The 930,000-nt window shown below is 52.5% G+C and overlaps 19 protein-coding genes, 11 long non-coding RNA genes, 8 other non-coding genes and 2 pseudogenes across 178 annotated transcripts; 18 read left to right on the plus strand and 22 right to left on the minus strand.

Annotated features, from left to right (window-relative positions):
- Positions 1-30,877: 30,877 nt before the first annotated feature.
- PFAS (phosphoribosylformylglycinamidine synthase) lies at positions 30,878-79,422 on the minus strand. Of its 6 annotated transcripts, none has more exons than XM_050932724.1 (30): positions 79,352-79,422; positions 68,238-68,379; positions 65,316-65,451; positions 63,223-63,328; positions 62,711-62,897; positions 60,692-60,797; positions 60,040-60,180; positions 58,639-58,763; positions 58,209-58,337; positions 57,701-57,832; positions 55,522-55,650; positions 55,199-55,272; positions 54,402-54,558; positions 54,256-54,317; positions 52,953-53,114; positions 46,123-46,242; positions 45,821-45,952; positions 44,104-44,334; positions 43,386-43,566; positions 42,773-42,856; positions 41,788-41,943; positions 40,561-40,680; positions 38,170-38,315; positions 36,620-36,830; positions 35,986-36,077; positions 35,790-35,904; positions 34,861-35,019; positions 34,613-34,765; positions 33,062-33,423; positions 30,878-30,955 (listed from the first exon to the last, which is right to left on the minus strand). In XM_050932724.1, exons 2-29 carry the CDS (start codon positions 68,368-68,370, stop codon positions 33,101-33,103), a joined length of 4,002 nt encoding a protein of 1,333 aa, XP_050788681.1. In that variant the 5' UTR covers positions 68,371-68,379; positions 79,352-79,422; the 3' UTR covers positions 30,878-30,955; positions 33,062-33,100. The 6 variants fall into 6 exon arrangements, with proteins under 6 accessions (XP_050788681.1, XP_050788680.1, XP_050788677.1 ...); XM_050932723.1 differs by lacking the exon at positions 79,352-79,422 and adding an exon at positions 71,912-72,018; XM_050932720.1 differs by lacking the exon at positions 79,352-79,422 and adding an exon at positions 71,218-71,294.
- On the plus strand, positions 38,839-40,369 carry LOC127039501 (uncharacterized). The gene is made up of 3 exons (XR_007771067.1): positions 38,839-39,128; positions 40,028-40,092; positions 40,287-40,369. It is a non-coding gene; the product is annotated as an uncharacterized LOC127039501 (long non-coding RNA).
- A 382-nt stretch (positions 79,423-79,804) lies between the features above and the next one.
- Positions 79,805-101,293, minus strand: LOC127039374 (zinc finger protein OZF-like). 11 transcript variants are annotated; one of them, XM_050932971.1, is made up of 4 exons: positions 101,238-101,293; positions 91,357-91,482; positions 84,098-84,214; positions 79,805-83,772 (listed from the first exon to the last, which is right to left on the minus strand). In XM_050932971.1, the coding sequence occupies exons 2-4, from the start codon at positions 91,388-91,390 to the stop codon at positions 82,229-82,231; spliced, it is 1,695 nt and encodes a 564-aa protein (XP_050788928.1). In that variant the 5' UTR covers positions 91,391-91,482; positions 101,238-101,293; the 3' UTR covers positions 79,805-82,228. The 11 variants fall into 11 exon arrangements, with proteins under 11 accessions (XP_050788928.1, XP_050788934.1, XP_050788933.1 ...); XM_050932977.1 differs by lacking the exon at positions 101,238-101,293 and adding an exon at positions 100,302-100,357; XM_050932976.1 differs by lacking the exon at positions 101,238-101,293 and adding an exon at positions 100,146-100,201.
- On the plus strand, positions 100,498-101,990 carry LOC127039514 (uncharacterized). 3 transcript variants are annotated; one of them, XR_007771091.1, is made up of 5 exons: positions 100,498-100,554; positions 100,711-100,788; positions 101,179-101,334; positions 101,569-101,646; positions 101,881-101,990. It is a non-coding gene; the product is annotated as an uncharacterized LOC127039514 (long non-coding RNA). The 3 variants fall into 3 exon arrangements; XR_007771090.1 differs by lacking the exon at positions 100,498-100,554 and having other exon boundaries at positions 100,780-100,866; XR_007771089.1 differs by lacking the exons at positions 100,498-100,554; positions 101,569-101,646 and having other exon boundaries at positions 100,780-100,866.
- Positions 101,991-103,139: 1,149 nt separating this feature from the next.
- Positions 103,140-124,891, plus strand: LOC127039366 (zinc finger protein 436-like). Its single transcript, XM_050932946.1, is given in 6 exon segments — positions 103,140-103,162; positions 107,437-107,525; positions 117,671-117,797; positions 122,403-122,516; positions 122,854-124,289; positions 124,291-124,891. Coding segments are annotated over 5 exon segments (1,785 nt in total). The 5' UTR covers positions 103,140-103,162; positions 107,437-107,501; the 3' UTR covers positions 124,375-124,891.
- Positions 124,892-134,088: 9,197 nt separating this feature from the next.
- Positions 134,089-334,579, minus strand: LOC127039357 (zinc finger protein 345-like). The gene is made up of 6 exons (XM_050932925.1): positions 334,534-334,579; positions 302,621-302,701; positions 298,569-298,678; positions 228,999-229,125; positions 136,531-136,644; positions 134,089-136,209 (listed from the first exon to the last, which is right to left on the minus strand). Exons 1-6 carry the CDS (start codon positions 334,559-334,561, stop codon positions 134,663-134,665), a joined length of 2,007 nt encoding a protein of 668 aa, XP_050788882.1. The 5' UTR covers positions 334,562-334,579; the 3' UTR covers positions 134,089-134,662.
- Positions 144,314-156,566, plus strand: LOC127039487 (uncharacterized). 5 transcript variants are annotated; one of them, XR_007771045.1, is made up of 6 exons: positions 144,314-144,450; positions 145,022-145,072; positions 148,221-148,455; positions 152,589-152,730; positions 155,866-156,093; positions 156,523-156,566. It is a non-coding gene; the product is annotated as an uncharacterized LOC127039487 (long non-coding RNA). The 5 variants fall into 5 exon arrangements; XR_007771044.1 differs by lacking the exons at positions 144,314-144,450; positions 145,022-145,072 and adding an exon at positions 144,623-144,736 and having other exon boundaries at positions 148,170-148,455; XR_007771047.1 differs by lacking the exons at positions 144,314-144,450; positions 145,022-145,072 and adding an exon at positions 145,244-145,307 and having other exon boundaries at positions 148,170-148,455.
- On the plus strand, positions 157,623-171,571 carry LOC127039484 (uncharacterized). Of its 25 annotated transcripts, XR_007771031.1 has the most exons (5): positions 158,275-158,296; positions 163,577-163,719; positions 166,294-166,436; positions 167,436-167,519; positions 171,377-171,561. It is a non-coding gene; the product is annotated as an uncharacterized LOC127039484 (long non-coding RNA). The 25 variants fall into 25 exon arrangements; XR_007771032.1 differs by lacking the exons at positions 158,275-158,296; positions 163,577-163,719; positions 166,294-166,436 and adding exons at positions 157,623-157,723; positions 164,291-164,433; XR_007771024.1 differs by lacking the exons at positions 158,275-158,296; positions 163,577-163,719 and adding an exon at positions 158,876-159,010.
- LOC127039490 (uncharacterized) lies at positions 174,749-176,558 on the plus strand. The gene is made up of 3 exons (XR_007771050.1): positions 174,749-174,866; positions 175,582-176,010; positions 176,154-176,558. It is a non-coding gene; the product is annotated as an uncharacterized LOC127039490 (long non-coding RNA).
- LOC127039350 (zinc finger protein 883-like) lies at positions 194,231-209,633 on the plus strand (annotated as a pseudogene).
- Positions 206,068-208,060, minus strand: LOC127039506 (uncharacterized). The gene is made up of 3 exons (XR_007771075.1): positions 208,009-208,060; positions 207,308-207,445; positions 206,068-206,947 (listed from the first exon to the last, which is right to left on the minus strand). It is a non-coding gene; the product is annotated as an uncharacterized LOC127039506 (long non-coding RNA).
- Positions 215,613-271,876, minus strand: LOC127039394 (zinc finger protein 501-like). Its single transcript, XM_050933095.1, has 6 exons — positions 271,801-271,876; positions 266,252-266,423; positions 265,474-265,600; positions 220,422-220,535; positions 215,832-220,070; positions 215,613-215,768 (listed from the first exon to the last, which is right to left on the minus strand). Exons 2-5 carry the CDS (start codon positions 266,330-266,332, stop codon positions 218,938-218,940), a joined length of 1,455 nt encoding a protein of 484 aa, XP_050789052.1. The 5' UTR covers positions 266,333-266,423; positions 271,801-271,876; the 3' UTR covers positions 215,613-215,768; positions 215,832-218,937.
- LOC127039524 (uncharacterized) lies at positions 220,044-221,117 on the plus strand. The gene is made up of 2 exons (XR_007771103.1): positions 220,044-220,567; positions 220,898-221,117. It is a non-coding gene; the product is annotated as an uncharacterized LOC127039524 (long non-coding RNA).
- On the plus strand, positions 250,753-251,334 carry LOC127039526 (uncharacterized). Its single transcript, XR_007771105.1, has 3 exons — positions 250,753-250,770; positions 251,214-251,257; positions 251,321-251,334. It is a non-coding gene; the product is annotated as an uncharacterized LOC127039526 (long non-coding RNA).
- TRNAG-UCC (transfer RNA glycine (anticodon UCC)) lies at positions 279,779-279,850 on the minus strand. Its single transcript has one exon. It is a non-coding gene; the product is annotated as a tRNA-Gly (tRNA).
- Positions 288,575-288,646, minus strand: TRNAG-UCC (transfer RNA glycine (anticodon UCC)). Its single transcript has one exon. It is a non-coding gene; the product is annotated as a tRNA-Gly (tRNA).
- LOC127039416 (zinc finger protein 239-like) lies at positions 293,092-294,510 on the minus strand. Its single transcript, XM_050933156.1, has one exon. It carries the CDS (start codon positions 294,505-294,507, stop codon positions 293,386-293,388), a length of 1,122 nt encoding a protein of 373 aa, XP_050789113.1. The 5' UTR covers positions 294,508-294,510; the 3' UTR covers positions 293,092-293,385.
- On the plus strand, positions 308,803-568,222 carry LOC127039342 (zinc finger protein 501-like). 50 transcript variants are annotated; one of them, XM_050932826.1, is made up of 8 exons: positions 308,805-309,338; positions 314,362-314,450; positions 315,121-315,141; positions 340,888-340,993; positions 374,215-374,297; positions 421,706-421,832; positions 448,117-448,230; positions 565,026-568,222. In XM_050932826.1, the coding sequence occupies exons 2-8, from the start codon at positions 314,370-314,372 to the stop codon at positions 566,546-566,548; spliced, it is 2,055 nt and encodes a 684-aa protein (XP_050788783.1). In that variant the 5' UTR covers positions 308,805-309,338; positions 314,362-314,369; the 3' UTR covers positions 566,549-568,222. The 50 variants fall into 50 exon arrangements, with proteins under 50 accessions (XP_050788780.1, XP_050788778.1, XP_050788783.1 ...); XM_050932825.1 differs by lacking the exon at positions 315,121-315,141 and having other exon boundaries at positions 308,807-309,338; positions 340,867-340,993; XM_050932827.1 differs by lacking the exons at positions 308,805-309,338; positions 314,362-314,450; positions 315,121-315,141 and adding exons at positions 334,739-334,816; positions 337,529-337,611 and having other exon boundaries at positions 340,867-340,993.
- LOC127039489 (uncharacterized) lies at positions 349,815-384,464 on the minus strand. The gene is made up of 5 exons (XR_007771049.1): positions 384,318-384,464; positions 384,103-384,233; positions 350,330-350,413; positions 350,162-350,245; positions 349,815-349,909 (listed from the first exon to the last, which is right to left on the minus strand). It is a non-coding gene; the product is annotated as an uncharacterized LOC127039489 (long non-coding RNA).
- Positions 359,040-364,402, minus strand: LOC127039502 (uncharacterized). The gene is made up of 2 exons (XR_007771068.1): positions 361,438-364,402; positions 359,040-361,016 (listed from the first exon to the last, which is right to left on the minus strand). It is a non-coding gene; the product is annotated as an uncharacterized LOC127039502 (long non-coding RNA).
- LOC127039475 (uncharacterized) lies at positions 428,600-450,022 on the minus strand. Its single transcript, XR_007771000.1, has 3 exons — positions 449,924-450,022; positions 428,783-428,934; positions 428,600-428,698 (listed from the first exon to the last, which is right to left on the minus strand). It is a non-coding gene; the product is annotated as an uncharacterized LOC127039475 (long non-coding RNA).
- On the minus strand, positions 504,706-658,793 carry LOC127039340 (zinc finger protein 135-like). Of its 11 annotated transcripts, none has more exons than XM_050932808.1 (12): positions 658,718-658,793; positions 657,701-657,787; positions 656,375-656,596; positions 655,720-655,742; positions 654,638-654,753; positions 654,360-654,392; positions 649,241-649,329; positions 590,545-590,671; positions 514,550-514,632; positions 512,320-512,446; positions 506,693-506,806; positions 504,706-506,303 (listed from the first exon to the last, which is right to left on the minus strand). In XM_050932808.1, exons 1-12 carry the CDS (start codon positions 658,778-658,780, stop codon positions 504,949-504,951), a joined length of 2,439 nt encoding a protein of 812 aa, XP_050788765.1. In that variant the 5' UTR covers positions 658,781-658,793; the 3' UTR covers positions 504,706-504,948. The 11 variants fall into 11 exon arrangements, with proteins under 11 accessions (XP_050788765.1, XP_050788764.1, XP_050788768.1 ...); XM_050932807.1 differs by having other exon boundaries at positions 506,693-506,809; XM_050932811.1 differs by lacking the exons at positions 512,320-512,446; positions 514,550-514,632.
- TRNAC-GCA (transfer RNA cysteine (anticodon GCA)) lies at positions 541,744-541,815 on the plus strand. Its single transcript has one exon. It is a non-coding gene; the product is annotated as a tRNA-Cys (tRNA).
- On the minus strand, positions 580,397-649,308 carry LOC127039369 (zinc finger protein 883-like; annotated as a pseudogene).
- Positions 607,094-607,165, minus strand: TRNAG-UCC (transfer RNA glycine (anticodon UCC)). The gene has a single exon. It is a non-coding gene; the product is annotated as a tRNA-Gly (tRNA).
- On the plus strand, positions 625,022-671,498 carry LOC127039438 (uncharacterized). Of its 6 annotated transcripts, none has more exons than XR_007770962.1 (9): positions 625,022-625,351; positions 654,148-654,416; positions 662,267-662,366; positions 662,944-663,012; positions 665,704-665,816; positions 666,062-666,094; positions 667,680-667,768; positions 670,684-670,942; positions 671,240-671,498. XR_007770962.1 is itself a non-coding variant. In XM_050933187.1 (8 exons), the coding sequence occupies exons 1-8, from the start codon at positions 625,338-625,340 to the stop codon at positions 670,822-670,824; spliced, it is 828 nt and encodes a 275-aa protein (XP_050789144.1). In that variant the 5' UTR covers positions 625,022-625,337; the 3' UTR covers positions 670,825-671,233. The 6 variants fall into 6 exon arrangements, 1 of the variants encoding a protein (XP_050789144.1); XR_007770963.1 differs by having other exon boundaries at positions 662,947-663,012; XR_007770964.1 differs by lacking the exon at positions 662,944-663,012 and having other exon boundaries at positions 665,701-665,816.
- On the minus strand, positions 631,982-648,614 carry LOC127039400 (zinc finger protein 391-like). Its single transcript, XM_050933115.1, has 4 exons — positions 648,505-648,614; positions 646,631-648,409; positions 637,846-637,959; positions 631,982-637,524 (listed from the first exon to the last, which is right to left on the minus strand). Exons 3-4 carry the CDS (start codon positions 637,934-637,936, stop codon positions 636,236-636,238), a joined length of 1,380 nt encoding a protein of 459 aa, XP_050789072.1. The 5' UTR covers positions 637,937-637,959; positions 646,631-648,409; positions 648,505-648,614; the 3' UTR covers positions 631,982-636,235.
- Positions 671,499-673,838: 2,340 nt separating the features above from the next.
- On the minus strand, positions 673,839-678,418 carry LOC127039412 (zinc finger protein 436-like). Its single transcript, XM_050933153.1, has 2 exons — positions 678,278-678,418; positions 673,839-675,628 (listed from the first exon to the last, which is right to left on the minus strand). The coding sequence occupies exon 2, from the start codon at positions 675,618-675,620 to the stop codon at positions 674,415-674,417; it is 1,206 nt and encodes a 401-aa protein (XP_050789110.1). The 5' UTR covers positions 675,621-675,628; positions 678,278-678,418; the 3' UTR covers positions 673,839-674,414.
- A 3,995-nt stretch (positions 678,419-682,413) lies between these two features.
- LOC127039447 (thaicobrin-like) lies at positions 682,414-701,534 on the minus strand. Of its 9 annotated transcripts, XM_050933207.1 has the most exons (7): positions 701,415-701,534; positions 697,453-697,645; positions 697,138-697,320; positions 696,842-696,968; positions 688,400-688,618; positions 684,735-684,794; positions 682,414-684,102 (listed from the first exon to the last, which is right to left on the minus strand). In XM_050933207.1, the coding sequence occupies exons 5-7, from the start codon at positions 688,407-688,409 to the stop codon at positions 683,576-683,578; spliced, it is 597 nt and encodes a 198-aa protein (XP_050789164.1). In that variant the 5' UTR covers positions 688,410-688,618; positions 696,842-696,968; positions 697,138-697,320; positions 697,453-697,645; positions 701,415-701,534; the 3' UTR covers positions 682,414-683,575. The 9 variants fall into 9 exon arrangements, with proteins under 9 accessions (XP_050789164.1, XP_050789157.1, XP_050789160.1 ...); XM_050933200.1 differs by lacking the exon at positions 697,138-697,320; XM_050933203.1 differs by lacking the exons at positions 697,138-697,320; positions 701,415-701,534 and adding an exon at positions 701,319-701,342.
- LOC127039723 (zinc finger protein 665-like) lies at positions 692,121-693,896 on the minus strand. Its single transcript, XM_050933580.1, is given in 1 exon segment — positions 692,121-693,896. A coding segment is annotated over 1 exon segment (1,131 nt). The 3' UTR covers positions 692,121-692,765.
- Positions 701,535-707,223: 5,689 nt separating the features above from the next.
- LOC127039419 (tripartite motif-containing protein 15-like) lies at positions 707,224-730,713 on the plus strand. Of its 2 annotated transcripts, none has more exons than XM_050933161.1 (4): positions 707,224-707,350; positions 724,293-724,408; positions 727,523-727,582; positions 728,845-730,713. In XM_050933161.1, the coding sequence occupies exons 1-4, from the start codon at positions 707,238-707,240 to the stop codon at positions 729,519-729,521; spliced, it is 966 nt and encodes a 321-aa protein (XP_050789118.1). In that variant the 5' UTR covers positions 707,224-707,237; the 3' UTR covers positions 729,522-730,713. The 2 variants fall into 2 exon arrangements, with proteins under 2 accessions (XP_050789118.1, XP_050789117.1); XM_050933160.1 differs by lacking the exon at positions 707,224-707,350 and adding an exon at positions 718,482-718,892.
- Positions 730,714-735,143: 4,430 nt separating this feature from the next.
- LOC127039381 (zinc finger protein 660-like) lies at positions 735,144-787,865 on the minus strand. 3 transcript variants are annotated; one of them, XM_050933025.1, is made up of 7 exons: positions 763,671-763,701; positions 747,776-747,833; positions 745,257-745,383; positions 741,765-741,818; positions 741,202-741,306; positions 739,669-740,856; positions 735,144-737,569 (listed from the first exon to the last, which is right to left on the minus strand). In XM_050933025.1, the coding sequence occupies exons 2-7, from the start codon at positions 747,797-747,799 to the stop codon at positions 737,394-737,396; spliced, it is 1,674 nt and encodes a 557-aa protein (XP_050788982.1). In that variant the 5' UTR covers positions 747,800-747,833; positions 763,671-763,701; the 3' UTR covers positions 735,144-737,393. The 3 variants fall into 3 exon arrangements, with proteins under 3 accessions (XP_050788982.1, XP_050788983.1, XP_050788984.1); XM_050933026.1 differs by lacking the exons at positions 741,765-741,818; positions 745,257-745,383; positions 747,776-747,833; positions 763,671-763,701 and adding exons at positions 784,555-784,681; positions 785,406-785,488; positions 787,785-787,865; XM_050933027.1 differs by lacking the exons at positions 741,765-741,818; positions 763,671-763,701 and adding an exon at positions 751,122-751,222.
- Positions 753,152-753,223, plus strand: TRNAG-UCC (transfer RNA glycine (anticodon UCC)). The gene has a single exon. It is a non-coding gene; the product is annotated as a tRNA-Gly (tRNA).
- Positions 755,952-756,023, plus strand: TRNAG-UCC (transfer RNA glycine (anticodon UCC)). The gene has a single exon. It is a non-coding gene; the product is annotated as a tRNA-Gly (tRNA).
- On the minus strand, positions 771,361-902,576 carry LOC127039354 (zinc finger protein 436-like). Its single transcript, XM_050932922.1, is given in 4 exon segments — positions 771,361-776,646; positions 777,053-777,166; positions 899,999-900,125; positions 902,298-902,576. Coding segments are annotated over 4 exon segments (2,049 nt in total). The 5' UTR covers positions 902,373-902,576; the 3' UTR covers positions 771,361-774,913.
- On the minus strand, positions 796,525-796,596 carry TRNAC-GCA (transfer RNA cysteine (anticodon GCA)). Its single transcript has one exon. It is a non-coding gene; the product is annotated as a tRNA-Cys (tRNA).
- Positions 799,730-815,741, plus strand: LOC127039358 (zinc finger protein 420-like). Its single transcript, XM_050932926.1, has 5 exons — positions 799,730-799,791; positions 802,348-802,430; positions 803,667-803,793; positions 813,404-813,517; positions 813,923-815,741. The coding sequence occupies exons 2-5, from the start codon at positions 802,407-802,409 to the stop codon at positions 815,650-815,652; spliced, it is 1,995 nt and encodes a 664-aa protein (XP_050788883.1). The 5' UTR covers positions 799,730-799,791; positions 802,348-802,406; the 3' UTR covers positions 815,653-815,741.
- On the minus strand, positions 837,144-837,215 carry TRNAG-UCC (transfer RNA glycine (anticodon UCC)). Its single transcript has one exon. It is a non-coding gene; the product is annotated as a tRNA-Gly (tRNA).
- Positions 854,308-859,169, plus strand: LOC127039396 (zinc finger protein 135-like). The gene is made up of 3 exons (XM_050933096.1): positions 854,308-854,430; positions 856,599-856,700; positions 857,091-859,169. The coding sequence occupies exons 1-3, from the start codon at positions 854,397-854,399 to the stop codon at positions 858,362-858,364; spliced, it is 1,410 nt and encodes a 469-aa protein (XP_050789053.1). The 5' UTR covers positions 854,308-854,396; the 3' UTR covers positions 858,365-859,169.
- On the plus strand, positions 874,341-924,332 carry LOC127039378 (zinc finger protein 135-like). 21 transcript variants are annotated; one of them, XM_050933004.1, is made up of 7 exons: positions 874,341-874,407; positions 882,464-882,618; positions 883,297-883,423; positions 900,836-900,947; positions 905,418-905,499; positions 906,379-906,505; positions 922,302-924,332. In XM_050933004.1, the coding sequence occupies exons 2-7, from the start codon at positions 882,595-882,597 to the stop codon at positions 923,510-923,512; spliced, it is 1,683 nt and encodes a 560-aa protein (XP_050788961.1). In that variant the 5' UTR covers positions 874,341-874,407; positions 882,464-882,594; the 3' UTR covers positions 923,513-924,332. The 21 variants fall into 21 exon arrangements, with proteins under 21 accessions (XP_050788961.1, XP_050788963.1, XP_050788960.1 ...); XM_050933006.1 differs by lacking the exon at positions 874,341-874,407 and having other exon boundaries at positions 881,996-882,618; positions 922,302-923,241; positions 923,326-924,332; XM_050933018.1 differs by lacking the exons at positions 874,341-874,407; positions 882,464-882,618; positions 883,297-883,423 and adding exons at positions 900,124-900,278; positions 903,223-903,371; positions 904,339-904,531 and having other exon boundaries at positions 900,780-900,947.
- Positions 924,333-930,000: the final 5,668 nt, after the last annotated feature.

The following is a 930,000-nucleotide window of genomic DNA, read 5'->3' on the forward strand; positions in this document are numbered from 1 at the left end:
CCTGGCGCTGATCTCCTTGACCCGCAGGATGCTGGAGAACAGGGCCTGCTGCTCGCAGGGGCACACCGGGGGCACATGCCGGGGGGCACAGGGGGGCACAGGGGTGCACAGGGGGGTATGGGGGTGCACAGGGGGCACAGGGGGGTATGGGGGGCACAGGGGGGCACAGGGGGGCAGGCTGACCTGGCGCTGATCTCCTTGACCCGCAGGATGCTGGAGAACAGGGCCTGGCGCTCGCGGGGGGCACACCGGGGGCACATGCCGGGGGGCACAGGGGGCACAGGGGGGTATGGGGTGCACAGGGGGCACAGGGGGGAAGGCTGACCTGGCGCTGATCTCCTTGACCCGCAGGATGCTGGAGAACAGGGCCTGGCGCTCGCGGGGGGCACACCGGGGGCACATGCCAGGGGGCACAGGGGGGTATGGGGTGCACAGGGGGCACAGGGGGGCACAGGGGGGCAGGCTGACCTGGCGCTGATCTCCTTGACCCGCAGGATGCTGGAGAACAGGGCCTGGCGCTCGCGGGGGGCACACCGGGGATATGCCAGGGGGCACAGGGGGGTACGAGGGGCACAGGGGTGCACAGGGGGGCACAGGGGGGCAGGCTGACCTGGCGCTGATCTCCTTGACCCGCAGGATGCTGGAGAACAGGGCCTGGCTCTCATGGGGGGCACATCGGGGGATATGCCAGGGGGCACAGGGGGGCACATGGGGCACAGGGGTGCACAGGGGGCACACGGGGGCACAGGGGGGCACAGGGGGGAGGCTGACCTGGCGCTGATCTCCTTGACCCGCAGGATGCTGGAGAACAGGGCCTGGTGCTCGCGGGGGGCACACCGCGGGCACATGCCGGGGGGCACAGGGGGCACAGGGGGGTATGGGGGGCACAGGGGGGCACAGGGGGGCAGGCTGACCTGGCGCTGATCGCCTTGACCCGCAGGATGCTGGAGAACAGGGCCTGGCGCTCGCGGGGGGCACACCGGGGGCACATGCCAGGGGGCACAGGGGGCACAGGGGGCACAGGGGGGTACAGGTGCACAGGGGGGCACAGGGGGGCTCGCCGGGGCAGGCTGACCTGGCGCTGATCTCCTTGACCCGCAGGATGCTGGAGAACAGGGCCTGGTGCTCGCGGGGGTACATGCCAGGGGGCACAGGGGGGCACAGGGGGCACAGGGGGGTATGGGGGGCACAGGGGGGCACAGGGGGGCAGGCTGACCTGGCGCTGATCTCCTTGACCCGCAGGATGCTGGAGAACAGGGCCTGGCGCTCGTGGGGGGCACACCGGGGGCACATGCCGGGGGGCACAGGGGGCACAGGGGGGTATGGGGTGCACAGGGGGCACAGGGGGGAAGGCTGACCTGGCGCTGATCTCCTTGACCCGCAGGATGCTGGAGAACAGGGCCTGGCGCTCGCGGGGCACCAGCGTCTCGCCCAGCTCCCGCGACTCCACGAAGTGCTCGGCCAGCAGGCGCAGCGAGCGCTGGTACGACGCCTCCGACGTCACCACCTCGAACAGGCTCTGCCGGGACACGGGGGTCAGGCCGGGACACGGGGGTCAGGCCGGGACACGGGCCCAGCCCCGGCCCCGCTGGCACCTCGCCTCCCGCCCGCAGCCCGGGGCCAGGGCAGGGGGACCGGGCGTCAGGGAGAAGCAGGGGGTAGAGCCCTGGGGGGCCGGGGAACCAGGGGGCAGGAGGAATCGGGGGGCAGGGAAACCGGGGGGCCCAGCCCTGGGGAGCAGGGGAACCGGGGGGCAGGAGGAATCGGAGGGCAGGGGAACCGGGGGGCCCAGCCCTGGGGAGCAGGGGAACCGGGGGGCAGGAGGAGTCGGGGGGCAGGGGAACAGGGGGGCCCAGCCCTGGGGAGCAGCGGAACCGGGGGGCAGGAGGAGTCGGGGGGCAGGGGCACAGGGGGGCCCAGCCCTGGGGAGCAGGGGAACCGGGGGTCAGGAGGAGTTGGGGGGCAGGGGAACAGGGGGGCCCAGCCCTGGGGAGCAGGGGAACCAGGGGGCAGGAGGAACTGGGGGGCAGGGGAACTGGGGGGCAGGGGAAGGGGGGGCAGGAGGAATCAGGGGGCAGGAGGAATCGGGGGGAGGGGAACCGGGGGGCCCAGCCCTGGGGGGCAGGGGACCGGGAGCTCGCCAGGGGCCCACCCACCTCCTGCATCTTGCGCTCCTGGGGGCTGACGGCCCGGAGCAGCCCGCTCCCCTGCACGGCCGGCAGGTCCTGCCAGAGGGTGCTGTGGGGGGTCGGGGGGCACAGCCCTGGGGGGCAGGGGAGCCGGAGGACAGGGGAACAGGGGGGCAGGAGGAATCAGGGGGCAGGGGAACCGGGGGGCCCAGCCCTGAGGAGCAGGGGAACCGGGGGGGCCGGAGGAATCGGGGGGCAGGGGAACCGGGGGGCCCAGCCTCGGGGGGCAGGGGAACCGGGGGGCCCAGCCCTGGAGAGCAGGGGAACCGGGGGGCAGAAGGAATCGGGGGGCAGGGGAACCAGGGGCTCGCCGGGGGCCCACCCACCTCCTGCATCTTGCGCTCCTGGGGGCTGACGGCCCGGAGCAGCCCGCTCCCCCGCATGGCCGGCAGGTCCTGCCAGAGGGTGCTGTGGGGGGCCGGGGGGCCGGGGGGCCCAGCCCTGGGGGGCAAGGGAACCGGGGGGCAGGAGGAGTCGGGGGGCAGGGGAACAGGGGGGCCCAGCCCTGGGGAGCAGGGGAATCGGGGGGCAGAAGGAATCAGGGGGCAGGGGAACCGGGGGGCAGGAGGAATCGGGGGGCAGGGGAACCGGGGGGCACAGCCCTGGGGAGCAGGGGAACAGGGGGGCAGGAGGAATCGGGGGGCAGGGGAACCGGGGGGCAGGAGGTATCGGGGGGCAGGGGAACCGGGGGTCCCAGCCTCGGGGGGCAGGGGAACCGGGGGGCAGGAGGAATCGGGGGGCAGGGGAACCGGGGGGGCACAGCCCTGGGGAGCAGGGGAACAGGGGGGCAGGAGGAATCGGGGGGCAGGAGGAATAGGGGGGCGGGGGAACCGGGGGGCCCAGCCCTGGGGGGCAGGAGGAATCGGGGGGCAGGAGGAGTTGGGAGGCAGGGGAACAGGGGGGCCCAGCCCTGGGGAGCAGGGGAACCGGGGGGCAGGAGGAATCAGGGGGCAGGAGGAATCGGGGGGCAGGGGAACCGGGGGGCCCAGCCCTGGGGGGCAGGGGACCGGGAGCTCGCCGGGGGCCCACCCACCTCCTGCATCTTGCGCTCCTGGGGGCTGACGGCCCGGAGCAGCCCGCTCCCCCGCACGGCCGGCAGGTCCTGCCAGAGGGTGCTGTGGGGGGCCGGGGGACACAGCCCTGGGGGGCAGGGGAACCGGGGAGCAGGAGGAATCTGGGGGCAGGAGGAATCTGGGGGCAGGGGAACCGGGGGTCAGGAGGAGTCGGGGGGCAGGGGAACAGGGGGCCCAGCCCTGGGGGGCAGGGGAACCGGGGGGCAGGAGGAGTCGGGAGGCAGGGGAACCGGGGGTCAGGAGGAATCGGGGGGCAGGGGAACCGGGGGGCAGGAGGAACCGGGGTTCAGGAGGAACCGGGGGGCCCAGCCCTGGGGGGCAGGGGAACCGGGGGGCAGGAGGAATCAGGGGGCAGGAGGAATCGGGGGGCAGGGGAACAGGGGGGCCCAGCCCTGGGGAGCAGGGGAACCGGGGGGCAGGAGGAATCAGGGGGCAGGAGGAATCGGGGGGCAGGGGAACCGGGGGGCCCAGCCCTGGGGGGCAGGGGAACCGGGGGCTCGCCGGGGGCCCACCCACCTCCTGCATCTTGCGCTCCTGGGGGCTGACGGCCCGGAGCAGCCCGCTCCCCCGCACGGCCGGCAGGTCCTGCCAGAGGGTGCTGTGGGGGGCGGGGGGCACAGCCCTGGGGGGCAGGGGAACCGGGGGGCAGGAGGAATCAGGGGGCAGGAGGAATCGGGGGGCAGGGGAACCGGGGGGCCCAGCCCTGGGGGGCAGGGGAACCGGGGGCTCGCCGGGGGCCCACCCACCTCCTGCATCTTGCGCTCCTGGGGGCTGACGGCCCGGAGCAGCCCGCTCCCCCGCACGGCCGGCAGGTCCTGCCAGAGGGTGCTGTGGGGGGCCGGGGGGCCGGGGGGCGCGGGGGCCCCATCCCAGCTGCTGCGGCTGGCCCTGCGGGGCCGCGTCTGCCGGTGCAGCTCCTCCCGGATCACGGCTTGGCGGTACGTCTGGTACAGGGGCTCTGGGGGGAGACGGGGTCAGGGGGAGACGGGGGGCTGCCCCCCACCTCCCCCACCCTGGGGCCCCAATCCCCTCCCCCGGCCCCAGGGCCCTTCCTGCCCCGACCCCCCCCCGCAGGGCCTCTCCATCCCCCTCACCCCACAGCCCCTCCTTCCCCCCTCCCCCGGCGCCCCCCCGGCACGGCCCCCCCCCTACCGTCCTGCAGTGTCAGCCCCCAGCCGGGGCCCTTCGGGGACGGGCAGCACCTGTGGGGGGAGGGGGAGCGAGATCAGAGCGGCCGGACAGACGGGGGGGCTGCGGGGGGGCAGGCAGACAAACAGGGGGGCTGGGGGCAGACAAACGGGGGGCTGGGGGGACAGACGGGCAGACAGATGGGGGGCTGGGGGACAGACGGAGAAAAGGGGGTTGGGGCAGACGGATGGAGAGGTGGGGGTGCAGACAGACAGAGGGGATGTGGGGGAGGCAGGCAAATGGGGGACGGGGCAGATGGGGGGCTGGGAGGGACAGATGGGGGCTGGGGGGAAGACAGAGAGATGGGGGAAGGGGGCAGACAGGGGGGCTGGGAAGACAGAAGGACAGACAGACGGGGGGCTGGGGGGACAGACGGGCAGACGGGGGGCTGGGGGGAAAGAGAGGGGGCCTGGAGGGACAGTCAGACAGACGAGGGGCTGGGGGGACAGACGGGGGGGTGGGGGGATGGACAGAAGGGCTGGGGGGCAGACAGGGAGCCTGGCGGGATTGGGAGGGGACAGACGGACAGACGGGGGGCTGGGGGGATGGACGGAAGGGCAGACGGGGGGCTGGGGGGACAGATGGACAGACAGATGGGGTGCTGGGGGGCAGACAGGGGGGATGGGGGGACAGACGGGCAGATGGGGGCTGGGGGGATGGACAGAGGGGCTGCGGGGCAGACAGGGGGCCGGGGGGGACAGTCAGACAGACAGGGGACTGGTGGGGACAGATGGGGGGCTGGGGGGGACAGACGGACAGACGAGGAGCTGGGGGGACAGACGGGGAGGTGGGGGGATGGACAGAAGGGCTGGGGGGCAGACAGGGAGCCTGGCGGGATTGGGAGAGGACAGACGGGCAGACGGGGGGCTGGGGGGACGGACGGAGGGGCAGACAGGGGGCTGGGGGGACAGATGGACAGACAGATGGGGTGCTGGGGGGCAGACAGGGGGGCTGGGGGGACAGACGGGCAGATGGGGGCTGGGGGGACGGACAGAGGGGCTGGGGGGACAGACGGAGGGGCAGACGGGGCTGGGGGGACAGATGGACAGACAGATGGGGGGCTGGGGGACAGATGGGCAGATGGGGGCTGGGGGGACGGACAGAGGGGCTGGGGGGACAGACGGAGGGGCAGACGGGGCTGGGGGGACAGATGGACAGACAGATGGGGGGCTGGGGGACAGACGGGCAGACGGGGGCTGGGGGGACGGACAGAGGGGCTGGGGGGACAGACGGGCAGACGGGGGCTGGGGGGGACAGATGGACAGACAGATGGGGGGCTGGGGGGCCGGACAGAGGGGCTGCGGGGCAGACAGGGGGCCGGGGGGGACAGTCAGACAGACAGGGGACTGGTGGGGACAGATGGGGGGCTGGGGGGGACAGACGGACAGACGAGGAGCTGGGGGGACAGATGGGGGGCTGGGAGGACAGACAGATGGGCAGATGGGGGGCGGGGGGGAGAGACAGGCAGACAGATGGGGGGCTAGGGGACAGACAGAGAAATGAGGGACTGGGGGCAGACGGATGGAGAGGTGGGGTGCAGACAGACAGAGGGGATGTGGGGGAGGCAGACAAACAGGGGCCGTGGAGCAGATGGGGGGCTGGGAGGGACAGATGGGGGCTGGGGGCAGACAGAGAGATGGGGGAAGGGGGCAGACGGGGGGCTGAGGGGACAGATGGACAGATGGGGGCTGGGGGGGCAGACAGGGGCGCTGGGGGGACAGACAGGCAGATGGGGACTGGTGGGATGGACAGAGGGGCCGGGGGGACAGACAGGGGGCCAGGGGTGACAGTCAAACAGATGGGGGGCTGGGGGGACATTCGGACAAAAGGGAGGGCTGGGGGGACAGATGGGAGGGCTGAGGGGACAGTCAGACAGACGGAGCTGGGGGGACAGACGGGGGCCTGGGGGGACAGTCAGACAGACGGGGGGCTGGGGGGACAGACGCGGGGCTGGGGGGACAGATGGGGGGCTGGGAGGACAGTCAGACAGACGGAGCTGGGGGGACAGACGCAGGGCTAAGGGGACAGACGGGGGGCTGGGGGCTGGGGGGACAGTCAGACAGACGGAGCTGGGGGGACAGACTGGGGGCTGAGGGGACAGACGCGGGGCTGGGGGGACAGACGGGTGGCTGGGGGGACAGTCAGACAGATGGGGGGCAGGGGGGGACAGACGCGGGGCTGGGGGGACAGATGGGGGGCTGGGAGGACAGTCAGACAGACGGGGGGCAGGGGGGACAGACGGAGGGCTGGGGGCTGGGGGTCAGTCAGACAGACGGAGCTGGGGGGACAGACGGAGCTGGGGGAACAGACGGGGGGCTGGGGGGACAGTCAGACAGACGGAGCTGGGGGACAGACGGGGGGCTGGGGGGACAGTCAGACAGACGGGGCAGGGGGGACAGACGGGGGGCAGGGGGGACAGATGGAGGGCTGGGGGCTGGGGGTCAGTCAGACAGACGGAGCTGGGGGACAGACGGGGGGCTGGGGGGACAGTCAGACAAACGGAGGGCAGTGGGGACAGACGGGGGGCTGAGGGGACAGACGCGGAGCTGGGGGGACAGATGGGGGCTGGGGGGACAGTCAGACAGACGGGGGGCAGGGGGGACAGACGGGGGGCTGGGGGGACACACCTGTCCCTCGGCGGCTCTGGCTCCGGACTGTGGCCATCAGATTCTCCTGGGGATACAGAACGTGGTGTTGGGGGGGCTTGACCCCCCCCAGCCTGCCCCCCTCCCAATTCCCAACCCACCCCCCACTGGGGAACCCTGACCCCTCTCAGCCTGCCCCCTCCCGATTCCCAACCCACCCACCCCTAGGGAACCCTGAACCCCCCCAGCCGGCCCCCCCCGACACCCAAGCCCCCATCCTGGGGAACCCTGATCACCCCCAGCTGCCCCATCCCGATTCCCAGCCCCCACCCAGGGAACCCTGCCCCTCCCCAGCCAGCCCCCCCGATTCCCATCCCACACCCCCCTGGGGAACCCTAATCCCCCCCAGCTGGCCCCCCCGACTCCCATCCCGCACCCCCCTGGGGAACCCTGATCCCCTCCCCCCAGCCCGCCCCACCTGGGGAACCCCCCTCTCCAGTCTGCACCCCCCTCCCATAGGGCGCCCGCGACCCACCTGGGGGCGGGGAGGGTCCCAGGGCCCCGGCCGTACCTTGGCAGAGTCCGTCCCCCCTCACGGGGGCGCTCTCCTTCTGCGGGGGAGGGGGAGGCTGGGACGAGGGGGGCGGGGGCGGGAGGGGGGGACAGAGCTTGGCAGGGGGCAGGGGATCCTGGGTGGGGGGGCAGGGAGGGGGCTGGGCGGGGGGCGGCGGTAAGGGGCATGTCTTGGCAGGGACTGGGGGGGTATGGGGGGGCTGGGCAGGTGGGGGTGGGGCGCATGGTTTGGCCGAGACTGGAGGGGCTGGGGGGTCCTGGGAGGGGGCAGAGGACAGGGGGCAGCTGTCCCCCCCCTCTGGCTGCAGCGAGCCGCGCCGGGGCTTCCCGGGCGCCTTGGGGGGCACGGCCGGGGGGGGCCGGTCCCCCTTGGCCCGGCGGGGGGGCTTGGCCAGCGCCGGGGCCCCGTTGAGGTGGGTGGTGGAGCGGTACCCGGTCAGGACCACGCTGCCGTCCTCGGGGGGCTGGCGGGGGGACCAGCGGGACGGGGGGGCGGGGGTGACCTCCAGCAGGCGCCGGAAAAGGGGCCCCTCCTCGTCGGTGGAGGCGGAGCTGTCCGAGCCCGGCTCTGCCCCCCGGGGCACCGGCACCCACAGCAGCACCATGCCGGGCCGGGGCTGGTGGCAGGCACAGGGGCAGCGCGGGGGGCAGGCGCCCAGGGGCTCCGGGCTGGGGGGCTGCCCCCCGGCGTCCTGCCCCAGACCTGCAGGGAGAGAGAGAGAGACGGGGTGAGGGGGGGCTGGCACACGACGCCCCAGGGCCACCCACCCCCCCACATCAGACTCACCGAGCTCCGTCCCCAAGGGCACCTGCGGGGGGCGCTGGGCCCCGTTCTCCAGGGGGGGGCTGGGCGCGGGGCCCCCACCCGCCCGGGGTTCAAAGCGATCCACCATCTTGCGGACGTTGCCTGGGGGCTGCTCCCTGCTGGGGGGCGGGTCCAGCTGGGGGGCCGGGACCAGGCTTGGCAGCCCTGGGTCCAGCTGGGGGGCCGGGCCGGGCCGTGACCGGGAGGGGGGCCGTGGCTTCGTGATCCGGGTGGGCTTCTGGGCAGGGGGCAGGGCAGGGGGCAGGGGGTCCATGGACGACATGGTCACCTGCAGGGGAGGGAGAGACATGGTCAGGAGGTGAGACAGCCACCTCTGGGGCAAGGTGTGGGGGTCGGTTACCCAGGGACCCCTCACCCGGTGCTCAGATGCGGCCACCTCTGGGGCGGAGCAGCTGGTTACCCAGGGACCCCTCGCCTGGCACTGAGATGCGGCCACCTCTGGGGAAGGGCGGCTGGTTACCCAGGGACTCCTCGTCTGGTGCTGAGATGCGCCCCCCTCTGGGGCGAGGTGTGGGGGCCGGTTACTCAGGGACCCCTCACCCGGCGCTGAGATGCGGCCACCTCTGGGGCAGGGCGGCTGGTTACCCAGGGACTCCTCGTCTGGTGCTGAGATGCGGCCACCTCTGGGACGAGATGTGGGGGCCGGTTACTCAGGGACCCCTCACCCGGCGCTGAGATGCGGCCAGCTCTGGGGCGGAGCAGCTGGTTACCCAGGGACCCCTAGCCTGGCACTGAGATGCGCCCACCTCTGGGGCGAGGTGTGGGGGCCGGTTACCCAGGGACCCCTCACCTGGCGCTGAGATGCGGCCACCTCTGGGGCGGGGCGCACAAGTTGGCAAACGAATTTGGAAGAGGAAACGCAGGGAAAGCACCGAGGCAGCTGCAGGGGGCGGAGAGAAGCCCGGGGTAGGATGCCAGGGGTCACACCCAGATAATTCCAGAAAAAGCCGGAGTCCTGGCACCCAGGAGAGCCCCAGCCCCAATCTACCCCCCACCCCCACTCCCCTCCGAGCACCAGGGAGAGAACCCAGGAGTCCTGGCTCCCAGCCCCCCCCTGCTCTAACCACCAGCCCCCACTCCCCTCCCAGAGCCGGGGAGAGAACCCAGGAGTCCTGGCTCCCAGCCCCCCCTGCTCTAACCACCAGCCCCCACTCCCCTCCCAGAGCCGGGGAGAGAACCCAGGAGTCCTGGCTCCCAGCCCCCACTGCTCTAACCACCAGCCCCCACTCTCCTCCCAGAGCCGAGGGGAGAACCCAGGAGTCCTGGCTCCCAGCCCCCCTGCTCTAACCACTAGCCCCCACTCCCCTCCCAGAGCCGGGGAGAGGACCCAGGAGTCCTGGCTCCCCGCCCAGCCTGCCCCCATGTTTCCATCTGGTTTAGGGGGCACATGGGGCCGGGCTGTTGGCACAGGATGGTGCCAAGGGAGAAGCAGGCACCCGGCACCCCCCGGACATCAAGAAAAGGGCTCCAGGGGGCACCCTGCTGCCAGGAGAGGGGGGGGGGCTCAGCAGGGAGTTTTTCTCCCCCCCTTCTCGATTCCTCCCCAGACCTGCCCCGGCCCCGGCTAATCCCGGCCCAGCTGCCAGGGTTACAATTGGCCTGGGTTCCCCAGCTGCTGCCCAAACCAGGAGCCCTCCCCACTCCCACCCGCTATTTCCCCCCCACACACACACACCTGCATGGCAACTGACCAAAGGAGCCAGCAGCACTGCTGCCTAGGGGAAACTGAGGCACCAGCCAGTGCCAGACACATCACGGAACCAGGGAGAGAACCCAGGAGTCCTGGCTCCCAGCCCCCCCTGCTCTGACCCACCAGCCCCCACTCGCCTCCCAGAGCTGGGGAGAGAACCCAGGAGTCCTGGCTCCCAGTCCCCCCTGCTCTAATCCACCAGCCCCCACTCCCCTCCCAGAGCCGGGGAGAGAACCCAGGAGTCCTGGCTCCCAGCCCCCACTGCTCTAATCCACCAGCCCCCACTCCCCTCCCAGAGCCGGGGAGAGAACCCAGGAGTCCTGGCTCCCAGCCCCCCCTGCTCTGACCCATCAGCCCCCACTGCCCTCCCAGAGCCGGGGAGAACCCAGGAGTCCTGGCTCCCAGCCCCCCCTGCTCTGACCCACCAGCCCCCACGCCCCTCCCAGAGCCGGGGAGAGAACCCAGGAGTCCTGGCTCCCAGCCCCCCCTGCTCTGACCCATCAGCCCCCACTGCCCTCCCAGAGCCGGGGAGAACCCAGGAGTCCTGGCTCCCACACACACCTGGGAGAGGTGCGGTGGGGGGGGAATCCCAGGGCGGTTGCAGCTGTTGGGATATTTCTGGCTGACCAGGTGAGAGGGGGATTGTGGGGCTGAGCTGGATAATATAGGTGGGGAGGGGCAGTGGGGTCTTGTGGCTGGAATGGGGGAGGGCTGGAAGCCAGGACTCCTGGGTTCTCTCCCTGTTCCATTACCTGGGAACGTCTGTCGATCTGTCAGTGCCTCAGTTTCCCAGATATCAGTCCCCAACCTGGGGAGACTCACCCCTGGGGACTCACAGCGCGGGGCCCATGACACACAGCAGGGCACGCGACTCTGTGGGAAGTAGGGGGTTAGGAATGGCTAGTCTGCCACACTGAGGGGGCTTGCCCCCCCGGCTACACATAGAGGGGGCAGTGAACCGGGCTAATGGTCGGAAAAGGCTGGTGCCCCCCCCAGTTCCCCACAGCACAGAGCCAGGCCCCCCAAGGCCCCCAACCTGCTCCCGGCCCCTCACTCAAAGGCCCTTTGTATGGGTGGGCGGACGGGAGCTCCAGCCAAGCCACCGGCTCCCCCCCAGCCCTGGTGACTCACGGCCGCGCTCACACAGGGCCCCTTTGTACCAGCAGAGCCGCCCCCAGCAGCCGAGCGGGCGGGGAATCACCCTGACCCTGGGGCAGTACGGTGCCAAGGTCCCACACACCGCAGAGCCACGCCGGCGGGACAGAGGGTAGCCAGGACTCCTGGGTTCTCCCCGCTGAAGCCTGCCAAAGCAAAGCCCCGCCCAGGAGGGGGGCGGTGAGCCCCCATGCCAGGAGGAGAGGGAGCCCCGGGGGGGTGTGCAGGGACACCCCCCCACGCCCCGGCCCAGCAGGGAGGGGAAGTGCGTCTTTCCCATGGCAGGAAATGGAAAATCCAGAGGAAGGGCAGGAATTTCCGAGGGGGGTGGGGGGAAGAGTTTCCCTGGCCTCTCCCGGCTCCATATTATACCAGCACTAAGGAAGCCAGACAGGGAAACTGAGGCAAGGGGGAGGGGATGGGATGGAACTACATACACAGAGGATAGAACCCAGGAGTCCGAGCTCCCAGCTGTCTCCCCCCCCAACTCTAACCACTAGACCCCACTCTCCTCCCAGAGCCCGAGAGAGAACCCAGGAGTCCTGGCTCCCAGCCCCCCTGCTCTAACCCACCAGCCCCCACTCCCCTCCCAGAGCAGGAGAGAGAACCCAGGAGTCCTGGCTCCCTGCCCCCCTTGCTCTGACCCACCAGCCCCCACTCCCCTCCCAGAGCCGGAGAGAGAACCCAGGAGTCCTGGCTCCCAGCCCCCCCTGCTCTAACCACCAGCCCCCACTCCCCTCCCAGAGCCAGGGAGAGAACCCAGGAGTCCTGGCTCTCCCCTCCCTCCGCTCTAACCACCAGCCCCTACTCCCCTCCCAGAGCGGGGGAGAGAACCCAGGAGTCCTGGCTCTCCCCTCCCCCCGCTCTAACCATTGGCCCTCGCTGGTTCTCCGGCCACAGGGGGCTGCGGTATCTGCCTGAAGTATCCTGGTGGGACAGATTTAGCTCCCCGGCCGGCTCGGTCTCTGCAGAGCACCCCACCCCCCCAGCCACATCCTCTCTCACCCCCCCACACACAACATACACGCAGCTTTGGGGCCTCGGCTCCTACAGAGACCCTCTGCGCTCGGGGCTGCACGGTGTGTATCTTAGACCCCGTAATGCCTGAGGGGGATTCCAAGCCAGCTCTCTGGGGGCTGCGATGGGGCTCTCAGGGCCCTGCTATCTCCAGAGCGGTGGTGGGGCACCCCAAGGCTGGGGCACTGTACCCACACCGGGCTGGAGGGGGGAACATCACCCTGTCCCCAAGCACAGACCTGCTCTGAGTGTCTGGAGAGCTGGGGGGAGGTGGTGCCTAGAAGCCCGGATGCCTGGGTTCCATCCCTTGGCCTGGGAGGGGAGTGGGGTCTAGTGGTTACAGTGGGGGGGGGCTGGGAGCCAGGACGCCTGAGTGCCCCACACATTCCCCTTCCAGCCATTGTATCCTAGTCAGTTCCTGGGTCTCTGACCCCAAGGGCCAGGCCTCCCCCCTTCTCCTGCTAGTGCCCCCCAGCCCCCAAGCATGGCTCCCCGCAGGCAGTAAGTGAAACCGCCCCCTGGGGCCTTGCCCTATAGGAGAGGTGGGGGGCCAGACTGGCAGCCCCGATTGGTAGGGGGGAATCTTACGCCAGCCCCCTCCCCACGCTCTAATCACTAGACCCCACTCCCCTCCCAGAGCCAGGGAGAGAACCCAGGAGTCCTGGCTCCCAGCCCCCCTGCTCTAACCCACCAGCACCCACTCCCCTCCCAGAGCCGGGGAGAGAACCCAGGAGTCCTGGCTCCCAGCCCCCCCTGCTCTAACCACCAGCCCCCACTCCCCTCCCAGAGCCAGGGACAGAACCCAGGAGTCCTGGCTCCCACCCCCCTGGTCTGACCCACCAGCCCCCACTCCCCTCTCAGAGCCGGGGGGAGAACCCAGGAGTCCTGGCTCCCAGCCCCCCTTGCTCTTACCCACCAGCCCCCACTCCCCTCCCAGAGCCGGGGGGAGAACCCAGGAGTCCTGGCTCCCAGGCCCCCCTGCTCTGACCCACCAGCCCCCACCCCCCTCCCAGAGCCGGGGAGAGAACCCAGGAGTTCTGGCTCCCAGCCCCCCTGCTCTGACCCACCAGCCCCCACTCCCCTCTCAGAGCTGGGGAGAGAACCCAGGAGTCCTGGCTCCCAGCCCCCCCGCTCTAACCCACCAGCCCCACTCCCCTCACAGAGCCGGGGAGAGAACCCAGGAGTCCTGGCTCCCAGCCCCCCTTGCTCTTACCCACCAGCCCCACTCCCCTCCCAGAGCTGGGGAGAGAACCCAGGAGTCCTGGCTCCCAGCCCCCCCTGCTCCGACCCACCAGCCCCCATTCCCCTCCCAGAGCCGGGGAAAGAACCCAGGAGTCCTGGCTCCCAGCTCGTCTAATCCACAACACAACTGGAGCCCCTGCCGACCCCCTAAAACGTTCCCCTGTCAGATGCCCCCCAGGACCAGAATTCCCCCTGCTCCCCCGCATGACCCCCCCAACCGCCTGCCTCCTCCTGCCCCATGTCCCCTCCCCTGCCCCTGTGTGCATCCCTCGCAGGGCCCTGGCAGGAGGGTGTGGGGCAGGCGAGGGGCCAGCTCCCACCTTTACTGCCCCCCATCTCCAACACCCCCCCCCCACAGCTCACCCCAAGCCAGCGGCTCCTACAGTCCTTCCCCGACTGATGCTGCAGCTCCAGCTCTGCCCCCCCCAGCCCTGCATACTCTGTTTCCTCCACCCCTATTTCCTGCCCCTGCCCCTCACGGGTTCTCTCCCCAGCTCTGGGAGGGGAGTGGGGGCTGGAGGGTTAGAGCAGGGGGGGGCCGGGAGCCAGGACTCCTGGGTTCTCTCCCCAGCTCTGGGAGGGGAGTGGGGGCTGGTGGTTAGAGCAGGGGGGCGCTGGGAGCCAGGACTCCTGGGTTCTCTCCCCAGCTCTGGGAGGGGAGTGGGGGCTGGTGGGTTAGAGTAGGGGGGCTGGGAGCCAGGACTCCTGGGTTCTCTCCCCAGCTCTGGGAAAGGAGTGGGGGCTGGTGGGTTAGAGCAGGGGGGCTGGGAGCCAGGACTCCTGGGCTCTCTCCCCGGTTCTGGGAAGGGAGAGGGGGCTGGAGGGTTAGAGCAGGGGGGGCCGGGAGCCAGGACTCCTGGGTTCTCTCCCTGGCTCTGGGAGGGGAGTGGGGGCTGCTGGGTTGGAGCAGGGGAGGCTTGGAGCCAGGACTCCTGGGTTCTCTCCCTGGCTCTGAGAGGGGAGTGGGGGCTGGTGGGTCAGAGCAGGGAGGGCTGGGAGCCAGGACTCCTGGGTTCTCTCCCTGGCTCTGAGAGGGGAGTGGGGGCTGGTGGGTCAGAGCAGGGAGGGCTGGGAGCCAGGACTCCTGGGTTCTCTCCCCGGCTCTCAGAGGGGAGTGGGGGTTGGTGGTTAGGGCAGGGTGTAATGAGGGGGGCTGCATGGGATGGGGGGGCAGGAATACACCCCTCCAGCTCTCCCACTCACAGTGGGCAGAGCCTGTCTGCTCCAGCTGGGCAGACCCGCTCCTGAAATGCAGCCACCTCTGGGGTGGAGCAGAGCTCAGCTGGGACAGCTGCCAGCAATGCTGGGGGCGGAGTCAGCAACCCCCCACCCCTGCCAGCCCAGAGCCCCCCACCAGCCCTGGCACGCAGGAAGAAACTTTCCTGCCTGTGTCGACACCCGCGGTCTTGAGACTCCTTCTGTTCCCGGAAATCACCAGCATCAGCGCCAGGTGTGCCGGCCCTAGAGCCCCCCCACCTTGTCCCCGCCCCCCTGCTTGGCACAGGCCTCCCTTCCCCTACTGCCAGGGAGGTGGTGTGCGGTTTGCCTCCCTGGGTTGAGTGGGAGAGGAGAGAACCCAGGAGTCCTGGCACCCAGCCCCCACTCCCCTCCCAGAGCCCGGGAGAGAACCCAGGAGTCCTGGCTCCCAGCCCCCCCTTCTCTAACCCACCAGCCCCCACTCCCCTCCCAGAGCCGGGGAGAGAACCCAGGAGTCCTGGCTCTCAGCCCCCCTGCTCTGACCACCAGCCCCCACTCCCCTCCCAGAGCTGGGAAGAGAACCCAGGAGTCCGGGCTCCCAGCCCCCCCTGCTCTACCCCACCAGCCCCCACTCCCCTCCCAGAGCCGGGGAGAGAACCCAGGAGTCCTGGCTCTCAGCCCCCCTGCTCTAACCACCAGCCCCCACTCCCCTCCCAGAGCTGGGAAGAGAACCCAGGAGTCCGGGCGCCCAGCCCCGCTTCGTGCAGAGGTACATGCCCGCAGACAAGGCTCCTTCCCCATTCCCTGAAAACCGAGGCCCTGACTCATTTCCTGCCTCCCACTTCCTCCTTCACCTGCTCTGGTGACCCCAGTTGCTCCCCTCCCCCCCACTGATGCTGTGGGGCTCCTCGGATGAGCCCCATCCCATTAGGATCCCGCAGGCCTGGGTGCTGCCCCAGGGGGCGCACAGAGACAGCCCAGGGACCCCTAATGACGGCAGCCCAGCGCCCCCTAGTGCCGGGGTATAGGGGCCAGCACGGACAGCCAGAGAGCACCCCCTGCCGCCCCCCGACCCCCACGGCCCAGCGTCCCCTGCTGCCCCGCACCCTGCTCCTCACAGCCCAGCGCCCCCTAGTGCCGGGGTATTGGGGCCAGCACGGACAGCCAGAGAGCGCCCCCTGCTGAGTGCCCCACAGCACAGCGCCCCCTGCTGTCTTCACCCTGCTCCCCACAGCCCAGCACCCCCTAGTACCGGGGTATTGGGGCCAGCACGGACAGCCAGAGAGCACCCCCTGCCGCCCCCCGACCCCCACGGCCCAGCGTCCCCTGCTGCCCCGCACCCCGCTCCCCACAGCCCAGCGCCCCCTAGTGCCGGGGTATTGGGGCCAGCACGGACAGCCAGAGAGCGCCCCCTGCTGAGTGCCCCACAGCACAGCGCCCCCTGCTGTCCTCACCCTGCTCCCCACAGCCCAGCGCCCCCTAGAGCCGGGGTATTGGGGCCAGCACGGACAGCCAGAGAGCGCCCCCTGCTGAGCACCCCACAGCACAGCGCCCCCTGCTGCCCCCCACCCCGCTCCCCACAGCCCAGCGGCCCCTAGTGCCGGGGTATTGGGGCCAGCACGGACAGCCAGAGAGCGCCCCCTGCTGAGCGCCCCACAGCACAGCGCCCCCTGCTGTCCTCACCCTGCTCCCCACAGCCCAGCGCCCCCTAGTGCCGGGGTATTGGGGCCAGCACGGACAGCCAGAGAGCGCCCCCTGCTGAGCGCCCCATAGCACAGCACCCCCTGCTGTCCTCACCCTGCTCCCCACAGCCCAGCGCCCCCTAGTGCCGGGGTATTGGGGCCAGCACGGACAGCCAGAGAGCGCCCCCTGCTGAGCGCCCCACAGCACAGCGCCCCCTGCTGTCTTCACCCTGCTCCCCACAGCCCAGCGCCCCCTAGAGCCGGGGTATTGGGGCCAGCACGGACAGCCAGAGAGCGCCCCCTGCTGAGCGCCCCACAGCACAGCGCCCCCTGCTGTCCTCACCCTGCTCCCCACAGCCCAGCGCCCCCTAGTACCGGGGTATTGGGGCAGCACGGACAGCCAGAGAGCGCCCCCTGCCGCCCCCCGACCCCCACGGCCCAGCATCCCCTGCTGCCCCCCACCCCACTCCCCACGGCCCAGCGCCCCCTAGTACCGGGGTATTGGGGCCAGCACGGACAGCCAGAGAGCGCCCCCTGCTGAGCGCCCCACAGCACAGCACCTCCTGCTGTCTTCACCCTGCTCCCCACAGCCCAGCGCCCCCTAGTACCGGGGTATTGGGGCCAGCACAGACGGCCAGAGAGCGCCCCCTGCTGAGCGCCCCACAGCACAGCGCCCCCTGCTGCCCCCCACCCCGCTCCCCACAGCCCAGCGCCCCCTAGTACCGGGGTATTGGGGCAGCACGGACAGCCAGAGAGCGCCCCCTGCTGAGCGCCCCACAGCACAGCGCCCCCTGCTGCCCCCCACCCTGCTCCCCACAGCCCAGCGCCCTCTGCCACCCCCCACAGCCCAGTGCAGCGCCCCCTCCTGCCCCACTGGCCCCCTGCAGCCCAGCGCCCCCTCCTGCCCCCCTGCCCCCTGCAGCCCAGAGCCCCCTCCTGCCCCCCTGCCTCCTGCAGCTCAGCGCCCCCTCCTGCCCCCCATCCTGCCCCCTGCTGAGCCCCCCCCACCCCATATACCACAGCGCCCCTGCTGCCTCCCACCCCAGTGCCTGCAGCCCAGCGCCCCCTCCTGCCCCCCGGCTGCCCGGGACAGCCCAGCTCTGGAGGGGAGCCGCACGACCCCTCAGCCCGCAGGGCCCCACGGGAAGGGATCAGTGGGGCAGCGCGGGGCGGGGGCAGCCGGGGGGCAGTGTTGGGGGCTCTGGTTGGATGCCAGGGCCGGGGGGCTGGGCTGGAAACAGCCCCCACCCAGCAGCGCACTGCGGAAGCCCCCCCCCCCGCTCCCCCTATGTCCCCCGGGGCGCGGGCTGCGGCTGCGGACGGCGGGACCCACCTGCGGCCGCCTTCCGGCGCCGGGACCCCCGGGGGGCCCGATCCGGGGCGCAGGTTCTCCCTCGGGGCGCAGGATCCGGGGCGCAGGTACCTCCTGGGCGCACAAGATCTGGGGCGCAGGATCTGGGACGCAGGTTCCCCTCAGGGGCGCACAGGATCCGGGGCGCACGGACCCCCCCCCCGGGGCGCAGGATCTGGGATGCAGGTTCCCCTCAGGGGCGCACAGGATCCGGGATGCACGGACCCCCCCCCCCCCGGGGCGCAGGTCCTTCCTGGGGCGCAGGATCCGGGGCGCAGGTTCCCCCCCGAGGCGCAGGATCCGGGGCGCAGGTCCCTCCTGGGGCGCAGGATCCGGGGCGCACGGAGCCCAGGACGCGGGTGTCTCCCCCGGGGCGCAGGGTCCCGCCCGCCGATCCGGGCTCCGCTGCCCTTTGTCCCGCACACGCCGGGCTGCTCCGGGCGCCGCCGCCTCCATGTGACCGGCCCAGGACGGGGGGCGGAGCCGGGATGGGGCGAGGGGGTGGGGGCGGGACTGGAGCCCTGGCACCGCTCCCCCTGCCTGGCACCGCCCCCCAGTGCCCCCCAGCCTGGCACCGCCCCCCCGCCTGGCACTGCTCCCCAGTGCCCCCCCAGCCTGGCACCGCTCCCCCCGGCCTGGCACCACACCCCCCTACCTGCCACCACGCCTCCCCGCCTCCCAGCCTAGCACCGCACCCCGTGCCTGGCAGCACACCCCCAGCCTGGCACTGCACCCCCCCAACCGCCTCCCAGCCTGGCACCGTGCCCCCCACCTGGCACTGCACCCCGTGCCTGGCAGCACACCCCCAGCCTGGCACTGCACCCCCAACCGCCTCCCAGCCTGGCACCGTGCCCCCCCTCACCTGGCACCCCAACCCTCCACCTGGCACCGCACTCCTGACCTAGCACTGTGCCCCTGTCCCCCAGCTGGCACTGCCCCCTGCCTGGCACCACCCCCTACCTGGCACTGCCCCCCCACCTGGCACCGTGCCCCCAGCCTGGCACTTCACCCCACCAACAGGCACCTGGCCCCCCCCACCTGGCACTGCACCCTCACCTGGCACCGTGCCCCCAGCCTAGTACTGCATCCACTATCCCAGCCTGGCACCGCACCCCCACCAACAGGCACCTGGCCCCCCCATCTGGCACCACACCCCTGACCTAGCACTGTGCCCCTGTCCCCCAGCTGGCACTGCCCCCTGCCTGGCACCACCCCCTACCTGGCACTGCTCCCCCACCTGGCACAGTGCCCCCAGCCTGGCACTGCACCCTCACCCTGGCACCGCACCCCCTGGTCTGGCACTGAACCCCCATCCTGGCACTATGCCCCCCACCTGGCACCCCAACCCTCTACCTGGTACTGTGCCCCCTTGTTGCCCCCTGCAGCTCCTCCACCTGGCACCACACCCCACCACCTGGCGCTCTGCCCCCAGCCTGTCATTTCCGGTGAGCCGCCAAAGACACCCGGGCCCTGTGCCCCAGGCCGGCCTTTGCCCCCTTTATCTCCAGGTGCAGCTGGCAGGGAACGCGGCCTGGGGACGGGGTGTGGCTGCGGGTCTCACTGCCGCTGAGCCGCTCACCCATGTGTCCTGGCCCCACACTGCACCAGAACAGCGATTCCCCTCCGTCTCAAGGGCCGCCCAGCTCCTTTCCCTGCCTGATGGGGGGCAGCAGGGGGCGCTGTGGTACGAGTTGGGGGGGCAGTAGGGGGCTCTGTGGTACAAAGTGGTTAGAGCAGGGGGAGCACTAGGAGCCAGGACTCCTGGGTTCTCTCCTGGCTCTGGGAGGGGAGTGGGGGCTGGTGGGTCAGAGCAGGGGGGCTGGGAGCCAGGACTCCTGGGTTCTCTCCTGGCTCTGGGAGGGGAGTGGGGGCTGGTGGGTTAGAGCAGGGGAGGTGGGAGCCAGGACTCCTGGGTTCTCTCCCCGGCTCTGGGAGGGGAGTGGGGGCTGGTGGGTTAGAGCAGGGGGGGTGGGAGCCAGGACTCCTGGGTTCTCTCCCCGGCTCTGGGAGTGGAGTGGGGGCTGGTGGTTAGAGCAGGGGAGGTGGGAGCCAGGACTCCTGGGTTCTCTCCTGGCTCTGGGAGGGGGAGGCCAAGCGATGCCCATGGCCCCCATAGTGAAGCCTCGCTGGGTGGCAGAGCCAGACGGAGCCACGGGAAATGCCCCTCACCCCTGCCCGGGGTCACCCCCACGTGACTCCGATGCCCAACACACCCCACAGAGAAAGAGCCTTGGGGTTACACCCCCAGGTGCAGGGGTGCCCCAGGGAGAAAAGGCTGCTGGGAAACCTCCCAGTGCATTGTGGGGCCCGGTGCACGATGGGACAGGCCAGGGGAATCGAGCGGGTTCCTGTGCACACCAGGACGGTGGCTGGGCCATTCCGGCACCGCGGCACCAGGCTGAAAGCCCAGGGGGTCCCGGGCATGGGCACCCCGCTGGCAGGGGCACAGGGGATGCGGTGCTCAGCCTGAGCAGCCCCTGAGCTGCACCCCCTGCCCTGGGAGCGGGGCAGGCAGCCTTCCTCCCTTCTACCTGGGGGAAACTGAGGCACAGCACATAGCCATGGGCCCACACTGAGTGACAGAGCCAAGGGTAGAACCCAGGCGTCCTGGCACAAGAGGAGTGCTGGCAGGAGCCCCCCCCCCGCCAGAATAACCTGGACCCCCACGGCGGCACCGCTTACCTAGGAAGGGTCAGACCCGGGTCTGCCCCGGGGGGGGGGGGATTCTGCTGCCCAAGCTGGGCGTCCCACCCAGGTGGCTACAAGCTGGACACTTGCCCTGGCCCTGATGGGTGTGTGACGTGAGCCCTTCCCTGCCCTTCACCCCACTGCACCGGATCCGAACCTTCCCCGGCCATTTCGAGGCCCCCAAAATTGGTTCCACCCCGAGCACTTTTGATTCAGCGTCTTCGCCAGGCAGCGGGTGATCAGACCCCCGCCGAGCACCGCACAGCTCGGCTCCACTCTCATGCTTCAGGGCCGCCCGCTGCAGGGGTCAGGAAGGGTTTACTCCCCCTGGTGCAGACTAAATGGTGTGACGATCGCCCTGTCCTCTCCTTTGCCTACAGGCCGGGGGAGCCGCCCCCCAACCCTCCTGAGAGTGGAGGGGTCAGGCACAGCAGCTCCTGGGGGGCTTGTGCCAGGGACGAGCTCGACACCACCTGGCTAGTGGGGCAGGGTGGGGGGCCAGGGGTGGGCCCAGACGACAAGCCCAGCGGCTACCCAGGGTCTCAGCGCTGGCCGATTCCCTCTGCCTCACCCCCCGTGTTCTCTGGCCCCCCGCTCTCCCTTCCTTCCCCACAGCTCCACCCCCTTCCTCCTCCCCCCTGCTCCGGGACAGGTACTCAAGGGTGCCCCTGCCCCAGCCGGGGTGGTTCTCCCAGGTGCACCCGGCTGGCACCCGGCGTGGGAATTGCCCGGGCAGCAGCACACGGGGCTGTCACCGCCAACGGGCACGGCCCAGGCCCCCTGCCCACCCCAGGCCTGCCCCAGTCACCCATTCCCCTCTAGCCCAGCCCTGTCTGGGGTGTGCAATGCTCCTCCCCAAAGGGACCTGCACCCTGACCCCGCAGCCAGCGTGGCAGGATCCTGAGGCATTGGGGACGCAGCCTGGATCAGAGCCCATGCAGCCAGACGGGCCCAAACCCTTATCTCACTGCTAGACGCTTGAGGAACACAGAGGGGAAACTGAGGCACCCACCCGGTGTTCAGACACACCAAGAAGGACGTTCCCACCTCGCCCCTCTCTGGGCAGCAGGGTCTGTACAAGCCCCACTCAGTGGCTTCCTGGCACCCACCACAGCGAGGGCATCGTGGGCCCCTGCAAGGGGCTGGGGGAGTCACGCCCCAGGGAGCAACGGGCTCAGGCTCTCTGCAGACTCAGGCAGCCAGCTCCACTTCGCCCCATTTCCTTCCTTGTCCGCCTAACGCCACAGGCCAGATGCACCACCCAGGCTCAGCTCCTCCAAAGGGCCTGGCCCATCACCCCACGTTCTCCATGGGGCGGCCCCGGCTCCCAGACCCAAGACACAGCTGCCTCGGGGGTGGGGCCTGCACTGATCCCTCACCCGGTGCTGAGATGCAGCTGCCTCTGGGGTGGGACCAGTATGTCTGCCAGGGCGTTACGTGACCGTGCTGCCCACCCCCTCTGCCCCCTCCTCCTCCCCCTGGGGCACAGCGCCCTCTTTAGACCCCCTGCAGCCCCCCCAACCCACCCCCCCGGGGCACAGTGCCCCCTACAGCCCCCTATCCCGCCCCCCAACCCGCTCTCTGGGACACAGCGACCCCTGCTGCCCGCCTGCTCCCTCATGGAGCTGAAGGGCCCCAGGCAGGTCCAGCCGAAGAGGGGGGATCACAGGGGTGGAGGAACCCAGGGGCTTGGTCAGAGGTGACTCCGTGAGGGTCACTCTGGGGGTCACCAGGCCCCTGGCTGGGTCCCCTCACTCCTGACCCGCAGCCCCTGCCAGCCCGGCCCTGCCCCCCCCGTACCCCTGCCGGTGCCCCTCACTCCTGACCTGCAGCCCCTGCCAGCCCCACCCTGCCCCCCCTCGGCCTTTTGGTGCCCCTCACTCCCTACCCACAGCCCCTGCCAGCCCCACCCTGCCCCCCCTCGGCCTTTTGGTGCCCCTCACTCCCTACCCACAGCCCCTGCCAGCCCAGTCCTGCCCCCACCCCCACACCTGCCGGTGACCCTCACTCCTGACCCGCAGCCCCTGCCAGTCCCGCCCTGCCCCCCCTCAGCCTTTTGGTGCCCCTCACTCCTGATCCACAGCCCCCTGGCTTCCCCCAGCTCTGTCGGTGCCCCTCACTCCTGACCCACAGCCCCTGCCAGCCCAGCCCTGCTGCTCTCCCCAGCCTTTTGGTGCCCCTCACTCCCGACCTGCAGCCCCTGTCCCCTCCAGCCCTGCCCCCCCCGTGCTCTGCCAGTGCCCCTCACTCCCAACCTGCAGCCCCTCCTGACCCAGCCCTGCCCCCCCAGCTCTACTAGTGCCCCTCACTCCCGACCTGCAGCCCCTGTCCCCCCGCTCTGCCAGTGCCCCTCACTCCCGACTCGCAGCCCCTCCTGACCCAGCCCTGCCCCCCCAGCTCTACTAGTGCCCCTCACTCCCGACCTGCTGCCCCTGTCCCCTCCAGCCCTGCCCCCCGTGCTCTGCCAGTGCCCCTCACTCCCAACCTGCAGCCCCTGTCCCCCCAGCCCTGCCCCCCCGCTCTGCCAGTGCCCCTCACTCCCGACTCGCAGCCCCTCCTGACCCAGCCCTGCCCCCCCCACTCTACCAGTGCCCCTCACTCCCGACCCACAGCCCCTGCCAGCCCAGCCCTGCTGCTCTCCCCAGCCTTTTGGTGCCCCTCACTCCCAACCTGCAGCCCCTGTCCCCCCAGCCCTGCCCCCCCCACTCTACCAGTGCCCCTCACTCCCGACTCGTAGCCCCTCCTGACCCAGCCCCGCCCCCCAGCGCTGCCGGTGCCCCTCACTCCCAACCCGCAGCCCCTCCCCGCTCTGCCAGTGCCCCTCACTCCTGACCCGCAGACCCTGCCCCCCCAGCACTGCCCCCCCACCAGTGCCCCTCACTCCCGACCCGCAGCCCCTCCTGACCCAGCCCTGCCCCCCAGCTCTGCCGGTGCCCCTTGCCCGCTGGGGGTCTGACCCTTTGAAGGGCCGTTGTCTGGGAGCTGCTGGGGTCACCCCTGGGGCCGGGCATTAGGGAGCTAGGAGGGAAGCTGCAGCGAGGGGACCATGCAGAGAGCTGCCTGCAGGGGGCGCTGCTGGGGAGGTCACTGTCAGGGCAAAGGTCACAGCGCTCGGGTCACCGATGGGCGCCCCCTGCTGGTCGGATGCTGTAAAAACCCCGTGTCCCCCCCACCGTAAAACCAGGCGTCGGAGCGACCCGGAATGGAGCTGACTAGCCCGCCCATGTTTTCAGGGGGGGGCTGGCTCCCCCATCCAGGCCCCGATTCCCTAACCTGGGAGGGGTGAGGATAGCGGGAACCAGCCCCTGGATGGCTCGCCTTGGGGCTGCCCACCCGACCCTGCGCGACGGGTGGGGCAGATTTCGGTTACCAATCTGCCCGAGGCGTCAGGCGACCGGGCTGAAGCCGCAGGATTGTTTGGGGAGGAGATGACCAAGGGCCTTAGTTTAAAGCTTTGTTAATAAAGTAACAGCGGAGAGTGACGGGGGCGTCCCAGGTCATGCAGAGGAAGGAAGAGCTAGTCCCCCAAGCCCTAACGCACTTTCATACTCACACTCGCACCACCCGAGGCTGGCCAGGCCTGGGGGTAACGTGAGAGGAGGGACAGGAGTTCGGTCCTGGGCAGGTCGTCCGGGGTCTGCCGCGATCTCCGAATTGCTCCAGCTCTCAGGAGGGGTTTTAAGTCCAGGGTTTCTTTGGGGGTGTTTTGTCCCACTCCAAACCGCCTCGCTGTGGCCTCCTCGGCTTTCCCAAAACACAGCGGCTAGACTTCATCGTCCTCGTTGTTCTCCTCCGGGCTGGCCTTCGCTGCTCTCCCGCGTTATCGGCTGCCTCTGCAGGGCTGCTCAGCCGCATCTTCCTTTCTCCCGGCCGGTCCGGTCGGTGATTTCCGGGGCCCCCTCTTTCTCGGCAGGCAGCTGAGAGCCAGGTGTGTGTCGTGGCCTTGAGCGGGCTGGGGTCAGCGACTTATCTTTGGGCCTAGCAGGAGCGTGGAGTTAACCCGTCCTCTGGCCTCTCGCGACCTGCGAAGGAATCTTCCATTCCACACTCACACCTTTGACCCTTCCCAAAATGCCCCGCGATGCTGGCACCAGCGTTAGCCGTACACAATGCTGGTCTGCCTTCCCCACGGGGACCCCTTGGGCCATTGGGGTGTGACACTGGTTCACCAGAGCTCCTGGTTCCTTGCACGTCACGGGGGTGATTCCCCTGCAGCGCTCCAAGACCCCCCCTCTGGGGCTCTGGCTCCAGCCCAGCCCTGCCCCAGAGCTACCCTGCAACTGCCCGGCCCGCCTGCTTTTAAACCCTCCTGACATGACCGACAGGCCAGCTGCACCCCACACTGCAGAAGGGGAACCCCCCAAGTTCTGCCAATCTAACCTGGGGGAAAATTGCTTCCCCACCCCACGGATGGTGATCAGTTAGACCCTGAGCATGTGAGCAGGGAGCAGTCAGGAGATACGGTGAATAAATTGTACAGCCAATACCATCGCTTGGCTGAGCAGTGCGATACAGTTCAGCGTTCCAGGATTTCCAGCCATAACTAATTATGTCCCGGGCAGTACCGTGCCTAACGCTTCCCTGAAGCCCCAGTATATTAGCTCTGCTGCACGCCCCAGGGCTGAAAACCCAGTTTTTTCCTCAAAGAAGGAAAGCAATTTAGTCTGGGACGATAATCTGCCAGCACACTAAAGTCCAGACCAGCAATAATATCTACTGGGTGTTTTAACTGGGCCAATTCCACAGAGCTGAAAACAATTATGAGCCAAATCAGCTGGAAGGAAGAATTTAATCAGAGAAATGTGAGTGGTAATTGGGACTCATTTAAGAACAGCTTCCCGGATGCCCCACAAACCACAATCCTACAATTGAGGAAGAAGGCTGTGCTGGTAAACAAAACAGACTCAACACCACTCTGGTTTAGAAAAGTGAAGGCAGAGGTAAAAAATATATAAAAAAGAGGAAGTTGATAGCAATGAATATCAATCAGAAGTTAGGAATTGTAGAAAACTGATAAGGGAAGGTAAGGGACGCAAGGTGCAATCTGTGGCTAGCAGAGTTAAGGACAGTAAGGACAAAACATATGGGGGGGGGGGGGAAATCCTGACCATGGTATTGGTCCATTACTAGATGGGACTGGTAGATTTGTCAATAATGCAGAAACGTTCAATAAATATTCCTGTTCCATACCGTGGGCGGGGGGCGGGGAGATGAGCCAGTTTCATCATACGGTGATAACACCGTTTCCCTTCTAATAGCATCTCTGGAGGACTTTAAAAAGAATTTACTGAATTTAGACATTTTAAAATCAGCAGGTCCAGCTAACTTGCCTCCAAGAGTTTTAGAAGAGCTGGCTGAGGGGCTCGCTGGATCGTCCATGTTGATTTTCAATACGTCGTGTTGCACCGGGAAAGTTCCTGAAGTCTGGAAGAAATTTACAGAACGGATCAAGGGGCTGACTTGGGTAATTATAGGCCTCTCCGCCTGACATCGATCGATCCGGGGCAGGATAATGGAGCGGCTGACAGAGAACGAAAGGTCAATGTAATTAATGCCGATCAACGTGGGTTTCTGGCAAGTAGCTCCCTCCATCGAACTCGGTATCTTTCTGAGATGACAAACGCAGGCTGCAGCAGCCCTCGCTCCTGCCCGAAGGGCTTGCAGCAGCCTGGGGGAAGGCTGTGGCTGGGCGCTGCGAAGCTGGGCTGATTGGGACGTGGCTGCAGCTGGGACACACCCGACCAGGCCACATCTGGCCTGTCTAAGAGGCTGGGAGCCAGGAGCTCGGCTGGCTCCGGCTGTGGAGGGAGAAGGGCCTGGCTGCAGGGAGCTGGACACGGTACCTGGGTGGAGCAGGGCTGGGGAAAGGCAGAGGAGCTGGGGGGCTCCACCTGGAAAGCCCCAGGCTGTGGCCTAGCATTGGGCTGACAGATACTGGGGGTTGCTGAGGGCAGCCCAGGGGCAGGCCAAGGCAGCAGGTCCAAACCCTCCTTGCCGGTGCCAAGGGGCTGGTACTGCAGCCTGCCCCATGGCGCGGGGCTAGACAATGACTGGCAGTAGCCCCATACTGAGGCAAGGTGGGGAGTGGGTGGGGGAGGCAGGAGGGGGCACTCACTGTACAGGGTGGGCTGCACCCCCTGCCCTGCCCACAGCCAGCTCATCTCCAGCCAGCCCCACAGCCCCTGCCCTGCCTCCAGCCCCGCACCCCCTGCCCTGCCTCCAGCCCCGCACCCCCTGCCCTGCCCACAGCCCTGCATCACTCAGCCCTGCACCCCCTGCCCTGCCTGCAGCCCCGCATCACCCAACCCTGCACCCTCTGCCCTGCCCACAGCCAGCTTGTCTCCAGCCCCACACCCCCTGCCCTGCCTCCAGCCCCGCACCCCCTGCCCTGCTTCCAGCCCTGCATCAGCCCGTCTCCAGCCAGCCCCACACCCCCTGCCCTGCCCACAGCCCTGCATCACCCAGCCCTGCACCCTCTGCCCTGCCTGCAGCCAGCTCGTCTCCAGACAGCCCCACAGCCCCTGCCCTGCCTCCAGCCCCGCATTACCCAGCCCTGCCCACAGCCAGCCTGTCTCCAGCCCCACATCACCCAGCCCTGCACCCTCTGCCCTGCCTGCAGCCAGCTCGTCTCCAGCCAGCCCCACAGCCCCTGCCCTGCCTCCAGCCCTGCATCAGCCCTTCTCCAGCCAGCCCCGCACCCCCTGCCCTGCCTCCAGCCCCGCATCAGCCCGTCTCCAGCCAGCCCCACACCCCCTGCCCTGCCTCCAGCCCTGCATCACCCAGCCCCACACCCCCTGCCCTGCCTCCAGCCAGCCCCGCACCCCCTGCCCTGCCTCCAGCCCTGCACCCTCTGCCCTGCCTCCAGCCAGCTCATCTCCAGCCAGCCCCACAGCCCCTGCCCTGCCTCCGGCCCCACATCACCCAGCCCCGCATCCCCTGCCCTGCCTCCAGCCCCGCACCCCCTGCCCTGCCCACAGCCAGCCTGTCTCCAGCCCCACACCCCCTGCCCTGCATCAGCCCGTCTCCAGCCAGCCCCACACCCCCTGCCCTGCCTCCAGCCAGCCCCATGTCCACTGCTGCCCTGCAGTTCCCAGGGCAATAACCCTGCACATCTGCTGCAATGAGGGGGGCAGGGAGCAGCTGGGACCCACACATGTGCACACCCCCAGGGATGGTGGGGACCCACACTTGTGTAACGGAGCTCCTTTCTAGGTCAGGCCCCTCATTTCAAAAAGCACTTTCGGTCAGGTTAACATAGATCTGTATTTTCCCAGACAGGGGTCTTACATCGCCATGGGGGAGGAAAACACGGCCGCACAGTAACCCTATTGGTACAAACATCCATCCTGCGGCACACCCCTTAATTCAGAACTTTTTATAGGGAACCGGCTGCGAAGAAACAAAAGGCTTTTTTAAAGGGTTTTTTTAAGTCATCCCTGCCGGGGCCCCCCACTTCCTAAAGCCGGCTGACCGGCAGTAGCCATATACTGAGGTGAGGTGGGGATAGTGGGTGGGGGTCCCCAGGAAGGGGAGACCCTAAGGCTGAGGGGCTCCTGCCAAGGGGCAGCCCCCAGCTAACAGGGCAGTGGGTCCCAGGAGGGACACGGGGGCCAGAGGACAGGCAGATCCCTGCCCCACAGAGGTTGCCCCATAGCCGGACCGCGCTAATCCCCAGGAGGCACCGCAGGGGTGAGTCTGCATCTCTCCAGCGCTGCTAAAGGTAATAGCATGAGGTCTCCGTAAGGCGCGCGAGGGGTGATTGTACCTCGGCTGCTGGGATCCCATGGGCCGCTCTGGGGCCACCACACACGGGCGTTGGCAAGTGGCAGAGGGGTCAGAGAAGAGCCATGGGAACGGTGAAAGGATCCGAAACCCTGCCCGAGACTGCGACTGTGTCCCAAGCAGTGAGCCGATCACCGTCCCTAAGTACCTACATGGGTGCAGGGGGCTGGGGCTCTGGGCCAGACCCGGGGGGACCCTTTCCGGGTGCCAACCTGCCCCCGGAGGGTCGCTCACTGGCACTAGGGGAAGCCCCTTGGCTTCACCACCTCCTGAGACCAAACCCCGCTGCTCAAATCTGGCCGGCGACTGGCGCAGGGGTGGGCCAGCCCTGGCTGCTGGGAGTTAGGGATCAGGCATCCAGGCAGTGACCATGGTCTTCTGACTCCCGCGGCCACGGGGCCGATCCCACAGAGCCAGACGCCTGTTACCCCCATCTCTCCACAGAGAGTAAACCACCTTTCCCCACCCCCTTGCTAGCCATGCACCACAGGGGAAACTGAGGCACACATGCTCTTCATACAAACTATTTTGGAAAATCCCCACTCCGGCACAACGGGGAAGAGATTTAATAACGGGCTTGTCCATCTCGCAGGGACTGGTCTGGCACCACCCAGCAGCTGGCAGCTGAGGCTGGACAAATTCAGATAGGAAAGAACAGTGGGAGTAATTTAACCAGGGGAACAATTTCCCGGCCGTCCGGGTGAGTTCTCCATCGCTGGCCCTTTTCCAAGCGAGATCGGATGCGGTTCTGACAGCTTTGCTCTGGGAAGGGGTTGGGGCCGACGGGCCGTTCTCCACCCTGTGACACAGGGGGTCAGGCCAGACGTGGACAGTGGCCCCCTCCGGCCTTTGAAACGCTGAATTTTAACCGCTGTTGAACACAGGAAGGACGTTCGCTCTTCTCCGGTCACATGGCACAACCCCTGACAGAGTAAAACTCCTAGAGCTTGGAGCAGCAACCCCCCGTACCAATTCTTCGGCTATTCTGGGATAGAAACGACACTCCAAGCTCAGAGATCGGGCCATGGTGTGTCATGCGGATCAGCGGGAGAGGACGGGGCCTATCCTGCAGGCAGCAGTGGGTGCTCTCCCTTGGCAGGCTACGCTCCTCCCCAGAATCAGCAGCATTTCAGGGCCAAGGAGTTACAAAGAGACGATGGTGTCTCATCACACTGTCCATTCCACCGCTCTCTCTGCAGGCTGTTACCACTTTAACCCAGCAGCCCCCCAAAACTTGCAGCCAAGCGTTTCAAAGAGCTGGCCGAGGCGCTCGCGGGGGGTCACCGGCACGGGGGAAGTCCCGGGACAACGCTGGTGTTGGGCCAGTTTTTACAAAGGAGAAACAGGAGGTAGTTAGAGGCCTGTCAGTCCGACATCAATTCCAGACACGATAACGGAGGGACTGATTTAAAAACGTCCATCTCCGGCAGTGTGGCTCCCCCCCCCATCCCACCCACCTCATCTTCTGCCTTCATTCAGAGCCTGCCAGGCTGGGAGCTGCACCCAGCTCTGGGGTGGGGTCAGCGTCTGAGCACCCTGACTCGTGAGCCCCACCCAGGGGCAGGAAAGCGCAAGAATCTCACAGAACTGATGACGAACGGCCACTGAGTCAAGTCCTCACGGGGCTAAATGCCTGTTGCACGCGGCGTGTTTCCCACCCGCTTGGAAATACTCTGGCCAGGGGAGCAGCGTTCCAAGGGGATCCCCCCCCAGGGACGGCGCCACCCTGGGCCAGGGCAGTAACCTGGGTTGGTGCCTGTGAGGGGCCTGGGGCCCAGCCCTCCCCCTGCCCTGGCTGCGCGTACTCCGGCCCATGGCACCAGGGGCCAGGGATACGTCCCAGGGCCCCCATTGCTCTGAGCACTGGGAATTTCCCGGCCCAATGCACCACGGAGGAGCCCCAGACCCCGCTCCCCCTCCAAGGACAGCCCCCCAGTGCACCACGGGCAGCGGGTCCAGCCTCCTCCCAGGACCGCGGGCTGCAGCTCCCCGCCCCGTGGGAGGGATGCCCAGCCAGCCCCGTGCCTGGAACCAATGGGACATTTCCCAGCGGTCCCCATGCGGCAGGTTGCCAGCCACGACTTTCTGGAGCCGTTCTCCCCCGGGCTGGGGAGGGGGCCCAGGATACGTACGCAGGGAGGGGGATTCTGACAGGTACCAGGGCGGTGGCCACCGCCTCCGGGATCCACCCCAGCCAGGGAGCGGGGCCGGCTGGTTATTACCAAGCAGATCAGAACGTCTCCCCTCGGGGCAGCTGTCTCCTCCCCGCCCACGGGAGCCAGATTTTCACCCCCTCCCCGGCCCCAAGGAACCAGAGCTGAGCCCCACTTGCCGGGAAGCATTTACACAGGTCACTCGGACACATTTCTTTGCTAGGGAAACCAAAACGGCTCGAAATCTAGTGACAGAATCGCTAAGCTGGCACCACCGCGAGCGGTTAGCAAACCCTGCTTCCTCCTGGCTGGTTTCCTTTTCATTGCTACGGCAGCAGAACCTTTCCCCGGGGCTGAATTTCCTTTGCGAGCTCGGCTCGGGGCCGTTCCCAGTGCCCCAGCTGTCGCGGACAGAGGATGCCTGCGATCCCAGCCCAGGGCCGGCTCCAGCTGGCCAGTCCCACCACCTCGGAGACCAAGGGCCACTTGCACAAACGGACGAGCAGCAGCCTGTGTGTGTCTCCGGTCCCAGCCGGGTATTAAATCCCGTGGCGACTTCCGGCCCTGCGAGGGAACGAATGACGTGAGAGGGGACAGGGCCACCTTTCGCTGGGACGAGCAGCCATTTCCTCCCCCCGGCACGCGGCTGCCAGCCCATGGGAGGCCGAGCTCATCCAGGGAAAGGAGGAGCTGCCAGCCGTGTAAATACCCCGCTGCCCCAGGGAAGAGCCGACCCCCCCACACTATCACATCACCGATGTGCTGGTGACAGCAAAAGGGACGGTGTGACTTGTCACGGTGGGGAATGACCCATCATCTCCTGCAGCCTCGGAGTGCGACCCCCCCCAATAAACGACATGTAACACCAACACACACGCTGGAGGAAGGTGGGGTTTGGGGGGAGCTTGACATCTCACGACCCCCCATGTAATGACTTTGCGACCCCCCGTTTGAGAACCCCTCATCTACAGCAATGGCATTAGCTGTCCTCCAAGGGCCCCGCCCAACTCTGCCCCTCAGCCGTCCCCTCTGATTCACTCTTCCTCACCTCCCAGTCTCCCCCAGGGCTTTCAGACATCCTTGGCCTCTGCATGGGGGCTTCCCGGGTGTGGTGGGGGGCGCAGGCCCACCCTCTCCTCTGGGCTCCAGCCCCCCAGACCCACTAACCAGCAAGCAGGGGCTGCTTAGACAGTCACTCCCCGTCACCACTCTCAGGGGTCCCCACTAAACCCCCCCATCCTCCTCCTGAACCATCCTCACCCCCAGTCCAATTCCCCCACTGACCCCCTCCCCAGGCGCTCTCCAGACCTGCCTCCTGGCCAACACCCCCCAACTATTCCCCCACTAAGCCCCTCCCACCCCTGCTTTTCTTCCTCCTCCAGTCTGTCCCCAGTGGCCAGTAGGGGGCGGCGGGAGGGCTGGTCCTGTAGGGGTCAGAGCTAAGGACATTCTGGGAACAGCGTGGACCCGCCTCATGTGACCCCGCCCCCTCCAGCATGACCTCACCCCACACTGCGACCTCGCATGCCCAGTGCATACAAGGTCACACTGCGGGGTGGGGCAGGGAGGGTGTTTTTATGAGCGCAGCACCCAGCCCCACTAGCATGACCTCACATGCACGGTGCACACGAGGTCACGCTGCAGGGGGGGGGTGTTTTCACGAGCGCACCGCCCAGCCCCACTAGCATGACCTCATACACACGGTGCACACGAGGTCACGCTGCGGGGGGGGGGGGTTCACGAGCGCAGCACCCAGCCCCACTAGCATGACCTCACATACACGGTGCACACGAGGTCACGCTGCGGGGAGGGGTGTTTTCACGAGCGCACCACCCAGCCCCACCAGCATGACCTCATACACACAGTGCACACGAGGTCACGCTGTGGGGGGGGTGTTTTCACGAGCGCACTGCCCAGCCCCACTAGCATGACCTCACATGCATGGTGCACACGAGGTCACACTGCAGGAGGGGTGTTTTCACGAGCGCACCACCCAGCCCCACTAGCATGACCTCACATGTACAGTGCACACAAGGTCACGCTGCAGGAGGGGCGTTTTCACGAGTGCACCGCCCAGCCCCACTAGCATGACCTTACATGCACGGTGCACACGAGGTCACGCTGCGGGGGGGGGGTTCACGAGCGCAAAGCCCAGGCCCACCGGCATGACCTCACATGCACGGGGCACACGAGGTCACGCTGCAGGGGGGACATTTTTCACAAGTGCACCGCCCAGACCCACTAGCATAACCTCACATGCCCGGTGCACTCGAGCTCACGCTGCGGGGGGCGGGGTTCACGAGCACACCGCCCAGCCCCACCGGCATGACCTCACATGCCCGGTGCACACAAGGTCACACTGCGGGGGGGGGCGTTTTCACGAGCGCAGCGCCCAGCCCCACCAGCATGACCTCATACACACGGTGCACACGAGGTCACACTGCGGGGGGGGGGGGGGGCGTTTTCACGAGTGCACCGCCCAGCCCCACTAGCATGACCTCACATGCACGGAGCACACGAGGTCACGCTGCGGGGGGGGGTGTTTTCACGAGCGCAGCGCCCAGCCCCACCAGCATGACCTCATACACACGGTGCACGCCATGTGCTCCCCGCTGCGACCCGGGATAAAAGCAGGGCGGGTTTGGTGCCGGTCCTGGCCCGGGGACAAACCTTTGGCTCTGAGCCCCGGCTGGCGCCCGGGCTCCGCAGTCAGGACTCCCCCTCGGGGTGGCGCAGGCACCACTCGCAGGCGTTCTGGAACATACGCAGCCAGGGCGAGACCTCCATGGTGCGGCGCCAGGCGGGCGGCATCCAGGCCCACTGCCAGGGCAGGACGCAGCGCTCGGGGTGGGGCATCATGGCCAAGTGGCGCCCGTCGGGCGAGCAGAGCCCGGCGATGCCCAGCGGGGAGCCGTTGGGGTTCAGGGGATACTCCTGGGTGGGCTGGCCCTGGTCATCCACGTAGCGCAGCGGGGCCAGGCCCCCCGACGTCACTGCAGCCAGCACCTCGGGCGAGCGGAAACGCATGCGACCTGGGGCAGGGGAAAAGAGGGGCTGAGACGGGCAGAACCCCCCTCCCCCCGTGGGACATGCCCCAGAACAGGCCATCATATTTGTGAAACAGGGTGGGGAACAGAGGCTAGTTATACAGGGACTCCTCACCCAGCGCTGAGATGTGGCCACCTTTGCGGTGGGGCTGTGTATGTGGGACCCCTCGTCCAGTGCTGAGATGCAGCCAGCTCGGGGTGGGGCTCAGGGGCTGTGTATACGGGGACCCCTCGCCCGGCGCTGAGATGCGGCCAGCTCGGGGTGGGGCTCAGGGGCTGTGTATATGGGGACCCCTCGCCCAGTGCTGAGATGTGGCCAGCTCTGAGGTAGGGTGCGGGGGCTGTGTATATGGGACCCCTCGCCCAGCACTGAGATGCGGCCAGCTTGGGGGTGGAGCGCGGGGGCTGTGTATACGGGGACCCCTCGCCCAGCACTGAGATGCGGCCAGCTCGGGGGTGGAGTGCGGGGGCTGTGTATACGGGGACCCCTCGCCCAGCGCTGATATGTGGCCAGCTCTGGGGTGGAGCGCGGGGGCTGTGTATATAGGGACCCCTTGCCCGGCGCTGAGATGGAGCCACCTCTGGGGTGCAGAGCGGGGGCTGTGTATACGGGGACCCCTCGCCCGGTGCTGCGATGCGGCCAGCTCTGAGGTGGAGCGCGGGGGCTGTGTATACGGGGACCCCTCGCCCAGTGCTGAGATGCAGCCAGCTCTGAAGTGGGGCACAGGGGCTGTGTATATAGGGGACCCCTCGCCCGGCGCTGAGATGCAGCCAGCTCTGAGGTGGAGCGCGGGGGCTGTGTATATGGGGACCCCTCGCCCGGCGCTGAGATGCAGCCAGCTCTGAGGTGGAGCGCGGGGGCTGTGTATACGGGGACCCCTCGCCCAGCGCTGATATGTGGCCAGCTCTGGGGTGGAGCGCGGGGGCTGTGTATATAGGGACCCCTTGCCCAGCGCTGAGATGCAGCCAGCTCTGAGGTGGAGCGCAGGGGCTGTGTATATGGGGACCCCTCGCCCGGTGCTGAGATGCAGCCAGCTCTGAAATGGGGCACAGGGGCTGTGTATATAGGGACCCCTCGCCTGGTGCTGAGATGCGGCCAGCTCTGAGGTGGAGCGCGGGGGCTGTGTATCCAGGGGTGGAGCGAACCGCCCCCCAGCCCTGGCAGAGCTGTTACCTTCTCCATGTGCCACCCAGATTCCCAGGGTGGAGCCAGCCATGCCCTGCAGCATCACCGCCGGGCTCTCCTCGATGGCCAGCGCCACGAAACGCGACTCGAACCGGCCCGAATCGTTGGGGGCCAGCAGCACCCCGGGACGGACGGTCTCATCTGCGGACAGACAGACTAAGAGTGAGCCCTGCCCTAGAAACAGCCCCCCATCCGAAACCCCCAGACACCTCCCCAAGCCCCCCAGCCCCACTCACCCGTGGGGTCGCTCTGGGGGCTCTCGCCCCCCACCCAGCCCAGCAGCGCCATCAGCTGGCAGCCGTTGCAGACGCCCAGGCTGAACGTGTTCCTGCGCCGGCGAAACGCCTCAAACTGGGCCCGCGCCCGGGGGTTGAAGGTCACCGAAGCTGCCCAGCCTGGAGCCAGAGGGGGACACGGGGGGTCAGTCACTGGGGGGGCGGATGGGCCCGGGGCCTTTCCCTTCTAGGGGCCACTGGCTCCCATCTGGCCCCGAGGGCAGGGACTGGCTGGCTCAGAGCTCGAGGGGGGAATACTGGCTCTGGGGGCGAGGGGTGGGGACGCTGGGGACGAGGGGGGGGGACACACTGGTTCGCGGGGACAAGCTGGCTCGGGGGGGTGGGCAACACACTGGTTCAGGGGAGACAAGGGGAGACAAACTGGCTTGGGGGGGACGGGGGACACTGGTACGGGGGGGACAAGGGGGGAAAAGCTGGCTCGGGGGGGCAGGCAACACATTGGTTCAGGGTGGACGGGGAACACACTGGTTCAGGGGGGACGAGGGGAGACAAACTGGTTTGGGGGGGGTGGGAGACAAGCTGGCTCGGGGGGGACGGGGAACACTGGTTCGGGGGGACAAAGTGGCTCGGGGGGACGAGGGGAAACAAAGTGGCTCGGGCGGGACGGGGGACACACTGGTTATGGGGCGTGAGGGGGGGACAAACTGGCTCGGGGGGGACAGGGAACACACTGGTTCGGGGGGAAAAGCTGGCTCAGGGGGCACGGGGAACACACTGGTTTAAGGGGGACACTGGCTCAGGGGGGTGATGGGCAACACTGGTTCGGGGGGAAAAGCTGGCTCGGGGGGGACAGGGAACACACTGGTTCGGGGGGAAAAGCTGGCTCGGGGGGGACGGGGGACACACTGGTTCAGGTGCAGGGGTCTCACCTTTGGCAGACCCCAGGACATCCGCGTAGCTGAAGCCCCCCACAAAAACCAGGCCCCGGAACGACTCCAGGGTCAGCTCCCCTGTGCACAGGTCCTGCATGGTCACGTCCCAGGCCTGGGGAAGAGGGGAGTGCGGGCTAGTGGTTAGAGCAGAGTGGGGGGGGGCAGGACTCCAGGGTTCGGGGGGGGGTCTCACCTGGAACCCCGCCATGACGAAAGCTGCCACCATCTCGCGGTCCCCGTTGCTGCCCTCCTCGCGCAGGATGGCCACGCGCGGGCCTGGCCGGGCTGGGGACAACGGTGGGGTTAGTGACCGGGGCCGGCTGGGCTTGGTGCACCCCCACTGGGGGAGAGGCCCCCCCACCCCCACTGAGACCTGGGGCTGCCCCCTCCCATCCAGGACCCCTCCCTCCACCGGGACCTGGGGACGCCCCCTCCCCCCCAGAGCCTCTCCCCCCGCTGGGTCACGGGGACGCCCCCTTCCACCCCCCCGGACCCTCTCCTTCTGCTGGATCACGGGGACGCCCCCTCCCCCCCCAAACCCCCTCCCCCCGCTGGGTCACGGGGACGTCCCCTCCCCCCCAGAGCCTCTCCCCCCCCGGGTCACGGGGAAGCCCCCTCCCCCTCAGAGCCTCTCCCCCCCGCTGGGTCACGGGGACACCCCCTCCCCCCCAGAGCCTCTCCCCCCGCTGGATCACGGGGACGCCCCCTCTCCCCCAAATCCCCTTCCCCCGCTGGGTCACTGGGACGCCCCCTCCACCTCAGAGCCTCTCCCCCCGCTGGGTCACGGGGACGCCCCCTCCCTCCCCCCCCAGCGCCCCGGCCCTCACCCATCTGGCACAGCAGCGGGGGCTTGGCCGCGGGGTCGAAGGTCAGCGTGAAGGTGGGGCCCTGGCGCCGCGTCAGCCCCCTCTCCTCCTGCTCCACGCAGTGGGGTGACGCTTGCAGCCGCTCCAGCTGGAAACTCGTGGCCTCCCAGAGGGCCCGGAGCTCCCCCACGGGGCGCGCCAGCTCTTCCTGCCCGTTCACACGCAGCTGCACCTGGGGGGCACGTAGGGGCGTCGGCAGGGGCCCCTCACTCCTGACCTGCAGCCCCCTGGACACCCCCAGCTTTGGGGTACCCCTCACTCCCGCCCCGCAGCCCCTGGGCTCCCCCCAGCTCCACCGGTGCCCCTCACTCCCGACTCGCAGCCCCTGGGCTCCCCCAGCTCTGCCGGAGCCCCTCACTCCCGACTCGCAGCCCCTGGGCTCCCCCAGCTCCACCGGTGCCCCTCACTCCCGACCCGCAGCCCCTGGGCTCCCCCCAGCTCCACCGGTGCCCCTCACTCCCGACTCGCAGCCCCCTGGGCTCCCCCCAGCTCTGCCGGAGCCCCTCACTCCTGACCCGCAGCCCCTGCTACCCCAGCTCTGCCGGAGCCCCTCACTCCTGACCCGCAGCCCCCTGGACTCCCCCAGCTCTGGAGTACCCCTCACTCCCGACCCGCAGCCCCTGGGCTCCCCCAGCTCTGGGGTACCCCTCACTCCCGACCCGCAGCCCCTGGACTCCCCCCAGCTCTGGGGTACCCCTCACTCCCAACCTGCAGCCCCTGGGCTCCTCCAGCTCCACCGGTGCCCCTCACTCCCGACCCGCAGCCCCTGGGCTCCCCCCAGCTCCGCCGGTGCCCCTCACTCCCAACTCACAGCCCCCTGGACTCCCCCAGCTCTGGGGTGCCCCTCACTCCCAACTCACAGCCCCCTGGGCTCCCCCAGCTCTGGGGTACCCCTCACTCCCGACCCGCAGCCCCCTGGGCTCCTCATAGCTCTGGGGTGCCCCTCACTCCCGACCCGCAGCCCCCTGGGCTCCCCCCAGCTCTGGGGTACCCCTCACTCCTGACCCGCAGCCCCCTGGGCTCCCCCCAGCTCTGGGGTACCCCTCACTCCCGACCCGCAGCCCCCTGGGCTCCCCCCAGCTCTGGGGTACCCCTCACTCCCGACCCGCAGCCCCTGGGCTCCCCCAGCTCTGGGGTACCCCTCACTCCTGACCCGCAGCCCCCTGGGCTCCCCCAGCTCTGGGGTACCCCTCACTCCTGACCCGCAGCCCCCTGGGCTCCCCCAGCTCTGGGGTACCCCTCACTCCTGACCCGCAGCCCCCTGGACTCCCCCAGCTCTGGGGTGCCCCTCACTCCCGACCCGCAGCCCCTGGGCTCCCCCAGCTCTGGGGTGCCCCTCACTCCCGACCCGCAGCCCCTGGGCTCCCCCCAGCTCTGGGGTGCCCCTCACTCCCGACCCGCAGCCCCCTGGGCTCCCCCAGCTCTGCCGGTGCCCCTCACTCCCGACCCGCAGCCCCTGGGCTCCCCCAGCTCTGGGGTGCCCCTCACTCCCGCCCCGCAGCCCCGCTCACCATGGACTGGGGGCCCGGGGGACCCGTGTGCCCGATGGGCAGGCACCGCACTCCAGCCTCCTCGTACCGTCTGCAGACGTCTCCTGCCGCCGCGCTGGGCACCTCCAGCACCAGGCCCAGCTCCTCGGCGAACAGCACCTCCAGGGCTGGGGGGCGGGGGGGAGTCAGCGGGGGGATCTGGGGGGGCTCGTGTGAGGTGCTCAGTGAGGTGGGCCATGTGGGAGAGGGGTCCAGGCTCTCGCCTCTGGGCGGGCTCAGGACAGGGTCCCCCGTTCCCCGCCAGGCTGGGGGGGTTCAGGGTGGGGATTTGGGGAGGGGGTTGCAGTGGGGTTTTCCATTCCCCGCCGGGCTGGGGGGTTCAGGGAGGGGATTTGGGGAGGGGGGTTGCAGTGGGGTTCAGGGTGGGGATTTGGGGAGGGGGACTGCAGTGGGGTTTTCCATTCCCCGCTGGGCTGGGGGGTTCAGGGAGGGGATTTGGGGAGGGGGTTACAGTGGGGTTTTCCAATCCCCGCCGGGCTGGGGGGGTTCAGGGTGGGGATTTGGGGAGGGGGACTGCAGTGGGGTTTTCCATTCCCCGCTGGGCTGTGGGGTTCAGGGAGGGGATTTGGGGAGGGGGGTTGCAGTGGGGTTCAGGGTGGGGATTTGGGGAGGGGGACTGCAGTGGGGTTTTCCATTCCCCGCCGGGCTGGGGGGGTTCAGGGAGGGGATTTGGGGAGGGGGTTGCAGTGGGGTTTTCCAATCCCCGCCGGGCTGGGGGGGTTCAGGGTGGGGATTTGGGGAGGGGGACTGCAGTGGGGTTTTCCATTCCCCGCTGGGCTGTGGGGTTCAGGGAGGGGATTTGGGGAGGGGGGTTGCAGTGGGGTTTTCCATTCCCCGCCGGGCTGTGGGGTTCAGGGTGGGGATTTGGGGAGGGGGTTGCAGTGGGGTTTTCCATTCCCCGCCGGGCTGTGGGGTTCAGGGTGGGGATTTGGGGAGGGGGTTGCAGTGGGGTTTTCCATTCCCCGCCAGGCTGGGGGGTTCAGGGTGGGGATTTGGGGAAGGGGGTTGCAGTGGGGTTTTCCATTCCCCGCCGGGCTGGGGGGTTCAGGGTGGGGATTTGGGGAGGGGGTTGCAGTGGGGTTTTCCATTCCCCGCCAGGCTGGGGGGTTCAGGGTGGGGATTTGGGGAGGGGGGTTGCAGTGGGGTTTTCCATTCCCTGCCGGGCTGAGGGGTTCAGGGTGGGGATTTGGGGAGGGGGTTGCAGTGGGGTTTTCCATTCCCCGCCGGGCTGGGGGGTTCAGGGCGGGGATTTGGGGAGGGGGGTTGCAGTGGGGTTCAAGGTGGGGATTTGGGGAGGGGGGTTGCAGTGGGGTTTTCCATTCTCCACTGGGCTGTGGGGTTCAGGGAGGGGATTTGGGGAGGAGGGTTGCAGTGGGGTTCAGGGAGGGGATTTGGGGAGGGGGGTTGCAGTGGGGTTCAGGGAGGGGATTTGGGGAGGGGGTTGCAGTGGGGTTTTCCATTCCCCGCCGGGCTGGGGGGTTCAGGGTGGGGATTTGGGGAGGGGGTTTCCGATTGGGGTTTTCCATTCCCCGCCGGGCTGGGGGGTTCAGGGCGGGGATTTGGGGAGGGGGGTTGCAGTGGGGTTCAGGGCGGGGATTTGGGGAGGGGGGTTGCAGTGGGGTTTTCCATTCCCCACTGGGCTGTGGGGTTCAGGGAGGGGATTTGGGGAGGGGGGTTGCAGTGGGGTTCAGGGAGGGGATTTGGGGAGGGGGTTGCAGTGGGGTTTTCTATTCCCCGCCAGGCTGGGGGGTTCAGGGTGGGGATTTGGGGAGGGGGTTGCAGTGGGGTTTTCCATTCCCCGCCAGGCTGGGGGGTTCAGGGGGGGATTTGGGGAGGGGGGTTGCAGTGGGGTTTTCCATTCCCCGCCGGGCTGGGGGGTTCAGGGTGGGGATTTGGGGAGGGGGTTTCCGATTGGGGTTTTCCATTCCCCGCCAGGCTGGGGGGTTCAGGGAGGGGATTTGGGGAGGGGGGTTGCAGTGGGGTTTTCCATTCCCCGCCGGGCTGTGGGGTTCAGGGTGGGGATTTGGGGAGGGGGTTGCAGTGGGGTTTTCCATTCCCCGCCAGGCTGGGGGGTTCAGGGGGGGATTTGGGGAGGGGGGTTGCAGTGGGGTTTTCCATTCCCCGCCGGGCTGGGGGGTTCAGGGTGGGGATTTGGGGAGGGGGTTGCAGTGGGGTTCAGGGTGGGGATTTGGGGAGCGGGTTGCAGTGGGGTTCAGGGTGGGGATTTGGGGAGGGGGGTTGCGATCGGGGTTTCCATTCCCCGCTGTGCTGTGGGGCTCAGGACAGGGGTTCAGGATTAGGTCCCCCAGTTACCACCAGGTTGTGGGGTTCGGGGCAGGGCCCCCAACTCACCGCTGGCGCCGGGTGCCACCATCTCCACCTGCAGCCCACAGTTCCCGGCAAAGGCCATTTCCAGCAGGCAGGTCACCAGCCCCCCGTCGCTCACGTCGTGCCCCGCACTCAGCACCGACTCTGGGGGGACAGCAGCGGGTGGGACCGGCCCCCCCAGCCCCCAGATCCCTCCAGCCCCCAATGGCACCCACGCCAGCTTCACTGCACCCCCAGCCCCTCCCCTCAGATCCTGGGGACGTCCACACCCATCTCCCCCCAGGCCCCACGGGCACCCACGCCAGCTTCACTGCACCCCCCAGCCCCTGGGGACACCCATCCCCAACTCCCCCCCAGCCACCATGGGCTCTCACGCCAGCTTCACTGCACCCCCAGCCCCTGGGGACGCCCACACCCATCTCCCCCCAGCCCCCAGGGGCACCCCCCCAACACACACAGCCCCAGGAGGCAGAGGGGGACACACAACCAGAGCAGGGCTAACACCCCCTGGAGGGGCCCATCCCCTCCAGCAGGGACACCCACATACACACCCCACCCAGCAGGGATGGACACACACACACACACACACACACCTTGCAGCAGCTGCTGGGTGAGGCGGAAGCAGGCTGCCAGGGCTCTCCAGGTCGGGGCAACGATCCCCCAGCTGGGTGTAGCACTGCGCCAGGGCACTGCCCCCCAGCAGGGATGGACACACACACACACACCCCAGAGCAGGGCACTGCCCCGCAGCAGGGATGGACACACACCCCAGAGCAGGGCACTGCCCCGCAGCAGGGATGGACACACACACACACACACTCCCCAGAGCAGGGCAGTGCCCCCCAGCAGGGATGGACACACGCACACCCCATTGCAGGGCAGTGCCCCCCAGCAGGGATGGACACACACACACACACACACACCTTGCAGCAGCTGCTGGGTGAGGCGGAAGCAGGCTGCCAGGGTGCCCGGGCTCTCCAGGTCGGGGCAGCGATCCCCCAGCTGGGCGTAGCACTGCGCCAGGGCACTGCCCCCCAGCAGGGATGGACACACACCCCAGAGCAGGGCACTGCCCCCCAGCAGGGATGGACACACACACACACACACACACACACACACACACACCCCAGAGCAGGGCACTGCCCCCCAGCAGGGATGGACACACACACACACACACCCCCACCCCCGAGCAGGGCACTGCCCCCCAGCAGGGATGGACACACACACACACACACACACACACACACACACCTTGCAGCAGCTGCTGGGTGAGGCAGAAGCAGGCTGCCAGGGTGCCCGGGCTCTCCAGGTCGGGGCAGCGATCCCCCAGCTGGGCGTAGCACTGCGCCAGGGCACTGCCCCCCAGCCGGTGCTGCTCCGGGCACAGCCCCACGTACAGCAGGGCCCCTGCAGGGTGAGAGAGAGGGGGGGGGGGCAGAGCCGGACACCGGGGTCCCCGAGCCAGTCAGTCCCTGGGCTGCGGCACATAGAGCCAGCGCCCCGACAGGGGACAGGCCCCATTTCCCGCCCCCCCACCCCGAGCCAGCCAGTCCCTGGCCTGGGACACATAGAACCAGCGCCCCGACAGGGGACAGGCCCCATTTCCCGCCCCCCCACCGCGAGCCAGCCAGTCCCTGGCCTGGGACACAGAGCCAGCGCCCCGACAGGGGACAGGCCCCATTTCCCGCCCCCCCCCCCCCATCCCAAGCCAGCCAGTCCCTGGCCTGGGACACATAGAGCCAGCGCCCCGACAGGGGACAGGCCCCATTTCCCGCCCCCCCCCCCATCCCGAGCCAGCCAGTCCCTGGCCTGGGGCACATAGAGCCAGCACCCCGACAGGGGACAGGCCCCATTTCCCACCCCCCCACCCCAAGCCAGCCAGTCCCTGGCCTGGGGCACATAGAGCCAGCGCCCCGACAGGGGACAGGCCCCATTTCCCGCCCCCCCCCCCATCCCGAGCCAGCCAGTCCCTGCCCTGGGACACATAGAGCCAGCGCCCCGACAGGGGACAGGCCCCATGTCCCATCCCCAGCCCCCCATAGCCAGCCAGTCCCTGCCCTGGGGCCCGATGGGAGCCGGGGCCCCCTAGACAGGAAAGACCCCATGTCCCATCCCCAGCCCCCCATAGCCAGCCAGTCCCTGCCCTGGGGCCAGAGGAGAGCTGGAACCCCCCAGAGGGGAAAGGCCCCGTGTCCCATTCCCTGCCCCCCTGAGCCAACCGGCCCCCGCCCCTCACCTTTGCCATCAGGGCACTTGAGGTCGGGTGTGACGGTGGCCGTGATGTCCGGACACACGGCGTAGGCTGAGACGACCAATGTCCCTGTGGGGAGAAGGGATGGGGTCAGTGGGGACGGCAAGGAGGCAGTCTGGGGGGCCAGGATGGCTTGGAAGAGCAGGATTGGGGGCTCCGGGGGCAAGAGAGCCAGGACACCTGCAGGGGATGAATCGGGGGCCCTTCGGGGGGGTGGATGGGGGAGTGAGGACTGGCTGCAATGGGGGCAGCAGCTCTGGGGATGGACATGGGGCGGCCCTGGTGCGCACACCCCTCTAACAGGTGGTTTGTGGGAGACGAGGCGGCCTGTGGTGCCTCAGTTTCCCCAGGGGGACACCTGGTGAGCCTGGAGACATTACGTGGCTGCCATGGGATGGGGGAGGGCGGCCCTGGTGCGCACACCCCTCTAACAGAGGTGGTTTGTGGGAGACGAGGCGGCCTGTGGTGCCTCAGTTTCCCCAGGGGGACACCTGCTGAGCCTGGAGACGTTACGTGGCTGCCATGGGACGGGGGAGGGCGGCCCGGGGACACAGGGGGGCTGGAGACAGAGGGGTGAGGGGGCCACCCCCACACTCACCGGGCGCCACGACGATGTCCGTGCCCACGCGGGCCGCCATGCTGAGCGAGTCCTTGCCCCCGTCCACGGCCACCCCCAGCTGGGCCATGACTTCGCACATGGCCCCACACGCGTCCACCAGCGCCGCGCCCTCGCCCGCCTGCTTCGCCGCCCACATCCAGTTCCCGCTGCACTTCACGTCCTGGGGGCAGGGGGGTGAGCCATGGGGCCCGTACAGCCCCTTCCCCCCTGCCTCCTGCACTGCCCCATAGCCCCCCCGCACTGCCCCACAGCCCCAGCTCTATGGCCCTCACATCCAGTTCCCGCTGCACTTCACGTCCTGGGGGGCAGGGGGGTCAGCCACGGGGCCCGTACAGCCCCTTCCCCCGCCTCCTGCACTGCCCCATAGCCCCCCCGCACTGCCCCACAGCCCCAGCTCTATGGCCCCCCTGCACTTCACGTCCTGGGGGGGGTCAGGGGGGTCAGTTACGGGGTCCGTACAGACCCATGCCCCCACTTCCTGCACTGCCCCACAGCCCCAGCTCTATGGCCCCCACTGCACTTCATGTCCTGGGGGGGCACAGGAGGATTAGTCATGGGGGGAAATGTCAGACACAGACCAGCCCCCACCCAGCTCTCAGCCCCCTCAGCATCCCAACCTCCCCCCCCAGCAGACCCCCTCCAGCACCCCAGCCTGCCCCCCAAGCAGACCCCCCGCATGGCCCACAGGGCGACTCACTCGCAGGTCGGTGACGCGGGCGAAGACCAGGTTGGTGAGCGCCTCGCCCACGGCCAGCCGGGCCCCCGCGCCCGGGTCGATCAGTCCCTTGAGGGGCTGCTCCCCGAGGGCCGTGGCCGCCCCCACCGTCTCGAAGGGGGACAGAGCCACCACGGCCACGTCGGCCAGGGGGGTGTGCAGGGGCCCCACGCACTGCTGCTGGGCCACCAGCCCCGTCACCGACCGGTCCACCTGCCACGGGGGACACGGCTCAGGGCGGCAGGAACCCTCCAGGCTGGGGCGTGGGGGGACAGAGAGCTGGGCCCGAGGGGCATTCCCCCCCACGGGACGACGGCAGAGACATGGGCTCGGGGAGGGGCAGGATGAGAGGTAGTGGGGATTTTCCCTTGTTATGCCGTATATTCTGCATGAACGCTGTGTGTGCCTCAGTTTCCCCGTGTGCTGCACCGGTGGCTAGGTGGGGGGAAAACGCGTGTGTGACTTTTCAGGGACGCTGTGGCCGCCCCTTCGAAACCGGAGACCCCGGAGGGGGGTGCCACCAGGTGACTCTTCCCGGAGGAGGAGCAATGGGCCGGGCAGGGGCCAGGCAGCTGGAAGGAATCTGGCTGGCTGGCTTGGGGTGCGGGTGGGGGGGACCAGCCCTGGCCCTGGGCTCCCCTCCCGCAAGGACTTGGCTGAAAGTCCCTGATTTCGGTGCTAACGAGCTCTGCCCTATGCTGGGATCCTGTCGACTGATAAACCTGCTGTGTCCCCAGCTGCCCGCGGAGTTGGGGGGCAGGGCCCTCTGGCTGCCCCAGGACCCCGCTGGGGAAGCGCACGGAGGGGCAGAGGACGCTGGATGCTCCGAGGTCAGGCCCAGGACAGGCTGCGCCGAGGGGGGGCGCCCCAGAGTCCTGCCGGGCTCCGTGGGGAGCAGGGTCAGAGCATCACCCGGGGACTCTGGCATGGGGCACTTCCCCCCAGCAGGGCAGAGACATAGGGTCAGGGGGTGTGGGGAGGCTGCCACCCAGGGGCACGAGGCACGACCCCTCTGGTGGGGTGGGCAGGGGCACAGGGGCAGGGGGTGTGGGGTGCTGCCACCCAGGGGGCACGAGGCACGACCCCTCTGGTGGGGGTGGGCAGGGGCACAGGGGCAGGGGGTGTGGGGATGCTGCCAGCCAGGGGGCACAGGGCACGACCCCTCTGGTGGGGTGGGCAGGGGCACAGGGTCAGGGGGTGTGGGGTGCTCCCACCCAGGGGGCACGAGGCACGACCCCTCTGGTGGGGTGGGCAGGGGCACAGGGGCAGGGGGTGTGGGGATGCTGCCAGCCAGGGGGCACGGGGCACGACCCCTCTGGTGGGGGTGGGCAGGGGCACAGGGTCAGGGGGTGTGGGGTGCTCCCACCCAGGGGGCACAGGGCACGACCCCTCTGGTGGGGTGGGCAGGGGCACAGGGGCAGGGGGTGTGGGGATGCTGCCAGCCAGGGGGCACGGGGCACGACCCCTCTGGTGGGGGTGGGCAGGGGCACAGGGTCAGGGGGTGTGGGGATGCTGCCAGCCAGGGGGCACGGGGCACGACCCCTCTGGCGGGGGTGGGCAGGGGCACAGGGGCAGGGGGTGTGGGGATGCTGCCAGCCAGGGGGCACGGGGCACGACCCCTCTGGCGGGGTGGGCAGGGGCACGACCCCTCTGGTGGGGTGGGCAGGGGCACAGGGTCAGCCCCTCGGGAGGCAGGTACCTTATTGGTCAGGTAGCGTTTGCTGGCCACGGCCGGCAGCCGCAGGACCCGCTCCAGGGCGCCCCCCACACTCAGCCCAGGGGGCAGGCTCAGGGGGCGGAGGGCTGGGCTGTGGCGGGACAAGACAAATTCCTGGAAAAAAGACGGGACATTCATGAGTTCAACCAGCAGGGGGTGCTGTGGGGGGCGGGGGGGCACTGTCTGTGGGGGGAGCTCCCAGCTCCTCCAGCCCCTCCCAGCAGGGGGTGCTGTGGGGGGCAGTGTGGGGGGATCTGTGGGGCCGACCCCAGGCCCCCCCGTACCTTTCGGGGCATGTTGCCCAGCACCCTCTCCAGCTGCAGGTCGACCGACGTCGTCTTCCCACCGGGTTTCACCGGCGCCACGTCCGTCACCGGGGCCTCCAGGTCGTCCACCAGCACAATCTGAGGGGGGAGGCCGGGGGGGGTGTGGGTCAGTGACCAGTCCTAGCCCCCCAGCCCATGCCCCAGGGTGCTGGGGGGCCGGGGGGCCTGGAGGTTAGCGCCCCAGCTCCAGCCCCAGAGAGATGCTGCTTCTGCTCCCGGGCTGGGAGTCTGGGCTTCGCCCAAGGGGCTGGAGTGTGGGGCTGGGGCAGGGCCTGGCCTCGGGCTACTAGCCGGGTAGTCGCAGGGCTCGGGCTGGAGCCCCACGGCTGCGCTGCAATCCCGGGGCCCACACCAGAGCCAGCTGCCCTGGCCTCGGGCTACTAGCCGGGTAGTCACAGGGCTCGGGCTGGAGCCCCACGGCTGCGCTGCAATCCCGGGGCCCACACCAGAGCCAGCTGCCCTGGCCTCGGGCTACTAGCCGGGTAGTCGCAGGGCTCAGGCTGGAGCCCCACGGCTGCGCTGCAATCCCGGGGCCCACACCAGAGCCAGCTGCCCTGGCCTCGGGCTACTAGCCGGGTAGTCGCAGGGCTCGGGCTGGAGCCCCACGGCTGCGCTGCAATCCTGGGGCCCACACCAGAGCCAGCTGCCCTGGCCTCGGGCTACTAGCCGGGTAGTCGCAGGGCTCGGGCTGGAGCCCCACGGCTGCGCTGCCGACAGGGCCCACACCAGAGCCAGCTGCCCTGGCCTCGGGCTACTAGCCGGGTAGTCACAGGGCTCGGGCTGGAGCCCCACGGCTGCGCTGCAATCCCGGGGCCCACACCAGAGCCAGCTGCCCTGGCCTCGGGCTACTAGCCGGGTAGTCACAGGGCTCAGGCTGGAGCCCCATGGCTGTGCTGCCGGCAGGGCCCACACCAGAGCCAGCTGCCCTGGCCTCGGGCTACTAGCCAGGTAGTCGCAGGGCTCGGGCTGGAGCCCCACGACTGCGCTGCAATCCCGGGGCCCACACCAGAGCCAGCTGCCCTGGCCTCGGGCTACTAGCCGGGTAGTCGCAGGGCTCGGGCTGGAGCCCCATGGCTGTGCTGCCGGCAGGGCCCACACCAGAGCCAGCTGCCCTGGCCTCGGGCTACTAGCCGGGTAGTCGCAGGGCTCGGGCTGGAGCCCCACGGCTGCGCTGCCGGCAGGGCCCACACCAGAGCCAGCTGCCCTGGCCTCGGGCTACTAGCCGGGTAGTCGCAGGGCTTGGGCTGGAGCCCCACGGCTGCGCTGCCGGCAGGGCCCACACCAGAGCCAGCTGCCCTGGCCTCGGGCTACTAGCCCGGGAGTCGCAGGGCTCGGGCTGGAGCCCCACGGCTGCGCTGCAATCCCGGGGCCCACACCAGAGCCAGCTGCCCTGGCCTCGGGCTACTAGCCCGGTAGTCGCAGGGCTCGGGCTGGAGCCCCACGGCTGTGCTGCCGGCAGGGCCCACACCAGAGCCAGCTGCCCTGTCCGGCAGCGCCGTGGGGCCTCCCTTGCAGGGGGGCTGCCCCCCAAGTCTCCTGCCGGAGCCACGGCTTCTCCAACAGGGAGCCTGGGGAAGGCACAGCCTGGGGGCCATCCCTGCCCCACTGCCAGCCTGTGCCCACCCCCTCCTCTGCCCCACTGAGATCCCGTCCTATGGCACCCCCTTCCCCCCACCTCCCGGCCCCATCTCTGCTACCATCCTTTGTGCTACGCCCCCCCACTCCTCTCCACAGAGCTCGCCAGCGCCCCACCCCGGCACGGCTCCAGACCCACCCCCACCCCAAACCCCACATGCACGAACTCCCCAGTGACCCAGGGCCCCCCATGAGCCCTGAGGCCCTGTCCCCCCATGTGAGCCCCCCCGAACCCCATCAGGCCCAGCCAGAACCGACACCCTCCAGTAGCCCACGTGCCCTGTGTGCCCATGCGAGCCCTGCCCCCCCCCGGGGACCAGCCTCCCCTTCCTCACAAGTCCTGGCCCCACCTCCTGCAGGGCCCCAACCCCTCCCTCCAGTGCCAGGCCAGGCCCCCCTTCCCCCAAGCCTGCCCCCTCTCCCCACACAAGTCCTGGCCCCGTGGCCTGGCTCCGTTTCCCGGGGGGGCTGCACGGGTCCTGGAGGGGGGACGCGATTTGACGGCCAGGCTGGGTGAAGGGGCCGGGGGGTGTGAGTTGGGAGCTGGCTGGGGAGACGGGGGGAGTCCCAGAACCGGGGTCTGGGCTCCCCACCCCCCGAGAGGGACCTGCCGGGGGTCCTGCGTCGGCACCCACAAGCCCTGCTTGGGACGGGGCCCCCGGCGGCTAATAAACCTTCTGTCTCACTGGCTGCTGAGAGGCCCGGGGAATCGCAGGGCCCCGGCTGCCCCACATTCCAGGACACCCCACACACCAGCCCCCCATCGCTGCACACAGCTCCCGGCTGCCCCACACTCCGTGACACCCCACACACCAGCCCCCAGTCGCTGCGTACAGCTCCCGGCTGCCCCACACTCCAGGACACCCCACACACCAGCCCCCCGTCGCTGGGCTCAACCCATCGCTGCACACAGCTCCCGGCTGCCCCACACTCCAGGACACCCCACACACCAGCCCCCCGTCGCTGCGTACAGCTCCCGACTGCCCCACACTCCAGGACACCCCACACACCAGCCCCCCGTCGCCGCGTACAGCTCCCGACTCCCCCACACTCCGTGACACCCCCCACACCAGCCCCCCGTCGCTGGGCTCAACCCATCACTGCACACAGCTCCCGGCTGCCCCACACTCCGTGACACCCCACACACCAGCCCCCCGCAGCTCCCCGTCGCTGCATACAGCTCCCGGCTGCCCCAGACTCCGTGACACCCCACACACCAGCCCCTCGTCACGGGGCTCAACCCATCGCTGCATACAGCTCCCGGCTGCCCCACACTCCGTGACACCCCACACACCAGCCCCCCGTCGCTGCACACAGCTCCCGGCTGCCCCACACTCCGTGACACCCCACACACCAGCCCCCCGTCACTGCGTACAGCTCCCGGCTGCCCCACACTCCGTGACACCCCACACACCAGCCCCCAGTCGCTGCGTACAGCTCCCGGCTGCCCCACACTCCAGGACACCCCACACACCAGCCCCCCGTCGCTGGGCTCAACCCATCGCTGCACACAGCTCCCGACTGCCCCACACTCCGTGACACCCTCACACCAGCCCCCCGTCGCCGCGTACAGCTCCCGACTCCCCCACACTCCGTGACACCCCACACACCAGCCCCCCGTCGCTGGGCTCAACACATCGCTGCACACAGCTCCTGACTCCCCCACACTCCGTGACACCCCACACACCAGCCCCCCGTCGCTGCACACAGCTCCCAACTGCCCCACACTCTGTGACACCCCACACACCAGCCCCCCGTCGCTGGGCTCAACCCATCGCTGCATACAGCTCCCGACTGCCCCACACTCCAGGACACCCCGCACACCAGCCCCCCGTCGCCGCGTACAGCTCCCGACTCCCCCACACTCCGTGACACCCCACACACCAGCCCCCCGTCGCTGGGCTCAACCCGTCGCTGCATACAGCTCCCGACTCCCCCACACTCCGTGACACCCCACACACCAGCCCTCCGTCGCTGCGTACAGCTCCCGGCTGCCCCACACTCCGTGACACCCCACACACCAGCCCCCCGTCGCCGCGTACAGCTCCCGACTGCCCCACACTCCGTGACACCCCACACACCAGCCCCTCGTCGCTGCGTACGGCTCCCGACTGCCCCACACTCCGTGACACCCCACACACCAGCCCCCCGTCGCTGCGTACAGCTCCCGACTCCCCCACACTCCGTGACACCCCACACACCAGCCCCCCGTCGCTGCACACAGCTCCCAGCTGCCCCACACTCCGTGACACCCCACACACCAGCCCCCCGTCGCTGCGTACAGCTCCCGACTGCCCCACACTCTGTGACACCCCGCACAGCAGCCCCCCGTCGCTGCACACAGCTCCCGACTGCCCCACACTCCGTGACACCCCGCACAGCAGCCCCCCGTCGCTGCACACAGCTCCCGACTGCCCCACACTCCGTGACACCCCGCACAGCAGCCCCCCGTCGCTGCACACAGCTCCCGACTGCCCCACACTCCGTGACACCCCACACACCAGCCCCCCGTCGCTGCGTACAGCTCCCGACTGCCCCACACTCTGTGACACCCCGCACAGCAGCCCCCCGTCGCTGCACACAGCTCCCGACTGCCCCACACTCCGTGACACCCCAAACACCAGCCCCCCGTCGCTGCGTACAGCTCCCAACTGCCCCACACTCTGTGACACCCCGCACAGCAGCCCCCCGTCGCTGCGTACAGCTCCCGACTGCCCCACACTCCGTGACACCCCACACACCAGTCCCCCGTCGCTGGGCTCAACCCGTCGCTGCACACAGCTCCCGGCTGCCCCACACTCCGTGACACCCCACACACCAGCCCCCCGTCGCTGCGTACAGCTCCCGACTGCCCCACACTCCAGGACACCCCACACACCAGCCCCCCTTCGCTGCGTACAGCTCCCGACTGCCCCACACTCCAGGACACCCCACACACCAGCCCCCCGTCGCTGCGTACAGCTCCCGACTGCCCCACACTCCAGGACACCCCACACAGCAGCCCCCCGTCGCTGCGTACAGCTCCCGACTGCCCCACACTCCGTGACACCCCACACACCAGTCCCCCGTCGCTGCGTACAGCTCCCGACTGCCCCACACTCCAGGACACCCCACACACCAGCCCCCCTTCGCTGCGTACAGCTCCCGACTGCCCCACACTCCAGGACACCCCACACACCAGCCCCCCGTCGCTGCGTACAGCTCCCGACTGCCCCACACTCCAGGACACCCCACACAGCAGCCCCCCGTCGCTGCGTACAGCTCCCGACTGCCCCACACTCCGTGACACCCCACACACCAGCCCCCCGTCGCTGGGCTCAACCCGTCGCTGCACACAGCTCCCGGCTGCCCCACACTCCGTGACACCCCACACACCAGCCCCCCGTCGCTGCGTACAGCTCCCAACTGCCCCACACTCCGTGACACCCTACACACCAGCCCCCCGTCGCTGCGTACAGCTCCCGACTGCCCCACACTCCGTGACACCCCACACACCAGCCCCCCGTCGCTGCGTACAGCTCCCGGCTGCCCCACACTCCGTGACACCCCACACACCAGCCTCCCGTCGCTGCGTACAGCTCCCGACTGCCCCACACTCCGTGACACCCCACACACCAGCCCCCCGTCGCTGCGTACAGCTCCCGGCTGCCCCACACTCCGTGACACCCCGCACACCAGCCCCCCGTCGCTGCGTACAGCTCCCGACTGCCCCACACTCCGTGACACCCCACACACCAGCCCCCCGTAGCTGCACACAGCTCCCGGCTGCCCCACACTCCAGGACACCCCGCACACCAGCCCCCCGTCGCTGCGTACAGCTCCCGGCTGCCCCACACTCCAGGACACCCCACACACCAGCCCCCCATCGCTGCGTACAGCTCCCGACTGCCCCACACTCCGTGACACCCCACACACCAGCCCCCCGTCGCTGCGTACAGCTCCCGACTGCCCCACACTCCGTGACACCCCGCACACCAGCCCCCCGTCGCTGCGTACAGCTCCCGGCTGCCCCACACACCAGCCCCCGTCGCTGCGTACAGCTCCCGACTGCCCCACACTCCGTGACACCCCGCACAGCAGCCCCCCGTCGCTGCGTACAGCTCCCGACTGCCCCACACTCCGTGACACCCTCACACCAGCCCCCCGTCGCTGCGTACAGCTCCCGGCTGCCCCACACTCCAGGACACCCCACACACCAGCCCCCCGTCGCTGCACACAGCTCCCGGCTGCCCCACACTCCGTGACACCCTCACACCAGCCCCCCGTCGCTGCGTACAGCTCCCGACTCCCCCACACTCCGTGACACCCCACACACCAGCCCCCCGTCGCTGCGTACAGCTCCCAACTGCCCCACACTTCGTGACACCCCACACACCAGCCCCCCATCGCTGCACACAGCTCCCGACTCCCCACACTCCAGGACACCCCGCACACCAGCCCCCCGTCGCTGCGTACAGCTCCCAGCTGCCCCACACTCCAGGACACCCCACATACCAGCCCCCCATCGCCGCGTACAGCTCCCGACTGCCCCACACTCCGTGACACCCCACACACCAGCCCCCCGTCGCTGCGTACAGCTCCCGGCTGCCCCACACTCCAGGACACCCCCCACACCAGCCCCCCGTCGCTGGGCTCAACCCGTCGCTGCACACAGCTCCCGACTGCCCCACACTCCGTGACACCCCACACACCAGCCCCCCGTCGCTGCGTACAGCTCCCGGCTGCCCCACACTCCGTGACACCCCACACACCAGCCCTCCGTCGCTGCGTACAGCTCCCGACTGCCCCACACTCCGTGACACCCCGCACACCAGCCCCTCGTCGCTGCGTACAGCTCCCGACTGCCCCACACTCCGTGACACCCCACACACCAGCCCCTCGTCGCGGGGCTCAACTCATCGCTGCATACAGCTCCCGGCTGCCCCACACTTCGTGACACCCCACACACCAGCCCCCCGTCGCTGCACACAGCTCCCGGCTGCCCCACACTCCGTGACACCCCACACACCAGCCCCCCATCGCTGCGTACAGCTCCCGGCTGCCCCACACTCCGTGACACCCCCCACACCAGCCCCCCGTCGCTGGGCTCAACCCGTCGCTGTGTACAGCTCCCGGCTCCCCGCCCCGGCCGTGCCCCAGCCCGGCTCCCGTACCCGGCCGTCCCCGGTGATGGTGCCCACGACGTCCACGGGGCAGCGTTCCCGCTGGCCCAGGCGCTGCAGCAGCTCAGCATCAGTGGGGCGCAGCAGGAGGGCGTTGGACTCCTGGTACTCAGCCCCCCAGATCTCCAGCACGCTCAGCGTGGGGTCCCCCAGCTGTGGGGTACAAGGGTGTCAGGGAGGGGAGAAGGCTGGGGTTCTGGATCGGGGTCCCACACCCCCAGAAGGGGCCGGAGGGGGAGGGATGTGGGGGTCCCACATACTCAGGAGCGATGGACAGGGTGGGGCCAGGGGCTGTGGGGAAACCCAGGGTCCCACACACCCTGGAGCCGCCAGCTGGGGGCAGGGAGCAGCCCCACACCGGAGCCAGCCCCATGGGGTGAGTCCCCACAGCTCCCCAGAACCGAACACTGGGGATGGGGGGCTACAACTGGGCCCAACCTCTGAGAGGGGAGAGTCCTGGTAGATTGCAGGGGGTTGCAGCCCCACCCCTAGTATGGAGTGGGGGAGCCATGGGGTCACGCCCAGCTACCCTGAAACAGGGACAGACCCACACCCCTGGGAGAAGCTGGCGTGGGGGGGGGCAGAGGGGCAGGGGGTCCCCACCCCTGGGAGCAGCTGGCGTGGGGGGGGAAGAGGGGCAGAGGGTCCCCACCCCTGGGAGCAGCTGGCGTGGGGGGGGGCAGAGGGTCCCCACCCCTGGGAGCAGCTGGCGTGGGGGGGGGGCAGAGGGGCAGGGGGTCCCCACCCCTGGGAGCAGCTGGCGTGGGGGGGCAGAGGGGCAGGGTGTCCCCACCCCTGGGAGCAGCTGGCGTGGGGGGGGGGCAGAGGGGCAGGGGGTCCGCACATCTGGGAGCAGCTGGCGTGGGGGGGGCAGAGGGGCAGCGGGTCCCCACCCCTGGGAGCAGCTGGCGTGGGGGTGGGGGCACAGGGGCAGGGGGTCCCTACCCCTGGGAGCAGCTGGCGTGGGGGGGGCAGAGGGGCAGGGGGTCCCTACCCCTGGGAGCAGCTGGCGTGGGGGTGGGGGCACAGGGGCAGGGGGTCCCCACCCCTGGGAGCAGCTGGCGTGGGGGGGGGCAGAGGGGCAGGGGGTCCCCACATCTGGGAGCAGCTGGCGTGGGGGGGGCACAGGGGCAGGGGGTCCCCACATCTGGGAGCAGCTGGCGTGGGGGGGAGGCAGAGGGACAGGGGGTCCCTACCCCTGGGAGCAGCTGGCGTGGGGGGGGGGCAGAGGGGCAGGGGGTCCCCACCCCTGGGAGCAGCTGGCGTGGGGGGGGGGCAGAGGGTCCCCACAAACCTGGAAGCGGCTGGCGTAGATCACGGCCCCGGCTGGGTCACTCAGCTCCTTCAGCACGTTTCCTGGAGGGCAGGGCAGGAAGAGTCACCCACTGCGGGGGCACGGGCCCCCCCACTACACCCCACCCCGGCCCTGCCCCCCCTCACCGTTGCCCCCAGCCCCCTGGTCGTGCAGGCTGCAGATGGGGTTGGCCTTCCCTCTCTCCACGCAGCCCCGCAGCACCCGGTTCATCTTCTGCTCCATCTCGGGGTCCCCCCGCTGCACCGCCCCGAAATCCAGCTCGCTGGTGTTGTCCCCCTGCACCTGGAGGGAGACGGGGGGCGGGGGGGGTCACCCGACAAACCTTCTGACCCCACAACCCCGACCCCACAACCAGTCCTCCCAGCAGCACCCCCAAATCCAGCTCGCTGGTGCTGTCCCCCTGCTTCTGGGGGGGACAGGGGTCACCCTAACACAGCCCCAATGCCCCCCGCTGCCCCCTGCTCTCAGGCCGGGGGGAGCATGTGGGGGCACTGCCCAGGCAGCGCTGGGCAGAGTTGGGGGCATCCTGGGGGTCACATAGGGATGAGGCCGGGCAGGCCCCACTACAAACATGGGGGGCGAGGGCTGCGTGGGCCCCACTGTTGCGGGGGGGTATGCAGCAGGGTGGGGATAACACAGGGCAGGGCTATGGGGGGCAGGCCCCACTGGGGGAGGGGGCCAAGTGGCCTGCACCATGGCTGGGGGGGAGGGAAGGGGAGGTGGGTGACTTGGGGGCAGGGCTGTATGGGAGCAGTGAGGGGGGGGTCCCCGTGGGGCACAAGGTGGGGGAGACACATTAGGGATGTAGGGGGAGCAGTACAGGCAGTGGGTGGGGGCTGGGCCCAGGGCTCTGCTGACCCCTCCCCCCCAGCGCCCACAGCAAACCCCCCATCCCTGCCCCCCAGGTCCCCTCCTCACTCACCTGGATGGAGGAGGCTGAGCTCCCCCCGACTCCGATCCGGTACACGGGGCCCCCCACTTTCACCACCTGCATCCCTGGAGGGAGAGCGAACAGTAAGAGCCCCCCCAACCCCTCCAGCCCCATGGCGGGCGCTGCCTCTCCCTCGCCCCCCTCCCCCTTGCAAAGGGGGGCAGACTTGGGGCCAGGCGGCTGCTCCCACTCAACATGGGGCCGGGGCGTGGGGGAGGCAGGGCAGGGCGGTTCTTAGGCTGGGGGGGAGGGAAAAGGCAGAGGGGGGTTCTGGGGAGTGGCCTGGGGTGGGGGAGGGTTTGGGGGGTACTCACCGGGCTCGGGGGGCTCCTTGCGCACGTGAATGTCCTCCATGGCGCCGATCCCCCCGCTGAACATGATGGGTTTGATCCATTCGCGGCGCTGCCCGTCGGGGAGCCGCTGGCCGAAGGAACGGGCGAACCCTGCCCGACAGGGGGGGTTAGAGCAGAGACACCCCCACAGCCCCACTGGGCACCATGGCCCTTGAGTGCTTGGCATGTCCCCCCCCGGCTGTTATATACCGCCCCCCGCTCCACCCCAGAGCTAGGCGCATCCCCTTCCTATGCTCCCCAACCCCCGCTCCACCCCAGAGCTAGGCGCATCCCCTTCCTGTGCTCCCCAATCCCCGCTCCACCCCAGAGCTAGGTGCATCCCCTTCCTGTGCTCCCCAACCCCCGCTCCACCCCAGAGCTAGGCGCATCCCCTTCCTGTGCTCCCCAACCCCCGTCCCCGCTCCACCCCAGAGCTAGGCGCATCCCCTTCCTGTGCTCCCCAACCCCCGTCCCCGCTCCACCCCAGAGCTAGGCGCATCCCCTTCCTGTGCTCCCCACCCCCCGCTCCACCCCAGAGCTAGGTGCATCCCCTTCCTGTGCTCCCCAACCCCCGTCCCACCCCAGAGCTAGGCGCATCCCCTTCCTATGCTCCCCAATCCCCGCTCCACCCCAGAGCTAGGCGCATCCCCTTCCTGTGCTCCCCAACCCCCGCCCCCGCTCCACCCCAGAGCTAGGCGCATCCCCTTCCTGTGCTCCCCACCCCCCGCTCCACCCCAGAGCTAGGCGCATCCCCTTCCTGTGCTCCCCAATCCCCGCTCCACCCCAGAGCTAGGCGCATCCCCTTCCTGTGCTCCTCAACCCCCGCCCCCCGCTCCACCCCAGAGCTAGGCGCATCCCCTTCCTGTGCTCCCCAACCCCCGCTCCACCCCAGAGCTAGGCGCATCCCCTTCCTGTGCTCCCCAACCCCCGCTCCACCCCAGAGCTAGGCGCATCCCCTTCATGTGATCCCCAAACCCAACCCCCGCTCCACCCCAGAGCTAGGCGCATCCCCTTCCTGTGCTCCCCAACCCCCGCTCCACCCCAGAGCTAGGCGCATCCCCTTCCTGTGCTCCCCAACCCCCGCTCCACCCCAGAGCTAGGCACATCCCCTTCCTGTGCTCCCCAACCCCCGCTCCACCCCAGAGCTAGGTGCATCCCCTTCCTGTGCTCCCCAACTCCCGCTCCACCCCAGAGCTAGGCGCATCCCCTTCCTGTGCTCCCCAACCCCCACCCCCCGCTCCACCCCAGAGCTAGGCGCATCCCCTTCCTGTGCTCCCCACCCCCCGCTCCCGCTCCACCCCAGAGCTAGGCGCATCCCCTTCCTGTGCTCCCCACCCCCCGCTCCACCCCAGAGCTAGGTGCATCCCTTCCTGTACTCCCCAACCCCCGTCCCACCCCAGAGCTAGGCGCATCCCCTTCCTATGCTCCCCAATCCCCGCTCCACCCCAGAGCTAGGCGCATCCCCTTCCTGTGCTCCCCAACCCCCGCTCCGCCCCAGAGCTAGGCGCATCCCCTTCCTGTACTCCCCAACCCCCGCCCCCCGCTCCACCCCAGAGCTAGGCGCATCCCCTTCCTGTGCTCCCCAACCCCCGCTCCACCCCAGAGCTAGGCGCAACCCCTTCCTGTGCTCCCCAACCCCCGCTCCACCCCAGAGCTAGGCGCATCCCCTTCCTGTGCTCCCCAACCCCTGCTTCACCCCAGAGCTAGGCGCATCCCCTTCCTGTGCTCCCCACCCCCCGCCCCCCGCTCCACCTCAGAGCTAGGCGCATCCCCTTCCTGTGCTCCCCAACCCCCGCCCCAGCTCCACCCCAGAGCTAGGCGCATCCCCTTCCTGTGCTCCCCAACCCCCGCCCCCCGCTCCACCTCAGAGCTAGGCGCATCCCCTTCCTGTGCTCCCCAACCCCCGCCCCAGCTCCACCCCAGAGCTAGGCGCATCCCCTTCCTGTGCCCCCCAACCCCCGCCCCAGAGGACAGACCAGACCCCGCAGCCCCTGGCTGCCCCAGAAGGGCAGGGGAGGGCCAGGCAGGTTCCCTTCTGAGGGGGCAGCAGGAGGGCAGCTGATGGAGCGACTCGGGAGCACCCCCCGTGAAGATACGGCTCAGCCCCCACCCGCCGGGATGGGTCCCCCCAAGCCCCCGGAACGGCCCCTCCAGCACTCACCGGCCAGGACAGGTTCCCCGAATTTATTGCCGTAGTCCGAGGCGCCATCGCTGGCCCTGAGGGCCACCTGCAGGGGGTGGGCGTACTTCTGGGGGTAGGGCAACGCCGGGTCCTCCCAGGGCAGAGCGTAGCCTGGGGGCAGGGAGAGACAGTCGGGGGGGCCAGCCTGGATGCCGGGGGCACCACCCCAAGGGCCGGCCGGCCGGGATCTGAACCCGCAGCGCCCCGGGACCAGGACCAGAGCAGGCGCCCAGCAGGCAGCCCCCCACGGGGACGGCTGGTGGGGAGGTGGGGGGGGGAGACCCTGTCCCCCAACCAGAGGAGACTGATCGGGGGTCTCCGCAGACAGATCCCCCCGCAGCCAGGGGACCCCGGGGCGGGGCGCCAGGGAGCGTGGCAAGCCAGGCACTGGCTGGCCCCTTTGCGGGGGCGTCCCGGGCACGCTCCGGTGGCAGCCCTTGGGGGGCAGGCCTGGCACAGGGGGGGCAGGCAGGGGACGAGCTCTCACCAGGGATGTGCAGGTTCCCGAAGCTGTACCCGGCCGTGCCGGCGACGACGTGGGCCCCGCGCCCCGTGCACTGTACGTCCCGGATCCGCCCGCCCGCCCCCGTGGCGGCACCGCTGAACGGGGCCACCCCTGGGGAGGAGACGGGGGTGAGAGCGAGTGGACACCCCTCCTGGGTACCCCCAAACCCCCCCCCAGTGCCATGCGCATGGGGGAGCAGGAAAAGCGTGTGGCATCCACCCCTCCACAGCCCACAACTGCACACACTGCCACCGCCCCAGAGCCCTGCCCCACGGACATCCCCTCCCCTCCCTTCACTCCCCCCCGCCCGGATTTCCCCCAGGGTCCCCCCTGCAGACTGCCCCACAACCCCCTGGCCACACCCCCATCCCACCCCACAGACAGCACCCATTCCCCTGCCCCCCGCACGGACCCGTGGGGAAGTTGTGGGTCTCTGCAGTGAAGATGACGTGCCGGGTCGACGTTCTCTTCTCGAAGCAGCTGGGGCGGGACGGGTCGCGGGGACACAGGGAGCACACGGCCCGGCCTTGGATTGCGCTGGGGGGAGAGAACCGGCCACGGCCATCAGCCACCGAGCCCCACAGCCACCCCCTGCCCCATGGGGGCGGGGGGACAGCATCCCAGCCACGGCCCCCAAACACAGAGCCCCACCCCATCCCTGCCCCATGGGGGTGGGGGGAGAGTATCCCAGCCACAGCACCCAGCCAGAGAGCCCCACAGCCATCCCTGCCCCATGAGGGTGGGGGGACAGCATCCCAGCCACGGCCCCCAGACACAGAGCCCCACCTCATCCCTGCCCCATGGGGGTGGGGGGAGAGCATCCCAGCCACAGAGGCCCCCAGCCATTCCTGCTCCATGGGGGCGGGGGGACAGCGTCCCAGCCACGGCCCCCAGACACAGAGCCCCACCCCATCCCTGCCCCATGGGGGTGGGGGGACAGCATCCCAGCCACGGTACCCAGCCACAGAGCCCCACCCCATCCCTGCCCCATGGGGGTGGGGGGACAGCATCCCAGCCACGGCCCCCAGACACAGAGCCCCACAGCCATCCCTGCCCCATGGGGGTGGGGGGACAGCATCCCAGCCACGGCCCCCAGCCACAGAGCCCCACAGCCATCCCTGCCCCATGGGGGTGGGGGGACAGCATCCCAGCCACGGCCCCCAGCCACAGCGCCCCACCTCATCCCTGCCCCATGGGGGTGGGGGGACAGCATCCCAGCCACGGCCCCCAGCCACAGAGCCCCACCCCATCCCTGCCCCATGGGGGTGGGGGGACAGCGTCCCAGCCACGGCCCCCAGACACAGAGCCCCACCCCATCCCTGCCCCATGGGGGTGGGGGGAGAGCATCCCAGCCACGGCCCCCAGCCACAGAGCCCCACCCCATCCCTGCCCCATGGGGGTGGGGGGACAGCATCCCAGCCACGGGCCCCAGCCACAGAGCCCCACCCCATCCCTGCCCCATGGGGGTGGGGGGACAGCATCCCAGCCACGGCCCCCAGACACAGAGCTCCACCCCATCCCTGCCCCGTGGGGGTGGGGGGACAGCATCCCAGCCACGGCCCCCAGACACAGAGCTCCACCCCATCCCTGCCCCGTGGGGGTGGGGGGACAGCATCCCAGCCACGGCCCCCAGACACAGAGCCCCACCCCATCCCTGCCCCATGGGGGTGGGGGGACAGCATCCCAGCCACGGCCCCCAGCCACAGAGCCCCACCCCATCCCTAGCCCAGAGCAAGTAAGAGTTTGAATGCAAGCCCAGCCGTCAGCCCCAGCCCCATCCCCAGCCCCACGGATGGGGGTCCCAGGCAGGCACCTGCTGTTGTCGGAGAATTTGATGACGTTGTTTGGGTTGCTGCTCTCCTGGGTGCGCATGATGGACCCGAACAGCGACTCTGCAACCTCCTTCCCGTCCACCAGGAGGCGCCCTTTGAAGAACCAGTGTCGGCTGTGCTCGCTGGGGGGCAGGGATGGGGGGTGAGACATGCACACGGGGGGCCTTGCCCTCTAGATGGGTGCAGCTCCCTCCTGGCCCCAGGGCAGGGACTGGCTGGCTCAGGGGGGCAGGGAATGGGGCAGGGGTCTGTCCCCTCTGGGGGGCACCGGCTGCCCCCAGCCCCAGGGCAGGGACAGGGACTGGCTGGCTCAGGGGGGCAGGGAATGGGGCAGGGGCCTGTCCCCTCTGGGGGGCGCTGGCTCCCCCCGGCCCCAGGGCAGGGACTGGCTGGCTCAGGGGGGTGGGAATGGGGCAGGGCCCTGTCCCCTCTAGGGGGCGCCGGCTCCCCCCAGCCCCAGGGCAGGGACTGGCTGGCTCAGGGGGGTGGGAACGGGGCAGGGCCCTGCCCCCCCCCATGGGCGCTGGCTCCCCACAGCCCCGGGGCAGGGACTGGCCGGCTCAGGGGGGTGGGAACGGGGCAGGGCCCTGCCCCCCCCGTGGCGCTGGCTCCCCCCGGCCCCGGGGCCGGTACCTGTTGGACTGGGCCAGGTCGAAGCACTCCACGCTGGTGGGGTTGCGCCCCAATCTCGTGAAGAGCTCGGTGTAGAAATCCAGGTCCCAGGAGTCGAAGGCCAGGCCTGCGGGGAAGGGGGGGCACAGACCTCTGACCCCCAGCACTGCAGGACATCGGGGGGCCGAACCCAGGCTGCCTGGGACGTTGGGGAGCCGCAGCTCTCACCCCACGCGTCGTACCACTCGCAGAGCCCCCGCGTCAACCCTGGGGTGCCCATCTCCCCCCCCACACCCCCAACCCTGGGGTGCCCATCTCCCCCCCAAACCCCGAACCCCTGCAGTGCTCAGCCGCTCCACCCCCACCATACCCAGCCCCCCCAACCCTGGGGTGCCCATCTCCCCCCCACACCCCCAACCCTGGGGTGCCCATCTCCCCCCCAAACCCCGAACCCCTGCAGTGCTCAGCCGCTCCCCCACCCCCACCATATCCAGCCCCCCCAACCCCGGGGTGCCCATCTCCCCCCCACGCCCCTAACCCCTGCAGTGTTCAGCCGCTCCCCCACCCCCCCACCATATGCAGCCCCCCCGAATCCCAGGGTGCCCATCTCCCCCACACACATGCCCCCAACCCCTGCAGTGCTCAGCCGCTCCCCCAAACCCCACCATAACCAGCCCCCACCAACCCTGGGGTGCCCATCTCCCCCCCACACCCCCAACCCCGGGGTGCCCATCTCCCCCCCACATCCCCAACCCCTGCAGTGCTCAGCCGCTCCCCCACCCCCACCATAACCAGCCCCCCCCAACCCCAGGGTGCCCATCTCCCTCCCACACCCCAAACCCCTGCAGTGCTCAGCCGCTCCCCCACCCCCACCATACCCAGCCCCCACCAACCCTGGGGTGCCCATCTCCCCCCCACACCCTCAACCCCTGCAGTGCTCAGCCGCTCCACCCCCCCACCATACCCAGCCCCCCCCAACCCCGGGGTGCCCATCTCCCCCCCACACCCCCCAACCCCTGCAGTGCTCAGCCGCTCCCCCACCCCCACCATATGCAGCCCCCCCGAACCCCAGGGTGCCCATCTCCCCCACACACATGCCCCCAACCCCTGCAGTGCTCAGCCGCTCCCCCTCCCCCGCCATACCCAGCCCCCCTCACCCTGGGGTGCCCATCTCCCCCCCACACACCCCCAACTCCTGCAGTGCTCAGCCGCTCCCCCAACCCCACCATACCCAGCCCCCCCAACCCCAGGGTATCCATCTCCTCCCCATACACGCCCCCAACCCCTGCAGTGCTCAGCCGCCCCCCCATACCCAGCCCCCCCAACCCCAGGGTATCCATCTCCCCCCCACACACGCCCCCAACCCCTGCAGTGCTCATCGGCTCCCCCAGCTGCCCCCCCCCCAAACCCCAGGACTCAGACCCCAGTCTGACTCCCATGATATCCACCCCCCCGATTAGTCCTGGTGCTCAGCGCCCAGACCCTTCCCACGTCCGCAGGTTCTTCCCCCCCATACCCAGCCCCCCCCAACTCCAGGGTATCCATCTCCCCCCCACACACGCCCCCAACCCCTGCAGTGCTCAGCCGCCCCCCCATACCCAGCCCCCCCAACCCCAGGGTATCCATCTCCCCCCCACACACGCCCCCAATCCCTGCAGTGCTCAGCCGCTCCCCCTCCCCCGCCATACCCAGCCCCCCTCACCCTGGGGTGCCCATCTCCCCCCCACACCCCCAACCCCTGCAGTGCTCAGCCGCTCCCCCAACCCCACCATACCCAGCCCCCCCAACCCCGGGGTGCCCATCTCCCCCCCACACCCCCAACCCCTGCAGTGCTCAGCCGCTCCCCCACCCCCCACCATACCCAGACCCCCCCAACCCCGGGGTGCCCATCTCCCCCCCACACACGCCCCCAACCCCTGCAGTGCGCTCAGCCGCCCCCCCATACCCAGCCCCCCCAACCCCAGGGTATCCATCTCCCCCCCACACACGCCCCCAACCCCTGCAGTGCGCTCAGCCGCTCCCCCAGCTGCCCCCCCATACCCAGCTCCTGGCTGGCTCTCTCCAGCGCGGTGCGGCCCCCCCCCAGCACATCCACATGCCAGGTGGGGGCCGGGCGGGCGGCCACGGCGAAGCTGCAGATTGGCTCCTCGTAGCGCTGCTCCGTCATCCGGTCACTGAGCACCCCCTCCAGGGCAGCCTCCTCGGCGGGCGTGGGGCACCGGGCGCACTGCCGGGGGGGGCGGTGTGAGAACGGGGGACTGTCTCCCCTCCCCCGGGGGAGCAAGGGAACCCACCCCTCCACATTGTGTAGGGGAAGCTACCACCCACCCCTCCCCGCTGGGGACAGGCAGAGGGGGCGCAGGGGGGCTGAGAACACGGACCCCCCACCCCGGGAGCAGGAAGAGGAGACAGACAGACCAAGCCCCCCCGCTCCCCGAGCTGGAGATCTGGGCATTGGGGAGGGGGGCAGCCAGCAGCCCAGGAACTCCTCCCACCCCACACCCCGTTAACCCCACACTGCTGGAAGCCCCCCCCAGGGGCCCCCCCCTCACCTGCAGCAGGTAGCGGTGGGAGAGCTCGACACGGTCCACGCAGCCCAGCCCCACGGCCCGGCACACGGACGCCACGTTGGTGGAGAACGCCGTGGAGAAGTTCAGCCTGCGCCAGGAAAGGGGTCTCAGCCCCGGAGACACGGCCCCAGCCCCACAGCTGCCCCTCCGCTCCACAGCGCCCTCGCCTATGCCTCTTACCCTGCCCCCTAGCACCGCCCTGGGGCCAGCCCTGTCTGCTGGGGGGGGAGTGCCCCTATGAGCCCTCTGCCCGCTCCCTGCCCCACAGCGCCTCACTGGGGCCAGCCCTGTCTGCCGGGGGGGGAGTGCCCCCTACTGAGCCCTCTGCCCGCTCCCTGCCCCACAGCCACCCCCCAGCGCCTCACTGGGGCCAGCCCTGTCTGCTGGGGGAGAGTGCCCCCTACTGAGCCCTCTGCCCGCTCCCTGCCCCACAGCCACCCCCCAGCGCCTCACTGGGGCCAGCCCTGTCTGCCGGGGGGGGAGCGCCCCCTATGAGCCCTCTACCCACTCCCTGCCCCACAGCCACCCCCCAGCACCTCACTGGGGCCAGCCCTGTCTGCCGGGGGGGGAGCGCCCCCTACTGAGCCCTATGCCCGCTCCCTGCCCCACAGCCACCCCCCAGCACCTCACTGGGGCCAGCCCTGTCTGCCGGGGGGGGAACGCCCCCTATGAGCCCCTGGCCCGCTCCCTGCCCCACAGCCACCCCCCAGCGGCTCACTGGGGCCAGCCCTGTCTGCTGGGGGGGAGTGCCCCCTACTGAGCCCTCTGCCTGCTCCCTGCCCCACAGCCACCCCCCAGCACCTCACTGGGGCCAGCCCTGTCTGCCGGGGGGGGAACGCCCCCTATGAGCCCTCTGCCCGCTCCCTGCCCCACAGCCACCCCCCAGCGCCTCACTGGGGCCAGCCCTGTCTGCTGGGGGGGAGTGCCCCCTACTGAGCCCTCTGCCCGCTCCCTGCCCCACAGCCACCCCCCAGCACCTCACTGGGGCCAGCCCTGTCTGCTGGGGGGGAGTGCCCCCTACTGAGCCCTCTGCCCGCTCCCTGCCCCACAGCCACCCTCCAGCACCTCACTGGGGCCAGCCCTGTCTGCCGGGGGAGAGTGCCCCCTGCTGAGCCCTCTGCCCGCTCCCTGCCCCACAGCCACCCCCCAGCACCTCACTGGGGCCAGCCCTGTCTGCCGGGGGGGGAACGCCCCCTATGAGCCCTCTGCCTCCTCCCTGCCCCACAGCCACCCCCCAGCGCCTCACTGGGGCCAGCCCTGTCTGCTGGGGGGGAGTGCCCCCTACTGAGCCCCTGGCCCGCTCCCTGCCCCACAGCCACCCCCCAGCGCCTCACTGGGGCCAGCCCTGTCTGCCGGGGGGGGAACGCCCCCTATGAGCCCTCTGCCTCCTCCCTGCCCCACAGCCACCCCCCAGCGCCTCACTGGGGCCAGCCCTGTCTGCTGGGGGGGAGTGCCCCCTACTGAGCCCCTGGCCCGCTCCCTGCCCCACAGCCACCCCCCAGCGCCTCACTGGGGCCAGCCCTGTCTGCTGGGGGGGAGTGCCCCCTACTGAGCCCTCTGCCCGCTCCCTGCCCCACAGCCACCCCCCAGCGCCTCACTGGGGCCAGCCCTGTCTGCCGGGGGAGAGCGCCCCCTGCTGAGCCCTCTGCCCGCTCCCTGCCCCACAGCCACCCCCCAGCGCCTCACTGGGGCCAGCCCTGTCTGCCGGGGGAGAGCGCCCCCTACTGAGCCCTCTGCCCGCTCCCTGCCCCATAGCCACCCCACAGCACCTCACTGGGGCCAGTCCTGTCTGCTGGGGGGGAGTGCCCCCTATGAGCCCCTGGCCCGCTCCCTGCCCCACAGCCACCCCCCAGCACCTCACTGGGGCCAGTCCTGTCTGCTGGGGGGGAGTGCCCCCTACTGAGCCCTCTGCCTGCTCCCTGCCCCACAGCCACCCCCCAGCGCCTCACTGGGGCCAGCCCTGTCTGCTGGGGGGGAGTGCCCCCTACTGAGCCCTCTGCCCGCTCCCTGCCCCACAGTGCCCCCTATTCACCTCCCCCCCCGGCACCGAGCCCCCGCTGAGCCCTGGGACGCACCGCGGCCCGATCTCCATCAGCAGGTCGGTGGGCGCTGGGCGCAGGAAGGACTCGGCAGCAACGTCTCCCGATTCCAAGGGGCAGCCGAAGAGCCAGTGCAGCAGCTGGGTCTCCTGGGGGCTGGGGGGCGACGCGCCTGCAGGGGAGGAATGGGGCTGTGTTACCCAGCAGGCAATGGGGCTGAGGGGCACCCCGATGGGATCTGACGCCCACTCCCAGCCTCACGACGGGGTCAGCCCACCGGAGCTTCCAGCCCAGTGCCCGGTCGCTGGCAGTGGCCGGAGCCAGCGGCTTCAGAGGGGATGAACATACGGGGCGATCGGCGAGCGACCCAGCCTGTGTCCACTCCTGGCGTCCGGCAGTCACAGGCTAGGGGGCTTGTGACCCGACCACCGTGGCTAACAGCCACGGATGGGCCAATTCCTTGCTGAGCCCAGCTACACCCCCGGCAGAGGTCCCCAGGCTGACTGGGTGCTGGGGGGAGAAACACTCCCTGTGGCTGTCTCACAAACAGATAGTTAGGGGTTAACGTCTCTCTTACCTGTAACGGGTTAAGAAGCTCAGTAAACCTGGCTGACACCTGACCAGAGGACCAATAAGGGAACAAGATACTTTCAAATCTTGGTGGGGGGAAGTCGTTTGTTTGTGCTCTTTGTTTTGGGGGTTGTTCGCTCTTGGGACAAAGAGGGACCAGACGTCCATCCAGGCTCTCCAAATCTTTCTGAATCAGTCTCTCATGTTTCAAACTTGTAAGTAACAGCCAGGCAAGGCGGGTTAGTCTTATGTTTGTTTCCTCAATTCGTAAATGTTCCTTTTTGCTGGAAGGATTTTACCTCTGTTTGCTGTAACTTTGAACCTGAGGCTGGGGGGCCCCTCTGGTCTATAGGAATCTGATGACCCTGTAAAGCATTTTCCATCCTGATTTTACAGAGATAATTTTTACCTTTTCTTTCTTTAATTAAAAGCTTTCTTTTTAAGAACCTGATTGATTTTTCCTTGTTTTTAGATCCAAGGGGATTGGATCTGGACTCACCAGGGATTGGTGGGGGGAAAGGAGGGGGATGTTAAATTTCTCCTTGTTTTAAGATCCAGGAGGTTTGGATCTGCTTTCACCAGGGATTGGTGGGGGGAAAGGAGGGGAATGTTAAATTTCTCCTTGTTTTAAGATCCAGGAGGTTTGGATCTGCTTTCACCAGGGAATTGGTGAAGTCCCTCAAGGCAACCCAGGGAGGGGAAAATTTTTGGGGAACAGAGAGTGCCCCAGACATGAGTTCTGGGTGGTGGCAGGGTTACCAGATCTAAGCTAGTAATTAGGCTTAGAAGTGTCCATGCAGGTCCCCACATCTGTACCCTAAAGTTCAGAGTGGGGAAGGAACCTTAACAGGCTGGTTTTAAACCTGCTGCCTGTTCATTTCAGTGGGTGACCCCCGGTTCCTGGGTTCTGTGAGCGGGTAAATAACACTTCTCTAGGCGCTTTCTCCACCCCACTCATGGGTTCACAACCCTCTGGCATATCCCTCCTTAGCCGGCTCTTTTCCAAGCTGAACAGTCCCGGGCTTTTCAATCCCTCCTCTCACGGATGCTGTTCTGTAGCCTTCATCATTGGTGCTGCCCGTCTCCGGACCTTTTCCAAGTCTAATTTTTGTGTTTTTTTTTTTTAAGACGGGGCAACCAGAACTGCACGTGGTATTCAGGGCGTGGCCGGACCATGGATTTCTAGGGGCAATATGATATTTTCTGTCCTATTATCTATCCTTTTCCTAGCGGTTCCTAACATTCTGCTCGCTGTGTGACGGCCACTGCACGTCGGGTGGAAGTTTGCGGAAAACTAGCCACATTGACTCCAAGATCTCTGTCTTGAGTGGCAACAGCTAACTTACTTTGTGTGCATAGCTGGGATTGGCTTTTCCAGCGTGCGTTACTTTGCGTTTATCAACGCTGAAATTCCCCTGCCAGTCTGATTCTCAGTCACCCAGCTTGGGCCTCACTGGAGCCCTGGGGTTGACTATTCTGAATAATTTCGTACCATCTGCACATCTTGCCCCCTCCTGGATTAGCCCTTTGTCCAGATCCATTACAAAGACGCTGAACAGAACTGGGCCCAACATCACGATTTACCCCTCCCCAAGCTGAAAACCAACCGTTTGTTCCTACTCTGTCTCCTCTCTCCGGTTATCGAGCCACGAGAGGACTTACCCCGTGACCGCCGGCTTTGCTTAAGAGCCTTGGGTGAGGGACGCTGCAAAAAGCTTTTGGAAAGTCCAAACGCTGGATCCCTCCAGCCCTCTGGCTTGTGCCTTTTGCTCCTTTCTCTTCACACTTTTTTAGCCTCCCGGATTACGCCTGTCCACGTGACATGCCAGAGTTTATTCCCCGTTCGATTTCCCCGTGCAGGATCGATTTCCCCGTGCAGGATCTGACTTTCACTTTCCGAAGGATGCCTTTTCGCCTCTAACCAATTCTTTTACCTTGTGGTTTAGCCACGGTGGCACTTTTTTGATTCTCTATGATTTTTAATTTGGGGCCAGACATTTAATTTGAGCCTCTGTTATGGTGGCTTTAAAATTGCCACGCAGCTTTGTGGGCATTTCACGGCTGGGACGCCACCTTCCCATTTCCTTGTCGCTAGTGGCCAGGCTGGGCAGGGAGGCAGCCCCAGGCTCTGGGTGTCCCTACACCCGAGTGCCAGAGGCTGGGAATGGGTGACAGGGGATGGGTCACCTGGTGATCCCCTGCTCTGTTCATTCCCTCGGGGGCACCGGGCACTGGCGGCTGCCAGCAGACAGGACGCTGGGCTGGATGGACCTTTGCAGTGACCCACTCTGGCCGCTTGTCAGACTTGCCCCACCTTTGGGGGGTGCCAGGACTAGCTGCTCCAGAAAGCTTCGTTGTTCGCCCCCCCGGCCATGTGCCCCCCCGTACCTGTCCAGCTGACGTTGTAGCACAGCTCCCGGTGCAGGGCGCGGACGCCCCCCAGCACGGCCTGGGCCGAGCGCAGCAGGGAGACAGGGACGCCCTCCGCCCCGGGGCGCTGGTAGTAGTGCAGCACCGCCATGGCTGGGTCCTGGGGGGGCGGGGTGGAGAACAGGGTCAGCACAGAGCCACAGTGCCCCCCAGCACCTCCCACAGCCGCACAGCCCCCCCAGTGCCCCCCAGCACCTCCATACATCACCCCCAGTGCCCCCCAGCACCTCCCACAGCCGCACAGCCCCCCCAGTGCCCCCCACTACACCCCCCACAGCCACACAGTGCCCCCACAGCACCCCTCCCCAGCTACATACTGCCCCCAGTGTACCCCCACAGCACCCCCCATACACCACCCACAGCGCCCTACATAGCCACAGTGCCCCGCCAGTGCCCCCCAGCACCCCCATGCATCACCCACAACACCGCTACACAGCCAGTGCCCCCACTACGCCTCCCACAGCCACACAGCGCCCCCACAGCACCCCTCCCCAGCTACATAGTGCCCCCCAGTGTACCCCCACAGCACCCCCCATACACCACCCACAGCGTCCCTACACAGCCAGTGCCCCCCACAGCACCTCCCCAGCTACACAGTGCCCCCCAGCACCCCCATACATCACCCACATCACCGCTACACAGCCACAGTGCCCCTCACTGCACCCCCCACAGCCACACAGCGCCCCTCCCCAGCTACACAGTGCCCCCCCACACACCACCCACAGCGCCCCTACACAGCCACAGTACCCCCCACTATGCCCCCCACAGCCAAGCAGCGCCCCCCAGCACCCCCATACATCACCCACAGCACCCTACATAGCCAGTGCCCCCCACTGCGCCCCCACAGCATCCCTATGGAGCCACACAGCATGCCCCATACATCACCCACAGAGCCCCCCCACTGCACCCCTATGCAGTCACGCAGCACTCCCATACATCCCCCATGCACTCCCCCAGCCACACAGCACCCCCATAACACCTCCCCAGCCACACAGCACCCTCGGATCCAACAGCATCCCCCATACCACCCACCATACCTCCATGCAACCCCCCACGTGCCCCCCATACATCACCACAGCGGCCCCCCACTGCACCCGTCTGCAGCCACACAGCACTCCCCACAGTAGCCGCATAGCACCCCCCACAGCCACAGCACCCCACATACACCACCCAGTGCCCCCCATGCAACCACCCACAGCCACACAGCACTCCCGTACACCACACACGTGCCCCCATGCACCCCCCAGACACACAGCGCCCCATAGCACCCCCCACAACAGCCCCATAGCACCCCCCATACACCACCCACGTGCCCCCATACACCCTCCACAGCCACACAGAGCCCCATGCAACCCCCACAGCCACACAGCGCCCCCATACACCCCCACAGCAGCCCCATAGCACCTCCCCAGCCACACAGCACCCCCAGATCCATCAGTATCCCCCATACCACCCACCATACCTCCATGCAACCCCCCACGTGTCCCCCATACATCATCACAGCAGCCCCCCACTGCACCCGTCTGCAGCCACACAGCATCCCCCACAGCCACAGCACCCCACATACACCACCCAGTGTCCCCCATGCAACCACCCACAGCCACACAGCGCGCCCATACACCCACGTGCCCTCATGCACCCCCCGCACCCGCACAGCACCCTCCACGTGCCCCATGCACCCCCCAGACACACAGCGCCCCATAGCACCCCCCAATAGCCCCATAGCACCCCCCCAATAGCCCCATAGCACCCCCCACAGCCACAGAGCCCCCCATGCAACCACCCACGTGCCCCCCATGAAACCCCCACAGCCACAGTGCCCCCATACACCCCCACAGCAGCCCCATAGCACCTCCCCAGCCACACAGCACCCCCAGATCCAACAGTATCCCCCATACCACCCGCCATACCTCCATGCAACCCCTCACATGCCCCCCATACATCACCACAGCAGCCCCCCACTGCATCCCTCTGCAGCCACACAGCATCCCCCACAGCCACAGCACCCCACATACACCACCCACAGCACCCCCATGCACCCTCCACAGCCACACAGCGCCCCCGTACACTACACACGTGCCCCCATGCACCCCCCAGACACACAGTGCCCCATTGCACCCCCCAATAGCCCCATAGCTCCCCCCATACACTACCCACGTGCCCCTATGCACCCCCCACAGCCACACAGAGCCCCCCATGCAACCACCCACGTGCCCCCCATGCATCACCACAGCGCCCCCCCCACTGCACCCGTCTGCAGCCACACAGCATCCCCCACAGCCACAGCACCTAACATATACCACCCACAGTGCCCCCCATGCAACCACCCACAGCCACACAGCACCCCCGTACACCACACACGTGCCCCCATGCACCCCCCAGACACACAGTGCCCCATTGCACCCCCCAATAGCCCCATAGCACCCCCCACAGCCACAGCACCCCCCATACACCACCCACAGCGCCTCCCATGCAACCCCCACGTACCCCCATGCAGCCACCCACAGCCACACAGCACCCCCATACATCACCCATGTGCCCCCATGCACCCCCCACAGCCACACAGAGCCCCCCATAGCACCTCTACAGCCACAGCCTCACCCATAGCACCCCCCACAGCCAGAGCACCACCCATAGCATCCCCCATGCACCCTCCACGTGCCCCCATGCACCACCCAGACACACAGCGCCCCCATAGCACCCTGCCACAGCAGCCCCACAGCACCCCCCACAGCCACAGCACCCCCCAAACACCACCCACAGCGCCTCCCATGCAACCCCCACGTACCCCCATGCAACCACCCACAGCCACAGAGCCCCCCATGCACCCACCCATGTGCCCCCCATGCACCCCCACGTGCCCCCATGCAACCACCCACGTGCCCCCCCATGCACCCCTCCCCCCGCCGCACGCTCCCAGCCCCGCCACGCGCCCCACCGGCCCGGGACGAGTTTGCCGCGCGCGGGCCGGTCACCAGGGCGAAGGTCACGCGCAGGCCTGCCGGGCGGGGGGGGGGGGGGGGGACGCCAAGGGCCGGGTTCCCCGGAGCATGCGCAGTCCCCGCGGCTGAAGCCACTTCCGGGCTCCCTGCCCTTTCCCTGCCCTCAGAGCCTGGGGCTGCTGTGACGGGGGGGCAGGGTCTGAGCGGGGGGCAGGGCTGCCCAGGGGATTCAGGGGGCCTGGGGCAAAGCAATTCCAGGGGCTGCTGCCTCGAAAAAAAAGTTGCAAAACTTTGGAATAGTCCACTCCCGTGGGGGGGGGCCCTGTGGGGCCGGGGCAAATTGCCCCCCCAGGCAGCCCTGGGGGGGGGGGTAATAGGAGCCTGTATAAGAAAATAACCCAAAATTGGGACTGTCCCTATAAAATGGGGAGCGCTGGTCTCCCCAGCTGCCCTGTGGTTCCCGCCAGCGCTGGGTCAGGCAGGGCACGAGAACCGGAACCGGAGAAGGGAAATGTTTGTGTGGTGCTGGCACTGAACGCGCTACTGTCCCTAAAAGCCACAACATTTCACCCTCCGGCACCATTGCGGACTGCGTAACGGGCCCGAGCAAACAACTGCAACAGTCAGCAGCGACCCCCTAACAGCTAGTAACCTTACAATAGCTGGCAACCATTCGGAGAAATTGGACACCTCACGGACACAGCCTGAACTTTTAAACTGTCTCCCCTTATCGGACTGAAGGCAGTTAAAGCTGGTCCTAAGCCAGTTTTTGCTGAGCAGATTGCAGAAGTGCAGGGTTTGCTAACCACCAATCAAATGCTAACACGACCGAAGCCTGTGTGAGCGTGTATAAAAAATTCTTGGTTTTTGTATAAAGTAGAGTTTTTTTGTACCAAGGTACAAAACTCTCTTCTGCAAAATAAAGCAACCTTTCCTTATCCTTGTCTGGCTGTTATCGGCTCTCAGCTGGGTGGACCCAACATTTTAATAACACTAAGAACCAGCGACGCTGGGGAAGGTAACAGAACTGAACTTGGGAAATTTGGTAGAAAGTAGATTGCACGGCTTGCATCGTTGGCAAGCAGAGCTGCATTTGTAATCCTTTTTTTTTTTTTTTTCAATGAACTCCGAATGGAATTGTGCAAAGTGATACCGGATTGCTTCCTTTCAATACACCAAAGAATTGGGATGTTGTGGCACAGTATCAGAGGGGTAGCCGTGTTAGTCTGGATCTGTAAAAGCAGCAAAGAATCCTGTGGCACCTTATAGACTAACAGACGTTTTGGAGCATGAGCTTTCGTGGGTGAATACCCACTTCCTCAGATGCATGTAATGGAAATATCCAGGGGCAGGTATATATATGCTAGCAAGCAAGCTAAGAGATAACGAGGTCAGTTCAATCAGGGAGGATGAGGCCCTGTTCTAGCAGTTGAGGTGTGAAAACCAAGAGAGGAGAAACTGGTTCTGTAGTTGGCAAGCCATTCACAGTCTTTGTTCAATCCTGAGCTGATGGTGTCAAATTTGGCACAGTGTTTTCCATTGTTATACTTTGGGATTGTCTCCAAGTGCTACACAACAGGTGTCAAAGACAGCTGCGTAGCAGGGATACAATTTCCTGTGTTGTGGCTTTTCAATCCATTTAATGCACACACCGGAAAATGGAACTCCAGTGCGAGTCTTGAAATTCTGAGGACTGCAGTTTAAAAAGAAAATGCCAGTCTGAAACATGTGTTATGTTGGTGATGTAAATTTAAAGAATATAATCTGTAGTGTTTTAATCAAGGAATTCACAATATGATTTTTTCTTGTGCATTAGTGAGACATTTATCTGCATGCAATGTTTTGAACAATCAGTATAAAAGTGTTTAAATTACGGTATTGACAATAACCTATGTGTATGTATTTACACTTACAGATCACAGTAATGGAAACAAAAGGATTTTAAGAATTGACCCCTTGTGTGATGAGGGGAGATATGAAAGAACCTTCCTGAGGAATTAACATAAGAACGGCCAGACTGGGTCAGACCAAAGGTCCATCTAGCCCAGGATCCTGTCTGCCGACAGTAGCCAAGGCCAGGTGCTTCAGAGGGAATGAGCAGAACAGGGAATCATCAAATGACCCATCCCCTGTCACCCATTCCCAGCTTCTGGCAAACAGAGGCTAGGGACACTAATTGGAGGTGAATTTTTTTTTCAGAAATTTATTTTCATAGTTTACATGTAGGGTTAGCATGAGACTGTTTTCAATCAATATAACCACTAGCTTTTAGAGTGAGTGAGAAGGTGTCATTAGCAACATCGGTCAGAGCAGATGAGGTATCAAATAATATGAAACCAAGGCTGTAAATATGAGCATTGTCGCGGCAACTATTCATTAAACAGAAAACGTGTCGACTGCGACACTCCCTGCACATTTCAGACCCTTCGTCTACCAAGACACTGGAAAATTCCCAGTGGGACTTTGGGAAACAAACATTGTGGAACGGAAGATGGGCAGAACTGTGGGCCACTCATCCCAAAGGGATTCCATGCCACATGCCAATGCCATGTCATTACGATATGTTTTCTAATTAGAAGTGTTCATTTGCAGAAACGTATTTACAGCATAAAGACATCAGTTCTGTAGAAACCACACAAGAGGCTCTAACTACATTTAGAAGAAAAATAACAATTCTTTTGATACAAGAGTTAGATCATAACTTTGTTACGTAAACCTGGTGAACCCATCGGATATGGGAAGAAGAGTGGAAGAACGTCATATCACAGTTCTCTGAATACACCTACAGCGGGATAAGTCAGGTTTGGTTCTGTAATGGTGACTCTGTATGAATAACGGCTCTCAGTAGTGGAGGGGGTGAATGGTTGATATTGACAGAGCAGTGAAATCTAATTATAATTATATCTATAATTATATTGTATTCATTATAAATATATTAAATCATTATATCCACCAGCAGTAAACTACAAGTTTGAGAAACAGACTGGGGTACCAAATATGATTTAAAATATGACCCCCACACAAGAAAAAAAACATATTTGCAAACCAGGCACTTAATTGAAATAATTGACATTATTCTATTTAGAGTGTTGGTCACCATGTAGTCATCAGTTGAGTACGTTATCCTGATTTTTTCTGAGCTCATGGAGTACTGCATGCATTGCAACCTTCTTACTTGTGAAACAGAAAATGAAGATTGCATGATGGTAAGAAACACAACATTGTGTCCAAAACACACCCCATACATTGGAGCAGATAAGTGAGGAGAATAGGATTGTAGTATCCTACAGGCCAAAAGTCACGGCCCAAGATTTAGCCAGTTGCACGCTGACCAAATGGAATAACTCACCTAATTTCATATTAGTAAATATTCCCACTGCTGCGGCTAGTCCTATCCTGACTAATGACGATATGTTCAAGGAATACGATTTTATCCATTTGATGAAGGAATTGAAAATATATTTCACACGATTAGTTCTGTGATTTCGTTTGCCGCTCTAGTACGTCTTAAAGGTCCAGGGTGACTCCAGTAAGACGTGGGCGTGGGTGCCCTGCCTTCCAGGAGGAACTAATGAAGAAAACCTAGCAGAGAAGAAGGAAGCGTATAGCTGCACGAAGTGCGCATAGTTCGGCTGTTTACCAAACATGTAAATTGTACATTGTTTTGCTAAGAGACCTATTGTGGTTTTCTGGGAATAACGGAGTTAGCATGTAAATGTGTAATAGAGACGTTACATTTGAACGTCCACTTCAGGAAAGAAAAAAGTGTGTCAGTTACTCCGTATCAATACATACGTTTAGACAGGGGTAGGCAACCTACGGCACACGTGCCGAAGGCAGCACACGAGCTGATTTTCAGTGGCACTCACACTGCCCAGGTCCTGGCCACTGGCCGGGGGAGCTCTGCATTTTAATTTAATTTTAAATGAAGCTTCTTAAACATTTTAAAAAACCTTATTTACTTTCCATACAACAATAGTTTAGTTCTGTGTTATAGACTTATAGAAAGAGACCTTCTAAAAACATTAAAATGTATAACTGGCACACGAAACCTTAAATCAGAGTGAATAAATGAAGCCTCGGCCCAGCACTTCTGAAAGGTTGCCGACCCCTCATTTAGATGCTTCTTTCTGAAAAAATAGGGACCCAGAAAGCTAGCTAGTCTTGTTTCTATACCTTGTTACCATAATAAAGTTTTAAAACTTTGAAAAATACCTCCCTTTACTTGTGTCACATTGCAAGGGAGATTTCCGAATTATAGCAAATGAACCGTGCATCACGGTTTCCTACCGCTCACCTCTGCCATCCCGTGGTCTAGGAAAAGCTGAGTGTGACCCAATGAGAAAGGGGAGAGGCAGCTAATTGTGACGAGGCAGCGAAAAGTACAGGGGTACTTGTCAGCACAAAATCGGTCACCAGTGGGCTTTGACACTACACGCCCCCGGCTGGTGGGAAGGGCAGACGGCGGCTGCTGCGGCCATGCAGCCATGTGCTGGAGGAAGGTCAGCTGGACCACGCGCCAGGGGGGCACCCTGGAGGGAGAGGGAGCAGGGGGCTAGGGCCGCGAGGGAGTGCAGGGGTATCACCGAGTGCGGGGGAGTCAGGGCCCTGCACCCCCCACTTCCTGCTATTCACCGGGACTCTCAGCCAGCCGGGAAAACAGAAGGTTTCTTAGCCGACGGGAACATGGTTTAAAACAGAGCTTGTAGGTACAGAGACCAGGACCACTCAGTCAGGAACATCTTGGGGCCAGGGAGGCCAGACCCCAGGTCTGGGCCCCCTCCGCACCATTTCCCCAGCCAGCGCCAAAGTGGAACTCGCCAGCCCCTCCTCTGGCCTTCGTCCCTTTCCCGGGCCAGGAGGCCCCTGATCTCTTTGTTCTCCAACCCCTTCAGTTGGCACCTTGCAGGGGATGGGCTCAGGCCATCGGCTGCCAGCAGACAGGGTGTCGGCCATTCTCTTTGCAGACGGCATCACACTGGCCCTCCCGGCCTCTGCAACAATCACACCCCTCATCCCACCATCTAGATACTTAAGAACTGCACTGGGGAAACTGAGGCACCCACACCCTATTCAGAGAGAAAACATTAAGAACATTCCCACCTGGTCACATCAGGGGTTAGGGAAGCGCAGGGTTAACGGGGAAGCGGGCGCAGGCGAGGAGTGGATTTATACCTGCATGTCCTCAAGGGAGGTTTAAAACAGATTGGTGACCCAGCGTCTGCAGATTTTGAGGTAAAATCTTGATCAGCGCAGGGCTGTGTGTCTCAGCCATCAGGGAAAATGCTGCCCAGGGACACCCAAGGGAAGAGGCTCCTTCTTCGGCCAGGTGCTGGGTGGCTGTGAATGAGCCTGCAAAGCACCCCCTGATCTCTGACTTGCGGGGGAACCTTCCCTTCATTCCACATACACATTCTGGCAAGATGAACTGCTCTAGCTTACACTCTTATAATACCTTTCACTTCCTCTGTGAATTACATCTCCCACCGTCCCTCGCAAGGCATCATCATCCCCCTTTTCTATCCGGGGAAACTGAGGCACCAACACGTAGGAACTGCCCAAGAGCACAAAGGACGCAAGTGGCAAACCTGCAGGGCCACAGCCAGGGTGGGGTCGAGATGCCACAAAGCCGCAGGGGTGGAAAAATGGGGCAGAAAATGACCCCCCAGAAATGGTAGCGGGCACATATATGCTTTTTCTGCCCGGGTGCTAAATGCCTAGTTACGGCTCTGACTCGTCCCCGGGGCCCTGGCCAGGCGGGAAGCCAGGACACCAGCCCTGCTCCCCACTCGCTCAGACGGGCGCGCAACCCTTTGCCAGGTGGCTGCAGGCCAGTTCGAGCAGGGATGGGGCTCGTCTCTCAGGCAAGGGGGGGACTGGCGGGCTGGGGCTCCCCCGTGATCCCGGCCCATCCTCCCCCCAGCACTGGCAGCCCAGGTACCGCTCCAGGCCAGGCGAGAGAGGGAGTGAGAACACACCTCTGGGTGTGTGAATGCATGCCCCCTCCCGCGCCCCCCACAGTGAAATGATGCCTATAGGTCCAGGGCTCCCCACAGCAGCCCCGACTCCCAGGCATCTCTTACCACGGCCTGGGAGGAGCAGGTGGCAGGTCTCCCTGGTGTGCCCAGAGCCCCAGTAAATCTTAATCTGCCTCCGTGGACACAGGAGGAGCCTGACTGGATCTAAGTGGAAAGGTTTCCTGGCCACGCCTGGCCAGTTGACAATCCCACCTGTCTCCTTGGGTGGGGATTGGGCAGGGTCCCCCGTAGGGTGCAGTTTCTGCCACCCCGGCTGTAAGGAGCAGGGGATTCCAAGCAAAAATAACCAGCCCCCCCATACACATGGGGTGGGACAACTGGGACCACCTGCGGTCACGAAAGAGGCTTTGCTGGATCACCCTGGTTGACCAGAAGCCAAACACAGCCCCGTTCAGGCACGCCAGCCCTTAGCTCCCATCCACACGAGCAGCTGTCACATAGCGAGAGGTTACTGAAAACCCACACGTGAGGGGCTTACTAAGCCCTACGGATGAGACACTGCCCCCCAGACTGTACCGGTGCGTGACGCGGATGTGGACTTTCCGTCAGTAGCCCGTGGCAGGAGCAAAGTTCCCTCTCATTCGTTACTCAGGGTGCGGGACGCGGGCTCGGGGTGGGGGTGAGAGGGAGGGTGCGGGCTCTGGGGTGGGGCAGGAGATGAGGGGTTTGGGGTGTGGGGGGCTGAGGGCCCCGGCTGGGGGTGCAGGCTCTGGGGTGGGGCTAGGGATGAGGAATTTGGGGTGCAGGAGGGGCTCAGGGCTGGGGCAGAGGGTTGGGGTATGGGGGGCTGAGGGCTCACGCTGGGGGTGCAGGCTCTGGGGTGGGCCCAGGGATGAGGGATTTGGGGTGCAGGAGGGGCTCAGGGCTGGGGCAGAGGGTTGGGGTATGGGGGGCTGAGGGCTCACGCTGGGGGTGCGGGCTCTGGGGTGGGGCAGGAGATGAGGGATTTGGGGTGCAGGAGGGGCTCAGGGCTGGGGCAGAGGGTTGGGGTGTGGGGGGCTGAGGGCTCCGGCTGGGGGTGCAGGCTCTGGGGTGGGAATGGGGATGAGGAATTTGGGGTGGAGGAGGGGCTCAGGGCTAGGGCAGAGGGTTGGGGTGTGGGGGGCTGAGGGCTCCGGCTGGGGGTACAGGCTCTGGGGTGGGGCTAGGGATGAGGGGTTTGGGGTGCAGGAGGGGCTCAGGGCTGGGGCAGAGGGTTGGGGTGTGGGGGGCTGAGGGATCACGCTGGGGGTGCAGGCTCTGGGGTGGGCCCAGGGATGAGGGGTTTGGGGTGCAGGAGGGGCTCAGGGCTGGGGCAGAGGGTTGGAGTGTGGGGGGGCTGAGGCCTCACGCTGGGGGTGCAGGCTCTGGGGTGGGCCCAGGGATGAGGGGTTTGGGTGTGGGAGGGGGCTCAGGGCTGGGGGAAGAGGGTTGGGGTGTGTGGGGCTGAGGGCTCCGGCTGGGGGTGCAGGCTCTGGGGTGGGGCTAGGGATGAGGGGTTTGGGGTGCAGGAGGGGCTCAGGGCTGGGGCAGAGGGTTGGGGTGTGGGGGGCTGAGGGATCACGCTGGGGGTGCAGGCTCTGGGGTGGGGCTAGGGATGAGGGGTTTGGGTGTGGGAGGGGGCTCAGGGCTGGGGCAGAGGGTTGGGGTGTGGGGAGTTGAGGGATCCATCTGGGGGTGCAGGCTCTGGTGTGGGCCCAGGGACGAGGGGTTTGGGTGTGGGAGGGGGCTCAGGGCTGGGGCAGAGGGTTGGGGTGTGGGGGGCTGAGGGCCCCATCTGTGGGTGCAGGCTCTGGGGTGGGCCCAGGGATGAGGGGTTTGGGTGTGGGAGGGGGCTCAGGGCTGGGGCAGAGGGTTGGGGTGTGGGGGGCTGAGGGCCCCATCTGGGGGTGCAGGCTCTGGGGTGGGCCCAGGGACGAGGGGTTTGGGGTGCAGTCTGCCCCATGGCTGCAGTGGGGAGAAAGGACTCCCCTCATCTCTCTCCTGCTGCAGCAGTCCCGGGGCTGGGGCAGGGGCACCTCTCCCCACTGCCAGCAGCTCTGGGGAGGAGGCGCCTCTCCCTGCGGCAGCCCCACACTTCCCAACTGGCTCCCCTCCCCGCTCACCCCCTCACCTCTCTCCTCTCCAGGCCGCTGTGGCTGCCTGCGAGGCCCTTTGTAGCCGGCTGGCGGCCACGCAGCTTCGAGGGAATTTAGGCCAGGAGCTGAATACCGGGGAGGAACGATTCAAAGCTTCTCGGAGGCTGGCGGTGCAGCTACTGTGAACTTGCTGGGCAAAGTTCGGGGGGCGTAGCCCATAGGCGAGTGCCTGAGTGGCCCACAGGCTGCTGGAGACCTGCCACGAGAGAGACTCCCTCTCAGGTCCAAGTCCCCCCAGAACCACCACAACACAAAACAACTTTCAGTTTTCCAATATAATTAAGGTGATCGCACCTGGTTAACACAGGGAGCCTGATTCTGGGACAAGAAACTTCTCTTCTGCTCAGATCAATTGGTGATCCCCTATAACAATAATAGACAACTCTCTAAAACCAGGTCACGTATCCAAAGATCACAAACGCTTGTCATACGTGTTTGTTTTCTTTTAATCATCGCTGGCACTAAGTGAACCTTTGAGTCAAGTTGTGGTCTGTCAAAACACAGGTGCCTCCCACTTACGTGAGTTCACATATCTCCTGCCACAGGTATTGGTGGAAGAGGTCTCCTCTCTGGGAACGTTTGCACCATGAGAAAAAACCCCTTTGCTGTATTTTCACACTTTTTAATCTTTCAAAGTAGGAGGACGTAGCGGAGAAGGGATGCGAATGCACAAAACACAGGAACCAAACCAAAATCTGCTCTACTCTACAGCCCCATATCGGTATAACTGCATTGCTTAGGTGTGTGAAAAATCCACGCCCCGAGCCACTGGGGTTATACTGACCTAATGCCCCACACAGGCAGCACCGTGTGGGCAGGAAAGCGTCTCTTGCTGACATAGCTACCACTGCTTGGGGGGTGGAGTCACTGAGCAGACGGCAGCGCCACCATTTTAGAGTTTCTTCCTTACAGATGCAGCATTTTAAGTGCAGTAGACAAGCCCTAAGGAAGAAAACCAGAGAATCGGGACTCAACGTGCGTGTAGCCTGCCCTCTGACGTTGGAACACGACACATTCATACCCTCGCTGGTTACTGTTATTTCCACTGCATGAAAGTCCTTGTCACCCGCTCAGGCAGCCAGTCTGGGCTCCACGGGGAAGGAATGTCCTCTGAAGAACTCTCTTTCTCTCTCTGCCTTAGGAAACTTTGGAGCCAAAGAGCGAAGGATGATTGTGCTCAATCTAACCGTGGGATCCTTTGGGGCCGTAACCAGTGACACTGAACTAGGGTGCGGTGTTCTACGAACAATTTTCCTTGGGCCGTTGGTCACCACAGCTTCCCTTACTGGGTGAAAGCCAAGAACTGGGTATGTTCTATTTCCACCCTCCTTTCAAAATCATTGGCCTCGGTCATGGTCAATGTACATGTCTCTGAAGCAGAACCCTTTACCAAACCACTCAAAAATCTCAGCCGTGCTAGTGCGGAACGGCTTCCCCAAACATACCCAGCGTTTCTTTAATTCGGTGGCACGGGTCTAGGCTAGGAACTAGATACAGGCCTGGATCAGAATCTCTGTAAATTACCAGAAGTGACATTTCTATTAAAAAATGGCTATTTTTCTGCAGCTATTACATTTTTATCACTGGTTTCATTTTACACACATTTGTGGCTCCTACAAAGGATAAATTCAACAAAAAAACCCACTTCTATTCCTTCTACACACTGCGTCGTGAAGGGCAGCATTTCCCATAACATAGAATTAGCTAGGAGAGACCTTCTGTAGAGCCTGATTTCTGAGTGGAGATTTGAAATCAGCAGTGTTTCTTTGTTAGCATGGCCAGTAAATTGGAGACTTCTCTCCTGTTGAGTGAACTGCACTTGAAATTTCTCCACGTCATCATGGAGGGATGGGGGAAAAGCAGCACTAGAGTGAGAAGTAATGACTTTAGCAAATGGCCATGTGTCTCGAAGTCTCCGATAAATCTGAGCTCCAGCCTGTCCAACTAAACTAATATCCACTTGGGTGACCAACATTCTTCAGGAGAGCTAGAAACCCACATCACAGAGGGAGAGAATACATGAGAATAAAAGTGTCAAGGGAAAATCCAGAGCAGGTTACATCTGATCACTCAGACTCAAGACAAGATTCTCCCATGACATTCTCCTCTGATCCATTCCAACCTGCTTCACTAACTACGGTCTCATTTTTTGAGTTACATTATATACAAAAGTTTTAGCATCCTCACAGTGGGGGGTGGGGGGAACAGCCCCCTTGCCAGCAGTGGCTTTACTGATAGATGGAACCTGGGATTTAAACTGCAAATTATTTTGGGATCCATCTGAATTCCCCTTCCAGGTCTTTGACACCTTCATCTCCAGTCACAGCGACTCTGACGTAGGATTAAACAAGTCAAAGCATCATTTCCAAGCACAGACAGCTGAGAACACTGCACCACACGACACTCTGAGAGGTGCAGGGACGGAACGTGAGGATAAACTCTGCATGGCTCAGAGAGGAGGTAACAGTTCTGCAGTGATGGGGAAGGAGGGAATCTCTGAGTCACCCCATCTCCTTCCAGTGTCGCTGAGGATGAAATGACACTTTCCCCCCTGCACCGCCTGCTTTTCACTATATTTCACAGCACAACCCAGAGCAACCTGTCTCATTGGTGACTAACAGGACCTTTGCAATAGGAGGAACGGTATAAATGCGACGCTCTCTGGTTCCTGGAAGGAGGGACGCACTCCCATTACTCATGGGACAATGGAGTTGATAGAAAGGACAATTGGGACCACCTCAAAACAGGGTAAATGGCAAAAATGGACAACTCATCTGGACAAGCTGAGGGATAACAGCCTTAAAGGTTGCTGCCTGGGAATCAGCACAAGAAAAAAAAATGTTTCGGTAGCCCTAACGGTTTTTCTGGCATTTCTCTCTCTTGCAGATTCTCTGATGAGAGATAAAGACGGCGCTCCGCGTGAAGGTTTTCCCGCACTCGCAGCATTCGTAGGGTTTGTCTCCTGCATGGATTCGCCGATGTTTAAGAAGGGCCGAGCTCTCCGGGAAGCTTTTCCCACACTCACATTGATAGAGCCTTTCTGCCGTGTGGATTCTCTGGTGCGTTATAAGGTTTGAGCTGTGTGTGAATCTTTTCCCGCACTCGCCGCATTCGTAGGGTTTCTCCCCCGTGTGAATTCTCTGATGGGTAATGAGGTTTGAGCTGCGCGTGAAGGTTTTCCCGCACTCAAAGCAGACGTAGGGTCTCTCTCCGGTGTGGATTCGCTGATGATTGAGGAAGGCAGAGCGATCAGTGAAATTTGTCCCACACTCACTGCATTCATATGGTCTCTCGCCCTTGTGCATTCTCTGATGCGTAGCAAGTTCTGAGCTCTGAGCGAAGCTTTTCCCGCACTCGCAACATTGGTAGGGCCTCTCCCCGGTGTGGATTCTCTGATGCTGAATGAGGTTTGAGCTGGCAGTGAAGGTTTTCCCACACTCGCAGCATTCATACGGTTTCTCCCCCGTGTGGATTCTCTGATGCGTAATCAGATGTGACCGTCGAATGAAGCTTTTCCCGCACTCACAGCATACATAGGGTCTCTCCCCTGTATGGATTCTCTGATGCGTAGTAAGATCTGAGCTCTGAGTGAAGCTTTTCCCGCACTCAGAGCATTCATAGGGCCTCTCCCCGGTGTGGATTCTCTGATGCTGAATGAGGTTTGAGCTGGCCGTGAAGCTTTTCCCGCACTCGCAGCATTCGTAGGGCCTCTCCCCTGTGTGGATTCTCTTATGCGTAATCAGGTGTGACCGTCGAATGAAGCTTTTCTTACACTCCCGGCATTCATAGGGTCTCTCCCCCGTGTGGATTCTCTGGTGCGTAGTGAGGTCTGAGCTCTGAGTGAAGGTTTTCCCACACTCGCCACACTCATAAGCTTTCTCACCCGTGTGGGTTCTGTGATGGGCAGTCAGGTTTGAGTTTGGAGTGCAGGTCTTCCCGCCCTTGCGATACTCATAGCGTTTCACACCCGTGTGGACTCTCTGATGCGAAATGAGGTGTGAGTGCCAAATGAAGGTTTTCCCGCACTCGCAGCATTCAAAGGGTCTCTCTGCTCTGTGTGTTCTCTGGTGTTTAGTAAAGGTTGAGCAGCGACTAAAGGTTTTCCCACACTCAGCGCATGTATTTTTTTTCGTTCTCCCGAGGATGTTTTGCTGAGCTGTGGTTTCCTTGAGGTCCTGGTGTGTTCCCTGACAGTAAATCAATGTAGCCGATTTCTCCCCTGGCTGGTTCCCCTCCTCTCTCTCTGCTCTGTGCTGAATCTCGCAGGATTGTCCCTGCTCGTGACTCCTGGATACATCCCCTGTCGACCTTTGCGATAACGCTCCATCTGATTCCACTTGCTCAGCGTCTTCCTGCCGAGACTTCTGCTCCTCGTTCTCACTCACCATCGCACCTGCTGGGACAGAGAGAGAAACCTCAGACAGGGCTGGACAAAGGAAGAGCAAACCAAACTAAGTGCTGGAGAGATGTCAAAGAAAAACCGGGAACTGAAACCCTCCAAAGGGAATCAATTCAGCTTCACATCCCGTCTAAATACTCAGTGGGAAGGGAAGAATCTACTGCCAGGTGTCTGTCAGGATCTGTAGGACACCATGAGCTATCTCTTCCCTGGGGATGCGACACCAGCTGGGAACTCAGAGAGCTCCCAAGGTCTTTGTAGAGGATCCCAGATGTTTCCTTCAGTCACTTTCAGACTCCGAGCAGGTTTCATGTTTCCTCACCTGTGCAGGGACGTCTCAGCATCTCTCTTTCCTCTGAACCCTGCAGGTCTGGGACCCACGGCTCTGCCCCTTGTTCCAGCTGGGAGATCACATCAGGTCTGGAAACAGGAAACCCTGCTCAGAGGAAAGAAAACAAATGAGATCAGGGGAATTCCTAAGACACTGTCATTCATTTTTTTTTATTAATTAAGCCCCAGTCCTTAGTAACCAGTAAAGTCCAGCTCCAGCTCCCCAGGTCCTCAAAGGTGCAGATCACTTTGCTTGTGAGGGACATATCTGCTGGGAACACGCACAGACTAAAGGTCTAGAAAACATGACCTGTGAGGGAAGGTTGAAAAAAGTGGGTTTGTTTAGTCTGGAGAAGAGAAGACTGAGTGGGGACATGATCACAGTTTTCAAGTACATAAAAGGTTGTTAGATAATAAGCCAGAAAATATCGTGTTGCCTCTATATAAATCCATGGTACGCCCATGTCTTGAATATTGCGCGCAGTTCTGGTTGCCCCATCTCAAAAAAGAATTGAAATTGGAAAAGGTTATGATAGAGGTCTATAAAATCATGTCTGGTGTGGAGAAAGTAAAGAAGGAAATGTTATTTATTCCTTCTCATAACCCAAGAACTAGGAGTTACCAAATGAAATGAATAGGCAGCAGGTTTAAAACAAACAAAAGGAAGTATTTTTTCCACACAATACATAGTCAACCTGTGGAACTCCTTGCCGGGGGATGTTGTGAAGGCTGAGAATATAACAGGGATCAAAAAAGAACGAGATAAATTCATGGAGGACGGGTCCCTCAATGGCTATTAGCCGGGCTGGGCAGGGATGGTGTCCATAGCCTCTGTTTGCCAGAAGCTGGGAATGGGCGACAGGATGGATCACTAGATGATTCCCTGTTCTGTTCATTCCCTCTGGGGAACCTGGCACTGGCCATTGTTGGCAGACAGGATTCTGGGCTACATGGACCTTTGGTCTGACCTAGTATGGCCGTTCTTACGTTACAAAGAGATGGGAGAAAACTTGTTCTCCTGCTAAACCCAGGGTTGTGAGTTCAATCCTTGAGGGGGCCACTTAGGGATCTGGGGAAAACTCTGTACTTGGTCCTGCTAGTGAAGGCAGGGGGCTGGACTCAATGACCCTTCGCGGTCCCTTTCAGTTCTAGGAGATAGGTACAGCAAGGGCGGTTTAGGTTGGACATTAGGAAAAATTTCCTACCTGTCAGGGTGGTTAAGCACTGGAATAAATTACCCAGGGAGGTCGTGGAATCTCCAAAACTGGAGATTTTTAAGAGCAGGTTGGACAAACTCCTCTCAGGGATGGTCTAGGTAATACTTTGTCCTGCCATGAGTGCAGGAGACTGGACTGGATGACCTCTCGAGGTCCCTTCCAGTCATATGGTTCTGCAATTAGCCTCCAAGTGACCAATGGTTTGCCCCTGTCAGTTAGCGAGTATTGTAAGTGTAAGTTACTTGCTTAGACGAACCCTGCACTCCATCTTGTGCCTGTAATTTTCTCCATACTTGGGCTGAGGGACAATAGAACTCCATCCGCACGAGAGAGGGGATAAAAGACGGTGGAAACATCTCCATTTTGTCTTCTTTTCCTGTTTCATTTCTTGGGACTGGATTTCTAACAAGGAAGCTTTAAACAAGGCCCGATGTGGCTGATCCTTTGTGATCAGAAGAACCCTTTGTCTGACGACTGTGGTTTTCAGTATCCACTAAACATAACGTCTAGGGTCTGGGGGGTGAAATAAATGCTGAAATGCTTAAGGAGATTGCATTTCTGATGACTGTGCGGGGAGACAGACATTCACTTTTCTTACTGCCTTGGTACATCTAATGGTGGAATAACCACCTGCTTGGTGAGGAGTCAGCCTCAGTTCTCAGCAGTTTGTCCTGAATCTGGTATTCTCAGCTGGAACCCACTGAGTCATGGTGACAACAGGATCTCAGCGGTATTAGATGTCAGGATAGCACCTATTGCAGCATTAGGGAATCTAGTGAGGCAGGTGTAACGGGAGGGAGTATGAAAATCCCTGGGTGTGGAGAATACTGGGAAATTAGCCGCTAGAATTCAGGAGTATCATATTCTAACTCCTCTGGCCAAGCAGAACGTGAAAAATAAGCATCAGGCCAGGTGACTTCAGGAATGATGGACCCCAAGATCCAAGGAGCCTGCAGGGAAGAGAGATGGTGGCTATTGGAGCTGCTGCTGGGGAGCAAGACTCTCAAGGTGTTTCACTACCAACCTAGGCCATTTTCACGTCCTAGGGGGCACTCCAAACCCATGAGGAGTTGTGTCATCTGCAATCCTGGGTGACTTTCAATGTTCTGCTGCTGGAGCTCCCTTGCCTGGATGCTCCCAGCCAGCATTCAAGGACGCGCTGAGTGTCTGTGAGATAAATAACCCTGGCCCAGCAGCTCTGACTGCAGCAGGCTGCTTCTCACACCCTAGGCACATTCTGGATTCTACCAGCTTTGAATGAACCTGGCAAGAGTCAGCAACAGCTGAATTTTCCCAAAACCACATGCTCTGCAATGGCGACTTTTTCCTGGACTGTTAGAGAAATAACAAGAATTCTTTGCTGATCAAGCAAGACAAATGACACAACTTATTACTTTAACTAGAGTTAACTATCAACATGAGAACGGCCCTACTGGGTCAGACCAAAGGTCCATCCAGCCCAGTGTCCTGTCTACCGACAGTGGCCAATGCCAAGTGCCCCAAAGGGAATGAACAGCCCAGGGAATCAGCAAGTGACCCATCCCCTGTCACCCATTCCAGTTTCTGGCTAACAATCAAAAATAAATATTTCTTCACACAACGCACAGTAACCTGTGGAACTCCTCGCCAGAGAATGTTGTGAAGGCCAAGACTATAACAGGGTACAAAGAAGAACTAGATAAGTTCATAGAGGCCAGGTCCATCAGTGTCTATTAGTCAGGCTGGGCAGGGATGGTGTCCCTAACCTCTGTTTGCCAGAAGCTGGGAATGGGCGACAGGGGATGGATCACTTGATGATTCCCTGTTCTGTTCATTCCCTCTGGGGCACCTGGCATTGGAAGACAGGACACTGGGCTAGATGGACCTTTGGTCTGACCCAATCTGGCCACTCTTATGAGACACACCAGGAAGGGAACAGGGTCCACCTAGCTCGCTCCCTGATTTTGACATCTTTGCTTCAAAGTCCCAAGAGCTCCTGTTCCCTCCCATTGCTAGTTCCCCCCGTTTCCTGCAGCAAATGTTACCCAGCCCCCACCTCCTCTTTACTCCCCTCCTAAAACTCCTCAGCATCCCAACTCCTTCCCACATCTTCCAGCTCCCCACTTCCCCTAGACGTCCCAGCTCACGGGAACTCTTTACCCCAAACCTACCCCCCGACCAGCCTACCACTGCCTGGACACGCGCCTGCTCTCTCTCCCACTGCTTGGGCCTGCCAATGATTGTTACCTGTATTACTGTAATGCTCATATTATCAGTCGTTATTAGTTAGTAGCAGTTATTAAATACTCATACTTTTAGTTCAACAAAGAGTGTCTCTGAATTCTAAGACGCCTGGCCGATAAGTGACCTGATTCAGGAATGTTCTCTATGATGCTGTATTTTAACCATCCTGAACACCTTCCATGTCTACACAACTGCAGATATGCTTGGAAACCCTCTCCTTAACATAGATCTATAATGCTGGCTTAGGCACTATGGACTTGGAAACTACTAAGGGACGTGTGACGTCGCAGTCTGTATGATTTTATAAAAATCTGGTAATGAGTGAATATAATGTAACTGGACTATGCTTCATGCAAAAGGTCTCTTGTAAGGTATCATTACAAAGCTTATAATCTACCGAGTGTCGTCATCCTATTTGTAGGAATGTATCACTCTTGTAGCTGAAACTAGAAATATGAAATATAACGCTGGGGGCCTATTGTAATTATGCAAAATGTGGGTCATTACTGGTGGTTTGGAATCTTGATCGCTCCCATTAACCAGGGCGATTGACTGGATGGCTCTGTTTGTGGGCAGGCCTCCCTGTGAGTCTGTATTTAATAAAATCACTTTTTACTTATTAATTAACCCAGAGTACGTCTGAGTACCTGGAGGAGCAAACAGCCGTGCGTCTCTCTATCAGTGTTATAGGGGCGGACAATTGATGAGTTTACCCTGCATAAGCCTTACACAGGGTACAATGGATTTATCTGGGTTTAGACCCCATTGGGAGTTGGGCATCTGGGCGCTAAAGATAAACACACTTCTGTGAGCTGCTTTCAGGTAAACCTGCAGCTTTGGGGCAAGTAATTCAGACCCTGGGTCTGTGCTGGAGCAGACGGGAGTGTCTGGCTCAGCAGGACAGGGTGCTGGCGTCCCGAGCTGGCAGGGAAAGCAGGGGGCAGAGGTAGTCTTGGCACATTGGGTGGCAGCCCCCAGGGGGTTTCTGTGATCCAACCCGTCAGAGGACGAATGTTACAGCAGATGTTTCCTGTTGGGAAATCAACAGGGAAGAATGACTGTGGGGTAAGAAGGACCCACAGAGAGATTATCTTGAAGAATTGTTAGTTTTCCCAGCCGTAAATAATCATGCCAACACATAAATCAGGTAAGCTGAGAATGTACAGAAATGACACCAGAACATATGTTTCTGGGAGAATATTCTTGGCAATGAGGTTTCCTTTGTCTGAAACCCTATGTCATAATATTGATACGGGAACTTAGTTGTGGGCACGAGAACTGCGCGTCTCCTTCAGATACAGGAGAGACACAGATCCAGCTCTTAGTCTGACACCAAAGGGTGGTAATGTCCCTATTTCGGTCTGTGCTCTGTATGGTGTTGTGCTAATCTCTGACTGATGATCTTAGATTAAATAATTCCAGGTGAGCTGGTTATTTTGACAACCTCGAGTCGTTAGCTCGGACACGCACCAATCCCCTGGGGCTGGAAAGTCTACAGATGCAGACCAAAAAGACGTCCCTCCAGAGCTGGCAAGCTAAGGCTAAGACAAGAGACAGATGGGATCAGACAGATGGGGGACGTGTCCCAATTTGTACACTGGGCCAAATGCTAATGAAGAGATTGTGAAATCTGCAAGAGAGAAAATTTACACACACACACACAAAGCAGCAGGATCCTATTTATGAGTGAGGATAATGGGACGTGGGGGTACATTTCAGAGTACAGAGGAACACCCTGCACCTTCCAGCATGGAGGCAAGCTGGCAGCGGGATTTGTCTCCCAAACAGACAATCACAGCCAACGATCACAGCACACAAAAGAATCTAGTTCTGTGCTGATTGTACCTGAGGTGTAGTTTTCCCCAATACTTCTCCTTGCTATCACTTCAAATTCTAGACTTCATTAAATAAACACTTCCTTGTTTTCACTCTAAACATATCTAAGTGCTGCGTTAGGCGGAGCGGTGATGGGAGGTGTAACAGGTAAACTGGAATATCTGTGAACTGAGAGTGTCCAAAGGAACAGGGGCTGGATTCTCTCAGAGGGCCCAGCGGTCTGAAAGTGTCTATCGCTTCCCTCTTGAGAATATTTTGAAGTGCTGTAAAATCCGCATGCAGACTCAGACGTGGTCTGCTCTTGAAGGTTTTGCCAGGACAGCTGGATTGTTTAGGGCAGTGAAAAATCACTTTCCCTCCTGCTCCCTTCCCCTACAAATCCAGCACAGCTTTGCTAGCAAAAGTTCAAGTGTGGACACAGTTATAGTAGCAAAACGTCCACGACAAAAAAATGAAGCAAACAAAATGCCCAGAAACGACTTTACTGCAGAGCTCAGGGTGCCCAGGGCTGTCTCCTGCCTTTCGGCAGCTAAACGTAAACCTCTGCAAACCAGGAAACAAAGTCCATGTCCACGCCGCCCCTACAATGCAACCTTTACTGTGCTCAAACCTCCAGCCCTGCAGCTGGCAAGAGGCGCTGGGAATGCAACGGTGCAAAGGTGACAAATTACCACAGGAACCAGAGAATTCTCCAGCTGCTGAAGTCTTCATGTCGAGACCGGATGCCTTTCTGAATGGGATTTAGTCAAACACAAGGTGTTCAGCTCAGGACAGCAGTAACTGGATGAAATTCTGTTGCCGGTGTTACTGTGACATTCCATACCTCGGGGGAGGGCCCTGTACCCCCCATATTCCTCACTGATATGTAACTCTGATCTTGCAGAGAAAGCAGGCCTTGTAAGGTATCCGGGGAAAGGTTATGATCTGCTGAAAGCCATTGTTATATCTAAATATGTATGTCATCAGTGCCTATGAAGTTCTGAGAATTGTGTTGTATGGTTGTCACTCAAGCATGCTGTACATCGGGGAATCAGGCAGATATTAGCTCTCCAGAGACAACAGCAAGGACAGTAACCAAAGCTGGGGCCAGTGTCAAACAACCCATCACCAGCCATTGTCCCGCAAGGGAGCTGCAATGCGATGACTCACCTGCATTAGGACACACCAGGGGAATTGCTCAACCTTGCCTGGGGACTCAGCAATGCCGCCCAGACATGCCTGGACTTGAGAGTTTAGACTGCATGCAAGTTGGGAAGGAGGTGGGGTCCGGGGGGTAGTTAGGGTGGGGGGTCTTGGGAGGGGGTGGTCAGGGGACAAGGAGCAGGGGGCGGGTTGATGGGTTGTGGGTTCTTAGGGGGGCATTCAGGGGCAGGATGGGGGGGACAGGCTGTGTTGGGAGGTACAGCCTCCCCTACCCGGCCCCGATACAGTTTTGCAACCCCGATGTGCAGGGCCGGCTTTAAGAAGTGCGGGGCCCGATGCGAACCGTTTTGACAGGGCCCCGGCAGGGATGACTAAAAAAATAACACGTAAAAAAACACGTGGGGCTTGTACTCACCGGGCGGTGCTCCGAGTCTTCGGCGGCGGGTCCATCACTCGCGGGTCTTGAGCGGCACTGAAGGACTTGCCACCATAGCGCTGCTGAAGCCATGGAGCGAATAAAGGACCTGCCGCCGAAGTGCCACCGAAGACCCGGTAGGGAAATGGTTGTTAAGATTTTGGCAGCTCACCACTGTCCTGGACCAACCCCCAGGTTTACCTTAGCAAACAGGAGAGATTGGACATTGTGCTGTGCTGCTCCTGTGCTCTGTTCCCGCAGTGTTGTGTAGCAGGGGAGGGCAGAGGGCTGGTGTGTGTGTCACTGGCATGTGGGGTGATGCTGCATCAGGGCAGTGTAATGGTTACACTGTAGGGGTGACATGAACCTTAACTAGTCACTTCCCCTTCTAAGAACCGAGGGGACGGGAATCCTTACCCAGCGAGGTCACCGTCTCGTAGTTCTCCTGCATGACGGCTCTGCAGAGGGCTCTCTGAGTGGGGTCCAGCAGAGCCCCTCTTCCCTGGTGAAATACACAGCCACCTCCTCGAAGGTCACCGGCCCCTGAAAGAGCAAGAGTCCAACACTCAGGACCTGCTGCCCCACACTCATGGGGGAGAGGAGCCAACCAAATGGAAGCTCTGGGTGGCTCACAGTCAGAGTCCCACCCCACCCCGCTCAGAGCATCCAGGAAATGCCAGGGTGAGGGGACGAAGTGAGAGCCCCTTGTCTCTCCCAGCAGATCCATCACCCCCCTACTAGCCACCGACGGATACAGGAGATGGAGCCCCTAGCAGGGTGCAGGGAGAGCTCCCTGGTAGGAAGCCCAACACTCTCCTTGTGAGGAGCTGGATATTGGGGGAGAGGCCTGTCCCCTACGCCTCACATGTGGGTGCCCCCTTCATATCTCACAGCAGCTGCTGGTTAGTGGGGTCAGGCTCCAGCCCTGGGAGTCTGGAGAGTTTTCCACGCCTGCGATGAGATCTACCTACTCCACACTGGCCATGCTGGGGTTAGCTGTGCATCGCAGGCTGAGGAAACCACGCCCAAGCTCAGCCTGGAGACAGGATACAAAGAAAAGCAGATGAGCTTTGTCAGGCTGGACTGCCCAGGAGGGAAGATGCACATTGCGAGATTCGCGCCCGGGGTCAGTGAGAGCCCCTGTGCACAGAGGGCAGGCACACCAAACCCCAGGCGGACACGGGACAATTTGCAGTGACCCCGGCAGGGACTGAGACGTCACAGCCGACGACCCGAGAGACCCAGAGGACCCATGGACACTGATGACCCAGTAGGAAGTGGCCCAGGGGAAATAGACCCTAAAGTCCAAGTCACAGGACCAAGAAATCGGTCAGCGTGTTGCAGTTGAATCCCCTGACACACACCACTGTTCAGTCCCTGGGCTGGGACCTGGAGGATCAGGGTGGGCCCGGGTCTCCTGTTCTCCTGTGGCTAATCCCACTCAGGTCACGCTAACCCCAACCGCTAGGTCACGCTCTCCTGTTTTCTGGGTTAGGCCATCAGGGAGACTCTGGCATCTGAGGCGCGAGCTGCCCGCTGACCCTACATGACCAGACACCCCTTCACCGGGTGTCTCTATCCCATTACACAGCCCCTTCTAGGTGGGTTGTTTCCCCTTCCATAGATTAGGGGATTTCTACTCCTGAACCCGCATGGGTCCGTTCCTAGAATCTAATTCACGTATTAAATGAGTTTGCCACATGGTGTCCTCCTCCCTTTCTCCGCCCATGTATTCCCACGGGAGGCCGGGAAAAGGGCACGCAGGGTCCATGAAAACAGAAGGAATCTTCGGGGTTCGGTGTCTCGGCCGCGTACGTTTTATTCTCGTTATCAGCCAAGCATTTCTAGTCATAAGAACGGTGGCTGGCGGTGGCTAGGGAACTGGTTGGCCTCGCAGTTGTGGTTCTGAGTGACGGGACTTGTACGGAGAACATTTATAAAAAGGTCAGCTGGAAAGCGTGCAGTCCGAGGAAGCTTTCTTTGGGAAGGATCTGCCACCTCAGCTCTCCAGCAGCTAGACGGAAGGAGGCTTTACTTCTTCACATCCCGATTCCCCCAGCCCCTTTCCCTGCAGACAGCCAGCCCAGATTCTGCCGTGCTGGAAACATGCTCCATCGCTTTATTGTGGTGCAGACCTGGCCCCTCCTGCCAGGCTAAGCCCCCACCGTTTTAAACCCCCCAGAAAAGAGCAGAACCAGAGGAGTCACTTTGGGGGATTACCCCTGACACTGGCCCCCGAGCAGTGCACACCCCAGCTCGGGGGATATGGAGTCAGGAACTGGCTTTTCTTCTCCCAGATCACAATGGAGGCTGCAGCCTCTGACCCAGGAAGCTGAATCCTAATAACCAGGACAGAGAGTTGGAGTTGCCTTTCCTCCTTTAGCAACAACCAGAACCTGTGGGGAGAGCAGCTAATGAAACCCCCTCCCCAGAGGGACAGTTGTCAAGGTCACTCCCTGTCTTTCCTTGCAGTGACTCTGGATTAACACTGGTCTCAATGACACCAGAAGCACCGTTCAGAAAGGAGGAGGCCAGAATCCTCTTCAGCAGATCACTGGGTGGGGCTCCTAACCCCCTTCCCACCTCCCTCAGCCCCAGATCTAGGACACGGACTTAGGGCAAGAATTTTCCCTAGAGAACCAGAAGTCCCTGCAGTTTTCCAGAGGGGAGAGAAGCAAAAATCTGCTGGTGGTTTCACCTCTCTGTGTTTGGTAAGTGGATAGAAAGTTACCACCCACCTCTGCTGGCCACTCACACCGGCAGAGAGAGCCCTGGGGGTGCTTCTTCAACAGGGGAATGAAAGGCCAACATAGTGAACACATTTCCATGGCCTGTCACTAGCAAATAATGGCCACCATGGATCCAGCCCAGAGGTGGCTGCATCTTAGCACGGTGGGAAGCAGCCCCTCAGGGTGACCCTTTGTCATGGGGTTTGGGAAACTTCTGGACTCGCGCTGCACTCAGAGTGACCTCCTCATCCCGTGCCAGCTGGAGAAAAGAAAAGGGTCCAGCCAAACGAAGGAGGGATAGTTCAGGGGTTTGAGTATTGGCCTGTTAAACCCATGGTTGTGAGTTCAATCCTTGAGGGTGCCATTTAGAGACCTGAGGTAAAAATCTGTCTGGGGATTGGACTAGATACCTCTTGAGGTCCCTTCTAACTCTCCTACTACCAGCTGGGACCCACTGATCCCCAAAACAGGGGGTGGCCTCTGGCTTTGACATGGATTAAATGTTTCAGATCTCTTTCATGGGCAAACATTTTAACAGAGATAAAGGGGGGAAGAAACAATTCTCAAAGGAGAGGAGGAAAGATGATCATTGGGCAATTTAACCCCCTGCAACCTCCAGGACGGAGAACGACTCAGGGGAACAGGTTCCCTCCAAGAAAGGAGAAGTTGCTGGGATTTAGGAACCTGGAGAACAGCCCCAAACCCGAGAGGATTTTTAACTGACATTTGATGATGACATAAAAAGAGGCAGAACCTGAGATTTGAGACCAATGTTCAGAAATGAAAGACAAAGGGTGGAAATCTGAGGGATTTTGGATCCAGTTTTGCAAATTATAGAGAGGAAAGTGGAAAATCAGAGGGATTTCATAGCAGTTGTTGACAAGAGGTAAAATCTGAGTGTATTTCCCATCAATATTTGATAAACGAATTGAGTGGAAATGGACATTTGCAAAGATTTTACAGCCACATTCAAGAATTCGAGAGAAGGGGTAAATCAGAGATTGTTCGTATTTTATAATTAAAGAGACACGGGCGGGGGGAGAATCTCAGGGCACATTCAATTAGTAATTGACAACTAGAGAGAAAAGGGGTCACATCTTGGAGTATTTTATATCAATCTTTGAGATTTGCAGAAAAAAAGCAGGTCCCAACGTATGTATTCGATCACATGAGAGGAAAAACACCAGTGTCTGAGAGGATTTTATGTTGCTATTAAATAAGGAAAGTGAAAAGGGGGACAGTTTGCCTGGATTTTGTGTGTCTGTCCAACACATAAACAGAAAGTGACGGTTCCCCTCACCGCCACCATTCACATGGGCCGCAGGGAGCCCTTGGGGGGGACCAGTTTTAAGGGGGCCGGGGAGGGGGAGCTGGAAGGTCCCTGGATGAGAGAAGGGGCAGCGGGGGGGATGGGCAGAGGCTGGGGGTGACTGTGTTGGCAGTTCAGGGGATTGAGTAACGGGGTCTGGGCCGTCCCCATGGGGGACACGTGCTCCCCCCTTCCCCGCTCTGGCAGAGACCGGTGCCCCCATCCCCACTCCAGAGGCAGCCAGATCTCAGGGCTCCCCCAAACAGCCCTACTGACCCCGACCCCCTTGGGGGAACAACTCAAGGCGACAATTTCCCCCTGGGCCCAGGGCAAATCGCAGCTGATACAATGGGTGGGAGTTTGGAGGAGATTTTAAATGGGCATTTGAGGATTATGAAGAGCGCAGTGGAAAATGAGGACAGACGAGAGAGCAGCTCATTGGAGGGGAAAGCGGGGGAATCTCCCCGGATTTTAGAGCCACGTGTGAGATAAAGAGAGAAAGAAGAGAGCAGAACTAGAGAGAATTTGTATCGGGGCAAGTGTCACAAACAGGGGCCGAATCCAATTACCCCCCCGCGTTACCCCCATTCCACTGACCTTCCCTCACTGCAACTCCAGCTTTCCCTCCCACCCCCGACACCTTCCCCCACACCACAGGGGACCCCGACCAGGCCCCCAGTCTCTGCCCTCCCCCAGAGTGACCAGACAGCAAGTGTGAAAAATCGGTGCAGGAGGGGCGGTAATAGGAGCCTATATTAGAAAAAGACACAAAAATCAGGACTGTCCCTATACAATTGGGACATCTGGTCACCCGAGCACCTCCCCCCCAATTCCAGCTGTGCCAGGGGCAGCTCCGAGGCTTCTCCCAGGTTCCCGGTGGCAGAGAGTCACTTTTCTGCCTGGCCCCAGTGCCCCCCCCCGGGGCTCTCACTCACCAAGGGGGGGCTCCAGCCCGGAGGCTGGTCCCAGCTGGAGAAAGTCCCCACCCAGGCCGGGCACAGAGGGGTTAATGCCAGGCTCCCCCCCAGCGGCAGCTGCCCCGGAGCACCAGTCTGCTCTGTGTGCCCAGGAATTGGGGGCAGGGGGCAGCTGCACCCCCCTGGCTGGGAGCGGTTTCCGTGATCCCCAGGGGTTACAGTTCGGTTCAGTGGCTCTCAGCCCCCCACCCCTCCCCGCCATTGCACACATCGCTCCAGCCCCCCCCCCCGTCTCTGGGCTTTGTTCTCCTTCCTCCCGGCACCCCCAGCTGCTCCAGCCCCTTCCTGTGCCTGCAGCCCCCCCCCCGCCCCCAGCTTACCGGCGGCCCCTGCCAGCAGTCAAGGGCGATGGGGTGAGAGAGGGGAGCCCCGCCCAGGGCTGGCTGGGGGCAAGAACCCAGGAGTCCCCCCCAACACACCTTAAGTTGCAGGAGAGAGAGAGAGACAGGGCTGGAGGTGTGGCCAGATGCCCTCTCTGGAGCCGCAGCTGATTGGTTCATTCCCCTGCAAGCTGACAGCTCCCCTGTGTGTGTGTGTGTGTGTCTGTGTGTCTGTGTGTGTGTGTTGGGGGGGTCAGCACTGGCCTGCTAAACCCGGGTTGTGAGTTCAATCCTCGAGGGGGCCAGTTCAGGATCTGGGGGGTTCTTTGAGGGGGGAGGGATAGCTCAGTGGTTTGAGCATTGGCCTGCTAAACCCGGTGTTGTGAGTTCAATCCTTGAGGGGGCAATCGGGGGGTCCATGCCAGAAACTGCTCCCGGTGGACTGTGCCACCTGGGGCAGGGTTCAGAGCAGCAGCCGTGTTAGTCTGTAGCCGCAAACAGAACGGGGAGGCCTTGTGGCACCGTGGAGACTGACATTTATCTGAGCAGAAGAATACGTAGCCCACGAAAGCTTCTGCTCAAAACCATTTGTTAGTCTCTGAGGTGCCACAAGGCCTCCTGTTCTTCCTATGCACTTACTCATAGGTAAGGGATTGTGAAAACCCAGCGACTGTAAAATCCGGCTCACTCAGCTCAATTCCTACCCGTAGCAGTTACTCGTAGGTAAGGGATTGTGAAAACCCAGCGACTGTAAAATCCGGCTCACTGAGCTCAATTCCTACCCGTAGCAGATACTCGTAGGTAAGGGATTGTGAAAACCCAGCGACTGTAAAATCCGGCTCGCTGAGCTCAATTCCTACCCGTAGCACTTACTCGTAGGTAAGGGATTTTGAAAACCCAGCGACTGTAAAATCCGGCTCGCTGAGCTCAATTCTTACCCGTAGCACTTACTCGTAGGTAAGGGATTTTGAAAACCCAGCGATTGTAAAATCCGGCTCACTCAGCTCAATTCCTACCAGTAGCAGTTACTCGTAGGTAAGGGATTGTGAAAAACCAGCGACTGTAAAATCCGGCTCGCTGAGCTCAATTCCTACCTGTAGCACTTACTCGTAGGTAAGGGATTGTGAAAACCCAGCGACTGTAAAATCCGGCTCGCTGAGCTCAATTCCTACCTGTAGCACTTACTCGTAGGTAAGGGAGTGTGAAAACCCAGCGACTGTAAAATCCAGCTCGCTGAGCTCAATTCCTACCGCCAGCAGTTACTGGTAGGTAAGGGATTGAGGATATGGAGGTGGATATTACCACATCTGAGGTAGAAGCCAAACTTGAACAGCTTAATGGGAGAAAATCGGAGGCCCAGACAATCTTCATCCGAGAATATTAAAGGAACTGGCACATGAAATTGCAAGCCCGTTAGCGAGAATTTTTAATGAATTGGTAAACTCAGGGGTTGTACCGTACGACTGGAGAATTGCTAACGTAGTTCCTAACTTTAAGAAAGGGAGAAAGAATGATCCGAGTAACTATAGGCCTGTTAGTTCTACATCTGTAGTATGTAAGGTCTTGGAAAAAATTTTGAAGAAGAAAGTAGTTAAGGACATTGAGGTCAATGGTAATTGGGACAAAGTACAACATGGTTTTACTAAAGGTAGATCGTGCCAAACCAGCCTGATCTCCTTCTTTGAGAAGGTGACAGACTATTTAGACAAAGGAAATGCAGTAGATCTAATTTACCTCGATCTCAGTAAGGCATTTGACACAGTTCCACATGGGGAATTATTAGTCAAATTGGAAAAGATGGGGATCAATATGAAAATTGAAAGGTGGATAAGGAACTGGTTGAAGGGAAGACTCCAACAGGTCATACTGAAGGGTGAACTGTCAGGCTGGAAGGAGGTTACTAGTGGAGTACCTCAAGGATCAGTTTTGGGACCAATCTTATTTAACCTTTTTATTACTGACCTTGGCACAAAAAGCGGGAATGTGCTAATAAAGTTTGCGGATGACACGAAGCTGGGGGGTATTGCTAACACGGAGAAGGACCGGGATATCATACAGGAAGATCTGGATGACCTTGTAAACTGGAGTAATAGTAATAGGATGAAATTTAATAGTGAAAAGTGCAAGGTCATGCACTTAGGGATTAATAATAAGAATTTTAGATATACATTGGGGACGCATCAGCTGGAAGCAACAGAGGAGAAGGACCTTGGGGTATTGGTAGATCACAGGATGACTATGAGCCGCCAATGTGATATGGCCGTTAAAAAAGCTAATGTGGTTTTAGGATGCATCAGGCGAGGTATTTCCAGCAAAGATAAGGAGGTGTTAGTACCGTTATATAAGGGACTGGTGAGACCCCACCTGGAATACTGTGTGCAGTTCTGGTCTCCCACATTTAAGAAGGATGAATTCAAACTGGAACAGGTTCAGAGACGGGCTACTAGGATGATCCGAGGAATGGAAAACCTGTCTTATGAAAGAAGACTCAAAGAGCTTGGCTTGTTTAGCCTAAGCAAATGAAGGTTATGTGGGGATAGACTTGAAATTAGATGAAGGTTTCTAACCATTAGAGGAGTGAAGTTCTGGAACAGCCTTCCAAGGGGAGTAGTGGGGACAAAAGACATATCTGGCTTCAAGGCTGAGCTTGATAAGTTTATGGAGGGGATGGTATGATGGGATAGCCCAATTTTGGTAATTGATCTTTGATTAGCAGCAGGTAAGTATGCCCAGTGGTTGGTGATGGGATGTTAGATGGGATGGGATCTGAGTTACTGCAGAGAATTCTTTCCTGAGTGCTGGCTGGTGAGTCTTGCCCACATGCTCAGGGTTTAGCTGATCACCATATTTGGGGACGGGAAGGAATTTTCCTCCAGGGCAGATTGGCAGAAGCCCTGAAGGTTTTTCACCTTCCTCTGCAGCGTGGGGCACAGGTCACTTGCTGGAGGATTCTCTGCACCTAGAGGTCTTCAAACCACAATTTGAAGACTTCAGTAACTCAGGCATAGGTTAGGGGTTTGTTATAGAAGTGGATGGATAGGGTTCTGTGGCCTGCTTTGTGCAGGAGGTCGGACTAGATGATCACATTGGTCTCTTCTGACCCTAGAATCTATGAGTCTATGAAAGACCCAGCGATTGTAAAATCCGGCTCACTCAGCTCAATTCCTACCCGTAGCAGTTACTCGTAGGTAAGGGATTGTGAAAACCCAGCGACTGTAAAATCCGGCTCGCTGAGCTCAATTCCTACCCGTAGCAGTTACTCGTAGGTAAGGGATTGTGAAAACCCAGCGACTGCAAAATCCGGCTCGCTGAACTCAATTCCTACCTGTAGCAGTTACTCATAGGTAAGGGAGTGTGAAAACCCAGCGACTGTAAAATCTGGCTCGCTGAGCTCAATTCCTACCCGTAGCAGTTACTCGTAGGTAAGGGATTGTGAAAACCCAGCGACTGTAAAATCCGGCTCGCTGAGCTCAGTTCCTACCCGTAGCAGTTACTGGTAGGTAAGGGATTGTGAAAACCCAGGGACTGTAAAATCCGGCTCGCTCAGCTCAATTCCTACCTGTAGCAGTTACTCGTAGATAAGGGATTGTGAAAACCCAGCGACTGTAAAATCCGGCTCGCTGAGCTCAATTCCTACCCGTAGCAGTTACTCGTAGGTAAGGGATTGTGAAAACCCAGCGACTGTAAAATCCGGCTCACTCAGCTCAATTCCTACCTGTAGCTGTTACTCGTAGGTAAGGGATTGTGAAAACCCAGCGATTGTAAAATCCGGCTCGCTGAACTCAATTCCTACCTGTAGCAGTTACTCATAGGTAAGGGAGTGTGAAAACCCAGCGACTGTAAAATCTGGCTCGCTGAGCTCAATTCCTACCCGTAGCAGTTACTCGTAGGTAAGGGATTGTGAAAACCCAGCGACTGTAAAATCCGGCTCGCTGAGCTCAGTTCCTACCCGTAGCAGTTACTGGTAGGTAAGGGATTGTGAAAACCCAGGGACTGTAAAATCCGGCTCGCTCAGCTCAATTCCTACCTGTAGCAGTTACTCGTAGATAAGGGATTGTGAAAACCCAGCGACTGTAAAATCCGGCTCGCTGAGCTCAATTCCTACCCGTAGCAGTTACTCGTAGGTAAGGGATTGTGAAAACCCAGCGACTGTAAAATCCGGCTCACTCAGCTCAATTCCTACCTGTAGCTGTTACTCGTAGGTAAGGGATTGTGAAAACCCAGCGATTGTAAAATCCGGCTCGCTGAGCTCAATTCCTACCGGTAGCAGTTACTGGTAGGTAAGGGATTGTGAAAACCCAGCGACTGTAAAATCCAGCTCGCTGAGCTCAATTCCTACCCATAGCAGTTACTCGTAGGTAAGGGATTGTGAAAACCCAGCGACTGTAAAATCCCGCTCGCTGAGCTCAATTCCTACCCGTAGCACTTACTCGTAGGTAAGGGATTGTGAAAACCCAGCGACTGTAAAATCCGGCTCGCTGAGCTCAATTCCTACCCGTAGCAGTTACTGGTAGGTAAGGGATTGTGAAAACCCAGCGACTGTAAAATCCAGCTCGCTGAGCTCAATTCCTACCTGTAGCAGTTACTCGTAGGTAAGGGATTGTGAAAACCCACCGATTGTAAAATCCGGCTCGCTGAGCTCAATTCCTACCCGTAGCAGTTACTCGTAGGTAAGGGATTGTGAAAACCCACCGATTGTAAAATCCGGCTCGCTGAGCTCAATTCCTACCCGTAGCAGTTACTCGTAGATAAGGGAGTGTGAAAACCCAGCAACTGTAAAATCCGGCTTGCTGAGCTCAATTCCTACCTGTAGCAGTTACTCGTAGGTAAGGGATTGTGAAAACCCAGCGATTGTAAAATCCGGCTCGCTGAGCTCAATTCCTACCCGTAGCAGTTACTCGTAGGTAAGGGATTGTGAAAACCCAGCGACTGTAAAATCCGGCTCGCTGAGCTCAATTCCCACCTGTAGCAGTTACTCGTAGGTAAGGGATTGTGAAAACCCAGCGACTGTAAAATCCGGCTCGCTGAGCTCAATTCCCACCTGTAGCAGTTACTGGTAGGTAAGGGATTGTGAAAACCCAGCGATTGTAAAATCCGGCTCGCTGAGCTCAATTCCTACCCATAGCAGTTACTCGTAGGTAAGGGATTGTGAAAACCCAGCGACTGTAAAATCCAGCTCGCTGAACTCAATTCCTACCTGTAGCAGTTACTCGTAGGTAAGGGATTGTGAAAACTCAGTGACTGTAAAATCCGGCTCGCTGAGCTCAATTCATACCCGTAGCAGTTACTCATAGGTAAGGGATTGTGAAAACCCAGCGACTGTAAAATCCGGCTCGCTGAGCTCAATTCCTACCCGTAGCAGTTACTCGTAGGTAAGGGAGTGTGAAAACCCAGCGACTGTAAAATCCGGCTCGCTGAGCTCAATTCCTACCCGTAGCAGTTACTCGTAGGTAAGGGATTGTGAAAACCCAGCAACTGTAAAATCCGGCTCGCTGAGCTCAATTCCTACCCGTAGCAGTTACTCGTAGGTAAGGGATTGTGAAAACCCAGCGACTGTAAAATCCAGCTCGCTGAGCTCAATTCCTACCCGTAGCAGTTACTCGTAGGTAAGGGATTGTGAAAACCCAGCGACTGTAAAATCCGGCTCGCTGAGCTCAATTCCTACCCGTAGCAGTTACTCGTAGGTAAGGGATTGTGAAAACCCAGCGACTGTAAAATCCGGCTTGCTGAGCTCACCAGCAGTTTCCTCGCATTCTTGTAAACAAAACAACCCAAACCTGCTCTCGGGGGCAATTTGCTGCCAGTAGCAGAGATCGAGAGCAAAGCCGGTTCTCATGTGCTGTCTTCCTCTTGTGCCAAAACTCGACAGTGGGGGGTGAGTGTGTGTTTGTGTTTGTGTGTGTGTGTGTGGGGGGGCGTGGCAGCATTAAGTCTCTGGCTTCCAAACGACCAGCCGGCTGCACAATCGCCTCTGAATAGGGGATTGTAAAAAACCAGGGGTGAGGCACTGAAATACAATCTGGGGGTCTGAGTGGTCTAAGGTGCCAGACAGAGAACTTGGATTTCTTCTCAATCGGGGGTTCTGCTCTCTGGATGGAGCTTGGATACAAATCCAGCCCCCTAACCCGTGGTGCGGCCCTGCCCCATGGCACCCAGCCCCATTCTCCATGGCACCCAGACCCTGCCCCCTTCCCCGTGGTGCGGCCCTGCCCCATGGCACCCAGCCCCATTCTCCATGGCATCCAGCCCCCTTCCCCGTGGTGCGGCCCTGCCCCATGGCACCCAGCCCCATTCTCCATGGCACCCAGACCCCTTCCCCGTGGCACGGCCCTGCCCCCTGCACCCAGCCCCATTCTCCATGGCACCCAGCCCCACGGCACCCACGCCCCTTCTCCGTACACGGCCCTGCCCCCTGGCACCCAGCCCCATTCTCCATGGCACCCAGCCCCACGGCACCCACGCCCCTTCTCCGTACACGGCCCTGCCCCCTGGCACCCAGCCCCATTCTCCATGGCACCCAGCCCCACGGCACCCACGCCCCTTCTCCGTACACGGCCCTGCCCCCTGGCACCCAGCCCCATTCTCCATGGCACCCGACCCCCTGCCCCAATCCCCATGGCACGGCCCTGCCCCCCGGCCCCCAGCCCCGTTCCCCGTGGTACGGCCCTGCCCCCGGCCCCGCCCCTCTTTGGGGCGGGGCATCACCAGTGCACAGGCCCCGCCCCCTTACCCGGAAGCAGTTCCCGGCTCCGCCCCCCGCGCGCGGCCCGCTCTCTACAACCGTCCCAACGGAACGGCCTCGTGCCCGGCCGTAGACGCGTCATTTCCGGGCTCTGCTTCCCGCCCCGCCCCCTTTCTGCCGGGATCGCCGGGAGCTCGCGCAGGCCGGTAAGAGCCGGAGCCGGAGCCGGGTCACGGGGGGGCGAGGCCGGAGTTGCCGGGGGGGTCAGTGGGGGAGGGGCGAGGCCGGAGTTGCCAGAGGGGGGGTGAGTGGGGGGAGGGGCGAGGCCGGCGTTGCCGGGGGGGGTCAGTGGGGGGAGGGGCGAGGCCGGCGTTGCCGGGGGGGGTCAGTGGGGGGAGGGGCGAGGCCGGAGTTGCCGGGGGGGGTCAGTGGGGGGAGGGGGGAGGTCGGAGTTGCCGGGGGGGGTCAGTGGGGGGAGGGGCGAGGTCGGAGTTGCCGGGGGGGGTCAGTGGGGGGAGGGGCGAGGCCGGAGATGCCGGGGGGGGTCAGTGGGGGGAGGGGCGAGGCCGGAGTGGCCGGGGGGGGGTCAGTGGGGGGAGGGGCGAGGCCGGAGTGGCCGGGGGGGGTCAGTGGGGGGAGGGGCGAGGCCGGAGTGGCCGGGGGGGTCAGTGAGGGGAGGGGCGAGGCCGGAGTGGCCGGGGGGGTCAGTGGGGGGAGGGGCGAGGCTGGAGTTGCGGGGGGGTCAGTGGGGGGAGGGGCGAGGCCGGAGTTGCCAGAGGGGGGGTCAGTGGGGGGAGGGGCGAGGCCGGAGTTGCGGCGTGGGGAGGGTTGAGCTGTCTCTTGGCAACTGGAAACCCCCGGGGGGCGAAGGGGGGATAATTGGGTCCTGTCCCTGTTTGTGCCACTCCCCCCACCATCCATCTCCACCCTCTGACAAACAGAGGCTAGGGACACCATCCTTACCCAGCCTGGCTAAGAGCCATTAATGGACTTAACCTCCATGAATTTATCCAGTTCTCTTTTAAACCCTGTTATAGTCCAGCCTTCACAACCTCCTCCGGCAAGGAGTTCCACAAGTTGACTGTGCGCTGTGTGAAGAAGAACTTCCTTTTATTTGTTTTAAACCTGCTGCCCATTCATTTCATTTGGTGACCCCTAGTTCTTGTATTATGGGAATAAGTAAATAACTTTTCCTTATCCACTTTCTCCACATCACTCATGATTTTATACACCTCTATCATATCCCCCCTTAGTCTTCTCTTTTCCAAGCTGAAGAGTCCTAGCGTCTTTAATCTTTCCTCATATGGGACCCTCTCCAAACCCCTAATCATTTTAGTTGCCCTTTTCTGAACCTTTTCTAGTGCTAGAATATCTTTTTTGAGGTGAGGAGACCACATCTGTACAGTATTCGAGATGTGGGCGTACCATGGATTTATATAAGGGCAATAAGATATTCTCACTCTTATTCTCTATCCTCTTTTTAATGATTCCTAACATCCTGTTTGCTTTTTTGACCACCTCTGCACACTGCGTGGACATCTTCAGAGAACTATCCACGATGATGCGCAGATCTTTTTTCTGACTCGTTGTAGCTTAATTAGCCCCCATCATATTGTATGTATAGTTGGGGTTATTTTTCCCAGTGTGCATTACCTTGTATTTATCCACATTAAATTTCATTTCCCATTTTGTTGCCTAATCACTTAGTTTTGTGAGATCTTTTTGAAGTTCTTCACAATCTGCTTTGGTCTTAACTATCTTGAGTAGTTTAGTATCATCTGTAAACTTGGCCACCTCACTCTTTACCCCTTTCTCCAGATCATTTATGAAGAAGTTGAATAGAATTGGTCGAAGGACTGACCCTTGGGGAACACCACTAGTTACCCCTCTCCATTCTGAGAATTTACCATTAATTCCTACCCTTTGTTCCCTGTCTTTTAACCAGTTCTCAGTCCATGAAAGGACCTTCCTTTTATCCCGAGTCTGGGACCCGCTTTTCTCTGCCAGCATCACAGGTTGGATCCAATACTTGAATATCCCCCCTTGTCTCTGCTGGCGTCTGTCACTGACTGAACCTGCCCCGAGATCCCCCCGTCGCTCTGACTATCAAATACCAACAATCCCACATTGACCCCTTCCCCCCGATTCTCCAACGCGGGTCTCAGATCTGTGCCCCTGGCGCCCCCTTGTCTCTGCTGGCGTCTGTCACTGACTGATCCTGCCCCATGATCCCCCCGTCGCTCTTACTATCAAATACCAACAATCCCAGATTGACCCCTTCCCCCCGATTCTCCAATGCGGGTCTCAGATCTGTGCCCCTGGCGCCCCCTTGTCTCTGCTGGCGTCTGTCACTGACTGATCCTGCCCCATGATCCCCCCGTCGCTCTTACTATCAAATACCAACAATCCCAGATTGACCCCTTGCCCCTGATTTTCCAACACGGGTCTCAGATCTGTGCCCCTGGTGCCCCCTTGTCTCTGCTGGCGTGTGTCACTGACTGAACCTGCCCCGAGATTCCCCTGTCGCTCTGACTATCAAATACCAACAATCCCACATTGACCCCTTCCCCCCGATTCTCCAACGCGGGTCTCAGATCTGTGCCCCTGGCACCCCCTTGTCTCTGCTGGCGTGTGTCACTGACTGAACCTGCCCCGAGATCCCCCCGTCGCTCTGACTATCAAATACCAACAATCCCACATTGACCCCTTCCCCCCGATTCTCCAACGCGGGTCTCAGATCTGTGCCCGTGGCACCCCCTTGTCTCTGCTGGCGTGTGTCACTGACTGAACCTGCCCCGAGATCCCCCCGTCGCTCTGACTATCAAATACCAACAATCCCACATTGACTCCTTCCCCCCGATTCTCCAACGCGGGTCTCAGATCTGTGCCCGTGGCGCCCCCTTGTATCTGCTGTCGTCTGTCACTGACTGAGCCTGCCCTGCGATCCCCCTGTCGCTCTGACTATCAAATACCAACAATCCCACATTGACCCCTTCCCCCCGATTCTCCAACGCGGGTCTCAGATCTGTGCCCCTGGTGCCCCCTTTTCTCTCTTCACTCATCAGATACTGATGGGAAACACACTCAGCTTTCGCCTCATCTCCACCACTGACATCACCCCCCCACCTTTTGTCACGTCTCAAATTTACAGAACTAGATCCACATTCCTCACATTGCTGCTCTTTTCTCTTCCTTTTCTGAACATGGACTCGGAGCTCAGGTTTGCCTCTTTCTATGTCATCATCAAATGGCAATTAAAAATCCTGCACTTTAAGAGGGTTAAATTGCACCAGGATTATCTTTCCTCCTCTCCTTTGAATGTCATTTCATCCCCCCTTTAGCTCTGTTAAAAGGTTTGCCCATGAAAGAGACCAGCCATATCTTTAATACATGTCAAAGCCAGAGGCCTCCCCCTGTTTGGGGATCAGTGGGTCCTGGCGGGTAACAGGAGAGTTGGCTGGACCCTTTTCTTTTCTCCAGATGTCACAGGGTGAGGAGGTCTCTCTGAGTGCAGCGTGGGCCCAGAAGTTTCCCAAACCCCATGGCAAAGGGTCTCCCTGAAGGGTTGCTTCCCCCTACACTAAGATGCAACCACCTCTGGGATGGATCCTTGGTGGCCATTATTTGCTAGTGACAGGCCATGGAAATGTCTTCACTATTTTGGCCTTTCATTCCCCTGTTAAAGAAGCACCCCCAGGGCTCCCGCTGCCGGTGTGAGTGGCCAGCAGAGACGGATGGTAACTTTCTATCCACTATCAAACACCGAGAGGTGAAACCACCAGCAGGTTTTTGCTTCTCTCCCCTCTGGAAAACTGCAGGGACTTCTGGTTTTCTATGGAAAATTCTTGCCCTAAGTCTTTGTCCTAGATCTGGGGCTGAGGGAGGTGGGAAGGGGGTTAGGAGCCCCACCCAGTGATCTGCTGAAGAGGATTCTGGCCTTCTCCTTTCTGAACTGTGCTTCTGGTGTCATTGACACCAGTGTTAATCCAGAGTCACTGCAAGGAAAGACAGGGAGTGACCTGGACAACTGTCCCTCTGGGGAGGGGGTTTCATTAGCTGCTCTCCCCACAGGTTCTGGTTGTTGCTAAAGGAGGGAAGGCGGCTCCAACTCTCTGTCCTGGTTATTAGGATTCAGCTTCCTGGGTCAGAGGCTGCAGCCTCCATTGTGATCTGGGAGAAGAAAAGCCAGTTCCTGACTCCATATCCCCCGAGCTGGGGTGTGCACTGCTCGGGGGTCAGTGTCAGGGGTAACCCCCAAAATGACTCCTCTGGTTCTGCTCTTTTCTGGGGGTTTAAAACGGTGGGGGCTTAGCCTGGCAGGAGGGGCCAGGTCTGCACCACAATAAAACGATGGAGCATGTTCCCAGCATGGCAGAATCTGGGGTGTCTGTCTGCAGGGAAAGGGGCTGGGGGAATCGGGACGTGAAATGAACTGACGCCTGTTCTGAAACTTCTACAACTGCCCTTCTCACCCTGCCAGGCTGCAGAGTGTCGCCCACGTCTCACTCCCACTGGTCCCACCTTCCCTTGGGACAGGAAAGAGAAATGGCTGCAGAAGAGCCAGTTCAGGTAGGGATCATTGGGGGGTGGCTGGTGGGTTCCTGCAGGAGGGAGGGGGCAGCAAATACACCGGAGGTGGGAAGATTTGCACAGCCGGTTTGGAGGTTGGAGCAGGGCAGGAAATGCACAGGGTGGAGAAGGGGAGGAGGCCAGGGGGTGGCAAACCTGCTGGGATCTATTGAACGAGTCGCTTAGATTCTAGGAACAGACTGTAGTGGTGGCAAGGCCAGCTTTAGGCCGATTCCCCTGACTCCCCCCGTGCCCAAGCCCCAGTATGGCGTACTGGCAAGAGCCGGTGCGCCGCACCGGGGTGGCCCAGCTTCCCCAGGGGGCAATTTACAGGGCCTGGGGCTCCAGCAGTAGCCCCCAGAGCCCTGGGGTAGGGCTGCGGGGCTCTGGGGGCTATTTAAAAAGTCCAGGGCTCCAGCTGCCTCTGCGCCCCTGCCCTTTAAATAGCCCCTGAGCCCTGGGCTGCTGCAGCTACCCTGGTGGGGGAGGGGACACTTACAGTACAGGGTGGGCTGTACCCGCACCCCCTGCCCTGCCAGACCAGCCCCGGTCTGCAGCGAGCTCGGAAGCCCCTGCCCTGCCCACAGCCAGCCCCTGCTGCACCCCCTGCCCTGTCTCCAGCCAGTCCCTGCTGCACCCCCCTGCGGCCCAGCCTGAAGCCAGCTAGCCCCACACATACCCCTGCCGACACCAGCCCCACACCCCCTGCCCTGTCTCCAGCGAACCCCTGCTGCACCCCCCTGCCTGAAGCCAGCCACTCCCGCACTCCTCTGTCTCCAGCCCTGCCAAACACTGCGGCACCCCCCTGCGGCCCTGCCTGAAGCCAGCCAGCCTACCCCACACACTCCGTCTCCAGTCAGCCCCGCACCCCTTGCCCTGCCTGCAGCCAGACCCTACCTCCAGCCAGCCCCATGTCCACTGGTGCCTGCAGTTCCCAGGGCAGTAACCCTGCACACCTGCTTCAATGAGGGGGGCAGGGACCAGCTGGGACCCACACGTGCACACCCTAGGGTGACCAGACAGCAAGTGTGGAAAATCGGGACAGGGTGTGGGGAGTAATAGGAGCCTATGTAAGAAAAAGACCCAAAAATTGGGACTGTCCCTATAAAATTGGGACATCTGGTCACCCTAGCATACCCCCAGGGAGTTGCGGGGACCCACATATGTGAAACGGAGCTCATTTCTAGTTCAGGCCTATCTGTTAAAAAAAGAACTTTAGGTGGAGTTAATATAAATCTGTATTTTCCCAGACATGTCAGGCTTTTTGGGTCTTAAATCGCCATCTGGAAGGAATTTTTAAATTTTAAATTTTAAAAATTCCTCCTGGGAAAATAGGGACGTATGGTAGTGCTATTGGTACAAAAAAATACTTACTGTGGCACATCCCTTAAATCAGAACTTTTTATAGGGAACCAGTTGCTAAGATTTTAGCAGCTCCTCACTGCCCTCAGCCCCAGCCCTTCCGCCCTGGCCACAGCGTACAGCCCGTGTTTGGATCACACCCTGACGTCACAGCTGCATTCGGAATGAGGCAACCCAGAGCTGCTGGGCAACCTGTCACATAGCTCCTCTTGCTGTATTGCAAGGATTAGCTGCATTTTTACTGGTAAGTTGAACTTAACCATGGTTATAAATTGTCTCTGTAATAATAATTGTGTACTACACGTTAGCTAGCCCCAGCTGATTCCGCAGTGCGAAAACACTTAACACTTATAACGACGCGTTGTTTTGGTATTCCATATACTTAAAATATCATCAATGAACTGTGTTATTCGCTTGCTGCTTTAAGACTTAAGTTCATTACTGTTCATTACTGTTGCAAATACATATTTTAAAACTGATTAGGCTCATTGTCTTAATTTCATCTAATATAAAAAACCAGAAATATTTTATAAATTTTTATAAAATAAACATTATTGAAGAAACTCAGTTGTACAACTATCAAAACATACATTGTTTTCCTAACATGAAAGTGAAAATCTATAATTAATATTCCTTTAGAATGTGGTGACGTCTATCAATATGGGTAAGAGATCAAGAGACCTTGGTAGAAAATACCCAAGTGGGAGTAAGAAAGAGCCATCTACAAGGCAAAGGCAGTTGAAAGACAGAAGCAAAAGGGTGCGTTAAGCAAGTATTTTAGCAGACCTGATTCTGCTGTTGAGCCAGAAGAGCTCAGTGAAGACGCAGATATGGCTGAAAATCCTCCAGTAGAACATACAACGCAGACAGAGAATGACAGCAGCGGCGAAGAATTTGAAGAGCCAAATCAGTCTGAAGAAGACACTCAGGACAGTCACGGTGAAAAGACTACAAAAAGGGCTGTAACTGATGCTGAAGGTGCTGAGGGTCAAGAGTGCTGTTCTGATAATCAAGATGCAGATGGTTTATATCCAGAGCAGAAAGGCAACTTCAACTCTGCTGACCAGAAAGAAATATCTGATGATCCCGCAACTTGGCCAGAGTACATTAGCCAGCGTCTCGGAGAGTATTTAGTCAAACAAGGGCCGCCTAAAATTATTGTAGATTTCCCTAAAAATAAGATTGGGAAACACTTTTCAAAGTTTCACTGCAAAAGGAAACTTTCAAATGGTGAAATTGTACCTCGACCTTGGGTGATCTACTCAGTGTCAGCCGACAAGATCTTTTGTTATTACTGTAAGATTTTGTGCAATAATGTGACAAGTTCATTAGCATCTGATGGTTTTAATGACTGGTCTAGTATTCATACGAGATTGGCTGAGCACAAAAACTCAAAAGGACATTTACACGCTGTGCTTAGTTGCTGCGACCTTCAGCAAAGGTTATCTGCTGAAAAAGCCACTGACGCAATACAACCGAAACTTACTGACCATGAAGCAAAACGCTGGCATCAAGTTTTTGAGAGACTAGTCGCTGTCGTTCAGTTGCTAGCAGAACAAAACTTACCATTTCGTGGATCTGATGAACAGCTGGGAACATCATACAATGGAAATTTTCTTGGAGTGATTGAATTACTGGGAAAGTTTGACCCAGTGATGCAGGAACATTTACAAAGAATCATTAACAAAGAAATAATGACCATTATTTAGGAAACAACATTCAAAATGAACTTATTAGTATTGTAGGGAATGCTGTTAAGCATGAAATAATAGCTCGAGTTAAGGCTGCTAAGTATTTTGCTATTATACTCGACTGCACTTCTGACATTAGTCACCAAGAACAAATGTCATTGACAATTAGATATGTGGCTGATGGTGTATCACCAAATATTCCAGCAGGAGTATATGAACATTTCATTAAGTTCATAGCAGTAGAAAGCAGCACAAGTGAATATTTGTACAATGTCCTTCTAAGTGAACTCGAAGACCTGGCATTGGACGTTGTAAATATCCGTGGGCAGGGCTATGACAACGGCGCGAATATGAAGGGAAATATATCAGGTGTACAAGCACGACTTCTGAAAACAAACCCAAGAGCTTTTTTTACACCATGTGCATGTCACAACTATCATCTCATTGTGGGAGACGTGGCCAAAAAATGTCCTGATGTGATGATTTTCTTTGGAGCCCTGCAGCGTATTTATGTTCTTTTCTCTGCATCTGCTAAAAGATGGACTGTTTTTAGAAAACATGTTACTGGCCTTTCTGTAAAGCCTCTTTGCGAAACACGATGGGAATGTAGAATGCAGAGCGTCTAAGCTCTGCGGTACCAAGCAGGGGAGTTTTATGATGCACTCGTAGAGGTAGCAGAAACAATGGATGATGCTCACGCAAAAAATGAAGCTGAATCACTGGCTATTCAAATGAAGGATTCTAATTTTTTGGTTTCGCTAGTTTTCCGGCATGATTTACTGTCTCAAGTGAATTTTGTGAGCAAAGAGCTACAGCGTGATACAATGGATATTTCTGCAGGAATTTCTTCATTCGAAAAGCTTTGTAACTGGTTAAAAACGTACAGAGAGAAGGGTTTTCAAGAAGTGTTAATTGGTGCCAATGAGCTTGCCGAAGATCTAGATGTGACTCCAGTATTCCAGACTAAACGTTTGCGCAAACGAAAAAACAATTTGAGTACGAGTCTGCAGACGAGGCCTTTTCTGATCCAGAAGAAGCTTACAGAGTGCAATGCTTCAATCACGTCTTAGACAAAGCTTTACAGTCACTTGGACCAAGGTTTGAACAGTTACAAAAGCATGTGAGTTTATTTGGATTTTTATGCGAATTCAAAAATCTTCCCAAGGACACCATACGAAAATCTGCTGCCGATCTGGAACTCGCATTGACAGATGTGAAACTAGTGCAGGAAAACGAACAAGTCTCAACTGTAAAATCACTTGACATAAATGGCTACATGCTTTGTGAAGAACTGGAAGCATTAAAGCCAATTCTTCTGTCTGATTGTAGAAACCCCTTACAAATGCTTCAATTTCTTGCATGTAATAACCGATCAACAGCATTCCCAAATTTATTTATAGCCGTTCAAATCTTCCTGACTATTCCGGAAACTGTAGCCTCAGGAGAGAGGATCTTCTCGAAGTTAAATCTAATTAAAACACATCTGCGATCAACAATGCAGGAAGACCGATTAAGGAGTCTGGCAATCATGTCGATTGAATGCGAAGTGATGAAGAGCTTACCGTTAGGCAACATACTGAAAGATTTTGCTGAACAAATGGCAAGGAAGATAAAGTTTTAGAAACGTATAGGTGAGGTGTACAAGGAAGTTCCTCTTCACCAACTTGATATTTATAATCTGTGATGCAATGTACATAATATACCATTTTGTTGTTGTTTATATAGTTATGGAAAGTAAATAATACATGGAAGAAATGAAAGGCTTTTTTTTTTAAAGTTTTTTTTTTTTTTTTAGTCATCCCTGCCGGGGCTCCGTGAAAAATGTTCGAATTGGGCCTCGCACTTCCTAAAGCCGGCCCTGAGTGGTGGTGTAATCATCCCTCCCCATCTGAGTCAGAGGGAGGCTGCAGCACCTGCCTTGTTTCAGGGGAATTAGCTGCCCAGGTGTCAGTGTCCCGACCCCAGTCAATATCTGGGTTGTGATCCTCAGGCAGGAGCAGGGCCCCCCAGGAGTCTGTCAGCTCTGGGCCCTTAGGCGGGGAAGAGCGGGGAACAGTCTAGCACCCTGGCTTTGGCAGGTGGTAGGGGAACCCTGGCCTACGGTGCTACCTCAGTGGTGGGGGGCCTGCGGCCTACCCGACTCCACCAGGGCCCAGCCCGAGGCCTAACCGTGGTGGAGTGATCCGCCGCTGGGTCAGCAGGGAGGCCAGCCACAGTGCGCTGACTGCGCTCCAGGCTGCCTCCCCTCGGGGTGGTCCGGTCTGCCCAGGGCTGGTAGCCAGCGGCAGTCACGGCAGCTCCCTGGGTTCCTCCGGCAGCAGGGTGTCTCTTGGCTCTGCAGCCTGGAGCTACCAGGATGTATCTGTCTCCGCTCCAGCCGAGCTCGGGGCTCTGCCTTCTCTACTTCCAGTTACACCATCCACTGCTGGGTCCGAGGGAGCCCCTCCGCCCCCGTACAGGGGCTGGAGCTCTCCCTGGCTGCCCTGCCCTGCCCTCCGGAGGGACGCGGACCCCACCGCCATCTCTGGGGTCTCCTGGCTGCTGCTTCGGAACTGCCTGCCGGGGCGCAGGAGGAGGAAAAGGAGTCGTCACAGGATGGCTGCAGGACACGGGGACTCTTCCAGCTCTGCTCCTGTGCTGGTGGTAGCTACTGCTGTTGTGGGGAGGGGGCATGGAGCCCTCCCCCAGCCCATCTGCCACCTCCCCCACCTACCCTCTGGGCCGGGTCTTGGCCCCTCGACACAGCTGCTTCCTTCACCCATGGCAGCAGCTGGCCGCACTGCAGCAGTGAGCACAGACAGTTCTGCAGGCGCACGGCCTTCCTCACCCCCCTCGGACTGGCCTACCCTTCCCCAGCTCCGCTTGGCCAGTGGGCTCCCACCAGCCTCCCTGCAGCAGTTTGCCCCCTTCCCCTCCACTGCTCTGCTCTCGCTCAGCCCCCTGGCTGCGTGCGCCATGTTCCCTCCCTAAGCACTTGTGCCCCTCTCCCTCTTTTACATGCCCCCCCATTCACTGCCCCCCCCCATTGATAATCCCTCCCCTTCCTGGAGCTGGAGGAGCAGTGCCCACACCTTGCCCTGCCTTGAGCGGCCTCCCTGAGCGCCCCCTCCATGGGCACTTTCCTGCCATGCCTGCAGCCCAGTGGGGAGGAGTGGTTGGCCTTTCCCCTTCCCCCTCACCCTCCATCTCCCCTCCAACACCACCAATGCTCCCTTCTGCCCCTTCCCACAACGAGGGGGGAGACTGTGGGTGGGTCCCCTCATGCTGAGCCTGTGGCACCCTCCTGCCAGCTCCCCCATCTCTCCCTGCTGCTAACCTCTCGACCCCCACCGCCGGCCCCTCTGCCATTGCCCCACTAGTGGGTGCCAGCGGCAGACACGAGAACGGACTCTGCTGCTGTCATGGCCCCTGCCCCCTCCAGTGTCGGGGGAGCCCCCTCGGCCAGTGAAAGGGGCAAGAGCCCCACTAGGAAGGTGAAACCCCTCTGTGGTCAGGGCTGTCCCCCCCCATCATCCGCCACATGCTCCCCTTCTCCTGCTATTCACCAGCTCTGGGGGTGTCCCTCCCTTGACCCCAGAGCGTACGCCAGGTGGCTGCAGCCCCTCCACACACCACGACTTCATCTGCCGTATCCAGTCCCATCCCTGGCGGCCAGGGCCCCTTTCCCACCTTAACCAGGGAGCCTGGTGTCCGTTGCTTCCTGGTGCCGGCCTCTCCCCATGTGCAGACCTACGTGCGGGCGTTGGCGCAGGTGGTGGGATCCACGGCCGCGGTGCCGGCCTCCAGGATGTACAGGAAGGTCGTCGTCTTCCTGGCATCGGAGGCCACGGCCTAGCAGGCGATGGGTAGGGGCCTGGCAGTGGGGGGCGTATATGTTCCCATTGAGGCCCTGGAAGACCTGGGTGTACGGGTGGATTTGACCTCCGTCCCGCCCTTCCTGCCCCATGCCCCCCTGCTCCCCTTCCTCCCCACCCTGGGGAAACTCCCTTCTGTCATCAGTCCTTTCCTCTGGGGCTGGAAGGACCCTGCCCCCGTCACCTCCTGTCCTCCTGCTGGCAGCTCCAGATCCAGCTGCTGGAGCGCCAGAGGGGTCCTTTCTGGTGTCCCACCATGGGGCCCATTCCCGGGGGCTCTGCTCTTCGGTGGAGGCCCGGTGCTACCTGTGCCATGGCCGGAGGGATGGCCCCCTGGCCCGGCACGGAGGGATGCCTGGGACCGCCGGGTGCTGGGAGCTCGGACAGGGGAATGCGTTAAATGGGAGGCCCAGGCTCACGGAGGGGGAGGGGACCCCCGCAGACTGAAGGGGGGCCGCTACTGCCGAGCTGTCCATGCTACCCCCTCATAGGGCCCAGCTGAGGATGCCGTGGGGAACGGCACCACCCTCCTCCTGGAGTCCCTCCGTGAGGGGGCCTCGGATGGAGCCCCTCCTGCCACCAGTCATCTGTGCCCCCCTCGGCGCCGAGGCAATTGTTGCTTGCAGGGAGGCGTCTGGGGCGGTGGGGGGAGATTTTCACTCCAGTTTTCAGGAGATGGAGGCCCTGGGTCTGACCCAGGGCACCCAGCGGGAGGACGCCCCGTTGCCAGAGGGCCTCGATGTGGGGGGAGGATTAGTCACGCTGCCTCCTCCTCTCCCGCCCCTACCCCAGGCTGCTGCCTCCACTCTGGACCCTGGGGTGTTCCTGGGCTTGTCCATCTGCCCAGCCACAGATGGCACCGAGCCACGCCCCTTGGGTGACACACAGTGCCGAGGGAGCGGGCCCCAAGCCCTTGGGTGCACCCCACCCCGAGGCGAAGTGCTGCCTTTCCTCCCAGCTGGGGCCCAGTTGCCATCCTGCCCGACACCGTGGTTACAGGTGCTGAGCTTGTGGTGCCCAGGCCAGGCGTCACTGAGGGACCCCTTCCTCTCCCTGTACCCTCAGGCCCTGAACCCTGTCGAGAGGAGCTGTCTGCTGAGGACACTGACCCCACCTCTGCCTCTGCTCCTGATCCCGTTCCCGGCTCCAGTCCTGCCCCGTCGCATTCTCCATCTCTCCCCTCTCCACCTCCCATACTGCTGCCGCCCCTGGGGTCGTCTCGTTTCCCCCTCCCTTGGACGACCCTCGGGGCAGTTTTCGTGTCTCCTCTTCTCTGAGCGGCTGCAGAGGTGGGCATGACTGCGCCGGTGCCTTTCCCTACGGGGGAGGACACTGATCCTCATCCCACTGGTCCTGTCCATGCTCTGAGCCCAGTCCCATGTATCCTGGCCCGGCTCCCGAGGTGAGCTGTGGAGTTCATCTGGCCAGGATAGCACTGGGTCTCACTGCACAGAGGCGTGCGGTTCAGAGGTGGAAACACCCTAATTTGTGGAACAGGAAACAACCCACCTAGCTGGGGTTAGGAAAAAGCACCAGACTCCCAGTGCTGGAGCCTGATCTAACTTACCACTGGCTACTATGAGAGATAGGATAACAAGCCTTGTGGATAAGGGAGAAGCGGTGGATGTGATATACCTAGACTTTAGTAAGGCATTTGATACGGTCTCGCATGATATTCTTATAGATAAACTAGAAAAGTACAATTTAGATGGGGCTACTATAAGGTGGGTGCATAACTGGCTGGATAACCGTACTCAGAGAGTAGTTATTAATGGCTCCCAATCCTGCTGGAAAGGTATAACAAGTGGGGTTCCGCAGGGGTCTGTTTTGGGACCGGTTCTGTTCAATATCTTCATCAACGACTTAGATGTTGGCATAGAAAGTACGCTTATTGAGTTTGCAGATGATACCAAACTGGGAGGGATTGCAACTGCTTTGGAGGACAGGGTCAAAATTCAAAACGATCTGGACAAATTGGACAAATGGTCTGAGGTAAACAGGATGAAGTTCAATAAACACAAATGCAAAGTGCTCCACCTAGGAAGGAACAATCAGTTTCACACATACAGAATGGGAAGAGACTGTCTAGGAAGGAGTACGGCAGAAAGAGATCTAGGGGTCATAGTGGACCACAAGCTAAGTATGAGTCAACAGTGTGATACTGTTGCAAAAAAAGTAAACGTGATTCTGGGATGCATTAACAGGTGTGTTGTAAACAAGACACGAGAAGTCATTCTTCCGCTCTACTCTGCGCTGGTTAGGCCTCAACTGGAGTATTGTGTCCAGTTCTGGGCATCGCATTTCAAGAAAGATGTGGAGAAATTGGAGAGGGTCCAGAGAAGAGCAGCAAGAATGATTAAAGGTCTTGAGAACATGACCTATGAAGGAAGGCTGAAGGAATTGGGTTTGTTTAGTTTGGAAAAGAGAAGACTGAGAGGGGACATGATAGCAGTTTTCAGGTATCTAAAAGGGTGTCATCAGGAGGAGGGAGAAAACTTGTTCACCTTAGCCTCCAATGATAGAACAAGAAGCAATGGGCTTAAACTGCAGCAAGGGAGATTTAGGTTGGACATTAGGAAAAAGTTCCTAGTCAGGGTAGTTAAACACTGGAATAAATTGCCTAGGGAGGTTGTGGAATCTCCATCTCTGGAGATATTTAAGAGTAGGTTAGATAAATGTCTCTCTGGGATGGTCTAGACAGTATTTGGTCCTGCCATGAGGACAGGGGACTGGACTCTATGACCTCTCGAGGTCCCTTCCAGTCCTAGAGTCTATGAATCTATGAATCTATGAAGGGGGCACCCACATGTGAGGCGTAGGGGACTCGCCAGACTCCCAGGGCTGGAGCCTGACCCCACTAACCAGCAGCTGCTGTGAGATATGAAGGGGGCACCCACATGTGAGGCGTAGGGGACAGGCCTCTCCCCCCATATCCAGCTCCTCACAAGGAGAGTGTTAGGCTTCCTACCAGGGAGCTCTCCCTGCACCCTTCTAGGGGCTCCATCTCCTGTATCCGTCGGTGGCTAGTAGGGGGGTGATGGATCTGCTGGGAGAGACAAGGGGCTCTCGCTTCATCCCCTCACCCTGCTGTTTCCTGGATGCTCTGAGCGGGGTGGGGGTGGGACTCTGCTGACTGTGAGGCACCCAAAGCTTCCATGTGATTGGCTCCTCTCCCCCATGAATAGTGGGGCTGTGAGTGGGGCAGCCGGTACTGAGTGTTGGACTCTTGCTCTTTCAGGGGCCGGTGACCTTCGAGGAGGTGGCTGTGTATTTCACCAGGGAAGAGGGGGCTCTGCTGGACCCCACTCAGAGAGCCCTCTGCAGAGCCGTCATGCAGGCGAACTACGAGAATGTGACCTTGCCGGGTAAGGATTCCCGTCCCCTCGGTTCTTAGAAGGAGAAGTGACTAGTTAATGTTCATGTCACCCCTACAGCGTAACCATTACGCTGCCCTGATGCAGCATCACCCCACATGCCAGTGACACACACACTAGCCCTCTGCCCTCCCCTGCTACACAACACTGTGGGAACACAGCCCAGGAGCAGTTTGCCACACGGTCAAATACCTTCTGGTTTTAAGGTGAAACTGGGGTTTGGGTCCCGCATAATGGACAGAAGCGTCCAACCTCGGCCTTCACTCACACCCTGATCCTGCTCCACGCAAACCAGCTCCAACTTGCAAACTGATCCCACTCCCCTGCCCTCACTGTGAGGATTCCTTCGGAGTCACTGCCTTCACTTGCCCCTCACTACACCCCACAGATCACTAGCGTGTATCGCACCAGAGTGCTGACAGCCTCCGAGCAAGAACTCCTCCTTGTGCACCTTTAGAGACACAACCCACAACACTGAGCACTGAAATGGGGCAGACTCGGTCCCTCAGGGGTCACCTGCACCTCTCTGCAGACCACAGTCACAGCTCCGCCAAACTGCTTCAACTGCTCCCTCCACCATCCGGTTACAGCTACAGCTGACCCAGGGCACACAGCTGGGGGGCATGCGGATAAATGCTGGGATTCCCGTCTGTGAACACAACAGAAACGATGGTGCATTCGTTGTCCTTCCTCGTATCTGTTATAGATTCTTAGAATTTTAAGGCCAGAAGGGATGATTTGGTTGTCTAGCTGATCTCCTGTATCACCCAGATTGTAGAATTTCTGCCAGTTACAGCTGTACTGAGCTGGACACCTTGTGTTTGACTAAATCATTTTCAGAAAGGCCTCCAGCCTTGATGTGCAGCCCTGAACACATGGGGAATACCCCAGGATCTGGGGCAGTTTGTTAATGTTTGTACCAGCCTCCCAGTGGCTCTTACCAGCTGCAGGGATGGGAGCAGAGTTAAGGTGGCAATGCAGGCAAATTGCGTAAGAGGGGACTGTAACAGTCAGCAACGACCCCTAACAGCTAGTAGCCTTATAATAGCTGGCAACCATTAGGAGAAATTGGACACCTCACGGACACAGCCTGAACTTTTAAACTGTCTTCCCTTATCGGTCTTAAGGCAGTAAAAGCTGGTCCTAAGCTGGTTTTTGCTGAGCAGAAGTGCAGGGTTTGCTAACCACCAATCGAATGCTAACACGACCGAAGCCTGTGTGTGAATGTGTATAAAAAATTCTTGTTTTTTGTATAAAGTAAATTGTTTTTGTACCAAGGTACAGAACTCTCCTTTCTTCTGCAAAATAAAGCAACCTTTCCTTATCCGTCTGGCGGTCATTGGCTCTCAGCTGGGCGGACCCAACATTTCGGTAACACTTCCTTCAGTGCTAGACTCCAGGCCTCCTTCCTCACAGCTTGAATGAACGTTACTTTGGAGGGGAACCGCCAGAAAACTCCCTTTCAAAGGTTCACTGAACTATACAAAAGAGAGGCAGAGAACCCCAAGTTATCTTCCACTAAAGATGACAACAGACCCAAGCCCTTTGGACTTTGGGGGCGATGTTGAGGAAGGGGGTGGTCTGCCCACTTGCTGGAAAGTCGTGTGGTAAAAATCTTACCTTGAGCCAAGATTGTCGTTTTGTTAGCTCGTAATCTCCAGAAATTTTTCACTTTCACTTGCTTGTAACCATTTCTGACTTTCTCCTTTAGACCTTAATGCTTTTGTTACTAAACCTGTTTTACTCTTAATCTAAACGAATGCGGTGCTGTCTTTGAATTCAAGTGATAGCCAACTCCAGCTGAAGTGATAAGCTGGGCCATTTTGTCTCTTCTGAGGAGCAAACAATCATTATTCCTCTGAACAATCCAGGAAAAAGTCGCCATTGCAGAGCATGTGGTTTTGGGAAAATTCAGCTGTTGCTGACTCTTGCCAGGTTTATTCAAAGCTGGTAGAATCCACAATGTGCCTAGGGTGTAAGAAGCAGCCTGCTGCAGTCAGAGCTGCTGGGCCAGAGTTATTTATCTCACAGACACTCAGCGCATCCTTGAATGCTGGCTGGGAGCATCCAGACAAGGGAGCTCCAGCAGCAGAACATTGAAAGTCACCCAGGATTGCAGATGACACAACTCCTCATGGGTCTGGAGTGCCGCCCAGGACGTGAAAATGGCCTAGGTTGGTAGTGAAACATCTTGAGAGTCTTGCTCCCCATCAGCAGCTACAATAGCCATCATCTCTCTTCCCTGCAGGCTCCTTGGATCTTGGAGTCCATCATTCTTGATGTCACCTGGCCTGATGCTTATTTTTCACGTTCTGCTTGGCCAGAGGAGTTAGAATATGTTGCTCCTGAATTCTAGCAGTATTCTAATTTCCCGGTATTCTCCACACCCAGGGATTTTCATACTCCCTCCCATTACACCTGCCTCACTAGATTCCCTAATGCTGCAGTATGCGCTTTCCTGACATCTACCAGTGTGAGATCCTGCATTCAGTGATATCCCTGCCCGTCCTGTTCCTTTTCTCCACTGAACCCCACCAGCCCATGCTGACTATTCCCAGATTCCCAGGACTCTCCCATTGTCTCTGGACCTCTCTGTCAGCAAGAAGCAGAGCCAGGGAGACTTGCCCTCTGTGTGGCGTCCTCGCTTTCTGAGACATTCATTTACCTTCTGTGTGTTTTAGGAGCCTCTTTGCTAATGCGAGTCTGTGACGTTACCCAGGGTACACTCTGGACTGTTGAACAGCTGTCCCCCATCACTTCTCCATCCTGGGGTGCCTTTCCACACTGCTTTGCTGTGAGAGCAGCCACTCCTGGGCAGCTAACACACATTCTCCAGTGTATATCTCGCTCCCAGCAACACATTATAGAGTGCTGCTGCTCACCCACTCGTGAATTACACCCCAGGGGAATCCCAGCCCATTCTCCAGTCCCAGATTGCCCCCCAGAAATGTGTGTCTTGCAGTCTCCAGCACATTACTGAACAATACAAGGTCCTACAAAGTCTGTCACTTCATCCATGGACAATGACATGCACCAGGCTTGTTATCCCAACTGGAATTTCTCACACACTGTAATCCAACAATAAAGTTGTTTTATTCTTGTATCTATTAACTACAGAAAGAAAAGATTTTAAGTGACTACAAGGAACGAGGCATAAAGGTCAGAAACGCTCACAAAAGAAATAAAAGCTGAAATGCAAACAATCGTCTAACTTCACAAGCTAAAGCAGATTCACAGGAAATGGCTTTCTCTCCATATGCAGTGACAGGCTGGGTTTCCTTTCAGCCAGAGGCCCTGCCTCCCAAAGTTCAGTTCTTCAGGAGTTGTTCAGAGAGAAAAGGGGCAGGAGAGAGAGAGTATCAAGTGTTTTCCACCCCTCTTTTTATAATTCAAGCCTTGGTGCTAGAAACATCTGCAGTGTTCAGCTGAGTCGTGGTGACAGGCTCTCTGTCGTGGATGTGAGGTTCAAGTCCTCCCTGTGATAAAATGTAAACTTCTCGCTCACGCCGCCTCCAGCTCACTACTGGAGAATGGCCATTTAACCAGCTGTTGGCCTTGCTGGCTCTGAGGAACTGGGCTGTGGCTGTTCCCCAGAACTGTAACATTTTTTCCAGTAACATCATGCAGTAAAATCTTCTCTCTTTTGTGATGGGGTCAAGTCAGCCGGCTACAGGAGAGTTGTGGAAGGCAAGTATATTAGCCCCAGGATAAGCAGGTTCCTTTTCCCCTGGTAACTGAACAGGGGTTACTCCAGGTTAATTAAGACACCTGGGGCCAATCAAGGGGCCTGCCAGAACCTGTTAAGAGCCTCCCCGCCAGCCAGCCAGATAGGAGCACGTGATAGGTGCTGTGGGAGGCAGGCAGGTGTACTACTGGAGAGCTGGGCAGTGCAGACGCTGATGAGCACCAGGAGGGAAACCCCACAGGTACAGAGGCGAAGGGCTGGGGAAATCCTACCCAACACGGCAAACAGCCCTTTGGGGAAGAGAACCCACCAGAGGGGAGAGACTGAACTGGGTATCTGGCCTGTCACCACCGTGCCCAGAGGGGCTACCAGAGATTAAGAGGCTGCCCTCCCCCTTCCCCTGTCACAAAGGCCGTGAGGAACCCTGCTTAGGCAAGGTGTGAACAGTAAACCCAGGGGTGTGGGGAAATCCTGAGGGGGAGAGGAATACTCCAGCCCGCCACTAAGAGGAAGTACACAACCCACCGAGCTGGATAAGGAGCTCTGTCACACTTTGTATACGCAGTGTTTCTATTTTAACACACAGTTTAACAAGACAATAATGTTCAGCGTATTATGAGTTTCTAGATGATGCCTGACGAGGCATACTTTGTACAAAATATATCATAATTTTGCAAAACAGTGAATACAGGGTTACAGACTGTCACAGTGTCTGTCTGTGTGTGTTCCTAGCAGATATGTGTGTATTTCAATCTCTCTTGAGCAGAGCGTTTTGCACCTTTGAGGACCTGGGGAGCTGGCCCTAGGATTTCACTGGTTTACGAAGGACTGGGTTTTAAATCAATAATTACTTTTCATGACAAAGTCTTATGAATTCACCTGATCTCCTTTGTTTTCTTTCATCTGAGCAGGGTTTCCAGTTTCCAAACTTAATGTGATCTCCAAGGTGGAAGAAGGGCAAGAACTGTGGGTCCTAGACCTCCAGGATTCAGAGGAAAGAGAGATCCTCAGAGGTCCCTGCACGGGTGAGGAACATTTAGGCACTTACAGATTCTGAGTTGGTTGAGCGAAAAATCTGGGGATACCCTACAAAGAGCTTGGGAGGTCTCAGTTCAGGATTGTCCCCAGCAGGTGTCGTATCGTCTCTGCAGATACAGCTCATGGCTTCCTACAGATCCTAACAGACACCTGGCAGTAGCTTCCTCCCTTCCATCTGAGCATTTGGATGGGATGTGAAGGCAGAATTTGGGGGAAGAGTTTGGGGGAATTCAGTGCCTGTTTTTTGACATCTCTCCAGCACTTATTTTGGTTTGGTGTTCCCTTGTCCAGCCCAGTTTGAGGTTTTTCTCTCTGTCCCAGCAGGTGACGCGATGGTGAGTGAGAATGAGGAGCAGAATTCTCGGCAGGAAGATCCTGAGCAAGTGGAATCACACGGTGCATTATCGCAAAGCTCCAAAGGAGATGTGTCCAGGAGTCATGAGCAGGGAACAGCCTGTGAGGTTCAGCGCAGAGCAGAGAGGGAGCAGGGAAACCAGCCCGGGGAGAAAATGGGAAAAATAATTTATCCTTGGGAAACTCACAGAGACCTGGAAGAAATCACAGTCCAGCAGAAAATCCTCAGAGGAAAGAGAAAATACACATGCCCTGAGTGTGGGGACAACTTCAGTGACTGCTCTGCCCTTATTAAACATCAGAGACTCCACACGGGAGAGAAACTCTACGAATGCTGCAAGTGCGGGAAAACCTTCAATCGCATCTCACACCTCACTCGACATGAGATAATCCACACGGCAGAGAGACCCTATGAATGTAGAGAGTGTGGGAAAACCTTCACTCTCAGCTCGTATCTCACTACCCATGAGCGAATGCACAGGGGGGAGAGGCCCTTTCAGTGCTCTCAGTGTGCGCAAAGCTTTACCAGGAGCTCATCCCTCATTAGACATGAGAGAACGCACACGGGAGAGAGACCCTATAAATGCTGTGAGTGCGGGAAAAGCTTCACTTCCAGCTCAAATCTTATTCAGCATCAGAGAATCCACACCGGGGAGAGGCCCTATGAATGTGGCGAGTGCGGGAAAGCTTTCAATTGCAGCTCAGAGCTCACTAGACATGAGAGAATCCACACGGGAGAGAGACCCCATGTGTGCAGCCAGTGTGGGAAAACCTTCGCTCTCAGGTCAGATCTTACTACCCATGAGAGAATCCACACAGGGGAGAGGCCCTTTCAGTGCTCTCAGTGTGGGAAAACCTTCACTAGGAGCTCAGACCTTACTAGACATGTGAGAATCCATACGGGAGAGAGACCCTATGAATGCTGTGAATGCGGGAAAAGCTTCATTGCCAGCTCAAAACTTATTCAGCATCAGAGAAGCCACACCAGGGAAAGTCCCTATAAATGCGGTGAGTGCGGGAAAACCTTCAGTTGCAGTTCAAAGCTCACTAGACATGAGAGAATGCACAGGGGGGAGAGACCTTATGAATGCCATGAGTGCGGGAAAACCTTCACTTACAGCTCCGATCTTACTACCCATGAGAGAATCCACACGGGGGAGAGGCCCTTTCAGTGCTCTCAGTGCGGGAAAAGCTTCGCTAGGAGCTCAGACGTCACTAGACATGAGAGAATCCATACGGGAGAGAGACCCTATGAATGCTGTGAGTGCGGGAAAAGCTTCATTTCCACCTCAAACCTCATTAAACATCAGCGAATCCACACTGGGGAGAGGCCCTATAAATGTGGGGAGTGCGGGAAAGCCTTCAATTGCGGCTCACAGCTCACTAGACATGAGAGAATCCACATGGGAGAGAGACCCCATGAATGCTGAGAGTGTGGGAAAACCTTCACTCTCAGCTCGCACCTTATTAGATACTGGAAAATCCCCATGAGAGAGAGAGAGAGAGATCCTATGAATGTTGTGAGTGCGGGAAAACCTTCATTCAAAACTCACACCTCAGTACTAGAGCTGTCCGTTAATCACACTTAACTCATGCAATTTGCTCAAAAAGTTAATCACGATTACAAAAATTAATCATGATTATTCACAGCTTTAATCGCACTTAAACAATAGGCTACCAGTTGACCTTCATTAAATATTTGTGGATATCTTTCTGTGTTTTCAAATATATTGATTTCACCTGCAACACAGAATACAGAGTGTACAGGGCTGAGTTTATATTATTTTTCTTACAGCTATCTGTACTATAAAAATGATAAAGAAAACATAGTATTTTTCAGTTCATCTAATACAAGTAATGTAGTGCAATCTCTATCTTGAAAGTGCAACTTACAGATGTAGATTTTTTTTGTTACAGATCTGCACTCAAAAACAAAACAATGTAAAACTTTACAGTCAAAAAGTCCACTCAGTCCTACTGCTTGTTCAGCCCCTTAAGAATCTCTGCAACCAGCTTAAATCATCATCTAGGGTGAGAACTTGCTACTCATATCCAATCTCTTTCGTATATTATGTTTAAATTGTGGTTTTATTTGCTAGGTAATCTGCTTTGATCTATTTGCTATCTCTTATAACTACTTTTCTTCCACACTACTTAAAATCTATCTTCTGTCGTTAATAAACTTGTTTTTGTTTGTCTAAAACCAGTGCGTGGAAGTCATAACTTGGGGCAGAAAGCTGTTGTATATTGCTCTCCTCATTGAGGGAGGAGGTGAATTCCCTGAGCTTATACTGTACCGTTCTCTGTGCAGTGCAAGGCGGTATAATTTTGGGTTTGCCCTCTGGGGGGGAGGGTTGTGGTGCCTTAGCTGTACCTTCCTAGGCAGGGACCGGTTAAAGAACCCGTGTGTATGTAGCTGCAGCTGGGTGTGTATAGTGAGGCAGCCTGGCTCCCAGCCGCCCCAGAGAGGGACAAGTCCCTACGAACGCCAAAGTGGGTGGAGTCGCTGGAGCCCGTGCCCACCCGCCAGAGGTCAAGGCGCAGGGCAGGAAGTATAAAAGCCCAGCTCCAGGGCTCAGAGGCTGCCTGGCCGCCAGAGAGGCCAGACGCTGGTGCCCTAGCTCCCGCTGGGGAGAATCCTGCCGCCTGTGACTGACCCGAGGACTGGCTGGATCTGCGGAGACTGGACGCCGACCAGACGCTGGAAGAGCCCCTAAGCTGACCAGTGCAAAGGGACCCAGAGGAGCTGCCCAGTTTACCCCGGCTCCGTATCCTGAGGAGCCCATGGGATGGGACGCTGGGGAAGACGCCGCTGAGACACAGGTACCGGTAGAGGGGGAGGTTGGAAGTAGCCAGGGGGCAGCCGACCCTAGTCTGGCTGCAGCACACCCAGAGCCAATGTCAGTGTGTTGCGGCCAGGATCCCCACTGACACAGCAGCAGGCTGCCTGCCGCTGTTAGGGCCCCGGGCTGGGACACAGAGGAGTGGGCGGGGCTGCGTCCCCCCTGCCACCCCACTCACGGGTGGCAGTCTTCCCCTCACCTCGACGCTCAGGCCTAGGAGCCTGGGCTTAAACTACTGAACTGTTTGCTCAGCCCCTGCCTGAGGGTCTGAGCCCTGAACTATTGTTTGTTGCCCTGCCCCAACGTAGGGCCTGGGCTTCCAGTACGAGACTATTGGCTCAGCGCCTGCCTGAGGGCTTGAGCTCCTGGCCGTTTCCTGACCCACCAGGCTAATTCCCCAACGCACGGGACTCGTGTAGTGGGCGGCCTGGCTCCCAGCCACCCCAGGGAGGGGTGAACCCCCAACAGCAGACACTGACAGTGTGTCACTACCTGTGTGTGCGCTGGTGGACGTGCATTGTGAAGCCTAGAGGGGTTGGCAGCTTATCACAGCAGTACAGTGTGAGTGGAAACCCAGGCTGGTGGGTCAGGGGGTCTCAGTGGTATCCCAGTTCCAAGTGGCACCCCAGGGGGGGACCCATCACAGTGGTGCAGCTGAGCAGGATCATATGCACAGCCTGTTGCTCTGAGACACTGGTGGTGATTTTATGTGAGTTTTAAATGTAGTGGCTGAAGATCAGTCAAAGAAGTTACCGGTTATTTTCTGTTTGCTTATTTCAGGCAAGGGAAGTAGGGAGAGAAAAACAGGAAACTGCATGAAAGTGAAACTAGCAAGAAGCTGGATCTGTGCCGATTGCAGGCAGAAGAGAAGGGGAGAGAACACAGGAGACACATGGCATTACAGCGACTGCAGATTGAAGCCGAGAATGCCAGACAAGAAGCTGCACACCAAAGGGTCCCGGAACTGCAAGGTAAAGCAATGGAGGGGAAGGAAGGAGAAGGGAAACATGAACTGGACCTGATATAGAGATGGAACCAGAACCCCCTCTCCTGCCTCCTGCTCCAGGGAGTCCCCTCTGCAAAAATCAGTGCTGAGTGGAGCAGGTTTGAAAGGATCAGAGGAGAATGTGGTGGGAGAATCTCTTCTCCTAATTCTGAGTCATCAGATGTAACCTGCTCTGAAATGTCACTTGACTCTTTCATTTTCATGTAGTCTACCTCTCTGTGATGTGGGTTTCTATCTTTCCCGAAGGCTGTCTGGTCACCCAACTGGAGATTTGTTCAGTTGGACAGGCTGGAGCTCAGATTTATTGGAGACTTCGAGACACATGACCAGTTGCTAAAGTCATTACTTCTCACTCTAGTGCTGCTTTTTCCCCCATCCCTCCATGATGACGTGGAGAAAGTTCAAGTGCAGTTCACCCAACAGGAGCGAACTCTCCAATTTACTGGCCATGCTAACAAAGCAGCAGCCGTGATTTAAAATCTCCACTGGGAAATGGTGAAGCAAGTGCAGCCGATCACAGTGGAGTTCAGTTGTTTTGAGCCAGCGGTTCTCAAACTTCATTGCGCCGTGACCCCCGTCTGACAACCCCTGCCCCCATCCAGGGAAGCCGAAGTCAGAGGGTGTCAGCCTCAGTAGCCTGAGCTCCGCCTTGCAGGGGAGATGAAGCTGAAACCTGAATCTTTACGGACTGTGGATTAACACTGGTGTCAGTGACACCAGAAGCACAGTTCAGAAAGAATGGGGCCAGAATCCTCTTCAGCAGATCACTGGGTGGGGCTCCTAACCCCCTTCCCACCTCCCTCAGCCCCAGATCTAGGACAAGGACTCATGGCGAGAATTTTCCCCACAGAACCGGAAGTCCCTGCAGTTTTCCAGAGTGGAGAGAAGCAGAAATCGGTGGTGGTTTCACCTCATGGTGTTTGATAGTGGACAGAAAGTTATCACCACCCCCTGCCGGCCAGTCACAGAGGCAGCGGGAGCCCTGGGGGGTGCTTCTTTAACAGGAGAAGGAACGACCTGGAGAGCCAAAATAATTTAAAAGTTCACATTTCTTGTCACTAGGAAATAATGGCCACCATGGATCCACCCCAGGGGTGGCTGCATCTTAGCGCAGAGGGAAGCCACCTCTCATGGTGACCCTTTGTCATGGGGTTTGGGAAACTTCTGGACCCACGCTGCACTCAGAGTGATCTCCTCATCCCGTGTCGGCTGGAGCAGAGAAAAGGGTCCAGCCAACTCTCCTGCTACCAGCTGGGACCCATTGATTCCCCCAAACAGAGGGAGGCCTCGGGGGCTGGTCTCTTTCATGGGCAAACCTTTTAAGGAAGATAAAAGGGGGAAGAAATGATTCTCAAAGGAGAGGAGGAAAGATGATCAGTGGGCAATTTAACCCCCTGCAACCTCCAGGACGGAGAACGACTCAGGGGAACAGGTTCCCTCCAAGGAAGGGGAAGTTGCTGGGATTTAGGAACCTGGGGAACAGCCCCAAACCTGAGAGGATTTTTAACTGACGTTTGATGATGACATAGAAAGAGGCAAAACCTGAGATTGGAGACCGATGTTCAGAAATGAAAGAGAACAGGGCCGAAATGTGAGGGATTTTTGGATCCAGATTTGACTATTGGAGAGGCCAGTGGAAAATCAGAGGGGCTTTACGTCAGGGGTGGAGAGGAGGTAAAATCGGGGTGTGTTTCACTGCAATATCTGATGAATGACTAGAGAAAAGGGGGCGACATTTGCACAGATGGGACATCCATGCTGGAAGAGCTGAGAAAAGGGGTACATTGGAGATGCTGTGGGTATTTTAGCATTAGAGAGGGCGGGGAATCGCTGGGCACATTCGATTACTAACAGACACCGAGAGAGAAAAGGGGGCACAGTGTTTAGGGTGTTTTCTTCCCATCTTTGAGATCTGCAGAGAAAATGGGCCAGGAACATCTTTCGGGGGGCCAGAGATGGGGGACTGGCAGGTCGCTGGTGGGAAAGGGGAGGGAATGGGCGAGCCCCCCGCCCAGCCCCGCTCTCTCTCCTCAGCGACCCCCCCACCCAGCCCCGCTCTCTGCCCCCCGGCCCTGCCTCCAGCGACCCCCCCCATCCGGTCCTGTTCTCCACCCCTCCTCCCAGTGACCCCCCTACCCAGCCTCGCTCTCCTCCCCCATCGTGCCCCCCTGCCCTTCCCCGCCTCAGCGCACCGGGAAGGGGGGGAACGTCAGGCAGGGAACAGCAGAGGCCGGAAGTGACGCACCACATTAGGGTGGGAGGGGCCGCCGCGAGACATGGTCGTTGGGGTGGTCGCCGCAGCACACGGGACGTTCCAATGGCCCTGCCCTCGTCCCGGCAGCCCCACGTGCGCTGCTCTGGCCCCACCCTCCCCCTGGCAGCCCCCACTCACTGCTCCGGACCCGGCCTGTGTCCTGTGGATACTGACCCATGCTCGTCTCACCCCTTCCCCAGCTCCACCCCCATCCTCCTCCAGCTCCACCCTCTGCACCCCCATCCTCCCCATCCCCCCAACTCCCCCACCTAGCATAAGTTTGGCTTGTGACCTCTGGCATAGATAAATGGCCTAATAGTTACCCTTTTGGATTTTGGGGAACTGAACATGTCTACCTAAAACATTTGGGACTTAGCGGTAACCACAAGAACATGGACGTAATGACCAGAAACTGGTTTGAGCAGCAGGTTTCCAGAATGATCTCGTTGGCATTAACAGGTATGACTGTGCTAGCCTACAGGATAAGTGCTCCCCGATATTATGGGGGTGAGGACGTTAGATTTTGGCACAGGTTGGGCACTGGCATGACTACTGAGGAGAGTGCTGAGACCCAAACCACTATGCAGAAGCAGCTCTCGCTGGCTTTTTCCAGCTCTTGGCTTCTTCATCATCTTTATTTTTCAAGGGCTTGTCTCTACTTACCGGTGAATCGACGCTGTGGCGACTGAGCCACCGGGGGTTGATTAGTGGGTCTAGTGAACACCGGCTAAAAACAACCGCCAGTCGCTTTCCCGTCGACTCTGGTACTGCACCGGAACGAGAAGCATAAGATAAGTCGGCAGGAGAGTTTCTCCCGTCAAACCAGCATGGTGTAGACACCGCAATAGGTCGACCTAAGGTACATCGACTCCAGTTACATTATTCACATAGCTGGAGTCACGTAACTTAGATTGACTTAATCCTGTATTGAGGACCTGCTGTTAGTCTCTTAGCTGGGAACTCAGCATTTCACCCTTCAGCTCCATTATTCACCATCACTGTTGAGCGTTGAGGAACCTGGACCATCAGATCATTTGGCATTGCCAGAGACAAGGCTGGGCCTGTCTCTTACCACTGGGTCCCCAAGGAGGGTGTGAGGATGCTAATTTAGGAAACTTTTAAACAATGGTACCACATGTACCCTCAGAATTGAATTATTTTGGGATCTTCTGCCATGTTTTGTCGGTGGAAGGGGTCTCGCATGTGAGAATATTTGCATCATGAGAAAAAACACCTCTTGTCTTTTCACACTTCTTAATCTTTCACAAGAGGAGAAGTGATGCAAATGCGTAAAACACAACAGAAAATCTAAGGCCTGGTCTACACTACAGTCCTATATCAGTATAACGACATTGCTCAGGGTTTGAAATATCCACACCCCTGAGCAGCATAGTTATACCGACCCTAACCGCCTGCAATGGGATCCCCGGGGTAAAACCTGGCACTGTGGGACCGCTGTGCCTCCTTAACTCTCCTGCCTGGATTGTCTCTCACAATGCTATGCCAGTGACAAGCAGCGAATCTCAACCAGTCCTGTGATCACTCAGCCATTGGCACATGGAGCCCCGCACCCAGCTAAATTGCGTGAATGCTCCCTGGGTCACTCATGGAAAATACAGAGAGGCACCAGCCAATCACCCCAGCCCCCAGTCTTACACCCCAGAAACATACCGTCTTACACTGCTCAAGCCTCCCTTGGACAGTGCACGCTCATTAATTTGCCACTTCTTCCAAGGACCGTTGTAGGGATATTTAAAGGTTTATATTAAACATGGTTTATGTGAGAAATGATTTATTGATTTATTGTTAATTAATACTTTAGAACTTAAGGTTTATGTTAGAAGTAAAATTGGAATGTTTTATTGATTTATTGTTAAGTGATACTTTATAACTTAAGGTTTATGTTAGAAGTAAATTTGTAATGATTTATTGTTAGAAATAGCTGTGTCTGTGTGAAGCCAAAGAGATACTTTGTATAAAACTTGTTAAATGTCAATAGACTCTAAGTGCCTGCTCCCTAAGTGAAACTTTATAGCTAAATTGGTCAATTGACTCAGCGCGCAAGCCGTCAATTGACTCTGTAAGCTGCTAAATTGGTCAATTGACTCAGCGCGCAAGCCGTCAATTGACTCTGTAAGCTGCTAAAATTGGGTAATTGACTCAGCGCGCAAGCCATCAATTGACCCTATGCCTCAGGCAAAACTGTATAATTACTACAAATAGAGACCCCTACCTCTGTAAATTCATTTTTATCTAAAGATAAAAAGTGTATGTGAATGAGTGCCTAGTTTAAATGATGAATGAATGGATAGGGAGTTACCAGCCTGAAAAATTCAGTGCCGGCCGAAAAAGGTGTCAAGTGGAATCAACCAGATGACCCCCGGAGGGCGAACTGGAATCCACCCCAAGCACCTACAGAATGGAGCCAGCCACCTACTGATTGATCAAGCAACAGCAGAATGAAACAACTCCCACAAACTAACATAGGGAAAAATCCCTATAAAACTGGACTCTAAAGACTGAGGACTTTGAGTCTGTGGTTCTGCTGCCAGCCTCCAGGAGCATCAGGTGCACCTGACCCGGACTCGGCTCCACTCTTGTGTACAGGGTACCTGGCCAGTATTCTGTCACAAGCAACTTTAGGCTGGTAACTATAATATCTATATAGAACCTGTATGAATAATTGTGTGAATAGAGATATATATATATATATATAAGTAATCCTAGGAATAAGTAGCCAAACAACATTGTTTGCTGTTATCTTTTATTTTATTATGGTATTGACAATAAATGTGGCATCTTTGCCTTGTCCCCTTTAATAAGATCCTGCTCGTTTTTACTAGTCTAATATAATTGGTACAACACCGTGGCCCTGCACCAGCCTTTGTAACCTGCACAGACGCTTCCCAAGCACTTCAACCAAAACCACGCTGGTTCAGATAAAACATAGAACAGATTTATGAACTACAGCCAGATTTTAAGTGATTATAAGTAACAGGCATAGAGACCAAAATTAGTTACCTAAGAAACAGAAATAGAAACACCGTTTAAATTCAAACGTTAACAGACTAAGCAAGATTTGACTCAAACAGTCTCTCACCCTAAGAGACGTCACAGTTCTCGGTACTCGGACTGAACTCCCTTCCAGCCTGGGACCAAGCTCCCTAGTTCAAAGTCTTTGTCCTCCAGACAATCTTCCAGCTGTTGATACGAGGTGGGGAGAGGCCAAGTGATGATGTCGTTCTCCCTCTTTTATACTTCCAGCTGCTAGAAAGATCCTTGCTGTGACACTGGTTAGGGTAAATTCAACAAAAACAAACCAACCCCCCCACTTCTGTTTCCTCCACATCTGCATCGTGAAGGGCAGCGTTTCCCGTAACACAGGATTAGCTAGGAGACACCTTCGTAGGGCCTGGGTTACGTGTGCTCTGGGAACCAAAACGGCACACGAGCATTTTGTCTAGTTCCAAGTCAGACTGTGGAATTCTCTTCCCCGGATCATCTGAGACAATACTGACTAAACCAGCAGTTCCCAAACCATTTTAAGGGGATCGCCAGGGCTGGCGTTAGACCCTGGACCGAAGCCCAAGCCCTGCTGCCTGGGGTTGAAGCCAAAGCTTGAGGGCTTCGGCGCCCACACATGGCAGGACTCGGGCTGTGGCTTCATCCCCCCTGCAGGATGGGGCTCAGGCTACTGCCCTGCTGCTTGGGCCTGAAGCCCTCTGACTTCAGCTTCTGCTGGGGGCCGGGGGGGAATCCTGTAGTAATTTTTGTTGTCAGACGGGGATCACGGTGCAATGAAGTTTGAGAACCACTGGCTTAAACAATTGAACTCCACTGTGATCGGCTGCACTTGCTTCAGTTAGTTGCACAGTTTAGGTCTGGTGGTGTTCACCATTTCCCAGTGGAGATTTTAAATCACGGCTGCTGCTTTGTTAGCATGGCCAGTAAATTGGAGAGTTCTCTCCTGTTGACAGAAAGGCACTTGAACTTTCTCCATGTCATCATGGAGGGATGGGGGAAAAGCAAAGCTAAGTGAGAAGTAATGACTTTAGCAAATGGTCATTTGTCTCGAAGTCTCCAATAAATCTGAGCTCCAGCCTGTCCAACTAAACAAATCTCCAGTTGTGTGACCAAACAGCCTTCGGGAAAGATAGAAACCCACATCACTGATAGACTAAATGAAAATCAAAATACCAAGTGAAATTTCAGAGCAGGTTACATCTGATGACTCAGAATTAAGACAAGAGATTCTCCCATCAGATTCTCCTCTGATCCATTCAAACCTGCTTCACTCAGCAGTGTCTCATTATTGAGTTGTTATATACAAAAGTTTTAGCATCCTCATAATGAGGGTAAAAAACATCTAACCTTCCCCAAAGTGGCTTTGCCAATAAACAGAAACTGGGATTTAAAATCCAAATGATCACTCTGTGTTTGGGATCCATTTGAATTCCCCTTCCAGGAACTGACACTATCATCTCCCCATGACTGACAAAACAAGTCAAAGCATCTTCTCCAAGCACAGACAGCTGAGAACACTGCACCACACAACACTTTGAGAGGTGCAGGACAGAATGTGAAGAAGATAAACTCTGCATGGCTCAGAGAGGCGGTAACCGTTCTGGAACGATGAGAAAGGAGGGAATCTTTCTGAATCACCTCATCTCCTTCCAGTGTCACAGAGGCTGAAATGATATTGTTTTTCCTGCCCCTGCTTCTCTTAATTATATTTAAATATATCATAAATGGAAAAAAAGGGTCCAAAAATGCCATTGAGCACACTCCACTGCAATGTGAGAACAATTGAGAATGATACAATCAGTATCACTGGTGACTATAAAAAATAACTGTACAATAAGAGGAATGTTATAAATGTGATGCTCCTTGTTTCATGGAAGGAGAGACAAACTCCCATTACTCAGGGGACAATGGAGTGGCTAGAAAGGACAATCGAGTCCACCCCAGAAAAGGGTGAGCTGCCCAAGGGAAAAATGAGCAAATCACCTGGACAAACTGAGGGATAAATGGCTCAAACAGCTTTAAAGGTTACTACATGGGAACAGTGAAAGTGTTAAAGAAAAAAATGTCTTGATAGCTCTAGATAAGGGCTGAGCTCTGAGTGAAGTTTTTCTCACACTCACAGCATTCAAGGGGTCTCTTTCCCGTGTCGATTCTCTGCTGTCAAGTGAGCTGGAGGCTGCAACTGAAGGTTTCCCCACACTCGCAGCATTTATAGGAGCCTTCTCCTGTGTGGATTCTCTGATGTGCAGTGAGTAGTGATTACAAAAATTAATCATGATTAATTGCACAGTTAAACAATCATAGAATACGACGTATTTAAATATTTCTGGATAGCAATTGGTATTCTATTGTTTAACAGCGTGATCAAAACTGAGAATAATCACGATTAATTTCTATAATGGCAATCCATTTTCTGAGTTAATGATAGCTCACTCACGTGATTAACAGACAGCCCTAGTACTGAGGTGTGAAGTTTTCCCGAATTCACATTAACAGGATCTCTCTCCCGTGGGGATTCTCCAATATCTAGTAAGGGTGTGAGCTGAGAGTGAAGGTTCTCCCGTACTCAGAGCATTCACAGGATTTCTCGCCTGTGAGGATTCTCTGATGTTGAGCAACATTTGAACTGTCAGTGAAGGTTTTCCCACACTCTCAGCATTCATGGGGTCTCTCTCCCATGTGGATTTTCTCATGTCTAGTGAGCTGTGAGCCGCAATTGAAGGCTTTCCCGCACTCCCCACATTTATAGGGCCTCTCCCCAGTGTGGATTCGCTGATGTTTAATGAGGTTTGAGGTGGAAATGAAGCTTTTCCCGCACTCACAGCATTCATAGGGTCTCTCTCCCGTATGGATTCTCTCATGTCTAGTGATGTCTGAGCTCCTAGTGAAGCTTTTCCTGCACTGAGAGCACTGAAAGGGCCTCTCCCCCGTGTGGATTCTCTCATGGGTAGTAAGATCGGAGCTGTAAGTGAAGGTTTTCCCGCACTCACGGCATTCATAAGGTCTCTCCCCCCTGTGCATTCTCTCATGTCTAGTGAGCTTTGAACTGCAACTGAAGGTTTTCCCGCACTCACCGCATTTATAGGGCCTCTCCCCTGTGTGGATTCTTTGATGCTGAATAAGTTTTGAGCTGCAAATGAAGCTTTTCCCGCACTCACAGCATTCATAGGGTCTCTCTCCCGTATGGATTCTCACATGTCTAGTAAGGTCTGAGCTCCTAGCGAAGGATTTCCCGCACTGAGAGCACTGAAAGGGCCTCTCCCCTGTGTGGATTCTCTCATGGGTAGTAAGATCTGACCTGAGAGCGAAGGTTTTCCCACACTGGCTGCACACATGGGGTCTCTCTCCCGTGTGGATTCTCTCATGTCTAGTGAGCTCTGAGCTGCAATTGAAGGCTTTCCCGCACTCGCCACATTCATAGGGCCTCTCCCCGGTGTGGATTCTCTGATGCTGAATAAGATTTGAGCTGGAAGTGAAGCTTTTCCCGCACTCACAGCATTTATAGGGTCTCTCTCCCGTGTGCGTTCTCTCATGTCTAATGAGGGATGAGCTCCTCGTAAAGCTTTGCGCACACTGAGAGCACTGAAAGGGCCTCTCCCCCCTGTGCATTCGCTCATGTGTAGTGAGATACGAGCTGAGAGTGAAGGTTTTCCCACACTCTCTACATTCATAGGGTCTCTCTGCCGTGTGGATTATCTCATGTCTAGTGAGCTGTGAGCTGCAAGTGAAGGCTTTCCCGCACTCACAGCATTCATAGGGTCGCTCTCCCGTATGGATTCTCCGATGTCGAGTGAGGTGTGAGATGCGATTGAAGGTTTTCCCGCACTTGCAGCATTCGTAGAGTTTCTCTCCCATGTGGAGTCTCTGATGTTTAATAAGGGCAGAGCAGTCACTGAAGTTGTCCCCACACTCAGTGCATGTGTATTTTCTCTTTCCTCTGAGGATTTTCTGCTGGACTGTGGTTTCTTTGTGGTCCTTGTGAGTTCCCCAATAGTAAATAAATGTACTCAATTTCTCCCCTGGCTGGTTTCCCTGCTCTGTCTCTGTCCTGCGCTGAATCTCACAGTTTTTTCTCTCCTCATGACTTCTGCACATGTTCCTTTTGGATATTTTTGAGAAAGCTCCGTGTGGTTCCGCTTGCTCAGTATCTTTCTTATGAGAATTCTGCTCCTCATTCTCACTCAGCGACACATCACCTGCTGCAATAGAAAGAGAAACCTCAAACTGGGCTGGAGAAGGGAACACCAAACCAAAATAAGTGCTGGAGAGATGTCAAAGAACAGGCACTGAATTCCCCCAAATTCTGCTTTCACATCCCATCCAAATGCTCAGATGGAAGGGAGGAAGCTACTGCCGAGTGTCCGTTAGGATCCATAGGAAGCCATGAGCTGTATCTGCCCTCACGATATGACACCTGCTGGGGACAAGCCTGAACTGAGAGCTCCCAAGCTCTTTGCAGGGTATCCCCAGATTTTTCGCTCAGACACTTACAGGTTCTGAGTTGGTTAAATGTTTCTCACCTGTGCAGGGACCTCTGAGAATCTCTCTTTCCTCTGAACCCTGGAGGTCTGGGACCCACAGCTCTGCCCCTTGTTCCAGCTGGGAGACGACATCAGGTTTGGAAACTGGAAACCCTACTCAGATGAAAGAAAACAAAGAAGATCAAGTGAATTCATAAGACTTTGTCATGAAAAGTAATTACTGATTTAAAACCCAGCCCTTAGTAAACCAGTGAAATCCCAGGGCCAGCTCCCCAGTTCCTCAAAGGTGCAAAACACTCTGCTCAAGAGAGATTGAAATACACACATATCTGCTAGGAACACACACAGACAGACACTGCGACAGTCTGTAACCCTGTATTCACTGTTTTGCAAAATTATGATATATTTTGTACAAAGTATGCCTCGTCAGGCATCATTTGGAAACTCATAATACGCTGAACATTATTGTCTTGTTAAACTGTGTGTTAAAATAGAAACACTGCGTATACAAAGTGTGACAGAGCTCCTTATCCAGCTCGGTGGGTTGTGTACTTCCTCTTAGTGGCGGGCTGGAGTATTCCTCTCCCCCTCAGGATTTCCCCACGCCCCTGGGTTTACTGTTCACACCTTGCCTGAGCAGGGTTCCTCACAGCCTTTGTGACAGGGGAAGGGGGAGGGCAGCCTCTTAATCTCTGGTAGCCCCTCTGGGCACGGTGGTGACAGGCCAGATACCCAGTTCAGTCTCTCCCCTCTGGTGGGTTCTCTTCCCCAAAGGGCTGTTTGCCGTGTTGGGTAGGGTTTCCCCAGCCCTTCGCCTCTGTACCTGTGGGGTTTCCCTCCTGGTGCTCATCAGCGTCTGCACCGCCCAGCTCTCCAGTAGTACACCTGCCTGCCTCCCACAGCACCTATCATGTGCTCCTATCTGGCTGGCTGGCGGGGAGGCTCTTAACAGGTTCTGGCAGGCCCCTTGATTGGCCCCAGGTGTCTTAATTAACCTGGAGTAACCCCTGTTCAGTTACCAGGGGAAAAGGAACCTGCTTATCCTGGGGCTAATATACTTGCCTTCCACAACTCTCCTGTAGCCGGCTGGCTTGACCCCATCACAAAAGAGAGAAGATTTTACTGCATGATGTTACTGAAAAAAATGTTACAGTTCTGGGGAACAGCCACAGCCCAGTTCCTCAGAGCCAGCAAGGCCAACAGCTGGTTAAATGGCCATTCTCCAGTAGTGAGCTGGAGGCGGCGTGAGCGAGAAGTTTACATTTTATCACAGGGAGGACTTGAACCTCACATCCACGACAGAGAGCCTGTCACCACGACTCAGCTGAACACTGCAGATGTTTCTAGCACCAAGGCCTGAGTTATAAAAAGAGGGATGGAAAACACTTGATACTCTCTCTCTCCTGCCCCTTTTCTCTCTGAACAACTCCTGAAGAAATGAACTTTGGGAGGCAGGGCCTCTGGCTGAAAGGAAATCCAGCCTGTCACTGCATATGGAGAGAAAGAGCCATTTCCTGTGAATCTGCTTTAGCTTGTGAAGTTAGACGATTGTTTGCATTCAGCTTTTATTTCTTTTGTGAGCAATTCTGACTTTTATGCCTCGTTCCTTGTAGTCACTTAAAATCTTTTCTTTCTGTAGTTAAGAGATACAACAATAAAACAACTTTATTGTTGGATTACAGTGTGTGAGAAATTCCAGTTGGGATAACAAGCCTGGTGCATGTCATTGTCCATGGATGAAGTGACAGACTTTGTAGGACCTTGTATTGTTCAGTAATGTGCTGGAGACTGCAAGACACACATTTCTGGGGGGCAATCTGGGACTGGAGAATGGGCCGGGATTCCCCTGAGGTGTAATTCACGAGTGGGTGAGCAGCAGCACTCTATAATGTGTTGCTGGGAGCGAGATACACGCTGGAGAATGTGTGTTAGCTGCCCAGGAGTGGCTGCTCTCACAGCAAAGCAGTGGGGAAAGGCACCCCAGGATGGAGAAGTGATGGGGGACAGCTGTTCAACAGTCCAGAGTGTACCCTGGGTAACGTCACAGACTCGCATTAGCAAAGAGGCTCCTAAAACACACAGAAGGTAAATGAATGTCTCAGAAAGCGAGGACGCCACACAGAGGGCAAGTCTCCCTGGCTCTGCTTCTTGCTGACAGAGAGGTCCAGAGACAATGGGAGAGTCCTGGGAATCTGGGAACAGTCAGCATGGGCTGGTGGGGTTCAGTGGAGAAAACGAACAGGACGGGCAGGGATATCACTGAATGCAGGATCTCACACTGGTAGATGTCAGGAAAGCGCATACTGCAGCATTAAGGGAATGTAGTGAGGCAGGTGTAATGGGAGGGAGTATGAAAATCCCTGGGTGTGGAGAATACTTGGAAATTAGCCGCTAGAATTCAGGAGCAACATATTCTAACTCCTCTGGCCAAGCGGAACATGAAAAATAAGCATCAGGCCAGGTGACATCAAGGATGATGGACCCCAAGATCCAAGGAGCCTGCAGGGAAGAGAGATGGTGGCTATTGCAGCTGCTGCTAGGGAGCAAGACTCTCAAGGGGTTTCACTACCAACCTAGGCCATTTTCACATCGTGGGGGGCACTCCAGACCTGTGAGGAGTTGTGTCATCTGCAATCCTGGGTGACTTTCAATGTTCTGCTCCTGGAGCTCCCTTGTCTGGATGCTCCCAGCCAGCATTCAAGGACGCGCTGAGTGTCTGTGAGATAAATAACCCTGGCCCAGCAGCTCTGACTCCAGCAGGCTGCTTCTTACACCCTAGGCACATTGTGGATTCTACCAGCTTTGAATGAACCTGGCAAGAGTCAGCAACAGCTGAATTTTCCCAAAACCACATGCTCTGCAATGGCGACTTTTTCCTGGATCGTTCAGAGGAATAATGATTTTTTGCTCCTCAGAAGAGACAAAATGGCCCAGCTTATCACTTCAGCTGGAGTTGGCTATCACTTGAATTCAAAGACAGCACCGCATTCGTTTAGATTAAGGGTAAAACACGTTTAGTAACAAAAGCATTAAGGTCTAAAGGAGAAAGTCAGAAATGGTTACAAGGAAGTGAAAGTGAAAAATTTCTGGAGACTACGAGCTAACAAAACTACAATCTTGGCTCAAGGTAAGATTTTTACCACACGACTTTCCAGCAAGAGGGCCGACCACCCCCTTACTCAACATCTCCCCCAAAGTCCAAAGGGCTCAGGTCTGTTATCATCTTTAGTGGAAGATAACTTGGGGTTCTCTGCCTCTCTTTTGTATAGTTCAGTGAACCTTTGAAAGGCAGTTTTCTGGCTGTTCCCCTCCAAAGTAACGTTCATTCAAGCTGTGAGGAAGGAGGCCTGGAGTCTAGCACTGAAGGAAGTGTTACCGAAATGTTGGGTCCGCCTAGCTGAGAGCCAATGACCGCCAGACGGATAAGGAAAGGTTGCTTTATTTTGCAGAAGAAAGGAGAGTTCTGTACCTTGGTACAAAAACACTTTACTTTATACAAAAACCAAGAATTTTTTATACATATTCACACACAGGCTTTGGTCGTGTTAGCATTTGATTGGTGGTTAGCAAACCCTGCACTTCTGCTCAGCAAAAACCAGCTTAGGACCAGCTTTAACTGCCTTAAGACCGATAAGGGAAGACAGTTTAAAAGTTCAGGCTGTGTCCGTGAGGTGTCCAATTTCTCCTAATGGTTGCCAGTTATTATAAGGCTACTAGCTGTTAGGGGGTCGCTGCTGACTGTTACAGTCCCCTCTTACGCAATTTGCCTGCATTGCCACCTTAACTCTGCTCCCATCCCTGCAGCTGGTAAGAGCCACTGGGAGGCTGGTACAAAGATTAACTAACTACCCCGGATCCTGGGGTATTCCCCATGTGTTCAGGGCTGCACATCAAGGCTGGAGGTCTTTCTGAAAATGATTTAGTCAAACACAAGGTGTCCAGCTCAGTACAGCTGTAACTGGCAGAAATTCTACAATCTGGGTGATACAGGAGATCAGCTAGACAACCAAATCATCCCTTCTGGCCTTAAAATTCTAAGAATCTCTAACAGATACGAGGAAGGACAACGAATGCGCCATCGTTTCTGTTGTGTTCACAGACAGGAATCCCAGCATTTATCCACATGCCCCCCAGCTGTGTGCCCTGGGTCAGCTGTAGCTGTAACCGGACGGTGGAGGAAGCAGTTGGAGCAGCTTGGCAGAGCTGTGACTGTGGTCTGCAGAGAGGTGCAGGTGACCCCTGAGGGACTGAGTCTGCCCCATTTCAGTGCTGAGTGTTGTGGGTTGTGTCTCTAAAGGTGCACAAGGGGGGGCTCTTGCCCCGAGGCTGTCAGCGCTCTGGTGCGAAACACGCTAGTGATCTGTGGGGTGTTGTGAGGGCAAGTGAAGGCAGTGACTCCGAAGGAATCCTCACAGTGAGGGCAGGGGAGTGGGATCAGTTTGTAAGTCGGAGCTGGTTTACGTGGAGCAGGATCAGGGTGTGAGTGAAGGCCGAGGTTGGACGCTTCTGTCCATTATGTGGGACCCAAACCCCAGTTTCACCTTAAAACCAGAAAGTATTTGACCGTGTGACAAACTGCTCCTGGGCTCTGTTCCCACAGTGTTGTGTAGCAGGGGAGGGCAGAGGGCTAGTGTGTGTGTCACTGGCATGTGGGGTGATGCTGCATCAGGGCAGCGTAATGGTTACATTGTAGGGGTGACATGAACCTTAACTAGTCATTTCCCCTTTTAAGAACCGAGGGGACGGGAATCCTTACCCAGCGAGGTCACCGTCTCGTAGTTCTCCTGCATGACGGCTCTGCAGAGGGCTCTCTGAGCAGGGTCCAGCAGAGCCCCCTCTTCCCTGGTGAAATACACAGCCACCTCCTCGAAGGTCACCAGCCCCTGAAAGAGCGAGAGTCCAACACTCAATACCGGCTGCCCCACTGACAGCCCCACTATTCATGGGGGAGAGGAGCCCATCAAATGGAAGCCCTGGGTGGCTCACAGTCAGCAGAGTCCCACCTCCATCCCGCTCAGAGCATCCAGGAAACAGCAGGGTGAGGGGATGAAGCGAGAGCCCCTTGTCTCTCCCAGCAGATCCATCACCCCCCTACTAGCCACCGACTGATACAGGAGATGGAGCCACCAGCAGGGTTCAGAGCATGGACAGGACCAGTGGGATGAGGATCAGTGTCCTCCCTCATAGGGAAAGGCACCGGCGCAGTCACGCCCACCTCTGAAGCTGCTCAGAGAAGGGGAGACACGAAAACTGCCCCGAAGGTCGTCCAAGGGAGGGGGAAAAGAGATGACCCCGGGGGCGGCAGCAGTATGGGAGGTGGAGAGGGGAGAGACGGAGAATGTGACGGGGCAGGACTGGAGCCGGGAACGGGATCAGGGGCACAGGCAGAGGTGGGGTCAGTGTCCCCAGAAGACAGCACCTCTCGACAGGGTTCAGGGCCTGAGGATACAGGGAGAGGAAGGGGTCCCTCAGTGACGCCTGGCCTGGGCACCACAAGCTCAGCACCTGTATCGACGGTGTCGGGCAGGATGGCAACTGGGCCCCAGCTGGGAGGAAAGGCAGCACTTCACCTCGGGGTGGGGTGCACCCAAGGGCTTGGGGCCCGCTCCCTCGGCACTGTGTGTCACCCAAGGGGCGTGGCTCGGTGCCGTCTGTGGCTGGGCAGATGGACAAGCCCAGGAACACCCCAGGGTCCAGAGTGGAGGCAGCAGCCTGGGGTAGGGGCGGGAGAGGAGGAGGCAGCGTGACTAATCCTCTCCCCACATTGAGGCCCTCTGGCAAGGGGGCGTCCTCGCGCTGGGTGCCCTGGGTCAGACCCGGGGCCTCCATCTCCTGAAAACTGGAGCGAAAATCTCCTCCCACCGCCCCAGACGCCACCCTGCCAGCAACAATTGCCTCGGCGCGGGGCGGGGCACAGATGACGGGAGGGGCTCCATCCGAGGCCCCCCCAGGGAGGGACTCCAGGAGGAGGGTGGTGCCGTTCCCCATGGCCTCCTCAGCTGGGCTCTATGAGGAGGTGGGATGGACGGCTCAGCAGTAGCGGCCCCCCCTCAGTCTGTGGGGGTCCCCTCCCCCTCCGTGAGCCTGGGCCTCCCGTTTGACGCATTCCCCTGTCCGAGCTCCCAGCACCTGGCGGTCCCAGGCATCCCTCCGTGCCGGGCCAGGGGGCCGTCCCTCCGGCCATGGCACAGGTAGCACCGGGCCTCCACCGAAGAGCAGAGCCCCCGGGAATGGGCCCCATGGTGGGACACCAGAAAGGACCCCTCTGGCGCTCCAGCAGCTGGATCTGGAGCTGCCAGCAGGAGGACAGGAGGTGACGGGGCGGGGTCCTTCCAGCCCCGGAGGAAAGGGCTGATGACAGAAGGGAGTTTCCCCAGGGTGGAGAAGAAGGGGAGCAGGGGGGCATGGGGCAGGAAGGGCGGGACGGAGGTCAAATCCACCCGTACGCCCAGGTCTTCCAGGGACTCAATGGGAACATTTACGCTCCCCACTGCCAGGCCCCTCCCCATCGCCTGCTAGGCTGTGGCCTCCGATGCCAGGAAGACAACGACCTTCCTGTACATCTTGGAGGCCGGCACCGCGGCCGTGGATCCCACCACCTGCGCCAACGGCCGCACGTAGGTTTGCACATGGGGAGAGGCCGGCACCAGGAGGCAACGGACACCAGGTTCCCTGGATAAGTTGGGAAACGGGCCTCGGCCGCCAGGGATCGGACTGGATACTGCAAATGAAGTAGTGATGTGTGGAGGGGTTGCAGCCTCCTGGCGTACGCTCTGGGGTCAAGGGAGGGACACCCCCAGAGCTGGTGAATAGCAGGAGAAGGGGGGCCTGTGGCAGATGATGGGGGGGACGGCCCTGACCACAGAGGGGTTTCACCTTCCTAGTGGGGCTCTTGCCCCTTTCACTGGACGAGGGGGCTCCCCCGATACTGGAGGGGGCAGCGGCCATGAGAGCACCAGAGTCCGTTCTCGTATCTGCCGGTGGCGCCCCCTAGCAGAGCAACGGCAGAGGGGCCAGCGGTGGGGGTCGAGAGGTTTAGAAGCAGGGAGAGATGGGGGAGCTGATATTTGATAGTAAGAGCGACGGGGGGATCGCGGGGCAGGCTCAGTCAGTGACAGATGCCTGCAGAGACAAGGGGGCGCCAGGGGCACAGATCTGAGACCCGCGTTGGAGAATCGGGGGGAAGGGGTAAATCTAGAATTGTTGGTAGTTGATAGTCAGAGCGACGGGGGGATCTCGGGGCAGGTTCAGTCAGTGACATACGCCAGCAGAGACAAGGGGGCGCCAGGGGCACAGATCTGAGACCCGCGTAGGAGAATCGGGGGGAAAGGGTCAATCTGGGATTGTTGGTATTTGATGGTCAGAGCGACGGGGGGATCGCGGGGCAGGTTCAGTCAGTGACAGACGCCAGCAGAGACAAGGGGGCGCCAGGGGCACAGATCTGAGACGCGCGTTAGAGAATTGGGCGGAAGGGGTCAATGTGGGATTGTTGGTATTTGATAGTGAGAGCGACGGGGGGATCGCGGGGCAGACTCAGTCAGTGACGGACGCCAGCAGAGACAAGGGGGCGCCAGGGGCACAGATCTGAGACCCGCGTTGGAGAATCGGAGGGAAGGGGTCAATGTGGGATTGTTGGTAATTGATAGTCAGAGCGACGGGGGGATCTCGGGGCAGGTTCAGTCAGTGACATACGCCAGCAGAGACAAGGGGGCGCCAGGGGCACAGATCTGAGACCCGCGTAGGAGAATCGGGGGGAAGGGGTCAATCTGGGATTGTTGGAATTTGATGGTCAGAGCGACGGGTGATCGCGGGGCAGGTTCAGTCAGTGACAGACGCCAGCAGAGACAAGGGGGCGCCAGGGACAAAGATCTGAGACCCGCGTTGGAGAATCGGGGGGAAGGGGTCAATGTGGGATTGTTGGTATTTGATAGTCAGAGCGACGGGGGGATCTCAGGGCAGGTTCAGTCAGTGACAGAAGCCAGCAGAGAGAAGGGGGCGCCAGGGGCACAGATCTGAGACCCGCGTTGGAGAATCGGGGGGAAGGGGTCAATCTGGGATTGTTGGTATTTGATAGTCAGAGCGACGGGGGGATCTCAGGGCAGGTTCAGTCAGTGACAGACGCCAGCAGAGACAAGGCGGCGCCAGGGGCAAAGATCTGAGACCCGCGTTGGAGAATCGGGGGGAAGGGGTCAATGTGGGATTGTTGGTATTTGATAATCAGAGCGACGGGGGGATCTCGGGGCAGGTTCAGTCAGTGACAGACGCCAGCAGAGAGAAGGGGGCGCCAGGGGCAGAGATCTGAGACCCGCGTTGGAGAATCGGGGGGAAGGGGTCAATGTGGGATTGTTGGTATTTGATAGTCAGAGCGACGGGGGGATCTCGGGGCACGTTCAGTCAGTGACAGACGGCAGCAGAGACAAGGGGGCGCCAGGGGCACAGATCTGAGACCCGCGTTGGAGAATCAGGGGAAGGAGTCAATGTGGGATTGTTGGTATTTGATAGTCAGAGCGACGGGGGGATAGCGGGGCAGGTTCAGTCAGTGACAGATGCCAGCAGAGACAAGGGGGCGCCAGGGGAACAGGTCTGAGACCCGCGCTGGAGAATCAGGGGGAAGGGGTCAATGTGGGATTGTTGGTATTTGATAGTCAGAGCGACAGGGGGATCGCGGGGCAGGTTCAGTCAGTGACAGACGCCAGCAGAGACAAGGGGGCGCCACGGGCACAGATCTGAGACCCGCGTTGGAGAATCAGGGGGAAGGGGTCAATGTGGGATTGTTGGTATTTGATAGTCAGAGCGACGGGGGGATCGCGGGGCAGGTTCAGTCAGTGACAGACGCCAGCAGAGACAAGGGGGCACCAGGGGCACAGATCTGAGACCGGCGTTGGAGAATCGGGGGGAAGGGGTCCATGTGGGATTGTTGGTATTTGATAGTCAGAGCGACGGAGGGATCGCGGGGCAGGTTCAGTCAGTGACAGACGCCAGCAGAGACAAGGGGGCACTACGGGCACAGATCTGAGTCCCGCGTTGGAGAATCGGGGGGAAGGGGTCAATGTGGGATTGTTGGTATTTGATAGTCAGAGCGACGGGGGCGATCGCGGGGCAGGTTCAGTCAGCGACAGACGCCAGCAGAGACAAGGGGGCGCCAGGGGCACAGATCTGAGACCCGCGTTGGAGAATCGGGGGAAAGGGGTAAATGTGGGATTGGTGGTATTTGATAGTCAGAGCGACGGGGGGATCGCGGGGCAGGTTCAGTCAGTGACAGACGCCAGCAGAGACAAGGGGGCGCCAGGGGCACAGATCTGAGACCCGCGTTTGAGAATCGGGAGGAAGGGGTCAATGTGGGATTGTTGGTATTTGATAGTCAGAGCGACGGGGAGATCGCAGGGCAGGTTCAGTCAGTGACACACGCCAGCAGAGACAAGGGGGTGCCAGGGGCACAGATCTCAGACCCGCGTTGGAGAATCGGGGGGAAGAGGTCAATCTGGGATTGTTGGTATTTGATAGTTAGAGCGACTGGGGGATCGCGGGGCAGGTACAGTCAGTGACAGACGCCAGCAGAGACAAGGGGGCGCCAGGGGCACAGATCTGAGACCCGCGTTGGAGAATCGAGGGGAAGGGGTCAATCTAGGATTGTTGGTAGTTGATAGTCAGAGCGACGGGGGGATCTCGGGGCAGGTTCAGTCAGTGACATACGCCAGCAGAGACAAGGGGGCGCCAGGGGCACAGATCTGAGACCCGCGTAGGAGAATCGGGGGGAAGGGGTCAATCTGGGATTGTTGGAATTTGATGGTCAGAGCGACGGGTGATCGCGGGGCAGGTTCAGTCAGTGACAGACGCCAGCAGAGACAAGGGGGCGCCAGGGACAAAGATCTGAGACCCGCGTTGGAGAATCGGGGGGAAGGGGTCAATGTGGGATTGTTGGTATTTGATAGTCAGAGCGACGGGCGGATCTCGGGGCAGGTTCAGTCAGTGACAGACGCCAGCAGAGACAAGGAGGCGCTACGGGCACAGATCTGAGACCCGCGTTGGAGAATCAGGGGGAAGGGGTCAATGTGGGATTGTTGGTATTTGATAGTCAGAGCGACAGGGGGATCGCGGGGCAGGTTCAGTCAGTGACAGACGCCAGCAGAGACAAGGGGGCGCTACGGGCACAGATCTGAGACCCGCGTTGGAGAATCAGGGGGAAGGGGTCAATGTGGGATTGTTGGTATTTGATAGTCAGAGCGACGGGGGGATCGCGGGGCAGGTTCAGTCAGTGACAGACGCCAGCAGAGACAAGGGGGCACCAGGGGCACAGATCTGAGACCCGCGTTGGAGAATCGGGGGGAAGGGGTCCATGTGGGATTGTTGGTATTTGATAGTCAGAGCGACGGAGGGATCGCGGGGCAGGTTCAGTCAGTGACAGACGCCAGCAGAGACAAGGGGGCACTACGGGCACAGATCTGAGACCCGCGTTGGAGAATCGGGGGGAAGGGGTCAATGTGGGATTGTTGGTATTTGATAGTCAGAGCGACGGGAGCGATCGCGGGGCAGGTTCAGTCAGTCACAGACGCCAGCAGAGACAAGGGGGCGCCAGGGGCACAGATCTGAGACCCGCGTTGGAGAATCGGGGGGAAGAGGTCAATGTGGGATTGCTGGTATTTGATAGTCAGAGCGACGGGGGGATTGCGGGGCAGGTTCAGTCAGTGACAGACGCCAGCAGAGACAAGGGGGCGCCAGGGGCACAGATCTGAGACCCGCGTTGGAGAATCGGGGGGAAGGGGTCAATGTGGGATTGTTGGTAGTTGATAGTCAGAGTGACGGGGGGATCGCGGGGCAGGTTCAGTCAGTGACAGACGCCAGCAGAGACAAGTGGGCGCCAGGGGCACAGATCTGAGACCCGCGTTGGAGAATCGGGGGGCAGGGGTCAATGTGGGATTGCTGGTATTTGATAGTCAGAGCGACGGGGGGATCGCGGGGCAGGTTCAGTCAGTGACAGACGTCAGCAGAGACAAGGGGGCGCCAGGGGCACAGATCTGAGACCCGCGTTGGAGAATCGGGGGGGAAGGGGTCAATGTGGGATTGTTGGTATTTGATAGTCAGAGCGACGGGGGGATCGCGGGGCAGGTTCAGTCAGTGACAGACGCCAGCAGAGACAAGGGGGCGCCAGGGGCACAGATCTGAGACCCGCGTTGGAGAATCGGGGGGAAGGGGTCAATGTGGGATTGTTGGTATTTGATAGTCAGAGCGACGGGGGGATCGCGGGGCAGGTTCAGTCAGTGACAGACGCCAGCAGAGACAAGGGGGCGCCAGGGGCACAGATCTGAGACCCGCGTTGGAGAATCGGGAGGAAGGGGTCAATGTGGGATTGTTGGTATTTGATAGTCAGAGCGACGGGGGGATCGCAGGGCAGGTTCAGTCAGTGACACACGTCTGCAGAGACAAGGGGGTGCCAGGGGCACAGATCTCAGACCCGCGTTGGAGAATCGGGGGGAAGAGGTCAATGTGGGATTGTTGGTATTTGATAGTTAGAGCGACGGGGGGATCGCGGGGCAGGTTCAGTCAGTGACAGACGGCAGAAGAGACAAGGGGGCGCCAGGAGCACAGATCTGAGAACCACGTTGGAGAATCGGGGGGAAGGGGTCAATGTGGGATTGCTGGTATTTGATAGTCAGAGCAACGGGGGGATCGCGGGGCAGGTTCAGTCAGTGACAGACGCCAGCAGAGACAAGGGGGCGCCAGGGGCACAGATCTGAGACCCGCGTTGGAGAATCGGGGGGAAGGGGTCAATGTGGGATTGTTGGTATTTGATAGTCAGAGCGACGGGGGGATAGCGGGGCAGGTTCAGTCAGTGACAGACGCCAGCAGAGACAAGGGGGCACCAGGGGCACAGATCAGAGACCCGCGTTGGAGAATCGGGGGGAAGGGGTCAATGTGGGATTGTTGGTATTTGATAGTCAGAGCGACGGGGGGATCTCGGGGCAGGTTCAGTCAGTGACAGACGCCAGCAGAGACAAGGGGGCGCCAGAGGCACAGATCTGAGACCCGCGTAGGAGAATCGGGGGGAAGGGGTCAATCTGCGATTGTTGCTATTTGATACTCAGAGCGACGGGGGATCTCGGGGCAGGTTCAGTCAGTGACAGACGCGAGCAGAGACAAGGGGGCGCCAGGGGCACAGATCTGAGACACGCGTTGGAGAATCGGGGGGAAGGGGTCAATGTGGGATTGTTGGTAGTTGATAGTCAGAGTGACGGGGGTATCGCGGGGCAGGTTCAGTCAGTGACAGACGCCAGCAGAGACAAGGGGGCGCCAGGAGGACAGATCTGAGACCCGCGTTGGAGAATCGGGGGGAAGGGGTCAATGTGGGATTCCTGGTATTTGATAGTCATAGTGACGGGGGGATCGCGGGACAGGTTCAGTCAGTGACAGACACCAGCAGAGACAAGGGGGTGCCAGGGGCACAGATCTGAGACCCGCGTTGGAGAATCGGGGAGGAGGGGTCAATCTGCGATTGTTGGTATTTGATAGTCAGAGTGACGGGGGGATCGCGGGGCAGGTTCAGTCAGTGACAGAAGCCAGCAGAGACAAAGGGGCGCCAGGGGCACAGATCTGAGACCCGCGTTAGAGAATCGGGGGGAAGGGGTCAATGTGGGATTGTTGGTATTTGATAGTCACAGCGACGGGGGGATCGCGGGGCAGGTTCAGTCAGTGACAGACACCAGCAGAGACAAGGGTGCGCCAGGGGCACAGATCTGAGATCCGCGTTGGAGAATCGGGGGGAAGGGGTCAATGTGGGATTGTTGGTATTTGATAGTCAGAGCGACGGGGGGATCTCGGGGCATGTTCAGTCAGTGACAGACGCCAGCAGAGACAAGGGGGCGCCAGGGGCACAGATCTGAGACCCGCGTTGGAGAATCGGGGGGAAGGGGTCAATGTGGGATTGTTGGTATTTGATAATCAGAGCGACGGGGGGATCGCGGGGCAGGTTCAGTCAGTGCCAGACGCCAGCAGAGACAAGGGGGCGCCAGGGTCACAGATCTGAGACCCGCGTTGGAGAATCGGGGGGAAGGGGTCAATGTGGGATTGTTGGTATTTGATAGTCAGAGCGACGGGGGGATCGCGGGGCAGGTTCAGTCAGTGCCAGACGCAAGGAGAGACAAGGGGGCGCCAGGGGCACAGATCTGAGACCCGCGTTGGAGAATCGGGGGTAAGGAGTCAATGTGGGATTGTTGGTATTTGATAGTCAGAGCGACGGGGGGATCTCGGGGCAGGTTCAGTCAGTGACAGATGCCAGCAGAGAGAAGGAGGCGCCAGGGGTACAGATCTGAGACCCGCGTTGGAGAATCGGGGGGAAGGGGTCAATGTGGGATTGTTGGTATTTGATAGTCAGAGCGACGGGGGGATCGCGGGGCAGGTTCAGTCAGTGCCAGACGCAAGGAGAGACAAGGGGGCGCCAGGGGCACAGATCTGAAACCCGCGTTGGAGAATCGGGGGTAAGGAGTCAATGTGGGATTGTTGGTATTTGATAGTCAGAGCGACGGGGGGATCTCGGGGCAGGTTCAGTCAGTGACAGATGCCAGCAGAGAGAAGGAGGCGCCAGGGGTACAGATCTGAGACCCGCGTTGGAGAATCGGGGGGAAGGGGTCATTGTGGGATTGCTGGTATTTGATACTCAGAGCGACGGGGGGATCGCGGGGCAGGTTCAGTCAGTGACAGACGCCAGCAGAGACAAGGGGGCGCCAGGGGCACAGATCTGAGACCCGCGATGGAGAATCGGGGGGAAGGGTTCAATGTGGGATTGTTGGTATTTGATAGTCTAAGCGACGGGGGGATCTCGGGGCAGGTTCAGTCAGTGACAGACGCCAGCAGAGACAAGGGGGCGCCAGAGGCACAGATCTGAGACCAGCGTAGGAGAATCGGGGGGAAGGGGTCAATCTGCGATAGTTGGTATTTGATAGTCAGAGCGACGGGGAGATCTTGGGGCATTTTCAGTCAGTGACAGACGACAGCAGAGACAAGGGGGCGCCAGAGGCACAGATCTGAGACCCGCGTAGGAGAATCGGGGGGAAGGGGTCAATCTGCGATTGTTGGTATTTGATAGTCAGAGCGACGGGGGATCTCGGGGCAGGTTCAGTCAGTGACAGACGCCAGCAGAGACAAGGGGGCGCCAGGGGCACAGATCTGAGACCCGCGTTGGAGAATCGGGGGGAAGGGGTCAATGTGGGATTGTTGGTAGTTGATAGTCAGAGTGACGGGGGTATCGCGGGGCAGGTTCAGTCAGTGACAGACGCCAGCAGAGACAAGGGGGCGCCAGGAGCACAGATCTGAGATCCGCGTTCGAGAATCGGGGGGAAAGGGTCAATGTAGGATTGCTGGTATTTGATAGTCAGAGTGACGCGGGGATCGCGGGACAGGTTCAGTCAGTGACAGACACCAGGAGAGAAGGGGGCGCAAGGGGCAGAGATCTGAGACCCGCGTTGGAAAATCGGGGAGGAGGGGTCAATCTGCGATTGTTGGTATTTGATAGAGTGACGGGGGGATCGCGGGGCAGGTTCAGTCAGTGACAGAAGCCAGCAGAGACAAGGGGGCACCAGGGGCACAGATCTGAGACCCGCGTTGGAGAATCGGGGGGAAGGGGTCAATGTGGGATTGTTGGTATTTGATAGTCAGAGCGACGGGGGGATAGCGGGGCAGGTTCAGTCAGTGACAGACGCCAGCAGAGAAAAGGGGGCGCCGGAGCACAGATCTGAGACCCGCGTTGGAGAATCGGGGGGAAGGGGTCAATGTGGGATTGTTGGTATTTGACAGTCAGAGCGACGGGGGGATCGCGGGGCAGGTTCAGTCAGTGACAGACGCCACCAGAGACAAGGGGGCGCCAGGGGCACAGATCTCAGACCCGCGTTGGAGAATCGGGGGAAGGGGTCAATCTGGGATTGTTGGTATTTGATAGTCAGAGCGACGGGGGGATCGCGGGGCAGGTTCAGTCAGTGACAGACGCCAGCAGAGACAAGGAGGTGCAAGGGGCACAGATCTGAGACCCGCGTTGGAGAATCGGGGGGAAGGGGTCAATGTGGGATTGTTGGTATTTGATTGTCAGAGCGACGGGGGGATCTCGGGGCAGGTTCAGTCAGTGACAGACGCCAGCAGAGACAAGGGGGCGCCAGGGGCAGAGATCTGAGACCCGCGTTGGAGAATCGGGGGGAAGGGGTCAATCTGGGATTGTTGGTATTTCATAGTCAGACTGACAGGGCGATCGCGGGGCAGGTTCAGTCAGTGACAGACGCCAGCACAGACAAGGGGGCGCCAGGGGCACAGATCTGAGACCCGCGTTGGAGAATCGGGGGGAAGGGGTCAATGTGGGGTTGTTGGTAGTTGATAGCCAGAGCGACGGGGGGATCGCGGGGCAGGTTCAGTCAGTGACAAACGCCAGCAGAGACAAGGGGCGCCAGGGGCACAGATCTCAGACCCGCGTTGGAGAATCGGGGGGAAGGGGTCAATATGGAATTGTTGGTATTTGATAGTCAGAGCGACGGGGGGATAGCGGGGCAGGTTCAGTCAGTGACAGACGCCACCAGAGACAAGGGGGCGCCAGGGGCACAGATCTCAGACCCGCGTTGCAGAATCGGGGGAAGGGGTCAATGTGGGATTGTTGGTATTTGAAAGTCAGAGCGACGGGGGGATCGCGGGGCAGGTTCAGTCAGTGACAGACGCCAGTAGAGACAAGGGGGCGCCGGGGCACAGATCTGAGACCCGCGTTGGAGAATCGGGGGGAAGGGGTCAATGTGGGATTCTTGGTATTTGATAGTCAGACTGACAGGGGGATCGCGGGGCAGGTTCAGTCAGTGACAGACGCCAGCAGAGACAAGGGGGCGCCAGGGGCACAGATCTGAGACCCGCGTTGGAGAATCGGGGGGAAGGGGTCAATGTGGGATTGTTGGTAGTTGATAGTCAGAGCGACGGGGGGATCGCGGGGCAGGTTCAATCAGTGACAGACGCCAGCAGAGAGAAGGGGCGCCAGGGGCACAGATCTGAGACCCGCGCTGGAGAATCAAGGGGAAAGGGTCAATGTGGGATTGTTGGTATTTGATAGTCAGAGCGACGGGGGGATAGCGGGGCAGGTTCAGTCAGTGACAGACGCCAGCAGAGACAAGGGGGCGCCAGGGGCACAGATCTCAGACCCGCGTTGGAGAATCGGGGGAAGGGGTCAATGTGGGATTGTTGGTATTTGATAGTCAGAGCGACGGGGGGATCGCGGGGCAGGTTCAGTCAGTGACAGACGCCAGCAGAGACAAGGAGGTGCAAGGGGCACAGATCTCAGACCCGCGTTGGAGAATCGGGGGGAAGGTGCCAATGTGGGATTGTTGGTATTTGATAGTCAGAGCGACGGGGGGATCTCGGGGCAGGTTCAGTCAGTGACAGACGCCAGCAGAGACAAGGGGGCGCCAGGGGCAGAGATCTGAGACCCGCGTTGGAGAATCGGGGGGAAGGAGTCAATCTGGGATTGTTGGTATTTGATAGTCAGACTGACAGGGGGATCGCGGGGCAGGTTCAGTCAGTGACAGACGACAGCAGAGACAAGGGGGCGCCAGGGGCACAGATCTGAGACCCGCGTTGGAGAATCGGGGGGAAGGGGTCAATGTGGGATTGTTGGTATTTGATAATCAGAGCGACGGGGGGATCGCGGGGCAGGTTCAGTCAGTGACAGACGCCAGCAGAGACAAGGGGGCGCCAGGGTCACAGATCTGAGACCCGCGTTGGAGAATCGGGGGGAAGGGGTCAATGTGGGATTGTTGGTATTTGATAGTCAGAGCGACGGGGGGATCGCGGGGCAGGTTCAGTCAGTGCCAGACGCCAGGAGAGACAAGGGGGCGCCAGGGGCACAGATCTGAAACCCGCGTTGGAGAATCGGGGGTAAGGAGTCAATGTGGGATTGTTGGTATTTGATAGTCAGAGCGACGGGGGGATCTCGGGGCAGGTTCAGTCAGTGACAGATGCCAGCAGAGAGAAGGAGGCGCCAGGGGTACAGATCTGAGACCCGCGTTGGAGAATCGGGGGGAAGGGGTCATTGTGGGATTGTTGGTATTTGATACTCAGAGCGACGGGGGGATCGCGGGGCAGGTTCAGTCAGTGACAGACGCCAGCAGAGACAAGGGGGCGCCAGGGGCACAGATCTGAGACCCGCGTAGGAGAATCGGGGGGAAGGGGTCAATCTGCGATAGTTGGTATTTGATAATCAGAGCGACGGGGAGATCTTGGGGCATTTTCTGTCAGTGACAGACGACAGCAGAGACAAGGGGGCGCCAGAGGCACAGATCTGAGACCCGCGTAGGAGAATCGGGGGGAAGGGGTCAATCTGCGATTGTTGGTATTTGATAGTCAGAGCGACGGGGGATCTCGGGGCAGGTTCAGTCAGTGACAGACGCCAGCAGAGACAAGGGGGCGCCAGGGGCACAGATCTGAGACCCGCGTTGGAGAATCGGGGGGAAGGGGTCAATGTGGGATTGTTGGTAGTTGATAGTCAGAGTGACGGGGGTATCGCGGGGCAGGTTCAGTCAGTGACAGACGCCAGCAGAGACAAGGGGGCGCCAGGAGCACAGATCTGAGACCCGCGTTCGAGAATCGGGGGGAAAGGGTCAATGTAGGATTGCTGGTATTTGATAGTCAGAGTGACGCGGGCATCGCGGGACAGGTTCAGTCAGTGACAGACACCAGGAGAGACAAGGGGGCGCAAGGGGCAGAGATCTGAGACCCGCGTTGGAAAATCGGGGAGGAGGGGTCAATCTGCGATTGTTGGTATTTGATAGAGTGACGGGGGGATCGCGGGGCAGGTTCAGTCAGTGACAGAAGCCAGCAGAGACAAGGGGGCACCAGGGGCACAGATCTGAGACCCGCGTTGGAGAATCGGGGGGAAGGGGTCAATGTGGGATTGTTGGTATTTGATAGTCAGAGCGACGGAGGGATAGCGGGGCAGGTTCAGTCAGTGACAGACGCCAGCAGAGAAAAGGGGGCGCCGGAGCACAGATCTGAGACCCGCGTTGGAGAATCGGGGGGAAGGGGTCAATGTGGGATTGTTGGTATTTGACAGTCAGAGCGACGGGGGGATCGCGGGGCAGGTTCAGTCAGTGACAGACGCCACCAGAGACAAGGGGGCGCCAGGGGCACAGATCTCAGACCCGCGTTGGAGAATCGGGGGAAGGGGTCAATCTGGGATTGTTGGTATTTGATAGTCAGAGCGACGGGGGGATCGCGGGGCAGGTTCAGTCAGTGACAGACGCCAGCAGAGACAAGGAGGTGCAAGGGGCACAGATCTGAGACCCGCGTTGGAGAATCGGGGGGAAGGGGTCAATGTGGGATTGTTGGTATTTGATTGTCAGAGCGACGGGGGGATCTCGGGGCAGGTTCAGTCAGTGACAGACGCCAGCAGAGACAAGGGGGCGCCAGGGGCAGAGATCTGAGACCCGCGTTGGAGAATCGGGGGGAAGGGGTCAATCTGGGATTGTTGGTATTTCATAGTCAGACTGACAGGGCGATCGCGGGGCAGGTTCAGTCAGTGACAGACGCCAGCACAGACAAGGGGGCGCCAGGGGCACAGATCTGAGACCCGCGTTGGAGAATCGGGGGGAAGGGGTCAATGTGGGGTTGTTGGTAGTTGATAGTCAGAGCGACGGGGGGATCGCGGGGCAGGTTCAGTCAGTGACAAACGCCAGCAGAGACAAGGGGCGCCAGGGGCACAGATCTCAGACCCGCGTTGGAGAATCGGGGGGAAGGGGTCAATATGGAATTGTTGGTATTTGATAGTCAGAGCGACGGGGGGATAGCGGGGCAGGTTCAGTCAGTGACAGACGCCACCAGAGACAAGGGGGCGCCAGGGGCACAGATCTCAGACCCGCGTTGCAGAATCGGGGGAAGGGGTCAATGTGGGATTGTTGGTATTTGAAAGTCAGAGCGACGGGGGGATCGCGGGGCAGGTTCAGTCAGTGACAGACGCCAGTAGAGACAAGGGGGCGCCGGGGCACAGATCTGAGACCCGCGTTGGAGAATCGGGGGGAAGGGGTCAATGTGGGATTCTTGGTATTTGATAGTCAGACTGACAGGGGGATCGCGGGGCAGGTTCAGTCAGTGACAGACGCCAGCAGAGACAAGGGGGCGCCAGGGGCACAGATCTGAGACCCGCGTTGGAGAATCGGGGGGAAGGGGTCAATGTGGGATTGTTGGTAGTTGATAGTCAGAGCGACGGGGGGATCGCGGGGCAGGTTCAATCAGTGACAGACGCCAGCAGAGAGAAGGGGCGCCAGGGGCACAGATCTGAGACCCGCGCTGGAGAATCAAGGGGAAAGGGTCAATGTGGGATTGTTGGTATTTGATAGTCAGAGCGACGGGGGGATAGCGGGGCAGGTTCAGTCAGTGACAGACGCCAGCAGAGACAAGGGGGCGCCAGGGGCACAGATCTCAGACCCGCGTTGGAGAATCGGGGGAAGGGGTCAATGTGGGATTGTTGGTATTTGATAGTCAGAGCGACGGGGGGATCGCGGGGCAGGTTCAGTCAGTGACAGACGCCAGCAGAGACAAGGGGGCGCCAGGGGCACAGATCTCAGACCCGCGTTGGAGAATCGGGGGGAAGGGGTCACTTTGGGATTGTTGGTATTTGATAGTCAGAGCGACAGGGGGATCGCGGGGCAGGTTCAGTCAGTGACAGACGCCAGCAGACACAAGGGGGCGCCAGGAGCACAGATCTGAGACCCGCGCTGGAGAATCGGGGGGAAGAGGTCAATGTGGGATTGTTGGTATTTGATAGTCAGAGCGACGGGGGGATCGCGGGGCAGGTTCAGTCAGTTAGAGACGCAAGCAGAGACAAGAGGGCACCAGGGGCAGAGATCTGAGACCCGCGTTGGAGAATCGGGGGGAAGGGGTCAATGTGGGATTGTTGGTATTTGATAGTCAGAGCGACGGGGGGATCGCAGGGCAGGTTCAGTAAGTGACACACGCCAGCAGAGACAAGGGGGTGCCAGGGGCACAGATCTCAGACCCGCGTTGGAGAATCGGGGGGAAGAGGTCAATGTGGGATTGTTGGTATTTGATAGTTAGAGCGACGGGGGGATCGCGGGGCAGGTTCAGTCAGTGACAGACGCCACCAGAGACAAGGGGGCGCCAGGAGCACAGATCTGAGACCCGCGTTGGAGAATCGGGGGGAAGGGGTCAATGTGGGATTGCTGGTATTTGATAGTCAGAGCGACGGGGGGATCGCGGGGCAGGTTCAGTCAGTGACAGACGCCAGCAGAGACAAGGGGGCGCCAGGGGCACAGATCTGAGACCCGCGTTGGAGAATCGGGGGGAAGGGGTCAATCTGCGATTGTTGGTATTTAATATTCAGAGCGACGGGGGGATCTCGGGGCAGGTTCAGTCAGTGAAAGACGCCAGCAGAGACAAGGGGGCGCCAGGGGCACAGATCTGAGACCTGCGTTGGAGAATCGGTGGGAAGGGGTCAATGTGGGATTGTTGGTAGTTGATAGACAGAGTGACGGGGCGATCGCGGGGCAGGTTCAGTCAGTGACAGACGCCAGCAGAGACAAGGGGGCGCCAGGAGCACAGATCTGAGACCCGCGTTGGAGAATCGGGGGGAAGGGGTCAATGTGGGATTGTTGGTATTTGATAATCAGAGCGACGGGGGGATCGCGGGGCAGGTTCAGTCAGTGACAGACGCCAGCAGAGACAAGGGGGCGCCAGGGGCACAGATCTGAGACCCGCGTTGGAGAATCGGGGGGAAGGGGTCAATGTGGGATTGTTGGTATTTGATAATCAGAGCCACGGGGGGATCGCGGGGCAGGTTCAGTCAGTGACAGACGCCAGCAGAGACAAGGGGGCGCCAGGGGCACAGATCTGAGACCCACGTTGGAGAATCGGGGGGAAGGGGTCAATGTGGGATTCTTGGTATTTGATAGTCTGAGCGACGGGGGGATCGCGGGGCAGGTTCAGTCAGTGACAGAAGCCAGCAGAGACAAGGGGGCGCCAGGGGCACAGATCTGAGACGCGCGTTGGAGAATCGGGGGGAAGGGGTCAATGTGGGATTGTTGCTATTTGATAGTCAGAGCGACGGGGGGATCGCGGGGCAGGTTCAGTCAGTGACAGACACCAGCAGAGACAAGGGCGCGCCAGGGGCACAGATCTGAGACCCGCGTTGGAGAATCGGGGGGAAGGGGTCAATCTGGGATTGTTGGTATTTGATAGTCAGAGCGACGGGGGGATCTCGGGGCAGGTTCAGTCAGGGACAGACGCCAGCAGAGACAAGGGGGCACCACGGGCACAGATCTGAGACCCGCGTTGGAGAATCAGGGGGAAGGGGTCAATGTGGGATTGTTGGTATTTGATAGTCAGAGCGACGGGGGGATCGCGGGCCAGGTTCAGTCAGTGACAGACGCCAGCAGAGACAAGGGGGCGCCAGGGGCACAGATCTGAGACCCGCGTTGGAGAATCGGGGGGGAAGGGGTCAATGTGGGATTGTTGGTATTTGATAGTCAGAGCGACGGGGGGATCGCGGGGTAGGTTCAGTCAGTGACAGACGCCAGCAGAGACAAGGGGGCGCCAGGGGCAGAGATCTGAGACCCGCGTTGGAGAATCGGGGGGAAGGGGTCAATCTGGGATTGTTGGTATTTGATAGTCAGACTGACAGGGGGATCGCGGGGCAGGTTCAGTCAGTGACAGACGCCAGCAGAGACAAGGGGGCGCCAGGGGCTCAGATCTGAGACCCGCGTTGGAGAATCGGGGGGAAGGGGTCAATGTGAGATTGTTGGTATTTGATAGTCAGAGCGACAGGGGGATCTCGGGGCAGGTTCAGTCAGTGACAGACGCCAGCAGAGACAAGGGGGTGCCAGGGGCACAGATCTCAGACCCGCGTTGGAGAATCGGGGGGAAGGGGTCAATGTGGGATTGTTGGTATTTGATAGTCAGAGCGACGGGGGGATCGCGGGGCAGGTTCAGTCAGTGACAGACGCCAGCAGAGACAAGGGGGCGCCAGGGGCACAGATTTGAGAACCGCGTAGGAGAATCGGGGGGAAGGGGTCAATCTGGGATTGTTGGTATTTCATAGTCAGACTGACAGGGGGATCGCGGGGCAGGTTTAGTCAGTGACAGACGCCAGCAGAGACAAGGGGGCGCCAGGGGCACAGATCTGAGACCCGCGTTGGAGAATCGGGGGGAAGGGGTCAATGTGGGGTTGTTGGTAGTTGATAGTCAGAGCGACGGGGGGATCGCGGGGCAGGTTCAGTCAGTGACAAACGCCAGCAGAGGCAAGGGGCGCCAGGGGCACAGATCTGAGACCCGCGTTGGAGAATCGGGGGGAAGGGGTCAATATGGGATTGTTGGTATTTGATAGTCAGAGCGACGGGGGGATAGCGGGGCAGGTTCAGTCAGTGACAGACGCCACCAGAGACAAGGGGGCGCCAGGGGCACAGATCTGAAACCCGCGTTGGAGAATCGGGGGTAAGGAGTCAATGTGGGATTGTTGGTATTTGATAGTCAGAGCGACGGGGGGATCTCGGGGCAGGTTCAGTCAGTGACAGATGCCAGCAGAGAGAAGGAGGCGCCAGGGGTACAGATCTGAGACCCGCGTTGGAGAATCGGGGGGAAGGGGTCATTGTGGGATTGTTGGTATTTGATACTCAGAGCGACGGGGGGATCGCGGGGCAGGTTCAGTCAGTGACAGACGCCAGCAGAGACAAGGGGGCGCCAGGGGCACAGATCTGAGACCCGCGTAGGAGAATCGGGGGGAAGGGGTCAATCTGCGATAGTTGGTATTTGATAATCAGAGCGACGGGGAGATCTTGGGGCATTTTCTGTCAGTGACAGACGACAGCAGAGACAAGGGGGCGCCAGAGGCACAGATCTGAGACCCGCGTAGGAGAATCGGGGGGAAGGGGTCAATCTGCGATTGTTGGTATTTGATAGTCAGAGCGACGGGGGATCTCGGGGCAGGTTCAGTCAGTGACAGACGCCAGCAGAGACAAGGGGGCGCCAGGGGCACAGATCTGAGACCCGCGTTGGAGAATCGGGGGGAAGGGGTCAATGTGGGATTGTTGGTAGTTGATAGTCAGAGTGACGGGGGTATCGCGGGGCAGGTTCAGTCAGTGACAGACGCCAGCAGAGACAAGGGGGCGCCAGGAGCACAGATCTGAGACCCGCGTTCGAGAATCGGGGGGAAAGGGTCAATGTAGGATTGCTGGTATTTGATAGTCAGAGTGACGCGGGCATCGCGGGACAGGTTCAGTCAGTGACAGACACCAGGAGAGACAAGGGGGCGCAAGGGGCAGAGATCTGAGACCCGCGTTGGAAAATCGGGGAGGAGGGGTCAATCTGCGATTGTTGGTATTTGATAGAGTGACGGGGGGATCGCGGGGCAGGTTCAGTCAGTGACAGAAGCCAGCAGAGACAAGGGGGCACCAGGGGCACAGATCTGAGACCCGCGTTGGAGAATCGGGGGGAAGGGGTCAATGTGGGATTGTTGGTATTTGATAGTCAGAGCGACGGAGGGATAGCGGGGCAGGTTCAGTCAGTGACAGACGCCAGCAGAGAAAAGGGGGCGCCGGAGCACAGATCTGAGACCCGCGTTGGAGAATCGGGGGGAAGGGGTCAATGTGGGATTGTTGGTATTGACAGTCAGAGCGACGGGGGGATCGCGGGGCAGGTTCAGTCAGTGACAGACGCCACCAGAGACAAGGGGGCGCCAGGGGCACAGATCTCAGACCCGCGTTGGAGAATCGGGGGAAGGGGTCAATCTGGGATTGTTGGTATTTGATAGTCAGAGCGACGGGGGGATCGCGGGGCAGGTTCAGTCAGTGACAGACGCCAGCAGAGACAAGGAGGTGCAAGGGGCACAGATCTGAGACCCGCGTTGGAGAATCGGGGGGAAGGGGTCAATGTGGGATTGTTGGTATTTGATTGTCAGAGCGACGGGGGGATCTCGGGGCAGGTTCAGTCAGTGACAGACGCCAGCAGAGACAAGGGGGCGCCAGGGGCAGAGATCTGAGACCCGCGTTGGAGAATCGGGGGGAAGGGGTCAATCTGGGATTGTTGGTATTTCATAGTCAGACTGACAGGGCGATCGCGGGGCAGGTTCAGTCAGTGACAGACGCCAGCACAGACAAGGGGGCGCCAGGGGCACAGATCTGAGACCCGCGTTGGAGAATCGGGGGGAAGGGGTCAATGTGGGGTTGTTGGTAGTTGATAGTCAGAGCGACGGGGGGATCGCGGGGCAGGTTCAGTCAGTGACAAACGCCAGCAGAGACAAGGGGCGCCAGGGGCACAGATCTCAGACCCGCGTTGGAGAATCGGGGGGGAAGGGGTCAATATGGAATTGTTGGTATTTGATAGTCAGAGCGACGGGGGGATAGCGGGGCAGGTTCAGTCAGTGACAGACGCCACCAGAGACAAGGGGGCGCCAGGGGCACAGATCTCAGACCCGCGTTGCAGAATCGGGGGAAGGGGTCAATGTGGGATTGTTGGTATTTGAAAGTCAGAGCGACGGGGGGATCGCGGGGCAGGTTCAGTCAGTGACAGACGCCAGTAGAGACAAGGGGGCGCCGGGGCACAGATCTGAGACCCGCGTTGGAGAATCGGGGGGAAGGGGTCAATGTGGGATTCTTGGTATTTGATAGTCAGACTGACAGGGGGATCGCGGGGCAGGTTCAGTCAGTGACAGACGCCAGCAGAGACAAGGGGGCGCCAGGGGCACAGATCTGAGACCCGCGTTGGAGAATCGGGGGGAAGGGGTCAATGTGGGATTGTTGGTAGTTGATAGTCAGAGCGACGGGGGGATCGCGGGGCAGGTTCAATCAGTGACAGACGCCAGCAGAGAGAAGGGGCGCCAGGGGCACAGATCTGAGACCCGCGCTGGAGAATCAAGGGGAAAGGGTCAATGTGGGATTGTTGGTATTTGATAGTCAGAGCGACGGGGGGATAGCGGGGCAGGTTCAGTCAGTGACAGACGCCAGCAGAGACAAGGGGGGCGCCAGGGGCACAGATCTCAGACCCGCGTTGGAGAATCGGGGGAAGGGGTCAATGTGGGATTGTTGGTATTTGATAGTCAGAGCGACGGGGGGATCGCGGGGCAGGTTCAGTCAGTGACAGACGCCAGCAGAGACAACGAGGTGCAAGGGGCACAGATCTCAGACCCGCGTTGGAGAATCTGGGGGAAGGGGTCAATGTGGGATTGTTGGTATTAGATAGTCACAGCGACGGGGGGATCGCGGGGCAGGTTCAGTCAGTGACAGACACCAGCAGAGACAAGGGGGCGCCAGGGGCACAGATCTCAGACCCGCGTTGGAGAATCGGGGGGAAGGGGTCACTTTGGGATTGTTGGTATTTGATAGTCAGAGCGACAGGGGGATCGGGGGGCAGGTTCAGTCAGTGACAGACGCCAGCAGACACAAGGGGGCGCCAGGAGCACAGATCTGAGACCCGCGCTGGAGTATCGGGGGGAAGAGGTCAATGTGGGATTGTTGGTATTTGATAGTCAGAGCGACGGGGGGATCGCGGGGCAGGTTCAGTCAGTTAGAGACGCCAGCAGAGACAAGAGGGCACCAGGGGCAGAGATCTGAGACCCGCGTTGGAGAATCGGGGGGAAGGGGTCAATGTGGGATTGTTGGTATTTGATAGTCAGAGCGACGGGGGGATCGCAGGGCAGGTTCAGTAAGTGACACACGCCAGCAGAGACAAGGGGGTGCCAGGGGCACAGATCTCAGACCCGCGTTGGAGAATCGGGGGGAAGAGGTCAATGTGGGATTGTTGGTATTTGATAGTTAGAGCGACGGGGGGATCGCGGGGCAGGTTCAGTCAGTGACAGACGCCACCAGAGACAAGGGGGGCGCCAGGAGCACAGATCTGAGACCCGCGTTGGAGAATCGGGGGGAAGGGGTCAATGTGGGATTGCTGGTATTTGATAGTCAGAGCGACGGGGGGATCGCGGGGCAGGTTCAGTCAGTGACAGACGCCAGCAGAGACAAGGGGGCGCCAGGGGCACAGATCTGAGACCCGCGTTGGAGAATCGGGGGGAAGGGGTCAATCTGCGATTGTTGGTATTTAATATTCAGAGCGACGGGGGGATCTCGGGGCAGGTTCAGTCAGTGAAAGACGCCAGCAGAGACAAGGGGGCGCCAGGGGCACAGATCTGAGACCTGCGTTGGAGAATCGGTGGGAAGGGGTCAATGTGGGATTGTTGGTAGTTGATAGACAGAGTGACGGGGCGATCGCGGGGCAGGTTCAGTCAGTGACAGACGCCAGCAGAGACAAGGGGGCGCCAGGAGCACAGATCTGAGACCCGCGTTGGAGAATCGGGGGGAAGGGGTCAATGTGGGATTGTTGGTATTTGATAATCAGAGCGACGGGGGGATCGCGGGGCAGGTTCAGTCAGTGACAGACGCCAGCAGAGACAAGGGGGCGCCAGGGGCACAGATCTGAGACCCGCGTTGGAGAATCGGGGGGAAGGGGTCAATGTGGGATTGTTGGTATTTGATAGTCCGAGCGACGGGGGGATCGCGGGGCAGGTTCAGTCAGTGGCAGACACCAGGAGAGACAAGGGAGCGCCAGGGGCACAGATCTGAAACCCGCGATGGAGAATCGGGGGGAAGGGGTCAATGTGAGATTGTTGGTATTTGATATTCAGAGCGACGGGGGGATCTTGGGGCAGGTTAAGTCAGTGACAGATGCCAGCAGAGAGAAGGGGGCGCCAGGGGCACAGATCTGAGACCCGCGTTGGAGAATCGGGGGGAAGGGGTCAATGTGGGATTGTTGGTATTTGATAATCAGAGCCACGGGGGGATCGCGGGGCAGGTTCAGTCAGTGACAGACGCCAGCAGAGACAAGGGGGCGCCAGGGGCACAGATCTGAGACCCACGTTGGAGAATCGGGGGGAAGGGGTCAATGTGGGATTCTTGGTATTTGATAGTCTGAGCGACGGGGGGATCGCGGGGCAGGTTCAGTCAGTGACAGAAGCCAGCAGAGACAAGGGGGCGCCAGGGGCACAGATCTGAGACGCGCGTTGGAGAATCGGGGGGAAGGGGTCAATGTGGGATTGTTGCTATTTGATAGTCAGAGCGACGGGGGGATCGCGGGGCAGGTTCAGTCAGTGACAGACACCAGCAGAGACAAGGGCGCGCCAGGGGCACAGATCTGAGACCCGCGTTGGAGAATCGGGGGGAAGGGGTCAATCTGGGATTGTTGGTATTTGATAGTCAGAGCGACGGGGGGATCTCGGGGCAGGTTCAGTCAGGGACAGACGCCAGCAGAGACAAGGGGGCACCACGGGCACAGATCTGAGACCCGCGTTGGAGAATCAGGGGGAAGGGGTCAATGTGGGATTGTTGGTATTTGATAGTCAGAGCGACGGGGGGATCGCGGGCCAGGTTCAGTCAGTGACAGACGCCAGCAGAGACAAGGGGGCGCCAGGGGCACAGATCTGAGACCCGCGTTGGAGAATCGGGGGGAAGGGGTCAATGTGGGATTGTTGGTATTTGATAGTCAGAGCGACGGGGGGATCGCGGGGTAGGTTCAGTCAGTGACAGACGCCAGCAGAGACAAGGGGGCGCCAGGGGCAGAGATCTGAGACCCGCGTTGGAGAATCGGGGGGAAGGGGTCAATCTGGGATTGTTGGTATTTGATAGTCAGACTGACAGGGGGATCGCGGGGCAGGTTCAGTCAGTGACAGACGCCAGCAGAGACAAGGGGGCGCCAGGGGCTCAGATCTGAGACCCGCGTTGGAGAATCGGGGGGAAGGGGTCAATGTGAGATTGTTGGTATTGATAGTCAGAGCGACAGGGGGATCTCGGGGCAGGTTCAGTCAGTGACAGACGCCAGCAGAGACAAGGGGGTGCCAGGGGCACAGATCTCAGACCCGCATTGGAGAATCGGGGGGAAGGGGTCAATGTGGGATTGTTGGTATTTGATAGTCAGAGCGACGGGGGGATCGCGGGGCAGGTTCAGTCAGTGACAGACGCCAGCAGAGACAAGGGGGCGCCAGGGGCACAGATTTTGAGAACCGCGTAGGAGAATCGGGGGGAAGGGGTCAATCTGGGATTGTTGGTATTTCATAGTCAGACTGACAGGGGGATCGCGGGGCAGGTTTAGTCAGTGACAGACGCCAGCAGAGACAAGGGGGCGCCAGGGGCACAGATCTGAGACCCGCGTTGGAGAATCGGGGGGAAGGGGTCAATGTGGGGTTGTTGGTAGTTGATAGTCAGAGCGACGGGGGGATCGCGGGGCAGGTTCAGTCAGTGACAAACGCCAGCAGAGGCAAGGGGCGCCAGGGGCACAGATCTGAGACCCGCGTTGGAGAATCGGGGGGAAGGGGTCAATATGGGATTGTTGGTATTTGATAGTCAGAGCGACGGGGGGATAGCGGGGCAGGTTCAGTCAGTGACAGACGCCACCAGAGACAAGGGGGCGCCAGGGGCACAGATCTCAGACCCGCGTTTCAGAAACGGGGGAAGGGGTCAATGTGGGATTGTTGGTATTTGATAGTCAGAGCGACGGGGGGATCGCGGGGCAGGTTCAGTCAGTGACAGACGCCAGCAGAGACAAGGGGGCGCCAGGGGCACAGATCTGAGACTCGCGTTGGAGAATCGGGGGGAAGGGGTCAATGTGTGATTGTTGGTATTTGATAGTCAGAGCGACGGGGGTATCGCGGGGCAGGTTCAGTCAGTGACAGACGCCAGCAGAGACAAGGAGGTGCAAGGGGCACAGATCTCAGACTCGCGTTGGAGAATCGGGGGGAAGGGGTCAATGTGGGATTGTTGGTATTTGATAGTCAGAGCGACGGGGGGATCTCGGGGCAGGTTCAGTCAGTGACAGACGCCAGCAGAGACAAGGGGGCGCCAGGGGCAGAGATCTGAGACCCGCGTTGGAGAATCGGGGGGAAGGGGTCAATGTGGGATTGCTGGTATTTGATAGTCAGAGTGACGGGGGGATCGCGGGACAGGTTCAGTCAGTGACAGACACCAGCAGAGACAAGGGGGCGCCAGGGGCACAGATCTGAGACCCGCGTTGGAGAATCGGGGGTAAGGGGTCAATCTGCGATTGTTGGTATTTGATAGTCAGAGTGACGGGGGGATCGCGGGGCAGGTTCAGTCAGTGACAGACACCAGCAGAGACAAGGGCGCGCCAGGGGCACAGATCTGAGACCTGCGTTGGAGAATCGGGGGGAAGGGGTCAATGTGGGATTGTTGGTATTTGATAGTCAGAGCGACAGGGGGATCTCGGGGCAGGTTCAGTCAGGGACAGACGCCAGCAGAGACAAGGGGGCACCACGGGCACACATCTGAGACCCGCGTTGGAGAATCAGGGGGAAGGGGTCAATGTGGGATTGTTGGTATTTGATAGTCAGAGCGATGGGGGGATCGCGGGGCAGGTTCAGTCAGTGACAGATGCTAGCAGAGACAAGGGGGCGCCAGGGGCATAGATCTGAGACCCGCGTTGGAGAATCGGGGGGGAAGGGGTCAATGTGGGATTTTTGGTATTTGATAGTCAGAGCGACGGGGGGATCTCGGGGCAGGATCAGTCATTGACAGACGCCAGCAGAGACAAGGGGGGCGCCAGGGGCACAGATCTCAGACCCGCGTTGGAGAATCGGGGGGAAAGGGTCAATGTGGGATTGTTGGTATTTGATAGTCAGAGCGACCGGGGGATCTCGGGGCAGGTTCAGTCAGTGGCAGACGCCAGCAGAGACAAGGGGGCGCCAGGGGCACAGATCTGAGACCCGCGTTGGAGAATCGGGGGGAAGGGGTCAGTTTGGGATTGTTGGTAGTTGATAGTCAGAGGGACGGGGGGATCTCGGGGCAGGTTCAGTCAGTGACAGACGCCAGCAGAGACAAGGGGGCGCCAGGGGCACAGATCTGAGACCCGCGTTGGAGAATCGGGGGGAAGGGGTCAATGTGGGATTGTTGGTATTTGATAGTCAGAGCGACGGGGGGATCGCGGGGCAGGTTCAGTCAGTGACAGACGCCAGCAGAGACAAGGGGGCGCCAGGGCCACAGATCTGAGACCCACGTTGGAGAATCGGGGGGAAGGGGTCAATGTGGGATTGTTGGTATTTGACAGTCAGAGCGACGGGGGGATTTGGGGCAGGTTCAGTCAGTGACAGATGCCAGCAGAGACAAGGGGGCACCACGGGCACAGATCTGAGACCCGCGTTGGAGAATCGGGGGGAAGGGGTCAATGTGGGATTGTTGGTATTTGATAGTCAGAGCGACGGGGGGATCTCCGGGCAGGTTCAGTCAGTGACAGACGCCAGCAGAGACAAGGGGGCGCCAGGGGCACAGATCTCAGACCCGCGTTGGAGAATCGGGGGGAAGGTGTCAATGTGGGATTGTTGGTATTTGATAGTCACAGTGACGGGGGGATCGCGGAGCAGGTTCAGTCAGTGACAGACGCCAGCAGAGACAAGGGGGTGCCAGGGGCACAGATCTGAGACCCGCGTTGGAGAATCGGGGGGAAGGGGTCAATGTGGGATTGTTGGTATTTGATAGTCAGAGCGACGGGGGGATCGCGGGCCAGGTTCAGTCAGTGACAGACTCCAGCAGAGACAAGGGGGCGCCAGGGGCACAGATCTGAGACCCGCGTTGGAGAATCGGGGGGAAGGGGTCAATGTGGGATTGTTGGTATTTGATAGTCAGAGCGATGGGGGGATCGCGGGGTAGGTTCAGTCAGTGACAGACGCCAGCAGAGACAAGGGGCGCCAGGGGCACAGATCTCAGACCCGCGTTGGAGAATCGGGGGGAAGGGGTCAGTTTGGGATTGTTGGTAGTTGATAGTCAGAGGGACGGGGGGATCTCGGGGCAGGTACATTCAGTGACAGACGCCAGCAGAGACAAGGGGGCGCCAGGGGCACAGATCTGAGACCCGCGTTGGAGAATCGTGGGGAAGGGGTCAATGTGGGATTGTTGGTATTTGATAGTCAGAGCGACGGGGGGATCTCCGGGCAGGTTCAGTCAGTGACAGACGCCAGCAGAGACAAGGGGGCGCCAGGGGCACAGATCTCAGACCCGCGTTGGAGAATCGGGGGGAAGGTGTCAATGTGGGATTGTTGGTATTTGATAGTCACAGTGACGGGGGGATCGCGGAGCAGGTTCAGTCAGTGACAGACGCCAGCAGAGACAAGGGGGTGCCAGGGGCACAGATCTGAGACCCGCGTTGGAGAATCGGGGGGAAGGGGTCAATGTGGGATTGTTGGTATTTGATAGTCAGAGCGACGGGGGGATCGCGGGCCAGGTTCAGTCAGTGACAGACGCCAGCAGAGACAAGGGGGCGCCAGGGGCACAGATCTGAGACCCGCGTTGGAGAATCGGGGGGAAGGGGTCAATGTGGGATTGTTGGTATTTGATAGTCAGAGCGATGGGGGGATCGCGGGGTAGGTTCAGTCAGTGACAGACGCCAGCAGAGACAAGGGGCGCCAGGGGCACAGATCTCAGACCCGCGTTGGAGAATCGGGGGGAAGGGGTCAGTTTGGGATTGTTGGTAGTTGATAGTCAGAGGGACGGGGGGATCTCGGGGCAGGTACATTCAGTGACAGACGCCAGCAGAGACAAGGGGGCGCCAGGGGCACAGATCTGAGACCCGCGTTGGAGAATCGGGGGGAAGGGGTCAATGTGAGATTGTTGGTATTTGATAGTCAGAGCGACAGGGGGATCTCGGGGCAGGTTCAGTCAGTGACAGACGCCAGCAGAGACAAGGGGGTGCCAGGGGCACAGATCTCAGACCCGCATTGGAGAATCGGGGGGAAGGGGTCAATGTGGGATTGTTGGTATTTGATAGTCAGAGCGACGGGGGGATCGCGGGGCAGGTTCAGTCAGTGACAGACGCCAGCAGAGACAAGGAGATGCAAGGGGCACAGATCTGAGACCCGCGTTGGAGAATCGGGGGGAAGGGGTCAATGTGGGATTGTTGGTATTTGATAGTCAGAGCGACGGGGGGATCTCGGGGCAGGTTCAGTCAGTGACAGACGCCAGCAGAGACAAGGGGGCGCCAGGGGCAGAGATCTCAGACCCGCGTTGGAGAATCGGGGGGAAGGGGTCAATGTGGGATTGTTGGTAGTTGATAGTCAGAGCGACGGGGGGATCGCGGGGCAGGTTCAGTCAGTGACAGACGCCAGCAGAGACAAGGGGCGCCAGGGGCACAGATCTGAGACCCGCGTTGGAGAATCGGGGGGAAGGGGTTAGTGTGGGATTGTTGGTATTTGATAGTCAGAGCGACGTGGGGATAGCGGGGCACGTTTAGTCAGTGACAGACGCCAGCAGAGACAAGGGGGCGCCAGGGGCACAGATCTGAGACCCGCGTTGGAGAATCGGGGGGAAGGGGTCAATGTGGGATTGTTGGTATTTGATAGTCAGAGCGACGGGGGGATAGCGGGGCAGGTTCAGTCAGTGACAGACGCCAGCAGAGACAAGGGGGCGCCGGAGCAGAGATCTGAGACCCGCGTTGGAGAATCGGGGGGAAGAGGTCAATGTGGGATTGTTGGTATTTGACAGTCAGAGCGACGGGGGAATCGCGGGGCAGGTTCAGTCAGTGACAGACGCCACCAGAGACAAGGGGGCGCCAGGGGCACAGATCTCAGACCCGCGTTGGAGAATCGGGGGAAGGGGTCAATGTGGGATTGTTGGTATTTGATAGTCAGAGCGACGGGGGGATCGCAGGGCAGGTTCAGTCAGTGACAGACGCCAGCAGAGACAAGGAGGTGCAAGGGGCACAGATCTCAGACCCGCGTTGGAGAATCAGGGGGAAGGGGTCAATGTGGGATTGTTGGTATTTGATAGTCAGAGCGACGGGGGGATCTCGGGGCAGGTTCAGTCAGTGACAGACGCCAGCAGAGACAAGGGGGCGCCAGGGGCAGAGATCTGAGACCCGCGTTGGAGAATCGGGGGGAAGGGGTCAATCTGGGATTGTTGGTATTTGATAGTCAGACTGACAGGGGGATCGCGGGGCAGGTTCAGTCAGTGACAGACGCCAGCAGAGACAAGGGGGCGCCAGGGGTACAGATCTGAGACCCGCGTTGGAGAATCGGGGGGAAGGGGTCAATGTGGGATTGTTGGTAGTTGATAGTCAGAGCGACGGGGGGATCGCGGGGCAGGTTCAGTCAGTGACAGACGCCAGCAGAGACAAGGGGCGCCAGGAGCACAGATCTGAGACCCGCGTTGGAGAATCGGGGGGAAGGGGTCAATGTGGGATTGTTGGTATTTGATAGTCACAGCGACGGGGGGATCGCGGGGCATGTTCAGTCAGTGACAGACGCCAGCAGAGACAAGGGGGCGCCAGGGGCACAGATCTCAGACCCGCGTTGGAGAATCGGGTGGAAGGGGTCAGTTTGGGATTGTTGGTATTTGATAGTCAGAGCGACGGGGGGATCGCGGGGCAGGTTCAGTCAGTGACAGACGCCAGCAGACACAAGGGGGCGCCAGGGGCACAGATCTGAGACCCGCGCTGGAGAATCGGGGGGAAGAGGTCAATGTGGGATTGTTGGTATTTGATAGTTAGAGCGACGGGGGGATCGCGGGGCAGGTTCAGTCAGTGACAGACGCCAGCAGAGACAAGGGGGCGCCAGGGGCACAGATCTGAGACCCGCGTTGGAGAATCGGGGGGAAGGGGTCAATCTGCGATTGTTGGTATTTAATAGTCAGAGCGACGGGGGGATCTCGGGGCAGGTTCAGTCAGTGAAAGACGCCAGCAGAGACAAGGGGGCGCCAGGGGCACAGATCTGAGACCCGCGTTGGAGAATCGGTGGGAAGGGGTCAATGTGGGATTGTTGGTAGTTGATAGTCAGAGTGACGGGGCGATCGCGGGGCAGGTTCAGTCAGTGACAGACGCCAGCAGAGACAAGGGGGCGCCAGGAGCACAGATCTGAGACCCGCGTTGGAGAATCGGGGGGAAGGGGTCAATGTGGGATTGCTGGTATTTGATAGTCAGAGTGACGGGGGGATCGCGGGACAGGTTCAGTCAGTGACAGACACCAGCAGAGACAAGGGGGCGCCAGGGGCACAGATCTGAGACCCGCGTTGGAGAATCGGGGGTAAGGGGTCAATCTGCGATTGTTGGTATTTGATAGTCAGAGTGACGGGGGGATCGCGGGGCAGGTTCAGTCAGTGACAGACACCAGCAGAGACAAGGGCGCGCCAGGGGCACAGATCTGAGACCTGCGTTGGAGAATCGGGGGGAAGGGGTCAATGTGGGATTGTTGGTATTTGATAGTCAGAGCGACAGGGGGATCTCGGGGCAGGTTCAGTCAGGGACAGACGCCAGCAGAGACAAGGGGGCACCACGGGCACAGATCTGAGACCCGCGTTGGAGAATCATGGGGAAGGGGTCAATGTGGGATTGTTGGTATTTGATAGTCAGAGCGATGGGGGGATCGCGGGGCAGGCTCAGTCAATGACAGATGCTAGCAGAGACAAGGGGGCGCCAGGGGCATAGATCTGAGACCCGCGTTGGAGAATCGGGGGGAAGGGGTCAATGTGGGATTGTTGGTATTTGATAGTCAGAGCGACGGGGGGATCGCAGGGCAGGTTCAGTAAGTGACACACGACAGCAGAGACAAGGGGGTGCCAGGGGCACAGATCTCAGACCCGCGTTGGAGAATCGGGGGGAAGGGGTCAATGTGGGATTGCTGGTATTTGATAGTCAGAGTGACGGGGGGATCGCGGGACAGGTTCAGTCAGTGACAGACACCAGCAGAGACAAGGGGGGCGCCAGGGGCACAGATCTGAGACCCGCGTTGGAGAATCGGGGGTAAGGGGTCAATCTGCGATTGTTGGTATTTGATAGTCAGAGTGACGGGGGGATCGCGGGGCAGGCTCAGTCAGTGACAGATGCTAGCAGAGACAAGGGGGCGCCAGGGGCATAGATCTGAGACCCGCGTTGGAGAATCGGGGGGAAGGGGTCAATGTGGGATTGTTGGTATTTGATAGTCAGAGCGACGGGGGGATCTCGGGGCAGGATCAGTCAGTGACAGACGCCAGCAGAGACAAGGGGGCGCCAGGGGCACAGATCTCAGACCCGCGTTGGAGAATCGGGGGGAAGGGGTCAATGTGGGATTGTTGGTATTTGATAGTCAGAGCGACCGGGGGATCTCGGGGCAGGTTCAGTCAGTGACAGACGCCAGCAGAGACAAGGGGGCGCCAGGGGCACAGATCTGTGACCCGCGTTGGAGAATCGGGGGGAAGGGGTCAGTTTGGGATTGTTGGTAGTTGATAGTCAGAGGGACGGGGGGATCTCGGGGCAGGTTCAGTCAGTGACAGACGCCAGCAGAGACAAGGGGGCGCCAGGGCCACAGATCTGAGACCCGCGTTGGAGAATCGGGGGGAAGGGGTCAATGTGGGATTGTTGGTATTTGATAGTCAGAGCGACGGGGGGATCGCGGGGCAGGTTCAGTCAGTGACAGACGCCAGCAGAGACAAGGGGGCGCCAGGGCCACAGATCTGAGACCCACGTTGGAGAATCTTGGGGAAGGGGTCAATGTGGGATTGTTGGTATTTGATAGTCAGAGCGACGGGGGGATTTGGGGCAGGTTCAGTCAGTGACAGATGCCAGCAGAGACAAGGGGGCACCACGGTCACAGATCTGAGACCCGCGTTGGAGAATCGGGGGGAAGGGGTCAATGTGGGATTGTTGGTATTTGATAGTCACAGTGACGGGGGGATCGCGGAGCAGGTTCAGTCAGTGACAGACGCCAGCAGAGACAAGGGGGTGCCAGGGGCACAGATCTGAGACCCGCGTTGGAGAATCGGGGGGGAAGGGGTCAACGTGGGATTGTTGGTATTTGATAATCAGAGCGACGGGGGGATCGCGGGGCAGGTTCAGTCTGTGACAGACGCCAGCAGAGACAAGGGGGCGACAGGGGCACAGATCTGAGACCCGCGTTGGAGAATCGGGGGGAAGGGGTCAATGTGGGATTGTTGGTAGTTGATAGTCAGAGCGACGGGGGGATCGCGGGGCAGGTTCAGTCAGTGACAGACGCCAGCAGAGACAAGGGGCGCCAGGAGCACAGATCTGAGACCCGCGTTGGAGAATCGGGGGGGAAGGGGTCAATGTGGGATTGTTGGTATTTGATAGTCAGAGTGACGGGGGGATCGCGGGGCAGGTTCAGTCAGTGACAGACACCAGCAGAGACAAGGGCGCGCCAGGGGCACAGATCTGAGACCTGCGTTGGAGAATCGGGGGGAAGGGGTCAATGTGGGATTGTTGGTATTTGATAGTCAGAGCGACAGGGGGATCTCGGGGCAGGTTCAGTCAGGGACAGACGCCAGCAGAGACAAGGGGGCACCACGGGCACAGATCTGAGACCCGCGTTGGAGAATCATGGGGAAGGGGTCAATGTGGGATTGTTGGTATTTGATAGTCAGAGCGATGGGGGGATCGCGGGGCAGGCTCAGTCAATGACAGATGCTAGCAGAGACAAGGGGGCGCCAGGGGCATAGATCTGAGACCCGCGTTGGAGGATCGGGGGGAAGGGGTCAATGTGGGATTGTTGGTATTTGATAGTCAGAGCGACGGGGGGATCGCAGGGCAGGTTCAGTAAGTGACACACGCCAGCAGAGACAAGGGGGTGCCAGGGGCACAGATCTCAGACCCGCGTTGGAGAATCGGGGGGAAGAGGTCAATGTGCGATTGTTGGTATTTGATAGTTAGAGCGACGGGGGGATCGCGGGGCAGGTTCAGTCAGTGACAGACGCCAGCAGAGACAAGGGGGCGCCAGGGGCACAGATCTGAGACCCGCGTTGGAGAATCGGGGGGAAGGGGTCAATCTGCGATTGTTGGTATTTAATAGTCAGAGCGACGGGGGGATCTCGGGGCAGGTTCAGTCAGTGAAAGACGCCAGCAGAGACAAGTGGGTGCCAGGGGCACAGATCTGAGACCCGCGTTGGAGAATCGGTGGGAAGGGGTCAATGTGGGATTGTTGGTAGTTGATAGTCAGAGTGACGGGGCGATCGCGGGGCAGGTTCAGTCAGTGACAGACGCCAGCAGAGACAAGGGGGCGCCAGGAGCACAGATCTGAGACCCGCGTTGGAGAATCGGGGGGAAGGGGTCAATGTGGGATTGCTGGTATTTGATAGTCAGAGTGACGGGGGGATCGCGGGACAGGTTCAGTCAGTGACAGACACCAGCAGAGACAAGGGGGCGCCAGGGGCACAGATCTGAGACCCGCGTTGGAGAATCGGGGGTAAGGGGTCAATCTGCGATTGTTGGTATTTGATAGTCAGAGTGACGGGGGGATCGCGGGGCAGGCTCAGTCAGTGACAGATGCTAGCAGAGACAAGGGGGCGCCAGGGGCATAGATCTGAGATCCGCGTTGGAGAATCGGGGGGAAGGGGTCAATGTGGGATTGTTGGTATTTGATAGTCAGAGCGACGGGGGGATCTCGGGGCAGGATCAGTCAGTGACAGACGCCAGCAGAGACAAGGGGGCGCCAGGGGCACAGATCTCAGACCCGCGTTGGAGAATCGGGGGGAAGGGGTCAATGTGGGATTGTTGGTATTTGATAGTCAGAGCGACCGGGGGATCTCGGGGCAGGTTCAGTCAGTGGCAGACGCCAGCAGAGACAAGGGGGCGCCAGGGGCACAGATCTGAGACCCGCGTTGGAGAATCGGGGGGAAGGGGTCAGTTTGGGATTGTTGGTAGTTGATAGTCAGAGGGACGGGGGGATCTCGGGGCAGGTTCAGTCAGTGACAGACGCCAGCAGAGACAAGGGGGCGCCAGGGGCACAGATCTGAGACCCGCGTTGGAGAATCGGGGGGAAGGGGTCAATGTGGGATTGTTGGTATTTGATAGTCAGAGCGACGGGGGGATCGCGGGGCAGGTTCAGTCAGTGACAGACGCCAGCAGAGACAAGGGGGCGCCAGGGCCACAGATCTGAGACCCACGTTGGAGAATCTTGGGGAAGGGGTCAATGTGGGATTGTTGGTATTTGATAGTCAGAGCGACGGGGGGATTTGGGGCAGGTTCAGTCAGTGACAGATGCCAGCAGAGACAAGGGGGCACCACGGTCACAGATCTGAGACCCGCGTTGGAGAATCGGGGGGAAGGGGTCAATGTGGGATTGTTGGTATTTGATAGTCACAGTGACGGGGGGATCGCGGAGCAGGTTCAGTCAGTGACAGACGCCAGCAGAGACAAGGGGGTGCCAGGGGCACAGATCTGAGACCCGCGTTGGAGAATCGGGGGGAAGGGGTCAATGTGGGATTGTTGGTATTTGATAATCAGAGCGACGGGGGGATCGCGGGGCAGGTTCAGTCTGTGACAGACGCCAGCAGAGACAAGGGGGCGACAGGGGCACAGATCTGAGACCCGCGTTGGAGAATCGGGGGGAAGGGGTCAATGTGGGATTGTTGGTATTTGATAGTCAGAGCGACGGGGGGATCTCGGGGCAGGTTCAGTCAGTGACAGATGCTAGCAGAGACAAGGGGGCGCCAGGGGCATAGATCTGAGACCCGCGTTGGAGAATCGGGGGGAAGGGGTCAATGTGGGATTGTTGGTATTTGATAGTCAGAGCGACGGGGGGATCGCAGGGCAGGTTCAGTAAGTGACACACGCCAGCAGAGACAAGGGGGTGCCAGGGGCACAGATCTCAGACCCGCGTTGGAGAATCGGGGGGAAGAGGTCAATGTGCGATTGTTGGTATTTGATAGTTAGAGCGACGGGGGGATCGCGGGGCAGGTTCAGTCAGTGACAGACGCCAGCAGAGACAAGGGGGCGCCAGGGGCACAGATCTGAGACCCGCGTTGGAGAATCGGGGGGAAGGGGTCAATCTGCGATTGTTGGTATTTAATAGTCAGAGCGACGGGGGGATCTCGGGGCAGGTTCAGTCAGTGAAAGACGCCAGCAGAGACAAGTGGGCGCCAGGGGCACAGATCTGAGACCCGCGTTGGAGAATCGGTGGGAAGGGGTCAATGTGGGATTGTTGGTAGTTGATAGTCAGAGTGACGGGGCGATCGCGGGGCAGGTTCAGTCAGTGACAGACGCCAGCAGAGACAAGGGGGCGCCAGGAGCACAGATCTGAGACCCGCGTTGGAGAATCGGGGGGAAGGGGTCAATGTGGGATTGCTGGTATTTGATAGTCAGAGTGACGGGGGGATCGCGGGACAGGTTCAGTCAGTGACAGACACCAGCAGAGACAAGGGGGCGCCAGGGGCACAGATCTGAGACCCGCGTTGGAGAATCGGGGGTAAGGGGTCAATGTGGGATTGTTGGTATTTGATAGTCAGAGCGACGGGGGGATCTCGGGGCAGGTTCAGTCAGTGACAGACGCCAGCAGAGACAAGGGGGCACTACGGGCACAGATCTGAGACCCGCGTTGGAGAATCGGGGGGAAGGGGTCAATGTGGGATTGTTGGTATTTGATAGTCAGAGCGACGGGGGGATCGCGGGGCAGGTTCAGTCAGTGACAGACGCCAGCAGAGACAAGGGGGCGCCAGGGGCACAGATCTGAGACCCGCGTTGGAGAATCGGGGGGAAGGGGTCAGTGTGGGATTGTTGGTATTTGATAGTCAGAGCGACGGGGGGATCGCAGGGTAGGTTCAGTCAGGGACAGACGCCAGCAGATACAAGGGGGCACCACGGGCTCAGATCTGAGACCCGCGTTGGAGAATCGGGGGGAAGGGGTCAATGTGGGATTGTTGGTATTTGATAATCAGAGCGACGGGGGGATCGCGGGGCAGGTTCAGTCAGTGACAGACGCCAGCAGAGACAAGGGGGCGACAGGGGCACAGATCTGAGACCCGCGTTGGAGAATCGGGGGGAAGGGGTCAATGTGGGATTGTTGGTATTTGATAGTCAGAGCGACGGGGGGATCTCGGGGCAGGTTCAGTCAGTGACAGACGCCAGCAGAGACAAGGGGGCGCCAGGGGCACAGATCTGAGACCCGCGTTGGAGAATCGGGGGGAAGGGGTCAATGTGGGATTGTTGGTATTTGACAGTCAGAGCGACGGGGGGATCTCGGGGCAGGTTCAGTCAGTGACAGACGCCAGCAGAGACAAGGGGGCGCCAGGGGCACAGATCTGAGACCCGCGTTGGAGAATCGGGGGGAATGGGTCAATGTGGGATTGTTGGTATTTGATAGTCAGAGCGACAGGGGGATCGCGGGGCAGGTTCAGTCAGTGACAGACACCAGCAGAGACAAGGGGGCGCCAGGGGCACAGATCTGAGACCCGCGTTGGAGAATCGGGGGGAAGGGGTCAATGTGGGATTGTTGGTAGTTGATAGAGCGACGGGGGGTGTCCCTCTCCCCGACTCACTGTCTTCCTTCAGCTCTACCCCTCCCCCACAGTGACTCCCCACAGGACCGGGTCCGCCGCCCCTCTCCCCCAGTGAAACTCCCAATTCCAGCTCCACCCCCCACTGACCCCCGCACTCCGGCTCCTCTAGGCTCTGCCCCCCGCCCCCCACCGCCGGGCCCGGCTCCGGCTCCTCCTCTCACCTCGCCGCGCGCTCGGAACAGACGGGAGAGAGCACTGCAGCCCGGAAATGACGCGCTGGCTGGGGTTCCGTTACGGCCGTTGAGCGAGAGTCCTCGCCGGTGGGTGGGTCAGGGCCAGAAATTTCTTCCGGGTCAGCACCCTGCCGGGGCGGGGCTCTGTGCCGCGGGTAGGGGGCTCAGCGGGGGGCTCTGTGCTGCGGGGAGGGGGCTCAGCGGGAGGCTCTGTGCCGCGGGGAGGGGGGCTCAGCGGGGGGCTCTGTGCCGCGGGGAGGGGGTTGGAGCGGGGGGCTCTGTGTCGCGGGGAGGGGTTTGTAGCGGGGGGCTCTGTGCCGCGGGGAGGGGGGCTCAGCGGGGGGCTCTGTGCCGCGGGGAGGGGGTTGGAGCGGGGGGCTCTGTGTCGCGGGGAGGGGTTTGTAGCGGGGGGCTCTGTGCCGCGGGTAGGGGGGCTCAGCGGGGGGCTCTGTGCCGCGGGGAGGGGGTTGGAGCGGGGGGCTCTGTGCCGCGGGGAGGGGTTTGGAGCGGGGGGCTCTGTGCCGCGGGGAGGGGGCTCAGCGGGGGGCTCTGTGCCGCGGGGAGGGGGCTCAGCGGGGGGCTCTGTGCCGCGGGGAGGGGGTTGGAGCGGGGGGCTCTGTGCCGCGGGGAGGGGGTTGGAGCGGGGGGCTCTGTGCCGCGGGGAGGGGGCTCAGCGGGGGGCTCTGTGCCGCGGGGAGGGGGGCTCAGCGGGGGGCTCTGTGCCGCGGGGAGGGGGTTGGAGCGGGGGCTCTGTGCCGCGGGGAGGGGTTTGGAGCGGGGGGCTCTGTGCCGCGGGGAGGGGGGCTCAGCGGGGGGCTCTGTGCCGCGGGGAGGGGCTCAGCGGGGGGCTCTGTGCTGCGGGGAGGGGGCTCAGCGGGGGGCTCTGTGCCGCGGGGAGGGGGTTGGAGCGGGGGGCTCTGTGCCGCGGGGAGGGGGCTCAGCGGGGGGCTCTGTGCCGCGGGGAGGGGGCTCAGCGGGGGGCTCTGTGCCGCGGGGAGGGGGTTGGAGCGGGGGGCTCTGTGCCCCGGGGAGGGGGGCTCAGCGGGGGGCTCTGTGCCGCGGGGAGGGGCTCAGCGGGGGGCTCTGTGCTGCGGGGAGGGGGTTGGAGCGGGGGGCTCTGTGCCGCGGGGAGGGGGCTCAGCGGGGGGCTCTGTGCCGCGGGGAGGGGTTTGGAGCGGGGGGCTCTGTGCCCCGGGGAGGGGGTTGGAGCGGGGGGCTCTGTGCCGCGGGGAGGGGGCTCAGCGGGGGGCTCTGTGCCGCGGGGAGGGGGCTCAGCGGGAGGCTCTGTGCCGCGGGGAGGGGCTCAGCGGGGGGCTCTGTGCCGCGGGGAGGGGGTTGGAGCGGGGTGGCTCTGTGCCGCGGGGAGGGGGCTCAGCGGGGGGCTCTGTGCCGCGGGGAGGGGTTTGGAGCGGGGCGCTCTGTGCCGCGGGGAGGGGGCTCAGCGGGGGGCTCTGTGCTGCAGGGAGGGGGCTCAGCGGGGGGCTCTGTGCTGCGGGGAGGGGGTTGGAGCGGGGGGCTCTGTGCCGTGGGGAGGGGGCTCAGCGGGGGGCTCTGTGCTGTAGGGCTGTGGTTGGAGTGGGGGGTTGCTGTGCTGCGGGGAGGGGGTTGGAGCAGGGGGCTCTGTGCCATGGGGAGGGGGCTCAGCGGGGGGCTCTGTGCCGCGGGGAGGGGGCTCAGCGGGGGGCTCTGTGCTGTAGGGCTGTGGTTGGAGTGGGGGGTTGCTGTGCTGCGGGGAGGGGGCTCAGCGGGGGGCTCTGTGCCATGGGGAGGGGGCTCAGCGGGGGGCTCTGTGCCGCGGGGAGGGGTTTGGAACGGGGGGCTCTGTGCCGTGGGGAGGGGGTTGGAGCGGGGGGCTCTGTGCCGCGGGGAGGGGGCTCAGCGGGGGGCTCTGTGCTGTACGGCTGTGGTTGGAGTGGGGGGTTGCTGTGCTGCGGGGAGGGGGTTGGAGTGGGGGGCTCTGTGCTGTGGGCAGGAGGGTTTGGGTGGGCGCTTGCTGCGGGTAGGGGGCTCAGTGGGGGTCCTGTGCTGTGGGGAGGAGGTTCAGTGGGGAGTGCTTGCTGCGGGCAGGGGGTTTCAGCGGGGGGCGCTCTCTGCGGACAGCAGATTGGAATCCCAGGAAGTGAGGGAGCGAGTTCAGATGTCCTGAGCACCCTCAGTCCAGGCCCCAGTGAGCGCTCAGCCTGGTGGGTAATTAAGAAAGAGCTGGGGGGCTGCGGCGAGAGGGCGCAGGGACAGGCAGGGAAGCGCCTCTGCACAAGAGGGCCCAGTTCCCCCCGCCCCTGGGATAGTCAGAGCGACTATCCCACCCCCTTATTGTTCCCACCCCCGGGGCAGGCTCCAAGCTGCGTTCACAGCAGTGACCCCTCTGCCCCCCCCCAGCTCCAGCCAGGGGCTTCCCCAGAGGTGGAGGGGGGGGCCAGAGACCAGGCTCCAGTGGGGTTCCCCTGGGTGTGTCTGGGGATGCAGGGGCTGGGAAGGAGGGGGGAACAGACCGTGTGATGGGGGGGATGGACCTGGCTCTGGGGAGGCAGGAGATCGCAGGGGAGGGGGGCAGGGGGGTTTCTCTCTGGTTTTGTCACTTCAGTCTCAGAGACTGAATAATTTCCCCCAAATTCTTCCCCCTTTCCTCTAACTATCAAACCTGGGGATAAAATCCACGTAGATCCCCCCCGGCGCGCACACGCGCTTTTCTCCCCAGTGATTGTCCAGGTCTCTCTTCCCCTCCTCAGGCTTTGCCCCGTTTTCTCATTCTCTCAGGTCAGTTTAAAATCTCCTCAGCCTGGGGAAATTTTCTGTCCCATTTTATCTGCAGCCAATTGTCCTTGATCAGGTGGGAAATTGTCTCCCTGAGTCATTCCCCCAAACTGGAAGAGGGGTTAGTGGGTGCAGCTGAGGGGAGCCTGGAGATGCGGCTGGCTCTGGGGTGGGACGGGGCGACCGGTCCATCTCTGCCAGCAACGGGGCATGGGAGGGACACAGGAGGGGAAAGGAGAAGCAACTGTTCTCAGTGGAGTAACCAGGCCTGACTGCTGCCGCCCGAACCCCCTTCTGCCCAATGCAGCACCCCACAGCCACCAGCTGCCCGTCCCCTGCCCCCTCCCCCCTACTGCCCCCTCCCCATGGCCAGCCCCCCTCCCTGGCCTTCTTAAAACACTTTCACAAAGGGCTCCCTGATGCTCCCGGGACTGGTGAGGGTCGAGGGGAACTGTCCCTTTCTGGTGGCTTATTTGTTGTACAATTGGCCCGGGCAGCGGGTAACGGAGGCCGGGGGAGGCGAAGTCTCCCCATACCTCTGCTAATCCTCCCCACCACGTGGCAGGGCTCAGGGCTTGGCCCTGGCTGGCTGAGGTTCGGGGCTCCTTGGGTGCCGGTGGGGACTCAGGGCCAGCTCACGGTAGTGGGGGTGGGGCAGGGTCTTGGGTATTAAAGGGGGGCATGGGGTTAGCCTCCCCGAACCAGGGGTGCACCTGCCACCCATAAAAATCAGTTCCAGTTCTTTCAAACTTCCTCCTTCTAATTATTGAATATCCCTCAGATCTTGGTGTTTTATATTATCAAATATTATGTTTTTGACCCATTTTCTGCGCAGTTCTTAAGGGCTGATGTAAAGTGCCCCGAGCGGCCAGGTGGGTGAGCTGACAGCTTTTACTGGGCCGCTTTCCACTGCTGAAAGACGCGTCGAGCTCCTCTTCCGGTCTGGGGAAGATGCTCGAGTGGATTGTTAAGTGTAAGAAATTAACCCAGGTTGCCAGAACTGTCCAGGGTGAAGTGGGCAGATAACACCCTGCATTCCCAGGAGAAAGGAGAATGAGACACAACCAGCGTCTCTTTTCTGGTTTGGTGTTTTGAGACCGGGGTTTTTAGAGTCTGGCACAGTTGTGAATTTTAGCTCCCAGGCTCGACTTTCGAAGGTGTTTGCAAATTTCCTTTGCGGGCTGGGCCTGGGAGGTGAGATCTTGAGTGATCAGTTTGGGGAAAGCGTTTGTCCACAGGCCATGGGGTGGGTTTTATCTTCTACCGTGTGACTTAATTCAAGAGCAGAGCGATTGTCTAGCTCAGGGGTGGATACAATTTTTGGCCCAGGGGCCGCAGCAGGGTTGCAAAATTGTATGGGGGTCCAGGTAGGGAAGGTTGTGCCTCCCATAACAGCCTGTCCCCACCCCCATCTGACGCCCACCCACTTCCTGCCCCCAACTGCCCCCCTCAAAACCCACAATGCATCAACCTCCTTGTCCCCTGACCCCCCCATCCCAAGACCCCCCACCCTAACTGCCCCCCCAGACTTCACCCCCTACCCAACTCATCCCGCTCCTTGTTCCCTGACTGCCCCGACCCCATCCACCACCACCCTGACAGACCCCTGGAACTCCCACGCCTACCCAAACCCCCCACCGTTCCCCATCACCTGACCACCCCCGAACCTCCACCCCCTCCAACTGCTCCCTGCTCCTTATCCAACCCTGGCCCAGCCCCCTTACCATGCCGCTCAAAGCGGCAGGGCAGGAGCTGTCCAGGGGTGGTCCAGATCGCTGGCCCCGGTGGCGCAGCGTGCTGAGGCTCCGCGAGAGGGGGAGCTCAGACAGGCCGGACAGGGCAGTCCCGCAGGCCGGATGTGGCCCATGGGCCATAGTTTGCCCACCCCGGGTCTAGCTTCACCCACGTAGCTTTCTCTGGGGGCATTTAGTTGACGGGATGGAGTCCAGCACATGTTGTGACAGGCGTGCGCAGGACCCAGAGGTGTGAGATGTGCTGGGGCTGTCAGAACAGAGCCAGGTCCTTGTGGTTCTTGAGAATCCTGGAGCATGTGGTGTCAGCAGGCATTGCACTTTTCACGGTGCTTTTGAACACACACGTGGTTTACAGTTTCCTTCGCTGGCTTTCAGCACCCCTCGTACAAAAAGTGTTCTCGCACCACGGCGTGGATCTGGACAGGTGTTTTGTGGGGGATTGCTCGTGGCAGCAGGGGAGATGTGGTGGCAGGTTTGGCATCAATGGTTCTGGCACAGCTGTGAGTTGGTGTGCCCTGGTCTGTAGGGAACCTGGTTGTGCTGATGAGGTTGTGGGGTTGTTTAAGGGCCAAAAGAGGGGACTGGGGAAAGATGTCTTTCAGGATCTGGTCCCCATCAGGTCTGGATTGTAATTGTTTGCGGGTCCTACACATGGGTTATAGTCTGGAGTGGTGGATGACCTTAGAGGGCTGGTCATTGTGTGTTTCTATATTGAAGCAGGTTCTCTCGAGGTCCGAGGGGGCCCATTCCATGACGCCACAGTGATGTTCTGGCACCTCCTGCTGGTTGCTCAGGGAATTACCTCTGAGCATCAGCAGGGCGCCCTCCTCTGGTGGTGTCTCCGTCACTCCATCTCTGCTATCTGTGGGGACCCACGTTGCTCCTGGACGGTGGCGTTCTCTTCAGGGCCCAGCTCTCCGGTTGTGCCTCAACTCCATTGTCCCCCCACCTGGGGGAACCAGCAGTCCTTCGCCCGGCCTCTCGCTGCAGTTCACCACTGCGGCTGCTAGCCAGTCCTTTCCCGCGACTCCCAGTGGGGCAAAGTGCGGGGAGGGGGCCCTGACCCAGGGACCCTATAGCTGGCAGCTGCCTGCTGCTACCTGCTTTCCCTGGGCCGCTTTCCCTGGGCCACTTTCCCGTAGCCTCCGTATCAAGGCCTCAGTCCAGGAGCCAGCCAGCCTGGAGCTCCACTTGCTCTCCTGACCCTGCCCAGCTCTGCTCTGTCCCAGGTACTTCTTTTAGCCTGTGCAAAGGACACCACATCTATTATTTTTACATAATCTCATGGTTTTTAAGCCAATTTCAGGATTTTTGAACATTTGGGGCTGGCAATGGCAGTTTCATGTCTATTATTTGTAGTATGGTGACACCTGAAGAGCCCCAGGCTGGTGAAGGATAAACTCCCGAGGTCTTGGCCTCGTAGGAGGGTTCCAAAAGTTAAATGATCTGTTCCAAGCTTGGTGAACTACAAAAACTAAGTAGCTTAAATGATGGAATGTCACCTAGATTTTTTTCTACAATTGTTTCAATAGTTATAGTCGAGTGAGAATATACATGAAAATTTTAAACCTAACCAGTGTCCAGTGACTTGAAACAAAATGTCAGAACATGTTAGCATTCGTGCTGAATGGGTCTAGCGTTCATTTAATTTTCTTTCTATATATAGGAATTAGATATAGTGCCCTTGTCAGCTAATTGCTAAGTTACTATCTATTTATTTTAAAAAAAAAGCTTAAGAGTTTTCATATGCCTAAATAGCCCTTGGAGTCACAGTTAAATTTGCCCCACCCCCACCAAAAATCTAAAATGGTGCCTGTTTCTTGGGCCCAGAACCAGTACTCCTCCATCTGCAGCTGCTCCGTGAATGCCACCAACCATTTTGAATTGGTTGTCGCTATGTCCCCCAGCAGTCTGTCCTGCACGGCCTCATCAGCGGCCTCCACTTCTGATCTTGCAGCTCTGCAAACACTGCAGGGTCCTGCATCCTGGGCTTGCAACGCTCCTCACAACGGTGCACAGCCATGCAGGCTCCATGTTCTGTCAGAGACGGCAGACAGCGAGGACGGCCAGGAGAGTTTGGGGGATTGGGGGAAAAAGGTGCAAAAATTGTGTTGAATTTTATGTATGATGAACACTGCAGGTAGTAAAGTTGATCCCTGTGTGACCCCTGGTGGCCCCAGCATGCACTGCCAAAACCTCTAAAAGTACAATACCGGAGCGGGTGGCGCATTGCACAGTGGGATACCGATCCACGGGGCACCGCACTCGGGAGCAATACAAGCATTTCTGGTGAGCACGCACATCTCCGAAACAAGTAGCCACGCGCCCACGTGACGTACTAACTGTGGCAATTGTATGGAGACATAACGCGAGTTAATGTAAGTTTGTAGCGTGGATGTGGCCTTAGGTCTATGAAAGGTTTGGGAGAGGTAACGGGCAGTGTGAGGATAGGCCAAGATTCATTCAGGTGTTTAGGCTCCTGCTTTTGTGGAACGGGGACCACAGCACCCTAAAGACTCAGGAACCAAGAGGTGCGTACGAGGAACCCAGTTTAGTTTTTCTTTTTTTAGAGTGTCATGACTTGAGGGTGTGTAACTGATGATTTTGGAATTTGCGTGGTTGTCGAGCAGTCTTGGGGCTGTAGATGTGTGTTCATTATGCTGTGAAGGCCAAAACTATCAGTGGGTTCAAAACGAATTAGATCAGTTCCGTACACTAGGTCCATCAATGGCTATTAGCCAAGATGGTGAGGGATGCAACCCCAAGCTCTGCGTGTTCCTAGCCTGTGACTGCCAGAAGCTGGGTGCGGACAACAGCGGGTGGATCACTCGATGATTGCCTGCTCTGTTCGTTCCCTGTGAATGGAGACAGGACACTGGGTTAGATGGACCAGTGATCTGACCCACTATGGCTATTCTTATGTTCAGCAAAAATGACAGGTTTTTGCCCTTGATAAGGATGTGACATGACATAGTATCCGGCCCTTAGTAAATATCTGCGAATCAAGTTCTACACACAAGCAGTGATGTGAAAAAGCACCAAGGGCTGGATTGAGAGGCACAATACCAGTTGCAAAAGGCAATCCCCATTGGTGGATCAAATGCAAATGAAGTTTTGACACCAGGCCCGGAAATCAGTCGGACTGGAAGTCACATGATCCAGCAGAATAAACCTATGCTATAAAAAGTTAGAATTAAAAATTCCAAATTAAAATCACAGTAAAAAACCTCACAAGTGCTGTACTAGGAACACAGACGTAATTGCTAAAACCACCAGCAACTGGTCACTTATAAATGCTTTTGAGGAGTATTTGCTACTAAAATCAAAAATAAATAGCACAACGCCTGCATCTGCCCAGCAATGACAAAGGTAAGTGATGAAGCGGTGATAGTAATGGAAATAACATTTTCAAAGGAGCAAAACGAGATTTGAAATTGAGCCCAAGGAAGGGAGCACAGCAGGGAATCCCTGCAGCAGAGAAGCAGTGAACTGCTGGGAGACTTTCTGCAGCCATAGAAACCGACACAGGTTCTTCTAAACACTCAGAATGCGCGACACAGAGTTTTTGGTGGTCGATGTAAAATGTTTCACTGACTCAAGCCTGGCATAGCCCCTCAGTAGGTTATATTAGAGAGAGGGAAGCTGCCGGATCTAAGCATTGGGATGCCTGAGCCTTAAAAATCCAGCCCTAAGAAGCCACTCTGTCCCCCGATTTTGCAAAAACAGCAGGTGGCTCACTCCATCGGGGTAACTCCCCCCCCTTTGCTCCAGTCTGGCAGCACCTCCCCCCTGGGCTCAACCCTGGCCCCTTCAGCCCCTCTCCTGCCCCTGACCCTCCTGGCCAATTTCCACCCCCTGCTCAGACCCTACCCTTCCCCCTGGCTCTGATTTCCCCCTTATAACCCCTCTAAAGAGCACGCAGCAGAATCTGATGCCAAGCAGGGGCAGCGGCTTGGGCAGATGTTCCTGACTGTGCTCAGTACAAAAAGCGAGTGTGACGGACGACCTGATGCCCCTGGGGGCTTTCCAGCTCTGTCAGCCCCCTGTGCACACTCCCACCCCCCCTCAGAGCGACTCTGTGCCCCCTGCCAGGACACACCAGGCCAAACCCCCATCCCTGTCTGTGTCCTGCAAGCCCTGGGTTCTGGGCCTGGCTCTGAAAGGGGAGCGGGGCTTGGTGGGTTAAGGCAGGGGGGGCTGGTTCCAAAAAAGAGGACGCTGTGGGGGGAAGGGGATAGCAGAACTGGAGGAGGAGCTGGGGGGGTACCGTTGTGGGCGCTGACAGAGGAGCTGGGGGAGCACGGAGGGGAGCTTTGGGGGAGTTAGGGTAGGTTGGGATGAGGGGGGGTTGTGCGGAGTTGGGGAGGAGGAGGTGGGGGGATGGGAGAGTTAGGAGAGGGATTGGGAGTAGAGTTGGGGGAATCAGGTGGGGGACATGGGTGGGGGGAGTTTGGGGGATGAGGGAGGTGGGAAGGGTGGGGTGTGGTGTAGGAAGGGGATGGGGAGAATGCGGGTTCAGGGGTGCAGCTGGGGGGAGTTAGGGGAGGGATCGGGAGTAGAGTTGGGGGGATCAGGTGGGGGATAGGGGGTGGGGGGAGATGAGGGAGGTGGGAAGGGTGGGGTGCAGGAAGGGGATAGGGGAGGATGCGGGTTCAGGGGTGCAGCTGGGGGGAGTTAGGGGAGGGATCGGGAGTAGAGTTGGGGGGTCAGGTGAGGGATGAGGGAGGTGGGAAGGGTGGGGTGTGGTGTAGGAAGGGGATGGGGAGGATGCGGGTTCAGGGGTGCAGCTGGGGGGAGTTAGGGGAGGGACTGGGAGTAGAGTTGAGGGGATCAGGTGGGGGACATGGGTGGGGGGAGTTTGGGGAGGTGGGAAGGGTGGGGTGTAGGAAGGGGATGCGGAGGATGCAGGTTCAGGGGTGCAGCTGGGGGGAGTTAGGGGAGGGATCGGGAATAGAGTTGGGGGAATCAGGTGGGGGATAGGGGGTGGGGGGAGTTTGGGGGGATGAGGGAGGTGGGAAGGATGGGGTGTAGGAAGGGGATAGGGGAGGATGCGGGTTCAGGGGTGCTGCTGGGGGAGTTAGAGGAGGGGGGATTAAGGGAGGGAATGGGGGTGCAGAAGGGGAGTAGAGGGAATCAAGGGGTGGTGTTGGGGGGTGCAGGGGTGGGGCTGGAGGAGCAGGGCGTGCAGGGGTGGAGGTGGGGGAGGGGTGAGCTGGGAGGGGGGAGTTGAGGGAATGGGAGGTGCGGGTGGGAATCAAGGGGTGGTGGGGGGTGCAAGGGTGGGGCTGGAGGAGCAGGGGGGTGCAGGGATGGAAATGGGGGAGGGGTGAGCTGGGAGGAGGGAGTTGAGGGAATGGGGGGTGCAGGGGGAATCAAGGGGTGGTGGGAGGGTGCAGGGGTGGGGCTGGAGGAGCAGGGGGTGCAGGGGTGGAGGTGGGGGAGGGGTGAGCTGGGAGGGGGGAGTTGAGGGAATGGGGGGTGCAGGGGGATCAAGGGGTGGTGTTGGGGGGTGCAGGGGTGGGGCTGGAGGAGCAGGGGGTGGAGATGGGGGAGGGGTGAGCTGAGAGGGGGGAGTTCAGGGAATGGGGGTGCAGGGGGAATCAAGGGGTGGGGGGGTACAGGGGTGGGGCTGGAGGAGCAATGGGGTGCAGGGGTGGAGGTGGGGGAGGGGTGAGCTGGGAGGGGAGAGTTGAGGGAATGGGGGGTGCAGGGGAATCAAGGGGTGGTGGGGGGTACAGGCGTGGGGCTGGAGGAGCAGGGGGTGCAGGGGTGGAAATGGGGGAGGGATGAGCTAGGAGGAGGGAGTTGAGGGAATGGGGGGTGCAGGGGGAATCAAGGGGTGGTGGGAGGGTGCAGGGGTGGGGCTGGAGGAGCAGGGGGTGCAGGGGTGGAGGTGAGGGAGGGGTGAGCTGAGAGGGGGGAGTTCAGGGAATGGGGGGTTCAGGGGGAATCAAGGGGTGTTGGGGGGTGCAGGGGTGGGGCTGGAGGAGCAATGGGGTGCAGGGGTGGAGGTGGGGGAGGGGTGAGCTGGGAGGGGGGAGTTCAGGGAATTGGGGGTGCAGGGGGAATCAAGGGGTGTTGGGGGTGCAGGGGTGGGGCTGGAGGAGCAATGGGGTGCAGGGGTGGAGGTGGGCGCGGGGTGAGCTGGGAGGGGGGAGTTGAGGGAATGGGGGTGCAAGGGGAATCAAGGGGTGGTGTTGGGGGGTGCAGGGGTGGGGCTGGGGGAGCAGGGAGGTACAGGGGTGGAGGTGGGCGCGGGGTGAGCTGGGAGGGGGGAGTTGAGGGAATGGGGGTGCAAGGGGAATCAAGGGGTGGTGTTGGGGGGTGCAGGGGTGGGGCTGGGGGAGCAGGGGGTGCAGGGGTGGGGTTGGGGAAGTGATGAGCTGGGAGGGGGGAGTTGAGGGAATGGGGGTGTGGGTGGGAATCAAGGAGTGTTGGGGGGTGCAGGGGTGGGGCTGGAGGAGCAGGGGGGTACAGGGGTGGAGGTGGGGGAGGGATGAGCTGGGAGGGGGGAGTTGAGGGAATGGGGGGTGCAGGGGGAATCAAGGGGTGTTGGGGGTGCAGCGGTGGGGCTGGAGGTGCAGGGGTGGGGGAGGGGTGAGCTGGGAGGGGGGAGTTGAGGGAATGGGGGGTGCAGGGGGAATCAAGGGGTGTTGGGGGTGCAGCGGTGGGGCTGGAGGTGCAGGGGTGGGGGAGGGGTGAGCTGGGAGGGGGAGTTGAGGGAATGGGGGGTGCAGGGGGAATCAAGGGGTGGTGGGGGTGCAGGGGTGGGGGAGGGGAGAGCAGATGGAGGTGGGGGAGGGGCGGGACGAGCCCCGCCCCGCGCAGCCCGGATCAGGATCTGCAGGACAGAGGCCGGAGCAGCGCGCGGGGGCTGCCGGGAGGAGCGAGGGGCGGGGCCGGAGCAGCGCGCGGGGGCTGCCGGGAGGAGCGAGGGGCGGGGCCGGAGCAGCGCGCGGGGGCTGCCGGGAGGAGGGGGCGGGGCCGGAGCCGCGCGCGGGGGCTGCCGGGAGGAGCGAGGGGCGGGGCCATTTGAACGTTCCGGGCGCGGATTCAGCTCCCAACGGCGGCGTCTCGCGGCGGCTCTAGCTCTGCCTGCCCGAGTGCGGGGCGTGTCTGGCGTCACTTCCGGCCATTGCTGCTCCTCGCCTCCTGTCCCCCGACCCGGTGCGCGGGGGCCGGACGGGGGTGCGGGTACTGGGCTCGCTGGGGAGGGGCAGGGGGCTCGCTGGGGGGAGGGGTGGAGGGCGGGGGGCTCGCTGGGGGGAGGGGCGGAGGGCGGGGCGGGACGGGGGCTCCCTGGGGGGAGGGGCGGAGGGCGGGGGGCTCGCTGGGGGGAGGGCGGGGGGCTCGCTGGGGGGCGGGGCGGGGGCTCGCTGGGGGGAGGGGCGGGGGGCGGGGGGCTCGCTGGGGGGAGGGGCGGGGGGCGGGGAGGGGTGGGGGCTCGCTGGGGGGCGGGGCGGAGGGCGGGGCTGGGGGGCTCGCTGGGAGGAGGGGCGGAGAGCGGGGCGGGGCGGGGGGCTCGCTGGGGGGAGGGGCGGAGAGCCGTGCAGGGTGGGGGCTCGCTGGGGGGGGGGGGGGCGGGGGGCTCGCTGGGGGGAGGGGCGGAGGGCCTGGCGGGGCGGGGGGCTCGCTGGGGGGAGGGGCGGAGAGCGGGGCGGGGCGAGGGGCTCCCTGGGGGGAGGGGCAGAGGGCCGGGCGGGGTGGGGGCTCGCTGGGGGGAGGGGCGGAGGGCGGGGCGGGGTGGGGGCTCGCTGGGGGGAAAGGCGGGGCAGAGTGCTCGCTCGTAGCAGGAGAGTTGGCTGGACCCTTTTCTCTGCTCCAGCCGACACGGGATGAGGAGGTCACTCTGAGTGCCCTGTGGGTCCAGAAGTTTCCCAAACCCCATGGCAAAGGGTCACCATGAGAGGTGGCTTCCCACCGTGCTAAGATGCAGCCACCTCTGGGGTGGATCCATGGTGGCCATTATTTCCTAGTGACAAGAAATGTGAACTTTTAAATTATTTTGGCTCTCCAGGTCGTTCCTTCTCCTGTTAAAGAAGCACCCCCAGGGCTCCCGCTGCCTCTGTGAGTGGCCGGCAGGGGGTGGTGATAACTTTCTGTCCACTATCAAACACCGAGAGGTGAAACCACCACCGATTTCTGCTTCTCTCCGCTCTGGAAAACTGCAGGGACTTCCGGTTCTGTGGGGAAAATTCTCGCCATGAGTCCTTGTCCTAGATCTGGGGCTGAGGGCGGTGGGAAGGAGGTTAGGAGCCCCCCCCCAGTGATCTGCTGAAGAGAATTCTGGCCCCATCCTTTCTGAACTGTGGTTCTGGTGTCACTGACACCAGTGTTAATCCACAGTCAAAGACTCACAGAATATCAGGGTTGGAAGGGATCTCAGGAGATATCTAGTCCACCCCCCTGCTCAAAGCAGGACCAATGCCAAATAAATCATCCCAGTCAGGGCTTTGTCACGCCTGACCTTAAACACTTCTAAGGAAGGAGATTCCACCATCTCCCTAGGGAACCCATTCCAGTGCTTCACCACCCTCCTAGTGAAATAGTGTTTCCTGATATCCAACCTAGACCTCTCCCACTGCAACTTGAGACCATTGCTCCTTGTTCTGTCATCTGCTACCACTGAGAACAGTCCAGATCCATCCTCTTTGGACCCCCCTTCAGGTAGTTGAAAGCAGCTATCAAATCCCCCCTCACTCTTCTCTTCTGCAGACTAAACAATCCCAGTTCCCTCAGCCTCTCCTCATAAGTCATGTGCTCCAGCCCCCTGATCATTTTTGTTGCCCTCCGCTGGACTCTCTCCAATTTGTCCACATCCTCTTTGTTGTGGGGGGCAGGGCCAAACATGGAGGCAATACTCCACATGTGGCCTCACCAGTGCTGAATGGAGGGGAATAATCGTGTCTCTTGATCTGCTGGCAATGCTCCTACTAATGCAGCCCAATATGCCGTTAGTCTTCTTGGCAACAAGGGCACCCTGCTGACTCATATTCAGTTTCTCGTCCACTCTAATCCCCAGGTCCTTTTCTGCCGAACCGCCGCTTAGCCAGTCGGTCCCCAGGCTGTAGCAGTGAATGGGATTCTTCCGTCCTATGTGCAGGACTCTGCACTTGTCCTTATTGAATCTCATCAGGTTTTTTTTGGCCCAGTCCTCCAATTAGGGTCACTCTGGACCTTATCCCTGCTCTCCAGTGTATCTACCTCTCCCCCTAGCTTAGTGTCATCTGCGAATTGGCTGAGGGTGCAATTCATCCCATCATCCAGATCATTGATGAAGATGTTGAACAAAACCGGTTGCAGGACCGACCCCTGGAGTCATTGGAATCACTGCAAGGAAAGACAAGGAGTGACTCCAGATGAACAATTGTCCCTGTGGGGACGTGGTTTCATTAGCTCCTCTTACCACAGAGTTCTGATTGTTGCTAAAAGAGGGAAGGCGGCTCAAACTGTCTGCTCAGGATATGGAGATTCAGCTTCCTGGGTCAAAGGCTGCAGCCTGCGTTGTGATCTGGGAGACCAGGCTTAGCAGCTGCTGCTCCCCCAGTGGGGTTCTGTGCTGGGAAGTGACCTTCATTAAAGCTTTCTCTGTAGCTGGCCAAGGTGAGAACTTTCTCCAGCTGGTACTAGCCCCCTAGGGCAGCCCTAGGCTTTGTTAAGAGTCAGTTTTTAGCCAGGGACTCCAGGTAAGTGAGAGAGACCTTGGAGAAAGTGCTGAGGACTGTGCAGACTCACTTTCATGCCAAATAGCTCCTCCTCGCTTCTCTGCCCATTAGCAATTGCCAGGAGAAAAGTCAGCCATAGACTCATAGACTGGAAGGGACCTCTCGAGGTCATCGAGTCCAGTCCCCTGCCCTCATGGCAGGACCAAATATTGTCTAGACCATCCCTAATAGACATTTATCTAACCTACTCTTAAATATCTCCAGAGATGGAGATTCCACAACTTCCCTAGGCAAATCTATTCCAGTGTTTAACTTCCCTGACAGTTAGGAACTTTTTCCTAATGTCCAACCTAAATCTCCCTTGCTGCAGTTTAAGCCCATTGCTTCTTGTTCTATCATTGGAGGCTAAGGTGAACAAGTTTTCTCCCTTCTCCTGATGACACCCTTTTAGATACCTGAAAACTGCTATCATGTCCCCTCTCAGTCTTCTCTTTTCCAAACTAAACAAACCCAATTCCTTCAGCCTTCCTTCATAGGTCATGTTCTCAGGACCTTTAATCATTCTTGTTGCTCTTCTCTGGACCCTCTCCAATTTCTCCACATCTTTCTTGAAATGCGGTGCCCAGAACTGGACACAATACTACAGTTGAGACCTAACCAGCGCAGAGTAAAGCGGAAGAATGACTTCTCGTGTCTTGTTTACAACACACCTGTTAATGCATCCCAGAATCACATTTGCTTTTTTTGCAACAGTATCACACTGTTGACTCATATTAAGCTTGTGGTCCACTATGACCCCTAGATCTCTTTCTGCCATACTCCTTCCTAGACAGTCTCCTCCCATTCTGTATGTGTGAAACTGATTGTTCCTTCCTAAGTGGAGCACTTTGCATTTATCTTTATTGAACTTCATCCTGTTTACCTCAGACCATTTCTCCAATTTGTCCAGATCATTTTGAATTTTGACCCTGTCCTCCAAAGCAGTTGCAATCCCTCCCAGTTTGGTATCGTCCGCAAACTTAATAAGCGTACTTTCTATGCCAACATCTAAATCGTTGATGAAGATATTGAACAGAGCCGGTCCCAAAACAGACCCCTGCGGAACCACACTTGTTATACCTTTCCAGCAGGATTGGGAGCCATTAATAACTACTCTCTGAGTACGGTTATCCAGCCAGTTATGCACCCACCTTATAGTAGCCCCATCTAAATTGTACTTTCCTACTTTATCTATAAGAATATCATGTGAGACCGTATCAAATGCCTTACTAAAGTCTAGGTATCTCACATTCACCGCTTCTCGCTTATCCACAAGGCTCGTTATCCTATCAAAGAACGCTATCAGATTAGTTTGACACGATTTGTTCTTTACAAATCCATGCTGGCTATTCCCTATCACCTTACCACCTTCCAAGTGTTTGCAGATGATTTCTTTAATTATCTGCTCCATTATCTTCCCTGGCACAGAAGTTAAACTAACTGGTCTGTAGTTTCCTGGGTTGTTTTTATTTCCCTTTTTATAGATGGGCACTATATTTGCCCCCTTCCAGTCTTCTGGAATCTCCCCCGTCTCCCATGATTTCCCAAAGATAATAGCTAGAGGCTCAGATACCTCCTCTATTAACTCCTTGAGTATTCTAGGATGCATTTCATCAGGTCCTGGTGACTTGCAGGCATCTAACTTTTCTAAGTGATTTTTTACTTGCTCTTTTTTTATTTTATCTTCTAAACCTACCCTCTTCCCGTAAGCATTCACTATACTAGACATTCCTTCAGACTTCTCAGTGAAGACCGAAACAAAGAAGTCATTAATCATCTCTGCCATTTCCAAGTCTCCCGTTACTGTTTCCCCCTCCTCACTGAGCAGTGGGCCTACCCTGTCCTTGGTCTTCCTCTTGCTTCTAATGTATTGATAAAAAGTCTTCTTGTTTCCCTTTATTCCCATAGCTAGTTTGAGCTCATTTTGTGCCTTTGCCTTTCTAATCTTGCCTCTGCACTCCTGTATTATTTGCCTATATTCGTCCTTTGTGATCTGACCTAGTTTCCATTTTTTATATGACGCCTTTTTATTTTGTAGGTCACACAAGATCTCGTGGTTAAGCCAAGGTGGTCTTTTGCCACATTTTCTATCTTTCCTACCCATCGGAATAACTTGCTTTTGGGCCCTTAATAGTGTCCCTTTGAAAAACTGCCAACTCTCCTCAGTTGTTTTTCCCCTCAGTCTTGATTCCCATGGGACCTTACCTATCAGCTCTCTGAGCTTACTTTAGCTGTTGCTAAAAGAGGGAAGGTGGCTCAAACTGTCTGCTCAGGATATGGAGATTCAGCTTCCTGGGTCAAAGGCTGCAGCCTGCCTTGTAATCTGGGAGACCAGGCTTAGCAGCTGCTGCTCCCCCAGTGGGGTTCTGTGCTGGGAATTGACCTTCATTAAAGCTTTCTCTGTAGCTGGCCAAGGTGAGGACTTTCTCCAGCTGGTACTAGCCCCCTAGGGCAGCCCTAGGCTCTGTTAAGAGTCAGTTTTTAGCCAGGGACTCCAGGTAAGTGAGAGAGACCTTGGAGAAAGTGCTGAGGACTGTGCAGACTCACTTTCATGCCAAATAGCTCCTCCTCGCTTCTCCGCCCATTAGCAATTGCCAGGAGAAAAGCCAGCCATGGGATTGCAAAGAACCCAGGAATGGGGCTTTCCCAGCTAGGGGGCAGGGAGACAGGACAGGGAAAAGAGACTGGAAGGGGCAGTGGGAGAAATGAGTGTGGAAAGAGATTTCCAGATCTCTGATCTGCCCAGACACATGTATTGCAGCATCCCTGGGCAGCATCGCTTTGCTATGGACAAGATGAGGATCAGAGAGAGGAAAAACCAGTTCCTGACTCCGAATCCCTTCTGCTGGGGTGTGGCTGCCGTGGGGTCAGTGTCTGAAGGAATCCTCCACAGTGACTCCTTTGGTCCTGCTCTTTTCTAGCCTTGTGTTCAGAGACTTTGTAAATATTTCTGTGGGCTGAGCCTGGCAGGAGGGGCCAGGTCTACACTGCAATAAAGCAATCGAGCATTTTCCTAGCATGGCAGAATCTGGGGTGTCTGCCTGCAGGGAAAGGGCCTGGAGCAATCGTGTTGTGAAATGAACTAAAGCCTGTTCTGAAACCTACCCAACTGCCCTTCTCGCCCTGCCAGGCTGCAGAATGACGTCCACATCTCCCTCCAGCTCATCCCAGCCTCCTGTGGGACAGGGAAGAGAAATGGCTGCAGAGGAGCCAGTTCAGGTAGGGATTATTGAGGGGTTCATAGAATCGTAGAATATCAGGGTTGGAAGGGACCTCAGGAGGTCATCTAGTGCAACCCCCTGCTCAAAGCAGGGCTAATCCCTGACTAAATCATCCCAGCCAGGGCTTTGTCAAGCCTGACCTGAAAAACCTCTAAGGAAGGAGATTCTACCACCTCCCTAGGGAACCCATCCCAGTGCTTCACCACCCTCCTAGTGAAATAGCGTTTCCTAATATCCAACCTAGACCTCCCCCACTGCAACTTGACACCGTTGCTCCTTGTTGCTGGTGGGTTCCTGCTGGATGAGACAGATAGCAAATTAAGGTTTCATCAGTCTGGTTTGGAGGTTGGAGCGGGGCAGGAAATACACAGGGTGGAGAAAGGGAGGAGGCCAGGGGGTGGCAAACCTGCTGGGATCTGTTTAATAGGTGGCTTAGATTCTAGGAACAGACTGTAGTGGTGGTGTAATCATCCCTCCCCGTCTGGGTCGGAGGGAGGCTGCAGCACCTGCCTCGTTTCAGGGGAATTAGCAGCCCAGGTGTCAGTGTCCCGACCCCAGTCAATATCTGGGTTGTGATCCTCAGGCAGGAGCAGGGCCCTCCAGGAGTCTGTCAGCTCTGGGCTTAGATTCCAGGAACAGACTGTAGTGGTGTTGTACTTCCTCCTCCCCTTCCTATGGGTCAGAGGGAGGCCGCACTGCCTCACTACATCCTAGGGATCACTGCTTAGACTCAGGGCAGCTAGCAGTCAAGGTGAAAACCCCAGGCAGGAGCAGTGCCACTCAGGAGTCTGTCGACTCTGGGCCCTTGGGCAGGGGCAGAGCAGACAACGGTTTAGGGGCCCAGGCCTCAGGCACGGCGTGGCACCAACAATCGAAGGCTCCATTGCTGAGGCAGGGCAGAGTGGTGAACAGTCTAGTGTCCTAGCTGTGGCAGGCGATAGGTGAACATTGGCCCTGTGGCCTACGGTGGGAGGCTGCCATCCCAAGGGTGGGGTGGAGGGGGACTCCATCGGGTCCAAGCCCAGGACCCTAGCAGTAGTGGAGTGGTCCATCTGCGGGGATTCCACCCGCAATGCAGCGCCACTTTTGAAATACAAATCCTAGACTCCTAGGACTGGAAGGGACCTCGAGCGGTCATCTCATTCAGTCCCCGGCACTCATGGCAGGACTCAGTATTATCTAGACCATCCCTGAGTGGTGTTTGTCCAGCCTGCTCCTAAACATCCCCAATGACAGAGATTCCACAACCTCCCTGGGCAATTTATTCTTCTCTTCTCCAGACTAAACAAACCCAATCTTTTCAATCTTCCCTCATAGGTCGTGTTTTCTAGACCTTGCATCATTTTTGTTACTCCTCTCTGGGCTTTCTCCAATTTGTCCACATTTCCTGAAATGTGGCGCCCAGTCATAGATAGGTGTGTCATACCTACCTATAACTCACAATGCAAAGGTGATACAATCATAGAAATAAGATTATCATACTTGGCAAATCATAACGTTTCTACTGACACCTTACACAGAATATCCAACACGATTCATTCATCTTGGTATTAATAAAAATATAAAGTGTCTGACATATTCCATACAGCATCACAGTGCTGATTGCGTCTCAGGCTGCACTACTGCCCATCTGGGGTTGGCTGCCTCTGGGCCAGTTCCTCACCTCTCCTCAGAGTGTACCTGGATCAGCAGCAGTCCTCCATCTCCTTGGGACAGGTAGCCAATGGCAGCTCCCCCGGTTCCTCCAGGAAGAAAACGTCTCCCTCACTGTCTCAGCTCCCACTGAGCCAGGGGCTCCGCCTTTTATACTTCCTGTCCCATCTATCTGCTTCTGGTGAGAAGGGCGAGGCGGGTGTGGCTTTGCCCACCTGGGTAGAGAGGGTGGTTCTTCGCCTTCTGGGTCAGGAGGAGGCCACCTCTTCTCACTACAGTGGCTGTGTACAGAGCTGTGAGCACTGGTGTGTACCTGGTGTGGTTCACTCCCGACCCCTGTTCATTTTGCGTTGTGAGAGCCCCTGACACGTCTGTCTGGAATGCGCCAGGTTGCAGCCCCTATTCCAGCTCCTCCAGAATGTCCTTTTGAAATTTTAGCTGCACCTTTCCCCACATCTTTTCCTATACTCACCTGTCCATGGCCCCATGAAGTTGCGAGACCTCCTCGTCAACCTCCTCCTGCCGCTGGCCAAAGTGGCCATCTACAATACCAGGAGGATGCTGGACGAGGAGGTGCCTATTTCTGTTCCTCCCTTGTCTCACCTATTCGGGCAGAGTTTCTCAGGGCGGCATCCACTGGCTCCCTAGATAGCTTTGAGGAGCAGTGGGTGCTGTCTGGGATTGTTTGCCTGGTGTGCCTCCCTGTTCCCAATGGATCCCCAATTTTGAACCAATGACCCCCACTCCTGGCCCTGTTATTCCTTAGTTGTTCCCTGTATTCTGTTGGGTCCCGGGTCCAGTGGCTCCTCCCACAAGGCTGGAATTCCCAGAATTCAGTAAGGCCTCATTACACAGACCTATGAGGTTTGGAGGTAGAAATGCCCCAATTTTGTGCAACAAAAAACAACCCACCTAGATGGGGCTGGGAAAACTGACCAGACTCCCAGTGCTGGAGCCTGAACTGACTCACCAGTGACTTCTGTGAGATGTGAAGGGGGGACTCACCAGTCAGATTTAGGGGAGGTGCCCCTCCCTCATATCCAGCTCCTCAGAATAAGGAGAGTGTTGAACCCTGCTGGGGACTCCATCTCCTGTATCAGTCGGTGGCTAGTCCCTGGCGAGCCCTCGTGGTCGAGGATGATCTTCCACAGGGTTTATTTTTCGAGGGTCCTTCGGTGATTGAGGAGTCTGATCCTAGAGCCACAGGCTCATTGGCAGACACTGCAGGTGGTGGTGGAAGACACGGCCGGGCCACGATTGCTGGGTGACCGTCGTCTTTCCTTTTCTGGCGTCTTTCTGCGTCCAGAGCAAGGTGACATTCCCTTCCACACAGTGGACATTCCCTCTCTGACAAGCCTTCGCCAGTTATCCCAGCCCTGGGCTGGTGTCTCCCAGTGTGTGGTGTCAATGTCCCGTTTCTTGCTGTTTATATTGAGGGTGTCTTTGAAGTGTTTCTTTTGGCCACCTCATTTCCTTTCTCTTTTGGTGAGCTGGGCATACAGCAGTTCTGGTAAGCTACATTGGCCATGCACACCCAGTGCCCGCTCCACCTCGGCTGTGCTGGATACCAGGGGCCTCAACACTGAGGATGTTGGCCTCTGTGCGGACACTGACATTAGTGCAGCGATCCTCCCACTTTATGTTGAGGATCTTCCTAAGAAAGTGCTGGTGCTGGCCTTCCGGGTTTGTCAGGTGTTTTCTGTAGGTCACCCACATCTCACAGCCGGAGAGGGGAGTTGAGACTAGCACCACTTTATCCACTGAATGCCTAGTGTGTGTTCTGGTGATGTGATTGTTGAACGCCTGGCGGGACAGTCTACCAAAGGCAAGGCTGACACAGCGGATTCTGCGCTGAATCTCGACATCTGTGTCTGCCCTCTGTGAGAGAGGGCTGCCAAGACGGGCCAAGTCTGTGTTTAGTAGCTGTGTGATGATTGTGCTGGGAGAGACAGGGGGCTCTCTCTTTGTCCCCCCGCCCTGGTGTTTCCTGGATGGTCTGAGCATGGTGGGGTGAGACTGTTCATGGGAAGCCATCCAGAGCTTCCATCTGATGGGCTCCTCTCCTCCATGAATAGTGGGGCAGCAGGTACTGAGTGTTGGACTCTCGCTCTTTCAGGGGCTGGTGACCTTCGAGGAGGTGGCTGTGTATTTCACCAGGGAAGAGGGGGCTCTCCTGGACCCCGCTCAGAGAGCCCTGTACAGGGATGTCATGCAGGAGAACTACGAGAATGTGACCTCGCTGGGTAAGGATTCCCGTCCCCATAGTTATTACAAGGGGAAATGAGCAGTTAATGTTCATCACCCCCACACTGTAACCTCTCCTCTGCCCTGTCTGAGCATCACCCCACATGCCAGTGACACACACACCAGCCCTCTGCCCTCCCCTGCTACACAACACTGCGGGAACAGAGCCCAGGAGCAGTACAACACAGTGGTCACCAACTGGTCAATGGCGATCTCTGGTGGTGCAGTGGGGCTGCCGCTAAGGCAGGTTCCCTGCCTGCCCTGGCCCCACGCCGCTCCTGGACGTGACCAGTGCGGCCCGGGGCTGGAGGGGGCAGGGAGTAGAGGTCTGTCTCTCTGCGCTGCCCCTCTCTGCAAGCACCTTCCCTGCAGGTCCCATTGGCCTGGAACAGGGAGCTGTGGCCAATGGGAGCTGCAGGGGAGGGGCAGCGCACAGAGCCACATGCCCCCCATCCCTGCCCCCCAGGGGCCAGAGGGGCACGTTAGCCCCTTCCAGGAGCAGCGTGGGGCCAGGGTAGGCAGGGAGTCTGCCTTAGGGCAGCCAAGCTGTGCTACCAACCAGGAGCCGCTGGAGGTAAATGATGCCTGGCAGGAGGCCCCACCCCAACCTCCAGCCCTGAGCCCCCTCCTGGAGCCAGCACCCCCCCTTGAGCTCCTGACCAGAGCTAGCACCCTGAACACCCTCCTGCATCCCAACCCCCAGCCTGGAGCCCCCTCTCAGAGCCTGCACCCCAAGTCCTAGCCCTGATCCTCCTGTAGCCAGCACCTCAAACCCCCTCCTGCACCCCAAGTCCCAGCCCTGATCCTCCTGTAGCCAGCACCCTGAACCCCCTCCTGCACCCCAACCCCCGGCCCTGAGCATCTTCCCAGAGCTAGCACCCTGTAGCCCCTCTTGTATCCCAAGCCCTGATTCTCCTCTTTTAGCCAGCATCCCAAACCCCCTTCTGCACCCTGGCCCTCTCCCAGAGACAGCATCCCATACTTCTTCTTGCACCCCAAGCCCCAGCCTTGATCCCCCTCCCAAAGCCAGCACCCTGTACCCCTTCCTGCACCCCAACACTCTGCCCCATCCTGGAGCCCCCTCCTGCACCCAAACTCTCTCCGAGAGCTTGTACCCCTAAACCCCCTGCCTCAGGCTCAGCCCAGAGCCCCCTTCCACACTGCAAACCCCTTGTCCCCAGCCCAGAGCCTGCACCCTCTCCCAAACCCAACCCCCTGCCCCAACTGCCTGGTGAAAGTGAGTGAGTGAGGGTGGGGGAGAGCAAGCGATGGGGGGAGTGGACAGGCTTTGGGGAAGGGCCAGGGCCTCGGGGGAACGGGCAGAGTACATCGTGGCTTGCCCTTAAATTCAAAAAGTGAACTTGGATGTAAAAAGGTTGGAGACCTCTGGCTTAGCACAATGTCAGATATCTCCCGTTTGCTAAGATAAAACTAGGGTTTGGGTCCTGGGTAATCAACAGAGGCTTCCTACCCATGGACTTCACTCAAACGCTGATCCTGCTCCACACAAACCAGCTCCAGCATGTAAACTGATCCCACTCCCCTACCCTCACGGGGAGGATTCCTTCTGACTCGTTGCCTTCACGTGCCCCTCACTAAGCCCTGGAGATCACTAGCGTGTATCCACCAGAGCGCTGACAATCCTCCACGCAAGAACCCCCCCTTGTGCACCTTTAGATAGACAGCCTACAACACTCAGCGCTGAAATGGGGCAGACTTGGTCCCTCAGGGTCACCTGCACCTCTCTGCAGACCACAGTCACAGCTCTGCCAAGCTGCTCCAACTGCACCCTCCACCGTCCGGTTACAGCTACAGCTGACCCGGGCACACAGCTGGGGGGCACGTGGATAAATGCTGGGATTCCCGTCTGTGAACACAACAGAAACGATGGCGCATTCGTTGTCCTTCCTCGTATCTGTTATAGATTCTTAGAATTTTAAGGCCATAAGGGATGATTTGGTCGTCTAGGCTGATCTCCTGTATCACACAGACTGTAGAATTTCTGCCAGTTACAGCTGTACTGAGCTGGACACCTTGTGTTTGACTAAATCGTTTTCAGAAAGGCCTCCAGCCTTGATGTGCAGCCCTGAACAGATGGGGAATACCCTAGTCCCTGGAGTTGTTTGTTAATCTTTGCACCACCCTCCCAGTGGCTCTTACCAGCTGCAGGGATGGGAGCAGAGTTAAGGTGGCAATGCAGGGAAGACGTGTACATTTACTGTTCATTTTCTGGTGTGCAGAGGTTTAAGTTTAACCACCGTCCATATGGTGAAAAGCAGGAGGCAGCCCTGGGCACCCTGAGTTCTGCAGTAAAATAGTTTCTGGGCATTTAGTTTGCTTCATCTTTTGTAGTGGACATTTTGCCACTATAACTGTGTCCACACTCACCTTTTTCCCAGTATAGCTCTGTGTATGTGAAAGATTGTTGGTGGGGAGGGATGTGTGATTTTTTCACAGCTCTTAACAACAGAGCTATGTTGGCTGTGTGTGTGTGTGCAGGGTGTGCATGTGTGTTTGTGCGGGGAGGGCATAGGTGCTGACCCCATGGGTGCTCCAGGGCTGGAGTACCCACAGAAAAAAATTAGTGGGTGCTCAGCACGCACCGATGGCCCCTCGGATCAGCGGCTCCTGCCCACTGCAGATTGGCTGTTCAGCGGCGGGCAGGAGATGCCATGGGTGAGGGCTGGAGCGAGGGCAGGGCATGCTCAAGGGAGGGAGTGGAATGGGACGGGAAGAGACAGGATGGAGGTGGGAAGAGGCAGGGTGGGTACAGGAAGGGGCGGGGGTGGGAAGAGGTGGGGCCTTGGGAGGAGGAGTGGAGTGGGGGCAGGGCTTGGGGCATAGTGGGGGTCCAGCACCTGCAGGGAAATGAGAAAGTCGACACCTGTGGTGTGGGGCAGGGGTGATTTTTCACAGTCCTAAGCAACGGAGTTATCCTGGCAAAACTTTCAAGACAAGACTAGGTCAGAGTCTGCATGTGGATTTTACAGCACTTGAAAATATTCTCAACAGGTAAGTGATAGACACACTGAAACTGCTAAGCCCTCTGAGGCCATGTCTACACTACAAAGTTAAGTCGACAGCAAGACTGCAAATTAAGCAAGGTGATCTTGTGTGTCCACACCATGCTCGTTGTGTCGGCGGAGTGCGTCCTCACTAGCATCACTTGCATTGATGCACGAAGCACTGCGCTATGGGTAGTTATCCCACAGTGCAAGTAGGTGAATGGAATTTTGGGTAGAGCTTGCAATGCCTCATGGGACCAAAACATTGGCGTGGGTGTTGTAATGAGAACACAGCTTTAGCCTCCTGCAATGCACTTCCCTCCCTCCCTGGTATCAACAGCGAACAAACCAAGGTTTTTTTGTGCCTTCAACAATGTCCTCCTCATTCTTGCCAGAAGTAGTCCAGACTCCTGGGAGGTAATTAACAGGAAATTAAAATTCAAAAGTTTCTGAGGCTTTAATGGGAGTGGCTGCTTGCTGTGTACCTGGCTGACGTGCTCCAGAGCGGTCACAGCGCAGCACTGTGGGACATCTCCTGGAGGCCAGTTCATTCAAACTACACAACGCTATGTCTACACCAGTGGTCCCCAACCTTTTTGGCTGGCGGGCACCAGCCGAAGGACCACTGCGGCGGTGAAGCATCCGCCGAAATGCTGCTGAATTTCGGTGGCATTTCGGCAATGACGCCGCTTGCCGTCGACAAGCGACATCATCGAGAGGTGTCCCCACTGAAATTTGGGGGCGACGCCTGTCTGACATCACTTGTCGATGGCAAGCGGCATCAGTGAGAGGCGTCCTTGCTGAAATGCTGCCGAAATTCAGCAGCATTTCGGCGGGTGCTCTCCCGGGGGCCAGGACGCAGGCACATTAAGATGGCCCCGTGGGTGCCATGGTTCCCATGGGCACCGCATTGGGGACCACTGGCCTACACTATCCCCATGTCCACCCGTGGATGTTGAATCAAGTGCTGCGCCTTTCTCGGAGGTAGAGTACAGAAGTTGAATTTGTAGGCGACTTAGGTCTGAGGAAGGGACTCGGTCGTATAGACACATACATTATTAGATCAAATTAATGGCTTTTGTCAACCTAAGTTTGTAGTGTAGACCAGGCTTGAGTGTCTCCCTGGGAAATCCTGTCCCTGTTCCACTGAACGCTCACAATACTCACAGATTCACAGCTATACCAGTCTCCCAGTTACGTTTCCAATCACTGCTCCAAGCGTCTGATTAACATATATCTCTTAAGTGCTGGTGTGGACATAGGCTTTATTGGTAAAGCTTTTGTCAGGGTGTGAAAAAAACACACCAACATAAGTTTCACCGACAAAAGCACCAGTGTGGACAGCACTACGTTGGCGGGAGACACTCGGGTGTTGAACGATGTCGATGGGAGAGCTATCTCCCATTGGCATAGAGCAGCTAGATGGGAGTGGTGCAGCTGTGATGCTATACAGTCTGTAGTGGACGGTGCTTGGTCCTGCTAGTGAAGGCAGGGGACTGGACTCAATGACCTTTCAAGGTCCCATCCAGTTCTATGAGATAATTATATCACCATATTTAAAAAAGAAAAGTGTAGACTTAGACTAAGATGTGATTAGAGTGAAAACAAATAAAGGTTTATTTAATAAACTAGTGATTCAAGTGTCAAGATGTAGAAGTATTGGGGAAAAATAGTTGCACACAAAATACAATCAGAGGCCTCTGTCTGGATCCTAGATGTACAGAAGTGGAGCCTTTCGTATGTTCTACATGCTCACGCAAAGTCCTTCCAATGTTTCACAGCCGGGCTGGGCTGTGATCTTCTGTTCATGAGACAAATCACACTGCCAGCTTGCCTCCACGCTGAAGGATGCAGGATGCACCTCTGTACAAGCAAATGTACCCCACTCATAAACAGGATCCTGCTGTTTATTATTTTGTGTAAATTTCCTCTCTTGAAGATTTCACAATCTTTTCATTAGCATTTGGCTCAGCGTACAAACTGTGGCACCTCCCCAATGTGTCTGTCCCCATCTGTCTCTTGTCTCATTCTTATATTGTCAGCTAATCTAAGGGGCAGGGACTGTGTGTGTGTTCTGTGTCTGTAGAATTTCCAGCACAAGGGGATGATGGTCAATGGCTGGGAATATGAGGATTACGGTAATAGAAATAATAAATACCAATCCTTGGGAGGGTCCAGGAGGTGGGAGGGAGGGTGCTGGACAGCAGGGAGTAGCCAGTCAGTGGTAGGTTGGTGGGGGGTAGGCTTAAGGTAAAGAGTTCCTGTGAGCTGGGATGTCTGGCGGCAGGGGGAAGGAGATGTACCATGGAGTAGGTCCTGTAGGGAGTTGTGATGCAAGGAAGAGCTGGAAGAAAAGGGAGGGAGTTGGTTTCAGCGGTCCTGACCCATTCAGTGTACCCAACTCACTAATGTCGTAAACTGCAGTAGAACGTCAGAGTCATGAACGCATGCGGAATAGGGGTTGTTCATAACTCTGAACGAAACATGGTTCTTCTTTCAAATGTTTACAACTGAACATTGACTTAATAGATTTGAAACTTTATGATGCCGAGCTAAAATGCTGCTTTTAACCATCTTAATTTAAATGAAACTAGCAGAGAAACACTTTCCTTTTCATGGCAAATCTTTTTTTAAAACCTTCCCTTTATTTTTTTAGTAGTTTGTGTTTAACACAATACAGTAATGTATTTGCCTGATTTATTTATTATTGTTTTGGCAGGGTGTGTGTGTGTCTTTGCTGCTGCCTGACTGTGTTCTTCCAGTTCTAAATGACGTGTTGTTGACCAGTCAGTTCATAACTCTCGTGTTCATAACTTTGATGTTCTGCTGTATTTAAACGATGTCATGGAAGGCTATGGCTGCACTACAGATGCTCTAAGTCGATGGCAGAGAGCTCTCCCGTTAATTTAATTACTCCAGGCCCTGGGAGCAGCAGTAGCTACATCGGTGGGAAAAGATCTCCCCGGTATTGCATTGTCCACATCTGCACTTAGATCTGTGGAACTTCTGTTGCTCGGGGGGGCGATTTATTCACATCCCTCAGTACCATAATGTATACCGATGTGTGTACCTAGCCTAAGGTATTAATAGAAAGCTAATGACATAATGTTCATTAATATTATTGCATAGTGTGTGTCTGGAGGACAAATGCAGAAGTACAGACATATTGGGAATGCTGTTCTTAAAGCATGGCTGCCAGCCAGGGCTGAAGTTACTCCATCCTACACTAAGGCAGGTGGTTCTTCTACCTGGAAGGCATTTTAAAGGCACATTAAGAGATGATGGGAATGCAATTTACATAAAAGAAACTGTCAGACTACTCAGAGGTAACCACTCAGCATCAGGTAGGGGAGGATATCACAGGAACAGATCAAATTGTATTTTAAGAAACACGAGCAGGGGGAAAAAACAGTATGGAATTTCCTTCATCACTAGACTCCACACTGACTTCCTCACAGCTTGAACGAACATTACTTTGGAGGGGAACCTGCCAAAAACTCCCTTTCAGAGGCAGAGAACCCCAAGTTATCTTTTATTTAAAAGGACAAAGGAGCCAAGCTCTTTTGACTTTGTGAGAGATACTGAGCAAAGGGGTGGTCTGCCCTCTTGCCGGAAAGTAGTTTGGTAAGATTCTTCACTTTCACTTGCCTATACCAATTTCTAACTCTCTCCTTTACACTGATGCTTTACTTACTAAAATTGTTTCTCTTAATCTAGACAAATCCAGTGCTGTCGTTGAATTCAGGTGATAGCTAACTCCAGCTAAAGTGATGAGTTGTCATTTGTCTCTTTTGAGGAGCAAAGAAGCCTTATTATTCTTCTGAATGATCCAGGAAAAAGTAGCCATTGCAGAGCACGTGGTTTTGGGAAAATTCAGGAGTGGGTGTGTTACTATCTCTGACAGGTATATATCAGGCGGATAGAATCCAGAATGTGCTTGGGGGTAACAAGGAGGCTGCTGGAGTCAGAGCTGCTGGTCGAGGGTTATTTATCTCAAAGACACTTGAATACTGGCCTGGGTGCATTCAGACATGGGAGCTACAGCAGAACATTTCAAATCACCCAGGATTACAGACGACACAACTCCTCACTGGTCTGGATTTCACCCCAGGATGTGAAAATGGCCTAGGTTGGTAGTGAAACTTCTAGAGACGTGGAGAGTCCTGCTCCTCCATTGCCATGTGCAAAAGCCACAATCTGTCTTCTCTGCAGGCTCCTTGGATTTTGGGGTCCATTCCTGAAGTCACATGGCCTGATCCTTATTTTTCACATTCTGCTTTTCCAGATGAATGTGTCCTTTGCTCCTGAATTATAGCGGCTAATTTCCCAGTGTTCTCCACATCCAGGGATGTTCCTACTCCCTCCCATTACATTGGACTCATTAGATTCCCTAATGCCGCAGTATGTGCTTTCCTGACCTTGAATGTTGCTGAGATCCTCCCCTTTCTGTTCCTTACTGCACAGAATCCCACAACCACATGCTGACTGTTCCCAGCTTCCCCAGGGCTCTCGCATTGTCTCTGGACCTCTCTGTCAGCAAGAAGCAGAGCCTGGGAGACTTGCCCTCTGTGTGGAGTCTTCACTTTATGAGACATGGATTTACCTTCTCTGTTGCTTAGGAGCCTGTTTGATAATGAGTGTCTGACATTATCCAGGGTAAAGTCTGAGCTGTTGAATAGATGTGTTCCCAACCTGGGATAAGAACGGCCACACTGGGTCAGATCAATGGTCCATCTAGCCCATCTACCGACAGTGGTCAATGCCAGGTGCCCCAAAGGGAGTGCACCTAACAGGTAACCATCAAGTGATCCATCCCCTGTCCCCCATTCCCAGCTTCTGGCAAACAGGCTAGAGACTCCATCCCTGCCCATCCTGGCTGATGGCCATTTTATACTGCTTTTTATCCTGCTTTGCTGTGGGAACAGCCACTCCTGGCCAGTTAACACACTGTCTGCGGCACGTAACTCGTTCTCAGCCGCACAGTGTTGAGTGCTGCTAGTCAACCACTCATGAATTCTACCGCTGGAGAACACCTGCAAATTCGCTTGTCCCAGATTTTCCCCCTGGCACGTTACTAAACAATGCAAGGCCATACAAAGTCTGTCACTTCATCAGTGGAAAATGAATGCACCAGGCTTGTTAGCCCAAGTGGAGTTTCTCACACACTTTAATCCAAACATGCTAGTTATATGAAACAATGAAACAACTTCATTAACTACAGAAAGAAAAGATTGTAAGTGACTACAAGTAATGAGGCATAGATGTCACACTTGGTTACAAAAGAAATAAAAGATAAAACACTAACTTTTAACTTAAGCTAAAAGAGATTCACAGCGAATGTCTTTCGCTCACTATATGCTGTGACAAACTGAGTTTCCTTTTAGCCAGGACCCTGCCTCCCCAATTTCAATTCTTCAGGAGTTGTTGTGATGAGCAGAGAGAAAAGGGGAGAGAGAGTCTCAAGCATTTCCCCCACTTCTTATTATTCAATCCTTTGTGCTAGAAACATGCTCAGTTTTCAGCTGAGTCATGGGGATGGGCTGTCTGTCGTGGATCTGAGCATCAAGCCATCCCTGTGATGGAATGTAAATTTCTTGTTCACACCTTCCCCCTGCTGGAGAATGGCCATTTAACCAGGTGATAGCCTTGCCGTCTCTGAGGAACTGGTCTCTGGCTGTTCTGCAGAATTCTAGCATTTTTAAAAAACATCATACAGTCAAATCTCATATGTTTGCATACACAGTGTTGCTACACATATTTTAACAGGACAATAAAGTTCAGCATATATTCAGTCTCCAAATTATGCCTGACAAGGCATACTTTGTACAAAATATATCATAATTTTGCAAAAGAGTGAATATATGGTTACAGACTGTCACAGTGTCTGTCTGTGTGGGTTCCTAGCATATATGTGAGTAGGTCAATCCCTCAGAAGCAGAGTGTTCTGCACCTTTCAGAACCTGGGGAAGAGGCCCTGGGATTTCACTGGTTTACTAAGCACCAAGTTAAGTTAGCAATTCTATTTTATTACAAAGACTTAGGAATTCACCTGATCTCATTTGTTTTCTTTCATCTGAGCAGGGTTTCCAGTTTCAAAACCTGATGTCATTTCCCAGCTGGAACGAGGGGAAGAGCCGTGGGTCCCAGACCTCCAGGGTTCAGGGGAAAGAGAGATCCTGAGACATCCCTGCACAGGTGAGGAAACATTAAACTAACTCAGAATCTGTAAATGCCTGATGGAAAAATCTGGGATACCCTACAAAGACCTCGGGAGCTCTCTGAGTTCAGGAGGAGTCCCCAGCAGGTGGTGTATCCTCAGGGCATATATAGCTTATGGCTTTCTACAGATCCTAACTGACACCTGTCAGGAACTTTCCTTCCCACTGATCATTTGGAATTGATAGGAAGGCAGAATTGATCCCCTCCTCTCTCCTCTTTTGGGGAAGAGTTAGGGGAGTTCAGTTCCTGGTTTTTGACAACTCTCCAGCACTTAGTTTGGTTTGCTTTTCCATTGTCCACCCGTTTGAGGCTTCTCTCTCTATTGCAGTAGGTGACGCGATGGTGAGTGAGAATGAGGAGCAGAAGTCTCGGCAGGAAGATGCTGCACAAGGTGCACCACATGGAATATCGAAAATAACCAAAGGGAGGATGTTGAGGAATCATGAGCAGGGAAAAGTCTGTGAAATTCAGCACAGACCAGTGAGAGAGCAGGGAGACCAGCCAGGGGAGAAATTTAATAAAATTATTTACCGTCAGGGAACTCACAAGGACCTCAAAGAAATCACAACCCAGCAGAGAATCCTGATAGGAAAGAGGGAAAAAAAATACACTGAGTGTTGGAAAAACTCCAGTGACGGCTCAGCCCTTATTAAACATCAGAGAATTCACGCAGGTGCAAAACCCGATGAATGGTGTGAGCGTGGGAAAAGCATCACTGAGAGCTCAGAACTTACTGCACATCAGACAGTCCACACAGGGGAGAGGCCCTATGGATGCCGTGAGTGTGGGAAAACCTTCACGCTCAACTCAGCCCTTTCTAGACATCAGAGAATCCACACTGGGGAGAGGCCCTTTGAATGCTCTGAGTGTGCAAAAACCTTCATTCACAGCTCACACCTCAAGACCCATCAGAGAATTCACACAGGAGAGAGACCCTATGAATGCTCTGAGTGTGCAAAAACCTTCACACGCTGCTCACACCTCAAGACCCATCAGAGAATTCACACTGGAGAGAGACCCTATGAATGCTCAGAGTGTGGGAAGACCTTCCTTTCCAGCTCAAGCCTTATTAAACATCAGCAAATCCACACAGGGGAGAGGCCGTATGAATGCGGTGAGTGTGGGAAAAGCTTCACTCACCGCTCACACCTCAAGACACATCAGAGAATTCACACCGGAGAGAGACCCTATGAATGCTCAGAGTGTGGGAAGACCTTCCTTTCCAGCTCAAGCCTTATTAAACATCAGATAATCCACACCGGGGAGAGACCATATGAATGCAGTGAGTGTGCGAAAACCTTCAGTCACCGCTCATACCTCAAGACACATCAGAGAATTCACACCGGAGAGAGACCCTATGAATGCCGTGAGTGCGGGAAAAGCTTCACTACCTGCTCAAACATCATTACACATCAGAGAATCCACACCGGGGAGAGGCCCTATGGATGCTCTGAGTGCGGGAAAACCTTCAATTGCAGCTTCCACCTCACTCGACATCAGAGAATTCACACTGGAGAGAGGCCCTATGAATGCAGTGAGTGTGGGAAAACCTTCACTCACCCCTCATACCTCGCTAGACATCAGAGAACGCACACAGGAGAGAGACCCTATAACTGCAGTGAGTGTGGGAAAAGCTTCAGTTGCCGCTCACACCTCATTAGACATCAGAGACTTCACACAGAAGAGAGACCCTATGAATGCAGTGAGTGCGGGAAAAGCTTCGCTGAGAGCTCAAATGTTGCTCGACATCAGCTAATCCACACACGTGAGAACCCTATAAATGCAGTGAGTGCGGGAAAAGCTTCAGTGAGAGCTCAGCCTGTTCAGACATCAAAGAGTCCACAAGGGGGAGTGGCCCTAAGAATTTTGTGAGTGTGGGAAAAGCTTCACTCGGATAATCTCCAAGGGAGCTAAACACCATCGAAACCTCTAGGGCCATCCCAATATTTGTTCTTTACCACTTTGGCTAATTCCCACATAGTAACCTTTTAAAGCTGTTTGAACCATTTGCATCAGTGTTATCTCTCAGCTTGTCTGGGTGAGTTGCCCATTTTTGTCTTTTGCAGCTCACCCTTTTTTGGTGTGGACCCGATTGTCCTTTCTATCCACTCCATTGTCCCATGAGTAAGGGGAGTTTGTCTCTCCTTCTAGGAAACAAAGAGTCACCAATGATAGATTGTGTCGTTCTCAGTTGTTCTCACATTGCTCTGGAGTGTGCTCAAAGCATTTGAGTACCTTTTCGTCAGTTACAATGTATTTAAATATAATGAAGAGAAGCAGAGGCAGGAAAAAATTGTCATTTCAGCCTCTTTGACACTGGAAGGAGATGGGGTGGCTCAGCAGTTTCTTCCTTCCCCATCGCTCCAGAACTGTATCCTCCTGTCTGAGCCATGCAGAGTTTATCTCCATCACATTCTATCGCTCCACTTCCTTGTGTCATGTGATGCAGTGTTCTCAGTCGTCTGTGGTTGGCGATGAGGCTTTGTTTAATCCTAAATCAGAGTCACTATGCCTGGAGATGAGTGTCAAAGACGTGGAAGGGGAATTCAAATGGATCCCAAACACAGTGTGATGATTTTTGGAGTTTGAATTCCAGTTTCCCTCTATTGGCAAAGCCACTTCGGGTGTTTTTCTCCCATTAGGAGGAAGTTAGATTGCTAAAACTTTTGTGAGTGATGTAATTCAGTAATGAGACAGTGCTGAGTGAAGCAGGTTTGAATGGATCAGAGGAGACTGTGATGGGAGAATCTGCTGTCCTGATTCTGATTCATCAGATGTAACCGGCTCTGGAATTTCACTTGACTCCTTCATTTTCATGTAGTCTACCTCATTGTGAGGTGGGGGTGACAATATGCCCCATATTCTTCATAGAAATATTGTTATAGTTACAGCATATCTGAGATGTATTTTATGCAAGATGGGTCATGTGGGGTATTATTGGAAACGTTATGATTTACTGAATGTGATTGTCCTATGTATGCATGTATCCTTTTTGTATCTAAAGTTAGGAATATTGACTACACATCTGTACTAGAAAAGTGTTTGCACCTAGGGAACGCCCACCAGACAGAATGCAATCAGTCTGGATCGGCCATTAGGGAGAACAATTGGTCTTTGAAGATGCTAATCTCCCACCTTTCTGAGAAGCTTTTCTGGGATGACACAAACAACCTCTGCCTCGTGGCTGCTTTGACACGGCAGGGTCATGTGATCACGTCACCTGGTACTGGACTCCATGATAGAATACCAGTATTTTTTCCACAGGGGGTTGGGGGGAGAACCACACTCAAAAGTAAAGGGTTCCCATCATATGCAAAACCTCTTTACGGCTGGGGAGCGGCTTAAGCAGTGTTCATTCTTCACTGAATCCTCACCCAGGGTGACTGCTGGAAGCATCTAAGAAACAAAGCCCCGGGGGCAGGGGGGAGAAAGGCTGAGCCCAGGCTTGGGAAGGTGTCTGGCCTGCAAAAGGAATACCTGGAGTTTTAAGGTGCGAGCAAGAGCAGTTTGACTTCAAGCAACGTTTAGGGTGAGAAATTCCTACTTGTAACCAGTTTCTTTAGTATTAAGCTTAGCTTGTGTGTGTGTTTCATTCGCTGGGTAATCTGCTTTGATCTGTTTGCTAATCCTTATAATCACTGCAGATCTATCGTTTGTAGTTAATAACCTCGTTTTGGTTTACTCTAAAACCAATTTGTGGAATTCATAGCTGGGGGGTGTAAAAGGCTGTGCATATCTCCCTCCACATTGAGGGAGGGATCAAATTTCATGAGCTTTCACTGTGCAGGGCAAGAAAATAGGATTTGGGGTTTGCACTCCAGAGAGCGATATGCACTTGAGTATCCAGGCAGTTCCTTAGCCGAAGCCTTCCGATGCAGGGCTGATTTCAGTGTCTTTCCCTTCCTGTGTGTGCTGGAGGAGGCTTGGCCTGGCTCAACAGGACAGCGTAAGGGCGCCCAGGTTGGTGGAAAAGGTGGGTTCAGTATATCAGGTGGCACCTCAGAGTGTGGGGCAACCCATCTCTTTCCTGAAGGCTGTTTGGTCGCCCAGTTGGCTGTTATTTTAGTTTAACAGGCTGGAGCTCAGATTTATTGGTGACTTCGAGACAAAGGACTGTTTTACTAAAGTCACTGATTGTTGCTTTACTTTGCTTTTCCCCCCATCCCTCCACGATGGGGTGGTGTAGACGGGCCGACTCACCCCTGCGGTGCCTCCTGCTGGTGACTTCAGGGAATTAGCTCGATCCCAGCCCGGAGCGCCCTCTGCAGGCTGGTTGTCCACCTGTCCGCTGCTGGCCCCTGTGTCCCTCCCTGGACCCCGGTGCCCCTTTAACTGGGTCTCCCCCCTCCCAGGGGAACCCTCTCCCCACTATCCCCACTTTGCCTCAGTCGTGGCTACTGCCAGTCTCTGTTTAGCCCCCGTGCCCTGGGGCAGACTGCAGTGTATCAGCCAATCATCATAGGCAACAAGGGGTTTGCACTGGCTGCCTTTACCCACCCTCCGGCTGCCCCTCTGCAAGCCCAGTACCTAGGAGGCCTAGAACCAGGCCCTGCAGCCTGGGGAGTTGCTGGCCTAGGGCTTCCCAGCTCCTGAGGCCTTTCCCCAGCCCTGCCTTCCTTTAGGCCCCCCGGGTGAGCTCCCAAGCAGCCAGGCCTGTCTCCCTTTCCAATCAGAGAGAGACTGCTGTGGGCTTCTGGCTTCACTGCCTCTTATAGGGGCCTGACTGGGGCATGGCCACAGCTGAGCCCACTTTCCCCAATCAGCCCAGACTTCGGGCCCCAGCCTACAGGCTGCTTTCTCCAGGTCCAGCCCCCTTCCCAGGGCTGTTTGTAACCCCTTCAGGGCAGGAACAGGGATCCACCCTGCTACAGGTGGAGAAAGGTCAAGTGCCGTTCTGTCAACAGGAGAGAACTCTCCAATTTACTGGCCAGGCTAACAAAGAAAGAGCAGTGATTTAAAATCTCCACTGGGAAATGGTGAACAGCAGCAGAACCCCAGCTAACGGCAGGAAGTGCAGATGTCTCAGTGGAGTTCAGTTGTTTAAACCAGTATTGTCTCAAATGCTCTGAGGAGGGAATTCCACCCTAAGTGGTTTTGAACTAGGCAAAATGCCCATGTATTTGGTTCCCAATGCATGTGTAACCCAGGCCTTACGGAAGATCTCTCCTAGCTAATCCTGTGGTATGGGAGATGCTGCCCTTTATGATGCAGACGTTGAAAAAATAAGTGGGTTTTTTTGTTGTTGAATTGATCCTTTGTAGCTGCTACAAATATGTATCAAATGAAATCAGTGTTGAAAACGTAATAGTTTAAGAAAAATAGCCGTTTTTTAAATAGAAACTCCAGCTCGGGTAACAGAGATTCTGATCCAGGCCTGTATTGAGTTCCTAGCCTCGACCTGTGCCAACAAATTCGAGAAACACTGGGCATGTTTTGGGAAGCCGTTCCTCACTTACCTACTGAGATTTTGAGTGGTTTGGTAAAGGGTTCTACGTCAGAGAACTGTAAATGTACCCTAGCCAAGGCCAAGGATTTGGAAAGAAGGGGGGTAGAAATATTACACACCCGGTTCTTAGTTTTCACCCCAGTAAAGGAAGCTTAAGGTGACCAATGGCTCAAGAAAAACAAAACAAAAATGAAGACAACTTTCCAATACAATTCAGGTGGTGGCATAATTTGTCTCTTATTCTTTAACCTGTAACTTCACCTTTAATTTCCTTTTCATTGGTGTAGCCCGTAGGGCTGGCCTGCTGGTGGCTTTATGATATCCTGCCTTTATTTACTGGTTTGCTCTTTGTTTTATTATATTTCTGTGTTGGATTATTCAATTATGTTTGGCTGTAATGTGAGGATCCCACTGGCCTGTATCTTGTATCATTAGCTCAAGTAAATGAGCATAAGTTTGGCTTGTGACCTCTGGCATAGATAAATGGCCTAATAGTTACCCTTTTGGATTTTGGGGAACTGAACATGTCTACCTAAGACATTTGGGACTTAGCGGTAACCACAAGAACATGGACGTAATGACCAGAAACTGGTTTGTGCAACAGGTTTCCAGAATGATCTCATTGGCATTAACAGGTATGACTGTGCTAGCCTGCAGGATAAGTGCTCCCCGGTATTATGGGGGTGAGGATGTTAGATTTAGGCACAGGTTGGGGACTGGCATGACTACTGAGGAGAGTGCTCAGACCCAAACCACTATGCAGAAGCAGCTCTCGCTGGCTTTTTCCAGCTCTTGGCTTTTTCATCTTCTTTATTTTTCAAGGGCTTGTCTCTACTTACCGGTGAATTGACGCTGTGGTGACTGAGCCACCGGGGGCTGATTTAGCGCGTGTTCACTAGACCCCCTAAAACAACCACCAGTCGCTCTCGTCGACTCCTGTACTGCACCAGAACGAGAAGTGTAAGGTAAGTCGACAGGAGAGTTTCTCCCGTCAAACCAGCGTGGTGTAGACACCGCAATAGGTCGACCTAAGGTACATCGACTCCAGTTACATTATTCACATAGCTAGAGTCACTTAGGTTGACTTAATCCTGTATTGAGGACCCGCTGTTAGTCTCTTAGCTGGGAACTCAGCATCTCACCCTTCAGCTCCATTATTCACCATCAAGGTCGAGCGTTGAGGAACCTGGACCATCAGATCATTTGGCATGTCAGAGACAAGGCTGGGCCTGTCTCTTACCACTGGGTCCCAAAGAAAGGTGTGAGGATGCTAATTTAGGAAACTTTTAAACAATGGTACCACATGTACCCTCAGAATTGTATTATTTTGGGATCTTCTGCCATATGTGTTGGTGGAAGGGGTCTTGCATGTGAGAATATTTGCATCATGAGAAAAAACACCTCTTGTATTTTCACACTTCTTAATTTTTCACAAGAGGAGGCGGCAGAGGAGAAGTGATGCAAATGCATAAAACACAACAGAAAATCTAAGGCCTGGTCTACACTACAGTCCTATATCGGTATAATGACATTGCTCAGGGTTTGAAATATCCACACCCCTGAGCAACGGTTATACCGACCTAACCCGCTGCAATGGGATCCCCCTAGTACAGCCTGGCACTGTGGGACCGCTGTGCCTCCTTAACTCTCCTGCCTGGATTGTGTCTCACAATGCTATGCCAGTGATAAGCAGCAAATCTCACCAGGTGTTGTGATCACTCAGCCATTGGCACATGGAGCTCCACACCCAGCTACGTTGCATGAATGCTCCCTGGGTCACTCATGGAAAATACGGAGAGGCACCAGCCAGTCACCCCAGAAACATACCGTCTTACACTGCTCAAGCCTCTCTTGGACAGTGCAAGCTCATTTATCAATTTGCCACTTCTTCCAAGGGACATGGACATGCACCAGCCTTTGTAACCCGAGGAGAGATTCCCCAAGCACTTCAACCAAAGCCACGCTGGTTTAGATAAAACATAAATCTGTTTTATTAACTACAGACAGGTTTCAAGTGACTATAAGTAACAGGCATAGAGCCAAAATTAATTACCTAAGAAATGAAAATTAGAAACAGAGTCTAAATTCGAACTTTAACAGACTAAGCAAGATTTGACTCAAACAGTCTCTCACCCTAAGAGACGTCACAGTTCTCGGTACTTGGACTGAACTCCCTTCCAGCCTGGGACCAAGCTCCCCAGTTCAAAGTCTTTGTCCTCCAGACAATCTTCCAGCTGTTGAGGGGAAGAGGCCAAGTGATGATAATGTCATTTTCCCTTTTTTATACTTTCTTCTAGCTGCTAGAAAGATCCTTGCTGTGACATTGGTTAGGGCAGGGGTCGGCAACCTGCGGCCCGTGAGCCCATTTTTAATGGCACGCTGCTACCTGCCGCCTGCTGGGGTCCCGGCCCCACTCAGCCCCCTGCCCACTGCTCTCTCCTGTGGGGGCAGGAGGCAGAAACTTGGTCCTGCCAGCAGCCAAGCGCCCCCCCCCCGATTCTTACCCCAGCGTGGGGCTTTCCTGCCCCTCCTCCTCCTCCTCCTCCTTCACTGTGCCAATCAGCTAATGGCCCTTGCGAAGGGAGGGGGAGCCAAGCCGCAGTGTGCTTGCCACTCCAGGGAGGAGGCAGAGAAGAGGGGGGGACAGACAGGGCCCTGGGGAAAGCGGTGGAATCGGGCATATCCGCTCCTGGCAGGGGGCTGGGAGTACCTCCATGAGCCGAGCACCCCAGCCCTCTGCCCTGACCCCTGCACCCCCCACACACATACCCAGCCCTCTGCCCTGACCCCTGAAATCCCCCCCAGACCCAGCCCTGACCCCTGAACTCCCCACACACACCCAGCCCTGTCCTGACCCCTGAACCCCCCCACACCCAGCCCTCTGCCCTGACCCCTGCACCCCCCCAACCCCAGCCCTGACCTTTGCACCCCGCACACATACCCAGCCATTCCACACCCTGACTCCTGCACCCCCACACATACCCATCCCCACCCTAAGCATCAAACAGGATCTCCTGCACCACCACCCCCACGTTCCCACCTGCACTCCCGGTCTGGGGTCCTGGCCGCCAGCCCCGCTCAGCCTGCTGCCAGTCCGAAGTCCCAGCTGCCGACCCTTTGCCAGTCGGGGTCCCGCAGGCCCCGCTCAGCCCACTGCCGAACTAGGCGAACCGAACCCCAGGCCCGCAGCGGGCTGAGTGGACCGACAGTGTAAAATCAGCATTTTAATTTAATTTTAAATGAAGCTTCTTAAACATGTTGAAAACCTTGTTTACATACAACAATAGTTTAGTTATATAATATAGACTTACAGGAGAGACCTTCTAAAAACATTAAAATGTATTACCGGCATGCAAAACCTTAAGTTAAAGTGAATAAGTGAAGACTCAGCACCCCACTTCTGAAAGGCTGTCGACCCCTGGGTTCGGTTGTCCCCACTGCATACGTTCCCTCTCTAAGGAGCCTCTGAGAGAGTGGATTCTTCTTGATGAGCCATCAGTGCCTGTTTGGCCAGCGACAGCTTCTCCTTTGTTGCAGCAGAAAAGTTGGCTCTGGGCATTTCCCAACCTCACAGCGTATTTCAGTAACACACATAGCAGTACTTCACAACTTCACATACAAGGATCGTACCTACAATTCAATAAGGTATTACGGGTCAACAGAGCTAGACTTTTAAAATGATCCCTCACAAGGCCTGCATTGCACAAAACATGTCCGTCATATGACAGTGGTGAATATGGGGATTCCGGGGTGCTACTCTGAGGCACACAATGTCACCCCCTGTAGACAGCACCGTGTCGGCGGGAGAGCTTCTCTTGTTGACAAAGCTACCACCTCCTGGGGAGGTGGATTACCTAAACTGACGAGAGAGCTCTCTCCCTTCACGTTATAGGTTCGTCATTAAAGCGCTGCAGGGGCGCAGTTCCACTGGTGCAGCCATGCCGATGTAGCATTTTGAGTGTACATGAGCCCTAAGACGCAAAAGCATAGATCAGAACTCGAACATTTGTGTATCCTGCAGTCAACTGGAGCCTGACCCATTCATTCCCTCATTTCTTACCATCATTTCCACAGCATGGCAGTGGCCGCCAGTTTGGGATTCACAGGGAAGGAATGTCCTCGGAAGGACTCTCTATTTGCCTCCTGGATTCAAACGGTGAAAGATGATTGTTCTCAATCTAACCCTGGCATCCTTTAGGACTGTAAGCGTGACACTTAACTAGGAAGTGGTGTTATACAAACAATTTTCCTTGGGCTGTGGGTCACCACTGCTTCCCTTACTGAGTGAAAACCAAGAACCAGGTATGTACTATTTCCACCCTCCTTCTTTCTAAATCATTGGCCTGGGTTATAATAACTTTGCATGTCTCTGAAGCAGAACCCTTTACCAAACCACTCAAAAATCTCAGCCATGCTAGTGCGGAACGGCTTCCCCAAACATGCCCAGTGTTTCTCTAACTTGGTGGCACGGGTCAAGGCTAGGAACTAGCTACAGGCCTGGACCAGAATCTCGTTAAGTTACCAGAGGTGGAGTTTCTAGTCAAAAATAGATATTTTTCTGCAGCTTCAGCCTCCCCATATGGCAGGACTTGGGGTGCAGCTTCATTCCCCCCCACACACACACACACAGGAGGACTCGGGTGTGGCTTCATCCACTCCGCACTGCTTCCACGGGGGATTAACTTTTGTTGTCAGACGGGGGTCACGGTGCAATGAAGTTTGAGAACCGCTGGCTTAAACAACTGAACTCCACTGTGATCATCTGCACTGGCTTCAGTTAGTTGGGGTTCTGCTGCTGTTCACCATTTCCCAGTGGAGATTTTAAGTCACAGCTGCTGCTTTGTTAGCATGGCCAGTAAATTGGAGAGTTTGCTCCTGTTGAGTGAAGTGCACTTGAAATCTCTCCATGTCATCATGGAGGGATGGGGGAAAAGCAGCACTGAAGTGAGAAGTAATGACTTTAGCAACTGGTCATTTGTCTCAAAGTCTCCAATAAATCTGAGCTACATCCCATCAAAGTAAACTAATATCCAATTGGGCGACCAAACAGCTTTTCAGGAAAGATAGAAACCCACATCACAGAGAGACAGAATACATAACAATGAAAGCATCAAGAGAAATTCCAGAGCAGGTTACATCTAATAACTCAGAATTGGGACAAGAGATTCTCCCACCACGTTCTCCTCTGATCCATTCAAACCTGCTTCATTCGGCACTGTCAAGTTGTGTAATTTACAAAAGTTTTAGTGTTTTAGCATCCTCATAATGAGGAAAATACAGCCAATCTTCCCCCAGGTGGCTTGGCCAATAGTTGGAAACTGGGATTAAACTGAAAATCATCCCACTGTGTTTGTGATCCATTTGAATTCCCCTTCCAGGTCTTTGACACTTTCATCTCCAGCCATAGTGACTCTGATAGAGGATTAAAGAAGTCAAAGCATCATCTCCAAGCACATACAGCTGAGAACACTGCATCACATGACACTTTGAGAAGCAGAGGGATGGAATGTGAAGAAGATAAACTCTGCATACCTCAGAGAGGTGTGAACATTTCTGGAGTGATGGGGAAGGAAGGAATCTCTGAGTCACCCCATCTCCTTCCAGTGTCACCGAGGCTGAAATGACATGTTTTTCCCTGCCACTGCGCCTCTTCATTTAAATATAATGAAAAAAGGTCAACAAATAACCTCTTCAGCACAACCCAGAGCAACATGAGAACAGCTGAGAATGAAACAATCTGTATCACTGATGACCCTAACAATAACTTTGCAATAGGAGGAACGGTATAAACGTGATGCTCCTTGTTTCCTGGAAGAAGACACGCACTCCCATTACTTCTGGGACAATGGAGTTGATAGAAAAGACAACCGGGTCCACTCCAAAACAGGGCAAAATGGCAAAAATGGGCAACTCATCTGGACAAGCTGAGGGATAATGGTGGTGCAAATGGTTCAAACAGCCTTAAAGGTTACTAAGTGGAAATTAGCAAAAGTATTAGAGAAGAAAATGTCTGGTTAGCCTGTGACGTTTTTATGGGGTTTATCTCCCTTGCAGATTTTCTGATGATATTTAAGGGATGAGCTCTGAGTGAACCTTGTCCCACACTCACGGCATTCATAGGGCTTCTCTCCTGTGTGGATTCTTTCATGTCGAGTAAGTTCTGACAGCTGAATGAAGGTCTTCTCACACTCACAGCACTCATAGGGTTTCTCCCCCGTGTGGTTTCTCTGATGCCGAATGAGGTGTGAATGCTGAATGAAGGTTTTCCCACACGCGGAGCATACGTAAGGTCTCTCCCCCGTGTGCATTCTTTGATGTATAATCAAGTCTGAGCTCTGAGTGAAGCTTTTCCCGCACTCACCGCATTTATAGGGTCTCTCACCTGTGTGGTTTCTCTGATGCCTAATGAGGTGTGAGTGCTGAATGAAGCTTTTCCCGCACTCGCAGCATCCATAAGGTCTCTCCCCTGTGTGGATTCTCTGATGTCTCGTAAGCTCAAAGCTCTGACTGAAGGCTTTCCGACACTCACAGCATACGTAGGGTCTCTCGCCCGTGTGGATTCTGTGATGTTTCAGAAGGGCCGAGCTATCCGTGAAGCTTTTCCCACACTCACCGCATTCATAGAGTCCCTGCCCAGTGTGGACTTTGTGATGCTTAGTAAGGTGTGAGCTGTCGGTGAAGCTTTTCCCACACTCCCTGCATTCATAGGGTCTCTCCCCGGTGTGGATTCTCTGGTGCGTAATAAGGCTTGAGTTGTTAGTGAAGCTTTTCCCACACTCACAGCATTCATAGGGTCTTTCCCCTGTGTGAATTCTCTGATGTCTGATAAGGGATGAGCAGTGACTAAAGCTTTTCCCACACTCGGGGCATGTAGTTTTTCTCTTCCCCCTGAGGATTTCTTGCTGGGCTGTGGTGTCCTTCAAGTCCTTGTGAGTTCCCCAACAGTAAATTAATTTTCCCATTTTCTCCCCTGGCTGTTTTCCCTGCTCCCTCTCTGCTCTGTGCTGAATCTCATGGGCTGTTCCCTGCTCGTGACTCCTGGACACATCTCCTTTGGAGCTTTGCAATAATGCGCTGTGTGATTCCACTTGCTCAGGATCTTCCTGCTGAGACTTCTGCTCCTCGTTCTCACTCACCATTGCGTCACCTGCGGGGACAGAGAGAGAAACCTCAGACAGGGCTGGACAAAGGAAGAGCAAACCAAAATAAGTGCTGGAGAGATGTCAAATAAAAACCAGGAACTGAACTCCCCGCAAACTCTTCCCCCAAAGGGAATCAGTTCGGCCTTCAGAGGCCATCTAAATACTCAGTGGGAAGGGAAGAAGCTACTGACAGGTGTCTGTCAGGATCTGTAGGATGCCATGAGCTATATTTTCCCTGGGGATATGACACCTGCTGGGGACAATCCTGAGCTCAAAGAGCTCCCAAGGTCTCCCTAGGGTATACCAGATGTCAGCTCCAGGCACTTTTATTCTGAGTAGGTTTAATGTTTCCTCACCTGTGCAGGGACCTCTCAGGATCTCCCTTTTCTCTGAATCCAGGAGGTCTGGGACCCAGGGCTCTTTCCTTTCTTCCAGCTGGGAGATCACATCAGGTTTGGAAACTAGCAACCCTGCTCAGATGAAAGAAAACAAAGGAGATCAGGTGAATTCCTAAGACTCTGTCATAAAAAATAGTCTAACCCCAGTCCTTAGTAAGCCAATGAAATCCCAGGGCCACCTCCGCAGGTTCTCAAAGGTGCAGAATGCTCTGCTTATGAGGGACTGAACTACCTGCATATCTGCTGGGAACATGCACAGACAGACACTGTGTGACAGTCTGTACTGCTATGTTGCCTCTTTAACAAAATTATCTATTTTGCACAAAGTATGCCTTGGGAGGGATCATTTGAAAACTCATAATCCACTGAACATGATCATCCTGTTAAGTAACACTGTATGTACAGCTATGAGATTTTACTGTATGATGTTACAGAAAATATTACAATTCTGTGGAACACCCAGAGACTCGTTCCTCAGAGACGGCAAGGCTATCACCTGGTTAAATGGCCATTCTCTGGCCGGGGGAAGGGTGAACAAGAAATTTACATTCCATCACAAGGATGGCTTGAAGCTCACATCTACAACAGACAGCCCGTCACCATGTTTCTAGGACAAAGGACTGAATTATTAAAAGAGGTGAGAAAATTGCTTGAGACACTCTCTCCCCCTTTTCTCTGTGCTCATATCAGCTCCTTTTGAAGAACTGAACGTGGGCAGCAGGAAAGGATGAGGGACACCCTGGCTGAAAGGAAACCCAGCCTGTCATAACACATGGTTAGAGAAAGACATTTTAGCTTACGTTAGATGTCAGTTTGAGTTTATCTTTTATTTCTTCTGTAACCAATTTTGAATGTTATGCCTCATTACTTGTGGTCACTTAAAATCTTTTCTTTCGGTAGTTAATACACCTGTTTTATCTAACCAGTGTGTTTGGTGGGATCCTCCATTTGGGATAACAAGGTTGGTGCAGGTCATTTTCCACTGATGAAATGACAGACTTTATGGGAGTATCAGTAGTGTGCTGGACACTGCAAGAAACACATTTCTGGGGGAATGTCTCAGACTAGTGAATTTGCTCGTATTCTTCCCTGAAGTAATTTCTGAGTGGCTGGCGAATATCGTGTTTCTCAAATGCGGCCACCAGGGGCTTTTCTTACCCACCACAGCATCCTGGGTGGTGATTGGGGGGAAGTAAAGCAAAGGCCTGTTCCCCAGGGCTGACAGCAGGGATTGGGCCCTGCCCCTCTTTCTGGGCATGGTGGGGCTCAGCTTCAGCCCTGGGGTGGCAGGCTCTGGTCGTGGGGGTTCAGGCTCCAGCCACATGGCAGCAGGACCCATCCCCAGGGCTTCAGCTGTGGGACCCCAAGATGCAGCCATGGAGCTTACGGCCCCAGCCTGCGGGGGGAGCTGGTCCTAGGCTCAACACCCCACATCTCCCTGGCCCCTGCTACCTCCTCCAGCTTCAGGCTCTGGTCCCAGGCTTTAGTTGTGTAGCGGCAGGCTCCGGCCCCAGGATCCAGCTATGGGGCTTCAGGCTTTGGGCCTGGTCATGCAGCAGTGGGTGCTGGCCTGCGCTGACACCCCCCCCCACCATTGGCCTGGCCCTCACTAAGGGCTCCGGGCCCCCACTGCAGGGCTTTGGGCTCCAACCCTGGCCATGCAGCAGTGAGTGCCAGCTCCAGTCTCGCCCCCCATCAACCCACCACCCGCGGCTTGCCAGGGCTGAGTAAGTTTGCTGCGGAAATTGACATTTATATGCTTATTAATATCATTTTTCACAGCAGACTGCATAGCTAGCCAGGAGGCTGTGAAAAGTGAGATTAAAAAACATACAAATAGTACTTTTCACAGCAGCCGACTTATGAGCTAGCAAGTCTAGGGAAAAAAAGCAACCAAAAATGCAAAAAAAACAAGAACAAAAGACGAGAACTTGCAAAGCACCTTATGCGTGTTTCTCTGCAGTTTAGGTCCAGTAAAGAATAGAGACAACTGTATATTATTTTGTTACTGAATCTGCAAAAGAAAACCAAAAACCCTACATAAATTACAATGGTTTTGAACATGCACAGGTGCCTAGTTCTGTTTTTCCTAAAGTTAATTATTTTAGGAAAAACGTCAGAGCAACAGCCAGCAAGAGTTCATGGCTGCACTCTGAGGCCACCAAAACACGTGTTGAGAGAAGCCTTGGACTAGCAGCACTCAATACTGCGCAGGGAGAGGAAGTGACATGCTGGAGCCAGGAGGGGCTGGTCTCACAGCAAAGCGTTGTAAAAAGCACCCTCGGTTGGGGAACTGAGGGGGGGCAGCTGTTCAGTAGTCCAGATTGTACCCTGGTAACGTCACAGTGGCGCTGTGAGAAAGATCTCTGCACGGCTTGTTATTTTCAGCACTGGTGTAGCAATTTTAAGTGAAACTCAAGCATGGGGGCTGGAAACAGTGAAAGAAAGGTTAGTTTGTTGTGTTCTGTCTGCTTACTTTGAAAAAGAAACAGTAAAGCACAAATACGAACGGTGACAACTGCAAAGTTAGAGGCGGATAAATTGGAGACAGCAGGAAGAGAGAGACAACCACAGTACCAGCTGTAGCAGGCAGAAACGTGACTGGAAGCTGAAAAGCAAAAAGTGGAAAGATCTCCTGTGAAGGAAGAGCGTCCAAGGTGTTATCAGTGTATCAGTACCCTGCTGAAAGACACAAAGCCCCAACCAATCCATGATAATGGGCTAATAGCTGCAAAAGGCTCAGAGGCGGCTGAAGTCCACCTGACACATTTTGGGAGAACTGGCTCGGCCCAGCCAGATATGGAGCACATTAAGGTTGTCACAATCAATGGGCAGGCCTCCATGGGATGGAAATATGACAGTGCACAGATTTCTCTGGCCAAACAAAGGGTGGTCTTAGAGACTGACCTGTTACCTGGTCGACTGGCAGAACTTGTGTTAACAGGAGGATCTAGGCTCCTTGTGCCTTCAGCGAACGTGCCCTAGTGACAGCCTTAGCCACATGGAAAAAAAATCATTCCCAACAAGCATTTCAGTGGGGATATCATTTACCTTCCCGCCACTGTCAGATCACTTTCTAAACCTTCCCGTTCTGTGTGCACTACTTTCCGGTCCCACGGGGGATCAGAGGTGCTTGAATTCAGTACAACAGGACATGTACACTAGGGGCTGGAGTAAGAGCCTGTCTGCCACCACTCTGTGTGCCCCAAGGAGCTGGCGGGGTGGTCAGTCACACGGTTCTCCCTCTCAGCCTGAGTTACAGGCTACCTACCGGGGAGGACAGAGGCTGAGTTACCCCCTCTATCCTGGGCATTCACCCCTGAGTGACTAGCAAAAGGACAGTTATGTGCGCGCGCTCTCTCTCTCTCACACACACACACACACACACACACACACACACACACTTTCTCTCTCACTCTGTGCTGGACTGGTACAATCAACTGCTTATAAGGCTGTCCAGGGCTTTTGTTCTTCCCCATGGGAGCCTCTCTTCTTATGTTCTTAACATAAAATTTCTCTCCCTTTTCTTTGGTCCCCTCCAGCACACACTTCCTTGGGCTCTCTGGAGTGGGGTCTGCCCCTGTTCAGCTCCAAAACGCTGGCAGCTGACAACTGGGCCAGATGCTTCTGTTACAGGCATCACTTCTCCCTCTTCCTCCCCGTCCTTTGGCTCTAAGGGTGCATTGCCTTTTGGTGCTGTGTAGCAGTTATTCTCACCTCGCCGCACGCACGCGCACACACACACACACACACACACACACACACACACACCTTTCTCCTTTTGCAGTTTCTGCGGTTTACCATTTCCAGCTGGAAAAGCAGAATGTGAAAAATAAGCATCAGGCCAGGTGACTTCAGGAAAGATGGATCCCAAGATCCAAGGAGCCTGCAGAGAAGAGATTGTGGCTATTGCAGATGGTGATAGGGGAGCAAGATTCATTACCAACTTAGGCCATTTCACATTCTGCCATGCAGTCGAGACTAGTGAGACGCTGCCATCTGTAATCCTGGGTGACTTTCAATGTTCTCCTGCTGTAGCTCTGCTGTCTGGCTTTTAAGGACGCACTGAGTAGTTGTGAGATAAATCACCCTGGACCAGCAGCTCTGACTTCAGCAACCTGCTTATGGCACCCCTGATACATTCTGGCTTCCACCATCCTGGGATACAACTGTCAAGAGATCGTAACACCCCTTACTCCTTAATTGTCCAAAAACCATGTACTCTGCAACGGCTACTTTCTCCTGGACCATTCAGAGGAATAAGGATTGGTTGCTCTCAGAAGAGGCACATGGCCCAGCTTATCACTTTAATTGGCGATAGCGATCACTTGTATTCAAAGACAGCACTGGATTCATTTACTAAACATTTAATCTAACAAAAGCATTTAAAGTGAGTTCAGGTATAAACAACAGAGAGAGAAATGGTTACCAGGAAGTGGAAATGGACAATGATTTCTGGAGAATATCATCTAATAAAACTGCAGTCCTGGTCCAAGGGAAGATTCTGACCATTCTACTTTTCACAAAGAGAGCAGACCACCCCCTTGCTCAGTATCTCTCCCAAAGTCCAAAGGGCTTGGTTCCTTTGTCATCTTAAGTGGAAGATAACTTGGTGTTCTCTGCCTCTCTTTTGTATAGTTCAGTGAACCTTTGAAAGGGAGTTTTCTAGAAGTTCCCCTCCAAAGTAACATTCATTCAAGCTGTGAGGGAGGAGACCTGGAGTCTAGTGATGAAGGAAATTCCATGCTGGTTTTTCCCCATGCTGGTGTTTGCTAAAATGGAATTTGGTCTGGTCCTAAGATATCCTTCCCTGCCGTGATGCTGAGTGGTTACCTCTGCACCTTGTTTGTATGATGGGTTTGTTTATCGTTTATGTAAATTGCATTCCCATTGTCTCTTAAAGTACCCTGAAAGTGCCTTCGAGGTGGGAGAACCACCTGCCTTTGTCTAGGGTGGGGTAACTTCCGCCCTGGCTGGCAGACACACTTTAAGAACATCATTCCCCAGCTATCTGTAATCTTGCCTTTGTCCTCCATACATACACCATGCAATATTATTAATGAACATCACGTCAGTAGCTTTCTGGTGATACCTTACATGACATCTTTTAAGGACAGGTGAAGACATTAGTGAGCTGGGGTCAGGCCTGCTGACACTCACTATCAGATACCATGGAGCCCCTTCCCCATCGGAGTGTCACAGACATAACTAAGGAAGTGCATATTTGTGCCAGGCTGTGCTGGTAAGCACAGCTGATACTCAGGACGTTGTAGCCCCAGTCTAGTCTAGGAGCAGGACAATTGCAGAATTCCAGTCTCGGAGAGGAACAGGCAGGAGGCCTGGCACCTGTGGGGGGAGGGGGGCACTGAGCGAGCAGGAAGGGTGCACCTAGCCCTCTCACTCATTACAACACCTGCTCCCCTTCATCCCACTTCTCTCACCCCCTCCACCTTCTTGGGCCCCAGGAGCACCCGCTCCTTGTGTTCTCACCTCCTCTCCCATTGCCCACAGCCTTCCTGACTAGAGCTTCCCCCAAGTATCCCGGTGCTCATCTCACCTTCTCTCTGCCCCAAGTTGTCTTTGCCTCTGACCCCCAAGAGCTCCTGTTCCTTCCCTCCCATTGCTAGTTCCACTATTTCCTGGAGCAAACACTACCCAGCCCCCAGCTCCCCTTTACTCTCACCACCACCCCTTCCAGCTCCTTGACATCCTGACCCACACCTTCTCATTTCTTCCAGCCCTCCTTGCATCACAACTCCATCCCCCTGCCCCCAGACGTCCCAGCTCACAGCAACTCTTCACCCCAAACCTCCCACTGCCTGGACAGGCCCCTCCTCTCCAACACCCTCTCTCCCACTGCCTGTGCCCTCCCAATTACAGTTATTTATTATTTCTATTACCGTAACGCTCATATCCCCAGGCGTTGACCAGATCTCACTGCGCTGGAAATTCTACAGACACAGAACACTCACAGGGACTAAGAATAAGACAAGAGGCAGGTGGGGGAGGTGTTACAGTTTGTATGCTGAGACAAATGCTAATGAAGAAACTGTGAAATTAGAAAATTTACAGGAAAACATAAACAGGATCCTGGCATGATGGGGTACATTTGGATGTACAGGACTACACCCTGCGTCTTCTACCATGGAAACAAGTGGACAGCATGATTTCTTGCATGAAAGATACTGGAGAAAATTAAGCAATCAATATGCAAACCCCTACAAGATAATAAGGTGATAAGTAACAGTCAACATGGATCTGTCAAGAACAAACAATGTCAAAACAACTGGATAGCTTTCTTTCTCAGTAACAAGCCTTGTGAATAGGGGATAAGCGATAAATGTGGTATATCTTGACATTAGTAAGGCTTTTGATACTATCTCCCATGACCTTCTCATAAACAGCTAGGGAAATTTCAATCTAGACTGTAAAATGGGTGCAAAACTGGTTGGAAACCCATTCCCAGAGAGCAGTTATCAGTGGTTCACAGTCAAGCCGGAAGGGCATATTGAGTGGGATTCCAAAGGTCCGGTTCTGTTCAGTATCTTCATCAATGGCATAGAGAGTACACTTCTAAAGTTTGTGGACGATACTAGGCTGGGAGGGGATTGCAAGTGTTTTGGAGACCAGGATTAAAATTCAAAATGATCTGGACAAACTTGAAAAATGGTATTAAATACATAGGATCAGTAAGGTCAAATCCCAAGTACTTCACTTAGGAAGGAACAATCAACTGCACACATACAAAATGGGAAAGGACTGCCTAGGAAGGAGCATGGCAGAAAGGGATTTGGGGGTCATAGTTGATCACGAGCTAAACGTGACTGAACAGTGTTGCAAAAAAAAAAGCGATCATCATTCTGGGCTGTATCAGCAGGAGTACTGTAAGCAAGACACGAGAAGTAATTCTTTCGCTCTACCCCCGCTGATTAGTCCTCAGCCGGAGCAGTGTGTCCAGCTCCGGGCACCACATTTCAGGAAAGATGAGGACAAATTATACAAAGTCCAGTAAAGTGTCTTTCGCTTCTCTGTTGAGAATAATTTCAAGTGCTGTAAAATCCACAGGCAGGCTCTGACATGGCCTGCTCTTTACAGTTCTGCCAGGACAGCTCTGCTCTACAGGGCTGTGAAAAAATCACCCCTCTTCCCCTAAACCAACATAGCTATCTTGGCAAAAGAGCCAATGTAGACACAGTTAGAGTGGCAAAAAGTCCACTACAAAAAATGTCGCAAACCAATGCCTGGGCTACACTAGCAGAGGGGGTCGAACTAAGATACGCAACTTCAGCTTACCTGGCCATCCCCATGGCGGTGAGTCGACTGCCGTGGCTCCCTCGTCAACTCCGCTTACTCCTCTAGCCGAGGTGGAGTACGGGCGTCGATTAGTGGATTGATTTATCGGTCCAGATGGGACACGATAAATCGATCCCTGATACATCGAACACTACCTGCCGATCCAGTGGCTAGTATAGGCGTACCCTAAATGCCCGGAAACTACTTTACTGCAGAGCTAAGGGTGCCCAGTGCTAACCCTCCCCGCAATGCAACTTGAACTCTGCTCCCAACTGAAAGCTTGCAGCTGGTAAGAGGGTCTGGGAATGGTTCTGAGAGGGTGGTGCAAAGGTGGAAGTACCACAGGAACTGGAGAATTCTCCATCTGCTGTCAAGGCCGGATGCCTTCCTGGAAGATGACTTAGTCAAACACAAAGTGTTCAGCTCAGTACAGCAGTAACTGGATGAAATTCTATTGCCTGAGTGACACAGGAGATCAGCCTAGATAAACAATAATCCCTTCTGGCCTTAAAAAAAAAATCTATGAATCTATAACAGATATGAGGAAGGACGAAGAACGCGCCATCGTTTCTGTTGTGTTCACAGACGGGAATCCCAGCATTTATCCGCATACCCCGCAGCTGTGTGCCTGGGCAGCTGTAGCTGTGACGGATGGTGGAGGGAGCAGTTGGAGCAGCTTGGCAGAGCTGTGACTGTGGTCTGCAGAGAGGTGCATGTGACCCCTGAGGGACCAAGTCTGCCCCATTTCAGCGCTGAGTGTTGTAGGCTGTCTCTCTAAAGGTGCACGAGGGGGGTTCTTGCCCTGAGGATTGTCAGCGCTCTGGTGCGATACACGCTAGTGATCTGCGGGGTGTAGTGAGGGGCAAGTGAAGGCAGTGACTCTGAAGGAATCCTCACGGTGACAGTAGGGGAGTGGGATCAGTTTGCAAGTCGGAGCAGGTTTTTTGTGGAGTAGGATCAGTGTGTGAGTGAAGGCCGGGGATAAGAAGTTTCTTTTCTTTATGCGGGACCAACCCCCAGGTTTACCTTAGCAAACAGGAGATATTTGACATTGTGCTCTGCTGCTCCTGTGCTCTGTTCCTGCAGTGTTGTGTAGCAGAGGAGGGCAGAGGGCTGGTGTGTGTGTCACCAGCATGTCAGGGTGATGCTGAAACTGGACAGAGGAGAGGTTGCAGTGTGGGGGTGACGTAACCTTAATTAGTCCCTTCCCCTTCTAAGAACCGAGGGGACGGGAATCCTTACCCAGCGAGGTCACAGTCTCATAGTTCTCCTGCATGACGGCTCTGCAGAGGGCTCTCTGAGTGGGGTCCAGCAGAGCCCCCTCTTCCCTGGTGAAATACACAGCCACCTCCTCGAAGGTCACCGGCCCCTGAAAGAGCAAGAGTCCAACACTCAGTACCTGCTGCCCCACTGACAGCCCCATTATTCCTGAGGGAGAGAGCCTCTGGTCTCTCCCAGCAGATCCATCACACACCTACTATCCACAGACGGATACAGGAGATGGAGCCCCTAGCAGGGTCCAGGGCAAGCTCCCTTGTAGGAAGCCCAACACCCTCCTCATTGTGAGGCCCTGGGTATGGAGGGGGAGGGGGGAGACGGACCTCCCCTAAGTCTGACTGGTGGGTGCCCCCTTCTTATCTCACAGCAGCTGCTGGTTAGTCGGGTTGGGCTCCAGCACTGGGAGTCTGGTCAGTTTTCCTAACCCCACCAAGTTGACCATTTCCTGTTCCATGTATTAGGGCATTTCCACCTCCAAACCTCACTGGTCTGTTCCTAGAATCTAAGCCACATATTAAACCAGGCCTGGCAGGTTTGCCAGACCCTGTCCTTTTCCCTTTCTCCACCCTATGCATTTCCTGCCCTGCTCCAACCTGCAAACTAGACTGTGCAAACCTTCCCACCTCCTGTGTATTTGCTGCCCCTCCCTCCTGCAGGAACCCAGAAGTAACTCCAACTAATCCATAGCTGAACTGGCTTCACTGCAGCCATTTCTCTCCCTGTCCCAAGGGAGACTGGGATGAGCCGGAGTGAGGCCTGGGCATCACTCTGCAGCCTGACAGGGCGAGAAGGGCGGTTGTGGAGGTTTCAGAACAGGCTTTATTGAAGTTCACATGATTCCCCCAGGCCCTTTCCCTGCAGACAGACATCCTAGATTCTGCCATGCTGGGAACATGGTTGATCTCTTTGATTCTGCCCAGGGTGCTGCAGTACACGTGTCTGGGCAGATTAGAGTCCTGGAAATCTCTCTCCCCACTTTCCTTTTCAGTCTCTCCCTCCTGTGCCCCCTTTCCCTGCCCCTCGGGCTGGAAAAGTCCCATTCCCGGATTGTTTGCTCTCCCATGGCTGGATTTACTCCTGGCTATTGCTAATGGGAGGGGCTGTTTGTGCAGAGTCACTTTCATGCCAGTCCCCGGTGTAGTAGAAAAGGGAGAGTCTGAGGCCTGGTCTACACTAGGGGCGAGTAGGGGCGGTGTCGATGTAAGAGACACAACTTCAGCTATGGGAATAGTGTAGCTGAAGTCGATGTATCTTATTTTGACTTCCCTCCTGTCCTCACTGCGCGGGATCGACGGCAGCAGCTACCCTGGTCGACTCCACTACCACCACTCGCCCTGGTGGAGTTCCGGAGTCGACAGGAGCGCATTCGGGGATCGATATATCGCATCTCATCTAGACGCAATATATCGATCCCCGATAAATCAATCGCTACTCACCGATCTGGCGGGTAGTCTGGACGTACGCTGAGAGAGGCGGCCTGGTGAAAGGCCTAAAGTCAAGCCCTGCTGCTATAAAGCAAAGTTAGCAAAGAGTCAGGCCCTGTTACAAAACAGATGCCAACTTGCAAGTTCACCGTGTGGCCCATGAACTTGGTAAGAACCGGGCTGGCGTTGCACCAACACAAGCACTCGCAGGCACTAAGAAGTCACGTAAACACCTACCAGAGGGGTAGTGCCAGAGCACCCCAATACACACTCCCCACAGATGATACAGGGACACTGACCCCTCCGAACGATCAGGAGGGCAGGGTGATGGATAGAGATGTTTTGATCTAACCGCCAAGCACAAGGTGAAGGCTGGTAACACATAACTTGTTTGTATCCATGTAGAAGAGAGGGGTCACAGAGGGGGTGGAAAGTCCCACCGACTCTCTGAGCCAAGTCCATTGTAACGGGCGTCCACGTGTTAGTGTCCCCGAACAGTCTGCCAGGCATTAGACTGTGCATCGTTAACAATAAACCTGGCCAAGCACCTCCACTACTCAACCCAAGTCCATGGTCCTTAGCGGCAGTTCAATCCAGGCTTGTGGTGCCGGGTACCTGGCCAGAGCTGGTGCAGCACACAGAGGAAACACACACAGCCAAGCACGGATAACAGCCTGAGATCTCTCAATTACCTGGAGTCTCTGGCTCAGAATTTAGTATTAACAGGGCCGAGGGCTGCCCTAGGGGGCTAGGACCACTAGGAGAAAGCCCTCACTTCAGATGAGCAAAGAGGAAGCCTTAATTAAGGTCACTTCCCAGCACCTCTCACTCCCCCCCCAGCCCCAAACAGAAGCCAAACCCCCATATCCTCAGCAGAGAGGGACAGAGTTTGAGAAGCCTTCAGTCCTCTAGTGTATTTCACATCAATATTTGATAACTAAATAAAGAAAAAGGAGCAACATTTACGAAGATTTTATATTCACGTACAAGAATTTGAGAAAAGGGGTCAATTGAGATTGTTAGTATTTCATAATTAGAGAGACAAGGAAAAATCTCAGGGCACATTCCATCAGTAATAGACAAGTAGAGAGAAAGTGGGGCAAATGTTTAGGGTATTTTGTATCAATCTTGAGATCTGCAGAGAAAAGGTGTCACAAGCTAAGCAATTGATCACGAGAGAAAAACTCCAAGATCTGAGGGGATTTTATGCTGCTGTTAAATAAGGAGAGGGAAAAGGGGAACAGTTCGACTGGATTTATGTGACTGTCCAACACAAATGAAAAGTGACGGTTCCCCCCAGCACCACCATTCACATGGGCCGCAGGGAGCCCTTGGGGGGGACCAGTTTTAAGGGGGCTGGGGAAGGGGAGCTGGAAGGTCCCTGGATGAGGGAAGGGGCAGCGGGGGGGATGGGCAGAGGCTGGGGGTGACTGTGTTGGCAGTTCAGGGGATTGTGTAAGGGGGTCTGGGCCGTCCCCATGGGGGACACGTGCTCCTCCCTTCCCCCCTGGCAGAGACCGGCCCCCCCATCCCCACCCCAGAGGCAGCCGGGTCTCAGGGCTCCCCCCAAACAGCTCCCACTGACCCCGACCCCTTTGGGGGGACGACTCGGGGCAACAATGTCCCCCCAGGCCCAGGGCAAATCGCTGCAGATACAATGGGGGGGACACCCCCATGGGAGGGGGTTGTAAAGGGACATTGGAGGGTTATGGGGAGAACAGGGGGGATCGCCCCGGGTTTTACACCCACGTGTGACACGGGGAGAGAGAAGAGGAAGAACTGGAGAGAATCTGTATTGGGGGGGAAGTGGCACAAACAGGGACCAGATCCAATTACGCCCCCCCGCAACTCCGGCTTCTCCCCCCCCCGGGGATTTCCTGCTGCCCAGAGACAGTTCAAACACCCCCCTCCGCACTGACCCCCCCAATTCCCGCTCCGCCCCTCCCCCCACAGGGGAACCCCCCCGCACTGACCCCCCCAACTCCCGCTCCGCCCCTCCCCCCACAGGGGAACCCCCCCGCACTGACCCCCCCAACTCCCGCTCCGCCCCTCCCCCCACAGGGGAACCCCCCCGCACTGACCCCCCCAACTCCCGCTCTGCCCCTCCCCCCACAGGGGAACCCCCCCGCACTGACCCCCCCAACTCCCGCTCCGCCCCTCCCCCCACAGGGGAACCCCCCCGCACTGACCCCCCCAACTCCCGCTCCGCCCCTCCCCCCACAGGGGAACCCCCCGGGTCTCTCACTCACCGGGGGGGTCTCGCCTCCCCAGCCCCGGCCTGAGGGTGGCGGAGAGCGGCAGCGGCCGGAAGTGACGTACGGGGGGGGGGCCGGCGCGAGACGCTGCCGTTAGGGCGGTTGTTGCAGCGGCGCCGCGCGCAGGAGTTCGAGGGGGGGGGCGGGGCCACGGCCTGGGGCACCTGTGTGCGAGCTGCGGGGGCGGGGCTGGCTCAGGGCGGGGGGCAGCTGTGGGGCTGGCTCTGAGAAAGGCAGGTCGGGGAGGAGCTGAGAGGCTGGCTCTGAGAAGGGCAGGTCGGGGGGCAGCTGTGGGGCTGGCTCAGGGCAGGGGGCAGCTGTGGGGCTGGCTCTGGGAAGGGCAGGTCGGGGGGTAGCTGAGGGGCTGGCTAAGGGGGGGGCAGCTGTGGGGCTGGCTCTGGGAAGGGCAGGTCGGGGGGTAGCTGAGGGGCTGGCTCAGGGCGGGGGGGCAGCTGAGGGGCTGGCTCTGAGAAGGGCAGGTCAGGGGGCAGCTGTGGGCTGGCTCTGGGATGGGGGGCAGCTGTGGGGCTGGCTCAGGGCGGGGGGCAGCTGTGGGGCTGGCTCTGAGAAAGGCAGGTCGGGGGGTAGCTGAGGGGCTGGCTCTGAGAAGGGCAGGACAGGGGGCAGCTGTGGGCTGGCTCTGGGATGGGGGGCAGCTGTGGGGCTGGCTCAGGGCGGGGGGCAGCTGTGGGGCTGGCTCTGAGAAAGGCAGGTCGGGGAGGAGCTGAGAGGCTGGCTCTGAGAAGGGCAGGTCGGGGGGCAGCTGTGGGGCTGGCTCAGGGCAGGGGGCAGCTGTGGGGCTGGCTCTGGGAAGGGCAGGTCGGGGGGTAGCTGAGGGGCTGGCTAAGGGGGGGGCAGCTGTGGGGCTGGCTCTGGGAAGGGCAGGTCGGGGGGTAGCTGAGGGGCTGGCTCAGGGCGGGGGGGCAGCTGAGGGGCTGGCTCTGAGAAGGGCAGGTCAGGGGGCAGCTGTGGGCTGGCTCTGGGATGGGGGGCAGCTGTGGGGCTGGCTCAGGGCGGGGGGCAGCTGTGGGGCTGGCTCTGAGAAAGTCAGGTCGGGGGGCAGCTGAGAGGCTGGCTCTGAGAAGGGCAGGTCGGGGGGTAGCTGAGGGGCTGGCTCAGGGCGGGGGGGCAGCTGAGGGGCTGGCTCTGAGAAGGGCAGGTCGGGGGATAGCTGAGGGGCTGGCTCTGAGAAGGGCAGGTCGGGGGGCAGCTGAGGGGCTGGCTCAGGGCGGGGGCCAGCTGTGGGGCTGGCTCTGAGAAGGGCAGGTCGGAGGGCAGCTGAGAGGCTGGCTCTGAGAAGGGCAGGTCGGGGGGCAGCTGTGGGGCTGGCTCAGGGCAGGTGGCAGCTGAGGGGCTGGCTCTGGGAAGGGCGGGTCGGGGGGCAGCTGAGGGGCTGGCTCTGAAAAGGGCAGGTCGGGGGGCAGCTGAGGGGCTGGCTTAGGGTGGGGGCACCTGTGGGGCTGGGACTGAGAAGGGCAGGTTGGGGGTAGCTGAGGGGGTGGCTCGGCGGGGAGGCAGCTGTGGGGCTGGCTCTGAGAAGGGCAGGTCGGGGGGTAGCTGAGGGGCTGGCTCAGGGCGGGAGGCAGCTGAGGGGCTGGCTCTGAGGAGGGCAGGTCAGGGGGCAGCTGTGGGCTGGCTCTGGGATGGGGGGCAGCTGTGGGGCTGGCTCAGGGCGGGGGGCAGCTGTGGGGCTGGCTCTGAGAAAGGCAGGTCGGGGGGCAGCTGAGGGGCTGGCTCAGGGCGGGGGGCAGCTGTGGGGCTGGATCTGAGAAAGGCAGGTCGGGGGGCAGCTGAGGGGCTGGCTCAGGGCGGGGAGCAGCTGTGGGGCTGGCTCTGAGAAGGGCAGGTCGGGGGGCAGCTGAGAGGCTGGCTCTGAGAAGGGCAGGACGGGGGGCAGCTGTGGGGCTGGCTCAGGGCAGGTGGCAGCTGAGAGGCTGGCTCTGGGAAGGGCGGGTCGGGGGGCAGCTGAAGGGCTGGCTCTGAGAAGGGCAGGTCGGGGGGCAGCTGAGGGGCTGGCTTAGGGCGGGGGCAGCTGTGGGGCTGGGACTGAGAAGGGCAGGTTGGGGGTAGCTGAGGGGCTGGCTCAGGGCGGGGGGCAGCTGAGTGGCTGGCTCTGGGAAGGGCAGGTCAGGGGGCAGCTGAGGGGCTGGCTCTGAGAAGGGCAGGTCGGGGGGTAGCTGTGGGGCTGGCTCAGGGCGGGGGGCAGCTGAGGGGCTGGCTCTGAGAAGGGCAGGTCGGGGGGTAGCTCAGGGGCTGGCTCAGGGCAAGGGGCAGCTGAAGGGCTGGCTCTGAGAAGGGCAGGTCGGGGGGCAGCTGTGGGGCTGGCTCAGGGCGGGGGGCAGCTGAGGGACTGGCTCTGAGAAGGGCAGGTCGGGGGGCAGCTGTGGGGCTAGCTCAGGGCGGGGGGCAGCTGAGGGGCTGGCTCTGAGAAGGGCAGGGCGGGGGGCAGCTGAGGGACTGGCTGAGGACGGGGGCAGCTGTGGGGCTGGGTCTGCGAAGGGCAGGTCGGGGGTAGCTGAGGGGCTGGCTCAGGGCGAGGGGCAGCTGAGGGGCTGGCTCTGGGAAGGGCAGGTCAGGGGGCAGCTGTGGGGCTGGCTCAGGGCAGGTGGCAGCTGAGGGGCTGGCTCTGGGAAGGGCAGGTCGGGGGGTAGCTGTGGGGCTGGCTCAGGGCGGGGGGCAGCTGAGGGGCTGGCTCTGAGAAGGGCAGGTCGGGGGGTAGCTGAGGGGCTGGCTCAGGGCAAGGGGCAGCTGACGGGCTGACTCTGAGAAGGGCAGGTCGGGGGGCAGCTGTGGGGCTGGCTCAGGGCTGGGGGCAGCTGAGGGGCTGGCTCTCAGAAGGGCAGGTCGGGGGGCAGCTGTGGGGCTTGCTCAGGGCGGGGGGCAGCTGAGGGGCTGGCTCTGAGAAGGGCAGGGCGGGGGGCAGCTGAGGGACTGGCTGAGGACGGGGGCAGCTGTGGGGCTGGGTCTGCGAAGGGCAGGTCGGGGGTAGCTGAGGGGCTGGCTCAGGGCGAGGGGCAGCTGAGGGGCTGGCTCTGAGAAGGGCAGGTCGGGGGGTAGCTGTGGGGCTGGCTCAGGGCAGGGGGCAGCTGTGGGGCTGGCTCTGAGAAGGGCAGGTCAGGGGGTAGCTGAGGGGCTGGCTCAGGGCAGGGGGCAGCTGAGGGGCTGGCTCTGGGAAGGGCAGGTCGGGGGGTAGCTGAGGGGCTGGCTAAGGGGGGGGCAGCTGTGGGGCTGGCTCTGGGAAGGGCAGGTCGGGGGGCAGCTGAGGGGCTGGCTCTGAGAAGGGCAGGTCGGGGGGTAGCTGAGGGGCTGGCTCTGAGAAGGGCAGGTCAGGGGGCAGCTGTGGGCTGGCTCTGGGATGGGGGGCAGCTGTGGGGCTGGCTCAGGGCGGGGGGCAGCTGTGGGGCTGGCTCTGAGAAAGGCAGGTCGGGGAGCAGCTCAGAGGCTGGCTCTGAGAAGGGCAGGTCGGGGGGTAGCTGAGGGGCTGGCTCAGGGCGGGGGGCAGCTGTGGGGCTGGCTCTGAGAAAGGCAGGTCGGGGAGCAGCTGAGGGGCTGGCTCTGAGAAGGGCAGGTCGGGGGGTAGCTGAGGGGCTGGCTCTGAGAAGGGCAGGTCAGGGGGCAGCTGTGGGCTGGCTCTGGGATGGGGGGCAGCTGTGGGGCTGGCTCTGAGAAAGGCAGGTCGGGGGGCAGCTGAGGGGCTGGCTCTGAGAAGGGCAGGTCAGGGGGCAGCTGTGGGCTGGCTCTGGGATGGGGGGCAGCTGTGGGGCTGGCTCAGGGCGGGGGGCAGCTGTGGGGCTGGCTCTGAGAAAGGCAGGTCAGGGAGGAGCTGAAGGGCTGGCTCAGGGCGGGGGGGCAGTTGAGGGGCTGGCTCTGAGAAGGGCAGGTCGGGGGATAGCTGAGGGGCTGGCTCTGAGAAGGGCAGGTCGGGGGGTAGCTGTGGGGCTGGCTCAGGGCAGGGGGCAGCTGTGGGGCTGGCTCTGGGAAGGGCAGGTCAGGGGATAGCTGAGGGGCTGGCTCAGGGCGGGGGGCTGTTGTGGGTCTGGCTCTGAGAAGGGCAGGGCGGGGGGCAGCTGTGGGGCTGGCTCAGGGCGGGGGGCAGCTGTGGGGCTGGCTCTGGGAGGGGGGGCAGCTGTGGGGCTGGCTCTGAGAAGGACAGATCAGGGGGCAGCTGAGGGGCTGGCTCAGGGCGGGGGGCAGCTGTGGGGCTGGCTTTGAGAAGGGCAGGTCGGGCGGCAGCTGAGGGGCTGGCTAAGGGCGGGGGGGCAGTTGTGGGGCTGGCTTTGAGAAGGGCAGGTCGGGGGGCAGCTGTGGGGCTGGCTCGGGGCAGGGGGGCAGCTGTGGGGCTGGCTCTGAGAAGGACAGATCAGGGGGCAGCTGAGGGGCTGGCTCAGGGCGGGGGGCAGCTGTGGGGCTGGCTGTGAGAAGGGCAGGTCGGGGGGCAGCTGAGGGGCTGGCTCAGGGCGGGGGGGCAGTTGTGGGGCTGGCTCTGAGAAGGGCAGGTCAGGGGGCAGCTGTGGAGCTGGCTTGGGGCGGGGGGCCAGCTGTGGGGCTGGCTCTGAGAAGGACAGATCAGGGGGCAGCTGAGGGGCTGGCTCAGGGTGGGGGGCAGCTGTGGGGCTGGCTCTGAGAAGGGCAGGTGCGGGGGCAGCTGAGGGGCTGGCTCTCGGAGGGGGGGCAACTGTGGGGCTGGCTCTGAGAAGGACAGGTCAGGGGATAGCTGAGGGGCTGGCTCGGGGTGGGGGGGCAGCTGTGGGGCTGGCTCTGAGAAGGGCAGGTCGGGGAGCAGCTGAGGGGCTGGCTCAGGGCGGGAGGGCAGCTGTGGGGCTGGCTCTGAGAAGAACAGGTCAGGGGATAGCTGTGGGGCTGGCTCAGGGCGGGGGGCAACTGTGGGGCTGGCTCAGGGCGGGGGGCAGCTGTGGGGCTGGCTCTGAGAAGGGCAGGGCGGGGGGCAGCTGTGGGGCTGGCTCTGAGAAAGGCAGGTCGGGGGGCAGCTGAGGGGTTGGCTCATGGCGAGGGGGCAGCTGTGGGCTGGCTCTGAGAAGGACAGGTCAGGGGATAGCTGAGGGGCTGGCTCAGGGCGGGGGGCAGCTGTGGGGCTGGCTCTGAGAAGGGCAGGGCGGGGGGCAGCTGTGGGGCTGGCTCTGAGAAGGGCAGGTCGGGGGGCAGCTGAGGGCCTGGCTCATGGCGAGGGGGCAGCTGTGGGCTGGCTCTGGGAGGGGGGGCATCTGTGGGGCTGGCTCTGAGAAGGGCAGGTGCGGGGGCAGCTGTGGGGCTGGCTCGGGGCGGGGGGGCAGCTGTGGGGCTGGCTCTGAGAAGGATAGATCAGGGGGCAGCTGAGGGGCTGGCTCAGGGCGAGGGGCAGCTGTGGGGCTGGCTGTCAGAAGGGCAGGTCGGGGGGCAGCTGAGGGGCTGGCTCAGGGCGGGGGGGCAGCTGTGGGGCTGGCTCTGAGAAGGGTAGATCAGGGGGCAGCTGAGGGGCTGGCTCAGGGCGGGGGGCAGCTGTGGGGCTGGCTCTGAGAAGGGCAGGTGCGGGGGCAGCTGAGGGGCTGGCTCTGGGCGGGGGGCAGCTGTGGGGCTGGCTCTGAGAAGGGCAGGTGCGGGGGCAGCTGAGGGGCTGGCTCTGGGAGGGGGGGGCAGCTGTGGGGCTGGCTCTGAGAAGGACAGGTCAGGGGATAGCTGAAGGGCTGGCTCGGGGCGGGGGGGCAGCTGTGGGGCTGGCTCTGAGAAGGGCAGGTCGGGGAGCAGCTGAGGGGCTGACTCAGGGCGGGAGGGCAGCTGTGGGACTGGCTCTGAGAAGGGCAGGTGCGGGGGCAGCTGAGGGGCTGGCTCTGGGAGGGGGGGCAGCTGTGGGGCTGGCTATGAGAAGGGCAGGTCGGGGGTAGCTGAGGGGCTGGCTCTGAGAAGGGCAGGTCAGGGGGCAGCTGTGGGGCTGGCTCAGGGCGGGGGGCAGTTGTGGGGCTGGCTCTGAAAAGGGCAGGTTGGGGGCAGTTGTGGGGCTGGCTCTGAGAAGGGCAGGTCGGGGGCAGCTGAGGGGCTGGCTCAGGGCGGGGGGCAGTTGTGGGGCTGGCTCTGAGAAGGGCAGGTCAGGGGGAAGCTGAGGGGCTGGCTCTGGGAGGGGGGGCAGTTGTGGGGCTGGCTCTGAGAAGTACAGGTCAGGGGATAGCTGTGGGGCTGGCTCAGGGCGGGGGGCAGCTGTGGGGCTGGCTCAGGGCGGGGGGCAGTTGTGGGGCTGGCTCTGAGAAGGGCAGGTCAGGGGGCAGCTGAGGGGCTGGCTCTGGGAGGGGGGGCAGTTGTGGGGCTGGCTCTGAGAAGTACAGGTCAGGGGATAGCTGTGGGGCTGGCTCAGGGCGGGGGGCAGCTGTGGGGCTGGCTCAGGGCGGGGGGCAGCTGTGGGGCTGGCTCTGAGAAGGGCAGGTCGGGGGGCAGCTGAGGGGCTGGCTCATGGCGAGGGGGCAGCTGTGGGCTGGCTCTGGGAGGGGGGGCAGCTGTGGGGATGGCTCTGAGAAGGACAGGTCAGGGGATAGCTGAGGGGCTGGCTCAGGCCGGGGGGCAGTTGTGGGGCTGGCTCTGAGAAGGGCAGGGCGGGGGGAAGCTGTGGGGCTGGCTCAGGGCGGGGGGCAGCTGTGGGGCTGGCTCTGAGAAGGGCAGGTCGGGGGGCAGCTGTGGGGCTGGCTCTGAGAAGGGCAGGTCAGGGGGCAGCTGAGGGGCTGGCTCATGGCGAGGGGGCAGCTGTGGGCTGGCTCTGGGATTGGGGGCAGCTGTGGGGCTGGCTCTGAGAAGGGCAGGTGCGGGGGCAGCTGTGGGGCTGGCTCGGGGCGGGGGGGCAGCTGTGGGGCTGGCTCTGAGAAAGACAGATCAGGGGGCAGCTGAGGGGCTGGCTCAGGGCGGGGGGCAGCTGTGGGGCTGGCTCTGAGAAGGGCAGGTGCGGGGGCAGCTGAGGGGCTGGCTCAGGGCGGGGGGCAGCTGTGGGGCTGGCTGTGAGAAGGGCAGGTCGGGGGGCAGCTGAGGGGCTGGCTCAGGGCGGGGGGGCAGTTGTGGGGCTGGTTCTGAGAAGGGCAGGTCAGGGGGCAGGTGTGGGGCTGGCTCGGGGCGGGGAGGCAGCTGTGGGGCTGGCTCTGAGAAGGACAAATCAGGGAGCAGCTGAGGGGCTCGCTCAGGGCGGGGGCAGCTGAGGGGCTGGCTCTGAGAAGGGCAGGTGCGGGGGCAGCTGAGGGGCTGGCTCACGGCGGGGGGCAGCTGTGGGGCTGGCTCTGAGAAGGGCAGGTCGGGGGGCAGCTGAGGGGCTGGCTCAGGGCGGGGGGCAGCTGTGGGTATGGCTCTGAGAAGGGCAGGTCGGGGGGCAGCTGAGGGGCTGGCTCAGGGCGGGGGGCAGCTATGGGGCTGGCTCTGAGAAGGGCAGGTCGGGGGGCAGCTGAGGGGCTGGCTCAGGGCGGGGGGCAGCTGTGGGTCTGGCTCTGAGAAGGGCAGGTCGGGGGGCAGTTGTGGGGCTGGCTCTGAGAAGGGCAGGTCAGGGGGCAGCTGTGGGGCTGGCTCAGGGCGGGGGGGCAGCTGTGGGGTTGGCTCTGAGAAGGACAGATCAGGGGGCAGCTGTGGGGCTGGCTCAAGGCGGGGGGCAGCTGACGGGCTGGCTCGGGGCGGGGGGGCAGCTGTGGGGCTGGCTCTGAGAAGGGCAGGTCAGGGGGCAACTGTGGGCTGGCTTTGGGATGGGGGGCAGCTGTGGGGCTGGCTCTGAGAAGGGCAGGTCAGGGGGCAGCTGTGGGGCTGGCTCAGGGCGGGGGGCAGCTGTGGGGCTGGCTCTGAGAAGGGCAGGTCAGGGGGCAGCTGTGGGGCTGGCTCAGGGCGGGGAGGCAGCTGTGGGGCTGGCTCTGAGAAGGACAGATCAGGGGGCAGCTGTGGGGCTGGCTCAAGGCGGGGGGCAGCTGAGGGGCTGGCTCGGGGCGGGGGGGAAGCTGAGGGGCTGGCTCTGAGAAGGGCAGGTCGGGGGGCAGTTGTGGGGCTGGCTCTGAGAAGGGCAGGTCGGGGGGCAGCTGTGGGGCTGGCTCTGAGAAGGGCAGGTCGGGGGGTAGCTCAGGGGCTGGCTCAGGGCAGGGGGCAGTTGTGGGGCTGGCTCTGAGAAGGGCAGGTCGGGGGTAGCTGAGGGGCTGGCTCTGAGAAGGGCAGGTCGGGGGGTAGCTGAGGGGCTGGCTCAGGGCGGGGGGGCAGTTGTGGGGCTGGCTCTGAGAAGGGCAGGTCGGGGGGCAGTTGTGGGGCTGGCTCTGAGAAGGGCAGGTCGGGGGGCAGTTGTGGGGCTGGCTCTGAGAAGGGCAGGTCGGGGGGCAGTTGTGGGGCTGGCTCTGAGAAGGACAGATCGGGGGGCATCTGAGGGGCTGGCTCAGGGCGGGGGAGCAGCTGTGGGGCTGGCTCTGAGAAGGGCAGGTCTGGGGTAGCTGTGGGGCTGGCTCTGAGAAGGACAGCTCGGGGGGCAGCTGTGGGGCTGGCTCTGAGAAGGGCAGGTCAGGGGGCAGCTGAGGGGCTGGCTCAGGGCGGGGGGCAGCTGTGGGGCTGGCTCTGAGAAGGACAGGTCAGGGGATAGCTGTGGGGCTGGCTCAGGGCGGGGGGCAGCTGTGGGGCTGGCTCAGGGCGGGGGGCAGCTGTGGGGCTGGCTCTGAGAAGGGCAGGTCAGGGGATAGCTGAGGGGATGGTTCAGGGCGGGGGGCAGCTGTGGGGCTGGCTCTGAGAAGGGCAGGTCAGGGGGCAGCTGTGGGGCTCGCTCAGGGCGGGGGGCAGTTGTGGGGCTGGCTCTGAGAAGGGCAGTTTGGGGGGCAGTTGTGGGGCTGGCTCTGAGAAGGGCAGGTCAGGGGGCAGCTGAGGGGCTGGCTCTGGGAGGGGGGGCAGCTGTGGGGCTGGCTAAGGGCGGGGGGCAGCTGTGGGGCTGGCTCTGAGAAGGGCAGGGCGGGGGGCAGCTGTGGGGCTGGCTCTGAGAAGGGCAGGTCGGGGGGCAGCTGAGGGGCTGGCTCATGGCGAGGGGGCAGCTGTGGGCTGGCTCTGGGAGGGGGGGCAGCTGTGGGGCTGGCTCTGAGAAGGACAGGTCAGGGGATAGCTGAGGGGCTGGCTCAGGGTGGGGGGCAGTTGTGGGGCTGGCTCTGAGAAGGGCAGAGCGGGGGGCAGCTGTGGGGCTGGCTCAGGGCGGGGGGCAGCTGTGGGGCTGGCTCTGAGAAGGGCAGGTCGGGGGGCAGCTGAGGGGCTGGCTCATGGTGAGGGGGCAGCTGTGGGCTGGCTCGGGGGGGCAGCTGTGGGGCTGGCTCTGAGAAGAGCAGGTGCGGGGGCAGCTGTGGGGCTGGCTCGGGGCGGGGGGGCAGCTGTGGGGCTGGCTCTGAGAAGGACAGATCAGGGGGCAGCTGAGGGGCTGGCTCAGGGCGGGGGGCAGCTGTGTGGCTGGCTCTGAGAAGGGCAGGTGCGGGGGCAGCTGAGGGGCTGGCTCTGGGAGGGGGGGCAGCTGTGGGGCTGGCTGTGAGAAGGGCAGGTCGGGGGGCAGCTGAGGGGCTGGCTCAGGGCGGGGGGCAGCTGTGGGGCTGGCTCTGAGAAGGACAGGTCAGGGGATAGCTGAGGGGCTGGCTCAGGGCGGGGGGCAGTTGTGGGGCTGGCTGTGAGAAGGGCAGGTCGGGGGTAGCTGAGGGGCTGGCTCTGAGAAGGGGAGGTCAGGGGGCAGCTGTGGGGCTCGCTCAGGGCGGGGGGCAGTTGTGCGGCTGGCTCTGAGAAGGGCAGGTCGGGGGCACCTGAGGGGCTGGCTTAGGGCGGGGGGCAGTTGTGGGGCTGGCTCTGAGAAGGGCAGGTCAGGGGGCAGCTGAGGGGCTGGCTCTGGGAGGGGGGGCAGTTGTGGGGCTGGCTCTGAGTAGAACAGGGCGGGGGGCAGTTGTGGGGCTGGCTCAGGGCGGGGGGCAGTTGTGGGGCTGGCTCAGGGCGGGGGACAGCTGTGGGGCTGGCTCAGGGCGGGGGACAGCTGTGGGGCTGGCTCTGAGAAGGGCAGGGCGGGGGACAGCTGTGGGGCTGGCTCTGAGAAAGGCAGGTCGGGGGGCAGCTGTGGGGCTGGCTCATGGCGAGGGGGCAGCTGTGGGCTGGCTCTGGGAGGGGGGGCAGCTGTGAGGCTGGCTCTGAGAAGGACAGGTCAGGGGATAGCTGAGGGGCTGGCTCAGGGCGGGGGGCAGCTGTGGGGCTGGCTCTGAGAAGGGCAGGTCGGTGGGCAGCTGAGGGGCTGGCTCATGGCGATGGGGCAGCTGTGGGCTGGCTCTGGGAGGGGGGGCAACTGTGGGGCTGGCTCTGAGAAGGGCAGGTGCGGGGGCAGCTGTGGGGCTGGCTCGGGGCGGGGGGGCAGCTGTGGGGCTGGCTCTGAGAAGGGCAGGTCGGGAGGGCAGCTGTGGGGCTGGCTCTGAGAAGGGCAGGTGCGGGGGCAGCTGAGGGGCTGGCTCTGGGAGGGGGGGCAGCTGTGGGGCTGGCTCTGAGAAGGACAGGTCAGGGGACAGCTGAGGGGCTGGCTCATGGCGGGGGGCACTTGTGGGGATGGCTGTGAGAAGGGCAGGTTTGGGGTAGCTGAGGGGCTGGCTCTGAGAAGGGCAGGCCCGGGGGCAGCTGTGGGGCTCGCTCAGGGCGGGGGGCAGTTGTGGGGCTGGCTCTGAGAAGGGCAGGTTGGGGGGCTGTTGTGGGGCTGGCTCTGAGAAGGGCAGGTCGGGGGCAGCTGAGGGTCTGGCTCAGGGCGGGGGGCAGTTGTGGGGCTGGCTCTGAGAAGGGCAGGTCAGGGGGCAGCTGAGGGGCTGGCTCTGGGAGGGGGGCAGTTGTGGGGCTGGCTCTGAGAAGGACAGGTCAGGGGATAGCTGTGGGGCTGGCTCAGGGCGGGGGGCAGCTGTGGGGCTGGCTCAGGGCGGGGGGCAGCTGTGGGGCTGGCTCTGAGAAGGGCAGGGCGGGGGGCAGCTGTGGGGCTGGCTCTGAGAAGGGCAGGTCGGGGGGCAGCTGAGGGGCTGGCTCATGGCGAGGGGGCAGCTGTGGGCTGGCTCTGGGAGGGGGGGCAGCTGTGGGGCTGGCTCTGAGAAGGACAGGTCAGGGGATAGCTGAGGGGCTGGCTCAGGGCGGGGGGCTGTTGTGGGTCTGGCTCTGAGAAGGGCAGGGCGGGGGGCAGCTGAGGGGCTGGCTAAGGGCGGGGGGGCAGCTGTGGGGCTGGCTCGGGGCAGGGGGGCAGCTGTGGGGCTGGCTCTGAGAAGGACAGATCAGTGGGCAGCTGAGGGGCTGGCTCAGGGCGGGGGGCAGCTGTGGGGCTGGCTGTGAGAAGGGCAGGTCGGGGGGCAGCTGAGGGGCTGGCTCAGGGCGGGGGGGCAGTTGTGGGGCTGGCTCTGAGAAGGGCAGGTCAGGGGGCAGCTGTGGGGCTGGCTTGGGGCGGGGGGCCAGCTGTGGGGCTGGCTCTGAGAAGGACAGATCAGGGGGCAGCTGAGGGGCTGGCTCAGGGCGGGGGGCAGCTGTGGGGCTGGCTCTGAGAAGGGCAGGTGCGGGGGCAGCTGAGGGGCTGGCTCTGGGAGGGGGGGCAACTGTGGGGCTGGCTCTGAGAAGGACAGGTCAGGGGATAGCTGAGGGGCTGGCTCGGGGTGGGGGGGCAGCTGTGGGGCTGGCTCTGAGAAGGGCAGGTCGGGGGGCAGCTGAGGGGCTGGCTCAGGGCGGGAGGGCAGCTGTGGGGCTGTCTCTGAGAAGAACAGGTCAGGGGATAGCTGTGGGGCTGGCTCAGGGCGGGGGGCAGCTGTGGGGCTGGCTCAGGGCGGGGGGCAGCTGTGGGGCTGGCTCTGAGAAGGGCAGGTCAGGGGATAGCTGAGGGGCTGGCTCAGGGCGGGGGGCAGCTGTGGGGCTGGCTCTGAGAAGGGCAGGTCGGGGGGCAGCTGTGGGGCTGGCTCTGAGAAGGGCAGGTCGGGGGGCAGCTGAGGGGCTGGCTCATGGCGAGAGGGCAGCTGTGGGCTGGCTCTGGGAGGGGGGGCAGCTGTGGGGCTGGCTCTGAGAAGGGCAGGTGCGGGGGCAGCTGTGGGGCTGGCTCGGGGCGGGGGGGCAGCTGTGGGGCTGGCTCTGAGAAGGACAGATCAGGGGGCAGCTGTGGGGCTGGCTCAGGGCGAGGGGCAGCTGTGGGGCTGGCTGTGAGAAGGGCAGGTCGGGGGGCAGCTGAGGGGCTGGCTCAGGGCGGGGGGGGCAGTTGTGGGGCTGGCTCTGAGAAGGGCAGGTCAGGGGGCAGCTGTGGGGCTGGCTCAGGGCGGGGGGGCAGCTGTGGGGCTGGCTCTGAGAAGGGTAGATCAGGGGGCAGCTGAGGGGCTGGCTCAGGGCGGGGGGCAGCTGTGGGGCTGGCTCTGAGAAGGGCAGGTGCGGGGGCAGCTGAGGGGCTGGCTCAGGGCGGGGGGCAGCTGTGGGGCTGGCTCTGAGAAGGGCAGGTGCGGGGGCAGCTGAGGGGCTGGCTCTGGGAGGGGGGGCAGCTGTGGGGCTGGCTCTGAGAAGGACAGGTCAGGGGATAGCTGAAGGGCTGGCTCGGGGCGGGGGGGCAGCTGTGGGGCTGGCTCTGAGAAGGGCAGGTCGGGGAGCAGCTGAGGGGCTGGCTCAGGGCGGGAGGGTAGCTGTGGGGCTGGCTCTGAGAAGGGCAGGTGCGGGGGCAGCTGAGGGGCTGGCTCTGGGAGGGGGGGCAGCTGTGGGGCTGGCTCTGAGAAGGGCAGGTCGGGGAGCAGCTGAGGGGCTGGCTCAGGGCGGGAGGGTAGCTGTGGGGCTGGCTGTGAGAAGGGCAGGTCGGGGGTAGCTGAGGGGCTGGCTCTGAGAAGGGCAGGTCAGGGGGCAGCTGTGGGGCTGGCTCAGGGCGGGGGGCAGTTGTGGGGCTGGCTCTGAAAAGGGCAGGTTGGGGGCAGCTGTGGGGCTGGCTCAGGGCGGGGGGCAGTTGTGGGGCTGGCTCTGAGAAGGGCAGGTCAGGGGGCAGCTGAGGGGCTGGCTCTGGGAGGGGGGGCAGTTGTGGGGCTGGCTCTGAGAAGTACAGGTCAGGGGATAGCTGTGGGGCTGGCTCAGGGCGGGGGGCAGCTGTGGGGCTGACTCAGGGCGGGGGGCAGCTGTGGGGCTGGCTCTGAGAAGGGCAGGGCGGGGGGAAGCTGTGGGGCTGGCTCAGGGCGGGGGGCAGCTGTGGGGCTGGCTCTGAGAAGGGCAGGTCGGGGGGCAGCTGTGGGGCTGGCTCTGAGAAGGGCAGGTCAGGGGGCAGCTGTGGGGCTGGCTCAGGGCGGGGGGCAGTTGTGGGGCTGGCTCTGAAAAGGGCAGGTTGGGGGCAGCTGTGGGGCTGGCTCTGAAAAGGGCAGGTTGGGGGCAGCTGTGGGGCTGGCTCAGGGCGGGGGGCAGTTGTGGGGCTGGCTCTGAGAAGGGCAGGTCAGGGGGCAGCTGAGGGGCTGGCTCTGGGAGGGGGGGCAGTTGTGGGGCTGGCTCTGAGAAGTACAGGTCAGGGGATAGCTGTGGGGCTGGCTCAGGGCGGGGGGCAGCTGTGGGGCTGACTCAGGGCGGGGGGCAGCTGTGGGGCTGGCTCTGAGAAGGGCAGGGCGGGGGGAAGCTGTGGGGCTGGCTCAGGGCGGGGGGCAGCTGTGGGGCTGGCTCTGAGAAGGGCAGGTCGGGGGGCAGCTGTGGGGCTGGCTCTGAGAAGGGCAGGTCAGGGGGCAGCTGAGGGGCTGGCTCATGGCGAGGGGGCAGCTGTGGGCTGGCTCTGGGAGGGGGGGCAGCTGTGGGGCTGGCTCTGAGAAGGGCAGGTGCGGGGGCAGCTGTGGGGCTGGCTCGGGGCGGGGGGGGCAGCTGTGGGGCTGGCTCTGAGAAGGACAGATCAGGGGGCAGCTGAGGGGCTGGCTCAGGGCGGGGGGCAGCTGTGGGGCTGGCTCTGAGAAGGGCAGGTGCGGGGGCAGCTGAGGGGCTGGCTCAGGGCGGGGGGCAGCTGTGGGGCTGGCTGTGAGAAGGGCAGGTCGGGGGGCAGCTGAGGGGCTGGCTCAGGGCGGGGGGGCAGTTGTGGGGCTGGCTCTGAGAAGGGCAGGTCAGGGGGCAGGTGTGGGGCTGGCTCGGGGCGGGGAGGCAGCTGTGGGGCTGGCTCTGAGAAGGACAGATCAGGGGGCAGCTGAGGGGTTGGCTCAGGGGGGGGCAGCTGTGGGGCTGGCTCTGAGAAGGACAGGTCAGGGGGCAGCTGAGGGGCTGGCTCAGGGTGGGGGGGGGCAGCTGTGGGGCTGGCTCAGAGAAGGGCACGTCAGGGGTAGCTGAGGGGCTGGCTCTGAGAAGGGCAGGTCGGGGGGCAGCTGTGGGGCTGGCTCTGAGAAGGGCAGGTCAGGGGGCAGCTGAGGGGCTGGCTCAGGGCGGGGGGCAGCTGTGGGGCTGGCTCTGAGAAGTGCAGGTCAGGGGATAGCTGAGGGGCTGGCTCAGGGCGGGGGGCAGCTGTGGGGCTGGCTCAGGGCGGGGGGCAGCTGTGGGGCTGGCTCTGAGAAGGGCAGGTCAGGGGATAGCTGAGGGGCTGGGTCAGGGCGGGGGGCAGCTGTGGGGCTGGCTCTGAGAAGGACAGGTCAGGGGATAGCTGAGGAGCTGGCTCAGGGCGGGGGGCAGCTGTGGGGCTGGCTCAGGGCGGGGGGCAGCTGTGGGGCTGGCTCTGAGAAGGGCAGGTGCGGGGGCAGCTGTGGGGCTGGCTCGGGGCGGGGGGGCAGCTGTGGGGCTGGCTCTGAGAAGGGCAGGTGCGGGGGCAGCTGAGGGGCTGGCTCTGGGAGGGGGGCAGCTGTGGGGCTGGCTCTGAGAAGGGCAGGTCGGGGGTAGCTGAGGGGCTGGCTCTGAGAAGGGCAGGTCAGGGGGCAGCTGTGGGCCTCGCTCAGGGCGGGGGCAGTTGTGGGGCTGGCTCTGAGAAGGGCAGGGCGGGGGGCAGCTGTGGGGCTGGCTGAGGGCGGGGGGCAGCTGTGGGGCTGGCTCTGAGAAGGGCAGGTCGGGGGGCAGCTGAGGGGCTGGCTCATGGCAAGGGGGCAGCTGTGGGGCTGGCTCTGAGAAGGGGAGGTGCGGGGGCAGCTGTGGGGCTGGCTCGGGGCGGGGGGGCAGCTGTGGGGCTGGCTCTGAGAAGGAGAGATCAGGGGGCAGCTGAGGGGCTGGCTCAGGGCGGGGGGCAGCTCTGGGGTTGGCTGTGAGAAGGGCAGGTCGGGGGGCAGCTGAGGGGCTGGCTCAGGGCGGGGGGGCAGTTGTGGGGCTGGCTCTGAGAAAGGCAGGTCAGGGGGCAGCTGTGGGGCTGGCTCGGGGAGGGGGGGCAGCTGTGGGGCTGGCTCTGAGAAGGGCAGGTGTGGGGGCAGCTGAGGGGCTGGCTCAGGGCGGGGGGCAGCTGTGGGGCTGGCTCTGAGAAGGGCAGGGCGGGGGGCAGCTGAGGGGCTGGCTCAGGGCGGGGGGCAACTGTGGGACTGGCTGTGAGAAGGGCAGGTCGGGGGGCAGCTGAGGGGCTGGCTCAGGGCGGGGGGGCAGTTGTGGGGCTGGTTCTGAGAAGGGCAGGTCAGGGGGCAGCTGTGGGGCTGGCTCGGGGCGGGGGGGCAGCTGTGGAGCTGGCTCTGAGAAGGACAGATCAGGGGGCAGCTGTGGGGCTGGCTCAGGACGGGGGGCAGTTGTGGGACTGACTGTGGGTCAGGGAGGCTCCCTTTATCCCCAGCACCAGACCCCCAGGATCTCCCTCTTCTCCCAGGACAAACCCCACAGCCTCACGGTGCCGGCAGCCCCACGGCCCACCCTGAGCTGCGTTCAGCCCCCAGGACATGGCCTTTCCGCTCCCTGCCCCCCCCCCGCCGCACCGACTGGCCGGGTTGGCAGAGCCGAATCGTGGCCTGGCAGGGACCCCACGAGGTCACCAGACCCTAAGCTCAGCCCGTCCCTGCCAGGGGCTTGTCTAACCTACTCCAAAAACTCACAGCCTCCCCCGGCCGTGTGGCCCAGGGCTGAACCCCCCTGACCGGTGGGACGCTTTTCCCCAGGTCCAACCCAAACTTCCCTTGCTGCAATTTACACCCATTGCTTCTTGCCCTGGCTGCACACATTCCTGAATCCCTGGGGGTGGGGGTGGTGCCAGCGACCCCCACCACGGGGGCCCTGACCAGGGAAGCCAGTCGTAGCGAGGGGCTTCTTCCCGGGCTAGCACCGGCCCAAAACCCTGTTGTCAGACGCGCGTCCATTTTTAGCAGTGCCTACGAGGTCACACTCGCTTAAAAATGGCATCCCCCCCATGCAGCATGACCTTGTGCACCCTGCATGCAAGTTTGCATGGGGGGCCACATGAAAGGGGGTGGGCCCCAAACATTCCCAGAAGGTCCAGCTTTGCGGACATCGGGGAGTGTCACCTCAGCCCTGACTAGGGTGACCAGATGTCCCGATTTTATAGGGACAGTCCTGATATTCAGGGATTTTTCTTATATAGGGACCTGTTACCCCCCACCCCTGTACCGATTTTTCACACTTGTTATCCCAGCCCTGACCCCCACCGGCCCAGCCGCTGCCCCATCGCTGGGCTGGCAGCCTGTCTGCAGTTCCCGCCACTGGGGGCAGACAGTGAGCAGGAATAGAAGCAGGATCCATGGGGGAACAGAGCTGGGGGAAGAGGATAAATAGGACAAGTGGGGGGGTTGTCTGTGCTGGTGGCTTGAGGATTAGTGGTGGCCCCAGAGCGAGCAGTGGGTAGGGAAAAGCTGTGGAAGCAGCCACTGTCTGCTGGTTTTAGGAGCTGGGGGGGCGAGCCTGGGCTCCCCTACCAGACCCGGGGAAAGGAGTGTGAGACCCCCCCACGAAGGAGCCAAGGATGACGGGGAGCCCTGAGGGAGACTGGGAGGCCAGGAAAAGATTGAAGCAGAGAGGAAGGCTGATGAGGTGGAGTAGGGGGGCTGGTGGAGGGCAGCCACATGGGGAGGGGGGATAGAAGAATCCAAATCCTCGCACGGGTGGGGCAGTCAAGGCAAACCTGGAAGGGCCGGGTAGACATCCGCTGCTGGGGTCGCCCCTCCCTGGGGCCACTGGGAGCCAGGCTGCCTCACTACAGGCCAGGATTAGGGGAGATGTTTATTCTTTGGGGGCGTGGGGGGGATGTTTTATTTTCCTTCCCCTCCCAGCATGCATGGAACTACAATCGGCGCTAAGGAGGGGCAGGACCCCGCTGCAGTGGGGACCCCGTGGTGGACGGCTAGGCCCTCTCCTTACCTGCGTGGCTGCCTGGTGCTCTCGCTGCCCGCCGTGGTGATCTCTGCTGAAAGGTAGCGCCTCTAGCTGCGGGCTGGGTCCGGCTTTCCCACGGCTCCGAGTCTAGGGGATACCTCGGCCCTCCTGGCCTGAGCACAATTGCAGCGTATGTGGCTTGTCGTTCGTGCCCCGCCGTGGTGATCTCTGCTGAAAGGTAGCGCCTCTAGCTGCGGGCTGGGTCCGGCTTTCCCACAGCTCCGAGTCTAGGGGATACCTCGGCCCTCCTGGCCTGAGCACAATTGCAGCGTATGTGGCTTGTCGTTCGTGCCCCGCCGTGGTGATCTCTGCTGAAAGGTAGCGCCTCTAGCTGCGGGCTGGGTCCGGCTTTCCCACAGCTCCGAGTCTAGGGGATACCCCGGCCCTCCCGGCCTGGGCACCATTGCAGCGTATGTGGCTGGTCATTCGTGCCCCACCGTGACAGTTCAGACCATCCCTTTCGCCCAAGCGCCCGTGTGAGCAGCAACATGCCAGTAGGAGAGCGTCTTCCGCCATGCTGCGGGACAAGGGTGTCCCGTCCCTTTTTGGGTTCAGGGTGCAGGAGGGGACTCTGGGTGGGGGCAGGAGGTTGGGGTGCATGAGGAGGGTGAGGGCTCCGGCTGGGGGTGCAGGCCTTGGGGTGGGGCTGAGGGATTTGGAGTGTGGGAAGCGGCTCAGGGCTGGGGCAGGGGTTGGGGTGTGGGATGGGGTGTGGGGTGCAGACTCCAGGAGGAAGTCTGAGTGTGGGAGGGGCTCACACCTGGGGCAGGGGGTTGGGGTACACATGGGGGTGCAGGATCTGGGAGGAAGTTAGGATGCGGGGAAGGTGCTGACCTGGGGCAGAGGGTTTGGGGTGCAGGATCTGGGAGGGAGTTAGGATGTGGGGAAGGTGCTGACCTGGGACAGGGGGTTGGGTTACAGGATCTGGGAGGGAGTTAGGCTGTGGGGGGAGGTGCCGACGTGGGGCAGAGGGGTGGGGTGCAGGATCTAGGAGGGAGTTAGGCTGTGGGGGGAGGTGCTGACCTGGGGCAGAGGTTTGGGGTGCAGGATCTGGGAGGGAGTTCGGATGCACGGGGAGGTGCTGACCCAAGGCAGGGGGGTTGAGGTGCAGGATCTGGGAGGGAGTTAGGCTGTAGGGGGAGGTGCCGACCTGGGGCAGAGGGTTTGGGGTGCAGGTTCTGGGAGGGAGTTAGGCTGTGGGGGGAGTTGCCGACCCGGGGCAGGGGGTTTGGGGTGCAGGTTCTGGGAGGGAGTTAGGCTGTCGGGGGAGGTGCCGACCTGGGGCAGAGGTTTGGGGTACAGGTTCTGGCTGGGCGGCAGGGTGTGGGGGGAGGTGCTGACCTGGGGCAGGGGGTTTGGCTGCAGGATCTGGGAGGGAGTTAGGCTGTGGGGGGAGGTGCCGACCCGGGGCAGAGGGTTTGGGGTACAGGTTCTGGCTGGGCGGCAGGGTGTGGGGGGAGGTGCTGACCTGGGGCAGGGGGTTGGGGTGCAGGATCTGGGAGGGAGTTAGGCTGTGGAGGGAGGTGCCGACCTGGGGCAGAGGGTTTGGGGTGCAGGTTCTGGGAGGGAGTTAGGCTGTGGGGGGAGGTGCCGACCCGGGGCAGGGGGTTTGGGGTGCAGGTTCTGGGAGGGAGTTAGGCTGTGGGGGGAGGTGCCGACCCGGGGCAGGGGGTTTGGGGTGCAGGTTCTGGGAGGGAGTTAGGCTGTGGGGGGAGGTGCCGACCCGGGGCAGAGGGTTTGGGGTACAGGTTCTGGCTGGGCGGCAGGGTGTGTGGGGAGGTGCTGACCTGGGGCAGGGGGTTTGGGTGCAGGATCTGGGAGGGAGTTAGGCTGTGGGGGGAGGTGCCGACCCGGGGCAGAGGGTTTGGGGTGCGGGTTCTGGGAGGGAATTAGGATGTGGGGGGAGGTGCCGACCTGGGGCAGGGGGTTTGGGTGCAGAATCTGGGAGGGAGTTAGGCTGTGGGGGGAGGTGCCGACCCGGGGAAGGGGGTTGAGGTGCAGGTGCTGGGAGGGAGTTAGGCTGCGGGGGGAGGTGCTGACCCAGGGCAGGGGGTTGAGGTGCAGGATCTGGCTGGGCGGCAGGGTGTGGGGGGAGGTGCCGACCCAGGGAAGGGGGTTGAGGTGCAGGATCTGGGAGGGAGTTAGGATGTGGGGAGAGGTGCCGACCCGGGGAAGGGGGTTGGGGTGCAGGATCTGGGAGGGAGTTAGGATGTGGGGAGAGGTGCCGACCCGGGGCAGAGGCTTTGGCGTGTGGGTTCTGGGAGGGAGTTAGGCTGTGGGGGGAGTTGCCGACCCAGGGCAGGGGGTTTGGGGTGCAGGTTCTGGGAGGGAGTTAGGCTGTCGGGGGAGGTGCCGACCTGGGGCAGAGGTTTGGGGTACAGGTTCTGGCTGGGCGGCAGGGTGTGGGGGTAGGTGCTGACCCAGGGCAGGGGGTTGGGGTGCAGGATCTGGCTGGGCGGCAGGGTGTGGGGGGAGGTGCTGACCTGGGGCAGGGGGTTTGGGTGCAGGATCTGGGAGGGAGTTAGGCTGTGGAGGGAGGTGCCGACCTGGGGCAGGGGGTTTGGGGTACAGGTTCTGGCTGGGCGGCAGGGTGTGGGGGGAGGTGCTGACCTGGGGCAGGGGGTTTGGGTGCAGGATCTGGAACGGAGTTAGGATGTGGGGGGAGGTGCCGACCCGGGGCAGAGGGTTTGGGGTGCGGGTTCTGGGAGGGAATTAGGATGTGGAGGGAGGTGCCGACCTGGGACAGGGGTTTGGGATGCAGGATCTGGGAGGGAGTTAGGCTGCGGGGGGAGGTGCTGACCCGGGGCAGGGGGTTGGGGTGCAGGATCTGGCTGGGCGGCAGGGTGTGGGGGGAGGTGCTGACCTGGGGCAGGGGGTTGGGGTGCAGGATCTGGGAGGGAGTTAGGCTGTGGGGGGAGGTGCTGACCTGGGGCACAGGGTTTGGGATGCAGGATCTGGGAGGGAGTTAGGCTGTGGGGGGAGGTGCCGACCCGGGGCAGGGGGTTTGGGGTGCAGGTTCTGGGAGGGAGTTAGGCTGTGGGGGGAGGTACCGACCTGGGGCAGAGGGTTTGGGGTACAGGTTCTGGCTGGGCGGCAGGGTGTGGGGGGAGGTGCTGACCTGGGGCAGGGGGTTTGGGATGCAGGTTCTGCGAGGGAGTTAGGATGCAGGGGGAGGTGCCGACTTGGGGCAGAGGTTTGGGGTGCAGGATCTGGGAGGGAGTTAGGCTGTGGGGGGAGGTGCTGACCCAAGGCAGGGGGGTTGAGGTGCAGGATCTGGGAGGGAGTTAGGATGTGGGGAGAGGTGCCGACCTGGGACAGGGGTTTGGGGTGCAGGATCTGGGAGGGAGTTAGGATGCAGGGGGAGGTGCAGACCTGGGGCAGGGGGCTGGGATGCAGGATCTGGGAGGGAGTTAGGATGCGGGGGGAGGTGCCGACCTGGGGCAGGGGGTTGGGGTGCAGGTTCTGGGAGGGAGTTAGGCTGTGGAGGGAGGTGCCGACCTGGGGCAGAGGGTTTGGGGTGCAGGTGCTGGGAGGGAGTTAGGCTGCGGGGGGAGGTGCTGACCCAGGGCAGGGGGTTGGGGTGCAGGATCTGGCTGGGCGGCAGGGTGTGGGGGGAGGTGCTGACCTGGGGCAGGGGGTTGGGGTGCAGGATCTGGGAGGGAGTTAGGATGTGGGGGGAGGTGCCAACCTGGGGCAGAGGGTTGGGGTGCAGGTTCTGGGAGGGAGTTAGGCTGTGGGGGGAGGTGCTGACCTGGGGCAGAGGGTTTGGGGTGCAGGATCTGGGAGGGAGTTAGGCTGTGAAGGGAGGTGCCCACCCGGGGCAGGGGGTTGGGGTGCAGGTTCTGGGAGGGCATTAGGCTGTGGAGGGAGGTGCCGACCCAGGGAAGGGGGTTGGGGTGCAGGATCTGGGAGGGAGTTAGGCTGTGGAGGGAGGTGCCGACCTGGGGCAGAGGGTTTGGGGTGCAGGTTCTGGGAGGGAGTTAGGCTGTGGGGGGAGGTGCTGACCCGGGGAAGGGGGTTGGGGTGCAGCATCTGGGAGGGAGTTAGGCTGTGGAGGGAGGTGCCGACCTGGGGCAGAGGGTTTGGGGTGCAGGTTCTGGGAGGGAGTTAGGCTGTGGAGGGAGGTGCCGACCCAGGGAAGGGGTTTGGGGTGCAGGATCTGGGAGGGAGTTAGGCTGTGGAGGGAGGTGCCCACCCGGGGCAGGGGTTTGGGGTGCAGGATCTGGGAGGGAGTTAGGCTGTGGAGGGAGGTGCCCACCCGGGGCAGGGGTTTGGGGTGCAGGTTCTGGGAGGGAGTTAGGCTGTGGGGGGAGGTGCTGACCCGGGGAAGGGGGTTGGGGTGCAGGATCTGGGAGGGAGTTAGGCTGTGGAGGGAGGTGCCGACCTGGGGCAGAGGGTTTGGGGTGCAGGTTCTGGGAGGGAGTTAGGCTGTGGAGGGAGGTGCCGACCTGGGGCAGAGGGTTTGGGGTGCAGGTTGTGGCTGGGCGGCACTTACCTCAGGCGGCTCCAGGCTGGCAGTGCAGTGGGGCTCAGGCAGGCTCCCTGCATGTCCAGCCCCTAGGCGGAGGGACCACGGGGGCTCTGCGCAGTGCACACTGCCTGCACCCACAGGTACCTCCCCTGCAGCTCCCACTGGTTGTGGTTCCAGGCCAATGGGAGCTGCGCTGGGGGCAGGGGCAGCGTGCAGAGCTTCCCTGGTCACCCCTGCTCCTAGGGGCAGCAGGGACCTGCTGGCTCCTTCTGGGAGCTGGAGCAGACTCTACCTTCCCCCCACAGTTGGGAAGTGCTCGCGGTTCCAGCCTCATGGTGGGGGGAGGCACCGAAGCTTGGGGCTTCTAGCCCGCAGCGCGGGTACTTGCCACGGACTGGATGAAATGAAGCAGCGGGCCGGATGCAGTCTACAGGCCATAGGTTCCTCACCCCGGCTTACATCGATGTGACTTACATCATGCAGGGGTGTGGAAAAAACGACCTAAGTTACATCAACTGAAAGGGGTGTCTACACCCCGCTATGTCGGCAGGAGGTCATCAGAAAGAATGGGTGACGGGAGACAGCTCTGAGTCAGGAGTGCCAGAAGAATTTATCATTGTGGGCCGCATATCTGCTACCTGGGCTGCCGACTGAGAACCACAGGGCCCCCCCGACCCCTCTGCCCAGCACCCCTGCCCTGAGTTACCTCCACAGAGTGGGACCAGAAGCGGACCCCGCTGGGTGGCAGGGTGGCCCCAGACGCCATGGCGTGGCAAGGCAATGCAGCCTCTGACCCCACCACATGGGGGGACCCCGCCCCGTGGGCCCTGCAGCCTTTAGCACACAGGTGTTTTTTCACACCCTTGAACGACAGAAGTTTGGCCAATGAAAATGGCAGTGTAGACATAGCCTGACAGTCTAACTGGGTACAAGGTCATACACCTCATCTCCACAAGTACTTTTCCTTTTAATAGAAATAGACTTTGAAGTTACTCTAAATAAGTTCCATTTGAAATACAAAATAAAATAAAATAAAATCTAGACTGGGCCAATGTTCTCTAATATATTATTTACATCATAATTCCTTCTGCTAAAGATGGTCAATCACATTAATAAACTTGTCAGGATTAGCCACCTCTTCCTGTATTACTAAGAAAACAAACCAAGACAACTGTCAGTTTTCCAATATAATTCAGGTGATCCCATAATCAGTCTCTTACTCTTTAACCCATAACTTCACCGTTAATTTCCTTTCCACTGGTGTAGCCCAGGGGTCGGCAACCTGCGGCACGCGAGCCGATTTTTACTGGCGAACAGAACACCTGACCAGCAGCAGGCTGAGCGGGGCCGGTGGCCAGGACCCCGGCTGGCAGGAGCTGGCAGCCAGAACCCCAGAGCAGCAGCAGGCTGAGCCGCTCAGCCCGCCGCCGGTCCGTATGCGTATTACATTTCTCCCTGTAGGAATGTGCTACTGGCAGCCGTATGCAGTACACCATAAGTAGCACATTCCCCCTATCTGCCCCCTCCCACTTCCTGCCCCCTGAATGCCCCCTCATAACACCTGACCCATCCAACCCCCTCCACTCCTTGGCTCCTGATCACCCCCTCCTGGGACCCCTCACCCTATCCGCCCCGCCCAGGACTGCCTCATCCAAGCCCCCCTGCTACCTGTCCCCTGACTGCCCCAACCCCTATTCACACCCCTGACAGGCCCCCCAGGACTCCCACACCTATTCAACCACCCCTGTTCCCCATCCCGTTACCATGCCGCTCAGAGCATCAGGTCTGGAGCCACAAGTGGTACCCACATTCCTATGGGGAGCAATTTAATACACTACAGCCAGACCCGCTCAGCCCGCTGACGGTCTGGCGTTCTCAAAATATGTTCTCATACCCCTTATCAAAAATTACACTACCATTAGCTTAAAAACTTTAAACTTTGTATATTACAGTAATCATTAAATAATGTATCTTGTTAATAAATACATAGGTTTGATTAAACAAAGAAGTTGTACTTACGTGCCTGTGCTTAATTTGTGTTTTCAATGATTTACCTTCTAAAAAAAATCTCGCATGTCTCACTCCCTCCCCAGAAAAGGCATCTCGCACCCCAGGTTAAGAACCACTGCACTAAACCGATAAGATCTGCATTTTAATTTCATTTTAAATGAAGCTTCTTAAACATTTTAAAAACCTTGCGTACTTTACAGACAACAATAGTTATGTAATATAGACTTATAGAGAGAGACCGTCTAAAAACATTAAAATGTATTACTGGCACGCAAAACCTTAAATAAGAGTGAATAAATGAAGACTCGGCACCCCACTTCTGAAAGGTTGCTGACCCCTGGTGTAGCCCATAGGACTGGCCTGCTCGTGGCTTTATGATATCCTGCCTTTATTTACAGGTTTGCTGTTTGTTTTATTATATTTAGTTTATATTTTTGTATTGGATTATTCTATTATGTTTGGCTGTAATGTGAGGATCCCACTGGCCTGTATCTTGTATCATTAGCTCAAGTGAAAGCAGCAAAGAGTCCTGTCGGTTGCATCTGAGGAAGTGGGTATTCACCCACGAAAGCTCATGCTCCAAAACGTGTTAGCCTATAAGGTGTCAGAGGATTCTTTGCTGCTTTTACAGATCCAGACTAACACGGCTACCCCGCTGATACTTAGCTCAAGTAAATTAGCATAAGTTTGGCTTGTGACCTCTGGCATAGATAAATGGCCTAATAGTTACCCTTTTGGATTTTGGGGAACTGAACATGTCTACCTAAGACATTTGGGACTTAGCGGTAACCACAAGAACATGGACGTAATGACCAGAAACTGATTCGTGCAACAGGTTTCCAGAATGTTCTCGTTGGCATTAATAGGTATGACTGTGCTAGCCTACAGGATAAGTGCACCCCGATATTATGGGGGTGAGGATATTAGATTTAGGCACAGGCATGAATACTCAGGAGAGTGCTCAGACCCCAGAAGAAGGCAAACCACCATGCAGAAGCAGCTCTTGGCTTTTTCATCTTCATTTTTTGAGTCTCTTAGCTGGTAATTTAGCTACTCAGCAGCTGACCCTTCAGGTCTATTATCTACCATCAACGTCGAGCATTGAGGAACCTGGACCATCGGGTCATCTGGCATGTCAGAGACGAGGCTGGTCCTGTGTGTCTCACCACCAGGTCCTCAAGGAAGGGAGTGTGCTAATCTAGGAAACTTTTATAAATTGGTGCCACACGTACCCCCAGAACCATATTATTTCCTTTTGATTTGTGGTTTGGAGCTTTGATAACTTTCTCATTTATTTTAATAAAAGTCTCACAGGCTCTGTTTTGTCAAGTGTTCTTGTCACACACCCCAAGTGTCCTTGCAAGATACCGAACTCACTACAACCGAGTCTGTGTAGCCTGATTCCAGGATAAGAACCTTATTATCTTCTAGTCACATCAATTGCTTATAACAACAATATACAACCTTCTAAAAATCAGGCTACATTGGTACCAATAACACATTCAAAGATCGCAAAATCTTGTCATACATGTTTGTTTTCTTTTAATTCTGTGACACTGCACCCTGTATTCTTCAGTGATATTACCATATGATCATGGCATAATTATGATGCAGTTTGTACAAGACAGCTCATGAAAGATGTCATTGGAAAAAAAGATATAGAACCATAGACTTTAAGGCTAGAAGGGACCATTATGATCATCTAGTCTGACCTCCTGCACAACACAGGCCACAGAATCTCACCCACCCACTCCTATATCAAACCTATGCCTGAGCCATTGAAGTCCTCAAATCGTGGTTTGAAGACTTAAAGGTGCAGAGAATCGTCCAGCAAGTGACCCATGCCCCACGCTGCAGAGGAAGGCAAAAACCACCCAGGGCTTCTGCCAATCTGCCCTGGAGGAAAATTCCTTCCCTACCCCAAATATGGAAATCGGTGAAACCCTGAGCATGTGGGCAAGACTCACCAGCCAGCACCCTGGAAAGAATTCTCTGTAGTAACTCAGATCCCACCCCATCTAACAACCCATCACAGGCCATTGGGCGTATTTACTGCTAATAGTCAAACCCCAATTAATTGCCAAAATTAGGCTAGCCCATCATACCATCCCCTCCATAAACTTATGATGTGCTGAACACGACTGTCCTGCTTGTATGCATGTATCATTTTTGTATTCAAAGTTTTGAATATTGACTATGGATCTGTATTTCACATGTAGGCACACCAGGTGACAATCACTAGGCAAGATGGTATAAATAGGAGGTTGTGAAAGACCCATTCAGGGTAATGGGGCATTAGGGAAAATAATAGGTTTTAGGAGCAGCTTACCCCCACTTGGTGACTCTTCCTGAGAATGCTCCAGTGATGAATGGAGGGGAATGATCAGGTCCCTCGATCTGCTGGCAATTCCCCTACTTATACAGCCCAAAATGCCATTAGCCTTCTTGGCAACAAGGGCACACTGTTGATTCCTATCCAGCTTCTCGTCCACTGTAACCCCTAGGTCCTTTTCTGCAGAACTACTGCCTAGCCAGTCGGTCCCTAGTCTGTAACAGTGAATGGGATTCTTCCGTCCTAAATGCAGGACTCTGCACTTGTCCTTGTTGAACCTCATCAGGTTTCTTTTGGCCCAATCCTCTAATTTGTCTAGGTCCCTCTGTATCCTATTCCTACACTCCAGCATATCTACCATTCCTCCCAGTTTAGTGTCATCTGCAAACTTGCTGAGGGTGCAGTTCACGCCATCCTCCAGATAATTAATGAAGATATTGAAAAAAACTGACCCCAGGACTGACCCTTGGGGCACTCCGCTTGAAACCAGCTGCCAACTAGACATGGTGCCGTTGATCACTACCCATTGAGCCCGACGATCTAGCCACCTTTCTATCCACCTTATAGTCCATTCATCCAGCCCATACTTCTTTAACTTGCTGGCAAGAATACTGTCAGACTGTATCAAAAGCTTTGCTGAAGTCAAGGAATAACACAGCCACTGCTTTCCCCTCATCCACAGACCCAGTTATCTCTCCTCATAGAAGGCAATTAGGTTAGTCAGGCATGACTTGCCCTTGGTGAATCCATGCTGACTGTTCCTGATCACTTTCCTCTCCTCTACGTGCTTCAGAATTGATTCCTTGAGGACCTGCTCCATGATTTTTCCAGGGACTGAGGTGAGGCTGACTGGCCTGTAGTTCCCCGGATCCTCCTCCTTCCCTTTTTTAAAGATGGGCACTACAGTAGCCTTTTTCCAGTCATCCGGGACCTCCCCCGATCGCCATGAGTTTTCAAAGATAATGGCCAATGGCTCTGCAGTCATATCCACCAACTCCTTTAGCACCCTCGGATGCAGCACATCCGGCCCCATGGACTTGTGCTCATCTCCAGTTTTTCTAAATAGTCTCGAACCACTTCTTTCTCCACAGAGGGCTGGTCACCTTCTCCCCATACTGTGCTGCCCAGTGCAGCAGGCTGGGAGCTGACCTTGTTTGTGAAGACAGAGGCAAAAAAATCATTGAGTACATTAGCTTTTTCCACATCCTCTGTCACTAGGTTGCCTTCCCCATTCAGTAAGGGGCCCACACTTTCCTGACTTTCTTCTTGTTGCTAACATACCTGAAGAAACCCTTCTTGTTCCTCTTAACATCTCCTGCTAGCTGCAACTCCAAATGTGATTTGGCCTTCCTGATTTCACCCTGCATGCCTGAGCAATATTTTTATACTCCTCCCTGGTCATTTGTCCAATCTTCCACTTCTTGTAAGATTCTTTTTTGTGTTTAAGATCAGCAAGGATTTCACTGTTAAGCCAAGCGGGTCGCCTGCCATATTTACTATTCTTTCTACACATTGGGATGGTTTGTTCCTGCGACCTCAACAAGGATTCTTTAAAATGAAAGTGTCAAGTGAAATTCCAGAGCAGATTGCATCTGATGACTCAGAATCAGGAGAAGAGATTCTCCCATGACATTCTCCTCTGAGCCATTCAAACCCGCTTCACTCAGCACTGTCTCATTATTGAGTTATGTTATTTACAACAGTTTTAGCATCCTAACAGCCTCATAATGGGGCGGGGGGGACAGCCAACCTTCTCAAAGGTGGCTTGACCAATAGGTAGAAACTGGGATTTAAACTCCAAATGATCCCACTGTGTTTGGGATCCATTTGAATTCCCCTTCCACATCCAGTGTCACAGAGACTGAAATGACACTTTTTTCCCTGCCCCTGCTCCTCTTCAGTTAAATATAATGAAAAAAGGTCAACAAATAACTGTTCTTCATCACAACCCAGAGCAACGTGAGAACAACTGGGAATGATACAATTTGTACCACTGGAGACACAAATAACTTGGCAAAAGGAAGAACAGTATAAATGTGATTCTCCTGGTTTCCTGGAAGGATGGACCCACTCCCATTACTCCTGGGAGAATGGAGTTGATAGCAAGGACAACTAGGTCCAGTCCAAAACAGGGCAAACTACAAAACTGCAAAAGGCAAAAATGCACACCTCTTTTGGACAAGCTGAGGGATAATGGTGGTGCAGACGGTTCAAACAGCCTTAAAGGTTACTACATGGGAATTAGGAAAACTATTCAAGAAAATAAACGTTTTGATAGATCTAGAGGTTTTTATGGTGTTTAGCTCCCTTGCAGATTCTATGATGATAGATAAGGGCTGAGCTCTGAGTGAAGCTTTTCCCGCACTCACAGCATTCATAGGGTCTGTCTCCCGTGTGGATTCTGTGATGTCTAGTCAGGGCTGAGCTCCGAGTGAAGCTTTTCCCACACTCACAGCATTCATAGGGTCTGTCTCCCGTGTGGATTCTGTGATGTCTAGTCAGGGCTGAGCTCCGAGTGAAGCGTTTCCCGCACTCACGGCATTCGTAGGGTCTCTCTCCTGTGTGGATTCTCTGATGCGTGGTAAGGTCTGAGTTCAGAGTGAAGTTTTTCCCACACTCACAGCATTCAAAGGGTTTCTCTCCAGTGTGGATTCTCTGATGCCGAAGGAGGTGCGACCTCAGAATGAAGCTTTTCCTACACTCACAGCATACATAGGGTTTCTCTCCTGTGTGTATTTTCTGATGTATTGTAAGGTGTGAGCTCTGAGTGAAGGTTTTTCCGCATTCACAGCACTCGTAGGGTCTTTGTCCTGTGTGAATTCTGTGATGTGTCATGAGGGTTGAGCTCTGAGAGAAGCTTTTCCCGCACTCATTGCATTCATAGGGTTTCTCTCCCGTGTGGACTCTCTGGTGAGAGATAAGGGAGGAGAGATCAGTGAAGCTTTTCCCGCACTCACGGCATTCATAGGGTCTCTCTCCTGTGTGGATCCGCTGATGTACAGTAAGGTTTGAGCTCCGAGAGAAGCTTTTCCCACACTCGCAGCATTCGTAGCGTTTCTCACCTGTGTGGATCCTCTGATGTGTAATAAGGTGAGCCCGGCGAATGAAGGTTTTCCCGCACTCACAGCATACATAGGGTCTGTCTCCTCTGTGTATTCTCTGATGCGCATGAAGGACTGAGTGGTCCCTAAAGCTTTTCCCACCCTCAGTGGATGCATTTTTTCTCGAATCCCTGAGGATTTTCTGCTGGGCTGTGGTTTTCTTGAGGTCCTTGTGAGTTCCTCGAGAGCAAATGAATTTATCCGATTTCTCCTCTGGCTGTTTTCCCTGCTCTCTCTCTGGTGTCTGATGAATCTCACAGGATTCTGCCTGCTCACGACTCCTGGAGACATTCCCTTCGGATGTTTGCGCTAATGCTCTGTGTGGTTCCACTTGCTCAGCATCTTCCTGCTGAGAATTCTGCTCCTCATTTTCACTCACCATCACATCACCTGCTGTGATAGAAAAAAAAAACTCAAAAAGGGATGGAAATGGGAAGACCAAACCAGAATAAGTGCTGGAGAGATGTCAAATAAAAACCAGGAACTGTATTACCCCAAACTCTCCCCCTAAAGGGGCCAGAGGACAGGATCAATTCTGCCTTCACATCCCATCTAAATTCTCAGTGGGAAGGGAAGTAGCCACTCACAGGTGTCAGTCAGGATCTGTAGGAAGCCATGAGCTACATCTGACTGGAGGATACGACATTTGCTGGGGCAATCCTAAAATCTGAGAGCTCATACGGTCTTTGCAGGGTATCCTAGATGTTTCTTCAGGCACTTTCCTCACCTGTGCAGGGACCTCTTAGGATCTCTCTTTCCTCTGAACCCTGGAAGTCTGAGACCCACGGCTCTTCCCCTTGTTCCAGCTGGGAGATCACATAAGGTTTGGAAACTGTAAACCCTGCTCAGACGAAAGAAAATAAAGGAGATCAGGTGAATCCATAAGACTTTGTCATAAAAAACATTCTATTAGCTTAACCCCAGTCCTTAGTAAACCAGTGAAATCCCAGGGCCAGCTCCCCAGGTCCTCAAAGGTGCAGAACACTTTGCTTATGAGGGATTGAACTACCAACATATCTGCTGGGAACCCACATAGACACTGTGACAGTCAGTACCCCGTATTCACTCTTTTACAAAATGATATATTTTGTCCAAAGTATGCCTTGTGAGGTATCACTGGAAAACTCGAAAACCCGCTGAACATTAACTGTAAAGTTATGAGACTTTACTGTATGATGTTACGAAAATGTTAACAGTTCTCGGGAACACCCACAGACCAGTTCCTCAGAGATAGCAAGGCAAACAGCTGGTCAAATACCCATTCTGTAGTCAGGGAATGGTGTGAACAAGACATTTACATTCCATCACAGGGATGGGTAGGAGCTCACGTCCACAACAGACAGCCCGTCACCATGACTCAGCTGAGAACTGAAAGTGTTTCTAGCACAAAGGACTGAATTACAGTAACTCCTCACTTTAAGTTGTCTTGGTTAATGTTGTTTCGTTGCTGATCAATTAGGGAACATGCTCATTTAAAGTTGTGCGATGCTCCACTCTTACCTTATGTGGCTGCCTGCTTTCTCCACAGCTGGCAGCCTCCCTATGCTCTCCCCTCCCCACAGCACCTCCCGCCCGCCAGCAGGCCCCGTGGATCTCCCTGCCTCCTGCCCGCAGCAATCAGCAGGCTTGTGGTGTTTTGGGGGCAGGAGGGAGAAGGAGGAGCAAGGACTTGGCACACAGGCTCCTCCTCCCTCCCCTGTCTTACGAATGCTGAAAGGCATTGCCCCGGGCAGGAGGCGGGGGGGTAGGGAGGGGGAGCCTGTGCACTGAGTCCTTGCTCCTCCCTCCTGCCCCCTAAATGCCGCAAACCAGCTGATTGCCCCAGGCAGGATGGAGTGGGGGGAACGAGGACTAGGCAAGGCTCCCCCCTCCCTCCTGCCCAGGGCAATCAGCTGGCTTGTGGCATTTAGAACGGGGGGGGGAGGAGCGAGGACACAGCATGGGAGGTAAAGAGGGAGGAGGTGTGGGGGAGAAGAGGCGGGTCAAGGATGGGGGCTTGGGGGAAGGAGGGGAGTGGGTGGGCTGAGGGTTGAGCCCACCGCCCCTGGTGCTTGCAGGGTAGGGGAAGCTGCTGCTGCTGCGCAAGGCGCTTCTCCCAGCCTACAGCACCTTCAGCCTCCTCGCCTGCCTCACCTCCAGTGCCAGTGGGCTGGGCCTGTGTAGAGTAAGGCAGGGGCACCCCCCAACTATAGTACAGTACCTGTATTAGTGCCTTTTAAAATGTATATAATGCCTTTTGTCTGGCAAAAAAAAAATTCCCTGGAACCTAATCTCCCCTATTGATATTAATTCTTATGGGGAAATTGGATTCGCTTAACATTGTTTCACTTAAAGTTGCATTTTTCAGGAACATAACTACAACGTTAAGTGAGGAGTTACTGTATAAAAAGAGGTGGAGAAAATGCTTGAGACTCTCCCCCCGACCCTCCCCCCGTCATAACATCAACTCCTTCTGAAGAACTCAACTGGGGGGGAAGGGAGGGAGAAGAGTCCTGGCTGGAAGGAAACCCAGGCTGTCACAACATATGGTGAGAGAAAGACATTTGATTTGAATCCGTCTTAGCTTGTTAAGTTCGAAGTTAGTTTGGACTCGTCTACACGACCAAGTTATGTCAATAAAAGCAACGCTGACACTAAAATATCGGCATAATAAGAGTCCGAATCTCATGTTCGCATTCGTTCCTTCTGTCGGCAGAGCGCGTCCATGGTTGGGGCACTATCATCGACAGTGTGAGCAATGCGCTCTGGGTACTTGTCCCACAGTCCACCTCGACATGTTCTGTCACTACGTGTTGTGGGAAGGCGGAGCAGACCGCGGGGTCTCTTGGGACCGGGCTCAATGCATTGCTTTCTGTCCCAGCACTCCATGGGCTTCCAGCTTTCTTTCGCAGCCTTTTTCAACGGCCCTTCTTTGCTGTGCACATCTTTGTGAGATGGGATGGATCCCACACTGCTCTCCTATGCTTTGTTAACTGTCAAGACGACATCATGGCTGGCAGTTCAGTTAATCGTGAAGTTCCTACGGGAGAAGACTCTCAGGTGCCTGACATGCTGCGTGATATGGATAGGAGCAACTTTAGTTGCTTTTGGCATTCACAAAGCAGCTGCAGAGGGTAGATCATCACTTTTGGGCTCAGGAAACAAGCACCGAATAGTGGGATTGTATCGTCATGCAGGCGTGGCATTTCTGTGCTGAGTGTTGTAGGTTGTGTTCGTGAAGGAGCACAGGGGGGTGCTCTTGTCCCAGAGATGGGCAGCGGCCCAGGGGCCATACATGCTAGTTGTCTCTAGGGCTCAACGAGGGGAAACGAAGTCAGTGGTTCAGAAGGACTCCTCGGGGGTGAGATCTCTGAGCCGATTTGTGCAGAGCAGGCTCAGTGTTTGAGGGCCGGCCAGGGGTGGGCAGCTTCTGTTCATGACGCTGGACCTAATCCAAGTTTTGCTTCAGCAAAGAGAAGGCGTTAGACTGTGTGCTGGACTGTTTGTATGCTCTGTTCTCAGAGTGCTGGTGTGTGTGTCACTGGCATGTCGGGGTGATGCTCAGACAGGGCAGAGGAAAGGCTCCATTGTGGGGGTAGCGTGAACCTTAATTCTGCACTCCCCCTTCTAAGAACCGAGGGGACGGGAATCCTTACCCAGCGAGGTCACATTCTCATAGTTCTCCTGCATGACATCCCTGTACAGGGCTCTCTGAGTGGGGTCCAGCAGAGCCCCCTCTTCCCTGGTGAAATACACAGCCACCTCCTCGAAGGTCACCGGCCCCTGAAAGAGCAAGAGCCCTGCACTCACTACTTGCTGCCCCACTCACAGCCCCACTATTCCTGGGAGCTCTGGATGGCTCACAGTCTACAAAGCTCCACCCCTACCCTGCTCAGAACATCCAGGAAACAGCAGGGTGAGGGGACGAAGCGAGAGCCCCTTGTCTCTCCCAGCAGATCCATCACCCCCCTACTAGCCACAGACTGATACAGGAGATGGAGCCCCCAGCAAGGTCCACAAGGCAGCCAAACATCCTCCTCATTGTAAGAAACTGGGTATGAGGGAAGGGCACCTCCCTTAAGTCTGACAGGTGGGTGCCCCCTTCATATCTCACAGCAGCCACTGGTTAGTCAGGCTCCAGCACTGGGAGTCTGGTCAGTTTTCCCAGCCCCATCAAGGTGGGTTGTTTCCTGTACCACAGATTAGGGTATTTCCACCTCCAGACCCCATGAGTCTGTTCCTAGAATCTAGGCCACTTATTAAACCAGTCCTGGCAGGTTTGCCAGACACCGTCCTCCTCCCTTTATCCACCCTGTGAGTTTCCTGTCCCGGTCCAACCACCAAAATAGACTGCGCAAACCTTCCCACTTTTTGTGTATTTGCTGCCCCTCTCCCACCTGCAGAAACCCACCAGCTACCCCAGTTAATCCCTACCTGAACTGACTCCACTGCAGCCATTTTTCTTCCCTGTCCCATGGGAGGCTCGGATGAGCTGGAGGGAGATGTGGACGTCATTCTGCAGCCTGGCAGGGCGAGAAGGGCAGTTGGGCAGGTTTCAGAACAGGCTTCAGTTCATTTCACATCACGATTCCCGCAGGCTCTTTCCCTGCAGACAGACATGCTAGATTCTGCCATGCTGGGAAAAGGCTTGATCGCTTTATTACAGTGTATACCTGGCCTCACCTGCCAGTCTAAGCTCTCAGAGATATTTTTAAGCCTTTCCAGTAACGAAGTCTTTATTAGAAAAGAGCAGAACCAAAGGAGTCACTTTGGAGGATTCCCTCTGATACAGACACCATGGCAGCCACACCCCATCAGGGGGAATACAGAGTCCGGAGTCCAGAACTGGCTTTTCCTCTCCCTGTTCCTCATTTTGCTTACAGGAAAGTGATTCCACCCAGGGGTGGCTACCTTTTTCTACTACTGCCCCTTTCAGTCTCTCTTTCCCCTGGCCCCTCTCCCTGCCCCTCTGGCTGGGAAAGCTTCATTCCTGGTTTCTTTGCTCTCCCATGGCTGGATTTGCTCCTGCAGTTGCTAATGGGAGGAGAAATGAGGAGGGGCTGTTTGTGCAGTGTCACTTTCATGCTAGTCCCCAGTGTAGTAGAAAGAGAAAGCCTGAGGCAGGAGGCCTGGTGTAAGGCCTAAGGCCCAAACTAAAATCAAGCCCTGCTGATACAAAGCAAACTTTGCAAGAGTCAGGCTCTGAGCAAAAATCATGTAAATACCTAGCAGAGGGGTCGTATCAGAGCATCCCGATACAAAGTTATGGTATAAACACACTCCCCAGAGATGATACAGGGACACGGATCCCTCCTAAGGATCATGGCAGGAGGATTAACACTACACTCAGAGCGATCTCCTCAGCCTGTGCTGGGTGGAGAAAAGAAAAGGGGCCACCCAACTCTCCTGTTACCAGCCAATGAGGGGGAGGCCTCTAGCTTTGATGTCTATTAAATATGTGGCTGGTCTCTTTAGTCGGGAAACCTTTTAACAGAGATAAAGGTGGAAAGAAATGATTCTCAAAGGAGAGGGGAAAGATGATTATTGGGTAACATAACCCCCTGCAACCTCCAGGATGGAGAACAATTTAGGGCAACAGGTTCCCCCGAAAAAAGGAGAAGTTGCTGGGATTTAGAAGCATGGGGAACAGCCCCGAACCTGAGAGGATTTTTAATAGACAATAGAGAGAGAGAAAACCTGAAATTTGAGATCAATGTTCAGAAATGAAAGAGAACAGGGTGAAAATCTAAGGAATTTTGGATCCGCTTTTGTAAATAAGAGAGGAAAGAGGAAAATTGGAGGGATTTTGTAACAGTTGTGGAGATGAGGTTATTTCCCATCAATATTTGATAAAGGAATAGAGAAAATGGGCAACACTTACAAAGATTTCATATCCACGGTCAAGAATCTGAGGAAAGGGCTAAATCTGAGATGTTGTTAGTATTTCATAATTCGAGAGACAGAAAAAGTTCTCAGGGCATATTCCATTAGTAATAGAGAGCTAGACAGACCGTGGGGCAAAATGTTAGCGCATTTGATAGCAATCTTTGAGTATGGGGGAGAAACAACGTGTTTGATAATACAGGTCTGTCCCATCTTACGCTGGGGTTAGGTTCTGCAGTCAGCGCGTAAAGCGAAAATCGCCTATAATCAAAATTACATTGAGTGTAATGGCGGGCGGAATCGCTCGCACTACAGAAACAGTATTTAAATTGTTATTTTTCTGTCTTTTTTGTTCTTGTTTTTGCTGACCGCATAAAGCAGAACCTGTGCGTGTTAAATGCGCCTAAGATGTGACAGACCTGTATAAGAGAAAAACACCAAGATCTGAGGGGATTCTATGTTACTATTAAATAACTACAGGAAAAAGGGGACAATTTGATTTTTATGTGACTGTCCAATACATAAATGGAAAGTGATGGTTCCCGCCACCATTCACATGGGCCACTTGGGGGGGGGCAGTTTTAAGGGGGCCGGGGAGGGGGAGCTGGAAGGTCCCTGGATGAGGGAAAGGGCAGCGGGGGGGATGGGCAGAGGCTAGGGGTGACTGTGTTGGCAGTTCGGGGGATAGTGTAATCGGGCCTGGGCCGTCCCCATAGGGAACACGTGCTCCCCCCTTTCCCACCCTCGCAGAGACCGCCCCCCCATCCCCACCCTAGAGGCAGCTGGGTCTCAGGGCTCCCCCCAAACAGCCCCCACTGACCTCAACCCCTTTGGGGGGACGACTCGGGGCAACAATTTCTCCCCGGTGCCCAGGGCAAATCGCTGAAGTTGCAATGGGGGGGACCCCCCTCATGGGAGGGGGTTGTAAAGGGACATTGGAGGGTTATGGGGACAACGGGGGGATGGGGGTGAGCTGATGGGGGAGGAGAAATGGGGGGGTCACCCCGGGCTTTACACCCATGTATGACAGGGGGAGAGAAAAGGGGAAGAACTGGAGAGAATCTGTATTGGGGGGGCAAGTGGCACAAAAAGGGATCGGATCCAATTACCCCCCCCCGGAACTCTGGTTTCTGTCCCCCCACTCCGCCACCCAGGGATTTCCTGCTGCCCAAAGACAGTTCAAACTCCCCCCGCACTGACCCACCCCACAACTCCCGCTCCGCCCCTCCCCCCACAGGGGAACCCCCACACACACTGACCCCCCCACAAATCCCGCTCCACTCCTCCCCCCACGGGGAACGCCCCGCACTGACCCCCCCGCAACTCTCGCTCCACCCCGCCCCCCACGGGGAACGCCCCGCACTGACCCCCCTGCAACTCCCGCTCCGCCCCTCCCCCCACGGGGAACGCCCCGCACTGACCCCCCCGCAACTCTCGCTCCACCCCGCCCCCCACGGGGAACGCCCCGCACTGACCCCCCTGCAACTCCCGCTCCGCCCCTCCCCCCACGGGGAAAGCCCCGCACTGACCCCCCTGCAACACCCGCTCCACCCCTCACCCCACGGGGAACCCCTGCATTGACCCCCCAGAACTCCCGCTTCGCCCCACCTCCCACAGGGGAACCCCCGCATTGACCCCCCCAGAACTCCCGCTTCGCCCCTCCCCCCACGGAGAACGCCCCGCACTGACCCCCCCGGAACTTCCACTCCGCCCCACCCCCCACAGGGGAACCCCCACACACTCTGACCCCCCCACAAATCCCGCTCCACTCCTCCCCCCACAGGGAATGCCCCGCACTGACCCCCCCCACAATTCCTGCTCCGCCCCTCCCCCCACAGGGGAACCTCCACGCTCACCCCCCCGGAACTCACGCTCCGGCCCCCACGGGGAACGCCCCGCACTGACCCCCACCGCAACTCCCGCTCCACCCCCCCCACAGGGAACGCCCCCGCACTGACCCCCCGCAACTACCGCTCTGCCCCTCCCCCCACAGGGGAACGCCCCCGCATTGACCCCCCCGGAACTCCCACTTCGCCTCGCCCCCCACGGGGGAACCCCCGCAATGACCCCCCCAGAAATCCCGCTTCGCCCCTCCCCCACGGGGAATGCCCCGCACTGACCCCCCGCACAACTCACGCTTCGCCCCGCCCCCCACGGGGAACCCCCGCATTGACCCCCCCCGCAACTCCCGCTCCGCCCCTCACCCCACGGGGAACCCCCGCATTGAATCCCCCGGAACTCCCGCTTCACGCCACCTCCCCAGGGGGAACACCCGCATTGACCCCCCCGGAACTCCCGCTTAGCCCCTCCCCCCATGGGGAACGCCCCACATTGACCCCCCCACAACTGCCGCTTCGCCCCGCCCACCACGGGGAACCCCCGCATTGACCCCCCCGGAACTCCCGCTTCGCCCCTCCCCCCACAGGAAACGCCCCACCTTGACACCCCCGCAACTCCTGCTCCGCCCCTCACCCCATGGGGAACCCCCGCATTGATTCCTCCGGAACTCCCGCTCCGCCCCGCCCCCCACGGGGAACGCCCCACACTCACACCCCTGGAACTCCCACTCCGCCCCTCCCCCCACAGGGGAAAGCCCCGCACTCATCCCCTCGGAACTCCTGCTCCGCTACTCCCCCCACAGGGAACATCACGCACTGACCCCCCCCACAACTCCCGCTCCGCCCCTCCCCCCACGGGGAACACCCCGCACTGACCCCCCCCACAACTCCCGCTCCGCCCCTCCCCCCACAGGGAACACCCCGCACTGACCCCCCCCACAACTCCCGCTCCGCCCCTCCCCCCACAGGGAACACCCGGCACTGACCCCCCCCGCAACTCCCGCTCCACCCCGCCCCCCCACAGGGAACGCCCCGTCCCTCCCCCCACGGGGAACGCCCCGCACTGACCCCCCCGGAACTCCTGCTCCGCCCCTCCCCCCACGGGGAACGCCCCGCACTGACCCCCCCGGAACTCCCGCTCCGCCCCTCCCCCCACGGGCAGCGCCCCGCACTGACCCCCCCGGAACTCCCGCTCCGCCCCTCCCCCCCACGGGGAACACCCCGCACTGACCCCCCCGGAACTCCCGCTCCGCCCCTCCCCCCACGGGGAACGCCCCGCACTGACCCCCCCGGAACTCCCGCTCCGCCCCTCCCCCCACGGGGAACGCCCCGCACTGACCCCCCCGGAACTCCCGCTCCGCCCCTCCCCCCACGGGGAACGCCCCGCACTGACCCCCCCGGAACTCCCGCTCCGCCCCTCCCCCCACGGGCAGCGCCCCGCACTGACCCCCCCGGAACTCCCGCTCCGCCCCTCCCCCCACGGGCAGCGCCCCGCACTGACCCCCCCGGAACTCCCGCTCCGCCCCTCCCCCCACGGGCAGCGCCCCGCACTGACCCCCCCGGAACTCCCGCTCCGCCCCTCACCCCACGGGGAACACCCCGCACTGACCCCCCCAGAACTCCCACTCCGCCCCGCCCCCCACGGGCAGCGCCCCGCACTGACCCCCCCGCAACTCCCGCTATGCCCCTCCCCCCACAGGGAATGCCCTGCACTGACCCCCCCGGAACTCCCGCTCCGCCCCTCCCCCCACGGGGAACGCCCCGCACTGACCCCCCCCGCAACTCCCGCTCCACCTCGCCCCCCACGGGGAACGCCCCCGCACTGACCCCTCGCAACTCCCGCTCCGCCCCTCCCCCCACGGGGAACGCCCCGCACTGACCCCCCCGCAACTCCCACTCCACCCCGCCCCCCACGGGCAGCGCCCCGCACTGACCCCCCCGGAACTCCCGCTCCGCCCCTCCCCCCACGGGGAACGCCCCCACACTGACCCCCCCGGAACTCCCGCTCCGCCCCTCCCCCCACGGGGAACGCCCCCACACTGACCCCCCACGGAACTCCCACTCCACCCCTCCCCCCACGGGGAACGCCCCGCACTGACCCCCCCGCAACTCCCGCTACGCCCCTCCCCCCACGGGGAACGCCCCGCACTGACCCCCCCGGAACTCCCGCTCCGCCCCTCCCCCCACGGGGAACCCCCCCACACATTGACCCCCCCCGCTCCGCCCCTCCCCCCACGGGCACCCCCCGGGTCTCTCACTCACGGGGGGTCCCAGCCGCGGCCGGGCAGGGAGGGGTTAACGCCGGGCTCTCCCCTCCCCCAGGCACGGACAGCAGGCCTCGGACGGACCGGAAGTGACGAAGGTTTCTCTCCCCCCGCCCCCCCCGGGCGCGCGCTGACGCCGCGGCGGCCGTTGGTGCCGTTAGGGCGGTTGGGGCCCGGCGCGCGCCTGGGGGTGGAGGGAGGGGGCGGGGCTGGCAGCCGCGTGGGGCCCCATGGGGCGGGGCCTGTGTCGCGCGGGGGCTGCCCCGCCCCCCGAGTGGGGGCAGGGCGGTGCGCTGACCTTTGCCCTCCTGCTCCCAGCCAGACGGGGGGGGGGGGGCTGGTGTGTGTGTATGGGGGGGGCTGTTAACCCTTTCCTGGCATGTGGGGGGGGGTCCGGCTCCCTCTGCCGCTGGCTGTATTTCCCTTTGTCTCCACTGATCCAGGGGCGAAGGGCCCCCCCACAGCTCGGCGACACCCCCACCTCTGCCCCCTCCCCCCCACCGGGTCACCCTGCGGCGGGCGGGGAAACTGAGGCACGCAGCCGCTTCCCAGCTTCCTCACGCCATGGCCACTAGCCAAAGCCACGTGCCCCACTGATACGGGGGCCTGCGCCCCCCTGGGAGAAACCCCCCCACCTGTGCCCCTGAGCCGGGCCCCCCTCTCCTGCCCCACCGGGTCACCGTGCGGCGGGCGGGGGAAACTGAGGCATGCAGCGGCTTCCCAAAGATGGCCGACTGCTCCAGCTTCCTCATGCAATGGCCACTAGCCAAAGCCACGTGCTCCACTGATACGGGGGCCTGCGACCCCCTGGGTGACACCCCCATTATAACAAAACTCTCCATAACGGGGAACGGCTGGTTCAAGTCCAAATTCTCTTCTAGAAACGCCCCCGGGACTAGGGAGACCAGACAGCAAATGTGAAATATCAGGATGTGGGTGTGTGTGGGGCGGGGGTAATAGGAGCTTACATAAAGTCCCAAAAATCAGGACTGTCCCTATAAAATCAGGACATCTGCTCACCCAACCCCCCGCACTCCCCAGCAGGAGTGAAAGGAGAAACCCCCAGCTCCGCACGGAGCTCCAGGCTGATTCATTGGGGGAACGGGGGAGAAATTATTCTTTGCCACTGAGCAGGGAGCCAGGGCCGGTCTCTGGGAATCGAGGTGCCCAGCCTGGCCCAGCTGCTTTTCTCTCCACTTCGGACTTGTCCAGGCAGAGCTCCAGGGGGGATTCCCGGAGAATAAAGACTCCATCCATTTGCCAATACTCATGATTTTGCCATGAGAATTATTGTTTTCCGTCAAGCCCCAGCTCTGGGAGTCCAGTGAGCATGTGACGATTTCAGCCGTGGCTTTTAAAGAAACAGTACGTGGCCGTGGATAAAGCTTCAATTTCTCACCCCCGTGAGCCCCAAAGGCTCATCAAGCGGAAGGCAAGTGAATACAGTCAATTCCCCAAATCTATTATTGTTACAGAATCTCCTGATTTCAAAGCCAATCTGGCGATTTTTGGTTTTTGAACGTTTGGGGTCGGTCGTTCTGCAGACTGAGAGCTGGGCACCCTCCACCACAGCTTTAATTCCCTTCTCCTTCCTGCCGCTGTAACACAGCTGGGGATCCCCACTCCTAGACGTGCTTCCCCACAGGCACTGAATTCCCCACAGGGCTGTTCCGGGGGCTCCAGCCCCATCCCAGGACCGACGGGGCAGTAACCCCACATCACCCCTTTGTGACGGCCAGGAACCCTGCAGGGACAACAGCTCCATGCTGGGTCCTGGGGCCCCCCAATGCACCTGAGGGGAGGGGGCAGTAAACCCCCATCTCAGGGGGCCCCTGCAGCCTGGAGGTGACTCTCCCCCTCCCCTCACGCTAACACCCCATATATCTCCCCCTCACAGCCCCTCACCCTCACTCTGACACCCCATGTATCTCCCCCTCACAGCCCCTCCCCCTGACATCCCCATGGACTCTCCCCCTGACAGCCCAACCCCCTCACAGAGACACTCCATAGCCCTCCCCCTCACAGCCCCTCACCCTCACCCTGACACCCCATATCTCTCCCCCTCCCAGCCCTTCCCCTCACCCTGACACCCCATATATCTCCGCCTCACATCCCCTCCCCCTGACATCCCCATGGACTCTCCCCCTCAAAGCCCCTCCCCCTCCCCCTGACACCCCATATATCTCCCCCACACAGCCCCTCCCCCTGACATCCCCATGGACTCTCCCCCTCACAGCCCAGCCCCCTCACAGAGACACTCCATAGCCCTCCCCCTCACAGCCCCTCTCCTCACCCTGACACCCCATATATCTCCCCCTCACAGCCACTCCCCCTCACACTGACGCCCCATATCTCTATCCCTCACAGGCCCTTCTCTCACACTAACACCCCATATATCTCCCCCTCACAGCCCCTCCCGCTCACCCTGACACCCCATATATCTCCCCCTCACAGCCCCACCCCTCACACTGATGCCCCATATCTCTCTCCCTCACAGGCCCTTCTCTCACACTAACACCCCATATATCTCCCCCTCACAGCGCCTCCCCCTGACATCCCCATGGACTCTCCCCCTCACAGCCCAACCCTCTCACAGAGACACTCCATAGCCCTCCCCCTCACAGCCCCACCCCTCACACTGATGCCCCATATCTCTCCCCCTCACAGCCCCTCTCCTCACCCTGACACCCCATATATCTCCCCCTCACAACCCAACCCCCTCACAGAGACACTCCATAGCCCTCCCCCTCACAGCCCCACCCCTCACACTGATGCCCCATATCTCTCTCCCTCACAGCCACTCCCCCTCACACTGACTCCCCATATCTCTCTCCCTCACAGGCCCTTCTCTCACACTAACACCCCATATATCTCCCCCTCACAGCCCCTCCCGCTCACCCTGACACCCCATATATCTCCCCCTCACAGCCCCTCCCCCTCCCCCTGACACCCCATATATCTCCCCCTCACATCCCCTCCCCCTGACATCCCCATGGACTCTCCCCCTCACAGCTCAACCCCCTCACAGAGACACTCCATAGCCCTCCCCCTCACAGCCCCTCTCCTCACCCTGACACCCCATATATCTCCCCCTCACAGCCACTCCCCCTCACACTGACGCCCCATATCTCTCTCCCTCACAGGCCCTTCTCTCACACTAACACCCCATATATCTCCCCCTCAAAGCCCCTCCCGCTCACCCTGACACCCCATATATCTCCCCCTCACAGCCCCTCCACCTGACATCCCCATGGACTCTCCCCCTCACAGCCCAGCCCCCTCACAGAGACACTCCATAGCCCTCCCCCTCACAGCCCCTCCCCTCACACTGACGCCCCATAACTCTCTCCCTCACAGTCACTCCTCCTCACAGCCCCTCCCCCTCACATTGACACCCCATGGACCCTCCCCCTCACAGCCCCTCCCCTATCACTGACACCCCATATCTCTCCCCCTCAAAGCCCCTCCCGCTCACCCTGACACCCCATATATCTCCCCTTCAAAGCCCCTCCCCCTGACATCCCCATGGATTCTCCTCCGCACAGCCCAACCCCCTCACAGAGACACTCCATAACCCTCCCCCTCACAGCCTCTCCCCCTCACACTGACACCACCATGGACTCTCCCCCTCACAGCCCCTCCCCTCACACTGATGCCCCCATGGACTCTCCCCCTCACAACCCAACCCCCTCACAGAGACACGCCATAGCCCTCCCCCTCACAGCCCCTCACACTCACCCTGACACCCCATATCTCTCCCCCTCCCAGCCCTTCCCCTCACACTGACGCCCCCATGGACTCTCCCCCTCACAGCTCAACCCCCTCACAGAGATACTCCATAGCCCTCCCCCTCACAGCCCCTCCCCTCACACTGACTCCCCCATGGACTCTCCCCCTCACAGCCCAACCCCCTCACAGAGACACTCCATAGCCCTCCCCCTCACAGCCCCTCACCCTCACCCTGACACCCCATATCTCTCCCCCTCCCAGCCCTTCCCCTCAAACTGACGCCCCCATGGACTCTCCCCCTCACAGCTCAACCCCCTCACAGAGACACTCCATAGCCCTCCCCCTCACAGCCCCTCCCCTCACACTGACACCCCCATGGACTCTCCCCCTCACAGCCCAACCCCCTCACAGAGACACTCCATAGCCCTCCCCCTCAGAGCCCCTCACCCTCACCCTGACACCCAATATCTCTCTCCCTCCCAGCCCTTCCCCTCACACTGACGCCCCCATGGACTCTCCCCCTCACAGCTCAACCCCCTCACAGAGACACTCCATAGCCCTCCCCCTCACAGCCCCTCCCCTCACACTGACACCCCCATGGACTCTCCCCCTCACAGCCCAACCCCCTCACAGAGACACTCCATAGCCCTCCCCCTCAGAGCCCCTCACCCTCACCCTGACACCCAATATCTCTCTCCCTCCCAGCCCTTCCCCTCACACTGACGCCCCCATGGACTCTCCCCCTCACAGCCCAACCCCCTCACAGAGACACTCCATAGCCCTCCCCCTCACAGCTCCTCCCCCTCACCCTGACACCCCATATCTCTCCCCCTCACAGCCACTCTCCTCACACTGACACCCCCATGGACTCTCCCCCTCAGAGCCCAACCCCCTCACAGAGACACTCCATAGCCCTCCCCCTCACAGCCCCTCACCCTCACCCTGACACCCCATATACCTCTCCCTCACGGCCTCTCCCCCTGACACTGACATCCCTATGGACTCCTCCCTCTCACATCCTCACAGCCCCTCCCCTCACACTGACACCCCCATGGACTCTCCCCCTCAGAGCCCAACCCCCTCACAGAGACACTCCATAGCCCTCCCCCTCACAGCCCCTCCCCCTCACACTGACACCCCATATCTCTTTCCCTCACGGCCCCTCCCCCTCACACTGACATCCCCATGGACCCTCCACCTCACAGCCCCTCCCCTCACACTGACACTCCCATGGACCCTCCCCCTCACACTGACACCCCCATGGACCCTCCCCCCACACAGAGACACTTCTTTGCTGGGCCCTGACATTACAAACCCAGGGGTGAGATTTCTGAGGATTTACTCACTGAGACTCCCCCCCATCCCGACCAGGCTTGACCCCGAGGCCCTGTTCCCACTCGGCCCCTCCCACACTCTGCTCCTCTTCCCATGATTGCTCCAAGATCCTTGTATAGTCCCGCCCCTTTCTTCCTCCATTGGGTGTTGAATGACCTGCTGGGATGTGGGACATTATTTCTCCCGTTCCATTGATAAACTGATACTACGGGACTGAAATTAAACCAATTCCCGGCCAAGAAAAGGGCACATCCCTGCATTGGCCGGGAATCAAACCCTGGTCAACTGCTTGGAAGGCAGCTATGCTCATCACTATACTACCAATGCATCTGGAAGGAGGGTTTCTCCCAGGTGCCACTTATGCCAAAGGACTCACTCCCACACAGCTCACAAGCCGACCAGCCAGGCTGGAGGCAGCCTGTGAGCAGAGACGGCTCCCAGAGTGACTGACACATGGGGACATGGCCTCCACATCCCAGCCTGAGGTAGCACCAACCCCATCTCTGCCCCCAAAGAAGGGAAATGAAAATTGATGACCATAATGACAAATTTCACCCCAGCAGGAAGGAGACAGCTCCTTTTAAAGCAGGTTTGGGGTTGCTTCCAGCTACGTACAGATGGGTTTGTTTCTGATAATGAATCCAATCCTTGGACTCTGCCCGGGTAAGGACCGATTCAGGCTGTCACTCCAGTGAAGACGAGAGATGATTTTTTTGACAGGGACTGCTGTCTCGTCTTAAGGGTGTTTGTCTGTCACCTTCTAATCTAGTGGGTGATACACACAGGCTACCCCCGCTCCTGGGTCTCTCCCGAGGAAATAAAGTTTCTACACAAAATCCCAAAGCTTTTCACCGAAAGGAGGGAAAGGAAGTGGCCAGCAGAACATAAGGAAGGTAACACAACCCCATTCTTAGGGGTAAGCCGTTCTCTTTGGTCAAGATCCAAATTTCTTGGTCACGGTCTACTCAAAGTCCAGCCTCCAGAGAAAATAACAATAAAAAGATTTCAGGGTCTGTTCAAAAGTGTCTGGCAGTGTGGATTTGGCCCGCCGTCCGCCTATTGATGACGCCTCCTCTATGCACATTGACTCTGAGAGGTGATTTATCTCCACTCTCTTGGATTTGAAGAGCTGGTTAGTTTTACCCTCGGTATCCCACCAGGCTGACCAAGCCACGTTATCCATGGTGACGCTAGGATTGAAGGATTCTATCGTATTATAAACAAAAAGTAAACAAAGATGTGGTTTGAACATGAGCGTTCCAGTATGAAAGGCTGGTTCCCCCCGTTGAGTCCCAAATGCTCCGCTAGAAACACCCCCGTTACCGCGCACTCCCCAGCAGGAGTGAAAGGAGAAACCCCCAGCTCTGCACGGAGCTCCTCGCTGATTCATCGGAGTGGGGGGAATTGACTTTCTTTGCTGCTGAGACAGGAGCTAGGGCAGATCTCTGGGAAGCAAGGTTTCCTCTCCGCTTCCTGGGGCCCTGCATGCTTTAGACCAGGGTTTCTCATCCTTTTTTTCCTGGACCTCCCCCCCCCCCCGGCAACATGCTATAAAAACTCCACAGCCCACCTGTGCCACAACAACTGTTTTTCTGCACGTCCAGTAGATTAAAAGCCGGGCCAGCATCAGGGGGTAGCAGGCAGGGCAATTCCCTGGGGTCCCACCCTTCAGGGGGCCCTGTGAAGTTAAGTTGCTCAGGCTTCAACTTTCACCCCGGGTGGTAGAACTTATGCTCAGGCTTCAGCTTTCTGCCCTGGGACCCAGCGAGTCTCACATTGGCCCTGCTCTCTGGGTTATTTTAGTCGATCCCCTGACACCTGCTGGCGGCCTCCTTGGCCCCTGGTTGAGAACCGCGGTTTAGTTCCTGTTCCTGAGGACAGGCAGCTGCCTGGTGCAGCTGGCAGTGCCTGACTATCCTAATCTGAAGGGCCTCAGTCCAACCCTCAGGGAAAGCAGCAGGTTTTTCTGCCCACTTCAGACTTGTCTGAGCAGAGCTCCAGGGGAATCCCAGAGAATAAAGACTCAATCAGACTGATTGCTCCTCCACACCCAGAGTATTGTAAAGCAATAACTCTCTCTTCTCCCTCCTGCCGCTGTAACACAGCTGATAATCCCCACTCCTAGACGTGTTTTCCCCACAGACATTCAATTCCCCACAGACACTGGGCTGTGTCCGCACAGGGCTGTTCCGGGGGCTCCAGGCCCCCACCACAGGAAAGACGGGGCAGTAACCTCACATCACCCCTTTGTGACGGCCAGGGGCCCTGCAGGAACAGCAGCTCCATGCTAGGCCCTAGGGTTCCCCAAAGCAGCTGCTTCAGTTCAACCCCCATTTCAGGGGGCGCCTGCTGCCTGGAGGTGCCTGGATCCTCATGGCCTCTCCACCTCATGGACACAGCCCATATCCATCCCCCTCACAGCCCCTCCCCTCACACTGACACCCCATATCTCTCTCCCTCATGGCCTCTCCCCCTCACACTGACACCCCCATAGACTCTCCCATTCACAGCCCCTCCCCCTCACACTGACACCCCCATGGACTCTCCCATTCACAGCCCATCCCCTCACACTGACACCCCCATGGACCCTCCCCCCAGACAGAGACACTTCTTTGCTGGGCCCTGACATTACAAACACAGGGGTGAGATTTCTGAGGATTTACTCACTGAGCCTCCCCCCCCCTCGCGACCAGGCTTGACCCCGAGGCCCTGTCCCCACTCAGCCCCTCCCACACTCTGCTCCTCTTCCCACGATTGCTCCGAGATCCTTGTATAGTCCCGCCTCTTTCTTCCTCCACTGGGTGTTGAATGACCTGCTGGGATGTGGGACATTAATTCTCCCGTTCCATTGATAAACTGATACAACGGGACTGAAATTAAACGAATTCCCGGCCAAGAAAAGGGCACATCCCTGCATTGGCCGGGAATCGAACCCGGGCCAACTGCTTGGAAGGCAGCTATGCTCACCACTATACCACCAATACATCTGGCAGGAAGATTTCTCCCAGGTGCCACTTATGCCAAATGACTCACCCCCACACGGCTCACCAGCCGACCAGCCACGCTGGAGGCAGCCTGTGAGCAGATTCGACTTCCCAGAGTGACTGACACATGGGGACATGGCCTCCACATCCCAGCCTGAGGTAGCACTAACCCCATCTCTGCCCCCAGAGAAAGGAAATGAAAATCGATGACCATAATGACAAATTTCACCCTAGCAGGAAGGAAAGTGCTCCTTTTAAAGCACGTTCTGGGTTGGTTCCTGCTACGTACAGATGGGTTTGTTTCTGAGGATGATTCCAATCCCTGGACTCTGCCCGAATAAGGACCGATTCAGGCTGTCACTCAAGTGAAGACAAGAGATGATTTTTTTAACAGGGACTGCTGTCTCGTCTTAAGGGTGTTTGTCTATCACCTTCTAATCTAGTGGGTGATACCCGCAGGCAGCCCCCGCTCCTGGGTCTCTCCTGAGGAAATAAAGTTTCTACACAAAATCCCAAAGCTTTTCACCGAAAGGAGGGAAAGGAAGTGGCCAGCAGAACATAAGGAAGGTAACACAAACCCATTCTTAGGGGTAAGCCGTTCTTTTTGGTCAAGATCCAAATTTCTTGGTCACGGTCTATTCAAAGTCCAGCCTCAAGAGAAAATAACAATAAAAAGATTTCAGGGTCTGTTCAAAAGTGTCTGGCAGTCTGGATTTGGCCCACCTTCTGCCTATTGACGATGCCTCTTCTATGCACATTGACTCTGAGAGGTGATTTATCTCCACTCTCTTGGATTTGAAGAGCTGGTTAGTTTTACCCTCGGTATCCCACCAGGCTGACCAAGGCACGTTATCCATGGTGACACTAGGATTGAAGGATTCTAGCGTACTATAAACAAAAAGTAAACAAAGATGTGGTTTAAACGTGAGCGTTCTGGTATGAAAGGCTGGTTCCCCCTGTTGAGTCCCAAATGCTCCGATAGAAACACCCCCGGGACCCCGCACTCCCCAGCAGGAGTGAAACGAGAAACCCACAGCTCTGCACAGAGCTCCTGGCTGATTCATCGGGGTGGGGGGAATACACTTTCTTTGCTGCTGAGACGGGAGCTAGGGCAGATCGCTGGGAAGCAAGGTTTCCTCTCTGCTTCCTGGGGCCCTGCATGCTTTAGACCAGGGGTTCTCATCCTTTTTTTCCTGGACCCCACCCCCCCGCAACATGCTATAAAAACTCCACAGCCCACTTGTGCCACAACAACTGTTTTTCTGCACGTCCAGTAGATTAAAAGCTGGGCCAGCATTAGGGGGTAGCAGGCAGGGCAATTCCCTGGGGTCCCACCCTACAGGGGGCCCTGTGAAGTTAAGCTGCTCAGGCTTCAACTTTCACCCCGGGTGGTGGGACTTATGCTCAGGCTTCAGCTTTCTGCCCTGGGACCCAGCGAGTCTCACGTTGGCCCTGCTCTCTGGGTTATTTTAGTCGACCCCGTGAAACCTGCTGGCGGCCTCCTTGGCCCCTGGTTGAGAACCGCGGTTTAGTTCCTGTTCCCGAGGGCAGGCAGCTGCCTGGTGCAGCTGGCAGTGCCTGACTATCCTAATCTGAAGGGCCTCAGTCCAACCCTCAGGGAAAGCAGCAGGTTTTTCTGCCCACTTCAGGCTTGTCCGAGCAGAGCTCCAGGGGAATCCCAGAGAATAAAGACTCAATCAGACTGATTGCTCCTCCACACCCAGAGTGTTGTAAAGCAATAACTCTCTCTTCTCCTTCCTGCCGCTGTAACACAGCTGATAATCCCCACTCCTAGACGTGCTTTCCCCACAGACACTGAATTCCCCACAGGGTTGAGTCCCCACAGGGCTGTTCCGGGGGCTCCAGGCCCCCACCACAGGACAGACGGGGCAGTAACCTCACATCACCCCTTTGTGATGGCAAGGGACCCTGCAGGGACAGCAGCTCCATGCTGGGCCCTAGGGTTCCCCAAAGCAGCTGCTTCAGTTCAACCCCCATTTCAGGGGGCGCATGCTGCCTGGAGATGACTGTATCCTCATGGCCTCTCCACCTCACGGACCCACCCCATATCCCTCCCCCTCACAGCCCCTGCCCTCACACTGACACCCCATATCTCTCTCCCTCATGGCCTCTCCCCCTCACACTGACACCCCCATGGACTCTCCCTCTCACACCCTCACAGCCCCTCCCCTCACACTGACACCCCCATGGACTCTCCCCCTCACAGCCCCTCCCCTCACACTGACACCCCCATGGACTCTCCCATTCACAGCCCCTCCCCTCACACTGACACCCCCATGGACCCTCCCCCCACACAGAGACACTTGTTTGCTGGGGCCTGACATTACAAACCCAGGGGTGAGATTTCTGAGGATTTACTCACTGAGCCTCCCCCCCTCCCGACCGGGCTTGACCCCGAGGCCCTGTCCCCACTCGGCCCCTCCCACACTCTGCTCCTCTTCCCACGATTGCTCCAAGATCCTGGGATGTGGAACATTAATTCTCCCGTTCCATTGATAAACTGATACAGCGCGACTGAAATTAAACCAATTTCCCGGCCAAGAAAAGGGCACATCCCTGCATCGGCCAGGAATCGAACCCAGGTTAACTGCTTGGAAGCCAGCTATGCTCACCACTATACCACCAATGCATCTGGCAGGAGGGTTTCTCCCAGGTGCCACTTATGCCAAATGACTCACCCCCCACACTGCTCATGAGCCGATCAGCCAGGCTGGAGGCAGCCTGTGAGCAGAGAAGGCTTCCCAGAGTGACTTACACATGGGGACATGGCCTCCACATCCCAGCCTGATGTAGCACCAACCCCATCTCTGCCCCCAAGAAAGGGAAATGAAAATCCATGACCATAATGACAAATTTCACCCCAGCAGGAAGGAGAGAGCTCCTTTTAAAGCACGATTTGTGTTGCTTCCTGCTACGTACAGATAGGTTTGTTTCTGATGATGATTCCAATCCTTGGACTCTGCCCGGGTCAGGACCGATTCAGGCTGTCACTCCAGTGAAGACGAGAGATGATTTTTTTGACAGGCACTGCTGCCTCGTCTTAAGGGTGTTTGTCTGTCACCTTCTAATCTAGTGGGTGATACACGCAGGCTGCCCCCGCTCCTGGGTCTCTCCTGAGGAAATAAAGTTTCTACACAAAATCCCAAAGCTTTTCACCGAAAGGAGGGAAAGGAAGTGGCCAGCAGAAGATAAGGAAGGTAACACAACCCCATTCTTAGCGGTAAGCCATTCTTTTTGGTTAAGATCCAAATTTCTTGGTCATGGTCTATTCAAAGTCCAGCCTCCAGAGAAAATAACAATAAAAAGATTTCAGGGTCTGTTCAAAAGTGTCTGGCAGTCTGGATTTGGCCCGCCGTCCGCCTGTTGACGACGCCTCTTCTATGGACATTGACTCTGAGAGGTGATTTATCTCCACTCTCTTGGATTTGAAGAGCTGGTTAGTTTTACCCTCGGTATCCCACCAGGCTGACCAAGCCACATTATCCATGGTGACACTACGATTGAAGGATTCTAGTGTATTATAAACAAAAAGTAAACAAAGATGTGGTTTGTAAAGTAAACTTCAGACTTCTCTGAGCAGAGCTCTACGGGAATCCCAGAGAATAAAGACTCAATCAGACTGATTGCTCCTCCACACCCAGAGTGTTGCAAAGCAATAACTCTCTCTTCTCCTTCCTGCCGCTGTAACACAGCTGATAATCCCCACTCCTAGACGTGCTTTCCCCACAGACACTGAATTCCCCACAGACACTGGGCAGAGTCCGCACAGGGCTGTTCCGGGGGCTCCAGGCCCCCACCCCAGGACAGACGGGGCAGTAACCTCACATCACCCCTTTGCGACGGTCAGGGACCCTGCAGGGACAGCAGCTCCATGCTGGGCCCTAGGGTTCCCCAAAGCAGCTGCTTCAGTTCAACCCCCATTTCAGGGGGCGCCTGCTGCCTGGAGGTGACTGTATCCTCATGGCCTCTCCCCCTCACAGACACCCCATATCCATCCCCCTCAGAGCCCCTCCCCTCACACTGACACCCCCATGGACCCTCCCCCCACACAGAGAGACTTGTTTGCTGGGGTCTGACATTACAATCCCAGGGGTGAGATTTCTGAGGATTTACTCACTGAGCCTCCCCCCATCCCGACCGGGCTTGACCCCGAGGCCCTGTCCCCACTCGGCCCCTCCCACATTCTGCTCCTCTTCCCACGCTTGCTCCAAGATCCTGGGATGTGGGGCATTATTTCTCCCAATCCATTAATAAACTGATACAGCGGGACTGAAATTAAACCAATTCCCGGCAAAGAAAAGGGAACATCCCTGTATTGGCCAAGAATCGAACGCGGGTCAATTGCTTGAAAGCCAGCTATGCTCACCACTATACCACCAATGCATCAGACTGGAGGGTTTCTCCCAGGTGCCACTTATGCCAAATGACTCACCTCCACAGAGCTCTAAAGCCGGCCAGCCAGGCTGGAGGCAGCCTGTGAGCAGAGAAGGCTTCCCAGAGTGACTGAGGCATGGGGACATAACCTCCACATCCCAGCCTGAGGTAGCACCAACCCCATATCTGCCCCCAAGAAAGGGAAATGAAAATCCATGACCATAATGACAAATTTCACCGCAGCAGGAAGGAGACAGCTCCTTTTAAAGCACGTTTTGGGTTAGTTCCTGCTACGTACAGATGGGTTTGTTTCTGATGATGATTCCAATCCTTGGACTCTGCCCGGGTAAGGACTGATTCAGGCTGTCACTCCAGTGAAGACGAGAGATGATTTTTTTGATAGGGACTGCTGCCTCGTCTTAAGGGTGTTTGTCTATCACCTTCTAATCTAGTGGGTGATACATGCAGGCAGCCCCTGCTCCTGGGTCTCTCCCGATTAAATAAAGTTTCTACACAAAATCCCAAAGCTTTTCACCGAAAGGAGGGAAAGGAAGTGGCCAGCAGAACATAAGGAAGGTAACACAACCCCATTCTTAGGGGTAAGCCGTTCTTTTTGGTCAAGATCCAAATTTCTTGGTCATGGTCTATTCAAAGTCCAGCCTCCAGAGAAAATAACAATAAAAAGATTTCAGGGTCTGTTCAAAAGTGTCTGGCAGTCTGGATTTGGCCCGCCGTCCACCTATTGATGACGCCTCTTCTATGCACATTGACTCTGAGAGGTGATTTATGCACTCTCTTGGATTTGAAGAGCTGGTTAGTCTTACCCTCGGTATCCCACTAGGCTGACCAAGCCACGTTATCCATGGTGACACTAGGATTGAAGGATTCTATCGTATTATAAACAAAAAGTAAACAAAGATGTGGTTTGAACATGAGCGTTCCAGTATGAAAGGCTGGTTCTCCCCACTGAGTCCCAAATGCTCTGCTAGAAACACCCCCGGGACCCCGCACTCCCCAGTAGGAGTGAAAGGAGAAACCCCCAGCTCTGCACGGAGCTCCTGGCTGATTCATCGGTGTGGGGGGAATTGACTTTCTTTGCTGCTGAGACGGGAGCTAGGGCAGATCTCTGTGAAGGAAGGTTTCCTCTCCGCTTCCTGGGGCCCTGCATGCTTTAGACCAGGGGTTCTCATCCTTTTTTTCCTGGACCTCCCCCCCCCTCGGCAACATGCTATAAAAACTCCACAGCCCACCTGTGCCACAACAACTGTTTACTGCACGTCCAGTAGATTAAAAGCCGGGCCAGCATTAGGGGGTAGCAGGCAGGGCAATTCCCTGGGGTCCCACCCTACAGGGGGCCCTGTGAAGTTAAGATGCTCAGGCTTCAACTTTCACCCCGGGTGGTGGGACTTATGCTCAGGCTTCAGCTTTCTGCCCTGGGACTCAGCGAGTCTCACGTTGGCCCTGCTCTCTGGGTTATTTTAGTCGACCCCGTGAAACCTGCTGGCGGCCTCCTTGGCCCCTGGTTGAGAACCGCGGTTTAGTTCCTGTTCCCGAGGGCAGGCAGCTGCCTGGTGCAGCTGGCAGTGCCTGACTATCCTAATCTGAAGGGCCTCAGTCCAACCCTCAGGGAAAGCAGCAGGTTTTTCGGCCCACTTCAGGCTTGTCTGAGCAGAGCTCCAGGGGAATCCCAGAGAATAAAGACTCAATCAGACTGATTGCTCCTCCACACCCAGAGTGTTGTAAAGCAATAACTCTCTCTTCCCCTTCCTGCCGCTGTAACACAGCTGATAATCCCCACTCCTAGACGTGCTTTCACCACGGACACTGAATTCCCCACAGGGCTGTTCTGGGGGCTCCAGGCCCCCACCACAGGACAGACGGGGCAGTAACCTCACATCACCCCTTTGTGACGGCCAGGGACCCTGCAGGGACAACAGCTCCATGCTGGGCCCTAGGGTTCCCCAAAGCAGCTGCTTCAGTTCAACCCCCATTTCAGGGGGCACCTACTGCCTGGAGGTGACTGTATCCTCATGGCCTCTCCCCCTCACAGACACACCCCATATCCATCCCCCTCACAGCCCCTCCCTCAAACTGACACCCCATGGACCCTCCCCCTCACAGAGACACTTGTTTGCTGGGGCCTGACATTACAAACCCAGGGGTGAGATTTCTGAGGATTTACTCACTGAGCCTCCCCCCATCCCGACCGGGCTTGACCCCAAGGCCCCGTCCCCACTCGACCCCTCCCACACTCTGCTCCTCTTCCCACGATTGCTCCAAGATCCTTGTATAGTCCCGCCCCTTTCTTCCTCCATTGGGTGTTGAATGACCTGCTGGGATGTGGGACATTATTTCTCCCATTCCATTGATAAACTGATACAACAGGACTGAAATTACACCAATTCCTGGCCAAGAAAAGGGCACATCCCTGCATTACCTGGGAATCGAACCCGGGTCAACTGCTTGGAGGGCAGCTTTGCTCACCACTATACCACCAATGCATCTGGCAGGCAGATTTCTCCCAGGTGCCACTTATGCCAAATGACTCACGCCCACACAGCTCACGAGCCGACCAGCCAGGCTGGAGGCAGCCTGTGAGCATAGACGGCTTCCCAGAGTGACTTACACATGGGGACATGGCCTCCACATCCCAGCCTGAGGTAGCACCAACCCCATCTCTGCCCCCAGAGAAGGGAAATGAAAATCCATGACCATAATGACAAATTTCACCCCAGCAGGAAGGAGACAGCTCCTTTTAAAGCACATTTGGGGTTGGTTCCTGCTACGTACAGATGGGTTTGTTTCTGATGATGATTCCAATCCCTGGACTCTGCCCGGGTAAGGACCGATTCAGGCTGTCACTCCATTGAAGACGAGAGATGATTTTTTTGACAGGGACTGCTGCCTCGTCTTAAGGGTGTTTGTCTGTCACGTTCTAATCTAGTGGGTGATACATGCAGGCAGCCCCTGCTCCTGGGTCTCTCCCGAGGAAATAAAGTTTCTACACAAAATCTCAAAGCTTTTCACCGAAAGGAGGGAAAGGAAGTGGCCAGCAGAACATAAATAAGGTAACACAAACCCATTCTTAGGGGTAAGCCGTTCTTTTTGGTCAAGATCCAAATTTCTTGGTCATGGTCTATTCAAAGTCCAGCCTCCAGAGAAAATAACAATAAAAAGATTTCAGGGTCTGTTCAAAAGTGTCTGGCAGTCTGGATTTGGCCCGCCGTCCGCCTATTGATGATGCCTCTTCTATGCACATAGACTCTGAGAGGTGATTTATCTCCACTCTCCTGGATTTGAAGAGCTGGTTAGTTTTACCCTCGGTATCCCACCAGGCTGACCAAGCCACGTTATCCATGGCGACACTAGGATTGAAGGATTCTATCGTATTATAAACAAAAAGTAAACAAAGATGTGGTTTGTAAAGTAAACTTTAGACTTGTCTGAGCAGAGCTCCAGGGGAATCCCAGAGAATAAAGACTCAATCAGACTGACTGCTCCTCCACATCCAGAGTGTTGTAAAGCAATAACTCTCTCTTCTCCTTCCTGCTGCTGTAACACAGCTGATAATCCCCATTCCTAGACGTCCTTTCCCCACAGACACTGAATTCCCCACAGGGCTGTTCCGGGGGCCCGAGGCCCCCACCCCAGGACAGACAGGGCAGTAACCTCACATCACCCCTTTGTGATGGCCAGGGACTCTGCAGGGACAGCAGCTCCATGCTGGGCCCTAGGATTCCCCAAAGCAGCTGCTTCAGTTCAACCCCCATTTCAGGGGGCGCCTGCTGCCTGGAGGTGACTGTATCCTCATGGCCTCTCCCCCTCACAGACACACCCCATGTCCCTCCCCCTCACAGCCCCTCCCCTCAAACTGACACCCCATGGACCCTCCCCCTCACAGAGACCCTCCATAGCCCTCCCCCACAGAGCCCCTCTCCCTCACACTGACACCCCATATCTCTCTCCCTCACGGCCCCTCTCCCTCACACTGACACCCCCATGGACCCTCCCCCCACAGAGAGACACTTGTTTGCTGGGGCCTGACATTACAAACCCAGGGGTGAGATTTCTGAGGATTTACTCACTGAGCCTCCCCCCCCTCCCGACCGGGCTTGACCCCGAGGCCCTGTCCCCTCTCAGCCTCTCCCACACTCTGCTCCTCTTCCCACGATTGCTCCAAGATCCTTGTATAGTCCCGCCCCTTTCTTCCTCCATTGGGTGTTGAATGACCTGCTGGGATGTGGGACATTAATTCTCCCGTTCCATTAATAAATTGATACAACGGGACTGAAATTAAACCAATTCCCGGCCAAGAAAAGGGCACATCCCTGCATTGGCTGGGAATCGAACCCAGGTCAACTGCTTGGAAGGCAGCTATGCTCACCACTATACCACCAATGCATCTGGCAGGAGCATTTCTCCCAGGTGCCACATATGCCAAATGACTCACCCCCACACAGCTCACGAGCCGACCAGCCAGGCTGGAGGCAGCCTGTGAGCAGAGAAGGCTTCCCAGAGTGACTGACACATGGGGACATGGCCTCCACATCCCAGCCTGAAGTAGCACCAGCCCCATCTCTGCCCCCAAAGAAGGGAAATGAAAATCGATGACAATAATGACAAATTTCACCCCAGCAGGAAGGAGACAGCTCCTTTTAAAGCAGGTTTGGGGTTGGTTCCTGCTACGTACAGGTGGGTTTGTTTCTGATGATGATTCCAATCTCTGGACTCTGCCCAGGCAAGGACCGATTCAGGCTGTCACTCCATTGAAGACGAGAGATGATTTTTTTGACAGGGACTACTGCCTCGTCTTAAGGGTGTTTGTTTATCACCTTCTAATCTAGTGGGTGATACACGCAGGCTGCCCCCGCTCCTGGGTCTCTCCTGAGGAAATAAAGTTTCTACACAAAATCCCAAAGCTTTTCACCGAAAGGAGGGAAAGGAAGTGGCCAGCAGAACATAAGGAAGGGAACACAACCCCATTCTTAGGGCTAAGCCGTTCTTTTTGGTCAAGATCCAAATTTCTTCGTTACGGTCTACTCAAAGTCCAGTCTCCAGAGAAAATAACAATAAAAAGATTTCAGGGTCTGTTCAAAAGTGTCTGGCAGTCTGGATTTGGCCCGCCGTCTGCCTATTGACGACGCCTCTTCTATGCACATTGACTCTGAGAGGTGATTTATCTCCACTCTCTTGGATTTGAAGAGCTGGTTAGTTTTACCCTCGGTATCCCACCAGGCTGACCAAGCCACGTTATCCATGATGACGCTAGGATTGAAGGATTCTAGCGTATTATAAACAAAAAGTAAACAAAGATGTGGTTTGAACGTGAGCGTTGTGGTATGAAAGGCTGGTTCCCCCCGTTTAGTCCCATATGCTCCGCTAGAAACACCCCCGGGATCCCGCACTCCCCAGCAGGAGTGAAAGGAGAAACCCCCAGCTCTGCACAGAGCTCCTGGCTGATTCATCGGGGTGGGGGGAATTGACTTTCTTTGCTGCTGAGACGGGAGCTAGGGCAGATCGCTGGGAAGCAAGGTTTCCTCTCCGCTTCCTGGGGCCCTGCATGCTTTAGACCAGGGGTTCTCATCCTTTTTTTTCTGGACCCCACCCCCCTGCAACATGCTATAAAAACTCCACAGCCCACCTGTGCCACAACAACTGTTTTTCTGCACGTCCAGTAGATTAAAAGCCGGGCCAGCATTAGGGGGTAGCAGGCAGGGCAATTCCCTGGGGTCCCACTCTACAGGGGGCCCTGTGAAGTTAAGTTGCTCAGGCTTCAACTTTCACCCCGGGTGGTGGGACTTATGCTCAGGCTTCAGCTTTCTGCCCTGGGACCCAGCGAGTCTCACGTTGGCCCTGCTCTCTGGGTTATTTTAGTCGACCCCGTGAAACCTGCTGGCGGCCTCCTTGGCCCCTGGTTGAGAACCGCGGTTTAGTTCCTGTTCCCGAGGGCAGGCAGCTGCCTGGTGCAGCTGGCAGTGCCTGACTATCCTAATCTGAAGGGCCTCAGTCCAACCCTCAGGGAAAGCAGCAGGTTTTTCTGCCCACTTCAGACTTGTCTGAGCAGAGCTCCAGGGGAATCCCAGAGAATAAAGACTCAATCAGACTGATTGCTCCTTGTGACGATGCGGTTCTGTCGGGACCCAACTGAGAGTGCCAATTCAGGACCAATTGCTTAAACAGGGCAATTACAGCCCAAGGCTGGGGTTTTTCCACCTCTAAGGCAAACCAAACCAGCCAGACAAAAATGACTTCGGTTTCACCCCACTGGCTAACCACAAGTCACACAAGCAATTCCCTTAGACACTCCAGTCTCCCAGTATCACTACCTGTGCCACTTTTCCTGGGGATGAATGGGTATGAAAACCAACACCCCAGTAAAAGAAAAAGGTTCTCTTGATCCCAAAGGACCAAGCCCCAGACCCAGGTCAAAATACACATCAGATCTTACCCACAAATCACGCTGTTGCCAATCCTTTAGAATCTAAAATCTAAAGGTTTATTCATAAAGGGGAAAAGATAGAGATGAGAGCTAGAATTGGTTAAATGGAATCAATTCCATACAGTAATGGCAAAGTTCTTAGTTCAGGCTTAGATGGAATAAACTGCAGGTTTAAATCCAGCCTCTGGAGAACATCCCCCACTGGGATGGGTCATCAGTCCTTTGTGTAGAGCCTCAGTTTGTAGCAAAGTCCCTCCAGAGGTAGGAAGCAGAATTGAAGACCAGATGGAGATGAGGCATCAGCCTTATATAGGCACTTTCAGGTGTAAGAACACTTCTTTGTTCTCACTGTGGAAAATTACAGCAAAATGGAGTCCAGAGTCACATGGGCCAGTTTCTGCACACCCTGCTGAGTCACAAGGCGTATCTGCCTCCTCTCAATGGGTCAATTGTGTAGCTGATGGTCCTTAATGGGCCATCAAGCAGGTTAAGCAGAGCTAAAACCAACTTTTCTGGGGTGTTTCCCAGAACTGCAGCACCAATTTGGAATACAGACAGTGTACAACCAATACTTATAACTTCAATTACATAAAGATACAGACATACAGACAGCATAATCATAACCAGCAACCCATAACCTGGCCTTAGACACCTTATATAACCCCTTTACATAGGATTTGGTGCCACTACAGGACCTTAGTTGCAAACCATGTTCTATATGGTCCCAGTTTATATCAATAACATTACACTCCTCCACACCCAGACTGATCTAAAGCAATAACTCTCTCTTTTCCTTCCTGTCGCTGTAACGCAGTTGATAATCACCACTCCTAGACGTGCTTTCGCCACAGACACTGAATTCCCCACAGGGTTGAGTCCCCAAAGGGCTGTTCTGGGGGCTCCAGGCCCCCACCCCAGGACAGACGGGGCAGTAACCTCACATCACCCCTTTGTGACGGCCAGGGACCCTGCAGGGACAGCAGCTCCGTGCTGGGCCCTAGGGTTCCCCAAAGCAGCTGCTTCAGTTCAACCCCTATTTCAGGGGGCGCCTGCTGCCTGGAGGTGACTGTATCCTCATGGCCTCTCCCCCTCACAGCCCCTCCCCTTACACTGATAGCCCATTGTCCCTCCCCTCACAATGACGCCCTGCAGTCCCATCCCCCCAGGAACGTCCACCTCTTTCCTCTATGGGTCGTACTCCTTTTGTCCCCATGGGCTGGGCTGAGTGAGGGGGGAGTCCAGGCCTTTCCACCTTGTGCTCCCCCATGGATAGATGAGGAAGGCATTTCACATGCTCGCTGCCTCAAACATGAGTCCCTCTGCCCCTCCTGGGGGCTCGGAGAAGCTTTGGGAGACACTGGGGGAGGGCCTATGAGTGGTTTGTGGGGAACAGGGGGGTTATCCGTGCAGAGCATTCAGGGAGTACAGTAAATGGGGGTGTATGAGGTAGCAGCCAGGCCAGCAGGGTAAGGGCTGAACCCCCTGCACTGCAAGGTTACCCCCTCACCAGACACCCTGATCCCAGTACTGGGCCCAGGGGATTACAGGCTGTTTCCCCATCTGCTAGTGAGGAGCCCCCCAATCCCAGTCCTGGGGTTTGGGGGGCTTATACTCTGCACCCCTGTGCCCCCCCCCCAATGCCAGCTGGCGGAAAGGAGGAGACATTTCTGTGCTGGGGGTGAGGGCCAGGATCGGATGTCATTTTACAGCCCCAAACCCTTCAGAAATCATGAGTCAGTCCCCTCCCCATGCCAGGTGAGATTCTGAACACACGGGGTCGGTTTGTTCCCTGCCCAGTGAAAGCAGCCCCAGCTCCCCGCACCTCCTGGGCCAGGCTGCACTCAGCTCCCCCAGGAAACGCCCCAGGCTGCTGCTGCTCAAGGGGACCCCTCCCACACACACCTCCCCACCAAAATTCCCTCTAAGCTGCCCCACCGGAAGTGGACTCCACCCCCATGCCGCCTCTTCCACTCACCCCAAGCCTGATAACCTAATTATTTCTATTCTTCTGCATGTCCCAACCATGTTTCCATCTAATGAGACTGATGGACCAGTGCTGACTGTGCTTTTCCTTGACATCTTCTCTTCTCTTCTCCTCTCCTGGTTCTCCTCCTACCTCTCTGATCTCGCCGTCAGCGTGTCCTGCATCACAGCCCCTCCAACTTTCTTTGTGGGGTCTACACGGTTCTGTTCTGCTTTGTGATTCCCCAGAAACATCAGTTCCCCGTCACCTTCTCCCCTCTCACTGCTCCCCCTTCTCACAAGGAGTCCTGAATTGGAGCCTCACAATCTCTCCTATCACCAGTTGGGCCCACCTGACAGTCACACCTTCCATGCATTTGGGAAGTGATTGGAGTTCATCATGATTTACTGTTTAAAGCGTTGCTCTCAGAACATTTTTTTTTTTTTGCGCACATCTGGGGCTAAAACCCTCATTCTCATTCTCCCCCCGGAACAATCTCAGTCCCTCGGCATTTACCTTACGTGGCTCCCAGAAAGCCATACTGAAAAAGGACACATACTCACAAGTCTCATTGGACAAAGGAGTTGATAATAAGGACCACGGGAGAGACTCCAAAGAAGGGTGAATTGCAAAGGCAAAAGCTGGCAATTCACGTGAGTAAGCTGAGGGAACACAGCAAAGCAAATGGTACAAATACCCGCACAGACCTACAAGCAAAAAAAACCTCCTTTGTCATGCCTAGAAAAGATCTGTATGTTGTTCATCTCCCTTGCAGATTCTCTGGTGATAAATGAGGTGTGACCTCTGATGGAAGTTTTTCCCACACTGGGAGCATCTATAAGGTCTCTCTCCCGTGTGGATCCTCTGATGTCTAACCAGGGCTGAGCTCACGGTGAAGCTTTTCCCACACTCACAGCACTCATAGGGTCTCTCTTCTTTGTGGATCCTCTGATGTTTACTAAAGGCTGAGCTGTCAATGAAGGTTTTCCCACACTCACAGCACTCGTAGGGTCTCTCTCCTGTGTGGCTTCTCTGATGATTAATAAGGGCTGAGCTGTCAGCAAAGCTTTTCCCGCACTCACAGCATTCATAGGGTTTCTCCCCTGTGTGGCTTCTCTGATGCCTAACAAGGTGTGAATGCCGCGTGAAGGTTTTCCTGCACTCACAGCATTCATAGGGTCTCTCTCCCGTGTGGATTCTCTGATGCGTAAGAAGGTCTGAGCGGCCACCGAAGTTTTTCCCACACTCACCACATTTGTAGGGTCTCAGGCCTGTGTGGATTCTCTGGTGTCTAATGAGGTCAGAGCAGTAAATAAAGCTTTTCCCGCAGTCACAGCATTCGTACAGTCTCTCTCCCACGTGACTTCGCTGGTGTCTGATAAGGTCTGAACTCTGACTAAAACTTTTCCCGCATTCACAGCACTCATAGGGCTTCTCTCCTGTATGGTTTCTCTGATGTCTAAGAAGGTGTGAGCTCCGAGTGAAAGTTTTCCCGCACTCAGAGCATTCATAGAGTCTCTCTTTCATGAGGATTCTCTCATGGGTAATAAGGACTGAGTGATTAATTAAGTTTTCCCCATGCTCAGTGCATGTGTTTTTTCTCTCTCCCATGAGGATTCTCTGCTGGGCTGTGGATTCCTTGAGGTCCTTGTGGATTCCCTCACAATTAATGGATCCACCAGCTTTCTCCCCTGACTGGTTGCCCTGCTGCGTCCCTGGCCTGCGCTGAGCCTCACAGGCTTTTCCCAGCTCATGACACATGGACGCATTCCTTTTAGATCTTTGCGATAATCCCCTATGTGCTTTCACTCTCTCAGCCTCTTCCTGCTGAGATGTCGGCTCCCTGTTCTCACTCACCATCCCGTCACCTGATGGGATAGAGAGAGAAACCTCAGAAACAGGAATGGAAAAGCAGAGAGAAACCCAAAAGTCTTGGAGAGATGGCGGAAATCATCAGGAACCGAATTCCCCCAAACTCTTCCCCATATGGGGAGAAAGGAGGGAATGGAGTCTGCCTCTATGTCACATGCAAACACTCAGAGGGACGAGACAGAGCTCCTGCCAGGGGTCGGGATGGGTAGGAAGCTCTGAGCCATACCTGCCCTGAGGCCCTGACACTAGCTGGGGACAATACCGAATATGCAGTGCTCACAAGGTCTTGGTCGGCAAACCCACTTGTTTCCTTCGGGCACTGCCAGTCTTTGAGTTGATTTAATGAGTCCTTACCTCTCAGGAGCTCTCTTTCAGAGCAATTTGTCAAAGTGATTTTAAATCCTAATAGTGCTCTCCCAAGAGCCTGCAGTCTTTCCCAGCTTGGTGTCATCCGCATATTTCATAGGCATCTTCTCCACTCCACTGTCCATGTAATTAATTAAAATATTGAATAGTACTGGACCTAGGACTGACCCCTCTGGGACCAATTAAGAGACATCCTCCCAATATAAGAGAGAACTATTGATAATTACTCTCTGATTACTGTCTTCCAACCAGTTGTGTGCTCATCATATAGTAGTTTTATCTACCCCAGTTCCTTATGCAAATGTCACGTGGGGCTGTATCATTATCCCTAAAATCAAGCTATGGCAACTCCACGGCTTTCCCCCATCCATGAGGCCAGTAATCTAAGTTCCCTCTAAGCTGCGCAGCCATGCAGCAGGCTATCAAGAGCCGAGCAGGGGTCCAGGACTGTAGCCAGGGAGAGGCACCTCTCCCCCGGCCCCAGCCCTGTAAGGGTCAGGCCTTCGACTGCGGCCAGATTAAAAGAGCGGCCAACAGCAGCCACTGGCTGAGAAGCAGGAAGTCACATCCTCACATTCCAGCTAAATGACAATAAAACAATGTCATACTGGGCTGTTAAGAAGGAAAACTCGTCCTAATAGCCCCCACTATCACCAGATAAAGAAGCAGATCGTAAGATGGTTAAAGAAAACTGGGTTCGATAGCGTCTGTCTGTCAAGATATCATTTCTCAATAGTTGTGGTTGTGAAACCCCCATTTCTGTATTGTTTTATCTTTATGGTCTCTGCCTCGGTCCCGGCCCCAGCCCCAGAGCTACTGCAGCGGGGAGAGGCACCTCTCCCCCGGCCCCAGCCCAGGTGCTGGTGTGGGGAAAGAAGGTTAGGGGGACCCTGCACCCCAAACCCCTCATCCCCAGCCCCACCCCAGAACCTGCACACCCCCACATACAGACCCTGTGCCTCATCCCTGAGACCCATCCCGCACCCTGAAACCCTCTTCCCCAGTCCCACCCCAGAGCCTGAACCCCCCCTGCCTCAGCCCTAAGCCCCTTCCTGCATCCCAAAACCCTCAAACCTTCCCCCCAGAGCCCGCACCTCCACATACAAACGCTCTGCCCCATCCCTGAGACCCATCCTGCACCCTGAAACCCTCCTCCCCAGCCCTAGCCCAGAGCCTGCACCCACAGTCAGAGCCCTCACCCTCTGACTCTCCCCAACCCTCTGCCCCAGCCCTGAACCCCCTCCCACACTCTGAACCCCTCAACCCCACCCCCACCACACATCACCTCCATACTGGTGCCCATAACAAAATTCATTCCGCACATGGATGGGAAAAACGAGAGGGAACATTGCGGCTGTCACCTTCTCAAAGAAGGAAATTGGGTTGGTTTGGCATGATCATTCTAACTGCGGTGACTTACTCACCCTTACTCATATTGTCTTGAAATTTGCTACTCTTTATTGGCATGCCGAGCTGGGCTACTGGCTGAAATTTGGGTTTAATTGGTCACGGGGCTCCTGAGAGACAGCTTTTGGACAATGTGTGTTGCACATTTTTTGTTGCATTTTGAAGGGGTTCTGCCCTCTCATATCAACACACCTGCGTTACGAGCAATATTTTCGAGTACTTAAATCCAAATGCAGACTTTTCCCTAGTTTACACTTAGATTTAGCTCTGTGAGTTAGGGATGTGAAAAAAAAAACGCACCCTGAACTGAAAGAGCTATGCCAGCAAAATCTCTAGTGTAGACACAGTTACAGCAGCAAAAAAAGTCCATAAAAAAAAAATCAAGGAAATCAAATGTCCATAAACTACATTAATTATCTACAGTTGCCCAGTGCGGCCTCATGCCCTTCCAACATATAGACAGTGGCTAAAGTTAAACTTCTGAAAAAAACAGAAAATGAAGAGGTAAAGTACACTCCACCCCTGCATTGTAACCTTAACTCTGCCCCTGCCCACAAATCCTTGAGCCGGCAATAGCCTCTGCAAATGTGTCTATCAGGGTGGTGCAGAGGTTAAGAGCTACCAAGGGAAGTGGAGATTCTCCATCTCTTCAAGTCAAGACTGGATGCCTTTCTGGAAGATGATTTAGTTCAACGCAAGGTATTCGGCTGAGTACAGCAGTGGCTGGATGAAATTCTATGGTCTGTGTGATACCTAATAGTCCCTTCTGGCCTTAAAAATCTATGAATCTATAACAGATACGAGGGAGGCCTAAGAGAACGTGCCATTGTCTGTGCTGTGTTCGCAGACGGGAACACGAGCGTTTATCCGCATGCCTCCAGCTGTGTGCACTGGGTCAGCGGTAGCTGTAACCGGATGGCGGAGGGAGCAGTTGGAGCAGCTTGGCAGAGCTGTGACCGTGGTCTGCAGAGAGGTGCAGGTGAACCCTGAGGGACCAAGTCTGCCCCATTTCACTGCTGAGTTTTCTAGGTGATGCCAGTGAAGGTGCACAAGGGGGTGTTTTTGCCATGGGGACTGTCAGCAGCCTGGTCGTGTACGTGTTAATGGTCTCCAGGGCTTCGGGAGAGGTAAGTGAAGACAATCAATGACCCAGAAGGAATCCTCGGGGAGAGGGAAGGGGAATGGGTGGTGAGATTTTGCAAGTCCGTGTTCGTTTCTGTGGAGGAAGCTCAGAACAGGTATACGCAGCTTCCAGTCACGAGGCCAGACCTAACCCCCGGTTCTGCCTCAGCAAAGAGGAGTTGTTAGACGTTGCCCTGTGCTGCTCCTGTGCCCCGTTCCCGGAGCGCTCTGTAACGGGGGAGGGCAGAGGGCTGGTGTGCGTGTCACTGGCATGTTGGTGAAACAGGGCAGAGGAGAGGTTGCAGTGTGGGGGTGACGTGGACCTTAACTAGTCACTTCCCCTTCTAAGAACCGAGGGGACAGGAATCCTTACCCAGCGAGGTCACCGTCTCGTAGTTCTCCTGCATGACAGCTCTGTAGAGGACTCTCTGAGCGGGGTCCAGCAGAGCCCCCTCTTCCCTGGTGAAATACACAGCCACCTCCTCGAAAGTCACCCGCCCCTGAAAGAGCAAGAGTCCAACACTCAGTACCGGCTGCCCCACTATTCATAGGGGAGAGGAGCTCATCAAATGGGAGCTCTGGGAGGCTCCCAGTCAGAGTCCCACTCCCACCCGGCTCAGAGCATCCAGAAAACACCAGGGTGAGGGGAGAAAGAGAGAGACTTTCACCCCTCCCAGAGGGGGGGGAGGGCAGGGGTCTTCACATTCATCACTCACTTACTAGCCAGAGGCTGATACAGGGGATGGAGCCCCCAGCAGGGTCCAGGCCCCTGGCTGAGAAGCCCAACTCGCTCCTCAGTCCCAGCAGCTGGATGCGAAGGGATGGAGCAGCTCCCCTAATCCCCATGGGTGGGTCCCCCCTTCTTATCTCACAGCAGCCACTGGCTGATCTGTTCTGTCTCCTGCACTAAGTGTCAGGAAGGTTTTCCCAACACTGTCTGGGGGGCAGGGGGGTGTTTGCTTGGTGTTCCAGCAATGAAGGAATTTCCAACCCCAAACCTTAAAAGTCTCTTCCAAGACTCTAGGAACCAGGTGAGAAAAGTCCCAGCAGGCTTGTCATACTCTCTTTTTGCACCACGGCATATTTTTCTGCCTCCTCCCGCTCCTGTATATTAACTGTACCCTTCCCACCCTCCACTCCTCAACAGTCCCTACCTGAATCAGTGCCAGTGCAAGCCTTGCCCTTCCCCGTCCCACAGGAGGACCGGATGGTCGGGAACAAAACATGGGTGTTATTCTGCAGCACGTCAAGGCGAGAGGAGCATCTGGGGAGATGTTAGAAGGGGCTTTGGTTAGCTTCAGGTCCTGGTTCTTTGCCCATCGCCCTCCCAACGCTTTCCCTGCAGAAAGACATTCCAGGCTCTGCCACTGAAACAACAGAAATGTCCCAAACACAAGACCTGGTAATAAGAGGGGGTAAGAGTACCTAGAAATCTCTGGGTGGGGAGCTCAGGGCTGGGGATTGGGGCGTGGGCTCCCCAGAAGGGTGACAGGAACGCCCCTCCCTCAGCTCCTAGCTGTCTCCGCCTCCAGGCACCGCCTCCGCAGCTCCCATTGGCCGTGGTTTTCAGCCAATCATAGAATGATGGGACTGGAAGGGACCTCCAGCGGTGGTCTAGTCCAGTCTCCTACACTGAAGGCAGGACTCGGTATTATCTAGACCATCCCTGAGAGGGGTTTTGTCCAGTCTGTTCTTAAAAATCCCCAATGATGGAGATTCCACAACCTCCCTAGGCAATTTATTCCAGTGCTTAACCACCCTGATAGGCAGGAAGTTTTTCCTAATGTCCAACCTAATTTTCCTGCAATTTAAGTCCATTGCTTCTTGTCCTGTCCTCAGAGGTTAAGAACAATTTTTCTCTCTCCTCCTTGTAACAATCTTCTATGAACTTGAAAACTGCTATCACGTCCCCTCTCAGGCTTCTCTTCTCCAGCCTAAACAAACTCAATTTTTTCAATCTTCCCTCATATGTCTTGTTTTCTAGACCTTTAATCATTTTTGTTGCTCTTCTCTGGACCCTCTCCAATTTCTCCACATCTTTCCTGAAATGCGGTGCCCAGAATTGGGCACGATACTCCAATTGAGGCCTGACCAGCGCGGAGTAGAGCGGAAGAATGACTCCTCGTGTCTTGCTTACAACACTCCTGCTAATACAACCCAGAATGATGTTCGCTTGTTTTGCAGCAGTGTAACTCTGTTGACTCATATTTAGCTTGTGACCCACTATGACTCCCAGATCCCTTTCCACAGTTCTCCTTCCTAGGAAGTCATTTCCCATTTTGTATGTGTGGAACTGCTTGTTCCTTCCTAAGTGGAGCACTTTGCATTTGTCCTATTGGATTTCATCCTATTTACTTCAGACCATTTCTCCTGTTTGGAGAGCTGCAGAACCGGGGCTGGGGGTGGAGCAGAGGCAGCACGTGGAGTTAGGCGCTGGAGGTCGTGGCTTCCCAGGAGCCAAGTAGGGAACCTGCCCCAGCCCCACCAACTCCCCCCTGAGCACACATACTCCCCAAGCACCCACAGTGCCCCCCCCAGGCCGCGATCCCCCAGCAGGAGTGGGTGAGGGGTCTGGGCTGGGAGAGGGGGCTGGGGTGAAGGAGAGGGTCAGAGATTGGCGCTTACCAAGCTCCCAAAAGCGACTGGCACATTCCTCTGGCAGCGGCTCCTAGGTGGGGAGGGGAGAGCCAGGGATCTCCACACACTACTGCCTGCAGGCACCGCCCCCGCAGCTCCCATTGGCCGCAGTTCCTGGCCAATGGGAGCTGTGGAGTCGGCACTCGGGGCTGGAGCAGGGTGTGGAGACCCCCCTCCCCAGGGGCCACAGGAAGGTGCTGGCACTTCCGGGATCGGTACTGAGTGAGTGCGGGCAGGAAGGCTCCCTTAGCCCCGCTGCGTTGCCAGCTCTGGGGCCCCTGAGAAATTGCCCCCCTGTGAGCAGACCTGGGGATAAGAACTCAGGGCAACAGTTTTCCCTTCAGATGCTGAATTTCCTGCATCTTAGACTGAGGAGAGAGAAACAAAACCTGTGGTGATTTCCTATCGCAATTTGATAAATAGATAGAAAGTTACCGCCAGCACCCGCAAGCCATCCACACCAGCAGGGGGGAGCCCCGGGGGATTCTTCTTGAACAAGAGAATGCCGGGCATGGAGGAGCCGAAATATTTAAGACATTTCCAGGTTTTTTTGCTGGCAAATAGTGGTCACTGGCCTACCCCAGAGGTGGCTGCATCTCAGCGCTGAGGGAAACAACCCCTCATGGAGCTCATTCCCTCATAGGTTTTGGGGATATTTCTGCTTATAATCAAAGAGTCATGGTCAGAGAGACGGAGGCCAGAAACAACCACCAATCGTTTGCTCCAGCTTCTGGTATATCACAGGACACTGTCGCTCACTGTAGGTTTGACTAGGTAAAAGATAAGCAGGACTAGCACCATGGGGTTTGGACTGTATCACAGATGAGTGTGAATTAGGTGTGTAGGTAAGATAAGGCTGCAAAGCCAGGCTTAAGGCCTGTGAGATATTTAGCTTAGCCAAACAAGACCTTAAGACCAAGATATATGGACATGACCCATTGCCCAAGCAATGACCCTGCACCCGTACATTGCGTAAATTGTGTTACTACAGCAAAAATGTGCTAATTGCTGATGCTTAGGAAAACTTGCTACAATGTACTGGGTAACACCGCACGATGTCTGTTCTTAACAGTCACAAATATTTGGGGGAATTTTAAAATAAGCACAAGTTACCTTTGTAAATGATTGATGTCAGTGTTAACGAGGGTAAGAGGAACTAAAGAATTAGCCTATGGAAAATGAGGCATGCTGAATTTAGTAGGATGCGGCAGGACAGAGAAGGATATGCCTTTATAGACTCATAGACTCATAGACTCTAGGACTGGAAGGGACCTCGAGAGGTCATCGAGTCCAGTCCTCTGCCCTCATGGCAGGACCAAATACTGTCTAGACCATCCCTGATAGACATTTATCTAACCTACTCTTAAATATCTCCAGAGATGGAGATTCCACAACTTCCCTAGGCAATCTATTCCAGTGTTTAACTACCCTGACAGTTAGGAACTTTTTCCTAATGTCCAACCTAAATCTCCCTTGCTGCAGTTTAAGCCCATTGCTTCTTGTTCTATCATTGGAGGCTAAGGTGAACAAGTTTTCTCCCTCCTCCTGATGACACCCTTTTAGATACCTAAAAACTGCTATCATGTCCCCTCTCAGTCTTCTCTTTTCCAAACTAAACAAACCCAATTCCTTCAGCCTTCCTTCATAGGTCATGTTCTCAAGACCTTTAATCATCCTTGTTGCTCTTCTCTGGACCCTCTCCAATTTCTCCACATCTTTGATTGTATGATTATAAGTGTAACTCAGGATAAAAGATAAATCCCGTGCTGCAGACCCAGATGACTTCCTCCCCTGCCTCCACCAGTGTAAAAGATAGCACCCCGCTTGTGTGCGGTAGGGTGGGGAACACATCAGAAGTTGTCCAACAGATGACCACCATATGAGCGGCCAAACTGGTCCATCTAGCCCAAGATCCTGTCTTCCGACAGTGGCCAGTGCCAGGTGCCCCAGGGGGAATGAACAGAACAGGGAATCATCAAGTGATCCAGCCCCTGTCCCTCATTCCCAGCTTCTGGCAAACAGAGGCTAGAGACACCATCCCTGCCCAGCCTGGCTAGTAGCCATTGTATGAACTTATCTAGCTCTTTTTTGAACCCTGTTACAGTACAGCCTTCACAACATCCTCTGGCAAGGAGTTCCACAGGCTGACCGTGCGTTGTGTGCAGAAAAACTTCTTTTAGTTTGTTTTAAACCTGCTGCCCATTAATTTCATTTGGTGACCCCTAGTTCTTACGTTATGTGAATGGGTAAATCACACGTCCTTATTCACTTTCTCCACATCATTCATGGTTTTATAGACCTCAATCACACACACCCTTAGCTGTCTCTTTTCAAGCAGAAAAGTCCCAGGTTTATTAATCTCTCTTCATCCAGAAGCCGTTCCAGACCCCTAATAATTTTTGTTGCCCTTTTCTGAACCTTTTCCAATTACAACAGATCTTTTTGAGATGGGGCAACCACATCTGCACGCAGTGTTCAAGATGTGGATTTATACAGAGACAATATGATATTTTCTGTCTTATTATCTATCCCTTTCCTAATGATTCCCAGCACCCGATGATCATCTTACCCATTCCAGCGTTCCCCAAGGAGATCTGAGTGGGAACGTATTGATGCTGGGCATTATGTACTTTCTCTCCACCTTCTGTTACTGCGGTTAGAAGACAAATTCATTATTCCAGTCAATCAAACGAGGCTACAGAACCAACACTGCCAAGCTCCGGCACATTAAACCCAACAGCCGAAAATTAGCCTCCAATACAACAGCCCGAGGGAGACGAGATGATTCTGTGCCACAGAGAACGGGAGGGACCGCAGAGCGGCAAGACCTCCCTGCAGTGGCAGGGGAAGAGTTAAGTGAGAGAGATGCAGATAATGGAGGGAAAAGTGATTATGGGAGAATTTAACCCCCTGGCAATTTCCAATATAGAGAATGACTCAGGCCAACTACATTCAAAAACGGGGAACACGTCCTGGCCTGAGGGGATTTGTAATTGATATTTCATAACTGCATAGAAGAAAAAGGCAAAACATGAGATTTTGTATCCATGTTCAATAATAAAAGAGAGAAGGGTGGAAACCAGACACATTTTGGATCCAGTGTCACAAACCTGGGAGGAAAGTGGGAAAATGGGGGAGGGATTTTAGATCAATAGTGGATAAGAGGTAAAGAGGGGAAAATTAGCATGGGGAAATAGGTTTCAGAGGGGTAGCCGTGTTAGTCTGTATCAGCAAAAATAACGAGGAGTCCTTGTGGCACCTTAGACACTAACAGATTTGGGCATACGCTTTCGTGGGCTAAAACCCACTTCAGCAGCTTTTGTGGGTTAGAACTAACTCATGAAAGCTTCTGCCCAAATCAGTGTGTTAGTCTCTAAGGTGCCACAAGGACTCCTCGTTATTTTTTCACGGGGAAATTGGCTTTAGTTTGTGTAATACACAGGCAGAAATGGTTCCCCACCAGTCCCAGGGGCAGCAGGGAGCCCTTTGTGAAGGCGTTTTAAGAAGGCCAGGGATGGGGGCTGGCAGTGGGGAGAGGACAGCAGGATGGATGGAGCAGGGGGAGTGATGAGCTGCCAAAATATTAACAACCGGTTCCCTCCTCCTCATCCCATGAGGGGGTCATGACCCCCACCGGGACTCCTGCCCCATCCATCCCCCTTCCCTGTCCCCTGACTGCCCCCTGCCGCCCCATCCAACCCCTGCTCCTTCCTGACTGCCCCCCTCGGACCCTTGCCCCCATTCAATCCCCCTGTTCTCTGCCCTCTGACAGCCTCAACACTAATCCACCCCCACAACTCCCCTGCCCTCTATCTAACACCCCCTCCATGCTCCCTGCCCTATTACCGTGCTGCCTGGAGATGGGGGCCGGGCCGGGCCAGAGCTGCGCTGCCAGGGATGGGGTAGGGGCCCGGCTGGAGCTGTGCAGCGCCTGGAGCCCTCCTCGCACCCCCGCCCCCCAAGTCCCAGCTCACCTATGGGGATCCATTGCTTTCTTCTCAGCTCTCCCAGGCTTCCCGCGCGAACAGCTGATTCGCGGGAAGCCAGGAGGGGGGAGGAGAAGCCTTGAGGGCAGTCAGGGGAGGAGGTCGAGGCGGAGTGAGGTGAGCTGGGGCCGGAGGAAGGGCAGGCAGCTGCTGGGGCTTTTGTTAAATTTTAAAGCCCATTTTGAACCGTGGGACAACCTTGTGGGACAACCAGTTCTAAAAGGGCTTCTAAATTTAACAACCGGTTTCCGCGAACTGGTGGGAACCAGCTCCAGCTCACACTGCCTATGGGTAGGGCACTTGGAGCTAAGTTAGGGTTCCTATCGGTAAGGTGCCCTACCCTGGGGTTAGGGTTCCTATGGGAAGGGCACTTGGAGCTAGGGTTAGGGTTCCCATGGGTAGGGAACTTGGAGCTAAGTTAGGGTTCCCATGGGTAGGGCTTCCCGCCCTAGGGTTAGGGCTCCTAAGGGTAGGGGACTTGGAGCTAAGTTAGGGTTCCTATTGGTAAGGTGCCCTACCCTGGGGTTACGGTTCCTATGGGTAGGGCACTTGGAGCTAGGTTTAGGGTTCCTATGGGTAGGGGGCCCCACCCTAGGGTTAGGGTTCCTATGGATAGGGCACTTGGAGCTGGGGTTAGGGTTCCTAAGGGTAGGGAACTTGGAGCCAGGGTTAGGGTTCCTATCGGTAAGGTGCCCCGGCCTAGGGTTCGGGTTCCTATGGGTAGGGCACTTGTAGCTAGGTTTAGGGTTCCTATGGGTAGGGGGCCCCACCCTAGGGTTAGAGTTCCTATGGGTAGGGAACTTGGAGCCAGGGTTAGGGTTCCTATCGGTAAGGTGCCCCGCCCTAAGGTTAGGGTTCCTATGGGTAGGGCTTCTTGCCCTAGGGATAGGGTTCCTATGGGTAGGGCACCTGGAGCTAGGATTAGGATACCTATGGGTAGGGCACTTGGAGCTAGGGTTAGGGTTCCTATGGGTAGGGTGCCCTGCCCTAGGGATAGGGTTCCTATGGGTAGGGCACTTGGAGCTAGGGTTAGGGTTCCTATGGGTAGTGCGCCCTGCCCTAGTGTTAGGGTTCCTATGGGTAGGGCACTTGGAGCTAGGGTTAGGGTACCTATGAGTAGGCCGTCCCGCCCTAGGGTTAGGGTTCCTATGGGTAGGGTGCCCTGCCCTAGGGATAGGGTTCCTATGGGTAGGGCACTTGGAGCTAGGGTTAGGGTTCCTATGGAGGGGACGGGCAGCTGGTGGCTGTGGGGTGCTGCATTGGGCAGAAGGGGGTTCGGGCTGCAGCAGCCGGCCTTGGTTACTCCACTGAGAACAGTTGCTTCTCCCTTCCCCTCCTGTGTCCCTCCCAGGCCCTGTTGCTGGCAGAGATGGACCGGTCGCCCCGTCCCACCTCAGAGCCAGCCGCATCTCCAGGCTCCCCTCAGCTGCACCCACTAACCCCTCTTCCAGTTTGGGGGAATGACTCAGGGCAACAATTTCCCACCTGATCAAGGACAATTGGCTGCAGATAAAACGGGACGGAAAATTTCCCCAGGCTGAGGAGATTTTAAACTGACCTGTGAGAATGAGAAAATGGGGCAAAGCCTGAGGAGGGGAATAGAGACCTGGACAATCACTGGGGAGAAAAGCGCGTGTGCGCGCCGGGGGGGGATCTACGTGAATTTTATCCCCAGGTTTCATAGTTAGAGGAAAGGGGAAAGAATTCAGTCTCTGAGACTGAAGTGACAAAACCAGAGAGAAACCCCCCTGCCCCCCTCCCCTGCGATCTCCTGCCTCCCCAGAGCCAGGTCCATCCCCCCATCACACGGTCTGTTCCCCCCCCTTCCCAGCCCCTGCCCCCCCAGACACACCCAGGGGAACCCCACTGGAGCCCGGTCTCTCGCCCCATCTGACCCCCCCTCCGCCTCTGGGGCAGCCCCTGGCTGGAGCTGGGGGGGGGCAGAGGGGTCACTGCTGTGAACGCAGCTCGGAACCTGCCCCGGGGGTGGGAACAACCAGGGGGCCGGTTCCCAGAGGAGGGGGATCTGGGCCCCCTTGTGCAGAGGCGCTTCCCTGCCTGTCCCTGCGCCCCCCCGCGACCCTTTACCTGGTCCCAGCTGGGGAAAGTCCCCCCGGCCGGGCAGGGAGGGGTTAATGCCGGGCTCCCCCCCCCCGGCACGGACCCCGTGGGGGGAGCAGCGTCGCGTACCGCCCCGCCCGGAGCAGCTGCGGGATTTTCCTGCCTCCGCCCCCGGCTGCTCCATCCAGGCCCTTCCTGCGCCTCCTGCAAACCCGGCCGGGGCTGCAGCGCTGGCGGGGACCGGGAGGGACCAGCCCCCCCCAGTGCCCCCCAGCCCTGCCCAGGAGCCTTGGCTGCAGCAGCTGCCTTCCCTGGGGGACCCTCTGCTCCCTGCTGAGGTTGGGGGGGGACTCTGTTCCCCTCCCACGCTGCCCCCCGGCACCCCCTGATCAGGGCTGCGGGGGGGGGGGCTGAGGGGGGAGCAAGTGAGGCAATTTGCCCCAGGACCTGCAGGGCCCCCCCCGAGAATATACCATTCTATAGTATTGCAACGTTTTCTTGTGGAAGGGGCCCCTGAAATGGCTTTGCTTCAGGCCCCCTGAATCCTCTGGCATCCCTGCCCCTGATATCCCAGCGGGGCTCCCCCGACACACCCACTGCTCGCCAGCAGCGCCTGCCTGCCCCCCAGATTCTGCCCCCATACCCCCCCTCACCCCAGTGTAAAACTGTTCTCCGCTGATCTGTGTCAGGGCCTGCAGGCTGGGGAGACGGGGAGGGCTGGCGGGGGTAGCCGGAAGGTGACCCCCACCTCTGCCTCCCCAAAAGTCAGGATCCCAGTGAGGGTCTCTGAAAGGGCCCCCCAGTTTTAGCACAGACACCCCCCAAATCACCAGCCTCAGGTAGAAGAGATGTTCTCTCCCCCACAAGATGTAGGGGACGCGTCCCCCATCCGGTGCTGGTGCCCCACGGTGATCTCAGGGGCCAACAACTGCATCTGGATGTGGGTATGGATCTGCTGGGAGTGAGGTGTGGGGGTGTGGATACAGGGATATCTTAGATGGCCCACAGAGACCAAGCAGGGGCATTTGGAGTCTCTGCCCCCAAACATGCTACAATGGACCTAGAGAGAACCCTGGCTGCAGCCCACCCCCCAATCTGCCCTGGTCTAGGGTCCCCCTCCTGCCCCCTATTCTGCCCTGGCCCCGCCCCCCTATCTGGCCCAGTCTAGTGCTCTCGTTCTGCCCCCCGTTCTGCCCTGGCCCCACCCCTCTATCTGGCCCAGTCTAGTGCCCCCCTTCTGCCCTGGCCCCACCCCTCAATCTGCCCCAGTCTAGATCTGGCCCTGGCTCCCCCAGACGGCACCCTGGACCCCGGCCAGCCCGCTACACAAGGGGCCGAGGGGCCGGTCAGGCCCCCAGAGGTACTGGGCACCATCCGCCAGCCCGTCCCTGCCCAGCTGGACCCAGTTCATGCCCAGCTGGCAGAGCAGGGCTGGCAGTAGGCCCCGCTGCAGGGTGGCCGCCCCTTCGCTTGCCCAATGGCCCAGACAGCGGGAGTAGGGCTGGGGCTCCCCCCACCCCTCCAGGCAGCTGCATCTGCGTCTTCCTCACCATCACCCGAGCAGCCGCTGCAGCTGGGGGGCTGGGGGCACTCAGGTGGAGGGGGGCCAGGGGGTGGATCAGGGCGCAAGAGTTTGGGGCTTTAGGGGGGCTGAGGAAAGCAGAAAATGGGGAAGTCAAGGAGGCAGTGGGAGGCGGGGTAGTAAGGGTTTGGGGGCACCTTGCGGGGGCAGGGGATAAAGTGGGGGTGGGGAGATATTAGGGGTGAGGGGGGCTCTGGGGGGTTGGATGAAGCAAGAGGTCAGGAAGAGTGGGGTGGAGTCGGGGGGGGAAGATCAGGGATTTGGAGAAGGGGAGAGGGGAGCTGGGGGAACCAGTGTGTTAGGGGGTGGGATCGAGAAGGGACCTGAGGGAGATCAGGGTGCTATGGGGGGGGTCCCTTTGGGTCTTGGTGCAGCTGGTAATGGAGGGGTGTGGGGGAGGGAGGGGCTCTGGGTACACTGACCTGGGGGGCTCTGGCCATGGAGAGGGTCCTAGTGGTGGGCCTAGGGGGCTCATGGGGGAAGTGTCTGGGGTGAGTCTCGGGGAGCACCCTGGGTGGTGTGTCCCTGCAGGCAGTGGGGGTCTCTGGCCAGGGAGGTGTCGGAGGGTTCCTGGCTGAAGGGGGCTGGGTCCCAGGGGTGTCTGGGGTTCCCCGAGCGGGGGCTGCTCCGAGACATGCTCCTCACCAGTCAGCTGGTGCTGGACTCCCAACTATGAATGCGGCCGGCCTCCACTCGGGTTGGGCAGGCGGGTTTCTCTGCCCACGCCCCAAGGTGGGAGTGTCCCATCTGGACCTGTGGTGCCGCGAGCCTGGGGAACTCCCTGCCACTGGACCCCGCGAGCACACGCTGGCCTCCAGCTGGGTCGGAGACAGAAGCCAGGCATCCTGAGCTGGGCGGGTGGTGAGGAGCGGGGCCAGGGCATTTTTCTTGACACCTGGCACCAGGAACCACCTCGCCCTGCAGGACTGCTGCTGGAGCCAAGATTCAGCCCTTTCCCAGAGCTGCTTGGGCAACAGGCTGCCTCTGGGTGAGCGAACCCAGGCATCCTAGCTCCCAGCACAGGGCTTCCCCAGTCCCTCCCCCGCCTCTGACCAGCAGCTACTGGCTAGCAGCTAGAGGGGGTTGCCTGGAGCTCTGGAAGGGGAGTGGGGTCTAGCGGTTAGAGCAGGGCGGGCTGGGAGCCAGGACTCCTGGGTTCTCTTCCCGGCTCTGGGAGGGAAGTGGGGGCTGGTGGGTTAGAGCGGGGGGGCTGGGAGCCAGGACTCCTGGGTTCTCTCCCCGGCTCTGGGAGGGGAGTGGGGGCTGGTGGGTTAGAGCGGGGGGGCTGGGAGCCAGGACTCCTGGGTTCTCTCCCTGGCTCTGGGAGGGGAGTGGGGGCTGGTGGTCAGAGCAGGGGGGGCTGGGAGCCCGGACTCCTGGGTTCTCTCCCCGGCTCTGGGAGGGGAGTGGGGGCTGGTGGGTTAGAGCGGGGGGGGGCTGGGAGCCAGGACTCCTGGGTTCTCTCCCCGGCTCTGGGAGGGGAGTGGGGGCTGGTGGGTTAGAGCAGGGGGGCTGGGAGCCAGGACTCCTGGGTTCTTTCCCCGGCTCTGGGGACCCAGGCGTCCGAGCGCAGGGAGCGCTGCCGCCCGGGCTGGTATGCGCAGGGCACAGGAAGGGGCCGGGAGGAAGGAGGCAGGAGCCGGGGAGAACAAAGGACGGTGAGTAGATCTGGGAGGGGAGCAGAGCCTGGGCCCGGCCGGGGGGGGGGGTCCGTATCAGGGGGGTTCCCCTGTGGGGGGAGGGGCGGAGCGGGAATTGGGGGGGTCAGTGCGGAGGGGGGTGTTTGAACTGTCTCTGGGCAGCAGGAAATCCCCGGGGGGGAGAAGCCGGAGTTGCGGGGGGGGTAATTGGATCCGGTCCCTGTTTGTGCCACTTCCCCCCCCAATACAGATTCTCTCTAGTTCTTCCTCTTCTCTCTCCCCGTGTCACACGTGGGTGTAAAACCCGGGGCGATCCCCCCTGTTCTCCCCATAACCCTCCAATGTCCCTTTACAACCCCCTCCCATGGGGGTGTCCCCCCCATTGTATCTGCAGCGATTTGCCCTGGGCCTGGGGGGACATTGTTGCCCCGAGTCGTCCCCCCAAAGGGGTCAGGGTCAGTGGGAGCTGTTTGGGGGGAGCCCTGAGACCTGGCTACCTCTGGGGTGGGGATAGGGGGGGCGGTCTCTGCCAGGGGGAAGGGAGGAGCACGTGTCCCCCATGGGGACGGCCCAGACCCCCTTACACAATCCCCCGAACTGCCAACACAGTCACCCCCAGCCTCTGCCCATCCCCCCCGCTGCCCCTTCCCTCATCCGGGGACCTTCCAGCTCCCCTTCCCCAGCCCCCTTAAAACTGGTCCCCCCCAAGGGCTCCCTGCGGCCCATGTGAATGGTGGTGCTGGGGGGAACCGTCACTTTTCATTTGTGTTGGACAGACACATAAATCCAGTCGAACTGTCCCCCTTTTCCCTCTCCTTATTTAACAGCAGCATAAAATCCCCTCAGAACTTGGAGTTTTTCTCTCATGTGATCAAATGGGGGAGTCTGGGACCCGTTTCCCCCACAACTCTCAAAGTTCGATATAAAAATATCCTCAAATTTTGCCTCACTTTCTCTCTAGTTGTCTATTACTGATTTAATAGACCCTGAGAATTTTCCATCTGTCTATGATAAAATAATAACAAAATCTCAGATTTAGCCTTTTTCTCAAATTCTGGAGCGTGAATATAATTTTTTTTTGCAAATGTCGCCTCTGTTAATTTATCAAATATTGATGGGAAAGACACTCAGATTTTACCTCATATCAACAACTGCTATAAAATCCCTCTGATTTTGCACTTTCCTCTCTATAATTTGCAAAAATGGATGAAAAAATCCCTCACATTTCTGCCCTTTTCTCTTTCATTTCTGAACATCGGTCTCGAATCTCAGGTTTTTCCTCTTTCTATGTCATCATCAAACATCAGTTAAAAATCCTCTCAGATTTGGGACTGTTCCCCAGGTTCCTAAATCCCAGCAACTTCTCCTTCCTTGGAGGGAACCTGTTCCCCTGAGTCGTTCTCCATCCTGGAGGTTGCAGGGGGTTAAATTGCCCATTGATCATCTTTCTTCCTCTCCTTTGAGAATCATTTCTTCCCTCCTTTATCTCTGTTAAAATGTTTGCCCATGAAAGAGACCAGCCACATCTTTAAAACACGTCAAAGCCAGAGGCCTCCCCCTGTTTGGGGGATCAGTGGGTCCCGGCTGGTAGCAGGAGAGTTGGCTGGACCCTTTTCTCTGCTCCAGCCGACACGGGATGAGGAGGTCACTCTGAGTGCAGCGCGGGTCCAGAAGTTTCCCAAACCCCATGACAAATGGTCTCCCTGAGGGGTTGCTTCCTACAGTGCTAAGATGCAGCCACCTCTGGGGTGGATCCATGGTGGCCATTATTTGCTAGTGACAGGGCATGGACATTTCTTACCTATGTTGGCCCCTCTGTTCCTTCCCTTCTCCTATTAAAGATGCACCCCCCCAGGGCTCCCTTTGCCTGTGTGACTGGCCAGCAGAGGCTGGTGGTAACTTTCTATCCACTTATCACCGGCTCCGATTTCTGCTTCTCTCCCCTCTGGAAAACTGCCGGAACTTCCGGTTCTGGAGGGAAAACTGTTGCCCCGAGTCCTTGCCCTAGATCGAGGGAGGTGGGAAGGGGGTTAGGAGTCCCACCCAGTGATCTGCTGAAGAGGATTCTGGCCTCCTCCTTTCTGAACTGTGCTTCCTGGTGTCATTGAGACCAGTGTTAGTCCGGAGTCACTGCAAGGAAAGACAGGGAGTGACTCCAGATGAACAGTTGGGCAAATGAGATCAGCACCTGTCCCTGTGGGGAGGTGGGTTCATTAGCTGCTTTCCCCACAGAGCTCTGGTTGTGGATAAAGCAGGGACGGCTCACAAACTCTGTCCCCCTCTGTTGTCAGTGTTTGACTGTGTGTGTTTCCTCTGTGTGCTGCACCAGCTCTGGCCAGGTACCCGGCACCACAATTCTGGATCAAACTGCCCCTAAGGACCACGGACTTGGGTTGAGTAGTGGAGGTGCTTGGCCAGGTTTATTGTTAACGAAGCACAGTCTAATGCCTGGCAGACTGTTCGGGGACACTAACACGTGGACGCCGTTACAATGGACTTGGCTCAGAGAGTTGGTGGGACTTTCCACCCCCTCTGTGACCCCTCTCTTCTACACGGATACAAACAAGTTATGTGTTACCAGCCTTCACCTTGTGCTTGGCGGTTAGATCAAAACATCTCTATCCATCACCCTGCCCTCCTGCCCTGATCATTCGGAGGGGTCAGTGTCCCTGTATCATCTGTGGGGAGTGTGTATTGGGGTGCTCTGGCACTACCCCTCTGGTAGGTGTTTACGTGACTTCTTAGTGCCTGTGAGTGCTTGTGTTTGTGCAACGCCAGCCCGGTTCTTACCAAGTTCATGGGCCACATGGTGAACTTGCAAGTTGGCATCTGTTTTGTAACAGGGTCTGAGACTCTTTGCTGACTTTGCTTTATAGCAGCAGGGCTTGAGTTTAGGCCTTTCACCAGGCCTCCTACCTCAGACTCTCTCTTTTCTACTACACCGGGGACTGGCATGAAAGTGACTCTGCACAAACAGCCCCTCCCATTAGCAATTGCCAGGAGTAAATCCAGCCATGGGAGAGCAAACAATCCGGGAATGGGACTTTTCCAGCCTGAGGCGCAGGGAGAGGGAGGCACAGGAAAGAGAGACTGAAAAGGAAAGTGGGGAGAGAGATTTCCAGGACTCTAATCTGCCCAGACACGTGTACTTCAGCACCCTGGGCAGAATCACTTTCCTGTGAACAAGATGAGAATGTGAGGATAGAGTATAAGACTGAGAATATATTATTCCCCTTACATAAATCCATGGTACGCCCACAGCTCGAATACTGTACAGATGTGGTCTCCTCACCTCAAAAAAGATATTCTAGCACTAGAAAAGGTTCAGAAAAGGGAAACCAAAATGATTAGGGGTTTGGAGAGGGTCCCATACGAGGAGAGATTAAAGAGGCTAGGACTCTTCAGCTTGGAAAAGAGGAGACTAAGGGGGGATATGATAGAGGTCTATAAAATCATGAGTGTGTAGAGAAAGTGGATAAGGAAAAGTTATTTACTTATTCTCATAATACAAGAACTAGGGGTCACCAAATGAAATTAATAGGTAGCAGGTTTAAAACAAATAAAAGGAAGTTCTTCTTCATGCAGCACACAGTCAACTTGTGGAACTCCTTACCTGAGGAGGTTGTGAAGGCTGGGACTATAACAGTGTTTAAAAGAGAACTGGATAAATTCATGGAAGTTAAGTCCATTAATGGCTATTAGCCAGGGTGGGTAAGGAATGGTGTACCTAGCCTCTGTTTGTCAGAGGGTGGCGATGGATGGCAGGAGAGAGAACACTTGATCGTTACCTGTAAGGTTCACTCCCTCTGGGGCACCTGGCATTGGCCACTGTCGGCAGACAGGATAATGGGCTGGATGGACCTTTGGTCTGACCCAGTACGGCTGTTCTTATGTTGTTAAGAGAGAGGAAAAGCCAGTTGCTGACTCCATATCCCTCCTGCCAGGGTGTGGCTGCCCTGGGGTCAGTGTCAGCGGGAATCTCCCCAAGTCATTCCTTTGGTTCTGCTCTTTTCTAGCAGAGGCTTCGTTACTGGGACAACAAGGAGTCCGGTGGCACCTTAGAGACTAACAAATTTATTTGGGCAGAAGCTTTTGTGGGCTAGAATCCACTTCATGAGATGCATGGCGTGGACAATACAATAGGGAGGTATAAATACACAGTCCCTGAAAAGATGGGAGTTGGCCTCATTAGCGCTGGCCTCCCACTTGGTAAGACAATTCAGTCATGGTGGATGTGGCCTATTCCTAACAGTTGTCAAGAAGGTCCGAGTATCAACAGAGGGGAAATTATTTTTTGCCGTGACCCATCCACTCCCAGTCTTTGTTCAGGCCTAATTCGATGGTGTCCAGTTTGCAAATTAATTCCAGTTCTGCAGTTTCTCGTTGGAGTCTAGTTTTGAAGTTTTTTAGTTGAAGAATGGCCACTTTTCAGTCTGTTATTGAGTGTCCTGGGAGGTTGAAGTGCTCTCTGACTGCTTTGTGAATGTTACAGTCCTTGATGTCAGATTTGTGTCCATTTATACTTTTGCGTAAGGACTGTCCGGTTTGGCCAATGTACATGGCAGAGGGGCATTGCTGGCACACAGCTGCTGTTGGAAATGGGCCACATCCACCCTAACTGAATTGGTTCGTTAGCACTGACTTGCCACTTAGTAAGGCAACTCCCATCTTTTCATGAGCTGTGTATTTATACCCGCCTACTGTATTGTCCACTCCATGCATCCGATGAAGTGGGTTCTAGCCCACGAAAGCTTCTGCCCAAATAAATGTGTTAGTCTCTAAGGTGCCACCAGTCTCCTCATTGTTTTTGTGGATACAGACTAACATGGCTACCCCCTGATATTTGTTACTTAAGAATGTGTCTGTGAGCATAGCCTGCAGAAGGGGCCAGGTCTACACCGCAATAAAGCAATCAAGCACGTTCCCAGCATGGCAGAATATAGGATGTCTGTCTGCAGTGAAAGGGCCTGGGGGAATCACGACGTGAAATGAACTAAAGCCTGTTCTGAAACCTGCACAACTGCCCTTCTCGCCCTGCCAGGCTGCAGAATGACGTCCATGTCTCACTCTGGCTCATCTCGTCCTCCCATGGGACAGGGGAGAGAAATGGCTGCAGAGGAGCCAGTTCAGGTAGGGATTAACCGGGGTGGCTGGTGGGTTCCTGCAGGAGGGACGGGGCAGCAAATACACTGGAGATGGGAAGGTTTGCGCAGTTTGGTTTGGAGGTTGGAGCAGGGCAGGGAATGCAGAGGGTGGAGAAAGGGAGGAGGCCAGGGTGTGACAAACCTGCTGGGATCTGTTTAATGAGAGGCCTAGAGTTTAGGAACAGACCCATGAGGTTGGAAGGTGGAAATACCCTAATCTGTGATACAGGAAACAACCCACCTAGATGGGGCTGGGAAAACTGACCAGACTCCCAGTGCTGGAGCCTGACTAACCAGCGGCTGCTGTGAGATATGAAGGGGGCACCCACCTATCAGACTTAGGGGAGGTGCCCTTCCCTCATACCCAGCTTCTTACAATGAGGAGGATGTTGGGCTGCCTTGTGGACCCTGCTGGGGGCTCCATCTCCTGTATCAGTCTGTGGCTAGTAGGGGGGTGATGAATCTGCTGGGAGAGACAAGGGGCTCTCGCTTCGTCCTCTCACCCTGGTGTTTCCTGGATGCTGTGAGCAGGATGGGGGTGGGACTCTTGACTGCGAGCCACCCAGAGCTTCACTTTGGTTGGCTCCTCTCCCCCATGAATGGTGGGGCTGTGAGTGGGGCAGCAGGTACTGAGTGCAGGTCTCTCGCTCTTTCAGGGGCTGGTGACCTTCGAGGAGGTGGCTGTGTATTTCACCAGGGAAGAGGGGGCTCTGCTGGACCCCACTCAGAGAGCCCTTTACAGGGATGTCATGCAGGAGAACTATGAGAATGTGGCCTCACTGGGTAAGGATTCCCGTCCCCTCGGTTCTTAGAAGGGGGAATGCAGAATTAAGGTTCATGTTACCCCCACAATGGAGCCTTTCCTCTGCCCTGTCTGAGCATCACCCCGACATGCCAGTGACACACACACCAGCACTCTGGGAACAGAGCATACAAACAGTCCAGCACACAGTCTAACGCCTTCTCTTTGCTGAAGCAAAACTTGGGTTAGGTCCAGCGTCATGAACAGAAGCTGCCCACCCCTGGCCGGCCCTCAAACACTGAGCCTGCTCTGCACAAACCGGCTCAGAGATCTCACCCCCGAGGAGTCCTTCTGAGCCACTGACTTCGTTTCCCCTCGTTGAGCCCTAGAGACAACTAGCATGTATGGCCCCTGGGCCGCTGCCAATCTCTGGGACAAGAGCACCCCCCTGTGCTCCTTCACGAACACAACCTACAACACTCAGCACAGAAATGAGGGATTCTTGGTCTGCCAAGTTCCAGTCACACCTCTTTTTAAATCACAGTCACAGCTGTGCCAAGTAATCCATCCAGCATCCCCTTACAGCTGCAGCTAGCCCAGGGCACACAGCTGGGGGGTGTGCCGATAAATGCTGGGATTCCCCTCTGTGAACACAACACAAACAATGGCCCGTTCTTCGTCCTTCCTCATATCTGTTGTAGAGTCAGAGATTTGTAAGGCCAGAAGGGATGATTAGGTCACCTAGTCTGATCTCCTGTGTAACTCAGGCAATAGAATTTCATCCAGTTACTGCCGTACTGAGCTGAACACCTTGTGCTGGACTAAATCCTCTCCAAAAAAGGCATCCAGCCTTGACATGAGACTTCCTGAGATGAAGAAGCTGCCTCTTCCCTTGAACTCTGCATGAATGGCTCATGTGGGTATTTAATTACCCTGTTGGGTTTTTTTTAATGGCTCTGTGGAGGGCTTCATACCTCATCGACCCCTTAAGTCGGGGTGGGGGAGGTAACTCTGCCTCTCTTCACCTACATCAGTTTTCTAACCCCCCCCCACCCCAGTTTAGTCAGCCCAGTGTGGCCCAATGGCCAGAGTCTGTCTGTTGCCTCTTCCTGAGTGGGGTAATGCAGCCTAGCAGCCGGAGTCCATTCAATGTGCCCCTTGGGCCATGCGGCCTAATGGCAAGAGTCAATACAGCCACCTTTGGAGGCAAAACGGGGGCCTAGTGGCTGGTGCCTGTGACGACTCACCCAACTCCACCGGGCTCCAACTCAGGGTCCTGACAGCGGTGGAGCGATCCGCCACGGGGTCAGTGGGGAATCCTACCAAAGCACGCTGACCTCATAAGGGTGGGAGGTACCAGTCGCTCACCCTCCCTGGGTCACTTCCTACTGGCTGTCTGGCTGCAGCCGTCCATATGGTACAGGGGTCTCCAGGTTCCTCAGCACCAGACACTCCCTGGGGTTCCGGTAGCAGCAGGTCCAGGTTTTGGGCTCCTCAGCTCTCATAAGTAAAGATTGTAATGGCTTTTGTGGGCATTGCTGGGTTGGTTTTTTTCACACTCCTACCTGAGAGGACTATCCTGGCAAAACTTTTAAGTACAGACCAGGCAAGAGTGCATCTGGATTTTAAAATACTACTCTAGACCCAAACATTTTAGTATCAGAGGGCAGAACATCCAAGATGCATGTCTGCAGAATGCAAGAAAAATGCCCAACACACATTGTCTGAGTGGCAGGGCTCAATCTCAAATTCCAAGTTCCATGGACTTTGTCACTTTTGGCTACCCGCAGAAATAGTGGGTACGATGTACTAACCGAGTGACTGAGATGAGTCAGGGGACAAGGAGAGCCATAGCCTGAGCTATGTGCAAGGAAATGTTATAAGAATGAGACAGTTTTGTAAGAGGACGGAAGATGCTAAAATATGGGTCGGACCTGATGAGAAACAATCAAATGAAAAAAAGTCCCATTCAATTCCGTTATGTAATGGCAGACAGCTAAAAGTGACAGGTTTTTTAAGTGCTTATAAACCAATGGTAGAAGTCTACATAATAAGATGGGTGAACTAGAGTGCCTTGTAGTAAATGAGGAGAATGATATAATGGGCATCACAGAAACTTGGGGGAATGAGGATAATCTACGGGACACAGTAATATCAGGGTACAGAATATATCGGAAGGACAGAACAGGTCGTGCTGATGGGGGAGTGGCACTGTATGTGAAAGAAAGCTCAGGATCAAATGAAGTAAAAAATCTTAAATGAACCAAACGGTACCATAGAATCTGTATGGATAGTAATTCCGTGCTCTAATAAGAATATAGCAGTAGAGATGTATTACCGACCACCTGGCCAGGATGGTGATAGTGACTGAAATGCTCAGGGACATTAGACAGGCTGTTAAAATAAAAAACTCAGTAATAATGGGGGATTTCAAGTATCCCCATATTCACTGAGTATGTATCACCTCAGGATGGGATACAGAGATAAAGTTTCTTGACACTTTAAATGACTGCTTCTTGGAACAGCTGGTCCTGGAACCCACAAGAGGAGAGGAGATTCTTGATTTAGTCCTAAGTGGAGCCCAGGATCTGGTCCAAGAGGTGAATATAGCTGGACTGATTGGTAACAGTGACCATAAAATAATTAAATTTAACATCCTTGTGGCAGGGAAAACAGCACAGCAATCCAACACTGTAGCATTTAATTTCAGACAGGGGAACTACACAAAAATGAGGAGGTTAGTGAAACAGAAATTAAAGGGTACAGCACCAGAAGTGAAATCCCTGAAAGCTGCGTGGAAACTTTTTTAAAGACACCATAATAGAGGCTCAACTTAAATGTATCCCCCAAATTATAAAACATAGTAAGAGAAACAAAAAAGTGCCACCGTGGCTAAACAACAACGTAAAAGAAGCAGAGAGAGGCAAAAAGGCATCCTTTAAGAAGTGGAAGTTAAATCCTAATGAGGAAAATAGAAAGGAGCATGAACTCTGGCAAATGAAGTGTAAAAATATAATTAGAAAGGCCAGAAAAAGAATTTGAAGAATAGCTAGCCAAAGACGCAAAAACTAATAGCAATTTTTTTAAAAGTACATCAGAAGCGGGAAGCCTGCTAAACAACCAGTGGGGCCACTGGACGATCGAGATGCTAACGGAGCACTCAAGGACGATAAGGCCATTGCGGAGAAACTAAATGAATTCTTTGCATCGGTCTTCATGGCTGAGGCTGTGAGGGAGATTCCCAAGCCTGAGCCATTCTGTTTAGGTGACAGAGCTGAGGAACTGTCCCAGATTGAGGTGTCATTAGAGGACGTTTTGGAAAAAAATCGATCAATTAAACAGTAATAAGTCTCCGGGACCAGATAGGATTCACCAAAGAGTTCTGAAGGAACTCAAATGTGAAATTGCAGGACTTTCTAACTGTAGTTTGTAACTTATCATTTAAATCATGATGACTGGTGAATAGCTAATGTGACGCCAGTTTTTATAGAGGGCTCCAGAGGTGATCCCGGCAGTTACAGGCCTGTAAGCCTGAGTTCAGTACTGGGCAAACTGGTTGAAACTATACAAAACTTGATGATTGGGCAACAAAATGGCAGATTAAATTTAATGTTGATAAATGCAAAGTAATGCACATTGGAAAACATAATCCCAACTCTACATATAAAATGATGGGATCTAAATTAGCTGTTACCACTCAAGAAAGAGATCTTGGAGTCACTGTGGATAGTTCTCTGCAAACATCCACTCAATGTGCAGCAGCCATCAAAAAAGTGAACAGAATGTTGGGAATCATTAAGAAAGGGATTGATAATAAGGCAGAAAATAATATATTGCTTCTATATAAATCCATGGTGCACCCACATCTTGAATACTGCGTGCAGATGTGGTCTCCCCATCTAAAAAAAGATGTATTGGAATTGGAAAAGTTTCAGAAAAGGGCAACAAAAATGATTTGGGGTATGGAACGGCTTTTGTATGAGGAGAGATTAATAAAACGGGGACTTTTTGGCTTGGAAAAGAGACGACTAAGGGGGATATGCTAGAGGTCTATCAGTTCATGACTGATGCGGAGAAAGTAAATAAGGAAGTGTTGTTTACTACTTCTCATAACACAAGAACTAGGGGTCACCAAATGAAATGAATAGGCAGCAGGTTTAAAACAAACAAAAGGAAGTATTTCTTCACACAACACACAGTTAACCTGTGGAACTCCTCGCCAGAGGATGTTGTGAAGGCCAAGACTATAACAGGGTTCAAAAAAGAACTAGATAAGTTCATGGAGGATAGGTCCATCAATGGCTATTAGCCAGGATGGGCAGGGATGGTGTCCCTAGCTTCTGTTTGCCAGAAGCTGGGAATGGGCGATGGGGGAATGGGTCACTTGGTGATTCCCTGGTCTGTTCATTCCCTTTGGGGCACCTGGCATTGGCCTCTGTCGGCAGACAGGAGGCTGGGCTAGATGGACCATTGGTCTGACCCAGTCTGGCCGTTCTTACGTAAAAAGCTGCGTCTGCTGGCAAGCCTATATCTCAGGAATCGCTTGATCAAATAACCCGATATTTGGACCAGTCGCCCTTCACTGAATGCCCACAAAACCCAGAAAATGTCAAGAGAATTCAAAGAAACATGTGGCTTTTACAGTTGTTAGAATAGTTCATGTTTAAACAGGAAATAAGGCTTCTGTCCCCCAGGCGACAGGGGAACCCTTCGCATTGCTGTAGTGAGTGGCTACACTGAAGTGCAGCTGCAGTGTCTCAAGCCTTGAGATACGACTGTTTAGTGACACCCTCAGTCCCTCCTATTCCTTACTGCCCTGAGCCCCATCAACGCATGCTTGCTGATCCCAGCTCTTGTACAACTCTCTGGGTTTCTCTCTGTGATGAAGAAGCAGGTCCAAGGTGACTTCTTTTCTGGCTGGAGTCTTTACTTTCTGGGACCTGTGTTTTAGCAGCTCCTTTGATGAGGCGTGTCTGCCTGTGTGTGTTCCCAGCAGAGATGCGGATCGTCAAATCCCTCCTAAGCAGAGTGTCCTGCACCTTTGAGCACCTGGGGAGCTGCCCTTGGGATTTTACTGCTTAAAAATGGGCTGGGGTAAAAGTCATCCAATCTTCTTTGTGACAAATGTCCCATGAATTCCTCTCATCCCCCTTGTTTTCTTTCCCCTGAGCAGGGTGTCCCATTTCCAAACCTGACGTGATCACCCAGCTGGAACGAGGGGAGGAGCCGTGGGTCCCGGACCTCCAGGGCTCTGAGGAAGGAGAGGTCCTGAGAGGCGCCTGCACAGGTGAGGCATCATTAAACCAATTCAAGAACTCACAATGCCTGAAAGAAAGAGCTGGGACTCCCTAGAAAAGCCTTGTGAGCTCTTAGAATTCAGGAGTATCCCCAGGAGGCCTTGTACCCTATGGGCAGCTGTCGCTCATGGCTTCCTACCCATCCTCACTGTCACCTGGCAGCAGCTCCCTCCCTGATGGGATGTGGAGGCAGAATCATTCCCCTCCTCTCTCCCCTATGGGGAAGGGTTTTGCAGAATTCAGCTATTAGGTTTTTTTCTGTCTCTCCAGCTCTAGTTTCAGTTTGTTTCCTTTTTCCACCCGTTTCTGAGATTTCTCCCTCTGTCCCAGCAGAGGACGCGATGGTGAGTGAGGACGAGGAGCAGAATCCTCAGCAGGAAGATGGTGAGCACATGGAAGCACACGGGGGATTATCGCAAGGATCCAAAGGGTTTGTGTCCAGGTATCGTGTGCAGGGAAAAGCCTCTGAGAGTCAGCAAAGTCCAGAGGGAAACCAGCCCAGGGAGAAAGTGGGCAAATCCACTGATTGTCAGCGAATTCACCAGGACTTCAAGGAAATCACAGCCCAGCAGAAAACCCTCACAGGAGAGAGAAAAAACACATGTACTGAGTGTGGGAAAAACTTCACTCTGAACTCCACCCTTATTAAACATCAGAGGATCCACACAGGAGAGCGCCCCTACGAATGCTGTGAGTGCGGGAAACACTTCATTGAGAAATCAAACCTTATTAAACATCAGACAAACCACACCCAAGAGAGACCCTATGAGTGCCATGAGTGTGGGAAAAAATTCACTCGGAGCTCAACCCTTATCAGACATCAGAGGAGCCACACAGAAGAGAGACCGTATGAATGTAGTGAGTGTGGGAAAAGGTTCGCTCGGAGCTCAGTGCTTATCAATCATCAGCGAATCCACACCGGAGAGCGACCCTATGAATGCAGCGAGTGTGGGAAAACCTTCCCTCAGAGCTCAATCCTCTTTAAACATCAGAAGATCCACACGGGAGAGCGCCCCTACAAATGCTGTGAGTGTGGGAAACAGTTCATTGAGAAATCAACACTTATTAAACATCAGACAAGCCACACGGGAGAAAGACCCTATGAGTGCCGTGAGTGCGGGAAACAGTTCAGTCAGAAATCAAGCCTTATTAAACATCAGACAAGCCACACAAGAGAGAGGTCCTGTCAGTGCTGTGAGTGCGGGAAAAGCTTCACCCACAGCTCATCCCTTATCAGACATCAGAGGATCCACACGGGAGAGAGACCTTATGAGTGCTGTGAGTGTGGGAAAAGCTTCACTTTCAAATACGACCTTAATAAGCATCAGAGGATCCACACGGGAGAGCGCCCCTACGAATGCTGTGAGTGCGGGAAACAGTTCACCTGGAGCTCAGGGCTCATTAATCATCAGCGAATGCACACGGGAGAGCGCCCCTACGAATGCTGTGAGTGCGAGAAAAAGTTCACTCAGTGTTCGGGCCTTATTAGTCATCAGCGAATGCACACGGGAGAGCGGCCCTATACCTGCTGTGAGTGCGGGAAAAGCTTCACTCAGAATTCAGGCCTTCTTAATCATCAGAGAATTCACACAGGAGAGCGCCCCTATACCTGCTCCGAGTGCGGGAAAATGTTCCCGCAGAGCTCAGCCCTTTTTAAACATCGGAGGATCCACACGGGAGAGCACCCCTATGAATGCTCTGAGTGCGGGAAACAGTTCAGTGAGAAATCAAAACTTATTAAACATCAGACAAGCCACACTGGAGAGAGACCATATGAGTGCGATAAATGTGGGAAAAGCTTCACTCAGAGTTCATCCCTTATCAGACATCAGAAGATCCACACGGGAGAGAAACCCTATGAGTGTTGTGAGTGCGGGAAAAGCTTCACTTTCCAATACGACCTTAATAAACATCTGAGGATCCACACAGGAGAGCGCCCCTATGAATGCTGTGAGTGCGGGAAACAGTTCACCTGGAGCTCAGGCCTCATTATTCATCAGAGAATCCACACAGGAGAGCGACCTCATGAATGCGGTGAGTGTGGGAAAACCTTCACTCAGAGCTCAGGCCTCATTACTCATCAGAGAATGCACACAGGAGAGCGACCCTATACGTGCCGTGAGTGTGGGAAAAAATTCACTCAGAGCTCAGGCCTCATTAATCATCAGAGAATGCACACAAGGGAGAAACCCTATATATGCTGTGAATGCGGGAAAACATTCCCCCAGGGCTCAGCCCTTTTTAAACATCAGAGGATCCACACAGGAGAGCATCCTAAGAACGCTGCGAGTGAGGGAAAAGTTTCATCCGGCGCTCACACCTTAATAGACATCAGTGATCTTACAGGATAAATAAACACCATAAAAAGTTTGTGCAGGGCAGAGAAAATTTTTTTTTTTTGCTAATTTCCACATAGTGACTTTTTTTTTAGGGCTGTTTATAGCATTTGCATCATCGTGTTCTCTCAGCTCCCCCAGGTGAGTTGTCCGTGTTTCCTTTTGCAGGTCTCACTTCTCAGGGGTGAATTCAGTGGTCCTTTCCATCAACTCCTTTCTCCTGTGAGTCATGGGAGTGTGTTCCCTTCCTGCCAGGAGTGTCCATCAGCCCCAGGTGCAGGAAATCAGGGTGACGTCAAGTAGCTACACTGAGTGAAAATTGACCTGGGCTTTGTCTCTCCAGGATTTTCCATGACGTTGGCCTGCTGGAGGTAGCTATCCTAATGTAAACACACCGCTATACGTGCAGTGGTGTCATAGCCCAAGCACAGGGACTGGGGTTAGCTAGCATGTTCCCCTTTGACCTGTCCTAATCCACACCAATTTTCATAGTATAGGCAAGCCCTGAGCATCACATTCATACTGTCACCCTACTAGCAGAGCGATTGTTAGAGTCACCAAGTTCCCCCTTTGGCAACAGATTGTCTCATTCTCAGGAGTTCTCACGCTGGTCCAGGTTCTGCTGGACAGCAGGTGGTTTGGTTTATTCACCGTCTTTCTCATTTAAAATATATTTCAATATAAAATAGAGGAGGCGCAGGAGTGGTACAAATGCATATTTTCCGCCTCCGCGACATCAGAAGGAAATGGGGTGAGGATAGGATTAAAATTCAAAATGATCTGGACAAACTGGAGAAATGGTCTGAAGTCAAGAGGATGAAATTGAATAAAGACAAATGCAAAGTGCTCCACTTAGGAAGGAACAAGGAGTTGCACACGTACAGAATGGGAAGAGACTGTCTAGGAAGGAGTACAGCAGAAAGGGATCTGGGGGTCATAGTGGACCTCAAACTAAATATGAGTCAACAGAGTGACCCTGTTGCAAAACAAGTGACCATGATTTTGGGATGTATTAACAGGAGTGTTGTAAGCAAGACACGAGAAGTCATTCTTCCGCTGTACTTCGCACTGATCAGGCCTCAACTGGAGTATTGGGTCCAGTTCTGGGCTCCACATTTCAGGAAAGATGTGGTCAAATTGGAGAAAGTCCAGAGAAGAGCAACAAAAATGATGCAAGGTCTAGAAAACAAGACCTATGAGGGAAGATTGAAAATATTAGGTTTGTTTAGTCTGGAGAAGAGAAGCCTGAGAAGGGACATGATCACAATTTTCAAGTACATAAAAGGTTGTTACAAGGAGGAGGAAGAAAAATTGTTCTTCTTAACCTCTGAGGACAGGACAAGAAGCAATGGGCTTAAATTGCAGCAAGGGAGGTTTAGTTTGGACATTAGGAAAAAGTTCCTAACTGTCAGGGTGGTTAAACACTGGAATAAATTCCCTAGGGAGGTTTTGGAATCTCCATCATTGGCGATTTTTAAGAGCAGGTTGGACAAACACCTGTCAGAGATGGTCTAGATAATACTTAGTCCTGCCATGAGTGCAGGGGACTGGACTAGACAACCTCACGAGGTCCCTTCCACTCCTGTGATTCTATGAGTGAATGCATCAGGCTCCAATTCCAGACTGCTGGGTATACATGTGTTGAGTCCTGATTCTACTCTTTTGTCTCGTAGTTTTGTTCTTGTGTCTTATGCATTTGTCCCACTTCGCCTCCACCTCCCTGCTTCTTTGAAAGAGTAGAAAGTGCTAAAATAGAGCTGAGGTCCTTTTCCTCAGGATGCAAACCTTCCCGCGTAGCCCGAGACCCCTTCCACCCACACTTATGTCAGAAATGAACAGACAGAAATGAACTCTCAGATACGGGAGGCTCCTACGCTGGCATAAAGCACATTGACACAGTGCTTGCTTAAAAGCAAACTAACGTGTATGAATAGATGCTATAATCTTTGACTGTGTTCTTGTTAGCAATGAAATTAAACATGAAGTTAATCACCGGTTCAAGCCTGATCACCTGAATTACATTGAAGCACTGCGACTTTCAGTTCTGTTAGTCATATAGAAAGTGGTGGCTACCCAGAAAAGTTTATTTGATGTCAGATAAGCTTTTGAGCTTACACAGAGTTTTGCTTCAGGCCTGGGAAATTTAACGTAGAATGTCACAGCAAATACCAGGTAGAAAAGCTCACGTCTCTCACCAACACAAGTTGGTTAATAAAAGATATCACCTCCCTCACCTTTTCTCTCTAATATCTGGGTGCCGACATGGCTACACCCACACAGCACATAACAGTAGCCGTGTCGCTCCCAGGATATTTTATTTTTTAACAGAAAGACATGAAAGGAAATGGCCAATGAAGGCACCAGAACCTAAGGAATAAAACAACACGCTTCTGTGCACACACTGATTCTGAATAGCGATTGAACTAGACTCCCTTATCATTAAAAAGACCTTTCTTTCTATGGCAGGTAAAATATAGGATAAAGAAACGTTGATAAGTGCAACAACTAAATTTATAAGAGCGACCAGACTGGGTCAGACCAAAGATCTGTCTAGCCCAGTATCCTGTTGTCATGGTATAACCCCCACTCTGAACCTTAGCGTTCAAAAGATGGGGTACCAGCATGAATTCCCCTAAGCTTAATTACCAGCTTAGATCTTGTAGTGCTGCCACCAACCAGGACTTGCAGTGCCTGGTAAACTCTGGTCCCCCCAAAACCTTCTCAGAGGACCCCAAGACCCAGACCCCCTGGATCTTACACAAGGAAAGTAAACCCTTTCGCCCACTGTTGCCTCTCCCAAGCTTTCCCTCCCTGGGTTACCCTGGCAGATCACTGTGATTCAAACTCCTTGAATCTAAAAACAGAGAGGAGTGCACCTTGCCCCCTCCTCTTTCCGCCTCCCCAAGAGGTAATACAGACTCAAGCTCCGTGAATCTAAAACAGAGGGATTCCACCTTTCCCCCTCCCTTCTCTCTCCCTGTCTCCCACCAATTCCCTGGTGAGTACAGACTCAATTCCCTTGAGCCTCAACAAGGGGGAAAAATCAATCAGGTCTTAAAAAAGAAAAGCTTTTAATAAAAGAAAGAAAAAAGTAAAAGTTGTCTCTGTAATTGAGATGATAAAGGTTAAAGGGTCTTTCAGCTATTAGACACTAGAGAGAAGCCTTCCCCCCAGCACAAATACAAATTAAAATCCTTCCAGCAAAATACACATTTGCAAATAAAGAAAACAATCAAAAAGTCTAAACTGCCTTCTGCTGGTACTCACTATTTGAACAGAAAATTAGAGAGCCTGTAGGTACATCTGGTCACTCTCAGAACCCAGAGAGAACAACAGACAAACAAACAACACAAAACAAAGACTTCCCTCCACCGAGATTTGAAAGTATCTTGTTTTCTGATTGGACCTCTGGTCAGGTGGTCCAGGTTCACTGCTTGTAACCCTTTACAGGTAAAAGAGACATTAACCCTTAACTATCTGTTTATGACACCTGTCTTCCGACAGTGGCCGATGCCAGCTGGGTCACAGCGAATGAACAGAGCAGGCAGTCATGAAGTGATCCATCCCCTGTCATCCACTCCCATTTAAAAAAATAAAATATTTAAACTAAACCTGAGCTGCTTGTTATTAAAAGCTGGTTTCCCACATTCAGTTCTTCTAAAAACACCCCCGAGACCTCTGCCCGCCCCAGCAGGGGTGTGAAAGGAGAAAATCCTGCTGCTGCCCTTAGTTCCAGGTTCCTCTCACAGGGGTGGGCGGGAATTGATTTGTTTGCTGCTAAAAAGCAGGCCAGGACAGCTCTGTGGGGGTCAATATTACCTGCCACTACCATGCACCGGCCAGGCTGCCTCCCCAATCCAGCTGCACCCCCTTGCTGCATCATCTTAGCGTAGTTGGCTGCCCAATTATCTAAAGATCGGGTGTTGGATTCTCCAACGAGGCAGGAATTTTGGTCCCAGCTTCAGTCTTTTCTAAACGGAGTTCCAGAAATGCCAAAGAAAAGGAAATTGAGTGGCGTGATCTGCAGAATTTCCCCCCACACCCACAACGTTTTCTGAAGCACTAACTCTTTCTTCTCCTTTACATGCACTGTGGGAAATGCCCTGGTCAGAAAACGCTTCTCAAAGAGGATACCTCTCTGGCTGAGTCTCAAACAAGGCCTGGCTGGTGGCAGCGTTTCATTCTCCCATTGCATCTACTCCCCCTTCAAGCAGGAGCGCAGCCAGAGCTTATAGCAAGGATGGTTGGTTGGGGAGTTGCACACCGCAAAGGGGCCATTGCTAAGTGTGCTTGGGCAACCAGGAAAAGGCATTCGAAAGTAGGCAGGGGGAAGGTGTGTCGAGGGAGTGGTGGCTTCCAGTCTCCATGACCCTGGGGCAGAGAGGTTCACAATTGTGACCAGAGCGAGAATAGGGCATTGTGAGATAGCTGCTGCGGGATGGTTAGTCATGACACAATGTCAGTGAGCACTATCCGCCTTCAGCTTACTGAAGTCTCAGTTAGGTCTGTATCGAGGGGTAGGAGGAGGAGAAATGTTAGCCACACAGTAGTGAAATCTACCGAGGAAGCATCAGTTGGGTTGGAGGCTGTATCTTAATCATTTGGTTTCAGTATGGAAATATTCAACTGGCTTCAGGTGGATTGGGTGAAATTCTCTAACTGGGGTTTATAGCCAAATGGACCGCCACCTCCTTGGTTCCTGTTTTGGGATTTATAAGGGCTGGCGTTCTGCTGTATTCATCTGCTGATTTGACTAAAATGGTGACTTGATTCCAATCCCGTATCTGTGAACACCTCAATTAGGTTATAGGTGAAACCATGTTATACTGAACTTGCTTTGATCCACTGGAGTGCACAGCCCCCCCCCCCCCGAACGCTGCTTTACTGCGTTATATCCAAATGCGTGTTATATCAGGTGTCATTATATCAAGGTAGCGGTGTATTTACATATCAATATTTCTGATGAGCATTTGCTATTAAAATATAAATTAAATAGCACAGTGACCTGCATCTGCACAATGACAATGAAGTGGTAAGAGTAATAAAAAAATAAAATTTTCAAAGGAGAAAAACGATGTTTAAAATGGATTACAAGGAAGAGAGTACAAAAAACAGATGTACTTGTGGCACCTTAGAGACCAACAAATTTATTTGAGCATAAGCTTTCATGGGCTACAGCCCACTTCATCAGATGCACGCAGTGGAAAATACAGTAGGAAGATATGTATAAATATACACAGAGCACATGAAACATGGGTGTTACCCTACACACGCTAACGAGAGTGATCAGTTAAGGTGAGCTATTACCAGCAGGAGAGAAAAAAAACCTTTTTGTAGTGGTAATAAAAATGGCCTATTTCCAGCAGTTGACAAGAGGGTGTGAGGAACAGTAGGGAAGAAAAATAAACATGGGAGAATAGTTTTACTTTTCAAATCCGGGAATCCCAGCAGCACTTAAGACACTTGTGAACTGCTAGGAGACGTGATGCAGTCAGATAGGCGGAGAAGGGATTTTTTTAAACACTCGAAATGTGTGCCATCAGTTGTGGGGGTGTCTGTAAAATCCAGCAGAGAGCGAGGAGCTGCAGTTTCTAGGCCCTGGGATGTTCTGTGCCAGTTTGAGAACCCAGCCCCGGGGAAAGCCTGTGCTGAGCAGTACAGTCCTGTGAGAAAGGAAATAAAAAAACCCCCAATCCTATTTTTGCAACCCCAGCAGGTGGCTCAGCCCCTCGGGGTAACTGTTACTCTTTCTACCCCTCCCTGTGCTGGGGTTTTCTACCATCTCTGTGACGAAGTGGGGGTTTTTCTTGGGGTTTTCTGTGTTTTCCAGTGGGTTGCATGCAGAGGGAGGGGGACTCAGTGTCCCTGGGTGTTACTGGTTTAGCGAGGGGAGGGGAGAGGGAGTTTGTTGTTACAGAAGACTGGAGAGGGAACTTGGGACCCCAGCCGATGGCCTGGAGGATGGAGATCCCAGTGACTGGTGACCCGGAAGCCCGGTTCAGGAGTCGCAGCCGGTTCTGGCCAGTGGGGGACAATGGGCTGTGGGGAGAGGACCCCGGTGACCTGACCAGCCGGCTCCAGCCAGAGGGGCCAGAAGGGGGCTGAGAGGAGAGGAGACCCAGGGGACCCTGTTTCCCTGGAGAGAAGCCAATGGACAGAGGGGGCTCGGGGCCGGGGATATGGGAGGCCCAGCCGGGAAGCAGGGGGGCTCTGGGCCGGAGAGGGGGAGCAGGCAGAGCCCCCCTGGCTGCAGGGGGACTGGGATGTGCTGGGCTGGGTTCAGCTCTCAGTAACCCCTCCCGTGTCACGCTGGGGAGAGTGGCTCCAGGTAGAGACCGGGGTTACATCGACCCCTTCCGGGGGGGGTGCAGGCCGCAGGGGCCCAGAGCGAGGGGACTCCCTGGGGGGCCCACGGCAGAGCCAGACGTGCTGAGGCTCAGAGCGGGACGGCTCCAGGAGCTGGGGGCCCCCCCGTGACAGTGTCCCTGCGCTGACCGGACCCTGTTCCCACCGCGCGGTGAAGCTGGACGGGAAAGAGGCAGGCGCAGACGGTGGGGCTGCCGTGGGGGGGGGTCCCACACACGCCCCCCCCCAGAGTCTGTGCTTTGGGGGGGGGGTTCCCGAGGGAGACCAGAGACCGGGACAGGGCGATGGGGGGAGGGGGAATAGGAGCTCATATACATCCCCCCCCCGAATATCAGGCCAGTCCCTATAAAATCAGGACATTGGGTCCCCCCCAGTTTGTATAGGGCGGGGGAGGGGCAGGTATGGGGAGCTCGGTGCGGGGGGCGGGACTAATGACGGGCCCCGCCCCCAGAGCAGACCCCGCGGGAGGGGGAGGGGCCGGGCCCCGTTCGCCCCCTGTCCGGGGCGGGGGAGGGCGGGATATGGGGCTGTGGAAAACCCCGCCCCCAACGGGGGGCAGCTGGACCTCACAGCGCCCCCCCCACGGCGCGCGCCACATGCCAACGGCCCTGACGGCCGGACCCGTCACGTGACGCCTCTCCCCCGCCCCCTCCGCGCGCGCGCGCCGCGCTCCAGCGGCTCCAACGGCCGCAACTGTCACTTGCCTCTTCCCCCGCCCCCGCAGGCCGCGTCACTTCCGGCCGCTGCAGGACGGGGGGGGGGCTCCGGCGCGCGGCAGAGCCGGTAAGAGTCGAGCGGGGCGGGGGGAGGAAACACCTGGGCCCAGACCCCCCCCGCCCTGGGCCGGGTGCGGGGGCTGGGCGAGGGGTCCCGGTGCGGCCTCCGTAGCGATGGGGGCGGTCAGTGAGGGGCCGGGAAACTCCCGGGGGTGAGGTGAGTGTGTGTCCGTGTCGCGCACCTGCCCCTCCCCCCATTTCACAGCCACAGGAACCGCCCCCCCACCCTTAACACCGCCCCTCCCCCCTGGCCCATCATACCACCCTCCCCCCCATTTCACAGCCACAGGAACCGCCCCCCCCACCCTTAACACCGCCCCTCCCCCCGGCCCCCTTCACACCACCCTCCCCCCCATTTCACAGCCACAGAAACCGCCCCCCCACCCTTAACACCGCCCCTCCCCCCTGGCCCATCATACCACCCTCCCCCCCCATTTCACAGCCACAGGAACCGCCCCCCCCGCCCTGGGGGTTGGTCTCCCCGTTTTCCCCACAACTCTCAGACACGGATATAAACTCCCCCCCCCGCCCCCTTCTCTCCCTTGGGTGCTGCTGCCTGAAGGGCCCGGGCGCTGGGCCCTGTCTCTGAACCGCAGCTCAGACTGACCCTTTTCTCCGCTCCTCCAGCGCCTGCAAATGTCGCCTCTTTCCTCTCTCTCCGTCTGCCACATCCCGATGGGAAACGCGCTCCGGTTTCATCTCTGACCCACCGCGGACAGGGGCTGCGGAGCGCAGCTCTTCGGTCGGGCCTGGGTTTGTCCTGAATTGCCCGAGGTTATGTTGTGCTGGGGACTTTTCTGGAGGTTGTTTTCATGCGTTTCTATTGCACAGCATCCTAGACATGTGGGGCTGGACAGGGCCTCAAGCTGTCCTTTCTCTGCCCGGCTCTCCCTGCCGAGGCAGGACCCAGTATATGTAGATTATCTCTGACCGAGGTTTGTCCTACCTGCCAGCCCCTTTGTCAGACTGTTCCCGAGCTGAACGGCCTGAGCTCTGGGGACACCCACCCAGATCTGAGTGGGCAGCAGCTCTGGGGAGAGGAGACCCCAGGGAGTGGGCAGCTGGGTAAAGAGACTGAAGTTGGGAGGAGAAACATTGACGTGTCCAAGGTCTCCCAGGCTGTCCCTGACAGAGCTAGAAAGAGAGCCCAGTTCTAGGGGTGTTCTGGGCAATGAAGGTCTCTGCCACCCTGGTGTTTCAGGCACTGGTGCAAACCCTTCATATGGACAGAATTTACACTAGTGCCCTCTGATTGGCACGGGGGCACCATTTACACTAGTGCCCTCTGATTGGCACGGGGCACCATGTCCCAGTTTGAAGGCTTGCGGGGGGGACAAGGACACTGACTTCTATCCCAGGACACCCCCACCCCTACACCCCCGGCTGTGTGCAGGGACTGCAGCTGAGCTTCCCTGCCAAGACAGCCTGTGCATCCATGGACAAACCATCTCTTCCTGCAGCCTAATACAGTGGGGTCCGGGGACCTTTCCAAGCTGCGGGTGACGGGGCTCTGGAGTTACTGGGGTCTGTTCCTGGCTCTGTCACTGACCTGCTTGGTGACCTGGGGGAAGTCCCAGCCCCTGTGTGTTTTCCTCCTACCCATTGTCTGCTTGGATTGTGCTCTGTTTGAGGCAAGGACTGCACTGATTGGTAGCAGTGTTAGTTAAAGCAGTTTGGTGGAGGTGTGATTGTGATATGAGAAGATCTGGGTCTGAGTCCCCCATGTGTGCGATGAAAGGAGAGAAGTGCATGTGTACCGTTCGCTTCCAGTCTGTCTCGTTTCTGCACTGAGGTGTGCATGTTGTCAGGAGGAAACGGGACTGTTTGCCATGGGAATGGTCAGCAGTGAGATGGGATCTGAGAGCAGTCTGTGTGCTTCACGATGGGTGAGTTAATGTAGAACGTTAGCTGGAACTTCTGAGAGTAAGGATGAAAGAGTTGTGAAAAGGGGTGAAGAAGTGTTCAATTGACCAAGTGTGCGGCTGTTTCTGGGGAGCGGGCCCAGTATCTGAGTGTAAAACAGGTGTCAGTAGCTCCAGTACAGCGCAGCTCACCTAAAACCACATTCTGTCTTAGCAAAGGTGAGCTCTATCCCCTTCTCTTTGCTTCTGAAAGTTGTCTTTCCCAGGGCTTTGCTGCCATTGTGAATTGCAGAATTAGGATTATGTTGGCGTGTACCTTATCTCTGCCTTTCCTGATTATTACAAGTTTGAGATTTGCTGATCTCTCTTCTGGAGGGGCACCAGACAGCTTCAGGCAACTTTAAATCCTGCGTTCATAAAGTTTTAATATGTGAATTTCCTAGCTTTTTGCACAGAGCAATGTTGGCAGCGCTATATATAGGCTGTTGTGGGTCTCACACAAGTTTGCAAACGGAGGCACAGAGAAGTGCAGTGACTTACCCAATGTCACCCAGCAGGCCCGTGGCAGAGCCAGGAATAGGCTGGGTCCAGTGGTCTCTCCACCGAGGTGCTGGGTGATTCTGAAGTTTTGCTCCCCTCTCCTGTACTTTTTGTTACGGTGGAATGGGAATAATGGTCATGCTTTCAAGTGTCTCTCTCCTTCTCCTCCTCCTCCTCCTCCTCCTGACACCATTTTCAGCTCGGTCTCCCCTTCTTTCAAGTATCAGAGGGGTAGCTGTGTTAGTCTGGATGTGTAAAAACAGCAAAGTGTCCTGTGCTACCTTATAGACTAACGGATGTTTTAGAGTATGAGCTTTCGTGGTTGAATATCCACTTCGTCAGATGCATGTAGTGGAAATTTCCAGGGGCAGGTGTATATATGCAGGCAAGCTAGAGATAATGAGGTAGTTCAATCAGGGAGGATGAGGCCCTGTTCTAGCAGTTGAGGTGTGAAAACCAAGGGAGGAGAAACTGGTTCTGTAATTGGCAAGCCATTCACAGTCTTTGTTTAATCCTGAGCTGATGGTATCAAATTTGCAGATGAACTGAAGTTCAGCACTTTCTCTTTGAAGTCTTCTTTCAAGTGTTTGACATGGGCAGTGGGTAACACAGCCAGCGAGAGAAATCTCTGACATGGTTTGTGCCCCAGCTGGTCCTTCTGCTCCTGGTCCAGCCTTGCCATAGCTCTGCCGCTCCTCCAAACAGGCCCCCTCCCCATACACTCTGGCCTGCCCCTGCACCCCATACACGTGTAACGTGTGCCTTGAAACTATTCCTAGTTTGGATTTGGGATGATTAAATTTGTTACCTTCAGCTCCCCCACACTCCAGTTTCAGTTTTTTCGTGGTGTCCTAATGATTTTTTCACTGATGGTTTAGGAGGGAGCAAGGCTGGTTAGTTGAGTCCATAAAGTAGATTTTCAATGTCAATGCTTTGTTCCATACATATGATCCACACGCTGATCTCTCAGTCACTGAGTCTTGGCCAGTGATGAGCTTTCTGTAGACACCTCACAGGACCATCCTGCAAGCGATGTGTTTGGTGTGATGGGTTTGTCAGGTCTCAGGTGAGAGCTGCTGGCAAAGACCAAGTGACCGTTTGTGTCACTGCCTAATCCCCATAGGCCAGGGAGAGGACGAATTTCTGCAGATGGCCTTCAGGACAGGTGCTGAGTTCACTGCAGTGCCCCTCGTCCCCTCTCTATTACCCTTCTTGGTGTGCTGTCTGGGACACTGCCCTTCTTCCTGCTCCCCAAGCCACCCCGTAACTACTCCATGTGCCAGGCTGCTGGCAGCCCCCAGGGAGAGGCCATCCAGCCCATCAAACTGGTGCCAAACCGCTGGGCCTTAGGCCTGCTGGGGTGCAGCTCTGTGAGTCCCATTGGCCTCTGCCCCTGGGGTGCTACGGGCACATCCTTCTAGTGTGTCAGGCTAAACCCCCTGGCTGAGGCCTCGGGGCACTTTCTTCCTCTCTCGGGGCACCAGGTGAAACAGCAAAAGAGCTGACTGTCGGCACACAAGGGTAAATAAAGGAATGAAAGAAAGAAACGGGTAAAGAACTGTGAACAGCTCCCATCAGGATATGGGCCCCTCTTACTTCTGAGAGCCCTGGGAGCGTCTCAGTCCCCTTCAGAGCTTACTGGGTCCCCAGTGCAAGTTTTAACCTGCTCCCCCTTTGAGCTCCAGGGATCCCCACCCTCCCTCAGTGAAGGCCAGAGCCCCGAATGCTGCCAGCCCTCTCCTTGGGGCTGGAGATGCTCCACAGACTGTTCCCTTCCCACCCCCCAGAGTAGAGTAGGTCTCTCCTGTTAACTCCTGCTCCAGTCCTGACATGGTTTGCAGGTGTGGAGGGGCTGGGCCAGTCCAGACTAAAGCAGCAGTTTAACTCCTTCTGTGCCAGCGTGGGGTTTAAATAGCCCTTCACAGGCACCCAGGCCCAGGGAATGGCCCCCTATCAGCCCCGTGCCTGATGTGGTGGGGAGACCCACTGGCAGCATTGCCCTTCAGGGTGCTGCTCCCACTCCCTCCCCTCCCCCTTTACTGCCACCACAGTGTCTGTCACCTTCACTTCCTGAGGGGTGACCCCAGAAGGTGTGTTTTGTTATCCCTTTCCCTACCTCCTGGATCCGTTCTGCCCCCTCCGTCACTCACCTCTGTCTGAGGAGACAAGGTGGGTCATGGGGCGCGGGAGATGATCTGCTGCAGTTCCATCACTGAAGGGGTGGCAGCCTTGAACCCCCTTGAAGGTTGCCGGGATGCTGATGTGCGCTGGAGGAGAACTGGGGCTTGACTGAATCCAGGGACCATTTGGCCCACACTGTGTCCCTGTAAAGCCTGCTCTGCATTGCTGCCAGTTGCTGCTGTTGTGCCTGTAAGTCTCTGTAACACTGTCCCCAGCGACTCGAGAGCACGAGCACCAGCCTCAGGCAGACTGGTAAGAAGCAGGGAACAAACCCAAATTGGGTGTGAGGTCTGTATGGAGATTTCATCAACCAAGTATCCAATGTAAACACTTCAGGCTGTGTAACGGCATTAACATGGAATCACAGACAGTGCCCCGAGTGATCTCATATATCTCACCACGCAGGTGAGCCAACCTTTGTGACAGATGGTCCCTTACTCCAGGGGTTCTCAACCTTTTTCTTTCTGAGCTGCCCCTCCCTCCCCCCAACATGCTACAAAAACTCTACGGCCCACGTGGGCCTCAGTAACTTGTTTTCTGCATATAAAAGCCAGGGCTGGTGTTAGGGGGCAGCAAGCAGGGCAACTGCCTGGGACCCCATGCCATAGGGGTCCCCACAAAGCTACATTGCTTAGGCTTTGGCTTCAGCCTCAGGTGGTGGGGCACAGGAGCCTAGATTTCAGCCCCATGCGCTGGGACTTGAGCTTTCTGCCCTGGGCCTCGGCAAGTCTAATGCTGGCCGTGCTTGGCAGCCCTCCTTATAACTGCTCGTGGCCCTCCAGGGGGCCCAGACCCCTGGTTGAGAACCGCTGCCTTACCCCACAAATCACAGCGATGTTCAGGTTACTGCCAGTACCAAAGGACCAGTCACTTCCTTAGGCCAGCTGAATCTTAGAACTCACAAGAAAGACAACACTTGTAGCCAGTCTTGTAATAACCTGTATTAAGATGTATTTAAAAGGAAACAAGAGTTGTTTACAAAGTTAAAGTAGGTTAAAGCAGATGCAGACGAGTTACAGTCTTAAATTTCAAAAGGTAATAGAACTTCTATAATAAGCAAGCTCTACATATTCTTTAGGACTAATGCACGCTAAGCAACTGGGGATCTCTTGCTTATGCCTAGAAACTTTGCCCGCCCAGAGTCCAAGCAGCATACAGATAATCAGTTCCTTCTGTATGGGGGTTTTTACCCCCTTCCTGCCATGTGCTCTGAGCTGCAAACTCAGCTAATGGGAAGTGAAGAGCACAACAACAGTCTTGTGTCTTCTTTAACATCCCATAATAGTCTCTCTGGTGTTGATGGACCTTTTCTGCCAGGCAGGATGTAATGCATTCGGTTGCCAATCAGCACTTCACCTAGGTAAAGTCTCTCTCTTGTCTGGTGACTTACATAGTCACAGAGCCTCACAATGCAACTAGTCAGATATTAACCCTGGCAGCAACTCACAAGCGTTCAATAAAGTCTAAACATTAAACACATTGTTATAATTCTAATACCTGTTTTAACAATACTAACGCAGGGGAGCCAGACTGATTCCAGCCGTGCGTTTGTCCGTGTTCAATTAAGACTTGGGAGATTTTGCAAGAGCTGACACCTCATCTACCAGTGTCACAGGCAAGATGGGCAGGGATGGTGTCTCTAGCCTCTGTTTGCCAGAAGCTGAGAATGGGTGACAGGAGATGGATCACTTGATGATTCCCTGTTCTGTTCATTCCCTCTGGAGCACCTGGCTTTGGCCGCTGAGCTAGATCACTCCATCATTGGGGATTTTTAGAGCAAGCTGGACAAACACCTCTCAGGGATAGTCTAAACCAGTGGTTCTCAAACATCTGTGCTGGTGACCCCTTTCAAATAGCAAGACTATGAGTGCGACCCCCCCTTATTAAAAAAAACACATTTTAATATATTTAACACTATTATAAATGCTGGATGCTAACTACGGTTTGGGGTGGATCTTGACATCTTGCAACCCCCCGTGTAATAACCTCATGATCCCCTAAGGGGTGCTGACCCCCAGTTTGAGAACTGCTGAGCTAGACGAACCGTTGGTCTGACGTAGTGGGCCATTCTTATGTTCACAGTCTCTATCAGGAGTATCTACTCACTTGGACTTACTGGGAAGCCATATAAAGACACAGGCTGTGCTGAGACAAGGAGGCCCAGTCTCAGAACCTCCGGGGTCATGCTTGCCAAAAGCTAAAACTAGACACAGCCCATGAAAGGGGGCACTGCCAGGAGAGACTGTATAAAGGTTGGAGCATCCAACAACTTTGTAAACCTGAGAGAGCTGCCTTGGGGCAATGACAAGGAGAAACCCCCAAAGGGGATCCTTTGATTCTGCTCTTCTCTGGCATTTGCTTGATAGAATCACAGAACCGGAAGGGACCTCGAGAGGTCATCTAGTCCTGTCCCCTGCACTCAAGGCAGGACGAAGTATTATCTAGACCATCCCTGAGAGGTGTTTGTACAACCTGCTCTAAAAAATCCACAGTGATTCACTATGACCCCCTGATCCCTTTCCGCTGCAGATCCTCCTTCCTAGGCAGTCATTTCCCATTTTGTATGTGTGCAACTGATTGTTCCTTCCTAAGTGAAGTACTTTGGATTCGTCCTTATTGAATTTCATCCTATTTACTTCAGACTGTTTTCCAGTTTGTCCAGATCATTTTGAATTTTAATTCTATCCTCCAAAGCCCTTGCAACCCCTCCCAGCTTGGTATCATCCGCAAACTTGATAAGTGTAACAGAGAGACTCTGCTACTGGGAGGGTTTCACCCTGTCTCAGAGAGTTACACGCTGGTGGGAGGGGGCTAGGCCTGTACTGGAGTAAGGTCACTCTGTGCTTCACAGTTTGGTAGAACCTAGAATGTCCATTAGCAGGGAAAATCCTGGGGGGAATCGGCTTGAGGAATGAACAAATACCCCATCTGAATGCTCTCACATTGCCCTTCTCGTCCTGGCAGGCTACAGAATAACGTCCAGGTTTCGCTCTAGATCATCCCCTCCTCCCAGGAGGAAGGAAATGGCTGCAGTGGAGCTGGCTCAGGTAAGGGATTGTCAGGGAGCTAGTGGTGGGTTCTGCTTGGAGGGAGAGGAGCAGTGGATGCATAGGAGGGTGGGAGCTGCTCAAGGTAGTGGGAGGCAGGAACTATCTAGGGTGGGGGAAGGGGAGGGGACAGGATATGACAAACCTGCTGAGGCTTGTGTACTCTAGGGTGTGATGGGTTGTCACCCTAGGGTGCAGTCTTGGGGGCTTCTGGGAACCCTTGTGCCCTCTAACCCTCAAGCTGGGCTGGCTCTTCTCACACTGCTTTGCCGGAGATTCAGCCAGCCTCTCCAGGCCCTGTTATCACCCAGCACGACAGCAGGTGGGTGCCATACACCCAGCTAAGCTACCTGAGTGCTTTACCTAAACCACTCAAGGACAGAGAGAAGACATCAGCCAATTTCCCAGCTCCCCAACCTTGCACTCTTGCTGTAATATAAATCCAAAACGATACCATCTTATACTACACAGGAATCTCTATAATGTAAGCTCATAAATATAGTTCGCCTTTCCCTCGATATGGGGAAGATACGCACAACAAGCTTGTGCTAACCAAGCCTAGATTTTCCCCAGACACTTCACTGGAAATACACTGATTATGATAAAGCATAAAACAAGTTTATTAGCTACAGAAAGATTTTAAGTCGTTATAAGTGATAGCAAACAGATCAAAACAGATTACTTAGCCAATAACCAAAAACTCCAATAAGCCTAACATACAAAATGGATAGAATTTTAATTAGCAGTTTCTCACCTGATTGACGATAGAAGCAGTCCCCCAAGTTTCCATACACAAGCTAGAAATCCCTTTAGCCTGGGACCAACACTTCCCCCACTTCAGTCTTTGTTCCTCAGGTGCTTCCAGGAGTTCCCTTGTGTGGGGAATGAGGCCAAGAGATGATGTCGCACCCCACCTTACGTAGCTTTTCCATATGGCGGGAACCCTTTGTTCCAAACTCAGTTCCCAGTTCAGTTAGTGGAAAAATACAGGTACCAAAATGAAGTTCATTGTCATGTGGTCTGGTCACATGCCCTCCTGAGTCATAGTAGCCATGACTCCTAGGCTGGCTGAAAAATTCACAGGGGGGCTAAGCTCTTCCACGGTCCGTTGTCTTGGTTGATGAGCCTTCAGCACTGTCTGGCTTCTTCACTGTTGTGCCTGAAAGGCTTGTTGTGGGTGTTACTCAGAGTAAGCACAAGTGAAATACAGATACAGTGTCAATATCCATAACTTCAGATACAAACATGATCCATGCACACAGGTAGGATAATTATAGTCAGCAAATCATAACTTTTCCGGTGACATCGCACATGACACATCTTGCACAAAATGCCTCATCATTATGTCCTAATGATATTATAATCCTACCACTATGCTGAATGTGGGGTGTAGTGTCAGATGGGGCCTAATTTCAAGCCACAGGGGTTGGGAACGGAACTTCCCCTCTTTGTGGAAGAGGCAATAACCCCCCAGCCAGGGCTGGGAAAACTTCCCAGGCTCCCAATGCTGGAGCCAGAATCTACTGACACTTCATTAGTTACTACCACCCCCAATCTTTGTGGCAACTGCAAACTTTATCAGTGATGACTTTATATTTTCTTCTAGGTCATTAATAAGAATATTAAATAGCACAGGGCCAAGAACCAATCCTTGCGGGAACCTCCTGGAAAGAACTCCACTCGATCACGGCTTCCCATTTACAATCACAGTTTTTAATCTATTTAATGTATGCCGTGTGTATTTTGTATCTTTCTAGTTTTCTAGTCAAAATATTGTGCCGAACCAAGTCATATGCCTTACAGAAGTCTAGGTATGTTACATCAATATTATTAGTTGCAGCCAAACTTTTGATCTCACCCAATAAGGATATCCAGTTAGTTTGATAGGCTCTATTATCTCTGAACCTTTGTTAATAGGCACTAATTATATTATCCTCCTTTAATTCTTTATTAATTAAATCCATATTCACTGCTCCATTCTCTTGCCCAGTATCGATGTCAGACTAACACTCCTGTAATTAGCTGGGTCACCTCTTTTACACTTTTTAAATATTGGCACAGTATTAGCTTTATTCCCGTTTTCTGGAATTTCCCCGGTGTTCCAAGTCCTAATTAAAATATAAGAACTAGGGGTCACCAAAAGAAACTAATAGGCAGCAGGTTTAAAACAAATAAAAGGAAGTTCTTCTTCACACAGCGCACAGTCAGCCTGTGGAACTCCTTGCCTGAGGAGGTTGTGAAGGCTAGGACTGTAACAGTGTTTAAAAGAGAACTGGATAAATTCATGGAGGTTAAGTCCATAAATGGCTATTAGCCAGGCTGGGTAAGGAATCGTGTCCTACCCTCTGTTTGTCAGAGGATGGAGATGGATGGCAGGAGAGAGATCACTTGATCATTGCCTGTTAGGTTCACTCCCTGTGGGGCATCTGCCATTGGCCACTGTCGGTAGACAGATACTGGGCTAGACGGACCTTTGGTCTGATCCGGTACGGCCGTTCTTAATAACAGTCCTCCACAGTCCTCCACCAGGTCTTTCAGAGCTCTTGCATACAAGTTATCAGAACCTACTTATTTAAACATGTCTAACTGTAATACCTGCTGTTTAATGTCCTCGTGAGTTATTGTTGGAATGGAAAGACTGTCGTCATGAACATCTTATGATATGACTTACATCATCTGTTTTTCTTCAAATCCAGGAGAGAAATATTTATTGAACACTTTTACCTCTTCTACATTATCATTGATAATTCTGCCTTTTCCATCTAGTAATTTACCACTACCATTGTTAGGGATGAATTTTGTACTTAATATACTTTTTAAAAAGTCCTTCTTATTTTCATTGATTGATCATTGATTTAAGATAGCTTCCCTACCAATTTTCTACAATTCTGATCTTCTAACTTATAGTCTTTACTATTGACTTCCCCTTTCTTCCACATATTTTATTTGGAGAGTGTTGGGACTCCTACCAGGGAGCCACCAGCAGGGTCCAGAGACAGTCCCATCTCCTGTATAAACCTCTGGCTAGTGGGTATGTGATAAATGTGATGACCCTGCCTCCGTCTGTCAGCTGGGAGACACAAAGGTTTTCTCTTTCTACCCTCTGATGGCTCCTGGCTGCTCTAGGCAAGGTGGGGTGGGACTCTGTTAACATGTGCCTCCCGGAGCTTCCATTTCCCTGGTGCTGCTGTTCCCTGAATAGTGGGGTTGTGAGTGGGGCAGCAGGTACTGAGAGTTGGACTCTTGCTCTTTCAGGGGCGGGTGACTTTCGAGGAGGTGGCTGTGTATTTCACCAGGGAAGAGGGGGCTCTGCTGGACCCTGCTCAGAGAGCCCTCTACAGGGATGTCATGCAGGAGAACTACGAGACGGTGGTCTTGCTGGGTAAGGAGTCCTCTCCCCTGGGTTATTAGAAGCTGTGGGGTCTCTAAAGAACCTGCGTAGTAATAACTTTATACTTCTATTCATCGTATAAGTTTTGACAAGTTTCCTTGTCCCCCTTTTTTTGCCTCATCTCCCACCCACTAGTATAATTTTTGGACGTGTGCCTTTTTGGTGCCGTCAGTCATTTGAAAATTGCATTGAATGTATCCTTATTGGATACATTCATAACTACATTAATTACTGTAGCTTTCATGCCTTTTCCTCATTGTAAGAGGAAAATATGCCACCTGTAGAATTCTAAATGAGTAAATAGGTGTGTGACTCATGCATGGGCTTGTGTGACAGTCAGATGAGCTCTTCTTTTGATAGGAGAATGTATAATGTTGCCATTCAGGACCTCATGGGTGAAGGGAGAACAGAGCTTTGGGAGGAGAGGAGAAGGGGGGAGTAGATAATTCTGGGGTGCCAGGACATGGGGTGGGTGTGTGCAGGGTTAGAGCTAAGCAGCAGCAGGGAGGGAGGAGGTTGTGAGAGACGAGGAGGGAACACAAGAATCTCCCAAGGTGCCGGGAGGTGGTGCCGGCTGAGAGTAATGGGACGAAGGGGAGGGGTGTGTGGAGGAAGGGCACCCAAGAAGTGGGCTGAGTGGGTCAGTGGAAGGGAGGAGAGGTTTGGGGATCTAGAGCTGTGGGGGATCCCAGACCTTTAACCCCGAATCCCTACCCAAGCCTTATTGATTTAGAGCCTCCACTCCAGTTTTATTTCTGTTCAGTTTCACTTCATTATACATTTCCCCTCCCTCACAAATATTATTTTAACTCTTGACCTCTCTCTCTCTCACTTATTAGCCCTTTCCCTATATAACCTCCCCATCTCTATGCACAGCGACCCTGGCCACCGATTCTGAGTACTTGCTGCGTTCCTCCCTCCCAGAGCAGGGCCCCTACCCAGGCACAAATGGGTACTTTGTTGATGATGTCACAGGCTGATAGTGTAGCTGTACAATTTTTACACCTACAAGATTACGTATTGCGGTACAGCTCGCCCTTGTACATGGCTACTCAAAGTTAATGGAGGAGATGAAATTTGGTGAAACACACAGAAACTTGATTTATAATTGAAATCATAGGCAAGGATCAATACACATAACCATTAGAGTAAGATAAGTATAGGAAAGAGGGTCTTGCACTGTGCGTACTTACAAGCTATGGACACCATTGGAAACAAAGATCGAGGCGCAAGGGAGCCCACCAGAAGGGAGGCCCTGCTTCAGTTTACACTGTCTCAGAGACCTGACAAAATGAAAAACTGGTAACTAGGAGAGGTATTTTCTCTGGTTTCTTATGGTAATAGGATGGCGATATACCATATCTGCTCCTTTGCTCTGATTACAATAATGTCAATAGCTGCCCCAAACCATACCTGGCCTTTGTGAAGTCCATAATTAAGCATCATGCCTTAATACTCATGATTTACATCACGTATTATTAATAATTTGAATATATGAATGCATCCAACTCCTGAGATACTGCATAGCTACCTAATTGTTAGAGTCTGCCCCAGACTTCCTTCTTTCAGAATCCTGTGGCGTATTCCACCCGCTTGTGGTTCCTCGTTAGCCTCTCAAAATGAGGGTGCGAAATGTCTGACCTGAGATTGTCTCCTTAGGCCTATTCAGGTAAATCCCACACCTCCCACAAAGCCTCCACCTAATACAACACCACTGGCTATCACATACAGCCCCTCTCCAGTGCATTATCAACAATCTACAAGCTATCCTGGAAAACGATCTCTCACTCTCACAGACCTTGGGAGGCATGCCAGTCCGTGCTCACAGGCATCCCCCGAACCTGAAGCAAATACTCACCAGCAACTACACACCACACCACAGTAACACCAACCCAGGAACCAAGTCCTGTCGCAAACCTCGTTGCCTACTCTGTCCCCATATCTACTCTAGCGACACCATCAGAGGACCCAAGCACATCTGCCACACCATCAAGGGCTCATTCACCTGCACGTCTACTAATGTGATATATGCCATCATGTGCCCAGCAATGCCCCTCTGCCTGTACATTGCCCAAACCGGACAGTCCCTACGTAAAAGAATAAATGGAGATGAATTGGACATCAGGAATGGTAACATACAAAAGCCAGTAGGTGAACACTTCAATCTCCCTGCTCATTCTATAACAGATTTAAAAGTCACTATTCTTGAACAGAAAAACGTCAGAAACGGACTTTGAAGAGAAACAGCAGAACTAAAATTCATTTTCAAATTTGACACCATTAATCTGGGCTTGACTAGGGACTGGGAGTGGCTGGCTCATTACAGAAGCAGCTTCACCTCTCTTGGAATTGACACCTCCTCATCTATTATTGGGAGTGGACTACATCCACCCTGATTGAATTGGCCCTGTCAACACTGGTTCTTCACTTGTGAGGTAACTCCCTTCTCTTCATGTGTCAGTATATAATGCCTGCATCTGCAACTTTCACTCCATGCACCTGAAGAAGTGAGGGTTTTTTTACCAACGAAAGCTTATACCCAAATAAATCTGTTAGTCTCTAAGGTGCCACGAGACTCCTTGTTGATTTTGTAGATACTGTGATGAGGCAAGGCCAGATGGCTACAGTAAAGTACTGAGGAACAGGTATGTTAGCCCCAGGCTAAACAAATCCCTAGTACCGTGGTAACCATATGGCAGTTACTCCAGGTTAATCAAGGCACCTGGGGCCAATTAAGATCTTTCTAGAAGGCAGTGGAGATAGGTACTTTGATTAGAACACCTGCAGCCAATCAAGGCAGGCTAATCAGGGCACCTGGGTTTAAAAAGGAGCTCACTCCAGTCAGGCAGGGAGGAGCCAGAGGAGAGGAAGCACATGTGAGGAGCTGGGGCAAGAGGTGCAAGAAGCTGAGACTGAGAGGGTGTGCTGCTGGAGGATTGAGGAATTATCAAGCACCAGGAGGAAGATACTGTGGTGAGGATAAAGAAGGTGTTCGGAGGAGGCCATAGGGAAGTAGCCCAGGGAGTTGTAGCTGTCATGCAGCTGTTACAGGAGGCACTCTAGACAGGTGCAGTCCACAGGGCCCTGGGCTGGAACCTGGAGTAGAGGGCGGGCCCGGTTTCCCCCAAACCTCGCAACTCCTGATCAGACACAAGAGGAATTGACCCAGACTGTGGGTTCCATCAGAGGGGAAGGTCACTGGGGTGAGCAAATCCGCCAATAAGCACAGGACCCACCAAGGCTGAGGAGGAACTTTGTCACAACTGGTGTCAGAAGTGGGATTTTTGGTGTGCACAGCGCGGTGGAAGAAGGAGGGTGATTTAAAAAAAAATAAAAGAGAGAGAGATGGTTAATTTTTTTTTTGTTACCACAATGGATGACCTCGTGCAGGCACTGATACAAGCCACAGCAGCCCAGCAGGAGGCTACTCATGTCCAGGCAGCTGCCCGGCAAGAAGCAGTGCGGCTGCAGCAAGAGACTAATCGCCTGCTGATGGACCAAGCTGCTCAAGACCGAGCTATGTTGTGGGAACTGGTAAACCAGGTAAAGATCCTTAAAGAGCTGAACCGTGACCATGATAGGATGCAGTTCATACGGGCCAGCCATTGGCTGCAGAAAATGACATGAGAGGATGATGTAGAGGCATACCTTCTGGCCTTTGAGAGGACAGCCCTACGGGAGGCCTGGCCTCGAGATCAGTGGTCTGGCATCCTTGCCCCATTCCTGTGTGTGGAAGCCCAGAAGGCCTACCATGATCTGCCTGAAGAGGCTGCAGCAGACTACTACGAGCTGAAGGAAGAGATCCTGGCCAGATCTGGAGTAACGACCGCAGTGCAGGCCCAGCGGTATCATGAGTGGAGGTACCAGGAAGACAAAACCCTGCTGTCCCAATTGTGTGACCTCATCCATCTCGCACGAAAGTGGTTGCAAACAGAGACCCAGGGTCAGAAGACCGTGCTATTAGGTAGAGGGACACGAGCAGCCATCAGAGAAACTACCAACACGGAAGGTGAGCCGGAGGCTGGCCCCAGTCGTGATGGCGATGAGCCGTTGGAAGAAGCAGAAGCCGGCCCCTGGGAGCTCAGGCAGGTTACTCTTGGGAGAGAGACTTTCGGACGGGACCAGGCAGAGGACTCTAGATATGATAACGTCAGGAAAGAGGTGGCTGAGATCGATGGGATACCAGTGTAGGGGAAGATGCAGGGTCCAGGACCCTACTTTATAGTGAAGAAAGATCTCCTGTACCGTGTGGTGCAAATGCAGGAGCAGGAGATACATCAACTTCTGGTGCCATGAAAACATCAAAAAGCCATATTGAGTCTCGCCCACAGTCACCTGTTTGGAGGACACTTGGGGTAGAGAAAACCCAGGTCAGGATACTGCGGAGGTTCTTTACGCCAGGACTACATGAAGATGTCAGGCGATACTGCACCTCTTGTTCAGCGTGTCAGCTACATAGCCCTCGCCCACACTTAGGGGCCCCTTTGATACCTCTTCCAATAATAGAGGTACCATTTGAACGCATAGCCATGGATCTGATTGGGCTTCTAGAGAAGACAGCTCGGGGCCACCAACATGTGCTGGTTGTACTAGACTATGCAACCTGATACCCGGAAGCCATCCCCCTATGTAACACAGCTTCCAAGGCAATAGGTAAGGAGTTAGTACAGATCTTTTCCCGGGTTGGGCTACCCAAGGAGATACTGACTGATCAATGGGCACCTCTCATATCCAAGTTGATGAAGGATCTCTGTTCATTGCTCCATGTACAAGCCCTACGGACCTCTGTATACCATTCACAAACAGACGGTCTTGCAGAAAGATTCAATAGGACCCTCAAGGCCATGATCAGGAAAGTGGTGAACCGGGATGGGAAAGACTGGGATACCCTATTGCCTTACCTCATGTTCACCATCTAGGAAGTTCCACAAGCCTCCACAGGTTTCTCTCCATTCGAACTACTATATAGGTGCTACCCCCAAGGCATATTGGATATAGCCAGAGAAGCCTGGGAAGAGGAGCCAAATCCCGGAAGGAACATAGTCGAGCATGTACTACAGATGAGGGATCGGATAGCCCAAGTTAAACCCATTGTACGGGAACACTTGAAGAAAGCAGAGGAGACCCAACGGACCCATTATAACTACCAAGCAAAGCTTTGACGGTTCCAACCAGGGGATCAAGTAATGGTCCTGGTGCCCACAGCAGAAAGCAATCTGTTGGCCCAGTGGCAGGGAGCCTACGAAGTGATTGAAGCCGTGGGAGAGGTAAACTAGAAGGTGCAGCAGCCTGGCCACAGGGAACCGGAGCAAATTTACCATATCAATCTTCTAAAACCTTGGCATGATCGAGATGCATGCTTAGTCACCGAGGAGACCCTTCCCCAGGAGGATAACTTACATGAGAAAGTGAAGATATCACCTGACTTGACACCAATCCAAAAAATCGAGGCAGCCGATATAATTAATCGCAACCAAGATGTGTTCTCTAGAAAACCGGGGCAGATGACTGAGACCTATCACCATATCCGCACGATCCCCGGAGCCAAGGTAACACTGAGACCCTACCGAATCCCAGCAGCCAAAAGAGAAGAAATCAAGGCCGAAGTAAAGAAAATGTTAGAATTAGGCATTATTGAAGAATCCTCCAGTCAGTGGTGCAGTCCAATCGTTCTAGTGCCCAAACCTGATGGTACCACGAGATTCTGTAATGACTTTCGCCGACTGAATGAAGTATCCCAATTTGATGCATACCCCATACCACGCATCGACGAACTGGTGGACCGACTGAGTAGTGCCCGATTCTTGACTACACTAGATCTGACAAAAGAGTATTAGCAGATTCCCCTGACTCAAAGAAGCTAAAGACAAGACAGCGTTCTCCACCCCAGACGGGCTATTCCAGTACACAGTCCTCCCTTTTGGGTTACATGGGGCCCCAGCCACATTCCAGTGCCTCATGGATAAGCTGCTGCACCCCCATACTATTTATGCAGCCGCATACCTAGATGATGTCATCATCCATACGCCAGACTGGGGAACCCACTTGGAGAAAGTTGAGGCAGTACTACACATCTTAAGGCGGGCTGGCCTCACCGCTAATCCCGCTAAATGCACCATAGGACTAGCAGAGGCTAGGTACCTGGGATATATTGTAGGAAGGGGTATAGTGAAGCCCCAAACTAATAAGCTAGAGGCGATTCAAAACTGGCCCAGGCTGACCCAAAAGAAACAGGTACATGTGTTCCTAGGCCTGGTAGGCTACTACCGACGTTTTATTCCCCACTTCGCCAGTAGGGCAAGTCCTCTAATGGACCTGGTGAAGGCCCAAGGTCCAGACATGGTGAAGTGGACCGACGCAGCAGAAGGGGCATTTTTAGACCTTCGGACGGATCTCTGTAATGAACCCATACTCACAGCCCCGGACTTCACGAAGGAATTTATTTTACAGACAGATGCTTCTGAGGTGGTGTTGGGGGTGGTTCTGTCACAAATGATTGGAGAAGAACAACACTTGATCCTCTACCTAAGGAGAAAGCCGTTCCCAAGAGAACAGACGTATGCAGTAGTCGAGAGAGAATGCCTTGCTTTCAAACGGGCTGTGGAGACACTGCATCATTACCCCTTAGGCCGGAGATTTACTCTTGTGATGGACCATGCACCCCTGCAGTGGATGCAGAGAAATAAGGAAAAGAATGCAAGGGTCACCAGGTGGTTCTTATCCCTCCAACCATTCCAGTTCCGCATACGGCACAGGGCTGGATGCCACCACGGCAACGCTGATGGTCTTTCACGAGCACACTGCCTGGCGTCCCACGTTGCCCAACCCTATGGTGTTGAGTAGGGGGGTGGTATGTGATGGGGCAAGGCTAGATGGCTACAGTAAAGTACTGAGAAACAGGTATGTTAGCCCCAGGCTAAACAAATCCCTAGTACCGTGGTAAGCATATGGCAGTTGCTCCAGGTTAATCAAGGCACCTGGGGCCAATTAAGATCTTTCTAGAAGGCAGTGGAGATAGGTACTTTGATTAGAACACCTGCAGCCAATCAGGACAGGCTAATCAGGGCACCTGGGTTTAAAAAGGAGCTCACTCCAGACAGGCAGGGAGGAGCCAAAGGAGAGGAAGCGCGTGTGAGGAGCTGGGAGCAACAGGTGCAAGGAGCTGAGACTGGAGGATTGAGGAATTATCAGGCACCAGGAGGAAGATCCTGTGGTGAGGATAAAGAAGGTGTTTGGAGGAGGCCTTGGGGAAGTAGCCCAGGGAGTTGTATCTGTCACGCAGCTGTTACAGGAGGCACTATAGATAGCTGCAATCCACAGGGCTCTGGGCTGGAACCGGGAGTAGAGGGCGGGCCTGGGTTCCCCCAAACCTCGCAACTCCTGATCAGACACAGGAGGAATTGACCCAGACTGTGGGTTCCACCAGAGGGGAAGATCACTGAGGTGAGCAAATCCGCCAATAAGCGCAGGACCCACCAAGTTTGAGCAGGAACTTTGTCACAACACAGACTAACACGGCTACCCCCTGATACTTGACAATTCTAACATATTGTAACAATTCTCTAACCAATTATATCCCACTACGTAATTTACTCATACCTAGCGACATGAATTTTACAGCAGATAGAAACAATTAGAGGACTAGACTGATTAACAAGGTAAAAGTGGTGACCATAAAGATAAAACAATATAGAAAGGAAGGTTTCACAACCACAACCATTGATAAGGGATTTATTGCCAGAGAGGATGATTTATAATAATAATACTATCTCTTCTGCCACTTTGAGCCAAGGAAGATGGCCTTGGTATTTTACTGCTTAAAAATAAGCAGGGATTACAACCATGGAATATTCTTTGTGACAAGTATCCCGCAAATTCCACTGACCTCCCTTGTTTTCTTTGCCTGGAGTAGGGTTTCCAATTTCCAAACCTGATGTGATCTTGCAGCTGGAACGAGGGGAAGAGCCGTGGGTCCCAGACCTCCAGGGCTCTGAGAAAGAAGTGCTCCCGAGAGCTGCCTGCACAGGTGAGGAATTGGTTAAACCAACTCAACAACTGTTTAGGAATGCAGGAAACATTTGGGATGCCCTACAAAGACCCTGTGAGCTCTCCGAGTTCAGGATTGTTCCCTGCAGATGTGGAATCATTATGGCAGATGTCATTCATGGCTTCTCTCCTACCCTGACTGACAACTGGCAGCAGGTCCCTCCCCTGTCTCACTTTCCACTGAGTGTGGTGCTGAGATGCAGACCAAAACTGATCCCTTCCTCTCTCCTCTGAGGAAGGGTTTGGGGAGAATCAGCACCTGATAGATTTGATCTCTCCCGCACGTATTTGGTTTGTTCATCCCTTTTTCCATTCCTCTCTCCGAGAGTTCCTTTATCTCTGGCACTGGGAGTGACCTATGTCTGGGTTCTCTCTGTCTCCGATCAGGTGACGGGATGGTGAGTGAGAATGAGGAGAAACCCCAGCAGGAAGACGATGAGCAAGTGGAACCACATGGAACGTTATCAGGAAGATCCAAAGGGAATGTTTCCGGGAGTTGTGGACTCCCAGAAAAAGCAAAAGCCTGTGAGACTCAGCAGAGACCAGAAGAAAACTTCAGTAGCCACTCAGACCTTATAACTCGTGATAGAATCGACTTGGAAGGGAGACGCTACATGTGCCATGATTGCCGGAAAAGCTTCAGTTGCAGCTCACACCTTATCAGACATCAGAGACTCCACACAGGAGAGAAGCCCTACATGTGCTCCGAGTGCGGGAAAAGCTTTAGTCAGAGCTCTGCCCTGAGCAAACATGGGAGAATCCACACGGGTGAGAAACCTTATGGATGCATTGAGTGTGGTAAAAGCTTTAATCAGAGCTCTACCCTGAATGCACACAGGAGAATCCACACGGGTGAGAAACCTTATGGATGCGCTGAGTGCGGGAAAAGCTTTCATAGCAACTCTGCTCTGAGCAAACACAAGAGAATCCACACGGGTGAGAAACCTTATGGATGCTCTGAGTGCGGGAAAAGCTTTAGTCAGCGTTCAGAGCTTATCTCACATCAGAGACTCCACACGGGAGAGAAGCCCTACATGTGCTCTGAGTGCGGGAAAAGTTTTAGTCACAGCTTTGCCCTGAGCACACACAGGAGAAGCCACACGGGTGAGAAACCTTATGGATGCGCTGAGTGCGGGAAAAGCTTTAATCGCAGCTCTTCCCTGAGCGCGCATAGAAGAATCCACACGGGTGAGAAACCTTATGGATGCTCTGAGTGCGGGAAACACTTCAATCACAGCTATACCCTGAGCGCACACAGGAGAATACACACGGGTAAGAAACCATATGGATGCTCTGAGTGCGGGAAACGCTTTAATCAGAGCTCTCCCCTGAGCGCACACAGGAGAATCCACACGGGTGAGAAACCTTATGGATGCGCTGAGTGCCGGAAAAGCTTCAGTTGGCGTTCAGACCTTATTTCACATCAGAGACTGCACGCAGGAGAGACGCCCTACACATGCTCTGAGTGCGGGAAAAGCTTTAATCGTAGCTCTTCCCTGAGCGCACATAGAAGAATCCACATGGGTGAGAAAACGTATTGATGTTCTGAGTGCGGGGAAAGATTCAAAAAGAGCTCACACCTTGTTAGACATCGCAAAATCCACATTGGAGAACTGTTACAAATGCCTTGATTAGGGCTGGGAAAAGATGTGTTTTTTAAAAAAATCACATTGGCTAATTCTCACATAGTGATCTCTGCACCATCTTCACTGTGGTGTCTCAGCTCCACCAAATAAATTCCCTGCTTCTGCCTTTTGCATCTCACCTTCTTTGGGGTCAGCCCTGTGATCTTTTCTATCAGCTGCTTTCCTTTTGAGTCGTAGGAATGTGTGTCCCTCCAGCCAGGAATGTTCATCAGCTCCAGGTGGAGGAGAGACGTTTGATCCCAACAAGCTACACTGAGGCAAAAACTCCCTGTGCCTGACGTCCACTAGGGCTGCACGTGGCGTTGGCTGCTCAAGTTAGTGATCTTGGTGTAAAAAGAGAATTATAGTTGTAGTGCAGATGCTGCCCAGGTGCAGCGGTTGGCATTAGCTTTCCCCGTGACCTGACCTAAACAAACCCTGAACTTCACGGTTATACTGTTTGCCCCATTTGAAAGCAATTGTTAGTCATCAAGTTCCCTCTTTGGAAACCAATTGTTTCATTCCCAGTTGCTCTGCTGTTGCTTCAGGTTGTGCTGGAGAGCAGATATTTTTGCTACCATTTTCCTCACTTAAAATATATTGAACTATAACAAAGAGCAGGAATAGGGAAAAATGTCATGTCACCCTCTGTAATAACAGAGGAAGATAGGGTAAGTCAGAGGGATTCCCTTATTCCCCATCACCGTCCCAATCCCCATTGTTCAATTGGTTAGGTCAGTATTTTTTCTAAAGGGCTGGGAAGAGGATTCTCTAGTAAATGACTTGGAACTAAGCAAAATACCCATGCATTGGGCTCCCAAAGTAGTTGTGGCCCAGGCCCCGCAGGAGGTCGCTCCTGAAGATATCTCCTTCCTAATCAGGTACATGTAGCCTATTATTTGGGAAACGCAATCCCTATCTAGGTAGGGATGAGAAAATGGAAGTGACATTTCTCTTCAGCTCCCCCCTGGGAGATGCTGCAAATATGTAGAAAATGAAATCCATGTTGACTGCAGGGCCGCCCAGGGAGGGGCAAGTGGGGCAATTTTCCCCAGGCCCTGAGCTCCTCAGGGGCCCCCAAGAGAATGGCTGAGGCTCTCGCTGCAGTCCCAGCCTGCTCCCACTCAGCTTCCGCCCCGCTCCCGGAGCCTGAGCGCACGCAACAACGTCCCTGAACAGCACTGCTGCAGCGTGGGTCCAGTGGGGCCCCTGAGCTCCGCCCTGCTCAGAGCCGTGTGGTCAGGGGGCGGGGCTGCGAGCTCCAGCGGGGCCTGAGCTTCCTCCACTTGGCATGGAGCTCACAGCCCCGCCCTCTGACCACGTGGCTCTGAGCGGGGCGGAGCTCAGACCCTGCCGAACTCGCTGCCACTATTGAGTGAAGCTCCTGGATGCGCTGAGGCTCCGGGTGAGGGGAGAGCCGGGGCTCAGGGGCCGGGACTTGGGGAGGTTGGCTAAGGGGCAGGGAGTCTCAGGGACAGGGAAGTGGCAGAGGTTGTGGGAGGCAGTTGGGACGGGGAATGGGGGGGTTGGATCGTGGGCGTTCTGGGGGTCTTTCAGGACTCAGCGGGGAGCTGGATAGGGGTCAGGACAGGGTCCCAGGAAGCAGGGGTGGGGTCCCAATTGGTGGGGTCTCTGAGGGACGGTGAGGAGGCAAGGAACAGGATGAGTCAGGGATTCTGAGGGGGGTGGGCAGGTGGGGGACAGAAATGGGTGGAGGTCAGATAGGGGGTAGGGCCAGGCTCTCTGGGAGGCATGGCCTTCCCTACTCTGAAGCTCATTCAGCAGTTTGAGGCTTGCAGAAGAGCCAAGCTGTTAGGGCTACCATCCCTTTCACTTCTCAAATGTCAAACTATAATCCATGTTTAATGTCAGTGCCATAGGGAGATTCATGTTAGGGGAGAATAGTTTCATTTAAAATTAGCCACTGGGGGAGGGATCAGATGAGAAGAGCAATATCCTACATCACCTAGCTCCTTCCCAACCCTACCAAGGGAGACACCCCTCCCCTGCATTCTCTGAGGCTCCAGAGGGGTTAATTCAGTGGTTCTCAAACTTTTGTCCTGGTGATCTTTTTCATGTAGCAAACCTCTGAATGCGATCTCTTCCCCCTTTATAAATTGAAAACACTGTTTTATATATTTAACACTATTATAAATGCTGGAGGCAGAGCGGGGTCTGAGGTGGAGGCTGACAGCTTGCGACCTCCAGTAATAACCTCATGACCCCTTGAGGGGTCCTGACCCCCAGTTTGAGAACTCCTGGGTTAATTTAATTTTAGCACCCTCTGTCCATTCAGATGCATGTGCTATTTTGAGCATTGTAGTTTTCACAACATAGGCTCATCCCAGATTCTGGAACACGCTCAAATGCTCAGTTCGTGGAGTATGTACATAGTCTATACTAAAGACAAACCCACAGTAACCGTCTCCACTTTGTGAGGGACCCCATGGAGCCAGTCTCTAGGAAACAGATAAATGCATGGAAGTTAAGTCCATTAATGACTATTAGCCAGGATGGGTAAGGAATGGTGTCTCTAGCTTCTGTTTGTCAGAGGGTGGAGATGGATGGCAGGAGAGAGATCATTTGATCATGGCCTGTTAGGTTCACTCCCTCTGAGGCACTTGGCATTTGGCCATTGTCAGTAGAGAGGATACTGGGCTGGATGGACCTTTGGTTTGACCCAGTATGGCCATTCTTATGTTCTAACCTAAATGAACCCAAAGTTATGGAGACAGATATGAGTCAAGGAAGCCAACAGAGTATCAGAAACCTGGAAAAATCTCTGAGTGGATGGGCTCAGGCCATTTGGTCACAAGCTGAGGTGGTTCAGAAGGTTTGGATTTCTTTTTTAAGCAAATTTTTTTTATTGTTTCTTGAAAGAGTCTGACACAGCAAGCAGCAAATAGATGGCCACAAGCTTCTGAAACCCCAAACCATATTCAGGTTTTGGCAGATTAAATTAAGCTTTTCAATTAAAAAAAACATAACATATTTTGAAGGAAAGCAGACGTCCGTGATTTTTTTCTGCTTTTAAAAAACCCCTAGTTTTTTATCCAAAAAAAGTTTTGACGGAAAATTTTTGTCCAATCCTTTTAATGAGCTTTAGTGCCTTTTAGCACTAGCTAATGCTGAGAACCAGTGATACCTTGTAAAGAAATTTTCTCAAAACTGAGTTTGTGCTGAGATGCAGGCGGTTTATTTTTCCCAGGGCCGCCTGTGGTAGGGGGGAGCAAGTGGGGCAATTTGTGCTGGGCCCTGCAGGGGCCCCCACGAGAATACAAAATTGCAATTTTTTTTATGGAAGGGGCCCCTGAAATTGCTTTACCCCAGGCCCTCTGAATCCTCTGGGTGGTCCTGGTTGAATGTGATATAGCTGCAGAAAGATACCTATTTTTAATAGAGACCTGACATTTGGTGTTTTACAGGGATTCTAAGCCGCACCTGAATTTAGTCCCTAATTTAAATTTGTGGCACTAGATTAAAGACATAAAAGATCATAGTTGGGGGAGTTGTACCTCACTGTCGCTACTGATCTGTTGTGCGGTTGCTGAAGAATTCTACGCCAGAGAAGTGTCAAATTACTCCAAGAAATGTCAAAGGTTTGACAAGAACTCAGGTAGAAATTGCAGGTAGTGGTGGTTGATTTTCACCCCTGAGATGGAAGCTATGGTGACCTGTGGCCCAGGTCAACTATTTTTAGAATGCTGCTCCCTAGTTAAGAGGCATTGGTCACACTCCTGAAGGCACCATGATTAAATTGGGCACAACTGTCTGTTACCATTTGGATCCAAAGTTTCATGAAGCACAGAGAGAAACAGCTGATTCCTTCAGAGCCATTCCATGCCTATGGGCCCCAATCTGGCTGCCTTGTTGGACAAGAAGCACTTCCATTCTGGGAAATGATGGTAGCCAATGAGAGAATGTGTCAGATTCCAAGTTCAGACTGCAGGATACATGAATGTGGAGTCCAGAGTCTGTGGTTTGGTGTCTTAGTTTTGCTCTAGCGTCTAATGCATTTGTATCGCTTCTCCTCCTGCTGGTACTTTGAAGGATTAGAAAGTATGAAAATAGAGCACAGGTGGTTTTTCTCATGATGCAGCCTTCCCATGTAGTGTGAGACGCCTTCCACCCACACTTAGGGCCATCTTTAGGCCAATTCCTCGAAATCGGGCCCTGCGCCCAGTGGCAGAGCCGCTGGGGGGTGGGGCAAGTTGTTGAGACTCCGTTCCCTGGCTAGAGCCTCCTTTTCAATTTTTACTCACCCGGCAGCGCTGTTGGTATTTGCCGGTGGGTCCTTCACTTGCTCCGGGTCTTCAGCAGCACTTCGGCAGCTGGTCCTTCAGTGCCACCGAAAACTCGGAGCGAGTGAAGGACCCGCTGCCGAAGACTAGGAGTGCCGCCCAGTGAGTACAAGCCCCACGTTTTTTACGTGGTTTTTTTTTTTTAGTCATCCCTGCCAGAGCCCTGTTGAAACTGTTTGAATCGGGCCCCGCGCTTCCTAAAGCCGGCCCTGCCCACACTCATGGGAGAAGCCCCAGGGAGAAATGAACTCACAGAAATGGAAGGCTCCTAGGTTATTGTAGAAAGTGTCTTCACACAAAGCTGACTGGGTGGAAATGGGAAGCAAGAGAAAACTTCTCTATGGGTTTATATGTTGTAATTGTTGAATAAGTTGTTACCAGCGACAATTAAATTAAACATGAAGTTAATTAGTATCACAGAAGAGGCTGATCATGTGATAACTTTCAGTGTTACAATATAATTCGGGTTTTCTTCTAGTTGTCTCCCTGTCCCCTCCTACTACCTAGGAAATGGAGGCTAAACCTGAAATTAAACCCTCACTCCAAAGGAATTAGAGTGGGGGAATATGTGAGAGAAATAACATGTGTGAGGATAGAGACCCAGTGTAGACTGTAATTATTTCTATTTCAAATGGAATTTATTTTGATAAATTTTAAATTTTCTGTTAAGAGGAAAATTACTTGAGACAAGATTTGGAACCTTTTGCCCGGTTAGAGGGTAACACCCACAGAGTTCTCCAGGTCTCTTGTTCGCAAAGCAAAGACATCACATCGGGCAGGAGATGTCAAAATCTACAATGGTGAGGAATGTGTGATGGGAGCTTTTCTGGGTTGGCTTTTTGGTTTGGTTTGGTTTTTTAATGTACTAGGTGATCCCCCCGCTTGGAGCAATGTTGAGGTGCTGGACCTCATCAGCATTTGGGGAGAGGATGCTGTTGATGTCTAAGGATTAATATGCTTATTTGCATAGTTAGAAAGTAAACAGCTTTAAGAGCTTTTGCATTAGCTTCCTCATCAGAGGTGTGACATTAGTTTCCTCCGCCAGAGGCACCACCAAAGGTGTGATCCTAGATCTTTCAACACCAGATCATCAAAACAGGATGTGAGTATTAACCAGTACTTTGCAGCACATAATTGTGTGTGTGTATATATGTATGTGTGTGTATATATATATATAGAGAGAGAGAGAGATACCGAATAACTGTGATACAATTATAATTTTGTAATTCTAACTTTTGCCATTTATTTATTATTTCATTGATTTTAATAAAAAGTCTTTAACTATACCTGTCTGAGGCTACGTCTAGACTACCCGCCGTATCGGCGGGTTAAAATTGATTGCTCGGGGATCGATATATCGCGGCTAGATGAGACGCGATATATCGATCTCCGAGCGCACTTATATCGATTCCGGAACTCCACCAACCCCAACGGAGTTGCGGAATCGACAGGGGGAGCCGCGGACATCGATCCCGCGCGGTGAGGACGGGTGAGCAATCCGATCTTAGATATTCGACTTCAGCTACGTTATTCACGTAGCTGAAGTTGCGTATCTAAGATCGATTTTCCCCCCGTAGTGTAGACCCAGCCCTGAGTGTAAGCTTCCTGTCATACTCCCAAAGGTCCTTTTATAAACTCTGTAAAGCCTAGTTCAAAACACTTTAGCTTCTAATCAAACACATTGGCAAGCCTAAACCCATACTAATTAATATCCATAATAATAATAATTAATATTATCAGTTAAATTAATTAAATAAAATTGAATTAAGTCAATACATTAAACCAACACTACTAACACACCCCAAATCAGGCTACACTGTCCAGTTCCAGCTGTGCTCCAGCCTTAGAAATTATGATACGTATGGACAGATTTCACGATGCATGACAGAAAGGATCCATGACCGGGACACGCTGCAATGCAGGGTCAAAGTGAAGGAGCTGTGGAACGCCTACTCCATGGCACGGGAGGCAAAGCACCGCTCCAGTGCTGCACCCATAAGCTCCCTGTTCTACAAAGAGCTGGATGCGCTACTCGTTGGTGACCCTACCTCCAGTACGAAGGCCACTGTGGAGACTTCGGTGGCTCCTGTGGCAGTCGAGAGTGGACTGAGCCAGGAGGAGGGAATCTTGGATGAGGATGTGGAGGCAGAGGCCGCCAGAGGGAGACCCAGAGGCAGAGGAGGTGTCAGAGGTCAGAGATGAATGCAGCCAGGAGTTCTTCTCTACCCCGGAGAAGGCTAACCAGTCACAGGTAGCTGAGCTTGGCGAAGCATAAAGAGGAGAGGAGGCCCCTGGTAAGTGACTTTGATTTTGAGAATCACTGAAGTGAATTCGTGGGGGCAGGAGGGTTGCAGAAAGCAGGCTTGTGTCTGTCTGATGTGCATACCACCACATGCCCAGTCTGGGCAGCAGGGCCGGCTTTAGGAAGTGCGGGGCCCAATTCGAACAGTTTCAACGGGGCCCCGGCAGGGATGACTAAAAACCAACAAACAAACACGTGGGGCTTGTACTCACTGGGCAGTGTTCCGAGTCTTCGGTGGCACTTCGGTGGCGGGTCCTTCACTCACTCCAGGTCTTCAGCGGCACTGAAGGACCCGCCGCCGAAGTGCCACTGAAGACCCAGAGCAAGCGAAGGACTCGCTGCCGAAGACCCGGAGCGCCACCAGATGCGTAAAAATTAAAAAGGCACCTCTAGCCAGGGAAGGGATTCTCACTGGGTGCGGGGCCCGATTCGGGGGAATTGGTGGAATAGGCCTAAAGCCGGCCCTGCTGGGCAGCAGAACAGGGTGATGATTGACTCCCTCGCTTCAGGGGAATCTGCACCAGAGATGTCCATGAAACTCTTGTGGAGATACAGGGCAATCCACTGCCACAGGCTCTTTGGCAGAGTTGTTTGTTTCTTGCCCCACTAACAGTAACTTTCCTGCACAACTCTGCCGTCACGGGAGGGGTGGTGGGGACCATTGCTGCACACAGGCGACCCACATAACAGCCAGCGGGGAAGCTGCAGTCTTGGAGAAACCTTCCCTTGATTCCCGGTTCACTCTCAGCAGCGAGATCTTCCATAATAAACACAGACTGTGGAAAACGTGGGCACAGGAATGGTTATAAGCCCCCCCACACACAGTGCTGTATCTCCCCAAAAGCCACGTGCCGAGTGCATAGTACGGTCCTGGAACAGTGATTTCCCCTGCCCCTGTTGTTACCATTTTGGGGGTCTTGTGGCTCACGTGTGCTTGCCTGGGTTTAGCCAGTGAGTGAGAGGTATGTGAATAGTGGCTGTCTTTAAATCACTGCATCAGTGGTCTGTGTGCTGCAAACAATACTGCTTCTGTAAAATGCTGCATTTTGGCTGCACAGAGATGATCTTGGGATCCTAGCTTCCCTCTTGGTTATCACTGGCTGAACGGCTGTGCAGAATTAGAAAGCGGACATAAAAAACTAAAGAGAACTTTCTGCATGAGGTCATGATGCACTCTGTGGCTGAAAAACAAGAACTGAAGGAGTGGTCGGACAGCGAGGAGAGGGGCCGAAAAGAGAACTCGGTGCGCTGGAACAAAGCCATGGAGCGGCTTTTAGACTTTGTGGAATGCCAAACAGAGATGCTGCAGGTACTACTAGCACTGGAAACCAAGAAGCTCCGCAACCGCCCTCCCCTGCAGCCGCTGTCGCAAAACTCTTTCCCATTCACCCCCCAGACACGGCCAACACACACTTATCAACCTCCTGGATCCAGTCTGTACCTGCTGCATTCCACTCCTGCCCCATCACTGTCCAGCCCTGCGAACGCCCAGTACCCAGTGCAATCGACACCCGTCCCTCCGTAGTTTATTCCAGCTGAAGTACAGTACCTGCTGCACAGTACTCCAAAGTCTAAGATTGCATATGGTACCTAGACATACACAAACCTTTAACCATCCCGGGGACCCCACCTCCTCATGGGACCCTCCCTTCCCCCATCCCCCACAGTGCTGCTGTGGTGTTTTTTTCCCTCTCCTCCGGTGGTCGCTTTTAATAAAATAATAGTTTTGGGTTGAAAGCAAACACAGCTTTGCAAAGAAACACGCAATTCTCTTAAACCTTTATAGTGCATCGTCTGCACCAATCACAATCATCTCCTAGCTTTACAAGCACTGCACTCCTGTGCATAGCAACAACTATTAGTGGCTTTTAGCTTCAAATTCCTGCCTCGAGCCATCCCTGATCCTTATGGCCCCACACTCTGCCCCTGTAATAGCCCTGATCTCTGGATGTTCAAATTCAGCCTCCAGGTGCTCAGCCTCAGTCATCCAGCCCTGAGAGAAGCTTTCACTGTTCCCTTCACAAATATTATGGGGTGTGCAGCACATGGCTGTTAGCATAGGAATATTGTCATGGGCCAGGTCCAGCCTTCCATATAGGCAGCACCAGCGGGCCTCTAAATGGCCAAAAGCACACAACAGTCATTCTGCACTTGCTCAGCCTGTTGTTGAACCGCTCCTTGTTGCTGTCAAGATGCCCTGTGTATGGCTTCATAAGCCATGGCATTAAGGGGTAGGTGGGGTTTTCCAGGATCACAATGGGCATTTTGGCTTCCCCTACAGTGATCTTCTGGTCCAGGAAGAAAGTCCCTGCTTTCAGCGTCCTGAATAGACAACTGTTCTGAAAGATGCGTGTGTCATGCCCCTTTCCGGATCAGTCTGTGTTAATGTCCGTGAAATGCCCACGGTCATCCACAAGTGCCTGGAAAACCCTAGAAAAATACCCCTTGCGATTCATGTACTTGGTGACTAGGTAATCAGGTGCCGGGATTGGAATATGCATGCCATCTATCCCCCTCCGCAGTTAGGGAAGCCCATTTGTGCAAAGCCATCCACACTGTCATGCACATTTCCCAGAGGCTCAGTCTTTCAGAGCAGGATGCAATAAATGGCTCTGCACACTTGTAAACGTATCCAACAGTCGACTTTCCCACTCCGAACTGGTTAATGACCGATTGGTAGGAGTCTGGAATAGCCAGCTTCCACAGTGCAATTGCCACCTGCTTCTCGAATGGCAGGGCAGCTCTCATTCTCGTGACCTTGCACTGCAGGGCTGGGGCGAGCTCATCACACAGTCCCATGACGGTGGCTTTCCACATCCAAAAGCTCTGCAGCCACTGCTTATTGTAGTAAGTGAAGGCCCTGATAAAGGCCCAGTATGAGACCTGAAGTAAAATAATGGCCAAGACTTTGCTAACATAAAGCAAAGTGAAGCTCTGAGCCAAAGGCAGGCCCTGCTCACAGAAGCTGGCAAGGAAAGGGCTGATGCTGCAAGAAGATACGTACCTAAAAGGTACTGAACACTAGAGATCAGAACATTCACATACTTGCACATTCCACACAGATAACAAGGAACAGGCTGACCCATCCCAATGACAGGGGCAAAAGGGTAATATGATGGATAGAGTTGTTTTGTTCAAACCAACATGTACAAGGTGAGAGGCGGCACCTTACTACGTAGAGGGGTTGTACCTTGCTACGTAGAAGGGTTGTACCTCAATACATCAGGAGTGATGTGTAACTTGTTTGTACCTGTGTATAAGAATGCATCCTTGGGGCGGTGTCTTTGTCCGGCCTAGGGGGCAGTGGAAAGTCCCGCCACTGACTGAGCCGGGTCCATGGCCAAGAGGCACTTTCTCGTAGTATGCCCTGAGTTAGGCTAAGAAACCTACAGGGAACTGCCATTGTGTCCAAGATCGCAATAAACCTAGCAGACGTGACTTTGCACCTTACTAGAGTCTGTGGTCATTGGGGGTTCTCGTCAGGTCTGCTGCATCAGCTATCTGCAGAGCTGGGGCAGCACACAGGGTGAGCTCACGCAAGCAGCCGAGTGATACCAACATTGGAGAGAGCAGAGCAGAGCACCATACCGGTAGTGCTTCTAACAACACACCTCTGACAACACTCATCATCCCAGACGTGCATCACGTTGTGATCCCACCACTCGGTGCTTGTTTCCTGGGCCCCAAAGTGGCGTTGCATTGTGGTCAGCACCACCGTTGATGTGTAGTAGGATGAGGCCCTGAGACATAAACCCTCAGTATCAGAGGCCTGCTAAGAGGCCTGAACTGAAGTAATGATCAAGACATTCCTAATATAAAGCAAAGGAGGCTGTGAGCAGGGGCAGGCCTTGCTCACAGAAGCTGGCAAGAGCATGTAAGCACTAATAAGATGAACGTATGCCAGGACGGCACCCACACAGAGAACAAGGAACAGGCAGACCCAGCCTAAAGACAGTGTGAAAGGACAATATGATGGATAGGTAATATGAAAGAATAATACAATGGATAGATGATAAATAGACAATATGAAAGGACAATACAGTGAATACAGTATGATGGATAGACTTATTTGGTCGAACCAATCAGCACCAGGAGAAAGGCAACACCCTAATGCATAGAGGGGCTGTACCTCAGTGCACTCGATGCGAAACTTGTTTGTACCATATATACGAATGCACACGAGTGGACGTCTTTGTCTGGCCTAGGGGGCAGTGGAGAGTCCCGCCACTGACTGAACTGGTCCATTGTCGGGGGCACATACTTGTAGTATGTCCTGTAGAGTCTACGGGGAACTATTACCGTGCTTCATTAGACAATAAACCTGGCCGGGTGCCTTCATCCCTCATCAGTGTCTGTGGTCATTGGGGGTTCTCTCTGGGTCTGCTGTGCCAGCGATCTGCAGAGCCGGGGCAGCACACATGCAGCCGACTGTTATCAACATCAAATGAGCAGAGCTCCACACCAATGGCATCTGACAACAGGGTGAAAATTGTCATTTTGGTCAGCGATTTTCATTTCCCTTCTCTGAGGGCAGATATGGGGTTGGAGCTAACACAGGCTGGGATGTCGAGCTCATGTCCCCAGGGGCAGCTCCAGCTTTTTTGCCGCCCCAAGCAGTGAACTGGGGGGGGAAAATAAAGCCAATTGGCGGCACTTTGGTAGCAGCTAAAACGTGCCGATTCATTCTTCAGCGGTAATTTGGTGGTGAGTCCTTCGGTCCCTCTCTTCCTCTTCAGCGGCAGCTCAGAGCGGAAGAGAGGGACTGAGAGACCTGCCACCGAAGACCCGGCTGTGCCACCCCTTTCCATTGGCCGCCCCAAGCAGCTGCTTCCTTCGCTGGTGCCTGGAGCCGGCCCTACATGTCCCCATCTATCAGTTACTCTAGGAACTTGTCTCTGCTCACAGGCTGCCTCCAGCCTGGCTGGCCAGCTGCTGAGCTCTGTTGGGGTGAGTCATTTGGCATAAGTGGCACCTGGGAGAAACCCTCCTGCCAGATGCGTTGGTGGTATAGGAGTGAGCATAGCTGTCTTCTAAGCAGTTGACCTGGGCGCAATTCCCGGCCAATGCAGGGATGTGCCCTTTTCTTGGCCAGGAATTGGTTTAATTTCAGTCCCGTTGTATCTGTTTATCAATGGAATGGGAGAAATAATGTCCCACATCCCAGCAGGTCATTCAACACCCAGTGGAGGAAGAAAGAGGCGGGACTATACAGTGAGCTGTTGGAGTCCTCCTGGCATTACAATGTTTGGTTTATTTTTTTAAATGTTTCCTTTACCTCTCTCTCCATTTTGGACTCAGAGCCTTTAAGGGCAGAAGGGACCATCGTGATCATCTGGTCCGATCTCATGCACCTTGCAGGCCAAAAGACCCCACCCACCCACTCCTGTAATAGACTCCTAACCTCTGCTTGAGTTACTGACATCCTGAAATCATGGATTAAAACTGTCAAGTTACAGAGAATCCGCCACTTATACTGATTTAAACCTGCAAGTGACCTCTGCCCCATGCTGCAGAGGAAGGCGGAAACCCCCCAGGGTCTCTGCCAATCTACCCTTGGAGAAAACTCCTTCCCAAATGCAAATATAGTGATCAGCTAGACCCTGAGCATGTGGAGAAGAGGCACCGAGACACCTGGGAAAAAATTCTCTGCAGTAACTTCAAGCCCTCCCCACCTATTGTCCCATCTCCGGCTGTTGGAGATATTTGTTACTAGCAATCACAGATCGGCCACATGCCGTTACAGGCAATCCCATCATACCACCCCATCCTAAACGTATCAAGCTCAGTCTTGAAGCCAGTTCGGGTTTTTGCCCCCACTGCTCCCCTTGGAAAGCTGTTCCAGAACTTCACTCCTCTGGTGGTTAGAAACCTTCACCTAATTTCAAGGTTAAGCTTGTTGATGGCCAGTTTATATTCATTAGTTCATTACTAATGGGGGCATGTGATAGTGTGGGGGGGGGAGGGAGGGAGAACGCCTGGAGAACTGACCGTCGGAGCCAGAGGCCCCCTGTTCCCTGACCACCCATCTCTGGGAGGAACCAGTTGGAACTGCCCTTGGGAAGCTGCCGCTAATAACTCAGGTGTGAAATCATTATTCCGTTGGAATCAGATTAAAGCCTCCTCACACCTGGTGTCATGGTCATTGACCTGGCTCATTCCTGGGATGTTACCGGCCACAGCAATGCAATGAGTGGAACCAAATCCCTTTCCAGGGCCCAGGTACACACACAAATCCTGGGCTTTTCGTTCCTACGCTGCTGGCGCCATTGTCTGGCCATTTGGTTTCACTCCTTTCTGTTACAACCTTTAGCTTTCTGCACAGAAATGTTAATTGGCTGGAAGAGATTCGGGAGCATTTCTCTGTTTTGCATTGTTCAGGATTGAAATGTTCCCCGGTTCCTCGGTCCCAACCTGCCTCCCGTTCTACTGCCCATCCCAGCCCTCAGCCCCCAGTGGATGCTGATTCCCTCACCCCCATCTGTGCAGGGTGTGAACCCCGTCACTTCGCATTGCCTAGTTCCCCTAACGCTGAGGGACTTCAGCTCCTCTGTGTCCCCAGGGACCCTACACAGCACTCCCCTGATTACCACGGTTCAGATAGGCGTGCACAGCACATTTCATTAGGGTGTGCAACCAGGGAGCCCCACCCGATACACTCCCTCCCACTTCCCACTCCCTGACTGCCCCCCTCTGAATCCCCAACCCCCTCTGCTCCTTGTCCCCTGATTGCCCCCTCCTGGGACTCTGCCCCTAACTGGCCCCCAGGACCCCACCTCATCTAAGCCTCCTTGGTCCTTCTCCCCCGACTGCCCCCCCTGCAGTTCCCCTCACCCTAACTGCCCCCCCTAGGATCCTACCCCCTACTTGTCTCCTGACTGCCCCAACCCTTATCCAGAGCCCCGTCCCCAGAGAGACCCCTGGGACTCCCACACCTATGCAACCGCTCCCCGCCAAGACCCCCAGAGCTCCCGACCCATCCCACTCCCCCTACTCCCTGCCTGCCCCAATCCCTCTCCACATCCCTGCCCAGACAGCCCTCCCCCCGAACCTCTGACCCATCCAATCGCCCCTGTTCCCTGACTGCCGCAACCCCATTCCACACTCCCGCACCCCCGACAGGGCCCCCCTCAACCCTTATGACCCATTGAACCCCCCTGCTCTCTTCCCCATCCCATGCCCTTTCCCCACCACTCCATCTCCTCCGCATCCCACCCGCTTCCTTCCCAAACTGCCTCTTTCCCCCCTGCCCCTGCTTCCTCATCCTCTTCTCTTCCCCATCCCATACCTCTTTCCCACTGCTCCATCTCCTCCCCATCCCATCCCCTTCTTTCCCCATTGCCTCTTTCCCCCTGCCCCGCCCTGGCTAGAGTGATCAGATAGCAAGTGTGAAAAATCGGGACAGGGGGTGGAGGGTAATAGGAGTCTATATAAGAAAAAGACCCAAAAACCAGGACGCTCCTATAAAATCAGGACCTGATCTGGTCACCCTAGCCCTGCCCCACAACTCACTGTTGTACAAAATGAAGGATGTCAAGTATCAGAGGGTAGCCGTGTTAGTCTGGATCTGTAAAAGCAGCAAAGAATCCTGTGGCACCTTATAGACTAACAGACGTTTTGGAGCATGAGCTTTCGTGGGTGAATACCCACTTCCTCAGATGCATGTAATGAAGGATGGCTCCCAGCACACAGAAGGGAGCTCAACCAGCGCTAGGATCCAGGAAGTCGTGGCCAGCTGCAAAGTCCAGGGAGCTGAGCAGCACCTCCTTTTTTCACTGGGGCTGCACAGCACCTCTGCGCTCACAGGGGAGGAAGTGGCATGTGACCTTGCACCCTATGTGGTCCCCACCCCTCGCCCAATCACACACCTATGTTTCTCCTTCACTTTCTGCAGGGAAGCAAATAATGCTGCAGGAGGGGGACCTGGGCTATTTTCATTCGCCCTGGGGCCCAGGAGTGCCCCACAGAGACCCCCACTGCCCAGCACCACCCCAAGTCCCACTCTCCCCACCCTGCCTGCCCCCCAGCCACGGTCACCAGCCTGCTGGGTGGGGGCTATCTGCCTTCCTTGGGCTGAGCCAGCATCACAGCTGGGGTCAGTGGGGGATCAGAGTGGGAGCAGAGGAGCATACCTGGGCCGAGCTCCCTCAGAACCTCCTTGCCAGCCCCCCCCCCATCACTTCTATGCAGTTCAGTAAAAGGTATTCCTCACCCCTCAAGCAGAACGGACTAGGCATGTTCTCTCGCCCTTGACTCATCCAGGAAGGATAACATCATCTCATTGCACTCATGTGATTTGTAACCCAGCACCAGCCAAAACTGGTCCTTTTGGCACAGCTGCCCTACCATGGCGGAGTAAGTGGGTCTGTGCAAACACGGTCTGTTCCTGAAGTCTTTCCCCCAGCTCCTCACTAGATGTGAGGGGGGAGCTCAGTCAGACCCTGCTTCTGCTTAGTATTTAAAAACTCCATATTGGCCCTACCTCTGCTGGCCTTGGATTTCTCCTCCTGTCCCTTCCTTGACAGCTCAGGGTATGTCTACATCTACAATTTTGCAGCGCTGGTTGTTACAGCTGTATTAGTACAGCTGTATAGGGCCAGCGCTGCAGAGTGGCCACACTTACAACAACCAGCGCTGCAAGTGGTGTTAGATGTGGCCACACTGCAGCGCTGTTGGGTGGCTTCAAGGGGGGTTCGGGGAACGCGAGAGAAAACCGGGGAAGGAGACCAGCTTCCCCGCGGTTTGCTCTCGTGTTCCCCGAACCCCCCTGCAAACCGCAGGGAAGGAGACCTGCTTGCACAGGGGTTCGGGGAACGCGAGAGCAAACTGGGGAAGGAGACCAGCTTCCCCGCGGTTTGCTCTCGCGTTCCCCGAACCACCCTGCAAACCGCAGGGAAGGAGACCTGCTTGCACGGGGGTTCGGGGAACGCGAGAGCAAACCGCAGGGAAGGAGACCTGCTTGCTCGGGGGTTCGGGGAACGCGAGAGCAAACCGCAGGGAAGGAGACCTGCTTGCACGGGGGTTCGGGGAACGCGAGAGCAAACCGGGGAAGGAGACCAGCTTCCCCGCGGTTTGCTCTCGCGTTCCCCGAACCACCCTGCAAACCGCAGGGAAGGAGACCTGCTTGCACGGGGGTTCGGGGAACGCGAGAGCAAACCGCAGGGAAGGAGACCTGCTTGCTCGGGGGTTCGGGGAACGCGAGAGCAAACCGCAGGGAAGGAGACCTGCTTGCACGGGGGTTCTGGGAACGCGAGAGCAAACCGCAGGGAAGGAGACCTGCTTGATTACCAGAGAGGCTTCCTCAGGTGTGCTGGGATACCTGCTTATTCCACGGAGGTCAAGAAAAGCGCTGGTAAGTGTCTACACTTGATTACCAGCGCTGGATCACCAGCGCTGGATCCTCTACACCCGAGACAAAACGGGAGTACGGCCAGCGCTGCAAACAGGGAGTTGCAGCGCTGGTGATGCCCTGCAGATGTGTACACCTCCTAAGTTGCAGCGCTGTAACCTCCTCACCAGCGCTGCAACTTTGTGATGTAGACAAGCCCTCAGATGAGGTGGCTGAGTGGTTAAGGTGATGCTGCTAATCCATTGTGCTCCGCATGCGTGGGTTCAAATCCTGTCCACATCGGAGATCTTCAGTCTTCTCTCTTCCATTTCCCCCTTCGGTCCCATCTCCCCCTTCCCCCTCCAATCGGTCCTGTCTCCTGCACCCGGTCCCGTCTCCCCCTTCCCCCGCCTGGGGGTTCTGAGCTTGTTGCCTGCAGGGTCCAGCACAGGGCTGCCCCTCCCCTCGGCAGGGCAGGGCTAATGACGGGCCCCACCCCCAGCGCAGGCCCTGCGATACCGGGAGGGGCAGGACACGCGTGGGGCGGACGCTCTCCAGCCGGGTGGGGGCCCTGCGCTGCCCGCGGCCGGAGCGGGGGTAGGGGGCTAAGGGGCGGGGCTGTGGAGAACCCCGCTCCCAACGAGGAGCAGCACCGCCTCTCAGCGCCCCCGCGCGCTGCGTTCCAACGGCTCTAACCGCCACAACCCTGACGAGTCTCCTCCCGCCGCGCGCCAACGGCTCTAACCGCCACAACCCTGACGAGTCTCCTCCCGCCGCGCGCCAACGGCTCTAACCGCCACAACCCTGACGAGTCTCCTCCCGCCGCGCGCCAACGGCTCTAACCGCCACAACCCTCACGAGTCTCCTCCCGCCGCGCGCCAACGGCTCTAACCGCCACAACCCTGACGAGTCTCCTCCCGCCGCGCGCCAACGGCTCTAACCGCCACAACCCTGACGAGTCTCCTCACGCCAACGGCTCTAACCGCCACAACCCTCACGAGTCTCCTCCCGCCGCGCGCCAACGGCTCTAACCGCCACAACCCTCACGAGTCTCCTCCCGCCGCGCGCCAACGGCTCTAACCGCCACAACCCTGATGAGTCTCCTCCCGCCACGCGCCAACGGCTCTAACCGCCACAATCCTCACGAGTCTCCTCCCGCCACGCGCCAACGGCTCTAACCGCCACAACCCTCACGAGTCTCCTCCCCGCGCCGCGCTGCAACGGCCCCAACCGTCCCTTGTCTCTTCTCCCTGTCCCCTGCGATGCGTCACTTCCGGCCGCTGTGCGGGGGTCTGCGGGCGCGCGGCGGAGCCGGTAAGAGCCGAGCCGAGCGGGGGGAGGAGACACCTGGGCCCGAGACCCCGCCGGGCTGGGAGCGGGGGCGGGACGGGGGTCCCGGTGCGGCCTCTGTAGCGATCCGGGGGGTCAATGGGGGCCGGGAACTCTCCCCCCCCCCGGGAGCGGGAGGTGAGTGTGTGTCCCTGTCTCGCACCTGCCCCTCCCCCCGGCCCTACACACCGCGCGGCTCCCTGCGGCCCGTGTGGTGGGGGAGGAACGGTCTCTGTGTGTGTTGGACAGTCCCGGAAAATCCCTTCACACCGCCCCTCCCCCATTTCACAGCCACAGAACCCTCCTCTGGCCCCCTTCAAACTGCCTCCCTGCGACCCATGGGAGGGGGGAGAACTGTCCCTGTCCTGCCTGCCAGCCCCCTTGTCAGACTGTTCCCAAGCTGAACGGCCTGAGCTCTGGGGACACCCACCCAGATCTGAGTGGGGAGCAGCTGTGGGGAGAGGAGACCCCAGGGAGTGGGCAGCTGGGTAAAGAGACTGAAGTTGGGAGGAGAAACATTGACGTGTCCAAGGGCTCCCAGGCTGCCCCTGACAGAGCTAGAAAGAGAGCCCAGTTCTAGGGGTGTTTTGGGCAATGAAGGTCTCTGCCACCCTGGTGTTTCAGGCACTGGTGCAAACCCTTCAGATGGACAGAATTTACACTAGTGCACTCTGATTGGCACGGGGGCACCAAGTCACAGCCCCTCTGTGTTTTCCTCCTACCCATTGTCTACATGAATTGTGCTCTGTTTGGGGCAAGAACTGCACTGATTAGTAGAGGCGTTAGTTGGAGCAATTTGGTGGAGGTGTGATTGTGATATGAGAAGATCTGGGTCTGAGTCCCCCACGTGTGCGATGAAAGGAGAGAAGTGCATGTGTACCGTTCGCTTCCAGTCTGTCTCGTTTCTGCACTGAGCTGTGCATGTTGTCAGGAGGAAACGGGACTCTTTGCCATGGGAATGGTCAGCAGTGAGATGGGATCTGAGAGCAGTCTGTGTGCTTCACGATGGGTGAGTGAATGTAGAACGTTAGCTGGAACTTCTGTGAGTAAGGATGAAAGAGTTGTAAAAAGGGGTGAAGAAGTGTTCAACTGACCAAGTGTGCGGCTGTTTCTGGGGAGCGGGCCCAGTATCAGAGTGTAAAACAGGTGTCTGTAGCTCCTGTACAGCACAGCTCATCTAAAACCACATTCTGTCTTAGCAAAGGTAAGCTCTATCCCCTTCTCTTTGCTTCGGAAAGTTGCCTTTCCCAGGGCGTTGCTGCTTTTGCAAATTGCAGAATTAGGATTACAGTGGCATGTACCTTATCTCTGCCTTTCCTGATTATTACAAGTTTGAGTTTTGCTGATCTCTCTTCTGGAGGGGCACCAGACTGCTTCGGGCAACCTTAAATCCTGCGTTCATAAAGTTTTTTGGAAGTGAATTTCCTAGCTTTTTGCACAGAGCAATGTTGGCAGCGCTATATATAGGCAGTTGTGGGTCTCCCACAAGTTTTCAATCGGAGGGACAGAGAAGTGCAGTGACTTACCCAATGTCACCCAGGAGGCCCATGGCGGAGCCAGGAATAGGCCGAGTCCAGAGCTCTCTCCACCGAGGTGCTGGGTGATTCTGAAGTTTTGCTCCCCTCTCCTGTACTTTTTGTTAAGGTGGAATGGGAATAATGGTCATGCTTTCAAGTGTCTCTCTCCTTCTCTTCCTCCTCCTGACACCATTTCCAGCTCAGCCTCCCCTTCTTTCAAGTGTTTGCCATGGGCAGTTGGTAACAGAGCCAACGAGAGAAATCTCTGACATGGTCTGTGCCCCCGCTGGGCCTTCTGCTCCTGGTCCAGCCATTCCCTAGCTCTGCCCCTCCTGCAAACAGGCCTCCTCCCCATACACTCTGGCCTGCCCATGCACCCCATACATGTGTAACGTGTGCCTTTAAACTATTCCTAGTTTGGATTTTGGATGATTAAATTTGTTACCTTCAGCTCCCCCACACTCCAGTTTCAGTTGTTTCCTGGTGCCCTGATGGTTTTCCACTAATGGTTTGGGAGGGAGCAAGGCTGCTCAGTTGAGACCATAAAGTAGATTTTCAATGTCAATATTTTGTTCCGTACATATGACCCATATGCTGATATCTCAGTCACTGAGTCTTGGCCAGTGATGAGCTTTCTGTAGACACCTCACAGGACCATCCTCCAAGCGATGTGTTTGGTGTGATGGGTTTGTCAGGTCTCAGATGAGGGCTGCTGGCAAAGACCAAGTGACCCTTTGCCAAGGGATATCTGTGTCACTGTCGAACCCCCGTAGGCCAGGGAGAGGACAACTTTCTGCCAATGGCCTTCAGGACGGGTGCTGAGTTCATTGCAGAGCCCCCATGTAGCCTCTCTATTTCCCTTTTCGCTGTGCTGTCTGAGACGCTGCCCCACTTCCTGCTCCCCAGGCCAGCCCATATCTACTCCATGTGCCAGGCTGCTGGCAGCCCCCAGGGAGAGGCCATCTAGCCCATCAAACTGGTGCCCAACTGCTGGGCTGAGGCCTTCTAGGGTGCAGATCTGTGAGTCCAACTGTCCCCTGCCGCAGGGGTGCTACAGGGCACGTCCTGCTAGTGTGTCAGGCTCAACCCCCTGGCTGAGGCCTCGGGGCACTTTCTTCCTCTCTCGGGGCACCAGGTGAAACAGCAAAAGAGCCGACTGTCGGCAAAGAAGAGTAAATAAAAGAATGAAAGAAAGAAACGGGGAAAGAACTGTGGACAGCTCCCATCAGGATATGAGCCCCTCTTACTTCTGAGAGCCCTGGGAGCGTCTCAGTCCCCTTCAGAGCCTACTGGGTCCCCAGTGCAAGTTTTAACCTGCTCTCCCTTTGAGCTCTGGGGTTCCTCTTCCTCCCTCAGTGAAGGCCAGAGCCCTGAATGCTGCCAGCCCTCTCCTTGGGGCTGGAGATGCTCCACAGACTGTTCCCTTCCCAGGGTTGCCCCGCCACCCCCCAGAGTAGAGTAGGTCTTTCCTGTTAACTCCTGCTCCAGTCCTGACAGCCTAGTCCAGATTAAAGCAGCAGTTTAACTCCTTCTGTGCCAGTGTGGGGTTTAAATAGCCCTTCACAGGCACCCAGGCCCAGGGAATGGCCCCCTATCAGCCCCATGCCTGATTTAGTGGGGAGACCCACTGGCAGCATTGCCCTTCAGGGTGCTGCTCCCATTCCCTCCCCTTCTCCTTTACTTCCACCACAATGTCTGTCACCTTCACTTCCTGAGGGGTGACCCCAGAAGGTGTGTTTTGTTATCCCTTTGCCTACCCCCAGGATCCATTGCACACTCTCCGTCACTCATCTCTGTCTAAGGAGATAAGATGGGTCATGGGGTGCAGGAGATGATCTGCCGCAGATCCATCACTGACGGGGTGGTAGCCTTGAACCCCCTTGAAGGTTGCAAGGATGCTGACATGCACTGGAGGAGAACTGGGGCTTGACTGAGTCCAGGGAACATTTGGCCCACACTGTGTCCCTGTAAAGTCTGCTCTGCATTGCTGCCAATTGCTGCTGGTGGCGTTGTGCCCATAAGTCTCTGTAACGCTGTCCCCAGTGACTCGAGAGCATGAGCAGGAGCCTTCACACTGGTAAGAAGCAGGGAACAAACCCAAATTGGGTGTGAGGTCTGTATGGAGATTTCACCAACCAAGTATCCAGTGTAAATGCTTCAGGCGGAGTAACAGCATTAACATGGAATCACAGACAGTCCCCCTGGGTAATCCCATATATCTCACCACGCAGGTGAGCCAACCTTTGTGACAGATGGTCCCTTCCACCAGATGTTCTCAACCTTTTTCTTTCTGAGCCGCCCCGGAACATGCTATAAAAACTGGGCCTCAGTAACTGGTTTTCTGCATATAAAAGCCAGGGCTGGCGTTAGGGAGCAGCAAGCAGGGCAACTACCTGGGACCCCATGCCATAGGGGCCCCACGAAGCTACATTGCTTAGGCTTTGGCTTCAGCCTCAGGTGATGGGGTTCAGGGGCCTAGACTTCAGCCCCATGCGCTGGGACGTCAGCTTTCTGCCCTGGGCCTCGGCAAGTCTAATGCTGGCCGTGCTTGGCAGCCCCACTGATAACTGTTCGTGGCCCTCCAGGGGGCCCCAGACCCCTGGTTGAGAACCGCTGCCTTACCCCACGAATCACAGCGATGTTCAGGTTACTGCCAATCCCAAAGGACCAGTTACTTCCTTAGGTCAGTTGAATCTTAGAGCTCACAAGAAAGACAACACTTGTAGCCAGTCTTGTAATAACCTGTATTAAGATGTATTTAAAAGGAAACGAGAGTTGTTTACAAAGTTAAAGTAGGTTAAAGCAGATGCAGATGAGTTACAGTTTTAAATTTCAAAAGGTAATAGAACTTCTATAATAAGCAAGCCCTACATATTCTTTAGGACTTATGCATGCTAAGCAACTGGGGATCTCTTGCTCATGCCTAGAAACCTTTTCCCCCAGAGTCCAAGCAGCATACAGATAATCAGTTCCTTTTGTATGGGGGTTTTTACCCCCTTCCTGGTATGTACTCTGAGCTGCAAACTCAGCTAATGGGAAGTGAAGGGCACAACAACCACCTTGTGTCTTCTTTAACATCCCATAATAGTCTCTCTGGTGTTGATGGACCTTTCCTGCCAGGCAGGGTGTAATGCATTCAGTTGCCAATCAGCACTTCACCTAGGTAAAGTCTGGTGATTTACATAGTCACAGAGCCTCACAATGCAACTAGTCAGATATTAACCCAGGCAGTAACTCACAAGCATTCAATAAAGACTAAACACATTGTTATAATTCTAATACCTGTTTTAACAATACTAACACAGGGGAGCCAGACTGATTCCAGCTGTGCGTTTGTCCATGTTCAGTTAAGACTTGGGAGCTTTTGCAAGAGCTAACAACTCATCTACCAGTGTCACAGGCAGGATGGGCAGGGATGGTGCCTCTAGCCTCTGTTTGCCAGAAGCTGAGAATGGGTGACAGGGGATGGATCACTTGATGATTCCCTGTTCTGTTCATTCCCTCTGGAGCACCTGGCTTTGGCCGCTGAGCTAGATCACTCCGTCATTGGGGATTTTTAAGAGCAGGCTGGACAAACCCCTCTCAGAGATAGTGTACACCAGTGGTTGTCAAACTTCTGTACTGGTGACCCCTTTCAAATAGCAAGCCTCTCAGTGTGACACCCCTCACCCCTTATAAATTAAAAACACTTTTTAATATATTTTACACCATTATAAATGTTGGATGGAAAGTACCGTTTGGGGTGGAGGATGACATCTTGTGACCCCCCGTGTAATAACTCCATGATCCCCTGAGGGGTGCTGACCCCCAGTTTGAGAACCGCTGAGCTAGACGGACCATTGCTCTGATGCAGTGGGCTGTTCTTATGTTCACAGTCTCTATCAGGAGTATCTACTCACTTGGATTCACCTGGGAGCCACAGAAAGAAACAAGATGTGCTGAGACAAGGAGGCCCAGTCTCAGAGCCCCCGGGGTCACGCTTGCCAAAAGCTAAAACTAGGTCCAGCCCATGAAAGGGGCACTCCCAGGAGAGACTGTATAATGGCTGGAGCATCCAACAACTTTGTAAACCTGAGAGAGCTTCCTTGGGGCAATGACAGGGAGAATCCCCCAAAGTGGCTCCTTTGAATCTGCTCTTCTCTGGCCTTTGGTTCATAGAATCACAGAACTGGATGGGACCTCAAGAGGTCATCTAGTCCTGTCCCCTGCACTCAAGGCAGGAGGAAATATTATCTAAACCATCCCTGAGAGGTGTTTGTACAACCTGCTCTAAAAAATCCACAGTAATGCAGTGATCCATTATGAGCCCCCCGATCCCTTTCCGCAGCAGATCCTCCTTCCTAGGCAGTCATTTCCCATTTTGTATGTGTGCAACTGATTGTTCCTTCCTAAGTGAAGTACTTTGGATTCGTCCTTATTGAATTTCATCCTATTTACTTCAGACCACTTCTTCAGTTTGTCCAGATCATTTTGAATTTTAATTCTATCCTCCAAAGCCCTTGCAACCCCTCCCAGCTTGGTATCGTCCGCAAACTTGATAAGTGTAACAGAGAGGCTCCGCTACTGGGAGAGTTTAACTCTGTCTCAGAGGGTTACAGCCTGGTGGGAGGGGGCTAGGCCTGTACTGGAATAAGGTCACTCTGTGCTTCACAGTTTGGCAGAACCTAGAATGTCCTTTAGCAGGGAAAAATCCTGGGGGGAATCGGCTTGTGGAATGGACAAAGCCCCCGTCTGAATGCTCTCACATTACGCTTCTCGCCCTGGCAGGCTACAGAATAACGTCCAGGTTTCGCTCCAGATCATCCCATCCTCCCAGGGGGAAGGAAATGGCTGCAATGGACCTGGCTCAGGTAAGGGATTATCAGGGGCTGGTGGTGGGTTCTGCTTGGAGGGAGAGGAGCAGTAAATGCATAGGAGGGTGGGAGCTTCTCGAGGTGGTGGGAGGCAGGAACTATCTAGGGTGGGGGAAGGGGAGGGGACAGGATGTGACAAACCTGCTGAGACTTGTGTAATGTAGGGTGTGATAGGTTGTCACCCTAGGGTGCAGTCTGGGGGGCTTCTGGGAACCCTTGTGCCCTCTAACCCTCATGCTGGGCTGGCCCTTCTCACGCTGCTTTGCTGGAGTTTCAGCCAGCCTCTCCAGGCCCTGTTATCACCCACACGACAGCAGGTGGGTGCCATACACTCAGCTTTACCTAAACCACTCAAGGACAGAGAGAAGACATCAGCCAATTTCCCAGCTCCCCAGCCTTGCACACCTGCTGTAATATAAATCCAAAATGATACCATCTTATCCTACACAGGGATCTCTATAATGTAAGCTCATTAATATAGTTTGCCTTTCCCTCGATATGGGGAAGATATGCACAACAAGCTTGTGCTGACCAAGCTCAGATTTTCCCCAGATACTTCACTCAAAATACACTGATTATGATAAAGCATAAAACAAGTTTATTAACGACAGAAAGATTTTAAGTCATTATAAGTGATAGCAAACAGATTACTTAGCCAATAACCAAAAACTCAAATAAGCCTAACATACTAGATGGATAGAATATGATTTAGCAATTTCTCATGCTGATTTATGACAGAAGCAGTCCCCCAAGTTCCATACACAAGCTAGAAGTCCCTTTAGCCTGGGACCAACACTTCCCCACTTCAGTCTTTGTTCCTCAGGTGCTTCCAGGAGTTCTTTTGTGTCGGGAATGAGGCCAAGAAGTGATGTCACATCCCACCTTACGTAGCTTTTCCATATGGCGGGAACCCTTTGTTCGAAACTCAGTTCCCAGTTCAGTTAGTGGAAAAATACAGGTAGCAAAATGGAGTTTATTGTCATGTGGTCTGGTCACATGCCCTGCTGAGTCACAGTAGGCGTGACTCCTAGGCTGGCTGACAAATTCACAGGGGGGCTAAGCTCTTCCATGGTCCGTTGTCTTTGTTGATGAGCCTTCAGCCCTGTCTGTCTTCTTCACTGTTGTGCCTGAAAAGCTTCTTGTGGGTGTTACCCAGAGTAAGCACATGTGAAATACAGATACAGAGTCAATATCCATAACTTCAGATACAAACATGATCCGTGCACACAGGTAGGATAATCATAGTCAGCAAATCATAATTTTTCCAGTGACATCGCACATGACACATCTTGCACAAAATGCCTCATCATTATGTCCTAATGATATTATAATCCTACCACTATGCAGAATGTGGGGTGTAGTGTCAGATAGGGCCTAATTTCAAGCCACAGGGGTTGGGAACGGAACTTCCCCTCTTTGTGGAACAGGAAATAACCCCCCAGCCAGGGCTGGGAAAACTTCCCAGGCTCCCAATGCTGGAGCCGGAATCTACTGACACTTCATTAGTTGCCACCACCCCCAATCTTTGTGGCAACTGCAAACTTTATCAGTGATGATTTTATATATTCTTCTAGGTCATTAATAAGAATGTTAAATCGCACAGGGCCAAGACCCAATCCTTGCGGGAACCCCCTGGAAAGAAATCCACTCGACCACGGCTTCCCATTTACAATCACAGTTTTCAGTCTATTTAATGTATGCCGTGTGTATTTTGTATCTTTCTAGTTTTCTAGTCAAAATGTTGTGCCGAACCAAGTCATATGCCTTACAGAAGCCTAGGTATGTTACATCAATACTATTAGTTGCAGCCAAACTTTTGATCTCATCCAATAAGGATATCCAGTTAGTTTGATAGGCTCTATTGTCTCTGAACCTTTGTTAATAGGCACTAATTATATTATCCTCCTTTAATTCTTTATTAATTAAATCCATATTCACTGCTCCATTCTCTTGCCCAGTATCGATGTCAGACTAACACTCTTGTAATTAGCTGGGTCACCTCTTTTACACTTTTTAAATATTGCACAGTATTAGCTTTATTCCCGTTTTCTGGAATTTCCCTGGTGTTCCAAGTCCTTATTAAAATACAAGAACTAGGGGTCACTAAATGAAATTAATAGGCAGCAGGTTTAAAACAAATGAAAGGAAGTTCTTCACACAGTGCACAGTCAACCTGTGGAACTCCTTGCCTGAGGAGGTTGTGAAGGCTGGGACTGTAACAGTGTTTAAAAGAGAACTGGATAAATTCATGGAGGTTAAGTCCATCAATGGCTATTGGCCCGGATGGGTAAGAAATGGTGTCCCTAGCCTCTGTTTGTCAGAGGATGGAGATGGATGGCATGAGAGAGATCACTTGATCATTGCCTGTTAGGTTCATGCCCTCTGGGGCACTGGCATTGGCCACTGTCGATAGACAGATACTGGGCTAGATGGACCTGTGGTCTGACCCAGGATGGCCGTTCTTATTAACAGTCCTCCACACTCCTCCATCAGGCCTTTCAGAGCTCTTGCATAGAAGTTATCGGAACCTGCTTATTTAAACATGTCTAATTGTAATACCTGCTGTTTAATGTCCTCGTGAGTTATTGTTGGAATGGAAAGACTGTCGTCATGAACATCTTATCATATGACTTACATCATCTGTTTTTCTTCAAATCCAGGAGAGAAATATTTATTGAACACTTTTACCTCTTCTGCATGATTGTTGATAATTCTGCCATTTCCATCTAGTAATTTACCACTACCATTGTTAGGGATGAATTTTGTACTTAATATACTTTTTAAAAACTTCCTTCTTATTTTCATTGATTAATCATTGATTTCTGATAGCTTCCCTACCAATTTTCTACAAATCTGACCTTCTAACTTATAGTCTTTACTATTGACTTCCCCTTTCTTCCATATATTTTATATGGAGAGTGTTGGGACTCCTACCAGGGAGCCACCAGAATGGTCCAGAGACAGCCCCATCTCCTGTATCAAGCTCTGGCTAGTGGGTATGTGATAAATGTGATGACCCTGCCTCCGTCTGTCAGCTGGGAGACGCAAAGGTTTTCTCTTTCTACCCTCTGATGGCTCCTGGCTGCTCTAGGCAAGGTGGGGTGGGACTCTGTTAACATGTGTCTCCCGGAGCTTCCATTTCCCTGGTGTTGCTGTTCCCTGAATAGTGGGGTTGTGAGTGGGGCAGCAGGTACTGAGAGTTGGACTCTTGCTCTTTCAGGGGCGGGTGACTTTTGAGGAGGTGGCTGTGTATTTCACCAGGGAAGAGTGGTCTCTGCTGGACCCCGCTCAGAGAGCCCTCTACGGGGATGTCATGCAGGAGAACTACGAGACGGTGGTCTTGCTGGGTAAGGAGTCCTCTCCCCTGGGTTATTAGAAGCTGTGGGGTCTCTAAAGAACCTGAGCAGTAATAACTTTATACTTTCATTCATCGTGTAAGTTTTGACAAGTTTCCTTGTCCCCCTTTTTTTGCCTCATCTCCTACCCACTAGTATAATTTTTGGACATGTGCCTTTTTGGTGCCATCAGTCATTTTAAAATTGCATTAACTACATTAATAACTGTAGCTTTCATGCCTTTTCCTCATTGTAAGAGGAAAATATGCCACCTGTAGAATTCTAAATGGAGTAAATAGGTGTGTGACTCATGCATGGCTTGTGTGACAGTCAGATGAGCTCCTCTTTTGATAGGAGAGCGTATAATGTTGGCATTCAGGACGCCATGGGTGATGGGAGAACAGAGCTGTGGGAGGTGCGGAGAAGGGAGGAGTAGATAATTCTGGGGTGCCAGGACATGGGGAGGACGTGTGCAGGGTTAGAGCTAAGAATCAGCAGGGAGGGATGAGGTTGTGAGAGACGAGGAGAGGACACAAAAATCTCCCAAGGTGCCGGGAGGTGGTGCCGGCTGAGAGTAATGGGACGAAGGGGAGGGGAGTGTGGAAGGGGGCACCCAGGAAGTGGGCTGGGTGGGTCAGTGGGAGGGAGGAGAGGTTTGGGGATCTAGAGCTCTGGGGGATCCCAGACCTTTAACTCCGAATCCCTACTCAAGCCTTGTTGCTTTAGAGCTTCCACTCCAGTTTTATTTCTGTTCAATTTCACTTCATTATACATTTTTTTCCCCAAATATTATTACTTTAACTCTTGATCTCCCTCTCCCACTCATTACCGCCCTCCCCCATATAACTTCCCCATCTGTGGCAACTGATTCTGAGTCCTTTCTGCATTCCTCCCTCCCATAGCATGGCCCCTATCCAGGCACAAATGAGGACTTTGTTGATGAAGTGATGGGGTGATAGTGTAGCCTGTACAATTTTTACACCTATAAGATTACGTATTCCGAAGCCATTCACACCAGTCTTCCTTATCTTGATATGCCGATACAGTCTGTTCCCCAGTGTTCCCTGCCCAGCTCTGATGCTGCAGAGCGTTTACCCTGTGTCCCCCTTCCCAGCTCTGATGGCGCGGAGCCTTGCCTGTGTCCCTGTTCCCTTATCCTGTTCCCCCCTTAACAAACATTCAACATTGATGTGGCCTTATCTGGTGTACTGTGTCCAGTTTTGGGCCCCACACTACAAGAAGGATGTGGAAAAATTGGCAAGCGTCAAGCGGAGGACAACAAAAATGACTAGGGAACTGGAACACATGACTTCTGAGGAGAAGCTGAGGGAACTGGGATTGTTTAGTCTGCAGAAGAAATGAATGAGGGGGGATTTGATAGCTGCTTTCAACTACCTGAAGGGGGGTCCAAAGAGGATGGATCTAGACTGTTCCCAGTGGTGGTAGATGACAGAACAAGGACTAATGGTCTGAAAGTTGCAGTGTGGGAGGTCTAGGTTGGATATCAGGAAACACTATTTCACTAGGAGGGTGGTGAAGCACTGGAATGGGTTCCCTAGGGAGGTCGTGGAATCTCCTTCCTTAGAGGTTTTTAAGGTCTGGCTTGACAAAGCCCTGGCTGGGATGATTTAGTTGGGATTGGGCCTGCTTTGAGCAAGGGGTTGGACTAGATACCTCCTGAGGTCCCTTCCAACCCTGATATTCTATGATTTATAGAATCTATGGTTCCAATTTATCTTCTCTCTCCTGTTTTGACTCAGTTTATATAGTAATAGTCTCAGCTATACCTTAGCCAATCATTGTGCTGAAATTTAACTAACCAGTTGTAACATATTGTAACATAATTCTCTAACCAATTATATCCCACTATCCTAATTATCTTACACTTAGCAAAATTAATTATTCAACAATCAGAAACAATTAGAGAACCAGACTGATTAACAAAGTAAAAGTGGTGGCCATAAAGATAAAACAATACAGAAATGAGTGTTTCACAACCAAAACCATTGATAAGTGATTTATTGCCAGACAGTGTAGCCTGATTTGGAGTGTGTTAGTAATGTTGATTTAATTTATCCACATAATGTATTTCTATTTAATTAATTTTAATTAATTGATATTAAAATAATTATTATGGATATTAATTAGTATTGGCTTAGGCTCTCCAATTTGTTTGATCAGAAGAATAGTGAAAAGTGCAAGGTCATGCATTTAGGGATTAATAACAAGAATTTTGGTTATAAATTGGGGACACATCAGTTGGAAGCAACAGGAGGAGAAGGACCTTGGGGTATTGGTTGATCACAGGATGACTATGAGCTGCCAATGTGATATGGCTGTTAAAAAGGCTAATGCGGTCTTGGGATGCATCAGGCGAGGTATTTCCAGCAAAGATAAGGAGGTGTTAGTACCGTTATACAAGGCACTGGTGAGCCCTCATCTGGAATACTGTGTGCAGTTCTGGTCTCCCATGTTTAAGAAGGATGAATTCAAACTGGAACAGGTTCAGAGACGGGCTACTAGGATGATCCGAGGAATGGAAAACCTGTCTTATGAAAGGAGACTCAAAGAGCTTGGCTTCTTTAGACTAACCAAAAGAAGGATGAGGTGGGATATGATGGCTTTTTATAAATATATCAGAGGGATAAATATCAGGGAGGGAGAGGAATTATTTAAGCTTAGTACCAATGTGGACACAAGAACAAATGGGTATAAATTGGACACTAGGAAGTTTAGACTTGAAATTAGATGAAGGTTTCTAATCATCAGAGGAGTGAAGTTCTGGAACAGCCTTCGAAGGGGAGCAGTGGGGGCAAAGGACAGATCTGGCTTTAAGACTAAGCTTGATAAGTTTATGGAGGGGATGGTATGATGGGATAGCCTAATTTTGGCAGTTAATTGATCCTTAATTATTAGCAGGTAAATATGCCCAATGGTCTGTGATGGGATGTTGGATGGGATGGGATCTGAGTTACTACAGAGAATTCTTTCCTGGGTGCTGGCTGGTGAGTCTTGCCCACATGCTCAGGGTTTAGCTGATCGCCATATTTGGGGTCGGGAAGGAATTTTCCTCCAGGGCAGATTGGCGGAGGCCCTGGAGGTTTTTCGCCTTCCTCTGCAGTGTGGGGCATGGGTCACTTGCTGGAGGATTCTCTGCACCTTGAGGTGTTTAAACCATGATTTGAGGATTTCAATAACTCAGATATAGCTTAGGGGTTTGATATAGGAGTGAGTGGGTGAGATTCTGTGGCCTGCGTTGTGCCGGGGGTCAGACTAGATGATCATAATGGTCCCTTATGACCTTAAAGTCTATGAGTATGAGAAGATAAAAGTTCGTCCTGAATCAGGGCTTCACAGATGTTCTAAAAAGACCTTCGGAGGTGTGACAGGAAGCTCACACTGAGACAGATGTAGTCATAAAGACCTTTTATTAAAATCAATGAAATAGTAAGCAGGTAGTAAAACAGTTAGAATTACAGAGTTGCAATTGTATTAGTTTTATTCAAGAGATACATATGATAATACAATATTATGTGCTGCAAACTTTAGTTAATACTCACACTCTGTTTTAATAACCTGGTGTTGGAAGATACAGGACCCCGTCTCTGGTGGTTCCGGCTTCACAGCTCTAGCAGAGGAAGCTAATGCAGAGCTGTTAAAGCTCTTTACTCTCTAACTTAACTCAATAAACCTTAAACTGAAATAAAGCATAGGGAAACCAAGTGTAGCCTAGTCCCCCTAAAACTTAAAAGTTTGAAAAGGAACCAAGTTCGGTCTATTAATAGTTAATAGGTGTCGTAGATGGGTAGCGTCGATACGTTGTTGAAGATGGGGACAGTGAAGAGTAGATAGGTGCGTAGCTTGCCTCTAAAATGGAGAGATGAATCGCCTTTTTATAGGGCATTGGTTGTAAATCCTTCCTCTTATGCCCAAATTTCATCCTTCCCCCACAGAAAGGTGAGGGTACACTTACCCCATAGGGTAGTATGTCTGTGCGTATGGATGACAAGTATGTGCACTCTTGTGGTTTACTTGTTACTTCTGTGGGTACAACTTTGAAAAGTGCCCTTTGCCATCCTGCATTGTCTACTGGGTTAGGCAAAAATCTCGAGACATTTGGTGGGTGTTTTAGCTATTTGGGTCATCTCTACTCTTCTGGGTAAAAGGTCCCAATATAGATATGCTAACTTTGTCTTAGCTTAACATACAGGGTTTTAGCCTCTTGGTCTCTTGTATTACAGCTAAACTTATTTTTAATAAAAATCTGTAAACCTATTACATCAAATACTCAAATTTATAAGAAAAGTTATATCTATGCAAGCAAGCAGATTAAACCTTAGGGCTACAACAGGATGCTCTCCAACTAAGTTTTCTTTAACCATCTTAAGATCTGTTTCTTTATCTGGTGGTGATGGGCACTATCCGGACAGGATCGTCTTCCTAACAGCCCAATAGCACCTTATTTCAGTGTGACTGGTTTGGGGTGTGAGGATGTGACCCTTCGCTTCCCATGTTATGGCTGCCCCTGTTCCTTAACCAAAGGCCTTTGCCTAAGAACAAGGTCTCAGACTATCCTAGTGCGAGAAGGGCCATACACAGGCAGACTGTGATTCTGATTCTTTGGTTTTATATCCCTGTAACTAGCTATGTGAAAAAATATACCTAAGTTCTTAAAGTATATGCTTCACAGGCAGGCCTGAATATCTCTATTCTAACAGTGGGTTCTACCCCTTCCCCCATTCTGTGTCTGTCTTGTCTATTTAGAGTGTACATTCTTCAGGACATGGGCCATCTACTATTCTGTGTTTGTACTTGTCCAAGCACAATGGGGACCCACTGTTAGTTGGTCCTTAGGCACTAAGGTAATGAATATGATTTATAATAATAATAATTCTCCTGCCACTTCAAGCCAAGGAAGCTGGCCTTGGTATTTTACTGCTTAAAAATGAGCTGGGATTAAAACCATGGAATATTTTTTGACAAGTATCCCACAAATTCCACTGACTTCCCTTGTTTTCTTTGCCTGGAATAGGGTTTCCAATTTCCAAACCTGATGTGATCTTGCAGCTGGAACGAGGGGAAGAACCGTGGGTCCCCGACCTCCAGGCCTCTGAGGAAGAAGTGCTCCTGAGAGCTGCCTGCACAGGTGAGGAATTGATTAAACCATAGGAATGCAGGAAACATTTGGCATGACCTACAAAGACCTTGTGAGCTCTCCGAGTTCAGGATTGTTCCCTGCAGATGTGGAATGATTATGGCAGATGTCATTCATGGCTTCTCTCCTACCCTGATTGACAACTGGCAGATGGTCCCTCCTTGATCTCGCTTTCCCCTGAGTGTTCTGGTGAGATGTGGACCCAGAACTGATCCCTTCCTCTCTCCTCTGGGGAAGGGTTTGGGGGAAATCAGCTCTCTGAGATTTCCTTTCTTTCCGGCACAGGGAGTGACCTCTGTCTGGATTCTTTCTGTTTCCCATTCAGGTGATGAGACGGTGAGTGAGAATGAGGAGAAACCCCAGCAGGAAGATGCTCAGCAAGTAGAACCTCATGGAACGTTATCAGGAAGATCCAAAGGGAAAGTTTCCAGGAGTTGTGCACGCCGAGAAAAAGCAAAAGCCTATGAGACTCGGCAGACTCAGCAGATGCCAGAGGAAAACTTCAGTAGCCACTCAGACATTATTACACACAAGAGAATCAACTTGGAATGGAGACGCTACACATGCCATGAATGCAGGAAAAGCTTTAGTGGGACCTCGGCCCTTATCAGACACCACAGAACCCACACTGGAGAGAAACCCTACACGTGCTCTGAGTGCGGGAAAAGCTTTGGTCAGCACTCAACCCTTACCACACATCAGAGAATTCACACAGGAGAGATGCCCTACATGTGCTCTGAGTGCGGGAAAAGCTTCAGTGATCATTCAGCCCTCACCACACATGTGAGAGTCCACACAGGAGAGACGCCCTACACGTGCCCTGAGTGCGGGAAAAGCTTCATTGATAGTTCAAGCCTCATCTCACATCAGCGAATCCACACAGGAGAGACGCCCTACACATGCTCTGAGTGCGGGAAAAGCTTTAATCACAGCTCTACCCTGAGCAAACATGGGAGAATCCACACGGGTGAGAAACCTTATGGATGCGCTGAGTGCGGGAAAAGCTTTAGTCGGCGTCCAGACCTTATTACGCATCAGAGAACCCACACAGGGGAGAAGCCCTACACGTGCTCTGAGTGCGGGAAATGTTTCAGTCAGCACTCAACCCTTATCGCACATAAGAGAATCCACACAGGGGAGACGCCCTACACGTGCTCTGAGTGCGGGAAAAGCTTCAGTCAGCACTCAACCCTTATCTCACATGAGAGAATCCACACAGGAGAGAAGCCCTACACGTGCTCCGAGTGTGGGAAACGCTTTAATCACAGCTCTACCCTGAGCACACACAGGAGAATGCACACTGGTGAGAAACCTTATAGATGCTCTGAGTGTGGGAAAAGCTTCATTCATAGTTCAGCCCTCATCTCACATCGTAGAATCCACACAGGAGAGATGCCCTACACATGCGCTGAGTGCGGGAAAAGCTTTGGTCATCACTCGGCCCTTATCACACATCAGAGAATCCACACAGGAGAGACGCCCTACACGCGCGCTGAGTGCGGGAAAAGCTTCAGGCGACGCACAAACCTTATCGCACATCAGAGAATCCACACAGGGGAGACGCCCTACACATGCTGAGTGTGGGAAAAGCTTTAATCACAGCTCTGCCCTGAGGAAACATGGGAGAATCCACATGGTGGCTGAGAAACCTTATGGAGTGTGGGAAAAGATTTAGTCAGCGTTCAAACCTTATCTCACATCAGAGAGCCGACACAAGAGAGAAGCCCTAGACATGCTCTTGGTGCGGATAAAGCTTCAATTGGACTTCAAACCTTATCACGCATCAGAGAATCCACACGGGAGACGCCCTTCACATGCTCTGAGTGTGGGAAAAGCTGCAGACGGAGCTCTGACCTGATTATACATCAGAGAATCCACACTAGTGAGAAACCTTGTGGATGCTCTGAGTGCGGGAAAAGCCTCAAAAATAGTTCACACCTTATTAGACATCGAAAAATCCACACAAGAGACCTGTAACACACGTCTTGTTTAGGGCTGGCCAAAGATTTTTTTATTTTTATTTTTTTAAATAATCACATTTGCTAATTCCCACATAGTGATCTGTGCACCATCTTCACTGTGGTCTCAGGTCCACCAGATGAGTTGCCTGCTTCTGCCTTTTGCAGCTCACCCTTCTTTGGGGTCAGTCCTGTGATCTCTTCTATCAACTCCTTTCCTTTTGAGTCTTAGGAACATGTGTCTCTCCAGCCAGGTTGTTCTGTTTCCAGTGCGTGAATCATTATCAAAGTTACTGGAATCCAAATGCTCCATGCCTTGAGCACCATCTGCTGGTTTGGGTTTGTTAGTGATGTTGGTATCTGTAGCTTAAGAAAACAATTTTAGTTGCGAGATATGAGCCCATTTTAGCTTGACCTCTTTATCTATCCGGTAGGCCAAAGGGCTGAGCCGGTCCACAATAGAATATGGACCTATCCATTTAGATTCCAAATTGTGCTCCCTTCTACCCAATTTTAAATACATAACCAGATCTCCGGGATCCCAGAACTGGGAGTTACCAGCTTTCTGCTTATGGAGTCTGTTATTCATTTTATCAATGGCCTCATTAATCCGGTATTGCAAGGTTAATTTGTCCTCCTGTAATTGTTTGAGCCACTGAAAATAATCATGTTGTGGTGTTACCACATCTATTTCCCCTGATCCTAAACCCATCTGTGTGGGATCAATCATCAGTTTCATCACCTGTCCTAATAAAATTTGAAATGGCTGGATTTTTGTTTTCAGCCGGTTGCTACTGTGGATGGCAGCCAGAATTAGAGGCAGCTTCTCTGGCCAATTTTTGCCAGTATTACTTACCACCTTCCTTAGGGCTTCTTTAACAGTGCGATTCATGCGCTCTACTTGCCCTGATGATTGAGGGCGATAAGGGATGTGCAATTTTTGTTTAATACATAAGGCTTGTAATAAGCTAATAAACATTTTCCCTACAAATGCTCATCCATTGTCTGAATCCATTATCTCAGGAGTTCCATAACGACAGACCACCTCAGTAAATAATTTTTTTGCAGGTTCTGTGGTGGTGTTTCTTCTAGTGGGGAATAGATTCATAGATTCATAGACTCTAGGACTGGAAGGGACCTCGAGAGGTCATCGAGTCCAGTCCCCTGCCCTCATGGCAGGACCAAATACTGTCTAGACCATCCCTAAAAGACATTTATCTAACCTACTCTTTAATATCTCCAGAGATGGAGATTCCACAACTTCCCTAGGCAATCTATTCCAGTGTTTAACTACCCTGACAGTTAGGAACTTTTTCCTAATGTCCAACCTAAATCTCCCTTGCTGCAGTTTAAGCCCATTGCTTCTTGTTCTATCATTGGAGGCTAAGGTGAACAAGTTTTCTCCCTCCTCCTGATGACACCCTTTTAGATACCTGAAAACTGCTATCATGTCCCCTCTCAGTCTTCTCTTTTCCAAACTAAACAAACCCAATTCCTTCAGCCTTCCTTCTTAGGTCATATTCTCAAGACCTTTAATCATTCTTGTTGCTCTTCTCTGGACCCTCTCCAATTTCTCCACATCTTTCTTGAAATGCGGTGCCCAGAACTGGACACAATCCTCCAGCTGAGGCCTGACCAGTGCAGAGTAAAGCGGAAGAATGACTTCTCATGTCTTGTTTACAACACACCTGTTAATGCATCCCAGAATCATGTTTGCTTTTTTTGCAACAGTATCACACTGTTGACTCATATTAAGCTTGTGGTCCACTATGACCCCTACATCTCTTTCTGCCATACTCGTTCCTAGACAGTCTCTTCCCATTCTGTATGTGTGAAACTGATTGATTGTTCCTTCCTAAGTGGAGCACTTTGTATTTATCTTTATTGAACTTCATCCTGTTTACCTCAGATCATTTCTCCAATTTGTCCAGATCATTTTGAATTTTGACCCTGTCCTCCAAATCAGTTGCAATCCCTCCCAGTTTGGTATCGTCTGCAAACTTAAGCGTACTTTCTATGCCAACATCTAAATCGTTGATGAAAATATTGAACAGAACCGGTCCCAAAACAGACCCCTGCGGAACCCCACTTGTTATACCTTTCCAGCAGGATTGGGAGCCATTAACAACAACTGGCTGGATAACCGTACTCAGAGAGTAATGCACCCACCTTATAGTAGCCCCATCTAAATTGTACTTTCCTAGCTTATCTATAAGAATATCATGTGAGACCGTATCAAATGCCTTACTAAAGTCTAGGTATATCACATCCACCGCTTCTCCCTTATCCACAAGGCTTGTTATCCTATCAAAGAACTCTATCAGATTAGTTTGACATGATTTGTTCTTTACAAATCCATGCTGGCTATTCCCTATCAGCTTACCACTTTCCAAGTGTTTGCAGATGATTTCTTTAATTACCTGCTCCATTATCTTCCCTGGCACAGAAGTTAAACTAAGTGGTCTGTAGTTTCCTGGGTTGTTTTTATTTCCCTTTTTATATATGGGCACTATATTTGCCCTCTTCCAGTCTTCTGGAATCTCCCCCGTCTCCCATGATTTCCCAAAGATTATAGCTAGAGGCTCAGATACCTCTTCTATTAACTCCTTGAGTATTCTAGGATGCATTTCATCAGGCCCTGGTGACTTGCAGGCATCTAACTTTCCTAAGTGATTTTTTACTTGCTCTTTTTTTATTTTATCTTCTAAACCTACCCTCTTCCCGTAAGCATTCACTATATTAGACATTCCTTCAGACTTCTCAGTGAAGACCGAAACAAAGAAGTCATTAAGCATCTCTACCATTTCCAAGTCTCCCGTTACTGTATCCCCCTCCTCACTGAGCAGTGGGCCTACCCTGTCCTTGGTCTTCCTCTTGCTTATAATGTATTGATAAAAAGTCTTCTTGTTTCCCTTTATTCCCATAGCTAGTTTGAGTTCATTTTGTGCCTTTGCCTTTCTAATCTTGCCTCTGCATTCCTGTGTTATTTGCCTATATTCATCCTTTGTAATCTGACCTAGTTTCCATTTTTTATATGACGCCTTTTTATTTTGTAGGTCACGCAAGATCTCACGGTTAAGCCAAGGTGGTCTTTTGCCACATTTTCTATCTTTCCTAACCATCGGAATAGCTTGCTTTTGGGCCCTTAATAGTGTCCCTTTGAAAAACTGCCAACTCTCCTCAGTTTTTTCCCCTCAGTCTTGATTCCCATGGGACCTTACCTATCAGCTCTCTGAGCTTTCCAAAATCCGCCTTCCTGAAATCCATGGTCTCTGTTCTGCTGTACTCCCTTCTACCCTTCCTTAGAATTGCAAACTCTATGATTTCATGATCACTTTCACCCAAGCTTCCTTCTATTTTCAAATTCTCAACAAGTTCCTCCCTATTTGTTAAAATCAAGTCTAGAACAGCTTCCTCCCTAGTAGCTTTTTCAACTTTCTGAAATAAAAAGTTGTCTGCAATGCAGTCCAGGAACTTATTGGATAGTCTGTGCCTCGCAGTGTTACTTTCCAACATATATCTGGATACTTGAAGTCCCCCATCACCACCAAATCTTGGGCTTTGGATGCTTTTGTTAGTTGTTTGAAAAAAGCCTCATCCACCTCTTTCACCTGATTAGGTGGCCTGTAGTAGACTCCCAGCACGACATCACCAGTGTTTTTTACCCCTTTTAGCCTAACCCAGAGACTCTGAACACTTCCGTCTCCTATGCCCATCTCCACCTCAGTCCAAGTGTGTACAAGAATGCCTCTACCCAACCAGAGAAGGCATCTATGATTACCAGTAGGTGCTGGAATCCCTCTTTGCTCCGTGGCAATTTGACTATGTAATCAATTTGTATTCTATGCCAGGGAACTACTCGTCTCTGGTGCATAAGGGGCTGGTAATGTGGTGGCCGGGCTTTATCCTGAGCACACCTGATGCAATTTTGAACCCAAGTTTTAACATCATCTTCCATACCTTTCCACTGGGCTACCTCTCTTAGCCTGCTTAGCGTCCCTTCCACTCCCTCATGCATGAACTGATGTGCAACATTAAGCAGTTCCTGTTTTTCTATCTTTCCTGGGGTTCTGTTTGGGGAATTTAAACAGTTATTATTATTAAAAAGTTCATCAATTGACTGCGGATCCCCCATTATCTTTCCCGCCTGACTTCTAGTTGCTACTGCAGCTATATCATACTGCCATGCTATATCATCTACTTTATTATTCCAAAAAGCCTCGGGGCTGTTCTGTCTGCTATGTGCCTTTACGTGCCTGATCTTTAAACAGCCAGGATGTTGTGTTACCCATTGGTAAATCCATTTCCACTCCTCTACATACAAAATGCTTTTCTCATCTGCTGCCTTCCACCCATTTCTTTCCCAGTCATGCATCCAGTATTGTATTCTCTTGACACCGAAATCACTATCTGCATAGATAAACACAGGTCTGGGGTTGTTCTTATATTGCTGTAGAACCCGATATATGGCACGGAGTTCAGCATGCTGGGCTGACCCATGATCCAAATATCCCTGTAGTATTTCCTCTTCTAAGTTAATTGCTGCATATTTAATTTTTCTTATGCCTTTAAGCACCATTGAGCTCCCATCTGTAAACCACATGTGTCCCTCTATCCCAATGGTATCTAGTTCTTCCAAGGAGGGTGTCTGTATCAGAGCTATTCTTTGCTCTAATGTAACCTCGGGGCAGTCATGTTTATTTCCTTTTTCAATTAGAGCGAGTCAATAGGTCAGGTCTAGACACAGTCTCGGTGGTGACTCCTCTGTTTATCAATGTGAGGGTCCACTGAGCCATGCGGGTGTTTGAGACCTTGCCCCCAACCAGTTTCCCAGACAGAATGTACTTTAAAGGGGTGTGGGTACTTTGGATTGTTAGGGGAGCTGTTCCAGTTAGGGGTTCAAAAGACTGGACTGCCCAAACCGCTGCCAAACATTCCCTCTCACTGGGATCAAAATTCATTTCTGGCCCCTGTAACTTCCTAGATTCGTAAGCTACCGGTACCAGTTTATCTTCTTCATTCTTTTGGAGGAGAGTAGCTGCTAATGCCAGGTTGTTAGCCGCGAGTCGGATTACAAACGGCTGGGACTCATCTGAGAATTGCAGAGCAGGGGCTGTCAGGCTTTTTGTTTAAGCACCCTTAGAGCCTCCTCTTGCTTTGACTCCCACTCCCACTTTACCTTTTTCTTAAGCAGTTTCCACAAGGGCAGTGTAATCTCAGCATATTTATAAATATGAAATCTTAGAAAATTAAACCCTCCCAACAAGACTCATAGGGAATGTTGGTCGGTAGGAGCCGGCATTTCTATCAGAGCTCTTACTTTTTGTTGGTCTACCTGCCTCCCTTCCTTTCCTATAACAATGCCTAGATAAGTCACTTGAGACTGGACCAACTGGGCTTTTTCTAAGCTAACCTTAAAATCAGTCTCTTGGATTAGAGCCAAAACATTTTCAGTTAATCATGGTACCTGTGCCTCAGTTTCCCCAAAAATTAAAATATCATCTACATGGGAAAACACAAAGGACCGATCTTGTGGGCTAAGGCAATCCAGCATGTCTATCACATGTTTGTGAGCTATAACTGGGCTATTGTGAAATTCTTGGGGTAGACGCTGGCATGCTCATTGCTGCCCATTGACCATGAAGGCAAATCTATCCTGTGAGTCTGGGTGCAATGGGATAGCAAAGAAGCAATTAGCCAAATCAATGACTGAGAAATACTTTGAAGTAGCCTGAACCTTTTGAATTACTTGAGTCATATCAGCTACTATAGGGGCCATAGGGATTGTGCCTTTGTTAACACGCCTATAGTCAATAGTTAAACGCCAAGATTTGCCATCTGCCTTGAGGACTGGCCAGACAGAAGAGTTAAAAGAGGAGTTAGTTTTTCGAATGACCCCCTGCTGTTCTAAGTCCCGGACTGTTTGCTTTAACTGTGTTTCAGCCTCCTTGGGATAGGAGTATTGTTTTTGAGGGGGTACCAAATCCCCAATGATTTTTACACAAGCCTGTATTTTCCCACAGTCCGTTTTTTTTTTTGAGTCCAGATAGTGGGGAATTTTGAGCGCCACACCTCAGCTTGCTGAGTTGTGGTGGCGGCTACTGGTCCCCCTTTGGTTAGAGGGGTCCTCTGTTCCACTTTTCCCTTACGGGGAGGGGGCATGTCCAGTTTCCATAATGTGCCCCGTGGTAAATCAATTATTATGCAATTTTTAAATAGCCAGTTTGTGCCAAGAATCATATCATTTGTCATGTCTGGGGTCTGGATCAGATCTCCGTGGGTTTTAAACCCTTGCACGGAGAAAGGCACTTCTGCCCACTCCCATCCTGTACTGGGCTTCCCTTGAAAGGACTGCAGGGTGACTTGTTTGATTCTAGTGCCGGCTGGTGGCTGAGTTCTAATTAGCGAAACTGCAGCGCCTGTGTCAATTAAAGCCAATGTAGGAGCACATGTGCCCTGCTGGATATAAATACATGGTCGACCTTCGGGGTCCCATGCAATTTTACTGATGAACCTCCAACGTGGTGCTCCTACATATGGAGGAGGTTCAGTATCCAGAGGGTCTCCCTATGCCGTATCTCCTGGGAATGGGAGGGGGTCCGTAAATACAGAAGGAGTAGGGGGAGGGAGAGGAGCTGTCGGCGTTAGTATGCTCGCTACTCTCCCCTCCTTAGAAAGCATCTGCAGTTTAAAAGCTTCTGCCAATAAGTTCCGTGTGGGTGCCCCGTCCCACTTGTCTCTATCTGCCCCGTGTTGCATTAACACCTTCCAGGCCATGCGGCCAGCGTCTCTTTCAGTTAACTCTTCCTTGCCTGGAGCTGGGGTGTCTGTTTTAAATTTCTGGAGGGAGGTCTGGGTACAAATTATCCCTTTGTCTTCCTCCATAATACCCTCTACCCCGAGATCTACCTCTAGCGTGTGCTCCCCGTGCCCCAGTTATGCCTTTATTGCCACTTTCATTAGAATAAGTAACTGAGGGCTCTAATGCTGCAACATACGCCACTCGTTCCTTTTTTATGGTAGGGGCAGGACCAGAATATGTAAGTATTTGCCGGACCATGTCTCTTAGTTCCCGTAATGTGGCAGGCTGGCTGGGTTGCCACACTCCCAGTCTCATTGCATAAAATGGTTGTAAGGAGGCAGCGCATTCTCTTAAAGAATCTACACTGAAAGGCACCAGGTCCAGTTTAGTGGCCGTATCACGTGTAACTAAGCCAGCCATCATCTGCATGAGACCCCATCGGGTTAAAAACATTTTGGGGTCCTCATCAGTTTCCTGTGAAATCGCAATGGCTTGGGCCACGAAATTACGCCTGCCCATTAGTTCTGCAAATTTTGTCAGAACATCCATTAGCTGGTAATCCCCATCAATCCTGAACCTGTCTATAAGCCCCCGCATATCTGGAGCTGCACAAATGCTCATTAAGCGGTGTAGTTCTTGTGAGTTTAGATCCTCCCTTTCTCCCAGTACAAGAGCATTCACACTCCATCTAGAGAAATTTTCCCGTTTTAAAATCCCCAGCCACTTTGCCATGGCCTGGAGATCGGAGGCAGAAACAGGCGCTGTTGTTACTGTTTCACTCCCACCACCCTCTTTCGTGGTGGTGACTGTTTTCTTTGTTATTGTTGAAATGGCATTTTGGCTCTCGGAGGAGGAATCTACCCAAATATCCCCTTTCCAATCTCCAGAGGGGTCTAAAAAGTGTGCCCCAACTGGGGTCTCAAATATCCCTTCTCCTGAAGTTACTGCTGCAACTTGTCTGTTTGCAAATTCCACTTTTTGTTCTAGTTGTTTGATAAGGGATTTACGGTGGTTATGGTCAATAGGGGCTTTCCCCTGTTCTAAAGTTAACTTTTTGACCATTCCCTGTAAAACCTGGTTTTCTTTTTCAATTCTCTCCTTTTCTTTGGTATGCTCCTGTAAGATTTGAGAGTGTTGTTTTTAACTCTCTGTACCCATCCTTAAGGGAGTCTAGCTGGGTTTGGCTGCTAATGGACAAACATTTCCATTTCTCTGCTTCTGCAGCAGAGGCTTGTAAATCTTGGTGCAGTTTCTCCTTTTCATTTTCACATTCAGCCAATCGAAGGAATACCTTTTACAGGTTTTCCATAGAAGCCAAACTGCAGCAGCAGCTTTTTTTATTGGAGTTGTGGATTTATATATTAAAATATATTGAGCCAATTTATCTTCTAGGTCCGAAATCGTATGGACATCAGCTAACACTTGATCAGACCAAGGGCTGTGTCTAAATTTTTGCAAAATTTGTTCAAAAGGGGTAACATCTTTTACAAACACCAATTTTTCAGTCCCCTCTCTGGGAGCCTTCTTAAAAGACTGCTTACCTTTAAACATTTTCTAGTGTACCCAACCTCCTATTGGGATTACAACAGCAATGCTTATTCTCTTTACCTGGAGCAAGAAATTTAATTCTTCTCCCTTCTTTCTGCTGCCGGCACTCTACGACCGGGGGAGTGAGAAAGCTTCTTCTCCTCCTCTCTATACCCGGCCACCTAGCACCGGGGGTGTGCACCCCTTAATGATCGAATACTTTTCAATACTCAATATCAAAGTTTGTTTCTTTACTCAATAAATGCTCGTGGTACCTTCCCCCTTTTGCAATTCTCCACCAAAATGTTGTACTCAAAGTACTATACAGGATCTTTTCCAGGGAGATTAAGGCAAAACGCCACATTTATTAGTAATACAGGTATCAATACTCTATGATATGCATATGAGATATATATCACAGTTGTGAAAGTAGAATGAATTATATTGTGAAAATAGAAAGGATTAAAGAAATGCTGTCTGTACCTTTAAGCAAAATTGTTGGAACGCTGCAATCCAGGTGTCAGGAATACAGACTTTACATAGAACAATTGCACCGTTTAAGGGCAATTGGTGAAGTATTAGCCTTAGATGGATAAGAGTTAGTAAGGAAGTAGGATATGCATGCTGTGCCCCAGGTGAATTTTACAGTTTTGCTTTCTTTGTCTAATTCCCGCTCTTTTATCTGTATAAATAAGATAGTTTGTGCCTTGCATGGTGCTCACGTTATCTGGGTGCTACTGGCGGAGCGCTGCGCTAATAAAACAGAGTGGTCTGACAAACTGTGAGTCCTGAGTCTAACTTTTAAATTTGGAGGTTCCACCGAGATGGCAACCGTCTTCACTGGGGCTGTGTGATTCCTGACCGTTTTTGTAGGATGACCGTGGTAGCCGGCACCTGGGCATTTGGCCTGAGCGGTCATCCACTAGAGCGGAAAGGCGCACAGCCACAGTGAGGTCTACGCCATCAAACCTGTTGGTTCCCAATCTGTTCTGGTAGGGATCCCGGGATCTGACATCAGGAATCTGGTCAGGTAATTATTTCTGTGTTTTGTCCATACTGAGGACTGTGCTGTCTCTGTGTCTATCTGTACTCTTGTGGAGTGTTTGAGTGTGGGTGCCGTCTCCGTCCGGGGATCAGCCGACCAAGGGGTTCCTGTCCCCACGGTCTGAGTGGAATCTGCACAATCGCAGCCGCACCGCACTTTGGGTAGAACCCCTGGTGTGAAAGCAAGGGCGATTGAGGCAGTAGCCTGTGGGTTCCTTTTGTGTGTTGCACTGGGCATCGCTCTGACGAACCCAAATTTCCTTCGTGTGATTGGTGTGTGAAGTCCTCCTGTATTGGTAAACAGACGTCTAAGTTGGGACAGTTCCCTAAATGAACACCGGCTCATTTTATGTATTTAGGATGGGTCTGGACTCCTGTAAAAAGGGTCCAGACTCCTGTAAATTTCTGGAAAAAAGGTCTAGACTAACTCAGGGGGATCCCAAAACTCAGTGGCCACTGTTAAAATATTGGAACAAAGACTGAGTGGACGTCTTAAAGGACAAACTCGGCCAACCTGAAACTAAATTGGCTAAAGGAGAGGTTAATTGTTTCATGCAGTGGTGGCAAGAGGCAAATCATAAGTGGACAAAATCAAAACTCGCCTCTCTCAAATATTCAAATAATAAATTAAAAGCTTTATTAAAAGCCTCCTCTCCCACCACCAGACTGAGCGCTCCCCTTTACCCCGTTCTCCAAACCCCGGATCGATCCAACCCCCTTCATACTCCCATATCATTGTAAAATGGACAAAAAGCCCCTTGTTCTGTTCCCCTTTGTTGTCTGCCTCAAAAACTGATTCTTTAGTGTTCCACTACCAATTCAGCAAGGAGGGTGGGCTCCTCAACTAGCTCCCACCCTTCCTGGTTCCTTTCCTTGAACATTTCTTTCAAAATTGTGAAGTGACCACAATAGCACTCACAAATGGTTCATTGGAAAAAGCAGGATCGGGCCCAGACAAGCAGGCAAGCAACAGATAAACTGAAAAACAGGTTCAAAGCCCTAAGGGAATAGTGTCAGGAGTAAGAAAAGCAGTAAGTGCAGGAACAATACTGAAAATGGTGAAATCTGAGGTGATAAAGGTGTCATTTTGGGACATAAACAAGTGATTTAAGGAAAGAGTGAAAAGTTAACTCTACAGAGGCTGGAGAGAATTAAGCAGTTAAACTTTGTGAAAATGTTAAAAAGGACCAAAATTCTTGGTTTCTTTGCAGCCATTCTGAAGGGAAAATGGGCCCTTTTCCAGAAGAATGCTTGTAAATAATCCAAATATATATATAGCTATGTAAAAACAAAGCAGTGTAAAGAAATGTTAAGGAAAAGAAAATGTGTATGTATCTATTTGTCTGTGAAAATATGTAACATTCTAAGAATCTAAACCAACACATCTGGTTTGTAAAACTCCTGTTTTCTAGGTGTGAGATAAATTGGTTTTGGTTTTGTTTTTAATGCCACTAAAAATTCATTTGACTCTTTAATTCAAAGTTGCAAAACTGACAGACCTTTTTGCAAGACCCAGGTAATTAGTGCTGTTTGGCTTTGGGATTTAGCATTCAACCCTTCAGGGGTATCTTGATTCTTTACAAAAATTAAAATATTTGATTCTTTACAAAAATTAAAATATTTTTAAATAAAGACCAAGTCATGGCTGCATTAGGGCAGTCAAAATCAGGAGAATAGGGAGAGATTCTGGAGTCTTTTTGTTTGGTTGGTTTGTTTTGTTTGTAACAATAGCAGATAAGAGCTGTAATGAAAGAATAAGAAATTAACAGTGACCCTCTGAAGCAACAGCAGAGATGAGGTGCACAAAACAAAAAGAAGCAATGTTAAAAACACTAAGCCTTAAAATGGCTCTGTGTAAACAGAGGGTCACTTTGATAGGAGTACATGAAAACTCTGTAAGAACAAAAGAAACAGTTACACCTTATGTAAAAATTAATATGGCTAATGTTTTTAAAAAGTTATAGTATAGAAAATGTGCATTTTCCCTAGGACATGTGCAGTGTATATTGTAGAAAGGGGTAAAAAAAAATGCAAATGAAACATGCTGCTGAATTAAAATCCTATTAGGGCTCCAAAAAGAGCCGCAATAGGCTGTGTTTTCTTTTTCAGATCCCTGTGTCTTGAGACAGAGGGCTTGTCTACATCACAAAGCTGCAGCGCTGGTGAGGGGGTTACAGCGCTGCAACTTAGGAGGTGTACACATCTGCAGGGCATCACCAGCGCTGCAACTCCCTGTTTGCAGCGCTGGCCGTACTCCCATTTTGTCTCGGGTGTGGAGGATCCAGTGCTGGTGATCCAGCGCTGGTAATCAAGTGTAGACACTTACCAGCGCTTTTCTTGACCTCCGTGGAATAAGCAGCTATCCCAGCATACCTGAGGAAGCCTCTCTGGTAATCAAGCAGGTCTCCTTCCCCGCGGTTTGCAGGGGGGTTCGGGGAACGCGAGAGCAAACCGTGGGGAAGCAGGTCTCCTTCCCCGGTTTGCTCTCGCGTTCCCCGAACCCCCGTGCAAGCAGGTCTCCTTCCCCGGTTTGCTCTCGCGTTCCCTGAACCCCCGAGCAAGCAGGTCTCCTTCCCCGCGGTTTGCAGGGGGGTTTGGGGAACGCGAGAGCAAACCGCGGGGAAGCAGGTCTCCTTCCCCGGTTTGCTCTCGCGTTCCCCGAACCCCCGTGCAAGCAGGTCTCCTTCCCCGGTTTGCTCTCGCGTTCCCCGAACCCCCGAGCAAGCAGGTCTCCTTCCCCGCGGTATGCAGGGGGGTTCGGGGAACGCGAGAGCAAACCGCAGGGAAGCAGGTCTCCTTCCCCGGTTTGCTCTCACGTTCCCCGAACCCCCGAGCAAGCAGGTCTCCTTCCCTGCGGTTTGCAGGGGGGTTCGGGGAACGCGAGAGCAAACCGCGGGGAAGGAGGTCTCCTTCCCCGGTTTGCTGTCACGTTCCCCGAACCCCCGTGCAAGCAGGTCTCCTTCCCCGGTTTGCTCTCGCGTTCCCCGAACCCCCGAGCAAGCAGGTCTCCTTCCCTGCGGTTTGCAGGGGGGTTCGGGGAACGCGAGAGCAAACCGCGGGGAAGGAGACCTGCTTGCTCGGGGGTTCGGGGAACACTAGAGCAAACCGGGGAAGGAGACCTGCTTCCCCGCGGTTTGCTCTCGCGTTCCCCGAACCCTCCTTGAAGCCGCCCAACAGCGCTGCAGTGTGGCCACATCTAACACCACTTGCAGCGCTGGTTGCTGTAAGTGTGGCCACTCTGCAGCGCTGGCCCTATACAGCTGTACTAATACAGCTGTAACAACCAGCGCTGCAAAATTGTAGATGTAGACATACCCAGAGTCTCTGAGCTCTGCTGATGGCTTTAAATCCAAAAGTCAAGCCTGTGTTCATGCAAATTACCTAACTGATAAAGAAAGGTAAGAACTGCCAGCACAAAAGAAGCTGCAAATAATTAACATACCTGGTCAGCAAATAAATTGCCTACATAAAAGGCATGGTATAACAAGATACCTTTAATAGATTTGATGCTAATGTTATTATTAATATTAAACATTGAAATAAATTTAATGTTAGTAAGTACCCCTGTAACAAGTTAGAGTGTATGATTTTTGGAAAAATCCTTTAAAGTAATATGGTAATAATGCTTCTCAGCTATTACCTGTGAATAAACTTAAAGCTTAACACAGCAGGAAAAACATTACAAACTTGGTCTGCTATATAAGAGGAAAAACTTGAGATACACCACCTCATGAATTTAATAACTAAAGAGTGGAATAATTTTTTCATAACCCTTAAAATGTAGAAGCCATTAAAACCTGGCCTGCCTATAGAACAAAAAAACCACAAGAAAATATGGGGTAATTCCTCTGTTTTGCCTGCAGTCAGGAAGGGTATTTGTAAAAGAATGGAATCTTTAAGCAATAATCAATGCCAACCCAAAAGGGGTAGAAAAATGTTCTTTTTGTCTTTCAGATAATCCAAAGTACTGTATAATGGGCTATGTGTATGTGTTAATTCTTGGGGAAAAGTGTTTAAAAAGTGTTAGCAACCCACCAGAAGACAAATGTAAAGGTAATGTAAGTACTGTGTTTACCAATAATCACATTTACTATTTGCCACAACAATAACAACAACAACAGAGTCTCAGCTTACCGTAAGCACTGATTTAGCTGAGTTCTCTATCAATCTTGGCATTGAATGGCAAACAGTTACCAATCATCTGTTAAAAGGTAAAAAGGTAACATAGTTCCTAAAAAAAAAAAATAATGTGGAAAACTGGATTATGCATATTATACACGCAAATGGGGACACGTTAAGAATTGCCACTTAAAACACGGCCAGCAAATACCGCATAAAAAGAGTTTAAAGGTGCAAGAGTGTGTGTGTGTGTGTGTGTGTGTGTGTGTGTGTGTGTGAGAGAGTGAGAGAGTTAAAGGTGCGTGTGTGTGTGTGTGTGGGTGCGTGTGTGTGTGTGTGTTGACCTAAAAGAGATCACTCTTTGTCAGTCTCCACGTACACCCCCTGAACCAAAGGGACTTGTGCGTCACTGACTATCTGTGCCTTGCCAGTGCAGAAACAGTCGACTGAAGGTAATGTACTTTGGAAGAATGCAGGGCGAGGTTTCAGAGTGGAAGGGTCTGGTTGTACTCGAGCTAGTTAATCTTAAGTCTGTATTAATATTGTAGTTTAATTATATTAGCAAATTGTTTAAGTTGTTTAAAAACAGTATTAGTCAATAGTTAATCAATATATAACAACTGTATATGTTTTGTGCCCTGCTGAAAGCAGGTACAGTGCAGGTGAAGCTAGCAGTTTATAAATCATAATAGCTTTACAAATCGCTGTGCCTGTCTTCAGTATAAGTTACCATCAAGTTTATCATAAAAGTCAATCAAAGTTTATAAGTTGTTAGATGAGGTTATAGGTAGGTTAAGGTTAGTACAATATAGTTAATCAGTGTATTAGTATTGCATATAGAATTGTATTTGTTGGGGGTGGTTACAGTACATGTGAAGTAGCTGGGCAATCAGTAATAGTACCGTTGCACGTGCTTGTAACTATTTTCAGTATTATTTACCTTTTATATGTGCACTTACAGGGATAGGTAGTTAATGTATAATATTACTTGTGCTTGTCTCCAGTATAACTTGCCATTTGTATTAATCCTCACTGAGTGCTGGTCTTTAATTCTGTTTTTCTTATTCTGTGTTTCCTTTAGTCATAAGTCATTAGAAACCTTTCTTGAGGAATAATTAGCTGTTTAGTTTCTCTTTTGCGGACACTACTCAACCTCATTCCATCTGTGTTGTGTGGTGGGAAGTAGCGATCACCCAGAACCCCACTAGGGCCCTGACGTGAGCCCCCCTAGGGCTCTGACGTATGCCTCCTCCTTCCATTACACTCCACATAAAGAAACCCTGAGCATCACGGTTATACTGTTTTCCCCCATTTCAAGGTCATCAGGTTCCCCCTTCGGGAACAATTTGTTTCATTCCCAGTTACTCTGCTGTTGCTTCAGGTTGTGCTGGAGAGGAGATATTTTTACTACCATTTTCCTCACTTAAAATAAATTGAAGTATAAGGGACCTGCTTAATCTGGGGCTAATATTTCTACCTTCTATCACTCTCCTCTAGGCCTCTAGCCTGCCCCTTCACAAGATATAGGCAGAAGAGAGAGCGTGGCAAAACAGCTCTCCCTTTTATCATGTCCTTTCTTTCCTCTTGGCTGGCCCCCCCCACCCCTTCAGCATCAGGTGAGCATTACCTCTTTGCAGTCCCAAACTGCCCAAGGAAAGGGATGACTCCCTCCAGGGTCTAACGCAGGGGTCTCAAACTCAAATCACCATGACGGCCACATGAGGACTCGTATATTGGCCCGAGGGCTGCATCACTGACACCTTTACATATAAAGATACCCCCTTCGCCCTGGCCCTGCCTCTACTCCATCCCTTCCATGAGGTCCTGCCACGCCTCTTCTCACCCCTTTCCTGCCCCCATTCCAACCTCTTCCCCAAATCCCCACCCCTGCCCTGCTCCTCCCACATACACAGCTCCCTGCTCCTCCCCCTCCCTCCTGGAAAGCACTGAATGCCACCAAACAGCTGTTTACCTCCAGGTGCTTCCCGCCACCAGGCAGAGGAGCGGGGATGTGGCGCATTGGGGGGGAAGGCGCAGTGGTGAGGGCAGCTTGGCAGCAGCAGGAAATAACTCGGGGGGGGCAGGGAGCTTGTTGGGCTGCCAGAAATAACTCATCTCCCCCTGTCTCCCTCTTCTCCCCCCCTCGGTCCTGTCTCCCGCCATCTCCCTCTTCCCCTCCCCCCCCGGCCCCTCTCCTGCCATCTCCACCTTCCCCACCCCCGTCCCGTCTCCTGCCCCTGGTACCATTTCCCCCTTCCCCCCTCTTGGTCCCGTCTCGAGCCCTTCACCCCCCCCCGTCCCGTCTCCCTCAATCTCCCCCTTCCCCCTCCGGTCCATCTCGCTGTCTCCGGTCCCGTCTCCCAGCGTAGGGCCCGTGGGAGGGGGTGGGGCAGGCCCCGTGTGGGGCGGACACGCTGTATTCCGGGGGAGGGGCCGGGCCCGGTTCACCCCCTGCCCCTCGGGCCCCGCGGCAGGAGGGGCCCGGAGCGGGAGGAGGGGGTTAGGGGCGGGGCTGTGGAGAACCCCGCCCCCAACGGGAGCAGCACCGCCTCACAGCGCCGCCCCCCCGCGTTCCAACGCTCTAACGGCCACAACCGTCACGTGTCTCCTGCCCTTGCGCGCGCTGCGCTCCAACGGCCGTAGACGTCACGTGTCTCTTCTTCACGTAACCCGCGAGGTGCGTCACTTCCGACCGCCCCTTAGGGCACTACTGGCGTGCGGGGGAGCCGGTAAGAGCCGAGCGGGGGCAGGGAGGGGAGACATCTGGGCCCGAGACCCCCCCCCCCGGCCCTGGTTCGGGCAGGAAGCTGGGGCGGGGCGGCCTCCGTAGCGATGGGGGGGAGGTGAGTGTGTGTCCGTGTCTCGCACCTGCCCCTCCCCCCACGTCACAGCCACAGAACCCCCCTCGGTCCTGTTTCCTGCCCCTGCTCCCGTCTCCCCCCGGTTCGGGGCCGTGAGCTCGTTCCATGCAGGGTCCAGTACAGGGGCTGCCCCTCCCCGCGGCAGGGCGGGGCTAATGACGCCCCCCCCCCAGTGCAGGCCCCGCGGGAGGAGGAGGGGCAGGCCCCGCGTGGGGCGGACACGCTATAACCCGGGGGAGGGGCCGGGCCCGGGCCCGGTTCGCTCCCTGCCCGGGGGGCCCCGGTCAGGCTTGACAAAGCCCTGGCTGGGATGATTTAGTTGGGATTGGTCCTGCTTTGAGCGGGGGGTTGGACTAGATACCTCCTGAGGTCCCTTCCAACCCTGATATTCTATGATTCATAGAATCTGTGATTCCAATTTATATTCTCTCTCCTGTTTGACTCAGTTTATATAGTAATATTCTCAGCTATACCTTAGCCAATCATTGTGCTGAAATTTAACTAACCAATTCTAACATATTGTAACATAATTCTCTAACCAATTATATCCCACTATCCTAATTAAGTATCAGAGGGGTAGCCATGTTAGTCTGGATCTGTAAAAGCAGCAAAGAATCCTGTGGCACCTTATAGCTTCTCCTCCCTTGGTTTTCACACCTCAACTACTAGAACAGGGCCTCATCCTCCCTGACTGAACTACCTCATTATCTCTAGCTTGCCTGCATATATATATAAATGCCCTTGGAAATGTCCACTACATGCATCTGACGTCTGTTAGTCTATAAGGTGCCACTGGACTCTTTGCTGCCAGCCTAATTAACTTACACCTAGCAAAATTAATTATACAACAGACAGAAACAATTAGAGAACCAGACTGATTAACAAAGTAAAAGTGGTGGCCATGAAGATAAAACAATACAGAAATGAGTGTTTCACAACCACAACCTTTGATAAGTGATTTATTGCCAGACAGTGTAGCCTGATTTGGAGTGTGTTAGTAATGTTGATTTAATTTATCCACTTAATGTATTTTTATTTAATTAATTGTAATTGATGATATTAAAATAATTTATTATGGATATTAATTAGTATGGGTTTAGGCTCTCCAATTTGTTTGATCAGAAGAATAGTGAAAAGTGCAAGGTCATGCATTTAGGGATTAATAACAAGAATTTTGGTTATAAATTGGGGACACATTAGTTGGAAGTAACAGAGGAGGAGAAGGACCTCGGAGTATTGGTAGATCACAGGATGACTATGAGCTGCCAATGTGATATGGCCGTTAAAAAGGTTAATGTGGTCTTGGGATGCATCAGGCGAGGTATTTCCAGCAAAGATAAGGAGGTGTTAGTACCGTTATACAAGGCACTGGTGAGCCCTCACCTGGAATACTGTGTGCAGTTCTGGTCTCCCATGTTTTAAGAAGGATGAATTCAAACTGGAACAGGTTCAGAGACGGGCTACTAGGATGATCTGAGGAATGGAAAACCTGCCTTATGAAAGGAGACTCAAAGAGTTTGGCTTTTTTAGCCTAACCAAAAGAAGGCTGAGGGGGGATATGATGACTTTTTATAAATATATCAGAGGGATAAATATCAGGGAGGGAGAGGAATTATTTAAGCTTAGTACCAATGTGGACACAAGAACAAATGGATATAAACTGGACACTAGGAATTTTAGACTTGAAATTAGATGAAGGTTTCTAACCATTAGAGGAGTGAAGTTCTGGAACAGCCTTCCAAGGGGAGCAGTGGGGGCAAAAGACATATCTGGCTTCAAGACTAAGCTTGATAAGTTTACAGAGGGGATGGTATGATGGGATAGCCTAATTTTGGCAATTAATTGATCCTTGATTATCAGCAGGTAAATATGCCCAGTGGTCTGTGATGGGATGTTAGATGGGATGGGATCTGAGTTACTACAGAGAATTCTTTCCTGGGTGCTGGCTGGTGAGTCTTGCCCACATGTTCAGGGTTTAGCTGATTGCCATATTTGGGGTCGGGAAGGAATTTTCCTCCAGGGCAGATTGGCAGAGGCCCTGGAGGTTTTTCACCTTCCTCTGCCGCATGGGGCACGGGTCACTTGCTGGAGGATTCTCTGCACCTTGAGGTCTTTAAACTACGATTTGAGGAGTTCAATAACTCAGACATAGATTAGGGGTTTGATACAGGAGTGGGTGGGTGAGATTCTGTGGCCTGCGTTGTGCAGGGGGTCAGACTAGAGGATCATAATGGTCCCTTCTGACCTTAAAGTCTATGAGTATGAGAAGATAAAAGTTCGTCCTGAATCAGGGCTTCGCAGATGTTCTAAAAAGACCTTTGGAGGTATGACAGGAAGCTCACACTGAGACAGATGTAGTCATAAAGACCTTTTATTAAAATCAATGAAATAGTAAGCAGGTGGTAAAACAGTTAGAATAACAGAGTTGCAATTGTACTAGTGTTATTCAAGAGATACATATGATGATACAATATTATGTGCTGCAAACTTTGGTTAATACTCACAGTCTGTTTTAATAACCTGGTGTTGGAAGATACAGGACCCCGTCTCTGGTGGTTCTGGCTTCACAGCTCTAGCAGAGGAAGCTAATGCAGAGCTGTTAAAGCTGTTTACTCTCTAACTTAACTCAATAAACCTTAAACTGAAATAAAGCGTAGGGAAACCAAGCGTAGCCTGGTCCCCTTAAAACTTAAAAGTTTGAAAAGGAACAAAGTACGATTTATTAATAGTTAATAGGCATCGATACGTTGTTGAAGATAGGTGAGTGGCTTACCTCTAAAATGGAGAGATGAATTGTCTTTTTATAGGGCATTGGTTGTAAATCCTTCCTCTTATGCCCAAATTTCATCCTTCCTCCACAGAAAGGTGAGGGTACACTTACCCCATAGGCTAGTATGTCTGTGCGTATGGATGACGGGTATTTGCGCTCTTGTGGTTTACTTGTTATGTCTGTGGGTACAACTTTGAAAAGTGCCCTTTGCCGTCCTGCATTGTCTACTGGGTTAGGCAAAAATCTCGAGATATCTGGTGGGTGTTTTAGCTATTTGGGTCATCTTTACTTTTCTGGGTAAAGGGTCCCAATATAGATATGCTAACTTTGTCTTAGCTTAACATACAGGGTTTTAGCCTGTTGGTCTCTTGCATTACAGCTAAACTTATTTTTAATATAAATCTGTAAACCTATTACATCAAATACTCAAATTTATAAGAAAAGATATATCGATGCAAGCAAGCAGATTAAACCTTAGGGCTACAACAGGATGCTCTCCAACTAAGTTTTCTTTAACCATCTTAAGATCTGTTTTTTTAATTTGGTGGTGATGGGCACTATCCGAACTGGATCATCTTCCTAACAGGCCAATAGCACCTTATTTCAGTGTGACTGGTTTGGGGTGTGAGGATGTGACCCTTCGCTTCCCATCTTATGGCTGCCCCTGTTCCTTAGCCAAAGGCCTTTGCCTAAGAACAAGGTCTCAGACTATCCTAGTGCAAGAAGGGCCATACACAGGCAGACTGTGATTTTGATTCTTTGGTTTTATACCCCTGTAACTAGCTAAATGAAAAAATACACCTAAGTCCTTCAACTATAGGCTTCACAGGCAGGCCTGAATATCTCTATTCCACAGTGGGTTCTACCCCTTCCCCCATTCTGTGTCTGTCTTGTCTATTTAGATTGTAAATTCTTCAGGACATGGGCCATCTACTATTCTCCGTTTGCATTTGTCCTAGCACAATGGGGGCCCAGTGTTAGTTGGTCTTTAGGCACTAAGGTAATGAATATGATTTATAATAATAATAATTCTCCTGCCACTTTGAGCCAAGGAAGCTGGCCTTGGGATGTTACTGCTTAAAAATGAGCTGGGATTAAAACCATGGAAAATTCTTTGATAAGTATCCCAAAAATTCCACTGACTTCCCTTTTTTTTCTTTTCCTGGAGTAGAGTTTCCAATTTCCAAACCTGATGTGATCTCGCAGCTGGAACGAGGGGAAGAACCGTGGGTCCCCGACCTTCAGGGCTCTGAGAAAGAAGTGCTCCCGAGAGCTGCCTGCACAGGTGAGGAGTTGGTTAAACCAACCCAACAACTGTTTAGGAATGCAGGAAACATTTGGGATGCCCTACAAAGACCCTGTGAGCTCTCCGAGTTCAGGATTGTTCCCTGCAGATGTGGAATGATTACGGCCGATGTCACTCATGGCTTCCCTCCTACCCTGACTGACAACTGGCAGCATGTCCCTCCTTGATCTCGCTTTCCCCTGAGTGTTCTGGTGAGATGTGGACCCAGAACTGATCCCTTCCTCTCTCCTCTGGGGAAGGGTTTGGGGGAAATCAGCTCTCTGAGTTTTCCTTTCTTTCTGGCACAGAGAGTGACCTCTGTCTGGATTCTCTCTGTCTCCCATTCAGGTGATGGGATGGTGAGTGAGAATGAGGAGAAATCCCAGAAGGAAGATGCTCAGCAAGTAGAACCACATGGAACGTTATCAGGAAGATCCAAAGGGAAAGTTTCCAGGAGTTGTGCACGCCAAGAAAAAGCAAAAGCCTATGAGACTCAGCAGATGCCAGAGGAAAACTTCAGTAGCCACTCAGACCTTATTACACACAAGAGAATCAACTTGGAATGGAGACGCTACACATGCCACGAATGCGGGAAAAGCTTCAATTGGGCCTGTCTCCTTGTCAGACACCGCAGAACCCACACTGGAGAGAAACCCTATATGTGCTCTGAGTGCGGGAAAAGCTTCGGTCAGCACTCAACCCTTGCAAGACATCGGAGAATTCACACAGGAGAGATGCCCTACGTGTGCTCCGAGTGTGGGAAACGCTTCAGGAATCTTTCAGCCCATGCCAAACATGTGAGGCTCCACACAGGAGAGAGGCCCTACACGTGCCCTGAGTGCGGGAAAAGCTTCATTGATAGTACATGCCTCATCTCACATCAGCAAACCCACACAGGAGAGACGCCCTACACATGCTCTGAGTGTAAGAAAAGCTTCAGTCATCACTCAAGCCTCATCTCACATCAGCGAACCCACACAGGAGAGACGCCCTACACATGCTCTGAGTGCGGGCAAAGCTTTACTCTCAGCGGTACCCTGAGCAGACATCGGAGAATCCATACGGGTGAGAAACCTTATGGATGCTCTGAGTGTGGGAAAAGCTTTAGTCAGCGTTCAGACCTCATCACGCATGAGAGTACCCACACAGGGGAGAAGCCCTACACGTGCTCAGAGTGCGGGAAATGCTTTTATAACAGCTCTGCCCTGAAGAAACATGGGAGAATCCACACCAGTGAGAAACCTTATAGATGCTCTGAGTGTGGGAAAAGCTTCATTCTTAGTTCTGCCCTCATCTCACATGAGAGAATCCACACAGGAGAGACACCCTACACATGCGCTGAGTGTGGGAAAAGCTTTGCTTATCACTCAGGCCTTATCACACATAAGAGAATCCACACAGGGGAGAGACCCTACACGTGCTCCGAGTGCGGGAAACGCTTCCACCAGAGCTCACATCTTGTCGCACATCAGAGAATCCACACGGATGAGAAACCTTATGGATGCTCTGAGTGCGGGAAAAACTTTCGTCGGCACTGGGAGCTTACCAAGCATCAGAGACTCCACACCGGAGAGACGCCCTAGACATGCTTTTGGGGTGGGTAAAGCTTCAATTGGACTTCAAACCTTATCACGCATCAGAGAATCCACAGGGAGACGCCCTTCACATGCTCTGAGTGTGGGAAAAGCTGCAGACGGAGCTCTGACCTGACCTGATTATACATCAGAGAATCCACACTAGTGAGAAACCTTAAGGATGCTCTGAGTGCGGGAAAAGCCTCAAAAATAGCTCACACCTTATCAGACATCAGAAAATCCACACGAGAGACCTGTAACACACGCCTTGATTAGGACTGGCCAAAGATTTTTTTTTTTTTTTAAATAATCACATTTGCTAATTCCCACATAGTGATCTGTGCACCATCTTCACTGTGGTCTCAGGTCCACCGGATGAGTTGCCTTCTTCTGCCTTTTGCAGCTCACCCTTCTTTGGGATCAGTCCTGTGATCTTTTCTATCAACTGCTCTCCTTTTGAGTCTTACGAACATGTGTCCCTCCAGCCAGGAATGTTCATCCGCTCCAGGTGGGGGAGAGAGGTTTGATCCCAACAAGCTACACTGAGGCAAAAGCTCCCTGTGCCTGACGTCCACTAGGACTGCACGTGGCTTTGGCTGCTCAAGTTAGTGATCTCGGTGTAAAAAGACAATTATAGTTGTAGTTCAGCCTAGGTGCAGTGGTTGGCATTAGCTTCCCCCTTGACCTGACTTAAACTCTTATCACTTTTCCTAGTCTAAACTGTGATTAATGTCCTTAAGTCTTGTCCAGTAGTGTCAGGCTAAGCACTATTAGGCCTCAGCCTTCCAGAAGTTGTAAGAAGCGAGTACTGTTGAATCCTGCAGGCATAAGCATAATCTAGCTAGGAAGCTTTATAGACTAAAAAGGAAACTCTGTAAAGATAGATACAGACTTGTGGTTACTATGCTCTGCAACCAAATACTTCTCTAAGCTGACTCGAGCATTTTTGAGTCTAGCAAATTGACCACAATTAGTCACATAGAGTAGCGATGAGCCGAGCACAGATGCACAGTTCAGAAGTTCAAAACAACTGCAAATACCACACTGAAACATTTGGCCACCTTTATTGGTTGACCTGTTTTAAAACACGGCCAGCAAATACTGTATAAAAAGAGTTTAAAGGGGTGTGTGTGTGTGTGTGTTGACCTAAAAGAGATTACTCCACATACACCCCCTGAAGCAAAGGGACTTGTGCGTCACTGACTATCTGTGCCTTGCCAGTGCAGGAAACAGTCAACTGAAGGTAATGTATCTTTGGAAGAATGCAGGGCGAGGTTTCAGAGTGGAAAAGTCTGGTTGTACTCGAGCTAGTTAATCTTAAGTCTGTATTAATATTATAGTTTGTTTATATTAGCAAATTGTTTTAGTTGTTTAAAAATAATATTAGTCAATAGTTAATCACTATATAACAACTGTATATGTTTTGTGCCTTGCTGAAAGCAGGTACAGCGCAGGTGAAGCTAGCAGTTTATAAATCATAATAGCTTTACAAGTCGCTGTGCCTGTCTTCAGTATAAGTTACCATCAAGTTTATCATAAAAGTCAATCAAAGTTTATAAATTGTTAGATAAGATTATAGGTAGGTTAAAGTTAGTACAATATAGTTAATCAGTGTATTAGTATTGCATATAGAATTGTATTTGTTGGGGGTGGTTACAGTACATGTGAAGTAGCTGGGCAATCAGTAATAGTACCGTTGCACGTGCTTGTAACTATTTTCAGTATTATTTACCTTTTATATGTGCACTTATAGGAATAGGTAGTTAATGTATAATATTACTTGTACTTGTGCTTTTCTCCAGTATAAGTTTCCATTTGTATTAATCCTCACTCAGTGCTGGTCTTTAATTCTGTTTTTCTTATTCTGTCTGTGTTTCCTTTAGTCATAAGTCATTAGAAACCTTTCTTGAGGAATAATTAGCTGTTTAGTTTCTCTTTTGCGGACACTACTCAACCTCATTCCATCTGTGTTGTGTGGTGGGAAGTAGCGATCACCCAGAGCCCCACTAGGGCCCTGACGTGAGCCCCCCCCTAGGGCTCTGATGTGTGCCTCCTCCTTCCATTAAACTCCACATAAAGAAACCCTGAGCATCACTGTTATACTGTTCCCCCATTTCAAAGTCATCAGGTTCCCCCTTCGGGAACAAATTGTTTCATTCCCAGTTACTCTGTTGTTGCTTCAGGTTGTGCTGGAGAGGAGATATTTTTACTACCATTTTCCTCACTTAAAATATATTGAAGTATAAGGGACCTGCTTAATCTGGGGCTAATATTTCTACCTTCTATCACTCTCCTCTAGGCCTTTGGCCTGCCCCTTCACAGGATATAGGCAGAAGAGAGAGAGCGTGGCAAAACAGCTCTCTCTTTTATCATGTCCTCTCTTTCCTCTTGGCTCCCTCCTTCAGTGTCAGGTGAGCGTTACCTCTTCGCAGTCCCAAACTGCCCAAGGAAAGGGATGACTCCCTCCAGGGTCTAACGCAGGGGTCTCAAACTCAAATCACCATGAGGGCCACATGAGGACTCATATATTGGCCCGAGGGCTGCATCACTGACACCTTTACATATAAAGATACAAAATCCCCTTTGCCCTGGCCCTGCCTCTACTCCATCCCTTCCATGAGGCCCTGCCATGCCTCTTCTCACCCCTTTCCTGCCCCCATTCCAACCTCTTCCCCAAATCCCCACCCCTGCCCCACCTCCTCCCAAGTACACGGCTCCCCGCTTCTCCTCCTCCCTCTTGGAAAGCACTGAGTGCCACCAAACAGCTGTTTACCTCCAGGTGCTTCCCGCCACCAGGCAGAGGAGCGGGGATGTGGCGCGCTGGGGGGGGAAGGCACGGCGGTGAGGGGAGTTTGGTGGCAGCAGGAAATAACTGGGGGGGGGGGGCAGGGAGCTTGTTGGGCTGCCAGAAATAACTCATCTCCCCGTCTCCCTCTTCTCCCCCCCTCGGTCCTGTCTCCCGCCATCTCCCTCTTCCCCTCCCCTCCCCTCCCCTCCCCCTCTCCTGCCATCTTCACCTTCCCCAGCCCAGTCCCAGCTCCTGCCCCTGGTCCCATTTCCCCCTTCCCCCCTCTTGGTCCCGTCTCGACCCCTTCCCCCCACCCCACCCCCGGTCCCGTCTCCCTCAATCTCCCCCTTCCCCCTCCGGTCCATCTCGCTGTCTCCGGTCCCGTCTCCCAGCGTACGGCCCGCGGGAGGGGGTGGGGTAGGCCCCGCGTGGGGCGGACACGCTGTATCCCGGGGGAGGGGCCGGGACCGGTTCAACCCCTGCCTGGGGGGCTCCGCGGCAGGAGGGGCCCGGGGCGGGGCTGTGGAGAACCCCGCCCCCAGCAGGAGCAGCACCACCTCACAGCGCCGCCCCCCCCGCGTTCCAACGGCCACAACCGTCACGTGTCTCCTGCCCCTGTGCGCGCCACGCTCCAACGGCCGTAGCCGTCACGTGTCTCTTGTAACCGTCCCCCGTGAGGTGCGTCACTTCCGGCCCCTGCGGGGGCCACTACTGGCGTGCGGGGGAGCCGGTAAGAGCCGAGGGGGGGGGGAGGGACGGAGAGGAGACATCTGGGCCCGAGACCCCCCCCCCACGGCCCTGGCTCGGGCAGGAAGCTGGGGCGGGGCGGCCTCCGTAGCGATGGGGGGGGGAGGTGAGTGTGTGTGTGTGTCGCATCTGCCCCTGCCCCCATGTCACAGCCACAGAACCCCCCTCGGACCTGTTTCCTGCCCCTGGTCCCGTCTCCCCCCCCCCCCCCCCGGTTCGGGGCCGTGAGCTCGTTCCATGCAGGGTCCAGTACAGGGGCTGCCCCTCCCCCCGGCAGGGCGGGGCTAATGACGCCCCCCCCCCAGTGCAGGCCCCGCGGGAGGAGGAGGGGCAGGCCCCGCGTGGGGCGGACACGCTATAACCCCGGGCCCGGGCCCGGTTCGCTCCCTGCCCGGGGGGCCCCGCCCTGCCGGCGGGCGGACCGCGACCAGGAGCGGCAGGAGGGGCCCGGAGCGGGGGGAGGGGGTAAGGGGCGGGGCTGCGGGGAACCCCGACCCCAACGGGGGCAGCCCCGCCTCACAGCGCCCCTCCCCCCCGCGCTGCGTTCCAACGGCTCTAACCGCCGCAACCGTAACGTGTCTCCTCCCCCGCCCCCGCGCGGTGCGTCACTTCCGGCCGCTGTAGGGGGGACTCCGGGCGCGCGGCGGAGCCGGTAAGAGCCGGGCGCGACGGGGAGACACCTGGGCCCGAGACCCCCCCGCCGGGCCATGGCTCGGACCGGAAGCTGGTGCGGGGTGGGGGGTCCCGGTGCGGCTTCTGTAGCGATGGGAGGGGAGCTGAGTGTGTGTCCGTGTCTCGCACCTGCCCCTCCCCCCCGCCGCCCCCTCCCCCCGCCCCTTCACAGAGCCCCTCCCCCCATGTCACAGCCACAGAGCCCCCCTCTCGCCCCCTTCAAACTGCCCCCCCCGGCTCCCTGCGGCCCATGGGGGGGGGAACCGTCCCTGTCCTACCTGCCAGCCCCCTTGTCAGACTGTTCCCGAGCTGAACGGCCTGAGCTCTGGGGACACCCACCCAGATCTGAGTGGGCAGCAGCTCTGGGGAGAGGAGACCCCAGGGAGTGGGCAGCTGGGTAAAGAGACTGAAGTTGGGAGGAGAAACATTGACGTGTCCAAGGCCTCCCAGGCTGCCCCTGACAGAGCTAGAAAGAGAGCCCAGTTCTAGGGGTGTTTTGGGCACTGAAGGTCTCTGCCACCCTGGTGTTTCAGGCACTGGTGCAAACCCTTCGTATGGACAGAATTTACACTAGTGCCCTCTGATTGGCATGGGGGCACCATTTACACTAGTGCCCTCTGATTGGCACAGGGGTACCATTTACACTAGTGCCCTCTGATTGGCACTGGGGCACCATTTACACTAGTGCACTCTGATTGGCAAAAGGGCACCATGTCCCAGTTTGAAGGCTTGCGGGGGGAGGGGGGGAGACAGGGACACTGACTTCTCCCGACCCAGGACGCCCACCCCCGGCTGTGTGCAGGGACTGCAGCTGAGCTTCCCTGCCAAGACAGCCTGTGCATCCATGGACAAACCATCTCTCCCGGCAGCCTAATACAGTGGGGTCTGGGGGACCTTTCCAAGCTGCGTGTAACGGGGCGCTGGAGTTACTGGGATCTGTTCCTGGCTCTGTCACTGACCTGCTTGGTGACCTGGGGGAAGTCACAGCCGCTCTGTGTTTTCCTCCTACCCACTGTCTGCTTGGATTGTGATCACTTTGGGGCACGGACTGCACTGATTAGTAGAGGCGTTAGTTGGAGCAATTTGGTGGAGGTGTGATTGTGATATCAGAAGATCTAGGTCTGAGTCCTCCATGTGTGCAATGAAAGGAGAGAAGTCCATGTGTACCGTTCACTTCCAGTCTGTCTCGTTTCTGCACTCAGCTGTGCGCGTTGTCAGGAGGAAACGGGACTGTTTGCCATGGGAATAGTTAGCAGTGAGATGGGATCTGAGAGCAATCTATGTGCTTCACGATGGGTGAGTGAATATAGAACGTTATCTGGAACTTCTGTGAGTAAGGATGAAAGAGTTGTGAAAAGGTATTCAATTGACGAAGTGTGCAGCTGTTTCTGGGGAGCGGGCCCAGTATCTGAGTGTAAAACAGGTGTCAGTAGCTCCTGTACAGCGCAGCTCACCTAAAACCACATTGTGTCTTAGCAAAGGTAAGCTCTATCCCCTTCTCTTTGCTTCGGAAAGTTGCCTTTCCCAGGGCTTTGCTGCCATTGCGAATTGCAGAATTAGGATTACATTGGCATGTACCTTATCTCTGCCTTTCCTGATGATTAAAAATTTGAGATTTGCTGATCTCTCTTCTGGAGGGGCACCAGACAGCTTCAGGCAATTTTAAATCTTGCGTTCATAAAGTTTTAATACGTGAATTTCCTAGCTTTTTGCACAGAGCAATGTTGGCAGGAGGAGTTAGCAGCGCTATAGGCAGTTGTGGGTCTCACACAAGTTTGCAATCGGAGGCACAGAGAAGTGCAGTGACTTACCCAATGTCACCCAGCAGGCCCGTGGCAGAACCAGGAATAGTCCTGGTCTAGTGGTCTCTCCACCGAGGTGCTGGGTGATTCTGAAGTTTTGCTCCCCTCTCCTTTACTTTTTGTCCAGGTGGAATGGGAAAAAATGGTCATGCTTTCAAGTGTCTCTCTCCACCTCCTCCTCCTCGTGACACCATTTCCAGCTCGGCCTCCCCTTCTTTCAAGTGTTTGCCATGGGCAGTTGGTAACAGAGCCAGTGAGAGAAATCTCTGACATGGTCTGTGCGCCAGCTGGGCCTTCTGCTCCTGGTGCAGCCGTTCCCTAGCTCTGCCCCTCCTGCAAACAGGCTCCCTCCCCATACACTCTGGCCTGCCCCTGCACCTCATACACGTGTAACGTGTGCCTTGAAACTATTCCTAGTTTGGATTTGGGATGATTAAATTTGTTACCTTCAGCTGCCCCACACTCCCCATCGCAGTTCGCCACCTTCAGCTCCCCCACACTCCAGTTTTAGTTGTTTTGTGGTGTCCTGATGGTTATTCACTGATGGTTTGGGAGGGAGCAAGGCTGCTCAGTTGAGTCCATAAAGTAGATTTTCAGTGTGAATGCTTTGTTCCGTACATATGATCCACACGCTGATCTCTCAGTCACTGGGGGCTTGTCTACATCAGAAAGTTGCAGCGCTGGTGAGGGAGTTACAGCGCTGCAACTTAGGAGGTGTACACATCTGCAGGGCACCACCAGCGCTGCAACTCCCTGTTTGCAGCGCTGGCCGTACTCCCGTTTTGTCTCGGGTGTAGAGGATCCAGCGCTGGTGATCCAGCGCTGGTAATCAAGTATAGTCACTTACCAGCGCTTTTCTTGACCTCCGTGGAATAAGCAGGTATCCCAGCATACCTGAGGAAGCCTCTGGTAATCAAGCTGGTCTCCTTCCCCGGCTTGCTCTCGCGTTCCCCGAACCCCGAGCAAGCAGGTCTCCTTCCCTGAGGTTTGCTGGGTGGTTCCGGGAAGGCGAGAGCAAACCGGGGAAGGAGACCAGCTTCGCCGCAGTTTGCTCTCGCGTTCCGCGAACCACCCTGCAAACCGCAGGGAAGGAGACCTGCTTGCTCGGGGTTCGGGGAACGCGAGAGCAAGCCGGGGAAGGAGACCAGCTTCGCCGCGGTTTGCTCTCGCGTTCCCCGAACAAGCAGGTCTCCTTCCCTGCGGTTTGCAGGGTGGTTCGCGGAACGCGAGAGCAAACCGCGGCGAAGCTGGTCTCCTTCCCCGGTTTGCTCTCGCCTTCCCCAAAACCCCTTGAAGCCAACCCAACAGCGCTGCAGTGTGGCCACATCTAACACCACTTGCAGCGCTGGTTGCTGTAAGTGTGGCCACTCTGCAGCGCTGGCCCTATACAGCTGTACTAATACAGCTGTAACAACCAGCGCTGCAAAATTTTAGATGTAGACATGGCCTGAGTCTTGGCCAGTGATGAGCTTTCTGTAGACACCTCACAGGACCATCCTCCAAGCGATGTGTTTGTTGTGATGGGTTTGTCCAGTCTCAGGTGAGAGCTGCTGGCAAAGACCAAGTGACCCTTTTCCAAGGGATCTCTGTGTCACTGTCTAACTCCCGTAGGCCACAGAGAGGACGACTTTCTGCCAGTGGCCTTCAGGACGGGTGCTGAGTTCACTGCAGAGCCCCCATGTAGCCTATCTATTTCCCTTCTCGGTGTGCTGTCTGGGACGCTGTCCTGCTTCCTGCTCCCCAGGCCACCCCGTATCTACTCCATGTGCCAGGCTGCTGGCAGCTCCCAGGGAGAGGCCATCCAGCCCATCAAACTGGTGCCAAACCGCTGGGCCTCAGGCCTTCTGGGGTGCAGCTCTCGGAGTCCAATTGTCCCCTGCCCCAGGGGTGCTACAGGGCACGTCCTTCTAGTATGTCAGGCTCAACCCCCTGGCTGAGGCCTCGGGGCACTTTCTTCCTCTCTTGGGGCACCAGGTGAAACAGCAAAAGAGCCGACTGTCAGCAAACAAGGGTAAATAAAGGAATGAAAGAAAAAAATGGGGAAAGAACTGTGAACAGCTCCCATCAGGATATGGACCCCTCTTCTGAGAGCCTTGGGAACGTCTCAGTCCCCTTCAGAGTTTAGTGGGTCCGCAGCTCAAGTTTCAGTCTGCTCCCCCTTTGAGCTCCGGGGATCCCCACCCTCCCTCAGGGAAGGCCAGAGCCCCGAATGCTGCCAACCCTCTCCTTGGGGCTGGAGATGCTCCACAGACTGTTCCCTTCCCAGGGTTGCCCTGCCACCCCCAGAGGAGAGTAGGTCTCTCCTGTTAACTCCTGCTCCAGTCCTGACATGGTTTGCAGGTGTGGAGGGGCTGGGCCAGTCCAGACTAAAGCAGCAGTTTAACTTCTCCTGTGCCAGCGTGGGGTTTAAATAGCCCTTCACAGCCACTCAGGCCCAGGGAATGGCCCCCTATCAGCCCCGTGCCTGATGTGGTGGGGAGACCCACTGGCAGCATTGCCCTTCAGGGTGCTTCTCCCACTCCCTCCCCTCCCCCTTTACTGCCACCACAGTGTCTGTCACCTTTACTTCCTGAGGGGTGACCCCAGAAGGTGTGTGGTGTTATCCCTTTCCCTACCCCCAGGATCCATTGCGCACCGTCCGTCACTCACCTCTGTCTGAGGAGACAAGGTGGGTCATGGGGCGCGGGAGATGATCTGCCGCAGATCCATCACTGAATGGGTGGCAGTCTTGAACCCCCTTGAAGGTTGCCGGGATGCTGACATGCGCTGGAGGAGAACTGGGGCTTGTCTGAGTCCAGGGACCATTTGACCCACACTGTGTCCCTGTAAAGCCTGCTCTGCATTGCTGCCAATTGCTGCTGTTGTGCCTGTAAGTCTCTGTAACGCTGTCCTCAGTGACTCGAGAGCACGAGCACCAGCCTCAGTCAGACTGGTAAGAAGCAGGGAACAAACCCAAATTGGGTGTGAGGTCTGTATGGAGATTTCGCCAACCAAGAATCCAGTGTAAACACTTCAGGCTGAGTAACAGCGTTAACATGGAATCACAGACATTCCCCTTGGGTGATCCCATATATCTCACCACGCAGGTGAGCCAACCTTTGTGACAGATGGTCCCTTACTCCAGGGGTTCTCAACCTTTTTCTTTCTGAACCCGCCCCACGCAACATGCTATAAAAACTCTACGGCCCACGTGGGCCTCAGTAACTTGTTTTCTGCATATAAAAACTAGGGCTGGTGTTAGGGGGAGCAAGCAGGGCAACTGCCTGGGGCCCCATGCCGTAGGGGTCCCCACAAAACTACATTGCTTAGGCTTTGGCTTCAGCCTCAGGTGGTGGGGCTCAGGGGCCTAGACTTCAGCCCCATGCGCTGGGACTTCAGCTTTCTGCCCTGGGCCTCGGCAAGTCTAATGCTGGCCGTGATTGGCAGCCCCTCTGATAACTGCTCGTGGCCCTCCAGGGGGCCCAGACCCCCGGTTGAGAACCACTGCTTTACCCCACGAATCATAGCGATGTTCAGGTTACTACCAGTCCCAAAGGGCCAGTCACTTCCGTAGGTCAATTGAATCTTAGAGCTCACAAGAAAGACAATACTTGTAGCCAGTCTTGTAATAACCTGTATTAAGATGTATTTAAAAGGAAACGAGAGTTGTTTACAAAGTTAAAGTAGGATAAAGCAGATGCAGACGAGTTACAGTCTTAAATTTCAAAAGGTAATAGAAGCTTCTATAATGAACAAGCCCTACATATTCTTTAGGACTAATGCACGCTAAGCAACTGGGGATCTTTTGCTTATGCCTAGAAACCTTTCCCTCCAGAGTCCAAGCAGCATACAGATAATCAGTTCCTTCTGTATGGGGGTTTTTACCCCCTTCCTGCCATGTGCTGTGAGCTGCAAACTCAGCCAAAGAAAATTGAAGAGCACAACAACAGTCTTGTCTTCTTTAACATCCCATAATAGTCTCTCTGGTGTTGATGAACCTTTCCTGCCAGGCAGGGTGTAATGCATTCGGTTGCCAATCAGCCCTTCACCTAGGTAAAGTCTCTCTCTTGTCTGGTGACTTACGTAGTCACAGAGCCTCACAATGCAACTAGTCAGATATTAACCCTGGCAGCAACTCGCAAGCGTTCAATAAAGTCTAAACATTAAACACACTGTTATAATTCTAATACCTGTTTTAACAATACTAACACGGGGGAGCCAGACTGATTCCAGCCATGCGTTTGTCCATGTTCAGTTAAGACTTGGGAGCTTTTGCAAGAGCTAACACCTCATCTGCCAGTGTCCTAGGCAGGATGGGCAGGGATGGTGTCTCTAGCCTCTGTTTGCCAGAAGCTGGGAATGAGTGACAGGGGATGGATCACTTGATGATTCCCTGTTCTGTTCATTCCCTCTGAAGCACCTGTCATTGGCCGCTGAGCTAGTTCACTCCATCATTGGGGATTTTTAAGAGCAGGCTGGACAAACCCCTCTCAGGGATGGTCTAGACCAGTGGTTCTCAAACTTCTGTACTGGTGATCCCTTTCAAATAGCAAACCTCTCAATGTGATACCCTCCACCCCTTATAAATTAAAAACACTTTTTAATATATTTTACACCATTATAAATGTTGGATGCAAAGCACCATTTGGGGTGGAGGATGACATCTTGTGACCCCCCATGTAGTAACCCCATGATCCCCTGAGGGGTGCTGACCCGCAGTTTGAGAACCACTGAGCTAGACGGACCGTTGGTCTGACGCAGTGGGCCATTCTTATGTTCACAGTCTCTGTCAGGAGTATCTTCTCACTTGGATTCACCGGGGAGCTACAGAAAGAAACAAGATGTGCTGAAGCAAGGAGGCCCAGTCTCAGCTCCCCCAAGGTCATGCTTCCCAAAAACTAAAACGAGGCCCAGCCCATGAAAGGGGCACTCCCAAGAGAGACTGTATAAAGACTGGAGCATCAAACCACTTTAAACCTGAGACAGCTGCCTTGGGGACAGTGACAGGGAGAATCCCCCACAGTGACTCCTTTGATTCTGCTCTTCTCTGGCCTTTGGTTCATAGAATCACAGAACTGGATGGGACCTCGAGAGGTCATCTAGTCCTGTCCCCTGCACTCAAGGCAGGACAAAGTATTATCTAGACCATCCCTGAGAGGTTTGTCCAGCCTGCTTTTAAAAATCTGCCGTGATGCAGTGATCCACTATGACCCCCTGATCCCTTTCCGCTGCAGATCCTCGTTCCTAGGCAGTCATTTCCCATTTTGTATGTGTTCGTTCCTTCCTAAGTGAAGTACTTTGGATTCGTCCTTATTGAGTTTAATCCTATTTACTTCAAACCGTTTTCCAGTTTGTCCAGATCATTTTGAATTTTAATCCTATCCTCCAAAGCCCTTGCAACCCCTCCCAGCTTGGTATCGTCCACAAACTTGATAAGTGTAACAGAGAGACTCTTTTCCTGGGAGAATTTCACCTTGTCTCAGAGGGTTACACCCTGGTGGGAGGGGGCTAGGCCTGTACTGGGATAAGGTCACTCTGTGCTTCATAGTTTGGTAGAACCTAGAATGTCCATTAGCAGAGAAAATCCTGGGAGAATCGGCTTGTGGAATGAACAAATACCCCATCTGAATGCTCTCACATTGCCCTTCTCGTCCTGGCAGGCTACAGAATAACGTCCAGGTTTCGCTCCAGATCATCCCATCCTCCCAGGGGGAACTCAATGTCTGGAATGGAGCTGGCTCAGGTAAGGGATTATCAGGGGCTGGTGGTAGGGTCTGATTGGAGAGAGAGGAGCAGTAAATGCATAGGAGGGTGGGAGCTGCTCGAGGTGGTGGGAGGCAGGAACTATCTAGTGTGGGGAAGGGGAGGGGACAGGATGTGACAAACCTGCTGAGGCTTGTGTACTGTAGGGTGTGATGGGCTGTCACCCTAGGGTGCAGTCTGGGGGGCTTCTGGGAACCCTTGTGCCCTCTAACCCTCAAGCTGGGCTGGCTCTTCTCACACTGCTTTGCCGGAGATTCAGCCAGCCTCTCCAGGCCCTGTTATCACCCAGCACGACAGCAGGTGGGTGCCATACACCCAGCTAAGCTACCTGAGTATTTTACCTAAACCACTCAAGGACAGAGGGAAGACATTAGCCAATTTCCCAGCTCCCCAGCCTTGCACTCCTGCTGTAATATAAATCCAAAATGATACCATCTTATACCAGACAGGGATCTGTATAATGTAAGCTCATAAATACAGTTTTCCTTTCCCTCGATATGCGGAAGATACGCACAACAAGCTTGTGCTAACCAAGCTCAGATTTTCCCCAGAGACTTCACTCAAAATACACTGATTATGATAAAGCATAAAAGAAGTTTATTAACTACAGAAAGATTTTAAGTCATTATAAGTGATAGCAAACAGATCAAAACAGATTACTTAGCCAATAACCAAAAACTCAAAGAAGCCTAACATACAAAATGCATAGAATTTGAATTAGCAGTTTCTCACCTGATTGACGATAGAAGCAGTCCCCCAAGTTTCCATACACAAGCTAGAAATCCCTTTAGCCTGGGACCGACACTTCCCCACTTCAGTCTTTGTTCCTCAGGTGCTCCAGGAGTTCCCTTGTGTGGGGAATGAGGCCAAGAGATGATGTCACACTCCACCTTACGTAGCTTTTCCATATGGCGGGAACCCTTTGTTCCAAACTCAGTTCCCAGTTCAGTTAGTGGAATAATACAGGTACCAAAATGAAGTTCATTGTCTTGTGGTCTGGTCACATACCCTGCTGAGTCATAGTAGCCATGACTCCTAGGCTGGCTGACAAATTGACAGGGGGGCTAAGCTCTTCCACGGTCCGTTGTCTTTGTTGATGAGTCTTCAGCACTGTCTGGCTTCTTCACTGTTGTGCCTGAAAGGCTTGTTGTGGGTGTTACCCAGAGTAAGCACATGTGAAATACAGATACAGAGTCAATATCCATAACTTCAGATACGAACATGATATGTGCACACAAATAGGATAATCATAGTCAGCAAATCATAACTTTTCCAGTGACATCGCACATGACACATCTTGCACAAAATGCCTCATCATTATGTCCTAATGATATTATAATCCTTCCACTATGCTGAATGTGGGGTGTAGTGTCAGACAGGGCCTAATTTTAAGCCACAAGGGTTGGGAACGGAACTTCCCCTCTGTGGAACAGGAAATAACCCCCCAGCCAGGGCTGGGAAAACTTTCCAGGCTCCCAATGCTGGAGCCAGAATCCACTGACACTTCATTAGTTACCACCACCCCCAATCTTTGTGGCAACTGCAAACTTTATCAGTGATGATTTTATATTTTCTTCTAGGTCATTAATAAGAATGTTAAATAGAACAGTGCCAAGACCCAATCCTTGTGGGAACCCCCTGGAAAGAAATCCACTCGATCACGGCTTCCCATTTACTATCACAGTTTTTAATCTATTTAATGTATGCCGTGTGTATTTTGTATCTTTCTAGTTTTCTAGTCAAAATGTTGTGCCGAACCAGGTCATATACCTTACAGAAGTCTAGGTATGTTACATCAATACTATTAGTTGCAGCCAAACTTTTGATCTCATCCAATAAGGATATCCAGTTAGTTTGATAGGCTTTATTGTCTCTGAACCTTTGTTAATAGGCACTAATTATATTATCCTCCTTTAATTCTTTATTAATTAAATCCATATTCACTGCTCCATTCTCTTGCCCAGTATCGATGTCAGACTAACACTCTTGTAATTAGCTGGGTCACCTCTTTTACACTTTTTAAATATTGGCACAGTATTAGCTTTATTCCCGTCTTCTGGAATTTCCCCGGTGTTCCACGTCCTAATTAAGACATAAGAACTAGGGGTCACCAAATGAAATTAATAGGCAGCAGGTTTAAAACAAATGAAAGGAAATTCTTCTTCACACAGCGCACAGTTAACCTGTGGAACTCCTTGCCTGAGGAGGTTGTGAAGGCTGGGACTGTAACAGTGTTTAAAAGAGAACTGGATAAATTCATGGAGGTTAAGTCCATCAATGGCTATTGGCCAGGATGGGTAAGGAATGGTGTCTCTAGCCTCTGTTTGTCAGAGGATGGAGATGGATGGCAGGAAAGGGATCACTTGATCATTGCCTGTTAAGTTCACGCCCTCTGGAGCACTGGCATTGGCCACAGTCGCTAGACAGATACTGGGCTAGATGGACCTTTTGTCTGACCCAGGATGGCCGTTCTTAATAACAATCCTCCACACTCCTCCACCAGGTCTTTCAGAGCTCTTGCATACAAGTTATCAGAACCTGCTTATTTAAACGTGTCTAATTGTAATACCTGCTGTTTAATGTCCTCGTGAGTTATTGTTGGAATGGAAAGACTGTCGTCTTCAACATCTTATGATATGACTTACATCGTCTGTTTTTCTTCAAATCCAGGAGAGACATATTTATTGAACACTTTTACCTCTTCTGCATGATTGTTGATGATAATTCTGCCATTTCCATCTAGTAATTTAACGCTACCAAGTTGTTTTGTACTTAATATACTTTTTAAAAACTTCTTTCTTATTTTCATTGATTAATCATTGATTTCTGATAGCTTCCCTACCAATTTTCTACAATTCTGACTTTCTAACTCATAGTCTTTACTCTTGACTTCCCCTTTCTTCCATATATTTTATTTGGAGAGTGTTGGGACTCCTACCAGGGAGCCACCAGCAGGGTCCAGAGACAGCCCCATCTCCTGTATCAAGCTCTGGCTAGTGGGTATGTGATAAATGTGATGACCCTGCCTCCGTCTGTCAGCTGGGAGGCACAAAGGTTTTCTCTTTCTACCCTCTGATGGCTCCTGGCTGCTCTAAGGAAGGTGGGGTGGGACTCTGTTAACATGTGCTTCCCGGAGCCTCCATTTCCCTGGTGCTGCTGTTCCACTCACAACCCCACTATTCAGGGGGCAGCAGGTACTGAGAGTTGGACTCTTGCTCTTTCAGGGACCGGTGACCTTTGAGGAGGTGGCTGTGTATTTCACCAGGGAAGAGGGGGCTCTGCTGGACCCCGCTCAGAGAGCCCTCTACAGGGATGTCATGCAGGAGAACTACGAGACGGTGGTCTTTCTGGGTAAGGAATCCTCTCCCTTGGGTTATTAGAAGCTGTGGAGTCTCTAAAGAACCTGAGTAGTAATAACTTTATACTTTTATTCGTCATATAAGTTTTGACAAGTTTCCTTGTCCCCCTTTTTTTGCCTCATCTCCCACTCACTAGTATAATTTTTGGACATGTGCCTTTTTGGTGCCGTCCGTCATTTGAAAATTGCATCGAATGTATCCTTATTAGGTGCATTAATATCTACATTAATCACTGTAGCTTTCATGCCTTTTCCTCATTGTAAGAGGAAAATATGCCGCCTGTAGAATTCTAAATGGAGTAAATAGGTGTGTGACTCGTGCATGGGCTTGTGTGACAGTCAGATGAGCTCCTCTTTTGATAGGAGAGCGTATAATGTTGGCATTCAGGACCCCACTGGTGAAGGGAGAACAGAGCTGTGGGAGGGGCTGAGAAGGGGGGAGTAGATAATTCTGGTGTGCCAGTACATGGGGAGGGGGTGTGCAGGGTTAGAGCTAAGAATCAGCAGGGAGGGAGGAGGTTGTAAGAGACAAAGAAGGGAACACAAGAATCTCCCGAGGTGCCAGGAGGTGGTGCTGGCTGAGAATAATGGGATGAAGGGGAGGGGAGTGTGGAGGAAGGGCACCCAGGAAGTGGGCTGGGTGGGTCAGTGGGAGGGAGGAGACCTGTGGGGGATTCCAGACCTTTAACTCCGAATCCCTACCAAAGCCTTGTTGCTTTAGAGCCTCCACTCCAGTTTTATTTCTGTTCAATTTCACTTCATTATACATTTGTTTCCCAAATATTATTATTTTAACTCTTGATCTCCCTCTCCCACTCATTACCGCCTTCCCCATATAACTTCCCCATCTGTGGCAACTGATCCTGAGTCCTTGCTGCATTCCTCCCTCCCATAACATGGCCGCTATCCAGGCACAAATGGGGACTTTGTTGATGATGTCATGAGGTGGTAGTGTAGCCTGTTCAATTTTTATACCTATTAGATTACGTATTCCGAAGCCATTCACACTAGTCTTGCTTATCTCGATACGCCGATACAGTCTGTTCCCCAGTGTTCCCTGCCCAGCTCTGATGCCGCAGAGCCTTGCCTGTGTCCCTGTTCCCTTTTCCTGTTCCCCCCCTTAACAAACATTTGACGTTAATGTGGCCTCATCTGGTGTACTGTGACCAGTTTTGGCCCCCACACTAGAAAAAGGATGTGGAAAAACTGGAAAGCGTCAAGCGGAGGACAACAAAAGTGAATAGGGAACTGGAACACATGACTTATGGGGAGAGGCTGAGGGAACTAGGATTGTTTAGTCTGCAGAAGAAAAGAATGAGAGGGGATTTGATAGCTGCTTTCAACTACCTGAAAGGGGGGTCCAAAGAGGATGGAGCTCGGCTGTTCTCAGTGGTAGCAGATGACAGAACAAGGAGCAATGGTCTCAAGTTGCAGTGGGGGAGGTCTCGGTTGGATATTAGGAAACACTATTTCACTAGGAAGGTGGTGAAGCACTGGAATGGGTTCCCTAGGGAAGTGGTGGAATCTCCTTCCTTAGAGGTTTTTAAGGTCAGGCTTGACAAAGCCCTGGCTGGGATGATTTAGTTGGGATTGGTCCTGCTTTGAGCAGGGGGTTGGACTAGATACCTCCTGAGGTCCCTTCCAACCCTGATATTCTATGATTCATAGAATCTGTGATTCCAATTTATATTCTCTCTCCTGTTTGACTCAGTTTATATAGTAATATTCTCAGCTATACCTTAGCCAATCATTGTGCTGAAATTTAACTAACCAATTCTAACATATTGTAACATAATTCTCTAACCAATTATATCCCACTATCCTAATTAAGTATCAGAGGGGTAGCCATGTTAGTCTGGATCTGTAAAAGCAGCAAAGAATCCTGTGGCACCTTATAGCTTCTCCTCCCTAGGTTTTCACACCTCAAGTACTAGAACAGGGCCTCATCCTCCCTGACTGAACTACCTCATTATCTCTAGCTTGCCTGCATATATATATAAATGCCCTTGGAAATGTCCACTACATGCATCTGACGTCTGTTAGTCTATAAGGTGCCACTGGACTCTTTGCTGCCAGCCTAATTAACTTACACCTAGCAAAATTAATTATACAACAGACAGAAACAATTAGAGAACCAGACTGATTAACAAAGTAAAAGTGGTGGCCATGAAGATAAAACAATACAGAAATGAGTGTTTCACAACCACAACCTTTGATAAGTGATTTATTGCCAGACAGTGTAGCCTGATTTGGAGTGTGTTAGTAATGTTGATTTAATTTATCCACTTAATGTATTTTTATTTAATTAATTGTAATTGATGATATTAAAATAATTTATTATGGATATTAATTAGTATGGGTTTAGGCTCTCCAATTTGTTTGATCAGAAGAATAGTGAAAAGTGCAAGGTCATGCATTTAGGGATTAATAACAAGAATTTTGGTTATAAATTGGGGACACATTAGTTGGAAGTAACAGAGGAGGAGAAGGACCTCGGAGTATTGGTAGATCACAGGATGACTATGAGCTGCCAATGTGATGTGGCCGTTAAAAAGGCTAATGTGGTCTTGGGATGCATCAGGCGAGGTATTTCCAGCAAAGATAAGGAGGTGTTAGTACCGTTATACAAGGCACTGGTGAGCCCTCACCTGGAATACTGTGTGCAGTTCTGGTCTCCCATGTTTAAGAAGGATGAATTCAAACTGGAACAGGTTCAGAGACGGGCTACTAGGATGATCTGAGGAATGGAAAACCTGCCTTATGAAAGGAGACTCAAAGAGTTTGGCGTTTTTAGCCTAACCAAAAGAAGGCTGAGGGGGGATATGATGACTTTTTATAAATATATCAGAGGGATAAATATCAGGGAGGGAGAGGAATTATTTAAGCTTAGTACCAATGTGGACACAAGAACAAATGGATATAAACTGGACACTAGGAATTTTAGACTTGAAATTAGATGAAGGTTTCTAACCATTAGAGGAGTGAACTTCTGGAACAGCCTTCCAAGGGGAGCAGTGGGGGCAAAAGATATATCTGGCTTCAAGACTAAGCTTGATAAGTTTACAGAGGGGATGGTATGATGGGATAGCCTAATTTTGGCAATTAATTGATCCTTGATTATCAGCAGGTAAATATGCCCAGTGGTCTGTGATGGGATGTTAGATGGGATGGGATCTGAGTTACTACAGAGAATTCTTTCCTGGGTGCTGGCTGGTGAGTCTTGCCCACATGTTCAGGGTTTAGCTGATTGCCATATTTGGGGTCGGGAAGGAATTTTCCTCCAGGGCAGATTGGCAGAGGCCCTGGAGGTTTTTCACCTTCCTCTGCCGCGTGGGGCACGGGTCACTTGCTGGAGGATTCTCTGCACCTTGAGGTCTTTAAACTACGATTTGAGGAGTTCAATAACTCAGACATAGATTAGGGGTTTGATACAGGAGTGGGTGGGTGAGATTCTGTGGCCTGCGTTGTGCAGGGGGTCAGACTAGATGATCATAATGGTCCCTTCTGACCTTAAAGTCTATGAGTATGAGAAGATAAAAGTTCGTACTGAATCAGGGCTTCACAGATGTTCTAAAAAGACCTTTGGAGGTATGACAGGAAGCTCACACTGAGACAGATGTAGTCATAAAGACCTTTTATTAAAATCAATGAAATAGTAAGCAGGTGGTAAAACAGTTAGAATAACAGAGTTGCAATTGTACTGGTGTTATTCAAGAGATACATATGATAATACAATATTATGTGCTGCAAACTTTGGTTAATACTCACAGTCTGTTTTAATAACCTGGTGTTGGAAGATACAGGACCCCGTCTCTGGTGGTTCTGGCTTCACAGCTCTAGCAGAGGAAGCTAATGCAGAGCTGTTAAAGCTGTTTACTCTCTAACTTAACTCAATAAACCTTAAACTGAAATAAAGCGTAGGGAAACCAAGCGTAGCCTGGTCCCCTTAAAACTTAAAAGTTTGAAAAGGAACAAAGTACGATCTATTAATAGTTAATAGGCATCGATACGTTGTTGAAGATAGGTGAGTGGCTTGCCTCTAAAATGGAGAGATGAATTGTCTTTTTGTAGGGCATTGGTTGTAAATCCTTCCTCTTATGCCCAAATTTCATCCTTCCCCCACAGAAAGGTGAGGGTACACTTACCCCATAGGCTAGTATGTCTGTGCGTATGGATGACGGGTATTTGCGCTCTTGTGGTTTACTTGTTATGTCTGTGGGTACAACTTTGAAAAGTGTCCTTTGCCGTCCTGCATTGTCTACTGGGTTAGGCAAAAATCTCGAGACATCTGGTGGGTGTTTTAGCTATTTGGGTCATCTTTACTTTTCTGGGTAAAGGGTCCCAATATAGATATGCTAACTTTGTCTTAGCTTAACATACAGGGTTTTAGCCTGTTGGTCTCTTGCATTACAGCTAAACTTATTTTTAATATAAATCTGTAAACCTATTACATCAAATACTCAAATTTATAAGAAAAGATATATCGATGCAAGCAAGCAGATTAAACCTTAGGGCTACAACAGGATGCTCTCCAACTAAGTTTTCTTTAACCATCTTAAGATCTGTTTTTTAATTTGGTGGTGATGGGCACTATCCAAACTGGATCATCTTCCTAACAGGCCAATAGCACCTTATTTCAGTGTGACTGGTTTGGGGTGTGAGGATGTGACCCTTCGCTTCCCATCTTATGGCTGCCCCTGTTCCTTAGCCAAAGGCCTTTGCCTAAGAACAAGGTCTCAGACTATCCTAGTGCAAGAAGGGCCATACACAGGCAGACTGTGATTTTGATTCTTTGGTTTTATACCCCTGTAACTAGCTAAATGAAAAAATACACCTAAGTCCTTAAACTATAGGCTTCACAGGCAGGCCTGAATATCTCTATTCCAACAGTGGGTTCTACCCCTTCCCCCATTCTGTGTCTGTCTTGTCTATTTAGATTGTAAATTCTTCAGGACATGGGCCATCTACTATTCTCCGTTTGCATTTGTCCTAGCACAATGGGGGCCCAGTGTTAGTTGGTCTTTAGGCACTAAGGTAATGAATATGATTTATAATAATAATAATTCTCCTGCCACTTTGAGCCAAGGAAGCTGGCCTTGGGATGTTACTGCTTAAAAATGAGCTGGGATTAAAACCATGGAAAATTCTTTGATAAGTATCCCAAAAATTCCACTGACTTCCCTTTTTTTCTTTTCCTGGAGTAGAGTTTCCAATTTCCAAACCTGATGTGATCTCGCAGCTGGAACGAGGGGAAGAACCGTGGGTCCCCGACCTCCAGGGCTCTGAGAAAGAAGTGCTCCCGAGAGCTGCCTGCACAGGTGAGGAGTTGGTTAAACCAACCCAACAACTGTTTAGGAATGCAGGAAACATTTGGGATGCCCTACAAAGACCCTGTGAGCTCTCCGAGTTCAGGATTGTTCCCTGCAGATGTGGAATGATTACGGCCGATGTCACTCATGGCTTCCCTCCTACCCTGACTGACAACTGGCAGCATGTCCCTCCTTGATCTCGCTTTCCCCTGAGTGTTCTGGTGAGATGTGGACCCAGAACTGATCCCTTCCTCTCTCCTCTGGGGAAGGGTTTGGGGGAAATCAGCTCTCTGAGTTTTCCTTTCTTTCTGGCACAGAGTGTGACCTCTGTCTGGATTCTCTCTGTCTCCCATTCAGGTGATGGGATGGTGAGTGAGAATGAGGAGAAATCCCAGAAGGAAGATGCTCAGCAAGTAGAACCACATGGAACGTTATCAGGAAGATCCAAAGGGAAAGTTTCCAGGAGTTGTGCACGCCAAGAAATAGCAAAAGCCTCTGTAACTCAGCAGATGCCAGAGGAAAACTTCAGTAGCCACTCAGACCTTATTACACACAAGAGAATCAACTTGGAATGGAGACGCTACACATGCCACGAATGCGGGAAAAGCTTCAATTGGGCCTGTCTCCTTGTCAGACACCGCAGAACCCACACTGGAGAGAAACCCTATATGTGCTCTGAGTGCGGGAAAAGCTTCGGTCAGCACTCAACCCTTGCAACACATCGGAGAATTCACACAGGAGAGATGCCCTACGTGTGCTCCGAGTGTGGGAAATGCTTCAGGAATCATTCAGCCCATGCCAAACATGTGAGACTCCACACAGGAGAGAGGCCCTACACGTGCCCTGAGTGCGGGAAAAGCTTCATTGATAGTACATGCCTCATCTCACATCAGCGAACCCACACAGGAGAGACGCCCTACACATGCTCTGAGTGCGGGCAAAGCTTTACTCTCAGCGGTACCCTGAGCAGACATCGGAGAATCCATACGGGTGAGAAACCTTATGGATGCTCTGAGTGTGGGAAAAGCTTTAGTCAGCGTTCAGACCTCATCACGCATGAGAGTACCCACACAGGGGAGAAGCCCTACACGTGCTCAGAGTGCGGGAAATGCTTTTATAACAGCTCTGCCCTGAAGAAACATGGGAGAATCCACACCAGTGAGAAACCTTATAGATGCTCTGAGTGTGGGAAAAGCTTCATTCTTAGTTCTGCCCTCATCTCACATGAGAGAATCCACACAGGAGAGACACCCTACACATGCGCTGAGTGCGGGAAAAGCTTTGCTTATCACTCAGGCCTTATCACACATAAGAGAATCCACACAGGGGAGAAGCCCTACACGTGCTCCGAGTGCGGGAAACGCTTCCACCAGAGCTCACATCTTGTTGCACATCAGAGAATCCACACGGATGAGAAACCTTATGAATGCTCTGAGTGCGGGAAAAACTTTCGTCGGCACTGGGAGCTTACCAAGCATCAGAGACTCCACACCGGAGAGACGCCCTAGACATGCTTTTGGGGTGGGTAAAGCTTCAATTGGACTTCAAACCTTATCACGCATCAGAGAATCCACACGGGAGAGCAGCGCTGGACATGCTCTTAGTGCGGGTAAAGCTTCAATTGGACTTCAAACCTTATCACGCATCAGAGAATCCACAGGGAGACGCCCTTCACATGCTCTGAGTGTGGGAAAAGCTGCAGACGGAGCTCTGACCTGACCTGATTATACATCAGAGAATCCACACTGGTGAGAAACCTTAAGGATGCTCTGAGTGCGGGAAAAGCCTCAAAAATAGCTCACACCTTATCAGACATCAGAAAATCCACACAAGAGACCTGTAACACACGCCTTGATTAGGACTGGCCAAAGATATTTTTTTTTTTTAAATAATCACATTTGCTAATTCCCACATAGTGATCTGTGCACCGTCTTCACTGTGGTCTCAGGTCCACCAGATGAGTTGCCTTCTTCTGCCTTTTGCAGCTCACCCTTCTTTGGGATCAGTCCTGTGATCTTTTCTATCAACTGCTCTCCTTTTGAGTCTTACGAACATGTGTCCCTCCAGCCAGGAATGTTCATCCGCTCCAGGTGGGGGAGAGAGGTTTGATCCCAACAAGCTACACTGAGGCAAAAGCTCCCTGTGCCTGACGTCCACTAGGACTGCACGTGGCCTTGGCTGCTCAAGTTAGTGATCTCGGTGTAAAAAGACAATTATAGTTGTAGTTCAGCCTAGGTGCAGTGGTTGGCATTAGCTTCCCCCTTGACCTGACTTAAACTCTTATCACTTTTCCTAGTCTAAACTGTGATTAATGTCCTTAAGTCTTGTCCAGTAGTGTCAGGCTAAGCACTATTAGGCCTCAGCCTTCCAGAAGTTGTAAGAAGCGAGTACTGTTGAATCCTGCAAGCATAAGCATAATCTAGCTAGGAAGCTTTATAGACTAAAAAGGAAACTCTGTAAAGATAGATACAGACTTGTGGTTACTATGCTCTGCAACCAAATACTTCTCTAAGCTGACTCGAGCATTTTTGAGTCTAGCAAATTGACCACAATTAGTCACATAGAGTAGCGATGAGCCGAGCACAGATGCACAGTTCAGAAGTTCAAAACAACTGCAAATACCACACTGAAACATTTGGCCACCTTTATTGGTTGACCTGTTTTAAAACACGGCCAGCAAATACTGTATAAAAAGAGTTTAAAGGGGTGTGTGTGTGTGTGTGTGTTGACCTAAAAGAGATCACTCCACATACACCCCCTGAAGCAAAGGGACTTGTGCGTCACTAACTATCTGTGCCTTGCCAGTGCAGGAAACAGTCAACTGAAGGTAATGTATCTTTGGAAGAATGCAGGGCGAGGTTTCAGAGTGGAAAAGTCTGGTTGTACTCGAGCTAGTTAATCTTAAGTCTGTATTAATATTATAGTTTGTTTATATTAGCAAATTGTTTTAGTTGTTTAAAAATAATATTAGTCAATAGTTAATCACTATATAACAACTGTATATGTTTTGTGCCTTGCTGAAAGCAGGTACAGCGCAGGTGAAGCTAGCAGTTTATAAATCATAATAGCTTTACAAGTCGCTGTGCCTGTCTTCAGTATAAGTTACCATCAAGTTTATCATAAAAGTCAATCAAAGTTTATAAGTTGTTAGATAAGATTATAGGTAGGTTAAAGTTAGTACAATATAGTTAATCAGTGTATTAGTATTGCATATAGAATTGTATTTGTTGGGGGTGGTTACAGTACATGTGAAGTAGCTGGGCAATCAGTAATAGTACCGTTGCACGTGCTTGTAACTATTTTCAGTATTATTTACCTTTTATATGTTCACTTATAGGAATAGGTAGTTAATGTATAATATTACTTGTACTTGTGCTTGTCTCCAGTATAAGTTTCCATTTGTATTAATCCTCACTCAGTGCTGGTCTTTAATTCTGTTTTTCTTATTCTGTCTGTGTTTCCTTTAGTCATAAGTCATTAGAAACCTTTCTTGAGGAATAATTAGCTGTTTAGTTTCTCTTTTGCGGACACTACTCAACCTCATTCCATCTGTGTTGGGTGGTGGGAAGTAGCGATCACCCAGAGCCCCACTAGGGCCCTGACGTGAGCCCCCCCTAGGGCTCTGACGTGTGCCTCCTCCTTCCATTACACTCCACATAAAGAAACCCTGAGCATCACTGTTATACTGTTCCCCCATTTCAAAGTCATCAGGTTCCCCCTTCGGGAACAAATTGTTTCATTCCCAGTTACTCTGTTGTTGCTTCAGGTTGTGATGGAGAGGAGATATTTTTACTACCATTTTCCTCACTTAAAATATATTGAAGTATAAGGGACCTGCTTAATCTGGGGCTAATATTTCTACCTTCTATCACTCTCCTCTAGGCCTCTGGCCTGCCCCTTCACAGGATATAGGCAGAAGAGAGAGAGCGTGGCAAAACAGCTCTCTCTTTTATCATGTCCTCTCTTTCCTCTTGGCTCCCTCCTTCAGTGTCAGGTGAGCGTTACCTCTTCGCAGTCCCAAACTGCCCAAGGAAAGGGATGACTCCCTCCAGGGTCTAACACAGGGGTCTCAAACTCAAATCACCATGAGGGCCACATGAGGACTCATATATTGGCCCGAGGGCTGCATCACTGACACCTTTACATATAAAGATACAAAATCCCCTTTGCCCTGGCCCTGCCTCTACTCCATCCCTTCCATGAGGCCCTGCCATGCCTCTTCTCACCCCTTTCCTGCCCCCATTCCAACCCCTTCCCCAAATCCCCACCCCTGCCCCACCTCCTCCCAAGTACACGGCTCCCCGCTTCTCCTCCTCCCTCTTGGAAAGCACTGAGTGCCACCAAACAGCTGTTTACCTCCAGGTGCTTCCCGCCACCAGGCAGAGGAGCGGGGATGTGGCGCGCTGGGGGGGGAAGGCGCAGTGGTGAGGGCAGCTTGGCAGCAGCAGGAAATAACTCGGGGGGGGCAGGGAGCTTGTTGGGCTGCCAGAAATAACTCATCTCCCCCTGTCTCCCTCTTCTCCCCCCCTCGGTCCTGTCTCCCGCCATCTCCCTCTTCCCCTCCCCCCCCGCCCCTCTCCTGCCATCTCCACCTTCCCCACCCCCGTCCCGTCTCCTGCCCCTGGTCCCATTTCCCCCTTCCCCCCTCTTGGTCCCGTCTCGAGCCCTTCCACCCACCCCACCCCCGGTCCCGTCTCCCTCAATCTCCCCCTTCCCCCTCCGGTCCATCTCGCTGTCTCCGGTCCCGTCTCCCAGCGTAGGGCCCGTGGGAGGGGGTGGGGCAGGCCCCGTGTGGGGCGGACACGCTGTATCCCGGGGGAGGGGCCGGGCCTGGTTCAACCCCTGCCCGGGGGGACCCGTGGCAGGAGGGGCCCGGAGCGGGAGGAGGGGGTTAGGGGCGGGGCTGTGGAGAACCCCCCCCCCAACGGGAGCAGCACCGCCTCACAGCGCCCCCCCCCCCCGTTCCAACGGCCACAACCGTCACGTGTCTCCTGCCCCTGCGCGCGCCGCGCTCCAACGGCCGTAGCCGTCACGTGTCTCTTCTCCCCGTCCCCCGCGAAGTGCGTCACTTCCGGCCGCGGCGGGGGGCACTACTGGCGTGCGGCGGAGCCGGTTAGAGCCGAGCGGGGGCAGGGAGGGGAGACATCTGGGCCCGAGACGCCCCCCCCCACCGGCCCTGACTCGGGCAGGAAGCTGGGGCGGGGCGGCCTCCGTAGCGATGGGGGGGGGAGGTGAGTGTGTGTCCGTGTCTCGCACCTGCCCCTGCCCCTGCCCCTGCCCCCATGTCACAGCCACAGAACCCCCCTCGGTCCCGTCTCCCCCCGGTTCGGGGCCGTGAGCTCGTTCCATGCAGGGTCCAGTACAGGGGCTGCCCCTCCCCCCGGCAGGGCGGGGCTAATGACGCCCCCCCCAGTGCAGGCCCCGCGTGGGGCGGACACGCTATAACCCCGGGGAGGGGCCGGGCCCGGTTCGCTCCCTGCCCGGGGGGCCCCGCCCTGCCGGCGGGCGGACCGCGACCAGGAGCGGCAGGAGGGGCCCGGAGCGGGGGGAGGGGGTAAGGGGCGGGGCTGTGGGGAACCCCGACCCCAACGGGGGCAGCCCCGCCTCACAGCGCCCCTCCCCCCCCCGCTGCGTTCCAGCGGCTCTAACCGCCGCAACCGTCACGTGTCTCCTCCCCCGCCCCCGCGCGGTGCGTCACTTCCGGCCGCTGCGAGGGGGGGACTCCGGGCGCGCGGCGGAGCCGGTAAGAGCCGGGCGCGGGGGCGGGGGCGGGGGCGGGTGACACCTGGGACCGAGACCCCCCCCCCCGCCCTGGCTCGGGCCGGAAGCTGGTGCGGGGTGGGGGGTCCCGGTGCGGCCTCCGTAGCAATGGGAGGGGCGCTGAGTGTGTGTCCGTGTCTCGCACCTGCTCCTCCCCCCCGCTGCCCCCTCCCCCCGCCCCCATCACACCGCCCCTCCCCCCATGTCACAGCCACAGAGCCCCCCTCTCGCCCCCTTCAAACTGCCCCCCCAGCTCCCTGCGGCCCATGGGGGGGGGGAACCGTCCCTGTCCTGCCTGCCAGCCCCCTTGTCAGACTGTTCCCGAGCTGAACGGCCTGAGCTCTGGGGACACCCACCCAGATCTGAGTGGGCAGCAGCTCTGGGGAGAGGAGACCCCAGGGAGTGGGCAGCTGGGTAAAGAGACTGAAGTTGGGAGGAGAAACATTGACGTGTCCAAGGTCTCCCAGGCTGCCCCTGACAGAGCTAGAAAGAGAGCCCAGTTCTAGGGGTGTTTTGGGCAATGAAGGTCTCTGCCGCCCTGGTGTTTCAGGCACTGGTGCAAACCCTTCTTATGGACAGAATTTACACTAGTGCCCTCTGATTGGCACGGGGGCACCATTTACACTAGTGCACTCTGATTGGCAAAAGGGCACCATGTCCCAGTTTGAAGGCTTGCGGGGGGGGGGGGGAAGACAGGGACACTGACTTCTCCCGACCCAGAACGCCCACCCCCAGCTGTGTGCAGGGGCTGCAGCTGAGCTTCCCTGCCAAGACAGCCTGTGCATCCATGGACAAACCATCTCTTCCTGCAGCCTAATACAGTGGGGTCTGGGGGACCTTTCCAAGCTGCGTGTAACGGGGCGCTGGAGTTACTGGGATCTGTTCCTGGCTCTGTCACTGACCTGCTTGGTGACCTGGGGAAGTTACAGCCGCTCTGTGTTTTCCTCCTACCCACTGTCTGCTTGGATTGTGATCACTTTGGGGCACGGACTGCACTGATTAGTAGAGGCGTTAGTTGGAGCAATTTGGTGGAGGTGTGATTGTGATATCAGAAGATCTGGGTCTGAGTCCTCCATGTGTGCGATGAAAGGAGAGAAGTCCATGTGTACCGTTCGCTTCCAGTCTGTCTCATTTCTGCACTGAGCTGTGCATGTTGTCAGGAGGAAACGGGACTGTTTGCCATGGGAATAGTTAGCAGTGAGATGGGATCTGAGAGCAGTCTGTGTGCTTCACGATGGGTGAGTGAATGTAGAACGTTAGCTGGAACTTCTGTGAGTAAGGATGAAAGAGTTGTGAAAAGGTATTCAATTGACCAAGTGTGCAGCTGTTTCTGGGGAGCGGGCCCAGTATCTGAGTGTAAAACAGGTGTCAGTAACTCCTGTACAGCGCAGCTCACCTAAAACCACATTGTGTCTTAGCAAAGGTAAGCTCTATCCCCTTCTCTTTGCTTCGGAAAGTTGCCTTTCCCAGGGCTTTGCTGCCATTGCGAATTGCAGAATTAGGATTACATTGGCATGTACCTTATCTCTGCCTTTCCTGATGATTAAAAATTTGAGATTTGCTGATCTCTCTTCTGGAGGGGCACCAGACAGCTTCAGGCAATTTTAAATCCTGCGTTCATAAAGTTTTAATACGTGAATTTCCTAGCTTTTTGCACAGAGCAATGTTGGCAGGAGGAGTTAGCAGCGCTATAGGCAGTTGTGGGTCTCACACAAGTTTGCAATCGGAGGCACAGAGAAGTGCAGTGACTTACCCAATGTCACCCAGCAGGCCCGTGGCAGAACCAGGAATAGTCCTGGTCCAGTGGTCTCTCCACCGAGGTGCTGGGTGATTCTGAAGTTTTGCTCCCCTCTCCTTTACTTTTTGTCCCGGTGGAATGGGAAAAATGGTCATGCTTTCAAGTGTCTCTCTCCACCTCCTCCTCCTCGTGACACCATTTCCAGCTCGGCCTCCCCTTCTTTCAAGTGTTTGCCATGGGCAGTTGGTAACGGAGCCAGTGAGAGAAATCTCTGACATGGTCTGTGCGCCAGCTGGGCCTTCTGCTCCTGGTGCAGCCGTTCCCTAGCTCTGCCCCTCCTGCAAACAGGCTCCCTCCCCATACACTCTGGCCTGCCCCTGCACCTCATACACGTGTAACGTGTGCCTTGAAACTATTCCTAGTTTGGATTTGGGATGATTAAATTTGTTACCTTCAGCTGCCCCACACTCCCCATCGCAGTCCGCCACCTTCAGCTCCCCCACACTCCAGTTTTAGTTCTTTTGTGGTGTCCTGATGGTTATTCACTGATGGTTTGGGAGGGAGCAAGGCTGCTCAGTTGAGTCCATAAAGTAGATTTTCAGTGTGAATGCTTTCTTCCGTACATATGATCCACACGCTGATCTCTCAGTCACTGAGTCTTGGCCAGTGATGAGCTTTCTGTAGACACCTCACAGGACCATCCTCCAAGCGATGTGTTTGTTGTGATGGGTTTGTCAGGTCTCAGGTGAGAGCTACTGGCAAAGACCAAGTGACCCTTTGCCAAGGGATCTCTGTGTCACTGTCTAACTCCCGTAGGCCACGGAGAGGACGACTTTCTGCCAGTAGCCTTCAGGACGGGTGCTGAGTTCACTGCAGAGCCCCCATGTAGCCTATCTATTTCCCTTCTCGGTGTGCTGTCTGGGACGCTGTCCTGCTTCCTGCTCCCCAGGCCACCCCGTATCTACTCCATCCAGCCCATCAAACTGGTGCCAAACCGCTGGGCCTCAGGCCTTCTGGGGTGCAGCTCTCGGAGTCCAATTGTCCCCTGCCCCAGGGGTGCTACAGGGCACGTCCTTCTAGTATGTCAGGCTCAACCCCCTGGCTGAGGCCTCGGGGCACTTTCTTCCTCTCTTGGGGCACCCGGTGAAACAGCAAAAGAGCCGACTGTCAGCAAACAAGGGTAAATAAAGGAATGAAAGAAAAAAATGGGGAAAGAACTGTGAACAGCTCCCATCAGGATATGGACCCCTCTTCTGAGAGCCTTGGGAACGTCTCAGTCCCCTTCAGAGTTTAGTGGGTCCGCAGCTCAAGTTTCAGTCTGCTCCCCCTTTGAGCTCCGGGGATCCCCACCCTCCCTCAGGGAAGGCCAGAGCCCCGAATGCTGCCAACCCTCTCCTTGGGGCTGAAGATGCTCCACAGACTGTTCCCTTCCCAGGGTTGCCCCACCACCCCCCAGAGAAGAGTAGGTCTCTCCTGTTAACTCCTGCTCCAGTCCTGACATGGTTTGCAGGTGTGGAGGGGCTGGGCCAGTCCAGACTAAAGCAGCAGTTTAACTTCTCCTGTGCCAGCGTGGGGTTTAAATAGCCCTTCACAGGCACCCAGGCCCAGGGAATGGCCCCCTATCAGCCCCGTGCCTGATGTGGTGGGGAGACCCACTGGCAGCATTGCCCTTCAGGGTGCTGCTCCCACTGCTCCCCTCCCCCTTTACTGCCACCACAGTGTCTGTCACCTTCACTTCCTGAGGGGTGACCCCAGAAGGTGTGTGGTGTTATCCCTTTCCCTACCCCCAGGATCCATTGCGCACCATCCGTCACTCACCTCTGTCTGAGGAGACAAGGTGAGTCATGGGGCGCGGGAGATGATCTGCCGCAGATCCATCACTGAATGGGTGGCAGTCTTGAACCCCCTTGAAGGTTGCCGGGATGCTGACATGCGCTGGAGGAGAACTGGGGCTTGTCTGAGTCCAGGGACCATTTGACCCACACTGTGTCCCTGTAAAGCCTGCTCGGCATTGCTGCCAATTGCTGCTGTTGTGCCTGTAAGTCTCTGTAACGCTGTCCCCAGTGACTCGAGAGCACGAGCACCAGCCTCAGTCAGACTGGTAAGAAGCAGGGAACAAACCCAAATTGGGTGTGAGGTCTGTATGGAGATTTCACCAACCAAGAATCCAGTGTAAACACTTCAGGCTGAGTAACAGCGTTAACATGGAATCACAGACATTCCCCTTGGGTGATCCCATATATCTCACCACGCAGGTGAGCCAACCTTTGTGACAGATGGTCCCTTACTCCAGGGGTTCTCAACCTTTTTCTTTCTGAACCCGCCCCACGCAACATGCTATAAAAACTCTACGGCCCACTTGGGCCTCAGTAACTTGTTTTCTGCATATAAAAACTAGGGCTGGTGTTAGGGGGAGCAAGCAGGGCAACTGCCTGGGGCCCCATGCCATAGGGTTCCCCACAAAACTACATTGCTTAGGCTTTGGCTTCAGCCTCAGGTGGTGGGGCTCAGGGGCCTAGACTTCAGCCCCATGCGCTGGGACTTCAGCTTTCTGCCCTGGGCCTCGGCAAGTCTAATGCTGGCCGTGATTGGCAGCCCCTCTGATAACTGCTCGTGGCCCTCCAGGGGCCCAGACCCCCGGTTGAGAACCACTGCCTTACCCCACGAATCATAGCGATGTTCAGGTTACTACCAGTCCCAAAGGGCCAGTCACTTCCGTAGGTCAATTGAATCTTAGAGCTCACAAGAAAGACAATACTTGTAGCCAGTCTTGTAATAACCTGTATTAAGATGTATTTAAAAGGAAACGAGAGTTGTTTACAAAGTTAAAGTAGGATAAAGCAGATGCAGACGAGTTACAGTCTTAAATTTCTAAAGGTATTAGAAGCTTCTATAATGAACAAGCCCTACATATTCTTTAGGACTAATGCATGCTAAGCAACTGGGGATCTTTTGCTTATGCCTAGAAACCTTTCCCTCCAGAGTCCAAGCAGCATACAGATAATCAGTTCCTTCTGTATGGGGGTTTTTACCCCCTTCCTGCCATGTGCTCTGAGCTGCAAACTCAGCCAAAGAAAATTGAAGAGCACAACAACAGTCTTGTCTTCTTTAACATCCCATAATAGTCTCTCTGGTGTTGATGAACCTTTCCTGCCAGGCAGGGTGTAATGCATTTGGTTGCCAATCAGCCCTTCACCTAGGTAAAGTCTCTCTCTTGTCTGGTGACTTACATAGTCACAGAGCCTCACAATGCAACTAGTCAGATATTAACCCTGGCAGCAACTCGCAAGCGTTCAATAAAGTCTAAACATTAAACACACTGTTATAGTTCTAATACCTGTTTTAACAAAACTAACACGGGGGAGCCAGACTGATTCCAGCCATGCGTTTGTCCATGTTCAGTTAAGACTTGGGAGCTTTTGCAAGAGCTAACACCTCATCTACTAGTGTCCCAGGCAGGATGGGCAGGGATGGTGTCTCTAGCCTCTGTTTGCCAGAAGCTGAGAATGGGTGACGGGATGGATCACTTGATGATTCCCTGTTCTGTTCATTCCCTCTGAAGCACCTGGCATTGGCCGCTGAGCTAGATCACTCCATCATTGGGGATTTTTAAGAGCAGGCTGGACAAACCCCTCTCAGGGATGGTCTAGACCAGTGGTTCTCAAACTTCTGTACTGGTGACCCCTTTCAAATAGCAAGCCTCTCAATGTGATACCCTCCACCCCTTATAAATTAAAAACACTTTTTAATATATTTTACACCATTATAAATGTTGGATGCAAAGCACCATTTGGGGTGGAGGATGACATCTTGTGACCCCCCATGTAGTAACCCCATGATCCCCTGAGGGGTGCTGACCCGCAGTTTGAGAACCACTGAGCTAGACGGACCGTTGGTCTGACGCAGTGGGCCATTCTTATGTTCACAGTCTCTGTCAGGAGTATCTTCTCACTTGGATTCACTGGGGAGCTACAGAAAGAAACAAGATGTGCTGAGGCAAGGAGGCCCAGTCTCAGCTCCCCCAGTGTCATGCTTCCCAAAAACTAAAACTAGGCCCAGCCCATGAAAGGGGCACTCCCAAGAGAGACTGTATAAAGGCTGGAGCATCAAACCACTTTAAACCTGAGACAGCTGCCTTGGGGACAGTGACAGGGAGAATCCCCCACAGTGACTCCTTTGATTCTGCTCTTCTCTGGCCTTTGGTTCATAGAATCACAGAACTGGAAGGGACCTCGAGAGGTCATCTAGTCCTGTCCCCAGCACTCAAGGCAGGACAAAGTATTATCTAGACCATCCCTGAGAGGTTTGTCCAGCCTGCTTTTAAAAATCTGCAGTGATGCAGTGATCCACTATGACCCCCTGATCCCTTTCCGCTGCAGATCCTCGTTCCTAGGCAGTCATTTCCCATTTTGTATGTGTTCGTTCCTTCCTAAGTGAAGTACTTTGGATTCGTCCTTATTGAGTTTAATCCTATTTACTTCAAACCATTTTCCAGTTTGTCCAGATCATTTTGAATTTTAATCCTATCCTCCAAAGCCCTTGCAACCCCTCCCAGCTTGGTATCGTCCACAAACTTGATAAGTGTAACAGAGAGACTCTTTTCCTGGGAGAATTTCACCTTGTCTCAGAGGGTTACACCCTGGTGGGAGGGGGCTAGGCCTGTACTGGGATAAGGTCACTCTGTGCTTCATAGTTTGGTAGAACCTAGAATGTCCATTAGCAGAGAAAATCCTGGGAGAATCGGCTTGTGGAATGAACAAATATCCCATCTGAATGCTCTCACATTGCCCTTCTCGTCCTGGCAGGCTACAGAATAACGTCCAGGTTTCGCTCCAGATCATCCCATCCTCCCAGGGGGAACTCAATGTCTGCAATGGAGCTGGCTCAGGTAAGGGATTATCAGGGGCTGGTGGTAGGTTCTGATTGGAGAGAGAGGAGCAGTAAATGCATAGGAGGGTGGGAGCTGCTCGAGGTGGTGGGAGGCACGAACTATCTAGTGTGGGGAAGGGGAGGGGACAGGATGTGACAAACCTGCTGAGGCTTGTGTACTCTAGGGTGTGATGGGCTGTCACCCTAGGGTGCAGTCTTGGGGGCTTCTGGGAACCCTTGTGCCCTCTAACCCTCAAGCTGGGCTGGCTCTTCTCACACTGCTTTGCCGGAGATTCAGCCAGCCTCTCCAGGCCCTGTTATCACCCAGCACGACAGCAGGTGGGTGCCATACACCCAGCTAAGCTACCTGAGTATTTTACCTAAACCACTCATGGACAGAGGGAAGACATCAGCCAATTTCCCAGCTCCCCAGCCTTGCACTCCTGCTGTAATATAAATCCAAAATGATACCATCTTATACCAGACAGGGATCTGTATAATGTAAGCTCATAAATACAGTTTTCCTTTCCCTCGATATGGGGAAGATACGCACAACAAGCTTGTGCTAACCAAGCTCAGATTTTCCCCAGAGACTTCACTCAAAATACACTGATTATGATAAAGCATAAAAGAAGTTTATTAACTACAGAAAGATTTTAAGTCATTATAAGTGATAGCAAACAGATCAAAACAGATTACTTAGCCAATAACCAAAAACTCAAAGAAGCCTAACATACAAGATGCATAGAATTTGAATTAGCAGTTTCTCACCTGATTGACGATAGAAGCAGTCCCCCAAGTTTCCATACACAAGCTAGAAATCCCTTTAGCCTGGGACCGACACTTCCCCCACTTCAGTCTTTGTTCCTCAGGTGTTCCAGGAGTTCCCTTGTGTGGGGAATGAGGCCAAGAGATGATGTCACACTCCACCTTACGTAGCTTTTCCATATGGCGGGAACCCTTTGTTCCAAACTCAGTTCCCAGTTCAGTTAGTGGAATAATACAGGTACCAAAATGAACTTCATTGTCTTGTGGTCTGGTCACATACCCTGCTGAGTCATAGTAGCCATGACTCCTAGGCTGGCTGACAAATTGACAGGGGGGCTAAGCTCTTCCACGGTCCGTTGTCTTTGTTGATGAGTCTTCAGCACTGTCTGTCTTCTTCACTGTTGTGCCTGAAAGGCTTGTTGTAGGTGTTACCCAGAGTAAGCACATGTGAAATAACAGATACAGAGTCAATATCCATAACTTCAGATACAAATATGATCCATGCACACAGGTAGGATAATCATAGTCAGCAAATCATAACTTTTCCAGTGACATCGCACATGACACATCTTGCACAAAATGCCTCATCATTATGTCCTAATGATATTATAATCCTTCCACTATGCTGAATGTGGGGTGTAGTGTCAGATAGGGCCTAATTTCAAGCCACAAGGGTTGGGAACGGAACTTCCCCTCTATGGAACAGGAAATAACCCCCCAGCCAGGGCTGGGAAAACTTTCCAGGCTCCCAATGCTGGAGCCAGAATCCACTGACACTTCATTAGTTACCACCACCCCGAATCTTTGTGGCAACTGCAAACTTTATCAGTGATGATTTTATATTTTCTTCTAGGTCATTAATAAGAATGTTAAATAGGACAGTGCCAAGACCCAATCCTTGTGGGAACCCCCTGGAAAGAAATCCACTCGATCACGGCTTCCCATTTACTATCACAGTTTTTAATCTATTTAATGTATGCCGTATGTATTTTGTATCTTTCTAGTTTTCTAGTCAAAATGTTGTGCCGAACCAGGTCATATGCCTTACAGAAGTCTAGGTATGTTACATCAATACTATTAGTTGCAGCCAAACTTTTGATCTCATCCAATAAGGATATCCAGTTAGTTTGATAGGCTTTATTGTCTCTGAACCTTTGTTAATAGGCACTAATTATATTATCCTCCTTTAATTCTTTATTAAGTAAATCCATATTCACTGCTCCATTCTCTTGCCCAGTATCGATGTCAGACTAACACTCTTGTAATTAGCTGGGTCACCTCTTTTACACTTTTTAAATATTGGCACAGTATTAGCTTTATTCCCATCTTCTTGAATTTCCCCGGTGTTCCACGTCCTAATTAAAACATAAGAACTAGGGGTCACCAAATGAAATTAATAGGCAGCAGGTTTAAAACAAATGAAAGGAAATTCTTCTTCACACAGCGCACAGTTAACCTGTGGAACTCCTTGCCTGAGGAGGTTGTGAAGGCTGGGACTGTAACAGTGTTTAAAAGAGAACTGGATAAATTCATGGAGGTTAAGTCCATCAATGGCTATTGGCCAGGATGGGTAAGGAATGGTGTCTCTAGCCTCTGTTTGTCAGAGGATGGAGATGGATGGCAGGAAAGGGATCACTTGATCATTGCCTGTTAAGTTCACGCCCTTTGGGGCACTGGCATTGGCCACAGTCGCTAGACAGATACTGGGCTAGATGGACCTTTTGTCTGGCCCAGGATGGCCGTTCTTAATAACAATCCTCCACAATCCTCCACCAGGTCTTTCAGAGCTCTTGCATACAAGTTATCAAAACCTGCTTATTTAAACGTGTCTAATTGTAATACCTGCTGTTTAATGTCCTCGTGAGTTATTGTTGGAATGGAAAGACTGTCGTCTTCAACATCTTATGATATGACTTACATCGTCTGTTTTTCTTCAAATCCAGGAGAGACATATTTATTGAACACTTTTACCTCTTCTGCATGATTGTTGATGATAATTCTGCCATTTCCATCTAGTAATTTAACGCTACCAAGTTGTTTTGTACTTAATATACTTTTTAAAAACTTCTTTCTTATTTTCATTGATTAATCATTGATTTCTGATAGCTTCCCTACCAATTTTCTACAATTCTGACTTTCTAACTCATAGTCTTTACTCTTGACTTCCCCTTTCTTCCATATATTTTATTTGGAGAGTGTTGGGACTCCTACCAGGGAGCCACCAGCAGGGTCCAGAGACAGCCCCATCTCCTGTATCAAGCTCTGGCTAGTGGGTATGTGATAAATGTGATGACCCTGCCTCCGTCTGTCAGCTGGGAGGCACAAAGGTTTTCTCTTTCTACCCTCTGATGGCTCCTGGCTGCTCTAAGAAACGTGGGGTGGGACTCTGTTAACATGTGCCTCCCGGAGCCTCCATTTCCCTGGTGCTGCTGTTCCACTCACAACCCCACTATTCAGGGGGCAGCAGGTACTGAGAGTTGGACTCTTGCTTTTTCAGGGACCGTTGACCTTTGAGGAGGTCGCTGTGTATTTCACCAGGGAAGAGGGGGCTCTGCTGGACCCCGCTCAGAGAGCCCTCTACAGGGATGTCATGCAGGAGAACTACGAGACGGTGGTCTTTCTGGGTAAGGAATCCTCTCCCTTGGGTTATTAGAAGCTGTGGAGTCTCTAAAGAACCTGAGTAGTAATAACTTTATACTTTTATTCATCATATAAGTTTTGACAAGTTTCCTTGTCCCCCTTTTTTTGCCTCATCTCCCACTCACTAGTATAATTTTTGGACATGTGCCTTTTTGGTGCCGTCCGTCATTTGAAAATTGCATCGAATGTATCCTTATTAGGTGCATTAATATCTACCTTTATCACTGTAGCTTTCATGCCTTTTCCTCATTGTAAGAGGAAAATATGCCGCCTGTAGAATTCTAAATGGAGTAAATAGGTGTGTGACTCGTGCATGGCTTGTGTGACAGTCAGATGAGCTCCTCTTTTGATAGGAGAGCGTATAATGTTGGCATTCAGGACCCCACTGGTGAAAGGAGAACAGAGCTGTGGGAGGGGCTGAGAAGGGGGGAGTAGATAATTCTGGTGTGCCAGTACATGGGGAGGGTGTGTGCAGGGTTAGAGCTAAGAATCAGCAGGGAGTGAGGAGGTTGTAAGAGACAAGGAGGGAACACAAGAATCTCCCAAGGTGCCAGGAGGTGGTGCTGGCTGAGAATAATGGGATGAAGGGGAGGGGAGTGTGGAGGAGGGGCACCCAGGAAGTGGGCTGGGTGGGTCAGTGGGAGGGAGGAGACCTGTGGAGGATTCCAGACCTTTAACTCCGAATCCCTACCAAAGCCTTGTTGCTTTAGAGCCTCCACTCCAGTTTTATTTCTGTTCAATTTCACTTCATTATACATTTGTTTCCCAAATATTATTATTTTAACTCTTGATCTCCCTCTCCCACTCATTACCCCCTTCCCCATATAACTTCCCCATCTGTGGCAACTGATCCTGAGTCCTTGCTGCATTCCTCCCTCCCATAGCATGGCCGCTATCCAGGCCCAAATGGGGTCTTTGTTGATGATGTCATGGGGTGGTAGTGTAGCCTGTTCAATTTTTATACCTGTTAGATTACGTATTCCGAAGCCATTCACACTAGTCTTGCTTATCTCGATACGCCAATACAGTCTGTTCCCCAGTTTTCCCTGCCCAGCTCTGATGCCGCAGAGCCTTGCCTGTGTCCCTGTTCCCTTTTGCTGTTCCCCCCCTTAACAAACATTTGATGTTAATGTGGCCTCATCTGGTGTACTGTGACCAGTTTTGGCCCCCACACTAGAAAAAGGATGTGGAAAAACTGGAAAGCGTCAAGCGGAGGACAGCAAAAGTGAATAGGGAACTGGAACACATGACTTATGGGGAGAGGCTGAGGGAACTGGGATTGTTTAGTCTGCAGAAGAAAAGAATGAGAGGGGATTTGATAGCTGCTTTCAACTACCTGAAAGGGGGGTCCAAAGAGGATTTAGCTCGGCTGTTCTCAGTGGTAGCAGATGACAGAACAAGGAGCAATGGTCTCAAGTTGCAGTGGGGGAGGTCTCGGTTGGATATTAGGAAACACTATTTCACTAGGAAGGTGGTGAAGCACTGGAATGGGTTCCCTAGGGAAGTGGTGGAATCTCCTTCCTTAGAGGTTTTTAAGGTCAGGCTTGACAAAGCCCTGGCTGGGATGATTTAGTTGGGATTGGTCCTGCTTTGAGCGGGGGGTTGGACTAGATACCTCCTGAGGTCCCTTCCAACCCTGATATTCTATGATTCATAGAATCTGTGATTCCAATTTATATTCTCTCTCCTGTTTGACTCAGTTTATATAGTAATATTCTCAGCTATACCTTAGCCAATCATTGTGCTGAAATTTAACTAACCAATTCTAACATATTGTAACATAATTCTCTAACCAATTATATCCCACTATCCTAATTAAGTATCAGAGGGGTAGCCATGTTAGTCTGGATCTGTAAAAGCAGCAAAGAATCTTGTGGCACCTTATAGCTTCTCCTCCCTTGGTTTTCACACCTCAACTACTAGAACAGGGCCTCATCCTCCCTGACTGAACTACCTCATTATCTCTAGCTTGCCTGCATATATATATAAATGCCCTTGGAAATGTCCACTACATGCATCTGACGTCTGTTAGTCTATAAGGTGCCACTGGACTCTTTGCTGCCAGCCTAATTAACTTACACCTAGCAAAATTAATTATACAACAGACAGAAACAATTAGAGAACCAGACTGATTAACAAAGTAAAAGTGGTGGCCATGAAGATAAAACAATACAGAAATGAGTGTTTCACAACCACAACCTTTGATAAGTGATTTATTGCCAGACAGTGTAGCCTGATTTGGAGTGTGTTAGTAATGTTGATTTAATTTATCCACTTAATGTATTTTTATTTAATTAATTGTAATTGATGATATTAAAATAATTTATTATGGATATTAATTAGTATGGGTTTAGGCTCTCCAATTTGTTTGATCAGAAGAATAGTGAAAAGTGCAAGGTCATGCATTTAGGGATTAATAACAAGAATTTTGGTTATAAATTGGGGACACATTAGTTGGAAGTAACAGAGGAGGAGAAGGACCTCGGAGTATTGGTAGATCACAGGATGACTATGAGCTGCCAATGTGATATGGCCGTTAAAAAGGTTAATGTGGTCTTGGGATGCATCAGGCGAGGTATTTCCAGCAAAGATAAGGAGGTGTTAGTACCGTTATACAAGGCACTGGTGAGCCCTCACCTGGAATACTGTGTGCAGTTCTGGTCTCCCATGTTTAAGAAGGATGAATTCAAACTGGAACAGGTTCAGAGACGGGCTACTAGGATGATCTGAGGAATGGAAAACCTGCCTTATGAAAGGAGACTCAAAGAGTTTGGCTTTTTTAGCCTAACCAAAAGAAGGCTGAGGGGGGATATGATGACTTTTTATAAATATATCAGAGGGATAAATATCAGGGAGGGAGAGGAATTATTTAAGCTTAGTACCAATGTGGACACAAGAACAAATGGATATAAACTGGACACTAGGAATTTTAGACTTGAAATTAGATGAAGGTTTCTAACCATTAGAGGAGTGAAGTTCTGGAACAGCCTTCCAAGGGGAGCAGTGGGGGCAAAAGACATATCTGGCTTCAAGACTAAGCTTGATAAGTTTACAGAGGGGATGGTATGATGGGATAGCCTAATTTTGGCAATTAATTGATCCTTGATTATCAGCAGGTAAATATGCCCAGTGGTCTGTGATGGGATGTTAGATGGGATGGGATCTGAGTTACTACAGAGAATTCTTTCCTGGGTGCTGGCTGGTGAGTCTTGCCCACATGTTCAGGGTTTAGCTGATTGCCATATTTGGGGTCGGGAAGGAATTTTCCTCCAGGGCAGATTGGCAGAGGCCCTGGAGGTTTTTCACCTTCCTCTGCCGCATGGGGCACGGGTCACTTGCTGGAGGATTCTCTGCACCTTGAGGTCTTTAAACTACGATTTGAGGAGTTCAATAACTCAGACATAGATTAGGGGTTTGATACAGGAGTGTGTGGGTGAGATTCTGTGGCCTGCGTTGTGCAGGGGGTCAGACTAGATGATCATAATGGTCCCTTCTGACCTTAAAGTCTATGAGTATGAGAAGATAAAAGTTCGTCCTGAATCAGGGCTTCACAGATGTTCTAAAAAGACCTTTGGAGGTATGACAGGAAGCTCACACTGAGACAGATGTAGTCATAAAGACCTTTTATTAAAATCAATGAAATAGTAAGCAGGTGGTAAAACAGTTAGAATAATAGAGTTGCAATTGTACTAGTGTTATTCAAGAGATACATATGATGATACAATATTATGTGCTGCAAACTTTGGTTAATACTCACAGTCTGTTTTAATAACCTGGTGTTGGAAGATACAGGACCCCGTCTCTGGTGGTTCTGGCTTCACAGCTCTAGCAGAGGAAGCTAATGCAGAGCTGTTAAAGCTGTTTACTCTCTAACTTAACTCAATAAACCTTAAACTGAAATAAAGCGTAGGGAAACCAAGCGTAGCCTGGTCCCCTTAAAACTTAAAAGTTTGAAAAGGAACAAAGTACGATCTATTAATAGTTAATAGGCATCGATACGTTGTTGAAGATAGGTGAGTGGCTTGCCTCTAAAATGGAGAGATGAATTGTCTTTTTATAGGGCATTGGTTGTAAATCCTTCCTCTTATGCCCAAATTTCATCCTTCCCCCACAGAAAGGTGAGGGTACATTTACCCCATAGGCTAGTATGTCTGTGCGTATGGATGACGGGTATTTGCGCTCTTGTGGTTTACTTGTTATGTCTGTGGGTACAACTTTGAAAAGTGTCCTTTGCCGTCCTGCATTGTCTACTGGGTTAGGCAAAAATCTCGAGACATCTGGTGGGTGTTTTAGCTATTTGGGTCATCTTTACTTTTCTGGGTAAAGGGTCCCAATATAGATATGCTAACTTTGTCTTAGCTTAACATATAGGGTTTTAGCCTGTTGGTCTCTTGCATTACAGCTAAACTTATTTTTAATATAAATCTGTAAACCTATTACATCAAATACTCAAATTTATAAGAAAAGATATATCGATGCAAGCAAGCAGATTAAACCTTAGGGCTACAACAGGATGCTCTCCAACTAAGTTTTCTTTAACCATCTTAAGATCTGTTTTTTAATTTGGTGGTGATGGGCACTATCCGAACTGGATCATCTTCCTAACAGGCCAATAGCACCTTATTTCAGTGTGACTGGTTTGGGGTGTGAGGATGTGACCCTTCGCTTCCCATCTTATGGCTGCCCCTGTTCCTTAGCCAAAGGCCTTTGCCTAAGAACAAGGTCTCAGACTATCCTAGTGCAAGAAGGGCCATACACAGGCAGACCGTGATTTTGATTCTTTCGTTTTATACCCCTGTAACTAGCTAAGTAAAAAAATACACCTAAGTCCTTAAACTATAGGCTTCACAGGCAGGCCTGAATATCTCTATTCCAACAGTGGGTTCTACCCCTTCCCCCATTCTGTGTCTGTCTTGTCTATTTAGATTGTAAATTCTTCAGGACATGGGCCATCTACTATTCTCCGTTTGCATTTGTCCTAGCACAATGGTGGCCCAGTGTTAGTTGATCTTTACGCACTAAGGTAATGAATATGATTTATAATAATAATAATTCTCCTGCCACTTTGAGCCAAGGAAGCTGGCCTTGGCATGTTACTGCTTAAAAATGAGCTGGGATTAAAACCATGGAAAATTCTTTGATAAGTATCCCAAAAATTCCACTGACTTCCCTTTTTTTCTTTTCCTGGAGTAGAGTTTCCAATTTCCAAACCTGATGTGATCTCGCAGCTGGAACGAGGGGAAGAACCATGGGTCCCCGACCTCAAGGGCTCTGAGAAAGAAGTGCTCCCGAGAGCTGCCTGCACAGGTGAGGAGTTGGTTAAACCAACCCAACAACTGTTTAGGAATGCAGGAAACATTTGGGATGCCCTACAAAGACCCTGTGAGCTCTCCGAGTTCAGGATTGTTCCCTGCAGATGTGGAATGATTACGGCCGATGTCACTCATGGCTTCCCTCCTACCCTGACTGACAACTGGCAGCATGTCCCTCCTTGATCTCGCTTTCCCCTGAGTGTTCTGGTGAGATGTGGACCCAGAACTGATCCCTTCCTCTCTCCTCTGGGGAAGGGTTTGGGGGAAATCAGCTCTCTGAGTTTTCCTTTCTTTCTGGCACAGAGAGTGACCTCTGTCTGGATTCTCTCTGTCTCCCATTCAGGTGATGGGATGGTGAGTGAGAATGAGGAGAAATCCCAGAAGGAAGATGCTCAGCAAGTAGAACCACATGGAACGTTATCAGGAAGATCCAAAGGGAAAGTTTCCAGGAGTTGTGCACGCCAAGAAAAAGCAAAAGCCTATGAGACTCAGCAGATGCCAGAGGAAAACTTGAGTAGCCACTCAGACCTTATTACACACAAGAGAATCAACTTGGAATGGAGACGCTACACATGCCACGAATGCGGGAAAAGCTTCAATTGGGCCTGTCTCCTTGTCAGACACCGCAGAACCCACACTGGAGAGAAACCCTATATGTGCTCTGAGTGCGGGAAAAGCTTCGGTCAGCACTCAACCCTTGCAACACATCGGAGAATTCACACAGGAGAGATGCCCTACGTGTGCTCCGAGTGTGGTAAACGCTTCAGGGATCGTTCAGCCCGTGCCAAACATGTGAGACTCCACACAGGAGAGACGCCCTACACGTGCCCTGAGTGCGGGAAAAGCTTCATTGATAGTACATGCCTCATCTCACATCAGCGAACCCACACAGGAGAGACGCCCTACACATGCTCTGAGTGCGGGCAAAGCTTTACTCTCAGCTGTACCCTGAGCAGACATCGGAGAATCCATACGGGTGAGAAACCTTATGGATGCTCTGAGTGTGGGAAAAGCTTTAGTCAGCGTTCAGACCTCATCACGCATCAGAGAACCCACACAGGGGAGAAGCCCTACACGTGCTCAGAGTGCGGGAAATGCTTTTATAACAGCTCTGCCCTGAAGAAACATGGGAGAATCCACACCGGTGAGAAACCTTATAGATGTTCTGAGTGTGGGAAAAGCTTCATTCTTAGTTCTGCCCTCATCTCACATGAGAGAATCCACACAGGAGAGACACCCTACACATGCGCTGAGTGCGGGAAAAGCTTTGGTTATCACTCAGGCCTTATCACACATAAGAGAATCCACACAGGGGAGAAGCCCTACACGTGCTCCGAGTGCGGGAAACGCTTCCACCAGAGCTCACATCTTGTTGCACATCAGAGAATCCACACGGATGAGAAACCTTATGGATGCTCTGAGTGCGGGAAAAACTTTCGTCGGCACTGGGAGCTTACCAAGCATCAGAGACTCCACACCGGAGAGACGCCCTAGACATGCTTTTGGGGTGGGTAAAGCTTCAATTGGACTTCAAACCTTATCACGCATCAGAGAATCCACAGGGAGACGCCCTTCACATGCTCTGAGTGTGGGAAAAGCTGCAGACGGAGCTCTGACCTGACCTGATTATACATCAGAGAATCCACACTGGTGAGAAACCTTAAGGATGCTCTGAGTGCGGGAAAAACCTCAAAAATAGCTCACACCTTATCAGACATCAGAAAATCCACACGAGAGACCTGTAACACACGCCTTGATTAGGACTGGCCAAAGATTTTTTTTTTTTTTTTTTAAATAATCACATTTGCTAATTCCCACATAGTGATCTGTGCACCATCTTCACTGTGGTCTCAGGTCCACCAGATGAGTTGCCTTCTTCTGCCTTTTGCAGCTCACCCTTCTTTGGGATCAGTCCTGTGATCTTTTCTATCAACTGCTCTCCTTTTGAGTCTTACGAACATGTGTCCCTCCAGCCAGGAATGTTCATCCGCTCCAGGTGGGGGAGAGAGGTTTGATCCCAACAAGCTACACTGAGGCAAAAGCTCCCTGTGCCTGACGTCCACTAGGACTGCACGTGGCCTTGGCTGCTCAAGTTAGTGATCTCGGTGTAAAAAGACAATTATAGTTGTAGTTCAGCCTAGGTGCAGTGGTTGGCATTAGCTTCCCCCTTGACCTGACTTAAACTCTTATCACTTTTCCTAGTCTAAACTGTGATTAATGTCCTTAAGTCTTGTCCAGTAGTGTCAGGCTAAGCACTATTAGGCCTCAGCCTTCCAGAAGTTGTAAGAAGCGAGTACTGTTGAATCCTGCAAGCATAAGCATAATCTAGCTAGGAAGCTTTATAGACTAAAAAGGAAACTCTGTAAAGATAGATACAGACTTGTGGTTACTATGCTCTGCAACCAAATACTTCTCTAAGCTGACTCGAGCATTTTTGAGTCTAGCAAATTGACCACAATTAGTCACATAGAGTAGCGATGAGCCAAGCACAGATGCACAGTTCAGAAGTTCAAAACAACTGCAAATACCACACTGAAACATTTGGCCACCTTTATTGGTTGACCTGTTTTAAAACACGGCCAGCAAATACTGTATAAAAAGAGTTTAAAGGGGTGTGTGTGTGTGTGTGTTGACCTAAAAGAGATCACTCCACATACACCCCCTGAAGCAAAGGGACTTGTGCGTCACTGACTATCTGTGCCTTGCCAGTGCAGGAAACAGTCAACTGAAGGTAATGTATCTTTGGAAGAATGCAGGGCGAGGTTTCAGAGTGGAAAAGTCTGGTTGTACTCGAGCTAGTTAATCTTAAGTCTGTATTAATATTATAGTTTGTTTATATTAGCAAATTGTTTAAGTTGTTTAAAAATAGTATTAGTCAATAGTTAATCACTATATAACAACTGTATATGTTTTGTGCCTTGCTGAAAGCAGGTACAGCGCAGGTGAAGCTAGCAGTTTATAAATCATAAAGTCGCTGTGCCTGTCTTCAGTATAAGTTACTATCAAGTTTATCATAAAAGTCAAACAAAGTTTATAAGTTGTTAGATAAGGTTATAGGTAGGTTAAGGTTAGTACAATATAGTTAATCAGTGTATTAGTATTGCATATAGAATTGTATTTGTTGGGGGTGGTTACAGTACATGTGAAGTAGCTGGGCAATCAGTAATAGTACTGTTGCACGTGCTTGTAACTATTTTCAGTATTATTTACCTTTTATATGTGCACTTATAGGAATAGGTAGTTAATGTATAATATTACTTGTACTTGTGCTTGTCTCCAGTATAAGTTGCCATTTGTATTAATCCTCACTCAGTGCTGGTCTTTAATTCTGTTTTTCTTATTCTGTCTGTGTTTCCTTTAGTCATAATCATTAGAAACTTTTCTTGAGGAATAATTAGCTGTTTAGTTTCTCTTTTGCAGACACTACTCAACCTCATTCCATCTGTGTTGGGTGGTGGGAAGTAGCAATCACCCAGAGCCCCACTAGGGCCCTGACGTGTGCCTCCTCCTTCCATTAAACTCCACATAAAGAAACCCTGAGTATCACAGTTATACTGTTACCCCATCTCAAAGTCATCAGGTTCCCCCTTCGGGAACAAATTGTTTCATTCCCAGTTACTCTGCTGTTGCTTCAGCTTGTGCTGGAGAGAAGATATTTTTACTACCATTTTCCTCACTTAAAATATATTGAAGTATAAGGGACCTGCTTAATCTGGGGCTAATATTTCTACCTTCTATCACTCTCCTCTAGGCCTCTGGCCTGCCCCTTCACAAGATATAGGCAGAAGAGAGAGAGCGTGGCAAAATAGCTCTCCCTTTTATCATGTCCTTTCTTTCCTCTTGGCTCCCCCCCTTCAGAGTCAGGTGAGCGTTACCTCTTCGCAGTCTCAAACTGCCCCAAAGGAAAGGGGTAACTCCCTCCAGGGTCTAACGCAGGGGTCTCAAACTCAAATCACCACGAGGGCCACATGAGCACTTGTATATTGGCCCGAGGGCTGCATCACTGACACCTTTACATATAAAGATACAAAATCCCCTTCGCCCTGGTCCTGCCTCTACTCCATCCCTTCCATGAGGCCCTGCCACGCCTCTTCTCACCCCTTTCCTGCCCCCATTCCAGCCCCTTCCCCAAATCCCCGCCCCTGCCCCACCTCCCATCCCTCCCGAGTACACGGCTCCCCGCTGTTGTAACACCAGGCCTGCTTCTCCATGTCTGCCCTGGCCTCCATGCTTAGATGCAAAGCCAGCACGTACACCGAGCTGTTTCCTGTTGTTGTCTTTGCCAGTAAAGGCTGAGGGTTGACCGTTCCAGTAAAGGCTGAGGCTGAAGTTTGACCACTCTGTTGCAACTTTACAGATATTTTGAAAACAGCTTGCAACAGAATATCCCCCGCTTCTTTGGAGAAACTCGGCGAAACCCTATCTATAGTTTATTTAACCTTATTTGGTAGATGAAAAGCCCCATATAGCTGTCAGCGATTTCTTCACTAGATCTTGGAGGGGGAGGGGTGTCACTTTGGGTATATCTGTCCTGCCCACAGTTTGGCAGGCAGAGAGGAAAACGCACCTGAGTCACTTGCACTTTGAGTGCACCCGTAACTGAGCCTGATCACCTCGAAGCCTCTCTCAGCTCTCGTGTTTCAGTGGAGCTTACGCGTCTGCCGGCTGTAATGTTTTTGCATTGGTTTGTATTAGTAAGTATGCTTTGTAATTAATTATTTTTGGAAGTTAACAAGATTTTCTTTTTGGGTTAACTGTATATTGTGTCTTTCTTTGTATGAGTATATTGTGTGTTTCCTTGTATAAATAGAGTTGTTAGTCAATATTGTTTCTGTATCACTAATAAACCATTAAGGTAAAGCCATACGTTTCAGTGCCTGCATGCTCCCAACACTGTGCCACAACTGTTCCCCCTCTAAACATCCAAAAACGAACCTTTATTGTTAGGTCACCCCTGCAACCTGGTAGATAACAGGTGTGCATCTGACTACTTGGGTCGTCGCATAGTATCGGGTGCCTAACGTGTCACGAACAGGATGTTTCAAGGATGGACCATGTCCATGGCACACTGTGGACCGCAGACAATCTGAGCTCTAGCAATTTCAGCATTTGCAATTTCATCAAGTGGCCAGCCGACAATCGGAACAACCTAAATTAAATTGGGTCTGCTCTATTGAGTCGGGCTCCGGGTCCAAGAAATATACGACACCATTAACCTTAACCGCAGTAGGGTGCCTCCTCCACTGTCACCTGACGTTCAGGTGTCAGCCGGCCGATAATTCCCTGCAGCCTCAGTGCACGGGGTCGCAGAGAACAATCGGACCGAAGCCGCCTCCCAAATTTGGAGAGAGTGCAGTCGTATAGTCAAAAAATCAGGAGGCACCGTATCCAAACTTATTCCCCCACCGCGGGTACAAGGCGGCGATCCAGCTCACAAACTATTAACCCACCTGTTAGAAGAGCTAGAAAAGGTCAAAAAGCCTAAAATACTCAGACCAGACGAATATAATCAGAGGACGTTTCCACTGTTCTGTTCTGTATGTTAAATAAAGCGTTAGATCTCTGTGCTGTGCTTCACGGAAGTACTATGTTTGCAGCAAAGCAAGCAGCCTCGGATTCCTTCATGGGTAGCAAGAGCAAGGCAAGTGAGGAAGGGGAGGTAAAGAAAACCCCCGACGGCAGCGACAGCGAATTTTTCCCTCTGCCTTATGAGGCGCCTCAGCATTCGCTATACCCTGCTCTGCCCACAGCCCCTCCGGCGGTAAAGGAAGGGATTAGAGTAGAAACCATGCCTGTTGCTGTGACTAAGAGCAAGGTCGACTCTAACATGGGTCAGACCATCACCACGATCGAATATTGCACCCGGTCTAAAGCAGAGTTAAAAGACTATATAAGGAAAACCCAGCGTAGGGAGAATGAGCCACCCCTGGCGTGGCTAGGCCGTGTGGCCCTGGACCACGGGGCAGAAGCAGTAGATAGGGAGGAGGCTGCCGTCTTGGCTAAAATGGCCAATTGGTCAAAGGGGTTCCCTGCTGGTCACGCTCTATTGAACAACAGAACTTGGCCGGTCACTACCCCGGCGGCAGCCATCCTCGCTATGAGAGGAAGCTTTAAAGGCATGTATATTTCCCCAGGCAGCCTTAAAATGCCCCATGACTTAATATGGGGCATTGCTGGAGCCTCCATAGTACTTTGGGACCCGAATCAATTTCCACTAAATCTTAACCAGCAGCAACAACAAAGTAATTTGCCGTTCATTTTTGTGGCCGATCCTTCCCAAATTCTGGTGTCAATGGATGCTCTTACTTTAGCTTTGGAAGGGGGTCCCCAACTTGACACCGGGGCAACGCTCATTTTACATGCCGCCATAGGGCGCCCTGTGGTTACATTGTACGAGGCTGTTAGCAAAATTCGATTTCCGGAAATGCCACCTCCCTCAGTACTCCCGGCTGCGGTGGCTCGAGGGGACAACCAAGCGCCGAAAAATTATCCCAAGCGTACCAAAGCCAAAAGGGCACTCTTCGGGTTCCTCCTTCACAAGGGAATCCCCAAGGAGGCGTTGTGTAAAATGTCTAACACCGAACAGCAGACAGTTGCAAAGCAACTAGGCTGGAAAGATTGGGACGACTATGTCAAGTCAAAAAACGAGTAACGGCCGGGTGCGCCCCGGCTCAAACCAAGACCCCCACCGACAAACGGCCCTATGCAACTTTGTTGGTCGATAGTCGCCTCCCCATTGCCTTTTTGTTGGACACCAGCGCCCAAATTAGTGTAATTAAGTCCGAGGTTCCCCAGACCCCCACAGGCTCATTTACGTTCGTTCAAGGTCTTAATAGTGTAGAAGAAAAACCTGTAGTTTGGGTTACAATCACCCACGGAAAATATATGAGAAAAGTAAAAGCCTTGGTGGGAGCGCAAAATTTGTTAGGGGTTTCAGACATTAAGAGATTTAAACTGCAGGCCTCTGTTTTGCAAGCCCTCCCCATAGCAGTAGGCAGTCATTCCCCCTATATCCCCAAAGTTATCAACTCCCAGCCTTGGAAATTTTCCCCCATTCCCACTAAACCTGACGGGCTCCCCCTCATTGAAGAGTTACTCGTTCAACTCTTAAAAGAAAGAAAAATTGAAAGGGCCACTGCATCGGCTTTTCTGTCCCCGGGCTGGGGCATTCCCAAGCCTGGTGACCCCTCTAAATAACGTCTTGTCATTGACTATAAACAGGCTAACAGCCGTGTCAAGCATATCGCATTTGCCAGTGCGGTCACCATCCCCGAAATCCAGCGGCAACTAAGCGATGCACGTAATCAGTGGGCATGTACTCTTGATTTAAAAGATATGTTTTATCAAATTCCACTACAGGATGCACAAGAAATCTTAAACTTCGCTTTTAAAGGCGTTCAATATAAATGGAAAGTTTGCCCGCAGGGGTTCTGTAACTCCCCGGCACTGGCAGTGTCCCATCTCAACATCACCTTGCAAAAGGTGAAGCCCCCATCAGGTGTAAGTGTACTACCCTATGTAGATGATATTATCGTGTGTGGGTCCCATTCTCAGGCAGTCCAAAACACCACCCAAATGGTTGTCAATGCATTAGAGGCCGACGGGTGGCAAATTAATACGGCAAAAAGCCACCTACAGGCCTCCCAGCGCTTTTCATTTTTGGGCTTCCATTTCATCCCCACCACTTATACCCACGCCCCGGCTGGTGTGTTGGATCCCTGGGTGGAAACCCCTCCTCAACATAAAAAAGAGCTTCAGCAGTTATTAGGTCTCCTCATTTATCACCGCCACTTTCTCCCGGCAAAGCTAACTCCTGACTTAGAAGCCTTACAAGCCCCTATCTCTTGCAAACGCAATCAAGAGCACTTCAGCACAGCAAAACTTAGAAAGATTGGCTGCCTGGTTTGCCTCTAACCCCCACCTTGCCCGGTTTGATTCGCACCAGCCTCTTACCATCACTTTGTTCGTTACAGCACACCATGTAGGGTATTCTGTATTACAGCAAAGCAAAACTGTTTATAATTGGGCCCACCGCATGGTCGGACCCCAATACAACTATCGACTGGTGGGAACGATGTTATTAGCTGCGGCCAGTGCATGTCATTGGGCCCCACTCTCTGTTACGGGTACTCTGTCAGGACCCCACGTTCATCTTATCCCATGGCTCACAAGCACCCCTCCGCCTGAGTTTCATGGTACCACTGCTACTTGGCAGCTTTTGTGTTTCCAGGCGGAGGTGGCTTGGCAGAGGTGGAAACTGGTGTCTCGGAATAATGCTTTAATGCCTCCACGAGGCCAACTGATATGTATTGAGACAAAGTATAACCCGTGGATTGTGTCTGACGGGTGCACCTCACCGGCCCCACGGGCGGGAGTCCTTTGTGCTAAATGCAATCACTTTAAAGTGAAACATCTGCCTTCATCCTGCACCGCGCAGCAAAGCGAGGTGCAGGGCATCCTTTTAGCAGCTCAGCATGTGGTCAAAGCCCACTCTGCTAGTGAGCAGGTTGTTTTGGGTGTAGATTCACAGTTTTGTTTAAGCATTTTGATCGACGACGCTCACCCCTCTGCGTTTGTGCCCCTTTGGGAGGACATCTTCTCCTTACTGTGAAAATCTTCCCTACCCTGGTTTGTCACTCATTGTCCCTCGCATCGACCAGACTCTCACCCCTTGCATTCCAAGTTAGATCAAAAAATAAGGGAGGCTCAGACCCCCCAAGTGTGTACAGTGGAATCGACCCCGCAGGCAGAACTGTTACTTCGCTGGCTCCATGAAGAATGGGAACACTTGCCTGCCGGCAGGCTGTATAACAAATTGTCAGCCTGCACCAATATTACGCCAGAGGTGAAGCGCCACCAGTGTGAAAGCATAGTGCCATCTTGTCTAAAGTGCGTGCAGGTTAAGTCCATGAATCGGCCCCGCTACGAACGCGCATCCTATGCTGCGGGATATTTCGCTCCTGGTAGTACATGGCAAATTGACCTTATGGGGCCATTACCAGGCACTCGTCGGCATCCGAAAGCCCTGGTTATAGTAGATTTGGGGTCACGACAAACCTACTGTGTACCCGTTAATAAAACTACGGCCGCCACTGTCGCTGGGGCCTTGAGACTAACGGTTGCCGCCTGGGGCAAACCCACGGAGGTTCAGGCAGACGGGGGGCCTCCGTTCACCAGCAAACACATTGAACGGCTCATTCTCGAGTGGGGAGCTTCTCTCCACATTCACACCAAGTATCACCCAGAAAGCAATGGCGTAGTGGAGCGCAAAATCACAGTTCTTAAAACCATGTTGCGCACGGCCAATCCCACGATGACTTTAAAAACTGGAGCACATTCCTACCCCAGGTTCTCATTGCCCTTAACGACGGCTACTCCAGGTGGCCTCACATCGCACCCTTTCAAAGAGAACCCTGGGTCCCCGTGTTTAAACCAGAGCAGCCCGTTTGGGTAACGGAGCCCCAGGCTTCTGGTCAGCGTAAGCCCTACAAAGCGGTTGTACTCAAGGCCGGAAAATATCCCAACACCTGTGGTCAGCAATGAACAGGCCGATAAACTCCTAGTTCACCACAATTGGCTCAGTAAGCGTTCCAAGTAATCATTGGATTAACCTAGTGGCCGGTTAAGGCCCTCTCTTTTTTCGCTTATGTCTTTTATTAGCTAACCGTGGCAGTCGCGGACCGTGATGTGTGGCTACCCCCGAACCCCCTGGGCCCCGGGGGTCTTCAAACGTGGTTTGCAGCCTATTGGATCCAGGAGCTCGGAGGAAATCCAAACATCTCCAAGATCTCCTAGCAAAATTGCCTCATCTGCTCTGCACCGTTGTCACCCTCTTCCCCCACCCTCTTCGTGTTTGTACCCGTTGTGTATAATTTTACTTTGTTTAACTTGATCACTGTAAATTGTTCTCCCCCCTTTTGTATTCCCCATAACTCGTTGTGGAATAATTATTCCCAACAGTGGCCTGCATATGTTTTTCCATATCTCAATACCTCTGATCGCAATCCCTTCCCTTTCCCAGTCACAGTTAGTGCTTCCGTGTCCGCCTCTCATTGTTGGATCTTTCCTGGTAATACCCAGACTTCTAATCCCACGAGGGTAGGAGCCTGTCCCAATTGTACCCGATGGATGTATCCCAATCGAACTGCCCTTTTTGCTCCTCCATCCTTCCCCCCCCCCGGTAAATTGTTCTACCCCGGTATTAATCTCCCTCAGCTCCGAGGATTTCGATTCCTCCTTAGGTGACATGTATCTCCACACCCATGGCACGGGACAGCACCAGGCCCAGGGCCAGTATGCTAACTTTTTCCCACCTCTAAGGCCGGGTCACTTTTGGATCTGTGGAAATGTGTCCTTTGAGGTCCTTCCCCCCCAACCCACGGGGAATTTGTACCATCAGCACTCTTTATTTGTCGGGGGGTGGAGTCTATGTAAAAGACCCTGGCTCCCATCCTGGTCGCGTCCGCCGGTCCCTCGGGTGGTGAACTCGGTTTAAAACAGCCGTTTCATCCCTTACCACCACTGTAGTTTCCTTTAACCCCATCGGTTATATGGTTTTACGTGATCAAGTTTTGTTTCAGTCCTTGGCCATAGAAACTTTATCTAATACTACGGCCAAAAGTTTTTCGCTAATTAATCAGCAGTTAAATGATTTGTCTAACTATGTTGTTCAAAATAGGTTAATGATTCAATATTTGTTAAAAGCTCCCGACTTTTGTGAAAAATTCGCTGAAGTGTATCCCACTTTTAAGGATAAGTGTTGTATTTCTTTGCCTTCTATTTCTCTCAACTTAAGTTCTATTACTAAAGACCTGCAGACGCTGAACTCCACTGTCAGGGAGTCTCGTGAGACCCTTCGGTTTTGGTCTTGGCTTGATTGGCTTGGCTTAGGCCAATTTAAATCCTATTTTCAGTCCCTTTTTGTTTCTCTTTTGGGTGGATGTGTCTTGCTATGTCTCGGATGTGCCTGTATCAAAGCTTGCATCCGTCGCACCATTGGTTCGGCCTACTTGGCCTCCGTCCCCGAAACTCGCCCTCTCGTAGGGGAAGGCGAAGAGTCGGACTCCGAGTCGGGGGTTTAGGCACCCTAACCACGGGCATTCGGCCAGGGCACGGGGGCATGTTGTAACACCAGGCCTGCTTCTGCATGTCTGCCCTGGCCTCCATGCTTAGATGCAAAGCCAGCATGTACACCGAGCTGTTTCCTGTTGTTGTCTTTGCCAGTAAAGGCTGAGGGTTGACCATTCCGGTAAAGGCTGAGGCTGAAGGTTGACCGCTCTGTTGCAACTTTACAGATATTTTGAAAACAGCTTGCAACAGAATATCCCCCGCCTCTTTGGGGAAACTCGGCGAAACCCTATCTATAGTTTATTTAACCTTATTTGGTAGATGAGAAGCCCCATATACCAATCAGTGATTTCTACACTAGATCTTGGGGGGCCGTCACTTTGGGTATATCTGTCCTGCCCACAGTTTGGCAGGCAGAGAGGAGAACGCACCTGAGTCACTTGCACCTTGAGTGCACCCGTAACCGAGCCTGATCACCTCGAAGCCTCTCTCAGCTCTCGCGTTTCAGTGGAGCTTACGCGTCTGCCGGCTGTAATGTTTTTGCATTGGTTTGTATTAGTAAGTATGCTTTGTAATTAATTATTTTTGGAAGTTAACAAGATTTTCTTTTTGGGTTAACTGTATATTGTGTCTTTCTTTGTATGAGTATATTGTGTGTTTCCTTGTATAAATAGAGTTGTTAGTCAATATTGTTTCTGTATCACTAATAAACCACTAAGGTAAAGCCATACGTTTCAGTGCCTGCACGCTCCCAACACTGTGCCACAACTGTTCCCCCTCTAAACATCCAAAAACAAACCTTTATTGTTCGGTCATCCCTGCAACCTGGTAGATAACAGGTGTGAATCTGACTACTTGGGTCCTTGCATACTATTGGGTGACTAACACCTGCTTCTCCCCCTCCCTCCTGGAAAGCATCGAGCTCCACCAAACAGCTGTTTACCTCCAGGTGCTTCCTGCCACCAGGCAGAGGAGCGGGAATGCGGCGCGCTGGGGGGGAAGGCGCGGCGGTGAGGGGAGCTTGGCGGCAGCAGGAAATAACTCTGGGGGGGCAGGGAGCTTGTTGGGCCACCAGAAATAACTCAGCGGGCCGCATGTTTGAGACCCCTGGTTTAGCAGACTATTTTGTTGCTGCCTAAGCGAGTGTCCGTTGTTCCTGTGAGGCTGGGCTGGGTTTGTCCCATCCATGCCCTGATGAGGTGTGAACTGCCTCTCTGTTCTCGGAGAGTTTTTGCATGGGCTTGCTTTAAGCCATGAGGACATGTTTTCAGCCTTATATCTATATATGTGAAATTGTAATCTACAACCTTACTATAACATTACAGTAACAATTACTATAACAACCATGCGCAGTTCATCACAAGCCTTCTGAACACACCCAGCATGACTCACTTTGCATTGGATACCACAATCATTTTATAAAGATGAAGATGGGGATGTGGGGTGCCCCCCGAGGTACAGAGCGTCACACATCCCCAAAACCATTCCTTTAATCCCCATCCCAACCCTCCTGTGAAAACAGAAGAGCCAAAGAGCTGCTGTCTGTAATTCACCTGAGGAATAAATGCCTGTTCTGAGAGGAAGCAGACAACAAATGGCCCATGTTAATTCTGCTGTCCTCAACACAGAAATCTCACAGGCGCTGGACACTTATCATCTTGGTTTTGTGGGATTAGCCTCTGCAGAACCAGACATGGAGCACATCAAGGCTTTCAGGTTTCATGGCAAGGGATACTTACGATGGGAGGCTACGGGTGCAGAAATTTCTGTGGTTAAGCAGAATGTAATTCAAGAAGGTAACAGTTCCAGAACTTTTATTAGTAGGAGGTTACGGGGTTCTTGTGCCTTTTGACCCAAATGCACATCGTAACTGATGGTTTTAAAATCGATTGCCATTGACATGCTCATTGGAAACGATTTTTTTCAGTGCAGCTCAGACTGCTATGGTGTATATGCACAGCAAGAAGAAATACGATGCTGGGACCTCATATGGAAACAGTAGAGCCCCATGAACTGCTGAACGAATGGGAGAGTCTCTCTCTAGCTGCTCGGCTCGAGGGGGAAGCAGCATTCTCCCAGGTGCGGGGGAGGTGGAGACCAGTTCCTGCCCTGCAGCTGAAGGCACCATCACCTCAGAAAGGGAGGGTGATAAAGTGCTTGTCAGTGAGAAAACCATCCAGGCTGTTAGCTGTGATCCCTTTGCAGCTGAAGAGGGGTCATAGACTGCTGAAGAGAGCACAGAGGTGTCTGTCCTAGAGGGAGGGCCCAGAGAAGAAAATGGGGGAAAGAATAGTGGAAGCACATGAATGTCTCCTTATTGGTCACTTGGGAAAGGATGCCTGGGACAGAGCGGCTGATTCAGCATCTCCACACCCAGGCACTCGGCTGTGACTCGGGTTCAGAGAGGACGGAATGTGAAACTGACCTCCGGAAGGGGAGCTGGCACACAGCTGACTTCTCGGGGATAGAGAAAGGGGTGATGGAGGGTACCCCAATCCAGTCCCAGGTTTTCAGGACACCGGTCCTGATATGCTCGTGGAAATTAATTGTCTCTTTAAGACAGGATGCAAATTCTACTGAAGAAATACTTGTCTGTAAGAATGTAAATGACCCAATTGGCAGAGGGGAGGAGGGCTTCCCCCATGGTTGGAAAGACACAGAAAGCAGCTGAGGGAGATGTAAATTTAATGTTTTATCCTTATCAGTGAGTTTGTCTGAAGTGTCGGAGAAATCTGCTCAGGTTACAAAGGCTGGGGCGTGTCCACTTCCCTTTGACAAAGTGGCGAACTAGGTAATGAACTTACAGTGGCCAGGCCTCTGACCAGCGCAAAATGGGACAGTTCTGGGGTGCAAGGCTGGGGGGAATTGGCTGGAACCTATTAATGGTTCATGAGTGGCAGGGACACAGTTGGGTGTGTCCCCGTCTGGATGGCTATGTAAGTGCACTGCCTGTCAAAGCCTTGGAGCTTGACATCAGCATCACAGTGTGAGAGGCAGCCCAGCTTGGTGGGTTTGGAGGTCTCAGAAGTCCCCGCAGTTCGGGTTTCATCACGGGGACCCCTTAGTGCGCCCCCCACCCAGTGTAATCCACACTAAGGCAGTTGGATATTTCAACACTGAAACCAAAACATTGTTCATCTTTAAGCCAATTAAAGCTTCCTCCTTAGATTTCATGATTGGCTAAATCCTCCTTCCCCCTCTGACCCAGATCGAGACCTCACTGGGGCTTTAATAAGCAGAAATTTAACAGCCTGTCACCGAATAGTTTACAGCTAACAAGTTAGTTTCTTCAGACTTCTTCACAGAAGGGGAAGTACATAGTCAAGTATTTCAGAGGGCAGAGTTTAAGGGATATTCAGATTTGGAGAAGTATTCTAGCTGGTGCTTTCCCTGTGTGGATTCCACAGGCAATCAACACTGGTGCACTCACTGACACAAGCCTGCATCTTGGTCCTTATGGTTGACAGTTCCAGCTTACCCCACTTTATAGTGCATCTCCTGAGATCTCTGGGCAAATCAGGGTGCAGTATGTCTGGGATACTGACAACATGACCCAGTGCAGTTGGAATGAGGCAAGCTTTGGGTTACCATCATTTTGGAAAATTCTTCTCTAATCCAGCAGCTTTTTTAAAGTATCCACTCATGAAAACCACATTCAGTGTAGATGTATGAACCTCAAAGATAACTGGCCTTAGGTTTTTTTTCACATTTTTGAGGCCATCACAGTCTGGCCTAACAGTTCAATAGCTATGCTTTAATATCTGGCCTGACTACTGATAAAAATAACTGGTCGCAGATGTTTTATAACAAAAAGAACAAAACAAAACAAAACACTAGTAATGGCCGATGCATCCATCGTATTTTTTATAAATATATATGGACATCACATCATAGGAGTCATGTCTTTCCTTTGCTAACAAGAACTAGGTCAGCTGTACACTCTAACTGGGTAAAAGGTTACACAACTCTCTCCTTGAGTTGTCCTCTGAACAGAAATTGACTTTAGCTTGTCAAAATAAATTCCGTTTGAAATGGAAATAATTAAAGTCTATACTGATCTGTATTCTCATCCACATGATTACTCTCCCATATTCCATCACTGCAATCTTTGGAGAATGGTTTTATTTCAGGATTCCTTACTAATAAGGGGTAAAAGAGCTCAAATAAGATTTTAAGGATTAGCTATGGTTTCCTATATTACTAATTAAAAGAGAAATATAATCAGAAATATATTGGAAAGATGAAAGTTATCACATAATTAGTCTCTTGTTCGTTAACAAATAATGAACTTCATGTTTAATTTCACTGTCACTGGTAACTAACATAATCAAAGATTAGACAATCTTATAATAATGTTACGTTCCTTCAATTCCATTTAAAACCCATTTCCACCAAGTGAACCCTTCTGTGAGCTTGTGGGTTTACACCCATACAGGTGCCTTCCATTTCTGGACGTTAATCTCTGGCTTTTCTGCCATAAGTGTTGGTCAAAGGGGTCTCACTCTATGTGGGAAGGCTTGCAACATGAGAAAAACCAATTCTATTCTATTTTCACACTTTTAATCTTTCCAAGTAGCTGGAGATGGAGATGTGATGCAAAGACATAAAACACAAGACCAAAACTAAGAGACTAAAGCATCAAATCAGGACTCCACGTTCATATATCCTGCAGTCTGAACGTGGAGCTTGGCAGACTCATTCCCTAATGGGTTACCATCACTTACACAGAAGGAAAGTCCTTATTGTCCAACAGTGCAGCCAGATTGGGATCCATGAGGAAGGAATGTCCTGAGAAAACGAGCTGATGCCTTCACTTTGCCTTGGGAAACTTTGGATTCAAATGGTAAAGGACAATTATTCTCAATCTAACCAGGGGATCTTTGGGACTAATCAATGCCACTGAACTAGAGAGTTGTGTTCTAAACACCGTTTTACTTGGACTGTAGCATGCCACAGCTTTCATCTCACTGGGTGCCTACTGTTTCTACCTGTGTTCTTGCCAAATCCTTGGTCTTGATGGGGGCAAACTGCCCTTTCTCTGGAGAAGAATCCTTTAGCAAACCATCCAAAATCTCAAAAGTGATGGTGAGGAATGGCTTCTCCAAATATGCCCAGTTTATTTTTTTAATCTGATGGAACAGGTCTAAATTAGAAACTAAATATACATCTGGATGAGAATCACTAAACGGTACAAGGGGGGGGGGTTATTCAAAAAGCGTAAACTTTCTGCAGCTGTCCCATATTAAACACTCGTTTCATTTTATGCTTCATCGGAAGCATTGCAAAGGGTGAGTTCAAAAACAACAAAACACTTCTATTTCCCCCACACCTCCTTTGCCAGAGACAGCACTTCTCGCTGTTAGGATTAGCTAGGAGATATCTTCAGGAGTAACCACCTCTAAGGCCTGGCTAACAACTAGAGTTGCCAACCCTGCCGTAGTGGCTGGGGGTCTCCCAGAATTGGCCTTAATCTCCTGGTGGCTAATAAAAGCATCCAGGAGATTTTAGTAGGCTGCTAAGAGTCCAGTGGGCACTGCAGCAGAGCTAAGGCAGGCTCCCTGTCTGCCCTGGCTCTACGCGATTCCTGGAAGCGACTGGGAAGTCCCTCTGTCTCCTAGGTACAGGGATGGCCAGAGTGCCCACTCTGCAGCTCCAGGAACTGTGGCCAATGGGAGCTGCAGGAGTGGTGCCTGCAGGCAGGGGCAGCACGCAGAGCTGCCTGTCACCGTGCCCCAGTCACAACTGAGGATACCAAATTCAGGACATACTGCTCAGGAATAGGGCAGATACACCACAAAACTGGTGGTTATTCTCCCATAAGAAAGATCATTTGAGCGGATACACACTGCGAGGTGACTTTTGTCAGGGAAAATGCCCGGTTTTGGTGACAAAATACATCCACCCTCAAGAAATTTTTATGTCTTTTCTTCTACATGTTTGTCAACAAACTGCAAGTGTAGACACCATATTTCATTTCATCGCTTTAATCAACCTCCGGGAGGTGTCCCACAATGCCCATCCTGACTGCTGTGGTCAGCAGTTTGAACTCCACTGCCCTGCAGCCAGGTAAACAACCATCTGCTCCTCCCTCTTAGAAGCCCCAGGAATTTTTGAACTTCCTTTTCCCGTTTGCTCAGGGTGGAGAAGTCTCATCACATCTTCGCAGGTGACTATGGTGAGTTATCGCAGCAAACGCTCTCCCGCTCGGACCACTGCGGAGCTGCTGGTTCTGCTCAGTATATGGGGAGAGGAGGCTGTGCAGTCTCAGCTGCACTTGTGATGTGGGAATTGGGATACCTATGGGCACGTTCCTCAAGGTTTGTGTGAAAAGGGCTGTGACTGGGACACGCTGCAGTGCAGAGCAAAGATAAAGGAGCAGAGGTAGGCGTACCATAAAATGAAGGCGGCAAACCGTTGCTCAGGTGCTGCCCCTAAGACCTACCTGTTCTATAAGGAGCTGGATGCTATCCTCAGTGGCAAACCCACTTCCATCACCAAGAGGCCCATGGATACTTCAGAGGGCACAGAGGTGGCGGAACGGGGACCTACCCCGGAGGACGAAGTTTTGGATGAAGAGGTGGAGTTAGATGAGGATGTGCAGCTCCTGGTGGAGTTGCCCAGTGGGGCAGGAAGCCTGGAACTGTTCTCTACTCCAGAGGTGTCTAGCCAGTCTCAGCAGTTGCTCTCCAGGGAGCAAGAAGCAGAACAGGAGATGCCTGGTAAGTGGCTGTGGCCTGTGTTTTGCGGAGGTGGGTTCTGGTTACAGAAATGTGGAAGGCTGGCTATGTGTCTGTGAGCTGGACGTTTTCCCGCGTAGCTAATCAGTACGGTGGAACAGGGTGTTGATGCATGCCGAGATCTCACAGGAATCCTCCAGAGAGATCTCCAGGAAAGTTTCCTGGAGGTAATCGGCAATCCTCTGCTGAAGGGTTCCATGGCAGAGCAGCTTTGTTCCTTCCCTCATTGGAGGAAACTTTCATGTCTCATATGAACTTTTCATAGATTCATAGACTCTAGGACTGGAAGGGACCTCGAGAGGTCATCGAGTCCAGTCCCCTGCCCTCATGGCAGGACCAAATACTGTCTAAACCATCCAGATAGACATTTATCTAACCTACTCTTAAATATCTCCAGAGATGGAGATTCCACAACTTCCCTAGGCAATCTATTCCAGTGTTTAACCACCCTGACAGTTGGGATTTTCCTAATGTCCAACCTAAACCTCCCTTGCTGCAGTTTAAGCCCATTGCTTCTTGTTCTATCCTTAGAGGCTAAGATGAACAAGTTTTCTCCCACCTCCTTATGACACCCTTTTAGATACCTGAAAACTGCTATCATGTCCCCTCTGTCTTCTCTTTTCCAAACTAAACAAACCCAATTCCTTCAGCCTTCCTTCAGAGGTCATGTTCTCAAGACCTTTAATCATTCTTGTTGCTCTTCTCTGGACCCTCTCCAATTTCTCCACATCTTTCTTGAAATGCAGTGCCCAGAACTGGACACAATACTCCAGTTGAGGCCTAACCAGCGCAGAGTAGAGCGGAAGAATGACTTCTCATGTCTTGCTCACAACACATCTGTTAATGCATCCCAGAATCATGTTTGCTTTTTTTGTAACAGCATCACACTGTTGACTCATACTTAGCTTGTGGTCCACTATAATCCCTAGATCTCTTTCTGCCATACTCCTTCCTAGACAGTCTCTTCCCATTCTGTATGTGTGAAACTGATTGTTCCTTCCTAAGTGGAACACTTTGCATTTGTCTTTATTAAACTTCATCCTGTTTACCTCAGACCATTTCTCCAATTTGTCCAGATCATTTTGAATTCTGACCCTATCCTCCAAAGCAATTGCAATCCCTCCCAGTTTGGTATCATCTGCAAACTTAATAAGCGTACTTTCTATGTCAATATCTAAGTTGTTGATGAAGATATTGAACACAGCCAATCCCAAAACAGACCCCTGCAGAACCCCACTCATTATACCTTTCCAGCAGGATTGGGAGCCATTAATAACTACTCTCTGAGTAAGGTTATCCAGCCAGTTATGCACCCACCTTATAGTAGCCCCATCTAAGTTGTATTTGCCTAGTTTATTGATAAGAATATCTTGCGAGACTGTATCAAATACCTTACTAAAGTCTAGGTATACCACATCCACCGCTTCTCCCTTATCCAGGAGACTCGTTATCCTATCAAAGAAAGCTATCAGATTAGTTTGACATGATTTGTTCTTTGTGAGTCCCTTCAGTATTATTAGGTCAATATCATCTAGTCCTGGTGACTTATTAATGTTTAAATTATCAATTTGTTCCAAAACCTCCTATCAGCACCTCACTCTGGGAGTTTTCCTGAGATTTGCCAGCTACAAAGAATAGCTCAGCTGTAGGAAAGTCCCTTACCTCCTCTACAGTGAATATTGATGCAAATGATTCATTCAGCTACCCTGTGTCACGGAGCCCCCAGGCAACGCTCTGGAACTGCTCCCCACAAAGCCAGGTAGAACTTTGGGGAGCCGCTTCTCCTTTGGAGCAGACTGTCTTCAGCGCAAGAAGCTCAAACGGCTTCACCTCCTGGGTCTCTCCTTGGGGCATTCAGCATCCTCTGCCCCTCCGTGCACTTCCCCCAGCGAGTCGCCCCAGCGGGGTCCTGGGGAAGCCACAGGGTCCTGCACCACCACTTTGCAGTCAGACGTGACTCTCAGCCAGCCAGTAAAACAGAGGTTTATTTAGACGACAGGAACACAGTCCAAAACAGGTCTTGCCGGTACAGACAACAGGACCCCCTTTAGTTAGGTCCATCTGGGGCCTTGGGGAGGCCACAGCCCCGTTGAGAGCGCCGAGCACTTCCCTCCATTTTCCAGCCAGCTTCCAAAAAACTGCCAAACCCCCTCCTGCCCCTCTTCTCTGGGCTTTGTCTCTTTCCCAGGCCAGGAGGTCACCTGATCTCTTTGTTCTCCCACATCTTTAGCATGCCCTTGCAGGGGGGAAGGGCCTGGCCATTAGTTGCCATGAGGATTTCATCACACCCTGCAATAGCCTGGGCTTCCTCGTGAGCTTGTTCGGCGCCTCAGTTATCCAGCAGGCCCACTGATTGTCTGGCAGGCTTCCTGCTGCTGATGTACTTCAAAAAATTAGGGTGAGTTTCAGTGACTTTTGCTAGTTGGTCTAATTCTTTTTTTGGCCTGCCCAATGATACATTTACACTTGATTTGCCGAGTTTATGCTCCTTTCTATTTTCCTAAGTAGGGTGTGACTTCCAATTTTTAAAGGATGCCTTTTTTTGCCTTTAACTGCCTTAGCCATTTTTTAATCCTCTTACTGGTTTTGCCCCCTTTTGGGATACACATTCATTTTGAGCCTCTATTATGAAGGTTTTTTTTTTAAGTGTCCATGTAACCAGCTCTCTCAATTTGGTGTAGTTCCCCTTTCTGAAGTTAAATGCTACCATAGCGGGCTGCTTTGGTATCTCCCCCCTCACGAGGACATTACATTTAATTACGTTATGGTCTTTATTACTGAGTGGTTCAGCTGCATTCCCCTCTTGGACCCAATCCCGTGTGCCATTTAGGACTAAATCAAGACTTCCCTTCCTCTTACAGTTTCCAGGACTAGCTTATCCAGCCATTAATGGTTCCTAAAAACGTTTCTCTGTATCCCGTCCTGAGGGCACATGTACCCAGTAAATATAGAGAGAGCGGAAATTCTGAATTCTCTATTTTTATAACCTCTCTAATCTCCCTGAACGTTTCATAATCACCATCCTAGTCAGATGGTCAATAGCATATTCCTACTGCTACACTCTTATTATTCAAGCATGGAATTTCGACCAGTAGAGATTCTATGGCAAGTTTGATTCATTCAATTTTATTTATTTCATTTGACTCTGTGCTTTCTGTCACATATAGTGCCAACTCCCCATTATTGGCCTGAGACCTGGTCAAACCCCTGCACCCATAGTAAACCAGCCTTGGGTGAAACTCAGGGAGTTCACCACTAAAATGGGGAAAAAAAGAATGTTCTGGTGCTGATAAAGCACCCCCACCTCCGGAATGTCCCTAACGAGAATTATAACCACCGGTGGTAAAGGAGACACGCCCCGGCGCTGGGAAACTAGGGCGGCTACAGAAAGAGACTCAACAAATGGTAAGATAAGCTCTGACCATCATTTTTAGGCTGACCATCTGCACAAATAGAGAAGGTCAGAGCAAAGTTACAATTTGGGCATGAAAGATACAATGTGAAAAAATGTGGGTGGGAAAGAGGACAGCGTATTTAGGGCTGCAAGATAATGTGATCGGTTTAGTAAATTTGAAGGTGGTAGCTAGTTTTACCGATATAATGGAAATGAAAAGCAGTGTTCTTTGGGAATCAACCTCGGACTGCAGTACAACAAGCTGCAAAACATCGTACCCACTACACGATCATGACGTGTATGGGCGCTGGGAACCTGCAGAGGAGTGGATCCTGACTGGCCATCGGCTGAAATTTGTCTGTATACGGGAGTGGTGAGCCTAAGAGATTTGCATGGTATTTGTGTTGTGTGAGTGTTTCTAATAAATAGACGTTTAGAGAATAGCTGCATAAGGCTTTTTCACTGGGAAAAGGTTCTCTAGACCCATAGAGCCCCGTGGGTAAGGATGTCTTAAACCCCAATCCCGTGGTAGGGTAGAGGTGGGGTGCCTTAGACTGTGTGAGCAAAACTACAAGCACAACCCCTATTCTGCCATTCCTATATATTTTGTATTGTGATATTACTATGTCCTATTGATTATCATCATTCTACCAAGTTCAGTAATACCTGTTTTAATCAATCTCTTCATTTAAAACCAGGCATTCAAGTACACTCTTTTGAGAATTTAGCCTTCTTGCATTTGTATACAACAACCTATCACTGGCGCCGACGGGCATGATCTGGGGTTATCCCCATTCGGTATCTGGCCTTGGTTTGAAAAAGTTTATAGTCATTCATTTGCAGCTTAGGCATTTCAGCTGCCACCTCTGCTAAAGGTCCACTGAGCTGTGACCTCAATTCTACCATGTACTGGTCTTCGGGGATGTTGTACCCAAGACAGGCTCTTTCAAAATTTTCCAAGAAGGCCTCGGTGTCATCACCTGCCTTGTAGGTGGGAAATTTCCTGTGCTGTGGAGCAATATTTGGCGCCAGGTTGTTAGGGTTGGCTGGCACAGGCAGCCCAGCTTTTGCCAAGTCCAGTTCATGTTTTCTCTGTTTTTCCTTCTCTTCATTCTCTTTTTGTTGTTTTTCCATTTCTTTTTGTTGTTTTTCCATGTCTCGGCGGTGGGCCGCCTCTTCTTCTTCTTGCTTCCTTCTGTGGGCCAACTCTTCTTCTGCTTGTTTCCTTCGGTAGGCCACCTCTTCTTCTTCTAGTTTTCTTTTGTGTGCTGCCTCCTTGGCTGCCTCTTTGGCTGCCTGTTCTCTTTGGTAGGCTGCCTGTTCTCTTTGGTAGGCTGCCTCTTTGATCTGTTCTTCTCTTTCTTTCATCTCCATCTCTTTTTGTTTTATTTCCAGTTCCTGTTTGTGTTTTTCCATCTCTCGCCTGTGTTCAGCTTCTTTGATTTGTTCTTCGGCCTCAATTTTTGCCTTAGAAGTCATGGTTCCTGTTTTCTTGTGTTGGGGTGCCCTCCGGTGTTTATTTTCTGAACTGCAGGTTCTCTGTTGCCTCCTGAAGTCTGCCTAGCAACAGTGCCTTTAGCTAATTTTCCTTTTCTCTCTCTAGCTAATGTTCAATGAAGGGAAACCAGAAAAACCACTTTATTTGCATGCATATAAGTGCTGGTACTTGCCTCCTAATGGGAGGGCTATTGCATGACAAAAGACCCTCAACAGTCTCTTAATGGCTTCTCGCTTAACATGCAAGCCACAAACTGCCAGAGAGAGCAGAAAAAAAAATTCTCTCTGGTTCCCTTTTAAAACCAACTGTTTCTCTCTGCTAAAAAGCCCTTAGCAGAGAAAAGAAAAATATAATATTTCTACTGGCTTCTGGATTCTGTCTATATCCCACCACTGCTACACCATGTCATAACCTTAGTCCCAGATTTGGACCTTAGCGTCCAAAAGATGGGGGTTAGCATGAAAACCTCCAAGCTTAGTTACTAGCTTGGACCTGGTACCTGCTGCCACCACCCAAAAAATTAGAGTGTTTTGGGGCACTCTGGTCCCTCTGAAAAACCTTCCCTGGGGACCCCAAGACCCAAATCCCTTGAGTCTCACAACAAAGGGAAATAATCCTTTTTCCCTTCCCCCCTCCAGGTGCTCCGGGAGAGATACACAGACACAAGCTCTGTGAATCCAAACAGAGTGAATCTCCCTCTCTGTTCCCAATCCTGGAAACAAAAAGTACTTTCCTATTCCCCCAGAGGGAATGCAAAATCAGGCTAGCAATCCAACACACAGATCTCCCCTTGATTTCTTCCTCCCACCAATTCCCTGGTGAGTACAGACTCAATTTCCCTGAAGTAAAGAAAAACTCCAACAGGTCTTAAAAGAAAGCTTTATATAAAAAGAAAGAAAAATACATACAAATGTTCTCTCTGTATTAAGATGATATAACACAGGGTCAATTGCTTAAAAGAATATTGAATAAACAGCCTTATTCAAAAAGAATACAAATCAAAGCACTCCAGCACTTATATTCATGCAAATACCAAAGAAAAGAAACCATAGAACTTACTATCTGATCTCTTTGTCCTTACACTTAGAAACAGAAGACTAGAAAGTAGAAAGTACTTCTCCAAAGCTCAGAGAAAGCAGGCAGACAGACAAAGACTCAGAGACTAAATTCCCTCCACCCAGAGTTGAAAAAATCCGGTTTCCTGATTGGTCCTCTGGTCAGGTGCTTCAGGTGAAAGAGACATTAACCCTTAGCTATCTGTTTATGACAATCACATTTGTCAATATTTAGTTGTCTGCCTTCATGTGATGTAATTGAATAGGACTCTCTTTATTTCACAGTTTCTCTTCTGCTATTACCTCTACTTTATGAACTTTTATCCTCTACTCGTTACTAGGATATACAGAATCCCCATTCAGCAATTGTCCCCTAAGGGATGGCTCTGTCTGAACCATGTGTTCCTTCACATCGATTGCCGTTCTCCCAGCGTGTAGTTTAATATCCCCTTTATGAACTCTTTAATTTTACATGCTAGAAGTCTGGTTCCATTTTGATTTGGGTGAACCCCATCCATCCTGTATAGGCTCCTCCTTTCCCAAGGGGTTCCCCAGTTCCTAATAAACCTCAAACTCTCTTCCCTACACCATCATACAATGATGAGTCAAAGAACTTGACATTCACATGTGCAGCAGATGAAGATCTTTTACAGCTAGAGGGCCTTCAGCCATCTGCTGTCACAGTAATGGGTTGGCTCACAAGAACGGCCATGGCCACTAAACCTGAGCTACGTCATGCATTTGAGTCTGAGCCCTACCACTGCCAATGTTCTGCAGGAGTTTCTCTTCCAAGTCTTGCCTTCATACCAGCATTTGTCTTAAGAACATGATTTTTCAAGTGCTTTCAAATTTACATGTAGATATTGGACTGGTAGCTAATTCAGAGTTTTGAGAGCATTGCTCCATTGGCTATTGGTGTGAAAAAAAATAATCACATTCCTATCTGACATAGCTTGCTGGCAAAAGTTCTAATGTAGACACGGTTACAGTGGCAAAAAAAATCCATTAAAAAGAAATCAAGGAAATTAAATGCCCGTAAACTACATTAAAGCAGAGCTAAGGTTGCCCAGTGCTGCCTCATGCCTTTCCAGCATGTGTATAGTGGTGAAAGTAAAAACCTCTGAAAACCAGAAAATGAAGAACTAAACTAACACACCACTCCTGCAATGCAACCTAAATACTGCCCCTACTCGCTAACCCTGGAGCCGGCAAATATCACTCGGAATAGGTCAGTAAAAGTAGTGCAAAGATTACCCAACTACCCAGGGAATTAGCAAATTTTCCATCTCCTGAAATCTTCCAAGCAGTACTGGATGCCTTTCTCGAAGATGTTTTTATCAAAACACGAAGTACTCAGCTCACTACAATGGTAATTAGATGAAACGTAAGACCTGTATCGCAGAAGAGAGCAGACTAGATGACCTAATAGGATCTCCTGGCCTTAAAATGTATTGGTAAATAATCAGTAGGAGGAAGAGAACATGTCATTGTTTGTGTTGTAGGGATTTGAACACCAGCTTTTATCTGCACACACTCCAGTTATGTGCACCGTGTCAGCTGTAGCTTTAAATGACCAGTGGAGGGAATTGTTGGAGCAGCTAGGTGGAGCTGGGACTGTGACATGAAACTGGAAGGAACAGGTATTCCTCATTTCAGTGCTCAGTGGTGTAGGTTGTGTCAAAGGTGCACAAGGGTGTGTTCTTGCCCCAAGAACTGTCAGCAGGCTGGTGCCATACATGCCAGGGGTCCCCAGGACTCAGGGAGGGGTAAGTGAAGGCGACGACTCATAAGGAATCCCCAGTGCAAGGCTAATAGGGTGGTAACCTTGTAAAAGTCCAAGATGGATTGTGTGCAGCAGGCTCAGCGTTTGAGTACAGGCCAGCGGTAGGTAGCTTCTGTTCCCTGCACTGGACCTAACCCCAAGTTTTGGCTTAGCAAAGAGAAAGTGTTCGATGCTGTGCTATACCCCACTTGTGCTCTGTTCCCAAAGTGTTCTGTCGCAAGCCGGGTATGTTTGTCGTTGGGGTGCTGCTGAAACAGGGCAGACTTGAGTTGCATTGTGAGATGTCAGAGAGTCCTGTGGCACCTTATAGACTAACAGACGGATGGGAGCATGAGCTTTCATAGGTGAATGCCCACTTGCATCTGACGAAGTGGGTATTCACCCACGAAAGCTCATGCTCCAATCCGTCTGTTAGTCTATAAGGTGTCACAGGACTCTGTTGCTTTTTACAGATGCAGACTAACACGGCCGTCCCTCTGATATCGTGAGATGTCATGAACCTTAACTCTTCATTTCCCCTTCCAAGAACCGAGGGGACGCGGATCCTTACCCAGCAAGACCACCGTCTCGTAGTTCTCCTGCATGACATCCCAGTAGAGGGCTCTCTGAGCAGGGTCCAGCAGAGCCCCCTCTTCCCTGGTGAAATACACAGCCAGCTCCTCGAAGTCACCGGCCCCTGAAAGAGCGAGAGCCTCCTGACAACCCCACCGTTCACTGGGGAGAAGGGCTACTCACATGGAGGCAGCTGTCAGCATAGTTCCACCTCATCCCATCAGAGCAGCCAGAAAGCATCAGGGTGAGGGGAGAAAGAGGGAGACCCTCACCCCCCCAGCAGAGTGAGGGGGCAGGGGTCCTCACAGTCATCTCTCACCTACTTGCCTGAGGCTGATACAGGGGATGCAGCCCCCAGCAGCGCCCCGGGACAGCCCCCTGGTGGGAATCAGAACACCCTCCCCATTGCCAGCGGGTGGATGGGAGGGGAACGGGGCCTCACGGGTGGGTTCCCCTTTATATCGCACAGCAGCCTGCGGCTCATAGGTTCAGAAATGCCCCCCTCCTTTGTATTTACTGCCCTTCTCCCGTCAACAGGAACCCACCAGCAACGCCCTGGTAATCCCCACCTCAACCGGTTCCACCGCTGCCATTTCGCTTCCCGGGTCCCGGGAAGGATGGAATGAGCTGGAGGAAAACATGGCTCGAATGCTGCAGCCTGTTCGGGCAACAGGGCCATGTCAGAACAGGAAATAATTTCACAGCATGATTCCCCCCGGGCTTGTTCCCGGCCCACGGATGTTCTAGACAAGGGACGGGCAAACGTTGTAGCCGGAGGTTGCAAAAGTGTATAGAGAGCCAGGTAGTGAAGGCTGTGCCTCCCCAAACCCTAAATGCCCCCTCCCACTTTGCACCCCCGACTGCCCCTTTGAGAACCCCCCGACCCATCCAATCCCCCCCCACTCCTTGTTCCCTGATCACCCCCTCCCTGATCTGTGCAAGGGGGGGGTCTGTGTGGGGGGAGGGGCCGGGGGGTCTGTGCAGGGGGAGGAGATGAGAGGGGCTGGGAGGGGTCTGTGCGGGGGAGGGGATGAGAGGGGGGTCTGTGCAGGGGGAGATGAGAGGGGCCAGGGGGGGTCTGTGCGGTGGGAGAGGATGAGAGGCGGGGGGAGGGGCGCGGGGAGGGTCTGTGCGGGGGGAGGGAACGAGAGGGGGGAGAGGCCGGGAGGGGTCTGTGCCGGGGGAGGGGACGAGAGAGGCCGGGGGGGGGGGTCTGTGCGGTGGGAGGGGATGAGAGGTGGGGGAGGAGCGTGGGGGAGTCTCTGCCGGGGGAGGCGGGGGGGTCTCTGCGGGGGGGAGGAGAGGAGAGGGGCCGCGGGGGGGTCTGTGCGGTGGGAGAGAACAAGAGGGGGGAGAGGCCGGGGGTCTGTGCTGGGGGAGGGGACGAGAGGGGCCGGGGGTCTGTGCTGGGGGAGGGGACGAGAGGGGGGAGAGGACGAGAGGGGCAGGGGGGGTCTGTGCGGTGGGAGGGGATGAGAGGCGGGGGGGAGGGGCCGGGGGGGGGTCTGTGCGGGAGGAGGGGACGAGAGGCGGGGGGAGGGGACGAGAGGGGCGCGGGGGGGTCTGTGCGGTGGGAGGGGCCGGGGGGGGTCTGTGCGGGGGGAGGGGATGAGAGGCGGGGGGAGGGGCCGGGGGGGGTCTGTGCGGGGGGAGGGGATGAGAGGCGGGGGGAGGGGCCGGGGGGGGTCTGTGCGGGGGGAGGGGATGAGAGGCGGGGGGAGGGGCCGGGGGGGGTCTGTGCGGGGGGAGGGGAGGGTCAGGCTGACTCCAGGGCCCGCCCTCACCTGGCCCGGAGAAGGCGGAAGCGGCCCCGTGGCAGGCTGGGAAATGTAGTTCCGGACTCTCCCGGGAGCGGAAATGACGTAGGGCGGGGAGGCGGGGCCGGGCGACGAACGCGCGCGGGGCCCTGGCAGGCTCTCCCGCGGCCGGGGCCGGTTGGTGCCGTTGGAGCTCCGCGCATGCGCAGATCGTGCCGGGGGGGGGGCGAGACCTTTATGAATCCCCCCGCGCCCGCCCCGCTGCGGAGCTGCAGCCGCGAGGTACCGGAGCGAGCCCGGGGGGCGGGAGGGAAATGTCTGTGCAGCCCGGACATGGCCGGGGGGGGGGAGCAGGTGACCCCCGAGGAGCGGGGAGAGAAAGGGGGGGGCTGAGATCCCCTCGGATTTACCGCTGCCCCCCCGTGGGGACCCCCCTCCTCTCCCGTCCTGCCCCCTTTCTCCCTAGAGAGCAACGAGCAGCACCCAGGGTGACCCCCCCTCCCCCAAACCCCTGAGAAGTTCCCTGTTCCCCTCCCCCCATTGTGCCCCATTTTCTCTCCCCTTCGCCAATGGCCAGTTCAGATCTCAGGTTTGGGGTGTTTCCCCCATTTTCACCTGCAGGGATTTGTCCTTGTGCGGGTGGGAAATGGTTCCCCCGAGTGATTTCTGAACTGGGCAGAGGCTGGGGGGCCCTGAGACAGGGACACCTCTGGGCTGGGCTGGGGGGGCCCTCTCTGCTGGCAACAGGGCGTGGGAAGGGCCAGGAAGGGGAGGGAGGAGCAAGTGTCCCCCATGGAGACGGCCCAGCCCCAGGCTTCCCTGTCCCAGCTACTCCCCCCCCCAGCACCTGCTAGTCACATTCCCAGACCCCACAGCCAGTGACCTTCGGACCCCAGCCCCCTCCTTCCCCCTGTGAAACCCCCATCACCCAGGCCTCCCCCCCGGCCCTGTGAATGTGGGGGAAGGGGAAACCATCCCATTCTGCCGTTGACTGAATATCGCTGTATAACACCCCCACATTTCTCCCCTTTTCCCTTGAACTGTTGAACGGTGACAGAAAATCTCCCCCGATGTTGGCGCTTCTCCCTTATATTGGCAAATATTTAGTTTGTGCCCCGTTTTCTGCTCACGGCTGAAATACTGATCTCAAATGCTTGGAAACCTTCCCGCTTTTCTCCCCAGGTGTCTGACTGAGGTCAGGGCCCTTATCTGTACTGAGCGTGGCTCAGGCCTGGCCTGAGATCAGGTCCCCCAGGGTGCCGGGCACTGCACAAACCCTGACTGAGTTTGGGGCACTCGTTGTGCCAGGCTCTGCATCAACACCAGGTGAAATCAGGCTCCCGTTCTGCCAGGCCCCGCAGAGACCCCAAGTGAGATCAGACCCCACTGTTGTGCTAGCTAAAACTGAGACCTGGACCGAGATCACAGCCCCCCTTGTGCCAAGCAGCGACGGCTGCGGCCCAGATTGCTGGCTCCATTGTGCTGGGCGCTTCAGAGACCCTGACTGAGATGTGTGTCCCCATCCGGCCTGGCCCTGCACTGACCCCGACCCAGATCACCCCCCACCACTGTACTGGGCACTGCACGAACCCTAACAGAGATCCTGCTCCCACATTTTGCCAGATGTTGCAGGGACCCCAAACAACATCCGGGATCCTGTAATGCTGGGAGTTGCAGAGGCCCTGACTGAGGTCAGGCCCTTGTTGTGCCAGACTCTGCACAGACACCGACCAAGATCAGGGTCCCTGTTGTGACAGGTGCTGAACAGACACCAAGAGTATCTCTGCCCTGCCATTAAAACCCCCAGCTGGCCCATGCCAGCTGACTCAGGCTCACAGGGCTCAGGCAAAGGGGCTGTTTAATTGCAGTGTAGATGTCTGGGCTCAGGCTGGAGCCAGGCTGTCAGACCCCGTGAGGTGGGAGGGTGCCAGACCTTGGGCTGCAGCCCCAGCTGGAACATGGACACCACAATTAAACAGCCCTGCAGCCTGAGCCGTGTGAGCCCAAGTCAGTGGGCACAGGCCAGCCGCCGGTGTCTGACTGCAGTGTCGACATGCCCACAGGGACAGAGAGGCCTTGTCACAAAAAGCTGAAAGGCTAAATAGGCCAATGATGGGAGGCAACTCTCAATTTTACAGATGGGGAAGCTGAAAATCAGAGAACTCAACTAATTTGCTCAAGTTTGCATGGAGAATCTGGGGCAAAACTGGGAACTGAACCCAGATTGTTTCAATTCTTGTCTCTCCCCTTAACCCCAAGCCCAGCGTGTGTGTGTCCAGCGTTGGTTTGGTCTGTGTTTGCCTTGCGTTGGCTTCCAGGGGAGGCTGTGGAATTTCCTTCACTGGAGGTTTTTAAGACCAGGTTAGAGAGACACCAGTCTGGGAATGTCTAGGGATACTTGGTCCTGCCTCAGCACGAGGCTTCAATAGATGCCCTCTCAAGATCCCTTCCAGGCCTACATTAAAATAATTCTGTTTTGTGCTGTGTTGTGTTCGACGCTGAGCTGTTTTGCATGGTGCCATTTGGAACTGTGATCGCACCATGTTGTGTAGCAGTTTTATGGTGCATTTTTTTGCCTCAGCGTGTTTGGTGCCTGTGCTGTTTGAGTTGAGCTATTTTCCATTGTGTGCTTTTGTCCTAGGGTGTGTTAGTTAGAATTGTGTTGCTTTCTTTTCCTTTGTATTGTCATTTTATGCTGTGGAGTATAGTCTTTTGGGTTTTTTTTTCTGAATTGCCTGACGTTATGTTGTGGTGGGTTTTATTCTGTATGTTTTGTTTTCATACGTATATATTGCATAGCATCCTAGAAATGTAGGGCCTCAAGCTGTCATCAAGCCCAGCTCTCCCTGCCGAGGCAGGACCCAGTATATATAGATTATCTCTGACAGAGGTTTGTCCTACCTGTTCTTAAAAACTTCCAGGGACAGAGACTCCCCAGCCCCCTTGTCAGACGGTTCCAGAACTGAATGGCTTTAGTTCTGGGGCCACCCACCCAGATCTGAGTGGGGAGCAGCTCTGGAGAGAGGAAACCGCAGGGAGTGGGCAGCTGGGTAAAGAGACTGAAGTTGGGAGGAGAAACATTGACGTGTCCAAGGTCTCCCAGGCTGTCCCTGACAGAGCTAGAAAGAGAGCCCAGTTCTAGGGGTGTTTTAGGTACTGAAGGTCTCTGCCACCCTGGTGTTTCAGGCACTGGTGCAAACCCTTCCTATAGACAGAATTTACACTAGCGTACTCTGATTGGCACTGGTGCACCATGTCCCAGTTTGAAGGCTTGCGGTGGTCGGGGGGACAGTGACCTCACGGTACCAAAGCAGGACGTCAGCAGAGCAGACGCACACACCATAGCTGTCTGGACCACGCAGCATTCACTGCCACACTGTCTGGGCGACTTTTCAGGGGCCCAGCTTGATATGCCTGGCTGGGGTGGATTCAGTTCATGGGGGTCTGGGGCTCTGATCATTCGGGATGTTCCTTTTTGCATAGTCAGTTCTTTCCCTTTATTGTTTCCCCCCGCACACCTGTGCCTGATGTCACTCTCTTCTTAACTTGCTTCAGTTATTTCAGTTCCAGTTTTTAAATGGGATCTAATAATTGCAAAGCTGAATGAAAGACAAAACAAACAGAACCATTTGAATTTTGGCAGAGAGCTGGTAGAACTGTACCTACTGAAGGTCTGCTGTAATTACCTGTAAAATGCATCTGACGAAGTGAGTATTCCCCCGCGAAAGCTCATGCTCCAATACATCTGTTAGTCTATAAGATGCCACAGGAGTCTTTGGTGCTTTTTACAGATCCAGACTAACACGGCTCCCTCTCTGGTACTTGGAATGACCTGGTTCTCTATAGCATTTTCTGATGGGGCGGATAAAGCAATGTCAGAGAGCCACAAGCGCGTTTTAGGGCGAAAGGGCTCGTCAGGTGTTTGCTCTCTGGGGAGCATGTCACCAGCCAGGCCTTGCAGTCTTTCAGGAGTGGTGCGCTGGGTTGTATTTAGTCATCTCAAAGTAAAAGGCTAAGATGGCTGGTTCACAGTATCCAATGAAATTTTGCAATCAGTTATACAAACAGACTCTAATGTTGATAAAACAACACGGTGTTACTATTCAGTCCTTTAAAACTATGTAATTAAAATTATGAGATAAACACATGAGAGATGAACTGACAGCTAATTTCCATTTCTTAATGCCTGATATTTTTACACTTGCTCACGCCATCTGTAGGTTTTTTTTTTAATTGATGCACAGCAACCAATCAAGTTAGTTAATGAATGCCTGTCAATTACTGATTGCTTTCTGTTGCAAAAGCATCTGATTAAGTACCTAATTAAAACTGTACCATTTCAAATGGAAATGTATCAACACAGCTTAGCTCCAGTGTGTTTAAATGGGAACGAAAAGTTTCTAAATACATGGCAGGATGGTAAATGGGGAAAATAATCTGAAGTTCCTCTAAGCAGTGCTGAGGACTTCTGCTCCCAGCCCTTCATGGGCTCTGGCCTCTTGGCTCCCAGTCCCCATTAGCTGTGTCCCTCTCCCACGGCCTCAGCCCTGCTTTTACTGCAGATCTTCACTCCCCTCAACTAGGTGAGGGGGTTGGCACTGCAGCCCCTAAAGCATCTGCTGACTCTGGTCTTGCTGATACTGTCTCACATATTGGGGTATTTAGATTTCAGGGAACGATTTATCAGGGTTACTGACTCTGGGAAGTGGGAGAGAGGAGAGGCTGAGAGGGAGTTTGCTCCTCACACTCTGTAGGGCCCTGTTCAACCCTGGTAGCCTCCATGTTACCTCATCCTCCACTCTCCTCCGTGTGTCTCTGCTCATGTGTCAGTGTGTCACCTTCTGATCATAATGCCAGTGGCCTCAGCAGAGCTCCCAGACAGGAGCTACATCACAATGGGGTTATGGTACTGAGAGTAAAATACGTCGCAAGGAGAGTGTAATTATCCTCAAAGCAAGCATTACAATCCATTAAGTGAAATAATTAAAGTACTTCATTACTTAAAAGTACACTTAAAAGGATTGGATTTTTGTTAATAAATTGTAGTAAATGTTGATTTCACTGCACATGCATGAGAACGGCCAGGCTGGGTCAGGCCAAAGATCCAGTAAGCCCGGTACCCTGTCCTCTGACAGTGGCCAGTGCCAGGTGCCCCAGAGGGCATGAACAGAACAGGGAATCATCAAGTGATCCATCCTCTGTTGTCCATTCCCAGCTTCTGGCAAACAGAGGCCAGAGACATCATCCCTGCCCGTCCTGGCTAATAGCCACTAATGGACCTATCTTCCAAGAATCTATCTAGCTTCCTTTTGAATCCCGTTATAGTAATGCAAACACACACACACGCACGCTGCTGGAGTAAGTCGAGTTTGATTTATGAATATTTACACTGTAGATTTTGTGTGTGACATTGACAATTTGTGTTTGAACCATTCTAAAGATCTAGCTTTTTAAAATCTCAACATTTAATTACATAATTATTGTCTGACCACCCTCATATCTGCCCACAGCTCTGAACACAGAAATTGGAGAAAGGGCTTAAAAATAGACATTGATATCATCTGTTGAATTTATTAATAAAAAATAGACATAATACATTCAGCCAAGCCTACCAAACAACAATCACAATATGCCAGGGGATGGAAATTCACAGTTAAGGCACCAACCTTAATTCTCCGCTGTAGTGACAACAGGCAATCGCCATAGGGCTACTAATAAAGCATTTTAGTGTATAAAGTCCCAGATGAGACTACACTGATTTGTAAAGACCCATGAGATTTTTCCCTCAGGGGAACCTTCACTGGGTTGTTCCTTTTATTGGTAATTCCCAGAAGTCAATAGATCAATAACATTCTATCAGTTATGATGTGGCCATTTCAGATTTCTGGGGAATGTCTATAACTTTGCACTAGGGTCCTGGTCCTTGGAGATATGGAGCCTTGGTAATATCCGGCCAAGCCTAAGAAGGATTGGGCCTGTTTGATTTTTGGGACAGGCCATTTTTGCATAGCATTCGCTTTAGCCTGTAGAGGGATGATAGTTCCTTGACCAACCTGGTGTCCAAGGTAAGTCAATCTGTTTAGGCCTATTTGACACTTTTTAGCCTTAACAGTTAGTCCTGCCTTGTAGATGCTCCAGGTGTTCTGCTCATGAATCAGAAAAGATGGCCACATCATCAAGGTAGGCAACTGCAGATTCTCCCAATCCCACTAGGAGACTATACACATTTCTGGAAGGTAGCATGTGCATTTCGCAGCCCGAAAGGGAGCACGTTAAATTCATAGAGCCCTACATGGGCAATGAAGGCTGACCTTTCCTTGGTGGATTCATCTAGTGGTACCTGCCAGAACCCCTTGGTTAAGTCTAAGGTAGAGATGAACTGGGCACATCCCAGTTTCTCCAATAGCTCATCTGTGCGTGGCATTGGATAGTTGTATGGTTGAGTCACGGCATTTAACTTACAGTAGTCCACGCAAAAATGTATCTCCCCATCTGGTTTGGGAACTAGAGCCACGGGAGATGCCTATCCATTTTTAGAGGCGGGGGATTACCCCCATCTGTCTCATGTCCTAGGTCTCCCGTTCTATAGCAGTTTTGGCTTGAGGAGCTACTTGGTAAGGTTGGGCTCTAATTGAGCGAGCATTACTTGTGTCAAATGTGTGGTATGCCCATTTGGTCCATCCTGGGCTGGCTGAGAACATTGGTGCAAAGCTAGTGCACAGCTCCTTGATCTGTTGTTGCTGAATACATCTGAGGGTCATGGAGAGGTTCACCTCTTCCATGCCAGCGACTTTTCCCTTGATAGTAGACACCTTCAGGCCACTAAGCGTCATCTCCTCCCTGGGCTGTAAACTGGAAAACCTTTAATTCTCTGGAATAAAAGGGCTTTAGAGAATTAACATGGTACACTTTAGGTTTGAGGTGGGGGATGCTAGGAGATAGTTAACAGCTCCCAGGTGCTCTTGGACAATAAATGGCCCATCCCACAATGCTTCCATCTTATGGGCCTGGAGTGCCTTCAAGACCATGACCTGGTCCCCTACTTTGAAGGAACGCTCTCTGGTATGTTTATCATACCAGGCCTTTTGCACTTCCTGAGCATCTTTTAGGTTTTCTCTAGCAAGGGATAAAGGGTTTCAGAGGGTGTTTTGTAGGTTGTTTACAAAGTCCAGAATGTTAGTTCCTGGAGAAGGCATAAACCCCTCCCATTCCTGCTTCACCAGCTGGAATGGCCCCTTAACCTTGCAGCCATACACAAGTTCAAATGATGAAAACCCTAAACTGGGATGTGGCACAGCCCTGTTAGCAAAGAGCAACTGCTGCAACACTAGGTCCCAATCATTGGAGTGCTTATTTACAAATTTTATTAAACTTCTCCACCAGGCCATTTGTTTGATGGTGCTAACGGGTGGAAACCAGGTCATTCACCCCATGAGCTTTCCAAAGGCTATTCGTGGTCCCTGCCAGGAAATTAGTTTCCGAATCCGTAAGGATGTCGGAGGGCCAACCTACCCTGGCAAAAATATCTGTTAATGCCTCGCACACTCTTTTACCCCTGTTGTTGCTTAGAGATACTGCTTCTAGCCATCGCGTGGCAAAATCCATGAAAGTCATTATGTACTGCTTTCTTCTGGGTGTCTTTTTCAGAAAAGGATCCAGAATATCCACAGCTACTCGCTGAAATGAAACCTCAAACATGGAGTGGCTGGAGAAGGATTTTGACCTGGTCTTGGGGTTTTCCCATTCTTTGGCACACCTTGAGGACAATGACAGGGAGAATCCCCCAAAGTGACTCCTTTGATTCTGCTCTTCTCTGACCTTTGCTTTATAGAATCATAAAACTGGAAGGGACCTCGGGAGGTCATCTAGTCCAGTTCCCTGCACTCAAAGCAGGACAAAGTATTATGTCAACCATCCCTGAGAGGTGTTTGTCCAGCCTGCTCTTAAAAATCCCCAATGATGGAGATTCCACAACCTCCCTAGGCAATTTATTCCAGTGCTTAACCACTCTGACAGGAAGTTTTTTCCTAATGTCCGATTTAAGCCCATTGCTTCTTGTCCTGTCCTCAGAGGTTAAGGAGAACAATTTTTCTCTCTCCTCCCCCTAACAACCTTTTATCTACTTGAAAGCTGTGATCAGGTCCCCTCTCAGTCTTCTCTTCTACAGACTAAACAAACACAATTTTTTTCAATCTTCCGGCATAGGTCATGTTTTCTAGACCTTTCATCATTTGTGTTGCTCTTCTCTGGACTTTCTCCATTTTCTCCACGTTTCTGAAATGTGCCCAGAACTGGACACAGTAGTCCAGTTGAGGCCTAATCAGTGTAACAAGAAGGGTTTGTTCAGGTGTGTTAGCAGCAAGAAGAAAGTCAAGGAAAGTGTGGGCTCCTTACTGAATGAGGGAAGCAACCTAGTGACAGAGGATGTGGAAAAAGCTAATGTACTCAATGTTTTTTTTGCCTGTCTTCACGAGCAAGGTCAGCTCCCAGACTGCTGCATTGGGCAGCACAGCATGGGGAGAAGGTGACCAGCCCTCTGTGGAAAAAGAAGTGGTTCAGGACTATTTGGAAAAACTGGACGAGCACAAGTCCATGGGGCCAGATGCGCTGCATTCGAGGGTGCTAAAGGAGCTGTTGGATGTGATTGCAGATTATTGTAAAATTATCATATAATTTGGGAACCCCGATGTGCACAGGTGGAACTCTTACACCGTGGGAACTCTCTCTATATATATATTCATACAAGTAAATGATTTGTTAATAATTTAGCAAATTTAATAATTTAACAAACTGAAACTCAACAAGGCAAATGGAGATAATACAGAAAGTACATTTGGACGACCATACTTACATCCTTATCTTTCTTAACCATTATCTTAGACTTAACCATTCTCTTTCTCATCACCGTCATTGTCCTCATCTTCCCCGGTGGCCGTCATTCTGGCCCCTCCCAAGGTCTACATCTCTCTACCCTCTGCTGCCTCTGGGAAGTTACTTTTATAGTAGGTTAAACTGACGCTGCCACGTCCGATGCATATTGAAGAGGTCCTTATTTGTATTTCCTCCCCTTGAGGTGTCCGTTTTCTGTTGGTTAGTATATGTATGATAAAAAAGAACGAGGAGTACTTGCGGCATCTTAGAGACTAACAAATGTATTTGGGCAGGGTTTCTCATACTTTTGTAGTGGTGACCTGTTTCACACAGCAAGCCTGAGTGTGACCCTCCTTATACATTGAAAACACTTCTTTATATATTTAACAGCATTATAAATGCTGGAGGCAAAGCGGGGTTTGGGTTGGAGGCTGACAGCTCGTGACCCCTTCCCCCCCTGGTAATAACCTTACAACCCCCTGAGGGGTCCCAACCCCCGGTTTGAGAACCCCTGTATTTGGGCATAAGCTTCCGTGGGCTAAAACCCACTTCATCAGATGCATGCAGTGGGAAAATACAGTAGGAAGATATACACACACATACAGAGAACGTGAAAAATGGGAGTTGCCATATCAATTCTAACGAAACTAGTCAATTAAGGTAGGTTATTAGCAGCAGCACTGGTAGGGCCCAGCTGTATGCATGGAGGCAAACAATTGCAGAGTCCTGTAAAGCATTACAGGAACATGAACAGAGGAGGGACGCGCATGATGAGACCATGGTCAAGCTCATGGGGGAGCAAACTGACATGCTCCGCTGTATGGTGGATCTGATGTGGGAAAGGCAGCAAGACCACAGACTTCTGCTGCAGCCCTGTATAATCAAACTCCCTCCTCCCCATGTTCCATAGCCTCCTTAGCCTTCGGACGCCCAAGAACACGAGGGAGGAGGCTACGGGGACCCATATACTGAACCCAGAGGATCGCCTAAGCAGCAGAAAGCTGGCATATGTGAACTTTTGATTTGGTTTCTCGACTTGTCCTTGCCTCCTCCTCCACCCCCTAACCCAACCCTCCCGCCCCGTCTGCCTTCTAATTTCTCTCAGTGTGTTGTGCAACAAATAATAAAGAACAGTTTTAAAACAATTTAGACTTTTTCCTTTCATATATATATAGGGGGTGGGTAACTTCAAGAGAAACAAACACAGCTGTCACACTGTACCCTGGCCAGTCATGAAACTGACTTTCAAAGCTTCTGTGAGGCACAGCGTGCCCTGCTGCATTCTTCTAATCGCCCTGTTGTCTAGCTGTGTGAAATTGGCCGCCAGGTGAGTTGCCTCAACCTTCCACCCTGCTGTAAACGTCTCCTCCTTACTCTCATAGAAATTGTGGAGCACACAACAAGCAGTAGTTACAATTGAAATATTGGTTGTGCTGAGATCTGAGTCAGTAAACAGAGCCAGCGCGCTTTCAAACATCCAAAAGCACATTCTGCCACCATTCTGCACATGCTCAGCCTATAGGTGAACTGCTCCTTGCTATTGTTGAGGGTGCCTGTGTACAGCTTCATGACCCATGGCATTAAGGGGTAGGCTGGGTTCCTGAGGATAACTATAGGCATTTCAACATCCCCAACAGTAATTTTCTGGTCTGGGAAGTAAGTCCCTTCCTGCAGCTGTTCAAACAGATGAGAGTTCCCGAAGATGGGAGCATCATGCACCTTTCCCGGCCATCCCATGTTGATGTCAGTGAAACATCCCTTGTGATACACCAGTGCCTGCAGCACCATGGAAAAGTACCCCTTGCGGTTTATGTACTGGCCACCCTGGTGTGCCGGTGCCAAGATAGGGATATGCGTTCCATCTATTGCCCCACCGCAGTTAGGGAACCCCAGCGCATTAAAGTCATCCACAATGGTCTGCACATTTCCCAGAGTCACTACCCTTGATAGCAGCTGGTCAATGATTGCGTTGGTTATTAGCAGCACAGCAGCCCCTACAGTAGATTTGCCCACTCCAAACTGATTCCCGACTGACTGGTAGCTGTCAGGCATTGCCAGCTTCCACAGTGCTATGGCCACTTGCTTCTCAATGGCGAGGGCTGCTCTCATTTTGGTGTCTTTGTGCTTCAGGGCAGGGGACAGCAAGTCACAGTGTGCAACGAAAGTGGCCTTACACTATGAAAGTTTTGCAGCCGCTGGGAATCATCCCAGACCTACAACACTATGCGATCTCACCAGTCTGTGCTTGTTTCCCGGGCCCAGAATCAGCATTTCATGGCATGAACCAGGCCCAGTGCCACCATGATCTCCCAATTGCCACACGCCGTGCTTCCCAAAATGTCTGAGTCCATGTCCTCATCAGTATAGTAATTGCGTTGTCGTCGCTTCCTTGCCCAGTTTTGCAGGTACTGCACGTAGTGCTGGATAATGTGTGAGGTATTTACAATGGTCAGAACTGCAGCCGAGATCTAAGTGGGCTCTATGCTTGCTGCGCTATAGCTCCTGCATGGGTAATCCTGGAAAAAGGGCGCAAAATGAGCTGTTTGGTTCAAAATGGCCAATAAAAGGCGGTAAATGGTTGTCTTCTGTAGCTTTCGTGGAATCAGGAAACTCATTAGAGCCACAAGAGCGAGAGAGCAGAGTTTGCGGCGGAAGCTGTGCAGCTCTGTTCATGATGGCCGAAAAATGGCGGAACTTGCTGCCTTCTGCAGCTTCCACGGGAGCCCAGAACAGACAACATGGAAGATGTGGCGGAAGCTGTGCGGCTCTGTTCGTGGTAGCCAAAAAAGGCGGGAAATGATTAGATGAAAGAGTAGATAGAAAGACAAGAGGACATGCGAGGTGGATTCATAGTACCAGGAGACAGGCAGTGCTCCGTGCTGCACTGTCTGCTGGTAGCATGGCATCTGCCGTAGCTTTCACGGATGGAGGAGCAAGTGACGGCACACACCCAGAAACACCCGCGAGAATGTTTTTGCCCAATCATGCACTGGGAGCTTAACCAACAATTCTAATGGGCAGCAGAGACTGTGGGAACTGTGGGATAGCCACCCCAGTGCAACGCTCCACCATTCGATGCTAGCCTCGGTACTGTGGACGCACTCCGCCAAATTCACACGTTTTAGTGGGGACACACGACACTGAATGTATAAAATCGCTTCCGAAAATTCAAATAAAATAAGTTCGAATTAATTTTGTACTGTAGATGTACCTTTCCTAGCCCAATAGCACCTTATTTCAGTGTGACTGGTTTGGGATGTGAGGATGTGACCCTTCACTTCCCAGCTTATGGCTGCCCCTGTCTTAGCCAAAGGCCTTAGCCTAGAAACAAGGCCTCAGACTATCCTAGTGAGAGAAGGCCCATACCCAGGCGGACTGTGATTTTGATATTTTGTTTTATACCTCTGTAACTAGCTAAGTGATAAAATACACCTAAGTTCTTGAGGTATAGGCTTTACAGACAGGCCTGAATATCTCTCTTCTAACAGTGAGTTCTACCCCTTCCCCCATTCTGTGTCTGTCTTGTCTATTTAGACGGTAAATGCTTCAGGGCCTGGGCCATCTACTATTCTCTGTTTGTATTTTGCCTAGCACAATGGGGACCCACTGTTAGTGGGTCCTGAGGCACTAAGGTAATGAATATGATTTATTATAATAATAACTCTCCTGCCACTTTGAGCCAAGGAAGCTGGCCTTGGGATGTTACTGCTTAAAAATGAGCTGGGGTTAAAACTGTGGAATATTCTTTGTGACAAGTATCCCACAAATTACACTGACCTCCCCTATTTTCTTTGCCTGGAGTAGGATTTCCAATTTCCAGACCTGATGTGATCTCGCTGCTGGAACGAGGGGAAGAGCTGTGGGTCCCAGACCTCCAGGGCTTTGAGAAAGAAGTTCTCCTCAGAGTTGCCTGCACAGGTGAGGTATTGGTTAAACCAATTCAAAAACTGTCCGTGAATACAGCAAACATTTGGGATGCCCTACAAAGACCTTGTGAGCTCTCCAAGTTCAGGATTGTTCCCAGCAGAGTGGAATCATTATGGCAGATGTCACTCATGGCTTCCCACCTATCCTGACTGACAACTGGCAGCAGGTCCCTCCCCAATTTCGCTTTCCCCTGAGAGTTCTGGTGAGATGTGGACCCAGAACTGATCCCTTCCTCTCTCCTCTGGGGAAGGGTTTGGGGAAAATCAGCTCCTGATAGGTTTGATCTCTCCCGCACATATTTTGGCTTGTTCATCTCTTTTTCCATTCCTCTCTGAGATTTCCATTCTCTCCGGTGCAGGGAATGACCTATATCTGGATTCTCTCTGTCTCCCGTCAGATGATGGGATGGTGAGTGAGAATGAGGAGGAGAAACCCCTGCAGGAAGATGCTGAGCAAGTAGAACCACATGGAACGTTATCAGGAAGATCCAAAGGGAATGTTTCCGGGAGTTCTGCACTCCCAGAAAAAGCAAAAGTCTGTGAGACTCAGCAGAGGCCAGAGGAAAACTTCAGTAACCACTCAGACTTTATTGGATATGAGAGAATCACCTTGGAAGAGACACGCTACACATGCCATGAGTGTGGGAAAAGCTTCAGTGGGACCTCTGATCTTCTCACACATCAGAAAATCCACAGTGGAGAGAGACCTTTCATGTGCTCTGAGTGTGGGAAAAGCTTCAATCGGAGCTCTTCCCTTATCACGCATTGGAGAGTCCACACGGGTGAGAAACCTTATGGATGCTCCGAGTGCGGGAAGTGCTTCAACTGGAGCTCCCATGTTATCAGACACAGGAGAATCCACACGGGTGAGAAACCATATGGATGCTCCGAGTGCGGGAAACGCTTCAATCGGAGCTCACACCTCATCCGACATCGCAGAATCCACACGGGAGAGACGCTCTACGCATGCTCTGAGTGTGGGAAAAGCTTCAATCAGAGCTCTGCCCTGATCACACATCAGAGGATCCACACTGGGGAGACGCCCTACACATGCGCTGAGTGCGGGAAAAGCTTCAATCAAAGCTCAAACCTTATCCGACATCAGCGAATCCACACAGGAGAAATGCCCTACACGTGCTCAGAGTGCGGGAAAAGCTTCAATGACAGCTCGGCCCTGATCACACATCAGAGAATCCACACGGGAGAGAAACCGTATGGATGCCCCGAGTGCGGGAAACGCTTCAATCTGAGCTCAACCCTTATTAGACATCAGCGAATCCACACAGGAGAGACGCCCTACACGTGCTCTGAGTGCGGGAAAAGCTTTAGTCAGCACTCACACCTTATCATACATCGGAGGATCCACACTGGAGAGAAACCCTACACGTGCTCTGAGTGCGGGAAACGCTTCAGTGATAGCTCAGCCCTCACCACACATCAGAGAATCCACACGGGTGAGAAACCTTATGGATGCTCTGAGTGTGGGAAAAGCTTCAATCAAAGCTCAACCCTTGTTAAACATCAGAAAATCCACATGAGAAAGAACTGTAATAAATCCCTTGACTAGGGCTGGCCAAAGATTTGATTTTTTTTAAATCACATTTGCTAATTCCTGCATAGTGATCTGTGCACCATCTTCACTGTGGTCTCTCAGCTCCCCCAGATGATTTGCCTGCTTCTGCTTTTGCAGCTCACCCTTCTTTGGGGTCAGTCCTGTGATCTTTTCTATCAACTCCTTTCCTTTTGAGTCGTAGGAGAGTGTGTCCCTCCAGCCAGGAATGTTCATCAGCTCCAGGTGCGGGAGAGAGGTTTGATCCCAACAAGCTACACTGAGGCAAAAACTCCCTGTGCCTGACGTCCACTAGGGCTGCACGTGGCGTTGGCTGCTCAAGTTAGTGATCTTGGTGTAAAAAGACAATTACAGTTGTAGTTCAGATGCAGCCCAGGTGCAGTGGTTGGTATTAGCTTCCCCCTTGATCTGACCTGAACTCCATCACTTTTCCTAGTCTAAACAAACCTGTGTCCCAGGTAAACTCTTTTTAGAACGCTGCTCCTTAGTTAAATGGCATTGATCACACTCTTAAAGGCGCCATGATTAAATTGGGAACAACTGTCTTTTACCATTTGGATCCAAAGTTTCATGAAGCATAGAGAGAATCATAGAAGATTAGGGTTGGAAGAGACCTCAAGAGGTCATCTAGTCCAACCCCCTGCTTAAAGTAGGACCAACACCAACTAAATCATCCCAGCCAGGGCTTTGTCAGGCTGGGCCTTAAAAACCTCTAAGGAAGGAGATTCCACCACCTCCCTAGGGAACCCATTCCAGGGCTTCACCACCCTCCTAGTGAAATAGTGTTTCCTAATATCCAACCTAGACCTCCCCCACTGCAACTTGAGACCATTGCTCCTTGTTCTGTCATCTGCCACCACTGAGAACAGTCTAGATCCATACTCTTTGGAACCCCCTTCAGGTAGTTGAAAGCAGCTATCAAATGCACCCTCACTCTTCTCTTCTGCAGACTAAATAAGCCCAGTTCCTTCAGCCTCTCCTCGTAAGTCAGGTGCTCCAGCCCCCTAATCATTTTCATTGCCCTCCGCTGGACTCTCTCCAATTTGTCCACATCCTTTTTGTAGTGTGGGGCCCCCAAAACTGGACGCAGTACTCCAGATGTGGCTTCACCAGTGCTGAATAGAGGGGAGTGATCATGTCCCTCGATCTGCTAGCAGTGCTCCTACTAATACAGTCCAATATGCCGTTAGCCTTCTTGGCAACAAGGGCACACTGCTGACTCACATCCAGCTTCTGATGCACTGTAACCCCTAGGTCCTTTTCTGCAGAACTGCTGCTTAGCCTGTCCGTCCCCAGCCTGTAGTGGTTCATGGGATTCTTCCATCCTCAGTGCAGAACTCTGCAGTTGTCTTTGTTGAACAGTCTCAGCAGACGCTCCGTCGCATCCTGAATTGTAGCTCCAGGCAAGCAGCACACTGCTCGAGTCTCTCGGTCTGGTCAGCAGATGGATAACTTAGTCCCCCTTTGGAGGTAGTTCCCGACCACCATCCTCCATCTTTTCCTCTTGGGAGTGGTGGTCGTGGAACCCCCATCCCTAGGACAATGCATCTTGTGCATTCTGGTCAATGGGGTCTGCTTTTGATCTCTTCCTTCAGAGGACTCTTCCAAATCATTCTCCACAGTAGAACCTGTGCAGAGAGCCTGAGAACGGTTTCTTACCTCTATCTGCATCGGGGGTACATGGGTTCTCCTCATTCTTCTTCTGGGGGTCACATTGTGCCAGTTTCTTCCCTGTTCTGTGCTGCCCTCTCTGATTCTTCAGCATGTTATGCCTGTAGAACCAAATGCTGACTTCTGTGCAGAAAGTCTTCATTTTCTCTGATGCAAAGCAAGGTTGATACTTGCATCTCTAGCCCTACAACCTTCTAATATGGAGACCAGTTTGCACTTTGTACAGACAAAGTTGCTTCTGTACTCTGGGAGAAAGACAAACATGGCACATCCTGTGCTGGTCACAACAGCTGATCGCTCAGTATCCATGTCTTCCTTCTAAAAGTGTCCTCAGATGTTGTATTTACTTCTCACAGAAACCTGAAAGGCAAAAACACTCTGTGGGAACTCCCACCAGGCAAACTGCCATGGAACAGCTGATTCCTTCAGAGCCATTCCATGCCTATGGGTCCCAATCTGGCTGCCTTGTTGGACAAGAAGCATTTCCATGCTGGGCAAATGATGGTAGCCAATGAGGGAATGTATCCGGTTCCACGTTCAGACTGCAGGATACATAAACATTGAGTCCAGAGTCTGTGGTTTGGTCTCTTCGTTTTGCTCTGAGTCTAGAGTATAATGTGTTTGTATCACTTCTCCTGCTGCTGCTACTTTGAAAGATTAGAAAGTGTGAAAATAGAGGACAGGTGGTTTTTCTCATGATGCAGCCTTCCCATGTCGTGTGAGACCCCTTCCACCCACACTTCTGGGAGAAGCCCCAGGGAGAAATGAACTCACAGAAATGGAAGGCTCCTAGGTTATTGTAGAATGTGACTTCACACAAAGCTGACTGGGTGGAAATGGGAATTAAGAGAAAACTGCCCTATGGGTTTATATTTTGTAATCGTTGAATAAGTTACCAGCGACAATGAAATTAAACATGAAGTTTAGTGTAATGTAAGAGGCTGATTCTGTGATAATTTTCAATGTTACAATATAATTCAAGTTTTCTTCTAGTTCTCTCCATGCCGCCTCCTACTATACAGGAAATGGAGGCTAATCCTGAAATTAAACCTTCACTCCAAAGGAATTAGAGTGGGGGAATATGTGAGAGAAATAGCATGTGTGAGGATAGACACCCAGTGTGGACTGTAATTATTTCTATTTCAAATGGAATTTATCTTGATAAGCTTTAAAATAAATCTTCTGTTAAGAGGACAAGATGTGGAACTTTTTTACCCAGTTAGAGGGTAACAGCCACAGGCTTCTCCAGGTCTCTTGTTTGCAAAGCAAAGATGTCACATCAGGCAGGAGATGTCAAAATCTACAGTGGTGATGGATGTGTGATGGGAGCTTTTCTGAGTTGGTTCTTTTTGGGGATTGGTTTTTTAATGTCATTTTTGGTTTTTGTTTTTGCAACCAGTTATTTTTATAGGTGCTGAGGCCCCTTTTCCTTTTGAGCACAGCTGTTTAACCCTCAGGTCTGGCTCTGGAAACCTCCCCAAAACTGGCCTCGTGTTTCTTTCATGTTTGATATCTTTGGGGTTCACACATCCACACTACATGTGGTTCACAGCAACAGATGCTTTGAGAAACCTGCTGGGTTAAGTGGGCCTTTTCCAAACTGACATTGGCCCAAAGTCTGCCTCAATTCAGCTGGATTGGGACATGTCTGTATCAAAAGAATGGTTCACACCTGCTTTGCCCAGAGATCTCGGGGGAGGGGTAGTAAGATAACATAAGGAGAAATTGACAACAATAAAGTTAAAGATAAAGGTGAAAGACGTTCACCTTGCAGGTCAACAAGCCTGTTCTGTTCATTCCCTCTGATGCGTCTGGCACTGGTCACTCTCAGGCAGCACACTGGGCTAGATGGACTATTGGTCTGACCCAGTATGACCAGTCTTGCGTTCTTCTGTAAGCCATGTATGGCCTGATCTACACTGGCTAGTTTCTGCGCGGTAAAGCAGCTTTCTGCAGTGTAACTCCTGAGGTGTGCACACTGCCAAGCCACTTACTGTGCAGAAACTGCATAGTTGCAGCACTGTAAAAAAACCACCCTGACGAGGCGTACAGCTTTCTGCGCTGGGGCTATAGTGCCACGGTGCCAGTGTAGACACCCTGCTCGATTACAGCGTGTATGGCTTCATAAGCCACGGCATTAAGGGGTAGGTGGGGTTTCCCAGGATCACAGTGGGCATTTCAACTTCCCCTATAGTGAGTGGTCTTCTGATCTGGGAAGAAAGTCCCTGCTTCCAGCTTCCTGAACGGGCTCGTGCTCCAAAAGATGTGCATGTCATGCACCTTTCTGGACCAACCTGACTTAATGTCTGTGAAACGCTCACAAGCGCCTGAAGAACCATTGAGAAATACCCCTTGTGATTCATGTTTTCAGCGGCTAGGTTGTCTGGTGGCAGGATTGGAATATGCATGCCATCTATCCCCGTCCACGGTTAGGGAAGCCCATTTGTGCAAAGCCATCCACACTGTCATGCACGTTGCCCAGAGGCTCAGTCTTTCAGAGCAGGATGCAGTTAATGGCCCTGCACACTTGTCAACAGGCGTCCAATGGTCGACTTTCCCATTCCAAACTCGTTAGCGACTGATTGGTAACACTCTGCAGTAGCCAGTTTCCACAGTGCCATTGTCACGCAGTCCCATGAATGTGGGTTTCCTCATCCAAAAGCTCTGCAGCCACTGCTCATCATCCCAGATGTTCCTTTTTCTATTTTGTGTCTTTCTTTTTATGAACTTGGAGACCTCCCAGCCTTTCTAATAGATTGGGGTGTAACAGTGAGGGTGTGTGTGTGTGTGTGTGTGTATGAACACCTCTGAAATCTGCACAGGGAAGATGCTAGGAAGACTAGTTCCCCAAATCTTAATAGTCTTAAAACTCTGCCCTATGAAATGACTGAACGCATGCCCCTCACCTATGGAAGCATTGCAAGGAATTGAGCTGTCAGATATGTATTGTTCAGAGAGAGCTGTTTGAACGTCTTTTACTAATGTCTCTCTAAGGTCTGTATGTGTTTTGGGGCGAGAAGGTGAGGAGAAGTATTAGCTACACAATAGTGAAATCCAAGGAGAAAACTGTAATTGGCTTTGAGGTTGTAGGCTAAATGTAAGCAATAATTTGGTTTCGGTGTTGAGATATTCAGCTGGCCAAATCTGGGTTGCACAGCCTGGGTAAAAATCTCTGATTGGAGTTTCAGCATCACTAACTAAGCACCTGCCTTCGTGGGTTGCTCTTTTAGGGTTTATAAGGGTTGGTTTTCTGCTGTATTAATCTGATGGTTTGACTAAATTGATGACTTGATTCCAATTCAATACCCTTGTTAACTCATTGATTTCCTGATTTGATCTGAACTTTCACTGTATTGTTTAACCCTGAGCTGAGTGTCTATAGTCATTTAGTCTTAGTGATGTGTGCTCTTGGATTTATTTGTTCATGTTAATAAAACATGTAACTGGGACACTGGGTCATTTATTTCAGTAATGAACAGGGGCTGGAACTTTTCTTTGTATATTTCCCTTTAATTCAATCTCCATTTTCTTCATTTCATACTCTTCTAAGTTAAGGAACGTGCAGCAACAAACACTGGCACAAACCTGTTGTGCCCCATTGTGTGCCAGTCCAGCAGGAGTAGAGAACAAACCCCTCCTGGAGCAGGGATTGTCACATGGGATTGTAAATACAGATGCGTGTTCCCAAGCTTTCTGTCTTTCTCGAATCCTGGCATAAGGGTGACACCTACAGCTCTGTGTAATCACGCCTGGCAGGCAGGAGACCCCTATGTGCATTCCCTGGGGAGGCAGGGGATCTGGGAGACCCTGGGCACTGGGGGATATTTACCCAGAGCTCAGAAGCAATCTACTCAGGGTGATGCAGGAGAAAAGAGCTGGGCGCTGTTTCCCCCATTTCTCCTTATCTCCTTGCGGGCTCTCTCTCCTCTTCCTTTTTCCCCCTCCACCCACCCTCTGGCACAGAGACTTGGTCACTTCTCTGCTCCTAGTGGCTCTGGGACACACGCAGGCAGGAGGAGCAGCAGAGATGGGCCTAGTTCCCATCTCAGAAAGTCCCTGGCTCGGTGAGTGCGGCAGCTGCGGCCCGGTTGGGCTTGAAGGCGCCAGAAGGGGTCGGAGCAGTGGGGTGTGAGGGGCTGGTAGGAAGGAAGGCAGGAAAAGAGCTGTGGGGCAGCTCCCGGAGGCAGGGCTCTAAGGTACCAGACACTGCTGGTGCTGCTGCCTCCAGTGTGCGCTGGGAGCCGGGGCTGAGCTCCGAGCTGCTGCTGTGGCCCCAGCAGGGCCGGGCCAGGGACAGCCTTTCACTGAAGCACTTTCTGTGCCCGTCTGAGGTGGGGACTTTCTCCAGCTGGACCCAGCCCCAGGCTCGGCTGCCCTGGCCCAGAGAGACCCCAGGGCCAGCGCTGGGCGGGCAGGACAGAGACGCCACCCAAAGGCTCCGGGAGCAGCTCATTGCGCAGCCCCTGAGGATCTGCTCCTGGGCAGGGAACGCGCCTGGACAGTGATGGAGCCGCTGCCCTCCTGTGGGAGAAACTGCGACCTGTAGGAATTGGCTGCTCGGGGGGGGGGAGAGGGGGTCACTGAACGTGCTCAGTAACATCTGCTGAAGCCACTGCCCTTCACCCTGCCCTTACTTGGAATCAGCTTCTGCAGACTGCTATTCACAGGGGTTCAGAGGGGGGATGGCCAGGATCTGAGGAGGGGGTGGAAATGGCCTGCGGGGGGTCAAGAGGCAGGGTTAGGAGGGGGCTGAGGTGCAAAATCGGTGATGGGAAAATGGAGCATGGGGTTAAGCCCCGGGGGAAGGAGCTGCCAGATGGTGACAGAGGCTGGGGCAGAGGGGGTAACAGTTACCTTGGTGGGCTGAGACACTCGTGTTTGCAAAAATATGGGAGTACAGAGGGGCTTTTTCATTTCCCCTCCCACCGACAGCACCTCTCAGCACGAGCTTCCCAGGGCTGGGGTCTTAAAGGCACAGGCACCCCAATGCCTAGTCACCCCAGCTCCTCTCTGCCTGATGTCAACAACCGAGGTGCTGCAGGAGGCTTGATTCAGTGAAATATTTTACAGAAACAAAAAGTCCCTGATCAGTGCATCTGGCTGCATACCGTCACCACTGTCAAGTTTTAGCAAATTAGGACAAGTCATCAAATAGGAACAACCATATGTATAAGTAGCTGCTGCTGGTAGCAAATTACAGCAGCTCGCAGTCTGTCTGCTGGTGGGGAACAAAAGATTCATCCAGAGGGAGAGAGAGAGCAATCCTCAAACTCCCCACCCCCATTATTTATACATTAGTAATACAATTACATGTCACTGAAAGAAACCTTGTTAAGCAGTTTCAATGGTCAAGCAAGAGGTTTCCTTCTGGTCATCGATTAACCAGCTGTGGTTTTTTTCCCCAGAGTTTGCAGCCTTGAGACCCTGTCAGACACGCTTCTGAGGGCACCGCCTGCTCTTCTAGAATGCACTTATCAGCAACTTCGACACAATTCTTATCAGGAAGGAGGCGGGGTCAAGCTGCCCTTTCTGCATGCATCTGACGAAGTGGGTATTCACCCACGAAAGCTCATGCTCCAAATCGTCTGTTAGTCTATAAGGTGCCACAGGACTCTTTGCTGCTGCCCTTTCTGTGGCACCCAAAACCCCCCCTCCCCTCCTGCCTTGGTTAAGCCGAAGCTGCTGCATGGCCATTTTACTGCCTGCTGACTGGGCTGCTTTTAGCAATAAGCAATGGTGGTTTCAGGCACTTTACTGGTTTGCCAAAATCTCCCTGTACAGCATCAGTCTCCACTGCAGAGGGTGTGAGGGACCTTCCAACACTGAACCATTCTTTTTAGGTGGCAAATCTGCGGAAATGTTCCAGATTGGGTTGTCTATAGAGGAGGTTTTGGAACAACGTGATGATTTAAATATTAATAAGTCAGCTGGGTTCCATGGTAGTCACTCAATAGTGCTGAAGGAACCTGAATATGAAAAGTGCACAACTACTGACGGCAGTATGTAACCTACCACTGAAATCAGCCACTGTACAAGACGACTGGAGATAGCTAACATCATATTGATTGTTTTAAAGGGCTCCAGAGGCAATCCTGGCAGTTAGAGGCTGATCCACCTAAAATCAGTACCAGGCGCATTGGTTGAAAACCATAATAAATGAGAGAACGATGACACACAGATGAAAACGATTTGTTCGGTAAGCGTTAACGTGGTTTTTGTAAAGAGAAATCACACCTCACCAATCTATTAGAATTCTCTGAGTGGCTCAACACACGTGGATGGGGGGATCCAGTGTACTTGGAATTTCAGAAAGATTTTGACAAGATCCCCACCAAAGACTCTTTAGTAAAGTAAGCAGTCCTAGCATAAGGTACTCCTGAGTGAGTTATGCACAGGAAAAAAAATTGCACGCAATTTTTAAAAATTCTGCAAAATTCTGCAAAGTTTATTTGTCAATAAATAAATGTGGCACCAGCATGGCGGTGGGGAGCACAGGTCACTGGCTGCATTGAGGTGGGAGAGCGGCCTGAAGCCCCCACATCCCCCAGTACAGAAACTCAGCAGTAGGGCTGCACCTGACCCTGACACAGTGCAAGGGCTGGGCCTGCCCCAGAAACACCCCGGGGCCCTGCCCCCCTGTGCCAGGTGCACCAGGTGTGGCCAGGCAGGCTCATCCCAACAGGATCCAAGTGTGGAGGAGTTTAGTGTGGGGAGATGCAGGTGTGGAGTGAGAGGTTCCTGTGTGGGGCAGGCTGGGGGCAGGTGGCTCAGTGGGAGATCTGGATGCATAGGGGCTTGTTGAGGTGGGGAGAGGATTCTGGGTGCCAGAGCAATGGGATTCTGCAGGGGATCCAGGTGATGGTGGTTGGGCTCAGCGGTGGGCTCTGGGTGTGGGGAGATGGGGCTTGACAAGGGGGGGCTGGTTGTGGGGGCTGGGGAGGGTCCAGGTGCTGGGGGAGTGGGGCTTGATGGGGTGGGGATCTAGGTGCAGCTGGTTGGGGCTCAGTGGGGTGGGAGGCTTGTAGGTGGGGTCCAGGTGTAAGGGGATGGGGCTTGTCTGGGTGAAGGTTTGATGGGGGAGCCCCAGCTGCTGCCAGGGGGACACCACATACCAGGCCCCCCACTTCCCCCTGCGATTCCCCTATTCCCTTATCTTCTCCATCCTCCTCCCTTCACTCCCACATGCCTCTCCCCCTGCCCTATTCCATGCAGAATCCCCCCAGGAGTAACAAGAGAGATGGGTCAGTAACTGGTTAAAAGACAGGAAACAGAGGGTAGGAATCAGTGGTCAGTTTTCACAGTAGAGAGAGGTAAAGAGCGGGGTCCCCAGGGATCTGTACTGGGCCTACTCTTGTTCAACATATTCATAAATGAGCTGGAAACAGTGAGGTGACAAAGTTTGCAGATGATGCAAAGTTACCCAAGATAGTTAAATCCAAAGCAGACTGTAAAGAGGTACAAAGGGTTCTAAAAAATGGGGTGATTGAATTTCATCTACCATGTTGTTGCCTGGGCTTCATAAATGCAAAGTAATGCAGATTAGACAACATAATCCCAACTCTACGTATCAAACGATGGTGTGTAAATTAGCTGTTACCACTCGAGAAAGAGATCTTGGTGTCATTGCTGATGGCTGTCTGAAAACATCCACTCAATGTGCCATGACAGTCAAAAAAGCTGACAAAATGCTAGGAACCATTCATGCAGTGGTAGGTAATAAGGCAGAAAATATCATAATGCCACTAGATAAATCCATGCTGTGCCCCACCCTAAGTACTGCATGCATTTCTGGTCACCCCATCTCAAAAAGGGATATATTAGAATTGGAAAAGGTGCGGAGAAGGACAACAAAAATGATGTGTGTTATGGAGCAGCATCCCTATGAGGAGAGATGAAACAGTCTGGGTGGGTTCAGCTTGGAAAAGAGACAACTAAGGGGGGGATATAAAATCATGATAGGTAAGTTCATGGAGAATAGGTCCATCAATGGCTTTGCCAAGATGGTCAGAGATGCAACCCCATGCTCTGGGTGTCCCTAAGCCTCTGACTGCGATGTGCTGTGAGTACCTGTATCTTCTTCTGTTCATTCCCTCTGAAGCAGCTGGGCTTGGCTACTAGCAGAAGACAGGATACTGCACCAGATGGGACCACTGTTCTGACCCAGTGTGGCCGTTCTTCTGTTTTTATCAGGTTGGCTTTTGCTGATCTGAAGTTCCGAGTTGTACGGTTATTCCCTTGGTTAACACTGCTCCCCGAAACGGGCAGTGTGCACTGTACACCAGCTGAGCTACGTGTCGTAATCAGAACCAGAGTCTGAGCCGCAGATGTGTGCAGGGAAATGTTATCAGAGCAAGGTGCTTTTGGTCAAAAGCTTGTTTCAGGAGGGCTCTAGCTCAGGAATCTCTGGAGCAATTAGCCTCATCTTCAGACCACTAACCCTGCCCTGCACCCACATGCTGAGCAGTGTGTCTCAGGACAATGCGAGGAAGCATGTAAATTGTAGAGAAATTAGAATAGTTGGCCTTTAAACAGCTGACAGGCTTTTTCAAGTACAGGGAGATTAGTGAAAGCTGCATAGCCTGTCAACATGTTTCATTCCTCAGAAGGGATCAGTCCTGGGATCCTCGTCTCTCTTAGGTGGCTTACATAATATAAGAACATAAAACTGGCTATACTGTGTACCATCTAACCCAGTGTGCTGCCTGAGTGACCAGTGCCAGAGGCGTCAGAGGGAGTGAACAGAACACACCTCCACTGAGCTCTCCAGGCAAAGCAGGTGTGAACCACTCCTTCGATACAGATGTGTCCCAATCCAGCTGAATTGAGGCAGACTTTGGGCCCATGTCAGTTTGGAAAAGGCCCGCTTAACCCAGCAGGTTTCTCAAAGTATCCATTGTTGTGAACCGCATGAAGTATGCATATGCGAACCCCAACAATATCAAAACTGAAAAAAACACAAGGCCAGTTCTGGAGAGGATTCCAGAGCCAGACCTGAGGGTTAAACAGCTGTGCTCTAACAGCTGGCCTCCTCAGCACCCATAAAAATAACTGGCTGCAAAAACAGAACAAAAACAAAATTAAAAAAACAAAACCAACCAACCAACCCAGAAAAGCTACCATCATGCATCCATCTCCTGCCCAACGTGACATCTTTGCTTTGCAAACAAGAGAAGCTGTGACTGTTATACCAATTTAATAAAAAGTTACACATCTTGGCTCAAATAACTTTCCTCTTAACAAGATTTATTTTAAAGCTTATCAAAATAAATTCCATTTGAAATAGAAATAATTACAGTCCACACTGGGTCTCTAGTCTCACACATGCTACTTCTCTCACATATTCCCCCACTCTAATACCTTTGGAGTGAGGGTTTAATTTCAGGATTAGCCTCCATTTCCTGTATAGTAGGAAGGGGCAAGAAGAGAAGAAGAAAACTTTGAGGTTTATAATATAATTCAGGTTATCACATAATCAGTCTCTTATTTTACACTAATTTACTTCATGTTTAATTCCATTTTCACTGGTAAAAATTTAAGATGACAAAATATAAATCTATAGGGCTGTTTCCACCCAGTGAGCTTTGTGTGAAGTCACATTCTACAATAACCTAGGAGCCTTCCATTTCTGAGAGTTCATTTCTCTCTGGGGCTTCTCCCAGAAGTGTGGGTGAAAGGGGTCTCACACAACGTGGGAAGGCTGCATCATGAGAAAAACCATCTGTGCTCTATTTTCACACTTTCTAATCTTTCAAAGTAGCAGCAGGAGGAGAAGTGATACAAATGCATTAGACTTAATAGCAAATCGAAGAGACCAAACCACAGACTCTGGCCTCAGCATTCGTGTATCCTGCAGTCTGAACTTGGAATCGGATACATTCCCTCATTGGCTACCATTGTTTGCCCAGCATGGAAGTGCTTCTTGTCCAACAAGGCAGCCAGATTGGGACCCATAGGCATGGAATGGCTCTGAAGGAAGCTCCTCCACTCCTGTCTGTTTCTGGCAAGTCTTTCGATGGTTTCCAAGCTGTGCCCCAGGTTTTTCAGCTCGACTTCCACAGCTCTTTGACATGTTTATGGGCAGCTTCGTTTTCGCTTGCCTTCAGGTGTCCATCTTACTGCTGTTCTGGACAATCTATCTCCAGCGCCTCCTGGCAATGATGGTGTGCAGATCCTCTTGGCTGCACTGTATCAACAGATCTTGGTTTGAGATTGTTCTGGGCCAAAAGATGCGCAGGATTTTTCTGAGGCAGGTTGTATGGAAGGCAGACAGTTTGGACATGTCAGACTTCCTCATTCCCCTGCATTTGGCACTATACAGTCATATTGAAAATACTCAGCTCTGTTAAATCTTGAGTTTGGTTTTGGTGTTGTATTTTGATGATTTCCAGATTGTATTTAAGCTCCTGAAGGTGTTCCTGGCTTTACTGATTTTGTTCTGGATGTCCTGGCTTGTTCCACCGTCCTGGCTGATGGTGCTACCCAAGTATGTGAATCCTTCTATGTTGGTGGGAACATAATCGTCTATCTGTACTGGTGATGCTGAGGCATTTAAAGGTCATGGGATCCATCTTATTGTGGTTGATTTTCAGTCTAATTTCCTGGCTGAAGGTGTCGAGTCCATTTGTTTTTTCTTGTATATGGTGTTGGGTATGTGATAGGAGAGTGAGATCATCTGCCAAGTCCAGATCTTCAAGGGATGAGAAGGGTGTCCATTTAATGCCTCTTGGCATGTCTTCTGTTGTACGCCGCATTACCCAGCCGATGGCAACACTGAAGAGTATTTCAGACACGACACACCTGACATACTCCTGTTTTGACTTTGAAACTGCGCTCACTCTGATCAACACCGCATGTGAAGTTGAAATAGTGAGGTATAACTCCCCCAAATATGCCCATTTCTTTCTTTAATCTGGTGGCACAGATTTTAATTAGGGACTAAATTCAGGTGTGGCTTAGAATCCCTGTAAAACACCAAATGTCAGGTCTCTATTAAAAACAGGTCTCTTTCTGCAGCTATATCACATTCAACATGGATTTCATTTCCTACACATTTGCAGCATCTCCTGGGGTGAGCTGAAGAGAAATGTCACTTTCATTTTGCCATCCCTACCTAGCTAGGGATTGCATTTCCCAAATAGGCTACATGCACCTGATTAGGAAGGAGATATATTCAGGAGCGACCTCCTGCAGGGCCTGGGCCACAACTGCTTTGGGAGCCCAATGCATGGGTATTTTGCTTAGTTCCAAGTCATTTACTAGGGAATCCTCTTCTCAGCCCTTTAGACAAAATACTGACCTAACCAACTGAGCAACAGGGGGATCATATGCATTTGTTTCCACAGTTTGTGCTTTGGTGTTCTTCACCATTTCAGAATGGAAAGTAAAAGTGCTACCGTCTCCTTGGTAGCACACCCAACAGATTGGAATATTCTCTCCTGATAATCTAACTGCATTTGAACTTCCCCCGGGGCATCATGGAGGGGAGGGGGAAAGAAAAAAATATCATAAGAAATTACTGTTTTAGCAAATGGTCCCTCGTCTCAAAGTCCCAAAGAAATCTGAGTGACATGCTGCCAAATAAAACTAATATGCAACTATGTAACCAAATGGTGTTCAGGAAAGCGAGAAACCGGGAATTCTGTGCTACACATGAATTCTGCACGTGTGCAGTGGCTCAGAATTCCTCCAGGTGTAATTAAGACACTTTCAGTTTCATATAAAATGAAATTCCAGAGCAGGTTACAACTAATGACTCAAAATAGGAACAGAATCTTGCCCTGCATTCTCCTCCAATGTATTCAAACCTGCTTCACGCAGCATCACCTTATTACAAGACATTTCCCATCATCATAACAGGGGAAAACAGCCATCCTTCCCGCCTGTAAACAAAACTCCCAGAGCAGCAGGAAAAAGGGCAGAAGCAGCTTTGCCAATAGATAAAAAACAGGACTTGAAACACAGAATGAATACCCTGTGTTTGGGATCCATTCAGATTTCCCCTCCGACTCTGTGACACTTGAATCCCCAGCCCCAACAAGACTGATTGAGAATCAAAGTGTAGTACCTAGCACAGAGAGCAGAGAACACCGCATCACGTGGATTGGGAGGTGGGAAGATAGCGTGTGGATAGGATAAACTCATTGCGGTTGACACAGAAGCTAAAGCTGCTGGGCTGAGGGGGAATAGTCATGGTGGGGAAGAATCAGGGAATCCCGTTCCTGCTCTTTGTATAGTTCAATATATTTCAACCGAGGAAAATGGTAGAAGAGATATCTGCTCACCAGCACACCCAAAGCAACATCAGAGCAACTGGGAAGGAGACAATTTGCCCCCAAAGGGAGAAATAAGTGACTAAGAAATGAGGGAACAGTATAACCGTGATGCTCAGGGTTTGTTTAGGTCAGGTCACGGGGGAAGGTAATGCCAACCACTGCACCTGGGCTGCATCTGCTCTACAATTATAATTGTCTTTTTACACCGAGATCACTAACTTGTGCTGCCAACGCCATGTACAGTCCTAGTGGACGTCAGGCACAGGGAGTTTTTGCCTCAGTGTAGCTTGTTGGGATCAAACCTCTCCCCCCGACCTGGAGCTGACGAACATTCCTGGCTGGAGGGACACATGCTCCTACGACTCAAAAGGAAAGCAACTGATAGAAAAGATCACAGGACTGACCCCAAAGAAGGTGAGCCGGAAAAGGCAGAAACAGGCAATCATCTGGGGGAGCTGAGAGACCACAGTGAAGACAGTACAAAAATCAGTATGTAGGGATTAGCAAATATGATTAAAAAAAAAATAATTCTTTGGCTAGTCCTAGTGAAGGGATTGATTCTAGTTCTGTGTCAGGTGGCTCTTCTGATGTCTAGCAAGCGCTGAGCCCTGACTGAAGCGTTTCCCGCACTCGGAGCACGCGTAGGGCGTCTCTCCCGTGTGGATTCGCTGATGTGTGACCAGGGCTGAGCTGTGACTGAAGCTTTTCCCGCACTCCGAGCACATATAAGGTGTCTCTCCCGTGTGGATTCGCCAATGTGTGATAAGGTTTGAGCTCTGATTGAAGCGTTTCCCGCACTCGGAGCACGTGTAGGGCGTCTCCCCCGTGTGGATTCTCCGGTGTCGAATAAGAGCCGAGCTGTGACTGAAGCTTTTCCCGCACTCAGAACATCTGTAGGATGACATGCCAGTGTGGATTCTCTGATGTGTGATAAGGTTTGAACTCCGATTGAAGCTTTTCCCGCACTCGGGGCACGTGTAGGGCGTCTCCCCTGTGTGGATTCGCTGATGCGTGATGAGAGCTGAGCTATAACTGAAGCGTTTCCCGCACTCGGAGCACATGTAGGGGGTCTCTCCAGTGTGGATTCTCTGATGCGTGGTAAGGGCTGAGCGCTGATTGAAGCATTTCCCACACTCCGGGCACATGTAGGGAGTCTCTCCCGTGTGGATTCGCCGATGCCTAATAAGGTTAGCACTCTGACTGAAGCGTTTCCCGCACTCGGCGCACACGTAGGGCATCTCTCCAGTGTGGGTTCTCTGATGTGTGATCAGGGCGGAACTATGGCCAAAGCTTTTCCCGCACTCAGGGCAGGTGTAGGGCGTTTCTCCCGTATGGATTCTCCGATGTCTGATAAGGGCTGAGCTACGATTGAAGCTTTTCCCGCACTCAGAGCACGTGTAGGGCGTCTCCCCCGTGTGGATTCTCTGATGTGTGATAAGGGCAGAACTCTGACTGAAGCTTTTCCCGCACTCCGAACATCCGTAAGGCGTCTCTCCCGTGTGAATTCTCCTGTGTGTGATAAGGTGTGAGCTCTGATTGAAGCTTTTCCCGCACTCAGAACATGTGTAGGGCGTCTCCCCGGTGTGGATTCTCCAATGTGTGATCAGGGCAGAGCTCTGACTGAAGCTTTTCCCACACTCATGGCACGTGTAGCGTGTCTCTTCCAAGTGGATTCTGTCACGGGTTATAAGGGCTGAGTGGCTACTGAAGTTTTTCTCTGGCCTCTGCTGAGTCTCACAGACTTTTGCTTTTTCTGGGAGTGCACAACGCCCAGAAACATTCCCTTTGGATCTCCCTGATAACGTTCCATGTGGTTCTCCTTGCTCAGCGTCATCCTGCTGGGGTTTCTCCTCATTCTCACTCACCATCCCATCACCCGATGGGAGACTGAGAGAATCCAGACAGAGGTCACTCCCTGCACCAGAGAGAAAGGAAATCTCAGAGAGAGGAATGGAAAAAGGGATGAACAAGCCAAAACAATTGTGAAACGAACAAAAATTTGAGCTGAGGAGGTCAAACCTATCAGGAGCTGATTTTCCCCAAACCCTTCCCCAGAGGAGAGAGGAAGGGACCACTTTTGGTCCGCATCTCATCAGAACACTCAGGGAAAAGTGAGATAGGGGAGGAACCTGCTGCCAGTTGTCAGTCAGGGTAGGAGGGAAGCCATGAGTGACATCTGCCATAATGATTCTATTCTGCAGGGAACAATCCTGAACTTGGAGAGCTCACAGGGTCTTTGTAGGGCATCCCGAATGTTTCCTGCATTCCTAAACAGTTGTTGAGTTGGTTTAACCAATTCCTCACCTGTGCAGGCAGCTCTAGGGAGCACTTCTTTATCAGAGGCCTGGAGGTCCGGGACCCACGGCTCTTCCCCTCGTTCCAGCTGCGAGATCACATCAGGTTTGGAAACTGGAAACCCTACTCCAGGCAAAGAAAACAAGGGAGGTCAGTGGAATTTGTGGGATACTTGTCACAAAGAATATTCCATGGTTTTAACCCCAGTTCATTTTTAAGCAGTAACATCCCAAGACAAGCTTCCTTGGCTCAAAGTGGCAGGAGAGTTATTATGATTATAAATCATATTCATTACCTTAGTGCCTCAGGATCAACTAACAGTGGGTCCCCATTGTGCTACGACAAGTGTAAACAGAGAATAGTAGATGGCCCATGTCCTGAAGAGTTTACAATCTAAATAGACAGGACAGACACAGAATGGGGGAAGGGGCAGAACCCAGCAGCAGAGTGAACTATGTGATGGCAGAGTGACAGATCTGATGAACGCAGGCATACATCTTGGGACTACTGTATTTAATGTTATGACTTGGGCCAGAGTTTCTGGAAATTGTCGCTATTACTGCATTTTTCCCCCCAAAATCACTCTTCATTTCTGGAATCACATTTCATATCCAGAATTGCTGGTCAGAGGGTAGGCGGGCACACAGGATCATGCCCCCTCTCCCCCCTGGATTTCTACTTGGAGACACTTGACCCCCCTCCCCAGGGCAGAGGCTGGGGAGTGGCTGCTCTTGAGACTTGCTGGCAATCCACCTCAGCAAGTTTCTGCTGTGACACTGGGCAGTTTTAAAACATAGGCAGGTTTATTAGTCAACCGAACCACAGCATTGGAAAGTCCTTAAATTAGCACCAAGAAGCGAAGAAGACAATATAGTCCATACTGGCCAATGCCCAGCCAGGCTGCTGCAGAAAACGCTTCTGTTTCCTTTCCCTGTGCCTGTCCATTAGTCTTCGCTCCGGCAGAGTTCCCTGTGTCTGCGAGTCCAGTTCTTCCTGCTCCCAAAAACATAACGAGTCCATGGATGCTTCACTCAGCCAAGCGGAGATCCTCCCATGGACAGGTGAGAATTACTCCCTTGTCTCGGTCAGGTATTCCATTGACGTGGGTTGGTCCCAGGTGGTCCTTAATGACTAGAGCCCTCTCAAATTCATGGCTGTGAAAAATGCGTCACAGACCATGAAATCTGGTCTCCCCCGTTAAATCTGGTCTTTTATCCTATCCTATATAGATTTCACAGGGGAGTCCAGCTTTTCTCAAACTGGGAGTCTCAACCAGCAGGGGATTGTGGGAGGGTGGGTGGGGGGAGGTTGCAAGCCTATTGTAAGGATGTGGCAATATTTCCACCTGCACTTCTGCTGGCCACCCAGCTCTGAAGGCAGCGCCGCAGCCAGCAGCAGCACAGAAGTAAAGGCGGCGATACTGTACCATGACACCTTTATTTCAGCCGCTGGTCTCTGGCCACCCAGCTCTGGAGGCAGCTCTTCCACCAGCATCATGGCAGAAGTAAGGATGGCAACACTGCACCTCACTGTACAATAGTCTTATGACCCCGCTTCCCATATCCTCCATGATCCTCTTTTAGGCTGGGACCCCCACAGTTAGAACACTGTGAAATTTTAGATTTAAGTATCTAAAACTGTGAAATTTAAAGTCCTATGACCGTGAAACTGACCAAAACCGACCGTGAATTTGGTAGGGCCCTAATGATCCATTCATATCACCCCATGACAGCTACATGAAAAAACACCTGATGTCTCCTGCTCTTTATAATCATAGCAATACTAACCACAGAGGGAAACTGAGGGGTGTATTTTCATCATAGAAGTATCACCAAAATTTCCCCCCCCCACACACACACACACTGCTCACAGCCGTTGGAGAGAAAGTAAACCACAGGAACTGGACATTAGTCCAGCGAACACAGCGGAGGACAAGCTGCAATCCTCAAACTCTGGTCAGAAAGGAGAGGCATGTGGGTCCTCACACACAGAGAGGGGCTGGCTAGAGGCCTGATACCGGAGAGGGCATCCCTTGAGCAGACCATGGAGGCAGGTGAAATGTGTAGCTACCTCAGGGTCCTGACACACCCATCCCAGATAAGGAGCAGCGGAGAGGTCCTCCAAGCAGGCTAGAGTGACTGCAGGGGAAGCAGCCAATCAGGGTCCGGGAAGGCCCTATAAAAAGCAGCTACAGAGCCAGAAACAGTGCAGTTCCTTGGAGGAGTGTGGCTGGCGGAGGGAACTGCAGTATCTTGGATGGCCCAGGGCTAGTAGAGATCAGGGGAGCAAGGAAGAACTCCTGGCTGGCTACTGGCCCTGAGCTTAGAAAAATCCTCAGCTCAGGGTAAGACATTGGTGAAGGCTTGGACCTGGAGTAATGAGTGGGTGGGCCTGGGTCCCTCCCAAGAGGCCAGCGGGGCAGGGCCTACAATTGGACATCAGTAAATCCCCAGAAGGGCACTGAACTGTCAGGAGGCCTAGCTGAAGACTTGGGCCAAAACAGACGAAGGGAAGACGTCCTGTCAGTATGGCCCAGTGGCAGGTCTGGGACTGGTTTAAAGACCGTGGACACACCGAACTAGGGGGGGCGCTTGTGAGAAGCGGGTGCTGACTCCATTACGTTACCAGAACTGTGACATCGCAAAAGCACATTTTGGGGCATTAGGAAATCTAGTGACTCGGGTGTAATGGGAGGGAGAATTAAACTCCCCCAGTGTGAGGAGAAGGCTGTGGAATTAAGCACTAAAATTCAGGAACAACAGCCTCTAATTCTTCTGGAAAAGGAGAAGGTAAGAAACAAGAACTGGGCCACGCAACCTCAGGAGGGACAGGCTCAGAGATGAAAGGAGCCTGGAGGGAAGACAGCTTGTGGTTGCTGCAGATGGGGAAAGGGGGGACAAGACTCTTTCCAAACTCTTACTCCTGTTGACCCTGACCTGATTTAATGCCCCAGTTTCATGTCTCGTGGGCACTGTTCTGCCAGCCAGAGGTAAAACGGGACAGGCAGAGAATGGTTTACTAGCTTGGAACATGTGTGGAGGGGGCAAGCAGGTGAACATCATAAACGGGTTATTAAGCTTGCTACAGTTAAAGGCCTGTTCTATTAGGCTGAAGCTTTGTGGGAGCAGTTATGCTGAAGTCTGGGATTTAGCTGAATGGGCCTAAGGAGACAATCCCAGCTCAGATATTTCGCACCCTCATTTTGCAAGACTAACAAGTAACTAGAAGCAGGTGCAACGCGCCACAGGATTCTGAAAGAAGGAAGTCTGGGGCAGGCTCTAGCAATTAGGTTGCTATGCAGTATCTCAGCAGTTGGACGCATTCATATATTGGAATTATTAATAAATAAGTGATGTAAATCATGAGTATTTAGGCTTGATGCTTAATTATGGACTTCCCAAAAGCCACGTATAGGCAGGGGAAGCATGGCCATTATTGTAATCAGAGTAAAGAAGCAGATATGGTATATCGCCATCCTATTACCATAAGGAAGGGGATAAAATACCTCACCCAGTTACCACTTTTGCAGGTTTGTCGGGTCCCTGAGACAGTGTAAACTGAAGCAGGGCCTCCCTTCTGATGGGCTTCCTTGCGCCTCGATCTGTGTTTCCAATGGTGTCCATAACTTGTAGGTACGCATTGTGCAAGATAAGTATCAACAGTGCAGGACCCTTTTTACTACACTTACCTTATTCTAATTGTTATGTGTATTGATCCTTGCCTATTATAACTGTCTGTATTAAATAAAATTTGTGCCTGTTACACCAAAATTTCATCTTCAGAATTAACTTTGAGTGGCCATGTACAAGGGCGAGCTGCACCCCAATACGTAGGCATAAAAAATTGTACAGGCTACACTACCGCCCTGTGACATCATCAACAAAGTGCCCATTTGTGCATGGGTAGGGGCCCTGCTATGGGCAGGAGGAATGCAGCAAGGACTCAGAATCGGTGGCCAGGGTCGCTGTGCATAGAGATGGGGAGGTTATATGGGGAGGGGGGTAATGAGTGAGAGAGAGGGAGGTCAAGAGTTAAAATAATAATATTTGGGGGGAGGAGAAATGTATAATGAAGTGAAACTGAACAGAAATAAAACTGGAGTGCAGGCTCTAAACCAACAAGGCTTGGGTAGGGATTCGAGGTTAAAGGTCTGGGATCCCCCACAGCTCTAGATCCCCAAACCTCTCCTCCCTCCCACTGACCCACCCAGCCCACTTCCTGGGTGCCCTTCCTCCACACTCCCCTCCCCTTCGTCCCATTACTCTCAGCCAGCACCACCTCCTGGCACCTTGGGAGATTCTTGTGTTCCCTCCTCGTCTCTCACAACCTCCTCCCTCCCTGCTGCTGCTTAGCTCTAATAATGCACATACCCTCCCCATGTCCTGGCACCCCAGAATTATCTACTCCCCACTTCTCCTCCCCTCCCACAGCTCTGTTCTCCCTTCACATGTGGGGTCCTGAATGCCAACATTATAGGCTCTCCTATCAAAAGAGGAGCTCATCTGACTGTCACACAAGCCATGCAGGAGTCATACACCTATTTACGCAACTTAATTTAGAATTGTACAGACAGTATATTTTCCTCTTACAATGAGGAAAAGGCATGAAAGCTACAGTGATTAATGTATTTTAATGCATCCAGTAAGAATACTTTAAATACAATTTTTAAATGACTGACAGAACCAGAAATGCAAATGTCCAAAAAATTGTACCAGCAGGTGGGAGATAAGGTCAAAAAACGTGGGCAAGGAAACTTGTCAAAACTTGTTTGATTACTCCTGAGGGAATTCTGCATCAGTGCACGTGCACAGAATTCATGGCCCCCGCAGATTTCTTTGCTTACCCGCAGAAAAATGACTATTGATGGGGAAGCAAAGAGAAGCCACAAGAGCGGTCATTTGCCCACTCCCTGGCAGTGCAGACAGGGCAGTTTGGGCACCCAGAGCAGCCGATAAGAGACATAAATCACCGCCTGAGGGTGTGGGGTGGGTAGTCGTGTGTGTGTTTGTGAGAGAGAGAAACTGTCCCTCTTGCTCGCTACTGCAGCATGCTTGGCGTGGAGGGGTAGGGGCTTGGGGCATTTCTGAATTGTTCCCATTGTTCTTAGTGAATTCCCCCAGGAGTATAAAACAGGTGTACAAATGTTAAGGCCCAGGTTGCCAGAGTGGTGTAAAGGAATCTTATTCTAAAGGACAGTGTGGCCTTATAAATTCTTATGGTGCTTTAGTGATTAGAACTGGTCTAAATCTTTGGACTGAAAAAAATTCCTATCAAAACGTGCTCCATGAACTCAGCATATGGCTGCATCCATGTGTCGACTAATCATTACAAGTAATGAGTCAATACGAGCTACATTCCTATTAGACTGAGGGGGGTTGGTGATTTCCTCCCATGCTCCCATTCGCCATCCATTCTATTGTAGTATAAATAAATTACCAAAATAACTGAAACGAGCTGGATTCTATTGCATTATTTTGACCCCAAAAATGCAGAATTATAAAATATTGTGCATAGAATTTAATATTTTGGTGCCAAATTCCCCCAGGAGTAGTGTAAGTAAAGGTATAAAGTTATTGCTGCTCAGGTTCTTTAGAGACCCCACAGCTTCTAATAACCCAGGGGAGAGGACTCCTTACCCAGCAAGACCACCGTCTCGTAGTTCTCCTGCATGACATCCCTGTAGAGGGCTCTCTGAGTGGGGTCTAGCAGAGCCCACTCTTCCCTGGTGAAATACACAGCCACCTCCTCGAAAGTCACCCGCCCCTGAAAGAGCAAGAGTCCAACTCTCAGTACCTGCTGCCCCACTCACAACCCCACTGTTCATGGAACAGCAGCACCAGGGAAATGGAAGCTCCGGGAGGCACATGTTAACAGAGTCCCACCCCACCTTGCCTAGAGCAGCCAGGAGGCATCAGAGGGTAGAAAGAGAGAACCTTTGTGTCTCCCAGCTGACAGATGGAGGCAGGGTCGTCATATTTCTCTCACACCTACAAGCCAGAGCTTGGTACAGGAGATGGAGCCTCCAGCAGTGTCCAGAGACAGCCCCCTGGTAGGAATCCCAACCCCTTCTCAGCAAAACAGATGGAAGAAAGGAGAAGTCAATAGGAAAGTGTATATAAGCCAGAAGGTTGGAAATGTAGCAGACAGGTAAGGGAAGCAAACAGAACTATATAGCCAGCAGAGCCAAGGAAAACCAGAAGGAAGTTTTTCGAAGTATAAGTAAAAAAGAATCCTAACAATGGTATTGGTCCATTATTAGACAGAAATGGCAGAAGTAGCGCACACAAAATATGCCGAAGAGGTAAGTGTTCAGTAAGCATTTCTCTCTTAGATTTTGGGGGAAAAACAGATGTAGTCCTATTATATAATGATGAGGATGACTCTTTCCTTTCCAGTAATAACGCCCGAGGACCTTAAACAGCAGCTACTAAAGTTAGACATGTTTAAATCAGCAGGTCCAGATAACTTGTATCCAAGACTTGTAAAAGACCTGGCGGAGGAGCGTGGTGGACTGTTAATGATGATTTTCATTAGGACTTGGAACTCTGGGGAAATTCCAGAAAATGGGAATAAAGCTAATACTCTGCCAATATTTAAAAAGTGTAAAAGAGGTGACCCAGCTAATTACAAGAGTGTTAGACTGACATCGATACTGGGCAAGAGAACGGAGCAGTGAATATAGATTTAATTAATGAAGAATTAAAGGGGGGTAATATAATTAGTACTAATCAACAAATGTTTAGGGAAAATAGATCCTATCAAACTACCTGGATATCCTTATTGGATGAGGCCAGAAGACTGGTTGATATGTTGCCCTGGATTTGATGGTGACAAATTTGTGTATACCCCAGAATATGATCAAGCTGATTGCAACCCTATTGTATGCATTCAGCCACCAGGAATTAGTGGATTAGAACACAACCTAGTTAAGAGTTAATTTGAAAAACAGGCTTTTAGGGGCAGGGTGAAAACCAGCTGGCATTTTCTGCTAATCAGATTGGGAGGAGGGGAGAGAAAAGTAAATAAGTGGGAATGACGGAAGATATGCGGATGAAAACCTTGAGTGTAGACGCCTCTGGTATTAGAAGTTTATTGAAAGTTATGAGAAGTGATGAGCCAGTAGGGGTCATTATGACCTATGTGTCTTGTAGAAGTCGGCTCTAAGATGTTTAGATAAGAGTGTCCTTTGGAGCAGTCAGCGGGAGCCATCCTTGGAGAGAAATCTTTCCTGTCATGTTTACTCCCTGGCAGGGAGGCGTTTGGCCGGCACTGACCCGTCGCTGATTGCTCAATACCGTCCCAGAATTTAGGCTGGGATGTTCTAAATCTACTGTTTGTCTGTATGTACTTAAATCTAAACACTGCAGCGTTAGACAGGAGCACACTTCCTTGCATTACTCCCTGATCAGACAGAATTGCTCTGCATTTTCTGAAAACCCCCAGGGAACAGCTGAAGCTAAGAGTATTGATTTAATATACTGAGACTTCTGTGAGACACCTGACTTGGTTCAGTACAATATTTTGATTAAAAAAAAAACTAGAATGATACAAAATAAACACAGCATAGTTTAAAAACTGGCTAACTGATAGATTCAGGCTCCAGCACTGGGAATCTGGGAAGTTTTCCCAGCCCTGGCCAAGGGGTTATTTCCTCTTCCACAAAGAGGGGACATTCCACTCCTATTCTTTAAAAGTAGGCCCCAGATTACACAAGTCTCAGCAGGTTTGTCACATCCGGTCCCCTCCCCTTCCCCACCCTAGATAGTTCCTGCCTCCCACCACCTCGAGCAGCTCCCACCCTCCTATACATTTACTGCTTCTCTCCCTCCAAGCAGAACCCAACACCAGCCCCTGACAATGCCTTACCTGAGCCAGCTCCATTGCAGCCATTTCCTTCCCCCTGGGAGGAGGGGATGATCTGGAGTGAAACCTGGATGTTATTCTGTAGCCTGCCAGGGCGAGAAGGGCAATGTGAGAGCATTCAGATGGGGTATTTGTTCATTCCACAAGCCAATTCCCCCCAGGATTTTTCCCTGCTAATGGACATTCTAGGTTCTGCCAATCCCAGAGGCAGCTGCATCTCTGGGTTGTCCCAAGTGGCACCTGCTAACTCTCTTCCCATTTGGGGAATGACTCAGGGCAACAATCTGCCACCCAAGCAAGGACAAACCCTGCAGATAAAATGGGTGAGAAAACGCCCCAAATCTGAGGAGGTTTTAAACAAACATTGGAGCTTTAGAGAGAAAAGGGGACAAAAACCAGTGCAGAAGATAAGAGAAATAGTGAATAAAATGACTCTATCGGGGAGCAACAGCTGCTCAGGCCAGACTCCCCGAACACAATGGAGGCAGCAGCATCCTGCATTTTACCAAGAACTCACACCCTGCACAAACATCCCCTCCCCACTCCCATCTCTTCTCCCTCCGCATCTCCGAATCCCAGAGCTGCTGCCGCCTCTGACACACACAGGCTTCCACTCCTGTTAGTGTTGGGGGGACCTAATCCAGCTCCAGGAGTGAACCCTAATTTCCCCATCAGATGAGGCAGTCTCAGCTGAGAGGGAGGTGATGGGGAGGGGGTACAAAGAGACAAGGAGTGAGACTGAAAGTAGTTGTAGCCATGTTGAGCCCTGGAATAAATTGCCGAGGGAGGTTGTGGAATCTCCATCTCTGGAGATATTTAAGAGTAGGTTAGATAAATGTCTATCAGGGATGGTCTAGACAGTATTTGGTCCTTCCGTGAGGGCAGGGGACTGGACTCGATGACCTCTCGAGGTCCCTTCCAGTCCTAGAGTCTATGAATCCATGTTGGTCCCAGGATATTAAAGAGAAGTAATATTATCTTTTTCAGTTGGTCCTAAAGTAAATTCCCTTACCCACCTTGTATCTCCAAGAGATCTGAAAGTGGCAGGAAACACGGGAAGACAGAGCTCAGGACTGTAAACCAGTTTCAATCCCCTGGAAGAAACATTTCCCATCTGCCCGTGGGTGTGTATGTGTCTTATATGTGTCCCCCATTCCTCTCACAGCAGCAAGAGGAGCCTGCAGCCAGCCCTAGAGGGGCCTTCCCCACCCTGGGATGTGAAAGATCCTAGTGCTGTAGGTTCCATGCTGGCCACAGGAGGTTACTAGTGCTCCCTCCCCAGACTAGCCAGGGATAAGTGGGTTATGGGAATTAGAAGATGAAAATTCATTAAGAATGATGATATTTGTGTGTTTATTATTAAATCCCCAGACACCCACCAATCCCTGTCTTCCTTCAGATGAGCTATAAATATCTATGGGACTCAGCTACTGATCCTGCAGGGAGTTTCTGCCCCTCCCCACTTTCTATAGCAGCGCTTTTAAGAACTGACCAGGGAAACATGGAAATATTTTGAACCAAATTCCAGCAGCCGCTGAGCATGCACAAGTTAAAATGAAACCAAGGCTCCGTCTCTCCAAGGACCTGGCCCCTAGTGCTAAATTATAAACACTCCCCAGAACTCTGAAACGGCCACGTCATAACGGATAGATCTTTATTGATCTATTGACTTCTGGGAATTACCAGTAAAAGGAACAACCCAGTGAAGGTTCCCCTGAGGGAAAGAGCTCATGTGTCTTTACAAATGGGTATAATCTAATCTGGAACTTTATACACTAAAATGCCTTATTCGTAGCCCTATGGCAATTACCTGGTGTCACTACGGGGCAGAGTTAAGGTTGGTGCCTTAGTTGTGAATTTCCATCCCCTGGCATATTGCGATTGCTGTTTGGTAGGCTTTATGTCTAAATTATGTCTAATTTTTATTAATAATTTCAACAGATGATATCAATGTCTATTTTTAAGCCCTTTCTCCAATTTCTGTGTTCAGAGCTGTGAGCAGTTATGGGGGTGGTCAGACAATAATTATGTAATTAAGAGTTGACATTCCAAAAAAGCTAGATCTTTAGAACGGTTCAAACACGAATTGTCAATGTCACATGCAAAATCTACAGTGTAAATATCCATAAATCAAACTTGACTTTCTCCAGCAGCATTTCTGTCATTCTGCCTGTATAAATACTTTTCATGTGTGTGTTTGTGTGTTTGCATGTGCAGTGAAATTGACATTTAGGGAGATTTACTGATAAAAATCCAATCCTTTCAAGCGTACTTTTAAGTAATGAAATACTTCAATTCTTTCACTTCCTGGACTGTAATGCTTGCTCTGAGGATAATTACACCCTCCCTGTGATGTGTTTCACCCTCAGTCACAGAATCACAGAATCATCGTCCCTGACACGTGCTCTCCACCTTAACCCCATCATGACGTAGCTCCTGTCTGGGAGCTCTGCTGAGGCCAGTGGCATTAAGATCAGAAGGTGACACACTGACACATGAGCTCTAGAGACACACGGAGGAGAGTGGAGGATGAGGTAACATGGAGGCTACCAGGGTTGAACAGGGCCCTACAGAGTGTGGGGAGCAAACTCCCTCTCAGACTCTCCTCTCTCCCACCTCCCAGAGTCAGTAACTCTGATAAATCATTCCCTGAAATCTAAATACCCCAAAATGTGAGACAGTATCAGCAAGACCAGAGTCAGCAGATGCTTTAGGGGCTGCAGAGCCAGCCCCCTCGCCTAGATGAGGGGAGTGAAGATCTGCAGTAAAAGCAGGGCTGAGGCCGGGGAAGGGTGTTATAAACAGGTAGATGATTAAGGGTTAATGCCTCTTTTACCTGTAAAGGGTTAAGAAGCTCAGTAAACCTGGCTGACACCTGACCAGAGGACCAATAAAGGGGCAAGATACTTTCAAATCTTGGTGGGGGGAAGTCTTTGTTTGTGCTGTTTGTTTTGGGTGTTGTTCGCTTTTGGGACTAAGAGGGACCAGACGTCAATCCAGGCTCTCCAAATCTTTCTGAATCAGTCTCTCATGTTTCAAACATGTAAGTAACAGCCAGGCAAGGTGTGTTAGTCTTATTTTTGTTCTCTCAACTTGTAAATGTTCCTTTTTGCTGAGAGGATTTTACCTCTGTTTGCTGTAACTTTGAACCTAAAGCTAGAGGGGGTTCCTCTGGGCTATATGAATCTGATTACCCTGTAAAGTATTTTCCATCCTGATTTTACAGAGATGATTTTTACCTTTCTTTTCTTTAATTAAAAGACTTTTTTTTCTTAATACTTGATTGATTTTTCCTTGTTTTTAGATCCAAGGGGATTGGATCTGGACTCACCAGGGATTGGTGGGGGGAAAGGAGGGGGGATAGTTAGTTCTTCCTTGTTTTAAGATCCAAGGGGTTTGGATCTGTGTTCACCAGGGAATTGGTGAAGTCCCTCAAGGCTACCCAGGGAGGGAAAAGTTTTGGGGGGACAGGGTGTGATCCAGACACTGAAAATTCTGGATGGTGGCAGTGATACTAGATCTAAGCTAGTAATTAAGCTTAGAAGTGTCCATGCAGGTCCCCACATCTGTACCCTAAAGTTCAGAGTGGGGAAGGAACCTTGACAGGGGGACACAGCTAATGGGGACTGGGAGCCAAGAGGCCAGAGCCCATGAAGGGCTGGGAGCAGAAGTCCTCAGCACTGCTTAGAGGAACTTCCGATTATTTTCCCCATTTACCATCCTGCCATGTATTTAGAAACTTTTCGTTCCCATTTAAACACACTGGAGCTAAACTGTGTTGATACATTTCCACAGGTAAAAATGGGGGAAACACCCCAAACCTGAGATGTGAACTGGCCATTGGTGAAGTGCAGAGAAAATGGGGCACAATGTGGGGAGGGGAACAGGGAACTTCTCAGGGGTTTCGGGGAAGGGGGGGGTCACCCTGGGTGTTGCTCGTTGCTCTCTAGGGAAAAAGGGGGCAGGACGGGAGAGGATGGGGGGTCCCCAGGGGAGGGGGCAGCGGTAAATCTGAGGAGATCTCAGCCCCCCCTTCTCTCCCTGCTCCTCGGGGATCATCTGCTCTTCTCCTCCCCCGGCCATGTCCGGGCTGCACAGGCATTTTCCACCCGCCCCTTTCCCAGGTCTCCCCGCACAGCTTGGTCTCAACCCCACCCCGGCAGGCCCTGCATTGATACTTTGATAAGGGCAGGGTGAGGGGCACGCGCTTCACCAGATGTTACTGAGGATACTCAGTCAGTTCACGGGAGCATGCCCAGTGCACCCTATGCAGCAAATTAAGCCAGAGCAGTTTTTCCCCACGACACCTCCTCAGTCTCCAGCCCAAGGCCTGGCACCCTCCCACCTCGCAGGGTCCTACAGTCTGGTTCCAGCCCAAGCCCAGACACCTACACTGCAGTTAAACAGCCCCTTTGCCTGAGCCCTGTGAGCCTGAGTCAGCTGGCATGAGCCAGCTGAGGGGGTTTAATGCAGAGCAGAGGTACTCTTGGTGTCTGTTCAGCACCTGTCACAATGGGGACCCTGATCTTGGTCAGTGTCTGTGCAGAGCCCTGCACAACAAGGGCCTGACCTCAGTTGGGAACTCAGCAACTCCCAGCATTACAGGATCCCGGATGTTGTTTGGGGTCCCTGCAGCATCTGGCAAAATGTGCGGACAGGATCTCTGTTAGGGTCTGTGCAGTGCCCAGTAGTGGTGAGGTGTGATCTGGGTCGGGGTCAGTGCAGGGCCAGGCCTGATGGGGACACAGATCTCAGTCAGGGTCTCTGAAGTGCCCAGCACAATGGAGCCAGCAATCTGGGCCGCAGCCTTCGCTGCCTGGCACAAGGGGGGCTGTGATCTTAGTCCAGGTCTCAGTTTTACCTGGCACAACAGTGGGGTCTGATCTCACTTGGGGTCTCTGCGGGGCCCAGCAAAAGAGAGCTAAGTTCCCTCTAATCTGCGCGGCTGTGAAGGGTTCAGGGCTGCAGCGGGGAGAGATGCTTCTCCCAGACCTGCCGTGGCGGGGAGAGGCGGGAAAAGACGCTCTCCCCCAGGCCATAGCTGCTGCAGCCAGGCACAGGTGCCTCTTCGCAGTCCTGGATCTGCCGCAGCAGGGAGAGGTGACAGGAGACGCTCTCCCCCAGTCCTGGAGCTGGCACAGTGGGAAAGGGCACCTTTCCACCCAGCCCCAACCCGGATACTGCTGCAGGGGGAGAGGGCTGGAGGGAGTCTGCACCCCCAGCCGGAGCCCTCATCCCCACCCCCCCATCCCAACCCTCTATCCCGGCCCTTTGTCCCCTCCCACACGCCGAACCCCTCAGCCCTGCCCCAGCCACACACCACCTCCCTATCGAGGCACATAACAAAATTCATTCTGCGCATGCATGGGAAAAACGGGTCTGTGATGTCAGTCGGGGTGGCGACTTGTGTGGCACAATAGGGAGCCTGATCTCGGACCCTGCACCAGGCTGAATGAGGGCCCCAAACTTGGCCAAGGTCTGTGCAGCACCTGGCACACTGGGGGGCCCTGAGCTCAGTCCAGATCAGAGCCATGTTCAGGGCACTAGGATCCCTGACACGATCCATGCCACGTTTGTCACAAGGGGGATCCAGCTCTGGGTTAGGGTCTGGCCAGAGCCTTCCACAATGGGGGGGTCTGTGCCATCTCCAGCACCTCAGGGGCCCTGATCTCTGTCTGGGTTTGTACAGGGAGGGATGGGGGGAGATACAGGGCCTGATCTGGGGGAGGGGGTGGGATTCCAGGCATTGGATTAAGGAAGCCTGAGAGCAGAGGTAACCCTGCCACCTCCAACACGGAGAAAGAATCAGGCAACAGGCTTCCTCCAAAACAGGCGAAGAGGCTGCAATTAAAACTCACCAGGAGGAATTTTTTAAATCGGAGCTGGATAAAAATACAGGAAGTGGTAACATCTGATGTTTGAAATCGGTATTTAGTAATAAAAAGAAAAAGCTGCAAATATGAGGAACTTTAGCATCCTTCTCAGGGGCTGGAGGAAGGAGAGAAAAGTTTGAGGACTTTTCCAGTAGTAGATGACCCAAGGGAAGGGTAAAATTTGAAAGGATTTCAGGTCAATCTTTGATAGCTAGAGAGAAAAGGGCAAAATTCACAAGGATTTTATGTGAATCAATATTCAGGAAACTGAGGAATGAGCAACACCTGAGGAGGTTTGATGTTCTCGAGAGGGGAAAATCTCCCGGGATAAGAAATCAGTCAGACACCTGGGGAGAAAAGCTGGAAGGTTTCCAAGCATTTGAGATCAGTATTTCAGCCGTGAGCAGAAAATGGGGCACAAACTAAATATTTGCCAATATAAGGGAGAAGCGCAACATCGGGGGAGATTTTCTGTCACCATTCGACAGTTCAAGGGAAAAGGGGAGAAATTTGGGGGTGTTATACAGCGATATTCAGTCAACGGCAGAACGGGATGGTTTCCCCTTCCCCCACAGTCACAGGGCCGGGGGGGAGGCCTGGGTGATGGGGGTTTCACAGGGGAAAGGAGGGGGCTGGAGTCCGAAGGTCACTGGCTGTGGGGTCTGGGAATGTGACTAGCAGGTGCTAGGGGGGGAAGTAGCTGGGACAGGGAAGCCTGGGGCTGGGCCGTCTCCATGGGGGACACTTGCTTCTCCCTCCCCTTCCTGGCCCTTCCCACGCCCTGTTGCCAGCAGAGAGGGGCCCCCCCCCAGCCCAGCCCAGAGGTGTCCCTGTCTCAGGGCCCCCCCAGCCTCTGCCCAGTTCAGAAATCACTCGGGGGAACCATTTCCCACCCACACAAGGACAAATCCCTGCAGGTGAAAATGAGGGGAAACACCCCAAACCTGAGATCTGAACTGGCCATTGGCGAAGGGGAGAGAAAATGGGGCACAATGGGGGGAGGGGAACAGGGAACTTCTCAGGGGTTTGAGGGAAGGGGGGGTCACCCTGGGTGTTGCTCGTTGCTCCCTAAGGAGAAAAGGGGCAGGACGGGAGGGGGGGGGTCCCCATGGGAGGCGGGAGCGGTAAATCCGAGGGGATCTCAGCCCGCCCCTTTCTCTCCCCCCTCCTCGGGGGTCACCTGCTCTTCTCCCCCCCCCCCCTCCGGCCATGTCCGGGCTGCACAGACATTTCACACATGCCCCTTTCCCAGCCCCCCGAGCCCGGTCTCATTGTCCCGGCAGCCCCCGCCCAGCCCCACGCAGGGACCCAGTGGGGCCGGGCCCCTCCCCTCGGCACCCCCCGGGGGGCCCCAGGGCAGAGCCTGGCCGGGCCCGGGGGGCGCTGGGCTCCTGCAGGGACAGCAGCTCCGAGCCCCCCCCAGGGAGCAGATCCTGGCGCTGCGAGATGCCGCCCCCCCCCCGGACACTGGGGCAGAGTCACCGCCCCGCCCCCTGGGCTCGCTCCGGTACCTGGCGGCTGCAGCTCCCCAGCGGGGCGGGCGGAGCCCAGGGCGGCCCCAGGGCGGCTCCAGCGGAAGCAGGGCCCGGGCCGGGCACGGGGGGGTTCAGGAAGGGCTCCCCGGCAAAGACCCCCCTGCTCCGCCTGGGCTCCCAGCTCACGGGGGGCTGCAAAGGGGCCTTTCCATTACCAGGAGCTGCTCCCACCCACCTCCTCCTTTGTCCTCCGGACTCCTCCCCCTGGCTCTCAGCGACCGGGGCTGGGGGGGGGGCCAAGGGAGGAGCTGCGGGAAAGCTCCATGTGCCAGATAGTCTGGGAAATGGAGTTTCTCTGGGCTCTGCCCCTGCGCATGTAGGATTGTACCCCCCCTTCCTCCCACGGCCCTGCACTGAGATCTGTGCATGTAGGATTGTCCCCCCCCTCCTCCCACCGCCCTGCACTGAGATCTGTGCATGTAGGATTGTCCCCCCCTCCTCCCACCACCCTGCACTGAGATCTGTGCATGTAGGATTGTCCCCCCCCCTCCTGCCACCGCCCTGCACTGAGATCTGTGCATGTAGGATTGTTCCCCCTTCCCGTTCCTCCCCACCGCCCTGCACTGAGATCTGTGCATGTAGGATTGTCCCCCCCTTCCTGCCCACCGCCCTGCACTGAGATCTGTTCATGTAGGATTGTCCCCCCATTCCTCCCACTGCCCTGCACTGAGATCTGTTCATGTAGGATTGTACCCCCCCTTCCTCCCACGGCCCTGCACTGAGATCTGTGCATGTAGGATTGTCCCCCCCCTCCTCCCACCGCCCTGCACTGAGATCTGTGCATGTAGGATTGTCCCCCCCTCCTCCCACCACCCTGCACTGAGATCTGTGCATGTAGGATTGTCCCCCCCCCTCCTGCCACCGCCCTGCACTGAGATCTGTGCATGTAGGATTGTTCCCCCTGCCCGTTCCTCCCCACCGCCCTGCACTGAGATCTGTGCATGTAGGATTGTCCCCCCCTTCCTGCCCACCGCCCTGCACTGAGATCTGTTCATGTAGGATTGTCCCCCCATTCCTCCCACTGCCCTGCACTGAGATCTGTTCATGTAGGATTGTCCCCCCCATTCCTCCCACCGCCCTGCACTGAGATCTGTGCATGCAGGATTGTCCCCCCCATTCCTCCCACTGCCCTGCACTGAGATCTGTTCATGTAGGATTGTTCCCCCTGCCCGTTCCTCCCCACCACCCTGCACTGATATCTGTGCATGTAGGCTTGTCCCCCACCCCGGTTCCTCCCCACCGCCCTGCACTGAGATCTGTGCATGTAGGATTGTCCCCCCCATTCCTCCCACTGCCCTGCACTGAGATCTGTTCATGTAGGATTGTTCCCCCTGCCCGTTCCTCCCCACCACCCTGCACTGAGATCTGTGCATGTAGGATTGTCCCCCCCTTCCTCCCCACCGCCCTGCACTGAGATCTGTTCATGTAGGATTGTCCCCGCCCCTCCCCATTCCTCCCCACCGCCCTGCACTGATATCTGTGCATGTAGGCTTGTCCCCCACCCCGGTTCCTCCCCACCGCCCTGCACTGAGATCTGTGCATGTAGGATTGTCCCCCCCTTCCTCCCACCGCCCTGCACTGAGATCTGTGTATGTAGGATTGTCCCCCCCTTCCTCCCACCACCCTGCACTGAGATCTGTGCATGTAGGATTGTCCCCCCCCCCGTTCCTCCCCATCGCCCTGCACTGAGATCTGTGCATGTAGGATTGTCCCCCCCATTCCTCTCCACCGCCCTGCACTGAGATCTGTGCAGGCCAAGAGCCGGGCAGCCAGAGAGACGAGGTGAGGGCAAGGTCACATCTGTCAGGGCACCTGCCTCTGTTGGCGAGAGACACAAGTTTTGGAGCAGCACAAACCTCTTCACCGGCTCTGGGAGAGGCTTAGAGTGACCAGACAGCAAATGTGAAAAATCAGGACGGAGGTGGGGGATATTAGGAGCCTCTCTAAGAAAAAGACCCCAAAATCAGGACTGTCGCTATCGACCTCTCATCACCCTAGAGAGGTTCTGACTGCACTTCACGAGCCAGGCAAAGCCGCGGCGCCCCAGAGTCAGCAGCCCGGCGCGTCATCCCCCATCCAACTGGCTTGAGTATTATTAAGCCTCCCTCTCTGATGCCCAGCCTTAACCACTGCACCCAAAAGAATAAAATCTGGGAGGGGGATGCAGCCCCAGAGGACTTCTGGGCAGCAGATCGACCAATAGGTTCATGTCATTCCACAGAGGCATAGGATGGGAAGGGACATGGAGCGGTCATCTGCTCCCGTCCTTGACACACCTGGCAGGACTCAGTATTATCCAGACCATCCCTGAGAGGGGCTTGTCCAACCTGCTCTTAAATATCTCCAGAGATGGAGATTCCACAACCTCCCTAGGGAATTTATTCCAGTGTTTAACCACCCTGACAGTTAGGAACTTTTTCCTAATGTCCAACCTAAACCTCTCTTGCTGCAATTTAAGCCCGTTGCCTCCTGTCCAAGCAAATACAGTCTCCACAAAAGGAACGAGGAGATCTCGTGGCACCTTAGAGACTAACATTTATTTGGGCAGAAGCTTTCTAGGGTGCCCCAAGGACTCCCCGTTCTTTTTGCTGATAACATGGCTCCCACTCTAAAAACAGTCTCCACGCTTGCCCATAGGTCTCCACACAATGTCCCTTCTAGCAGACAGTTGTAAGCTCCCTTGAAATACTTAATTAACTTTAAAAACAATGAGGAGTCCGGTGGCACCTTAAAGACTAACAGATTTATTTGGGTATAAGCTTTCGTGGCTAAAAACCCCACTTCTTCAGATGCATGGAGTGAAAGTTACAGATGCAGGCATAAATATACTGGCACATGAAGAGAACTGGAGTTTATTCCTTTGCACATGGATGAGTATCACAACTTGGTCCACTATATCATATGCCCAACTCCACATGGTACCGTCACACCAAACTTTCTGTTACCCTGTGCTGTAGTTAGAGTCTCCTGGGCAAAACCTAGGCGTTCTGTGCGTTTAATTTTCCCTGGAAGGCCAACACATACTCCACCACAGACTCTCCTTCAGGAGAGGTCAGATGTTCCCATTCCATGGTCATTAGCTCCAGGGGCCCAGTATCCTCCTCCCATAAAGCAGCTGAAAAGTGGAGGATCCTGTGCATTCCCGGGCAAACCTCCTCATAGGGAAATGGTAGGTAACTTGGACTGTTGGTCCGCAAAAGTTTTCAGCATAATTTGAAGGGTTCCATTCAATCCTTCAACCAGCCAGTTACTGGGAGGGAGGTGACCACAAGTGTGGAACATCACGTTTCTCTCATAGTCACTCAAAACATAATCCCAACGTTGGAAAACATAATCCCAGCTCTACATATAAAATGATGGGGTCTAAATTAGCCGTTACCACTCAGGAAAGATCTTGGAGACATTGTGGATAGTTCTCTGCAGACATCCACTCAATGTGCAGCGGCCGGCAAAAAAGTGAACAGAATGTTGGGAATCATTAAGAAAGGGATAGATAATAGGACAGAAAATATCATGTTGCCTCTATATAAATCCATGGTAAATCCACATCTTGAATACTGTGTGCAGATGTGGTCACCCCATCTCAAAAAAAGATCTATTGGAATTGGAAAAGGTTGCGAAAAGAGCAACAAAAATGATGAGGGGGTCTGGAATGGCTTCTGCATGAGGAGAGATTAATAAGACTGGGACTTTTCATCTTGGAAAAGAGACAGCTAAAGGGAGATAGGATCGAGGTCTATAAAATCATGACTGGTGTAGAGAAAGTAGAGAAGGAAGTGTTGGTTACTCCTTCTCATAACACAGAACTAGGGGTCACCCAATGAACTGAATGGGCAGCAAGTTTAAAACAAACCAAAGCAAGTATTTCTACAAACAACGCACTGTCAACTTGTGGAACTCCTTGCCAGGGGATGTTGTGAAGGCCAAGACCATAACAGGGTTAAAAAAAAAACTAGATAAGTGTCACGGAGTCACCGGGTGATGCTCTGGAACTGCTCCCCCCCAAACCAGGCAGGACTTTGGGGAGCCTCCTCTCCCTTGGAGCAGACTTGTTCAGGGCAAGAAGCTCACACGTCTTCACCTCCTGGGTCTCTCCTTGGAGCATTCAGCATCCTCTGCCCCTCCGTGCACTTCCCACAGCGAGCCCACCCAGGCGGGGTCCTGGGGAAGCCACAGGGTCCTGCACCCCCACTTTGCAGTCAGACTTGACTCTCAGCCAGCCAGTAACACAGAGGTTTATTCGATGACAGGAACAGGGTCTAAAACAGAGCTTGTAGATACAGCGAACTGGACCCCTCAGCCGGGTCCATTCTGGGGGGCAGTGAGCCAGACCCTCCACATCTGCCTTCCACTCCTCGACCCCAGCCAGCTCCAGACTAACAACCCCCCCCAGCCCCTCCTCTCTGCTCAGCCCCTTTCCTGGGCCAGGAGATCACCTGATCCCTTTGTCTCCAACACCTTCAGCTGGCACCTTTGCAGAGGAGGGGCCCAGGCCCATCAGTTGCTAGGAGACAGAGTGCCAGGCATTTAGGTGCACTGGCCCTTTGCTCTTCAGCAATCACATGCCCTTATCCCACCACCTAGATACTTAAGAACTGCATAGGGGACACTGAGGCACCAACACTGTATTCAGAGGAAACATCAAGAATATTCCCAGTTCGTCACAATAAGTCCATGGAGGACGGGTCCATCAATGGCTTTTGGCCAGGATAGGCAAGGATGGTGTCTCTAGCCGCTGTTTGCCAGAAGCTAGGAATGAGCGATGGATCACTTGATGATTCCCTGTTCTGTTCATTCCCTCTGGGGCACCTGGCACTGGCCGCTGTCGGTAGACAGGATATTAGGCTAGATGGACCTTTGCTCTGACCCAGTCTGGCCGTTCTTATGTAGCACCGAGAAAATATTTGCCCTGAGTCTAACCCGCACAGACAAACCCCACCCTGCTGACTATTGCTAGCGAGGCATTAGCCACCATGTTTGCCTCTAAAGGAGACAGAATCGATTACCACCAGGATAGATTCTTCCCCATCCAGGTAACTTTGCTAAGGGGCCCTACAATGAGCAGAGTGACCTGCCGAAAATGTTCTGCTATGATGGGAAGTGGAATCAGGGCAGCCTTACTCTTATCTTGGTCCTTTCCCTCACTTCGGCACGGGTCACAGGACTTACAATATTTTGGTACTGCCTCCAAAGCCTCCGCCTAGCAGACATTCTGGTGTCAGCACCGACTGATGTGCTGTATTCCTTGTGCCATAAGAAGTGTATCTCATGGGCCAGGCTGAGTAATCTAAGCCGGTTCTTTTGTGGTACCAAAAATTGTCTCCATATTTTGTTTCTTCTGGCTGCATTTCCCTCTGCAGTTTTATTCTTTCGGGTAGAGTGGTTAAGGGTGGGCGTCAGACAGTGGGGCTTAATATTCATGCCAGTTTGGCAGGGATGAAGAGCAGGGCTGCTGACTAGTGCCGGGCACAGCTGCTCTACCCAGCTTGTGCACCTATTGAAATCTGGGAGGCGGGTGGGCCCATGCATCTAAAGCCCCTCCATCCAGCTTGAAGGTCAGAGCTACTGGACCCAGGATTCAAATCATTATGGGGGAACAACTCATGAATAAGAGGGTCAGGAGTGAGGGTCACAGGTACGAAATCCCAGCACCAAGCAGAGAACTTTGGTCATCACCACCCAGATGATCTCTCAAGGTCCCTTCCAGTCCTACGACCTGTGGAATTACATGCAGCCCTATTGGTCGACCCGTTGCCCAGAATTTTTCTGGGCTGCATCTGCCTATTCAGTATTATTCTTTCTGGGAGAGGAGTTAAGGGCGAGGCCGGCTCTCGGCACCGGCAAAGCGAACACGTGCTTGGACGGTTCCACGCTCGGTGCTTTGGGGCAGCAAAAAACCCTTGTTAAGGGTGAGCATCAGAGAGAGAGGGTTATTACTCGAGCCTGCTTGGCAGCGATGATGTGCCAAGCTGCTGACTCTGGGACACTGCGGCTTTCCCTGGTGCACGAAGTGCAGTTGGAGCCTCTCTAAGGTAACCGGAGGTCCCAATTTTATAGGGACAGTCCCGATTTTGGGGTCTTTTTCTTAGATAGGCTCCTAATATCCCCCACTTCCTGTCCTGATTTTTCACATTTGTTGTCTGGTCACTCTAAGCCTCTCCCAGAGCCGGAGAAGAGGTTTGTGCCGCTCCAAAGCTTGTGTCTCTCGCCAACAGAGGCAGGTGCCCTGACCAATGTGACCTTGCCCCCACCTTGTCTCTCTGGCTGCCCGGCTCTTGGCCTGCATAGATCTCAGTGCAGGGCGGTGGGAGGAATGGGGGTTGGGGAGTGGACAATCCTACATGCACAGATCTCAGTGCAGGGCAGTGGAGAGGAAGTGGGGGGACAATCCTACATCCACAGATCTCAGTGCAGGGCGGTGGGGAGGAATGGGGGGGGACAATCCTACATCCACAGATCTCAGTGCAGGGCGGTGGGAGGTGGGGGGGGACAATCCTACATGCACAGATCTCAGTGCAGGGCGGTGGGGAGGAATGGGGGGGGACAATCCTACATGCACAGATCTCAGTGCAGGGTGGTGGGAGGTGGGGGGGGGACAATCCTACATGCACAGATCTCAGTGCAGGGCAGTTGGAGGAACGGGGGGGGGGGACAACCCTACATGCACAGATCTCAGTGCAGGGCGGTGGGGAGGAAGGGGGGACAATCCTACATGCACAGATCTCAGTGCAGGGCGGTGGGGAGGAACGGGCAGGGGGAACAATCCTACATGCACAGATCTCAGTGCAGGGCGGTGGGAGGAGGGGGGGGACAATCCTACATGCACAGATCTCAGTGCAGGGCGGTGGGAGGAGGGGGGGGACAATCCTACATGCACAGATCTCAGTGCAGGGCGGTAGGGAGTTACTGGGAGGGGACAATCCTGCATGCACAGATCTCAGTGCAGGGCGGTAGGGAGTTACTGGGAGGGGACAATCCTACATGCACAGATCTCAGTGCAGGGCGGTGGGAGGAAGGGGGAGGACAATCCTACATGCGCAGGGGCAGAGCCCAGAGAAACTCCATTTCCCAGAATTTTTTTGGCACATGGGCTTTCCCGCAGCTCCTCCCCAGCCCCCCCCCCCAGCCCCGGTCGCTGAGAGCCGGGGGGGCCGGGGGGGAGGAGTCCGGAGGACAAAGGAGGAGGCGGGTGGGAGCAGCTCCTGACAATGGAAAGTCCCCGCTGTAGCCCCCCCCGTGAGCTTGGAGCCCGGGCGGAGCAGGGGGGTCTGTGCCGGGGAGTCCTTCCTGAACCCCCCCGTGCCCGGCCCGGGCCCTGCTTCCGCTGGGGCCGCCGTGGGCTCCACCCGCCCCGCTGCGGCGCTGCAGCCGCCAGGTACCGGAGCGAGCGGGGGAGGGGGCGGTGACTCTGCCCCAGTGTCCGGGGTGGGGACCCGGCATCTCGCAGCACCGGGATCTGCTCCGTGGGGGGGGCTCGGAGCTGCTGTCCCCGCAGGAGCCCAGCGCCCCCCGGGCCCGGCCAGACTCTGCCCTGGGGCCCCACGCGGGGTGGCGGGGGGAGGGGCCCGGCCCCACTGGGGTCCCTGCGTGGGGCCGGGCGGGGGCTGGGGGGTGAGACCGGGCTGGGGGGCTAGGAAAGGGGTGGGTGGGAAATGTCTGTGCAGCCCGGACATGGTCGGGGGAGGGAGGAGAAGAGCAGGTGACCCCCGAGGAGCGGGGAGAGAAAGGGCGGGGGCTGAGATCCCCTCGGATTTACCGCTGCCCCTCCCGTGGTGACCCCCCCCCTCCTCTCCCGTCCTGCCCCCTTTCTCCCTAGAGAGCAACGAGCAACACCCAGGGTGACACCCCCTTTCCCCCAAACCCCTGAGAAGTTCCCTGTTCCCCTCCCCCCCATTGTGCCCCATTTTCTCTGCCCTTCGCCAATGGCCAGTTCAGATCTCAGGTTTGGGGTGTTTCCCCCCATTTTCACCTGCAGGGATTTGTCCTTGTGTAGGTGGGAAATGGTTCCCCCCAGTGATTTCTGAACTGGGCAGAGGCTGGGGGGGCCCTGAGACAGGGGCTGGGCTGGGCTGGGGGTGGGCCCTCTCTGCTGGCAACAGGGTGTGGGAAGGGACAGGAAAGGGAGGGAGGAGGAAGTTTCCCCCATGGAGACGGCCCAGCCCCATGTTTCCCAGTCCAGCTTCTTCCCCCCTCACCCCCGACCTGCCCAACCCAGCAGCCCCGCGCCTCCCCCGCCCAGTCACATTCCCAGACCCCACAGCCAGTGACCTTCTGGCTCCAGCCCCCTCGTTTCCCCTGGGAAAGTGACATCACCCGGGGCTCCCCCCCGCCCTCCCGCCGTGTGAATGTGAGGGAAGGGGAAACCATCCCATGCTGCTGTCAATCGAATATCGCTGTATAACCCCCTCCAATCCCCCCTTTTCCCTTGAACTGTTGATGGGGGACAGAAAATCTCCCCCGATGTTGGTGCTGTGGAACTGACAGGGGTTTGAAGGGGATTTCGTATTCAAACAGTCCCCTTACGTGAGCAAGAATCCCACTTGCCTCACACAATCCTCATTTCTACCAATCTCACGTCATTAGGGTTCCAGCTTAGCCTGACCCTTGCTCACATAAGGGAATTGTGTGAATACGAAATCCCCTTCAAACCCCTGTCAGTTCTTTCTCTGCTTCCACAGTGCTTCCCTCTTACATTGGCAAATATTTAGTGTGTGCCCCGTTTACTCCTCACTTCTGAAATACTGATCTCAAATTCTTGACAATCTTCACGCTTTTCTCCCTGGTTGTGCCAGGCCCTGCATCAACACCAAGTGAAATCAGGCTCCTATTCCACCGGGCCCCGCGAAGACCCCAAGTGAGATCTGGGGCCCCGGGCCCCGCGCAGACCCCAAGCGAGATCCTGGGCCCTGTTCCGCCGGGCCCTGCAGAGACCCTGATCAAGATCTGGGGCCCTGGGCCCCGCGCAGACCCCAAGCGAGATCCTGGGCCCTGTTCCATCGGGCCCCACGGAGACCCCGAGCGAGATCCGGGGCCCCATTCCGCCGGGCCCCGCGGAGACCCCGATCGAGATCTGGGGGCTCGTTCCACCGGGCCCCGCGGAGACCCCGAGCGAGATCTGGGGCCCCGGGCCCCGCGGAGACCCCGGGCGAGATCTGGGGCCCTGTTCCGCCGGGCCCCGTGGAGACCCCGATCGAGATCTGGGGGCTCGTTCTGCCGGGCCCCACGGAGACCCCGAGCGAGATCTGAGGCCCCGGGCCCCGCGGAGACCCCGAGCGAGATCTGGGGCCCTGTTCCGCCGGGCCCCACGGAGACCCCGATCGAAATCTGGGGGCCCGTTCTGCCGGGTCCCGTGGAGACCTCTTTATAAACCTGAGAGAGCTGCCTTGGGGACAATGACAGGGAGAATTCCCCAAAGTGACTCCTTGGATTCTGCTCGTCTCTGGACTTTTTGGTTCAGAGACTCTGCTACTGGGAGGGTTACACTCTGGTAAGAGGGGGCTAGGCCTGTACTGGGATAAGGTCACTCTGTGCTTCATAGTGTGCTAGAACCTAGAGTGTCCATTAGCAGAGAAAATCCTGGGGGGAATCGACATGTGGAAAGGAGAGAAACCCTGTCTGAATGCTCTCACATTGCCCTTCTCACCCTGGCAGGCTACAGAATAACATCCACGTTTCGCTCCAGATCATCCCATCCTCCCAGGGCGAAGGAAATGGCTGCAATGGAGCTGGCTCAGGTAAGAGATTATCACGGAGCTGGTGGTGGGTTCTGCTTGGAGGGAGACCTCATCCAGTAAAGATCTACAGTTAGTTTGATAGAATCTGTTTTCTCTAAATCTTTGTCAATAGGCACTAATTATATTACCCCTCTTTAGGTCTTTATTAATGAAATCCAGTATTGGCTGCTCTGTTCTCTTGCCCAGTATCGATGTCAGATTGACACTCTGCTAATTAGCTGGGTCACCTCTTTTACATGTTTTAAATACTGGCACAGAATTAGCTTTATTCCAGTCTCCTGGAATTTCCCCAAACCCTAATGAAAATGAACATTAACAGTCCAACACGCTCCTCTGACGGGTCTTTTATAACTCTTGGATACAAGTTATCTGGACCTGCTTATTTAAACATGTCTAAGTTTAACAGCTGCTGCTTAACGTCCTCGTGAGTTCTTTTTGGAATGGAAAGTGTGACGGCATCAACATCGTATGATATGACTTACATCATCTGTTTTTCCTCAAATCCAGGAGAGAAACATTTATTGAACACTTTTACCTCTTCTGCATTATTTTTGATAATTCTGCCATTTCCATCTAGTAATTTACCACTACCATTGTTAGGATTAATTTTGTACTTAATATACTTTTAATAACTTCCTTCTTATTTTCACTGATTGGTCATTGATTTCTGATAGCTTCTGTAACAGGATCTAGACTCAGCACCGCTGGTGCCTCCTGCTGGTTGCTCCGGGAATTAGCACTTATCAGCTGTGGCGCACCCTCTGCGCGTGGTGTCTCGCCCGTTATCTGCTCTGCTGATGTGGGAACCGCCCTGCTCCCCACTCCGTGGTGTCTGCTTCAGGATGCTGCCCTCCAGCAAAGCCCACTACTCCGTTCTCCTTTCTGGGGCGGGGTGGGTAGCGGCAGTCCTTTGGCTTGCACCTGCCTCAGTGGCCAACCACAACCCCAAAGTCTAGCCTCTCACCTCAGGGATAAGTTGCAGTCTATCTCAACCACACTCCTCAGTGGTCAGGTGCAGTGCAAGAGGGGACGGGATTCAGGGCCATGCGCTACTCTGGGTGCTGACCCAGGGACCCTCTAGCGGCAGCCTTGCTCTGCCCTCCTTCTCGCCCCTCTTGTCTGCCTGTCTTCCCTGGGCCACTTCCTCACTGGCCCCGAGCACCTTCTCGAACCTGTTTTATCAGGGGCTGCAGCCTGGCAGGTAACGGGGCTGGAGCCCTCCTCTGCTCCCCCAAGCCTGCCCCGCACTGCTCTGCCCAAGGTGCTCCCTCCTTCCCTGAGGAGCCAGTCCTCCTCCCTGGCTAGTCAGAGAGCCTTTATATAGGGCCCCAGCCCAGCCCTGATTGGCTGCCTCTTTCTTTGCCCCGATTGGCTCTCCACAGGCCTTTGCTGATTGGCTGCTGGTCAGTGCAGCCTCTCTGGCTTGTTCTAGCCCTTTCTCCCATGGAGTGGGGCGATTGCCCCACTGCACTTCCCTGACCAATTTTCTACAATTCTTTACTATTGACTTCCCCTTTCTTGCATATATTTTATTTGGAGAGTGTTGGAATTCCTACCAGGGAGCCACCAGCAGGGTCCAGAGACAGCCCCATCCCCTGTATCAAGCTCTGGCTAGTGGGTATGTGATAAATGTGATGACCCTGCCTCCGTCTGTCAGCTGGGAGACACAAAGGTTTTCTCTTTCTACCCTCTGATGGCTCCTGGCTGCTCTAGGCAAGGTGGGGCAGACTCTGTTAACATGTGCCTCCCGGAGCTTCCATTTCCCTGGTGCTGCTGTTCCCTGAATAGTGGAGTTGTGAGTGGGGCAGCAGGTACTGAGTGTTGGACTCTTGCTCTTTCAGGGGCGGGTGACTTTTGAGGAGGTGGCTGTGTATTTCACCAGGGAAGAGGGGGCTCTGCTGGACCCCGCTCAGAGAGCCCTCTACTGGGATGTCATGCAGGAGAACTACGAGATGGTGGTCTTGCTGGGTAAGGAGTCCTCTCCCCTGGGTTATTAGAAGCTGTGGGGTCTCTAAAGAACTTTAACTTTATATCTTTACTCATGATACAAGCTTTGCAGGTTTCCTTTCCCCCCTTTTTTTGCCTCATCTCCCACCCACTAGTATAATTTTTGGACATGTGCCTTTTTGGTGCCATCAGTCATTTGAAAATTGCATCGAATGTATCCTTATTGGCTACATTAGTAACTACATTAATAACTGTAGCTTTCCTGCCTTTTCCTCATTGTAAAAGGAAAATATGCCACCTGTAGAATTCTAAATGGAGTAAATAGGTGTGTGACTCATGCATGGCTTGTGTGACAGTCAGATGAGCTCCTCTTTTGATAGGAGAATGCATAATGTTGGCATTCAGGACCCCATGAGTGAAGAGAGAACAGAGCTTTGGGAGGAGTGGAGAAGGGGGGAGTAGATAATTCTTGGGTGCCAGGACATGGGGTGGGTGTGTGCAGGGTTAGAGCTAAGCAGCAGCAGGGAGGGAGGAGGTTGTGAGAGAAGAGGAGGGAACAGAAGAATCTCCCAAGGTGCCAGGAGGTGGTGCCGGCTCAGAGTAATGGGACGAAGGGGAGGGGAGTGTGGAGGAAGGGCACCCAGGAAGTGGGCTGGGTGGGTCAGTGGAAGGGAGGAGAGGTTTGGGGATCTAGAGCTGTGGGGGATCCCAGACCTTTAACCCCAAATCCCTACCCAAGCCTTGTTGGTTTAGAGCCTCCACTCCAGTTTTATTTCTGTTCAGTTTCACTTCATTATAGATTTCCCCTCCCCCCAAATATTATTATTTTAACTATTGACCTCCCTCTCCCACTCATTACCCCCTTCCCCATATAACCTCCCCATCTCTGGCAACCAACCCTGAGTCCTTGCTGCATTCCTCCCTCCCAGAGCAGGGCCCCACCCAGGCACAAATGGGCACTTTGATCCACCGGTGCCTGCAATACCATAGAGAAGGACCGCGTTCTGTTGGTCTGGGGCCAGAATTGGGATATGCATGCCATCTATCGCTGCATCACAGTTAGGGACCCCTGTTGCTGAAAAGACATCTGCTATTTCCTGTGCATTGCCCGGAGTCACAGTCCTTCATAGCAGGAGGCAATTAATGACTCTGCACACTTGCATCATCACAGCCCCCGCAGAGGACTTCCTATGCTAAATGCTAAACTGATTTGCAGCTGACCGATAGCAGTCTGGAATTGCCAGCTTCCACCATGCGATCACCGCTCACATTTCCACCTTGAGGGCAGCTCTCATTCTGCTGTTCTTGCGCCGCAGGGCAGGGGTGAGCTCCGCACACAGATCCAGGAAGGTGGCTTTGTGCACCAGAACGTTCTGCAGCCACTGTTCGTGATCCTACAGCTGCATAACGATGTGATCCCACTGGTCAGTGCTGGTTTCTTGAGCCAAAAAGCAATGGTCCGCCATGTGCAGCTGCTCCAAAATCAATCTTGAATTGTCTCTTTCTGTGGCACACTGCAGGGCAGGCACCACGGATTCACTTTCAGATTCACAGCTCATGAAATACTACAGGATCAGTGGCGTTGTGTTCACGACGCTCATCACAGGACTAGAGAGCAGTGCAGGATCCATGCTTTTAGGCAGATATGGGGGGCACACAGTTTATATGAGTTGTTCTAAAATAGAGCAAAACATACTTAACTGGAAGCCCACAGAATGATGGGATGGAGAACGCTGCATCGTGGGAGAATGAGCCTGTCCCCATGATGCACTTCAATCCATTCGCAGAACTCCTAATCACAGAAGACGATGAGTTGCACAGTGGGATAGCTCCCCACAGTGCACTGCTCGCTCTCTCAATGCTAGAGCACCAACTCTGGACGCACTCCACCAACACAGGTAGTGTTGCGTGAACATGCACAGATAATGTAATTATGGCAGTTTACGATCATTGACGTAACTTAAGTCAACTTAACTCTGTAGTGTAGACATAGTCTCAGTGGACCCTTAGTCACAAAGTTAACGAATGTGGTTAATAATAATAATAAGTCTCCTGCCACTTTGAGCCAAGGAAGCTGGTCTTGGGATATTACTGCTTGAAAATGAACTGGGGTTAAAACCATGGAATATTCTTTGTGACAAGTATCCCACAAATTCCACTGACCTCCCTTGTTTTCTTTGCCTGGAGTAGGGTTTCCAGTTGCCAAACCTGATGTGATCTCGCAGCTGGAACGAGGGGAAGAGCCGTGGGTCCCGGACCTCCAGGGCTCTGAGAAAGAAGTGCTCCCGAGAGCTGCCTGCACAGGTGAGGAATTGGTTAAACCAACTCAACAACTGTTGAGGAATGCAGGAAACATTTGGGATGCCCTACAAAGACCCTGTGAGCTCTCCAACTTCAGGATTGTTCCCTGCAGATGTGGAATCATTATGGCAGATATCACTCATGGCTTCCCTCCTACCCTGACTGACAACTGGCAGCAGGTCCCTCCCCTATCTCACTTTCCCCTGAGTGTTCTGGTGAGATGCGGACCAAAAGTGGTCCCTTCCTCTCTCCTCTGGGGAAGGGTTTGGGGAAAATCAGCACCTGGTAGGTTTGATCTCTCCTGCACGTATTTTGGTTTGTTCATTCCTTTTTCCATTCCTATCTCTGAGAGTTCCTTTATCTCTGGTGCAGGGAGTGACCTATGTCTGGGTTCTCTCTGTCTCCGATCAGGTGATGGGATGGTGAGTGAGAATGAGAAGGAGAAACCCCTGCAGGAAAAGCTGAGCAAGTAGAACCCCATGGAACATTATCAGGAAGATACAAGAGGAATGTTTCCGGGAGTTGTGCACTCCCAGAAAAAGCAAAAGCCTGTGAGACTCGGCAGAGGCCAAAGGAAAACTTCAGTAGCCACTCAGCCCTTATTGGAAATGAGATAATCACCTTGGAAGAGACACACTACACATGCCCTGAGTGTGGGAAAAGCTTCAGTCCCCACTCTGCCTTTCTAACACACTACAGAATCCACTGTGGAGAAAGACCCTACACCTGCGCTGAGTGCGGGAAAAGCTTCAGTCATAGCTCAACCCTCATTAGACATCAAAGAGTCCACACTGGAGAGACACCTTACACATGCCCTGAGTGTGGGAAAAGCTTCAGTCACAGCTCTGCCCTGATCACACATCAGCGAATCCACACAGGAGAGAAACCCTACACCTGCCTTGAGTGTGGGAGAAGTTTCAGGCATAGCTCAGCCCTCATCTCGCATCAGAGAATCCACACAGGGGAGAGACCCTACACCTGCCTTGAGTGCGGGAAAAGCTTCAGTGATGGCTCAGGCCTTATCACACATCAGAGAATCCACACTGGTGTGACACCCTACCCCTGCCCTGAGTGCGGGAAACGCTTCCGTCGGAGCTCAGCTGTTATCACGCATCAGAGAATCCACACTGGCGAGACGCCCTACACGTGCACAGAGTGTGGGAAAAGCTTCAGTCAGAACTCAACCCTTCTTAGACATCAGAAAATCCACACAGGAGAGACGCCCTACATGTGCCCTGAATGTGGGAAAAGGTTCAGTCGGCGCTCGTACCTTATCACACATCGAAGAATTCACACTGGAGAGACGCCCTACACGTGCCCTGAGTGTGGGAAAAGCTTCAGTCAGAGATCAAACCTTATTAGACATCACAAAATCCACATGGGAGAGACGCCCTACACGTGCCCTGAGTGCGGGAAACGCTTCAGTCAGAGGTCAAACCTTATTAGACATCACAAAATCCACAGGGGTGAGAACTGTAACAAATGCCTTGACTAGGGCTGGCCAAAGATTTTTTTTTAAAGTCACATTTGCTGATTCCCACATAGTGATCTGTGCACCATCTTCACTGTGGTCTCAGGTCCACCAGATGAGTTGCCTGCTTCTGCCTTTTGCATCTCACCTTCTCTGGGGTCAGTCCTGTGATCTTTTCTATCAACTCCTTTCCTTTTGAGTCATAGGAGTGTGTGTCCCTCCAGCCAGGAATGTACATCCACTCCAGGTGGGGGAAAGAGGTTTGATCCCAACAAGCTAAACTGAGGCAAAAGCTCCCTGTGCCTGACATCCACTAGGACTGTACATGGCGTTGGCTGCTCAAGTTAGTGATCTCGGTGTAAAAAGACAATTATAGTTGTAGTTCAGATGCAGCCCAGGTGCAGTGGTTGGCATTAGCTTCCCCCTTGACCTGACCTAAACTCCATCACTTTTCCTAGTCTAAACAAACCCTGAGCATCACGGTTATACTGTTCCCCCATTTCAAAGCAATTGTCTATTTCCCTCTTTGGGGACAAATTGTTTCATTCCCAGTTTGCTCTCATGTTGCTTCAGGTTGTGCTGGAGAGCAGAAATATTTTCCTCACCTAAAATATATTGAACTATAACAAAGATCAGGAACAGTGGTAGGGAAAAATCTCAGTTTACCCTCTGTAACATCAGAAGATAGGATGAGTTAGAGGGATTCACTCCTGCCCCGTAACTATCACAGTCCCCCCTCAGCCCAGCAGCTTTCACTTCGATGTCAGCCATAATAGCCATAGGCAATCTCTCCGCTTCCCAACGTGTCACATGGTGCTGTGTTCTCTGCTGCCTGTGCTAGGTATCACACTTTGAGTCTCAATCGGTCTCACTGGGGCTGGAGATTCAAGTGTCAGAGAGTCGGAGGAAAAATATGAATGGATCCCAGATCCAAAAGTAATTGCTTTTACTCCCTGTTTCTGTCTCTTGGCAAAGCTGCTTCTGACCTTTTCCCTGCTGATCTGAGAGTTTTGTTTGCAGATGGGAAGGTTGGCTGTTTTTCCCCATTATGATGATGCCACTGGTCTTGTAAATAACATGACTTGATAATAATTAGGTGGTGGTGGGTGAAGAAGGTTTGAATGCATCAGAGGAGAATTCAGTGCGAGATTCTGTTCTTATTGTGAATCATCAGATGTAACTTGCTCTGGAATTTCGTTTTATATGAAACTGAAAATGTCTTTCTACTCCTGGGGGAATTCTGCGCCACTGCGCATGCGCAGAATTCACATCTGTCACAAATTCTTTTTTTCCTGCCGAAAATGCATTCTGCCAGAGAAGTGCTGCAATTCTGCCTTTTTCCCATCGGAGGCGAGTGTGGCACCAGAACAACCAGCAGCGTGAATGGACCCTGCTGTTCTGGCACAGCAGGCTCTGGTGAGCAAAAGGTGAAACTGCAGCACTTCTCAGGCAGAAAGTATTTTCAGCAGGAAAAAAATTCTGTGTGCATGCAGTGACGCAGAATTCCCACAGGAGCAGACGTTAATCACAGCACCTTGGCCATAAAACCAGGTTAGGACAGAAGAATGGGGTACATGGGGCTTCTGGAGAGGGGGGTCACAGACTTGGGTTCATAATGACTAGTGGGAGAACAGACAAGGGCACGGGCTCAGGAGTTAGTGGGGAGACAGCATTGAGCCAGAGACTAACTAGGAGTGGGGGTGCAAGGCCACATGGGGACAGGGGAGAGGGGCTGCCAGGACACATGGGGCTGGGGAGACAGCTGCAGAGACACGTGGGGATAGGGAGGGGTTCAGGGACAGGGGAAAATGTGCCTGACTGAATGGGAACACCTTGAGGTCAGTCAGGGTCTGCACGGGGAAGGGTCTCCCTAACAGTCCCTCCCCCCCCCCAAAATACCTGTTCCATACTTCTCCCACACACACCAAACAACCCTCCAAGTTCACTCCAGGCTCCTTCCTTTTCTCTCAGCTCCTCCATTACCCCTGACTCCCCCAGGCCTTTGCACTGCTTCTGAGGGGATAGGAAATAAGTTTCTGTGTTGTAGTTTAAATGAATTACTCAAAGGTCTGTATTAATATGCCTAGTGAGGAATCTATTTGTCAGAAAAAATTACCAGAATCTTTTTTTGTCTGTATTGTTAAAGACATACTTGCTGGCAGGTATTTTGAAAAAAATTACAAGAATAATTCAAACTGGCATGATTATATTGTGTTATTTTAACAAATAAAATATGCAGATTTTTTAATTTTTTGGCTCAGAATTGTTCCAGGAGTATCTTATGCCCCTCTGTGTTATGGGCTTTTCTTTCCTGAATGCTGTTTGGTTACATGGTTGGATATTAATTTTATTTGACAGGATGAAGCTCAGATTTATTCCAGACTTTGAGACAAAGGACCTAGGGGTTACAGTGGACGAGAAGCTGGATATGAGTCAACAGTGAGCCCTTGTTGCCAAGAAGGCCAACGGCATTTGGGGCTGTATAAGTAGGGGCATTGCCGGCAGATCGAGGGACGTGATCATTCCACTCTATTCGACACTGGTGAGGCCTCATCTGGAGTACTGTGTCCAGATTTGGGCCCCACACTACAAGAAGGATGTTGAAAAATTGGAAAGAGTCCAATGGAGGGCAACAAAAATGATTAGGGGGCTGGAGCACATGACTTATGAGGAGAGGTTGAGGGAACTGGGATTGTTTAATCTGCAGGAGAGAAGAGAGGGGGGATTTGATAGCTGCTTTCAACTACCTGAAGGGGGGGTCCAAAGAGGATGGAGCTGGGCTGTTCTCAGTGGTAGCAGATGACAGAACAAGGAGCAATGGTCTCAAGTTGCAGTGGGGGAGGTTTAGGTTGGGAAACTTTTTCACTAGGAGAGTGAGGAAGTGAGGAAAACTTTTTCACTAGGAGGGTGGTGAAGCACTGGAATGGGTTCCCTAGGGAGGTGGTGGAATCTCCTTCCTTAGAGGTTTTTAAGGTCAGGCTTGACAAAGCCCTGGCTGGGATGATTTAGTTGGGGGTTGGTCCTACTTTGAGCAGAGGGTTGGACTAGATACCTCCTGAGGTCCCTTCCAACCCTAATCGTCTATGATTGTGTGATTCTATTATTCTAACCCAAGCCCGTGACTAATAGCAGCTCTGGGCTTTGCCTCTCTCTGTTTCTGGGAATCAGGGTCATGAAACCTCAGCCCTGCCCCCTGGGTCTGAATTAATATCCCATTTCCCACTCTGTGCTCAAAAAAAACCAAATGTTTCAAACCCCAGTGAGTGGAGTTAATTCAGTTCTCAGCCAGAGTCCTTCCCCCTCATTTCTTAGGGCATTGTCCCACCCTGTGGATGTTTCTTTTCCCTCCTCAGTTTCACACAGAGAAACAATTTCCTTTGCACAGATCCATGAACAGCAAAATCTTTCCCTGGGAGATGCTCTCCCAGCGACTTACCTTACTCCTCTTGTTCCAGTGGAGTACCAGAGTCAACCGGTGAGCGCTCTGTGGTCGATGGAGCGGGTGACCCGCTAAATTGACCCTCTGCTGCATCGATTACAACAGCATCAATCCCTGGTAAGTGGAGCCATGCCATAAGGGAATCCAGTGACGCTGCTGTATTTACGCCAGCAGAACGCCCCATGGGGACACTAAGCCTTGTCCACACTACAGGAGAAATTCGATCTAAGCTGTGCAATTTGAGTTACGTGACTAGCATAATGCAAATCGATGTAGCTTAGATCTACTTACTCTAAGTCCACACTACGCAACGTGGACGGGACTCCCCTACTCTTCTTGATCGGGTGGAGCACAGGATTCACTAGACCCACTAAATCGACCGCCAACGCATTGATCGCCACAAGTAGGTCGTAGAGAAGCCCTCATTCTGGTAGAAGTGGGGCCTGTTCTCAGTTTAGCGGATATCACCTTGGAAGACAATTAAGTTATAAGAAACTGACTTTTAGTCTGGAATAAGAGGGGTGACACCAGCTGCCTCCACCTCTCCCCCTACACTTCTCAGGAGCTCTCCCCTCAGCACTCAGGAGGAGCCATTCTCTAGAACAGTGTTTCTCAACCTATATTTTTTTTTTAACCAGGGTACAGGCAGGTTAAGATTTATTGGGGCCCTGGGCAGAGAACAGGGAGCAGGGTGTGGTCCCAGAAAAGTTGTGCTCTAGGGAGACTGAGCAGGTGGGGGGGTTTGTGCAAGGTGTGGGGTTTATATGCATTTATAAACTTTCATATACTCCTAATTTTAAAACCACCCAATGGCCTGGGAATATAACAGAATCTCTTGAAAGTGGGTGTGTCCTTCATAATCCTCAAAATCACTGGCTCCAATGTTTTATTGTCAGAGGGAGTATAGCTCAGTGGTAGAGCATTTGACTGCAGATCAAGAGGTCCCTGGTTCAAATCCAGGTGCTCCCTTAAAAGCTTTTATTAAATGAAAACATATTTTCATATCCATCTCCAGTATGTTCAGGAGTTCCACTGAATGGGGGGGCTTGAAATGAATTTAAACTCTTAACATTTTCCCTGTTCAAATGTATAAATATCTAGCACACCCGTCCATCAGCTAGGGTGACCAGACGTCTTGATATTTGGGTGGTTGCCAGCGGGGACACCCCCCCATGTGTCCCAATATTTTCTTCATCTCCTCTGGTTACCCTACTTTCAGTTGAAATCAGGTCCAATCCTCTGAGTTTCTAGTTTACGTTTTCTTACCAAATGTAGTACAAATTAGTCCATTTCTCCCCATATTCAGTCTGTGCCCAACTGTTAGAATGAAGCAGAGTCCTGTGAAAGTACTATCATCGGAATAAATTAAACGTGAGGATTAAGCAAAGCTGAGATGCAGACACAGGCTATCGTACAGCTGGTAAAGTAATGACCTGCTACAGATTCAAACCTTTCTTTGTGCACAGAACATGAATTGGGGCTCTAATAAATGGCGACCTTCCTTTAACCCAGATCATTGTTTTTTGTAACTTTCAGATGCATTGAAAGGGCAGCTTTTTAAAGATAATGTGCTTCTATTTCATGATCAGCAATAGAGTCTCTGTAAGTTTACCGAGCATAGCGCTGGGTGTGTCTGCATCTAACTAATTGCAGATTTCATATAATACCAGACAGTTAATTGAACAGTCTTACTTCAAGCAACTTGCTTGAACATTTCCTACTACCACCAAGATATGCACCTGCGGCGGCTCCACCCAGGCCTGCGCCCTAGGCTTCAACGAGTGCTCCTACTCGTCGTGGCGTAGCCCCCGCGGCTCTTGTTGCTGGCGATGGCCAGGTATGGGCCCGACGCTCCAGTGCCATCCATTTTCAGGGCTAGTTGATTCGGCAGGTGAGTTGTTACACGCTCCTTAGCGGATTCCAACTTCCATGGCCACCGTCTTGCTTAGTACCAAATAGTTAATTGAACAGTCTTACTTCTCCAGTCTCACTTTTTGGCCGCACTGAACACTTGGTGGAAAAAGCTAGGTATTTTTCCCCCCTTTTTTTTTTCCTAAGGACTGTGTGATCTCGGGCATGTTACTTTAACTTCCCTATGGGTCCAGAAAATACCAGCTCTTTGAAGTGTGTGGGGAATTGAGCTGTTTGGATAACCAATTAGTTACTAAAGAAACAGACTCTTGGGAAGTAGCTGTAATTTTTCTCCCAAACCTTTCTTTGTTCTCATATGGTATCATGGAATCTCTCCAAGAGGGCAGAGTTAAGGTTATCTGGGCACGGACCTTCAGTCTCTATTCCCTGCATTTCTAGAGTTTGAGTTTTGCTAAACTCAACGTTATAGATGTGTATGAGATACCTCTGGGGGAACCTTAATTCTGTGTTAACAAAGCCTATTGTTAGTGACACTTAATGAGACTAATCCCTCAGTGCTGCAATTCCACTGACTCCAGTGTTCGCTTTCTCCATTTCTGGTCCTAAGAAAATAAGGACGTTAAAACAACTTTCAGAACTAACATGCCATGAGACAGTGGAAGTGTTGGTCGCTCAAATAATTCAGTGCATGCTGTGTGAGTGTGTGTTTGCATGGGCACCTGCATGTAAAAAGCATAAAACATTAATTTATAACGGGGTAGGCAACCTATGGCACGGGTGCCAAAGGCAGCCCGCGAGCTGATTTTCAGTGGCACTCACACTGCCCGGGCCCTGGCCACCGGTCCGGGGGGCTCTGCATTTTAATTTTATTTTAAATGAAGCTTCTTAAACATTTTAAAAGCTTTATTTACTTTATAAACAACAATAGTTTAGTTCTATATTATAGGCCTATAGAAAGAGACCTTCTAAAAATGTTACTGTATTACCAGCATGTGAAACCTTAAATTAGAGTGAATAAATGAAGATTCGGCACAGCACTTCTGAAAGGTTGCTGACCCCTGATTTATAACATCTTTCTTAACTCCTTTAAATATCAGGTGGTACATTAACTATATCAAGTGGATTGTTCAATGCAATGACTGGTTTTATGCATTGCCCAGGACATATTTTTAGAATTATTTAAATTATTTAACTCATCTCGTTGAATATAAAGGTGTTTACTATATTCTGTTAAGTGTGTTGGTAGCTCAAATAATTAAGTTATTTTGTGTGTGTGTGAGAGAGAGAGAGAGAGAGGCACAACACATTAATTTAGTAATGCTGAAAATGTTCCCTTCTCCCTCCAGAACTGCCTGGGAAGCACGGTCTCTTTGTAGATTAATCTACTCCTTTGTCTGTATGAGGAGAATATTGTTTCTATTAAAAAAAACATTTATTTTAAAGGACTGACACGAAATGGCCACACGATGGAGCCGCAACATCAGGAACGCAAAGCAACAGGCTCCAGCTTCACACACTGATGGTGAGGAGGGATTGAACTCCGCTCCCCTCTGTTAACAGACACACTTGTCTCACTCTCTGAGGCCAAACACCAGTTTAAATGAATTTCCAGGGCTGATGAAAGGGGCCTTTGGGATTGATTTCACGTGTAACAAACACAGCATTTGTCGGTGTAAATAGCACAGGGGCTGGACAGAGAATGGAGAGCGACCCTGCGCTGCCTGGTAGCAAAGCCTGGCTTCCCAGCTGCAATCGGACATCTGCAGTGCTGGTGTAAGTAGCCCAGCCTGGCCCTTTTGGGGTTTTGTGCCTGGCACAGGGCTGCTGGTAGAAGTGCTGATGCCACGAATGGCTGCACGGTGCTGTGGCACGATGCCCTGCCCGCACACTCTACGGCAGGGTCATTCTACCTCCAGCTCTGTCAGATGCAAGAACAGGAGTTCGTTTCACCTGCCTTTTTCAGGCTGTGGGCACCCTGCTCTGTGAGGGGCATCCCGGTAGCCGAGACTCAGGGCTGGAACAGGCCCCTGGTTTAGGCAGTGGCCGCAGAGTTTCCAACACTCTACAGATAGGAACACCAGCATTTATATAGCAAATATGGCAGGTGGCCAGCTTGGCTTAACAGCGAAATCTTCCCTGAGCTTAAACTCAAAAAAGAAGCTTACAAGAAGTGGAAATGTGGTCAAATGATGAGGGAGGAGTATAAAAATATTGCTCGACCAGGTAGGGGTGTAATCAGCAAGGCCAAAGCACAACTGGAGTTGCAGCTAGCAAGGGAAAATTCAATAAGGACAAATCCAAAGTACTTCACTTAGGAAGGAACGATCAGTTGCTGTAGCAGGGTGGACCTCTGCTCCTGCCCTGAAGGGTTAAAAACAGCCCTGGGAGGGGGCTGGGGCTGGAGAAAGCAGCCTGTAGGCTGGGCTGATTGGGGAAGTGGCTGCAGCTGGGGTCATGCCCCAAACTGAGCCACGGGCCTAATAAGAAGGCCAGGGAAGCCAAGGGTAAGCAGTCTCTCTCTGACTGGGGAGGGAGAGAGACAGGCCTGGCTACTTGGGAGCTCACCTGGGGGGCCTAGAGGAAGGCAGGGCTGGGGAAAGGCCTCAGAAGCTGGGAAGCCCGAGGCCAGCAACTCCCCAGGCTGCAGGGCTGGTTCTAGGCCCCCTAGGTACTGGGCTTGCAGAGGGGCAGCCGGAGGGTGGGTAAAGGCAGCCAGGCCAAACCTCTTGTTGCCTATGATGATCAGCTGATACACTGCAGTCTGCCCCAGGGCACGGGGGCTAAACAGAGACTGGCAGTAGCCACGACTGAGGCAAAGAGGGGATAGTGGGGAGAGGGTTCCCCTGGGAGGGGGGAGACCCAGTTAAAGGGGCACCGGGGTCCAGGGAGGGACACGGGGGCCAGCAGCGGACAGGTGGATCACCGGCCTGCAGAGTGTGCTCCCAGCTGGAATTTGAACTAATTCCCTGAAGTCATGAGCAGGAGGCGCAGCAAGGGGTGAGTCCGGTCCGTCTACAGTTCCACACATACAAAATGGGAAATGACTGCCTAGGAAGGAGAACTGCGGAAAGGGATTGGCGGGGTCATAGTGGATCACAAACTAAATATGAGTCAACAGAGTTACACTGTTGCAAAACAAGCGAACATCATTCTGGGCTGTATTAGCAGGAGTGTTGTAAGTAAGACACGAGGAGTAATTCTCCCGCTCTACTCTGCGCTGGTTAGGCTGAGCAATGTGTCCAGTTCTGGGCAGCACATTTCAGGAAAGAAAACCCACTATTCATGGGGGAAAGGAGCCGATCAAATGGAAACTCTGGGTGGCTCATAGTCAGGAGTCCCACCCCCACCCCGCTCAGAGCATCCAGGAAATGCTAAGGTGAGGGGACAAAGAGAGAAACCTTCACCTCTCCCAGCAGATCCATCACCCCCCTACTAGCCACCGACTGATACAGGAGATGGAGCCCCGTGCAGGGAGAGCTCCCTGGTAGGAAGCCCAACACTCTCCTTGTGAGGAGCTGGATATGGGGGGAGAGGCACCTCCCCTAAATCTGACTGGTGGGTGCCCCCTTCATATCCCAGAGCAGCTGCTGGTTAGTTGGATCAGGCTCCAGCACTGGGAGTCTGGTCAGTTTTCCCAGTGCCATCTAGGTGGGGTGTTTCCTGTACCACAGATTAGGGTGTTTCCACCTCCAGACCCCATGGGTCTGTTCCTAGAATCTAGGCCACTTATTAAATTGTCCTGGCAGGTTTGCCAGACACCATCCTCCTCCCTTTCTCCACCCTGTGAATTTTCTGCCCCGCTCCAAGCTCCTGTCCTTCTCCCTCCAGCAGGAACCCATAAGCAACCCCCAATTATCCCTACCTGAACTGGCTCCTCTGCAGCCATTTCTCTTCCTTGTCCCATGGGAGGTTGGGATGAGCTGGAGGGAGATGTGGACGTCATTCTGCAGCCTGGCAGGGCGAGAAGGGCAGCTGTGGAGGTTTCAGAACAGACTTTAGTTCATTTCACATCCTGATTCCCCCAGCCCCTTTCCCTGCAGACAGACACCCCAGATTCTGCCATACTAGCAACATGCTTGATCGCTTTATTGCAGTGTCAATTTATTGCTCAGCCCACAGAGACATTTTTAAGTCTCTTCAGTAGCAAAGACTCTGAATAGAAAGCTAGAAAAGAGCAGAACCCAAGGAGGGAGGCTTTTTTAACAGGAGAATGGAAGGCCAGGAAGGGCCTTAGGTAAGCAATTTCCATGCCCTATCACTAGTAAATAATGGCCACCATGGATCCACCCCAGAGGTGGCTGCATCTTAGCACTGTAGGAAGCAACCCCTCAGGGAGCCCATTTGTTATGGGGTTTGGGAAACTTCTGGGCCCACGCTGCACTCAGAGAGACCTCCTCATCCCGTGTCAGCTGGAGCAGAGAAAAGGGTCCAGCCAACTCTCCTGCTACCAGCCGGGACCCACTGATCCCCCAAACAGGGGTAGGCCTCTGGTTTTGACGTGTATTAAAGATGTGGCTGGTCTCTTTCATGAGCAAACATTTTAACAGAGATAAAGGAGGGAAGAAATGATTCTCAAAGGAGAGGAGAAAAGATGATCATTGGGCAATTTAACCCCCTGCAACCTCGGGGCAACTGGTTTCCTCCAAAAAAGGAGACATTGCTGGGATTTATAAACATAGGAAACCCCTCTTGCACTGTGCCTCAGTGGGTCACAACTGAGAATACCAAATTCAGGACAAACTGCTGAGAAATGGGCAGACACACCCCAAAGCTGGTGGGTTATTCTTCTATAAGCTATACCAAACCAGCCACAGAAGTAAACTTCTGGCTCAGCGCATTGGGTGACAAGAAGTCAGAAATGCAGCCTCCTTAGGCATTCCAGTCCTGGATTCAACGAGACTGAATGACCAGTGGTTATTTAAGACCAATTTCATCAACCAAAGGGGTTCTTCTGAACCCAAAGGGCCAGCCATGTACCCAGGTCAACGTATAACTCAGAGCTTATCCAATAATCACGGGCTTGCCAATGTTTTATGATCCGTGACTCGCTAGACACCGCGGGGATAGGATTTCCCCTGCGCTCAGGACGAATGCAGAAAAGCGGCTGGGAACCTCTCTCCCCATTCGCCCTCCCTCTGTCTGTCCAGCCCTTTCCCCTGTTCCCTCCCACACTTCAGATGAGCAGACAGCAAGTGTGAAAAATCAGGCTGGGGGTGGGGGCTAATAGGAGCCGATATAAGAAAAAGACCCAAAAATCAGGACTGTCCCTATAAAATCGGGCCATCTGGTCACCTTATGGCCCCACCGGCAGAGGCTTGGTCACTTGCCTGTCCCTGGGGGGGGGGGGGGGCTCTCCCTTAGCTGGATGGGCTCCCGGGAGTGCTGACAGGAGGGAGGGACCAGGGCAGGGGCTCTGGGGCTGGCAGACACGGGTGGAGGGAGCAGAGATGGGGGCCGGACGCAGCCCCTGTCCCAGCCAGCCCGGGGCGGGGTTTGACCACAGGAAGGGGCTGGAGCAGCTGGGGGCGGGAGGAAAGAGCAGGAAGACTCAGACTTGGAGAACAAAGCTCAGAGACGGGAGCGGGGCAGCTCCTAGGCGTGGGAAAATACACGGAGCCGGTGAGATCTGGGCGTGGGGAAATACACGGAGCCGGTGCGATCCGGGGGCCCGGGCGTGGGGAAATACACGGAGCCGGTGCGATCTGGGCGTGGGAAAATACACGGAGCCGGTGCGATCCGGGGGCCCGGGCGTGGGAAAACACACGGAGCCGGTGCGATCCGGGGGCCCGGGCGCGGGAAAATACACGGAGCCGGTGCGATCCGGGGGCCCGGGCGTGGGAAAATACACGGAGCCGGTGAGATCCGGGCGCCCGGGCTGAGCAGCTGCTGCTCCCCCCATGGGGTCTGTGCTGGGGGGAGCCCGGCATTAACCCCTCCCTGCCTGGCCGGGGGGAGCGTGCTCCTGCTGGGATCAGCTCCTGAGCAGGAGGCTGCAGATAAGTGAGGGAGACCTGGTGGGGAGGGCTGAGGGGGATGTAGCGTCTCTCAATATTGATCTGTAACCTACTCCCCTCCCCGGGTTTTCCCCCCTTTTGTCGCTTATTCTCCCAATGTCCATTGAACATCAGGTCAGATGTGCCGGGGGGGGGGATTCTCCACCCATTTTATCTGCAGCGATTTGTCCTTGTTGTCTTGAGTCATTCTCCCCCCCCCCAAGGGGTCGGGGCTTAGTGGGGGGGGCCCTGAGACCCGGCTGCCTGTGGGGTGGGGATAGGGGCCCTTCATATAAGGGGCACTGGTGGGGGAGAGGAGCCAGGGCCCCCATATGCCCCGCCCCAGGTTACCCCGTCCCACCCGCTCCCTGGAACCACCTGGCTCCATCCTCTCCCCTGGGAACGCCCCATGGCCCCCGGGCTCCCTCCTGCCACGTGACTGTCCGGCAAAAAAAGAGGGGTGGGCGGGTCGGACATGGCTTCCTGTTGTGTATTGACCATGGTTGTGTAACGCCCCAACGCTTCCCCACTTCCCCTCCCATCGCAGACTGTCAGTGCAAAGTCCTCAGAGCTTGTTTTCTGTTAGCAAAGATTGCTCCATTTTCTCCTCATTTCTACTGATTGTAGAATGATACTGATTGTCCTGCTTTTAGCTACCTGAAGGGGGGTCCCAAAGAGGATGGAGCTCGGCTGTTCTCAGTGGTGGCAGATGACAGAACAAGGAGCAATGGTCTCAAGTTGCAGTGGGGGAGGTCTAGGTTGGATATTAGGAAACACTATTTCGCTAGGAGGGTGGTGAAGCACTGGGATGGGTTCCCTAGGGAGGTGGTGGAATCTCCTTTCTTAGAGGTTTTTAAGGTCTGGCTTGACAAAGCCCTGACTGTGATGATTTAGTTGGGATTGGTCCTGCTTTGAGCAGGGGGTTGGACTAGATACCTCCTGAGGTGTCTTCCAATTAGGGTGACCAGACAGCAAACGTGAAAAATCAGGACAGGGGGTGGGAGGGTAATAGGAGCCTATATAAGAAAAAGACTAAAATATCAGGACATCTGGTCACCCTACTTCCAACCCTGATATTCTGTGATTCTATGCTTGAAAATCTCCCCCCTTTTCTCTCTAGTGATCCAGGTCTGCTCAATTATCACTGAGATGTCCCATCTAATTATCGGCTATTCACATCAAAGCTCAAATGTTGCCCTTTGATCCAATTCTTGACTATCAAGTGAGATAAAATCGTAGCAAGTTTTGCCTCTGTTCTCTCGACTTAACAAAACATTGATATGAAATCCGTTCAGATTTTCCCCTTTTCCCCTGTATCAACTATCGTATCAAAACTCCTCATCTGTTTCCACTTTCCTGAAATCGGTGACCAAGGATCTCAAATTCCTTATATTTGCCTCCTTTTTCATTACTCACTAAACACCGATGTCAAATTTCAGATCTTACCGTGTCCCATGGAATGATGGAAGATTGATTTGAAAAAGGCCTCTCCGGTGTGCAGGGTTGTTTTTCATGGCAGCCTGTTCTCTGTTTTGGAGGGAACCTTTTGCCCTGAGTCATTCTTCATACTAGAGGTTGCAGGGAGTTAAATTGTCCCCACTCACCTTCTCCTGATCAGCCTCAGGGGTCCATCCAGGCTGGTATCTCGCCGGTAGATCACACTCATTGGCCCATCCAGCCTGATACCCTCTCTCTGAGAACCAGCCCAGAAACTGTAACCCTTCCCCCACCCGCTGTGCATGGACTCTTATCATACAGTATCATGTGGGAATATTCGCCCTGCAACCCAGCCCAAGAGCAGTTTGTGAGCTGAAGCAGGAGCGTAGCCTGTCCCGTTTATTTTCATTGTCAACGCAGATTCTAATATTCCTTCCACCAGGCCAGAATATGCACCATGGCTGAGATCCCTGCCTCCCTCTTCCTGCTGTGAGAGAAGTTACAGGTTACTGATGGGGAAACTGAGGCACAAAGTGAGTAAGTTTCCTGCTGAAAGTCCCACAGGCTATGTCGGAGCTGGAAGGGAACCCTTAGAAATGCCTTAACTGCATCACTGCCTTTTCTCTCAGACGTGTCCCCTCTAGTGCTGGGCAAGCAGTCCCTGCTCAGTCACTATCCCTGACCATAGAGCCCAGGAGTCCTGGCTCCCAGCCTCCTCCCGCCACCCCCATTCTAACCTATTAAATCCCACTCCTTTCACCAAGCAGCAAATTTAAGAATTTAAGGTGATATTTAAAAATAGGCTTGAAAGGATTGGATTTTTAATCAGTCAATATCAGCAAACGTTGATTTCACTGTACAAACACAAACGAAAAACCCATTTTGATTAGAATAATCTAAAATCACAGAGAGGCAAAGTAAGGGGGAATTGCTGTTTGAGACGGTCTTAAATTGCTTCAACGATATTTACCTTTGTACAATTGTTGATGGTTTGTATCTGAGCAGTTCTAAAGCTGTAACTTGATTCTCAACATCTGTCATTGAATAACTGTCCGGCCCCAACCCAAATTCCCCACAACTGTGAAAATTTAAATCCAGAAAAGTGGAAAGGCTTCAGGAAACATCGATCTCCATCAAAATGATTTTAAAAAAATCAAATTCTGCCAAGTTTACTTAAAAGCAATCCCAACGTGCTAGGAAATCAAAATACCCACATAAGGCACCGCAACAACCTTAACTCTGCCCTGTAGTGACAGCAGGCCATAGCTGCAGTGTTAGGATCAAAGCATTTTAACATGTGGGGTCCCACGTTCGATTAAAGTGATCTGTAAAGACACAGGCGACCTGTCCCCTCAGGGTGCCACCTGCACTGGGTTGTTCCTTTTATTGTTACTTCCCTGAAGTGAGCCGATACATAAAATTCTGTCTGATCTAAAGTGTCCCCTTCAGATTTCAGGTGCGTGTCTAATATTTTGCATGTAGGGCCAGGCCCTGGGAGAGACAGAGCTTTGGCTTCATTTAAACTTGGGGTTGTAAGCAGCTTCCACAATTTGGCCCTTAATATTTACATTTTCCCCTGTCCTGTTTAAAAAGTCCTGGGCAGTGGAGAGGGGCCGGTGCGCGCTGCAGGGTCTGCAGCTGAGTCCCACAAATCCTTATAGCCCAGCAGAGGGACGGCAGGGATTGGTGGGTCTCGAGGGTTTTAATAATAAACACGCCAATGTCATAGTTCTTAATGAATTGTCATCTGACGATTCCCGAACACACTGGCCAGCCCCGGGAGTCCGGGGAGGGAATACGATTAACCTCCTTTGGCCAGCGGAGACCCAAAGCACAGGAGCTTTTCGTGGTTGACTCACAGCTACCCAGAGTGAAATTCACTTCATGGGGTAAATCCCGGGTCACTGGGCTGTGCAGGTGAAATCGCGGGATAGGGAGGTGAGTTCCCGCTCCGCTTCCCAGGCATGGGACCCCAGCACGACCCCTGCCCACATCCCAGTCACCGGCCTTCCCTTGCAGCGATGGCTTCTGCCCCACTTGGTGCTCCCAGAGCCCCCTGCCATGGGGCACAGAGGGGGCAGAGTCCCTGCTGCAGAACCGCTCCTCCTCCAGGCCATGTGTGTAATGGGGCGAGGTTATTCTGGGTCTCCAGGCTGGGGATGGGTTTCACCCCCAGAGAGAGACAGGGACAGAGCAGGAACTAGCACCCCTATGACCCATTCCCTGCCCCGACCCCACACCCAGAGGAGGGGGAAGGTTCTGGGGGCAGGCTGCTGTCTCTCTGGGCTGCTGTGAGAGGCACGCAGTGCCCCCTCGCACAGCCTGGGGCGGACGGGAAATGCCGTTTCCTTGTGGGAGGGTGAAAAATGTTCGGCCTGGAGCTCTGTCTCCCCTTCGTGGCCGGTCCATGTCCAGGCACGGCCGTGATCTGCCGTGGGGCGATGTGGAGGGGACTGAGAGGGTATGTGCCTATTTATTTCTCCTGTCTCTGCCCGTTTCTCTCTCCTTTCCCGTGTGTGCCTGGCACGCCCACAGACGGGCTGGGGAGGGGCTATTCGTGCCCTTAAAATACACTGCTGCTCGCTCCACTGGGATCTGCCACTGCTCCATTTCTCGCTTCCCCTCTGCTGGTTTTTCCAGTTCTCCAATGCCGATTTAAAGTCTCCTCGCATTTGGGGCACTTGCCTGCCCATTTCATCTGCAGCGATTTGTCCGGGCGTAGGTGGGAAACTTGTTTTTTTTTGCCCCTGAGTCATTCCCCAAATGGGATGCGAGTTGGTGGGTGCTGCTTTGGAGAGCGATGGCTGCCTCTGGGGTGGGCACAGGGGGGCTATTCTGTGCCAGCAACAGGGCGTGGATGGGGAACGGGAGAGGAAGGGAGGAGCAGGTGTCCCCCATGGAGACTGCCCAGCCCCATGTAACCTAAGTCTCACCTGCTGCCACCACCCCCCTATGGCCCAGCTCTGTTCTCTCCCAATACCAGCTGCCTGTCATCTCCTGCTGCCAGGAAACCTCCCAGCTCCATTCCTGCTCCTTTGCCTCTGAAAGTTGCCTTTCCCTGGGCTTTGCTGCCTGTGTGCATGGCAGGTCAGGATGGGGAGCCATCACTTTCTGGGTATTTACTGAACATTCATCTAGGCCCTGACACCTTCATTCATGCAGAGGTAAGGTCGCCCAGCAGTATGTTGGGCCCTGCCAGTGTCAAGTTCAGCAAAAGTCAAACCTAGGAAATAGAGAGCTAATCTGCATACCAGTGCAATCTTAACTCTGCCCCCTGGAGTTGGCAACAGCCACTGGGTGGTATCTCCCTGCACTCCAGCTGCACTCGCTGTGTTAGGTGTAGCTGTGTGGAATGGTAGAGGGGTTAGTTGGAGCAGCTTGGTAGAGCTGTGATGTGATGACATCTGGGGGATTCATTTGAGGAGAGTCATACAACTGTGACTGTGATATGAAGAGAGCTGGGTTTGCGTGTCCCTCCGCCATGGGTATGATCAAAGAAAAGAGGGGTATGTGCATCCTGTGGTGCCAATCTGCATCGTGTCAGTAGCAGGCCACAGGGGTCTGCTTGCCTTGAGGATTGTCAGCAGTGAGGTGGGATGGGAGCGCCGTCTGCGTGCTCAGTGATGGGTCCGGGACAGTGGAACGTTAGCTGGAAATCTTCTGGAGAAGGGTGGAAGGGCTGCATAAGGGGGCGAAGGCGTCGTTACATTTACCGAGGATACGTCTGCCCCGGAGGCGCTACAGAGGCACAGCTGCACCCATGCTTCTAGTGCAGACGCTGTAAGCTGGCGGGAGAGAGCTTTCCCATCGATTTATTAACGCCAGCCCCCACGCCCAGCAGGAGCGGTGGTGGTGGGAGAAGCTCTCCTGCCCAATTGCATCATCTACGCCAGTGCTCGGGTAACTTATGTCACTCGGGGGGTCGCTTATTCACATCTCTGAGCAACGCAAGTTACACCGAAGTAATTTCCAGTGTGGACATGGTCCAGGAGTGAGATGGTTTCTGGGGGGCAGGCTGAGTGTTTCAGTGTAGAACTAATGTCAGTCCCTCCTGTCAGCCTAAAAGCCAATTCTGTCTCAGCAACGGACAGGGGGTTGTGCTGCAGTTGTCATGGGCCCTGTTCTCTGAGTGATATGCGCCATCTGCAATAGTGCAGTGGAAGTGTGGGAGTCATCAGCCATCATAGAATATCAGGGTTGGAAGGGACCTCAGGAGGTATCTAGTCCAACCCCCTGCTCAAAGCAGGACCAACCCCAACTAAATCATCCCAGTCAGGGCTTTGTCAAGCTGGGCCTTAAAAACCTCTAAGGAAGGAGATTCCACCACCTCCCTAGGGAACCCATTCCAGTGCTTCACCACCCTCCTAGGGAAAAAGTTTTTGCTAATATCCAACCTAGACCTCCCCCACTGCAACTTGAGACCATTGCTCCTTGTTCTGTCATCTGCCACCACTGAGAACAGCCGAGCTCCATGCTCTTTGGACCCCCCTTTCAGGTAGTTGAAAGCAGCTATCAAATCCCCCCTCACTCTTCTCTTCTGCAGACTAAACAATCCCAGTTCCCTCAGCCTCTCCTCATAAATCATGTGCCCCAGCCCCCTAATCATTTTTGTTGCCCTCCGCTGGACTCTTTCCAATTTTTCCACATCCTTTCTGTAGCGTGGGGCCCAAAACTGGACACACTACTCCAGGTGAGGTCTCACCAATGCCGAATAGAGGGGAATGATCACATCCCTCGATCTGCTGGCAATGCCCCTACTTATACGGCCGAAAATGCCATTAGCCTTCTTGGCAACAAGGGCACATTGGTGACTCATATCCAGCTTCTCATCCACTGTAACCCCTAGGTGCTTTCCTGCAGAACTGCTGCTTTACCAGTCGGTCCCCAGCCTGTAGCTGTGCATGGGATTCTTCTGTCCTAAGTGCAGGACTCTGCACTTGTCCTTGTTGAAACTCATCAGGTTTCTTTTGGCCCAATCCTCCAATTTGTCTAGGTCACTCTGGACCCTATCCCTACCCTCCAGCATATCTACCACTCCCCGCAGTTTAGTGTCGTCCACGAACTTGCTGAGGGTGCAATCTATCCCATCATCCAGATAATTAATAAAGAACAAAATTGGCCCCAGGACCAGAGTTAGGGGTGCACTGGTGTGTACCTTAATTCTGTATTTCCTGGTTATTACATGTTTGAGTTTTGCTGAACTGGAAGGACACAAGATACTGCTGGGAAACCTTAACGCTGTGTTGACAAAAGTGTTTTTCCCCCCAGAAAATTTCCAGGGATTTTTTTTTTTTACTATAACTAGAAATGTTTGCTGTAGGAGATAGTGTTAATTCAGGCCATTATCATTCTCACCTAGGTTGTAATTGTAAGCATAGACAGGTGAAGTGTCTTGCCCAAGGTCACGCAGCAGACCAGTAGCAGAGCCAGGAATTGTCCCAATCCATCCGTCTTTCCCCTGGGACTCACAGTCGCCGTGTGATTCTTAGCTGTTTCTCCCATCGTCCCTACATATTGTTACTGTGCACTGGGGATGATGTTGGTGTTTCGAAATGCTTGCAGTGTCTATTTGCTAACAGGACCGGTGGGAGACATTTCAGGCACGCTCTGTGGCCCAAAATCTTGACAGCTTTATGACTTCATGTCATGACCGGGCTGGGGATGGTCAGTCCTAGTGGCTGGAGCAGGATTTGGGAGCCAGGAAGTGGGATAAGTGGCCAGAGCGAAAGTCAGGAATTGGGAGGGTCAGAGCTGGAGCTGGGAAGCAAAACTGGGAACAAGGCAGGATCAAGGCCCAGGAGCGCCTGATGTGCTGTGGTTACAGTAACTCTCCGTATACAAGAGGAGACTGGTGTGTCGCTATCTTTCACCCCTACCCCTCCCTCCGACACTTCCAGCTCCTGTCCACGCCTGGCACCGGAGAAGTCATGAGCACATAAGAAGATAATACCTGCTCTCTTCTGCCTTGTGCAGCTCCGTACGCAGATCCCAGGCAGGAGCTTACTGGAGGGCCGTATGCTACACTGCTTATGTAGCCCAAGCTGCAGGTCCCACACCCCCATTTCCAGCTGGGACTCCTGCCTCTGCTTTATCTAGCTTTCCCAGGGCCCACCTAGTCTATCCTGCTACCTAGCCAGGCCCCCTGCCCCACACTGGGGTGACATATACCTTAACTATTCATTTCCTGGATTTCAGAGGATTGAATCTGTTACCTTCTGTCCACCCCGCCCCCACATCCCCAGTCTCAGCTCCCATGGGGCCAAGGAGAGGGGAATCAAACTCCTGCAGATGGATGGAGCCTCCTTGACATTGGGGAAGAGAGGTGGCAGAAAGAGCTGCTCACACTGTCCCAAGAAGGGCAGAGTACCCCAGATCCCAGGACAGGGAGGCGGCAGGGAGAGGGACCTATCCCCCTGCTGAGGTGCAGGGCCTCCCCAAGATCCTAGCGTGCACAGCTGAAGTCACAAGTCCAGAATCGGGGCTGAGGGTCAGAACTGAGTTATCTGGAGCGAAACAAAAACCAAGGCAAGGCTGGAAACCAGCAGGTGCAGAAGCTGTCACAGCCGTGGGGAATGGTGTGGGAAGACAACTGACTCTGCCGTGGGTCCTGCTTGCCGCCCGTACCCACCCTCGGCAGCCTTAGGGCCAAATTTCTCAGGGTACTTCTGGTGGAGTTCTCACAAGGATGTTCTCAGCTGGTTTCCCAGGTCACTCGGCCAGATCAAAGCCTTCCCAGTCCACCAGAAACTGGGGTTTTCCCCTAACTCACCGAGAGTCAAGGATTTGGTGGACCAAATCCCCCTCCTATCGATAGAATCTTATGGGTGGCGGTGGTGGGCTGGAGCAGTTTGGGGTTCCCAGTCTTGGGCTTCAAAAGTGAGATGTGAAAGATGAGATGGATCTTCAGGAGCCTGAGCAGTTGTAACTTGATGGCTCCTGGAGTCACTAATATTGAAGGGGGCCAGAACTGGATAGTCCAGTTTGGCAGATGGGTGGCTTGATCTAAAGTTCTGGGCAGAAAGCTGCAGCTTGTCCCCTACGGACAGATTGGAGGCAGCACACATGGTGCTTATAGGCTTGTTTAGTGAACTACAAGTGTCTCTTAAGCTCCCGGTCCACCTGATGTGGCAGGAGGCTATATCTGTGGTGGCTGGTATTGGGTAACTCACGGGCGAGTCTGGGGGGTAGCCATCGTTTGCAAAGAATGGGCTGTGTTGGATCAAGGCATGGCTTGCATTTCAGTGTTGCACAGGAGGGAAAAGCCAGTCATCCCCGGCGGTAGCTCAGAAAGAAGCAAAGATACTTTTTGATTAGTTTGCCTATTCGCCTGCGAGTGAAGGATGGATTAGGGGAGGGCCTTGATGCCAAGGACTCCCAATATGATGCCCGTTGGTAACCTGTGATAGCAGAAGGCATTTTTCTAGCTGGAGCTGAGCCATCTCCCCTGTGGTAGGAATGGTACGACACAGAATGAAGCGCACCGTTGTTGTTAACAGGTGGATGACAACCAGGATTACTGAGTGTCCTTGGGAGCACGGCAGCTCTGCAGTGAAGTCCACAGAGATAGTCGATCAAAGCTGTGGATTCCTGGGCAGAGGCTGGAGGAGATCTAGGGGCTTCAATCCTCAGTTCTTGGTATGGGCGTGCAGGTCACAGGTTTGCAGATAATCTTAGATGTAAGCTCAGAGGCCTGACCACCAGAAGCTCATTGAGACCAGATTCCAATTCTTTAGCTGGACAAAAGTGAATTGTGACAATGTTTCAATACCTCTGGAACATAGAGACAACCTTGCAATGGGGAAACCATTCTGTAGTTGCATAGAATCCTGTGGCACCTTATAGACTAACAGACGTTTTGGAGCATGAGCTTCCGTGGGTAACATCTGTTAGACTATAAGGTGCCACAGGACTCTTTGCTGCTTTTACAGATCCAGACTAACATGGCTACCTCGCTGCTACTTGACATTCTGTAGTTGAAACTCTGATTCGTGTTGGGTTGGATGTCTGCATCATTCAGGGTCTGGGTCGGGAATGGGTCGTCGGGGATCAGCTAGTGGATGGAAGACGTCACACAGCTGACAATAGTCCCTTTGACAGAGTTGGATGCCTTAAGCATGGCGATGGAGTGTTCTTCATCAAGTGCGAGAGACTCAACTTTGCAGAACAGGGCATCTGCTTTCCCGTTTCTCATTCCCGGGTGAGAGATTACAACAAAATGTAAGTGAGAACCAAAGTGGGATCCGCTGGTCCCTCTTCTTCAAATTCATGTAGCAGTCCCTAGGTATTCCGAGTTCTTATGGGTCATCAGGACTTGGACTAGGAATTGGGGTCCTTCTAGGAGGTGGCACCACTCCTTGAAAGCCACCTTTTAAGATAGTATCTCCTTCCCCAAATATGGTAATTGTTCTCTGTGGCGGTTAGCTTCCAAGATTAAAAAGCAGAGAGTGGATTTGGTTGTGGGGGCCTGCACCAATGGCAAAGTTCGAGGCATTGTTCTTGACATAAATGGGTTAGTGGGATCTGAGTGAATCAGGATAAGTGATGAGGTGAATGCACTTTTCAGTCAGTCAAGGGCTGACTGATTCTCTGTGGACCAGGCAAGATTGGATCCCCTTTTTCTCAGTGAAACCAGGCTAGAGAATCTTTTAATAAATTGCCTGTAGAAATTGGCAAACCTCAGGAATTGTGGCTCCTCTGTGCACCCCAGTCGGATACTACCAGTCTTATGTGGGTCCAAGGTGAGTCCCTCAGGTGTGACTGTCTATTCCAAGAATTTCACTATCTCCTTATTGAACTCGCATTTCTCAAGCTTTGAGTAGAGGTGGTTGGTCTAGGCGTAGACTCTCCCAAGACTGCATACACGATCAGGAGTCGGAGCCCAGGGTCAGAACCTGGTTATCTGGAGTGGGGCAAGCCTGGGAACAAGCTGGTGCAGGCGCTATCAGAGCTTTGAGCAGCTGCTGCACTGCTGTTGCTGCTGGACATAAGAGTTGGTCTGCTGACTCTTCCAATCAATCACACAGTATAGCCAATTAGGCAATTTATTACACACTAGCTGCACTCGTTATGTTGCACAGAAACTGGTTCTGCTGTAGGCCCTGCTTTCAGACTCACTGCTTGCAGGCCCTGGTTCCTGACAATCATTTTTTTTTTTTATAGAACAGAACTATTTACTGAAAAATGTTGCCTCTTCTGCATTATTATTGATACTTCTGCCATTTCCATTTAGTAATGTACCAATACCATTGTTAGGAGTTGTTTTGTTCTAGTACAATTTTAAAGAATTCTTCTTTATATCATCCTTAACTCTGCTGGCCCTAGAGTTCGTCTTGTGTCCCTTTGCTTCCCTTTTCAGTTTTCTACAATTCCAGGCCTCTGACTTATATTCTATCCTATCGACTTCCTTTTTCTTTTATTTGTTATATATTGTTTCTTCATTTTGAGGGAGTTGGGATTCCTTCCAGGGGGCAATAGCAGGACCCTGCTGGGGGCTCCATCTACTGTATCAATCTCTGGTTAGTAGATGTGTGATAGATGTGAAGACCGTGGCTCCCTCTGTCCTGTGGGTGGGATGAGGGGCTCTCTTTCTCACCCTATCCTGATGCCTCCTAGCTGCTCTGAAAAGCATGGGGGTGGGACTCTGCTACCATGCCACTCGAAGAGCTTCCGTTTCACTGGCCCTACCCTCCCATAAATAGTGCGGTTATCACTGGGGCAGCAGGTACTGACTGGGGAATTATTTTCTTTCAGGGGCCGGTGACCTTCGAGGAGGTGGCTGTGTATTTCACCAGGGAAGAGTGGGCTCTGCTGGACCCCGCTCAGAGAGCCCTCTACAGGGACGTCATGCAAGAGAACTATGAGAATATGACATTGCTGGGTAAGAATTCCTGTCCACTCAGTTATTAATCATTGTGGGGGCTTGCTTTTATGTTTTGTCATCAGATAATTTTTGACAGGTTTCTGTACCCCCCCCCTACTTTTTTTTGCCTTATGTCCTGCCCAGGTATCATTTTTGGATATGTGAATTTTTTTTTTGTGCTATGGCCATTTTGGAAAAAAAATTTCTTTACATTTTGTTTAATTTATGCTTTCTGGATTTATGAAAACTGAATGGTAACTTTCCTACCTCCTCCTCATTTTAAGAGGCAATTCTAAATAAAGTCTAGTAAATAGATGTACTATGTCGTGCATGGATTGTGTGGTGGTCAGATGAACCCATCTGTTGATAGGCGAGTGTATATGGTGCCGTTCGGGAGTGAAGAGAGAACAGGGGGCGGGAAAGAAGATGCCAGTAGGTGGGGAGGGCTGAGGCTCTGTAGGGAAGGGGACAGTGTGTGGGGGGAATTAGGGCTAAGGCCTGGTCCACACCTGAAAAATAGGTTGACCTAGCTATGTTACTGAGGGGTGTGGGGAAAAAAAAATCACATCCCTGAGAGACATAGTTAAGCCAACCTAAGCCCTGGTGAAGACACTGCCAGGTCGATGGAAGTATTCTTCTGTCAACCTAGTGGGGCAGAGCTCTGACCGTGTCCCCGTGGGTCCCGCCCTTCCAGGCGGTTTACACTAGCCACAGAGGCTCACTGTGACCCTCCACGTAGCCCTTCTCTCTCTGGGGCCAGGGTTACAGTCTACTGAGCCCTTTTCATCATAGGCCAGCAAGGAGGTTGGTGAGAGAACTCCCACGGTCTCTGTTGTCCCTGGGGGCTTATTTCAAGGTTTCCGGTGTACGGCTTCGTGAGCCATGGGAGTAAGGGGTAGGCTGGGTCTCCCAGAATCACTATGGGCATTTCAACATCCCCCAGTGGAATATTCTGGTCTGGAAAGAAAGTTCCTGCTTGCAGCTTGCTATACAGGCCAATGTTGCAGAAGATGCACGTGTCATGCACCTTCCCTGACCACCCTGCGCTGATATCAGTGAAACAACCCTGGTGATCCACAGGCACACAGAAGAAGCCCTTTCTATCGATGGGGCCAAAATTGGGATATGGGTGCCATCTGTCACCCCAGAAGAGTTAAGGACTCCCATTCCTGCAAAGCCAGGCACTATTTCATGCACATTTCCCAGAGTCACAGTCCGTAGCAGGATGCAATGAATGGCCTTGCACACTTGCGTGAACATGACCCCCCCCACACACACAGTCAACTTCACAACTCCAAACGGATTCCTGACCAACCTGTAGCAGTCTGGAGTTGCCAACTTCCACACCGTAATTGCCACATGCTTCTCCACCAACAGAGCAGTCTCATTTTGGTGTCCTTGCAGCGCAGGGCAGAGGCGAGCTCTGCTCACAGTTCTAGGAAGTTGGCTTTGTGCATCCAAAAGTTTTTCAGCCGCTGCTTGTCATCCCAGATCTCCATAACAATATGATCCCACCACTCAGTGGTTGTTTCCCAAGCCCAGTAGCAATGGTCCACCATGTGCAGCTGCTCCACGAATGCCAAAGGTAATCTGGAATTGTTTCTTTCCATGGCACACAGCAGAGCAGGCTCCTTGGAGTCCTGTTCAGCTTTGCAGCTGATGAAATACTGTATGATTAGCCACACTGTGTAACCAGGGCACTAGGAATGTGCCTGGCGGGCCATAAAACTTGCTGACTGCCTTTGTCACTGAACCGTCTTTGTGCTTGTCTTTTTCATAAGTAACATTGAGGTTTGCTGAATTAACTTGCTGCATTATTTACTAATTACAGTAAAGTTTTAAGGACAGACGCAGGGAGCACCCTGAACACCATTACTAAGGCAATGACATTTTAGCCTTTAGCCCCCTCCCACATACACACACGTTTTTCCCCTAAGCCCTGTGACTCTGCCACCTTTGCTGAAATCTTACGTTCCTTGCACCGACAATACGCTCCATCCCTGCCACAAACGTGTGCTTTCTAGTGATGTCATTGGTTGGGAGGGAAACTTCTGGGGACTGAAAGGGTCTCACTTCACTCACTCGCCTTCTGCAGTGACCACAATCTGTCTTCCCTGCAGGTGCCTGGGATCTATGAGTCAGTCCCTCCTGGAGTCGCATGGTCTGGTTCTTTCACATTCTCCTTTCCCAGAAGAACCAGAGTCCGTTGTACCTAAATTATTGTATTTAATTCACTGGAGTTATCCACATGCTGAGGGAAATTCATACTCCCTTCCATTGCATCTGACTTACTAGCATCCTTATTTCCTCAAAATGTGCGTTCCTGATATATAATACCCCTGACATACTGCATTCTGGGACCTCTATACTCCCTCTTCTTCCTTACCGTGCTGAACCCCACCAGCCAATGCTCCCCCATTCCAGCTCTCCTACAGCTCTCTGTCTCTGCTCCTCTCTCTGCCAGAAAGAAGCATTTCTCAGGGGACTTACCCACTGTCTGGAGTCTTCACTGTCTGGGACATGGAATTACCTTTGCTGTGTTTTTGGAGCCCATCTGATGAGTGTCGAGCTCTGTGTGTTCACAGGAGAGATGGGGATGGTTAAATCCCCCAAAAGCAAAGCATCCAGCACCTTCAGGCAACTTGGGAGTTGGGCCTGGTTACTGGCTGGGGTTAAAATAATAGAACTTTTTTTTTTCCCCGACAAGTGTCCCATGAATTCAACTGATGTCCCTTGTTTTCTTCCCCTGAGCAGGGCTTCCCATTTCCAAACCTGATGTGATCTCTCGGCTGGAGAAAGGGGAGGAACCCTGGGTCCCAGATCTCCAGGAATCAGAGGAACAAGAGATCCTGAGAGGTGCCTGCCCAGGTGAGGAATTATTAAACGAACTCAGAAGCTGTCAGTGCCTGAAGGAAGGAGCTGGGATTTCCTACAAAGACCTTGTGAGCTCTCTCAGTTCAGGACTCAAACTAGCTATGGGAATAAAGGGAAACAAGAAGACTTTTTATCAATACATTAGAAGCAAGAGGAAGCCTAAGGACAGGGTAGGCCCACTGCTCAATGAGGAGGGGGAAACAGTAACAGGAGACTTGGAAACGGCAGAGATGCTTAATGACTTCTTTGTTTCGGTCTTCACTGAGAAGTCTGAAGGAATGTCTAGTACAGTGAATGCTTACGGGAAGAGGGTAGGTTTGGAAGAGAAAATAAGGAAAGAGCAAGTAAAAAATCACTTAGAAAAGTTAGATGCCTGCAAGTCACCAGGGCCTGATGAAATGCATCCTAGAATACTCAAGGAGTTAATAGAAGAGGTATCTGAGCCTCTAGCTATTATCTTTGAGAAATCATGGGAGACGGGGGAGATTCCAGAAGACTGGAAGGGGGCAAATATAGTGCCCATCTATAAAAAGGGAAATAAAAACAACCCAGGAAACTACAGACCAGTTAGTTTAACTTCTGTGCCAGGGAAGATAATGGAGCAGGTAATCAAAGAAATCATCTCCAAACACTTGGAAGGTGGTAAGGTGATAGGGAATAGCCAGCATGGATTTGTAAAGAACAAATCGTGTCAAACTAATCTGATAGCGTTCTTTGATAGGATAACGAGCCTTGTGGATAAGGGAGAAGTGGTGGATGTGATATACCTAGACTTTAGTAAGGCATTTGATACAGTCTCGCATGATATTCTTATAGATAAACTAGGAAAGTACAATTTAGATGGGGCTACTATAAGGTGGGTGCATAACTGGCTGGATAACCGTACTCAGAGAGTAGTTGTTAATGGCTCCCAATCCTGCTGGAAAGGTATAACAAGTGGGGTTCGGCAGGGGTTTGTTTTGGGACCGGTTCTGTTCAATATCTTCATCAATGATTTAGATGTTGGCATAGAAACTACGCTTATTAAGTTTGCGGACAATACCAAACTGGGAGGGATTGCAACTGATTTGGAGGACAGGGTCAAAATTCAAAATGATCTGGACAAATTGGAGAAATGGTCTGAGGTAAACAGGATGAAGTTCAATAAAGATAAATGCAAAGTGCTCCACTTAGGAAGGAACAATCAGTTTCACACATACAGAATGGGAAGAGACTGTCTAGGAAGGAGTATGGCAGAAAGAGATCTAGGGATCATAGTGGACCACAAGCTTAATATGAGTCAACAGTGTGATACTGTTGCAAAAAAAGCAAACATGATTCTGGGATGCATTAACAGGTGTGTTGTAAACAAGACACGAGAAGTCATTCTTCCGCTTTACTCTGCGCTGGTTAGGCCTCAACTGGAGTATTGTGTCCAGTTCTGGGCACCACATTTCAAGAAAGATGTGGAGAAATTGGAGAGGGTCCAGAGAAGAGCAACAAGAATGATTAAAGGTCTTGAGAACATGTCCTATGAAGGAAGGCTGAAGGAATTGGGTTTGTTTAGTTTGGAAAAGAGAAGACTGAGAGGGGACATGATAGCAGTTTTCAGGTATCTAAAAGGGTGTCATCAGGAGGAGGGAGAAAACTTGTTCACCTTAGCCTCCAATGATAGAACAAGAAGCAATGGGCTTAAACTGCAGCAAGGGAGATTTAGGTTGGACATTAGGAAAAAGTTCCTAACTGTCAGGGTAGTTAAACACTGGAATAGATTGCCTAGGGAAGTTGTGGAATCTCCATCTCTGGAGATATTTAAGAGTAGGTTAGATAAATGTCTTTTAGGGATGGTCTAGACAGTATTTGGTCCTGCCATGAGGGCAGGGGACTGGACTCGATGACCTCTCAAGGTCCCTTCCAATCCTAGAGTCTATGAGGATTTTCCCCAGCATGTGTCATATCCTCAGGTCAGATGTTGCTCATGACTTCCTGCCCATCCTGACTGACACCTGGCAGTAGCTCCTTCCCTGACCTGAGTGTTTGGATAGGATGTGAAAACAAAATTTCTCCCCTATGGGGAAAAAAAGTTTATGTAATTCAGTTCCTGATTTTTCCTCATCTCTCCCATTTTCCATTCCTGTTTATGGTGTCTCTCTGTATCCCAGCAGGTGATGGGATGGTGAGTGAGAAGGAGGGTCAGAATCTTCAGCAGAAGGATGATGTGAAACTGGAACCACACCGGATATTATTGCTAAGACCCAAAGGGAATGTGTGCAGAAGTCTTGAGCAAGGAAAATCGTATGAGAGTCAGCACAGCCCAGGGAGCCAGCCAGGGGAGAAAGAGGGTAAATCCATTAATTGTCAGGCAACTCACAAAGACCTCAGGGGAACCACAGAACAGCACACAAACCTCACAGAAGAGGGAAAAAACTCATGCACTGAGTGTGGGAAAAGCTTCCAGGGACGCTCAGGCCTTAGTAATCATAAGAGAATCCACACGGGAGAGAGACCCTACAAATGCAGCGAGTGCGGGAAAACCTTCACTCAGAGTTCTCACCTCATTAGACATGTGAGAATCCACACTCAGGAGAGACCCTACAAATGCTGTGAGTGCGGGAAAAGCTTCACTCGGCACTCAGACCTTATTACACATCAGAGAATCCACACTGGGGAGCGGCCCTACGTATGCTGTGAGTGCGGGAAAAGTTTTGCTCAGCGCTCAGCCCTGACTAAACATCAGAGGCTCCACACAGGGGAGCGACCCTACGAATGCAGCGAGTGTGGGAAAAACTATACTCGAAGCTCAGACCTCATTACACATCAAAGAATCCACACGGGGGAGAGACCCTATGAGTGCAGCGAGTGTGGGAGAACCTTTACTTGGCGCTCAGCCCTCACTACACATCAGAGCATCCACACAGGAGAGAGACCCTATGAATGCAGTGAGTGTGGGGAAACCTTTGCTCAGCGCTCAGCCCATATCAGACATCAGAAAATCCATGCAGGGGAGAGGCCCTATGAATGCAGCGAGTGTAGGAAAAGCTTCGCTGAGAGCTCACACCTTATTACGCATCAGAGAATCCATACAGGAGAGAAGCCCTACGAATGCTGTGAGTGCGGGAAAAGATTCAGTCAGAGTTCATACCTTACTAAACATCAGCGAATCCACACAGGCGAGCGACCCTATGAATGCGGCGAGTGCGGGAAACGCTTCACTGACCACTCTAGTCTTACTAAACATCAGCGAATCCACACTGGGGAGCGTCCCTATGAATGCAGCGAGTGCGGGAAAACCTTCACCGAGAGCTCACACCTCATTACGCATCAGAGAATCCACACGGGAGGGCGAGCCTATGAATGCGCCGAGTGCGGGAAAGGCTTCACAGAGCACTCAACGCTCACTAAACATCGGAGAATCCACACGAGAGAGCAATGCCATCAGTGCACTGAGTGTGGGAAAACCTTCCCTCAACGCTCACACCTTATGAATCATGGGAGAATCCACACAGGGGAGAGACCCTATGAATGCAGCGAGTGTGGGAAAACCTTCACGTGGCGTGCAGCCCTTAGACATCAGAGACTCCACAGCGGGGAGAGACCCTATGAATGCAGCGAGTGCAGGAAACGCTTCACCGAGAGCTCACAACTTGTTAGGCATCAGAAAGTCCACAAAGGAGATGATAAACCATAAAAACTGTATCTAGGCCTGTAAGTTTCTGCAAAACTCCATAGTCCTATGATTCACGGGAATGTGTCCCTCTCCTGCCAGGAATGTCAGTCAGCTCAAGGTGTGGGAGATAAGGGTGATCTCAACTAGCTATATCAGCATAAAAATCTACCCAGGCCTCATCCCCACTAGGATTTTCCATGGAGTTAGGTAGCTCGTGTTAGCTATCCTGATGTAAAAACACAACTAATCTTACAATAACAACATTGCTCGTGTCTAATGTCCAGGGTTCTCTAGCACGTTTAAAAAAATATCCTAGAACTGGAAGGGACCCTGAAGGGTCATTAAGTCCAGCCCACTGCCTTCACTAGCAGGACCAAGTACTGATTCTGCTCCAGATCCCTAAGTGGCCCCCCCAAGGATTGAGCTCAGAACCCTGAGTAATGCTCAAACCACTGACCTATCCCTCCCCCATGACCTGACCCCCTCTCCGTTTCCTAGTCAAAGCCAATCTGGAGCATTACGTTTATACTCCTCCTCCCACTGTTAGAGCCATGCAGTTCACCCTTTGGAACAGATTGTCTCATTCCCAGTTGCTCACACACTGAAGCTGGGTGTGCCGAAGACGTTTTGTATCATTTTCCACATTTAAATATAACAAGGAGCCGAAGCAGGGTGGGAGAGGTGTGGTTTCAGCCTCTGTGGCACCTGAAGGTGATGGGCGATTTGCAGGGATTCCATCGTGTTGCAGCTTTACCTTTATCTTCTTCACATTCTGCCCGTCTACTTCCCAAAATGTCACTTGAAGAGATGGAGGAGGGAGCGGGGAGGGTTGGCCTGGTGATGTTGCATGGGAGTTTCACTAGTTTACTGTCTGGCATTAATACTAGATGGTGGTGGGAGATCAGCATGTGACTTCTCTTGAGGGATGTTACTTGAGCACATAACCTGAGCCCAGGAGGGAGCTGGAGCCAAGTGACACCTTCTGCCCGGGAAACTGGACAAAGGCTGGAGGAGACGGCTGGAGAGGGTTCTGTTTTGGAGCTGTCTGGGGAAATGGAGGCAGGTCTGGGCTCCCCACCCCCCCAAGATGGACCTGACCGAGGGGTCCTGTTTCCTGTACCTACATGTCCTGCTTGGGACCGTGTTCCTGTCATCTAATAAACCTTGTGTCACCAGCTGGCGGAGAGTCACAGTGAGTCGCAGGAAGTGGAGGGTGCAGGGCCCTGACTCCCCCACACTCCATGACAATAAGGACTTGTTGGTAAAACAGAAATTAAACAACACAATGACCTGCATCTGCACAATAACAAAGCTAAAGGATGAACTGGTAAGAGTCATTCAGGAAATCCCAGCAGCAGAGAAGACAAGTTGGTGACCTGCTGTGAGACTTTATGCACTGATAAGTGGTTCTTTGAGTCTGTAAAATATTTCACCAAATCAAGCCTCCTGCAGCCCCTCGGTGGGTGACATCAGGCAGAGAGGAGCTGGGGTGACTAGGCATTGGGGTGCCTGTGCCTTTAAGACCCCAGCCCTGGGAAGCTCGTGCTGAGAGGTGCTGTCGGTGGGAGGGGAAATGAAAAAGCCCCTCTGTACCCCCATATTTTTGCAAACACGAGTGTCTCAGCCCACCAAGGTAACTGTTACCCCCTCTGCCCCAGCCTCTGTCACCATCTGGCAGCTCCTTCCCCCGGGGCTTAACCCCATGCTCCATTCCCCCATCACTGATTTTGCACCTCAGCCCCCTCCCACCCCTGCCTCTTAACCCCCCGCAGGCCATTTCCACCCCCTCCTCAGATCCTGGCCAGATCCCCCCTCTGAACCCCTGTGAATAGCTGTCTGCAGAAGCTGATTCCAAGTAAGGGCAGGGTGAAGGGCAGTGGCTTCAGCAGATGTTACTGAGCATGCTCAGTGCCTCCCCCCCAGCAGCCAATTCCTACAGTAGCAGTTTCTCCCATAGGAGGGCAGCGGCTCCATCACCGTCCAGGCGCGTTCCCTGCCCAGGAGCAGATCCCCAGGGGCTGAGCAATGAGCTGCTCCCGGAGCCTTTGGGTGGCGTCTCTGTCCTGCCCGCCCAGCGCTGGCCCTGGGGTCTCTCTGGGCCAGGGCCAGCAGAGCCTGGGGCTGGGTCCAGCTGGAGAAAGTCCCCACCTCGGATGGGCACAGAAAGTGCTTCAGTGAAAGGCTGTCCCTAGCCCGGCCCTGCTGGGGCCACAGCAGCAGCCCGGAGCTCAGACCGGCTCCCAGCGCACAATGGAGGCAGCAACACCAGCAGGGTCTCGTACCCAGCGATTTCCCTACACCCCCACAGGGGGGTGTGCCCCCTCCCTGAATTTCCCCACTCCCCCAGTTTTGTGAACTAGTTACATGCCCAACCTAGTGGCTGAACTTTGCAACTTTCTCCTCACCCACGAGTATTTCACATTTGGGGACAATACATACCTGCACGTCAGTGGCACTGCTATGGGTACCCGCATAGCCCCACCGTATGCCAATATTTTTACGGCTGATTTAGAACAACACTTCCTTAACTCTCATCCCCTAATGCCCCTACGCTACACTGATGACATCTTCAACATCTGGACCCATGGAAAAGAAGCCCTTGAGGAATTCCACCATGATTTCAACAATTTCCATCCCACCATCAACCTCAGCCTAGACAAATCCACACAAGCAGTCCATTTCCTTGACACTACTGTGCTGATAAGTGATGGTCACATAACCACCACCCTATACCTGAAACCTACTGACCGCTGTACTTACCTGCATGCCTCCAGCTTCCATCCAGGACCCACCACATGATTCATTGTCTACAGCCAAGCTCTAAGATTCAACCGCATTTGCTCCAATCCCTCAGAGAGAGGCAAACACCAACAAGATCTCTATCAAGCATTCTTAAAACTACAATACCCACCTGCTGAAGTGAAAAAAACAGATTGACAGAGCCAGAAGAGTACCCAGAAGTCACCTACTACAAGACAGGCCCAACACAAAAAATAGAAGAAGCCTACTAGCCGTCACCTTCAGCCCCCAACTAAAACCTCTCCAGCGCATCATCAAGAATCTACAATTTATCCTGAAAGATGATCTGTCACTCTCCCAGATCTTGGGAGACAGGCCTGTCCTTGCCCCCCAACCTGAAGCAAATACTAACCAGCAACCACACCCCACAGAACAAAAACACTAACCCAGGAACCTATCCTTGAAACAAAGCCTGATGCCAGCTCTGTTCACATATCGATTCAAGTGACACCATCATAGGACCCTGTCATAAACAGATAAGTAAGAGTTAAAAGAACAGAAGTACTTCATATCTCTTTTGCCTGTAAAGAGTTAACAAGATCAGTGAGCCTGGCTGTCACCTTACCAGAGGACCAATCAGGGGACAGGATACTTTCAAATCTTGAGGGAGGAAAGTTTTTGTGTGTGCTGTTAGTTTGTGTGTGTGCTGTTAGAGTTTGGTTGTTGTTCTCTCTGGGTTCTGAGAGTGACCAGACGTGCAACCAGGTTTCTCTCCAATCTCCCTGATACAGGTTCTTATAGATTCAAAATAGTGAGTACTAGGTGATAAGGCGAGTTAGGCTTATGTTTGTTTTCTTTATTTGCAAATGTGTATTTGGCTGGGAGGAGTTCAAATGTGTATTTTGCTGAAAGGATTTTAATTTGTACTTGTACACTTAGGCTGGGAGGGTATTCCCAGTGTCTATAGCTGAAAGACCCTGTAACATATTCCATCTTAAATTTACAAAGATAATTTTTACTGTTTTTCTTTCTTTAATTAAAAGCTTTTCTTGTTTAAGAACCTGATTGTTTCTTTATTCTGGCGAGACCCCAAGGGACTGGGTCTGGATCCACCAGGGAATTGGTGGGGAGAAAGGAGGGAAGGGGGAGAGAGAGGTTAATTTTCTCTCTGTGTTAGGATTACTGTCTCTCTCAGGGAGAGTCTGGAAGGGGGAGAGAGGAGGAGGGGGGAAGATGAATTTTCCTCTCTGTTTAAGATTCAAGGAGTTTGAATCACAGTGATCTTCCAGGGTAACCCAGGGAGGGGAAGCCTGGGAGAGGCAACGGTGAGGGAAAGGGTTTACTTCCCTTGTGTTAAGATCCAGAGGGTCTGGGTCTTGGGGGTCCCCGGGCAAGGTTTTGGGGGGACCAGAGTGTACCAGGCACTGGAATTCCTGGTTGGTGGCAGCGCTACAAGTACTAAGCTGGTAATTGAGCTTAGAGGAATTCATGCTGGTACCCCATCTTTTGGACGCTAAGGTTCAGAGTGGGGAATTATACCATGACAGACCCAATCACGTCAGCCACACCATCAGGGGCTCGTTCACCTGCACATCTACCAGTGTGGTATATGCCATCATGTGCCAGCAATGCTCCTCTGTCATGCCAGCAATGCCCCTCTGCCATGTACATTGGCCAAACTGGACAGTTTCTGCGCAAAAGAATAAATGGACACAAATCTGACATCAGGAATCATAACATTCAAAAACTAGTAGGAGAACACTTCAACCTCCCTGGCCATTCAGTAACAGATTTAAGGGTGGCTTTTGCAACAGAAAAGCTTCAAAAACAGACTCCAACTAGAAACTGCTGAACTTGAATTAATATGCAAACTAGATACAATCAATTTAGGCTTAAATAGAGACTGGGAATAGCTGAGCCAATACACACATTGAATCTATTTCTCCATGTTAAGTATCCTCACAGATTCTTGTCAAACTGTCTGAAATGGGCTATCCTGATTATCAATACAAAAGTTTTTTTTCTCCTGCTCACAAACAGTTCATCTTAATTAATTAGCCTCTTAGAGTGGGTAGGACAACCCCCACCTTTTCATGTTCTCTGTATGTATAAATATCTCCTGTCTGTGTGTTCCATTCTATGCGTCCGATGAAGTGAGCTGTAGTCCACGAAAGCTTATCCTCAAATAAATGTGTTAGTCTCTAAGGTGCCACAAGTACTCCTGTTCTTTTTGCGGATACGGACTGCCACGGCTGCCACTCTGAAACGTGTTTTATTAACATGAACAAATAAATCCAAGCGCGCACATCACTAAGGCTAAATGACTATAGACACCACTCAGCTAAGGGTTAAACAATACAGTGATAAAGTTCAGGTCGAATCAGGAAATCAATGAGTTAACAAGGGTATTGCATTGGAATCAAGTTGTCAATTTAGTCAAACCATCAGATTAATACAGCAGAAAGCCAACCGTTATAAACTCTAAAAGAGCAACCCATGAAGGCAGGTACATAGTTAGTGATGCCGAAACCCCAATCAGAGATTTTTACCCAGGCTGTGCAACCCAGATTTGGCCAGCTGAATATCTCATCACCAAAACCAAATTGTTTACATTTAGCCTACAACCTCAAAACCAATTACAGTTTTCTCCTTGGATTTCACTATTGAGTAACTAATACTTCTCCTCGCCCTCTCGCCCCAAAACACATACAGACCTTAGAGAGACATTAGTAAAAGTTCAAACAGCTCTCGCTGAACAATACATACCTGACAGCTCAGTTCCTTGGAATGCTTCCGTAGGTGAGGAGCATGTGTTCAATCATTTCATAGGGCAGAGTTTTAAGAGTATTAAGATTTGGGAAACTAGTCTTCCTAGCATCTTCCCTGTGCAGATTTCAGAGGTGTTCATACACAAACACACCTGCACTGTTACACCCCAATCTAATAGAAAGGCTGGCAGGTCTCCAAGTTCATAAAAAGAAACAGACATCGAATATAAAAAGGAACAAAACGTTTCTGAGATTATAAGGAGTTGGATCTCTGCACCTCTCGGTCTTTGGATTCACCTGGAGCGGGAACTGTAGCTGCAGTTTAGGAACCAGGTAATGGCATAGATGGGCTAGCAGGGTTTCCAGGTACAGGAAGACTAGTGAAGGCTGCATAGCCTGTCACTGTTGTGCTTCATTCCCCAGAGGGGATCAGTCCTGGGATCCTGGCACTTAGTCTCTCTGAGGCTACGTCTACACTGGCAGAGTTACAGCACTGGGAGTTCAGTGCCGCTCAGCGAGTGCTGCAGGAAACCGCTACTGTGTGTTCACGCTGTCAGCTGACTGCCCAATAGCGTGTTCACACTTGCGGCACCTGCAGCGATGTTGGGAGCGGTGCACTTTGGACAGCTATCCCACTGAGCATCGCTGCCTCTTCTGACACTAAGAGTTGTGGGAAAGCAGAGGGAGTTGTGGGTCCTTTCCCCATGCCTGTGATGGATTGCTTTGCATCCCAGCAATCCCTGTGCTTCTGTCCACATTTGGCATCATCTTTCAGTGGTTGGTGCACTGCGCATTCTGCCTCTTCGCGCTGCAGGAATGGATCCCGCACTGTTGACCAATATGCTACAAGTCACGAGTGGCAGTGGACTTATTCCTTAAACTACAAAGGCAGAGGAGTTCGACACTGATCTCGCCACACGTAGAAGTTACGAGAGAAGATTGCTTGTGGCATTCACGGAGGTGCTGCCCACAGCGGAACGCCGCTTTTGGGCTCAGGAGAGCAGCACTGTGTGGTGGGATCACATGGTCACGCACATCTGGGATGACGAACAGTGCCTGCAGAGCTTTCGGATGAGGAAACCCACAATCATCCATCTAGCTCAGTCTGTTGCCTGAGAGTGACCAGTGCCAGAGGGAATGAACAGAACAGACTTGATGACCTGCCACATGAAGATCTTTTACCCTTACCTTTAACTTTATTGTTGTTGATTCCTACTTATCCTATCTTACCACACCTCCCCCGAGGCTTCTGGGCAAATCAGGTGTGAACCGCTCCTTTGATACAGACGTGTCCCAATCCAGCTGAATTGAGGCAGACTTTGGGCCAATGTCAGTTTGGAAAAGGCCCGCTTAACCCAGCAGGTTTCTCAAAGCATCTGTTGTTGTGAACAGCATGTAGTGGGGATGTGTGAACCCCAAAGATATCAAACATGAAAGAAACACAAGGCCAGTTTTGAGGAGGTTTCCAGAGCCAGGCCTGAGGGTTAAACAGCTGTGTTCAAAGGATAAGGGGCCTCAGCACCTATAAAAATAACTAGTTGCAAAAACAAAAACCAAAAATGACATTAAAAAACCAACCCCAAAAAAGAACCAACCCAGAAAAGCTCCCATCACACATCCATCACCATTGTAGATTTTGACATCTTTGCTTTGCAAACAAGAGACCTGGAGAAACCTGTGGGTGTTACCCTCTAACTGGGTAAAAGGTTCCAAATCTTGTCTCAAGTAATTTTCCTCTTAACAGAAGATTTAAAATTTATCAAAATAAATTCCACTTGAAATAGAAACAATTACAGTGTACACTGGGTCGCTATTCTCACACATGCTATTTCTGTCACATATTCCCCCACTCTATAATTCCTTTGGCATGAGGGTTTAATTTCAGGATTAGCCGCCATTTCCTATGTAGTAGGAGGGGACAGGGGGAGAACTAGAAGAAAACCTGAATTATATTGTAACACTGAAAGTTAGCACATCATCAGCCTCTTCTGTGACACTAATTAACTTCATGTTTAATTTCACTGTTGCTGGTAACAACTTATTCAACAATTACAACATATAAACCCATAGGGCAGTTTTCTCTTGATTCCCATTTCCACCCAGTCAGCTTTGTGTGAAGACACATTCTACAATAACCTAGGAGCCTTCCATTTCTGTGAGTTCATTTCTCCCTGGGGCTTCTCCCAGAAGTGTAGGTGGAAGGGGTCTCACACGACATGGGAAGGCTGCATCCTGAGAAAAACCACCTGTCCTCTATTTTCACACTTTCTAATGTTTCAAAGTAGCAGGAGGTAGAGAAGTGATACAAATGCATTAGACTTAATAGCAAACTAAGACACCAAACCACAGACTCTGGCCTCAGCATTCATGTATCCTGCAGTCTGAACTTGGAATCTGATACATTCCCTCATTGGCTACCATCATTTGCCCAGCATGGAAGTGCTTCTTGTCCAACACAGCAGCCAGATTGGGACCCATAGGCATGGAATGGCTCTGAAGGAATCAGCTGTTCCCTGGCAGTTTGCATGAGGGAGTTCCCACAGAGTGTTTTTGCCTTTCAGGTTTCTGTGAGAAGTAAATACAACATCTGAGGACACTTTTAGAAGGAAGACATGGATACTGAGCGATCAGCTGTTGTGACCTGCACAGGATATGCCCATGTTTGTCTTTCTCCCAGAGTACAGAAGGAACTTTGTCTGTAAAAAGTGCAAACTGGTCTCCATATTAGGTTAAAGGATTAGAGACGCAAGTATCAACCTTGCTTTGCATCAGAGAAAATGAAGACTTTCTTCACATAAATCAGCATTTGGTTCTAGAGGCAAAACATGCCAAAGAATCAGGGAGGGCAGCACAGAACGGGGAAGAAACTGGCACCATGTTACCTCCAGAAGAAGAATGAGGAGAACCCATGTACCCCCGATGCAGATAGAGATAAGAAACCATTCTTAGGCTCTCTGCACAGGTTCTACTGTGGAGAATGATTTGGAAGAGCAATCCAGCGATCAGAAGGAGACCGCATTGACCAGAAGACGTGAGATGCATTGTCCTAGGGATGGGGGTTCCATGACCACCACTCCCAAGAGGAGGAGACGGGTGGTGGTGGTCGGGGACTCTTCCCTAAGGGGGACAGAGTTATCCATCTGCTGACCAGACCGAGAGACTCGAGCAGTGTGCTGCTTGCCTGGAGCTAGAATTCAGGATGTGACGGAGTGTCTGCCAAGACTGACCGAGCCCTCGGACCGCTAGCCCTTCCTACTTCTCCATGTGGGCACCAATGATACTGCCAAGAATGACCTTAAGTGGGTCACTGCAGACTATGTGGCTCTGAGAAGAAGCATAAAGGAGTTTGAGCACAAGTCATGTTCTCGTCCATCCTCCCTTTTCAAGAAAAAGTCCCAGATAGGAACTATCTAATTGTGGAGGTAAATGCATGGTTACGCAGGTGGCGTCGGAGAGAGGGTTTTGGATTCCTCAACCATGGGATGTTGTTCTGGGAAGGATTGCTAGGAAGAGATGGGATCCACCTAATGGAGAGGGAAGAGTATCTTCGCAGACAGGGTTGTTAGCCTAGTGAGGTTCACCAGGGATGGTGACCTAAGCCCTGAGGTAAGTGGGGAAATGGGATACCGGGAGGAAAAACAAGGAGGAGGATGCAATGGGGGGGCCTCCTGATTCACACTGGCTGATTCAATTGGCTAGTTATCTTAGATGCATGTAAACCAATGCAAGAAACCTGGGAAATAAGCAGGAAGAAGTGGAAGTCCTCGCACAGTCTAAGAACTATGATGTGATTGGAACAACAGAGACTTGGTGGGGCAGTACACATGACTGGAGCTTTGTCACGGATGGGTATAAACTGTTCAGGAAGGACAGACGGGGAGGAAAGGTGGAGGAATTGCACTATTATGTAACAGAGCGGTATGGCTGCTCAGAGCTCCAGTATGAACCTGGAGAAAAGCCTGCTGAGAGTCTTTAGGTTAAGTTTAGAAGTGAGAGCAACAAGGGTGATGTCGTGGTGTATGTATGCTACAGACCACCAGACCAGGAGCATGAAGTGGACGAGGCTTTCTTCAGACAACTAAACAGAAGTTTCCAGATTACAGGCCCGCGTTCTCATGGGCCACTTCAATCACCCTGACATCTGCTGGGAGAGCCATACAGCAATGCACAGACAATCTAGGCAGTTTTTGGAGAGTGTTGGGGATGATTTCCTGATGCAACTACTGCAGGAACCAAGCAGGAACCTTTCTCCTCTTGATCTGCTGCTTACAAACAGGGAAGAATTGGTAGGGGAAGTAGAAGTAGGTGGCAACTGATGGGCAGGATCCCCTGTGAGGCTAAGATGAGGGAGAAAGGAGTCCAGGAGAGCTAGCTGTATTTTAAAGCCACCTTATTAAGGGAACAGGAACAAACCATCCCGACGTGCAGAAAGAATAGCAAATATGGCAGGTGACCAGCTTGGCTTAACAGCGAAATCTTCCGTGAGCTTAAACACAAAAAGGAAACTTACAAGAAGTGGAAACTTGGCCAGATGACTAGGGAGGAGTATAAAAATATTGCTCCAGCATGCAGGGGTGTAACGAGGAAGGCCAAAACACAGCTGGAGTTGCAGCTAGCAATGGATGTGAAGGGTAACAAGAACAGTTTCTACAGGTACGTTAGCAACAAGAAAAAGGTGAGGGAAAGTGTGGGACCTTTAATGAATGGGGGGGGCAACCTAATGACAGATAATGTGGAAAAAGCTGAAGTACTCAATGCTTTCTTTGCCTCTGTCTTCACAGACAAAGTCAGCTCCCAGACTGCTGCACTGGGCAGCACAGTTTGGGGAGGAGGTGAGCAGCCCTCGGTGGTGAAAGAACAGGTTAAGGACTGTAACAATGCTGGTTCTGGCGGGACCCAACTGAGAGTATCAATTCAGAACAAATTGCTTAAGGCAGGGCAGTTACAGCCTAAGGCTGGGGTTTCTTTGCACACCAAGGCAAACCAAACCAGCCAGACCAAGAGGACTTTGGTTTCATCTCACTGGTAACCACAAGTCACACAAACAACTCCCTTAGACACTCCACTTTCCTGGTATCACCACCAGTGCCACTCATTATAGGGACGAATTGTTATGAGAACCAACACCCCAATAAAAGAAAAGAGGTTCTCTCGATCCCAAAGGACCAAGCCCCAGACCCAGGTCAATATACAAATCAGATTTTAGCCACAAATCACACTGTTGCCAATTCTTTAGAATCTAAAATCTAAAAGTTTATTTATAAAAGGAAAAAGATACAGATGAGAGCTAGAATTGGTTACATGGAATCAATTACATCCAGTGATGGCAAAGTTCTTGGTTCAGGCTTGTAGCAGTGCCAGAATAAACTGTAGGTTCAAATCAAGTCTCTGGAACATCCCCAGCTGGGATGGGCCATTCAGTCCTTTGTTCAGAGCTTCCATTTGTAGCAAAGTCCCTCCAGAGGTACGAAGCAGGACTGAAGACAAGATGGAGATGAGGCAGCAGCATTTTATAGTCTTTCTTCCAGGTATAAGGACACTTCTCTGTCCTTACTGTGGAAAATTACAGAAAAATGGAGACTGGAGTCACATGGGCAAGTCCCTGCATACTTTGCTGAGTCACAAGGCATATCTGCCTTCTCTCAATGGGTCAATTGCACAGTTGATGGTCCTTAATGGGCCATCAAGCAGGCGAGGCAGAGCTGACACCAACTTGTCTGGAGTGTTACCCAGAAGCACAGCACAAGTTTGAAATACAGACAGCATAAAGGCAATATTCATAACTTCAACTACAAAAATGATACAGACATATACACAGCATAATCATAACCAGCAAACCATAACCTCTCCATAGACCCCTTACACAACCACCTTCATACAATAACGTCACAAGGACTATTTAGAAAAGCTGGACATGCACAAGTGCATGGGTCCAGATCTAATGCATCTGAGGATGCTGAAGGAATGGCTGATATGATTGCCATTATCTTTGAAAACTTGTGTCAAACAGGGGAGGTCCTGGATGACTGGAAAAAGGCAAATATTGTGCCCATCTTTAACAAAACGGAAGGAGGAGAACCCAGGAAACTACAGACTGATCAGTCAGACCTCTGTCCCTGGAAAAATCATGGAGCAGGTCCTCAAGGAAATCATTTTGAAGCACTCAGAAAGAGGAAGGTGATCAGGAACAGTAAAAATGAATTCACCAAGGACAAGTCATACCTGACCAACTCGACTGCCTTCTATGATGAGATAACTGGCTCTGTGGATATGGGGAAAGCAATGGATGTGATATACCTTGACTTTAACAAAGCTTTTGTCTCCAACAGTTTTCTTGCCAGGAAGATAAAGAAGTATGGGCTGGATGAATGGACTATAAGGTGGATAGAAAGCTGGAGAGATTGTCAGGCTCAACAGGTAGTGATTAAAGGCTCAATGTCTAGTTAGCAGCCAGTATCAAGTGGAGTGCCCAAGGGGTCGGTCCTGGGGCAGCTTTTTTTGTTCAACATATTTATTAATGATCTGGATGATGGAGTGGACTGCATCCTCAGCAAGTTCGTGGATGACACTAAGGTAGGAGGAGAGGTAGATATGCTGGAGGGTAGGGATAGGGTCCAGAGTGACCTAAACAAATTGGAGGATTGGGCCAAAAGAAACTTGATGAGGTTCAACAAGAACAAGTGCAGAGTCCTGTACTTAGGACAGAAGAATCCCATGCACTGCTACAGGCTGGGGACCGACTGGCTAGGCAGCAGTTCTTCAGAAAAGGACCTGGGGATTACAGTGGAGGAGAAGCTGGATATGAGTCAGCAGTGTGCCCTTGTTGCCAAGAAGACTAACGGCATTTTGGGCTGCATTAGTAGGATAATTGCCAGCAGATCGAGGGAAGTGATTATTCCCCTCTATTTGGCCTGGCCTGACAAAGCCATGGCTGGAATGATTTAGTTGGGGTTGGTCCTGCTGTGAGGAGGGGGGTGGACTAGATGACCTCCTAAGGTTTCTTCCAACCCTAATCTTCTATGATTCTCTCTGTGCTTCATGGAACTTTGGATTTAAAGGTAAAAAACAATTGTGCCCAATTTAGTTATGGCGCCTTTAGGAGTGTGACCAATGCCACTTAATTAGGGAGCAGGGTTCTAAAAATAGTTGACCTGGGCCACAGGTCACAATAGCTTCAATCTCTGGGGTGAAAATCAACCACTAGTATCTGCAATTTCTACACTAGTTCTTGTCAAATCTTTGACCTTCCTTGGAGTAATCTGACACTTCTCTGGTGTAGAATTCTTCACCAACCGCACAACAGATCAGTAATGATAGTGAGGTACAACTCCCCCAAATATGCCCTTTTATGTCTTTAATCTGGTGGCACAGATTTAAATTAGGGACTAAATTCAGGTGCTGCTTAGAATCTCTGTAAAACACCAAATGTCAGGTCTCTATTAAAAATAGGTATCTTTCTGCAGCTATATCACATTCAACGGGGATTTCATTTCCGACACATTTGCAGCATCTCCCAGGGGGCTGCTGAAGAGAAATGTCACTTCCATTTTTCTCTTCCCTACCTAGATAGGGATTGCATTTCTGAAATAGGCTACATGCACCTGATTAGGAAGGAGATATCTTCAGGAGCGACCTCCTGCAGGGTCTGGGCCACAACTGCTTTGGGAGCCCAATGCATGGGTATTTTGCTTAGTTCCAAGTCATTTACTAGAGAATCCTCTTCCCAGCCCTTTAGAAAAAATACTGACCTAACCAATTGAACAATGGGGATTGGGACGGTGATGGGGAATAAGGGAATCCCTCTGACTTACCCTATCTTCCTCTGTTGTTACAGAGGGTGACATGACATCTTTCCCTATTCCTGCCCTGTTCCTGCTCTTTGTTATAGTTCAATATATTTTAAGTGAGGAAAATGGTAGCAAAAATATCTGCTCTCCAGCACAACCTGAAGCAACAACAGAGCAACTGGGAATGAAACAATTGGTTTCCAAAGAGGGAACTTGATGACTAACAATTGCTTTGAAATGGGGCAAACAGTATAACCGTGAAGTTCAGGGTTTGTTTAGGTCAGGTCAAGGGGGAAGGTAATGCCAACCACTGCACCTGGGAGGCATCTGCTCTACAACTATAATTCTCTTTTTACACCAAGATCACTAACTTGAGCAGTCAACGCCATGTGCAGCCCTAGTGGACGTCAGGCACAGGGAGATTTTGCCTCAGTGTACCTTTTTGGGATCAAACCTCTCTCCCCCACCTGGAGCTGATGAACATTCCTGGCTGGAGGGACACACGCTCCTACGACTCAAAAGGAACGCAGCTGATAGAAAAGATCACAGGACTGACCCCAAAGAAGGTGAGATGCAAAAGCAGAAGCAGGCAATTTATCTGGTGGAGCTGAGAGACCACAGTGAAGATGGTACACAGATCACTATGTGAGAATTAGCAAATGTGATTTAAGAAAAAAAAAATCTTTTCCCAGCCCTAATCAAGGCATTTGTAACAGTTCTACAATGTGGATTTTGCGATGTCTAATAAGGTGTGAGCTCTTTTTAAATCTTTTCCCGCACTCAGAACATCAATAAGTTTTCTCACCCATGTGGATTTTCCTATGAGTGATAAGGTTTGATCTGTGCTTGAAGCTTTTCCCGCACTCAGAGCATGTGTAGGGCGTCTCTCCTGTGTGGAGTCTCTGATGTGAGATAAGGTGTGAACTCTGACTAAAGCTTTTCCCGCACTCAGAGCATCCGTAAGGTGTCTCACCCGTGTGGATTCTCCTATGTCTGCTCAGGATAGAGCTGCGATTAAAGCTTTTCCCGCACTCAGAGCATGTGTAGGGCGTCTCTCCTGTGTGGAGTCTCTGATGTGAGATAAGGTATGAACGCTGACTAAAGCTTTTCCCGCACTCAGAGCATCCATAAGGTGTCTCACCCGTATGGATTCTCCTATGTCTGCTCAGGGTATAGCTGTGACTAAAGCTTTTCCCGCACTCAGAGCATGTGTAGGGCTTCTCTCCTGTGTGGAGTCTCTGATGTGAGATAAGGTATGAACGCTGACTAAAGCTTTTCCCGCACTCAGAGCATCCATAAGGTGTCTCACCCGTGTGGATTCTTCTATGTGCGCTCAGGGAAGAGCTGCGATTAAAGCTTTTCCCACACTCAGCGCATTCATAAGGTTTCTCACCCGTGTGGATTCTACTATGTTTCCTAAGGGCAGAGCTGTGACTAAAGCTTTTCCTGCACTCAGAGCACATGTAGGGCTTCTCTCCTGTGTGGAGTTTCTGATGTGAGATAAGGTGTGAACGCTGACTAAAGCTTTTCCCGCACTCAGAGCATCCATAAGGTTTCTCACCTGTGTGGATTCTTCTATGTGCGCTCAGGGAAGAGCTGCGATTAAAGCTTTTCCCACACTCAGCGCATCCATAAGGTTTCTCACCCGTGTGGATTCTCCTGTGTGCGCTCAGGGCAGAGCTCTGATTAAAGCTTTTCCCACACTCGGAGCACATGTAGGGCGTCTCCCCTGTGTGGAGTCTCTGATGTGAGATAAGGTGTGAACGCCAACTGAAGCTTTTCCCACACTCAGAGCATCCATAAGGTTTCTCACCCGTGTGGATTCTCCTGTGTGCGCTCAAGGGAGAGCTCTGACTAAAGCTTTTCCCACACTCGAAGCACGTGTAGGGCGTCTCTCCTGTGTGGATTCGCTGATGTCTGATAAGCTGTGAGCTCTGACTAAAGCTTTTCCCGCACTCAGAACACGTGTAGGGCGTCTCTCCCGTGTGGATTCGCTGATGTCTGATAAGGTGTGAGGGCCGATCGAAGCTTTTCCGGCACTCATGGCACGTGTAGCGTCTCCCTTCCAAGTGGATTCTATCATGGGTTATAAGGGCTGAGTGGCTAGTGAAGTTTTCCTCTGGCCTCTGCTGAGTCTCACAGGCTTTTGCTTTTTCTGGGAGTGCAGAACTCCCGGAAACATTCCCTTTGGATCTTCCTGATAACGTTCCATGTGGTTCCACTTGCTCATCGTCTTCCTGCTGCGGTTTCTCCTCATTCTCACTCACCATCCCGTCACCTGATCGGAGACAGAGAGAACCCAGACAGAGGTCACTCCCAGTGCCAGAGATAAAGGAACTCTCGGAGAGAGGAATGGAAAAGGGGATGAACAAAGCAAATACGCGCGGGAGAGATCAAATCTATCAGGTGCTGATTCTCCCCAAACCCTTCCTCAGAGGAGAGAGGAAGGGATCAGTTTTGGTCTGCATCTCAGCACCACACTCAGTGGAAAGTGAGACAGGGGAGGGACCTGCTGCCAGTTGTCAGTCAGGGTAGGAGAGAAGCCATGAATGACAGCTGCCATAATGATTCCACATCTTCAGGGAACAATCCTGAACTCGGAGAGCTCACAGGGTCTTTTGTAGGGCATCCCAAATGTTTCCAGCATTCCTAAACAGTTGTTGAGTTGGTTTAACCAATTCCTCACCTGTGCAGGCAGCTCTCAGGAGCACTTCTTTCTCAGAGCCCTGGAGCTCTGGGACCCACGGCTCTTCCCCTCGTTCCAGCTGCGAGATCACATCAGTTTTGGAAATTGGAAACCCTACTCCAGGCAAAGAAAACAAGGGAGGTCAGTGGAATTTGCGGGATACTTGTCACAAAGAATATTCCATGGTTGTAATCCCTGCTTATTTTTAAGCAGTAAAATACCAAGGCCGTCTTCCTTGGCTCAAAGTGGCAGAAGAGTTAGTATTATTATTATAAATCATCCTCTCTGGCAATAAATCCCTTATCAATGGTTGTGGTTGTGAAACCCTCCTTTCTGTATTGTTTTATCTTTATGGTAACCACTTTTACCTTGTTAATCAGTCTGGTTCTCTAATTGTTTCTATCTGCTGTAAAATTCATGTCGCTAGGTATGAGTAAATTACGTAGTGGGATATAATTGGTTAGAGAATTGTTACAATATGTTAGAATTGTCAAGTATCAGGGGGTAGCCGTGTTAGTCTGTGTTGTGACAAAGTTCCTCCTCAACCTTGGTGGGTCCTGCGCTTATTGGCGGATTTGCTTACCTCAGTGATCTTCCCCTCTGGTGGAACCCACAGTCTGGGTCAATTCCTCCTGTGTCTGATCAGGAGTTGCGAGGTTTGGGGGGAACCCGGGTTTGGGGGGAACTCCAGGTTCCAGCCCAGAGCCCTGTGGATTGCAGCTGTCTATAGTGCCTCCTGTAACAGCTGCGTGACAGCTACACCTCCCTGGGTTACTTCCCCAAGGCCTTCTCCTAACACCTTCTTTGTCCTCACCACAGGATCTTCCTCCTGGTGCCTGATAATTCCTCAATCCTCCAGTCTCAGCTCCTTGCACCTCTTGCTCCCAGCTCCTCACACGTGCTTCCTCTCCTTTGGCTCCTCCCTGCCTGACTGGAGTGAGCTCCTTTTTAAACCCAGGTGCCCTGATTAGCCTGTCCTGATTGGCTGCAGGTGTTCTAATCAAAGTACCTATCTCCACTGCCTTCTAGAAAGATCTTAATTGGCCCCAGGTGCCTTGATTAACCTGGAGCAACTGCCATATGGTTACCACGGTACTAGGGATTTGTTTAGCCTGGGGCTAACATACCTGTTTCTCAGTACTTTACTGTAGCCATCTGGCCTTGCCCCATCACATACACCCCCCCAACACCATAGGGTTGGGCAACGTAGGACGCCAGGCATTGTGCTTGTGAAAGACCATCAGCGTTGCCGTGGTGGCATCCAGCCCTGTGCCGTATGCGGAACTGGAATGGTTGGAGGGATAAGAACCACCTGGTGACCCTTGCATTCTTTTCCTTATTTCTCTGCATCCACTGCAGGGGTGCATGGTCCATCACAAGAGTAAATCTCTGGCCTAAGGGGTAATAATGCAGTGTCTCCACAGCCCATTTGAAAGCAAGGCATTCTCTCTCGACTACTGCATACTTCTGTTCTCTTGGGAGCGGCTTTCTGCTTAGGTAGAGGATCAAGTGTTGTTCTTTTCCAATCATTTGTGACAGAACCGCCCCCAACCCCACCTCAGAAGCATCTGTCTGTAAAATAAATTCCTTGGTGAAGTCCGGGGCTGTGAGTATGGGTTCATTACAGAGATCCGTCCGAAGGTCTAAAAATTCCCCTTCTGCTGCGTCGGTCCACTTCACCATGTCTGGACCTCGGGCCTTCACCAGGTCCGTTAGAGGACTTGCCCTACTGGCGAAGTGGGGAATAAAATGTCGGTAGTAGCCTACCACGCCTAGGAACACATGTACCTGTTTCTTTTGGGTTGGCCTGGGCCAGTTTTGAATCGCCTCTAGCTTATTAGTTTGGGGCTTCACTATACCCCTTCCTACAATATATCCCAGGTACCTAGCCTCTGCTAGTCCTATGGCACATTTAGCGGGATTAGCGGTGAGGCAGCCCGCCTTAATATGTGTAGTACTGCCTCAACTTTCTCCAAGTGGGTTCCCCAGTCTGGCGTATGGATGATGACATCATCTAGGTATGCGGCTGCATAACTAGTATGGGGGTGCAGCAGCTTATCCATGACACACTGGAATGTGGCTGGGGCTCCATGTAACCCAAAAGGGAGGACTGTGTACTGGAATAGCCCGTCTGGGGTGGAGAACGCTGTCTTGTCTTTAGCTTCTTTGAGTCAGGGGAATCTACTAATACTCTTTTGTCAGATCTAGTGTAGTCAAGAATCGGGCACTACTCAGTCGGTCAACCAGTTCGTCGATGCGTGGTATGGGGTATGCATCAAATTGGGATACTTCATTCAGACAGCGAAAGTCATTACAGAATCTCGTGGTACCATCAGGTTTGGGCACTAGAACGATTGGACTGCACCACTGACTGGAGGATTCTTCAATAATGCCTAATTCTAACATTTTCTTTACTTTGGCCTTGATTTCTTCTCTTTTGGCTGCTGGGATTCGGTAGGGTCTCAGTGTTACCTTGGCTCCGGGGATCATGCGGATATGGTGATAGGTCTCAGTCGTCTGCCCCGGTTTTGTAGAGAACACATTTTGGTTGCGATTAAACATATCGGCTGCCTCGATTTTTTGGATTGGCGTCAAGTCGGGTGATATCTTCACTTGCTCATGTAAGTTATCCTCCCGGGGAAGGGTCTCCTGGGTGACTAAGCATGCATCTCGATCATGCCAAGGTTTTAGAAGATTGAGGTGGTAAATTTGCTCCGGTTCCCTGTGGCCAGGCTGCCGCACCTTATCGTTTACCTCTCCCATGGCTTCAATCACTTCGTAGGGACCCTGCCACTGGGCCAACAGATTGCTTTCTGCTGTGGGCACCAGGATCATTACTTGATCCCCTGGTTGGAACCGTCAAAGCTTTGCTTGGTGGTTATAATGGGTCCGTTGGGTCTCCTCTGCTTTCTCCAAGTGTTCCCATACAATGGGTGTAACTTGGGCTATCCGATCCCTCATCTGTAGTACATGCTTGACTATGTTCCTTCCGGAATATGGCTCCTCTTCCCAGGCTTCTCTGGCTATATCCAATATGCCTCGGGGGTGGCACCTATATAGTAGTTCGAATGGAGAGAAACCTGTGGAGGCTTGTGGAACTTCCTGGATGGTGAAAATGAGGTAAGGCAATAGGGTATCCCAGTCTTTCCCATCGCAGTTCACCACTTTCCTGATCATGGCCTTGAGGGTCCTATTGAATCTTTCTGCAAGACCGTCTGTTTGTGAATGGTATACAGAGGTCCGTAGGGCTTGTACATGGAGCAATGAACAAAGATCCTTCATCAACTTGGATATGAGAGGTGCCCCTTGACCAGTCAGTATCTCCTTGGGTAGCCCAACCCGGGAAAAGATCTGTACTAACTCCTTAGCTATTGTCTTGGAAGCTGTGTTGCGTAGGGGGACGGCTTTCGGGTATCGGGTTGCATAGTCTAGTACAACCAGCACATGTTGGTGGCCCCGAGCTGTCTTCTCTAGAGGCCCAATCAGATCCATGGCTATGCGTTCAAATGGTACCTCTATTATTGGAAGAGGTATCAAAGGGGCCCCTAAGTGTGGGCGAGGGCTATGTAGCTGACACGCTGAACAAGAGGTGCAGTATCACCTGACATCTTCATGTAGTCCTGGTGAAAAGAACCTCCGCAGGATCCTGACCTGGGTTTTCTCTACCCCTAAGTGTCCTCCAAGCAGGTGACTGTGGGCGAGACTCAATATGGCTTTTTGATGTTTTCGTGGCACCAGAAGTTGATGTATCTCCTGCTCCTGCATTTGCACCACACGGTACAGGAGATCTTTCTTCACTATAAAGTAGGGTCCTGGACCCTGGATCTTCCCTCCACTGGTATCCCATCGATCTTAGCCACCTCTTTCCTGACATTATCATATCTAGAGTCCTCTGCCTGGTCCCGTCCGAAAGTCTCTCTCCCAAGAGTAACCTGCCTGAGCTCCCAGGGGTCGGCTTCTGCTTCTTCCAACGGCTCATCGCCATCAAGACTGGGGCCAGCCTCCGGCTCACCTTCCGTGTTGGTAGTTTCTCTGATGGCTGCTCGTGTCCCTCTACCTAATAGCACGGTCTTCTGACCCTGGGTCTCTGTTTGCAATCACTTTCGTGCGAGATGGATGAGATCACACAATTGGGACAGCGGGGTTTTATCTTCCTGGTACCTCCACTCATGATACCGCTGGGCCCGCACTGCGGTCGTTACTCCAGATCTGGCCAGGATCTCTGCCTTCAGCTGGGAGTAGTCTGCTGCAGCTTCTTCAGGCAGATCATGGTAGGCCTTCTGGGCTTCCCCACACAGGAATGGGGCAAGGATGCCAGACCACTGATCTCGAGGCCAGGCCTCCCGTAGGGCTGTCCTCTCAAAAGGCCAGAAGGTATGCCTCTACATCATCCTCCCGTGTCATTTTCTGCAGCCAATGGCTGGCCCGTATGAACTGCATCCTATCATGGCCATGGTTCAGCTCTGTAAGGATCTTTACCTGGTTTACCAGTTCCCACAACATAGCTCGGTCTTGAGCAGCTTGGTCCATCAGCAGGCGATTAGTATCTTGCTGCAGCCGCACTGCTTCTTGCTGGGCAGCTGCCTGGACATGAGTAGCTTCCTGCTGGGCTGCTGTGGCTTGTATCAGTGCCTGCACGAGGTCATCCATTGTGGTGACAAAAAAAAAATTAACCCTCTCTCTCGCTCTTATTTTTTTTTTAAATCACCCTCCTTCTTCCGCCGTGCTGTGCACACCAAAAATCCCACTGCTGACACCAGTTGTGACAAAGTTCCACCTCAACCTTGGTGGGTCCTGCGCTTATTGGCGGATTTGCTTACCTCAGTGACCTTCCCCTCTGATGGAACCCACAGTCTGGGTCAATTCCTCCTGTGTCTGATCAGGAGTTGCGAGGTTTGGGGGAAACCAGGCCCGCCCTCTACTCCGGGTTCCAGCCCAGGGCCCTGTGGACTGCAGCTGTCTAGAGTGCCTCCTGTAACAGCTGCATGACAGCTACAACTCCCCGGGCTACTTCCTCATGGCCTCCTCCGAACACCTTCTTTATCCTCACCACAGGATCTTCCTCCTGGTGCCTGATAATTCCTCAATCCTCCAGTAGCACACCCTCTCAGTCTCAGCTCCTTGCACCTCTTGCCCCAGCTCCTCACACACACTTCCTCTCCTCTGGCTCCTCCCTGACTGACTGGAGTGAGCTCCTTTTTAAACCCAGGTGCCCTGATTAGCCTGCCTTGATTGGCTGCAGGTGTTCTAATCAAAGTACCTATCTCCACTGCCTTCTAGAAAGATCTTAATTGGCCTCAGGTGCCTTGATTAACCTGGAGTAACTGCCATATGGTTACCACGGTATTAGGGATTTGTTTAGCCTGGGGCTAACATACCTGTTCCTCAGTACTTTACTATAGCCATCTGGCCTTGCCCCATCACAGTATCTACAAAATCAACAAGGAGTCTGGTGGCACCTTAAAGACTAACAGATTTATTTGGGTATAAGCTTTCGTTGGTAAAAAAAAAAAAACCTCACTTCTTCAGGTGCATGGAGTGAAAGTTGCAGATGCAGGCATTCTATACTGACACATGAAGAGAAGGGAGTTACCTCACAAGTGGAGAACCAGTGTTGACAGGGCCAATTCAATCAGGGTGGATGTAGTCCACTCCCAATAATAGATGAGAAGGTGTCAATTCCAAGAGAGGCGAAGCTGCTTCTGTAATGAGCCAGCCACTCCTAGTCCCTATTCAAGCCCAGATTAATGGTGTCAAATTTGAAAATGAATTTTAGTTCTGCTGTTTCTCTTCAAAGTCCGTTTCTGAAGTTTTTCTGTTCAAGAATAGTGACTTTTAAATCTGTTATAGAATGACCAGGGAGATTGAAGTGTTCACCTACTGGTTCTTGTATGTTACCATTCCTGATGTCCAATTCATGTCCATTTATTCTTTTACGTAGGGACTGTTCGGTTTGGGCAATGTACAGGCAGAGGGGCATTGCTGGGCATATGATGGCATATAACACATTAGTAGACATGCAGGTGAATGAGCCCTTGATGGTGTGGCTGATGTGCTTGGGTCCTCTGATGGTGTCGCTAGAGAAGATATGGGGACAGAGTAGGCAACGAGGTTTGCTACAGGGCTTGGTTCCTGGGTTGGTGTTTCTGTGGTGTGGTGTGTAGTTGCTGGTGAGTATTTGCTTCAGGTTCGGGGGATGCCTGTGAGCACGGATTGGCATGCCTCCCAAGGTCTGTGAGAGTGAGAGATCGTTTTCCAGGATAGCTTGTAGATTGTTGATAATGCACTGGAGAGGGGCTGTATGTGATAGCCAGTGGTGTTGTATTAGGTGGAGGCTTTGTGGGAGGTGTGGGATTTACCTGAATAGGCCTAAGGAGACAATCCCAGGTCAGACATTTCACACCCTCATTTTGCGAGGCTAACGAGGAACCACAAGCGGGTGCAATACGCCACAGGATTCTGAAAGAAGGAAGTCTGGGGCAGACTCTAGTAATTAGGTTGCTATGCAGTATCTCAGCAGTTGGATGCATTCATATATTCGAATTATTAATAAATAAGTGATGTAAATCATGAGTATTAAGGCATAATGCTTAATTATGGACTTCCCAAAGGCCAGGTATGGTTTGGGGCAGCTATTGACATTATTATAATCAGAGCAAAGGAGCAGATATGGTATATCGCCATCCTATTACCATAAGAAACCAGAGAAAATACCTCTCCTAGTTACCAGTTTTTCATTTTGTTAGGTCCCCGAGAACGTGTAACCTGAAGCAGGGCCTCCCTTCTGATGGGCTCCCTTGCGCCTCGATCTTTGTTTCCAATGGTGTCCATAGCTTGTAAGTACGCACAGTGCAAGACCCTCTTTCCTATACTTATCTTACTCTAATCGTTATGTGTACTGATCCTTGCCTATGATTTCAATTATAAATCAAGTTTCTGTGTGTTTCACCAAATTTCATCTCCTCCATTAACTTTGAGTAGCCATGTACAACAGCGAGCTGTACCCCAATACGTAATCTTATAGGTGTAAAAATAGTACAGGCTACACTACCAGCCTGTGACATCATCAACAAAGTGCCCATTTGTGCCTAGGTAGGGGCCCTGCTCTGGGAGGGAGGAACGCAGCAAGTACTCAGAATCAGTGGCCAGGGTCGCTGTGCATAGAGATGGGGAGGTTACATGGGGAGGGGGCTAATAAGTGAGAGAGAGAGAGGTCAAGAGTTAAAATAATATTTGTGAGGGAGGGGAAATGTATAATTAAGTGAAACTGAACAGAAATAAAACTGGAGTGGAGGCTGTAAAGCAACAAGGCTTGGGTAGGAATTCGGGGTTAAAGGTCTGGGATCCCCCACAGCTCTAGAACCCCAAACCTCTCCTCCCTTCCACTGACCCACTCAGCCCACTTCTTGGGTGCCCTTCCTCCACACTCCCCTCCCCTTCGTCCCATTACTCTGAGCCGGCACCACCTCCCGGCACCTTGGGAGATTCTTGTGTTCCCTCGTCTCTCACAACCTCCTCCCTCCCTGCTGCTGCTTAGCTCTAACCCTGCACACACCCACCCCATGTCCTGGCACCCCAGAATTATCTACTCCCCCCTTCTCCTCTCCTCCCAAAGCTCTGTTCTCCCTTCACCCATGCGGTCCTGAATGGCAACATTATACATTCTCCTATCAAAAGAGGAGCTCATCTGATTGTCACACAAGCCCATGCATGAGTCACACACCTATTTACTCCATTTAGAATTCTACAGGCAGCATATTTTCCTTTTACAATGAGGAAAAGGCATGAAAGCTACAGTTATTAATGTAGTTATGAATGTATCCAATAAGGATACATTCAATGCAATTTTCAAATGACTGACGGCACCAAAAAGGCACACGTTCAAAAATTATACTAGTGGGTGGGAGATGAGGCAAAAAAAGGAGGACAAGGAAACTTGTCAAAACTTTTACGATGAATAAAAGTATAAAGTTATTACTACTCAGGTTCTTTAGAGACCCCACAGCTTCTAATAACCCAGGGGAGAGGACTCCTTACCCAGCAAGACCACCGTCTCGTAGTTCTCCTGCATGACATCCCAGTAGAGGGCTCTCTCAGCGGGGTCCAGCAGAGCCCACTCTTCCCTGGTGAAATACACAGCCACCTCCTCGAAAGTCACCCGCCCCTGAAAGAGCAAGAGTCCAACTCTCAGTACCTGCTGCCCCACTCACAACCCCACTATTCAGGGAACAGCAGCACCAGGGAAATGGAAGCTCCGGGAGGCACACGTTAACAGAATCCCACCCCACCTTGCCTAGAGCAGCCAGGAGCCATCAGAGGGTAGAAAGAGAAAACCTTTGTGTCTCCCAGCTGATAGACGGAGGCAGGGTCATCACATTTATCACATACCCACTAGCCAGAGGTTTATACAGGAGATGGGACTATCTCTGGACCCTGCTGGTGGCTCCCTGGTAGGAGTCCCAACACTCTCCAAATAAAATATGTGGAAGAAAGGGGAAGTCAATAGTAAAGACTATAAGTTAGAAGGTCAGAATTGTAGAAAATTGGTAGGGAAGCTATCATAAATCAATGATCAATCAATGAAAATAAGAAGGAAGTTTTTAAAAAGTATATTAAGTACAAAATTCATCCCTAACAATGGTAGTGGTAAATTACTAGATGGAAAAGGCAGAATTATCAACAATCATGTAGAAGAGGTAAAAGTGTTCAATAAATATTTCTCTCCTGGATTTGAAGAAAAACAGATGATGTAAGTCATATCATAAGATGTTCATGACGACAGTCTTTCCATTCCAACAATAACTCACGAGGACATTAAACAGCAGGTATTACAATTAGACATGTTTAAATAAGTAGGTTCTGACAACTTGTATGCAAGAGCTCTGAAAGACCTGGTGGAGGACTGTGGAGGACTGTTATTAAGAACGGCCGGACCGGATCAGACCAAAGGTCCATCTAGCCCAGTATCTGTCTACCGACAGTGGCCAATGCCAGGTGCCCCAGAGGGAGTGAACCTAACAGGCAATGATCAAGTGATCTCTCTCCCGCCATCCATCTCCATCCTCTGACAAACAGAGGCTAGGGACACCATTACTTACCCAGCCTGGCTAATAGCCATTTATGGACTTAACCTCCATAAATGTATCCAGTTCTCTTTTAAACACTGTTACAGTCCCAGCCTTCACAACCTCCTCAGGCAAGGAGTTCCACAGGCTGACTGTGCCCTGTGTGAAGAAGAACTTCCTTTTATTTGTTTTAAACCTGCTGCCTATTAGTTTCATTTGGTGACCCCTAGTTCTTATATTTTAATTAGGACTTGGAACACCGGGGAAATTCCAGAAAACGAGAATAAAGCTAATACTGTGCCAATATTTAAAAAGTGTAAAAGAGGTGACCCAGCTAATTACAGGAGTGTTAGTCTGACATCGATACTGGGCAAGAGAATGGAGCAGTGAATATGGATTTAATTAATAAAGAATTAAAGGAGGATAATATGATTAGTGCCCATTAACAAAGGTTCAGAGATAATAGAGCCTATCAAACTAATTGGATATCCTTATTGGATGAGATCAAAAGTTTGGCTGCAACTAATAGTATTGATGTAACATACCTAGACTTCTGTAAGGCATATGACTTGGTTCGGCACAAGATTTTGACTAGAAAACTAGAAAGATACAAAATACACACGGCATACATTAAATAGATTAAAAACTGTGATTGTAAATCAGAAGCCGTGATCGAGTGGATTTCTTTTCAGGGGGTTCCGACAAGGATTGGTTCTTGGCCCTGTGCTATTTAACATTCTTATTAATGACCTAGAAGAAAATATAAAATCATCACTGATAAAGTTTGCAGTTGCCACAAAGATTGGGGGTGGTGGCAACTAATGAAGTGTCAGTGGATTCTGGCTCCAGCATTGGGAGCCTGGGAGGTTTTCCCAGCCCTGGCCGGGGGGTTATTTCCTGTTCCACAAAGAGGGGAAGTTCCCTTCCCAATCCCTGTGGCTTGAAATTAGGCCCTATCTGACACTACACCCCACATTCAGCATAGTGGTAGATTATAATATCATTAGGACATAATGATGAGGCATTTTGTGCAAGATGTGTCATGTGCGATGTCACTGGAAAAGTTATGATTTGCTGACTATGATTATCCTACCTGTGTGCATGGATCATGTTTGTATCTGAAGTTATGGATATTGACTCTGTATCTGTATTTCACATGTGCTTACTCTGTGTAACACCCACAACAAGCCTTTCAGGCACAACAGTGAAGAAGCCAGACAGGGCTGAAGGCTCATCAACCAAGACAACGGACCGTGGAAGAGCTTAGCCCTCCTGTCAATTTGTCAGCCAGCCTAGGAGTCATGGCTACTATGACTCAGCAGGGCATGTGACCAGTCCACATGACAATGAACTTCATTTTAGTACTTGTATTTTTCCACTAACTGAACTGGGACCTGAGTTTGGAACAAAGGGTTCCCACCATATGGAAAAGCTACGTAAGGTGGAGTGCGACATCATCTCTTGGCCTCATTCCCCCCACAAGGGAACTCCTGGAAGCACCTGAGGAACAAAGACTGAAGTGGGGAAGTGTTGGTCCCAGGCTAAAGGGATTTCTAGCTTGTGTATGGAAACTTGGGGGACTGCTTCTATCGTCAATCAGGTGGAGAAACTGCTAATTCAAATTCTATCCATTTTGTATGTTAGGCTTATTGGAGTTTTTGGTTATTGGCTAAGTAATCTGTTTTGATCTGTTTGCTATCACTTGTAACAACTTAAAATCTTTCTGTAGTTAATAAACTTGTTTTATGCTTTATCATAATCAGTGTATTTTGAGTGAAGTGTCTGGGGAAAATCTGAGCTTGGTCAGCACAAGCTTGTTGTGCGTATCTTCCCCATATCGAGGGGAAGGCGAACTATATTTATGAGCTTACATTATAGAGATTCCTGTGTAGTATAAGATGGTATCGTTTTGGATTTATATTACAGCAGGAGTGCAAGGTTGGGGAGCTGGGAAATTGGCTGATGTCTTCTCTCTGTCCTTGAGTGGTTTAGGTAAAGCACTCAGGTTGCTTAGCTGGGTGTATGGCACCCACCTGCTGTCGTGCTGGGTGAAAACAGGGCCTGGAGAGGCTGGCTGAATCTCCGGCAAAGCAGTGTGAGAAGAGCCAGCCCAGCTTGAGGGTTAGAGGGCACAAGGGTTCCCAGAAGCCCCCCAGACTGTACCCTAGGGTGACAACCCATCACACCCTAGAGTACATAAGCCTCAGCAGGTTTGTCACATCCTGTCCCCTCCCCTTCCCCCACCCTAGATAGTTCCTGCCTCCCACCACCTTGAGCAGCTCCCACCCTCTGATGCATCCACTGCTCCTCTCCCTCCAAGCAAAACCCACCACCAGCTCCCTGACAATCCCTTACCTGAGCCAGCTCCATTGCAGCCATTTCCTTCCTCCTGGGAGGAGGGGATGATCTGGAGCGAAACCTGAACGTTATTCTGTAGCCTGCCAGGGCGAGAAGCGTAATGTGAGAGCTTTCAGATGGGGTATTTGTTCATTCCACAAGCCGATTCCCCCCAGGATTTTCCCTGCTAATGGACATTCTAGGTTCTACCAAAACTGTGAAGCACAGAGTGACCTTATTCCAGTACAGGCCTAGCCCCCTCTCACCAGGGTGTCTCTCTCTCAGACAGGGTGAAACCCTCCCAGAAGCAGAGTCTCTCTGTTACACTTATCAAGTTTGCGGACGATACCAAGCTGGGAGGGGTTGCAAGGGCTTTGGAGGATAGAATTAAAATTCAAAATGATCTGGACTAACTGGAAAACAGTCTGAAGTAAACAAGATGAAATTCAATAAGGACGAATCCAAAGTACTTCACTTAGGAAGGAACAATCAGTTGCACACACACAAAATGGGAAATGACTGCCTAGGAAGGAGGATCTGCAGCGGAAAGGGATCAGGGGGTCATAGTGAATCACTGCATCACTGTGGATTTTTTAGAGCAGGTTGTACAAACACCTCTCAGGGATGGTCTAGATAATACTTGGTCCTGCCTTGAGTGCAGGGGGCAGGACTAGATGACCTCTCGAGGTCCCTTCCGGTTCTGTCATTCTATCAAGCAAATGCCAGAGAAGAGCAGAATCAAACGATCCCCTTTGTGGGTTTCTCCCTGTCATTGCCCCAAGGCAGCTCTCTCAGGTTTACAAAGTTGTTGGATGTTCCAGCCATTATACAGTCTCTCCTGGCAGTGCCCCCTTTCATGGGCTGGGCCTAGTTTTAGCTTTTGGCAAGCATGAGCCCGGAGGCTCTGAGATGGGGCCTCCTTGTCTCAGCACCTCCTGTGTCTTTCTATGGCTTCCCACTGAGTCCAAGTGAGTAGATACTCCTGATAGAGACTGTGAACATAAGAATGGCCCACTACGTCAGACCAACGGTCCGTCTAGCTCAGCGGTTCTCAAACTGGGGGTCAGCACCCCTTAGGGGATCATGAGGTTATTACACGGGGGGTTGCAAGATGTCAAGCTCCACCCCAAACCGTAGTTTGCATCCAGCATTTATAATAGTGTTAAATACATTAAAATGTGTTTTTTTTAATAAGGGGGGGGGTTGCACTCAGAGTCTTGCTATTTGAAAGGGGTCACCAGCACAGATGTTTGAGAACCACTGGTTTAGACCATTCCTGAGAGGCGTTTGTCCAACCTGCTCTTAAAAATCCCCAATGATGGAGTGATCTAGCTCAGCGGCCAAAGCCAGGTGCTCCAGAGGGAATGAATAGAACAGGGAATCATCAAGTGATCCATCCCGTCACCCATTCTCAGCTTCTGGCAAACAGAGGCTAGAGACTCCATCCCTGCCCATCCTGCCTGTGACACTGGTAGATGAGGTGTTAGCTCTTGCAAAAGCTCCCAAGTCTTAACTGAACATGGACAAACGCACAGCTGGAATCAGTCTGGCTCCCGTGTTAGTATTGTTAAAACAGGTATTAGAATTATAACAGTGTGTTTAATGTTTAGACTTTATTGAACGCTTGCGAGTTGCTGCCAGGGTTAATATCTGACTAGTTGCATTGTGAGGCTCTGTGACTATGTAAGTCACCAGACAAGAGAGAGACTTTACCTAGGTGAAGTGCTGATTGGAAACCGAATGCATTATACCCTGCCTGGCAGGAAAGGTCCATCAACATCAGAGAGACTATTATGGGATGTTAAAGAGGACACAAGACTGTTGTTCTGCTCTTCACTTCTCTTTGGCTGAGTTTGCAGCTCAGAGCACATGGCAGGAAAGGGGTAAAAACTCCCATACAGAAGGAACTGATTACCTGTATGCTGCTTGGACTCTGGGGGGGCAAAGTTTCTAGGAATAAGCAAGAGATCTCCAGTTGCTTAGCGTGCATTAGTCCTAAAGAATATGTACAGTTTGCTTATTATAGAAGTTCTATTACCTTTTGAAATTTAAGACTGTAACTCGTCTGCATCTGCTTTAACCTACTTTAACTTTGTAAACAACTCTCGTTTCCTTTTAAATAAATCTTAATACAGGTTATTACAAGACTGGCTACAAGTGTTGTCTTTCTTGTGAGCTCTAAGATTCAGCTGACCTAAGGAAGTGACTAGTCCTTTGGTACTGGCAGTAACCTGAACATTGTTGTGATTCGTGGGGTAAGGCAGCGGTTCTCAACCGGGGGTCGAAGGCCCCCTGGGGGGCCACGAGCAGTTATCGGGGGGCTGCCAAGCACAGCCAGCATTAGACTTGCCGAGGCCCAGGGCAGAAAGCTGAAGTCCCAGCGCATGGGGCTGAAATCTAGGCTCCTGAGCCCCACCACCTGAGGCTGAAGCCAAAGCCTAAGCAATGTAGCTTTGTGGGGTCCCCTATGGCACAGGGGCCCCAGGCAGTTGCCCTGCTTGCTGCCCCCTAACACCAGCCCTACTTTTTATATGCAGAAAACAAGGTACTGAGGCCCACGTGGGCCGTAGAGTTTTTGTAGCATGTTGGGGGGAGGGAGGGGCAGCTCAGAAAGATAAAGGTTGAGAACCCCTGGAGTAAGGGACCATCTGTCACAAAGGTTGGCTCACCTGCGTGGTGAGATATATGGGATCACTCGGGGCACTGTCTGTGATTCCATGTTAATGCCGTTACACAGCCTGAAGTGTTTACACTGGATACTTGGTTGATGAAATCTCCATACAGACCTCACACCCAATTTGGGTTTGTTCCCTGCTTCTTACCAGTCTGCCTGAGGCTGGTGCTCGTGCTCTCGAGTCACTGGGGACAGCGTTACAGAGACTTACGGGCACAACAGCAGCAATTGGCAGCAATGCAGAGCAGGCTTTACAGGGACACAGTGTGGGGCAAATGGTCCCTGGATTCAGTCAAGCCCCAGTTCTCCTCCAGCGCACATCAGCATCCCGGCAACCTTCAAGGGGGTACAAGGCTGCCACCCCTTCAGTGATGGATTTGCAGCAGATCATCTCCCGCGCCCCATGACCCACCTTGTCTCCTCAGACAGAGGTGAGTGATGGAGGGGGCAGAACGGATCCAGGAGGTAGGGAAAGGGATAACAGAACACACCTTCTGGGGTCACCCCTCAGGAAGTGAAGGTGACAGACACTGTGGTGGCAGTAAAGGGGGAGGGGAGGGAGTGGGAGCAGCACCCTGAAGGGCAATGCTGCCAGTGGGTCTCCCCACCACATCAGGCACGGGGCTGATAGGGGGCCATTCCCTGGGCCTGGGTGCCTGTGAAGGGCTATTTAAACCCCACGCTGGCACAGGAGAAGTTAAACTGCTGCTTTAGTCTGGACTGGCCCAGCCCCTCCACACCTGCAAATCATGTCAGGACTGGAGCAGGAGTTAACAGGAGAGACCTACTCTACTCTGGGGGGTGGGAAGGGAACAGTCTGTGGAGCATCTCCAGCCCCAAGGAGAGGGCTGGCAGCATTCGGGGCTCTGGCCTTCACTGAGGGAGGGTGGGGATCCCCAGAGCTCAAAAGGGGAGCAGGTTAAAACTTGCACTGGGGACCCAGTAAGCTCTGAAGGGGACTGAGACGCTCCCAGGGCTCTCAGAAGTAAGAGGGGCTCATATCCTGATGGGAGCTGTCCACAGTTCTTTCCCCGTTTCTTTCTTTCATTCCTTTATTTACCCTTGTTTGCTGACAGTCGGCTCTTTTGCTGTTTCACCTGGTGCCCCGAGAGAGGAAGAAAGTGCCCCGAGGCCTCAGCCAGGGGGTTGAGCCTGACACACTAGAAGGATGTGCCCGTAGCACCCCAGGGGCAGGGGCCAATGGGACTCACAGAGCTGCACCCCAGAAGGCCTGATGCCCAGCGGTTTGGCACCAGTTTGATGGGCTGGATGGCCTCTCCCTGGGGGCTGCCAGCAGCCTGGCACATGGAGTAGATACGGGGTGGCTTGGGGAGCAGGAAGCAGGGCAGTGTCCCAGACAGCACACCTAGAAGGGTAATACAGAGGGGACGAGGGGCACTGCAGTGAACTCAGCACCTGTCCTGAAGGCCATTGGCAGAAATTCGTCCTCTCCCTGGCCTATGGGGATTAGGCAGTGACACAAACGGTCACTTGGTCTTTGCCAGCAGCTCTCACCTGAGACCTGACAAACCCATCACACCAAACACATCGCTTGCAGGATGGTCCTGTGAGGTGTCTACAGAAAGCTCATCACTGGCCAAGACTCAGTGACAGAGAGCAGCGTGTGGATCATATGTATGGAACAAAGCATTGACACTGAAAATCTACTTTATGGACTCAACTAACCAGCCTTGCTCCCTCCCAAACCATCAGCGGAAAACCATTAGGACACCACGAAACAACTGAAACTGGAGTGTGGGGGAGCTGAAGGTGGGGGAGTGTGATGGGGAGTGTGGGGGAGCTGAAGGTAAAAAATTGAATCATCCCAAATCCAAACTAGGAATAGTTTCAAGGCACACGTTACACATGTATGGGGTGCAGGGGCAGGCCAGAGTGTATGGGGAGGGGGCCTGTTTGGAGGAGGGGCAGAGCTATGGCAAGGCTGGACCAGGAGCAGAAGGACCAGCTGGGGCACAGACCATGTCAGAGATTTCTCTCGCTGGCTGTGTTACCCAGTGCCCATGACAAACACCTGAAAGAAGACTTCAAAGAGAAAGTGCTGAGCTTCAGTTCATCTGCAAATTTGATACCATCAGCTCAGGATTAAACAAAGACTGTGAATGGCTTGCCAATTACAGAACCAGTTTCTCCTCCCTTGGTTTTCACACCTCAACTGCTAGAACAGGGCCTCATCCTCCCTGATTGAACTACCTCATTATCTGTAGCTTGCCTGCATATATATACCTGCCCCTGGAAATTTCCACTACATGCATCTGACGAAGTGGGTATTCACCCACGAAAGCTCATGCTCCAAAACGTCTGTTAGTCTATAAGGTACCACAGGACTCTTTGCTGCTTTTACACATCGAGACTAACACAGCTACCCCTCTGTTACTTGAAAGAAGGGGAGGCCGAGTTGAAAATGGTGTCAGGAGGAGGAGGAGAGAGACACTTGAAAGCATGACCATTATTCCCATTCCACCGTAACAAAAAGTACAGGAGAAGGGAGCAAAACTTCAGAATCACCCAGCACCTTGGTGGAGAGAGCACTGGACCCAGCCTATTCCTGGCTCTGCCACGGGCCTGCTGGGTGACATTGGGTAAGTCACTGCACTTCTCTGTGCCTCCGATTGCAAACTCGTGTGAGACCCACAACTGCCTATAGCGCTGCCAACATTGCTCTGTGCAAAAAGCTAGGAAATTCACGTATTAAAACTTAATGAAGGCAGGATTTAAGGTTGACTGGAGTTGTCTGGTGCCCCTCCAGAAGAGAGATCAGCAAAACTCAAACTTGTAATAATCAGGAAAGGGAGAGATAAGGTACACGCCAACATAATCCTAATTCTGGAATTCACAATGGCAGCAAAGCCCTGGGAAAGGCAACTTTCAGAAGCAAAGAGAAGGGGATAGAGCTTACCTTTGCTAAGACAGAATGTGGTTTTAGGTGAGCTGTGCTGTACTGGAGCTACTGACACCTGTTTTACACTCAGATACTGGGCCCGCTCCCCAGAAACAGCCGCACACTTGGTCAATTGAACACCTCTTCACCCCTTTTCACAACTCTTTGATCCTTACTCTCAGACGTTCCAGCTAACGTTCTACATTCACTCACCCATCGTGAAGCACACAGACTGCTCTCAGATCCCATCTCACTGCTGACTATTCCCATGGCAAACAGTCCCATTTCCTCCTGACAACATGCACACCTCAGTGCAGAAACGAGACAGACTGGAAGCGAATGGTACACATGGACTTCTCTCCTTTCATCGCACACATGGGGGACTCAGACCCAGATCTTCTCATATCACAATCACACCTCCACCAAATTGCTTTAACTAACACTGCTACCAATCAGTGCAGTCCTTGCCCCAAACAGAGCACAATCCAAGCAGACAATGGGTAGGAGGAAAACACAGAGGGGCTGTGACTTCCCCCAGGTCACCAAGCAGGTCAATGACAGAGCCAGGAACAGACCCCAGTAACTCCAGAGCCCCGTCACCCGCAGCTTGGAAAGGTCCCCAGACCCCACTGTATTAGGCTGCAGGAAGTGATGGTTTGTCCATGGATGCACAGGCTGTCTTGGCAGGGAAGCTCAGCTGCAGTTCCTGCACACAGCTGGGGGTGTAGGGGTGGGGGTGTCCTGGGATAGGAGAAGTCAGTGTCCCTGTCCCCCCCGCAAGCCTTCAAACTGGGACATGGTGCCCTTGTGCCAATCAGAGGGCACTAGTGTAAATGGTGCCCCCGTGCCAATCAGAGGGCACTAGTGTAAATTCTGTACATACGAAGGGTTTGCACCAGTGCCTGAAACACCAGGGTGGCAGAGAGCTTCAGTGCCCAAAACACCCCTAGAACTGGGCTCTCTTTCTAGCTCTGTCAGGGACAGCCTGGGATCCCTTGGACACGTCAATGTTTCTCCTCCCAACTTCAGTCTCTTTACCCAGCTGCCCACTCCCTGGGGTCTCCTCTCCCCAGAGCTGCTGCCCACTCAGATCTGGGTGGGTGTCCCCAGAGCTCAGGCCGTTCAGCTCGGGAACAGTCTGACGAGGGGGCTGGCAGGTAGGACAAACCTCGGTCAGAGATAATCTACACATACTGGGTCCTGCCTCGGCAGGGAGAGCCGGGCAGAGAAAGGACAGCTTGAGGCCCTGTCCAGCCCCACATGTCTAGGATGCTGTGCAATAGAAACGCATGAAAACAACCTCCAGAAAAGTCCCCAGCACAACATAACCTCGGGCAATTCAGGACAAACCCAGGCCCGCCCGAAGAGCTGCGCTCCGCAGCCCCTGTCCGCGGTGGGTCAGAGATGAAACCGGAGCACGTTTCCCATTGGGATGTGGCAGATGGAGAGAGAGGAAAGAGGCGACATTTGCAGGCGCTGGAGGAGCGGAGAAAAGGGTCAGTCTGAGCTGCGGTTCAGAGACAGGGCCCAGCCCCCGGGCCCTTCAGGCAGCAGCACCCAAGGGAGAGAAGGGGGCGGGGGGGGTAGTTTATATCCGTGTCTGAGAGTTGTGGGGAAAACGGGGAGACCAACCCCCAGGGCGGGGGGGGCGGTTCCTGTGGCTGTGAAATGGGGGGGAGGGTGGTATGATGGGCAAGGGGGGAGGGGTGGTGTTAAGGGTGGGGGGGCGGTTCCTGTGGCTGTGAAATGGGGGGGAGGGGCGGTGTTAAGGGGGCCGGGGGGAGGGGCGGTGTTAAGGGTGGGGGGGCGGTTCCTTTGGCTGTGAAATGGGGGGGAGGGGCGGTGTTAAGGGGGCCGGGGGGAGGGGCGGTGTTAAGGGTGGGGGGGCGGTTCCTGTGGCTGTGAAATGGGGGGAGGGGCAGGTGCGAGACACGGACACACACTCACCTCCCCCCCGGGGTTTCCCGGCCCCCCACTGACACCCCCCATCGCTACGGAGGCCGCACCGGGACCTCCCACTTCCGCCTCCGCCCGGCCCAGAGCGGGGGGGTCTGGGGCCCCGGTGTCTCCTCCCGCCGCCCCGCCCCGCCCGGCTCTTACCGGCTGCGCCGCGCGCCCGGACTCCCTCCCACCCCCGCCGCAGCGGCCGGACGTGACGCACCGCGCGGGGGCGGGGGAGGAGACACGTGACGGTTGCGGGCCGTTGGAGCGCGGCGCGCGCAGGGGGAGGAGACACGTGACGGTTGCGGCGGTTAGAGCCGTTGGAACGCGGCGTGGGGGGGGCGCTGTGAGGCGGGTCTGCCTCCCGTTGGGGGCGGAGTTCTCCACAGCCCCGCCCCTTATCCCCTGCCCCCGCTCCGAGCCCCTCCCGGTCCCGCCCCGCTCCGACAGCGGCAGGGCGGGGCACCCCGGGCAGGGGGCGAACCGGGCCCGGCCCCTCCCCCCGGCTGGAGCGTGTCCGCCCCACGCGTGTTCTGCCCCTCCACCTCCCGCGGGGCCTGCGCTGGGGGCGGGACCCGTCGTTAGCCCCGCCCCGCCCTGCCCGGGGGTGAGGGGGAGATGGGATCCGAGGGGGAGATGAGATGGGACCCAGGGGGCGAGAGGGGGGGGCACAGGACTGGGGGAGATGGGAATGGGGGGAAGGGAGGAGATGGGGGGCGAGGGGAGAAGGGGGGAGACGGGACGGGGAGGGGAGATGAGATGGGACCGGGGAGAGGAGGGGAAATGGGACTGGGAGTGGGGAGATGGGATGTTGGGGGGGACACAGGACTGGGGGAAAGGGAGGAGAAGGGACTGGGCTTGGGGGAGATGAGATGGGACCGGGGAGAGGAGGGGAAATGGGACTGGGAGTGGGGAGATGGGATGCGGGGGGGGACACAGGACTCGGGGAAAGGGAGGAGAAGGGACTGGGCAGGGGGGAGATGAGATGGGACCGGGGAGAGGAGGGGAAATGGGACTGGGAGTGGGGAGATGGGATGTGGGGGGGGACACAGAACTGGGGGAAAGGGAGGAGAAGGGACTGGGCGGGGGGGAGATGAGATGGGACCAGGGAAAGGAGGGGGACTGGGAGTCGGAGTGGGGAGACGTGATGCGAGGGGGACACAGGACTGGGGAAGATGGGAACGGGGGGAAGGGAGGAGATGGGGGTGCGAGGGGAGAAGGGAGAAGGGGGGAGACGGGACCGGGGAGGGGGAGATGAGATGGGACAGGGGAGAGGAGGGGAAATGGGAGTGGGGAGATGGGATGCGAGGGGGACACAGGACTGGGGGAAAGGGAGGAGAAGGGACTGGGCGGGGGGGAGATGAGATGGGACCGGGGAGAGGAGGGGAAATGGGACTGGGAGTGGGGAGATGGGATGCAGGGGGGACACAGGACTGGGGAAGATGGGAATGGGGGGAAGGGAGAAGATGGGGGGGCAAGGGGAGAAGGGGGGAGACGGGACCGGGTGGGGGAGATGAGATGGGACAGGGGAGAGGAGGGGAAATGACACTGGGAGTGGGGAGATGGGATGCGGGGGGGACACAGGACTGGGGGAAAGGGAGGAGAAGGGACTGGGTTGGGGGGAGATGAGATGGGACCAGGGAGAGGAGGGGAAATGGGACTGGGGGTGGGGAGATGGGGAGGGACACAGGACTGGGGGAAAGGGAGGAGAAGTGACTGGGTGGGAGGGAGATGAGATGGGATGGGGGAGGAGGGGAGATGGAACTGGGGGTGGGGAAGGGGGGAGATGGGACCCAGGGGGTGAGATGGGGGGGCACAGAACTGGGGGAGATGGGAGGGAGGGGAAGGGGGAGATGGGACCAGGGTGGAACGGGGGTCATGTGGGGGGACACAGGACTGGGGAAGATGGGAATGGGGGGAAGGGAGGAGATGGGGGGGCGAGGGGAGAAGGGAGAAGGAGGGAGACGGGATGGGGAGGGGAGATGAGATGGGACCGAGGAGAGGAGGGGAAATGGGAGTGGGGAGATGGGATGCGGGGGGGGACACAGGACTGGGAGAAAGGGAGGAGAAGGGACTGGGCGGGGGAGATATAAGATGGGACGGGGGAGGAGGGGAGACGGAACTGGGGGTGGGGAAGGGGGGAGATGGGGAGGGGAGATGATGAGGATGTTACCTTTTGAGATAAAAACTAAGAAATCCAGGACTAGTGAATTCTTTTAGAAATCTGGTATTTAGACATTGTATTTTAAGCAGGGGGGTTCTGAGTTCCTGAGATGTTTTTTGTTTGCAGGAAGCAACATGGTTTGGTCTGTGATTGTACCAAAGGGGGAAAAAGATTGTTTGTAATGGAAGAGAGAAGACTGAAGGTCTCCGATGTGGACAGGATTTGAACCCACACATGCAGAGCACAATGGATTAGCAGCATCACCTTAACCACTCAGCCACCTCATCTGAGCTGTCCAGAAAGGGACAGGAGGAGAAATCCAAGGCCAGCAGAGGTAGGGCCAATAAGGAGTTTTTAAATACTAAGCGGAAGCAGGGTCTGACTGAGCTCCCCCCTCACATCTAGTGAGGAGCTGGGGGAAAGACTTCAGGAACAGACCGTGTTTGCACAGACCCACCTACTCCGCCTAGCTATGCAGCATGGTGGGGCGGCTGTGCCAAAAGGACCAGGTTTAGCTGGTGGTGGGTTACAAATCACATGTGTGCAATGAAATGTTATTATCCTTCTGGGATGAGTCAAGGGCAGCACAGGGGACCGAGGAACCGGGGAACATTTCAATCCTTACCAACACAAAACAGAGAAACGCTCCCGAGTCTCCCCCAGGGAATTAACATTTCTTCACAGAAAGCTAAAAGTTCCAACAGAAAGGAGTGAAACCAAATGGCCACACAACATACCTAGTCCGTCCTGCTTGAGGGGCTAGGTGGGTGAGGAATACCTTTTAATAGACAGCATAGAAGTGATTTGAGGGCATCACCCTAAACCAGTGGTCCCCAACCTTTTCACACTGTGCTTTCTTATCTGTGTCTGCGGCCCCTCGGCAGCCACAGTTGAGAACGGAGGCTAGGAGTGGACCGGGACTGTGGCTTGCTGCAGAGAGGGATGTGGAGGGGCAAAGGAGGGTCAAGGCGGGGCCAGGAGCCTGGGGGCAGAGTGGTGCTCCCTCCCTGCTCTCCATGGGGCTGGCTTGGGCCCTGAGGTGCCCCCATGAACCTTCTCCTGTGTCCCCCTAGGAGGCATGCCTCACTTTTTGGGGACCACTGCCCTAAACTGAACCCTACTCGCTAAGCAGGGGCTAGTGATGTCAAAGCCCCACCCTTTCTGCCTGCGTCCCCACCCTCTTCCATCCCTTCCAACCTTCCACACACAGCCCCATCCACTATGTGATAATGTGGAAGCTCTTGAAGCCCCAAACCACTTCTGCCACCAAGATGAGGCATGGAGACCCTCTCCCCCAACGCCTTATGGCATTAGCTGTATTGGTGGGAAGGGAGCGCAGTGGTAGGGCACATGCTTTGCACATATGTTTTAGTGTAATAATTCTGCCGATGAACTGTTCTAAGATTGTCACTGTTTTCAGGCAGGACTCCCTGACATTTATGTAAAAATGGGATCTTATCTAGCTGGGGAAATCTAAGATGTTTATACCACAGTCAGCTACATGGTCAATGGCCGTTTATTCCTGATACACAGGATATCAAGAGCCCTGGGACTCTCTTGGGAAAGGAGTTTTATGAATATTTTTAACAGGTTCCCCCCACCCAAATATTGGGATAGAATCTCCAGTAAGTTCATATTAAAAATGGTTATTGATGTGAAGCCTCCAAAGTAAGCGTAGACTCATGCTACTCCAATATCTGAACTGTGGTAAGCAGGGGAGTGGTGTGGTGGGTCCCTGGGGACACAGAGGAGCTGAAGTCCCTCAGCGTTAGGGGAACTAGGCAATGCGAAGTGACAGGGTTCACACCCTGCACAGATGGGGCTGAAGGAATCAGCATCTGCTGAGGGCTGAGATGGGGCTGCATGGGCAATAGAACAGGAGGCAGGCTGGGTCCAAGGAATCCAGGGAACATTTCAATCCTTAACAACACAAAACAGAGAAACGCTCCTGAATCTCTCCCAGGGAATTAACATTTCTGTGCAGGCAGCAAAGAATCCTGTGGCACCTTATAGACTAACAGACGTATTGGAGCATGAGCTTTTGTGGGTGAATACCCACTTTGTTGGATGCAGTGGGGGGAGGGATAGCTCAGTGGTTTGAGCATTGGCCTGCTAAACCTAAGGTTGTGAGTTCAATCCTTGAGGGATCTGAGGCAAAAATCTGTTTGGGGATTGGCCCTGCTTTGAGCAGGGGGTTGGACTAGATGACCTCCTGAGGTCCCTTCCAATCTTGATATTCTATGATTCCTTGGATGTGCAGAAAGCTAAAAGTTTTAACAGAAAGGAGTGAAACCAAATGGCCAGACGATGGCGCCAGCAGCCTAGGAACGAAAAGCCCCAGGATTTCTGTGTGTGCCTGGGCTCTGGAAAGGGATTTGGTTCCACTTATTGGATTGCTGTGGCTGGTAACATCCCAGGAATGAACCATTTCAATGACCATGACACCGGGTGTGAGGAAGCTTTAATCTGATTCCAACAGAATAATGATTTTACACCTGAGTTATTAGCGGCAGCTTCCCAAGGGAAATTCCAACTGGTTCTTCCCAGAGATGGGTGGTCAGGGAACAGGGGATCTCTGTGGCTCCCACGGTCAGTTCTCTAGGCTTTCTCCCTCCCTCCCCCACACTATCACATGCCCCCACTAGGAATGAACTAATGGATATAAACTGGCCATCAACAAGCTTAACCTTGAAATTAGGTGAAGGTTTCTAACCACCAGAGGAGTGAAGTTCTGGAACAGCCTCCCAAGGGGAGCAGTGGGGGCAAAAACCTGAACTGGCTTCAAGACTGAGCTTGATACGTTTATGGACGGGGTGGTATTATTGGGACTGCCTGTAACGGCATGGGGCCGATCTGTGATTGCTAGCAGCAAATATCTCCAGCAGCCGGAAATGGGACAATGGGTGGGGAGGGCTCGGAGTTACTGCAGAGAATTCTTTCCCAGCTGTCTCGGTGCCTCTTCTCCACATGCTCAGGGTCTAGCTGATCATCATATTTGGGGTTGGGAAGGAGTTTTCTCCAAGGGTAGATTGGCAGAGACCCTGGGGGTTTTCGCCTTCCTCTGCAGCATGGGGCAGGGGTCACTTGCGGGTTTAAACCAGTGTAAATGGTGGATTCTCTGTAACTTGACAGCTTTAATCCATGATTTCAGGATGTCAGTAACTCAAGCAGAGGTTAGGGGTTTATTACAGGAGTGGGTGGGTGGGGTCCTTTGCTCTGCAAGGTGCAGGAGATCGGACCAGATGATCACGATGGTCCTTTCTGCCCTTAAAGGCTCTGAGTCCAAAATGGAGAGGGAGGTAAAGGAAACATTTTAAAAAAAAAACCAAACACTGTAATACCATGATGACTCCAAGAGGTCACTGTATAGTCCCGCCTCTTTCTTTCTCTACTGGGTGTTGAATGACCTGCTGGGATTTGGGACATTAATTCTCCCATTCCATTGATAAACTGATACAACGGGACTGATATTAAAAAAATTCCTGGCCAAGAAAAAGGTACATCCCTGCATTGGCCGGGAATCGAACCCGGGTCAACTGCTTGGAAGGCAGCTATGCTCACCACTATACCACCAATGCATCTGGCAGGCATGTTTCTCCCAGGTGCCAGTTACGCCAAATGACTCACTCCCAAGCACTCAGGCACTCACCAGCCAGGCTGGAGGCAGCCTGTGAGCAGAGCCAAGTTCCTAGAGTAACTGATAGATGGGGACATGCAGGGCCGGCTCCAGGCACCAGCGAAGGAAGCAGCTGCTTGGGGTGGCCAATGGAAAGGGGTGGCACGGCTGAGTCTTCGGTGGCAGGTCTCTCAGTCCCTCTCTTCCGCTCTGAGCTGCCACCGGAGAGGAAGAGAGGGACCGAAGGACCCACCCCCGAATTACTGCCAACAAATGAATCGGCACATTTTAGCTGCTACCAAAGTGCTGCCAATCGGCTTTATTTTTTTTTTCCCAGTTCACTACTTGGGGCGGGAAAAAAGCTAAAGCCAGCCCTGGGAACATGAGCTCCACATCCCAGCCTGCGGTAGCTCCAACCCCATATCTGCCCCCAGAGAAGGGAAAAGAAAATTGCTGACCATAATGACAAATTTCACCCTGTTGTCAGATGCCACTGGTGTGGTGCTCTGCTCTTGTTTGATGTTGATAACAGTCAGCTGCATGTGTGCTGCCCCGGCTCTGCAGATCGTTGGCACAGCAGACCCAGAGAGAACCCCCCAATGACCACAGACGCTGATAAGGGACGACAGCACCTGGCCAGGTTTATTGTCAAACGAAGCATGGTAATAGTTTCTGCAGACTCTACAGGACATATCAATATGCGCCCCAGACAATGGACCGGCTCAGTCAGTGGCGGGACTTTCCACTGCCCTCATGGCCAGACAAAGAAACCGCCTCAGGGGTGCATTCTTATACACAAGTACAAACAAGTTACACATCACTTTCTCAAAGTATCTGTTGCTGTGAACCACATGTAGTGTGGATGTGTGAACCCCAAAGATATCAAACATGAAAGAAAAACACAAGGCCAGTTTTGGGGAGGATTCCAGAGCCAGGCCTGAGGGTTAAACAGCTGTGCTCAAACGGAAAAGGGGCCTCGGCCTCTGTAAAAATAACTGGTTGCAAAATTTAAATTACATTAAGAAAACAAACCAAACCAAAAAACCAACCCAGAAAAGCTCCCATCACACATCCATCACCACTGCAGATTTTGACATCTCCTGCCTGATGTGACATCTTTGCTTTGCAAACAAGAGACCTGGAGAAGTCTGTGGTTGTTACCCTCTAACTGGGTAAAAGGTTACACATCCTGTCTCAAGTAATTTTCCTCTCAATAGAAGATTTAAAATTTATCAAGATAAATTCCATTTGAAATAGAAATAATTACAGTCCACACTATCCTCACACATGCTATTTCTCTCACATATTCCCTCACTCTAATTCCTTTGGAGTGAGGGTTTAATTTCAGGATTAGCCTCCATTTCCTATGTAGTAGGAGGGGCAGGGAGAGAACTAGAAGAAAACCTGAATTATATTGTAACACTGAAAGTTATCACATAATCAGCCTCTTCCGTGATACTAATTAACTTCATGTTTAATTTCATTGTCGCTGGAACCAACTTGTTCAACAATTACAACATATAAACCCATACGGCAGTTTTCTCTTGCTTCCCATTTCCACCCAGTCAGCTTTGTGTGAAGTCACATTCTACAATAACCTAGGAGCCTTCCATTTCTGTGAGTTCATTTCTCCCTGGGGCTTCTCCCAGAAGTGTAGGTGGAAAGGGGTCTCACACAACATGGGAAGACTGCATCATGAGAAAAACCACCTGTCCTCTATTTTCACACTTTCTAATCTTTCAAAGTAGCAGGAGGTAGAGAAGTGATACATTAGACTCTAGAACAAATGAAGACACAAAACCAGAGACTCTGGCCTCAGCATTCATGTATCCTGCAGTCTGAACTTGGAATCAGATACATTCCCTCATTGGCTACCATTGTTTGCCCAGCATGGAAGTGCTTCTTGTCCAACAAGGCAGCCAGATTGGGACCCATAGGCATGGAATGGCTCTGAAGGAATCAGCTGTTTCTCTCTGTGCTTCATGAAACTTTGGATCCAAATGGTAACAGACAGTTGTGCCCAATTTAATCATGGCATCCTTCAGGAGTGTGATCAATGCCTCTTAACTAGGGAGACGGTTCTAAAAATAGTTTACCTGGGCCACAGGTCACCATAGCTTCCATCTCTGAGGTGAAAATCAACCATCACTACCTGCAATTTTTACCTGAGTTCTTGTCAAATCTTTGACCTTACTTGGAATAATTTGACACTTCTCTGGTATAGAATTCTTCACCAACCACACAACAGATCAGTAGCGATAGTGAGGTACAATTCCCCCAACTATGCCCTTTTATTTCTTTGATGGCACAGATTTAAATTAGGGACTAAATTCAGGTGCGATTTAGAATCCCTGTAAGACATCAAATGTCAGGTCTCTATTAAAAATAGGTATCTTTCTGCAGCTATATCACATTCAACAGGGATTTCATTTCCGACATATTTGCAGCATCTCCCAGGGGGGAGCTGAAGAGAAATGTCACTTCCATTTTCCCATCCCTATCTAGCTAGGGATTGCATTTCCCAAATAATAGGCAACATGCAACTGATTAGGAAGGAGATATCTTCAGGAGCGACCTCCTGCAGGACCTGGGCCACAACTGCTTTGGGAGCCCAATGCATGGGTATTTTGCTGAGTTCCAAGTAATTTACTAGGGAATCCTCTTCCCAGCCCTTTAGAAAAAATATTGACCCAACCAACTGAACAACAGGAGGATTGGGATGATGATGGGGAATAAGGGAATCCCTCTGACTTACCCTATCTTCCTCTGTTGTTACAGAGGGTGAAAAGACATTTTTCCCTATCCCTGCCCTGCTCTTTCTTATAATTCAATATATTTTAAATGTGGAAAATGGTAGTAAAAATATCTGCTCTCCAGCACAACCTGAAGCAACAGCAGAGCAACTGGGAATGAAACAATTTGTTCCTGAAGGGGGAACTTGATGACTAACAATTGCTTTGAAATGGGGGAACAGTATAACCGTGATGCTCAGGGTTTGTTTAGACTAGGAAAAGTGATGGAGTTTAGGTCAGATCAAGGGGGAAGCTAATGCCAACCACTGCACCTGGGCTGCATCTGAACTACAACTATAATTGTCTTTTTACACCAAGATCACTAACTTGAGCAGCCAACGCCATTTGCAGTCCTAGTGGACATTAGGCACAGGGAGCTTTTGCCTCAGCGTAGCTTGTTGGGATCAAACCTCTCTCCCCCACCTGGAGCTGATGAACATTCCTGGCTGGAGGGACACACACTCCTACGACTCAAAAGGAAAGCAGCTGATAGAAAAGATCACAGGACTGACCCCAAAGAAGGGTGCGCTACAAAAGCAGAAGCAGGCAAATCATCTGGTGGAGCTGAGACACCACAGTGAAGATGGTGCACAGATCACTATGCAGGAATTAGCAAATGTGATTATTTAAAAAAAAAAAAATCTTTGCCCAGCCCTGATCAAGGTGTTTTTTTCAGTTCTCTGGTGTGGATTTGCAGATGTTTAATAAGGCGTGAGCGCTTTCCGAAGCGTTTCCCGCACTCAGCACACGTGTAGGGCTTCTCACCTGTGTGGATTCTCTCATGTCTGATAAGGTGTGAGCTCTGATTGAAGCTTTTCCCGCACTCAGCGCACGTGTAGGGCATCTCTCTTGTGTGGATTCTCCGATGTCTGATAAGGTTTGAACGCTGACCAAAGCTCTTCCCGCACTCAGAGCATCCGTGAGGTTTTTCACCCGTATGGATTCTCCGATGTCTGCTCAGGGTAGAGCTGTGATTAAAGCTTTTCCCGCACTCAGGGCATGTGTAGGGCGTCTCTCCTGTGTGGAGTCTCTGATGTGTGATAAGCTTTGAACGCCGACTAAAGCTCTTCCCGCACTCAGAGCATCCATAAGGGTTCTCACCTGTGTGGATTCTCCTGTGTGCGCTCAGGGTAGAGCTGTGATTAAAGCGTTTCCCGCACTCAGAGCACATGTAGAGCGTCTCCCCAGTGTGGATTCTCTGATGTGCGATAAGGGTTGAGTGATGACCAAAGCTATTCCCGCACTCAGAACACGTGTAGGGCTTCTCTCCTGTGTGGATTCTCTGATGTCTGATAAGGTGTGACCTGCAACTGAAGCTTTTCCCGCAATCACGGCACGTGTAGCGTCTCCCTTCCAAGTTGATTCTGTCGCGGGTTATAAGGTCTGAGTGGCTACTGAAGTTTTCCTCTGGCCTCTGCTGAGTCTCACAGGCTTTTGCTTTTTCTGGGAGTCCACAACTCCCGGAAACATTCCCTTTGGATCTTCCTGGTAACGTTCCATGGGGTTCTACTTGCTCAGCGTCTTCCTGCAGGGGTTTCTCCTTCTCATTCTCACTCACTATCCCATCACCTGATCCGAGACAGAGAGAACCCAGACAGAGGTCACTCCCTGCACCAGAGATAAAGGAACTCTTGGAGAGAGGAATGGAAAAAGGGATGAACAAACCAAAATGTGTGTGGGAGAGATCAAACCTATCAGGTGCTGATTTTCCCCAAACCCTTCCCCAGAGGAGAGAGGAAGGGACCACTTTTGGTCCGCATCTCACCAGAACACTCAGGGGAAAGTGAGATAGGGGAGGGACCTGCTGCCAGTTGTCAGTCAGGGTAGGAGGGAAGCCATGAGTGACATCTGCCATAATGATTCCACATCTGCAGGGAACAATCCTGAACTCGGAGAGCTCACAGGGTCTTTGTAGGGCATCCCAAATGTTTCCTGCATTCCTAAACAGTTGTTGAGTTGGTTTAACCAATTCCTCACCTGTGCAGGCAGCTCTCGGGAGCACTTCTTTCTCAGAACCCTGGAAGTCTGGGACCCACAGCTCTTCCCCTCGTTCCAGCTGCGAGATCACATCAGTTTTGGAAATTGGAAACCCTACTCCAGGCAAAGAAAACAAAGGAGGTCAGTGGAATTTGTGGAATACTTGTCACAAAGAATAGTCCATGGTTTTAACCCCAGCTCATTTTTAAGCAGTAACATCCCAAGGCCAGCTTCCTTGGCTCAAAGTGGCAGGAGAGTTATTATAAATCATATTCATTACCTTAGTGCCTCAGGGCCAACTAACAGTGGGTCCCCATCGTGCTAGGACAAGTGCGAAAAGAGAATAGTAGATGGCCCATGTCCTGAAGAATTTACAATCTAAATAGACAAGACAGACACAGAATGGGGGAAGGGGTAGAACCCACTGTTAGAATAGAGATATTCAGTCCTGCCTGTGAAGCCTATACTTTAAGAACTTAGGTATATTTTTTCACTTAGCTAGTTACAGGGGTATAAAACCAAAGAATCAAAATCACAGTCTGCCTGTGTATGGCCCTTCTCGCACTAGGATAGTCTGAGCCCTTCTTCTTTGGCTAAGCAGCAGGTGCAGCCATAAGCTGGGAAGCGAAGGGTCACATCCTCACATTCCAAACCAGTCACACTGAAATAAAGTGCTATTGGGCTGTTAGGAAGACGATCCTGTCTGGATAGTGCCCATCACCACCAGATAAAGAAACAGATCTTAAGATGGTTAAAGAAAACTTAGTTGGACAGAATCCTGTCTGGCAAGAAATCCCTTATCAATGGTTGTGGTTCTGAAACCCTCATATCTGTATGTTTTAAGTTTATGGCCATCACTTTTATCTTGTTAATCAGTCTGGTTCTCTAATTGTTTCTGTCTGCTGTATAATTAATGTTGCTATGTAAGTAAATAATGTAGTGGGATATAATTAGTTAGAGAATTATGTTACAATATGTTAAAATTGGTTAGTTAAATTTCAGTACCATGATTGGTTAAGGTATAGCTGAGAATATTAGTATATAAATGGGATCAAACAGGAGGGGGAAAGGAGATTGGAATCATGTCTGTTAAGGGGGGGAACAGGAACAGGGAATGGGGAGACAGGCAAGGCTCTGTGGTGTCAGAGCCGGGCAGGGATATGGGGTAAACGCTCTGTGGCGTCACAGCTGGGAAGGGAACACTGGGGAACAGACTATCAGTGTATAGAGATAAGCCCAACTGGTGTGAAGGGCTTTGGAATATGCCTGCTTGGAAACTAATCCCAATAAACATCACATTCTCTGCGCTTTGGACTTCTGGTCTTTTGCTGCTTGCTGTCTGCGTGACAAGAACCAGGGAAGTGGGAGAGTGAAGGGAAAGCCCTCTAAAACTGACATGACCTGATAACCAAGAGGTAAGACTTTAAGGAAGGTTTTAATGCACTTTGGAACTGATCAGGGATTCCCACGAGGACTGATGAGAGGACGGTGGTAAATACAAATTTAGATCCTTTTCTTGTTTTCTCTCTTTTCCCCAGAAGGCGCACTGGCACACTGTCATGGATCCATAGGATCTGGGCAATGCTTTGGCTTGTAAACAGTCCTTGGGAGGTGTCTTTTGAGTGCACTAGACTCCCAAGGGCTCCCACTCTTCCACAAGGACAGGCTATGTAGCTTCGGCACCTGAGACTGAGTCTCTGCTTTCAACACTCCTATTTCAACCTGTGAGCTCTGCCAGCAGGTCCAGCTGAACAACACTCCTGTTCAGTGACTGTTCCTCAGTCAATGCACAGAGCAAGTTTTTGCTGTGACACTGGGCAGACTTTTAACACAGAGCAGGGTTTATTAGTCAATTGAAAAACAGCACTGGAAAGTCCTTATATAAGCACCGAGAAGCGAAGAAGACAATATAGTCCATACTGGCCAATGCCCTTGAGCCAGGCTGCTGTAGAAAACGCTTCTGTTTCCTTTCCCTGTGCCTGTCCATTAGTCTTCGCTCCGGCAGAGCTCCCTGTGTCTGCGAGTCCAGTTCTTCCTGCTCCCAAAAACATAACGAGTCCATGGATGCTTCACTCAGCCAAACGGCGATCCTCCCATGGACAGGTGAGAATTATTCCCTTGTCTCTGTCGGGTATTCCATTGATGTAGCTTGGTCCCAGGCAGTCCTTTCATATCACCCCATGACAGATACATGACAAAACACCTCATGTCTCCTGCTCATTATAATCATAGCAATACCAATCACAGAGGGAAACCGAGGGGTGTATTGGTATCATAGAAGTATCACCAAAATTCCCACCTCTAACACACACACACACTCTCTCTCTCTCTCTCTCTCTGCTCACAGCCCTTGGAGAGAAAGCAAAGCACAGGAGCTGGACGTTAGTCCAGCGAACACAGTGGAGGACAAGCTGCACTCCTCAAACCCTGGTCAAAAAGGAGAGGCATGTGGGTCCCTACCCATAGAGAGGGGCTGGCTAGAGGCCTGATACCTGAGGGGTCATTCCTTGAGCAGACCATGGAGGCAGGTAAAAGGCTTAGCTACCCCAGGACTGTGACATTGCAAAAGCACATTTTGGGGAATTAGGAAATCTAGTGACTCAGGTGTAATGGAGGGAGAATTAATTCCCCAGCCTTCTCCACATGCTGGGGGAGTTTAAACACTAAAATTCAGGAACAACAGCCTCTCGTTCTTCCGGAAAAGGAGAAGGTAAGAAATAAGAACTGGGCCACGCAACCTCAGGAGGGACAGGCTGAGATCCAAGGAGCCTGGAGGGAAGACAGCTTGTGGCTGCTGCAGATGGGGAGAGGGGGGACAAGACTCTCTACAAACTCTCACTCCTGTTGATCCTGATCTGATTTTATGATCTATGACCTAGTCTCATGGGCAATTTTATACTCGCTAGAGGTAAAATGTCATTATCAGAGTATTGCTTATTAGCTTGGAACGTGTGGAGGGGCAAGGAGGTGAACATAAATAAATGTGTTATTAAGGGCAGGGACTACACTACACCTGGGATCAAAGCTCTGAGATCGATCCACTGTTGGTCGATGTAGTGGGTCTATTAAAGAGCTGCCAAATCAGCCGCAGATCTCTCTGCAGTCGACCCCTGTACTCTACCCTGATGAGAAGATTAAGGTAAGCAGACCCTGCGGTAACTCAATCTAAGGTACATTGACTCCAGCTATGTTATTCACGTAGCTGGAGCTGCACAGCGTAGGTTGAGTTACCGCAGTAGTGTAGACATAGCCTAATCTTGCTACAGTCCAGGGCCTTCTATTAGGCTGAGGCTTTGTGGGAGCAGTTATGCTGAAGCCTGGGATTTACCTGAATAGGCCTAAGGAGAGAATCTCAGGTCAACTGAAAAACTGAAATTTCGCACCCTCATTTTGAGAGACTAACGAGGAACCACAAGCGGGTGCAATACGCCACAGGATTCTGAAAGAAGGAAGTCTGGGGCAGGCTTTAGCAATTAGGTAGCTATGAAGTATCTCAGCAGTTGGACGCATTCATATATTGGAATTATTAATAAATAAGTGATGTAAATCATGAGCATTAATGCCTGATGCTTAATTATGGACTTCCCAAAGGCCACGTATGGTTTGGGGCAGCTATTGACATTATTGTAATCAGAGCAAAGGAGCAGATATGGTATATCGCCATCCTATTTCCATAAGGAAGTGGAGAAAATACCTCTCCTAGTTACCAGTTTTTCATTTTGTCAGGTCCCCAAGACAGTGTAAACTGAAGCAGGGCCTCCTTTCTGATGGGCTCCCTTGCCCCTTGATCTTTGTTTCCAATGGTGTCCATAGCTTGTAAGTACACACAGGGCAAGACCCTCTTTACTATACTTATCTTACTCTAATCATTATGTGTATTGATCCTTGCCTATGATTTCAATTATAATTGTATTAAATCAAGTTTCTGTGTTTCACCAAATTTCATCTCCTCCATTAACTTTGAGTAGCTATGTACAAGGGTGAGCTGTACCCCAATACGTAATCTTATAGGTGTAAAAATAGTACAGGCTACACTACCAGCCTGTGACATCAACAACAAAGTCCCCATTTGTGCCTGGGCAGGGGCCCTGCTCTGGGAGGGAGGAATGCAGCAAGGACTCAGGATCGGTGGCCAGGGTCGCTGTGCCTAGAGATGGGGAGGTTATACGGGGAGGGGGCTAATGAGTGGGAGAGGGAGGTCAAGAGTTAAAATAACATTTTGGGGAAAAAATGTATAATTAAGTGAAATTGAACAGAAATAAAACTGGAGTGGAGGCTCTAAAGCAACAAGGCTTGGGTAGGGATTTGGGGTTAAAGGTCCAGGATCCCCCACAGCTCTAGATCCCCAAACCTCTCCTCCTTTCCACTGACCCACTCAGCCCACTTCCCGGGAGCCCCTCCTCCACACTCCCCTCCCCTTCGTCCAATTACTCTCAGCCGGCACCACCTCCTGGCACCTTGGGAGATTCTTGAGTTCCCTCCTCGTCTCTCACAACCTCCTCCCTCCCTGCTGCTGCTTAGCTCTAACCCTGCACACACCCACCCCATATCCTGGCACCCCAGAATTATCTACTCCCTCCTTCTCCTCCCCTCCCACGGCTCTGTTCTCCCTTCACCAGTGGGGTCCTGAATGCCAACATTATACGCTCTCCTATCAAAAAAGGAGCTCATCTGACTATCACACAAGCCATGCATGAGTCACACACCTATTTACTCCATTTAGAATTCTACAGGTGGCATATTTTCCTCTTACAATGAGGAAAAGGCAGGAAAGCTGCAGTTATTAATGTAGATATTAATATAGCCAATAAGGATACCTTCAATGCAATTTTCAAATGACTGACGGCACCAAAAAGGCACATGTCCAAAAATTATACTAGTGGGTGGGAGATAAGGCAAAAAAAGGGGGACAAGGAAACTTGTCAAAACTTGTATGACAAATAAAGGTGTAAAGTTATTACTACTCAGGTTCTTTAGAGACCCCATAGCTTCTAATAACCCAGGGGAGAGGACTCCTTACCCAGCAAGACCACTGTCTCGTAGTTCTCCTGCATGACATCCCAGTAGAGGGCTCTCTGAGTGGGGTCCAGCAGAGCCCACTCTTCCCTGGTGAAATACACAGCCACCTCCTCGAAAGTCACCCGCCCCTGAAAGAGCAAGAGTGCAACACTCAGTACCTGCTGCCCCACTCACAACCCCACTATTCAGGGAACAGCAGCACCAGGGAAATGGAAGCTCCGGGAGACACATGTTAACAGAGTCCCACCCCACCTTGCCTAGAGCAGCCAAGAGGCATCAGAGGGTAGAAAGAGAAAACCTTTGTGTCTCCCAGCTGACAGACGGAGGCAGGGTCATCACATTTATCACATACCCACTAGCCAGAGGTTTATACAGGAGATGGGGCTGTCTCTGGACCCTGCTGGTGGCTCCCTGGTAGGAGTCCCAACACTCTCCAAATAAAATATATGGAAGAAAGGGGAAGTCAATAGTAAAGACTATAAGTTAGAAGGTCAGAATTGTAGAAAATTGGTAAGGGAAGCTATCAGAAATCAATGATTAATCAATGAAAATAAGGGCATTTTTAAAAGTATAACATTAATCCTAACAATGGTAGTGGTAAATTACTAGATAGAAATGGCAGAATTATCAACAATCATGCAGAAGAGGTAAAAGTGTTGAATAAATATTTCTCTCCTGGATTTGGAGAAAAAGAGATAATGTAAGTCACACTTTCCATTCCAAAAAGAACTCACAAGGATGTTAAACAGCAGCTATTAAAGTTAGACATATTTAAATCAGTGGGTCAGATAACAAGAGTTTTCAAAGACCTGGTGGAGGAGCATGGTGGACTGTTAATGTTGATTTTCATTAGGACTTGGAACACTGGGGAAATTCCAGAAGACTGGAATAAAGCTAATTCTGTGCCAATATTTAAACGTTTAAAAGAGATGATCGAACTAATTACAAGAGTGTTAGTCTGACATCAATACTGGGCAAGATAATGGAGCAGCGAATATGGATTTAATTAATAAAGAATTAAAGGAGGGTAATATAATTAGTACCAATTAACAAAGGTTCAGAGACAATAGAGCCTATCAAACTAACTGGATATCCTTATTGGATGAGATCAAAAGTTTGGTTGCAACTAATAGTATTGATGTAATATATATACCTAGACTTCTGTAAGGCATATGACTTGGTTCAGCACATTTTGACTAGAAAACTAGAAAGATACAAAATAAACACGACATACATTAAATAGATTAAAAACTGTGATTGTAAATGGGGAACCATGGTCGAGTGGATTTCTTTCTAGGGAGTTCCCACAAGGATTGGTTCTTGGCCCTGTGTTATTTAACATTCTTATCAATGACCTGGAAGAGGATATAAAATCATCACTGATAAAGTTTGCAGTTGCCACAAAGATTGGGGGCAGTGGTAACTAATGAAGTCTCAGTAGATTCCGGCTCCAGCACTGGGAGCCTGGGAAGTTTTCCCAGCCCTGGCTGGGGGGTTATTTCCTGTTCCACAAAGAGGGGAAGTTCCGTTCCCAACCCCTGTGGCTTGAAATTAGGCCCTATCTGACACGACACCCCACATTCAGTATAGTGGTAGGAGTATAATAACATTAGGCCATAATGATGAGCCATTTTGTGCAAGATGTGTCGTGTGCAATGTCACTGGAAAAGTTATGATTGGCCGAATATGATTATCCTACCTGTGTGCATGGATCATGTTTGTATCTGAAGTTATGGATATTGACTCTGTATCTGTATTTCACATGTGCTTACACTGCGTAACACCCACAACAAGCCTTTCAGATACAATCATGAAGACAGACAGTGCTGATGGCTCATCAACAAAGACAATGGACCGTGGAAGAGCTTAGCCCCCCTGTGAATTTGTCAGCCAGCCTAGGAGTCATGGCTACTATGACTCAGCAGGGCATGCTACGGCATGTGACCAGACCACATGACAACGGACTCTATTTTGCTACCTGTATTTTTCCACTAACTGGACTGGGAACTGAGTTTGGAACAAAGGGTTCCCGCCATATGGAAAAGCTATGTAACATGGGGTGTGACATCATCTCTTGGCCTCATTCCCCACACAAGGGAACTCCTGGCAGCACCTGTGGAACAAAGACTGAACTGTTGGAAACTTGGGGGACCGCTTCTATGATCAATCAGCGTGAGAAATTGCTAAATCATATTCTATCCATCTAGTATGTTAGGCTTGGTTTGAGTTTTTGGTTATTGACTAGGGAATCTGCTTTGCTGTGTTTGCTATCACTTATAATCACTTAAAATCTATTTTTCTGTAGTTAATTAACTTGTTTTATGCTTTATCTTAATCAGTGAAGTGTCACTTTGAGTGAAGTGTCTGGGGAAAAGCTCAGCTTGGTTAGCACATCTTCATATGTGCGTATCTTCCCCGTATCGAGGGGAAGGGGAACTATATTAATGAGCTTACATTATACGGATCCCTGTGTAGTATAAGATGGTATCATTTTGGATTTCTACTACAGCAGGTGTGCAAGGCTGGGGAGCTGGGAAATTGGCTGATGTCTTCTCTCTGTCCTTGAGTGGAGGGGGACATTTAGGGATCAGGGCAAAAATCTGTCTGGGGATTGGTCCTGCTTTGAGCAGGGGGTTGGACTAGATACTTCCCGAGGTCCCTTCCAACCCTGATATTCTGTGATTCTAGGTAAAGCACTCAGGTAGCTTAGCTGGGTGTGTGATGTCACCTGCTGTTGTGTTGGGTGATAACAGTGCCTGGAGAGTCTGGTTGAATCTCCAGCAAAGCAATGAGAAGGGCCAGCCCAGCTTGAGGGTTAGAGGGCACAGCGGTTCCCAGAAGCCCCCCACATTGCACCCCAGGGTGACAATGCATCACACCCTAGAGTACACAAGCCTCAGCAGGTTTGTCACATCCTGTCCCCTCCCCTTCCCCACCCTAGATAGTTCCTGCCTCCCACCACCTCGAGCAGCTCCCACCCTCCTATGCATTTACTGCTCCTCTCCCTCCAAGCAGAACCCACCACCAGCCCCTGACAATCCCTTACCTGAGCCAGCTCCATTGCAGCCATTTCCTTCCTCCTGGGAGGACAGGATGATCTGGAGCGAAACCTGGACATTATTCTGTAGCCTGCCAGGGCAAGAAGGGCAATGTGAGAGCATTCAGATGGGGTATTTGTTCATTCCACAAGCCGATTCCCTCCAGGATTTTCCCTGCTAATGGACATTCTAGGTTCTACCAAACTGTGAAGCACAGAGTGACCTTATTCCAGTACAGGCCTAGCCTCCTCCCACCAGAGTGTAACCCTCTGAGACAGGGCGAAACCCTCCCAGGAACAGAGTCTCTCTGTTACACTTATCAAGTTTGCGGACGATACCAAGCTGGGAGGGGTTGCAAGGGCTTTGGAGGATAGAATTAAAATTCAAAATGATCTGGACAAACTGTAGAAATGGTCTGAAGTAAATAGGATGAAATTCAATAAAGACAAATGCAAAGCACTCCACTTAGGAAGGAACAAGCAGTTCCACACGTACAAAATGGGAAATGACTGCCTAGGAAGGAGAACTGCGGAAAGGGATCTGGGGGTCATAGTGGATCACAAACTAAATATGAGTCAACAGAATTACACTGTTGCAAAACAAGTGAACATCATTCTGGGCTGTATTAGCAGGAGTATTGTAAGCAAGACACAAGGAGTAAGTCTTCTGCTGTACTCTGTAGTGGTTAGGCCTCAACTGGAGCAGTGTGTCCAGTTCTGGGCGCCACATTTCAGGAAAGATGTGGACAAATTGGAGAAAGTCCCAAGAAGAGCAAGAAAAATGATGAAAGGTCTAGAAAGCAAGACCTATGCGGGAAGATTGAAAAAATTGTGTTTGTTTAGTCTGGAGAAGAGAATACTGAGAGGGAACATGATCACAGTTTTCAAGTACACAAAAGGTTGTTAGAAGGAGGGAGAAAAATTGTTCTTCTTAACCTCTGAGGATAGGACAAGAAGGAATGGGCTTAAACTGCAGCAAGGTTGGTTTAGGTCGGTCATTAGGAAAAACTTCCTAACTACCAGGGTGGTTAAGCACTGGAATAAATTGCCTAGGGAGGTTGTGGAATCTCCATCACTGAGGATTTAAGAGCAGGTTGGACAAACCCCTCTCACGAATGGTCTAGATTAGTGGTTCTCAAACTTCTGTACTGGTGAACCCTTTCAAATAGCAAGTCCCTGAGTGCGACCCCCTCCTTATAAATTAAAACCACTTGTTTATATATTTAACACCATAATAAATGCTGGATGCAAAGCATGGTTTGGAGGCTGATAGCTCGCGACCCCCCATGTAATAACCTCACGACCCCCTGAGGGGTCCCAACCCCTATTCTGACAACCCCTGGTCTAAATAATATTTGGTCCTGCCTTGAGTGCAGGGGCCTGGACTAGATGACCTCTCAAGGTCCCTTCCAGTTCCATGAGGTCTATCGAGCTCAGCGGCCAGTGCCAGGTTCTTCAGAGGGAATGAACAGTACAGGTAACCATCAAGTGATCCATCCCCTGTCACCCATTCCCATGGCAAACAGTCCCGTTTCCTCCTGACAACATGCACAGCTCAGTGCAGAAACGAGACAGACTGGAAGCTCAATGTACACGTGCACTTCTCTCCTTTCATCGCACACATGGGGGACTCAGACCCAGATCTTCTCATCTCACAATCACGCCTCTACCTTTCAGTGCAGCTACACCTAACACAGAGAGGGCAGCTGGAGTGCAGGCAGATAACACCCAGTGGCTGTTGCCAGCTCGAGGAGGCAGAGTTAAGGTTGCACTGGCATGCATATTAGCTCTCTATTTCCTAGGTTTTGGAGGCTTGACTTTTGCTGAACTTGATACTCTGGCAGGGCCCAACATACTGCTGGGCGACCCTACCTCTGCATGAATGAAGGTGTCAGGGCCTAGATGAATGTTCAGTAAATACCCAGAAAGTGATGGCTCCCCATCACGACCTGCCATGCACACAGGCAGCAAAGCCCAGGGAAAGTCAACTTTCAGAGGCAAAGAGAAGGGGCTAGAGTTTAGAGTTTCTCTGCCACTGAGGAAGGGGTAGCAGCAAGGGAAGACTGGCAATGAATAGTTGGATGGGGTGAAAAGGGTTGGAGGTATGGTGGGGGACAGAAGCAGCTGGGACTGGACAGAATTAAGGTCCCTAAAGGATACAGGCATTGCCATAGGGCTACGAATAAGGCATTTTACTGTATAAAGTTCCAGATTAGATTATACCCATTTGTAAAGACACATGAGGTCTGTTCCTCAGGGGAACCTTCACTGGGTTGTTCCTTTTACAGGTAATTCCCAGAAGTCAACAGATCAATAAAGATCTATCCGTTATGACGTGGCCGTTTCAGATTTCTGGGCAGTGTCTATAATTTTGCACTAGGGGCCAGGTCCTTGGGGAGACGGCGCCTTGATTTCATTTTAACTTGTGCACGCTCGGCGGCTGCTGGAATTTGGCTCAAGGTATCTCCACGTCTCCCTGGCCGGTTCTTACAGCGGGGAGGGGCAGGAACTCCCTGCAGGATCAGTAGCTGAGGGTATGTCTACATCTACAATTTTGCAGCGCTGGCTGTTACAGCTGTATTAGTACAGCTGTATAGGGCCAGCGCTGCAGAGTGGCCACACTTACAGCAACCAGCGCTGCAAGTGGTGTTAGATGTGGCCACACTGCAGCGCTGTTGGGCGGCTTCAAGGGGAGTTCGGGGAACGCGAGAGCAAACCGGGGAAGGAGACCAGCTTCCCCGCGGTTTGCTCTCGCGTTCCCCGAACCCCCCTGCAAACCGCAGGGAAGGAGACCTGCTTGCATGGGGGTTCGGGGAATGCGAGAGCAAACCGCGGGGAAGGAGACCTGCTTGCACGGGGGGTTCGGGGAACGCGAGAGCAAACCGGGGAAGGAGACCAGCTTCCCCGCGGTTTGCTCTCGCGTTCCCCGGACCCCCCTGCAAACCACAGGGAAAGAGACCTGCTTGAAGGAGAGGCTTCCTCAGGTATGCTGGGATACCTGCTTATTCCACGGAGGTCAAGAAAAGCACTGGTAAGTGTCTACACTTGATTACCAGCGCTGGATCACCAGCGCTGGATCCTCTACACCTGAGACAAAACGGGAGTACGGCCAGCGCTGCAAACAGGGAGTTGCAGCGCTGGTGATGCCCCGCAGATGTGTACACCTCCTAAGTTGCAGCGCTGTAACCCCCTCACCAGCGCTGCAACTTTGTGATGTAGACAAGCCCTGAGTCCCTTAGATATCTGTAGCTGGTCGGAAGCAGGACGGGGATTGGTGGGTGTCTGGGGAGTTAATACTTAACACACAAACGCCACATCCGATACGGGCAGGCAAACCCCCAGGGCGGGCGGGGGGGGGGTTCCTGTGGCTGTGACACGGGGGAGGGGCAGTGTGAACGGGGCGGGGGGGTTTCTGTGGCTGTGACATAAGGGGGAGGGGCGATGTGAAGGGGGCCGAGGGGGTTTCCTGTGGCCCTGAAATGGGGGGAGGGGCGGTGTGAAGGGCCGGGGGGGGGTTCCTGTGGCTGTGACATGGGGGGAGGGGCGGTGTGAAGGGCCGGGGGGGGTTCCTGTGGCTGTGACATGGGGGGAGGGGCGGTGTGAAGGGATTTTACAGGACTGTCCAACACACAGACAGGGACGGTTTCCCCCCCGGGCCGCAGGCAGCCAGGGAGGAGGGGCGGTGTGAAGGGCCGGGGCGAGGGGGCAGCGGGGGGGGGGGGCAGGTGCGAGACACGGACACACACTCACCTCTCTCCCCGCCCCCGGGGGTTTCCCGGCCCCCCACTCCCCTCCGCTACGGAGGCCGCATCGGGACCTCCCGCCCCGCCCCAGCTTCCGGTCGGGCCCAGGTGTCTCCTCCCCCCGCCCCGCTCGGCTCCTACCGGCTCCGCCGCGCGCCCGGAGCCCCGCCCCCGTCCTGCAGCGGCCCGGAAGTGGCGCACCCGACGGGGGCCGGGGGGGGGGGTCACGTGACAGTTTGTGACCGTTAGGGCCGTTGGAACGCGGCGCGGGCTGCGGGGGCTGTGAGCCGGCGCTGCCCCCCCGTTGGGGGCGGGGTTCTCCACAGCCCCGCCCCTTATCCCCTCCCCCTCGCTCTGGGCCCCTCCCGGGGTGGAGCCTGTGCGCCCCACGCGTGTCCCCGCCCCACGCGGGACCTGCCCCTCCCCCTCCCGCGGGGCCGGTCCCTCGCTCCCAGGCGGATCACGTCTTCGGGGCCTCCCGCCCAGGGCCGGTGCAACCATTTAGGGAACTAGGCGGTTGCCGAGGGCGCCAAGATTTGAGGGCGCCAAGAAGCAGCGCCCCCCCCCCAATTTTTTTAAATGGCTGCAGCCGCTGCTGCTGGAGAGGTGGTCTGAGCTGCCCGCGGCAGGGCGCCCCGGGGTCAGGAGCCGCCGGGGTCAGGGAGCCGCCACGGCAGCCCAGGGCGCCCCGGGGTCAGGAGCCGCCGGGGTCAGGGAGCCGCCACGGCAGCCCAGGGCGCCCCCGGGTCAGGGAGCCGCGGCAGCCAGCAGCCCAGGGCGCCCCGGGGTCAGGAGCCGCCGGGGTCAGGGAGCCGCCACAGCAGCCCAGGGCGCCCCGGGGTCAGGGAGCCGCTGCGGCAGCCCGGCAGCCCAGTGCACCCCCCGGGGTCAGGGCTCAGCCGCGGTAGCCAGCAGCCCAGGGCGCCCCCGGGTCAGGGAGTCGCTGCAGCAGCCCGGCAGCCCAGTGCGCCCCTGGGATCAGGGAGCCCCCGCGGCAGCCCGGCAGCCCAGGACACCCCCCGGGGTCAGGGCTCAGCCGCGGCAGCCGTCAGCCCAGGGCGCCCCCAGGTCAGGGAGTCGCTGCAGCAGCCCGGCAGCCCAGTGCACTCCCCGGGTCAGGGAGCCGCTGTGGCAGCCCTGCAGCCCAGAGCGCCCCTGGGATCAGGGAGCCCCCGCGGCAGCCCGGCAGCCCAGGGCACCCCTGGGGTCAGGGAGCCGCCACAACAGCCCAGAGGTTCGGGCTGACGGCGGCTGCGCTGACCCAGGGGAATCCCTGAGCTGCAGGCAGACGCTCAGAATCCCTCTCCCTCCCGGAGCAGGGGCTCCAGCCTCTGCAATTTTTCTCGTTGCCGGCGAGGGCACCGGCGGCTGGGCAGAGCTGCGCAGCTCTGCTTAGGGCACGTGGCAGGAGCCCTGCAAGGGCAGCGCGACACCAGGGCTTCTGGAGGAAAGCCGCAGCTGCCCCCTAGGTCAGCCTCCACGTCAGCCCCAGCGAGAGGCACGGAGAAGAAAAGAGCCTCAGCAGTGGGCTGGTGGAGCAGAGGAAGAAAGAGGACCCCAACGCTCATGCATTGGGCAAGGTAAGCAAGTGCCTCCCCACAGGTCGGCCTCAGGCGCCTGTGCTCCTGCCCCCTTGGTTCTTGGCTGGTCCCTGCTCCTGCTCCCCTTGTATGTGGGCGGCTGGAGAGAACAGCAGCCTGCAGAGCTGAGCTGCCCCAGTGCCCGCAGGCACCCACCTGACCCCACCCCCTCCACAGCCCTGACCCCCAGCTCCGAGCCTAGTCCTTCTGAGCTGGAAACCCCCTCGACCTCATCCCCCCACAGCCCTTACCCCCAGCTCCGAGCCCAGTCCCTCTGAGCTGGAAACCCCCTGACCCCATCCCCCCAACAGCCCTGAGCCCCAGCTCTGAGCCCAGCTCCTCTGAGCTGGACACCCCCCTGACCCTATCTCCCCACATCCCTGAGCCCAGCCCCTGTGAGCTGGGCACCCCTGAACCCAGAGCCCAGCTCCCCACCCAGCCGTGGGCAACAACAGCACCACCCCCAGGCAACGACAACCCATTGGTACCAACTATCACAATCACCCAGCAACTGCCCATTATGTAATTGCAAATGTGTACAGACCATTACAGCTTTTAATGTTTTTAAATAATGTATTTACTTTATTTTCAAATTATTACAAATTAATTTTTGAATGTATTTCATTAGTTATTTTTTACATTTCCTAATACATGTTACTATAGTATTGCAAATGTTTTATGGAAGGGGCCCCCGATTTTGCTTTGCCCAAGGCCCCCTGACTCCTCTGGGCGGCCCTGTCTGAGTTTTAAGCCCTGCTGCTGTGTTTTGCCTGCAACAGGCAGGCCTAAGCCTGTGAGTGACCCCCATAGCAGCTGCCTGAAGAAGTGCTTGGGGGAATCCTGCAGAAGGAGCGTGATATTTGTTTGAGTTCTCTCCTCATGGAGGCTGTGCTCCACTTGGTGCAGGACAGCAGTCTCAGCAGGACTCTAGGCCCAGCACCTTGCCTCAGTTTGTAGATTTGTAGTGCACTCATCACCGGGCTCAGTCTGGCACCGCTATCCCTCACCAGTGCCCAAGAAGCAGTCAAAAAAGTTGGATGGACTGGTTAGGTTAGTTGTCATGCTGTTGCTTGGCCAGTGTAGAGACTACTAAATGCATAGTATTCCTCTATGATGTTCTGTCCTGAGCAAAATTGGCATGTTATGAGGTAGTGCCTGTGAGGGACAGGTGTCTGTTTATGTATCCAGCCATCATGTCTTAGGTCTTCTGGGGGGAGAGCTTTTCCATCCTGCTTTCATTGGTGACATCTGTGATGCTCTGGTAGACATCTATGAAGACAATACTCTGACAGGATCATCTGGCAATACATCACAAGTTGATGCAAAGGCTCTTACAATAGCCATTTCTAGTTTCAAGTTTCTTGTTTCTCTTGTTTTGTGGTATGACATATTGTTTGAGATCAACATAACTAGCAAACAACTTCAGGCAAAAGAATTTGATATATGTGATGCCATTAATCAACTTGGAGAAACCACGAAGTTTCTTGTGGGCCGCAGAAGTGACGCAGCCTTTGAGAAAACATTGGTAGATGCAGGTGAACTTGCGGAGGAGTTGGATGTACCGGCACTTTTTGAACCAGATCCAATCCGTATTAGAAAGAAGAGGAAGCAGTTCACATATGAAGCAGATGACGAACCTATTTATGATCCGAAAGAAAAATTCAAAGTGAACTTTTACTTTCCAGTCATTGACACAGCAATACATTCGGTTGAAGAAAGATTCACATTGATGCAGCAAATTAGTTCAGTATTTGGCTTCATATATGATGTTTACAGTTTGCAAAATAAAACACCAAAGCAAATTATGGAACATTGCTTGATTTTGGAGAAAGCTTTGCAACATGGTGAATCCAAGGATATTGATGCCTTTGACTTGTGCAGTGAATTGCAAGCTATTGCAAGACGAGTCCAAAGGAGTTCATCACCACAAGATGTATTGAACTTCATATGGGAAAATAAGCTGACAGATAGTGTCCCTAACACAGTTATTGCTCTTCGCATCCTCTTGTCTCTCCCAGTTTCTGTGGCCAGTGGTGAGCGAAGCTTCTCCAAGCTCAAGTTGATAAAAACATATATGCGAACATCAATGTTGCAACAAAGACTTGTTGGGCTATCTACCTTGTCAATAGAACATGACATTGCTCACAGCATTGACTTGGAGGAACTTGTTTCTAAATTTGCTAAACTTAAAGCACGGAAACATAAATTCTAAATTATAACATGTTACTCTGTGACCGTGTATTGTGTATAATGTATGTGATTTTTTTTTTGGGGGGGGGGGGCGCAAGATGGAAGTTTCGCCTAGGGCGCAAAATATCCTTGCACCGGCCCTGCTCCCGCCCCCAGGTCTGAGTGCAAACCAGGGTGTTACCCATCTGCCGAATGACACCCACTGATCAGGTGCCCCAGCCCCTGGGCACCTCTTGCTCCAGCCCCCCCAGCCTGCCAAACACACGTGGGTCCTGCGGAGAGCGGGAGACGCCGTCCCCAGGCACAGGGACCCTGCGAAAATGTTAGCGAGATGTTGGGGCTGCCTAGCCGAGAGCCAGGGACCGCCCGACGGGTAAGGAACGGTTCCTTTATTCTGCAGGAGACAGGAGAGCCCTGTACCTTGCTACAAAAAACTTTATACAAAAACCAAGAATTTTTTATACACACTCACACAGGCTTCGGTTGTGTTAGCATTGGATTGGTGGTTAGCAAACCCTGCACTTCTGCAGTCTGCTCAGCAAAAACCAGCTTAGGACCAGCTTTAACTGCCTTAAGACCAATAAGGGAAGACAGTTTAAAAGTTTAGGCTACTGTGTCTGTGAGGTGTCCAATTTCTCCTAATGGTTGCCAGCTATTATAAGGCTACTAGCTGTTAGGGGGTCGCTGCTGAAAATAATAACTACAGGCCCGTCCCAGCTCAGCCGGGGGTTGGGTCCGCAGCTGACGCGTAAAGTGAACACCACGTAGAGCCAACATTGTATCCTCGCCGCCCTTGAAATGCCCCCATCCCGCTGCCAGAGCTGCTGGCAGGGTTTAAAGGGCTCAGCGTTCCCGCCGTGGTGGGGAGCTCTGAGTCCTTTCAATCCCGCCCACAGCTTTGGCGGCCGGGCTGGGCCTGGCATTTAAAGGGCCCGGAGTGCCACGGCGGCTGGAGCCTCGAGCCCCTTAGTTCACCCCGGGGGCTCCCAGCTACCTCTGCAGCTGGGAGCCCCCTGGGTGATTTAGAGGCCCTGGGACTCCCAGCCACAGCTGGTGCCCCAGGGCCTTTAAATCTTGAGGCTATGCCCCCCACTCCGGCCGTGTGCGCATATTTGAAATCGCGCCTGTTAAATGCACGTAAGTTGCGAGAGATGTGTAAGACTAAACATCGGCCAACTCTAAACCTGTGAAAACCACTGGGCTCCTCCCACGATGGAGGTCGTCACCGCCCGATACTTAGCCACTAAGGGGGCCATCTGTGCGGCCACCCAATTAAGGTGGTGGAACTCGGTCTCCGGATCCTGCTGTCACTTTTGAGGATGGCCAGAGGGCAGTGTTATTGGAGCTTGACTGTTAAATAAAACAATTCTGTTTTTGCCCCATAGTTCCTGCTATTTTTCTGCAATGGCTAGAACTTGTGGGGGCCAGATCCACACTTCAGACACCTTAAAGGCTTTGCTGAAATCTTCCCGGGTTCCCAGGAGCTGTTTCCCATTGGACCCTGCTAGCAAAATCAACCAAAGCTCTTAATTCTCTCAAGACACTGGCTCCTGGGATCCCTTCTCTGAAATCCATTGAGCCAAATTGCCCCTTATTTTCCTTCGTCCCACCCAATACAGAATCAATCTGCCAAAGGAAACAAGGCACTTAGCCTCATTAAATCCCGGCGAGGGCTTAACTCCAGCCAGAGATTTAAACAGGCTTTTCTTCTGAGTGCTCATTAAGGATTAAGTAGCACCTGTAGTTAACCATTCAGTCCGAATGCCTCGCCTTCAAACTCTACAGAAACCACAAACCTCCCCCCACCTTTCTGCATCCAAATGTGCCACTCTGGGGGAGTTAGGGGCGCCCGGACTCCCCAAGGAGAGGAGTTGGGAGGTACACTTGGGATCTTCCCTTTGGGTACCTGTGGTTTGTACTTTAGGAGCCGTTTCCAAATTTCCACTTGCCACGGATCCCTCGTGCCTGTCTCCCTTCTCCTGTCCTTTTCCCCTTTTGGCCCTTGCCTTCCTTTAGGCTCGTACCTTGGAGAGTTATTGCTTTAACTGGGCTTGCTTCACGAGGAGCCACAAATCCCCTTTCGGCCATAAAAAGAAACGGCAATTTTTGAGCCCATTTTTTTTTAATTGACCATTTTTTTAAACTCTTTTCCTGGCAGTCATTAGGATCAGTAGCAGAGTTAACATTCCTATCGCTTGGCAGCCATATCTTTAAGGACAGCGGAAATACTTCCTGCTCCGGCGTTAACCCTTAACTGATAAAAGAAGAAAACACACAAAAGAAAAAAGAAGTGGAGGGGGTGGGGGAAGTTAGGGGAACGTGGAGAAAGAAGCAGCTGAAGGAGAACATAAGAGCGGCCATCCTGGGTCAGGCCAAAGGTCCATCTAGCCCAGGATCCTGTCTACCGCCAGTGGCCAGTGCCGGGTGCCCCAGAGGGAATGAACAGAGAAGGGAAGAGAGGATGGGGATGTGGAGAAAGAAGAAGCAGAAGGGAGGGAAACCTAAGCCAATTTCTCTGCTGCCCTAATCTGGGGCGAAGAGTCTGACCGCTGCACGTTCTTCCCCTCGATTGCCCCCTCGGGGACCAATCTTCCTCACCCTGGTGTTTATTATGGGGGCTGTGGATGGGGGTTTCTGCAACTCCTCCAGTGTTCCAAGCAAGGGACCGTACAGAAACTGCCTGGAAGGGCCTATGATAAAAGGAAACTCACAGGGATAATTCCTTTCATAATTATAATACAGATACACATCGGGATCCTCTTCTGGTGCATCCCCCCCGCCCTTCCCAGTTTATGACTTTCTCTAATCACTGCCACTGTTCCCTTCTGATCTCCCAACGTGGCTTTGAAAGCACCATTGTGTCGTTTACATTTCCCATGGTCTTCCCTGGGAATCCTTCAGTAAGGCCCAATGGGCTGTTTTGCTCTCAAGAGTCCTCTGTTTCAACGCAGATACATCCTGTTCCGACCGATTACTTTCTCGCTCACTGTTACATACTTGTTTCTGCATTGTCATGATCTGCGCTGTCTTTAGGGTAGATTGGAGGGGGAGGTATTTTATTTTATCCTTTTAATTTTATTTAGGTTTTTTATTCTTGCCTTGATCTGATCTTTTAATTTATTACTATTACTACTGTCAGGGTTCCACTCCCCACTCTGAACTCTGGGGTACAGATGTGGGGGACCCACATGAAAGCTCCCCTGAGTTTACAGTCCGCCAGCTTAGGTTAATACTTGTCCAAGGCACAAATTCCTTTCCTTGTCCTTGGATGGTACTGCTGCCACCACCAAGTGATATACACAAAAATTCAGGGAAGGGTCACTTGGAATCCCTATCTCCCCCAAAATATCCCCCCAAGGCCCTTCAGCCTCTTTCCTGGGGAGGCTTGAGAATAATATACCAACCAATCACCTCAGCAATGTGAGCCCAGACCAGACCCTTTGTCTTCAGGACACTGAAATCAACCAGGTTCTTAAAAGAACTTTATTTAGAAAGAAAAAAATAAAATAATCACACCTGCAAAATCAGGATGGAAGGTAATTTTACAGGGTAATAAAAAGATTTAAAACACAGAGGATTCCCTGCTAGGCTCAGCTTCACAGTTACAAAAAACAGGAATAAAACTACCTCTGTAGCATAGGAAAATTCACAAGCCAAAACAAAAGATAACCTGACACATTTCTTTGCCCTATTTACAATTTCTGTAGTTTTAGATGGATTATTCCAGGTATATTTTCAGGAGATATTGTACCTGCTTGGCTTCTCCCTCCATCCGGAGAGGGAACAAAACAAGCAATCCTCCCAGATTTGAAAGTATCTTCTTTCCTCTTTGGTCCTTCTGGTCAGGTGTCAGCTAGGTTATATGAACTGCTTAACCCCGTACAGGTAAAGTGATTCAGTACAGCTGCCAAGGTGGGATTTTATGCTGCTTCATACATAAAGGTTGCTACCTTTCCCCCTATATTTATGACAACTACTGTCTGCTTACAGCGTTGCAGGAACGTCTTAGGGTCTGTAAAGCTTCCTGTACAAAATCCGTCAAGCTGTTTCCCCAAATCATTTCCAGCTGTTCTTTCTTTCCAGATGTTCCCTTTCCTCCTGACATAATTTCTTACTCAACCATGCTACCAGACCTGGGCCCTGACTCCCAGTAATGGAATGTATCCCTGCATTGATGTGTGGACTCTGAAACAGGGAAATTACAGGTTGCAACCCTGCCCCCCATCCTCCCTTCTCGCACAGCAAACAAATAAACCGTTTGTACCAATCGTCCCCTCCTCTCCACCACTCCTGGCAACTGGATTGCCAAATCTGTTACCCAGGTTTTTCAGAACCCAAAGCAATGACAACTTACTAGGTTTTCTTCAGGTGATGTCAGAAATAAATCAGCAGGGATGCATCTCCTCCATTTGATAAAATGATTGGCACAAACAGAAGCACTTTTATTTAAAAGTGCCTTTATTCGGTTTGAAGCACACACACATATATGTGCTGTAGCAGTAGCTGTTAGAGCAGTCAAAACATTTATATCTGAAATGCTTTTGAGGAATCCACAACCATCCTTCCATGGCCCCTCCTTCTGTCCAGTTGCTGAGCACTTTAGTGCCATGTCCTTGCCCAAAGAAAAGCACCTTGGACTGCTTCAGTGCACATTTTCTAACTAAACTTTGTATAGATTTTCTTTTGACAAAACACATAACTTATCATAGCCCCTACCAGGCTATCAGTTTTTCTAGCATTAGTCTCCTTAAGAGCAAAGCAGCTTTAGCAAAAGAACGTACCAGCACAGACACCCAGATTCAAGGTCAGCTTTTTACGTTTCCCCCCTTCTTATGAATTTGTCCTTTCACTTGATTATTTTTACTTGGTAAAACTGCAGCTTGCAGCTGGTGTTGTTCTGTCTGCCTAAGCAAGGCCACTTCTTCCTACGTGGTGGTCTTGCTTCTTTCTAAGTGCGCAAGATGGCTGCGAATTATGCCAAACCCAGTTCCTTTATGCCAAAGGCACCGCTTCTCTCTAAGCCTCATGAAACGTTAGATCCAAATGGTAAAGGATAATTGTTTCCGGTTTAATCATAGCATCCTTTGGGACCACGATCAATTCCACTGAACAAGGGAGCTGCTTTATAAAAGCAGTTTTATCAAGGCCTATGTCAGCCTATATCACTTCAAAGGTTTTTTTTTCTCCTGCTGACGATAGCTCATCTCAATTGATTGGACTCTTCCAGTTGGTATGCGTACTTCCACCTTTTCATGTTCTCTGTATGTATAAATATCTTTTCTCTGTGTGTTCTATTCTATGCATCCGAAGAAGTGAGCTATAGCCCACAAAAGCTTATGCTGAAATAAATTTGTTAGTCTCTAAGGTGCCACAAATACTCCTGTTCTTTATGTCAGCCTGGTGTCCTTCTCTGGGGTGAAACCCATCCACGGTGTACCTGCTACTAAGACTGAAATTGTTGCCAAATCCTTGGCCTTCGTGAAGGAAAACATACACTTTGCTGAAGTAAAATCCTATACAAAACCAGGCACTTTTCAGTAGCCCTAATGATCAATATTCCCCAAACATGCCCAATTTGTTTCTTTAATGTGGTGGCCCAGGTCTTAATTCGGGACTAGAAACAGGCCTGGATCCGAATCCCTGTAAACCACTAAAGGTGGGGGATCTAGTCAAAAACAGACGTACTGCAGCTATCTCATGTTCAACACTGATTTCATTCGATACACATTTGCAGCATCTACAAAAGATGTGTTCAGAAAAAAATGTGATTTCTACATCCTCCACATCTACATAGATAGGGACATCATTCTCCATATCATAGGATTAGCCAGGAGATATATTACGGAGTAAATTCTTGAAGGACCTAGGCCATAACTACTTTGGGAATCAAATACAACAGTATTTTGCCAAGTTCCAAATCGCATACTGAGGAATTCTCTCTTTGGGGCATCTGAGACAATATTTACCTAAAGAACTGAGCAACACTCTAATCGTATGCAGTTTACTTTTGTTAGTTGCACAGTTTGGGGTGTGCTGTTCACCATTTCAGAATGGAGATTTCCTTGGTAGCATGCCCACTAGCATGCAGTATTCTCTCCTGTTGAGTGAACGGCACTTGACTTTCCTCCATGTCATCATGGAGGTGCAGGAGAAGAGCAAAAACAACATAAGAAATTGTTATTTTTAGTAAATAGTAGTTGGTTAAAGTCCCTAATAAATCTGAGCTTCATTCAGTCAAAAGAAATCAATATCCAATTATGGGAGCAAATAGACTTCAGAAAAAAAGAGAAAAACCCACATCACAGAGAAGTTGAGACTCTTTCAGTTTCATATAAAATGAAGTTCCAGAGCAGGTTATAGATATGACTCAGAATCAGGAGAAGAGATTCTCCCATAGCATTCTCCTCTGATCCATTCAAATCTACGTCACTCAGCACTTACTGAATCACCTTATTTACAAAAGTTAGTAGCATTGTAGTGGAGAAAAACACCCAACCTTCCCGTCTGCAAACAACACCTAGCAGTCCAGAAGTGGCTTTGCCAGCAGACAGACACTAGGGTTTATACTCTGAATGATCACTGAAATTGGGATCCATTCAAATTCATCTCCCAGGCCTGTGATGCTTTCATCTCCAGGCTTACTGAGTCCAAGGTCTGGTCTATAGTAGGAAATTAGGTCAGTGTAACTCCATCGCTCAGGGGCGTGGAAAATCCACACCCTTGAGTGAAGCAGTTAAACCAACCTAACCCCCACCGGGTCAACGGAAGAATGTTCCTGTCAACCTAGCGATCACCTCTTCGGGCTTGGCTACACGGGCAAGTTTCTGCGCAGTAAAGCACTCAAACTGCAGACATGCATACACTGCCAAGCCACTTTGTGCGCAGAAACTCCTCAGCGGCAGCCCTGCAAAAAACCCCACCTCAACGAGGGTTGTCAAGGTCTTTGTGCAGCGGCTCCAGCGCACTATTGACACTTGCCTGCTTTCTGCGCTGTCATTGGCCTCCGGAGCTGTCCCGTAAGGCCTCAAGGGACCGCTCTGCTCATTGTTTCGAACTCGGCTGTCCCTGGAGACATGCGCCCCTCTCCTTTCAAAGCACCTTTTCTGACAGCCTTTGCGTGCTGTGCTGATTTGCTCCAGGACACAAACCAAACCACTCATGTGGAATGCTCCTGCTGCTGAACACAGGGGTGTGTGTGTGTGTGTGGATGTGTGTGTGAGAGAGAGAGAGAGAGAGCGTGCATGCGCCCAGGGAGGGAGGTGGGGGCTGATGTCGGGTCTCCCCCCTCAGGACTGGCTGCTTCCAACTTACAAGACAGCATGCTGACACACACTCTGTTCTGCCAACACAGTCTCTCTCGCCTCCCCACACACACACACGCTCTCTGTCACACGCTCTCCCCCACCCTTCAGTTGAAAAGCAGCTGTCAATGTAGTAGGATGCCCGTGGAACAATGGGATTGGGACACCTGCCTTATGTGACGCTGTGCCTGCCCCACGAGGCATTGCAAACCCTTCCCAAAGCACCCTGCGGCTTGTTGCACAGTAGGATAGTGACCACAATGCACTGCGATCTTTGCCATTGCAAGAGCTACCAATGAGGCTGCGTTCCAGTATGGACATGCAACAGCGGCTTAATTCCAGAATTTTAATAAAAGTGGTGTAACTCGTGGCTCAGAAACCTGCCAGTGTAGACATACCTAAGGGAGGTATACGCCGAGGGGAGAAGCCCGTCCATCGGTGCAGGCTGCGTCTTCACCGAGGAGTTACATCGGTGTTTTAAATGTAGACGAGTCCAAATTTAGAAGCAAAGGGCTGTTGCCAAGGACAGAGAGCGGAGAACACTGCATCATGTGACACTTCGGGAGGTGGCAGGGTAGAATGTGAAAAACTCACCCTGGCTCAGAAGAAAACACTTCTGGGGTGTCCGGGAAGGTGGTCTCAGCACCTCTCTTGTGTCACAGAGGCTGAAACAACAATTTCTTTCCTGCTCCTGGTCTTTGTTATATTTAAATATATTTTAAAGAAGAGAAGCAACACACCCCCTCCCTGCATTCAGCACAACCCGCGTGAGAACAACTGGGAATGAGACAATCTGTCCACAAAGAGGGAATTAAGTGACTGTAACAATTACCTTGCAGTAAGAGGAACAGTATAAATGTGCCTGCTCCATGAGACACTGCAAACCCTTCCCAAAGCACCCTGCAGCCAGATGCATCTGAAGAAATGGGAAGTTTTAACCCACAAAAGCTTATGCCCAAATAAATCTGTTAGTCTTTAAGGTGCCACCAGACTCCTCGTTGTTTTAGTACAAACGTGATGCTCTGGGATTGTTTAGACGAGGAGAACTGATCGAGGTTAGGTCAGGCCATGAGGAAGTGTGCTAGATAATTGCAGCCATTACACACCGACTATGTTTTTACTGAAGGAATAGTTGTGTTTTTACATGGCAATACCGGGTAGATTTTATGGCAGTGGAGTTCACTGCTGTCAGCCTTAATGCCCCAACCTGGGACTGCGGGACATTCCTGGTAGGAGGGGGACACAAGACTCATAACACAAAGGAGTTGACAGAGCAAGAGGACTCACACCAAAGAACGGCGAGCTTTAAAAGCCAGCGGTAGATTTGAGAGACCACAATGAGCAAAAGCTTCAAACAGCCTGACGGGCCACGATGGGGGAATCAGCAAAAGTGTTAAAGAAAATCAATGTTTTGTTGGCTCTCAACAAGGTTTTTGTAACGTTGATCTCCCTGGGGCATTCTCGGGGGATAAACAAGGGCTGAGCGCTGACGGAAGCTTTTCTCCCAAGAAGCATCTCCGGGGTCTCTCGCCTGTGTGGATCCTCCGACGTGCAGGAAGGGCTGAGCGCTGAGAGACGCTTCGCCTGCACTAGCAGCATTGATAGGGGCACTCACCCGCATGGATTCTCTGATGTGCAGTACGCCAAGTGAAGGTGTTTCCGCACTCACAGGGTCTCTCTCCTGTGCGGACCCTCTCATGTCTAATGAGTGTTGAGCTCTGAGTGAAGCGTTTCCCGCACTCATAAGGGGGCGCTCTCCCACGTGCGTGCTTTGATGCGTAACAAGAGCGGCGATCCGAGCGAAGCTTTTCCCGCACTCACGGCACTCGTAGGGTCTCTCCCCCGTATGGATTCTCTGATGCGTGATAAGGGATGAGCTCTGAGTGAAGCTTTTCCCGCACTCGCAGCATTCATAGGGGCGCTCTCCCGTGTGGGTTCTCTTGTGTCTAATTAGGACTGACAGCTGAGAGAAAGTTTTCCCGCACTCGCGGCATTCATAGGGGCGCTCTCCGGTGTGGATTCGTCCATGTGTAATCAGGTGTGAGCGCCGGGTGAAGGTTTTCCTGCACTCCCAGCATTCATAGGGTCTCTCCCCACTGTGGCTTCTCTTATGGTCAAAAAGGCCTGAGCGGCTACTGAAGTTTTTCCCGCACTCGCATTCATAGGGTCTCTCTCCCGTGTGGATCCTCTGATGTGCAATGAGGGACGAACTCCGAGTGAAGGTTTTCCCGCACTCAGAGCATTCAGAGGATCTCTCTCCTGTGTGGAGCCTCTGATGCGCAATGAGCCGTGAGCTCAGAGGGCAGGTTTTCCCACACTCATAGGGTCTCTCCGCCGTGTGGATTCTCTGGTGTTCTCTAAGGTGTGAGTGGCTGCTGAAACGTTTCCTAGACTCAGTGCACATGTTGGTTCTCTCTCCTGTCGGGTTTCTCTTTTGGGCTGTGGTTTCCTTCTGGTCCTTGGGAGTTTCCCAGTTATTAACGGATATACTCATGTTCTCCACTGGCTGGTTTCCCTGCTCTCTCTCTGGCCTGTGCTGAATCTCACAGGCTGTTCCCTGCTCATGACTCCTGGACATATCCCCTTTGGAGCTGTGTGATAACCCCACGTATGGTCCCTCCTGCTCAGCATCTTCCTGCTGAGGATTCTCCTCCTTGTTCTCACTCACCATCCCATCACCTGCTGAGAAAGAGAGAGAAACCTCAGAAACGGGGATGGACAAGGCAAGGGCAAACCAAAATAAGTGCTAGTCAGACAGAAAAAAACCAGGATCCGAATCCCACCGAACTCTTTCCCACACAGGAAAGAAGTGGGGCATAAAATCTACTTCTACAGCCCATGGGAGGGGAGGTCAAGACAGGTTGGGTAGGAAGCCATGAGCAATATCTGGCATGAGGCTACGATAGCTGCTTGGAGCAGTCCAGAACTCAGAGAGCTCACAAGGGCCTTGCAGGGAATCCCAGCTGTTTCCTTGAGGCGCTCCCAGGTTTCATGATTCCTCACCTGTGTGGGCATCCCTCCAAATCTGTCTTTCCTCTGAGCCTTGGACATCTGGGACCCTTGGCTTTACCTCTCGATCCTGGTGGGAGATCATATCAGATCTGGGAACTGGAAACCCTGCTTAGAGAAAAGAAAACAAGTGAGAGCAGGGGAGTCACAATAAAACGTTCTATTCTTTTAACTCCAGACCATTTTAAAGCAGTAATATGCTGGGGCCACCTCCCAGGGGCTCAAACATGTAGGACACTCTGCTTAATGAGAGATTTAATGATCCCCATTTCTGCTGCGAACACACACAGCCAGACAATCATCATCAAATGGTCCCCAAACACAGAGAAGGTAACGCCACGTCCTAGAAAGCGAAGTTTGCCGCCAGTGGGAAACCACCTGGACCTGCTTCTTACCGACAAAGCGAGGCCCAGAGACAATAAGTGAGTCACAGGGAAGCTGGAAACAGTAACTATGGGATGGTGGAGTTCACTGGAGGAATAGGAAGGAGGGAGGATGTCCCTGAGCATAGTATCTTAGCAGTGCTAGACATAAGGAAAGCACGTTCTGAGGAATTAGGGACTATTGCAACTCTGGTATAATGGGAGGGAGGACGAAAATGCCCCATGGTGTGGAGAAGGCTGGGGAATCAGATGCTATCATTCAGGAGCAACAGACTCCAATTCCTCTAGAAAAAGAGAATATGAAGAATAGGAATTGGGCCACGTGACCCCAGGAGGGACTGACGCAAAGATCCCAAAGACATTGCCGTGAAGAAAGCTTGCAGCTGGTATAGATGAGGAGGGAAATCAAGACCTTCTGAGTCCCCAGAAGCTGCATTACCAACAGTGACAGAATGCACCCCTGTGTTCATACCCTGCACGTTATTGTAATAATCTTTGCACACAATATGCCTTGTAAGGTATAAATTGAAAACTAGTAACTTGCAGGTCAGTAATATCATGGTAGTGTATGTAACAACATTATATGTAAAGTTATGAACTGAAGTGTTTCCCCAGACAAGTCTGTGGAGAAGGGAAACATGTTTCTCCAAGACAAATGAATGCCAGGCCAGATGTCATCAAAGCCGACGGGCCAGCAGCTCTCGAGTGGGGCAAGAACAAACAGATCTGCATCTTAGCAAACAATATAGCAAACCTCCCCCCTACCAGACTCCATGTCTCCTAGACCTCCCCTAGAAAGTGTTTTGTCTTGGGGTCATTTCCAGGAAGATGCATTTTTGAAGGGTGACAATGAGGGGCAAACCCCTGAAGCTATCTCTCACCCTAGCTCCTTCCTCACACTGAAGATGACAAAAGAAACAGCTACTGGGCTTTGGGGGAGGGGTCCTGACCAGAAAGCATGAGGTAAGGTCATCACTCTTTTGGGGGGCAAGGCCAGCCTTACAGATGGGCATTGCAGTGACAGGGGGACCACTATGATCACCCCCCCCAACACACACACAGAAACAGCCAGCCCAAGACCTCTTTAACACACACCCCCAGCACTGGACTCAAAGCTGGGGAGTGGCAGGGCTATGGGTGCTGCCCCTGAGGGCTCCTGCCATGTGCCAGGTTCAAACTGCTACTCCCAGCTGGGCTGGGGTGGGACGAGACTTCTTCCCCTGCATGGACCACTCCCTGGGCTGGGTCAGACCCGTCTCTTGGAACCTTCCCCAGCTGCAGAAAACTCGGCTGCTGCTGGGAACCCAGCTCTGAAGGCAGGGCCAGCGCCAGCAGCAGCACAGAAATGAGAGTGGCAATACCATGCCACCCCCTGACAATAGCCCTGCGATTCACCCAGGGCCCCATTTGCGATTGGGATACCCACGATTAACCATCATGAAATTCCAGATTTAAATATCTGAATCTAGGGAATGGAAAACGTTTAAAATCCTACGACCGTGAAACGGACCAAAATGGATCGTGAGTTTGGCAGGGCCCTAATGATTGATGTTGACCTGGTTATTGGGATATTTGCTGTACGAATTCTTTGTTTTTGTTTAAAAGGTGGTAAAGAAAACGTATAGGAAGGGAAGGAGAATGACCCTTGGCAAACACTTCCGTGTTGTTAAGAGTCAAGGTCCAAATTATTAGCTTTGAACTTCTCTATCTCCTGGGTCAAGCCAGTTTACAGACCTGGGTTAGACCCCCAAAGCCCTTGGACCTAGGAGATCGAAAGGTCTGGAGCAGTAGAAAAAGGGATTCGTTCTCAAAAGGAGCCGGCCTGTTCAGGTGGTTGTTTGGGAGAAAGAAACAGAAACACATGGAAGCTACAGGGGTGTCTGGAGAAGATGGACCTGCCTACCTGACCAACAGGATGCTGGGCATTTAGATAAGACAGGCATGTTATGTCAAAATCCTTTTTTCTGCTTTCCTGTTTTCCTACTGCAAAATAAACACTACTTTGGTTTGCAGAAGGCTGGGCTGTCTCTGTGCACCACTGACACCAGACTGCCCAAGGTGCTGGTTAAGCATGGCTGAAATACAGGGGATTAAGAGCAGGAGAACTGCAGTCTTCCACTACAGGAGAGGGAAAGGCCCGAGGCAGGGCACTTAGCGAGACCAGGAAAGGGACACAGCTAATCCTCTCACTCGCTATGCCACCCACTTCCCTCCCACCCACTGCTCTCAGCTCTCCCCACCTCCCGGGATTCCAGCACCCACTTCTTGTCTTCTCACCTTCCCTCCTATTCCTCCAAATTCCTGCTCCCCCGAACACTTTCCACAACACCCTCCCTCTGGACCAAGTGTTCCCTGGAGGCCGGAGAGTTGTGTGTCTGGGGTGGTTTAGACACCACAAATCCAGCATCTTGGGGGGGGGCAGATGGGAGGGGTAGACTAGATGACTCTTGTGGTCCCTTCTAGCCCTGTGGTTCTAGGGTTCCCCTTCCCCCCTCTCCAACACCCTGCTTTCCACTGCTTGTTGCCTCCCCATTATTATTATGTCTATAATTAATTTATTATTATGATTAATGTTGTGCCTAGCAACCCAAGCCAGGGACCAGGACCCCAAGGTGCGGGTAATTCTACAGACACAGAACAAAGAGACAGTCCCTGCCCCCCAAGGTGCCGACTGTCTAAGAATCAGACAAGAGACGTATGGATTCAGACAGATGGGGGAACACAAGATAAAAAAGGGAAGGAGGAGGATCTGGGGAACTACAGGCCAGTCAGCCTCATCTCAGTCCCTGGAAAACTCATGGAGCAGGTCCTCAAGGAATCAATTCTGAAGCACTTGGGAGGAGAGGAAAGTGATCAGGAACAGTCAGCATGGATTCACCAAGGGCGAGTCATGCCTGACTAACTTAATTGCCTTCTACGATGAGATAACTGGGTCTGTGGATGAGGGGAAAGCAGTGGATGTGTTTATTCTTTGACTTTAGCAAAGCTTTTGATACGGTCTCCCACAGTATTCTTGCCAGCAAGTTAAAGAAGTATGGGCTGGATGAATGGACTATAAGGTGGATAGAAAGCTGGCTAGATCGTCAGGCTCAACGGGTAGTGATCAACAGCTCCATGTCTAGTTGGCAGCCAGTTTCAAGCGGAGTGCTCCAAGGGTCGGTCCTGGGGCCGCTTTTGTTCAATATCTTCATTAATGATCTGGAGGATGGCGTGGACTGCACCCTCAGCAAGTTTGCAGATTACACTAAACTGGGAGGAGTGGTAGATACGCTGGAGGGTAGGGATAGGATACAGAGGGACCGTGACAAATTAGAGAATTGGGCCAAAAGAAACCTGATGAGGTTCAGCAAGGACAAGTGCAGAATCCTGCACTTAGGATGGAAGAATCCCATTCACTGTTACAGACTAGGCACCGAAGGGCTAGGAAGCAGTTCTGCAGAAAAGGACCTAGGGGTTACAGTGGACGAGAAGCTGGATATGAGTCACCAATGTGCCCTTGTTGCCAAGAAGGCTAACGGCATTTTGGGCTGTATAAGTAGGGGCATTGCCAGCAGATCGAGGGATGTGATCATTCCCCTCTATTCGACATTGGTGAGGCCTCATCTGGAGTACTGTGTCCAGTTAGGGGCCCCACACTACAAGAAGGATGTGGAAAAACTGGAAAGATTCCAGCGGAGGGCAACAAAAATGATTAGGGGGCTGGCGTACATGATTTATGAGGCGAGGCTGAGGGAACTGGGATTGTTTAGTCTGCAGAAGAGAAGAGTGAGGGGAGATTCGATAGCAGCTTTCAACTACCTGAAGGGGGAGTCCCAAAGAGGATGGATCTGGACTGTTCTCAGTGTTAACAGATGACAGAACAAGGAGCAATGGTCTCAAGTTGCAGTGGGGAAGGTCTAGGTTGGATATTAGGAAACACTATTTCACTAGGAGAGTGGTGAAGCACTGGGATGGGTTCCCTAGGGATGGGGTGGTATCTTTTTCCTTAGAGGTTTTTAAGGTCAGGCTTGACAAAGCCCTGGCTGGGATGATTTAGTTGGGGTAGGTCCTGCTGTGAGCAGGGGGTGGACTAGATACCTCCTGAGGTCCCTTCCAACCCTGATATTCTATGATTCTGATTCTGTGAAACGCCCTGATTGGCAGTGGTCTCAGCATCTGAGCCATTGCCATGTATGAGATAATATGTAAGGGGAGGGTCAGGCCATGAAAGTGGAAAGAGACAGGTGATGTTAGACGCAATAGAGATGGGGGAGCCAGTGGAGGGATTCAAAGACAGGGCAGCATCCTGGATTTACAGGGTGTTCGATGACTCAGGCTTTTATCCGGTCTCCCTCTCGGGACTGCCCTCTTTGGGATACGACTGCATCAGGGAGTGAGATGCCTTCGAGTCTGGGTCTACAGACCTGTGTAAGCGGGTCTCGCACTAGTGTATTAAAAATCGCGGTGGAGACATTGCTTCGACTTTGCAGCTCAGCCTGGAGCCCAGCATCTCAAGCCCAGCCACCCCCTCAGTTTGAGAACCCACGCTACAAGCCAATCCGCAATAACTGCGCAGATGGTTTTAGCGCATCAGTGGGAGTCTGGACCGACCCCGGCTACATACTAGGCTTAGCTTTTCCCCGAGGGCGAGCCCCACCGTTCCACTTCTCTGAGACTGGGTCTTCCAGCAGCAACACCCCTTTTCTCACTGTGGTTTTTCAGTGACTCCAAACGAGTTCAGGCTCCTGGGAGAGATGTTCATGGGCTCCGACTTCCCCTCTTCTTGGTGGGTGCTTGACTCCCTGGTGCCCCTGGCCCCATCCTCGTCTCATCCCCATTGCACCCTTTCCCCAAAGTCCCCACCCCACCCTGCCTCTTCCCTTGAGCACGCCGCATCCCCGCTCCTGGAAAGTCCTAAGTGCCGCCAAACAGCTGTTAGGCGGTGGGGAGAAAGCACTGGGAGGGAGGGGGGAAGTGGGGACGTGGTACACCCGGGGGGGGAGAAGGAGGCGAGGAGGGGGGAGCCTGGCTGCTGGTGGGGGCGGAGCGCCCACTGATTTTTCCCTGTGGGTGCTCCAGCCCCGGAGCACCCACGGACACGGCACCTATGGAGACACTCGCTATTGAGGCGTGATGCAATCGGTTGGTATTTGCACCAACGCAAGACAGCCGTTCCAAAACAAGCCGACGTTGACGAGGGAAGGGATTTAAACAACCGTACGTCAATCTGGTAAAGCAAAACTTAACTCCAAGTTCACACGGTCGGACTCATCTGCTCAGGTTTTCCAAAGCTGCTCAATTTCATCTCTGTCTCCCCGTCTCAGTCTGTCTGCCCTGTCCCATCTCTTCATAGCCTACTCCCTTTGTCCCATGTAGCAATCCTGGTGTGTTCCCATGTTGGCTCTCACTCATTACAAGTTAATGGCCAGTCACGGAGTCTTCCAGTGTTTCTACAGGGGGCTCCATTCATATGTGGACAGTTCTTAACAGTGTCTCCATGCCAACCCAGACAGGCCTATGTTACGCCAACGGCCATTACATTCCCTGTCCCAGAAGAAGAATTCACTCCTTCACATCCACTGGGCAACAACGGAAAGTGAGAGGGGAAATTAAAAAAACCCCAACCCTACAGAAATGCCCATAGGTAAAACAAGTCCCATAGGGCTAGGATAATTAATCATGAAAAGTATGGAAGTGTACAGCTGGAAAAGACCTCAGGGTGGCGTCTAATCCGCTCCACCCCCAATCTCAGACAAGCTAAAATACACCTAGCCCATCCCTCACAGGAGTTTGTCTAACTTGTTTTTAAAAACCTCCAATGACAGGAATTCTACAACTCCTGCTGGTGCCTGTTCCAATATTAATTTATCATTATAGTTGGAAAACTTTTCCTAGTATCGAACCTAAATGCCCCTTGCTGCAGATAAAGCCAACTACTTCTTGTCCCATCCTGGTGGACATGGAAAACTATGGACTCCCATCGTCTTTAAAATGACTCTGAACACATTGGAAAATGATTATCCAGTCTCCACACAGTCTTCTTTTCTAAAAACCTAACATCCTCCATTCTTTTACCTTTTCCTCCTCGGTGTTTATGGGGAATGAGGATGTTACCTTCTGAACGGATCTGAGCAGGGGAAAACTGCATTTGTCAAGGTCAGTGAAAAGGACGCTGCAGTACTGAAACAGGAGAGGTGTGCCTGGGCAAGAGATCCTTAGGGACCGTACGCAGAATGAAAATGCAAGATGGGGACAGAGCCTGGATGTGAGGACCAATAGCGACATCCATGTCAAAGACGTTTCCCCGTTTAGGGGCCTGAGTGACAAGGATGGTGGGGCTGTCAGTAGGGATAGGGAGAGGAGTGTCAGGATAGTGTGGGGAACACTTTAAGATCTCTGCTTTAGTCTTTTTATCTGTTCAGCCGGAGTAGATGGTTAGACATCCGTAAGGAGATGTCACACAGACAGGCTGAGATTTTAACTTGGTAAGAAGGAGACGGTCCATCTGTGAGTCATCGGCATGGAGTTGGTTGTAGAATTTGTGTTTGTGGAGGAGGTTGCCCAGAGATAAGGTGCTGAAGGAAGACACACAGCAAGCCAGAGTGGGGATGACGGGGATCCTCCAGAGGACACGATGAAGGAGAGATTAGAGAGGTAGGAAGAGAATCAGGAGAAGATAAGAGAAAACAAGATTTCAAGAACAGCATGGTCGGTGGGGTCGAAGGTGGCTGACAGGCCAAGGAGTAGGAGGACAGAGGACTGGTTCTCAGCTTCGTCTCGGGCGAAGTCGTTACAGTCTTTGGCAAAACCAGTCTCAGCGAAATGCTCTAAATCTCTGCTTCCCTCAAACTTTCCCTTCCTACCCCTACCGGACCTTCCCCACTGCAACCCCTTCCTTCTCCTCCCACTGCCCCGTCTTTCTCACGCCCAAGTAACCCACTCCTTCCCCACCCTCACCACTACTGGACCCTCCACCCCTTTCCCCCCCCATTCCCGATCTCTCGCTCCCACAACCCACCCCATTACCGCTTCCCAGGACCTCCTGTCCCTGACTCCCACCTTCCTCTTCCTTCCACTGGACCAAACCCTCTCTGATTCCCTCTCCTCCTAATCCTCTGCACAGCCCTTCCCTTCCTGCCACTGCTCTCAGCCCTCCCCACTTTGTGGCACCCTTACGAGCACCACCTCCCCGTCATCTTCTCCCACTGCTCCCTGGACTCCTTCCTCCCAAAGACTCTTGAATAAGAACCTAACATTAGATGGTCCAACCTGACCACTACATCCTGTATGCATTTGGGAAGTTATTAGAGGGGTGATTCAGCTCTGCTATCGTTAAGGTTCGGCAGGACTTTCCTGTTCAAAGGTCGTCTATTCTAATGGTGCTAACATCCATATTCCTATTCAGATTGCGCTGAAAGTTGGTGCTCGTCTCGGGGTTGCAGGGCAGGGTGAGTGGTCCAAAAAAGGGGTTATCTGACAAAGAGTTTCCTGAGGCACAGCCCCCCACCCCACCACCACCACCCAAGAAGCTGATTACAAATCACCTTGTTCTTACAACATGTTCTCGCAAAAAACTATACGTCTAACTGATACCACCAACTGATCCAAGTCACTGAGCATTTAGCTCAGCGAATACACGGCAGCCACTGCCTTTTGCAGGGGAAGCAACATTGAAATAGTTAAAAGCTGTGGAGTTTGGAAGTTCAGATCGGTGCCAGCCAAACGGAGGAGTCGAAGAGACTGAAATGCATGTGAATTAAGGCTCTGTTAACAGCCAGAGGTTTTCCATCAATGTGCTGCCACAGTAACTGGTCCTCTCAATTGGACATGCTGTGGCCGTTCCACCTCAGCTACACCCATTCATTGGAGGTGGAGTCCAGCCACTGATTGCTTTCAGACCACGTGGGTTGTGCATTGGTCTTTCATTCTGCAGGAGTTCCTCTTCGGCCTTGTGCTGTGATACCAACCATTCGGAGTTACAAGAAATGCTTGACATTGCTCTAAAATGCAGACTCTGGCCTGGTCTGGACTTAGAAGTTTTGTGATCATAGCTCTGTTCGGTAGGGCTGCGAAAATACCCACATCCCTAACGAACACAGATACGGCAGCAGAATCTCTAGTGAGGACACAGTTATAGTGGGGGTAGGAGGAACTTCATTTGTTTAAAACACAGAAATTAAATGATCATAAATAACTTGAATGCAGAGTTCAAGTTGCCCAGTTCTGCATGCGCCCTCCCAGCTGGAAGGTGGCTACATTTAAATCTCCGAAACGCAGAAAACGAAGAGTTAAAGTTCACGCTATCCCTACTATGAAGCATTAACTCTGCCCCCCAGCCCATAGCCCTGGCATCAGAGGTCAGATTCTTCAAATTTTGAGGCTCTCTGCCACCCTCTCACACTGTGATGTAGCCTCACTTGATCATCGCATCTCCAGATAAGCCAACTCTGTGCAGAGTGAATTGAGGCCACGCCGTACAGTCCCAGGCCGATCTGCCCAGGGAGGAACTGGAGTGCAAAGGCTACAGGGCCATTTTCTGCTTTTGTTGCCGATAATTGGACTCTTGTCTGTTTGAGTGACCATGTCAGGAGTTTAACTGAGGTAAGAAAACTTTGTTGTTGTGGCTTTAGTCAATTCAGCATCAGCTGGTGAGGATGCTGACCCCCGGCGAAGGTGAGATAGGATTGAGGTCTATAAAATCATGACTGGTGTAGAGAAAGTAGATAAGGAAGTGTTATTTACTCCTCCTCATAATGCAAGAACTAGCATTTCACCAAATGAAATTAATGGGCAGCAGGTTTAAAACAAGCAAAAGGAAGTATTTCTTCACACAGCGCACTGTTAACCTGTGGAACTCCTTGCCTGAGGATGTTTTGAAGGCCAAGACCATAACAGGGTTCAAAAAAGAACTAGATAAATTCATGGAGGACAGGTCCATCAACGGCTATTCGCCAGGATGGGCAGGGATGGTGTCTCTAACTTCTGTTTGCCAGAAGCGGGGAATGGATGACAGGGGATGGATCACTTGATGATTCCCTGTCCTGTTCATTCCCTCGGGGGCATCTGGCATTGGCCACTGTCAGAAAACAGGATCCTGGGCTGGATGGACCTTTGGTCTGACACAGTAGGGCCGTTCTTATGTTAGTGCAGTGTCTCTCAAACCAAGGTCTGTGGGCCCTGCTGTTTAGCAGCTGATCATCCTTCATCCTTTATGCAGAGACAAGGAGGACTCTCTTGTGTCCGGACTGGGATGAAAGTTCTTGTCACTGATGTCTCCCTCTGTTTTATAGCACCACAGTAATAAGAAGTGGAAAAGTGATCATAGGAGGTGTTTTGCAGGATTCCCAACCTTCAAGGGTGACCAGGATTGTCACGGCAAAGCTCCTGCTGTGGCCCCCGCTCCAAAAGTTAACGCACCACCAAGGGGAGAGGCAGATTCTCCATCACTTCAAATCTTCAGGTCAAGGCGTGATGACTTTCTGGAGGATGATTTAGTGCGGCACAAGCTATTCAGCTCGATCCCACAGTAACTGGATGAGATTCTTTCGCTTCTTACACCTGAGGCCAGACTAGAGGAATTTATAATCCCTTCTTGCCATAAAACCTATGAATTTATAATCAGTGTGAGGAAGGGAACATGTCACTGTTTGTGCTGTGTTCCAAAGACGGGAATCCCAGCGTTTATCCGCATGCCCCCCAGTGGTGTGCACTGGGTCAGCTGCAGCTGTAACCGGATGGTGGAGGGATTAGTTGGAGCAGCCTGGCAGAGCTGGGACTGTGACATGAACCTAGAGGGGTCAAGTCTTCCCCATTTCCATGCTGCGGGTTGGAGGCTGTGTCGCTAAAGGTGTGGAAGGGGGAGTTCTTGCCACGGGTTTGTCAGTAATTTGGTGGCATTCATGAAACTGGTCTCCAGGGCTCAGTGAGGGGTAAGTGAAGGTGACGACTCATCCTCGGGCTGACGGTAAAGAGAGGGTAACATTTTACAGGTCTGAGGTGGTTCGTGCAAAGCAGACTCCGTGTTTGAGCGTAAGCAGCTTCTGTTTGCGACAATGGAACTAAACCCAAGTTTTGCCTTAGCAGAAAGACGATGTTAGACTTTGTGCTGTGCTGCTCCTGGGCTCTGTTCCTGCAGTGTTGTGTAGCAGGGGAGGGCAGAGGGCTGGTGTGTGTGTCACTGGCATGTTGGGGTGTTGCTGAAACAGGGCAGAGTTAAGGTTACATTGTGGGGTGACGTGAACCTTAACTCTGCATTTCCCCTTCTAAGAACCCAGGGGACGGGAATCCTTACCCAGCGAGGTCACAGTCTCATAGTTCTCCTGCATGATGTCCCTGTAGAGGGCTCTCTGAGCGGGGTCCAGCAGAGTCCACTCTTCCCTGGTGAAATACACAGCCACCTCCTTGAAGGTCACCGGTCCCTGAAAGAGCAAGAGCCCCCCACTAAGGACCTGCTGCCGCACCCACAACCTCACTCTTCGTGGTGCAGCAAGGCCAATTAATTAGAAGCTCTGGGAGGCCCAGAGTCCCACCCTCTTCGGAGCAGCCAGGAGGCATTGGGGTGAGTGGGGAAAGTGAGAGCCCTTCACCCATCCCAGCACAGAGAGGGGACAGGGGTCCTCACACTCATCACTCACCTACTAGCCAGATGCTGATACAGGGGATGGGACAACTTCCTGGTGGGAATCAGAACACCCTCCCCATCACCTGCAGCTGGATGGGAGGGGATGGGGTGTCTCATTGGTTCGTGCTCCAGCACTGAGAATCTGAGAGTTTTTCAGGGGGTTATTTTCTGTTCCACAACTAAGGAATCTCCACCATAACCCCTCGGGGTCTGTTCCTATAATCTAGTCCCCAAATAAAACAAGTCCCAGCAGGTTTGTCACCCTCTGGCCCCCTCCCTTTCTCCAGCCTGTGGACTTCCTGCCCCACCTCCAGACTGAACCCCGCAGAAACTCCAAATGCCTCTGTGCTTGCTTCACTTCTCCCTCCAGCAGGAAAACACCAACAAACTCCCTCGTGGTCCCTACCTGAGCCGCCTCTTCCGCAGCCATTTCCCCTCCCTTCCTCCTGGGAGGATGAAGCGATCTGGCCCCGAACGTGGGTGTTATTCTATAGCCTGTCGGGGTGAGAGGGAGAACAGGGGAGAGTTCAGAAGGGACCTTGCTGCAATTTAAGCCCATTGCTTCTTGCCCTGTCTGCAGAGGTTAAGGAGAACAATTTCCCCCCCTCCTCCTAGAAACAACTTTTTATGTATTTGGGATAGCTCAGTGGTTTGAGCATTGGCCTGCTAAACCCAGGGTTGTGAGTTCAATCCTTGAGGGGGCTATTTGGGGAACTGGGGTAAAAATCTGGCGATCAGTCCTGCTTTGAGCAGGGGGTTAGACTAGATGATCTCCTGAGGTCCCTTCCAACCCTGATATTCTATGTTCCCTCTCAGGCTTCTCTTCTACAGACCAAACAAATGCAATTTTTTCAATCTTCCCTCATAGATCTTGTTTTCTAGACCTTTCATCATTTTTGTTGCTCTTCTCTGGACTTTCTCCAATTTGTCCACATCTTTCCTGAAATTCAGTACCCAGAACTGGATACACTGCTCCAGTCAAGGCCTAATCAACGCGGAGTAGAGCGGCAGAATTCTATAATTCTGTGAGTTGGCTTCTGAAATCCCTTCAAGCTGTTTCCCATCTGATACTCCTTGATGTAACCTGGGAGCCTTGTCTTATAACAGCCTTCTTCAAAGTGATACAAGCTACGGAAGTGAGATCTTGGAAGAGTGTTGCCCTTTTCATAATGTAATAACAATACTGCCATGATAAATAGTAATTAATAATAAAGAGTGTGTAATAAGCATGTCATAAGAACACATTCTGTATTTTCAAGATCACTGCTTTTATAAGCTATACTCAGGGAAAGGAGAAAATCCCGGGAAATAGTCATTTTTAGGAGGGGGGTCGTGAGACTTGACGTTTCAGTGAAAGGGGTTCGCAGGTTGTTAAAGTTTGGGAATCACTGCTCTAGGAGGCTGTAGCAGGGTGGACTCCTGCTCCGGGAGAGAAGGGGTTAAAACAGCCCTGGCAAGGGGCCGTAGTTGGAGCCAGAAGCCTGGGCTGATGGCGGGAGTGGCTGCAGCTGGGGGCCACGCCCCAAACTGAGCCACAGGCTGTATAAGAAGGCCAGGGGAGCCAGAAGCAGACAGATTCTCTTTTTGACTGGAGAGGGAGACAGGCCTGGCTGCTTGGGAACTCACCGGGGGCCTAAAGGAAGGCAGGGCTGTGGGAAAAGCCTTAGGAGCTGGGAACTCCCCAGGCTGCAGGGCCTAATTCTAGGCCTTCAAGGTACTGGGCTTGCAGAGAGGCAGCTGGAGGGTGGGTAAAGGCAGCCAGGCCAAACCCCCTTTGCCTATAATGAGTGGCTGATACTGCAGTCTGCCCCAGGGTGTGGGGGCTAGACAATGACTGGGCAGTAGCCATGACTGAGGCAAAGTGGGGATAGTGGGGTGGGGTTCCCCTGGGAGGGGGGGAGACCCAGTTAAAGGGGCACAGGGGCACAGGGCGGGGCCCAGGGCCAGCAGAGGACAGGTGGATCACTGGCCTGCAGAGGGTGCTCCTGGCTGGAATTGAGCTAATTCCCTGAGGGAACCAGCAGGAGGTGCTGCTGGGGTGAGGCCACACATTTACAGAGGCATTTGCAGAACACTTAAAATTTCCAGGAAATTAGCTTAATATTAGTTAAAAATGTTCATCTCTTAACTTCTAAGGAGGGCAATGCTTTGGTTGTAGGGCATAATCCATTGTAAATGTCCTGCACAATTTAATTGACACTGTTTTTTTCCACATGGAAATGAGAACTTTCTCCCATCAGTCACCACAATTGGTATAATCCCAAAACTAAACCCTGAAAATGTTATTAGAGAGGCTGCATTATCCTGAACCTTACTTTCAGTTTGACTTATTCAAAAAAATCTCCCCAGCCTTGCTAATTAAACAGCAAAAATTAATGTTACATTAAAAAAATGAAATCCTGTTTAATTTTCCTACAATACCAGTTCAACAATAAAAAAAATCCTCCCCCAAAGGCGGCCCATAATTTTTTGACTTGTGAGAAATTAACAAAATTGCTAATAGTTCAATCCTACAAAAAGAATTAAAAAAATATTCAAAAGTAATATCCAAACCCACCCTGAATTGTGTGTGTGAAAAAGTGAGCGAGAAAAAGGCATAAATACTTATGTAAATACTGTTCTAATGTTTAGTTCAGCCTTAAAAAAGCATGTGAAACCCAACAAATATCTGCTAAAACACATAAAAATGCTGGGTGGGAAATCAATGATCCAAAAACAGAGGAAGCTATTCTGGCTAAGTACATAAAGTGCAAACTCTAATTAATTTAACCCCCCCCCCCCCTCCAGTGTGTGAGAGATCTGTAGTTTTCTGGGAAGCTACAGTTACTGCGGGGAATTTATCCCAGTGTATGCAAAAAAATTACCAGACCTCTCTGTAAATTCCTACAAGTACATCAGGATTGGGACTGGGGGACCTGCACAAAAATCAGGCCATACAAAAATTAAAAACAAGATTAACTCAAACCCTTTGCTTAATTCACCCTCAAAAGGGCGTAAAAAACAAACAAACTTCGAAATGGCATGGATAGAACTTTGTGTAAGTGCTGAGTTGCATCAAAAAATAAACTCACCCCCCCAAGCTGCTCTTATGTAAACACACAAGTAAGTACTGTTAAAACACCCCTCAAACTATAAAAGTACTAGTAACAATTTAAAGTCTACGACATTTCAGTTACATCACTAATGAAAATGTCGTTATTCAAGTCAACCACTATACTTTCAAAATTGAAACAAAACTAAAAAAAATCAAGACCTATAATCTAAACCAAAAATCTAAAAAAGAAAAAAAAGTAAATTGTCAAATGCCAAATTAACCTCCTAAATTCCAGCAATAAAATAAAAAATTAGTGTTAAAAATAAACAGTTCTTAAAAGCAAAAAAATTAACCCGACTACATCGATGTCAGGACACTAATCTTAAGACAATAGTTAATGAAAATGTCATTATTTGTCCACAAAAGTTGCAATAACCATCTTATAGAGGCCATGTCTACATCTAAAATTTTGCAGCGCTGGTTGTTACAGCTGTATTAGTACAGCTGTATAGGGCCAGCGCTGCAGAGTGGCCACACTTACAGCAACCAGCGCTGCAAGTGGTGTTAGATGTGGCCACACTGCAGCGCTGTTGGGCGGCTTCAAGGGGTTTCGGGGAACGCGAGAGCAAACCGGGAAAGGAGACCAGCTTCGCCGCGGTTTGCTCTCGCGTTCCGCGAACCACCCTGCAAACCGCAGGGAAGGAGACCTGCTTGCTCGGGTTCGGGGAACGCGAGAGCAAACCGGGAAAGGAGACCAGCTTCGCCGCGGTTTGCTCTCGCGTTCCGCGAACCACCGTGCAAACTGCAGGGAAGGAGACCTGCTTGTTCGGGGAACGCGAGAGCAAACCGCGGCGAAGCTGGTCTCCTTCCCCGGTTTGCTCTCGCGTTCCCCGAACCGCCGAGCAAGCAGGTCTCCTTCCCTGCGGTTTGCAGGGTGGTTCGCGGAACGCGAGAGCAAACCGCGGCGAAGCTGGTCTCCTTCCCCGGTTTGCTCTCGCGTTCCCGGAACCACCCTGCAAACCGCAGGGAAGGAGACCTGCTTGCTCGGGGTTCGGGGAACGCGAGAGCAAGCCAGGGAAGGAGACCAGCTTGATTACCAGAGGCTTCCTCAGGTATGCTGGGATACCTGCTTATTCCACGGAGGTCAAGAAAAGCGCTGGTAAGTGTCTATACTTGATTACCAGCGCTGGATCACCAGCGCTGGATCCTCTACACCCGAGACAAAACGGGAGTACGGCCAGCGCTGCAAACAGGGAGTTGCAGCGCTGGTGGTGCCCTGCAGATGTGTACACCTCCTAAGTTGCAGCGCTGTAACTCCCTCACCAGCGCTGCAACTTTCTGATGTAGACAAGCCCAAAGTTAATGTTTGTGTCAATTTTAGCTTTGCTTATATAAATAGCTATTCCTTCCTTCCAACAGGAGCCAGCATTCTGGTGCAAACATAAAATCTCTAAAATTAAACTAAATTCTTTCACCAGCCAGTGTCCTGAAATGGTTGCTGTATTGTTAGCCTTAAAATTCGCTATAAAAACTCATGTTTCACTTTCGTATTTCGTACAAATTCAGACTACGTGAGTAGTTGCCTGTTTTATCTCCATACCTGGCATACCAATAAATTCTAAAACGCTAAAAGAAAACAAAGCTGATCCTTTAAACTAACTCAATTTGTTCAAAAATAAAATATATGAACCATTTAACAAATAGAAAAAAACCACACATGCAAATAAACCGAACTGTCTAAACAATAATAAAACTAACACACTTGCCAAACAAACAGTGCACTAAACTGTGTGGCAAGTGAAAATATTAACTCACGCTCAATTGTGACACTTTCGGCTAAAATAAATGCTTTTTAGGGTTTACCAAAAGAAAACTAAAAGCAAAGCCTCTGTGAAAGAAAGAGAAAGAAAGAAAAATGTTCTTTGTTTTAATATTAAATAGTACAAAAGTTTATCAACACATTTAACCCTTTAAGCCTTGAAAAATCAATACAACAGACTACCGCTGGGCAAAGTGTGAGAAACCCAGACATACACTATAGCAGCTCCCTTCTCACTCCCAATTAGACCACGTACAGCACAGTGCTCACTTCCCCTTTGTGTCCCGTCTGTACCCACGGTCGGAGCCCTATTTCTCATTCAAGGTCAGTCTATGCAGGATACAGCTGGGCTCCACCTAAGACTTCGCTGCCCCCCACCCACCAGTGGCCATCTTCAGTCACCCATTAAAAGCTGCCGAGCACGGGTCATCCTTGTCTCACCCTCTCTCATACCTTTCAGGTGGTTGTTCCTTGCTGCCCCTACTGGAAACACCCCCCTGAGATCCGGATTCACTCTGAATCCCTGTCTGACATCCCAGCTGGAGCAAATCAGCCACGGGGCGCACATCGTTCCTCCATTTCCAGCTGCACACTGGGGCCGAAGGCAGCGCTCCCCCGTCGCTAACTTGGGGATGGGGCTGAAATCTCCCCACGGCCCATCAGAGACAGTACCTGTGTCGCTCCCCAGCTCCAGTCGCAGCGTCTCTAGGGGAAGGAGAGGAGGGAGAGGTGAGGATTCAGGCCCTCGCGTTCAGGGGAGGTTCCCCTCGGTTATTAATGGAACCGCTGCAGACAGAGCCAGCCCCGCAGGGCTGCTCCATGGGGAAGGGCGACCCGCTGAGCTGGGCTGTGAGATGGAGCCGGGGTCGGTGACATCACTCGAGCCCCCGACTCCTCCCCAGGGCCAGGGTCGCTGTACCTAGAGGAGACACCCCCAGACTCCCACTCACCTTTGAATCCCAGCAGCACCTGCTGCAGGCGGGCACTTTGCAGGGAGAAATCGCCCAGTCTCTTCTCCAGCTCTGCAAACCCCGGCTCCGGCCTCTGAAACGCCCCATCCTCCCTGCTGGAGAAAGGAGGAGGGGTGAGAGATGGGCCTGATCCCCACACCAGCAATTAGATACTGTTATTTATTAAGTCCTTGATTGTCATGATCGGTATCACTCAGTGTGGGAAAATAGCCACCTCCTGTACCTGCCAGGGCGCCTGCTATTTCTACCTTTCATTCCCTTCCCTTTCCCACCCTCCTTTCTGCATTTCTCGCTGTCTTTGTGTCTCTCCTCTGTTCTTCCCTCCCGATGGGAACTCCCCTTTCCCACTCCTCCCCCCAGGGCCCCATTCCCACCCCCACCCCGTTCCCCAGTGACCAGTCAAGAAACAGTGAACATTGACATTAAAGTGTCATTATTTCAGCGGCCCCTCCAATGAGATGAACGGAGGACAGGGGAATTCACGCCCGTCTGAACCACAGCTCCCGGCCGCTGGCAGACACAGAGAGATGACAGGTTTCAGGGTGGCAGCCGGGTTAGTCTGTATCAGCAGAAAGAACGAGGCATCCTTGTGGCACCTTAGAGACTAACAAATTTATTGGAGCATAAGCTTTCGTGGGCTTCCACTGCGTGCATCTGATGAAGTGGGTTTTAGCCCATGAGAACTTATGCCCAAATAAATTTGTTAGTCTCTAAGGTGCCACAAGTACTCCTGTTCTTTTTAGAAAGACAGCAGTGTCCCCCTCTGCATTTGGGAGGGTTTCTTTGTAACCAGGAGGGATAGAAACTGGAAAGGTGAGATTCTGCACACTGGGACTACACGATGCTGCCACACAAATACAACAGACAGGCCGGGTCTGGCCCACAGGCCATTTGTCGGCCAGCCCTGGTGGGACCTCACTAGCTGCCAGAGAGACAGCCGCGAGGGGAGATGTGATCCCAGCCAGCGTGTCACATTGCAAGGGTGCGGGAAATGCAATATTCAGTGCTGTTTCCAAGCCTCACTGAGCACGGGGGGGAGTGAAATGGAGCCGGGGACTCACCTGCTCCCAGTGCTCCCGGCACCCTGGAGAGGGAGAGAAAGGAGAGGCTGTCAGGGGGGGCATCACAGGCTGGGGAGGCCTCCTGCTAGGCAGGGCGTCCACCATCTGAGCTGCGAGTGTTTGGGGAATTTCAGACACCCGGGTTCATGTTCAGAGAGTAGCTGCCATCCCCCTCCCGGTCCCCCCAGCAGGGCAGTTTGTTGTCACTGGCCCCAGGGGTCCTGGCTGGGAGGACACCATTGGAGAAAGTTCCTGCCCAGGCACTTTACAGGCAGAAAATGTTCCTCTGTCTTGAGAATCAAATTCCCCCAGGGCTGAGAGCCCCACAAGCCCCCTGACCCCGGTAACCCATTAACCTGGTGGGAGTGGGGGTCTCTGCATCGGAGAAGGGATTTCACCCTCCAAGTGCAAATGCAGAGACACAGTGACAGAGCAGGAGAGAAGGTCTTGGGGTAGCAGCACCCAGGACTCCTGGGTCCCAACCCTGGTGCAGCCACAGACCCCCTGTTTGACCTTGGACAGGGCACTGCCTCGCTTTACCCCCTTGCCACATAGGGATAACACCACCGGCCCCGCTTTGTAAAGCGCTTTGGGGTCCGGGGCTGAGACGCTCGCATAGAAATGCTGCATCGGATCGTTGCAAGGACAGTCTGACCTGCAGGGACTGGCTCGGTGGCCACTGCCCCTCGTCTCCTCCACTGTCCCGGAGCAGGGAAATCTCCTGGGACAGGCTGCAGCCGCCCTCCTCCCTTCTCTGGACAATGGCTCTCTCCAGCTCCTCCAGCCGGGCCAGCAGCCGCTGCTCCTGCTCCTCCAGAAACCCTTGCAGCTCCCGCCACTCCCAGCCGATCTTCCGCCTCTCGGCTGCCACCTGCTCCTGCAGCCACAGGGCGAGGGCGGGTGGGCACCGGGGAGAATCGTCAACGCACCTCCCGGGTGCGGGATTTATTTACCACTGCAGGGACCTCCTGTGCTGGGGCATGTGGGGTTCATTTACCCCTGGACGGGTCGAGGGATCAGGGCCGGGGTGAGCTGGACACAGCTCACGGGGGGGGGGGGGGAATTGTTCTCCCCAAAATCTCATCAACTTGCACTGAGCCAAACCCTCCATCTCTGCAGCCCCCATTTCATCTCCTTCCACCCCATCCCCCCCAGGCACTAGAAAGGCCCCCGGTCACTGGGACACCCAGCCAGCCCGTGGGCAGGGGCTCTGGGCTTACACAGCCGGACCCTCTCCTGTCCGGCAGCTCCCTGCCCCCTAAGAGCATCGCACCCCCCCATGTCAGACCCTCCTGCCCAGCAGCCCCCCCCGTGTCTGACCCTCTCCTGCCCAGCAGCCCCTGCCCCCTAAGGGAATCGCACCCCCCCCCGTGTCGGACCTTCTCCTGCCCAGCAGCCTCCTGCCCCCTAAGACCATCACGCCCCCACCCCGTGTTGGACCGTCTCCCCCCCAGCAGCCCCCTGCCCCCTAAGGGCATCGCATCCCCCATGTCAGACCCTCTCCCGCCCAGCAGCCCCCTGCCCCCTAAGGGCATCACGCCCCCCCCCCCCGTGTTGGACCCTCTCCTGCCCAGCAGCCCCCCCTGCCCCCAAGAGCATCGCGCCCCCCCCTGTGTTGGACCCTCTCCTGCCCAGCAGCCCCCTGCCCCTAAGGGCATTGCGCCCCCCATGTCCGACTCTCTCCCGCCCAGCAGCCCCCTGCCCCCTAAGGGCATTGCGCCCCCCATGTCCGACTCTCTCCCGCCCAGCAGCCCCCTGCCCCCTAAGGGCATCGCGCCCCCCCCATGTCCGAGTCTCTCCCGCCCAGCAGCCCCCTGCCCCCTAAGGGCATCGTGCCCCCCCATGTTGGACCCTGCCTCTCCCTGGGCTGCCGGGGGGTGAGTCCTCAGCTGAGGCCGGCAGGCCGGGCTCTGCATTCACCGGCACTCGGGGCTCTGGGACCCCTGGCAAACCTGAGGGGTGGGGGGCTCTGGGCACCTACCAGCAGCTCCTCGTTTCGCCGCTGCTCCTTGGCTTCAGCGGCTTCTCCCTGGGCTCGCAGGGGGGCCGGATGCTTTGCTGGGGGGTCCTGGAAGAAGCAGGGGAGGGGGCTATAAACTGCTGCAAACCAACCCGAGCTGCCAGATTTCAGGGCCCCCCTTGCCCTGCAGATGCCCGAGCAGAGTCCCTGGAACGCAGGGGAACGTTTTCCCCCCAGGCCTCGTTCAGCCTCAGCCAGAAAGCTCTGAGGGGCTGGGGAAAGGGGGCCCAGGTCCCCCCGAGAAAACCCAGGACCCCATGGAGCAGTGACCGGGGTGCAGCCCCCAGCCCCCAATGTCCCTTGCGCCCACCCACCTCCCAAGCAACCAGCTTCAGACACTGCCCCAGTTTCCCGGCTCCAACACCCCCATACCCAGATCTGAACAAATACCCCCCAAATCAAATACCCCCAAACTCCCCACTCTGCCCCCCACTGACATCCCCAAACCCCAGCTCTGCCCCAGACACCCCCAAACCCCCAGCTCTGCCCTCCAGATACCCCAAACTCCCAGTTTTGCCCCCCACTGACACCCCCCAAACTCCCCACTCTGCCCCCCACTGATGCTCCCAAACTCCCCACTCTGCCCCCCCACTGACATCCCCAAACTCCCCGTTCTGCCCCCCGATGCCTCCAAACCCCCAGCTCCACCTCCACCACTGACACCCCCAAACTCCCAGCTGTACCCCCACCCTGACCGCAAACCCCCAGCTCTTCCCCACCACAGACATCCCCCAAACCCCCGGCTCCGCCCCCCACTGACACCCTCACACTCCCCCCTCTCCCTCCACTGACACCCCCGAAACCCCCAGCTCCAAACGGCCCCCAATCCCCAGCACCAGCCCGGCTCTGACCCCCCCAGACTGTCCCCCGCTGCCCCACTCCGGGGCCCCGCCTGGGCTCCGAGCTCTGCAGCCGAGCCGCGCTCCGGGCCCCTCCCTGCGTGTTCGCCCCACGCGTGTCCGCGCCCCCCGGACCCACCGCGCTGCCCCGCGGGCTGCAGGGCCGGAGCAGCCCCCGCGCTGCGCCCCCGGGCCCGGCCATGGCCCCGCTGCCGTCACACTCGCACAAAGGGGCGGGTGCCGGGCCGGGGGGGGGGGGGGGGCGGGGGGCGGCCAGGAAGAGGCGGCTCCTCCCCGGGCCTGGCCCTGCCTCCCGGGCCCCACGCAGGGGGGTTAGGACAGGCGGGGAACCCAGCTGCAGAAGAGGGGCAGGTGCTCGCGGGGGGGGGGGGGTTTACAATTCGAGGGGCAGCGCAGATGGGGAAACAGAGCCGGGGGACTGGACAGCAAGTGTGAAAAACCCCCGGATAGGGGGTAATCGGTGCATGGGTGAGACAAAGCCCCAAATGTCAGGACTGTACCTATAAAATCGGGGCGTCCGGTCACCCTAAGCCAGAGAGGAGTCCTAGATCAGGCTTTTCTGGCTGCCCTCGGAAGGGGGGCTGTGACCCCAGCAGGTAGCCCCCCAGGTAAAGGTTCAGAGCCTTTTGCTAGCCGGGAAAGTTCCCCAAAAGAGCGGGACCGCTGGACTATACACCAGGGGTTCTCAAACTGGGGGTTGGGACCTCTCAGGGGGTCACGAGGTTATTACATGGGGGGTGGCGAGCTGTCAGCCTCCAACCCGAACCCTGCTTTGCCTCCAGCATTTATAATGGTGTGAAATATATTTAAAAGTGTTTTTCATTTATAAGGGGTGGGGGGGGTCGCACTCAGAGGCTTGCTACGCGACAGGAGGTCACCAGGACAAAAGTTTGAGACCCACTGCGAAATGGAAGTACAATATTTATATTCCAGTGGATTTATTTTATACTTGTATGATCGAGACGAGAAAGTCAGCGATTTCTCAGTAATTGCATGTGGTGACACTAGGGTGACCAGACAGCAAATGTCAAAAATCGAGACGGGGTGGGGGGTAATAGGAGCCCATATAAAAAAAAGACCCAAAAATCGGAACTGTCCCCTAAAAATCGGGACTATCCCTATAAAATCAAGATATCTGGGTGACACTTTTGTAGGTTTTATGTCAGATTTTGCAAGCCAGATGTTTTTAAGTGAGGTGAGATTTGGTGGTACGTAAGACCAATCAGCCTCCTGAACGGGGCCCGGCCGTCTGGCAATGGTTGAGACTCATGACTCTGCAATGTGGCCATAATACGTAGTGTACACGTCTCCATAAGAAAGTCAGCCTTGCCTTCCCCATACCCCCTCTTCTTTTCAAAACACTTCTCAGCAAACCCGCATGCTCGGGAACATCTGCTGAAGCCAATGCTCTTCCTTGACCTCTGATTCTGCAGGCTGCTTTTTAACCAGGGTTAAAAAGGGGCAAATCGGAGCAGGGGGTGGCCAGGGTCTGAGGAGGGAGTGGAAATTGACTGGCTGGAGAGTTCGAGCAGCTGGAGGCAGAGGCAGGCGAGGGGCTGAGGGGAAAATCAGGGCCGGGGGGTGGAGGAACTGGGGTTAAGCCCAGGGGTGTGGTGCTGCTGGAGGGTAAAACCCAGCACAGGCAGGGGCAGAAGGGGGAACAGTTACCCCGGTGGGCTGAGACACTCGTGTTTCCAATAATAGAGGGGAGGCAGGGGGGCTTTTTTCTTTCCTCGTCCATAGGACAGTACGTCTCAGCACAGGCTTCCCAGGGCTGGGCTCTTAAAGGTGTAGTAAAGAGGACTCGACACTCAAGGCCTTGTATCAGAGGCCTGGTATGAGGCCTGCGGCCTGGGCTAAAGTAGTGGACAAAACTTTGCTGATACAAAGTTAAGTTGCGAGCCAGAGGCAGGCCCGGCTCCCAGAATCTGACAAGCACAGGGCTGGTATTGCAGAAACACACATTCCTAATTAGCGTCAGGCACAGGAATAGACACACAAACACATTCCAGCGAGGTGGTACCCAAACAGCCCCAATTCCAGCCCATTCACCAGAGATAACAGGAGCACGTGGACCCATCTGAAGGATAAGGTCTGGATAACAGCATGATGGAGAGAGAGGTTTTGATCGAACCAACAGTACAAGGTGCTGGGTTGGGATTAGCTACGTCCGAGGGGGAAGTAACTAACCACACCAGAGGATGGCACCTAACTATGTCAGAGGGGCGGCACGTAACGTGTTTGTATTGGGGTATAAAGATATATCTCAGAGGACGTGTCTCTGTCTGGCCTAGGGAGGAACAAAGAGTCCCACCGTTCACTAAGTTGGTCCATTGTTACGGGATACACGTATTAACGGTCCAGTAGAGTTTGCGGGATGCTAGCGATGCTCTGGAACTGCTCCCCACAAAGCCAGGCAGGACTTTGGGGAACCGCCTTTCCCTTGGAGCAGACTGTGTCCAGGGCAAGAAGCTCACACGGCTTCACCTCCTGGGTCTCTCCTTGGAGCATTCAGCATCCTCTGCCCCTCTGTGCGCTTCCCCCAGCAAGTACGCCCAGGTGGGGTCCTGGGGGGGCCATAGGGTCCTGCACCCCCACTTTGCAGTCAGACGTGATTCTCAGCCAGCCAGTAAAACAGAGGTTTATTAGGTGACAGGAACACTGTCTAAAACAGAGCTTGTAAGTACTGTGAATGGGACCCCTCGGCCAGGTCAATTCTGGGGGGCAGGGAGCCAGACCCCCACGTCTGCACTTCACTGCTCGTCCCCAGCCAGCTCCAGACTGAAACCCCCTCTAACCCCTTCTCCTCTGTTCAGTTTCTTTCCCCGAGGCCTGGAGGTCACCTGACCTCTTTGTTCTCCCACAACTTTAGCATCCCCTTGCAGGAGGGGAAGGACCCCAGCCATTTGTTGCTAGGATACAAAGTGTCAGCAATTTATGCATAATGGAGACTTAAGAAATGCATAGGGAAAACTGAGGCACCCACACAGTATTTAGAGGAAACATTAAGAACAGTCCCACTTTGTCACAATTAGTACCATGCTTAGTCAACAATAAACCTGGCTGGGTGTCTTCGTACCTTAACGGATCCTGTGGTCATTGGGCAGTTCACTCGAGGTCTGCCCTGCCAGCTGTCTGCACAGAACTGGGACAGCACATGGGGGAACACACACACACAGCCAAACATTTAACCACAAAAGGCACAGGCATCCCAATGCCTAGTTACCACAGCTCTCCTCTATCTGATATAACCTGAGAAGACTCAATTCAGTGAAATGTTTTACATACACTCCCTCAGAAACAGAGAATCCCTTATCAGTGTATCTGGCTGCAGAAAGTCTCACAGCAGTTCACAGATTTGTCTTATCCGCTCCTGGGATTCCCTGAATGACGCTCCCTTCCTTGTACTCCATTTTAAATATACCTTTTCTCCTTTTCATGTATTACTTTTCAAAAAGGTTATTTTCCTGACTCTTAGCACTTCATCATTGACCTTTGTTCTTGCGCTGTCAAATTTATATTTTAATAACTAATACTCCTCGAAAATCTGTGTAGGTAAGTACTTGCTAGTAGTAGCAATCACGTGTGCATTCCTAGCATTGCACTGGCGATGTGTTTAACTGGGATTTCTAATTTGGCATTTTTCATTCTCACCCTCTCTTCTTAGTTTTCAAGCACAAGTTTATTTTGTTGGACTGTGTTGGAAAGTTGAGAGGAGAAACTGGAGGCACAGAAGGTGATGTGATTTGCTCAAGGTTACGCAGCAGGTCAGTGGAAATCCTGGCTCTCAGTTCCCTCTACATTTCTGCAGAATCCCAATTTAATAACTTTCTGGATTCCCCTTGCAAACTCTCCAAAGGCCTGATGAGTTTAATCTGACAGGTACAGTCCCCTGCTGTATTTCCAGCAGCAGCAGCTATTACCCGGTAGGTTCATCAGTTGACACCCAAATGGCATCTTGTGTGTATTTGGGTTTGTGCTGAGTGCCGGGAGGTGTGATGGGGCCGGGCACGTGCAGAACTGAGCCGAAAGCGCTGGGACCGAGAGAGAGACCTGTGTGATACTTGCTCACATCAAATTCTGCCAGCTGCAGGATTCAGCATCAATTCTCCTCCTTGTGCAAAGGGCAGGGTAGGTTTGTTTCTTTCACCAGGCTGCTTCCCTGGTTCATTTGTTTGTTCGTGGGCGAACCCCGAACCTCTAGAGAGCTATTCACCGCACGGCTAGAGCACTTTGCCTCCTCACTAAAGTTTGTCTGAGTTCAAGATCCGCCTGTTGGAGAAAAACTCAATTCTCGCTTTTTCTTTGGGTGCAGCAAAATCAAATACTTTATTATTTCTCCAGCAGTTGCAATACAGGGAGGGAGTGCCCTAGGACACAGGATCGCCCCAGTCCCGGACAGGTCTCTCACAGGTAAACAATTACAGCAAGCATTTATACCTTTGTTACAGACAATAACAAGCAATAACACAGACAATAATAAGCAACATCTGCATTCTGTTTATACCTAGGCTATCTTGCTATCTTATTTTTCTAACTTCTAGAAGACGCCAGTCTACATATTTGGTTATCAGTGCAAGGTCGTGAGAACTTCTCACACAGTTCTTTCCCACTCGCCTCACACCATCCTCGCTTCTACAAGTCTCATGTCATTAGGGTTACAGCTGGCTTAACTCTTAACTGCTGGCCTGACTCTTGCTAACAGACTGACATGCATTAAGATCCCCTACAAATCCTTGTCCATTCTTTCCCTACTTCCACACGCCATAGCAACCGTTGTAATCATCCCGTGTCGTGCTCCATAGAGCTTGTGAGCGCCTTACCAACTGGGGCTAAAGCTCGGGCCATGGGGTGGAGGAGGAGAAGCTGGTACATCTTCAAGCAGTGGTGGTAGGAGCGGTGTTTGTGCTGGGGGAAGCCCTGGGGAGTGCGGGTTGCCCTCACCAGTACAGAATAGGTGCATCAGCACACGCTCCACACCGTGCATGGGTCTCTGGGGTGCTCAGCACAGCTGGCAGCACCATCTGCCCCTACCCATTTGCCATCAGGGTACGTAGGCAGCAGCAACGTTATGGCTTCCTCATGCATGGGGGTGTTGGGGGGAATGGGACCACCTGGGAAAGGACTTCTTGTGTGATGGCAGCCATAGATCAGAACTGCTTCTGCCAGGAAAGATTTCAGTGAGCACAGATGGTCCTCAATCAGGGAAAGAGGAAATCCCAAATATTTCTCTCTCCTTTCTACCTACCAGAGACTAAAATATACCTGCATGGAGACAAACCCACCTGATGTCAAAATCTCATTCTGAACAAACCCTTTCATGTTCCATGAGATATTACCCCAGGAGCTTGCTGGCATCCACCCTCCCTTTGATCAGAAACCTTTCTCCGTCGAGGCAGCAGGACGAGTGCATTGCTGCCGGTGCCTGCCTGCCGAGCTGATGAACTGTAATGGTCAGTGATTGCACCAGCTCTGAAGTATATCAAAGGCAAACTTAAGAGTTTAAATTATCCACCACGCGTCCCACTTCCCACTACAATGAATCCAACCCACCGGTCACTTAGAGAGACGTATCCGTGTCAGGATGCTCCGTTGTGAGCCCAGTAAATGAAGCTGCACAATAAATGATGTTTCAGTGACCTCATGGGTGATTTAAAGGTTGCAATTGATACATATGTACACCGGGCAGGAGCAAATTAAGACAGAGAGCAGGTTATCACACCATAGCTTGAATATTGCAGCTTCCAACCCTTGGGCTCTGCAGGGATCCGGAACGATTCAGGATGTCCCGTAACGGAAGAGGGGAGATGATTTCTGAGAGGGGCGGAGGCCTCATCGTAAGGGTGATTTTCTGTCACTTTCTAGTGATTGTTCCATGCATAAATGCAGCCTTCGCCTTCCCATCCCCATGAGGAAATATCGTTACAGTGCAAAATACCAGCGCTTTGCACAGAAAGGAGGGGGCCACACGATGGCACCATAACTTAAGCAATGAAACACAAGTGGCTTTTTCTGGGCATGTTGATTCTGAACAGTGAACGAACCTGACGCCCCTATCATGAAAAGCCCAAATCAATAAATAAAATTCTTTCTATGGCCGGGAACACTAGGAGAAAAGAGCCCCGATAATTGCTGCCCCTTTACTTATGAATTCTTTTATATTAGAAAGAAAATCGTACCAAAATTAATGTGAACATGAGCTGCCTGTTATTAAACCCTGGTTCCCCGATTCAGTTCCAGCTGTGCTGCTAGAAACACCCCCAGGTCCCTGCTCACCCCAGTAGGGGCAGAAAGAGAAACCCCCACTGGGTGCTGCCCTGAGCTGCAGGCGGGTGTCTAGAGGGTGGGGGGAATTGATTGTTTGCAGCCGAGGAGGGAGCCAGGACAGGCCTCTGGCAGGGCCGTCCAGAGGATTCAGGGGGCCTGGGGCAAAGCAATTTCAGGGGCCCCTTCCATAAGAAAAAGTTGCAATACTATAGAATAGTATATTCTCATTGGGGCCCCTGTGGGGCCCAGGGCCTGGGGCAAATTGTCCCATTTCCACCCCCCTCCCCCTGGGCAGCCCTGGCCTCTGGTGCTCTGCTCCCAGCATCTGCCCATCGCAGAGTGTCTGCTGGCCTCACCTCCTGCCCCCTCAAACACGGACACTGGAATACGTCCCACTCCTCCAAAGGAGCTGGACACCCCGGGGGTTACAGTGTCTGCGGACGGGCTCTGGGCTTTTGGTGTTACAGGGCCCCGGCTCATTCCCTGCTGAGCACCTGGGCTCGGTCTGGGGCCACAGTGAGATTGTGGGACACTCCCACCCTTTGGGACGTATCTCCTTCCTTTCCCGGGAACCCCAGCACCCCCGCCCCTTGTTACTGGGGTAACCCAGTGCTTGCACCCCACAGAACCAGTGTCCCAGAGAAATGCCCTGAACCTGTCTCCATTCCCGGTGTCCCAGCTCCATGGAGAGCACAGAGCTGAGGGGAGGCGACTCACCATAACCGCGATCACCTCAGGCTGCAAAGCTCAGGTCTGGGTTTGCTGAAGTTTGGGGATTGCCAGGCTGAGGGATTGGGGATCAGGCCCATCTCTCACCCCTCCTCCTTTCCCCAGCAGGGAGGACGGGGCGTTTCAGAGGCCGGAGCCGGGGTTTGCGGAGCTGGAGAAGAGACTGGGCGATTTCTCCCTGCAAAGCGCCTGCCTGCAGCAGGTGCTGCTGGGATTCAAAGGTGAGTGGGAGTCTGGGGGTGTCTCCTCTGGGTACAGTGACCCTGGCCCTGGGGAGGAGTCGGGGGCTCGAGTGATGTCACTGACCCCGGCTCCATCTCATAGCCCAGCTCAGCGGGTCACCCTTCCCCATGGAGCAGCCCTGTGGGGCTGGCTCTGTCTGCAGCGGTTCCATTAATAACCGAGGGGAACCTCCCCTGAACGCGAGGGCCTAAATCCTCACCTCTCCCTCCTCTCCTTCCCCTAGAGACGCTGCGACTGGAGCTGGGGAGCGACACAGGTACTGTCTCTGATGGGCTGTGGGGAGATTTCAGCCCCATCCCCATGTTAGCGACAGGGGAGCACTGCCTCCGGCCCCGGTGTGCAGTTGGAAATGGGGGAACGATGTGAAGCCGGGTGCACCCTGTGGCTGATTCACTCCGGCTGGGATGTCAGATGGGGATTCAGAGCGAATCTGGATCTCAGGGGGGTGTTTCCAGTAGGGGGAAGGAACAACACCCGGAAAGGTGTGAAATAGGTGGGACAAGAATGAAATTGTGTTCATTGTGTGACTGAACATGGCCACGTCGGGCAGCAGAGTCTCAGGAGCGAGGAGGGGGTGGAGATGGGGCTGGTCTCGTGTGTACACACTGGCTGTGAAGGGGAGGAGAGCCCTAGATTGTATTTGGGATCCGTGTGAACGAGACGGGCGCTGCTCAGATGTGTCTCGCACGTTTCACGTTGGTGACCCTTTATTTGACGTTAGGGTTTGGGGTGGGGGGATCCCCTTCCATTGACTGTGAAAGGAAGAATAAAACTCGTCTCCACGCTGAGGCTCCGTAACTTGGAGGGGGGTCGCAAGAAACTGGCAGGAAACCGCTGACCTGGAAGGAGAAACGTGGCCGGAAGTGGGACACTGAGACTTTGCTTTCACGGGTTCTCAGACTCCATGGCACCATGACCCCCTTCTGACAACAAAAATTACCACGGGACCCCCAGGTGGGGGGACCAAAGCCTGAGCCCCATTGTCCCGAGTAGGGCCTGTAACCTGAGCCCCGGGTCCCAGCAAGTCTCAGCCAGCCCAGGTGACCCCCTTAAAATGGGGTCATGACCCACTTCGGGGTCCCAACCTGCAGTTTGAGAACCGCTGCTTTAGATCATAACAACCCGAGACTATCACCTGGCCCGTCTCCCTGCCTGTCGTGAGTCGCCTGGGGTGGCAAGCCACCGCCAGAGAAACATCGGCCTAGCTCGTCTGTTGTCTGACTGGGATGAGGGCGTTACTCTGTGTTTGGGCCTGCTATGACTGAGCTGTTAGCTGCCGTGCCTGATATAGACTGAGTCAGGGAGTGATTCGTTCCCCTAAAACCCTCATTTCCAAAATCTTTTCGTTATTTGGCTCTCAGCTGTGCCCAGCGACCCTGTCCTGGCTGTGTCTGTCACAGCCAGAGCGACTGAAACCCCTTCCGGAGTTAGCGGGAACGAGGATGCAGCACAAAATGGCCTTAGCACTGGCAGGACAGCCGAGGCCTCCACAAATAGACAGTTACCAAGTCCCCCAGCCGGAGAGAGAAACTGAGGAGAAATGAGTGGAGAGAGACTTGCTCAGCTCCAGTTCCTGTCTCGGCACCGGAGAGATTTTATCTAGATACCGCCCTGCCGGGGGATGTGGTGCCCTCGGGGACCCTGTCGGGCATTAAAGGGTCTCCGTGGGGTTAGCCCAGGCGGGAACGGCCGTACTGGGTCCATACAATAAAGCGACCGAGGGTTTTGCCAGCAGCAGAGCCAGGAACGTTTCTCTCCGGGGAAAGAGCCTGGGGGATGTGCTGTGACACTCACGAAAGCTGGCTGTGAAATCTCTCCAATCCCCATCCTCACCCTGACAGGCTGTGGGACGACGTCCACCTTTCCCTCGGGCTGGGCTCAGCCTTTCATGGGATGGGGACGGGAACCGGCTGCCGGGGAGCTGGCTGAGGTAGGGATTATCTGGGAGTTGCTGGTGGGTCCCTCTCTGCTGACAGGGGTAGGAAACCCAGAGACGGTGGGAGCTTCTGGGGAGTTTAGTCTGGAGGTGGGAGGGGGCAGGGGTGGGGAAAAGCAGGGGGACAGGGTGGGACACGCCTGCCGGGACTTGTTTAACCTGGGGCTAAGAGTCTAGGAACAGACTCATGGGGGTGGTGGGAGGAACCTGCCCAATTTATGAGGCGAACACTCCCTCGGACAGGGCTGGAGAAATTACCAGCCACCCGTGTGGTAGTCCGAACCCACTGACCAGAGGCAGCTGGGAGATATGAAGGGGTCACCCGGAAGTGGGGCTTAGGGGAGATGCCCCATCCCCTCACACCCGCCTGCTGGCAATGAGGAGGGTGTTGGGATTCCCACCAGGGAGCTGTCCCTGGGCCCTGCTGGAGGCTCCACGTCCTGTGTCAGCCCATGAGACTATCCTGCCCCAAGAGGTGCTAGCGATGTTGATGGAAGAATTCCTCCGTTGACCTACCACTGACTAGTCATCGTGGACGGTTCTCTGAAGACATCCATGCGGCATGCAGAGGCCATCAAAAAAGCAAACAGGATGTTAGGAATCATTAAAAAGGGGATAGAGAATAAGACTGAGACTATCTTATTGCCCTTATATACATCCATGGTACGCCCATATCTCAAATATTGTACAGATGTGGTCTCCTCACCTCAAAAAAGATATACTGGCACTAGAAAAGGTTCAGAAAAGGGCAACTAAAATGATTAGGGGTTTGGAGAGGGTCCCATATGAGGAAAGATTAAAGACGCTAGGACTCTTCAGCTTGGAAAAGAGGAGACTAAGGGGGGATATGATAGAGGTCTATAAAATCATGAGTGATGTGGAGAAAGTGGATAAGGAAAAGTTATTTACTTGTTCCCATAATACAAGAACTAGGGGTCACCAAATTAAATGAATAGGCAGCAGGCTTAACACAAATAAAAGGAAGTTAACACACAGCGCAGGCCTGGCTCGGGGCCTCGGCATGGCAGGGAGGGGGTGTCACCCTCAGCCCAAATGCAGTGAGACGTTGGCAGGGCATTTACTGTGTGACCTGGGTCAGGGCTCTGCCCCACTTTCCCCATTTCCAACATAGGCATAATGCCAAGCCCCCAGCTCCATCCCCCTCACAGACACCCCAAACTCCCAGCTCTGCCCCCCACACTGACACCCCCAAACTCTCAGCTCCACCCCCTCACAGACATGCCCCAAGCCACCAGCTCCGCCCCCTCACAGACACCCCCAAACTCCCAGCTCTGACTCCCCACTGACACCCCCAAACCCCCAGCTCTGCCCCCTCACTGACACCCCAAACTCCCAGCTCTGACTCCCCACTGACATCCCCAAACCCCCAGCTCTGACCCCCCCACTGACAGCCCCCAAAGCCCCAGCTCTGCCCCCCACACTGACACCCCCAAACTATCAGCTCCACCCCCTCACAGACACGCCCCAAGCCCCCAGCTCCGCCCCCTCACAGACACCCCCAAACTCCCAGCTCTGACTCCCCACTGACACCCCCAAACTCTCAGCTCTGCCCCCTCACTGACACCCCCAAACCCCCAGCTCTGCCCCCCACACTGACACCCCCAAACTCTCAGTTCCTCCCCCTCAGTGACACCCCCAGACCCAATCTCTGCCCCCTCTGACACCCCTCAAACCCTGAGCTCTGACCCCCCACTGACACCCCCAAACCCGCCCCCATACTGACACCCCAAACTCACAGCTCCACCCCCTTACAGACACCCCCAAACCCCTAGCTCTGCCCCCTACACTGAAACCCCCAAACTCCCAGCTCCACCACCTCACAGACACCCCCCAAACCCAGAGCTCTGCCCCCCACACTGACACCCCCAAACTCACAGCTCCACCCGCTTACAGACACCCCCCAAACCCCCAGCTCTGCCCCCTACACTGACACGCCCAAACTCCCAGCTCCACCACCTCACAGACAACCCCCAAACCCAGAGCTCTGCCCCCCCACACTGACACCCCCAAACTCCCAGCTCCACCCCCTCACAGACACCCCCAAACCCTGAGCTCTGCCCCCCCACTATGACACCCCCAAACCCAGAGCTCTGCCCCCCCACACTGACACCCCCAAACCCAGAGCTCTGCCCCCCTCATGGACACCCCCAAACTCCCAGCTCTGTCTCTCACTGACACCCCCCAGACCCCTATCTCTGCCCCCTTGACACCCCCAAATCCCAGCTCTGCTCCCCACACTTGACACCAAGCCCCCAGCTCTGCCCCCCCACCAACACTCCCCCCAAATCCTCAGCTCCAAACAGCCCCCAATCCCCAGTCCCAGCCCGGCTCTGACCCCCAGATTCCCCCTCCCCCAGTTGCCCCCCTCCCCTCACTCCCGGGTCCCGCTTGGGCTCCAATCTCCACAGCTGAGCCACGCTCCGGGCCCCTCCCCGCATGTCCACCCCCCCACGCTGCCCCCCTGACCCACCACACTGCTCCCGGGCCCGGCCACGGCCCCTCTGCAAACACAGAAAGGGGCTGCTGGGCCGGGGGGGCAGGAAGGGGCAGCTCCTCCCCGAGCGTGGTCCTGGCCCCCACGCAGGCGGTGTGGGACACGTGGGGAACCCAGCTCTGGCAGAGGAAACCCCCCCTCAGCCTGCAGGGAAGTTTGGTCACATTCCTGTGCCATGGGGCGTTCAGAGACCCGGCACCTCTGGGCTTCTGCACCAGTTAAAAGTGTTTAAAAAGAAAATTGGCTTGAGCCCGGGCACCACTTTCATTACAAATTAAGCCCTGGGCCGAGTGGGTCCCTGCCCCTGCCACCAGGGCCCAGCCACCTCGCTCCACGTGTTCCCTGGGCCGTGGGATTTTATCAGCTGGTTTCACCCGTAATCCTCCACATCCAGCGCCAGGGACTGCCACGCCAGAGCTGTGTTCTCCTCTGGCCTCAGCGCAGCCAGACAAGTCCCCGTGGGCTGCAGCGGAAGGGGCTGGACTTTCCCTCTTGCAGTCGGAGCTCAAACATCGCGGGATCCCAACACCCCTGAGCGCTTCTCTAGGGTGACCAGACAGCAAGTTTGACCTGCAGCCTGCACGCGTTACCTCCCCTGCACAGAGAAGACAGGTCTACAATCCTATCTGCCCTGATTCCTCAAGAGAGTCCGGGTGAGCCTTGACCCCCCTCAGTCGGTGCCCCCCAAACCACCCTAGGCTGTGACACCCAAACACAGCCGTGTTTTCAATAGGCTGAAGTGTGGCTTAGGTTATGTCTTTTCTCAATGTGCATACGGGTCCGGTGTGATTTCTGAGGAAGCAATGTATGATTTTTGCATGTGTATTATTTTTGCATGGGGTGTGTGTGTGTGTGCTACCCCAAAAACAGACTCAGGGATCCCAGCGTATCCCTCCTATTGCTGACCCCTGGCTTCCTAAGATGTCGACCTATTAATCTGTTCCTGCCAGATGAGAATTGCCCAGGTTTACCAAGTTCTCCCTGTGGCCTCTCAGGAAACTTCTCAGAACAGATCCAGCCCTCAGCTCAGAGGATTGACACCCTGGCAGCACTTTTCCAACACAAGTGTTTTATTTACTGGAACCAACCTGTCCTAATACAATTAATCTAAACTTAAAACAAAACAGAAGCAGAACTCCCTTCGCGCAGGTGTGCAAGTGAAAGCACCCAAGACTCTAATGTCATCGAGAACAACTCTCTCTTTTCTGAGATAATTTGTGTTTTAACATCAGACTTTTATTCTTCAACTAATCATTAATTTCCTGTTTAGTTCCATTTGCATTAGTAACAGTCACATATTAAAAAACCTTATCAGATATGTTTGTTTTCTGTTCGCCCCATTTCCACTTAGTGAACGCTTCTATAAAGTGGTTGACAAGCTTTCCACTTCAGTGAGTTCATGTACATATATATCCGTCTTCTCCCACAAGTGTTGGTGGGAAGGGGGTCTGACACTTGATGGGATGGTCTACACCATGAGAAAAAACACCTCTATTCGATTTTCACCTTTTTTAAATCTTTCACCGTAGCCAGAGGTGGAGGAAAAACGGTGCGGCTACATAATACACAAGAGCAAACCTAAGAGAATAAAGCATGGAATCAGGACTCAACATCTGAGTATCCTGCAGTCTGAACCTTTCAAGCAGGCAGCCAGGCTGGGATTCAGGGGGAAGGAATGTCCTCTGAAGGCACCAGCTGTTTCTCTCTTTGCCTCATGAAACTCTGGATCCAAAGGATAAGGGACAATTGTTCCCAAGCTAACTGTGAGATTGTAATCAGTGCCACTGAACTAGAGAACGTTGTTCTAAACATAGTTTGAGTTGCACGCAGTTCTTCATAGCTTCCTTCGCTGGTGTGAAAGCCAACCAATGGGTGCCTGCTACTTCTCCCTGAATTCCTCCCAAATCTTTGACCTTTGTCAGGGTAAATTCACACTTCTCTAGAGTAGAACTGTCTACCCACCCGTGGAAAATCTCGGCAGCGCTAGTGAGGAATGGCTTCCCCAAATACGCTCACTTCATTTCTTTCATGTGGTGGCGCAGGTCTAAATCAGAAAACTCGTAGAGGCCTGGGATCAGAATCTCGGTCAGCTAACATTCAACACAGACTTCATTTTATACCCATTTTCAGCAACTACCAGGCGTGAGTTCATCGAAAATACCACTTCTATTGCCTCCTCATCCGCACAGTTAAGGAGAGCGTTTTCCAAACCGTAGAATCAGCTCAGAGCTATCGTCAGGGGTGATTTCCTGTAGGGCCTGCATCACAACTCTCTGGGAAATACAGGGTCATTTCGCCTAGTTCTAGCTCACTGGCTGTGGAATTCGCTCTCCAGATCACCTGAGACAACACTGACCTAACACAACTGAACACAAACATGTTCACATCCCTTTACTTCAGTTAGTTACACAATCTGGGTTGTGCTGTTGTTCACCATTTGCAAGTAGAGACTTTAAAATATTAGTGTTTCCCTGGTAGCGTGTCCAGTTGCTTAGAGTGTCCTCTCCGATTGACAGAACTTTCTCCATATGATCATGAAGGGAAGTAAGAAATGACTTTTAGCAAATGGTCATATGTCTCAAAGTTCCCAATAATTCTGAGCTACATTCTGCCAAACAAAATTAATATCCAGTGATGTGACCAAACAGGAAAGAGTCACGTCTGACTGCAAAGTGGGGGTGCAGGACCCTGTGGCCCCCCAGGACCCCACTGGGGCGACTTGCTGTGGGAAGTGCACGGAGGGGCAGAGGATGCTGAATGCTCCAAGGAGAGACCCAGGAGGTTAAGACGTGAGAGCTTCTTGCCTAGGAGACAGTCTGCTCCAAGGGACAGATGGCTCCTCAAAGTCCTGCCTGGCTTTGTGGGGAGCAGTTCCAGAGCATCGCCCAGGAACTCCACGACACACAGCATCACCTCATACTTTGGGAGGTGGGCAAGTGGCATGTGAAGAAGAAACCTTCTGTATGAGCCATGCAGAGTTTAACACTGCTGGGATGGAGGGACGGAGGGAATTCCTTTGATTCGTCCCATTTCCCTCTGGTATTAAGAGAGGCTGAAATGATGATTTACATGCCTCTGCCCCTGCTTAAATCCATTTTAAATGAGGAAAAACTGAACTAAGACCAACAGCTGTTTAGCAACCAACAGGACAACGTGAGAACTGGGAAAGAGACAATTCTCCCCCCAAAGGGGGAACGTGCTGACGCTAGCGACTGTTTTGCAGCGCGAGGAAGAGTAGAAATATGTGTGCCAGGTCAGTTTGGTTAGACTAAGAAAATGATGGAGGTTAGGTCAGGCCAGGAGGAAACGTGCTCCATAATCCTGGGTGCTATAAAAAGGGCTCTTTCTTCACGGCAAGAAGAGTTGTGTTTCTACATGAGGCCAGCGAACTCGAGCGAGCTAACTCCATGGAAAAGCAGAGAGGAGATGATTTTAGCTAGTCAAGATTACCCCTCTGTCTCCTCCCTGGGATTGACGGGAGAAGGTACACACACTCCCATGACTCACAGGCCCTTTGGTTTTGGTTTTTATTTTATTTAATTTTCCTGAAATGTATTCTGAGGCGGATTTTCATTGCCTTCCCATTGTAGCATGCCAGATCTTTAAACCGTTACCTGCTAACAGCTTGGCATGGGAAGGTGATGGGCGTGAGATTCACCAGTACGGTCAGATGTGCACGTACATCAGAGCTTGTGTGCGCTGGTTGTTTAGTGCATGTCTCTCCTAGACGAATACAGAGCTTTCCTTCAACGGGCAGCTTTGTGTATACACACACACTCATACTATCGTAATACGTCTCGCTCATACCATGTCTTGTATTTTCCTAATAAAACAAGTTAGTTTTATATATCCGAATGCTACAAAAGTAGGGGGAAAATCGGAAAAGACAGAAAAGAATAATACTTTTTGTAGAACCTGGGATTTGTTCGGTTAAAATTCGGTTTAAACTGAAAACGAAGGGGCTTATTCTTAGGAAAAGAAGGCTGAAAGAAAGGACCATGGCATTAACCCCAAAGGTTGAACTGCAAAAGGCAAAAGCAGGCAAATCACCTGGGACAGCTGTGGGGCCACAGTGACTCAAATGGTGCCAAATGGGAATTATGAAAAAAATATCTTTTGTTGGCCCTAGCCAAGGTTTTCAGGGTGTTTCTCGCCTTTGCAGATTCTCTGATGGCTAGTTAGGGTTGAGCTCTGATGGAAACCTTTCCCGCACTCGCAGCATTTATAGGGTCTCTCGTCTGTATGGATCCGCTGATGTCTAATGAGGGCTGAGCTGTCAGCAAAGGTTTTCCCGCACTCGCAGCATTTATAGGGTCTCTCACCCGTGTGGATCCTCTGATGCGTAATAAGGACTGAGCTGTCAGCAAAGCTTTTCCCGCACTCACAGCATTTATAGGGTCTCTCGCCCGTGTGGATTTTCTGATGTCGAATGCGGTGTGAGCTCTGCCTGAAGGTTTTCCCGCACTCACTGCATGCGTAGGGTCGCTCTCCGGTGTGGGTTCGCTGATGTGTAGTGAGGTCTGAGCGGTAACTGAAGCTTTTCCCGCACTCGCAGCATGCGTAGGGTCTCTCTCCCACATGAATTCTCTGGTGGTTAATAAGGGCTGATCTGTCAGTGAAGTTTTTCCCGCACTCGCAGCATTCGTACGGTCTCTCTCCCGTGTGGGTTTTCTGATGTCTAATAAGATCTGAGCGGTAACTGAAGCTTTTCCCGCACTCACAGCATTCGTAGGGTCTTTCCCCCGTGTGGATTCGTTGATGTTCAGTAAGGGCCAAGCGGTAACTGAAGGTTTTCCGACACTCACTGCATTCATAGGGCCGCTCCCCTGTGTGAGTCCTCTGGTGTCGAATGAGGTCTGAGTGGTTACTGAAGGTTTTCTCGCACTCACAGCATTCGTAGGGTCGCTCTCCCGTGTGCATTCTCTGATGTATGATGAGGGCTGAGCTCCGAGGGAAGTTTTTCCCACACTCACGGCATTCATAGGGTCTCTCCCCTGTGTGGATTCTCTCATGGTTAATAAGGCCTGAACGTTTACTGAAGTTTTTCCCACACTTGATACATGTGTTTTTTCTCTCTTCCGTGAAGATTCTCAGCCGGGCTGGGGTTTCATTGAGGTCTTTGTGCGTTTCCCAACAATTGACGGATTTACCCACTCTCTTCCCTGGCTTGTTTCCCTTCTGCCTCTCTGGTCTAAGCTGTTTCTCACAGCCATTTCCCTGGTCATGACTCACGGGCTCCTTCCCTTTGGATTTTTGCAGTGATACCCCCTGCGTTTCCACTGACTCAGCATCTCCCTCCTGAGGAGTCTGCTGCTCGGTCTCACTTTCCATCTCAACACCTAGTGGGGAAAAGAAACAGAAACCTCAGAAACAGGAATGGAAAAGTAATACCTGGAGACATGGGACGGAAATCAGGAACCAAAATCCTCAAACACTTCCCCACAGGGGAGAGAGGAGGGAGCAGTTCTGCCTCCATAACCCATCAAAATACTCGGTGGGAAGAGAGATCAGAAGGGAGCCATTGCCCGGTGTCAGTCAGGGTGAGTAGGAGTGAAATCTGCCCTGAGGATCCAGCACCTGCTGGGAACAATCCTGAATGTTGAGAGCTCCCAAGGTCCATGTAGGGAATCCCAACAGTTTCCTTCAGACACTGACAGTTTTTGACTTGGATGAATGATTCCTCACTCATGTAGTCAACTTTCACGATCTCTCTTCCTTCTGGATTCGGAAATGTGGGACCCACGGCTCTTCCTCTCATTCTAGCTGGGGTGAGCACAGTTTTGGAAACTGGAAACCCCACTCGAGGGAAAGAAAACAGGTGAATTCATAATTCGTCCTGCAAATTGTGTGTGTGTGTGTGTGTAGGGGACAACTATCTGACTCAGGGAACACTTAGAGGGTCAACCATTTGGGATCTGGTTTTGAGCCACAGGGATGAATTAGCTGGAAGTGTGAAGGTGGTCAGGAACTTGAGAGGAAGGGGTCATGATCTGACAGAATTCAGGATCCTATGGAAAGGTGGACACGAGACCAGCGCAAAACAAGGACACTGGACTTCAGAAAGGCAGATTTCAACCAAGTCAGAGACACAGCAGGAAAGACCAGGGGAAAAGGAGTTGAAGGAGGCTGATCGTTCTTAAAAGATGTAATATTAGAGGCTCAGCATCAAGCTATTCCGATGCAGAGGAAAGATAAGAAGAGCCACAGGAGGCCAATGTGGCTGCACAAGGAGATTTCTAGCTCTCTAAAACACCAAAGGGGATACACATAGGGTAGGGGAGGAGGGGCATGTCACCAAGGAAGTCTACATGGGACTAGCACGAGCATGTAGGGATGGAAATCAGGAAAGCCAAGGAATGCGTTACCCCTGGCAAGCAATGTGAGAGACAACGGCTTCTTCAAATATATCAGACAAAAAAGTTTTATATATGGGGCGAGTCACTTTCACCAGTAAAAAAACTTAATGGCTATAAAGGGTGAGATGGATGATTCTCAAATCACAGGGGAAAGTTGAACTCTGAGGGAATCTACCCTCCCCCAACTTCCAATCTGGAAATTTATTTGGGGCAACAGGTTCCCTCCAGACAACTCATGGGGACATCTCCGTGGAGAGGATTTTCAATCGATATTTGATAACTATAGAAAATGGCAAAATCTGAGAATTGATACCAGAGTTCACTACTTAACGAGAGATGGGGGAAATTTTAGGATTTTCCCATCAATTTTCCCAAACGAGAGAGGAAAGTGTGAGGAGTTTTATCTCAATAATTGATACTAGGCAGCAGTAAAGTTTGAGTGAAATTCTCATGAATATTTTATATGTGGAAAAAAGGAGCAGCACAGGGAAGGGTTTTGGCTCAATAGCCGAGAATCTGAGACAAACAAAACCCGAGGATATTCGATGTGAACATTTTATAATGAGAGAGAAAGGGAAGAAACTCTGGGCCTATTCACTTAGTCATAGATAACTAGAGATAATCCGGGGCAAATTTTATGGAGGTGGTGGTAGGTTCATATATGGTAAATCTGTAAGAATTGGAAAGAAAATATTTGAAAATGTAAGAGAAAAGCCACCGGGATCGGAGGGAGATTCAAGAGGCAGAGGGAAAAGTGAGACAGTCTGTACGTGAATGTTCAATAAACGCACAGACGGGGACGGATTCTCCTCCACCACCACCATTCCCGCGGGCAGCCCTCTGAGGAGCTGCTCTAAGAGAGCGAGGCTGGGGTGGGTCGGGAAGGCTGCCGGGGAGGGGGCACTGGCACCTGGTGGCGTGGAGGTCTGGCACTGGGCAGATGGGAAGGCAACAGCTGGGCCTGGTTACTCCACTGGTGACACTTGCTCCTGCCTTCCACTGCTCTGCGCCTCCCAGGCCCTGTTGCTGGCAGAGACCTGCCACCCCGGCCCCACCCCAGAGCCAGCCGCATCTCAGGGCTCGCCCAGGCTGCGCCCCCTCCCGCTGCCGACCCATCCAGGGGAAGCAACTTTAGAAAGAAAGGACAATTGGCTGCAGGGAAGACGGGCGGGGGAGATAACCCAAAGCCGAGGAGATTTTTAAGCCGAACTTTGAGAATTAAGGGAGACAATGGGGCAACCCCCGAGGCCGGGGACAGAGACGGGCCGATCATTGCAGGGGAAAGAGGCACAGGCCACGTGCATTTTACCCCCCATGTGATGGTGACGGAGAATAGGGAAGTTTGGGATCGATATTTGAGACTGAAGTGACAAAACCAGAGAGAAACCCCCCTGCCCCCCTCCCCTGCGATCTCCTGCCTCCCCAGAGCCAGGTCCATCCCCCCCTTCACACGGTCTGTTCCCACCCCCTTCCCAGCCCCTGCACCCCCAGACACACCCAGGGGAACCCCACTGGGGCCCGGTCTCTGGCCCATCTGCCCCCCGTTCACACGGTCTGTCCCTCCCCGCGACAGGCAAAGGGGGGGTGGTTCCGGCCCGCCCCCAGCACTTTCCCACGGTCTCTGTCCATTACCTGCAGCCCGGGGCTGGTCCGGGCTGGGGAAAGTCCCCCCGGCCGGGCACGGAGGGGTTAATGCCGGGCTCCCTCCTCCCCCAGCACGGATCCCATGGGGGGAGCAGCAGCTGCTCCGGGCTTTGTGCTCCGGCTGCTTCCTCCAGCCCCTTCCTGTGTCGCACAAACCCGGCCGGGCGGCAGCGCTGGGCGGGCGGGACTTCCCAGCCCCACAGCCCGGCCCTGACCCCCAGCCAGAGAGAGCGGGCAGAGCGGGTGCCCCTCACTCCCGACCTGCAGCCCCCAGCCCGGCCGGTGCCCGTCACTCCCGACCTGCAGCCCCCCCAGCCCACCTGGTGCCCCTCACTCTCAACCCACAGCCCCCCCCAGCTCTGCCAGTGCTCCTCACTCCCGACCTACAGCCCCTCCCAGCCCACCTGGTGCCCCTCACTCCCAATCCGCAGCCCCCCCAGCCCAGCCGGTGCATCTCACTCCTGACCTGCAGCCCCCCCTGCACCCCTCCCCAGCCCTGCCAGTGCTCCTCACTCCCGACCCAAAACCCCCTAGCCAGGCTGGTGCCCCTCACTCCCGACCTGCAGCCTCCACAGCCCAGCTGGTGCCCCTCATTCCCGACTTGCAGCCCCCTCAGCTCTGCCAGTGCTCCTCACTCCTGACCTGAAACCCCACAGCCCGGCTGGTGCCCCTCATTCCCGACCTGCAGCCCCCACAGCTCTGCCAGTGCCCCTCACTCCTGACCTGCAGCCCCCCAACCTAGTCAGTGCCCCTTACTCCCGACCTGCAGCCCCCCCAGCCCTGCCGGTTCCCCTCACCAGCAGGGCTGGGGGAGCCCAGGTCTGGGCTGCTAGGGGCTGGGGGTCCACAGGCAGGTGTGGGAGCTGTGGGTTGGGAGTGAGGGGCACCAGCAGGACTGGTGGGGGGGAGCAGAGCACCGGCAGAGCTGGGGGGGCTGCGGTTCGGGAGTGAGGGGCACCAGCAGGGCCAGGCTAGCAGGGGGCTGCGGGTTGGTAGTGAGGGGCACCAGGAGAGCTGGAGGGAGGCTGCGGGTCGGGAGTGAGGGGCACTGGGAGAGCTGGAGGGGGGCTGCGGGTCAGGAGTGAGGGGCACTGGCTGGGCTTGGGGGGGGCTGTGGGTCGGAAGTGAGGGGCACAGGCTGGGCTGGGCGGGCTGCGAGTCGGGAGTGAGGGGCACCGGCACTGCTGGGGGGTTTTGAGTCAGGAATGAGGGGCACTGGCAGGGCTAGGGGGGCTGCAGATCAGGAGTGAGGGGCACCGGCCAGGCGGGGGGACTGCGGCAGCGTTCTCTCACTCCTCCTGCTCTCAGCCAGAATCCAGATTTCCCATTCAACCTAAGCGGTGTGTGGACAAGCACCAGCTGGAGAATTAACTATCTGACGTCCAGAGTCTCTTCAGCAATATTCCCCATGCCCCTGAGCCCCCAGTCGGGAGAGATCAGAGCTGGCAACAGACGCGGGCCCCTCCTGGGATCAGATGGGGAATGAGCAGGAGTCGCTGGGCCCCTGGCAGGTGACTGTCTGGGATGACGGCTCCCACTCAGGGGATCAGATCTCTCTATTGTCTGCACCCCAAAGAGGGCCCATCGTCCCCTTGTTGAGTCGTCACTGTCTCTGGATGTTTCATTCCCCATTTCTGAGACATCTGGCACTGCCTGGCGCTCTCAGAAATCTCCCACACCGGATCGGCCTGGCGGCCTCAGAAATCTCCCACGCTGGGTCGGCTTGGTGGCCTCACAAATCTCCCATGCCGGGTAGGCCTGGTGCTCTCACAAATCTCCCATGCCGGGTCGGCCTGGCGCCCTCACAAATCTCCCACGCCGGGTCAGCTTGGAGGTCTCACAAATCTCCCACACCGGGTCGGCCTGGCGCTCTCACAAATCTCCCACGCCGGGTCGGCCTGGCGCCCTCACAAATCTCCCACGCCGGGTCAGCCTGGTGCCCTCACAAATCTCCCACACCGGGTCAGCTTGGAGGTCTCATAAATCTCCCACACTGGGTCGGCCTGGTGCTCTCACAAATCTCCCACACCGGGTCAGCTTGGAGGTCTCACAAATCTCCCACGCCGGGTCAGCCTGGCGCCCTCACAAATCTCCCACGCCGGCTCAGTGACGGGGAGAAGGGAGATCAGGTCACTCTGAGTGGCAGCATCCTGGGGCATTTCCCGGCAGAGCTGAGTGGGGCCTGGCTCAGAAGGTGTGGGGGGCTGGGGCTGCTCTCGCTGGCAACAAACCGACGCCACCCGCCGTGTGGGAGGGAGAGGGAGGAGCTGGGCACTCACTAAGGCCCTGTCCACACGTCCAACCACCTCTGCCAAGGGCGGCAGCTGGGGGAAGTGTCTCCCACCGCTGCAGCACGGAGCCCACGAGCCCTGACCCCAGCGTCACTGATGTGGCTTGGGGGGGTGGGGGGGCTCACACTGCTGACACCCAGGCAGTTACACCAGCACAAGGGGCCGGGTGGACGTTATTCACCATTTGTAAATGGTTCTGGTTGGTGAAACGACATGGGACCCCCCAGCCTTCACCCCCCCAGCTCAGAAATCTCTGTGCCCCTCACCTTTCACCAGCTGGGAGCAAGGTGCACCTCGCTGGGGGAGCCACATGCACCCCCCCAACCGCACCCCACTAGTGGGACCAGGGGCACAGCTCAGCCCTTAGCACCCCCTCTCCTGGCTGCAGCTTGACCTGCCCAATTGATCCCCAGTGACCCTCCTAATAATTCCCTTCTCCCAACCCCCTCTTTGCTCCCACAACCCCCCGCCCCTCACAGCTCCCTTCCCCTGAACACCAGGTCCCAGTGACCATCCTGTCCCACCACCCCTCCCTATGATCCCCCCCAAATGCCGCTCAGCCCCTGGATGCTCAACCCTCAGCCCCCCCCCCCCTTTGAACCCGGTAGCCGACAGAGCAGGCCCAGGCCTGGCCTTTACCCCCATGGCTCGTCCCCGGCATCCGGCCTTTCCCACAGGCAGGGCTGGGCTCTGCTGACGGCTCCATGGATTGGGGGGACGCTGCTCCTCTCCCTACTCCCTGGGCTGGGGGCTGCCCCACCCAATACTCTGGGCTTGGGTGGCGTTTCCCCAATGCTGCACTTCCCTCTCTGCTCCCCGGCCGGGGAGGGGATGGTGCCCTCGGGGAAGGGAGGTTCCCGCTGGGTTTCAAAGCTGGCACCTGCCTCCTCTGCCCCCTCCTCACCAAAAGCTCCTGCCACCTTCCGGCTGGGGCTGAGCTGCTGGGGCGGGAGCAGGCCCAGCCGGGGGAGCAGGGAGCCGAAGTTTCTGCAAACAAGCGAGAAACGAGGAACTGCAGCGACTCCTCTACTCAGCCTCAGGGCCCAGGACAGAGGCAGCTCCAAGACTGTCCCAGCCAGAACAGGTGAGAAATGGTCCCAGCCCCCCGCCAATGTGCCCAGCCCCTAACACACAGCTGCTAGAGCACAGCTCAGGGGAAACTGAGGCAGGAATACAGATAATTGAGCCAGACATGGGCAGTGGGGATCATAGGCAAGGGGAGGTGATGCCTCCCCAGACAGCCTACCATGGCCCAGTCCCAGGCCAGCTCCCCTCCTGCAGGGACTCTGAGGCTGTGGCCGCGCTGTGGGACATGGGAGCTGGGGCCGCAGCCCTCGTCCCTGGCCGTCTGGCGCTTTGGGCTCCTGTGGGGGAGGAAGCGAGAGGCAGGGGGGCACATGGGGATGGAATGGGGGTTGGCCTCCCATGCAGCCAGACTTTGGGAAAGGTAGAGGCTTAGACAGCATCTGAGCTGGTTTCAAAGGGTGAGATTCTTGTTTCCAGGAAACATCGATTTCATTGTCCACACACCCACTGACCGGGGAAACATTTCCATGGCTAATCAGCCAAATGGGCAGAGAGGTGAAGACGGAAAAAGGCTGCTGAGAAGTTAAAAGTTTGATTTTAAAAACGATTCACTTTGTCAACAGCCCAGCACAGAACGTACAATTGTGTCTGAAGGTTTTCAAGCTCCCACTTTTTTGCCTGTCAGCATCTCTCCGGAAACAGCGATGGGCTGAGCAGCCCTTCTTTGCTGCCCTCCCCCGGGAATGCTGACAATGCTTGAAACCCACAAGTGTGCAAAACATGTAAACAGATCAAATAGAAAACAGCTTAAAAATGAATGTTGCTCTTCTCTGTCAAAATAGTCTATAAAAACCAAACAAACTTGCCATTAGCCAAGCCTAGCCAGGAGCACAGCAGAGCATCCAGGAGCACGGAGGTGGTGGCAGAGTGTTTGATGCTGGGGTGTGTTATAGATATTGGGAGAGGGGGTTTGTGGTGTGAGAAATGTCCCCTTCCCCCTCTGTTGGTCTGTCTCCAGCTCTGGGCACTTGGCTTGCACTGGAAGCTGCCAGGTGCAGGGACATCTTTTCTTGCTGCATTTGTGCAGCTCCTAGCACAACGGGTCCCGGTCCGTAACTGGGACTCCTACACACTACAGTGACACACACAGTAATGCAGTAAAGGACTTTTTGCACTGCCTGACTGGTGGCAGAGGCGTCTGTGTGACTAAGAACCAGGCCCCCTCCTTCCCCTGGAGATGCCGTGGGGTGGTTAGTAGCCAGGCACAAGGACCCGTTGCCACTGAAAAGGCATCAGCTAAACCGTGGCCATCCAGCCCCACGGCAAGAAGGGTTCGGTGAGCAAGTGGGAGGTTAACAAGCCAGCCACCAATGACATAAAACCCAAGGATGTCGTACGGCGTGATCTTTATCCAGCTTGCTCTGAACGCGGAGAAGAGCTCACACTGCCCAGCTGGGATTTCCAACAGAGCCGCAGGGAGGGACCCCACGCAGGGAATTACAAGGGGACTTGGGTGCATCGGAAAATCCCATCACTGAAACCCAGCAGCTGCCCCTCTGACAGCCCCTTACAAAACTCTGCCTCCAACCCCCAAACTCCTCCCCCACAGAAGTCACCCAGCCAGGGGCTCCGTGGCCCAAAGATTTAAGGGGGGCCCCGTGCCAGGTGTGGCCGCTCCTGGGCGGTGCTGGACCGACTGGGGTGCTGGTTCCAAGCCTGGGCAGCCTCCAGAGGCACCGAGCGCAGTGGGAAACGGGCCAGGGGACACCCACTGTGATGAGATTCTCTGGCCAGGTCCCAGCTGGGTCCTTATGGGCATGCTGAGCATTGCTCCTTCAGGGAGAGGAGAGGTCCAGGGGCTTGGAGAGATGGGAGCCCTCCGGGGCCACGGGGGTTGGGATGTCGGAGGCTAGAGAAACCCGTTTTCTCATTCCCAGGGAGACACTCTCTGTCTCCCCACCCCCTTGTCTCAAGAACACAGTCTGAGCAGGGATCCTTGCACCCAGAAGTAAGGGAGGATCCTCTCCCCATGGAAAGAGGCCGGAGGGAGGGAGAACAACAGAGACTTCCAATCAGCATCCAAAAATGCCACCTCCCCCGCTTCGTAATATAGGGAAACCCCTATCCTCTGTATGGTCTCACTCGAGATCAAACGGACGCCAGGGGTGGAGAAACCATGGTACACATTACACTGTCCCTTACACCCGTGTATCCCCATAGCCCAGATCCCCTCCTCAGGGCGAGGGCTGATCCGTCCCTTCCTCCTCACAGACTCTCTGGCCACCCCCACAGCCCAGTACTTCCCATTCCCCACCTCCACCTCCCAGTAATGTCGCCCCGAGGTGAACCCCTCAGAGCCCAGCACACAGTGACTTGTGTCGAATCTCTCCGGCATGTCAGGCAAGTCCTGCAACGTGTCTGCTCGTCTCACACTTTTCCCATCCTCAGACACGATGAGGATGGGATGGCCCGTGTCTGGATCCAGAGTCACGTTCGCTGAGGGGGAGAGAAAAGCGGAGGGTTAAGGGCAGAGCCCAGCCCTGGGGGAGGCTGGGACCCTTCCTCACACTCCCTGGCAGCCCTGGACTGGCTGGGACACCTCTGGATCCCAGGGAGCTCCCGGGCACCTGACTGATTCCTCTGTCTCACACCCAGACACAGAACGGGAGAGATATGGAGGAGAGAGACTGAATCTGCAGGTAGAGGAGCTGAGGAGGAGGCTGGACACTGATTTAACCCCCCTAGGGATCCCCCTCCCCCAGCTGGTCCTTTCTTCCTTGTCCTGGGAGAAGAGGGGAGGACAGGGCACCGGGGGGAACTGCTCCAGACCCGAGAGTAAGGTCAATATCCTGGGAGGTAGCCCCTTGCCCAGCCTGGGAGCAGGGAGCCGCATGAAGGGAGAGCTCAGAAAGACCCCAGCCCAAAGGGAAGGGAGGATGCTGGAGAACAAACACACAGAGATCTTTAATACAACTTCATCGCAGAGTCACACGGGCTCAGAGAAGGTGTTTGGGGGCTGGTCAGTGACAATCTTCCTGATGATCAGTGCGTGTTTGAGTTGTGAGTTCACGTTACTTTAACAAGGATGTTTCCATAGGTGTATATAGAACCACCACGTGAACCCTCACCCTTCGTATACGACCACAGCCTCTTCCACCAGTCGCTCTCCATTTCCGGCAGCTGAGCGTCTGGAGGGAGGAAAAGGATACGGGAGATGAGATTTCATTCCGTCACGTTTACAATTGCATTGCCACTATTAGCTGACATCATAATGTTTTTATTATGACAGAGGAACACACACACACACACCCTTTCTAATGCAGCCCAAAATGCCATTAGCCTTCTTGACAACAAGGGCCCACTGCTGACTCATATCCAGCTTCTCGTCAGCTGTAACCCCCAGGTCCTTTTCTGCAGACCGGCTGCCTAGGAATCTTTAGCGGTGCCTGGGAATCTTTTCCTTCTGACTAGCCAATCAGCTACTTTTAAAAGAACCCTCCAGCCAAATCAGTACCTAGTAAGACCTAAAATCCTTTTGATGCCTAAAAGCTTTGGAAACATATTTTTTAAAGTTGGTGAAATTTCAGAAACACATCTCTTGTTATGGAGATCACACACAGTAAATGAGTGTTCCCATTTTCTAAACGCAATGAACATTGTTCTGAACACACTAAACCCCTGTGACTGTTTAATTTAAGATAATGTCTTTGTTTCAGTGAGCTAAACTGGTAGGAATCTGGACTGATTCCTTTCTGAAGGCTTAAGAGTCCATTTAAAATATAACACCAGCTTAGAAACACTGATGAAGAAAATGCAGCACAGAGGAGAGCTGCATCACGCATTCTGTAGTATCAAATGTTGTGTTCAGCAGGACGGCCCACTCCCCCTTACTACAAAGGTTTTGCAAATAAATATCTGACAAACTTCAGGGCAGATCAAAATACCCGTGACCGACAGTTTTTTATTCCCAAGTTTAGTGCTTTTAATTAGGTACCTTCTGCCCATCCAGGCTGCGGGAGGGAGGGTCTGGGGTCTCTGCAGGGAACTGTGACTCTCCGCCACCGAGAGACGGACTGGGCATCTCGCTATTCTTTGTTGCCTCCTCCCGCCCCTGCCCCTGCACTGCTGTCACAATAAGACTGCGTAGGGCCCCATAAATCCTAAGGGCGGCCCCGTTAGGCTCCCGCCGCTCCACAGAGCTTAACTGTTCATGGACTGGAACATTTTTAATATTGTTTCTCCAGGAGCTAATGGGTGTCAGGCACTAGTGGAGGGGTGGGGGCAAGAGCAGCCAAACCCTTTGGGGTCTGATCAGAGCCATGACTGGACTCCCCAGGTGCCCACAAAAAACAGTCACATAATCCCTCCACTTCCAGAAACGCTTTTCTGGGGAGGGGCAATAGCTTGGGAACCCCTTGGTCAAATGACCCCTAACGTGGTGACGGCCCCAGCCCTCACCCCAGGAGACCCAGCGGATTTCAGGGCAATCCAAGTGTGGGGGCCGAGGTTTGAGCACTAGAAATGTCGTCCTGCAAACAGAAGGAGCTTCTCAATTGTACCCACGCTGGAGCTGGCACCAACCCTGGAAGTTGCCAGCTCTGTGGCCAGCTGGAGGTTTCTCTGTGCCACAGCCTGTCTGCACTGAGGGCAGCAGACATCTGTAGCTGACCCCTCCCAGCACTGGATGATTCGGTTGAGACACAAATTGCACCCACAGCCTAGGGGGCAGGTTGTGTGAAATGCACCAGAGCGATGGGGCAAGTAGCATCACCCTGGAGACTTCTCCCGGGTTCCCTGCATAGGGTAAATCTAGCTTTCCTGAGCCCCTGTCTGCAGCACCCACTGGCCGCATCCCCTTCCTGGCACGGACTCCTGCTGTTTGCTGGGAGCCCCTGGGAGAGTCACGGCCCTGGAGTCTGTGGGGAAAATGGACCAACCTGGATGGGTCAAAACTCCTGAGTCAGCTGCCAGAAATCAGGGAAATGATCCCTCAAATCATGTGGGGTTTTTAAAGAGTCTGTTGTGGGGTTGGTGTCTGACCTCCAGTGGGTGGGTGAGAATTAGCTGCCCCTTACCCCCATGCAGTGAGTAAAGTGATTTTTGTCTCTCTACACAAGCTCCCGCCCCCATCTGCCTGGCCCGCCGCCCAGACATTTATCTGGCCCCCGACTCCAAATCAATCCTCTCCCCTCCCCCATCAGTTCTGCGTCCACATTGATGGGAACCCCCAATCCTGCCCCTCCCCAGCCCCCCGATCTGCCCCTCCTCTAGCCCCCCCATCTGCCACTCCCCACATCCGCCCCTCCCCCAGCCCTACGCCAATCCCCCCCACAGGCCCCCCCCAGCCTCACCTCTGCTCCTCCGGCAGGTCCTGGGGTCCCCCGAAGGCCCAGGGGGTGCAGTTGGGTCCCCGCTCCCCTCCCAGCCGGGCCAGGCCAGGCCAGGCCAGGCCGGCTGCTCGCACGGGGGCGGAGAAGGAAGCAGCTGATCTGACTCACGTGGGGTCAGACACAATCCGGTTCCGCTCCGGATTGGCTACTTTGCCCGGACTCCGGAGCAGCCTCAGTAGCAGCAGCTGACGCCCCGCCCCCCAATCGGCTCCCTGAAATCCCCGGGGGGGGGTGCAGAAGCCAAAACGTGACCCGAGAGGGTAAAACAGGGGGCGGAGGGGGGCAAAGGGCAGGCTCCGGGGTGGGGGGCAGGAGTTGGGGGGCAGCAAGTGGGAGGCGCTGCCAGACAGTGGCACGGGGGGGGAACCCCCTCAGGCAGGGCAGGGGGGGTCATAGTTCCCACAAATGGAGTGAGGAGCCACCTGCCGTGGTCCCCAAAATAGGGCGTGGGTGGCTTTGGGGTCCTGGCTCGGGTCCATCCCGGCAGCAGCGTCTTGTCTACACTAGGACCCAGCAAGGGCGAGAAACCCCCCTAGTCCCGGGGCAGCGTCTCACCCTGCAGGGCTCAGCTGGGGACTCTCCGGTGTCCTGGGTCCCACCCAGCACCCAAGGGCCCACGGGCTGGACATCGATGCCTCTCAGTAAACCCCTCACTCTCATCACAGCGACAAGCCGGGGCGACCCCACCAAGTGGGACAGCAAATCCCAGGCCCCTGCCCTCAACAAGGGCAGCTGGGAAATTGAAAGGGGAGAGAGACAAAGAACAGTTGTTAACCCTGCGTTGACAGTAGGTAGGAAGGAGTTAACAGGAGCCGAGAAGGAGCTTTAATAACCCCAGAGCAGATGGTAAAGGGGGCTGGGGAGGAGCTTCAGCGGCCCTAGAGATGAGGGGCAGGAAGGTGCAGATGGCAGTTCTCCAGTCATGGAGCTGGACCAGGGGGCCGTGTAGAGGGGAGTCCTCCAAGCTCTCCGATACTCAGATGACTGAGGCCAGAGAAGCGGATTTTTTCACTCCCTGTGGCTGTGCTCTGCACTCTTTGGGGAAAGAAGAATCTGGTTTTGTCCCACACCTCGCAAGCTGAAACCCTGGTTTAAGGGCACAGAGATGCGCCCGACGCCGACAGAATCGTGACTTGGGTTGGTTTGTAGATTCAGAGTTGAAGCTCCTTCCCTTAGGAGCTCCCCCTCACGCTGTGTGTGTAACACAATACCAGGCACAACAGGGCCTCAGCCCTCGGTGCAGCCTCTAGCTGCTACGGTATTAACAATAATCCTGGGATTGGTGGGAACAGTTACTGAGTAGTCAGACGAGAATGAAAGGAGGAGGAACAGGCCGAAAAGCAGCAGAGAGAAACTCCCCAGCCTGGCCATCTCAATTCCCAGCCCTGCAAAATCGTACTCACCATTCCTCATCCTGCTGCCAATGGCCCCACTGATTCAATGAGCCTGAGCTACCGTGGGGCAGACGGTTCGGTGTGAGGACAGGGGCCTTGAGCTGACATCCGGCTGGGGGATCAGAATCTCTCTGTGTCGGTGTATTTCCTGCTAACACACCTAGAGGCCAGTGCTCTGATTCTCCTCTCCCAACAACTTCACGCGGGTGTAAACGGGTCAAGGGGTTCCTGTGGGATTGCGTCTGGTTTACGCCAGGATGGGGGAGACGGATCCTGGCAGATGTTCCTGGTTTGTGCTCGGGTCGGGGGGAGGCACAGGAGCTGAGTGAGGTTTATCTCTATAGGGAGTCTGAGGAGCCGATGAGAGGGATGCGGTTCTTTGGGTGACCTCGCTGTGTATTTCCATCCCAGACCATGACTGCGTGGCCTTTACCTTTCCCCTTAGCTCTGGAGCAGGTCGGCAGTGAATGCACAGGACACTGGGAGTGCAAGAAACTAAATTCTACTCGGTTATTTCAAAGGAGGAACAAAGACGGACGCCTGTCTCCAGTCCCACGCAGCCCAGCGTGGGACCTTTCAGCCCCAGCCCAGCACCTGGCTGTGCCCCACACCCGGCAGAACCAGCAACATTTGTAAACCAGTAGAGACATGCCGAGGAGCCATGAGCGGCACTGGAAGCCAGGCACAAAAGCAAATACCCAGAAAGCAGGAAATCCAGAGCTCCGGGTGGAGGGATGAGAGTGGGGGGAGTGGGGCAGAGACAGTCTCTGTCATCCCCACACAGGACACTGTGATAGATGGGCAGCTTCACACGACACTCCTAGGCCAAGTCCTGTCTGGCTCTGGCTCTGATGCAGGGAGTTCACAGTTCTCAGCCTCAGCTGCCTGGCTCTGATCACAAACCCAGGTTCCCAGCTCTGTTCCCGCACCTCCCGCCCTCTCCCTCTCCTGACGATATCTCCCATCACTGCAGGGATCATTCGGGCAGGGCAGTAACTTCCTTCCCCATTGCAGTCAGCCTCTCCCCCTGGCTGGGATGATTTAGTGGGGGATTGGTCCTGCTTTGAGCAAGGGGTTGCACTAGATACCTCCTGAGGTCCCTTCCAAGCCTGATATTCTATAATCTGTATTTCAAATGTGTTTGCTCCTGAGTAACACAAAACACTTTACCTCCAGTCTAGCCAGCACATTGTGAAAGGCCTATTCAGGTTGAATGGCCCATCAGCAAAAACAGGGGGTTATGGGAAAAGCTTATCCTCACCCGCTGATCTTTCCTGTGGACACTTCAGCCAGGGCATGAGTAACGGCTGCTAGAACTCACCCAAGCTTGCAAGGGCATGTGAGTAGATCATGTGATACTGGACCCCATCTTGTGGCTGGTACTTTTCCACAAACTCCTGCTGGGGGCTCGGCTTGAAATGAAGACGTTCCCGCTGCCTGCAAGAAGCTATCAAATGGGGAAGTGACATCACCACTGGGCCTCTCTCCCCCTACAACTCAACACCGGAGAACACCTCAGGAACCAAGAGTGAACTGGGGAATGGGGGAGTCCCAGGCAGGAGAGAAGAATTCCTGCCTGTGTACGCAAAACTGTAACCTGCGTGTTCTAGCTAGCAGGGCGAGACACTGCTTGATTCAAATCCTATCGCTTTTATACGGCTTAGATTGTGTCTTGTTTTATTTCTCATGGTGATCTGCTTTGATCTATACGCTCACTACTGTGGAAGTACAGAAAGAACTGACAGGGATTTGTAGGGGATCTTAATGCATGACAGTCTCTGCTAGCCAGAGTCAGGCTAGCTGTAACCCTACTAACGCGAGATTTGTAGAAGCGAGGATTGTGTGAGGCAAGTGGAAAAGAACTGTGTGAGAAGTTGTTTTTCAACCTTGTGGAGATAATACAATATGTAGACTGGCATCTCTTAAGTGAGAAAGACAAGATATCAGGATGACCTATGTATAAACAAAATGCAGCTGTTGCTTATTATTGTCTGTAACAAAAGTCTAAATGCTTGCTGTAATTGTTTACCTGTTGAGAGACCTGTCTAGGAAGGGGAGACCCTATGTCCTAGTGCACTCTCTCCCTGCTGTAGCTGCTAAACAGAATAAAGTATCTGACTCTGCTGCACCCAAACAAAAAGCGAGAACTGAGTTTTTCTCCGGGACACTACTTATAATTACTTAAAATCTCTCTCTCTCTCAGTGAGTAAGGGAACCCAGATTGGCATGCCAGAGGGCTCAGCAGGACCCCAGTTCCAGCTTGCACCCTGGGGAAACCCGTCACAAAGGTACCAAGGGAATGAATGCTAAGAACCAGCACTTCTCTGTCCCCTGTGCTCTCCCTTTCTTATCCCACAGTCTCCAAATGCTCGACTGCCCCAGCACACGGATCCCCCTGCTTCCTAGTTCAATCCCCGGTTTCCCCCACAAAACCCATCCTTCTGGTCCCTCAGTATTTGATCCCCCAGTACAGCATTAGCTTCACTTGGAGCATCTGCCACCATGAGGACATCTGAGGCCATGTCTACATCTAAAATTTTGCAGCGCTGGTTGTTACAGCTGTATTAGTACAGCTGTATAGGGCCAGCGCTGCAGAGTGGCCACACTTACAGCAACCAGCGCTGCAAGTGGTGTTAGATGTGGCCACACTGCAGCGCTGTTGGGCGGCTTCAAGGGGGGTTCGGGGAACGCGAGAGCAAACCGGGAAAGGAGACCAGCTTCGCCGCGGTTTGCTCTCGCGTTCCCCGAACCACCCTGCAAACCGCAGGGAAGGAGACCTGCTTGTTCGGGGAACGCGAGAGCAAACCGCGGCGAAGCTGGTCTCCTTTCCCGGTTTGCTCTCGCGTTCCCCGAACCACCCTGCAAACTGCAGGGAAGGAGACCTGCTTGTTCGGAGAACGCGAGAGCAAACCGCGGCGAAGCTGGTCTCCTTTCCCGGTTTGCTCTCGCGTTCCCCGAACCACCCTGCAAACCGCAGGGAAGGAGACCTGCTTGCTCGGGGTTCGGGGAACGCGAGAGCAAGCCGGGGAAGGAGACCAGCTTGATTACCAGAGGCTTCCTCAGTATGCTGGGATACCTGCTTATTCCACGGAGGTCAAGAAAAGCGCTGGTAAGTGTCTATACTTGATTACCAGCGCTGGATCACCAGCGCTGGATCCTCTACACCCGAGACAAAACGGGAGTACGGCCAGCGCTGCAAACAGGGAGTTGCAGCGCTGGTGGTGCCCTGCAGATGTGTACACCTCCTAAGTTGCAGCGCTGTAACTCCCTCACCAGCGCTGCAACTTTCTGATGTAGACAAGCCCTCAGAGGTTTCTTTCCCGGGTGGATTTACTCATGCTGGTACTTTGGGAGCACCCTACTGAAGCTTTGCCTGGTCAAGGTCTCCCTGTTGCGTGAACTCAGATTGAATCTAGCCAAGCTATTTCTAGGGTCTCTCGCCCTTGTGGATTCTCTGGTGTTAGCTAAGCTCTGAGCTCTTACTGAAGCTTTCCCCACTCTGGAGGCATTTATGAAGTTTATTGCCTTTGCAGATCCTCTGAAGTCTAATGAGGTTTGTTCTCTCAATGAAACTTTTCCTACAGTGGAGGCATTTATCAGGTTTATCTCCAGTACGAATTCTTTCAGGCCGTCCTTAGGATTTATAGGGCCCGATGCCATATTATTAAGCTGGTGCCCCTATGCCTGACGACAGACTGGACTCGCATGCGTATTTTAGACAAGGAGGGGGTGTCTTCTGAAGGATTTATTTAAAAAACTGTATGTCTGAAGATCCAAGCATTTAAGGCGAAAGATGAATACTCAGATTGTGCATCTAAAAATCTATGCAAGGATTGTTTAGAGTGGTGATTTTATAATCTTCACCAACTCACTAATGAAATATTTTTAAAGCAAAGTTTAAACTAAGGTCCCGTAGACTGACATGTTCTGAGTAAATATGACAGTGATACCCAACTGTAAATTCAGAAATTGACAGTCTGTCTATACCTGGCGTTTGGCAAATGCCTGTGACATGGCTTCATTACCACTCAGATGGCTCTAACAGGCTGGAGGCTTTTTCACTTTGAAGTTACTCGATCCCCTCCGGAGGAAGACTCACCAGCTGTGGGAGCCTGCAGGAAGGGTCAGAACAGGGATAGGAAGAGGCAGAAGGGGGGGGACACTAAGACCCAGGGGTGCCCCAAATTTTTGGGTGCCCTACGCAGCCGCATATGCCTAAGGATGGCCCTGAATTTGCTGATGTCTAGTAAGGTGCGAGATCTGAATGAAACTTTTGCCACAGTCCAAGCACTTCTGGGGTCTCTCTCCAGTGAGTATCCTCTGGTGCGTAACAACTGTTGATGTCCAAATGGAACTTTTCCCACAGTCGAGGCATTTATATGGTCTTTCCTCCCACGTGGATTGTCTGATGTCTAGTAAGGTTTGATCTGTGGCTGAAATTTTCCCCACAATCCAAGCACCGATAGGGCTTCTCCACAGTGTGGATTCTCTGGTGCACAACCAGGCCTGACTTGTGAGCAAAACTTTTCCCACAGTCCAAGCATTGATATGGTCTTTATCCTGTATGGATTCTCCGATGTCTAGCAAGGTAGGAGTTGTGACTGAAGCTTTTCCCACACTCCAAGCATTTATGGGGTTTGTCGCCCGTGTGCATTCTCTGATGCGTCATAAGGCTGGATGGCTGAATGAAACTTTTCCCACACTCAAGGCACTTATAGGGATTCCCTTCCATGTGGGTTCTCTCGTGTGTAAGAAGGGACGATCGCACACTGAATCCTTTCCCACACTCAAGGCATTGATATGGTCTCTCTCCTGTGTGCCGTCTCTGGTGCGTAAGAAGGGACGATTTCTGACAAAAGCTTTTCTCACATTCCAAGCATTTATAGGGTTTCTCTCCTGTGTGGATTCTTCCATGGTTAATAAGATGTGACCTCTGACTGAAGCTTTTCCCGCAGTCCAAACATTTGTAGGGTTTCTCTCCTGTGTGGATTCTCCTGTGTGTAATAAGGGCTGATCGCTCACTAAAATCTTTCCCACACTCCAGGCATTTAAATGGTCTCTCTCCTGTGTGCAGTCTCTGGTGTGTAAGAAGGGATGACCTCTTATGAAAGCTTTTCCCACATTCCAAGCATGTATAGGGTTTCTCTCCCGTGTGGATTCTCCCATGGTTAATGAGATGTGAGTTCTCACTGAAGGTTTTCCCACAGTCCAAGCATTTATAGGGTTTCTCTCCCGTGTGGGTTCTCTGATGCACAGTAAGGGCTGATTTGAAATTGAAGCTTTTCCCACACTCAAGGCATTTATAGGGTCTTTCTCCTGTATGGATTCTCCCATGTTTAGTAAGAGATGAACTTTCATTAAAACTTTTTCCACACTCAAGGCATCTATAAGGTCTTTCTCCCAGGTGCAGTCTTTGATGTGTAATAAGGTGTGAACTCTGACGGAAACTTTTCCCGCAGTCCAAACATTTATAGGGTTTATCTCCTGTATGGATTTTCCAATGCATAGCGAGGCTTGTTCTCACACTGAATCTTTTCCCACAGTCAAGACATTTGTAGGGTTTTTCTTCCTTGTGATTTATCTGTGGAGCTGCCGTTTTCTTGGGACTCACACACGGAATGGATTCATCCAGCTTCTTGCTTGGATGTTTTTTCAGCTGCCTCCCTGCCCTGCCCTGATATCCCCAGGCATTTCCCTGTTTCAAGCACTGGGAAAAACTCCCTTCAGCTCTTCTCAAAAACGCCCCCTGAGGTTCCACTTTCCCAGGAGCTTCCTGCTGTTGATTCTCCTCTTTGTCCTCACTCCCACGCTCATCACCTGCTGGGAGAGAGAGAGAGACAATCCAGCCAGAAGTCACTGTCTGTGCTCTCCCTAGGCAGGGCTTGTCTACACTACACAGTTTTGTCACAAAAGGCAGCTTTTGTCGACAAAACAACGGAGGTTTGTTGGCAAAACTCTCCTGTATTGGCAACAAATGAAAAAAACCCACCTCGATGAGAGGCTTTTTGCAGCAAAGTTAGAGAGACAAAGCGTCGGTGTAGACGCTGCATTCGTTATGTCACTGTAACTGGCCTCCAGGAGGTATCCCACAATGCCCGCCGCGACCACTCAGCTCACTGTTTTGAACTCCGCTGCCCTGCTTCCAGCTACTCGGGCCTGCATCCCTCCCCTTTCAAAGCTCCCGGAAGCGCTGAAATTCCTCAGCGTGCAGAGCTACTGCCCAGCTGAGCAGGGTGGCAGCAAACACACGCCTGCCTGGACTATGGGGAGGGGGGATCTCCTGGGTTTGTGGGCAGAGGAGGCTGCGGAAGAACTCGGAGGGAATCACAGCATCATTAACGCGAGATCCTGCTCTCCTCGGCACTAGGGACACAGGCAGGGCAGGCTGCTGCAGCAGGAGGGAAGGAACACACACACGTACCCTGCACACACACAGTCTCTGTCTCTCCTCTCTCACAAACACACACACACACACTCCCTGTCACACACTCTTCCCCTCCTCCCACCCCCCCACACCCACGCTCCAGCTGGCAATCGACAGTAGATACGAACGCCAGAGTTACAGACTGAGCAGTCAACCGGACACCATGTGGAACCGGAAGTAGGCAATCAGGCAGCAGTGGAGACAAAACCCCACCAAATACTGCACCGTGCCTGCGTTGCGGCTTAAAAGGTAGGCACATCTGGGCTGCCTGTCCCCACCCCAGCCCCCTACTCGCTACGTATGGGGCAGCCGCTTACAGGTGGGAGGTGAAGACGCTGAGGTTCGCAGACACTGCTGTGAGCCCCTGCTCCGAGCCGTCTGCCCTGAGGCGCATCCCGTAACGTCTTCCTCAGGGCTACGAATGTTTCAGAGTTAGGAACAACCCCCGTGCCCGAGGTCTCCATAACTCTGAGGTTCTGGTATATCAGGATGAAACCTGGATGACGTGACGCTCCACCTGCCCCACGAGGCACTGCAAGCCCTTCCCAAAGCACCCTGCGGCCAGCTGCACCGTGGGATCGCGACCCACAGTGCTCTGCTCTCTGTGTCGGTGCAAGAGCAGCTAGCGGGGATGGGCTCTGCCAACACAAGGAGCATAGTGTGGACCTGCAACAGGGGTTTAATGACAGCGGTGGCTGTACATTGGCATCATGTGCGTCGACAAAACTCCGTAGCATAGACGAGGCCTTTTTCCAGCCTAGACGAGCGACGGCAGCTAAGTCGATGGGAGAAACTCTCCCACTGACATACTGCTGTCAACATCCGGCAATTATGTGGGTGTAACTTACGTCACTCAGGGGGCTGGTTTATTCACTCCCAAGTGACAAAAGTGACACTAACATAAGCAGTAGTGTAGATGCAAGCCTGAGACAATGGATTCTGCCTCCATGTCCCATCCAAACGCTGCCAGGGAAGTAAAGTCAGGGAGGATGGGAAGCCAGGACTGATATTTGCCGTGATGATACGACACCTGCTGACTGCAGCCCTGACCTGGGTGAGATGGGGCAGAACTGAGAGCGCTCGCTCACGGCACATTTTGGAGCATCTCTGGTGCTGTGTGTGTCAGTTTCCCTGACCCCTCGCTTGTGCGGGTGCCCCTCAAGAGCTCCCTTTCCTTGGAGGCCTAAATAATAAATAATAATATTAACAGGAGATATACCCATCTCCTAGAACTGGAAGGGACCTCGAAAGGTTATTGAGTTCAGCCCCCTGCCTTCACTAGCAGGACCAAGTACTGATTTTTGCCCCAGATCCCTAAGTAGCCCCCCTCAAGGACTGAGCTCACAAGCCTGGGTTTAGCAGGCCAATGCTCAAACCACTGAGCTATCCGTCCCCACTGGAGATCTGGGACGCACGGCTCTTCCCCTCCTTCCAGCCGGGCGATCAGGTCAGGTTTGGGAATGGGAAATCCTGCACAGGGGGTGAAATCAGGCACGGTCCAGCTGCATGGAGTCTTGGCAGAGTATCTATCACGAGGGACATTCCCTGAGTTTTGCCTGACCTTACATGGGATTGTAATAACTCAGACCCCTTGGGGTCTGCAGGGGGTGTTGTCATTACCTCACTAGGAGTTCTCAAGATCTGTGAGCTCTGAGGGACTTACGGACACACCCACCCACGGTTCGGGTGTTAAATTCCTGCTTATTTCATACCCTTCAGACCCTAGAGCCCTCGCCATGGATGAAGCTAGTCCCAAGGAGGAAGGTGAAGGAGAAGTTATACAAGCAGGACAATACTCTGCTTCTGGACCCTTGAAAGCTGGAGACGGGGTTGAATTAGCATGTCCATTAGATTTCCGACTCCCCTGTTCTCTTGGAGGGGGTATGGAGATGAAAATGTCACGCGCACTGAAGCTGTGGACAATGCGACCCTCCCCCTACAATTTAACTGGGCAGGGAGGAACCTGACCAGATTCAGAAATGCAGACCCAACGGCGTTTAATAAATGAGGGGACGGGAATCCCTTACCCAGCAAGGTCACAGTCTCATTATTCTCCTGCATGGTGTCCCTGTAGCGGGCTCTTGGAGTGGGGTCCAGCAGAGCCCCCTCTTCGCTGGTGAAATGCACAGCCACCTCCTCGAAGGTCACTGGTATCTGAAACAACATCAGTTCCTCCACTCAGAGCCTGCTGCCCCAGCCACAATCCCGCTCGTCACGATGGAGGAGGGACGGAGAAGCAGAATCCCACCCCCACCCTGCTCAGAGGAGCCAGCCAAGGGAGCCCCTGGTCCCTCCCAGCAGGGTCTCTTCATTCACCACACACCTCCCAGCCACAGGCTGATATGGGAAGCAGAGCTCCAAGCATCCCACCACCTGCATAGTCCACAGTAGCCTCTGGCTAGTGGGTCCAGGCTCCAGCGCCGAGAATCTGGTCATTTTCCCAGCCCAGTCCATGGGGCGTGTCCTCGTTCAGAAATGGAGGGATGGTCGCCCCCTCCCAATGGGCCTGTTCAGAAAACGAGGCCCAAGGTGAACATGTCCCAGCCCTGCCTCGCCCCGTGTATTTCCTGCCCCTCCTCTCTACAAACCACACACACACACACACACACACACACACACCTCCCTGAAAATCTCCTACCTGAGCGGGCTACACCACAGCCGTTTCTCTTCCCCGTCTCCTGGAAGACGGGACGATCTGGAGCGAAATGTGGATGTGATTCTTCAGCCTGTCAGGGGTAGACAACCTGTGGCACACGTGCCGAAGGCAGCACACGAGCTGATTTTCAGTGGCACTCACACTGCCCGGGTCCTGGCTACCGGTCCAGGGGGCTCTGCATTTTAATTTAATTTTAAATGACGCTTCTTAAACATTTAAAAAACCTTATTTGCTTTACATACAACAATAGTTTAGTTCTATAGTATAGACTTATAGAAAGAGACCTTCTAAAAACGTTAACCTGTATGATTGGCACGCGAAACCTTAAATGAGAGTGAATACATGAAGCCTCAACCCAGCACTTCTGAAAGGTTGCTGACCCCTGCTCTAGACTCTGCCACCCTGGGAAAAGCCTCCGTCACTTTGGCGGGGCCCACATTGACGTCGCTCAGGAGAGCTTCTCCCACCGACACAGCTACCGCCTCTCGCGGGGGTGGAGATCTTATGCCACCAGCAGCCACTGAAACGCTTCTCCTGTAGCCTCTGGCCCTTCATTACAACACAGTCCCAGCCCCTCCCACCAGGGCTGGATGCACCGAGGCCATTTTAAACCTTCCCAGGGACAGAGGCTCTGAGACAAATGCTAGAAAAAAAAGCAGAATTGAAGGAGCCGCTTGGGTGGATTCCCCCGGACATTGTTCCCAGGAAGTGTTCTTTACCCCCTTCACCTGACACAAAAACTAGGGGTCACCCAATGAAATCAACAGGCAGCAGGTTTAAAACAAACACAAGGAAATATTTCTTCACACCAACGCACAGTCAACCTGTGGAACTCCTCGCCAGGGGACGTTGTGAAGGCCAAGACTATAACAGGGTTCAAAGAAGAACTGGATAAATTCATGGAGAACAGGTCCATCAGTGGCTATTAACCAGGATGGGCAGGGATGCAACCCCATGCTCTGGGTGTCCCTAGCCTCTGACTGCGAGAAGCAAAGAGAGAATGACAAGTTCACGCGATGATCCCTTGCTCTGTTCATTCCCCCTGAAGCACCGGCCATTGGCCACTGTTGGAAGATAGGATATTGGGCTAGACAGACCACTGGTCTGACCCAGCGTGGCTGTTTCTCTGTTCTTATTGTCCCCAGGCAGCGCCTCGGCTCAGCAGGGCCGTGACTTGACAGAGGCAGGCACTGGCCTTTCCTCTCTGTGCTCCTCACCTTGTTCCAAGGACACTCAATCTGCCCCATGGGGGTGACGCAGCGGCTGGATCTGGGCAGGTTTGGGAGCTGGGAACCTCTCTCTCCTCCTTGTTCCTGCTCCCCGTTTCAGCGTCACCCTTCCCTCTCCTCTCCGCCTGGGATAACTGGTGACTGTCCCGTTCCCAGGGGCGTTCGCTCTCCAGTGAGAGCCTGGCTGTGTCCCTGAGGGCAGCTGCTCTGGGACCCGCAGACACACGGGGAGCCCCTTCCCCTCGGGTACAAACTTGCCAACTGGTCCCCGAAAAGTCACTTTCCTGCCTGTCCCCAGCACTTTCCCCCAGTTCTCTCCCCATCACCTGGAGGCTCCGGCTCTGGGCTGGTGTGGGGGGCTAATTCCAGCCACGGGGGAAAGTCCCCACCTGGGCTGGGCACAGAGGGGGCATTTATGAAGGTCTCTCCCAAGTCTGGGCTCCCAGATCACGATGCCGGAGGCAGCAGCGTCTGACCCAGAAAACTCAACTCTAGGAGTAGAGAGAGACAAACTCCATCACTGATTCTCCCTGGGCTGCCCCAGCAGCCCCCGGGGCAGTGCAGCAGCTGCAGATTTCACGTGCCCGCCTGGACTCGCACCAGAACCGAACCAGAACCAGTCTGAACTGGTATTTTTACACTGAGCTGCAGCCAGACTCCATCCATAATTTCTCTCTCACTCAGTGACGCTGAATCTGAACTGAACTGGGGGGAAAACAGGTCATCGGTCACCATAACGTTTCAGCTGTTTTTAAGCTCAGTATGTGATCAGATAAAATGAAACCGTCTCTGCTCTCTCCTTCATCAGCAATAAGACCCAGGCAGGCGATGGCCCCAGTAGAAGGAGAAGAGGAGACAGCCCCAAGGAGCAGAGAGGGAGGTGGGAGAGAAGCGGGGGGCTCCCGGTCCCAGAAGTTGACGATAACTCTTCAATCCCAAGGAAAAAGGAACTGGTTCCCCAACTTTTCTCCCCCCTAGATGGGCCTCCTCCCACCCAGCCCCCGGGGCAGCTCCTCCTTCCAAATGCCCCACTTGACACAGGTCCCCAATTCAGTTCCCCACCGAAGGAAGCTGCTCCTACCCACCCCCCGGCACTGCCTGGCAACTGAACCGTTTTGGGGTGTCTTAAACCAGAACCGAACACTGAACCTGAACTGAACCAACCCCCAATTCCACCCCTTGCTGGCCAGGGCTAGAGGTGACTCTGGAGTGACACCGAATCCTGCACAGAAATCACACCAGCACCCGATCAGCCCAGGAGTCAGAGCCCCAAATAACGAGATTGTCTGGAAACAAAGTATTAACTTGGGAGCAGAGTGCAGGAGGGGAGGCGGAGGGTGGATATTTGCTGTGCAAATTCTCAGCCCTGCAGGGGAACCCCCTGCTCCCCTTACCCCACTTGCAATGCTTATTGTACCATTTTGGGGGCAGGGAGGAATCCCCAGTGGCTGCTGGGTGGGGCACCGTGGAGTGAGGGAGCTGCCCCTGTATCTCTCCCGACCCCTTCCCCTTATCCCTCCCTCCCTCCCTCTCTCCTGTCCCCGGCCAGCGTCTCCTTGTTCTCCCATTGTCCCTCCAGCCCCCCACACCTCCTCCATCCCAGCCCGCCCCCTTCACAGCCCCCCCCCACATCTCCCCCATCCCAGCCCCCCTCCCCTCACAGCCCTCCCACCTTCCCCTGATTCCAGCCTCCCCTCCCCATCACCCTTCGCCTCACAGCTCCCCCACAGCTCCCCTTTCACATCTTCCCCATCCCAGCCTCCCTTCCCCTCACAGCCTCCCACATCTCCCCCTATTCCAGCCTCCCCCACCCCTCCCCTCACATCTTCCCCCATCCCAGCCTCCCCTCCCCCATCCCTTCCTCTCAAAGCCCCCTTCACATCTTCCTCCTATTCCAGCCCCCCCACCCCCTCACATCTTCCCCCGAGCCCAGCCTCCCCTCACAGCCCTCCATCTCCCCCTATTCCAGCCCCCCCGCCCCACATCTTCCCCCGATCCCAGCCTCACCTCCCCCACCCCCTTCCCCTCACAGCCTCCCACATCTCCCCCTATTCCAGCCTCCCCCACCCCTCCCCTCCCATCTTACCCCGATCCCAGCCTGCCCTGCCCCACACCCTTCTCCTCACAGCCCCCCCCAGGGGCTGGCGGCCCCCCCCCGCTGGGCACGGGTCCGAGATTTGCAGCCAGCTCTGCTGGAAGCAGCCCAGGGCCAATCCCACCATCCCGCAGCCCGGGTGTGGGTGGCGGGTCTCCCTCACCTTCCCTCCCAGCGGTGCCCCCCCCAGGAGCTGGAGGCTCTGCCCCTCTCCCCCCTGCAGCCCAGGTGTGGGGGGGGGGGTGGGCCTCTCTCACCTTCCCTCCCAGCGGTGCCCCCTCCCGGGAGCTAGGGGCTCTGCCCCTCCCCCCTGCAGCCCGGGTCTCCCTCACCTTCCCTCCCAGCGGTGGCCCCCCCGGGAGCTGGAGGCTCTGCCCCTCTCCCCCCTGCAGCCCGGGTGTGGGGGGTGAGTCTCTCTCACCTTACCTCACCTTCCCTCCCAGCGGTGCCCCCCCCGGGAGCTGGAAGCTCTGCCCCTCTCCCACCCCTCCGCAGCCCGGGTGTGGGGGGTGGATCTCTCTCACCTTCCCTCCCAGCGGTGCCCCCCCCCCGGGAGCTGGAGGCTCTGCCCCTCTCCCCCCTGCAGCCCGGGTGTGGGGGTGGGGGTGGGTCTCTCTCACCTTCCCTCCCAGCGGTGCCCCCCCGGCTGGAGCTTCCCCTCTCCGGGCCACAGCCCGGACTCCGGAGTCACTGCGGAGCGACTGCGAATCACTTCCTGCCGCCGGGCCAGTGCCCCGGCCAGCTGCTGCTGGGTCCTAGCGATCCCCCCGGCCCGGCCCGGCCTGTGCAGGGCTGGGGGCAGAGTCCGATCTCCCCGGGCCGGGCAGGAGCCCCCTAGACCTGGGCTCGGTTCTCCCTGATGCGCGCAGAGCAAAGCCGCTGCGATTCAATGTGTTTTCCTAGCAAATACTCGCTGAAAATACGCGCAAGTCAGGAGCTGTTGGGCGCCTCAGGGGTGGCCGCTTGTTTCTAGTCTAGCGCGTCCCCTGGTTGTCACCGGGACTTTTCAGCTGGAATTTTTAATTCTAAATTTTCTTCGTATTTAGCTGAGTCTGTGGGCCCAGGTGACTTCCAATCAGACAGATTGTTAGGGGGCTTTTCCCGCCACCCTCCCAGTCCCTGGTCCTTGTCAGCAGCCAGCGAGCAGCAAAGAGTCCAAAGCCTGGAGAATGCCAGGGCCTCCCAGAGGATTTGGGGGGCAAAGCAATTTGGGGGGCCCCTTCCATAAAAAAAGTTGCAATACTATAGAATAGTATATTCTCGTGGCGGGCCCTGTGGGGCCCGGGGCAAATTGCCCCACTTGCTCCCCCCCAGGCCAGGGCCAGTGCAAGGATGTTTCGTTCCCTAGGCAAAACTTCCACCTTGCGCCCCCCCCCATGCAGCTGCCCTGAGGTGCCCCCCTTGCGGCAGCTCCCCAGCCCCCACCTTCCGCCCTGAGGCACCCCCTTGTGGCAGCTCCCCAACCCCAACCCTGAGGCACCCCCCTTGCCGCAGCTCCCCCCCTCCGCCCTGAGGCACCCCCCTTGCGGCAGCTCCCCACCAACCACCCTGAGGCACCCCCCTTGCGGCAGCTCCCCCCCTCCGCCCTGAGGCACCCCCCTTGCGGCAGCTCCCCACCAACCACCCTGAGGCACCCCCCATACGGCAGCTCCCCCCCCTCCGCCCTGAGGCACCCCCTTGCGGCAGCTCCCCACCCCCCACCCTGAGGCACCCCCCTTGCGGCAGCTCCCCACCCCGCCCCAGCTCACCCCTGCCCTGCCTCCTCCCCGAACACGCCATGGCCGCTTCACTTCTCCCACCCCGCAGGCTTGCTGCGCCTAAGCTGATTGGCGCTGCAAGTCTGGTAGGCAGGAGAAGGGAAGCAGCCCCGATGCACTCAGGGAGGACGTGGGGCAGGAGTGAGCTGGGGCGGGGAGGTCCCCTGCGTGCGGGCCCCCCCCCACTTGCTGCAGGCTGCCCTCCCCATGCTCCCCTGCCCCAGCTCCCTCCGCCTGAACGCCAGCAGCGACTGGGACAGCCAAAGATCCGGCCGCTGTGGTTGTTGCCAAAGAAAATGGCGCCCCCCAAATCCTAGCGCCCTAGGTCACCTAAATGGTTGCACCGGCCCTGCTCTGGGCAGCCCTGGAGAAGGCCTTGTTCATTGGGGTTAGTTTCCAAGCAGGCATATCCCAAAGCCCTTCACACCAGTTGGGCTTATCTCTATACACTGATAGTCTGTTCCCCAGTGTTCCCTTCCCAGCTGTGATGCTGCAGAGCGTTAACCCCGTATCCCCGCCCAGCTCTGACCCCGCAGAGCGTTTACCCCATATCCCTGCCCAGATCTGACCCCGCAGAGCGTTTACCCCATATCCCTGCCCGGTTCTGACCCCGCAGAGCGTTTACCCCATATCCCTGCCCGGATCTGACCCCGCAGAGCGTTTACCCCATATCCCTGCCCGGATCTGACCCCGCAGAGCGTTTACCCCGTATCCCTGCCCGGCTCTGACCCCACAGCGTTTACCCCGTATTCCTGGCAGGCTCTGACCCCGCAGAGCGTTTACCCCGTAACCCTGCCCGGCTCTGACCCCGCAGAGCGTTTACCCCGTATCCCTGCCTGGCTCTGACCCCGCAGAGTGTTTACCCCGTATCCCTTCCCGGCTCTGACCCCACAGCGTTTACCCCGTATCCCTGCCTGGCTCTGACCCCACAGCGTTTACCCCGTATCCCTTCCCGGCTCTGACCCCGCAGAGCGTTTACCCCGTATCCCTGCCCGGCTCTGACCCCGCAGAGCGTTTACCCCGTATCCCTGCCTGGCTCTGACCCCGCAGAGCGTTTACCCCGTATCCCTTCCCAGCTGTGACGCCGCAGAGTGTTTACCCCATATCCCTGCCTGGCTCTGACCCCGCAGCGTTTACCCCGTATCCCCGCCCGGCTCTGAGCCCACAGCGTTTACCCTGTATCCCCGCCCGGCTCTGACCCCACAGAGCATTTACCCCGTATCCCCGCCCAGCTCTGACCCCGCAGAGCGTTTACCCCGTATCCCTTCCCAGCTCTGACCCCGCAGAGCGTTTACTCCGTATCCCTGCCCGGCTCTGACCCCACAGAGCATTTACCCCGTATCCCTGCCCGGCTCTGACCCCGCAGAGCGTTTACCCCGTATCCCTGCCCGGCTCTGAGCCCACAGCGTTTACCCCGTATCCCCGCCCGGCTCTGACCCCGCAGAGGGTTTAACCCGTATCCCCGCCCAGCTCTGACCCCGCAGAGGGTTTACCCTGTATCCCCGCCCGGCTCTGACCCCACAGAGTGTTTACCCCGTATCCCTGCCCGGCTCTGATGCCGCAGAGCGTTTACTCCATATCCCCGCCCAGCTCTGACTCCTCAGATCGTTTACCCCGTATCCCCGCCCGGCTCTGACCTCGCAGAGCGTTTACCCCGTATCCCCGCCCGGCTCTGACCTCGCAGAGCGTTTAACCCGTATCCCCGCCTGGCTCTGACCCCACAGCGTTTACCCCGTATCCCTGCCCGGCTCTGACCCCGCAGAGCATTAACCCCGTATCCCCGCCCGGCTCTGACCCCGAAGAGCGTTTAACCCGTATCCCTGCCCGGCTCTGACCCCGCAGAGCGTTTACCCCATATCCCTTCCCAGCTCTGACCCCGCAGAGCGTTTACCCCGTATCCCTGCCCGGCTCTGACCCCGCAGAGCGTTTACCCCGTATCCCTGCCCGGCTCTGACCCCGCAGAGCGTTTACCCCATATCCCTTCCCAGCTGTGACGCCACAGAGCATTTACCCCATATCCCTTCCCAGCTGTGATGCCACAGAGCGTTTACCCCGTATCCCCGCCCGGTTCCGATGCCGCAGAGTGTTTACCCCGTATCGCTGCCCGGCTCTGACGCTACAGGGCCTGCTTTGTCCCTTTTCCCCAGTCTCATTTCTCATTCCCCAGTTCCCACCTCCTCCTCCTCCTTTGCAGGCCCAAATACACCTGCAATGCAGGCCCCCAGTTCCACCCCTGACAAATGAGGGCCATGTTCTATTTTGGGTCTGGGGTCTTCATCCCACCCCTTTTGTACCCCATGGGACAGGTAAGGATTGCAGTCAGGGACGGGTATTTCTTTGGTCTTCCAGTGTTTTTAGGGTGACCAAACAGCAAGTGTGAAAAATCAGGATGGGGGTGGGGGGAAATAGGAGCCTATATAAAAGAAAGACCCCCCAAAAAATCTGGTCACCTACATGTTTCATACCTTCCCTCCCCAAGCCCCTTTGCCCCTCCCAACTGGTTGCTTGACCTTGCTGTGAGCTAGGGGCTGAGGCAGTCGTAAAGTGCACTCTGAGTAACACTTTGACTGCTCTTACCTGTTCCCATTGTCCGGAAAAATCCCGCTGACTAGGCGGAAGCAACATCGCAGTGTCTTTGTCCCTGGTTTACACATCTTAGCATCAGAGTATCAGAAAGTCAAACCCCAAATTCTACCCCAGGCTAACACACAGACCTAGATACTAACTGATTTCCTGGCCCGGTGTCAAAACGTCATTTGTATCTGGGGCACCTGTGTGGGCTGCCTTTCTCAACTCTTATTTTGCCTCTCAATCCAGCCCTTGGTGCTTTTTCGCACATCACTGCTTGTGTGTGGAACTTGGTGCCCAAATATTCACTGAGGGCCGTATATGATCGCCTATTAAATCTTTCTCAGAGGCAAAAGTCTACTGTCATTTTTACTGAACATAAGAATGGCCAGATTGCCTCAGACCAATGGTCCAGCTAACTCAGTATCCCGGCTTCCCACCGTGGCCAGTGCCCCAGAGGGAATGAACAGAACAGGTTAATCACCTAGTGATCCATCCCCTGGCGTCCACACCCAGCATCAGGCACTTTAGGGACACCCAGACCATGGGGTTGGGCTAATAACCATTGGTGGACTTAGCCTGAGGAACTTAGCTAATTCTTTTGAACCCAGTTAGAGTTTCGGCCTTCACAACCTAATGAACATCTAACTTCTACTTAAGCTCCAAGCTTCATTGATTTCAATCCTTGATTTGACTGGAAGGTAGCAGCGCAAGTGGAATTCAGAAACCTTGTCAGCATTCATCCCTAATTCCCACTCACTGGGGCTCTGATTTGAGCGGATCAAAACATTCAGATGTCAAAAGATGACTTCTCTGTGACGTGTGCGAAAACATTCCCACTGTCCCCCGGAGTTCCAGCTTGGACCCACACACGGGTTGTTCTGGGCCAAGGCTGGGCTCTTGTGTAAACCCCCACCCCCCAGTATGGTCGTGTGGCTGGTTTCAGATCTCGCTCCCCTTCCACGGCGAGAAAGAGATTCGTGGCAATATGAACAGCCGGCGTCTGCCTGGGTCTGCAGACAGCCCCCCGGGACTGCGAAGCACAGCAAGCGTTACAACCTGGGTGGAGGTCTACTAGCTAACTTGGGGGTGGGGGGGGGTGTCATAGATGCCTATCCAGAAAAGCTTTTCTGCTTTTCTGGATTCTGCTGGATTATTGGCTTTTCTTTGAGGTGGTTCACACACCCTGCTTAGAGAGGTGCCCACTCTGTAAGCAGGTATTTAGCATCCACCAGCAGCCAGCATGCCACCCCCCCATACTCCTCTCCCCCTGGCCAGCCCCATCAATCAGCTCCTGCCCCTCCCTCCCACACTCAAGGGAGGTGGTGGAACTGGGCAGGAAGAGGTGGGGCCTTGGGGGAAGGGGTGGAGTATGGGGCAGGGCTGGGGACAGAGCAGGAGTGGGGTGAGGGACTGCCATGGGGTCTTGGGTGACTGCACAGCAAGTGTGAAAAATCAGGACGGGGGCGGTGGGGGTGTCATAGATGCCTATGTAAGAAAAAGCTCCAAAAATCAGGACTGTCCCTATAAAATCAGGACATCTGGTCACCCTAGTGGGGTCGCCCAGCGCTCCATGTTCTGCTCCTCCTGTGTCTTTCTGGGTACAGGGCACTGGCTCTAAATCTCTTACTGGCACAGCGCCCCACCCCTCGGCGTTTTCCTGTCCAGCCCGTGGGCCCTCGGCTGCTGGGTGGGACCCAGGACACCGGGGAGTCCTCAGCTGAGCCCTGCAGGCCCTGCAGTTTCTCGCCCTCGTTGTAGGGCCCTAGTGTAGACAAGATGCTGTGGTCGGGACAGAACCAAACCAGGACCCCAAAGCCACCCACGCCCTATGTTGGGGACCACAGCAGGTGACTCCTCACCCCATTTGTGGGGACCCCCCACCCTTCCTGGGGGTCATCCCCCCATACTGCTGTCTGGCAGCGCCTCCTCCTTGCTGACCCCCACTCCTGCCCCCCTCCGCCCCTGTTTTACCCCCAGGGAACTGATTGGGGGGCGGGGCATCAGCTGCTACTACTGAGGCTGCTCCGGAGTCCGGGCAAAGTAGCCAATCCGGAGCGGAACCGGATTGTGTCTGACCCCACGTGAGTCAGATCAGCTGCTTCCTCCTCCGCCCCCATGCGAGCAGCTGGCTGCGTCCGGCCCCACCGCACCCGGATGGGAGGGGAGTGGAGCCCTCACTGTACCCCCGGATCTATGGGGGGGCCCCAGGAGCTGCCGGAGGAGCAGAGGTGAGGCCGGTAAGAGCAGATGGGGAGTGTTTGGCAGATGTGGGGGGCAGGATTGGAGTCTCCCATCAGATGTGGAGGCAGAACTGATGGGGGAGGGGTGAGGATTGATTTGGGGGTGGGGGCCAGATAAATGTCTGGGTGGGGGGACCGGCAGAGGACTGGGGGGAGCTTGTGCAAAGGGACAAAAATCACTTTACTCACTGCGTGGGGGTGAGGGGCAGCTAATTCTCACCCACCCACTGGAGGTCAGACACCAACCCCACAACAGACTCTTTAAAAACCCCACATGATTTGGGGGATCATTTTCCTGAATTCTGGCAGCTGACTCAGGAGTTTTGACCCGTCCAGGTTGGTCCATTTTCCCCACAGACTCCAGGGCCGTGACTCTCCCAGGGGCTCCCGGCTCCCAGCAAACAGCAGGAGTCCGTGCCAGGAAAGGGAGGCGGCCAGTGGGTGCTGCAGATGGGGGCTCAGGAAAGCCGGATTTACCCTGCGCAGGGAACCCGGGAGGAGTCTGCAGGGTGACGCTACTTGCCCCATCACTCTGGTGCATTTCACACAACCTGCCCCTCTAGGCTGTGGGTGCAATTTGTGTCTCGCCCAAATCACCCAGTGCTGGGAGGGGTCGGCTACAGATGTCTGCTGCCCTCAGTGCAGACAGGCTGCGGCCCAGAGAAACCTCCGGCCGGCCAGAGTGCTGGCAACTTCCAGGGTTGGTGCCAGCACCAGTGTGGGTACAATTGAGAAGTTCCTTCTGTTTGTAGGACGACATTTCCTAGTGCTCAAACCTCAGCCCCCACACTTGGATTGCCCTGAAATCCGCTGGGGCGAGGGCTGTGGCCGTCACCACATTAGGGGTCATTTGATCAAGGGGTTCCCAAGCTATCGCCCCTCCCCAGAAAAGCGTTTCTGGAAGTGGAGGGATTATGTGACTGATTTTTGCGGGCACCTGGGGAGTCCAGTCATGGCTCTGATCAGACCCCGAAGGCTTTGGCTGCCCTTCCCCCCCCCCGCTAGTGCCTGACACACATTAGCTCCTGGAGAAACAATATTAAAAATGTTCTAGGCCATAACGGCTTAAGCTCTCTGGGGCAGCTGGAGCCTCGTGCTCATGCGCTGAATGGATGACGCTGTGTAGAGTATCCCAGTGGGTTGCTTTTCCCCCAGCTTTCCCGTGACCCAGGTGGCTGACGGGAATGTGCTGTGGCCGATAAACCAGAGCAACCCCCCTGGCATTGTGAATCGAGAACCCACTCTCAGCAGAATCCCGGAAGTGGTGTTTCAGCCTGTTGCCACGAGCTGCCTCTGTCCAAAGAGGCTTTTCATGTTGGAGAAAGATGCTACAAAATAACTTAAAATCGTTCAGTCCAAAAACTGCCGGGAAGAGTTAAAGGGATCTCTTGGAACTGGATGACTGGGCAAGACTATGGCAGCTGATACCCAATTGCAAAGTCATGCATGTTGGGGAAAAATAATCCCAACTATACACACACAATCGTGGGGTCTAAATGAGCTGTTAGCACTCAAGAAAGAGACCTTAGGTTGTGACTACATTACCACTTTTGTCGGTCAAGGATGTGATTGCAAAACACCCCCCTGTTAGGATATAGATAGTCATAAATAGGATATAGCCTGTAAAGCCTGTACCTTAAGAACTTAGGTGTATTTTTATCACTTAGCTAGTTACAGGGGTATAAAACCAAAGAATCAAAATCACAGTCTGCCTGTGTATGGCCCTTCTCGCACTAGGATAGTCTGAGGCCTTGTTCTTAGGTGAAGGCCTTTGGCTAAGCAGCAGGGGCAGCCATAAGCTGGGAAGCGAAGGGTCACATCCTCACATTCCAAACCAGTCACACTGAAATAAGGTGCTATTGGGCTGTTAGGAAGATGATCCTGTCCGGATAGTGCCCATCACCACCAGATACAGATCTTAAGATGGTTAAAGAAAACTTAGTTGGAAAGCATCCTGTCTGGCAAGAAATCCCTTATCAATGGTTGTGGTTGTGAAACCCTCATATCTGTATTATTTTATCTTTATGGCCACCACTTTTACCTTGTTAATCAGTCTGCTTCTGTCTGCTGTGTAATTAATGTTGCTAGGTGTAAATTAATTAGGGTAGTGGAATATAACTGGTTTAAAAAAGTTACAGTATGTTAGGATTGTTTAAATGTCAGTAAAATAATTGGTTACGATATAGCTAAAAATATTACTATATAAATTAGGGGCAAACAAAGTAAGTTTTATAATTCAAAAATAAAAAAAACCCTTGAATTTAAACTTGCTAAAAGTTCACTCCCATAAACATCAAATTGTTTGCACCTTCAAACTGCAGGTATTGTGTCTCTCTGTTCACGCAAAAAGAACTCAAACAGTAAAAGGGTGAAAAAATAAGCCCTTACACACACACACACACACACACACACACACACCCCCGACTGACATAAATTTCAGTGGCAAAAGTGCCAGTGTGGACCCCGCTCTGTCAGCGCCTTAGAGTCGTCCTGGATAGTTCTCCGAAAACATCTGCTCCAGGGGCTGCGACAGTCAAAAAGGCGCGGAGAATGTTGGGAATCCCTAGGAAAGGGGTAGATAACAAGACAGACAATATCACATCGCCTCTCTGTAAATCCATGGCCCGCCCACACCCTGAATACTGCCTGCAGTTCTGGTCTCCCCATCTCAAAAAAGAGATATTGGAATTGGGAGAGAGCAGCAGACATGGTGACTGGTATGGAACAGTTTCTGTATGAACACAGGTTTAAAAAACGGACTGGGGAGTTTAGAAAAGAGACCACTAAGGGGGGATGTGACAGAGGTCTAGAAAATCCTGACTGGTGTGGAGAAAGTGAACAGGGAAGTGCTTTTTACCCCTTCACATAACACAAGAAGGCATGAGGGGGGGCACCCAGTGAAATAAATAGGCGGCGGGTTGAAAACAAGTGAAAGGAAGTATTTCTTCACACAACGCACAGTCAACCCGTGCTATTCCTCGTGAAGGCCAAAAGTATAACTGGCTCGAAAATGGAATTAGATAATTTCATGGAGGATAGATCCATCAGTGGCTACGAGCCAAGATGGTCACGGATGCAGCCCCATGCTCTGGGTGTCCCTAAATCTCCAGTGGCCAAAACCATCTGATGCGGGCCACTGTCAGAAGACAAGATACTGGGCTAGCTGGACCGTTGGTCTGACCCAGTGCGGTGGTGGTTATGCTCTTGTACAAATAATATTTCTCAAGGTGGTTGTGATGTTTGGTGGCTGTTGGTTCTGCAGCTTTGAGATGGCTGAATGAAAGGAAATACACATGCAAGACTTTCCATTAATTTTTATCTGGCCTCTTTAGAAAGACATCTGTGTCTGTGTGTGTGTGCACACCTGTCATAATAAAAACATTATGATGTCAGCTAATAGTGGTAATGCCATTGTAAATGTGACAGAATGAAATCTCATCTAATGTATCTTGTTATTCCCTCCAGACACTCTGCCACCGGAAATGGACAGCGGCTTTTGGAAGAGGTTGTTGTCATATACAAAGGGTGAGGGTTCACGTAGTGATGGTTATATTTAAATTAAGAAAAAATTCACACATGAAAACATCTTTGTTAAAGTAACCTGGGGGGATGGATAGCTCAGTGGTTTGAGCATTGGCCTGCTAAATCCAGGGTTGTGGGTTCAATCGTTGAGGGGGCCACTTAGGGATCTGGAGCAAAATCAGTACTTGGTCCTGTTAGTGAAGGCAGGGGGCTGAGCTCAATGACCTTTCAGGGTCCCTTCCAGCTCTATGAGATAAGTATAGCTCCAAATTTTCTATTTTCTAACACACAAGTCAAACACGCACTGATCATCAGAAACATTGTCACTGACCAGCTCCCAAACACCTTAAATCATAGATCAGGACTGGAAGGGACCTCGGGAGGTGTCTAGTCCAACCTCCTGCTCAAAGCAGGACCAATCCCCAGACAGACTTTGGTCTCAGGTCCCTAAAGGATTGAGCTTACAACCCTGCGTTTAGCAGGCCGATGCACAAACCACTGAGCTATCTCAGCCCACGTGAGTCTGCAATTAAGTTTTATTAAAGATCTGTGTGTGTTTGGTTTAATTACCACAATTATGTCAGTCAAGCATTCCAGAATCGTTAAAGCCGAATCCAATAATCATCCCCAGCAGCACTGATTTGGTTTTGGCGGCTTTCTAGGGAGGGGTCCGTTGTTAAACTGGAATATCAAGGAATCCCAAAGCCTGTTTCCCATAGAATGCTGCTACGTGGCCGGTGATCACAGGGGCACCAAAAGTTTGAGTGGCGCTTTGGAGAGCTTTCCCTTCACCCCCCTTCCCTGGTTCCTGTCACGCAGACGGAAAGCAGAAGTCCAAAGTGCAGGCAATGTGATGTTTATTGGGGTTAGTTTTAAGCAAGTGTATCCGTAGTGCCAGGAGGCCGGGGGGGGGGGGGGTGGGCCAGCACAGGGGGCCAGCTGGGACGCCGCAGAGCCTTTGTCTATGTCCCCATTCCCACCTCCTCCTCCTTAGCAGGCCCAGATATACCTGCACTGCACACCCCTAGTCTCACCCCTTACAACATAGGGTCATGTTCCATTTTGGGCAGTCATTAGTCTGGGGTCTTTATCCTACCTCTTCTGTACCCCATGGGAGGGGTAAGGAGCGAGGTTGTGCGAGGCTTTTCTTTGGCTTGTAGTGTTTCTTATGCCTCGCCCCCATCCCCCTTGCCCCTCCTGACTGGTTGCTTGACCTCCTTAGTTTAAGAGATAAGAGTATCGAAAAGCCAAATTCTATCCCAGGCTGACCAACAAGCCTGGATACTAACCTGGTGTGATTAGATCACCACGGGTGGACGTTAGGTGACTATCCGGCTGCGCCACGTTAAAGATTTAGCTAGGGGTTGATGTGGATGGAGTTTAATCTGTAAGGTGACCACTTCCCTTCGGGATTTGTTGTGCTGATAAGTCGGTTCAGAGTGGGGATGTGGTTACAAACACAACAGCATGAAATCTGACCTCTTTTATCCTCCTCTCCCGTGGACACTTTGCCATCTGAACTGGAGTAAAAACAGGGGAGAACCAGTCAGATCACACCGAGGGGGTGAGATTCTGAGTGGAGATTTTCTTGATATTAAGAGCAAATTCTCACGGGAACATCTTCCTAAACATGTCAATAAAGTAACAAGTCAGACGCACCCTGGCTAACAATAAACGCGTCCTGCCTTGAGGAGATCCCAAGCTGACATCAGACAAACAATCCTGACACTGGCCTCGTTGCTAGGTGCGTGCTCATGATGAGGAACAGAAATGTTTTCGCTCTCCGGCATCCGGACACCCTTAACTCTGCCCTGGGGTTCCTGGGCCTGTTGTGTATTAAATCAAGAGGAAAGAGTGGAGTGAGGGTCCTTCTACAGCATCCTCCCTTCCTCTTGGGCTGGGGACTTTCTGAGCTCTCCCTTCATGCGGCTCCCTTCTCTCGGGCTGGGCGAGGGGCTACCTCCCAGGATATTGACCTTACTCTCAGGTCTGGAGCAGTTCCCCCAGTGCCCTGTCCTCCCCTCTTCTCCCAGGACAAGGAAGAAAGGACCAGCTGGGGGAGAGGGTCCCTTGGGGGGTTAAATCAGTGTCCAGCCTCATCCTCAGCTCCCCTACCTGCAGATTCAGTCTCTCTCCTCCATGTCTCTCCCGTTCTGTGTCTGGGTGTGAGACAGAGGAATCAGTCAGGTTCCCGGGAGCTCCCTGGGATCCAGGAGTGTCCCAGCCAGTCCAGGGCTGCCAGGGAGTGTGAGGAAGGGTCCCAGCCTCCCCCAGGGCTGGGCTGTGCCCTAACCCTCCGCTTTTCTCCCCCCCACCCCCAGCGAACGTGACTCTGGATCCAGACACGGCCCATCCCATCCTCGTCGTGTCTGAGGATGGGAAAAGTGTGAGACGAGCAGACGCATTGCAGGACCTGCCTGACACGCCGGAGAAATTCGACACAAGTCACTGTGTGCTGGGCTCTGAGGGGTTCACCTCGGGGCGACATTACTGGGAAGTGGAGGTGGGGAATGGGAAGTACTGGGCTGTGGGGGTGGCCAGAGAGTCTGTGAGGAGGAAGGGACGGATCAGCCCTCGCCCTGAGGAGGGGATCTGGGCTATGGGGATACACGGGTGTAAGGGACAGTGTAATGTATACTATGGTTTCTCCACCACTGGCATCCGTTTGATCTCGAGTGAGACCATACAGAGGATAGGGGTTTCCCTATATTACGAAGCGGGGGAGGTGGCATTTTTGGATGCTGATTGGAAGTCCCTGTTGTTCTCCCTCCCTCCGGCCTCTTTCCATGGGGAGAGGGTCCTCCCTTACTTCTGGGTGCAAGGATCCCTGCTCAGACTGTGTTCTTGAGACAAGGGGGTGGGGAGACGGAGAGTGTCCCCCTGGGAATGAGAAAACGGGTTTCTCTAGCCTCCGACATCCCAACCCCCGTGGCCCCGGAGGGCTCCCATCTCTCCGAGCCCCTGGACCTCTCCTCTCCCTGAAGGAGCAATGCTCAGCGTGCCCATAAAGAGCCAGCTGGGACCTGGCCAGAGAATCTCATCACAGCGGGTGTCCCCCGGCCCGTTTCCCACTGCGCTTGGTGCCTCTGGAGGCTGCCCAGGCTTGGAACCAGCACCCCAGTCGGTCCAGCGCTGCCCAGGAGCGGCCACACCTGGCACGGGGTCCCCCTTAAATCTTTGGGCCATGGAGCCCCTGGCTGGGTGACTTCTGCGGGGGAGGATTTTGGGGGTTGGAGACAGAGTTTTGTAAGGGGCTGCCAGAGGGGCAGCTGCTGGGTTTCTGTGATGGGATTTTCCAATGCACCCAAATCCCCTTGTAATTCCCTGCGTGGGGTCCCTCCCTGCGGCTCTGTTGGAAATCCCAGCTGGGCAGTGTGAGCTCTTCTCCGCGTTCAGAGCAAGCTGGATAAAGATCACACCGTACGACATCCTTGGGTTTTATGTCATTGGCGGCTGGCTCGTTAACCTCCTGCTCGCTCACCAAACCCTCCTTGCCATGGGGCTTCGTGGGGCTGGATGGCCATGGTTTAGCCGATGCCTTTTCAGTGGCAACGGGCCCTTGTGCCTGGCTACTAACCACCCCGCGGCATCTCCAGGAGAAGGAGGGGGCCTGATTCTTAGTCACACAAATGCCTCTGACACCACTTGGGCAGGGCAAAACGTCCTTTACTGTATTAGAATGTAAGAACGGCCGTACCACGTCAGACCAAAGGTCCATCCAGCCCAGTTTCCTCTCTACCGACAGTGGCCAATGCCAGGTGCCCCAGAGGGAGTGAACCTGACAGGCAATGATCAAGTGATCTCTCTCCTGCCATCCATCCCCACCCTCTGACAAACAGAGGTTAGGGACACCATTCCTTATCCATCCTGACTAATAACCATTCATGGACTTAACCTCCATTACATTAATTTATCCAGTTCTCTTTTAAACCCTGTTACAGTCCCAGCCTTCACAACCTCCTCAGGCAAGGAGTTCCACAGGTTAACTGTGCACCATGTGAAGAAGAACTTCCTTTTCTTTGTTTTAAACCTACTGCCTATTAATTTCATTTGATGACCCCTAGTAGTTGTATTATGGGAATAAGTAAATAACTTTTCCTTATCCACTTTCTCCACATCGCTCATGATTTTATAGACTTCTATCATATCCCCCCTTAGTCTCCTCTTTTCCAAGTGGAAGAGTCCTAGCCTCTTTAATCTCTCCTCATATGGGACATGCTCCAAACCCCTAATCATTTTAGTTGACCTTTTCTGAACCTTTTGTAGCCATAGCATGTAGGAGTCCAAATTATGGACCGGGACCCGTTGTGCTAGGGGCTGTACAAACAGAAAGAAAAGATGTCCCTGCACCTGGCAACTTCCTGTGCAAGCCAAGCGACCAGAGCTGGAAACAGACAGACAGACAGAGGGGGAAGTGCAAGGGGAGAAGGAGGCAGCACTACTCGGCAGGACAGGCTGAGGTCTCAGGACACTGTTGGCCTTTTTGTCGGCCAGCTTCCCAGAGGCACCGTGGCTAAGGAGAGTCTGAAGGACGATGAGGAGGGAGGTTTGAGCATCTCTGGGAAGCTGCTCCCAAGTGAGGGGGAAAGCAGGAAGGTGCTTGTTTGAAAATGTGAGGAGTGGGTGATGGAGGCTGGGGTCGTGGGCTGATAGGAGGTGGGGAAAGACCTTTTGGTAATGGATGGGGATAGTAGGTGAGGGGAGGGATCATTCATGAAGCACCTGGAAAGTGAAGAGAACCTGCGTAGGTTTGATGTGCCCTGCCTTACTTCGCTCTTTTTCTCCACCCGAGGGGTCTTCCACGAGACCTCTCTGAGCTGCCGGTCTTCCACCAGGACCTCCTGCAGACCTGGAGGTGAGGTCAGCTTTACAACCCACCTCTCAGGCCTTTTGTGAGTGGGTCCTACAGGAAGGAGGTTCCCCGCCAGCCCCTCCTCCCCCGGCCCTCGACCATGCCATCGGGCCCTTGCTCCCCAGTTCCCCCCACCAGCTTCTGGCTCTGCATAACCCAGCTGGCTGCGTGACCTGCCGCCGTTCCATTTCTGAAATGTGCCTAACAAACCGCTGCACACCCTGGTGCTCCATCCCTCTTCGCTTCCTCACCTCGTGTCCCAACCCGACACCAAGGGGTGAGACCTCCCACTGACCGTGGAGGATGAGGAGCCCTAGTGGGCCAGTCTCCATTCCATCCTGGTCCTGCAGCCCGCCTGGGATAGCCCTTGGCATGAAGCCGGGAGCACGGGCATGTACCTGGTGTGGTTCACCCCCCTCCCTGAAAATGTGTGGCTTAAGGACGACCCTGATGCACATCTGTGGAGTGCACCAAGCTGCAGCCCCCTGGATGCCTTTAAGGGTTCTCTGCTTGGTGTCCCTCTCTGGATCCCTCCTTTTGACCCTCATCCCATCTCTGTTTTCTCATTTGTTGACCTTTTGATGCCTGGGTCCAATGGTTCCTCCCCTTAGGCCAAGAGAAAGAAGGAAACTTTTGATGTGGGGGGGCTTGTGCCTGGCAATTCAATACAACCATGTGTCTAACAAAATGGGCTTAAATAGTGATATTGGGCTAGGCTTTCACCGGCTTTTAATTGGCAAAGCTTTATTGGGTCTAGGCTAATTTACTCCTCCCGAGAGTTGACCTCTAACCGGTGCAGAGACAAGATGGGAACAGGCAGTCTCCAGCCCTCGGGTGTGCACCAGCCCCGGTCCTAGAGGAGACCTTTGCTGGCGTTTCTCTCAATCTCTCGTAGTAGCGATTCCAGTGCATTTATATAAATATGAATTGGGTCAGTCCAGAATACTCCCCAGTTCCAGTGGTCAGGGTGCTTTAAGGATGGGGAATCTGAGGTAGCAGAACCAGGAATCAAACCCAGCCGTTCACACTCTGCATGCCCTGATCTCTCTGTTAGATAGTTGTGGAGACAGCTCGCTATCCATCACTGCTGAAGAGATTTGCACACACTGGACAGAAAAAAGAATGAGGAGGCCTTGTTGCACGTTAGAGACTAACAAATTTATTTGGGCATAAGGTTTCCTGGGCTAAAACCCACTTCATCGGATGCACGCAGTGGAAAATACAGTAGGAAGATATATATTTATATATATATATATATATATATATATATATATACACACAGAGAATGGGGGTTGCCATACGAACTATAAGGAGACTCATCAATTAAGGTGGGCTATTATCAGCAGGACAAAAAAAAACTTTTGTAGTGATAATCAGGTTGGCCCATTTCCAAGAGTTGACAAGAAGGTGTGAGTAACAGTAGAGGGAAAAATTAGCAGGGGAAATAGTTTTGACTGGACAGAAAGGGTCTTGTTTACTATGTAAAGTGAAGTAAATCCACTGACGTTAGCCTCTTTGTTCCAGATTCTGGGAGCAGAATCTAACCCAGCATTTCTCAAATGTGGCCGCATGTGACTACCAGGCGCTTTTCTTGTGGCCACAGCCTCCTGGGCTGTGATTGGGGGTGCGGGTGGGTGTTGACAGCTCAATCCCTGTTCCCTCCTCCTGGTCCCCCTGCCTCCTTACCCACCTCCTCATCCAGGGCTTAATTTGTCCCCGAGCATGCCAGGGCTGAGGAGGTCTGCTGTGAAAAGTGATATTAACAAATATACAAATATCACTTTTCCCAGGATCAGACTTATTAACTAGCCATCTAAAAAAACAAAATCAAACATGCAAAGCACCTTAGTTCTGTTTGTTCTGTTTAGGTCCAGAAAAGAATAGAGACAACTGTACATGATTGGTATTACTGAGTCTGAAGAAAGAAAAAAAAAAAGAAACCCTACATCAATAAATTATAATGATATGGACATGTATATATGGCATATTTATTTGTTTTTACTAAAGTTAATTAAGTATTTTAGGGAAAAGTGTTGTGAGAACCCCATAAGCCCTGGAATGGAGAGAGAGAGAGAGAGAGACCCTGTATGGATTTAGATTGGCTCTAACACGGAGCCATGCGGCAGACACAGGATGCAGAGAAAAACAAACGTCACAGAGGGATGGATAAATGAAGAGAGAAATCCCAGCTGGCCTTGGCCTACCATCGCCTGAGGGAAGCTATCATGTGACCCTGTTGTTTGTACCGCGCCAAACACATGGTTATAAACATTATACTCTTTTAAAAAATAAATTAAAAGGGGTGAAACTGTATTTCCCGTGGGTGACAGGGAAGGGAGCCCCATACAGGCAAAGCTCGAACAGTTGCTGTGAGGCCTGTTGCGGACGTGGGAATCCTATGGAAATGGAGCAGGAATTCTGTGATGCATCAGAAACACCCATGAAAAGTGCCAGTCGGTTTTACGGCGGCTTGTGCATCCGTGCAAACTATTTCCCTGACTCCCAGGCCCCTTGGCACCTCATGTCGCTGCAGACAGAGAAGAGTGGCTGTGGGCCGCCACGAAGGTTGCCAGTTTTGGTTGGACGCAGTCCTGGAGACTGAATCGCACGACATCCTCTTGCTGGAAAGATGGATTGTTCAATCCTGGAGGGCTGGCGGGCATGGGGGCCGGGGCGGCGCTGGGTGGGGGTGCTGCTGGGATGGACACAAGCCAGGACCCCAAAGCCACCCATGCCCTATTTTGGGGACCACAACAGGTGGCTCCTCACTCCATAATTTTGACCCCCTCTGCCCCTCCTTCTCCTGGGGTCCCCCCTCCCAGTGCCTCCCCCTTTCTGACTCCCAGCTCCTGCACCTCGTCCCAGAGCCTGCCCCTTTACCCCCTCAGGACACGCTCTGGCCCCTGCGCTCCCCCTCCCCCCGGGGAATTGCAAGGAGCTGATGGGGGCGGCGGGGGGAGGGGGGGTCCAGCTGCTGCTACTGAGGCTGCTCCGTGGCAGCAAATCGGGAGGAGAGAAGCTGTTTTCTCCACGGTCACCGCCCGTGCGAGTGGCCAGCGCAGCCAGGCCCGACCGCACCCGGCTGGGAGGGGATCGGGGACCCCACTGCACCCCCCGGGCCTTGGGGGGACCCCAGGAGCTGCCGGAGAAGCAGAGGTGAGGCTGTGGGGGGGATTGGCGTGGGGGGCTGGGAGAGGGGCAGGTGTAGGGGCTGGAGGAAGGGGCAGGTGGGGGGATTGGTGGGGGGCTGGAAGAGGCAGGCGGGGGGGCTGGGGGAGCGGCAGATGGGTTTGGTGTGAGGGTTGGGGAGGGGCAGGTGGGAGGATTAGTGTGGGGGATGGGAGAGGGGCAGATGTGGAGGGGATTGGTGTGGGAGCTGGGGTCTGGGGAAGGGGCAGAGATGGGGAGATTGGTGTGGAGGCTGGGGGAGTGGCAGATGTGGGGGGCTGGGGAGGGGCAGGATTGGGGGCTCCCATCAGATCTGGAGGCAGAACTGATGGGGGAGGGGTGAGGATTGATTTGAGGGTGGGGGCCAGATAAATGTCTGGGCGGGGTGCCAGGCAGATGGGGGAGGGAGATTGTGCAGAGAGACAAAAATCACTTTACTCACTGCATGGGGGTGAGAGGCAGCTAATTCTCACCCACCCACTGGGGATCAGACACCAACCCCACAACAGACTCTTTAAAAACCCCACATGATTTGGGGGATCATTTCCCTGATTTCTGGTGGCTGACTCAGGAGTTTTGACCCGTCCAGGTTGGTCCATTTTCCCCACAGACTCCAGGGCCGTGACTCTCCCAGGGGCTCCCGGCTCCCAGCAAACAGCAGGAGTCCGTGCCAGGAAGGGGACGTGGCCAGTGGGTGCTGCAGACGGGGGCTCAGGAAAGCCGATTTTACCCTGCGCAGGGACCCCGGGAGAAGTCTCCAGGGTGATGCTACCTGCCCCATCACTCTGGTGCATTTCACGCAACCTGCCCCCTAGGCTGTGGGTGCAATTTGTGTCTCGCTCGAATCACCCAGTGCTGAGAGGGGTCGGCTACAGACATCTGCTGCCCTCAGTGCAGACAGGCTGCGGCACAGAGAAACCTCCGGCCGGCCAGAGAGCTGGCAACTTCCAGGGTTGGTGCCAGCTCCAGCGTGGGTACATTTCCTAGTGCTCGAACCTCGGCCCCCACACTTGGATTGCCCTGAAATCCGCTGGGCCTCCTGGGGCAAGGGCTGGGGCTGTCTCATAGACTCATAGACTCATAGGTCAGAAGGGACCAATCTGATCATCTAGTCTGACCTCCTGCACAAGGCAGGCCACAGAACCCCACCCATCCAATTTTATAACAACCCCTATCCCAGTTGTTATTGAAATCCTCAAAAATGGTTTGAAGACCTCAAGCTGCAGAGAAACCACCAGCAAGCGACCCGTGCCCCACGCTGCAGGGGAAGGCGAAAAACCTCCAGGGCACCTGCCAATCCGCCCTGGAGGAAAATTCCTTCCCGACCCCAAATATGGCGATCAGCTAAACCCTGAGCATGTGGGCAAGAGTCACCAGCTAGCACCCAAGAAGGAATTCTCTGCAGCAACTCAGTACCCATCGCATCCAACATCTCCCCGCAGACCATTGAGCAGACCTGTCTGGTGGTAATTCAAGATCAATTGCCCAAATTAACGATCCTATCACCACGTTAGGGGTCATTTGACCAAGGAGTTCCCAAGCTATCGCCCCTCCCCAGAAATTTTTCTTAAAGTTGAAGGCTTTTCTGACAAATTTGTGCACACCCTGGGGTGCAAGGCATGTCTCTCATTGGCCCCCAAAGGGTCTGGCTGGCATTCACCCCCACTAGTGCATGCGGGAGTGGGAACTAGCCAGGGGTGACTGGTACCAGGAGCATGCCCTCAGCCCCCACGTGGGGCTCGACATGGGGGCACTGCCCGGGCCTGAGAGGTTCACTGCTGCTGAGGGCATTAGGGCTCCCTAGGCGAGGGAGGGCGGAGAAGTGAAGTGGTGGCACGTTCAGGGGAGCAGGCGGAGCAGAGGTGAGCTGGGGGGTCGGGGGCACAGGAAGTAACAGGGGGTAGAGGAACTGCTTCTTGCTCCAGCTCAGCTCTGCTCCACCAGAGCTCGGCTTCGCCTTTCTCCCAGCCTTGCTGTGCGAAACTGCTCAGGGGAAGGGCGGTGGGTAGGTTAGGCGGTCCTGGGCCCACTCTGCTCCTCCGGGGCCTGGCCCAGGGCCCTAACCGTTAAGGGGTGTTCTGTCACTGAGTCAGTGAGGCTCCCACCGAAATACTTCCTCCTGGACAATAACTTGTCTCCCCCCTCCCAGGGACCCCTCCTACCATATCTTCTGGCGCTGTAGCTGAGGAGTTGTCAGGGTCTCAGGGCTTTTCAGCGTGTGTGTTTCCTGGTGACTTTGATCCCTCTCGGACATCCACAGGCACTTGGGTGTCAGTCTGGGTCTCCCTCTTTCACGGTCAGGCTTTTCAGCTGCCTTTGGGCTGGAGTTAGCAAGGAGCATCCTTCCTCCTCGGTGGCCAGGCTGCTCTGAGTTGGGCCGTTCTCTTATGATAGTGGTGCTCCTGGAGTATGCGCAGCCCACGGTGAGGGGTTACCCTTCCCTGTCGAGCGCGGGGTGAGTTCACCCTGTCACACCAGCCGGATAGCTTTCTTTGACAGGTAACAAGCCTGTGGATGAAGGGATGCAGTAGATTTGGTATATCTTGACTTTAGTAAGGCTTTTGATACTGTCTCGCATGGCCTTCTCATAAGCAAACTAGTGAAACACAACCTAGATGGACCTGCTATAAGGTTTCAGAGTAGCAGCCGTGTGAGTCTGTATCCGCAGAAAGAACAGGAGTACTTGTGGCACCTTAGAGACTAACACATTTATTTCAGCATGAGCTTTCATGGGCTACAGCCCAGCATCTGATGAAGTATTCTTTCTACTATAAGGTGAGTGTATAACCGGTTGGAAAATCATTCCCAGAGAGTAGTTATCAGTGGTTCACAGTCATGCTGCAAGGGCATAACGAGTGGGGTCCCACAGGGATCAGTTCTGGGTTCAGTGCTGTTCAATATCTTCATCAATGATTTAGATAATAGCACAGAGAGTACACTTATAAAGTTTGTGGACAATACCAAGCCGGGAGGGGTTGCAAGTGCTTTGGAGGAGAGGATTAAAATTCAAAACGATCTGGACAAACTGGAGAAATGGTCTGAAGTAAATAGGATGAAATTCAGTAATGACAAATCCCAAGTACTCCACTTAGGAAGGAACAATCAGTTCCACACGTACAAAATGGGAAATGACTGCCTAGGAAGGAGAACTGCGGAAAGGGATCTGGGGGTCATAGTGGATCACAAACTAAATATGAGTCAACAGAGTTACACTGTTGCAAAACAAGCAAACATCATTCTGGGCTGTATTAGCAGGAGTATTGTAAGCAAGACACGAGGAGCAATTCTTCCGCTCTACTCTGCGCTGATTAGGCCTCAGCTGGATCAGTGTGTCCAGTTCTGGGCACCACATTTCAAGAAAGATGTGGAGAAATTAGAGAAAGTCCAGAGAAGAGCAACAAAAATGACGAAAGGTCTAGAAAACAAGACCCATGAGGGAGGATTGAAAAAAAACTGGGTTTGTTTAGTCTGGAGAAGAGAAGAGTGGGAGGAGACAAGATAACAGTTTTCATGTACATAAAAGGATGTTCCAAGGAGGAGAGAGAAAAATTGTTCTCCTTAACCTCTGAGGATCAGACAAGAAGCAATGGGCTTAAATTGCAGCAAGGGTGGTTTAGGCTGGATAGTAGAAAAAAATTCCTAACTGTCAGGGTGGTTAAGCACTGGAATAAATTTCCCAGGGAAGTTGTGGAATCTCCATTATTGGGGATTTTTAAGAGCAGGTTGGACAAACACCTCTCAGAGATGGTCTAGTTAATACTTTGTCCTGCCATGAGTGCCAGGGACTGGACTAGACCTCGTGAGGTCCCTTCCAGTTCTATGATTCTATATTTGCAATATCCCTTCCTTGGTATGTGTCAGGTAGCGCTGAAATTCTCTCTCTCCTCTAGGATATTAGGCTCACCCTGAGCAGATACATGGCTCTCCCTCATGCCCCATCACACTTCACAATGCTGGGAAAGAACTTGGCGAGGATGTTAGCACCATATCTCCCCGGGGCTCTTCAGCCAAATATTGCAACCAACTCTAAGAGGCTAATTAATTAAGATGAGCAATTATCAGCACAAATTAATTAGCCTCTTAGAGTTGGTTGGGCAACTCCCACCTTTTCATGTTCTCTGTATGTGTATATATTTCCTTACTATATGTTCCATTCTATGCGTTCGATGAAGTGGGCTGTAGCCCATGAAAGTTTATGCTCAAATAAATTTGTTAGTCTCTAAGGTGCCACAAGTATTACAGACATTTTTGATACAAATCCTGAAGTTCTCACCCTTTTATGGAAGACTCTGGAATTATCCATTCAATGGAAAGATCGACCTCATGTATTTGCTGTGATATCATATCTCTGTGGTCTTTAGTAGGCAGATTTTTACAACACTGAACACCAAAGTCTCCTGTCCCTGAGAGCCTGAAGGTCAAGGAGTGAATTGGCCATGGAGGTCCTGCACCACTACAGGCTGGGGACCAACTGGCTAAGCAGCAGTTCTGCTGAAAAGGACCTAGGGGCTACAGTGGATGAGAAGCTGGAGATGAGTCAGCAGTGGGCCCTTGTTGCCAAGAAGGCTAATGGCATTTTGGGCTGTATAAGTAGGGGCTTTGCCAGCAGATTGTGGGACGTGGTCATTCCCCTCTATTTGGCACTGGTGAGCCCAAACCTGGAGTACTGTGTCCAGTTTTGGGCCCCCCACTACAGAAGGGATGTGGACAAATTGGAGCGATTCCAGCGGAGGGCAACAAAAATGATCAGGGGGCTGGAGCACATGACTTATGAGGCGAGGCTGAGGGAACTGGGATTGTTTAGTCTGCAGAAGAGAAGAATGAGGGGGGATTTGATAGCTGCTTTCAACTACCTGAAAGGGGGTTCCAAAGAGGATGGAGCTCGGCTGTTCTCAGTGGTGGCAGATGACAGAACAAGAAGTAATGGTCTCAAGTTGCAGTGGGGGAGGTCTAGGTTGGATATTAGGAAACACTATTTCGCTAGGAGGGTGGTGAAGCACTGGGATGGGTTCCCTAGGGAAGTGGTGGAATCACCTTCCTTAGAGGTTTTTAAGGTCAGGCTTGACAAAGCCCTGGCTGGGATGATTTAGTTGGGATTGGTCCTGCTTTGAGCAGGGGGTTGGATTAGATACCTCTTGAGGTCCCTTCCAACCCTGATCTTCTGTGATATATTCTATGACTCAATTCCCCTTTTATCCGCAGAGCAGGTCTCTGTATGCCAGAGTTGAAGAATATGAATCGGATCTCTGGGGGGAAGGCTGCACTTCTGTGAAGCTGGGAGGAGGAGAGGAATTCTAACTCCAGGCCCATTACAGCAGCGACTCGCTAGCAAGAACTTATAACGAGTCACTAAATGAAATGTAACCATGTGAAATTGTTCCTCTACAGGTGTGAGAAGGGGAAGTTCCAGCAGCCAGTGGAGATTTCTCCTGAACTGGAAGTGAGACTCAGTGATTTCTCCCAGAAAACTGATGCCCTCATGGAGACTCTGAGGAAATTCAAAGGTACCTAGAAGGGATCTAGGAGGGGAAATTGGGATAAAGCCATGAGACAGTGGGAGATGAATGGGGCTGGCCAGTTGGTTCATAGTTAGATGATGCATCTATTGAATTGTTGGGTGAAAATGTCACATGCTTGGGGACCGAGTATCAGGGGATAGCCGTGTTAGTCTGTATCCACAAAAACAAGGATCCCGGTGGCACCTCAAAGACTAACAGATTTATTTGGGCATAAGCTTGGGGACCAAAACACTCAGGTTTATGAATTTAAACCTTTCTGTATACCAAAGACGTGCCTTGCAATTACAATTACTATTAAAATAAGAAATGACAAAGCAGCATTGGCCAGTTACCATCTCCTGGGGCACAGGTAGATTTCTCCTACGACGAGCTGACTACCCCTTACAAAGTCCGACATATTCTACACATCCAAATTATACATGTATTAATTCTTTCCCAGTCACCTTTGAGTGTTATGAATATTAAATCTCTTGTGTAACTCATACAAAACACATGTACCAACTTTTTAAGGCCGAGGCTTTTGGGGTCCAAGCTCGTTTCGTGTTGTTGTTCTCTTTTCTGATTGGTTGATTACCACTGATTATGCATAGGGCACTTTGACCCTTTTCTGAACCTGGGGGTTGTTCGACTTTGCTAACTGCTCGGAGGCAGGACGTTTTGGGGGGCTGCTGTCTTTCAGCACATTGTGCAGTCGAAACGTATCTTTGTGCCCACATAGCATCTATGAGCACGTCGCTTGATAACAAAGTCCCTTAAAGCAAGATTTCCTTATGTCAAGCAAACTCCTCACTAGGTCAAAGCCAAGCAAGTCGGCATAATCACACAGTCTCAGTCCGTCCAAACCTGAGCAGAAGAAGTGACCCTTGTACCAATGCTTAATGTAATAAATAGGGGAAAGCGGAGAACGAGGGACCAAGATGTCTCGCATCAATTCATGACTTACCAAAGATCACAACATTCAGGCTGAAATTCAGCAAAATGGCCTAACGCTGGCCACCGGTGTTTCTATTCCGACTTGAGAACTGCAGGGCACATGCTCCAGTGTTGTTTAGCATCCACAGCCACAGGTGGAGTCCGTGGGAGCTACAGGTGCCCAAACCCTCTGAGAACCAGACTGTCCACAGGGGCCTAAAGGTTGGCACCCAAAATTAAAGGCCACGTGTTCAATCTGGATCCAGTCCATTGCTATGATCCGGTCCTATGTCACAGGCGGGCTGGAAGAGGGAGGGAGTGGACCACGGATAGAGGGAGGTAGGCAGCATCAAGCTGGGCCTCTGGTACTCTGCACGCTGGCCAAGACACACGGGGGCTGCTGTAATACAGATGCAACTCTGGCTGGTTTCTTCTTACCTGTGCCAAGCTCTGCACCAGGCTCTGCAGCCACTGAAGAGCAGATTCACAAATTGGCTCCCCTCTCTCCTGTAGCCAATACAGGCCCAGTGAGCCAGCCTTCCCCCCAGACTCAGTTTCCCCCATGGATAAAATGATTCTATTATTATTTCTGCCTATGGTGGACGAGGACCCCGTCATGCCGTTCTCTGTAGAGACGCTGAGTTAACAGACCAAACAGCTCACCATTAGAGCCAGGATTTCGCAAGCTCTGAACATCCCATTAGTGTCAAAGGGACCTTAGTGGGTGAAGCTCCTGTTATGACAAAAATCTTTGCGTGAACCGGGTCTAGTTTATGACACAAGGCAGCAAGTGAGTGAAACAAAGCAGCTGGAGTCTGAAGGGGCGGATGAGGGAAAAGTAACTCTCTGTCTCGCAGATTGTATGTCCTGCGATGGTCGTGAGGCTTCATGGCTCTTGATTGCACGGCTGGGAGATGCCTGAATGGTCCCTCAATGGCTATTAGCCAGGATAGGTAGGGATGGTGTCCCTAGCCTCTGTTTGCCAGGAGCGGGGAATGAGCAAGAGGGAATGGATCACTTAATGATTCCCTGTTCTGTTCATTCCCTCTGGGGCACCTGGCACTGGCCACTGTCAGAGGACAGGATACTGGGCTAGATGGACCTTGGTCTGACCCAGTATGGCCATTCTTATGAGAGGGAAGAAAAGGTGTCAAGGTTTTTTCCCCACTCTGAACTTTAGGGTAGAGATGTGGGGATCTGCATGGACACTTCTAAGCTTAATTACTAGCTTAGTTCTGGTAACCCTGCCACCACCCAGAATTTCAGTGTCTGGATCACACTCTGTCCCCACAAAACTTTCCCCTCCCTGGGTTGCCTTGAGGGACTTCACCAATTCCCTGGTGAACACAGATCCAAACCCCTTGGATCTTAAAACCAGGAGAAATTTACCATCCCCCTCCTTTCCCCCCACCAATCCCTGGTGAGTCCAGATCCAATCCCCTTGGATCTTAAAACAAGGAGAAATTAACCATCCCCCTCCTTTCCCCCCACCAATCCCTGGTGAGTCCAGATCCAATCCCCTTGGATCTTAAAACAAGGAAAAATCAATCAGGTTCTTAAAAAGAAAGCTTTTAATTAAAGAAAGGAAAGGTAAAAATTATCTCTGTAAAATCAGGATGGAAAATACTTTACAGGGTAATCAGATTCCTATAGACCAGAGGGACCCCCCCCCCCCCCCAAGCCTTAGGTTCAAAGTTACAGCAAACAGAGGTAAAATCCTTCCAGCAAAAAGAAACATTTACAAGTTGAGAAAACAAACATAAGCCTAACACACCTTGCCTGGCTATTACTTACAAGTTTGAAACATGAGAGACTGATTCAGAAAGATTTGGAGAGCCTGGATGTACGTCTGGTCCCTCTTAGTCCCAAGAGCGAACAACCGCAACACAAAAAGTACAAAGACTTCCCTCCACCAAGATCTGAAAGTATCTTGCCCCCCTATTGGTCCTCTGGTCAGGTGTCAGCCAGGTTTACTGAGTTCTTAACCCTTTACAGGTAAGAGAGACATTAACCCTTAACTATCTATTTATGACAGAAGGTTTCAGATTAATTTATATTAAATACCTGAGTGTGTGTCTGTGTCTGTTTCTCTGTCGTGATTTGCACACAGTTCTACGAGTTCCGAGTGGGAATGTGTTATAAATAGGAACACCTGAAATCCCCTCTTGTTTCTCTTTCCCCCTCCAGCCCCGCTGCCGCCTAAACTGGAGACAAAGAGAGGGGACCTCCTAGGAGCACACAGACAGGGTGAGTTTGCTGGTGGAGAGTGTCTTTCAGCCATGAGAAAACTCCAGCAAAAATGTCTTCACAAGAGCGTAACTGAAATAAACCAACCAAACCGATGCCGCCCATCGTACAGAGCCCGGCATAGAAACACAGTGGGGAGCTCCCCAGGCTGAAGTCACACAGGCCATCCTGACACCAGCCTGGGTGCTCGGGTCACACCCACGCTGATGAACAGAAACACTCTTCCCTGCCCAGCACCTGAGCAGAGCTCTGTCACCAGCCTTTGCCTTTACCTCCATGGCTTGTCCCCGCCATCCGGCCTTTCCCCCGGGCAGGGCTGGGCTCTGCTGATGGCTCCATGGATTGGGGGGATGCTGCTCCCCTCCCTACTCCCTGGGCTGGGGGCTGCCCCACCCAATACCCTCTGGTCTTAGGTGGCTTTTCCCCAATGCTGCACTTCCCTCTCTGCTCCGTGGCCGGGGAGTGAAGGGTGCTCTCAGGGGAGGGGAGCTTCCCACTGGGTTTTAAAGCTGGTAGCTGCCTCCTCTACCCCCTCCTTGCTAAAAGCTCCCACCACCTTCCTGCTGGGGCTGAACTGCTGGGAAAGTGAGAAACGAGGAACTGCAGCGACGTCTCTGCTCAGCCTCAGGGCCCAGGACAGTGGCATCTCCCTGGGATCCAGGACTGTCCCAGGCAGAAAAGGCTGCTGGGGACTGTGAGAAATGGTCCCAATCTCCTTTCCCCACTTCCACCTGGGCTGCGCTCTGCCCAGGGGTGCCAGAACTGGAGGGAGGGAGGTCCAAGGGGTCATGACCCTCCCACCTTTGAAAGTGGATGGGCCTGGCTTTTCACCACGGGCCCGGCCCCTCCTCAGGCTGGAAGCTGGATCCTGGCCTGGGTCAGAGCCGCCTGGGCAGCTGAGGGGTCTCCACCTGCCTGGAGTGGGGGGGGCCTGAGAGCAGCCCCCAGCCCAGGTCCCCCTCCCAGGGCAGATGGAGACCCACGGCTCCCCACAGCTGCCCGGGTGGCTTTTATCATGACCTGGCTGCAGCTTTTTGGCCAGGTTATGGTGGAGAACCTGGGTTTCCTGGCTCCAACATCTGGTATGGCCAGGGGGCAAAGCCTTAGGCAGAAGAGGAGGGGAGGGGGGTCACAGAGAGGGCGGAGTCACAGAGAGGGTGGGGCCACATAGGGGATGGGGCCTCTCCCCCCCCCACTTTTAGGAAGACCCCATTGCCTCTGGCTCTGCCCCTAATGCTCTGGTTCTCTCTCTCTCCCCCCAGTGCATGTGACCCTGGATCCAGAGACGGCGCATCCCGAACTTGTCCTCTCTGCGGACGGGAAAAGCGTCAGATGGGGACACACGCGGCAGGCTCTGCCCGACAACCCAGAGAGATTTGACCCTGAGCGCTGCGTGCTGGGCTGCCAGGGCTTCACCTCGGGGCGACATTGCTGGGAGGTGGAGGTGAGGGTGCAGGAGGGGGGACACTGGGCAGTGGGGGTGGCCAGGGAGTCCGTGAGGAGGAAGGGCTGGATCAACCTTAATCCCGAGGAGGGGATCTGGGCGGTGGAGCGGGGCTGGTGGGGTCAGTTCCGGGCTCTCACTTCCCCGGCCACCCGCCTGCCCCTGTGCTGCGTCCCCAGCAGGATCCGGGTTTGTCTGGACTGTGAACGGGGGCAGGTGGCGTTTTTTGACGCTATTAGCGAGGCCCCGATCTTCATTTTCCCGCCGGGCTCCATCTCCGGGGAGCGAATCCGCCCCTGGCTCTGGGTGTGGAGATCCTGGCTCAGGCTGTGTCCCCCAGGGGACCCCAAAACCAGCCTGCCTAGCCTCCGGTGCCCTAGTCTCTATGACTGTGGAGGACTGCTGTCTTCCTACCGACTGTCTCCCTGCGGTCTCTGCGACCCCGCCGGCTCCCTGGAGTCGCTGGACTTTGAAGCCACAGAGAGCAGGGAGTGATGGAGGGAGAGCAGCCAGTCGCGTCACCCCCAGGATTTCTGTAGCCTCTTGGTCACTGTTCTCTGTGGTCCAGGATGACTCTGGCCATGGGCATCTCTAGCTAGCTATCATCCCCGTCTTTGTGACCCTGGCGGACTCCCAACTCCCCAGCTCCCTGGCACTTTACCTCTGACCCCTGAAACCTCCTCCTCCATCCCTCCCTGCAGCACCAGGGATGGGGGGAGGACCCCGGGAGCAGCCCGAGAGGCATCAGCCCAGGTGCTGGAACTCACCGCACCCCCTGGCTTGCAATGGTTTCCATCATATACAGGGCTGACTGTTCTGATCGATGGCTTTCTGCACCTCCCCCACCTCCCATACAAATTGTTCCCGCACCCCTGAGCAGATGTGGGGGCTGGGCAGGGGCACAGGATTAATTAGTATTGGGGGGGTTGGGGGGAGCTGCAAGTGCCGCAGCAGCAGGGAGTGTTTTGTACAAATTGCATCATAAGATCTCCCAGCCAGCACCTCTCCCCCAAGGGGCAAAGTCACTTTCCCCTGTAACTCTTGGACAGCTGCTCACATTCTGAAATTGTCACATATAGCCGGGGGCTGGGCACAGGTGCAGATAGACCAAAGCCCATTATAGAATCGTTTTTTAAAAATCCTCATTTGGGGTCAGTCTCATGCTTTGTATTTATTTTTTTAAACTCCTGAGGTTGGCAGGGGCAGGGCGGGTTGAACCAGAGGCAATAGGAGAAGCAAGAGGAAAATGTGAATTAAAATAAAACGAGACTGAAGGGAGCGTCTGGGAGAAATGGTGACAAATAGAAATGAAAAGCGTGAAAGGAAAATCTGCCTGGCAGTGGAACCAGCCAGGGAGCAGGAAGAGGGGAAGGGATGGAACCAGGGGAAAGAATGGAGAAGCCAATGATCTGTGGCAGGTAGGGGAGGACAGTGGGAGAGACCCAGGGAAATAAGCAGGGATGGGAAGTGAGGGTTAGAAAAACGCCGAGAAGGAAAGGGAACATGAGTGGTGCAGAGATTGATGATGTTACTGAAAGTGAGCCTGTCACATCGTAACTCCCTCTGTTAGTTCCTGCATGTTTGTGCTGCTGTCGTGCCATGAAGAAACCTGTTCTCAGTAGTGGGGATCCGCCTTTTACTCTCCAGCTTCCCAGTTACTTACTGTCAATAAAACATACAAACAATTGTCCCCGTCTCTCCCCATTTCGTGTCCCAGCTGCGCTTGCTGGTGGGGCAAAGCCTGGGGATTGGCTGCCTGACTTGGTTGGGTTCTTTGCCCCTCAGAGTTCAAGCAGCAGAAACATAATTTTTATTCCCTTCCCCCCTGGTGTTCAAGCCGATGGGGTGAGCTTGCCTCTTCACGGCTGTTGGGGGAGACTCAACAAAGGCTTCTGTCCACTGAGGTTCCACAATGGCTTGTCGGTGTCTGGGGGTCGCCTTTTGGTGGAGAGAAGATGACCCCTTCTGTGATAGACCAGCATGTCACACTTAATGACGCCTCCCGCCGGATGGGTTTACAGTTGCAGAGCAAATATTTTTATAGTTACCGAGCAAACACTTAACTATTACCTCATAATGGGGTAGGCAACCTATGGCACACGTGCCACCGGCGCCACGTGAGCTGATTTTCAGGGGCACTCACACTGCCCGGGCCCTGGCCACCAGTCTGGGGGGGCTCTGCATTTTAATTTAATTTTAAATGAAGCTTCTTAAACATTTTAGAAACCTTATTTACTTTACATACAACAATAGTTTAGTTATATATTATAGACTTAGAGAGAGAAACCATCCAAAAACACTAAAATGTATGACCGGCACTCAAAAACTTAAATCAAAGTGAATAAATGACTCAGGACAGTGCTTCTGAAAGGTTGCTGACCCCTGCCTTATAATGGGGGAGACAGATATTACAAGTGAGATTAATGCAGGCAACAACTCAAGCATTTCATAAAATTTAAACACCTTTTTTTAAAATCCAACCCCTCTTTAACACACACGAGAGCCGGACTTGTTGCCAGCTATGATGGTTCAGCGAGGCTGAGGGGTCTGGGTATGAGCTGCTGCTGGGTCTGCCAACACCACCCAGAAAGGATTTGAAGAAAGGCCTCTCAGCAGAGTGTGCTAATCACCAGCTGAATGCTCCGATTTTAGTCTGTTTAATTCTCTGGGTGCTGTGGCTTCAGATAAACTTTATTCTGTACATTTGCTCATTTCTATCTTCTGGCTTTTAACTTTGTCACGCCGCAAGTATTCAATCCATACGCCTCTGCCTTAAAAAGCTAGACAGCTCCCACAAGCAAATGCCTTGACGGGGCTCAAAGAAAAACAGCCTGTGTAACTTCAAGTGAAAACTCTGCAGGTAAAGGTTGAGGGATGATCCCATAAAACAAAAATCAAGTGAGACTTTCCCCTGCAAGAAGAGAAGCAACAACACACCCTCCTTGTGAAAGAAATCTATTAGCAACCTTCAGTTGCCAGGGAACCGAAGGTAATTTTCCATAAAGTAGCCAGCTCACATTATCAACCGCAGTAATATTTTGTCAAGTATCAGAGGCGTAGCCGTGTTAGTCTGTATCCACAAAACAACGAGGGTCCGGTGGCACCTTAAAGACTAACAGATTTATTTGGGCATAAGCTTTCATGGGTTAAAAAGAACCCATGGCAGTTGCATGGAGTGAAATGCATCTCTATGCATCTGAAGAAGTGGGTTTTTTTACCCACAAAAGCTTATGCCCAAATCGGTTGGTCTTCAAGGTGCCACCGGACTCCTAGTAATATTTTCGGCACTGTTGTGTTGCAACAGCATTTCTTTCTGAAACCACATTGTTCACACTTTTTCTTTAAATTAACATACACAGTCTGATTGGCTGAAGAGTGATACGCCACCCAAGGGCCAGGGGTGCAAATTTTCAGTCATTTGGCGGGGTCAAAGGGTTCTTGAGATACAGACACCCCACACCCACACACGACCTGCTTTTAAAAGGTTGTGAGCTAGGCCTGAAACATCCAGCAAAAACTTGTCCATGGCTGGGTGAGGGAGCTTCCCCCCAACACACCCTGGAGACTGCCCTGGGCTGGGAAGTGGATATGTCTGTGTATTTCTCAGCAGTTTGTACTGGCTGAGGCATCACACCCTTGGGGAGGTACCTGTCACCATTACCCACACGTCGCAGATGAGGTAAGAGCGGCTGCAGAAAGTGAACACAGACAGCGCTGGGAAGATTATTCATAGATTTTAAGGCCAGAAGGGACCACTGTGCCTTAGCCTGACCTCCTGTGTCACACAGAACTTCCCACAAACTAATTCCTCCAGCATCAGTTAGGAAAAAAAAATCCAACCTTGATTTAAGATGTGTCAGAGATGGAGACTCCACCACACACATACCCCCACCCCCACCTTGAGAAATTGTTCCAATGCTTAATTACCCTCCCATTGGAATGCACACCGTAATTCCGGGTGTCTCGCTAATACAGCAGAGCCACACTTCAATCACTTCACCGCCCGGCCTATTCAAGTGAACCTACCACATCCACTAGCCACACGCTAGAATTTCAGGCTTGGTGCCTGGCTCAGCACAGAAATAGAGGTGCAGTGGATTCAGGCTTGGAGCGGTTGCCAGATTCCTACTGCATTAGTAGCCCAAAGTCACTTAAAAACTAGCCCCAAAGTAGCCCGGTCCTTTTACTGAAACAAAGTTTTTTAACAACACATTTATCTAACCTGATCTGTCACCACTAGCATAAATGAGCTGATGCTAAGCTACAGGGGTTAAGATGAACAGGCTTAAATTTGTCAAGGAGGAAAATAGTAGTAGAGAGCAAGTATGTGTATGAACTAACAAACGAAGGGAGCGGGGATGAAATTAATGATGGCTCAAAAGTAGCTGAGATACCAAACTGTTAAAAAAATAACTCAAAAAAAATCAGTGGAACATAAGAACAGCTGTACTGGGTCAGACCAAAGGTCCATCTAGCCCAGTATCCTGTCTACCGACAGTGGCCAATGCCAGGTGCCCCAGAGGGAGTGAACCTAACAGACAATGATCAAGGGATCTCTCTCCTGCCATCCATCTCCACCCTCTGACAAACAGAGGCTAGGGACACCATTCCTTACCCATCCTGGCTAATAGCTATTAATGGACTTAACCTCCATGAATTTATCCAGTTCCCTTTTAAACCCTGTTATGGTCTTTGCCTTCACAACCTCCTCAGGTAAGGAGTTCCACAAGTTGACTGTGTGCTGCGTGAAGAAGAACGTCCTTTTATTTGTTTTAAACCTGCTGCCCATTAATTTCATTTGGTGGCTCCTAGTTCTTGTATTATGGGAACAAGTAAATAACTTTTCTTTATCCACTTTCTCCACATCACTCATGATTTTATAGACCTCTATCATATCCCCCCTTAGCTTTTCCAAGCTGAAAAGCCCTAGCCTCTTTAATCTCTGCTCATATGGGACCCGTTCCAAACACCTAATCATTTTAGTTGCCCTTCTCTGAACTTTTTCTAATGCCAGGACAGGTCTGTCACATCTTATGCACATTTAACGTGTGCAATTTCAGCTTTACGCGGTTGGCAAAAACAAAAACAAAAGGAGAAAAATAACAATTTTAATACTGTACCTGTAGTGCGGGTGATTCCGCCCACCATTCAACTCAATGTAATTTTGACTATACGCGGTTTTCGCTTTATGCGCTGACCGCAGAATGGAACCCCCGTGTAAGATGAGACTCGCCTGTGTATCTTTTAGAGATGAGGAGACCACAGCTGTAAAAAACGATGTAATTAATCTGTAATTAAACAATGGGTGTTAGCAGCATGGATTTATAACGAACAGATTCTTACAGCCACAGCTGACAAATTGTTCACAGTGTCTTGGGCTTATGTGCGCTGAAGGGTTTATACACACAGTTCTGATCACTAGAAAAGGATTAAGTTGGAAAGAGGTACCTGGTGTGTCGTCATAAAGCTTGACCAGAGTAAACATCACCTCCATAAGATTCAAGGAGGGTTCTCAAGTTTGAGACTCTGCCACCCTCAGAAATGTTAACGAGTAAGCATAATGGGAGATAAGAACGGCGACCAGCTGGAGAAGGTGATACAGCAGACACACGTCTGCAGAATGGCTGCATGAGGGTAGCAGTCGCTTGTATCTGCAGGTACGAAGGACCAGCAGCTCTTCCAAAGGTATTCTGGTATTGGGAAAAAGGTCCTAGAAAAGTGCAACCCCACTCTGGGGAGACTTGGTAAAAATCCAGGCATTCAGAGTGGACTCAGTGTTTCTGGGACCTGACCCAAAGGCCATTGTAGGTGTAAATGGGGGAATGGTCCTGGTATTGAGGGGAACTTCCCTGGCTTATGCATGACTTGGCTAGTGGAAGGATCTGAGTCCTCGCTCCCACTCTCTTTACCCAGAGCCCTGCCCGACCAAGAGGGCTCCCCTGCCACCCTCCTGTGTGGCAGAGTCCACATAAACCCAACAAGGCTGGGCCCAGGATTCCTGGGGGGCTCGATCCCCAACCTTGTCATGGTCACTTAGGACAGGGGCGAGGGTGTCCCTGCGCCGGGGGGCTCTCTCTGCTCTGCACGTTTCCCCAACCCACTGATCATTACGCGCAGTTCAAGCAAATACAATTTATTAACCAGCCACCAATTTAAAAAATAAGGCAAAACAGGAAAGATTAAAGGAAAACAAATAACCCCGCTCAGTGACACGGGGACATCACAACCAGCGTCTCTGGAGGTTAAAGGGCCGTTCACTGTCTGTGCCTCACCTGTCCTTCCCACGCTCTGGCCGTGCTGCAGGGATGTCGCGAGTCGGACATGGCTTCACGCTCTGGGTAGCAGGACTCTTCTTCCCAGCATCACCCCCGCCATTGGGGTTACGATCCCTCTCCAAGGCTGGCTTGGCTGGGGGGCATCTCCCCACACTGGGCCTTCTCCACAGGGACCCCCTCGCTCTCCCCAGCTGCTCACCGCACCCAGCTCCACACTGCTCCAGGTCCAGCTCCACTCGGCCTCAGCACTGATGCTGCTACTCTGCCTCCAGCCCCCTGGGTGGTTTTTCTGGCCCCGCTGGCTCTGGTTTCTGCATCTTTGCTCCCAGCACAGATTTGGTCCCCGGTTCTGGTCGCTCCTCTCTCCTTAACTCTGCCCTACTCCAGCCCAAGAAGCTGCAGCTCACACGGAGGACGGGATCCCCCTGGCCTCCTGACTCCCTCATTGACCTGCCTGCCCTGTCAATCAGGCTGACCTGGGCCATTGCCCTCTCCCCATTGGCCCTAGGGACTGTCAGTCTCAGGGTTCTGATTTCTCATCCACCCTTCCTCTTTCTTTTGGTGCTGGGAGAGAGCGAACCAAAACCCCCACTCAGTGTCAGTAAGGGGCCAGGCGTCCCCTTCCCTAGGCAAAGGACAGACTCCCACAGGCAAGTGCGACCAGAAAAAATGGCCACACTCTGTACCGCAATTACAGGTGGGGAAAAACCGGGATGTGCCGGGTCATGGCTGTTACTTCACCGCAGGGACAATTCCAGGGGGTGTCATTCTGCAGTGTGGCCCCTGCACCCTGACGGGCTTCCCCCGTTCTCTGTAATCATCAAGCACAGCTATAAAATCCTGGTCAGTTCTCCCCTTTCTCTCTCACAGTGCTGCTTTGTTATCTATTATGCTCAGGTTTTGCTCTCATTTCAGTTTAAAATTGCCTCTGATTTGGGATCTTTTCCCACTCCATTTTATTTGCAGCAAATCATCCTTGTTTTGGAGGGGAACACGATGCCTTCAGCCATTCCCTGAATGGGCAGGGGGTTAGTGGGTTCAGAATAGGAGGACCCTGAGATGCGCCTGCCTCTGGGGTGGGGATTGGGTGGCCGTTCTCTGCCAGCAACAGGGCATGAAAAGAGTACAGGATAGAAAGGGAGGAGCACGTGTCCTCCCCATGGAGACAACCCAGCCCCAGATTACCGTCTCCCACCTGCTTCCTGCTTCGTCCCTACCCAGCCCAACCCAGCATCCCTCCCCACACCAGCTGCTAGTGATGGTCCAAGACCCCAATGTTCCCCCACTGGCCGCATCCACCCTCATCCTGTGCCCTATTAAAGCAGCATTGCCCAGGGCTCCTTGCTGCCGTGTGATTGTCAGCCAAAGGGGAACCGTCTCCTTCTGTCGTTTCTTGATCACGTCTCTATAATGCCCCCCGCCTGTCTCTCAAATTACTGAACATTGATATTGGTGTTTTTCTCTGTGAACAAATAAATAGGTTTTCACCCCCACTTACTCCTTAATTCTAAAATAGTGACATAGCATCCTTAAAAATATTGCCCTGTTTTTCTCTAATTATCTGTGACTGATATTATCCCCTGAGATTTTCCCATCTAACGATATATTAACATCAGATCTTCTCCAAGGTTGCTGATTTTGTCAAATTCTTGATTATTGCTTGATATAAAGTCCTTGCATGTTTTCCCTCCATTTTCTCTCTAATTCCCAAACATGCATATGGTGTTCCACTCAATTTTTACCTCGTTTATCAACTGAGGGTATAAAATTCCTCACACATTTCCACTTCCCTCTGATTTGGGACAACGAATCTCAAATGCCTTGGCAACAAGGGCACATCGCCATTCGCGTGTTTTTGCAATTGCACGGGCGTCAGCCACTGGTGCACCTGGGTCCCTCCTGTTCTCCGGCCATGGCACAGTTGAGGGGTGATGTCGGTGGCCTATCCTATACATGAGGTCAGAACCAGATGATCTGCTGCTCCCTTGTGGCCGTAAATCCAGCTGTCGGGGAGAGGAGGGAGAAGCAAGAAGCTGAGGGTGGAGAGGTGATGAGGAGGGACAGCAGGGGGCTGGCATCTCCCCTGGCTACCTTAGGTGAGAAGCCACCTAGCATGACAGGTTTTGTGGATCCCATTCCAAGGTGCCAGTTTCTCCCCATTTACTGTCCAGGAGCCTAGGCATCGATCTCTCTGGTGGCACAGGTCTCTGTTAGGAACCAGACACAGACCTGAATCGGACTCTCTGTAAGCTACACCAGGCAGAGTTTCTGTTAAAAAAAATAGTTATTTTTCTTCAGCTATCTCATGTGCAACACAGATTTCATTTTACACTCCTTTGCAGCACTTACAGAGGGTTAGTTCAACACAAACACTGCCTCTATTTCCTCCATATTTGCATAGTTAGGGACAATGTTTAATCAGTCAAAATCTTAGCTAGGAGATATCTGCAGGCGTAACCTTCTGTAGGCCCTGGTTCATAACTGCTTTGGGAACCAACTGCGTGAGCATATGGTAAAACTCCAAGCCACATATCGTGGTACTTTATCCTCGGGTCACCTGAGATAATATCGGCCTAACGAACTGAACAATACAGTGATCGCATGTAGCTCCTTCAATACGTTGTAGAATTTGGAGTGGGTTGTTGTTCAGCATTTCAAAGTGGAGAATTAAAAACACGAATGTTTGCTTGGTAGCATGTCCTATTGGAGTACTCTCCCGTGTTGATCGAACTGCATTAGAATCTCCAGAGTTGACCGAACTGTCATCATGGCGAGGTGGCAGAAAAGCAAGAATAAAATAAATGGCTATTTTTGCCGGATAGCCAGCTGTCTCAAAGTCCCCAGTAAATCTGAGCTACGTTCTCTCAAACAAAACTAGCGCCCCAATATGTAACCAAACGGCCTTTAGGAAAGGGAGAAAAATCCACAACACAGAGGAATAAGACACTTTCAGTTTTAGATAAAGTAAAATTCCAGAGCAGATTATATCTGATGACTCACAGTCAGGACAAGGGGTTCACGTTGTGTTCTTCTCGGATATGTTCAAAGGTGCTTTGTTCAGCACTGTCTCCTTTTATTGCATCATGTTATTTAGGAAAGTTTTAGCTTCATCATAGTGGGGGAGGGGGAACAGCCAAACTTCTAATCTGCAAACAGTCCACACTCAGCAGGAAAAAGCCCAGAAGCTGCTTTGCAAAAGGACGGAGAGCGGCATTTAAACTCAATGATCAGACTGTGTTTTGGACACACTCGAATTCCTCATCTGGGTCTGCGACACTTTCTGCTCCAGTCCTGATGAGTCTGATTTAGGATCAAGGAAATCAAAGAGTGAGCTGAGAACCCCTCATCACGTAACCCTTTGGGAGGCGGAGAGTTTGAAGGTGGAAAAGATCAATTCTACATGGCTCGGACAGAGTAACTCTGATGGGGGGGGGGGAATCAGGGAATCCTCCCATCTCCTCCAGCACCACAGACGCTGAATTGACACTCTCCCCCCTGCTCAGGCTCCTTGTTATAGTTAAATACATTTTAAATGAGGATAAAGGTACCAAACATAACTGCTACTCATCCCAACTCAGAGCAACGTGACAACAACTGGGACCCGGTGACTTTACCAATTGCTTTGCAGTGGGAGGCAGAGTATAAATGTGATGCTTAAGGTTTGTTGAGATTAGGACAATGACAGAGGTTAGGTCATGTCACGAGGAAACATTCTCTATAACCTGGGCATCGAGACACGGGTCAGGTCTTTCCTGCAAGAATAGTTCAGCTAGTGAATGCCTCAAGAATCACAGTGGAAATGAATATTTTACCTCAATGTAGCTAGCTGAGATAACCCCCGTTCAGGGCCGCCCAGGGGCGGGGGGGGGGCAAGTGGGGTAATTTGCCCCAGGCCCCGCAGGGGCCCCCACAAGAATATAGTATTGTAACTTTTTTTTAATGAAGGGGGCCCCTGAAATTGCTTTTCCCCAGGCCCCCTGAATCCTCTGGGCAGCCCTGTCCCTGTTTCCCCCATCTGTGTCTGAAGGACATTCCTGGCAGGCGGGACGTACAGTCTCACTATTGATAGAACAATGGAGTAGGTAGAAAGAACCTTGGGCTTCACTTAAAAGAAGGTTGAGCTACAAAAGGCAGAAGTTGGCAACTCCCCTGGGGGACCTGCAGGACCACGGTGAAGCAAAGGGTACAAACAGCCTTGAGGGTCACTATATGGGAATTAGCAAAAGTATTAAAGAAAAAATCTTTTCGACAGCCATAGACAAGGTCTTAATTATGGTTATTGCCCCGGCAGATTCTCTGATGGTAAGTAAGGGCTGAGCTCTGATGGAAGTTTTTCCTACACTCATGGCATTCATAGGGTCTCTCACCCGTGTGGATCCTCTGATGCGTAATTAGGGCCGAGTTACGTGTGAAGTTTTTCCCACACTCGCTGCATTCATAGGGTCTCTCTCCGCTGTGGATTCTCTGATGGGCAACCAGGGCTGATTTGTCAGTGAAGCTTTTCCCGCACTCACAGCATCCGTAGGGTCTCTCCCCTCTGTGGATTCGCTGATGTGCGATAAGCGCTGAGCTCTGAGTGAAGCTTTTCCCGCACTCGCAGCATTCGTAAGGTCTCTCCCCGGTGTGGATCCTCTGATGCGTGACAAGGACTGATCTCTTAGTGAAGCTTTTCCCGCACTCGCTGCATTTATAGGGTCTTTCTCCTGTGTGGACTCTCTGATGTATAAGAAGGTCTGAGCTTTCAGTGAAGGTTTTCCCGCACTCACGGCATTCGTAGGGTCTCTCCCCCGCATGGATTCTCTGATGCCTTATAAGGGCTGAGCTCCGAGGGAAGTTTTTCCCGCATTCGCAGCATTCGTAGGGTCTCTCTCCTCTGTGGATTCTCTCATGAATAGTAAGGTTTGAGCTCTGAGTGAAGCTTTTCCCGCACTCGCTGCATTCATACGGTCTCTCCCCCGTGTGGATCCTCTGATGCGTAATAAGGGCTGAGCTGTTACTGAAGCTTTTCCCGCACTCGCAGCATCCATAGGGTCTCTCCCCTGTGTGGATTCGCTGATGTATCAGAAGGGCTGAACTCTGAGCAAAGTGTTTCCCGCACTCACAGCATTCATAGGGCCTTTCTCCCGTGTGAATTCTACGATGTGTAATGAAGGCTGAGCTCTGAGTGAAGGTTTTCCCACACTCACCGCATTCATAGGGTTTCTCTCCTGTCTGGATTCCCTCATGGTTAATAAGGTCTGAGCATCTACTGACGTTTATCCCACACTCTGTGCCTGTGTTGTTTCTCTTTCCCCTGAGGATTCTTGGCTGGGCTGGGGATTCCTTGACATCTTTGTAAGTGTCCCAACAATTAATGGATTTACCCACTTTTTCCTCTGTCTGGTTTCCCGGCTGCTGCTCTGGCCTTTGCAGATGTCTATAACCATCTCCCTGCTCACAATTCCCAGGCACGTTCCCTTTGGCTCTTCGTGATAATGCCCTGTGCAGTTCGACTTGCTCAGTATCTTCCTCTTTAGGATTCTGCTCTCTCTTCTCACTCACCGTCCCATCACCTGCTGGGATAGAGAGGGAAACCTCAGAAACAGGAATGGAAAAGAGAGAGTCTGTGCTAGAGAGACAGAAAAAAATCTGGAACTGAATTTCCACAAACTCTTCCCCATGAGGAGTCAGGAGAGGATCAATTCTACCGCCACATCTCACCCAAAAACTCCTGGGAGAAAGGAGGTCAGGGAGGGAGCTACTGCCAGGGGTCAGTCAGGGTGGGTGGGAAGCCAGGAGTGGTATTGGCTGTGAGCGTATGACACATGCTGGACACGGAGAGCTCACAAGGTCTCTGTAGGGAATCCCAGCTGTTTCCTTCAGGCATGGACAGTTTTTGAGTTTGTTTAATGATGCCTCACCAGTGCAGATGCTCTCCCTTTCCTCCGAGCCCTGGAGATCTGGGACCAACGGCTCTTCCCCTCGTTGTGGCTGGGAGCTCACGTCAGGGCTAGATACTGGAAACCCTGCTCAGGAAGATGAGGGGAATTCATTTGTCACCAAAAAGTGTCATGATTTTATTGCTCTGAAATGGGCTGAGGATAAAATCCCAGGGCAGCCCCGCAAATGCTCAGAGGCAGAGACATCAATGCCCCATGCTTCCAGGGTGGGAGGGGTGCTTCATCCCTGCTCCGCCCCAGACCCTGGCCCTACTCCACCCCTTCCCCCAAACCCCCACCCCTCCCGTGCCACTTCCTGTCCCTGCTCCTCCCCCACCCCCAGCGCACCCTGCACCCACTGCACAGCTGATTGCGGTGGGCGGGAGTGCTGGCAGGGAGGGAGAGAAGCTGATCTGTGAGGCTGCCAGTGGGGGCTGAGCACCTACAATTTTTCCCCTTGGGTGCTCCAGCCCCAGAGCACCCACAGAGTCAGCACCTGTGCTCAGAGGTGCAGGACACACTTTCTATGGGGGCATTTTAACTACCTCCATCTGTGTCAGGAACACACACCAGGCAGACGCTCATCATCAACGGGGCTCCTAGAACACAGAGATGGTAACTCCATGTCCTGCAGAGCGACGGCTCCCTGCAAATGCTTCTTGCTGATCTCAGAGGCCCAGAAAGAAGGAGAGAGAGAGAGGGAAGCCAGGACTGGCGAGCATGGGCTGGTGGGGTGCAGCGTAGTGAGGAATAGGAGGGAGCGGGGATGACACTGAATGCAGGCTGTCAGGAGCAGTAGATGTCAGGAGAGCTGTAATGGATGTGGGAGGTATGAACATGGAAGGCTGGAGAATTTAGGACTAACAGACTCTAATTCCCCTAGAAAAGGAGAATGTGAAAAGTAAGCATCAGGTCAGGTGACTTCAGGATGGACGGACTCCAGGAGCCTGCGGGGAAGAGGGTTTGTGACTGCTGCAGATAGGAACACTGCATGTGGACTGGGCTACTGGGGTGTTTACGGTCGGAATAATATGGTTTAGTTTAATGGGGCTCTGACAAAGTGGGGGATTTTTTGTAATATTTGTATGACTCCTGCTTGTGCCTCATTTCCCCCAATGTGCTGCATTGCTCCCTCGTGGTTAGAAAAGGGCTGTTTCCTCTCAGGGCAGGTGAAGAGACAGACATGGGTCTCTTCTGTCTGTTCTTTAGGTTCCATATCAACGGAGCTTTTGAGAATACCCTGGTAGCTCCAATTGCCCACACGCTGACACATTGCAAACAATGAGCAAGAAGGATATGGATTTCCCCACCTCTTAGCAAGTCTGAGACCGAACACACCCCTGGATTCACACCCCACGCCCTATTGTAAAAATCTTTGTGCAAAGTACGCCTTGGGAGGGATCATTTGCAAACTCACAACGTGCTGCTCAGTATTGTCCTGATATAAGGTGTGTGGCAAAGTTATAGGTGAAGTTGTAACATTTCCCTGTCGGAAAGTTATTATCACCTGTTCCAAAACCCACAGCCCTGCCCAAACAGGTTGGCAAACTAGTCTGTCCTAAATAAAGGAAAGTATGCTCTGGAGCAGGAAGGGACACAAAGGAAACTCAGATAAGTGAGGAAAAAGCAGGAGGAGCATCCTTCTACAAAGGCTTTTTGTCTTCTGGTAGCCAGCTTTTCAGGTGGGGAGAATGAAACAAAAACCCGAGTTCTTCCTGCACTTAGGATGGAAGAATCTCATGCACTGCTACAGGCTGGGAACCGACTGGCTAGGCAGCAGTTCTGCAGAAAAGGACCTGGGGATTGCAGTGGACGAGAAGCTGGATATGAGTCAGCAGTGTGCCCTTGTTGCCAAGAAGGCCAACGGCATATTGGACTGCATTAGTAGGAGCATTGACAGCAGATCGAGGGACGTGATCATTCCCCTCTATTTGGCACTGGTGAGTCCAAACCTGGAGTAATGTGTTCAGTTTTGGGTCCCACACTATAGAAGGGATGTGGACAAATTGGAGAGAGTCCAGCAGAGGGCAACAAAAATGATCAGGGGGCTGGAGCACATGACTTATGAGGCGAGGCTGAGGGAACTGGGATTGTTTAGTCTGCAGAAGAGAAGAATGAGCGGCATTTGATAGCTGCTTTCAACTACCTGAAAGGGGGCTCCAAAGAGGATGGATCTAGACTGTTCTCAGTGGTAACAGATGACAGAAAAAGGAGCAATTGTCTCAAGTTGCAGTGGGGGAGGTCTCGGTTGGATATTAGGAAACACTATTTCACTAGGAGGGTGGTGAAGCACTGGAATGGGTTCCCTAGGGAGGTGGTGGAATCTCCTTCCTTAGAGGTTTTTAAGGTCAGGCTTGACAGAGCCCTGGCTGGGATGATTTAGTTGGGATTGGTCCTGCTCTGAGCAGGGGGGTGGACTAGATACCTCCTGAGGTCCCTTCCAACCCTGATATTCTATGACTCTATGAACCTTTCTTGGTAACCTATTCCAGTAGTTAATGATTCTTATAGTTGGAAAGTTTTTCCTACTAGCCAACCCAAACCTCCCTTGCGGCAGATCAAGTCAATTACTCCTTATCCTAACCCAGTGGACGAGGAGAACCAATGATCACTGTCCCCCTTTATAACAGTTTTTAACATAGTTGAGGACCATTATCAGGTTTTTTCCCCAAGATTAAACATTCCCGGTTCTTTCATCCTTTCCTCATAGGTCATATGCGGTAGCTTTATAGGAGTTTTCTTCTGCGTTCGCACTTGTCAAGGTCAGAGTAAACGATGTTTCTGTAACTGAGGCAGGAGACGATGAGAGCTTTGAACAAGAATTTCGGCTCTGTGGATGGGTAGGACCGGCCATAGTTTAGGGACATTCAGCAGAAAGACAATCCAAGATGGAGACACATCATGAGAACACGGGGAGGAGTCTTTGTCAAAGATACAGGCCTGCGTGGCAGTGATGCTTTCCACAACGATAGAGAAAAAAAAAAAGAGATGGTGAGATGGCTGCGGGGAATATTAAGAGGTTAGTTTTATCCGTTTTAACTGTTGAGTTTGAGCTGATGGACAGGCTTTCCAAAGGAGATGTTAGAGGAGTGGTCCCCAACCTTTTCATCTGGTGGGCACCAGATGAAGGACCGTTGCTGTGGTGGAGCATCCACTGAAATGCCGCTGAACTTCTGCGGCATTTCGGCAGCAATGCCTCTCGATGACGTCGTGTCATCATGAGGTGTCGCCACCGAAATGCCGCAGAAATTCGGCGGCATTTCAGCAGATGCTCCACCACTGGCCAGGACGCGGGAGCATTTAGATGCCCCCGCGGGCACCATGGTGCCCATGGGCACTGCGTTGGTGTCCCCTGGTTAGAGAGACTGGCTGGGATTTCAGTTTGGACAGAAGGAGACGGGTCTGGAGTAGAGAGGTAGATCCGTGAGTCCCCAGCTGTGTTTGTGGATGAGATTACCCAGAGATTAGGTGTAGAGGAAGAAGAGGAGGGGACCAAGGACAGCGTAGTATCCTATATCAGAGGCCTGGTGTGAGGCCTGGGGCCTGACATAAAGTAGTGGTCAGGCCCTGCGCGTATAAAGCAACGTTAGTAAAAGTCAGGCTGTGAACAGACATCAGGCTCTGCCTGCTTTCAGGATCACAGAACCTGGCAAGAACAGGGTTTTTGCAGTGACCCATCCACTCTCAGTCTTTATTCAGGCCTAATTTGATGCTGTCTCGTTTGCAAATAAATTCTAGTTCTGCAGTTTCTCGTTGGAGTCTGTTTTTGAGTGCTGGCCAGGGCAGGCAGCTTCTGTTCTTTATGCCAGACCTGAACCCAAGTTTTGCCTTAGCCAAGAGACGACGTTAGACTTTGTGCTGTGCTGTTCTGCTCCTGGGCTCTGTTCCCCAGAGCAGAGTACAGGGTACTGGTGTGTGTGTCACTGGCATGTTGAGGTGATGCTGAAACAGGGCAGAGTTAAGGTTACATCGCAGGATATGTTGAACCTTAACTAGTCACTTCCCCTTCTAAGAACGGAGGGGATGGGAATTCTTACCCAGCAAGATCACATTCTCGTAGTTCTCCTGCATGACGGCTCTGTAGAGGGCTCTCTGAGCGGGGTCCAGCAGAGCCCACTCTTCCCTGGTGAAATACACAGCCACCTGCTCGAAGCTCACCGGCCCCTGAAAGAGCAAGAGCCCATCCCTCAGGACCTGTTGCCCCAGTCACAGCCCCACAATTCACAGGGGAGGAGGGCCAACCACACAGACGCTCAGGGAGACAGGCAGGCAGCAGAATCCCACTGTGACACTGCACCCCATATTCTTCACAGGGATATTAGTATGATATAATTATATCATAATTAGGATGAATTTTATGCAAACCCCTGTCCCAGGCTTAGCCTGGAGCTCTCTCCCATACTCCAAACCCCTCGGCCCCATCACAAAGCCCGCACCTCAATCCCCTGCCTCAGCCCAGTGAAAGTGAGTAAGGGTGGGGGGAGGGAGCAACAGAAGGAGGGGGTGTGGAGTGGTGGGGACGGGGTCTCGGAAAAGGGGGAGGGCGTGGCTTTGGGGAAGGGGGTGGGGCAAAGGTGTTTGGGTTTGTGTGTTTAGACAGTTGGCGACCCTAGCTGTTGCTCCAGGAATATTTTCTCCTTGAGGAACTGCTGCTTCTCCTTAACACCTTTCCCCCTTACCGGCCAGCTCTCTAGCGGCGTTGAACCCTGCTTTGTGGAAGTCCATTGTCCCTATTCTCCTGTTTTCTCTCCTTCCTTTTCTTACAGTCATGACATCTGCCATTTCATGGTCACTTTCACCCAAACTGCCTTCCACCTCCAGATTCATACCCGGGGCCCTACCAAATTCACCATCCTTTTTGGTCAATTTCACGGTCAGGGAATTTTAAAAATTGTCAATTTCATGATTTCAGATCTTTAAATCCGAAGTGTCACAGTGGTGTCTCTCTCAGGGTCCTGACCCCAAAAGGGTTGGGGAAGGGGTCACAATGTTATTGTAGGGGGGTCATGATATTGCCACCCTTAGTTCTGCACGGCTGCCTTCAGAACTGGGCCCTCTCTGGCTTTGCAGCTGCCACCCTCTGGCCACCCAGCTCTGAAGGCCGCAGCGCAGAAGTGAGGGTGTTGTGGTGAGGTAACTGCGCCTGGGTGTGTCTCTATCTGTGTGAATGCTGGTGGAAGTGCAGCCTAGAGAGGGCTTTGCGGCGTGTCACAGAAGTACAGCGCAAAAGGGAGCCCAGGCTGGTGGGTCAGGGGAGATCAGTGGTGCCCCATTTCCAGGTGGCACCCCAGGGGGAACTCGCTACACTCACCTCCACCTTCCTCAGGTGGCATCGGGGTGAGGGGAGAGAGAGAGAGAGACCCTCACCCCTCTGGGACGTCGCACTCCATATGATGTTATGAACACAGGCCAATGAGTGTGAATATGATGTAACTGGAATATGCTTCATGCGAAAGGTCTCTTGTAAGGTATCATTACAAAGTTTATAATCTACTGAGTAAAACTATTTCCCCATGCTTATCTCCCCTCCTACCAGCCCCAGTTCCCTCCATCTCCTTGTCAGGTGCTGGAAATGGGCCATTTTCATTACCACTACAAACAGTTTCTGTTTCTCTCCTGCTGGTAATAGCTCACCTTAACTGATCGCTCTCCTTAACTGTGTATGGTAACACCCATTGTTTCATGTGCTCTGTGTATACACATATCTTCCTACTGTATTTTCCACTGCATGCATCTGATGAAGTGGGCTGCAGCCCATGAAAGCTTATGCTCAAATAAATTAGTTAGTCTCTAAAGTGCCACAAGGACTCCTGCTCTTTTTGCGGATACAGACTAACACGGCTGCTACTCTGAAATCGACTGAGTGTGATCATCCTATTTATATGAATGTATCTTTCTTGTATCTGAAACTAGGAATAGGAAATATAACTCTGAGGGCCTATTGTAACTATGCAGTGTGGGCCGTTAATGTTGCTTTGGCATCTTGATGGTTCCCATTAACCAGGACATTGACTGTGGATGGGCCTTTGCCAGCCTTCCTGTGAGTCAGGCCGGGGAGAATGAAGGTTTGGGGTCTCATGGGACATCCAGCAGAGATAGGGGGCAGGGTCTTCACATTCCACACTCACCTACTAGCCAGGGGGCTGATACAGCTGATGTAGCCCCCAGGCAAGTCAAGGGGCAGCCCCCAGTAGGAATCCCAACACCTCCCCCAATAACAGCAGATGGGGGTGTGTGTAGGAGGGAGCGGGGCATCTCCCGCAGGCCTCACTGGTGGATGCCCCCTTCATTGCAGCCTCTGACTAGAAGGGTCATGCTCCAGCACTGGGATTGTCAGACCGTCTTCTAGCCCTGTCCAGGTTTGTTTCCTGTTCCACAATAGTGCCATTTCCTCCCTCAATCCCCATGGGGCTGCCCCTAGAATCTAGACCCCAAGTTCCAGCAGGTTTGTCCCCCTCCCTCCAGACCAAACTCCTCAGATACTCCCACCTCCTAGCTGTTTACTGCCCCTCTCCCTCCAAAAACAACCCACCAGCAACTCCCCCGTGATCCCTACCTGAACAGGCTCCATCTCAGCCATTTCCCTGTCCTGTCCCAAGGGAGGCTGGAATGAACTGAAAGAAAACGTGGATGTTATTTTGCAGCCGGCCAGGGTAACTGGAGAGATTTCCGAACAGGCTTTAGTTCATTTAGTTCAATCTGATGAGGTTCAACAAGGACAAGTGCAGAGTCCTGCACTTAGGACGGAAGAATCCCAGACACTGCTACAGACTAGGGACCGACTGGTTAAGCAGCAGTTCTGCAGAAAAGGACCTAGAGGTTACAGCGGACGAGAAGCTGGATATGAGTTGACAGTGTGCCCTTGTTGCCAAGAAGGCTAATGGCATTTTGGGCTGTATAAATAGAGGCACTGCCAGCAGATCGAGGGACGTGATCATTCCCCTCTATTCGGCACTGGTGAGGCCTCATCTGGAGTATTGTGTCCAGTTTTGGGCCCCACACTACAAGAAGGATGTGGACAAATTGGAAAGAGTCCCGGGGAGGGCAACAAAAATGATTAGGGGGCTGGAGCACATGACTTATGAGGCGAGGCTGAGGGAACTGGGATTGTTTAGTCTGCAGAAGAGAAGAATGAGGGGGGATTTGATAGCTGCTTTCAACTACCTGAAGGGGGGGTCCAAAGAGGATGGAGCTCGGCTGTTCTCAGTGGTGGCAGATGACAGAACAAGGAGCAATGGTCTCAAGTTGCAGTGGTGGAGGTCTCGGTTGGATATTAGGAAACACTATTTCCCTAGGAGGATGGTGAAGCACTGGAATGGGTTACCTAGGGAGGTGGTGGAATCTCCTTCCTTAGAGGTTTTTAAGGTCAGGCTTGACAAAGCCCTGACGGGGATGATTTAGTTGGAAATTGGTCCTGCTTTGAGCAGGGGGTTGGACACCTCCTGAGGTCCCTTCCAACCCTGATATTCTGTGATTCTATGAGTGGGGCCCCACAGGGGTCAGTGCTGGGTCTGGTACCATTCAAAATTTTCATGAATGACTTGGACAATGGATTGGATGCTTATAAAATTGCAGCTAACACCAAGCTGGGCGGAGCTGGGAGTTCTTTGGGGGGCAGGATTAGGATTCAAAATGATGTTGACACATTGGAGAACTGATCTGAAATCAACATGATGCAATTCAGTAAAGAGAAGTGGAAACTGCTACAAATGCATAACTACAAAATGGGGAACAACTGACGAGGCAGAAAAGGCTCTGGGGGTTATGGTGGATCACAAATTAAAACTAGGTCAAACAGACGACTGTTGCGAAAAAGGCTACTTCAGTACTGGAATAGGTTACCAAGGGAGTCTGTGAAATCCTCACCACTGGAGGTTTTTAAGAGCAGGTTGGACACACATGCAGGGATGATCTAGGTTTCCTTGATTCCGCCTGTGCAGGGACCTGGAATAGGTGACCTCTCGAGGTTCATTCTAGCCCCACATTTCTCTGATTCTACACTGGGAAAAAGCTGTGTCACTTGATTACAGAACAGACCCAACCCCTCTCACCAGGACTGTAAAATTGAGGGTTGTACCCTATGGCTGGAGAATTGCTGATATAGTCCCTATTTTTTAGAAAGCGTTTGGGGGGAGGGAAAGTGATCCAGGAAACTTCAGGCCTGTGAGTTTGAGCTCAACTGTATGCAAGGCCTTGGAACAAACTTCCAGACAGAAAGTAGATAAGGACATAGAGGTAATTGGGATAAAATACAACATGGTTTTATGAAAGTTAGATCATGCCAGACCAAACTGATCTCCTTCTTGGAGAAGGTAACTGATTTTTTAGACAAAGGAAATGCAGTGGATCTAATCTACCTGCATGTCAGTAAGGCATCTGGGACAGTTCCACATGGGAAACCATTCATTAAAACAGAGGAGATGGGGATTAATGTGAGAATTGAAAGGTGGATAAGGACCCGCTTAAAGGGGAGACTACAAGGGGTCACAGTGAAGGGTGGGTTGTCAGGCTGGAGGGAGGTTACTAGTGAGTTCCTCAGAGATCAGTTTTGGGACCAATCTTATTTCACATTTTTATTAATGACTGGCCAGAGGTGCCAACTTTTTGAGTTCCCAGGAGTGTGTGCTCGACTCTTGCTTCACCCCAGGTCCTGCCCCCACTCCACCCCTTCCCCCAAGGCCCCCCCTCACCCGCCTCTTCCTGCCCCAGCTGACTGGGGAGGGGGCTGGCCAGCCCCAGAGCACCCAGAGTCACAGCCTATGACCTTGGCACAAAAAGTGGGAGCGTGTTAACAGAACTTGTGGATGACGCAAAGCTGGAGGGGATTGCCAGTACAGAGGAGGCCCAGAATATCACACAAGACCTGGATGACCTTGATGAAATTTAATAGTGCAAAGTCATGCACTTAGGGACTAACAACAAGAGCTTTTTGTTATAAGCCGGGGATGTCTCAGACGGAAGCAACAGAGGAGGAGAAAGACCTGATTGTACTGGTTGATCACAGGGTGACTACGAGCCGCCAATGTGAGGCAGGCATGAAGAAGGCGAATGCAGTCGTAGGCTGCATCAGGCGAGGTACTGCCAGTGAAGACAGGAAAATGTCAGTACTAAGGCTACGATTTTGTCCTGAATATTTTGTATCGACATCAGGGTCAGGTCACAGGCAATTAACAAAAATTCACACAAGCTGTGACCTGTCCCTGACGTTGACTAAAAACAACCCTGACAAACTGGAGATGGAGCAGGGTCCAGCGCCCTGCCTCCACCCCCATCTGGAACAGCTGGACGTTGAGAGGACCCACCACCCTGTGGGGCTGGGAGCTAGGGTGGGGTCCCTCCACCACACGTGTTGCTGGGGTCCCCCCGTGCCAGCAGCGGCTGGTCAGCTTTGGGCCCCCCTATTTCACGGAGGTCTCAGGGATGGGGGAGCTGCTTGCGGAGAAGCTGCTCAGAGTGCCCCCCCACAAGCCTCAACATTTGCACCACGGACACTTGCGGACACGCTGCCGACCCCTGAATAGGAGAGAAAAAGCCCCCTCACCCCTGGATCTGAAGGTATTTTATGTCCACGTTAAATCGGGGCACGAAGGGTTTGCCCACGAGTGGTCCATACACACACACAGGCCTGAAGCCCAGCTCTGTGCCCAGCTTGGCTCTCTCCCCAACAGCGGCTGGTCCAGAAAAAGGGGTGTCCCCCCCCCAAACTCCCTCCCTCTCCGATCAGCAGCCCTGGCTCCTCCACCACCTCCGGCTTCTTTTTCAGCCCTTCCCCCCTCCGTTTGGCTCCTGAGCGCAGCTGGACCCCGGGGGCTGTGAGGTCTGAGGACCCCCCCCTCAGCCTCCCCACCCCCGTGCAAATAGAGACACTTTCCTGCCCCGCCCCCAGCATTTCTCTCACTCACCCGCAGCCGCTGGTCCCAGCTGGAGACCCCCCCCGCCGGGCAGGGAGGGGTTAATTCCCCCCCCAGCACGGACCCCCGGGGAGCAGCGGCTAGTACTGCCCCGCTCGGGGGCTGCCCCGCGTCTCTGCCCTTTGTTCCCCGGCTTCCGCCCCGGCTGCTCCAGCCCCTTCCTGGGCCGAGCCCCGCCCCGGGCTGCGTGGGGACGGACCAAGCCCAGACCTCGAGCCCCGGTCCCCGCCCCCGCGCGGGTCCGGCAGCCCCAGAGCCGCTACATTGCTGACTGGGGGGGGGGGAAGAGAGTCCATGGGGGTGTCAGTGTGAGGGGAGGGGCTGTAAGGGGGAGGGTCCATGGGGTGTCAGTGTGAGGGGGAGGGGCTGTGGGGAGGAGAGCTATGGGGTGTCTCTGTGAGAGGGAGGGGCTGTTGGGACGAGGGTCCATGGGGTGTCAGTGTGAGGGGAAGGGCTGTGATGGGGAGGGTCCATGGGGTGTCAGTGTGAGGGGAGGGGCTGTGAGGGGGAGGGTCCATAGGGGTGTCACTGTGAGGGGAGGGGCTGTGAGGGGGAGGGTACATGGGGGTGTCAGTGTGAGGGGAGGGGCTGTAAGGGGGAGGGTCCATGGGGTGTCAGTGTGAGGGGGAGGGGCTGTGGGGAGGAGAGCTATGGGGTGTCTCTGTGAGAGGGAGGGGCTGTTGGGACGAGGGTCCATGTGGTGTCAGTGTGAGGGGAGGAGCTGTTGGGAGGAGGCAGCCCTGGGGGACTCAGCCCTGGGGACACTCACTGGCTGTGGAAAAGCACGTCCAGTGGCAGGCAGGCGTCCGACAGAAGAAGGACTCGATGCTTTGGGAAAGTCTGGGTGCACTGGATGGGGTAGGAGGGTTTCGGCAATAGGTCTGCAGTATGGCCAACCCCAAATGTTCAGAACTCACGAGATTGGCTTTAAAATCATGAGATGAGACAAATAATCGCTTTGGGGGGGTGTCTTTTTATTTGCCTTCTGCTTGTTGAGCTGTTGGCATGCACCGGGGGCCTGTTCGGTAGCTTTCTGCACAGCCAGGAGGGCTCGACACTTCCTTTATCTTGGCAACTGAAGGCTGAAACCGTCACAGAGCCACTTGACTCCAGGAGCTGGGGCTTTAGGGAAAACAATAATTCTCCTGAGACTTGCGGCAAACTCCTGAGAGTGGGCAACGCTGAGTCTTTATCCTGGGGGATGCCCCGGAGCGCTGCTCAGACAAGGCTGAAGTGTGGCACCAAACCGCTGCCTTTCCTGAGGGTCAGCTCAGTGAGCAGCCGGGTGTCCTCAGGACCAGACTAACCCTGCAGGCCCCAGAGGGTCTCAGGCTGGGAACGCTGCTCCCCAGAGAACTGCCCTGACTCCCTTCTCAGCAGCAAAGAAGTCAATTCCCCCTCACCCTGGAGCTAAGGCCAGAGCTGGGGGTTTCTCCTTTCACTCCCGCCGGGAGTGCAGGGTCCCCGGCGCGTTCCTGGAAGAGCCTTTGGAACGGAATTGGGGACACCGGCCTGTCAAGACAGAGAGCTCAGGTTCAGACTAAAATTGGTTTTTTACATTTTTTAATAATAGGATCTAATCCTTCAGTCCCAGTGTCACCATGGATAGAACTGAGTCAGCCTGGCAGGGGAAACCAAGCAGCTGTTTGGATACAGGAGAGGGGGATCAATCACCTGGTAGTCACTGCCCCAGAGGAATCGTGTTGTGTTACATTCCTTGTGTCCTGGCGCCATCGTATGGCCATTTCCTCCCCCCCTTTTGGTGAAAAGTTTTGTTATTTTGCACAGAAACTTTATGTCCTCAGCAGACCCAGGAGCGGGGGCTGCCTCCATGTCCCACACACCCACTAGAAGGTGACAGACGAAGACCCTTAAAACCATCTGTCAGTCCCTCTGGGAACCTGTCTCTGCTCACAGCTGCCAGGCTGCCTCCAGCCCCCCCCCCTCCTGCTCATTAGAGGTGCTGCAATGAATCATTTTGCTAGTACATGTAGCACCAGGGAGAATTGATTTTGCCAGATGCATTGGTGGTATAGTGGTGAGCATAGCTGCCTTCCAAGCAGTTGACCCGGGTTCGATTCCCGGCCAATGCAGGGATGTGTTTTTGCCTTCTCCGGAATTGGTTTAATGTCAGTCACATGGGGTGATAATCACATTCCCAAATCCCAGCAGGTCCCTGAACACACTGCAGGGGACAGGACTACGTGAGGAGCTGTAGGAAGCATCCTTGTGTCACTGCAGAAAGTCAGGGAACAGGTATCTGTAGCTCCTTGTCCTGTTTGCACCGTGCTCAGGGGACAAGGTGGAAATATAAAGCTTTGTGACAGTTTTTGCTGCTACAGAGTCTTTTGTGTTCCTGTGATAAAACCACAAACCAAAGTTCAGCACCAATGTGGACACAGGCACTTCCCTCAGAGGCAGCTGCAAATCGTACTTGTCTGCAGCTGAATCGGGCCTTTCACCTGCACGTGTCTGGGCACTACACACCCTGGCTGTGTTTGAGGGCCCCTCACAGCCCCAGGGGGAGAGGTTTCAGTGTAGCATAGGAGGCCGGCCTGGCCCGGCTGTTAAGCCTGGCAGGGAAAATTAAACCATCCCACCCCTGGCTCTGCCCCCGCCTGAGAAGGTTGGTTTGTGTTGGGAGTGTGCAAAGCTGAGAACACAGATCCAGCCATGAGGTTCGTTGTTTTCTGAAGGGTTTTGTGGGTAGGAAGGATCATTGGGGGACGGGCTGGGTACCAAACGGAAGATAGGTCTATGGGAAGGAGGGGTAGAGACCATAACCATCCACTGAGGATGGGATTCAAATCTATGCGGATTATCAGCATCACTTTAACCGCTCGGTCACCTCATCTGATCCGTTTTATCTCATTTAACACTTCCCAAAGTCAGTGCTGCTTGGAAGCTTTTTGCCAGGACAAGGAAGATCAGGACGGGAAGGTTTGGCTTTTTTAAAAAACATTCTCTGTGGTATGTACAAGACTAAATGCAATGACCAAAACCAAAAAGACCCCCCTGGGGGGCATAGAGACCGGGTTTGCTGTTCAAAGTCTGTATTTCAGAAATTTCCAGCGTTAGTATCCAGGTTCATTTGTCAGCCCGAGGGAGAATTTGGGGTTTAAGAACGACCATACTGGGTCAGACCAAAGGTCCATCTAGCCCAGTATCTGTCTACCGATGGTGGCCAATGCCAGGTGCCCCAGAGGGAGTGAACCTGACAGGCAATGATCAAGTGATCCCGCTCCTGCCATCCATCTCCACCCTCTGACAAACAGAGGCTAGGGACACCATTCCTTTCCCTTCCTGGCTAATAGCCATTTATGGACTTAACCTCCATGAATTTATCCAGTTCTCTTTTAAACCCTGTTATAGTTCTAGCCTTCACAACCGCCTCAGGCAAGGAGTTCCACAAGTTGACTGTGTGCTGTGTGAAGAACTTCCTTTTATTTGTTTTAAACCTGCTGCCCATTCATTTCATTTGGTGATCCCTAGTTCATGTATTATAGGAATAAGTAAATAACTTTTCCTTATCCACTTTCTCCACATCACTCATGATTTTATATACCTCTATCATATCCTCCCTTAGTCTCCTCTTTTCCAAGCTGAAGAGTCCTAGCGTCTTTAATCTTTCCTCATATGGGACCTTCTCCAAACCCCTAATCATTTTAGTTGCCCTTTTCTGAACCTTTTCTAGTGCCAGTATATCTTTTTTGAGGTGAGGAGACCACATCTGTACACAGTATTCGAGATGTGGGTGTACCATGGATGTATATAAGGGCAATAAGATAGTCTCAGTCTTATTCTCTATCCCCTTTTTAATGATTCCTAACATCTTGTTTGCTTTTTTGACCACCTCTGCACACTGCGTGGACATCTTCAGAGAACTATCCACGATGACTCCAAGATCTTTTTCCTGACTCGTTGTAGCTAAATTAGCCCCCTTTTGATACTCTTATCCGAACACATGTGAACAAAGACACTGTGTATGTTGCTTCTCCCTAGCCAGATGGGTTTGTTCGTGTAACGGGAACAGGTAAGAGGAGTCACAGAGTTACCCAGAGTGCACTTTAAGATTGCCTCAACTCCTATCTCACGGCAAAGTCAAGCAACCAGTCGGGAGGGGCAAAGGGACTTGTGGGGGGAAGGTATAAAATGCTAAAAGATCAAAGAAATGCCCGTAGCACAACCTCACTTCTTACCCCTCCCATGGGGTGCAACAGAGGTGGGACAAAGACCCACAATATAAAAGCGAGGGGAGATCAATCACTTATCAGAGTCATGGTTCATAGAGGAATTGTGTTGTTACATTCCTTGTGTCCTGGCGACCTCGTGTGCCCATCTCCTTTCGGAGAAAAGTTTTGTTATTTTGCGCAGGACAGGCCCAGGAGCAGGGACTGCACCCATGTACCAAACACCCAGACCAGGTGACAAACACCCTTAAGACCAGGCAGCCATCCCTGTTAAAACCATCTCTCTTCTTCAGCTCAGTGACAGCCTGAATCATCCCATATCCTGGCAGAGACTGGAATCAGCGACAAACCCCTCTGTAGGTAGTGGAAATGAACACAAACATTTACTTTAAAAGGGGCTAAGGTTTGTCATTCTGGTCATTTATCTTTGTTTCCCTTCTCTGTGGGGAGAGGTGGGGTTGGTGACACCTCCCTCTGGGATGTAGCACCTCCATCCCCAGTCACTGTGGGAACCTGTCTGTGCTCAGAGCTGACAGGTTGCTGCCTGTCCACCCATCCTGCTCATTAGTGGTGCAGGAATGAATCATTTTGCTAGTACATGTAGCACCAGGGAGAGCTGCTTTTGCCAGATGCATTGGTGGTATAGTGGTGAGCATAGCTGCCTTCCAAGCAGTTGACCCGGGTTCGATTCCCGGCCAATGCAGGGATGTGTTTTTGCCCTGTCCGGAATTGGTTTAATGTCAGTCACATTGGGCGATAATCACATTCCCAAATCCCAGCAGGTCCCTGAACACACTGCAGGGGACAGGACTATGTGAGGAGCTGTAGGAAGCCAGAAACCAGGGGAACACGCGTCTGTAGCGCCTTGTCTTGTTTGCACCATGCTGAGGGGAGAAAGTGCGAATGTAAAGATTTGTGTCAGTTTTTGCTGCTACAGATCTTTTGTGTTCCAGCAATGATATCATACTGCCTCTATATAAATCCATAGTACTCCCACATCTGGGATACTGTGTGCAGATGTGATCGCCCCATCTCAAATATATATATTGAGAAAAGGGCAACAAAACTGATTAGGGGTATGGAAAGGCTTCCTTATGAGGAGAGATTAATAGAGTGGTGTGATGGGTTCGATCACAGAGACCCTCTTGGGACTGTCACCTGATGTGCTGAAATTACCTCTGAGCCCATTTTCTCTGCCAGATTGGGACTTCAGAATCCTGCCTTGTTGAGCCAGATACACTAGCCTGCTGCAACACAGACCCAGGGTCTGAACCACATCCCCAAAGCTGCAGACTTAACCGAAAATGGCTCAACAGGTCACCTGTCTCCAGCACCCAGACACCAAGTTTCCACTGGGATCCAAACCCCAAATAAATCCATTATACTTTGTATAAAGCTTATACAGGGTAAATTCATAAATTGACACCCTCTATAACACTGATATGCACGGCTGTTTGCTACCCCAGGTATTAATCATTTGCTCTGGGTTTATTAATAAACAAAAGTGATTTTATTAAGTTAAACAAAAGTAGGATTTAAGTGGTTTCATGTAATAACAGACAGAACAGTGATACTCTTTTTACATCGTGTCCCAGCGAAAGCAAAGAGCTGCCAGAGCTGGTGTTGTGGGCTGCTGTAGTTACCTTCCCAGTTGCTGGAATAATTTGCAGCACGGAGACCTGGCTCAGGGCTGATCAGCAGGAAGATCTGAGTTAGCAGTTTGCAGCAAAAGCTTGGCTTTCCCATCGAGGAATCAGACACCAGTCTCCTACGGGACAGGCAGGGACACTCACCCTATACTAACAAGGAAGAAATTAGGAGCTGCTTTTGCACAGGCACAGAAGAGAATCAGCCAGGGAAGCTCCTCAGTGAGCTGTGGCTGCCACATACCCAGCTGGGATCTGTGGGGGATTTGCAGTAGAGGGAAGGGCCGAATTGGGGGCATTGTCCCAGGACTCCTAGGGGCTTTGCCAGCAGGTTGTGGGGTGGCAGTAGGGTCTGAGCTGGGGGAGTAGTAGGTAAAAGCTTGCAACCATAAGCAAAACCCCAACCCCACAATGCATTGGGCAGTGTCCTTTGCCTCAGTTTCCCACCTAACAGTGGGAAAGTCTGACAAGCAAATGCCCCTTTAACACATCTTCCCCCCGGCCCTCCATAGTACCCCAGCGCAGGTGGGTTAGTGCAGACCCAACATTCAGAAATGTGTTCACAGGGGTTTGCCGCCCGCCTCAGAAGTCTCTGCGGTGGCTGTGCAAACACTGAACAGGTAAGAGCATGTCTAGGACACTTCAGGCACAACTCATCTTAGCACACGAGAATATCTGCCCCCTTCTTCTCCTTACTTTCCCTGGCATTTGGTGTCCCTCTCCCCCTGGTCAGCAAGTAAGGTTCAGTTTAGGGTGGCCCCTTCAATCAGTTGTATGCAGGCCAATAAAAGATATAACCTCACTCCCGTAACCTCTCAATCAGGGTAAGAAAGCTCTGCTGCCCTTTACTCATGCAATAAGGAGAACAAAATCTCATTGCACTGAGTGATTTGTAACCCAACACCAGCGAAAACTGGTCCTTTTGGCAAAGCCCACCCATCATGCTGCGTAGCTAGGCGGAGTAGGTGGGTCTGCACAAACACGGTCGGTTTCTGAAGTCTTTCCCCCAGCTCCTCACTAGACGTGAGGGGGAGCTCATTCAGACCCTGCTTCCACTAATGTATTTTAAAATGCCTCATTGTCCCTACCTCTGCTGGGCTGTCAGTTATTGAGCAGCTCAGATTAAGTGGTTACGGTAATAGACTGCTACTCCACTGTGCTCTGCATTTGTGGATTCAAATCCTATCCTCATCAGATGTGTTTAATCTTCTCCCCTTCCTTCCAAACACCCATCTTACCCACTTTGGTGCAGTGACAGATCAACCCTTCCTGCAACCAAAAACCTTCCTAAGGTGCCAGATTGGATCCCTGCTTGAAATAAAACCAATTGAAATATGAGATTTCTAAAAAAAGTTCAGGAGTCCAGCTTTTATCTCCAAAGGTAACATACTCAGAACCTCCTCCAAATGTCCTGGGACTTCCCCCCAGATTAATTAAAATGCCCCATCCACAGCAAGCCCATGACAGTGAAACACAGCCAGAGTGTCTAGGCCAAGCTGTTCTGAAGCAGGTAAGTGAAACATTTCTCTGTGCTTCCCTTGGGGAGGTTTGTTTGCCTGGGAAAACAAAATCCCCCGAAATTGAAAATTCTCTGCTGAAAATCCTGTCCTGCTCTGTTCTGGCACTTTGATTTGAATGTATTGTTGGTCTTCTCTTCTGGTTTCTGAATTATTTCAGGTTTTGGTTGGCAAAATAATCAGTTTTCAATTTCTAAGCACAAAGGGGAAAAAGTAAGTTGAAAGTATCTATATTATACACATACATCTCATTCCTGGAGAATTAAGAAATGAAATGCTCCCAGCTCCAGTTATGAAGAGAAAAGAGAAGGCGGGGGAAGAGATGAGCAGAGCTTTCTATTTAATATGGAAATGTCCAACATGCTGTAAAATCCACAAGCTGACTCACACACAAAAACCTAGCAAGAAAAACTCCCTGAATGAGTCAGAATCACCTGCTGCTGGGGGGAAGGTAGGGGCTGTGGAATGGGCTTGAAGAACACTGTGTAGAGGAGGGGGCTGTGGGTTGGGACTGAGGGGCACTGGGAATAAGGGGGTTCTGGGTGTGTGTTTTCCCTCTGTGTGCCGCCGCAGCCATGCACAAACAGGCACGCCCAATGATCACAAGATCTGCTAAGGAACGAAGGCACCCAGCCAGGTTTATTGTCAACCAAGCACAGTACTAGTATCCCACAGACTCTACCGGACCACTAATACATGTATGTACGTAACGATGGACCAGCTCAGTGAAGGGTGGGACTTTCCCTTCCTCCCTAGGCCAGACAGAGACAATCCCTCTCAGATTACAATGTCTGAGAAGTGCAAGCTTTTCACCTCCATTTACAGCCCTTCAAACCAGACCCCACCCCAGCCTCAGCTTGGCCTGGCCTGGCCTGGCACAGTTCCTGGGCTAAGTTCCCGCTAAGCTGCTGCGGCTGGGGAGAGTCACTTCTCCCCCAGCCCCAGAGCTGCCGTGTGTGGGGAGAGGTGCTCTCCCCCAGCCACGGGCTACTGCAGCTAGAGAGGACTGGAAGGGGAGTCCTCTCTCCCTGCCACAGCTCCAGGGCACCCTGCACCCCCAAACTCACCATCCCTGGCCCAACCCCAAAGCCTGCACCCTCAGCCAGGGCCCTCACACTGTAGGCCAAAAGCTTAATGAGGAGAAACTGTCTCGAGTAAACGGTGCTCCATTTTTCTTATTTTGTTAGCTTTGAATTAGTAAGAAGTTGTTGTTCTGGTTTTATTCTTTGCCTTACGTGTTAATGATTGTTTATAGAAGTATAGACGTCTTGTGGCTGCAGTTCTTGCTTTTGAAATTATTTACTGTTGTGTGTGTGAGTGAAGAATGTCTGGCAGCTAACAGAGAAGAGACAGGAGGTGCCAGTACTGATGGGCCGGATGGTCAAGAGGGGAGTGAAGAAGTCAAGAGGCACTAACCTTAATATCAGAATCACCCGCATGGCAGATTGACGACCCTAAAGCAAAGGCAGATGCCCCAAGGACAAGATAAAGAGTGGAGCCAGAGGGATGAGTAAGGAGGGCTTTAAAATAGGTTCAACGGGGACAGGTGAGCAAAGCCCACAGGTAAGTGGGGAGCAAGACCTGGGAGATGGGTTGGAAACAGGAGGGAGCACGGGCTATAATGGCAGAGAGGAAGGAGGGTCAGGGCAAAGCTGGGAGGCAAGATCAAACCAGTATCTTAGATGCCTTTATACAAATGCAAGAAGTATGGGTAATAAGCAGGAAGAACTGGAAGTGCTAATAAATAAATACAACTATGACATTATTGGCATTACTGAAACTTGGTGGGATAATACACACGACTGGAATGTTGGTGTGGATGGGTATAGTTTGCTCAGGAAGGATAGACAGGGGAAAAAGGGAGGAGGTGTTGCCTTATATATTAAAAATGTACACACTTGGACTGAGGTGGAGATGGACATAGGAGACGGAAGGGTGGAGAGTCTCTGGGTTAGGCTAAAAGGGGTAAAAAACACAGGTGATGTCGTGCTGGGAGTCTACTACAGGCCACCTAATCAGGCGGAAGAGGTGGATGAGGCTTTTTTCAAACAACTAACAAAATCATCCAAAGCCCAAGATTTGGTGGTGATGGGGGACTTCAACTATCCAGATATATGTTGGGAAAACAACACCGCGGGGCACAGACGATCCAATAAGTTCCTGGACTGCATTGCAGACAACTTTTTATTGCAGAAAGTTGAAAAAGCTACTGGGGGGAAGCTGTTCTAGACTTGATTTTAACAAATAGGGAGGAACTTGTTGAGAATTTGAAAGTAGAAGGAAGCTTGGGTGAAAGTGATCATGAAATCATAGAATTTGCAATTCTAAGGAAGGGTAGAAGGGAGTACAGCAGAATAGAGACAATGGATTTCAGGAAGGCGGATTTTGGTAAGCTCAGAGAGCTGATAGGCAAGGTCCCATGGGAATTGAGACTGAGAGGAAAAACAACTGAGGAAAGTTGGCAGTTTTTCAAAGGGACGCTATTAAGGGCCCAAAAGCAAGTTATTCCAATTGTTAGGAAAGATAGAAAATGTGGCAAAAGACCACCTTGGCTTACCCTTGAGATCTTGCGTGATCTACAAAATAAAAAGGCGTCATATAGAAAATGGAAACTAGGTCAGATCACGAAGGATGAATATAGGCAAATAACACAGGAATGCAGAGGCAAGATTAGAAAAGCAAAGGCACAAAATGAACTCAAACTAGCTATGAGAATAAAGGGAAACAAGAAGACTTTTTATCAATACATTAGAAGCAAGAGGAAGACTAAGGACAGGGTAGGCCCACTGCTCAATGAGGAGGGGGAAACAGTAACGGGAGACTTGGAAATGGCAGAGATGCTTAATGACTTCTTTGTTTCGGTCTTCACTGAGAAGTCTGAAGGAATGTCTAGTATAGTGAATGCTTAAGGGAAGAGGGTAGGTTTAGAAGAGAAAATAAGGAAAGAGCAAGTAAAACATCACTTAGAAAAGTTAGATGCCTGCAAGTCACCAGGGCCTGATGAAATGCATCCTAGAATACTCAAGGAGTTAATGGAAGAGGTATCTGAGCCTCTAGCTATTATCTTTGGGAAATCATGGGAGACGAGGGAGATTCCAGAAGACTGGAAGGGGGCAAATATAGTGCCCATCTACAAAAAGGGAAATAAAAACAACTCAGGAAACTACAGACCAGTTAGTTTAACTTCTGTGCCAGGGAAGATAATGGAGCAGGTAATCAAAGAAATCATCTGCAAACACTTGGAAGGTGGTAAGGTGATAGGGAATAGCCAGCATGGATTTGTAAAGAACAAATCATGTCAAACTAATCTCATAGCGTTCTTTGATAGGATAACGAGCCTTGTGGATAAGGGAGAAGCGGTGGATGTGATATACCTAGACTTTAGTAAGGCATTTGATACGGTCTCTCATGATATTCTTATAGATAAGCTAGGAAAGTACAATTTAGATGGAGCTACTATAAGGTGGGTGCATAACTGGCTGGATAACCATACTCAAAGAGTAGTTGTTAATGGCGCCCAATCCTGCTGGAAAGGTATAACAAGTGGGGTTCCGCAGGGGTCTGTTTTGGGACCGGTTCTGTTCAATATCTTCATCAACGATTTAGATGTTGGCATAGAAAGTACGCTTATTAAGTTTGCGGACGATACCAAACTGGGAGGGATTGCAACTGCTTTGGAGGACAGGGTCAAAATTCAAAATGATCTGGACAAGTTGGAGAAATGGTCTGAGGTAAACAGGATGAAGTTCAATAAAGATAAATGCAAAGTGCTCCACTTAGGAAGGAACAATCAGTTTCACACATACAGAATGGGAAGAGACTGTCTAGGAAGGAGTATGGCAGAAAGAGATCTAGGGGTCGTAGTGGACCACAAGCTTAATATGAGTCAACAGTGTGATACTGTTGCAAAAAAAGCAAACATGATTCTGGGATGCATTAACAGGTGTGTTGTAAACAAGACACGAGAAGTCATTCTTCCGCTTTACTCTGCGCTGGTTAGGCCTCAACTGGAGTATTGTGTCCAGTTCTGGGCACCGCATTTCAAGAAAGATGTGGAGAAATTGGAGAGGGTCCAGAGAAGAGCAACAAGAATGATTAAAGGTCTTGAGAACATGACCTATGAAGGAAGGCTGAAGGAATTGGGTTTGTTTAGTTTGGAAAAGAGAAGACTGAGAGGGGACATGATAGCAGTTTTCAGGTATCTAAAAGGGTGTCATCAGGAGGAGGGAGAAAACTTGTTCACCTTAGCCTCCAATGATAGAACAAGAAACAATGGGCTTAAACTGCAGCAAGGGAGATTTAGGTTGGACATTAGGAAAAAGTTCCTAACTGTCAGGGTAGTTAAACACTGGAATAGATTGCCTAGGGAAGTTGTGGAATCTCCATCTCTGGAGATATTTAAGAGTAGGTTAGATAAATGTCTATCAGGGATGGTCTAGACAGTATTTGGTCCTGCCATGAGGGCAGGGGACTGGACTCGATGACCTCTCGAGGTCCCTTCCAGTCCTAGAGTCTATGAGTCTATGAGAAACAGCTCCGGATACTTCCGGTAACAACCCAAAACAATGATAATTGGGAGCAACCTTGACTATCTCATGACTAATAGCTCTGGTGTGACACACCAAGGTCCATAGGGACCTTACTACTATAAAAGGAGGGTGTATTGCCCATGGGACTTTGGGTTTGTTCTGCAGCAACATCGGAGCTTCGGACGCGTCTGACAGAGACTCAGCTCCAGCTCCTCCCGTCCCTCGTGTGCAATTTCAGCTGGCCACTGGAACTGACCGAGCAACACTAAGGACTACTAACTATAAGATCCAGCTGCAGAACCTTTTGGGGTGTGTGTATGGAAGCATATGCTGATTTAATACTTAAACTGTACTCTCAATATACGTGGCGTATTGCATTATCCCCTTGAAAAAGATTCTGTGTGCTCCTTATAAACATAACACCACCCTCATACCCCAACCGTCTATCCTAGCCCTGAGCCCCATCCCACACGCTGAACCCCTTGGCCCCACCCATGCCACACACCACCTCCATATTGGGGCACATTCCGCACATGGATGTAAAAGATTAGCGAGAACACCAGACAGGGGCCCAGACTGGGCCTCGCCAGGACAGTGACTGCACAGCATGAACCCAAACACCTCCATCTCAGTGACTTCTCCCTGCTTAGCAACATACCTCTCACACACACTCCCGAAAGCCTGGGTAGGGGGGATTTATTTTCTCTTGTGAAGCTCTGAGCCCCTGTCTTCCCCTGATGAAGCTGGAGTGAGAGAGGTGGCACCTGTGAAAACCAAAGGGTCAATTTGGAGGGAGATGATGAAGTTATGAGGTGGACTGACTCCATCCAGAATCTCTATGGTTCCACCCCACGTTACTTATTAAAAGAAATATGACTTGATATCTCTTTTATGCACTCTATTAAAATGAACTGATCAAATAAAAAATACACATTGAAGGCTAATCTATTACAAACCCAACTCAACTAAATAAGGGTTAACCATACAACTAGAAAGTTGAGGTCAAATCAGTCAGTCAATCAATGAATTAACTGCATTGGAATGAACTCATCAATTTGCGAAATCATCAGATTAATATAGAAGAAAATCAACCCTTATAAATCTTAAAACAGAAATGCAAAGAGGTGGTGTGACACATGGCTGGAAAGGATTATGCATCCTGCAGGATAAATGACCCAAAATCAACCTGTAGGGGCATATTGGTAGGTAGTGTTTTTATGTGTGTGTTTACATATTGTGACAAAGTTCCTCCTGTATCTTGGTGGGTCCTGCGCTTATTGGCGGATTTGCTCACCTCAGTGATCTTCCCCTCTGGTGGAACCCACAGTCTGGGTCAATTCCTCCTGTGTCTGATCAGGAGTTGGGAGTTTTGGGGGGAACATTTGGAGGTTTGGAGTAGCATTGTATATCAATGATGAGGTTAACTGTAAAGAAATAAGACGCAATGGAATGGATAAGACAGAGTCTGTCTGGGCAAAAATCACACTGGGAAAGAAAGCTACTAGAGCGTTCCCTGAGATAGTGCTTGGGGTGTGCTACAGACCGCCGGGATCTGATTTGGATATGGATAGACACCTCTTTAATGTTTTTAATGAAGTAAACACTAATGGGAATTGTGTGATCATGGGAGACTTTAACTTCCCAGACATAGACTGGAGGACAAGTGCTAGCAAGAATAATAGGGCTCAGATTTTTCTGAATGTGATAGCAGATGGATTCCTTCACCAAGTAGTTGAAGAACCAACAAGAAGGGATGCCATTTTAGATTTGGTCTTGGTGAGTAGTGAGGACCTCATAGAAGAAATGGTTGTAGGGGACAACCTTGGTTCAAGTGATCATGAGCTAATTCAGTTCAAACTAGATGGAAGGATAAACAAAAATGGATCTGGGACTAGGGTTTTTGACTTCTCAAGGGCTAACTTTGAAGAATTAAAGGAAATTAGTTAGGGAAGTGGATTGGACTGAAGAACTTGTGGATCTAAATGCAGAGGAGGCCTGGAATTACTTTAAGTCGTAGCTGCAGAAACTATCAGAAGCCTGCATCCCAAGAAAGGGGAAAAAAACCATATGCAGGAGTTGTAGACCAAGCTGGATGAGCAAGCATCGCAGAGAGGTGATTAAGAAAAAGCAGAAAGCCTACAAGGAGAGGAAGAAGGGTGGGATTAGCAAGGAAAGCTACCTTAGTGAGGTCAGAACATGCAGGGATAAAGTGAGAAAGGCTAAAAGCCATGTAGAGTTGGACCTTGCAAAGGGAATTAAAACCAATAGTAAAAGGTTCTATAGCCATATAAATAAGAAGAAAACAAAGAAAGAAGAAGTGGGACCACTAAACACTGAGGATGGAATGGAGGTTAAGGATAACCTAGGCATGGCTCAATATCTAAATAAGTACTTTGCCTCAGTCTTTAATAAGGCTAATGGGGAGCTTAGGGATAATGGAAGGATGACAAATGGGAATGAGGATATGGAGGTGGATATTACCACATCTGAGGTAGAAGCCATACTTGAACAGCTAATGGTACAAAATCGGAGGGCCCAGACAATCTTCATCCGAGAATATTAAAGGAATTGGTGCATGAAATTGCAAGCCCGTTAGCGAGAATTTTTAATGAATTGGTAAACTCAGAGGTTGTACCGTACGACTGGAGAATTGCTAACATAGTTCCTATCTTTAAGAAAGGGAAAAAAGTGATCCGAGTAACTATAGGCCTGTTAGTTTGACATCTCTAGTATGTAAGGTCTTGGAAAAAAATTTAAAGGAGAAAGTAGTTAAGGACATTGAGGTCAATGGTAATTGGGACAAATTACAACATGGTTTTACTAATGGTAGATCGTGCCAAACCAACCTGATCTCCTTCTTTGAGAAGGTGACAGATTATTTAGACAAAAGAAATGTAGTAGATCTAATTTACCTCGATTTCAGTAAGTCATTTGACACGGTTCCACATTGGGAATTATTAATTAAATTGGAAAAGATGGGGATCAATATGAAAATTGAAAGGTGGATAAGGAACTGGTTAAAGGGGAGACTCCAATGGGTCGTACTGAAGGGTGAACTGTCAGGCTGGAAGGAAGTTACTAGTGGAGTTCCTCAAGGATCAGTTTTGGGACCAGTTTTATTTAACCTTTTTATTACTGACCTTGGCACAAAAAGCAGGAATGTGCTAATAAAGTTTGCAGATGGCACGTAGCTGGGGGGTATTGCTAACATGGAGAAGGACCAGGATATCATACAGGAAGATCTGGATGACCTTGTAAACTGGAGTAATAGCAATAGGATGAAATGTAATAGTGAAAAGTGCAAGGTCATGCACGTAGGGATTAACAATAAGAATTTTAGATATACATTGGGGACACATCAGTTGGAAGCAACAGAGGAGAAGAAGGACCTTGGGGTATTGGTAGATCACAGGATGACTATGAGCCGCCAATGTGATATGGTCGTTAAAAAAGCTAATGCGGTTTTAGGATGCATCAGGTGAGGTATTTCCAGCAAAGATAAGGAGGTGTTAGTACCGTTATACAAGGCACTGGTGAGACCTCATCTGGAATACTGTGTGCAGTTCTGGTCTCCCATGTTTAAGAAGGATGAATTCAAACTGGAACAGGTTCAGAGACGGGCTACTAGGATGATCCGAGGAATGGAAAACCTGTCTTATGAAAGGAGACTCAAAGAGCTTGGCTTTTTTAGCCTAGCCAAAAGAAGGTTGAGGGGGGATATGCTTGCTCTTTATAAATATATCAGAGGGATTAATATTAGGGAGGGGGAGGAATTATTTATGCTTAGTACCAATGTAGATACAAGAAAAAATGGGTATAAACTGGACACTAGGAAGTTTAGACTTGAAATTAGATGGTTTCTGACCATTAAAGGAGTGAAGTTCTGGAACAGCCTTCCAAGGAGAGCAATGGGGGCAAAAGACATATTTGGCTTTAAGACTAAGCTTGATAAGTTTATGGAAGGGATGGTATGATGGCATAGCTTAATTTTGGCAATTGATCTTTGATTATCAGCAGATAAGTATGCCCAGTGGTTGGTGATGGGATGTTGGATGGAATGGGATCTGAGTTACTGCAGAGAATTCTTTCCTGGGTGCTGGCTGGTGAGTCTTGCTTACATGCTCAGGGTTTAGCTGATCACCATATTTGGGGTCAGGAAGGAATTTTCCTCTGGGCCAGATTGGCAGAGGCCCTGGAGGTTTTTCGCCTTCCTCTGCAGCGTGGGGCACAGGTCACTTGCCGGTGGATTCTCTGCAGCTTGAGGTCTTCAAACCACAATTTGAAGACTTCAATAACTCGGACATAGGTTAGGGGTTTGTTATAGAAATGGCTGGGCAGAGTTCTGTGGCCTGCTTTGTGCAGGAGGTCAGACTAGATGATCATATTGGTCCCTTCTGACCCTAACATCTAAAGTCTATGAGTTCCAGCCCAGGGCCCTGTGGATCGCAGCTGTCTATAGTGCCTCCTGTAACAGCTGCATGACAGCTACAACTCCCAGGGCTACTTCCCCATGGCCTCCTCCAAACACCTTCTTTATCCTCACCACAGGACCTTCCTCCTGATGTCTGATAATGCTTGTACTTCTCAATCCTCCAGCAGCACAGCCTCTCACTCTCCGCTCCTTGCACCTCTTGCTCCCAGCTCCTCACACTCTCCCCTCATTGACTAACTAGGAGGCTTTTAACTAGTTCCAGCCAGCCCTTGATTGGCTTCAGGTATCCCAATCAATGTACCTATCTCCACAGTCTTCTAGAAAGATCCTAATTGGCCCCAGGTGTCTTGATTAACCTGGAGTAACTGCCCTTTGGTTAGCATGGTAACAAGGATTTGTTTAGCCTGGGGCTAACATACCTGTTCCTCACTACTTTACTGTAGCCATCTGGCCTCACCCCACCACAACAGATATTCTTAGAGGTCAGAGTTCCTGTCTATGCTGTATTCTGCTAATTCAGAGATCGAAAGGAGATCTGAACATTTAAATGAACTGTGAATACTGTGATATCACCGCACTGATGTCTCTTTGATGTATATAGCAAATGACCTGTGAATGATGGAAAACAGGCAATTGCTTTATGTTAATCCAGGTAGCTAAGTTCCAGTGATGCTTCAAAAACAGGTCTACTTCAAAGTCTTGAAGATTGCCTATTGTACGCCTAAGAACTCCAAGCTGTCAGGAGAAGGCCTGGAACAGTATAAAGGTCTCTTGGATCCTGATCCTTTTTATCTTGGATCTGCTTAATGCTTTATGCAGGGAAAGCTTAAGTCATAAGACTGAGATCTCCAGTCCCATCTGGATCACCCTGGATATGAACATTGGGCTGAATCTACGGACTAATTCTAAGATCTCTTTGCAACTCCAAAGCTCCCTATCTCTACTATGAAACTGATCTCAGAACTGTACTCGTGTCTGTATCTACACTGATCTTTTAACCAATACTCGCTCTCTTTTCTTTTTTAATATTTTTTTTCATTTACTTAGTAAGAATTGGCTATCAGTGTGTATTTGGGAAAGAGCCGAAATATTCATTTACTTGGGAGGTCATGTGTCCGATCCTTTGGGATTGGTAGAACTTTCTTATATGATGAATGAGATTTTCAGTAATCATCATATTTGACTTGAGTGTCTGGTGGAGGCCTAAGGCTGGGTTGCTTTAAGGGAACTGTGTTTTGGCTTCTGGGTAACCAGTGACGTATTATAGAAGCTGTTTTGTGATGGCTTGGTAAATTTAAGTGTTGGAATAACCACCAGCGTTGCAGATTGTCTGCCCCACTTCGTTGGAGTTTTCCCCAACTGAGTGACCTCAGTGGGGCTCCCCGGGACTCTGGTCACAGGTGATTGTGCATTTGTTTATACTACCCAGTCAGAGAACTTCATCCATGCAGTGCAGTCCAGATTTAGCCAGTTGAATATTTCAATACTGAAACCAAATTAGTGCTTACATTTAAGCCACAACCTCAAAGCCATGTAAAGCTTCCTCCTCGGCTTTTGTTATTATGTGGCTAATCCTTCTTCTCACTCTTTCTCTCTCCCAGACCCCACCCCCACCCCACCCCCCTCACTGAGACCTTAATAAGTGGAGGAACAGCTCTCACTGAACAATTCATATCGGTCAGCTTAACTTTTTCCAACGCTTTCGCAGCTAAGGAACATTCAGTGATTTCACAGGGCAGTCTTAGGGCTATTTAAATTGGGGAACTATATTTGTAGCATCTGCCCCATGTGGATTTTACTGGTGCTCATAGAAAAATGTACATACTGAGTGACACTGTTACACTCTAATATAACAGAAAAAGCTGGAATGTCTTCTAGATCCCAATGCCTGATGGGGCAAAAACATTATCGCGGGTGGTTCTGGGTATGTCCTCAGCCCCCCTCCTCCAGTCTGTGAAAGCAACGGCAGACAATCCTTTTGCCGCTTTTTTCCTCTGCTACCTGTGCAGGCGCCATACCACAGCAAGCATGGAGCCTGCTCAGCTCATCATCACCATACATGTCCTAGGTGCTGGCAGACATGGTACTACACAGCAGCAGCTCGTTGCCTTGTGGCAGCAGACAGTGCAGTACGACTGGTAGCCATCTTCATCTCCTGGGTGCTCTTGGCCAACCTCAGTGAGGTAGATCGGGGTGCCTGGGCAGACATGGGTGCTCCTGGAAGACCTCAGTGAGGTCTATCAGGGGCGCCTGGACATAAATGGGAGTGACTCCAGGTCATTCTCAAGTTTATTCTCATGGAGATTCAGTCTGCCTGGAAACGATGATGGCTACAGTCATACTGCACCATCTGCTGGCGAGCACCCAAGAGACGACAACGGCTACCAGTCGTACTGCACCGTCTGCTGCCAGCCTATCCCTTACTCCCCCTTCCCTCCCTCCGTGAAAGCAACAGCTGACAATAGTTTCATGCCTTTTTACATGTGGGCGCCATATTGCTGTCAGCATCGTCATCCACCCGCCATTTCCGCTGCCACTCTGCTCTTCGGCAGACACCATACCACGGCAAGCATGGAGTGCACTCAGATCACCATGGCAGTTATGAGCATTTTAAACACCATGCGCATTATCCAGCAGTATATACAGAACCAGAACCTGCAAAAGCAGGCAAGGAGGCAACAGCAGCGTGGTGACGAGAGTGATGAGGACATGGACACAGACTTCTCCCAAAATACGGGCCCCAGAAATTTGGACATCATGGTAGCAATGGGGTGGGTTCATGCCATGGAACGCCAATTCTGGGCCCGGGAAACAAGCACAGCCTGCTGTTGCGGGTCTAGGATGATTCCCAGTGGCTGCAAAACTTTCGCATGCATTAGGGCACTTTCATGGAACTTTGTGACTTGTTTCCCCTGCCCTGAAGCACAAGAATACCAAGATGAGAGCAGCCCTCACAGTTCCCAAGCGAGTGGCGATAGCCCTGTGGAAGCTTGCAATACGAGACAGCTACTGGTCAGCCAGGAATCAATTTGGAGTGGGCAAATCTACTGTGGGGGTTGCTGTGATCCAAGTAGCCAATACAATCAAAGAGCGGCTGCTATTAAGGGTAGTGACTCTGGGAAACGTGCAGGTCATAATGGCTGGCTAGCTGCAATGATTCCCTAACTGTGGTGGGGCAACAGACGGAACCCATATCCCTATCTTGGCACTGGACCACCAAGGCAACGAGTACATAGACCGCAAGGGGTACTTTTCAATGGTGCTGAAAGCACTGGTGGATCACAGAGGATGTTTCACTAACATCAACATGGGATGGCCAGGAAGGGTTTATGATGCTCGCATCTTCAGGAACTCTGGTCTGTTTCAACAGCTGCAGCAAGGGACTTTCTTCCTAGACCAGAAAATAACCACTGGGGATGTTGAAATGCCTATAGTTATCCTTGGGGACTTGGCCTACCCCTTAATGCCATGGCTCATGAAACAATACACAGGCAGCTTTGACAGTAGTCAGGAGCTGTTCAACTATAAGCTGAGCAAATGCAGAATGGTGGTAGAATGTGCATTTGGACGTTTAAAAGCGTGCTGGCGCAGTTTACTAACTCGGTTAGACCTTAGCAAAAATATTCCCATTGTTATTACTGCTTGCTGTGTGCTCCACAATATCTGAGAGTAAGGGGAAGACGTTTATGGCGGGGCGGGAGGTTGAGGCAAATCACCTGGCCGCTGATTATATACAGCCAGACACCAGGGCACTTAGAGTACAGAAGGGTGCAGTGACTGGCCAGACTACGCTGTGAAAGTTCTGTTTGTTTCTGCTTGACGAAAACCCACCCCCTTGGTTCGCTCTACTTCCCTGCAAGCTAACCACCCTCCTCTCCCCACTTCGATCACCACTTGCAGAGGCTATAAAAACATCGTTGTTTCACATTCATGCATTCTTCATTAATTCATCACACAAATAAGGGGTATAACTGCCAAATGTAGCCTGGGTGGGGTTGGGGAAGAGGGAAGGACAAGGCCACACTGCACTTTAAAACTTATTGAATGCCGGCTTTCTGTTGCTTGTGCAGTCCTCTGGGGTGGAGTGCTTGGGTGCCCGGAGGCACCCTCACCGCGTTCTTGGGCGTCTGGGTGAGGAGGCTATGGAACTTGGGGAGGATGGCAGTTGGTTACACAGGGGTTGTAGTGGCGGTCTGTGCTCCTGCCTTTCCTGCAGCTCAACCATATGCCAGAGCATAACAGTTTTATCCTCCAGTAGTCTCAACATTGCCTCCTGCCTTCTGTCAGCAAGCTGACGCCACCTATCACCTTCAACCTGCCACCTATCATCGCATTCATATGGTGCTTTCCTGGACTCTGACATTGCTTGCCTTCACGCATTCTACTGGGATTTTTCAGTGTGGGAGGACTGCATGAGCTCAGAGTACATTTCGTTGGGAGTGCGTTTTTTTCGCCTTCTAATCTTCACTAGATGATAGTGTGAGCGTTGAAACATTTGCAGCTGTGGGAGCGGAAAAAAAGAGTAGTAGTTAAAAAGACACATTTTAGAGAACAATGAATTGGCAATGTAAACAAAGGGGCTGCGGTTTTTGGGTTAACGTGCAGCACAAACCCAACTAACCCCCCACAACCCATCCACTCAATTCTCTGTGATGATTGCTTCACACCTCCCCCCTCCACGTGGCTAGCGGCCACCTCTGAATGTCCCCTTAATAAAATTACCCTATTTCAACCAGGTGACCATGAGGAATGACCATCCAGGAGAGCTTCATAGAGATGTCCTTGGAGGATTTCCGTTCCATCCGCAGACACGTTAACAGACTTTTCCAGTAGCTGTACTGGCCGCGAATGCATCCCAAGTCTTCAGGGCAAATTAATCATTAAACATGCTAGCTTTTAACTATGTATTATATTTACAAAGATACACTCACCAGAGGTCTCTTCTCCACCTGGCGGGTCCGGGAGCCCGCCCTGGGTGGGTTCAGGGGATAGTGGCTCCAGGTGCAGGGTAAGAAATAGTTCCTGGCTCTCAGGGATAATGGTTTCTCCGCTTGCTTGCTGTGCACAACCTCCTCCTCCTCAGCCCCAAAACGTGCATCCTTGTTGCATGATAATCCATTGACAGAGTCAAAGCACAGGGGTTGGGTAGTGGTGGCTGCACTCCCTAGAATGGCATGCAGCTCATCATAGAAGCGGCATGTTTGGGGCTCTTACTCCAAGTGGCCGTTTGCCTCTCTGGTTCTTTGGTAGGCTTGCCAGAGTTCCTTAAGTTTCATGCTGCACTGCTGCGGGTCCCTGTTATAGCCTCTGTTCTTCATGCCCTTGGAGATTTTTTCCAATAGTTTGGGCATTTCGTCTTTTGGAATGTTGTTCTGATCGCACAGATTTGTGTCCCCATACAGCAATCAGATCCCGTACCTCCCATTTGGCCATGCTGGAGCTCTTTTGCAATTCTGGGACTTCATCATGGTCACCTCTGCTGATGAGATCTGCACTCACCTGCAGCTTGCCACGCTGGCCAAACAGGAAATGAGATTCAAAAGTTCATGGGCCTTTTCCTATCTACCTGGCCAATGCATCTGAGTTGAGAGCGCTGTCCAGGGAGGTCACAATGGAGAACTCTGGGATAGCTCCCGGAGGCCAATACCATTGAATTGTGACCACACTACCCCAAATTCGACATGGCAAGGTGGATTTCAGCGCTGATCCCCTCGTCAGGGGAGGAGTACAGAAATAGATTTTAAGATCTCTAAGTAAAAAAAAAAAAAAAAAAAAAAAAAAAAAAAAAAAAAAGGCTTCGTCGTGTGGATAGGTGCAACATTAAATAGATCTAACGCTGATAAATTGACCTAAACGCGTAGTGTAGACCAGGGCTATATGATCACAGTGTTATTCAATTCCGTTCCATAGTTAGATGTACAATTTTAAAAGCTACTCTCTCTCTCTGGTAGCACATCCAATAGCTCTGAGTATTCATTCCTGATGACTGAACTGCTCTTGAGCTTTCTCCATGCCATAATGGAGGAGTGGAAAAAAGATATGCACAAAAATAAATTGTTTTAGTAAATAGTCATTTGTCTCAAAATCCACCAAAAACCTGAACTTCATCCTATCATAAAAAACTAATATCCAGTTATGTTATCAAAAGCCCCCAAGAAAGAGAAAAACCCACAACACATAAGAGAATAAGACAATTTCAATATCATATAAAATGAAATTCCAGATCTTACATTTCATGATGCCAAATTAGAACCGATTTTCCTATTACGCTGTCCTCTGACCCATTCACATCTTCTTCACTCAGCACCACCTTATTATTATTCAGTCATGCTAGTTACGAAGGTTTTAGCATCATCATAATAGGGAAAATCAGCCAACCTTCCCATCTGGAAAGGCTGAAATGATCCTTTTTTTCTACCTTTCCTCCTGCCTTTTAATTACATCTCACTATATTCTAAATCAGAAAACTGGTAGAGAAATTACCTCCTCTTCAGCACAACCACAAGTTATGTCAGAAAACCTGCGAATGAAACTCTTGCCCAACCAGGAAATCTGGTGACTAACATTCACTTGGCAATGTGATGCTCAGGGTTTACCAGGACTAGGAAAGGTGATGGAGATCAGGTCAGCACAAGGGGAAAACTAACCACAACCACTGCACCTGGGTTATGTCTGTCCTGAAAAAAATAGTTGTGGTTTTACACCCAGATAGCTGATTTGAGCAACTTAGGCCATGTCAACATTAGAGACCTTATAGCGGCACAGCTGTAGTGATGCAGCTGCGCTGGAGTAAAATCTCTTGTGCAGTCGCTCTATGCTGGCAGTAAAGAGCTCTCTCGTCGACATAATTAAACCACCCCCAACGAGCGGCAGTAGCTGTATCGGGGGAGAAGCTCTCTTGCCGACACAGCGCTGTGTACACTGCCAATTATGCTGGTAAAATTTATGTTATTCGGTGGGTGTGTGTGTGTTTTTCACACCCCTGAGTGACATAAGTTTTGCTGACATAAGTGGTAGTGTAGACATGGCCTAACAATGTACAGTTCTAGTGGAGACAAGGCACAGATAGTTTTTATGTCACTGTAGCCAGATCACGTCAACCCTCTGTCCCCCAACTTGGACTGATGGACATTTCTGTCAAAAGGGACACAGACTCCCATAACTCATAAGACAAAGGAGTTGATAGAAAGGATCACAGGATTCACCCCAAAGTAAGGTGAGTTGCAAAAAGTAGAAGGTGTCAACTCCCCTGAAGGGAGCTGAGAGACTACAGTAAAGGAATTGGTGCAATCAATCTTCAAGACCACTATGTGGGAATTAACCAATGTATTACCAAAACAAAATCCAAAACAAAAAATCTTTGGGCAGCCCTACTGAATACAAGGATAGTGTTATTCTCCTGTGTGGATTCTCTGACACGTGATGATCCATGAACTATGACTGAAGCCTTTCCCACACACCAGGCTTGACTAGGGCTACTCTCCCATGTGGATTTTTTGATGTGAGACAAGCCGTGAGCTAGAAGTGAAGCCTTTACCGCACTGAGCACAACTGTAGGGTCTCTCTCCAGTGTGGATTCTCTGATGCTTATTAAGCTCTGAGCGCCGAATGAAGCTTTCCCCACACTCACAGCAAGTGTAGGGTCTCTCCCCTGTGTGGTTTCTCTGATGTATGATAAGCTCTGAGTTCCGACGGAAGCTTTTTCCGCACTCAGGGCAGCTATAGGGCATCTCCCCTGTGTGGAGTCTCTGATGTGTGATAAGGTTTGATCTCTGAGTGAAGCATTTCCCGCACTCAGAGCACGTGTATGGTTTCTCTCCCGTATGGATTCTCTGATGTGCGAGAAGATGAGTGCGCGAATGGAAGCTTTTCCTGCACTCGGAGCACATGTAGGGTGTCTCCCCCTTGTGCCTTCTCTGATGTTTGATCCTCTGTGATCTATCACTGAAGCTTTTCCCACACTCAGGGCATGAGTAGGGTTTCTCTCCTGTGTGGATTCTCCGATGTGAGACAAGCTGAGAGCTACAGGTGAAGCCTTTCCCACACTCAGGGCATCTGTAAGGTCTCTCTTCAGTGTGGATTCTCTGATGTATGACCAGCAATGAGCTTCGAGTGAAGCTTTTCCCACACTCGAGGCATGTGTAGGGTCTCTCACCTGTGTGGAGTCTATTATGTATGATCAGCAGTGAGCGTCGAGTTAAGCTTTTCCCACATTCAAGGCACGTGTAGGGTCTCTCACCTGTGTGGATTCTCTGATGAGTGACAAGGTTTGAGCTCTGACTGAAGCTTTTCCCGCACTCAGGACATGTGTATGGTCTCTCTCCTGTATGGGTTCTCCGATGTGTGATAAGATGTGAACTATGACTGAAGCTTCTCCCGCACTCAGGGCATGCATAGGACCTCTCTCCTGTGTGGATTCTCCGATGTGAGACAAGCTGTGAGTTAGAACTGAAGCTTCTCCCGCACTCCGGGCATGAATAAGGTTTCTCTCCTGTGTGAATTCTCTGATGCGAGACAAGCTGTGAGCTAGAAGTGAAGCCTTTCCCGCATTCAGGGCATGAATAGGGCCTCTCTCCAGTGTGGATTCTCCGATGTGTGACAAGCTGAGACCTATTAATGAAGCCTTTCCCACACTCAGGGCATCTGTGGGGTCTGTCTCCAGTGTGGATTCTCTGGTGCTTTTTAAGCTCTGAGCTCCGAATGAAGCTTTTCCCACATTCACAGCAAGTGTAGGGTCTTTCTCCTGTGTGGTTTCTCTGATGTACGATAAGCTCCGAGTTCCGAGTGAAGCTTTTCCCACACTCATGGCAAGTGTAGGGTTTCTCCCCAGTGTGGCTTCTGTGATGCGTGGTAAGGTTTGAGCTATGACGGAAGCTTTTCCCACACTCGTGGCATGTGTATGGTCTTTCTCCGGTGTGGACTCTCTGATGTCTGCTAAAGACTTTCTTACGTTTGAAGGTTTTCCCACACTCCAGGCAGACGTAGGGTGCTTCTCCTGTGTCGAGTCTCTCATATCTAATAAGGTCTGAGCCTCTACTGAACTTTTTCTCTGGTCTGTGCTGACTCTCACAGGCGTTTGCCTCTGCACGACTCCAGGAAACATTTCCTTTGGATCCTTCTGATAACGTGCCATGTGCTTCTACTTGCTCAGCGTCGTCTTGTTGAGCATTCTCCTCATTCCCATTCACCATCCCACCATCTGCTGGGATAGAGAGAGAAACCAGACACAGGTCACTCCCTTTGCCAGGGAAAAAGGGAACCTCAGAGAGAGGAATGGAAGAAGGGGAAACAAACAAAATTAAGTGATGGAAAGATCAAACAAGAAAGAACTGAATCTCCCCCAAACCTTTCCCCAGAGGAGAGAGACAAGGGGATCAATTCTGGGTCTAAACCTCAATCAAATACTCAGGGAAAAAGTAGATTGGGGAGGGAGCTACTGTCAGGTGTGAGTCAGGACACGTAAGAAGTAATAAGTGAAGTCTGCCATGAGGATGCCACACCTCCTGAAAACAATCCTGTACTAAAAAAGCTGACAAGGTCTTTGTAGGAATCTCAAATATTTCCTTAATTCAGGGACAGATTTTGAGTTGGTTTAACTGATTCCTCACCTGTGCAGGCCTCTCTCAGGGTCTCTCTTTTCTCAGGGTCCTGGAGGTCTGGGACCCAAGGATCCTCCCCTCGTTCCAGCCAGGAGATCACATCAGGTTTGGAAACTAGAAACCCTGCACAAGTGACAGAAAACAAGCAAGATCAATCGAATTTCTGGGACACTTGTGTCACATTCTGGGAGTGCAATCCTCACAATGCTTTGCTGTTGTAGCTGCCAGTCTGGAACATTGACAAACAACCTACCATAAGAACGGCCATACCTGGTCAGACCAAAAGTCCATCCTGCCCAGTATCTGTCTACTGATAGTGGCCAATACCAGTGCCCCTGAGGGAGTGAACCTAACAGGCAATGATCAAAGTGATCTCTCCTGCCATCCATCTCCATCCTCTGACAAACAGAGGCTAGGGACACCACTCCTTACCCATCCTGGCTAATAGCCATTAATGGACTTAACCTCCATGAATTTATCCAGTTCTCTTTTAAACCCTGTTATAGTCCTACCCTTCAGAACCTCCTCAGGCAAGGAGTTCCACAAGTTGATTGTGTGCTGTGTGAAGAAGAACTTTCTTGTATTTGTTTTAAACCTGCCGCCCATTCATTTCATTTGGTGACCCCTAGTTCTTGTATTACAGGAACAAGTAAATAACTTTTCCTTATCCACTTTCTCCACATCACTCATGATTTTATATACCTCTATCATATCCCTACAGAGATCAGCACTTCCAGAGCAGGGGAATAACATACTAGAAAAGGCTCCTTTTCTTCTTCGAGTGATGGTCCCTATTGTTTTCCACCGAGAGTGAGTAACAAGCAGTACCTAGATAGGCGGAGGGTGAGAGGAAGACGACGGAACTGTGGAGTGGAGGATCTTTGCACTGAATGAGCTGTCTGCCACAGAATCACACTTGTAGCATAATGAGAAGAAAAGATGTGCACCCAACTCCACGTGGCTGATTGCTGGCACTCTCTTGGAATGGGCCCGCATCCCACCTGATTGGAACCATACTGATAATTGAGAGCAGAGCTCAATTCACCCTGACACCCACTTCAAGATTCTCTGGGTGGATATGGCCTGCCCTTTAATTCTCTCTGCTATGGCAACAAATAGTCAGGCAGATCTCTGGAATGGCTTTGTCCTTTGCAGGTAAAAGACCAGGGCCCTATGTACATCAAGAACGTGAAGCTGCCATTCCTCATTCAAAGCATGTGATTTGGGATGCAGGTGAAGTGAGATGGCTCTCAGCCAGCTACATTTCTGAATGCTTACACGCAGACGGTGTTGTGTGGATGACTGCACTGTCAGAACAGGTGGATGGGCTCTGTGGACTATAGGATGTTTCTGAGAAGGTTCACAGGCCCGTTGATGGTAAAACTGGAGATTCTTACTGTGAGAAGACGGCAGGTGATAAAACGTTTGCTTTGGAGATGAAGTATATATGCCTTAGGATCGCAGAGTGGCTCTGGAATCTTTCAGTGAGTGCACAGAGTCATCAGTCTTTTGATTGAAGAGGGTGTGATTCATCAAAAGGGAGATCTTCAATCGTGTTCTGCACTTCTCTGGGGAAACCAGGATTCCCTCCTCACGATTGCAGTGGCCAAAATGCACAAAGATGTGTCTGCTGAATCAACCACAGCCTGAAGTATCGACTTTGCTACCAACTTGCCTTCCTCTAGACTTGACAGGAATTGGGCATGATCCTGCTGAGGTAGCTCACACTGTAAGAAGTCGTATTTGGCCATCACTGCCAGGTAGTTTGAGATCCAGAACTGGAGGCTGCCCAAGCAGAAAACCTTTCAACCCATAAGGTCCAGTCCCTTGCCTTTCTTGTCAGCTGGGGTGGAGCACGAGTGCTATTTAGCTCACTTTATAGCAGCCTGAATCACCAGGGAATTGGGCAGAGGATGAGAGGATAGAAACTTGGAACCGTTGGGGTGGACAGGGGGAGGACACTGTACCTCTTTTCTACCCCTTTTGGGGTGGGAGTGCACATGGGCAGGAGATGGCACACAGTATTTGTCTGTTGGAGAGTGTCCTCATTTGATAGGGCCACCCTGGTCAGTACCAACATGTGCAAGATGTCCAGCAGGTGGTGCTGCCTGTGCTGCACCTCCTCCAATTGTATTTCGAGAGCGTGAGCTGTCCTTCATAGCAGCTCTTGAAACTGACAGTAGTAGTCTGGGGGAGAAGAGAGAGTTGATGACACAGCCTCGTCTTGGGCTGACGAGAGAAATCCCTCCAGATCTGTCAGTACCATCGGGGCTGGGCTGATTGAGGCATCATCCAATCCCGGTTTCAAACGTCTACTGGGTGAAGGACAGGTCTGTGCTACAGGAGAAGACTGTTCTGAAGAAGAATATTTGGGCTACAAGTTCCCATATGGCCAGGCTGGTTGGATCCTGCTGTTGCAGCGTTAGTGCCCAAAGGAGTCAGGCACCAGTAGCTCCTGGATTGAGGTAAGGGAGGGTATTGCCATAGTACCATCAGGACCTGCTGAGAGTCACATCTTCAGAATGGAAGCAGCGGACCATACGTAACATCCAGGCCCTCAGACTCAGAGGAGGAACCAGAGTCCGGCATCAATGATGGTGCTGATGGAGCAGGGCGTGTCACAGAAACACAGTCAAAGAGTTGGCCGGTTGGACACAGGGGATGGGGCCCTCTCAGTAGGAGAGGGAACCAGGACACTCCGAAACTTTATCCTTTCCAGACTGAACAGTTCATGAGGCCCGGGCTGGGGGAGTGGAGCAGCTGTGAGTCTCCCTGGAGTCAACGGCACCAGGTCTATGGACAGAACTGGGGCCAGAAAGGGGAAACGTCTCGGAACTGGTGATTCACCGGACGTCAGCATAGCCCATGCCGGGGTGTGCGAGTCCATACCTGGAACTGGCAGCTCCAGCAAGTCATGCTGCTTTTTGTCGCTCTTGGAGCGGGGTGCCTCTCCTTGGCCAGAACTCATGAACGGCATGGCATCTTTCTTCGACCTGGAAGAAGACTCACTGCTATGCCTATGTGCATGTTTCTGTGACTCATGACTAGGCCCGAGCATAGGGTCCATATGACTGGTGCTAGCAAAGCCGGACTGAAGTGCTGCGGTTCAGTCCGATGTAGTGGGGGAGTTCCTGGGCCAGGCTTCGACCCCAGCCCAGGGCAACTTCCAAGAGATGCTTCTTAAAACGGGGGAGGGGGAGGAGGGGTGGGAGCACGGAAGCAGAGACAGATGCTGCACCTGGATGTGATGTAAGCTTCCCACAAGCAATACAGACAGCACTGGTGCTCGTCGTTGAGGGAGAACAAATGAGGACAGGAAGTGCAGACTTTGAATCTGTCCTCTTAGTCATAATCCAGCATCCAGACCTGAGTACTGGAGGGAGAGATGAGGGCGAGGAGGGTTTGGACGGGAACCACATCCTGAGAATAGCAGAACTTTCAGAAACAAGAAAAATCTCTATAGAAACTAGGAATATTCTTACTATAGAGAGTACCCAGACACGGCTGCTGGGGGCGAGGCAGGGAGTTGGGGATTATTTGGCGAGAAAACGCCATTATGGCATCGCCAGTCCTTAATCCGGCGAAAATGTCAGAAACAAGAAAACTACCACATAAAACAACAAAGTTCTTCTAAAGAGAGGCTTGGACTTGACATGACTCACAGCCATCTTGTGTATGGACTTAGCATAACCCACAGCCATCTTGTAGGCTCAGCCACCATATGTTGCAAACAAAACTATGGAGTCTGGGGAATCTGGCCTTGGCAGACAGATAGAAAAGTATTAGCTGCAGCTACAGCCCTACTAATTGGAGATAGACAGATATTCACAAAGTCATGAGAATGGGGAGAGAATGGATAAGTTAGCCTTGAGTTTCTGCAGGTTCTGGCTGATGATAAAAAGTAAGAAGTTTTGCTGTTGCTACAGAAATTTTACATAGTCAGAAAGTGTACTTTAAATAGACAGAGTCCCAGTCTACTGCTGGTTAAGCAATTCTACCCTGACAGTGTATTCCACTAACAAAGCACAAAGACAAGTAGACCTTGAGAAGTTTTAACTAACTTTGAAAAAAATACAAAAGCTAATGCGTAGGTGGGCTTAGGCGTTTGAACCCCTGTATTGTGAAGATGAATGGCTAGTGGTTTTGCATAGGTATAATTGGTTGAAGCATAGATAAGAGAAATCCTCATTTTAACTATGTAATGGGGGTCAGAAGATGGGATCGTTGGATCTTAACTCCGAGATACAGCTCAAGACCAAAGGTGCCAGGACTTTTACCCTTGCATGACTGTACTGCACAGAAGACAGAGCCCCGGACGAGAGCAGATCCTGACTGGCCACCGGCAGACGTCCAGCTGTCTTTGCTGGGAGGGGTGAGCATTAGATGTTTGGTGTGTGTATTCTGTTGATTTGATCTTAACAGAGACATGCATGTGTTTAAGGATATGACTGCGTAAGGCTCTTTCATTGGGAAAGGGCCCTACAGACCTGTAGCACCCTGAGTTCACTAGGAAGGAATATTGGCCCTGAGCCCAGGAAGCGGTAAAGCTGGGCCTCTTTCCTCCCTGCGTACCCACAAGGACAGGGAGGGGCTGGGAGTGTTAAATTGTGTGCGTTACATCCTGACTAAATAAAGAAAATGCGTCACCAGGGATGAGGGGACAGCAGAAGCTCTGACTTGGACCAGGTGGCGGCGAGAGGGAACTGGAGATGCAGGCAAAACCACAAGGCAACGCAAAGGCGCACACGTGACCCCACAGACACTACTACTATAAAAAGCTCCGGCTCTGGGCGCATGGCGCAGGCGCATTAGCCTCAGTGGAATTCAATAGGAACCATCACTCAAAGAAGAACCTGCTTTATCAACACACACGGCAATGACAAAACTCTCTAGTGTAGATGTAGCCATAGTTAGGTCAGCCTAGTCCCCACTATAGACACAGCTGGGTCTGTGGAGCAATTTTCGGCTGGCCACTTTCAGCTGTTGCAGTGTAGACATGCTTTAAGTTCCAAGAGAGCTCTCTGTGTGAACCCGTGACAGCTATGTAACAAAAACACCTCGTGTGTCCTGGTCTTTATACCCAGATTATAGTAATACCAAGCACAGAGGGAAACTGAGGTGTGTACTGGAATCATAGAAATATTACCAACATTCCCACATGCAATGGTCATAGCCCTCAGAGAGAAAGCAAAGCGTAGGGGCTGGACTTTAAAGTATCCAATAAGGATAAATGAAATATATTGTTTAAAAAACACATTTTTTATGCCATTGGTCATTTAAAATTTGTGTACATCTAAAAATGATACTGGGATGGGACACAAGCCAAAGGGGAGGTGAACAGGACACAGAAACCAGTCTACACATGTATGAGTAGTAAAGGTATAGAGCAGGAGTAGGCAACCTATGGCACACATGCCAAAGGCAGCACACGAGCTGATTTTCAGTGGCACTCACACTGCCCGGGCCCTGGCCACTGGTCCCAGGGGCTCCGCTGCTGGCCTGGGGTTCTGGCTGCCGGCCGCCTGCCAGCTGAGGTTCTGACCACCGGCCCATCTCAGCCTGCTGCTGGCCCAAGTCCCGGTCACTGGTCCAGGGGGCTCTGCTGCCAGACTGGGGTCCCGACCACCAGCCCGGGGCTGTGCAGCCACCCCCAGCTGTGGCCCACTGACCCCAGCATGGAGCAGTGACGGGTGCAGACAGGGGCAAGAGGGGGCGCAGCTCAGCACTCCCACCTTAAAAATTGTCCCAGCGTCACTATAAGATATTTTTAAGTTCTGAGTTGCTGCTTACATCACCATCACACCACGTGGAACAGCGCACTGCGTTTGACATTGAGATTAGAATATACATGCAAGAACTGGAATCAGAATTTTCTGACAGATTTCAAGATTTCCAGCGATTTCGCCCAATGCTTTCTTTTCTAATTAAACCTGAAAAGTTCAACGAAAGCAACTAGGATTTGTCTGTATTTCAGTGGATGGGTACTGAAGATTTCAAAATGCAGCTCATTCAATTAAAAAGCTCAGAATTATGGGCATCAAAGTTTGGAAATCTGTGGAGAGCACTTGAAGCTACCAAGAGAGATCATGGGGCCTCTAGCCTGATCTGCTGGACATCCCTGCCAGTGAAATTTAACTGTTTGGAAAAAATTGCGTTTGCAATGCTTTCAGCATTTGGATCCACATATCTGTGTGAACAGATATTTTCACACAACATTTGTCCTCTGTCCCAATCAAAGCTGGTTAACAACTGATCACTCAGAAGCCTGTGTGCAGCTTCAAGTATCCAAATACGTGCCAGCCATTGGAAAACTCAGCAAGGAAAAGCAAGGGCAAGGATCACACTAAACTGATAAGATCTGCCTTTTAATTTAATTTTAAATGAAGCTTCTGAAACATTTTTAAAACCTTATTTACTTTACATACAACAATAGTTTAGTTCTATATTATAGACTTATAGAAGCATTAATGTGTGACTGGCATGCAAAACCTGAAATTAGAGAGTGAATAAATGAAGACTTGGCACACCACTTCTGAAAGGTTGCCGACCCTGGTATAGAGTTATGTCATAAACAGATGATTAAGGGTTAATGTCTCTTTTACCTGTAAAGGGTTAAGAAGTTCAGTAAACCTGGCTGACACTTGACCAGAGGACCAATAGGGGGACAAGACACTTTCAAATCCTGGTGGAGGGAAGTCTTTGTTTTTTGCTTTTTTTTTGTTCCTTGTTCGCTCTTGGGACTGAGAGGGACAGGACATCATTCCAGGTTCTCCAAATCTTTCTGAATCAGTCTTTCATGTTTCAAAATTGTAAGTAATAGCCAGGCAAGGCGAATCAGTTTTATGTTTGTTTTCTCAACTTGTAAAGGTTTCTTTTGCTGGAAGGATTTTTACCTCTCTTTGCTGTAACTTTGAATCTAAGGCTGGTGGGGTGGGTGGGGGGTCTCTCTGGTCTATATGTATCTGAGTACTCTGTAAAGTATTTTCCATCCTGATTTTACAGAGATAATTTTTACCTTTTCTTTCTTTAATTAAAAGCTTTCTTTTTAAGAACCTGATTGATTTTTCCTTGTTTCAAGATCTAAGGGATTGGGTCTGAACTCACCAGGGATTGGTGGGGGGAAAAGAAGGGGGAAGGTTAATTCCTCTTTGTTATAGGATCCAAGGAGTTTGGATCGGTGTGAAGCCTCTCAAGGCAACCCAGGGAGGGGAAAGTCTGGGGGGAAAAGGAGGGGGATGGTTAATTTCTCCTTGTGTTAAGGCCCAAGGGGTTTGGGTCTGGGTTCCCCAGGGAAGGTTTTGGGGGAACAGAAAGTGTGCCAGACACTAAATTCTGGCTGGTGGCAGCATACCAGATTAAAACTAGTAATTAAGCTTAAAAGTGTTCATGCAGGTCCCCACTTTTTGTACCCTAAACTTCAAAGTGGGGGGAAAAAACTTGACAAGTTATTACTACAGAGGTTCTTTAGAGAACCCACGGCTTCTAAAAACCAAATGGACAGGAATGCTTACCCAGCGAGGTCACATTCTCATAGTTCTCCTCCATGACATCTCTGTAGAGGGCTCTCTGAGCGGGGTCCAGCAGAGACCACTCTGACTCGGTGAAATACACAGCCACCTCCTCGAAGGTCACCAGACCCTGAAATAGCAAGAGGCCTCCTTTTAGTAATTTAGTACAAGCCCAGGATTCATGAGAGAGCAGGAACAGGAAAATGGAAGCTTGGGGACAAATAGGGTAGCACAGTCCCACTCCCACCCTGAGCAGCCAGGAGGCACCAGACTGAGGGGAGAAAAAGAGAGACTCTCACGCTGCCCAATGGGGAGAGGGGTCTTCATGTTCATTACACACCTACTAGCCAGAGGCTGATACAGGAAATTGAGTCCCTGGCAGGGTCAGGGACAGCCTCCAGCGAGAATCCCACTACCTCCCCCCCCATAAAATTATACATAAACAAACACCTGGAAGAAAGAGGAAGTCAACAGGAAAAAAATGTTAGAAGCTTGGAATTGTAGAACATTAATAAGGCAAAGCAGGTTGCAGATGAGAGAGTTTGGGAGAGTGGTAAATAATGACGTGTGTCAGTTGGTTCGGGCTGCAGCACTGGGAGTCTGGGAAGTTTTTGCAGCCCTGGCCAGGGGGTTATTTCCTGTTCCACAAATAGGGGAAAGTTCCACGCCCAAACCCCAGGAGGCTGCTCCTTCAATGTGGGGCCTCATCCGAACTGGTTCTGGCAAGTTTGTCCCAGGTTTGTTCCCTCCCCTTCCCCACCCTAGATATGTCCTGTCCTCTCCCACCTCCTGTACATTTACTGCCCATCTCCCTCCAGCCAGAGCCCACCACCAGCTCTGTGATAATCCCATACCTCAGCTAACTCTGCTGCAGCCATTGCCTTTCCTCTGGAAGGGTGGGACGATCCGGATCAAAACATGGACGTTATTGTGTAGCCTGTCGGGGCGAAATGAGCAATTGGAGAGATTTCAGGAGCAGCTTTTGCCCATTTCACACAGAGGCCCCACCAGACTGTTTTCTGTGGCAAGTGACAATCTAGGCTCTGCCACAGTGATTTTATTCGCAGTAGGATCAAAGCCTCCCAGGCCTGCTCTACATTATAAAGCCCTGGTCTACACGAGGTCAATGTAAGCTGCATTGCATTGACTGAGTTCCGCCTGTCTCTGCACTTAAATTTCTCTTCCGCCAATGTACACTGTCCATTATGCCAACATGGTAACACCCCCTCCCCAAGCAACGTTGAGCCATAGTCAATATACTGAGGTCAAAATAGTGCTTGTCTTCCCCGTTTCCCTTCCTGGCACCTCCACCCTGCAGACACACAAAGGGCAAACCCCACAGGGGCCCAGTCGCTTCCCCTCCTGAATCCCCCAGTTTGCTCCCTGGGCAGATCCTAGCAGGAGCTGAGGGCAGCTGCTTCACTGCCGGACAGGCAGCTCCCAGCTCTCCCTCAGGGACATTCACAATCAGGGAGCAGATTCCCAGGGGCTGTGAAATCCAAGGCTCCTGGGACATTTGTAAAGAGTCACTTCCCTACCCAACCCCAGCACTTTCCCTAAGGTCTCTGGCTCAGTGGCTGGTGTTGGCAGAGCCTGGGGCGACTGTAGGGGGCTAGTTCCAGCCACTGGAGAAAGTCTTTCCCCCTGGCTGGGCACAGAAGGAGCTTTAACGAAGGTCTCTCCACGGCACAGACCCTGCTGGGGAGAGGAGCTGTTCAGCCCAGCGTGTTCCCAGATCTCACTGGAGGCAGCGGCGAGTGACCCAAGAAACTCAAACCCGACACCTTGAGTGGAAAGTGAGAGAGAGCAGCCCCCTCTCTGTCAGCTACAGCCAGCGCCCCCCCGTGACAGTAACTAATGACACCACCTCCCCCGTGTTAATCCAGAGTCACGCCCTGTCCTGATTTCAGTGTCAATCCAGACACTGGAGTCAATGAGACCAGAAATGTGGCATAGGAGGGTGGAGGCCAAAATCCTTTAAAACATGTAATGGGGGATGCACCCTTTCCCAGCATCGCTGCTCCCCACATCTGGGGCAAGGACTCAGGGTGATTTGCCAACCACGGTCTGGGCAGGGCCGGAGGCTGTGGAACGCGTGTTAATAATATCACGCAGGGACAACTTACAACTTCACATACAAGGTTGCCACACACATCGTTAACCAGGACAATAATGACCAGCCAATTATGAGTTTTCCAGTGGCCCCTCACAAGGCATCATTTGTACCATGATTATTGCAATCAGGTGCAGGGTGTGTACACAGGGGTAGGTTGTGTCACACACACACACACACACACCCCTCCCCAATGCTACTGTAACAGAAGAGGGGAGGGGATGGAGGAGCCCAAAGACCCGGCAAATCCCCAGTCCTGTGGCCGGCCAGTACCGATCCCCCGGGACCCAGCCCAGCGTCGGGGCGCGGGGGGGGGGGGGAAGGCCCCTCACCGGACGGTCTGTCCTGGGCTCTGGGCACCTGTCAGGCACCAGCAGCGCTCAGCACGTGCGGGGCTCAGGCGGGAGGGGAGGGACCCGCCACCCCGCAGCGGGGACAGGGACAGTCAGTCAGGGCCCGGCCCAAGTCTGGGGGCCTCGGGGTACAACGGGGGGGGGGCGGTACCGGATCTAACGGGCCTTGGGGGGGGCGGGGAGCGGGGCCGGTACCGGATCTAACGGCTGACGGGGGGGAGGGGCCGGTACCGGATCTAACGGGCCCGGGGGGAGGGGCAGGTAACGGATCTAACGGGCCTGGGGGGGGGCGGGGAGCGGGGCCGGTACCGGATCTAACGGCTGACGGGGGGCAGGGGCAGGTAACGGATCTATCGGGCCGGGGGGGAGGGGAGCGGGTCCGGTAACGGATCTAACGGGCCCTGGGGGGGAGGGGACGCGGGGCCGGTACCGGATCTAACGGGCGGGGGTGGATGGGCCGGTAACGGAACTAACGGCTGACGAGGGCAGGTAACGGATCTATCGGGCCCGGGGGGGAGGGGAGCGGGGCCGGTAACGGATCTAACGGCTGACGGGGGGGAGGGGCCGGTCCCGGATCTAACGGGCGGGGGAAAGGGCGAGCCCGGGGCTGACAGCAGGTAACGGACACGCGGCCCCCGCGCTTCACACTGCAGCCTCGGGGGGCGGGGCCCTGCCACACGCGGTACGGGGGGGCGGGGCAGAACCCGGCCACACGCGGTACGGGGGGGCGGGGCAGGCTCGCGGCGGGGGGGGGTCCCCGCACTCACCCGCTGTCGGAGCCTGGACCCGGCTCTCCCCGCGCGCGCCGGGCTGGGGGCGGGGAAACGCCCCCTCGTCGCCAGCTGCGCGTTTCCGGAAGCTGCCGCTCTGCGGCGCGCGCGGGCCCTTATGGGAAATGTAGTCTCTCGCCGGCTCTGGGCTGCCGCCGGGCATGCGCAGTGCTCAGAGACTCCTGGCGCGGGGCGGCAGGGGAGGGTCAAGTGCTCACCGTCTCCCTAGCAACGGGGCTGAGCCCGCGAACCCCGGGAGCCACCGCCCCCTCCTGCCACGGGGTCCTGCCCCTTTCCCCGAGGCCCCGCCCCTTTCCCCGAGGCCCCGCCCTCGCTCCGCCCCTTTCCGCGGGGCCCCGCCCCCTGGGCAGACGCTGGAGCTGGGCTCTGGGAAGAGCTGCCCGGGGGCGGAGTCTGTGCCGCTCTGGGGTGCCCCGGCCCCTCCCCCTGCCCTGGGGCTGCGCCCTGGGGGGGGGGGCACGGCCGGGGGCTGCTGTTACCCCAGGTGCTCGGGCAGCAAAGCCCCAGGGCAGCTGTGTTTGTGCAAGAGCCTTTGGGGAGGGAGGGGCCTTGGCAGAGGGTTTCTGGGACTCCCCCGGGTCCCCCTTCTCCACGTGCCCGTCCACCACCCAAACAAGTCTAGTAGATTGGCCAGGCCTGACTTCCTGCTGCTCAAACCACCCTGACTCCACCCCGACCAGTTACGTGCACCTCTGTGTCTGACACTATTGCTCTTTATTATCATTGCAATTGGTTTGCCCGGCACTGAACTCAGGCTTACAGGCCTGTAATTGCCACCATCACCTCTGGAGCCCTTTCTAAACACTGGCGTCACATTCGCTCTCCTCCAGTCGCCTGGTACAGCGGCTGATTTAAATGAGAGGCTACAGACTACAGTTAGTAGTTCTGCAATTTCCCATTTGAGTGACCTCAGAACTCTTGGGCGATACCGTCTGGGCCTGGTGACTTATTGCTGTTTAATTGATCAATTTGTTCCAAAACCTCCTCTAATGACACCTCAATCCCTCAGATCTGTCACCTAAACAGAATGGCTCAGGTTTGGGAATCTCCCTCACAGACTCAGCCGTGAGCACCGATGCAAAGAATTCATTTAATTTCTCTGCAATGGCCTTATCATCCTTGAGTGTCCTTAACACCTCCAGCATCCAGTGGCCCCACTGCTTGTCCCTTACATAGGAGTAACTGCTACAGGTAGTAAACTCCCACAGGGAGCAGTTTCTCATAGAACAGGGTGATTATAACACAGAGTGACTGAAATGAGACCAATTTCAAACAAGGGGGACAAAACATATCCCTTCATTGGCCAGGAATTGAACCCAGGTCAACTGCTTGGAAGGTAGCTATGCTCACCACTATACCACCAATGCCCTTGAAAAGAGTGTGTCACGTAGGTATGAACTGTGCGAGCAAAGCAGTGACACAGCCACAGAGTTAGGAATGAGCAGGGTGGGTTTGAAGGGAGGCAGCATGTCAGCTCTGGGCACAGGCAAGGTCCCACAGTGACTGAACAATGGGGAAAGGGGATCTCTATCCTGGCAGGATTTGGCCCCAGCTCCACTCCTCCCCTAAGACATGGGAAATTAAGATAAAGTCATCTAACTTAAGAAGGAAGGAGGCTGCTCCTTTTTAAAGCAAATGTTTCTGTCCCTTCCTGCTAGTACAGAGGGGTTTCAGGTTGCGGCTGCCACTGAACTGAAGGAGGGAGATGATTTTTTTGACGAGGACGGACGCCTCGTTCTATGGGTGTTTGGCACATGCAGTCAGCCCCTCTTCCTGCATCTTTCCTGGGGAAATCAAGTTTCTGTACCAACTGCCAAAACTTGTTACAGAAAGATGGGAAAAGGAGATGGCCACACGTTGGCGCCAGGACAGTGACTCTTGAAAAGTGTTTGATCTCCACTCACTTGTGTTTGAAGGCATGTTCAGTTTCACCCTGTCAAACTACAAGGCAGAAGATATTTCAGGGATTGTGACACTAGGATTGAAGAGTTATTTAGTGTTATAAGAAATTGTAAAAAACAATACAAAAAAGACCAGTTCATCTAAACTGGAGCCGCCTGTTAGGAAGGCTGGTTTCTCCAGTTCAGTTCCAAATACTCTTCTAGAATTGCCCCTGGGGTCCCTGCATGGCAAGGCAGGAGTGAAAGCAGAAACCCCAGCTCTGCCCTTAGCTCCACGCTGATTTTTCACAGTGGTGGAATTGACATTTTGAGGCCTGTTCTCTGAGCACCAGAACTACCATCCTCCTCCCAGCCTGACCCAGGCTGCTTCCCTGCCCCAGCCTCTGCCTTGCTAGGGGCACTACATGCTTTAGACACATAAGGAACCAGCTGAAGCAATCTTGGACCCATTAGTGGTTATCTTTGAGAACTCATGGTAGAGCACAGATAAGGTCCCAAAGGACTGGAGAAGAGGAAAAGAGTGATACCAAGAGGACCTTGGGAATTAAAGACCAGTCAAGCCAATCATCGATCCTGGGAAAGAGAATGGAAGAAATGATTATACTATCAATTGAGACTTGTAGGGTTATAAATTAAAGCTAGCAAACATTTGTCAAGAAGAAACCATGCCAAACCCATCTGATTTCCTCCCTTGACAAGGTTACCAGCCTAGTGGGCAGGAGGGAAGCAGTAGACATGCTGTATCTTGATTTTAGTAAGAGTTTTTGCAGTTCCACATGATGGTCTCATAAGCAAAGTTGGAAAATGTGGTCTGGTGAAATGACAGCAGGGAGGGTGCACAACCGCTTGGAAGGCTGCACTCAAAGACCAACTAGTGATAGTTCACTGTCAAACTGGAAGGACACATCCAGTAGGGTCCAGTGGGTCCTGCAGTGCTGGGCGGTGGGAGGTGAGCTTGGCTACCGGTGGAGTCCGCACCTATGCCCATGTCTTCTCCCGACAGTGTCCATGTGAAACTTTCCAGCCCTGGTTGGTAACAAGGGGCAGAGGGGAGCTCCAGCTGCAGGTCACGATATTTGAATGAGCTGGGAAATCAGACAATTTCTGTGAACGGAATAGGAAACGGAACTGGACCCCCAAGCTACTAAATAATCATACAATTACCCCATCTTCTTCTCCTCATGAAATGCTGTTGCAAATCAGCTGCAGCCTAGCCCTGGGCATTGGATTCAAGATGCCAAACTGTTATTGTTCGCTCTGGGTTAGGGCATTGGCATTCCAAAGTCAGGCCATGTTGATTTTGAACTTTCCCCAATTTTCTTATTGATCCCTTGAAAAGAAAACTTTCCTGAGGTGTCTTCTCCCCTGGGGACGCCACAGAAGGAGTAGAAATGGCAGTCTTGGGAAAACGCTTTTCCCCCTTTCAGTAAAGGTTCTCTCCACACACACATACTCTCCCCAGATCTACACTGCAGTGCTATGTCAATACAAGGCAACCTTTGTGCATGTGTCTACTCTAACATTTGGCTCCCTGTGATGGGGTGGAGGGACCCTGTCTAGTGTGGGGTGAGTGCACCCATCCTTCAAGCAGCTCCCTGACTCTAGGCAGTGAGAGCTAAGGGCTAGAGTCAACAGGGTTACCCTGACCTCCAGGGCTGTAAGGCCTAGTGGTTAGAGTCTATATAATTGCCCGGATCTGCAGAGCACTAGGGCCTCATGTGCCAAGCAATGAGGTCAACCTTCTCCGCAGGACAGATGGCTCTCCAGCCTCCTTTTGAAAACCTCCAATGATGGAGCTTCCATGAACTAGAGAGTCAGTTCCATTGTCCTACTGTTCTTACACTTAGGAAGGTCTTTCCTGACATTTAATCTAAATCTGCTATGCTGTCATTTGAACCCATTGCCTGTTGTCTTGCCCTCTGTGACGAGAGAGAATAACTATTCTTCATCATTTTTATGGCAGCCTATCAACTATTTGGAGACCACTATCATGTTCCCCCCTTTATCGCCCCTTTTCCAAACTAAATATACCCTGTTCTTTCAGCCTTTGCTCAGAAAACTCAGCTTGGCACTGGCCGTGAATTAAGCCCAGGCCTGCTGGATGGGAGACAAGAATTCTCCCACTGAACCACAATTGTGCAAAATATGAAAAAGGGACCCGTGCATTATGGGCCCTGCTCACTGCCAGGACCTCTCTCTGCTGCAGGGCACAGGGGTGTGGCTGTCTCTTGCAGGAGCTCTGTGTTTCTAAATCAGAGCCTGGGAACTCTGTGTTTCTTGTCAGAATGCCATTATTTGGGAGTTCCTTAATTAATGCTCTGGGGAGTAATGGGTTCTATTTACATGCGCCTCGCGGTGCCTTTAAGGGTTTGGAGAAATGCTGGAGAGGTTAAATTGCACAGAGCTGGGGAGCAGGGCCTGGTCCCAGACAAGTAGCAGTAGTGCTCTGGTGAGACCGAGCAGGGGAGGGATTGTGCAAGGGGTGGTGTTTACATGCAGGTATAATATTTAGTACAACCCCATTATTAAAGCACCCATGGCTGGGAGCATGAGAGGAACTCTTTGAACTAGGGTGTGTCCTTCATATTCTCAAGATCACTGGTTCCAGTCTCACATTCTTAGATGGAGTATAGCTCAGTGGTAGAGCATTTGACTGCAGATCAAGAGGTTCCCGGTTCAAATCCAAGTGCTCCCTTAATAGCTGCTTTTTATTTTTAATACAAATATATTTTCATATCCATCTCCAGTACACTCAGCAGTTCCACTAAATGGTGGGGTGAGGGAGGCTTGTATAATGTCTAAAAACCTAGCAAGCCTGTCCCATCAGCTGAAATCAGATCCAATCCTCTAAGTGTGACACACTGTACCCCAAGTAACACCCTGAACCCCCATATTCACCACCGTTCTATAGTTAGGATATATTTTGTACAAAGTATGCCTTGTGAGGTATCATTTGAAAACTCATAATCTACTGAAGATCATTTCCCTGTTACAATGTGTGCCCCAGCATTGTCTGTGAAGCTATGAGAGTTTACGATATATTTGTTACTGAAGTATGTTGTAATTCTGATGCCTCCATGTCAACAAAGGCCTGACCACAGTGGTTGGAAAACTATCAGCTACTGAAGTAACCAGTCACCCTCAGAGGAACTGTAAGCAATGGATTTGCACGTCATCCCTGAAGACATCTCAAATGTCTTGTGCCCAGAAGGTGTGAACAGGGGCAGCACGTTTGTAGAAATTTTGGTGGTGCCCAGAACCCACCCCCCCAACTCCACCCCCACCTGCCTAAGCCTCAGGGAGGGAGTTTGGGTGGGCGGGGGAGGTCTGGGGTGCAGGCCCTGGGCTGGGGCAGGAGATTGGGGTGCAGGATGGGTGAAAGGTTGGGCTCTGAGAGGGAGTTTGGGTCAGGGAGGGGGTCTGGGGTGCAGGCTGTGGGATGGAATTTGGGTGCTGTGTGCAGGCTCCAGGCTGGGACAATGGCTGGGCGTGTAGACTCTGGGAGGGAGTCTGGGGGCGGGAGGGGGTGTGTGGGAAAGGTGTGGGGGTTCAGGTTCTGAGAGGGGGTGGGGAGGTGCGGTGCTTACCTGAGGCTCCTAGGCAGGGTGGGCCAGGGGTCTCCACGAGCTGCTACCCCCTGGCACTGCCCCCACAGCTTCCCATTGGCCACAGGGGCACTTGGGGCAGGACACAGACCCACCCCACTCCGGGGCCGCAGAGAGAGGCCGGCAGCCACGTGGAGCGAGCAGACGGGAAGCCGCTCAGCTCTGCTGCGCCGCCGGTGGTGGGTAGGGGCCCCGGGCTTTTTAAATAGCCCGGGAGATGCACGGAGCAGGGGTGCCTGGTGGGGCTGAAGGAGAACCCGGCCTTGAGCCAGGCTTGTGGTGCCCGGGCAGTACCAGAAATAGAACTCGCCACCCATGGGTGTGAACAAGACTTTTACAATTCACCTGAAAGACATGCTGTTTCTACACAAGTGTTCAACCGAGATGAGAAAGTGACATTAGAGGAGTAAGACTGTGCAATTAACTATCCAATACTACACTAACCCTGCAATTAGTTAGATGCAGACACACCCAGCTCTGGGGTTGGTAAAGTTACAGAGACTGCTGCTGATCATGAAATGGAAGCATATTATCTTTAAATAGTTGCCCTTTCAGTGCCTCTGAAAGTTACAAAAAACAATGATCTAGGTTAAAGGAAGGTCGCTATTTATTAGAGCCCCAATTGATATTGCGTGCACAAAGAAAGGTTTGAATGTGTAACAGGTTGGTAAAGCTTGGCTATTTTATTTTTCTAACAGGCTCCTGCTCACCTCCAGCAGAGTTTTCAGTCACAGGCTATGGCAACTTACTGTCCAAGTGTAACACAAACTAGCCCATTCCTCCCCATATGCAATCTCCAGGGGTGAAAGTAACTTACAGGACTGATCAGTACTGCTGGAGTCCTGAGGGGAGGCGTGGCCTCATCCAGAAGAGGCGTGGCCTCAAGCAGAAGAGGCGGGGCATCTCAAGATTTAAAGGCCCTGAGGAACTGGCTGTGGCTGGGAATCTCAGGGCCTTTAAATCAACCAGAGGCTCCCAGCTGCAGAGGTGGCTGGGAGCCCCTGGGGCTCAAAGGCAAATTAAAGGGCCCACGGCTCCAGCTGCCACAGGGAACCCCAAGCTTTGCCCGGCTGGGGGTGGGATTTAAAGGGCCCAGAGCTCCCCACCACTGCAGGCAGCTCTGAGCCCTTTAAATCCCAGCCCCAGCCTGGCCGTCGGAGCCCTGGGCGGGACTTAAAGGGCTCTGGGCTTCCCGCAGCCACGGGCAGCCCAAAGCCTTTTGAATCCCTGCCGCGAAAGCCGGTGCGGTCCAGCACGGTGTACTGGCTCTTGCTGGTATGCCATACCGGACCAGACCGACTTACTTTCACCTCTGGTAATCTGTGACCAGAATGTTGGAATGAGGCAGAGTATTGGGAAATTATCACAATAGGAAGGAATTAAAAACTGAGGTTAATCAAAGTTGAGATGCAGACACAGCTTATTGTACAGCTGGTGAAGTGACAGGGACACACTCCCGTTGGTGCTGATCCCTGAGCTGATCAGAGAGAACAAACACGTGTCAGGAGCTATGGGCAGCTGCCCTGTCAGCGCATCACTCACATGGGGATTCTTAACAGAGCCCTTTGTGGGCAGGAGTTATCCCTATGGGAAATCTCTTCACTTCTTTCTCAGGGCCACCTTCTTAGCCCCAGCTTTGGGGTTGGCTTTCGCCTGGATCTCGCCTGACTTGGTTTTAGGAGGGATGTTGACCACCTTCTGGGCTTGGCAGCTTAGACCTGGTGGGAGCTTTTATCTGCCATTCTGGTTCCCACTGCGGCCACCACATTCTTAGGGCTATTCCTGGTCCTGGGCATGGTGGCCTTTCTGGGGATCCTGGCAGGTCTGCCCAGCTTCCTGGTGGCTATTTTCCTGCTCAGAGCCACTGGCTTCTTCTCATGCCTTGTCCTGGGGTTCCGGCTGCTGCTGGATGAGTGTGAAGGAGTCAAAGTGCTGGTGACTTTACCCTGCCCCAAGGTGCCTTCGCTCGTCAGACTCCTCAGCCCCAACTGGGTGCAGTTCTTGTTCTTCTGCACATCACAGCCCAGGGTGACCAAGGATCTGCCAAATGTGCATCATATTAAACCTTTGTTTAACCCATGAAAACATAAGTTAGAGACTTAGTGAGACATTCCCCAGGGTACAACTGGGACCAATGAACTGCTGTGTTCCCCTAATGCTCCAGCCCACTGCTTTGCTGGTGAACAACAAACCTCTCCAGGCACAACCACAAGCATGCAAAGTCACTCCCAGCTGAGTTACGTGAATGCTTTCACAGCCATTTGTGACTTATAGAAAGGGCGAAGCCCCCAAATTCTTAGCCCAGCCTTGCACCCCAGAAATGTGTGTCTTGCTCTGGCCAGCAGACTACTGACGAAAGCAAGTTCATTAATAGTCCGTCATTTCATCAAAGGAAATGATCCTGCCCCCGCCTCTGTTAATCTGAGTCGCGATGCCCCACACAGTTCAACCAAAGCACCCTGGTTTAGCTAGAACAATACAAACAAGTTTATTAACTGGGGAAAGTTTTACTCCCGTCAAATCTAAGTGATAAAGGCCTAAAAGTCAGAGCTAGTTACAAAAGAAATAAAAATATAAAACCGCGGTCTGATTCCTAGATTTTACTGAGATAAATAAGATCTGAAAAAAAAAAAAAGGTTTCTCTCACCTAAAAGCTTTCAGCAGTTCATGCGAACTGAAAAGCCTTCCAGCTAGGACCACCCTTTCCCCAACCAGTTCAATGATGCTCCTATTGTCTTTCAAGTGATCTTGTTGCCATGAGTTGAGATGGGGGAGAAGCGGTAATGTAGCTGATAGTTTTCTAACCCCTGTGGCCAGTTCTTTGTTGACACTGGGGAGGCAGAATTACAACATACTTCAGTAACAAACATACTGTAAAATCTCATAGCTCCACAGACAATGCTGGGGCACACATTGTAACAGGGAAATGATCTTCAGTAGCTTATGAGTTTTCAAATGACACCTCACAAGGCATACTTTGTACAAAACATATCCTCACCATAGAACAGTGGTGAATATGGGGGTTCAGGGTGTTACTTGAGGTAAGTGTGTCACACTTGGAGGATTGGATCTGATTTCAGGTGATGGGACAGGCTTGCTAGGTTTTTAGACATTATACAAGTCCCCCCTTGCCCCATTTAGTGGAACTGCTGAGTGTACTGGAGACAGATATGAAAATATATTTGTATCAAAAACGAAAAGCAGCTATTAAGGGAGCACCTGGATTTGAACCAGGGACCTCTTGATCTGCAGTCAAATGCTCTACCACTGAGCTATACTCCCTTGGGCTGTACAAAACTGGAGCCAGTGATCTTGAGAATATGAAGGACACACCCTAGTTCAAAGAGTTCTTCTCATGCTCCCAGCCATGGGTGGTTTAATAATGAGGTTGTATTAAATATTATACCCGCATGTAAACAGCACACCTTGCACAATCCCTCCCCTGCTTGGTCTCACCAGAGCACAACTGCTACTTGTCTGGGACCAGGCCCTGCTCCCCAGCTCTGTACAATTTAACCTCTCCAGCATTTCTCCAAACCCTTAAAGGCCCCGTGGGGCGCGTGTAAATAGAACCCATTACTCCCCAGAGCATTAATTAAGGAACTCCCAAATAATGGCATTCTGACAAGAAACACAGAGCTCCCAGGCTCTGATTTAGAAACACAGAGCTCCTGCAAGAGACAGCCACAACCTTGTGCCCTGCAGCAGAGGGGGGTCCTGGCAGTGAGCAGGGCCCATAATGCACCGGTCCCTATTTCATATTTTGCACAATTGTGGTTCAGTGGGAGAATTCTTGTCTCCCATCCAGCAGGCCTGGGCTTAATTCACGGCCAGTGCTGAGCTGAGTTTTCTGAGCAAAGGCTGAAGGAACTGGGTATGTTTAGTTTGAGAAAAGGGGTGATAAAGGGGGGAACATGATAGCAGTCTCCAAATACTTGAAAGGCTGCCATAAAAATGTTGGAGAATAGTTATTCTCTCTCGTCACAGAGGGCAAGACAACAGGCAATGGGTTCAGATGACAGCATAGCAGATTTAGATTAAATGTCAGGAAAGACCTTCCTAAGTGTAATGTGTCCCATTCTCCAGTCCTTTGGGACCTTACCTGTGCTCTATCATGAGTTCTCAAAGATAACCACTGGTGGGTCCAAGATTGCTTCAGCTGGTTCCTTATGTATCTAAAGCATGTAGTGCCCCCAGCAAGGCTGGGGCAGGGAAGCAGCCTGGGTCAGGCTGAGAGGAGGGTGCTCAGAGAACAGGCCCCAAAATGTCAATTCTACCCACTGTGAAAAATCAGCACGGAGCTAAGGGCAGAGCTGGGGTTTCTGCTTTCACTCCTGCCTTGGCATGCAGGGACCCCAGGGGCAATTCTAGAAGAGTATTTGGAACTGAACCAGAGAAACCGGCATTTCATAACATGCAGCTCAAGTTTAGATGGACAGGTTTTTGTTTTTTACAATTTCTTATAACCCTTCAATCCTAGTGTCACAATCCGTGAAATTTCTTCTGCCTTGTAGTTTAACCAGGATGAAACTGAACATGCCTTCAGACACAGGTGAGTGGAGATCAAGCACTTTTCAAGAGTCACTGTCCTGGCGCCATCGTGTGGCCATCTCCTTTTCCCATCTTTCTGTAACAAGTTTTGGCAGTTGGTACAGAAACTTGATTTCCCCAGGAAAGATGCAGGAAGAGGGGCTGCCTGCATGTACCAAACACCCATAGAACGAGGTGTCCGTCCTCGTCAAAAAAGTCATCTCCCTCTTTCAGTTCAGTGGCAGTCGCAACCTGAAACTCCTCTGTACCAGCAGGAAGGAACAGAAACATTTGCTTTAAAAAGGAGCAGCTTCCTTCCTTCTTAAGTTAGATGACTTTATCTTAATTTCCCATGTCTTAGGGGAGGAGTGGAGCTGGGGCCAAGTCCTGCCAGGATAGAGATCCCCTTTCCCCATTGTTCAGTCACTGTGGGACCTTGCCTGTGCCCAGAGCTGACACGCTGCCTCCCCTCAAACCCACCCTGCTCATTCCTAACTCTGTGGCTGTGTCACTGCTTTGCTCGCACAGTTCATACCTACGTGACACACTCTTTTCAAGGGCATTGGTGGTATAGCGGTGAGCATAGCTGCCTTCTAAGCAGTTGACTCGCGTTCAATTCCCAGCCAATGCAATGTTGTGTTTTGTCCCCCTTGTTTGAAATTGGTCTCATTTCAGTCACTCTGTGTTATAATCACCCTGTTCTATGAGAAACTGCTCCCTGTGGGAGTTTGCTACATGTAGCAGTTACTCCTATATAAGGGACAAGCAGTGGGGCCACTGGATGCTGGAGGTGTTAAGGACGCTCAAGGATGATAAGGCCATTGCAGAGAAATTAAATGAATTCTTTGCATCGGTGCTCACGGCTGAGTCTGTGAGGGAGATTCCCAAACCTGAGCCGTTCTGTTTAGGTGACAGATCTGAGGGATTTAGGTGTCATTAGAGGAGGTTTTTGGAACAAATCGATCAATTAAACAGCAATAAGTCACCAGGCCCAGACGGTATCGCCCAAGAGTTCTGAGGTCACTCAAATGGGAAATTGCAGAACTACTAACTGTAGTCTGTAGCCTCTCATTTAAATCAGCCGCTGTACCAGGCAACTGGAGGAGAGCGAATGTGACGCCAGTGTTTAGAAAGGGCTACAGAGGTGATGGTGGCAATTACAGGCCTATAAGCCTGAGCTCAGTGCCGGGCAAACCAATTGCAATGATAATAAAGAGCAATAGTGTCAGACACAGAGGTGCATGTAACTCGTCGGGGTGGAGTCAGGGTGGTTTGAGCAGCAGGAAGTCAGGCCTGGCCAATCTACTAGACTTGTTTGGGGGGCAGACGGGTACGTGGAGAAGGGGGACCCGGGGGAGTCCCAGAAACCCTCTGCCAAGGCCCCTCCCTCCCCAAAGGCTCTTGCACAAACACAGCTGCCCTGGGGCTTTGCTGCCCGAGCACCTGGGGTAACAGCAGCCCCCGGCCGTGCCCCCCCAGGGCGCAGCCCCAGGGCAGGGGGAGGGGCCGGGGCACCCCAGAGCGGCACAGACTCCGCCCCCGGGCAGCTCTTCCCAGAGCCCAGCTCCAGCGTCTGCACACGGGGCGGGGCCCCGGGGAAAGGGGCGGAGCGAGGGCGGGGCCGCGGGGAAAGGGGCGGGGCCTCGGGGAAAGGGGCAGGACCCCGTGGCAGGAGGGGGCGGTGTCTCCCGGGGTTCGCGGGCTCAGCCCCGTTGCTAGGGAGACGGTGAGCACTTGACCCTCCCCTGCCGCCCCGCGCCAGGAGTCACTGAGCACTGCGCATGCCCGGCGCCAGCCCAGAGCCGGCGAGAGACTACATTTCCCAGAAGGCCCCGCGCGCGCCGCAGAGCGGCAGCTTCCGGAAACGCGCAGCTGGCGACGAGGGGGCGTTTCCCCGCCCCCAGCCCGGCGCGCGCGGGGAGAGCCGGGCCCAGGCCCCGACAGCGGGTGAGTGCGGGGACCCCCCCCCCCGCCGCGAGCCTGCCCCGCCCCCCCGTACCGCGTGTGGCCGGGCTCTGCCCCGCCCCCCCGTACCGCGTGTGGCCGGGCTCTGCTCCGTGAGGCCGCGGTGTGAAGCGCAGGGGCCGCGTGTCCGTTACCTGCTGTCAGCCCCGGGCTCGCCCCCTCCCCCGTCAGCCGTTAGATCCGTTACCGGCCCCGCTCCCCTCCCCCCCGGGCCCGATAGATCCGTTACCGGCCCCGCTCCCCTCCCCCCGGGCCCGATAGATCCGTTACCGGCCCCTCCCCCCTGTCAGCCGTTAGATCCGTTACCGGCCCCGCTCCCCTCCCCCCCGGGCCCGATAGATCCGTTACCTGCCCCTCCCCCCGGGCCCGTTAGATCCGATACCGGCCCCTCCCCCCCGTCAGCCGTTAGATCCGGTACCGGCCCCGCTCCCCTCCCCCCCGGGCCCGTTAGATCCGGTACCGGCCCCCCCCGTTGTACCCCGCTGCCCCCAGACTTGGGCCGGGGCCTGACTGACTGTCCCTGTCCCCGCTGCGGGGTGGCGGGTCCCTCCCCTCCCGCCTGAGCCCCGCACGTGCTGAGCGCTGCTGGTGCCTGACAGGTGCCCAGAGCCCAGGACAGACCGTCCAGTGAGGGGCCTTCCCCCCCCCCCCCGCACCCCGGCGCTGGGCTGGGTCCCGGGGGATCGGTACTGGCCGGCCACAGGACTGGGGATTTGCCGGGTCTTTGGGCTCCTCCATCCCCTCCCCTCTTCTGTTACAGTAGCATTGGGGGAGGGGTGTGTGTGTGTGACACAACCTACCCCTGTATACACACCCTGCACCTGATTGCAATAATCATGGTACAAATGATGCCTTGTGAAGGGCCACTGGAAGACTCATAATTGGCTGGTCATTATTGTCCTGGTTAATGATGTCTGTGGCAACGTTGTATGTGAAGTTGTAAGTTGTCCCTGTGTGATGTTATTAACACGCGTTCCACAGCCTCCGGCCCTGCCCAAACCGTGGTTGGCAAATCACCCTGAGTCCTTGCCCCAGATGTGGGGAGCAGCGATGCTGGGAAAGGGTGGATCCCCCATTAAATGTTTTAAAGGATTTTGGCCTCCTCCCTCCTATGCCACATTTCTGGTCTCATTGACTCCAGTGTCTGGATTGACACTGAAATCAGGACAGGGCATGACTCTGGATTAACATGGGGGAGGTGGTGTCATTAGTTACTGTCATGGGGGGCGCTGGCTGTAGCTGACAAAGGGGGGGCTGCTCTCTCTCACTTTCCACTCAAGGTGTCGGGTTTGAGTTTCTTGGGTCACACGCCGCTGCCTCCAGTGTGATCTGGGAACGCTGGGCTGAGCAGCTCCTCTCCCCAGCAGGGTCTGTGCCATGGAGAGAGCTTCGTTAAAGCTCCTTCTGTGCCCAGCCAGGGGGAGAGACTTTCTCCAGTGGCTGGAACTAGCCCCCTTCAGTCGCCCCGGGCTCTGCCAACACCAACCACTGAGCCAGAGACCTTAGGGAAAGTGCTGGGGTTGGGTAGGGAAGTGACTCTTTACAAATGTCCCAGGAGCCTTGGATTTCACAGCCCCTGGGAATCTGCTCCCTGATTGTGAATGTCCCAGGGGAGAGCTGAGAGCTGCCTGTCCGGCAGTGAAGCAGCTGCCCTCAGCTCCTGCCAGGATCTGCCCAGTGAGCAAACTGGGGGATTCAGGAGGGGAAGCGACTGGGCCCCTGTGGGGTTTGCCTTTTGTGTGTCTGCAGGGTGGAGGTGCCAGGAAGGGAAAGGGTGGAAGACAGAGATGGAGGGAGGGGAGAGTGTGAGATGGCAGATTTCACCATCTCTCAACAGGCCAGGGATTATGAGGGTGTATGTGAAATCTCCTTTGTGTTCCCCCATCTAAAATTGGCAACAATTTTCTCAATTGTGCCCCTTTTCTCTATCAATCAATTGTGGATAGGAAATCGATGTAAATTCCCTATTTTCTCTTAAATTATTGACTAATTCTCCCTTCTCCTTAGATTTTTCTCCATTTTCTCTCAGTGTTAATTTAAAATCTCAGATTTAGATGTTTTCCCAACCATTTTATCTGCAGCAGTTTCTCATTGTTTAGGTGGGAAATTGTTGCCCTGAGCCATAGTGGGATAGCTGCTGGAGAAGTGTTAGGGTCAGAGCAGGTAACGCGGTGTTTACACTTGCACTGTGTTGGCCTCGGTACATCGACCATGGCTCAGTGTTGTTTGGGGAGTGGATGTTACTGTGGTGGCATAATGGACAGTTTACATTGGTGGGAGACAAATTTAAGTGCAAATACACGTGCAACTAAGTCAATGTAATGCAGCTTATGTTGACCTAGTGTAGACCAGTTCTTTATAATGTGGAGCAGGCCTGGGAGGGTTTATTCCTGGTGGGAAGACCTACCTCTGGTAAAGTCACTGTTTTCCAGTGTGGCAGAGCCTACAATGTCAGTTTCCAGGGGAAAAAAGTCTGGTCTGTGAAATGGGCAAAAGCCGCTTCTGAAATCTCTCCAATTGCTCTTTTCACCCCGACAGGCTACAGAATAACGTCCATGTTTTGATCCGAATCTTCCCACCCTTCCAGAGGAAAGACAATGGCTGCAGCAGAGTTAGCTGAGGTATGAGATTATCACAGAGCTGGTGATGGGCTCTGGCTGGAGGGAGATGGGCAGTAAATATACAGGAAGGAGGGAGCTGCTGGAGGTGAGAGAGGGCAGGAAATAACCAGGGTGGGGAAAGAGAGAGGACAAACTTGCCAGAATGAATTCAGATTAGGCCTCACATTGAAGGAGCAGCCTCCTGGGGTTTGAGCGTGGAACTTTCCCCTATCTGTGGAACAAGAAATAACCCCCTGGCCAGGGGTGCAAAAACTTCCCAGACTCCCAGTGCTGCAGCCCAAACCAACTGACACACGTCATTATTTACCACTCTCCCAAACTTTGTGTCATCTTCAACCTTCATCAGTGATATTATGTTCTCTTCCAAGTCATTGATAAGCAAGTTAAATAGCAGAGGGCCAATACCCGATGCCCGTGGGACCCCAATGGAAACATGCCCCCGTGACCATTTACAGTTACATTTTGAAATGTATCAGCTGCTTTTGAATCTAGTTAATATATGTCATGTTAATTTTGTGGTGGTGTAGTTTAAGTATCATGCTGTACCAAGTCAAAAACATGTGATGTTAGTAGCTTCTATTTAATGTCCTCATGAGTTATGATTTTAATGAAAAGAGTGTCATCGTCATAAACATACCACATGATTTGCTTGTTTTCCTCAAATCCAGGAAAGAAATAGTCACTGAACATTTTTACTTCTTCTGTCGTATTATTATTGATGTTTCTGTCCTTTCCGTCTTGTAATGGACCAATAACATTGTTAGGATTTTTTTTGTTATTGATATACTAAAATAAACACAACCCTCCTTCATATTTCCTTAATCCTGCTGGCCGTAGATTTCTCCATATCTTTCTTTGCTTCGCCTTATTAATTTTCTACAATTCCAAGCTTCTGACGTTTTTTCCTGTCGACTTCCTCTTTCTTCCAGGTGTTTGTTTTTTATATAAAATTTTATGGGGGAGGATATTGGGATTCCCAGGAGGTGGTCCCTGACTCTGCCGGGGTTTCCATTTCCTGGCTAGTAGGTGTGTGTTGAATATGAAGACCCCTGCCCCCACTGGCCAGCATGAGGGGCTCTCTTTTTCTCCCCTCTACCTGGTGCCTCCTGGCTCCTCAGGGTGGGAGTGAGACTGTGCAACCACATTCCTCCCAGAGCTTCCATTTTCTTGTTCCTGCTCTCCCATGAATCCTGAGGTTGTACTAAGTTACTAAGTGGGGACCTCTTGCTCTTTCAGGGGCTGGTGACCTTCGAGGAGGTGGCTGTGTATTTCACCGAGTCAGAGTGGGCTCTGCTGGACCCCGCTCAGAGAGCCCTCTACAGAGACGTCATGGAGGAGAACTATGAGAATGTGACCTCACTGGGTAAGCATTCCTGTCCCTTTGGTTATTGGAAGCTGTGGGTTCCCTAAAGAACCTCTGTAGTAATAACTCTATACCTTTACTACTCATACATGTGTAGACTGGTTTCCATGTCTTGCCCACCTCGGCTTATGTCCTATCCCAGTATTTTTAGATGTACACAAATTTAAAATGACCAATAGCACAAAAAATATTAAAAAAAAATATATTTAATTTATCCTTATTGGAAGCATTAAAATGTAGCCCCTACACTTTGCTTTCTCTCCGAGGGCTATGACCATTGGATGTGGGAATGTTGGTAATATTTCCGTCATTCCAGTACATGCCGTAGTTTCCCTCTGTGCTTGATATTACTATAATCTGAGGTGTTTTTGTTACATAGCTGTCATGGATTCGCACAGAGAGCTCTCTTGGAACTAAAAGCATGTCTACACTGCATGTGCTGCAGCTGAAAGTGGCCAGCCGAGAATTGTTACACAGACCCAGCTGTGCTTAAAGTGGGGGCTAGGCTGACCTAACTATGGCTATATCTGCACTACAGATTTTTGTCAATGCCGTGATCTTTGAGTAATGGTCTCTGTTGAATTCCATTGAGGCTAATGCGCATACGCCATGCTCCCAGACCCGGAGCTTTTTATAGTAGTAGTTTCTGTGGGGTCATGTGTGCGCCCTTGCATTGCCTTGTGGTTTTGTCTGCGTCTTCAGTTCCCTCTCACCGCCACCCGGTCCAAATGAGAGCTGCTGCTGTCCCCTCATCCATGGTGACGCATTTTCTTCATTTAGTCAGGATGTAACCTTCACAATTTAAAGCTCCCAGACCCTACCCTACAAGGGCCCACCTTCTGCTTGGACGGTCTCCAGTTCTGGATCTCGAACTACCTGGTAGTGATGGCCAAGTACGACTTCTTACAGTATGGACATGGCAAATAAGCTACCTCAACAGGATCATGGCCAATTCCTGTCAAGTCTAGAGGAAGGCAAGTTGGTAGCAAAGTCAATACTTCAGGCTGTGGTTGATTTAGCAGACACATCCTTGTGCATTTTGGCAACTGGAATTGTCATGAGGAGAGAATCCTGGTTTCCCTAGAGAAGTGCAGAACACCATTGAAGTTGTCCCTTTTGACAAAACACACCTCTTCAATCAAAAGACAGATGACTCCTTTTACTTGCCAATAAAACCTCCTCAGAAACATCCTATAGTCCCCAGAGCCCATCCACCTGTTCTGACAGTGCAGTCCTCCACACAACACCGTCTGCGCATAATCTATATTTCTGAATGCAAGTAGAGAGCCATCTCACTTGGCCTGCATCCCAAATTTCTACCAAAGGTGGTTTCCTGCTTCCATCTCAACCTACCCATACACCTACTTGATTTCCGAAATCACATGCTTTGAATGAGGAACAGCGGCTTCACTTCCTTGATATATGTAAGGCCCTGGTCTTTTACCTACAAAGGACAAAGCCATTCCTGAAATCTCCCCGGCTATTTGTTGCCGTAGCAGAGAGAATTAAAGGGCAGGCCATATCCACCCAGAGAATCTCGAAATGGGTCTCAGGGTGAATTGAGCTCTACTATCAATAATCAGGATGGTCCCAACAAGGTGGGATATGGGCCCATTCCACGAGAGTGCCAGCGTTGACTACTGCCACACTCCATGACGTGCCCCTTACGGACATAGATGAGGTGGCCACGTGGAGCTGAGTACACATCTTTTCTTCTCATTATGCTGCAGAGTGTGGTTCTGTAGTGGACAGCTCATTCAGTGCAAAGGTCCTCCGCTCCACAGTTCCGTCTTCTTCCTCTCACTCTCCGCCTGTGTAGGTACTGCTTGTTACTCACCCTCAGTGGAATAGGAGCCTTCTCTTGGACATTAGTCCCCTGCTCCGGAAGTGCTGATCTATGTAGGAGGCATCAGATCCTACAGCAAGAGTCACGAGCAGCATCAGCCAATTCAAGTCTTCCATGTCTGTATCGTCAACCTCCTGCTCTGTCATTGACACCATCAGGTACCTTCAGTGGGTCAAAAAATACCGCTGGAATGCCCACCGGCATCTCAAAGAAGCTCCACTTGTTTCCTGAAACAGGAGCAAAAGCCCAGTCAAGAGAAGTTCTTTGAGTGGTTACTCCTCCATGCTGCTGGCTCCTGTTTCTGGGAGCAAGCAGATCAAAATGACAGCTCAACAGGATGGGTTGGGGGGGTTCTTAAACTTCCTGTGACATGCAGGAGTGGACAGTCACGTTTTCCATGTTGCACTAGGAGCAATGAGCTGGAGTGGCCATGTTTTGGGAGGGCACTAGGAAGTCTGGGATATAGTTAGCTGGACTTGGGTCTGCATATTGCAGTGTGGATCCTGGAGCCCTGGGGTGGGGCTTGGGCTAAAAAATTCCTATTACTTAGGTTCAATATGTGGTGTGGACACTCAAGCCCTGCGATGGCAGTTTCAGGTTGTGTAGATTTGGGTCCCACTAACCCTTGGCAGTGTCACATTGCAATGTAGGCATAAGTCATGTCTTTACTACAAACTTTACTCTACATACAACTGCCAGAGTTATTAAGTTGGTTGTGCATGTTGACACCACACTCCTTGTGTTGGTGGAGTGCGTTCTCATAAGCAGCACTTGCTTTGAGGCAGAGAGCAGTACAACTCATTGCAGGGGGTTTGAGGAAGGGCTTGCAATGCCTCATGGGACCAAAATATTCTCACAGGGGTGACTGGAAACACAGCTTCAACATCCCATGATGCCGTTTTCTCCCTCCCCTGGTATCATCTGCAGCCCATAGTATTTCGCGCCTGTTTTTCAAAGGGATGGCATAGCTTTGCATATGTCGTCTCCAGAGAAGCATGGACCCCACTCAGCTGTGCACTGTTGTGGTGAGCGTTGCAGACACCACACATGCCTTGTCCTGTAGGATATTTCCAGAGCTGAGAGAGGAACTGCCACGCAGAACATGACCGTGTCCTTCAAGTAGCACTGCCTGAAACCATGGAACAAAACAGTTCCCGATTGCTGTCAGCAGTCGCCCAGCAGCTGAACATGGCTAAGTGCTGCTTCCGGTCCCAAGAAACAAGCACTGACTGGTGGGATTGCATCCTTATGCAGGTATGGGATTATGAGCAGTGGCTGCAGAACTTTCGTATGTGCAAGGCCACTTTTCAGGAACTATGTGTGTAACTCTCCCCAGCCCTGAACTTCAGAGACATGAAAATGAGACCTGCTCTGACAGTGGAGAAGTGAGTGGCAATCGCTGTGTGGAAGCTTGCAACTCCAGACTGCTACTAGTCATTGAAGAATCAATTTGGAGTGGGTAAATCCACCGTGGGGGTTGCTGCGATCCAAGTAGGCAGGGCCATTAATAGCCTTCTAAGAAGAATAGCTACTCTGGGCAATGTGTAGGACATACTGAGTTGTTTTCACAGAATCATAGGACAGGAGGAGACCTCAAGAGGTCATCTAGTCCAGTCCCTTGCAATCATGGCAGGACTAAATATTATCTAATCATAGGGCAACCGGACAGCAAATGTGAAAAATCAGGACAGAGGAGGGTAATAAGAGCCTATATATGAAAAAGACCTAAAAATGAGGACTATCCCTATAAAATTGGGACATCTGGTCACCCTATCTAATCATCCCTGACTAAGTCTGTCTAACCTGCTCTTAAAAATATCCAATGATGGAAATTCCACAATCTCCATAGGCAATTTATTCTTGTGTTTAACCACCCTGACAGTTAGGAAGTTTTTCCTAATGTCCTACCTAAACCGTCCTTGCTGCAATTTAAGCCCATTGCTTCTTGTCCTCTCCTCAAAGGTTAAGGAGAACAATTTGTCTCCCTCCTCCTTGTAACCACCTTTTATATACTTGAAAACTGTCATATTTCCTCTCAGTCTCCTCTTCTCCGGACTAAACAAACCCATTTTTTTCAGCTTGCCCTCATAGGTCATGTTTTCTAGACCTTTAATCATTTTTGTTGCTCTTCTCTGGACTTTCTCCAGTTCATCTAGATCTTGCCTGAAATGTGGTTCCCAAAGGTGACGACCTATTCCCCAAAGGTCATTTCTTTCTCTGGGTGAGTGTTATAATTTTTACACTGAATAGGTCGTGATGGGTTGGATCACAGAACCCCCTCCGCGAGCTGCCAACTGATGTGCCAAGACTACCTCTGCTCCTGCTTTCCCTGCCAGCTCAGGACTCCAGCACCCTCTCTTGCTGAGCCAGACACTCCTGTCTGCTCCAACAAAGACCCAGGGTCTGAATTACCTGCCCCAAAGCTGCAGCTTTACCTGAAAACAGCTCACAGAAGTGTGCTTGTCTTTAGCACTCAGATGCCCAGCTCCCAATGGCGTCTAAACCCAAATCAATCCGTTTTACTCCTGTATAAAGTGTATGCAGGGTAAACTCATCAATTGTTTGCTCTCTATAACACTGATAGAGATAGATGCACAGTTGTTTGCTCCCCCAGGTATTAATACATACTTTAAGTTAATTAATAAGTAAAAAGTGATTTTATTAAAAAGAGAAAGTAGGATTTAAGTGGTTCCAAGTAGTAACAGACAGAACAAAGTAAGTCACCAAGCAAAATAAAATAAAAGGCACAAATCTATGTCTAATGAAACTGAATACAAATAAGATCCTCACCAGTTCCAGAATGCTCCCTTTTACAGACTACTCTCCTTTTAGCCTGGGTCCAGCAATCACTCACACCCCCTTGTTCCAGTTTATTCCAAGCATCCTGGGGGGTAGGGAGGCTTTCTCTTTAGCCAGCTGAAGACAAAACGGAGGGGTCTCCCACGGGTTTAAATAGACTTTCTCTTGTGGGTGGAGACCCCCCTCCTCACTCCTATGTAAAGTCTGACTCCAAGTTCTGGAGTCACATGTCCATGCATGACTCACAGTCTTTATAGGCAGAAGCCTTTGTCCACATGGTATCTTGTATGTCTTGAGGAAGGCTTCTTATGTGGATTGGAGTATTCCAAGATGCATTTTTCCCTAAGTGCTTCCTGATCGAGTACCTAACCTTGTGAATTCCTTCCTAAACAAGCCGACCAATGCCTCACAAAGGTTACTTAGAAAATAAGCAAGTATACAGCCAATATTCTTAACCTCAAGTACAAAATGATGTATGTGTACAAATAGAATGAATAGATATAGTAGACCATAACTTTTACAGAGATGTGTTACATGGCGCAGGCTGCACAAAACATATTCCAGTTATGTCATATTCCCATAAAGCCTTATGGGAGGGATCGTCACACAGGGAGTTACAGAAAAGTATATATAGTCAGCTCCCAAAAATTCTTTCCAAGGAAGCAAAGATCTGTTTCTCAGTGCTTCTGGAATTGGAAGCTATGCATTCTGAAATAAGCTCATTCACATAAACGCCATGTCTGAATATTTCTAAGCTCTTGTAAGAGCCGTAGTAAGGTACCATACAAATGACAATTTCTAGTTTACCACAGTGGGGTTCCCTAACTGCAGTGGGGCAATAGACAGCTGCATATCCCTATCTTGGCACCAGACCACGTTGCCACAGAGTACATAAACAGAAAGGGATACTTTTCTGTGGTGTTGCAAGTGCTGGTGGATCAGCAGGAGCATTTTACTGACATGAACGTGGGATGGTCTGGGGAGGTGCATGACGTGCATCTTTAAGAACATAGGTCTGTTCAGAAAGCTGCAAGCAGGGACTTTCTTTCCAGACTGCAAAAGCAGCCTTGGTGACATTGGAATGCCAATAGTGGTACTGGGAGACCCGGCCTACCCCTTATTCCTGTGGCTCATGATGATGCAGGACACCTGGGCAACAGAAAAGATCGGTTCAATAATAAGTTCAGCAAGTACAGAATGTTGGCTGAATGTGCCTTTGGCTGTTTGAAGGGTGGCTGGTGCAGTTTGCTCACTAGGTTAGACCTCTGTGGGGAGGTGGAGGTGGGGAATCCCCATGATTATAGCTGCCGGTTATCTTCATATTATACGTGAAGCAAAGGGAGAAGAGTTTCCACAGCTGATTCACCTCCATACCCCACCCTATCTGCTAATTTTGAGCAGCCAAATACCAGGCCTATAAGAAGAGCTCAGTGTGGAGCAATGTGTCTCAGGGAGGGTTTGAAACCCCAGTTTAGTAATGACCCACAATAATGTGCGCTGCTATTCTGCATCGTGCTTACCCATCATCTGAAATTTGTTATGACTGCTCTTTTGTTCTCATACACATCTTTCCCCGCTTGCTTTGAATTAATAAAGATGATTTAATTTTCAAGACATTCTTTTATTGCACACGGATATAGACACTGAAAGATCTGTCCAAGAATTAAATCTTGGAAAGATGATGGAATGAAATTGGGAGTGGGGAAAACATATTCATCTTCTCTTTAAAAGCACAGTGGCCTTCCCTGTCACACATCAGCATCTGTGCAGCTGTTATTCATGGCACCCTCCTCTGGGGCTGAATGGAAGCGAAATTGCAGTGCCCCCCTTGCCTAGTGGAACGTGGGGTAGGGAGCAGGGGGAAGAACAGCGATGTTGGAATGTTGCTGTGCTGGGGCCGAAGAGGGAGTCGAACCTCGGGCTTTCTCCTGAAGGTCAACCAAATGCCTCAATGTCTGTCTGTTCCTTCAGAATCCCCAGCATCTCCTGTGGCATGCCACACTCGTTCTCCTGGTATGCTCATCTGCTCACCATGTCCATTTTTTCTGAGAGCAGTCCTCCACGCCCTATTGCCGGGCAAATTAGTTGAAACAATAGTTAAGAATAAAATTGTTAGACACATAGAAAAACATAAAACGTTGGACAAAAGTCAACATGATTTCTGTAAAGGGAGATTGCATGTTACTAATCTTTGAAGGGGTCAACAAACGTGGACAGAATGTAGTACTTAGATTTCTAGAAAGCCTTCGACAAGGTCCCTCACCAAAGGTTCTTATGTAAATTAAGTTGTCATGGGATAAGAGGGAAGATCCTTTCATGGCCTGAGAACTGGTTAAAAGACAGAGAACAAAGGGTAGGAATAAATGGTAAATTCTCAGAATGGAGAGGGGCAACTAGTGGTGCTCCCCAAGGGTCAGTCTTAGGACCAATCCTATTCAACTTATTCATAATGATTTGGACAAAGGGGTAAACAGTGTGGTGGCAGAGTTTGCAGATGATACTAAACTGCTCAAGATAGTTAAGACCAAAGCAGACTTAAAAAATATCTCACAAAGCTAAGTGATTGGGGAACAAATGGCAAATGAAATTTAATGTGGATAAATGTAAAGTAATGCACTCTATACATACAATATGATGAGGGCTAATTTAGCTACAGCTAATCAGGAAAGAGACCTTGGAGTCATCTTGGATAGTTCTTTGAAGACGTCCTCACAGTGTGCAGCGGCAGTCAAAACGAACCGGATGTTAGGAATCATTAAAAAAGGGATAGAGAATAAGACACAGAATATCTTGTTGCCCTTTTGTAAAGCCATGGTATGCCCACATCTTGAATACTGCATACAGATGTGGTCTCCTCATCTCAAAAAAGATATACTGGCATTAGAAAAGGTTCAGAGAAGGGCAACTAAAATGATTAGGGGTTTGGAATGGGTCCCATATGAGGAGAGATTAATGAGACTAGGAATTTTCAGCTTGCAAAAGAGGAGACTAAGGGCGGATATGATAGAGGTATATAAAATCATGAGTGGTGCAGAGAAAGTGAATAAGGAAAAGTTATTTACTTGTTCCCATAATACAAGAACTAGGGGTCACCAAATGAAATGAATGGGCAGCAGGTTTAAAACAAATAAAAGAAAGTTCTTCTTCACACAGTGCACAGTCAGCTTGTGGAACTCCTTGCCTGAGGTGGTTGTGAAGGCTAGGACTATAACAGGGTTTAAAAGAGAACTGGATAAATTCATGGAGGTTAAGTCCATTAATGGCTATTAGCCAGACTGGGTAAGGAATGGTGTCCCTAGCCTCTGTTTGTCAGAGGGTGGAGATGGATGGCAGGAGAGAGATCACTTGATTATTACCTGTTAGGTTTACTTCCTCTGGGGCACCTGGCATTGACTACTGTTGGTAGACAGGATACTGGACGGGATGGACATTTGATCTGACCAAGTATGTCCGTTCTTATGTTCTGTGTCCACTGTTCCAGAGGCATTCATTATCTCATTAAATGTATCACATGTTCTCTTTTGCCTCCATCTTGTCTAGGGGAGCTGAAGGCCACACTTTCAGCTATAACACGTACAAGGCACAAAGGAATCATTGTCAGGGCAGACACGGGCTGTAGTGTCCAACAGATTGATAATACTCACTATCCTGCTGCTTTGAACAAAGGAAGCTGGCCTGGGGATTTTGCCCTTTAAAATGAACTGGGGTTAAATGGAATCTTCTTTGTGATAAAAGGTGATGGAAAGCACCCCTGTAATCACACCCTACACACCACTGTAATAGCCTTTGCACAAAATATGCCTTGTGAGGTATCACTTGAAAAACAATAACTTACTGGTCAACAATTCAGTGAAATGTTGTAACAACATTGTATGTAAAGTTATGAATTCCCCCAGCACGATGATAATAGTAGATGTTCAAACCCACACAGCCAGGACTAGGCAAAAGTTGTTAACCCAGTCGAACCCCCCTAAACAATGGAGTGTGTGCTTACCTCAATTTGCATATAAATAATAGTGTCCTTGAGCGAGCAAGAGGGGGAAATGGCAGGAGCCAAGGGAAATCTGCATTTCAGCGTACGCAGGGGAGAAGAATGAGCCTGGCTCCACCTTCACCACTAGACTCCATGTCACCTTCATTGCTGTTTGAATAAACTTTGCTTTGAGGGGCAATCCTGAGTAGAATCCACTTCAAAGGGTGACTGGACTATAAAAGTGAGAGGCAAGGCACTTCTTAGGTTTGAGAGAGGGGACGGAGAGGGGGAGACAAAGAAACCAGCCCTTTGACTTTGGTGGAGATCCTGACCTGACAATTTGGTTAACCGTGGGAACACATGTTAAGGATTTTACCTTCAACGAAGTTGTGCTTGTTAAGTTTTAGAAAGCATTTTATCTTTATTTCTGTTGTAACCATTTCTGACTTTTTAATACTTTATACTTGTATTCACTTCAAATCTCTCTCTTTATAGTTAAATACACTTGTTTTATTTATAATCAAAACTAATCCAGTGTTGTGTTTGTTTGCTATCTCCAGCTAAAGTAGCAAATTCTTGACTATTGGTCCCTTGAGGGGGCAACGGACCTGTCATATGTGAACTGTCCAGGAGAGGGCTGGCCAGTGCAGAACGCACCTTTTGGGGAGAATTTGGGATGGGGAGTGTGTTGGGGCCACCCTGCCCATAGTAACCCAGGCTGGTGGAGGCCAGAGTGGGAGTGGAATGTTGCTGACAGGCTGGTGGGCCAGGGCTGGAGCCTTACACAAACACTCAGGGTGTGACCTGCACGCTGGTAGGCTGTTTGTCAGCAGCCTAGGCTGGGAGCTTCAACAGCAAAGCATTGTGAAGAACCCAGGATTACAGGGCAAGTGGTGACACAACCTTTTGGGGGTCTGGATTGCACCCTCAGAATGTGACACAAGTATCCCACAAGTTCAGTTGATCTCACTCGTTTTCTGTCACTTGTGCAGCGTTTCCAGTTTCCAAACCTGATGTGATCTCCTGGCTGGAACAAGGGGAGGAGCCATGGGTCCCAGATCTCCAGAACGCTGAGGAAAAAGAGAGCCTGAGACATACCTGCACAGGTGAGGAATCAGTTAAACCAACTCAAAATCTGTCCCTTGATTAAGGAAATATTTGGGATTCCTACTAAGCCTTTGTGAGCTCTTTGAGTTCAGGATTGTTCTCAGGAGGTGTGGCATCCTCATGGCAGACTTCGCTTATGGCTTCTTACGTGTCCTGACTCACACCTGACAGTAGCTCCCTCCCCAGTCCACTTTCTCCATGAGTGTTTAGTTGAGATTTAGACCCAGAATTGATCCCCTCGTCTCTCTCCTCTGGGGAAAGGTTTGGGGGAGATTCAGCTCTTTGTTTGATCTTTCCATCACTTACTTTCGTTTGTTCCCCCCTTTCTTCCATTCCTCTCTCTGAGGTTCCCTTTTTCTCTAGAAAAGGGAGTGACCTGTGTCCGGTTTCTTTCTCTATCCTAGCAGGTGATGGGATGATGAATGAGGTGGAGAATCTTCAGCAAGACGACGCTGAGCAAGTAGAAGCACATGGGACGTTATCAGAAGGATCCAGAAGGAATGTTTCCTGGAGTTGTGCAGAGGAAAACGCCTGTGAGAGCCAGCACAGACCAGAGAAAAAGTTCAGTAGAGGCTCAGACCTTATTAGATATGAGAGAATCAACGCAGGAGGAGCACCCTACATCTGCCTGGAGTGTGGGAAAACCTTCAAACATAACTCAGTCTTTATCATCCATCAGAGAGTCCACACCGGAGAGAGACCATACACATGCCCCGAGTGTGGGAAAAGCTTCAGTCGCAGCTCAAACCTTATCACACATCACAGAATCCACACCGGGGAGAAACCCTACACTTGCCATGAGTGTGGGAAAAGCTTCAGTCGGAGCTCAGAGCTTATGATACATAGGAGAATCCACACAGGAGAAAGACCCTACACTTGCTGTGAGTGTGAGAAAAGCTTCATTCGGAGCTCAGAGCTTAATAAGCACCAGAGAATCCACACGGGGGAGAGACCCTACAGATGTACCGAGTGTGGGAAAGATTTCATTTATAGCTCACAGCTTGTCACGCATCGGAGAATCCACACTGGAGAAAGGCCCTACTCGTGCCCTGAGTGCGGGAAAGGCTTCACTTCTAGCTCACAGCTTGTCTCGCATCAGAGGATCCACACAGGAGAGAAACCTTATTCATGCCCTGAGTGCGGGAAAAGCTTCAGTTCCAACTCACAGCTTGTCTCACATCGGAGAATCCACACAGGAGAGAGGTCGTATTCATGCCCTGAGTGCGGGAGAAGCTTCAGTCATAGTTCACAGCTTATCACGCATCAGAGAACCCACACGGGAGAGAAACCGTACACATGTCCTGACTGTGGGAAGAGCTTCAGTCGGAGCTCAAACCTTATCATGCATCATAGAAGCCACACAGGAGAGAAACCCTACACGTGCCTTGAATGTGGGAAAAACTTCACTCGGAGCTCAGAGCTGATCAGACATCAGAGAATCCACACGGGAGAGAGACCTTACCAGTGCCCAGAGTGCGGGAAAAGTTTCACTCGGAGCTCAGATCTCAGTAAGCACCAGAGAATCCACACTGGAGAGAGACCCTACAGATGCCCTGAGTGCGGGAAAGGCTTCCGGTACAGCTCACATCTTGTCTCACATCGGAGAGTCCACACAGGAGAGCGACCCTACTCATGCCGAGAGTGTGGGAAAAGCTTCACTGATAGTTCACAGATGATCACGCATCAGAGAAGCCACACAGGGGAGACCCCGTACACATGCTCCGAGTGCGGGAAAAGCTTCAGTTGGCACTCAAACCTTATCACACATCAGAGAATCCATACCGGAGAGAAACCGTACACATGTCCTGAATGTGGGAAAAGCTTCAATCGGCGATCGAACCTTGCCACACATCACAGAATCCATACAGGGGAAACACCCTATAGCTGCCCGGAGTGTGGGAAAAGCTTCAGTCGGAGCTCAGAGCTCATCATACATCAGAGAATCCACACAGGAGACAGACCCTACACTTGTTGTGAGTGTGGGAAAAGCTTCATTCGGAGCTCAGAGCTCATCATACATCAGAGAATCCACACCGGAGAGAGACCCTACAGGTGCCCTCAGTGCGGGAAAGGCTTCAGTTATAGCTCACAGCTTGTCTCACATCAGAGAGTCCACACAGGAGAAAAGCCCTAGTGGTGCTCTGTATGTGGGAAAAGCTTCAGTCATAGTTTACAGAGTATCATACATCAGAGAATTCACACAGGAGAGTAACACTATCCTTGTAGTCAGTAGGGCTGCCGCCTTCTACCTTTTGCAGTTCACCTTTCTTTGGGGTGAATCCTGCAATCCCTTCTATCAACTTCTTTGTCTTCTGAGTTATGGCAGTGTGTCCCCCTCCTGGCAGAAATGTCCATCAGTGCGAGTTGAGGGAGAGAGGGTTGACCTCATCTAGCTACAGTGAGATAAAAACTATCTGTGCCTTGTCTCCAGTAGAACTGTACATTGAGTGGGTCATGTCTACACTACCACTTACGTTGGCAAAACTTGTGTTTCTCAGGGGGTGTGAAAAAACCCCCCACTCCTGAGTAACGGGAGTTTTGCCAGCATAATTGGTAGTGTGCACCGCGTTATGTCAGTGGGACAGCTTCTCCCGCCCACATAGCTGCCGCCGCTCGTTGCAAGAAGTTTAATTATGTTGACGGGAGAGCTCTCTTCAGCCAGCATAGATTGACTACACAAGAGATCTTACACCAACGCAGCTGCATCAATACAGCTGTGCCGCTGTAAGGTCTCTAATGTAGACATGGCTTAAATTGCTCAAATCAGCTATCTGGGTGTAAAACCACAACTATCTTTTCAGGGCAGACATAACCCAGGTGCGGTGGTTGTGGTTAGCTTTCCCCTTATGTCGACCTGATCTCCATCACTCTTTCTAGTCTGGATAAGCCCTGAGCACCACATTGCCAAGTGAATGTTAGTCATTGTATTTCGTGGTTGGTCATCGTATTTCGTGGTTGGGAAGAGATTCCCACTTGTTCTGACATTGCTTGTGATTGTGCCGAATAGCAGGTAGTTTTTCTACCAGCTTTCTTATTTAGAATATAGTGAGATGTAACAAAAAGACAGGAGGAAAGGTAGAAAAAAAGGATCATTTCAGCATCTGTGATATTCAGAGGAGATGGTATAGACTCATAGACTCATAGGTCAGAAGGGACCAATCTGATCATCTAGTCTGACCTCCTGCACAAGGCAGGCCACAAAACCCCACCCATCCAATTTTATAACAACCCCTATCCCAGGACCGAGTTATTGAAATCCTCAAAAATGGTTTGAAGACCTCAAGCTGCAGGGAAACCACCAGCAAGTGACCCGTGCCCCACGCTGCAGGGGAAGGCGAAAAACCTCCAGGGCACCTGCCAATCCGCCCTGGAGGAAAATTCCTTCCCGACCCCAAATATGGCGATCAGCTAAACCCTGAGCATGTGGGCAAGAGTCACCAGCTAGCACCCAAGAAGGAATTCTCTGCAGCAACTCAGTACCCTTCGCATCCAACATCTCCCCGCAGACCATTGAGCAGACCTGTCTGGTGGTAATTCAAGATCAATTGCCCAAATTAACGATCCTATCATAACATCCTCTCCATATACTTATCAAGCTTTGTCTTAAAGCCAGGAAAGTCTTTTGCCCCTACTACTTCCCTCGGAAGGCTATTCCAGAACTTCACTCCCCTAATGGTCAGAAACCTTCGTCTAATTTCAAGTCTAAACTTCCTAATATCCAGTTTATACCCATTCGTCCTCGTGTCTACATTAGTACTAAACTTAAATAATTCCTCTCCCTCCCTAACGTTAACCCCCTTGATATATTTATATAGAGCGAGCATATCCCCCCTCAGCCTTCTTTTGGCCAGGCTAAACAAGCCAAGCTCTTTGAGTCTCCTTTCATAAGGCAGCTTTTCCATTCCTCGGATCATCCTCGTAGCCCGTCTCTGAACCTGTTCCAGTTTGAATTCATCCTTCTTGAACATGGGACACCAGAACTGCACACAGTATTCCAGATGGGGTCTCACCAACGCCTTATATAACGGCACTAACACCTCCTTATCCTTGCAGGAAATACCCCGCCTGATGCATCTGAAAATCGCATTTGCTTTTTTAACAGCCGTATCACATTGGCGACTCATAGTCATCCTGCTATCAACCAGTACCCCAAGGTCCTTCTCCTCCTCCGTCGCTTCCAACTGATGCGCCCCCAACGTATATCCAAAATTCTTATTATTAATTCCTAAATGCATGACCTTGCACTTTTCACTGTTGTATTTCATCCTATTTCTATTACTCCAGTTTACAAGGTGGTTCAGATCTTCCTGAATAGTATCCCTGTCCTTCTCCGTGTTAGCAATACCCCCCAGCTTCGTGTCATCCGCAAACTTTAGTAGCACATTCCCGCTCTTTGTGCCAAGGTCAGTAATAAAAAGGTTAAATAAGATCGGTCCCAAAACCGATCCTTGAGGGACTCCACTGGTGACCTCCTTCCAGCCCGACAGTTCACCTTTCAATACGACCCTCTGGAGTCTCCCCTTTAACCAGTTCCTTATCCACCTTACAACTTTCATATTCACTCCCATCTTTTCCAATTTAACTAACAGCTCCCCGTGCGGAACCGTGTCGAACGCCTTACTGAAATCTAGGTAAATTATATCTACCGCATTTCCTTTATCTAAGTAATCCGTCACCTTCTCAAAGAAGGAGATCAGATTGGTTTGGCACGATCTACCTTTAGTAAATCCATGTTGCAATTCGTCACAATTACCATTGACCTCTATGTCCTTAACTACTTTCTCCCTTAAAATTTTTTCCAAGACCTTACATACTACAGACGTCAAGCTAACAGGCCTATAATTACCCGGATCACTCTTATTCCCTTTCTTAAAAATAGGAACTACATTAGCAATCCTCCAGTCATACGGCACAACCCCCGAGTTTATCGATTGCTTAAAAATTCTCGCTAACGGGCTCGCAATTTCACGCGCCAGTTCCTTTAATATCCTCGGATGGAGATTGTCCGGGCCCTCCGACTTCGTCCCATCGAGCTGTTCAAGTACGGCCTCTACCTCAGTTGCGGTAATATCCACTTCCATATCCACATTCCCGTTTATCATCCCTCCATCATCGCAAGGTTCCTCACTAGTCTTATTAAAAACTGAGGCAAAGTACTTGTTTAGATGTTGGGCCATGCCTAGGTTATCTTTTACCTCCATTCCATCCTCAGTGTATAGCGGCCCCACTTCTTTCTTTGTTTTCTTCTTATTTATGTGGCTGTAGAACCTTTTACTATTGGTTTTGATTCCCTTTGCAAGTTCCAGTTCAATGTGGCTTTTAGCCTTCCTCACTTTATCCCTACATGTTCTGATCTCAGCATGGTAGCTTTCTTTACTGATCCTGCCTTCCTTCCACTCCCTGTAAGCTTTCTGCTTTTGTCTAATCCCCTCTCTGAGTTGTTTGCTCATCCAGTTTGGCCTACAACTCCTGCCCATGGTTTTTTTCCCTTTTCTCGGGATGCAGGCTTCCGACAGTCTCCGCAGCTGTGACTTAAAGTAATTCCAGGCCTCCTCCACATTTAAATCCACTAATTCCTCCATCCAATCCACTTCCCTAACTAATTTCCTTAACTCTTTAAAATTAGCCCTCGAGAAGTCAAAAACCCTAATCCCAGATCTACATTTGTTTATCCTTCCATCTAGTTTGAACTGAATCAGCTCATGATCACTCGAACCAAGGTTGTCCCCTACCACCATTTCTTCTACGAGGTCCTCACTGCTCACCAACACCAAATCTAAAATGGCATCCCCTCTGGTAGGTGCTTCAACTACTTGATGAAGAAATCCATCCGCTATCACATCCAGAAAAATCTGACCCCTATTATTCTTGCAAGAACTCGTCCTCCAGTCTATATCCGGGAAGTTGAAGTCCCCCATAATCACACATTTCCCCTTTGTGTTTACTTCATTAAAGACATTAAAGAGGTCTCTATCCATATCCCAATCCAATCCCGGCGGTCTGTAGCACACCCCAAGTATGAGTCAAAGGGATTCCTTTTCAATTACCATCATGAATCTCCCGCCACTCCAACAGCATTGGCTTCTGAGCGAGCCACAATAGCTTCTCCTCCCCATGTTCTATCCCTCCAGCTCCCAAAGTGTCACATTAAGCAGTGTTCTCAGCTCTCTGTGCTTAGGTATCATGCTTTGATCCTAAATCAGTCTCGTTGGGGCTGGAAATGAGTGTCACAGACCTAGAGGGGGAACTGGAAAGGATCCCAAACAGATGAATCTTTCTGTGCTTTAATCCCTGTTTCTGTCTTCTGGCAAAGTTGGTTTTAGGATTTTTCCAACTGAGCTGGGATTGTTTCCAGATGGGAAGGTTGGCTGATTTTCCCCATTATGATGATGGTAAAACCCTTGTAACTAGCATGACTGAATATTAATGAGATGGTGCTGAGTGAAGAAGGTTTGAATGGATCAGAGGACAGTGCAGTAGGAAAATCTTCTAATTTGGCATCATGAGATGTAAGATGCCCTGGAATTTCATTTTATATGATACTTATTTGCTTGTCTGTTGCGGGTTTTTCTCTCTTTCCTGAGGGAATTTGATAACATAACTGTATATTAGTTTTTTATGATAAGATGAAGTTCAGTTTTTTGGTGGAGTTTTAGACAACTGACCATTTACTTAAACAATAATTTCTTTTTGTGCTTGTCTTTTTTCCACTCCTCCATTATGACATGGACGAAGTTCAAGAGCAATTCAGTCGTCAGGAGCGAATACGCAAAGCTATTGGATGTACTATCAGAGAAACAGTCGCATTTTTAAAATTCTACATCTGACTGAGGAATGGAATTGAACAACAAACACTGTGATCATATAGTTTGGGTCAATATTGTCTCAGGTGATTCGAGGACAATATTCCACAGTAAGTGACTCGGAACTAAGCAAAATGCCCATGTATTTGGGTCGCAAGGCAGTTGTGGCCCAGGCCTACCAGGAGGTTACTTCTGAAGAGTTCTCTTTCCTAATCAAGTGCACATTGCGTATTATTTCAGAACACAGTTCCTATCTATGCAGAGATGGAGAAAATGGAAGTGGCATTTTTGTTGTGTCTACACCTTGTAGATGCTGCAAATTTGTATAAAATAAAATCTATTGTGAGTGTGAGTCAGCTGCAGCAGTAGATCTGTTTTTAATAGATACCTCACCTTTGGTAACTTACACGGCTCGTGAACCAGGCCTGTATCTGTGCCACCAGATTAAATAAATAAACTGGGCATGCTTCTTTGGGGCAGTGATTCCTTCCTGACTACTGAGATTTTTCTGTGATGTAGTAAAGGATTCTACTCCAGAGAAGTAAAGTTACCCTGACCGTGGCCAGAATTAGACTAGAGCTCAAGTAGAAATAATAGGCACCCAGTGTTTGATTTTTACCCCAGAGGTGGAAACTAGGGTAACCTTAGGCTCAGGTAAACTATTTAGGTTTAGAACACTACCTCCTAGTTCAGTGGCAGTGATTATGGTTCAGACAATGCTGTGGTAAGATATGAGGGAGTTGTCCTTTACCATTTGGATCCAAAGTTTTATGAGCCAAAGAAAGAAACAGTTGATGCCTTCAGAGGACAATCCTTCCCTATGGATCTCAGTATGGCTGTCTTGTTGGAGAAGAAGCACTTCCATGCTGTGCATGTGATGATAACCAACAAGGGAATAAATGTCAGACTCCCAAGCTCAGACTGCAGGCCTGACGAATGTTGAGTCCTGATTCTATGGATCTGTCTCTCAGTTTTGCTCATGTGTCTCATGAATTTGTATCACTTCTCCACCTCCTGCTACTTTGAAAGATTAAAATTGTGAAAATAGAATACACAAGGTTTTTCCTCATGATGAGAACACATTTGAGATGACGTCCACCAACACTTATGTCCGAAAACCCTGAGATAAATGAACTCCCAGAAATAGAAGGCACCTATGTTAGTACAGAACACAACTTTACACAAGGTCACTTGGTGGAAAAGGACAGTAAGAGAAAACTAACACCTATGATAAAATTGTGCAGCCTTCAAATATGTTATCAGTAATTAAATTAAACATTAAATAAAAATAAAATAAAACAATAATTAAATTAAACATTAATTAAACATAAAGTTTATTGCAGAATAAGAGACCGATTATGTGATAACCTGAACTACTTGGTAACAGAAAAGAATTAGATACGTTTATGTAGTATAGGTCCATCAGTGACTATTAGCCAAGATGGCAAAGCCTTTGACAGCCAGATGCTAGGAATGAATGATACGGGATGGATCACTCGCTAATTCATATGTTCATTCCCCCCCGAAGCATCTGGCATTGGCCACTGTCAGAAGACAGGATACTGGGCTAGACAGGTCATTGGTCTAACCCAGTATGGCCAGTCTTATGTTTCTGTCCCCGGTCTCCCCCGAGTAGTATGTGAAAGGTGACTAATCCTGTAAAGTTTAGTTGATGTAATTTACCCTCTTTGGACTAAGGAGTTCTAAAGTAAAACCTCACTCAAAGGGACTGGTATATGGCAGTATGTAGGAGAAATAGTGTATATCAAAATAAAGACCTAATATAGACTTTAATTCTTTCTATTTCAAATGGATTTTTGATAAGCTTTTAAAATAATGTTTCTGTTGAGAAAAACTTATGTAACCTTTTACCCCGTTATACTGTAACAGCCACTGAGATCTCCAGTTCTCTTGTTTGCAAACAGCATCTTGTTTGATGTCCTATCTGTCAGGAGGTGTCTTAATTTAAATTGGTGATGGGTACAAGATAGTAGCTTTTCTGATTTTTTAAGTTTTGGGTTTTTTGCAACCAGTTTTTTCAAGGGTGCCATGGCCCTTTTCAGTTTGAGGAGGCCTGCTCGTAGAGCACGTCCATTTAACCCTGAGACTAGGCTATGGAAACCTTCAGAACTTTTGTTTTTGATAACTTCGGGGTCCTACATCCATGCTGCATGTGGTTTGCTACAATGAATACTTTAAGGAAACTTCTAGGTGAAGTGAGACTTTACCAAAGTGACTTTGGTCCAAATGTTCCTCACTTCAACTGGCTCAGGACACATTGTGTGTATCCAAGGAGTTTTCACACCTGATTTGCCAGGACACGTCAGGGAATCACTGCAAAGTGAGGTATGGTGGAATCATCAGTTTTAAAGATCAAGATAAAGGTAAAAGTCCTTTACCTTTGAGGTTAGCAAGCTGTCTGACAGAGACTGATATACCATGACCCCAAGACTGATCCCCTCTGGGGAAGGGAGTCACTTCATCAATAGGCTATGACAGCCTGGACTAGTATGCCTGTACTTAAAATAGCACACTAGCCTGGCGTGCTGGTGCAGCTATGCCATTGCCTGGTTCCTTCACTGCAGCTACACCTCTGCTCCACTCCCTTGGCATTCTAGTAACTTACCGTTCCTTTTTCTATTGTTTCTCTTTTGTTTTTATTTGCTGGAAGACATAAGAATGGCCAGACTGGGTCAGACCAAAGGTCCATCTAGCCCAGTATCCTGTCTTCTAACTGGCCAATGCCAGGTTCCCCAGAGGGAATGGGGAATGAATAGAACAGGTAATCATCAAATGATCTATTCCCTGTCACCCATTCCCAGCTTCTGGAAAACAGAGGCTAGGAACGCAATCCCTGCCCATCCTGGCTAATAGCCATTGATGGACCTATGTTCCATGAATTTATCTAGTCTTTTTTGAACACTAATATAGTCTTGGCCTTCACAGCATCCTTGGGCAAGGATTTCCACGGGTTGACTGTTTGTTGTGTGATTAAATACTTCCTTTTGTTTGTTTTAAACCTCCTGCCTAATAATTTCATTTGACAATCCCTAGTTCTTATATTAAGAGAAGGACTAAATAATGCTTCCTTATTTACTTCCCCTACACCAGTCATGATTTTATAGACCGCTATCATATCCCCTCTTAGTCGTGTCTTTTCCAAGCTCAAAAGTCCCAGTCTTGTTAATCTGTCCACATATGGAAGCGTTTCATACCCCTAATCATTTTGTTGCCCTTTTCTGAACCTTTTCCAATTCCAATATATCTTATGGGATGGGGCAACCACATCTGCACGTAGTATTCAAGGTGTGGGCATACCATGGATTTTTATATAGAGACAATATGGTATTTTTAAACCACCAGCTGCACGTTTGCTGTCACGTTGCCCAGGATGTCATTAACACATCACGAATGCCAGTGCAGTTAATTCACAGTTTCCTTATGTGCTGTCTGCCATGGATAGGAGCAACGTTAGATTACTTTTGGCATTCACGTAACAGCTGCACACAATGGACTATCACTTTTGAGCTTGGGTAACAAGCCCTGGTGATGGGATCGCATCTTCATGCAGGTCTGCAATGAAGAGCAGTGACTACAGAGTTTTTGGATGAGGAAAGCCACCTTCCTGGAACCATCTGCAGAGCTCGCCCCAGCACTGAGGTGCATGGACACCCAAATGAGAGCTGCCCTCTCTGTGGAGAAGCACATGGCAATCACAGTGTGGAAGCTGGTGACTCCAGACTTCTGCCAGTCGGCTGCAAATCAGTTTGGAGTTGGGAAGTAAACTGTTGGGGCCATGTTAACGCAAGTGTGTAGGGCCGTTAATCGCATCTTGCTATGAAGAACTGTGACTCTTGGCAATGGGCATGACATAATGGGTGGCTTTGCAGAAATGGGTTTCCCTAACTGCAGAGGGCCAACAGATGGCATGCATCTCACAATTTTGGCACTGGACCACCTTGCAACATAATAAATCAATAGGAAGGAGTATTTTTCTATGGTGTTGCCAGCTCTTGTGTTTCACTGAGAGCATTTCACTGACATCATCACGGGGTGTTCTAGAAAGGTGCAAGACGCACGTATCCAGGAACACTGGCCTGTACAGAAAGCTGCAAGTGAGGACTTTCTTTCCAGACCAGAAGATTAAAGTGAGGGATGTTGAAATGCCCATAGTGGTCCTGGGAGACCCGACATACCCCTTAATGCCATGGCTCACAAAACCGTACACGGGAAGCCCGGATAGCAGTAACAGCGTTTCAACAGTAGGCTCAGTGCAGGATGACCATGGAATGTGCATTTAGCAGATTAACTGCATGCTGGCGATGCCTTTATGGCAGGTTACACCTCAATGAGGAAAATATTCCCATGGTCATAGCCGTCTGTTCTATGTGGCACAATATTTGTGACGGTAGGGGGGAAAAGTTTGCTGGGGTGCAGTGCAGAGGCAGATGGCCTGGCTGCTGATTTGGAGTGGCCAGATCCCAGGGCTGTTAGAGGGGCACAACCAGGGCAATTCACATCAGGGAGGCTTTGAGGCAACACTTTGAAAATGAGAAGCAGTGATGTATATTACTATGCTCGGGACTGCAGTGGTTAATGAAATCAAGTTTTGCTAGGAAGCACTTTGTGATTGTTGTGGCCTAGGAGCCCAGTAAGCAAATGATTAAACTGCTAGTGTATGTCTTGCTGCCACCTGCTATCACAATTTGCAGAAAACAAATAAAGATTATCATTCAAAAATGTTTATTGCACAGAAACCACAACACCCCCCCCCCACATGCTTGGTGGGAAAGGAGGGATCAGGGAAGGGCTGACTTTCAGAGCTGTGCGTAAGTCCGGCTTTCATTTGAAAAGGTGTCTGTGGGGGAGGAATGAATGAGAAAGAAGTCCCAGAAAGCGTAAAGGAATTCACAGGTGGATTTTGGGGATGGCATAGGAAAGAGTTCGGAATGTGTTGAAGGGGAGGGCAGGAATATATTTGCTCAGTCTGGAGCATTATGAAGGACTTCAGCATCTCAGTTTGCTCCTCCATAATTTTAATCATCCTCTCAGTAGCATCCTTAACAAACGACTCATTTTCTTTTCTGTCTTGCCTTTCAATTTCTCTCCACTCCACGTGTTACCTCTTTTCTGCATCAGAGTATTGCTGCAGCTCCCAGAACATGTGCTCCTTTCTCTGTCTTGGGTGCTTTCTTATGTAGCAGAGGCACTCCGCCGGTCAGTAGGAGATGCCTCTGAAGGCCACATCTGCAGAAGCACAAGGAACAAAACAAGAGAAGCATGATTGTTAAGTATACACACAACATTGAAACAGTACAGTAAAATACACCTCATAGCATACCAATCATTTTCTCACCCTTGAGACGCACACAGGTTAGCAAACATGCCAAGCATGGTGAATTTACCCTGGAGCAAAGAGCGTTGTACATGGGGAGAAAAACAATGTGAAAAGGTCGCTGTGCAGTTAACTAGGGACATTATTCTAACTTTCCCTACCCTTTTCCACAGGTGTGTGTGTGTGGGGGGGACATTGTAGCAGATATCTTGCTCCTGAGAGTAAGCAGGGAAGCATAGGTACATCTACTACATGCTAGCAACTTCCAACCCGGTCCCTATGCTGCTTTCCTGTGTGCCACTTTGGTCCCTGTGCAAGTGATTGCAGAATGGTGCGGGAAAATGTCCTTCAATGGGGGAAGGAATGAAGCAGCTCTGTCAAGGAACCTTTGGCAGAGGATTGGCAAGTACCTCCAGAAAAGTTTCCTAGAGATCTTTCTGGAGGATTCACATGAAATCTCGGTGTACATCAACATCCTGTTCCGCTGTAATGCTTGGCTGCATAGAGAAGTGTCCAGCATGCAGAAACATAGGCAAGCTTTTACATTTCTATGCCCTCAACCCGCTCTGCACTTCACAAAGCAAAACCATTTACCAGGGGTCTCCTCAGCAACTGCTGAGATTGTCTAGACACCTCTAGAGTGGAGAACTGCTCCTGACAATGCATCACCGGGTGACCCCGCCATGGGCTCCACTTTGTTGTTTAACTACCCCTGTTCGTCAATGACTTTGCCTTCTGGGTTAGGTCCACTTTCTGCCGGCTCCAGTCCTGCTGAAGTATCCACAGGGCTCTTGGTGGTGGAAGTGGGGTCACAGTTGAGGATAGCATCCAGCTCCTTATAGAAGTGGCAGGTCTTCAGCACAGCACCGGAGCGAAGCCTTGGCTTCCGGTACACTTGTCTCAGCTTCTTGATCTTTGCTCTGCACTGCACCGTGTCCCAAGTGTAGCTTTTTTCACGCACGCCTCAAGAAATCTGCCCCTAGGTATCAAAATTCCCACAGCTAGAGTACAGCAGGGACTGCACAGCTTCCTCTCCCTAAATACTGAGCAGATCCAGCACTGGGGTCATTCCGGGTGATAAGTACACAAAGCCTGGCTGAATTTATTACAGAAAGACTCATTACTGGGGCTCATTGTCAAAATGCTGCTTCAAATCCTCCCTGATTCAAATAGCCCCCACATTGTGTGCCTCTAATACCCTGGTATCTGGCTGCTCAAAATCAGCCGCTAGGCGATCCACTCGATGTGCCACCCCTGGGGAAACTTTTCCCCCTTAGCTTCACAAATATTATGCCATGCATAGCAGGCTGCTATGACCATGGGAATATTTTCCTCCCTGAGATCTGACCTGCCGTAATGGCAGAACCAGTGTGCCTTTAATCTGCCAAACATACATTGAATGGTCATTCTGCACCTGCTCACTCTATTACTGAAGTGCTCCTTGCTGCTGTCAAGGTTTCCGGTGTAAAGCTTCATGAACTATGGGAGTAAGGGGTAGGCTGGGTCTCCCAGGATCACTATGGGCATTTCAACATCCCCCAGTGGAATATTCTGGTCTGGATATTAAGTGTCTGCTTACATTTTTCTGTACAGGCCAGTGTTCCAGAGGATGCGTGTGTCATTCACCTTCCGTGACCATCCCGTGAAACAACCCTGGTGATCCACAAGTGCCTGCAATACCTTAGAGAAGTAGCCCTCTCTATTGAGATCCTCCCTTGCAAGATGGTACGGGGCCAAAATTGTGATATTGCGTTCCATCTATCACCCTGCCACGGTGAGGGAATCCCATTGCCACACTGCCATGCAATACTGCATGCACTTTTCCCAAAGTCACAGTCCTTCGTAGCAGGATGTGATTAAGGGCCCTGCACACTTGTATGACTGCAACCCCCATGGAGGGCTTCCAAACTGCAAACTGATTCACAACTGACCAGTAGCAGTCTGCAGTTGCCAGCTTACACACAGCGATGTCCACACTCTTCTCCACAGAGAGGGCAGCTCTCATGTTGGTGTCTTTCCACTGCAGGGCAGGGGCAAGCTCCATACACGGTTCCAGGGAAGTGGCTTTGCACATCTGAAAATTTTTAAGCCACTGCTTGTCATTCCATACCTGCATAACAATGCGATCTCACCTCTCAGTGTTTGTTTCTCAAGCCCAATAGGAACAAGTCCACTGTGTGCAACTGCTCAATGAAAGCCAAAAGTAATCTGGAATTGTTTCTTTCCATGACACACAGCAGGGAAGGTATCAAAGATTCCTAGTCAAATTCACAGCTCAGGAAATACTTCAAGATCAGCCACGTTTTGTTCATAACACATCACAAGACTGGTGAGCAGTGCAGGACCCATGCTTTCAGGCAGAGACGATGGGCGCACAGTTTAGGGAGGCTGTTGAAAAATGGCATGAAACGTAGTTGGAAGCCCATTGAATGATGGGACAGCAAAAAACTGAATCATTGAACGATGAGCCTGCACCCTTGATGCATTGCGATCCATTCCCCATTCCCACAACTCCTAGCGGCACAAGGTGGCAAATTGCATGGTGGGATAATGACACATGGTGCGCTACTCTCTCAATGCTAGAGCACCAACCGTGGACCAGCTCTGCCAACACAAGGAGCATTGTGTGACCATGCACAAGCGATGTAATTATAGCAGTGTATGATCGTCGGGGAGGGGGATTACCCCTATGCCGCTGGGAGGACTCTGGCTGTCAGCAGAGTGACGGCACTGAAATGCTAGAGTGGCTTATGTGTAGACATATGTTTAATCAGCAGATCAGCGAGCCTCCCAAGCTGGAGTGAATTGGAGTTGGGAAGCATGTTGTCCTCCTGAGATTCACTGGCTCAAGAAGTGCTGCATTACTAGGGAGATGGTCGTAATCTGACCCTCCCCTGCAGCCTGCACACCCCCCGCTGAAGAGCCAAGATAGAGCATTCATTTGATCCAGTTTCTCTCCAGAGAGCCAGCGCACAGACATCTACACCCCAGCACCCCCATAGCCAGCCTGTCCTGAACCCCCACACACTCACCATACACCCTGAGACATTGGGCCCCCAGTAATCCCAGCCCCACCATGCTCCCCGGGACAGGGGCTCCCCTGTAACACCAACCCCCACTGTGCACCCTGAGATATGGGGTCTCCAATAATCCCGCCTCCCCCATTCACCCTGGGACATGGGGTCTCCATTAACCCTACCCCTCACCATACCCCCCAGCACATGGGGTCCCCAGTAACCCAGGCCCTCGCAATGCACTCTCGGCATACGGGGTCTCCAGGAACCCAGGGCCCATGACACATCCTGGGAAACGGAGTTCCCAGTAACCATACACATTGGACATAAGGTCCCCAGTAACGCTGCCTCCCACTAGGCACTGAAACAGGGGCTCCCCAGTAACCCTGCCCACCATCACACACCTCCAGCACATGGGGGCCCAGGTAACCCAGCCCCAAACCATGCTCACCAGGACATGAAGTCTCCAGTAACCATGCCTCCTCACCAAGCACCCCAAGCACATGTGCTCCCCAGTAACCCCACCCCCCACTATGGATTGTGAGACTGGGGCTCCCCAGTAATCCCACCCACCACCACACAGCCCCACCACATGGGATCCCTAGTAACCTGGCCCCCATCATGAACCTTCAGCACATGGGGTCCCCAGTAACCCGCCCCTCCCCCCGTACCTTGCACCCAAGGACATGGGATTATACAACTGCATTTGCTCCAATCCCTCAGACAAACACCAACAAGATCTCTATAAAGCATTCTTAAAACTACAATACCCACCTGTTGAAGTGAAAAAACAGATTGACAGAGCCAGAAGAGTACCCATAAGTCACCTACTACAAGACAGGCCCAACATAGAAAATAACAGAACGCCACTAGCCGTCACCTTCAGCCCCCAACTAAAACCTCTCCAGTGCATCATCAAGGATCTACAACCTATCCTGAAAGATGATCCCTCACTCTCCCAGATCTTGGCAGACAGGCCTGTCCTTGCCCCCCAACCTGAAACAAATACTCACCAGCAACCGCAGACCATAGAACGAAAACACTGACCCAGGAACCTATCCTTGCAACAAAGCCTGATGCCAACTCTGTCCACATATCTATTCAAGTGACACCATCATAGGACCTAATCACATCAGCCACGCCATCAGGGGCTCATTCACCTGCACATCTACTAACGTGATATATGCCGTCATGCACCAGCAATGCCCCTCTCCCATGTACATTGGCCAAACTGGACAGTCTCTACGCAAAAGAATAAATGGACACAAATCTGACATCAGGACCATAACATTCAAAAACCAGTGGGAGAACACTTCAACCTCGTTGGTCACTCAGTAACAGACTTAAAGGCAGGGCTGGTAAAACCATTTAGGCGGCCGCCGGCACTGGGATTTGGAGGGGCGCCATTTTCTTCGGCAGCAACCGTGGCGGCTGGATCTTCGGCTGCCCCGGGTCGCTGCCAGCATTTAGGCAGAGGGAGCTGGGGCAAGGGAGCACGGGGAGGGCCACCTGCAGCAAGTAAGGGGTGGGGCGGCACGCACGGCTGCTTCACTGCCCCGCCTCCTCCCTGAGCACGCCATGGCTGCTTCACTTCTCCCACCTCTCAGACTTGTGGCGCCAATCAGCTTAGGTGCTGCAAGCCTGGGAGGCAGGAGAAATGAAGCATCGATGGTGTGCTTGGGGTGCTCGTGCGCGGAGCAGGAGTGAGCTGGGGTGGGGGGCTGCCTCAGGGCAGAGGGTGGGGGCTGGGGAGCTGCTGCAAGGGGGGCACCTCAGGGCGGAAGCTGCCACGGTGGAAGGGGGCTCCTCAGGGCGGGGGCGCAGGGGGGGTGCAAGGTGGAAGTTTCGCCTAGGGCGTGAAACATCCTTGCATTGGCCCTGCTTAAAGGTGGCAATTTTGAATCAGGAAAGTGTCAAAAACAGACTCCAACGAGAAACTGCTGAACTAGAATTAATTTGCAAGCCAGATTAATTTGCAAACTATTCAAACTTGGTCTTGAGTAGAGACTGGGAGCGGCTGGGTCATTACGCACATTGAATCTATTTCCCCACGTTAAGTATCCTCACAGCTTCTTGTCAACTATCTGGAATGGGCCATCTTGATTATCACTACAAACGTTTTTTTCCTCCTGCTGATAATAGCTTATCTTAGAGTTGGTATGGCAACTCCCACCTTTTCATGTTCTCTGTATGTGTATATATATATATTCTTACTATATGTTCCATTCTGTGAATCTGATGAAGTGGGGTGTAGCCCACGAAAGCTTACAGTCAAATAAATGTGTTAGTCTGTAAGGTGCCACAAGTACTCCTGTTCTTTTTGCGGATGTGGACTGACACAGATGCTGATCTGAAACCTGCCAGTGTCTCAGGTTCAGAGGAAAGGATGGATTCGGGCTGTACGCAGCAGAGCAGCCTTGTGAATAGACCCCGAGACACTTTGGACATGTCATGTGATCTCTTAGTGAGCTCTGATGCATGTGATGCCTTAGGGATGCAGAAATTGGTAGTTGGAAATCAGAAGAACTGTAGTTCAGACATGCTAATAGGAACTGGTTGTGTCTCTTTAAGGCCGAGGTTCTCAAACTGGGGGTTGGGACCCCTCAGGGGGTTGTGAGGTTATTACATGGGGGAGGTCATGAGTTGTCTGCCTCCACCCCAAGACCCGCTTTGCCTCCAGCATTTATAATGGTATTAAATATATTAAAAAGTGTTTTTAATTTATTAAGAGGTGTAGTGGGGTGGTTACCCGCTCCTGCCCTTTGGGGCTTAAAACAGCCCAGGAGGGGGCTGTGGCTGGGGCAAGAAGGGCTTAAACACTGCAGCTCTAAAAGCTGGGTTGATTGGGGAAGCAGCCGCAGCTGGGCTACACCCTAATCAGGCCACAGCTGGCCTGTATAAAAAGCCCAAGGAAGCCGGGGCAAACAGTTTCCCTCTACTGGGAGAAAGATCTGGCTGCTTAGAAGCTAGAGATATGGTATCTAGAGTGGAGCAGAGCTGGGGAGCTCCAGCCTGAAAAGCCCCTGGCTGTGACCTAGCATAAGGCCAAGCAGTACTGGAGGTTCCAAGGGTAGGCAAAGGCAGCAGGTCCAAACCCCTTTGCCTATGATGAGTGGCTGATGCTGCAGTCTGCCCCAGTGAACAGGGGCTAGATGGAGACTGGGCAGTAGCCAAGACTGGGGCTAGTGGGTTGAGGGTTCCCCAGGGAGGGGAGACCCAGAATGGAGGGGTACTGCCAGAGAGCAGCACCCCAGTTAAAAGGGCACCAGGGTCCAGGGAGGGGCACAAGGGCCAGAGGACAGGCAGATCACGGGCCTGCAGACAGTGCTCCTGGCTGGCAGTGAGCTAATTCCTGAGGACAACCAGCAGGAGGTGCCGCAAGGGTGAGTCTGCACATCTACATGGAGGGGTTGCACTCAGAGGCTTGCTGTGTGAAAGCCGGCCCAAAACTTTGAGAACCACTGCTTTAAGGCATGGCGTCCCTGCGAGTTACCTAGCTGACAAGGATTAAACAGCTCTTCCCATAGCTGTTGGCACAGAGGATGCAACTAGACAGCCAATAAATTCTGTTAAGCAGGAACGCTCAGATTTTGCCACTCCAGCGCCGGATGGGGAGTACAGAGGGAGCGCAGTGGCAGAGCGCATGCTTTGCACATATGCTTTAGTCTAATAATTCCCCAGATTCCCTACGCTAAAATTGTCACTATTTCAGGGCAGGGCACGGCTCCAACATTTATATGAAGTTGGGCTCTTATCTCGCCAGAGACGTCTACGGTGTTTATACCACAATCACCTCCATGTTCATCGCCTGATACATGGGATTTCAAGATTCCTGGGACTCTCTGGGGAAGGGAGTTTTATTTAATATTTTCAAAGGGGTTTTTTTCCCCAAAAAATATTCCCATAGAGTCTTTGGTAAGTTCATATTGAAAATGGTTATTAATGTGGGGCCTCCACAGCAAGCGTCAGCTGCTGAAAAGCAGACTCAGGCTACTGCAGTCTCTGAACAGCAGTAAGCTGGGCAGAGGTGGTGCGTGACAGTAATGCTGGCTGACAGGGAGCTGCAGTTGGGTGATGGAGTACATGACTCTGCAATAGGAGGCCCCAGGCTGGCTTGAGCTAGCCAGGACCCCATTTTTTGTTTCATTTCCTGTCTCCAGCACTGGGGGCTCATCCTGGGATAATGGGAGCCCCCTGGATCCCCACACCACTGCTGCCACCCAGCTCAGGCATGCATGGGGGCTGGGAGGCTGCCTCCCATGCAGGGTAGAGGCTGATTGTGTCTCTGTATCTTCAGTCCAGGGCACAACCTCTGCTGCACAAGATGTGGCCCTGTTGCAAAGGCATTCCCTGTGAACCCCCCAGCCCCACCCCAGGAGAGAGTGCTGGGTCCTCAGGGGTGGGGAGGAGAATCTGCTTTCCCTGTGGCCACAGGATGTGCTGGGAAAAGCAGGACTGGGGGTGTGTCCTACAGGGAGGGCTGCATAGCTTAGTTGTAGGGTGTGTCCTTCCCCTGCATTAGGCCCTGGGTTTAATCCTTAGTGTCTCCAGATCCTTTTGTCCTGAACAGCTGTGATGATCTAATGGGATAAGGGGTTGGACTCAGTATGTACTGGGCTTTCCCTGCACAAGCTCAATAATTCCTGTTCACTGCCGGAGGGACACATCAGTCTCATGGAAGGTCAGTGGGGTTTGTGCTTCTAAATCCCCTTGGCTCTATGGCGATTCCTGCCCCCTGTGCCTCTTGGGATCACGGTTAATGACGGAGAAGGAGGGAACCCCTGAGTCCTGGAGGGAAAGGTCCCATCAGCACAGAGTGAATACGTAGAGAGCAGAGCTGTGGGTGATTTACGCCCTGCAGGGACACGGCCCCCTTGAGTGAACAGGAGGCCCATACAATGGGTTTGGGATGCTGCTGCTGATGGAGAGGAGAAAATCCTGGAGTAAATGAAAGCTGAGACCCAGGGAGGGTCAGGTGAATGGCAGCTCCATGCAGAGCCCCGGTGCTCAGACACCCCAAGTCTAGGGGAATGGGGGTGGGTTCTGAGGGACACAGAGGAGCTGAAGTCCCTCAGCATTATGTGAACTAGGCACTGGGGAGTTAGGGTGACCATATGTCCCATTTTGGCCAGGACAGTCCCTTTTTAAAGCCCTGGTCCAGCCGTCCTGATGATCAGCTGGCAGGAGCAAATGGGCCCAATGCCAACTTTTGACAGAAAAGTGGGGCACACACTGCTAGTGGGGGGAAGCAAGCAACAATTCCAGCCCAGGGGGCTTGCAACAGGGCTTTGGTGAGAAGTGATGCCAGCCCCGCATGGAGGGGGGAGCAGGGCTTGGGTAAGGATCAAAGCCAGTCCCGTGCAGGGGGAGCAGGCTGGGCTCAGACAAGAGCTCTGCAGTGGGGGGAAACAGGGCTTGGGCCAGAAGCTCAGGCCAGCCCCACGTGGTGTTCCCTTTTCGCTTTGGGAACTATGGTCACCCTATGCAGAGTGACAGGGTTTAACACCCTGCCCAGCTGGGGCGAAGAGAATCAGCATCTACCGAGGGCTAGGATGGAGCTGAGCAGGAGGCACGTTGGAACCGAAGAACCTGGGGAACATTTCAATCCTTATCTTTTATTGTTTGCTTTAGGATTTTGTAGATTCAATGACTGCAGCCTCTGCTCCCAGGTCTCTCCCAAGCACATAACATTTCTTTACAAAACACTAAAGATTTTAGCAGAAACAAGTGAAACAAAACGGCCACTCGCTGGTGCCGGAATGAAAAGCCCCATGATTCCTCTGTGTGTGTTGACTCCGAAAAGGGATTCGGGTCCATTCACTTCATTGCTGTGCTGGTAACATAGCAGGACAAAGCTATTTCCATGATTGTGGCTCTGGGTGTGACGAGGCTTTAATCTTATTAAAATGGAACACTGGGTTATTAGCAGCAGCTTCCCAAAGGCAATTCCAATTGGTTCCTCCCAGAGACAGGAGGTCGGGCAACAGGGAATCTCTCTGGGTCCCATGGTCAGTTCTCCAGGCTTTCTTTCTCCCTCCCGGACACTGTCACATGCCCCCACTAGTAATGAGCCAGTAGATATAAATTGATCATCAGTAAGTTTAGGCTTGAAAATAGATGAAGGTTTCTAATCATCAGAGGAGTGAAATTCTGGAACAGCCTCCAGTGGGGGCAAAAAACCCAACTGGCTTCAAGACTGAGCTTGATAAATTTCTAGAGAGGATGGTATGATGGGACTGCCTAAAATGGCATGTGGCCCATCAGCCACTGCCCGTAGCAAATACCCTCAGCAGCTGGAGACGAGACACTCGATGGCTTTGAGTTACTGATCACTCTAAAACTGGGGTCGGCAACCTTTCAGAAATGGGGTGCTGAGTCTTCATTTATTCACTCTAAGGTTTTGCGTGCCACTCAGGGCCGGCTTCAGCTTTCTGCTGCCCCAAGTGGCGAGAAGAAAAGTTAAAAAAAAAAAAAAAAAGGCCGATCGGTGGCACTTGGGCAGGAGTTCAATATTGCGCAACTTCATTCTTCCGTGGCAATTCGGCAGCTGGTCCTTCGCTCCCTCTCTCCCTCTTCGGCAGCTCTTCGGCGGCAGCTCGAGAGGGACGGAGGGACCAGCTGCCGAATTCCTGCCAAAGACCCGGGGTGCCGCCCCGATACCGGACGGAGTGCCACCTTTTTGTATTGGCCACCCCAAGCACCTGCTTCCTTCGCTGGTGCCTGGAGCCAGCCCTGGTGCCAATAATACATATTAACGTTTTTAGAAGGTCTCTTTCTATAACTCTAACATATAACTAAACTATTGTTGTATGTAAAGTAAATAAGATTTTTAAAATGTTTAAGAAGCTTCATTTAATATTAAATTAAAATGCAGAGCCCCCCGGACCGGAGGCCAGGATCCAGGCAGTGTGAGTGCCACTGAAAATCAACTCGTGTGCTGCCTTCGGCACCCATGCCATAGTTTGCCTACCTCTACTATAAAACATAGGCTGATAGACTTTAAGGTCAGAAGGGACCATCCTGATCATCTAGTCTGAGCTCCTGCACATCGCGGGTCACAGAACCTCACCCACCTTCTCCTGTAATAGACCCAGAACCTCTGGCTGAGTAACTGAAGTCCTCAAATCATAGTTTAAAGACTCCAAGTTTTAAACCTGCAAGTGACCTGCTTCCTGAGGGGGAAGGAGAAAAAAAAGCCAGAGTCTATGACAATCTGACCTGGGGGAAAATTCCTTCCCAACCCCAAATATGGTGATCAGTTAGACCCTGAGCATGTGAGTGAGACCCACCAGCCAGACATCTGGGAAACAATTCTCTGTAGTGACTCACATCCCTCCCCATCTAGTGTCCCATCAGCAGCCATTGGGGATATTTGCTGCTAGCAATCACAGATCGGCCACATGCCATTGCAGGCTGTCCCATCCTTCCATCCCCTCCATAAACTTATCAAACTCAGTCTTGAAAGCCAGTTAGGTTTTTTGCTCCTACTGCTTCCTCTGATGATTAGTGGATACATATCAGATATTAGGAATGGCAATATACAAAAACCTGTAGGAGAACACTTCAGTCTCCCTGGCCACACTATAGCAGACCTTAAGGTGGCCATCCTGTAGCAAAAAAACTTCAGGACCAGACTTCAAAGAGAAACTGCTGAGCTTCAGTTCATCTGAAAATTTGATACCATCAGCTCAGGATTAAACAAAGACTGTGAATGGCTTGCCAACTACAAAAGCAGTTTCTCCTCCCTTGGTTTTCACACCTCAGCTGCTAGAAGAGGGCCTCATCCTCCCTGATTTAACTAACCTCATTATCTCTAGCCTGATTCTGGCCTGCATATTTATACCTGCCTCTGGAAATTTCTACTACATGCATCCGACGAAGTGAGTATTCACCCACGAAAGCTCATGCTCCAAAACGTCTGTTAGTCTATAAGGTGCCACAGGACTCCTTGCTGCTTTTACAGATCCAGACTAACATGGCTACCCCTCTGATACTTGATATTCGATGATTAGAAACTTTCATCTAATTTCAAGGCTAAACTTGCTGCTGGCCATCTGTTCTTGTGTCCACATTGGCACTTAAGTTTTCTTTATGTCATTGTTATTGGAACTCAAAAGAATCTGTAGCAGCAAAAACTGTGTTTCCCCCTTTCTCCCCATCATGCCTGAGCGTGATACAAACACCTCACACCGCTGGAATTATAACATTGAAGACAAGGAGCTACATACAGATGCATGTTCCCACAAGTAGCAAAGAATCCTGTGGCACCTTATAGACTAACAGACGTTTTGGAGCATGAGCTTTCGTGCTTCCTACAGCTGGCTGCATAGTCCTGCCCGCTGCGTATTTAGTGACCTGCTGGGATTTTGGACATTAATTCTCTCATTCCATTGAGAATGTGATCATCACACAATGTGACTGAAATTAAACCAATTCCAGAGAAGGCAAAATAAAGAAAAAAAAAACTTATTACTGCATTGGCCGGGAATCGAACCCGGGTCAACTGCTTGGAAGGCAGCTATGCTCACCACTATACCACCAATGCATCTGGCAAAACCTATTCTCCTTGATTTCTCATGTACTAGCAAAATGATTCATTGCAGCACCGCTAATGAGCAGGAGGTGGGGGGGGCTGGAGGCAGCCTGGCAGCTGTGAGCAGAGACAGGTTCCCAGAGGGACTGACAGATGGTTTTAAGGGTCTTCGTCTGTCACCTTCTAGTGGGTGTGTGGGACATGGAGGCAGCCCCCGCTCCTGGGTCTGCTGAGGACATAAAGTTTCTGTGCAAAATAACAAAACTTTTCACCAAAAAGGGGGGAGGAAATGGCCACACGATGGCGCCAGGACACAAGGAATGTAACACAACAAGCTTCCTCTGGGGCAGTGACTGCCAGGTGATTGATCCCCCTCTCCTGTATCCAAACAGCTGCTTGGTTTCCCCTGCCAGGCTGACTCAGTTCTATCCATGGTGACACTGGGACTGAAGGATTAGATCCTATTATTAAAAAATGTAAAAAACCAATTTTAGTCTGAACCTGAGCTCTCTGTCTTGACAGGCCGGTGTCCCCAATTCCGTTCCAAAGGCTCTTCCAGGAACGCCCCGGGGACCCTGCACTCCCAGCGGGAGTGAAAGGAGAAACCCCCAGCTCTGACCTTAGCTCCAGGGTGAGGGGGAATTGACTTCTTTGCTGCTGAGAAGGGAGTCAGGGCAGTTCTCTGGGGAGCAGCGTTCCCAGCCTGAGACCCTCTGGGGCCTGCAGGGTTAGCCTGGTCCTGAGGACACCCGGCTGCTCACTGAGCCGACCATCAGGAAAGGCAGCGGTTTGGTGCCACACTTCAGCCTTGTCTGAGCAGCGCTCTGGGGTACGCCCCAGGATAAAGACTCAACCTTGCTGATTTCTGGGCATTTCCCTCCAGCCAACACCCACCGACTTTCCTAAAGCATCAGCTCCTCCTGCTCCTGTCTGACACTTGAATGCAGCTGGAAATCCCCGGTCCTGGAAGTCAGAGACAACTGCCACCTCCCCATCCTGGGGAGGACACATGACCTCCCCACCTGTCTCCTCCCCAGTCCCACATTACCTGGGGGAGAGGGAGGCTCTGTCCTCCCCCTGCACTGGCATGTTTGGCTGCTCTCCCTGGCAGCCAGGCCCCTGGCATGGAGCGGGATGGAGCGGCTCCCAGTTGCTGAGCAGTGCAAGGTAGCCAGCTACCTGGGAGACAGGGAGAAATGGCAGCCTGTTCCCTGCCCGGGCTTGGCGTCTGGGGACAGGGGTCCACTCAGAGCATGCCGGGGGAGGATGGGGGGACTCTGGCTTGCTCACTGCCATCCCCAGAAGCCAAGCCTGGGCAGGAGGCAGCTCACCACTTGACTGGGTGCAGCGTCCCCCCATGGCCAGAGGAGGTTCTTGCCCCATTCCTTCCACGACCCACCTGGCTGGCTGCTGTAGGTGCATTTGACCTGCATCACCCCACCCCCCCTTCCAGATGTGTTACCTCTGCTGGGAGTGTTTTTCCACAGCCACTGAGTCCCAACAGGGCTGTTTCGGGGGCTCCTGCCCCACCCCAGGCCTGATGGGCCAGTGACCTCTCAACACCCCTTTGTGACCCCCAGGGACCCTGTAGGGGCGGCAGCTCCATGCTGGGATCTAGGGCCCCTAAAACACCCGTTGGGGAAGGGGGGCAGTAAACCCCCATGTCAGGGGGTGCCTGGAAGTGACCATATTCTCACAGCCCCCTCCCACAAAGGAACCCCACAGCTCCCCCCTTCACAGCCCTCCCTTCACAGTCACATCCTCATGGACCCTGCCCCCCAGAGTGGCACTCCCATGGCTGCAATGACCCCCTGTAGTCCCATCACCCCAGGAACCCCCACCCCTTTCCCCTGTGCCTCGGGCAACCCACAGTGGAAATGCCAAGGGCAGGGCAGGTTAATACAGGTGGATGGAGGGTGTATTTGTTATCGGAAAGACTGGGATCGTAAAGATAAGCTAGAGCGTTCACCTGTTATTTTCTTTCAAACTCTGGTACAAATACTAAACAAGCCATCCTAACGCTCGAAAGTTTTCAGTAAGTTTATCTATCGACATTAGGCCTACAATCCTTTTATTTGATAAAACCAAAGTTAATACTCTTTGTACACTCAAAACAATTGCAGTTGTCCCAAAGTGTTTTGGTGCTTAATATTTGCGGCTATGTGATATTTTATCTATGTAGTTTCTCAAAGGCCTCAGATGTCATTTGCTACATCTTTCTGGGAGCCTTTCTTCCCCTCCATACACACTTATTTTCCTTCTAAGAACATAAGAATGGCGATACTGGATCAGACCAAAGGTCCATCCAGCCATAGGCGTGTGCACGGGGTCCAGCCTGTGGGATTTGCCCCCCGTGGTGCCACAGGCCCTGCGCTGCTCCCAGAAGCGTCCGGCACCATGTCCTTGGGCAGAGGGCTCCGTGTGTTGCTCCAGGCACTGACCCCTGCAGCTCCCATTGGCCGGGAACAGGGAATCGCGGCCAATGGGAGCTTTGGGGGAGGTACCTGGAGGCGCAGCAAGGGCAGTGCGCGGAGGCCTGTGCCCTCCCTCCCCCAGCGGCCGTGCAGAGATGTGGTGAGCGGCGCAGCATGGGACCAGGGTAGGCAGGGAACATGCCACTGCGGGTAAGCGGTGCCAGTCCGGAGCCCAAACCCCTCCTGCACCCCGCCCCCTAACCCCCTGGCCTGAGCCCCCTGCCTGCACCACAACTCCCTGCCCTGAGCCCCCTGCCTGCACCCCAGCTCCCTGTCCTGAGCCGCCTGCCTGCACCCTGCATCCCTCCTGCACCCCCAACTCCCTGCTCTGAGCCCCCTGCCTGCACCCCGTACTCTTCCTGCACCCCAACCCCCTGCCCTGAGCCTCCTGCTGCACTCTGCACCCCTCCTCTGCCCCAATCCCTTGCCCTGAGCCCCCTCCTGCACATCGCACCGCCTCCCACACCCTGCACTCCCTCTCGCACCCCAACCTTTATGATGTTCGCCTTTAAAAAAATAAATAAATAAAATTCCCTGGGTCCAAACACTAATGAAATGTGCTGCGCACGCCTATGCATCCAGCCCAGTGTCCTGTCTGCCAGCAGTGGCCAATGCCAGGTGCCCCACAGGGAGTGAACCTAAACATGATTCTGGGATGCATTAACAGGTGTGTTGTAAACAAGACACGAGAAGTCATTCTTCCGCTTTACTCTGCGCTGGTTAGGCCTCAACTGGAGTATTGTGTCCAGTTCTGGGCACCGCATTTCAAGAAAGATGTGGAGAAATTGGAGAGGGTCCAGAGAAGAGCAACGAGAATGATTAAAGGTCTTGAGAACATGACCTATGAAGAAAGGCTGAAGGAATTGGGTTTATTTAGTTTGGAAAAGAGAAGACTGAGAGGGGACATGATAGCAGTTTTCAGGTATCTAAAAGGGTGTCATCAGAAGGAGGGAGAAAACTTGTTCACCTTAGCCTCCAATGATAGAACAAGAAGCAATGGGCTTAAACTGCAGCAAGGGAGATTTAGGCTGGACATTAGGAAAAAGTTCCTAACTGTCAGGGTAGTTAAACTCTGGAATAGATTGCCTAGGGAAGTTGTGGAATCTCCATCTCTGGAGATATTTAAGAGTAGGTTAGATAAATATCTATTAGGGATGGTCTAGACAGCATTTGGTCCTGCCATGAGGGCAGGGGACTGGACTCGATGACCTCCCGAGGTCCCTTCCAGTCCTAGAGTCTATGAGTCTAACAGGCAATGATCAAGTGATCTCTCTCCTGCCATCCAGCTCCACTCTCTGACAAACAGGGTCTAGGGACACCATTCCTTACTCATTCTGGCTAAGAGCCATTCATGGACTTAACCTGCATGAATTTATCCAGTTCTCTTTTAAACCCCGTTATATTCCTAACCTTCACAACCTCCTCTGGCAAGGAGTTCCACGAGTTGACTGCGCTCTGTGAAGAATAACTTCCTTTGATTTGTTTTAAACCTGCTGCCTATTAATTTCATTTGGTGGCCCCTAGTTTTTGTATTATGGGAACAAGTAAATAACTTTTCCTTATTCTGCTCCTTTCTTTCTCCTGTTTCCCTGTCTCACCCCTTTCCCCCTCTCTGGCAGGGATGGTGAGACACTTTCCCATTCCCAGGGCATTCACTCTCTCTGGCTGGGCTCCCGGGACCTGGTCCCAAGCAGCAGAGAGGAGGCTCCAGCCCAGGCTGGTGACACAGGAAGGGGCTGGAGCAGCGCTGAGCGTTGGGTGCTGGGAGGAAGGAGGCGGGCAGCAGGAAGCACAAAGCCCACAGACCAGACACCTACCTGGGCGTGGATGCTCCGAAAATCCCAGGCGCTGCTACCTCCATTTTGATCCGGGAGCCTGGGCTGAGCAGCAGCTGCTGCTCCCCCCATGGGACCTGTGCTGGGGGGGGCGGCCCTCATTAACCCCTCCCTGCCCAGCGTGGGGAGGGGGACTTGCTCCAGCTGGGACCAGCGCCCTGGGCTGCAGACTGCAGGTGAGTGAGAAACACGCTGAGGACGGGCAGGAAAGTGACTCTCTGTCCCAGGGAGTCTCGCAGCCCGTGGGAATCGGCCCGGAGAGTGTCGGAGCTGCCCGGGCAACAGAGACTTGGCTGCAGCCCTGGGCAGGATCCGCCCCACGGGCAAAGCCGGGGGCTGCAGGTGGGGGAAGAGGCTCCTGAGCTGCCCCCACTCCCCTTTGCCTGTCTGGGGTGGGGGGATGAAAAATGGGACAGAGCGTGGGAACTGGAACAACCAGGAGCCCGGTGGCACCTTAAAGAGGAACAGATTTATTTGGGCATAAGCTTTTGTGGGTAAAAAAACCCCCTATTTCTTCAGCTGCATCCTTGTGTTTGTGGATACAGACTAACATGACACCCTGCAAGTGTGGACTGGGGGTTTGAACTGTCTCCGAGCAGGCAGGAGATTGCAGGGGGTGAAGAGCAGGGGAAGAAGTGAGGGGGGTAAGTGTGTGTATGTCGGGGGGAGTTATCTGTGTTATCTCTGTGGGGGGGGTTAACTGTGTGTGTTGGGGGGAGTTATGTGTGTGTGTTTGTGTGTTAATTGCATCTTCTCTGATTTTTGTCACTTTCCCCTCAAACCTTGAAAAAATTCTCTCCACTTCTTCCCTCTTTCTCTCTAATGGTCAAATATGTTTATCAAATCCATATTGACCCTCCCACCTCTTTTTTTCTCAAACGATTCACCTTTTACCCTCCCAGATATTAGCCCATTTTCTTTCTGTTTCTCAAATCTCCATTTAAAATATCCTGAGATGGGGAGAGTTTCCTGCCCACTCTATCTGCAGCAGTTTGTCCTTGTTTGGGTGGGAAACTGTTGCCCAAATGGGATGGGGGGCGGTACTGGGTGCTGTTTGGGAGAGCCCTGAAACACGGCTGGCTCTGGGGTGGGGACGGTGGGGTGGCCGGTCTCTGCCAGCAACAGGGCCTGAAAGGGGCACAGGAGGGGAAGGGGGAAGCCAATGTCTCAGGTGGAGGATCCACTCCCAGCTGCTGTTTCCCCCTCAACTCACCCACCTGCTCATCCCCTGCGCTACTCCCCCTCCCTTGTCAGTGACACAAAGGGCTCCCTGCTCCCCATGTGGATGGTGGGGGTGGAGGGAACCGTCCCTTTCTGATTGTTTATTGAACGCTCCTATTGAATCCCCTCAAACTTTTCCCCTGTAACTATTGAATCTCCCTCATATCTTGGTGTTTTTCTCTCCGATTCTAAAATATTTATTTTTTGATCCATTTTTTCCTCCCTAATTCCTAAAGATCGATATAAAATACCCCCCCCCCAACAAAAATTTGTCCCACTTTCTCTGAAGTTATATTACTAACTTAATATGCTCTTGAGATTCACCCCTGGCAATCTAAATATAAAATATTAACATAAAAATGTCATTAGATTTTGTCCTGTTCTCACATTCTTGAGTATTACAGTAAAATTCTTGCTGCTGTTGCTCTTTTCCTTTCTGTTTATAAAATATTGATAAATTGCTCATTTTGCCTCTTGAGCTATTATTGATCATAGATATAAAATCAAGGTGGATTGATTTAAATCACGGTAATTTAAAGTAGCAATTTAAATAATGATTTTAATAAACCAGTGGAAAGCCTGGATATAAACTTTTCCATTTGCAGTAGTTGTTGGTTTGGTGGGGGGGGGGGAGAGTTGTTTACGGTTTGGTTTTGTTTTTGGTCTAAATAAAATTTATTTGTATTAAACTAAATAATCTTAAATGTCTTGGATACATAAACTTTTATCAAAACATGTTTCACATGTACAACTAAGTGATTTATTAAACAGAGAGATTAACTCTAGTTAGTGAATTAAACTGATTATTTCATGTCAGCCTGGGAAAATGTTCAAATATGTCTGAAAGAGACTTCCTCTGACATTCCTTGTTGGTGTTTCTTTGAGTCAGAGGCTTTGTCCCAACACCTGTGATGACTTTGGCAGCCTATGGCACCCAGTGGAACAGCCCCTGGTGCCCACGGGATTGAGCTCTTAATACAAAACGTGACCTTCTGTGCCATATTTATAAAGCTTGACCTCAAAAGTTAGATGCTTTTTCTTTACACAGAAAAGCAGCCTTTAATGTCAAGTGTTTGATAGAGGCTCCTGGCTTCATCATATTTATTTGTTGTTTAAATGTTTGAAGAGATTATAAAAGGCTTAGGCCTTCAAATATTGTATATTAAATTCAGAATTCATTTTAAACAGGTTTATTATTTTTAAAGAAAAACTCATAATTTAAATAATAAAATCAAAAGAATCTGATTTAAATAACATTAAAATATTAAATTAAAATCATCAATTTTTATACACCCTGTATAAAATCCTCACATTTTCCCACTTTCCTCTCTCATTTGTGAATACTAACCCAAAATTCCTCAGATTTCCTCCCTTTTCTCTTTAATTACTATGGGCCAGTGACAAGGCATGGGAATTTTTTAACTATTGTGGCTCCTCTGTGCCCTCTGTTCTCCTGTGAAAGCATCGCCCAGGGTTTCCCCAGCCTGTGTGAATAGCTGGCAGGGGGTGCAGGTTCTGTTATCGAATCTCTGTCGCAACTCAGGGAACTGTCCCATGTTCCTGCTCCTTGGGCCGGAAAGGGCCCATGCTTAGGCTTCTGGCTTCTCACAGTCACCTCACTTGGGCAGAGACCTGCTGCTTTCTCCTTCCTCACCGGGGTTTTTCCTGGCCACACAACTCCTTGCCTACACTGCAATATTCCCAGCAGGCCGGCATCTGTACCCAGCTTTTTCGTCAGCTGCTCTGAACAGCATGATAGCCTGCAGTTATACGGTGCCACCCCAAGCTTTCTGAGCAAACACTTATTCTTAAGGTGAAAACATTACAGAGAGAACATATTTAAAAATAAATAAATGAACATACACACCTGCTAAAAGCTTACCAGAGATACTGCCTCTCCCCCCACACACTCCACCAGTTGTCTGGCAGGAGTCAGTCCTTCAAACCTCACCCAGTGGGGTTTCTGTCATTACCAGTTTATGACAAACTTACCTGTTTGCTCTTCCATGTCCCCCACTCATTTGTCTGATAGTCACTGGGCCTCTTAAGTGTATCTCCCTCTTCCTGCCTGGGCTTCCCACCGGTGCTTTAATACCCAAATAGTGAAGGGCTCAGATTTCACCCCACTATTCACAGTGGTTTGGGAGCATTCGTAGTGGGCTGTCAGGCAACTCCAGATTCAGCTTTACACCCAGGCTGCCGCACAGTTCCTGCCTCAGGCCGTGAGCACCCCAGAATGGGATATCTTGGGCCTTCATGGCAAGCCTGTGCAGATTCCCCAAACTCCAACGGACAAGTATTGACGCCTGAGGTGCATGTTGGAAGAGAAGAAGCCGGGCGGGGTCCTTGTTTGGGTGTTTTCCACCTGCTTGACACGGTGCTTCTCCAAGCTGTCTTGTGGGCAGCGGTGGTTCCAGGCACCAGCGCTCCAAGTGCGTGCCTGGGGCGGCAAGCCATGGGGGGCACCCTGCCAGTCACTGCGAGGGTGGCAGTCAGGCAGCCTTCGGTGGCTTGCCTGTGGGAAGTCCACCGGTCCCACGGATTCAGCGGCAATTTGGCGGTGGGAATGCCGAATCCACAGGACCGGGGACCTCCCGCAGGCAAGCCGCTGAAGGCAGCCTGCCTGCCATGCTTGGGGCGGGAAAAAAGCTAGAAGGGGCGGAGATGGAGAAAAAAGACTACAGACCATCAGCAAATTTCTTGTTTCTAGCTTTCAGGTGGTCGTCTGATGACTGACCCTGCTGAGATCCGGAAAGCAGCTGTTTCCTTTTACACCTCTCTGTATGTCCCCAAAGCCTGGGACATGCTGGTAATGGCAGAGCTGCATCAGGGATTATCTCGTCTGCCCGGAGAGCTGCACAGTGCCTGGCTGCCCTGCTGTCATTACCAGAGCCCTCTGTTGCAGTCCCGCAGCTCTCTACAGGCAAGGCCTCAGGGATCAGTGGGCTGCCATCCCAATTCTGCAAAGATTTCTGGCATCTTATTGGTCCTCAGTTTTTTCTAGGGGTGCTGAAGTATATCCGGGTGCTGAAGTATATCCAGATGCTGCCACTGGGCAGTGATCACCGTGCTTCTCAAAAAGGGGGACCTCTGCGATGTATGGATCGGAGACTTATTCCCCTCTCTGCTCCGATTATAAGATTTTATCTAGCACCTTAGCTACACAGCTGAAGGACTGTCTGGACTCTGTGACACACACATTGTATTCCTAACCACAGTAGTTAGGATCATTTATTCTTAATTTGTGATGTTTTACTGTTAGCAAACTTGGTAATCTGGCTGTGGGGCTTGTTTCTATGGACCAGGCGAAGGGCTTGGATAGAGTTATTCAGTTATGTTCTAAAAACGTTACAGGCTTTGGGATTGGGCCAGCACTGTCCTCATATATTTCTTTATTGCACTGTAATGTTTTTAGCGTCTGAAAGATCAATGGGGCTCTGAGCTGCTGCTTCCCGGCATCTCGAAGCATTTGTCAAGGGTTTCCTAGGTCTGGGATGTTTTGGTTTCTGAGTTTGGAGCCATTCCCGCACCTCCTTGGAAGCAGTCTGACTGACCTTTCTGTGCAGGGGGGGCTGGCTGCTTTTCCCAGTTTTTCTGTCAGCCTGTGGTGATGACATCTCTGTGTTCCCCACATCTGACGCGGGCCCACAGGCACTTTGCACTGGTTTTCAAGGGTACGAACAGGCGTCTTGTGTCTGCATTAACTGGGCAAAGACATTTCTATTTTACTAGCCTCTTGGTAATGTCACATTTCCCCTTTATTGGCTCTATAATTGCACTGGGGCTCCTCTGGGGAGGTGGTGTCCGGGGGTCTGTTTTGGATCTGAACAATTATGTTAAGGAACTGGAAGGCGGCTGAAGAGAAGGTGCAAGGCTCCTTCCTGTAACCTCTATTCAGGGACAGGTTTTGATTGCCAACAATCTTGTGGCCTCAATATTGTAGCACTTGCTAGTGTATGTGGACCTCCCCTGGGCCTTTTGGACTGGATTCAGGGGCATATTTTAACAACTTGTTTTGAATTGTTCCCGCTGGCTGCACCTTGCTTTGCTATTCCTGCCATTTAGTTGGGGATTGATCCTTTAGTTATGGGGGAGCAGTAGCTTGGTGGTTTGAGCATTGGCCTGCTAAACCCAGGGTTGTGAGCTCAATCCTCAAGGAGGCTACTTAGAGATCTGGGGCAAAAATCAGTACTTGTTCCTGCTAGTGAAGGCAGGGGGCTGGACTAAATGACCTTTCAGGGTCCCTTCCAGTTCTATAAGATATGTATATCTCTATCTATTATACTATATTGGTCCTACTTTGAGCAGGGGGTTGGACTAGATGACCTTCTGAGGTCCCTTCCAACCCTGATATTCTATGAACAGGGCCAGAGAATCATGGATCAGGTCATCAGGATGATGCATCTGGTCTGGTCTGGAAGCCCCTTGTCCTCTCTCTCCTCCATTACGCTGTGGGGGGATGAACTTTGAGTCTCACCTATTTTTGTTGACACCTGGTTGACTGCAGAGTCTAGATTCGCCTCCAGTCTTTAATGGTCTTTTAATGCCTGGCAACTTCTGCCAGGTGCACGACAGAACCAGGCGTTTTGCAGTTTATGGCTCTTGGAAGAGCTGCTGTGTTTTAACCACTTTTTACTGCTGAAACTTTCTCCTTCTGAATCCTGTTTTCCATCTTTCCCCTGGCCCACCTGATTCTTCCTAGCTGGTCAAGCTGGAACTCAGCAACCACTCTTGCTGCTCACGACTGGGCACTTTTTTGTGCAAGGTTCTCACTGAATTCCGTGTGGCAGATCCTCAGCAAGCTGCTCATTATTAGCAAAAAGTTTCTGCTGGAACTGTTCCTCCTGGGGAAAACCCCATGTTACCTTCACTAATTCTCTCTCCTTCTATGAACAAGATCCTTGTGCAACCAGGCAGGTTGTTGTCCTGGAAGGATTTGGTAAATGTTCCTTTTGCAACCATGATCAAGAAGCAGCTCTGTAGCATGTGTGCCAAGGTGCAGCATTGGGCACCCAATCTGATGTCCCTGGTACAGCCTGGAGGCTGGCTCTGGCCCTGAGCGACTCTGTGTCCCCTGCTGTACAAACCTCCTCTTCCTAGGTGCTCTGGGACTTGTAGTGGAGCATTCCGCATAGCACCTACCCCTGCGATGTCTGTGCAGTGCACTTTCTGTTCGGCTTCAGACACCGTGTTTCAGTTTTCAATACATTTCCCCAATTGGTTCCTCGCCCACCTCACTCCTCCAGCTTTCAGTGGTTTGGGACTGGTTTTCGTCAAGCCCCTGTTTGCTCAGAGTAGGATACAGTGCTCACATTTGACAGGTTTAATCCATGGCTAACTTTGTGCAGGGTCATGTGAAACTGGCCGTTTTGAAACCCCAACAGAACAGAGTGGCCAGGGTAGAGGGGCGTGATGTGCTGGGGCTCTTGCATGCGCTGATGCCGGCCTGGCTGTAGATTGTTTACTTCTTTTGGAAACTGACTTGCAGTCTGGACAATTCTCTGTCGACTTGGTGTGTTAACGATATTTGGTGTGAAATTGGTGGTGATGCTTTAGTGATCCATGTTTAATTTTCTCTTAAGATGTGTTTTACCTTATTTTATTCATATATTGTGTGTGTGTGTGTGTGTGTGTGTGTATGTATGTATGTGTGTATATATATGTATGTATGTGTGTATATATATGTGTGTATGTATGTGTGTGTGTGTGTATGTATATATATATATATATATATATATATATATATATATATATATATATATATATAGTAATTTTATAACATTGTTAATAGTTTATAATGTGATTTTATGTGACTAGAGGTGGTTTTTATGTCCTGTCTGTCTGTCTTTTTTTCTCACATTGAGGATTGTGGGAGGTTGAGAGTGGGTTTGCTGTTCTCTCTGTTGAGGAAATGTTTTGTGTGTGTGTTTAGTTTGATGGTTGTTGTGTGTGGTGTTTAGATGTGCTTGTAATTATTAGAACTGGGAGCACTGGCTGTTGGGATTCTGAAAGGACAGGAGGAAGGAGCTGAGGCTGAGTGAGAGTTACAGAGGGTGCATCAGGAGATTGGTAAAGAGGTTTCCACTAAATAAATAAATGGAGATATCCTGTCTGCTAGAACTGGAAGGTCATTGAGTCCAGCCCCCCCCCGGCAGGACCAAGTACTGATTTTTGCCCCAGATCCCTCAGGGTCCCCCCCGGATTGAACTCTCAACCCTGGATTTAGTAGGCCAATGCTCAAACCACTGAGCTATCCCTCTGCACTGTAAAAATAAAGTGCAGTTGAAGTTGTTAGTACCTTGCCTGGTTGATTCAATATTGTGCACTTAATTTTAGGCTGCATTATGTATTATCAAGCTGTTGTCTGCCCTCTGGGCTGGCACGGCCCACCCAGGGGACAAAGATCTCCCTTTGTGGTGGAGTTGGCAGGTTTAACCTGTGGACACAGGGTTGCAGAGGCTCTGCCTCTGTGGAGGAGTGCGACTTCGTATCAAAATGTGCTGCATGCCGCCCACATGAGCAAGGCTGTTGCAGTGTTTGTTGTCACACCTCGCCTTGTTGAGCAGGTGGTTGGGTGTTTTTGTCCTTTGTGCCCTCTCAACATCATCTGTTGAAATCACTGTCTGTAATGTCCCTCCTTTGTAAAGGAATAAGCAGCTGGCCTGAGATGCGGCAAGCTATGGTGAAATCACTGTCTTCTTGCCCTGGAGGCTTGGCACGTCTGCTCCTTCCATGGGCAGATTTTTAAACAGTGGTTCCAAAAATGTCCCTGAAGTATAGGACTGTCACAGAGAGTGAGGGAGTCAGGACCCTGCACCCCTCTTCCTGTCCCTGAAGTATAGGACTGTCACAGAGAGTGAAGGAGTCAGGGCCCTGCACCCCTCTTCCTGGGATTCACTGTGACTCTCATCCAGCCAGTAAAACGGAAGGTTTATTGAACAGTAGGAACGCAGCCTACAGCATAGCTTGTAGGTACAGCCAGGACCCCTCAGTCAATTCCTTCTGGGGGGAGAGGGAGTTTAGACCCCAGAGACTTGGGGTTCCCTGCGTTCCACCACCCAGCTCCAAAGCTGAAAAAACCAAAAAAACTCCTCTCCTTTGTTCAGTTCCCCGGGCAGTCTCCCTTGGAGCATTCCCATGTCAGCTCCCTGCTCCGTCACAAGGACTGGGAAGTGTGTGTGGCCAGTGAGGGCCTGGTGGAAATCTGACACGTTTAGTCAATCAGTGCTCGAGAAAGAGCTGGGCTGCCCCGGGGAGCTGTGACCCTGGGCCTGGGAACATGGGAGTTTCTCTGAGTAAAGAGCGAGATGGCAATGGCAGAGACTGAGGGGGCAACAGGCTGCAGAGGCCTCTGGGGAGGTAATGCCCTTTACAAGCTGGGGGAAGATGGCATGACAGGTTCCAGGGCTCCTGACTGCGAAATGGAGGCATAACCTGTTGCTATGGAATCCATGGCTTTCACTGGGGATTCTGGCTTGTGGGGAAAGCCCTATGTTAAAAAATGGCCATGGGCGGTGGAGGGGACCCCGGTTTTCAGGGCTCTGTGAACAAGCTAGTTGGGCAGTGCAATCAGGGAACACACTGCTCAGAGGGCCTGGGTCGCAGGGACACTGACTGACCGGCTGTGCTTGCAATAGGGAGACCCCCTGCCAAAAACCTCCCCTCGCCACTCGGCAACACTCTCTGTGATTGCGCGCCTCCTATGGTACCTGTCTCAGAAGAAAGTGGACATTTCATTTCTGCGAGACTCTTGCACAGATTGGCTTTCCGATTAGAGAGGGGAGGTTTTTCTGAGTCATGGTTCCACGGGGAGTGTAGGGGTTGCTTTTCTCTTTGCAAATGGGGTGGTTCTGCTGGCAGTTGTTCCAGGACTTGTATTGATGGTTCAAACTACTTTTGAGCAATATCATCTTCTTTCGATAAATGTGTAATCTCCTACTGTAGAAAAATACAGGGTACTCCCCCCACCCCACCCCCAGCGCCCCCTCTTTTGGCAAATTTTTTTTTGACAAGTGATATTTTAATTTGGGGGGTGGGCAATTTTAATTATATTCTTAACGACAGGTTGGATAGGAATAATCTGGAACCCCAACCACTGTCTGCTCAGTGACTTTCAGCTCTTTTACATTGCCACACGTCCGTCAGGTCAGCAACCTGTAACCCACACGCCTCCCGGGTGTCTTGTTCTGTCCCATGTAGTGGCACCGAGACCACTGAGAGAGAGAGTTAAAATGAGTCTGCTGTACAGTCTCTACTAGCAGGCTTTTAGTCATGCAGTAGAGGCTCATGCACTAAGCTCCAGAGGTCCCAGGTTCAATCCTGCCCAACGACGACCGGGGTGTGTTGGTGTTACAACAGCATTTCTAACCTTATGCCCAGCAGTACAGCTGGTTGAGCGCTGGTGCCAACTCTTTCTCTAGGGCCCACTTGGGCAGGGATTTTTTAATGTGTTCATTCATCATTTGCTTTCTAGCTGCATTGCCCCAGCTCGGATTTCAGATTGAGTTAGGTCTCATTTGTGTTCTCTTCTCTCTGTGGGAGATTGTCACTCATACTGGCCTTTTAACACTTGCCTTGTACAAGATGGTCATTTTGGGGACTCTTAAATATTATTGCGGCACCTACGGTGTCTTTCCTTCCTTGAGGCAATGGTGGGAGGTGGCAAAGTTAATATATATGCAGCAGACAACCCTGGCCTTTGCCAAAGTATGGAGCAGTTAGAGTTGGGTGTTGCAGAACTTGAAAAAGCCTTTCATGGCAATAATGATTCTGGGTTGTAGGACAGCTTGAAAAATATTTTTTTTAAAGAACAGTGCTTGTGGGACCTGTTGGATAGCAAAGTTCAGGGTGCATTTATTGCAGCAGGTGAAAAAAAATGAGTTCAATTGATTTATTTTTCTAATTTTGCATGGATCTCAGCAGATACCATTGCTGCTAAACTTGGGTTTCATTCTGTTTGCTGGTTTCTTTTTTTATTGGAGGCGCAGCGTTGCCAATCTGGACAATTGCCTCTTTGAGCGAGCCATCCCCGATTATACTCACATTTCTATTTCCTTGCCTGTTGCTCCTGCTGTGGCTTGGAACATTGATAGGCATGGCAATTTGCTTACCTTCAGTGAGTCTTACAAATGTAAACTTTTAATAGTTTAGGCCCCAAAGCATTATACCTGTATATGATTATGATAAAGATTCAGCATTTTCAAATGCTTATTGATTATCCTGGCTCAGTGTAGAGAAGACAGCTTCTGGCGGCAGACTCCATCTATCCTGGTGATCTGTACACAATCCTCTGATTGCAAAGCCTGTGGGTGATCTCCAATGGAGAATTCTTCACAGTGGTATGGCCTCGAATGTGTGCATTATTTGACTCCGAATGTGTCCATGTGTGTGCCCTGTTACATGAGGGAGACTGTTTTTCATCTGTTTCTTACTTATTCCAAGTTACCCTGAAGTACAACAAATAATGTAAAAGCAGCAAAGAGTCCTGTGGCCCCTTATAGAATACCCATGAAAGCTCATGCTCCAATATGTTTGTTAGTCTATAAGGTGCCACAGGATTCTTTGCTGCTTTTACAGATCCAGACTAACACAGCTACCCCTCTGATACTTAACAAATAATGGGTGTATATTTTGGTTATAGTCCCATGATTTTTCTCATAGTGTATTTCCTTTTACTGTTAAGTATGGGTTCACAAATAGATCTGTAATATGCCTTGTGAACGTCACTTTGAGTCAAACAAAGACAGCTATTCTGAAAAACGGACAATGTAAAGTATCTGGTACTGGCATTGCCAATGGGCTTGATTTTTTAATTTATTTTTTAGTGGATTTCTGCCTTCATTTGGAATTTAGATATTCTACTTGTACATAATTTGAATCACATTATTCAGTGGTGGGCTACTGGAAATGCACTTAATAGTTTTAGGGATGGGCAGTTTTATGAATTTGTATTTTTTTTCTTGATTTTTACTATTGTTTTCTGTTCTGATTTTATTTAAAGTCTTCTAAAACCCAAACACACTCTCTCTCCCTCCCCTCCGCTCTACTGAGGAGACTTGGATTGAGCTTCCTAGCTGAGATGCTGTTGTTTCCTCCCCTGTTATCTGGAAGCCCAAGTTGAGCTGCTGCTTCTCTCCCAGTGGGGTCTGTGCTGCAGGGTGACTTTATATAAAATTTCTTCTGTGCTGAGCCAAGGCGAGGAATTTCTCCAAGCCCCCTAAGGTAGCTCTACCAACATCAACTTCTGAGCCAGAGACCTCAAGAAAAGTGCTGTGGATGGGCAGCAAAGTGATTCTGCATAATCTCGTTCCTCATCTCTCCTCTCATTAATAGTTGCAGGAGCTGATCCAGACCTGGGGAAGAACATGACCCAGGAATGGGACTATCCAAACTGGAGGGGCAGGGAAAGGGGGAAGGAGATAAGCTGAAAGGGGCAGTGGAAAAAGTTAGTGGGGAAAGAGATTCCCTTTCCTGTGAACCAGGGGAGGAGCAGAAAGAGGAAAAGCCAGTTCCTGACTCTCCCTGTTCCCTCCAGTGGGGTGTGTGTTGTCCTGGGGACCAGGTCTGGGGAATCCCCCAAAGTGACTCCTTTGGTTCTGTTCTACCATTTGGTTCAGAAGGTTTGTTACTGGGAGGACTGAAAAATGCCTTGGTGGGTTTAGTCCTCTTGGGATGGGCCAGGTCTGCACTATAATAAAGTGACCAAGCGTTTTCCCAACGTGGCAGAATCTCGAGTATCTCTCTGCAGAGAAGAGCCTGGGGCAATTTTGATGTGAAATTAAATGAAGCCTGCTCTGAAATCTCCCCAGTTGCCTTTCTTGGCATGAAAGAGTACAGAATGATATCCATGTTTTACTCCTAACCCTCCCATGAGACAACAGATGGAAATGGCTGTCGGCAAACCAGTTCAGGGAGAGATTATGGAGCAGTTGCTGCAGGGAGAGAAACAGTAAATATATAGGCAGTGGGAGCTTCTGGGGGATGTGGTCTGGAGATGGGAGGAGGAAGGAAGTGCCTATGGTAGAGAAAGGAGGGAGACAGGGTGTGACAAACCTGTTGGGACTTGGTTAACCCGGGGTCTAGACTCTGGGAACAGACCATAGGGCAGGGGGTGGAAATTCCCTGCTTTGTGGAACAGGAAATAAACCCTGGACTGGTTGGGAAAACTGACCAGACTCCCAGTGCCGGAGCCAGAATGAGAGGCTACAATGACATTTGAGGGGGCAGGCTCCAGAAGGTTTGTGTGATGTCCTGTCCCTTTACATCCAGTTGCTGGCAGTGAGGAGCGGGTTGGTATTCCCACCAGGGAGTTGTCCCTGAGCCCTGCTGGGGGCTCCATCTCCTGTATCAGCCTCTGGCTAGCAGGTGTGTGATGAACGTGAAGACCCCTCCCCCTGTGTCTTCTAGGGGATACAAGGGGCTCTCTCTTTCTCCCTTCACCTTGATGCCCATTGGCTGCTCTGTGTGGGGTGGGGATGGGACTCTGCTGATTGTGAGAGTCCCAGAGCTTCCATTTGATTGGTCCTGCTGCCCCATGAATAGGTACTGAGTGTGGGACTCTTGCTCTTTCAGGGGCCGGTGACCTTCAAGGAGGTGGCTGTGTATTTTACCAAGGAAGAGGGGCCTCTGCTGGACCCCACTAGAGAGCCCTCTACAGAGACGTCATGCAGGAGAACTATGAGACTGTGACCTCGCTGGGTAAGGATTCCTGTCCCTTCAATTCTTATCAGGGGAAATGAAGAGCTAAGATTCACATCACCCCATAATGCAACTCAACTGAGTCCTGTTTCAGCATCACCCCAACATGCTGGTGTCACTCACATCAGCCCTCAGCCCTCCCCTGCTACACAACACTGCGGGAACAGAGCCCAGGAGCAGCACAGCGCAGAGTCTGATGTCTTCTCTTTGCTAAGACAAAGTGTGGGTTTAGGTCTGATGTAATGAACAGAAGCTGCCTGGTCTGCACTGAGCCTGTTCTACATAAACCATCTCAGGCTGCAAAACGTTAGCATCCCTTACCCTCTCCCTGAAATTTCTTCTGAGTCATCGCCTTCACTTACCCCTTACTAAGCCCTGGAGACCACTAGCATGTCTGCCACCATGGCAAGAACACACCTTTGTATACATTTCCTGACATAACTTACAACACTCAGCACTGAAAGGGGGCAGACTAGGTCCCTCAGGGGTCACATGCACCTCTCTGCGTACCACACTCACAGCTCTGCCAAGCTGCTCCAGGTGATCCCTCACCATTCATTTACAGCTGACAATGCACACAGCTGGAGTGCGTGCAGATACATGCTGGTGTGAGCCAGGGTGCCTGGCGTAGCCCTCACTGAAAATGCCAAGGTCAGGGCAGGTGGAAGAAAGGATTCCAGATTCTCCCAAACTGGAGGTTCACACTGAAGTAAATTTCCCACTCTCCTGGTCATCATGCAGTATTCATCACTACTCCCCAGCTCCAATGCCATCGCAGCGGGTTGGAGGAATTGGACCAAGGGGCACCTGCAGTGTGAAAGGAAAGGAAGGTTTTGAGGATCTGGGAGCTAGGAACCGTTTGATTTAGAGCCTGCATTCCATTCTTATTCCAGTCCAGTTTCACTTTATTTTACATATTTTTTTTCAAATGTTATTTTCACTTTCTCCTCTCTCTGCTACTTAGTGCCTCCCCCCTCAACACACACATCTCTTCCCTACACACTATGACCCAGCCACCATTCCTGACATCTTCTGTTCCTCACAGCGGCAAGACGACCCGTCCCTGGCAGAAATGTGCACTTTCTTGCTGATGTCATTCGTTGTTAGTGCACCTTCGTGGGACTCATCTGCAGTATCCACAATCAGTTTTCCCTGTAGGCTTCTTGGATCTTTGTATCAGTGCCTCCTAAAGTCACATGGTCTGATTCATCGTTTTCACATTCTCCTTTTCCAGAGGAAGTAGAATCTGTTGTTTCTGTGTTACTGAAACTAATTCTGTAGCCCTAACCACACTCTGGGAGATATTCATACTCCCTTCCACTACACCTGACTTGCTAGATTCCCTACTTCCTTAGAATGTGCCTTCCTGACATATGATACCTAAGGCTAAGAATCTGTCACAGTTATTTTTAGTAAAAGTCATAGTCAATTCACAGGCAATAAACAGAAATTCACAGAAGCCTGTGACCTGCCCCTGACTTCTACTAAAAATAACTAATGGACAAAAGGGGAGGAAGGAGGGTTAAGCACCTACCATTGCTGGGGCTCTGGAGATCCATTTCCCTCCCCCCACTGCGCTGGGGTCCCCCTTGCCACCCCTGGTGGCTGGGAGCTGTGGGGGTCCCTCTGCCAGCTGACAGCTCCTGCCCTGCCACCCCGGGGCTGAAGCAGAAAATGTTATGGAGGTATCTGAAAGTTACGGAGTCCATGACCTCGGTGACAAAATTTTAGCCTTAATAATACCCCGACATACTGCATTCTGGGACATGCCTGCTCCCTGCTGTTCCTTGCTGTGCTGAACCCACAAACCCATGCTCACCAGTTCCAGCTTCCTGTGACTTTCATTGTCTCTGGTTCTCTCTCAGCCAGCAAGAAGCATTTCTAGGGGGATTTCCTTTTTTTCTGGAGTCTTCCCAGTCTGGGATATGGAGTTACCTTGCCTGGGTTTTAGGAGCCCCTTTGATGATGACTGTCTGGCTGTGTATGTTCCCAGCAGAGATGGGGTTCGTGAAGTCCCTCAAAAGCAGAGCATCTTGCTTCTCTGGGGAGCTGGCCCTGGTTTTTTTTTACTGGCTTAAAATGGGCTGGGTTTAAAATAATAGAACATTTCTTTGTGACAAATGCCCCATGAATTCATCTGATGTCCCTTGTTTTCTTGCCCTGAGCAGAGTTTCAAGTTTCCAAACCTGATGTGATCTCCCAGCTGGAAAAAGGGGACGACCCAGGGGTCCCAGACCTCCAGGGCTTAGAGGAACAAGAGATCCTGAGAGGTGCGTGCACGGGTGAAGAATCATTACACCTACTTAAAACTGTCAGTGCCTGAAGGAAAGAGCTGGGATTCCCTACAAGGATCTTGTGGATACTCTCAGTCCAGGATTGTCCCCAGCGAGTGCAATATCCTCAGGACAGATATCAGTCATGGCTTCCTACCTATCCTGGCTGACACCTGGCAGTAACTGCTTCCCTGACCTCTCTTCATATTGAGTGTTTGGATAGGATGTGGAAACAGAATTCATCCGTTCCTCTTTCCCTTATAGGAAAGAGTTTGGAGAAATTCACTTTCTGATTTCCCCCCCCCCCCCATTTCTCCAGCACTTATTGGTTTCCTCTCCTCTTTCCCATTCCTATATGTGAGGGTCTTTCTCTCTCTGTCCCAGCAGGTGGTGGGATGGTGAGTGAGAATGAGGAACAGAATCCTCAGCAGAAGGATGCTGAGCATGTGGAACTGCATGGGGTACTGCTGCGAAGATCCAAACGGAAGATGTCCAGAAATCATGAGCAGCAAAAAAGTTGTGAGAGTCAGCACAGGCCAGAGAGGCAGCAGACAAAGCAGAGAGAAGAGAAAGTGGGTAAATCTATTAATAGTCAGGGAACTCACAAGGACTTCAAGGGAACCACAGCCCAGCACAGAATCCTCACAGGAGAGAGAAAAAACACCTGCACTGAGTGTGGGAAAATCTTCCGTAGACGTGCAGACCTTATTAATCATGAGAGAATCCACACAGGAGAGAGACCCTATGAATGTAGTCAGTGTGGGAAAACATTCACTCAGAGTTCAGCCCTTACTAGGCATCAGAGAATCCATACAGGGGACAGACCCTATGAATGCTGTGAATGTGGGAAAAACTTCTCTGACAGATCAACCCTTATTCAGCATCAGAGAATCCACACAGGGGAAAGACCCTATAAATGCAGTGAATGTGGGAAAAGCTTCACTGACAGCTCAGCCCTGATTCAACATCAGAGAATCCACACAGGGGAGAGACCCTATAAATGCTGTGAGTGTGGGAAAAACTTCACTCAGCGCTCAACCCTTATCACACATCAGAGACTTCACACAGGAGAGAGACCTTATGAATGCTGCGAGTGCCAGAAAAACTTTAGTAATTGCTCAGCGCTTATTTATCATCAGCGAATCCACACAGGAGAAAGACCCTATGAGTGCTGTGAGTGTGGAAAAACCTTCACTGACAGCTCAACCCTTGTTACACACCAGAGAATCCACACAGGAGAGAGACCATATGAATGCCGCGAGTGTGGGAAAACCTTCACGGCCAGCTCTACCCTTGTTACACATCAAAGAATCCATACCGGGGAGAGACCCTATGAATGCTGTGAGTGCGGGAAAAGCTTCACTCAGCGCTCAACCCTTATTACGCATCAGAGAATCCACATAGGCGAGAGACCCTACATATGCTATGAGTGCGGGAAAAGTTTCACTGACACCTCAACCCTTATTACACATCAAAGAATCCACAGTGGAGAGAGACCATATGAATGCAGCGAGTGCGGGAAAAGCTTCACTCAGAGCTCAGCCCTGATTACGCATCAGAGAATCCACAGTGGAGAGAGACCCTATGAATGCAGTGAGTGCGGGAAAAGCTTCGCTCGGAGCTCAGCCCTTCTTTATCATCAGAGAATCCACAAGAGATAGCTCTAGACAAGGTTTTTATGCTGTTCCTGACAAAAGATTTTAGTATCTTTAATAGTTTTGCTAATTGCCACATAGTGAACTTTAAAGCTATTTGCACCTTTTCCTTCATTGTGGTCACTCAAGTGAAGGCGAAAACAGACAACTCTGCAGCTCCACCTTTTTGGGGAAGAATCCCATGGTCCTTTCTGTCAACTCCATAGTCCCATATGGGTCATGGGAATTTGTGACCCTCCTACAAAGGATATTTCATCACCTCCAGGTCGAGGATATATATAGGTGATATCAACTAGCTATATCAAGGTAAAATCTGCTTGGTTTCATCTCCACTAGGATTTTCCATGGAGTTGGCTGGCTTGAGTTAGCTATCATGATGTAAAAACCTAACTAGTCTTGCAGTAAGGACATAACCTGGAGACTGTACGTGGGTTATCCTCATGTCCTGACCTAACCTCCTTTTCCTAGTCTAAGCAAACCTGCAGGAAGGATCAAATTTAAACTCTTATTTCCACTGCAAAATGATTGTTTGAGCCTCCAAGTTTTCCCTTTGGCACAGATTTGTCTCATTGCCTTGGGGTGTGCTGAACAAGAATTGTGTTCGTACCCTTTTTCTCACATGAAATAGATTTAAATATAACAAAGAGCAGGAGCAAGAGTGGTGGAGGAGGGAGGGAAGTGTCATTTCAGGCTCTGGGACACTGAAAAAGATGGAGGGATTCCACGCTTCTCCAGCACCCTTACCTTCTGTCTGAGCTACGTAGCATTTATATTTTTCACATTTTAGCCCTCCACCTTCAAAGTCTCATGTGATGCAAACTATAATGCCAGAAGGGACCATCATGATCATCTGGTCTGACCTCCGGCACATTGCAGGCCAGAGAAACCCACCCATCCACCCACTCCTGGAATAGGCCCATAACTGCTGTCAAGTTAGTTAATCCACTTCCCTGAGAGGTGGTAGCCCTCCCGCCGACATAGCACTGTCTACACAGGAGAGGAAGGGGGTTAGGTCGGTATAACCATGTAAATCCACACCCCGGAGTGACACCCCTATCAATGTAGTTATACCAATATAGGTCTGTAGTGTAGACCAGACTTAAGTCTCCCATTTGTAAGGTAGGTTCTCCATTCCTCCAATCATCCTAATAGCCCCTTTGTAATTGGGAATTGTCCTTTGATTTTTTTGATCCTAAATCAGACTCATTAGAGATGGAGATGAAAGTGTCACCGAGCTGGAAGGGGCATCTGAATGGATTCCAAACACAGTGTGATCAGTCAGCATTGAAATCCCAGTTCCCATCTATGGGCAAAGCCTCTCCTGAAGTTTTTCCTGCCAAGTTAGGATGTTTGCAGGAGGAAATTTGGGCTGTTTTCCCTATTACAATGATGTTAAACCTTTAGTAAATAACATGATTTAATGATAATGGAAGAGCACTGAGTGAAACAGGTTTGAACAGTTCAGAAGAAAACAGGATGGGAGAATCTCTTGTCCTGATTCTCAGTCATCAGATGTAACCTGCTCTGGAATTTCACTTTATATGAAATGGAAATTGTTGTATGCCTCTCTGGGATGTGGGTTTCTTTCTTTCTTTCTTTCTTTCTGAAGTCTGTTTGGTCACATAACTGGATATTAATTTTGTTTGACAAAAGGTAGCTCCAATTTATTGGAGACTTTGAGATAAATGATGATTTGCTGAAATAGGCAGGGATGGTGTCCCTAGCCTCTGTTTGCCAGAAGCTGGGAATGGGTGACAGGGGATGGATCACTTGATGATTCCCTGTTCTGTTCATTCCCTCTGGGGCACCTGGCATTGGCCATTGTTGGTAGACAGGATACTGGGCTAGAGGGACCTTTGATCTGACCCAGTATGGCTGTTCTTATGTTCTTACTTTTATTTTTCCTTTTTCCCTCCCCCTCCATGATGATATAGGGAAATCTCCAGTGCAGTTCAGTTCACCTGGAGCACATACTCCAAGCTACTGGACATGCTAACAAACAGTAGCATTTTTAAATCTCGGCTCTGAAATGGTGAACAACATCAGATTATGCAAAGGATGCAACTATCTGAAGTAACTGCATATGATCACAGTAATATTCAATACTTTAGGTCAGTATTGTCTCAGATGATCTGGAGTGAGAATTCCACAGTAAGTGACTTGAAACTAGCCAAAACACCCATGTATTTGATCCCCGAAGCAGCTGTGACCCAGGCCTTATAGGAGACTACTTATGAAGATATCTCCTGCATTATTGAATAACATGGGAAATATTGCCCCTAACTATGCAGATACAGAGGAAATACAAGTGGTTTGTTTTTTTAACTCACCCTTTGTACGTGCTGTAAATGTGTATAAAAGTAAATCAGTTTTGAATGTGAGATAGTTGCAGAAAAATATCTATTTTTTTAATAGAAATCCCACCTCTCATAGTTTACAGAGATTCTGATCTAATTTAGACATGTGCCACTAGATTAAAGAAAGAAATGTGTCATGTTTGGAGATGCCATCCTCACTAACACTGATGAAATATTGCATGGTTTGGTGAAGAATTCTGCTCCAGAGAAGTAGAAATTTACCCCAAACAAGGCCAAGGATTTGGCAAGAACTCAGGTAGAAATAGGCACCCGATGGTTAGGTTTCACCCCTGAAAAGGAAGCTATGATGAACTATGGTCCAGGTAAAATTGCTTTTAGAACACCTTTCATGACTTCAGTGTCACTGTTTACAGTTCGAAAGGCTGCCATGGTTAGATTTGGAACTACTGCCCTTCACCGTTGGATCCGAAGTGTCATAAGCTAAAGAGAAAAACTGTTGATACCCTCAAAGAACGCTCCTTTCCTGTGGATCCCCATCGCTTTTCCTGGTTGGGCAGCAAGGACTTTCGTGCTGTGCCAGTGATTATAACCACCGAGGGAATGACTTTGTCAGCTTCAGACTGCAGCTTTCACAAATGTTGAGTTCTCTTTCTATGGTTTTGTCTCTTAGTTTTGCTCTTGTTTCTTACACATTTGCATCACTTCTCCACCATCTCCTGCTATTCTGAAAGATTAAAAAGTGTGAAAATAGAGTACAGATGTTTTTCCTTATGAGGCAAACCTGCCCACTTAGTGTGAGACATCTTCCACCAATCCTTGTGGCAGATGATCCTCAGGTAAATGAATTCACACAAGTTGGAGGCACCAATGTTGGGGTGAGCCACACCTTTACTCAAGGGTTCACTGGGTGGAAATGGGGTGAAAAGAAAAGTAAGACGTATAATAGGGGTTTGTAATCTTTGAATATGTTGTTTTTAGCAATGAAAATGAAATTAAATATGCAGTTAATTATTAGTTAGAGTAAGAGACTAATTACACTGCTCTACAGCCAAAATGCTTCTGACATAAATGTAGTCCAACTTTACTAATTCTGGGTCACAGAGAACGAAAATGATGCTTAAAATTGTTGATTGGCTCTAGTTTTCAAGATATGCTATTGAGTCAGTACATACGACCCTTGACTTGGGAATGGCGGAGGATAAGTGAGTTATAAAGGGAAGGGATCTCAATTTAAACCAGAAATGACTAAAATACATCTTTGACTGGATTTATGAATAAATCTATGACTGGGTTTGGACAGTACTTGCTTTTTAGGCAAAACAATGAATGATGCATTCTGAAGCTGGTATTGCGTCATACATGATATGAATTGCATCATGTTATTCCTAGAAGTCATGGATGATGCAATCATAACAAAGCTTACATCACTCTGCTGAACAAATTGCCCTATATCAGCTCTAGAAATCATACAGTGTCGTGCTCTCTTATTTGTCAGTGTTTGATTTTGCAAAGGGACACATTTCTGTTTAGCCGAAGTGAGCAGAGATGCCTCGTACTTGTGTGAACAGTGCAGATAACTTCTGCTATGTTTGTGGTGAAGTGACTTTTGCATCACAAAAGGGCAGTATAACCACTATGGTTAAGAAAACCTATCACCTTTCTTTTGGCTGCAAAATTGGAGATCAGGACAAGAGGTGGGCCCCACACATATGCTGCAACACTTGTGCAACAAATCTTCGCCAGTGGTTGAACAGGAAAAGGAAATCTATGCCTTTTGCAGTGCCAATGATTTGGAGAAAGCCAACAGATCATACCAGCAATTGTTACTTCTGCATGGTGCCTCCAGTTGGGAAAGGTGTGTCAAAGAAGAAAAAGTGGACTGTGCATTATCCAAACATTCCATCAGCTATACGCCCAGTACCCCACGGAGAAGGACTGCCGGTTCCTGATGCACCAGAATCCTTCTCACTTGAGTCAGACGAGGAAGAGGAAGAGGATGAAACTTCTGGTCCTGAACCATCAGTGTCACAGGACCCACATTTTCTCCCATCCTCCTCCTCTGAAGCACACCTCATAACACAAGGTGAACTGAATGACCTTGTCAGGGATTTGGAACTACCCAAGAGTAAGGCAAAGCTGTTGGGCTCCAGACTACAGCAGTGGAATCTCCTGGCAGGCTATCAGGGCAAATGGAGCCCATCAATGCTTGCAAACTATTGCTGGACAGTGACAAGAGATGCTCCATTGAATGAATACAAGAGACAAGCCAAGAAGCGCCGAGTAGACACTGAATAGGACTAAACTATGTACATAATAGTTTTTTGCCTTTTGTTTCATAATAAATTTTATTTATATAACCCTTTTGCTGATTTTTAAAGTGTTACATAAACAGGATAGGTGAAATATCATGTAAAGCAACCATAAACACATGAAAAGACCTAGGTTTACAATTTATGATTAAAACTCTGCTATCTACACAATATACATAGACATAAAATGTAAAAACTTAAATATCTTAGAAACAGTAGCCAATCAGTTGTTTTGATTGTCATATTTGAATTCAGCACATCAAAATATATAATAAATAGCACATTTTATCTCTGAAGCAGACGACTTCTCAAAAATCGTAGACCAGTGTTATGTGACTATTCAAATTACACTGGAAATATATATATATATTTTTTCTTTTTAGAAATATGGGAAATGGTGACTAATCATGAAAAGTGTATTTGATGTAATTTACACCCTTTGGACTAAGTTCTGAATTATAATAGCAGCAAAGAGTCCTGTTGCACCTTATAGACTAACAGACGTCAGATGCATATAGTGGAATTTCCAGGGGCAGGTATATATATATGCAGGCAAGCTAGAGATAATGAGGTAGTTCAATCAGGGAGGATGAGGCCCTGTTCTAGCAGTTGAGGTGTGAAAACCAAGGGAGGAGAAACTGATCCCTTGGTTTTCACACCTCAACTGCTAGAAAAGGGCCTCATCCTCCCTGATTGAACTACCTCATTATCTCTAGCTTGCCTGCATATATATACCTGCCCCTGGAAATTTCCACTACATGCATCTGACGAAGTGGGTATTCACCCACGAAAGCTCATGCTCCAAAACGTCTGTTAGTCTATAAGGTGCCACAGGACTCTTTGCTGCTTTTACAGATCCAGACTAACATGGCTACCCCTCTGATACTGAATTATAATGTCACTCTAAAGATTGGGGTGATGAATATGTGAGAGTATATGAGAATAAAGACCCGGTACAGATTTTAGTTATTTCTGTTTCAAATTAAATTTATTTTGATAAACTTTAAAGTAAATTTCTGTTAAGAGGAAAGCTACTTAAGGAGATAAGTTTTACTTTAACCCTTTACTCAGTGAGATTGTAAGAGTCACTGAGTTCCCCACTTCCCATGTTTGCAAAGGAAAGAGATGACATCTCTCATGAGATCCACATTTATTTTTAAGTTTGGTGATGGATGCATGATGCAGTGAATAGCTTTGTTGTTAATTTTCTTTTCCAAGTAGCTATATTTTGGGTGCTGAGATCTATGGAAACCTTCTCAAACTGGCCTTGATTATCTTCCATTTTTTATATCTTTGGGGTTTGCACCTCTATGCTGAATGTGGTTTGCAGCAATAGATATCTTGAGAAAAAGGCTGGGTTAAAGGAGACTTTTCCAGACTGATGCTAGCCCAAGATCTGCCTCATTCCAACCAGATTGTCCACTTTGTTGGTATCTGAGGCATATTTCACACCTGATTTGCCCCGAGATCTTGGGGAGGCACTGTAAAGTGGGGTAAACTAGAATCAAATCAAGATAAAGTCTGAAGTCCTTCAACTTTCAGGTCAACAAGTTATCTGAGACAGACTGATCCCCTCTGGGGAGGGAAATCGTGACATTAATGACAGGCTGTGCCAACATCAATTAGTCTCCTTTTACCTGGGGAAGTCTGAGCATGGAGTGCAGGGCAAGCTGCTCAATCGTCTGGTTCCTCGACTGCAGCTATAGCTCCTACTGTCTGAGTTGACAGAGTAAGAGAGCTGGAGCACTCCAACATGTTATTTTAATAGTTTATTGTTCCTTTTTTATTTTATTTTTCTATCATTTGTATAATCTAGGGTATGCCCCCTGCCTTTCTATCATCTTTGGGTGTGACAGGTGGTTCAGTGAATACATCTGTTGATCACCTGTAAAATCCACACCGGGAAGATGCCAGAAAGAACAGTTCCCCAAATCTTTTGTGTGGCAGTTGTTACATTTCTGCTGACTACAGTCTTGATAAAGGCTACATCTGAGTTGGAGTGGGAAGGAGAAGGATTTAGTCACACGACAGTGAAATCTGAGGAGGAAGCTTTAATTGGCTTTGAGGTTGTAGCTGAAACATGAACACTCATTTGATTTCAGTATGGAAATATTCATTGGTTTCAGTGTGGCTTGAGCTGCCAGGGTGAAGTTCTCTGACTAGGGTTTATGACTAAATGGACAGCCTTCTCACTGGATTACTCTTCCAAAATAGATGAGTTGTTTATCTGTTTTATTCATCTGATTATTAGATTAAACTGATGACTTGATTCCAAAGCAATATCATTGTTCGCGCCTTGATTTACTGGTTCAACTTGAACTTGATAACTGTGTGTTCAACCCATAAATAAGTTATGTTTATTGTCATTTAGCCTATGTTCTTGATTTTCTTTGTTGGTTATAATAAAATATCTCAAAGAGATGTTGAGTCATGTTTCTGTCAATAAGCACCATAGGCCGTAACTAGAGAAGGTCAGATTCTGGGTCAGGTGACATCAGCCAAGTACATTCGATACAGCAGTCACACTGACCGAGGCGTATGTGGTGGCAGACGTTCCCCCGAAGGGAGGGACAACCATATAAAGACAGAGCTGGGGAAGAAGCTAAGGGAACCCCTTCCTGGGAAAGGCCCCAAGAGGAGAGGGGAGAAAACACCATAGGGGCTTGGTGAATATGGCTTTAGCCTGCTTGCTCGTCCAGAGGTGGCTGATAAAACCACACTGGATAATTCCAGGTGCATGGATGGCCCTGGAGTGTATCCAGGAGGATAGGAGATACTGTCTGGTGGCCCAGGTGCCCCTAGACATGTGGGACAGCTTTAAATGGAAGCAAGTCAGGGTGGTAAAGTGGTTGCCATACCCCACTGTGTTAGGTACAGACTGCCCCCCCACCCCTGAGGGGGAAAGGAAAGGGAGGAGCCAGAGAGTTAAAGACTGCTCTCCCCTGCTGGCTGCAGAAGCTCTCAATCCCTAAGAGAGGTGGCAGGAGGTCCTGTCCCTTTGTGTCGGGGTGGGACGCTAGGGTGATGATGGGCTTTTGGTCGAGCCTCTGACTTGCGCAATGAAGGTGAGGGCTGGCACAGGCTGGCTGAGGTGGGATCCCGAGGCCACCGATTCGCAGAGAGCGCACCACCGGCCTGTCTCGCCCGCCCCATTGGGGAGGTGGAGCATGAGCATATGTGCTAGGACCTGAAAGATGGTGAACTATGCCTGGGCAGGGAAAAGCCAGAGAAAACTCTGGTGGAGGTCCATAGCGGTCCTGACATGCAAATCAATCATCTAACCTGGGTATAGGGGCGAAAGACTAATTGAACCATCTAGTAGCTGGTTCCCTCCGAAGTTTCCCTCAGGATAGCTGGCACTCGTTCCGTCTCGGAAGTTTTGATGGTGTGATTGACAGCGATCTCACTACACTTTATCTTAGCCATAAGGCCGAGAAGCGATGCTTTTCCTTGAAACACCGCGGTACCCTCCTGCTTCCATTGCTTTTTTTGTCACCAGCAGAGAAGCCTACAGGACTTTGTAAGAGAGCAGGCCAGAGTGCAGTAGCAACTCCTGCAATGAGTGGTGAGTCCTGCAAAAGGGGATGGCACCTGGCCGCCAGGCTTTGGACTCTGTAAAATGGTCCTGGCAGATGACCCGGATGTCTTTCTTGGTATGTTTGAGTGTGTAGCCATGGGCGCTGGATGGGATAGGGCAACCTTGGCCCTGTGGTTGGCTCCCTACCTGGTGAGAGATGCTCAAGTGGCCTACATTGTCTTGTGTGAGGAACAGGCCTGGAATTATAAGATGGTGAGGGTGGCCATCCTAGACTGGGTGGGCCTGTCAGCAGAGAAATACTGCTAAATGTTCCCATCAGCCTGATAGATGGGGGCTGGGTGGCCCTGGGCATTTGTCTAGAGCCTTATGGACTGGGCCATCCGCTGGCTGAGGCCCGAGATGCAAATGGTAGGGGAGATAATGGACGCCCTTGTCCTACAACAATTGCTACAGGGCCTCCCCGAGAATATCATGGGGGATGGACCCTGCAGCTCAGGAAGCCTGGCCTCATGAAACAGGGTCAAAGAACTTTGGGAAGATATAAACAGAGGCAAAAAAACCATTTGTTATCCGTCACTGAGGGGATGATAAGGTACAGCAGCACACTTGGCGCCTCAAAGCTGGGTCCTCTTAAACTGAGGAGACTCTGAGCTGGACTGGCTGAGTTGACAAGAGTTGCTGGAGACTTAATGTGAGACACCTGCTTAAACAAAAGGTGCACATTGCTGAATGCAAGTTTTAGTCCCCAGAAAGCCGGCTTTGTTTTACTTGTAGCCACATCTATGCCTGCTGCTCTTACTCATTATCACTTACATATCTGTTCTCTATTAATAAACTCACTCTTGTTTTACTGCAGAACCACCTCATTGCTGCATATTAAACTGAAGGGCAAAATCCTCATCGGATCGAGCAGGTCGGGGCGAGCTCTGTCTCTTTGGAGGCAGTGAACACAACACCTTCTGTGAGGGTCCAGTGCCAGGGACTGACACTGCAGGGAGATGGGTTTGGGGAGACTCAGGACTGGAAGGGTTATGACTGTCACCCTGTGAGGAGTAACCAGCCGGTGACAGCCAGGGTGAGGCCACTGTGCCGTGAGCAGGCTGCTGGTGCCAGGGCTCTGAGCTAAAGCTGCACAGCACAGAATCACTCAGGGTCACAGGGCAGGGGGCGACCTAAGCTCTTACGGGTCTGGGAGGGATTGCAACTGCTTTGGAGGACAGGGTCAAAATTCAAAATGATCTGGACAAATTGGAGAAATGGTCTGAGGTAAACCGGATGAAGTTTAATAAAGACAAATGCAAAGTGCTCCACTTAGGAAGAAACAATCAGTTTCACACATGCCAAATGGGAAGAGACTATCTAGGAAGGAGTATGGCAGAAAGAGATCTAGGGGTCATAGTAGACCACAAGCTTAATATGAGTCAACAGTGTGATACTGTTGCAAAAAAAGCAAACGTGATTCTGGGATGCATTAACAGGTGTGTTGTAAACAAGACACAAGAAGTCATTCTTCCACTCTACTCTGCGCTGGTTAGGCCTCAACTGGAGTATTGTGTCCAGTTCTGGGCACCGCACTTCAAGAAAGATGTGGAGAAATTGGAGAGGGTCCAGAGAAGAGCAACAAGAATGATTAAAGGTCTTGAGAACATGACCTATGAAGGAAGGCTGAAGGAATTGGGTTTATTTAGTTTGGAAAAGAGAAGACTGAGAGGGGACATGATAGCAGTTTTCAGGTATCTAAAAGGGTGTCATCAGGAGGAGGGAGAAAACGTGTTCACCTTAGCCGCTAAGGCTAGAACAAGAAGCAATGGGCTTAAACTGCAGCAAGGGAGGTTTAGGTTGGACATTAGGAAAAAGTTCCTAACTGTCAGGGTAGTTAAACACTGGAATAAATTGCCTAGGGAGGTTGTGGAATCTCCATCTCTGCAGATATTTAAGAGTAGGTTAGATAAATGTCTATCAGGGATTGTCTAGACAGTATTTGGTCCTGCCATGAGGGCAGGGGACTGGACTCGATGACCTCTTGAGGTTCCTTCCATCCTAGAGTCTATGAATCTATGAACCTCAAAGCATCACAGTTACAAAGCCCAGTCAGAGAACTTAACGTGGGCAGTGCAAGCCATGCTGAGCCAACGGACTATTTCAATACCGAAACCGATTGTTCAGAGTCTGCCTACAACCTCAACCCCATTTAAAGCTTCCTCCTTAGAATTCACTCTTGTGTAGCTAACCACTCCCCTTCCCCCTCCAACGCAGACACAGCCCTTGCTGTTTAGCAGCTCTCGGTGAACAGGTCACAGCCGCTAGTTGAGTTTCGTTAGATGCTTTCACAGAACGCGGCGCACACATTCAGTGATTTCACAGGGCAGAGTTTTAGGGCTGTTTGGATGTGGTCCATGATTCTCTTCGGTACCTCCTCTGGGTGGCTCTTACAGGTGATAACACAGATACATGCACTGAGCCACTTTGTCGCACCTTAGTGTACTAGAAAGATAACACCTCCCAGTTAGTTAAAATGAAACACGAACAATAGAAACAGGAACAATAAGATAGTAAAATGACAAAGGTTTGGAACTCTTCTGCGCTCTCAGCCTCTGGACTCCTGCACAGTAGATGCTTTAGCTGCAGTCAAGGTACCAGGCGGTTCCAGACAGAGAGAGTTGATGAGGAAGGTGAAGGATCTTTGTGGTTGACAGTTAAGCTCACCTTGGTTTATGCTGCTTCCCCAGAGGTCTACAGGCAAATCAGGTGGGAAATAGGGCTTGGATGCAGACAGCATGTTCCACTCCAGTTGGAAAAGTTGTTAACTGAAAAACTACCCACTGCATCATGCATCCATCACCATTCTTAAAAATATGTGTGGCCATCTCATGACAGATTTCACAACTTTCCTTTGCAGGAAGAGAAGTGGAGAACCCAGTGATTCTTAGAGTTCGACTGAGTAAAAGTTTACACAATTTTTTTCCTGAACTAGTTTTCCTCTTAACAGAAACTTACTTTAAAGCTTATCGAAATAAATTCCATCTGAAATAGAAATATCACACTGGTTCAATATTCTCATGTACATTATTTCTCTCATATTCCACTACTCCAATTTTTGGTGTGCGGTTTTACTTCAGAACTTCTTAGTCCAAAGAGGAAAAATGACATCAAAGATTTTCAGTGTTAGCCACCATTTCCTATAATACTAACAAAAACAATGTAACTCTGTTTTCTGGTGTAATTTGGATTATCACACTAGAATCTTATTCTTCAACTAATAATTAACTTCCTGTTTACTCTAATTTTCATTGGTAACAGTAACAATCAAAAGTTACAAAAGATTATCACGTTAGTTTGCTTCTAATCAACCTTTCACCATAGCTAGATAGATAACCTCCTGGTCATGTGACCCTTTCTCACTCTTTTTCTTCAGAACTTCCCACTTCTGCCTTGTTACCAGGAAGGATAGTTCAGGCATGGGTGGTGGTGAACCCCTGGCTTGGGGAAGCCCCACCCCTTCTGCCCAAACCCCACCCCTTCTGTGCCCACCAGAGCCCAGCCCCACTGTAACCACTGGCTCCTGCAGTGCCACCAGGCTTCCCCCCTGTGACTGCTGGCCCCTAATAGTCCTAGGACAATGCTCCCAGTTTGGATCCTCCCTCTACTGCAAACCCCCCACAGATCCCAGACCAACCCTGTCCCAGCTGGTCTGTGGCAGACACAGCTCACTGAGGAGCTTCCCTGGTTGATTCTCCTCTGTGCCTGTGCAAAAGCAGCTCCTAATTTCTTCCTTGTTAGTATAGGGGTGAGTGTCTCTGCCTGTCCCGTAGGAGACTGGTGTCTGATTTCTTGATGGGAAAGCCAAGCTTTTGCTGCAAACTGCTAACTCAGATCTTCCTGCTGATCAGCCCTGAGCCAGGTCTCCGTGCTGCAAATTATTCCAGCAACTGGGAAGGTAACTACAGCAGCCCACAACGTCAGCTCTGGAAGCTCTTTGCTCTTGCTGGCATATAATGTCACAAGAGTATCACTGTTGAGCGTGTGGTGAATCTCTCTGTGTTTCCTCTGCTGTTCATGGTGGGGAGTTGCCCCATTTATAACATTTCTTGCTGGGAGAGGGAGGGCTGAGAGAAAAGGTGTTTTCTCTGTTTCCTTCCTCTCTGTTTTCTGTCCCTTCCTCCCCTTCCAGGGTCTCCTCCCCAGCATTGCAGGTTGTGCGGTAACCCCCTCCCTCCAGCCGGGACTCTGGAGAATTTGCAGCAAAAGGATCCCATGAAATCAGCAGTGAACAAGGGACGTTTCCACCACCCAGGAGACCCCAGCCTGAGACTAAAGGCAGCTCTGGGCTTTGCCTCTCTCCCTTTTTGGGAATCAAAGTCATGTTTTTACAAAGAGCTCAAGACGCCTCAGCCCTGCCCTCCCCAGGGTCTGAATTAATGTCACATTTCCTATGATGTGCTCAAAATAAACAAATGTTTCTTAATCCTACAGTGGCATTAATTCAGTTCTCAGCGAGTCCTTCACTCTCATTCCGTAGGGCATTGTGCCACCATGTGGGTGTTTCATTTCCCACCTCAATTTCACACAGATCTATGAACAGCAAAACCTTCCTGTGTCTTTTGTCTGAGCCAGGGCATTCATTTCCATTGAAACCTTCTCTCCTGCAATGGCAGTGGTCAAACAGAGGGGACGTGGCCGCCTGCAGCCCTGACGGTGAGACCTTCGCTCTCTTGTTATTTCTTGGTATGTCAAGGATGGAACAAAAGGCTGAGTGCTCGCAAAGGCTTCTGGCTAAACACTAAAGCCAGGTGCTAGGGCAGAAGCTGTGTGTGGTCCCTTGACCCCCCCCGACTTTGGATTACAGGGTGTGTCTCGGTGTATAATGGGGGGGGGCCTGTCGGGGCGGGGAGCAGTTGGATAGGCGTGGGAATCCTGGGGGGTCTGTCTGGGGGCGGGGGTGTGGATAAGGGTCAGGGCAGTCAGGGGACAGGAGGTAGGGTCCTAGGGGGGCAGTTAGGGTGGGGAGGGTCTCAGGAGATGGCAGTCAGGGGACAAGGGCGGGGTGTTGGGGGGCAGGAAGTGGGAGGGAGTGGATGTAATTAGTAAGTTGATATGTCGGTGGCGTCTTTTTTTATGTGTTCACCCCCCCGATGTTAGAACCTGGCTAGGCCACTGCTGGTAGCAGGGGCAGCGCTAGGCATTTCGTCGCCCCAAGCACAGCAGGCAGGCTGCATTCGGCGGCTTGCCTGCGGAGGGTTCGCTGATCCTGCGGCTCCAGCAGACCTCCAGCAGCCGTGCCTGCGGAGGGTCCGTGCCTGCGGGAGGGCCACCGAAGCCGTGGGACCAGCGGACCTCCCACAGGCAAGCCGCCGAAGGCAGCCTGTCTGCCACCTTCGCGATGACCGGCAGAGCACCCCCACGGCTTGCCACCCCAAGCATGTGCTTGGCGTGCTGGGGCCTGGAGCCGCCCCGGCTGGTAGCCACATGGGGCAGTGCCCTGTAAGCCCCTTGCCCCCTGTAGCCACATGTCAGTGCTCTGTGTGTATCCCCCAGCTCCAACCCCTCAGAAGTTGTATGTGTGGGGGGAGGATGATCTCTGGCACTACATGGGGCAGTAGCCTGTGTATAGCCCCCCAACTGCCACAGTGACCCCTGGTGGCTAAGTGAGGCAGCCCCCTCTATTATTCCCCCCCCACTCACGGGGTGGGCAGTGACCCCTGGTAGCTAAGTGGGGCAGCCCCCCCCAGTTATTCCCCCCTACACTCACAGGAGGGGGTGCAGTGACCCCTAGGGGCTAAGTGGGGCAGCCCCCCCCTTATTATTCCCCCCCCCACGCTCACGGGGTGGGCAGTGACCCCTGGTGGCAAAGTGGGGCAGCCCCCTCAGTTATTCCCCCCCCCACACTCACGGGGAGGCAGTGACCTCTGGTGGCTAAGTGTGGCAGCCCCCCAGTTATTCCCCGCCACACACTCATGGGGGGGGTGCAGTGACCCCTGGTGGCAAAGTGGGACAGTCCCCTGGTTGTTCCCCCCCCACTCACGGGGGGGGTGCAGTGACCCCTGGTGGCTAAGTGGGGCAGCCTCCCGGTTATTCCCCCCCCCCACTCACCGGGCGGTTGCAGTGACCCTGGTGGCTAAGTGAGGCAGCCATCCCCCGGTTTTTCTCCCCCCCCCACTCACCGGGGGGGGCAGTGACCCTTGGTGCCTAAGTGGGGCAGCCACCCCGGTTATTCCCCCCACACACTCATGGGGGGGGCAGTGACCTCTGGTGGCTAAGGGGGGCAGCCCCCTGGTTACTCCCCTCACACACTCATGGGGGGGCAGTGACCCCTGGTGACTAAGTGGGCCAGCGCCCCCGGTTATTCCCCCCACACACTCACGGGGGTGCAGTGACCCCTGGTGGCTAAGTGAGGCAGCCCCCCCGGTTATTCCCCCCACACACTCATGGGGTGCAGTGACCCCTGGTGGCTAAGTGGGGAAGCCCCCCTGGTTATTCCCCCCCACAGTCACGGGGGGGCAGTGACCCCTGGTGGCTAAGTGGGGAAGCGCCCCCGGTTATTCCCCCCACACACTCACGGGGGGGGCAGTGACCCCTGGTGACCAGCCGGGATCCCTGGGCAGCGGCGGCTGCGCTGTGGGAGGGGGGATAAAAAAGCCCCCGCAGCCCCTCCCCGTGCCGGGGTTCTGCCCCGCCCCCACCCTGACTTGGCTCCTCCCCTGTCCCCGCCTCCAGCTGTTTGACACCCCCCTCAGCCCACCCCCACCGTCAGTGTCCGCGCACTGCCCAGACTCCGCCCATCCCCCCACCCCATTGGCCCCTGGCAGGGCAGAGTGAGGGCGCAGCGGCTTCAGCGTGTGCTACTGAGCATGCACCTTCCGTTCTCCGCGCGCCTGCGCAGTCCCAGCCCGCCTCCTGGGTCTGACCCGGTGTCAGCGCGTCCGCAGGGACGGGGCAGGGCGGGGCCCGAGAGTTAGGCGGCGCCCTAGGGCATGCTGGGAGACGTAGTTCCTGACGCACCTCGGGCCGGAAATGACGTTAGCCCAACCGTCGAGCGGAGGCGGTTAGCGGTGCGGGTGATGGCGCCCCCCCCCGCTCTCTGATTGGCGGAGAGACTCCGGAAGCAGGAGCAGCGCGCGTGGGGCCTTCCGGACTGAGACTCTGAGTTAGGTGTGGGGGAGGGGCAGACGGTGTGAAATGGGGGGGTCAGGTGCGGGGGCTGGAAAATCAGCCAGGGTTGGGGGCGGGGCAGGTGGTGTGAAATGGGGGGGTCAGGTGGGGGGAATGGAAAATCAGCCGGGGTGGGGGAGGGGCAGATGGTGTGAAATGGGGGGGTCAGGTGGGGGGAATGGAAAATCAGCCAGGGGTGGGGGCGGGGCAGACAGTGTTAAAGGGGGCGCAGTCAGGCAGAGGGGGTGGAAAACTGTTGCTGTGAATGCCTCTCAGGATATTGGGAGTGAAGGGGGCGGAAGGAGGTTTGATTCCCCTGCTGCAATGATCCCTTTAAAAGGAGTCTGGCCTCCTCCTTCCTGAGCTACGTTTCCGGTCTCGCTGAGACGCGTGTTAATCCGGAGTCACTGCAAGTGAGAACAGGGAGTGACTCCAAATTAACATGGCAGATAGGATTAGGATGTGTCTCTGTGGGGAGGGGGTTTCAGTTGTTGCTAAAGGAGAGAAAGTTATTCAGTTTCTCTCCTTGTCTCTTTCTCTGCCTCAGGATATTAGGGTTGAGCTTCCTGGTTCAGACGCTGCTGCCACCATTGCGATCTGAGAGCCTAGGCTGAGCAGCTGCTGCTCCCCCAGCGGGATCGGGGCTGGGGAGTGACCATGAGTCACCAGCTGTAATTAGTCCCATAGGTCAACCCAAGGCTCTGCCCACACCAATATCTGAGCCAGAGACGCCAGGTGATTCATGGAGACCTCAGGGACTGGGCATGAGAGTGACACTGCACGAACAGCCCCTCCCCACCCCATATCTCTCCTCCCCTTAGCGCACGTCCAGACTAACCCGCGGCATCGGCGGGTTAAAATCGATTGCTTGGGGATCGATATATCGCATCTAGTCTGGACGCGATGTATCGATCCCCGAGCGCGCTTACATCGATTCCGGAACTCCATCAACCCGAACGGAGTTCCGGAATTGACACGGAGAGCCGCGGACATCGATGCCGCGCCGTCCAGACGGGTGAGTACCTCGATTTTAGAAATTCGACTTCAGCTACGTTATTCCCGTAGCTGAAGTTGCGTATCTAAAATCGATTTTAATTCCTAGTCTGGACGTGGCCTTAGTAACTGCAGGAACCGATCCACCTATAGGAGGATCAAGCCCCCAGGACTGGCTGTCAGCCAGAGCGGGAGAGACAGGGGAAGGGAGACACAAGAAGAAAAAGGAGACAGAGACTGAAAAGGGAAGTGGGAGAAATAATTAAGGAGAGAGATTCTCCAATTTCTGACCGGCCCCCACACACTTATTGTTGCATCCTTGGGCAGATTCACTTTGCTACGATCAAGGTGAGGTGCAGGGGGAGGGAAAGACTCTCCCTGTTCCCCCTGCGATGGGAGTGCGCTGCTCTGGGGACTCTGTCAGGGGGAATCCCCCAGTGTCACTCTTTTTGTTCTGCTCTTCTCTCCCATTTGGTTCCCAGACTTTGTTACTGTGAGAGTTTCAAAATGTCTCGGTGGTTTTGGGCTAGTGGGAGGGGCTGGTCAGTGCTGTAATCAAGTGACCAAACATTTCGCCAGCATAGACTCATAGTACAGCAACTCCTCACTTAACGTCCTCCCACTTAACGTTGTTTCAAAGTTAGGTCACAGTTCATTTAGGGAACATGCTTGTTTAAAGTTGTGCAATGCTCCCTTATAATGTTGTTTGGCTGCCTGCTCTGTCCACTGTTTGTAAGATTCTGTGGAAGAGCAGCAACTTTACAAGGGAGCATTGCCCAAGTTTCTCTTCTCTGCCTCCTCTCCCTCCCGGCGCTTCCTGTTTGGCGACGCTTAGAACTTTCTGGGAGGGAGGTGGAGGAGCGGAGAAGTGCTGTGTCTCCACTCCTCCCCCTCCTTCCCAGAAAGTCCTAAGTGCCACCAAACAGGACAGCGGGGAGGGATGTGGCGTGCTCCGGAGAGGAGGTGGAGTGGAGGTGGACCTGAAGTGGAGCGGGGACAGGAAGAGGCGGGCCTAGAGCATTCCTGGCAAAGTCGGCACCTGTTCTCCTCCGGGGAAGCTGCTGCTGCTGCTGCGAAGGTGCTTCCTAGCATCCTGGCCTGCAGTGGGCTGTGCCTGTGTGGGGTAAGCCAGGGGCACCTCCCAACCACAGGACAGTACTGTATATGCCTTTTGTCTGCCCCCAAAAAATTTCTTTGGGATCTAACCTCCTGCATTTACATTAAATCTTATGGGAAATTTGGATTCGTTTAACATCATTTCACTGAAAGTTGCATTTGTCAAGAACATAACTACAATGTTAAGTGAGGAGTTACAGTACTTTAGGGCTGGAATGAACCTTGAGAGGGCAATTAGTCCAGCCCCCAGCACTGAGCTGTTTGTCCAACCTGTCCTGTAAAACCTCTGATGGTGGGGATTCCACCACCTCTCTTGCTAATCTAGTCCAGTGCTTAATTAGGTTTTTTCGCAATTGAGTCACATGGTTGACTCAGATTCAGTTTGTAATCCACTGTAACCCCTAATCATTTTCAGTAGTATTACATCCTAGCCAGCTATTCCCCGCTTCATAATTAGGCATTTGGTTTTCTCCCGAAGTCTAGTATTTGGCACTTGTCTTTATTGAAGTTCATCTTGTTCATTCAGTCCACTTCTCCAATTTGTAAATGTTACCTTGAATTCTAATCCTGTCCTCCAATGCGCTTGTAACCCCTCACAGCTGCTATCTGTGTATTTAAACAGCATGCTCTCCAGTCCATTATCCAGGTAATTAGTGAAAATATTCAATATATCACATCCAGGACTGGCCCCTGGGGACCCCATTGTAGACATCAGGGGTCTCAAACACGTAGGGTTATTTTCTGTGGCCCACCAGTTCCCTGCAGCCCTCCTCCGCCTCCCACAGCCGCCTTCCACCCCCTGCAACATTTACCTAGAGCGACTCCAGCTCAGCACGCACCGGGAGCACGCCAGGCCCCCAGCCTGCCTGCCCTGCACCTGCGCCGCTCCGGGAAGTGGCCGGAACCTGAGGGATGGGGGGCACAGGGGTCTGTGTGTTGCCATTGCTTCCAGGAACTGCCCCCCCACAGCTCCCATTGGCTGGGAACAGGGAACCGCGGCAAATGGGAGCTTCAGGGAAGATATCTGGAGGAGAGGCCAGGACAATGCACAGAGACCTGTGCTCCCCCTCTCCCAGGTTTCAGCTGCTTCCTGTAACAGTGTAGGAGCTGGGCAGGCAGGCAGGCAGAGAGCCTGTCCTGCCCCTGGTGTGTGCCGGTCTAGAGCCCGCCCCCCAAACCCTTCCTGCAGCTGAACCCCCTTCCCCCTCTTAAATCAGTCCTGCACCCCATCCCCCTGCCCTGAGCCCCTGCACTCCTGCACTCCTCCTGCACCCCCTGGGTTGTGAAGAGATTGGACTAGGGCAGGGGCGAGGCTTCATGGAAGGGGTGGAGTGGGGGCAGGGCTGGAGGCAGCAGAGGGCGTGTCAGTGATGTGACCCTCAGGCCAATGTACTAGTCCTCGTGGTCATTTGAGTTTGAAACCCCTAGTAGACATCCTGTCAGTTGGACAGTGAACCACTAATGATTACTGTCTGAGTACAGCCTTTCAACAACGTCTTCACCCATTTGACGGCACGTATACCACATTTCCACACTTCAATTTATTTTTAGCCCAAACTCCAGGAAACTTTTTCACCCTTGGGTCGTCATCTTCTGCTTGCCCTCCTTCTGGGGCCTTTACAGGCGCATGTCTATATGTGGCATTAATGTCTGTTTCTGCTGGCTCTTCACCATTTGCCCATAAGAGTCCCTTGGCTAAATCCACTATCAGCCCCCCTGATTAAGGTAAGGCATTCCCAGTATTCCACCCTCCTTGTTACCACTCACTGTGGGATCCTGTTTCTGAACACAGTATTTGATCCATGACTCCTGATTCCCTACACGGGTCAGGATTGGTCTTGTAATAGAGGCTTTCAACACCAGCTGGGTTGACTGCTTTGTTTCCACAGTGTCTCTGGGAAACCAGTGCTCTCTAAGCACACAGACTGATGCTCCAGTGTCGATTAGCATAGTAGCAAAGAATCCTGTGGCACCTTATAGACTAACAGATATTTTGGAGCATGAGCTTTCGTGGGTGAATACCCACTTCTTCAGATGCATGTAACATGCATCTGATGAAGTGGGTATTCACCCACGAAAGCTCATGCTCCAAAACGTCTGTTAGTCTATAAGGTGCCACAGGATTCTTTGCTGCTTTTACAGATCCAGACTAACATGGCTACCCCTCTGATACTTGATTAGCATAGTGGGACATGTCTGTTCCCCTGCCCTCCCCATCATTGACCCTACAGTGGGACGCCCCCATTTGTCATATTGATTGAGCCACAACCTTAGTTGGAGTCCTGGGAGTTGGGCACCCCTGCTGAGGGGGTGCTGATGGCTCAGGGTCTGTTATGGGATTAACAGGAGCCCCGTCAGCCCTTCCTTTTGCTTCTCTAACTAGGCAGCTCTCTGTAGTAACTCACCTGTGGGCTGCCCATCCCATCTCTCTTTTGGCTCCCCAGCCATCATGAGTTTCTTCCACACTTCTGCTCTCAATGTATCTTTTTCACCCTCAGCCAAATGGCCTCTATTCTGCGCCTGATACACATTTCTTCCTCTTGCTCCTCTGCTGCTCATTGCACCTCTCTGTCCTCTTCCTTTGCCATGCCACTGTGCATCAAGCCCCTTTTCCCCTGGCTCCCCTCAGATCTGGGGGCCAATTGTTGGCAAAAGTTACTGCCTGTACAGGCTCTAGTCTCCTGTCCTTATTTCCTTTTCCTGTCTGTCTGTGTGGGTCTCGAAAAACTGTCGCTGTTGGAAAAATATCCTGCTTTAACTCTGGGTATCCCGTACCTGGATCTATGGGTCCTAGAATCACTTTCATTGTTGAATTTAAACCATCGAGCAATGCAGTCTTAAAAGCCACTGTTTCAAAATCAGGGGCAGTTCCTCAAACCACTGGCACAAACCCAGAGGCCATGGCCAAAATCTCCTTCTTAATCACATACAATTACTGCCCAATCAGAGGCACTAGTGCAGGCCTGGGCCAGAACCTCATAATCTGCCAGCCTCCACCCAGTCTGGGACACCTTCACCATCCATTCCAGACATGTGTCCTTCTCTAGCGGTCCCAGTAGCTGAGCAGATGCCTGGACCTGATCTGGGGTAAAATCAGAAACCTCAGTAATGGTTTTCCTGGTTTGCCTTTGCTGTTGTGCATCATCTGGGTTAGGTTCCTCACTAGTTATCAACCTTGTGATCACTGGAGCCACAGGATTGAGCTCTTGTGTCTTTAATTTCAAATCCTGCACTTCCCTGTGTACAGGGGCATAGGGCCCCTCAGGAAGAACATCTGCGGGGTATGGGCATCCAGGATCCTTCCAACTAGTCCTATTCCAAGTGTCTGTGTCCCTAGTGCCCATGCTCACACTCCCCTGTATAGCTGCCACAATGCCTCTCTGGGCCCCCTACATGCTTTCCAGCTTCTCTATTCGCTGCCTGTAGGCTGTTTGATCACTGCCTGTCTGGGCCCGATCTTTATTTTCCCGTAACACTGCTCTGACAGCTGCCTGTGCATCTCCCAGATTCAGTTGCAACTCGGAGAGCTCACTATTCAGGCTTTCCACTGTCCGCTTTCGCTGCTCACAGTCTCCCGTTTTTTGCTTGCAGAGTGGTTACATTCTGTAATACAGAGGCTGCCCTGGCACATTCAGATGCCTTACACTGAGCCAGAGTGTCCTTGACTACAGCCAAATCAAATTTGTATCCTCCAGTTGCCTTTCCTGGAGTAGCTACCAGGCTGGAGAGATTGGTGACTGTTTTCCACAATGCCCAGGCTGCTGCTGCTTTCACAGCCCTTTTCTTTGGTTTTGGTTTTGTGCACTTACAGAATGCTTCAAACCCCTTATAAGCAGAATCCAGGGCATCTCTCCCCTGGAACAAATATTGTCCCCATGGGCGTGGACCCCTTTCCGCTACCTCCTCAGCTAATACCCACCCCTCCTGGTCCCTTTGCTTGGTTTCCATTCCCTCCTGTTGCTTCAGGGTGAACATTCTGCCAAGCAGTGGTCGCCTTTTAACACAATGCCACAAGTACTCTGCTATTACTGTGTTTGGCTGGATCAATTCGGTCCAAATGACCTTAGGCTGCCTGCATTCTCTCCACCAAATTTGTTACCCACAAACATTTCTCTAACTCTTCCATGCTGTAGGGACACACACACCTTTACCCAGTTCCTAGGGATCAAGGTACAGCCCTGTTAATTTATACATCCACCCTTACCCAATTCCTGGTGCTCAGGGTGCATCTTCCTGTGGGATGGCAGGATCTTTAGCCACTGAAAGAGCCTCACACAGTAATATCCTTATCCTCTATTTATTGACAATTCCCAAACAAGCAGAATACACATACTAAGCACACAGTGTCGTGCTCACCAATCCTGGTACAGGCAGGCAACCTTCCCCTGTTGGCCAGGCAAGGTCAGTCTCTGGATCTTAGCTGCCACACATCATGGTTGTGCAGGAGAGTCCTGGCAGCTGTTATCTTAGGCTGGGTCTTGGAGATGAATTCTTCTCCTTGGGGTTCCTTGTCACCTTTGGTCTTCTTCAGACTTCAAAGAGAGACTGCTGAGCTTCAGTTCATTTGCAAATTTGACTCCATCAGCTCAGGATTAAACAAAGACCGTGAATGGCTTGCCAACTACAAGAGCAGTTTCTTCTCCCTTGGTTTTCACACCTCCTCTGCTAGAAGAGGATCTCATCCTCCCTGATTGAACTAACCTCCTTATCTCTAGCCTGATTCTTGGAAATTTCCACTATGTTCATCTGACGAAGTGGGTATTCACCCACGAAAGCTTATGCTCCAATACATCTATTAGTCTATTAGGTGCGACAGGACTCTTTGTCGTTTTTTACAGATCCAGACTAACATGGCTACCCCTCCTTGATACTTGACAATGTAATTTCTTACTCTAAATCTTATTCAGGCAGGTTGCAAAGTGTCTCTGGTTCAGAGTTCCAGTTACATTTCTTTTCAGACTGGACCCCTGTCTCAGTCTGGACTCCCCCCCTCCCCCCGCTTTCTCTTCAGGTGGCTTTAGCAGTCTTTCTTCTTGGGCAGACAGGCCATGGAGAAGAGGAATCTCATTTGCCTTCCTACCCTTAAATAGGATTTACGTAAGGTGGAAATCCTTTGTTTCCCAAACTTGATCCCCCTTCCCTTCCAGTGGAAAGTTACAAGAAGTCCCAGGTAATGTTGAGTATCCGGTGACAAGACCACCTGACTCTGTAGTATCACAGCGTCCAGGAGTCATTGGCAGTATGGAGCCTTTTCACAGTCCATTGTCTTCGCTGATGGCCCATCCGCCCTGTTTGGCTTTTCCATTGTTGTACCTGAAATGTTAGCAATGGGCGTCACCCAAAGTAGCATAGTTGAAATACAAATACATAGTCAATATTCCCAGCTTCAGATACAGAAATGATATGTGCACACAAATTGGATAATCACAGTCAGTAAATTCAGCAAAGAGTCCTGTGGCACCTTATAGACTAACAGACGTATTGGAGCATGAGCTTTCGTGGGTGAGTACCCACTTCGTCGGATGCACGTCAGTAAATTATAACCTTTCCAATGATATTTGACAGAACCCACCTTGCACAAAGTACATCTCTGTTATCACATATTCATTTCGTAGAGAATATTGAGGGAAATGTCACACTCATATACTAGTTTTCAGAGTTCATTGAAGTCTGCCTTTTTGAAGTCCGTTGTCCTTATTTTCCTGCTGTAACGCCTTCCTTCTCTTAGAATCACGAAATCATCATTTCATGAACGATTTTGCCCATATTGCTTTCCACTAGGGTTACCATACTTCCGGATTCTCTCGAACATGTCCGGCTTTTTGGGTTATAAAGTCCAGGGGGGAATTTGTAAAATTCAAAAGGTCTGGGATTTCCCTCCCCATGCAGAGCGTGGCGCTGCTGACAGAGAGGCCGGGCCCCTCCCCTCCGGCAGCCAGAGCCTCTCCCCTTCTCCCTGGCTCCCCCGCCCTCCTCTGCAGCCTCAGGGTAGAGGGAGAAGGGGGGTTAGATGAGTCGGGGGTTCTGGGGGAGGGCCTGTCAGGGGGCAGGGGTGTGAAGAGGGGTCAGGGCAGTCATGGGGTAGGGAGCAGGGGGGTTAGATGGGTCGGGGGTTCGGGGAGCAATCAGGGGACAGGGAGTGATTGGATAGGCGTGGGAGTCCCGGGGGGCTGTTAGGGGGCGGGGGTGTGGATAGGGGGTGGGGCAGTCAGGGAACAGGTAGGGGATGGAGTCCTAGGGGAATAGTTAGGAGGGGACAGTCAGGGACAAGGAGAAGGGAAGCTTAGATAGAGGGTGGGGTCCCGGGGGATGGTTAGGGGCAGGAGTCCCGGGAGGGGGTGATCAGGGAACAAGGAGCAGCGGGGGTTGGATGGGTTGGGGATTCTGTGGGTGGCAGTCAGGGGGAGGGAGTGGATAGAGGGTGGAGCTCCCCCACATGAAGTGTCCTCTTTTTTGAAAGTTCAAATATGGTAACCCTACTTTCCACCTTCTGTTTGCTAACGAACTCCTGCCTGTTAGTCAGAATCAACCCAGAAATGCCTGTCCCCCTAGTTATTACGTCCATCTTCTGAAGCAAACAGGTGTCCCCAATAATTCCTTTTCTAACAGGTGTCTGGGTAGTTAAAGCCCCCCCCCCCAATTACTAATTGTGTTTTGAATATTTCTGTTGTTTGCATGATAGAGTCGAGAACATCCATCTGTGAGGAAAGAGCCGGGGGGAACTGTGATGTGACGTGACTGTCCTGTTCTGACACGTCCCCTTCTTGCCCTGACAGGCTGCAGCGTTACATCCCATCCTTCCAGGGAAGTGAAATGGCTGCCGTGGAGCCAGCTCAGGTAGGGATTATCGGGGAGTTGCTGGTGGGCCCCTATTGGCGGGAGAAGGGCAGTAAAGACATAGGAGGTGGGTGCTTCTGGGGTGGTCAGGAGCTGGGAGGGGGCAGGAAATGCCCAGGGTGGAGAAAGGGAGGGGGAGAGGGGGTGACAAACCAGCTGGGATTTGTTTACGGTGGGGCCTAGATTCTAGCAACAGACCCATGGGGTTTGTGGGTGGAAATTCTCTAATTAGTCAAGAGGAAACACACACCCCCAGACTGGGCTGGGGAAATGTGCCAGCCTCCAATACTGGAGTCTGAACCTACTAGCCAGAGGGCAACCCCCAGTGAGGCCCGAGGAGGACAGGACAGCCCATCCCATCCAAGTGCTGGCACTGGGGAGGGTGTTGGGATTGCTGCCAGGGGGCTGTCCCTGGACCCTGCTGGGGGCTCCATCTCCTGTATCAGCTTCTGGCAGGTAGGTGAGTGTTGAATGTGAAGACCCCTCCCATCTCTGTCTGTTAGAAGGGGCGAGGGGCTCTCTCTCTCTCTTCCCTCCCCCTGATGCCTCCTGGCTGCTCTGATGGGGAGGGAATGTGATCCTGCCTCCCAGAGCTTCCATGTGATTGCCCTCTCCCCTGTGACCGGTGGGGTTGTCACTGGGCAGCAGATGCAGAGTTGGGGGTTCTTGCTCTTTCAGGGGCCGGTGACTTTCAAGGAGGTGGCTGTGTATTTCACCAGTGAAGAGGGGGCTGTGCTGGACCCCGCTCAGAGAGCCCTTTACAGAGACGTCATGCAGGAGAACTATAAGAACGTGACCTTGCTGGGTAAGGATTCCCGTCCCCTCGGTTCTTAGAAGGGGAAATGAAGAGTTAAGGTTCACAGTGCACCCTCAGCTTTGCCCTGTTTCAGCGACACCCCGATAGGCCCGTGACCCATAGACCAGCGCTCAGCGCTCCCCACTACAGAACACTTTGGGAGCAGAGCACAGGTGCAGTAGCACAAATGCTAACACAGTCTCTTTGCTAAAGCAAAATGTGGGGGTAGGTCCGATGTAGGGAACAGAGGCTGCCTGCCCTGGCCTGCGCTCAGACACTGAGCCTACTGCACACAATCCATCACAGACTTTCATAAGTTGGAGTTGGAGACTCTCTGCTGAGGGGGACGGAGACACCCATCTGTCACCCTGACCGTTCATCCCGGAAGGTATGCTGCCTGCCAGGGGCCCGTATCAGAGATGTTACAGAGGCATTGTCGAGGATTATCTGGCCTTCTGACTACTACCCCATGCTACTCATCCATGTGGGCACAAATGATACTGCGAGGTGTGACACTGAGCAGATCAAGAGTGACTACAGGGCTCTGGGAGTACGGGTTAAGGAGTTTGGAGCGCAGGTGGTATTCTCTTCGATTCTTCCTGTTGAAGGTAGGGGTCCGGGCAGAGACAGATGCATCGTGGAGGTGAATGCCTGGCTGCGAAGATGGTGTCGCCAGGAGGGCTTCGGCTTCCTCGACCACGGGATGCTATTCGAGGAAGGACTGCTAGGCACAGATGGCGTTCACCTTTCAAAGAGGGGAAAGGCCTTATTTGCCCACAGACTGGCTAACCTAGTAAGGAGGGCTTTAAACTAGGTTCAACGGGGACAGGTGAGCAAAGCCCACAGGTAAGTGGGGAACAAGACCTGGGAGATGGGTTGGAAACAGGAGGGAGCACGGGCTATAATGGCAGAGAGAAAGGAGGGTCAGGGCAAAGCTGGGAGGCAAGATCAAACCAGTATCTTAGCTGCCTATATACAAATGCAAGAAGTATGGGTAATAAGCAGGAAGAACTGGAAGTGCTAATAAATAAATACAACTATGACATTGTTGGCATTACTGAAACTTGGTGGGATAATACACACGACTGGAACGTTGGTGTGGATGGGTATAGTTTGCTCAGGAAGGATAGACAGGGGAAAAAGGGAGGAGGTGTTGCCTTATATATTAAAAATGTACACACTTGGACTGAGGTTGAGATGGACATAGGAGACAGAAGTGTTGAGAGTCTCTGGGTTAGGCTAAAAGGGGTAAAAAACACGGGTGATGTCGTGCTGGGAGTCTACTACAGGCCACCTAATCAGGTGGAAGAGGTGGATGAGGCTTTTTTCAAACAACTAACAAAATCATCCAAAGCCCAAGATTTGGTGGTGATGGGGGACTTCAACTATGCAGATATATGTTGGGAAAATAACATCGCGGGGCACAGACTATCCAATAAGTTCCTGGACTGCATTGCAGACAACTTTTTATTTCAGAAAGTTGAAAAAGCTACTAGGGGGGAAGCTGTTCTAGACTTGATTTTAACAAATAGGGAGGAACTTGTTGAGAATTTGAAAGTAGAAGGAAGCTTGGGTGAAAGTGATCATGAAATCATAGAGTTTGCAATTCTAAGGAAGTGTAGAAGGGAGTACAGCAGAATAGAGACCATGGATTTCAGGAAGGCGGATTTTGGTAAGCTCAGAGAGCTGATAGGTAAGGTCCCATGGGAATCAAGATTGAGGGGAAAAAACAACTGAGGAGAGTTGGCAGTTTTTCAAAGGGATGCTATTAAGGGCCCAAAAGCAAGTTATTCTGATGGTTAGGAAAGATAGAAAATGTGGCAAAAGACCACCTTGGCTTAACCACGAGATCTTGCGTGACCTACAAAATAAAAAGGCGTCATATAAAAAATGGAAACTAGGTCAGATCACAAAGGATGAATATAGGCAAATAACACAGGAATGCAGAGGCAAGATTAGAAAGGCAAAGGCACAAAATGAACTCAAACTAGCTATGGGAATAAAGGGAAACAAGAAGACTTTTTATCAATACATTAGAAGCAAGAGGAAGTCCAAGGACAGGGTAGGCCCACTGCTCAGTGAGGAGGGGGAAACAGTAATGGGAGACTTGGAAATGGCAGAGATGCTTAATGACTTCTTTGTTTCGGTCTTCACTGAGAAGTCTGAAGGAATGTCTAGTATAGTGAATGCTTACGGGAAGAGGGTAGGTTTAGAAGATAAAATAAAGAAAGAGCAAGTAAAAAATCACTTAGAAAAGTTAGATGCCTGCAAGTCACCAGGGCCTGATGAAATGCATCCTAGAATACTCAAGGAGTTAATAGAAGAGGTATCTGAGCCTCTAGCTATTATCTTTGGGAAATCATGGGAGACGGGGGAGATTCCAGAAGACTGGAAGGGGGCAAATATAGTGCCCATCTATAAAAAGGGAAATAAAAACAACTCAGGAAACTACAGACCAGTTAGTTTAACTTCTGTGCCAGGGAAGATAATGGAGCAGGTAATTAAAGAAATCATCTGCAAACACTTGGAAGGTGGTAAGGTGATAGAGAATAGCCAGCATGGATTTGTAAAGAACAAATCGTGTCAAACTAATCTGATAGCGTTCTTTGATAGGATAACGAGCCTTATGGATAAGGGAGAAGCGGTGGATGTGATATACCTAGACTTTAGTAAGGCATTTGATACAGTCTCGCACGATATTCTTATAGATAAACTAGGAAAGTACAATTTAGATGGGGCTACTATAAGATGGGTGCATAACTGGCTGGATAACCGTACTCAGAGAGTAGTTGTTAACGGCTCCCAATCCTGCTGGAAAGGTATAACAAGTGGGGTTCCGCAGGGGTCTGTTTTGGGACCGGTTCTGTTCAATATCTTCATCAACGATTTAGATGTTGGCATAGAAAATACGCTTATTAAGTTTGCGGATGATACCAAACTGGGAGGGATTGCAACTGCTTTGGAGGACAGGGTCAAAATTCAAAATGATCTAGACAAATTGGAGAAATGGTCTGAGGTAAACAGGATGAAGTTCAATAAAGATAAATGCAAAGTGCTCCACTTAGGAAGGAACAATCAGTTTCACACATACAGAATGGGAAGAGACTGTCTAGGAAGAAGTATGGCAGAAAGAGATCTAGGGGTCATAGTAGACCACAAGCTTAATATGAGTCAACAGTGTGATACTGTTGCAAAAAAAGCAAACGTGATTCTGGGATGCATTAACAGGTGTGTTGTAAACAAGACACGAGAAGTCATTCTTCTGCTTTACTGTGCGCTGGTCAGGCCTCAGCTGGAGTATTGTGTCCAGTTCTGGGCACCGCACTTCAAGAAAGATGTGGAGAAATTGGAGAGGGTCCAGAGAAGAGCAATAAGAATGATTAAAGGTCTTGAGAACATGACCTATGAAGGAAGGCTGAAGGAATTGGGTTTGTTTAGTTTGGAAAAGAGAAGACTAAGAGGGGACATGATAGCAGTTTTCAGGTATCTAAAAGGGTGTCATCAGGAGGAGGGAGAAAACTTGTTCACCTTAGCCTCCAATGATAGAACAAGAAGCAATGGGCTTAAACTGCAGCAAGGGGGATTTAGGTTGGACATTAGGAAAAAGTTCCTAACTGTCAGGGTAGTTAAACACTGGAATAGATTGCCTAGGGAAGTTGTGGAATCTCCATCTCTGGAGATATTTAAGAGTAGGTTAGATAAATGTCTATCAGGGATGGTCTAGACAGTATTTCCTGCCGTGAGGGCAGGGGACTGGACTCGATGACCTCTCGAGGTCCCTTCCAGTCCTAGAGTCTGAGTCTGAATCTATAATGTCACCACCTCTTTACCCTTCCAATGAGTATTCCTTCTGAGTCGTTGCCTTCGCTTACTCCTCCCTGAGCCCCGGATATCCGTAGCATATATGGCACCAGCCTGCTGACAATCCTTGTGGCAAGAACACACCCTTGTGCACCTTTATTGACGCCGTCTACACCAGTCAGTGCTGAAATGAGGAATACCTGTTCCTTCCAGTTTCACGTGCACCTCTTTTCTTGTCATAGCTTTGCCAGGCTGCTTCAATTAGTCCCTCCACCATTCATGTAAAGGTACAGGGCAAGGTGCATGCTGCTGGAGTGCCTGTGGATAAATGCTGCTGTTCAGATCTGAGGAACATAAAACACACAGTGGCATGTTCTTAGTCCTTCCTTCTGTCAATCAATAAATTTTAAGGCCAGGGGAGACTATTAGGTCATCTAGTCTGACCTCCTGTGTAATACGGGCCATGGAGTTTCGTCCAGTTACCATTGTAATGCACTGAATACCTTGTGTTTGATGAAAACATCTTCCAGAAAGGCATCCTGTCCTGACATGAAGCCTTCAAGAGATGAAAAATTGGTCCCTTCCTTGGCTAGTTTGTTGACCTTTGCACCACCCTCCCAGTGACATTTGCCAGCTCCAGGGCTAGGGGGTAAGGGCAGAGTTAAGGTTGCATTGCAGGGGTGGTGTGTAGTTTAATTCTTCATTCCCTGGTTTTCAGAGGTTTTATTTTTCACTACCATCCATGTACTGGAAGGGCCCGAGGCAGCACTAGGCAGCCTTAACTCTGCTTCATGTACTTTACGGGTATTTAATTTCCTTGATTTTCTGTTTAATGGACTTTTTTGCCACTGTAACTGTGTTGACACTGCAGCTTTTACTGTAATTTGTCAGGTAGGGATGAGATTTTTCACATCGCTAATTGACAGAGCTATGGGCTCAGAGGTAGTTCCAGCATCTCAGATGACAGTCCCAAGGGCGTCTCTGTGACCCATCCCATCACAGGAGGGTCTGGTGGGTGGTAGGAAGGGAAGGATTCAAGGAGTCAGAGATTGTAGCACTTAGGGTTAGGGCTAGGGCTGAGGCTGCTTTTGCTGAAGTCTCTAATGACCTGTCCTTAGGCAAAGCTCAGAACCAGCATTCCATCCTCCTCCTCGACCTGTCAGCTGTCTGACACCACTGACTATGGTCGTCATCTTGAAATCTGGTCTTCTCTTCTCCTCTCCTGGTTAGGGTTAAGGTGGGGAGAAGTAGTAACTGGCTTGTTCTGCAGCATGGGATGTCTAGGTTGGATATTAGGAAAAACTTTCCAACTGTGAGTACAGATAAGTACAGGAATACGTTCCCAAGAGAGGTTGTGGAATGCTGGTCGCTGGAGGTTTTTAAGAAGAGGTTAGACAGATGGTCTGTGTATACTTGGTCCTGCCTCATGGCTGGAGGATGGACTAGCTGACATCTTGAGGTCCTTTTACCCCTGTGTTTCTGTGATTTTATGATTCATTATCCTAGCCCTTCACTTTGACTTTGTCTCCCTCTGGAGAATGGGGGCTTTATTTAGTAGTTTTTTTAAATGAAAAATATGTATGGGTCAGCTTCCCTCTCAGTGTGCTTTGTAAGTCACTGGCCTGGTCTACACTACGTGTTTATACGGATTTTAGCAGCGTTAAACCGATTTAACGCAGCACCCGTCCACACTACAATGCCCTTTCAATCAATATAAAGGGCTCTTTAAATCGGTTTCTGTACTCCTCCTCAACGAGAGGAGTAGCGCTAAAATCGGTATTATTATATCGGATTAGGGGTAGTGTGGCCACAAGCTAGAGATAATGAGGTAGTTCAATCAGGGAGGATGAGGCCCTGTTCTAGCAGTTCAGGTGTGAAAACCAAGGGAGGAGAAACTGGTTTTGTAATTGGCAAGCCATTCACAGTCTTTGTTTAATCCTGAGCTGATGGTGTCAAATTTGCAGATGAACTGAAGCTCAGCAGTTTCTCTTTGAAGTCTGGTCCTGAAGTTTTTTTTGCTGCAGGATGGCGACCTTAAGGTCTGCTATAGTGTGGCCAGGGAGGTTGAAGTGTTCTCCTACAGGTTTTTGTATATTGCCATTCCTAATATCTGATTTGTGTCCGTTTATCGTTTTCCGTAGCGACTGTCCAGTTTGGCCGATGTACATAGCAGAGGAGCATTGCTGGCATATTACATTGGTGGACGTGCAGGTGAATGAACCGGTGATGGTGTGGCTGATCTGGTTAGGTCCTGTGATGGTGTCGCTGGTGTAGATATGTGGGCAGAGTTGGCATCGAGGTTTGTTGCATGGATTGGTTCTTGAGCTAGAGTTACTATGGTGCAGTGTGCAGTTACTGGTGAGAATGTGTTTCAGGTTGGATCCAGACTAACACGGCTACCCCTCTGACACTTGACACCTTTACTTTGGTCTTTTTGGTTGATTCCAGCTCACCCCATATTAGTCACTCCCCTGAAGTCTCTGGGCAAATGAGGAGTGAAGGATGCTTTGGTTACAGACAACGTGGCCAGATCCATTTCAAGTGAGGCAGAATTTGAACTGTCGTCAGTTTGGAAGAATCCCACTTAACCCAGCAGTTTTTTTTAAAATATCAGTTGTTGTGAACCTCGTGCAATGTGGAGATTTGAACCCCAAAGATCTCAAAAATGAAAATACCAAGGACAGTTTGGAGGAGGTTTCATAGCCTGGCTTGAGAGTTAAAAGACTGAGCCATAACAGCTGGCTTCCTCAAAACAGGAAAAGGGGTCTCAGCTCCCATAAAAACAACAGGTGGCAAAAACAAAACAACAGAAAACAACCTATTGCATCATGCATGCATTGCCATTCATAAAAAGAACCAGGGACATCTCATGACAGATATTATACATCTTTGCTGTGCAGAGAAGAGGGGAACTGAGTGACCCGAACAGTCAAATTTGGTAAAAGGTTTCACAACTTGTCTCCTTACAGAATTTTACTTTAAAGCTTGTCAAAACATATTCCATTTGAAATAGAAACAACTGAAGTCTGGTTCTGTGTTCTCCTATACATTAGTTTCCTCACACATTCCACCACCTCAGCCTTGGAGTGATGATGTACTTCAGAACGCCTCAGTCCACACTGGGTATTTTACATCCAATAAACTTTTGAAGATTAGCCACCACTTTGTATATTACTAGCAAAAAGCAAACTGATGCAAGTCACAGTGTTCCAGTATAATTCAGGTTATCACTAACTTAGGCTTTAACCTGAAATTAACTTCACTGGTAATTTCATTTTCACTGGTTACAAGAACATATTCAAAGAGTATAAAATTTTATCATACATGTTAGTTTCCTTTTAATCTCCATTTCCACCAAGTGAGCACAGTGTAAACGTGATCTACACCAGCACAGGAGTTTTCCACATCCGAGAATTCATTTATCTCTGGGAATTTGGACACAAGCATTGGTGGAAGGGGTCTCATGCTATGTGGGAAGGTTTGCATCATGAGAAAAAGGACCTCAACTCTATAGTCACACCTTCCACTCTTTCGAAGAAGCAGAAAGTTGAGGCAAAGTGGCAGAACTGCATAAGACACAAGAGCAAAACTACGGGAGAAAAGCCTAGAATAAGGACTCAACATTTGTATTTCTAGCAGTCTGAAATTGGAACCTGACATATTCATTCCCTCATCAGTTACCACCATTTCAACAGCATGAAACTCTTTGTTTCCCAATCAAGCTGGTGAAGGAATGTCCTCTGAAGGCATCAAGTATTTCTCACTTTGCTTCACGGAACTTTGGATTCAAATAGTGAAGAACTTTCCAATCAAACCATGGCATCCTTTGGGAGTGTAATCTGAGACACTGAACTAAGGAGTAGTGTTAAAAAACAAAGAATTTTACCTGGACTGTAGTTCACCACAGCGGGGTGCCTTCTGTATCAAACTGAGTTCTTGCCAAATCCTTGACCATGGTCAGGGTACACTTACACTTCTCTGGAACTGAATCCTTTACAAAACCACCCAAAATGTGAGCAGTGTTAGGGAGGAATGGCTTCCCCAAACACCCCCAATTTGGTGGGAAGGGTCCAAGTTCGGGACTAGAAACACTCCTGCATCAGAATCGCTGCCAGTCACCAAAGGAGCAGAGTATATTAAAAATAGATATTCTGCAGCTATATCACATTCAACACTGAGTTCACTGTAGCGCACATTTGCAGCATCTCTCATGGGCAAGTTCACCAGAAATGAACGTCGGTTTTTTCCAAATCAACACAGAGAGGGACAGCGTTTCCCAAATCATAGGAGGACACATGCATCCAGTTACTTCAGTTACTTGCACAGTTTGGGGTCTGCTGCTGTTCACCATTTCAGAGTGGAGCCCTAAACGCATTACTGTTTCCTTGGCAGCATGCCCAATGGTTTGGAGCATCCTCTCCTGATGAGTGAACTGCACTTCAGCTTTTTTCATGTCATCATGCAGCAGTGGGGGAAAGACACAGCTAAAAGAAGGAAGGATTATTTTAGCAAACAATCATTTGTCCCAAAGTCCTTGATAAATCTGAGCTACATCCCAGAGAACTAATATTCAATGTGACGAAATGGCCTTCAGGAGAGAGAGAAAAAGCCACAACACAGAGCAGTATAAGTCATTTTCTCTTTCATACAAAATGAAATTCCAGAGTGGATTACCTCTGATTACTCAAAAATAATCAGGAGAGCAAATTCCCCCATCATTTTCTCCTCTGATCCATTCAAACCTGCTTCATTCAACAGCACTTCATTATTATGGAGTCGTGTTATTTAGAAAAATAATTAGCAACATTGTAATGAAGGAAAACTGCCACCCTTCTCATCTGCTAACAATCCCAGAGCAGCAGGAAAATGTCCAGAAGTGGCTTTGCCAACAGATGGAAACAGGGATAAAAGCACAGAATGATCACTCTGTGTTTTGTGTCCACTGGAATTCCCCATCCAGGTCTGTGACACTTGCATCTCTAGCCCTAATGAGTCGGATTTAGGATCAACTTGCAGAGATTCTTTGGGAGGTGGGGGGTAGAATAAAGGGAGGAAAAACTCCATTGTGGCTCACACAGACACCAGTGCTGCTAGAGGGAACAGGCATAGTGACTGCCATGGAGAAGGAAGGAATCCATCCGACTCAGCCCATTTCCTTCCTTTGTCACAAAGGCCAAAACGATACATTTGTCCCACTGCTGCTCCTCCTCTTCGTTATATTGAAATATATTTTAAATATGAAAAATAGTGGAAAAAAACCCACAAAGCCTGCTGTCCAGCACGACCTGGACCAGCGTGAGAACAACTGGGAATGAGACAATCTGTCGCCAAAGGGGGAACTTTGTGACTAACAATCGCTCTGCCAGTAGGGTAACAGTTTGAATGTGAGCGTCAGGGCATGTTTACACTATGAATATTGATGTGGATTAGAACAGGTCAAAGGGGAAGGTGCTAGGTAACCCCAACCATTGTACCTGGGCTATGTCAACACTGCAAAGCTATCTGTGTCTTTACATTAGGGTCCCTACCTTGAGCAGCCAACTCCGTGGAAAATCTTAGAGGAGACAAAGTCAAGCTCAATTTCTGCTCAGTGTAGCTAATTGAGGTCACCCCTATTTCCCCCAGCTAGGGGTGATGGACATTCCTGGCAGGAGGGACACACTCCCACGACTCACAGGAGAAAAGAATTAGTAGAAAGGACCATGGGATTCACCCCAGACCTGCAAAAGGAAAGCAGGCAACTCACCTGAAGGAGCTGAGATAACACAGTGATGCGAATGGTGCAAACAGCCCTAAAAAGTCACTATGTAAGAATTAGCAAATGTCTTCTTAATAATGTATTTTTTCTGCCCTACACAAAGTTTTTATGTTGTGTATCTCCCTTGTGAAGACTCTGATGTCTGTTAAGGTGTGAACTTCGGATGAAACTTTTTCCGCACTCACAGCATTCATAGGGTCGCTCCCCTGTGTGGATTTTCTGATGATTAATAAGCACTGAGCTCCAAGTGAACCGTTTCCCACACTCACAGCATTCATACGGGCGCTCTCCCGTGTGGATCCTCTGATGTTTACTAAGGTCTGATTTGACAGTGAACCGTTTCCCACACTCACAGCATTCGTATGGTCGCTCTCCCGTGTGGATTCTCTGATGCCTAATAAGGGATGAGCTCCGAGTGAAGCTTTTCCTGCACTCCCAGCATTCATAGGCTGTCACTCTTGTGTGGCTTGTCTGATGTTTAATAAGTTTTGATTTCTTACCGAACTGTTTCCCACACTCACAGCATTCATACAGGCGCTCTCCTGTGTGGATCCTGTGATGATTAATAAGTGCTGAGTGCCAGGTGAATTTTTTCCCGCACTCATAGCATTCATAAGGTCGCTCTCCTGTGTGGATTCTCTGATGATTAATAAATGCTGAGCTCCAGGTGAACTTTTTCCCACACTCACAGCATTCATAGGGGCGCTCTCCTGTGTGGATCCTCTGATGTTTATTAAGATCTGATCTGGCAGTGAAGCTTTTCCCACACTCACAGCATTCGTATGGTCTCTCTCCTGTGTGGCTCCTCTGATGTCTGATAAGGGATGAGCACTGCGTGAAGCTTTTCCTGCATTCATAACACTGATAGGCTCTCTCTCTTGTGTGGCTTGTCTGATGTTTAATTAGGTTTGATTTCACACTGAACTGTTTCTCACACTCACAGCATTTGTAGAGGCTCTTTCCCATGTGGATCATCTGATGTCTAATAAGGGTGGAGTTCAGAGTGAAGTTTTTCGCACACTCAGTGTATGTGTTTTTTCTCTCTCCTGTAGGTTTTATCTGCTGGGCTGTGATTTGCTTGAGGTCCTTGTGAGTTCCTGGATAGTAAATGGATTTACCCGATTTCTCTGTGGGCTGGTTTCTCTGCTCCCTCTCTGGCCTGTGCTCACTCTCACAGGTTTTTCCCTGCACACAATGCCTGGACACATTCCCTTTGGATCTTTGTGATAATCCCCCATGTGGTTCCACTTGATCACCATCTTCCTGCTGAGGATTCTGCTCTTCATTCTCACTCACTATCCCAGTACCTGCTCGGATAGAGAGAGGAACCTCAGAAACAGGGATGGAAAAGGGAAAACAAACCAAAATTAGAGCTGGGGAGAGAGAAAAAAAGAACTAGTAGCTGAATTCTCCAAAACTCTTCTCCATAGGGGAGAGAGGAGGGAAGCAATTCTACCTCCACCTCCCATCAGGGAGGAAACTGCTGCCAGGTGTCAATCAGGAGCCATAGGAAGCCATTTGTGACAGCTGCCCTGAGGATAAAATACCTTCTGGGGATAATCCTAAACTCCAAGAACTCACAGGGTCTCTTTAGGGAGTCCCAGCTGTTTCTTTCAGGCACTGAGAGTTCTGGAATTGATTTAATGATTCCTCACCTATGCAGACACCTCTCAGGATCCCTTTTTCCTCAGAGCCCTGGAGATCCAGGACCCAGGGCTCCTCCCCTTGTTCCAGCTGGGAGACCACATCAGGTTTGGAAACTGGTAACCCTGCTCAAGGGAAAGAAAACAAGAGAGGTCGGGGAATTCATGGGACATTCATCACAAAGAAGATTCTATTACTTTAACCCTAGCCCATTTTAACCAGTTAAATCCTGGGGGCAGCTCGCTAGGTGATCAAATATGCATGAGTAAGGTTAAGGTTTTGTCAGGGATCTTTTTAGTAAAAGTCACAGACAGGTCACAGGAAATAAAGAAAAATTCATGGATGTCATGACTTGTCTGTGACTTTTACTAAAAAGATCCCTGAAAAAATGAGGCTCTGCAGGTCCCCACATCATCTGTGACGGCTAGGCAGCTGCTGGCTGGCTGGGAGCTCTGGGGCCCCTACTGCTCAATGGGTGTCAGAGCTCCAGGTCCCCCTGTCCCCTGTAGCTGGATGCTGCAGGTCTCCCACTGCCTGCAGCAGCTGGGAGCTTCACTGCCTGTGGTGGCTTGGAGCTCTGGGGGCCCCTGCCACCCGCGACAGTGTGGAGTTGCTGGGTTCCCCCACCACCTGCAGTGGCCAGGGAGTGGCAGGGTACCTCCACCCCCTGCAGCTCCAGGGCCCCCACTCCCTGCTGCAGCTGGGAGCTAGGGGCTTTCTTTGGCAGCCTGGAATTGCGGGGTTTCCTCCGCCGCCCGTGGTGGCCGGAAGCTCTAGGCTTCCCATGGGTGGGGGTACTCCACAGCTCCCTACCTCTGCAGGCTGAAGTCACAGAGGTCTCTGGAAGTCACGGATTCCCTGATTTTTGCAGCCTCTATGACTAAATTGTAGCCTCACTTATGAGGGATTTAACTAGCCCCATCTCTGCTGGGAATAGGGTTGCCAATTTTGGTTGGATGTATTCCTGGAGATTTCATCACGACTTAATCTAAAATAAGTCACCTTGGATAGGCTTCTTATTCACAGAGAGAAACCCAGAGAAAGCCAGGACCATTGAGCATGGGCTGGTGAGATTCAGCGCAGTAAGGAATAGGAGGGACTGGGGTGTCACTGAATGTCGTATCTCAGGGCTTGTCTACCCTTGAAACACTGTAGCTGCACCGCAGTAGTGCTTCAGTGTAACCACTCCCTACAGCAATGGGAAGGGTTCTCCCATCAGCATATGTCATCCACCTCCCCGAGAGGCAAGAGCTAGCTCAATGGAAGCATTATTTTCTATTTAAAGACCAACTATTCTAACTACTCTCAAATTCACGTTTATTCGGTTTGGACAAATTTTTCATGGGCATTCAGGGAAAAGCTAATTGTCCAAATAAGGGGTTATTTGATCAAGAGGTCCCTAAAATATAGCCCCCCACACACACATTTTATGCAGCTTTTTATAAAATCATCCAGCTCTTGTAATTTTGTCTTGCACAGAGCTGGGGCTGAAACGATGGTTCTCATTGTCCCCCAACTGATCTCAGTAACTTAGTATTTATCTCAGTTAATACAGGGCACCTACTGCCTCTTTGGGATACCAGTAGTGAAAAAAGTTAGACTTTGGAATTTAGAACAGCACAAGCCAAACCGATGAGTCAATGCCGTTGAATGCACTAGTGCAGCAAGACAAAATCTCTGTTAACTGCTAGAGGATGTCTAGCAATCTGCTGTCATAGTTTGGCTCAAGCAGATGTGCTGTGGCCACTGAACCTGATTTACACTCATGAATTTGAAACCAAGCCCTGCCTCTACTACCTTTCAGACAATGTGTGTCTTGCATCCTGCAGATATTCTTCTAAGAAGTTTTGCCCTCTCATAACAAAATGTTTGGGTTAAGAGTAATATTTTAAAGTGATCTCATAGACTCATAGACTCATAGACTCATAGGTCAGAAGGGACCAATCTGATCATCTAGTCTGACCTCCTGCACAAGGCAGGCCACAGAACCCCACCCATCCAATTTTATACAACCCCTATCCCAGGACCGAGTTATTGAAATCCTCAAAAATGGTTTGAAGACCTCAAGCTGCAGAGACACCACCAGCAAGCGACCCGTGCCCCACGCTGCAGGGGAAGGCGAAAAACCTCCAGGGCACCTGCCAATCCGCCCTGGAGGAAAATTCCTTCCCGACCCCAAATATGGCGATCAGCTAAACCCTGAGCATGTGGGCAAGAGTCACCAGCCAGCACCCAAGAAGGAGTTCTCCGCAGCAACTCAGTACCCATCGCATGCAACATCTCCCTGCAGACCATTGAGCAGACCTGTCTGGTGGTAATTCAAGATCAATTGCCCAAATTGACGATCCTATCATAACATCCCCTCCATATACTTATCAAGCTTTGTCTTAAAGCCAGGAAAGTCTTTTGCCCCTACTACTTCCCTCGGAAGGCTATTCCAGAACTTCACTCCCCTAATGGTCAGAAACCTTCGTCTAATTTCAAGTCTAAACTTCCTAATATCCAGTTTATAGCCATTCGTCCTCGTGGCTACATTAGTACTAAACTTAAATAATTCCTCTCCCTCCCTAACGTTAACCCCCTTGATATATTTATATAGGGCGAGCATATCCCCCCTCAGCCTTCTTTTGGCCAGGCTAAACAAGCCAAGCTCTTTGAGTCTCCTTTCATAAGGCAGTTTTTCCATTCCTCGGATCATCCTCGTAGCCCGTCTCTGAACCTGTTCCAGTTTGAATTCATCCTTCTTGAACATGGGACACCAGAACTGCACACAGTATTCCAGATGGGGTCTCACCAACGCCGTATACAACGGTACTAACACCTCCTTATCCTTGCAGGAAATACCCCGCCTGATGCATCCCAAAATCGCGTTTGCTTTTTTAACAGCCGTATCACATTGGCGACTCATAGTCATCCTGCTATCAACCAGTACCCCAAGGTCCTTCTCTTCCTCCGTCGCTTCCAACTGATGCTCCCCCAACGTATATCCAAAATTCTTATTATTAATTCCTAAATGCATGACCTTGCACTTTTCACTATTGTATTTCATCCTATTTCTATTACTCCAGTTTACAAGGTGGTTCAGATCTTCTTGAATAGCATCCCTGTCCTTCTCCGTGTTAGCAATACCCCCCAGCTTCGTGTCATCCGCGAACTTTATTAGCACATTCCCGCTCTTTGTGCCAAGGTCAGTAATAAAAAGGTTAAATAAGATCGGTCCCAAGACCGATCCTTGAGGGACTCCACTGGTGACCTCCTTCCAGTCCGACAGTTCACCTTTCAATACGACCCTCTGGAGTCTCCCCTTTAACCAGTTCCTTATCCACCTTACAACTTTCATATTCACTCCCAGCTTTTCCAATTTAACTAACAGCTCCCCGTGCGGAACCGTGTCGAACGCCTTACTGAAATCTAGGTAAATTATATCTACCGCATTTCCTTTATCTAAGTAATCCGTCACCTTCTCAAAGAAGGAGATCAGATTGGTTTGGCACGATCTACCTTTAGTAAATCCGTGTTGCAGTTCGTCCCAATTACCATTGACCTCTATGTCCTTAACTACTTTCTCCCTTAAAATTTTTTCCAAGACCTTACATACTACAGACGTCAAGCTAACAGGCCTATAATTACCCGGATCACTCTTTTTCCCTTTCTTAAAAATAGGAACTACATTAGCAATCCTCCAGTCATACGGCACAACACCCGAGATTATCGATCGCTTAAAAATTCTCGCTAACGGGCTCGCAATTTCACGCGCCAGTTCCTTTAATATCCTCGGGTGGAGATTGTCCGGGCCCTCCGACTTCGACCCATCAAGCTGTTCAAGTACGGCCTCTACCTCAGTTGCAGTAATATCCACTTCCACATCCACATTCCCGTTTATCATCCCTCCATCATCGCAAGGTTCCTCACTAGTCTTATTAAAAACCGAGGCAAAGTACTTGTTTAGATGTTGGGCCATGCCTAGGTTATCCTTAACCTCCATTCCATCCTCAGTGTATAGCGGCCCCACTTCTTCTTTCTTTGTTTTCTTCTTATTTATGTGGCTGTAGAACCTTTTACTATTGGTTTTGATTCCCTTTGCTATTGGTTTTGATTCCCTTTGCATTTTTTCCCAGTTTGCACTTAAAAGTTTTCCCAGAATAGGTCTGTCAGTTAGGAATGTCAAAAATCAACATAGTTATGCTAGCACAAGCTCTAGGGTAGACACAGTTATAGTGGCAAAGAAAAATAATGTTAAAAAAAACCCAAGGTAATTAAATACACACAAACTACATTCATTCAAAGTTCAAATTGCCTTGTGCTGACTCGTGTCCTTTCAGCATGTGCATGGCAGCTAAACTGAAACCTCTGAAAACTATGAAACGAAGAGTTAAAGTACATGCCACAACTGCAATACAAGCTTGCCTCTGCTGCTTCCATAGCCCTGGAATTGGCATTAGCCACTGGGAAAGATTCAGTAAGGCTTGTGCAAAGGTTTACAAACTACAGAGGGAAGTGGAGAATTCTCCATCTCAGGAAGTTTTCGAGTCAAGACTGGATGTCTTTCTGGAAAACCCTTTAGTCAAACACAAGGTATTCAGCTCAATACAGCAGTAAATGGATGCAATTCTGTGTCTTGTGTTATAGAAGAGCTCAGACTAAATGACCTAATAGTCCTTTCTGGCCATAGAAGTCTATAAATCTACAATAGAGACAAAGGACTAAAATAACATGTCACTGTTTGTGTTGTGTTCCAGAGATTGGAATACCAGCATTTATCTCCATGCCCTCCAGCTGTGTGCAATGTGTCACCTTGGGCTGTAATTTGATGAAGGACGGATTAGTTGGAGCAGCTTGGCAGGGCTGTGACTGTGATATGAAGAGAGGTGCACATGAACCTTGAGGGACCAAATGTGCCTCATTTTCATGCTGAGCGTTGTAGGTTGCGTCAGGGAAGGTGCATGAGGGTGTGTTCTTGTCCCAGAGATTGTCAGCAGCCTGGTGGCATATGTGCTAGTGGTCTCCAGGGTTCAGTCAGGACAAAGTGAAGGCAATGACTCAAAAGGAATCCTCAGGGAGAGGGTAAAGGGGTGATATCACTTCGCAAGTCTGAGATGGTTTGACTGCCAGCCAGGTGTCAGAAACTTCTGTTCCCTACATGGAACCTAAAGCCAAGTTTTGCATTAGCAAAACGATTATGTTAGACTTTATGCTATACTGCTCCTGTGCTCTGTTTCCAAAGTGTTCTGTAGCAGGGGAGGGCAGAGGGCTGGTATGTGTGTCATTGCCATGATGGGGTGTTGCGGAAACAGGGCAGAGTTGAGGTTGCATTGTGGGGGTGACGTGAATCTTAGCTCTTCATTTCCCCTGATAAGAACTGAAGGGACTGGAATCCTTACCCAGCGAGGTCACAGTCTCATAGTTCTCCTGCATGACGTCTCTGTAGAGGGCTCTCTGAGTGGGGTCCAGCAGAGCTCCCTCTTCCTTGGTGAAATACACAGCCACCTCCTCGAAGGTTACCGGCCCCTGAAAGAGCAAGAGACCTGCACTCTGTACTTGCTGCCCCAGTCAGAACACCACTATTCTTGGGGGGAAAGGAGCCAATCAAATGGAAGTTCTTGGAGATTCGCAGTCAACAGTCTCATCCCACACCACACTGAGCATCCAGGAAACACCAGGGTGAGGAAACAAACAGGAAGCCCCTTGTCTCTCCCAGTCCCAGCAGATTCATCACACACCTACTTGCCAGAGACTGATACAGGAGATGGAGCCCCTAGCGGGGTCCAGGGAGAGCTCCCTGGTAGGAAGCCCAGTACCCTCCTCATTGCGAGGAGCTGGATATGACGTGAGGCACATCTCCCCTGAGCTGCACTGATGGGTGCCCCCTTCATATTTCAGATCCACCACTGGTTAGTCAGATCAGGCTCCAGCACTGGGAATCTGATCAGTTTTCCTAGCCCCATCTAAGTGGGTTGTTTCCTGTTCCACAAATTAGGGCATTTCTACATTCCAGCCTCATGGGTCTGTTCCTAGAATCTAAGCCACATATTTAAAAAGTCCCAGTAGGTTTGCCTGGCCTCCTCCCTTTCTCCACCCTGTGAGCTTCCTGCCCACTCCAACCTCCTACTAGACTACGCAAACATTCCCATGTCCTGTGATTTGCTGTCCCTCTCTCTCCAGGAGGAACCCACCAGCAAACCGTCCAATAATCCCTACCTGAACTGGTTCCATTTCAGCGACTTCTCTTCCCTGTCCCATGGGAAGATGGGATGAGCTGGAGCGAAACATGGACAACATTCTGCAGCCTGGCAGGGCGAGAAGGGCAACTGCAGATGTTTCAGAACTGGCGTAAGTTAATTTCACATCATGATTTCTGCTCCCTCCCCTGCTGGGCTTTTTCTCTGCAAACAGAGATCCTAGATTCTGCCATGCTCGGGAAATGCTTGGTCACTTTATTATAGGGTAGACCGGGCCCCTCCCACCAGGGCTAAACCCACAGACACATTTACTTCACCTGATTGAAAAGCATAAGGGGAGTTGATGGGGTGTGGATCCCACGGTAAGTGTATCTAAACTACATCAAATTGAGTTACTCTACAAACATAATTCAAATTGCATAGCTTAGACTGACTTTTCCCTTTAGCGAAGACAAAGCCGTAGTCTCCCAGTAACAAAGTCTCTGAACAAAATGCTAGAAAAGTTCCCCTTCTTTGCCCTGTTGCTGGCAGTGAACAGCCAGCCGCACCCCACCCTAGAGGCAGCTGTGTCTGAGGGCTCCCCCAAACAGCATCCACTAACCCTCGACCCCTTTTGGGGAACGACTCAGGAGTCAGAACAACAGTTTCCCACCTAAACAAGGACAAATGGCTGCAGATAAAATGGGTAGGAAAAGCCTCCATATCTGAGGAGAATTTCAATGGCTATTTGGGAATTATGGAGAAAAAATAAAATGAGAGAATAGAGAGTCAATAATTGTAGGGGAAGGGGGGAAATCTCCATGGATTTTGTATCCATATGTGATAATGAGAGAGAAAAGGGGAAAATCAAAAAGGAACTTTTAATCAATATTTCAGAGGAAAGTGGCACAAACAGGGAAAGGATACCATTCACTCCCCCTTTTTACACACCCACCCACTGCCCTTGGAATTTCCTGCCTGCACAAACACAGTTCAATCTACCACCTTTCACACGGTCTTTCCCCTCCCTGCAACTATGGCTTTCCCCCGTCTCTTCCCCTCCTTCACACCTCCACCTCCAGCCACAGAAGGGGGAACCACTTCTCTTTCCCCCTCGGAATCCCATTTGTGCCTGGGGCGGATCCTGGCTGCAGCTAAGAGCAGCAGCTCCGCTATGGTTCAGGCAGCTGCAACGCTTCTGGCAGGCACATTAACAACTAGGGAGCAGATTCCCAGGGGCTGCAACATCTGAGAATCCTTTGGGCAGAGAGTCACTTGCCTTCCCGTCCCCAGCACTTTCCCCGGGGTCTCTGTCACCTGGAGTCTCTAGCTCGGAGCTGATGTTGGCAGAGTCCGGGGCTGCACCGGGGGCTAGTCCCACCCTCGCTTGGGCACCAAACGAGCTTTAATGAAGGTCTCTCCCTAGCACGGACCCTGCTGGGGAAGCACCAGCTGCTCGTCCAGGGTTTCCAGATCACAACGGACCGAGGAAACAGCGTCTCGTGTTTTCCAGAGCACCCACCCGCACTTGCTGCCCGCTGTCTGATCTCGGTGCTTTGTTCTCCCCAAGTCCTGCCTCCTTCTTCCCAGGACCCATCGCTCCCAGGGGCTGTAACGAGGGGGAGGCGAGCGGGGCAGCGGCTCAGGGCACAAAGCCGTGGGGGCGGGGACAAGGGATGGGGCGACGCAGGATCGGGCCCAGGTGCATCAGCCCCCGCGGGCTCGAGACCCGTGTCCCCAGCCGGAGCAGGCTCCCTGCGGGGGCGGCGCTAGCCCCGTGCCGGGGGCTGCAGGCGGGCAGGGCGCTGAGCGCTGCTCCCCAAGGACTAAGCGGGCTGGTCAGTACCAGGGGCTGAAGCTGTTCCCGGGGCTTCAAAGGGGGTGGGGGGGCGGGGTCTGAGCATGGGGCGGGGGGGTGAAGCATCCGGGGGCCGAGGCAGGAGCGAGGCTGGGGCACAATGAGGGGCGGGGAAAGCAAGGGGCGGGGGGGCGATGCTGGGGGCGGGGACAGGAGCGAGGCTGGGGCACGAGGGGCGGGGGAGCAAGGGGCGGAGTCTGGGGGCGGGGACAGGAGCGAGGCTGGGGCACAATGAGGGGCGGGGAAAGCAAGGGGCGGGGGGGCGATGCTGGGGGCGGGGACAGGAGCGAGGCTGGGGCACGAGGGGCGGGGGAGCAAGGGGCGGAGTCTGGGGGCGGGGACAGGAGCGAGGCTGGGGCACAATGAGGGGCGGGGCGGTGGGTGAACCCAGGGACGAGGCGCTGCCAGGCAGCGGCGGGGGAGAACCTGGGCACGCGGGGGGGGGGGTCCCACTTTCCCCGAGGGGCGGGGCCAGACCCAGAGACCCGGGGCTGAACCTCCCCCATCCCGCTCTGGCCCCGGCGACTCTCCGCCAATCAGGGAGCGGGGAGAGGCGGGGAGCTCTGACGCGACCCCCATCCGCCAATAGGCGCAGGCGCGCGGGGATATGGGTCGCTTCCGCTTCCTGCGGCTGGGCGCGCTGGTCGCTTAGGCAGCTTGTTACGTCACTTCCGCTCTGGGGAGAGTGTCAGTGACCTCTCACGCCGCTGGGGCGGGGCGCCTCTCGGTGGAGCCCAGGTAAGGGAGCGGCCGCGTTCAGCCTGGCCCCGCCCCCGGCCGCGCGCCCCTCAGGCTCCCCCCCCCCCGGCTTCCAGCGCGAGCTCTCGTGTGCCAGGGGCGCCCCCCCCCGATGCGTGTTGTGGAAATTTCCACTCGAGAGGCTGGTCCAGCGCCGTGCACCGCACGGAGCGGTTTGTCCTTAGAAACCTCCAGTGACGCTGATTCCACAACCTCTCCTGGTAACTATTCCGGTACTGACCTGGCCTCGTGCTCTGCTTCCTCACACGGCTGGCTCGGGTCAGTGTGTGATCCGCTCCAACCTCTGTAGTATTGCTCCCTAGCCAGCTCCTCCCCGTTGTGCACTGGATTTTCCTTGCTTAAAATGTAGTGCTTGCAGCTTTGTTTACTGAATTTCATCTTGTTCTTTCAGATCAATTCTCTTATTTATAAAGGTCATTTTGAATTCCAATTCTATTGTACGGGCTTTCAACTCCTCCCAGCTTGGTGTCATCTACACATTTTATAAGCACACTCTCCACTCCGTTATCTGTGTCTTTAATGAAAATATTGAACAGTACCAGCTCCAGGACTGGCTCCTGTGGGACCCCATTAGGTAAATCCTCCCAGTTTGACAGCAAACCATTAATACTTTTCTTGGAGTGCAGCCTTTCAAGAAATTGTGCACTCATAGTACTTTCATGTACACTACATTTCCCTAGTTTGCTTATGAGAATGTCATGGTGGCCTGGGTCAAAAGCCTTACTTAAATCAAGATGACTCATGTCTAGAGTGTCCCCTGCATCCATAAGGCCAGTACCCCTGCGAAAGCAGGAAATTAGATTGGTTTGGCATGTTTTGTATTTGATGATCCATGCTGCCTATAACTTATCACTTTACTGTTCTCTAGGTGCTTATAAATTTATTTTTTTAATAAAACTTTCTTTCTAGTTATCTAAGTAATGCTTGACTGGTCTCTGGTCTCTAGTCCCCAGGTCTTCATTGTTCCCGTTTTTAAAGACAGGTTTTATGTTTGCCCTTCTCTGCTCCTGTGTCACCTCCAAGTCATCTCACTGTTCTCCAGGACTTGTCAAAGATAATGAACTGTTCCAAGACTGCTTCAGCTAATTCCTCGAGTACCCTGGGATGAGCTTCATTAGGCCCTGCTGACTTTAATACATCTAAGTTATCTAAATATATTTTAGCCTGTTAGTTCCCCATTGTGGTTTCTGTTCCTTCCCCATCTTGATTAAGAATAATTGTTTTAGTATCTGGTCACAATTTTAAGGCATTAAACACCTTAGTCTTCTTTACAGAACCCTTATCTTAGTGCCAGTTATATAACTTTCTAGGCATAACTCATTTTGTGAGTTAATCTTTCTGATTTCCCATGCTTGTGCTATTATTTTGCACTCATTCATAGCAATTTGTCCATGATGACACTTGTTGTAGGATTCCTTTTTATTTTCTGATCAAGAGCTCCTGATAGGGCATTTTGCCCACTTACTATTCTTTCTGTCTTTCCTTCACATTGTGATAGTTTGCTGTTGCTCCTTTAATATTGTCTCTGAGAAACCGCCATCTCTCCTGAACTCTTATTTTCAGCTCAGATTTCATTCCATGGGAGCTCATCTGCCAGATCTCTGGGTTTGTTGTCTGCCTTTTTGAAGTCCATTGTCTTTATTCTGTTACTCTCATGCCTTCCTTCTTCTAGAATCTTGAAATCATCATTTCATGATCACTTTTACCCATATCGCTTTCCACCTTCAGTTTCCTAACTAATTCCTTCTTGTTAGCCAGAATCAAGTCTAAAATGGCTGTCCTCCGATAACTTCTTCCATCCTTTGAAACAAACAGGGGTCCCTAATACATTCCAAGAACATACTTTTTTTTTCCAATTCCTTTTCTAGCAGATGTTTGGGTAGGTAAAGTCCCCCCATTACTAATTGTATTTTGAATTTTTCTGTTTGCGCAAAAGTCTAGGAAGGAGGTGGGGGGAGGCGGATTTTTATATGAAATTATTTCCTGTTCTAACATGTCCACAATTGCATCTTTTGGCCCTCACAGGCTGCAGCGCAACATCCATGTTTTGCTCCAGATCATTACATCCTTCCAGAAACGGAAAATGGCTGCAGTGGAGCCAATTGAGGTAGGGATTATCGGGGGGTTGCTGGTGGGTTCCTGTTGCAGAGAGAAGGGCAGTAAATACATGGGGTGGGGGCAAGGGGTTCAGAGGAAGGTGTTGGGTGCAGGGGTTGAGGGCTCTGGCTAGGCATGAAGGCTCTGGGGTGGGGATGGGGATGACAGGTTCAGGGATGGGGCAGAAGGTTGGGTGTGGCAGGGGACAAGGACCCTGGCTGGGGGTGTGGGCTCTGGGGTGGGGCTGGAGATGATGGGTTTGGGGGTGCAGGCTGCCCTGGGGTTGCAGTGGAGAGAGAGCCCACACACACCCCTCGCCGCAGCAGCTTGTGCCGGGGGAGAGGCACCTCTCCCTGGTTGAGGCAGCTCTGGCGGGCCTGGGCCAAGTCGAGGAGGGGCTCCTCTCCCACAGCCACAGCAGGTCCGCACTGGGGCCAGTGGGTAGAGGTGCCATTCCTGCTGCAGCCCTGAGTCCCTGTGCGGGCTTAATAGGCGGCTGTGCTGCTTAGAAGGAAGTTAGCCCAGCAGTGAGGCCCAGGGAAGACACCCCATCGCCTCTCATCTGGCTGCTATCAGTAGGGACGGTGTTGTAATTCCCATCATGGTGTTGTCCTTGGACTCTGCTGGGAGCTTTATCTCCTGTATCAGCCTCTGGCTAGTACGTGAGTGATGGATGTGAAGACCCCTGTCCCCTCTCTCCGCTTGGAAGGGTGAAGGGCTCTCTTTCTCCCCTCACCTTAATGCTTCCTGCCTGTTCCAATGGAGTAGGTGTGGGATTTATGCTGTCTGCCTGCCTCCCAGAACTTCCATGTGATTGGCTCTCCTCTCCTGTGAATTGTGGGGTTGTCAGTAGGCAGCAGGTACTGAGTGGGGGCTCTTTCTCTTTCAGGGGCCAGTGACCTTCGAGGAGGTGGCTGTGTATTTCACCAAGGAAGAGTGGGCTCTGCTGGACCCCGCTCAGAGAGCTCTCTACAGAGACGTCATGCAGGAGAACTATGAGAATGTGACCTCACTGGGTAAGGATTCCTGTCTCCTTGGTTATTAGAAGGGGACGTAAAGAGTTAAGTTTCACAACACCCCACAGTGCAACCTTAACTCTGCCTTGTTTCAGCAACACCCCAACAGGCAAACAACACATACACTAGCACTCTACCCTCCCGACCACAGAGCAGTTTGGGAACAGAGCACAGGAGCAGTATAACACAAAGTCTAACACCTTCTCTTTGCTAAGGCAAAACTTGGGATTATGTCCCATGTAGGGAACAGAAGCTGCCTGCCCTCAGACACTGAGCCTACTGCACACAATCCACCTCAGACTTTCATAATGTCACCACCTCTTTACCCTTGCACTGAGGATTCCTTCTGAGTCGTTGCCTTCACTTACCCTCCCTGAGCATTGGAGACCACTAGCACATGTGCCACCATACTGCTGACAAACCTTGTGGCAAGAACACACCTTTGTATGCCTTCATTGACACAACCTACATCACTCAGCGCTGAAATGAGGAATACCTGTTCCTTCAGGTTTCACATTCCTGTGTCTTCATATCAGTCATAGCTCTGCTGAGCTGCTCCAACTCTTCCCTCCACTGTTCTTTTAAAGCTATACCAGACACAGTGCACATAGCTGAAGTGTATGCAGATAGATGTTGGTATTCAAATTTGTAGAATACAACACCAAGACTATCACATTCTTAGTCCTTCCTCCTATTAATTATCGATCAGTATATTTGAAAGCCAAGAGATACTAGTCATCTGACCTCCTGTATAATACAGGCCATACAATTTCATGCAGTTACCATTGTAAGTTGAATACCTCGTGTTTTGATGAAAACATCTTCAAAAAAGGCAATCAGTCTTGATGTCAAAAGATGGAAAATTTGCTACTTCCCTGAGTAGTTGATTAACTTTTGAACCACCCTTACTGATATATTCTGAGTGATATTTGCTATCTGCATGGTTAGGAGGTAGGGGAAGAGTTAAGGCTGTATTGCAGGTGTAGTGTGTAGTTTAGTTCTTCATTAACTTTCGCCACCATCACATGCTGGAAGAGTATGAGGCTGCACTGGACAACCTTAACTCTGCTTTAATGTATTTTCTAGGTATATAATGCCCTTGATTTCTTTTAAGTGGGTCCCCCCCACAGCCACAATAACTGTCTGCATTAGAGCTTTTGCTGGCAAGCTATGTCAGACAAGGATGTGATTTTTCACATCACTAGCTGACAGACAATTCTCACAAAACTCTTAATTAGCAGCTAGTCCAATATTTCCATATAGATTTGAAAACACTTAAAAATCTTGTTTTTAACACAGAAATATTATCAGAGCCAAACTTCCAAGATAAAGTTGTTTAAGTTCTCGTAGGCCTCTACCTTGATATAACGCGACCCGGTATAAAAACAAATTAGGATATAATGCAGTAAAGCAGTGCTCCGGGAGGGGCAGGGCTACACGCTCTAGTGGATCAAGGCAAGTTAGATATAACGTGGTTTCACCTATAAAATGTAAGATTTTTTGGCTCCCGAGGACAGCATTATATCGAGGTAGAGGTGTATACAAATGGAAGAAGGCTAAACACTAAGATGCATGAACTTGAGTGCCTTGTTTTAAATGAGGATATTGATAAAATAGGCATCACAGAAACTTGGTGAAGTGATGATACAAACTATATAGGAATGACAGACAAAGTTGTGGTGGTGGGGGAGTGGCACTTGTATGTGACAGCAGCATAGAGTGAAATATAGAGGGGGCAGGAAAAAAGGCATCAAACTGCCGTAGAATCTCTACTGATAAAAATTCCATGCTTGAATAAGAGTCTAGCAATAGGAATATACTACTGACCACCTTAGCAGCATGTTCCTGGTGATTAGAGAGACTATAAAAATGGAAAACTCAGAAATATTTGGGGATTTCCACTGATCACATGTTTACTGGGTACATGTCACCTCAGGATGGGATGCAGAGATAAGGTTTTTATTCCCCATTAATGGCATCTTATTGGAGCAGCTAGTTCTGGAATCCACAAGGGGAGAGGCAAGTCTAGATTTACTCCTAAATGGCACAGAGGATCTGGTGCAAGAGGTGAATACAGCTGAACCACTTTGTAATACAGACCATAATGTAATTAAATGTAATATGCCTGTGAGGGGTGAAATACCAAAGAAGCCCACCACAGTAGTATTTAGCTTCAGAAAGGGGAACTACACAAAAGGGAGAAAATTTACATGGAAATTAAAAGGACCACTCGCAAGGGAAATACCTGCAAGCTGCATGGAAACATTTTAAAAACACCATAATAGAGGCTCAAAGTAAACATGTGTCCCATTTAGAAGACTAAGAAAATACTCCCATGGCGAAACAGAGTAAATAAGGCAGTTAGAAGCAAAAAAGGCATGTCTTAAAAAATTTTGTCAACCCTTACCTGAGGAAAAGAGCATAAAATCTAGCAAGTCAAGTGTAAAACTATATAATTAGGCAGGCTGAAAAGAGAATTTGAAGAGCAACTAGCAAAACTGAAACTTTCTTTTTTTTTAGTACTTCAGAATCAGGATGCCTACCATGAAATCAGTGGGATACTGGGTGCTAAATGAGCACTCAGCTGCTCTGCAATGGCCTACCACTTAAATTGGCTTCTATACCAGATGACCGGAGATAGCTAATGTAACACCAATGTTTTAAAAAGGCTTCAGAGGCTTTCCTAGCAATTAGAGGCCAGTAACCCTGACTTCAGTACCAGGCAAATAGGTTGAAACCTATAGTAAAGAACAGAATGATCAGACACATAGATGAACATGATTTGTTGCGGAAGAGTCAACATGGCTTTTGTAAAGAGAACTCATGCCTCACCAATCTATTAGAATTCTCTGAGGGGATCAACAAATGTGCCCAAGGGTGATCCAGTGGGTATAGTACATGTGGAATTTTTAGAATGACTTTAACATGGACAAAGGGTCTTAAGCAAAGTAAGCAGTTATAGCATAAGAGAGAAGGTCCTCTCATAGATCAGTAACTGGGTAAAAGACAGGAAACAGGGTAGGAACAAATGATCAGTTTTCACACTAGAGAGAGAGAAACAATGGGGTCCCCCCAGGGATCTGTACTCGGGCCACTGTTGTTCAACATACTGATAAATGAACTTGAAACAGGGAGGTGGGAAAGGTTGCAGATGATGCCAAATTAATGAAGAGCGTTAAGTCCAAAGCAGACTGAATAGTTAGAAAGGGTTCTCCCAGCATTGAGTGACTGGGCAGCAAAATGGCAGATGAAATTCAGTCTTGATAAATTGAAAGTAATACTCATTTGAAAGCGTAATCCCAACTATAGATAAAAAAATGATGGGGTCTAAATTAGCTGTTGCCAGGCAAGAAACCTTGGAGTCATTGTGGTTATCTCTGAAAACATCCACTCAGTGTGCAGTGGCAGTCAAAAAAGCTAACAATGTTCAGAACTATTTGGAAGTGATAGGTGATAAGACAGATAATGTCATAATGCCACTATTCAAATCCTTGGTATGCCACACCTTAAATACTGTAACCAGTTCTGGTCACCCCATTTAAAAAAAAAAAAGAAGTTAGAATTGGGAAAAGGTGCAGAGAAGGACAACAAAATGATTAGGGGTAAGGAATAGCTTCCATATGAGGAGAGATGAAAAAGATTGGGACTGGTCAACTTAGAAAAGAGATTAAGGGGGTATATGATGGATCTATGGGGATGATTTATAAAATCATGAATGGTGTGAAGAAACTGAGTAAGGAAGGCCTGGTTTACACTACAGACTTAAATGTCAGAGGGGTAACCATGTTAGTCTGGATCTGTAAAAGCAGCAAGGAGTCCTGTGGCACCTTATAGATTAACAGGCGTACTGGAGCATGAGCTTTCGTGGGTGAATACCCACTTCGTTGGATGCAATATGCATCCGACGAAGTGGGTATTCACCCACGAAAGCTCATGCTCCAGTACGCCTGTTAATCTATAAGGTGCCACAGGACTCCTTGCTGCTACTGCAAACTTAGGTTGACAGAAGCTGTGTTAAGTCAATGTAATAATGTATGTGTCTACACTACCGAGTCCCATCCGCTGACCTAAGTAGTCTGTAAAGTTGATTTCTGTACTCCAGTTTCGCGAGAGGCATAGCGCTTGATTTGGCATCCACGGGTTGACATGGGAATAGTGTAGACACTGCGTTGTGTAATTGGAATGAATTGGCCTCCAGAAATTGTCCCACAGTGCTCCACTGTGACCCCTCTGGAGAGCACTTTCGACTCCGCTGCACGGCAGCCAGGTACACAGGAAACAGCCTCTTCCCTGTTAAAGCCCCAGGAACTTTTGAATTTTCATTTCCTGTTTGATCAGCATGGAGAGCTCACCAGCACAGCTGATCATGAAGACTCAATGCCCCAAACGAGCTCCAGCCTGGAGTACACAGGGGGTGGTGGATCTTATTGCTGTGTGGGGAGACGATTCTGTGCAGACACAACTCTGATCCAGCAGAAGAAACACGGACACGTGCCAAGATTGCTTGTGGTATGGGGGAGGAAGGCTGCATCTGGGACTCGAAGCAGTTCTGCTTGAAAATAAAGGAGCTTCAGCGAGCGTACCAGAAGAAAAGGAATGCAAACAGTTGTTCTGGTTCTGCCCTATAGACATGCCACTTTTACGAGGAGCTGCATGCGAGTCTCGGTGGCGCCCCCATCACTACCCCAAAACACAGCCTGTATGCCCCCCTGGAGTCCCAGGCCACCTCAGGCAACAGCAAGAGGGACATTATTGACAAGAAGGAGGATGGGAAGCAGGCAAATGGGGACAATGGATCTTCCAACAGCCAAGAACTGTTTCTAAACCTGGAGCACATGCCTTCACAGGACAAGGTGGTGGCTGAGCGTGATGTGGGGGAAGGCACTTCTGGTGGATACACACTTCCAAACTGTAAGGGTGTTACATGCCGCTGTTTATTGTTAAATCTAAACAAAGAAGGAGGTGTAGTGGGTATCTCCTTTCCGCTCGCCACTCCAGATAGGCAGAGGGTGCTCCCCAAAAAAGACAGTTCACGTGCACAGAGATGGCCCGGGAATCCTCCATGGAGATCTCTAGGAAGCTTTCATGGAGGTACTCTGCAATCCTTTGCAGAAGATTGCTGGGAAGGGCTGCCTTATTTTTTCCACCACGGTACAGGGCCGCCCAGAGGGTGGGGAGCAAGTGGGGCAATTTGCTGTGGGCCCCACAAGAGTTTTTGGGGCCCATGGAGCAGGGTCCATTGCTTGCTCCAGGGGCCCCAGAAAACTTTTTTGGGGCCCAGGCTCCTGGAGTTTCTGCTCCTGGTCTTTGCCGGCGGGGGTCCTTCCGCTCTGAGGCAGAAGGATCCCCTGCTGCCGAATTACCACTAAAGCGGGACCCGCTGCCGAAGTGCCCTGAAGACCCGCGGTGGGGGCCTCCCTCCGCTGAATTAACACCGAAGACCCAGCTGCACTTCAGTGGCGGGGGGGCCCCGCTTCGTCGGTAATTCGGCGGCGGCGGGTCCCCGCTGCGGGTCTCTAGGGCACTTCGGTGGCGGGTCCCAGAGCGGAAGGACCTCTCCGCTGCTGAATTATCGCCAAAGTGGGGGACCCCCGTCGCTGAAGACCCCAGGCCCCCAGAATCCTCTGGGCCGTCCTGCCATGGTAGGACACTTTCTCGCGCCACTCCAGTATTAACTCTCCTGGAATCATTGCAGCACAAGGACCAGGTCTGTACCCAGACACTTGCAGCCTCTGCCCCCTTGCTGCCTGTGCTCCCCTGAGGAGATTGATATTATATAGTGTCACCTAGGGGACACATGGGAAGTTTTCAATGCAGGACCTTGAGCCACAAACAGTACATCAAGTAATTTGCTCCCCGTGTATTGAAAGCTGCACTCAGAAATGTGGTGTGGCAGGGCAACGGCTTCCTGCGTCTCTCTCTCAACCCCCAGCCTGGTGCCACCTTTTTAAAAACAAACTACTTGGGGAACTTCACACGGGTGCCTGTCCTCAAGCACCATCCAGATTTCTTGGGGAAAGAGGACATTTCTCAAGTGCCTAACTGTGCTCCCAATGATTTCTTTACAAAAGTAGCAGCACAAGATCTGTTGCCTGTGCCCCATGGCCTTACTCACCATGGCTGGAGCAGCAAAGCAACTCTTGCAATAGCCAGGGATTCTGATTACAGCGTGGCTTGCTGGGAAATGTATTAAGGGGTGTTTTTTTTATAAAAATAATCAACCTTCCACCAGAAACAATGTATGAGCTGTCAATGGTTCCCTTGTGCTGTGCATTCTTTGCAGTTGAAACCTTGTTCATTGGCACATTGTCCACACCAGGACAGAGACTTTCCCAGATTAGAAGGTGGAAAAAGAATACTCACAAGGAGAAGTTCAATGAGTTACTGGATGGTGCTGAGACAGAGCTCAGAGCATGGAGGATTTCACTCTCTGAGAAACTGGCCCTGGACGAAGGGGGCAGGAAAGCATTTAGTGAACAGGAATCTGCTGTGCAGGATGAGAACCTGTGGATTATGAAGGAGCAATCAGGCATGTTGAGGCTTCTGGTTCAGCTTCAAGGAAGGCAGCTGGACGCTAGGCTGCCTCTACAGAACTGTCTACCATCATCACCCAGTTCTCAATCTTCCTCCTCCAAACATCGTATGAGGTGAGGGAGGAAAGTTCGGTATCCTTTGCATTCAAAACCAGGGAAGGGTACAAGGAGCGGAAGGCACCAGTTCCCAGACCTTTGATGGTTATTGCATTGCATCTGCAAAGCAAGCTTTCCTTGTTTCTCGTCTCACAGTATTATCAGCCCTTTTGCCAAAGATTCTTTCTTTTCTTTGCTGTTTGTGTGCATAATAAAACAAAAGGGATTGAGGGAAAAAAGGCTCTTTATTCATTCTACACATGGTGGTTTTTGGGATCGGAGTTTTCAGGGGAGAAAATGCAACGGAGGGAATAATTTGGTAAGGAACAACACAAGTGTTGCATTACTCTGGCTCATTGCTAAAACTGGTTTTCAAAGCCTCTCGGAGACACAGAGCCCCTTAATGGTCTCTTCTTATTGCCCTGGTATCTGGCTGCTCAGAATTGGCTGCCAGGCGATCTGCCTCAACCCTCCACGCCGGCAGAAACTTTTCTCTCTTTGTTTCACAGATGTTATGGAGCAGACAGCAATAACAAACAATGGGGATATTGCTTTCTTTGAGGTCTGATCTAGTAAGTAAAACACTGCCAGTGACGTTTTAAATGTCCAAAGGCACGGTCCACCACCATTCTGTGCTTGCTTAGGCTCTGGTTGAACCAATCCTTACTGCTGTCCAGGCTGCCAGTGTACAGCTTCATGAGCCATGGGAACAAGGGATAGCATGGGTCTCCCAGGATCATAATTCACATGTCAAAATCATCAATGGTTATTTGGTGGTCTGGAAAGAAAGTCCCTGCTTGCAGCTTTCTGAACAGACTGTGTTTCTAAAGATGCACCTTTCCCAACCGTCCCATGTTGATGTCAGTGGAATGGTGCCTGTGATCCACCAACACTTGCAGCACCATTGAGAAATATCCCGTTCGCTTTATGTACTCTTTGGCAACGTGGTCTGAAAGAACTCAAATGTGAAATTGTGGAACTATTAACTATGGTTTGTAACCTGTCCTTTAAATCAGCTTCTGTACCTAAGGACTGGAAGATAGCTATTGTAACACCAATATTTAAAAAGGGCTCTTGAGGTGATCCTGGCAATTACAGACCAGTAAGTCTAACATCAGTACCGGCAAATTAGTTGAAACAGTAGTAAAGAATAAAATTGTCAGACAGATAGAAGAACATAAATTGTTGGGCAAAGGTCAACATGGGGTTTCTGTAAAGGGAAATCATGTCTCACTAAACTATTAGAGTTCTTTGAAGGAGTCAACAAACATGTGGACAAGGGGAATCTAGTGTATATAGTAACTTAGATTTCCAGAAATCCTTTGACAAGGTCCCTCACCAAAGGCTCGTATGTAAATTAATTGTCATGGGATAAGAGGGAAGATCCTTTCATGGACTGAGAACTGGTTAAAAGACAGGGAACCAAGGGTAGGAATAAATGGTAAATTTTCAGAATGGAGAGGGGTGACTAGTATTACCTGAGTCAGTCCTAGGACCAATCCTATTCAATTCATTCATAAATGATCTGGAGAAAGGGGTAAACAGTGAGGTGACAAAGTTTGCATATGACACTAAACTGCTCAAGATAGTTAAGACCAAAGCAGACTGTGAAGAATTTCAAAAGATCTCACAAAACTAAGTGATTTGGCAACGAAATGGCAAGTGTGGATAAAATAACCCCAACTATACATATAATATGATGGGGGCTAATTTAGCTACAGCATATCAGGAAAGAGATCTTGGAGTCATTGTGGATAGTTCTCTGAAGAGATCCATGCAGTGTGCAGCAGTGGTCAAAAAAGCAAACAGGATGTTAGGAATCATTAAAAAAGGGATAGAGAATAAGATGAATATCTTATTGCCCTTATATACATCCATGGTACGCCTACATCTTGAATACTGCGTACAGATTTGGTCTCCTCATCTCAAAAAAGATATACAGGCATTAGAAAAGGTTCAGAGATGGGCAACTAAAATGATTAGAGGTTTGGAACGGGTCCCATATGAGGAGAGATTAAAGAGGCTAGGACTTTTCATCTTGGAAAAGAGGAGACTAAGGTGGGATATATAAAATCATGAGTGATGTGGAAAAAGTGAATAAAGAGAAGTTCCCATAATATAAGAACTAGGGGCCACCAAATGAAATTAATGGGCAGCAGGTTTAAAACAAATAAAAGGAAGTTCTTCTTCACACAGCGCACAGTCAACTTGTGGAACTCCTTGCCTGAGGAGGTTGTGAAGGCTAGGACTATAACGGAGAACTGGATAAATTCATGGAGGTTAAGTCCATTAATGGCTGTTAGCCAGGATGGGTAAGGAATGGTGTCCTTAGCCTCTGTTTATCAGAGGGTGGTGATGGATGGCAGGAGAGAGACCACTTGATCATTACCTGTTAGGTTTACTCGCTCTAGGGCATTGGCCACTGTTGGTAGACAGGATACTGGGCTGGGTGGATCTTTGGTCTGACCTAGTATGGCCATTCTTATGTTCTTATTTGATTCTACATTTTCTTTCGCGTATAGTGCCACTCCCGCCCCCCGCATGACCTGTTCTGGCCTTCTGATATATTTTGTCCCCTGGAATGATTGTGTCCCATTGATTGTTCTCACTCCATCAGGTTTCTGTGATGCCTATTATATCAATACAGGGTTACGCAACCCCCAGGTTACGCAAACCCAACTTACAGAAATCCAGACTTACAGAAAAAGTTCCGTATGTCCCATAAACTTTTTTTTTTTTTTTTTTTTTTTTGCATAATTGTCAGAGATACGTTCCCAACTTACGCAAAATTTTACTTACATGAGGCATTCCGGAATGGAATGCTTGCATGAATCAGGGAGCTTCTGTATCCTCCTTTAACACGAGGCACTCTACTTCACCCATGTTGTTATTTAGACTTCTAGCATTTGTGTACAAGCACTTTAAAAACTTGTAGCCTGACCCAATGTTGGGTAAATAGAATTGTAACCTGAGGATTAACAGGTTCTTGTCCCAAGATCAGGCCCGGTAAGATTATTGTAAAATTATCATATAATTTGGGATCTCCGATGTGCACAGGTGCAACACTCATAGTAGAGGAACTCTTTCTATATATATAAATATATGATTTATTAATAATTTAGCAAAGATTATACACACACTTAAACTTAACAAAGCAGATAGAGATAATACAGAGTACATTTTGACGTCCATACGTACACCCTTATCTTTCATACTTAATCATTATCTTTCTCATCACTGTCATCATCCTCATCTTCCCCGGTGGCCATCATTTTGGCCCCTCCCAAGGTCTACATCTTTCCAACCTATCCGCTGCCCCTGGGATGTTACTTTTATAGTAGGTTACGCTGATGCTGCCGTATTCAATAGAGGTCCTTATTTGTATTTCCTCCCCTTAAGGTGTCCGTTTTCTATAGTTTATGTATGATGTTACCCTATTAACATACACGTCAGTTTGCTGTCCTGGAAGCTTTGCGGTCGGAGGTCCTGTCCGGAACTTTCCGGATGCTGGTGTCAGCTGTGTTTTGTGTTGGGGTCACCTGTGTTCTGTGGGTGGCTGATGTCAGTATTCTGGACAAAATGCCCCCCTCCCCCCTTGCATGCTACTTTCAGTTCTCTATAACTTATGAGTTACTTAAGTTTATCTATACCAAACATTATAGGCCTCAAGCCTCACACTATTTACTAAAGCCAGATCTTACAGCATAAAAGTCTGTAGGTTCCTTGCATTACTACTGAATATAATAAAGCAGGATGATAAAGCAATGAATATAATACAGGTAAGCTGGCCCACTGGGCTACAAACTAGTCACTGTTTATTTGTCTGCCCTTTTCTGATGTCAGATTCTTTTTTATGTGAATGTTTTTCATGCTTTATCCTCTCCCATCCTCTCCTCCTGACTAAAACCTAGAGAATTTCTGTCAAGAGATTCTTCTCTAAGAGAAGTCTCTGTCTGATCCACATGCTCCTCTGCAATAATGGGCTTTCCCCCATCTCTTAGTTTAAAAAGGTTGCAGAGTAGTTTTTAGTGTTAAGTGCCATCAGTCTGGATCCACTTTGGTTTAGGTGGAGCCCATCCTTTCTGTGTAGGCTCCCTCATCCCAAAAGTTTCCCTAGTTTCTAATGAATCTAAACCCCTCCTCTATACACCATCATCTCATCCACGCATTGAGACTCTGAAGCTCTGGCTGCCTACCTGGCCCTGTGCATGGAACTGGGAGCATTTTTGAGAATGCCACCATAGAGGTCCTGGATTTCACTCTCTTTCCTAGCAGCCTAAATTTGGCCTCCATGATGTCTCTCCTACCCTTCCCTATGTCATTGGTACCTACATGTACCACGACCACCGGCTCCTCACCAGCACTACACATAAGTCTGTCTAGATGCCTCGAGAGATCTGCAGCCTTCGCACCAGGCAAGCAAGTCACCATACGGTTCTCCCGGTCATCACAAACCCAGCTATCTATGTTTCTAATGATCGAATCTCCCATTACTAACACCTACCTTTTCCTAATGACTGAGTTTCTTGGATGTCTTTCATCAGGCCCTGCTGATTTTAAGACATCTTCAAAAATTATCACTAATGACTCAGAGATATCTTCCGCCAGGTCCTTAATGAGCTTACTTTGCAGTTTGTTAGCTATTAGGAAAAACTTTCTAACTGTAAGGATAGTTATGCCCTGGAATAGGTTTCCAAGGGATGTTGTGGATTCCGCATCATTGGACGTTTTAAAAAAACAGGTTGGACAAACACCAGTGAGGTATGGTCTAGGCTGGCTTGATTCCATCATAGCACAGAGGGCTGGACTTGATAACTCCTTGAGTTTCCTTGTAGGCCTTCCTTTGTATTGTTCAATGCTTTCTCCGATGCTACTCCTTGCTCCCCATAAACATCCCGAGACCTACTTGGTTAGCCCCCTTCCCATCCCTCCATCCAGCTCCCCAGTTCCATGAAGCTTTCAAACATGTGACAGTGATTAGGTGGGTTGTGTGCTGAGACCACTGTCTATAAGAGTGACAAATGTCTTATTGTTTTCTTATGCTCCCCCGTCACTGTTCCTGGCCATTGCACCTGTATTCCCCTCTGTGGTCCAGCAAGGGCACCCACTCTCAGGCTGCCTAGATGTCACCTCTCTTGGGTAGAAACCTACATCTCTCTCCTGACTGAGGTATCTTCTGGCTGCACAGCTCCCTGCCTACCCTGTGAATTCCCCAACACAGACCTGCTTTGCCTTCCTTCCTCAGAGGCTATGAACAGCATAACTACCCCAGTTAAGTATCAGAGGGGTAGCCGTGTTAGTCTGGATCTGTAAAAGCAGCAAAGAATCCTGTGGCACCTTATAGACTAACAGACATTTTGGAGCATGAGCTTTCGTGGGTGAATACGCACTTCTTCAGATACCCCAGTTAAGTTGCCAGACTGCCCTTTCCCAGCAAACAATGATTCTCAAGGTAAAAGCATTACAGAAAGAACATTAAAAAAAAATAAAAGAATCTATACGCATGCTAATAAGCTTACCTGAGCTCACCTCAATCCCAGCAAGGGCTCAGGCAGGTCAACAGACCTTCAGACTCCACCAGGAGTTTTCTGTGTGGTTGTTAGCTCAGAACAAGCATGCCTGCCCATCTGTAAGTCACCCTTTTATCCAGCTTGGGCCTCTGCACCAGGGGCTGCTGTGGTGCCAGTTCAGAGAGCAGTTGCTCTTGGGCACAAGCGGCTCCAGCAGCAGATAGGGAGAACGAGAGGCGAGGGTGCTCACCGTGCCGTATCCATGGAGCCACGTCAGGAGGCACAGAATGGGGCCAGGGGGGGAATGGACAGCGTGGGGCACATGGGGCTGCTGGGGAATCTCAGACTGGGGTTCAAGAGCTAGTAAGGGGACAGACTGGTAAGGGCTGAAAGGGAGTGGGGGGTTCATGGCCACATGGGGAGATGGGGAGGAGGGCAGAGACACCTGCGTGAGGGGGTTGCTGAGTGGGAGGTGCGGGGCCACCTGGGAACAGTGTGGAGAAGGGATCAGGACACATGGGCACGTGTGCCGCTGTGTCTGACCAAGAGAGACTAGGGGTCAGCCAGGCTTCGCATGGGGGATGCTCCCTAACAGTCCCTCTCACCCCTCCCCCCCAGCCCAATAGCCTGTTCCATACTTGCCCTACCACACCACTTCCTCATCTCCATTACCGCTGACTCCCCCTCCCCCAAGCTTTTGCACTGCTTCTGTGGAATGCATGAAATACATTTTTGTATTGTAGTTTACATGAATTCTTACTCAGAGTTCTGTATTAATATTCCTTGTAAGTAATCTATTTGTCAAAAAACATTTCCTGAATCTTATTTTAGTCTGTATTGTTACAGACATACTTGCTGACAGGTATTTTGAAATAAAGTACCAAAATAATTTAAAATGGCATGATTATATTGTATTATTTTGACAAATAAAATATGTAGAATTTTACAGAATTTTAAAATATGGGCAGAAATTTTAATTTTTGGTGCAGAATTACCCCAGGAATAGAACTTGTGTTCATGTAACAGGTGATCGGCAGCCAGTGATTTCTTCTCAGAGTGCAGCTGCCATAGGTTTTGGGTGGAGGTGGGAGAAAGGGAAGGCAACTTCTCAAGTATTTCCTAGTAATCCCATTTACCTTTGTTTAGCACGTTGTTTCAAAGAGTCTTTTGAAGCTCATAAGACTTCTTAAGGTTTATGTTAGCTGGGTCTCCTCCCTGGAGACGTTAAAGACCATCCCTTGGTAATACATACACACTCATATTTTTAATAAATGAAATCCAAGGATACTGAGAACTTAATTCAGTAAGAGTTGACTTAATTCAATAAGGATGGTCCAGGATATAACAGGAAACTGTGTATCACACCCGTGTCTGTCTGTATCCATCTTTCTCTTCTCTTATTTGTAGGTTGTCAGATCTTTAGTGCAGAGACCAGTTTTTGTTTGTAGAATGTCCAGCAGAATGGGATCCTAGTCCATGAATAGTGTTACAGGGTGCTACGGTGATAGGAATAGTAAATGTTATGAATGGGGAGGTTCTGGCCAGTGGGAGGGAGAGTGTTAGAGAGCAGGCAGAGGAATGTTTGAGCAAAGACCTCCTACGAGCTGGGAGGACTGGGGGCAGTGGTAAGGGGTGGGGATGTCATGGAACAGCTGCTGTAGAGAGTTAGGATGTTATGGAGGGCTGGAAGCAATGGAAACCGAGGACCTGGAAGGGTTGGTGCTGGTTAGAGTAAAGGTATCATGGGTGCTGGGTAGAGAGTGCTCCAGGAAATAAGGGTGCTAGCAATGGGAGGGAGCAAAGGGACACATTTCTGGCAGGAGCTCTTGGGAATGAGGACTAAGGAACAACTGAGATAATGAGATGAGGGTTGGGAAACAGAATTTGTGAGAACTGGTAGGAAGGAAGGGTGTGGGCCATGGGAGGAGAGGAGAGAACCCAAGGAGGGATTTTTCCTTGGTTCCCTGGAGGTGTGGAAGGGTGAGAGCAGTTAGATGGGAGCTAATTTAGCTACAACGAGTCAGGAAAAAGATCTTGGCGTCGTCGTGGATAGTTCTCTGAAGATGTCCACGCAGTGTGCAGAGGTGGTCAAAAAAGCGAACAGAACGTTAGGAATCATTAAAAAGGGGATAGAGAATAAGACTGAGAACATATTATTCCCCTTATATAAATCCATGGTACGCCCACATCTCGAATACTGTGTACAGATGTGGTCTCCTCAGCTCAAAAAAGATGTACTGGCACTAGAAAAGGTTCAGAAAGGGCAACTAAAATGATTAGGGGTTTGGAGAGGGTCCCATATGAGGAAAGATTAAAGAGGCTAGGACTCTTCAGCTTGGAAGAGAGGAGACTAAGGGGGGTTATGATAGAGGTATATAAAATCATGAGTGATGTGGAGAAAGTGGATAAGGAAAAGTTATTTACTTGTTCCCATAATACAAGAACTAGGGGTCACCAAATGAAATTAACAGGTAGCAGATTTAAAACAAATAAAAGGAAGTTCTTCACACAGCGCACAGTCAACTTGTGGAACTCCTTACCTGAGGAGGTTGTGAAGGCTGGGACTATAACAGTGTTTAAAAGGGAACTGGATAAATTCATGGTGGCTAAGTCCATAAATGGCTGTTAGCCAGAATGGGTAAGGAAGGGTGTCCCTAGCCTCTGTTAATCAGAGGATGGAGATGGATGGCAGGAGAGAGATCACTTGATCATTGCCTGTTAGCTTAACTCCCTCTGGGACACCTGGCATTGGTCACTGTCGGTACACAGATACTGGGCTAGATGGACCTTTGGTCTGACCCAGTACGACCGTTCTTATGTTCTTATGTTGTGTTCTTAGAGGAAGGAGTGTGGGGGATCATAGTGATTGGCAGGGCTAGCTGCCTCTCTGTGCCCTTCCTCACCTCTCTGAGTGTCCCCACTCAGTTGTCAGGTCACAGGCCTTTCTGTCTCCTGCAGTGACTGTGGCCCTCTCTCTGTCAGTATGAAACAGTACTAGGGGGACTTCCCCTCTGGCTGGAGTCTTCCTTTTCTGTGACATGAAGTTACCTGCTCTTGGTTTTAAGAGCCCTTTGGATCATGAGTGTCTGGCTGTGTATGTTCCTAGTAGACGTGGGCACAGTTAAATACCTCATAAGAAAAGAGCCCTGAACCTTTGGACCCCTGGGGACCTGACCCTAGGATTATGCTGTTTTAAAATGGGCTGGGGTTAAAATAACAGAACTGTTTGTGTGTGACAAAATCCCACAAATTCACCTGATCTCACTTGTTTTCCACAGATTTCCAGGACACAGGGGAAAGAAAGCTCCTGATAGGCAGCTATATAGATGTGTGATCATTAAACCAACTCAATGCCTGAAGAAAATAGCTGGAATTCCCAACAAAGACCTTGTGAGCTCTCTGTGTTCACGACTGTTCCCTCAGGGCAGATGTTACTGACTGCTTCCTACCCATCCTGACTAACTCCTGATGGTAGCTCCTTTCCCAAACTTCCTTCTCCTAGAGAGTTTGGATAGGAACTGGGTGTAGAATTGTTTCCTTCCTGTCTCCCCTTTAAGAAAGAGTTTGGTGAAATTCAATCCCTAATTTTTTCCATTTTCAGCTGTTCTTTTGGTCTTTTCCATTCCTGTTTCTGAGATTTTTCTTTCTCTGTCCTAGCAGGTGATGGGATGGTGAGACAGATCATGGAGCAGAATCCTCAGCAGGAAGACGATGAAGTGGAGCCACAAGGGTCTTTATTGCAAAGATTCAAAGGGAGTGTGTTCAGGACTTGTGAGCAGGGAAAAGCCTGTGAGAGTCTGCACAGGCCAGAGAAGCAGCAGGGAAACCAGCCAATGCAGAAAGTTGGTAGATCTGTTAATGATCAGGGAACTCACAAAGGCCACAAGGAAACCACGGCGCAGCAGAGAATCCCCATGGGAGAGAGAAATAACGCACGTGTTGAGTGTGGAAAAAAGTTCAGTAGGCGCTCGCATCTTGTTAAACATGAGAGAATCCATAAAGGGGAGAAACCCTATGAATGCTGCGAGTGCGGGAAAACCTTCCCTCAGAGCTCAGCCCTTATTAGCCATCAGAGGATCCACACCGGGGACAAACCATACAAATGTTGTGAGTGCGGGAAAACCTTCCTTCGGCACTTTGACCTTATCAGACATCAGAGGATACACACAGGTGAGCAACCCTATGAATGCTGTGAGTGTGGGAAAACCTTCTCTGAGCGCTCAAGCCTCATTGACCATCAGCGAATCCACACAGGGGAGAAACCCTATGAATGCTGGGAGTGTGGGAAAACCTTCTCTCAGAGATCAACCCTTGCTAACCATCAAAGGATCCACACAGGGGAGAAACCCTATGAATGCTGTGAGTGCGGGAAAACCTTCACTCGGAGTTCAGCCTTAATTAACCATCAGAGGATCCATACAGGGGAGAAACCCTATGAATGCTGTGAGTGTGGAAAAACTTTTGCTTGGAGCTCAGTCCTCATTAACCATCAGAGGATCCACACAGGGGAGAAACCCTATGAATGCTGTGAGTGTCGGAAAACTTTCACTGAGCGCTCATCCCTTATTAAGCATCAGAGGATCCACACAGGGGAAAGGCCCTATGCATGCTGTGAGTGTGGGAAAACTTTCGCTGAGCGCTCAACCCTTATTAAGCATCAGAGGATCCATACAGGGGAAAGGCCCTATGACTGCAGAGAGTGTGGGAAAACCTTCCCTCAGAGTTCAGCCCTTACTAGCCATCAGATGATCCACACTGGAGACAAACCATATAAATGCTGTGAGTGCAGGAAAACCTTCCTTCAGCACTCACATCTTATTAGGCATCAGAAGATCCACACAGCTGAGAAATCCTATGAATGCGCCTAAGTGTGGGAAATTCTATCAAAGCTCAGCCTTTATTTATCATCGGAGAAGCTGCAAGAGAGAGAAACGCCATAAAAACCTTGTCTAGAGCTGAGGAATGATTTTGTTTTCTTTTTGCTAATTCCCACACTGAGCTTAAAGGAAGCATTGTGTCCCCATGGTCTTTCAGTTCCCCCAGCTGAGTCATCTGCTTTTCCCTTTTGTAGCTCACCCTCCCCTGGGGTGAATCCCATCATCTTTTTCAGCAATTCCTTTGTCCTGTGCCATGGAAGTGTATCTCCCCCCAACTGGAATGTCCCTCAGTCCCAGGTGGGGGAACCAGGAGTGACCTCAACTAGATACATGGAGGCCGATGTGGGCCTTGACTCCACTAGGATTTTCCATGGAGTTAGCTAGCTTCAATTAGCTATCCTAATATAAAAACACAAGTATTTTTTCAATTAAAAAATACCCCATATATGGTAGCCAAGATAATTTATCTTCTCTACTTTCTACACCTCCACCTGTCATTATGTCTTATGATTCATTGTTCTCAGCCCTCTGCTTGGGAATCACATTTTATTTTCTTGGGTCATAAAACAGTATTTTCAAAACTGAGATGACTGTCACAGACTTGCAAGGGGAATTTGAATGGATGTCAAACAGCATGATCACTGGGAGTTGAAATCCCAGTTTCCAACTGTTGGGAAAGTCTCTTCTAGAATTTTTCCTCCTGCGATGAAATTGTTTGGAGATGGAGAGGTTGAGTTTGTTTTGTTTAGTTTTCCATTATGATGATGCTAGAACTTTTGAAAATAAAGGGCTGTTAAGCAAATAAAAAAAATTAATCATGATTAATTGTGCAATTAGTCGCACTGTAAATAAATGGTATTCTAATAATTGGAGATATACCCATCTCCTAGAACTGGAAGGGACCTTCAAAGGTCATTGAGTTCAGCCCCTTGCCTTCACTAGCAGAACCAAGTATTGATTTTTGCCCCAGCTCCCTAAGTGGCTCCCTCAAGGATGGAGCTCACAACCCTGGGTTTAGCAGGCCAATGCTCAAACCACTGAGCTATCCCTCCCCCCTAGACTACTCTAGTCTTCAAATATTCTTGAATGTTTTCTACATTTTCAAATATATTGATTTCAGTTACCACACAGAATACAAAGTGTACAGTGCTCACTTTATATTTTTATTACAAATAAATAATTTGTAATATTTACAAATAGCTCAGGGATAGCTATGTGGTACCCCCTACTCCAACCCCTCACCCCCACCCACTAACCCCCTAGACCCAACCCGTACAGCCTGGACATAGGTATCTGTGCCCCCCACAAATCCCCTAAGCCGCCCTGGGACCCCTCCAGGCGGGACATAGGTAGCTGTTCCTCCCACAACCACCTAAGTCCCCCAGGGACCTCTACAGGCTGGACATCGGTATCTGTGCCCCCACAACCCCCTAAGCCCCCCCAGGACACCTCCAGCTTGGATGAAAGTATCTGTGCCCCCCATGATGCCCTAAGCCCCCCCAGGACCCATACAGCTGGGACTTAGGTATCTGTGCCCCCCACAACCCCCTAAACCCCTCCCGGAAGTCCTACAGTCTGAAGATAGGTATTTATGCCCTCCCCTAAGCCCCTCAGGGAGCCCCTACAGCCTGGATATAGGTATCTCTACCCCCCAGAAGCTCCCTAATCCCTCCAGGGACCCCTCTGACCTGGACATAGGTATCTGTGCCCCCCACAACCCCCCTGGACCCCTACAGCATGGACATAGGTATCTGGGCCCCCAAAAAACCCCTAAGCCTTCCTGGGATCCCTACAGCCTGGAGGTAGATATCTGCCCCCCACAAACCCCCTAAGACCCCCTGGACCCCTACAACCTGGATGCAGGTATATAAGCCCCCCACAAACCCTATAGCCTGGACCTAGGTATCTGTGTCCCCCATAAATCCTCTAAGCCTCCGAGGGACCCCTCCAGCCTGGACGTAGATATCTCTGTTCTCCAGAAACTGCCAAAGCCCCCCAGGGACCCCTTCAGCCTGGACGTCCGTATCTGGGCCCCCCACAAACCCCCTAAGCCTCCCAGGGACCCCTACAGCCTAGAGATAGGTATCTGTGCCCCCACAACACTCCCAAGCTCCCCAGGAACCCCTGCAGCCTGGACGTAGGTATCTGTGCCCCCACAACCCCCCTAAGCCCCACAGGACCCCAACCTGGACGTAGGCCCTCATGCCCCTCAGGGACCCATAAAGCCTGAACGTACATATCTGTGCCTCCCACGAACCTGCTAAGCCCCCCCCAGGGCTTCTCCATCTGGGACTTAGGTATCTGTGCCCCCCAGAACACCCTTAGCCCCCCTGGGACCCCTCCAGCCTGGACATCCTATCTGTGCCACCCAGGAACCCCCTAAGCTCCCCCAGGACCCCTACAGCCTGGATGTAGGTATCTTGGCCCCTCACAACCCCCTAAGCTACCCAGGGACCTCTACAGCCTAGAGTTATGTATCTGTGCCTCCCACGAACCCCCTAAGCTCCCCAGGGACCCCTACAGCCTAGAGATATGTATCTGTGCCCCCCATGAACCCCCAAAGCCCTCCCGGGACATTTACACCCTCAACGTAGGTATCTGTGCCCGCCACGGCTGCCAAAGCCCCCACCCCCCCCGGTACCCCTACAGCCTGGAGATAGGTATATGTGCCCCCCACAAACCCCCTAAGCCCCCAGGGGACCCCAGAGCCTGGGCATCCCAGAGGGCTTAGGGGGGTTGTGGGGTACAGATACCTACGTCTAGGCTCGAGGGGTTCCTGAGGGGTTAGAGGGTTTCTGAGGGACAGAGATACCAATGTCCAGGCTGTAGAGGTTCCTGGAGGGCTTAGGGGGTATGTGGGGGGCACACGTACCTATTTCCAGGCTGTAGGGGTCGCTGGGGGACTGAGGGGTTTCGTGGGCAGCACAGATACCTATGTCCAGGCTGTAGGGGTTCCTGGGGGGGTTAGGGAGTTTGTGCTGGGCAAAGCTATCTATGTCCAGTCTGTAGGGGTACCTGGGGGGCTTAGGGAGTTTCTGGGGGACACAGAAACCTAGGTCCAGGCTGTAGGGGTCCCTAGGGGGCTTATGGGTTCGTGGGGGGCACAGATACCTATCTCCAGGCTGTAGGGGTCCCTGGAAGGCTTAGGGTATTTGTGGGGTACCTAGATACCTATGTCCAGGCTAGAGAGGTCCCTGGGGGGCTTAAGGGGTTTGTGGGGGGCACAGATACCAACGTCCAGGCTGGAGGGGTCTCTGGGGGGTTCTTAGGGAGTTGTGGGGGGCATAGGTATCAATGTCCAGGCTGGAGGGCTCCCAGGGGCTTAGGGGGTTCGTGGGTTGCACAGATACCTACATCCAGGCTGGAGGGGTCCCACGGGTGCTTATGGGGCTTGGGGGGGGCACAGATACCAATGTCCAGGCTGTAGGTGTTCCTGGGGGGCTTAGGGGGTTTGTGATAGGCACAGATACCTACGTACAGACTGTAGGGGTCTCGGGGGACTTAGGAGGTTTGGGGGGCACACATGCCTATCTACAGGCTGTAGGGGTCCCTGGGAGGCTTAGGCGATTTGTGGGGGGCACAGATACCTACATCCAGGCTGTAGGGGTCCTGGGGGGGCTTAGGGGGATGTGGCAGGCACTGATACCTATGTCCCGGATGGAGGGGTCCTTGTGGGGCTTAGGGACTTCTTGGGGGGTACAGAAACCTACGTCCAGGCTGTAGGCATCCCTGGGGGTCTTAGGGGTTTGTGGGGGGCACAGATACCTACATCCAGGATGTAGGGCTTCCTTGGAGGTTAGGGGGTTTCTGAGGGGCACAGATATCAACGTCCATGCTGTAGAGGTCCCTGGAGGGCTTAGGGGATTCATGAGGGGTACAGATACCTACGTTCAGGCTGTAGGAGTACCTGGGGGACTTAGAGGGTTTGTTGGGGGCACAGTTACCTACATCGAGGCTGTAGGGACCTCTGGAGGGCTTAGGGGAGTTGTGGAGGGCACAGATACCTATGTCCAGGCTGCAGGGGTCGCTGGGGGGCTGAGGGTTTTTTTGGGCAGCACACATACCTACGTCTAGGCTGTAGGGGTCCCTGGGGAGCTTAGGGGAATTGTTGGAGTCACAGATGCCTATGTCCCGGCTGGAGGAGTCTTAGGGGGCTGTGGGGGGCACAGATACCTGTGTCCAGGCTGGAGGGGTCCTGGGGGTCTTAGGAGTTTATGGGGGTACAGATACCTACATCCAGGCTGTTGAGGTCAATAGGGAGCTTAGGGGGTTTGTGGGGGCACAGATACCTACGTCCAGGCTGTAGGGGATCCTGGGGGGTGAGGGGATTTCTGAGGGGCACAGTTACCTACGTCCAAGCAGGAGGGGTCCAGGTGGGGCTTAGGGGGTTTATGGGGGGTACATGTACCAACGTCAAGAGTGTAGAGGTCCCTGGGGGGATTAAGAGGTTCATGGGGACACAGATACTTACATCTTGGCTGTAGGACTCTCTGGCAGACTTAGTGGATTTGTGGTGGCACAGACACCTACGTCCAGGCCGTTGGGATCCCTGGGGGGCTTAGGGGGATCCCGGGGGTGCAGATACCTACGTCCAGGCAGTAGGGATCCCTGAGGGGCTTAGGGGTTTCTTGGGGGGCCCAGATACCTATGTCCATGCTGTAAGGGTCCCGGGGGGACTTAGGGCGTTGGTGGGGGGCACAGATACCTACGTCCAGGTTGGAGGTGTCCCTGGAGGAATTAATGAGCTTCTGGGGGGCAGTGATATCTACATCCAGGATGTAGGGGTCCCGGGGGGCTAAGAGGGGTTCTGGGGGACACAGATACGAAAGTCCAGGCTGTAGGGGTCCTAGGATGGATTAGGGAGTTTCTGGGCGGCAAAGATATCTACGTCCCATCTGTATGGGTCCCTGGAGGGTTTAGGGGGTCGTGGGGGGCACAGATACCTACGTCCAGGCTGTAGGGGTCCAGGGGAGGCTTAGGGGTTTCGCGAGGGGGCACGGATACCTATGTTCACGCTGGAGGGGTCGCTGTGAGTCTTAGGGGGTTCATGGGGGGCCCAGATACCTATGTCCTGGCTGGAGGGGTCCTGGGAGGCTTAGGGCATTTGTAGGGGGCACAGATACCTAGGTCTAGGCTGTAGGGGTCCCTGGGGGTTAGGGGTTTTGTCGGAGGCAAGATACCTGCGTCCAGGCTGTAGGGGTCCTGGGGGGATTAGGGGGTTGTGAGGGGCACAGATGCCTACATCCAGGCTGGAGGGGTCTAACGGGACTTGGGGGGTTTAGGGGCTCACAGATATCTAGGTGTAGACTGGAGTGGTCCCGGGTGGCTTAGGGGGCTTATGAGGGGTACAGATACCAATGTCCACTCTGTAAAGGTCCCTGGGGGGGCTTAGGGGGTTCATGGGGACACAGATACCTATGTCCAGGCTGTAGGGGTCCCTAGGGCACTTAGCTGGTTTGTCGGGGGCCAAGATACCCACGTCAAGGCTGTAGGGGTCCCGGAGGGGATTAGGGGGTTGTGGAGGGCACAGATACCTATGCTCAGGCTGTAGGGGTCCCTGGGGCACTTAGCTGGTTTGTCGGGGGCCAAGATACCTACTGGACGTCCAGGGCCTATGTCCAGGTTGTAGGCTGTAGGGGTCCCGGAGGGGATTAGGGGGTTGTGGGGGGCACAGATACCTATGTTCAGGCTGTAGTGGTTCCTGGGGGGTTAGTGGGTTTCTGAGGGTCACAGTTACCTATGTCCAGGCTGGAGGGATCTGGGGGGGCTTAGAGGGTTTTAGGGGGTCACAGATACCTAGCTGCAGACTAGAGGGGTCCTGGGGGGCTTAGGGGGGTCGTTGGGGGCTAGAGATACCTACCTCCAGGCTGGAGGAATCCCATGGGGCTTAGGGGGTTTGTGGGGGGCACAGATAAGAATGTCCAGGCTGTCGGGGTCCCGGGAGCATTAGGGGGTTTGTGGGGGGCTTATATACCTGCAGCCAGGCTATATGGGTCCCTGGGAGCTTAGGGGATTCGTGGGGGGCACAGATACCTACGTTCAGGCTGTAGGGTTACCTTGGGTGCTTATGAGTTCGTGCGGGGCAAAGATATCTACGTCCAGGTTGGAGGGGTCTGGGGAGGGATTACTGAGCTTTTTGGGGGCAGAGATACCTACGTCCCGGCTGTAGGGGTCCCGGGGGCCTTAGGGGGTTTGTGGGGGGCACAGATATCTATGTCCAGACTCTAGGGGTTCCTGGGGTACTTAGGGGGTTGTGGGTTGTGCAGATACCGACGTCCCAGTTGGAGGGGGCCCTGGGGAACTTAGGGAGTTTGTGGGGGGTACATATAACTACAACCAGGCTGGAGGGGGCCCTAGGGGTTTTAGGGGGCTTGTGGAGGGCAGAGATACCTATGTCCAGGCTGGAGAAGTCCTGGTGGGGGGGCTTAGGGGGTTCCTGGTGGGCAGAAATAGCTACGTCCAGGCTGGAGGGGTTCCGG

This window comes from Gopherus flavomarginatus, chromosome 23 (genome assembly GCF_025201925.1).
Source record: "Gopherus flavomarginatus isolate rGopFla2 chromosome 23, rGopFla2.mat.asm, whole genome shotgun sequence".
Lineage (NCBI taxonomy): Eukaryota > Metazoa > Chordata > Testudines > Testudinidae > Gopherus > Gopherus flavomarginatus.

Bases quoted from the DNA above. Each gene is read 5' to 3' on its own strand.
- PFAS (XM_050932724.1), bottom strand. From the start codon at position 68,370: ATGGCGGTGCTGCACTACTACCAGCGCCCCGGGGCGGAGGGCGTCCCT. The intron at 60,181-60,691 runs GTACCGGCCCCG...CCTGCCCCCCAG, and splicing joins GACCTGGCCCAGTCCAACAG to CGAGCACAGCCGACACTGGT. The intron at 54,559-55,198 runs GTGAGTGAGGAG...GTCTCCCTCCAG, and splicing joins GCTCAGCCTCCTCCATCCAG to GTGCAGGGGGACAACACCAG.
- LOC127039374 (XM_050932971.1), bottom strand. From the start codon at position 91,390: ATGCAGGAGAACTACGAGACGGTGACCTCGCTGG. The intron at 84,215-91,356 runs GTAAGGATTCCC...CTTTCCTCTGAG, and splicing joins CGAGACGGTGACCTCGCTGG to CAGGGTTTCCTGTTTCCAGA. The intron at 83,773-84,097 runs GTGAGGAAACAT...TCTCTGTCCCAG, and splicing joins GCTGAGACGTCCCTGCACAG to CAGGTGCGATGGTGAGTGAG.
- LOC127039394 (XM_050933095.1), bottom strand. From the start codon at position 266,332: ATGACGTCCACATCTCCCTCCAGCTCATCCGAGCCTCCCATGGGACAG. The intron at 265,601-266,251 runs GTAGGGATTAAC...TTGCTCTTTCAG, and splicing joins CTGCAGTGGAGTCAGTTCAG to GGGCCGGTGACCTTCGAGGA. The intron at 220,071-220,421 runs GTGAGGAAACAT...CTGTCCCCGCAG, and splicing joins CCTGAGAGGTCCCTGCACAG to GTGACGCAATGGTGAGTGAG.
- LOC127039416 (XM_050933156.1), bottom strand. From the start codon at position 294,507: ATGGTGAGTGAGAACAGGGAGCCGACATCTCAGCAGGAAGAGGCTGAG.
- LOC127039342 (XM_050932821.1), top strand. From the start codon at position 314,370: ATGACGTCCATGTCTCACTCTGGCTCATCTCGTCCTCCCATGGGACAG. The intron at 314,451-315,120 runs GTAGGGATTAAC...TCGCTCTTTCAG, and splicing joins CTGCAGAGGAGCCAGTTCAG to GGGCTGGTGACCTTCGAGGA. The intron at 315,248-320,379 runs GTAAGGATTCCC...TCCCCTGAGCAG, and splicing joins TGAGAATGTGGCCTCACTGG to GGTGTCCCATTTCCAAACCT.
- LOC127039357 (XM_050932925.1), bottom strand. From the start codon at position 334,561: ATGACCCACCTTGTCTCCTCAGACAGAG. The intron at 136,645-228,998 runs GTAAGGATTCCC...TCATCTGAGTAG, and splicing joins TGAGACTGTGACCTCGCTGG to GGTTTCCAGTTTCCAAACCT. The intron at 136,210-136,530 runs GTGAGAAACATT...TTTCTATTGCAG, and splicing joins TCTCAGAGGTCCCTGCACAG to CAGGTGATGTGTCGCTGAGT.
- LOC127039438 (XM_050933187.1), top strand. The intron at 666,095-667,679 runs GTACTGTCTCTG...TCACCCTGACAG, and splicing joins GGAGCTGGGGAGCGACACAG to GCTGTGGGACGACGTCCACC. The intron at 667,769-670,683 runs GTAGGGATTATC...CTCCACATCCAG, and splicing joins CTGCCGGGGAGCTGGCTGAG to CGCCAGGGACTGCCACGCCA.
- LOC127039400 (XM_050933115.1), bottom strand. From the start codon at position 637,936: ATGATCTCCCACCAGGATCGAGAGGTAAAGCCAAGGGTCCCAGATGTC. The intron at 637,525-637,845 runs GTGAGGAATCAT...TCTCTTTCTCAG, and splicing joins TTGGAGGGATGCCCACACAG to CAGGTGATGGGATGGTGAGT.
- LOC127039340 (XM_050932807.1), bottom strand. From the start codon at position 658,780: ATGGCCGGGCCCGGGGGCGCAGCGCGGGGGCTGCTCCGGCCCTGCAGC. The intron at 654,754-655,719 runs GTGAGTCCCCGG...TCCTTTCTCCAG, and splicing joins GCCGGGAGCACTGGGAGCAG to CAGGGAGGATGGGGCGTTTC. The intron at 506,810-512,319 runs GTAAGGAGTCCT...CTTTGCCTGGAG, and splicing joins CGAGACGGTGGTCTTGCTGG to TAGGGTTTCCAGTTTCCAAA.
- LOC127039412 (XM_050933153.1), bottom strand. From the start codon at position 675,620: ATGGAAAGTGAGACCGAGCAGCAGACTCCTCAGGAGGGAGATGCTGAG.
- LOC127039447 (XM_050933200.1), bottom strand. The intron at 684,103-684,734 runs GTGAGGGTTCAC...TCTCCCCCTCAG, and splicing joins GCTGTGGTCGTATACGAAGG to CGAACGTGACTCTGGATCCA.
- LOC127039419 (XM_050933160.1), top strand. From the start codon at position 718,678: ATGGGGGCGGCGGGGGGAGGGGGGGTCCAGCTGCTGCTACTGAGGCTG. The intron at 724,409-727,522 runs GTACCTAGAAGG...TTCCCCCTCCAG, and splicing joins GACTCTGAGGAAATTCAAAG to CCCCGCTGCCGCCTAAACTG. The intron at 727,583-728,844 runs GTGAGTTTGCTG...CTCTCCCCCCAG, and splicing joins CCTAGGAGCACACAGACAGG to TGCATGTGACCCTGGATCCA.
- LOC127039381 (XM_050933025.1), bottom strand. From the start codon at position 747,799: ATGGCTGAGATGGAGCCTGTTCAG. The intron at 740,857-741,201 runs GTGAGGCATCAT...TCTCTATCCCAG, and splicing joins AAGGGAGAGCATCTGCACTG to CAGGTGATGGGACGGTGAGT. The intron at 737,570-739,668 runs GTGAGAGACCCT...TTTTTTTAACAG, and splicing joins GCATCAGAGGATCCACACGG to AAACTCTGCCTGGTGTAGCT.
- LOC127039358 (XM_050932926.1), top strand. From the start codon at position 802,407: ATGGCTGCAGCAGAGTTAGCTGAG. The intron at 802,431-803,666 runs GTATGAGATTAT...TTGCTCTTTCAG, and splicing joins CTGCAGCAGAGTTAGCTGAG to GGGCTGGTGACCTTCGAGGA. The intron at 803,794-813,403 runs GTAAGCATTCCT...TCACTTGTGCAG, and splicing joins TGAGAATGTGACCTCACTGG to CGTTTCCAGTTTCCAAACCT.
- LOC127039396 (XM_050933096.1), top strand. From the start codon at position 854,397: ATGCAGGAGAACTATGAGACTGTGACCTCGCTGG. The intron at 854,431-856,598 runs GTAAGGATTCCT...TGCCCTGAGCAG, and splicing joins TGAGACTGTGACCTCGCTGG to AGTTTCAAGTTTCCAAACCT. The intron at 856,701-857,090 runs GTGCGTGCACGG...CTGTCCCAGCAG, and splicing joins GGAACAAGAGATCCTGAGAG to GTGGTGGGATGGTGAGTGAG.
- LOC127039378 (XM_050933004.1), top strand. From the start codon at position 882,595: ATGGCTGCCGTGGAGCCAGCTCAG. The intron at 883,424-900,835 runs GTAAGGATTCCC...GTTCCATTTCAG, and splicing joins TAAGAACGTGACCTTGCTGG to CGACTTCTCTTCCCTGTCCC. The intron at 905,500-906,378 runs GTAGGGATTATC...TTTCTCTTTCAG, and splicing joins CTGCAGTGGAGCCAATTGAG to GGGCCAGTGACCTTCGAGGA.